The sequence below is a fragment of the Mustela putorius genome, unplaced genomic scaffold (assembly GCF_011764305.1).
Source record: "Mustela putorius furo isolate JIRA1106 unplaced genomic scaffold, ASM1176430v1.1 tig00000551_pilon_pilon_pilon, whole genome shotgun sequence".
In the NCBI taxonomy this organism is placed as follows: Eukaryota; Metazoa; Chordata; class Mammalia; order Carnivora; family Mustelidae; genus Mustela; species Mustela putorius.
This window is the reverse complement of record NW_025421412.1, coordinates 2,927,848-4,081,280: the sequence shown is the minus strand read 5'-3', so window position 1 is coordinate 4,081,280 and position 1,153,433 is coordinate 2,927,848. Positions and strand designations below refer to the sequence as shown.

Sequence of the window (1,153,433 nt, the reverse complement as noted above, 5' to 3'; positions counted from 1 at the left end):
GTAAGGATGGGAATGACGGTGAGAAGTAGTCATAGGGGGCTTCTGTCACAGGAGCTCTTATGATGTCTCCCCTAAAGGACCAAGTCTCTGCTAGACAGAACCCCAGAAGAAAACAACTATAGCATCTGGACACGCACAGAGCCATTTCCTGGTGGCTGCTGGTGGGAGAGGAGGCGCTGACAGATGCCCATGGGGGTGAGGGGGGTTCGCGCTTGCTTGGACAAGGGGAGATGGAGCTATATCGGGAACTTTTCCTGGGAGGTGTGGGGCACATGTGGAAAAAGCCAGTCTTATTCTCTAGGAAGTTAGAAAAGAGCTGATAAAACGCAGCTGCTGCGGAGAGCTAGGAATGTTGAAAGGAGAAGTCTGGGCATGATGTGTGTAGCCAACCTACCCGCTTGTCTCTCGGACCCTGACCGTCGCATGCGAAGAACAGACTCAAAGCACAAAGCTGAAAAGAAAATACCTGAACGGAGACCAGGCCTCTGTCCAAGACACAGTTTTGTTGTTCAAACTCAGCAAACACCATTTTGTGCCACTCCTGAAGTCCCTCAATCCACGCACCTGAAGACCTGAATGCCGTTGCACGGGAGGATTTCCTGATAGAAAAGAAACATGGCGGTACACGAGCATCAGAAAGGCCTAATTTGACAATAATTGAGGATTTTGTCTGTTTTGTAGGCTCATCTATTTTCAATTCGCTTGATCTTTTTTTTTTTTCCAGTAAGCAGCTTCAAAGGAGAAGTGCCGCACTAAATTATATTTTAAGACTTTTTTTAAAATTTTTTTTAAAATTTTTTATTTTTTATAAACATATATTTTTATCCCCAGGGGTATAGGTCCATGAATCGCCAGTATTTTAAGACTTTTGTGGCAGGTTGTCGATGGATTCAAAAGTTGTAGAATCATCTTTATTCCCACTACATAATTATTTTTTCATGTATTTTTATTATTTTATTTTATTTTATTTTATTTTAGAGGAAGAGAGAGAGGGAGAGACGGAATCTTAAGCAGACTCCATACCTAGTGCAGAGCCCAACGTGGGGCTTGATCCCACAACCCTGAGAACATGAGGTGAGCCGAAATCCGGAGTCAGATTAACCGACTGAGCCACCCAGATGCCCTGCATTTACTTGTTACTAGTATGTTTTGTTTTTATTTTTGTTTGCCGGACAACACTTAACCTTTACTTATTCTCTTAGATTTTTGAGTTCGCTGCACTCAGTGTCTCGCGCTGGCACATCCGATCATGCCCCTTGTTGCTTCGTGAGCTAGAGGTTTCCTGAGACAGGTGTGCGTCTGTTAAAATCTCACGCAAGTCAATTTGCTGATTCATAGTCACCGTATCCTTTTTGGTGGGCTCTGGTAATTTCTAACAGTTGGAGGTGTCCCCCACCACACCCTTCCAGCAAACCGTCTCCCAGGCGATATGCTGTTGAAAGAGAGAGAGAATTAAGTTCAGCCACAGAGTCAGACAACTGGTTCTCTGTACTTCAGTGAGTGGTTTGCATGAAAGCTCCACCCGGTTGCAAAACCAACCATGCTCTGAAAGTAGATACACAGAAGTTTCTGAAACTCTTTGTCACAGGATCAACCAGAGAGTTGGACCTTTGGCACCATCTGGAAGGGTAAGAGACTCAATCACTAGGTTTTTGTACATGATCTTTTAGGGGTTGAGATGCCTAAAACTGTTGCCAGCAGCCACACATCCCTCCGGTAGGATATCGTGCTGATTCACAGTCCTGGAGGGCAGAGGTGGATGGCGTTGCAGATAGAGCCAGACGTTCTGGCCTCTGGAGCCTGGAGTCCTGACGAAGGTCTCGGTCTCCCAGCCATGTGGAGCGTGTTGCCTGCTTCGTCCACCATTGCTTTGTGTCCCTCCAGCACAAATGAGAGGCCACTTGCCACCCAGACCCATCACCATGTCTGTGCCCTGTGCTGGTTCTACGAACAAATCACGGGTCTCGTCGTTTGCTTCATCAGGAGAAGTTGTTGTCACAACGGCTCCTTTAAAGCACTTCGAATTGTCGAGAGAGCAGGCAGTTTGGGTCCAGGACTGCTAAAGCAGAGGAAGTGAGGGGCCTGCGGGAACCTCAGGAGGAGTGGGGGCACTGGAAAGTGGCTGCTGAGGGCGGAGGTGACCAGCCAGAGCTGACCCGCTGGCCCAGCAGGTGCAGGACAGAACAGACTGTGACGCTGCTTTGGAAGCTCACGGGAGCGGACGGCGGGGGGTGGACAGAGAGTGCACCATGAGTGTCCCTGTGCCTGTCCAGAATAAGGAGAGAGGCAGCTCCCCTTTTTCCTTAGAAAATGCATAGGATCTTTCTCTGTCCCTTTGAATAGACGTCACTCATTTTAAAAGGTAATTCCCCAGTTTCCCAGTCCCCGTCAATCTTTCTCAAGGGTGGGGGAGCCTTCTCTAGGGGACGTAGCATCAAGGAAGACAGCCACCGGTCTCCTGGCGCAGAGATGGCCCATTTTCCTTTGTATAAAGCCGTCTAACTAACAGGGGAGGTCACCCTAGTGACAAGGCAGGTGTAGGACGGACAATGCGGGCCAAGTGTGCCATTATGCCTGGCCACGTGAGGACCAGTTATCGTGTCTCCTGAGAACGTGGAAGTGGCAGGTTGCACCGGCTCAGCCACACAGAGCGTGGGATTTCCTTCTCTCAGTCAGTCTCTCAGCAGACGAGCTGTTCTGTGACTCACATTCTGACTTAGCACTTGCTGGGTAATAACACCGCTTCCTGCACGGACTTCGTGGAGAAGACCTCTGCGTTGGCAGGGACTGTTTTAAATCCTAGGTCCCCACTAAAGGCTAAAGCTTGGGGCACCTCAAGTCTTTGACTTCTTTATTTTTTCCTGCCGCGGGATGATGGCAAGACATGTCCCCAAGCATCTTCTCTTTGTTTATAGAAATATGGTTTATTTTCCAGCGGCCAGCATATTGACCCCCTCGGCCCTGGCTGGCCGCTGCAACTTAGATGCTCTCTCAATAACTGCCGACGCCTCCCATCAATCTAATCGTTCTCCCTGGCCGAGCCCTGAGGCTTTCAGTCCATCGCCATGTGCCAATCGGTGATGGGGTCGATATTGTCCGGCCAAGCGCAAACTCACCCCCAGGATAATTTAGTCAGAATAATAATGTTAGCGATAATAACGGAAACACATACATTCTTGGACAAGTGATATTTCTTGGTGCACTGCTGGAGTTCTGAAACTCTGCCTTTGAATACGTTCATCAAATTCTTGGATCTGTATCAATATCTTCAATTTCTTTTTTGTAACTTTTCTATTTGATTTAGCTCTATTTTTTTTAATAGATTGAGAGAGAAAATAAGTTCACCCCCCCCCCCAGAGAACCCAGAACAATATTAATGACCCAGAGATAATCCCCATGAAGACGTCACAATTCACAGTGCTCGGGTATCTGGGGTTTTCCACACTTGCTATTGCAAAGAAAGCAAAGCAAAGAAATAGAGATGTTTTAAAAAGTAAATTCAAAAATAATAAAGTAAATTGCCTTCCCCCAAATTCGTAATAGCACCCAGATATTTTAAGAGGCACCAGACTTAAAGGACGAGCACATCGTTGGAAGCGTGTTCATTTTCAACGAGGCGTTTATGTTGGGCATCATCCCTTTGGTTCTATCACAGGAGCTCAAATTGCTTTGGCTAAATTGCTTTCAGCCCTAATCATATGCCGTTTCTCAGCACAGTGCTTTGGGAGACTGTTACGAATTAATTGAAGTGATCGTACAGGATTCTTTTTCATTAGAGAGATTGTCTTTAGGGACACATCCATCATTTGCTTGGAGTTTGTAGGGAAAAAAATTCTGGACAAAAAGCAGTTTCCAAATTGGAAGTCATCCCCACTCTCTGTTGCTTAATACAGTGTAAGCCTGGAACAGCACACACACACACACACACACACACATGCACACACGCATGCATACACACGCATGCATGCACACAGGTCACTTAGGACGAATACTAAAAATGACAGGTTACTGCTCAGAAATCTAACTTCTTGCATTGGAAAATCACATGAAATACACCTTCTTCTGAGAAGTAGAAGAAGGGGCAAAACAATAGAAACGGTGATTTCCTGCCATTCACCGTGGGCTAGCATGACCTTTAAAAATTATCTCCTTTCATCCAAGTATTTGAGGAAGTCGTTTTCTTCATGAAGCACCAGGCTCCAGGGTCACCAGCCAATACTCTCACGGATTAAAAAAATTACTTTTTCAGGTGGTTTAATTTCTAGCAGGGAGCCTTTGAAGTCTCTGGAAAACTTGACTCCTTCCCAGCCTGATCCTCCCCTGGAAGGACAAAAGGCTCCTCCCGTGTGTGGTGGCGGCCACTAGATGGAGCCTGATGACAGTTCTAGAATGCTTCCCTTCTCTGAGGCCCAAACCCTCAGCTCAAAGATTCCTGTAATTTATACACTGTCTTTTTAAGGAGGACTCGATCGTTGACTATCTGTTGGGCTGACCTCGTGCCTTCCCAGTTCTGTTTCTGGCTGGCCCTCTGTGCCTGCCTTTCCCGGTCCGGGCTGCAGCCAGGCCTTCTAGATCCTTCTGAGAAACAGCAGGAAATACAGTACAGACAACCAGTGAATGCAGGGCAGTGGTGACCTGCAGTTGTCAGCCATCTGGGAAAATAAGAGTAGGAGGACGTGGAATACAAATGTCCTAATATTTTCCCTAATGGCCCAAGAAGGGAGACATGAGCCTTCAACTCGCCAAAGTGATGATCCACCGTGAGGTCCTGTCTTTGCTGCCAAGGACAGAAAAGGAAAATCGGAAATGCAGGCACGCACGAAGGAGCGGACACCGTTGGCCAACGTTGCGAAAGCAAGAAGGGGACGCTTTGCTCTCCCCATAAGAACACCCGTGCCTCACTACCAGAGAAAACAAACCCAAACAAAACTCCACACCTTGGGGAAAAAGGAAAGTAAGAGGTCATCCTGAGGGTTCCCCTCCCCAGAATGATGAAACCTCGACTCTCGAGCCAAGATCAGAACCCCGACGCCTGAGAACGTGAGTCTGAAGGCCGGTGGCCTTGAGCTCCGGGAGGTCATGTGTACTGACCTCAGCTACCTATGGGGCCTGGTGATCAGAATTCCTTCCAACTACACCCAGACTCAGTCCATATATTAGATCCACTCAAAATTGGGGGATCTGTCCTCATGGCGAGTCCCATGAGTGGTATTTGCAACGTGGAACTATACAGCCCGTTTCAAGAGTGTGCTGTATATTCTCCTCCTCCAAGGGCAGGCTTTGGAAGCAGCCTCCTCTGTGATCCTCTCTAGATGCTCTGGTTCCCAGCTGCACGATGTGGGATTTCCATGTGGGCTTTCTCACGGGGCCAGTCACACTAGGCACCTTCATCATCTTGAGGATTCACGGAAACAAAATATGTGAGATGCCTTTCAGCCTGGCCCATCACGTGTTCCGTAAATGTTAGATGCGTCTCTTTATTGAGCTACGCACTTCAGTTGGAAATCATTTACTCATGTACAGGTGGGACTGTTGAGACCTAATGGTCACGGTTCTCACATCTTCTGTCTTCTACCAGTGAGCAGCGTAGAATCTAACACTTAGGGCTTGTTAAATACTGTTGTCATTCTTCTCAGATGACAGCTACAATTCTGAAGGTTTTCGAAACGTCTTAAATCAATTCGACCAACAACCATCGAGCATTTTGAGGTTAAGCCTGCAGACCTTCTGACGTTCACGCAAACACCTACATGCTGGTATTTTTATACTCCTGCAGGCAAAGAGAGTGATGGTACCAAGTGGTGGGACCTTCTCAAAGGGCTTACGTGTTGGGGTCGGGGGTGGGGGAGGCCGCACGTGACAGGGGCATCTGACTCTGATGAGGAAATGCGGAGACACGGTCAGAGAGGGCTTCCCAAGAGGATAGGTTAAGGAGGCTAAAGTTCATCTTGGTGGCGATGGGAACTAAACGGCTGATTTATTTGTGAACTGGAAGAGATGCTATTATTGTCACTTTTATTATTGTAAGATGGCGTTGGCAGCTCTGCTGTGGATGGTTTGTTGCAGTGAGAGAGGAAACAAGGAATTGGTGAAGGGGCCCGCACCCAGCCGTCGTGCAGAGGACGTGAGGGGCCCACGGGCAGACAGGATGTGTGGGAGGTAGAGCCATCCGTGAGGGGCCTTGGCCTGGCATTGTGGGCCGTCCAGCTCCGAAAGAAAGAACTAAGGGAGACACGACTGGTGGTCCCGGCGGCCTCCTCAACCTCTACTGGGCAAAGGGGTCAGGCCATCGTCCTGGGCCTCTCTGACTGCAGAAGAGAGAGCACTGATCATGCACTCTGGCTTCCGAGAGCCCTGCAGGGTGAGAGGACACGTGTCCACCTCAAGCCTTGGTGCTGTTCCGTGGCTTACTCACAGTGGGGAGTGATGGAGCCAAACGGAAGCACCCATCTTGCCCTCCGCCCCCCGCCAGCCTCAGGCCGCCCATAAAGCAAGACCCACCAAGATCAGATAGGCTAGGCTAGGAGAAGATAAGATAAGATAAGATAAAGGCCAAGATAAGATAAGAACCAACTTTCCCAATTGGGAGATCTTTACTGCCCTTGGAGAGAACAGTTTTAGTCCTTGGGGAGCATCCCTGGACGGAGAGATCGGGCTAGGTCAGGATGCGCGGACCGGAGCGCCATTTCATTTCACGCAACAGGCTTGTCTGTGAAAGGAAGGAGAAATAAGAAGAAGCAGCCCAACGTGTCTCTTCATTTTGTCCGTCGAAGTGTTCTTTATATTTGGGGAGATAGATGGCACTTGGTTTTAATGTTTTGCTACAAAATAAGCCATTGATGACGTGATTAAGTATGAGAGGTCAGTAAAAATGGTCTTTAATTTTGTTATTTTCCAAGTCACCCAAGTGCTCCCTCGTGTCCAATAATCATAAATCCGGACTCACCAGCAATAACGGAACGCTGAGTGAAGACAAGCCCTCACACGAGGCTGGCCTTTTTCAGAAAGCGAACACTTACATGCTGGGCTCTGAGGGACCTGTTTCAGAATACGCCTCCTACCTCATCTGGCGTGGACCGCAAAGCATCCGGCAAACAGAAGACACCGGAGCGGTGCTAGGGGCGCCGGGCTGGCTCACTCAGGTAAGCATCTGACTCTGGTGTGGCTCATAAGCCCAGGGTCCTGTGATCGAGCCCCGCATCGGGCTCCCTGCTTAGTGGGGAGCCTGCTTCTCCCTCTTCTTCTACTGTTCCCCCTGCTTGTGCTCTCTCACTCAGTGTCTCTCTCAAATGACTAAATAAGCCCCCCCCCCCAAAAAAAAAAGAAAGAAAGAAAAAGAAGTTTCTTGGTATTGATGGGGCTGAGATGCTGGGTCTCAGCTCTCTCCCATTATTTTTGTTCAATGTATGTGTTTTCCATTACATCATTTTGCTAAAGGCATACTATTTGGTGGGGGGGGGGGGGCGGTGGTCTGTCCTTCTTGGTAATGTGCACAGAGTTTTGGAGGATATACAAAGTGACTCAGATATAAGTGACTGCAGTTACCTCTGTCACCTAGAAGTTGTCCATCCATATTTCCTTTTAACATTTATCATTCCTTCCTTATTCTCATAAAAGCTATTAAAAGCCGAAATACCTTTGGGACATCGAAAAATTCTACTTTTTCGGCATGTCCTTTTTGTAAAATAATTAATAAGGCCTTTTATAAAGAAATTATAATGCATTTTCTAAAAGCCAATCATAATAAAGAACATCATCTATACCATAAAGTCAACTCTTTTAATAATTTTGGTAATTTTCTTTCAATAAAATTCACAATTAAAATGACAAGAGTTTATCCAATTTGAAATTGGATGATATGATCTTAAAAATTCAGATGAAGATGCAAATGTTTGAGTACAGCCAAGAAAAATATTTTTTATTAAAGATTTTATTTATTTATTTGTCTGAGAGAGAGGGAGAGTGAGCACAGGCAGGGGGAGTGGCAGAGGGAGAAGCAGGCTCCCCACTGAGCAAGGAGCCCAATACGGGACTCGATCCCAGGACCTGAGACTGTGACCTGAACCAAAGGCAGACACTTAACCGACTGAGCCACCCAGGCGCCCCAAGAACACTTTTTAAAAAGTCTATGTGTCAGATGTCAGCAGATACTACAAAGCCAGTGGAATCAACCCAATATGGTGTTGGCGTAGGGACAGATAAAGAGTAGGTGAACCAAAGAGCAAACCAAATAATTTTGGCCGTATAAATCCAGGAATCTCACCCAGTGTACACGAGATAAAACATCAGACAAAAATGGTATCTTAGCTCAGCAGGACGGGGCGGCTTATGTGACAGGACGTGCCGGCCCAGCAGCCCATCCTTATGAAGGAGGGGGTCTCAGGCCCCAGAGCGGCGAGTCCCAGCAGTGGCACATACGTCCACAGACACACGGCCACAGGGAACGGTGGCCAAGGCCGGCAAGTGACGTGGTTTTGAGACTGTGGAAGTCTTTACGAGTCGCAGAAGGAGTGAACTTCAACGTGTAGGAAAATGCAGATCATTTTTCCTATGATCGTCATACATATGTTTTAGGATGGAGCTGGCAGACACGGAAGGATCTGGGGGAGGGCAGAGAGGCAGTGCGGTAGCCGGGCAAGAAGGTCTGCGGAAGGCCAGACGTGGGAGCGCAGGGTTTAGAACTCCGGCGATGACCTCAGACAGCTGGGGAGCAAACCCACGAGGCACTCTTGCCCGCTTGACCCTTTTGCCAAGAGGGTCATTCTCTCGCCTTGCCGTGTGCGTTCTCAACAAACTCCTGGTCTCAAGGTCTTTCCCCTCCTGTTCGGCAGCTGTAGGGACCCACAGGGAGCCGAAAGTGTGCTTACCGGCAAGCAGTTTCCCTAACAAGGAAGCCCTGCCTTTTTCCAGTTCCTGGAACTGGCTGTCATTGCACGGATCTCCATCGTCTTGTTGTAACCAGATTGTGGCCACCAGCTCCCCCGTCAAGAGCTCTCTCAAGGGAAACCACAGATCTTGTGGTTCAAAACCCACCCCAGAGTGTTTCCAAGCCTAAGAGATGAGACGAGGCATCGTCTAAACGCTGCTTCTCGTCAGTGAGCGGTGGCACCAGCCAGCAGGGGACATTTCTCTCTGCGATCACGCTCACTGCCCGTCGTCTGAAGCAGCAAGTGGAGCCCAGACCCACAGACCCACAGCTCTCCGACTAGGATGACTGGGGTGTAAATCTTTTCAAAAACAAACCCTAGATTAGGCTTGGAGTCCGTTCAAACTTCATTGTGCAAAAAGTCGCCGCAAAAACATGGAACATAAAGAAAGCCAAGAGCAGTGTGGAAAAGAAATGTCTTCTTGTCATCACATCCTTGTGAGGATTCCTGTTTCATGCTTTGCAAACGGGCCATGAGGATAGGCTTGAAAGATCGAGGAAGCAGTACCTGTCTTCCCTCTTGGGCTTCTGAGCATGACTGTTTCTACAATTATTCTTATGTTAATTTTTTAGTAAATACTTGATGCTGGGAATTCTAATAAGAGTATATATTCTCATTTTATTCTTCATTCTCAAATCATGTTATTCCCAGAACAGCATTTATCAGCAAGATTAGTCATTTCTCCATAGTCGCACAACAAAAAATGAAAAATTCGTCATCTAACTCAAGCATACACGGCCCCAAGGAGCTCGCTCTCTCCACAGTATATATCCTCCCAGTTAGGCCAAAGCAACTCATGTGAAGAGGAAAGCCTGAGTGATTTTGGTGATGCATTTTGCCTTGAATGCAAATTGCTTTTGTGCCTGTGATCTTCAATTAATTGGATGAATCTTTGAATCACGCCGATGTGAGCCCTGAGTCTGAAGAGGGTAACACTGGTTTCAGCAGTTGTCCTGGTACCCAGACTTACTGGCCTGGTTTAGAATGTGGTAGTTGTGACATTATTATTTAGGACAAGCTACTTTAATTTTCTAACCCTCTGTTTGCTTGTCTATACAATGGGTGTCTAGACGTTAAGACTCAATGTAAATGAATCTAGTGATTAAGACTCACTCATAAAAATCAACAATCTCCTTCCCTTCCATCATATGTCTCCCCCTCAGATCTAGAGTGTTCCTAGACTCCAAACAGTTTGTACCTTGTATTTTAGATAATGAGTTTGTGGTGAGGTTGGCATTCAGCCCCCAAATAAACATCTCATAGTGGAATTTCAGGACTACCATAAACAAACAGGAAAATGATAGGTTGTAAGATACTCTTGGAACATTTTCAAATCTCAGTCCCCTGGCGTCTGTTTCTTTAAAAAGCATTGTGAAGGGTCCCTGGGTGGTTCAGTCCGTTGAACGTCTGACTCTTGGTTTGGCTCAGGTCGTGATCGCAAGGTCCTGAGATGGAGCCGCAGGTTGGGCTGCACACGAGGCTCAGAGTCTCCCTGGGATTCCTCCCTCCCTTCCTTTCCCTCTCCCTCTTCTCCCTTCCCCCCGTCCATGCTGCTCGCTCGCCCTCAAACAAATACATAAAATCTTAAAAAAAAAGAAGCGTGGGAATGTAAGTCTGGGCTAGGTTCACTGATAGTCTGGCATGGTGTGGAAGGGAGGAGACCTTTGGAGAGGAAAGAGAAAGACAAGCAGACAGAGAAGTGAAGACAAAAGTTTTCCAAGTGAAGACAGTACAAAAGTTGGTGAGAAAATGGGGAGGAAATTAGCCATTTTGATAGACAGCTGTGAATGTTGTTAGTGGTTGATATTGTCGTTTTATCTCTTGAGGTCTAGGGTTAATAATGATTTTCACATCCGCGTGGTTTGATGCGAATCCAGTAGTCACTGTGGATTGCACCAGCCAGAGCGGCAGAGGCTGGCGTGGGAATAAGGGACCCTTCACCACGAAGGCGCGGGAGATGCCTTCCCTGTCACGTGACCCAGAGCAAGAAGAGACCCAGAGACTGAAGCTTTCAGGTGCTGCTTTTCTGGAATTTGACACGGGTGCATTGCAGTTGTCTGCAGAGGGATATCGTGCCCTTCCTCCTCCAGAGATTTCGGTAAGCTTCTGCCAGAAAACGATGTGCTGCCCCCACCCACACTTTTGTCCTCCTGCCGTTGGGGGTACGGTGGCTCATTCCAGGAGACCAGGTTTCATTTGGCTGCGTTGCGAAGACTCTGGAATTCTGGGAGGACCGCAGGAGAAAAAAACGTCCTTGTGCTTCCGCGACGTGTTAGCTGGAAAATAGAACTTGAAGTTTCTGTCAAGTGCTCCTCTTCCCTGGGAAATCCTCTGAGAGCCATTATATTAAAGTCAAAACAGAGCCAAGGATGCATTTAACCTCTCCCCGGTGACTTGGAGACGTCTCTCCGCTGAGTAAGGCACTGATGTCCAAAGCGATAGACACAAATGTTCCAAACTACCTAATGTCAAAGAAGACAGATTGTTGAAAGCATCTGACATATTTTGGACTTTGATGTACAGGAAATAGGCTGGTAAAAAGTGTCCTGTCACGGAGTCTAGGACATTGAAGAACTGCGGAGTGGAAGCCTGAACACAAAAGAAGACAGGAAGATGAATTGAGCTTTTCCTCTTCATCAATATGCTATTGACAGGATGACTAACAATACAGCCCCGGGACGGGAGACTCCGAGTTAGGCTGACCGACACGTTGGTGAGGTCGGCTCCCCTGCCTCGTCCTCATGGGCTTACCCGGGAGGGTGGGGGGGCACATCAGCTTTGATTGCATGTAGTAAGCGGGGAGCTGCTGTAAAATCGTGGACTCTGCAAGTGTCACATGTCGCCTTCCGTCAACGGTCAGTTTTAGTTCGTGCGAAATGCATGTCACACTCACAGCTCTCAAAGTGGGACCTCCAGGGGCCTTCTTTCCAGTGAGCGCTCGTCCCTGGGACGCCGACTTCCGTCCCCACAGGATGGAACCTGGTGGGCGTTGGCGACGTTATGACCTGGCTCTTGCCCGTGAGTGGGCAATAGTCCGGGAGGACCCCGCCGTGCTGTGTGGACTTCCCCACACAGTTGCATTAGACTTGACCTTCTGCTCCAGGAGAAACGGGAGGAGGAATCGTGTGGAAGGGACCGTCCACCCGAGGGGGGTGTCCTGACCTCCAGGGCAGGCGGCCAGTGCTCGAGGTTCGCCGCTGCCCAGAGACCAGAGACGCCGGGCGGGATGCCCATGCCCTGCCTCCAGCCATGTGAGGAGCCGCTGCAGCGCAGAGCTCTTGACGGTGAGCAAGTCCACGGCGCCACTTTGCTTCATGGGGAGGCTGTGAGAGGCGGAAGGGCCGCCGCCATGCGTTCATAGGCCCCCCCAGGCCCCCCGCCTCTGAGGGATGGTCAGACACATTCTGCGTTTCTTGTGGTAAGAGCAGAGAACAGGAGATGCACCTTGTTAACAGATCTCCGTATCTCATACAGTGTTTTCCACTAGAATCTGGCGCTGTACCCCAGATCGCTGGCGCTCACTCCTCCTCTTGCGTAACTGGAACTTCTGTCCCGGAAACAACTAACTCCTCCTCCTCTCCCCTCCCCAACGCCTGGAACGCACCGTTCCCCTCTCCACTCACTCGACTTACATCTAAGAGGGTCCCCCTCGTGGAAGCTCCGGATGTTCTTGAATCACAGCCAGTCGCCACTCATACCTGAAAAGCGATATGTAGTCTCCACAGGCTCCTGAGTTAACCCATCACAGCAGAGGATACAAATGTGACTTAACGTTGTTGTTTCTTTGTTCATCCATTTAGCTGATTATACTCCCTTGATCTGCTGTCCTGGTGTGGTAAACCCACAGTCCTGTGCCTTACCCTCTGGACCACAGCGCCGGAAGACCCAGCTTTAAAGCCCCACGTGGGAGAGTGAGATATGGTTCAACCCGCAGCCTGCTAAGTGTCCCCTTGGTTTAGTTTGGGGAGATGTAATGAGGGAGGAACCAGACAAAACTTCCTGCCCAGGAACTTCTCTTCCAGGGAGGGAGACGACAGCGAGTCGCCCACGTAAAACACAGTGTACGTGACAGTTGCGTGTGAAACACACGGTGTACGTGACAGTCGCGTGTGAAACACACGGTGTACGTGACAGTCGCGTGTGGAACACACAGTGTACGTGACAGTCACGTGTCCTTAGGAGAGAAGATAAAAGCAGGAGGAGGCACAGAACGTCCGCGTCCGGAGCAGGAGTGAGCCCCGACAGTCTAGTGACACAGGAGTGGCAAGTGACAGAGAGCGGGTGGCCTCTGAGTGAGCACTGCGTGTCACGCATGGCGCGTGTGTTGTGTTGAATGGGGTCGGGGAGCAGCCGGGGAGCAGGTGCCGGCCCGGTGCTGGCAGAGGGCCAGGGGTGTTCGGGGGACGGAGCGCTGGCGTGGGGCCACGGGAGGAGAGGTCAGAAGGGCCAGGGGAGCCTGTGTGGAGCGGGCCTGGTGAGGCTGGAAAGGAATTTGTCTTTTTCTCTGAAATGGGAATGTCTGTAAAGTCGTGCACAGAGCAGTGCCGAGATAGGCTTGACAGGTTCCGACCGATAGCGGAGAAGGCACTGGAGAGAAGCCTCAGCAGAAGCAGGCGGGAAGTTAGACGTCAGGACGGTAATGAAACCGAGGCTTAGCGATGGCCTTGCCCGAGGTGTTGGCTGCGAGAAGCCAGCGAAGGAAACAGCACTTAAGCGGGAAGGAAAATGGGTGGGAGCAGGGAGACCCAGGACTTGCTAGGCTGGCTGCCTCTGCCTGGGGCTGGGAGAACTCACGGGGCGAGATCCCACGGGCGGGAAGAGAGAAGTCTGCTTCTGGGCAGAAATTTGTGACATTGGTATGATTCTATATGGAGGGACCGGTCGACAGGTGGACTCATGGTTTCTGGACAGAAAGTCTTGACCAGAGACGTACCTTGGGGACCCATCGGCAAACGGGCAACTTCTAATCCTGTAAAATTGAATGATACCAGCGAGAGCATGATTTTTTTTAAGCCTCATGGGAAGAGACAAAGACGCAGAGATCCCAGCAGAGGCTTGGTCAGCCTGGAATGTTTGGAGGGGGCCTGGGCCAGCTCCTGGAATGTCAGAGGAATTCCAGGCCCCACCTTGGGAGCCACTTCTTTCTACTCAAGCCTCACGGTGTGTCACCTGGCGTGGGTAGCGGTGAATCTTGGGTCTGCGTATGACACACCTGCAGAATCCACGTCCTCACAGGGCAGAGGAGGGGGGTTGGGGCCGCAGAGGTGCGGTGTTGGCTCTGCTGTTCCAGGATTCTGTCACACGCGGAGCTAACTCTATCTGCCACTCGAAATACTTCCCCACAAAACTCAGTGCCTGATCGTGTTCTCAGCTCTTGCGATCACACCGCTAGGTTACAGCCAGTCACTGAAGTGTTGTTCCTTTTGTTTTGCGTTTTACAAACAAAGGATTTTTTTTTTTTTTGCACGATTCACAGGAGTGTCAGACACTGGCTAAGCAATAAATACTTCTTGTTATGAGATAGTAATTTTATGGTCATTTTTTTTTCTTTCACCAGAAAAGATCACAGTCCTGGTTTGAACTTGGGTCACACATGAGAGTCAGAAGATATCGGCACAGTCTTCGTTTGCACAAGTGTATCTCGGCGCTTTCTTATGGAAGTGAAGTACGCTTTTCAGCTGCCTTAGGGTTCCTTCCTGGCAGAAAACAAAAATTAAAAAGAAAAAGCCTAGCTCCTTTCCTGACACCTCCCAAACAATATTATCTCTGAGCTATCTTTTGACTCTGCCTCCTGTGTTTAGAGAGTGTCCCGCTAAAAATACCCTCTGGGACAGCTGGGTGGAGAATTCTAGAGAGCACAGCTGTTTTGGGGTAAACTTTTGATCTTTGTCATCAGAGGCCCAATTGCTAATGACTACCATAGCAAAGGTTTTCTTTGCTCTGAAATGAAAGCGACAGCATTGGGCCTTTCGTGCAGCATGGAGGACTTTCAGGAGCCCTAATGGGCCTCGGCCACCGTGCTGTGAGGTCTGGAGGTGACACGTCCAAAGAGAGCAGCGCGAGAGGAACTGACTGTTAGAAGCCAAATACAGGTAGCAGGACCACGTAAACCGCGAGCGAGGGTCATCGGGAAGCCAGGACACATTTCTGAAGCAGATTTATAAATTCATTTACAACAGGGCAAAATACACATGGCAAACACAAATGCTGATCATCCTGAATCAGCTTTCTGAATCGATCTGGGCCCTGACTCAGTGCTTTCAAATCGCATTTACTGAGCACGGATGGCAGCCGCGGTGGTCGCTGGAGACTTTGACATCCATGAACTCACTTAATCTGTGCAACAATCTTTGGAATATATATTATTTTCCACTCTTTATAGGGGTGGGAACTTTGGCTCACACAGGATAAAGAACCAACTCCAAATCACCCAGTAGTTCTTATAGATACATGATATAAAATATTATAAAATACACAAAACGAATATGCAGAAACTTGTTGTGTTCCTATGATTAATGAAGTAGCAGGAAGAGAAGTGAAGAAAGCAATCCCATTAAAAATTGCACCCAAAAGAAAAAAATACCTAGGAATAAACTTAACCAAGGAGGTAGAAGACCTGAATTCCGAAAACTATAAGATATTGGTGAAAGAAATTGAAGATGACACAAACAAATGGAAAGATATTCCAGGCTCATGGATTAGAAAAACCAGTGTTATTAAAATTCCCATATTGCCCAAAGCAATCTACAGATTTAATACAACTACTAACAAATACCAACATTTCTCATAGAACTGGAACAAATAAACCTAAAATTGGTATGGAACCAAAAAGGAACCTAAGTGGCCAAAACAATCTTGGAAAAGAACAAATCTGGTCTCAAGATACACCACAAAGCTGTGATCATTGACACAATCTGGTACAAGCACAGAAACAGACACACGGATCAATGGACCAGAATAGAAAACGAATGCTTAAATATCCAATTAATTTATGGCAAGAGAGACAAGAATATACAATGGGAAAGAGACAGGGTCTTCAACAAATGGTGCTGGGAACACAGGAGATCTACATGCAGAAGACTGACACTGGACCAGCATACACAAAAATAAACTCAAAATGGTTTAAAGACCTAAAGGTGAGACCTGGAACCATAAAACTCCTGGAAGGAAACTCAGGCAGTAATTTCTCTGACATCAACAGTAGAAACATTTTTGCAAATGTCTTCTCAGATAAGGGAAACAAAAGCAAAAATGAACCATTGGGACTACACCAAAATAAATCTTTTGCATAGTGAAGGGAACCCTCAACAAAAGGACAAAGCAACTCAGTGAATGAAGATCTTTGCAAATGATACATCTGATAAGGGATTAGTATCCAAAATATATAAGAGAAAACCCAAAACCTTATACAACTCAACACCAAAACAGAAACAAATCTGATTAAACATGGGCAGGGGATTTGAATAGACATCTTTCCAAAGAAGATATCCAGATGGCCTACAGACATATGAGAAGATGATCCATGTCACTCAGCCTCAGGGAAATGCAAATCACAACCACAGTGAGATACCACCTCACACCTCTCTGAACGACTAAAATCAAAATGACAAGAAACAACAAGTGTTGGTGAGGATGTGGGGAAAAGGGAATCCTTGTGCTCTGTCAGTGGGAATGCAAACTGGTGCAGCCACTGTGGAAAACAGTACGGAGGTTCCTCAAAAAATTAAAACTTGGAATACCACATGATCCATTAATTCCACTATTGGGTATTTAGGAAATGAAAATACTAATGAGAAAAGATACATGCGCCCCTATGTTTATTACAGCATTATTTACAACAGACAAATTCTGGAAGCAGCCCAAGTGTCCACTGGTAAATGAATGCATAAGGAAGATGTGGCACACCCATGCACGCGCGCGCGCGCACACACACACACACACACACACACAGAGGGCTATTACTCAGCCATTGAAAAGAGTGAAATCTTGCCATTTGCAACCACCTGGATGGGTCTAGAAGGCATAATGCTAAGTGAAACAAGTCGTAGAAAGTCAATCACCACATGGTTTCATTCACATGTAGAATTTTTAAAAAATGAAACACATGGGGGTTCCTGGGTGATTCAGTCAGATAAACTCTGCTTTCGGCTCAGGTTATGGTGTCCGGGTCGTGAGACTGAGCTCCATGTAAGGCTCTGCACGGGGCACGGAGCCTGCTTAAGATGTTCTCTCTCCCTCTTGCTCTGCCCTCCCCACCCTACTCACACTCTCTCGTGGTCTCTCTTCTCTCTTTAAAAACAAATAAACAAACAAATGAACAACTGAAAAAGAGACAAACAGAAAATGTGCTCTTAAATACAAAAAATGAACTGGGGGTCCCAGCGGGGAGGTGGGCGGGGAAATGCGTGAAATAAGTAAAGGGGATTAAAAGCACATTTTTGATTATACTTCAAGTTAAAAAAGAGTTTCATGGGGCGCCTGGGTGGCTCAGCGGGTTAAGCCTCTGCCTTCGGCTCAGGTCATGATCTCAGGGTCCTGGGATCGAGCCTGCTTCCTCCTCTCTCTCTGCCTGCCTCTCTTCGCACTTGTGATCTCTGTCAAATAAATAAATAAAATCTTTAAAAAAAATAAAAAAAGTTTCAGGGACACCTGGGTGATTCAGTTGGTTAAGTGTCTGCCTTCAGCTCAGGTCAGGATCCTAGGGTCCTGGGATCGAGTCCTGCATCATCAAGGAACCTGCATCTCCCTCTGCCGCTGCCCCCCTACCTGTGCTCTCTCTCTCCCCCTCTGACTCTCTCTCTCTGACAGACAAATATAATCTTTTATTTATTTGTTTGTTTGTTTGTTTATTTATTTAAAGATTTTATTTATTTGACAGAGAGATCACAAGTAGGCAGAAAGACAGGCAGAGAGAGAGGAGGAAGCAGGCTCGATCCCAGGACCCTGGAGATCATGACCTGAGCCGAAGGCAGAGGCTTTAACCCACTGAGCTACCCAGGCACCCCAAATAAAATCTTTAAAAAAAATAGTTTCCACTTAAAAAATGGAATTCTAAGCAGCACAAACTATGGACAAAAGAAATGAGGAAAATTCACGTGGTGGGATTGGCAAATCCATGCTCTGTACAACTGAGACTGCAGGGCAGACCCTCCAACAGTGGGTCAGATATGTCACCCACATAGCAGAGACAGGGCACACTGAAGCGAACAGGTTGTGATTTTTGAATCACAAATGGATTGACACTACTATTTTTAACTCTCAAAGGAGGTGACAATGACATTCATGTGGCACATTATTAGACAACTCTCTTTATAACTATTAACGTAGGTACTTAGAAGGCATTTCAACAACAGCAAAACATCCAGAATGATGACACTCTTTGAAGAGCGCCCATATATTTGCTCTGAATTAATTTCTGCTAAAGCTATTTTGCTGGAACGCTAATGTATTCGTCTAGGGCAGAGGTGCAGCAACGCAGAACACAACGGCAAGGATTTGCTCTGAGGGCCTCATGTCTTCTCCATTGTCCCTTACTTTAATGGACCTGGGGTTAATGATAACAAATGTGTAGAAAAATAAAAACAGAAATGACAAAAATGGGCCTTAAAGGATAAAAGGAAGCTTGTCTTCCTGACTACCAGACAGCTGACTTGTGACTAGGGCTGAAGGTGACGACTCCTACGTAGTCCGTGCTCACATGTGTCATGGTCTTGAATCCTGCTTCTTGACTGCCAGCCTCTGCTTTGGGTATATCTGCTGCAAAACCCAGAGTCTCTAGGGCCACGTTTCCCACTGTGGTGAAAAGAAGAAGACATGGTTTGCCTTGACTCCTTCTCAAGGATCCTGTAGGAGTCAACCAGGGAGGAAGCGTGGGAGGCAACACCCGGATCTTCCAGGGTGGTGTGACAAGCAGGGACGGTTCCCACCCCCCTGGCTGCACACTTGAAACATTGGGGGACAGGGGCCCTTTAATATTCCCGAAGCCCAGGCCACAGTGTAGACCAGTTCAGCCAGAAACTCTGGAAGTGGGGTCCTGGCATTAATGTGGTAAGTCTTCGGGCACCTGGGTGGCTCAGTGGGTTAAAGCCTCTGTCTTCGGCTCCGGTCATGATCTCAGGGTCCTGGGATCAAGCCCCGCATCAGGTTCTCTGTTCAGCAGGGGGCCTGCTTCCCCCTCTCTCTCTGTCTTATAATCTTAAAAAAAAAAAAAAAAGAAAAAAGATTTGAAAGAAATGTGTTAATTCTTGTTAAAATAGCCCAGGGGAGTCTCCTGTATAGCCAAGGGATTGAGACCCATGGGGTTGGGGGATGATCAGAGTACCCCTACTGCTTGATGTGCTGTCTTCTGTCATGCTTCCACGGTCACTGGCGGCAGGTTCCTCACCCCAAAGACCTCAGCTTATGACATCTCCTGACTCACACTCAACCATGTAGCCTTCCCTCCAATGGGTCGGCGTGGATTACGAGCCAACAGGGACTGCCTGACAACCTGAGGCCTGACGAAATGACATACAGAGGAGGGATAGCATGATGTCTTGGAGATGAACACATGTTACACATTTCTTCCCCAAGAGCCAGTTCAAAATCCGAACTGTCTAAATCATGAAATGGTTCTGACCATGGTGAAGTAGCCGCTTATTTCATTTACGTGCATATGTCAAGATACAATTGTTTAAAACATTTTCTTTCTTTACTGAGCTGTCCTTGACATGTACTTTTTGTTGGTTTCAGGTGTCCAAAGTCACGAATGACCTGCGTTCATATGTATTGTGAAATGGTCAACACGATATATCTGGTGAACGTCACCACCCGTGGGAGATGTTTTAAAAAGAGAATCCCAAATGCAGGGAGTGGAGGTAGTTAAGACACAAGTATGGAATTCAGAAGCAGAGGTGAGCTTAGGGATTGTAACCGTCCTCTTAGTACGGTGAATCACTTCTTCTTTGGGATGGGTGTGGTAGGATGTCTGAAGTTTTAAATTCTTATCTCCTGAAAAAGAAAGATGTTTACCCGCTCACTTCCAGAGAGTCCACATTATGAAAGGAGGTTTTAAAAACAGACGTGACAGAGAGCAACGTATTTCTGGGGACTCAGCCCACAGCTCCAGCTCCATCAGTGGAGCAGTTAGCGGTTAGCAGTCCCATTCCCAAGACGGGGGTTTTAACACTGCTATCCCCGAGTCTGTTGGAAGCATGAGGAAAAGCAATGTCAGGTGGACTTTGCCTTCCCGTCTTCATGGTTCACCAAGAACAGCTCCGATATTCATGGAAAGTACACGTACCTCACAGATATGACGAAAGCGGGCCGTCGATCCTAAGATGTCAGTCTGGCAGGGGTCTATCACCGACTTGCGGATTTCATTCTCGGAAAGAGCAAACAGCACAGTAATCAGAGAAGCAAAGGCTGAGCGCCTACGACTTACTGTTTGCCCAGGCTCCGTCAGAAAGACAGTGCGGGTTTATGAGCTGTAATAAACCCGTGTCGGAGCCGAGGCCTACTTGTCTTCCACACACACGAAAACCCCTCCTCGCCCTGAGTGGGTGAGACAAGCACATACCCGAAAATTACTGAGATGGTCCAAGCTCTCATGATTGAGGATTATCTAAAAGTATTATCTAAAAGTATTATTACTCATCATTGTCATGTTGAGTTCTGTCCGTCATAGCCTCGACCTGAGACCTGTGGGCCAGCCCAGGAAATGCACACACTGGAAGCCCCAGCTTTTAGGCATCCTCTGAGGGGGTGGGTACAGAGGGCATCGGGGTTTTCTGTTGGAGGACATGTACTGAGGATTCTGTGTTTCTATTCTGAAAACACACCCCAAGTCCCCAGCAATGTATGTTCAATAACGGAGTGGACAGCCGCCTTCTTGGGTAGAAAATAGGAGTGGGGCCATGCGAGATCGAAGGAAGTAGATTCTGGGCCAGAGCAAAGCCAGTGATGATGCGGAGGGCGCAGGGGGAAGACCAGTCGAGGACACACGGGGGACGGGTGTGGGAGGGACAGCTGAGGGTGCTGGCCGCTGGCCGCGCACCTGCCCGGCGCAGTGCAGGGCGACCACACCAGCTGCCGGCTTTACGGGCGGGACAGGTGGGCAGCGAGGTGAAGGCGAGGAGAGCGGGGGCCGGTTCTGCTCTTACGCGCTTCTGTCATCCCTGCAGGAACAGATTCGCAGAGACTGGGTGGCTGTGCCTACGTCAACGCACGTTTTGGACCGCAGTGCTCTGCTCCAACCCTCCGTTCCCACAAACAAACGCAGCACATGCTTCACGGAGGGACTGAGCGTGCCTGGATTGAGCGCGTGGGTCCCACTCCTAGAGGCTCTGCCGCTGCCGGGATGGGTGACCCTTAACACGACATTCCCGTGTCTCCATTCAGCGTGAGGGCGACTGGGTGAGGACAGTAACCAGCCACCGGGCGGTTGTAGGGATTAAGTACACGGATTCCGAAGAAAAACACAAAACCAGGGAATGATAGCAGCTACTACTCTCGCCAAAGTCTCTTAACCAGGTGGACTAATGGAAACCATCGTGAAGCCACGGGCTCGTTGCGGTCTGCCCCGGCTGCTTCATCAAGGGAGTCAGCGCGGGGCAGAGCTCTGGGTCTCGGAGCTCACTCCAGTTAACGGACCGCATTCACCTCATGACCGGGAACGCAGCAAAAACCTGGAAAGCTTTTCTAAAATACATAATTAGGAGGATCTCAAACAGGTAATACGCATGTTTGGGAAGGGAAATACCGCAGAAAGACTTGAAGGAAGGGGAAGTTGTCGCTGATTCCATGTTCCTTACTCTCAGCCTTTACTCCAAGGCAATAAATTTTTTCTTAATTTGAAGAATAACATGGGTTTAGAAAAAGGCACACATTTTCCGTGTGCAGGTGGATTTTTGCAAAGTGGACACATCCAAGTAACTAGCAGACAGGCCGAGCTGTGGAACACCCATGTCCCACCAAACCGCCACGGGGCTTTGACACGGACCTTGCTCACCCAAACTGGTAATTGGCTCAGTTATGGACAACACACGTGTAAGTACATTTGGAACAACCTGAGTGTTTGAATCTACTGCTCTATCTGCAAAATGTAAGGACAGGTTAAGAGTTCCTGTTGAAAAATTAGCATCTGGACAGAGGAGGGCTGTTCACGTTAAAATGACTGATAGCAAGACTGCACGAAAAGATCTGATATACCTCAATCATCTTTATACTGGTTTTGCATTCAGTTAAATAAAGTCTATAAAAATAATTTCATCTGTTTCTTTTTAGTTTTTAAAACTAAACTAAACTCTCTGTCCGTGTGTGATGGCCCGCGCTGACCTACCGTTCAGTAACGCCCTTGCCTCGCGCCCACGGCTGGCTACTGCTGGGGCTTGGTTCTCTTCACTGTTCTTTAATATTTCATTGTTTTAAAACCCCATATTTTATTTGCTTATTCACTCTACTGTGAATGGGCCTTTGCCCCCCGCCTTTTTTGTCTTACCGATTACTATGCTCTAGACACTAGACTTCTGTAAACCCTTCAAGGACTGGCTTTCTTGGAATTTCCTTATTCCTACAGCTTCTGTCCGTGCATTGCTCTCCAGTTCTCTCCCGACCTCATTGTTTCTTGCCCTACGCGGCTGAACACACTTCACCTTTCACCCAGGTCCATTCGTCCCCGGCCGCGGTTCCCCCGGCGCTTCTCCATTGCCAGCACGCGTCTCCTGCGATCCACCTGCCCGGCTGTGTCCTGACTCCCAGCCTCCGTGCCACGTCCCGGTCCCGTATTTCCAGCACCAGCTCAAGTCTACAAACTGATTTCTATTTTAGCCACCGTGTCTGAACGGCTGAAAAAAAACCCCCCAAAACTCAGCTTAACATAATGCCGGTGTGTCTGTTGCCCCCTCTCTATGCTGGTTTGGTGGTGGGGGACTGGCTGAAGCCTGTCTCTGAGCTCAGCAGTTTGTCCCAGGAGAATAGGAAGGGCACGGGTAGTAACGACCCCACACTCTCAGCGACAGAGTCCCGCCAACTCCCCTGCGGTGTCTTCCTGTTGAATTCCTCTGCCCTCCAACTTTGGAAATGATCCCGCTTCACTCTTGGATCATTTATTCCCCTCTTTTTGGGAAATTGTTAGCAATGGTCCATTGTACCTCCCACAATGACAGTCTGTGTCGCTTATCTCCTGCTCTGATTTTTTTTTCTTTTTCCTCTCATTTCTTGAATTTGTATGCACCTCCCAACCAAAGCTTTTCTGTCTTGTTGTTCTTGTTTTTATTTTCTGTTCCTTGACTTGTCTTCCTGGATATTTCATGCTCTGTCTTGGATTTTCCCCTTCCTATGAGAGGGATTCTTAAAATCACTGGTTCCTCTACTGTTTGCATCACAGAAGACGGTGACAAAAGAGCAGAACGGAGTGTGTCTTTGTTGCTGGGCTGGTTAACTGGACAGACTTCACCTCTGGTAGTCAGAAAAGTGTCAGCACTTTTAAATATGGGAAATGCATCGTCTTTATCCAGGGATTCTAAAATCACCTCCATTTTCCTTGTTGTCCCTCAAAACATCTTCAGAGAAGAACTCCAACAGTTACCTGTTTTCTCTCATTTAAGCTTTAGATGTTATCCCAGTGCACGTGTTCCATGTTTTGTTTCCAGAAAGACCCTGTTGACTCCACCCTCCGTGCTCTGCCTCATCACACACCTAAAACCTTTTGTGGGCTCTGTCCAGCAGGTTGGCTGCCCTCTCTGGCCCTGAACCCACTCTACAGCCCGCCGAGTCATTTGGATCTCCTTTGTCTACTTTCTGCCTTTGGTTACTGGGTCAAATGACCTGTCCTTTGGGGGTTCACACCTGTTATCTCTTCCACTGAAGGAGCTTGTGGATTTTCGCCCCCTTTATTTTCACTTAGATCAGGGAGAAGAGAGACGACTCTTGACATGTCACTTGGACAGAAGTTGCAGGTCGTTACACTTAAATTGACCCAGCAGAGGACCCATCTTTTCTTAGAGGCCAATTCAGTGGTAAGATGGAGCGAAGAGCCAGACGGTTGTAGAACATGAGACGGAATGCTGGTTTCACCGGGCTACTCCAGGAAAGCCGGGGGCGCCGACAGCTCCCTGCTATATTCCTGTGTTTCAAGGGCTCATTACACAGTCTATGTGAACTGAAAGCTGTGAAATGACCCTGTATTCATGGAACTCAGGTATCAGTGTAAATTTAAAAGTGTGTTTTGCCCTGGATTTTATTTAGAAGCCAATTACAAATGCTCTGTGTGTGTGTGTGTGTGTGTTCTCAAAGGACTACATTTACTTTCGGTTTATTGGTTCTCTGGGAAAATTCTCAACTACTCCCAAATCTCAATAATCAAAATACTTAAAAACCACCAATTGATGGTGGTTTAATCTGAATTGTTGCCAAGTAGCTAATAGACAGGAATGTTGGCTTAACAAGAGATCAAATCTTGTTTTGTGTACTCTACACTAGAGAATACAGTCTGTGGTTAGCTCTTCTGGCCAGCACCTACTAGACACCAGATAGCTGACCACGGGTTTCCCATGAAAGTTCATGTTTAGTCCTCTCAGTAGTCTTATAAGGTAAAAAGCATGATTAACGTGGATTTACTGATGGCAAAGTTGAGTGCTATAGGATTTATTTGCCTGGGATTCCAGGCATGGTAAGTATCAAACCCAGGAGAGAAGCAGAGGAATTCTGGGTCAGGGTCCACATGTGGGACAGGCACACACGTGTGTCTGCAACATGGGTTGCTCTGCCACGCCCATCCCATCAGGCACCATCCTCACGCTCCTCAGCTCTGTTTCTGCAACCTCAGGGCTGCTGTGTACTCAACACTTGTACTGCATTCGCTTTGCTCTTTGACTTAAATTCATTTGTTTTACCAAGAAACCTTCTATCTCCAGCTCAGAAGGAAAAACGGTCATTATTTGTTGTGTGTTACCAAGGCGACAGTGGCATGATTGAAAAAAAGACACAGATGATCAAAGGACTAGAATTTTATTTGGCCAATGATGGGAAATCAGAGTATGACACAAAACAAAAGAGAATTCAACATATTTACAAATGGAGATAGATGGCTTGCCGGATCTCACAAAACTGCCTGTCGCTTAGGAGAATTCTCTGAGGTCAGAAGCTCAGTTTTTCCATTATGAAGGTTTTTTGTTTGTTTATTTGTCTGTTTGTTTTTTAATGCCATCCTGGGTGGAACAAATGACAGGCCTTTCTTCTCTGGAGACCCCAGTTACGTGAGTCTCTATAGACAACTAAGGCCAGAAACCCCCAATGTGTCCCAAGTTTCCCTGAAGACAAGTGACGGTCACAGCAAAGTTGGGTTAATAGATTGAATCCAAGGTCAGTGCCCGGGTGCAGCATTTCAAGGCAACTGCAAGCTTCAGGCCAACCGGGGGTTCCCCACCTGCACACGTAATAAACTGAAGGTGTCCCATAGATAGTTCTGCTCAGCTTTAGCTCAAGGTTATCATCAGTCAGTGCTCTAAGCCTAAGGCTGAGTCTCTTTTCTAGAAAAGGAGTTAAGGACCCTGATACATACTAACATCCAACGTAGACTTATGTCTCGACATTATCTCGTGATTTTGAAGAGAAGTGAAATTGGTTTAAAAAGATGTTTCACTTGAAACATTTATTATATTACATAACATATATTATATTGAATGACCCGTGTATGTGTATGTCTTGCTTAAATTAGCAGAGACACCCTCTGTGTTTCCTGTCTTGCGTTTTAGGAAACTCCACTCAGCTCTTACTGTTCTGTACCCACCAAACTGTCAGCCGCCACAGTGAGACACGCTCGCAAACTATCCCATGAACCAGCTGGTTACCATGCATTTTCGTTTTTTAAAAAGTTACGTAAAGTAAAATTGATTTTTGGGGGTACATACGTTTTATGAGTCTTAATACACATATATTTTTCTGTAAGTACCATCGCCCTCCGAATGCACCCACGTTGCTTCTCTGCAGACAGACTCTATCCCCCCGGCCCCCATGCTTGCCAACCACTAGCTCATATTTTGTCCCTAGAGTTTTTCCTTTACCAGAACGTTGCACAGGAAAATCACACCATGTGAAAGCTTCTGAGATGAATTCTTTCACCATGTCTATGCCTTTGAGACTCATCCACCTTTTTAATGTATCAGGGGTTCATTCTTTTCTGTTGTGGAATCACACCGATCAAGGGACCTTGGTCTGCCCATTCACCCGATGACTAGAGAACTTTTGTACCATTTTTGTTTTTTTACCACTATGAACAGAAATGCTATAGATATTCACGTACAGGGTTTGTGCGAGCGTAATTTTATTCCTAGGTGTGGTATTGCTGGGCACAGCGTAGGTGCATGTTGGATTTTATTAGCGGTTACCAGACTATCTTCCAGAGCGGCCGTGCCATTCCGCACCTTCACAGGCTGCAGGGTTTCCAGGCACCGCGTATCCTCACCAGCCTTTGTTGGCTGTTACTCATTCCCTTACTCATCCATTCACACATTTGCTTAAAGTTGCTGTGATGCCAATGTGTCATCCTATCTCATTATGATTTTCATTGGCATTTACCTAATAGCTAGATATGTTGAACATCTGTGCACGGTTTGCATATCCATTGGTCAAGTGTCTATTCAAATTTTTTGCCATTTCTTTTATTGGATTATTTGTTTTCCTACTGTGGAGTTTAGAGAGTTCTTTAAATATTTGGAATACAAGTCCTTTGTCACATGCATAATTTGCAAATGTTTTGTCTTAAACTCTCTTTTCATTTCATTAACTGTGTCTCTCGTGGAGCAAACGTTTTTAATTTAATAGACTCCAATTTATTTTTCGTTTATCAATTTTGCTATTGGTGTTGTATTGAAGCATTCCTTGCCTGACACAATGTCACAATTTTTTCTGTTTTCTTGTGAAAAGTGACAGTTTTATCTTTTATATTAATTATATCATCCATGTTGAATTATTTTTTATAATGCGTAAGGTTTATTTTGCAGGTCATTTTTTTAAAGCAACCTTTATTTTACGCACTTATTGAGAGAGTGTGTGTGCACACACATGTGCAGTGGAGGGGACAGGAAGGGGGAAGAGAGAACCCCAGGCAGACTCCACACTCACCTTGGAACCCGATGTAGGGCTCCTTCTCAGAACCCTGAGATTGTGACCTGAACCAAAACCAAGAGTCAGACACTTAACTGGCTGAGCCACCCAGATGCCCTGTGGTGTTTCCTATTTTGTTTGCATCTAGATACCCACGTGTTCCATCACCATTTGTTGAAGGAGTTTCCTCCATTGTTTGCTTGTTCTCTACTCTGTTTCACACATCTACGTGTCTCTTCCTTCACCAGTACCATATTGTCTTGATCGTGGTAGCTTTATGATAAAAGTTAAAATTGAGTCCTTTAGGGCGCCTGGGTAGCTCAGTTGGTTAAGTGTTTGATTCTCGATCTCAGCGCAGGTCTTGATCTCAGGGTCTTAAGTTCAAGCCCCACATTTGAGGGCACCTGGATGGCTCAGTTGGTGAAGTGTCTGCCTTTGGCTCGGTCCCAGTCCCAAGGTCCTGGGATCAAGCTCTGCATTGGGCTTCCTGCTCAGCGAGGCATGTACTTCTCCCTCTTCTGCCCATGCATGCTCTCTCTCACACTCTTTCTCCAACAAATAAATAAATAAAATATTTTTTAAAATTGTTGAATACATTTGTCTTCTCCAGTTTCTTTGTCTTTTGAAATAAATTTTAGAACTGGCTTCTCTGTATCTATAACCTGATGGAAGGACTCAGATGTGCATTTTCTCTTGATCTGTGCTGACCTTTCCTCAACGCCAGCTAACTCATTTTCCTAAGACTAACTGGAAAGTCCGGCTCTGAGGGGGGGCTATATGTTGTACTGAAAAGTATCTAATATTTTTCTAAAAATATCTCAATGGCTATTATCTAGGAAGTTCTATCTGAGAATAAAGACATTCTCTAAAAGTCACTGAATGTTTGACACCCAGGGGCTTGAGTGCAACGGTTCATCTTTAAATTGGTTTTTTTTTTCCCAAAAGGTTTGGAAAGATGGGGAGTTGAAACTATTAATATAAATCAAGTGTTAAATTTACTGTGGGTTTAATTATCCCAGCAACAATTAATACGTGCTGGATTTATCAATTTATGAAATAAGAAAGATCAGTATTGAGGGTTTTGTTTTAGTTTTGAGGTTTTGTTTTTTATTCTTTAAAAGCACCTATTGAAGACATACATCACAATAGCAAAATAGCATCACATTTTGACCGTGGATCTCATGTTTGTGGGTGTGTGAGACAGTAAGTCAACGACCAATCCAGCTTTCTTTAAAGAAATGGAGTATGTCTTTCAAATTTAGTTTCAATTTTCTGGTTTATGCTCTTATGAAGATTGGCTGGTTATGATCCGTTGTCAATGAGTTAAGTCTGATCCTGTTTCAATTTTGTACCCCTCGACATACTCAGAACTCATGCCCTAAGGGGAAAAAAAGTATCAGGTAACAACAAAAATGTTTAGAGACCTAATGTTCACACTCTCTGAAGTTGGCTTGGGAGCAGTCTGACCTCCATTTCCCAATAACCAGATTGAGGCACTGAAGGCTCTAGGGCATTATGCCCAGCCCCAAGCATTTCTGAAATGCTCCACCTTCTAGAACATCCACACCATGGCCATCCTAGTATGCAAGCTTGGATAAACTGCTGTGCTCGCTTGGGAAGACGAAAGTCCGGCACAGGATCATTCGTGAAGCCCATAGACTGTAAAACACACAGGTTTCCTTTGAAGCCAGTGGGGCTGTGGGGCGTGACGCTTCGTGGGTGGAGGTGTTTAGACGAAGAACAAAAGGTTCCTTTCGTGCTGCTTTGCTGGATTGTTTCCACAGACATTAATGGGAAGACAACTCCACTGTCTGTGAATTCAGTGGCTGGATAATAGGAGTCAGAAAATTGGATAGAAAATGGGCACAGTTTTATTTCCTCAATTACCACATCCCCCTCTAAAATGCTCTTCCTGAGAAAGTTTACTGTTTCGCTTGCCGAGTGATTTAGAGGGCATCTGAAGTAAGTTGTGGCCTTGTAACGGAGGAGAGAGCACGTTTCTATTTTAAGAATTTGAAAGAACTTACGTACTTCCATTTGGATTAGTTAACTAGTTAAATCAGGTTTTCTCAGCTGTGGCACTGGTGACATTTGGGGTCTCCGGGGGCCGTCCTGTGCTCTCTGGGATGCTTTGCAGCATGACGGTCTCCACCCACTAGATGCTAGAGGCCCTCCCCTGCCTCTGCCACGGGTTACGACCATTCAGAAATGTCCCCAGACACTGCTAGCTGTCCTTGAAGGGTAGGGAGCCGAACTGTCCCTAGCTGAGACCTAGGTAGACGACAGCATCCCTGAGCCATAACAGGTGTTTGCACAGAGTTTGTGACTTCAGTTGGGAAACAAGGTTTGTGAAACAAAAGACAAAAAATCATGTTTCAGAAAAATCATGTTAAAATCAGCACATTTATGTTAAACGATGTATTGAAATATCCCAATGCTATATCATTTTCCAAATGTTCCAATCTCTCTTTATAAGTGTGAATTACATAAAAATCACGTGTTTTCTATAAGTGCCAAATTTATTTATTTGTGTGATTTATTTTTGCTATAAAATGTTTACTTTTCTGCACAGACAAGAGTATTTTTTTGGCTGCTGGATATTTCTGTCTTATGCTGAGCTCGATGGGCCATTATGCGGCAGCTGTTTGTGGAATCCTATGAAAACACTTGAGTCGTTTTATTTTAGAACCTCACATCTTCACATTCACTGGTGCAATTTTAAGTACTTCACTTATGAAATGATGCTCTTCTGGTTATTTGGAACTCACTTACATCCCCCTAAGTACCCAGCAGGAAGTCTTTTATCATTGGGGTGTGCTGTCATTTCGTTTGACTTTGTTCATCTTTCTACAAAACACTAGTGACTCCCAATCTAATTCTATCTCGTTCCTTCTCTATCCTGTACTAGGTGAAGTTATGCTGGTTTTTGTTAGACTTTAAAGGGAGAACAGAATTGTTTGCTTGAGTTAGTAACAGAAAGCCTTTCATTCATATTGCAGCTATTTCAGTTCCAATGGCACAATCCACACACAAACAGCACTGAGAAACAGAAACAGAATCATAAATACAGAGAACCAAGTGGAGGGTTCGAGCAGAGGCGTGGGGGGATGGGCGGAAGGGGTGAAGGGTATTAAGAGGCACAAACTCTCAGTTTTAAAATAAAAAAGTCACAGAGACAAAAAGCACAACATAAGGAAGATAGTCAATATTGTAATAATGTTGTCTGGTGCCTGATGGCGACCGCATGGTTCATGGTGAGCGTCATGTAAGGTACAGAACTTTGGGCTCATGGTTGAGCATCTGAAATGAATAAAACCTCGTATGTTAACTGTACTTAAATAACAAAAAGAAATAAATACATAAAAAGTGAAAAAAAGATTCAAGGGTATGATTGAAATGCAATGACATCATTTATTCCACGACAGTTTTTTATTAGAAAGTAAATTTTTTTTTTTTTTGTTAGAGAGAAAGAACACACACACACATTGGGGAGAGGGGCAGAGGGAAAAGGGGAGAGAGAATCCCAAGCAGACTCCCCACCGACTGCGGATCCTACCCCCTGAGATCATGACCTGGGGCCAAAATCGAGAGTTGGCCACTTAACCAACTGAGCGCCTCTAGGAAGTCAAACATTCTAAACAATACCATGTGAATTACATATCTTAACATTTTCACTCATAGGTAATTCTTCAGTAATAAGAAATGTTTTCATAATTTCAAAACGTATTCACCATTGCAGGGCAATAGAATGATATTAAAAAATACAAAATTTTAAATTCTTTTTATAAAACATTGCTTATTAAAATGGTATGGGATAGTTGATACTAAGAGAAGCCACGTCACAGACTGAAATCCCAGGTAAGGACAGTCTGGAAATCAGGAAGACAATTGTAAAAGACATGTCGACCGTACACTAGCTTTTGTCATTGAAACATGACCTGTCTTTTCCTACCTCCGTGTGTGTGTCTTTCATCACTGTCTTTGGACACACTGACTTGCCGGTGACTGCAAGCAATTGTACTTAAGAGCTCCAGATTTTTTTTTCCTTAAGATTTTATTTACTTGAGAAAAAAAAAAAAAAAAGTGAGAGAGAGCAAGAGAACAGGATGAGGGACAGAGGGAAAGGCAGATTCCCTGCTGAGCAGAGAGTCCATGAGGGACTCAATCCCAGGACCCTGGGATTATGACCTGAGCTGAAGGCAGGCATTGAACTGACTGAGCCACCCAGGTCCCCCAAGAGCTCCAGATTTCTAACACAAAGCCAAATACAAAGCACATGTCCAAGTGAAGAATGTAACTTTAAATTCTTTCTTAGCTTAAAAGCCAAGCACTCATCTCATTGCTTCTTTCTGGTTAAAAAGCCCAGCAAAGGAGTCTTTTGGAGATCGACCACTGGGTCGGGACCACATTCTCAGGACACTGCTGAGCTTTGCTGCTCGGGGCCCGGAGAAGGCAGAGAACCACGGGCAGGTTATGAGGAGAAGGGCTTGGGGCAAGCACTAGAGGCCAGGGGAAGCAGCTTATGCCTGGAAGTGAGAGGCTTGTGGGTGTTTGGGGTCTACTTTCAAATCCTACAACTTCTGGTGGAATAGCTAAAGACATTAGCAGCCTTGAACAAAACTGAACTAGCCCTCCGGGATGAAATCAAACACATTGACATTATACAAGTTCTTACAGTAGCCAGAAAAGCACCTGCAAATAGACTATTCTCTTGTTTGCTTTTCCACACTTGCTGGCCCGTTAGCTAGAACTGCCCACTGACTTCACCCTGCTCTCTCACATCCGCCCAGGGCATAATGTGGAAATGTCCCAGGAAGCAGGTGATCTGTTTTGGCAGTCTGCTTCTGGTCCCCCAGAGCTCACAGCCAACTGCACCTGCTCAATAGTGCCTCGGCGAAATACCCGGGGTGATGTTGGTCTCCTATCGGTGTAGCAAACGGGAGTCACGTTTTGATTGTGTCTGGCAGCATCCCTGGGCGGGAGGTGTGGAACGTAGGCTAGTGAGCAGGGACGGGCACCCGCCGGCAGCCCTCACACCTGCACACATTACTACCCCTCACTGCACTAACCACGGCGAGGGCTGGGTTTGTTCATCAAACAGCCCACAGGGCAGCCCGTTCTTTGTGAATTTATCGAGTTGGGACTAGAGTTGAAACTTGTGTGTCATCCTTATTTTAATCCTCTCTAGGCACTGACTTGAGCCCACTATGCTTCTGGGTCTTGACTTTTTCGTCTGTAAAAACAAGGAAGCTCATTTTTCAAATTTGTCATCATTAGTCTGCCTGGAAGAAGGAAAGTGGACTATATAAACTCAGCCTCCTTCCAACTCACATTTTCATCGTGAAAACATAATATTCGATTGCTGGGGGAGAACTTGAATATTTCATTTGCTCACAATGGCTTATGTATGGGAAGAGTCCACTATTCCAGAACATTCTAGCCCTTGAAAAACATGGATAATAACTCTATTTAAGGTCAAAGTTAGATTACTACCCAGAAATGATTTCTTGGTGCTCAGCAAGAATTCTGTAAGTGAAGATCAACTAACAATAAAACAATGTCTTTTTAAAAATAACCTGTTTTTTTCCAGCATTCCTTTCTAAAAATCTTCAAGTCTTAGTAATTACCTCTGGCTTCCGATTGCACCGTTTTTAGCACTCAGCGTTCACATGAGAGCAATCGGACCAAAATTCACTTAACATATGGAGCTGCAGCTGTTACAGAAAAATGAGCCAAGGAAGGCTCTGATGTTGGCCTCCTAAGTCTCAGGTGTGGTGACTGACACGTGAAATTCAGGGTTGCAATCAGCTTCCAATTGTTCAGCATGGGAAAAGCTACTGTTGTTAGCAATCTGATTATGTAAGAAGCATTCCCCTTAGAAATGGCTAGACTTTGGCAGGGAGGGGCAGAGATGTGCTTATGACGCACGAGGTCATAGTGCCCAAAAGTACAGCCGGTGGAGACAGCTGTCTTGGTGCAGGCACTTGTGTAAGCTTGTGTGACCTTGGGAAGCCTTGAAATATCTTGGTGACTTCTTTCCACATGGACAAAAAAAAGAGAGTCCCTACCAGTGAGTGTGCTTGTGTGGCTAACTTGGGGAACCTATGCATGGTTCTTTGAACAATGTCAGCTAACAATGGTCCAACAGATTTTAACTATTTCTAGGGGGAAACGTGAAAATTATGTTTTTCTTACAGTTTCCATTTTTTAAAGATACTATTTATTTATTTATGAGATAGAGAAAAGGCACGGACAGGGGAAGAAGCAGAGGGAGAGGGACAAGAGGACTCCATGCTTGACGCGGAGCCTGATGTGGGGCTCTATCTCATGACCCCGAGATCATGACCTGAGCCAAAATCAAGGACGACACGGGCACCTCTAGAGTTTTCTTGTAGAATGAGATAAAAACCAACATATTTGTAAGCTGTGCAAGAATGACTGACAAGAATATTGTGAATTAAACACAAAACCAAATGATGCCTCAAGAATGCCAATACAAATGACCAAAACAGTATTTACAGCATTTAAAAGTATTAAGGTATTTAAGTATTCAAGCTGTTCACGGTGGCTGAGAAAGGATGTGGCCCATGAACAGGGATATCTGGTTAGTGATCTGGACACGAGGTGAGACTAGATGGTGCCGTCATCAGTCCCATCATGGGAGCCACAGCCCCTCCTCATGGACTAACCGCTCCTGCTGCAATTTGGCTCCCATGATGCCCCATGGGTGGAGAAGAATGGTCATCGGGGAACCCAATACACCATCCACGTGGTAGGTCTTTTTATGTAAGTCTGAGTTTCAGTGATGTCTGATTGCTGGAAGGTGGTAACCTCTGGGTCACTGATAATCAAATATCAACTCGCAAAAATGAGCACCAGACCTGGAACTGGGTGGCTGAACTCGATTAGGACCTCTCTGAGGATGCTCCCTATCTGGGTGACCCGAAATGCTGCTGTCAATGAGGCTCGATTTCTCCCCACAAAACTTTTTTTTTTTTTTTTTTTTTTTTAAGCAGAAACAACTTTGGTGGGCAGATAACTATGGGAAGTTTTTTTTTTTTTTTTTTTTTTTTTTTTTTTTTTTTAAAGATTTTACTTATTTATCTGACAGAGAGCGATCACAAGTAGGCAGAGAGGCAGGTAGGGGTGGGGAGGAAGCAGGCCCCCTGCTGAGCAGAGAGCCCAATGCGGGGCTCAATCCCAGGACCCTGAGATCATGACCTGAGCTGAAGGCAGAGACTTTAACTCACTGAGCTGCCCAGGCGCCCTACTGTGAAGTTTTTATTGGGCAATTAGAATAATGAAAGTGAACTTGAGGAACATAAATCAAAATTTCCCCATCACTGTAATTCATTACCACATGTCCACGTGCTAGGATATTAGATTACACTTGTTTCCTTCTTCTTCTTCTTCTTTTTTAAAAAATTGGATATTAAGAATAAATTATATCATGCATTAAATAGGTATTTTACAATTGACTACTTTGGCTTTTAGGAAAGGCAGTTTGATTCAAATTAGTTTATATACAATAATAGCTCTATTTAAATTAATGAAATCTTTATATGTCTTTTTAATATAATTTAAATCCAAACATAATAAACTTAATGTGTCAAGATATTATAACCAGTCACTGAAAATGAATATAAATGTAACACAAACTCTTTAAAAACACGATAAATAACTATTTACAAGGTGCATCTGAATGAAAAACAATTTTGCTGCATTCTATACTTATGTAAGAGTAATTTCATGTACACTATTAAAATTTCTGGTATTATTTGCAAAAATGAATTTATTTCTTTTGAGGAGAGTGGTGTACATATATCATGGAAGGATGTCTTGTTGACAGAGTGTGAGATTCTGTGTAATGGAAGAATTTACTTAATAAATGCACACTGTATCTCTCTTACACACACACACACACACACACACACACCCCCACATTACATCCAACCCAATAAAGGGTACTGAATAGATAGATGGTGGTAAGTTTTGGATAATTAGAATAGTCAGTGATAATTAGAATAGTCATGTAGCTGAGCTACATGTTTTCACTTGCATGCTAGAGAAAATAAAAATGAGTCAAAATGACTCTTCGGCCAGTTTGGTAGTGGTTGGAAGGTTGGTATTCTGAAGTAGATGAGACACTTATTAAATAGCAAACGTGTTTAAATTACTATTCAAATTGCAAAAATAAAGAAGTAACTCTTGACTACATGTAAATTAAGTATAAGATATATCCCTTCATAACTCTGTGGCCTTTGCCTGTCTTTTTCTCCCCAGAACCAGTTTCTTCATTTCTGAGGCAGGGGTCACCCAACTTCATCCCTGAGACAGGCTTCTCTCCCAGGGAAGCCCTGTCGGCGACTGCACCCAAGAGACACCAGCATCCCATGCTCCATGTCTGCTGAGTTCTGCGATGTGATGGCACTTAAAGTGATGAAAGGATCTTGTACCTGATCTGTCTCTCTCTCTCTCTCTCTCTCTCTCTCTCACACACACACACACACACACATACACACACACACACTCTCATGGAATTTTGGGTGTTTTGAAGGAAAGAATATTTGATTATTGTGATTTCCTACATTAAACAAGATGACTCTTGGGGCACCTGGGTGGCTCAGTCAGTTAAGCGTCTGCCTTCAGCTCAGGTCAGGATCTCGGTGTCCTGGGATCCAGCCCCTCATTGAGACCCACATCGGGCTCCCTGCTCAGCTGGGAGCTTGCTTCTCTCTGTCCTGTCCCCCCTTGTCTGTGTTTGCTCTCTCTCTCTCTCTCTCTGTCAAATACATAAATAAAACCTTTTAAAAAAATAAACAAGCTGACTCCATACATTTTTTATATTATTTGGAATTAAATGGAAAGTACTAATTTCTCAGACAAGTTAAATAAAATTCTTAATGTGAACGTAGTGAATAATGCTGAGTCCTAAGTTTAATGTTCAGCAAAGTGTGGTGTTTCTGTTTGAGTTTCCAAATGGCACAAAATAAGCAAATTCCAACTCAACAAGATTTCCTGGTAAGCAACGTTCTCCAAATGACATTAAAGTAGAGGTGTCGTGGGCATACAATTTGTGAATGGCATTAAGACTGGGATTCTATAGGAGACTCTGGATGTGTTAAGATTTGGGGCAGCATCTGGCACCAACTAAGTGTAAATTCTTATCATGCATATCATCTCCACCCTCATCACCTTGTCTGGTCCATACCCACCATCAACTTACAATAAATGTCTGTGATAAAGTAAAAGTCTTTCATCACCACTGAGCACTGAAGGTTAGTGTCAACTCAATGACATCACATGGGAAGAACTACTTCTAATGATAAGGCAGGTGGCGGTGGGTTAAGGAGAACGTACTTAACTCAGGAAAGCTTTTGACTTCTCTTCAGAAAACAGACAACACTCGAGAAAAGGAAAGACGGTGTTTTCTGGCAGTCGTGACACCTTTCCTGGGATTGAGAGATCTGGTGAGGAAATAATTCAGCTCCTCACAGGATCTGCAATGGAGGTGGTGACAGTAAATGTTTAGAAACAGAAGTGCAGGACATAGGGCCAAGCTGGAGGTGGTGAGGGGCATTCTGAGGGGTACAGAACCCCAAAAGAAACAATACCCCCAAGAGGTAGACAGAGAGAGACCTGGTAACCGAGACACGTGTAGATCCCGGTATCTTTTTCTTTCTCTCTCTCTTTTTTAAAAAGATTTTATTTATTTATTTGATAGACAGAGATCACAAGTAAGCAGAGAGGCAGGCAGAGAGAGAGAGAGAGAGAGAGAGAGAGAGAGAAGCAGGCTCCCCACTGAGCAGAGAGCCCAATGCAGGGCTTGATCCCAGGACCTGAAATCATGACCTGAACCGAAGGCAGAGTCTTTAACCCACTGAGCCACCCAGGCGCCCCTAAATCCCAGTTTCTGTGTGCTCAGGTCACTTCCCTGCACAGAAGTAGTGGGTAGAGGCTGGGGGCTGGGAGGGGGGGACCGTGTGGGTGGGGAGCCAGAAGACACTGGTAGAGAAAATCGGCCTACTTACTGTGCATTGGGAATTTGAGTGGGGTGCTGCATACCGATCTGCTTTTCAGCATAGTTTTGAGAAGATTCAGTACCCAAAACTCATTTTCCATCTCAGCAGGTGTCAAATATTACTCCTCAATTTCTATGTTTGGAAATCAAGACACACACACACACACACACACACACACACACATATACATACACACATACACACAGAGTTCAAACAGAATCTATAAAGAAGTTCTATAAAATATGTAAGAATAGACAAAATAGAAGAGTAGATTTACAACAAACATACAAAAGTTCTGACCTTTACTGAGAGATTACAAACTCAGATCTACCCCAGCAATAGGAACACGACAGCATTAGTGACAACCAGGAGGGCAGGTGATGGTCACAACCTAAAGCCCGCATGCCCTCTCCCAAAGGGAGACTAGAAGAAATCGGCCCCTGCTGGTTCTTGCCGATACAGGCTCTGGTCCCCCCTAGTGAGAGTTTTCAGATAAAACTAAATCTCCAAAATTTTTATGGGAGCTCTCCCCATGTTTTTAATATTGTATATGTCAAATAAAACATGTCTGTGGGCCATATATGGCCCAAAAGGCCTAGATATTACCCTATTCGTGCACCAAATCAGAATGCATTAAATATTTATATCTAGAAATGTCAGAAACACCAGGTTTTAATTACCATTAAGGTAACATTTTACCATCGGACTTTGACAGAACAAGGAGGCTAAGTACAAACAAGCTACAAACAAAAACAGATAAATGTTACATTTCTATAAAATTCAGGCCAAAAATGCAATCTTGCCATTTGCAACGATGCGTACGGAACTAGAGGATATTATGCTCACAGAAATAACTCAGTCCAGAACGACAGTTATCATACGGTCTCACGGATACGAGGCATCTGAGAAACAAAGCAGAAGATCATGGGGAGAGAAAAGAATAAAACAAGACAAAACTGACAGACAAACCATAAGAGACTCTTAATCACAGGAAACAAAGTGAGGTTTGCTGGAGGGGAGGGTAGTGGAGGAATTGGGGTAACTGGGTGATGGACATTAAGGAGGGCACGGGATGTACTGAGCACTGGTTGTTATATAAGACTGATGAATTACAGATCTGTATCTCTGAAACCAATAATACATTATATGTGAGTTTAAAAAATGTAGACCATAATCAGTTAGGTTCATCTTAGAAATAAAAGTTCCATTCAACATTAGGATGTCATAAGTGATATTAAATAAGCATTTGACGGCAAAAGAGCAGGTAGCTTCGATATCCATTCCAGTTACAAAATTGTACTGTGTGAGGCTTAGGGCCTACATGAGAAAGCCTGGAAAGCCTGGTTTCAGGTCAGTCAGCACCATGCCCCAGCTTTCCCCAGCATCTAGATGCCTAACCACTAGACAAAACATCGCAAAGTTCTTTTATATAGGTATTTGCCTCCAAATACTCATACTGTAGTCTTCTGAGTTATCCTCCTGCCTCCTGGATGATTAGCTACTAAGATGACGTTGCTAATGGACAAGCGTCGCTCATACAAAGAGAGCTCCCAATTAGTTTTATTTTTCTACCTCAAATACACGTAAAACCACTGGATTACTTAATGAAATCCTTGTGATAAGAAAGGCTCCAAGATTAACCAGAACATTCGATCACAGGAGCAACTGATACTGCAGGAAATAGATGAGACCGAAAGAGAAAAAAAATGTCTATAGAAAGATTTAAGAAGACAAGACTCAAAAAGAGGGTTCATCCACAAAATAAGAAAAAGATGCTTTACAAAACTGAAAACAAAACAACACCAGGAAATTTAACTATGATTTAAGAGATTTCTAAAATATTCAGTAACAGTGGTGGGAGATTGAAATACAGGAACTATCTTAGAAAATGAAATAAAGATCAAAAGCATGGAAAATATGAGTACAAAGATAAACAATATGAAAAATCATTCCTAGAGATTGCGTTCAATTTGCACACAATTCCAAGAATTGCACTCAAGAAAAGAACAGAAAAAATAGATGGGGAAATGGCTGAAAAAATCGAACACAAAATCAATTCTCAGGGCCAATGATGAGGAGTCACAGGCAAAATAAGACCAACGAATGTTCAGCAAAATGAATGAGAAAAAAACCACATTGATTATATCATCACAATAATTGAGAACAGCAAGTTTAAAGAGAACTTCCTAAAATACTAGAACAAAATCGCCACGAAGAGATGGGAAGGAGAAAACTCTCATATTTTCCATCACTAACAGCAAAACTTTAAGCCCGAGGATTCACTCTTCAGGGCTGTAAGAAAAATTTGTAACTTAGCATTTCGTTGCAGCAAGACATACAGTGAAATAAATTTTAAGAACAGATAAATTTCTCAATGATAAGGACTCAATGTTTATTCCTACTCATCTTCACTTTTGAATGTGCTCTTTGGAAGTAAGGGATAGTTCCCCAAATGGAATCAACCACGGATCCAGTAGAGTAGTGATCAGAGACCATAAAACAACAGGAGACAGATAGTAGACACAGAGAATTTCGACAGCCAAGGACAGCAGAGGACTCCAAGAGGTAGTTCTATTGAAAAGAAGATGTACAAGATTTTTGACACTCTATTTGAGAATTTGTAATATCTAATAAAACAGTAAAGGCAGAAGATACAGGGAAGAAAAAGTAACTGATCATGAACGATGGGGTATTACAGTAACCAGGGGCAGTTCTGGAGAAACAAACAGATGCATAAAAGCATACGCACCACCGGAAGGTGAAAACTATCTAATTAACAGATGATGGACAGATTGATGACAAGATAGAGAGATGATGGATGAATGGGTGGATGGATGGTCAGATGATGGATGGATAGATAAAAAGATACAGTGATATAACTCAGAGCAAAAGAAGCTATTGATTTATTCATTGTGTCATTATTTACAGTAGCTCATATGGAAACAGCACAAGTATCCATTGACTGATGATTGGATAAAGAAGTTGTGAGATGTGAGAGATATATAGATATAATATATATAAAACGTGTATTACATACATAATATATGTAATGGAATATTACTCATCCATAAAAAAGAATGAAATCTTATCTTTTGCAATGTCATATACAGAGATAGAGTATTATGCTAAGCAAAGTCAGTCAGACAAAGATAAATATCAAATGATATCATTCATATATAGAATTTAAGAAACAAAACAAGTGAACAAGGGGATAAAAGAGAGAGAGACAAATGAAGAAACAGACTCTTAACATAGAGAACACATGGGTGGCCCCGAAGGGAGGTGGATGGGGGATGGGTCTTCAGGTGATGGGGATTAAGGAGTGCACTTGTGATGTACAGAATTGTTGAATCACTGTATTGTATGCCTGAAACTAATAGCATTGTATGTTAACTGGGATTAAAATAAAAACTTTTAAAAAAGAGAAGCTATTGAAAAAGAATGAGTATAAAAATTATTTAACTATGGAGATACAACTGTATACCTGTGAGAATTTTGGGTTTGAATCAGAAAATCTGTTACGAACGTTAGTAGAGCAGTAAAGTCATAAAAGTAAGTGTGGCTTCATGGAAAGGCATAGAAAGAAATGGAAGTCTGTTAATTTCATTATCTTTCTACTACAAAATCAGTCCATAGTGTCTGATATTGAAACCCAGCTTTAGAAAGCCAAGAATAGGACTCCAAACCCTTAGATATTTTTGTAATACCTTTTCGCGTACCTTAGTTAGCATATACTATAAATCCACATCTCTTATGGGAAGGGAACATTTATCTGATGTTCAAAAATCAGAACATCAGATAAATGTTCTGTTAGCTTCATGTTTTCCTTCTTCTGTTAAGTCCAACTTATACTCAACTGTATACCATCGGTTTAGAAGCAGCATGTTTACTAGTGAATTTATTAGTAAAAATTCCTGGCTTAATGACTGTTATATCTGTAATTCCACAACTGAGGGATTTTTTATGTGGGGACATCATTTCCATCAACTCCTTGAAATTTTTCATTTCACACCGCATATTACTAATGTAAATTCAAGTCCCAGACTTCAAAGACAGAGAATTGAGCTGCAGATGGTTGAAGGTTATAGTAAATGATCTGTCCTTTGAGGCCCGGTGCTCCTTGGGTATTACTTCACTCACCTTTCAAAATGATGAAAACTTGAGTCCATCACATTTTTGATTGATCCCCATGACATCACCGTATTTTTTCTATGCTTCCTTTCCTTAATAGGTGTAATTTTTTTTTGTGTGTGTAATTTTGCAGTTAATTGATGTAGCCAGGTAAAAAACCTAATGTTTCATTTTAAGGTATTTACAAGGCTTCAGTCATATCCTGAAGGTTTTTGTTTAAAATGTTGGTTACTACCAATCTGGTCAGTTCAATAGATCACTGGCAGGTCTGACTTTAAAAATATTGTGTAGTTAGACTGTTTGGCACTATGACCAGGACCCCAACTGTAAACCAATTAAGGCCAAGTTTTCTCAGCCATACAGAATTTTAGATCAGTTCGTCTTGGCTTTGCATTCAGGATGGGCCAATACTACATTTTTGGGTACATGTTCCATTTCAGCACAAGTTTAAACAGATGAGGAGTTGCGTTTTGAGTAATCAAGAATGTCCAGGATGAAATTTGTCCAGTAGACACTTGTTTATCCTTACCAAAAACCTGGAGATATAGGCTGACAAGCATTGGAGCCAATAAGAAATTATAGCCAAGCATATATTGAAAATTACACACACACACACACACACACACACACACACACTTTTGGGTGTTTAGATGTTTCCTGAGGCAAAGCCATGCACATGATTTTATAATTTTAGGTACATGCAGCATCTGACAAAAATTCCAAAGTCGTAAAGACAAGGAAGGGTTCTATAACTCCTGACTCTAGACTTACAGGATTGACCCATAGAAATATCACCAGTTGTAACCTCTACAATCAAGTGAACGATCGACAAACCCAATTGCATATACATTTACAACTTGTGTGCAGACAGCAACATCAGATACAAAGCAGAAAGACAAGTATTCCAGATATGACAATATGGCCAATCCTGACAGCAAAACGACATTCCCACTTTAAAATACTGGGGGAAAAAATGTTGGGTAATACTTTCAGACTTTTTAATGCAGGCGAAGTGCCGTCCATATGAAAAGTTTTCAATTTCAAAAGTTCCAAAACCAAGTTTCTAGAAAGGTAAACCAACACCTTTTCCCTCCCGTTGCTATGGGGCCTGAATTCACACCACCTGTGTGCTTTTTTTTCTTTTTTTTTTTTTTTTTTTTTTTTTTTTTAATTTACTGGACAGACAGAGATCACAAGTAGGCAGAGAGGCAGGCAGAGAGAGAGGAGGAAGCAGGCTCCCCGCTGAGCAGAGAGCCTGATGCGGGGCTCGATCCCAGAACACCAGGATCATGACCTGAGCCGAAAGCAGAGGCTTTAACCCACTGAGCCCCCCAGGCACCCCTTCTTTTCTTTTTCGTTTGCAGTAGTATAAATTGAGCTAACTTTACAGAGGTTGACTTGGCAAAAGCAATCAAAATTAAAGTGTATATATGTTTTGAGCCAAGAATTCTACTTCTAGATTTACCAACTCATGTAGGTGCACACAAAAACACCTACAAGGATTTAAACACACACACACACACACACACACATGCATGTACATGTACACACAAAACAGTTACATGCACATTAATAAGGGTATGAAACCTTAAATTAAAGGATAGCCATTTTACACAATTATTAATACTGAGCAGCTAATAAGAGGATGGGATGGGTCTGGGGTGCTGTCTTGAAATATGGCCAGTGAGTATTAAATGTAGTGTGAGCTCATTAATAAATGTGTACATGTTCTCATACACATAAATAAATGCACCACATGTAAATCATGGTGAAGAGCGGTTACCTCTTAGGAAGCGTAGATGACATTTCATAATATGATTGCAACGCAGTTTTTTTTTATTTTTTTTTTAAAGATTTTATTTATTTATTTGACAGAGAGAGATCACAAGTAGATGGAGAGGCAGGCAGAGAGAGAGAGAGGGAAGCAGGCTCCCCGCTGAGCAGAGAGCCCGATGCGGGACTCGATCCCAGGACCCTGAGATCATGACCTGAGCCAAAGGCAGCGGCTCAACCCACTGAGCCACCCAGGCGCCCTTGCAACGCAGTTTTTAACAAGTTCAAGAAAATCACATTTTTTATTTGATTTTTGGGGGGGATGTGAATTCAAATTAATCAGGATCAGTGTGTTGAAAAACCTGTGTCCCTTGTCCCTCCTTCTGTTTTCTGTTCGCTGAGTAACAGACAGAAGCACTGAATACTAAACCCCATTCAAGAAGAAAAGCCTGGGGAAACGTGTTTATAGCTTTAAAATGTGGAAGTTCAGAGTATAATAGTATGTATATAATTGAATGTGGAACACAGAAATCAACAAAATGCGGAGTTTTATATAAATGTAGCGGTACGACTCTCAATCCGTACAGCTGGGTCAGCAAGGTATATATCTGTGTATCTCTGTCTATATCTAGTCGTCTGTTTCCGCGTATCTCTATCTGTCTGTCTCTATCTCTGTCTCTATCTATAGACAGATAGATAGATTCCCAGTAGAAAATAGAAAATTCACATTGATTTAATTTCAGGCCCTGAAGCAGGGCACATATCCAACGTTTTATTAAGCATCAAGGCAATGTGGAAGACGGGCGAAATCATGCTAATGACACATCTCTCCAGCCCCTATGAACCCAGTGGGAATGATAGTGGATGCTGGGGACCTACACACCCACCTTTCAAAGTACGCAAACATGCTTTCCCTCTGAGTCGGCAGGAGCTCCTATCTGTGAAGCAGGGAGGCATGGGGCAGCAAAGCTCCTGGCCAGGACACTCTGCTCTCGAACCTGTAGATCTCCCCCACCCACTCCTTACAGACATTCTGGGACTCCCCTTGCCCCATTTTTTGTCTTTCAAGGCTTTCCTCCTGCCCCTCTAGAAAAGCCAGGGTAATATCTCCAAAGGGTTTAGTTTTTATAATAGATGGGGAGAGACAGATTGCCTTTGCTTTCATCCTAGCCAAAATCCCCAGGGGAGGGATGTATAAAAGAGTGACAAAGCCTGGCCACTTGCTCAAAATGAGGAGAAAGAGGAAATTATAGGAAGTACCAAAAACAATATCCTATTTCAATAACTTACTTTGGCCACATACAGAAAGCAAATTTAGGCAAGTCTAATTTGAACCACAGTAAAAATGCAAGGCAAGAAGGCATCAGAGAAAACAAAGATTTTTTTATCTAACTTAAGATCAAATTTTAGGCACCTGGGTATCTCAGTCAGTTAGGCATCTGCCTTCACCCAGGTCATGATCCTGGGGTCCTGGGATCGAGCCCCAAGTCGGATTCCCCGCTCAGCAGGGAGCCTGCTTCCACCTCTTCCGTTGCGCCTTCCCCCTGCTCCTGCGGCGCTTTCTCTCTCTCTTTCTCTCTCAGGGTGTCTCTTTCCATCCAAATAAATAGGTGAAGTCTTTTAAAAAATCAAATTTTAAAGATTTTATTTATTTATTTGACACGAAGAGATCACAAGTAGGCGGAGAGGCAGGCAGAGAGAGAGGAGGAAGCAGACTTGCCGCTGAGCAGAGAGCCCGATGCCGGGCTCCATCCCAGGACCCTGGGATCATGATCCGAGCCGAAGGCAGAGGCTTTAACCCACTGAACCACCCAGGCACCCCCAAAAATCAAATTTTAAATAAAATCATAACATCCAGTTAAAAAGAGAAGGCAAACAGGCAAACAAGATTTGAAGCCAACAAAACAGAGAGAGATAATTCAAACCCTGCAGCCCAGCAAGTCTGCTTCCCTTACACGGATGTGCTCAGCCTGCGGTCCCTGTCCTGGGGGTCACGGGTCCAAGAATGGAGCCGGGGTGCTGCTCTCTGCCTTGTCCATCCTGCCGGAAGCTGTCCCATCGCACCTAGAGCTGTCCTGGCCCCCAGCGTGAGCCGCGTGCCCCAGCAGATCAAGTCCACGGAGCCACTGCAGAGCTCTGCGGCAGAACCTTCCAAATCAAGGGAATTTCCAAGAAGAGAAATCGTGTTTATCTCTGCATCTCCCCCACACTGCACAGTGTCAAGTGGAACACAGAACTTGCTCTGGCATTTGACCAGTCTGGTGAAAAACCTCAACAAACACACACAATTCACTAATACGTTACAGGAGAAGGCGAGGGGAAACGGCTGTGGTTTGGCTGCAAGAAGAAACAGAAAACGGGGGACAGTGGGGAGCCGTGAGAGGCACGCACGAGACAGACGGAGGGTTTGGTCCTTCGGGCCAGTCAAGAGAATTAAAATCGCGGGTGATGCTGGTGGGGCGGACACTGATAAAGCAGAAAGAGGCAGGAGTGACGAGCACGGAGCCCTTGAGCAGGTGCAGGGGAGGATGCCGGCCGGCTGGGAAGGACACCTGGGAACGGGTGACCCAGAGCCCGGGCTCCTGCGGGGCACTGAGCGCCCTGGGGTGGCGGCTGCAGGAAGGTCTGTCCCTGGTAAACGGGGTGAGAGCGCCAGCTGCAGGTGAAGAGCAGGTACACAGAAACCGGCCAGCGGGTCCCAGGGACACCCGCACCTCCCAGGGGTCCTCAACCCTATACACGCATCTTTTCTGTCCCCAACCTCTTTGTCTCTGCTGACCCCTCTTCTGTAGAAGGACATGTTTTTTTAAAGATTTTATTTATTTATTTGATAAAGAGAGCATGCGAGAGCGTGCAGGAGTCGGGGGAGGGGCAGAAGGAGAGGGAGAAGCAGACGCCCCGCTGAGCAGAGAGCCCGGCTAAGGGCTCCAACCCAGGACCCTGGGATCATGACCTGAGCCGAAAGCAGACGCTTAACCCACTGAGCCACCCAGACGTCCTGAAAGTCCCACTTCAAACAACAGAATCAGTTTTCCAGATTTTAAGGGCTCTGACTGTTGCTAACCTCCAAGCTAATAATTTGAAACTTGGACGAAACGATGGTTATCTAGGAAAAATGAAATATTCAAAGTAGACCTCAGAAAACATGTAAAATCTAAAAAAAGAAATTATCTAAAAGAAAATAGGCAACTAGCTTCCTCTTTTGAATAAAGTAGTACATCATAAAAGCCACATCTTGACCAAGGCTGAACGTCTAACTAATAAAATTCTACATTATTCCTAATAAAATGACTTCTGCAAGTGAAGTCAGGTTATAACACCCTTTTTTCTGTAAATGAATCCAATGGATCTCTTCCGCCTCACAGATAATCTCCAAACTCCTTTTACCAGCACACACACACACACACACACACACACACACAACCGTAATGACCTAGCTAGTACCTGCCTCTTTACTTCCCATTCTGGACATTCTATTATGCTTTAGGCGGGCTGAGTAATTCGTGTCTCTCTGCCTTGACCCTTTCTGCCCATTACATCGTAAGTAATCTCTCCCCTAGACAGGCCTTTGCTTTCTCCTCTTGCTAGATGTTAGCTCACCCTTCAAGACTCGGGTCTGGTGTCCATACGCCCAGGAACTTAAACCCATTCTCTTACCATTTTGTATTCTCCTCGATTCTCAATTGGGGATCATTGTCTTTGGGGATCATTGTCACCACTTGGTAGATTGACTTCTTTGCAACAGTGATTTTGTTTTAATCATCCCCGTAATGCCCAGAGCAGAGCGCGATGCCCGGTGCTTGGAGGCTGTCTGTGCAACCGTCCGTCCGGCCGCTGTCCTCGGTGTGTCCGTTCTCAGACCTATGCCTTCATCCAGGGCTTTCATACGGCTCTTAGCGAGAAGAGATGCCATACGCGTCTGTCTAGGCTAATTTACCTGCCTCTTAGAGGCATAACATTCATATAATCATAGTAAAAAGCCCTAATAATTAAAAATGACCCTGGGATGACATTTTGCAGTTGATAGAATGGGGTGCCTAACTCGAGCCATGAACTTAAATCTGCTCGCCCCACGCTGCCCTGGGGGTCCTGTGCAGAGTTGGAGAAGGTGAAGAGAAAGCATGGCTTGGGGCAGGAAGATAGGCTTGTTTGTTTCCGCTGCTTATTCTGATCTCTTTGTATTGCTGATGGGGGCATTGGCTAGGTCTGCTCTCTGTTCACAGCAGCATGTCTCAGGTTGAAGGGCCGACTTTCCTGAAGTGGGGAGCACTGCTTCTAAGGAGGAGGTTATTTCCCCGTGCACCACCCTCCGTGGTCAGGGAGCGTCTCTGCTGCCTGGGATTGTTTTTCACCGGCTGCCTGTTGAAGTCTGCTGCACTTAGTTTGATTGCATCTACCTGGCTCCCTGGGTAAGTAGAATAACTGCACCATTCTGTACTAACTGCTACTCTAATCATTGTCTTTCCCTTGCTCAGAAGGACGAGCAGCTTCCCATAGTAATCCCTCTGCCCCAGGCAGAAGAAAGGGCTTCCTTCCCATAGTCCCAGTAAAGACGCAGTAAACATACTCTTTAATCAGAATATGTTACAGCCTAGTATTTATTACTAATTTATTTTTGCTGATTTTCATGACCTATGCACACCCTTAAACAACCACGCAAATGAACCAGTTTGACAGGAAATATCAGTTAACCTAATTGTTTGTCCTTGATTCACTGGAATTATTATGGGACGACTTTGGAACTTTCCGAATACCAATCCATGCCTTTTCTTTCTATGAAATGTAAAGGATTGTCATCATTACAATGTTTACTTTTAGACGGTTGACCCAAGGATCTTTTATTCATGCACTAACTTATAATATACATTTTTCAAAAGAAAATAATACTAAGACAGTGAACTAAGGTGAAGTGACACCGACTGTCTAATTTCTGTCCAAGCGTAAGTCCATTTGAGAGTAGGAAATTTGTGCTCCCATATTTCATTATTTCATTTATGTAAAATGTTCCGAACAGGCAAAACCGGCGAGAGAAAAAGGAGTTTCGTGTTTGTCTGGGGCTAAGGGGAGAAGGATGGGGGTGGTTACTGCCAACTGAGAGGCCGTTTGTTTTGAGGGTGTGAGACTCCTCTGGAGTTTGATGGTCGTAATGATTACACAACTCTTGAATATACTAAAGCCACTGCATTGTACACATGAGAAGGGTAAATTCTGTAACATGTGAATTATACCTCAATAAAACACGGTATCGAGAGGTTACATCTATGTTGTATTTCAGTTTGCCTCTGTAGTGAAAGCACAGTAAGTAATTCTTTTCTTCAACTATGTTCATTGCTTTAAGGCCAGAAACATCGTTTTAAGGCTTATATTATTCTTACACTGTATTAATTATAACTTATTCAAATGTTTCTTTTTTTAAGATTTTATTTTTACTTATTTGACAGACAGAGATTACAAGTAGACAGAGAGACACACAGAGACAGAGAAGGAGGCAGGCTCCCTGCTGAGCAAAGAGCCTGATGTGGGGCTCCATCCCAGGACCCTGAGATCATGACCTGAGCCAAACGCTTAACCCACTGAGTCACCCAGGCACTCCTTATTCAAATATTCTTATAAGTTTTGACTACCTGCACCTAATTTGGCCAACTCTTCACCTCCTCACCTCCTAGTGTCCACTCCCCCGCCTTTGGCAACCACCGTTCTGTTTTCTGTATGTGTGAATTAGGGGGTTTGAGATTCATCAGTGAGATCATACAGAAGTTGTCTTTCTCTGACTTATTTCACTGAGCATAACGCCCCTTGGTTTTCCTGGCTCAATGATATTCTGTTGAATACATACACCATCTCTCTACCCAACCACCTGTTGACAGACATGGACATTGTTTCCATAACTTTGTTTCCATAACTTGGCTATTATAAAAAAAAGTGCTGCAGTGAACATGAAGGTACAAATATCTCTTTGAGAGAGTGACTTGGTTTCCTTCAGCTATGGATTCAGAAGTGGGATTGCTGGATCACAAGATAGTTCCATTTTTAATATTTTTGAGGCCCCTCCACACTGTTCTCCAGAGCGGCTGCACCAGTTTGTGTTCTCACCAACAGGGCAAAGGGTTCCTTTTCTCCCCATCTTTGCCAACACCTGTTGTTTCTTGTCTTTTTAATGACAGTTGTCCTAACAGGTGTGAGGTGATATCTCATTGTGGTTTCCACTTGCATTTTCCTGATTGTTAGTTATATTGAACACCTGTTCATGTACCTGCTGGCCATTTTTATATCTTCTTTAAAAATTGTCTATTCGGTCTCTCTGTCCATTGTTGAATTGAATTGCTTGAGTTTCTGTTATTGGTTGTATAACTTCTTTATAGATTTTGGATATTAATTCCTCATCAGATATATTATTTGCAAAGATTTTCTACCATCCCATAGATTGTTTTTTTCATTTTGTTGATGGTTTCCTTTGCTGTGTGACTAAGGCTTTAATTTCTAGTTTTAAGGTAATTTGTCCTTGAGGAGATTTTCTGAAACTCTAACCAGCAGCTTGAGTGTTAATCATGCAACAGTACTTTCAGTCCTGGCTGGGTCTTGGGCAGAAGAACAGGAGTCTGAAAAGACAGCTATGACCTGGTCCACTGCTACACCACCTCACCTCTCAAATCCCAGCAAGGCACATCTGGTTGCCTTTTTTCAACTCCATGTTTCCCAGAAGAGTTGATCCCTGAATATTTTCACCCCCAAAGAACACCTTCTCTTCTTCTGGGACACTTGTTAGGAAACACGGTTGCACCAGCCCATGTGCTTTCTGAGGACAAATGCCTTTGCTCTACTACAAGAAACTGACTGATGTTTTTTAGCCTCAATAAATAAATAGTAAGAAGTGATAATTGTAATTCTGTTGAAGTTTTCTTTTAATTTAGAGAAAACCTAAGCAAAGCAAAAGGATAAATCCATATAAAAACAAAAAGTGCATTCAAATATTGACCAAGAGCATCATTTGGTATTAACACAAAAAGAAGTCTAATCTGTCCTTGATTAAAGAGGGAGGGTATATACTGTAGGATTTTTACTAACATAAAAAGCTATTCCTGGGTCTTTTTAAAAAGAATTTAGCTAAAAATAGTTTCTTCTCCATGCAGAATTTGAATACATTATAAAAATAAACGAATGATTGTCTTTTATATAATGAATTGTATTTACATTTCTTTTCTTATCTCTTCTGTTTTTTTTTTTTTTTTTTTTTCCACCAGAAGACAAAATAGTTGCTGGACCCAGGCTTACAAAAAAACTGACAGCTAGAGCCAGTATAGATTATGATAAAATCCATTTTTTCCACAGCTTATAGAGAGAGCTGAAGAAAAGTATATTCTATGTAAGACAGCAAGGACAGACAATCTAGCAAAGCTTTATCAGTCTGTGTATAAAAAGGGGCTGATCATTTTGCTGGACTTTGATGTGTGAATGCTTTATGTACACTTCAAAATCTTTGTTTAAATTCAAGTGAACAGGAAGCCAGAAGTATCTTATCTAGTCATAGGAACACACTAATGTTTAAAGCATTTCTTCTTTATCTTTTCCTCTTTATCCTTTTAAACATTATTTTGTAATTAATATTTCAAATGCCTGACTTGTTAAAAGACTTACATATGAGAATTTAACAATTTTGAGTACAAAGCACTCTAAACAATTTACAGTCAAGATACTTGTCAGTAATTGTCACATCAGGCTTATTGAATATTTTATCTTGCCTTCTTGGTCCCCCAAAAGAGCCAAGGGTAAATAAGTCACTCTCAGTCTCTGGCACCTCCAAGTTCAAACGTGAACATCGCTGGTTAGGGGTTACAGGAGAATCACCACACTTTGTAATAAAGCGGTTCAAAAATACTTTGTAAGTGTAGAAAAATCCCTGCTACAGAATACTCTAAAGAAAATGTCTAACTGATAATTCAACAGTGGATAATTGATTTGAAAAACACCAAAAATAAGTGAATGCTCTAATTCATTTGGGCATAAAGTCTTTTCATTGTGTGAAAATAATCATCGTTTCCAGTATATACGCAGTACAATAAGACTTGATTTAAACCAGAGCAGACATAATGCTCATAATTTACCTGGTGGTAAATCATGGGAAAACAGCATAATAAAAGGAGGGTCCAGGGGAGATTGGTTGGTTGGTTAGTTTGCACAATATTTATTTACTACTGTTAAGGCTGAGGAGAATCCTTCAGGAGCTGAGGTGCAGATGGAGTGGAGTTGCTTCTCGGGAGAAAGCGCGGCAGGAGTGGTGACTAGGACTGGGCGGGGCGGCGGTGGGGGGCACACACCGTTATGCGTCAGCGCATAAGCCTCAGACCCTCTTCCAAGACAACATAAGATTTGGGTGGAAAGAATTTGTCTCATTCATCACAGCATCCACACAGTCTAGAAAACTGTCAGTACTGTACTAGATGCTCAGCAAATATTTGTGAAATTAATATCTATTTTGAGCAAGTTAATTAAAAAAATAAATTACTTTTGTTTTTCTACATGCAAATATATTGTAGAAACATTGGCTAGAGAACGTCTGTGTGCAGTCCCTCTGCTGGAAATATTGACCAAAACTTGACTTTCCTCTGGGCTCTTGTCTCTGACTTACATCATGGCTCTTGGTGTGGTTTAAAGATTGTTGGGGCTCATGTGAGACATCAGGTGCCTGTGTTTATTCACATTTTTCTTGAGTTTGGAACCAACATTACTAAACCAACATTACTAAAAATATGTTGTTTTGAGATGTTTTCAACCTATTCCTTTTAAAGGTTATTCTTTCTTTCTTTCTCTCTCTCTTTCTTTTCCTTCCTTCCTTCCTTCTTTTCTTAATACAAGAGTATTTGTTCTATTTGTGTACACGGCAAATCAAAAGAGTATCAAAACTCCTCTTTTGGCCAGTGTATCTTTTCACCCTTTAGAGTTATTAGATAAAATAATTTTTCTACTCATTTAAAAATAAATCTATAGTTAATCTTTATCAAAATCATTCTGGCTGAAGAAACTGTTAGACCTGCGTATAGTTTCCCAAGATTTAGTGCTAGTTCTATCTTGTTTTGGGGTATATGTGTGCACGGTCTGTTGGTTATAATGCTGCTGACTATTAATATTTCCTAGTTCAAAGTCAGCGCAGTCAGTCACTTAAATACATCTAGTTGGTGGCTGTAAACTCTCCCATAGGACTTCACTGCGAGTGATTCTGCGAACTATGGTTTCAGCCCTTCTAACCTTTCTGAACAGAAGAAATCTGAAATGGCATTATGGGGAGCAACCCTGGCACCCAACACTTTTGCCCACTGTTGACCAAAAGATGGCTGCCTCCACCTTCAGGCAGCACCTCTGTGTCCAAGGCAAGATGAAAAGGGCAAGGCCAGGCAAGCCCTGTCGACACTTCCAAATAGTCCTGCTTCTTGCCACAAGGCACTCTTCCTGAAAGGAAATCATTTGATAACAAATCAGTCCTGATGACAAAATTCATCTGAGAGATGAGCGACAATGTTGGATTAAAGGATCCGCGGTGAGCACCAGGTCCATTTCAGTGCCAAAGCAAAGGCACAGAGCAGGAAATACAGGGTATAACTAATAGGACGCCATGTCAGCCCAACTTGGAGCTGGAAGGGGAGAGCAGGGGAGGACAGCTGTGCTCCAGTATTCTTATCTGTCACCGTGGGAAGTCTGAAGAATTACCTAAATCTCATAACTTAATTAATAGAAGCTTAAGAGCATAAATGGGTCCTTTAGAAACACTAATTATAGTAACAGTCAATTCTATTAATGACTGTAATTGCTTTAATTTTCTTATCTGGTAATTAAAGGGAAACAGAGGTGAATATATCATTATTTCTTATTATTGTTCACCAGGATCTACTGCCCAAGCTTCCTTTAAAAAACTGCACATGTACTCTATGGTGATCAACATAATAAAATAAAAATAATAATACTAAAATATAAAATATAAATAACTGATAAAAAAGAAATTGCATACACATTATTAAAATTAAAAATGGAACTTTCAGGAAAAATTAAGCCCAGACTCAAATCTGGTTAAGCATGCAGAAGGGAGATACACACATTCAAACATACGAAATTAAAAACACAGAGAACGTGGGGCACCTTGTTGGCTCAGCTGGTTGAGTGACTGACTCTTGATTTCGACTCAGGTCATGATCTCAGGGTCCTGGGATGGAGTCCCACGTGGGGCCCAGCATGGAGTCTGCCTGAGATTCTTTTTCCCTCGGCCCCTGCCCCTGCCCCTGCTCGGACGACCTCTCTCGCTTTCTCTCTCAAATAAATAAATAAATCTTCAAAAAACAAAAACAGAAACAACCCCCTCCCCCCCACACAGACCACGAAGTAAAACAGAAAGAATAGAAGAATCTTTCAAAAGGAAATGGGAAAGAAAATGTGAGAGAAATGATAAAACGGAGATCAGACTTTCCTGTCCTATCAATGAATATACATGAAAATGACACAAGCTAATTAAATAGAAATGTTTCTCTTTCAACAGAGCACAGAAGCCCGAGATATGTGGGTAAAGCAATGCAGTCTGGAATGCACTAATAAAAAGCTGCTGGACATAAAGGAAGGAGAAGAATTAACTGATAAATGGGTACAAAATGAACTCAGGGATCACGAGATTGTGTTCGAAGGCAAGGCAATGGTACTGAGAGACACAAAGGAGCCACCTTCTGAAGATTACTGTTCAGTCCAGGGTAGAGGTCCAGAGCCACCATGAATCCAGTGGCACCAGCAAACTTTATTCCAAGCAAAGGTCTCTCCGGAGCGTTGTGCACTGGACTCGGACATATATGAGACTTACTATGATGGCTGCATAAGGTGAGGGAGACCAAAGCCAAGAGACGGAGCATAGGGCCAAATGAGGTCAGAAGTCTAGTGGGAATCCCTGACAAGACCCTGCCCCAAAGGGTTGGCTCACATTCTGTGAATGAAAACAAGGCAATGGGCCACACTAACAAGGACAGGAAGGAAACTCAACTGCATCACTTCAGCCTTGAGTGGCCATATAATGTGCCCTCCACAGACAGATGCTTCTCAGGGGAAAGGACACTACAATTATACTCTAACAGCCTGGAACATACAGCCGTTCTAGGTGGAAGGGAAAGGAAGTTCTCTGATGGTCTGTAGTAGCAATCTCATTCTTCAGCCAGTTTCCAACACAAGTTAACACTACCTGCAAGTCTGTCAAAAACTTTGGCAAATCATCTAAGGGTCATCCCAGGTTGGTGGGATGATGGAACCCAGGAGAATGATGGAAAAGACACCATCCTTCTTTGGCGGAATGCAGCCCTTAAACTAGGCCACAAAGAGTTTTCACAGATAAATTGGAAAATGAGGTTAAGGGCAAATGTAGGAAAACACACTGGGATAAAATAAATTCTGAAGAAAAACCGAAGGAAAAACTCAACTGTAGAAATTCTTACCCAAACAATGAAAATAATTCTATAGTATTTCTAGAGAAAGAGAGACAAAGAGAGATGTATAAATGCCCCAATTAATGACTAATCCAGAAATTCTATAATTAATACACAAACTTAAGAATTGCTCATTTGCCGGGGCGCCTGGGTGGCTTAGTGGATTAAGCCACTGCCTTCGGCTTGGGTCATGATCTCAGTGTCCTGGGATCGAGCCCCGCATCAGGCTCTCCGCTCGGCGGGGAGCCTGCTTCCCCCTCTGGCTCTGCCTGCCTCTCTGCCTACTTGTGATCTCTCTCTGTCAAATAAAATAAATAAATAAAATCTTTAAGAAAAAAAAAAAGAATTGCTCATTTGCCTAGCAGCCAGGAAGTAATTAGTTTAACCAAGACTAAAAAGTATAAAATAAAATAAAATAATGATAAAGAGATACAAAACAGATGAGATTTCACGACACTGGAACACAGCCACATGGGAGCACACTTTAGTAGTTTCTTACAAAACTAACCATATTCCTACTATAAGATGCAACAACCGTGCTCCTTGGCCCCCAAGGAGCTGAAAACGTCTATCCACAAAAAGACCTACGCATAGACCCTTAGAGCAGTTAGTTTATAGCATTATTCATAATCACTGAAACTTAGAAACAAAGATGCCCCTCAGCAGTGAATGGTCACAAAAATGGTACATCCAGACCATGGAGTATTATCCACCACTAAAGAAAAATAAAGTATCAAGCCATGAAAAGACATGGAACCCTAAACGCGTATTACTAAGTGAAAGAAGCCAATCTAAAAAGACCTATGTACTTTATGCTTCCAACTATGTGATGGTTTTGGAAGGTTTACGGGGACAGTAAAAAGATGAGTGGTTCCCGGAAGTCAGCAGGGAGGCAAGCATGAACAGAAGGAGCACAGAGTGTTTTAGGGCATGAAACTACTCGGTCTGATGCCATAATAGTGGATACAAGCCATGGAGTGGGAAAGGCGAGACTGACCTGGGGGCAGGGGTCAATGGAAACCCTCTGTACCTTTCACTCAGTTTTGCTGTGAATCTAAAAGTGCTCTGAAAAAAATTAAGTCTATTTAAAAAAGTCTATGACCCCAAAGCAAGAAATTGCTCAAAATAAATGAACCCCATAGAGACATGTCTGAAGACCACAAGGAAGCAACCCGAAGGGTTGTCATGGGCTAGATCTAGGAGGGGACCCAACTAAAGGACCAAGAAAACACAACAAAACAATAATGATTCAACAGAGAACATTACTGAAACATATGACAAATTTGGAATCTACATAGTGGATTAAAGTATTTTATCAGGATTTAATCTTCTGAATCTCATAACTACCCTGTGGTTACACAAGAGATGGAGACAATGTCCTGTTCTCAGGAAATACCCTTTGAAATGGTGAAGGGTGGAGAAGCACGGTCTTTCCGTCCCAGCCTCGGGAAGCTCCGAAAAGCAACAAATTGTGGCATGTGTGAAACAATGGGCAGATCTGGCTGAAGATCATTGGTAAGTTCTTTGTGTGGTCTCCAACTTTTCTAGAAGTATAAACCTATTTCAAAGTAAAACAAAAACGAAAATGAGGAAAAGTCCTCTTACCTCCATGCCCCACGTGATGAAAAGCACAGAGCAGAGCCCTCCAGTGTAGAGCTGAGCCCCGTGTTGGCTGCGTCCCCATGTGACTTCCTTCCACACAACATGGCAGTCAGGTCCAGTCGAGGTGCTGGGAGAACAGCCCCCGCTGCAGGCTTGCGTCCCAGGCATGTTGTGCTTTCTGTGCCACAGGGGTGCTATTCTGCTGAAGGACATCGCCTTTCTTTAGTCCTTGCATGTCAAGTGGAATGGGTCAGTGTTTAGATGAAGGGAAGGAATAAAATAGCGTAGAGCCCCGCATACAAAGTGTGTGTGAGCAGGTATGTGTGTTTAATGCTTTTTATTTGTTTTGTTTTGTAAGTAGGCATCACGCCCAGCATGGAGCCCAATGCAGGGCTTGAACTCACAACCCTGAGATCGAGACCCAAGCTGAGATCAAGGGTCAGATGCTTAGCTGACTGAGCCCCCCCAGACCCCTATTTAATGCTATTTCTGTATCTTTCTTGGTTTATGCATGCTGGTTAGACATGACCTTAACCTGGTTAGTAACTTGTGATTACCTGCTGGCAGCTAACCAGAGATGAAGACAGAATCATAAAAAGAACTGAGTCTTGCTGGGACTCCCAAATGCCAACCCTTCAACTTCCCAGGTACATCACAGTGATTTCTCAGAGTTGAGCATTTTCCTGGAGCCATTAGCCCCCAGGTTGACATTTCTAGCCTGGTCAGTGTACTTGAAACAAGATGTTGTGGGGTTTGGACCGAGGCCCAAAACTCTAAGTATGACACAAGAATGAGCTGCCAAGAGCCTGCTCATGTGCTGATAGGAACGCTTAGAGATTGTAAAATGTTCCCGCCATCCCATTGTCCACCTTGTGGGTAAAAAGGAGATGAAGTTGAACATACCAGAAAGTGAGAGAATTGTTGCATTCCTGTGGCCTTTCCTTACCCATGTGAGAGGAGAGGGAGGCTTCCCCTCACCCAGCACCAAATGAGAGGGGGCTCCCAGATTGTCTTTGGGGCCTGGATCCATGCCTCTGCAATGTGAGAGACATGGCCTCACACCTAAAGGTGTGAAGGATTTGGTTCACACCTAAAGGGTCTAAAGGCAAAGAGGCTAGAGGCAGAGCTGCCAACTGAACGCTTGGAAAGCAGGCCCAAGTGGCTGTGTGGGATACCAGCTAACTCTTCCCTGGTGCCAGGAAATGCCTGAGCTTCCAGGGCCAGCCACGAACTCTGCAGATGGGGGGCTGGCTTGCAGTTAACCCAGAAGGGATCCCACCCAAGAGAAGATGCCTGGAAGAGGAAAAAGACCCACCAGAGGGAAGGGCCTCGGGAAATCCAGAGTGAAGGCACATTTTAAGCCATTAGGTAAAGAGGCTTGTTCTGAAGAAATGGAGTCTGGAGGTCCCTAACTGCAGGGCACGGATACCCAGGCCTCCCTGGGGAATACGAATGAGAGCACCATTCCCAGTTCTGCTCCACATCGTGGGCCTGATCCTCAAGAAGTCAAGCATGGGAACCAGATGAGGGAAGGAAACTGAAGAAAGAAACAGGCCAGATCCCTTTTCTGCTTTGCCACTTCCTAGCCTGAAGCAGGCCAGGCCTGGGACAGAGAGACATTCAAATAGAATGAGAGGTTGGGATTCTGGCTGGATCCTAGCAAGGATGCTTTGAAGCCAAATGAGACTGCATCCCTGGCTCAGAGAATGGGGAAGGCCCCCTGACTTCCTTCTGGGGACCAGGAAGTGGACTGGGTCTAATAGACAGTAGAGTGTCTGCACCCTTGGGAATCCAGCATGCTCAACAAAGTGGGTAAACACTTAATGTCTTCACTTGGAGAGCCCACAGAAATTTCATTATCAGGATCCCCAGGGCTGACTTCTTAATAATATTCAAATCTTATCTCCCCTCTAATCCATACAACAATGAACGGACCAGTATCCCAAGCTGGAGTCTACACACCAGCACCGAAGTCTCCAAGTTGGCAGAGCTGAAGAGTGCCATCTTGCAACCATGGCAAGACCTTCATTTACTAAAGCATCAGTCCACACTTACTCTTGTTATCAAATTACCTGTTTCCATTTAGATGTTCTTCCTATACACCCTTCCTCTGACCCCTTCCAGGGTCACCGATCACTCTAGGACCACTGCTCTTATTGGGGTCCCCAATTATATCATGTTTCATGACTCTGTGGCCTCATACATCCTGTTGTCTCTCTCCCCTTCTTCAGTTATATTTTCTCCTACCCACCTCAATCTAAGCATCAAGCTTTGATGAAACTTTTCCTGACGCTGTATTGTGATTTCTGGGCTCTGTCTTGGCCCCTCATCATGACCTGACGTCTATTTCATTGTAGTTCATATCACACCTTGCCAGGAACAAGGATTTACTTCTCTTTCCTCAGGGCACCTCGTGCTCCAATATATTTTGTTTGACATTGCGTTTCTTCACCCAGCAAGCTGCTTAATGCCAATTCTAGGTTCACTAGTTGTTGACTAGATGAATGGAGGAGAAATGGGTGAAGGGTTTTGTTAATGCAGCATATTGTTACGGTGATGATGATGATGTGTACCAAGAACTTATGTCAGCAGTCTTGGTAGTTTTCAGTGTTTTCATACACATTATTGTATTTTTTCTTCACGCGTATAAAAGAAGAAAACCAACCTAAGAGGGATCAAAGAACTTACCCACTATAAAGAAGTAATTTTTTTCCTTCAAAACAGTCACAGCTTAATAGAAAAGTTGGATTATTGTGCAAAGAGTGCTTTTTTCCTATTTTCTTCCCAGAGCCACTTGAGCGTAAAGAGCCAACCCATGATCCCATCAACTGAATTTACTGTTGTGTTCCAACAAGGGAAATGCAAAGCAAGGAGCAGCATCAAACTCGGGAAATTCATACTGCCTTAAAACCTCATGCATGTCATATAGGTTCTGCCAACTGCGCCCACAATGTCTTTTGTATCAAGGGATCAGAAGCAAACACCACAGTTGTCACATCTGCTCAGTCTTCTCCAACCTGGGAAAGTCCTCTGTCTTCTCTAGAAGTCATGATCTTGATGCTTTTGAAGATTACATAACAGTTAGTTGGGGGGATGGGAATTTTATTCTTACTCATGATTTGAGGCAGGGTCTGGGTCTTTGGCCAGAGAATTGTAGACGCGACGCTGTGTTCTTCATGTGCTATCCTTCAAGCGACACCAGATGTTGATCTGTCTACACCCAGGTTTTTCCCTTTGGTAGTGAATTAAGATGGTGTCTTCCATGTTTTCCACTGCTGAGCTACCCTCTCCTCCCTTATAATCAGGACATAGTTTGTGAGCACATACTTTGGAAATATAGAAATAGTCTGTTCTTCATCATAGCTTCAAATTATTCACTCCGTTTTGGCTACATGTCTCCAGAGTCATATAAGGTAAGAGTTCTCATTTTTATCCAATGGACTGCAATCTATTCTCTCATTATGTATTTTGAGGCTTCACTTGTCAGGACCAGTGCTGTCCCTTCAAACTGGCTTCTGTGTCCTTCAGACATTCCCACCATACTTGAAACACTAATTTTTCTTCTGGGTAAACAAGATTTGGTGGTTTCATTGGGTAATGTTTTTGGTCCAGCCTTGAGGCTGAACATTTCTCCAAAGAGTCTTGGTTCTTTATAGTGGAAAATAGGCATTGGATCTGCTCATTCCATGGGGGGTGACACGGCTCTCATTTTTCCTCAGTGGACAGAGCTAGGCAAACACACATATGCATGTTTATATTTATTTCTATATCTAAGATCAGGTATTAAAAATGATGAGTTCACTCTAACACAATCAACATGGAGAATTTTATTCTAGTCACCTTCTCTCCTATTTTTGTAACTCCTCCTCTAACAATATAAAATCCTAGTTCTAATCATCATTAAGATATTTACTTTGGGGGGTCACTCTCCCTATGTATTACCCATTTCCTGTCTCTCCTGCTACTCTCTTCCCTCCTCAACCTACTTGGGCTTCAACCTCCAGGCCTGACTACCCCTCAGGGGAGAAAACTTCTTCCCACTTCTGGGGCCCTGACATTCCATGGCAGGTAGCTCCCTCCCTGAGGAGTCCCACCACCACACTGGAGTGGGAGCCCCTCTCTGGGCCACTATGGCAGTCCACCGTCCACTGTCTAAGAAAGAAACAACTTTGCGTTAACAGTGACACTAGGCTTGAGTGTTCATCACATGTTTTAGTAGCAAAGAAATAAGAAATTCAGGGCATTCAATTCTAATTTTCTTGCCCTTCAAACAACTCCCTTATATTTCTATACTTATAGAGGCTAAAAGGCTTCAGTTAGGTTAATCTAGTGAAGCGTGAAATAGCCATGTGTCTTAGCAGGTTTAGTGGCTAATTTCAGGAACAACAAAATACTACTTGGTTTTTCCTTAAAGGGGTGTTCAAACTAAAGAAGCTCACTGAAAGTATTAGTTACTTTATTTCCATTATTTTCTTGATGAGTAATGCTTCAACAGATATTTTTGTAAGAGAAATCTGATGATTTCCCTAGGATAAATTCCTGGAATTGCAGTAAGTTATTGGTTCAAAGAATGAATGTTTTTGAAAAAATGTATGTATATATTCATTCTTCGAGACATATGTAATATATATAATACACACACACACACACACACATATATATATAATTATCCTAAAGTATACCAGTTTTACTATAAAATATGTGCGAAAGCAAAGCAGAACTGGCTTACAAAACAGAAACAATATATACCTCTTTATATATCGTACAAATTATTCAGAGTAGCTAGGATTTTTCCTTACACAGAACAGATACCCAATAAATTTATTGAACAAGTAATGTCTTCACAGATGCCTCATGATTTAAGAGTGTATGTCTAGGTACAAATGCACATATACATTTACACATGGACTTTCACATATACCGCATATGAAATATATATGAATATACACAAAATTTATATTTGAATATACATATGAAATGTATATATTATGCTCTACAGATTCTCAATGTTGGGTCATATATCTTTGGATGAAACATACAGAGACATTCTAGATACTCTTCTGATTTTATTGACTATGTGAACTTGAACAAGTTACCGATACTGTCAGAGGAGACCCCAGAGGACACCAGACGATGGAAGTATTATTAAAGCCAATGAAGGAGCTTCAGAGTCTGAACTTCTATGCAGAAAAACAAAAGGGCTTTTAATGAGATGAGATTCATGTCAGTTCCATGATGCAATATTGGGTTGGTTGCAATGTGTTTTCCAACTCTAGATGGAGTCTTGAGAGACAGAGGTGAAAAGAGGTTTGACTACTTAGTAAGTTGAGTGTCCGACGATTGACCTTGGCTGAGGTCTTGTGTTCTGGGTTGTGAGATTGAGCCCCTCATAGAGCTCCACACTCGGTGGGCAGTCTGCTTGAGATTCTTTTCCTCTGTCCCTCCTCCTGCTCATGTGCTCTCTAAATAAATAAATAAATATCTTTTAACTTAATAATAAAAAAAAGAGGTTTGATTATGATGAAATAACCCCTAAAAACTAGAGATGCTCGATAAAGGAGCTTGTTGCTGTCTGAACCCTGAACACCCCAAAACTTGAGCTAGTTCAGCTAAAGCCAAAGGTTGAGAGGAAAAGCCATGCCGCAGTCACCTCTGTGAAGGAAGAAACTGAATGTGCTTCAGCCAGGAGTGAGGGTTCCAGCTTCTTAAAATACTATTACTAAGATTCAAAATATCATTTTGTTAATTTTCTAGACGACAAAATACACACATTATGTCTATGAGAACATAGAACAGGCGTCTTCAACTCACGTAACGGCCAGCCAGGATGGAAGATTTGGTCCAGGTGTAGACCAGCATCCACTCAGCGCACCCGTGAACAAGCAGAGGGCCAAATACCGAGATGGATGTTCACGATTTTACCGTCCCCCTCCTCCACCAGAGCATCAGGGAACGTCTCAAAACAAGGAAATGTCTACGCCAGATTTATTGGTAAAACACTTGTTTTTCTTTTGTTTTATTTTAAAGTAGGACATATGTTGTGAAATTTAGGAATATAATGGGACAGGGTGTGTGCCTGGGTGGCTCAGTCGTTAAGCATCTGCCTTCAGCTGGGGTCGTGGTCCCAGGGTTCTGGGATGGAGCCTCGTGTTGGGCTCCCTGCTCAGCGGGAAGCCTGCTTCTCCCTCTCCCACCCCGCTTGCTTGTGATCTCTCTCTCTCTCTGTCAAATAAGTAAATAAAATCTTCTTTAAAAAAAAAATAGAGAGTAGAATAGGAGGATGAGAGTGGATAGCAGCACCAACAGAAACCCGCAAGAATTTAGACACGTGAAGAGCAGGAAAAAAATAAATAAATAAAGCCTAATAATCATTTATCTCCACCAGGCTGTTTGGGGATTGGAAATGGGCTATCACTGCACTTGAACTTCTGCTGTGGGCAGCGATGACTGAATCTTTTGAGATAGACTTATGTTGGCTCGGGTCTAAACCGTGAGTGAGTGACTTCCGTTCTCATCTCCGTCCTGAAGCTTTGGCGGAAAGTGTGATTCGCGGCGATGTGCCGCTGGTTGTCCTGGACTCTCGAGTGTGTCCCACGTTTCTTTCCATGGCTCGGAATGCCAGCGGCTCCGCAGTTTTGCTAGTTTCCGCATCTTTTCCTCTACCTGGGACATTTTATTTTGTAAACACCGCATTTGTTTTTGCAGATGTCCTTAGCTATTCACATCTGTGTCTTTGATATTTGAATCACAGATAGAAGCGGAAGCCGTGGCTCTGGAAAAAGGTGTCGTTCAGCGTGGACCAGCTCCCGGCTGAATTCCTATTATAACCGAATGAGATTAAGCCCACGTTGAATTTGTATTTAGATAACCTTGTCGCTTTCCATTACCGACTCGGAACAGTTATGAGTAAGTGAAAGCCCTCATTGTCCTTCCTAGATCATGCCCAAGTCAGGGAAATAAGCACAGCGTCCACCCGGCACTGCCTGCCGGCCGTGGGCAGCTAACAGATTCTATCAAAACAGGACTGACAAACTACTCACACATTTTCCGTGGGATCAGGAATTATCCAGGAGGCCTCTTTGTTGTCACAGAGGTAGAGTCCACTGCTCCAATTAATGTGGGCTTTGTGGATTTAAAATTTCCATTCTCCCAAGGGAAACTCTTCTCCCCCACGCCCCAGTCCCCGGCACAGGTGACTGGGTGCGACACTGTTGTGTAACAGACATGTGGGCCAAAAGAGAGAAGCAGAAGCTGACAGTGCACCCCCAGACCTGACCTCCATGAGCAACCCATCTTGGCACTGCTGGGAATGCTCTGTAGGTAGGCTTTGAAAAATCCCCTTTCCAGCAGCACACACAATAGCTCTTCTAATCACTACAGTTATCGCTGGATATCGACAAGGACCAGACCCTACCCCAAAACTATTTTAAAATACGGCAGTAGTTTATTTTGTTGTTGATTTTTTTCTTAACATGCTAGATCGGGGGTCAGCATGCTTTTGCCATCAAGCCAAATCCCTATTTCTTTCCTATGGCCCCTAAGCTATGAGTGGCTCATATATTTGTAAATGGCTGGAAAATATCAAGAGAGGGGGACTTTTTTATGAAACATATTATTTCTATAAAATTCAAATGTCAGGGTCCATAACTGAAGTTTCACTGGCACACCGCCACACCCCTTGGTCTGTGTTGCCAACGGTGGCTTTCAGGCTGTGAATGCCATGGGCTCTGGCCAGTGACACTGTTGGCCCAGGTACAGATCACACCTTCTGAAATTGTCCCCACTGGAGCTTTGCCAGCAGGCATGGCAGGGTCACACTGTGTGTCTTCCTGGTGAGCCGAGCTCAGGCTCCTGCCCGCTGGGTGGATAAGTAACTGCACGGGTCTCTCTGTGTTCTGACAACTCAGAAAATGGTGCCACGTGCTGCCACCCACGTGGCTCACGTGGCCCTCCCTCACGGGGAACTCTACCAGTGGTGGGGGAAGAGTTTCTAGTGGCTGTGGTCCATCAGAAACGGTCTTTAAGCCTTTTGTCTTAGAACCAAACTGGGTTTTCATCATCGGATGGATAGTAGATAAGGTCAAATTCCATATTTGCATCTTGGCTTTAGAAAGTAGTTACTTCTCACTCCGAATCTTTCCCGAGAGGTGAGGATACGGCAGGAGCCCTGACTCTCTGTGGTGTAGTATTTGCAACCTCGTGCCGCTTTACACAGATGCATATAGTCTGTTTGGGGTTCATTCTCCAGTTCACCTAAAACCACACTGGCTCAGGACCAGACAGAGACAAGCAACTGTCTGGTCTATGACGCCCTCCGACACGGCGAGTTACAATAAGAAATGTGTATGGAGCCATCGTCTCCTGCTTCTGGACCAGAGCTCCCAAAACTCTCGGGATGTCCTAGGGCAAGAAGCAATAAAGTGTCCTTCATTATGTGACTTTTGGAAAGAAGCTAAGGATGGGGGCTCTTTGCCAAGGGAACCAACCAGGAATAGAGAACAGTCAGTCTCACCTCCTGATTTCTGGGAAGGAGAGAGGACTGGAGGTTGAACCCGTCACAGACAGCCAATGATTTCATCAGCTGCAGCCCTGTAAGGAAGCTTCTACTAAGGATGGTGTTTGAAGAGTTTCCAGGCTCTTGAACATCTGGAGATTTGGGGAAAATCGTTACCCTCTGAGAGGACATTGAAGCTCGGTGCCCTCTCCCCATACCAGGCCCAAAGCATCTCTTCCATCTGCATGTTCCTGAGTTATATCCTCTCATAATAAACTGATGATCTAGTAAGTAAAGTACTTGAGTTCTGAGAGCCACTCTAGCAAATTTATTGAACCCAAGGAAGGGGTCATAGGAACCTCCAATCCACAGCCAGTCTGTAGGAGCACGGGTGACAGCCTGAGCTTGCGATAGGCATCCGAGGTGGAGGACAATCTTGGACTGAGTCCTTAACTTGTGAATCTGATCCTATTTCTAGGCAGATCATGTCAGGACTGAATTGAATTGTAGGACGCTGAGCTGCCGTCACTGAGAATTGCTTTACTGGTTTGTTAAACCCCTCCACCGCCCGCGGAATTTGGGGATCAGAACAAGCTTGAATATGCACTAATCCCTAGGAAAGGTCTCTCGGATCTCCGCTTTTCAGGTGTGGTTACCAAGTGTACAACATAAAACAATTCATGGGAACAACGCAAAATAGGGCCTTCCAAGTCCAAATGGAAATTCTGTTGATTATCAGTTTCTTATCACTGCCAGTGTTCCTATCTTGGTGGTTTCCATGTCTACTGATAATTTTCTACAGTTCAGATGAGGGACAAAACAATAGAGAATCATCCCAGAGCTAACCACTCTCCCCCCAGCCCCGCCAACACACACCCATCTAAAAACCTAGTACAAAAATGGGCTGGGTAGCATCTGCCTAGTCTCTGCTCGGCTTCTGGTGGTAGAGAGCTCAAGACCTTGCAAGGAAGTGCATTCCAGCTTTGTTATCTTTAGCTATTAGCTCTCCTCCCCACTTTCCTTGTATCTGTGTGAATGTCCTCTTCTGTACTCTGAAGTAACACGGTTAAGCCTGACCCATTTTCTCCAGCCTGTCATACCAGGTGACCCACTGCTGCATGAGGGCATGGGACAAAATAGCGTTCAAGGCAAAAACAAATCTCTTCGAGCTGCTTCAACATATGCGGTGTGTTGTATGTGAGGAAGAAGATAGACTGGAGAACTGAAATCAGCTCACAATTACTTAGCATGGGAGAGCCAAACACTGACAAATCCAGCTGCATTACGATGCACTGATTGCGAGAGAGGTTGCTATCAAAAGATTAACACTACACCGAATTTATGATACGTCCTTATTTTTGGCTGGGAAAACGAGGACACACAGCCACTGCTTTGTTATTTCTGAACTGATCCCCAGTTGGCACGTGTTGTAAGCATCGCCAAAGAAAGGAACCCAATATTTAAAACGGAACAAGAAAAGTTAAGCGTTCTCACGGGAAATAACGAGGTAATGTTTAGCCTGGGTAATTCGCATTAACGGACCCGCGGACCCGCAATCCGGACCCCAGCTGATCAGCAGGGGGTATACTTAGAAAGTCATGAACAACAGCGCTGACGTGTTTATGCAAAAGAGTCTGCAATCGGAGAGTAAGCAAGTCCAGTGTGACTTCAGCTCTAATCAAGAAATCATGACACCCTGAGGTGTGTCTAATCCCCCCGTCTGCCATACCCATGAAGCTGGAGGAATGTCACCGAATGAATCCGATGACATTCAGTGTACGTCAGTGGCATGAAGATGTGATAACGTTTGAGGGCTGTAAGGGCATGAATGTCAAAGGAGGAGGGCGATTGGCCTAGAGAATACTTCAAAGGAATGGAGTCTGCACGAATAGTCTAACCTACTACTTATGTGTGCTGAAAAAAATAATGAAGATATTTTTCAGGGGATACCTTTCCAAGAACAGTAGTTTGTGAATCATTTAATTGCCTGCGAATGATAGATTCAGACTCAGAGCACGAGCCATTTGCATTCCTATCTCTAGATGTGAGGCTTCCCCTTTGAAAATACTCGAGAGAGAGAAACAGGAAGGAGGAAAATGGGTTGATTCGGGAGACAGACAGGATCCGTGTTTCACACAGAAATGGTACACACTGAGAATGCGTGTGTTTCAAGATAAATGGTTTAAATGTCCTTATTTCCAATATATAGCAGCTCTTTCCTGTTTTCTCTAATATCACTAGGCACATTGTGGAAGACAGATGGCCTTAATGCCCTGCTATGCCAGTACTCAAAAGTCCCTGCCCAACTGTAACAATAATGTCCTTTCAAATTTTAATAACACCTGCCACCCAGGGGACCCATAACCCTCTGGAGTTTCATTACATGCAACATTTCCATTAGGTTGGTTGTCTGCTTTGTTATTCGCAGCCAGGGAAGAAGCACACTAGGGTGTGCAAATTGGCTGACATTGTGATTCAAATTGGTTAATTTTCTAAAAAAATGTGTATTTTAATTGGACCCACAATTCCCTACACATTGGTTCATCCTGTAACTAATTACTATATTAATTTTTACTGAACAGCACCTTGACGATTCTTGTATTTAAAGGTGAACTCTAAATGTGTTCCCTTCAAACATCAGCAAAAAGCAATGTCTTTCTACGTATTCAGATTGGACACGAAACTTTTTTTGTCAGCTCTTGGTGAATTTACGGGGGGCCGTGTACGGACTGTGAACTTACCGTTTCAACTATTTCACAGAAACATGGTCCTTCCTCTCCATGGCAAGTAACCGTGGCCTTGAAAGCCAAAGGAAATGGGCTGCCTAGATAACTCATGTGGGGACATTTAATGAGAGTGGGTCCATGGGTCCACTGAACAGAATGTTGTCTGGAAGGACTCAGAGGACAATCTCATGGCCACGTCCACCTGCCGTCTCTCAGCTGTGCTCTCCCTACCCCCGTCACCGCCTGCTGCCCACCTCCTTCAAAAGCCCCAGGGCTCTCTCTTTCTTATGTGTAGGATGGCCCATAATTGGATAAGGAGACTATTACTAATGGTTAGTATTTGTTTGGAGGAGAACACCAGCTATCTACTTTCCACTGGTGGGGCTAATTTTAAGTCCTCACCCAGCCTGAGATGTTAATGTATGTGTCTGGTTTATCTAGAAAGTATATAACCACCCAGTCAAAGCAGTTGTTTCATTAAAAGAGTGAAAAGTGACCTTGAGAATTTGACTGATGGGTTTTACACAAGCACCTTAGTGAGTTGAGCCCTGGTTGGGCAGGGTTGTTGGCAGTCTGGACCAGACTATTTTCTTTCAAAGTTTCACACTAACACAACAACAGAACAATCAAAAGGGCAGCAAAGTTACGCATGCCATTACCCAAGTCAGGCATGGTGATGAGCACTGTTTCCACAATAGTGTAGGGGATCCTAGGAAGTGGGTCCTACAATGTGCCCATTGTAGAGGTGAGGGACAGAGGCCAGAGAACTTAGGGGTCTTCCCCAACGCTAACCCAGGTGACTGGAATGCCTGCAGAATTTGCAGAATGAGTGCAAAATGAAATAAGGGGCCCCTTGTTCAAATCTGTGAACAATTCCACCACAGTGAGAGCAGAGCTGTCCCCTACGACAGATGCTGTGATGTCTGTCTGCCCTTCCTCACCCAGTCTCCATTTCTGTCATTAGGAGACGAGGAAGGTGCCTGTGTGTCTTGAATCAACAAGTTTCCTTGACTAGCTCATCTATTCAGGTAAAATCTGGCTTCCTGGTTATATTATATATGCCCCATAGTTGACTTGGTTGGTCTTTTCGCAGCACACACAGGCACACATACTTTTCTCTCATCTAGATTGCCCTGTCCAAAAGAACACCATGCTTCTCGCCTTCCCTGGGGAGGAAGAGCTTGGCACCTTTCTACAGACCACAAGACTCATGAGTCACCTACTGTAGATGATGTACAGGAGCTTATAAATCACTGATTCCAGAACGTTCGACTCTTTACCATTTTCAGAAGCGCTAGTGGCAAAGAACTGAGAGTTTTATGTTAATATTTGTTTCTTAATCTTGGCCAATCAAGAAACTCCAGATTTATTTATTCCTTCCTCATTTTGCATATTTTAAGAGACTTTCTCTATAATTTTTCTCATAAGAAATGTTTATTTATATTGGATGGCAGTGTTTGTGCCTGACATCCAATTCAGATCTCACATCCAAGAACATACAAGTGACAATTGCTCCAGATTCCTCACTTTCCACTTCATTTCACAGAATCATGAGTTCTCCATCTGTCCCCTGAACTAACATCTCAGGACGCCTCCTATCAGCATAACCCAAACACTTATTACCCAGCTTAATTGTCCCTTAACATAATGATTGTCATTGCATTACTAGGATTGTGATTTTGTGCTTTAATTTTTTTAGATATCTTAATTTGTGTGCTAAATAGGCCTTGAAATCCTTCTTTTTATCTTATTTTGTTTAAGTTAAAAAAATATATGGAATATTTTACCAACTTTTCTTTATCTGCTAATTGACTGATAAGAGTGAGCTCTTCCCTACGCACTCATTTAATCCCCACACCTATGTGAATCTGTTTTTCATATTCATTCTCTACCCCAGATTTTACCTACAGAATCACAAAGCAGTTAATTTTGGCTGATACACTTCAAGATAATGTGTATGCTCAACTTAGAATTAATTCCACAAAAGAAGATGTTTGAACAGCAAACATAACTGCCAAATGATTTGACCCTTGAGTTATTTTTGTAATGAAAAGAAACAGGTGAAAACTCATTTTATGTTGATAATATAAAGAACAAATTTTCATGTAATATTGACAGAAGCTAATCTTTTTTGAAACAACAGCACTCCCTTATTATTGGTTCAAACAGTCAGCTTCCAAGATGGCCTCCAAATGGTCCCCAGAATGTCCTCCTCTCTCTCTCTTTCTCTCTCTCACACACACTCTTACACTCATTCTTTCTCACACTCTCTCACAGACACTTTTTCTTCCACAAACTCTCTCACACACACATTCTTTCTCACACGCTCTCTCACACACACTCAGTCTCATTCTCACATTCTCACTTGCACACTCTCACACATGCACTCTCACACTCTTTCTCACACACTCTCTCTCATATACTCACACACTTTCTCTCACAAACTTACTCACACACTCTCACATACCCTATCTCACCTTCTCACTTGCACTCCCACAAACACACTCTCATGCTCTCTTTCACAGATTTTTACACACACACACACACACACACACATTCTCTTTCACACACACTCTCTCACACATGCATGCATGCCTTTCATTTAGTATAGTTAATTAATGATTCTCTTTAATATGATGAATTTTTAAAACACAGGGATTCTACATTCAGCTAGCTCAGCACAGAATATAGTTGATTCATGTAATTAAATTCTGGCAAATTAAAAAAATGCATTATGACCAAACAATAAACACATTCGGTACAGTGCTTTACAGTTGACAGTAACTTTGGTAAATGTTATCTCACCCAACCTCACCACAACTCATTTAGCTGGTACATGATTAAGAGCTAAATTGTGTTCCCCTCCAAAATTCATATGTTGAAGCCTGAGCCCTGGTACTTCAGAATGTGACTGCATTTGGAGACAGGGCTCATTATGGTAAAATAAGATCATGTGGGTGGGCCCAGTCCGATCTGACCGGTCTCCTTTGAGAAGGAGGAGCACGTGGGGAGAAATGGCCATCTACAAGTCAAGGAGAGAGGATTCAAAGGAACACCCTGATGTCAGACTTCTGTCACACAGTAATGTGAGAAAATAAATGTCCATTGTTCAGGCTGTCTTGTCTGGGGCACTCTGTTCCAGCAGCCCTTGCAAAGGAACCCAGACATTCCACCGAGGTGAAGTCATGAGGTCCATGACTCCTTACTGAGCAGGCCTGGGACCTGAATCTAAAACTTCTGACTTTGGACAGGCCCCAGCTACATGAGCATTTGGCTATCTAGAAACAGGAGTTGCTTTTATTTTATGGTCTTGACTTTATGTTACTAGGTTCACTTTGTAAGTCTTTTCAAATAGAGTTTATGAAGCCAGTTAGGACCAAGTCTAAAATCTTACTAACTGCTTTGTTCATAATGAAATGAATGAAGATTTAAAATAAACAAATTCTGTGGTGCTTCAGTTATTTTGAGGACAGTAGAGGTGGGAAAAAAATCCACTGTATTTCTGTTTAAATTTTTTTTTTTTTTTGAGAAAACATGGGTCACATGAAGAACCTGACAGTTCACTCTGCTCCGCATTTCTAGTCATCACTCCAATGCAGATTTATGAAAAGCAATCTATTTGGATCATTAAGAAGGTGGCAAAAAATTATCAGAGATTAAGTGGCATGATTTGGAAAGTGTTAATAACAGTTCAAATTGGATGATAAAAACATGGAATTCATTTTACTATTGTGAATTATTTTAAGCGAGTTTGACATTTTTTCCTAATTGAAGAATAAAGGAAAACCTCTCCAAAACTTGTCCGTGGACTGCTGACTTCAACTTTTGGCAAGTGCAATTACCTATTTCCGGATGAACACAAGTACAGAGAAAGGATTTGGATCTTACTCTATTGCTGAAGCAAGAGAGGAAACTTGGGGCATTTATGGGGAGCTGGGTAGGGCTCACCTACTACCTCGTCTGTTTCATAAACTTTTCTTTCAACAACACACTCTTTTTCTTGGAAGGACCTGGAGTCCTTTTCAGAGAATAAAACTCTTAGTTATGACTTAGACTCAGACTGTGAAGTAAGATGAGAAGCAAGACTGACTAGAAGCAAGACAGACCAACAAGCAAACAAGTTACGTGGCAAAATGATTTAAGAACTAGGGCAACTGAATTGGCCAGATGACGGGGCTCTGGGCAAAGGGGCACAGGGAAGTTAGGTGGCAGCATCAGGTCAAGGGCAATTAATTGTCTTTGACCTTACCCCTGGGTGTAGTCATTGCTGTGGGAGTGACACAGTGGAGGGGAAACCATTCCACTGTGGTTGTAGGGCCAGGAGGCATGATGTGAAATCCAACTACAAATGGAAGAATCCAAGACTAGAGCAGCAGCTTCTAGGAGGGGAGGCTGAAGCACACAGAAGACAGTGCCCTGACTTAGGCTGTGTGGTCTCTACGCTGTGGCTCACCAATCTGGTCCCCCTCCTGTCTGAGCTTGCCCCCTTGTCTTTGGGACCTAATGCTCTTCTTTCCTGTGACCACATTCCTGCCTTGCCCATACTCCAGTTCTTGCTGTTCATCCCCTCTTTTATCATGTTGCCTTAGGTAATCACCTTTTTTGGTGCTTCTTGCTTCAGCAGAAGGTTTACTAATATCACTAAACTGATAGAAGCATCTCTTACATGGAGGACAAGACTAGTGAAATCAGGATAAAAGAGGAGTAGAATCAAGGTCAGTGGGTCCAAACAGACTGCCAAGATAAAACGGGAGGTACAGAGAGACAAATGGAGAGCGATGGAGACCAGCAGAAACAGACCTAGAGGACGAAGCCAGGAGCACCAGGTCTGGCAGCCAGGAGCTCACTGTTACCTAGGAAAGTGATCTCAAGACTTGAGGTTGGGACCACCTCCGACTCATTTTGGAGTCACCCTCGAGTCTTAAGTCACAGGAAGGAAGAAGTGTCCCCTCTGTTTAGGAGGCTAGGACCAGGATTGGCAAATCCCTACTTGACCTACAGCTGGAGGAGAATGATGCCATTATCTTTCCAGCTTGGGAGAGGACAGTTTTCTTCCTATGGCCAATTTGCCAAGAACATCTCGTTGCTCCTTCGTTCGTGAATTTGTGTACCTGTGAACAATATATTACACAGTTAGTGGGTGCGAGATACCGAGGTTCTCACATCGATGCACTCTGTGTCTTTGAGGTGTTTCCCTGGGGCGAGATGCACAAAAAATACATAATTTCTATTCAAAATCGTTTATGGAGAAAGGGATGCATGTTGGCCTTGAGATACATTGATTAGGAAGAAATTTGGGCACTGAAGTCATTCTCCGTTGAATTAGTGATCCATGCCATAGTGGTGCCAAGGCACAGATGATCCTGAAATGTTGTGCGTGTGATAATCAGCACACAGGTACTCCTGAGTTTGCGCTCAGGTGATCTAGCCTGGTCCTGGCTGGTGTTTCTTCTGACCTCAGCTTGCTCTGCTCACGTCGGGAGTGAAATGTCTGTGGTGGATTGAGGATGGCCTCAGCTGGGTTGACTCCTTCTTGCTCCATGTGTCTCCTGCTTCTGGCGGACAGTGGGCTAGCCCGGGCACAGGCTCACATTGGTGGTGGACGTCAGAGAGACCCAAAACCCTGATGGCTACGTGCCACCTGCCACAACAAATCACGTGGCCAAGTGGGAGCTGAGAGTGAGGGGATGCTGCAGAGGGGTGGGGGCAGGGAGTCAAGTCACTGAGGTGATCCTGATAACACGCCACCCGGGGGTCCAGCAAACTGGCTGCCATCTTGGTTCTGTCACCAGCATTCATAGGAAGGAAGGTCTCTTATTGTGTCAACAACTAGGGTATTTAAGAATATCTCAAAAAGGAGAGACGGTCCTGGGGAGCTGGGTGTTCATACTTGACTCAGGACAGTCTAGGGTCATTTGAGCTGCAACAGCTCCCTGGGGTTTCTGAGAATCTGTTCTTCATTTTTGTTTTTGTTTTAGAGAGAGAGCATGCGTGCAGGTGCATGCAGGGGGAGGGGCTGGACCATCAGGGGAGGGGGAGAACCTTAAGCAGTCTCTGAGCCCACCCATGGCTCCATCTCACAATCCTAAGATTATGACGTGAGATGGAAGCCAGTCAGATGCTTAACCCACCCTCCCCCCTGAGACCCACAGCTGCCCCGGTAATCTGTTGTTTTGTGCTGGCTTCCCTTTTGGCACCACTGGGCTCAGTGACCCATCAGATCAGAGAGAGCAAAGGGTTCCACTGTGGGGTGGAGGCGCAGGGCAGTGGGCAGAACAGGCCACACCACAGTTTTTGGGACTCCCATCTTGGACTCTTCTTGTAGGGTCTCGGGATCATGTGGGGGCAGTGCTGAGAAACAGATTCCTACCAACCCGGGGGAGTTAGACAAAACAACTCCCACTTCTCTGTGACCCAGAAAAGGGCACCACCTTGATAGCTCCAAAGAAATGGTTGTCCCAGAACGCAGGGGTCCCTCTGCTCTCGGTGGTTCTCATCATTAGCCCCAGAGAGACAGCATGAGAACACCAGGCAGGTCCTTAGGGACCTACTTAGGGAGAGAGGCTAATCTGATGTATCATCTGTAGAGAGAGAGCAAACGTAACCCCCTGACCGCCCCTAGAATCAAAACCACATCAGCAAAGGGAGCCAACATTTCCAAGAGAGTTACAACTCAGTAGGTGTAATTACACATCTAAGCCTCCTGACCTATTTTGGATCCTTGATATAAATTTGGTTTATTTCCAGACTTAATTATCCAGTGTAGATTTTGTGTGTGTGTGTGTATGTGTGTAAAACTTAAATTATCTTTCATAATGTGTATTTATATCTTATACATAAATTTTGTATGTGTACATATACACACGTATATTTACATACACGCAGACATGTTCGATATATATCTATGAAAATTCAATAAAATTAAGTAAGATTCTCAAAAAATGTCTTTTAATATTTGGATAAAATAAGCTGAATTACCCAAGGGAAATATACTTCCTTCTCCCCTACACACTGTCTTTTTAACAGAGAAAAATCCCGTTGCCGCCGTGTCACTGCTCTAAGCGCACAGTAGAGTGGTTGGCGTCATACTATTTGCCAGCTGTGCACACACTGGCCAGTTACTCCATCTCTGTAGTTTACAAAAGGGCAATATTAATTATACTTATGCACAAGGTATATACTTATACACAAGAATGTGTAAAAAGCTCAGCACAGTTCCCGCTGTGGGCTGGGTAACCCTGATGTCATCAAGACTCCGGCGCTGACTTGGTGACTCTGACGTTGAGCTTCCCAACATTTAATGTAAATAACATTCACTAAGTGCCTACCCTGCCTGGAGTTCTACCAGACTCTGCACGGATACAAAAAAGAAAGTGGTATGTGGAACTTGCCTTACGTATAAGAAAACAGTATTTCATAATGAAATGATACAAAAAAACCCCACAAAAGTCAAGGGCGCCAGAAAGAGCTGTGAGCCGTGATGGGCAGAGCAGAGAGGGTGGGCATCCAAGTGGGGTTGAACTCGGGTTCCTTGTAAGGAAAAAAGGATTTAAGTAGTGACAAGGCAAGGAACACTCCTGGCAGAGAAATAACTTGAGAAATTTAATGGAAGCTGGGAAAATCGAGTGGCATTTTGTCTCCGTACCCTTACAAAGGTCAGAGAAATGAGCTCCACGATATAATTCATACCAGGTGATTCACAGGTTCTACGTGAATTGCTGTATATAATTCACATATAATTATGCTTAAACATTTATGATTATTTGCAGAGTCAACACACACTTTTGTGAGTACATATTATCTTCAGTAATATCAAATCCTCACTACGGTAAATGAATGCAAACACGACTCGTTTACTAATTCAATGAACATTTATGTGGCGCTACTAAGGGGCCAGGGACAGCGGGAGGAGTTCAGAGCACAAGCGAAGGTGCAGGGCTGGCTCCCGAGAAGTGTGCAGTGGCAGATGGAGGGAGAGAGAGAAATCCAGAGACCACACAAGGCTGCAGGACCGTCCAAGGAGGGCGAGGTAGCTCACACGGCCAGAGGGTAGGAAGGACGACAGAGGGGTCTCCGGAAGAGGTGACCCGTGGGCCCCAGCAGGCAGGGACTGGAATGCGGTGGAATCGGAAAGGCCAGGGAGAGGGGGCATTTGCAGCAGGGACTGGAATATGCACAGGGCTGGAGGCGGGAGGAGGAACATCGGAGGGTGTCCACACTGCGGAGGACTGCTCACGTGTAGAATGAGAACGGGAGCTGGTGGGATTGAAGGCTGATGAGATGAGCCAGCGAGCACATAATGCAGGGTCTTTTATGCTCTGCTGATGAGTTAGACTGGCATCCTGTAGGAACCGGAAATGAGGAAAGGGTTTCTGATGAGACGGAACAGCATTCGCACTGAGAAAGGGCACTTTGGCTGCAGCGTGGAAGCTGACTGGCAGGGGCAACTCTAAAGGCTTCGGACCACAGGCAGCGATGGCTGGTCCCGGACACCTGCTCCGAGGAGGAAGGCCAGGAGAGGACGGCACGGTTGCTGAGTCTCGCCGTCTGGGGAGATCTTACAGATGTCTCTGGGGGTTTAACTCACTGTTTACATTCATCAGGGGAACGAACCAAAGCTTCTGTAACAAAGACATCTAATGCTGCAGGCACCCAACACAATGTGGTTTTATTTAGCATTTATTCACTACTCAGTAAGCAGCCAGAGCCAATTAAGGAATGTTTACTGCTCTTATTTTATTAAATGTTTTCCTTTAATCAGGCATCATGTTGGAATTTTGATGTCATTTTTGCATCAACAGAAACGATAAGACACAGTTTTCACTGTGCTGTACGTTGGTATCTGTGATTGCGTCCGTGAGTAAATCTCTGCGTGGAGTCGTTCGTCTTTTCACGTATGCTGGAGTCCGTTTACCCTGCAAGGTACTGGCGCGCTGCTGTGCTTTCTTCTGCTGCTGAAGCATCTTCTGATTCGCTCTTTCCTCCTGATGCCAGCAACTTCCCCGGAGGGAATCATAAGGTCTCTCCCTGTGTTTTCCCCTGGCCTTCCAAATCTACAGTGCGACTCTTACCGGTGGGCTTGAAAATCTGAAATCTTAAGGGAAAGGGCGTCCCGAGAACTCAGGACTCTGAGTTCTCTCAATCTGAGGGCTCTCAGATTCTCCCGGGATAATGGAGATAAGGCTAGGATATAGGGTGGTTCTGGTGGAGTAGATAAGAGACGTCATCACACTTCCTGTCCAATAATTGACTCTTAGCTCTCCTCAGTTTTACTTCCTTTTTAATTTAAAGTTCCCAACTCACTGTTTTTTGAAAAGTATATCATTAGTTTTTATCTTCTCCCTTGTTTTGTTTTGGCACGCTTTCACCTAAATTCCCAGGAAATGTCTAATTTAATTTAATCCATTCTCTTTTTTATTTGTTTTATTGTTGTGTTCATTTAATTAAGTAATTACTTATTTATCACTTAAAATAAGTAGACTCTGTGCCCAATGTGGGGCTTACACTCATGACCCTGAGGTCAAGAATCACATGTTCTACCAACTGAGCCAGCCAGGTGCCCCTCTACTCCAGTCCTATTTGACTTAGGTCAATGACTATTATCTGAACACTGAGCACTGAGGACCCACATCTTAAGTAACATCCTGTTACTTGGTGAAATACGTGTATCTTCCTCTCCTGAAAAGACCAAACATCCTTCAAATTTCAGCAAAGTCAAGCCAGACCCTGTAAAAGGGATGAGGTTAACCACTCCCAGCCTGTGGCAGGAGTGTGAGTTGAGACATTTTTTTTTTTTTAATTTGGGCATGCATACAAAATACAGTGCACACCTTATGTCCTTCATTCAATAATGCCACTCCTAATTTATCCTAAGGGGACAATTAGAAATACCCAAACAGCTTTATAGAAGAAGGATGTCAGGGTGCCTGGGTGGCTCAGTCAGTTAAGCTGACTCTTGGTTTCAGCTCAGGTCATGATCTCAGTGTCGTGAGATCGAGCCCCGTGTTGGGCTCCATGCTCAGCAGGGAGTCTGCTTGATGTTATCTCTCTCTCCCTCCCCCTGGACTAGATAGATAGATAGATAATACATAAATGAAATCTTTTTAAAAATAAGAAGATGCAAATTCACATTTTATTTACAAAATTTAGAAGCAACAAAGAAGAAAAAAAGAAGTCAAACACTGGAATGATGCTTAAATTCAATCTGTGGTACATTGACATGATGGAATCTTCTGTAGCCAGGTTTGTATTTTTTTATTTTTATTTTTATTTTTTAAGATTTTATTTATTTATTTGACAGACAGAGAGGCAGGCAGAGAAAGGAAGGGAAGCAGGTTCCCTGCTGAGCAGAGCGCCCGATGCGGGGCTCGATCCCATGACCCTGAGATCATGACCTGAACCAAAGGCAGACACTTAACCCACTGAACTACCCAGGCGCCCCATTTGGGTTTTTTTAATTCTAAAAATGTTTATTAAGACATTAATAGCTATCTTCTTGGAGAAAATTTAAAGATTCAGGAAAACTCTCAGATTTTAAAGTGAAAAAGAGATTACGTCTCTTAAGAATAGTAGGTCTCCAATTTTGTAAGAGAATTATCAGACAAATACACACCAATGTATTTTGTGGGTGTTGGAGATATAAACACACTATGTTTTTAATATTTTTCTCAATTTCTCCACATTACTCATTCATTGTTATTATAGTAGTAGAAAGAAATGAAAACTTTTCATAGCAAGTGGGAAATTAATAAGCCCGGTTTAGGAAGCAGCCTGGGCATACAACTCACCAAGTAAAAAACTACTGGAAGGCAGCCTGGTGCTGCTTTTTCCCCAGAGCATGCAGTCTGGAAATCTTCTGGGTCTCCTGCAGTGATCAAATATTTCACTTTCAAAATCAGTCCTCAGCATGCACATTTAATCTTTAGTTGAAGTGATGTACCAAGTCAATAGACTTTCACTGAAGTACTCCCTAGTAAACAGGAGCTATCCAGTCTCGTGTTTTATAAGAAAGACAGCAGATGCCTACCTGTGAGAGCAGGAGAGAAGAAACTCTCCCTTCTTCTTATTAGCTGGGCAAATCTGTAAAATATTCATGGATATTATTCTGGGACCTGAATGACTGATAGGAAAGGTTAGAACTGGGGGCTTGAGTTAGGTAGGAGATCTTCATCAGAGAGAAAAATGTAAGACCAATTGCAAGTTAGCACTCTTGATTTTTCAAGGCTCGGTCTTAATTTTTTTTTTATTTTTATTGAAATTTTAAAAAGCAGAAAAGGACTTAATGTTGAATCAAAGCTGTCCTCGTGAATACTATTCACAGCATACATGGAAAAGGAACATGTCAGAACTTCTTTGAGTAAGTGGGTGGGTGGGGCTTCTTAGATCTCCTGTAACAAGCCATTCTGAATAGAAAAAGTGAAAAAAAAAGTGGGGAGGTGGGGTTATTTTAAAGTGTGTTTGGATCCTGTTTTGGGGGAACTACTTGGAAATTATTGGCTTTTGAAAATTATTACTGTAAATTAAAACTAAACTATATGAATGAAATTTGTCTTTTTCATCATCAAGAAATGTAAATTTGTTTCATGATCTAACTCACAGAGAGAGGTGGCCTTCCCTATCAGCCTATCCAAAGAAGATATATGCTCATAACCTCCATGAGAATGGGCGCCTTCTTTCCAACACAGTCATAACAAACATTTTAATATTCTTCCTCCTGTCTTTACTGTTCTTTTCCCCACTAAGATGTCTATTCCATGAACGCAGCTTGTCTGCTTCTTAAGAGAACTTGTGTAATCATTATCTATGAGTATCTATTATATTATGTATCTATTTGACAGATGAAGAAATGAATGACCATGACACGGAGTCAGTGACGTTTAAAATCCATTCAGACGATCACATGTGTAAGGAGATTATTTTAATCTCTTCAATGGAAAAGTAATTTCAATAACAAGAAGAAAACTGGATTTAAAGGATATGATTGGGAGGGCATAAACTTTATTTTTGCCACAACAAAAACAATCAATCTAAGGCAAAAGACCTTGTATTTATCTGTCAATGGAATTATAAAGCCCCATCCCAAACCAAACAGCTTCTCTTAGACCAGTGCGAGCCTTCGAGACTTCCTGTTGTTGAGAACGCACTTGAGGAGTGCTGATGATAAAGACAGAGGAAATGTGCAACTGTATTTATTATTCCTACTTTGAAACATAAAGTCTGAACTTCTCTAATAGTTACTTTTGTTCCTTTTTAAGAAACAAACACTAAAGCAGAACAGTGAAATTAATAGTTGCTTCCGAAGATGGCTCAATGCGTTTTCCAGTTCTGTCTGGTGGGAAGGCTAGACCAGGCATCTTCAGAAGCACTGGCTCTTGAGGTTTTTTTCATCAATGATTCTCAGGTTTCTAATAAAATTTCTGCTGTGTCTCTCAATTTCTAGTAATCACTGGGAGTCAGTTTGGGGTGTTATTTAAGAATGTGGACTTGGGACCCGACTCCCAAGTCTGAAGCCATGTGACTTTAGGCAAGTGACTTCTGTCAGGTTCTATTATAACGTGAGAATTAGCAACAGTAGTACTAGTGTAAGGATTCAACGTGGGCGCATTCGTGGGTACAATTGGAACAGTCACTGTGCATGACAATGTTGAAGTTTCTGGGGCTGATATTACCTGGACTATTCTCTCATTCTCTAGGAAGCCACCACTCTCCTTGAGAGCTACTGAGACTGACAAGGAGCACATGCGCTGAGTGACCTTCATGGCCTTTCTTTGTCATTTATTGCCGGAATTTTCATGTCTCATTGACGGATCCTTTTCTCTCACCCCAGGAAGTTCCTAGATGTGCACCTGCTCACTGACCTCATCTGTTGCCCCAGGAAGGACCATGGCAGCAAGACACACAGTGAGGGAGTTCTGTGTTCCTTTTTGCCCAACAGATAAAAAAAGAATAGTGAGACTAGTGCAGTGACAATCAAAGTTTTCAGGAGTGGCTCGATAGATGGCAGTGGAATTCAACCTGAATTTGTGGAAGCTAAAGATGATTTTGTAGAATCCAGCATTAATCATGTTACCAGTTCACACGCTTGCACCAGGCAAGGTCTGAGGGTTTTACATGGATAAACTCACTCGGTCTCTTAACAAACTTACCAGGCAGTTGCTGTTATTATGTCCATTTTGTGGATAAGCAAACCGAGACTCAGACGGTTTAAGCTCTGATGTCAAGTGGCAGAACTATGGAGCCACAGCGCATGCCCGCGACCAGGACGGCGCCGCTCAAACCATGAGTTCACAAACACATGCATTTACACACATAGGTATGTTCACAAACACGTGCGTTTGCAAATGCTAACCCAGAATATTCCTCTGCACGAGGAATCTTCTCGGAGGCATCACAACGTCTACTGGACCTTGTGCTTTTCTTCTGACAGAAAGCAGGGAATTTTGTGTGGCGGCTTTCCCACACACCCCATAGTTTATTCCGCAGAGTGTCTGTCCATTTGCTATCCTGACCGCTTCATGACTAGTCTTTTAACCTATTTCTTGGTTTAAACGTCAACAGTGGTCTGAAGTATTTCCCCGAGTATCATGTCTGTGGCAGGCTATGTCCAGACCTCTTCTCAGACAAGGAGAGCCTGCCTGGAGACACAGTAGGAACTGAAATACAGAAGGACCCAGGTTGTACCGATCCATGCATAAAGGAATGCCCCCCGAGCAATCCTGGGCCATCTGCCGGATTGCCCCATCATTTAAGCGATGGCGGGCGAAAAGGCAGCGGATCCTGCACGTTCGGGGTGATAAACAACTGGGTGACTGCCCCCGTCTGTGGACTTCAGGCACTACCTTGCATCAGGTTAGTGTTCACCAGGGAAGAAGGTGAGATGGAAAGCTCCCGCCCGGCATCGGCACCGTGAGTCCCAGGTCTCCTGGGATCCTTCGCACTCTGCATTCACCGGCGTGATGATCGTCCGAAGTGAAAGTAACCAGAGCCAAGTTAGGTGTTCTTGTTGTTCTAGAAACCAGACCCTGTGGCTGGCGGCCGTCTCTACTCATTCCTGCTCTGCATTGAAAATAACCATGTGCTCTGACACCAAATCCACACATTATTAGACATTATTGATGATCTCTTTAAAATGTTACTTTACTACATTTGTTTTTGTCTTTGGACAAATTGCAAATTGCCAGAATTGTTTTATATATGTAAAGGTAGGATAAGGGTCCCTATCCTTGTGAAATGAACATCGGAGTCATTTCAGTCGCTAAAGCTTTTTACAACTCTTCCACATTAAACACGAAATGATCGATAAAAGCAAGACTGAGGTGACTGTGAGCACATCAGTCAGAGAGAAGCCTGACTTCTCCGGCATGTTAATTATTATTCTAGGAGAGCCATTACATTTGGGGGAAAAAGGGGCAAGTCCAAACACATGACTGTATGAATTCTCTCATTAAACTTCTTTCTTTTTGTGGCTGATATCTAAAGTGTATGGCCCTTCCTCATTCCTCACAAAACTGTTTGAATTGCTTGCTTGCACACCCAACCACGTCCGAACAAAAAAGTCACTGCACCATGCCCTCTCTATAGCCATCTCCATCTTCATGGATGTACCTCTGAGGCTGCTCAGAAACTTTCTTTGCAGGTTGTCTGGGTCCATTTCCTTCACTGAACCATTAGCTAGAGTGTGGTGGGGAACCAAGACTCTGCTGTCCTGCAGTTTCAAAGAATCACAAGACCAGAACAGAGAGAGGGTCTGTCAGTAGAGTGACTCCCAGCAGATTCGGCTCTGCTGTGTAGACCTGCCCATCGGTTGTCACTCTCACTTGTCACCAGGGATTATGGTCAGTATCGACAGTGTCACCAATTTTCTGGTCCTCTTCTGGAAGGCCGGCATGTGGTCTACACGCAGCACAACAAGGTTTCCACCTGCTGTGAATGTCACAGAGCTCACCATTCCCACCAGAACTAGGATTTGGGAAGTTCTAGGCACAGAAATCCCATGCAAGCTTGTTGACTTGTTGAATGCATTGCTAAACCCACGACATACTACAAAGTTTGGGTCTGCACTCTCAGCAAAATAACATTGTATGGGAGGAAGTACGTTCTCTTGGCATCATTCAGTTCTAGAAAACCAAAGAGAATGGCCATGTGATAAAACTTCGTGCTAGAAAAGACCAATATAATTATCGACAAGAGAAGTAATTTCTAAAGGGCTAGAAGGGGAAGAAACTTCTATTACAGGTACAGCGGAGTCCAGTCCTCGAAAGGTATTTTCACTTCGGAGTTTGGCTTATGAGTCCTGTGAACCTGCCGAAAATATGAGTTCCAAGAAATAAAGACCAAAAAAAAAAAAAAAAAAAAAAAAAAAATCCACCAAAAACAACAAACAACAACAAAACAAAACCTCTCAAAATGAGGCTCTGAGAATGAGTGTTAACACTTTTGTAAATCTGCCAAGATTCTCAATACAACTGCCAAAGTTTTGATGTTCGGGAAAGCACGGAGGAACTGTTAACACGCATGCCGCATAAATGACCATTCAGGGAATGAATGTGGCTGCTTATATGTGCCTGCTTTCCCTGGCTGACTAATATATCAAGCATGGTTCTTGTTTTGTGCTCTGAAAAACTTTGCCCATTACCATAGTAACCTCTACATGTTGGCGGAAGCTGATGTCATTCAAGGTATTATTCATTCCTGGTGAATCGATACTCAGCGTGCTAATAAGTCTCAGGGAGATGAAAAGCACTGAGTACACATACTGGTCAAACATTACTTAACCCTTTTACCTCACACGGTCCTCCAGGGCCAGCCGAGGGGATTACTGAGGGAAATGAAAGTGCGGCCCGGACTCGGGACGGCTTTGGAGCTGGGGTCGCTGTCACATTATGCTTACTTCACTCGGGAGGGCTGTATCCTTGTGTTAGTCGGCTCAGGCTGCCACCACGACATACCACACTTTGGATGGCGTAAATGACAGAAATCTATTTTTGCACCGTCCTGGTGCTGGAAATTTGGTTTCTGGGATACTCTTTGTGTCTTACAGTTAGCTGCCTTCTGGCTGTGTCCTTCCATGATGGGGAGAGAGAGTGTTTTTTGTTTTTTTAACTTAATTTCATTTTATTTTTTTCAGTGTTCCAAAATTCATTGTTTATGCACCACAGCCATAGCTCCATGCAATCCGTGCCCTCCTTAATACCCACCGCCAGTATCACCCACCTCCCCACTCCCACCCCTCCAAAACCCTGTTTGTTTCTCAGAGTCCACAGTCTCTCATACTTCAGCTCCCCCTCCAGTTTCCCCCAATTCACTTTTCCTTTCCTTCTCCTAATGTCCTCCGTGTTATTCCTTATTCTCCACAAGTAAGTGAAACCATATGACAGTTGAGTCTCTCTGCTTGACTTATTTCACTCAGCATAATCTCCTCCAGTCCCATCCACGTTGATACAAAAGTTGGGTACTCATCCTTTCTGGTGGAAGCATAATACTCCATTGTGTATATGAGAGCGATTCTGCCCTCTCTTCCTCTTCTTATAAGGACACCAGTCTTATTGGATTAATTCCCACCCTATGACCTCACTTATCCTTAATTACCTCCTGAAAGCCCCATCTCCAAATATTGTCACTCTGGGTGATGCAGTGGGAACGTATGAATGGGGAGGGAGAACACAACTCAGTCTGTGACATCATCTTTCCTCTCCTATATTCCAGAACAAAAACCTAGTAAATAGTACATGTCTAGTGGATGTATGGTTTTCATTCTTTTATTTGAACAGGAAGCCGAGACCAGGTTAATGGATAATAAAGACCAAGATCATTCTGACCTGAACCTGAGCACCGGGTTAGTAACACTGTAGATATACCCTTGCATCCATATGTTGTAACTGTATGTAACATAGGTAGGCTTGCATTAAGAATACTAAATGTTCATTGGCATTTAAGGATAAGAGCAAATTCTGACATCATATTTCCTTTTATGCATGAATATAAGTTCAAACATTCTCCTGCATGAGTCTCAATGTTAATTTAGCTTTACACTTGGATTTGTCATCAGGTTGGAAATATTTATTGTAGTGTTGACAGGAAGTCCAGGAGTCCAAGGCTGGGCTAACTTTCCACCAAGAATGTGCATAGACCCCATCACCAGCATTTCCCAGGTAATGAAGACGACTTCAAGTGTGCTGTGAGGAGAGCATTGGGTAGGTGGGCGATTGCCTTCTAGAGAGTGAATGTATGTCAGAAGTGCATGTAGTAATTAAAGACTCATTGCGGGAACAGCAAGTACTGTCTAGGACTGAAATAGAAAGCAAGCATTAGCAACTGCTATGGTCTTAGTGTTTGTATCCCCTGCCCCCCCAACTTCATCTACTGAAAACCCAATGACCAACATGATGATACTAGGAGGTAGAGCCTTTGGGAGATGATCATGCAAAGGCAGAACTTTTGGGAACGAGATTCATACCCTTATAAAAGAGATCCCACCCCATAGAGCTGTGTGAGGACCCAGTAGGAAGTGTGCCCTCCTCACCCAACCACGCTCACAACCCAATCTCAGACCTCCGGTCACCGGAAATATGAGAAAGATGAATCTGTGGTTTATAAGCTCCCCAGCCCAAGGTACTTTGTTCTAGCCGCAGGAACTAATGAGGCCAGAGAGGCTGGAGGAACCATGTCCGTAGGGCTTCCTACACTCAGATCAGGAGCTGATCTGGATTCTACCAGAAGCCGAATAAGGAGAAGTTTGCATTGAGTGATGTGGCCTGACAAACTTTCATCTCAGAACAAGAACTCTGGTAGAATGCTAAAGAACTTTGGCCCTCCCTCCTCCTTTCTTCACAGCTAAGCTCTTCCTGCCACTTGGATCTTATCTTAAATAGTGTCTCTTTGGAGAGGCTTTTCCCCTCTGTGCAACCTAAGTTCTTGAATAGAACTTGCTGCTGCTATTTGACTTGTTGGTTGTCAGTTTTTTAGTTTGCTGTGTTTTGTGAGACTCCCATCGCCCCATCTAAGATGAACGCTTAGAGTCCATAGTCTCTCATGGTCTCATGGTTCATCTCCCCTGACTCCTCCCCACTTTATTTTTCCCTTCCTTCTTCTAATGTCCTCCATGCTATTCCTTATGGACTCCGAGAAACAAACTGAGGGTTTCAGAAGGGAGGGGGTTGGGGGTATGGGTGAGCTCAGTGATGGGTATTGAGAAGGGCATGTAGTGCACGGAGCACTGGGTGTTACATGCAAACAATGAATCATGGAACACCACATCAAAGACTAATGATGTGTTGTGTGGTGACTAACATAACATAATAAAACATGAAAACAAAACAAAACAAAAAACTAAAAGCTCCATAAAGATGGTCCATATCTGCATGGCCATTGCTGAGAATGGAGTTGGGCACATACTGGGGAGTCAATAAGTATCCATTGAATGAAGAAATGAGTGAACGGGGACAGGTCTTCCAATAAAAACTTGTGGCAATAATCTAAACAAAGCGTAAGAAAACACTAAATCTAAACAAAGCGTAAGTTGGTAGTATGGAGGGTGAATCAAATATACAGATTTGAGGAACATTTGAGATGCAGACGCAACTGCATTTATTGACTAATTAAACATGGACAATGACTATGAATTTGATGTGGACATCGTGCCTCCATGGGGATAAAGGACCACTGGGGTCAATAGGACAGTAATGGCAGAGGTTGATGATTTCATTTCTGCATGGGGTGGTCTTCACCTTTAGAGGGTCAGTATCTAAGTGAGAATGACTATCAGGGTTGATTATACTGATCTGACTTTAGAAAAAGTGAGAAAGCACAAGGAATAAATTCAATAGAAGGCCAAGAGAGATTCCTACTAACAGTGGCACTAAAGAGTGAAGGGGAAGAGAGGAGTCCACAAACAGGGGTGGGAAGAGAAGTAGAAGGGAAACAAAGTGTGTGGTGGTTACCAAGATCTGGGAGGAAGAGTTTTTCAGAAAGGAAGAGATTATTCAGAAAGACTGTCATGGGGCAATAGGCGGTCACATAGAGTAAACAGAAAGGTGTCCCTGGGATTTGACAATATACAAATTATTAGTGACCATGGAAATTATGGTTTTAATGAAGTGGTGGAGACAAACACCATATTTTAATGGCTTGAGAAGTGAACAGAAAATGAGGAAGGAGATTCACAGAATTAAATTATAGAGTGAAAATGGCAGAGTGATAACTCAGTGGTGATGGCCAGTGATTGGAGGACAATTTCCTGGGGCATATTTAAGTGTATTTATAACCAGTGGAGAAAAGAAGTAAAAGCTGGAGGAGACAGAGACTTTCGTGGAGTTGGGACCCAATGAAGACAGGAAGTCTTTGTGGAGATAGAAGTTTGAGTCTTGGAGAGACACTGGAGGGTGTGAAGGAGCATGTGAGAACCAACTGTGAGACCTCGCCCCCTGGACTCCCACTCAGTTGCAAATGGGCCAAAATTAGTTACAGGGGGTCAAATTCTGGTTACAGTTAAGAAAGACTGACAGGGACTGGATCTACCTGCTCACGTGAAACAACTAGAAAATGGGACAAAATATATGAAACTGCAGTTTTTAAGAAACTGAGCATCAGACAATGAAGGAAAGTGGTCCTTGAGAGATGGGAACAAGGTGAGCCCTGGGGGTGTTGTGGTTCAGGCAGGGACAACAAGGCACAAAACAGAGCCTGACTGACGCCTTGGGTTGACAAGATGGAGCAGAGACTCAAGGTGGACCAGAAGGGTTAAGTTCCTGTGGGAGACTCCCTGGGAAGACCACACATGAAGAGCTCTGTAAAAATGCACAGGGTCCCCACTGGTGTCCTGAAGAGCCCTGAAGACCACACTGTCCCTGGAAGGGAATGACCAGGCTGGGGAAAGCACTCACTGCAGGAATTAGAGTGAACACTACTCGAAGCTTATGGAAGCTGGGAGTCATGTCTGTGTCTATAGGCCAGACTAGAAAATCTCACACTTCCTGGGACATTGGCTTGAAGACTCAGAAGCATCAGGTCTCAGTAGTGGAGAATATTTGGCCCTAGACTAAATGCTGCTGGCCCTCCCCTACCACATCTTAAAAGCAAGACCCAAGAAGATCGATCTGGTTCTTAGCATCAAGACTCCATATTGGAACAAATACCAAAAACATTATAGGAACGGAGCAATGTCCAACATGCAGAAGGTAAAATGCACGATATCTGGCATTCAATCAAAAATTATCAGGCTTGCAAAGAAGCCGAGAAATTCTATCCATAAGGTGTGAAAAGTCAATCACTTGAAACCAGAACTGACAGGGATGTCAAAATCAGAAAATGGGGCCATCAAACAGGTATTCTAACTACATTCTACATATTCTGGAGCTAAAGGGATGATGGGGCAGGTGAAGTGGAAACAGAACAATATAAAAACACCTGAATTCAACTCCCAGAATTAGAAACTACAGTGTCTGATGTGGAAAATATATTGGGTGGTCTTATTAACAGATTAAAAACTGCAGAAGAGAAGATCATTGAACTTGTGGACATCACAACGGAAACTACTCCAAAAAAAATATGGGCATAGAGACAAGAAGGTCCCGGACACTGAGGCCATCGGTGAATCATGAGACCCCATCACACAGCCTGATGAGATGTAGATTACCAAGGTAATAAGTTATTAGAGAGTTACAAGGTGTGTCCTCTTGTGACTTCTACTCAGTATCCTATTGGAGGTTCCAGCCAGTCCAAAGAGGCAAGAAAGAGAAATGTTCAGCACCCAGGTTGGAAGGAAGCAAAGCTGTGTTGCTTTGCAGATGACATGTTCATCTACATCAGTAATCGTATGGGAGTACCCAGTAAACATTTCTATATGTGTGGGTCGCTCCCTTCAACCTTACTTCAATGAGGCTGTTAAAAATGTCAATTGTTGGCATATCTTCACCTCCATAAAGGCTTAGGTTTTGGTCTTTACTTTTATTCTTTCAAAGTAGCTGATTACGGAAAGAGAATAGGTCTTTCCTGTATCCTCAGGGACCAGTGAGGCAATCCTAGCACTGTCGTCAACGTGGCTGAGGTTTCAGGCAAGGAGGGGAGGAATATTTCATTTTCAAGGACAGGACTTGCTTCAGGACAGCAGAGTAGATGCGAGCCGATGTCTGTGGGTTACCAACTTGTTTGTTCATTCAAGAAATAACTGACCCACCACAACGAGCCCTAGTCCCCAGGGGATACAGAAAAGAACAAGAGACCAGGTTCTGCTCCTATGGAGTTTACTTCCTACGTCAGGGGACAGATGTCCAACAAGTTAAGGGGAAATATGCCAGGTGCGGACGCGTGCCTTGAGAAAGGAAGTCTCAGGGAAGAGGCAGGGAAGAGGAAACAGGTGGAGGACGGTGGGTGGGAAGGCCTCTCTAGCAAGCTGGCGTTTGGAAACAGACGCAAGGAAGTAAACTTTCGAACCGCGTGCCTATGTTTAATGGGGAAGGCAGAGGGAGGAGCTCGAGGGACTGCGAGCCCGGAGAAGCCCGGGAGGGGCGAGAGGTGAGGACGAGGAAAAAGGCCATTCAGGACTTTGAAACGGATGGGAAGCCTTGGAGGGGTTTCAGGAAAGGGGAAAGGAGACCCAGCTTGGATTCTAAAAGGATCGTTCTGGCTACTGTGTGCACATGGACTGTGATGAGGGTAACAGTCGCACAGAATGCCATCTGGAGGCTGGTCGGCAGCACACACCATAGACAGTGACGGCTTGGACCAGGTGACAGCACAGGACAGGAGAAGCCAGGAGACTCTGCCCAGGATCTGAAGGGGGAGCCAGGAGAATTTGCTCCTGGACTATGTGTGCAAGAGAGGGGAGGCTCCAAGCTCATTCTCAGCTGTTCGGCCCAAGCCCATGGAACAGAGTCACGCTGTACTTTGACGGGTAAGACAGGAGGCTGTTACAAAACGGCCTTGAACAAATGGGTGATGAGGAGTGGCTTTGAGACGCTCAGCACCAAACAAAGGTATTTTCATTCTTATGGGAAAATAATAGTCTGGTTAAAGCCAGTATCAGATTACCCAAGGCACTGGCCTCATGGTGTCGGACAGCAGGCGACGTTGAGCAGATCAAAGCCTTGAAGGAATAGCACCTGACATGTTACCATCTAAGTCTTCAAGTTACGATCCACAGAAATAAAATCCCAAACAGCGTGGCCCGAACAGGAGCATGTATTCACCTTGTAAATCAAGTCCTCTAAGTCTGAGGTTTAATGGCCACGTAAGAATTCGTTTTAAAGGGAGAACGGGACTATGGTTGCACGCCTGAGAAACAGAAGCCTTGCTTCGTTTTCCCGCCTCCCCTGCCTTGCTTCCCTCCGAAGAGCCGTGAGTCACTTCATCAAGGAGCCCTTTTCCAGGCTCTGCTTCTCAGGAGCCTGACCTGAGACCCATAAACACACAGACAGCCTAGCCAGGGGTTTAGAGACCTGTCTGATCGCCTAAGAACGCACGCACATAGAGATGAACAAGGAAGGCAAAAATCACCTTAGCCCCACCGTCCGCCGAAGGGTACTGGGAACAAGGTTTAGGCGTCAGATGTCTTTTGCATGTGTAACAACGGGCATGGGATTAGCTGACAACACCCAGCTGTGCTATTCCGCACTAAACAACAAAGCTTAGACTCCCTTGCCTGCCATCAGCCTTTTCTAAAGCTTCATTTATAGGGCCTGCATAGAATTCTATGATTTGGGAGATCGAAATAGCAATTGGGGTCACCTCCCTTCTCAGCTGTAGATAAGATTGGCTCGAAATCCCACGTAATAGACAGTAGAAAGCTCACTGCCCCCAGCAGGATTTCTGTAAATTACTAGGGGTGTTATTTTCTTACCATCAATCTGGACTCTGTGTTCAGGCTTCCATTCAGTTCTTTCTCTCTGGCAGTCTTCTCACCATCTCCCACAAGGTCTCCTTGTCTGCACCGCGCTGACCTAGATAGGAATTCTAGGTATTTTCCTTAATAGAAATATCACAGACGGCATTTCTGTGCATGACTAAAGATTTGGGGGGACGGGGGGCTCCCCTTGCTGTCATGTAGATGCTCTCCTGCTAACCGGCCTTAAGACGTTTCTTGGGGGAGGGATTTTCAGTCGGCACTTTTATTTCTCCGCACTGATGGCTCTCCATTCCCTTCACCTCCATTTCTGCCCTTTTCCTCTCCAGCACAAAATGGAGTTTCTCCCTTTGATGTCCAGACACATTTCAGTTTTTGGCAGCACCTTGCCCTGGAGCTGAGCTGGGGTCCTTTCTTTGAACATTCTCTGAGTTGGAAGAGAATCCTTCCATGTTCCCTGCTTATTGAGGTGAGGGGGTTGCTTTTTTCCATTTATGTAATTCTTCTAATGTTCCAGTATTTAAAATGCTTCCCCTTCTTTGCCAACACAAGTAATTCTATGGTAGGTATGTGGCTCAGTCCATGTCCCCATTTCGAATCTAGGTGCCTAGAATGAGAATTTCTGGGGAACGAGTATGAAGGCGGTCATATTTATTGGCAACCTGCTTTCTGGGAAAGCTGTGCCCCCTTACACCACCACGAGGAGTGTAGGAGAAGACCCTCGTCTTCTCTGGGTGTTCTCAACCTGCTCCAATTTTACCTCTCTGATATTTGAGAGCATTATCTCACTTCTTAATTGGCGTTTCTTTAATTGCTACTGTGTCTGGAGTACTTTTCCCCAAGTGTGGGGGGAATACAAATTTCTCTTTTTCTGAGCTGCCCTTTGGTCTCCTGGCAGCTCTGCTTTTGAATTTAATTATTTTCTTATTAATTTTTAGGAGTTGTCTGCGTCCTTAGGCCACTAACAAGCTCATGGTCAACCATTTTACGTTTCAGCCTGTTGCACGTCCGGTAGTTTTCAAGCCTGCAGATGTGTAACAGTTTTAACGTCAAGGGTCAGCCTCTCCTTCCTGCTTGCCGAATTTTTGGTGTGGCCTGTGCTCTCTGAGGCGGCCGGTGGTCCCTGCTCCCCAGCCTCTGTGTGCCGCTCCCCTACTGCATGTGGGCTAAACAGGGGATTTGCCTTTGATGAGCAGAGCTCACAGGGTGACCGGGTGTCATTTCTGAGATTCAATGACAAAACAACTGTGGCTTCTCTCCTGGGTGCATGTGCGCTCTCTCTCTCTCTCTCTCTTTCTCTTCCCCCTTCCCTCTCTCAGGGGAACCCCAGGGAAGCTCCGTGGACGGGTCCACATGAATGAATTGAGAGTCATCCTCCCCCAAGGACCCTGAAGATGCCCAGAGTCCGCCTGACACCCTGATCAGGTGGCATCGTGAGGGAGCCTGAGTCTGGCCCGCCAGATCAAGCCACTCCAGCCCCCAGGCCACAGAGAGCGAGACCATCCGTGCTTGCTGTTTTCCGATGCCAAACTTCTGGAGCAATTTGTTACATATCGATTGATAACGAGGACTGTGGATACCTTGGCAATTCTTAAAGCTCAACATTTTTTGAAACCCAGTTATCTTTCATCCTAATTCTCTTATACCCCAGAGCACATGGGAGTCATTAACAGCAGCCAATTCTAAGTCTCCTCACCCTGCCTATTCTCTTCCTTCTGTGGAAGCGCTGACACAGGCTCTCGCCCGAGCTTTGCTCTCTCTCCCTCTGGCTCCCAAGAGATCCCGGTGCTTTCCCATGGCGCCCTGTGTGCATGGCGTGGCATGATCCCTCCCCTTGGGGTCTGTGAGTATAACAACCCATCTCAGGAAGCCAGCGTGGCTCAGTTGGTTAAGCATCTGCTTTCAGCTCAGGTCATGATCCCGGGGTCCAGGGTCTGCTTTCCGCTCAGCGGGGAATCTTCTTCTCCCTCTCCCTCTGCCTGTTGCTCTGCCTGCTTGGGCTCTCTCTCTCTGTCTGTCAAATAAATATATAAATAAAAATATTAAATATATATATGTGTGTGTGTATATATTCTATATATAATATACGTATATTATACACAGAATTTGTGTGTGTGTATATTCTATATATAGTATGTGGGTATTATATACAGAATACACACACACACATATATATACTATATATATATTAACTCAAAATGGATAAAAGACCTCAACATGGGGCAGCAATCCATCAATCAGAATCCTAGAGGAGAACATAGGCAGTAATGTCTTCAACATAGGCTACAGCAACTTCTTTCAATATGTGTCTCCAAAGGCAAAAGAAACAAGCGAAAATGAACTTTTGGGACTTCATTAAGATGAAAAGCTTCTGCACAGCAAAGGAAACAGTCAACAAAACAAAGAGGCAAACCACAGAATGGGAGAAGATATTCGCAAATGACAATATAGACAGAGGGCTGATATCCAAGATCTATAAAGAACTCCTCAAACTTAACACACACAAAACAGATAATCGGGTCAAAATATGTGCAGAAGACATGAGCAGACACTTCTGCAAAGAAGACATACAAATGGCTAACAGATACAAGAAAAAATGTTCATCTTCACTAGCCATCAGGGAGATTCAAATCAAAACCACATTGAGATATCACCTTACACCAGCTAGAATGGCCAAAATCAAGAAGACAGTAAACATCAAGTGTTGGAGAGGATGTGGAGAAAGGGGAAGCCTCTTACACTGTTGGTGGGATGCAAGTTGGTACAGCCACTTTGGAACACAGTGTAGAGATTCCTTAAGAAATTAAAAATAGGGCGCCTGGGTGGCTCAGTGGGTTAAAGCCTCTGCTTTCAGCTCAGGTCATGATCTCAGGGTCCTGGGATCAAGCTCCGCATCGGGATCTCTGCTGCCAGGGAGACTGCTTCCTCCCCCCTTTCTTTCTGCCTGCCTCTCTGCCTACTTGTGATCTCTCTCTCTCTGTCAAATAAATAAATAAAATCTTTAAAAAAAAAAAGAAATTAAAAATAGAGCTACGCTGTGACCCTGCAATTGAACTAATAGGTATTTACCCCAAAGATACAGATATAGTGAAAAGAAGGGCCATCTGTACCCCAATGTTCACAGCAGTAATGGTTCACAGTCACCAAACTGTGGAAAGAACCAAGATGCCCTTCCACGGACGAATGGATAAGGAAGATATGGTCCATATACGCTATAGAGTATTATGCCTCCATCAGAAAGGCCGAATACCCAACTTTTGTAGCAACATGGGCGGGACTGGAAGAGATTATGCTGAGTGAAATAAGTCAAGCAGAGAGAGTCCATTATCATATGGTTTCGCTTATTTGTGGAGCATAAAGAATAACACGGAGGACATGGGGAGTTGGAGAGGGGAAGGGAGTTGGGGGAAATTGGAGGGGGAGACGAAGGATGAGGGGCTGTGGTCTCTGAGAAACAAACTGAGGGTTTTGGAGGGGAGGGAGTGGGGGGATGGGTGAGCCTGGTGGTGAGTGTTGAGGAGGACACATATTGCACGGAGCACTGGGTGTGGTGCATAAACTATGAATTCAGGAGCACTGAAAAGAAATTTAAAAAATAAATAAAAACTTAAAAAGTATGTATACATGTGTGTGTATGTGTGTATGTGTGTGTGTGTGTGTGTGTGTGTGTATATATATATATATAAAATTACCCATCTTTTCAATGAGCCCTCTCTTGATCTATTGGCCTCACAATGGCTGAATAACAACATCCATATTTTAAAACATATGTACACGTGTATAACCCTGTACGTATGTATAGAGTTACTCTATTACACATACGTGCATATATGCTCATATGTACACACACGTATGCAGTCACATATACACAACACATATATAAAATGTACAGAGTTGCCCTCGCTTTTCATAATATTACTCTGGTAAGGTTGCTTTGGACAAGGAATTACACTAACTTTTTGTATTCTCAATGCCTGTTATGCTAACTGGTTGGAAAAACTGGGAAAAGAGGACAGTTGGGGAGTATGAGGTATACCTTTCCAACTCTTCCTGGGTGGTGATAGGCCCCATCCGCAAGCTGTATTTCTGTAATCACATAACTCACGGACATCAGGAGATGCTCTGTGGAGTCACGCTGTGGGTGTCGAAGAGGGGCCTCACTGCTCCGGACTGGGAAGTCACCTTGCTATCACTGTGGATCATGGAGGCTTCTTCAGTAGAATTTATAGTGTTTCTCTTATGGGCAGTTGCCAGTCACACCTTTTGGGCTCACCATGAAACGATACTGCACGGGTCATTGCCATCATTCAACATTTATGGGCCACGCAGCGGGATGATGGGACCCTGAGATCCAGCGCTGGGCTGAGATGCATCAGCCCGGAGCACTGCAGCCTTCTGACTGTGATGAAGGCAGTCTTCCACGAAAATCGCATAGGTGGTAAAACTTAAAAGAGGAGATTAAAAAGCAGACATGTTAAAAAAAAATTACCCTGACATATTGCATTTTCCCCCCCAAAAAACTAAGCCCCTGATGATATATTTTCGACCACTTCACTAATCCTACAGGAAATTCTCCTGTTCTATAGCTTTAATAGGGACAAAGGAGGCAAAACCAAATTGGAAATAAGGAAGGCCTGAGATGACCAGTCAGGACCAGCGAGGAGTGTGACAGAGTCGGATAGAAGTGAAACGGGTCACAGCAGAGAGAAGCGGCCAGGGAAAGCGCGGAGACTGGGTTGGGGAAACTGGGTTGGCTCAGAAGGGGAACTGGATGGATTCTGCCCAGGTCAAAGGGGTCTTGGGAGCCTGTCGGGAGCCCCATCTGGAAAGCTGCACCTGCCAGACAGGGCTTCAGCAGGGCTGTTTTTTTTTGTTTTTGTTTTTTGTTTTGTTTTTAATGGATATATTTTTTTTAAGATTTTATTTATTTATTTGACAGAGAGAGATCACGAGTAGGCAGAGAGTCAGGCAGAGAAAGGGGGAAGCAGGCTCCCTGCCGAGCAGAGAGCCGGATGTGGGGCTCAATCTCAGGACCCTGAGATCATGACCTGAGCCGAAGGCAGAGGCTTTAACCCACTGAGCCACTCAGGTGCCCCTAGCAGGGCTGTCTTGGAAGGGGCTGAGCTGGGACTTAGGGGGACCTCGGACCCACGGGGCACAGCAGGATAGCCTGTGGAAAGGTCACTGCCTTCTCTCTCTGCAGGGTGGTGCCAGGCTAGAGAGAGCTTTGGGATCAGAAAATCAGACTTTTATAACTGCCTCGCTAGCCGGCTGAATGGTTTGGGGGCACCCGCTGACCTCCTGGAAAGATTCATTTTATTGGAGAAACGGGATCCATCATAGGAATTCAAAGCTTACGCATTAAAGAAGGTGGCTATGAAATTGTCCAAGGAGAAACTCTACGCTAAGTTCTGTAAATGGAGAAGAACTACACAAGCCGAGAGTAAGGGAGGTCCAGAGATGCACGGGGTGCGGTGAGAAGTGCCACAGTGACAGCCAGACCTGGCGGCGTCCTGGCATCTGAATCTTCATGTTACCCAGACTCCCCAGTGAGTCCCGTGCACACTGGGCACTGAGAAACCGTCTCTCAAATCACCTCAGTGGACAGGAGATGCTCACCTAACTCCCCATGCTCAAGACTTCCTTGAGCTCCTATGCTTAAGAAATTCTTCTCAATGCCTGGAGATACACTCACCTCTGACCAAAATTCAGAAGAAAAGCTTTTTAACATAAATGCAAATGTAAGGGATAAGTTTAGCATAAAACTATACCTTTATGCCTCCAGTTCCGGAGTGGCAAAAATAGAGATGGTAGAGTGTGGAAGACGGGATCTGACTTGGAGTCCTGGATCTTTCCCTCGTCTCATCAGCCAATGGCTCAAGCCCACTGAACTCAGGCATCAAATGGGGCGGATAATCATCCTAGTTCTCCAAGAATGATAAGATTAAAGGACCTGTCATATATGAAAGTGATTCGTAAGCTATCTAGTAACAGCCACCCATTGTTACTTTGTTCTTCCAGGCTTGGAAATGGTTGAAGCTCTCTAAACCTGTGTATCCTAACAGGCAAAATGAGTGCCCATCATTCTCAAAACACTGCCTCCTGACAACGAAGTTACATGTGTCTCCAAATAAACCACCCATGGGGGATAGTTTTTCCAAACCACAACCACAAGAAAGCAAAGGTGCCTTCTCCACAGTGGAGACTACACATGTTATCTTCCGGAAACAGCAAATGTCGAAATAGATTCTATTTGCTTTCACTTTTAGTGTTTGGTTTGAAACAACTGTGAGGTCCAATTCTAGCGGCCACTCATGTTCATGGTATTATTAATCTTTTATTTATGGCAGATGCCGTTCTGTTCGACTTCATAACACACAGGGCTGCACACCAATTACTTCTGTCATTTTATGGCTTGGCCTCTGTTTTGCTTTTGCCTTTACTTTAACCCTACTCATTTCTTTCTGCTTTATAATCTTTCTCCTTATAAGCTATCGTAATGCCCTTTCAGAAAGAGAATAAGTAAAGATAACTAGATATATCAGAATACTATTCATAAGAAAGTTACATTTAAGTGTACATTATATGTCTAAATCATAGATACCCATACATATGCACATTATATAGATTTTTAAATGCATTTTATGATGGGAGCAAACAGAGACTCTTGAGTAATATAATAACCACACATCACAGTTGTCCTTGGTATTGTTAAAGACATAAGATGTAATTGTTAAAAGTCAAGTTTTGAACATGGTGTTTTCAGAGATCAATAATATTTTCCTTTTATTCTTAGCAATTTTCTAATAAAATGAGAATAAAGAACAACCACTTGAGTGGCTAACACAAACAAACCCCTTTGGTCTCCAGAGATTTATTTGAAACGATGCCTCGTTCTCTCAGGCAAATGTAGTCTAGTACAAAGAAATGTCTGAAATGCCCAGAGCTGATGGCATGTACACAAAGGGTTTGAAACAAAACAAAATGACTGATTACAGAGATTTTGACATTGGAACAAACGAGATCTCAGTTGCAAAGTGGCCTCCACAGTTGAGGTTTAAGCACAGTTAAGAGAGGCCTGACCCTGGTTGAGAATCCTGCCGGCCCCCAGGCAGGAGATGGTTTTTCCACGAGTCCTGTGACTGTGAAATGCTTTCAGGAGGAACTTCTACCCGCCCCGGTCTCCTGATTTTGAAAGAACAGAAAATCAAAGGATCCGAAAACGTGGGTTTGGGAGTTTCCAGTCTTTGCCCGGCTTTCTACGGTTGTCCAGTGGAACCTTTCCTTCCTCACCTCCCCTTGAGGTGCCGCATGACTTTGAAACGCATGGAAAAGCCATTGTCTTCATTTACACTGATTACCAGGAATTCCCTGTCATATGTTAATTCTCTCAAGCTTTTCTGTTGTTAAAAATGTTCTTTTTATTTTTGGAAGAAAAGAATTTGTTGCTAAGACATTTCAGCTAGCATGAAAGTAAGAGTTTATTTTTTTTTTTTTAATGGAAGGATGATACTCTTCCTCTTCCTTAAGACAGTAACCACCGACAAGCCGCCTGAGACCGCACCTGCTTGAGACCGCACCGCTACACTAGAAGGAGGAAGCGGACTCCGGAAGGGAGCAGAATGCCCAGACAGCTCTGCTGGGTCCCTTTACTTTTCTTTCCGTGGCAGCTTTCCTAAAAAGACCCTCCCTTGCTGCCTTTCCGGTTCCCCTGAGAACCACCTCCTCGGAGGCCTCTCCTCTACCCGGGACTTTCCTTTCGCAGTCGTGCGCCCGAGCAACTGCACGGTCATGTCCGGGCGTTCCCTTCCTGCCTTCTCCACTTCGGCAGTTTCTCGGGTTTCTGACCTGACCAGAGAGTGCAAGGAGAGTACATTTAAGTGCCGGAGATCCTTATGCAGGGTCTGGAAAAAGATCGGAGAGACACTCATGGAAGAGCTTCTAAGGTTATCTAACACCCTAAGATCATGGCAGAGGCTGGCTGGGGCAGGAGAATTCTAGATATTTAAGAATAAATATAGAAAATGTTTGCCTTTTAAATTCGAGAAGAGAAATTTGAATATAAGAATTGAATACAAGATTTTTATATATAAGAATCAATGTAAATATAAAATTTGAATATAAGATGGTAATGATCAGAAACAATGTATCTTGTTGAACTCAGTTTAAAGCTGTAAGAATTTTTTTAAAAACCCACAAGGAGAAACTAAAAGCTGTTTTGGCTATTAGTAAATATTGTTAATTAAAACAGCTTCAATGAATGTCTTACCTTGTTTAATTAGCTTGAAGTACTGTAATAATTACATAAATCTCTAGGTCTGTCATATTCAGCTTTTTGAAAGTGTTTATTGCAATAATAAAGTCTCTCTCTCTCTCTCTCTCTCTCTATATATATATATATATATATATATACATTTAGAACTGTTGGAATTGTAATAAAGTTCCATGATCACTTATCCTGGTCATTTAATCATAACTTTAAAAGTATTCAGGTAACACTAATGAGAAGTGGTGAAGGGCCACGCTGCCTGTCCTGTGTAGATTAGCAATGACCAGTGTCAGGGCAGAATGAACACGGCGTTAGCCTTTAAGCTGACTTCATAAAGTTGGACATGGGATCAGTTTCAGCGTGATGGTACTGATCTGGGAAGAACGTTTTACTAGAAATGGAAACAAGGCTCAGAGTCTTAGGTCCAGAAATGCATTTCATTTTAGGTCAGCGTCTAAAGAGTCTCTATGAAAAGAGGAATAATTAAATTGGAATCAAAGTCTGTGTGACCTTAAAGCCTGGAAGGGACTAAGCCTTCCCCAGGAAGAGCAGAGGGAGAACCCTGAGGGTAAGGAGCTGGTGTAACCTTATGAGACGAATCCCTATCAGGACTGCAGAGCTCCTGGGATAAATCACCCATGGGGTCGCAGGTCGAAACGTGTGATGCTCATATGAGAAAAGCAATCTGCCCTTTGTTTGATTAAGTGAAACCTATCTCAGGGTGAGGCCCTTTGATGCAACCGAAGTAGTTTTTATGTAAACCGTGCAGTATGTAGCAATGCTACACATTGTTTCAGAAGAGAATTTGGCAAAAATACACCGTTAGCTTCTTTGCCTCGGGGGTTTTCATTAACACCAATAATTCCCCTATACGGACTGCTTGAATCCAAAAGGTATGAGAAGGAAAAGTGATGGGTAATGATAAGTTAATGGTGAAATATACTTAAATTAAAAAGTCATACTCTAGGGGTGTCTGGGTGGCTCAGTCCTTAAGCCTCTGCCTTTGGCTCAGGTCATGATCCCAGGGGTCCTCAGATCAAGCCCCGTGTCAGGCTGTCTGATCAGTGGGAAGCTTGCTTTTCCCTCTCTCACTCTCCCTGTTGTGTTTCCTCTCTCTGTGTGTCCCTCTCTGTCAAATAAATTTGAAAAAAAATCTTAAAAATAATAACGCTCTAAAGTAAAAGTATTTCCAAATTAAAATGTTGCTCCACTTGTGGTGAACATAGCGTAATGTGTAGACTTGTCAAATCACTGAGTAGTCCAACTGAACCATTGTGTGTCAGTGTGTCAACCGAAGCATTGTGTGTCAACTGTGCTCAAGTTAAAAAAAAAAAAAAATGTTTCCAGATCATTCTTATGTTTACAAGATCGTAAACACTTTCATGAACGACTCAATTTTAAATAGATTTCACACCACATATGTGGTCTCAAAGGCCACTACATCTCCTATGAAGTTCCCTAAATCTCATCTTTTTGTCAATAAGTTGTGCATACACAAATCACAGCAGTGTCTCCATGGTAACTCAAGTGGGCTGATAGTGGCTGGCAGCCTCCAGGGGTGGGGGTGGGGGGCGGCACTGGCAACTGGCCTCCGGTTCACAGGGGGCAAGGAGAGACCAAAGAAAGAAGCAAAGCCCTTGGGATTGGTGGGTGGCAGATATAACGAGCAAGGGGGCTTAGGTAGGGGCTTGTCTTGGGAAGCTGTGAGACCAGCCGATTCCTGCACCAGCCCTCCAGAATCTTGAACAACGTGGTTCAGGCATGTCACTCCCATGTGATCAGGAACACATTACTCTCTCCAGGCTTTGTCCCGGGAAAGGGCTCCTCCTGTGGGAACAGGGGGTGGAATGTACATTCCAAGGGCCGAAGAGGGAGTTGGAACGTGGCTGCCCAGTGCCAGCTCACTGGGCAACCTGGGCTTACCTCCGAATGACCTCTTTCAATGCTGAATGGGTTCATTTAAGAGGTAAATAACTTAAAATGAGGGTGAAAGTGACATGGCAAAAAAAAAAAAAAAGTGTATTTGGCTATAAAGCCTGAGGAGTAGTACCCAGCACTTTTTTTGGAGAAACCAAGTTCTTGCAATTTAGGGGAAAATGGGAACTTCACAAATGATACATAGCTCAAGGAACTTGGAGTTCAGGGAATCTGAATGTGTCTTTGTCTCAACTCATTTACAGTACAGTATCCTCTTTGCAGACTTCTCAAAGATTGTCTGCTATCAAGATGAAATATTAATTTTTAGATGAGTTTGAATTAAAATTTGGAAGGCTGCAACTGATATGTTTATAAGATAATTGCTGGAAATCTTATAATTTACTCTGGGTATGAGATACACTTGAGGTAATTTATTTTTAACTTGGTTCATTCAAGATCTATGATACAGGGGCACCTGGGTGGCTCAGTTGGTGACGTGTCTTCCTGCGGCTCAGGTCATGATCCTGGAGTCCTGGGATCGAGTCCCACATCAGACCTCGTGTTCAGTGGGGAGTCTGCTTCCCCCCGCCATACTCTCTCTCTGTCTTTCCCTCAAATAAATAAATAAAATCTTAAAGAAAAAAAAGATGTGTGATATATACAGACAAGTAGGGTTTGGGGGTCATTGAGCACTTTAGAAATTTTTACATGATAATAGATTCTTCTCATTTCCCTTCGCAATAGTCAGTCATTGTTCAAGGAAACTCTTACCAGTGATCTGATTACATTAAAGCAGCGCTAAGCACAGATTTCTATATGACCAAGAAGAAGTTGTAAAAACCAAATTTACCCTCCTGCCTAAAATAACCAAAAAGGGAGACAAAATACATGAGGAATCGTGGCCAAGGTGTCGTCCACGAGCAGTAAAGGACCGTGGTCCCTGAGCTGACCACCCAGAGGGAAGGTTCAGATGCGGAGCAGGAAGCAGGACGCAGGTGGAGACCTGGGCTGCGAGTTCGAGGACACCGTGAGGACACCGTGCTGATCGGAGATCACAGGGGACCACAGGTGCGAGATCCTCTTCACACGAGGATTGAGTTGCTCAAGCATGAAAGCAAAACAAAACAGCAGAGGCTGGGAAGTAACTACTCAAAAGTTAGAGGGAGCGATCAAGGGAGTTCTCACAGGGCTGCTCTATTTCCGGCAGTCACAGTGGGAAACCTCATCATGCGGGACATTAGGTAGAGAACCTCGCACGAGCAAAGTCATTTGTTAGAACCAGAGGCTCATGTTCACTCCCTGCTCAGATATTCTATGCTTTGCTCACTTAGCGCAAAGGCAGAGGAGAGTCAGGCCTGGACTGAGCCTTTCTTTTGTCCACCAGACAGCTTCAATGTAGCATCCAAAAGGATCAGACCATTTCCCAGTAATTTAACATGTCACAGAACCAAGCACAATAATATTTATAAGAATGCAAAATATCTAGCAACCAGAAAGGAAAATTGCAGTGTTTATCCAATCAAAAAGAACCAGGCATGCAGAGAAATACAAAAATGTGTCTCATAATTAGAAGAAAAAAATAAATGGAAACCAAACCAGAAGGCAGTAGTAGACAATGACCTTACGACGGCTGCTCGAGGCCAATCCTCCCTGCTCGGCACGGACACGGGGCTGAGGTCCTCTGGGCGCTGATGATCGTCTTTAGAATGGGGGAATGGGACTGTGGAAGAGCTTTGAGTGTCTACAACACTGTTATAAATCAAGGATTTCACCAGCTGTTAGAGGAAATATCATTCAGGTTGTGCTCCCTGTGTGTGTGTGTGTGTGTGTGTGTGTGTGTGTGTGATTTTACCAGAATGTTGGTATTTGAGGGAAGAACCGATGTTAGAAAACACAGTAATAAGTTCTGCTAGTTACAAGCAAGTTGTTGGTTATGGAAGGAACGGGAACTCGGCCCCATCTCCTTGTTTGTTGCCTTGCGCTAAGCCTGGACATAGCTTTTCTTAGGGCGATTGCGAAGGCCGTTTAACAGCCTAGCAGATGAGAGTGCAGGTTTGAGCCATAAGGTTCTCACATATTTAAATGATCGCTATGAATTGGAGCCACAGGATGGTTTTGTGGTCATGGATCCTACCTTTCCCACAGCTCAAGGGAATGCGCCTTCTCTGAGAGCCAGGCAGCCATCAGAGACTACAAGAAAGTTTCTGGAAGTCGTGAAATGGATGCTTTTGGGAGAAGTACAAGGTGCTCGTCTGTATGACCTATGGCGATTGGACATTAAAACTATGTCCATGGAGGGGCGCCTGGGTGGCTCAGTGGGTTAAGCCTCTGCCTTCGGCTCAGGTCCTGATCTCAGGGTCCTGGGATCGAGCCCCGCATCGGGCTCTCTGCTCAGTGGGGAGCCTGCTTCCTCCCCTCTCTGCCTGCCTCTCTGCCTACTTGTGGTCTCTGTCTGTCAGATAAATAAATAAAATCTTAAAAAAAAAAAAAACAACTATGTCGTGAAAGCAGAATTGGAAGGATCAGTGCCACTCCGGTGTCACTCAAGTTTTTACTTAGTGTCATTACAGGGAAGAATATGTACATTTTTGGCTGATGGGTTCTGCACGCAGAGGAAAACATTAAGACCTTGCCTCATGATTGCGAACGCAACGTGCTGGTTCATTTTCTTACCTGAATCTAGGAATAGCAAGGGGGACAACCCTGATTTTGGATTCTTGGGGATATTGCAAAAAAAAAAAAAAAAAATCCAGTGTAAGAACAAGAGGACCCATGCTGTATTTGGGGACGAAGAGCTGGCTATGAGAAACCCCGCAGCCGTCGGGGGCGCCGCACGGATCCGGGCTGTCGTGATCCTGAGAAGCCGCAAGCGCCGTCCCCACGTGCCGCGGGTTACAGCGGCTGCTAACGCGAGCCGGGCGAGGGGGACGGAATGCCCGCAGGTGAGGGCAGCTTCGCAGGGCGACACGGACACGTGCAGAGACGCGGTCACCAGACGCCCCAGCAGCACCAGGCGCATTAGGATTCAGAGAGCGGGCTCCCGGCCGAGGCCGCAGTAACGCGGTTCGCAGCCGCATTCGCGTGCTCCCGTGTAGACGCCGGCTGCCACGGGGCGACAGAGTCGGCCGCGGACAGACTGGACACGCAGCCGGGAAAGCAGTTCGCGGGAACAGAAGCCAGACTCCGAAGTACGGACGGACTGGCCGCCGCGCACGCCTGGTCATTTCGCAGCTCGCGTTGCTCACCATAAAGCGGCGGTGTGGGGACGCGGGGGAAGAGCGCAGACCCTCGCCCGCCAACCGGCCAGCGGCCTGGGCTGACACCTCTGTGCTCAGCTCTCTCGGGCGCACAGGCCGTCACACCCCTATTGCGCCTGACTTTGCCCCTGCCCGCCTCCGGGCCGCTCCGCTCACGGAAGCTCGGGTCTCCGCGCCTCTTCCACTGGTTTGCTCTGCGACCCCAACGTCTCTACCACGTGGCTTGATCCCGTTGAGCTGTTTAAAAGTAGCACAGGGTTTAGATAATTACTGGAAAAAGATTCAAGTTCAGAAACTGTGCCTTTGATGTTTAATGATTTTCTGAAGATCATGGTTAAGTTCCAAACTGAATAATGGATTTTTTGGATTTTTTTTTTTTTCAGATCAATATACTTAAATCTCTTTGGGGCCAGTTCACTTAATTTACTGCAGCCTTCAGTCTCTCCATTGAGAAAAGAATTGATCTTTAAGACCTTCTTGGATACCACCATCCTGTCTTTTCATGAAATATCAACATTTTCTTGAGGTATGGGACTGAAACTGTCATTACGTAAAATTCCAAATTAAAGTAACCGTTTCCCTATTGCAGACAGGAGGAAGTATCTTAACAGGACACAGGCTTTGAACCAGTGATTTGTAAGACTTAGGAAAATGCTCTAAATGTTCCATTGTCTCAGGATTCACCATAAAATTGTAAAGCTCGTTTACTTCCGAAATATAAACATTTTATAGCTTAATGAAGCTTCAGGTTCACCGTAAAGATGTGGAGAGACATCAGGAGCCTGCTTTGGCAGGTAACCTTTAAATCCTTTAGGATTTAAGTGCCTGGGTGGCTCAGTCAGTCCCTGATCTCAGGGTCCTGGGATGGAGCCCCCCATCCTGCTTCCTACTCACCCGGCCGGCTGCTTCTCCCTCTCCTCTGGCCCTCTCACTATTTAAAGATAAATAAAATCTTTAAACAAAAGTCCCTCAGGAATGTTCTGGGTCTCCTGCCTATTCAAAAATCTGGACTAAAGAGCAGTACGGTACCTGCAGAACAGCCATTTCAAACCACCAGCTGCGAACATTGCGGGAGCCTGTATTGCTCACACCATATGTCTGTTTAGTTTGACTGAGGAGCTCTGTACCCAAAATGCACATACAAAATTTAGACAAAGGTGAGTTTGTTTTTCAGGGTTGATCTATATAGGTGTTGCAGTCAATCATTTAAAATATATGGACTCTCTCACAGAGAGGTTTTTTTTTTTTTTAAAGAACCGGGACTTGCTGTACTATGGTATGTATGTATGCGTGTCTACATTTATTTTATTTATTTTGAAAGATTTATTTATTTTAGAGGGAGAACAAGAGAGAGTTGGAGGAGGGGCCGAGGGAGAGAATCTCAGCTGACTCCTGCCGGGTGAGCAGCCTGAGGAGGGGCCCCATCTCATGACCTGTGAGATCATGACCTGACCAGGAAACCGAGAGTCGGACACCCAACAGACCGACCCACTCAGGGGCCCCTGCTCTACCATGGTATTTATAATTAACGTGTCTCATTCTTTTGAAGAAAATACACAAACTGTTAGATGCGTCATGAGAACTTTCTGAACTCTAAGGATAAAATAAATGTACTGCCCCAGTTCGACTAACTGTGGATCCTTGATCACTAACATGCCAAAGTAATATTTACCAAAATAGCAATTAGTTATGTACACGTTGAATGCCCGTACTTGTTGAGTGTTTCTGTGTGTTTAAATAAAATGTATGAATGAAAAGTTCAACACACAAGTGTATGTTTCAAGGGGAGTTGTTAAACAAACTATTTTCATTACTAAAGAAACATCAGATTTTTAACCCCCTTTTCCAACATTAATCAGTTTGAATCCTGAAGAACTTCTTTCACTGGCAAGGCATTCCTGACTTTAAGCAAAGCATAGAATAGCTGAGCAGGGAGTGAACATGAGCCTCTGGTTCTAACAAATGACTTTGCTCGTCCAAGGTGAAGGTGGCATTTCTATATCAACACACTCCAAGCTGAATAAATGTTTCCACTTTGAGAATTAACCAACTGCTATTATTTTCTGGCATTTGTGCCTTAATCACCAATTCTATTTATCTCTCAAATAACTGACTGGTGACCAAAAGATATCACCGAGACAACTCTGTGGCTTTAATAATATTTTCAAGTAAAAAAAAAAAAATAGATGTCAATCTGTCTCTTATGATCTGCACAGTTTTGCAAGTAAAGATGCTTTTGTGTAGCAATGGTCGTACGATACAGACAGACTTCTCCGTAAGAGATTACACTGAGTGAAATCACTTTCTTCACACTTCCTGATTGGATGAACAAATCAGAGGTAGCCAGCCTTTAAGTCACAGCCCTATTCCTATGCCCTGTGACTTTAGTCCATATATGGAATATGCGGAAGAATAATGATGTAAAATTTTTTTAATGTAAAATTCTTATACTTTTATGTACACTTGAAATAAATATAAAGTGCCCAAACACTCCAATTAAAATGCAGAGATTATAACATCCAATTAAAAAAAAAACCAAAAACCAAAAAACCAAGACCTCGCTCTGTGGTTTCCTTTAAGAATTTGTTGGTTTACAAACTTGGAAGCCTCCCGGGTAAAATCTGGAACTGGCTCTCATACCCAGAGGGCAAGGAGAGACAGAAGAAAGAGAGCGGCTCCTCCAGGTGGACAGGTGGAAGTTTCATAAGCCAAGGTTGATGTATGAGGCTTGTTTGGGTTGCGGCTAAATGAGCAGATCTCGGCACCTGCCCACCAGAATCGCACAGGTGCATGGAGGGTTACTTGCGTGTGGCCATGAGGGCCGTCCGGACGATCTTAACAGCACCTTGCTCACTCCGGTGACAATGGCTCCCACTGTGGGAACAGGAGGCGGGAGGCACGTTCTGAGATCAGGGGAGGGGAGGCGACTCTAATTGCCCAGCTCACAGGTCCCCAGGCGGTCACATCCTCTCCAGCCACCTTCTATAGAAGCACACTTTAACTGTAAAGATCCAAATCATCTGACAGTGAACAGATGAGATACTCTCCCAACACTGATCAAAAGAACGCTCGAGTGGCTCTATCAGTATAATGAAAAGTGAACTTCATCTCCAGGAATGTTACTGGGGATAAAGATTATTTCAAAATGATAAAGGGATCAATAGCAATTCTAATCATTATGCACTGAGAACAGAAATCCTAAACACATGAAGTGAAAACGGACAGAACTGCAAGAATAGAAAAGCTCATAGTCGTAGCGGAGGAAGGCAGTAGCCCTCCCTCAGGAGCTGCTGGGGCTAGGGTCCCAGTCAGCTTGGGTAGCTATGACAAGTGACCGCAGGCCAGATGTCTTATCAGCAACACAAACTTATTTCTCAGTTCTGGAAGCTGGTGGTCTGACATCAGGGTCTGGCAAAGGGGTGGGGCGTGGAGGGCTGACCCTCCTCCGGGTTACAGGACACTGTTTCTCACTGTGTCCACACAGGGAAGAGAGCAGGCAAGCAAGCTCTCTGTTTCTTCTCATAAAGGCACAATCCCTTTGGTGGGGGCTCCGCCGTCCAGACCTAATCTTCTCCTAGAGGCCTCCGCTTCTAAAACCATCCCACTGGGCGGTTAGGAGTTCAACATACTAATTTGGGGGGTACAGAAACCCTCAGTCCCTCGCAAATAGATAAACTGGACTTTGAAACAAATTGTAAACCAGGGGTTAAAACTGTGTCATGATTTAGAAAATGATATTGTGTCCCTCAGTCATACGTGAGAAATTCTCCATTTGCTGGCTCCTACCGACACTTCAGGGACGTGACTAATCTGGACGTGAGTGTCTCTGTTCCCCAAACTATTAAAAATTAGCAAATTACTTTATTTCTGTGTTTAAATTTCCAGTTCATTTGAGAAAGGTATATTAGCAGGACACTAGATTATGAACGTCGTAAAACACAAAGAATTCACTGACACATTTTTCCATAAGATAAAGCTTAATAATTTATAATCTGAAAAGTGACAAGAACTTTAATTCAGGATGTGTACACGGCTAGTTTCTGTGGGATTTTTATTTAAGACATTCTTCTTTGTTGTTGTTGTTTTTTAAGATTTTATTTATTTATTTATTTGACAGAGAGACACAGCAAGAGAGGGAACAAAAGCAGGGGGAGTGGGAGAGGGAGAAGCAGGCTTCTTGCTGAGCAGGGAGCCTGATGCAGGGCTCGATCCCAGGACCCTGGGTCATGACCTGAGCCGAAGGCGGAGGCTTAATGACTGAGCCTCCCGGATGCCCTAAGACATTCTTCTTTTACTTGCTTGTACCTCATGGGGCTGCTGAACTGGGTAATGTCTGCTTCTGTGCTAACAAAATAATTACTATTTCAGCGCCAGACATCTCCATGTAAACAGAGCACTCGCCAACGGCAGAGTAGCATTTATATCTGACTTTAAGAGAAAAGTTACCTTCGGGAACTGAACCAATATTGACATTCCTAATAATGTATTGCCTCTATGCTTGGACAGCAGAATTATTTTTTAAAACCTTATCAAAGTCATTTGTGTATTTGAAGTCACCGTAGTAACTGATGAGGCAGAACGTGATAGGGAGAGGTAGAATCCAAACAGATCGTTCACGATTGATGGATTTCTCTCTACATACTTCTTTTTTACTTCCTTCGTATAAGGTACTAACATAGACATTTAGATCTATAACAGAGAGAAACCCATATCAAGTACACAACCTCTATTTCAGAAACATAAGCACTTCTGTGATACCAACATAAACTCTCCTGCTGAATCCATATTAATATATTAGCTGATGCCTCTTGTTTGATGTCTATTGAGTTTTAAGGGCTGGTTACCAGGGGTTCGATGCTGGTTTGGCTCAGGTCATGACCTCAGGGTGATCTCGGGATGCTGGGATTGAGCCCCGCATCAGGCTCTCAGGATGGAGTCTGCTGGAGATTCTCTCCCTCTCCCTTCCCCCTCTCTCCTCTCTTTTTAAAATAAATAAGTAAAATCTTAAAAAAAAAAAAAAACAAAAACGGTGACCAGAGCCAACTTTTGGTAGACAAAATTTCTGCAAGTTTCTTCTACTATAGAAATCTTACAATATACAGAAAAATGGAATGGTTGCACATAAAATGCAACACAATAAATACAGAAATGGGAAATCAGCACATTGCTGTTTCTTAGTGCCAGTGTATAAGATGTCCAGATAAAAATTAGGTGTTGAAATATATTACTTTTAATTCAGAACCATTCTTACTAGTTCATATTACCCTTAGTTCTATTGTTGAATTGCTTTGATAAATTCAATGACCCTATGCATTATTTTTGTAAGAATTAAATCTGACTTGGGTCTGTCTATACTCCTGTCACATTATGTATGGAAAACATCTCCAGACCATCCCATAATACGTAAGGTAAGCTGATTCCTTGAACTGATCCTATCCTAATGTCTCTCAACTCACAGAAAAATATGAAAGGTAAATGAAAATTAATATAGGATCTCAGAATCATCATTTAATCCATTCCTGAACGTGCAGTGTTTAACGTCATTTAAGTATGAAATTTTGTATTTCATGCAGAGAACTCCAGATTCTCTATTTTTCATATACCCATGTATCACAAGTTTTATTTAGAAGGGGATAATCTGAATAATTAATATGATTATAAACTCATTTGAATAAAGTTATTGCGTATGTCATATACAAGGCCCTTTGCACACATGCACACTTTATAATACAGAATAGCAAAGGGCCTTGTATATAACACACGCAATAACTTTATTCAAATAAGCCCAGAATTAATAGAACCGATAGCTCTAGCGGCAAAACGTGGACAGTGGAACATGTTTACAGGGCAAACAGGAGCAAAATTTTGGGGGGTGGGTGAGTGTGGGATTCTATTCTGGCATGTAAACTGCAACAGAGAGCAGATCCCTAGAGAAAGGGAGCTCGCCCGTGCTTCTCTTGTCCCACGCAAAAATGCATATTTTGGAGAATTCAGCATAATTCGGAAGATCTCAAGTGCCAGGGCAGGAAGGACTGTATGGCCTCTGTATCTTTAAAAGGGTCACTCGTCTCATCTGGTGACAACTGCCACAGTCCCCGCGATGGCCTTTGTTCTGGTGGGACTGCCCAAGGGAGATGCCCGCTCCAGGCCACAACTCCGGGCCAGAGGGAAGGGGACCCGCGGCGCGGCCACCGCCTTCCCCGCCAGCTCCCCCGCTTCTCGCACGCGTCAGGAAGGAAAAGTTGGACGAGCGAGCCCCATTCTTAGGCTGTCAGCAAAGCGCGAGGCGGGAGAGCCCGCAGGGGAGGCTCGGAGGAGCAGGAAGAGGAGAGGAGAGGCGCGGTCTCCGCGCGTGAAAGCGTGGGAAGGAGGAGGCAGGAGACCTGGAGCGACCACCCGGGGCCGCCGCGGAGGGAGGCGGGCTCCGCAGCCCGGCCGAGGCAGGAGCCGCGGGACAGCCGGGGGCGGAGCGAGGGGGGCAGGCGGCGCCCCCGAGACCTGGAGCCGAGCCGGGCGGCCGGCGGGGCGCGCGGGGAGGGGCGAGTGCGGCCGCGGGTCCCGGAGGCGGGCGGAGCGAGCACAGCCCACCCGGCTCCCGGCGGCCGCGGCCAGCCTCCCGCCCGCCCGGCTGCGCGCACCGCGCCCGCCCCGAGCGCGCCGAGGCCCCCGGGCGCAGGGCCCCCCGCGCCCCCGCGGCCCCCGCGGCCCGCCGCCCCCGCTCGCCCGCCGCGGCGCACCCGGAGCGGATCCCCGCGTTCGCGCCGCCGGCTGCACGCCGCTCCCGCGGCGCCTTCTCAGGCAGGTAGGGCGGCGGCGGGGCGCGGGGCGCGGGGCGCGGGGCGCGCTCCCCAGCGCGGGGCGGTCGGCCGAGCAGCCTCGCCCCGGGTGCAGAGGTCGGCGGGGGCGCAGAGGCCCCCCCCTGCCCCGCGGCGCTGGCGACTCCGGGAGGGTGCGGGGTGCTCGCACCTAGGTCGCGCGGGTCCCCAGCCCGAGTCCCGGCGTGGAGAGGGGGGCGTGGAGAGGACGCTGGCGGTCCTTCCCCGGGAAGGGGACGCGGGGAGGTGTGTGAGCGCGGGCGGAGAGCAGGAAGCCCCTGAACTCTGGACCTGGCCGAGGAGAGGAGGCGAAGCTGGCAGTTTAGAGGGACCCGGGAGCCTGTGGTTGCTGCGGGAGATGGGAGGGGCCGCGCGGTCACCCACCCGGCCACTTCTGGGGGCCGCAGGGGACCGTCTTCCTTCTCGTTCTCCTCTGGGGATGAAAAAGAGCGACTACCGCAGAGAACAAAGATGTAGGGGTGAAGGTGGGCTTCCTGGCTGTGGCCTCTTCCCCCAGATCCCACTGACCCCTGACCGCGACCCCCGCCGGCCAGTGTCCGCTCCATTGTCTTGCAGGCCCGGCCGCCACCCTGCGGGCGAAGTCGGCGGGGCAGCGGGGTACCCATCGGGGCTGCTCGAGGCTCCTGCTCCGCGCGGCCTCCGCCCACCTCCCCCCGCTGGTAGAACCCACCGCTCGGTGGAGGCGCTGGGTTTAACTGGCACCTTGTACGCCCCAGAGGGAATGGAGATGATGCTCATCAAGTTCTCCCGGCGTGTCGGTCGTGACTGAGAAGCTGCGGCGGCTCGCTCGGGCTCCGGTCTCCGCTCCGGGGAGGGAGCCAGTGCGTTCAAATGGTGCGTTACTCGTTTGGCACCTGGTAGAATTCTCCAGCCCTTGGATGGTGTTTTGCTCAGCAGGGCCCAGGGAAACTTCGCTGTTCTGAACCGGCCGAAGGAGTGGGGGAGCAGAAAGGCAGGCGCGAAGGCCGTCTTTATTCTGCCCCGCGCAGGAGCTCCGGGAGCGCCGACCCTGCCCGGCTTTCTCCGAGGGTCTCCGGAAATGTTTGGAGTCTCTCTGTTCCGGAAGGTTAAAATGCCTCGCGCATGTTTGCCGTGGGTTCTTGGGGTGCTTACGAAGCTCCCGCAGTCTATCCATGCGTCCGCTAGTGATTTTCACCCAGAATGAAGAGTGAGAACGAGCGACCCCAAGTCGTCCCGGAGCTCTGGGCATCAGAGCCGCACAGCTGACGACAGGGCGGCAGCAGACCTCCCTGAACCATCAAGTGTCCTATTCCTGTGCTCTTGATGTTCGAAAAGTTTTGCAGGTGGTTTGTCAGCCGTGAGTTTAGGGTCCTCCGAAGCATGTCAAGTCGCCCGTTTCAAGTTTAGTTTATTAAAATGATGCAAGCGTATGTAACATGGGCTAAACATGAACAGCTGTGGTCCCTTGCCAAGGGTAACCAGCCTGTGTGAACCTGTGAGGTTTATATTTGATGGGCTTTTTGGAAACCAGCATATACGGCATTGCTTTAGAGATAGCGTTAACACGCCCAGGGATGTATTACTTGCTCTACAAATAATCCATGTTCCGATGTTTACTTACAAAAGGAAAAATGAGTTTAACCAGGAGAATTTCATGTAGAGGGCACAATGGTTCAGTTTATCCGTGTCCTTTGAGAACTGGGAGAGTGAAGCTTGCTCAGCATGTCCTCTAATAGCTATTTTATTTTGAATGCGAAATAATCTTGTAAAGACTTTCCCACGCTTTGGTCTGAGAATGCTTGAAGACACAAGTTATGGCAGATACCGTGGCACCCATCCATGTGATCTGTGGGTAACTCCGTGCTCCTGCACATAAAGGAGAATGTCCAGCCAATGGGAACCCACTGCAGCTCTCCAATGTTCTCTGAGAATAGGAACACTTCTTCCTCCTTAAGAAATCAGAAGATGAAAGGTGTTGAGTAAAAACATACTAAGATATAATGCATATGGAACCCTGATATATGTATGTGTACATACATGTGTGTCCATAACTTGCAGGTCATTTGATGCGTTAAAACATTTGCATGAGTGAGAAAATATATTTCACTGGAACCGGGATATTTAAGCACAGTCGGAGGGTCTGTGCTATGGTGAGTGCTGTGAATTGTGTAAAACTGATGAATCACAGACCTCTACTCCTGAAACAAATAATACATTAAATGTGAATTTTTTAAAAAATATAAAGATAGTTCTGTATATTTAACCTGCGGTGAGTGGAGCACTTCAAATAAGTACCTGCCTTTTTGGTCTTTCTACCAAACAGGAGCATTGGGCGGGTGGGAAGGTAGAGGGTTTGACTGTTACCCCCTGAGAGGGAGGCACATGGGCAAACGTGGGGAGATGGTATTTTTAACAGCAGTGACCAGTCTCCTTTTCTCTCCTCACCCCTTTCTCCTTTGGTTCTCCTTCCCCCGCTCTGTGGCCATTCCTCTGTTCTGGGCTCTTCTATGTACTAGAAGTAACACATTGTTCTAGTCGAGTTTCAAAGAGCAGAGGATGGGCATGTCAAGAGAACAGGAAACCTTTCAATGAAAATTATTTATTTAGTTTAAAGATGCATATAATTTATCTACATGGGTTAAAGAAAAAAGGGCCAGGTAGTGGAAAAAAAGATGATTTTCACCCCAGGTGCATTGAGGGGAGGAAGCAGTCATGGGAAGACGAGTGTGTTTACCCTCAGAGATCCGAGAAGCTCCCAGTAGCAACCCTGGGCCATTTCTGAAGTCGTCCTCTCCCCCGAGCCCTCTGCTGAGCCTCTCAGCTGCCCCTGGAAGGTGAGTGTAGGCGTGGCCACTCCTTCCACACTCCCAGTTTCGCTTCCCCAGCTCTGTTCCTGCTCCCTGTGGAGATCCAGGCAAAGTTCTGTGCCCTTCCAGAGCTCTCCTGCTGGTGGGTGATTGTCACATTGTTTGTACTCTGTCTCAGGTCCTTTCACAGCGCCTTGCAATCTCCTGCCTGGGGCATGACCCTGCATATGAATTTGGTTTATGCTTTCAGAATGTTGAACCCAAGGGTGCCTGGGTGGCTCAGTAGGTTAAGTGGCTGCTTCAGCTCAGGTCATGATCCTAGGGTCCTGGGATGGAGCCCACATTGGCTCCCTGCTCAGCGGGAAGCCAGCCCCCTCTCCCCTCAACCTCTTCCCCAACGAAATCAAGAACTTCTACTCCTTGGCCTCTTTAAGCACCCAGAGAGTCAGATGTGTGCTCCCTGGGCTGCCTAATTGAGATCCACCTGTATCCCCCCTCCACTCCACCCTCTGCCAGGAGCCTGGTAAGAGTGGAGTTCCTGAGCCCTTCCCAGACCTATGGAATCAGAGTCTGGGGTGGGACACAGGACTGTCCCTCCAGCCAGCCCTGAGTGACTTCCGTGAGCACTGCCTCTTAGAGCCACTGTGCCAAGGGCATTCCCTCCGGGGTACACATCTTGCCTCCTCCCAACCAGCTAGAATTGCGCATCTCTTCCCATGCAGACAGCAGTCTGCAGAGATTTTCCTCCTTGGTTATTCTTGGGTTTGATTCCATCAAGGGGGAAGACCTCCCAATAAATCAGGCCATTGGTTCTAGGAAACTGTAGATGCACATTATCTAACTGTGGCTAAAAGGATCCAGACACCAAGTGTTGCTGTTTTCTAACAGATTGTAAACTTCAAGTGGCAGCATCCTCTCAACGGATACATTCGATATTCCAGGCTGGATTACAATACTTTCTGGGTAATTGTGTTACAAAGAGCAATTTTAAATGACATGGTCTTTAGAATTCCTGCAGCTTGTTTCTGTGGATATAGAGGAAGCTGGGTAGAGCCGTGTGTACCACTCGCCTTCGCTAGAGTTTCTCCTCCTGCCATCCGGCTGCCATTCAGACCCTGTCACAGAAACTCATCCCTTACCCCCTGTCCCAAGGCTCTCAGCGCTTAGCTGTTCCTGGTTCCTTTGTCTGGCATTTCTTTCCTCCTGTCCCTCTGATGTGGCTCCTCATGCCGTCCCTGGAGGCCCTGCTTCTCCCCCGCCCATGTTGCATGAGGGCCCCTCTGCACTATCACCCTGCATGCAGCTCCACCCCTGCAGGTCCTTGGTCTGGATACTTTCTGGTCTGAATCTGCATGTGGGACCACTTACCTGGACGTCCCCTGCCTGCCTGGCTTCAGTGCTCCAAGGGGAGTTCAGGACACCTGTTCCTCTCTCCAGGTGGCCTCTCTCATTCCTGCACGTCACCCCCAGTGCAGGAGGGGAAGCCCCATGGCAGGCCCTCCCACCCTCTCTTCCCCTCCCAATCCCAGGCCCCTCCTCTCCATCCGCAGGAGGTCTGGGTTTATCAGTAGACATGGCTAACCATAGTCGTCTTCACTCCGGTCTTTCATGCCGAGACTTGGTCAGTCTTCATCTCCGGCCAAGGCTCAGGGTTCAGTTCCTAACTTGGTGTTCCAGGCTGTCCCAGGTGCCAGTGATTGATCTTAAAAGCCAATTCGGCCACGAGGCCTCTTGCTGCAAGCGACTTCCTGTTACCGCAGCTCCCCACGTGCTCCTCGCACAGCCCGAGTGGTCCTTCTGGACCCCTCCTGCCCACCCTGCGGCTGCCTCTCCCCAGTCCTGATTCTGATCTGCTACCTTGGATGACACGGAGCTGTAGGTAGTTTCCCGCCCAGAATTTTAGCGTTTCTTGCTGCACAGACTTGATCCGTTCTCCGGTGCGCTGGGAACGTGCTTCTCACTCTGTTCAGCTGGGGTCAGACGCCACACATCTCTCCCCAGTCACCCTCATCCCATAGCTGTCCCTCTTTCGGCCTGTCCTTATCGACTACACCCCATGGGCTTGCTCCCCTTAGGCTTCCTGCTCGGTTGGAACTTGAACGTGTGACTTCTACACGTCCTGGTGCATCTGCGCGCACGTGCGTGCGCGCGCGCGCGCGTGTGTGTGTGTGTGTGTGTGTGCGTGTGTGTGTGTGTGTGTAGCTCGGTAGATGTTATAGGAATGGATTCGATGTAAGCTCTGCAGAAACCAACCTGCTTGGAGCTCTGGAAATGCCCTCTGGACGTTCCGGCCTGACCCCGCCCTGCGCTCCGAACACACCGAGCCCCGCCTCACATTTGAATGTGGCTCTCGCTCTGCCCCCACCCCAGACCCTGCCCCACAGATCCCTCTGGCTGTGTCCTTCTCTTTCCCATGAAAATCATCTGTTCGTCCTAGAAACCCGGAGAAACAGAGTAATTTATTCCGAGTTACCTGTGATCTTGTCACTAAGCAGAAATTCAGGTCTTTCTTTTTAAGAGATGACCAGACAGCTGTAGGCTGTGGACGAGAGAGAACCTGTGGCTTGTTGGGGTTGCAGCCTGCGAGCCACACGTTTTATTCGTAAAGGAGAGCAGAAACAAGATGATACAACACGACACAGTGCAACAAAGCTGAGTGCCGCTGAGACCCTGCGGCCCTCCTAGCCCTGAACACTTGCCGACTTGCTCTTCACAGAAGATAGCTACTGCGCGTGATCCGGAGGAGCGGTGGGGCCTGAAGGTCATGTTCAGTGTAATTTATGTGGAAACGAACTTTACTGAATAATCATCATCCCCCCAACCCCAAAACTGGACATTTAAAAAGTAAGTTGTAGATTTGCTGCATTTTAAGAAGACAACAATGAAGGCGGAACCCATATTTCATTCACGGAATGAATGGTGTTCGTGGTTTGTTTCATATTCTCCTTTACCCACACACGATTGTCATGGCAGACATCACCACTACCACGTACGGTAAATAAATAAGTCAGTTACAGCCCCCCAAAACTGCTGAGGGCATTTTGGTTAAAAAATATGACTGAGGGTGTAGATAAAGGTGAGTTTGATGTTCAAATTCTCGTGAGCTAAATTGAACTATGCATGAAAATAGGCATTTGAATATATTCTTTTTCTATAACTGAAATGTTGAATGCCTTCCTTTCACTTTTATTAGTAGAATTAGTGTTTTAAAAATAAACCTGGTAGGTTAAAGCCTCAAGCATGTGGCACTGTATGCTTTTAACGAACACATTTGAAATATTAAATAATTCCTTTAAGAATGATAAAGTCTTATTCAGGCATGCTCATTTTCTTTCTAATTTAGATTCGTGGTTAGAAGCAGCTGAGTTATGTGTGGTTGAGAGTCCCTGGGTAGAAATCATTTGATGAGCTCTCAAATCTTCTTTTAAAAAGTCTATTAATATGCCTTTTATCTTTATGATTTGGGACAGCGAGTCATTAACTTTACATTTATTTCCAGTGATTTAAAACTAAATGCAAGAGCAAGACAAAAGAACTTTGGGATAAGAAATGAAGGAATTTCATAGAATAGAATATGGAGAAAGATATTTTATATAGGCTGGTGGTGGCTGTGCTAATCTTATAGAGTGTAGAAAGAGACAACTAACAGTTTTCTGGAGTGAAAAAAAGACATTTCTCAGGAAGGGGTTTGCTGAAACAGCACAACCAGGAGAATTCATATAAGGATGGTAAATAGAGTTTTCCTGATATGGATGATAAAAGAGTCATCGAGGCAAGGAAATTACAGCCATAACACACCGTACAAAGGTACAGTGCGGTAAGTGGTCAATGAGGGGGAACTTGAGGTGGACTAGCATATGTCGAAATTTCAGATCTGCTTCTCACCCCTTGGACACCATGAATAAGTGGGAAAAGCTTTCTAGACCTCATCTGTGAAACAGGGTGAACAGAGTGGCTCTCGTGTAGGATAAAATGCCGGATTGAATGAGATGCAGTTTCCTGCACCCTTAGCTCAGGGCCAATCACTGAGCAGAAGCTCTTTCAGTTCAGGTGGGGTTATCCTGCCTGGGGAAGACAGCAGTGTGCTCGGACTTGGGCTGAATTTCCATTCTCGGAATGTCTAGGTGATGTAAGCAAATTGCAGTGCTTTGTAAGAGCGTATCATTCAAGTGCTATGACAGACTTGAATCTACTTACTAAGTAAGAACTTGTTGGTGACATCAACATGGTGAAACCTTTGGAGAAAAAAAATCCCACTAGCTTGTTGAAATAGTCTGGTGTCTAGTGGATCTTAAGAGGATAGGTTTTGAAATTCTGGGAGGAAGGAGCCCAGGGGACAGAGACTGTAAAATCAGTTGTGGAGTGGGAGACACTCCAAAGCAGCATCGCGGCTCTGAAGTCCCATGTCATTATGAGGAAGCAAAAGAAGTCATGTAGGAAAGGGACATCACACCCTAGCGTCTACCTGTGAGGTGACATTTGGTGAGGATGTGCGTGGGAGGTGGAGAGGGAGCAGAGTGAAAGAGTAACATGAGCCCATAAGAAGAATGTCAGGACTGGACCTACCTCATCATGAGTGCGGGTTTGGAAAAAATGCTAAAGACAATAGACAGGTTTTTGCAATGTTGGGAATAAGAAGAGCAAGGCTGTGATTGGCCTCTGGGACTAGTGGTGTAAAAAGTAGAGATTGTGTAAAGACGGATCTCCTCATTGTCATTTTGGTCCCCATCCTCTAAGTCAAAGAGAATAAGCTTAAACGAGGAAAACAAATGAGAATGTTGAACTAAAGCCCAAGGTATATGAGGATAGTAAAACAAAAATTCATGTATTTCTTGTAAGTGAATTCAGGTCATGCTCAGTTGCGTCGAATGCTGGGGAACAGACAGACCTGCACGGATGTCACTCGGGGTGTCCTTGGCAATCACGGGACGTGATGGAGAATGACTGAAACCATAGAGAGCTGGACAGGTCAGATGTCCTGAGCTTCATAGAACAACCTAGAATCTATATACCTATAGACTGGTTTCTAGATTCCCATCAAAAATAATAACATTATGTATATTATGTTCACGCACTTATTCACAAATAATTTTTAAACCATTACAAAAACACAAGGAAACAGAATAGTTCACAGATGTCAGTCATTACAGACTCACCTGACTTCTTACTTGAAAAGCTAGTTACAATGAATGCTTCCCTTTGCTCTTCTGTAAAATTCGGTGAATTAATTTCTAAGGTTCCTATTTATAAGAATTTATGTCAGAGTTTAGTCTGTTTTTTTTTTTTTTTTAGATTTATGTGCATCAGGTATTTTTTTTCCTTGTGGCAAAACAGGAATAACAGAAAATTTACGATCATACCCGTTTTTAAGTCCATAGCAGTATTAATTCTTGTGCAGCGGATCTCTAGAAAGTTTTCTCATAGCACCACTGAAATCCTGTATTCATTGAACAGCAGTTTCCAGTTTCCCTCCCCTGCCTCTGATCCTTGCAACCACACGGCACTCTCTGCCTGTGCCTTCGACTCCTTTAAATACCTCATACAAACAGAATTGTGCCACAATTATCTTTTCATGACTGGCTTATTTCACTGGGCAGAGTGTCCTCAAGGTTCATATGTTTTGTTGCATTTGACAAGATTTCCTTTTTTTTCTTAAGGCTGAATAATATCCCATTGTTTGTATGTGCCCCATTTTGTTCATCTGTTTTTCCGTCAATGGACAGTTAGGTTTCTTCTCCTTTTGGCAGCTGTCAATAATGTTGCAGTGAATATGGGTGTGCAAATATCTCTTTGAGATTCTGTTTTCAGTTCTGTTTGTGATATATATATATATTATATTTATATATGTATTTATATATATATATATATATATATCTTGAAATGGGATTGCTGAATCATATGATAATTCTATTTTTATTTTTTCCAGCTTTATTGAGATGTAATTGACATATAACATTGTGTAAATTTAAGGTACCCAGCAAAGTGATTTTATGTGTATATATTGCAAAATGATTATCACAGTGTAGTTAATACATCTGTCACTTGTGTTGTTATAACTGTGTGTGTGTGTGTATGTGTGTGGTGAGCACTTTAAAAATCTACCTCTAACTTGTAATGATAGTACATTCTTATTACTTATATAGACTATAGTAGGGTTAACTATAGTCGCCATGCTGTACATTACATCCCCTTGCTGTGTGGAAATTTTTAAGTCTCATTTGTTTATGTTTGCTTTTTGTTGTCTGTGTTTTTACTGTTATATTCAAGACATCACTGCCATATCCAATGTCACGAGGCTTATCTTATTTTCTTCTAGGAGATTTATAGTTCCAAGGCTATGTTTAGGTTTTTAAACTATTTGGAGTTGGTTTTTGTGTATGTTATAGAATAAGGATCCTGCTTCCTTCTTTTACATGTGGGCATTTGGTTTTCCCAGGAGCAGCTGCTGCAGAGACTATCTTTCCCTTATTAGGTAGTCTTGGCACCCTCATTGAAGATCATTTAGCATTGTACATGAGGATATATTTGGGGGCTCTGTACTCTGTTCTGTTGACCTATTCCTCTGCCTTTTTTTTTTTTTTTAAGATTTTTTATTTTATTTATTTGGTAGAGAGAAATCACAAGTACACAGGCAGGCAGGCAGAGAGAGAGGGAGAAGCAGGCTTCCCACCGAGCAGAGAGCCCGATGCAGGGCTCAATCCCAGGACCCTGAGATCATGACCTGAGCTGAAGGCAGAGGCTTAACCCACTGAGCCACCCAGGTGCCCCAACCTATTCCTCTGTATTTATGCCAGTACTATTCTGTTTTGATCATTGTAGGTTTGTAATACATTCTGAAATCAGAAGAACGAGATTTCCAGTCTCTTCTTTGTCAGGACTGGTTTTGCTCTATGAGGTCTTTTGGGATTCTGTAAATTTTAGGATTGTCTTTTTATTTGTGCAAAAATACCATTGAGGGGGGCATCTGGGTGGCTTAGTCAGTTAACTGCCTTTAGCTCAGGTCATGATGCCAGGGTCCTGGGATCAAGCCCTATGTCTGGCTCCTTGCTCAGCGGGAGAGCCTGCTTCTCCCCTCCCTTTGTCCTTCAGCCTGCTTGTGCTCATTTTCTCTCTTTCTTTGTCATTTAAATAAGTAAAGTCTTGAAAAAATGCCATTGAGATTTTTATAGAGACTGTATTAAGTCTACAGATCACTTTGGGTAATAAGGACATTTCATAATATTAAGTCTTCCAATCCATCATCACTGGTTGTCTTTCCATTAATTTATGTCTTCTCCAATTTTTTTCAACAATATTTTACAGTTTTCAGAGAACAGGTCTTTCATTCCCTTGGTTAAGTTTATTCCTAAGTGTTTTATTCCTTTTGATGCTATTGCAAATGATATTATTTCCTTAATTTTCTTTTAAAATTCTTCACTCCGTATCATGCTTAGCGAAATAAGTCAACCGGAGAAAGACAACTATCATATGATCTCCCTGATATGAGGAAGTGGTGATGCAACATGGGGGGTTAAGGGGGTAGGAGAAGAATCAATGAAACAAGATGGGATTGGGAGGGAGACAAACCGTAAGTGACTCTTAATCTCACAAAACAAACTGAGGGTTGCTGGGGGGAGGGAAGTTGGGAGAAGGGGGGTGGGATTATGGACATTGGGGAGGGTATGTGCTATGGTGAGTGCTGTGAAGTGTGTAAACCTGGCGATTCACAGACCTGTACCCCTGGGGATAAAAAAATATATATATTTAAAAAAAAATCTTCACTCCTAGTGTATAAAAACACAACTGATTTTTGTTTTTTGATTCTGTATCCTGAAAATTTGTTGAATTTGTTTAATAGTTTGAATTCTTTTTTTTTTTTTTTTTTTTGTCGAATCTTTAGGGCTTTCTACATTGAAGAGCATATTGTCTGTGAACAGAGATGATTTAACTTCTTCCTTTCCAGTTTGGATGTTTTTTATTTCTTTTTCTTGTCTAATTGCTCTGACTAGGGCTTCCAGTACCCTGTTGAATAGAAGTGGTAAGAAGGGTCATCCTTACCTTCCTCCTGGTCTTAGAGAAAAAGCTTTTAGTTTTTCTTCATTGCATATTATGTTAGCTATAGTCTTTTCATGTATGACTTTGAAAAAATATTGTGGGAATTTCCTCCTATCCCTAGTTTATTGAGCATTTTTATTATAAAATGGTATTGAATTTTGCCAGACACTTTTTCTATCATTTGAGATGATCATGTGGAATTTTGCCCTGTGTTCTACTAATGGGATGAATTATATTAATAGATTTTCAAATGCTAAAATGTTCTTGCATCCCAGGAGTAAATCCCACTTGGTTGTGGTCTATATTGATTTTAATGTGCTGCTGAATTTAGTTTGCTAGTATTTTTTTGAAGATTTTCCATTAGTATTTACCATGGATATTGGTCTATAGTTTTCTTTTTATGTGGTATCTTTGGCTTTGTATCTGGGTAGCCTCATAAACTGAGACTGGAAGTGTTTCTTCCTCTTCAGCTTTTTGGAAGAATTTTTGAAGGATTGGCACGAATTCTTCTTTAAATGCTGAATAGAATTCTCCAGTGAAATTATCTGGCCCTGGGCTTTTCTTTGTTTGGAGGTTATGATTACTAATTGGAGTTCCTTACTGGGTATAGTTCAGCTCAGATTTTTTACTTCTTCTGGGTTTAGGGTTGGTGTGTTTTATATTTTAGGAATTTGTCCATTTCTGCTAGGTTATGTACTGCTGGCCTGCAATTGTTCATCGTAGTCTTTTAGAATCCTTTTTATTTCTGTGCCATCGATGGTCCTATTTGCTCTTCAATTCTGACTTGAGTCTTCTTGTTTTTACCTTAGTCTAGCAAAAGATTCTCAGTTTTGTTGATCTTTTCAAAGCCCAACTCTTAGTTTCATTCATTTTATTTTTTTCTATTCTCCATTTTATTTATTTGTTTGAATTTTTGTTATTTCCTTTCTTCTGCTAACTTTTGGCTCAGTTTCTTTTCTAGTTTCTTGATGTGTAAAGTTAGGTTATTGATTCCAGATCTTTCTTCTTTTGAATATAGGTGTTTACTGCTATTAACTTCTCTCTTGTTACTGACCTGTTGTATCCCATAGGTTTGGTGTGTTGTGTTCTCATTTTTATTTGTCTTAAGATATTTTCTGTTTTATAATTTCCTTTTTGAAGTTTTCTTAGGCTCATTTCTTTTCAGGAGTGTGTTGTTTAATTTCCACATATTTATGAATGCTTCAGTTATTCTCCTGTTACTGATACTTAGTTTAATTCTATTGTGGTTAGAAAAGATACTTGGTATGATCTCATGCCAATATTCTTAATTATTTTTTATATTATTTTTTTAAATTTTTTTATAAACGTATAATGTATTTTTATTCCCAGGGGTACAGGTCTGTGAATTGCCACGTTTACACATTTCACAGCACTCCCCATAGCACATACCATCCCGAATGTCCATAACCCCACCCCCTTCTCCCAACCCCCCCTCCCCCCAGCAATCCTCAGTTTGTTTTGTGAGATGAAGAGTCTCTTATGGTTTCTATCCCTCCTGATTCCATCTTGTTTCATTTATTCTTTTCCTACCCCCCAAACCCCCATGTTGCATCTCTACTTCTTATATCAGGGAGATCATATGATAGTTGTCTTTCTCTGATTGACTTATTTCACTAAGCATAATACCCTCTAGTTCCATCCACGTCGTCGCAAATGACAAGATTTCATTTCTTTTGATGGCTGCATAGAATTCCATTGTATATATACCACATCTTCTTTATCCATTCATCTAGGTTCTTTCCATAGTTTGGCTATTGTGGACATTGCTGCTATAAACATTCGGGTGCACATGTACCTTCAGATCCCCACATTTGTATCTTTAGGGTAAATACCCAATAGTGCAATTGCTGTGTCATAAGGTAGCTCTATTTTCAACTTTTTGAGGAACCTCCATGCTGTTTTCCAGAGTGGTTGCACCAGCTTGCATTCCCACCAACAGTGTAGGAGGGTTCCCCTTTCTCCACATCCTCGCCAGCATCTGTCATTTCCTGACTTGTTAATTTTAGCCATTCTGACTGGTGTGAGGTAGTATCTCATTGTGGTTTTGATTTGTATTTCCCTGATGCTGAGTGATGTGGAGCATTTTTCATGTGTCTATTGTCCATCTGGATGTCTTCTTTGCAGAAATGTCTGTTCATGTCCTCAGCCCATTTCTTGATTGGATTATTTGTTCTTTGGGTGTTGAGTTTGCTGAGCCCTTTATTGATTTTGGATACTAGCCCTTTATCTGATATGTCGTTTGCAAATATCTTCTCCCATCCTGTCAGTTGTCTTTTGGTTTTGTTAACTTTTTCCTTTGCTGTGCAAAAGCTTTTGATCTTGATGAAGTCCCAATAGTTCATTTTTTGCCCTTACTTCCCTTGCCTTTGGTGATGTTCTTAGGAAGAAGTTGCTGTGGCTGAAGGTCGAAGAGGTTGCTACCTGTGTTCTCTTCAAGGATTTTGATGGATTCCTTTCTCACATTGAGGTCCTTCATCCATTTTGAGTCTATTTTCATGTGTGGTGTAAGGAAATGGTCCGATTTCATTTTTCTACATGTGGCTGTCTAGTTTTCCCAACACCATTTGTTGAAGAGGCTATCTTTTTTCCACTGGACATTCCTTCCTGCTTTGTCAAAGATTAGTTGACCATATTGTTGAGGGTCTATTTCTGGGCCCTCTATTCTGTTCCATTGATCTATGTGTCTGCTTTTGTTCCAGTACCATACTGTCTTGATGATGACAGCTTTATAATAGAGTTTGAAGTCTGGAATTATGATGCCATCAACTTTGGCTTTCTTTTTCAATATTCCTTTGGCTATTTGAGGTCTTTTTTGGTTCCATATAAATTTTAGAATTATTTGTTCCATTTCGTTGAAAAAAAAAGGATGGGATTTTGACAGAGATTGCATTAAATGTATAGATTGCTTTAGGTAGCATAGACATTTTCATGATATTTGTTCTTCCAATCCATGAGCATGGAATATTTTTCCATTTCTTCATGTCTTCCTTAATTTCTTTCATGAGTACTTTATAGTTTTCTGAGTATAGATTCTTTGCCTTTTTGGTTAGGTTTATTCCTGGGTATCTTATGGTTTTGGGTGAAATTGTAAATTGGACTGACTCCTTAATTTCTCTTTCTTCTGTCTTGTTGTTGGTGTAGAGAAATGCAACTGATTTCTGTGCATTGACTTTATATCCTGACACTTTACTGAATTCCTGTACAAGTTCTAGCAGTTTGGAGTGGAGCCTTTTGGGTTTTCCACATATAGTATCATATCATCTGCAAAGAGTGATAGTTTGACTTCTTCTTTGCCGATTTGGATGCCTTTAATTTCTTTTTGTTGTCTGATTGCTGAGGCTAGGACCTCTAGTACGATGTTGAATAGCAGTGGTGATAATGGACATCCTTGCCATATTCCTGCCCTTAGCAGAAAAGCTTTCAGTTTTTCTCCATTGAGAATGGTATTTGTAGTGGGTTTTTCATAGATAGTTTTGATAATATTGAGGTGTGTGCCCTCTATCCCTACACTTTGAAGAGTTTTAATCAGGAAGGGATGCTTCACTTTGTCAAGTTCTTTTTCAGTATCTATTGAGAGTATCATATGGTGCTTGTTCTTAATTTTATTAATGTGTTGTATCACATTGACTGATTTCCGGATGTTGAAACAACCTTGCAGCCCTGGAATAAATCCCACTTGGTCGTGGTGAATAATCCTTTTAATGTGCTGTTGGATCCTATTGGCCAGTATTTTGGTGAGAATTTTTGCATCTGTGTTCATCAAGGATATTGGTCTGTAGTTCTCTTTTTTGCTGGGATCCTTGTCTGGTTTTGGGATCAAGGTGATGCTGGCCTCATAAAATGAGTTTGAAAGTTTTCCTTCCATTTCTATTTTTTGGAAAAGTTTCTGGAGAGTAGGAATTAATTCTTCTTTAAATGTCTGGTAGAATTCCTCTGGGAAGCTGTCTGGCCCTGGGATTTGTTTGTTTGGAGATTTTTGATGACTGTTTCGATCTCCTTACTGGTTATGGTCTGTTCAGGTTTTCTATTTCTTCCTGCTTCAGTTGTGGTAGTTTATATGTCTCTAGGAATGTATCCATTTCTTCCCGATTGTTGAATTTGTTGGCGTAGAGTTGCTTATAGTATGTTCTTATAATTGTTTGTATTTCTTTGGTGTTTGTTGTGATCTCTCCTCTTTCATTCATGATTTTATTTATTTGGGTCCCTTCTCTTTTCTTTTTGATAACTCTGGCCAGGGGTATATCAATCTTATTAATTCTTTCAAAGAACCAGCTCCTAGTTTCCTTGATTTGTTCTATTTTTTTTTTTTAGTTTCTATTTCATTGATTTATGCTCTGATCTTTATGATATCTCTTCTCTTGCTGGGTTTAGGCTTTCTTTGTTGTTCTTTCTCCAGCTCCTTTAGGTGTAGGGTTAGGATGTGTATTTGAGACCTTTCTTGTTTCTTGAGAAAGGCTTGTATCACTATATATTTTCCTCTCAGGACTGCCTTTGCTGTGTCCCATAGATTTTGAACCAATGTGTTTTCATTATCATTTGTTTCCATGAATTTTTTCAATTCCTCTTTAATTTCCTGGTTGACCCATTCATTCTTTAGAAGGATGGTGTTTAGTCTCCATGTATTTGGGCTCTTTCCAAATTTCCTCTTGTGATTGAGTTCTAGCTTCAGAGCATTGTGGTCTGAAAATATGCAGGGAATGATCCCAATCTTTTGATACCCTTTGAGACCTGATTTATGACCCAGGATGTATCTATTCTGGAGAATGTTCCATGTGCACTAGAGAAGAATGTGTATTCTGTTGTTTTGGGATGGAATGTTCTGAATATATCTGTGATGTCCATCTGGTTCAGTGTGTTGTTTAAGGCCTTTATTTCTTTGTTGATCTTTTGTTTGGATGATCTGTCCATTTCAGTGAGTGGAGTGTTAAAGTCCCCTACTATTATTGTATTATTGTTGATGAGTTTCTTTGATTTTGTTATTAATTGGTTTATATAGTTGGCTGCTCCCATGTTAGGGGCATAGATATTTAAAATTGTTAGAGCTTCTTGTTGGACAGACCTTTTGAGTATGATATAGTGTCCTTCCTCATCTCTTATTATAGTCTTTGGCTTAAAGTCTAATTGATATGAGATAAGGATTGCTACCCCAGGTTTCTTCTGATGTCTATTATCATGGTAAATTGTTTTCCACCCCCTCACTTTAAATCTGGAGTTGTCTTCAGCTCTAAAACGAGTTTCTTGTAGGCCACATATATATGGGTTTTGTTTTCTTAATCCATTCTGATTCCATCCCTGTGTCTTTTGATTGGGGCATTTAGCCCATTTACATTCAGGGTGACTATTGAGAGATATGAATTTAATGCCATTTTATTTCCTGTAAGGTGACTGTTACTATGTATTGTCTCCATTCCTTTTTGATCTACTACTTCTAGGGTCTCTCTTTGCTTAGAGGACCCCTTTCAATATTTGCTGTAGAGCTGGTTTGGTGTTTACAAATTCTTTCAGTTTTTGTTTGTTCTGGAAGCTTCTTATCTCTCCTTCTAGTTTCAGTAATAGCCTAGCTGGATATAGTATTCTTGGCTGCATGTTTTTCTCATTTAGTGCTCTGAATATATCATGCCAGTTCTTTCTGGCCTGCCAGGTCTCTGTGGATAAGTCCACTGCCAATCTGACATATTTACCATTGTATGTTACAGACTTCTTTTCCTGGGCTGCTTTTAGGATTTTCTCTTTGTCGCTAAGATTTGTAAATTTTACTATTAGTTGACGGGGTGTGGACCTATTCTTACTGATTTTGTGGGGAGTTCTCTGCATCTCCTGGATTTTGATGCTTGTTCCCTTTGCCATATTAGGGAAATCCTCTACAATAATGCTCTCCAATATACCTTCTGCTCCCCTCTCTCTTTCTTCTTCTTCTGGAATCCCAATTATTCTAATTTTGTTTCATCTTATGGCGTCACTGATCTCTTGAATTCTCTCCTCGTGTTCCAGTATTTGTCTCTCTTTTGTTCAGCTTCTTTATTCTCTGTCATTTGGTCTTCTATATCACTAATTATTTCTTCTGCCTCATTTTTCCTAGCAGTAAGAGCCTCCATTTTTTATTGCACCTCATTAATAGCTTTTTTGATTTCAACTTGGTTAGATTTTAGTTCTTTAATTTCTCCAGAAAGGGCTTTTATCTCTCTGGAGAGGGTTTCTCTAATATCTTCCATGCTTTTTTCGAGCCTGGCTAGAACCTTGAGAATCGTCATTCTGAACTCTAGATCTGACATATTACCAATGTCCATATTGATTAGGTCCCTAGCCAGTATTACCTCTTGTTTTCTTTTTTGTAGTGAGTTTTTCTGCCTTGTTATTTTGTCCAGATAAGAATATATGAAGGAGCAAATAAAATACCAAAGGGGTGGCAAAGACCCAAGGAAAATGTGCTTTAACCAAATCAGAAGAGTCCCCAAATTGTGGGAGGGAGAAACGGGGTAAAAAGAAGTTCAGAAAAAAAAAAAGTTAAAAAAAGAAAACAAATAAAGAAAAAATATTTAAAAAGATATATATATATATATATATACATATATATATATATATATATTAGACTGGTGACTAGAACAGGGTCACCCCACTTAATTTTGGAAGTATTTTGGTCTTTTAGAAGAAACTACCTCCCAAAATTTTAAAGAATGAAAAACGTACATAAGGGTAAATGCAATGAAGGGATCAGATATGCCTATAAAGATGAGAAAAAAAAATTTTTTTAATTTCTAATAAAGGAGTTGATAAAGTAAGTTGGTTGGGAGGATAAAGAAAAAGAAATTGGAGAGAATTTGCTTGGGTTGGAGGCTAGAACAAGCCCAGAGCTAGATTTAGGGTATATTTTGATCTATTAGGAGAAGTTGTACCCCAAATTTTTTTAGAAGAAAAAACCCTATCTGTATGCCAAAAATAAAGTTAGATACAATGAAGGATCAAATTAACTATAATAATGAAGTTTAAAAAAAGGTTATTATTACTATATTATTATTATTATTGAAAGGTATTGTTAAGATAAACTAGCTAAAATAAAGTTAAAAGAGGAAAGGGTAAAAGTAAAAAAAAAATAGCAGCAGAAAAAAAAATTAAGTGCAAGACTAAAGAATCATGGGGAGAAAGCCATGAATTCCATGCTTTGCTTTCTTCTCCTCTGGAATCTGCTGTTCTCCTTGGTAAATGAACTTGGTCTGGATTTCTTGTTGATCTTCTGGGGGAGGGGCCTGTTATAGTGATTCTCAAATGTCTTTGCCTGAGGCGGAATTGTCCCGCCCTTACCAGTGGCCAGGCTAGGTAATCCATTCAGTTCGCTTTTCGGAGCTTTTGTTCCCTGAATGCTTTCCGTAGAGTTCCGGAGGACGGGAATGAAAACGGCGGCCACCCAATCTCTGGCCCGGAGGAGCTGAGAGCTCTGCCCGCTGCTCAGCGCACCCTCACAGAAAAGCACTCAATCACTCCCATCTGCCTGGCCTCTGGCTGCACTTGGAGAAAAGTGCTCAATCGCTCCCATTTCCTTGGCCTCTAGCCGAGCTTCGAGCTCCCCGAGCCTGTGACAAGTTCAAGGTAACCCTGAGCTGAGAGCTCACTCCTCGGCTTTGTCTCTGTATCCGGCTTCCCCGCTCTAATACCTGCGAGCTCTGCGACACTCAGACACCCCCAATCTTTCTGTGACCCCATGGGACCTGGGGCCACCTGACTCTGTGTGGGCTTCACCCCGGTTTAGCCTCTGGAGCGATGTCCCTCAGTGGAGCAGACTTTTATAAAGTCCTGATTTTGTGCTCCACTTGCCGGGCGCTGGCCCCTCCCCCCCCCCGTGGTCTATCCTCCCGTTCCTTTGGATTCACTTCTCCTCTGGCCCTACCTTTCAGAAAGTGGTCGATTTTCTGTTTCTCTTCGATCTCCTGATGGATTTGTAGGTGTTTGCAATGGTTTGATAAGCTACCTAGATGATCTCTTGCTACCTGATGGAGTCTCAGCCTGCTGCTTCTCCGCCATCTTGACCTCTTAATTTTTTTTTTTAAATATTCTCATTTTTAAACACATTTTGTGGTCTAATATGTCCTAATATGTGATCCATCCTTAAGAATATTCCATGTATGTTTGAGAAGAGTGTGTATTCTACTGTTGTTGGGTAGAATGTTCCATGTGTCTGCTAGGATGAATTGGTCAATTCCTCTCTTCTTATTGATCTTCCGTCTCGTTGTTTCATCATTATCGAAAGTGGGTTTGTAGTAGTCAGTGTTAAAAAAATCCTGTAGCCTATGTATGTCTTTACATCTTAAAATGAATCTGTTTAAAAAAAAAAAATAAAAATCTATTCAACTACTTTATGTTTTTTGTTTAAATGATTTATGTATAAAATAATTATTCACAGGGAAGGACTTACTATTAACATTTTCTTAAGTGTTTCCTGTATTTAATATAGTTGTTATGTTCTTATTTGTCCTTTCTTGTAGTGAGATACTTAGTTTCCTTTGTAATTTTCTTTTGTATATTTTCTATTTTTCTTCTTTGTGGTTTTCATGGGGATTACGTAAAATGTCTTATAGTTACATAAAAAAGAACCAATTAGAGATGAAGAACACAAGTGAAATTAAAAATACACCTGATGGAATAGATGGCAAGCTGGAAGAAGCAGAGGAATGAATTAATGAATTAGAAGACAGAGTAATGGAAAGTAGTCAAGTTGAACAAATGTGAGAAAAAAGAATTATGCAAAATGGGAATAGAATTAGGGAACTTAGTGATTCCATCAAGTACAGTAACATTTGTTTTACATGAGTCCCAGATGGAGGAGAGAAAGAAAATAGGACAGAGAATTTATCTGAAGAAATAATAACTGCAAACATTCCTAATTTAGCGAAGGAAACAGATATCTAGATCCTGCACAGAGACTCCCTCCCCCAACAAAATCAACACAAGGAGGTTCACATTAACTCACATAGTAATCAAAATGGCAAAAAAAAAGAAGTGATAAAGAAAATTAAAAGCAGCAATAGAAAAGAAGGCAGTTACATACAAGGGAATCCCCATAAGGCTATCAGTAGGTTTTTCAGAGAAACTGCATGACAGAAGCAATGGCTTGATACAGTCAAGGTACCAAAAGGAAAAAATGTATAGCCAAGAATAATCTATTTAACAAGGCTTTCATTCAGACTAGAAGGCGAGATAAGGGAACTCCTGGCTATCTCAGTCAGTCGAGTATACAAGACTTGATCTCAGGATTGTGAGTTTGAGCCCCATAATGAGTGCAGCAACTATTTAAAAATAAAAATCTTGGGTGCCTGGGTGGCTCAGTGGGTTAAGCCGCTGCCTTCGGCTCAGGTCATGATCTCAGGGTCCTGGGATCGAGTCCCGCATCAGGCTCTCTGCTCAGCAGGGAGCCTGCTTCCTCCTCTCTCTCTCTGCCTGCCTCTCTGCCTACTTGTGATCCCTCCCTCTCTGTCAAATAAATAAATAAAATCTTAAAAAAAAAATCTTAAAGAAGTGTAGGAGAGATAAGGAGTTTCTCAGACAAACAAAAGCTCAAGTTCATGACCACTAAACCAGACCTGTAAAAAATAATAAAGGGGACTATTTGAGTGGAAAGGAAAAACTGTGAGTATGAAAGGCAGAAAACAGGGGCACCTGGGTGGCTCAGTGAGTTAAAGCCTCTGCCTTCGGCTCAGGTCATGATCTCAGTCCTGGGATCGACTGCCACATTGGGCTCTCTGCTCAGTAGGGAGCCTACTTCCTCCTCTCTCTCTTTCTCTCTCTCTCTCTGCCTGCCTGCCTACCTGTGATCTCTGTCAAGTAAATAAATCAAATCTTAAAAAAGCAGAAAACACAAAAGTAATAAAAATAAGTATTTCTATAAAAAACCAATCAAGAGACTCAAAATAAAAAGGTGTAAAGTATGACACTATATACCTAAAATGGTGGAGGGAGAGGAGTAAATAATTGGTTTAAACTTATGTGACTATCAACTTTATAGACTTCTATATGCATGATATGTCATACACAAACCTAATGGTAGCCAAAAGTCGAACAATTAATATGCAAAGAATAGAGAAGGGAATTCAGGTATATCACTAAAGAAACCCAACAAGCTATGAAAGAAAATAAGAGAGGAAAGAATCAAAGAAAAACTATAAAATAACCACAAACCAAGTAAAATGGTATCATATATATGTATATATATACATGTATATATTTAATTTTAATATAAATGGATTAAAAGCCCAAACAAAAGATACAGGGGGACAGAGTGGATAAAAAACAAAACCCATTCATATGCTGCCAACAAGAGAGTAATTTCAGATCCAAACACATCTCCAGATTGAAAGTGATGGGATGGAGAAATATTTATCATGCAATTGGATATCAAAAGAAAGCAGAAGTAACAATGCTTATTTCAAACAAAAAGAAAAAAAAACTTTGAAACAAACACTGTAACAACAGACAAAGAAGGACATAATATACTAATAAAGGAGACATTCCAACTAGAAATAACAATTGTAAATTTATGCACCCAACATGGAAGTACCCAAATACACAAAACAATTAATAACAGATTTAAAGGAACTAATCAATAGTAATATAATATTAGGGACCTCAACAAACCATGTACATTGATGGAAAGATCATCCAAACAGAAAATAAACAAAACAGTGGCTTTGAATGGCATGCTAGACCAGATGAATTTAATAGATATATTCAGAGCATTCCATCCTTAAACAGTAGAATCCGCATTCTTTTCAAGTGTGCATGGAACATTATTCAGAATAAGTCACATATTAGGCCACAAAACAAGCCTCAACAAATTAAAAAAGATCATACCATAAATTTTTTCTGACCACAACACTATGAAACTAGAAATGACGAAAAAATCTGGAAGCAACCCAAACACACGGATGTTAACTAACATACTATTAAACAATGAATGGTTCAACCAAGAAATCAAAGAAGTCAAAAAGTATATGGAAAATAATGAAAATGAAAACACAAAGGTTCCAAACCTTTGGGATGCAGCAGAAGTGGTTCAAGAGGGAAGTTTATAACAATACAGGCTGACATCAAGAAGCAAGAAAAATCTCAATTAAGCAACCTAATCCTACACCTAAAGGAACTAGAAAAACAACAAGTAAAACCCAAAACCAGCAGAAGGAAGGAAACAATAAAGATTAGAGAAGAAACAAATGATATAAAAACAAACAAAACAAAGAAAATAAAACCAGATCAGTGAAACCAGGAGCTGTTTCTTTGAAAAGATAACAGAATTGATAAAACTCTAGCCATACTCATTTAAAAAGAAAAAAAAGAGAGAAAGGAGAGAGAAAGGACTTGAATAAAATCACAAACAAAAGAGAAGAAATAACAAAACAATAATGCAAAAATACAATTGTAAGAGAATATTTTGAAAAACTATATGCCAACAAATTAAACAACCTAGAAGAAAAATTCTAAAGTTTTCTAAATGGATAAATTCCTGCAAATGTATAATCTACCAAAACTGAAGAAGGAAGAAATAGAAAATCTGAACAGACTGATTACTAGCAAAGAAGATTGACTCAGTAATATAATAGCTCCCAACAAGCAAATTCCAGGACCAGATGGCTTCACAGGAAATTTCTACCAAACATTTTAAGAAGAGTTAATACCTGTTCTTCTCAAATGATTCCAATAAATCGGAGAGGAAGGAAAACTTCAAAATTCATTCTATGAGGCCAGCATTATCCTGATGCCAAAATCAGATAAAACATCACACATGGAGAGGGCACGGATTGCATAGAGCACTGGTTGTGGCGCAAAAACAATGAATACTGTTATGCTGAAAATAAATTAAAAAAAATCACACACAAAAAGAAGAACTACAGACCAATATCCCTAATGAACACAGATACAAAAATCCTCAACAGAATAATAGCAACTCATATCCAACAATACATTTTAAAAAATTCAGCACAATCAAGTGGAATTGATTCCTGGGATGCAGGAGTGGTTTAATATTTGCAAATCAGTGTGATCCATTATGTCAATAACAGAAAGGATAAAAACCATCTGATCATTGCAACAGACATAGAAAAATCATTTGACAAAGTACAACATTAATTTTTTTTTCTTTTCAGCATAACAGTATTCATTGTTTTTGCACCACACCCAGTGCTCCATGCAATCTGTGCCCTCTCTAATACCTACCACCTGGTTCCCCCAACCTCCCACCCCCCGCCCCTTCAAAACACTTAGATTGTTTTCAGAGTCCATAGTCTCTCATGGTTCACCTCCCCTTCCAATTTTCCTCTCCATCTCTCCTTGTCCTCCATGCTATTTGTTATGCTCCACAAATAAGTGAAACCATATGATAATTGACTCTCTTTGCTTGACTTATTTCACTCAGCATAATCTCTTCCAGTCCCATCTGTGTTGCTACAAAAGTTGGGTATTCGTCCTTTCTGATGGAGGCATAATACTCCATATTGTATATGGACCACATCTTCCTTATCCATTTGTCCGTTGAAGGGAATCTTGGTTCTTTCCACAGTTTGGTGACCGTGGCCATTGCTGCTATAAACATTGGGGTACAGATGGTCCTTCTTTTCACTACATCTGTATCTTTGGGGCAAATACCCAGTAGTGCAATTGCAGAAAAGTACAACATTAATTAATGATGGAAGCTCTCAATAAAGTAGGTTTAGAATGACCATATCTCAACATAGTAAAGGCTATTTATGAAAAACCCATAGCTAATATCATCCTCAATGGGGAAATACTGACAGCTTCCCCCCTAGGGTCAGGAACAAGACAAGGACGTACAGTCCCATCACTTTTACTTAACATAAAAGTACTGGAAGTATTGGAAGTCCTACCCACAGCAATCAGACAACAAAAAGAGATAAAAGGCATTCAAATTGGTAAGGAAGAAGTAATTTTTTGACTGGTTTCAGATGGCATGATACTACATATAGAAAACCCAAGAGATTTCACCAAAAAACTAATGGAGCTGATAAATGAATTTAGCAAAATCTTGGGATACAAAGTCAATGCACAGAAATCTGTTGCATTTCTTACACCACTAATGAAGCAACAGAAAGAAAAATTGAGAAAATAACCTCATTTAAAATTGCACCAAAAATAATAAGGTATCTAGGAATAAACCTAACCAAAGAGGTGAAAGACATGTACTCTGAAAACTATAAAACATTGGTCAAAAAAGTTGAAGATGACACAAAGAAATGGAAAGACATTCCATGCTCATGAATTGGAAGAAAAATTTCTTAAAATGCCCATGCTACCCAAAGCAATCCACAGATTTAATGCCATCCCTATCAAAATAGCAATGGCATTTGTCACAGATATAGAATTAACAAAAAATCCTAAAATTTATGTGGAACCACAGAAGACCCCTAATAGCCAAAGCAATCTTGAAAAAGAAAATAGAACTTGGAGGTATCACAATTCCAGATTTCAGGTTATATACAAAACTGTAGTAATCAAATCAGTGTGGTACTGGCACAGAAATGGGCACAAAGGTCAACGGGACAGAATAGAAATCGTAGAAACAAATGCATAGTTGTATGGTAAATTAATCTTTGACAAAGCCAAAAGATTATTCAGTGGGAAAAATACTGTCTTTTCAACAAATGGTTTTGGGGAGTTAGCTATATGTAAAACAATGAAACTGGACCACTTTCTTAAACTATACCCCAAAATAAACTCAAAATGGATTAGAGAGCTAAATGTGAAACCTGAAACCATAAAAATACGAGAGGAGATCACAGACAGTAATTTCTCTGACATTGGCCATAACAACGTTTGTCTAGGTATGTTTTCTGAGGCAAGGGAAATAAAAGCAAAAATAAACTATTGGGACTACATCAAAATAAAAAGCTTCTGCACAATGCAGGAAAAAATCAACAAAACTAAAAGGCAACCTACAGAATGGGAGAAGATACTTGCAAATAATATATCTGATAAAGGGTTAGTACCCCAAATACATAAAGAACTTATACAACTCAGAAATCAGAAAACAAATGATCCAACTAAAAATGGGTGGAAGATATGAACAGACATTTCTGCAAAGAAGACTTCCAGATGGCCAACAGACACAGGAACAGATGCTCAACATCTTTCATCACCACAGAAATGCAAATGAAAAGTACAGTGAGATATCATTTCACATCTGTCAGAAGGGATAAAAAAAAAAAAAAGAAACAGCAGGTATTGACAAGGATGTAAAGAAAAAGGAATTGCCTTGCATCATTGGTAGGAATGCCACCTATTCCAGCCATCTTGGAAAGCATATGGTGCTTCCTCAAAAAATTAAAAATAGAACTACCCTGTGATCCAGTAATTGAAATACTGGGTATTTATCCCCCAAATATAAGAATACTAATCCAAAGGGACACATACACCCCCATGTTGATTGCAGCATTATTACAATAGCCAAATTATGAAAGCAGCCCAAGTGTCCACTGATAGATGAATGGATAAAGAAGAGGTAGTATATATAATGGAACATATATAATAGAATATTATCCATCCACAAAAAGAATGAAATATTGTCCTTTGCAGTGACATGGATGGAGCTAAGTGAAATACCATATGATTTCACTTATATGTGGAATTTAGAAACCAAACAAATGAGCAAAGGGAAAAAAAATGACAAACTAAGAAACAGACTCTTAACTGTGGAGAACAAACTGATGGCTACCAGAGAGGAGGTTGGGGGGGGGGGGGGTTGAGGGATATAGGTGATGGGGATTAAGGAATGCCCTTGTGATGAGCACTGGGTGATGTATGGAATTGTTAAATAAGTGTATTATACAACTGAAACCCTAATATGACACTCTGTGTTAACTATTCTGGGATTAAAAAAAGAAACTATTCTGGGATCTTTTATTTTTAATTAAATTAATTTATTTATTTTCAGAAAAACAGTATTCATTATTTTTTCACCATACCCAGTACTCCATGCAATCTGTGCCTTCTATAATACCCACCACCTGTTACCCCAACCTCCCACCCCCCCGCCACTTCAATCCCCTCAGTTGTTTTTCAGAGTCCATAGTCTCTCATGATTCACCACCCTTTCCAATTTCCCCCAACTCCCTTCTCTCTAAGACCCCTTGTCCTCCATGATATTTGTTATGCTCCACAAATAAGTGAAACCATATGATAATTGACTCTCTCTGCTTGACTTATTTCACTCAGCATAATCTCTTTGAGTCCCGTCCATGTTGCTACAAAAGTTGGGTATTCATCCTTTCTGATGGAGGCATCATACTCCATAGTGTATATGGACCACATCTTCCTTATCCATTCGTCCGCTGAAGGGCATCTTGGTTCTTTCCACAGTTTGGCGACCGTGGGAATCTTTTTTTTAAACCTATTTTAAGCTGATAATAACTTAATAGAAGACCTCTAGTCCTTTATATCTGCCCCCCCCCATTTTATGTTCTTGATGTCACAAATTAAATTTTTATGTTGTGTATCCATTAACAGAATTTTATAGTTCTTTTTTATGCTTTGTTCTTTTGAGTTTTATACCATAATTAAAAGTGACTTATGCACCATTACAGTGTTATAGGATTCTGTGTTTGAGTACATACTGGCCTTTATTAGAGAGTTTTATATTTTTATATGCTTTCCTTTTTATTTAGCATTTGTCATTTTAATTTGAAGGATATCTGTTAACATTTCTTTTTTTTAATAACTTAAAAAAAGTAATTTATTTATTTATTTGACAGACAGCGATCACAAGTTGGCAGAGAGGCAGGCAGAGAGAGGAAGGGAAGCAGGTTCCCTGCCAAGCAGAGAGCCCGATGCGGGGGGCTTGATTCCAGGACCCTGGGATCATGACCCGCTGAGCCACCCAGGCACCCCTGTTAACATTTCTTATATTGCAGCTCTTGTAATGTAGAGTAGTAGTGTGTTTCTTATCTTTTGTTTATCTGAGAAAGTCTATTCCTTTTTTATATTTGCAGGGTAATTTTGTTGGGTATATTCTCAATTGGCAAGTTTTTGTTTTTGTTTGTTTTTTTTTTTTTCTTGTACTACTTTGAATGTTTTATCCTGCTCCTTCTAGAAATGTAAGATTTATCCCAGGATATCTAGTACATGATGATCAGTCATTTTCTCTTGCTATTTTCAGGATTCTCTTTTCATCTTTGACTTTTGACAGTTTGCTTTTGTGTCTCAGTGTGGGTCTTCTGGCTTCATCCTAGTAGGAATCCATTGAGCTTCCTGGATTTGATGTCCATTTCCTTTCTTAGACATGGGAAAGTTTTAGCCAATATTTCTTAGGGATTCTTAGATGAAAGATAAAGAAAAAATGGAACCAATTTGAGACTCTCTCCCTTTCTCTCTTTGACTTTCTTCTGGGAATCTCATTGCTTTCCTTATAATGCCCCCTATATCTGTTAGAGCTTTTTAAATTTTTCTTCTTTCTTTTTTCCCCTCTGACTCAAATATCAATATTACCAATTTTTGAGTTTTCCAATTCTTTCTTGTGCTTTACCAAGCCAGATATTGAACATCTGTAGAGAATTTTCCATTCAGTTATTATATTCTTCAGCTTCGTAATTTCAGTTTGGTTTTGTTTTTTAGTTTCTGTCTTCTCATAATGTTTTCATTCATCATCTTCCTGATTTATTTTAGTTTTCTCTTTTTGTTCTCATTAAGCTTATTGAACTTTTTTAATGGGGCTATTCTGAATTTGATATCAGATATTTCATTGATTTTCCTTTCTTTAAGATCGGTTTCTAGAGATTTTTTTCTTTTGTGTTATCTTTTTCTCCCTTTTCTTCTTTCTTTGTTTCCTTCTTTCTTCTTTTTTTTCCTGCCTGGGACTTGGGTTTATGAGAACACAGCCACCTCTCCAGTCTTCATAGTCTGGCTTTGTACAGACTTCACCAACCAACTTAGCTGGAGATTCTGGGAGTCCCCCAAATCTTTGTGAGGGCACATCTTCTCTGCATGATCTTCCAACTACAGAGGGCTGCCTATTTCTTTTCTTTTTAAATTTTATTTATTTATTTGACAGACAGAGATCACAAGTAGGCAGAGAGGCAGGCAGAGAGAGAGAGAGAGAGAGGAGGAAACAAGCTCCCTGCTGAGCATAGAGCCTGATGGGGGACTTGATCCCAGGACCCTGGGATCATGACCTGAGCCAAAGGCAGAGGCTTTAACCCACTGAGCCACCCAGGTGCCCCCTCCTGTTTCTTTTTAAAGAGATTATAGCCTCTTCCTCCAGCTAGTGTCTGCTTGTGGTGCTGCAGAGATAGAAGGGGTGCATTGGGAATTTTCTCCCAGTCCTGAGGGGCTGTGCCAACTTGCAGGCAGGGCAACTGTGGGTAGAGAGCAAAGACTTTTCTTACTCATGTCATTATACCTATTCTTGGGATTGTGCTTCCCTGGTCTACTGTAACTATGAGGCATTTTGATCTATTTATTATTTTTTTCAAGTCAGTGTATCTGTGGGAGAACAAGGGATGGGCTTCTTCTTCCATCATCTTGCTGATGTCCGTCCATAGGCTGGACAATTAAACTGGAGTTCAGCTTAATTTTAACAAGGCATTCTGCACACTTTTTTGGATTTGACAGAATGCATCATTGCCTTGATCAGCTGTTGCCCATACTGTGGACAGGAGACCCAAGGTGAGGTGAGAGAGTTTAACTGAACCAAGTTGCCTTTAGGGCAAAGTGTCCATTTATTGACTAGTGTCAGTCTTGAACAATCAAAGATGAACTTTAATGAGACAGAATTGAAAGAACAGGCAGAAAAAAAAGAAAAAACAGGCAGAGAGGTGTGAAAACTATAAGAAGAAATGTAAGTAGGGGATTTATCGAGGTCAAATTATTGGGGAGTAGGATCTCCTTGAAATGGGATCCCAGGTAATCATGAAAACCAGTAAGATACATATACAACTGAAAAGTACTTTGTAAGTAGAAGTTGAACTCAGCACAAACTAGAGATCGGGTATTGATTGGCAAAGAAACATTGCAAAGTACATGCAAACTGAAAGAAAAAAATGTCATAAATGTCATAATTCATGTTCCCACAACTCTGTGGCAATAACCTCTTTACACATTGGTGTATATCCCTTATAACAGTGTTTCTATGTATGAGTGTGTATGACAATGTATACATGTATGTGCACATGTGAATATGTATTAATCACCATTCATTTTACTGTTTTTCCTGTTGCTTAGTATTTGTGCGGTCTCAGTGAAATTGAACCAAATCAAATTTGGAAATGGACTGTGATTGGGCTTCGGTTTATCAGCGTAATAGTATTCTTCTTGCTCTGGTGATTTTTCAGGATTAAAAATATGGTCCCAATGAATGTGGTCAGAACTTTTCTTCTATTATTGAGTCAGGATCCATCCATCCTTCCACCCCTCCCTCACACCCTTTCTCCCTCTTTACATCATCTTACTGCAACCATATTGCTTTTATGACAGAAACTGGCCTCTGAAGAAAACCATGAGGGGATACAGTAGAAGTAGAATGAAAACAGAAAGGTGCTCACACTTTAATCAGACCGTACATGACACACTCCCCTACCACCCACCCCACACAAACTTCTTCTGACTTAGGATTTTTGTGGGTTGTAGAAGGACAGCCATTCTAATTAATTCTTTTAATTTAATATTGGTCTTATTTATTGACAACTATAGCATTCACAAGGGAGAAGATGCATATGACATAACCATTCTCTTTAACAAATTATTGTAAGGTAAACACATGTATCAAGAAATAAACTGTTGTAAGCAACTCCACTACTGACTGTCTTTACTTTTATAGCATTTCTTTCTTTGGCTTTTCTGCATACTGTTACCTTTGCATCCCTGAGCACTGCGGTTTTGTCTAGACTGATTGTGAACTTTGTGCAAATGGAATCATGGAGTATTTGCTGCATGAGTGGTAGGTTACTCGGTTTCATTGATGGATGTATCTCTTCTTCTGCACAGACCAGAATGAATTTATCCTTTCTACTATTGTTGGGTTGGGGGCTTGGTTTTGCAGTTTGGCTATATTACAAATAATGTTACTCTGTCAAGTTTGGCCTGCTTGTAGACATACATATGCACATATGTATATATGTTGTATACCTAGAAGGGAAGGGCTGGGTTATGAAAATGAACACTTTAGTTGATTTAGATCAATATTTTAAAAACCTTGGTAGGCTGATACCTGGGTCTAAGAATCACAGGAGAATTTATTAGGGAGAATTTTAAGTTTTGCTGGCTGATTCAAAGTATTAATGGCACAAGTTCAGAGTGTCAAAGACACACCTTGATAACAAAGCACTTGGAATAAATTTTCAGGTATTAGTTGACTAATGCTTAGCACAATGAGCCCAATGTCACCATCATAAATATAGCTATGCTATCACTACTGCAACGTAGCATCTAATACCCTGTGGAGGTGAATTCACATTTAGAGCAGGTATTCATTTTGGAGAGTCATATATAATTAAGGATTTGACGAACTGGAGTATAGACACAGAAAATAAGCTAGAATAGTTAAAGTCTGGAAAGAGCAATGTGAAAAGTTTCTCCCTGGGAGGTTTACCCTGGAAAAGGGTAGAGAGAATGTTGTACCTTTCACGTAGAAAAATAATTACATCTATTTTGTTATCTCTGTATGGTTGACCTTGGACCCACAAGTGGGGTGGGAGAAGATTGTATGAAGGAATGCTTCATTTGCCTCATATTTTAATATAAATGTGGCTCTAATAATTCCAAGAGAAGGAAAGGATGATCTTAAAACATAGCTCACTATCAAAGAAGTTTCAAACAGAAAAGGGAAAAAGATATTCCTGAGATGTGTAGATGTCTTGGCTCTAGGTGATGATATTTTAGTCTTCTCTGTGTGTCTCCCTTGCAGGTGAGGCAGGAGAGATCCACAGCTTCAATGAGGGAAGTCCTGGGTAACCTTGAATATTCTGTAGAAAGCATTTCTCCGCATTCTGAACAGAGAGGCATTTCGTAGTCCTAATTATAGCTTCCAGTCACCCTGTGTAATGTGACTTAGACAATTGCACCTGTTTTCCATACCAATAATTACTACTTGAAAGAGGGGTAAAGTCAAAATAAAGGCACAAATAACCCCTAAAAGTAGATATGTAAAAAAATGTACAAAACCACATTCCATTGTGATTAACCTTACATGGGGTCTTCTTTAAAGTTCTGGCTTACTTATTATAGAGCAATCTTGATTTATAGAAAGGATAATTACAGTAGAGGTATTTCTGATTGAGAAAAAAGAATGTCAGAATTAAAAATGTTGTAGAAAGTCAACGATTATTTGAATTTTCTAAAATAATTTAATAGAACTAAAAATGGATGTCAGGCCAAAGGATAGACAAAAATTCAGTGATGTGACCTCAAATTGATGCACTTAAAGAAAGAAGCCAAATTCGTGAGCATCTTGGAAGAGATGCTGTTTTTAAGTGTTGAAGAACATTGAAAAATAAATCCCACTGCTTAGATGACTTTGTTTCTCGAGAGGTCAGTGACATAATACGTTTCTTAAATCTGCATGAAAATCATCTTACCAGAGGCAAGAAGTCCAGATTTCACACAAGTGAGTACAGAATAGTTTCATCTTGCCTAGCACATGTCTCTAGGTCAGTGGCCAATAACAATTTGTAACACACCAATGATATTACAAGGCAGCCACTTCTCTCCTGGAAGTGCAGCCTGCTTTATAAAAAATGAAACAGGCTGGTGACTTTCTCTGTAGCATAGAGATCTACCCTCCTCCCACTTTCCTACATTTCCTTTCCTCTTTCTTCCAGATTATGGACTTAACTGGACTTAGTTGTTCTCTTGTGTGAGGGAAAGTACATAAATAAGCAAATTTTAGGTCCTTATATAGATATCATATATGGATTCAAACAATGTAAATAAAAATAAGATTTACTTGACTGAAATCGTTCATGTGAAAAATATCACACCCATGCATGCCTACATGTCCACCAGGAAAAAACTCCGAGTTTCGTCCACCATCCACATGTTTTCGTGAGAGTTTGCAGAAGCTATCTCAGAAGCCGACATCATGTAAACATACAGTGGGAGGACTTTCGTGGGATTCAGAGTAAATATGCTGGGGAGTGGATCCCTGCCACTTCTTCCCCTGAAAAGAAGGAACCGGAGTGACTGGAGTTGTATAAATAAACTGAAGATAGGAGTTTTGAAAAGTTCGGCATGTGTACATTTTCGTGTTGTATCTGTTTTCATAAGGAATTTGACTTAGTAAAGCCACATTGAAAGGGCATCTGCCTTTTGTCTTTGGGGCTGTGACTCTAGGATCATCAATTTACAAGGTGGCCACTGACTAGAATTTTTTTTAATTAATTAATTTATTTTCAGCATAACAGTATTCATTATTTTTTCACAAAACCCAGTGCTCCATGCAATCTGTGCCCTCTATAATACCCACCACCTGGTACCCCGACCTCCAACCCCCCCACCACTTCAAACCCCTCAGATTGTTTTCCAGAGTCCATAGTCTCTCATGATTCACCTCCCCTTCCAATTTACCCCAACTCCCTTCTCCTCTCTAACTCCCCATGTCCTCCATGCTTTTTGTTATGCTCCACAAATAAGTGAGACCATATGATAATTGACTCTCTCTCTGCTTGACTTATTTCACTCAGCATAATCTCTTCTAGTCCCGACCATGTTGCTACAAAAGTTGGGTATTCATCCTTTCTGATGGAGGCATAATACTCCATAGTGTATATGGACCACATCTTCCTTCTCCATTCATCCGTTGAAGGGCATCTTGGTTCTTTCCACAGTTTGGCGACCGTGGCCATTGCTGCTATAAACATTGGGGAACATGATGGCCCTTCTTTTCACTACATCTGTATCTTTGGGGTAAATACCCAGGAGTGCAATTGCAGGGTCATAGGGAAGTTCTATTTTTAATTTCTTGAGGAATCGCCACACTGTTCTCCAAAGAGGCTGTACCAACTTGCATTCCCACCAACAGTGTAAGAGGGTTCCCCTTTCTCCACATCCCCTCCAACACATGTTGTTTCCTGTCTTGTTAATTTTGACCATTCTAACTGGTGTAAGGTGATATCTCAATGTGGTTTTAATTTGAATCTCCCTGAGGGCTAGTGATGATGAACATTTTTTCATGTGTCTGATAGCCATTTGTATGTCTTGATTGGAGAAGTGTCTGTTCATATCTTCTTCCCATTTTTGATAGGATTGCCTCTTTTGTGTGTGTTGAGTTTGAGGAGTTCATTATAGATCCTGGATATCAACCTTCAGAATCCTAGAGGAGAACATAGGCAATACCCTCTTTGATATCAGCCACAGCAACTTCTTTCAAGATATGTCTCCAAAGGCAAAGGAAACAAAAGTGAAAATAAACTTTTGGGACTTCATCAAAATCAAAAGCTTCTGCACAGCAAAGGAAACAGTCAAAAAAACAAAGAGGCAACCCACGGAATGGGAGAAGATATTTGCAAATGACAGTACAGACAAAAGGTTGATATCCAGAATCTATGATGAACTCCTCAAACTCAACACTGACTAGAATTTTAAGTATATTGTCATCGAGGAAATTAGAAAGTTGACAATAGGGTTTTTTTCTCTGGCTTCCCGTGGCTCTCTCCTCTCTCTTCTTTCTCCCCGTACTCCTCCTCCTCCATGACCTGCCTCAAGTCATGTGAGACCATCATGGGACAGTGTCGGAATAACACAGCGTACGTCATGAGGTCCTTTGGGTCCATTCCAGGTTTAATAAGACTGAAACCAAGCGACGCATATGAGAGTCCTTCTCAAAACTGTAACATGCCCTCTGCCCACATAGAACTATCATCTATAAATCAACCAATCTTTCTATGATATCTCTGTAGTCAAAAATAGGAAATTACAACCATAATGAAACCACAGGTCATTCTACATGAAAACAAACTCAGTTCGTATGTGTGACTAGATAGCGTCAGACTGTATCTGCTATACGGATATTAGAGATTTTATGTCAGTATTGTGAACTCAGGTTTCTTGGTTTTTTTTTTTTTTAAAGCTTTTCAAATAACTACTCATTTGGAGGGAGTTTCTGATCTTAGTATCTTGAATTAGTAAAATACAGCACATTGAAGAAAATTGGTGCCTGCCAAGAAGAAAATTGTCTGGTAAAGATCAATGGACAATCTGATACATGTTCTGCATTGTATTAAATTATAATACATGTTGAAATTCTCATCAGTTTCAGATGCATGTGAAGCCCAAAGCTTTTCACATTCACTGCGGTATGGATACGGACAATTTAAAAGCCTTCTGTGAGTGTGTGTCATTGGCAACAAAGCTGTCACAGTGGCTCTGAGCCCCTTCTTCCCAGCGATGGTTCCAGCAGGTCTCCCCTCTTACAGGAGCAGAGGATTCATCCAAGAACTCAGGTTACTCCATGTGATGGGCAAGCCCCATCTTGCTAGGTCCTCTCCCTCGTCCCTCCTCTCTTCCCTCCTTCTCTCCTGTCTTCCCTCCCCTCTTGTCTCTCCATTCCTGTCCTCCAGTTTCTCTCACCCCTTCCCTTTCTCCTCAAACCCACCATCTGCAGCCTTGTTGTGCCAGGTGCAAGACAGAAACAGCACCAGACATATCCTCGGACCTTACGGGTTCTGTCATCCAGCCCGAGACAGGCAATGAGCACAGAAACTGGGCAGGGCAGGGTGAGGCCAGGGTCTGTCTGTCACTGCCAGAGGGGAGCAGACAGACGGCAGGTGCCAGCCATGCTCAGACAGAAGGCCAGTTAGTAAGTCTAGAACACGTGGGGAGACAGCGTGGACACGTCGTGGTGCTTGTTGGATGCGTGCAGGACAGAAATGATGATGGTCTGTGGACAATTAAGTAAGGTTTATAGGATAAGGTCTTGTCATTTATTACTGATATTTTGCAATTCAGTGTTAGGTGATGAGTAGGGTGATCAAACAGTGCTTTTAAAATTGATTCCTACTTCGTTTAATTATCTACAAAGTCTTTTTCTAACACAGATGTCTCTTAGAGGAGGAGAGTCTTGCTTTTTGGTTCCTTTTTCCTCAGACAGGATTGGTTGTTACAGGAATATATTAGGGGTGGCATGATGCTTCCCCCACTCAACTCTGAGCTGCTGCGTGGTAAATAGCACCATTCAAACTGATAACTGTTCTCTTTATGTCTGATAATCTACCTCTGAGCCTGGTGTTTGGGACCTTTTGTCGTTTTGCCTGTAAATGTAATTATATTTAATGATCTGTTTTGTAAATACAATGGCTTTTCTTTCTGTGGGTAGTCACCTGAGTCTGAATGCGGAAAAACTAAGGGAATGTGAGCACTGTTCATTTCAGAAAATACAGCTATTCTCGTGGATATTTTGTACTTTGTTCTAGATTTACATTCAGCATAATTGCATTACTATGAATTTCAGACAACATAAAGAGCATGAAGATCTATATCAATGTTCCTTTGCAATTTTTGCAAGAGTTCTTAGTATAATTTATCCAGCATTGTGTACGAAGGGTGCTAGGTAGTTATCAGTTATTTTCCAAATTTAGTTATGAAGGGAAAAAGAAGAGAAACCTGAGTGGGAACTATTTTGTGTAGGAATGAATGATGTTCTGTGAAACATAGTCTGTTTAATGGGCTCTGTCACAGCTCAGACCTGGGCCAGTAGTTTGGAAATACACATTCTTCCCTATTCGGAAAGTAAGGACTTCTGTGATCCAAATAACGTGCTAGAAAGCAAATCTCTGGGAAGTGTATTCCTATTCAACTCTTGAATGAATAACCAAATGATTATATAAATGAATCAGATTCAGTATCCATTACTTGTTTTCCTCATGGATTTAAAATTGTATTTCAGAAGAATCTAGATCTGGCATCCCGTAATTCCCAAGAACATGCCAGTATCTAACTCTCCATGAGTCAATTGATTTGGTGGCTGCCACAGCCGACATTCACGGTCTCACAGCTCCGGAGCTGGGAGTTCAGGATCAGGGCATCTGCAGGGTCGGTTCTTCTGAGGGAGGTGAGGGAGAATCCACGCCACACTTCTCCACTACCTTATCTAGCCTTAGCCTGCCATCTTTGGCGTGCTAATGGATTACATCTGCAATGACCCAATTTCCAAATAAGGTCAAATTCAGAGATGCTGGGACTTAGGACTTCAACATACATATTTGTGGGGTGGGGTGAAGTGGGACAGAATTGAACCCATTACAGAATGTCAAAGGAAGGCCCTAATCCTTTCTACATAGGTGTTATATAGGCAGAGACTAAGATTAAATAGAGACTGTGGGATGGAACAGACTCAGTTTGAGGAAAACAAAGACGAGAAGAGCCCTCAGGCACAGCGGCAATCATGGGACACCATTGCCAGGTCTGGTTGCACTAAGGGAAGTCTTCACAGAGGAGATGGAGTTTGAGAGCTGAAGGATGTGTAGACATTTTTCTGGTGAACGTGAACCCCAAATTTAATTCAACATGAAGTGGACTCAATTTTCTAACTATACTTGCTCCTTCTCTTGAATGGGTTGAATTGGATGAGTTCTATCAATGGAGCTGGTGGAATCCGAGCCTTCTCTTTCCTCCATCACATCTGATCCGATTATGAATGTCATCCCTTCTCTCCTCACAGAATCACTCTGTCCTTTCCCTCTGTCATATTTTTGATCACTGCTGCCCAGCATCAGAGCTTCCTTCTAGAATGCCAAGGATGTGGCTGACAGTTTTCTGTGCTATCCTTGAATTTTTGTCTTCCCTTTAGCACCCGTCCTGCACTTCACCACCCAGCTCACTTCCTTAGTACCAATTGGGGCTCTACCCTGTAGGCCTTAGACCTTCACTATCTTCTACCTGCCTGCCAATCTTAATCAAGCTACCCCGTATCTTCTTACAGCCCACATTTTCAACCTACATTCCTCACATCAACATTCAGTTGAGTTTAAGAATCCTATCTTGCGAATGGATTTTAGAAATTATCTGGTTGATGTGTCCCAGATGCATGAATCCCTCAACAACATCCCAGCTAAGTGGTCACACCTTATGTCTGCCCCCAGTTTCAAGAACTTTGCCTGTCACCCTGCTTACCTGTGGTCATAATCATTTTGAGCTCGTGGGTATGCTTCTCACTTCTGAGTCTTTGTTTGCGCCACTGTTATGTCATATTCTTCTGAGACATCTTTGTCTTCACCCGTTTTCACCCCATCATTCAAGACCTGGCTCGCATGCTACCTTTACTATGAAAAATTACTGTGACACTCAGATAACATCCAAACCAAGGACTGTGCTGTGATGACAGGGGATAAATGACAAATAGAATTAAATGATGAAATAAAGACTGGGGTGGCAGTAGAGTAAGTATAGGAGAAAAAACGATGTAAGTGGAATTTGGTCATACAGATTTTTGTTAAAGGTTTTGGTAAAGATAGTCCTTCTTATAAAATTTATTTTTGAAACTACAAAGAAGACATTTAAAGGAGCATAACAAATAACACGGAGGACAAGGGGAGATGGAGAGGAGAAGGGAGTTGAGGGAAATTGGAAGGGGAGGTGAATCATGAGAGACTATGGACTCTGAAAAACAATCTGAGGGTTTTGAAGGGGTAGGGGTGGGAGGTTGGGGGAAGCAGGTGGTGGGTATTATAGAGGGCACGGATTGCATGGCGCACTGGGTGTGGTGCAAAAAACAATGAATACTGTTACGCTGAAAAGAAATAAATAATTTAAAAAAAAGATAAAGTCAACTTGCCTAGTTAACATTATTTCTGATGTCAAGTTAAAATGATTGCCCTGTGGTTTATATTTTTAAAACTGAGGGGAAAAAATCAGACTCCTTTGAGGTATCTGGTTCATGTCCAGAGTGTGAAGACCGAGGGTCCACACATTATGGGCACAGGGATTACCTCTGGGTCCCGATGGAAACCGCAATCAGAATCACCTTAGCGCATCATTAGGCGAGGTGTGATTGAGCACGGATAGTACAAGGGAGGCTGCCTCTCTTCACCTGCTTCTCTCATGGATGTACTGTTCAGTGGGACTCTACTGCCTCAGAACTAACATCACTTAATCTATATTTTAGGAAGCAAAATTATGGCTAAATTGTTTGGATCTACCAACTTTGAAGTGGTCATCTGCTGTTAGGCACTTTTAAGTTATAAATAATTAAATTAAGGAGATAATGAATACGATCTCCAAATCCTGTGCAAGTTCTGCTCTGTTCACACTCCTTGGACCATGGGGGGATGTTGCCTCATTTTATAATTTCATTTGAATGTGTGTTTGGATGATCCTGTTTCACAGTAGCCTTTGATGGTTTATACTTCCCGTCTGAAGAGCCAGGCACTGTGAGATATGGGAGTTCTGGTCCCCCAGCCTCTGGGAGTAGCCGGCAGGTGGCTTGCTGTGTAATGTTGACCCACATCCTGATGCAGCTGGTATCTTCTTTGATTCTTTTGAAGCATCACCAGAGAAATTAGTGGCTTCATTGGTATGTAGATATCTAGATCAGGGTTTCTCAACCTCAGCGCTGTTGACATTTTGGATCTGGTCATTCTTTTTTTGGGGGGTGTCCAATGAATTGTAGGGTGTTTAGCTACATCCATGGCCTCTGTCCTATGTGCTAGAAGCGCATCCCTCCCATACACAGTCTTGACAACTAAAAACATCTTCAGACATTGTTGAAATGTTTAGGGAGCAGAATCACCACCAGGTGAACACCACTGATCCAGGTGTTAACATCAACACCATGACCATAGTTCTCATTACATCGAGGGGCCATGTGCTTCCTGGAGGACACCTTACTCTGGGAGTCCCTGCATAATTGCTGAGTATGACAAGCAGGCCTGTTGTCTTCTTAAAGTGGTTTTAACGAAAAGCCTGAAACTAACACCCGTACATTTATGATTCCTTCAATGGGTAAACTGCGTGTAACTGAAATGATATGCAATTAATTGCTTTTACTCATTTTACACATTTCTCATGAGTATTGCTTGATCAAGTGATGCCATTTATTTTTTCTTAAGTCTGGCAACAGATGCTGCTCTTCATCTCCCCATGTGTGTGTTTTTTGGGGGGGAGGGAGCAGGACTGATACCAGCTGGTGAATTCAGAATTAATTACAGATTGCTTCCCTCAAAAAAGACACACTTGGGTCACTAACCTCTAATGATTTTTGGCAGCTGTTTTGGCACTATTAAGATTACTAGTAACTGGACAGACACTTTACTCCTCTTCTTGGAAGTGTATGTTGCAATTTTGGGGGATTTGGACACGACGAGCTTTGTTACAGATGCCATATCCAATGAGAGTTTAAGACCATACAAGCCATTGGCTCAGAAATCCATTATGTAATTTACTAATTCACAAACCTTTTGGTAGTCTGTGACTTTTTGTTAAATACTAATGTACAAATAAATAAATTTCCAAAAACTACAGGCTCCGAATTAAAGGATATATGTCTTAAAAGTGGAGAACTTCCAGCTGAGTGAAGAATGATCTCTCTTCTTATATTGGATGGGAAAAAGAATGATTTCAACATCATTTAAATGATCCTTAAAATGTCTTATGTTCATGGCAACAGTTTTGGGGGAGATGTTTTCCCCTCCCAAGCCCTGATAAGTTAATGGCTTAATTGCACTGAAATAGACTCTTCAAAAAAAAGTTTATTCGTTGTTATTAGTTGTTATGCAACCAATATTGCTGTTTTAATAAATCTTATAAGTGGAATCACTTTAAATTATATGGTTGAAAGGAAGACTCCTAGTCTCTTAAATAGAGTCTACACATTGCTTCCAACATCTTGCTTCCCCTTTACTCCTCAATCCACTACATTGGAATTTAGGTCAAAGTGTTTCTTTAACTGGCCTGTTGGATATTCTACCTCTGTTCTGCCTTTCTTCCCTGGGCACCAGATGCTGCTGATGCCACTGGTAGTATTTCTGTCCATCACTTCTTTTTGTGAAGAAGCAGCATAATGTCAGTGTGAAAGCACAAGCTTACTGTCCACCCACCTGGGTTTGAATCTTGGTTCCACATTTGGCTGACTTGGAGAAAGCAACTACAAAATGCCATCTTGTTATTTCTCTGTCAATTAAGGTCAACTTATTAAATTTGGATGAAGTTACAAAATACTGAGATCACAGATGGTGAGTTAATTATCATGAGGTTGGTTTGTAACTTCAGGTGAGCGAGCAGTTTCCAAAGATACATTTCTAGCCAATGTAGCTTCTTAAAACACAGGATTGTAAATATAGTCCTTGGAACATATAAATTATTTAAATGTATCTTTGAGTACTTACAGAATTTTTTTTCACATTACAAAGAAACTGAATTTGCATACAATTCAAGTTTACAGTAAGTTACAGATTAAGAGTAGAGCTGACTTGAGTTTGATGATAGCTAGTAAGTGAATTTTGACATACATTTTCTATTTGTGAATAAGATATAAGATAAATGCGTGCTTTAATTCATCAAATTCTTATGTTAATAGTCTCTTGATCCTTTTCATGCTTCCTTATTAGACTGTTAATTAAAGCTTATAGCCTGTGGCTTCTGTTACAGTTTTGAGTAAAGATTGAATCAAAGAGTATGGGGCTTATAATTTCTCAATTTCATAACCACTCATTAAAGAAATCATTTAGCACAGATTCCTGGAGGTGCTCAAACTTGCGTGGCAATTTGAATTGTATTGTATATAAGTTGTCATTGTGTGTGGAATGGCTATTCTCATACCTCTGAAGTAACAATGTATGCCAGTAAAGGATTCTTCAATTTGAGAGGATGGTTTCACAACTAACTTTCTTTCTTTCTTTCTTTCTTTCTTTCTTTCTTTCTTTCTTTCTTTCTTTCATTCTTTCTTTCTTTTGATGTTATTTATTTATTTTAGAGAGAGAAAGAGAGACCATGAGCTTGAGGGGGGTAGCAGAGAGAGAATGAGAGAAGCAGACTCCACCCTGAGCTCAGAGCCCTGCACAGGACTTGATCCCATGATGCTGAGATCATGACCTGAGGACCTGAGCTGAAATCAGGAGTCAGGTGCTTAAATGACTGAGCCATCCAGGCATACCACACCTTCTTCATTTTTTCTGTAAGGATTATTGACATATGAATCCTATTTCTCCTGTTTGTTTTGCCTACTTTTTTTTTTTTTTTTAGAAAATTCTTTTTAAGTTGGCCCTTCTAACATCTCTGTGTTCATAGGTAGGCTAATGAGAGAATTCTTCAAAACTGAGGGTGTTACAATACACCCTATAAGAATTTTCCTATAATATTCCTATAGTAGTTTTCTGAAATAATTATTCATGGACTTCCAAAACAGGCTCTTTGTTTTAGGATTGCCCCTTATTTCCTGTGTCTGGGGGGTAAGTGCCTCACTGCAGTGTTAGTTCACTGCCTGGAACCTGCTAAACACTTGGGACATTGAGAACCGTAGGATCCCTGAGCATCCCCCGAGGTAAGAGGAAGAAAGATTACAGTCAACAAGACAAGTGGAAAAAAGTGACAAGCATGTACAGATGTGAAGCGTTAAATATTTACGGGGAACTGATGCTTCATGGAAGCAAATTAGTACATTTACCACATTGGACAGCTTTTTCTTTATATGTTATTTTGTTGTAAAGGAAAGCATTGTGAATGGGATGTAGGGCAAAATCCCATAAAGGCACAGACCCTACAAATAGTTAACCTCTTGGCCAGATGGCAGACCTGAGGCTATTTATCAAGATCTGAGGATAGAATTTGGGACAAGAAACTTAAGGTCCAATGCCAAGAAGAAGACAAGAAACTAACAGTGAGGAGACATGGCTTTGTCCCACTTAAATAAATAGAGCAGTTTTCAAGTGCGGTTCCTTGTATTAACTAGGAGATCAACCTAGTTCCTTTAGTTCCTTAAATTACATTCCATGGTTGGGAGGAGTAGGGGCAGAGGACGGGAACTGGGCAAGAAGACGTTATGTTTCGGAGACAGTGTCGGGCCGTTCTTTTTAATTTTATTTCTTTTCCTTTTATTTCCTCTTCTTTTCCTCTCCTTCCCTTGCTTCCTTTCTTCTTCTCTAGACTTTCTTCTAAGAAGATGTGGGATGGAAAGGAATGATGGTACCTTAACCAAAGGACGAGATGGTAAGGTAATGAGAGAAGAGGACAGGTCATGGGTTTAGACCAGTCTAGGGTACCAGGTCGGGACAGAGAGTTCAATAGTAGTGTCTCAAGTCCAAGAAAACCTCAAGACCAAAGAGCAGATCAGCAAAGCGAAAGCAGAGAATTACGCTTCAGACGCCGGCTGGGCCCACTCCTCCTCTTAGGCACCATGGCAGGTTGGGTAAAACCTTGGTCCGAGAGACAGGCTGTAATTCGGGGTGTGCTCACCAGCTGCACAAGGAATGACCTTGACTAGTCTCAGTCTGTGTTTCCTTGATTTAAAACACAGGGATTGGATTTGCTTCACAGAAAGTGTTGTTTCTTTTGTTCCCAAAGAGGCCACCATATTTTTAACAATCTCTTTATATTTTTCTCTTTATCTTTACAGATCTTTCAAAACTTAAATACTTCAAACCATCATGACTTAAATGCTATTTCCCCAGAAAACCTTTCATACTAATTCATCCAAATTTGAAATGACCTCCTCACTGCCAAACCTTGATATCAGCCACCAATGATACCTACAGTTTAACAGCCAAATAATTAAATATTGTATTATATTTATTTCATGGGTCTATTTTCTTATATATATTAGTTCTGGGTTCTGGTCTTTGATTCTAGGTCACTAAGACTACTGGGGTATTTGGGGCATAGAGAGTTTCATTTTTTATTATTCAGCACTACCATGATCCTTGGAGAGAGTATGTTCATCATTAAATACTTTACTTTTTCATTTGTTGAACTGTCAATCTGGAAACCTTACATATTTCCACATTAAACTCATTTTCATAACTTAATAAAGAGCCCTCTTTTGGAAGCTCACAGATATTCCACTGGAGAGGAAAAATAATCTCTCTAGTTTGGATTTTTATTTCCTCTATTAAAACCCTATCAGGCTCAGGTCCTTGCCCAGTAGAGCGAGCGATGTTTCCTATGCACCTGGACCAAAAACTTTGAGTAAAACTAAGTGGATCATCGGGGACATCAGGGACAGACTATGTACCTCAGTAAGGTCATTGTCGAGGCTTTTTGTTTTTTTCCTTGAACCTCATACCCATTTGTGGAGCACATTATTGAGTAGGCAGAGTAAGTTACAACTGATTCTGAAAACAAATACAACTCCATCCTGAATCATATTTATTTAATAAATGCTGATATGGTTAACCGCCAGGGTTCTCCTTTATAACTCTGCAGGAATAACAAACACCTCTTGATCCTTGATGCACCAGGAGCATGATGGTCTCATGCTCACCGCTGACCTGCGGTGCCATGTCCCTGCAGGCTGCAGAGCAGTAACTGCAGGCAAGGCTGAGCCTTTGCTTTCTCTCTTACCAGGATTTTCTGAATCCCCACATCTCTCCCAACACTTTTCCACTGTCCCCACAGTAAGCTCGATGTTCCCAGTTCCTCGTCCCCAAAGCAAGTTTAGCACCAAGCAGAGCCCCAGATAACCCGCTGCGAGTTCTGTCCCTGCCCATTCCCAGTCACTTCCAAGTTTTATGGAGGGATGTACCTGGGACAAAGAAGAGCCAGAAGACGAGAGCCCACTCTTTAACAATAGCCACATCTAGCAGGTCAGTTGGAGGAGACTTAGCCGGGAGGGTCCAGAAAAATAGATGTGCTGGAAAACACAGATTAAGAGGGAAGGGAGGTGGTTTAAAAGATGCAGAGCAGCTCGGGAGGATGGTTGTTTCACTGTGTGGTGGGACGGCTTGACAGCGCAGGCTCTTTCCTCCAGCACTGTTTCTTTCAGAGAAATCAGGTTTGCATAGGTCAGATGTCCAGCTGTTTCTTAATTTAACCGTGGGACCCTGATTTTCAAAAACAGATTCTTAGTTTCACTGTACCATGAGCACTTTAATTATATATGATTATTGGGCCAATAAATCTCCACTTTGCTGGAGTCTAGCCTCTGCAGAGGCAAGAACATATCTGTTTGATTATCACCCTATCCTTAATATGAGCCAGGCGCCCAGCTCAAGGCACAAAGGGAACTTTTAGGGTTTATCTTCAAATCCTAACAAAAAATTGTATCACATGCTTGTACTGTACTTCCGGTTACTAGCAAGGTGTGACCTTTTTAAGGACTGTTAATCATGATGCTTCCTTTTCGAATATTGTCTCTACCCAGTTAACATTTGGGTCTTAAATTTTTTTATTTATCTCTATGCTATTGATTCTTTTTCTGGAATGTTTTCAGAATTTTCTAGATCTTTTTTTTTTTTTTTAACTTTTGTGTATGATGTCTTTTTGAAATGGAAATATTTTAATCTGATGGCCTTCATAGTTCTGGACCTTCTCTTTCTGGGTCTCCCTCACTGTTTCAGGTGTTGAGGGTACTCAGTGATCCAAATACCAGCCTTGCTGGGAGATGGGGAAAGTGCTGGTGCAGGGCCAGAGCTGTGCCCCAAGGGCGCCCTCACTAGCCCTTACAGAAGTGGGGGGCTCTGGGGTGGCCCCGTGGGGCAGAAGAGAGGAGGGAGTATGTTTTAAGGATCCATTTTAGAGCTAGAACACACAGGACTTGGGGGCAGCCCTGAGGTGGGGTTAGAATAGGAGTAATCAATTAGGGTGCAGAGAGGGTCAGAGACAAGAAGGAAGGCTGGTTCTACACTTGGAAGAACCCCTACATTTAGAGATCAGAAAAACATGCTGATATGGTTAACTGCCAGGGTTAACCATAATTATGAAAAAGTAAGAGGAAGTTTGAAAGAAGATGTTTTTATGGAAACCAGAAGAAGGATTTATTTCGGGAAGAGGGGTAATTATCTGTATAAAATCCCACCAAGTAGTTGGGTCCGGTGAGGACCAGCACCCTGGAATTTACTGGTGATCTTAAGAAGAGCTGTTGGCCAGGGCGCCTGAGTAGCGCCGTTCAACTCTTGGTTCTGGCTCAGGTCGTGATCTCAGAGTCATGAGATCGAGACCCCTGTCGGCTCTTGAGCTCTGAGCTCCATGTGGAGTCTGTCTGAGACCCTCCCTCCTCCTGCCTCTGCAGCTTGTGTTCTCTCTGTTTCTTTCCTATATAATGTGTGTGTGTGTGTGTGTGTGTGTGTATATATATATATTTTTTTTTTTAAGAATTGTGGTCGTAGTGATGATGTCAGGATGAAAGCTGGCATGGACTGAAGACCGTGCTGGGCCAGGAAGAAGGCACCTCCTCATGTTCTCAAGGAGAGCGGGGGTGTCTCCAAAGAGAGGAGGGAGAACATCGTCACAAGAGTTTGGATGTGAGAGGACAGGCCCAATGGGAGGGAATAGATTGACGATGCAAGATAACAGGAACTAATCCAGAAAGTGAGATTTTCCCTCGAAAAGTGGAAGAATGCAGGGTCCAGAGCAAGAGAGGACAGAGCAACAGGCTTTTGCTTCACCATAAATGGAAGGAGAAGGAAACAAAGATGGTATGGATGCAGGGGGGTTTGCAGATTTGTTGGTGGAGAGATGCGAGGGGCTGGGGGATTCTGTTTAATGACTTCTGTTTCTCTTAAATGATAAAGAGTGTTAGCTGGTGACATTGTTGGGAGTCCTGGTGAGGGGGAGTCAGGCTGCAGAGGGGAGAGAACCCTTCACAGCCGGTTAAGGGGGCTGATGAAGAAGGAGCGGCCTGCATAGTAAAAAATTTGGCTTCAACCAAAGAGAGATCTGAGCTTTTTCCTGGATCCCAGGAGGTAAACTATTAAACTGCTGGAATTTCCCAAATGATACTTGGGAGCACCTTTGTTACACTGTCCCTCATGGGCTTCGAGAAATATACCTGACGGGTTATGCTAATGAATGAACCAGGATGCAGCTTGTCACACCCGGTGGACCTGGGTTGTGGGCTTCCTGTGTCAGAAAGACCATCCTATGGTTTGTGGCCATGGTTTTGGTTATTGGTACACCTAGAGACTGACTTTGATTATATGGTCAGTAAGTCATCACTCATGACATTAAGGAAGCCTTCATAAAGCTCTTGAACACCAAAGCTTGGATGAACTTTGTGAGCAGCCTAGGCACTGCGCTGAGCCCCCAGAACCTCATCACAGGGTCCTTGCTGTGCTTGAGAGTGCAGAACATTTTCTGATGAATACCAATTAATCAGGAAAAACAAAGGTTTCCATTTGGGGTGACATTCTGTTTCCCATAGAAATGAATCTGTATTTCCTTGAATCAAAATTTGCCTCCGATAAAAAGGTGCAAAAAATGTTAGGGTAGTGATTTCAGTTGCATGTATCCCACTGAATATGGACAGCACCTTGAACATGATTCTTTGATTTTAGTACCAGGACTTGTATTTTGCCGGCGAACTCACGCGGCTTTCTTCCACCTCCTAATTTTTACGCAGCTATAGAAGCATATTTCATTTATGTTTGCTCAAATGGGCTGGATATCCCTGAAAGTGTTAGAACTCAGACTAATTACCATAATCATTCTGCAGTAACAGAAACATCGCCTGTTCCGATTTTAAGGGGTTCTTTTCCTGCGTATCCGCTCTGGCTCTGCATTTCATTCATCTGTGCGCTGTGCATGGTTCTAATCGTAGTAACTCCTGCTTCAGCTGTGCTAATGGGGACGTTGGGAGAGCGACCCCAAAGTAGAGTGTTATCTCAGTGTTACTGTTTTGGGTTATAATCAGCTACCCTTTATCTCCCTTGGGCCACCGATTGTACGTACGTATGGCTAAAAGGGATGGTTTCGTGCTGACTTTCCGATAGCTTCTGGGGAAAGAGTTCTGTATTGTTGGTGTGATATGCCTCATCTCCAGAAGTGCATCCCACACTCTCTTGTCTGTTCTTGGAGCTGTCTGGTGTCTGGCGATGACTTGGCAGCAAGAAGGATGGGTCCTGCTGCCGTCCAGGGAGCTGACCTCGGGGTCCTCCCTTGATTGTCCTATGTGAGGTTCTTAGCCCTTTGTGTAGGAAACACTAATTTTTCCAGTTTCTCTACTTGATCTGCTTCTGGGTGAGGGCTTCTGGAAGCAGAAGCCTTTACTCCGCACGGGGTCATGAATGGCAGCCAACGAATCTCGGCAGGTAACGTGAGCAACTGCACTTGGCAGTTCTTAACTTCTGCTTATTTCTTTAGCGAGGAGAGGACAGGAAGTGGGGGAAAGAACCCAACGAGCATGAAGAGATCTCAGTTACCTTCAGTAATACAAATGAAGGTAAGCCTCAGCCTATGAGCTCAAGTAACAACAACATCCCAAATCACAGTGACCTAACTAATAGAGATATTTACTGTTCTCACTCATCTGTTGGCGTACACAACCTGGGCCTGGCATGGTGGCCCCACAGTTGTCAGGGTCTGGGAGAAAAGCCAGTGTTAAAATTGGCAAGTCATCTTTGGTGAGAAGTGAGCAGCATTGTTATTTTCGTAGTAAATCGGTTATTGGTGACTTTGGTGTGAGAATTTTGACCAAAGGCATATGTTTGTGGGCTAGGGTGGTGGGAGCCTAGAGGCATCCATGGGAGTGAATGGCCATGATAATGGGGAGACAGCAGATAGAGGTTGTAGTTCATGGAAGCTCCAGTCTGGATGGAAGAAAATATCAGGACCTGGAGAGCCTACAGTGGGATTTCCCAGGGAAGCTTATCCTTATGGTTCTAAGGCTTAGAGAAGTCCTGCTAAGGTCAATTCTTATTGGACATATTTGGCTCTGCACAACCCCAGTCCAAGGTCTTACAGGAGAGGTTTTTTTTCTCTTCTTTATCTCTTTGTCCCTAGTGCTTAGCTCTGGGGCTAGAACACTTACATTCTCTTTGTGGAACAAATAAGGAAGTCTCCCATGGTGCTCCAGGATCCATCCAGCTTCTGTGGTAGCCTGGATGCGAGTCCCAAACTTGGGTCTGCTCTCCACTGTCCGTAAGAGTATTTGATCTAAATTCTAAACAGAATGGACATAAGTTTCATTTTCTAGTTTTCTCAGCTGAGAAGGGGACACTGTGAAGTCCTCTCTCCATGCTCCTGCCCGACTCTTGTGCTCTCTGCCTTCACCCTGCTGTTCTTCCAAGCTTAGATGTATCACCTCCAGCTGTCGGGCTACATGGCCAGATTTAAAGACATCCTACACACAGTTGTTATTTATCAGAAAAATTGCGTGCCTGTGTTTTGTGTTCTGTACTTGAGTTAAGAGAAATGGATTTGATCAGTGTTTGCAAAAGCCTCTTTCTAAGAAAACACCCTTCTTCACATCAGTAATTTCCTTGACACCCAAATAATGTTCAGCATCTGTTTTGTAGATGCGTAAGATGTTTTATGAGTCTATGACCCCGCCAGTGTCCATTGCAGAGCAGAACAGGACCACACTTCTGGGATTGGCCCAAGAGCAAGCAGCAAGGACCCGTCCTCTTTCAGTTTTCAGTTTGGAGAGAGCTGTCCTTTTATCATTTGAGCAAATGAATGATGAATGACCTAAAACATGTATTAAACTCCACGGTTTGTCTAGGAAACCAGGGCAAGGAACTAAATTGATGATGGGCCTCCCTGTGGGTCAAATAACTTATGATCTGTCATGCAGTGAATGAAATGCTGTGGTTAAGAAGGAATATTATGGTGGTTATGGGCAGATGTTTCATACATTGAAAAATGGGTTTACTAATGGCATGCTTATGAAGAAAGTTCTAATCAGGGATTCTGTTACCGTATTTAATTAACCAGTCAGCTGTTGAAGATCCACAAAGCTCAGATCCAGAAGTGAGTGATAATCAATTTTTAGTTTTGCTCTGTCCACAGCTAAGAAGAAGATGGTGGCAGATCTTAGAAAGCTCAATCAAAAGATAGATCAATATTTTATATTGTCTTTGGTCATTGATAATCTAATGAGAGGAAACACACACATGTCTTCCTTGATTCCTGTTTGGTTCTACACTTGTATGAATTTTAATAGGGCGCAGAAGACGTGTGAGATGGAAAAAGAGAATTAGATGATTTGGTCATTGCAAGATGGTGTAACCACTAAGCTTCAGATTAATGGCTGTGTAACAGGATCATATATCATCAACAGACACTTCAGAAAAAGATATGAACATTTAGGGACAATGATCAGCTTATTTCTATAACTACTGAACTCACTTCATCCCTTTTCTGATATAACTTGAATTAGAGTCTACATAAACTGGGCTGTCATGAAGAACACAGGTGGGAGAATGTTTGATATCATATTAACATACATGCAGGTGTGCAGTGGCTAGTGTAACAGCAGGAATGCCAAGGGGTATGCAAAACGAACTTTATTTTATTTATTTTAATTTTTTAAATTTAAATTCAATCAATTGACATATAATGCACTATTAGTTTCAGAGGTAGAGGTCAGTGATTCATCAGTCTTATATAAGCAATATGAATTTTAAATACCTTATTTTTATGGATTTCCCTTTGTGGCAAAGCTGGTATTTTGTAGAACAGTTAAATGACAGTAGCTTTTGTGCGAAATGAAAATATTGGAAGATTTTTCTTTTGTCCATTTGGAAAAAGCCTTTATTTTATAAATGATGGCACTTGAAGATGTCATTCAAAGGAAATGGGCCTGGCATGAACCAGGAGCACCGTGAGGGACCCAGGTGGACAGTGTACGGGACAGTTCTTTACGAGAAATTATTTAGAACTTGTGCGATTCTACACTATTACATTCATTGCCTCATTTCTATTAATGGCTGGAAAATTGGGGATTTTTTTGCTACTCACAGAAAAGAGACCCACATTAATTTTGGTGTTGCAGTATACCTTCTTAGGAATATACTACCCCGGTTTCTGGCCCCATTTCCATATTCAGAGTCAGCTTCCAAGGAGCTACCCTTAGAAACCACAGTGGAATGGCTTGGTTAGATCACAAGTATAAAGCTTTGTATTTTTCCAGAAGCAGAAGTATTTGAAGACTATGGCCTCAAAGTCAATTAGACAAGAAAGAGAACTGTACTTACAAAGTTACAGCAATGTTCTAATTTTCCACATGTTAGAATTATAAAGCTTGAGTGTATTACTCAGAACACACATGATAAGTGGACATTTGAAGATTGGGAACAATTTTAGATAAATATCGTGATTGCATGGGTGTTGTTTTCACTTGACATGGCCTGAAATTGGACTCGCTACGATGACCCCAAAGACCAGTTGACATGATTGAATGCTTGTCCCTGAGAATTCCTCAGCACCCTTGGGTGACCCCTTACTGTTGGCTGTTTGTCACAGTATTATTCAAATCAAATAAAATAATCATATAATAATCAAATTAAAATCAAATAATCAAATTTAAAAAATCAAATAAAATAATCATTTACATGTTTCTTACCTGTGACTTTAAAGACTTCTGCTATGTATATCTTCTCATTATACATCTTTACATACATCTGTGGAAATACGAAAATGAAGCTAGGTATACTACAGAACTCTATAAGGAATGCATCTTTTGATATATTGTAACTTTCAATAGACGATTGATCTAACCACAAAGCTGTTATATTCTGTACTTTTCATTTTATGCTTTTAAGGTCATGAGTTCAATCTGTTCTTTCTTCTTTTCTTTTTGAACATTTTACTTGAAAAATTTCCAGCCTATTGGAAATAGAGATAGGAGTACAGTAAGCCATCAGATAACATATTAACATTTCTTTCTTTTATTTATTAACATTTATTTCTTAACAAATTTTTTGGGGGTTTTGGTCCTGTGACTTTCTTCAGTGTCTCAAATCCTAGAGTATTTCTTTCTCGAAATGGGTTAAATATGTACCTCTAGCCATGGCATGTCTTTGTTTTGATATCTTATCTATAAATTCCCAGAAAGCAGTAGCACACTGGAGTTTATATAAATATCACTATTGATAGTTTGATTAGATATTGGAATTTTTAATAATGCTACTTTTTTAAAAATTTGTATTCAATTAGCCAACATAGGGTATTTTTTTTAAGATTTTATTTATTTATTTGACAGAGAGAGAGAGAGAGAGATCACAAGTAGGCAGAGAGACAGGCAGAGAGAGAGGGGGAAGCATTTCCCCTGCTAAGCAGAGAGCCCAATGTGGGGCTCGATTGCAGGATCCTGAGATCATGACCTGAGCCAAAGGCAGAGGCTTAACCCACTGAACCACCCAGATGCCCCCAACATAAAGTATTCTTAAGAAACAGTTTTCTATATCTGGAACAAAGATGGAGTCAGGGAGAATTGTTAGGAAGCTCATCTACATTTTATGCCAGTGTTGATTTTAAAATAATTAATAATAAATAAATAATAGTAATTAATTAATAATTTTAAATAATTTTTACATTAAGATTATATCGTTGTGCAACAGATGTAATGTTTTCTTTACCCATATGTCAACACCAACCTGAAAACAGGTGTGAACAGATAAAACACTGCAGAAGTCCCATGTTTGATTTTGTTTAAGTGATCATGCTTGCTTGTTTTAAGAAAAAACATTCTTCAATATCACAAGCCTCTCTTTGTGGAAGGTATCAAATGGATATTTGGAAAGATAAGAAAATTTATTATTGAGGGAATAAAGAGGATTCCTTGGGAAGTTTGGCTTGTAGAAAGAAATTTTACGGTTTATTTTTTATTTATTTTTTAAAATATCTTAAAGACAGAAAGAGAGCACAAGCCAGGGGAACAGCAGAGGGAGGGCTCTCCTCTGAGCAGGGAGCCTGACCCACGGGGCTCAATCCCAGGACCTTGGCATCATGACCTGAGCCAAAGGCAGATGCTTAACCAGCTAAGCTGGATGATTAATTATAATCACCTACATTTATTGTGACTGTAAAATGCACAATAGTAAATACTTCTACCTCACTGTAAGGTTTAACATAAGTTAATGAAATAAGGGCTTCCTTTAGCAAAACAGGATTCCTTAATTTTCTTATTTGATCAAGGTATATGGACCAGGTGAACTGATTACTTTTAATTAATGCTTTTGGTCATACAGTTTGCTAATAGAGAATGATCATTTCCTTAGTTTTTTTTTTTTTTTAATCTCATACTATCATATACCATGTTAGGTTTTAATGGTTTTTAGGCACTGTGTATTCATGTGTTTAAATTAATATTCTAATTCATGATGTAACTTACCATAGGAAGAATGTGGAGATCAGATTTCTGTGTGGCGGGCAAGTCACAGGCTTGTTAATCATGTAAAACTCTAGATATTGGTTGACAGAAAAAGATGTGTTGAATCACATTTTAGGTAACAGGAGCAGTGGAAGAGGGTGGTGTCCAGTTTATACCCTGGGGTTGTGCTGAGCAGTGACCATGACCTGGACACCTTGAGGCAGAACTGGGTATGGTATCTGGCTTTGTGGTGCTTGGATGACCTTCCTAGCTTCCATGAAATGGAGATATTTACCTCCAAGTTTCCATGAGGACCACACGAACATGTGGGATAACGTCTCCAATATGATAAGCTCCTAATACGCAGTAGGATTTGGTGGTAACGACTGCCATGATATTGAGATTGTGACCCTTGACCATGGTGGTGTGCTGCTTGACTAGCTGTGCTGTGCTGTGCTGCTGGTTTTCTACGTAAGCACAGATTCACATGGTTATAAACTACCCAGGTCTGACCGTGTTCTGTGTGTGAAAATGGGGGTGCAGACCATAGCGAGGCCAGGGGCTGGCTGGACGTGAACCAGAGTAACAGCATTTGGATGACAGAGAATTCTGGAGGCAGCAATGGTCAGTTCTGGCCAGAAGTCCAGATGGCTGCATCCTGAGCTCGCCTATCCATCTTTTATTGTGGTTTCTTATTACAAGAAAACTGAAACTGCCCTCTTTGGGGGCTCTTCTGAAAATAGACTTGTTTTGGGCAGTTAGCTTTACAGTCTTGAAATGTATTAAGAGGACCTTGAAGGTGCATCTAAGAACTTTAAAGTGTATAATGTGTTTGGGGCAGACTTATCTCAAAGAAATCTCTCTCTCTCTTCCTCTCTCTCTCTCTCTCTCTGCCACACACACACACACACACACACACACACACACACACACATACACAGCCCCAAATGTAGCTTATTATAAAACTTGGCTGGCACTTTACCAGTGCTAAATGTTTATTTTCCTCATTTGCTTTCTGAAAGTTAACTGAGAAAATATTCACTGCAATACCATTGGACTGGTAACTAAGTCCCAGAAAGCTTAATTATGCAAACGTCACGATCTCTACTGCTCCCACTTACCACACTGACACAACACAAATTACATCCCCATGGAGGTGGGGCTTATATTTCCACGTCTCACCTCGTCTTTGTTTCTTAGTAAAATCAAAATAATGGGATTTTGTATTTGTAGGACACATTTCAGAACTGACTTTCAGATCACTCAAGAAAGAGTCTCATGTGAGGTTGGTAAGTGGTAACTGTTATCCCTTGTCTAGGATGAAGTTAGACAATGGAAATCAGAGCTGGCTCAGAGTCACTTATAAGCTTCCGCCAGGGCCCGGGACAGAATGCAGGACTGGTGAATAGTTGTCCACCCTCCCAGGTCTGCAAGCAGTCGTGTGTGTGATGTTACCAGTTGGCTCTTGTCAGGGGAGAGGGAGCCCTGATGGTAGTGTTTCCTAGTTTCTAAAGTATGCAGACTTCCACCAAGGCTGGTTTCAAGCTCCTGATGTGATGTTACTGAACGCAGAGTTGAGAAGAGATGCGTACCATTGACTCTCCAGGGACATTGCAATATGGCCACCACCTATTCTTCCTCTCAGCCAGGAGAAAAGCTTTCTGGATTTCAGGCAGTCGTTTACAGGATCTTCGTTAGGTTATTTCCAAGAGCAACATGGTGGACTGCCGCGGTTAAACACAAGTAGGATATTCAGTGTCTGCCATCCAAGAGCTTGCCGATTAAGTTGGTAGGCGGTGCACGTGAAGGTGCGCCATGTTTTGGAAGGCACTGGTTGCCCGGCCGTGGAGATCTTAGCCAGATCTCTTCAGGCTGGATGAGCAGGCTTGGACTAAGAGATGGGATTTCAATAAGCGGAAATCGTCAGTGCGTGGACCGAGTGGTGAGGGCACTTCCTCTCCTCCTTTTCTACTCCGGATCGTTCTTTTGAACTTGTCACTGCCCCTTCGAGTTCAGACATTACCTCATTTATACTTTGCAAGAGACAGTGTGGTTTTGAGGGAAGACCATGGAGGCATCAGAATGCACAGCAGCAAGAGTGAACCCTAATGTCAACTATGGACTCTGCGTCCATTGCGTCCAATGTGTCGATGTTGCATCATTGGTTGCAACAAATGTCCCACTGTGGAGGGGGATGTTGATAGTGGAGGAGTCTGTGCATTGTGGGGGAAGGGGAATATGGGAAATCTCATGCCTTCCCCTCATTTTGTTGCCTTTGAATAGAAAGTGTTGGGCGAGTCTCTACAGTTTTTCATTTACCTCAGTCTAAGCTTTCTTCCTATATGAACTATATGGAGTCCTTTAGAAAGATAGTGACTTCCTTCCTTGCAAGCTTTTTTTTTTTTTTTTTAGGAGAAACAGTGTATTCCAAGGCTAAAAGTCAGTTTGCTAGCATACCATGCCATCATGCTGTTGCCGACGTGATGGTGTTGGTGGAGGTCACGTGTTGATGATGGTGGAGATGGGGATTCTGACGGTGGTGATGGCTTGCTGGTGTGGATGATATACAGGCAGTGGTCCTGGGTATGCTGGTGGTGCAGATCAACCACTCTTGCTTCCAACTGCCCACTGTGGTCTTTAAGCTTCAACACTAGCAAATGGAGTTTCTTGGAAGCTCATTAATTATTGTAACTAGTTGCACTAATATGAGTTAGTGAAACAATGTGGCCGAGAGATCCTAGCCACGTGTGTCTGTCCTTGTGTGCAGTTTCCAAGGTCCTGCTCCCACCATGGGGAGGAGGCGCTGATGGTGGCAGGCCAGCTGTAGTAGCATTTCATACAGAAATCGGCGGTTGACAATCGCACTGTACCAGTCTCTCTTCCCCTTGGCTATCTTTTGCGTGTTATAACACTTTCCTGTGGTGAAAAAGAAAGAAAAGGAACTTATCGGAGAAAAGATTCTGTTCTATCCAGAAAAAAATATGGCTTTGCAGGAAAGAAAAGTGACCTAATATTTACATTTTTTCTCCCACCCTCTCTAATGTGGTTTCATGCCTAATATAAGCAATATCCAATCAATGGAACCCAGGTGAGAGTCTGAGGTTGAGGCTCTGTGTCTCTGGCGAGCCGCACAGGCCTTTCTTACCACATGAGAAATTTGTTTATGCTTATTTATGCTGTAATTACCATTTATTTTCATACCCTGTCGCAATCTCACTTAAAAATGAGAAAAACCTAAAAATTCTCTTTTTTTTCATAAAAAATTTAAAAAGACTGAATTGTATTCTTGTTATTCCACAAGCAAGCACTGGGTGTGGGAGATGTGTGCATACGATGTCTGTGTGTGTGTGTGTGCACGGTGTGCGTACGCTCACATACATACATCTTATCAACAACGACTAGTTTCATTTAGGAGGAAACAGTAAAGAGGGTAATCAGTCAGAATAACTCCTACACCGTGACAGGGCGTCCGAACGCCGTGTGCACAGTATTATAGAAGCCAGGGTTTTAAATGGCTGTTTTGTTGGCTGGGAATGGTCTAGAATATCTGTCTTTTTTTTCTCACAAAGATTAAATGATAAGATATGATGATTACCTACTGGTTCCAATTTATTTGCTGTCAACTGGTTTTGTCCGGTCAGCTTCTACATTCTCCTCACACAGAGTTCCGGGCTTGCTGGTGAATTCAGAGCTTGTTTTCACAGATTAATATTATCTAACATATTGCTTGCAAAGTTTTTTTATTTATATTTCGAGGCATAAGATAACTCCCGCCGAATTATGTTTTATATAATATTTTGATATAATAATACTTTATCTTATTTTATATAATTTATAGGATGTAAGCCTCTACTCTTAGGCTTTTTTTAAATTCTATTTTAATGCTAGAGAGTATTTACAATACTAAAATTCCTGGAACATGGCCTGTATCCCCATCTGTTCAGGGTTACTTTTATGTCTCCCTGGAGTGTGTTACAATTTTCCTCATATAGGTTTTGGAGATTTGTTGTCTTTTTATATATAGACATGCATTCACACCTTTGAAAGTTTTTTTTTTTTTTTATAGTAGTGAAACACAGTACCTTTCTTTGTTTATTATATGCTTCTCTCCATAACAATTACATTCTGAGAAGAGCGTTTGTTTTGTTCTGTGTTGATCCCCAGCACTGTTCATAGCCCATGGTGCATAATAAATGCTGAAAATGTACTTGTTGAGTAAATGAAACGAGATACAACACCAGCTTCTTCCCTCTCCCTGCCCTTCCCTTCCAAGCCCATCTCTGCTATCTTCAGGCAAGGTCTTGGGTGTCTTCATGATTGGTCTTTACTTATATTTAAATGAAGTTTCTTACAGTTAACACTGAGCACATAAATTCTAGAGCACAAATTGCAGACTGATAACTGAAGGCAAATTTAGCAGGCATCTTTGTTCCTTCCCTGACAAAGTTTAATAAGCGTTGTTTCTCGTGAGGCCGCACGCACAGGAAGCCCGCGACTTGGCTGGCGTGCCCGGGTACACTGGCAGAGCTGGTGGTCCTGAGACTCGACAGGCCTAGGTGGGTGACATGTGTGGCTCCCTGAGGATGACCCAGGCGTGTCCCAGCCACAAAGCCTGCTCTCCTCGACATTTCACCGGGCTCTTGTATGAATCGTTCATCACTCCGGCCTCAGAGAGTACGTTTGTTTTCTGTCTTAATCTCTTGAGTTTGGTCTTGGCACCAAAAAAGGAGGACCAGGCTAGAACCGAGAGCCTGCGAGAGGTTCAATGACCCTCTGCTTGTTACTTTATTTGATTCTCCCAGTGACCCAAGAGCACAGGCGTCTGGTCCCTGTGTTTCTGACAAAACAGCCACAACACAAAACACCACACAGCAAAACCTGGACCCGCTCGCCGGGCGTATTTCCATATTTCCACAGAGCCTCTCTGTGCCTAGTAGTGGCTTAATAAACTAGGGGAGGGTGATTTATTGTATCATCTATAAAATTAGCGCATGGTCTGGCTTCTGAAAATCTTGCAGGTTAATTCTTGAATATCATCCATCACCCCAGAAACATTTATCTTTGGGGCTCTTTTTATTCTCCGTACCCACTGTAGTTTCCTCCACACGGTGCATGCTCGATAAAGACTTGCTAATGTTTATTCTGGGTTAAGAGAGGAAGATACGAGAGACATTTTAAGTCTGAAGAGTTGTCTGGACAGAGACAAGACGTGGTGACAGCCCAGGTGGGAAGGCATGGAGAGAATCCAGGTTGGAATTTAACCTCACACAAGTGGGTCTGGCAAGTGTTCCATAGGACCAGCGTCTTCCCCGGGCACCTGGGAAAAGGGCTTCCCTGTCATGTGTCTGATGCCTGTCTCCTTACTTGAGCACCACTGCCCACGCCGAGGTCAGGCCTTTATCTTCACCCTGGACATGCCACGGCCTCCAGCTGGCTCTTCTGTCTTGGCTTCACCCCCGCCTCAAGCTGGTGCACGAATCTACGTTAAGGAAGCTGAGGAGCCCTGAGCCTTCCACTTCTCTTCATTTCCTTCAGTTGCACCTTCATTACACTGTGGTGAAAAGAACCAGCATCTAGCCACTGCCCAGTCCTCTGTTGGCTTCTCTCTCCTCATCCGGTCCCCATCATCCATCCATTCCTACCCCGACTCTTCATGCACTTGATTATTGTTCACTCGTGGACAGATTGTTTACCCCATTATCTAGAAAGATCCGACTACTGCCGCAGTTCTTTCTGGCTTAAAGTGTGTGCTTCACTTCATGATTCTGAAAAAATCCTGCAACACACACACACACACCCACTAACATCTATCACAATATTATTACCCTTTTTAAAAAAGATTTTATTTATTTATGTGACAGAAAGGGAGGGAGAAAGAGAGAGCAAGCACAAGCAGGAGGAGTGGCAAGCAGAGAGAGAAGCAGGCTCCCCATGTAGCAAGAAGCCAGATATGGGATTCAATCCCAGGACCCTGGGATCATGACCTAAACCGAAGGCAGATGCCCAACTGACTGAATCACCCAAGCATTCCTCACAGCAGTATCTTCTAATTGGACTGCAATATTCTTGAAGACAGAAATATGAAAAGTGCCTTACTGATTGCTAGATTCTCATATGTGGCAAACAGAAAAATGCTCCCCCACAGGTATCACTGGCTTAATGCCAGACCCTATGAATATGTCATATGGCCGAAGGAACTTTGCAAGTGTGATTAAATGAAGGATCTTGAGCAGGAAGATGATCTTGGATTATCTGGGTGGTTCCAATAAGACCAAAGGTCCTTATAAAAAGCAGGAGTGCTAGAGTGAGGGAGAGAATAGAAGATGTCGCTGGCTTTGGAAATGGGAAAGGAGCCAGAAATCAAGAAATGCAGACAGCCTCTAGAAGCTGGAAAAACAAGGGGACAGATTCTCCTTGGGCCCTTTGGACTGAACACACTACTACTGACAGTTGGATTCTTTCCCCCAGTGAAACTCGTCTTGAACTTCTCTATACCAGAACTATTAAATAATACATTCTTGTTGTAAATTTGTAATAGTTTGTTATAGTAGCAATGAGCAACTATGTAGAGGAGAGAGTAAGTATTTGATGTGTCAGCAGTGACTGGTAGAATGGAGCATATGATGGGACACATTAAACTTTATGTCTAAGGTAGCAGAGGACATCCGTTTTAGGAAGAGAAAGAACGTTGTGTTGGCACATGGTGGGCGTGGGGAGAGGGGGCACGACTGATGCTGGTACACGTCTGGGATCAAGAGCTTTCGGAATATTGAAATAATGGAAATACTGTAAAAAATCGTGGGGAAAAACACCAGTACAACTCCCACTATTCTAGCAGACATTGAAAATGGTTAAAGTTCAGCAAATAGCACAGGGAGCAACAGGAACTCTAATTCACCGCGGGTGAGAATGCAAAATGGCGCAGCCCTCTCGGAAGGCATTTTAGTGGTTTCTTACAAAACTAAACATTCTCTCACCATATGATCCTCCACTGTTCTCCTCACTATTTACTCAAAGGCATTAAAATTTTGTGTCCACACAAAAGCCTGTACCTGGACATTTATAGCAGCTTTATTCATAATCACCAAAAATTGGAAACAACCAAGATGTCCTTTGGTATATAAATAGAGAAATAAACTGTGGTACATCCAGACAATAGATCATTATGCAGCGCTAAAAAGAAATGAGCTATGAATTTATGAAAACATATGGGGGAATCTTATATGCATAGAACCAAGTGAAAGAAACCCATCAGAAAAGGTCACATACTATACAGTTCCAGCTCTGTGACATTCTGGAAAAGGCAAAACTATGGAGAAAGTCAAAAGATTGGTAGTTGTTAAGGTTTTGAGGTTGAGGGGATAAATAAGCAGATCGTGGAGGATTTTTAGGGCAGTGAAATGACTCTGTTTGACTATAATGGGGACATAGGTCATTATACATTTGTCCAAACCCACAGAATGCACAGCACCAAGAGTGAACCCTAATGTCAACTATGGATTCTGCGTCCATTGCATCCAATGTGTCGATGTTGCATCCTTGGTTGCAACAAATGTCCCACTTTGGAGGAGGATGTTGATAATGGGGGAGTCTGTGCATTGTGGGGGAAGGGGCATATGGGAAATCTCATGCCTTCCCCTCATTTTACTGTGAACCTAAAACTTCTTCAAAAGATGTCTTAATTAAAAACAAACAACAAACAAAAAACAAATTTAGGATAGAGGCAATTTTGGTAATAATGCAAAGTAGAAGGAATAACAATGAGCCCACATTCCCTGCAGGCTCTCTGGCCCATCCTTGGGCAAGATCCTCTGGGCTTCTGTCTTGGGTGATCTCCCATGAATTTGGAACTGAATCCAGCTCTGTTCCATGTCCATGGCCTTGACAGGGCCAGCTGGCAGGCAGACCATCTCACTGTCTCTGTGCACCCGCAGCCTGGATGGCTGACAGGCAGGAAGAAGTGAAGCATGTGAGCAGTGAGGAGGGACAGCTGGCCTCGGGGGCAGTTAGCCCCGGCGACACCGTCCCTCCCCCATCTGCTGTGTGACAGAGCTGCTGGGCTGCTCCTCGCAGTGGCGTCAGCCCTTTGGCAGCTGTGCCCAGGGTTCTTGGAAAGAACAAAGTCTTTGCAGTTGCCTGGTAGTCTGGCCCCACTGAACCCTTGAGCTTTTAGTTCAAATATCACTTGTGGGTAAAGACACTGAGCATGTGGGCTCAGTAATGTCAGAAAATCACCCTTCAAGCGACGTTGGCACTTAGACTTAACACCTTGTACCTAAATATGGAGTCTTTTATTCCTTAAAGAAAGCATAAAAATAGTTTTCCTCTCACCTGCTAGAGTACAAACAGAGTTTGAAATAGAAAAGCAAGCTGGCAATGCGAGATTCGCCATTTGTATCCGGTCATGACTTTTAACTAAGGCAAGTGGTTTTGAGTCACTTACGGCGCTTGGAGATGATTCGAGGGCTGTGTCTGTGGATCAGTCACAGAAATGGACTAAACTCAAGGAAGGGAGTAATGATTATTGTTCGTCTTTACTTTATTATACTTACCAGAGCTATCCTTCTCTTCTAAATTTGCTTTTTCAATTAAAAACACATTCACTGAACCCCTGCTCACGCTTCAAAAATGAAATTACTGCATTTGGGAGAAAGCATTGCAGAATTTTCCTCTTTCTCTCTTTGTCAGCAGTGTTAACGTGTTCTTTGAGGAGGCAGCTTCAACAGAAATACTTTATCCACACGAACTGCACGTGCTTGAAAATGCACTTGACGTCTTATGCAGTGAAGAGCTGATTATGCTTTGCACCATGCGGCCCTGAGCCTGTGTCTTTTCAGGAATTTTCTTCCTTGCCTTTTGTAAGACCCATATAGCTCCGTCACCCTGATGAGCAGTTCTTCCTCGCGCTCCTTCACGTGCTCATTTTAGTCCATTCTCTTCTTAAATATTGGGGTTCCAAAGAATCCAAACATGTTCTCAGATCCATTCTTTTCTTAAATATTGGGGTTCCATCTTTACTGTTTTCACGCTGCAGGATCCCCTGGGAAGGTTCATCTTTCGGCTTCATCTTGCAGTTACACCTGGAAATCTCCTTGCCTAGGACTTCAACCTCCTCTGTCTCCTCTTTTAGACTCACCTACCCAACCGCGTAGTAGACCCTTTCTGTGACCGGCTCCCCAGGTCTGAGATTGAACTCGCGGCCTGCCCCCTCCCTCCAGGTCCACTTCTGCTGCCTTGTCCCACATTTGAACAGCTGGCCCCGCCTGGCTGTGGTTCCAATGTTTTATTCTCAATTCTCTCATCTCTTGGTCTTGCCCACTTGTCATCTCTTGTCTGTGGTTCCTCCTTTTCAGTCCTACAGTTAAGAGTCTCCTTAATGTTCCTTATTTCCCACCCAAATTGGTCATTACTCTCTTAACCCCTAATCTAGCCCTCCCCACCGCATGCATTCTCCACAATTAGTCCAGAACTTTCCCACATGTCGTCCTGGTTTTGCTCTGTAAAATCTTCCCACGGTTCTGTGTTGCCTAGGGGAGGAATTCTTCACCCTTATGCTTTGTGAGAAAGGCCTTTTCTGATCTGATCCCTGACTATTTTTCTCAGCTGGTCTCTTATTATTCCACAGCTAATGCTGTCCTTCTAAGCACACTACCTTTTCTGGGCTTTCTTCATGGGTACTGATGTGTGGGGAGTGGTCCCAGGGCAAGGGCACTTCCAGGTGTACCTCCAGCAGCCTGTCCCAGAGGTTGCAAAACAGAAAGGCTCATGTCACCGAATTAAAATGCCTCAATCATTCTGCTGATTAACTTCACTTGAAACGCACAGGAAGAACAAAGGAAGAGATGAGAGAGTTGATGTCTCTAGGATCGAAAGCCAGGAGGCAGGTGCCCATGCTAGGGTAGTCCGAGGACACTGACGATGATGATGGGGTTTTCAGGCTCCAAACTGAGGCTCAGTCCAGTGGCCTGTGGGTAGAAGGTGCCCTGGGTCAATGTCATGCACTTTCTGTATTGAATTGTAGGTTCACCTGGCTGCTGTCAGACGTGGAATTTCTCTGCTTTCCTTGGGTGGAGGATATGTGGGGTCAGTATTGCATGTCACCCACGGGTGACAGAGCTGTCACCCCAGAAGTGACAAGGTAATGGTTTGGTCCTGCCGTGGTTACCATCCAGACCTACACTCTTGTTCGGGGAAGGAGGTTTTATTTGTATTTATTCCATCTGTCTTTGGCCTGTCTCAGAGCTCCCCCACTCTCTTCTCGGTTCTGCCCGGGCCCTTCCTAACCCAGGACTCATAGCTGCTGGGTCCGGGGTGTGTTGCAGTGTGTTGCCAGCTGCCAGCGTCCCTGCAGTTGACCTCGGACACTGCTGCTGTATCTCCTCCTTATAGCAGAATGAACTGTCACGAAACACGCTCTCAAGCGCGTCTCATCTATTGCACACACGTGTGGCGGCCGTGAACTGTGTGTGCTCCACGGCCCGCCCTCCCTCTCGCCCCGTCTGCTCATCTGCCCTTGGCCAGGCTGATTTTCCTCCACCCTCAGGCTCTGACCCTCACTGCTCCTCCCCAGGAAGCGTCCATGAGCCCGCCAGTCTGGATCGGAAGCCCTGTCTACACTGGTCCCTGCACTTAGTGGTAGTTTACCCCAAGTTCGTGCTTACTGATCTGGGCGCTCTCATTGCCCTGGGAGTGGCATCAGCAGGGATTGTGTGTTCCAGCTGTCGGGTTCCTGAGTCATCCCAGATGTGCTGCTCCTGCGGTGGGAACAGGGGGGTGGTGTTGACGGCCAGCAGCATTGCTGTGGGTTGTTTTCTAACCTCGCCTCCCCTACGCCCCCCCTCCCGCCTCGGCAGATACTGTTCAGGGCTGCGCCTCTGCCAGTGAGTCTTGCGTGCTCATCGCCCCGACCTCTCAGTGGCCCCCAGGGGCGTTCTGCGGCCCTTCTGTGCTCCCCTTCTTCCTCTGCTGCTGGCGGCACTGGTGCTCCGCGGACAAACACGTGCTTTAAAACAGCCCCAGGTTAAAGACCGTTGCTGCTGCTGGCTCCGACGTGCAGGCCCACCATCCCAGACACTCTGCCCTGTCCTGAAGCTCCAGCACACTTCCCGAGTCACGGCGGCACTGTGTTTCCTCCAAGGGCTCTGAAGTTCCTTGGGCGTCTCTGCATTTAGGCACACAGAATCAATTTTACACTCTGCTCATCGACCCAACAGGTCAGCAAGGGCTGTGTGGACATGCCAACAAGTGACAGAAATCGTACGCTATGGTCATACCTGGGTTTCTTGTAGTTTTTCTAGTCTGATTTCTTTTTCTTTTTCTTTTAATTTATTTATTAGACAGAGAGAGAGAGAGAGAAAGAGCACAAGCAGGAAAAGTAGCAGACAGAGGGAGAGGGAAAAGCAGGCCAAGCTCCACCCCGACCAGTGAGCCCCAGGCAGGGCTCTATCCCAGGACCCTGGGATCCTGACCGGAGCCAAAGGCAGACGCTTAACTCACTGAGCTACCTAGGTGCCCCGTTGGTCTGACTTCTGTGGTTCTGCCCTATCTTGTGACTCTGACCATCTTTACTTTTTTTTTTTTTCCCCGCTTCTTTCCCTGCATCTTTGCTTTTGCTGTTCTTTAACTAAAGGCAGAAATCTGAGGTCAGTGCTCACCTCACAGACTTTTCTGTAAACTCCTATCTCCAGTGTTCTTCCTTCTTTTGCCTTGAGTTGCTCCCTTTATGGTCTTAGCTCACAAGCCTGAGCTACTATTTTGCCATCGTAACTGAACGCCAGTTACGGTCTTATTCATCTCTACTTGGTGCTGGTTGTGGGCTGGGGGTGGGGGTGAGGTTCATGTGCTCCAGCTTGTACTGGCTGCGCAGATCCCATCTTCGTTTACCATCTTTTATCCCACACCTCGGTGCCCTCGACTCTTCTGCTGAAGGTCTCCCCTGAACGTGGAAGAGAGCTGGGTGTTATCTAATAAGTGCAAACTTCTCAGACTGTACAGAAATCTAACTCTGTAGTTGCTCTTATTAGCTGGTGTTGAACACCTAGCAGGTGTTTAATAGTCGCTGTTGACTATCCGGGTCTCCTCAAAACCGGGTCATTAGACGTTTGGACCCGTGTGTGTCCCTCAGCCGATTGCTCACCTTTTCAGCCACTTCCTCCACAAGTTCTCATCAAGGGCTCATGAGCCATCACTCTGTAGGACGGTGAATGAAGTCAGGGACACATGCATTAGCTGAACTCAGAGGACATTTGACAGTGCTCAGGCAAAATGGGAGAGGTCTCTGAAGGGAAGTGGCTTTCAGATTTTTTTTATCACAAAGTGCATTAACTATTACATTTCACTCTGTGCCAAACATATTTATACACACACACACACACACACACACGAGTACACACTTGTAACTGAAACAGAAGTGTAAATTATAAGTGAAGCACAAGTTTCACAAACAATGCTTGTTACCATATGGGAGAGAGTCTGATATTTTCGAGTCTGGAAATAATGCCGGTTGCTACTCATTCAGCCAGTATCAAAAGCACAGTTTGAGCAAGACCACTGTGGTTTACTTGAAACTGGGGACAATTGCCATTGATTCCCAGCTCAACGTGGGAAATGGTATGTTTACTCTCAAACCTTAGAAGAAAAATGTTCAATTGTATAAATAGAATGGATGAAAATAGGTAAATAAACTATTGAAAGGAAAGGGTTGAAATGCCAGCTCAGCACTTACAAAGGCAAAGGGATTATGCAAAAAGAAACTGAAGGACCCCACGTGCATTTTCTCTAATTTTATTCTTATGTAGTGATAAAAAAAGCATTTTAAAGGGTACAAATCAAATACTTAAAAGCTCTTAAGAATTAGATTTTCAGGGGTGCCTGGGTGGCACAGTCGTTAAGCATCTGCATTCGGCTCAGGTCATGATCCCAGGGTCTTCGGATCGAGTTCCGCATCGGGCTCTCTGCTCAGCGGACAGTCTGCTTCTCCTTCTCCCTCTACCTCTCCATGCTTCCTCCCTCCCAATCTCAAATAAATAAAATCTTAAAAAAAAAAAAAAACACGAAGATTTGAAGCTGTGGAGAGGGAGGCACAGTGGGGGCTCTGTAAGGTGTTTGCAGATGAAGTCCCTGTAAAAGGACGTGGGCCACAACTAGCCTGAGGAAGTGAAGAGGGGAAGGGGGCATTCATCCTTGCACAGACAAGGCTGTTCCATCCACCCAGCTTCTCTGAGGGGGGCTAAATGCAGATGTCCCCGGGGAGTTTCTTAGCATCCTGGCAGAGCTGGCTCCTCCCTCTGCTCCTGCTGCCCCCCTACAGGGATGGGAGCCCACAGGGATACCCTAGAGTGCAGGGATGAGGGACAGAGCAGCACTAACTCCCTGTCACAGCCCGTCCCTTGGGACGTGCGAAACTACCACTCTTCAGAGCACACTGTGTGACCCGTGTCAGTCCATCCCCACAGACAAAGGAAGCAGTGCACTCATGTGACCTTAGATTTTCCTTCATTTTGTACAGATGTTCCCTCAATAGCATGGCTGTGGGTTGAATTGTGCCCCTTCCCCCAAATCTCTGTTGAAGTCCTAAACCCCCGCACACATCCTGTAACCCCTGAAGGTGACCTTGTTTGGAAATAGGGTCTTTGCAGAAGTCATTAGTTAAGATCAGTTCTTAGAGCAGCCAGACTCTGGTGTGACCCGTGTCCTTACCGGAGACACAGACTGGGACATGGTCACAGAGAGAAGACGGCTCCGTGAAGCCAGAGACAGAGACATAGAGATGGAGGAAGCATGTGTACAAACCAGGGACCCCCAATGCCAGGTGGCAGCCCCTGGGAGCTGAGAGGAAGGCATGGATTCCTCCCCTGGGGCGCAGCCCTGTCCACAACCCGATTCCGGACTCCTGGCCTCGGAGTTTTGTGTGCTTTGAAACCATGGAGCTCGTGGCACTTTGTCTTGCAAACCTAAGAAACAAGGACAGACACATCACTCTACCAGGAAGATTGTCAAGGAACACCACAGTGTAGTACCACCCGATGTCTCATGATGATCAATCAAAAATGAATCTTACATTGGATTGTTAGTGTTGAATTATCATTCATTGGAATTAAAATACCAACGTTAAAATCCCAGGCTCAGAATGAGCAGAGAGGCCCCTCTGTGAGGGCGCGGTGCTGCTATTTGCATGAGGCAGTGCAACGTACACCCAGACCTGAACCACGCACCCAGCGGCCTGTTACCATGTTGCACGGTTGCTATGGCAACATCAAACCAATGAATGGACCACCTCCCGGAGACAGGGAGGTGAGTGAGTGTGAAATTGATTCAGTTGTAGCAGGAATACACTCAAGCCACATTTGTCAGGATACAATTTCTGGTAGGAAACTGCATTTTTAATTACATAGACATGATGCTTTTCATATTAAATATTTACTTTGGAGATTATAGTAAAATGGTATTCAAAAACTAAGTGCACTGGGCAATTTTGTGCTTTTTGTGCATGCTTTGCACTTAATTTCACATTAACACTGGTTTTTGTTGCCATTCATTGAAACTTGGGTATCTAAAGTGTAATTTTTACATTGAAATGAATATTTTAATTTTGTGCCCTGATGTTAAACTGCTTTTATTTGCTCATTTTACATGAACATATTTGGCAAATGACTTTTTAGGAAAAACAAATGAAAGTTGTTACATACATATACTTACATATATTTTTTATTTTTGGATAACATTTAAAAATTGTGTTTCACATTGAGTGGTACAAAATATCACAAGTAGTATGAATCAGTCAAAATTTAAGCAAATTTTAAATAATTTAATAATTAAGCAGGCTACTATCAGGCTTCATAAAAATTAGTCACATGACTTACTACTTAATTGTGTTCAGAACTCATTCTTAGACTGCAGTTAGTATGCAGTGTTACTCTCAGTATGAAATCTTGATTGATGTGATGCTTTATAATAAATGGCTTATTTAGAGTAATCTGATAAAATGAATAGATTTGCTTCCTTTCTTGTCTTACTTATAATGCGTACACTAGGCTTTGTCTGTCCCACGAGGTTGCTGAAAACACTGGAGAGAGGAGAAGGATCTCTCTGTGATGCGGTAATTACTGTCTGGTGTGAAATGCAGTTCCTATTAACAAAATATATTTATCAGGCCTCATCAGTTTGAAGGGAGAACGTGTCTCATCTGGGGGACATGCCCATGCTAAGGACTGTCTACCTTCCCATTAGTTCAACTTGTAGCACAGAAGAGCATGACTTGTTTACATAACAGAAACCAATATTTGCTCTGCCTTATTCTCTTGGCATAGACTTCCAAGGACAATGTTTGCCAGATCCTGGCAGAGTGCTTGCTGACGATGCATTTCTCCGTGGGAGAGGAAACAGAGCTTTTATGGATTTCTGAGAGTTGTATGCGGACCCCTCAATGTTTCGTACCGACCAAAACCAGGGTTGGTTATTATGAAATGAGTTTCCTTTTGTTTTGTGACCTGGGATGGTGATCATAGCCTGCTATCTCTTGGGAGGCATCAGCACACTGACATGATGCTGTCAGTCAGATGGTCCTCGGTACTCGGTCACATCCACTCCGGGCCAGTTGTCATTACCACGTGTGCACCCACGTAGAGCCGTGGGCACCCACATTCGGGAGAATCGTGTATTTGAAATACTAAGTAAGACAAGCCGCTCAAGCAGGCAAGCCAAACAAATCTGGCACGGAGTCACTTCCGGAATAATGGTACATTGTCTGGTATGGGGTAGTAAGCCTATTCAATATGGGATCTCAGGAGATAAGGGAATTATTTCTAAATAAAACCTGACTCCTTCAGTGTGTTCCTAGCACCCCTGAATCGGGACTGTGATCATCTAGACCTTTGAGTTTCACCTGCCTGTGGAAGGTTTTCAGAATAGGCACCCAGCTGTCAGAGGACATAAGAAAAGGCAGGAAGAAGAGAAAAGGGGTTTACACATCTTGACATCCCCGCCACAGTGCACAGTGGGTTCTCATTTAATGTTGATTTTATGGATGTAACAATTTATCAATGAGTTCCATTTTTAGGAAACTTGCTACGGAAGTGCTGAGGGCCCTAGCATTTAAAATCATCTTCATAGACAATCATGATACGATTCTGACAGGCTTGTATGGACCAGGGCTGGTCTGTGAATTTCTGTGTGTGCCTGGTCTATAAGAAGCAGAGGCATCGACAGAATGTGCTTTGAAGTATTTGGACTAATATGACGTTGCCACGACATCGATTGCCTGATTAGGAGACTCATGGCATTAGCTTAAAGCAGATCGGGTATGACTGATCTTAGGTGGTGTGTTGTAGTAGGTGGTGGTGTGTGCTTCCTACTTGGGCAGAATCACACCTATTTTTTAGCACATTTTTGAATTGACGTGTGAAAAGATGTAGATACTTAACATATATAACTCAGTGAGTATGCAGAGAAGTGTACCCCTATGAAACTATCACCAAAATCAAGGCTGCAGATATATGCGTCTCCCCCCAAAGTCTCCTCCATCCCCCTTATTATTATTGTCGATATTAGTGTGTGTGTGTGTGTGTGTGTGTGTGTGTGTGTAGTAAGAACATTTAATATAAGACGTACCCTCTCGGCAAATTTTAAGTATAGAATACAGCATTGTCTACTACAGGCAGTGTGCTGTGCACTGGATCTCCACAACTTATTTATCTCACAGAACTGAGACTTGGTACCCTTGGACCTTCCACTCCCTGTTCCCCCTGCCCCCAACCCCTGGCAGCCACCATTCTGGTCTCTATTCTCTGATTTTGACGATTTTAGATTCCACACGTAAGTGAAATCCTATAGTATTTCTCATTGTGTTTGGTTTATTTCATTTAGCATAACGCCCTCAAGGTCCCTCCTTCTATGTTCTTGCAAGTGGCAGGACGACCTTCTTTTTCATGACTGAGTGATATTCTATGATGTTTTCTCTATTCATTCCTCTGTTGATGGGCACCTAAGTTGCCTCTGTACCCTGGGTGCTCACAAACATGGCAGGGCACGTGTCCCTTCCAGGTCCTGATTTCAGTCACAGTACCACACATATACTGATAATTAATTTTTTTACAGTTTATTTACACAAATAATATAAGAAACACTGCAGAGATGAAAGGCTTATTTATTTCAAAAGACCTAATGCCATAATTTGATAAATATGAACTGTAACATATTTAATCCAAAACATATGCATTTTAAAGATTTTATTTACTTATTTTAGAGGGGGGGGGAGACAGAGTGTGAGGAGAAGAGAGGAACAGAGGGAGAGGAAGGGGGAAAGAATCTCCAGCAGATTCCCTGAACTTTTATCACAAATGGTAGATCCGGGATTCAATAATTTTCTCTAAATCTAGAGTTCTCCTCCCCAAACTGATGAGAAAGAAATATTTAAGTGAATGGACATTTAACTTGATAAAAAAATAAATGAGTGGAGGGAGTGGAAGGAGAAATTTTAAAGTAGAAGCAAAATGTGTGTATAGATATGGGGTTGAAATCTGTCAGGTCTGCTTCCATGTGGGAATTAGAGCAGCTTGATTAGGGTAGAAAACTAGTTAGTGCAGAATACTAGAAATAACCAGGGGAAGTGGGATGTGGCCGGTAAATGGATGCATTTAAATGCCAAAAGATTGCATTTAACAATGAGGAAATAATATTTTTTAGCCCCCCCAAATTGCACAGAGAAAGATATTTTTAGTCATTCATTTTAATGAGTTAGGTGAGGAGAAACAATAGGTAGGACAAAGGGTAAGGAGAGGGTATGGAATAGTCTGACCTTGGGATTATAAGACAAAAAGTCAGGATGGGGACAGAAGTAGAAGGGGAGGACAGTTTAGAGAGGGATCGGGAGAGCTGACACAGGTGGTGAGTAGGTATGAAGGGAGAGAGGACCTGCAGATGCCCACTCCAGTTCCTGGAGCCAGGACCCCTGGAGGAAAGAAGAGTCCTTGATGGCTCATGGGCAGTTGATGAAGGAGAGTAGCTTTATCCGCCCAGGCAATAAAATTGATTATCTGTATTGAGATACAGCAAGAACTGCAAATAAAAATGGCCAGTAGACATATGAAAATATGAAGACAAAATCTGGGCATGGAAACAATGTCTTCTAATTACCTGAACACCACTAAGATAACTGCAAAGGAGGTTAGTTTTGGTGCCAACAAGCTTTATGGAGTAACATGAAGAGATCTGGGTAAATGAAACAAAGCTTATGAATTTGTGGGCTTTTTTTTTTTTTTTTTTTTTTAGAGAGAGGGGAGAAAACTGGGGGAGAGGGGCAGAGAGAAAGCGAGAGAAAGATCTTAAGCAGACTCCAACCCCAGCGTGGAGCCTGACCTGGGGCTCCAGCTTAAGACCCCGAGGTCCACCACCTGAGCTAAAATCGAGAGTGGGACTCCTAACCAACTGAGCCACCCAGGTGACCCATGAATTTATGTTATGAATGATGGTAAATCATGAACAGACGCAGCTAAGTCAGGTCTTAACATCTTCATCGAGATATAATTGACAAACTGGAAGAGTCACCCCTTCAAAGTGTATAATTCAACCATTGTGCAACCATCACCACAATGAATTTTAGAGAACTTTCATCACCTCCCCCCCAAGTATCCCCATACCCAGTGGGAGCCCTTTCCCTTTCCATCCTACCTAACCCAGGCAACCACTGAGACACTTTTCTTTATGAATTTCTGGCTGATACTGGACACCTGATATAAATGGAATCATGTATGTGTGGCCTTTTGTGACGGGCTTCGTTCCCTGAGCATAATGTTATAATGTCGCCCGTTTCGAAACTTTGTCTTCCACCCTGACTAGTATTCCTTTGTACGGCGATAGCCACATCTTATTCTTCCACTTATCAGCTGATAGGCATTTCTGTTGTTTCCACTTTTTGCCTCTTAAAAATAAGGTTGCTATAAGCAGTTATGAACAAGTTTTTGGAGGGTGCAGGTTTTCATTTCCTTTGGGTGCACATCGAGGGGTGTAAATGCTGTGTCATATGGCAACTCCAATTTTAACATCTGAGGAGCTGCCAAATCGTTTTCTAAAGTGACAGCAGCATTTTAATATCCCACCAGCAATGTAAAAAGATTCCAATATCTTCATATCCTTGCCAACACTTACTGTTTTCTGAATTTTGATCATAGCCATCTGAGTGGGTGCGATGTTGTATTTCACTGTGGTTGTGATTTGCATTTCCCTAATGACTAATGATGTTCAGCATATTTTTCGTGTGCTTATTGGCTAATTGTATATCTTCTTTGGAGACATTCTATTCACATCCCTTGCCCATGATTCACTTGTGTTGTCTTTTTACTGAGTTGTAAATGTTCTTTATATTCTGAATACCAGTCCCTTAAAGCATATGTTTTTCAAATACTTTTCCCTCATATCGTTGTCTTTTCACTTGGATGATGGTAGCAACTGCATGAAAAATGTTGAAAAGTTTGCTGTCATCCAAATAATCTTTTTTCCCCCCACTTGTTCTTTCAGTTTCATATCTAAAAAAAAACATCATTTAATCCAGGGCCACAAAGCGTATCCCTGCATTTTCTTCTAAGACTTTTATAGTTTTCTGTCTTACATTTAGGTCTGTGATCCATCTTGGGATAATTTTTGTGTCTGGTATACAGAAGGGTCCAGCCTCATTCTCTTGCACGTGGATACCAGGTTGTTCCAGCATCCTTTGTTCAAAAGCTGTTCTCTCCCTTATGTGCGACTTGTCAAAATTCAATGGACCGTTAACATAAAGGTTTTTTAATGGGCTCTGAGTTCTACTCCATTGACCTATATATGTGTGTTTGGGCCTGTACTACGTTATCTTGATTACTGTAGCTGTTCTGTAAGGTTTGAAATTGGAAAATGGAAGCCCTCTGATACAGTTCTTCCTTTCAGGATTGTTTTGGCTACTTGGGGCCCCTTGCCTATTCACGTACAAGTTATGATCAGCTTGTCAATTTCTTCACAAATCCAGTTAGAAGGTTGACAGTGTTTGTGTTGAGTTTATACATCATCCTGGAGAATATGGCAATCTTACCAGTATGATGGGTTCTTACCCATGAATGTGAAATGTCTTTCCATTTATTTCAATCTTTAATTTTTTAACAATGTTTTGTAGGTTTCTATGTACAAATCTTGGGCTTTTATTAAATTTATTCCTAAGTATTTGCATTACTTTTCTTGCTATTGTAAATGGAATTTTATTCTTTTTTAAAAAATATTTATCTATCTATCTATTTTTTATTTGAGAGAGCATGCACATTCATGCATGTGCCAGGAAGGAGGGAGGAGGGGTAGAGCGGAGAGGGAGAGGAAGGTGGAAAGAATCTCAAACAGACTCCATGTTGAGCAGGTTGCCTGACATGGAGCTTGATCTCAGTACCCTGAGATCATGACCGGAGCTGAAATCAATAGCTAAATGCTTAACTGACCAAGTCACCTAGGCACCCCTATAAATAGAATTTTAAAATTTGATTTATTCATAATGATTGTACATAAACACAATGGATTTTTGTATGCTGCTCTTGTATTCAGCAAACTTGCCAAACTCTGTTGCTGGATCTAATAGATTTTTTAATATGAATTCCTTAGGTTTTCTATATGCAAGATCATGTCTTCATCAAAAGAGATAGTTTTGCTTCTTATTTCCAGTATGGATGGCTTTTGTTTTTGTTTACTGTCTCATTGTCCGAGCTAGAACCTCGATTGCAATGCTGGGTAGAGGTGGTGAGAACAGGCCTCCTTGTCTTGTTCAGATCTTTGAGGGAAAACTTTCTATTTTTCACTATTAAGTGTGCAACTAGCTTGGGGTTTTGTAGATGCCCTGAATCAGGTTGAGGAAGTCCCTTTGTCTTCCTATTTTGGTGAGCGTTTCTGGCAAAGAATGTTGTTGGATTTTATCAGATGTTTTTCTCTGTCTCTTGAGGTGATCACGTGGTTTTGGGTCCTTTCTGCCCTCACTATGGTGTTGTATTGGTTGCTTTTCATATGTTAAACTAGTTTGTATTTCTGATATAACTTCTACTTGGTCATGGTGTATAATCCTTTTTGTAAGTTTCTGGATTTCATTTGCTTGTATTTTGTTGGGCATTTTTGCATCTATATTCATGAAACACCTGTCTATAGGTTTGTTTTCTTTTTCTTTTTCTTTTTTTTTAATGATATCCACCTGGTTGGTAATACTAGCTTCACATAACAGAGTGGGAAGCACTTTCTCTTCTTCCATTTTAAAAAAATATTTGTGAAGAATTGACATTAATTCCATCTGAAATGTTTTCTGTAACTTCCAGTAAAACCAAGTGGGCCTGGGAAGTTAACATTGAAAACTGGGTCTTCTACTTGTTTGTCTAGTCTGGGCACAAGAGTCTGATATTCTTCGTAGGTCCTCAAATCCATGTGTCTAGCTGAGGCAATTATAAAAGGAAAGCTTATTTAATTCAAGACTTTATGAAAATTAGAAATATCATGTTGTGAATGACTAAATCTGCTCATGATTTTAAATGGCACAGTTGTGGCTAAGAGTGTTACCTCTTCTCTGGTCTAGATATCTATTACTCTGTTTTCCAGTATTCTCTTCGGTAATTCTCTACTGAGATTGGGACTTTCCTTTGAGATCATCATTTTTTTTTTTTTTTATTAAAACATCTCTTGGGACTGTTATGCATTTGCTTGAAGTTAGCTTGATGGACACAACACTTACCAGAAACATTCTAAGGAGGGCTGAGGTGACACTGACTAAGCCATTGTAATTTCGGATTTTGGAGTAATTAAGTATGAGTAAGCCCAGATCTGATTAGGTGAGCTTTTTGTATTCCTAAGGCAAAAGGGAAGAAAAGATACAAAAGGGCAAAGACTTTGTGTTGCATTTCCCATTCTTTCTTTCTTCAGGCTCCAAGAAAATACTTGGTTGATGACTGGATCTCCTTGAACTGTGTAAGTCTGGGGAGCTGGCCCACCAATTAAGGATAAGCGGAACCAAGTGGGGATGAAAACAAGGGATCAGAGGATAGCTCAGAGCTGAGAATTAGCCCCCGGAGGAAGAAAAGACAATCTTGTCAAGGTTGGGGAACTACTGAGAGTAGAAAAAATAAAGCAAGTGCTAGAGTTGGGAAGGACTGCAGATGTCTACCTCATGATAATGAAACTGATTTGAGACATTGCTAAAATAATGAAAGGCTGACACAGCTATTGTAGGGAATTAGGAGTTAAGGTTTTCATTAATTGTATCCTGAGATCAAGAAGTCTTGAGAGAAATTTCAATTGTGCAGGACATGGGAGATGTTAGAAGGTGCTCAGTGGTCAGTTTGTGTTCTTGAAAACAAAGTTGGTTACTGGCAAATTCCTGTATATTTATTTCTAAGTCTTTTCATTATCCTTGGTGCTATTAAAAATATATTTTTTTATTAATCTTACTTTGATTTGCTCATGATGAGTGTATAAAAATATAGTTCATTTCTGTATATTGACCTTGTGTTCTGCGAACTTGCTGAAGTCTATTGCTAGTTCTAATAGATTTTTGTGTATGCATTCCTTAGATTTTCTGTATACGAGGTCATGTCTGTGTCAATAGAGACAGTTTTGCTTCTTCCTTTCCATCCTGGGTGCCTTTTGTTTCTCTTTACTGTCTCAAAGTCCGGGCTAGAACCTCCACTGTGGTGATGGGTCAGAGTGGTGAGAGCAGGCCTACTCGTCTTGTTCAGATCTTTGAGAGAAAGCCTTCTGGTGTCACTATAAAGTGTGATGCTAGCTCAGGATTTTGTAGATGTCCTCAATCAGGTTGGGAAGTTCCCTTGTCTTCCTATTTTGCTGAGTGTTCCTGGCAAAGAACTTTGTTGGGTTTTATCAAATGTTCTTCTGTGTCTATTGAAATGTTCCCATGGTCTATTGTCCTTTCTTCTCTTACATGGTGTGTTGCATTGATTGCTTTTCATATGTTAAACCCATTTGCATTTCTGGTATAAATTCTAGTTGGTCATGGTGTATAATCCCTTTGATGTCTCTGGACTTCATCTGCTCCTATCTTCGTGGGGCTTTCTGCATCTGTTGTCTGTAGTTTTCCCCTCTCGCAAGCCAGAGGAGGTTGTTGCTGTAAGCATCAAGGACCCCTGTGGTCCCAGTGTTCCACCAAACACGCACGTTCTTTGATGGGGAATCATGAAATAGACATGAAGATAAACTTTATCCCCCACGAACCGTCAAACCTGCTCAGTGATGACATTTCCTCTGCCACTCCATGAAAATTCAGACAGGCCTGATGACTCTTCTCCTAATGCTTACATGGCAGAAAGGTCCGTAGCATAACGTTTTAGTTCAGGAACTTAAAGTGTCCAGTGCCGGAAAATCAGAACTATTTTCAAGCTGACTCGAAGTTCCTTTTTTTCTCCCTTTCTGCAGCAAGGGCCCTGATGATTACTCCTGAGAGAAAAATCGAGAAGGCGAGGTTCTTTCTCTACCAAGAACTCCTCTCTTCCCAGCTTGCGAATCACAACAGGTGCTGGGTCTGTGACTAGACAAGTTTGATTTAAGAACTAAAATACTAGAATTTGAAAAGTGAGACCTGGACACTGGGAAGCTTGTTTATATAACAGACCTTCTTACTGGAATGCATTTCATAGTCTAGACTTAAATGAGAATTTTAAAAAATATTTTATTTATTTATTTGCCAGAGAGAGAGAGAAAGAGAGCGCACAAGCAGGGGAAATGTCAGGTAGAGGGAGATGCAGGCTCCCCAGTGGGCAGGGAGTGTGATGTGGGGTTCTATCCCAGGACCCTGCAATCATGACCTGAGCAGAAGGCCGATGCTTAACCAACTGAGCCACCCAGGTGCCCCTTAAATGGGAATTGTTATACAAACTATAGTAACAAGGGAGCTTCCTAGACTGCACCTGTCCTTGAAGACTTTAAGACTGGAAATGACCACACTGAGCTTGTCCCAAAGGCAGTGGTGACTGATAGGAAGACTCCAAGAGACCCAGGCAAAAGATACAAGCCTCATCCACATCCATAAGGATATGCAGTCCTAAGTACAAATAAAAACTTTCGTAGAGTGTGGGTCATCTCTGGGTTCTCGGGTTTCCACCAGATGCCCAGCAGCCAGCGTCTTCCTCCCCTTTCATCTTCAGTGGGTGTTGGTATCCCCACCCGTGCTTTTCCGTGGCTTCTCAACTCCCACGACCAACTATTCTGTGTATCACAATTCTCTACCCACTGCTTCCCAAATACAAGTTTCTGGGGGGAAGAATGACTTTTAGCACCTTCCTGAAGGTTTCCTCGTATTTGAGAACACTAACCTTCAATTTCCTAGTGTTGTAGCTCTTCACACATGGTAGCACAAGGTTTCCTCCCATTGCTTGACAATGTTTGACTCAAGCCTTGGCTTTGATGATGTTCTTATAGGTGATTCCCTTTACTCATTAGCACATTGCCTCTGATCTAACCCTGCTATTAATCTTCCAGGTCTGTGTAACTCAGACCCTGTTGGAACATCCCGACCTTTCTCCTCTGCCCCAGCCCAGAGGTAAGGGCAGGAGAAATTGCTGTCAAGCATCCCTTGAACCTCATGATGTACATGGAGAGGATATGAAGGTTGGGTGTTTCAGAGCCTGCTGGGAGACATAGTTACACCAGTTGATGTATCAAAGGAATTAGATATTAAGAATTGATAATTAGATGTCCGAACACTAAAAAGACACAAAGGAAATACTAAGGTATAAAAGAGAAGTAGGGACTGTAAGATGCAGCCGTGAGCCTTAGATGTGGGGTAGAAACTTGCTAAAGCTTACTTTTCTAGAAGTGGGGATGGAATTCTCCAAGCTAATGGAAGACCAGCCTTGTGGGCAGTGCGTGCCCAGGGGGTCACCAACACGGATCAGGATGGAGGACATCCAGTGAAGGAAGATCAATTAAAACTTCTCCTAGATGAGCCACTTGTTTTAAATGATTTAGCAACCCAGAAAATAACATATAAATATTTTTAGCATTTAGTCTAAGAATATTGAGGAAAATAAATATGTGTGGTTGGTCTTATAAGGCTTTAACACACATTGCTTTCTACAATAAAATTTTAAATTCCTTTTTGTCTATATGGCAGAATGTGAGTGCTATTTTAATTAAATTAACTTTATATTTGATGGATCTATGCTGTGTGGAGGCATTTAATTAATCCAATAAATTTAAACATTTTAGGGCATCATTTTTTGAGGATTTTAGGTGAGTGAAAAGAGATACAGGAGCTTGGATGATTCAATAAAATCATAATAGCAAAAGGGTTACGTGTGTGTGTTATCTAATATTAATTTCTAAATGTAGAATCTCACCCTATAATGTGAATACCATTAGAGATTCTAGCTAGAAACTCTCTTTGACTGTCAGAATCCTAAATCTTATAGAGATGATATACACACACAATATGTAAGCTAAATTGAACAAAATATTCAAACTTTATTCGTCTCACGTTCTTGCTCGAAGGTTTCCAGTAATTGAGGTGCACTTTTTCCCTCCCTGTAAACCTCCACCGTTCTTCTAGCCTGTTTAGGTACACTGCCTGTGTTTCTGGTCATCATGGTCCCACTGGGGTTTTACTGCCTGCTGTTTTCCAAAGGGCAGCTCTGGGCAGTGTTACAAGCAGACAGGGTACGTCAAGAGTGTTATAATAAGGTGAAGCTGGTTGGATTCTTCCAGAATTTCCAATGAGTTATGGAACGAATGCACGTTCATTGTTTCCATCTGACAGAGTATGGATTATTTAGATTCATTCGATAATGAATTTTCTGCATGTCATTAAAGCCATTTTAGGGTAAGCCAAAAACTTCTAATATTCCCTCATTTGAAAACATTTTTAAAATGTAAATTAGTTCAGGTTCCCCAGCCCTTTCTGTCAGGATGAGTGCATTTTCAGGGCCTTCTCTTGATGTTGACTATTTCTGATTCAAAGAGGTGATGGAATGCAGAAGAACTATAAGAAGCTCGGTGAGAAAGCACCACGGAGAATTTGTTCCCTACCCTTGGCCTCACATCTCAGTCCTTTCTGTCTAGTTCTACGTTTTTATGTTCAGACTATCCTGCAGACACCAGGAGCACAAAAGGAAATGCTCATGTTTCTAAACTTGTGGATCTTCAAGGAGGAGCGTATTCTGACCAGGGGACCCTTTCCCAGCACCCAGCACCCCCAAACCCAGCCAGGGCAATGAGGAAGATATATAAGCAGAACACCTTGATTCATAGAGCAAATATTAGAAAACAGTGTGGGGACAGACCGCAGGGACAATCGGCAAACCAATTTAGAGATGGCTTCTATGTCCTGTGAAGACGGAGTTGAATCTTGGGGGACTGGCCAAATAAATGGCGTGTGTGTGTAGGGGGAGGATAGAGCTAAGGGCTTAGGGTGGCGAAGAGGGCCCTTTCCTACGAAAAGGAAGAGCAGCTTGCATTAAGCAACATATGGGTACGTGGAGTCATCGCCTCAATGTTTATAAATGATTTTGGCACGGGAGGAGTGACCTCCTGGGATTTTTAGGGTCATCTACTTCAAATAGGATCATATATATTAAAGCATTTAAAAAAATTTCAAATTGTAAAAATTTTTATAGTACTAAATTTAATGTTTTGCAGAAACGTTGTAGGGCAAATCCATGCGTAAATATTGTCCTATTAATGAAAGCATTCAAAGAGCATTATGTTGAGGACTTGTAAAATTGTGTGTTGTGGGTTTTGGCTGTTACATTCTAAACACCATGGTAGGAGCACTCGTGATTTCTTGTCTTCATATCTGTATTTTTTTTTTTAATGTATGGAGGATTTGTCTTTTGCACACATTTGTCATCATCATATTTTCAATCAAAGAAGTTAGGCAGAATGTAATATAAGAACTACTTTTAGGAGCACATCCGTAAATCATCCTGGGATGGAAAAAGCACCATACATCACGTTGACAGTGTTGATGGCATTACTCACTTGGAATTCCTGTATTCACATGCAAAGGATTCTAAAGGAGCGTTTACTTAGAAACACTTTCCGGATGCACGATTATAATATTCTTTTGGGTTACCAAAACTTCAAGTGTTAGTGCCTTATAGATTTCAACCTCATATTTCAGTATGAACACTACACATAAGGATTGTGGACTTAAAATATTATATTAGGATGACTTCCCATTACACCTGACTCTACTTCTAAAACACCAAGCTGTTATAACCATACAATCAAACAGTGTTCTAAAAATAGCTTGAAGCCATAACACGTTTGTAAGCAGAGATTAATATTGGGACCATAAATCAACCTTCTCGAGAATGACAAATACATATGAACACAGCCAGGACCTGAAGCACACAAACATTTATTTTTTCTAAAATAGCAATTTAAATAAATACAAGTGTGCTGCAAAGTATTTAGAAAAAAAAATCTAAAGAAGGAAATATGTATTTTTTTAAACGACCTGCAATACCATTACTAAGGAACAGTGACCTTGGAAATCCTTTTTCTGAGCTACTGCGTTATATACACATATAAAGTTTACACGGTAGTGATCATCCTGGAGGTGGGATTTTGTGCTCTCTCTGCCTCTCTGAGTGCTGAATGTGATCTACTCAAATGTCCATGTCTCGAAAGGAACACTACCTATGTCTTATAATTCCTGCTTTGCCTGTTTGGGAAAAGGAGTTTGCCTCATTTATACATTGAGAAATACAGCTATTTTCCAGAATGTTCTGATCATAGAGTTTGTGCAAAGACATGCGTCTTTGCTTGCATAGCGTTAAGGAAAGGAGTAAGTACAGAAAGCAGCATATGTAGAGTGTGGTTCGTCCTGTAGCATGGTTATAGCAGGACCAGCTGGATAGACACTGATTAGAAAGTCATGAAAACAACACAAAGCAAGGCAGAAATCAGACAGAAGAGCATGCCGAAGAAAAAAGAGTAAGAGTACACCCCTCCCTTCCAAGGCCACTTCCCACACCAAAAAGATCAAAGGAAGGGTCTTTATAACCAGAGCAAGGTTGGAGAAGATGCTGGGGTAGGAAGGCGTTTTTATGGTAGTCACGAATTATATTTGCAAACTGTTCCCGTTGGCCTCTCTCCGACCCACAGTGGGATTGCACTTTCCAGGCATGTCGTGGTTGGGCGGCACCGTGTGATGGAGTTTGGCCAAATGAGGTGTGAGAAGGTGCTCTGTGTCCTTTCCAAGCGTGGTGCTCACTTGCTGGTGTGAGGCCTCAGGCTCCTTCCTCTGGAGCGTGATTGGCAATGTTCAAGCTGAAGGTGAGGAGTCACCCCCTGCCCCCCTCTGATGGGCATGCCGTGTGGAAGGTGAAGAAACTCTGGCCGTTTTCAGCCACTGAGATTTGGGGTTGATTTTGCCACTGTGTGATTTCACTCGTTCTTACTCATAAAATGGTTTGGCATTAGTGGATTTTGTGTGCAACATTTTGGAATAGCGATTGACGACAAGTGCAGTCTTTCATATTTGATCGTGGAACAGACACTGGGAAGATGTTTCGCGGCTAAGGCAGTGGCAGGGGAAGGGGGTCCAAGAATCAACCGCAGTTACCACAGGCCTGAGGCTTTGGGGACGGTCCCTGATTACACCTGTCATCCTGGTATAGTTATGGATAGTCACTTCTTTCCCTCCCAAGGGTCCTGGTTTTGAGGATAAGTTATGTTGGAAATCTACAAAAACAACGCATTGACCTCCTTACTCTTACCTTTTCCTGCTGAACAGATGGTATGACCCGTGGTCATCGACCTGATTAGTGGGTCTGGCGCATTTCCGCGCTCCTTGCATCTACTTCTGTGTCTCACTGTGTTAGCTTTCTGGATGGACTTGCTCCTGGCGTCTTCACTACTATAGTACGTATTTTCCTGTCTTCCAACACACCAGTATTTCCTTAGCTCCTTCCTTTTCACCATCTTGTAATAAACACAAGGAAGTTTATTATTTCGTAAACTTGTAACTGTTTATACGGTAATCACTCTAAGAGCAGAGCGAATGCCAATACAGAATTATCGTCAACTCAAAAGGAAAGTGATACCCAACATTACTCACTTAAGCTTTATCAAAGTGTTTTCTAGGGCTCCGGTCTGACTATATGTATGGAAGACCTCGTTCTTTTCTTTTTTCTTTTTGACCAGAAATTACATCTACCTATTAAAAATTCAGAAACCATTCCAGGTGTTTTCTGAAATCATGACTCTGGAAAATCGGTGGACAAGAGAAGAGTCCAAACAGAGTCCTGTACTATAGTCCTTTGGAGCAAAACTATGTGACATGTGAGAAAGACTTGAAAACAGTGGTGAAATCACCAGCTCGTTGAGATTAACTTCCCACGTTCAAGTTTCTTGGGTTTCCTTCTCTCACATGCACTTTCTTCCTTAACCTTGACCTTTATTTCTAAACATCTGTAATGACTATAGTTCAGAGTAACTATTTTGTGATCCATATTATGCCTGCCTTGAAGAAGTAATCAAACACACCCAATCGTATTGATGACAAACCTTTGGGTTCTTGATGAGCATTGTCAAAAAGGCCTCTGTTTTCTAAACAGCTTATTGTTAGTGTAGGCTAAGTTACTGGTGTATTTTTCTCCAATTCATGCTAATAAAAAGAAAAAAAAACTGCAAATATTCCATTTTAAAGCATTATACATTTTTTTTTTTTAAATCTGTCAAATCTGAGTCTTGTGAAGTGGTTTTCAACCCTTGCCATGCCCCAGAACTATCTGAATTTTAGAGAAGAGTAATGCTGGCTTCACCCTTTCGGGGTCCAATTTAATTGACTGGAACCTAGCATTGCTGTGATTTTGAAAGTTCTGCAGGAATTCTAATGAGTGATCAATGTGGAGAAACACAGTTTCAGTAAATCTTAAACTTTGGTGTGCACACATTTTGGGCTGAATTGTGTCCCCAAGAAGATATGTTCAAGTCCATAGTCCCGGTAACTCTGATGTGGCCTTATTTGGAAGTAGGGTTTTTGCAGATGTGATTGGTTAAAATGAGGTCAGCCTGCAGCAGGGTGGCCCTAACCCAATGATTGGTGTCCCTATAAGAAGGGGGAAATGTGGACACAAGACACACAGAGAGGGGAATGCCACGTGTGGACATAAAGACAGAGGGTATGAAAAGGACAGAGGCCATGTGGGAATGGAAGTGGAGATGAAGAAATATATTTACCGTCCAGGGACAAAGGACTGTCCACCACACAAAAGGCAGAAGAGATGAGGGAGTGTTGTTCTCTGGAGTTTTTCAGGGACAGTATAACCTGCCAGCACCATGATTTTGCTGGGTTTCTGGCTTCCAGCACTGGGGGAATGTATTTCTGTGCTTGTAGACCACCCATCCATGGTCCTTGATTCTGGCAACCCTAGGATACCGATAGAGTGTGTTATGGTCATTCGTTGAACCCGTTAGAAATCAAGAGTTTCAGTCCCTGCTATGTAAGTACTTACATCAAAATTGGGATGTGGGTCATGGGTTGCTGAATTTTTACTTAGTTCTCTAGACCCTTGCAGTCCATGGGCCAGCCATGGTGGCATCACCTGGAGCTTGTTGGAAAAGCACTCATAGGTCCTGAGCCAGACCTCCTGAACCCAGCCTGCATGTGAACCAGACCCCATGTGATTCATGTGCCTATTTCAGTTTGAGAAGCCTTGCCTCCTGGGACTCGTGAGATGCCCCAGGCATGAGCTTGGTTGCTGTAGCCAAGAAATAATTTTTGAGATGAAGAAGAGCTTCAGTCTTTAATGCAGTTTGGTTAGTTGTAAAGAACAGAAGTTATTTCCTAAACATAAAGAACACCCAGTATTTGAAAACATAGTTGAAAATTGAGTTCAACAGAAAATATTGATTCTCTTGTTTTTTAAAAGAAAGAATAATCTGGCTCTCAGGTTCATAAATGGTTAATGTCTGCATCCTTTCATTGGAGTGCTGAGCTACTTTTTTTTTTCCCCTTTTTCATTTTTAGCTTACAGTGAGTGGCCTTTCATAATGGTTGGAAGGAAACATTACAACAAAAGCCAATTTCATGACTTATTTTTCCTGACAATACAGATGATGTGCTTTAGAAGAAAAAGTATTTGGATTTGGGTTTTACTGTTGTTGAGCTTTCGTTTGTATGTTAACTGCTTTCTCTTTCTTCTTCCTTGTCCTTTCCACTGTGTAATGACCTACTTTGAAGTTTCAAATAAAAAGAAGTTAAATAGGCTTTTATTTGGCTCTTGATTCTGTCTTTTTCTAGCAAATTTGGAAAAGGTCCTGACTTTGAGTATAACATGGCTGAGTGTAGAGAGAAAAGAAAGGGCTTGTCCTGTCTTCCCGCTTTCTACTGGTTCACTCCCAGGACTTTTCCAGTTTGGAGGGAGAGCAGCAGACTCACCAATATTTGTAGTCCATGAATAGAAACATTTGAGTTAAAAACAACAAAAAAAAGTAAGATGTAAAAGATGTTCACCCACTTTTTGTGATAGCTCTGTAAGGGAGCACATCATCTGTATGGTGTAGTGTAGTTAGCTACTGTAGGAATAGAAAATAATTTTCCCTCTACCCTTCTGAGCTCTTAGGGGAGACTTCTGTAACTCAGGCAGATTAACAAGAGAAAAGCAAAGAGAAGTTTATGAATATGTATACCTCATTCATGCATAGAGGATACACAGTAGAAAATGAGTAACTCCAAGAGGTGGTTTAGAATTCAGGATTAAAGACCATCTAATTAGGGAAAGTGGAGGAGGAAATGGGGAAGGGTTGGGGGAGACGAAATGATCTTTAGGAAAGGTGAAGGGTCCTTTAGAACACATGGGAGGTATGACTTTTTGTGTCAAAGTTTCTCTAGTGTGGGGTAATGTTGCAGTCTCCTGGCCTGTAGCAGGAGTCTGTCTTCCCGCTTGATAAAGCTCTTGGTAAGGGGATTTATCACAACTGAGTTCTTTCATCTTTGGGCAGGAACAGGTACTCAGAGAAGCACTCTCACTGCAGGTGTCTACAGCGCAAAACAACATAATGAAGTATCATATTTTGGGCTGGGATAGTCTGCTCCCCTTCATTCCATAGAGTTTATTTTATCTTAAATGCTTTAGTACCAGTGTAGGGTCATTCTTAATAGGATTTGATAACAAAAGGAATTTTTTTTTAATTAAAAAAAAGTGTGCTATTGTTGAAATGGAAGACTTTTTAATTTTTAATGTAGTTGACTTTGTAAACCGTGGTACTGTTTCCAAAGGAAATAGTAATATAGGGGCACCTGGGTGGCTCAACCAGTAAGGCATCTGATTCCTGAATTCAGCGCAGATCATAATCTCAGGATTCTGAGATCGACCCCTGTGCCAAGCTCTGTGCTAGGCATGGAGTCTGCTTAAGATTCTCTCTCTCCCTCTCCTGCTATCCTTCCCCTGCCCCAACTGTCTTTCTCTTAAAGGAAAAAGACAGAAAGAAAGAGAGAGAGAGAGAGAGAGAGAGAGAATAGTATCAGGGCAGAGGTGGCTCAGTCAGCTAAGCATCTGCCTTCATTCAGCTCAGGTGGTGATTCCAGGGTCTTGGGATCAAGCCCCACGTCAGACTCCCTGTCAGCAGGGAGTCTGCTTCTCCCTTTCTCCCTGTTGTTCTGCCTTCGTGTGCTCTCTTTCTCTGTCAAATAAATAAATAAAATCTAAAAAAAAAAAAAGTATCTTTAGTTCCCTCAAAATAAAATAGCCCCTTTCTATAGAGTTATACTTAAACTGAACTCTTTGGACAATACCTCTGCTGTTAGTTCTGGTGAACATGGATGGAAATGCAACATCTCCTATCTTGTAGTCTAAGGAGGGTCACACACTACCATTTCAATGTCACTGAGATGGTAATATTTTGTCTCTTGAAATGTATGAATAAATGAAGAATGGTTAAGTGGGGGTGAATAAAATGCTTATGAAAGGGACTGACAGCTTTTCATGATGGGAGAAATTGATTAGCCATTACTTGGTATCAACACAGCACAGAAGGGGATTAACATAAACTAAAATACGCAAGGAACTCTTCCAGAGCAGTGTAAGAGGAAGACAGAAGATTCAATGCTGTTCTTGTTTCTGCGGTGCGAAAGGATGGCTGGACGTGGGTTAATCCAATAGACCAGAGAATGCCAGGGATGGATTTGGGGAGTCAGTTGCCTGGGGGCAGAGCTACAAGGGCAGGCATGAGCTACCGAAAATGTGGAGCTTCCTTGATCTGGACCCACCTGAGATACCATTAATGACAGAACGGTGCTGTCTGCTTTATAAACTGCAGCTTTATGGATAAAAGTTTCATTGCATATTTTAACAGCGAGGACTACAGACCATGGTTTGCACGGTATATTTCCTATGGCACAGGGCAGCGTTACTTGGAAAACTGGACAAGGGTGGGCTGGACTAGCTTGCGAGGGTTCTGGAAAGCTCCTGCTTCTGACCCTACCTTCCTCAGAGCCTCCCTCCCTTCAAGGAGGGCCTGGGCACTGTCGTGCAGCGCAGGGACGGTGTTTGATGGTGTGGCATTGAGCTTGTTTGCTGTGCTCCTATGTGCTCCCAAGGACTGCACAGCAAGTCACCTCCCCTGTGTCCCTCTGGGAAGTGGCCGTTCACTGCGGGAGCTGCCCAGCATGCCCAGGGGGACCAAGGTGTTCCTCTGATGACCATAGACAATTTCACCAAACACCAACTTCTACGAACGATCAAGATAACCGTGAGATCCCTCTGTTGTCCTGTGGGAGCACAGATAGAAACATGAAGCTTATTTGAGCTGTGGGAATGTCTGAACCCCCCCATGCTGGTCAGTAAGAGAGAGGCTCACATCACTTACCAGGTCAGTGTCCCTCTCAACTTCCCTCCTAAGAGAGATTTATGGACACCTGCCCTTAGAAATGGCCCAATGTCCTAACGTCTTCTGCTCCAGAGACAAGTCCTGGGTCCTCGAAACCCCTCCCAGATCACCTTCTTTGCCCTGATCCTGTTCAGTTTCCCTGAGATGCCACCCAATACCATGGCCTGTGTGTGCCCCCTGCGCCCTCCCCTGCCCCACTGCAGTGAGCATTAACCCAAACTTGCTCAGCTTTCAAGAGTGCTTCTGCTGGAGGGATTGGGCACGCTCTCCCCACCTTCATGCACACTTATTTCCCTCCCCCTCCAACAGATTCAGCTACTTCTTGAAACCCGGCTGGCTCACTCTCCCCTTGCCAGCCACACCCCTCCCTAGCTCCTTAGCACCCCATCATCTTTTAACAAATCTGCTGGAATCCATCTTGGGCTGGTTGGCTCGGATTTACCTGGACTGGAATTCCCCATTACTTGTCCCCGCATGGAACATTTGGGTGCTAAATACCGCTGCTCCAAGGTAGTCTGGAACTTAAAGTGTCTAGTAACCTGCTTTGGACCATCCCCACCAAAGGATTAGTCTTCTTAGGTGCTCCAAACCCAGTTCCTGAGCAGGTGATATGGTTTGTACCCTTGCCTGCCTCATATATATGACACTTGGGAGCTCCCAGAAATACTCAGGCTTGGGATGCACAGGATCCTCGTGTGGGCAGGAGGCTGAACCAGTAATTAGGGAGCACCCTTCTAAATCAAAATTTCCATGATGTTAAGATGCACGGAAGTTAAGGAAGAGGAATATATTTTTGCTTCTTTATGATAAGTTATGGATTGCTTTCACTGAAAGATAAGCTGCCATGACTTCTGGTTCATACATAACAAGAAGTAATTTATTCCTTTCCAAACTTTAAATTCTTTTAAATGTATCCAGTCTATATATTTCATGGGCATTTCGACTGTCTGAATAATTCTTAGATAGAAGTGCCCAAATTTTGACTTCTCTGGACAATCTATTCTTCCTACACCTTTCATCTCTCCCATAATTAACTTTGTTTTACGTGTAGATCTTCTATTTCTTAAAGTGACCAGTTGCAGAAGCCTGGGCTGTTACATCAGAAAACCACCTTGACATTTCCTGTATTGGTTTTTTATATGAGTATTAGACTTGTTTAATTCATTGCTCAGCATTAAATGGAATAATGGAATCAGGTCAAATCTACACATCCCAACACAACTGGAAAAAAGTTTGGATCTGATACATGTTATAAGGGGCCTGACTCAGAGCCCACACTTGAGCTGTGTTTTTGTTGTTGTTGTTTGTTTGTTTTTGTTTTTTTGTTTTTCCTTTCTTTGAGTTCCCTCAAAGAGAGGTTTAAATACTGCCCCACCCCAAGGCTGTGTCCACAAGTCATTAAACAAGACTGCAGTTCAGGTGGTGACGTGTTTTTAGCGAAAGGCTAGTCCGCCTCTTCTCACCCCAGCCAATGCTTCCCTGACTCTGCCAGCCTCTGGTCTCTGTAATCACTGTGCCGTCAAAGCCCTGCTCCACCTGCTGGGGTGTTTTGACACAAAACCAGGACTTGGCCCTGCACAGCCTCTGATCCCTCCAATAAATAAAGCTGCTGATTGTCACACCTCCTCTTCCCTCCCCCGATTCCCTCCACTTGCTTCTGGCTGGTGCGTCTTACTGGTAAACCTTTAACTTACTGCCTTGACTTTGACCTTCATCACGCTGGCTCTTTGAGTGTTTCTAGAGGTAAAGAGGAGTGCACAAGTCAGAGCTCTTCACAAATTTAAGTCTTTAGTGTTTTGTTTTGTTTTTCTTCCTTACCTTGCACAGGCTTAAGACTTCCCTCCTTGTTCATTAATGATCTGTACTGGAGTCACAGAAGAACAGAGCCAAATGCTGTGAAGCTGAATGTGGGGCTGCCCTTAGGTCAACCTGAGCTTCTTTGTTTTCTAGAATGACTTTTTGAAAAAAGTCAGGTTTTGACATACTGGAATCCCGATCATTTGCCTCGCAGTGGGGGAAGCAGTGGGGGCGGAAGAGGGGTGTCTCAGACACCCAGGGTGGATCAGAGCTGTAGGCAGAGACTAGAAATGCAGGGAAGGGATTTCCAAAGGTTGTATTTTTCCTTCTGGTCGGAGCCTCTCATCCACACTGTGGTAAGTGGGTCAGCTCCTGTTCACTCTTCCTTTTAGGAGGAGGGAAAACCCCATGCAGAATTAACCCTGCATTTCCCACGGGCTAATCTTATTTTTCTGATTTTAACCTTAGCATGTGTATGTTTCACTATCAAACTTTGTTTCTTTGTTTTTATTTTTAACTTTGTTTTTTTGTTTTTGGTTCTGTTTTTGCCTGTGCGTTCTGAAAGATTCAGCTTGGTGTAATGTAGTCCTCCTTTAAATTCATAGTTCTAATTAAAACTAAAATTAAAATAAATCTAAATTCTGAAAGTCTTCCTGAGGAAATCATACATTAAACAAAGGAAATACTGGCAAAGTTCTGAAAGACAAAAAAGGAAAGAAGGTGATTTTCTCAGTTCTACATGCTTTAGCAAGTTCTTGTGTGTACCCTAAAATCGAAGCCTGTACTGGATGGTCGAAGAAAGATACTTTTCTTCAAGAGCATATCAGCATTTTAAATGCCTCTGTAATGTATATAATACACTTAGAACTACACACATTTTTCTTCGCGTTCACAAAACAGGGTGTATTTTTTGTAGGATCATAGTATTTGATTATCTGAATTTCTCAACCTTGGCAATGGCTTTTAAAAGAGGTAATAGCTACCATTCATTAATGCTTCCTGTATGCCCGGCACTGTTAGACCTTTGTATGATCGTCTCATCATACTCCTGTAACACACTCCTCAGCACGTTTGTTACTCCCTTAAGAACGTATTTATATCCAAGTAGAACATACAGTTAAAATAAACTGAATGACACTGAGAAGCTCATGGTAAAAACCTGCGATCTCTCACCCATGATGGGTTCACCTAGTTTTGCCCAGTAGAAGTGCATTTATTTCTGCCCTTAGCTCTTTAGGGAGGTACCTCCAGATTCCGACATGTGCCAGTGTACACCCTGTCTACTGATGGGAGAGGATTTAGCTCACCGCGCACCTTCCTTTTTGTTGTCCTCCATCGATCTGCTTTTCACCCACTCAGCTGAAATGCATCTACTTTCCCATCAGTCACCTTCGTGACCTCAAACAACACACTTACACGCGTGTTTATTATTTTGTCTGTACACATGCTGTTTCTGAACTCTCCAGCAGCCGCACCCGGTGGTTTGCTCTTCCGTCTCCTCCTGGACTTCCTTCCCTCCTCTGTTCTCCAGTGTCTATCAGCCATGCCTGGATTTTGATCCCTGGAAGTATGTGAAGTTGCCAATATCGATAGTTTTTAATCTACAAAAAATGGCAGTTCCGTGTGTCGTGTCCGAGGTGGATAAGATTATGGTACATTGCAGTCCGTAACCATTGTGAAGTCTTCCGTATCTCTGGCATGGTCTTAAAATGGAAAACCAATTAATATTATTTATACTGTAATGGCTGTGTGTGCATTTTTAGAAACAGACACACACAGGGAGAAAGATGAACGCTTCCTTCTTTATGGCCCGTTTATGCTCTTTGCATTAGTATGGATTTTCCTTTTGAACAGCTCACCTCTCCTTGTCCAGGGACGCAGTTGCTCGACCTCGGGGTGAAGAGGACGTGATACACGGGGGCCTGACTTTAAGGAGATGATACTCTAGTGTTAGTATTTCATGGCGCCCTACACAATAAATTGGGGTGTCTGGAAGTTGTGTGTGTGTGTGTGTGTGTGTGTGTGTATTAAACCTAGGCTAGAATTCTGCCCAAATTCACTGAGATTTTAGAGCATGTTTAGATTTTCCTGTGAGTTATGACAGGTAGTTTTTTGTTTGTTTGTTTTTGTTTTTTGTTTTTTTTTTTTCCGAATGCTGATAAAATGCATGTAATTTTTTTTTTTTACTCTAATTTACCCATAACTAGTTTCTCATCTCTTACAGGGATAGAAAAATTCTCATTTGTATCAATTGGTCTGGAAAGATTCTATGTTTCTATAATTTTTTATAAATTAAATTCCTAATTTATATAACAACTGAATTGTCTTTCTGTAACTGAAAAAATATTTCTTGAAGGCTGCTATTAAAGTGATGATTTAAAGCTTTTTATATATTATTTTATTTTATTTTTTTCGAAAGTGTTCGTGTCTTGTAAGAGTTGAAAGTATCCATTTTTTGGTTGCTATTTCATGAAATGCTTTTAATGGCAAAATAGGAGTGATCCAGTAAGTGTTAATTTTTTATGTGATTACTTACTGGAACCAAAAGCAGTATTGCCAGCCGGACATGTCCTCTGCCCTGAGAGCAAAATCAGTGTGTGTGTGAACAATGGGAACATGCGACAGAGTTACCCGTCGTCTCATTGCTCCTCAGGTTGGCATTTCCATTTTACAGATATCATGGGAAAATAGCGAGGGTTGTGCTCATTAGGCAGTGAAATTTTTTTTTTTTAAGATTTTATTTATCTGACAGAGAGGGACAGCAAGAGAGGGAACACAAGCAGGGGGAACAGCAGAGAGAGAGGAGGAAGCAGGCTTCCTGCCGTGCAGGGAGCCCGATGTGGGGCTCGATCCCAGGATCCGGGGATCATGACTTGAGCTGAAGGTGGATGCTTAACTGACTGAGCCACCCCGGAGCCCATAGGAGGTGAAATTGCAACCCAGTTGCCATCATAGACCATGGTGTGCTTCTGTCTACAGCTGAGATCCTTCACATACAAGCGTGTCTAACACACAGTGTGCCCCATAAATACATTTGGAATCAGTGATAAAGCTAACTGAAACCCTACTCAAGGACCTAAAAACTCAAACACCTCCCTTGAAATTCCAGGGGGGTTCCAAGGCTATGCTCCTCCTGGCTCGTGTCTGCTTTATACCAGGTACGAGAATGTTAGGATTGTCCCACACGACTGCCCCTGCTCTCCCAGCATGGTGCCGAGACTGTTCGGAAATGAAATGGGGCTTGTTCTTTGATTTTCACTCCGTCATATTTGATGGAGGGTGAGTCAACAGAAGATCCATCTGTGATTAGACCCAACTTTATTCAACGTTTGCAAAATGTTCTCAGTCTTTATGTGCAGTGACTTGGCCATCCACCTGCAGACTCTCCTCTACCTAGACACACCCCCAAGACCTACTTCCAGAAACAAAATTATCTAGCTGAGCAAAGCCAGCTCTTCTCTAATGACTGCTGTTTACCCCAACCCTTGACTTTTTAAGGCTACATTCTCTAGTACTCTGATTTTAATGCAAAATATTTGGCTGCACTGTCTGAAAAGAGCATGAGTCGGCGGTCGATGGTGTCAAAGGGAACTGGCTTTGCATTTCGGCTCTGATATCTGCCCATCTTGGATATTGGCTCATTTGCCAAACTTGCTTAGGGTTCGATCTCCTCCCCGTGCAGTGTGCGTAAGTGTAACAGAACACCTTAGCTCCTTCAGAGAGTTGTAAGCATGATGTGAGCAAGGTGCACGCGCAGGGTCCAGCCCCCGGTGGGCAGCCAGGAGCACTCTTGTGTTGATACCGAATGAATAATTCCTCTACTGCGGACCCTTCCACACCCAGAGGGCTTCATGTGGGTGGAAGTTCTGTCAATCATCTTCAGAAATTTTTCTACTATAAAACTTAGTACATTTAGGTGTGCCTGGGTAGGTCAGTCGGTGAGGCATCTGTCTTCAGTTCAGGTTATGATCCGGAGCAGGGATGGAGCCCTGCTCATTGGCTCCCTGCTCAGTGGGGAGCCTGCTTCTCTCTCTCTCTGCCCCTCACCCCTGCTCTCTCTCTCTCAAACAAATAAGTAAAGTCTTAAAACAAAACAAAACACCTTAGTACATTTAAAAATAGTCTGCTACGAGGGAATTAAGCATCAATAATGAAAAACCACAGGAGAAGTTAGCAGGAAGAAATGGTACATTAGACTTTCTGTCATGACCAGGCCATTTGACTGTTAGAAAATTCTAGTACTTTGAAGTGAAAATACTTTGAAACTTAGCAACCACGATTTCAACTGCAGCACCTTTTTCTTCCTTCATTTCACTGTCGCTCTGGGGCACTGAGTCTGGGTAACCCTTCACAGGCCTCTGATGGTGAATTCAGTCTTGCCTGAACTCATGTCACTGGGGTTTTTATAAGTAAATTAGTTTTCTCAACCTTATATTTTTCCAGCAGGTCCTATTAAAAAAGCAGGTATTTTTGACTCCTGAGGAGATATCAGAGACACATTTTTCACCATGAGGATTTTTTTTCTTTAGAGAAAGAAATATGGAGAGAGAGAAAAAATGTAATCCGAGGTCCCTTTTACTTGAGCGGCTCTTAGATGACTTTGAACTCTGTGTGTAGAGTGTTTTGACCCATATACAAACCTTACAAAAGAGCCCGCGTTTCTGAGAAGAAGGTCAGAGCCGGCTGTGACTGTGGATCTCCATTCAGCACACTCTGTCCTTTGGAGATGTGCATCCCATGAGCATGGAAATACAGGCTTTGAAACTAGTATTTGATGGACTTTGGACTGTGTTGTGGACAAGTGGAAAATTAGAAAGCTTCCTAAAACCCATGTTAGAGAATTTTCTGCTATTTATTGTAGCTATACTCCATCGTAAGAGGAAATTGTTGAAATGTTCTGTAGGTGCCATCCCAGGAGACTTTTTTTTTTTAAATAAGAAAGAACACCTTTTTTTGGTCACACATATAGGAAACAAAGGGGAAAAAAATAATTCTTCCCTCTTTAGAGAACCGTAAATATACACCCAGCTAGAACTCTGTTTCTGGACTAGTTGTATTGATTTGTTCATAATGATAATAGGAGTCAATTTTTTTCCAGTTTCAAGATGATTCCAAGCTCTTTTGTATAGTGTGTATTTGGAGATTGTGTATGGAAGAAATTATGAGATCATCCCAAAGACCCACGGGCATAGAGCAGCACATGCTCGTGCATCCCCACTCCCCTGGGCTGCCTCAGTCTATCCTCTGCATTTCCCACACCATTTAGAACAACCCAAGCAGGGAACGCCTGGGTGGCCCAGTCCACTGAGACTCGGATTCTTGATTTCGGCTCATGTCATGATCTCGGGGTCGTGAGATCGAGCTCTGCGTCCGGCTCCGCACTCAACGCAGCGTCTGCTGGAGTTTCTCTCTCTCTCTCTCTCTCTGCCCTCCCCACTGCCTCCCCTACCAGGCATTTTCTGTCTCTCAAATAAGTAAATAAATCCCCTCAAAAATAATAATAACCTAAGCAGGAACTAGGTTTATGATACTAAGTATTTGGTTAACTGACCTTAAGTAGTTTTGAGAAAGTGTGTTCTTTTCCTTCCTCCTTCCCTCCCTTCCGTTACTCTCTTTTTTTTAAGAGTTTATTTATTTGACGGAGAGAGAGAGCATAAGCAGGAGGAGCTGCAGAGGGAGAGGGAAAGGCGGACATCCTGCTGAGCAGGGAGCCTGATGTGGGACTTGATCCCAGGGGGCTGGGATCGCACCTGAGCTGAAGGCAGATGCTTAACTGACTGAGCCACCCACACACACCAAAGGTGTGGTCTTTTCACTGATGGTCTTGACTCTTCCTAACCACACAGGCACAGGACATTTGAGCGGTAACTTTCCAGGGGTTTGCACTTCTTGGGTCTTTCCTGTGTGTGTATATTCGAACTCTCATCTCTCAGATATACTTTTTGGTAGTCATTTTACATATAATTGCAATCCTAAAACACCACGTTTAGATGTTAAGATATTGGTAGGAGTTTTTGTGAAATGTCGTGAAACATCTTTCTGAAGACTAGCTGGGACATTTAGAGTTGGCGTGTGTCATGTATGTGTTGAGGATAAAGGGGTCAGGGAGACAGCCAATTCTACTATGTAGAAAATGCTAGACATATGTACGTCATCCTTAAATGTTGTAATCAATCTGTGAATCTTTAAATGGGCTACTTTTCCTCATAGGGATAGTGCATGTGTTCTGAATTGCTAATTGGCGCTGAGATTTGTTGTATCTTGCTTCTGAACTGAGCCAAAGGTGGCAAAAATTTAGGAACTTAAAATTTTTAATTTTTTTACTTGGTATAAAACTTTGGGGTTTATTTGGTGAATTGGGATATTGAACCTTTGCTATGAATTACCTGAATCGTTTACAGTAACTTTTAGTAATGTTTAAATTGGTCAGTGTTTTTTAAATTTTAATTTAAATTTTAACTTAAAACTACTTATTGCCTTTAAATTATGCCGTTAACTTCTTCAGATTAATTTGTTAATTTTGTGTGACTAAGTCCATTTTAATGCCTTATTTTTCACAGCCCTGAGCTATATTTAGCTGTATTTATCTGTTCTGTGGCTGTGATTGTACCAGATAAAAGGGACAAAAGCAGTTAATCAACTAAATTCAGCATATGTTCTTGTGTTATTTCCTTGGTTTTGTCTTTTCTTTTCTTCTATCTTTCTTTCCTTTTTTTTTTTTTTTTTAGAAAGAGAGCATGAGGGTAGGGAGAGACAAAGGGAGATGGAGAAAGGGAATTCCTTTTGTAAAGATTTTATTTAATTATTTGTCAGAGACAGAGAGACAGAGACAGAGACAGTGCACAAGCAGGGGGAGGGCCAGAGAGAGAAGCAGGTTTCCCACTAAGCATGGATCCCCATCAGGACTCAATCCTGGGGCTCCAGGATCATGACCTGAGATGAAGGCAGATGGTTAACCCACTGAGCCACCCAGGCGTCCTGAGATAGAGAATCTTAAGCACACCCCAGGGAGCCTGAGGCAGGGCTGGATCTCAAGACCCTGAGATCGTGACCTGCGCTGAAATCAGCAGCTGGAGGCTCAACCCGCTTTGCCACCCGGGTGCCCCGTTATCTTCATTTTGAAGGACAGACTCAATGGCACAGTACAGACTCCCATGAACAAATTATACCTGGAGCTAAATATGGCCATGAGCTCCACGAAGGGATGTTTCTAAGGAGCCTGCATTAGTAACGTATCTAGGAATGTTTCCTTTTTTTTTTTTTTTTTAACAGGAATACTTATCATTGGGTTACTCTAAGTGAAGAAGAAAAATCCTTCCAAATGTCTAATACCCCACAATTTTCTAATGCCTCATGATGTTCTAATGTTCCATGAGGTCCTAATGTTCCCACAAAGTTCTCATACCCCGCGCACGTTCTCATGCCCCGCGCACGTTCTCATGCCCACTGTGTTCTAATTCCCACTGGTCTCGCGCCCCAGCATGTCTTCATGCCCGCGACGTCCAGCACCGACGGTCAGTGTTGGTGTGGAAAGGGGGGAACCTGCCTGTCCTATGCCCCCGTGGAACACTGTGGGGCGGAAGCCAGCGTGCCGGGGTGTGCCCAGATCTGGTCAGCGATGCACGGCGGCCGCAGGCCGTGCTGCGAGCTCGTCCCCTGGCTTGACGTTGCTGCCGAACGGAGCTGCTGGCTCTTCGGTGGGGCTTCCACCGTCTTCTCTCCCTTCGCCCCCAGTTCCCGACCCTACAGCGCTCTTCCCCAGCTCAACTGCAGCGCGTCTAAGAACCGCCCATTTTAAATAGGCCACGTGCACATCCTGAGGCCTTCCTGGATTTTCTCAGCTCGTCGGGATCGCTGTCCCACGGCGCTTGGTGCCTCTAACGACCGGTAACTACCGCTTCGGCCGGGCGGACGCTCGGAAATGCTGACGTCCGTGACCTGTGTGTCCGCGGACGCGGGGGCTGCCCCACCGTGACCTGTGTGTCCGCGGGGACGCGGGGGCTGCCCGACCGTGACCTGTGTGTGCGGGGACGCGGGGGCTGCCCCACCGTGACCTGTGTGTGCGGGGACGCGGGGGCTGCCCGACCGTGACCTGTGTGTGCGCGGACGCGGGGGCTGCCCCACCGTGACCTGTGTGTGCGGGGACGCGGGGGCTGCCCCACCGTGACCTGTGTGTGCGGGGACGCGGGGGCTGCCCCACCGTGACCTGTGTGTGCGGGGACGCGGGGGCTGCCCGACCGTGACCTGTGTGTGCGCGGACGCGGGGGCTGCCCCACCGTGACCTGTGTGTGCGGGGACGCGGGGGCTGCCCCCACCGTGACCATCGCGCATGCGCTGCTCCTCTCAGCACCCACAGCCCCTCCCCCCGCTGCCGCCGCGCTTCTCCCGCCCCCGCCGCGTCCCCGCCGCTGCCCTCCCCGCGCCAGGGACACGAGCAGCGCAGGGCCTCCCGGCCCGGCCAGAGACCCCCGTGACCGCGCGAACCACCGTGCGTCCCGCTCTCCCCCGAACCCCTAACACACTCACGCTTCTTCGGGTTCCCCTCGCCCCGTCGGTCCTGCCGCGGTCCCCGGGCCGCTCCGGGCTTTGTCGCGCTCCCGCGTGCCGCGGCCCCGCACACTCGGAACCACGCGCCACTGCGGGGACGCGGCGCCCGAGCACCTCCTCGGATCCAGAGCCAACGCCAGGCCCGCGGGCGGCGCCGGAAGCTCCCCGTCTCCGAGGACGGGCGGCCGCGGGGGCCGGTGCGGCGCCCAGAGCCGCCCGCTACACGCTCTTCTCTTCGCGGCTTGTTCCTGACCCGCCGGAGCCGGGTCGCTGTCCCGGGAGGCCACACGCCGTGGCCTTGGCCCGAGCTCGCCCGTCTTCGCGCGCGGCGGTCGGACGGCCTCGGCCCGCGTCTCTGCTCCTTCGCGGCCACAGGGGCGGAGCCGCCGCGTCTTCCCTCCTCGGCCTCCACGTGCTCTGTCCCCTCCCCCACCCCTGCGGGCCCCACGCCTGTCCCATGCGGTCCCCTCCGTGTCGCTGCCATCCCCCTGCGGGGCTGAGCGCACCGTGGGCGCTGCGGGGGGTGCCCGCCGCCCGGGGAGCGCGGAAGCCCGGCGGGAGCGCCCCTGGGCTGCGGGGAGCAGAGTGCGGTACTAGCCGCGGCCACGAGGGGGAGACGGCGGGCGACGAGACGGGCCGCAGCCGCGTTGGCTACGCGGAAGCTTCACTTCTCCCTCCTCGCGTCCAGCTAAAAGAAAAAGAAAAGGAAAAAAATCTGGTGTAAAATCTGAGCTGAGTCGGATGCAAAGGCTTTCTCTGTTTTCAGGACAGGCCATGATGGCCCCGGCCTTCTGTAGGACACGTGCGGGATGCTGGACACGTGCCGGGTACGCCTCTGGGTGGAACAGGGGAGGACACTGGTCATCGGGCAGATGGGCTCGGAGGGGCCGCCCGGACAGGCCGGCGGAAACGGTCGACCAGAGACCCGAGAAGGGACGCCGGGCGTGAGGGGCCGTGCGTGAGGGGCCGTGTGTGGAGGGGACGGGCGTGAGGGCCGGGCGTGAGGGGCCGTGCGTGAGGGGCCGTGTGTGGAGGGGACGGGCGTGAGGGCCGGGCGTGAGGGGCCGTGCGTGCGAGGCCGGGCGTGAGGGGCCGTGCGTGAGGGGCCGTGTGTGGAGGGGACGGGCGTGAGGGCCGGACGTGAGGGGCCGTGCGTGAGGGTCCATCCGTGAGGGGCCGTGCGTGCGAGGCCGTGCGTGAGGGGCCGTGCGTGACGGGCCGTGCGTGCGAGGCCGGGCGTGAGGGGCCGTGTGTGGAGGGGACGGGCGTGAGGGCCGGGCGTGAGGGCCGGGCGTGAGGGGCCGGGCGTGAGGGGCCGTGCGTGAGGGGCCGGGCGTGAGGGGACGGGCGTGAGGGCCGGGCGTGAGGGTCCATCCGTGAGGGGCCGGGCGTGCGAGGCCGTGCGTGAGGGCCGGGCATGAGGGTCCATCTGTGAGGGGCTGTGCGTGAGGGGCCGGGCGTGGAGGAGCCGTGCGTGAGGGGCCGTGCGTGACGGGCCGTGCGTGACGGGCCGTGCGTGAGGAGCCGTGCGTGAGGGGAGCTGCAGCCCGCCCGAAAGCTGCGTCGCTCCCTGGAAGGCTCGCGTTCCCGCCGGCAGGAAGGTGGTCCGTCCCCTCCAGGAGCCGCAGGAAGGCGCCATCTGAGCCGGAGACAGGCCCTGGGCCGCTCTCGGACCGACGGCGCCGCCTGGCTCCCAGGGCTGCCCTCCTGTTCGACCTGGAGCGATACCCTCCGCCAGCCCGGGCTCCGCGTCTGTACAACGGAGGTAACGCGCGTCCGTGTGTCGCAGGGACCTGGGGGCCTTCAGAGGAGAGAGGGCGCATCCGCCGGCCGGGACCTGCCTGGGGCGCCGGAGGCTCGCGCGGGCGTTGGGTATGCGGGGCGGAGACCTGGGGCCCGGGTTTCCTCACCGGTCGCGGCCGCCGTCCTCCCTCTCGGGGCCTGTCTTCGCGGGGCTCCTGCTGTCCCGGGCTGTTCTCCTTGGGCCCTGCGTGTGCGGTGCGGAAGAGCCGTCCTCTCTGGTGTGCGGGAGCCTCCCGCAGGTGCGGCCTCAGCAGGAAGGACGGAGGCCGGGGCCGGGGGAACTCAGCGGCCCGAGCAAGGGGGCCGCGGGCTGGGCCGCCGCGGGCTGGGCCGCCGCGGACGGAGGGCTCTGGGATGACGTCGGGGGAGCGTTTCCCCGTCGGCCGCGTTCCGCTGCGGCGCCGAAGCAAGCGTCCTCGTCGGGTGAGCTTCCCTCTCGGCTTCCGTACCGGCGGCTCTGGCGACGCTCTGATAGCAAAGGGCGGGGCACAGCCCCGAGGGGACGCGTGACGTCGAGGCTGAGGAAGGCGGACCCCGACGGGACGGACGGGGCAGGCGGGCCTGGGGCAGGCGGGCCTGGGGCAGGCGGGCCTGGGGCAGGCGGGCCTGGGGCAGGCGGGCCTGGGGCAGGCGGGCACGGGAGTGCTGGCGGGTTCTGTCGCCCTGGGCGCGCCCACGTTCTGTTTGTTCCCCTCCGGATAAACCAGGGTCTGCGGGAGGTTGGTTCCCAGACGCTTCGCGAGAAATCACGTTTCGTAGAAGGATGGTGGGAAAGCCCTGGTGCCACCAAGGCGGGGGTTTGGTGGCGAATCGTACACGGGCTCTAGAAATTAAAGGTACCATTCGCATCACATGCATCATTTTGAAAACAGTGTCCCACTCCGTCTAGACTGGAAAGAAGTGATCGCGTCCATGATCCGAAAGTCCGCATAACTGGGCCTTCCGCAAGTACGAGAAGGTCGGCCTGAAACGCAAGGAGGTGCGGCCGGTGCGTATCTCAGAGTCTTCTCGTTTGGAAGACTGGCTGTTGAACCTTGTCTTGTGTCTTCCCCTGTAAATTGCATTAAATTACAGAAAAGAGAGCAAAAATGAAAACAAAAAAAAAAGACTTCAAAAAGCACCTATTCAATGAATCAAATTAATCATTTAAAAAAATTCCGAGTTGGAAGTCACACTGAAACAAAGGAGAAGGGAATTAATTTGGAACCACCAGAAAAATGACACAGAGCCAGTATTGGATTCCGTTCAATTTAAAATCAGAACAACTTTTATGTTACACCATCTGCCTCACCAAGGGCCCGATAAAATTTGAATACTACAAACTTTAGAGATTCCCATACGAGGACGGCTTTTTTAAGGCCCTTTAAAGAACACAAAACCCCAGAATAAATAAAGCTGGTGTTCGTGCAGGCATCGAGTTAGTAATTAGTGATTACCAAGAAGGTAAAGTGCATCTGTGATTTAGGGACTCGGATCACATGAGAGGTTCTGCCCTTGCAAAATCTCGCAGAAGCCCAGCTGCAGGTGGTCTGCTCCATGTAAGAGATGAGTTAATGGAGGCCGGAGGAAGCCAAGCCCCTGGGTGGTAGTCACCTCACCTGCAAATGGTGCAGAGCTGGAATGGAACCCACAACTCTAAACTTCTGGTTTTAGGCATAACATTACTAAGCAAAGTAGACAGGAGGCATGACACAGAAAGTATGTCTTCCTGCCAGATTCTCCTGTTCTGGTTGTATAATCAGGTGAGCTAGCTAGCTAGAAAGCAGGTGATACGACACGCTTTGCCTTTTCCTTACACACAGGCATAGATGTGCATCTTTGTAGAGATTTCCATCAGCGGCAAGCATTAATTTACGGATAAGTTATGAATATCATGATGTTTAAATTGCCCATTTAGTTGATGCTGGTGAAGCTACCAGCAGATGCGGACTACAGCTCACTCATCTTTCAGTCCTGTGCCTTAGACCTACCCGTTCCATGAGTGAATGAGCACTTAAGTAGAGAGGAGTCTTCAAGAAGCAAAGGAAAACAAGGATAAGGTGCTGATGTGAGAAAAGAAGTGGCAATATGCTTGAATCAAGGTTTTACCAGAGCTGATGATTATAATAAAAGATGCTACATGAGTCTGCATACTTGGGCAGTAGACGCTCATGACAAAGATCTAGTTAATATCTGCACACTCCGGACAGATGAATACCTTCACTTTTAAGAGCTCAAATTCACTTTTTATTGATGTAACATTCTACATGTGCCATGTGTTGGGTTAGAATGTCAAATAAGACATGGTTCTTGCCCAGAAGGAGAGCACAGAAGACATACAAGCAAATGGATAAGTGGGGTATCAAGTGGTAGATGCTAAGATCATGCCTTAGATCATGGCTCCATCACATCCAGGGGAATTCGGAGGAAGGGGTGCTATTGGGTGTGAGGCAGCGAGCTCAGTCAGGTAAGAACTGAGGTGGTAGGGGTTGACCTGAGACACTTCTTTGTCTACTGTGTGCTCACCTCCTCCTTTCAGACTGTGGGCAATGTAATGCTGGTCACCACAAGTCATACACATTTTATGGTCTTGCTTCTCTGTAAACCATGCCTTTCCTGCTGAACAAGAATAGAAATGAAAAGCTTAGCTCTTATTTGAACTAGGACTTAAAATTAAACCAGGATGTACTGTGTGCAGAAGTAGCAAAGATGAGGAGAGGGGATTATGTGAAGACAGACTTTGAAGCAAGAAATAGCACTGCCCGTCCGAATGTGAGAGAGTACATAGGTCCTGGAGCCCCAGATGAAAGGGACAAGAAGGAACCTTGACTGAAGTTCAAAAGTCATGTTTTCAGCTTGGGAAGGGGGTGCTGATCGTGGCCATGTGTCAAGGTCAAGAAAGCAATTCGGACATATTGTCTAAGGATGGCTAACGTTCAATTAAATGTGGTGAAAATACTTGTTTTCAGCTTTTTCTGGATATAGCAGGACACATTTCAATGTCTGAGAAAATCGACATAATCTTTCTGGATTTGACATTCTGCCTGTAAAAACTGAGAATGTGTGAATGAGGGATTGAGTCTAGATGTGCCCTTATTTCTGGACATGCTTGAGACATTCCAAAATTTATCTTCACTCCTCCCCCTCTTTAACTCCTCACACCCAACTAGCATGCCTGCTGAATATGCTCATGTAAATTAGCTTTACTGTGTGACAAAACATCCTCAAAACTTAGTGTCATGATAGAAGAGGAAGGAACATTTCCCAAATCATTCTATGCAGCCAGTGTTTCCCTGATGCTAAAACCAGACAAAGGCTTTCCAAGAAAATGAAACACAAATGCCATTTGTGAAAATAAAAAGCAAAAGTTTGGATAAAATACTCACAAACCCCATCCAGAAACTTATGACAGGTGTATACAGCAGGACCAAGTGGAATTTATCCCGGGAATGCAAGGTTGGTTTAACAAATGAAAATCAGGGGCACGTGGGTGGCTCAGTGGGTTAAAGCCTCTGCCTTCAGCTCAGGTCATGATCCCAGGGTCCTAGGATCGAGCCCAGCATCAGGCTCTCTGCTCAGCGGAGAGCCTGCTTCCCTCTCTCTATGCCTGCCTCTCTGCCTACTTGTGATCTCTGTCTGTCAAATAAATAAATAAAATATTTTAAAAAAAGAAAACAGCTCCACTTATAAGTAGCATCAAAAAGAGTAAAATACTTGGGAATAAATTTAACAAAAGAAATGCAAAATTTGTACATTGAAACCTGCAAAGCATCTTTAAGAGAAATGAATGAAGTCCCAGGTAAATGTTTATGGATTGGAAGAATTGATGTTGGAAAGAGGTCAGTGCTCTTCAAACTGGGCAATGGATTGAATGCGATTCTTATTAGCATTACAGCTGGTCTTTTCAAATACATTGACAGTCTGAGTTTAAAGTCAATGTATAAGTTCAAGGAGTATACTAGCCAAAACAGTCTTCTTCTTCTTCCTCTTTTTTTTTTTTTTTAAGGATTTTGTTTATTCATTTGAGAGAGAGGGAGCAAGCACAAATCAGGGGGAGGGAGAGGGAGAAGCAGGGTCCCATCTGAGCAGGGTGCTTGGCACATGGGGCTCGATTCCAGGACCTGGGATCTCAACCTGAGCCAAATGCAGGTGCTTAACAGACTCAGCACATGCCCCATAATACAGTCTTGATGATAAACCAAATTATAGGATTGACACTTCCTAATTTCAAAATTTCTCCAAAACCGCAGCAGTCAATACAGTCGATACTGGTGTAAGGCCAGATATCTAGACTAATATCTAATGTAACAGAATTAAGAGTCTAGAAATAAACCCTTACTTACGTGTGCAATCAAGCAATTTTTGACAAAGTTCTCAAGACCATCTGATGGGGATTGAGCAGCGTTTTCAGCAAATGGTGCCAAGACAACTGACTATCTGTATGCAGAAGAATGAAGTTGGGCTCATACTTCGTACTGTATACAAAAATGAACTTAACCCGGATCACAGGCCCAAAATTAAAGGGCTGAGACTATCAACAGTTTCAGCAGGAAGCACAGGAGTAAATTTTTTTTTTTTAAGGTACAGGGAAAATAAAGTTTAATTTCTTTTTCCCCCTCAAGCTTTATTGAGGTACAATTGACAAGTAAAATCATATATATTTAAGATGTGCTAACGGAATGACTGACCCTTGCATGTGTTGTGTAACAGCACAGTAAGCTCATCGCTATATCCCTCCCCTTGCTCAGGTTCCTTATTATCTATTTATTAATTATAGTGCGAATGGCGAAGACTTACTTTGAGGAAATTTCAGCTGCACAGTTTAACATTATTAACTGTAGTCACCATACTATCCCTTAGATCCCCAGATCTTACTCATCTTACAACTTGAAGTCTGTACCCTTGACCAGCATCTTCTCATTTCCTCCTCTCCCAGCAACAACCCATCTACTCGCTGCTTTTGTGAGTTGTATTTTCTAGATTCCTATAGGAATGAGATCATACAGTGCTTGTCTTTCTGTGTCTGGCTTGCATAGGAGTAAATATTTATGACTTTGGGTTAGTCAGTGAGTTCTTAGGACACCAAAATCACTAAGGCAAACAAAGGGTAAACTGCATTAAGATTAGTATCTATGTGGTAAAAAGGGATACGGTCAAGACAACGAAAATGCAGCCCATGGAATGGCGCAGAATATTTGGAAATTATATATCTAATGAGAGACTTTCTTTCCAGAATATATAAAGTAATTAATTGACAACTCAACAATAAAAAGACAAATAACTCAGTTAAAAAATAGGCAAAGAACTTGAATAGTTCTTCTTCTCTGAAGAAGATATATAGATTACTAATAAGCACATGAAAAGATGCTTAACATCAGGGACACCTGGGTGGCTCAGTGGGTTAAAACCGCTGCCTTAGGCTCAAGTCGTGATCCCAGGATCCTGGGATCGAGTCCTGCATCGGGCTCATTGTTCCGCAGGGACCCTGCTTCTCCGCCTCTGCCTGCCTCTCTGCCTGCTTGTGATCTCTCTTCTCTCTGTGACAGTTAAATAAATAAATAAAATCTTAAAAAAAAAGATGTTTACCATCATTAGTAATTAAGGAAATACAACTCAAAACCACAGTGAGCTCTACTGCATATCCACTAGGGAAGTTAAATAAAAATGTCAATCCGATGATATCCTGTATTTGTGAGGATGTGAAGAAATCGGAAGTCTGGTATGCTGCTGATAGCGTCAGAGAATGGAACCCCACTCTGGAAAACAGGGTGGTAGCTGTGCAGAATTGTAAACACAGAGTTATCCTGTGGCCCAGAAATTCCACTTCTAGGTATATAAGAGGAGAATTTAAAACCTATGTCCATAAAAAAAGCCTGCATATAAATATTCATAGCAGCAATTATAATAACAAAAATGTGACAACAACCCAATACCATCAATTGAAATAGATAAACAAAATGTGGTATATCCATTCAGTATTACATCATCCCACCACAGAAAAAGAATGAAGTATTGATCTGTGCTACAAAATGTCTGAACCATGAAAACGTTGTGCTAAGTGAAAAGAAACCAGACACAGAGGGCCACCTATGGTTCGATCCCACTTATGAAATGTCCAGAATTGGCCAATCCAAAAGACAGGAAGTTGATGTGTGGTTGCCGGAGGCATTCAGATTAGTGTAGGTTTTGTTTCCAAACAACCTAATTCACCATGATCTGCCTCCATGGTGCACCACCTCTTCTTTCCCAGATAAAGCATGCACTTCCCTCTTCCCTGAGCTGACGACACCGTTCTCCAATCTGCACTTGCTTTTCCATCTTCCTCAGCTCAAATGCAGTCCCTTGTATCCCAAATTAGAGTGAGTCACTCTCTCTTCAGTGCCCCGCAGCACTGCATGCCGCTCTTGGTTGTGCGAAATGTAGCCGATGACCTTCGTGCCCGCCCTCCTTTCCCCACCAAGCTGTATGTCCCCCAAGGACAGGTCCTGTGATTTTTGTCGGTCATCTTGTCCAAATTAGCCTTCAGGGAAAGGGTTTTGCACATGGTAGTCTTTCAATAACTATTATTCAATCGAACATTTGAAGAGTAACATGTTCCAGTGAAAACTGAATATGTAATAGACATTAAAGAGAAAATCTGTTCCCTTGCTCCGTATTATTATGCCCAAGTAACAAAAACAGTGAGCAGGCATTCAGAACAAAAGGACATGTTTTGAACTAACTGCAGTCTCGGTTTGTTCGGAGGATTCTAGAATCTTCATGTTACAGTATGTGCTTCTGATATTTGAGAAAACAGGGGACAGCACCTCTGCCATTTTCTCTTCCAGTTCAGTCTTACCCTTTTTGTGAGGGGTCACAGGATGGTTATGACTCGGGATTCTGTCCTTAAGCAGCTGATTTTTTTTTTTTTTCCTTTGTGTGTAAAGCCATCTCTGGGCAAGTTAAGCTGGAGAGTCTCCTCTCTGCCCCTGAAGCCTTGTGTGGTTCTAGGGAGCTATCAAGTTCTTCCTGTGGGAGCTGAACTCCGTACTTCCTGCCCCTAGCAGATTAAATGCCATATTATTTTTGGAACTTGTTTGGAGACGTGTATCAGAATCTTCCAGTAACTCAGTGCAGGAGACCAAATGCAGAGGAGAAAGAGCTGTTGGAACCTGATCAGTTCTTTCTGTAACACCAGAATGTAGGAACACAGGAAAGCAGTGGAGCAAAGATAAAGAATTGTTTGAGTAAAGTTTTATTACTAAAAGCACCGCTTTTATTGTATCCTAACTGTATACACTGTATGTTGTTATTTTTTGTTTGTTTGGGCTTTAGTGTGTTGATTAGACAACCATGTATGTGCTGGGCAGTGAGGATTCAAAGATAAATCGGGCTAGGTTTCTGTTCATAGTTTAGGGGAGGAAAAACGAGAAATGTAAAACTTAACAATGCACAGAATGTGTGATCTATTATAAGCAGACCAGCCAATCAAGCACAGGGCCGATATCTCTCCATCCCTACATCTTTCTTGCTCTATATTATTTCCTCCTGTTTGTATATGGTATCTCCAATTCTAGCCTCGAAGCTAGGGTGTTTTTTCTCGGATTTTTCTTTCCCTAGTGATCTTCCCACTCCCATGGCTTTCGTGTCTGTGATTTATAAGAAATACATTTGGCCCTGTAGGGAACTGACCCCTTCCCCCCAAAGAGTTGAAAATCTGTATATAACATTTGACTCCCCCAAACTTAACTACCAATAGCCTACCGTTGACTAGAAGCCTTATCAATAACATAATCGATTGACATATATTTGTATGCGATAATGCACTTTCAGAGCTGAGTTGTAAAAGCTCCACATGGGAGAAGACGAGCAGAGATCAAGCCCAAATTGCTCAGGGTCAACAGTATGTACTTGGTCTCCATCCTTGTTTCTGGGATAGGAGTACTAAAACCCTTGGAATTTCCTAACTGGTGAGAGCCACAAATATGTCTTCAGTTGTGTTTTAAGGTGGCTTTTAGAGAGCACCCAAGGATGGGGGCTGCTTGCCAAGAGAACCAACCACAGGATTGGAAGGTTGTACCTTTCAGTCTCCCCCCTGATCTTAGGGGAGGGGAGAGGGGTTGGAGGTTGAATCCATCACCAATGCCAGTGATTTAGATAATCATGCATATAGAATGAAGCTTCCGTAAAAACCTGGAAGGGTAGAGTTCCTAGAGTTTCTGAGTTGGTTAACGCACGGAGATGTGGGGACAGTGCGGTGCCCCGTTGGACAGGGTTTAGAAGCTTCTTACCTCTTTCTTTTACCTCGTCCTACATCTCTTCCATCCAGCTGCTTCTGAGTTCTATCCTTTCATAGTGAGTTGGCGACCTATGTACAGTGTTTCTCTGAGTCCGGTGAGCCGCTCTAGCAAATCAGGAAGGGGTCACTGGAAGCTATGATTCTGAGCCAGTGGCCGAGATGTACAGGCAACAACTGGACTTGGGACTGCCATCTGGACTGTGACTGGCGTCTGGGTGGGGGGTGGGAGGAGGCAGCCTTGTGGGACTGAGCCCTTAACCTGTGGCTCCTCTACTGTCTCCAAGTGGCGAGTGTCAGGACTGAGCTGACTTGAGTTGAACAGTAGGACACCAGTGAGTATTCAGAGAGTTGCTTGGTGTTGAATGAGAAGCATACTACCCCCACCCCCATGTTGGAATGGGTCCAGGAACCCAAAGAATATCTATTAACTATAGATTTCAAATGCCCTTTGCCAATCCATTCCCTTCCTAAGAGCTATGTAGACCCAAAGAACTTCTTCTTTGCTGGAACATTTCCCTGACGTTTAAGAAGCAACCCCAACTTACTGGGTCTGGAACTGAGCTCATCTTGATGCCTGTAGTCCCCATGTTCCTTCTCCGTGTCATGGGCAGGCCTGGTGATCTTGTCCTCTGCAGTCTTTCAAACCTGCTCATGAATTTACCCCAGATTCCGTAAAATCTACCTCCTCAATAGTTTTGAGACCGGCTGGGTGAATCAGTTGGCTACACATCTGCCTTTGGCTCAGGTCATGATCCTGGGGTCCTGGGATCGAATCCTGTGTCACATTCCTTGCTCAGCAGGGAGCCTTTCTCCCTCTCCCTCTGCCTCCACCCCTTCTTGGGCTCTCTCTCCTCTCTCTCTCTTGTCAAAAATAAATAAATTCTTAAAAGAAAGAAAGATGTGATGTAGTGTTCCTTGATTAATTGTTTGCGTCTAACACCAAGTGCTCCATGCAATACGTGCCTTCTTTAATACCGGTCACTGGGCTACATCGAAAACTAGTGATGTACTTTATGGTGCCTAATACAACATAATAATAAAACAAATGTGAGACTAACTTCCTCCTTTTTATTTTATCTTTTGATTATGAATTTTTGAAAATCCAGAAAAGCATATAGTTTTGTTTCCTCTGTCTGAGAGGTAGTGATGGGTTGGGGCTTTATTTGTGCCATGTCGTTCCTCTGGACTTGGTACCCTGCCTTTTAGGATAGATCCCATAACACTGGTTACTTAGGGATAAATAAAAGGAGAGCTGAATGGAGACCAGAACCCATATTTCCTGCACCCTGTGTTCTCTCCAGCACCAGTCCAGGCCCCGTGAGTGGCAGAAACACTATAAATATTTGGTGAATTGACAAATGATGGTTTTATAGGTACTGAAGGTGAAGACATTTTGAACAGCTCCTATATGTAATTTTTTATTCTATTGTGGGCAAGACTTGGACTTTTCATCTACAAAGAATGCCTTCTTGCCTATTCCCAAACCAGCCCTTCCTTCTCTACTCCTCCGCCGCTCGGAGGACCTCACCAAACACACAAGCACCCAGGAGCTGGGGGACCGGGTTACCTCCCATCTCTTGTGCTGCATCCCACTCCCATCCAGGCAGACTCAGTCATTGCTTCCTGAGAATTAATCCAGTCTGCTCTGTCCACACCGCCATGGCTCCATTTCAAGGCTTCATTATGTCTGCTTTGGACTTTTACAAGAGCTTCTAATTTACCGTACCTCCCTGTCATCTGTTTTTCACAGAGTCTCACAATTTGACTTATTTGTCTAAAATCTGCTGACCAGTCTTCCTCAACGTCAGGAAAGGTCTTCATTGGGTCAGGGGCTCTTTGAAAAGCTATGGCTGTTCTTGCAGACGTCTGTGGAAGTTTGTGCGAGTCCAGGTTAAATAAAGCCGCCCGAGGTGACAAAGGTCTTTGTGCCATAGGCAGCCTCTCCTGCCTGTCTCTTCAAGTTCAACTCCAGCCATGTCTCCATCCTCTGTGTACAGGTCCCCGAAATCCAGCTGGCCTACAGCAGTCTTAAGGTACGGTGCCTTGGCTTAGTGCCTTCTCCTGGAAACAGCGTTTCTGACCTCTATTGAGTACCCTTCTTTCTGACGGACACAGAGCGCTGTGGTCCTTGTTGTCCTGTTGACAGCTTACCTTTGCGTCGACCGTGTTATAATCACCCATTTACCGAGCTGGGAAATCATTCCAAGGGCTGTAACTCTTCTGTGTCTGTAAGGAGGCATGGCGTCCTTGGTGCGACCTGTCAGTCAGTGATTGTTGAAATCATAGATGTACGATGAACCACCTTTGTTTCACAACCCTCAGAAATACTTCTTTTGCTCTACCTCTTGCTGCTGTGTTTGAAACTGTGTTATTTTTTGTGACACTTAAAAAAAAAAACTTTTTAGATATAATGTGGATACAGTAAAGTGCACGAACCCATAGTTCAATAAAGCTTTATATATCTTTATATCTCTCTGTGTTTATATTTGCGTCAAAAGATGCCTGATCAAAATAGAAAACATTTCTCTCATTCTAGAAAGTGTCCTTTCCCATTGATAGTCCACTTTTGAAACTTCCATCATTGTGAATTAGTTTTACCTTCTCCTAAACTTCATGTAAATGAAGAGTTATATATCCGACACCCTCAAAATATCCCGTCAGGTTCATGTGCGACTTTTATTTCGGTGATATTTCTTCGCACCCATCACATTACGTCCTTCCTTCAACCACTTAATTAACACCTCCGTATTGGGGTCTAGAGATGTATATCAACCTCCTCTGTGCTCTGAAAATAATCCTATAATTTTAAGAGCCTACGTATGATTGCTAGCAGCTCTAATATGTGACATGGAAAGATGAGTCTGTTAAAGTTGTTACAGCCCAGCCACTTCATGAGAATCTCAAATTCCATTCCTCTCTCCCTCTTAAATTCTGTACCTAAAAATGTATCCTTCTTCCCTCTAGTAAGTCCTACCTGTGACCTGCACATCTTTCTCTCAGCACTTCCCTTCTCTTCGCATGTCTGCTTGAGTGACCCTGCACACCACCGGGCTGCCATGATGGATAGTCTTCGGTGTAAGTGTAAACGTTGTTGTATTAGCATCATATTAGCATTTTGAGAGGAAGCCCACGTAGGACATAAATAATCCATAATAGGATGCAGAATCAGAAGGCATGGCAGCCATGAAAAACCGTAGCTCACCTAAGCGAAGAACAAAGGGGTGGGGGACAGGGAAGGAATGGAGACTCACCTGCCTTGGGTCCCCCATGTCTTATTTTCTACCTCCTTTGACCCACCTTCTTCCTTTCTTTGCCTTTTCCTCTCAGTAGGTCTTTACTCTCTCTCTCTCTCCTCCCTCTATATGTCCACCATATGTAGGGCTGAGTTAATCAGACAAAAGAGGTTGGGATGAGAAAGGAGTGAAGAATGTTCCAGACAGAAAGAGAAGTGTGTGCTTAGGGTGGAGAGTTGCCGGCATGCTCCAGAACCTAAAGGAAAGGCTTGATCCCAGAGCTGGAGGGGGTGTGTAGCGAATGTAGGTGTGGCGTGTGCTGTGGCAGGAATGTTTCCGTGATCCGGTTTGTGCTTTCACTGTCGTGTGATTTTGGACTTCTGGCTTCGTCTTTATGACTCAGTTTCCTCTTCTGTTAAAAACAACAACAACAACAACAAACAATGATGACAGTCCCAACGCTGGAGGGTCTGTTGGGAGGATTAGGTGAGTCGGTGCACATGCTGTGATTAGCACAGGGCCTGGCCGGTGATCAGCACCTGTCACTCATTTGCTGTACAAAGTCAGGCCTTAAGAAAAATTTGAAGCCACTTCCTAAAACCACTCAGTGAGAAGCTTATTCATAATTTACTTACTCTGTACAGCTGGTGTGAATATTTATTCTGGAAGTGCCAAAGGGAATGACACTACGTGTATTTATGTTTTGGATACTGGAGTTTCAGGACGGTTCTGACATTTGAGACCCGAGGCACACCGCAGGTGAGGGAGGAGGGCTAAAGCACAGGAGAAGAATTAACGCAAGTGACTTTTTCCCATGTCCCAGACTCTCTTCGGAAGCCAGCCCCAAGAGTGAAACCTGTGGGGTTTGGCCTTCTAGAAGAGAGACCTTTGTAGGACTGGTGACATGAGGTACAGGGAGATGACACATTAGGTCAGATCACATCTGCCCTTCGGGGGTGGGGGCGGGGGGAGGGCTGGACGGCAGGGTGGCAAAGAGGGTTTCTAAAGAAGAAGGCAGATGCGGGAGGAGACTTTGACGTGGGCGGCGGAGGGACTTACAGTTTGGTTGGAGAAGGATGCGCCATCTGCTCTCCCCACTGCCTGGCTTTCTCTGCACAGCTGCCCGTGGAGACAGCCCTCCTGTCTTCTGCTGCCGTCGCCCTGCAGTCGCAGGGGTTCTCGTGAGGCCCACCGCTAGTCACCCCCTTCCAGCTCTCATTTCTCCCCTGTCTCTCTTTGTTACATGGGGAGGCCTAGAGTCGCCTCCCCAGCTGTCCCCACCCTGATGACTTCTGGAGGCTCACCGCTCACTTGGCCATTCTGTGAACTTCTCCTTTAGTCGTGCCCCGCTGTTTTTCATCTGGAACACCGCCCCGTCTCCTCCGCCCACCTTCTTTACCAGATGTTTTTCCACTCATGCTCTGCTGTCTGCTTCGGCACCCCTTCTTAGGAATATGCTCTGGGTCCTCATGCTTTGGGGATCTGCCTCATAAGATCACACCTTCGGGGCACTGTGCAGAATCTTCCAGTCACTCTTACTTCCTGGTCTGTCATCTCTGCAGAGCTTCACAGGGCAGGGTCTAGGTCGGACGTGTAACTGTCACACGCACCGTGCATACACATATTTCCAGGGCTGAAGGAATTCCCTCAGGCTGAGCTCTGTGTCTAGCGGCTCATAATACGCCCAGGGTAAATGTTTGCTGAGATGGGGTTTTGCTGGTCATGGTTGCCTGCAAGACTGTACCAAGGGGCGGTGATGTGTTCAGGACACTTCATGTCGTAAATATCTTCGCTCATATCTTCGATCAGTAAAACATTGGGGCTGGACACATTGTTTTTAAGATAGTGGCTGGGAATGTGCTTGCCAGGTGCCGAGCCTGTGCGTGAGAACTCCGGGTAGCGTCTATCAGCCAGGTGCCGAGCCTGTGCGTGAGGCCTGTGCGCCTATCATTATCCGCATGTTTTCATCTGAGCAACTGGAACCCCAGGGAGGTGGTCTGACCTTTAAGGAGTGGCTGAGGCAGGATTCCTGTCTAAGCATGCTCACTGCTGTGAAAGGAGGGGTCGCCCACCGGAGGAGCCCTGGTGATGGACAGGGCTTGCAGTCCTCTTAGTGCTTCATTAGCCTTATCCGCTGCCTGTAGAACTTCCCTGCATTTACAGCTTCGCTCTGAGGAGTTCCTCCAGTTACCCCCGCGATGGAAAAGGGGGGCTGCACACACAGAGAGAGAGAGAGAGAGAGAGAGAGAGGAACATGCACATAAATCTTCTCCAGAGAAGACAAGAAAGTCTCCAGCTACATCCCCCTGAAGTACAATGATGTATAATATTATAATAATATATTATAAATAAATGAGCCTAGGGAGATGACTTTCCCATTCACCCCAGAGTTACACACTGCCTTTAGCTTCCAAGACATGTTTGTGTCCTCAGGCATGTTAGTCATTAAACCAAGGTTGCTGGTGCTCTGTTCTGACAGCCCCCTGTGAAGACCACTGTGGAGAGCGGCCCCCAACAACGAATGCTATCGCAACTTTTCCAAATAGCTTTGGCCTCTTAAGTTTGGGAAATAATTTGATGCCATTTGTGAATTTGAATTATTTCACTGTACATTTTTTTTTCCAAATCACTTTACTATGCTGTTTAATATTGTCCCTCAAATAGAGACCACGCTTTATCTTTCTTAGTCTAAAGTGGCATTTGCAACCAGGGGTTTCATTTACTTTTATTTATTTTTTTTATTTTGGGGGGAATTCATTTAGAGAAAAGAAGTTATCAGTGTTTAAACTTGCTTGCTTATCTGCTATCTTTAAATTCATAAGGAACATTGAAAAGGCCAATAAACTGTCTGCTTGTGCCTCCGTGCTCTCTTGAAGGAGGGTGTGTCTTCCACTCCATCTCTCTGCTCTGCTCCTCTCTCTCAAGTCTAGTAAATTATGTTTTCCCAAGTGCTCAGTAATCCTGAATGTAATAAAATATTACCACAGACATTACATGTCATGACCCAGAAGATGCTTTGTAGCAATTCTAATTCTTGGGTTCTTCAATTGGTGACTCTAGAGTGTTCATTGAAGTTTTGGACTTTGTACAAAACAAGCAAAAGTAGTAGGTGCATAGTTCAAATAACTAATTATTTAAGTATGAAGAGACTTCCCAGGTGATGTAATCAAAGAAAACCACAGAGCATTGGGTCACCAGGTTCTGGATTGACTGGTACATAGAAAAGTGACTAGAGGGTGGGTTAAGGCTTGGACTAATTTAGGCCAAGGTATATGGAGAAGAGTTCGTAGGTTATATGGGCTTCAAAGTGAATTTCAGTGGATGCAGAGAAACTGAACAAGTATCTTAGTGTGTGTTTGGGTATGGAGAAGATTCAAATGAAGATGCTTTTATTTTTTAAAGATTTTATTTATTTGACCAAGATAGAGGAAGCGGCCATGCGTGCATGAGTGGGGGAAGGGACAGAGGGAGAGAGAGAATCCCAAGCAGACTCCCCAGTGAGCATGGAGCCCAGTTCAACGAGTTTGATCTCACCACCCTGAGATCAGGACCTGAGCCAAAACCAAGAATCAGATGTTAAAACAACTGAGCCACCCAAGCGCTCTGAGAATTTTTTTCTTTTTAAGAGGAATGCATTATCAGTTGGGAACGAGGTAGGAGAGGTTCTGAATTTAATCCCCTCCAAATTCCTTTCTTCTCTTTCAGAAAAATTGAGGTGATCTTTTACATCATCCGAATACTTCACCGATCCTGTTTCTTTTGTGACAACTGTGTATAGATCTGCCACCTAGTTGACCTTGTTAGTCAGGCCATCACTCCTCTCTACAGTTTCCTTCCTCCTCATTCAAAGTCCATTTATACGGGGCACCTAGGTGGCTCGGTTAAGTGCCTGCCTTTGGCGCAGGTTGTGATCTTGGTGAGCTGGCTCCATGCTCAGTGGGGGTCTGCTTCTCCCTTTCCCTGGGCCCCTCCCCCCGGTCATGTTCTCTGTCTCTCTCAAATAAATAAGTAAATAAATAATCTTTTTTTAAAAAAGATTTTTATTTATTTATTTGACAGAGAGAGAGCACAAGTAGACAGCGAGGCAGGCAGAGAGAGAGGCAGGGAAGCAGGCTCCCTGCTGAGCAGAGAGCCCAATGCGGGACTCGATCCCAGGACCCCGAGATCATGATCTGAGCTGAAGGCAGTGGCTTAACCCATTGAGCCACCCAGGCGCCCAATAAATAATCTTTAAAAAAGAAAGAAGTCGGGACGCCTGGGTGGCTCAGTTGGTTAAGTGTTCTCAGGTCATGATCCCAGGGTCCTGGGATCGAGTCCCACATCGGGATCCCTGCTCAGCAGGAAGCCAACTTCTCCCTTTCCCTCTGACCCTGCTCTCTGCTTGTGCTCTCTCTCACTCTCAAATACATAAAATAAAAGAATATTTTTAAAAAGTTTTATAAAAAGAAGAAGAAAGTCCGTTTGTTTGCTCCCCACTTACAGAAAGCCGTGCACCCCCACAAACGGATTGAAGAACAAGGCAGAGAACACTTACTCTTCCATTCACCGTACCCGTGTAATCGCACATGCATGTGCACAAACCCAGATGCTGTCCTGCAGACATCAGCACTGTCCGTGTCTCATTTACAGTTGATATATGCAAACCCATGTCCATTGTCCACTTTCGGTGAGTTGGAGCAGTATCTGGAAGCGAGGAGGTCATCCTCGATAGTTGTAACACGAACACTGGAGAGATTTCAAAATGATCTTAACATGCAGGTGAATATATTTGCAAAAGTTTACAAATTTCCTTTCCTTCATAGCTACTGTAATTGCCGCACATTAGATTCCAAAGTATTTCATTTTGATTAGGGAGAAAAAAATCACAAAGGGAATGTGGGGAACCAGACGCCTTTATGGAGCAATTAGAGTATCAGAGATAGCCTGTGTGTGTGTGTGTGCGTGTGTGTGTCACGTGCACATCTATATTTGGGCATGTATATATATCCATATCGATGCACATATGTGCATATGTTATATTACTCTATACTGCATTACATAACGGGCATCTTCAATCAATACGTGGAGCAATTTTAAAATTGCAATTTTTTTTTTTAACTTTACATTGCTATTCTATGAAAATGCTAGTGCTGAGGCTGATGAGACTTTTCTAGCCATTACATTGCATGTTCACACTTAAGCATGAAAAACAGGGCTCAGCTGCACAGAAAGGGTGGTCCAGTTGACCTTGCTAGTAACCTCTCCTTTCTTTCCAGCTGTGCAGGTCTATACCGTAAATTCCTTCCTCTCTCTGCTCCACGATTGCCTACATCTAAGTCAGAAGGCCACTGGTTCTAGAAGGAGATCTGTGTGATGGTTTGAGGGTAGGGAGGCCTGAATCTGATAGCCAGCGTTGCCACAGACTGGCTGAAATCAAGATCAGTCTCAACCAGTGGCAGCTTATGGAAAGGGAGCTGGCTGGAGAGGTGGGGGTCTGATTGGTCAGGCAAGGTGGGCTTGATCCTGGTCCTGAGGCACCTGTGGGATGACCAGTGAGCCTGATTTTCCAACAAGTACTGAGTTTAGTGATGCCTCTTTCTTCTTGACAACCCACATCTTTCCTTCTCTGTGAGCTTCAGAAAAGGATCCCTTAAGTCTTATAGGGCCCCAGCTGACCAATCAGAGAGATAAGATGGCGGCTCCATCTACACTGCAGCATTCAGTGATTCTGATAGATTACACTATAAATTTAATTCCTAGCCATTTTGGGGTATGAAGTGTGAACTAAGACCTGTGTGTGGTTTGGTTCATCCAAGCCAGTATTAATAAGCTCAGCCTGTTCCCAAAGCAGAGGCAAAGATGCCTACTTCCTAGAGCTTGAGTTTGGATCACAAACAAAGTGTCCGTGTGATTTATAGCCTCGCTTGGAATTTTTATAGTAATCTACTGTGTATATGAACCCTACTGGAGCTAGCAATGTTTGTAAACTTGAATTTTAATCCATCATTTAACAAAGTGTGAAAAAAGTGCAGAACTATGAGAATTAGAAATTATCTATGAAAAGACTGGCCTAATAGATCTGTCCAAAAAGAGGTCTAAGGGGAGTAGTATTTCATCTGTGAGCTTTCACTGGAAAACCTATTTGAAGCTGTGTATCATGCACATTCCATTTTAATAGATATTTAATAAGTTAGTGCATAATTTTAAAATGCTTGTCTGTCACTAGAATCATTCCAGTTTTATATATTTTTTTTTTATTTTGGCCAGGAAATCATTTGAAAAAAAATCTGGTGTATAATGATACTAACATTTGGAAGGAAGAAATCATGTGTTTTTATCAGAAATACTGTGAATAGTGAGCAGCTGTTTGGTGTATAAAAGAGAGAGAGGAATTTCTTTATTGTTCCAAAATGCTTTTGAAATGTTATGTGTGACATTCAGAGATAGCAGTTGGTCATTGTAATAACCCTGAAATAAAATAATAGAACACTTGTGCTTTATGAGTGTATAAGTTTTGTTGTAGTAAGAAATAACTTCTTTCAATGCATGATTGTATTTTTTTAAAGATTTAATTATTTGAGTGAGAGAGAGAGAGAGAGGGAGCATGAGCAGAAGGGAAAGAGAGAGAGGGAAAGAGAATCCCAAGCTGATTCCACGCTGAGCACAGAGCCTGACGTGGGGCTTGATCTCAAGACTCTGAGATCACGACCTGAAACAAAACCGAGTTGGACACGCGACTGACTGTGCCCTTTCATGATTACGTTTTGTCTTAGTGATCACAGTCTGGAAAACGGATAAGTTACTAAGAATATAGCTAATCCAATCTAAGTCTTTCCTAGCTACTACCATGGGCAACTCTGATATTATATTTACTACATCAGAGTCACAGAATCCTGAAATGATCAATCTGATCTCCTGAGTTGAATTTCATAGGGGTGGGCAGAGATCAAGAAATTCTAACCACTTATAAATTACCATTATTTTTCTACTTTATAAAGGGAGTGACATTAATAAGGCCAAAATTATTTTGTCTCTGTATTAATGCCTGCACAATTTTTTGGTTTGATAATAAAGAGAAACATAAAGCTGTATTTCTTTGTGGTCAGACCTAGTTCTACTAGTGTTTAGAGCACAAGTATGTGGTTTCCAGAGGAAAAAAAGATGAGAGAACTTCTTAATCTGGGTGAATTATATAGCTTCTGCGTAAAAGTAGACCCTAAGTATTATAATAAAGGTAGAATACATCTCTTAGGTGAGCCTCCTTCAACTCTGAAGTGGATTGGACACCGCTCCTTTAGGCTGCTTCAGAGGTCTACACTCCTACTTGTAATTTCTTGCCTACTACCCTTCATGGCCTTTTATGACTGTCAGCATTTCTCCGGACGACAAGCGCTTTGAGGGGAGGGTGATGCCAGCTTTCCTGTGTGTCTCAGTGCACTATGATGTACCAAATGTCTGTGCAATAAATGAGCCGGAGAATAATAAATGCATTTGGTAATGAGCCCCCAAGTATGGTGGGCGGTGTTACTGCTCACAGGGGACTTTGTTCAGAGTTCTTAAATGGGGGGAGGGAGTTCGTTCATAACTAACTAGTTCATAATTTGTTTGTGGCCCAAATCAATAGCATAGTTTCTTTACCAAAGACACATCATGCTTTATCTGAGTCTCATCCATTTATATTTTCCCTTCAAAGAGTAAATGATGTCACAGAGCTCAGTTGTCTTATGACATTTGTTGAATGTTATGTGGAGGTGTGCAGTTTTCAGGTAACTAAGAAATTTGCATATATAAGGAAGGTATGTCGACAACATACCTCTGTGTGGAGAGGAGAGAGTAGGGGTACCTCAATGGCTAGCACCTCCCCAAAGAGATGCTGGACAGCATTCACATAAGCTCATAATTACCGTACGTGTCTACAGAGACTTGCTGTGAGGTGAGAGACAGCCTTGCTCTCTGTTGGATAACAGACAGACATAGTTGTCTCTTACAGTCTTATGAGGAAACATTTGATACATACGGACATCTTAAATAGTAGACTCTATCTTCCTTGTATATAAAGGCTTTCTTTTTTTAAAACTCCTGAAAAGTCCTTAAAATGGTGACTTGTGGGGCGCCTGGGTGGCTCAGTGGGTTGAGTCTCTGCCTTCGGCTCAGGTCATGGTGCCGGAGTCCTGGGATCGAGCCCTGCATTGGGCTCTCTGCTAAGCAGGGAGCCTGGTTCTCCCCCTCTCTCTCTCTGCCTGCCTCTCTGCCTACTTGTGATCTCTGTCCATCAAATAAGTAAATAAATAAAATATTTTTCTTAAATGGTGACTTGTGTAACACAGAGTCTCAATAATTATTTGGGGAGGGAACAAATTAATGAAGAATATGTGTTACTGATAATAGCTGAAAATCCTCATTCTGATTCCTAAAAAGTTGAAGTATGCATTGCAATCTTTAGCATACAGCTGGCTGTTGTTTACTTGTTAAGTTGATGACATTTCAGGGCAGACCAACAGTATAAACTAGAATTAGGATAGGGGTTTTTCTAACCTTCAGAGCAAGGGTTAGGAATTGTACTTGCCATATGTAGGTGAGGGAACTGAGACTCTAGGAGGTAAAATGACTTATTCAAGTTGATACTCTGGTAAGCATTAGTATCTGGATTTGAACTCAGGCCCTCCTGACCAAACCTTGAACTTGTTCTTCTACATAGTACTACTAAAATGATTAGAAAAATTTCTCATGGAAAACTTAAATCATGACCTTTGTTGCATAGGTTTGAATTTTATAATCTTTGTGCTTCATAAAGGTGCTGCTCCTGGAGTTTTGCTTAATAAGCAAATCCCAGACGTAGGCTTCAACCGCAGAAGGACTTACATGTTTAACATATTGTTCATATTTGTCTCTCTGATGCCCGCGAATCCAAAACACAGATTTGAGACTGTGCCAACTCACTGGCAGAGATCATCACTCAAAAACACCAGTTTGCAAGAATAATTAGTTGCTTTTGTAAGTGACTTAAACACGACCTTTATCTTCAGCCCACATGGCTAGTGCATGAGGGGCATGATATTTATTTTTATTGCAAGAACCTTGAAGACCATACGTTTCTTCCTTTCTGATTCCAGTTCAGTCAGACTTATTTCATCCGGTTGTACAGTGAAATCCATTGCAGTCTGCAGAGGTATCAGATGCCTAAATTTGTAAAGCTATGCAAACCAGAAGCTTTGGGGGGAATAATTTAAGTTTCGCATTCTTCAGAGAAAACCAAAAAGATGGGTTGTGGCATGTAATGTGATTTCTTCGTTATGAGAGGGGGACCAAACGACCTCTCATTCAAGGAGGTGGCATTCTGAGGTCCTGCTCTCCGTTTTCCGTTCACACATAGCAACTGGTGGCAACTAAAAATAATGAGCTGTGCCACCAGCTGAGAATCTGGTCACAGTTGGCTCATGGACAGCGTGCACAAATGAGATTGAGGATGCCTCGCTTGGGTTCCTCCCTCCAGCCCACTCATCAGCTAGTTTGCTGCCATGTGGAAGCTATTGCAAAGCCATTAACAGGCAGGACCGGGAGAGCCGCAGTGCAGCACACCTCTGTGTGGACAGAATGTGGCTGCATGTGAGCGCCAATGGGAGTGGGCTGTTCCCGGGACCGGGGCTCCGGGAGCCCTGTCAGTCAGCCTCCTTACAATAGCACGTGCAGCCGCTGGGTCTCCGGATCCATGGGGAGGCTTCGCTGAACTCCAGCTGCTGAATGAGAATGAGTTTGAAGCTTTTTGCATGACCATGGAACCAAGCCTCGGTTCAGTAATGCATCCTGAGGTAAACTGTTACCTGAGTCAGGCTCTAAATAATGCATTTCCTGGGGACCATGGTTGTAGCAGAAGAGAATGCCAGAACCCCTAGCAGGATTGCTGTCGGAGCTGGAAAGATGTCTCACTATCATTTCATCAAGTGCTGTAAGTAAGCTGCATATTTTGCTCATGCGGTTGTCTTCTTGAAATAGGACATAGGCAGATGCCAAAATTCAGGCGGGTCTTCCTGTATACCACGTCCAGATGAGCAACATAGCACGGTGACTCGGAAAGATGTTTTACATGCTTAAATGTGTTTCCTCTTAATTTCAGGTGCTGCAGTTACTCCTGTGTGATCCAAAAGATCATAGTGTAGAAATCTTTAAAACTTGATCTTTTTAAGAAAAAAAATACATATATGCAGTAATGAAAAGTAGCAATTGGTAAAAAGGAGTGTGAGAAGGATATTTCTGGGTATCAGCATACATGAATACCGTGCTCGTATAAAAACTTAGCTCCTGAATGTATGGCTGAGACCATTTTAGTTACTATTTTACTCTCAAGTTTGACTGCTTCTGTCTGCATTCGGTGCTCAACTTACAAGCTTAATCTTTCCGAATATCCTTGACGGTAAACTTTTGTCCTTGTGTCATTCACCTTGAAGTGTTCAAGGACTTGCGTGGCATCTGTACCAGATGCTCTAGGCTGATGCTGGTAAGGTGAAAAATAGTTTGTCACTGGCTTTCTGATGAGTCCATAAAGGCTTTCTTCAATGCCTGATTTTTTAACAATTCTCCGAACTAGATTAAAGCTGCCTCTGAACCTTCTCCAGATGGTAATCATGAAGAAGGAGACCTATTTATAGCACAAATGGCTTGCTAGATATACATGTGGTACTTCTGAAAACTTCTGTACATGAATGTCATTGTCTTAAAGTGACAGATGGCATTAGTAGAAAATGCTTTCCTCTGAGGGTGAGGGTTTTGTTGGCCAAGGACATGACACTGTTCCATTTAAAGTAACATTGTGAAGGGGACATGTTTGAATGGATCTTGAGTTTAGCACTGAAGGAGAGTGAAAAGATCATGATAATAGAGAAGGAAAAATCTTTTCATTTCTTTTGTCTTTTGTGGGAGGATGTACATAGGAGTGAAACATCTATGATGAATGAAAATGAAAATGCCTTACTCTTCACATGCACCGAGTATGCTGGACAATTTTAATTCCAAAAGGAATTTGTTGATCAGTTTGTAAGTTGGAAAATTAACCCTTTAACAAAAATTGGGAGTGTGCAGCATATTCAGGAATTGTGACAAAAGGGCTTTTGTTTGTTTAATCCCTGAAATCTTGGGGTTATTATCTTAGTGAAATGTCTGTAGGAGGGCACTCTTGGCAGGCTTTCATGTTGCCCCTCCTGTCTGACTGCACTAGCAGAATGTCATTATTTCTCCTTCCCGTGCCTCTGCAGAGGTGGTTCCCAAAGCCCTCTGCACCATTTCTACAAGGAACCTGGGTGCTCGTTAGTCAGAGTGGACACACCTGCTGGAAGGCAGCCACAGAGCCTGGGCAGATCACAGAGGGACAGATCGGGGAGCAGCTGGTCACCAAAGAGAACATGAGCCTGCCCTTAGCTGCCTTACACTCCTTCTGTTCCAGCTAAATGATCTGAGTTTAAATTTGGGGAAGTTCAAAGAAGTCATGATGTCAGCTCCAGTGGAAGCATTTGAGTTAAATCTTGCAGTTCGGGTGAAATATAAAATTAATGAATAGTGAAATGTTTCCAAAACCTGGAAAAAAGTGTTCCTGATGAATTTATCCAAGTAATCACACAATACTTAGAAAAGATCCAGCTATGTTCTATGCCTGGCGTTTGGTCATGTCTCTAAAATGGCAAAGAAGCATGGAAACGTCAGGAACTATCTTCCATGGCAGAAGGGTACAACGAGCTAAAGGAGTTCAGAAATTATATTTCACTGTGAGACACTAGTCAGGGGATGTCTCAGAGTCGAGCTGGATCCTGAAGGATCTCCTGAAGGATCCTCCAGGATCTCCTGAAGGGAGAGTCCAGAAGGAACAGTTGGAGCTTGTATAGAATCAGAGGGCTTGTGGATAGGATCATAATCCACAGCTTAGCTGTTCTCGATGCATCATTGTTTCTGTATTGTGTCCCCTTGTCCCTCCTGTGGGGGCGATCTCTTGGCAAGGCTCACGGGCCCATTTTCTTCATGTTTCTTCCTCACCTGATCCTCCACATGGCTGTCGTGTCACCCTGCCCTGGTTCATCCCTGTACCGTGTCCACCTCCCAGCCCGGCAGCAAGGCAGGGAGGGTTCGGATCCAAGAGCATGAGCTAGAGCTCTGAAAACCAGCAGGAGCAGACCCCCATAGCATCCCAGGAGGAGAGCCTTAGGGCTGGACTTGGGGAGACCAAAAAAGAATGCTTACAAGGAACTTTAAATATCACCTAGGAAAATACTCGTTATTTAACGATAAAGCATGTATATACTGAAAGGTCTAAACTCAGATTCTAGCAGTGGTTGACTCTGGCTTGTGGAATAATCAGTTTTTGTGGTTCCATGTAGCATATGCAATTCTGTGAATTATCATTATAAATAATTGTTATATATAAATATAAAATATAAGTATTCACACATGAATTATGACTAACTTCAGAATAGAATTGTATAATTAATTATAGTTATGGGATTATCTGTTACTTTTATAAATTAGCCTGTATTTTTCAAAATTGTCTATAGTGGGCGTCGTTTCCTTTGATCCTCAGAAAAACAAACTCAAAGACCACTTAAGAGAGAGTATACGGAGGAAGAAATGGCTGGGACCTACATCTCCACCCACATTCCTTTCTGACTCCATGGGTTCTGGCCTAATTTGACATGTTCCATATATCTGATAGAGAAAAGTTAAAAAACTAGAGTCTAAAAATGTAGCGTGGAAACAAGATGTAGCAGGGAAGTGGAGGGGCATCACTGCCAAGAAGTGCTGATGATTCCCGGACCTCTGTGACCCAGAGATGTCTTTGGATGGGTGTGACTCTACCCAAGTCGTGCCTGATGAGGTGGCAGGAAGTGAGGAGGGCGCATGCTTCAACTGAGGCACAAGAGCAAGGGGATGGGGGAACACAGTCCCAGCGTGTTAGGGCCATGGGACCCCATGGAGCTGTCGTTCTGGCTTGCTGCTAATGATGGGCAGAGAGGCAGGAGGTTTGTCCTATTAAATCCTCTCTGATGCTTCAGGAGTCAGACCTCTGCTTGGCCTGTATCTCTCCCAGTTTACTTCTCTAAGTATATGGGGTCGGACAGCCCTGTTTGCAATAGGTTGCGAGTTAAACTTATTTAAAATGAATGGACTCCAGACCTGTTAGTTCTTTCACAGCAACCAAGGATGAATTTTACCATCGAGGCTGCTATTGTGCATATTAAAAAATCTCCCAGTACCACGGTCATCTTGTTTTCCTCTCATCATGCATTTTCATCAACACTACTCCCACCGACAGGCCGTCCCTGATCTTTCCCGGGCTGTTCCTGCTGTTCATGAGTTAGAGTCCTGTGATGCCCGGTGAGCCCGAGACGTCAGCATGCTGGTCCCTCCTTGGCTCGCCCTCTGCCCGGGGCAGGTCTGTGGTCCTTCATGGAAGCCTCCCACACCCTAGCCCTGATCTCTGCCTTGCACTGAAGCAAGAGATGCCAAGCCCAGCTTGAACTGGACTGTCCGTCTGTCTGTCCTTCCACCAGCGTAGCTGGATGGTCACTGAGGCTGCAGCAAAAGCAGACTCGTTTCATGTCGGCTTCAGACTGCAACACTCTCCCTCCCTCGCGCTGTGCGTCCCCAGGAGGCACGGCGGCTCAGACCTCGAGAATCCTGACATTTCCCTTCCTGAGAGGATGGAAGCCAACAGATATAGATGGTGCATCTTCCTCCTGGTAAAACTGCAAAGGCACTGGTGTGTGAATTTATCTTTGTCCACTCTCTTCTGTGATGGTGAATCGTTCCTCCTTGTGTCCCAAGCCTGCTCTGGACTCTGTCCCCTCTTGCTCCCTCCTTCTGTTCCCCTCCCCTCCGCACCCCCAGTCTCCTCCACTGAAGCATGTCCACTAGCATTCACACCTGGCCCGACAGGCCCGTCTTCAGATCATCAAACAGTCCCCCTTGACCTCATGCTCCTTTCTGGCCACCAACCGATTTCTTTCTTTTCATGGTCATTCTTGGAAAAATCTCCTGTACACATGATCGCTGACCCTCATCCCCCTTTCTACTCTACAAATATTCCACTGAACTTACCTTAGTTAAACCTTCTTTATGGGGCAAAATCCAGTGGACATGAGTCCTTCCTTGTGTTAGTTAATTTTTCTCTTGACCTCTACCTCTTCTTTTACAGTTCTTGGGATTTTTCTCCTGGTTCACTGGCAAGTCTTCCTTTGCCTTCTTGCTGGCTTTCCTCAGTAGAGGTTGGCCCTGACCCTTAACAGTCTCTGGTTTACCTCTTCTCTCCCTGGGGCATTGAACCTCACATGGATCTCCCCTGGTTGTGCCTCTGACTCCAACATCTCCTTTTCTCTCTCAACAACATGGGCATCTTTTCTGGTCAGTGAACATATGTCTTCTCAATATTCTTGTTTTGATTGCTAGGTCATATCCCATAACCTTTATTAAACCATTTAGTCATTAATAAACTTCCCTTTTTGATAAGCATTAAAACATTATATTTTAACGTTTTGGCTTCTATTACTAAAGTATTGATTCACAAAGGCAGTGCTGTTGAATCAAATGGTGTGTGTAATTTCAAGTGTGATAGAAGCTGCCAGATTTCTTTCCGCTAGGCTGTAGCACTTCAAGTTCCCCCACTGGTGGAGAACACCCATCCCTGCTTTTTTCCCAGCCTGGGGTACTGTCCTTGTCCAGATGTCGTCAGTGCCTTGGTTGAAATACAGTTTCCCAAAGGTCCAATTTTATTCTACTAATAATTAAGGAGATTTGCTCATTTCTTCTTGGCCTTATCTTTTCGTATCTGTTCTCATTTTTATTTTGGACCGTTTCTTCTTTTTCTTATCAATTTATGTAATCTTTTATGTTAAGAAATATCAGTATTTTCCTGAATATATGTTGAAGATGGGTCTCCAATTTTTTCTCCTTTTTTTTTGTTTTGGGTATTTTTTGGCATCTAAGTTTTTAATAATTTATGGGAAGAAGGTCTCATGGATTTCAGTTTTATTTATTACTTTGGTTGTTCTTTTTTAAAACTAAATGGTCTTCATTTTATTATAGCTTTTATGTTTCTTTTTCTTTTTTTTTTTTAAGATTTTATTTATTTATTTGACAGAGAGATCACAGCAGACAGAGAGGCAGGCAGAGAGAGAGAGAGGGAAGCAGGCTCCCTGCTGAGCAGAGAGCCTGATGCGGGGCTCGATCCCAGGACCCTGAGATCATGACCCGAGCCGAAGGCAGCAGCCCAAACCACTGAGCCACCCAGGCGCCCCAGCTTTTATGTTTCTATTTTAAATTCTAGTTCTCGTAAAATTAAGTTATGTGTGATGTGAGACGAAGGTCACTCTGCACTGCCTTCTTTTTCTACATGCACTGTGTCCACTGAGTTATAATTCCATATTTTAATTCCAAAATATACTTGCATCTGCTGCTTTCTATTCAGTTACACCAATTTCTTTGCCTTGCTCACAGCCATACTGTTTTAGTTACTGTGGCTTTATAGTAACTTTAATATGTGATAATGCAAGTCCCTTCTGATTTTTCAAATATTTTTATTAGATATTCTTAAGTATTTATGTTTCCATTAAATACTAAATTGTTCAACTGGTCTTTTTTTCAAGTTTATTTTATTTTCATTATTTTTATTTTTTTTTATTTTATTTTTCAGTGTTCCAAGATTCATTGTTTATGTACCACACCCAGTGCTCCATGCAATACGTGCCCTCCTTAATACCCGCTAATCTTAAAAAACTTCTCAACTGGGTTTAAAATAAATTTACCTTGTAATGTAAATTTAATAATATTAGAATAAGATATGTAGATTGGTAGTACCTATAATTCCACTAAAAGTTATTTTTAATACATCGCCTGCTGTTCCAAATTGATACTTATCTTTACAACAGTACATTGATAATTATATGAATATTTATTTATATGTTTATGAGAATTAAAAGAATAATTTAATATCTTACAAACACTGTTTTATTGAATATTATTAAAGTATAAGAAAAAATAAATAAAATGTTCATATTAGTGATAAGTCTAGGACTCATAAACCTAACACAATTGAGAAAAAGATAGAAATCATTAAATGTGCTGTTACAGATAAATAAATCTTTAATGTTGGACATCTACATCTGCATACAACTCCAAATCTAATCTCTCTAAAAATGTACATTCTTTGTATATTTATATTTGTATATCTTTTATATCTATATCTGTTTTCCTGTGGTATCAGTTGGGAAGTGAGGATACAGTTGAAGAATACATATAAAATGATAGAATTATTGCCGTGTATGTCCGTCATTCAACATTTGACTGCCTTATTCACACAATTCACATTTATACAGACTTAGGAATGTCATGGCTCCTTGTTTCCCAATGGTCCGTCCAGTGATGTACTTTTGTGTAACGAGGCAGTGTTGTCATTGCATTATTAAAGGCTTGTTGTTACAGATGGAGGGCTCCATACCCCTGGCCTCACTTGACATCTGTTACTCTAATGTGATACCCTTTCTTTCTGTAGATTGTGCAGTGAATAAAAGGGGGCTCTTTATACGTCCCATGGATGGCTCGCACTTGGTGTCGCTCTAGACATGGAGACATGCCATGGTAACTTAACTGTTGAGTAGAATTGAATGGATTAAGTCCATCACATTTTCCTCTATCCCATTCATTCATTCATTCATTCATGGATTTAATTAATTTAGTAAATATCGAGTTCCTATTCTTTTCCAAGTACTGGCCTAAGGGCTAAGAATACAAAGACAATCCAGCCGGTCAACACCACTCCCATCTTGAAATCCTGGTGACTGTGGTGAGACAAGTAACGTAAACGCACTGATGGGATAAAAATTTTTGATAGCAGCAACTGATGGGGAGAAAATAAGAAATATATAGATTTAATAAGTGACCTGGCAGCAGCATGCAATGAGGGTTGATTCTGAATAGGTTGTGAAGGGCTGACCTCCAAGTGATTGAATGCAGTGAGAGAACCAGGATGTGAATATCTGGGGGAAGGTTTTGTTAGGCAGAGTGGAGAGCAAGTACAAAGGCCCTGGGGGAGGGATGGGCGTGTTTCACTTTATTGATTTGGAGAATCTAGGCTCCCTGAAGTTAACTTTATCTTAGCACTTCACTAATAGTTCCCAAACTCTTAAATAGATAGTACATTTTATTTCAGTGCTTTTAGCTGTTCAGGCTAATAGCCTGTAGCTTAACCTTCACTTCCAAACTTCTTTAAACTGTTATTTATAGATGGCCCTCAAATGCCTTTCTACCCAGGGACTGCATGTTAGCTCCCACTTCATTATTGCATTGAGACCTCAAGCTCCCTTTTTTGTTCTTCATTTACCTCAAATATTTCCCTACTTTGACTCAGTGATCATCTGTAATTTCTTAACCTTTTGCTTTCCTGGAAAAGTGTTCATGTAACTTGTTGACTTATTCTGCTCTTTGGGTTCCTCCCTTGGTCTCTCCATTCTCACCCGGTGATTTCAGATGTTTCCATCCATCACTCATGCTTGACATGATGCAGTGTGCTCAGCTTCTATGAGTAGAGAGGGTTCTTCCCTGTAAGAAATTCAGTCTAGAAAGGAGCCTGGGAGCAGTGAGCAAACACTGTCAGCACTCTACTGTCAGTGGGTGCGCAGTGGGGAGAAAGAAGCACAGGGCTGTGCTACAGGGAACATGAGCGAGGAATGGGTCCATCTCCTCACAGTGATCGAGCAGGCATCGAAGGATGAGGAGGCATTTGCTGATGATGGGTGGGTCAGGGACATGGGCAGAGGTGAAGGCCTACATGAAACCCACATTGTGAGTGCCTGGTACATTCAAAGAACAAACCAAAGGAGTTCCACATGGTAGAGGAAGGAGCAATGTGCAATGTTTGGACAAAGATGATGCATTTTTATGGTGTTCATCATAGGAGAGAGTTCATGGAGTAGTTTTGAAGAGTAAGGGATATGGTAGGATTTGTATTTAGAACTGTCACTCTGGTCTCAATATAGTGGATGTATTAAAAGAGAGATTGGAAAGGAAACAAGATAAGAAAATAGGCCAGATGTCAGCCTCAGTCAGAGGGCGGGCAACAGGGCTGACAAAAGGTGGTTTGATTTGAGCCTTATTTATAAGAAAGAATTAACAGAACTTACTGTCTGATTAGTGAAAATCTCTGTGCTTTGCCCTCTTTTCCTTTATACCTGTCCTGTTAGGGTTATTCATCTCCAGCATTTTTGTGGATAGCTTCCAGGAAAATCTCCCTGGCTGTGCTTTCGTCAGACTCTCTTGGCACACGTGGTCACAACCCAAGAAGACACTGTGTCTTACCAGCTCTTCAAACTCACAGTGTTCAACCTCAGTCCATATTCTTCCTTCCTAAACGTGAATGTGGAGATGGAGAAGGCCCTGTACGCTGTGTAAGCATGTTTAGACCTTTCCTAAGAGTAACTGGAATCCATTAAAATCTTTCACCCATTAGAGTGAAGAGCAAAGATTTGTGTTAGTGGGATCAGTTATGGAGAACGAGTGCAGGGGAATAGCAATGGAGTAGGCGTGGCCAGTGGGGAGGCTCTCATGGTAATCTGAACCCAGTTGGAGGGAAAGCCATCTTTGTGAGTGACCTTAGAATGGAGAAGAGTGGATGAAATTGAATGATACTTGAGTACTAAGGAATCTTGGGCTATAGGACTGATTTAGGAGTCGCAAAAGATGAAAGAAAGGGAATATTCAAGACTGGCACTTATGTATTTGCTTGAATGACTGAGTGTATGATGTTTCTATTAAGCTTCAGATGTGCACAAGAGAAAGATAGGCCAGAACACACTGGGCCTCATGATGTCCGAGAAGCACTGTCCTGTCCACTGCTGTATATACAGGTCTGATGTCAGGCAAAAGACATCTGTTTAGAGACATGGGGTCATTACCATACTGGTTTCCTTTAAGCCCTGGTGCAGGAGGAAGGAGCCAATGGGGGAATAGTTGGCTCAGGTCAGACACTTCTGAGAAGCAGATAGAGGAAAAGATGTTCACAAAGAAAGGGGGAGGTCTTCAGTCAATAATACGAGCACCATGGAGCCAGGAGGCAGGGTCTGCTGAACAGCCTGGTGCTATGAGATGAGATTAGGGCACAGGTTTGGTGAGATCCACTGGGACAACAGATGGGAGCAGTATCAGTGGAGAAGAGGGAGTGAAGTTCAAACTCCCATATCTTGAGCCATCACTGGAGAGGAGTTGAAGGGTGCTGCATGTTTCTATTTCTAAAAGGAAGAGGAGAGAAAGGTCAGTTAGTGGGCAGAGGTGTGGTTCTCAACAAAGTTATTCTGTTTTTAAGATTGGAAATACTTGAGGTTTTAATTCATTGTGTCTCTTTCTTGTCTTTGGAAACTCAAGCCCATGCTTGCTGTCATTAAAGTCTATGTGTTGGAACTTCAGAGGAAAAAAAAAAAAAACCTTTGAGCATCATTCAGTCACTTGAGAAATTAAAATAATGATAAAGAAAGGGCAATAACCATGATGCCATTAAAGATTCAGAAGAGCCTTGGCATAAAGGCAACTTTGGTTTTCACCAATTGTCGCAAATAAACTCATGCTAGTGTCATGTTTTAAAAGTGATCATTACATGGGCATGACCTTCTCATACTACACTCTGAACACCTCTTTTCCAGCCCACAGAAGAATTGTGTTTTCCGTTCTAAGGAGCAAGTATCCTATGCAAGCAGAGTCTGTTTGAATAATTCTTAAACTATTTGGCTTTAAATTTTGTCATATCTTCAGAAAACTATGTAGAGGTCATTGTGGACAGTTCCATAAACACGTCATCTCTGCAGATGGTAGTTGCTAAAAATGCTGATTGGGAGCTGTTCTCCCCTTAAAGACAGGAGATGATATGATGCAGAATGGAAACTATGACATTGCATGAGTCAGTGGCGCATTCTAAATACTGCTTCCATTTTGTTTCGCTCAGCATAAAAAGGTCTTTGGCTCATAGGAAGTGGTCAAGGGAGGGATAACTAAAAGGCAGAAAGCTTCAGGGTCTTTTGAGTAAGGAAAGAGAAGAGGCTTGAATTATTTATTATCTGGAGAGGAGGAGTGATGGCAGAGACAGACATAAATGAATGAATGGTTTTGTGGAAATCAATTGGCTATTTTTTTTTTTCATTCAGGCTTTTAGCAGAGAAAGAGGAAGACACTTGTCTTGGTGGCTGAAAATATGCATGAAGTGGATGGATGCGGGATATGGCTCTTGGTGCCTCGTATTTTACGCACATAAAAGCCAATTCTGTGGAACATCATTGAGAAGAGAGAACCATTTGAGGATTGAATTGTTTCCTAAATTTCTGGCTCATTATGTTTTATTTGGAGCAATTTTACCTATGAGGTTCAGCTCTGGGGACTGACCTAAACCCTTTCAATTGGGGGCTCAGTGTAGGCCACACATCGTTTCATGGTTTCTATTCTTGTGAGATCCTAGACAAGTCTTTTTTAAAAAAATACTTTAAAAAAACTTCCGGTGTAATTAACATACAGGGTTATACTGACCCTAGTCAAGAGCCGACCTCTTCCTTTTCCCAGTGATCCAGGAGGGCATCACCTGTGCTGGGCCAGTAAAATCAGTGGAAGGTGGGCCCGGCACAGTGTGTTGTGACGTTCTCTGTCCAGGGGAAACTGTGGTCACAGGTGTGGCTGGCGTGGATGATGGAGGCCACACGTGTTGTCCACAACCACCTCTTGGGCCAGTCCTGGACTGTTTTAACTACTGTCTAGATTTTTCATTTCAATCTTTAATATCTCACTTCATTTCTTTAGGGCTTGGTTCTCAGTGTCCTCATTTGAAAAGTGTAGCTGGTGACATCATCCTACTTTACTTCACCGACGTCTGAAAGTCCGCCCGTTCATTGCTCTTCCCTTTCCTCCTTCCCTCCCTTTACCCACCACGAATTCACCCATCTCTGTGGTCAGCACTGGCTCATCCAGGGACTCGCTGCTTATGGTGGGGCCCTCCAGTGCCAGATCCAGGCAGGGGCTGTAGGCCCGCAGGCCAAGAAAGATCATGCAACAAAGCTGGCTTGGTGTTAAAACCCAACTTATGTTAGTAATACCGGACACATATTAATGACACAATAACAGTTGATAAATGAAAATGAGTTATCAATAGTAATTAGTTCACCTAATGATGGTCATTAATATTCCTTAATGAAGCCACCTTTTAAATTCTCTATATTTCCCTGGCCTCTACCACAATTTTCCGGATGGAAAATGACCTCTAAACCTTGTAAGGTTTAGTACATATGATTTTTCTTTGTATCTTTTGAAGACCCCAGTGTGTTTCTCGACTTCCAGAGTCATCACTCTTGCCCAAACCTTCTTGCCTCGCTGTTGCCATGAGATTTTCTACAGAGTAGGCAGCATGGATTCTGGGGGCAAGTCTCCCGTAGCAGTTCCTACCAGCACTGACTATGGTGCACAGACGCCACACTACAAAAAGACAATACAGACCCACTTATATGGGCCGTGGGGAGGAGTAGGTCAGGAGGCTGGGGCCAGATGGGCTGCAGAGGCCAACACCCTTGTCTTTCCCTTTTTCCTCTGAGCTTCCTTGTGTGCATCCACAGGGATCAATGCCAAGATGCTTGGGGAGAGTAGAACTAGTGACTCCTAGTTGCATCGTTCAGACTGAAGAAGAAGCCCTTGACGGGGCAGGGAGGTGAGGATTCAAGAGTGGGGTGGGAGACCCTTCTCCCGAGTGTTCTACAGGTCAAGCACTTACTCCTAGACATGCAGCAGCTCTGCCAGGGATTCAAGTCGACCGTGTGTGCAGGTCCACCAGGACTCCACATTTTCCCCAAATCCTGCTTGTGATCCCAAGTCTGCATGAGGAGACGGTGGTTGTTCTGTGAAAGGAAAGAACAGAGTCAGAAAGAACAGGGATTTTTTTCTGTTTTTGGTAGCACATGTGTCTGTGTTTTATCATATGTGCTTACTCTAGCGTTTAGTATTCTTGTCTTTCTGTGTTATTCCATTAATTTTGCATACATGTCCAAATATTTCAGAGGCACACAGACAAGTCCTATAACTCTGTTTTACTTTTTTTTTTAAAATTTTAAAAGATTTTATTTATTTATTTGACAGAGATCACAAGTAGGCAGAGAGGCAGACAGAGAGAGAGGGGGAAGCAGGATCCCCACTGAGCAGAGAGCCCAATGTGGGGCTCTGAGATCATGACCTGAGCCAAAGGCAGAGGCTTAACCCATTGAGCCACCCAGGCGCCTCAACTCCATTTTACTTTTAGAAGACATTGTTGTTCTATTCTGAATCCAAACCAACCATGAAAGTGTTGTATTATAGGATTACATTAAAAGTCATGGAAATAAAATCCACTGTACATTAGGGCAAGTCCTTATTCTTTCCCTTAATTCTGGCATTTATAAGTAGGCATGAAGGTGCGATGGGCCATTGTCTTGTTAAAATGTTCTGAGATTGAGATAATCTGTGAAAAAGAGACAATGTTGGTAATTTTGACATTATTTAGAAATAACTGTGTGCCTTTCCAAATCACTTATAGTTTCCTCCCATTTTTCTTAAAGTTAAAAAAAATATGTAGTAATTAATGACAGTGCGACTTGAGGCTTATCAACATAAACCTATATCTGGTTTAAAAACATTAAATACGCTGCTATCTGTGAGGCGCTCCAGGGTCCGGGGGGAAACCCCGGGGGGAGAGTTGCTCCCTGGCACAGCTGTAGTTAACCCCTCTGGCATGTGGACTGCTGTGTGGCCACGGGTTAGATGACTTGCGTGAATCACAGTTCCACGTTGGTCTGTTTGCTCTCTTCCAAAGTCAGTGGTTTGTCCTCTGTCACCAAGGGCATCTCCTCTGTCTGGCCACCACAGCTTGGAAGCTCAGAGGCAACTGTTATCCATGTTCTGTCTCCACTGTCTACTTCCCACCTGCCCGGTGTCAGCTCCCACCTCTGGAAGTCTTCTCTCCATGCTCCTGCCTTCTGCGCTGTCCATGGTCCTGCTCTGGTGGGGCTGGGACCTTGATGCCTCAACTCTGAGAAAGCATCCTGGTGGGTCCTCCCCACCCCATCTCCTAGAAGATCTGGAGCTGCTCCCAATTTTCCACAGATCCCACTGTTGTGATGGGAATGCTGAAGACATGTTGTCAGAGGCTCCCTGCGGCAGAGTTGTAAGAGTTTTTCTTCCCTCAGAAATGTTCTGATTCTAGTCGTTTTACTCTCATTTCTGATTTTTCACCTTTATTTGTCTTTCTATCGCTCCAACTGACCCCCACAAATGCTTTCCATTTTTCTGAGATCGTTGCCTTTCTTCTATTTTTGTTCCCCAGTTTGAAAGGCAGAAATTTTTTTCTTGTCTTTGAATTTCCAAATTGAGGTCAAATGCCATGAAATTGTACTTGACCTCCAAGTACTCAATTCTCCTTATATCTGAGTTAACTGAGCACTTCTCCCGTTTTTCCTTGACGCTGGATGTATTTAGGTGACTGTCCTCTTTATCTTAGGAGGCAATATGAGCTGACTACGGTGACTGATTAAACTTGGAACCATCAAATGTGTAATACTCAGCTTTGCACACAGCAGGTTCTTAATAGTATATTTGAACAAGTGAGGTGGAGATTGAATCCTTCACGTGGCAGGCCCCTTGCTATGCTCTGTGGATGCACCTGTGAGCAAAACTAGAGATGGGCCTTCCCTAGAGGGGTGTATGGTTTATGGGGGGACGGAAGGGAAGAATATGATGAAGTGTCCGCTGAATTGTGAGAATAGAATTTTACAGCAGGAAAACTGCTTCACATCATTGTGTCATGTACACAGAGATAGAAAAATTAAAGTACAAGAATTGGGCCCATTGGTCTATGCCAGCATGAAGAGGATTAAACTGAATTTTCATGCTCCAGGCCCCTGGTCCTGCAGGTCAGCATGCTCTGGGGACGGTTAGGGATGCAGGCATTTGCCCTGTGAGAAGCACGGAATCCTGGCTGTCATTGTGGCTGAACTTTTCCTTATGTCTATGAACTCTCAATGGTGTGGTTGTACCTTTTGTGACCAGGGACTTTAGCTTCTACCTCTTTGCATCTCAGTTCATAGCCATGTGCACCGAGGGCATTCAGTGGCTACTTTGTTTACTGAGGAGTGACTGACTAGAGGGAATTTTTGTCTCCAACTAAAGCACAGCACACAGGAAACACGTGCGGGAAGCTTCCTGAAATTTGGAAATGGGTTATTTTAAAATAAATAATATAAAATCAATATTCAATGTCATATGATAGTTTAAGTGGAAATAAACTACACGTCAGAGGCAGAAGAGAAGAGATGTCAGTGCTCTAAAAGGACATATCCTTTAGGGGGAAGAAAAACTTGTATGTTGTATGAGTCACTTGGTTGCCATTGGCAGAAAATCAACTCATAAGGGTTTAAGCACAGAATGGAGTTTATTGGCTTTCATCTGTGGAAAATGGTCCTTCTACCTGGGAAGTCCAATTCAGTTGGCTTCAGATACTCCTAAATACGGGGTCTGGGGATTAAACTGATATTATTTTTTCTGTCTGTTTCTTTTTCCTCTCTGTTCCTCTATTTCTCTCTTTCTCTGAGTCAGAAGATGTAAGTCTCAATAGCACATACATACATCCTAGTGGGATGATAACAAGTAAGACAGGGACTTTTTACTGTTGTTGTTGCTCCTCATGTCCACCTATCAAATCTCAGGGCAGGGTCCTGAATTGTCCCCACTAGGGTCATATCCCTGCACAAGGACAGTTCATCAGTCCCCAATGTACAGGCCATTGTGATGGGCTCACCTAAGTCATGTTTCCAGCTCTGCACACAGTTGAGTTGGGAGGGCTTTGTAATAACCCCACTAGGACCATGTGAAGGGAGAGAGGAGTGGTGATTTCCAGAAGGAGGGTGCTCCTAGAAGAAATAATGGGGCTCACCAGGTAGGTAATGGTAGTTTCAGATTCCATATGATGGAGTAGCAGGAAGACAGGAAGGAAGATGGAAGGTATGTAAAGACTGGATGGTTTGTATGGTGCCTTAATTCGTAATAATCTTCTCTGGGTGAGGTGGAGCCCATGGATGATGGACTTGAACACTGTGACTAGTTTTATTGCTTATACCCATTATTTTAGGTTAGTATTAAGGCAAAATTTCTCTCTTTCCCTTTTTTTTTTTTTTTTTTAAATTGAAAAGTCTGTCCAGGAGAGCAGAGTAGTAAGAGACTGAAGCCAGGTGTGTTCAGTGCAATAATTAAGACTTGAGGGGCACCCGGGTGGCACAGTCAATGGGTGTCCAACTGTTGGTTTCAGGTCAGGTTGTGAGTTGTGAGTTCAAGCCCCAAGTCAGGCTCTGTGTTGAGAATGGAGTCTGCTTGAGATTCTCTCTCCCTTTCTCTCTGCCCCTCTTGCTTGTGCTCTCTCTCCCTAAACAAAATGAATTAAAAAAAATGAATTAGAAACAAAATGAATTAAAAACAAAATGAATTAAAAAACAAAAAATGAATTAAATAAAACAAATGAATTAAAAAATGAATTAAAAAAAAAATGAACAAAATGAATTAAAAAAAAAGACTTGAGACAAAGAGGGTCCTTATGTTGGATAAGGGGATGTTTATCTGTGAATCATACTCTTTGTTTTGACACTGCATTTTAAATTGGCCGTGAGGGACGCCTGGGTGGCACAGTTGGTTAAGCAGCTCAGATCATGATCCTAGGGTCCTAGAATCAAGTTCCGCATCAGGGGCTCAGATCATGATCCTAGGGTCCTAGAATCAAGTCCCGCATCAGGCTCCTTGCTCAGTAGGGAACCTGCTTCTCCCTGTGCCTGCTCTGCCTGCTCTTTCCCCAGCTTGTGCTCTCTCTCTCTCTGTTAAATAGATAAAGCCTTTTAAAAAAAGTAAAATAAATTGGCCTTGAAGAATTTCTCTTATCTGAATGTATCTTATAAATTGATTTAAAAGACAAAGGAAATCATTTAAGAACACAAATGATAACCTAGAAATTATCTTAGCCTAGAAGGGATCATAGAAATGTTAGCATTTGATTTTTCTCTAAATTTTTCCTCTTTAAAAGAAAGAGGGAAAAAAAAACAGACTCTATAAACCCAAAATTAAATATTAGATGTGAAATTCGGTTTTGCTTCAGCTCATTACAGGACTGAGAACATTTTATATCATAATAGTGTCAAATATCAAATATTGTATATCAAAGTACCATTTTAAATTAAAAAAAAAAAACCTTTGCAAGACTTAGGAGAATGATGGAATAAAAAATTATTTATAGCCATGAAATTACAGTTGCATCAACACATACACACAAGCTTTCAAATCGAAAAAATAAATTTAAAGCAGAGCTGTCAATGTACAGCCTGTGCTCCTAGGTCTTTTACTTGCCATTTATGATGCTTATTTTACAGTGTTGCCTCGGGACTCAGACCAAAGACATCCAGGAAGCTGCGTGATTGACTGCTGAGGTCATGGGGCTAGTCAGGGCTCTGTTTCCTAAAGAGGAGCCAGTGTGTTGACACTGGCAGGTATCCCGTTCTGAGATAGCCTGGGACACCAGGGAATTCATCTGTTAAGAACATTGTCTGGCAGGAACGGAGTGAGTTGAGTCTCTCCCCGCCAGAATCCAGGATGTCGGCTAAAGGTGAAATGTGCAGATGTGAGTGATGAACAGACATTATTTCAAGTCCGGGGGGCTAAACGTGTGTATTTGAGGGAGAGGGTCTAAATCTGTTTTCTTCTGAATGAACCCAAAGAGGGCTTCTCTCTTGAGCTACCCAGAATTGGAGTCTGTCTTGAGACTATTTAATTACCGAGCTTTGCCTCTGTTGGAAAGGACTGGACAGCAATCACAGCAACCTTGGAGAGATCCAAGTGTGGCACCTTGGTGTCCAGAAAGGCAGGGCATTCAGGAAAATCAGGAATTAATTTTAGCAAGATGGTATGCCATAGGAAGCATCTGAGAGTAGCCATGAGTAGGCAGTTCTGATCTTAAAGGGTCTAGACTTCCCCAGACAAGCTCTGATTGCAAGTGTATCTCATAAGGTTGTAGCTAGTTGATATTTTGATGTGGGGCTTCAAATTACCCAACTCTGTGGGTCCTGAATGTCGCTGGGCTGTCTTCTGAGAAGGAGCCTGGTCTTCCAGTGCTCCATGTATCTGGGTAAATCTCTGTCTGGGCATTAGCATGCGGGCATGATTCTGGAACCATCTATGACTCAGGGCAGTTTTCACCACATTATACCCTGTATCAACCATAGATTTGATAAGACATGTGGGTCCACTTGAATAGTGAACCGAGGACATTACCTCAGGGTGACAATCTTCAGTTTTATTGTTATCCTGAAACAAACTCCAGAAAGAATTATAACTATAAATCTGTATCCCTTGAAAAGCTATTTATAGTAATCAAATCACTTGTCTTTAAGGAAATTTTAAATGTACAAAACTATAGGTCAGTGTGTAAAAGCATAAATATACTCCAGAGTCTGTAGTAATTTTTATGTCCTGCATATTTGCTTTATTCCTATTTTAATTTAAAGAGAGAACTTTTGGGGCACCTGGGTGGCTCAGTGGGTTAAACCACTGCCTTCGGCTCAGGTCATGATCTCAGAGTCCTGGGATCGAGCCCCACATCAGACTGAGCAGAGAGCCTGCTTCTCCTTTTCTACCTGCCTCTCTGCCTACTTGTGATTTCTCTGTCAAAATAAATAAAATGAAATCTTTAAAAAAAAATAAGGAGAGAATGTTCTTCACATTCTCTCATTAGAAAAGCATGCCATAATTATTGTATAGAAACCAAACAAGTGATCACTTGATATATAAATTTAAAAATTTAAAGGCAGCAAGTAGGGAGATGAAAAATATTGTACATTTTCTTGAGAAGAATTTAAATTATTTAAGTTTACCTCTCCATCATTCAGAGAAGTGTTTCAGAAAACGATTTTATGAAACAGGCATTGTGGATCTACATTCTGAGATATTTTAAGGCATAACATCTATATCTTCTTCCCCAAGTTCAATTTCTTTGTACTGTTTTTCGCTCTGTAAAGAGGGTTATGAACCTGCAGTTTGATTACAAAGATGTTAAAAAATCTAGCACTTTTTAAAGACTTCAATGCTTCAGTAGAGTTTTGTGGTTTTTTACGGCTCTGGGGGAGTATGTTGAAATTGATTATACTCTTGTCTTTGAAAATCCTCTCTGTTCCTTTGTTTCATCGTCATTGTGTACACAGTAAAAATAACTCTGGAAGCATGTTCTAACAATGGATTCTGTCAATAAAGCTTCTGCTAGGACAGTTTTGGGGGGTGCCTAGATATGAGAGTGTGTGTGCACGTACACACACATGGGTGTGCTCAGCACCTGTGCGTGACCGTGCTGATTTCCTTCCCCAACAACTGTCTTCTGCTTCTCAGCCTTCAGAGCAAACATTTTTATAAGGTGGGCTGAGCCGTCAGGTTCGCAGCTACATTTTTCATGAAGTACTTACACTATGTATATAAATATATTTTTAAAAACTCCTGTGAAATAGCCTCTTGTGTCTTCTTTCTTTTTTCCCAACTTTTTTTTTTTTTTAGGGTGGTAAAATGCATAAAATAACATTGAGTGAACTAGCCATTTTAAGTGTGTCATCAGCAGTTAAGTACACTCATGCTGTTGGGACGCGGCGCTCTAGAAGGTTTTCGGCTTTAAAATCTGATACTCTCTGCTCATTAAACAGCAACTCCCACCTTCTCCTTCTTTCCATTCCCCGGTAATCACCATTTCAGTTTATTTCTGTTAAGTGGAATCAGATAGTAAATGTTGTTTTGTGACTGGCTGTTTTCATTAGGCATGTCCTCAAGGTTCATCCGTTTTGTAGCACATGATAGGATTCCCTTACTTTTTTAAGGCTGAATAATATTCCATTGTGCAGAGATCACACTGTGTTTATCCACTCACCACCGGTGACATCTGCCTCTACCTCTTGGTCACTGTGAACGCGGCTGCAGTGAACATAGGTGTGCAAATGTATACTCTGAGATCCTGCTTTCAGTCTTTTGGATACACACCCAGAAGCGAGACCGCTGGATCTTATGGCAGTTCTATTTCTAATTTATTGTGGAGACGTCACACTGCTTTCCAGAGAGGAAACCATTTTGCAATCCCACCAACAGTGTCCAAGGATTTCAGTTTCTCCACATTTTTGCCAACACTTATTTTCTGTTTTCTTTTGGGGGGAGGGTAAAAGCCACCCCCTAGTGGATGTAAGGTGACGGCTCGCTGTGGTTGGATTTTCATTTCACTGATAATTTTGAGCTTTTTAAAATATGCTTTTGCATATCACCGTTGGAGAAATGTCTAAGTCCTTTGCCTGTTTTTAAATTTGGTTATTTTTTTCACCGTTGAGTTGTAAGAGTTTTTTTTTTTTTAATATTTTAGAAAGTAACCCCTTCTCACATATATATAGTTTGTAGGTATCTCCTCACCTTCTTAGGTTGCCTTTTCACTGTGTTCATTGTGCTCTTTGATAAGTGAACGTTTGCAAGCTGGTCGGGCTTGCCAGTGTTGGCTTCTGATGCCTGTGCTTTTGGTGTCCTACCTGAGAAGTCATTGCCAAGTCCAGCATCATAAAGTTGCTTGTTCCTTCTATGAGTTTTATACTTTTAGGTCTTATGTTTAAGGTTTTAATACATATTCATTGATTTTTGCCTATAATAGAACATTAGAGCCCCACTTTGTTCTTTTGCATGTGTGTCTTTTTTCTTCTGCTGTTATTACTTTTAGTTTTTTAAAACCTATGTCATTAAGTATGTTCGATCTGTATAAATTTTGCATCTACAAAAAAAAAAATCCTTCCCTTTGATGTAAACCATGAAAATTAACAGAAAATTAAGGTAAATGTGTATGATCTTACATTTTTGGGTTGTGTTTTCTAGAAGCAGAGTCTTGAGAGAGGGTTTCAGGAACACATGACAATATATAGAAGGAATATCCATTAGAGAAATCCTGTGGGATTTCAAGGAATTGAACAGAAAGAAGCAGCAAAACAAGGTAGACTTGGCTAAAAGTCTTCAACCTCCCAGTTTACTTTGCCCTGGGGTGTAAATCGCACCATAGAGTCATCTCCTTCTACGTGAAGGGGATGTGTTTCCGTACTTCTCTGGGTAGAGTCTTCCACTCCCTGGGAGACTGAGTCTGGCAGACCATTCTCCAGAGGTGGGAAGAGCTCTGAATCCTCCTCAGCCAATACTCAGAGCAGCTGGGAAGGGGTGTACCAGCCAGTAAAGGGGATCTGAGAAGGACATCAAGGTCACCAACCCTAATATGAAGAGCATTTGAGGTCTTTAATGGGAAGCATCCCCCAAGTCACGAATATAAGCTGATGGAATTGAAATGGAATTCATATTCATAATTGCTTATAAATGATAAAATATATTTTCTTTCTTTTCACAGGGAAAATTATAGGGCTTTTTAAAAGAGATTTTATTTATTTACTAGAGAGAGAGAGAGAGAGAACATTAGAGGGTGGGGAGGAGGAGAGGAAGAAGTAGACTCCCCGCTGAGCTGGGGGCCCCGATGCGGGACTCGATCCCAGGACCCGGAGATCATGACCTGAGCTGAAGGCAGACACTTCACTAACTGAGCCACCCACGTGCCCTGAAAATTATAGCACTGTTTTTATTTCATTCTGACAATTCATTTTTCTTGTAGGAAAACTAGGGTAATAAGCTATTTCTAATCATGCCCAAATCCACCCCATTCTCAGCCTTCTGAGGTCGGCTTCTGGAGGACAGAAACATCGACCAATACTTAGTTTAATAGTAGTAGTAGTAGTAGTAGTAGTAGTAGTAGTAGTAGTAGTAGTAGTAAATCAGTCAAGCTAAGTAGGCACATTTGCTAACTCCTTGCCTTGTTTCCGCGTTGGTACCCTGTGGTGACAGCAGACTCAGCACCAGACAGGAGGTGGACAATGTTACAAGAGGAAGCCATTCTGTTTGTTTGTTTGTTTCAAGTTTTTATTTAGAATGCGGTTAATTCTCATACAGTGCAATATTGGTTTCAGGTATAGAATTCGGGGGTCCATCACTTACGTGTGTGAATCTATATATATGTGAGTGTGTGTGTCACACGTGTAACACCTCGCCCTCATCTCAGCCAGTGCCCTCCTCCATCCCCGTCCCCGCCCCTCCTGTGCCTAGTCCATCCCCCACCTCACTCCCTCCATCAACCCTCCATTTGTTCTCTGTCCTGGAGAGTCTCTTTTATGTTTGCCTCCTCTCTCTCTTTCTTTGCTTCCCTTCCTCATGTTCGTCTGTTTTGTTTCTTAAATTCTACGTATCGGGGGACTCATACACTATTTGTCTTTCTCTGACTTGTTTTGCTTAGTGTAACACACTCACGTTCCCTCCATGTCCGAAGTAGCTGTTCTCGTGCTTGCTTCTGAAGTTGGTAACTTGCCTTGGCCTCAGCATGGTGGAAACCACCTGGAATGGGACATAATCTCACCTAGAACCGTTGCTACAAAGTGTCGTTATTTGAAGAAAATGCCAGACTGTTTTCCTGTGTGGCTATCCTATTTTACATTTGCAACAGCAGTGTTGAGACATCCTGTTTCTCCACATCCTTGCCAACACTGGGTATTGTCACTAATTTTATTTCATTTTTTTAAAGATTTATTTATTTAATTTAAAGAGACAGAGAGAGTGCAGGGGTAGGGAGGGGCAGAGGGAGAGGAAGAGAAAGTCTCAAGTTGACTCTCCATTGAGCATGGAGCCTGACCTGGGGCTCAGTCTCATGACCCTGAGATCATGACCTGAGCCAAAACCAAGAGTCAGAGGCTTGACTGACTACACCACACCCCCCACCACTAATTTTATTTCTGTCTTAGCTCTTCTGATGGGTGTATAGTGATGTCATTGCGCTTCTAATGAGCATCTCCCTGATGACCAGTGCCATCAAACGTCTTCTCATGTGTCTGCTCGTCATCGTACATCTTTGTCAGTGAAAAACATCTTTCACGCCTTCTCCCGTTTTCCAGTTCGATTATTTGCCTTTTTGCTGTTGATATTAAGGCTTTTACTTGTTCTGGATGGGAGTCTTTGTGGGACAGGTGCTTACAAGGACTTTCCCCCACTTTGTAGCTTGTCTCTTCATGCTTTCAACATGGCTTTGACACAGCAGTGCTTTCAGGTTCCATGAAACCGTGTCCATCAGTTCGTTTTTCATTCATGGACTGTGTTTTGGTGTCAAGTCTAAGAAAGCCAGGTCTCCATGATTTCCTCCTACGGTCTTCCAAGTGGGCTATAGGATTCCTTGTGGGTTCATTTCAATATACAGTGTGAGGTCTGGGTGCAGGACCATTTATTCCCTATGGCTGACCGCAGGCCCTGTCCTCGCTCATTGGCAACATGCTCCTCACCGACTGGCATTGGCACTTTGTCACGAACCGTGGGCCACCTGTGTGCAGAAGTCTTTCCAGGTTCTCTTTTTCAGGTTCTGTTGATCTAGGTGTGTCATCAACCAGTACCAGTAACAGACAATATTAAAGGGCGCAGGTGGCAAAACAGATTTTTTTCCTTCGAACCTCAGGGAGGGGATTACTTAGAAAATTGGCTTTTTTTACTCTTCACCCTTTTCACTGCATGCTGGATTTTTTTTGTTTGTTTGTTTATTTTTACCTGCAATGTATTTCAGAAGGTTTCCAGAGTACTTACCATGGTTGTGGGAGAGAGACACATGTTCAGTTCAACAAAGTGGTTCCAATTTCTCTTTAATTCCAACGAGACAATGTTGTCAGTTACATGAGTGTGAAATGGTATGTTTTAAAATTTTTCTAGACATGAGTAAGGCCGCACATCTATTACTGGGTTTGAAAATGTAACTTTCTTCTTTTGTGTATATACTGACTTGTGTTGAGCAAAATTCTGGCCGATCGGTGCCTAATGGCTGAGTCGTAGAATGCGTTTGGCTTCCTGTGAGGTTAAGTGTTTACAGTGATGACTGGCTTTCCCTTCTTTTACTCATATTAGGGTCCTTATTTCTTTTCCTTTTGTTATCTATGCTGATGGAAACCTTCATGTTAAGGTATAATAAAAGCAAAGATAGAGGGCCTTCCTTCTCTAAATTTGGAACAGAATTGAAAGGTAGTGACAGACACTCATAGATGTTCTAAAATTAGCCATCCTTTCATTCCACTGAAAACATATGTACATAGGCTGTTTACACATGTATGTGTAGACAAGATTGATCTATGACTCCTTTTTTTTTTTTTTTTTTGACGTTCTCATTTCGGTTTTGGTATCCACCTTATGCTAGTCTCGGAAAATGAGTTGAGGCCATTTCCATTTTTTTTTCTAGTCTCTAGAAAAATTGGGGGGAAACACAGGTTATCCATTCCTTAAAGGCCAGTGAAATCATTTGGGCCATGCTTTTATATGCTAGTTTCCTTTTTTTGGTAATTGAATTTTTACCAATTAATTAATTAATGTAATGATTGTAAACCTATTCAATATTTTCTTCTTGGGTCATGTTTAGCAAGATATATTTTTTCTGGATATTGCCCATTTTCCATGCCTGTCTTTGTCTTTGCTCGTCCTGTATTTCCTTTCTATCCATTTGGGCCCTCATTTCATTTTCTTCTTCCTTTTTTGGACTTCCCTTTCTTGTTCTTTCCTACGAAGATGCTGTGTCACCTCTTCTAAGATGAGATTCTTTTCTAACAGGTACAATGAAAGCTATAGATTTATTTCTATGCAGTGTTTTAGTTTCATCTGTGAAATTTTGATGAGACTTTCCTTGATGGTTTGCACTGAAAAAGTATTATTTCTATTAGTTTTCTTCCTTGGATCTGCTTTATTCAGGATCAGCGTTGTGAGTTTCTGAGCATATTGGGAGATGTGGCTTCACCTCTGGAGCTGATGTTCTATTCTCAAGTATGCTAAGAAAGTACCTGTATAATATAAGTTCTTTAGCATTTTTTGAATTTGTTTTGCTTTGTGGCCTAAGACATAGCCAACTTCATAAACCATCCATGAATGTCTGTTTCCCTGAAAATTGGGTGCAAGTGTCTGTAAATGTCCTTGAGATCAAATTATCTGTGTTTTTACCATTTTTGGTAAAATTTGATCTGGCAGTCATCAAAAGAGATTCAAGAAACCTCCCACAATGAGGGGTGCCTGAGTGGCTCAGTGGGTTAAGCCTCTGCCTTCAGCTCAGGTCATGATCTCAGGGTCCTGGGATTGAGCCCTGTGTAGGGCTCTCTGCTCAGCAGGGAGCCTGCTTCACTTCCTCTCTCTCTGCCTGCCTCTCTGCCCACTTGCAATATCTATCAAATTAATTAATTAATTATTTAATTAAGCTTTTTTTTAAAAAAAAAAAAAAAGAAAGAAAAAGGAAACCTCCTACAATGAGTGTATGAGTGTACCATGACCCCATGAAGGTTTTGGTTCTCATCGAGTTGAAGGAATTTCTGGCAGTTGTACAGCAGAATAATTTTAGAAGGTCATTTTCTGAGTTCTCTTTTCCTTAACATTAGTCTTTATATTTCTGGTTTGCTACAATAAGGCATCCTGATATCATGGCACAGTGATAGGGCCCTCCAAGATCAAAGCATGGAACTCCTCATTTTTTAACTAGATGTTCTATAATTAAGATAGATCTTTGCTTTTTCCTTGATATATTTTATTTGCTGGCTCAATAATTTTGTTATATAGAGATACATATTTGTTGAGCAAGGATTTCTGGCTATGGCAAATGTCTCTAAATTTTTATCTAGAATTGCAACATATAGCTCCCCCCCGCAAATGGAGTAATTTGGTAGATCACGAACTCCATTACTATCATAAACTTGGCTACACTGAGGCAGTCCCGATAATTTAGTGAGGAAGAGCAATTAGGTGAGAAGTACGGTGCTGTTGTACATTTCTGGAATAGCAGAACTAATAGACATCCGTTACTACTGTATGTTGAGTGCTGGGTCAAGTTTTAGCCATACATATGGTATTTCTGCCAGCAATTTAATTAAACAGTTTCAAGAACAACATCAACAAAAATATCCCATGTCTACTATTCCAGAAGCTGAGAATAAGCAGTGGGTAAAATTGTCCAAGTTCTTGCTTTTTGGAGGACTTATAGATAAAAAGGAAAATATGTGGTGTATTTTAGTAAACAGCTTTAGTATGAGTATAAGATACTTTCTAAGTATAATGATTGATATTGTAGAAATATAATTCAGGGTGATCAAGTACTAAGGAGAAAATAAAGCAAGAAATAGGAATATACATATATATTCAGGAATTCCTGAATATTTGTTGATTCTGATGCATGTGAAGCCGTGGTCCTCCAAGGTGGGCTTGATGCAGTGGTTGTTCTGAAGTTGATAGAAAGATAGAGAGGATCTCCTTCCATCTCTTTGTTTAGGGATATGACTTTGACGGCTTGAGACTGACTGTGACATTTGCACCACGGTAATAGGCAGATTGACAAATTAAAGATTCCGTTCCCACTGCACTGGAGATGAGTGTCAAAAGTTTGCTAGAACCTCACTTGGTAGGTAGTAATGGTGTAGTCTGACCATTCAAAATTCTACAAAATATTCAAAATGTTGAATGTTCCCTTGATCACCTCTCAGCACTGTGAAGACAACAAAACAAAACAAAAAAAAAAAAAAAAACCCATTACTAGTTAGGGTGATGTTAATTTTTTAAGAGTTAAAATCCCTTTAGAAACATCAGTGCCCAATTGCAGTAGAAATTCATTTCTTTCTCAGGTACAGAGTTAAGGGAAGGGCTGGTTGGTGTAGGTTGCTCCAAGCAGTAGTGGGGACCCTGAGTGGCAAGACCATGGCCATCCTTGCTGTGTGGCTTCCATGGCCGCCATTTCACAGGCAGCAAGCTGTAGGTGGCTAGAACATGATAAAATGCGTGTGAGCATTTTTTGGTGCCAGCCCTGAGGAGCTCAAAAATGATACCTACTCACATAAGGAAAAAAGACAACTTGTCTCCCTTTTCAGTTTCTGCCACAATCATGCAAATATGCTCTTTTACAATAAATGTGTCCTGCTTGCTAATGAGCTGATACATTATTGTGAGAATGTGAGAATTAGGTTCATATATTGTTGAAGTTGTGTTAGTTCATGTGTGGCTTTTTCTAGGCCAAGAGAGCCAAAATAGCAGGAAAGAATTACAGGCAATTCCAGGGAAAAGCCCTCAGTTCAGGAGTACAGCAGGCAGAACTCTCCTGCCTGGAAGAGAGTGCCTGCCCAGGACCCCTATCCCAGCGGTGCAAACCAACCTTGCCCAGCTCAGACTCCTGTACTTCCTCTTCAGCCTTAACCATCTGCCTGCCTGGCCTTTCCAGATTGTCACCTGAGGTATTAATGACTGTTACTCTCCGTGCCTCGGTGACCAAGTTTCATAGGTTTTGGGTAGACTGCCTCAAAACTAAGTTTCCTGTAACTACGTTGTTTTCGGGTGATATCTTACAGCTTGACAGCAGCTCATATATGTGACACAGCTGCTCCACCCCTAATTAGACAAAAAGAAAGTCACGGCACCTGTTATGTGCTTAGAAATATAAAATAAGTGAAAGTTTAGCCCATTTAAAAATCAAAGCATGGGGAATTATTGAACAAGAAAATATGTTAAAAATTAATATTTTATCTGTGTAGGGATATGAAATTTCACAGCCTTGGCATCTGATTTTCCAAATCATAAGGGAATTAATTTATGAACATCCCTCAGTGCTTGTCTGGACAGACTGAGTGGGTTGCTCTGTGGATCAGGGGCTGTCACTGCAGACTCCTTTAAGGTTAATTGAAAATTTTGCAATATGGTTTTTCATATAAGCCAAATCCCAGAGAGGACTGTCATGTTTATTAGGTTGTCCTCTACTTTGGACCGAGTGCTCCTCGGCAGGGACATGCTGTGACGTCCTAGGCTTGACTTCTTCGGGTTTTCCAATGGTTCCGCTGATCGTCTCGGCACCTGCTCATGCAGCAGGAAAGTCATGGCAGCTACCGGGTCCTGGGAACCCAAGTGCTGTTTTCTGAGCAGATTGGAAGGCAGAAGTATTTCCTGCCATTATTAATGAGCTCTCACAGACGATCTGCTTGTGATCACGGCTTTTATCACACAGACAGACTTGAGAGTGATTTGTTGATGTCACGACCGCCGCTGTGTCTTTGTGTTTAGGTCACTGGAAAGGGAACGTTTTATATGGAGTTAGCTGATGCTTCTCACATCACTCTGACAAATACTTATGAAGATCTTGATGAAAATATAGGATTCTACAACGTCGTCAAATGCTAACAAAAAACCAGAATAAAATTTCCCTGCTCTGCTTCCTTCCCCTCCTCCCTGCTCCCCCTTACATATATTAAATATCTGGCTGTAGAGAGTTGCTTTCTCTTATTCTGTATTTTTCTTGGGCCTTTATGGAACATTTGTGACTGTCGTATAATCATCTCTTTGGCCCTGGCCAAGTCAGAGCCTCTCTCAAATCCATTTCCTTTTCTTGTGAAAGAGAGATGGTCTGGCCCAGTGGTTGTGAGAATAACACTTTGAAAAGCATCAAGTGATCCAGAAATGGAAACCGCCTGGTCACAATGCTGTGTCCTTTCAAAGGATTTGGACATCTCCCTGAAGATGAAGCATCCATGCCCTTTCTGAGTGATCTTTCCATACAGCCTATTATCAACCACATTTGTGGGGTTACATAGTTCCTTTGACTTCCACCATAAATACCTGAAGAGAAGAACATCCAGACACTTCCAAACCTATGAATTCGATTCTCAAATTCTCAGTGTTCTAGTGTTCATTTTCTGCCAATAGTAAAATTTGAATCTTGTGGTAGGTAATGAGCTTGTACATTTCTATTACAAAGGGTTTGGGGTAGTGTTTCTAAGGAATATCAGGTGGAAAGAAAGTGAATATTGTTTCAGTTTCAGGACAGAGGAATTCAGTCTGTTAATCGCTGTATTAGTAAGACAGAGACCACAACAGCACGAGTTCTATCCATGGTTTTGAATTGCCAAGAGAAAAATCTGTTTCATTGTTCAACCATTATTTTGTCTCTGAGAGATGGATGTTATAATCCCTAGGAAATGCGTTTAGCAATATATGGGTGGAAATAATCACTGTGTCACATAAACAGCTGATAGCCTACATAGGTTCTGTTACATTAGATAAGCAGAGTTGTCAGGATAAACAGATTTTATTAAGGTGTGCTGAAAGACTCAGAATGGCTTTCTGCCAAGATTTAACACAGAAAGTTTCGTTGTTGTTATTCAATGATGGAATTTTAATGCCTCTGTAGAACTTTTAGGGCTTTGGTGCAGGTTTAAGAAAAATAAATAAAGGATGGTGTTTGCTAATATTAAGTGGTGCAAAACCACACATCTAGCTCTAAGTATATGATTTATATTATTACCGTGCGATGTTGAGTAGGACATCAACTCTCTTTGCTTCTTTCCCGATCTGTGAGCTGGCCTTTGCCATTTGCACGTCATTCAAAAAGGAATGATTAAGTTTCTGACTTCCGTGCTGGGGCAAGAGGGAGTCAAGTGAGCTCCGTTGTGCTCCCGTATCGTTGGAGTAAGGGTCTAGTGAGCTCCATCGTGCTACTCTGTTGTTGGAGAAAGGGTCTAGTGAGCTCCGTCGTGCTACTGTATCACCGGAGTAAGGGTCTAGTGAGCTCCATCGTGCTACTGTATCACTGGAGTAAGGGTCTAGTGAGCTCCGTCGTGCTACTGTATCACTGGAGTAAGGGTCTGGTGAGCTCCGTCATGCTACCGTATCGCTGCAGTAAGGGTCTAGTGAGTTCCGTTGTGCTCCTGTATCGCTGGAGTAAGGGTCTGGTGAGCCCCATCGTGCTACTGTATCACTGGAGTAAGGGTCTGGTGAGCTCCGTCGTGCTACTGTATCACTGGAGTAAGGGTCTAGTGAGCTCCATCGTGCTACTCTATTGTTGGAGAAAGGGTCTAGTGAGCTCCGTCGTGCTACTGTATCACCGGAGTAAGGGTCTAGTGAGCTCCGTCGTGCTACTGTATCACTGGAGTAAGGGTCTAGTGAGCTCCGTCGTGCTACTGTATCACTGGAGTAAGCATCTGGTGAGCCCCATCGTGCTACTGTATCGCTGGAGTAAGGGTCTAGTGAGCTCCGTCGTGCTACCGTATCGCTGCAGTAAGGGTCTGGTGACGTTCTCACTGTATTTCTTGCAGGTTGCTTCCAGCTATGTAACGTTTTCCGAACCCATGAAATGGAAATTGACCAGTGCTTGCTGGAGTCCCTTCCCCTCGGCCAGCGGCAGCGGCTGGTGAAGCGCATGCGCTGTGAGCAGATCAAAGCCTACTATGAAAGAGAGAAGGCTTTTCAGAAGCAGGAAGGATTCCTGAAAAAGCTGAAGCATGGGAAGAGTCAGAAAGTCCACTTCAACCTTGCCGACATGATACAGGATGCAATTATCCACCACGATGACAAAGAAGGTACGTGACACAGAAGTTTTCCGACGTGGTTTTCATGGTTTCTGTTTGTTGTTTCCTAGTGGGGAGATGAAGGATAGTATTTCTTTTAAACGTTAGGGGTCTTTAAAAAAAAAAAAAATATGAGACAGTCAAGGAAATATCCTCTTTCGAAAGAATATAGTTAAAACTTCCAAGTCTAGTACAAGTGAACAAAATGCAAAATTTTGGTAGAATTATTGTAATATTTTTTAAAGAATTACCTACCTGGAAAGCGTGTGATTTCCTTGTAAACTGTGCATGCAAATTTGTAATGAATTTTTTTTCCCAATGAAATTGTTTTCTTTGATGATGAGATTATGTTGCAAAATTCATTATTATCTCATTTTGAATTCATGGATAGAAATAGGAATAGGAATTAGCTACCATTTTATTATTCTCTTCCTACTTGGAGCTCTTCATTTCATGGCCATTCGCTCTGAGGAGCTTGTAAGTACCTTCAGGGGAAGGGATGCTCTCAGCGCATTTCACAGTCCCCTCCTCCCCCACCCAGTACCTTCCAGCAGTGTTGAGTGAGAGAGGGAAGCGATTTGTTCACGCTCACCAGGTCGTATTGTTGGAACATGTCTAAATTAAGTTGCAGGAAGACACAAGCCCTATATCGATTTAACAATCACACAACCGCAAAAAGATTGTTCACTAAATCTCTTATGTAAAATATCAACAGGACAAATAATGCCTGAATTAGGGTTAAAAATTTAAGAATAATAAAATCATAAATCCAGAGACCAAGAGGAACTATTTAATGTATGTATAATATATAATATGTGTACTAATATATATTCCATATTATAACATTTGGTGAGGACACTGAAGTCATAAAATCAGAATTAACCCTGATGTAGGCATGTCACTTGGGCAATCAAGAGCCTGAGATTCCTGCCTTCAGGAAACCTCGAATCTAAGTGAGGGGGAAAAACTCTCCTAAGAAAGTAGAAAACAGTAGAAACAAAGTCTGGTATGAACGGGAAGAGCTGGGCAGTAGAATGTGATCTCTGAGGGGTTCCGGAGGAAGCTTTCTGTAAAGAAGAAACCACACTTAGGCAGTGTGGAGAACAGCTGCCCCGCGTGAGTGCCGGCAGGGAGACCTGCCTGAAGGGAGCCGGAGTGAGGAGCGGGGCTGCTAAGCTGGTACTGGGGAAATAGGACTATTGTGAATACTTCAAGCCCTACTTTTGAAGCAGAGTGCAGTGGGATCCACTGTATGTTCCCCAGAAGAAAATGCATATGCCACAAATAGTGTTGAGCAAAGATTAATCAGGTCTGTATATCTGTAGGAGATGATGGAAGGGTAAGGACAAGAACAAGAAACAACGACACCAACTGAAAATCCAACGATGAAATTTCCATGTTAGATGGAACTGGCTTGAGATAGTAGCCATGGGGATTGGAGCGAAATCATGAACCCAGCAGCCATATTCCATAGGAAAAATGCCTAAATTCATCAAATATGTATGGTGTTTTTATTATGGGCCAGGCAGCTGTGAATGAAGGAAAGCACATCTCTGTCTCTGTGATGCCCCGCTGTCTGGTGTGTGACCATAAAAATTAAGATAAAGTTGGATGTGTAATATGGGGGGTAATGGAAGGAAGGAAGGAGGGAGACTCTGGGGGGAGGTGTGGGGAGTTCGGTGAATGGATATCTGAGGAGGAGCCTTTCAGGTGAGTCTGGAGCTGGGAAGGAACATCCCAGCCTGTGGGAGGAGCCAATATGAATAAATTGGGAGGATGGAGGGCAAGAAGCCAGCATGGAGGGGCTGGAAGGGTCATGGGAAGGATTCTGGCTTTTGTGCTCAGTGAGTCCTGAAGATATTGTGGGGGCTTGAGTGGAGCTCCTATCACCTGTGACGTAACAGGACGAGCTTGGCTGCTGCACTGTGACTTGAATGAAGAATTGTGAGGACAGAGCAGAGAGGCTCTGCCAGGAAGTTGGGCACAAAATGATGGTGGCTTGTACCAAGGTGGAGTGAGGGCGTGGTGAGAAACTGTCAGTTGGGGCAGATACTTTCAGGAAAGAGCTAACAGGAAATGCTGATGGGTGGGTGATGGGGAGTATATCAGTTTGTACTGCTGCCATAATGAATGGCCACTCCTTTAGTGTGTAGTTGCAAAAGGTATGAGTATATCCTTTTATAGTTGTGGTCCGAAGTCTGGGGTGAGTCCCACTGGCCTGAAATCCAGGTATCATCAGGCTGCGATGCTTTCTGGAGGTTCTAGGTGAGGATTGCTTTCTTTGACTTGTCCATTTTCTGGAGGGCATAATTTCCCCTCAACCCTAGCGCCTCCTCTGTCTTCAGAGCCGGCAAGTGTTGGTGGAGTGTCCCTCTCATGCTTGGAATTTCTTCTGCTCCTTTTTCTGTCCTTGCGTCTCTCTGAACAAATCTTTTGCCTCCTTCTTCTACCTTCAAGGCCCATGTGATACAGGGGCAAAGAACTCACTTGGAACATCTTAGATAATCTCCCTTTTTTAAGGTCAGCTCATGAGCCACCTTAATTCCTTTCCCCAGGTACTGTAACATAATTCAGAGGCATGACACCCAAGGGCAAAATTGATCCTACAGACTCAAGGATCACACCGACTCTGTTCTGGCCTGAACAACCAGCATAATGAAATGTTATTAATAGAGATAGAGGGGCTGCTAGGAGGTCAGATCAGGAGAGGGCATCATGTTGTTTGGAGATAAAAATTGGAGACAGATGGGCATCAAAAACTGAAAGACTATGTATCACTTAGGGAATGGGAGTAGATAAAAATACAAAAAGCTCAAGAACTGAGCCCTAGGGAGCTCCAATATTAAGAATTCAGAAATGAGGCAGATCCACCAAGAGCATTAAAGAAATGTGGAACTTGAGGTGGGGGAGCCATCCTGGGAGCTAAGTGATGAGAACTTTTCAAGGAGAAGAATGGCTATCAAACACTGCTTCTCAGTCTTGGAGTGGAAACAGAATTGAACCTTTGCATTTAAAATATGGAAGGTATAGTTTTAGTGAATTGTTGGGAGCAAAACTCAAGTGGATAAGAATGGAGACAGAGTGGGTGAACAGAAATGGACACTGGGAAATGGAGACCTCTTGAAGGAAGTTTTAGGTAGAGGGGAGAAATGGTAAGGTAGCTACAGAAGGAAAAGAAATGAAGGGAACTTTGGTTCATGGGAGAAATATGGGATTTCTGGGAGAAATAATATCATGGGAGAAATAATAGTGTGTGTGTAGTGGAAAGAAATCATGTATCTGGGAGGGAAGAACTGCTGGCACCGAAGTAAGGAAGGAAAGTCACTGGAGCAAGGGCTTTGAGCTCGTACACATGATGAGATATGGTCCTCAGCTGGAGGGTTTGGTCTCGCTAATTTTATTTGTAGTTCCAGTATCCTGGCTCTGCCCGTAGAGATCCTGATTCAAGCAGGATAGTTTCCCAGTGTGCCTCCAGTGCTGTATTGTGCAGACAGGGCTGAGGACCTCCCACGGGGGCAGTGGGAGAAGAGATGCAGCCAAAGGGCGAGCGGGTGTGGGAATGGGAACTTAATGGCGGCTCTCTGACGGCCTCCGGCACTTACTGACGAGGGAACCTTGGCTGTCAAAGAAGAGGGAGGATGAGAGGAGGGCTTGCAGCTCCAGCTCCCACACGTGCACGTGGGAGAGTAAGGGGACTGGGGCACTCTGGTATGATGCAGCTCCAGCTCCAGCTCCCACACACGCGCACTCTGGTATGATGCAGCTCCAGCTCCCACACGCGCACGTGGGAGAGTAAGGGGACTGGGGCACTCTGGTACGATGCAGCTCCAGCTCCCACACGCGCGCACGTGGGAGAGTACACTGGGATGCAGCTCCAGCTCCCACACGCGCACGTGGGAGAGTAAGGGGACTGGGGCACTCTGGTATGATGCAGCTCCAGCTCCCACACGCGCACGTGGGAGAGTAAGGGGACTGGGGCACTCTGGTATGATGCAGCTCCAGCTCCCACACGCGCACGTGGGAGAGTAAGGGGACTGGGGCACTCTGGTATGACAGCTCCAGCTCCCACACGCGCACGTGGGAGAGTAAGGGGACGGGGGCACTCTGGTATGATGCAGCTCCAGCTCCCAACGCGCACGTGGGAGAAAAGGGACCACTCTGGTATGATCAAAGCTTTTGGGGCCAAGCTCCCACATGTGCGACGTGGGGAGTAGTGGGGACTCTGGTATGATGCCCTCCAGCTCCCACATCTGTGGGAGAGTAAGGGGACTGCGCCCCTCTGGTATGATGCAGCTCCAGCTCCCACATGCGCACGTGGGAGAGTAAGGGGACTGGGGCACTCTGGTATGATGCAGCTCTTGCGCACGTCAAATAAACTAATAAAGGACACGAGATCTTTAAAGGACCAAACTCAAAGGGGGGATTGGGGCTCAGTGGGGAGCCTCTTCTCCCTCTCCCTCTGTCGGCTGCGCCCCCTGCTTGTACTCTTTCTGTCAAATAAATAAATAAACATCTTTAAAAAAAAGGGGGGGGTTAGCATGGCCTCTCCACCCATGGGTCCTTATTCATAGCTATTTGCTTTTCTACCCTAAAATTTTACTCTAGCTTTTAGAGTTCAGTTTGTCCCCACTTTACCTTCACAATTCCATATATATATACACACAGATGCCATTTTATATGGAATATAGTATTACCTCATCAACAGGCACTCGGGTTTCTTGCCAACTTGGAATCACTTGTTAGCTGTCAACACCTATTTTCCAGTGGGGTCCATGACTGTGCGGATGTACAGTGGGTCTTTTGTATGTGAGAGTTTATATAAAGACCCCGAAATCTAAGCAAGCAGTCAGATTTGAGTTTTCAACCCAGAAGAAGCAGGGAGTAATTGTTTTGTTTGAATAGACCACGATTAGCTAGGAGTTGGGTTTAATTTTTTTTAAGTTTTTTATATTTTTAAAGATTTATTTATTTATTTTGTTTAGAGAGCACTCATAAGTGGAAGGGGAGGGGTGGAGGGAGAGGGAAAGAGAAAATCTCAAGCAGACTCCTAGCTGAGCACAGAGCCCAACATGGGGCTTAATATCAGGACCCTGGGATCATGACCTGAGAAATCAAGAGTCAGACCCATAACTGACTGAGCCAACCAGGTGCCCCTTAAGTTGGGTTTTATTGAAGAAATTGCTTTTGGAATTGCAATGGAGAGAATGAACTGGTCAGTAAAGTTACCCGTTTTGCTTGGTATAATGACCAATAGAAGGTATTTCAATTGATAGGGACAATAGGAAACTTCAGAAGAAAAAAATGCACACATTCACTCACAATGTTCATTACACTCTTGCTTTGCACAACAAACTATAACAAACTTTTGCTGTATATGATGTAGTTTATTCTTTATGACAGAAATTAAACAAAAAAATTCAAAAGATTCTTAGAGAAAATGTCTTTAGAAAGACACTTTATGGGGCACCTGGGTGGCTCAGTCATTAAGCGTCTGTCTTTAGCCCAGGTCTTGATCCCAGGGTCCTGGGATGGAGCCCCACATTGGGCTCCCTGCTCAGTGGGAAGCCTAGTTCTCCCTCTCCCATAACCCCGCTTGTGTCCCCCCTCTCTCTGTCTCTCTCTCCCTCTGTCAAATAAATAATTTAAATCTTAAAAAGAAAAGAAGGACACCTCATATAATTTTCTCACTCCTAGGAAATAGTTTCTCTTACTAATGGAAGCAAAGACGATGTTCAGTAACTAAGATCAACATTAACATCAAATGATGAAGAAATAATTCAGTGACTCTTAAAACTCAACACAAGAGTTTGAATTTCTAATCAATTATTTCTTTAAAGATTTTTATTTATTTGAGAGAGAGAGAGAGAGAGATAAAGAGAGCATGCGAACAAGTGAGGAGGAGCATCAGGCAGAGGGAGAAGCAGTCTCCCTGCTGAGCAGAGAGCCCGATGCAGAGCCAATTCCGGGACCCTGAGATCATGACCTGAGCGGAATGTAGACACTTCACCAACTGAGCCATCCAGGTGCCCCCAATTTCTAATCAATTATTAAAATTTTAAGTACATTATTGTGTTGTTAAACTAAGATATTGATCCATTGCTTGACCTGCTTTAACAAAATACTATAGACTGGGGACTTCAACAACAGACATTTATTTCTCAGGGTTCTGGAATTTAGATACCCAAACTCAAGATGTCACCAGATTTGGCTATTAGTGAGAGAACTCTCCCTGGCCACCTCCTGATAGATGGCCACCTTCTGATAGATGGTCACCCTCTCCTTGTATCCCAAATGGTGGGGAGAGGAAGCTCTGGTCTCTTCTTCTTGTAAAGGTACCAGTCCCATCACGGAGGCTACAACCTTGTGGTTTCATCTAGTCCTAATTTCCTCCCAAAGACCCAACTCCTGATATCATCACACCAAGGTGTAGGGCTTCAATATAAAGATTTGGGAGGGGCACAAATATCAGTCAATAGCAGGTCACATACCACATCTATAATTGCAGCTGACCCATGTATGCACAAATAAAATATTACTTTTTTTGGAGGAGTCTCTCAATAGACCAATAGACCTCACTGTTTCAGAGGAAAAGCTTTAATTTCTTGCTAATTTAAAATTTTAATTGGATTGAAAAGACAAGCAGGCTCTTTAGAGATATTATACTCTGTTTAGCCAATGTTTAACTTCTGGAAAAGTATCCAGGAAAATGTGTTTGTTTCATTATGGTAATCATACTTTTGTTTATCTTTTAACTACTCAGATACTGAAATGTACATGTTTATTGTGTTTATAAAATTGAGATGGTAAAACATATTGCCGTAAGAACAGCTTTTTTCCATTTAAATTATTATTGCAAACTTTGTAGGTTCTATTTTTGTGTAAAGCGTTTTATTTCCTCTCTTATTTCCAAGTACTTTCTTGGCTGAGTCTAAAGAATCAAATACACTTTTTCAAAGGACAACATATTATTCATGCTAATGTTTGTAATATATCATTGAGAAGCAATTCAGAATTGTTTAATTTTATGAATGTTGCATTTTCATAATTATAGTAGTATCTTTAGTGATTTGTTTTACTTTTCTGGTAATTAGTGATATTTTAGTGTTAATGTGCCATGTTAATATACTACATCATTTTAAAATGTGATTTCCTGGGTGGCTCAGTTGGTTGAGCGACTGTCTTCAGCTCAGGTCATGATCCTGGAGTCCCAGGGTAGGTCCAACATCGGGCTCCCTGCTCCTTGAGGAGTCTGCTTCTCCCTCTGACCCTCCCATCTCCTCTGCTCTCTCTCTCTCTCTCTCTCTCTCTCTCAATCTCATTCTTTCTCTCAAATAGATAAAATAAAATATCTTTAAAAATAAATAAATAAATAAATAGTGTTCATTCTTTTCCATCTATAAAATTTTGTTCTAAATTTTGTTTTAGGGCCTTTAATTTACTTATTTTTCACCTCCCCAAATTTCCATCACTCCCTTAAATTAAAAAGATATATATTCATATATATTTTTCTTTTGTGGTAAGAGCATTCAACACATCACCTCTTGGCTTGGCCTTTGGTGGTAAGTGAGCTAAACTACCAACCCCACGAGCTGATTTCCCTTCCCTGCCATTTGCTGTCTTTTCCTCCTCTCGTCTGGTTGAGTTCTGCTCACTGTCAAAGGGACGGCCAGAGTGGGGGACAGACATTCTTTAAGCTGTGACCCTTTCCCTCTCTCTGCTCAGACCCTTCCTCCACCTTTTTGGCTAGAGTTTAGGAGGACCTATTTATTAACCTACATGCGTAATATTTTCTAAGAGTCTGTTCTATTCCAGTCACACAAAGAACTTTGTAAGTGTCATTACAGACCTATAATGTCAAATTCACTTATATCAGAAGTCAACTCTTAGGAAAAAAGGGAAACATCAAATTATAACCATGTGGGACTCTGTTTCCTTCTCTTGCCTCTCAGACCACTGGCCCCAGTTTCTTTGGAGGGCTAAGGTTAAGAGCTGTGGCCTAAGGATCTGACCCTAAAACTTTCCGCTTCCTGCTTGTCCTCCCCAGAAGGCCTCACCTTTTCCATCCGCATTCCTTGTCCCCCGCCCCAGGGATACCCAAATGTGCATTCAGACCTCTCTCCTGAGCTCCACACCTGCCCTTCCAAACTTGTGACATTCGCAGTGAATATCCATCCCCATATTCCTTCCAAACCCAAAATGCTTCTTCCCTTCTGTGCTTCACCTTCTTCCACTTCGTGCCCAGAAATCATGAGGTTGGGCTGATTTAGATACAAATTTGTAAGACTTGACGGTTGTCCCTCCCCTGAATAACTCACAGGAACTATTAACTGCTCATGTACTAGCGGGAGCCCTCTTAAGAATATACCTGGAGTGCAGCAGATCCGTTTCTCCAATATGTAGCAGATTCTCTATTAATGGGCAGAACATCTCCCTCCTTAGAGACTTGCAAGTAAATTATTGGGAGCAAGTGTTCTGTTCCCTACCCATCACACCCCCAGTGAGTAGTTTTGGGTCAGAGAATACATTTTACATATTCCTTAAGTGTTTCACACCTGACACATGAAAGGGGGCTTCTCGTTGACCTAGCGAGTGGGGGACTTAGCCGAGCCCTCTCCTTGCCTTTACTGGACTGACATGGAGGTTAAAATGTTGATGGACGGGGTGACCATGTAATTGTATTTTTTTAATCTATTTTTTTACTTCTGTTTGACTATCTAGAGTATAGAGATAAAACAAAGGTGCCAGTTATGGTGTTTTCTTTTTGCCATCCTGTGTTTATGAAGATGATCTGTCTGCCAGGGTACGTTTCCCACTGGTGGCTATGGATTTCTACTCAATGCAGCCTCTTTCTGTCTCCCTCACCTTCCCATAACCAGGCATATAAATAGACAATTAGAAAATGTGGCAGCCAATAAGTACATTTAACTTGGCCCTTAGAGAAATTGAACCAAGACTCTGCCACCTTTAGAGTGGTGGTCAGACGCACTGAGCAATTACCCAGTCCTGATTCCCTACACCCATTTATGATGAACATAGTTGAGTGTGATGTATGTTAACTACCTGACAAGGATGCATATTTCTAGAACTCAAAATTAGGGGTATATCCTTGAAGTGGAATGCAGATAGACCCTTCCCAAAAGAGTTGAATTCAACCAATATGAATGTCTTATATATTGGATACTTGGGGTTGGAAAGCAAATAGAAAGCATCATTCTGTCTTTAAGGAAGAATTGGGGAAAAGAACATTCCCAGTGAAAAGACGAGCGAATCTACTGCTATCTGCATCATCCTTGTTCTAGAATGGTACCAAACCTGAGCAGAGAGAGGGAGATGACTGCTTTACCAGAACCACTCCGATCTTGTTGACTTCTCAGTGATGGGAACAGAAACGGAATGGATCTGTGCTTCTCATTGGGCAGAGGAGGGTGAGGATTTGGGGCAGACATCAGAACGAAAGGACCGCTTTTAGATTTTAGAGAAAAGGATGAGCTTTATGGCATCAGACCCATGTTCACATCAGAAAGCTGGAAGGCGAAGTGAATATTGCTCACAGCCGTGCTGGGTCCAGTGACCCAGGGCACGTTTGAATTTCACAGAGAATTTTACAGACCTGTCTTCTCTGGACTGGTGCCTTCGATGAACAGGTAACAGTTGCTAGGTAATTAAGGGTGCCCATTTCAAAACCAGGTTTAGAAACATGAAGACTTGGAAATTAAGTGCTTCTAAATTCTGAGGGATTCTGTGCAAATTTAATGAGGAGCTCAGTATTTCACCAACACCAGATTCATATTCCTGACAAGTAGTAATTATTTTAACTGCTTGCAGTGTAGTCATGACTTTACCAGGTACTGTGGAAATAACTGGAAAAAAAAAAAGAGGGAGAGAGAAAAGTGTGCTTTATAGGCATTTATGCAAATGGAAAGATACGCTGTTTTTTAACAAGCAAACAAACCAACTAGAAATGGATCCATTTAAAAGGAATCCCAGCAGGCCTTCACGAGGGGGAGGTCGGGATGAGATGAATTTGAAAGTCTGCTCTGTGGGAAGATTTTACTTTGGCAGGATGGTTGGTCCCTACCGCCATGCACCTGAGCCTCGGGAGCCTGGCCAGTGCACCTTCTGGGCCTCTCTGTCCTCCCCTGCCGATGAGGGTGAGGGGTAGAGCGGTGGGCCTTTTTCAGAGGTGGCTGTGAGTGTCAGTCACAGAACTTCAGAGGACCCCTGTCACGTCTTACTCCGTGCAGTCCGTGCTCTGAAGGGAATCAGGAGGCAGTGTTGGAACAGTCGACAGTGACAGGTGAGGACCCTGACCGGTGTGGGGTTCACAGACGATGACAGCGGGTGTTAATATGTGGGAATGAACACGGAGTGTTAGAGGACTCTAACTCTAATGGGGCAACCCTATTAGAAATCATGAAGAAATAGAGAAAAGGCAAGACAGACAGGTAAACTTAGAGTGTGGACATGAACCTGAGACCACGAGAAACAGCAGTTGGATTTTACCTTTGGAAATGGGATTGAAAGGGGAAAATTCACGTTATTAAGCTGATTGAGCATTTTCTTCACTCTTTGCTGCTAAGGCAATGCATGTGTTATATATGGTAAATGTTACCTATAATGTGTTTTTCTATACACATACTCGTATTGTATATGTATAGAGTTTTATACACTTGGCGTAGCATTTGACTATCATTCTCTAAGCCCGTCATATGCATTGTCTCATTTAACCCCCGGACACCCCTGCGAGGCCCTGTATGGAGGGACTCCGTGTCCTCCTTTATTCCAGGCCGCCTGGAACCTCATTTGAAAACAGTCTTTGCACGAGCACTCCAGGGACGATGATGTCACTCTTGATGAGAGTGGGTCTTCAACAAAGGACCAGAGCTCTTACAGAAGGAGGGAGTTTGGACCCAGAAACACATGGGGAAGGTGGCCAGGAGAACAGAAGACAGAGATGGGTCTCCAGAGATTGCTGGCGGCTCTGAGAAGCTAGGACACAGGCCCTTGGAGGGAGGGAGGCCTTCCTGACCCCTGGACTTCAGACTTCAGCTTCCAGGGCTGTGAGAGAATAAATTCTGTTTTCTGACCCCTTCATGCCCCCAGTTTGTGGGACTTTGTGTAGCGGCCTTTGGAAACAAATGAGGGTACATACAAACCCTGCCCAATTTTGTGGATTAGATACTAGGGTATAAGGAAGTTAAACAGAGTTCTCAGGAGATGGGCTGCTCCTCAGGGACAAAATGAGATTCGGACCCACCTCTGTCTGGCCCAAACGTCCACGCTGCCTGCCTCCGCCTTCTGGGGCCTCTGCTGTCACTCCCACCCATCCCGAGGGTGGCTCTGGGCTCGTCCTGCGTCCCTGCACGTGAGCTCTTTCACCTCCATGATTCTGTGCCTTGAGCTGGTCCAGGCAGTGGCTCTAACCTGGCATGTTCCCAGAGCAGTGTGAGCAGCATGAGACTCCAGGAGCTCAGGCCAGCAGAGAGCTGGCTGTGAGCCACGGGGATTCAAGGTTACTGGCTACCTTCTCCCTCCATCCTTCTGACTCCCATTCTTGAGGTGGGACCTCTGACCCTCTGTTTCCTCTGGTCCTCACAGTGCTGCTCGGCAGATGTTTCTGGGGCCATTGGCCTTCTACTCATTCTGCAGGGCTGCCCAGGGTGAACTGGTAAGGCTCTCTCTTCCTCTCGCCTAGTGCTGCCCACCCCAGGCCGTCTGGACCACACTCCCTTCCCCACAGCTGTTCCACACAATTCTGTTGACCTCTTCTGCAGCCCCATGGTCCGAATATCCAGGCCTCAGGAGAAGGGGAGGACTGGGTCATGTTGTTAGAAGACATTGGGAAAGCAGCTAGTCCCACATCGTCAGGTTGGAACCTCTCATCTAGAATTTAAGTGTTTTAAGAAGAATCAGTTTCTTCTTTGCCCGTGCCAAGGCCATTTTCCCTCTCTGGTGGCTAGGAGGAAAGCTGTCTCTTTCCTCATTAATTCTGCCTTTGCTGCTCGCTTTCTGCCATAGGCCAGCTGCTTTCCACTGATCGACCCCAGGGGGTATGTGGGGGAGAGAACAAACTGATGCAAATGCATGTGGACTCTGCCTGGTCCGTGGTCTACAATACCAAGGATGGGAAACACTCTTACTGCTGTGTCCTTGGAGTCTTTGTTTAAGCTTTATCCTCTGCCTAGAACATTCTCCCACTTTTATCTTCGAAATGAACCTCTCTTCTCTGAATGTGAGAGAAGAATGTTCTCTGACATTCTTAGGCAACACTAATTCCTTCCTCCTGTATGTTGCTCGTGCTGATTCCTTGAGGTTATAACCCCTTCTTTACACATTGGTATCTCCCAGCGGAGTGGGTACCATTCAAGAAAAGGATCTTTCCTGTTCCCCATCCTTTCATTTTTAGTGAACATTCATGGAACCCCTGCCATCTGCTTTGCACTGTGCTACGCACTGGAAAGATATAGGAAGGGCAGAAGGGGTTCTGGGCAGAAAGAAAAGATGGAGCAGAGGCATGATGAGAAAGTATGTTTTCTTTTACTATCCTAATAGATATCATGATATTTCCACCCCTGTGACTAGCACAGAGACTTTGTGTGTTAGTCAAGGTTCTTGAGAGAAGTAGGACTGAGAGAACACACACACACACGCGCGCACACACACACACACACACACACACACACAATCTGTGGGCTAGTAGGCTGAAAACGCAAGGAGGAGTCCGAGTGGCAGTCTCGAGTCTGAAATCTGCAGGATAGAGACTCAGGCAAGGCTTTGGCACTTTTGACTTGAGGCAGAACTCTTTTTCCTCTTGGAGACCTCAGTCTTTGCTCTTAAGGTCTTCATCTGGTGAGATGAGGCCCACCCACATGGTGGAGGGCAATCTACTTTAATCAGAGTCAAATGATTAAAGCATGAATCACATCTAAAAAATACCTTCAGGGCAACATAGAGAGTGTTTGACCAAATAGCTAGGCACTGTCACTTAGTTAGGTTGACACATAAAATTAACCAGTACAGACTTTCTTGGGGGACTAGTAAGAGTTAGATTAACTGAGTATTTATGAAGGTCCAGGCACTGTTCTAAGTGCTTAAAATCTATTAACTCCTTGTCTGCTCACTGTGGTCCTGGGATCTCAGAACAGGCTTAAACACAGGCTTTGACTTGTGAAGTGACTTGTCACAGTGCACACAGCTATTGTGGTAGACCAGGACGGAAGCCCAGGCAGGGCAGCTCTGGAGCCTCTTGACAACTAAAAACATATCTGGATTTCAGTAATGAGACTTTATTTGAAAAGATTGTTGTGATGGGGAACACTGACCTTAGCATTGGCGAGCATCTCAGAATCAAGCAGGAAGAGGCTTGCCTTTTCTAGGGAGGGGTTGGCAGGACCAGCAGGGAACTTTGGGGAGAAGGGCCAGGAAGTGGGGTGAGCCAAGAGCATGATTGGGTGGGTTAACAGGGCATTTTTCTCTCTGTGGATGGCTTTGCTTTGGAGAATCAGCCATTAAAGGAAGATGTTCAGCCTCTCAAGGCTTGCTTCCACATGAAGCAGACCGAATGCAGGGGCCTGGGGGGTAGAACTTTTTCAAGCCAAGTCAATGAGTAAGTAGTAGTCAGTTGTGAACTTTCAGTCACAATGATTCTTGTAAAACCTAAACTATCTGGGAGGTCAGTACGAGTATCGGGAATTAATTAGCTGAAGAGCAAAAGATTTGGGGGGCCTGGGTATGTCAGATGGTTAAGCGCCTGCCTTTGGCTTAGGTCATGATCTCCAGGTCCTGGGATGGAGCCTCATGTTGGCTTCCAGCTCAGTGGGGAGTTTGCTTCTCCTTCTCCCTCTACCCCTCTCCTGCTTGTATGTGTTCTCTCTCTCTCTCTCTCTCTCAAATGAATTAAAAAAAAAATCTTTAATAAAAAAGAGCAAAATATTCTTCCTGATGATATTGTATGGTATTATATGTAAAAAGTCAGGACATTTTTCATATTGTTGAAATTAGTATTCATTTACTTTAGCCTCTTCATCTTCAGTGAATAGTGTTCTACTTCTCCTGGTTTTTACAAGTAGATTCTGATAGCACCTAGCAAGTGGCGATATGAGCAGATCAATGCTGAACACATGCATTCAGTCCTTCAGAATCAAGATACCATGTTGTTACCTGTGTCCAGCAGGGGCCTAGGTATTGGGAATACCAAGAGAAATTGAGCTTGCTCTCTGCAACCTGGCGGAAGGAAGGAAGCTGCTGCAGACAAAGGCTGACAGCATTTAACTTCTGTAGAAGTAGATGGGCAGTACAGACAGCAGGTCAGAGTGGAGTGGGAGGTGACTATGACTTTGGAAATGCTATTTTTCGGCTCTTCCAAGTCAGGAAACTAAGCCAAAGCTAAAGTTGGTCAAAGGCCAGAGGTCCCAGAAAGATAAAATGTTTGGGAATTGTAAACACTAGGATATGACTGGGGTTGGGGAAGGTTGGCATTGGTTTCTGGAGACCTTGCGTGCCATAAAGGCAGCTTAGGAGTTGGACTATAGGAGAGGATATTGATTTTGCCCAAATATATTCAGTGGTAGTTGAGCATTGTAGACAGTCATGAATCTTCATATTCTGAACATGGATGTTGCTACCCCTAACCTATCCAGGACAGTGATTTAAGGCTTCTCGTGGCTTTCCAAAGGAGTGGCAACATGGTGGCAAGAATATAAAGGCAGAGATGAGCCTGTAGGTGTCATTCCTGATTTTTCTCTCCGCTGTTTTACATGAATGCACGAAGTGTGGGAGAGCATCATTAGGCTAAAAAAGCACATTAAAAACTTTTAACCTACTAGTTTTCATACTTTAAGGAGGAGGAGGGCAGATGGTGTGTTCTGTCGTGTACAATCACATATTGTCTCAAGGTTTTGTAGTCACACTCCTCTGTGTCTGTTTCTTGCCCCATATGATGTTACTTCTTAGGGCTGCTCTCTTCAAACATAAATGTCCAATGAGAATTCCCAGCAGCGCATGAAAACTGCACATTCTAACTCTCCACACTCTCAAGTTTTGACTAAATTGAAATGAAAAAAAAAAAAAAAAAAGAAGAAGCATTTTAGTTCACTGGATTAATTCCACAGTTAGGGTCTCTGATCCATCAAATTTAAGACAGCATTGCTGCTGCCTGTGAAAACCCAGGATATTCTGACTCAATATGTTCAGAACAGCCTCTGAAAAAAAGAGGAAAAAAGGACTCATAATTTTCGTAGGAAAAAGGCACAATCTGTCTGAGGCCCAGACTGCAGCTTGGTGCATTTGCCTCTCACTGTACGAGGACTGTACACTCTGCCTGAAAATGTTCCGCAGGCAAAATGTAGATTCTCCATTTCTAAGATCAAACAAGTCATTTTGTGCAAGAGTGGATGGAGCAGAATATATCACCAGAGTTTTTTTCTGAGCGTTTTCAACACACACACCATTTCCAGGAAATTGACATTTATAAGGTCTGTTTTGTAAAACAGCCTACTGGCACCAAGGTCACACTCATCCACTGGACCCTGACCCTCTGTCCTTCCCAAGACCACCACTTTTCCAGCTGCCCCATCACCGTCCACCACGCCGGATCGTGCCGCGGGAGAATAGGGCTTCATGTTGTCCAAAGTGGACAGGAAAGACACTAAACTAAATGAATCCATCTTCCCTTCCTTTCACTGATCCCTTATGACCCGAGCTCCTCGGGAGAAGAGCCTGGACTCACTGCCTCCCCCGATTTCTCCCCTCTGTTGTCTCCGTGAAAACACTGCCACCAGGCTGTCCTCCAGCTCTTCCGCCCCACGCTGCCTGCACTTGCCGCTTCAGGCATATCCCTCAGTCCCCATCACAGTGAGCTGGAAGCCGCGTCCTCTGCCACATCTCCTGCTCAGTCGGCTTCTGGATCTGTCCTCTCTCCTGGGTCCCCCGTCTGCCTTGCTGGTCCCCGTGTCTCAGTCTTCTGGGCAGGGTTCTCCTCAGCCTCCCCACTTTGACCCCACAGCATCCCAAGGCTTCAGCGCTCCTCCCTGTCTACCGTCCACCCTCCCGGAAATCACGTGCCAGGCCACATGGATGCCATGAATCCCAGTCTTCACGCCCAGCCAGGACCGTCCCCTGGACGTCCGACTTCGCCCCAGCATCACACCCGCCCGCCCGGCACGCTGGGCTTCCCCCATGACACTGGCTTCCTCCCGCATCTTTCCCACACAGGGAGTCCCTTCGTTCCAACAGGTGTTCACGCCAGACGTCTCAGAGGCTTCCTGGGCTCCCCACGCTCTCTCCCACCCGCCGTGTGAGAGGAGCACATTCTGCTCCTTCTGCCTCTGAAGGGCGCTCATGTTCTGACCGCCGCCCGCTTCCGTGGCCACCGCCCTCGTCGCCGTCTTGCTGCTGCCCCATCTCTCGTGGACTCTTCCAGCAGCCTCCCACCACACTCCACCGCTTCCCTTCCAGTGCCCCTGTCGGCTCACACATTTTCAGGGGCTTCAAGGCTCCCCAAGAGTGGCACCTTTGTCCTTGCCAGGGGTAAGAAGACCCCATGAGGTCTGGCCCTGTCCTGCCCCACTCCAGCCACTGAGCTCATGCTCTCCCATTTTCCCTCACATGCACTCCTCCACAGGCTCTCGGGCCTTCTTGCCTTTTCTCAAACAGGCCACACCTGCTGCCTCAGGGCCTTTGCACTTTTGGACATAGATGCTGCAGGGCTTTCATTCACTGGCCTGCGCTCTCCGCTCTCCGCTGGAATGTCACCTGATCAGAGAGGCTTTCTCCGACTCCTGGCTGAGCCCTCTTCTCCTGGGCACTCTGCCCCCCCCCCACCCCCTGCTTTCCTATTTTCGCAGTCCTTCTCAGGGTGCAGCCTTTTCCCTCCTTAGTGTGCGTGTGCGCGTGGGCACGTTCATGTGTGGTGTCCCAGGAGAATGCAGGTCTACAAGACCAACATCTTTCTGTGTTTCATTCCCCCCATGGCCTCGGCTCCTACAACAATGGCTTGCAGGATAGAGGTAACAGCAACAATTGTCCAGTGAGTATGTAAGGGAAGGGACTCTCTTCCTAAACGTCTTTTGAATGCATCCCTCTTGCCAGTCCCCATGGCCACCGCCATCTTGTGGCCTCTATCATCTGCGGTCTGGGCTGGTTCCCAAGTCCCTGAACTGATCAGCGACCTCCAGTTTTGTCCTCCCCCCGCTCATTCAGCACCTGCTTAACATCACAAGCTTTCCAAAGCACAAATAGAAATGTTCGTTCTTCTACTCAGAACTCCTGCTAATAACACTGTAGTTTTCAAACTCCTTTTCCAGGGACTCAGCCATGTTGATCTTTCCAGAGTGACTCTTTGATGCCCCCTTATGCAGCCTGTCTCCTCCTGTGCCCCCAGCATCTTGTAGCACCACATCCTAGAACCTCACACACTCCCCAGCCCTTTCTGGCTGGGTGCTCCCTCTTCATCCTTAGGTCCCCTGCTATCACATAGAGCTCCAGACCTGGGGCATCCATCCACACAGAGAAGCCAGTCCTGCGTCTCCAGGCCGGCTCCCAGAGCGCCCCGAGATGCCCCTGTTACAGTGGGTGTCACCATATGTATAACGACATGACCCGTTTCTTCTCTGCATCCAGAATGGGCCGCAGGCTCCACAGGGGCAGAGTCTTCTCTCATTCCTCACCATCTGGATCCCAGCACCTAATAGTGTCTGTGCTCAGACGGCCCGTCACGTTTTACATGTTAATTTTGCAAATTGACATCAAATATCTTCACGCAGCTATAAATTGTTTCTTCCATGTAAAGAGCTCAACAGTTCTTCTGACCTAACTATTATTTCCCTGTCTTCTGTCTAGTATTTATTTACTCAAACATCCAAGGTCAATCTATGGTCTCTGCGTTAAGTTGTTGACTCTCTGGAACAGAGGCTTTGCATAAACTTGCACCTTTCTGTTTATTTCTTCATGTGGGTAGAGAGAAAGCAAAATTACTGCTAAGAGTACAGTCAAAATTACATTTTCTTATGCTTTGAAGAACTTCTTAATCCTACTCTTACAATTCCAGTAATTTATATATATATAAAATTATTATATATTTATATATATAATATATATAAATACATAATATGTGTGTGTGTGTGTGTATATATATATATATATATATATATATAGAACCGGACTTATTGTGATGTTGAGAGAAGGCATAGTTTTGGGAAAACCCCGAGCAATTCCGTCATACACCCCTCCCAGCATTGTGGACGGGATCTCACCCAGGACAGTGGGTTCGTCCTGCCTGGGGTGACCTGAACCATGGCGTGGGGGAAGTTCATGGCTTCCTTAGGCCCCAGGTGACATATGAATGATGGTGTGGTCGCGTATGTTATGCATTTGCATAGTGATTTCTCATAACATTCTGTGATAACTGATTTTATTAAAATCTCCCTGGTTTGATAAGAAGAGTATTTTTCAATGTGATTTTGGAGCCGAAAATGTCCAATGTCTTTCTCATGGCCTTGGCCTCTTTCTTTTTTTTTTTTTTTTTTAAGATTTTATTTATTTATTTGAGAAAAGCAAACGAGAGAGAGCAAGAGCACGAGAAGGAGGAGGGTCAGGGAGAGAAGCAGACTCCCCGCTGAGCAGGGAGCCCGCCCGAGGCGGGACTCCACCCCATCCCAGGACTCCAGGATCCTGACCAGAGCCAGAGGCAGCGGCTTCACCAGCTGAGCCCCCCGGCACTCGGCCTTGGTCTCTCTCACAGGGCGATTTCCAAATTTGATTTCCAGAGTCCAGGCACTGCTCTAATTTTCCTCTTGTATGTTTTAGTCAAACGCCACACGGCGTCTGCTACTGTGCCCGAAGCTCCGATTTTCCACAGCCCCGTCGCCTTTCTTTACAGAAATGTCCCTTCCCGCACGTGCTCATTGGTCAATACATGGTGATGTCGTTGTTGTTGTTTTCCTCAGAAACTCCAGTTTGAAACTTAGCAGTTATTTTTGATATTTTCTCTCACCTGAACATGGGCCTTTAACCTTGCAGATCCCACCAGTGAGTTTCAGTTTCAGTAACAGGACTGATCCCCGCCCTGCATTTTGCCCATTGTTGCCGGAAAGGTTATTTGGACCTTTCGCATGGCTTTCCCTTGTCTCTTGCTGCCTCACTTTTTTTTTTTTTTTTTAAATTTATTCATTTTAGACAGAGAGAGAGAGAGAAGGAGAGAGCATGAGTGGGAGGGGCAGAGGGAAGGAGAGAGAGAAAAAAACTCAGGCAGACTCTGCGGCGAGCACAGAGCCCGACGAGGGGCTGGATCTCACGACCTGGAGATCAAGACCTGAGCCGAAACCAAGAGTCATCAGACGTGTAACTGACTGAGCCACCCAGGCACCCCGTCTTGTCACTTCTGATGTCATTCACTCCGGGACTCCCCAGATGTGCTTTCCCGGCATATTTGTGCCGAGGAGGGCGTTGGTGAAAGGGAGGTTAACAGTGAGTGGAAGCAGGTGCAGTCCATGGTGGCTGCCCCTTCCAGTCAAGGACGAGAGCCCCCCCTGCCCCTTGGTCTGCTTCGTCTGTTCTTCCTGGGCTCTCTGCTTCTCTCGCACAGGGAACGTGAACTTGAGCTCCCTGGTCTTGCTCGGCTGGCAGAGGGAGCGCTGCTGCACAGCGACAAGAGATACACGCCCACTTTGTTTTCTCATGAGACAATTCCTAAAGCCATCCAGCTGCTCTCTGTCTCTCTCTCTTTCAGTCTTGAATGCGATAGTAGGGATGTGATGAGGCATTTGTCTTCAGAGACTTCTTTCTTATAACCCGGTTGCCACTCATGGCCTTCCGAGCTCTCACTTCGGTGCCACTCTCTGTGTCTCTGTTCCGTGCACCGGAAACACGCCACCCCGGGGAAGAGCCTCGGCACCTGGGATGCCTGCTGCCTCACCTCCCTCCCCTTGGAGCCTCTTAGGGATGCAGATTCTCTGTCGCCATCCTGGACCAGCTGCGTCAGAAACCGGGAAGGAGGCAGGATCAGCCTTCCAGGTGACTCTGAAGCTTTAGCTGGATTCTAGATATTCTCAACGGAGCATGTTTGTCAAACTTAACTCTGGAGGAACTGAAGTTCGCTGTCCTGGGGATGGAGGTGCTGAACGTTGCATGACCTGTGGGACCGCAACAAAGAAGAATGACTGCCCTGTCCTAGGGAACCCCGTCCTCCGTACGCACAACAGGACGAATCTGCTCTAACGGAGCTGCTTCCCTGCTTTGCCTGGAAGGGCTGACTTCCTGCCCTTCTGTGTTTCCTCCTTCAGTTTCTTACTCTGATTTCTGTCTTGACTTGGCTGTGTTTTCTTCCTCGGTCGAGGCCTGCATTGAGTAATGCCTCCTGCAGGGCCCTTTCCGGACTGCCTCGGCTGAAAGAATAAAACTTCTCTGTACACCCACAGGCATTTTTTCCATGAGTCTAGAATTTGCTCATTGGCATCTGCCTTTGAATGTCATTCTTGATAGAAATGTCTTCTCTTCCCCACTCTGCACTGCTCCAAACAGAGTGGTGGCTTCTCTCTGTCCCCAGTGGAGTTGCCAGCCTGGGAGGGGCTCGTAGCATGGACAGCGTCTCCTCTCCCTGCTCCCGGCGCTATAGTAGTTCTAAGCACTAGAAACACAGCGCACTGCTGGTTGACTGCACCGTGTGCAGAAATACGAAAAAAAGAAAAAAGGAAACACCCGCCCGTTCTAGTCCATGACCACACTCTCACCAGGAAGCTCAAGAAATCTGCCTCTGATAAATGACCCCGTTTGTGCACAATTGTGCATGATTGGAGAAGCTATAATTCCCACTTGCTCCAGCTGCGCAAGTCCAGAAGCCATTTTTGAATACCCGGGGGCGACGTAGACTTGACAATTGCCTCCATTTTCCTTCCCAATTGGAAATGATTCTATAACGAAACACAATTTCCGTCTTGTTCTAATAAAATGAAGATCACAAACAGAGTGTCAGGTCCAATGTGAATTTTAGGAAGATAAGGCTGGAAGTACAACCCAAGAATCCCAGGCATCAGCGGTTTGAGTTCCCCTGTCATGTGGGGCCATGGAAGGGGGTGGTGTGCTCATGTCTGGAACCCCTGGGAAAGTCAGCCTGGGTCGGGCTCCTGAGAAACGCAGGGGTGTGAACCGGGAGGCTGCGGGGCGCGACCCACAGGGGAGACTGCTCTTTCCCCCCGTGGGATTGTCTTAGGCAGGAAAAGATTGTGTTTTTCTGTTTGGACTATCATAGAAATAGTGCTACAGACAGGGTGGTCTGAGCACCAGAAATTAATTTTCTCACTCTTCTAGTGTCCAGAAGGCTTCAGTTGGGGTACGGCAATGCCAGTTTGTGGTGGCTGTTGCTGGCTTAATTAATTAACCACCGTCACAGCCTCATCTCTAAGGACAGTCGCACCAGGTGTCCAGGCTTCAACATGAATTTTGAAAAAGTCAGTTCTGTTCCTAAGAGCTGTATTTCACTTGAGGTCTTCTCTCACGGAGACTGGGTGAGTTGGGCGTCCATTGAAAAGCAGGCGTCCAGGAGAGATGAGATGCGCGAGAGTCCAGGGGAAACAGCAGCCAGGGGCAAGAGGGAAGGGCGCGGAGGAGTCTGGGAGAGACTTGAGAAGGCGATGCGCGCGTGCCCCAGGCTGTGTTATCTTCTAGGGCTGGTGTCACAAAGCACCTCAGGCTGGGGGACCTGCGCAACACGCACTCACTTCCTCACGGTTCCAGCAGCTAGGAGACCAGGTTTTCTGTTCTGTTCCGTTGATCTGTGTATCTGTTTTTGTGCCAGTACCAAACTGTTTTGATTGCTGCAACTTGGTTGTGTATTTTGAAACCTGGGACTGTGATCCCTCCAGCTTTGTTCTTCTTCCTCAGTTGCTTTGGTCTCTTCTGGTTCCATATAAATTTTAGTATTATTTGTCCTAGTTCTGTGAAAATTGTTGTTTGTGCTTCAATAGGAATTGATTTCAGTCTGTAGATTGCTTTGGGTAGTATCGGCATTTTAACAATACTTGTTCTTCCCGTCCATGAGCATGGGCTCTCTTTCCATTCATCTGTGTCATTTTCTCTTTCTTTCTTTCTAATAGTTTTCACACAACAGGTCCTTCACCTCCTTGGTTAAGTTTATTCCTCGGTATTTTATTATTTTTGGTGCAAGTGTAAATGGAATGGTAGAAGGAGCTATATTTTTTTGCACTTTGCCCCCAATACAGATTCAATTTATAATGAGCAATTCTACACTCTGGAAGAGTGCTTTGCAGTTAACTAAGGAGTTACCTTGAGTATAGATGTGTACACAGCAAGGTGTAAGTAGAACATAAACCCACTTCCTCTGTGGGTTAGTAGACTAACTGTAATGTCCTATTCCTACGGTTTTGGTAACAGTCAAAGCAAAGGTAGTTATGGGCAGGTCACTGACCTGGCTCTGGGGTCAAGTCTTTGGTGCCCTGGATAATTATGATCCTACAGATTCTTCTCTGTGTTCCGTGCTTATGTTTTCTTCACGTTGACCCACACTAGACTGGTCGTGTCTCTCAGAGCTGATAGCCCAGATGCAGAAAACCACAGTCTTTAGGCTCAGAGTTTTTGCTGCCTCTGGCATTTTGCTTTTTGCCCTTTTGAAGCCAATTATTGGTGGATACATGCATTTCCTCAATTTGTAGCTGGGACAAGATGAGAATACATTAAATGTAGAAAGAGAATCTGAGAAGAACTATAGGGATTCGGACAGTGTACTTGATCCGCTGATAGAAGAGTTAATAGGGGCAAATGTAAGCTCCGAAATATCAATGACTGACTTTGGGATATCGGTGCTCTCCTTTCCTCACTTAATAAAACCAAAGCCTGCATTAATAGAAGTCCAGTTTCTAAACCAAGAGAGGCAGAAGTCCAAGGGTCGCATAAATTAATATGGGGGCCTTGGTGCATTTAAATACAGAGAATCTCATCAGGACTGCAAAAACAGTGAGAGGCCTAAAACCATTTTTGCAGAGGAAGAGGCAATGGGCCAAGGGTGTTTGGCTCACACAAGAGATGGCTCAACCAGGGCAGAACGGCTCTGAGCCCTTGAAGTATTGCCTGTGGAACTGGTTCCTGTAGCTTATTAATATTTTTTTCTTATGCCTTAGACTTGTTCTCAGTGGTATCAGGTTGGGTAGAGAAAGCCAGGGGTTTGAAGTTGTAGAAAAAGAGAATTTAGCTTTGTGTAAAGATGCCGTTTTGCAGATTTGGAACAGTCTGCCTTGGGAGATGGTGAACAAGGTAAGCAAGTTAACGGAACTTCCGTGTCCAGTTTGCTAATGCGTACTCCATAAGTATATGAATATGAACTTGCAGTTTTGTAAGTATAAGTTACAGTTCCCACTAGTATTACTTTATTATTATTTTGTACATATTTGGATTGCTTGATTTTTTATAATCTCTCTGCATGTTATCATAGCGTGATTCTCCAGGTTCGTTACACCAAAATAATTGCACACTCAACTCACAACCATAAGCGGCGACACAGTTGCTGTAGAATTCTTTGAAAAGCTCAGGATCAGATTTCTCATGTGGTTTAATTTCAAGTATAAGTTATTTTCAGTGCAAAAGTAGAAATCGATACAGGCAGAGAACAGCCTCCTAACAAATTCCTCTCCTGTCTCCCACATGTTCTGAGCAGGTAGGGGATATGAAATTGAATAACTTCATCAAAGCACTTCATGAAAATATATTTTAGCAAAGATGGTAAGTTTTGAGATCAGCAGCGTGTGTGCTGATAATTTGATTTTTAAAATTTTATGTTATCCTACAATTTTTATCACAAAGAACCTTTAAAAAGATACAATGTTGGGGCACCAGAGTGCCTCAGTGGGTTAAGCCTCTGCCTTTGGCTCAGGTCAAGGTCTCAAGGTCCTGGGATGGAGCCCTACATCAGGCTCTCTGCTCAGCAGGGAGCCCACTTCCCCCTCTGTCTCTGCCTCTCTGCCTACTTGTGATTTATCTCTTTCTGCCAAATAAATAAATAAATAAATCTTAAAAAAAATATACTGGTGATAATAAATTTAATTATCTTAGTGTGTGTGTGTATGTGTGTATTTGACCTTAAATGTCACAGTCAAACATCTTATAAAATCACAGTAACTAATTAAGTGGATAATTGTAAAGAGCTCAAGCTGTTCATCGTAAGACTGTACCATACTGGTCAAAATCAATCGTTTTACTTGAATGACCCACAAAATCTCTCAATGATAAGTAGACATTATGACGGTTTTTGCAACAATCATATTTGGTAAGATCTGACTGCACTTTTATTGTCAACACTTATCTACCTTAAACCCAGACAAATAAACTACTTTCTTGCCTATTCTCTTTTTATTAGCTATTTCTTAAAAAGTGAATGAATATTCAAGTTCAGAGAGTCTTTAAAACATGAGGATAACAACAGAGTAGCCAAAGCAAAAAAACTCAGGCAATACCAAACTATACTTGGAAACCACTACAGCCAGCATACTTCTAGTTACTTCATTTCTAATGGAAAAGAGCTAATTAACTGAGGAACAGAGAGAATGGTTTAATACAGAAACAGCCTTCAAAATGAGATCCTGTGTCTAACACCCTATCATGGGGACTGAGGACGGCACCTGTATTCTCTCGGAATATAATGGATTCTGTGCGCGCCTCCATCATTTACCATCATTACCACTTCCCAGTTCTCTCTCTACGACTTGTTTCCAACCCTCACTGTTCAGCCTAGTCAGTCCAGTGCCTTCCACAAGATAGGCTCAAATCCTTTTAATGTAAAGGTGTGGCTTGGGGCCACCTAAGGTGGAGACAAAGCAACACAAAAGGAAAATACATCAGGTTGAGCCTCTGTGAGTGCTTCGGGCTCTCTCCAGGCAAGGCTTGGGAGATGGAGTGTGTCCGACTCTCTGTGTCTTCTGTCTCTCAGACCTCATTCTTCCTTCCTTTCTCTCCTTTCTGCTCTTCTGCAGTGATTAAAATAAAACCTCTGCTATTTCATTTTCCAAGGGAATCATAAAAGAACATGAACACCAGAAAGGGAAGATGATGGGGTCACCCTAGGGTATGCCCACTGCCCATTCTGTTCTGTCGTTTTTGTGATTAGAACCTGGTAATAAATACTTGTGTTCAGATGTCTCTCTCCACTTTTGTATTGCACACGCACACACACATATGCACGTTGACCTCTTTTGATCATTTGAATTCTACATCCTTAAAGAGACTAGTTAATTCAAAATTTATATTTTTAACCTCAACTTTCTGTTTAACATAAAGTTTTAAAAATTTGTTTTGTTATAGATGACCTTAACCATGGAATAGTTGTCAAGGACTTTGTAGAAGTCAGTGAATTAAATATCATTCAGAGCACTTAAATTCTTTTTATAAATTGTTTACAGTGTCAACCTTGAAGGAAAGTTCTCGTGCCTGTATATACCACCCCCAAAGTGCAAAATCATGCTCTTCACTGCATAAATTTTTTCTTATTTTAGTAGTGCATGTAGTTTAAAACATTAAAATTAGACAACTCAGCTCATCACAAAAGATTTACAAATATGTTTTTTTATCCATGCTTTGAGTTATAGTCTTATTTCACAAATATATTTTAGGTAAATAATTCTTTCAGGGTTGATGATCCATCACCTTCTTGTTTTTTATATCTTTATTATAAAACCAAGGGAAAAAGGTAGGTCTACTGAAAGTTGCCATGAGAAGATTCTCTTTGTGTAAGCTAAATGAAACAAAAACTCCTTTGGAAGAAAAAAAGAAAAATTGAAAAAAATACTTTGAAGGATAGGCAAGTCAGAGGAGACTAGAATAGTACACGTCGATACCAAGCATCACTTTTACATGAAAGATATGGAACCAATTAGTAGATCTGTATAATAAAAGATAGTCAAGTTTTGTTCTACTAATTTTTTCTACATATATACCATAAACTCTGTTCTGTATAATTACACTGATTTCTTAATTAAACTGCTTGAACTGATTGCTCTGATAATCAGGAGTGATTGTAATCAGTGAAATTAAGATAATCACATTAGCACAAAATGCCACATTTTTACACACACACACACTCACACACATACTCACACTCATGTAACCATGCTCTAAAGTACTACATCTATTTGGGTTTTTGTGCATGGGAGGTTTTATTTCTAGAGAGTTCCTTCATTTCTGCCCATGGCTGCCAGTGTTTGGGCGTGCTTATGGGATGTCCAGTTTGTCAACGTCTCTGCAGTTCTAAGATGGGCTCAACTGCCGTACCATTTTACACCCTCTCTATCTCTGTATCTCAGTGTTTCCCTGATGTTGTCTGAGTCATTTAATTCTGTAGGGATGTCACTTGTCTGTTCTCTTTCAACTCCCTCTTTCATCCCTTAATCTTCTGGCTAGTTGCTTATCTTTACTGTCAGCTCTTCTCTGGACTGTGGCTTCCAACGCATTAAAGACTTCAAAGGGGCTAAGTCTTTTTGATCCAACCAAAATAAAAATCTATTTTTTTCTTAGTTTGGGGCTTCAATGTTTTTTATTACTCATATAGGAACCCTAGAGAAATGTTTACTATAAATCCTTTTCTCCTAACCTTAGGTGTGTGATAATGATCTAAATTTTCTTTGATGCTTAGAAAATACAAGATCCTAGTCTAGTACAAAAATGAAACCAGTCAAAACTTAAGCTCAAGTGTGAATGTGGCAGACAAAAATTTGACCTCACAATGAGCAATATATGGGCAAGGCCAAAAGTCTGAATATTGTTTAAATAATTGTTATAAAATGGTGCTAGAACTGATTATATATGATAAAGAACTTACAATCTAAGGAAAATGAGATAGGATTATTTAATAAATGGGCTAGATAATGGGTTAATTGGGAATCAATGAATCAATGTGCAACATTCGCTTTGGATCCCTTGAGGCTGGGAAAGGGGGACAGGTCTTTTGCAAAGCATGCATTTCCTCCAGCTGTTGGATTTTGTGTGTGGTGTCACATGAGGCATGGCACCAGCAGGAAGAGCTTGGAGGCCACAGGGAATTTCATTTCATACCATGGGCTGCTGGATTCATAAGCTTAATGTAAAAACATACATTTGAATACAGTTAGGTGTTCAGCTGATCTCTAGTCTTTCTAAACAGATCAAGTGCCATGTATTTACTTTATGTAATTTCTTTGAGTTGGCCATAGATCTCAGATTTCCCTGACTGTTGTCTCTAGTCCTGTGTTGGGGAACACAACACCAGCGTGGACAGATGTCGACTCATTGCACTTTTGTGTTAATAATAAATTAATGTTTGTGATATGTGGCATTTCTGAAAAGATTGAAAACTTCTCTTGGAATTTTTTTTTTTTCTTTCAAGGAAATGCTATATAACAAATAATAGAAGATCCAAAGACACATTCTCAGAAAGGTGTGACAGTAGGGCTGGGGCAGGGGTGGGGGTGAGGGGCATTTCATCTCCAATACCTGCTCGTCATATCGCTAAGGATATGGTCTCTGCTCTACTCTAACACAACTCAACATTTTTCTGTGTCCTCAGTCCACATGCTCTCATTTGTCAATGATTCTTACTCTTCTTGTAGATTTTTATTAATTATGTCCCCTAAATGAGTGTGAGAAAGTGTTTGACTCGACTTCATTTATTTCTTCCGGAAAGGGTCCATTTTGTATGTGGTCTGCTAGTTTTTTGCCTATTAGGTTACGGTTTCAATAATGGAAGGAAAACCAGAAAACAAGCATGGTCTGGTTGGGTAGTACAGAAAAGTAGAGGGAGACAGAGAGTGAGAAAGAGAGGGGGGAGAGAGGGAGAGAGAAACCATTTGGGTTTTGCTGTTTGTTTTTATAAGGATTATTTCATCTTGCGTCCTGCGTGAAGGATAGTCCTGCGCGGTGAAGGATATACTCACGCAGGGGTGATGAAGGATATACTCACGCAGGGGTGATGAAGGATATACTCACGCAGGAAGTCCTGCGCGGTGAAGGATATACTCACGCAGGAATTCCCGTCCTTTACTTCCGACTTCCCGTCGCTCCCATTTCTAGCTAAGCTGAAGTCTTGTTGTGCTGGGGAGTCTTTGGTTGAAGACAGGTGACTTTTGTGGCCCACCCTAATAGTCGGTTTTATATTTGATGCAGACAAATAGGCCGGAAAAAGAGGCAAGACAGGCACCACTGTCACATAGGTGAACTTTCAGGCAAGCATGGCCCTAGACCTGGGTTTAGAGGCTGACCAGGTGACCCTTCCAGGGCAAAAGCAGATATATCTCTAGTGTCCCTCAATTGATTGGAAGGTGACAGAAAGGTACAAACTCCAGTGACAACATTTTGAAATATCCCTGACACTTAACTCCTTTTACCCTTGCTCTGACTTTTTTGACCTTCTCTTCACATTTAATAATGACTTTAAAAAAAGATTTATTTATTTGAGAGAGAGAGAGAGAGAGTTGGGAGAGAGACAAGCAGACTCCCCACTAAGTGTAAAGCCTAACTTGGGGCTCTATCTTATGACCTGAGACCATGAGCCAGAATCAAGTGTTGGATGCTTAACAGACTGAGCCATCCAGGTGCCCCAAAATTGAATAATGAATTTTTAAACAACAGCACCTGAGACTAACGGAGGCATTTGCTATTCATCCATGTAACTTAGTCAGTGTGCATGATATTGGATTTCTAAAAATGTTTAAGACACAGACTGAAAATCGGTTGATCAAGAATAACATATTCTGCATGTGGGGACACTAAATACCGATTTTGCATGGATAGGGCCGTTCTTCCGTGTGCAGACCTAACAGCGGTAGACACATTTGACCGATGGCTTTTGTGGTCACAGGCACCCTGGGAGGGGCGGGCTCACTCGATTTTGTTGGACGCTGAAGCCTCTGGCAAGTCCTGAAATTGGAATTGATAATTTCCTAGGGGGCAGCATTAATCTCTCTTCCTTAATGTGTCACACGGCACATATTTTTCTACATGAGCTTCTCTGGGGACAATAGTTATAAATGCTTAATGGGGCATGTGTCTGAGTATAAAAAAGAAAAATGTGATGATTAATGAGACTCAGAAAGAAAGCAAGCGGTTGAAGCAGGACTGTGGGAAACAGCACCATGGGTCAAGGAACAGAGACGAGCCTATGGTTCCAGGCTCCACTGAAGACCGTTAGAACCAGTGTCCATGGCGCTGACCAGAAACTAACCTGTGGATCAAAACTATTCCCTAGTGGGTTATGAGGGCTAAACGTGCCCAAATTCAGCTCCTCGGAGAAAAAAAGTTCTAAGTGATTATTATGCAGACAAGAAGGCATAATTTGTACCCCAAAGCTGTACCTTCTCTACCTCAGAATTATTGAAAAACACAAACAGGATTTATATAAATAAAATCACTTGACATTAGGTTCTCTGTAAATATAGTTTTATAAAATATAATCATGTCTAAATATGTGTGGGGGCACCTGGGTGCTCCGTTGTGTAAGCATCACACTATTGGCGTTGGTGCGGGTCATGATTTCAGGGTCCTGAGATCGAGCCCTGCTGTGGGCTCAATACTCGGTACTGTTTGGGATTTCTCCCTCTGCCCCTCATCCCCCCCATCCTGGGCTCTCATGGCTCCTTCTCTCTTTCTCAAATAAATCAATTAATTAAATCTTAAAAAAGTATATGGCTTAAGAAGTTTATAATGTTCAAGACATCATAATCAGGGAATTTGGGCTTTTAATTGTAGTAAAATACATCGAAAATAAAACAAACCATTTTAACTATTTAAAGTATATACTTCAGGGGCAGTTCACACATTCACAATGTGGTGCATCCGTTAGCAGCATAAGCGGGGGGAACAGAGGGAGGAGAGGGAGAAGCAGCCTCTCTGTTGAGCAGGGAGCCCAAGGCGGGGCTTGATCCCACGACTCTGGGATCATGACCTGAGAATAAGGCAGACCCTGCACTAACTGAGCCCCCCAGGTGCCCCTGTTTTGGTTACTGAAACTTTGTAGTAAGGTTTGAAATCAGAGAGTGAGGCATCCAACTTTGTTTTCTTTTCTTTCTTTCTTTCTCTTTCTTTCTTTCTTTTTCAAGATTGTTTTGGCTATAATGCCATACAAATTTTAGGATCAGCTTTTTCATTTTTGCAAAAAAGGGCATTGGGGTTTTAATAGGGATATATTATAGCTTTTTTAATATGCAAAATGTCCTGAGAAAATGAAGGAGCAGTTGGCCAACTCTTATCTCCTTTGCTCTCTTGGATAGGCATTTTTGTTCCTACTGGTATTAGTTGTAGTAGGTTGATTTACCAAGGAATAGTTATTATATAATAACCAGGGGTTTGAAATATTAGTACTCATTATTTCTGTAATCATATAGCACATTTTTCATTTTGTTATCTTTTGAAATAATAAAGCTAGCAATAAATGTGTAATGATGATTTATTGAAAGTAAACTTCACGTAATCACCACTGAGCAAACAGAGTAGACCATTGCCTGAGCCCCTAGAATGCAGGGTTGCTGTATTATTTGAAAAGTACTGGGATTTTCTACCAAATAGGGGGAGACAGGAACCATATTCAATAGATAGAGAACTTCTGTAAACCAAGAAGAAAAAATAATGAAATATACTATAAGATATTGGATAAAAGACTGGGATTAGCCCCACGGAAGAGAATATCCTAAGACTAATAAATTTACCTAAAGATTTTCAATGTTATAACTCATCAGGGTGCTGGAAATTAAAACCGCTTGCCCATAAGCATGGTTCCACTGAACAGCGAGTACTGGTGAGAAGGTGGACAGCCCGAATTCTAGTATGTTGCTGGTGGGAATACAAAATGGTACAGCCGCCTTTGAAAACTCTGACAATTTCTAAGAAATTCAAATTTATGCATCCTCTGCGTTCCAGCAACCCCACTTCTAGGTACGTGCCTTATAAAAATGAATGTATTATTTTACAAAATGACTTGTGCAGGAATGTTGGTAGCAGCTATATTCGTAATTGACAGAAACTGGAAACCAATCCCGTGGTAGACATTTTGTTCTTTCATCTGTTGTCTGCTCTTGGACCCATGCTCGATGGTTTGAGTTGTGATAGCTTTAATGTATCTGACGTTTTAATGTTACACCTCTTTAATGTTACACCTCCCCGTGTAACACGTGGCTCTATTTTTAGCTCACTGAAGAATTAAAGCATTAAAAATAATTTTTCAGACTTTCTGTTATCTTCAGGGAGTGAGTTACTCCAAAATGTCTCGTCTGATAGAGCAAACTTTGCTCCTATGAAATTTCACCCCCCACCCGCCTCCCCCACCATTTTTTTTTTTTTTTTTATTGGGGCATGGAGCCCAATGTGGGGCTTGAATTCACAACCCTGAGACCAAGACCTGAGGTGAGATCAAGAGTTGGATACTTAACTGACTGAGCTACCCTGGCTCCCCTGAAATTTCACTTTTAAAATGAGTTAAAAGTTGGGCACCTGGGTGGCTCAGATGTCTGCCTTCATCTCAGGTCATGATCCCAGGGTCCTGAGGATCGAGTCCTGCATCTGCCTCCCCATTCCGCCGAGAACCTGCTTCTCCCTCTCCCTCTGCCTGCCACTCCCCTGCTCCTCCTGCTCTGCCACTGTCCCTGTCAAATTAATAAATAAATCTTCTAAAAAACAAAATAAAATGAGTTTAAAATCATGCGTATCTGTGATGCCTTTGGAATTCATGAAATCGTGTGTCCTCCATGTTCTGTCAGCGAGTGTACCTGGGGGAGACTGGAAGGGAAATATGAAAGGGTGAGAGACCACATCCCGTAACGACCGATACCTCAATACAAGTGTCCAATGATACTCTCCATTCCTGTCTTCTGAGTTGATCCTTAGGTACTGGTCAGTGACAGAAATACTTGAAGAGTTCTCGCCCCTAATTTTTTTTTTTTTTTTTTTGAGATGTAATTTTTTAACAACTGAGTTGGGTTACTTTTTAAAAAATTTTTTAATTCACGTGAAATTAACAGAAGTCACAGTTCTATACATTACTCCGTGGTCATTGGTAAGGTTGTCGTAAGCGATCGCACTCATACCCCCCCACATCCCGCTTTGCCTGAATTTTAAAAGTTGGCAACTCGTTGTTTTACCTTTTATTTCAAGTGCATCATGTTTTAATAACTTTGAGGAACGTTTGTATTATTCTGTTTCTGTTTTTGTTTTTACTGGGCTCAGACATAAACAGTATTTTGTATTAACAATGTCAATGGTGTACTGCATTTTATTTATCATTTTTTGAAAGTGCATCAGTGTTTTGAAGCTAAGACCCCTTCTAAAATTTGAAATATGAAAAATCATCTTAAAGTTCTCTAAGATGAATAGACAGTGGATTATAGAGGGGGAGAGTGAACGGGCCACATGCGTTTATACTGTGTGCAATCTGAATTTACAGTTCCTACATGAAGGGCTGAAGAAATATGATGCAGTTAAATCTGTGTTGCTATAAAACTGTCACTTCGGGTCTGTTCTGGAATATTTAGAGAGTTAATGATTTAGATCTGGTTTAGGTACACAGGCCACACCTGATTCCTGACAGGCGTATACATCACAGTAATATACATTAGAAATTCTGTAGAACAGGTGATTGGAGGGCACCTGGGTGGCTCAGTGGGTTAAAGCCTCTGCCTTCGGCTCAGGTCATGATCCTGGGGTCCTGGGATCGAGCCCTGTATCGGGTTATCGGGCCGTGAAGTCTTAAATTTGGCACTCTTTCTCTTACTCTAAATGAGACGTTGAAGGTAATTTTCTGAGATTGTAAAATCCTAGCAGATTTTCTCAAAATGAATTTAGGTGGCCATTTGCCCCAGAATCTCCTGGAATGTTTGTGTAAAATGCAGGGTCTTAGATCCCATTCCAGAATGCTTGAATCACAGTGTCTGGACATGGGACTGGGGCTTGATTCTTAAGGGGGAAGAAATGGCCCCCCAAGGTGAGCAGTCTTTTTAGGGGGAGAAAAGTGTTACCCATGGTTTGCTGTCCTTCCTAGGACCACCTAGGACACAGACAAAACATCTGTGGTATTACAATTTATGGCAGAGGTTGATGGGGAAGGAGTGATAATGAAAAATAGGTTGAGAATCACTGAACTAGAAAAACCTGTTTTAGGGGCGCCTGGATGGCTCAGTGCATTGTGTCTGCCTTCAATTCAGGTCATGATCCCAGGATCCTGGGATAGAGCCCCAAGGCGGGCTCCCTGCTCAGTGGGGGAGGGGTCTGCTTCTCTGCCTCTCCCTGTCCATCTGCCCCTGCCCCTACTCCTGTTCTCTCTCTCTCACTCTCAAGTAAATAAATAAAATCTTCAAAAGAAATCTATTTTTAAAAAAAATCCTCATGTCCTTTTCAGGCATCCTAAAATTTGGGTTCAACCTAGGCAGGAAATCTGTGTGTTAAGCAGCATTCCTTTGCAGATCTAAGGTTCTGTGGTGTGAATAACATAATCTCTATGTTCCTGCTTTCAGCCTCCATTCCTGATGAGCATATTGATAAGATAAACCTTTCAAAGAGGTTCTTAGAAGACTGTCAATTGTTATGGAAATTCCCACTTCTGTGTTTTTTGGAAACCTTTCCATTGATGTTTCTATTACCCCTTCAGGGAGAAAGGACTCTGCCTTGATTTTTTGTGGTTATTCATCTTTAGCTTTTATTGAGAAATCAAACCAAACCTACAGAAGAGGTGAGCCAACCAAACAAAGAACTTTGTACCTCCTTCAGCCAGCCTTACTGTTTGCTAACGTTTTACCACATATAAATTATCTTTTCCTCTATCTAAAAAGGCCTGTGCATGGCTTAAAACGGGGCCAAGATTTAGAAGCCCTGGTTCCGCTGGGTTTCCCTTGTCTTTCCCTCCGCTGATTTTATTTATTTATTTATTTTTAGGATTCTTAAACTCATTAGATTTATTTGTAATTGTTTGGCTTCAAAAGGAATCTTTGAGAATTAAGCAGTTTTCGAACTTTTTTTCCCCCACCATGAAAAGTAGAAATAGAATAAATTTTGATAAGAAGGAAAAAGGATTTAACAGCCAAGGCAGATACTGGGTTAAATATTCCTTTAAAACTTGAAAACCATTTTTTTTTAATTTCTTTTCAGCATAACAGAATTCATTGTTTTTTGCACCACACCCAGTGCTCCATGCAATCCGTGCCCTCTATTATACCCACCACCTGGTTCCCCCAACCTCCCACCCCACGCCCCTTCAAGACCCTCAGATTGTTTTTCAGAGTCCATAGTCTCTCATGGTTCACCTCCCCTTCCAAAGCCTCTGCTGATTTTTTAGATGTAAAATCTTTGTGAATAGGGACCCGCGGTCATCGTGAGAATCACGTGAGTATCATGGAACACCGTGTAGCCAGATACCCACACGGGCTCCTAGAATTCCCAAAGCAGTTATGGTCCCCAGGTTGCCGTCCAGGTCCTCTCCTCCGTGTGCTACCGGCACGTCATCCACACAGATAAATCGTGGCACTATCTGGAGACTCGGAGGAAGAGCCGATTCCAAGCCGGACTCTTGGCTTTGGTTATGCTGGTGCTGGTGGGGACATTCCGTGGTGACAGCTGACACTATTAGAGCTCCTTAGCACATTTTCTGATGTGTTTGCATCCATTTTTCAACCGCAGTAGCTGAAGTTTTAGAGACTGAATGTTTCTTTTTAAATATCAAATCATGCCCCCCACACAGACTTCTCGATGGAGCTCTGGGCAGCTTGATGACAAAGCCACAAGTACACAGGACATGCTGAATCGGTTCCAAGCAGCCCCACTCTAAGAGGCAGCCTCGGCTCCATTATTCTGTTTGGTCCCCAGATGGTTGTTTCTCCCCCGGCTGTTTTCCTGCGGATTTTATTGTCACAGAAAGACCCGGGGTGGCCAGGCCATTTGACTTGACTGGCAATTCGCCCCTTGTTACTAAAATGGATCTTGATTCCTGTTGTGATTTCTTTTTCCTATTGTGATTTTGAAATTTCTCTACCCTGATGCTGTTCTTGTTGAGAATCCTTGGAATCCTGCTGCCCACGCTGAGTGCTAGTTCCAGCAGGTTACCCTGTGGCTTGGGGACGTCACAAGATTGGAGTCCCTTTGTCCTTAGTGAAACAATTAATTCTAGGATCTGCATCATGGACTCAAGAGAATTAAAGTAATTCTTATACTTAGAAAAGTGCTCAGTGTGTGTTAGTATTGGAAAATGTACCTGGCATAGGAAGTGTTGGGATCTGGAGCGCACAGCCAAGAAAGAATTATTGAGACATCTTCAGTGCAGAAAGGTGGTTTTATTGAAGCAGGGGGACAGAACCTGTGAGCAGAACTGGGGTTCAGAACACAACTGGGGTTGTGAGCGTGACTGATTATAGACTTTCAAGTTGGGAATGGTTTAGGGATAGCATAAGTCTCTAAGGAATTTTGGAAGCAAGGTTTCCAGGACCTTGACGGGACTAGCTATTGTTATAAAAAGGCCATTTATTACTGTCTACTAAAACCTTAGTCGTGAGACCCTGTGGATGTGTAACAGTGAGCCGTATGCTTGGGGGAGGACTGCTGACATGCATCTGGGGAGGGCGGGTTAATGGATAAAGGAACTTTCCAAAGGAATTTTTATATTTAAAGTAGACTCACAGGGCCCTGGCCTTTGGCCCTTAGCAAAGTGCCAGCATCCAGGCAGCTGAGCTCCCAGAGGAAGGTCCCTCTGTCTGTTTCAAGGGCCTGACGATGAGCTGTAAGTCGGAAGGACATTTAATGTTTCTTCTGCCTTTGTTTCCCCGTCATACCCTCTTCTTTTTCAGAATTCTCTGTTATGAATCAATTATTTAGCAAATGGCCCTTTCTGCATTCCTTCTTTATATATGGGTACTTCACAGTGTCCAGTTTTAAGACTTAGAAGACATAGAATTTAGCTCACTCTACAACTTGCGTGTGTGTTTATAGGAAAAACGTTTCTTTATTTTGTCCACGGCTGATTGGCTCTGTTCGTTGGTCTCCACCATGGCACCCAGGGGCTACCCAGGCAGCATGTCTTCTGAGGTTCCAGCTCAGTTCTGTCTGATAAGGTAAACAGCCCTTTTGGAAAACAGCCCTTCCAGCTGGGGAAAAGACAGGCTCAAATTGTTCCCACTTCTTTTCTCCTTGGGCTGAGGTGTGGTGCAACGAGAGGGGTGGGACTTACTCATGGGCCGCTGTGGCAGGAAGTTCTGGAATTCCTGGGCATATTGTCCTTGTCGTCTGTGGACGTTCTTGGGCCCATTCCTCAAGGGCCTCAGGCTGTCCCCAGTCGCGCGCTGAGCTTGCCCTTCTGGCCCCCCGAGAACCAGCTGTTAAAATTTCAGGAATTCGTCAGTCGGTTGTGGAACAGTTAAACAAAGCCTACAGTAAAAATTAAAGTAGATAAACTTACAATTAAGTTGATTGTAATAAAGAGTAATTCTCCAGGGGCGCCTGGGTGGCTCAGTCGGTCAAGCGTCTGCCTTTGACTTGGGTCATGAACTTGGGGTCCTGGGATGGACCCTGGACAACAAATTGTTTACAAATAATTAAATACATAGTACTCAGGGCTGACTGGAGGGCGTTTGTTGCCCACAGAATGGTGTCTGAATCCTGTAGCGTGATGTCCCGTGTCCTCACTGACCCCGTCCTCTGAGCTCTCCGTGGTGTCCCCCTCCCCCACATGCTCGTCGCCCCTCACTGTCTCCCACATAGTCCTCCTCACCGCTTTCATGCTGGATAAACCACACACTCGTCCTCCAGGAGACTGTTGCTAAATCCACTTGGCTTATATTCTAGACTCCCATTCAGCATTTAAAACTCAGAAGGTTTTGAGAAAATTTAGAATAAACCTTAAGTTATGGATTCTAGATACGTTATTATGGGTTTTTTTGATGTAGAGTAATTATAAGAGAAGGAATCATTTGGAGATCGGTACCCAGTGCCGGGATGCATGATATACTGGCCGCTCATTGGCTCATTCACTTATGCCAGTGCCCCCGTGACATGGGGTCAATGGACAGGAAACTGAGGCCCCGAGAATTCGGCAGCTCGCCCCAGTGGGGCCAGACCTCCCAGCCAGTCTGTGGAAGCCCAAGGTCAGTGTCTCACAGACTCCTGTTATGTGTCGTTCACTACACAGGTTCATGGTGGATTCTACTCAGAAATCAGACAGCAGGGGTGCTTGGGTGGCACAGTCAGTTGGGTATCGGGCTCTTGGTTTCAGCTCAAGTCCTGGTTTCAGGGTCGTGAGATCAAGCCCTGCGTCGGGTTCCTTGCTCTGTGCAGAGGCGGCTTGGGGCTCCCGCTCTCTGTCCTCCCCCTGCTTTCTCTCCTGCTCTCAAACAAATAAATCTTTTTAAAAATATCTGACAACATTTTATGAATGTTTTTCTAATAAATCTGCTTCATACTGTATTTGTAGTGTATGTGCTTTGCTATGAAAACTTTAAAGCACTGTGTTAATATTAGTTAATTCAAGATGAACAATTTCATTTGCTAAAAAAATAAACATTTGGGGGAAAGTGCTATTTATCTTCTGGGGAAACCATTGGTAAATATATTTAATCAACTGTCTGCTATTGTCAATGAACTGTTCAAAACTAAGGGCTAGAAGGGCTCTGGGGGTGGGGGCGAGAAGTGAGTCCGTCTATCCTTCGTGTGCATAGGGAGAGCCGGGAATGGGAGTGAGAAAGGACACCTGCGGACCGTGCCGCAGGGCCGCTCCCAGATATGCAGCGAGGACAAGAAAGGCCAAGGACTCACCTTCCTGGATGTTTTGATGGCTGAAGAGGGAGATGCCCAAGGGAGCAATGGTGGCGCCATGCCATGTCAGGTTACACTTGATCCTGGAGGATTGTGGTCTTTGAGAAATTCTTTGGTCACAAACTACCACCATTAAGAGAATCTGTGTTGTGAAAAGAGTTCAATTCTTAATTGGAGAAAGAACATATTCAAGGGGAAGCCCCTTGGCAGGTGGACAGATGTGGACAGACTCCTACTGAGGACAGCTTTGAAGGCGAGGATGGAAGGGAAGGAGTGAGGGCCCTTGGAGCCACATGTTGCCACTGTTGAGAGGGCACTGGGGTATGTCTGACTTCGCTAGGGAGAGAGATTTGGACAAAAGGCCCTCCGACTTCAGGAAGGCCATACTGGGCTGGGTGTGGGTTATCTCTACTGTCATCATGTCACCCCCATTTTAGAGGGGCTCCTCAGTCTCATTTTTCACCCCCACTGCACATGACATCAATGCGATGTCCTTCCTCGAGAGAGGACGACAGGAGTAGCCATGTCCACCAGGACTGTTGGTGCCCCTCGTGACATGTGGTTAGCTCTGGGGAAGAGGGTGACACACTAGATATTGGAACACATAAAAGATTTTGGGTACCATAGAATAGAAGGGACATTTGAGTGACACTCCAGACTATAGAGAAGCTTCATGGAAAGACAGTATGTTCAGTGACGTATACGTTTGAATCCAAGCCATTTAGTAACGGATTGTGTTATAATGGGGGAAAAAAAGACTCACTGTTGCTTTAATTACAGTTTTTATGGAAAATGCATTAATGGCTTTTTATCAAGACTGTGATACTGCTATTAACTGTGGAAACCATGATGGTGCTTTGGGGAACTGATGAGATTTCTGTGAGGCTGGTCCTAGAGCCCATCGTCAGAAGCAGAGACTAGAACAGTCTGCCCATGCCTATGGCATACCTTGTACTAACGAACTCACCTTTGCCATTGAGCTGGAAACAAGGTCACCTTCCAGCTGTGCATTTGTTCTGGTAATTGGCGTCTATGTTGACCTATCTGGCTTCTTAATCTGGATAGAAAAGGCTTTTCGGGAATGGCGGACACACTCCCAAGAGGCCATTGTAGAAAGAGAAGTTTAATGTCCAGAGTATAAACTTTGCTTTAAGCCCATGGGCCCTAATGAGATAAAAAAATAAAAGTTACATGAACTGGTGCCTCCATGAGCCTGGTGAAGTAATTTCTTTTTATTATCTTGCCCTGTAAAGGGTATACAAACTAAGCATTCGGAAACAACAAACTGTAAGAACATGTTCCCCTTTCTGAATACTTAGGGCGGCTGTAATAGGAAATCTCGTTGACAGACCGGGAAGAAGTCTGAATCTGAAGACAAAGGCCACCGATCCTACCTAAACCAAGGAAGGCCAGAGGGCAGTGGATGTGTCTGCGTGGACTTTTATGGACGTTAGCGTTTGAGATACGAGTGCAACGCTCCGGTGTTGGTTCACGGTGCGGACGGAGCACGCGCTCTAACTGCCTACTCTTTCCATTTTCCAGCACTCCGGCTCCTGAAGGAGGGCGCGGATCCACACACTGCCGTTTCCTCGGGAGGCTCCCTGCTGCATCTGGTGAGAACCTTGGACTGGGACGCCTGGGGGTCAACACAGGGAGGAGAATCAGTTGTGGGTTCAAAATCCAATAGCCAAATGGACCTCGTTTTTTTTTTTTTTTAAGACTGTTTATTTAATAGAGGGTGCAGAGAGCATGAGCAGGGGGGGAGGAAGAAGCAGACTCCTCACTGAGCAGGGAGCCCCATGCAGGGCTCGAACCCAGGACCCTGGGATCAAGACCTGAGCCAAAGGCAGAGGCTTAACGATGGAGCCTGCAGGCCATCCTCCAAATGTATGTCTGACAGATGATCCTCAAAACATGACACTTTCAAATGATCAGGCATGGATAATGAGCTGCAGTATTTTCTAATTACTACATTGGAGTTTGTAATTAATTTTAACAAATGGAGTTAGAACTTCTGTCCTAAAGAAGATACTTCTGAAAATAAAGCAGATAACCTTGTATCTACTCTAGACTGTTAGGCAATCATTCTTTTGCCTCTGCACTTTGTCTTTCTGGCTGCAGTGGATTTCCTCTATTCTCTGCTTGTGACCAGGCACATAAAAATGTGAATAAAGCTCACCTGCATTCTTTTGGAGACAAAGCCTTGGATAGCTAAGTGAATCAACTAATAAGCGATTGCATAAACAAGAAAATATTATGTTAGGATCATGTGCCAGAAATTTTTGCTGGTTCACTTAAAAATTCAATAGTAGGATCAATTAAGTAGTCTTAGGACTGATGTAATGATTAAGACTTAATTTTGAAAAATATCAAAATTAATATAACATTCAAAACCTAACTCAGAGGCACCTCACTCAGGGGTGAGCTGTCTTTCTTTTGTCTTTTCATTGAACTCTGTTAAAGAAGGTCAGGCATCAAACAGCCCCAAGCTCTGGAACGTGCCCCCAGTTCTCAGCCTTAATTGCATGTTGGAATCACCCAGGAGCCGTAAAATGCGGACACCTGCCTCCCAACCCTAGCCAGGTCACCTGCCTCCCAACCCTAGCCGGGTCCCTGGAGATTCTGACATTTTTCTGGGATATGACAATTCAGAGCTCCCCCAGCTGACTCTGATTTGCAGCTGAGGCTGAAAACCACTGCAGACAAGAGAAACATGTACCTACCAAAGGCTCAAGATATCCAGGGGACACAGGCAATCACATTATGCGCTCAGCAGAATAGAAAAACAACTCAGAATAGTGATATAAGAGACAGTCTGTAGAAGAAATGTCAACTGTTTCTCTCCAGCTTTAATTGAGATGAAAAGAGAGATTTCTAGATAACTTTTTCCTTCTCTGGAGGGTTTTGGCTTTGAAGCCTCTCCATTTTGGACTCCAATCATTACGGGGCTTATATGAAACTGCTAAGGAGCTATGTATGCCTCCTTAGTTCCTAGATCCCAGGTCTAACAGTGATAAGAAATGCTAGCTTGACTAGGGACGTGCTAACAGCTTCGCACAAGCAAATCTTTTCCTCTTGGTTGACATGGTTATCTCCTACCAGGAGACCCAGTGATCAGCACGTTCAGAAGGAGATGAGGCCAGGCCTTGCTTTCTTTTCTTGGGAGTGTCTACACCTGCCTCTGTGCCCCCTGTTAGAAGAGGATCAGGAGAGAATTCGAACCCATGCCAATGGCTTTTGATCTTTTCTTTTCATATGTAACTTCATGTACATTTACACCTTTCATGAAGTTTGAGAAGATGCTTAAGCTCACTGAGGCTTGTTTTTCCCACCTGTGAAATGGGCATATTATCTGGAACACTGTGTTCAGAGTATTTACTGGGATGAATACATATCACAGCTGCATTGTGATGGTCAGAGAGAAAGGAGAAGAACTGGTCAGCCATAAGGTGTCTTTGATATGTTAGATATTGATCAATAGCTACATTACAGTGTATTATTTAGGATGCATTTTCATATAAATTAATTTTTTATTCACTGTAGTTCTGTGTGCTTGGGAATATGCCTGTGTGACTTTCCTCTGACAGAATATGCCTCTGACTGGAGACACAGACACACACAATGTTCTTGCCACATCGGTTCCCCAGTGATACCTAAAGGGGCTCATTTCAGTTTTCAGAGAGCACACGGTCCTTCTAATTCAACGACTGGAAGACAGACCTTCTCTGTAAACAAACGATGTGAATTCATTGTTAATATTGCCAACAGTGTTATTACTGAGCATGTGTGTGTATGAGAGAGAGACCCACAACTGTATATATAAAATGCATTTGCCTGTAATGAACATATAAAATGCCTTCTGCCAGGAGTCAAGCCAGTGGTTGCTTTCTGGTCTTCCGACCTACAGCCAGATGCCACTCTGTCCCTTCCCCTGGACCCCTGCCGCCCTGTCTTACAGCTTCATCCCTTTCTCAGGATAAGCAGCAGCCTCTCTCCTCTCCCGTCCCATCTTTGCCTACCCTGCAGGGTGCTGCCGCACAGAAGTCAGTTCAACCTCTCTGTTTCATCAGAATACTGCAGAAACTTCCCTTTCCACTCAAAGAAAAACCCAAAGTCCTGCATAGAGACATATCATGACCTGCCCTGGCCATGGCCCCACCTCGGTTCCTCCCCTCTTGTTCTCAGAGCTCCTTGCTGGGTCCTGCCGCCCTACTCCCTCCAGGTGCATCCCCCCCACCCCCCATCTTTTCCACTTGGAACATTGCTCTGCACGTGTCCACACAGCTCATGCCCTCACTCGTTTTGGGTCTCTGCTTGGAAGTCATCTAACAGAGCAGCCTTCCCTGGCTTGCCCTATAGGAAAGAACAGCCTATGACCACCACTCTACAATCAACTCGACTTTCATCTGGTGTCTAGTTTCCCCGTAGTGTGCAGGTGCCACCAAACAGATTATAGACTGATGTGATTACATCCTAGTTCTTAGACTGTCCCCCCTGTGAGAGCAAGAACTGGGCATAGTCTTGGCCTGTTGTATCCCCAGTGCCTAGGGGAGTGCCCAGCTCTTGGTACCTGCTCAGTAGACTTGTTGAGTAGGAAAGTTAATGCATTAACTACTTAATTAATTAATGTCTGAGGCCATGGTCACTCTCAAGGATGCAGAGATTCAGAACACATTCTCTGCCCATATGGAGTTTAGTTTTCCCAGGGAGGGAGAAGAGTAAACCACTGGCTATGGCCGACCTGGGGGGGCGGGGGGGTAAACAGGAGATCGTGGCAGAGGACCATGAAGAGGCCATCCTGCACTGGGAGAAGAGTCCTGACACTTTCTCCGACCCTCCTGATCAGACGCAATTACTCCTCCATCCAAGCTCTCCAAGCGCACGATCCTTGCTTCCTGCAGATCTTGTCATGATGGGCCGTGATAAATGGGTGATGTGTCTTCTCTCTCCGCTAGACTGCATTGTCAAAACCTGTGACTGTCTTAGGCACGCTTATATCCTTGGCTGGTCACGTGCAGGAAATGCTCACTAGGGTGTCCGTGAATGAACGGATAAACGAACGGGCCCCAGGACTTAAGGGCATCTTTGGCTAATGAGAGGTCGGTTATTTGAGGCCCAGATCACAGAGTAGACAGACTCAGAAATAGTGGAATCAGAAGGAAAACGAAAAGAGAGGATTCAAGGGAGAAGGCAGAGGGAAACACGTTCTCAACCCTCCGTTTGGGGCAGCTATGTTGCATTTTCATACCATCAGGCATGGGCTGCGAGCCTCAGACAAAAGGAAGGCAGGGCTGGGGAGCATGTGAGAAAGCCTGGGGACGGCCGAGGGACCCCAGGGTCAGCACCGAGTCTTCCTTTCCTGGGGTTCCTGAGTAAATAAAAGCAAATGAAAAATTGCGAGTTGCCAGAGAGACAAAATTACAGGGCTTCAACATGCCTTAGGTGCTGAAAAAGGCAATTTAGCCATCTGAAACATCAAGGGTGAGGGTCTGGGCTGTCAGCCCCACCTTTGGGGCATCCTGCGTTAGGAATCCTAATGTGTTATCCATGCCGAAGCTCTAATTAGAGATGCTTAGATCGACGCCTTTGAGAAAAAGGCACCATCTGTTTGTGTGGGCCATGGAGAAAAAGCAGTGGAAATTGTTGAGATTTCTAGAGTTTTGTTGATTTCATTCAGTTCTTCTTCATTGAGTTCTTGATTCCAAGAGTAGATTTCAGTGCATTTCTCTTAGAAGTACCAGGAGAACTTTGATGTTGGAGATTAACAATTCCCATCCCGCACAGGGATTTTGTTTTCTTTCAAAATTTTTGACAAATACTTCCAGATCAGCTTGTTTGCCCACCCTTCTGTAAATAATTCATGTATCGAACCTAGGGGAGATATCACGTCCCGTGATGGACAGAGGGGAGGTAAGGGCAGCAGCCGACAGCACAGATTTAAGTCTCGGGAAGACATTATATTTGTGAATTTGGAAACAGAATCACACAGGTATTGCTAAACCGCTGTGTGGGGGTTTAATGTTAAGACTTCTAATAAATAAGCTCTTGAGAAGGAGCTTCCAGTAGTGACCAAACCCTCGCGAATGGAGCATGAAACGCAAATTCTTTCAGTGTTGTCTTGTGACAGCAGCAGAACAGTGAGGCTTAAATGGAATGTGCTAGAAATAGACATTACTCTTTCTTTGATCTGGTGATGAGATGAGAGAGAAAGAGAGAAAGGGGGACATTCTTTGCAAAAGCAGAGAAAATCTCCAAGCTAGACCAGAAATTTTTAACAGTGACTCAGGCTGGGGAGAGGAGGCAAAGTCTTTTCCTTTTGACATGTGTGCTTCATGTGATCAAAGAAGTTAATGAACTTAGTTAAGACTGCATTTTTGTTAGAGGCTTAACACTACCTGTTTTAATCACTTCCTGCTCTTCCAAGAAGTTCTGGTGTCTGAATTGGCAGCTCATTGGGCTTCTCTCTCTGCATCTTTCAAGCTTTAGGATCTGGAAGAAGCCGAGATAATTAGCAAAATACTACAGTGGCAGCTGTTCCACATCTTTGTATCTTTTCGATGGAGGAGAGAATATTATATTTTGAAAAGAGTCAGAATATTAGGGCTGTGGAGGAAATGTCTAAAGAAAGATCTAATTTTAAAACTGGTCTAGGTGTTAGAGTGCAAAAGTGGTCAGGAGATACATGGACGTTTCCGAAGCATCTGGGTATTGACCGTGTAACTTCGCCTTCCTTTGTTCTCCCAGAAAGGAAGGGGGGAAAGCTGTGAGGGTAAGTGCTGGTGAGAAAATGCATCATTGCAGAAGAAAATGTGCCCTCTCCAGGGGCCGTTCCTGGGATTTTCTTGGGTGATGAGGACTGGGGGACATCCGTACAGGATGGGGCAACAGGAAGCGAGGAGGCAAGTGAAGGAGCAAGACGGACACAAAACGAGAATGTCCATGAGCAGGAGAGCCCAACCATGAGGTGATGCTGGAAAGGGCTGGGAAGCAAGAAGCAGTTTCTGTGGCCTGGAAATAGTGACTCTTTAAATTTTTTCCAAGGAAGTGATTAAGATTCAAATTTCTGGCTGGACTTTTTAACATCCAGCATCTCTTTGGTCCATGAGAATCGTGGCATCCGTAACTGGAAAGCCCAAGTCTAGGATCTTCGATCATGAGTACAGCATCCATCTAAATCTTGAATGAAAACCCTGACCTTGTTCTGTGTGGTGGGCATATTTTTATCTGGACTGCGTGGGTGCATGACTTAGGGGTAAGAAGGCAACAAAAGTGTGATTCCCTGAATGCCACCAGGGACTGAGGGGAGTGAATTTACCATTTTTGAGTAAATATAGCACACAGGACTGGTTCATTCAACAGCAAATTCTGAAAAATTCCTTGGTAAAGTTACCAGTGAGATTTGTGTTCTATTTCACCTGGTCTCTGCAACCACAGAACCCCATTTATAAAGAATTAGAATCTGGGCAAGGAATTTTTTATAGATGTCTTTGAACTGTGAGCTTTGAGAAAAATCCAGTTGACCAGCATTGAGAGAACAGAGCCTTTCTTCAGGGAAGCTGTATGTCTCAGCCAGAAAGGTTTTCACTGAGGGCTCAGTCTGAAACTGACCCTCTCAGAAAGACCTTCCATGAAAATGACAATTCCTCGAAGAGCCATTTCATTCCTCCTCCTGATTGTTTTGTTGTTTCCTACTTTGGGGTGCTCCTCTGAGATGGCCCCCATAGCTCACTGGACCTGTCCATCATACTTCTCTTTGGCTGCATTGCCCTCTTGAATTTTGAGGCTATTGACTGGGGACAGTATCTAGTCCATGACCAACTCTTTGGGTTGGCACAGCACTAAGCACAAGGGTAGGGTTTCAGTGAATTCTTAACGGATTAGGAATGTCTCCACCCCTCCCTCCTCCACCGAGTCCTTCAAAACCTGTTGAGAGTGTCCCATACTGGGGTGTCCAGTTCTATCAGGGTGTTAGCTACCCATCCACTGTGAATCTAGAATGCTCTGAACACCCTCAATCTCATTCAACTGGATTGTCTGTTTCCCAAGGATATTACTATGTCCTTAAACTTGACCTGTATATTGCCAAGTGCAGTGCCTGGAAGAGAGCATTGCCTGGTAAAATCTTGGTGATTCAAAGTGAGGCAAACTGAGATTGCAGCTGAAGGTGCAGAGTTTGCAGTCACTTAAAAGGATAGAAGTTCTATTACGATTTTAAAATTTCTAGATAGAAGACCTATTAGGATTTTAAAATTTCTGGTACATCTGAATCTCTTTAGTAATAGCTGGTTTTATAATTTGAGTTTGGTTCAATTGGTTGGAAGATATCTGTGCTTGGAATGCAGGTGGAAATAAGAGCTATAACTCAGCTCAGAGGGTTAGGTTATGTATGGAGAGGTAATCTGTAGGACAAGTATTTGCCAGAGAGAAGAAACACATCTTATTTGGCTTATGTCGGGATAAATCATGTAAGTTGAAGGTATCATTAGGTCAAAAATGCATTTAATACATCTAACCTACCAAACATTGTAGTTAACCTGGCTAAGCCAACATTAGCTTAACCGCTGGGCAAGATCATTGAGCACAAAGCCCATTTTCTAATAAAGTGTTGAATATCTCATGTAATTTATTGCACTCTCTACTGAAAGCGATACCACAGAATGGTTGCATGGGTACCGAGTGGTTGGCAGGGTACCACTTGTCTTTGCTCACGACAGCATGGCTGCCTGGGAGCCGCGGCTGCTGTCCAGCCTCATGAGAGGGGCTCGAACCGCATGTCGCCAGCCCCGGACATGATCCAAATTCAGAATTCTTTCACACCTTCATAACGTCAAAAACTCATAAGCTGAACCATTGTAAGTCAGAGACCATCTGTACATGAAAAGCAAAAATGATAAGTATGTTCAAGATGACATTATAATGAGTGCGATCCTTCAGTGTGATATAATGGCAGGGAAGTGGAAGTGATTTTGTACAGATCTCGGCACTGGCTGAAAGAGGTGGCTGGTGGGGATTGATGTTCAGTACAAGGGGCCATATGGGAGTTCTAGAGAGATTTCAAAGATTTTTAAATATTGCAGCAAATTCAAATTCATTTTCCTACTGAAACATATCTCTGTGTGTGTGTGTCTCTCTCTCTCTTTGTGTATCTCTGTCTCTTCTCCATCTGTCTCTGGTTGTAGGACAGTTTTTGAACCACTGGGAACCCGTAAATATAGGACAAGAAAAGTGGACAATGATTAATCCAATTTGATGCATAAGTCATGTTGCTTCCCCTCTCCTCTCCACTTCTGGAGGGTTCAGAGAGAATTTTTTTGATTAATAATGGAACTGTGCTTAGCACGTGATACCCACTCGATAACTGATATCGGGATCAAACTGAATGTTGTCCTGGTAACTCTCTGCTCATCTCTCCCACCCTGGTGGCTGTGAAATCTGCGCAGAGGAGCAAAAAAGAGAAGTGTGCCCTGAAAATATATAGACAGTGAGAAAACTAATGTGACAGGTTTGACCCATGTTTTAAAAAAGAAAACCAAAAACTTGGAAAAGATAACTTCCATGTGTGAACAAGGAGTTTAATGTGGGAATTCAGCATTTGTAGAAAACGTTGAATTTTCTGAGTGATAGATTTCAGAGTTGTTCAGGATATGGTCGTTAGCCAACCAAAAAACTAAAATACATAAAAGATCCCTTATGACAAGATGTAGGGAAAAGACAAAACATTTAAAGTTTAAAATTGTGTCTGTTAATTTGGTTTCTTTGGTTTTTAGGGTCTTTTCAGCTGAATCAATAATATGCATTGTATTGAGTTTGTACATCGAGAGACATTAATTACCTTTGGTTACAAACAATTCCAAACAGTGAAAGAATGCATTCCCTGAGAAGCTGTGGACTGCTGGTTAGTGTGGGGGGTGTTTGTTCTCACTAATCCTAGGCAACTCAATGAACAGTGTTGGAGGAAGGAGCTGTTTGTGGTGTTGCTCTCTAAATACGCGTTAGGAGGCAGAATGGAATGTTTTGATCACGATTGGGATATTGGGATTTAGTAATTTAGCATGAAGCCAGTCTTCGGGGTGGCAAGCCAGGGGATGGGAACTAATGTATAATGCGGTGGAGGTTTCTGGGGGCCTAGAGGGAGAGCCTTCTACACTTCCAGAGAGGGTGTGTAACCCAGCGTGACTGGTGTGCTCACTGTGGGACGACTGTGATTGTAGGGGATGAAAGTGGAGAACTCTGATGAAAGGGGAGAAAGACCTTTTTGGGAGAATAGGGCTAGGATGTAAGGATCGAGTGACTTTGAAATTAGCATATTAAGGTGAATGAATAGTGAATCTATCAGAATCGGTACGCTCAGGGGCATCTGATCGGCTCCGTTCATGGAGCGTGGGGCTCTTGATCTCGCTGTCGTGAGTTCAAGCCCCACACTGGGGTGTAAAGCTTACTTAAAAAATAAAAATTAAAAAAAAAAATCAATATGCTCAGAAACTGGCTAAGCTTTTTCAGGGCCAGATGGAAATTTACTTGCTCCGTGGAGGAGGCTGCAGGAGAGATGGTGTTTCCACAGAAATAGATTTAGGTTCTACGGACATTTCTAGGTGAGGAAGGCTTATTTGAAACAGACTAGGTTCCAGGGATTCGCTGGAAGGAAGTGCAGTGTGTGGACTTGAGGGACCTGGGGGGCGGGGTGCATGAAGAGATCTGGCAGTTCAAGGACAGCTTCACAGGCACGGGGTCCACATGGTCGCTTTAGGCTCCACTGAACCCATGCTTGGTTCCATACTCTGCTGTCACCCTCTTAAAATTCTTAGTCATTTAAAAAAAAATATATTTATTTATTTGAGAGAGAGAGACAGAGAGACCATGGGGGAAGGGCTGGGGGAAGAGAAAAATCTTAACCAGACTCCATGCTCAGCTCAGAGCCCGGCATGGGGCTCGATCTCATATCCCGAGATTATGACTTCAGCTAAAATCAAGAGTCAGATGCTCAACCAACGGGACCACCCAGATGCCCCCAAATTCTTGGTCATTTTTGAAAAAGGGGCCCCACTTTTTCATTTTGCACTGGGTCCCACTAGTTATGTAGCCTGTCCTGTCTGGACCTTGGAGACGCAGGGGATGGTGACAGGTGGATTGGGGGAGATGACTGCTGCGTTCAGAGCTCTCTGAAGGGGACCTAGTGGCAGTCCAGCCACCTTCTTGCTGCAATAAACTGTTGCCAGAAATTGGTTGAAATGATGAAGAACGGCCTAAATTGGGAGAAAGATTTGCTAGCTGGAAGAAAATCCTTTCCAGTGAGAATGAGGTTTACTATCTAACAATAATGTTGTAAGAACATTGTAACGGGAATGTTCAACTATCGTAATCTTTTCAGACAAGTGTGATTAGAAGGTATTTATTGCTGTCAAATTATTATTCATGATCCTCTGAAATGTGAGTCTAAAAATTACATTACTTGAGAGAGGCTGATACCATTTTCCACACTGTATCTAATTAACTCTTTTTTGGTAAAAGACAGGGAAGAGCCAAACTGTAGGTATCTTTGAATTGTAAATGTGGGTTCCTGAGGTGCGGGTGGAGGGGGTCTTGAAAGACAGGGAAGGAGGAGGTCCTATCACTGTTGATTCTGCAGGGAGTTATCAAAAAGATAAAGACAGCAGAGTACGTGTTAGCAGCATGTGAATTTCCTGAAAGAAATTGGATCCAGGCCCTAATTCTAAAACCTATTTATTGAGCCTTTAGATTCTGATCCTCATCTTACTAGTCGTTGGACCCAAACCTGCAGCTCCTGTGAATGGGACTCGGGGTCTTAGCATCTTCGTTACTGTTATACAGGACACAGTACTTCACAAAGGCAAACGTCATGGTTCAAAACCGGAACCAATCCCTCCAAGTTCACGTGTGCCATTGCCCCAGGTGCTTCCATGCATCCCAATACAGATGCCTCCGCATCTTCCTTCATGTGGAACCTGAACCATGATTTTGCACCGTGCTCACCACTCACGGTCTTGAGACCACCAGATATTGGAGGAAGGTAGGGATGTTCTTCCATGACTGCATCATGATTGGGAAACACAATTCATGTGTCTTTTTTTTTCTTTGGTGAAATACCAGTTCAAACCTTGTACCTAATTTTAAAAACTGGCTATCTTGTAATCACTAATTTTAATGCAAATTAAATAATATGAAAATATAAATCAATTTCTGTAAAACCTATTTCCGGTACTATCAGTCTATTTGGTTACTGTCTGAGATTGCCCACGGCTCACCGATGCTTGGTTCACTTATTGAAAGTCATTGATTGTTCTGTCCTACTTTGTGTAATCTATGTTACCGTCTTCAGGTTCACCAGTCTTATCTTCTGCAACAGCCAGTCCATTGTTAATCCCATCCTTTGGTGTATTTTTTATCTCCACCCTGGTAGTTCTCATCACCAGGAGTTAAATTTGAGTCTCTTTGCTGTCTCCCATATCTCTGCTTACCATGTTCAACAGTTTCCCAGTTTTTTTGAACACACAGAATGTAGTTATTGTAACAGTTTTAACATGCAGATTTGCTCATTCTAACAAGTGTATTGCTTCCGAGTTGGCTCCCGTTGTTCCCCTCTCTCCTCTTTGTGGGTCCTGTTTGCTTGTTGTCTTGTATATCTGGTCATTTTTTTTCCTGGATGCTGCCATAGTGAACTTTGCCTTGTTGGGTACTGAATATTTTCATATTTCTATAAATAACCTTGAGCTCTCTTTGGGGGGGTGTTGAATTATTTGGAAGCAGTTTGAGCCCTTCAGAACTGGAGTTTAGTATTTCTAGGTGGGGGTAGAAGACCTTTGAAGTCCCCTTTCTCTGTGCAGCCCTGATCTTTCTGTGACTCTGTCCTATATCTTGGCCAGCTCAGTCTCTGGACTTTCAGTTCAGTCTCCTCTTAAGTGGCCCTGGGTGACCAGGGTTCTTCTCACTGTGCTGCAGCTTGGAAAGCCCTTCAAGCCAGGGAGCTGGAATAACAGCAGCAGTAGGACTGCATTGTTTCTTCCCAGCTCTTGGAAGTCATATTTTGTCTGAGAGTTTTTGCTTTTGTTGCAGTTATTTTGGGCAGGAATGCCAGTCTGGGCCCTGTTACTCAAAAGGGAAAGCCCTCCCATGATTTGTTTTTAATTGTCTGGTCCAGGATAGTTGATACATTGACATGATGCTATTTCCAATGATGGCATTGATTACTACTTCTCTGTGGGAGGGGAAACTGTTGGATGAATTCAAATCCTATGGGAAACATGTATCTATCAACTCAGAAATTTTGCTGATCTGTAGTTAGCTTATTTAGCTTAAATCTTTTCTTAAAATATTAATTTAGCTAACATGCATTGGAACTGATGTAGCTTATAGATATAAAATATCAGACTTATACTAGGACAGGATAATTTATAAGGTGCAGGGCAAGTGAATATGTGGGACTCTTCAATAACTATTGAAAGTTCTTGATGACAACAGTGGAGCCTTAAACCAAATGCAGGAACTGCCTAAGCACAACTATGGAGATTGTGTACCCTTGGAGCCAGCCCTGACTTTGAATTTTTTTTTATAAATTTTACCTATAAATAATAAATAGAAGAGCAAAACAAGTTCCTGGAGAGTTTGATTTAGTAGACTATGAAATTTCTATAAAACACAATGATTAAAATTCATGTTAGAAGATTCTGAAATTACCAATAGTTAACTGTTCCAAGATGGCACCCTGGAGTACTGACTTATCTTTTGCAGCTAGGCTGAAGGCTGCGTTTGGATGATGGGGGATGCGTTTAGAAGGACCATGACGGGTCTTATCTGTCTTGGATGCAATAAGGGGGTAAAACTTTTTTCGTCAACAAAATTGAATAACAAAATATGTATATTTTAGAGCAGAAGGCTCATATGATCAGATTTGTATTTCAGAAAGATAATTCTGGCAAGCGGTCCGAGATTTTCTGGTAATCTTTTGTAAAAATGACGAGGACACAAAGACTGAAATTTTTTCCTCCTTCTTAATGTCTGTCCCTATGTTCTCATTTTTATTTCTACTGTCTGTGGATGCCATTTCCCTTTGAATCCTCCAACCCCCATCTGCCCCTTAGCTTGTAGGTTAGCTGGAGCATCGTTAGTCCCATCTCTCAACCTCTAAATTGGCATTGAAGTCTTTATCTATGGACATTTGCAATGAACCTTATCATCATTTGAAATACATTTCTTTCTTTCTTTTTTTTTTTTTTTCTTTCTTTCAGTGTGCTCGGTATGATAATGCCTTCATTGCAGAGATTCTGATTGACAGAGGGGTCAATGTCAACCACCAGGATGAAGACTTTTGGACACCAATGCACATCGCCTGCGCTTGTGATAACCCTGACATTGTCCTGCTGCTTGTATTAGTAAGTAAAGCAATTTAGTTTTCTACCATTGGAAGATTTGACAGCATACCAAAGGCTATATATTTAACTATTACTATTTCACAATATGTAATACTTTGGTTGATAAAAAAATATGTATGTATGTTACCCTTTATTTTCCTGGAGTTACAAGATAATTAGAGACTAAGGTTGTGGGTGACAGAGTTTATAAAACAGATTGTGTAGATGTCGTGTGGAGCTCTACTCTGCTAGTTTTTTTTCTGGGAAATTATATGCCTTTATACTTTGCAAGTGAATCCTAACTAAAGTGGTTTCATAAGTGGTGTTTCTTTCAATCCTTTCTCTTAATTCTTAGCCAGCTAGGCATACAGTAAAGATATCTGTTGAATCTTATTGTCTTGCTCACATCTAGTAAACCAGTGTCTACAGCATTTCTTTACAAGAAAATGAAAACTTTAAGTATAAAACTTTACTAGAGTTATTTGTTGCTGTTGTTTTTTTATTATAGCTTAGATCCTAGCATTGAACCTCACAATATATTTTAATTATTTCAGAAATGAGAGTTGGGATTTTTTTCTGGTGAAAAAAAATCTTGTGTTATCTTAACAAAGATTCTTAAGAAATTATGCAGGAGTTTTAGAAAACCTGCACATCTCCGTGTCTGATTATGTTGCTTTTCTTTGGGAGACAGAATTGAGAAATAGAAGCTAGTTTTATTTCATGTGTGATCATAGAGTTAAATCTATAGTATCCAAATTAACATGTTCATGGTTCTGCAGTGACTCTTTTCTCACATCAGGTACAAAGTTGTATTTCTGACAGTTATATTCTACAGTGACCTTCACTTACTGATCATTGAATTAATATTTATTGATTACTATTTTTAACATAATCCCTACCCTTGAGGAACTTCCAGCTTATTCATCATTCAGATATTTATTGAATAACCCCTATGTTCTAGATGCTACCTGGCGAACAAAAAGTTTACGTTAGAGAGAGTGGCAAGAACAGACAAGAGCAAACAAGTAAGGGCACCACTGAGAGATTTGATCGTGGATGAAGCAAGTCTGAGTGGTCTCCTTGCCACCGTGGAATAGCCAGCCCAGCCATCTGTCCACAGGAATAATTCACTTTCAAATAAATATGGATGAAACCCATTGACACAAAAATTGTAGCAGGAATGTGTTCCTGTTTACAACCTCAAAAGAGAGATTTATTCTACTTCCAGGAGTAAGTGCCACTGGACTTGGTGTTAGCACTGCCTGTCCAATATTCTTCCCATTTTCCAAAGATTCCGGATGAGTAAGAGACTGTGTAAGTATTTGAGAGTGTTCTGGTCTTTACGAAGAGGGTCAGCCATGAACATAAAAAACACAAATCCCTGCCTCTTGGAGCTTGCATTCTCCTGGGGAGAAGCCGGAAAGAACAAATACGCAAAGGAGTGAAATACACAGTTATGTCAACTACAGAGAACTGTGGGAAGGCCAGGAGGAGAGGAGCGGAGGGTATTAAGGGGTGGCCTCATGGAGAAGGGGACATGTGAGTGAGTCGTGACTGGATTTCCCCGTGTTCTTTCACCCCCAGTGAATCAGGGATCCTCTGGAGAGTTTTGGGTGAAGTGACACGATCGGACTTCTGTTGGAGAAGATCCCTCTGGCTGCTCTGTGGAGAGCGGACAAGGGGGGGCAGGATGGGGGAGCCATCTGTTGTCACTCCCCGGGCTAGACGCTATGGTGGTGGTGGTGGCGGTGGTGGGAGGTGACTCGCATCTAGGTGTTTGAAGGTCAAGTTGTCCGTATTTGGTGTGGGGTTGGATGTAGGGCTTGAGAGAAAGACCACAGATCACAGATGACTCCCACTTGTTGGACTGAGAAGTAGAGGCTTGGCATTTGTGTTAAAAGCACTGGAATCATCTTTTTCAAGTCTCTTAGAAAATCATAATAAGAACAATTTCAGTGAGGTGAGAGATAATTATGTGTTATGAGCTTTTGTGGAGTAGAGATGTGTGTGGTTGTGTGTGTTGCTATCAAATACTGCGCAGCACTGGAACGTTGCTATTTTAATTGGATCGCAGAAGGTTCGTGTCCATGAAATAGGCTCAGGTACTGCGAATGTTGTCAGTACTCTTGCCAGATGATCTATGAAACTCTGAGAGGTAATAATAATTGACTTTGGCACAGCCTTCCTATGTGTCTGATATGTTTCTACATATGCTTTCTAGTGATAAATTGACTTAGTTCTCCTGCAACCCTACTGCATAGATGCTAGATTTCTCTGCCCTTTAGAGGTGAGGGACAGAGGCCCAGAGAGGCCAGGATCTGTGCTGAAGTCCCCAGAGTAAGGGCAGGGACAGATTTGGTGTCATAAATTGAGCACGCGGTCTGCTGTCCTCTTGCTAATGACAGACTTCCTACAGAATGGCAAGTCCCCAGAGTGGACAGATGATACCCCGATTCTCACCGTAATATCATACATTCATTCCCCTTTAAAAACACTGATTTCAAACTGATATTTAGAATTTGGGAAGACAGATAAGAAACATACACTCGATTCTTGTTATTTGTGGTAGTTATGTTCTCTAAGGTCACTGCAAACACCGCATTAGTGAATGCTGAACCACAGCTCTTGGGGAAGTGCAGCACTCGGTTCCCGCGAGCCTCTGGTCACGACATCGTCGTCAGCTGGTCTGTGGGAACTTTGTTTTATCTGTCTTTCTCCTTAAAGACACCTTTTAAAATATATACTATCGATTCATAAACATTGAACTCATGGCCAGGAATGCTATATTTCGTGCCTGATGGAAGCCTAGCCACACGCGTGCTTTCTCCATAAGGCTTCTTGCTCTAGGAAGCAGTAGAGAACATCTCAGCACCCTGCTTGGGGCTCATTTTAAATGACAAAATCGCCAACAAAAGGACAGAAATGTGAAAGACACACTAAATGGACCACAACAGAGACTTTGCACTATGAAAGTTAAACTTGTCATGTGGGATCCCCATTGCAAACGTGCGCACCGGCGGACCAGACTTGTCCCCACTCCGTGCTTGTGCAGGAACCACGGTGGGTGTGGAGCCCAAGGAGCCCTTGTGGTATTACGGAAAAAGTCAGCCAACAGGCAAATCTGCAAATGTGGAGTCCATGAATAGTGAGCACCCACGGTGTTTATTAAGCAAAACAATACACACTTTCTTAGAATTTTAAGAGTGAAATAAAAATCATCTAAACCCAATATATTTTAGGAATTGGATGGATCAAAAAATGGTTATTTCTGCAAGACTTTTCAAAATTTATACAGAAAAAGTCTCAGTATTTTTACAATTTCCAGCACGTATTTGGATAGGGTTTTGGAGTTTCCTGAAATTTTATAGATCTGTCACTGGAAGTGTAGAGCATTCCTATGATGTGAGCAGTACATTTAATATGTAATCCTTATTTTTATATAAAGAAATCTATTAATAATACATATCTCAAATCTAAATGTTTTGCTTCCCCAAAATAAAATTTTAAACCACTATAACTTTTTATATTTATATCTAATTATACATGTATTTAATTATATGTAGTATACATTATAATTACAATTTGTCCACTGAGAATTTTCTTTTCCTCACTTTATTTTATAAATTGTTGAGCATTTCACATATATACGTTCTGATTTTTCATTCTACATTATCCTAATTTTAAAAATATTTTCTAATTTGCTCCATATTCAAACACTATGTTCTATAACTTAGAATTATCTCTAGATTTTTAAAAAAATTTTTCAATGTACAGGGCCATGTCCCAGATTTTAAGAATCTCTTCTGTCCCTCAGGACTGAATCACAAAGGCTGATAAGTGATGAACTCAAGTCATGTCAGGTCTTTTTCTCTAGGAAATCTTGATTTCATATGCGTTTCAACATGTTTATGTACGTGTATTTCTGGCGTGTTGTATTCGTGAATCTGTATCTTGAAGAACGGATACACTCAGAATCTGCGCAATCCCGTGTCTGTGGAGGGAGGGACGGAAGGCTTGTCTTTGCTTTCTCGTGTCTCAGGACTGCACTGGGAACCGTTTCTGAGGAGACTTGCTCAGTTCTTCCATCTTTTCTCATACGACTTTGGGTAAAAGAAACATATTTATTGCAGGGTTCTGAATTTTCACATCTGATATTGCAAAGTGGCCACAGGTGCTACATTACTCTGCCCCATGACCAGTTCCCAAACTGGGGCAAATCTGCATGTTTCAACAGTCCAGTGTGTTTGGAACCATCGGAAATATATCCCTTGAATTTGGTATTAATTATTTTAGGAAAATAATTTAATTGAATAAAAGACTGTAGGTTGCTTCTACTTGAGAAAATGATATACCTGTGTTACTGATAAATCATCTTGGACTTCTTGTCTTTCCTACTGAAAAACTTGGGAAGATATAATTTGATATTCCATGTCCTGGAGTTATTTAATAAACCTTACTCCACAAAGGGCATCTATTAAATGTGTTTACAAAAAATGAGTAACGGACAACAGAAGGCTAAGATGTCATTTTAATTAGTTTTATTTACAAAACGGTGAATTAATTCTGTTACCTACTACTAGGAGACCTTTCAAGGTATTTTTACTCTTTGAAATCAGTAGGCACAGGGAAAATATTAGCAGGTGGGTAGTCATTGACTAAGTGAGGATCAGCGAAAGCTTTATCATTGTTTCACTTCAGTAACAAGGGGATGATTACTGGAAATTGCTCTGAATGTTTTCTCGGTCCTTGGCCTTTTGCGTTTGCACATTTGACGTTCATCATTTTTGTGCCTGTTGGATACAGTGTGTCATGGACCATGTCTAATGGGTACTGTGGGACTGGATCATTTTAATGGGTGGTGCCAGTAAATGTGAGAAACCAACAATTCTGTCATAACTGAGGTAGGAAATGATTTTTCAAAAACACACTGCTTACTTTGTGTTAGAGGGCTTAAACCGATAGATCAAAATTAACTCATTCCCAAATGTTGCTCCTTCGTCGCTTAGACTGTGGTGTGGTTAAAGACTGCTATGCAACTTTCATACTGTTTAGTTATGCTTTATCCTTCCTGTCTCTGTAATCTGTTAAATAGTAGGACATGGGGTACCCTGCTATTTAAGAAGGTGATCTTCCTTCCTAGAAAATGAGCTATACATCCAGAGGGTTCAAGGTACATCTGATTTCCCAAAAAGAGCTATGGTAGAGGGCCTGGCATCATTATCAACGTTTTACGTAAGTGACCCCACACTCAATATTGAATCTCTCTCTTAGCGGTCCTTTTGCTGTCAGTTTCACTGACACAGTAAGTTTACAGGCTTGAATGCCTTCAGCTTCCACCTAGCAGACAAAAGCAACAACAAACCGTTGACGTTTTTTCCTATCCATGCACAGCTTTTGTTACATCCGGAAAACGCATGTTTCCCTGCCGAAGCTAAATTCCCCTCCATCCTCTCTGTACTCCACTAACTGCCACCTGTCAGAGGATTTCTGCCTCACGTCTCCATCTCCCATTTCCACGGTCTTTCTGTCGGGTTCCTCCTTTAGATTCATAGTTATGTCGCAGGATCTTCCAGTAATTAAAAACTATGGAAAAGCCCAATTAAATGTCTTTCCTGTCATTGTCACCATGGCGTCCCTCTCATTTTTATAGTAAGGCTTCCCTGAAGAGCAGCCTGCTTTTGTGGACCCACTTACCACCTCCTGGCCACGCCTCAGGGCAGTCAGGCTGCCTGCTGTCCACGCGGGAACCCCAGCATGGCCTGGCCCAGAACGCTTTTGACATCGCTGTGATGGCTTTCACCGTTTCTCCTAGTTCATTTGTCTCACGAGATCTAAAGGCAAGTGGGTCAAAGAACGAGATCTGGCAGACGTCCAGGTTTTTTTACTCAAGGTTCTATTTTTTGGGTTAATCAGATAAGAATTTGAAAGGAGCTACGTTGGCTTCTCAGCCCTGTTCATGGCCATGAAAGTTAGCGATTCTTGGCAAATAAGATGGTCTGTTAAGTGTCCAGCATGAGGAGTTGACGTAAGCGCTTTGTGGAAATGATGACGGTAGGCGGGTTATTGACACACCAGCACTTCCCACGGTGACCAGTAATTCTTACTCTGTTGTGGTAAGAAGGCTTCCGATTCACTGTCTTGGCGAAACTCCGGTGGACAAAGCAGTGTTGATACTTCGAGTGGCCGTGCCGTGTGTCCAGTCCTCAGAGCCGATTCTTCTAGAACCGGAGGCTTGTGCTCTGACCAGCAGGTCCCGTCTCCCCCACCCCAACTCTTGGGAACCACCTTTCTATTGTCCGTTTCTGTGAGTCTGACATTGGGTGTTGTTCTTATGTTGTGTTTTTGTAAACCTATCATTCCCTAACCCTTCCCATCGCTAAAGTCTGTGGTGAAAATTCCTCCTGAACTATGGTGAAAATTCTCACTCAGTATTCATAGTGATTAAGACCGTAAGAGTGATTTCAGAAAACAAGTACTGATGTGTGCTTCATGATAAATCTATAACTTGACATAAAATTTTTTGAAGAATGGAGAAATACATTATACACCTTTCATGGGAATCTGACAGAAACGTGAGCACCTGAGGTTTTCCCCGGGCGCGGCCAGTTTGAGAAGCACACATTTGCACGTCTAAGGTCTAAGGGAAACTTCCTTAGGTTTCCCTGTTCATTTATTGAAGCTCCCATTTTTAGTAAATTATATTGCCTCTTCAGAAGTGCTTTTCATGACAAACAACATTTTTCCTCTATATTTCAGACAATTAAAGTTTTAATAATTCTCATTAATATTGTAAAACATTTAGATTTAATTTCTGAATATCCTTTTAGGAACACATTTTATTTTTCTAATTAAAGAAGCAATTCACAGTTATTTTAGAAACATTGGAAAATATAGAAGAACCAAAAGAACATAAAAGTCACCCACAATCCTGCTGGTCAGAGAAAGTCAATGTTAACATTTAATACATGTCCTGGTTCTAATTGTGTGGGTGAGTGTAATGCACATGAAATACTTTAATTTGTGTATGTACATATTGTCTATTTTTTTTTGTTTTTAAAGATTTTATTTATTTGTTTTTTTGTTTGTTTGTTTGTTTTTGTGGGATGGGGGCAGAGAGAGCAAGCGGAGGGAGAGGGAGAGACGGAATGTCAAGCAGACTCTGCACCAAGAGTGGAGCCCACCGTGGGGCTCGATCCCAGGACCCCGAGATTATGACCTGAGCCAAAATCAAGAGTCAGACCCTCAACCCACTGAGCCATCCAGGTGCCCCACATATTGTCTCTTAAAGTCACAAATTATTCTGTGTTTCTAAATATTTCGTCGGAACATATATTTAGCGGCTGCATAGTGTTCCAGAGTTTAGAGGCTGTGATACTTTTGGGTAACTCTAGCTGTTTCCAGTTCTCACACGCAGTAGCCATGAGTAGTTCTGTAGTGTAAGAGAGCGGTTATTTATAGCGGAACGTGGCTGTCATTTGCATTTCCTCCGGGAGTGGGATGGAATGAGCTGAACTACAGACAGCTCTGGGGGTCTGTGTGGACGTGTGGACGTCTGAGTCTTTCTAAACTAGATGCACTCAGCTGAGAGGTTTTCTAGCTACTACCGACCGCGTTGCAGCAAAGGAGTTATGATGGGATGCTCTGCTCTAAGATGTTTCTCAAATGAAATGACTGGCCTATACCTCTGGAATGTTCCTAATAAAGCAGGCCTTGGAACTAAGGAACAGTTACAGCCAGAGCCCCTGTTGAGAAAGGCTGGGCCATTGTGGCCCCTCAGCCACTTCACACGGGGCCGGGGCTCCTGCTGCCGGGTCAGAGACACCTGGGCATGCTTACTGACTGAGCTTCCTTCCCCCCTCTGACCTTGCCTTCACTGGTAGGGCTCAAGAACAGCTTTGGAATGATGAAGTATCGCCTCTTCATGGGTAGCACAGCGTGGGAGTTTTTAAACAGTACGACTGACTTTCAGTCTGGACCAGGCCGTATGTGTCGAGGGCACTGGGCTGGGTGCAGGACTGTGGAAGAAGAGACCAGGAAAGGGACTGCTGTGTTGGAGGCTGTCAGTGGAGGTGAAGGCCACGGACGTGAGAGATAACATGGCGCGGGTGAGAAGATGTAATGAGAAGGGAGAAAGAGATGGACGGAGCCTCGTTTCCGTGTAGACAGAGCTGACCATTTTAAACGCAAGAGTCAGTCCGTCGGTCAAATGTGGAGCTCAGAGCAGGAGGATTCTGCCTGGAACCTGGGACAAGCCAGTTGGGACTAGTGGCGCAGGCAGAAAGTCAATTCATGATACTGATGGAAGGACCCGCATAAGGCTTAAGGCTTATGGTTCAGGATGGTGAGTTGTAGATGGTGTTCTAGGTCTTCCCTGGCTGAGTGGCTATTGTGGAATCCCAGCGAAAGAGCGATTAGCCTCTACATGGGTAGTATCCTGAATGGCGGGAAATAATGACTCTGTTATCTGTGAGACGGTCCCTATCGAATGTAGGCTACAGCGGGAGAAGAGGGACGAGCTTAACCCAGTCCCTGGTGTGGCAGACAAGGGCATGTGCTAGACAGAGGGGTTGGGAAGACGCCCCCCTGCAGCTGGTCATCAAGCCGACATCTGAAGCGGGCGCCAAGTGTGTCCATCAGGCGGAGGGGGAGGACAGAACATCGCAGAACCTTGAGCAGCTTGTGTACAGACTCCTTGATGAGAGGAGAAAGGGCAGGTGTAGAGTCTCTTTAGCAAAGGGGAAGAGAAAAGGATCAAGTCACTTCACTAGCATGAGCAGATGGAGAGACGCTGGTCTTTTGCCTCCAGTCATTAGGACTCCCTCTTGGACTCGGCCATTGGAAGAGCAGACTTGCCGGTCACACTAGCTGTTCCATGTGGTGACAGAGTATTTTTTACTTAATTCAGAACTCATCCCGGGGACTTGGGTGCAGTGTTTATTACTAAATAAAGCTCCACAAAATCAGAAATTCCTTCACAGTCAAATACAAAGAAACATACAATCTTTAAACTATGTTTAGAAAAGTACATTATTAACCAGGATAGTGCAGGCTACTCCCTTACTTTGCGGTGATTCATAAGACCCCGAACGGTGCGTATCTCTGGCCACTGCTGTAACGTGAGATCTGTGCTGTCCTTCCTGACTCTTGACGACCTTATTTCTTTTTCAGTATTATATCTGCTACAGCAACCCGATCTGGGTATTTTAGTATTAATAAAAATGTGATGTTAGGTAACTTATACTTTAATTTTTTTCATAGTCAGTGATGATTTTATAAGATCTATACTTCTATGTGTATATTATAATTCAATTCAGAAAGTTTGAGCCAGGACTTGCCAAATGGAAGTCACTCTTCGACGGGTTTTGTAGGCTCTGTTCTCTTAATGATTGAGTCTGTTTTAAGAAAATAAATAAATAACATCTCAGCCTTCTGAAGATTTTTAGTTTAAGAATTCTTTTTTTTTTTTTTTAAGATTTTATTTATTTTTCTTGACAGACAGAAATCACAAGTAGGCAGAGAGGCAGGCAGAGAGAGAGGGGGAAGCAGGCTCCCGCTGAGCAGAGAGCCCGATACGGGGGTTGATCCCAGGACCCTGGGATCATTACCTGAGCCGAAGGCAGAGGCTTTAACCCACTGAGCCACCCAGGCGCTCCTAGTTTAAGAATTCTATAATTTTCAGATAATACAGCAGAATTTCAGGATTGAAGTATGAATAGCCATTAGTGGTATTTGTGTAGATGAGGCAGAAATGACAGTGTCACGGAACACACACCTTGTCTCCCCGTGTCTACGACCGCTCGCGTATTTTTGCCATTTTGTCTGGTGGGCACCTGTTACCTCGTGCTGTTGATCAAGTCACTGGCCATTTGGGACTCAGGAGAAACGCAGTGATCCGTGTGCCCTGGGAACTGGGGAGGAAGTTGAGGGAGTGTCCTGTGAAAGACACGACAAGGTAAGATACATTTGAGCTTAGCTCCTTCTGACCCCCCGGGGGCATGTAGCCAATACAGGAAAACCTGGTACGGGAACCATCTGGCCAACCCTTCTCGTAGTAATTGAAGACTTGCAGTAGTAAAAACTTTGGGTTAGAATCTCTGAAAACCAGAAATGAGATGGAGGCGAGATGGGAGTAAAGAATGTATGTAGTGAAAGATAAGACGACTTTTTTGGCTTGAGGAAGTAGATTAAAAAAAAAAAAAAAAAAAGATCGAGCCAAAATGATGTCAGTAGAAAATCAGTTACCATGCCGTATTTTCAGTTTGCCTAGAGGAAGTGGAATGGACTGAATCTGAAAGTTTAATTTCTTGATAGAAGCAAGAGAGGCATTTGATGGTGGCATGTGCCTGACGCCACGGCTGGGGACAGGAAGAAGGTGACTCTAGCAGGAAGGACAAGGCAGGCCAGCTGGGACAGCTGGGCGTTGTGCAGTACAGGGCTTCCTCTTCGGGGCCGGCGAAGTAGGTCCAGCGGCACGTGCTGCTTTCCTTTCTCGCTGGTTCTCGGCCAACGTGGGTTCTAGAATTGCATTGTTGGTCCTGCAGCTTGCCTGTCCTGCTGCCCTCAGCCATGGGGACGCTCTTACCGCCCGCCTCCATTCTCAAATCATGAAAGTGGCAAATACAGGGGTGACCCTAGGAAAGGGTTTGGGCATCCCCAGGCCAGGGGCATCCTGAGGAGGCTTTTACAGGCCTTGCCTGGAACTGAATCATTTAGCTCAGCAGGGCCCAGAGCAGAGCCCTTGGATCCTAGGGTCTCCATCTCACTCAGATCCTTCTAGCTTACGGGGCCTTCACGGTGCTCTCAGCCAGTGTGGGGTTCTACGAGGAACAGAGAGTCACCAGGGACCCCAGACAGTTTAGAAAATCTCTCTTACAAGACTGGGCTGTGAAATGCAGGTAAAAGCTGAAGAGGCTTTTCAGGGTGGCAGGAGGAGAGAAGGAGACTCTGCCCCCCCCCCGGGGAGTCGCCCCCCCCAGGATCCAGGGTCTCCCCTCTCTGTGACTCCTTTGAATGGAGTTTAGTTGGCAGCGTAGACACTGGAGGGCAGAACGCTGGAGATCGGGGAGAGTTCATTGGAAGGTCACGGATGATGAGAAAATCTCAACAATGGCATATTTTGAGACTTCGCTGTTTCTTTTTTAAATTCAGTTAGCCAGCATATTTGCACCTCGGCGGGTTCAGACGTAGAGGTCAGTGACTTACCAGTTGTGTGGAGCAGCCGGTGTCCATCGATCGCATCCTGCGTCCCCCTCCTGCCCATCTCCAGTTCCGTCTCACCTGCAAGTGAGGTGACCCTCGGTCTCAGTGATGTCACTGCCTGGGTTTGCAGCCAGTCACACTGCCCGGCAGGGGCTCACCGGGAGCTGGTCTGCTTCCAGAGCTCACATCCATCCCCATCTCTGCCGCCTCTCTGTATCTTCCATCTTCCTTGCGCTTTGATGCTGTTGGGATTATTTGGTACATTTAACCGGACTCCTTAAATTGTAAACACCTCGAAGGTAGATTCTTTGCCTTAGAGTTCTTCTACCACTTCTTCATCCTCCTCTGAGCACGGCAGTTATTAAAAAGCAAAGAGAGACCTCAGCAGCTGGAACAGAATTATGGGATTTCAGAGTTTGACAGGGACCCTGTCCCTCATCAAAAGAGGTTCTTAAAACCACCGCAGGCGTAACAATGGTCTGGGGCTGGGTGCAGAGAAGAAGCCCCCTCTCTACCTTGCAGAACACTGTTAGGCAGATCTGCTCTGTGGCCCTTGAATCCAGATGCATGTCACCTTTTCCTCCAGCCGTCAGACTTACCTGCTTCTCACAGGAACTATTCTCTGAATGAGTGTAAACTCGAAGGACTATTTTAGAACAAGCAAAGCCATCTTCAATAAGCTGTAAGCTATCATTCTTCCTTTCTAACTCAGGATGAAAATGGAAACACTATATTCAAAAATATCTCTGGTTAACTTACGATGTGAATTCACCTGTCCATTCGTTCATCAAGTACATTTTTTATTGAGAATCTGCTCTGTGCCCAGGGCTATGCTTGCTCCTGAGGATACATGAGCAACAAGAAAAACAGCCTCTTTGGCCATAAGCATTGATACTCTGGTGTAGGAGAGAAAGTAAAAGGTGAGCATAAATGCTAATTTGTTTCTTAGTGTATAATCATTAACATATTTACATCAATGATTTTATGCATGCCATGTGTCAAATCTCAGCTTCGGGTGATGGCTGTAATGGGAAAAATAGAACTTTGTCCTCAGGGCTCTGGGCACACATGGACTAAGACTAAGGGCTCCTCACTGAAGGCAGAGCAGATCACCGGAAATGCTGGTTAAGCCGCTATGGGTGTAGGGTATAGTGATGAGAGTGAAGGAAATATCGATGATATATGTTGAAGGTGAAATCAACAATAATGTTGGGGTTTTGTGGTTTTTGTTTTTTGTTTTTGTTTTTAATGTTAAAGAAGGAGAGAGAATTTAAACGTGACTCCAAGACTTCTGTATTTGGGAAATTGGAAGGGATGGTGCAAACACTGGTGGAGAAATACTTTTCTGTGGGACGGCCATGCCTTCCCGGTCGAACGTGTCAAGGTCAGGATCCATGGAAGATGTACATGGAGAAATCCAGGAGGCAGTTGGTTCTGGAAGTGGAGAGAGAGAGAAAGAGAGAGAGAGAATCTTATTTGCACCCACGGGAACAGAAGCCCTGGAGTAAATCAGATCAGCCTGTCAAAATGTGAAGTCCAAAAAAAGAAACATTTAAAAGAGGGTCTGAAGTATGCCAATTAGAGGACTGTTAGAGAAACAGGAATCTGCAGAGAAGACTGGAAAAGAGAAGCCAGATTTGGAAGGCAAACCAGAAACGGGTACTGTTGTGAAGTCCAGGGAAACGTGCCGGCAGCATTTCCTTGTGGAGGAGGGACCTGAAATTAACCCGAGAAGCTGGTCATTCCAACGAGGAAATGGACAGGCGTGGTCATTCCAATGAGGAAACGGACAGGCGTGGTCATTCCAACGTGGAAACGGACAGGCGAGGAAGGTTGCCGACGGCATCCCTAGCTCAAATGCAAGGAACCATAAACCCTGTGAGGTCTCCCCTCCTTATGTGTGGTGTGGTGTGGAACAGTACAACTATAATAGAATATTCTAGAATAAAAAAAGAAAGAAGAAAAAAAAGAGGAGCTGATACTATGAGGCATCAGAGATAAATCACACATGGAGTCCACTGGCGCAAGGTGTGTCGGGACTGAGAATATCCACTGTATTCCCAGTGCGCTGGCCAATAGTCTTGGAAAAGATTGTATTTTCTCAGAACTAAGTATGGGGTGTTCAGATGAACAAAATATGATTTTTTTTTCTAAAGATTTATTTGTTTATTTGAGAGAGCATGTCCAGGAGTGGGTGGAGGGGCAGAGGAAAGGCTCTTCACGCAGACACCCTGCTGAGCACCAAGCCCGACTGGGCTGGAGCCGGACCTCAGGACCCGTGAGATCGTGACCTGAGCCGAAACCAAGAGTCAGACACTTAGCCCAGTGAGCCACTCAGGCGCCCCCAAACTATGCTTTTTGAGAAAGTGGAGTGCCCTGACTGGTATTGGAGAAAAATTGCATGAGTAATCAATGCGGTGGGAAGACGCTGGCTCCTTCATGCAGGTCTTAGTGAACGAATATTGTGTGGTTCACACAAAACCATAATACGAAGGCAAACGTGCAGCTCAGCAGGACATGTAATGGAAGCGACTTGCCCAATACCTTGAAATTATGTTCCATTTACCCTAACCACAGAGGGCTCTGTACTAACGTGGAACCCATGATTTCTTGTCTTAGCTTTTTCTCGGAAACACTTATTCAGTATGCTTGCTTACGAAATTGTATCTTTTAATTGGAGGGTTGACTGTTATTTATGTGGTGGCCGTTCATTGATTCAAGAGTCATTCAGGCTCGCTCTCCAGACAGTCGCCAGCTCGTCTCAGTTTCCTTCCTCACCTTCACTTCAGAATCTTCGAAACTTTCCGTGAACCCAAGAGAATGGTCCTGTGTTTTCACCTCCTTTCATAGTTTTGTTCATTGTTTATTCTGAAAACTATTTTTCTCAGTATAAATATCACACATTTATTGTAGAAAGAAAATTGAAAGAAAATAAAGGAAAAGAAGAAAATTAATAATCACTAATAATTCGATTACATGGAGATAAGCAGTGAATATGTTTTGATGTGTTTTGTAATCTGTCTTTCTTCTTCCCCACATTTTAGAATTTATACAGAATTTATCTGATGCTGTGTGTATGTATTGGTAGCCTTTTTTTTTTGGTGCAAACTAGTGGGTTTTTGGTCTTTTTTTTTGTGTGCAAAATAGTGGCTTTATTAAAGCATTGGGACAGGACCTTTGGGAAGAAAGAGCTGCTGCAGGGGGTTTCTGAGAGCTGGGGAGGTAGGGGAGAGGGAGGCTTTCAAAAGAACCTTCATATGCTAATGAGGACCTAGAAGGTCTGGAGGCCTTGCTATTGTCAAGTTCAGGTTGTTTTTCCCTCTAGGAACAATGCTGGGGAAAGTCTTTGAAGAAAAGCCAATGAATAGAAAGGAGAGCTGGGGAGGGTTAGGCCAGCATTTCCTTCCTTTGAGGAAAGGGGGATTGACCACAGCTTTCTCCAGAAGCCTGTCACTGGAGGCTTCAGACCGCGGCCGAGCTCTTTGTCTTTAAGTGGCCAACAGGTGCCTGGTTGTACTGCTTATGAGAAGAGTTGGTCTAAGAGGGACATCTCTCAGGAAGGAAAAGAAGAGTCCCCTTTTACTCACCCTTTGGAGGAAGTGTTCCCAGGTTTTGGCACCAAAATGGTGTCAGAGAGCGAAGTTCTTGTCTCACAGAGTCGGAGAGTGAGTCTCGAGAACAAAGGAGAGTGAGTGGAGACTTCAGGGTTTGAGGCCAAAGGAATTCTTGGGACGTGTTTGCTGCAAACTGGTGGTTTATTAAAGCACGGGGACAGGACCCCTGGGCAGAAAGAGCTGCTGCCCCGGGGTCAGGAGGGGCGGCTCATTATACACTTGGGAGTTGGGGGAGGTAAGGAAAAGTGAAGGTTTCAAAGGGATTTTCTTATGTTAAAGAAGACTCACAGGATTCCTGCGGCCTTGCCATCGTCAAGTTCAAGTTGTTTTCCCTCGACCAAGGCTTTACCAGATAGTTGGGAGCCTCCTGGAGGAGCACTGCATTCCGCATCTGTCTGGGGGAGGGGAGAGTTAAAAAAACACTTAATTGTATCTGCATTTCCTTCTGGAAGCTAGTTGGTTATTGATGGAAATGCTTTGTTCTTATAGATTGCTAAGACATTTATAAATGAGGGAGACGCCTGTCTGGCAGGATTGTGATCTCTATGAGTTAATTACTTGTTTTTCCTATCCTTAGCTTTAGAGCAACTCAGAGTGCAGGAGGAACATCACTTATATCTCATGGTGGGGGTGGGGGGTTGTGGGGTGTCAGCTTCTGCTTTGTCCTAAGCTTGGCTTCTGTTCCTCATTAAAGGGATCTTTCCATTAGATGAAGGTACAGAAAAAGCTCTCAAGAGGGGTCCCAGCAAGGTTGCCACTGATGGCTTTTAGGGGTGGTCTTTTACAGACAGCTAACCAGGGAACTTAAATCCGTGTGACACCTCTACTGATATCACCATAGAGCAAGGACTCGTGATGAAGCCGTCAGTGGCTTACTCCCTTCATGGCGTCAGGTAATTCTCTTGGTGGGAAGCAGCTATTACAGGACCCGGGTGTCTGACACCCAGGACCAGTGGTCTGGTTTGTTACCTTTTCTCTGGTTTTTGAATTTTGCAAGCCCCTGATCCCTTGGCCCCTACCTCTTTCTCCCTACCTAGCCCCACCCGTCCCTTACTGAGTAAGGCCCTAACATTAAGACAATTGGGAGCTTCCACGAGGAAAGTCACGCATATTCCACACTGGGGTGGGGGGCTTGGGGGGTGTTGTAGGGTGTCCCCTTGTGCTTTGTCCTCAGCTCACCTTCTGCTCTCTCATCATTTCCCTCCTGAACAATTGTGACCCATAAATCCTTACGGCTGTCGAAGGTGGACGGTCCCATCTTCTGTAACGTCTTCCTGCTGGATAGGGGCGTGGAGATATCCCTACCTATGGGTCAGACTGGTTAGTTGGGGAAAGTGTAGGGGAGTTACTAAAGGGGGAGGCAGCTGACTCCAACACAGATGACACGTATGAACCTCCTGGACTAGAAAGGATCATGTGTCAGCTGGAAGTTACGGCTGTGAAGGAGTCATGGCGCTGGGCGGGGAGACACAGGAAATAATAAAATAAGGTGAGTGTTGTACTGAGAAAGAGATACCAGAATAAAAGACCTCTGATAGTTGACCTTCGCTAGTGTTCCTCCTGTCCAGGAGTTTAAGGCAGTCACTAAAGGAAAGAGAGATTCTTAAAAGCACCAATTTGTGTATTCATGCCAGTTAGAAGTGGGGTGCCTGGGTGGCTCAGTCGGTTGTGTCTGCCTTCAGCCCAGGTCATGATGCCAGGGGATCGAGTCCTACCTCCAGTGCTCCATGGCTTGTCCTCTCTCTCTCTGGCAAATAAATAAATAAAGTCTTAAAAAAAGAAAAGAAGAGAAGAGACGAGAAACGAAACCCAGAAGTATTTTGGTGGTAATCTGGAACACATACCCAGCATTCTGTTTTTGTGATTGTGCAAGTTCTACCTTGTGTGACACTCATGGCATCGAGTGCCATTCTATTATGTAGAACTGCTTCATGTATTTACTTTGGTATTTAATAGAGAAATGTTATTTGTATTAGTTTAGTAGTTAATAGAGAAATGGTACTTCGAGTGTCTGTTAGGGCTTTGACCGTGTGCCTGTTAAGAGCTGCCACATGCTAGACAGCATTGTTCAGTCTCAAAGAGGGAAAAAAGGTGGATGCTGGGTGGTCACCCCAGTGTAACACAAAACGTGTCCACCATCGTTTTAAATTTGGAAGGTTGGCCGTGTTGGCAGTGGTTTAATAATGTGTCCATCTTTTTATATACACATGCTGTACATCTCCAGGTCTTACAAGTTTCTTCTATGACATGCTTTAGTTGGTTGGATCATACAGATGGCCTTAGTTAAGTGTTCTCCTATTTTAGACATCTTATACAAATTTTCATTACTTTTTCTATGCTCTTGACACTGTTATTACATGATTTCATGATCCTGGCAATACACGTTTCATGACATAAATTATTTCCTGTATGCCATTGTTTTCACTTCTGGTTTGTATCTGTCATGCAAACCCATATCTAGAAAGCCAGATCATTCTACAGGACTTGTTGGAAGACTTGTCAGATTAGCTCTGGCCTTCCCTGCACATTTTTCTTCCCGGATACAATCCCTTTGGACTCTTCTAGATGGCTCTCTGGTTTTTATATCTCTCTCATGTTAAATTAACTATGTTTATGTCCCTACACGTTGACTTTTCATCTTTGGTCTGGAAGATGAGGATTGAGGCTGTGGTCCCACGAACCCACATCTGCCCCCTGCTATGCACCCATGAAACTCTGGTCCCTTGTAGAAACACGTCCGGGCTTCTTTAGTATGTCTGTAAGTGCTATCCACACCTGTTCACTTGGAATTCTCCGATTATCCTTTCTTTCTGACATATTTTGTTTTCTTGACATGGTTTGTTACTTTGCATGGCAGCAGGGCCGCCAGTAAATATTTACATGCTCCCAAAGTAGTAATTACTGACCTCGGATGTTTACAGACTGAGCTGTAAAAATCTCCTCCAATGTAATTTCAACTGTTATAAAATTTAAATGGTGGTCCTACAGGTTTTAAAACTTTTATTACCAGAAAACTTCATTAATCTCAAAGTACATTTTAATTATAATAAGGGGCTTAATGCATAGTTCTTAATGAATGAAAGGATTCCCTTGTGGTATCGCTTCCTACATTATCTGCTAACAGTGCAGAAGCAGGAGGGAAGTTGCATGCTTTTAGTTTTCCCTCTGATGCTCCAACCGTGCAAACCCACGGGAACGTCTCAGCTTGAGACCAGGGATGAATGGATCTTCTGCCTCTGTTCCCTGAGTTTCCATGATTGTGGGCAGATGGGAACTCAGGAATCCTGTGGGTGTTCTGACTCAAGTACAAGAGAGACGGACTGTGGCAGGAAGATGGTTTCTTCCCTCTCAGCACCATTCACTGGTGCTCATCAGGAGTAATTAATTCACTCTTACAGGTATCTGCTGGTGCATACCCTACCTGACACCCTCCCTTCCTGATGGCCATAGGGCTTTCAACTGGAATGTCTCAGTAGAGCCTTGGGGAAAGAGGTGGCAATTCAGTGTCTCCAGGTTTTAAGGTTTAACAGTTTCTTAACCTGTTCCTTTGGGCGCCTAGGTGGCTCAGTGGGTTAAGCCGCTGCCTTCGGCTCAGGTCATGATCTCAGGGTCCTGGGATCGAGTCCCGCATCGGGCTTTCTGCTCAGCAGGAAACCTGCTTCCCTCTCTCTCTCTGCCTGCCTCTCCATCTACTTGTGATTTCTCTCTGTCAAAATAAATACATAAAATCTTTAAAAAAAATAGCATTTCTGCCAATCACCCAATTCAACGGCAATAAGTGAAAAGTGATACAGGGTACAGAGAATAGGTAGTCTCAGAACATGAGCCTCTGTCTTTCCTGATGGCATTTGGTGGCCCTGTGGGTCAGAACCTATTATTCTTTTTGTTCAGTGATTTTAGGTTTCATTTTTGGGGGAGTCTTAGGCGTTTTGCTTGTCTTTGTATAAAAGGAGTTTGCTGTCTTTGTTCTGATTTATTTGAAGCTTTTGTGGTTCTTTGGAGTTTGTCCTTGAAGACGACAGGGTTGCTAGAAAGTTTTGTTTTCATTCTCAAATAATTGGTTGTAAGCAGCAGTGGAGGGTCTGCACAGTTTCCCTGGGTCACTGGCTGGAAGACACACATTCAAAAGCCAAGTAGTAAATTACCGGGAAATAAATGGATTGAATAGATTTTTGGGAGATCTCTTCCAGAAGTACCTGTACCTTTCTATTTAATCTTTCATAAAAGTGTTTTGTTGCATGTGGGTTCTCTTTAAGGAACAGACTTACAAAGAGTCCCTCATACGTCTCAGAGCACAGTGCATTTTGTCAATAGCAGAGTAGAGAGCATTCAGATATTTTTTTTCTGGTTTGCATTAGATGCTGCACTTGAAACTTTTAACATCGCTGGACCTGTATATTCTGGGCATGACATTTTTTTTTTTTTTTTTGGGCGTGACATTTTACAAGTATTTCTCACCTTTGACTGAAATCATTTTGCTTCCTCATTGCTGGCTTTGTCAAATACGTTGTCCAGTAAGAGTGAGGGGAAGAATGGAAGCAACAAAACTAAATACACCACCTCAGCCTTCAAGGAGCTTGGGCTGAACTTCTCTCTTGCTGTTTCCTTCTGCCCATGCTTTTTGGAACTTGAATTCAGGACCCAGCTAACACCTGTGTGCAGGGGAGGATGGGTGATTTATGCTGTAGCATAGCTCATGCTCATCTTTACAAAGACCACATTTAATAAGGTATTCTTTCCTTGCTGATTGCTTTTATTAGGAGAGCTGTAGTTCACTGAGTGCCTACTGTACATCGGCACTGTGCTGGGCTTAGACTGAGGAGAACTGGCGTCTCCATTAACTAGTAATAGTTGGTTGTAGTTTGCAAACTAAGGGGCTGAATTAGGTGTGTTGCTCTTGGTCATGACACCGGTAAACAGCAACCCGACACTTGGCACGGCGTCTCTGATGCCAAGCCTCGTTACATTGTGCCAGGAGAACTTCCCTCCCCCTTTCCTGCTTTCTGCAAGCTCTAAGTCAAACACCCTTGACGGTCATGTCCGTGTTTTGCAGCTCCCTGAGTTCTGATGTCCCACTTTCTATCTCTGAACAGCCTGGTCTAACTTACCTCCTCAATGAATGTAAGATACTGGAAACACACAATTCAACTTTCATGGATGTCTAACTCAGAAGCCCCATGCAGATTTCTTCTTCTCATCAAAATATGTGCATTTCTTGTAGGATAGCAACTTTTATTGTTTACTTAATATGAGATGCCATGAAGAGTTCAGAAGTGAATATTGTCGTGCTTCCCAAACACTCTATTTTTGCTCAAGTGAATTTAAAAAATCTGGAGATAATCTTTAACAGGTTGGGGTCCAGAGGACGTGGACACCTGAAGCCTTGTCCCTCTGATCCCACAGTGCAGTTCCCATATATCCTTAAACTAAAAGCTTGCAGCATGCTATCAGCATGCGTTCCGAACCAAAATAATTGCCCGTGCATTATACATTCATTTGGGACAACCTCGTTTTTTCCTGCTAGCACATAATGCAAAATTTTCTACAGAAAGAAGGGAAACCATCTGCAATTCAAAAGCACAAAACATCCGCTCCCAGAATTTTCTATTTTCCCTATCATGTTAGACGCCAACATTTTTATATTTAAGTGGAATATTTTGTGGCAGGATATTTGAGGACTGTGTAAATATTCTATTCCTCATCAAAGTTTCCTTCAAACTTCCGCCTTTCTGGCGCCCGGGAACATAGTGTTAACCTCCCTTGCTGATTTTCATCTGAATCGATTATGACTGGAGCGAATGCCACGTTCTAACCTTGTCACGTCCTGCATGCGTGCGTTGGGATTCTGTTGTAAGGAGGAGGCTTTTCTTCTCCCCTCTGTTTGGGTATTCATGTGTTTGTTGATATCAGCGTGCACTCATGGGTTCCTAGCTGTGGTTCCGCAGTGCAGAAACCTGGCTAACCTCAGCTCTGCCAGCGACCAAGGTTAACGTCTTCAGTGACGGGACCAAGGGACATCACACCCCCGTCGGATGGGGTACGATGGGACAAACGTGCTGCCTCCTCTGTGATTTGCCTGCCGAAAACCTTCTTGTAAGGCCATGTGAAGAAGGCCTTGAAAAGAAAAGGGCTGGGTGTCCGGGTGGCTCAGTGGGGTAAGCAACTGCCTTCAGCTCGGGCGGGTCATGATCCTAGAGTCCCAGGAGCGAGTCCCGTATCAGGCTCCCTGCTCTTCAGGGAGTCTTCTTCTCCCTCTGACTCTCCCCTTTCATGCTCCCTTGCTCTTATTCTCTCTCTCTCTCTCAAAAAATTAAATAAAATATTGTTCTAAATGAAAAGACAAGGCCTGTTCCAAATTGGAGAGGATGAAAAAGAAAGGACAAGTCCATGCACTGGGGGACCGTGGGTTACCTCCTGAGCTGGGGAGATGGCTTTCAGTAATACGCTTGGAAGAATTAAGGACATTTGCACGTGCATGCTGGTTTCTATAGTAGTGTTTAGGAATGCTGAATGTTGTGATGCAATAACTTTTATGCAGAAGAATTACCATTATTCTTGTGAAATACGTACTCAAATATTAGGAGTAAAGGGAGGTGGTACCTGTGATTCACTTTCAAGAGATTCAGGAGGGGCACCTGGGTGGCTCAGGCAGTTACGCTTCTGGCTCTTGGTTTTGGTTCGTGATCTCAAGGCTGTAGGATCGAGCCCCTCATCAGGCTCCGGGCGCGGTTCAGAGTCTACGTGGGATTCTCTCGCTCCCTCTGCCCCTCCCCCTGTTCTTGTGCCTGCATGTGCTCCCTCTCCCTCTCTCTCTCACATAAATAAATCGATCTTTAAAAAGAGAGACTCAGGAAAAACAGAGAGTGAGTGCAAAAATAAGGGGAAAGTATAAATTGGTGAATTTGGGTAAAGGGCAGAGTATAAGTTTCCTAAGGTTGCTACAATAAAATACCACAAATTAAAGGCTTAAAGCAACAGAAATTTACGGTCTCATAGTTCTGGAGGCCAGGAGTCTGAGCAAGGTGTCAGCAAGGCCGTGCCCCCTCTGTAGCTTCTAGGAGAGGCTCCTACCTTACTGGTCAAGCTCTTGGGGCCACCTGGTGTTCCTCGGCCGTTGGCCGTGTGGTCCCCATCTCTGCCTCTGTCTTCACGTGGCCACCTTCCCTCTGGGCGTGTGTCCCCGGGGCTCCTCATCTTAACTCAGCTAGTTATGTCTGCACCCATCCCATTTCCAAGTAAGTCACCTTCACGGCTACTAGGGATCACGGTTTCAGTGTTCCTGCAGGTGGGGAGGCAGGAGGGATGCCATTCAACCCCTAGCAGGTACACGGGGCCTCTTTGTGCTGTTCTCGCAGATTTGACTAAACGTGAAACTGCATCAAAATAGAGTTACCAGAAAATGTTAGTCTATAACAAGTGCATTTGCTTATTAAGATGCCACCATGTGCCTCTCATTAAAATTCCTGTATTAATGTGTTAGAGAATTATTACTGAGTGAAAGACGTGGTGAGTATTTTCACTGACATTAAACTGTAACTTAAAGCAACCGATACAGTGTTTATTTACAGGAAAGGTGCCCTTATGGGTTCATATGTCATCGGATGGGCAGTAAATAAGATTCCTATCTGGCAGGTGGGGGAGTGGTATGTTTGAGTTCCATTTCCAATACCAAGGACCATAATAAGTTAGGACAGGCTGGAGGTTGGGTGGCCTTCCTTAGAGAAAATGTGCCCAGGGCTTCCTGTAGGAACCGTCCAGTCCTCAGCTGAAGGAAGTATTTGAGGAGCGGGATTTTGCATAGAGAACATCGAATACTTTCATTTCCCTCATGAATATCCATCACGATGTGATTGATTGTCTTGAGGCCAAACTGAAGGGCATGCCTCACGGTCTGCACGGCACAAGAATAATGTTCTGGCTGAGCTGTTCTCACCAACGCAAGTTTTTCTTAACGTGAGCATTCTTTGAGGAACACAAAGGACAGTGAGGACAGTCAGTATAAGAAATCGGACCACCCGGTGATCAGGCGTGGGAAAGTAGAACGAGGAAGAGGCTTTGCACACACGTGCGTGCGTGCACACACACAAACGCGTGCCCCCGTGCACACACACTAACGCATGTCTGCGTTCACACACATGCTTCCCAGGGCCCGGGGTGTTCCCGGGCCCTGGATATAAATGAGAAAGAATGTGTGCCTACCCTCTCTCCTCACTCTGGCTATCTTTTTACAGTTTTTAGCCAGTTCCTAACCATCTGTTTTGATAAAGTACAGCATCCAGTTATTTTAAAAGATTGCTTGAGCTTCGGAAAGCACGTCGTGATGGCTTAGACAGATGTTCTTGTATCACAGAGTAGGTACAACCTTGGACATCTGTGTCCTGTGTTGGAAAGTCTCGCCTACAGCCCTGGCCTTGTCCTGCTTCTCTTGCCCTGGCATGAAACCGCGGGGTGCGCTGTGAAAGGCACGCACCGGCACACGGGGAGATGGAAGTTTGTGTTTGCTGTCGGCGCCCACATTCTGTACTGAAAATAGTGAGCCCCGTATCCACGGAAACGCTGTAATTAATATGTGGCCCAGTTCAGGAGCCCCTTCCTGGTTTTGATATTTGGTGCTGAGAAACCGTTTAGTGGACTCTTAGCACCCGTGGAATGAAATTTGAAATGTAATAAGAATTTTTTTTTTTAAGGAAGTATTTAAGAATATCATGTCTGGAAGGGAAAGATATTTTAGAACATATATACTTTTATAATTTTTCCAATTTCATATTAAGGAGGGACAGTGTGAAGGGGGTATTTTTAGCAAATGACTTATTGGCTCTCACTTTGCAAAACGGAGAAAATTCATCTTACTGGGTGGCTCAAAGTATTTAAACAAACAAGTACTGGCACAATGTGTAATAAATGTTACTGATTCCCAACCCCATGGGCCTTTTCCTTTCTGTACGCTGGAAATCAGACCATCCTGACAGTCTTGAGGCAGATCTCTGACATTTTGAGGAGAAGTCTTGCTCTGCAAGCCCTCAGCCCCTCAGTTCCAGTGGGATCCATTAACAACTAACAGTGCATATTAATGCTCGAGCCGGTCATGCTAAGAATGACAACCAGTCGCGAACCTTATCAATGGTGGTTTTTTCCATTTTTGTTTTCTTTACTAGGTATGCAATTCCAGATACACAGCTTCTCAGGGGACCCAGGGGACCAGTGTTCTTACTGCACATCGCTCAGCCTGTCTACGGCCCCTTCCCAAGACCAGATGGTCAGGGGGGAGGGGGCCCAGCACCAGGACCCCCTGCACGTGGGGCACTGTCACCCTGCCTAGTGATGGAAGAAAGAAGAGGGGGAGAAGGAGGGAGAGACGGAAGAGGGAGACGGAGAGAGGGAAGCAAGAAGGGAGGGAGGAAGAAGCAGCGGGAGAGACGGGAGGGTCACAAATGTCCTCCCGAAATAGCAAAGGCAGGAAATGCACAAATGCACGTAGTGATTTTGTAGTTTTATTCAAGAACCCATAAAATAAAGGTCAGGAAATTTAGTTAAAAATGATGAAAATTAGAGTTTTCTGCCTTAATTTTTAATAATTAGTCTAAGTTCACTTTTGCCTCCCCCCCCCCCAGTAAACCTTTTTTAGTGTCTACCATGGGCCAGGCACAGTAGTAGGCAGGGACAGTAACAGGGACTAAGCTGTGGTCTTAGCCAAGTGAAAACCTGCATTATAGAACTTACTATGTTCAAATACAGGAGTAGCTTGATATGATTACAGAAAGTAGAATGTGGTTGCCTCTGGGTGGGGAGGTGAATGCATAGTTCCCTGCAGGCAAGACAGCAAGATAGACATGGTTTTGCCACTTGAATCGACTTTGTCTTCACAGGATACTTAGAGCAGTCCTTTGCAAACATTGTGTGGACTCGGTAAGGTATAGAAAAGCTGTTTTTTTTTAATACAGGTCTCAAATAACAGAAGGCGAAAAATCCCCCATTTTGGTGTATAAGATTATGAATGTCACACACCTTTTCATGTCACGTTAGGAACTCGGAGAGTATGTGAACTTCAGTAACATCACAGCACAGAATTGTATTTGGTCCAGGGAACAGGGGAAGACTTTCATTTCCCTGACCTGAGTTCCGTGACTTGTGAGGTGAACGGGGAGCCTTGGTCCGTGGGGACGTGGTCACTCCATGCCCTTGAAGAAAAGATGCAAAGCAGGCCTGGTAAATTTTATGGCGCTCATTAAAGATTTACGTGAGCACATTTTTTTCAAAGGGCAAGTACATCTGTCATTGTATTTCAGCTGGGATGGGTGGCGGGGGTGGGGGTGGGGGGACAGGCATCCTCCGAGGCGCCTGACGAAGCCTGCTTTGGAGCTGAACGAACTGTCACGGCCATATTTAATACACTCTATCCACTGATATCTACAGATGGTGCTTTTTTCAGAAAATAGTTTCTGGAAGGAGGAAAAAAAGAAAGAAAGAAAGAAAGAAAAAGACAAACAGCCAGAAGCCATTAGTCCAAGCCTTTTTATTAAAACATGGTAGGGGAGAAAAGCTCTCAGATGACTTTCCACAGAGAGCAAGGGCCTCGAGGGGCTTAGGCCATCGTCTGGGGAAGATGGGTTGAAGTTCATAGGAAAGACCTCCACGGAGACTCTGTGCAGGCACAGGGGGTTTCTGCTGTGTAGAAACAAGGCAAATGACCGGGTGGGTTTGGCTTCGTGGTCATGGGCTGGAAATCGGGGTTTAGCGCGAGGGGGCGGGGGAAGTAGTCTGGACTTAGGCCTTTGCAAAGGTCAGTTGAACAGTTTTAGCCTTATTGGAGTTTCTCACAAGGTAACTGCTGTACTTTTCTTGCAATGTAATCACGGTTTCCTGCGATTCTCCAGGGTCGTATCTGCCACAGACTTCCCGCGCCTGTGTCCCGCCTAACCTAGAAGTGAGAGTTTTGATCGGCTTCCTCTGCTAACAGCATACGTCACGTTCTGTTTGTTCTTCTTCACTCACAGGCTGGCGCCGACGTCCTTCTCCAGGATGTCAATGGAAATATCCCGTTGGATTACGCCGTAGAGGGGACGGAATCCAGCTTCATCCTGCTGACCTATCTGGATGAACATGGTAGGCGGGTGTTTGAGAAGCCGAAGAAAGATCAAGGGCCGCGTGGTAGAATTGCCAGCGCGTGTTTAATCGTTAGGCGTGCTTATGTGACTGCAGATGGACAAGCTTTCCCCAGACTGCGTGACGTGAAGTCTTTCTTTCCATGGAACCTTTCGCTGTTCCCACCCTGATCATTGTTGGTTTAGTCAGTGCCGTTTTGCAAGGCTGCAGAAATCTGGAGGCCAGCAGTGGAGGGACATTTTAACAAGGGTCTGAAGCCTGTATTGAGGGGGACTGGGTTTGTAGTTATAATCTGTTCTCCACTGGGAGGGGGCGAAAGTGAACCCGCACAGCTGAACGTTGAGTTCCTGAGAGGCTGGTCAGTCATCTGAGGTGTGTTGTCGCCGGAGTCCGTGGTCCTTGCAAGAAGGACGCGCCCGTGAGCAAGGGCTTCAGTGGAGGGCAGCCCGCATAGCCTCCCGGCGCCCCTGTCGGCAGCTGGAGAGTACCGTAGTGGAAGCAGGTTCCTCGGCGGCGGTGCTAGCCTGAAGAGATGAGCCCAAGCTCCCAGCCATGGCCCCTGACAAAGAATGTTTAATCGCACAGCCGAAACGTATAATTTCATGAGTAAGTTCAACATGGGCAAAGTGGGAGGTATCTGAAATCCTGAACCCAATATGGCATCAAGCTGGAGAAGGCTGCCACTTTCTGTTTTCCTTTCCCCCCTTTCTGCTTAGGTATAAATAACAACAAAGAAACTCCAGTCCTTTCAAGGATGATCTTTTGTCAGCAAAAAAGTTTAAAAATGTTAAGAGCCACGCAGCGCTTCTGACTCTGTCCTTGCTTCTAAGAAAAGCCCTCACAGCTGCCTCTTTGTTCCCTGCCCTCTCTGCCTCCTCCAGATCGCTTGTATCAAAAGGTTTATTCCGAGAATGGCTTAGAATAATAATAATAATTAGTACGTAGCAGCCAGCGAGTTCTTAAAAAAAATTATGTCATTAATTCTGAAAGCGGGATGAGTACCATTATCTTCATTAGGGACAACGTGAGCCAGGCTGTCCTACTGAAGGTCACAGAGTCTCTGGGCTGGGGTGACAGAGGCAGCGTGGGGGGAGGGGTGCCACTCCCTGATCTTGTCCTCACTCCTAGTACCTGCTCCTTACCGGAGGGTCACAGTCAGGTCTGTCATCCTCTTGTCAGTGGTGACTCGTTGGGGACAGCTTCCGTCACTGCTAAGGGGAGGGAAGCTTGACGTCCTGCACATCCCACGGCTGCGAAGTTTATTTTTGGACCTTTGCACACCCTGGGCTGGCAGTGCCCGATTCTGACTTTGCATGCAGAGCTCGGCCGTGCATTACTTGGTGTCTTTCCACCTTTCAGCTCTTTTTCTGAGGCTCTGACAGCTGCCGCAGCCCACATTTCTCTTTGAAAACTAAAATCAAGCATCTTCCTTTGCAAAAGAACTCACCTGACTGATAAGCCTTTCCAGCTCCTCCAAGGATTTTGTTTGATAAAAAGTTTTAATATTTGCTGGGCTCCTGGGTGGCTCAGAGGGTTAAAGCCTCTGCCTTCAGCTCATGATCCCAGCGTCCTGGGATCGAGTCCCGCATCGGGCTCCCAGCTCCACAGGGAGTCTGCTTCTCCCTCTGACCTTCTCTCCTCTCGTGCTCTCTCTCTCTCAAATAAATAAATAAAATCTTAAAAAAAACTAAAAAAAGAAATTTTAGTATTTGCAAAAGCAGTGTTATCTATCCTCTATAAAGAAAAATAAGTGTATTCCTTTGGGAGGTTGATTTTATTTTTTATTTTTCATTTCTTTAGAGAGAGAAAGAGAGCACGAGCAGGGGGTGGGGGAACAGAGGCAGAGGATGAGAGAGAGAGAGAGAAACCTTAAGCAGACTTCCCACTGAGCACAGAGCCTGACACGGGGCTCGATCCCACAGCCCCGAGACCACGACACCCGCTGAAACCAAGAACCAGATGCCTGACCAGCGGAGCCACCCAGGTGCCCCACGAGGTTGATTTTAAATGTGATTAAGGGAGCAGGAAGAGGGGGAGGCATTGACTCCGACGGGTTAGGAGAAAATCCGCCACGACGCGGCTGTCACAATGGGTCTGTAACATGCATGTTTGCTGGAACCAATTCCACTTAGTCTCTCCTCCATTTTAAATTCCGTGTCCATCCGCGCTCACCGTGGCGCCGGCCCGAGTCTCCCGTCCATCTGCTCTCCCTCCGGTCATTCATTCTGCTCCGCTCCTGCCGGGGTCCCTCCCACGTGTCTCTGTCGGCTGCCACACTTGCGGAATGCTGTCTCACTTGATTTATGCCCGGGCCCCCTTGTTGGGGTGCTTTTAGCGTTAACTGCGACGACAGCGTGGGCCGATAGCCTCGGACACGTCGAGTACCCACCGGGAGATGGTCCTTACTGCTCGGGTCTCCGTGCTTCCGCACCGCATTCTTAATGGCGGGGTGGCTGCACGTCCTTGAATTTTCGGTGCGTGTCCCCTGCTTTCCAGGCTGAAACCTGAAACCCAGGAAAAGCAGACTGAAACCCCCGGGTTGGATGTGTGTCCCCGGTTTTGATCCCATCGGGATGCGCGTGGCTGAAGGCAGGTGAGGTCGGGAGCGGGCTGATTACACGGAAGACCACTCACTGGTCACAAGTTCTGATTGTACAGTGGCCGCTCACCCCACTGTCCCCTCCGGGACACAGCCCCTAACCGCGGCTCAGGGCCTGAGCTCCCCGGGCTGGAGAAGGAGAGGCGGCGCGCTACTTGAAGGCATGACGCATCCGGGCTCTGTGGTGCGAGGCCAACCCCGCTGGGTTTCGCAGAAGGCAAAGAATTATAAAATGCTCCCATAAGGGAAGAAAGCCCTGCAGGGTTCGGGGGGCCACAGGGTGGCCCTCGACGGATGCCAGACACAGGGAAGACGGTCTGCTTTCCACCCTGCTCGCCCCGTTTCATCAGCCAGTTCCCTCTCTCCTTCCCGGGAAATCCATCCTTTCAGAGAAGGTCACTCCCGTTGCTTCCCTGAGCTCCTGGTCTCCTCTCCGGAGCCACCACAGTGCAGCTTCTGCCGCTGCTGGAGGTGTCCCTGCAGAGACGGCCGCTGCCTCCCTGACAGGTCTCCCTTCTGTTCCGTGCTCCCGTGCCAGTGGGTGACCTGCGCGCCACTGCTCCCTGCGGTGGCGGTGACAGTTCGTACTCTTCACCGTCCCCGAGCTTTCCCTTCGTCTCTTTTGGATGTGCCGCTTGCACACACAGACGCCAACATGTGGATGGCTGCCAGAGCTATTGTCTCTGGGTCTCTTCTGGCATCCCGCCGCCTGCTATGTGGGGCTTATGTCACCCCGATCCGCGTGTTGTGCCCACTGCCTGCCTGCTCCCAGGAATACCCGCCCGACCCCAGCTCAGAGATCTCTGCAGACCTTCTGCTTGGCACTGCACAAGGTTTAGTAACACAAGAGTATCAGACAACTTGAAATAACACATGCCCAATGTGGGGGTTACCACTCTCCTGGTGTGCCCTGTCCATATTCTGTTTTGCCCTTTAGCCAGGAATCCAACCATCTGAACATCACTTTTCTTTTCTAAATCTCTCACATGCAATTGTCACCAAATAGATTCTGCTTCTCTGATGTCCCTCTGATATGTCCACATCCCTTACCGGTTACACTGTTTCTGCCTTAGTTAAAACCCTGGGCTTTCTCGTTTTGGAACAGCCTCAGAAACTCCTTACCCCCGTGAGGGTTCTTCAGAGGACTCCCAGCTTGACCAGCGCACAGCGACCTTGTGTAATTTCTTCTGCCTGATAGAGTTCATTCAGAATGCTGTCCCCACATCGCCGTCCTGGGAATCCAACCGTCGCTGGGGTGGCGGTGCACTCCCGGGGGCCCGGGACCACCTCACGTGGGGCCTCTAGTCAGGATCGAAGAAGGGGCATCAGGTGCAGGGTTCAAACACCTTTTGGCCTTGAACGTGTTTCTTTCTCTTTGCCAGAACCAGCTTCCCTTAGTTGCCTGCCCAGAGCGTCCTTCAACTCTTGGATTTAATGAGCTTAAGAAGCGAACAGTGGAGATAAAGCTGAGAGTTAGGAATTCTAGAAGCTGGGAGAAGCCAGGCCTCCATCGCCGGGCACTGGCTCAGTAGTTACGTGGGCTCACACGGTACCCCAGGGAAGAAGGGATAACAGAGAAAAGGAAGAGTGGAATTGTTACAAAAACCATGTTATTGTAGCGGGGAGAGTTAGGGAGGTGAGTGAGCACGGGGTTTGGACTGACTTGAGGTGTCCGTGTGATTTCAGTTGTGGGCAAACGCCTTCTGAAGGTATCAGGTGATCAGGTGACAGGAATTAGTATCACGTGGAATCACTTATGAATTTCAGACAAATGATGTTTTTCTTATTTCCTGAAAGAGAAGATTTTACACAATTCCTGTCAAAATGAAAAACCTAATCAGGGCTTCTATTAATGTTTTTCAGAAAACAGGGTGGAAGTGAAACTTGATTTCTTTGGAAAAGAGACAGGCTTGGCTCATTGCCCTTTACAGAATAGACTTATTGTGCCTGTAATAAGTCTTGGTTGTTTTTCTCATGGAGCAGCTTGAGAACTTTGCTTGACCAAGAAAAGAGGGAATTTCTGTTCTGTTTTTTACTGAAAATAGACTTCTGCATGTTTCGTAATGAAAATACGAAATGACATTTTACTTGGTATCATATCTGAAGCAAAATTAAGTTTTAAATAATAAGACACAAGGTCATAATATTCCCCTCTGATTCCTTCACAGCCACTGCTAGAATAGATGGCTTTCTCGTGACACATCGTAAGTCAGCTAAAGTGAGATCTCTACTCTGTTTCTAATTGTCTTTTATCTTTGAACCCTGTTCTTCTACCGTTCAGTTTTAACCCTGTGTTTCAATAATCCTCTGAAAGATACATACCATTCCCATAAACAGAGCCAGGTTATAAAAGTTAGAATAATGTAACCATCAGATTCTCCTGCTGCTTCCAACTGTGCAAAATTGAACACTGACATTTGAGGAATAATATTTTCCAAAATTAACTCACATGTTCACTTCCATCATCCTAAAAATAAGAAGAGAGTGATCATTTTTGTTGGTTCTTAACAAACCTCAAAGCAGCTCTTAGGGGAAATCTGTTCATGCTTCCAGCATGGCACGTGGAGATTCCAAAGCTGGTCATTGGTGGTCCTTCCTGTCTCTGCTTTGGACGCAGGATTTGAAACAACCCACATTACTCAAAGAGTGCATTTTGCTTTATTTTGTTTATTTTGCTTGGTCCTCGCCTGACACCACAAAATGAATGGCCCATAATCCCTGCATCGGAAAGCTGAGTAGGAATGACCCCTTCCGCCTATTGAGTGCTGCCCACCAGCCAAACATGGGGCACGGTGCTGTCCGTGTTGTTGGCAACTCATCCTCATGAAAACCAGTGAAACCAGAATGACCAGCCCCATTTTGCAGGTGGAAAAAGTGAGGCTGAGGAGAAGTCACCTCTCCCACTGGTACTAGAAGTAGGTACAAGACAGCACTAAAGCCTAGGCAGCCTGACCTCTGAGGCCAGGCTCTGGGTGAGAGCTGTGCCGCAAGGCGGAGCTGCTGGCTCAGAGGGGACAAGGGCGGCAGGTGTGCCGCAGGCTGGATGCTCTCTGCCCTGGGGACAGATCCCGGAAAGAGTGCCGGTAGCTTTGCTCCCTTGGGACGGATGTTATGACCCGGAGGACTGCGGATGTGGGCGGTCAGGAGGGTTAAACTCTTTTCCCAGAGTTGCCCCGGGAGAGGTTGGCCACAGAGGAGCATGACCAGGGGGACCGCTCCAGTGGCATTGGTGCCCTGGTCTCCAGTGTCTTGCCCACCTGCACATTTGCCATGAGGACTCAGGTGTGAGAGAGAGAGAGAGAGAGAGCGAGCTCAGAAGAGCGGCTGGTTCACAGCCGCCGCTGGCGGACTAATTATCCTCACCAGCGGGATTATCTTCTCTAAGAAGAAGGTGGATCCTTTTCCCTTAGTAAACACCTGTTACGTCCAGGAACCAGGGCTGGGAACGGGAGGTGTGAACACAGAGGTAGAGGCTACCGTGGAGATTCAGGATCCTGAAATCTCAGGTTAAAAATAAAGGCTGCGCTGAGGTAGGGGCCGGCGGTGAGCGGGTTGAGCTCTGGGTGGCCCCATCGCCCCCTCGGCCAAGCTGGGTGGACGGCTCTTCAGTCCGCTTTACGAGCTTCCTCTGTGTTAACACGAAGGGTCATGACATGCTCGATTGGAGCATCTCTTGAAATCCATTTGGAAAGCTTTTGAGATAGATGGGGACGTTGTGGAAATAGCTAAGGGGGACCCCATATCCCCTTCACCGGGGGCCCCACATCCACAGTCCACACAGCCGCGCTGTGTTGATCCAACTACGGCGTTAGCGTGGGTACGATACTATTCACCAAACCATAGATTTATGTAGATGTTCCCAGTTTTCCCAGCAAAGGCAGTTTTCTGCTCCAGGAGACCCGCCTCTCTTTTGGAAGCAACTCTTTTGGCCAGGAAATGATAGAGAATAAAAAACTGTATTTTTTAACTCCAGTTCAATTCAAACAGTTTAAAATACTCTGGGCAATGCCCCTTGGGGATTTACATACTGAAACAGAGAGCCTGCCGTGGATAAGGCGGCATGTCCCATCTTTGGCGTATAAGAAGAGGAAAATTATTCAAGACTGTCTTCTAGCTGAGAATAGAAGGCGTGCAGAGCCAAACAATCATACAGACTCTGGGTGAGAATTCCGAGGGGGAAGAGAGGCTTCAAAGGGGAACCGTTGAAAGAACAAGAAGTTAAATTCAGAGTTGACCCCCAGAGGCTGAGAAGCATCTTTGCCTTTGGTTTGAAAGGCTGTTTCACCCCCCCCCCCCAGGAGTGGACCTGACGTCGCTGAGACAGATGAAGCTCCAGAGACCACTGGCCATGCTGACAGATGTCAAACACTTCTTATCCGGCGGTGGAAATGTTGACGAGAGGAACGATGAAGGAGTGACTCTGGTGAGTTTGCGTACGCGACTCAGAAATCCTGCTGGAATAGAGAATTTCAGCCGATGTCTCCTGTGTAGAATTAGGTACTACTTGTAAAAATGGCTTTTTTTTTTCCTGATTGTGAAAAAACTACCTATAATCATAAAAATCTTGAAAACACCCACGTATGCAAAGAGGAGAACAGAAATCGCATACACTGCTGCTCCTCGAAGCCAGGGGTTCTAGGTGGACGTGTTCTGTTCAGGCCTTCCTTCCGTGTATTTTTAAAAATCGAGAATGATTTGTATGTGTTACTTTGTCAGTGTGATATTTGAACTGGAACTTACAGGAGGATGTTTTCATTTTAATCTTAACAAACACAAATTATGGGTCACTCTGGTGAATGAATTTCGAAATCCAAGCAAAATTATGCCATTACTTCTTCTTTTTTTTTTTAATAGCTGTTGGGCATAGTTGCAGTAATGTGAAAACAGTACAATTAAATGTGGGTTAATTCTAATATAAGCATAATATCTGATCATGAGAATAAAAAACATCTGAGTTATTGACCCAAAAAATGTACTTGAACTAGGCATGCTAGTGTTGAAGTTAATCACGGTTGGAACTAAATGTATTGAGGCTCAGGGAAAAAATTAAGAGGAATTAAGCTAACAGGCAGGAGTATGATGCTTGAAGCATGGGTTGTGTAGAAGTGTCTAGAAGAAGTGATTCAGTTTCTGCCACGGCAGAAATAAGGTGTGAGGTTGAATACTGTGATGAGAGAAGTGATTTGTCTAAATGGATAAAGTGGTGTGAGACCTGATACAATTTTAGATTTATTAAATGCAGATCAAGCACCTTGAGACCTCTAGATAGAATAATCTTTCTTGATACTGATCTTGGACTTTGGAATATAAGTTTCAAAAGACTATAAAAAAAAACACCAAGTTACAAGCAAAGAACACAAAGTATGTTTAGAATTTATTGAAAAATCACACATTCAAATGGAAAAATATTGTGATTAATCTATTGGGATATTAGCCACCTCCTGTGAACAAAATAGTAATGAATAAAACCACAAAAGTCCTTTTGTTGTGGGCTTCATTGCATTGGGGAAGATACATAATATACAATATAAATGAGCTAAATACAAAACATATTAACAATGGCAGATGCAAAGGAGAAAATAATAAAATGAGACAGGGAGGTGCTGGGTGTGTGTTGACATTTTGGAGGCACACAGGCAAGGTCTCACCGATGAGGAATTTTGAGTAATGACCTGACAGAGGTCTGCACACACCACAGGTGTGCATAGGAGCATTCAAGACTGAATGGTGGTAGGTGCAAAGGCCCTGAGGCAGGGGTGGGTGTGTTGTGATTTAGAAACAACACAGAGGCCTGTGAGGCTAAGTAGAGTAAAGGGAAGGAGGGAGGCAGATGGCGCAGATCACACAGGGTCTGTGCACCTGTGTGAGGACCGTGGAGTTACTCTGAGTGCGATGGGAGCACATTGGAGGGCTCTGAGGAGAGCAAGACATGGTCCTACTTTCGTTCTAAAAGCATCACTTGCTCAGACTGCTGTTAAGGATGGATGGTCAGAGGGCAAGGCTGATGCCGAGAGTTCAGGTAAGAGAGTAACCCAGTGGTTGGTGGTGTGGCTCAGACCAAGCTGCAGGAGGCTGAGTGGGTGGGAAGGGGCTGACTTCCATCTGCATGGGAAGAAGATCCACTGGGACTTCCTGATGGCCAAGTGGTGGAAGAGAAATGATGACTGCAGATTGACTTCAAGTACTTTTAGCTTGGACACCTGGAGTGATGGGGTTGACATCCAATGAGACAGAAGGTGGAGGATAAAATGAGCTTAGGACATGGACAGTTCGGGGAACAGAGAGCTATGGCTGCCTCTGAGCCGTCTTCATGGAGGTGTTGGGTTTGTGGTTGGTTGCTAGAGTCTGGAATTCAGGAGCTGTCTGGACTGCAGACTCAATTTGGGGAACACTAGCATAGAAACATGGCACTGAAAGCCTTGACCATGGGTGAAATCAAAGATTTGATACAGAAGGAAAGAGAAATTGGGACTGAGCCATGGAGCTTAGGAAGAAGAGAAAGATCCAGAAATGATCTCTAGGGCAGGGGGCATAGAGGGTAGAGGAGCAAGGAGGAGCTCCCAAGGTAGGAGGAGAACCAGGAGAATGAGATGTCACAGGAGCCAAAGAAAGGAAGTATGATGAGGAGGGGGAGGAAGCTGTGAACTGTTAGATACAACCAAGAGACCAAGTGACTGGAGATGGTGACTTGGCCATTGGACTTAGTAGCATGGAGGTCACTGGTCTTCTCAGCTAGGGCACTTTCATTGGAGTGCGAGCCTCAAGATCCAGACTGGAGCAGATAATGGTTCTTTAAAAACATGGCATGCACTGATGCCTAACTCAGAAACCCAATAGATCTTTGCTTCTCTGTTTGGCACAAGACATTACAGCTTTAGATTTCTTTAAAAAAAAAAAAAAAAACTCTGCTAAATTAAAATGGCATTCGTGTTTCAAATACCACTGAACAGAAGGACCCACCTACTTCAGTAGTGAAGCTGTTTCAAGAATCAATACAGAGCAATACATTGCTATCCTGTTCAGTCATTTTCAATTTTGACATTCTTTGTGACTTTTTAAAATTGAGCAGAGAGCATAAATGTTGCAAACAAATTGTTGTGTAATAACTAAACAATCATCTCTGAGCTTTTCATGAGGGAAGTAACGGTGGTTGGGAGGCTAGGAAGTTGTCCCTCGAAGATGGCTCGCAGCATTGAGCAAGTGGAGGGTGAGATTGATTTCTTATGTCTGAATTGGTTAGTCTTTCACGTTAATGACCGCCACCCCATGCTGGCCTCCGGATTGTGCGTTCCTGTCTGTTGTTAGTGGGAACCGTGAGAAGACACTCGTCCACAGAATTCTGTATCCCGAGTAGGCATGCCTGTTGTGGCTTAAAATTAGGCATCATTTCCCACAGTTACATTGTGCAAAAAAGGTAAAACTATCAAGAAAAGATGCAATACTGCTACACTTGTAGTATATTGCCTTTTTCTCCTCTGTTAGAATATGCAATAAAGTAACCAAACATAATGTTGCTCTTTGAAAAAGATCTCTTAGTTTACACAGATAATTCTTTTTAGAAGAAAACAAAGCCTCCAAAAAGGACACAATTCCAAAAAAATAAAAAAATCATTACGAGCATATGGAAATGCATTCCTGAGTTCAAGTGCATAGATGCTCTTTGAAAATTTGACTGTAATGACTTCCAGATCCATTAGGAAGATGCTGGTTCTTTCTCTTTTGTCACAGAATTTGATATATAACATCTGGCCTTGGGATGTATTCACTGGGTTTGTTGGAAAAGAATTATTCATGAGATGCAAACATCAAGCAATTTTATTTTTGTTTCCCTTTGTCTTTTCAGTAGCGCTGGTTTACCCTTACTTCTGGATGAAGACTTAGCCATTGCCATCAGCTTTCTGGCCATTTTAAGGGAATAGAGTTTTTGTGGTTACTTTATATTACAAACCATAGCCTTAGTTTAGAGATTAGAGTGTCTGGTCCTATATAACCATGAAAAGTCCCAGCTTGTGTGAAATCAGGGTTCAGTGATCTTTTTTATGCCGTGTTACCCTCTAAACCTCAGTGTAGCTGTGGATTCCTTGTCAGAATTGTGTTTAATGTAATAAAGATGGTGCCTGTATTACAGAGAACACCAGTTACATGGAAACATCATAATCCTACTATCAAAATTAAATTTGTGATATGTTATGCGTGTGCTTCTTTAAGAAGGCACTGAGTGACGGATAATCATTGCCAGGATGTTAGGGTAGATTTGAATATGGGGGATATTTGGAGATGTCTACTGTGACAGCAATGTGTAGGGACATATCACTTTCAATGATAGCATCATAGGTGTGTAGCCTAGATTCACCATTCAAGAAGTTGCTAAATTTCATTTGGGATTAGAAAAAAAAATAAATAAAACCATTTTCCCATCCAAGTTTGCAAAAGCCCCTGAATCTCCCTGAGATCCTGTGGGGTCTGGTGGGCTCAGGTGTTGAGGACCCCGATCTCAGTGAAATCTGGAACCCACTGCTGGCATCGTGTCGCATCAGATTAGGGAGTCCATGGAAGGGAGGGGGCCATGGTCGTCTGTTTCCCCTCTCATCACCGTCTCTTCTTCCGTGTCAGTGACGTGGAGGGAGAGGAGGGGAGGGGACAGATGCGCAGGAGGAGACACACTGGGAGCTGGAAGGTTTGGGCTTGAGGTTTCCTGATAAGGTGTCCTGCTCTCTGGGCAAGAAGCTGACCCCTTCCCTTGTGAGGATGTGAGGGTTCTTCAGATACGTCACCCCCATCACTGGGGTCTCCAGAGGGTCCTTCACACCTGCCTCTGCTCTGGGAGTCAGGGGTACCCCAGCCTGTCTCTACTGGGCCACGCATGCTCTCCAGCCATCTCCCTGAAACAGGACGGAAAACAAACATGGCTGTCCTCCCTGTGTTTGTCTTTGCCGGTGCGACCTCATGAGTGTGGGCAGACGCCAGCATATCTGTGACTCCCCTTCGCTGCCCACGAAAGCAGAGAGCCAGCCTGTCCCTTGCCCTTTATTTTTTCTAGTTAGGAATCGAAACCAGTAACCGTGTCTCCGCCAGACTCCAGAGGACACATGGCTTCTGTCGGTGACCACTGAAGCCAAGCTCTGCTGACAGGATTTAGGGAGGGACCCAGGCCCCACCACCACACAAAAATTTCTCATGTGTCCTGTCTCCATTTCTCTCTCATTTGGACCTACTATACCCTCAGTCTAGAGGTAGAAGTCAAAGGAAATCTAGGCTGGGGCATCTGGCTGTCTCAGTCAGTAGAGTGTGTGGCTTTGATCTTGGGGTTGTGAGTTCGAACCCCACACTGGGTGCAGGTGTAGAGATAAAACATTAAAAATGTAATTAGGCAGTTTTTGGTCAACTATTTTCAGATGTCCATATTTGGCCTCACTTTGAGATGTGATACATATTATTTTCTTACACAGTCAAAACTATAGTAGGAAAAATCTTCTGTTAATATTTTTTTAGAGATTTTATTTATTTGACAGAGAGAGAGAGAAAGCGAGAGAGGAAGCACAAGCAGGGAGAGTGGGAGGGGGAGAAGCAGGCTCCCCGCGGAGCCGGGAGCACAATGTGGGGCTCTGTCCCAGGACCCTGGGGATCGTGACCTGAGCCGAAGACAGATGCTTCACGACTGAGCCACTCAGGCTCCCCCTTCTGTTAATATTCTGATAGAAAACTAGAACTGGAGAAAATTTGCCATTATTCATTCAAAATCTGGACTAATTCCTTCAGCTACTTGAATAGCTATCCCTCAAGATTGATTTTCATTTACTCCTAAGGTAATTTTCATCAGAATTTGACATTAGCCTCCTAGTGGCCTGCCTGGTCTAGAGTGGGAAGAGTCACAGACCTCAAATAAGACGACATTCAATGGGAATATATTTTAAATTTCACACACAGATTTTTTTTTTAAATGAGATTCTCAAATAGGAGACTGAGTAAGTAACTTAACAATGAACCCCCAGTTTCCGTGTCACACAGTAAAAAGGAGTTATGTCTGGGTGGTGAAAGCCCTTCTAATATCGAAATGGGAGAGAAAGCACAAGGGGAAGTGCTGAGATCATTGACTATGACAAAAATTAAAATGAACACTAGTGCATTAAATAATGAGCAAACTTAAGAGGCAGATAATAAACTAGGAATATGATACTTGGGACAGGTCTTTCAAAATGTTGATAGTTTTAAAATATGCAGCATTCGTGGAAATGAAGGAAAAGATCATCTCTCAGTAGGAAAACAAATTGCAGTGAGAGTCCATACTCAAAAGAAAGTACAGCTACCCTACAGATATATCAAAAGAGACCCATTTTTAGGAATGCAGTGCATTGAATTTTATTTATAGTCATTTTAGAAATACATAATAGTGAAGCCCCAAAGGCCAAGGGTCTATGAGAAAGAGCCCCTCCACACACCACTCGAGGGGATGCACCAGCATTGTGGAACTCAGCGTAGGCAAATACATTGAAAAAATTTTCATTATTTTAGGATTGCAATTCTATATCTGGGAATGTGTCAGAAGCACATAATCAGACACAAATCCAGTGATTACCAACAAAGCGATCTTCTATGAAATAAAAAATACGGCACATGTGTAAAAGCCCAGTAGTGAGGAGTTGGTCAGCGGATGGCAATGCAGGCCTGTGCGCTGAGCTCTCCTGGAGAACAGTCAGTCGGGAGAAGCGCGTCGTGCTGAGGAGACAGGACGGTCCTCAGGCGCAGCGCCCTCACTGTCTGGGGCGGCTCTTGTTGGTTGGTCATTGTCTCAGTCTTGACCCCAGCCCCCCACACCACCTGCGCGAGGAGGCGGCTGATTCAGAGACACTGACTCCTGCGGACTTCTAAGGGGGGGTCTCAGGTCCTGTGTCTTCATCGCTGCGCCGTGCAGGACCTGGCGATGGTTTTGATCGGTGTGAGGAGGCTGCACGCCACGCTTAGCGCACGTCTGTGCCTCCACAGGTGGTGGCCTGGGCGAAAGCTGCGGCAAGTGTGTCAATGGTGGGCGTCTCCGGAGACAAACATTTAATACAAGACAAGGATATTGGGGAAGGGGGTGTATGGGAAGAAGAAAAATGCCATTTTTAGACCAATGCATTCTGGGACGCACACAGGTCTGTCAGGAGCACTGGCGGACTGTGGTCGTCAGGAGCACTGACGGACTGTGGTTGTTAGGAGCACTGCGAATCGCGGCTGTTCCCCGGGTGGCCTGGCCGGCGCGGGTGCCGGTGCCCCGTGGCCATTTCCGAGCGCCCGAGCTGCAGAACACGGAAGAACGTGGCTTCGCCTGCAGGGGCCGCGCTCCCCGGGGCTGGTCGCCTGAATTAGCTCAGCCCCAGCTTTTGCCTCTGCAATACCAGGACAAAGGTCATTGCCTCACGGGTCTCACAGACGAGAAGGAATAACTGATAACTTTTATGAGCAGCGTTTGTGAAGCGGCTCTGAAGCCTCGTCCTGCGTTGCAACTGCGTGGGTGATTTCCAGCCTGCCGTCATTTCCCAGGACTGTCCTTTTGCAATTGTCCTTCCAAGAAGTGCTGCTCATCATTTACAGAAGCAGCAGCTGTCTCTGTCCTTCTTCCAAGACCCCATAACGCAGCAGGAGAGGAGTGTTCTGAGATGCTGTAGGGATAGACATGTTCACATTTGGCCCCTGACATCTTCCAGACATTGTCAGGACAAGGGAGGGGGGCAATGTCCGTTTCAGAAAATAGACATTTTCGTGTCTATTAAATAGACAAGGTCTATAAAATAGACATTTAACTTAGTGATGAGAACGGTCCCCTTGGTGGGGGGGTCTGGAGGCTTGCTTACGGATTCAGGATTTGATTGCCGGTAGAATCAGGGTAGAGCCTCTAAGCTCTTACTGATTTACTGTGATGAATTTTTAAAACTCTGTTGTCTCTTGTAAGGAAGTAGAAATACTCAAAGTCAGGAGTTTTTGCCTTCATTTTGAAATGGTCTCGGATTAAATTTGTCTGCCTTCAGAGATGTCACTGGGAGCTCATGCTTTTGATAGCTTTTCTCCCAAGTGAGCCAAGACTTTCCTTCTGGTCTTTTCCTTGAGAGCAGTGCCTGAGATGGTCAGGTAGGAGCTGGGCTGAGTTTGGAATGGGAGAACCCAATTTTTGCCCCGTGGAAAGCAAATCTTCTCACTAAGGAGTTCATCCTTGATGACAAGTGAACTTGACTTCGTTAGTCTCAGGTGCTAACCAACGAACGGACGGTGAAAACCTCAGATCCTGATGTTCGTGCTTATAGTTCAGAGGAACCTTTGAGTCAACTGATAATTAGTGTGATGTAGACTCCGTTGCGGAGCAGCTTGTAAGACTGGTTTTCCAGGAGAACAAGTATATAAAATCATCCTTCTTTGAGATACTTGTGGATGGTTTGTTCTCGGGACTGTTTGCTAAAATATTGATGAGGTGAATTCTATGTATAACCAAGTATGGGAAGAGTGATGTGAAACTTGATCTCTTTGTGTTTATGCCTTAAATTGGTTAAATATATTTGTTCTTCTGTTGCAATTAACTAGGAGAGATAAGCATGTATGTACACGGTGTACATGAAAGAGCACAATGAACTCCAAGGGTAGAAAAACAAATGTTTTTGCTGGATTTTATTAATATATATGTACACACATTTAATAAGCCTTTTGACTTTATTGTAATTTTATCTTTTTAATAAAAACAGACAGAAAGGTACAAAATTCCACGCTACAAGACCAAGAAGAAATCATTGATTTTACTACTTTTATATTGTTTTTCTTTTTCCTTCTATATAGTTTCATATTATTATGCTCATGAAATCAAGTGCGTAGTTACTTAAGAACCCAGTTTAAATGACAGTTCAACTACAAATCGAGGCTTCTATGCTGGAAGCGGGAATTACCTCACCTGAAAAGTCTGAATCGTTCTCTAAACCTGACCTCCTGGTTGTAGCCTCTGAGTCCTCCTTCCTGAGCTAAGCTTGCATTCATGAGCGAACCTGGGAGCAGGAGGAGGAGAACCACATAATCATTTTAAGGTCTGTTGGGATTAACTCGTCCTTTCCAGTGTGTCGGCCCATTTTTCCTGTTCCTAAGCACCAAGATGATCACATCTCCTGCTGTCATATATGTCCTCGAATCTCCTCCAGTCGCACAATTACAGGGCTAGAATTTCAGAGCCGGTCACTACGTGTTTGACTTTTTGGGTGAGAAGAGGGTAAAGCGTTCAGTTATTGCATTTTGTATGCAAAAGTGCTCAGATTCCGGTACAGAGGACACTAAAGAGGGAAATGGGAATTGCATGAAAAATCGCACGTTGTCTGGGTCCGAGGGGAAACAATAATTAAGCCATAAGCCTTTGTTCCAAGAAGGATACTGTCCACTTACATCAAATAACTAAAACTGCAGGTATGTTCTTCTTTTTAAAGGTATTTTATATTTCATAATTTGTTAGCTCTCAAAACAGCTCACTGAATAAGCTGTTTTGATGTCACTGCTTCTTTTTTGAAGTTCTATAACAAAGTATTCCCTCACTGCAGTTACACATGGCGTGTGCCAGCGGCTACAAGGAGGTGGTGGCCCTTCTCCTGGAGCATGGTGGGGACCTGAATGTCACAGATAATCAGTACTGGACCCCACTCCATTTGGCAGCAAAGTATGGCCAGGTAAAGTGATCTCCTAAATTATTGTTTTTAAATCATTCTATAATGAATACATCATTCAAATTTTTAAATTGTGCACAGTCAGGATGAAACTGGGTTTTCAATGGCAGCCCATGTTGCCATTATTTTTACGGTGGAAAGAAACCATGATCTTTTGGAAGGATGCATAAAACATGCCGTCCTCGGGATTCTGCACATTGTGGTCAGAATTGTTGGAGAGATAGACAAAATCAAAAACATGTTTCATAGGATGGGCTTACTATTTTCTTAACATTACATAGTCCTTACGTAGTTCATATTTTCATGAATCGTTAGTAATTCTATTTGTTCTCTATAGTTTGTAGAAGTAAAGCAGAATTCTGTTTTATGTTTTAGTTTTTCACTATAAATTATATTTTTCCTTGAAGAATGAAGAATGAGGAGCACATTTTTTTTTTCTGTGAATAGGTTTTTCGTCATAGCTGATACAACTTGAGTTACTATTGCACAAATTACTTTCTCACCAGCTACCATGACATCATCAGGAAGAAACAAAATGACTTTTAAATGATTTTATGTGGGTGAATGTGACTACAGTGTTCATAATATTTAATTTTGAAATCTATTTATACAATACACAATATTTTGTGTTGGAGAAAGCCTGAGTAGTTCTGTTTTGGAAGAGAATTCATTGTTACATAAATATGGAGATTTAGGTTAAACTTGTTGATTCTCAAACATTGGTCTAGGGTAACAGGTCATGCCCCTTAGGTTCATAGTAAGTCAAGTCTCTTAGGTACCAACGGGTACACAAAATATCCATCATAAAATCCGAGCATGGCTGTTGTTAAAATAATGGATACCATTTACATTTCACAATTTAGAGAAAGCACATTGCTTAGGAGATGTTTTTCAAAATAATAAAAACATTATTTGCTTTGGCAACATTTCCTTTATGAAAAGTATCATTTGTTAATAAATATTTCCAACAGGCCCTTTATTAAGTACCCCAAACTCTGTGTTTAGCAAATGAATGTTTGTGTAAGTAAATGGATGGTTCAAGGCGAGGAGACTGCAGGTAGCTGGAGTCACTTGTCCTAGGGGCTAGGGGTCCCAGGTCCCCCCAGTAGATCATGGGAGTAGAGTAATCGCCATGCACCATGAACACACTAGTGCTGCATTTCTAGCACCATAGCACACTGGGAGACACTGGGTGTCAGGTTTTGTCTTTAGTAAAAAGTACAGAAGCAAACACAGAAGCAAGTTTGGCTTCCTTGAATACAACCTGTTGGCCCATGCAGAAGAAATGGTAACCAGTGAATTATCAGAACATGCTCCTTGTCGTCAGGGATCCCTCTGGAAGGAGCTACATCTGCAAGTGAGTGAGAGCTTGGTAAAATGTGACAGAACGCTGCTTACTACAGTTAAATTAATTAAGGCTTTCATTTTACCCATTATTTTTCCCATTTTTCTGATTGGACTTTTAGAGTTCAGATTGGGTTCATTTCAAAGAATACCAAATTGGTTCCCTTTAACCACTTTGATAAGCTAATGGGAGAATAGGACTATTTTTAACAAGTTTTTTAAAGACATTCCTTGGGGGGGTGCCTGGATGGTTCAGTGGGTGAAGTTTCTGCCTTTGACTCAGGTCATGATCCTTGTTCCTGGGATCGAGCCCCACATCAGTCTCCTGCTCAGCAGGGAGTCTGTTTCTCCCTCTCCCTCTGCCCTGTCTCCTGCTTATGCTCATTCTCTCTCTGTCAAATACATAAATAAAGTATTTAAAGAAAAAAAAAAAACAAAAAACCCAGACATGCCTTGGACTAAATACATCATTTCAGCTGTTGTTAGACATTTAATTGTTTTTTTTTTTTTTTTTTTCAGAAGCCAGTGTGTAGTTTTTGTTTGATTTGGTTGCAGGTCAAATGAAATATTTGGTAGGACTTGGTGTATTTTACTTGTTATTGCATGTTTTGGTTCTATGATTTCCATTTGGTTTGTATTGTCCCTTCTATGTCTTCGATGGAATCTCCTCTTCTTTCATTTGTTTCGAGAGGATTTGTAGTTGCTTGTTGAAGCATTCTCATGAGATCTGCTTTACCCTCATCATCAGATGATTGTGGCATGATTCATCTTATCAGTTCTTCATCTTTTCTCATTCAAGTTGTGATTTCCTGATCTTGGTATGACAAGTGATTTTTAATTGTATTTTCAGACACTTCAGCTAATTTGTTCAGAGATTCTCAGTTCTGTATAAATATTCTAGTTTAATTCTCCTGTTTACGTTTGATATGCAGACCTGGTCTTCTTCAGGAGGTTGTAGTTCCAGTAGCAGTTTAATTTTCAGACCCTTTGTGGGGTTTTTTTGGTCTACGTGGCCCATCTGGTGCTCCTGGGATCCTCACTTCTTCTTCCAGGGTCCCCAAAGGGGTGGAAGAAGAGGTTTTCCCAAGCCAGACTACCCTGTGTCTTAAGATAAGGTGGGGGGGGGGGTCTCTGCAGGGACAAAAGACTTTTGGGGCTAGGGGCTCACTGGGGTATGCTCCCTCTTACAGGGGCCCTCCTCCCAGCTACCCTTGACTCTCATCAGGGAGAGGATCTCAGCTCAGTGGGAGAAGAGTACTTGCCCTGGCACTTTGTGTTAGCAGATTGTGGTGCTGGACTCACCTGATGTTGTCTGAGGGACACATCTGGAATGTGGGAGGGATGCCTCAAACCAGGCCATCTTCTGTCCTAAAGATGGGCTGGGAAACCCTGGGTCTGGGCTAGACTTCAGAGTTCTTCTTGGGTTTATTGTAATTAGAAGGGAAGATAGGAAAGAACCAGTATAGGTTGGGATGGTTTAAAACAGCTGCTCTGTTTCAAAAGAATTACTGACTTCTGAAAGTCTCCTGCAGCTTAATAGAGAGGAATGAAAGGAAGTTAATTTATGATTATTTTCACATGAAACCCATCTGTGGTGGAAGAGAAACAAAGATGCTTTTATATGACTTTCTTGTAGCATGTCTACTAGGATCTTTGATTCTGCATATTGAACGTGTCTTGATGTGACCGATTCTTCCTGACCCATATTTTGCCGGGTTTGTTCTGAGGAACACGCCTGCTCACGGGCTCTGAACAGGGGCTGAGCGGATCCAGCAAGCCTCCCTAATCCTCCTTCCCGGTAGTCTGGCCCCAGGGTCTTCTATGAATGTGAACCGTCCACCTCTGTTAAAAGGGGGATTTTTACATAGCTCGGGGGTTCTGGGGAGTGATGATGGCAGATACGGAAGATGCGTGCTGAGCACCACTTGGCGTATATCCTGGTCATTGATTCAGTTGTGAGATTTGTACGGATGATATCCGATGCAGGGTTTCTGGCAATGGCCATGATTAGTGTTCAAATGAGGCAGCTTTAAAAACCAATGTCACTTTATCCTCTGCTTCTTTCAAAAATGACTAGCCATTAGCTCAGTATTTCCTAATTCCTTATACATTTATGTACCAAGGAGAGATGAAGATCTCATGTGTCTTCTCCATTCTGCTCCATCAACCCTGTTCAGCAGGGTTACCAGAATATAAGCTCCCAGCCGCGAGGATAGTTTGCGTGTCCTCTTGCCCTCTTGCTCGGTCGGTGCCCTGCGGAGTAACCAAAGGGACTGAGGGGGCAGATCCATCAACCAAGAACTCGAAGCTAAAGCTCTAACATACAGAAGCAGACGGGGGCTTTTCTGGTGGAATATATGACACCAAAACCAAACTATGGTTCTTCAATTCAGACTACGAAGACAACTAACAGATTTATATTAATAGATTTTGAATCAATTGTATCTCAATTATTCTGTCAGGAAAATACCATATGATATATAGAATAATATTTAAAAATTATTCACTTGTAAAAATGCTATTTAGTATTCATTTTGGAAATAATTTAGAAATAGCTTTTATGTGAATTTCAAGTTATATGCATGGGAGATTTATAACTCTGAAGAAATTTACCGTAAATAAGTATGTCTCAGTTTAGAAAAAAGTTTTAGAAATGCTAACATTGTAAAAGACTAATGGCATTTTTGGAGACATTCACAGCAATTTCACTTTCTTATCAATATCTTGCAAATACAAATACCTTTCCGGGGAAGGTGGTTCATAATTTTCAGCGGCTTTCCTTATCGACACTTAGACCGGGATGGCGTATATACTTTAACATTCCCCTTTATAAATACGTTAGCTTTCCAGCGAGGAAAGGGAGATGCTTGTTCTTGTGTAAAACTGGGGACTGACTAATTTATGTGACTGATGTCTTTTGGTTTCATAGTACTTTCATGAGTCGTACATAAAATTTGATTCTAGCCTTCTGCATATTTTTAGCGTTTCTGATAGGATTGGTCACGCTACAACAGAAGACAGGAAAGTAGCTACAGATGCCGAAGCCTAAACACCCTCCCCTTCAAAAGCATTTTCTGTCACACAGCCTGCATATCTTGATGTTCAAAGGAGTCATTTGCATTCATTCTCAAAAACATTTTTGCCCAAGTTCATAAGAATGGAGAAATCTTCAGGGGTTTTGTTTGTTCGTTTTTTTTTGTTTTGTTTTGTTTTGTTTTTTTATTTCTTCTCTTTGGGAGAACATGAAGACACTCTCTGGTTTTCCAGTCATCCCTCTGAGCACATGCTGTTGACGGGCTCAGCGCTCTGGGGGTTCCCTCTCTTCTCAGTGTTTACTAGTCCTTAGGGAATCCCCACCCTGCAGCCTCCAGCCCCCTCCATGCTCACGGTTCCCCAAAGCTGCCTCTTGTTTCCCTCTCACGTTGCAGACCCCTGAGCACCCCTGCCAGGTGGGTGATCTCTACCCGCCTGCCCTCCTGCTGCTCTCGTGGACAAAGGGAATGGTCAGCTCATTTCCCAGCCCCCCAGGGTGCTGCCCTTCCCATGTGTCGTTTACTCACCACAGCACTGGGCATCACCCTTCCTCCTAGCTCGTCCCCATCTTCCAGTACGCAACAACCTCCCGAGCCTGCGAGCTTCCAAGTAAGAATTGCCTGGGGCTCTGTGAGGTGAAACCATGGCCCCATCTGGTCCAGCAGCCTCCCTCCCTGGGGAGCCACCCACCCGCCAGCCCTGTCCCCACTCCTGCACACCTAAGCGTTGTCAGCTCAGGTGTCATCACAGTGTCTCCACACAACGTCCTTCGTACTGCTGGGACAGGAAACATGCACTCCGTGACACAGGGTGCCAGTGCCCTGTGGCGGGGCGTCTGCTTCCTTCTCCAGCTGCCTTCCCCGGCCTCCCCCATCAGACTGGCACCTGTATAGGAACTCAACCACTTCCGTTTTCTGGACGATGCCACCATGTGCCTCCTGTTGTGTTCTTTGCTCTTCCTGAAATTGTGCAGTGGTTCAGTATTAACGTGGAGGACCACACGGAGATGCCACTTAAGTGGCCCCTCTCCCAGTTGCTCAGATTCCAGGGAGGATGCTCCCCTGTGCATCCGATGTGGTCCCCGTGTGTTCGTACCTCGTCAGGACACCTGCCTTCGTGTGCCTGCACTGCCCTCTGGTCTGTATGACCCAGTGCGCAGACAGTGCCATTTCTTATCAGCGTGGGGCCCCATCCAGGACACACAGTTCTGTTCACGAACAAGGGAGCCTGCGTCTGCCCTAGAGCTGCAGATGCCCGTTGGTCCAGCCAACTGAGGCTGCTCCTGTGCAGTGGGCTATGAGCCCACCAGCTCACAGGCGCAGGCTGCCCAGTGGAGGGACGGTCCCCAGGTACACAGGTCTGTCGGTGGCGCCCCAGATAAAAGGCACGTGGGCCGAGGGACTCCAGCCAAGGGTGAGCAGCGCAGGCAGCACCTGCTGGGGAGCGTGAGAGGTCATCAAGGAGGCTGACCAGGAGGCGATGCAGGAGGAGGAGGCTGCCACGTGGGCGGCGGGAGGGACGGGCTCTGGAGGGACCCGCAGGTACTGGCGGGATCGGAGAGCCTGTGTTCTCAGCGATGGAGGCAGAGCTCTTGGGTCTAATGTGCAATCACAGTTGGGCCACAAGTAGGGATAATAGTAACTTATTAGGTGGTTTTGTATTTCACAGCTGAAATCCTGCAGGGGCAGGAAGCACGCATTGGGAGTTCTGGGACCTTGAACGCTTCAGTTTCTTGTTACTAGATGAAGGGAACAGGCTCCTCTAGCGTCTGAGCTAGAAACCAGCTTCGTCCAGATGCTCACCGTCGTGGTTCAGCTCTTTAAAGGGGCCATTTAAATGACCATCAAGGAATTAATTTTGCTGAATTCATCGCACTGAAGGACAACTCTCCAAAGAATGAACAAGTCCATGTCCAGTGAAACTGTGTGGATTTGAATTTCAGCCTAAGTGCATTTTCATTCAGCCTGCAGGGTCTCTCTTTCCGCCCTCACCACCCCCAGCACACACACACACACACACACACACACACACACACACAGTCGCCTTATCCTCCGGAGCCTTTGGTGATTGTAGCGGTCTTGTACTGGTGGTGACGAATTCTTACTGGGTTACACACCCGACCTACTCACAATTGAAGCAATTTACCTAATGGTCTTTTGAGAGGGTAAAGCAAATGTTCCGGAGGAGAGTAATTGAAATTAGCACGGGCCTGTTTAATTTAGTTCTGTGACGGGCCTCCCCGATTTCTGATCGGAAGCACATGGGAAAAACTGGCTCTAAAAAAAGAAAGAATTCCCCAAATGAGAGAGGCTTCCTCCTTCCACACATGAATGCCTCTCTTTATGGGTCTGAAATAAAATGGAGTTGCTTTTATTGCTAAAGATTTTCCTGGAGGAAACATTTTGCTTTTGTTACTGAAATGCTTTCTGGGGTTCTAGGAGAGGCTGCGGAGAGAAGTGGTTTTCTGAGAGATGGCACATTTCTCTTTGGAGGCCTGGACACACTGAATTGCATTTGCAGTCGCCAAGTAATTGTTAAGTGTGTGTCTGACATTTTTGCAGAGATATAAAAGCATTTAGATTTATACTGTTCTTTCAGATTTGGGAAAGCCAAAGGCAATCTTAGCTCACTTTGGTTTTGGTTTTTTTTTTTTTTCCTTTTCTAATTCCTTTCCTTCTTTTACCCTTCCCTCCCTCTGCCTGTCTGTCTTTCTTTTCCTTCTTCCCTGTCATGTGGTTTAAATGCAAATACATCACTCTCATCTTTAATATAAAACAAAGCTCTTTCCTGTACCTATTTCAATGTCCTGGGAAACTGCTCTCTATATTTTATTTTTCATATTTCAATAGAATGTCTCCCTTTAATAAACTCTATATTTGGAAATAAAAACAAACTTCTATATATAAGCACTGTAATATAATTTAAATGCTACTGATATAATCCATATTCTGCAAAAATCAAACACTGATTTTTGAATGGGCTTTGGGAAAGCTAACAAGGAGCAGACTGTTTGAAATCTAATTAATTTTTTAATGAGAATACCAACCAGAACAATCATCGGTGGTCAGGGAGATGTCTTGTGTGCCTGGATGTGAAGTTCTGTGTGTGAGGAGAGCCACAGCGCGTGTTACAATAGCAAAATCCAAGATCGGAAAAGCCAGTCTCATTCTTATCAATATAATAAAGCAAGAAATAGAAACAAAGGACAAAGTTGGGAAAGGAGAAAGGACGATGAAATGCCAAAGGAATCCACAAAAAATGGAAAGACTAGACCCATTAAGTGCATTGATCAAGTTGTTTACAGTAGCATTAAAAACATAAAATACAGAACAATATACTTAACAGAATATTTTAACAGACAATTTCTACAGTGAAAACTATGGAACACTGCGGTGAGGAATTAAAGAAGACCCCCAAAATGGAGGAGTAAGCCATAATCATGTGCTTTGACAGTGAATAGTTTTAAGATCTCTGTGGAAGGCCGAAAAGTAGCCCTCAGAGATGTCCGCACCTTGAAGCTCAAAGCCTGTCAATATGTTTGTTCCCTGAAAAGACAAAAGAACTTTGCAGTTTTGATTGGTTACGGATTTTGAGATGGGAAGGTTTTCCTGGGTTACCCAGATGGACCCAATCTCATCACACAGGGCCTTAAAAGCAGAGAACAATTCCTGGCTCAGGGTCCCTGGGGGGGGGTGTGGCTATGCAAAAATGTGGGGTGTTGTTATTGCAAATTTGGGCGTGGTCATGTAAATGAAGGCCATTGCATGCAAATAGGGAGTGTGTTTATGAAAAAAGGGCAGACACCTGCAACATTGTTGGCTTGAAATTGAGGGAAGCGGCTACAAGCCAAGGAATTTGAGTTGCCTCTAGAAGCAGGAAAAGGCAAGAAACAGATTTTTCTTGAGAGCCAGAGTGAAAATAGTGCTGCTAACACCCCAATTTTAACCCAGTGAGCCCTGTGTCAGACTGCTGACCTATAGAATTGTAAGATAATTTTTCTTATTTAAACTACTAAATTTGTGACATTTTTAAAAGCCATATAAAATTAATATGGTATTCACTTAAAGCAATTCCAATAAAAATCCTAAGCCTTTTTTTTTAGAAATTGAAAAGCTCATTCTAAAATTTATATGGAGCTACAAAGTACCTAAATAGAAAAAATTATCTTAAAAAATAAGAAAATTACAGACTTTTTTCAAGACTTACTATAAGTCTTTCACTTACAAGATTTCTATACTGACTCCAAGCTGCACTAATCAAAGTGGTCAGGAAGTACAGTAAGGATAGACAGATAGATCAATGAAATAGGCAGGGACATGTATTGTCCATTAATTTTCCACAAAGTTACCAAAGCAATTCAGTGAGAGGAAAAAAAGTATTTTCAAGAAATAGTGCAGAAAAATGAATAGGTGCTGGACCAAAATAAATTTGAGATTTTCTCTGTCATTTGCAAAAACTCACTTGAGATGGACCATACATATAAAAGTTAAGATTATACAGCCTTTAGGAGAAAATATAGTATTATGTTGTCATGGCCTCTGAGTGGATAGTTATTTTGAAAATAGAGTGTTGACTGCTTGAAAAAACAATACAGATGTTACACTTTCACAAAAGCAGAACAAAGTTAAAATACTCTTCTGTTTTTTTAAAAAAAAGCATTTTCAAGGATATGAATGGAGACACCACAGAATGGGGAGAAATATTTGCGATACACGTATCTGATAAACGTATCTAGGACATATGAAGAACAGAGGTCACTAAAGCAAAGATAAAGACTTCAGTAATAAACGGGCAAAGAAGTCTTGAACAGACACTTCCCCAGAGAAAGCCGAGGAGGGCCACTCAACATGTGGAAAGGTGTTCGGTATCTTTTGTCATCACAGAAGTAAGCTAAACCAGACTGAAATATTACTTCAGTCCTGGTATGAGAGCTAAATTTCTAAAAATGACCATATTAAGTGTTGGAGAAAAAGTGAATCTAGCGATAGGCAAATGCACAGAAGCAAAGTTATTAAGTAGAGTGCAGAGCAGCAGGATGTCTTGTTGGGGATGGGGCGGGCATTTGAGCTCTTTGGAAAATAGCTAGAGCTATCTAAGCCACGTTGATGGTGTCCAGACCTTTATCCCAGCAATTTCGGTCCACGTGCTTGCGTCCTGAAGAGACCTTGGCACGCGTGCACCAAAATAAATGAGAACAGTTGTAGCAACATTACTTGTAAAAATAAATGACTGCAAATGGCTTGAAAGCCCAGGGAGGAAAGCACGTAAATTATGATATATTTGTACGGTGCAGTTATACTGTAGCTGACAAAATGAATGAATCTTGTCCATCACCTTTGATGACTCTCAGAATGCAGGGTTAAGTCATGAAAGCAAGGCGTCTATGAATATACACATGCAGATTCCACTTCTCCACGTGTCACACACAGACTGAGTGATATGTTGTTTGGGAGGTGCTCCTATACATAAGGGCGAAATGTATAAAGAAATCATAGTGATAGCCCAAAATTCATGACAGCGGCCAACTCTGAGAAATACGGAGAGGGATAATTTTGGGAAGAAACACAGAAAGATACCATGCATGACTTATTTTAAAAAGTTGGGGGTGCCTGGGTGACTCAGTTGGTTGAATGTCTGAGTCTTGATTTCTGCGCAGGTCATGATCTCAGGGTGGTGAGACTGAGCCCCACGTTGGGCTCTGCTGTAAGTGAGGAGTCTGCTTGGGATTCCATCTCTCCCATTCCTTCTGCTCTTCCCCTCCATGCTCTCCCTCTCTAAAATAAATAAATCTTAAAAAAAAAAAAAAGTTGGATACCCTGGAAATCATTTCATACTTCTCTTTCAGGGCTCATGCACACATATATACTCATTGAGTTTATATTTTATAATAAGATTTAAAGAATATATTAACCTCTCATCAGGTTGCTTTCTTCCTTTCTTACAGTGCAAGATTTAAGTTTTCCTAACTCCCCCCGTGACTTTAGTTCATATTGTCTGCGGGGTTCCAGTGATGGGACAGGACCAGTGAGACGTTAATGAGTCGCTCAATTAAAACAAAACACATATAAGGTGTAATTCCTCCCACCAGATGCCCTAAAATAAATGAGGAAGGTGTTAAGTGAGCATTTTCAAATCCCCAGCAATTTATCCCTCCTTTGATAAGTAATTTTTGGTTTGAATGTCTTTCACTTTTTTAAAAAGGAGCTGGGAAAACTAGAAGTGGAGAGAGTGAGAAACGTTTACGGTGGGATGTGTTCATGCCTTGTCCCTCCAGCAGGCTGGAAGGAGCCCCCTAGAGACCACGCTTCTGTAGCTCTCTCTGGGGAATCTTATTTCAGTAAACTTTACTGTTTCAGACAAACCTGGTGAAGCTTCTTCTGATGCATCAGGCAAACCCAAACCTTCTGAACTGCAATGAAGAGAAGCCCTCAGGTAAGTTATGAGAGTCCTGGGACCGGTGAGCGGCCACTGACTCCTTCCTGTCCTACCAGAACTTGTTCATCCATCACAGGCGTGGCTGCCAAGTGAGGCCGCCTCCCCTGGGAGCTCTGTGCACATGCTCCACCCAAGCCCTGTTCCCGAAGCCCCTTGCCCAGCTCCTTCGCAAAAGGGTCTTACAGGCTGGTTCCCATCCTCGGGGCCCTTGGACTTGCCTGCAATTTGCTTCTCGGGCTTTCAACTTCCCGCGCAGTGATCCCTTCAGTGGCAATTACTGTTGAATATATTTTTGCTGTTCTTTCACTGGTTTCTTATCATTTCAAATACACACCTTTTCGTCAGGGTAATTTTAAATAATATATATATATTTTTTTTTTTCTGCACAGACAGGTATAATGCAAGGAATTGAGACTGATACCCTCCAGCTAATTTAAAAGTCTCACAATCTTAATTGAATATTTCCATTTTTGATAAGTATCTCTTGAACATTTCTAGAGTTCTTTTTACCACTGTTCTTTCATAATGTTCACCTACTAATTTAAAAACAGGGATGCTGCATTCATTTTCTAGCTTTTACAATTTGAACAACAAATGTATTCGTCAGTTTTTTTTTTTTTAAAAAAAATAAGAATTCTAAGTAACAAAGAAAAGGGTACACAGGTCATACGTTGCTATAAAAATCTTGAAGGTACTAAGTGAGCACTTTATGACTGAGATTTCTCATTGGATACATTTGTAGGAGTATAATGACATGATAAACCTCCAGCTTAAGACAGGGTGAGAGATTTGCTCTATTTCTTGTTTTTTTGAAGTTAAAGGGTGTTTAATGTTTATTCATCTTACCTGTTAAAATAAACTGAAGATTTAACAAATGAGACTCTAAGATACTATGATAGCTTCAAACTTTGGGCGTGGACTGATGTTAACGAGAGTGCAGTAATCTTGGTATTAATGACAAAGGCATGTCTCATGATAAATATTAAAAGAGCAAGTAGAAAAGTGTGGATTTTTCTATTTGTTTAATGTATCTATTGTGAAACATGTCACATTTAACATTTGTCACATTCGTCAAAATCACATCCCTGGCTTCTTTCCCAGAGAAGGGAATATACGATTGACCCTTGACCACATGGACTCCAGTGTGTCACACTTCCCCCTTTAGGTCTAGTGTGGTAGGCCTTAATGTGCTGAAATGGACACCCAAGGCAACCCACAGTCCTAGAGGACACGGCGTGACTAAATGTCTGGTCTGACCTCAGCCCTGGCCACCTCAGGATAGGATGGCTGTCTTAGACAGGCTGCCGGTGTTGGCCATGCCTAGTCTACCCTCAGTGTAGTCCATTTTCCATGCCTTGTTGGTCCAAAGAGACACAGTGATGGACTGGTAGAAGACTCTCAACAATCGTTTCTTGATTGAAGGAAAATGCTTCTTTCACACACCACAAGGGACAAAGAGCTATAATGCAGCGAGGGTTCTGAGTAAATGTGGGAGGGACCAACATCTAATCCAGCAGCATGAATAATGAACCAGATAAAATAATAGCACAGAGAACAGGAAAGTAGACACCCAGATTATGACTGAGCAGAAGAAAATCATCACAGTATTATATTCGAATCTTGCCATTTTGTGTTTCTTGAATTTGGAGTGGATACATAAAAAATTATCTGGGGAACAGATAAAAAAAGCCGTTTGGGGTGTAGTCATTAGGTAGGACAGACATAATCACCCAAGGTGAGGAAGCCGGGCTACTTCCTCTTTGTTACTGGATATGATTTGACCTAGATGAGATGGTGGTAAAATCTTGGCATAAACATCTTCTCGTGGTGGCTGAATTAACTCCTCCAGCCCATCAAGCCACATAAATCTGTAGACACAAGTGGTCATGCACTTCAGTCACAAGGATTGAAAAGAAGCAGTTGTGGCCATTAAGTTCCCAGTTGTTACTAAGGTGAATTTTTCTTCAAGATTTTTTGATTTCCAGTTTCAGTTGTTAGTAAGTGTTCATTTGAGTAATGCACGTCTATGTTGCTGCCCAGGTGTATTCAGATGTCACTGTTGACATGTGGTATGTATACATAAGGAAGTACAACTATATTTCAGATTGAAACAACAGATCACAGAGTCTAGACTCACTGTTTTCAGAATTCAGCTATTTATTGGTACGTCTACAAATGGATGCTTAAAGAATGCCTACTCTAAGTTTTCCAGTAAGCCAGTCCTGGGGAATGTGTAACCATTTTCATCATTTTGATTGTTATTCATCAAGATGAAGGAGAGTTGCACTGAGAATGAAAATAACATCACGTTCTTTCAAGCTTAGCTTCTCTGTGATTTTACATTTTACACATCACCATTCGGTGAATATTATTTCTACATTTTTGCATTTCCTTTGTAACTAAATATGCCACCCATATAAAACGAGACCGCTTTTTCAAATGACGGTACTGCAGCTTCATTCCTACCATAAACCCTTCATGTTTTTCGTTTTGCTCCGATCAATTTTCACGTTCTGAGCATGCCTGGATTACAGAAAGGGAACCGTTTTCTGTGACCTCAGCACCCACTTTTCCTGATGTTCCTCTTGCTTCTTGTAGATATCGCTGCATCTGAGTTTATTGAGGAAATGCTGTTGAAAGCCGAGGTTGCCTGGGAAGAAAGGGTAAAAGAGCGTTTATGTGTTCCTGCCTTGGCCTCCGAGGAGCCCTATGAAGAGATCCTCCACGACCTCCCCGCTCTCTCGAGCAAGCTGTAAGTGCCTTCCCTGTAGAGAGCCGACTTCCAAGCCCTTGCGTGCGGAGATTATTTTCTCTGCCATCCCTGCCAACCATTTTCTAGTCAGTATGAAGACAGAGTTCATAACTGAATTGAAGCTGAATGTTACTGTCTTTACCAACAAGTACTTGTTGACAGTGATGAGTTTAGCTTCATTTTCTGAAAAATCCTCTGAATATTTTTTTTGAAGATTTTATTTATTTATATTGTCAGACAGAGATCAGAAGTAGGCAGAGCAGCAGGCAGAGAGAGAGAGAGGAGGAAGCAGGCTCCCTGCCGAGCAGAGAGCCCGATGCGGGACTCGATCCCAGGACCCTGAGATCATGACCTGAGCTGAAGGCAGAGTCTTTAACCCACTGAGCCACCCAGGTGCCTCTCCTCTGATTCTTTTAAACATTATTATTTTAGTTATAGATCAAGTGTGGCACCATGAGACCAAAGATGATAGTTTAACTGTATTCCACGTTTTTAAGTCACTGGATTTGGAAGATTTCCCGTGACCCTGGTAATGGCTAAATTTCTAAAGTAGGAAATACAAATATCCACTTTTTTCTCTCTAAAGTATAAAACTTAATGGCTTCTGGTTGCCTAAACCATCTCCTCAGTACTGATACGTGCGACAGCAAATGTGAACCTCAACTTTACGCGGAGTGAGTGAAGGCAGACAGCAAGGCCCCATGTTGTGTGATCCCCACTGTGTGAGGTGTCCAGAATGGGCAAACCCACAGACAGATGCGTGTTAGTGGTTGCCAGGAGGGGAGCAATGGGGAATGACTCTTACTGGGTGGGGGGTTTCTTTGGGGGATGATGTCAGTGTCCTAGAAGTAAATGTGATACAAATTTCTGAATATGCTTTTTTTTAAAAAGCACTGAATTATACACTTTAAAAGTGTGAATTTTGTGCTATAGGGATCCTACCTCAACAAAAGAAGGAAATATGTAAGGAAAAAATATTTCAGCTTGAAAAGGACATTTTTAACACACTCTTCTCTTTTTTTAAAGATTTATTTATTGATGTATTTGAGAGAGAGGGGGAGAGAGCAGAACAGGAGGGAGACGGAGAGGGAGTAGGGGGAATCTCAAGGAGACTCGGCGGTGAGCAGGGAGCCTGAGGAGGGGCTCCATCTCACGACTCTGAGATCATGACCTGAGCCGAAACCAAGAGCTGGACGTTCAACTGCCTGAGCCACCCAGGCGCCCCTAACACATTGTCCTTTCGATAGAGATCATAGGTGAAATGAATCGGAGCTTTGACAGGATTAACATAAAACTTGCATGTATTTCTTTCACAGATCTCTTGTGGGTAATTTACCAAACAGCATTTTTTTTTTTTTTTTTGCTGTAGTGCGCGGTTTAGCCGTGGTGTTCAGGAAGGTTTTGTCTTCTGTCTCTCTCCTCACCTCAGCGATGCTGAATTTTCCCCAAACCATTTCTATCCTTTGCGTCTGTCAGAATAAACAAATGCTCTAGTTCTGTGAAACTCCAAGATGCCCTTCTTTAAACCAAGTGCCTTCTTGAATGGTTTGATAACCTGGATTTTTTAATGTGAATCCTGCCCTTCAGCTCTTTCTAGAAGTTCCTCTGCTTGAAGGAATTGGAAGAAAATAGAACTCCAGGAAGAAGGGGAAAGAGCAAGTGGGTCTCGCCTCATTGGCCAGTTTCCCTGCTGCAGGCAGGGCCAGGCATCCCCGTGAAGCTTGCTGCTTCTGTCATCTCATTACCTTGCCCAAGAAAGAATAGTGCATGTTCTTCGGTAGGAGACGTGAATGATTAGTAAGAACTTACTCGGCCTTCTCTTCTTCTCGGTGCAGTCTGTGCTTATCTCCAGAAAGTCTCTTTTCCCACCTGTCACCAGCCAGCCTCCTTCTGAGGATGTAACCCGCATTACCTCATCTGATTTATCATTCCTGTCTTTCACTTTTCATCCAACTTCCTATCCCTTCCCTTCTACAGGTAACTCGCTCCTTTTACATTTTCCTGGGATATATTTTGTTAAAATTTTAAGGAACAGTTGAGTGGTTTCTGGTACCTCAACATACAAGTCAAATTCCCTTTCCAGGATCAGTTTGCGTTGATCATCCTGTGAGGGTTTGTGCGCTGAATCTTGAGTGAGTTAGGACAAGAGCATGACTCCTGCCATGCTCCACCACCAGCAGCCATCCTGCCTTTGGTTAAACATTTAATCAGAAGGAAATTTCTGCATTATTGAACTATTTCATTTTCCATGTTTCTAAGGTATCTTCTATTGAGTTAACATCATTAAGCAGTCTATGTGTTGCCTCACTTTCTTGGTTCATGTTTCCAAATGAGCAGGTTAAACAACTCCAGAGCCCTCCCAGAGACAATCTTCCCCATCTGTAAAGCTTTCAGGCTTCTTGCCATACTTGCGGTGATTCCCCGCTCTGTGCTTTCTTGCCTTCTGGCCTCCTCCCCACACTCTCCCGTGTCCTGATGTAGATCTCAGTCTCTTGGGTGTGGTGATCGCCGCTAACAAGACAGCTGTGGTGGCACGTGCCCCTGTGGAACATGGAAATGCTCTCCCAGGGTCTGTCACCCTTGAAAAGTTTGATGTGGGTCACGTTTGCTGCAAGTACTCTCTTTCATGGGTCCTGGAGTTGGAAACCACAGCAGTTCCATGTACCTGGTGGGGTAGAGTCATTGGCCAAACACCTGTGGGTGCTCAGTGATTCACCACAAGAGCTGACGGTTCCCATCCCCTGACCAGACACCAGGATTGGTGCAGTGTTTACGGGAGTCATTGCCTTGAATCTGAAGAAGAACACAAGTACGCTCCCTCTTTCATTTTTGTTGTTGTTGTTGTTAATGTTTTTAATTTATCACTGACGCACAATGGTGTATTAGTTCCAGGGGCACAATGTCAATATCTGCCGTGCTCGCCACAAAGGCAGCTACCGTGCATCGCCAGACGCCATTACAGTACTCCCACTGTATTCCCTATGCTGTATCTTTTATTCATATGATGTTTTTTGTCTTTACTTATAATTGTTTTCAGTTTTGATATATCTATACACACAACACAAGGACTTCTTTTTAAAATGTTTTTAAAATTTACATCCAATTTAATTAACCTACAGTGTATTATTAGATTCGGGGGTAACACAAATGCTTTCTGTTCTATCCCATGTTCTGCATCCCCCCCCAAGACTCAGAACTCGAGTAACTCGACTCCTGTCATGCACATATACCCACTCCCCTGTTGTTTCAGTGAGGAGGTCATTTTTATTTGCAATTTGAAAACTTCTAATTTGGCTTGAAAGAGGAAATGGGTGATCTGAGGTTCCCTGCTATGGTCAGTCAGTTTCAGGCATGGAATATTGTCAGTTTAGCCTAAGCGTTTCTTCATATGACAACTTAAGAAGATAGTCTGTAATCAGGAAGACATTTCCCTTCTGCAGAAATGAGGAGCACGAAGGCTCCTTGCAGTACAGTCGAGCACCGATCTGCTTTTAAGCGGAAGCTCAAGTCAAATGGAACAACATGGGGCCGTTATTTCCCCTGTGGCCGCCATGTTACTTTTCACACCCTTGTCTGGCTTTCTCTGAGTGTCTACACTCACTCCCTGAGGTGACTTGTGAGGCCATGTACTGTGGTCCTTATGGACGGAGACCCAAAGCCACATATTCCAGTTCAGATCCTGGCTCTGACTGGTGGCCTCCGTGACTTCAACGGAGTCGTTGCCATATGTCACCTCCAGTGTAGACTATGGGTGCCGTCTAGTAAAGGATTTCCCCAGGCCTTTCTCACTGCTTCCTGGAGGGGAGAAGCTCAGCCCTTGGAATTCCCAACCCATAGGTCTGCCTCTGCTGTCCAGGATCCCTAGGATTGCACTTGAATTTAGGCTAACAAGGCACCTCAGGGTAGGGGGCTGATCATGCCAGAAAACCCAGTCCTGGGATGGAAGCACTGAGCAGTGAGCCAGCCTGGCCTCCGGGAGGGGAGGAGGACCAGAGGCTGAGATCAGTGACAGAATCCACCATATCTATGGAACCAAACCTCCAGAAGACTCTGTGTAAGCCCAGGGGAGCGTCCTGGTGGGTAGCCACCTCTGTGTGTGTGTGGTGGGGGGGGGGCAATGTGCCCTGATTCCCACACTTGACCCTGAGGGTCTCTGTGCATGGATAATCCCAATTCATACCCTCCCTAAGAAAGCTGTGAGTATAGTGACTTCCTGAGCTCTGCGAGTTGTTCTAGTGGGTTATCAAGCTGAAGGGAGTTGTGGGAGCCCTTGGGCTGGTAACTCTTTGGTCAGAAGTGTGGGTGAGCATGAGGCTCCCAAACTTGTGACTGTGTCTGAAGTGGGGGGGCAGCCTTGCCCTTAACTTGTAGGCTCTGTGCTACAGGTAGTCAGTGTCAGAGTTGAGCTACAGTACCACAGGTGATGACGATGGTCAGAAGTGTCTCATGAGGTGGTTCTTGATGGCTCCGTGACTTAGTATTTTCGAAACACAGCAGTCTCTGGCTCAATGTGAGACCACATCAGCGCTCAAGAAGTGACAAAAAGGCAGGCAGATGCTCTTCATGCGTCTGTGAATTGTCAGCCTAATAATCTGATGAATGAAGGACTTCTAGCTCTAAGCTAAGACAAGAGAATGAAGCTTCCAGCTTGGTGCTTTCAAACTGAAAATGACCATATAGAGAAAAGCTTATTTTCTAAGCAGCTGATAGAAAAAATCCAATGCCAGAGATGACCAGCTTTGAGAGACTGGCGTGGGGCTGGCTCTCCAGGGCTTCTGAGTCACATAGCACCTGGGATGGAGAGGTGATGTGACTGGGAGAAGTCTGGAAAGAGGCAGATCTGAGTGGGTCTGAGGACACGAGGATAAGGAGCTTGGGGGGGGTGGTCCTAGGATGCATAGACCAAGTGGCCGTTGATGAGGAGAAATACCTTGTGGGAATCTGTAAGAGGCAGAATGTGAGTTTTGCAATGTGTCCTTCTGGACCTCAGTGAAACCTGAGACTCCCAGCAGGCATGGAGGCGATGTTATGGAAAGCCTTCCACGGGCTACATTTTATGAAACAAGTTCAACATGCATTTACTTAAAAGCAAGCCAACTGTCTGTGGCTTCACAAGGATTTCTTCTATGGCCTTTCTTGCACAATGAAAAGAAATATGATTCGCATAGCACTGTGCTTTCAGTCATCATTTCCACCGATCTTCGTTTAAACTCCATGACTGAGGGGGGATACACATAATGATCTACATTTTACTTACAGAGAAACAGAAACCCAGGGGTGTGACAGACCTATGGAGATAGTGAGTGAGTAGCAGCCACGATCAGAACCACAGTCTTTGGATTCTTTGGAAATGCTCTCCAACCTGAGGTGGCAACAGGTTCAGGAAGATTATCTCAAGTCTCTCCCCAGGCTCACAGCGTGCACAATCTTGTCATACAAATCTAAAAATAAATAAATAAATAAATAAATAAATAAATAAAATGAAAAAATAAAAAACATATATATATATATATATATATACACACATATATATATATATATACATGAAGTTGCAAATGAAGGGCATAGCCTTTAACCCATGCCTCAACGCCACACCTGGGGACTTTCTTGACAGAAATTGTCTCCTAATAATTTAGTCCAGGGTGCTTGCATAAGCAATCCTGGAAAGTGCATTTTTACTCGTAGAGCCTGAGGCACAGTTGTGCTTGGACATTAATTCCCAGGTCGTGGTGGTCGACCACCACCTCTCTGGTTATTCCTGTGAGGCATTATTCTCGTGCATTTACTCCTGACGCTGAGGGACCTGACCATTTTCAAAATCAATGCAGCTTCCGTGACCATTTCACAGTAAAATGACATCACCTGAGGTAAAGTCGGACCAGACTCCCAGCCTAGGATTCATCAGAGTCTTTGGAAGGAGCTTTGTGTTACCAACTGACCATAAAGCTGTCTGTTGGTTTCATGTGAATTTAGGAATGAATTCTGTGGCCCAGAGGGAGATGGAGAGACATGTCACATGATACAAAGAGATCAGGAAACCCTGAGAATTATCTCATCTGGTTTCTAATTTTAAATCATTTACACTGTCCCTCAAGCATGGTTGAATAACTAGTTGGCCTTCCAAAGTTGGTTGAGAACTAGACTTGGCTTAAGAAGAAGGTAGAGTCCAATAATGAAGATAATTAAAGATTTCCTTGACTGAAATGAATGATGATAATGTTGTTTTATAAAAATATCATTCATTAAATACCTATTCAGCAACATAACTGTATACTAGATAGTCACTGCTCACAGTATAACCTACCATATGCAGAAACTCTCTTCATGTACTCACAGGGCTGCTGTGCTCAACTTATTTTAATTTAGATTTTTAAAATTTCTTTGCAGATACCTGTTGAAACTACTAGACGAGTATAGAGTGTCTTAAAAACAGGGTCATTTCCAATTCAACTGTAAGAAACACATGGACTTTTTTTTTAAAGATTTTTTTTATTTATATGACAGAGAGAGAGATCACAAGTAGGCAGAGAGGCAGGCAGAGAGAGAGGAAGTGAAGCAGGCTTCCTGATGAGTAGAGAGCCTGATGCGGGACTCGATCCCAGGACCCTGAGATCATGACCTGAGCCGAAGGCAGAGGCTTTAACCCACTGAGCCACCCAGGCGCCCCCCCCCCTTTTTTTTAAAGAGCCAGACCTAGCATGGGGCCCAACATGGGGCTTTTGAACTCAGGACCCTGAGATCAAGACTTAAATCGAAATCAAGAGTCATAGGCTTAACCGACTGAGCCTCCCAGGCTCCTGACATTTTTGTTTTTTAAATACAAGTTGTATTTTTTCCAAGTGTTTTTTTTTAAGTTGTTTTTTTTTTTTTTTTTTTATTACAAAAACTAAAGTCATTGGTGGGGGGGGCAAAGATATCAATTAACTCAAAGCTCTCCAAGAGCCATTTCATTCAGAAGTGAGCTTTGGATCATGATTTTGTAGATGCAGAAAAACCCAAATGCCTTATAGTGTGTAATTTATGCAGCTGTGTTCTTAGGATTAAAATTGAGAACTTTCCACTCAGTTCATGACTCACCACCAAAATAACGGAGTCTCAGATGCCATTTCTACACAATTGTTTCAGTTTCAGTTTTTTCTTTGTTGGCCTAATATAGCCCAATATAGTCAATTTTGTTTGTTTTCTATAGTTTTCTAAATTTGCTAGAGTCCTAATGGGCAATAATTGTCGCTTTTGTTAGTTTTATTGTATTATATTCCTGTTTCCATTTTCAGAAATAAAATCTCAGTTCCTACAGGCACATTTGCTCTGCATGAAATGCCTTTTATGTTTATAGAAATCAGTAAGTCTTAAATAAATCCAGCAGCGTTCAGAAATTGATTGTCTACTGGTATAGTCCCATGCGGTTTTTTTGCCCACAGTCGGGTTAAAATGATCTATCCCCAGTTTGATCTGAACTGTCCTTGGATGGTTGGTTTTCATTTTATTTATGTTTAGGGAATCTGTCTACCAAAACCTTTCTTTAGAAAGTATACTCTTTTCAATCCTATTTTTTTCTGTTTCTCAAAGATAAATTTCTATTTCTAATACTTCTTTTTTTAATGTAATCAAAATAAAATTTTCTCATGGAGGAACATTTGGAAAATGCAGAAAAACATAGAAGCATGAAAAACTCACTCATTATTGTCAAAGAAAAATCATACCAGAGGCATTAAAGGTGAAAGGAAGACTTTATTCAAGATTATTGCAGTACCAGGAGCGAGGGTGAGCTTGACTCAGAGCTTTCAAATGCTGGGATGAGCTTGTGCTCAAGCCCCGGGGCTGTTAGCAGGAAGGGGGGTCCTTGCGAGGAGGCCCCCCAGAGTTTGCTAGTTGGTGTTTATGGAAGTGAGGCTCCTTCCCTCCCATAGAAACCAGGAGACTGGGGCTCCTGCTCTCCATCCAGATGGTCATATCCCAACAGAAAGTCTCTGGGGTCCTTGAGAAAGACACTGTGGGACTGTGGAATATTTGCATCTCAGAAGGACAAAGGAAGAATTTACAACGGCAGTTCTCTAAAGTAAGCGCTCCAAGAAGAGAGAGGGCGGCCCTCTCAGGCTGGGGAGAAGACTGTCCAGAGTTCAGCTGAGATGAGGCGGCCCTGAAGTCCATTTGCAGCAGTAGTCCATGTTTTTGATGAGACGACGATTAATTTGGTCTATTTCTTATCCTTTATGGGTTTCTTTTTTTTTTTTTAAAGACTTATTTTTTTTTAATTTATTTATTTGACAGACAGAGATCACAAGTAGGCAGAGAGGCAGGCAGAGAGAGAGAGGAAAGCAGGCTCCCTGCCGAGCACAGAGCCCGATGCGGGGCTCGATCCCAGGACCCTGAGATCATGACCTGAGCCGAAGGCAGTGGCTTAACCCACTGAGCCACCCAGGTGCCCCGGGTTTCCTTTTCTTTATTGAGTTCTTGTTCTTGTGATAATAAGTACATCTTAATTTTTTTTAAAAAATCTCATATCAAATATTTTGTCATGGTTGGTAAATGTTTAATGAGTGTTGAAATAAATAGCAATGATTACTTAAAAATTATTGTTTTTTATAAAAAAATGACATTTTAATACATGTTCATAGTGTACAAATGGATAACTGGTGAAAATTTAAATATGTAGAAGTTGTCTTGGGTGAATACTGTTAATCACAATGATTTCGGATACAATGTATTTCATTTTGAAAGTGGGAAGAAATGTAAAGAAGAGTTTTCCATAAACCTTTAAAACAGTATCCCATGCCATCAGCCAAAGTGCCTGTTTTGTATTTTCTTACAGAAAATACGTGTATGACAAATAAGTAGTCATTCGATCCAATTGTATTATTTAGAGTCATTTTTTCTTACATGAATGAGAGTATTTTTAACTAGTTACTCACAATTATTTTTAGTAAAAGATCTAGCATATTATATATGATATTATTGAATGTGTAAGTGATCTTCAAATATATGGGTGAGATAACACATAACGAGGTATTAGGTAGTAACAGCATAGATCTATAGGGCTTGGCGTACACTAAGATCCTGCTTCATCTAACCCCCGCATTTGCAAAGCCAAAATGTGGCCCAAAGATTTTGAAGGCTTATAGGGTCAGGTGATTTCCAACTTGAGGTAAAAACTATCTTAGGGGCACCTGAGTGGCTCAGTGGGAGAAGTGTCTAACTCCTGATTTTGGCTCAGATTATGATCTCAGAGTCCTGAGATCAAGCCTGGCGTTGGGCTTTGTGCTGGGCATAGAGCCTGCCCAAGATGCTCTCCGCCTCTCCCTCCGCCCCTCTCGCCCTCTCTCTCTCCCTCTCTTAAAACAAAGCAAAGCAAAGCAAAACCTGACTTAGCGTGAGGTCCCTGTATTCCTGGATCAATCTTCTTTCCAAGTGCACCTCTCATTTAGAAATAGAATTGATCCTGCTGTTAATGCTGTGATTAGGTTTGAGATAGGAAAAGAGCATTTTAGGTATTTTTGTAAATAAATAGCAATGATTACTTAAAAATTATTGTCTTCCTTTTGGAAATCCTTTTTAATTGGTGACATTATGTAGTTTCTACCTGACTGGTCAAACCACTGCTTTCTTCATCGCTTTATACTCAAAACACCGGGAGGGTATATGCCAAACCTCTCTAGTTTTTCTTTGAAGACTTTCTGACAAAGCAGAAAAAGAGGTGATTGACATTCAGGGGATAAGTAAGGAGATAATCAGGTGGGTGTGAGGGTGGATTCTGGATGTGGGCAGCGTGACTGGGGGGGTTAAGAATACAAACTCTGGGGGCTCCTGGGTGACTCAGATCATGATCCCAGGGTCCCAGGATCGAGCCCCACCCCCTGCTTGTGTTCCCTCTGTGTCTGTCTCTCTTTCTCTGTCAAAAAAAAAAAAATACAAGCTTTGGATCTCAAGTCCCACCTCCACTCCTGCCGCGCTGTGTGTCCTCAGCCCATTCTTCTCTTTCTTTCCCAGTGTACTCACCTAAAAAATAAGTGGAAAAGTAGATATTCCTTATACTGCTGTTAATAGGAGTTAATATGTCTGAGTCCTTAGAATGGAGATTATCATGCATTAAATTCCATCTAATTATTACAATGTGTTAATGGCGGTCCACTCACAGTCTGGAAAATACAGAGAAAGTGCAGTGGTCTTCAGATGTTTGAAGGGTTCTCATGTCAGCGAAGCAGAGGACACACCCTGGGAGCTCCAGGAATGGTGACTGCAAGTTAGGACAGCAGGTGCTGTTTCACAGTTGTTCATGGAAGAAACACAGCGTCTTTGAAGTTATGAATACCTTATCACTAGTGGGATTCCCGCAGATCTGGATGTGAAAATTTTACAAGCGTTTAAAGCATTCTCATTTTATAGTGAATTTTTAAAAATTAATAATCACACTATTGGGAGGGTTAGTCTGCCAGGGCCCTGCTCCATTGCTGCCCAGCGCATCAGGCTGCAAACACGTGCCCTTAGTCGCGTGGGCCCTCAGGCAGCTCAAAGGGACCACGGAGCAAACAGCAAGGGAAGAGCACTGGCTTCTCTGCTGCTTGGGGCAGCGTTTGCTTCTTGCTTGAAAGAACATTGGACTCCTGGCCAGGTTTCTCTCCTGCAACACAAACCATGGCACGTGTATGTGTGTCTCATGCTAGAAATCCCTCAGCAGAGGCCTTTCTCACAGATTGGTTTCAGAGAATGCATCTATAATGCGCTCTGTCTCCCATCAACAGGCCTTCTCACCTACTTCAAAAATCTCCCATTGGGTAAAACTTCGTCATCCAGACCTCAAGATTTCACATTTCTGTAAATATGTTCTTTAGCTATTCCTCAGACCTTTCCCTCAACCCCAGCACTCATGCAGCCCATTCACTGCTCCGATTTTATCCACGCATTTCTAGACTTGGTATACGGCTGGAAAATAAGGCCCAGAGATGGCCACAAACAGTGCGACCTTGTGGTTACTGGAAGAAGCCCTTCATTCCTCTCTTCCTCCCCTATGAATGTTAGTCTACCCAGAGTTTGTATTCTTTTTTTTCTTTTAATTTTATTTTTTTAATTAAGTTTATTTATTTTCAGCATAACAGTATTCATCATTTGCATTTCTATAGTCAGCAACAGGAGGTTGAAATAAAAAATTCATTTGTCATGATACTAAAACATCAAAATAAATCTAACAAATTATTTGCAGGACTTTAATGCCAAAAGTTACAAAATACTGAGAGAAATTAATGATCAAAATAAATGGAGAGAGGTGCTGTGCTTCTGGATGATGGAATTCAACATTGTTCATATGTAAATTTTCCCGTTCAGCTGAGCAGAACGCTAATCAAAGCCCCAGTAGGCATGTTTATAAACCCTGACAAGTAGATTTTAAAATCTATATGAAAATGCTAATGATCCTGAATAGCTAAAACAAAAGAAAACCAAGCTGGAGGAGTCCAAGTACTTGGTTTCAAGCCTTATCTGTGCAGGTACATTAATCAAGACCATGTGATATTGGTGTAGACTAGACTGTTGTATCAACGGAACACAATGGAACAACCCCAGATAGACCCACACTTATATCACCAGTTGAATCTTAACAAAGGCATCCTAGATAAGTGGCTGGGGAAAGATGTTCTTTTCAAAAATGGTGCTGAAACATTGGGATGATTGGGATGCCCGTATGAAAATGGAACAGCCCCTGACGTGTACATAGCACCGTATGTGAAAACCACTCACAGTGCATCGTAGACCCAAATGTAAAGCACACAACTATAAAATTGCTGGAATAAAACCTAGGAGAAAACCCTTTTGACCTTGGGTTAGGAAAATAATTTTTAGATAAGACACAAGAAGCCCAAGGCATAGGAAAAAAAAAAAAAAAGTCTTTGAAACACACTGTAAAGAAGATAAAAATGTGAGACACAGACTGGGAGAAGATATTTGCCATGTACGTACCTGACCACGGACTTGAAACCAGAATATATGAAGTCAGTATTCTGGCAATGAAGGTTTGAACTCACATTTTACCAGAGGAGAGATTCTCATGCCGGATAAGCATCTTAAAATGAAAGTTTGAAACCACAGTGAGAAGCCACTAACATCCCTGCTAGAACCGGTGTAAGAAGAGAGAGAGAGAGGTGTTGGCAAGAACGGGAAGCCAGGGGAATGCCCACGCGCTGCTGGTGGGAGCACCACGTTGGAGACTGCTTGGAGTTCCTTCTAGGTTTCTAACCAAGATGAAGGCAAGCACACGTCTGCTCAAACACCTGCATGCAAATGTGGACAGACGCTTCACTCATGGTTGACAACAACTGGACAAGCCCAAAGGTTCGGTGAATGGAGAGCCCAAGTGTAGTGTGTCCCCCAGGAGACCACCACTCAGCGCTGAAAACCAAACCGTTGTGTATAAAGCAGCGTGAATGTGCTCGAAAGCACGTATTAAGTCAACAAAGGCAGATGCTAACAGCGGCTCGCTCTATGATCCCCTAAATGACAGTTTAGAAAAGGCAAAACTACAGAGAAAGAAGTAATAATAAGTGGTTACAAGGAGCAGGAGGCAGGTGGAGACAGTGGGTTCCCTGGAGCAGGCAAGAGGAGATGGTCAGGAGTGACAGAAATCCTGTATATTCCTGGTGACGTGGGTTACACGCACCCATAATTAACCGCATGTAACTCTATGTGTATCTGACATAGACACGTACAGCATGGCCATCCTCACACAGTGGATAATACTTTAATACACCTGAATTTTTTTTAAACCAAAAAGTACATTTAAACATTAATTAGAATCACAAGTGCTATTATAGAATACATGAAATAATTACATTTATGCATATTTCGCTTGATTAAATATGTACGTATTTCTGCTCATATGGTAACATTTAGGGAAATGCTTATTTAAATCTTACTATCATAAACTGTTATAATGCAAATTAAACTTTTAGATTGTGCCTATTTTTTTATGGACGTTACATAATAATGCCTTTCTTTTGTCAATGATGTCTATGGAACGACAACAAAAAATGAAGTAGCTTTTACTTTTTTTGCCTAGTTTGAGCTGTAATGAATGAAGTAATGAGTGATCGTTTGCAATATTGGAATCCTTGAGCACATCATTCCTCTCTAATGCCCCTGTTATTATTTTGTTACAAACTCTAAATATTGCCCATGATTCCATAACATATTTTGGGTTGTATATGAGCAATATTTTAATTAATTGTATAATTTGTGCCTTCACTTGTTTGCATTCACTTTCACATCTAAATATCCTGCTTAGTTCAGTCATATGTTCACCCTTAGCTTATAAATTGCTTATTGATTTGTCTCCTACAGTCCTATATACATTTGTAAACATTTTCTTCTCAAGTTGAAGTGAATATATTTTTCTTTTAAAGTTGAAATTGAATGGAAGTTAGAGCGAATAGAAAAGTTGACAGACCCCCCATTGATTGTTTTTTCCCCCTCTGTGTTGAGACATGGTTTCTTATCTGCATAAAACAACTTCCTATAACGGAACTGTCCTGTTGCGGTCCTTCTTGATTAATACGGCAATGTCGGTGGAAGACTAATTATAGTATTGATTATTTTCTGTAGCAGTCCCCTGGTGTTGCCGATTGCCAAGCAAGACAGTATGCTGGAGAAAGACATTATGTTCAAAGATGCCACGAAAGGTCTATGCAAGCGACAGTCTCAAGACAGCATCCCTGAAAATGCTACCGTGAATGGCCCCACGAAACCTGAGCCGGTAAGTATACCTTTACTCCATGCCTGTTTATTACATCATGCTTTAAAATCCAACATTTTGAAACCAAACACCCACAATTTCCATTCAAAGAAAGATTCATGAATGCAAATGTTAATAGTTTTTTAAATTCCCATATATAAGCTGTTATATTATACTGAGCATGAACAAACATAGCTGCTATTGTGCTGTACAGGGATTTGAATTGTATATTTATCTTGACTTACATATCAGGAATGTAAGCTTGGCCAGTACACTACTTCCTGAATATTTCTGATTATGTCTTTAGTCCTTTATTTTTTTTTTTAATTTTTTATTTCTTTTCAGAGTAACAGTATTCATTGTTTTTGCACCACACCCAGTGCTCCACGCAATCCGTGCCCTCTATAATACCCACCACCTGGTACCAACCTCCCCTCCCCCCGCCCCTTCAAACCCCTCAGATTGTTTTTCAGAGTCCACAGTCTCTCATGATTCACCTCCCCTTCCAATTTACCCCAACTCCCTTCTCCTCTCTAACTCCCCATGTCCTCCATGCTATTTGTTATGCTCCACAAATAAGTGACACCATATGATAATTGACTCTCTCTGCTTGACTTAGTCCTCCTTTTGATTATTATATAAAGTATGGTTTTTGGAAGTATCTCTTGGTGTATTCTGTGTGTGTTTGTTGGGGAGGGGGTAATGTGTGTGCCACAGTGCCCAGGTTATGGGAGATCAGTCTGGTGAGCTTGGGGCTATAGAAAACAGTACATTTCCCTAGAGAAATAAATGATCTTTAAATGCTTCATGTTTTATAAATGGAAGAATAATTTTATAAATGTCAGAGTAATCCTTGAAACTGGTTTGTTTCACGGTATCTAATTTTGAATATATTAAAGACATTTTAGCTAGATTTTTCTAAGGGCATCTTTTCAAGATTTAGTTTCATTAATTTTGTTATTTAAACATAACTAATAAACATGTTTTTTAATTTTGAGATACTTTAAAATTTCAGCAGGTGTATTTGTCATCTTAGGCTACTGTAACAAATACTAACACTGGGTAGCTTAGGCAGCAGATGCTTATTTTTCACAGTTCTGAAGACTTGAAGTACAAGGTCAAGGTGCCAGCTGTTAAGGTTTCTGATGAACGTCCCCTTCCTGGCTGCTTTCTCCTGGTGTCCTCGCATGGGGGTTGAGCGGGGGAGGAAACAGAGAGAGGAAGGAACTGTCCGGTGTCTCTCAGAAGTGTGCCAATCCGATGGGATCAGGGACCCACCCCTATGACCTTCTCTAACCTTCATTGCCTCCTTAAGACCCCATGTCCAAAGAGTCGCATTGAGAGCCTCCACACATGAATTTGGAGGAAAGCAGCTTATCTGCTGTAGTAGGCAAATTAAATGTTAGTAAGATGGAAAGCCAAGTTCTTTCTTAACTTTCTCAAGGGTCCTATGAACTTCCTATAACCTTAAATGCATATTACTGAGTGAAAGAAGCTGGTCTGAAAAGGGTGTACAGTGTATGATTCTAGTAATTGACATTCCGGAAAAGGCCAAACCATGGAGACTGTACAAGTTCACAGGCTGCCTGGGCTGGTGTGGGGAGGGGTGGAGAGGTGGAGTCTAGGGGGGTGTTAGGGCATTGAAACTGCCCTCTATGATTTTACAGAGATGGGTGTGTGTCATTCCACATGTGTATAAAACCCCAGAATGTACAACACCCAGAGTGAGCCCCGATGTACCCCATGGACTTGGGGTGATGGTGACGTGTCCATGGAGGTGCAGCTGTAACAAATGTCATCATTCTGGTGGAGAGTGTTGATGCTGGAGAAGGCTGTGCACGCATGGGAAATCTCTGTCCCTCTCAGCTTTGCTGTGAATCTAAAACTGCTCTGAAAACTCAAGATATTAGGGGTGCCTGGGCAGTCCAGTTGGTTAAGCGTTCAGCTCTTGGTTTCGGTTCAGGTCATGACCCCTGGGTCCTGAGACGGAGCCCTTCATGGGGCTCTGTGCTCAGTGGGGAGTTTGTTTGAGATTCTCTCTCTCCCTATGCCACTCCCCCCAATAACACCACATGTTCTCTCTCTCTCTCCCTCCCAAATAAATAAAATCTTTAATTAATTAATTAATTAAAATCTTTAAAAAAGAGAGGACACTCACAACATGATACCAGGTTTAACCCTTATAGAATGGCCTTTCTGATTTTAATGTAAACTCTTTGTAATTATACAATTTATAGTTGCATCCTAGACCTTAAAGGCAGTTGCAGTCATGTTCAGTTTTTCAGGTTTTGTGTTTTTCAGGTTTTGTGTTCATACATTATTGATGGAACATTCACGTGTTCTCATTGCCCTCTGTGGGCACCACGGGCCTCTCTCCTTGGCCGTGAGGTGCGTCGGTGATTCTCTCCCAAGGAAGACCAACAATCCACTGACCGAGTTATACTTTAAAAGTGTTTTAAAAAAGACTCGTCAAAACAAGAACATTCTGAGGAACATCTTAGGGAGAAGTACATAATGGAGACATTTTTGTAAAAAATTGAAACAAAACCCACAGAATCTCTTCTTCCAGATTTTTATAAAATGTAGGTTTTATCAAATGGTTACTGTGTGAGGGAATATTTCAAGGCTTGATTTAAACTTTTGGGTTTCAATAATCACCAAAATGAACACATAATATCTCTGAGAAGACAGAAAGTTGCCTAAAAGTGCAAGACATTCCTCCTTTGATTTCCTTTCCAGTCTTCCTTCCCCCTTTGCTCCTCCCCCTGCATTCTCCCTTCACTCTGATCGTCTGACTTCTTTCCCTCTCCCTTCACTTCCTTCCTCTGTGAATATATTTCTTTAAATTTCGTTCACGCTTGAAATTCCAATTTTTATGCCACTGAGTGAAGGCATATTAGCCTGGGAGTTCAGAGAAAGGCAGGTGCTTTGGTTACGTCTGCTGCTGAAAGTCTATGACTCAGAGGTTCCTTGACCTCATCAGCTTCATCTGTGAAATGGGTACATGGTATAGGTCTCACAGGGTTGCTAGGAAGCTGACAGAAATGAGGGCTTATCATACATTTACCAAGAACAGAGTAAAATGCAGTAAGATGTATTTATATTTTCATTGTTATTGATATACACTGACTGTATGGTAGCTTTTGCCAGAATGGCTGAATTTAACTGCTCTTGATGTAATTCCAGTCAACGCACCCACAGAATTTATTTTCATCAATGCAAGTGTAGGTGACTTCAAACACTAATAATACAGAATTATACTTTATGTGAACATTGCAGTGCTTAAACATGCATTCGCCTGCATTGTCTTAATCCTCAAAATACCACTGTGGGCGAGTTACTATCCCTCTTCATCGCTTGACTTATATTCAATTTACAGATTAAGGTTTTGTTTTTAAGGAGTTGTTTATTCATCTGGGAGAGAGGGTGCATATGCATGTGTGCAAGCAGGGGAGGGGCTGAAGAGCAGCTCCCCGCCGACTGCAGAGTCCCCTGTACAGGGCCTTGTCCCATGACCCTGAGATCATGACCTGAGCCAAAACCAAGAGTGGGATGCCTAACCGACTGAGCCACCTAGGCACCCCATAAATTACAAAATGGCCAAACTTCAGAACTCTAAGCAAATGGCTGAGAATCACAAGTGTTTCTTTTACTCTGGATCTTGTTCTGTGTTGGGGGCACGGCAGGAGAGCCCGCGGACCTGTGATGGTTGTATGAACAGGAGAGGGGGTTCCCGGCTGCATGTTGGTACAAGAGTTTTGAAGATTGGTGAGAATTCTCTTTCTGTGGTCCACAGACACACCTATCTCCATGCACACGAAAGTATAAATCCTTGGCATGTCAAAGCACCAGTAAGTGAAAGGACCTGGTAGGTTTTACTGTGGTGGAAACATCTAACAGGATAACAAGAGCAGGAGGGAATAGCTAAAATGCTGTCTAGCCATGGTGATGAGCTTAAGTTTTGGAAAACTTAGTATTTGTCAGATTATTACCTTATTCTCTGCTAGGACCACCCAGGTCAGCTAGTTTTTTCCCTGACTTCCTCTTTCCTCTTAATTCATGAATATTCGGTTCTTTCCTCTCCTCAAGATACTCTGGCTTTTCTCCCATTTGTCAGACCACCGCTTTTATCTGCCAGACGTGTGGTCTCTGCGCACAGACTGCTCATCTCCCAGAGGGAAAAGCCCCAAACAAACAAAACAGTAAAGGGAACGGCTCTCCGTGCGGTGTGGACAAGGGGAGACCAGGAACTGGGGAAGTCAGAATATTCCCAAACGTTAAGCTCCCTTTGGATCTCGAAACATTTCTCCAAGTGTTTCTCTGAAGTTTGTCCCGACTTTCTGTCCTGAACTATATCTAATTTATGTTCTAGATGTCTCCTCTTACAGAGATAGAGAAACGTATGTCCATAGAAATCATAGTGGTCAGCCCTAGAGGGGGGACGTTAATCCTTTTTATGTATTTACCCCATCTCTGTTTTGCCTTCTGTTGTCTTTGCTAGGTGGACGTGGGCAGTAGACATTACGGAGTCTACAACTAGAGCATAGAGATACTCAGAGGTGTCTTTTTCTTTTCCTCTCCACTTGCTAGCAGGTGTCCCCGGGCTTCTGAATCTTTAGGCGCGGATGGTTTTTGCGGATGGTGCTATGTACGAGCTGGGGTCTGTTCTGTTTTCAGACAACGTGTCACATTTCCTTAGTGCACACAGACGAGGGTGTCTTCACATGTTGGCTGTCAGTTTCACAGTTTCCCTAACCCAGGGAACAGCTGTGACCCTGTGGCTGGAAATCCTTAAGAACCCCAACGAGATGTCTGCAAAAACTCTTCCGGGCTTGTCGGAACGAATGCCGACTTCTGTTAGTACTCTCCATGCTTTTTCTAAACAGAACCCCAGAAATTTGCATTGAGCTGGTTAGAGCTGTAGTTAGAAAAGGAAGTTTATTATAGAAGAAATGAAATCCATTTCTTCTAGAGAAAAAAATCTTGCTCTTAATTTGTCTCTTTTTTGTGATACTTTGGGAGGGGAATATGTATACTACCTTGATGAAGCCTCTTGTCTTATTTTTGGATTGTTCAAAGCTATTGCAATCCACTGTTGGCTTGTACCATATCATGAACATGCATGAACATGTATATATATGTGTACTAACATGGATGTATAATATGCATAGATATACATATGCACATCTGTATCTGTTTTCTGGGGTGCATATCTGTGTGCAAGGAGGTGTGTACATTTTTGTATGTTCAGGAAATGCTTGCAGAGACACTGGAAAAAAAAGATATATACATCCGTCTCTCGATTGATAATGAAAATTTCCTTTTATGTCTGTGTATAAAGACTTCAGCCAGTAGGTTTTTAATTCCTTAGAAATACATCCTTTCCCGTTGGTACTTATTTTCTGAATGACTTTCCTGTCTAAGGACACACACTTGCATCTGTGATCCCAAGTACGATGCAGTTGCATCAGTGTAAGTATTGCTTCGACCTCCTCTGCGGGTCTGAGTTGTAAACGCCGCGAATCCCCACCCTCGGGAGCCTGGCAGCTCCTCGCCCAGCCGTCCCAGCAGCCGCCCTGTCTTCCCGCGCACCTCTCTCCCCCTCCGCCGCCACGGGTCCCATTTCCTCCAGCTCTGCCGCTCACAGGACCTCATGGCCCTTACGGCTTTCTCCCCTCTCCCTGCGCGCCTCCTCCTCGAGCCCGCGGGCTGGCCTCGCAGCCTTAGGCCCAGGCGCAGCTTTGCTGTGACCTCATGGGAGATGACTTCTCAGACCCCCAGCGGGAGGGCACTCTCACTCTTCAGAGCACCCTCCAGTTCTCCCCCCTACACTTTTCAGGACTGGAGTTTCTTACTTGCGTCCTTCCTTCTCTGCCAGCAGACTGTAAGAGTGTAAGACCTCAGCGCTCTGCTCCCTCTCTGGTCTCCCCTCTAGCATGTGCCTGGCAAAGAGCCCCTGAGCAAGAAGCGGACCTGCGAAGGACTGAATATGTTGCCGGATTATCCGTTATCGGCTAGACTTTCTCCACTATTCCCCGACGGGGATTGTCTCAGCTTCTCCTTCTGACCTAGCTGCTGTGTGACCCAGGGAAACTGTGCAGCCTCTCTGGGCTTTAAGTTCTGCATCTCCTGGTTAAGGAGGTCGGAACTATATCCATAAATTTCAAAATTTTTTAAATTACTACTTCAGAGAAGATCCTTTCCCAAAAAAGGGATCTGTGAATGTGAAATCTGGGTTTTAGAGCGGATGAGAGCTGAGGGTTTCCGCTGAGAGCTGCGGACCCTGGCCGGGGTCGTCGGCAGATGCTCACCTCCTCCTTTCTCCGAAGGCGGTGCTCAGGGAAGTTGGCAGCAAGTTTGCCTCTGGTGCGCACGACCCTCTGCATCTGTCTGTCTAGGTAACGACACACCCCGTCACTGCACACTTATCTACAGAGCAGACACTTGCCAGGCCTCCACACAGACTCACCCTCACGGCCTCCCGCAAGGGACACACCATCGTCTTTTATATCATAAGCGATGACGGAAAGTGACTTAGTAACGTTGGGGAAGAGAAAGGCTCAGGGCCCCCCATCCGGGGAGATACACCACTGAGATTTACACACAGTCATCCCTATTAGTACAAAAAGAATCGGAGCCTGAGACACACTTCTGTAGCATTTTTTTAAGTGAGAAAGCTCAGTTCGGTGTGTAAGTTTTTTTACCCAGGTCAGCGTGACTGGTGGAAAACGCAGCACAAAACGCTGCCTGGGTGGAGGGGACTGCTGGTCACTGCCCCCGAGGCATCCTGGGCTTACCAGACTCTTTTTTTTTTTTTTTAAGATTTTATTTATTTATTTATTTGATAGAAATCACAAGTAGGCAGAGAGGTAGGCAGAGAGAGAGGGGAAAGCAGACTCCCCGCCGAGCAGAGAGCCTGATGCGGGGCTGGATCCCAGGACCCTGGGATCCTGATTGGAGTCAAAGGCAGAGGCTTAACCCACTGAGACACCCAGGTTCCCCTACGAGACTCTTAAGTAGAGCTAAGTGTTTAGTGTGGAAAAAAGAACAACTCCTACCCACGATCCCAGGACTGATTCTGACCAGCAGGGAGAGTATCAGGAGAGGCGGGACGTTTGACTTCCATTTTTATCAGCCCCGAGTACCAACTTTCAGATTCTACTCTTGACTAGTTAAGTGAATATTTCTGACAGTATTGAAGTCTTCCAGCTATGCCTGTGGCTAATTAAAATGCCCTAGTCAGCTAATGTTAATGAGACTATGTGCTATGCTCCATACAGGTTAATTCTGAACCATATGTTGAGGCCTATTTCTTTAAAATGTGCAAAAGCAAAGAAAATGAACTCAGGGTGTTGGCTGAGTGTATGCACGGTATGGGGAGAAGAGAGGCTTTTTCTTGACCTTTATGCAGTCTGCAGTACTTTACAAATTGATTTTTTATATGTTTATTTTACTTCTGCCATAGTCTTTTATTATTTTTTATATTTAAATTTTGTTTTATTTTTTCAATGTTCCAAGATACATTGTTTATGCACCACACCCAGTGCTCCATGCAATACGTGCCCTCCGTAATACCCACCAGCAGACTCACCCAACGCCTGACCACCCCTCTCCTCCAAAACCCTCAGTTTGTTTCTTAGAGTCCACGTCTCTCATGGTTCATCTCCCCCTCCGATTTCCCTCAACTCCCTTCTCCTCTCCGTCTCCCCATGTCCTCCATGTTATACCTTATGCTCCACAAGTAAGTGAAACCATATGATACTTGACTCTCTCTGCTTGACTTACTTCACTCAGCATAATCTCTTCCAGTCCCGTCCATGTTGTTACAAAAGTTGGGTATTCGTCCTTTCTGATGGAGGCATCATACTCCATAGTGTATATGGACCACATCTTCCTTATCCATTCGTCCGTTGAAGGGCATCTTGGCTCTTTCTACTGTTTGGTAACTGTGTCCATTGCTCTATGAACCCTGGGGTACAAACTAATTTTTAATACACAAACAACTTTCTCTTGGAATATGGTGTTTGCCACTTACCCAAATGGTGATATTTCCCATACCAGAGCCCATTGGGTTATACCCTTCTAAGTGGGAGACATGACAAACCACTCTTCTGATCACTTGAGATTCCCAGGAAAGAATCTGAGGTTCCATTGTGAGTACATTAGGATTAGAGGAAGCCTGGGAGAGCACAGACTTGAATTTATGAACTCCTGAGAAAGATTCCATTTTGCGAATCCGTCATTCACAGCAGAGAGATCACCCTACACTTAGATTTTTTTTTAATGTTCCATATCTGTCAATGCTATAAACACCTAGCTGATAAACAGTAATATTTAAGTCCAAATTCTTTAACAGTGATACATCCGAGGATAAGAAATGTAGTGCAAATACAATACAAAAGGGGAATGTTGATACAGAATACAGACATGAACGTAATGATACAAAATAAGCTTGCTGTTGTTAAAAATTCACCATGGACACCGATGAACTCACAGAGGCATGGATAAGAGTATTCTTCGTCTTTGGCTCCTCTGTGTTTGACAAAAGAAAACCAAGGCTGTCCTCACAGATCAAGGGTCTGCTTTGCACAACCTACCTTGTATAGGTAAAATTAAACATGGTCAATTCTGAACTTGCAAATTATAGGTTTTTGCCCAATTAAATCATCCAAATTCATCTTTTTTAATTGAAATATTTGGCAGTTTTATAACTCTATCACAGGGAATCATGTTTTTCTTTATGACAGAATTATCTGACTCTCACAGCTACTTTCATTGTAGGAGTCATGTAGAGAAGAATAAAAATCCCAAGCCAAAATTCTAGAGTCTTTCAAAATCTGGCCTCCTCCCCCATGTGTGCGGAAGCTACATTCCAGGCTCACCGGCTCCTTCAGCATGCCAACAACAGTAATGGGAGAAGTTCTGCTTTAGCTTTGGAAACACTGCAGACACGTGAGCTTTTCAGCTGCCGGGCGTAGAGGACGCAGGGCAGCTCAGAGCAGTCTACGTTTTGAGTGGGGACTAGGAAAGTCAACGTGCTGGAATGGTTCTGGCAGACTGATGCCTTTGCAGGATGGAAGATGGCACTGGGGGTTTTGGGGTTAGCGTGTGTGCGAGCACTTGTGCACGGTCGTGGGCACAGGACAGAAACTGTCATCTGAAGACATCTCTCTGTGGCTTTGGAATTTTTTTGTTCCTTCTTCTACGTGAACCATCTCTTTTTTTTTTTTTTTTTAAGATTTTTATTTATTTGACAGACAGAGACCACAAGTAGGCAGAGAGGCAAGCAGAGAGAGAAAGAGAGAGAGGAAGGAGGAAGCAGGCTCCCTGGCTAGAAGAGAGCCCAATGCAGGACTCTGAGATCATGACCTGAGCTGAAGGCAGAGGCTTCACCCACTGAGCCATCCAGGCAGCCCACCATCTCGTTTTTTAATAATGGTTTCAAACTCACGTGGTCTCTAAGCGTTTGACATAAATAGGAAATGGAACATCCAACTGTGAAGAGAGTTGATTGGAAAGCAATTAGAATTGATCTTTTTGTTTGTCTTCCCAGGTCAAGCTGATGCCTCCCGCTCCCAGCGATGACCTGGCGACGCTCAGTGAGCTGAACGATGGCACCCTGCTTTACGAGATTCAGAAGCGCTTTGGGAACAATCAGATATACGTAAGTGCCCTTGAGCCGGCTTTGGGTGCTGCTTTGTCTTGCTGCCGATGTCCCCGCTCTGTGCTGCCGACGTCACAAGGAGAGGGCTTACCATTGTTTCTGGTCTTGCTGATAGCGTAAGGTTGATTTCTCAGCATTCAGCTTCATTCTGATTCAGTTCTAAAGCAAGTTCAGCAAAGATCCAAATTTCAGAGCTGTTAAGTGAAAGTTAATACCCTGCGGGCTGATGGCTTTCCTGTTGTCGAGGTTGCTGTGGAAGATCTTGCTAGAAACAGGAGGATCTGCAAGTCACTTCTAAAACGGCTGTTTGTTTCCTGTACTTTACTTAGCCTGCTGGATCTGGAGAGCGAGAGGGCACTGGGCTGGGAGGGTGTTGTCTCTATGAGCATGAAAGGAGTCTGTCGTCCCTTTAAGTTATCAGGAAATGCTTTGTTTGTCAAGTAAATAATCTATACACCAAACTCTGATAGCAGGATATGAATGTATGACTCAGATGACAAATAACACAGAGAATCAATCTGCTGTGCTTCTAGCCCGCTTTATATGTGTTATTTCATCCGACATGCAGAACAATTTAGACACCATGTCGTCTCAGTCCCCATCTCTGTCCGTCGGTCTGTCTCCCTCTGCTTGATTTTGTGATATTCAGCTGAAAGCAATTCAATCAGAACGTCTGTAGAGAAATCTGATGATGCCCATATGTGCTAATTCTTTTTGATAACACTCTCCCCCCACCAGTCTACTGAGAAATTGATTAAGTAATTTTCATGTAAATGCTAAGTCTGAGATTTGCTTATAAGTAATAAATCGTCAGGTGCTGATTAGCCTATGAAAATTCAGTGCAGCATCTTAATGCTTGGATAAATTGCCTGCCACCGTCAATACACTTAGAATTAAATGCTTCTATCAAAATGATCGGGATTGAGTCCTTGGCATAAAGTGGTGAAAGCTGATGACTCCGCTCTCCGGGACGGCCCCGTTATTTGTGTGTTAGTTTTATTCCATCTTCTCACCTTTGCCAACGTGGTGCAGATCCTTCTCCTGTACGTTCTCCTCCTCCTCCTCCCTACCGAGTTACCAGAGGCCATTGCTTGAATTGTGTTGTGTTTCTTTATTTCCTTCGTGCTTCTCCAGTGCCTCTGTCTCCCCAACGTCCACGTGACCTACCCTCACCCCGGTGGTCGCCGTCCTCATCAAGGCCTTCGCCATCTCTTCTCAACAGCCTCCTGACCCTGCTGAGGAGATCTTGTTCCCTTAGAGTCATTCTTATCATGAACAAATGTGATCTTGACACTCCCAGTCTTAGAGCATCTTTGTGGCGTGTCACTTCTCACAGGAAGATGGCCGCAATCTTCATACACGATCTGGGCCCCAGATACAAGCTGATGCCCTCAGCCCCCGGGCGACAGCCCTTCTGCCCGTGTCAGGATTTTCCTTGGTCTGTTTTTCCTCCCCCTAAGCTTTTCTTTCTACCGCATGGAATAAACACTTAGCTTTATAAACTCCCACTGGGAGTTCTTCAATCTTTAAGTAAACCTCCCCAGCCCTTTCTGATGAAGTCACAGTGGATCTTCTCAGGGCTCGTGATGATCTCCCTCACTGGTGATTTGATGGTGTCCGGTGCTGTGCTAGACGCTGGGATGCATCCATGCTGGGTTTGCTCCCTGGGAGGCCTGGTCAAGCACTTTCCAATCTCAAGGGACAAGTACTTCCGATCTGTTTATCGGAATCACGGCTCCAATTCCTCCCCACACTGGGCCATCTTCTTAGGTCATTTCTGCCCACTGGGTTTCTCTTTCTTTCCGGATCCTGCTTTGCTAAAGTTCACATCAAATGCACATTTGCCGCTGCAGGAGACATGCTTTTCCTCTCCCACACCTGAAATATGGAAGAGCTTAATCGTCTCAGATCAATTTTGTGATAAGTGCTCTGAGCCAGGTTATTTGAACGCGCCTTTAATGGATAGACAAGCCACTTAAACACTATTGATTGAATAATAACAAGTGATTCTTAAAGTGTAACCTGTGGACCATTGGAAGTATGAACTTTTTATTACCATTCTGCTGTGAGAGTAAGCATTTAGAACCTCTTATGACAAGTTGATAGTTTCGTTGCTGTCTGTTGAGTCTAATAAGAATCCAGGTTTGCATTTTGTGGATCTTTGTCTTTTTCAATGCCATGTTTACAGGAATTCACTTGTATCACATTTTACAAAAGTATCAGTTCATGATGCACTGGAAACAGAAGTGTTCCTTCCCACAAATACAAAAACACTGGTTTCAGTGGCTGTGGTGTTCAGAGATGGTCTGCGGACCTCCGCGCCCACTCCCCCGACACGCCCCTCCCCGGCCCTCTTACTCTTCTCCCAGGTTCAGGCTGAAGTGCCTGGTTCAAGTGTCGGGACTGATCCCTCTTTGGTGTCCCACATCTGACTCCCCTGCAAATCTTAGCAGCCCTCCTTTCAGAATGTACACAGAGGGGCCCTCCGCTGCTGCCATCGCCCATCGGGGCCAACATAACACGTGTCTGCTAAAGTAATGTCTAACCGGCATTTTCATCTCTTCTTGCTGTAATCTGACTAGTTATAAGGTGATCTTTCGAGAAGGTCAGTAAGTCGCCTTCCCTTTCCTCCCCTTTCCCTCTGTCTTTCCTTGCCGAAACCCAGGAGCAAACATAACTTGCCCTTTTCTCTAAGTACATATATATTATTTCATTTGGATGTCAGATTGCAAAGGTTCCACATAGCGCATAGCAGAAGGATGAGCCCAAACCATCCAACAAAATGAATTGTAAGAATTGAGACATTTACTTGCTAAATAATGCAGAGAATAAAGGCATTTCTTTCTCTGAATAATCACTGTCACATAGGACAGCGGAAATAGAATACACAATCAAGTTTCTTTTGGATGGCACATAAACGTGAAGGTAATATTCTCTTTGTAACCACAACTGGTGGGACTCAACACTCATAAAGAAAGAAACCCCCCAAATAAACACAGGCTCCTGTTACATCTGGTTAGCTAGGTAGGCAGCTTGGCTCAGCTGAGCCACTTACTAACGGAACATTCCCCTCCAGGGGCCCCACTGGGGTTTAGTAGGTCTTTTTTGTAGGGGCAGCTCAGGAGGCTAAAGTTGACCAGCTTGTGTCAGAAGCTGAAGTATCTCTCAGTAGGAGGCTATTTGAAATTAGGAGGACAGACGCATTTCCCCCCAGATGACACTGCCCCCTAGCCTGGAATCCAAAGATGCACCCGCCATATACAATCCCTTTCGTGCCATTCCCTGTCATTCCACTCAAGCTTATAGACCCTGGGGAGCTCTTAACATGTGTGAGCTAGTAACAGTAAAACAGCGATAGTTTAGAAAGATGAGGAAAAGGAAATCTGTAGTTTTCTAAATTAAAAAAAAAAAATTTTCTCTGCAAAACATTTACAGCATTACCTTTCATCAAAGCAGCCTCTTGAGAATATGGCATAGACCTGTATAAACTCGTATGTTAGGAGTCCATTGTTAACACGCAGATCACACTTTTCTAGAATATTTTTTGTTGTTGTTCATCACAAAATACATTTGCAAAGACAGTCTCAGATTCCTTCATTAATTAGATCAAAATAAAAATTATATCTCAATAGAAAAGTGCAATTTAGAAGCATATTTGGATGCGTATTTTTCCTTCCTTAGCAGATTTCTCCTTTCTCCCTCAGTCTACTTTTTTTCTTTATTTTTCTGAGTAATTTTCAGATACTTCAGTACAAAGGTTCCCATTTGGTTCAATCATTTTACTTTTCTTTTCTCCTTTACTTGGCTATAGAATCCTGGCCAGTCCTTCCATTGAAGTCAATGTTGTCTTGAATCACAACATGTAAAGAGTCACACACCACTCAGGGGTGTATGGTTTCATGAATTTTCATTTGGTGAACATGCCTAGGTAGCCAGCAGCTTCATAAAGAAATGGAATAGTAAGAAGCCCCTTCCTCAGTTTACCCTACCCATCACAAAAGATTTTGGCATATATAGGTACAGATTTGTTTTGTTTCTTTTTGTTGTTGTTGTTGTTTTTTCTGGACTTCATATAAAAGGACTCACCCAGTGTGCTCTCTTTTGTGTCTGCCCTCTTTTCTTTCTTTCTTTCTTTTTCTTTCTTTCTTTCTTTCTTTTTAAGGATTTTATTCATTTATATGAGAGAGAGCACAAGCGAGAGAGCAGGAGAGGGAGAGGGAGAAGCAGACTCCCCACTGAGCAGGGAACCCGATGTGGGGCTTGATCCCAGGACCCTGAGATTATGACCTGAGCTGAAGGCAGTCTTTTTTTTTTTTTTTAAAGATTTTATTTATTTATTTGACAGAGAGAGATCACAGTAGACAGAGAGGCAGGCAGAGAGAGAGGAGGGGAAGCAGGCTCCCTGCTGAGCAAAGAGCCCCACGCGGGGCTCGATCCCAGAACCCTGAGATCATGACCTGAGCCAAAGGCAGTGGCTTAATCCACTGAGCCACCCCGGCGCCCCTGAAGGCAGTCTTTCTGAGCCACCCAGGCACCCTTGCCCACTTTGATTCGTTGTTGTGTTTCTGATAAACCGTCTATCCTATTCCTTGCAGCAATAGCTGATTTTTACTCCTCTAAAATCAGTTGCTATGTGGATATATGCTCATTTATTTATTTACTCTACAGTGGAAGAACACTGGAGTTGTCTCCACTGTTCGGTGATTGAATTCTGCTGTTACAATTACGTGAATTTTGTGGGTGATACTGTTATAAACCATCTTGGTCCCTTTTTGGCAACATGTGTACACAAATATTTCCATGAGACAGCATACAGCTATTTTCGTGGGACGTGAACCGAGCCTTGGGCCGCCAGCGTTGCAGGTACCTCCAGCCTGAGTAAATACAATGAAACACTTTCTCATAGTGGATACACTCCCACCACAGACCTTGGTCTTAATGTTTCCCCGTGTAGACTCCCACTGCTGCATTGCCATGGCGTTTCTGTGGTTGGTGACCAGATGACCCTGGCAAGTGGGTCTGTCTTCTGTTGTATGGATTCGTTTGTGCCTAAACCAGTACTGAGCTATCTTAATCACTAAAGCAGATAATAAATCTTGATCTAGAGAAGTCCTCTATATATCATGGAGGGTTAATATCCCTCCTTTCTCTGGGACATTTAAAAATTTTCGGTGTAGAAGTCTTGACCTTTTATATTAGATCTGTTTCTAGGCCTCTTTCAAACTCTGACGCTATAAGAAATGTTATTTTCTTACTGAAAATAACAAGCAAATTTCATTTTTTTATGGTGTATTGCAAATATAGGGATATAGTTTCATTGGGAAATTCATGTTTTTTCTGCCCAATTTACTAAGTTCATATGTAAATATTAATTTAAATGGAGATTCTTTTGGATGCTCTGCGTATACCGCATATAGTATATAATGACTTTTATTTTTGTCTTAAATCTTGACAGTTTCCTTACTCTTGTTTTATTTCACGGGATGGCCCTCTTAATAAAAAGATGATGGGGGCGCCTGGGTGGCTCAGTGGTTAAGCCGCTGCCTTCGGCTCAGGTCATGATCTCAGGGTCCTGGGATCGAGTCCCACATCGGGCTCTCTGCTCATCAGGGAGCCTGCTTCCTCCTCTCTCTCTCTCTCTGCCTGCCTCTCTGCATACTTGTGATCTCTGTCAAATAAATAAATAAAATCTTTAAAATAAAAAGATGATGGGAGGTAACAATAAGCTAAAATAGTCATCCCTGTCTCATTTTGGATCTCAGGGAAGAGCTTTCGATGTTTTATCATTAAACAAGTTGTTCGCAGTAGCTCTGCCATAGGTGTGGTTAAATTTCATTAGATTGAGGCAGTTCTTTATATTTATAGTTTTCAAAATTATTATTTTTAATTAGTAAGCACTGAATGCTATGAAAAGTTTTTTGACTGTTGAGTCTATTTTGAGATGATCATATGGCTTTTTTCCTTCACTTTTTAGTATTATAAATTACAAGAGTTGACTTACTAATATGAAGCCAACCTTATGTTACTAGAACAAATCCGAGCTGGTTGAAGCAGATTATCTGTTGAATGTATTACTGGATTTAATTTGTCAATAGTTTGTCAGGGTTTTTGCATGTACTTTATGGAAGAGAAGTGCCTGTAATCTTCCTTTCTTTCAATACACTACTTTGGTGTTTTCTCTACTGTTATTTTCTGGAGCAATGTATATTTGCTCATTTTGCTTTTTTGTTCATGAATGTTGGGAAGAATTCACCAGTGAAGTTTAAATTTTCTTTGTGGAAAGGTTTTTAGACATAGATTCAAAATTTCTTTTACAGAAAAAAAAGTAGTCAGATGTTCTGTATCTTATTGTGTTGGTTGTCGTCCACATTATCTAAATATCCATCATGGCTAAAATGGGATTCCCAGTATCTCTTCAGCTGTTTTCATGTCTGTGTTGTCTGTAGCAATGTCATATTTAGGATATGTAGTTTGCACATTTTGTCTTGTTTTCTCAATCTTGTTAGGGTACTCAACATTTTATTACACTATTCAAAAGACCACCTTTTGACTTTCGTTTCTAGTCCATTAATTTCTGCTGTTATACTGATTTTATTTCTTTATATTTTGATGTAATTTGATGAGCTCTTCAAAAAGTATACTTAGATCATAATTACCAGCCTTCCTTCTTTTTTAACATTATAAATAGCATATCAGATAATCATTTCTATACTAAGTATATCTTTGGTTGCATCTCACAAATTAGGATATGTTATAATCAAAATATCTTCTCTTTTGCATTGCAGCTCATTTTTTGGCTCATAGGTTATTTGCAGATGCATCATAGAATTCCCAAACATTTGGTGATTTTCTAGATATCCATTATTATAATTCTGGCATGATCAGAGATCCTACCCTATGTGGTTCATGTCCTTTACATGTAATGAAACTGAGCTGTGTTCAATTTCAAAGAATGTATATTCTGCAATTGTTTGGTAACAGTGTTGTATATGAGTCAATGAATCACTTGGTAATTATTTATTTCAAAATTGTATCTGCTTATTCCATGAGTTACTAAGAAAAAAATTGTTTAAAATTCCCTCTGTCATTGTGAATTAATCTTTCTCCTTACAGCTGTTTTTGCTTCATATATTTTGTGCTTGATTTTAGTCTCATAGAAATTTTAAATGCTATATCTTCCTGGTTGATTTAATATTTTATCATTGTGAAATGCTCATTTATATCCCTTTTATTGTGTGTGTGTGAATTGAGTGTTGCTAAACCACATTTGTTCTGTTCTTATTGTTTGCAGGTGTACCCTGCTTTACCCTTCACTTGCAGATTTTCTTAATCTAGAGAGAGTACTTCAATCTAGTTTATAATCTTCATCCTTAAGAACATTTAGTAGCTTTACATTTGATGTAATTTCTGATTTGGGGGAATTTAAATCTATTATTTAATCCTTGATTTCTATTTATTCCATCTGTTTTTTTGTGCTTTTATATCTCATTCCTTGTCCTTTTTTATATTAGAAAGTATTTTTATTTGCTTCCTGTTTTTTATTCATTTTTCAATTGTGCATCTTCTGTAGCAGCATAGAACTCATTACCACATTTATTTCCTTCAGTATATTTTGCCACATGTTTTAATTTTATATTTTTTATTCAGTCTGATTCTCACAAAACCCCTTTAAGAAAAGCTTTCTTAGAATCCTATCATTTCACTTGTTACATGTTTAATGAATCAAGCATATATGTTTTACTTTATTTCAATTTGACTTTTCTATTTCTTTATTTACAAACTTTATTTACAAACTTTTAAAATAGCTCACAAAATGTTGAAGTATGGCCTTTATTTATTTTCTATATTATGTACAGTGATTTTAAAGTTATATCACTTTTAATTTTAAGTGTTCTCTTTATAGAGTCCCCCAACTATTTCTATCCTTTTCTTTTAACAGACTTTTATTGGAGATATCCTCTTGCTTGTCAACCCATTCAAAGAGCTTCCAATTTATTCCACAATGGTGAGTATGAAATTTAAAATATCATTTAAAAATGTGGAATGATGCTCACCAGACATACCTATCCGCATCAAATGATCGGTTCAGAAGAAAGCCCAAAACAATAAGTAAAGTCAAACTTCTCAGAAAATTCTAAATTGATATTTGCATAATAATGACTTTCATTTGTTCTGAGACAAAAATGGAAAAGAATGTGATCTTATCAAAAATGCCTTTGCACTTATAATGTGTCATTTTACTCCAATTGTAGTTACTAGACAAACTTCTAAAATTAAACAATACATGACTCTACTTTCCATACCTTCTTGACTAATTCAAGATCAGGCAGCTTACAGTCCTTATTTCAACATCATCACTTCTTTCAGAATCGTTTTATGAAGTTAAAACAATGAAAATGAGAAAGGACAATATAGAATTTTATGCATTTTTCCAAATGACTTTCCACTTTCAATGATGAGACTCCCAAAATTAAAAGAGAAATTTCTTTTGGAAAATTATTCCAGATAACTGAAAACACGACATAATTTTCAAGTAGTAGTCGATCAAGAAACATCATTGTGCAGCTCTCTCTTTTTTTTTTTTTTTTTTTTTTTTTGTGTGAGCACAAGCTGGTTCCAGTGAAAGCAGAATCCTTAATAGGGAGCAGGAGCATGACAAAGAGGCAAGGGGAGCAGGCATGTGTTCCTGAAGAGGGACATGCTCTTAGGTGTTGGAGGGAAAGGCGGCAGGAGAGAGGTTGGAGGGAAAGGGAGAGAGAACACCTGCTTTAAGCTCCCAAGGAATCAATGAAGAATTCTTAAGAAACCTCCCCTGAGACAGAGTGCCCCACTCACTGTCCTAGCCACAGTCCTCGCCAAAGTCACTTGAACTGTTGTTTTAAAACTGCTGCACTTTGCCAGGTGTCCTCACTCCACTCGGGCTGATCCCAGCCTTAGTCTTAGGCCACCTGAGTGTGTGGTCACCTGTTGGGGCAGCACAAGAGCAGTCACCGGCAGTCATCGCAGGAGTTCTATCAGAGGAGTGCAGCCTGACCTGTGATGATGAAATAGGCATGCACTGTTTGTATTTTTACTTCTTTTTATGTCAGTTCTTTTTTTTTTTTTTTAATATTTTATCTATTTATTTGACAGACAGAGATCACAAGTAGGCAGAGAGGCAGGCAGAGAGAGAGGAAGGGAAGCAGGCTCCCCGCTGAGCAGAGAGCCTGATGCGGGGCTCGATCCCAGGACTCTGAGATCATGACCTGAGCTGAAGGCAGAGAGGCTTTAACCCACTGAGCCACCCAGGTGCCCCTTTATGTCAGTTCTTAATAGTTTTGTTTTACAAGGATTCTGTTCTTCCAAAGTTTGGGGCATATAATTATTCATGAGTCCTATTTATTTTTTTAATGTTTGTAGAATTTCGAGTGATTTCTTTCCATTCCCAATGTTGGTCATGTATGCCTTCTCTGACTTTTTAGAATCAATTTGCTAGGAATTTCTAGATTGTATTAATCTTTTCCAAGAAAACATTTCCTCACCTAATTTTTTTCTACTATGTATTTATTCTCTATGTGTTTGATCTCTGCTTTTTCTTTTTATTGTCTCCTTTCTAAGTTCTTGGAGTTTCATTTGATAATCATTTAAATTATATAGTTATATTGCCAATTTTCTGCCTTGTATAAATAAGTATTTGGGACTTTTAATTTTGCTTTAACCACAGTTTTCTGCATCTTTTTAAAAAAGATTTTATTTATTTATTTGAGAGAGAGAGCAATAGCAAGAGAAAGCATGAGCAGAGGGGAGAGGCAGAGGGAGAGGGAGAAGCAGGTTCCTTGATGAGCAGGGACCCTGATGCGGGACTCCATCCCAGGACCCTGAGATCGTGACCTGAGTGGAAGGCAGAGACTTAACTGACTGAGCCACCCAGGTGCCTGAGCTTTCTGCATCTTTGATGCTTTCCAAGTTCATTATTCTTCAATTTAAGAGAGACAGCAATAGAAAGAGAGAGAACTCCTGCTATTTCAAACTGCCTATTATTGTGTTGTTTTTGGCTTCTATCTATGGTATTACATTGGGTCATAGAGTCAAAAAGAATCTTATGTTGAGACAAAAGCCAATTTTAGATATTGCATAAAATATATACATATATAGCTATTATATAAATGCTTCTATAGATCTAGCAGTCAAATTATGAGGATTAAGGAAAATATAACATAATGAATTCTTTTAGTACAATATTACTTGTCATGTTATATTCTATTTCAAGTGGAAAAAACTGATTTTCTGGTTTCTTCATTTTTAGGCTATCAGTAGTGGAATAGTTTTCTGGCTTCAAGCAACATGTTGTATTTGCAGGTCTTTCAGGAATACTTGTTAATGGAGAAAAGGAGAGATATTAAGAGACATATTTCCTTATTAATGTAGGAATAAAACATGATGCAATGAGATTTTTGCATGAAGGGTTCATTAAAACTTAAAATAGTGAATGCGACATACATCCTATACGTATCATCCTTTATATCCATCAATTCCAGTGGGTTCTGGCATGGAATGTAACAGGAAAATAAATATATTTGGCTAAAATAATGCACTGATAAAAAGCTTACAACAAAACTGCCCACTTTTAATAGGTCATAATGAGATTTTACTGTGTTTGGTGTTTTGGAATTCACTTCCATTTTGCAGAATCAAATAGTTTGCACTTTCCTGGTCTACAAGTAGTAACATGTAATATATTATAGACATTGGGTGAGCATCCCCTATAGCATCCTTAGTACCTTGTGATTTTATGTCAGTTACTTGCATACTGAACCACATCAAGTTATCTTGCTGTCCTATGGACATGCAAGAGAAATTTTCACTTATTTTTATGCTGAGAAATTATGTAATCAAGTTTATGCTTATTATCTTAAATAACAAATTCTGTTCAGATAGTTTAGTTTCTTCCCTCATTAGTTAAATAAAAGAAGAAACTGAAACACTGAATATGATTATATCTATAAAGATTATGTAGACCAGGAGAATGACTTCTGTGTTTCATGTTGAAAAACAAATCCAGGAACATCATCTGTAGCTCACTTTAACTTTATTACCATTAACTGTGTTATGTTAAGCTTTGCATAACATTCATTTCATGGGAGGCCATTAATCATGGATGCAGAGCCTCTACGTTGAACTGCATTTTGAGACTAATACAAACACATGGCAGGAAGCAGCCCTCTCCCAGAGGTGGTCCATAGCCGAAAGCAATGTTGATGTGAGGCGAACAGTCATTGGGGGGAGTGGCACCCAGGGGGCCAGAAAGCAGACAGATGTAAATGAAGTATAACCAGCAGGGCGGGGTGCACTGTTGTGCCCCCCATTTATGTTGAAGGTGAGTGACTTTGCTTATTTTAAACATGTAAGGGGTAGGGGAGAAGGAGAAAAGAGAAAAGTAGCCAGATCTTTCTGAATAGGCTTTGCAAAAGAAGCAGGGTTATGATCAGGAACACGAATGCTTCAGCAAACCAAGAAACATTTATTGAGTCCATTAAACACAGTATGTTATGTTAGGTATTAAGGATGTTAGGTATTTGGGGATGCTAAGTAAGCTTCTCCTCATCCTTAAAAACTGCACTGATATTCTAGAGATAATGCATAATCAGATTTCCCTTGTCGATGAGGACAGTAAGATACCTGTATTGAGAATATACACTATTAATTGACAAGTCAGAATGTTGGAGGGAAGGAGGTCTTCCCAAGTTGAGAAGGCATTACTTGGAAAAACAATGGGATTGTTGCAAATCCTAAGGAATGAATAAGATTTGGTAAGGGGAGAGGAAGTATACTTTAAAGAATTGTCTAGAGTCAAACTATGGGGACCAAAAATATAGGATCATTAGAAGAAGGCACAGACTAATCTTATAAGAGCAAGAAGTTCAAAATGTTAAAGAATTGAAAATCTGGTTTGGATCTACACTTTAAAGCTAAGTTAAGAGAGTTTGAGTTTTAATTTTAGAAAATAAAGACTCACTGGAAACAAACAAGTTCAATACAAATAGTGTTTATAAGTCTTTTGCCATCAGTTTGAGAAGAAGAGACATTTAGGCAGGAAGAATAATTAGTAGGCACTGAAATAATTCAAGAGTAAGCCTAGTATGGGGACTCTGGTGGTAGTGGGCAGAAGTTGAGTGAGTTTCTGAAAGGACACTAAGAACCTCAGAGAATTTCATTTGAGGAACAAATAAGAGAAAAGGCATCCCTTGAAGATACAGGTTTTGATTCTGTGAGTCTAGGAGAATCTATAAGAAAAAAGAGAAGAAAAGAAAAATTGATGAGGAAAAAACAGGTTCAGGTGAATGTACAGTTTTTGGAGGTTAAATTGAAATGTTGAAGTTCTCCCTTGGATGCAAAATCAGGAGTGATTCACATAGATATTTCATTTTAGAAGATTTCTAGGAGTCACACCAAGTTTAAGAATGAGGTAGAAAAATAATAGAAAGCACTGAAGGAGGCGGAGGAAGAGGGTAGGGAAAGAGGCCGGGGGAGAGGAAGGGAAGAGAGATGGGGAGACCACAGTGACAGGGCAGGCGGCTGCCAGTAGAGCCGGGTCTAGGGATAGCTGGCTGGCTCGGTTGGTTGAGTGGACTTTGGCACAGGTCTTAATCCTAGGATCCTGGAATGGAGCCTCGCACTCTGGGTCCCTTTCTTCCCCCAATCCCCCAGGTAAAGGGGCACACTCTCTCTCTGTTAAATAGGTAAAATCCTTAAAACAAACAAACAAACAAAAACAAACAAACAAAAACAGGTGTAATGCACTGTTGAGGTAGTAATTAGAAAAGATAAACATCTTGGTGTTTGTGCCATTGTGGAAACCAGTGAACACGTGAATGTCATGAGAATGGACACATCAGCCATAGGTATGCATGGGCCCTCAAACATCCATGTCAGACTGGTCTCAGATATTTCTCACTGTTCCCTTTACTATGGATTTCACAAACCAAAGATGTATCACTTAGAAATCTCAGTGTGCAAAATAATGATGCCATTCCAGATAAAAGACCTGGAGATAATTTCTCAAGATCATATTTATGAGTACACAAGGACACAGAAATGCTCAGAACCCGTGCCCTCCATTGGTGGTGAGATTAAGCTCTCCTACTGTGTGAAATGGCATCTAGTGTAGGGTGTCAGGCTTAGGGCTTCATTAAATGTCAGACCCCGCTTGCTCTTGGTCTCCTAACATTCCCACTGCACGTCTGGTGTGGCACGCAGCTGCATGGCTGAGCGGGGCGTTGTACCCCTGGACGAGTGGGGCTCAAGGAAGACCTGGCGTTGTCTGGGGCTCCTCACGTGGTAGGTCTGCTGCAAAGAGTTCCGCGTCTGTCATCACATCTACTTACAAAAGGCAATGCAATCAGTATAAGAATTATTATTTCCACTTTGGAGGTGAAAACACCAAGCCTTCAGTAGAATTGACAAATTTTCTAAAATCTTCTGTGAGTGGGAGGGACAAAATTTAAAACGAGGTCATGTAACCTCAGAGCAGATGTGTGATAAGCTCCTCTCAGCATCACAAACGTAGAGCCCAGAGGCAATTTTGTTTATTATTGTACGTGATTCTTTGTAAAACAAACAAACAAACAAAAGCACAAGTTTTTTTTTTTTTTTCCAGAATATGTCCTCTATATGGATAGTTATATAGATAATAAGTAAGTAATCCAATCAGGCAAGTAAAGGGACGTATTTTTACCATAGCATGAAGCCAACCACCTCTTAATGTCAGGGAGGTTCCACAGGTTAGGGGACCTGGAGGGCTGGGGAGCCCCCTCATCCATTGTGGAACAGCGTGGTTGGCTTCAGAATTCAGAACAAGGTAGGATTCTGCCAGCTCCCAGCAGTTTACCGAGAGGTGCCTGCATGAAAGTACAGAGAGGTGATTCATAAAAACAAAACAAACAAACAAACAATGAAAAACTAATCCTTATTCATTAGAAGCAGAGAGTCCAGCCTAGGGGCAAAAGGAGGTGCCCATGAATGAGGTTGATGTGATGTCATCTCGCCCATGAGTTCCAATCAAGCACTTAAAATTACCAGTGACCAGAATCTTATTCCCAGATGATGCAGATGGGGAGAGAATAAGGTGAAGGGGAGAGAGAAGGAGTGTGGGATCGGGATGCTGGTCGCTGATGGTAGTTGCTGGACCCGTGAGAACGTGCAATAATATTAATAATGAAAATGACGGTGGTGAGGATAACCAATCTGAACGTTACATGGCTTGTCAGAAGACTGAAACTGCCTAAGTGAAAATCTTCAAGCTTCAATAGAAATAATTAAGTAGAATTGATTACTATCTTAATTAAATGCACTGTTATATTAAAAATGACTGTTTTGTATTTATACCCCTTATGAAGCTAAGTATTGACGTTTAGCAGAATTACCAACTATTACGAGGTGTTACCTGGTAATCGAGTCAAGTATTACCAGGTTATAGCAATGGAATATTCTACAACAGAAAGTCTGACACCATGTGGAAAGGAGAGGACTTAAGAGAAGGGATCTGAGAAGTGTTAGTTTGATTATCATGAGAAAACATCGATACCCAAGATCCCTTATATGTCCAATGTCCAGTAAAACTTGGTCTTAAAAGTAGATGTGACCCCGAGGATGTGAAGAAACGGAGTAGGAGTCACACATGCTCCTGGCTGTCTTCTGTCTCTCCTTGTTTGTAACATCTAGTGAAATTCTCTGCAGGATTTTACAGATGGATCGTAAAAGCATTCTGTTAAAATTTGATTAAGACCATGTTGGGCTTGGGACGTGAGATAGTGTTAGTGCAAGTATTCAAAAGGAACAGAAATTTGTCCTGCAAGAAAATAGAGCTGGGCTAGAACTTCCTGGTTGGTTTATGAGTTACAATGTATACATCACTATTATTCATTCTTTTGATATCCATTTTAAATTCTAGAATAATTAAAAAATACAAAAATCTGAGAACTATTTCAAATAAGGAAGTCCTGTTTGCTCGCAAACACTCCTGAGATTGGGACACGGCTATAATGATGTGCTAAGAACACTTCACGTCCTACTTCAATTGCAACATTTGTTTCCTGCATAGAACAGAAAATAAAGCTTTGTTTTAATTATATGGTGTCTTAGATTAGTTTGTGTGGTATGCTATGAACACAGGCAGATTCCTTTTCATAAGCAATGACAACCACTCTCCCGAAACTATTATCCTTTCATCCAGTCACTTTTTAAAAAAAAGATTTTATTTGTTTAATTATTTGAGAGAGAGAGCATGCATGTGCAGGGAAAGAGGCAGAGGGAAGGGAGAAGACTCCCTGCTGAGCAGGGAGCCCAATGTGGGACTCGATCCCAGGACCTGGAGATCATGAGCTGAGCCAAAGGCAGGTGCTTAACTGACTGAGCCCCCCAGGGGCCATTCGTCCAACCTTTTATACGTTCACTATACATAGGCACATATGGTCGTCCCACTGCGGTCAGGGTCACCGCGGGACTGATCCTACTTCTGACATAGCATCGGAAGGTCGGTAGTAGCCTGACGCTGTGTCACGTGTCTGCGTCACTCACTGCACTTGATCATCTTCCGTCACCCCAAGAAGAGGGTGTATACAGGACAAAGAGGTATTTTGAGCCTGCCTTTGGCTCAGGTCATGATATAATAAATAACATCTTTAAAATAAATAAATAAATAAATAAATAAATAATGTATTTTGAGAAAGACAGACCACACCTGTAAAACTTACTACAGTATATTGTTGTAAGTGTTCTTTTTCATTACTAGTTATCATTGGTATTCTCTTACTATGCCCAACTTATAAATTAAACTTTATCATAGTTAGGTATATATAGAAAAACACAATGTATATAGGGTTTGGCACTCTCTGTGGTTTCAGGCAACCCCTGGGGGTCCTGGAACATAGACCATATGGTAAAGGCAGGAGAGGGACAACTGTACATGTACAGAAAATTCCTGCAAATACTATTATATTTCCATATTAATTCACTCAGATATATTGCTGATACATTCAGATTTATTAACTATGTCCTTTTACAAAACAAATCTTCATTAGCCTTTGTGCTTTTTTATGTTGATGGTTTCAGTTCTCAAAAATGTATTCTAAATGTCCTATAGTATTTTATCGTATTAAAACACAATCCATTATATTCATCCATTAAACCCTACATTGGCATGTTTTCTGCTCTTGCAAAGAGTGCTAAGAACCATTTCATGTGTGCTTTTTGTGAAGGTCCGAGAGTTTCTTCAGGGAGATTCCTGGTCAAGCCCCCCTTACGTTTAGAAGTTGTTACCAAATCTCTGTTGCGATTGAACAACTAACTCTCTACAGTGTGGTGCGTGTTTCTAGTGGTGGAGAAAACTGCCTTTTGAAACCAAGCATCACCACTAATGAGCTATGTGACCTTTGACCAATTACTAACTTCTTTGCTTTAATTTCCTCACTCTTAAAAAGGAAGATATTCTCATAGCCAAGTCATAGATTTCTAAGAGAATTGGATGGATACCAAGTGCTTAGAACAGCAGCAAGCACACAGCCAGTGTAAACCATGACTATTATTATGAGGCCGTTGATAATGTTATCAGTATTTTATACGTCACCTTCCTGTTTGAAATGGCATTTCCCTGGTTACCAGAGAGTTTCTGCTTCTTTTCTCTTATTTACTCGTTATCCTTTTCTGTTTGTATTTTTTTGTCTAATTTTCTATTTTCTTTCCAGTCTTATTTATTTGTAGGAGTTGTTTATAAGACACAGCTTAATCTCCTCTGTGTCTTTGGTTTTTATTGTATTACTGTGTGTATGATCTTTGTGGTCAAACACCAACTGTCAAATATACGATTTTGATATAGCTTCATCCTTCCCATTAGAATTTGCGTTTGGGAACCCTAGTTCCTTATTCCAAAATCACGAGAGTATTCTTCTGTTACCTTGTGTAAATGTTTCATGCTTTGCTGTTTATATTGAGACTTAAGTTCATCTGGAATTCATTTTCACACCTGGCACGAGAGAGAGATCAGCGTTCCTTTCCTTTACAAATCAGCCCATTCTTAATGCCTAATGCATGCAACATCCCCCTTCCGTAACCCAATCCACACCCATGTGTGGGCGTGGGTTGAATTCTCTAATTAGTCCACGTGATCTCTTCTCTGGCATCTGCACCAGAACCACGAAATTTGTGGATTTGGGCTTTCTGGAGTTTTTATTGAGCTACAGTGAACATGGGTTTCTAAGTGCCCTGATGGATAGATTTTCACAAGCCCTCAGATCCAGAACATTTCCCGCACTCCAGAAGCCCTGCTCTTGCCCCTCTGTGATCACCAGCACCTTGACCAAGATACCACCAAGCTGACTTCTACGGTGTAGCTTCGTTTTACCTGGTTTTGTACTTAATCTTATAGAATGTTCTCTCATGTCCCAACAGATGCCACCCAATATTATGTTTGTGAGATTCACCTAATCATTTTTTATAGCTGTAGGTCATTTATTCTATTAAAAAAATATTTCCCCGATGATTTTAAATGACTTCAAACATATGAACAATTTGCAGATAAATAGCACAAACAACTTCTTTTCCAACCATTTTCAAATGATTTGCTGGCACGCTGTCCCATCAACCTTGAATACGTGCGTTGTGCATTTCCTGCAAACAAAGGCATTCATTCCCTGTGAAACCTCTGTACCACTCCTGGAATCAGGAAATTCCTCCTGATGCACTCTGATCATCTGGTCCAGACATCCCGTTCAGGTCTTTCCTGTTGCCCCGGTAATGCCCACAGAGCCAAAGACCCAGGTCGCCATGACAGGGTGAGCAGACTTTGACCTTGTCTGGACATTTCCCTCCATCATCTGATGAGATTCCCACTCTCAACAGCCTTGAAGCGACAGGCCAGTTACTTTGTAAAAGAAAAATTAAGTTTGTCTGATACTTCTTCATGACTCAGACACCTCCGTATCATTCTGTGTTTCTTCTAAAATAACAGAATTTACTGGTACTCAAAAGGACTAAACATACTGGCACCATGACAATCCTCATAAGTCACTATGTCCCTGAAATTTTTTGTTTTTCTGAGAAGTTTATAAGTTCTTCCATGTTTCAGTGGCAAGTGCTTTCTACCCTTCTAGCTCACGTTACTGAGATGAAATGTTGCCGAGAGACGTTGAGTGTGATGCCCTTCCCCGCAGGTTCAGCTTACTTCACAGGTTCCATCGAACTGGATGTGTGTGAGCTGGTCTGCTTAAGGACAGCAGAAGAATTTCAAGCCTGCGAACCAAGTCATGAAAGATCAGACACCCGCCTCTCTTTTATCTTTGTGAATGCTTAAAACTTGCTGAAAAGGGCATAATTTCCCAAACTTTTGTAGTTATAGACGAGTTTCAGATCTAGAGCTTCCCTGGCGTTTGAATCTTGGGAGTGAGTCAGCTGTGTCCTGAGGTGGAGAAGCCCCCACCTTCTCATGACGTCTGTCTCCCACTCTGCCCGGCAGGTGTCTCAGCTCTACCTCAGCAGCACCGGGCAGCCCTGCTCCTCCTTGCCGCCTCACATCTTCTCCTGCGCCGAGAGAGCCTTTCACCAGCTTTTCCAGGAGCAGCGGCCCCAGTGCTTCATTCTCAGGTGAGCCCGCCCCTCGCCCTCCCTCCCATGTTGCACTGATGCGCTGGGGGCTTGGCTGTGAGTTTCTCCTCCTTTCCTTTGGTTCACGTTCATTGACTTCCTCAGCACCTGGTGGTCCCACGTGTCTTTCCAATAAGTAATTTGACTCGTTACCGAGGAGAAACATCTCTGTTCTTAGAAATAGCCCCAAGTGTGGTGGAATCCATATCAACACACTTAACCTGAAACTCAATTCATTTTGAAGATTTACTACTTGGGACCAGAGTGGTTTGGCTTTCAAACCTCAGGAATCATGGGGAAAGAAAGGCATCCGCGATCAGCCGCCACGATGTGGTGCAGACCAAAATATAGATGATTTCCCTGCAATTGTGGGTTTTCTCACCCGCTTCTCGCTATTTACCTACACTCATCTTTTACCAAGTATACACTGGAAGTATTTCATACTGAAATATCATGGAAACATTAGCTCCTAAATAGCAAGATGCCCAGGATGATGATTTACATGGAAGCGAAAATACACACACACAAGAAGCGCAGGACATGGAGGTGACGTGAGATTATGTATTGATAAAGGATTAAAGTACTATTTAGGTATTAAAATAAGACTTGCATTGAGAATTACATTTCATATTAGGAGCAGCCTGTACCAGAGGGGGCTTCTGTAAATCCTCAGGTTTTGCCCAAGTTACAATAAGTAGTGTCAGCTGGTGGCTGAATGCATCAGTGAACCTTTGCCCAATTCATCAGAGTGAGATGAGAAAGAGGAAATGTGGACACCTGGATAGAACCCAAAGACATTTAAATACTTAAGTTAGCACTTATTTATACACTTTTAAGTTACTAATGTGATCAGAAGTTCCAGAGAGGGTCAGATGGATGGCTTGCAAACACCCCGTGCTCTCGTTTTCAAAATAACACACAAATGGTTGTGTTCACCCTTGTTCTGAAGTCTCCCCAGCCCCACAGGAGAGGCCCTGGGGGCATGGTGGCCCCGACCATTCTTGAATCAAGCAACTGTGTTCTCATCTGCTTATCTGTCTGATTGTCTAGTCTAACTTTGACCAAAAAGGGAAACATTTTTTAAAAATTGTGAGATTGTGGGGTGTATATATATACTAGTGTAGTCATTAATAACTGATGTTTATTGAGAACTTAGTAAGTGCCAGACCCTTCACAAGGAGCTTTCCATGTATTCCCTTATCCATTGCTTTAGCAGTCTTCCAAGATACGTATTATGTGTGTGTGTGTGTGTGTGTTCCAAAATTCATTGATTATGCACCACACCCAGTGCTCCATGCAATACGTGCCCTCCTTAGTACCCACCACCAGGCTCACCCAATCCCCCACGTCCCCTTCCAAAACCCTCAGTTAGTTTCTCAGAGTCCACAGTCTCTCATGGTTCATCTCCCCATCCGATTTCCCCCAACTCACTTCTCCTCTCCATCTCTCAATATCCTCTGTGTTTTTCCTTATGCTCTACAAATAAGTGAAACCATATGATAACTGACTCTCTCTGCTTGACTTATTTCACTCAGCATGATCTCTTCCAGTCCCGTCCAAGTTGCTACAAAAGTTGGATATTCATCCTTTCTGATGGAGGCATAATACTCCATAGTGTATATGGACCACATCTTCCTTATCCATTCATCTGTTGAAGGGCATCTTGGTTCTTTCCACAGTTTGGTGACACGGCCATTGCTGCTATGAACACTGGGGTACAGATGGCCCTTCTTTTCACTACATCTGTATCTTTGGGGTAAATACCCAGTAGTGCAATTGCAGGGTCATAGGCTATCTCTATTTTTAATTTCTTAAGGAAACTCCACACTGTTTTCCAAAGTAGCTGCACCAACTTGCATTCCCACCAACAGTGTAAGAGGGTTCCCCTTTCTCCAATTCCTCTCCAACACGTGTTATTTACTGTCTTCTTAATTTTGGCCATTGTAACTGGTGTAAGGTGGTATCTCAATGTGGTTTTGATTTGAATCTCCCTGATGGCTAGTGATGATGAACATTTTTTCATGTGTCTGTTAGTGATCTGTATGTCTTCTTTGTAGAAGTATCTGTTCATGTCTTCTGCGCACTTTTTGACATGATTATCTGTTTTGTGTGTGTTGAGTTTAAGGAGTTCTTTATAAATCCTGGATGTCAGCCCTTTGTAGTGTCATTTACGATATCTTCTCCCATTCCATCGGTTGCCTCTTTGTTTTGTTGACTGTTTCCTTTGCTGTGCAGAACCAAGATATGAATTATTATTAATATCATGATCTTAACTGTCAGGTGACTGTGTATTAGGAGGAGTAACTCATTAGTCTAGGGTGTCCCATTAGTAAATAGTGAATCTGGGATGTGAGCCCAATAGTGTAAACTGGTGAATGGTGATTCATTAGTGTAGGGCATAGTGGATGCCGTATGTGGGATTGGAGCCCCATCGCTGGCTTCTGGGCCTGATTGAAGCTTACCCACTAGTGCATGGCCAGACCCCTGCAGTCACACCCACAAGGTTTCCAGCAGCCCGCCCACCCCATGCTTCCCTAAAATGAGGGCCACATATCCGTGGATTTTCCTAAATTCTAAGTGATCCACTGAATTCTTTTGAAAGACATTGGTCCATAGCGAAGTTCTGAGTTGCCAATGAATTGTATCCTTTGGGAATCTGCCTGTTAGAGATTTCACAGTATCTAGCAAGTGCTTTCAGTAAATAAAGCTGTTGATCTCTAACCCAGTGCTTTCTACATGAATTTGCTCATGGAATTGTTTTTCCAGTAGGACCTGTTAATATTCTACAGAAGCATTATTTCTTTGGGACATTTTTAAAGGCTAATAATGCTATGTATCAACCAGTGTCTCTTAAAAAAAAAAAAAAAAAGATTTCTTCGTTCAGGTTTCAAGAAATGAAGAGCCAATCTGTGATCACAAGGACTTGCTATTTTAGTCATTCTCTGTCTTCTTTCAGGATTGATGTTTTTATGTGGCTTCTCTATCTCCTTGATTGTCTTGCCTAAGATAAAGTCTTTCTGCACTTATTATACTAATTCATTAAAATTAGTAAATTTAGAAGTCATCTAAATACATGATTTAAAGATCATTTTTGAGAGTCTATTGTGTTTTTAAAAGATTCATTTGTTTGAGAGAGAGAGTGGGAGGGAGAATCTTGGGGAGAGGGAAAGACAGTCTTTCTTGAGCAGACGCCTCAGGGAGCGCAGAGACCTACGTGAGGCTCCATCTCACCACCCTGAGATCATAACCTGAGCCAAAACCGAGAGCTGGATGCTTAACTGGCTGAGCCACCCAGCTGGCCCAAGAGAGTCTATGACATCTTACAAAAAGCATTTACAAAGGATAATTTCAGATTTGGGGTTCAAAACACAAATATTCCTGGAATAGCCATCCTATAACCTAGGACTAGGGTGAGGCTTTTTAAGTCTTATTTTCAAAAATTCAGTTTGATTTTTCAATCAATTTGTTGATAATTGTAGGTACCAACTAGCACACTCGGCTTCATCTTGAGGAATAGTTTTTCATAATGTTCAGATCTTGATCCTGGGTTATAACTGAGAGTTTGGTGTTCACCATCATCTATCTTATCTTTAATTTTCTGAAGGCCCTGATGGATGGTTTTAATTAATTGTCAGAGCACATGTGACAAAAATCCATTATCCAAAGAGTATGTGGAGCAAATCTAAATTAATGTTATATGCTGAACATACAAGTGACTTGTGAAATACACGGTACAGGTTCTGCCTCTATCATGTGCAGATTTAGCAAACAAGGCTATTCAAGTAAGCTTTAAAATTCTTATGGACCCCTGATTGGCACCACCCACAATCTCTAGCAATTCTAATGGAATCACAGACTGGATTTGCAGATCAAGGAATGTTTCTTGAACACGTAAGTGTAGGACTTTTAGCTTTAATTTAATCATCTATAGGGTCAACCCTATCCTATCCCATATTATTTTTTTCTTTTATTTCCTTGTATTTTACTCAGTTTAAATGGAATATGGCCATTTTGGGGATTTTATGAGATGGTTAAAATCTATGGGATTTTAGCCAGCTGAGAGAACTGATGATCATTTTCTCTACTCCTACTTGTTGTGATAGAGTAAGCCCAGTTGTGGGGGAAGGGGAGGCAGCTCAGCCACATTCCCTCATAGGTGTCTGCGGTCTTCATGTCTGCAGACTGCTGGCCTTGTCCACCTTGTAGACTCACTCGCTGTTTCGGGTTGCACAATACATGCTTGGATAGTACCGGTGGAGAATTTCTGGTTGAGTAATGGCTGCCTTCCACACTACCTCTTCTCTGAGAATCAGTCTACCCCCCACCTCATGCGGAAATCTTCCCTGGTTTCTTCCACTTCTGGCCACACTACTCCTTCTTCACCTGTGGGAACGTTGTTCCCTGGGAACAGAATCTCTACAACAACAAGGTTTGTGAAACAGCCAATTATTTTGCTAAGTAAGAGAATATTTATAACAGTGAATACAAATGTAGAAGTTAAATTTCCATCATGAAAGAGGTAAATTGTTTCATCTCTGAAATGAGAAGGTTAAAAGCAAATGTCTTTGAACCCAGAAAAGGAGCTCCTTCTCCTGTGCAGGTCTCTGGCACCTGTGCCCCGAGGTGGTTGTTCCAAAACGTCATTTAACTATGTATGGTCAGCGTGGATGAGGGGAATAGAAGTGTTTGTTAACAAGGGAAGGCTAGAATAAAAGAAGAAAATTTCAGCTTCTTCTTTTCCAAAAAACATCCTTTAAGCAAATTCATTAGTACGAAAGATGCAGGGAGAAGCTTGAGAAGTCAGCACTAGTAAAGAGCTTTATACAGATTTTTAATTTTTAAGCTTTCAGTTGAATAAAGACTCTTTTCCTGAATAAAGACGGTTTTCATGAGCATTCTATCTGGAAACAGTAAGTACTCATTTTAAATCAATAACTACTATATTGAATTTTTATGTTAATCTTCTATTGCCTGATGTCAGAAATGTAATATAGTTCATTTATAGAAATTAGATGAGTTATGGGGGCCTGGGTGCCTCGGTGGGTTAAGCATCTGACTCTTGGTTTTGGCTTAGGTCACGGTCTCCAGCTCCTATGGTTGATCTCTAGATCAGGCTCCACACTTGGCAAGGAGCCTGCTTGAGATTCTCTCTCTCCCTCTGCCTTGCCCCTGCTTGCACACGCACACACATTCTCTCTCTCTCTCAAATAAATAAATTAAAATCTTTTAAAAAAGGAATTTGATGAGTTATGAAGCATGCCTGAGAAATAGGAAAAGTATTATTAATAACAAGTTTGGCAAGGGTCCGTTTGTTCTGGACATGCAGAACGTCAGGCTGACAGCAGCCTCAAGGGGCAGCTGGCCATCTGAGGATCCACCTTACTCGCCTGGTCACATCTGACCATCTTAACAACTTAGTTTCAGGAGCTGCTTGCTTTGTGTTCATTTTGGAGAGAAGACAAGGGAAGTATAGAAAGATCCCATGGGTCTCCAGAGGAAGATGGAATGTCTTTCCTGGAAGGCTCAGAAAGATTCAGCAAGGTCATGTGGTGGAGCTCTAGGACATGCATCCCCACTGTAGAGACCATCCCCTGGGGCCACCTCACTTACCTTCATTTACAAAGCTGAGGACAAGTCGTCATTGTCTTTCTTTTCAGCTTGACCTCTGTCTGCTGTAATTCACCTACACATGTGGTTCTACCCTGTGAGACATTGGATGGCAGACTTGCCTCCCACTGATATGAGGCTCCAGCATCTAAAGATGTTGGGGTTAAATTCATATAGCGTCCCAGCATCTAGAACACCACAGGGCATGTGACGTAGCTCGTGTGTACTATATTTTGGATGAACAAATCAAAGGGAAGAGTTAGATGATACCATACACGCATCAAAGGGCCAGTCATTCCCTCACCATCTTTGTATCTGAGGATCCTCTCTGCCCATTGGATCTTTTACTACATTCTCTAAAACAGTAAACTTGGGTTTTCTCTCTCTGGTTTCTTTTAGTGGAGAAAGAGGATCCGGCAAGTCTGAAGCCAGCAAACAAATAATGAGACACCTCACCTGCAGATCTGGCTCCCGCAGGCCCATGTTGGACTCCAAATTTAAACATGTAAGTTTCTTGTTTGGGTTGGAGAATACGTTGAGCCAAAAAATCTGCAGTTTCCCAATAAATGGGAACATCATGATAAGACCATGATTTGGCCATAAATTGGCCCAAGTTTGCAGAAAGAAAGGAAAAAAGAAGATTGGGGCAAATTAATGCTGCTCAAGTGAGGGTTCATGTTCTTGTACGTGTTTTCAAATATTTGAACATACTCTTCCTATATTTGCTCAGAACAGTTGGATTGAAAACATGTAATAGACTTAGAGCTTGTTGTTGCTTGCCTGGAAAGGGCCACTTTGGTGGTCACTATCTCTGAGGGGTGTGGCCTGATAAGTACCCTTTGGGGGGGAATCACAGAAAGCTGATAATAAAGTGTCAGCGTATATAAAAGAATTGATAACGGGAAATGTTAACACTAATGGGCAGGTAATACACCTTCACCCCCAATATTGATTTTTTAGACATACAATGTTGTGTTAGTCTTAGGTGTGCAACACAGTGATTGGTTGTGTGTGTGGATTGCAAAATGATCACCACAGTAAGTTTAATTAGCATACATCACTACACATCATTAAATTCTTGTGTGTGTGTGTGTGTGTGTGTGTGTGCGCGTGTGTGTTGAGAACGTTCAAGTTTTGCTAGCTCAGCAGCTTTCAAACATCGGGAGCGGTGCTGCTCTCCGTGGTCGTCACGTGTGCGTGAGGTCTGCAGGACTTTCCTGTCTTGTAACTGGGACTTTGTGCCTTTTGACTCCCATCACCCCACTTAGAACTGATTTCGTTATATTGGGTAACACCTGCTTTTATATGAAGACCTCTCATCGACCTCCTTCACCCAGTAAAGTATTAGCGAGATTCAAGGAGGAACCAGAGAGGCCTCTGAGCAGCTCTGGTAAAGGTCAGAGAAAATCAGAGATTTTACCCAAGGACACACCTGCATGCGCTTGGCTCTTGTTCTCACGCGGTTCCGGTCAGTTCCGTTAGCCGCAGACTGGCGGAAGGGGCGCGGGAGCTGCTCGAAGGATCCTGCCATGCGCGTGCGCGGGAGTGGGAACCCTAGGGAGTACGAGCACAGAGACAACCAATAACCGATCAGGAAAATGATCAGAACTCAAAAGTGTGCTGCTCCGGGAGTCTCCACGTGCAGGGCTAAACCTCCAGTTTCATCGTTTTCTAGGAAATAACTCTAGTATAACCTGTGATGATTATTCTCTTACATGTCCCCCATTACTTGAGGGGCTGTGGGGTCCTACAGTCTGCCCTCCCGTGTGCTCAGTGGTCCCAGGACTTGGTCCCTTCTGTGTGTTGACACCCTGTCCTAAGCCCCTGATCAGCTTCTTACCGTGTAGACACCTGCCCAACAGCCTTCCTGGACATCCCATAGTGTGCCCCTAAGACATGACCAGAGTGGAATGCACAGACTCCCACATTTCTCCTGCATTTTTCCAGCAACCCAAGAGGCTGCTGTGTGCATTTCCCTTGAATTCAGAGATGCTCGCCGCATAGTAGGGGCTCAGTTTCTATGTAGCATATAGCATATGAATGAGAGCAGGAGGAAGATATCTGTAAGTATTTCTGGCACACCTAAGGTACAGTTACTTATTCAGAGTTACATTAATCAATTTCCCTTAATAATATCAAATGAATTTAATGTGGATACACCAGGACCCTGTAAATGCCGCTGTGTGCGTGTGAGGTTACACACCATCGGCCGTATTGCACCGGCCCCTCTCTCTCGGTGTGCGTGTCACTGGGAGGCTGGGCAGGTGCACACCTTGCCCCCCTAGAATCTCTCCTACATAAAGCTTGCTGCACACACATCTGCAGAAAGACACCTGCATTTCATTCACCAACTTGATACTTGAAAGTGTCTGATGACATTGGAGTAGAAACAGTTGCTGTTAGCTCAGATTATTCCCTCAAATGGTGCTCCCTGAACGTTCAGACGCTGAGGATCTAGAAACCCATCACCCTGAGAGAATTGTGCTATTTGTGTTTGGTTTTCTGTCCCTGCCCTTTGGACCGCAGCTGCAAGCCAGAGTTATTTCTGCCACGGTGATGTTCACAAGGGATGCTTCCGGACATTTTAGTGTGTGATTCCTCATTTAGGAATGAGAGGGACTTCTGTTTAATCGACAGATCAATGTAATGTCCTCATATTTTCTACTTTTGAAAAAGAAGTCCTTAAAAATTTTAATCTGCTCTTCTAGATTCCCAAACTTACGCCTGATGCTGGAGATTCTTCTCTTTGTGAAGAATGTTCCATAAATCAGTTCCAGCATATCTCGGGTGACATATGTGATCATTAATGACTAATTCATAACCATTTACTAAGTTCAAACTATATACTGAGAATCGCATGATTCTACCACCACACAGCTTAAAATAATTTAACAATTTCCATCGAGTTGGGTGGAATAACATAAATTATGTTTGTTCAGATATTGTCAGCTACTGACTACTGACACATAAGAATCAGGGAATTTATAGAACAACATGGCTATAAAATAGACTCAGGTTAACTAATAGAATGATGGGATCTCTTGGCCTAATCACACTGACAAGGAACCGTAGGCTCCAATGTAAATTATAGACTAAAGCAGTCATTTATTAACATCATCCTTTGTGAAAGAGCAGGCTGTGTAATTTCTAAGCCGCATTCTAGATGGCTTTATGTAAAATGGCTTTGCAGTTCAGCTTAAGTGAGCACAGACTAAGTGGCATTTCTTTAGACAGTTGGAACTCTTCCAAATCAGTTAGCACCTGGGAATCAATACTATTATATCCATGCAAATTTCAAGTACAACTATTTCCAATTCTTATGTTTGTTTTATTCATAATTCATACAATAAGTGATTTTCTGGTCTTGTGAAATAATATTGCCCAGGGTTGACTATGGCTTCAATTCACATCAGTTATGCTTTTTCTTTCTTTTTTTTTTTTTATCTGTTTTTCTCTCATTTACAATCCACATGAGTATCATTTGGTGTCCAAAGTGTTCCTGAAAATTACCCAGTTCATCCTAGGGCAATGCCCAAGTATATGTGTGGGAATTAAATACGAATGTTGGCTAAACTTCTGAATTGCCTGGAGATCTTGGTAACATCATAGGGGTTTAGTGAAATTCTGCACATTCTGGAGATGCACCTGTACTTCCTGCACGAAAGAAAAGTCTAATTAAGGAGATGAGTGCATAAGAGTATCCTTGATGGTGAAGTTCAATGCCCAGGGACGGGGGAAGCTTTGTCAGGTGACCCCCAAAAGGAGAGAAGTGGGTGAGCTGACCAGGAAAGCCATTCAGCCAGACCCAATGGTGCAACATCGCTGAGACTCCACGCCAGCAGCCACGGTATGCGATGCTTCCCCGTGGGGCCACATGCGTGATAGACATGCACAGGACATTTCCACTGGGGATGCTGGCTGTCTAGCCCACGCAGTTTTGCCCTGGGTCTTAGGATACTGCAAGAGAAAAGCAGTCATTGGAGGTTATTCTGATCAGCAGTTTCTGAAGAAGAGAGAAGGGTGTCGTGGTGTGGCCGTCAGCAGACAATCATGCACGTTGAGGAGTAGAGAGAATTTTCCTTGTGGTTCCCTCCAATGACTTAATTAAAGATTATTACCTGGAGCATGGGGAGCACGAGAACAAAGTGAAGGGGTTTGGGGTAAAGTTGGCCATTGCTAATCCCTGCTGAACCATAAGCAGCACTCTCCACGAGGGCGGCGGGGAAGAGCCAGATCTGGGTGGGGTCTGGACAGTCAGAGGGATCCAGGCTCTGAGCCCCAGACATGACCTGTGGTACTTTCATGCAGGCCACACACGTGTTATCAAGAGACACTCGGCTGTCATGTCCCTGAATCTTGATCTTGTACTTCAGTTGTCTTGCCCTAAAAGTCTACAGACGTTTGCAGTCGGCCCGTGCAGTGGGCTTCCAAGTTGAGTGTGTTTGAACTCCATCACCCTGGAGACGGCTTTTGCTCCTCTGTACAGTTTCCAAACAGATCAGTGAAGAAGGCTGTTGTTTTCAATCCCCAAATTTGAATTTCAAGGTGGAGAAGCTGGGGACTTTCCATGGCGATAAGTTTATTGGGACATAAAAACCAGGTGTTGTGGGAAGAGACAACTGGGACTTTTCACTCATTCCGGCCCAGATGACTTTCAGCTTTCAGCACCATTCAGATCCATTTAAATTGTTTAACTAAACATTTATTGAGTAACTGCTTTTACAGAGTGGAATGATAGGGTCCGCTTGGTTAAGGCACGGTTTTTTATTGAGGAAGCCACAGATTTTTGCTCTTAGAAAATACCGTACATTAACCACCACCAAAATAGGAGTGCATAGCTTTTAGAGGCACAGCTATGAAAATTTTAGAGGAAAAAAATCATACAGTTGCAAATAGAAAAAAAAACTTACCAATAAAAGTTGAATACTTAAGAAATTTACTTACTTCCCTTTGCTACATTTTTGTTCAAAGTTTTGCTCTTGTACAACGTTCTCATTATTTTCTTTCGAAGTTAAGGTGGGCAATGGACCAATACCGGTTTTGCATCTTCTTCCCCGCCCCCCCGCCCCCCCCCCGTATTTCTCTTAACACATTTGTTTAGCGCCACCTATTGGTTGAGCAGATAATTAAAGGTGAAAAACGTTACTTCGGTGTAACCCGGACCTGAAGCTTGAATTCTTCAACCCTGCAACAGAGCCCAGTGGAAGACTGCCCTATGAGCTCTTGCATTTTGCTCAATGGGTTTAGCTTCCTACAGCTGGAAGCCCTCTATGTCCTTACTGTGGTTCTAGCAGTCACCGCCCGCGACACAGAAAGGAAACACGCCCTATTTCGCAGAGAGATGGCCTGGGTTCAAACCCCAGCTCCACTATTAGCAAGCTCTGAACCTTGGGGGACTTCCATAATCTCTCAGTTCCCTTTTCTACAGAATGGAGACACTAGAAAGAAAAGAAATATGTAATTAAGAAATAGGTACTTAATATAACAAAAGAAATAAAACAAATCTATGTATAAATGTACTTACCCATATATGTCTACATGTGTAGAGTATACATAATTTAATATGCAACTTCATTTATATTATGTGTTTTATATATATATATATATATATATATATATATGAAAACTTTAGAGTGATGCTTGACACAAAATACATTTTGCTACTATTCTTATCAAAAATACAATGAATCCTTGTTATTTGTTGGATGCTTATCATGGGCTGTGCACCAGGCTGAGAGCTTCCCGCAGCTGACACTGAGGAAGGAGCTATTCCTGTGTTAACCTAAAAGAGAAGGTGGTTCGGGGACTCATGAACCGGGCTTAGTGTCAGGTTTGTTACTAGCACATTTGTTAATTTGTTATTAGCACAGCTGGAATGTGGGGGCAGCTGCTTCTCCCTCCACAGCACACGTTTTGACCCTATATACTCTAAATATAGGGTATATATTACCCTATATTTCCTGTTTGGGCATGTTATTCATTATCTTTTATGTCTCTTTTCTATAATAACAAGCCAGCTTATTTACAGATATAGCACCAAAATAGCTAGAAGCCAGAATATTTTAAAAAATCCATCCTAATCCTTGTTATGAATTTTTAAATGATTATTAAATGTAATATACATGTTGAAAGTGTGATTTACTTACACTGTTAATTCCACAATATACTTATGTAATTTTGAAGTATTGGAGAAGAAGCAAAAATCAAGACCTTTAAAAATACTATTTCAAATTATTTTTCAGTATATGTTTCTGCTATCACTATTATCACTTCACTGTTATGATCTTTAAAAGTAGGCTATTACAAAGAGATCTAAATTCTGGGATTTCTGTAAAAATCCAACATGTCTCCTCCAAAATTTCAAAAGTTCAAAAACCAGTCTTTTGGTATATTTTGCAAATACCACAAGCTTTAGCACTTGGGATTGTGCTTAGAATCGAAATACTATTTTGTCATCTTTCAGGATACAAAATACTTCTAGGTGAACCAAATGCTTTCATAGATAAGTATCCAGAAGGTTAAAAAAAAGCAGCAAAGTCTTTTTTTTTTAATTTTTTATTTTTTATAAACATATATTTTTATCCCCAGGGGTACAGGTCTGTGAATCACCAGGTTTACACACTTCTTTTAACTTAGAATAAAATTCTCAAAATCTACTCTTACCGGAAATTAAAAAGAACCCATTGTATCAGTAAGGTGATGGGTTAGTGTCCTCTCCCTTGTGGCGGATGCAGGAACTGCATTTCACTGCGGTGACTTGAAAAAGACCGAAAAATACCTTTGAACCTTCCAGGTTTTCATACTTTCCGAAGAGTTGCTTGGTCATCATCATCATCATCACAGACAGGATCGATTGTGATAAGAAATGGTGTTTTCTCTATAGTCAGTGTTTAAGGAAACATGTCAGGAAAGAATTTCAGATGCCAGGGTTGATATGAAGATCTTCGTTAACGACGTTTTAAAGCCCTAGTTCCCCACCTCTGGAAGAGAACACTGGTGATGAGACACACCAAGTAAAACAGCCTCATCTGGAACTCTCAGTCCTGTTTCTGTGGGAGAGAACATCGGGGTTGAAAGTGTGTGTGTCTGTCCCCCGTTCAAAAGAAGGTTAGAAGCAAATGTTTAAGTTCACTTGTTTGTTTCAAAAGAAATTCTCACTGTTGCCTCTATGAAATCCAATTCCTTCCCTCCAAAACCACAAAAGCATTTCTTCTGTCCTATTAAGTTTGAAAGCCTAAATAACATGTGTTGAGTTGTTTATGTTTGTGTAAAGAGATAGCAAAGCCAAGTGAAGCCCTCTGTGTGTCATTATCTTATAATGTTTGAGGCAGAGGCTGCTCGTAGTTTGCCGTTGAAGAAAGAGCGAGTGTACAAATTCAATACAAGCAACAGGGACCCTCCTACCTAAGGGGATAGTTCTGTATCTTTGCTATTATTCCCTGGTTTTGTTTTTAAAACTGAGGAGCTCAGTGAATGTTTCCATCTTGCTACAGGTCATGTGCATCTTGGAGGCCTTTGGACATGCCAAGACAACGCTTAATGACCTGTCCAGTTGCTTCATAAAGTATTTCGAACTACAGTTCTGCGAGAGGAAGAAACACTTAACTGGAGGTAAGTATAAAATGAACAAAGGCAGATCTCAAGAGCTACCAGGAGAGGGCAGAAGAACCCCAAACACGGAGCCAACAGTGACCATGGGTCTGCGCTCCTGTGTGTGTGTGTGTGTGTGTGTGAGAGAGAGAGAGAGAGAGAGAGAGAGAGAAAGAGACAGAGAGATCAGATGTGCTCACCCCTGAGATGCCAGTTCAGGGCTTCTAAAATTATTGTGAATTGAAAAGTACTCAGAAATGTGGGGTGAAACTTTTCAAGATGATTATTGTATAAACTATATGATATGGAACCAAACCAAACATAGCTGTAATGAATCCTAGTTATTGAACGAAGAAATGACTCACATACTCAGTTAAATGAGAACTTGAGTACTTAGTGCCTTCATGCAACAGACATTGAAATTTATTTTAAATAGAGCTGAAGCTATGTTTTTAAAATGATTGAATTAAAAAAATAAAATAAAATAAAAATGATGGAATTAGAACAAATCAAAGCAACACATAACCACCCAACTAAAGCCAACTTTTTTGTTGTTAAGTAGTTAATGTGCACTTTATGAAAAGCGCTTATTTAAAATTCAACTAATTTAAGGGTTCCTGGGCAGCTCAGTTGGTTGAGCCTCCGACTCTCGATTCCGGCTCAGGTCGCGATCTCAAGAATCATGAGCTCAAGCCCCGCTTCAGGCTCTGCTCTCTGGGGGGTTGCTGGAGATTCCTTCCTCTGCCTCTCCCTCTGCCTCTCCCCCCGCTCATGCTCTCTCCCTCCCTTTCTCCCTTTCTCTCTCTAAACTAAGGAAATACGTCTTTAATTTTTTTTAAATTAAAACTCAGATAATTTAGAATTCACTTGGGATTTTACATCTTTCTAATCAAAGCAGATTATCCATGCAAATGAATCGTCCGGACCGCATTGTAGGTGGGTGCCTCCTGCGCTTGGAAGGATCGAGTGTTGTAGAAACTGTAGTAACAGCTGTCAGCACACAAACAATGCCTCAGTGCAGTGATTGTAGAAAGAGATCAATCTTAGTTGGGGTTTTCGAGTGCTCTTCGCCAAACAGAAGTTAGCTCTGACCGTGATTTAGAAACAAAAATCCTGTATTTTGCAGTAAGTGTTTGTCAAAATCCTCTATTACGAGGTGAAACTGGGTAAGGAAACGCAGGAAAGGAGTCAGAGGAGACAACTGTCGACCTTGGGGAAGCAGCTTGAATTCTGCAACAGGAGAGTCGTGTTTTAAAGATCGCGACTGCAGGCCAGGCGGGGAGACTCACGCTGTCAGGGAGACCCAGAGCGCAGCGGTCTTGAGCCTCCGACTCTGGTTTCCGGGTCTCGGTTTTCTAACCTGCCCTGGGAATGTCACACACACACACACAGACACACCCGCCGCCAGAGCGCCACAGCCTGACCTCTCCAGCTCCAACAGACCTCTCCAGCTTCCCTTTGCGCTTTGGGGGAGCTGTGTACAGAGCCTCAAGGCCAAAGGAGCCCCAAGGCCGCCGCTCCTGTGCGTGACTCTGAGACGAGCGCTCGTTGCACTCTGAGGAGCTTGTTGGAGATGCAGCCCTGCGGAGTGGGACTCTCTTCCCCAGGACTCCCGGTGCCTTGTGGGGCCACCGGGGCTGCGGGGCACCGGCCAGCCCACGCAGATCCCGCCCCCATGCTTTGCACACATGGCTCAGGGAAGAACCCTGTCCAGACTCCGCTCGTGTGACTTCATGCACTGGGAATTCCGTGTTCCCTTTTCCAAGATGAAGACATGATCATGGGCTTCTGCAGGATTGCCCGTTACTGACTTTGTGGACTTTCCTTCCGGACAGAATTTAGCAAGTTGTTCTCGAAAGTCATGGTTGGCAAGTTGGCGGAAAAGCCGGAGCATATGGTGGCGAGCCGCTCCTCCTACTCCTGGGACGTCTCAGCCGGCGGGGCCGCCCACAGGGTTCTCCGGCTCATCCTCTCGGGTTAGCGCCCTTGATTCCATTCCTAGCGCCCAGGCTTGCTGGTTTGGCGTCCTCCTGCTACATTCTTTTAAAAATCTGGCAGTGATTTTGTGGTGGTTCTGCGCAACACCCCCCCCCCCCAAAAAAAAAAAACGTGAAGAGCAAAACCCATATTACCAAGCCGGCCAGTGCTGGTTGAGACTCCCTTGCTGGGAACGGGGAAGGCTGAAGGGTCCCAAGGGGCTCTGCTTTCCCTGGGGAAGGGGATGGGTGAGCCTGTGTGCAGAGAAAGTGCACGGAGCGGGAGCCTGCTCTGGATGCACCTGCAAGGACACGGAATGCAGGACACGGAAAAGCAGAGTGTCGAGGGACACATGGCACGTGCCTTCACATACTCGCGACCACGTGGAAAGGGCTGGAGAACGAGGACCTGTGCGGGAGCTCTGCTCAGATGTCCCAGAGAGAACGAGGACCTGTGCGGGAGCTCTGCTCAGATGTCCCAGAGAGAACGAGGACCTGTGCGGGAGCTCTGCTCAGATGTCCCAGAGAGAACGAGGACCTGTGCGGGAGCTCTGCTCAGATGTCCCAGAGAGAACGAGGATCTGTGCGGGAGCTCTGCTCAGATGTCCCAGAGAGAATCTTGAGACCTTCCCAGCGACTTCCTGGGGAGGCCCCCACCGTGCCCTCTCCCCAGGCCCCGGCCACCCCAGCGCGGCCAAGGCGCAGACCCCTCACACGCCCGTAACAGCCTCCACAGGACTTCTGCGGCATCGTTCTGGAGAAGCGGGGAAGGCCCCAAGTTCCCCAAGTCCACCCAGGAAGCTCCTGGTAATGTGACCAGAGTTCCTGTGCCCAGCAGAGGGACTGGATGGCACGGATTGTCCCCTAGAAGAAAGACCCCACATGGAAATTCTGTGGAGTGTAGGAGCATGCGAGACCCACTCTGACAAAGCGCTACAAGCTCGCTGGCTTGGAGCAGAAGTCTGGATCAGCAGGACGGCACTGTCCTGGATGTCCCAATGGGACCATCCTCCTGGCCTCTTGCAGCCTCCAATGGGTGCTGCCAAATTTGGGGCTCATGGGCTGGTAGCTGTAATGCTCAGGTCTCAGCCTCACTTGTCACAGGGTCTGTGCCCGTGTCTCCCTCCTGACAAACACCGGTCACATAGGACCTGTCCAGCTCCAGCACGACTACTTCTTTTCTTAAAAAGCCCATTTTGTGTTTCACCGGCCACTTACACGCGCATCCTGTTGTGTGAAGCGTTGGCTCAACCGTGCATTGGACCGGGTCCTGCCCTTAAAGGCTTGCCAGATAGTCAGGGAGCTGGACCTCGCCTGTCTGCGTCCACTTGTCTGTCTGCATCTCTTCATCACCAAAGGGCAGATGAGGGTCTTGCACAAGGTCGGGTAGAGTCAACGTTCAGTGTCAAGTGAGTAAGTGAGTAAAGGGCCAGTTGAGCCTGTGGGAGTCGCTCGAGCAGAGGGCAAGAAGTATGCAGGACTATAGAGGAGCCTCAGATTCTGCACAGAGCTCAGACTCCAGAAGTCCTGGGTCCAAGGCCCAACCCATGCACCCATGACCTTGATCAAACCACATGGACTAAGGTCAATTTGTAAAATGGAAAGGGGAAACCACAGAGAGCAGGCGGACTGGGTGAATGAGTGAAGTAGGATTTGGGGGGTTGGTGGGGGGGGACTGTGCCGATCTAGAAGCTCTTGCCCTACGGCGTGGCCTCATCCTACCATGAGTACATCTGCTGCTTCCCTGCTCCGTCACGTCACGTCCCTGGGCCCTCAGGTTGGCACTTAGGCATGTCATTTGTGGGACACAATGTGGGACGCCACAGAGAATAAGGGGGATCTGTTGCATTATCTTGACCTCTCAAACTAATTTTCAGTTTGGAACTTCTTCGTTACCCCCCAAAAAGAGGCACCGAACACTAGAGGAGGCTCAGGCCGGTGGATACCTTTGATAATCTCTGCTGATCTCCAGGCTCCTTTTGTGAAGGAAAAACAAAAGAGATAATCATTTAAACTACTTTTACACACAGTTTTTCAGGAGAGCTGAGTTATCCAAATGGGTCTCCTGGAAGAGGCTTCTGAATTTTAAGTGTTCCCTAAAATAATAAACCAAACTTGAGTAAGATTTTTACACCTCAAACTAGGTCAAGTGAATGTAGGTTACAGGTTGATTTTGTACTTTGTGGTGCTCTAGAGTTTCCCTTAAATTATCCACTTTTCTAAAATAGTGGCGATGGGTGTCTTGGACAGAGTATTCTCTTACTAATTTTAAGGTTGAGAGAGGCATGTTCTCTTTATAGATACTGTTGCTCCTACGGTTATAACTTAATGCCAGCTCCCTAATCAGGGATGCAGCCATGAATTATGATAGAAAATATGAGGCTCAGTTTTATGAAATAACGGCTATAGAAAAGTGGGGACTGTTTATTTTGAAGAAAATTTAATTAATAAAGAACATTCTCGTCTGGCTTTCAGCCCAACACTTCCCCCATCTGATTATTTATTTAACAATGTCATTGTTCTGAGTTCCCCGGTGCCCGTGCCAGCACCCTCAGGACGGACCGACGTCTAGAACCTCTTACCATAACCCCATAGGTGAGTCTGTAGTGTGCAAGTAGTAGGAAACCTCTGCCGACAGTGATGAGCTTGCATTCAGCCAGTACCTGTTGCTCGGGACTCTGAGGTAACTTGCAGACTTGAATCCCTAAGGACTTGTACTTTTCATCTAAGAGTGTAGAGGCGTTTTCAGGGCTTAGGTGCACTTATGAAATTAATGGTGGGAAGATCATATCTGGTCTTTTGAAGGTCCTTTAATGTATTAAGGCTCTGAGTATGTGCAAGGTTGTGACATAAGATAAGGCAGTGTCCTTTCAGTCTTTTCCCCAGGGGACCGTTTTGTTGTCTCTAAGTATTCAGATCTATGTGGTAGAGACCTCTGCAGTGTTTGGAACCCCAGGTGCCCCATCACAGAGCATCCTTCCGCAAGGACACTTGGCGCAGCACGGAGGGCTCCCGGGCTGGATCTGTGCGTGGACGTCGGGCGGATGTCCCTTAGACTCTTCTCCCAACAGGAAAACTCGACACCAGACCACGCTCTCGCATATTCCTTTCAGCCTTGTTTCACTTCGTTGGGGAGAAACTACTTTTGAAGTCTTACAGTGGAGGCTGCGAAGGGCTTGCTGTAGCGCCCCTCACCGCGGGGAGGGCGGGCAGAGCCGCGACGGTGTTTGTGAACCCGTAGTGTGTACGCCACCCCTCACCCCTGTGCTCAGCTCAGCGAGCAGGCTGGGCCGGCGCCCTTTGCAGGTGGTGCGGTGAGGTGCAGACCTCCTGTGGCAACGAGACATGCAAAACCAGAACGTTCCCCCGATCCAGGATAAACCCAGCTCCCCACGGGATACTTTGTTAGGTCATAATGTTGTCTCCTTTTCTGTGATGTTGACGGAGTGTTCCTAACAGCTTGACTGTGGGATTGTGCGCTCATAACAATAACAAAATGAGCTGTGGTTTTGGAAGTTATCAGGCTGTCTGATATGAGGACTATGAGCTAAAACTTCAAACCTTGGAAGCTGCTGTCCTGAAGTCTTTGCAGACTGAGGCGACTTTTTTTTTTTTAATTTTTTAATATTTATTATATGGGCATGAAGTCAAATTATTTTCCTATTATGATTTCTTCGGAAATAAGCTTTTATGTATTTCTGATGCTTTCTTCTACAGGGTCCATATAAACACGTTCTTTACAATGTACTGTTTGGTTTCACGTTGACGTATTTTAGTTCCCTGTAACATTGACTTCTCATTTTGCCAATAGTCCCAACTGTCTTCCCCGACAGTCGTTGGTCACTTATATCCCGGCATAAACCGACATGACTGCATGTTGGCTTGCGTCCGGGCTCTCCCAGGGCTCAGCAGCCTGTGGGCTCAGGTGGTCACTGTAAGAGAAGTCAGATATGCCGGCCCCTTCCTGCCTCACCCCATTTCTTTTCTTTTCTCTCTTTTTTAGAAGGATCATTAGCCAGCTTGGGGTGCATCCCAAGTTTTGTTGTGACTGTGTGTGACGCCCCGTGCTCAGCCCACACGTGTCCTCCGTAATACATCACCCAGTCCCCTCTCCTCCCGCCCCTCCCTTCTGTGACCTCCGTTTTGTTCCCAGAGTCCAGAGTCTCTCATGGTTTGTCTCCCTTTCTGATTTCTTCCCGTTCAGTCTTCCCTCCCTTCCCTGTGGTCCTCCACACTATGCCTTATGCTCCACGTATGAGAGAAACCAGATGATAATTGTCTTTCTCTTCTTAACTTGCTTCGCTCAGCATAATCCCCCCCAGGGCCATCCACGTCGATGCAAATGCTGGATATTCCCCCCTTCTGCTGGCTGAGCATCCTCCATTGTGCGGATGGACCACATCTCCTTATCCATTCATCTGTGGAAGGGCATCCCGGCTCCTTCCACAGTTTGGCGATTGGGGACATTGTGGACATTCACCCCATTTCTGACACCCCCCTTGGGATTCCTGGCTGTGTCTCTGGACCCGTCACTACTGCCCAGTTGTACTGCATTGGAGCCCTTGGCTGGCTCACCAGTCAGAATGTCCTCTGGTCCAGTGAACTGAGGAGAAGCCCTGCTTCTCCGGCTCCTGTGGCCTTGAAGGCTCCCCTGAGGTCCTGTGTTCCCCTGTTTTATGAATTTAGCCTTGTTTGGAACACCCTTCCCTCCAAGAGATAAACCGAACCCATTTTGTGGTGTTCAGACTAATTCTTTTTCCTAAGTCATTGCCTCATTTACCTTCATGAATGTTAATTAGAAGATAGCATGCTGTGTAGCTCTGTGGAAATGGAAATCAGCCACTGCTGTCAGGCTATGCCTCAACCATTCCCCCTCTCAATCCGCAGAGCCCCTCGCCGCCCTCATCAGTATGTCAAGCCCAGGACCAGTTCCCTGTTCTTGCACACTACAGCCCTCACAGCCCCCTGTGCCTGCGTCCTCCCCGACCTCCCCTGTCCCCCCACCCCACCTGGTCCATGTTCTCCAGCCTCGCCAGACTTTTTAAGTTCCTCGCTTACATGAGGCCAAGGCTTGGTTTTCGCTCTCTGCTGTCTGGAGGAGGCTTACCTCTTCTCCTGGAATGGGCAGGCAGCTCTCACTGTCCTGGGTTCAGTGCAGGTCACTTCTTCAGAGAAACCTCTCTTTCTTCCCCAAACTCATTCGAAGGTGACCCTGGATCCCTAGATCTGTCTCCTTACTTATTTCTTCTATAGCACTTGTCAAAATCTGGAAGTGTCCTCTTCATGATTTGTTGGGTCGGTTGCTGTCTGTGTCTCCTATTGGGGTATAAGCCCATTGGTGGTGCGGATCTGGTCTGCCCGGTGCAGAGTAGAGCAAGGCCTTGCTAAGTATTTGTAGGACCAATAAGGCTAAGGAATGCATGTGAAGCGTCAGTACGATGAGGTCACCATTCTTCACGTCAGGGAGGAAATTGTGTAAAGCCATCAGGGACTCACTCATGTCCACAAAAAACACAAATTACTGAGAGTGTAAATAGATTAGAAAGCTATCAATATTGAACTCTGGGCTTTTTTTTTTTTTTTAATTAGAGCCAATTCCTCTTCGTAATAACAGACTGTATATGGCAAGAATAGAACCATATTATGCATCCTTAGTGCCACTCTGTTCCGTGGGGATTGGTAAAGTGGCCGTGTGTAGAAGGTCTGCGGAGGGAGGCAGGTGCAGAGCCCGCATGTGGGAAGGGAGGGTACTGGGCTTCTGACTCACCTGTGCCTGGGGACGCCACATCTGTTTAAGCAGAAACTGAAATTTCCTAACAACCAGAAGTGCCTCCCAATGCATATGCCAGGGCTATGTTATCTACTTAGGAAACTTAGCTTACAGTTACAGCACATGGATGGGATGGAAAATCTATTAGGGCTTTCGCTTGTGGGTATTTTTGGATAATCTTCTTCATCTCCATTATTAGCATCATCAGTCATCCTTAGTTTTGTCCTCTCGATCAGATTTTTTTTAGAAGTTCCACAGGGCGTTAATTCATCTCACCTTCTTTGAGAAGCAGCATCTTTTAGTGGCGATAAGCCAGTTGGGTTTCAACATGAAAAGGCTGACAACAGAATTTAAAGGAGGCCAACGTCCGAACGCCCCCGGCTCAGGGCCTGGTCCACGCAAGTGCATTGAATGGTGGTCCCTTCCTCTTGGAGGCCAGAGGAAGCCTGGGGCCTTTCTGTCTCTCCATCCCCACATTAGTGTGGGGACATCGAAGTTCAGGGAAGGTGGAGATTGGCAATGTCCCATTCAGGACCCGGAGTCACCCTTGGGATCCTCCTTGAGGCACCTTCCCTCGTACGGCCCCTTGTGTTAGTCTGGGATAATGAAGTCAAAAGAACTACGTAAGAGTGAACAAGAGAATATTTGGATATATTAATTAAGCAACGGTGTGCTTTTGGGTAACTTCTAATTGAAGACATGATGGGGCTCTGGGAAGAGATCCCAACTGGTCATGATTTCTAAGGAGAAGAGTGAGGCAGTGGCAGTGAGTGCTGGAAATTTCTCGAAGGCAAAGGGAAGGGCCATGAAGGTATTTATTTGTCTTTCTTGAAGGAGAGGAGATTTATTTCTTCCATTTTCTTTTATAATTGAAGAAAAAGTAATATGTCTGTAAAATACTTTTACGGCATATTATGTCCTATATAATCTGTGAACATGTATGTCTTTACAGTGCCAGAACTTTCTGAGCAGCACACTCATATGTAGATTTCCAGAAAGACAGAGGATCACAGAGCTATTTCTAGTCAGGAATATTCCTGAAATAAGACATCTTTTAAAGCATACAGGAGGTCTTGAGAAGTCAAAAAACAAAACAAAACAAAACAAAAACCAAAACCAATAAAAACAGTTAGCCATTTCCTTCTGTGTGGACATTTACATGAATGAGTCAAACCTCAACTCCATACCTATCATTTTCCTTCCTTTATTTCACTGTAATTTCAGACACAGCAGAAAAGCTGGCATTTTCTCCATTTGGAAGAATATTAGAGTCTCACAGAAATTTAAATTTCTGGTTGTTTTGTGTTTTCTTCTAGCTAAAAGCTCCTTTAAGTTTTTTTTTTTTTGTTTTTGTTTTTTTTTTTTTTTCAAAATCCTACTGATCAGAATCCCGCTAACCCACAGCAATTTTATTCACTGCGGGAGATGAGCTGCCTGGGATGATTACTAATTACACTGTTTTTGAATTTAGATTAAAGGTATTGAAGTCACTCTATGATGTGGAATTTGATTAGTTTTGAATGCTGTTCTAAAGGAAGCTTGGACTTTGGCTGGGACAAATGGGCGTGGGATCAGCCTTTTCTCCGAATATAGAGCGTGATGGTCAGAAGACAACTTCAGCTCTCCATTCCCTGTCAGTACTTCCGTGGCTGATGGCTGAAAAACCATGCGTAGGAACAGCCTTTGTAGTTTATTTCCAATGGGATTTTAGAAAACATTCTCTTGAACAGGGTTTATGTTATTAATGATATGGAAAATGTTTTCAGCAAATAATTTGCTTAAGAAAGAAAAAAAAGAGAGGAAAGAAAGTGTAGTAATTAAGACCTCTCCTTGAAATTCTCACCTGATTTCATACTCAAGGAGGGATGGGAAAGAAACTATAATACCCCCTTCTAATTTTAGCATCACCTTTGGGCAACTAATTAAAGGAATTATTTTGAAAGAGACTTTGTTTATGCACTTACAACAACTTTTCTAAAAGGTTTTTAGTAAGACGACTTTTCTTAATAGTATTAATTTTGAGGTTTTGGGTTTTTTGGGTTCTTTTGGCACTGATAATCATTATGATGGGCTGAATGGACCACTTAATGAATTTTACCAGAGGGAAGCACATATTAGTGGTTCCATTTTTTCCAGTAGATTTGCTATATGAAACCAACACTGGGAGACTTCACATGTTTGCTTTTGGAGAATAATTATTGGCAGACTCATTACACAAGGTGACGTTTCTAGTTCAAATGTAGGGTATAGTTTTGTCCATTTGGCTTCCAAGGAACTGCCACCTTTTGATCAAAAATTATTTATTTATTGACCATGGATCCTTACTTCAGAGTAGGAAACTACAATAATTCACAGTTGCATTTGAAATTGGAACGCTTAATCATTTACTGTTTTACAAGTAAAAAAACACTCCAGAAAAACTAGAATTTTCAGCCTGTCAGACATTTAACCATAAGTGTTGATGGACAGTAATTTCTGTCTTGCTAGTCCTATCTCGGAAGCGAAATCAGGCTTGTGATTCCCATCCTTTATCCTCTGGTCATTGCTCAGCTTCTGTGAAAAAAGAGGTCAACGGCATATTCTCCTGACGGGTTGTTTTCGTTTGTATTTTTGTAATGTTAAAAGGTGAAAACCTCAAATAATGAATTTAGGTGTTCTGCTACAGTATATGTGAGTTCACAAAAATCACAAGATGGCTAGATACTGTTCATCCTGGGCATGTGCCACTTTACACACATGTCACCAGGCACCTGGGGGACTCAGTTGGTTAAGTGACGGCCTTCGGATCAGGTCATGATTCTGGAGTCCCAGGATTGAGTCCTTCATTGGGCTCCCTGCTTAGCAGAGAGTCTGCTTCTCCTTCTAACCCTCTCCCCCTTCTCATGCTCTCCTTTTCTCTCATTATCTCTCTCTTCAATAAATAAATAAAATCTTTAAAAAACTAAATAAACACATCATCTGTCTTATTCCTTAGTTGAGATACAAATCTTATTATCAAAGCATCTGTTTCATTATCTACCATCAGGCTAGAAGCCGTAACTTGGCTCCTTTATATGATTTCAGTATAGGTCTTAAAATTTTCCCAATATACCTTCTCTATATTAAATTGCATCTGCATAGATTCAAGTCATGTGTGCCTTTCCTGCAGTGGGTTGCTTCCAGTGTTTGCAACAGTGAGAAACTATTGTCTATGTTTTTGTTTTTTCTATAATGGGGCCCTATACACTTCTGATCTGGTCAATAGTAATACTTGCTGGGGTCTATAGCAGAATATTTTGTAATTACACACACACACACACACACACACACACACACATATATATTCCATAGCTGTATGACTTGTGCTTTCAAATTACACAAAATGAAGAAAATTCTAAAACTTTTTTGGGTGTTTTTGTTGTTATACCCAAGGACATGTTTTGTGTCAGATTATGTTTGCACACAAAAGTTCAATGTTGGGTCAAGAACAAGGTAAGACTGTCCCTCTCACCACTTGTTTTCAGCGTTGTACTAGAAGTCCTAGCTTATGCAGTAAGACAAGAAAAGAATATGTATATATACAGAGTAGAAAGAAAGAAATAAAACTGTCTTTGTTCACAGATGACATGATTATCTCTGTAGAAATTTGGAAAGAATCACAACAACAAAAATGTCCTAGAACTAGTAAGCCAGCAATTCAGGATACATGATTAATATGCAAAAGTCAGTTGCTTTCCTGTATATCAGCAATGAATGATTAGAATTTGACATTAGAAATGTATTATTTTCACCACCACCAAAAAATGAACTATTTAGGTACAAATCTAACAAAATATTTATAAGATCTTTATAAGGAAAACTATAAAACTCTGGTTAAAAAAAATCAAAGAAGATCTAAACAGAGGGAGAAATATTCAAAGTTCATGGATAAGAAGGCTTCATATCGTTAAGATATCCATTTTTTCTTAATTTGATCTATAAGTTCAACACTATCCTAATAGAAATTCCAGCAGTACTTTGTGGATATTAACATAATGTTTATATGGAGAGTTAAAAGATCCAGAATAGGCAACACAACTTCAATTTAAAGAGGAGACAAAGTTGAAGAGCTGGTGCTACCCAGCTTCAAGACGTACTCTAAAATTGTCGGGATCAGGACAGTGCGGAGCTGGTGAAAGAACAGACGTTAGAACGGGAAAGAACAGAGAGACCAGAAACAGATCCACATAATGCAGTTAACTGGTCTTTAACAAAGGAACAAAGGTAATTCAATGGAGAAATGATCATTTCAATAGTTTATGCGAGAACAGCACAACATTCACATGCAAAAAAAAAAAAAAAGATGACTCGAAATGGATCATAAATCTAACTGCAAAAACAAAACTGTAAAACTTCTTAAAAGATAATATAAGATAAATTTTTGTTAGGGGACCTTGTGTTTGGCAATCCCTTTTCAATACAACACTAAAACACAACCCATGAAAGGAATAATTGGTAAGCTGGACTTCATTAAAGTTAAAAACAACTGTTCAGTGCAGGACACTGTGAAGAGAATGAAATGATGAACCCCAGGTAAGGAGAAAATATTGGCAAAAACACAACGGATAAAAGACTGTTAGCCAAAAGTTGCGATAAGCTATTAGTACTCAGCAACAGGAAAACAAACATCCCACTTTAAAAAAAAAAAAAATGGTCAAAATGTCTAGACACCTCACCAAAGAGGACACACAAACAGAACATAAATAAGCATGTGAAAAGATGGTCCCCATTATAGGCGATCTAGGAAATGAGAGTTAGGACAAAAAGGAAATACCACTGCAAAAATACTAGAATGTTTGAAATTCAGAACGCATATGACACTAATTACTGGCCAGAGGACGTGGAGCAATAGGAACCCTGGTTAATTGCTGGTGGGGATGCAAAATGGTGCGGCCACTTTGGAAGACAGTTTGGTGGTATTTACAAAGCTAAACATAGTCTTCCCATACGATCCAGGAATCACATGCCTCGGTGTTTACCCAACTGAGTGGAAAACTTGTGTCCGCACATCATGTGGACACAAATGTTTATAGCAGCTTTATTCATAATTGCCGAAACTATAAGCAACCAGGATGTCCTTTAATAGGTGAGTAGATAAATGAGCCGTCGTGTGTGCCTATGATGGACTACAGGAAGTAAACGATCAAGCCGTGAAAAGACAAAGAAGACCTTAAATACATATTCTTGAGTGAAAGGGACAGAAATGATGGCAACCTGCACTGCTCACATGCTGCAGGATTCTAAATGCACAACGTGCTGGGAAAGGTAAATGGACGGAGACATGGAGGAACAGTGGGTGTCCGGAGTTAGGGAAGCAGGTGGGGAGAGTAGTGGAGCCTGGGACTTCTAGGGCAGCGAAATAAGCCTGTGTTGGACACGTGGTATCACGGATTTCTTAAAACCCATGGAGTGTACAACGCAAAAAGGGAACACCAACATATTTTTACAGACACTGGTTAATAATGAAGTAATAGTGTTGCGTCCTTGGTTTTCACAAATTTACTGCCCTCGTGCAAGATGTCACTAAAGGGGAAACCGTGCATTGGCGAGGAGAGACCGGATACGTTGGAGCTCTCAGGATTCTCTGCTAAATTTTTCTGCAAACCTAAAAACTGCTCTAAAAAATAGAGCCTAAAGATATTTTTCAAAAGTCCTGTGTTTGAAAATGGCTGTTTTATTATCTCTTGCAATTAATTAGTTTGTGTAAATGTATGGAAATGGAACTAGTAATGCCGTTTAATGGGGTCACTTTTTGTTTCTGCTTTAACCAGCCAGAATTTATACATATATGCTCGAGAAATCCAGACTGGTTTCACAACCGCTTGGCCAGAGCAATTTCCTCATTTTCTACTTGTTGATGGATGGACTATCTGCTGAGGAAAAATACGGACTTCACCTGAGTAATTTACATGCACACCGGTAAGTGACTGCGTGTTTTCTATGTAGTAATTCTGTCTTCCGGTTGTGATGGCATTTTAGCAGTCTTAACTTTTCTTCTTATTTTTTGGAGAAGAAGTGGTGAGTCAGAGGAATAATTGAGTGCTGTTAGGTTACAACCTTCAGTGAAACAAGATTGTAACAGCGTATTACCGAATGCTGGGGCTTGAGCATGTGTCTGTGTACGTGTATGAAGCTGTGTTTCTGTTTTCCTAGTTGTCAAATCAGATTTAAATGATTAGTGCATTATAAACTTTTATATTCCTTCAGGTATTTTGGATAGAACATGAGTTATGCATTCCTAACCTTTGGCAGTCTTGAAATAATGGGAAGTGTTATTTGGCAATCGTTATTCATTAGTAACCGATGAAATTGCATGAAGGATGGAGACACAGCACACGCATAAACTGGAGAGCTCATTTTCTGCTCCGGAGGCAGAAAGCATTGGCTCGGATGCAGGTGTCTTGGTCACGGGATGGGACGGGGGCAGAGGAAGCCGTGAAGGGGGTGAGCTGTGGAATGTCTTTGCGTCCTGTGCGTTTCTGCCGCCTGCCCTATCCAATGCATCTCCCCGAGAAGGGGGGTCCAGATTTGGATCAGAAGGAGAAGGACACAGTGAGGAGAGTCAGCCCCCTTCAGGAGAGAAGCAGGTGGGAGACGGGAGCAAGAGGGCGCTGGGCGCACTGACCCGAGCTCCCTGGTCGATCCAGGGCTGGGTGGAGAATGGGTCTTGCTGGTTAAGACGTCAAGGTAGAGAAGTTTGTGGGGCTACAGAGTGGAGATGCCAATGGGAGAGGTGAGGGGTGTGGAGCGGTGATGGGATCTCATGGGCGCTGAGCTCCTGGAATGGGACGGAGAGGCAGCGGGGCGGCCTCCCTGGCGGCCACTGCTGCGATGTGGGACTGCCGGTGCGGCACAGGGCCAGGCAATGGGATGACTTTGCCCTTTGCTAACTCACCGTGACATGCTGAACTGCTCCCATCCCACTTCTCTGAAGGTATTACCTCCAGGGCTGTCGGTACAGTGTGTCACGTTGAATGGGGAAGGGTGGTCGAGAGGTTAAGACCTTATCAAGTTTGTGTCTTATTTAAAACGAAGGACTTCAGGGGTCTATTCTGCTCCCAAACAACAGAAATTCAGAAGAATAAACACCAGTACTGGAGCATGGGAGCTCAGTTAAAAGTCATTTAAAAAAAAGAAAACAAAAAAAGAAATGAAAGTCATAAAAAAAAAATGGAAATTTGAAGTTCCTAGGGCACAGAAATGTTTTTTGTTTTTTTTTTAAATCAAATCCTCTTGTCTCATAAAGGAGGAAATCAAACCCAGAACTGTAAAGAAGCTTGTGCCAAAGAGAATATGGCCTCTAACAGCCGCGCTACAAACACAGTCCCTGGAATTAGACCTTGTTTCGCTACACAGAGCATCTCCAGTGGGAGACGTTCTCCCTGGGAGGAAAAGCATCAGATCGGAACCCCTGGGTCAGGGGTTCAAGAGGAGGCTCGAGGGAGAAATGTCTGGTGGATTCCTGTGTTCTGAATCTTGCTTCCAAGCAAGAACTCCACGTCGATAGCAGATAATTGGTTTAGGGAGTGTGTCTGTGTGCATTTGCACACGTGTGCTTAGTATTTTGACGTAGACCTCTGAAGAGTAAAGGAGCAGAGTCTAATCTGCCAGGCAAAGAAACAGTAGAACTTCTGGTTCTGAGGTTTGGACCCGTCACTCCAAGTGTATGAGCGTGGGGGAGAAAACAAGCTTTTCTTTCTTAAGGTCCAGTTGTAGCATTCATCTCTCTTTGCTAAAGAGAGTTTGGAATCACTCAGGCTATTTAGAAAGTCAAACAGTCAGGGGTTGCTTTGTGAGAAGCTCCAACAGGAAAGAACTCAGAAAATCATGAATCATTCAAGGCCCTTGAACAAAGAGTTTATTTTATTAAATTGTATTCTAAATATCGAATGGGAACAAAACAACATTCCTCAATAAAAAATACACACCACAACTCCAGATTCATAAAAATATCAATTGGAACATTTGTACAATGAGAATGTACATAATATGTACATATGTTTCATAATAAAACAAGCTGTTTTGCAAGTTACAAGGCATACATCACGCTGGTTGTGCTGTGTGGGTCTTCTCACTCTTTACCGTGTGCTGACAAGTCTCGAGGAGTTCCTATTTGTCTGATACATGAGTTCGGGTTGGGGTCTAATCTTTATTCAGTAAGGATGTGCCTTAAGGACCGTAATTTTTGAAATCATTTGGCTTGTTTGCAGTCAGCAGTATGAATCTCAAGTTGCTACCTTTCTAACTCATCACCAATCGGTGGCTCTTCCGAGTTTCCTCCTTAAAATCAGCGTTCAGTAGATCCGGGAAAGATCAGTGTCTGGACACATACTGTTGTGAAGAGGACTGTGGCTACTGTCACATCTACTGATCTGATTCTCTTTAAAAAGGTGTCGCTATCTCTGTTAAATAGACCGTCGGAACAGGCCTTTCGTTATCAATGCCCACGCCACAGGGCAACTGGTGCGGTGATGTCCATGAAGTATGTTGGGTCTTAAGGCCAATGCTGCAAAGACTTGCGAGCCTGCTTCCTCCAGATGCACCTTTTGTCCTCTCTGTTCATACCCGCTCACCATCTGCAGGACACAGGAAAAGCCCACGTAGCAGTGACAGGGAGCTGGCGGCAGGCTCCGGGTGCATCCTCCGCCCTCACCTCGTTGAACTCCAAGGGGAAGGAAACATTGGAGATGACGCTTTAGAGTTAAAGCTACAAAAGTGTGTGTGTGTGTGTGTGTGTGTGTGTGTGTGTGTGTGTGTGTGTGTTTTAAAATTTGACTCTGTTTTTGGAACTAAAAGTTTTCAAAGTCTCATATGAAAATTTATGGAGGTTTATTTCAGTGAAAAATGCCCCTAAAAATACTTTGCGGCTTCTGGAGTTGGAAGGGTACCTAGAACAAGCAGATAGCACTCTTGCTTAACTGGGGGATGTACAAGGTACAGACGTGAGGTCCTGTCGCTGAGCCGCGTGGGAGCAGGATTTGTAAGACTCTGCATAAGGATCCTCCCGTACAGATTGTTAAAACAACAACAGCGGTGACGAGGAAAACACGTCTGAACACGGGAAGCCCTGGAAAGAAGATCGCGTTTACCAGGAGTTCCCACTAGATGGCGCACTCTCCTCAGGGTCGGGAGGGGAAAAAAAGAAGAAAGAAGGTTTTTGGTTGTGTTTTTGTTTAATTTATGGTTCCTCCTATGATTTACTTCTTTCCTGGCTGTTTGTTTTTCAAGTTCTATTTCGAATTCCTTTGTACAGCATGCGGTGTTCATGAGAATGGAGCTTTAATCAAAGTTCGAAAGAGTCATTAATGGCTGATCCTCAGCCTCCTTGAAACAGCTTTCATGGGTTTAGTCCCAGATGAGCTGGGCTCTGGAATGCAGGCCGGTTGTCCCTAGTCTTCCCCCTACTGATGCGCGACGCAAGGGACTGTGATGCTGCGTAGTGGCATTTTCAGAAAAGGTCCGATTTTGAATTATAAGCCGAAAGCAGCCGTTGACTCCGAGCGTGTGACCTGTTTCTAACCTTGTGTGTTAGTGAAAGGAAACTCTGACTCATCGAGTGTTTGAACTTGTGATTGCTGCCTGAGAGTACACCTGTCACAGGAGACGCTGTGGCAATGAACTCTCCGGGAGGGCTCCTTTTGTTTTGTTTTGTTTTTGGCTAAGGATTTTATTATGCACATTTAACTTCCTCTGAGAAAGTCTCTCATAATTAAAACATAGGTGAGGGTCAACTTAAATATTCTTTGAGGATGACTCTTCTGGGTTTTGTGATACAGTACAAGATTGATCTGGCCACATAGTTTGGGCAAGCAAATCTTGAAGGCCCTCCCAACACAAAGTTTCAAGATAAGAGGAACCCAAATTGATTTCTGCTGGACTCTATTATTAGTTACCTTTTTTAAAAAAAAGATTTTGTTTATTTGAGAGAGAGAGTGTGTGTGTGAGTAGGAGAGGGAGACAGGGAGAAGCAGACTCTTCACTTGAGCAGGGAGCCCGATGCAGGGCTTGATCCCAGGACCCAGGGACCATGACCTGAACCAAGGGCAGACGATTAACAGACTGAGCCACCCAGGTACCCCTATTATTAGTTAGCCTAGTAGTAATCACCATTGTAGTACATACAGCTTAAGGAGCAGCACCAGTCATGTTCTAGACCTTGTCCTAGTGTCATCTTCCTTGTGCCTTTGAATTCTCACCTGGAGCTGAGCAGAGGGTACAGGACCGCATCCACATGGGACAGACCCCGCCAGGAAGACACACAGGTCAGCCAGGAGCCAGATTTGAGTCCAAGTCCTACTGACTCTAGACTTAACCCTATATTGTGTTCAGGGCAGTGTTGCCTATAAATTGGCAAGCGCTGCCTTTGCAATGTTGTGTCAAGGACATCGTTAAGGAAAATACAAGTGAAAGCACAAGGTCAGTGTTGGTGCACTTTTTTTTTTTTAATTTAAAATAAGTGAAGCAAAAAACTAACTTAGGACATTGTAGACTTTGTCACCTCTACCTTAGAAAGCAATTTGGGGTTACTTCTTTGTCAGGTAGCATAATGAAAATCTTAAGCCATAAGAGATTGCATTATCTTAGCAGAAGGTTATAATATGGGGAGCATAGAAAGGGTTAGGTCACCTCTGGGAATGGTCAGGTAAACTCCACTTGTGGAAAGCCGGTAGCACGGAGTCGAGGGCAGGGGCTCCTTCTTTTTAGTCTTGAGTGGTATGTACCCAGAAGGGGGGAGAGAGGGGAAGACCAAAAACCAAGCAAACAAACCAAAAACCACACGGTTATCAGGCACCAGGCTCTCCCTCTTTAGTGTTCAGAACCCTGTGGGAAAGTATTCTAAATTGTTTTTGATAATAAGTCCGCAGCACGGGTATGTGACTGAATCAAAGACATTTAGCTGGTAAGTCTAGGGGACGAAGAGTCGGGAATGTGCGGCTCACACGTGCCGCGCCCTGGAAGTGCCCGCGAGCGGCACCTGCCCAGCCCGACGCGTTTAAGGAAGAAGCCCGAGAAGCAGAGGAGGGGGCGGCGGGGCGGCCTCACTCGCTTGCTCGGGCACGAGCACCTCGTCTCAGCCTCTGCCCCCGTCTCTCTCCCACACCCGTTTACACCGTTTATTTGCGTGTTTCCCTCCGTGGGGAGAAGGTCCCGCGCGCAGCCCCCGCCTGCCCGTCCCGGGGACCCTGGAGAGGAAGCTCGGGCTCTTCTTGCCGGCGTCCGAGAGGCCGCCGTGCCAGGCCGACTCGGCCCGGAGCCCAGGGGAGGCCGTGCAGGACGGCAGCTGGCCAAGGGCAGAGGCCGTCGGGGGACCCGGGCGCCGGGGAGGAGCCGCGCGAGGCCTGTTCCCTCGAGCCTGCGACGCGCCCGCTGCCGCCGGAGGAGGGGCCGCCCGGTGCCAGGCCGCCCGGTGCCAGGTGCCGGCAGGAAGCCCGGGCGGCGGCTGAGCTCTGCCCCGCGGACGAGCTGCGGGTTTCCCTAACCAGACTGTGCAGGACCGCGAGTGGTGCAGACGGACCTCGGGCCTGCGAGCGAGAACGGTGAGGCTTCGCCATATACTTTCTGTTTTATGCATGTTCCCCCCCAGATAGTTTTGGGGTTTAAAGTTAAAACAATACTGTGAAGGGCAGCCGGATGGCTCAGCTGTTTGAGCATCTGACTCTTGGCTGCCAGTGGGGTCCTGATCTCCGGTTGTGGGCTCAGGGCTCTGCTTGAGGCTCTCTCTCCCTCTCCCCTTACCCCGCCCCCGCTTGTGCTCCCTCTCTAAAATGAAATAAATTAAAAACATATATATTTTAAAAACCCCAAACATTATGACTCACCAATCCACAATATTATTAAGTAGCTTGTCTATGAGAATTTTGATGTCTGAGTATACCTCAAAAATTCAGATTTCTGCTTGAAGACACTGATGGTTGTTACATGGTGGCATATATATATTTTTTAATTGATGGTACCCTTATGGTTGCCACTGTGATACTTCCAAAACTAACAAAAGCCGTCACTGACTGGACACTTCCCGCAGATCTTTCTCTTTGTCTGCTCCTGATAATTCTGGAAGGTCGTAACCGATTTCCCTGTGTCGCGGATGGGGTGCCTGAGGGCTGTGGTTCCTTGGTCAACCAGCATGGAGCGAAGGTGATATTTGAACTCTGATCTGTTCAGTTCTCCATTAGTTTATAAATAGTTTAGAAATTAATGGGCACCTTGGGGCGCCTGGGTGGCTCAGTGGGTTAAAGCCTCTGCCTTTGGCTGGGGTGGTGATCCCAGGGTCCTGGGATCGAGCCCCACATCGGGCTCTCTGCTCCGCAGGGGGCCTGCTTCCTCCTCTCTCTCTGCCTGCCTCTCTGCCTACTTGTGATCTCTGTCAAATAAATAAATAAATAAAAATCTTAAAAAAAAAATTAATGGGCACCTGGGTGGCTCAGTGGGTTAAGCCTCTGCCTTCAGCTCAGGTCATGATCTCAGGGTCCTGGGATCAAGCCCCACATTGGGCTCTCTGCTCAGCAGGGAGCCTATTTCCTCCTCTCTCTCTCTGCCTGCCTCTCTGCCCACTTGTGATCTCTGCCTGTCAAATATACAAATAATATACAAATCTTAAAAAAAAACTATTGGGTATGTAAACTTCCATCACAGAGAACTTGTAGTGCCTCTACTAGAGCAAGAACATCATTTGCTAAATTCAACTTTATAGTTCTTTTCTCTTCAGATTTTTGACAGATTTTGAGTCTGACACTTCAGATTTTGACACTTCAGATTTTTTCAGATTTTAGCATGGTCCGAATCTTAAGGGTGCACTCACACGTATGAATAAACATGCATACATTTATGAGTAGGCATAAAAACCAACAAGAAGCTACTTGTAAGACTGTATTAAATGTTCCAAGGACAGCAAGTCCCAGACACAGTGCTCAGGAATTACTTATATTAGTTCACTTAATTCTTTTAGCAGTTCTGTGATGTAGATCTTGATATTGTTCCTGTTTTATCGATGAGCACACTGAGATCTACAGGATATGCAACTGCCCAGGGCTGAGTGGAAAGGAATTGGGGACTTCAGACGCTCAGATGCACCGGTCCATCTCCAGAACCCAAGTGAGGAACAGCTTACCACTGACCACTCTCTGTCCGTTTGGGGAGAGACCCAGCCTTAGCACTTAGAAATGGACAGTCTGTTCTGACATAGGAACATTAATTCCACTGTCTGCACTCTCATCATGTGATGAAAACCTATCTTTTCTCAGCTTAATCAGACTATCACTCTTTTCAGAGTTTTGTTTCTGTTCCTTGAAATGCCAGTTGGATTGTGTTTACTTTCCCAGTCACCAGTACAAAAAGAAGATAAGATACCTAATATTCTCACATCTGTGTTCTTTATTTGATTTTATTTATTACTTTTGAGTGAGAGAGAGCAAGAGAAAGGGTGCACTCAGGACCTCAGGAAGAAGCAGGGGTGAGGGTGGGAGCGAGAGAATCCCGTGAGCTCCATGCCCAATGCAGAGCCTGATGCAGGGCTTAATGTCACGACCTTGAGATCACTACCTGAGCTGAAATCAAGAGTTGGATGCTTGACCGACTGAGCCACTCGGGCGCCTCCCATCTTTGTTCTCTAAATGCAATACCATGCGCTGACCATTCTGATATCCTCTCTCTTTCCTGGCTGGGTCTGGCCCCCCCACCATCCTGTCTGCACAGACTTATTTCCCTGCCCTTTCAATCTCGTGCTTCACACTCATGTCCGATGAGTATTCAGTAAGTACCATTTAGCTATGAAACCTCCTAGCTCAGAAATATTTCATAGATATTGCTTTTCTGTCCTATCAAATAAAGTCTTCTCAGTGATCCGAGGAAACAGGGCTGGTGAGGCCATAAGGAATTTGAAGGAAGAGATTGTTCACCTGTTTTTTGAGATTCTCTCTACTCTTGTGTCAGAGTGGAGTTGAGCATCCGTCAAGGGAAGATCTAGTTTTATACTAAAAGAAGAAATAAGCTCCGTCGACATTAGGTGGTTAGTCACCGTGCTTATCTTTCAGTTAAGAAAAAGGAAATCCAGGCACCTGGGGGGCTCCGTTGGCCGAGCAGCTGCCTTCAGCTCAGGTCACGGTCTCAGGGGCCCAGGACTGAGTCCCGCATCAGGCTCCCTGCTCAGCGCTGACCCTCTGACCCTCACCCCACTCACGCTCGCTCGCTCGCTCTCATTCTCTCTTTCTCTCAAATAAATAAATAAATAAGGAGGAAAGGAAAGGAAATCCACTGTCATATTAGGAGAGTTAAATACTCTGCCCCTTGCTTTCCTAGTCAGTGAATTAAATGTAAAAACGTGTAGTAGACCGCTTTCACCGATTCTCCATGGTTCCCGAGTACAAACTGTCCTGAAAACCAGGACTGCATTTGTGACTCGTGTGCTGGTGAACAGACTAGCCACCTGGGTGCGTTTGAGGCGGATCCAGGCGTGAACTGACACGAGTGTGTTTATAATCTTCATGCATTTCTTGCCTGTCGGGGATATCCGTACGGTTCCTCCCAGAGTTAAAATATCTGATGAAGGCGCACGGCCAACCTTATTGGGAATATACACATTACATTATTTATTAAAAAATGTGACTAGGAGAGCCTATTTATGTCCACAAGTTTGGGATGACGAGTTGTGGCTTGTGTCCTCCGGTGTGTGTGTGGGTGTGGGACCACGGCCGTGGTGTTTGCCAGGACCGCCGGGCAAACCCTCCCTGGAGGTGACCCCCACACGTGCCGTCGTGCCTGACACAGACCCCACTGCCGAGAGCCTCTGTCCCTCCCGACCCCCGTCGTCTCTCTCATCTCTGTCTCTCTCCATTTAGGATTATTTCCACCTCACAGATAAGAATTGTTTCATTGCCTTCTAAATTATGAAGAACTCTGTCAAGACGGCGGCCGGTGTGGGTCCGGAGGCCATCACTGCGCCCGCGGGGTGCTGTCCTCTGCAGGTGTGGCTCTGGCCGGCTGAGGAAGCTTGTGGAGAAGGGCCACAGACGGCACTCAGGTGTTTGCTTGGTGACTCCCTGTTATTTTACAGGGACTGGGTTCCCGTCCTGTGTGTGTGAGAGACAGAATCTGTTTCCTCTTTTCAAACCTGCCATGCGGTGAGCAAGCCGCCTCCCACACTCAGGCGTGACCTGCTTCCCAACCACCATGTACGTCAGGCCAAGGGAGTAGGGGTCCTGCCATCTCTCCCATCCCTGCTTGACCGTGTCGTCTGCTGCTGGCACCTGGCGGTCCCGTACTGGCCTGCTCTGGGTCAGAGGTGGAGTGACCATCTCCGTGGGACAGGTGAGCCCGGGTGAGCCGTCCCTCGAATTCCAGCCACGTCTGCTCTGGGCTGGCGTCCCCCTCACTGAGTCGGTGACCACGCCACGTAAAATCTCTCTTATCGGTGCTTTCCACGTGGACTCTCCCCAGAGGTCTTCCACGTGCCCTTGGTAGTTTGCAGGAAGCCTGGGACAGCCACAGCCTGGTGGAAGGCAAGATGCTGTTCCTTGTCCGGCTGATGGAACCACATTGCCGAAATCAATACGCGCGCGGAACGGTTAGCAAAATCCCACACCGAGGTGGCCTCTGAAGTCTCATCCTGCCCTTGCTGACATTCAGGGGGGTTGTGCGCTCGCAAGGGGGTGCCCGTGTTTCGCACTTGGTAAATAGTCAGTGACAAAGCACTCCTATCAGATGCCCCCCTCCCTGCCTCAGCGGTGGGGGGAATCCTGTAGGCTGCTGTGCCTGCCCGCTCTCTCCTGCGAAGGGGGCTGGCCTCCGCGGGGCCGTGCACACATGTGGCCTAGGGGGGCTGCCGCAGGAGCCCGCAGAGCAGGGCCAGCCCTCGCCGGTGTGCTGGGAGGACCCGTGACAGTGTCCTGTGTGAGTACCTGAAAGAGTCATTGCTTTGCAAGAGTTAACATGAGAGCTTTGGCTCCCTCAGAAGGGCTGGGACCTTGGGAAGTCGTCTCCCCCCATCTATGTGTGTGACCTGCATTCCTGGTGTGCGTCAAGTCTGCAGGTCGGTTGGCCCTCACTCGGACATGTTTCATTTGTGAAATTTAGGTGCATCTTTTGACAGTCGGCACAGCCTTTGGAAGAAGGGAGGGTGATTGAGAGCAGATGTGGAGGGGAGGGGTGCAGGGGGCCGGCCTGCCGTTCCCACCAGCGACAGAGGGGGCCGCTCCACTGGCCCCCCCCTTACAGCAGGGAGAGCAGAGCGTGTCGTGTTACAACCTAAGACAGAACCTAAACATTCTGGAAAACTTCCCTTCTCACATTTTCCCTGGGGCAGAAAATCAATTTGAATGCTTCAAATGCTTTGTCATTCTGTACCGGTTAGAATCAGAAAAAAAGATTCCTTCAAGTCAAAAAGCCTGCATTTATTTAATCACCGGAGGTGACGACCTTGTAGGATTTGGGAACGGAGCTCGGTCAGCGATCGGGGTCTCCTCCAGTGGATCGTGCGAGGGTCCAGGCAGGCGTGCGCCCGGTCTAAGGCGGGGTGGGGTTTAACCGGGACCGTGATGTGGATGCTTGCGTGGACCCCTGTGAAAGCATGTGCGCGTGTGTGTGAGTGTGCGTGCAAATCTGATGCTACATTCTGGGTGCAGACAGGAAGGGGCTCTTTGAAGCGAGCGCTGCTCCTTCTGCAAAGCCCCCGCCGCGCCAGCAGCACATGGGACGGACAATTAAAACCTCGACTGACCCCACACTGGCGTGTGCTGAGAACCTGACACGCGTCATCTCACCCCTCCCACGGCGCGGCTGGACACAAGACAACATGGATGGGATCATCCTGTGTCCCGTGGCTTTGCCCAGGCCTCCCTTCAATACGTCCCATGTCCGCCTTTCACATGCTGATCTCCAAATAGCAGGTGAGCGGTTTCAGGCAAGAGCTGAAGAAGAGCCGCGCGAGGTTTGCAGCCCCCGGAGGGACGCCGTGTGCACATCAGCAGCGGCCGGAGCCCCCCAGGGCACCGACGACCATTGTCCCTCTTCCTGGTGCGACTGGGGTGTGGTGAGGCCGGACAGGCGGAGACAGGAGACAGAAGCTTGACCTCTGGCCAGTCCCTCTCCCGGGGCCCCCAAAGGCTCCCCTCGTCCCCACCTCTCCCCTCCGCTCACCCTCTCCGCCTACCCCTGACCTTGCCGCGCCCCCCACCAGCCCCTTTCCTTCCCACTCCTCGGGTCCACCCACCCTCTCCCTCCGTGGCCTCTCCCTCCTCCCCCTCCGTAGCCTCCCCCTCCACCCCGCCCCCCCCACAGCCCACCCCCTGGGCCTGCTTCACGCCCCCCTCCACCCACGCTCCCCCCTCTCTGCACCGGCACCCCACCGCTGGCCCCCCACCACGACCCGGAGCCTCCCCACTTTCACCTCCTCTTCCGCTCACCCACATCCCTGCCCCTCCGCCCTCTCAGTCCCGCGCTCCTGCAGATTCAGAATTTTCAGGATTCGGGCCAAGCACATCGGGCCTTGTGTTCTGCTTGTTTGGGGAGTCTGCCGGGGCAGGACTTTCTGCCCCTCCGCCCTCTCAGTCCCGCGCTCCTGCAGATTCAGAATTTTCAGGATTCGGGCCGAGCACATCGGGCCTTGTGTTCTGCTTGTTTGGGGAGTCCGCTGGGGCAGGACTTTCTGCGAACCGCACCACGCGTGGACGCGCAGAGCCTTGAGCCCTGGTATGTTACAGGACTGACCCCCAAGCCGGTCCTTCCTGGCCTGCAGCTGGAGACTGAGCTCGGGACCGAGGTGTGGGCCTTGACCTGCGAGCTGTTACATGACATTTTCTTCGCTTTGTTCTGACCATGGTGTCTCTTCTGGGTGCGCTCTTGACAGCAGGAGGCATCCTGCATCCACACAGCGACTGCACCTTCTTCCGCCAGCCGTCAAGGCCTGCGTTGCCGTCCGGGAACCAGCGTCTTAAAACATGTGCCCTGGGACGAACACATGAAGCAAATGTTTGCAAGAAGGTGCATCTGCGAGCGAGACCCCCTGAGCCCTGGGCGATCTGCCGCACTCTCCAACCAAGCATGACCCAGTCTGGGCTTCTGGGGAGTCCCCTGCAGACCTCTGCACCCCCTTCCCCTGGCAATCCCAGGCTTCCGTGCCCCTGCCCGAAGCTCCCTGAGCCTCGTGGATGCCTTCCTTCCCTGATGCTGACGACCCCTCAGGCCGGTTCTTTTCCCCAGGCCCCTGCACAGCTGCTGCCCGGGGCAGTCCCGCCACCAGCCCCCCAATCTCCGTTTCGAGGCGCCTGACCCCCACAACACCCGAAGTGTGACCTGTGGGTCCAGCTGGGAAGATGGAGGCAGCCAGCGTCCTACCTGGACCAAGTTCTGTGTATATAAACCCAGAGGTTACGGGGTGTATTTCATCAAAGGTTCTGACCTGATGGCCCTAAATGACTGGTGGCAGGCGGCAGGAAGGCTCGCTTCCTCCAGGATCCCATAAGAAGGCTCTCGCTGACAGAGTTCAGGAACAAAGAGACCTCAGTGTCAGAGCAGATAATGGCAGCCAACTCCGAAAATAAACACCCCGAGAGCCGCGCTGGAAAGCCCCAGGTTGTGAGAAATGAACCCAAACAAGGAGAGACATGACATCACTCTGGACGCCTTTATGTGGAGCCCAAGCAGTGTTTCTGGGGACAAGCATATGTAGCCCAGAGCGGACACGTGTGTACTTAGACCCTCCTCTGTGCCGAGGGCTTTTCCAGTCTTTGTCAATGTACCAGCGACGGTGACAGGTGTCCACGCCCTCTTGGAGCTCAAGTTCCCACAGAGGGACCCGCGAGGAGCGGTGGGTGCCGCGGGAGAGAGTTGGCGGGTCCTCGGTGCTGCGGAAGGAGGCAGGCGGGCCGCGTGGACGGGGACAGGGAGTGCGGGGTCCGGGGTGCGAGGGAGCTTCCGGGGGGCCGCTGAGCCGGCCGGGGTCCGCGAGCTCTCCAAGCTCCAGGAAGTTAGCCAAGGTGGAGTCGGAGGAAGAATGACCCGGGAGGAAGAGGAGGCGGCTGGAGCAAACCGGGGATGGGGCGATGCGGAGCCTCAAGGAGCCGCGGGAGCCGCGGTGGCCGAGGTAGGGGCCAGGGGACGGGAAGGGAGGTCAGCGCCCTCAGGGACGGAGCAGACAGGGCTGCGGGGCCGTCCATGGGCTGCTGCCCCGAGGGAAGAAGGGCTCTGACTGCTGCACTGAGGCCTGGTCACTTACGGGGACAAAGGGGCTCTGGGAGGATGGGCACCCCCCCCCTCGGCGAGACCCGGTGTGGGTGCGTGTCGCTGGGCTGTCCCGACGCGGCCCGCTGTGTGCCACGCCCCCGATTTCACACCTTCTGCCCTGAGTGCAGGTTGCTGGGCCGTGGTCAGTGCCTGAGTCGGCTCCAATCCACAGGTCCTACCCCGCGGGGTTCAGCCTCACTTGTTCCTGTTCCCTCCTCTTGGCAAGGAGGGATGGCCCAGGTCTGGTGCTCTGAACGTGACCTCTCTTTCCTTGGCTCCCGGCGGCTACGAAAGCTCATGTGTGTCCAGCAAGGGGGCTGGGGTCCTGGGGTCTCCAGGCCGCGCTGAATGAAGGGCACGGGTCGTCCTTCTGGAGGCTTAGCTGAGCGTCAGCCCCAGGGTCCCCCGAGGGCAGGGATGGGGAGCTCAGCACGAGTGGGGGCCATGATTCATTCTGGAATGCCAGCGCTCACACGGCTTTCCTGGGGCACCTTCTCAGGGCTTCGATTCACCTTGAAACCCATGAAGTTCTTGCAGGGTGTTTGTTTTCAGGAGTTACAACGCAGCAAAGGGAGAGTGAGCTGGAGAGTTGCACCGGGGTAAGCCGCTCGCCGGCCGGGGGCGCACCACAGGGTGTCGGGGGCTCCCAGAACCTGCGGTGTTGACCTTCGCTCTGTCTGTGGGCCAGTCCCCGCCGTGCCCCCTACCTGCACAGCAGACCCGGCTCCCTCTCCCTATCTTCCCACTACAGTCCGGGCTTGGTGCCCAGCCTCGCCTACCTGAAGCTCTTCAAGCCTTCCTTTCCGGCTTCCTCGTGCCGACTGGCCCCCCCAGGCCCCCACCCCACCTGGCTCTGCGGTCAGGTGCTCTTTCTAAAGCAGAAGTCACATCCTCCTGCCCGCCCCGCTTAAAGCCCCAGCAAGCAAAGCGGGCCTCCGTCTCTTGGCCTCCCCTGCGGGGCCTCTCGTGGGTCCCTGCTGCCGTGGGTGGGCCGTGGCAGCTACCATGGCTTGAAGCCCACACACAGCCGCCCACCCCGATGGCTCGAGCCTCGGTCCTCCTTGTCACCTAGGCCTGCACTCTGGCAGCGCCCCGTCGGGCTCTTCCAAGCTGAAATGGGCAGAGGTGTCCCAGCGGCCTCCAGAACAGAGGGCAGGGAGCCCAGAAGACCCGCCACCCAGAGGCTTCGGGCCGCCGGTCCCAGGAGACTCAGGTCTCCCCTCGTCTTTCCCTCAGTCGTTCAAAAGGAAGCGTCGTCTCCTGGGCCCCAGGCACAGCGCTTGTTTGCGAGGTGGCAGGAAAGGACACGGTCACTCCTCGGAGGCCGCTCAGAGCGCTCAAAATCCAGGCCATCGGCAGGTGCCTTCTCAGTGCCAGTGTGAGGAGTGTCGAGAACATCTACCTGACTGAGGGCTCCAGGGGCAGGTGAGGAGGCTGTGCGGCTGCGGGGGCGGGAAGCAGGAGCTGTGAGCCTGCAGATGGACGCTAGGAGCCCAGGAGGGCGAAGGCATCGGGAACAGAGAAGCAGACATGCCGGCTGAGGGGGAAGCTTTGTGGGGTCACGCGGGACCCGTGGGACAGGTGTCTGGAGACCAACAGCCATGCAGAAGAGAAACAGGAGTTGTGTTTTCTAATGCACTTTCTGGAGAGAAGTAGCAACTGTTCCACAAACGAATGCTGTTGGGGACCCACTTCAGACGGGTCCCTCCCGTCCCTGGAGAGCACAGGCTGCACGGTGATGCCTGATGCTTGGAGGAAATACCAGTGGCCTTCCTAAGTGAGGACAGAGGGATGATGAGTTATATTTGCATTTTAGCATCTTTCCCTCTCGTGCCTTCCTTTGGAGAGTGGCAGGAGAACTCTGTCTGATTTAGCGATGTCTCACACCCCTTGGGGACTTGCCAGAGATTCTGGGATCATGGGACCGAGTACGGCCCGGTTGCTGGGACCCACTGCTGCAGGATTCGGACACGCTCTAACGAGAACCACCGTCTCTGGGGTCAGGTGCTGCGCCAACCTTCCCAGGCTCCCCGAGAGCCCGAAATAAAGGCTGAGCTTGTTGAGTTGATTCTCAGATAAGACCTTCTGGCCTGGAAATGTATTTATATTTCACAAAATTCGCGACTGTTTGCAAATTTCCCTCTGAGGCTAGGTAAAGTCAGGCAGGGCAAACACTTTGCTGTGTGGAAACGAACCCAAAGGATGGCAGGAACGCTTCTCAGGGCCATGGCGGGAACGTGTTGGACACATCACGGAAATTAAACCCAACCTGCGTCCTTGGGGCTACCCCACAAGGCTACCTTTCCTGCCACTTTCACTGATAAGGATGTGGAGAGAAAGCAGAAAATGCTGAGTTCTGGAATGTCCGAAGGCAAGACCTCCGTCCAGCTCGGAACCCAGGGAGCTCTCGATGCTGTGCCGTCTTTCCCCATCAAGTTCTTTCCACCAGACCCACTTGCGTGCGGGGCAGTGGCCAGGGCTTGCCCAGGAGGGGCTGTCTCTGAAATGGCTGTGCGAGATTTCCAGAACTTTCCATCCTCCTCTGTCTGTCGTTTGCGAAAGCCCCACGGTCGTCCTCCGGCCCGTCTCTTCTCGGCTGTGTTCGGCGGCAGCTCTTCCAGACAAGCATGGCGAGCTCGCCTTCCAGGCTGCCCCTCTCCCCAGTCTGGGAGGGGAGGTCTGCCAAGGAGTCAGGGACGAGCAGCTTGCGAGAGAGAGGGAGAGAGAGGGGAGGAGGAAAGTGAGGGCGGCGTAGGACCCGCCTGGAGGAGAGGGAAGAGACAGGGAAAGGGGCCCGTGCGAGTGCCGACCCTCCCTCGGATGGCGCGTCGGCGGTGGCAGGGACGTGGTCACCGAGACAAACTGTGTTGTTATAGGATCATACCGTGTACTGCATAACATGCCACTTTCTAGACGAATGTTACATAAGCTGCTATATATATTGTTTCATATTCTATATTATTAAAATATCTAACCCCACGTCTTTTATGCCTGAGCAGCCATGTGGCATTCGTCTAGAAGTAGGGAAAGTTTAGTATTTGGAAGGTCACCTTGAGTAGATGTTAACGTGTGTGAGAAAAACTTGGGATACATAGAAAGTCTTGAATATATAAACACTTGAAAGGAAGAATAGAGTCGTTTGTTGTATAAAAGGAGGATTGAGGGCAGATCTGTAGATTGAAGTTAATGTGAGGGTCCACGCAAATAGCAGTGCCGTAAAATAAAATTCATAGAAAGTGAATGGGCCTGAAGCTGCATTTGCTTTTGAGTTCAAATTGCCTGAAAGTAAAATAAAAAGCAAAGATATATCAGGGAAGCAAATGATAGCTTTTCACATCAATACTGTGTTTTAGACACTTACTAGAAAAATCAATCATATCTAAAAATAAACTCAAAATGGATTAAACACCTAAATATGAGACCTGAAACCATAAAAATCCTAGAAGAGTGCCCAGGCAGTCTTCTCTCTGACATCAGCTGTGGTAACATTTTTCTAGACATGTCTTCTGAGGCAAGGGACATAAAAGCAAAAAGAAGATATTGGGACTTTATCAAAATAAAAAGTTTCTGCAAAATGAAGGAAACAATCCACAGAACCAACAGGCAGCCTACTGAATGGGAGAAGATACTTGCAAATGACATATCCGATAAAAGGTTAGTATCCAAAATATATAAAGAACTCATTCAACTCAACACCAAAAAACAAATAATTCAATTAAAAATGGGCAGAAGACACAAGCAGACATTTCTCCAAAGGAGACGGCCACCAGACACATGAAAAGATGCTCAACATCACCCATCATCAGGGAAATGCAAATGAAAAGTACACGAGATACACCTCACACCTGTCGGAATGGCTAGAATCAAAAACCCAAGAAAAAATGAGTGTTGAGAGAATGTGGAGACAAAGGAACCCACGTGCTCTGTTGCTGGGAATGCGAACTGGTCCAGCCACTGTGGGAAATAGTATGGAGTTTCCTCAAAAAATTAAAAATTGAACTACCCCACAATCCAAGAAGTACACTACTGGGTATTTACCCTAAAAATACAAAAACGCTAATTCAAAGGAACACAGGTACCTCTGTCCATTGCAGCGTTATCTACGAAAGTCAACTTGTGGAAGCAGCCCAAGTGTCCCTCAATAGATGAAGAGATAAAAAGTAGTGTGTGTGTGTGTGTGTGTGTGTGTGTGGGCACACACATACATAGACACACACACACAATGGAATATCACTCAGCCATAGAAAAGAATGAAATCTTTCCATTTGCAACAACACGGATAGAGCTAGAGAGTGTAATGCTACCTGAAGTAATCAGTCAGATACTGTATGATTCTCATATGGGGAATTTAGGAAACAATGAGTGAAGGGAAAAAAAGAGAGAGAGAAACCAAGAAACAGACTCAACTATAGAGAACAAACTGCTGCTTACCAAAGGGGAGGTAAGTTGGTTGGGGGGGCAGAGGTTAAGGAGTGCACTTACCATGATGAAATAAATAATAAATAAATAAAATGATAAAGACTTTCATCATCTCTTAGGCCATAGAGTAAAGGGAAATAAGCTCCCACATTACGAAGATGTACAGGGCATATCCTTTGTACTCAATGGAATAAAACTAAATCCAGAAGTGAAGGCAAATGAAAACATCACTTTGACCCCTGGTGCTAGAAACCAGGGTATGAATAGCCACAAAGGGTGACACTAAATGAACAAGAATCTTTCGTGCAAATATGAAACTGACTCTCGGAGAAATGAAAAGTCAAGCGAGATGAATAACCACAAAAGAACCAGGACAACACAGTAGGAGTCACACGCAGGAAATTCCTAAGCATGTACCTCCAAACCTTCAAAGCACAGAAAATTGTTTAAATCCTTGCAAAAATTAAAGAATGAAAGAACTCCCCTGTTCTCTTCTGAATATGAAATAGAAACCCCAGATTTGCAGCAAACCTGCAGAAAGCTGTGCATTCTCACAAGTAATTAAGGACATGCAAATGGAAAGCATAGCTAGATACCATTTCAAAATGAGAACATTGGCAACAATAAGAAAAATCAGGTAACACAAGAGCTAGCCACTCACAGCCTCCTGATGAGAGTTTAAACCAGTAAAACCAATTTGATGAACTGTTTTGTAATAGATGGTAAAGTTGGACATGTACACAGCCAATCATCGTAGGTTGATACAAATCACAGGGGCCGTTGGCAGTATCTGGACACATTTTTGATTGTCACACTTGGGGACATTACTACTGGCATCTTCTGAGGAGAGGCCCTATGTTCCACAGGATGGCCCCACAATGAAGAATTAAGAGACCTGACCCGAAATGTCAGCAGTCCCAAAGCTAAGAAACTGTGGCTTAGAGAAACCCGCATATATGTGCCTGAAAGAAGAAGAAGTAGGACAAGAAGGAGAAGAAGAAGAGGAGGAGGAGGAAAGAGAAACATGTCCATGGTCTTCAGGGACACGTTTCCAAAACCGGCAAATGATTGGAAAAGAAAATAAATTACTGCGTTTAGGAAACAAAGAAATTCGTGAAGTCTGGTTATGGTGGAGTAACAGTCTAGGAAAAGGAACCCAAGTTTATGTAGAAATAGATCTTATATCTCTACAGTTGAGTTTACAAAGCAATTTGCTGAATGGTGTAAGGTAAGTCACATTTGTATAATGTTAAGTAATAACATTATGTAGTTCATACATTTTATAGAGGTATACGTTTATAATTCAAAAAATCAAGATAGGGTAAAAAGAGAGACACAAAATTGGTCATGTTTATTTCATTTGATAAGGAGATAAAATAGTGTGTCCACGTGGGGATGTTACAAATTTCTGTGAAATTGGTGGAAAACAATGATCTGAAGTAAATAAGTCACAAAGTTGCTTTTTTCACATTGGAGGGTGATGCATTTTCTGTCTCTGTATTCTTCTTTTAAAACTATTCTCATTATCAAAAGTTTATGGAAAAATTAAAAATCCAGCATATCTATGTTGGTAACACATCAAAAGATATGCCCATACAAGAAAAGCATAGACAGTTATCTGACTTGTAGATAGAGAGGCATAAATAAAACATTAGCAAATACAGTCCATTAAAAGAGACTCAGTAATCAATATCAGGAACCTTAATTATTAGTATATATCACATCAATAAAAAAAAAGAGAAAAATCAGTTGGCCATTTTAGAAGGTGCCAAAAGACAATGACAGTCAACTCCAAATCTGTTTTTTTGTTTTTGTTTTAAACATTTTATTTCTTTATTTGAAAGAGAGCATGAGCCCTGGGAGAAGGAGTGCAGAGGGAGAGGGAGAGACAGACTTTCTGTCAAGCAGTGAGCTGGACACGGGGCTCGATCCCAGGACCCCGAGATCATGACCTGAGCTGAAGGCAGATGCTTAACCCACTGAGCCACCCAGGAGCTCCTTTGTTTTTCTCTTTTGAAATGAATTACTGGGATATACACCTTGTTGGTATTAATCTGTGGAACATGAGGCCTTTTTGTTTGTTTGTTTGTTTAAGATTTTGCTTATTCCAGAGAGAGAGAGAAAGCAGGGTAGGGGCAGAGGGAGAGGGACAATCAGACTCTGCACGGAGCCCAGAGCCCAACATAGGACTTGATCTCATGACCCCAAGTTCACAAACTGTGCCAAGACCGAGAGCTAGCTGCTCCATCAGCTGAGCCACCCAAGCACCCCCCCAAAATCTGCTCTTTATAGTAGTGAAAGGAATCTTTCACATGAACATACACACACACAAAATTATCTTAAGTGGACATCACATTTCATTGTGGAGTAGATTCAGACATTTTTAAGCGTTGTGTTACAGGAAGGAAATAGAAAACAATAAACATTATCAAGATTAGACAAAATCACCATTATTTATACCTCAGATGACTGTCCACCTGGAAAATCTAATCAATCAATGGTGAAGTTTTTTTTAATAGTATATTTCAGTAAAGGTTTGAATTGCAAAACAAAGTGTGCAAAAATCCGATGACATGTACGCCAGCCATAACCACTTAGACAAAGGGAGACGCTACCGTTCTTGAACAGTGCTGCTCAAGTAGGAAATGCCGGTGCCCCGGGATGGACCTAACAAAGACAACTGCAAGCAAAACGCGATCATTGAGAGCAGGGATTTCTGGCTCCCAGCGCCTCACTGTTTTTTACCTGTTTTATGGACTGGAATTACTGAGATTCAGAGTTTTCATGGTGGAAAAAATTCTAAAGCCTAAAGCCATCGCTCTCAGGCATTCAGCCTGCCTGTAGAAGTGACGTATCCGTATGTCTGGCTTCTCCGGTCCAAGCCAACCTGCGACCTGTTCCCACCTGGTCTTCTGTGCTCCAGTAAGAGCACGTGCCGTGAACCTGCTCAGACGCACCCAATGAGCAGAAGAATCAAAGAACGCCTCACAGCCTTCCTTTGGCATGGATTCTCCTCCACCTAGAAGACCTTTCCGTTCCAAACATTCATTACTCTGAGAGTCCTTTGAAGCTTTCCCTGAGGTCTGCTTCTGTCCTTCGTGGTCGCGGGGGGGTGACCTTCCCATCTTCCCACCTGCAGGGGCTCCGTGCACACCTCTGCTGTGGGACCCTCATGACCCAGGTGCTGTTTCTGTTCCTGGCTGTCTTCATTCAGAGAGCCAGTACCCGAGGACTGGAGATCATGACCTACTTTGCTTGATGCCCTAGACCTTGGCCCCATCGGTAGCACACAGGAGTCGCGGGATAAAATGGATAAATCAGTAAGCACTGGCGTCTGTGGGAGCCCATGTGCGCGTGTGTGTCTAGATTTCTAGTTTTGCTACAGTGATTATGCATATGAATTTCATTTCACTTATTCTATTTGAGACTTTCACTTGTAAATCATCAGATGCATTTATTTTACCAAACTTGAAAAACTATTTGAAGTTTGAGAAATTATTGGCCATCATCCCTGCCAATCTTTCCTCTTCCTCTTTTTTTTTTTTGTCCCTTTTCTTTTTTTCTGGAACTCGTCTCGATGCCTGCTGTCCCTTCTCTGTTTCCTCTCATGCTTCTCTTCTATATTTTCCATCTCAGTCTCTCGGTGGTTCATTCTGGACCATTTCTCTACAGCTTTCTTATAGTTTACTAACCCGTTTTTGAGCCGTGATGAATGTGATGTTTAACGCATGCCTTGCATTGTCATTTCAATGATCTTTTTTCCATTTCTGGGAGTTCTTTGTTCTTTTTCACATCTGCTTTTTCTTAAATATTATTCCTTGTTCTCATCTCATATCATATTTCCAGTTCTTTTCGTTGTTTTAATCAGGCTCATTATACCGTACAGAACCAGGCGTTGCATTATCTGAAGGATTCAAGATTCTACTTGTGCCATTTATTATGTCTGCCCAAAGGGGATTATTTCTCTGTGTCTTTGTCCTTTGGGGTGTGATTTGGTGTCCTGCAGTGGCCAGGCGGGGACAATCTTGAGTAGCCTGAATGGAGGGTTAGCCCTCTGCAGACATTTGTCCTCCCTCTGCTTTGGTGAAATGTTCCAGGAGTCTGACCAGCCTCCTGGTCCATTTTTATGGGACCATTTTTATGTTAATTCTTTAGTTAAATATCCTAAGGACCCCTGGAGTCTAAATGTAACCCTCTAAAACCAAAGGAAGGTTGACTATGATCATGATTTCTCTGAGGGGGGACATCTGTCCACCCAGAATCCTCCCAGATAAGTTTCCTTGTGGCCTGTCTGTAGGCTCACACGGTGTGGTGTTTCTCCTGCTGAGCTAAGAGCCCTGTGATCGTCTGGCTTTATGCAGTTCCTAGGGCCAGCAAGCGTTCTTCCCCCAGGCAGACCTTCGCCCTTTGGTTAATAGAACACATCAGAGTTCCCACTAACCGGGAGACTTAGATCACAGTCCCCCGCTCTGGGTGGTCTGGGGACTGTTCCTTACACAGTGGGATTCAGCAATCCCTTTGAAAGGCGTGGTCCATGGGGTCCCACGAGTTTACAAAGCAAGGTCGTCATCTTCACAATTGATACATTTCCTGATTAAAGAAACAAAGAGATTCTGTTTCTCTTCACTATAAATCCAGAGTCATTAGTGGTCTTAGGCTATTTTGAGGTACATCAGCTGCCTGTCTTTGTAAATGAGATCCGGTTGGAGTGTGTGCACACGCACGTGTGTGTGCATGTGTGCCTAAATAAGCATCTCTACATCCACTCGGCACAAGGTTGTTGCTAAGTCTGGTTACAGCTAGATATTGTGACAAGTCCTAAACACTCCTGTATTTACTTGGGGAATATTACTGGAGAGCTAATCTAGAGCCATAGCTTTTAGATAGATTAGCTTAATCTAACCCGCTTATCTGGAATAATACACCCAGGATGCCAGCATCAGTGGAAGATACTGGGTGATAATTATACATCGTGGCACCATGCTATTGTTGATGACCTGTTCGGTCATGCGTAGTATAGCATGTGCGCAATGTGTGTGCCATGTGTGTGTATATGTGTGTGAGAGAGTGGGGGACGGATAGCCAGGTACAAAATGGTTTGCCCTAGGCATATCCGCAATATCTCACCTGTTTGAGTATTTCCTGGTACACAGAACATCAGGCAATGATGACTGATTTTAATTCTCAGTTGTCTCTTACACCAAATGCATAGCTTCTTAGAACAGCCCACACGTTGTACCTATAAACCCTCACCATGACTTTACTGTCAGCTGATAGCCTCTGCAAAATAAATTAATAATAAAAAGAGATCTTAGGGGCGTCTGGGTGGCTCAGTGGGTTAAAGCCTCTGCCTTCAGCTCAGGTCATGATCCCAGGGTCCTGGGATCCAGCCCCGCATCAGGCTCTCTGCTCAGCAGGGAACCTGCTTCCCTTCCTCTCTCTCTACCTGCCTCTCTGCCTACTCGTGATCTCTGTCAAATAAAGAAATAAAATATTAAAAAAAAAAAAAGAGAGAGAGAGAGAGATCTTAAACCCTGTGAGCAGCAGGGGACAGCTACAAGTGACCGGAGAGTTGAGGTGACAAGATTCTGATAGCGCACTGAGTTTGTCTTCACTGGGAATCCTTTAAGAGTAAAATAAGCCCAGGGGTTGGGTCTGGATGGCCCAGTACACTGCTTCGACTTGATGTTCGGAAGAAATTTTCCTCGTCATATGTTTGGCTAAAGTTGGGCCACCTGCCCGTCACATTTCTGGGATGGGGATAGTGGGCTGGAAGCACTTAGCATCCCGGGAAAAGAAGCTCTGGCTGGACAAGCCTGCTGATGGTTCTCAGTGAATGGTTCCAGTGGGCTCTGCGGCAGGAAGCCCATTTCCAGTAAGAAGCAGCCAGGAAGGGGAGGTCACTGGGAGTCAGCACAGGGGTCAGACCCAGGAATGGACTGGAACCTCGCCCTCCACATGAATCCCCGCACCCTGTCCCTCCCTGTTCAGAAAGAGTCCAGGGGAGAAGCGTCCTGCCAGGTGTGATAGAATGACCTTGAAAAGATGAGCTACGAACATGCAGGAAAAAGGCCAGGAGACAGACATCCGTGACCATTTGCTCTTTTGTCTTCTTAAAGAATGTTCTCCCAACATCGGTTCATGGAGAGGAATGTCCTTTCCTTCTGGTATCAGTAGGAAAAGCTCACTGCGGCAAAGGAAGTTCAAATTAATTCGGATTTGACATTGTCACGTTTTACTACTTTGGTTTCTACAAGCACATTCCCCTCCTGGTTGCAAAGAAAATTAATTTTGTTTAATTAACTATGAATATTTTGAAAGATCTAGAAGTCGCTTTAATTATGCAAACTGATGACCCTCTATTTTATGACTTAATTGGCCTGAATCCACCATGTTTTGAGATTCTGCTTGGCCCAGTTCTGTGCCTCCCCAGAACCCCAGAGAGCCCAACGGGTCTGCCTTTTGTGGAAGGCACTTTATTGATTAGAGATTGGGTTTTTAATTCTAATTTATAGTTTCAAACAGTAACTCTGTTACTTGATTATCATTTCTCTGTCTTGCCGTCATTATCATTACAGATGCATTTCCTCTACGTATCTGTATTACTTCTGAGTTCACCTCCCTTAGACAGGGATTTGCGTGATGTTTGAAGAATCCCCCAGATCGCAAAGCCTCTTAGACAATATGCTGATGAGAGTGAGTGCACTTACAGAATTGTTAACATGTTTTTCTATGAGTCATTGAAATGCATGTCTAGGGTTCCTGATGAAGCCAGTGGGTTGAAACAGGCACCGGCATTTTAGTATTAAAAAAAAAAAAAAAAAAAGACCTTTTAAAATACCAGTTTGCTTTCTCAGAATTAATAATTAGATATTCAGTGTTATAATATATATTAGTATTCCATGTAATATATAATCGAGTGAGTTCTCATACTACTATAATTTTGTCTTAACATATCTGTCTCCTCTAAAAAAAATACTGTGTCTCATTCGTCTTTGAACCCTCAGTGATCACAAGTCTTGCCACATGTAGAAACTCAGTATTTCTGAGTGAAACCTCCCTATCTTATATTAGTAGTTGATTGAAAAAAAAAAAAAAGAAACAAAAAACAAACAAAAATGTGACATGCCTTCTATCATGAACATACAGTTTGTTCAAATCTGTCTTTACACAGCTTCTGCGAGTCACTCAGTGTGGACCTAGTGTGACATGGTCAGGTCTCTTGGAACCATTTTCAGAGTCTTTATTTTTGTTTAAAAGCTTCCCTATTCAAGAGTAAGGAGAGGGTGGGTACCCTGCTTTACTGAGGCCTGGGGCCCGTGTGGGGAAGCACGGTTGGCATTAAATTAAGCATTTTGAGATACAGTGAAGGAATTGATCGACAAAGCACACTTGCTTTATTTGCTATGAGGATAAGAATGTTCATCCAACGAAAGAAATGAATATTCCGGCCCCAAAGAGGAAAAATACGGAAACATGTTTGCGAGTCCTGGTGGTTCAAACATGAACACGGTATTCTTGGCCCCCGCACCTGGCTACAGTGTTTCCTTCAGTATCTGCTTTACCAACAAGAATGTTATTTACTAGGCTCCTATCGTAACAGGAGGCAGTTGCTGAAATGGGAAAGAACGAACATAGGAAACCCTACAGCAACTTTCCAGATCTAGAACCTGATACAGATGCAGTACAGGTGTTTAAATGTAAGATTGGGCACCTTCTATGTGCCCTACATTATCTGACATTTTAGAAGGGATCTTGTAAAAAGAAAAATTAATAAAATGGTTCTTGTTTTTTTCTTTGGCCAAGATGTGTGATTGATTCCATTCAGTAGATATTTTCAGTTTCAGCAGGAAGAGATTTTCTATGTGAAAAGGGAAATCCAAGGCAATGGAAAAGGGCATTTGGAGTGGCCAGTGTTAGGATTCCAGCAGCATGAACTCTGAGCCCAGGTTTCCAACAGAAAGCCCAGCCCAGGATCCAGTGTAGTCCTGACTGCCTTTCTTTCTCTGGGCTAGGCCTGCTCTGGGTCTCTGTTCCCTCCCCTGTGACCCCACTGAGCTCCTGCCTGCACCAGTGCTCCCAGTGCAAACACCACGCCCAGGAGAGGACAGGCAAGGGGCCAGCCCTCACCCCCTCTGAAATAAAACTTACCCCAGTTTCCCGAGATCATCATAAGCCTGAGCCAGAAAGGAAGAGGAAATGGGGTGCGAGCATTGCTCTTTTTATGATGAGGACTGTGTTTTGTTTCTAAAGATTTTATTTATTGGTCAGAGAGAGAGAGAGCAAGCACGCACAAGCAGGCAGAGAGGCAGGCAGAGGCAGAGAGAGAAGCAGGCTCCCTGCCGAGCAAGGAGCCCGGTGCGGGGCTCCATTCCAGGCTCTGGGATCATGACCCGAGCCGAAGGCTGCGGCATAACCAGCGGAGCCACCCAGGTGTCCCACGACTGTAGTTTTTAACTTGATCATTTGTTGGTATTATTTAGTTCTGAGTTTGGGATTCCCTAACAAATCAGAAGGAAATACCTAATGGTTTTAATCTTTCTAATTTAAGGAGCTTTTATTTTCACCCAAGTTGAGATTCAGGCTTAACTCTTTGCAGTTTCATGCTGTAAATGCAAATACCAGAGTCCCTAGAAGCTGCAGCTTGGGTGAATGAAGCTACCAGAGGGGTTTCCGTAAAGTCCACACACCCTCCCCCCCAAAAAAAAATCCACTTAAGTTCATTAAATTATTTATTTTTTTGACAATGAAGAAGCCTCTGAGCTTCACTGTATTTACCCTTATAATTTTATTTCATGAACATTTCTAGTAAGTGTGATTGGCCTAGGAAAGTGAGGAAGATATTTCTGTACAGATTAATGTTGTGACGATGGTAGCAATGTTGGTGAAAGGGTGACCTGATCCTGCCAGGTCGGAATACCCCTTCACTGTCTCTGGGTCGGAGCGCTAACTCTCAGGATTGACAAGCGTATTGAGCCCAGAAGAGTGATGCCTGCCGGTCTTGAAGGTTTCAGAACCCGCCTGGGGAAAACTAGTCTTTTATCGGTTTAGTACTTTCCTAGATAAGCAGTTACTTTCTAATACCCTTGGGTAACTTACTTGCATTTCTCATATGAACTTCTCATGGTTAGAATCGAATTTGGAGCAAAAACACATCATTGAGATTTTAATCCGTTTTCAGATTTTTTTGACTTTTGGTTAATTTTTTAAAATGTCAAGCTGTCATGACTTTTAGGCAGCTTGCTTGGGTCTTTTCTGCAAATATTCTTTTATGGGGAAGCGTTTTGACCTAAAAACACAATACGGTATGATCAGGGAGTGCTTGTAGGATTAACCTATTGTTTGCACGGCATACATCATTTCATGAGAAGTGTTTCCTTGTTACTATAAGTAGCTTGACTTCAGCGTGGAGGTGTGGATCGTGGGGTAGTTCAAAGTTCAGAACCAAACCAAGAGGCAGCAGAGCTCGCTCTGAGGGGTAATGACTTCCGTCGCTTCTCTTTCAGATTACTGCGGCTCTGTTTTTAAAAATTCTGCATTGTACTATCACCTATGGATGATATTTTTGTATGCTATATAATTTTTTTAGAGAGAGAGAGGGTGCGTGCACACAGGCGGGTGCGGTGGGCGAGCAGGGAGGGCCAGAGAGGATCTCCAGCAGGTCTGCTCCCAGCACAGAGCCTGATGCAGGGCTTGAGCTCACGACCCTGAGGTCACGACCTGAGCTGAAATCAGAAGTTCCAGGTTAACTCGGGAGCCCTGTGTTTTGAGTTTTCTTAAGGATTTATCTATGTATTTTAGAGAGAGGGAGAGCATGTGAGCAAGCACAAGTTGGGGGAGGGGCAGAGGGAGCGAGAGCGTCGCAGGCAGACTCCCCGCTGAGTGTGCAGCCCGCCGGGAGGGCCTGACCCCATCCGAGATCATGACCCAGTCAAAATCAAGAGTTGGCTGCTTGACTGACTGAACCTCGCAGGCAGCCCTATATGTCCGATAGTTTTATTGAACACGGGTAGTGTATTCAGAACGACAGCGGCAAGTCCGTGGCCCGACTTATTAGAGGTTATTAAGAAATGGGAGCAAGAAGGGGTGCGGTAGAGACGGTGTTGGCGTAGAGCCCGCACGTCCGCACGTCCGCATGTCCCATCTCTCTCTTCTTGATTTCATCCGGATCCACTATGGGCAAAGAAGTATTCTTGTATGTGCTAGCATAATCATTTTATTCAGGTTTTAAATGAGAACTGATATTTAGCAAAAGGAGAAATGAGGTATTTACTCTAATTTATGAACATACCCTGAAATAACCAGGTCTTAGGCTCCATTTCTGACACATCTCGTCGGATACCTGGTCTTGGGCTAGATTACTTGATGAGGGACAATCTGCATTACTTGCGGTTGCAGGGAGATTTTCCTTAATTTATTTTTAAAATCTTTTAAAAATCATATAATACATTTTTATTTTACTCATCTCAAGTTCTCTATAAAAATCACCATTTCTTGAAATGGAGGTGCTGATGTGTCTTGTTCACATGATGGACACATTTTTGCATCATTTTGGGTGCTGTCAGGATGCTGGGCCTTGAACTTTTGTTCCCGGGGTGTGTGTCTTTGCAGAGGGTGTGGACAGGCCAAGTTTTTGCCAAAGGTTCAGTTTACCATCTGACTAATTATCTTCTCAGGAAAGGCCGTGAAACTAATTAAGTGAACTATTCATATTTATTTATTTATTATTTTTTTAAAAAAGATTTTATTTATTTATTTGACAGAGAGAGATCACAAGTAGGCAGAGAGAGAGAGAGGAGGAAGCAGGCTCCCCGCTGAGCAGAGAGCCCAATGCGGGACTCGATCCCAGGACCCCGAGATCATGACCTGAGCCGAAGGCAGCGGCTTAACCCACCGAGCCACCCAGGCGCCCTCATATTTATTTTTTGAAGCTGTTTTATTAATTCCTCAATCCTGTCTCCTTCCATATTGTCCTGCTTCTTTCCTATGACTTCTGCAAAGACATAGGGCAGGTTTATACCTCTGATAAGTCACCGCATGTTTGTCCCTCATACCAACATTTCCTCACTGAATTCCTCACTGTAGTATTTATGGGTTATGGTTTACTTTGCCAAAAAATGACTGATTTTTATGACATCGACCTCTGATTTACTTCCGCCAGTCTTTGAACGAGTAGAGCTTGTGCTCACTACTTCCAAACCAACCAGCCACGCCTTGACACCTTCCAGGTCTGTTGAGAACCGCCCAGCGCTCCATGGAACTGACTGGGTGCATACGGAAACTTTGAGATGCATGTGGAAGCTTTTTGGGTGTTTATAAAACCTGCCGCACGCTCAGTAATGGCTTAGATTCTGTGGGAATCCATGAGAGCCTGGAAGACATGCTCTCTTTCCAAGAACAATCACATGGGTTACATTGAATGTCTATATGTCGAATAAGAACAGTAAATATTTATAATGTGTGAAAGGATAAAGTGGAGGAACAGAGTGTATTGTTTAGGATTCTCGAGAGAAAACCAATAGGAGGGATAGAGATATACGGACCCAGATATAAATGTACGTGTGCGTATACAGAATTGGCTCCCACGGGTATGGTGGCTGAGAAGTCCTTGGATCTCCACTCCACAAGCTGGACAGGAGACCTGCTTCTGGCCTGGTCCCTGGGTCTGGCTGGTCAGGAAAAGAATCCTGGTGAGAAAGTGACAAAGAGCAGGGTAGGTCCATACTGAATCACATGGTGGCCAAGTGCAGCGGGAGAGGGCAGGACCGTGTGTGCAAATACAGCAAACTAAGAATGTTCTGATGGGGAAGAGACTTGCCCATGTTGGGAAGAGTGTCGGAAAACAGGGAAGAGAATTTATGATGTAGGCGAAATGTTTATGAGTCGAGCACGGACATGAGGGCGGTACGTCTGGGGAAGATTGATCTGATAGAGGCGTGTGCACACACACGCTCATTTTCTTCACTCCAGAATGACACCTACTTGTCACGGCTGGCCTTGCTTTTTCCTGGGGATCGTGGCCAGGCGATTTGCATCGAGTCGATAAAAACACTGTTGTGGAGGAAATGCACTGCTTGGGGGAATTCGTGCACAGGACATCCCAGAGAAAGTGGGCTGTAGGGAACAATGGAACTTATCCAGAATGTTCCGCAGGGCTTGGGTATGTGTGGGTTATGCTCCCAGTGGAGAAAGCAAGGGGAGTGATGGCCCGGAGGTGGACGAGAGTGAGGTCTGTCTGGGGGACCAAGGGAAGTTCTGTGCAGCATGAGCTCGGAGGACTCAGAGAGGCTAGAGGAACAGAACACTTGGCCCCTGGTGTGCGGGGCTGTGATGAACCACACCGGGCAGTTAGGATCAAAGGGTTTAGGACCTGGGAAGTGAGTTCACCAGATCCACCTTCCGAAAAGAGAATGTCACAGGGACTAGTTTGGAGGTGGGCAGGAACGGGTTTCCAGAGACCCGGCTCCCGCAGTGCTCTGGGGGAGACTGAACAGGCCCTGGTTCTCCGCTGAGATGCTGAGTCCGCTGAGGCTGCGGGGAACCTGCAGGAAGGTCCCCTCTTGGGTTCACGGTGGGTGAAGAACGGAGCCGGCTCGGGGCTGCTCCACGCGGTGTAGGAGGAGAAGCAAGTGCAGCCGCTGGAATGTTCTCTCCGTCAGATGGAAAGAGTGAAGTCATGCGCGTCATAGAAATCCGTCATTTGACACGGACGTTGAAGTCCCTTTTAGGACGACCAAGTGAGCCCTGCCGAGACACTTGGGGTGAGTTCCTGAGCCCACGGGCGGTCCCAGAGAAGTGCAGGAGGCCCGCTCCCCAGATGTTCGCGGTGGTAGATGGTTCTGGGTCTACATCGCAATTTCTGTGGTGTTTACCTACTACAAGGGTTCCAGTGCAGGTGCCTACCCAGGATTTAAACCTCAGGGAGTGATGAAGTCCTTCACAACAGCGTTAGGGACATGACCTTGCACAACGCTCACCCGTGGAGAGAGAGAGAAAATAGCACAGCGTCATAATTCAAAGTTACCCAAGGGACCCTTCCCCAGGGAGGATTTCGGTACCTGTTCAGCCTTGCCCGGGGATATGTATGTATTTATCTCTATCTGTGTACCGTCTCTCCCTGTGCACAGAGCTGGGGCCGGGCTGGGGGTGACTCGGGATGAAGTACTGTGAGCTCTTCCTTCACCCCTGCAAATATAGCCCCTCTGACCGTGGCTTCTTAGACAGGTGCGTGACGGCCAGACCGAGCCACACATTCTGAGCAAAAACTTCTCTCCCTCCCCATTGCACTCATTGAAATACAGATTGTTCTCTGGGCATACCTCTGTGAAAAGAAAGGGAAGGGGCCCCTTCCTCTGGGAGGAGAGGGGTCCCCATGCTGGACACAGGGCTCGGGGCCTGGTTGCAGACTGGGGTTCAGGCCCCCAGACACTGGCTCTCGGTCTTTGTGCTAAGATGCACCCACTGCGTTCTTGGACCTCCTCTCCCAGCTCTTGGAAACCAGTTAGCTGACCGTGAGCACTCCCTAGCTGAAGGATGGTAAGAGTTTAGAATTTGTTTCACCAGATGTTTTGAAGAAATATTCTGACTAATGAAAAAAATATGGACAAACTATTCTGGGAATGTCACAAGACCCAAAGTCTTTCTGAATGCATAATTTATTAAATGGATTCTGTTTTTTTCCTGAAGACCACTGGCAGGGTTTTCCTCTTTCCAAACAAAATAGTTTGCAGCTAATATATTAATATTTTCATTGGTGGAGATTTATGTATCCAAACCTGTGGATAATAAAAACCTTATTCATATCCCGTTGGGGGGGGGGTTTAAAATGCGTTAATACTGGGTTTAAAAAGGGGAAGGGTTTAAAAATAATGAAGAAAAGAATTTCCTTTTTAGGGGCAAGGTGGGGGCGGCTGGGCAAGAAGGAGACCAGTTAACCACGTTCCTCAGTAAACTAGTAAACAGCGCTCTCTGTGTTGATGCCAACTGTTTGCTTTTGCCTTATCTGGTTTCTGTTTACATATTAAACATCCCCAAGTAGAAGGCAGCTTTGCCCACAATAGAGAAGACATTGTTCTTCTGTATTTATAAGGGGCAGGCAGAACCCTGCGAGATGCGTCATGTTTTTAGTCTGTGAGCGTCTGACTTGGTGAATGGGCTACGCACGAGGCTTTAATTAGTAATGTCTTTTCTTTGTGTTCGAGCCTTGGTTCCCGGTGTGTCCTGGGCACACAGTTGGTTTGAGTCTGGTGAATGGTGTGCCCAGCGAGCACAGGCAGGGAAGCTGATTTTTGTTTGTTCTTTAATTGTGTGTCGGGATGTAATGGACATATAACATTGGGCTAAGCCGAAGGTGTATGACATGTTGGTTTGTTGTCTCCTGGTGCATAATTATTATTTCTTTTTTTATGGTGAGAACAACAAGCATCCAGTCTCTTAGCAACTGTGATGTTTTGAAGACATGTTGACCGGATTCACCGTGCTGTGCTGTCCCTTTCATCTCCAGAATGGATTCATTTGCAAGTTGTCTGTCTGTTATTTTAATGTTCCTGGGGCCACTGGGAGACAGGCACCGCTGGCACCCGGAGGGGACACAGGCCCTTGAAATTCCACAGTGGAGCATTTTTTTGCAAACAGTCATTGTTTGTATTTGATAGTCAGATCATTTCACCACAACCTCGAATAACCAGCCCTCATGTCAGGGGGATGCCGTCGACCGTTTTCTATAGAAATCTAAAGGCAAAGCTCCATAGGACAGAGCTCTTGCACTCCTCGGCATTTGTCCTAGGAAAACAAAGACGTCCGTTGCCCCACAGACCTGCGTGCGAATGCTTGTGGCAACTTTATTCATACTAGTCCCAAAGGGGAAACAACCTAGATGTTCCTCCAGTGCCCACATGGTGGGACAAACTGTGGTATCTTCTGCCTGGGGAACGCTGCTCAGCAATAAAATGAAACAAGTTGCTGAGACCCACAACACACTGAAATTCATAGTCGTGTAGACATTTTTTTCCTGGTGATACATAATAGTCATTGATTCTTGGAAAACTGGAGAACATGGAACAGAAAGAAGAAGGGGAAGAAGAAGAAACGTTCCTCCAGTCAGCCACCTATCTCTCGGTCTTTCCACTTGGGTTTCTGGAAACTTTTTGAAATCACCCGTGGAGAGAGAGAGAAAATAGCACAGCTTCATAATTCAGAGTTACCCAAGGGACAGTAAACCCACACGTCAGTCATTAGAGTTACAGCACGTGCGATGGTGCTGGGGTCTGGATGCTGAGCTCTGTGAAGACGAAGCCTGGGGTTGGTTGGCTTTCTATCCCAAGCCCATGGATCTGCCCCTGTTTTTAAATACCAGTTTAGTGGAAACATTATTAAGTGATGCATTTCACATCAGTTAGGACTTTGGAGTGACTCATCAATTTAGGAACCTAGAAATCTGTTACTTTTCCTAGAATTTGCCTCAAGAGGGATTGACGATGCTCAATATTTGGTGAGAAGAAATGAACAGGGACATTATGAACTGGTTGAGACAAGGTCGACTGAGGAGTAATATTTAGCAAATCTCCTCTTGGTGACCAATTCAGCCAACACTTACCATCGAGAATCTTTACTCTTTAAAAATATAACTTTATATAGCTGATAGCAGTGTTATCAAAGCTTCTACAAAATTGGACTCTCTAATTTCCAGTGTTTTTGTCCTGAGTTAATGAAACCCAAGAGCTTTTCGTCAAGACTCACCTTCTTGGAGGAAGAAGAGCACAATCTCCAGTGCGTCTTCAGAATAATGTGGGGACTTGGATCTGCTCCTGGAATATTTCTACTGTTTCCAGAAATCAGGATGGACATAACTTTCCTGACATAGAACTTTATTTTCTACCTTTGGATATAACTGACCTCCTAAATCATCTTGTCCTTACCTGTTTCACAGACAATGGATTTATAAATAATCCAGATTTAAGCTCATGATGAACACAAGGATATACTTGTCTTCCTCCTGGGATATCTCCTGCCACATCTTCCCTCCACCATGGACCAGAGGGACCAGCATGCAGTTAGACTCAGTCAAGATTTGTATTGAAACAAACCTCTGACTTTGGCTCGTTTAATTTACTTCAGTGCAGATTATTTGCTTCTTTTTTTTTTTTTTTTAAATCTTTTTTTTTTTTTTAAAGATTTTATTTATTTATTTGACAGAGAGAAATCACAAGTAGGCAGAGAGGCAGGCAGAGAGAAAGAGTAGGAAGCAGGCTCCCTGCTGAGCAGAGAGCCCGATGCGGGACTCGATCCCAGGACCCTGAGATCATAACCTGAGCCGAAGGCAGCGGCTTAACCACTGAGCCACCCAGGTGCCCCAGATTATTTGCTTCTTGATAGGACTGTAAACAGCGTTACCTGTGGTCCGATTGAGAGCGAATGTGTTGTTATGACTACGGAGATTTAATATGTACTAATGACGTTTCATGAGGTCAAGTTAAATACGGCTTAGGCCCAGGCACGTGTGTGTCTGCACGGCGTGCCCGGAGTAGAAGCAGAAAGAGTTGAATCACACACTTGGGCATTTCTTGCTGCGAAGACACATCTTACTACAGTGACGTAGCTTAGAGCATGAATATTGCCATGCAGCAGCAATAAAGGTCGTCTAACACAACCTAACTCTGATCCTGGAATTTCTTGTTCAGCAAACCCAGTGAGATGGGTACAGAGCCTCGACTGACCTCCTAACGGCAGGGATCTTACAACCTCAGAGGCAGTGCATGGCTGTCTAGGAAGTTTGTTTATTAGAAAATACTTTCTGACGTTGCACTGAAACATGCTTCCTTCTAGGTTCTCATTGCAAATTTGGATTTATGTAAAAACCCTATTATGTAGCAAATTTTAATTAAAATCTAATATTTATAATGATGGGCTGATGACAATGGCAGTATCTATAAATTTACCATTACTGTAGCCTAAATTTACATATTGCCTTTGGTCAGATTACTGTTTGTAGCAATTGAATCCTTGGGATTTTACTCACTCATGCTAAGCCTGTCTTAGTAGTGTGGTGTGAATTTGGGGTTAAGATGTATATTTGGGTCTCTCTGACCTAGACCATCACAATTCCTTACCTTACCTCACGACCCAATGCAATGGCTTTCCCTTTGATTTTCACCACCCCTGAATTGCATTGTAACATCAAAGATGCTTCAGCCTGGCTGGTCCCTGGAGGCCTCCCCACAGGAGCAGAGACCCCTACACAGAGGCAGCATGAACCCAGCAGCACTTCCCAGGTGCTCCCCTGAGCTGGGAGCTACTCCATGTCTGGCCCACAGTACACGCTTAGGGCTGGTCTTCCCTGCAGGAAACTTGTAACTGAGCTCGGGGAGCCCTGGGGGCTCCAGACCAGGTGTGTGTTGGTCACCACTTACAGCTGGGAGGCATTCCAGAAACTTCAGCTCCCTTAGACCTTACGTGGGTGCACTGAGAGGTCCTTTCTTCAAGGTCAATGTGACGATGAATGGAAGCAGTGCTTCTAAAAGATACAGTCAAGAATGATTAGTACCCACTGCGTTTCCCTTCAAGTAGAATTAGTGGAACAGGATTAATCCATCTATAGTTTTTAACATTATGTAACCCACATGTTCCTCTTCTGCTCCCTGGTAGAAGTTTCGTCTGGGACATTCCCTCCATTTGCCAAGCCGTCAAAAAAAAAAAAAAATAGCAAAGATTCTTGGTTTAACAAATGATAATATCGGATGCTTCTGACACAGGACTTTGTGATATGTGTGTGTTGCCAAACATTACTGTTCCAAGTTATGTACGAGTTAGAAAGAGGATTAAAAAAAAAAAAAAGATGATCTGAGTAGTCAGTGTATTCTTTTGAGTCATAAAAGAGGCTCTGTGAAACACATTGAGTTCTGAGATTTCAGTACTGGGAATTGTGGGACCATTAATTGTTAGGTGATAAGTAGGAAACAGTCGGATGAAACACTTGCACAAATTCGTCTCTGGTGGTTCTCAGCCACTGTGTTGAGATGATGGGAGGAGTTCGGTGGGGTACGGCTTCCCCAGGAGCGTCGGTCACCCATAACCCACCACCGTCGGGAGCTCTTTCCAAGTGTTGGAAACATCTGGAAATACCATGATAATATTGCACATGTGGTCATTAACCTTGCATTCTGCTTAGTTTAGAAAACTAAAAAAAGCACCAAGAAGTGAGAACCACAATCTATTCCTTTCATCTATTTTATCTGTAGAAGAACAGAAAAACATATTTTATAGTATAAAATTGTCTGTACTGCCAATAACATTTGTTACAATTTCTCAAAATGTTCCTTATTTGAATTACTTATTTGATTAAGAGCTTCATTAATGATAGAGCACGCTGACTAAAACTGCCCATATGTACGAGATACAGTGTTTCCAGGAAACCTACTCTCCATGCTCCCTGCAGTGGGGGTGTAGAAACCATACCCCACACTGTATCTTATTTCATTCTCATAAAACCATTGTGAACTAGAAGTGGAGAATGTTTTTAGTCAATTTTTTAATCTACTTAAACTCCATTTTACAGATAAGAAAGTAAAGGCTTAAAATGTCATCAATAAGGGTCAAATCAGACCTAACTCCAAGTCTCCAGATTCCTGGTTGTAATATTTTCTGGGCATATTTTTCAAGTATTTCCCTGTCCTTGTGTGTGGTTTCATTAATAAATAATGTCAAAAGGAAAGTGAGTTCTTTCAATCTCCAAAAAACAAACTTTCAATTTTTTTTTTCCTGATACTATCCTTTCCATTTTAGGATGAAATTTTGCAGATAGCGAAGAACCCTACTTCTAGTGATCATTTTAAACATTATTGAATAGTGGGAGAAAGTTTAAATTTACATGGAAGACATTGAGTTCTATTTGGCGGAGTGGGGGGCACTTTCAGGCCAAGAAGTTTTCTGGCCACAGAGGAAAATGCAGCCAATTTTCAAACATCGTTCCTCCATCAGGCATACTAGTATCTGAAAGTCTCGATTGTGCGTGGGTGTCCCCTGGACCATTGCATACTTAACAATTCCGCCTGCAACCACTAGGGTTAATGCCACATGGTTTCCTCCCTCCGGAATGTAACGGAAGCCACAATGCCGGTTCTCGTGGCTGCGTGCCACAGGTCTCAGCTGCTGGAAATTCTCTGCCATAAGGACACAAGACATGGGGGATGGGGATGCTGAACTGTTTGAAATGGCCAATCAGTTAAGGGCTTCTTAATTGAGGACTTTTTATTATTGTGAAAGAAACTGGTATTTTGCCCATGTGACTCTGGGGTGTTCACAGGAGCCCCTTGTCCTTTGCAAGGGGTTTGGTGATGTCTCTTGCTGGGATACAGACCAGGCAACGGGCTGCAAGTAAGTGGGGAAGGAAAGATGGCGTCAGGGAGGCGGGAAGACTCCTGTGGGAAGCAGGAGAGCTGAGAGAGGTTGTGATTTCCTACCTTTAAGACATTTGAGTCACTAAGATTTGGTAAATTTTAGGCAGAATGACCACCATGACCCAGGTTCGATTGATATTGCTGACCTTGACCGTTTCCTTTGGTTCCACTGCCCATCCCCCAACTCGTAATCCAACTTCTGACCCCTAGAAGCACATTAGCCTCAGAGTGCCTGCTTTGAGATACTGGTCACCTCCAGACCGTATTTGTCACCTTCCCCGGTAGCTCTGAGAGGCCGTGTCCCTCCTGCAGTGCAAGGTACACCCTCCACTGTACCCCTCGCCCCTCCTCGTGACTTTCTGCTCCTCGGAAACGCCACAGCTCCCTTCCTGTCAGCCTTTATCCCGGCTCCGTGTGCTTCCAACTCAGCATGTGACTGTCCCAGGGACTGGCTGTGTCACTTGTAGGCTTGGGAGCAGGGGCTGAGGGAGGAGACACCTTCTCACAGCCCCACCTGCTCCACACCAACCCATCCGTGTCCTCCCCACAACACCACGCATTTCCATTTTTCTGTTGTCTCTCTTCTGTCCCCATCGGACAGTCCTAAAAAACTGTTAGCCTTTTGTTTTGATGACTCTGGCTTATTGTGATGTTCCTCCTCCCTTCCTGAACATTCAGTTCTTTCTTCAGCCCTAGAACCTGAGCGTCTGTCTTGGGGTGAGCTCACCCGGTCACATGGGTTTCGTCATCTGCACGTTGATGACTTCCAGATCTTGTTTTCTAGGGTTTTCTGAATTTCAGGTCCTTCCAGCCAATTATTTTTTGGAATTCTACTCAAACTCCTCGAGTAGTTCAAAGTCAACATGGCTAATACAAAGAGAAGATTTCTCTCTCAAGCACACACCCCTCCTCCTGGAAAGGCTGTGGTGGCATGAGCCCACTCTGCCGTCTGATCCCTGAGATGTCACTTCAAAAAGCATCATCGATTCTCTTCCTTCTTCGTCTCCATCCGGTCTGTCCCTTCATCCTGCCACGTCTGCCTCCATGGCACCCCCAGCCCTCTTCTTTCCTTAACCACTGCTGGCCTCACTGGCTCCCCCAGCCCTGAGTACCCTGCCTGTTCCAGGGAATCTTTCACTGGCTTCTCAGAATACTCTTTTTCACACACCAGTCTGATCCTGCCCTTTCTTTTTTTCAAGACCCTTGGGATTACCTGTTGTTTCTAAGACATAACGGAAGCTCTTTTGCAAGAGAAACGAAACTCTGACTACATCTCCAGCCTCATCAAGTTTGGCTTCCCTCACTGTAGTCTCCAGTTTTGCTGAAATACCTGTGTCCCTGTGTACATCATGCATGGTCAAGGTCGTGCGTCCTTGTGTATGCTGCTGAGTCTTCTGGGGCACCCTTACGTCCTGGATTTGCTTGGAGAATTTCTTATTCAGGTGTCTGCTCTTGGAAGGGAAGCCTTGTCCTGTCTCACAGGTTTTTCTCATCACCCACTCTGGGTTTGGTTCCCTCCCTGAGTATCTCTGCCCTCCCCTCTCGTCCATCTCTGCTCTCCAACTTCCCCGATCTACATTTGTGCGATGAGCCTGTGTCTTTATAACCTCAGCTGCTAGTACTCTATGTTTGGGAAGTGATTCCCATGTGATTTTTGCACAAGAGGAATAAATCAACAGATTAATCAACCATCGCATAATTAAGGGATATGGACAAGAAGAAATAATAAATTAATCTAAACTACAAATCTTTAATAAAAGTATTAATTACAAAGCATAGGACAGGACCCAGCAGATTCCTACGTGAACTACCTAAAATTTCTGTGACCTTCTCCTTTAGGAAGGAAGGGTACAGCTCAGGTGAGAACCAAGTGAAACAGGGTCATTAGGTTCTGGTACAACAAGAACTCTTTTTTTCTTCCTTCCTGAAACATCATATGCTATTATGTATCAAAGCCTTGTAAACACAGGGTACGCAGTGTCCAGGTGATGCTATTATTCCAGAGACCATAGATGGCGGAAGTGACTCCACTGCCAGAGCTTGACCGCAGGCCAAGCCATGAAGCTGTCTGCTTTCTGTCCTCACAGGTATTTGAACCAGACCCGACCAGAAGATGTCTCAACAGCAGAGCTTTCTCTGAACAGGGAGAAATTCACTCTTTTGAAACAAGCCCTGAATGTCATTGGCTTCAGTCACTTGGTGAGTCACACTGTAAATATTCCACTGAGAAAACCAACCTTCTACTAACGTACAGAAGTTATTCATTCAACGGCATTGACCGAGTCCCTATCATATTTCGGATATGGGTGGGAATACTCGTGATTTGGCCAAGAATAAGCCTCACAGTGTCTGCCTCCTAGAGTTTTCGTTCCCATGGGAGACATGGTGCCCGGGGGTGTGGGTCCCACGAGGACAAACAGTGACCAGAGAGGGGACATCTCTGTTCAAGGGGGCGATCCAGGAGACCTTTCCCCAAATGAACCGTGTGAGCAAACAGGTGAAAAACCGTGCAGTGACCGACTCCAGAGAAAACTGGCGAATCTAAGGGAACGGTTGGCAGCCAAGAATCACTTTGAAAAGCAAACTGATGACTTATTACAGTATCTTTCTGTGCAACATAACATGTGCTTTTTACTCTTAAAGAATTACCAAATACCAACAGGCATCGTGAGGTAGAAAAATGCAATTTAAAATGTTTAAACCACTCCTCTGCAGTAGAAGTTTCTATAATCATGGGAATGTTCTGGACCTAGGTAGGTCCATGATAGACCAGGCACTTACAATGTGGCAAGTGTGAATACGGGCGTGGACTTTTAAGTTTAGGGTATTTTAGTTTTAATTAATTTAAATTTAGGTAGCCTCGTGAGCTCAGTGGTTAATGAATCAGCATAGGTTTAGTGGGCCAGAGATCTGAAATGAGCTGAGTGCGGAGACCCCTCACCACCCCTCAGATTTCTCTTCCCCTCACACAGCGGCTTTTCCCGGTACCTTTGGAATGCCAGTAGCTTAGCAACCCAGATGTAGCCATAGATTTACAGATCTTCCTTTTCTTACAGTCAGTTGATGGATTTGGGTCTTTGTTTTTATTTTTTATTTTTCCCTAGCCCACATAGATACCACGCACGGGGCTGCAAGGTGTGGAAAGGCTGGGGAGATCGGGGCTCAGCCTACATGAAACCATGAAACAGCTCTGGGCACTTCCCCTCAGCCCATTCGGAGATGGGAGTTCTAGGGCCGTGCAGTCACATGCTATCTTATTCTCTCTCTCTCTCTCTCTCTCTGATGATCCGATCTCCACATTTCTGTCTTTAAGTGAGTCCCGGCCAATCGCACTTTTCTGTCCTTGCGTTTGCAACTGTTGTACTTTTTTGTTATTTTTTCCCCCTTCTTCTGTGCCTAAAATTTCTGCTTCCTTCTAGGAAACTGGGATATAGAGACGGGTAAGGAATCATTCTACCAAAGTACCCGTTGCCTGGAAACAGGGCTTTAAAAATCCATGATTGATTCTCAAAGGCAGGGCCACCAAAATACGCTTTCCCCCTAAGGTAGCTAATAAGAGAATCGAACAACCCTTCTGGTAAAAGAAATAAGTGCATTTTAACAAAAGACATGAAGGTAATCCTTTCACTGTGATGCTTGCGGTTGATGGCTGTGGGGACATTTCAGTGCACTTAGGAGGGATGGCTCATGTCCAGGAAGACTAGAAGCAAGGTGTTTCTGGGCTGGGGAGGCCCTCGAAGAAGACTTGCTCATCAAGGAGCTTCTACCTGTGTCCAGTGGGACGGCGGCGACCGTCACTCTCTCTCCACGGACACAGGGCGGCAGCCCTCATCTCACAGGGCACAGTATTCAGCTGTGATTCGTAGTGTGGCTGGTGGTCTTACTCTGTCTCCACGGCTAAGCTCTCAGATCCTTAAGGTCCCAACAAAGCCTTCTTCGTGACCCTGTCCCTAGAGTGCCTGCGTCACGGAGCACTGGAAAAATCTACTGAGGAGTGACTGTATTTATTACAAAGTGGGGAGAGCCGTTGTCAGGGAGCGTGAGGAGGAAACGGTTATTCAAAGCAACATAACTGACTAAAATTTGAAACCATGACCTGACGTTGGCAGGGTACCAAAACCGTTTGTAAGTAATGCCACAGTCCTAGAGTATTAGACCTAAACATTACTTAGAGACTGTCCTTGTCAGCATTCTCATTTTGAAGAAAATAGAGTTATACTTTGTGGTGAGAACTAGAAGTTCTAGAGGGGAGTCAGAGCTACATCACCCCACTTATATATTTATAAAGCAAAGTATGAGTTGCTTTTAGTAAATTGTCACAGGCAGCAGCTTTTTATTTCAAAAATTAAAGGCTAGGGAAATGAGAATTTAAAAGATTATGTCACTTGCCCAGCATGGAGCTTAACCAGTGTCACTCATAATGTCATGATACTAAAAGATTGTTCTAGAGAAGTGTTTCTCGGCTCCAGCTTTTTCTTGATTTTTCATTGTCGCCACAAAATGACTGTCCATAATCCAAATTTAAGGTCTGGTTTCTCTCTTTCTGCAGAGTTCCAGATTCTCAGATCTCCTTCTGCAGCAGACAGTGTCTTATTTCCTTCTCCGTTCTGCTCAAAGATAGCTCTTGCCAACACCCATTTCTTTCTCTTTTCCTTAAAATACCTTAAAAAACAATTAGCATTTTTTAATCTAGGCATAGATGTTTGTATCGTGCCTTCCTGAATTTCCCGGCAGAAGTGAGAAGTCCTATAATCACACCAGCAGTTTAGCTCAGATGGGACAGCACAGGGAGATGGACATCGGCGCCCAAGGCCTCTGGGGGCGCAGCCTCAGTGTGGGGCCCCATGCCAGGCCCGGGAAGACGCGTGCGGCCCATCAGGGCGAAGTGATTCATGTCTCAGGGCGAGATTTATCTAGAAACTGTCCGTTTATGTCAGAGAGTCACTTCCTCTCCCTCTTTAAAGGAGCAGAGACATTGATTAGAGGAAATATGCACTCGAGTGATTTTGTTTTCCAGCTGGAGATGGGCCGTCCTCTGACCAGACACTCCAGATCTGAAAAGTCATCACAGCCCCACCAACAGGGCCTGCATCAATTTTTTTTTAAGCTATTAGGTTTTTAGAGGATTTGCCTTTTCATCTTTCGGCTAAGCAATTCTGCTTGTTTTCTGTCTTTGTAAAACGCGCAGGAGGTAGAGAATCTGTTTGTGATCCTGGCGGCAATATTACACATTGGAGACATTCGATTCACGGCTCTGACCGAGGCCAACTCTGCATTTGTCTCTGACCTCCAGCTTCTGGAACAAGGTCAGTAGAACAGAGCTCCCATCAACCTCGCGGGTGTGCAGCTTTGCAGACCTGCCGGTAGATGGAGACAGAGTACAGAAAAGCCCTGGGGAGGGCGCCCTTTCTGCAGAGTAGAATTCAGAAGGGTAAAAAAATATGTTAATAATAACAAAAATAATAATGGAAGAGCTGTATCCACTTTGTTCTTCTCTCTTACAAATGGTTTGGGAGATGAATAGCAGTAGGTACGTGATGTTCTCGTGCTTCCCACACTGACCGAGTCGGTTCTTAGGCGGGTACTTGGGTTTATTTATGTTGTGCTGGATACCCTCGGCCCACCCTGCCACCCGTGTATTGGGGGCTGTGCTATTAGCCCAGCAGTTTAAACAATATAATTACTTCCTTTCAAAGGTCTTGCCAAGAGCCTCTCTCTCCCCTCTGAAGTTGCCTTGTTAGTCACTCTCAGATTTTTTCAAAATACCGTCAAGCCACAGATTGTCAACGAGCGTGCCGTCTTCACCTCCTATCCACGTAGTTCAGCGGGGGGCTGGGAAGAGCATCCAGGGCTGTCTGCGAGGGCAGGGAGGGAAGACACGTGCAGATCTCAGGCAGGAGCCCACGAGCCCGCTAGCGCTGTCCCTCCCAGAAGCGGTGTCTCCAGTTCACTTTGGTAATTAGAGCGCTCGTTCGGAGTCCTGGAATCAGCACAGTTCCTGATGGGTCTGTGCCATAAACTTGCAAGTAATAACCATAATGTGGAATGCCCTCGCCATCCAAAAATACATACTGACCTGTGCTTTCAATGCTGCTTTACCTTTAGTGGCTGGATTGTTGCAAGTTTCAACCGATGAATTGCTGTCTGCTCTAACCACCGACATCCAGTATCTGAAAGGTAAGTGTTACTCTGCTCTGATGTTGACCTTTGGGCAGTGTGTGGTCTTCTCCGAGACACGGAGAGCAAACGCAACCTGCCTTTCCCCACCCCGTGGAACTGTTTCTGTGAGCTGCATGCCGAGCGAGAGAAGCATCAGGAGCCCGTCGGGTCACTTGCTGGGACTGTGTTGGAACCCTCAGAGGTCTGGAGAGACCGTGTTGATGAACTAGTCACCTTCTCTCGCTCATCGGTCATTTGAGGCCAATCAGGCCTTCAGTCCGAGAGGATGTACTCAGTTAAGTAATTGGAACCATCCGTGTGTGCCTGTGCCCCCGTCAGCGAGGCACACCCTCTCTCCTCTAAGGCGTGATTCGGAAGAGGAGCTGCCATTTCTTGGTCACTCTGGAGAGGACAGGCACTGTGCCAAGTGCGAGAAATGCTGGAATTTTAACAATCTCACAGATCCCTAGGAAGTGGGCATCACGTTTTCTTTTTAACAGATGAGAGGATGAAGCCTCCAAGAGACTAACTTTGCCCATCAGGCCACTAGCAGGGGCGTGTTTGGAACTAGACTCTCGTGCTGTCTGCCTCCCGCCGTGACTCTCCACACACCACGCGCATCCGTCTCCCTGCCGTGGGCACGCAGAGTGATTTTCCCACGCGCGCCGCAGCGGAAACCGTGTCTTGATGAGATACGGACCGAAACCGCTGCCCTAGCAACCTCCCTCTTAGTGAAAGTTTGAGAACTCAGCCTCTCTCTGATCTGTTTTCTCGAAATCACCACTGTCCGACCTGCTGCTTCTCTTCCCTACCGGCAGATGCTTAGGGGCGTGGCTGGTCATTCCTGCCCCCAGCTCCAGAAGGTTCCCCTCCATGTTCCAGAACGTTTCAAGTCTCCGCATCATCCAGGCGGTGGTGCAAAAGTCATTTCGATGCCGCCGCCTCCTCCTCCTCCGGGCGCAGACCAGACACACGTCGGCTCTCCTCCCCGGCTCGCTCTGGTTCTCACTGCCTTCTCTCCGTTTCGCCTCCACGTCTTAAGGCATCCTTCTTCCCTCCGTCTCGGAACGACCTCCTCTTGAGTCTTTATCTGGCCTCATCTCAGGTCGTGTCCCTTCTGCACTGCCTCGGGAATAGTCCTTCTGAATCACATTCTGCAAATGTGACGTTCCTCTGTGGACCACAGCCTTTCAAAGATGCTTCCTCCTCTTTCGGAGTAAGCCTCGCCTTTAGGCTGACCCTGCACGCCCTTCACGTTCAGGCCAGCCTCGCTCTTTTGCCTTATTCTGGACCATCTTCCCACCAGCCCTTGCATCTAATTATTTCATTTCTTGAACTTCTCCGAAATCATCATGTCTCATGACTTTTTAAAGAAAAACTTGAACTCACCATTAATATCTAGAATTTCCTTTATGCGCGTTTTTCTGCTTACACCGTCCTCGTGTCCTTACTCACCCAGCATGTCGGTGACCCGACACCCTCAATCATGGGACTCTGGAGCCCTTAATTTTATAATGTCATAAATGGCACACCTGTGTTCATGGTCACCTTGTCTGTTGATCTCCATGGCCTTGAACTTGTAGGTCTCTGAGTCTTCCTTATCTGCTGATGTTTTTTTTTTTTTTTTTTTTTTTTTTAATCTGACTATCTCAGAAGGAGCTCTTCTGTGCTGCCGACGCTCATGCAACCGTTACTTCACATGGACATTGTCAACTACTTAACCCCCTGCTCGGCTGCATGGCCCAGGTTTGCCGGCTGGCCATGGGACACAGTATGAGTGCTAGACCCCCCTCTCCTCTCTGTCTCTAGCAACAGAACGATCACAGGCTCAGCTCCAAATCTTCTACACTTGTTTCCCCCCTCCCCTGGTTTCTTCTCTCGTCTTTTGTAAAAACCTTATCACTCAAAATTTTAGTCACCATCTCTTAGAGAATGACGTAAACATTTCTACCTGAAGGTCTCAACCTGTTCCAAACTCCACACTCCCATCTTGGTTAGCTAGACCATGTCTCTGAAAATATTTAAAATATGACTAATTTTTTAGGTGACCAGGTTTTTGAGGGCCTTGGGGACAATTCTATTCAAACCAGTGAGCGGCTACCGGAAAGCTAGATAAGAGGGCACCCCCGCCCCTGGCTGATTCCCTAATGGAGAAGAAATTATACTGCCTGCCTCGAGATCCAAAGCCGGGCTCCGCGTCGGGAGCAAGTGGGACCTCAGCATATGTGGCCGTCCCTTTGGGAAACATTTTAAGGAACAACTGGCAGAGACCTCATTTCTCAGCCTTGTCGTATCACTGTGACATCTTCTGGTGTAGGGGATGGAGAAGGGATAGAGTGGCTGTGCGCGGTCTCGTCTGCTTCTACGTGGCGGGAGCCGTGACCTCCCTTCTCTCCTTTCTGTGGCTGCAGGGGACACCATCATACGGCGACATACTGTGGAGATGGCTGAATTTTACCGGGATCTCTTGGCCAAGTCCCTGTTCGGGCGTCTGTTTAGCTTCTTGGTGAACACCATGAACGGTTGCCTCTACAGTCCAGATGAGCACAGCAGGTAGGACCCGCGGGCCTCTACAGTCCAGATGAGCACAGCAGGTAGGACTGGCAGGCTCCGGTCTTCGGCGTTACTCCTGCGGGAGCCAACTTAAAGGGCTCCTCTCCTGCAGTTATGCTGTCGTGAAAACATCTCATTTTTAACAAGTGATTTTACCGAACAGGTTTGATTGACTTTTTCATAGGGATTTAACCCCCTTCCTCCATCCCCACATGCTGATGAATTAATCAAATCCTATCACGTGCGTTCTCTCTGGACTGCAGGTGTGTGTGGCTTCTGAGCACCAAGGAATGTAAAAAAACATATAAATCTGGGAAGAAGACTGTTTAAGAACAGCTAAAGTACGTAATGTTCATTGAGGAGTCCAAGCCTCTCTTAGGACCATCTGGGTGGTGTGTTTCTGGTTAGGATGTCTTCGTCTCTCCTTCCCTTACTTGTAGATTATTGGATAAAGGTCTCCGTGGTAATCCTTTCGATTCCTAGCCTTCAACACTTTTCAAGCAGTAGCTTTTCAGGATTATTTGAACATCTAAAAATTACAGACCTCCATGGCATCTCGTCACTGGAAAACTGGGTGGGTATTCTTGTCACTGATAATGACCTTGAGTGGGTCGCTGAAAACAGAAGCGCATCTGGAAGTCTTCACATGTAGGCTTGTCTTTGAATGAAACCTTTTGAGAATTTCTTTGGTGTCCACATAGAGTTCTTCACTAAATTCTTAAAAATTGCTGCCTTTGGAAGTTTCTTGGAAAACACTAGAAGTAACATGCATTAATGGACAGTTCTTAAAGAAATGTGGACATCTTGAAAGATACCAAGGACAAAGGGATGGTGAAGTCCTCACTGGAACGTGCACATAGGAATTGCACAGCAGGTTGATGAGTCACAGTGTGGCCTAGGGTTTGGCATCGGGGTGTGTATGATCGATATATTAGCAGCTTTGCCTTAGAGTTTGGTCTGGTGAGGATTCTTGGATTTAGAACTGTTTATTGTCAGTGAATTTGTCATTTTCCTTTAAATATGAAGATAACCCACAGAATGATATCAATATGCTAAGTCTTGCAAATTAATCCTGTGTTAAAATTATTGGCTGTGCTGCTGAAATTGACATTGAAAAAAATTAATCTTATAAATCCAGCTGCACATAGAAACTTCTAGAAAATTTCCATTGGACACATTTCTTTTTAAAGATTGATTGACTGATTTTAGAGACACAGAGAAAGACAGAGAGAGAGAGAGAGTGCAGGAGGAGGGGGAAGGGCCAGGGGGAGAGAGAGAATTATTTTTTTTTAATTTTTAATTTTTTATAAACATATATTTTTATCCCCAGGGGTACAGGTCTGTGAATCACCAGGTTTACACACTTCACAGCACTCACCAAAGCACATACCCTCCCCAGTGTCCATAACCCCACCCCCCTTCTCCCAACCCCCCTCCCCCCAGCAACCCTCAGTTTGTTTTGTGAGATTAAGAGTCACTTATGGTTTGTCTCCCTCCCAATCCCAGCTTGAGAGAATTTTAAGCAGACTCCGCACTGAGCACAGAGCCCAGAGCTGGGTGTGCCTGACCTCATGAGCCTGAGATAATGACCTGAGTTGAAATCAAGAGTCAGATGCTCAACTGATGAGTCCCCCAGACACCCTTCCATTTGGCATTTAAATTTTGCAGAACCCTAAATTACATCCATATGTAATACATAGCCTCGATGTTTGACTACACACACAGAGAAAAATACACAAATACAATCCTTGGAAAACATAGTATTTCCCTCTCGGTGGGAATATTGCCACTGTGTCAATATGTAAATTGATGGTGTTAGTGCTGTCTTTTTAAAAAATTGTTTACCAAGCAAATGAATGAGGACAAAGATGAGCAGGAAATTAGCAATGTTTTAATGTATTAGAAATTGAACTTAGAATACACACTATTCTCAGATGAGTCATAATTCCCATGTTTTTCTCTCGTTTCTCCTGGGGTCACCCAAACCTAAATTTAAGTCTTAAAATACTGCAAAGAAAGGTTATGTTTGTAGTATTTCTAACTCATTGAAATTCATGGAAAGCTGAAGGATTTGTAGATTTACAGAACCATTTCTTAAGTCTGAGAGGTCTCAAAATTTGGATAAACTTAGGCTTTGATTGTTTAAGAATCCTCCATGTTTTTGGAATGAGTAATCGTGTCGAAACCGTTATGTAAAAAATGTGTATCCCCGGGGTTCAAGTTGGCGAGCACTCTGGATGTTGATTTTTCACACTAGATTTGTTTTTTTTTGTTTGTTTGATTTTGGTAAATTTTGCAAGAGAGAACAACTGTAAATAAGATGTACTCTAACAAGTTAGTAAAAGAAAACAAGTGAAATTGAATCAGAGGAAATGTTTCTTCTTGGAAAGCTGGACTCATTTCCTGGATTACAGTGAAATAGGTACAGTATCAGTAACGTTATACATTTTGAACGATGTTACTTTCTCTACCTAGATCCTAAATAGGGTCGCTTCTGAGTTAAAATCCTGAGGTATAATGTGAGAGATGGTAAGGAGTAGTTAATTATGATGAACCAACCCATTTTTAGTATTTGCTCTGCCAGAATCGAGCCAGTGAGATGCAGACGTCCCCAGCCTGTGGCCTGCTGTGGGCTTAATGCCCATTCAGGCTGCACATACTGGCCGCCACTGGCTGGGGACCAGCAAGGCTGGGACAGCTCTCGTTCAGGGAACATGCTTTGTGGTCAGGACACTCCAGAAATCAAAACACGCCAGAACTTTACTTATTAGGCTCAGTTGACAATGGTTTGATCCAAGTAGGCAAAAAGGAATATTAATGAAAATAGCAACAGAACCAACACATTCAATGTGTTGTATATACAATGTGTTTGTACCATGTGCACTACTATATATAATGTATTATATGCAACATATATTACTGTATCATATATCATAGCCCTATACATACTATACTATATTATACTATAAGATATATACACATTCTATATAATATATAGAATATCATGATACAGAGTATCATAATATATAACATAATAATAGATAATATATAACATGTAATATATATGTATTATGTCTATTATAGACATATATGATAATATATAATATACAATATAATTATGTACATATATAGTAATAGAAATTATTAATTATATACATGTACATATATAATGATGTATATGTAATATACCGTATACATAGCATATAATAACATATGTGATACATGTAATAGATGCCTTTATTTGTTTAAAACTTTAGTGCTCACACTAAAAAGTGCATGCATATAAACTAGCTTCAGAAGAAATCCTGTTAACCAGCCAAGAACGACACAAGGGATTGTGGGAGCAACAGGAGCTCTGGGAAATTGTGGCGCACGGATGTCCTGCTTCTTCATTCCCCTCCTGGTGAATCTCCTTTTGAGAATCCCTACACAAATACGAGCTGTGGCTTGTTACCCACTTTCTGGGATATTTCTTTCTCTAAACTATCACTTCGGCCTCGGAAGTGAAGGGTACACAGGGTTAATTCGGAGTTCCGTGATGCCAGCTCACTCTTCCTCCCAGCCCGGCCGTGACCTGGGGCGCTCCGACCGCGGCCCGGGCCTTCGTGGCTCCTCGGGCACGTCTGGCCGGCACCTGCTCACGGGCTCACTGCCACGTCCAGTCCTTGCACGGCCACGTGCGCGCCAGGCGTTCACTGCGTTATCCGTCCGGGCACGTGTTTGTGTCTGACTCTTAAAATAATTCAGTGGAGTATGGCGCGAGGAAGCCAGGACACGGGTTCTGTGGGTTCTGGGAGGGAGACAGCAGAGCCGGGAGGTGCTCCCGAGTGGGGCAAGCGCTTCTGACCTCTGCAGTCACACAGGCTGGCTAGCCCGTGGGCCCGGTCAGCATTCGGGGGGTGGCGGCCTCGGGCAGGAGAGCTCCCGGCCTCCCACGAGGGCCGCCTCCTGCACACACCAAGGGGAAGGACCTCCTGCAGCGGTGGGAGAGTTAGAACCCGTGGAGCTTCTCTCCCTGGAAGGAAACCCCAGGACCAGGGCAAGGATCTCCACTTAAGAAGAAGGGAGTGCTCATTTAAGAATTGATTGGCTTGAGGGGTGCCTTGGAGGGCTCAGGTGGTTGGGCAACTGCCTTCGGTTCAGGTCACGATCCAAGGATCAAGCCCCGCATCAGGCTCCTTGCTCAGCCTCTCCCTCTGCTGCTCCCCCTGCTTGTGCTCTCTTCTCTCTCTCTGTAGAATAAATAAATAAAATCTTAAAGAAAAAAAAAAAGGTCGATTGGCTTGAAAGAGCCAAGGCCTATCTGATGCAAGAAAGCAGGTAGGCTCCAAGACTCCTGTGCTGCGTGGTTTGGGTCTTTTTTGTCCATTATTTTCGAAAGGATATGATGGTCACTAGACATGCAGGGGACCCCTGTGGTCTGGGAGTCCGTGGCCTCAACTCCCCTCTACATTGTCACTGACACCCCATGACCAGTGTCGGCATAGAGATCCCATGTTTGAACCACACGGAGGTCCCTCTGTAGATTCTTGTAACCTCGCATGTAGGAAATTGGCAACTGTGAAGCCCACAGGGGACACTGCCTTGATTCCATTCTTCCCTGCCCATCCAAAGCTGGGTGGGAGCTCCCTTCTTGGGGACACCGCCCTTCTTCTCCTGGAGGAGAAGGCTTCCATCATTAATCACAGTCAGACCAAATTCTCGACTTACTCTTCTCAGGAGGCCTTGAGATGGTTCCCAGCGTCCCTTTCCCCCAGAGAGTTAGCTTCCCTGATCAGGAAACCGCAGTACCCTACAGCTTCTGGATCCTCCTGCTTCCCGAGTGCGCTACCCCGTGAGAGCAGCTGTGATGTGCGAACGCTTGGGGACGGTCTCCTCCCGTGCCTCCGTCTGTGTGTCTTCCTGTAGCTCTACGTAGGTTCCTTTCCAGGTCCCCCCACTGTATTCCAGAACATCACCTCAAGCATCCCCCCACCTGTGGGACATAGAAAGGAATCTGGATAAAGTTCCTCCATACCTCCTACCCCCATGAATTATTTTGCCTCATCATTGTAGAAAGCCTTCTCTGGTTCGTGATACGGGTTGGCTGTGTCTAGTGGAACATTCCAAAAGAAAAGCCTTGCTCTTAAGTATCTCCTGTTCGTTTACTTAATAAAATCACAAACCTTTTGAAAAAGTTAGTAGGGAGACACATTAAGTTTATATTTCATCTGAAAAGGCCACAGTATGGACAGTGTTATGTTCGCCCACTACAAAATATTTCTTTTATTGTGTCAACATAAGTAAAATTGTCCCCAGCCCCCGTGGTATTATTACTTATCTTGGCGTAACAACCTTGTTACAATGTGCGATTTGTGGTGTCGGGAAAACACAGGTCCTTCTCTGGCTTCACCTTCCCTTAAAGAGTGTCGTGTCAGGAGAATACATCATCACCCCAGGAAGAACGGCTGGAGGTCCCAAGACGTGTTGCTCACAAGTCATATTTCTGAGACTCCTGAGACTCCTCAAACACCCAGCTGGGACCGAAATTAAAAGCGTCTCAAGACGAGAGTGCTCTCTCCTGCCGGCGGGACCAGGGTGGTAGTGGGCTGCCTTCAGGAGGGGTGTGACAGGGCCTGGGAGATGGGGCCAGGGGCCAGGAAGTGAGGGACGTCCTGCCTTTTTGAAAGCCGGAGGATGGTTACCCCTGACCCTTTCTGGCTCCTCACACATTCCCACGCTGGACCTCTCCTTCCGCAGAACTCGGGGGGGGGAGGAAGGTGTGCAGGCTTTCATTCCCCACGTGTCACCCATGCTTGGGGCAGTCCCTTCGACACGGGCTCCGCACACAGGACCCTGGCCCCCCATGGCTTCCCAGGTGTGATTCTGGGGCAGGATTTCTCTGGGTTGAAGGCAGAGATGGACTCAAGCATGGGACAGTGCCTCGAGGACTTGCAGACACTTTCATTACTCACTTTCTATAATTTTTCATCAAGACACAGGCTCTAAACAGCACCTCATTTTTGAACAGGAATCTTCCTTGTGATTCCGAAATGAGCTAAATGCTGGCGATTCTAGCTGAAGTCGAATGAATAATAAATACCTTGATTTAAAGAAAATGATAAAGTGATTTTTGCAGCTCCTAAACGTGGACCTGCTTCATAATGCGACACTTGAGACTGAACGGGCGGCGTTACATTTCCTGGGACTGCTTGTTCCTAACGTGGTTCCTTCACCAGAGTTTCGGTGCGGACTCGGCTGCTTGCCGACGTTCTTGAACAGCGGAGGGGGTGGGGACCTTTGGGACGGTTCCCCACATGTCTCGGATGCTGAAACCTGCCTTTGATTTCACTCGCTTCATCACGCCTTCTGAATCCTGGGGCCGATGGAGAAACAGAACCCGTGGACGGTATTCCTTTGCACCGTTCGACACGCCCTGAGGAAAAACAGATGGAGAGTGAAAGGTTGGCGGGTGGAGGGGAAGAGGCCGGGCTGTGTGGTGTGGATGGCGCACTTTATTTATCTACACCCGCACTGATTTGTTCCTGCCTTCATTTGTTCGTTCATTCATTCATTTGCGTCCGCTTGTTCTGAAATCCACACTTCTGGGCAGCACAATTTGGCATGCAAATGTATGCGGTAGATAAATGGAGTTTTGAGCATACATATGGAGATTTGGGGGTTTGCACTGAGCGTTCGGCTTCTTAAATATGCTTATGCTGTATTGCGTTCTTACAATATTTTAGTTGAGCTAAACATAAACATTTAAAGACTTTATGATTAGTTACTTTCGGCTTCAGTGACTTATAGAAACTTTGGAAGAGCTCCCCCCTCATGTCTTCAGATGCCCAAACCAACATTTGACTCATTTTCATCCTGAGTCCTTGAGTATCGAAGCTTGCTCCTCCTGATTCCACCAGGAGCTTTGGTTGGAGTCCAGGGTCATCTGAGGATAATGAGAGGACTCCATGTTGTCCATGCAGTGCCTGACACAGCAGGAATGGCTGCTTGGCTAAAATCCCCCAAACCTCGGTGGGTGTGGCTGGATGGAAGGCTTCCTGGCTGATGGTGATTTGTCTGTGGAGACGGAGGGTTCGGAAGAGGTGCAGATAGACAGCATGTTGGGAAGCCGGGATACGGTCCAGTCTCTTCCATTGAATTTTGGTTCGGTGACCTTGGGTGTTCTGAAGAGTGCCAAATAGAGGAAATATGTTGTTCTTTAGAAATAGGAACATCGCTCTCCATGTACGCTTCCAGACCTCAGAGGGGTTTTCTCTTTGCTCAGAGGCTTTGCAGTAAGTGGGTGACCGTGGATTCGCATCAATCGGTCTCCATCCTCTGTCCCGTATCCTCTGAGTGGATACGTCCGAGACGCCCTTGCAGAGAGCCCAACTAGTTGAGAGTGTCGTGTGTGCTCCTTGATGGTTGCAAAAATGAGGTCCCCATGGCTTAGACACCGTATTTCCCAGGAAGTAGGGGTTCCTTGACGAAAAACTCACATGGAGGACACCAGCTCTGTGGACAGGTGAGTGTGAGGTGGCTGGAGGGGTTCTGGCTATGAGGAGGATTGCATCGGTGATCAGAGAGCTGGTGCTCTCAGCGGGGAAAGGGATAGGTTAGGGGGACAGGTGAGAGAATGGGGTGAAATTGGGATGAAGGCTTTCGGCTTTAAAAATGAAAGCATCTTATCCCTCACTGGAAGGTAAGGGCTCACCACCCTGGGAAATGCTGGGTCTGTCCTTCCATCCATAGATTGATATGGAGAGAGAAAAAAAAGGTTGTTGAGAAGCAATCAGTTGGAAAACTTCTCACACTATTAAATGTCCCCTTTCCCACCCAGGACATGTATAGTGTGGGTTTGAATTACACACAGAGGTGTTGCACAGATACACCAGTGAGAGAAGAAGCTCGACTCTTTTAGAGAGAAGTTGAAATTTTCTTTAACATTATTCTCTTTTTCTTTTCCTTTGAATTCACATATCAATTCAATGGTTTGGTTCCCAAAACCATCAGTAGTATATTTTCTGCATCTCACCCTGCTTCTAAATTCACACATTTTGATAGTAAGGAAAAAGCATTTTATAAGGCAGCACGGAACATGCTAGATGTCCAGAAAGATTTCCATCAGCATGGTCACCAAATGCCTGTGTGCTTCCCAGCGGTCTGGCGGGGGTCACTGCCGAGGATGCTGGTGTCGCTGGTGGGGGTGGCTTCCCCGAGTGTCGCCACTGACGACACGCTCTCTGAAATGAGAAGAGAGGAGCAGGTCTAGTGGGGCCTAAGTTTGAGGTGCTGTTGTGATGCCTGGTGATTGCCGGTGAGTCCCTTCCGCTCCAGCCGAGGACGTGAGCGTCCCAACCAGCATAGGAGATCTGCAGTAGGATCGTAACAAGCAAGTTGACGTTCATCGTCAGAAACACCGAGCTCCTTCATCAGAGGAGATGTGCTATTCTTCCTTAATTAGAGAGAACAAATATTTCCTGTAGGGAAAATATAATTATAGCTTTGGAGAGTTCTGCAGGCTGGTTTAAAAAAGAAACCCATGTCAGCATTTTGGATAATCTGTATTGGGTCTGAAGACTCCCTCAGTGAGTGGCAGAGGAGGCTGATCTCTACCTTCATGCTCTGAAATGAGAATCCGGTGGATTAACGGGGTGGGCAGGATATACGGCTTACATTTATTGGGGGGATTCTCCTGAGTTTTGTTCTGCTAAAGATTCAGTTCATGTACTATTAATTCTGAGTATTTTTTGGTGCATATGCACATGTTTGTTGGATTTCCAAGGATTTTAAGTAGAAAGTAATATTTTTCCCGTTTATATAGAATTTATAGGCAAGTTTGCTGCGATTACCATTTATCTCTCTGATCCAATCAGGTAGCACTTAATGTTCTTAAGAAATGTTATGTGACTTTTTGTAGGTCAGAGTCTCATTTGAAAATCCAGTGAATGGTGTAAACACATACACACACACACACACACACACACCCAGAGTCCCTCACGTACTTTCTGGTGATTGAAAGACCACACCCAGCAAAACAAAATCCATGTGCCTGGGCTGGAATACTTCCTTAATTTGTTGGTTAAAGAAATGAAAAAATTCTGAATTAATACCTTCAGTGTGGTTCTCAGTCTACCAGGAGTTCAAGAACTCCTGGATTTTTCAGTCCATTTTTTTGGGGTAATGATTTTGTTGAGATTTTTTTAAAATTAAAAATTATGGATGGAACTAGAGCGTATCATGCTTAGCGAAATAAGTCAAGCAGAGAAAGACAACTATCATATGATCTCCCTGATATGAGGAAGTGGTGATGCAACATGGAGGCTTAAGTGGGTAGAAGAAGAAGAAATGAAACAAGATGGGATTGGGAGGGAGACAAACCATAAGTGACTCTTAATCTCACAAAACAAACTGAGGTTGCCGGGGGGAGGGGGTTTGGGAGAAGGGGGTGGGATTATGGACATTGGGGAGGGTATGTGATTTGGTGAGTGCTGTGAAGTGTGTAAACCTGGTGATTCACAGACCTGTAACCCTGGGGATAAAAATATATGTTTATAAAAAATAAAAAATTAAAAAAAATTATCTTTTAAAATTTTAGATGAAATGTATGATTTAAAAAAAAAAATACCCTGAGGTACCATCTAATAGATGAGTAACAATTCTTCAAACACTAGTATGATAGTAAGCTTGTGACTATTCTGGAAGGTTAGACATCATAGAGTCGATGTTTCACTGTAACCGCATATTTGTCAAGGGTCTCTCGTCCTTCAGGGACAGGGAGTCAGAAAGTCGGTGTCCAAGGGGCTAGGGGGCCTGAACGCAGCTGAGGGCAGAGTGTCTTTCTGCTGCTCTGCAGACCAGCGTTCGCCTTGCGGTTCATGCCTGCGTGTTTGCCCGAATCTCTACTCTCCTACCAACTTATGACCAGTTCCAGGTCCCATCTCTAGGTCATTAGTTGGCTGCCGTACGCGGCGTTTGACATGACTTCCGCACCTCCTCCTTCTGATCCGCGTGAGGCATGAACCTAAATTCCAATCAGGGGTGTGTGTAATAATATCATTCTACCTTGTTCTTAAATTATTTAACCAGAGAACTTTTTTTTTTTTTTTTTTTTTTTTACCTTTAAATGTCAGGTGCAACCCATGACTTTTTAAAAAGACTTTTAAAAGGCTATGGATGTAGCCATAATAGTTATCAATGGTTCTTAGGGAAGTTAATTTGTTTTCTCTTTTGCAAGGGAACACGGTCAGTTTGGGGAGGGTGAGTCTTTGAGCTACAAGCTGGTAGAGTAGTCTTCTCCAGAGTGACAGCCATGGGAGCACCCTGGGTGATGAGAATTGTGCATCCCAGGGACCTGAAAATCTCCAAAGGCTCCAGCAGGATCATGACTACGCCATGCTACCTACAGAAAGCTCTCCTCTGCTTTACCTGAGGGCTGGCCATCATTCCCTCCAACTGGAAGCTTACAGTAGGCTGTGCTTTCCTCCTTCCTGAGTCCAATGAGTAGGAAAGATTTTCTTGAAAATAAGGGACAGATTTTTCAGAATACCTGTGCCACCCCCAAGTATGGAAGAGAACTTGTTCAATTATCACCTATCTCCAGATTTAAATGTTTTCTGCTCTTTGGGACTATCCATGTCCCTGACTAGAGGATCTGTAGTGATTCTCAACAGCGTGGGGTGGGACAGGGCTCAGTGACAACTGCCGAGCAAAGGAGTATGAAAATAATTTAAATCTGTTTGCCGAACCACATGCATCTTCCCCACAATGCTCAAAGAATCATAGGGAAAGTTTGAAATGCCCCTCTGTTGTGGTGGTGGTGGTGGTTGTGGTTTGGTTTGGCTTGGTTTGGCTTGGTTTGGTGTTTTGTTTGTTGTTGTTGTTTTAGGCTGAAATAAGTGAAGAAACAATCTACATGGTGATAGAAAAGTGGAATAAGAAGAAAATATCTAGAAAGTCAATGTTTTTTCACTGTTATTTTGACAAATTAGTAATTTCCCCAAGAAAACATCTGACCAAATGATGGATTGAAACTCACTCGGGAATCCTAAGTAACATCTCATCCTCTCTCTCTCTCTCATTTATTACGTATTTTATAAATCCCTGTTAAACATTCAAAAAAGGTCACGGAGATTAGCGGTCCTTTATGGACACGAAGCTGGGAACAAAGTGAAACTTGCTTCTGAAGTAAGGATTGGAAGTATAAATGAATTGATTCAAAACCAAATGTTTACTTACTAGTTTCAGTCTTTTCCCTTAACAATTTATTGAAATGATTATAAAGATTTAAAGCTTTTGATGGATATTACAAATCAAAAAAGATGTCTGTAAGAATGATGACCTAAATTTCTAGACCATCAGTTGATCAGTAATGAAGAGTTGGTACAATGATATTTTGTGCATTACTTTATCAATTATAATGTAAAGTACTTAATTCTTAAACATGAACTTACATTATTAATTCCCAAATGTCTCACAGAAATACTCAAACACCTGCTGTGCATTTGTGGGAAAGTGAAAATAGGCTTACCCTGTTTTTATTTTTTTTCCCTCACTTAACATATGATATCTTTCTTCATTAACGGTCTTTTTTTGGAGATGGCAGATGTACTAATCAAGAAAAGTACAGAGGGGTACGGCCAAGGCCCTCACTTACCTACTATCTAGAATTAACACTGCTAACATTTGCCACTTCTGTTTCAGATTTTTTTTTTTTTTTTGGTTTATTTATTTATTTATTTGACAGGCAGGGATCACACGTAGGCAGAGAGTCAGGCAGAGAGAGAGGAGGAAGCAGGCTCCCCGCTGAGCAGAGAGCCCGATGCGGGGCTCGATCCCAGGACCCTGAGATCATGACCTGAGCCGAAGGCAGAGGCTTTAACCCATTGAGCCCCCCAGGCGCCCCCAGATTTTTATTAACATGGAAGAAAGAGGAAATTGCAGCTAAAAGCTCAAGTTCCTTACGTTTGCCAACACAGGTCTGTTCCTCCCCTTCCACCCCAGAGACGACAGTGCCATCAAGTTCGTGTAAATTTCCCACAATTTGTTTTTTTTTTTTTTTATTTGTTTAGATGTTGGTTTTTCATTACAAATCTATAACACCGTGAGCCATTAAGAATTGAAGAAATGCTATCATGCAGTATGTTTATGCTGCAGGCCCCTTTTTAATCCACACGGCTGGTGAGAGTTCTCTGTATTGGTACATAAAGAGCTAATTCAGTCTTTTTAAGGGCCGCGTTAATTTCCTTCCATGACAAAAACCTCCGTCTTCTCATCTGCTTCTCTTCCGAGGGACACTGAAGTATCTTTTCATTTTTTCCTCTCAGTGATACAGTGCTGTATCCTTGTGCATGTCTCCTGAGATTCATGTTTAATATGTTCGTCCCGGTACATATTTAGTGGCAGGGGTGGGGAGAGCATTAATTTGCATTTCCCTGATGACGCGTGAGGCTGACCGTGGCAGGTTCTGCACCGTCCCCTGGTGATGTCCCCGGAGAGATGTGCGGTGGGATTGGTTCAGGGAGGCTCAGCTCTAGGGCCCTATTGGTGATGTCCTTCTCCTAATTCAGTCATCTTACATTTTTTTCTTAAAACCCTTCGATTTCAGGAACTTGTTTATAGGAAGCACTAATATAATGTTATATTTTTAGTCAAATATTCCATGGTTCCTACTCCCAGTTATCTCCAATTAGTTAGAAATGTTTTTTCACCCCTCCTGATTTTTAATCTATTTCACTGAAACTGTATCAATAATATATTGTTTTAATAAGTAAGTTCTCATAATAACTTTTATTTTCTTACATGGTTTGGTTATCACTGGATCTTTATTTTTGCATATGAATTTTATAATCACTTTGACTCAGTCCATAAAAAAGTTCTTTGGGGATTTTGACTAGAAATACATGTGTTGATTAATATGAGGAGAATTGGTTTCTTTAGATTATTAATTCTTTCCTTCCATAAATATGATCTATATTTTTATTCATGTTTTTTTCTTAAATAGTATTTGTATTTTTTACCAATTTCTTGAACATCTTTATTTGATTTTTTAATGTACTTTTTACATTTTGTTGTTATTTTTCTATTACATTTTAATTTGTTTATTGGGACTCTCAATCTTGCATTTCATATGTTGATCTTCTATCTAGAAACCCTGCTGATTTTTCTTATTAGTTCTAATAATTTTCCTGTGGAATATCTTACTATTTTATAAAGTAAATGATCATAATTACTTTATTTTTCTCTTGTCTCTCATGTCTCTTATTTCTTCTTTTATTGCTTTGGCTAGCACTGCCATACAACGTTGATAATTTGTGATGATAGCGGATATTCTTCTCTTATTTCCAAATTAATGTAATATCTCTAATATTTGCCATCAAGTAATCTGCTTACTTCAGGTTCCAGGAGATAATCTTTCCTGATTGTTTTCAATCAAGGATGCTAAGTTTTATGTTTTTTCCTCTGTAGATTAAGATTACTATTACTCTCTCCTATTTTTTGCTTATGCAGCAATTCAAGTGATGTGTATTTTTTTATGTTGAATAATTCATTTATAACTTGAACTCTGTTTGGTCATGATGTCTTAGATTCCACTTTCTAGTTTTTATTAAGAATGTTTAGATTTACTTTCATTAGTGAGAAGAGATTCTATTTTTTTCCTTCTGATACAGTCCTTTGCTGTCAGGTTTATTGAAAGAGTAAATTGGGTAGCTTCCTCTGGTTCCTCCCCTCTACAAGGGTTTGAGCTAAATGAGGATGATAGACACCTTGAATGTCCGGGGCAAGTCTTTCTAAAATCTTCTGGGGAGATGGAGGTTGGATTGCCTTTTGAATGCTAATTATTTTAAAGTTTTTAGGTCTAATTGGATTGTTTTGTTTCTTTTTTGAGTCATTTTTCTTTTCTAGAAAATTGTCAATTTTAATATTTTAAATGTATTCACCAACTAAATCATAACTTTGTTTTATTATCCTTCAGTCTCTCCTGTAGCTGTAGTTTGACAATACTGACATTCCTCATGTTGATGTCTTTGCCCCAGTATCACTGATGAATCATGTTTGAAGCTTGCCTGTAAGAATTATCTTAAAAAATTATTTTTTTTTCATTTCTCAAGTTAATAATACTTCTTTTACTAGGTCCTGAAATCTCTTTATATCCCTATTTCAACTTTCTTGGAATTTTGCTCTTTTTTTTTTCCTTACTTCCTGAGTGGAATGTACGTCTCTTATCTTTCGATGATTTTGCTGACCCTGAGTCTATAAAGATCCCCCAAGGACCTAGTAGCTTCCAGACGCTTACCATGTAATGCTCGCTTTGTTGTTTATTTCTAAATATTTTGTCTTTATGCTGTTTCACAGATAAAATAACAAACAGTTTGTCAGAAAAATAAATTTAACACACCATGTTTTTCCCTCCCTCATCCCTCCCTAAGTTGTTTTTTTTTCCCCATTAAATAATGAGATTTCTTTGATTCTTATGAATATAGTATGAGTGACTTCTATTTCTGTATAGACTTATTTAAATCATGGTGCTATTGCCATGACAACCAAAACTACACAATTTAGCAAAATATCTGAGACAAACCTGCTTTCTAAATAATTCTCCTTCTGCTCCGTTTCCTTACCAAAACACCCGTATGTATAATGATTTCCTGAAGAGCTACGGACCTTTTCTCTGTAATTGTACACTTGTTTTTCATTATTTTTTGAGATCTTTTTTTTTTTTAAATAGAAGGATCAAGAGGAATGAAAAATATTCGAGTTTTACCAAGGCATCATGTATATTACAATGCTCAGAAAGTAATTATAAATTACCACATAATAAATACAAAATAGTGGTTAAAATTTTACCACCCTTGTTATAAAAATTCCCATATGCTACAGACATAATGATGGTGGCATTTAAATATTAATCATGATAATGTGATAAATTGTTTCAAGAACAGCGCCCCTTATTGAACCAGTAAATGACTATGTACTTTTCCCTTAAGTACATGTTTTCGGGAGATGGAAGAAAAAATAGATTTGTCATAACTACGAGAATATGACATTTTTAGTATCGAACAGGATTTTCCTTTTTGATAATGACTGTCGTATGATTTGCTAATATTACTGGAGACCCAAATAGATTCCCCCAAATGTGTAAGGAATTCCGTGATTTCTAAGGCTAATGAGAAAACGTTTCAGCATCCTACTCCTCGAGCTCTTTCTTGAGCCCTGATTGCAGAGGCTAACGCTTGTATATTTCATACAAAAAATAAAATCCGTTGCGTCGCTGACCAGGCCTGCTCTCTTGTTGCAGTTCTAACTGGGGAGATGCACTTGGCTTCTTTTCAACCCTCCGCTAACTTGTCCTGCTGAATAGAGTTAACCGAATCTGTATTTATTCTGTTCTTCCTCGCCTGCCGTCAGAGCATCGTGGCAGGTCTGCCAGAATGAATAATGCCGTAGTGTTCGGAAGCGAGAGCAGAATGTCCCATTCTGGCTCCCAGCAACCCGGCCTCTCCCTGCAGGAAACACCAGGGAGGAAATGTCAGCACCACCATATAAATATCATTGGCCTTTTTCTGTAATAATTTTCGAGTTGAGGAGGATGTGCATTTTGCCATTTTTAGTTTTTTGTCGGCTCCATGCTTTTAACTTTTCTCACTTCACACACCGTCTTATTAAAAATATACTTCCAAGCCCGGCTTCTGCGTGAATGTGATACGTGATAAAGGTACACTTATTTTTTTTTTTAAAAAGACACAATTATTGAGGTAATCATTTATGGGCTATTACCTATAAATGAGCTGGGCTTTAAGCTGAGGATTGTTGAAGTTCATACTGACATTAGCCACGAGGTAGGTAGGGTGGTCTCCCTGTGTTAGATAAAGAAACTGGAATTCAGAGAGGTTTAATAAGTGTCCTTGGTCACAGAGCTGGGAAATGATGGACTTGATCTATGAACTCCAGTATGTCAGGATCAAAACCTGAGTTTTTTCCAAAAGGTCTCCCACATTGAAGACTTTCAGAAGAGTGATAAGAAAATACAATTTTAAGACTTAATTTTTAAATTAACCTTTTGAAATACAGATGATTTCTTTATTTCTAATAAAATTATGGAAGTTTAAAATAGCCATGTATGGACATGTTCCCAAGAGCCAGACTGTTTACTCCCTTTTTGTATCTGGGCTTCTAGAATCCCGCACAATGCTTTGCAAAAGGGGGTGTTGTGTATATATTCACTGAAAAGTGAATGAGCTAGTAAATGAACTTGTTCGAAGTCACTCTTGAGAGAAGAGGCTTTGGTAGATAGCAAAGATGGCCCTACTTCTTTATTCTTGTCTGTGTCCCTGACTTTCAACACTTCTCTTATCCAGGGTCAAGTCCATTTCCCCTCCCTTTGAATCTGAGCTCTGCTGTGACTGGCTCTAGCCCAGAGAACACAGTACAAATGACAGTACACCGATTCTGAGCCCTGATGCGAGTCTATGTTCTCAGATCCATGGTCCATGGGCCTGAGTCTGGGCTTGTGTGCGATGTGGGACGCTCTGTCACCCAGACAGGGGTGGGCCAAACCCTGGCCCTTGGGGGAGTTCATCCCACATCTGATGGAAGGCCTCGGTGACCAGAATAAGTACTTGCTGGTTTTAGTCATTTGTTTCGGGACCTTCGGTTATCCAGCAACGTCTGCTTGCTACAAATCACCGTCCAATTAATTCGGTTGTTGGGGGTCCTCGTTTGAACCACAGACTTCGAGGACCCACATTGGAGGAAAAGTCCACTCTCCATTCAGGGGTGACTGTAGAAATGCTGAGATGCCCCCCACTTCCCAAACCCTTGATCCCCTCACCTTCTTGGTCCCCAAATCCCTAACCTTTGGGTAAGGAAGACTTAGTTTCTCAGGACTTCCTATTGCATTGCAAAAACATCCCGAAGTGCTCTTAGCAACCCTAAGTAGCCAGAACCTCATAAGAAAGAAGGTAGGGGTGCCAAAATGTCACTAGGAAGGGAGAAAAGGACCATGTGAGAAGAATGTGAGGCTGTTGCCCACATGTGTCAGATCAGCACGTGGGCCCCATGGAGCCCACCATGTTGTGGGTCTGTTACGTCTTGGTGCAACGGGGGGAAATGGAAAAGCATGGTAAAGAGAAAACAGAGCAACATTTTGTCCTGTGGCTCTAGCTAGTGTGCTGAAATGCTACGTTATTATAGTAATTTTATTGTTTGCCTGGTTTTTAACTTTTTAAAAAGTGCAATAGGTATTATTTCTTCTTTGAAGGTTTGGTAGAAGGTTTGTTTTTTGGGAGGTTTTTGATCACTGCTTCAATCTTGTTACTAGATATTGGTCTACTCAGATTGTCAATTTCTTCCTGGTTTTGGAAGTTTGTAATTTCCAGGAATGCATCCATTTCATCTAGGTTGCTTAGCTTGTTGGCATATAACTGTTGAAAATAATTTCGGATGATTGTTTCTATTTCCTTGGTGTTAGTTGTGATCTCTCCCTTTCATTCATAATTTTACTAATCTGGATCTTCTTTCTTTTTGGGAGATTAGTTTGGCCAGTAGTTTATCAGTCTTATTGATTCTTTCAAAAAACCAGCTTCTAATTTCACTGATGCATTCTACTGTATCTCTAGTTTGTATCTCATTGATCGCTGCTCTAATCTTGATTATTTCCCTTCTTGTGCATTGGGTTGGCTTAATTTGTTGTTGATTCTCTAGTTCTTTAAGGTGTAGAGACAGCTGGTGTATTCTGGATTTTTAAATTTTCTTTGAGGGAGGCTTGGATGGCTATGCATTTCCCCTTAGGACCATCTTTGCTGTATCCCATAGGTTTTGGACTGAAGTGTCTTCATTCTCATTGGTTTCCATGAATTGTTTAAGTTCTTCTTTGATCTCCTGGTTGATCGAAGCATTCTTACGCAAGGTGGTCTTTAGCTTCCAGGTGTTTGAGTTCCTTCCAAACTTTTCCTTGTGATTGAGCTCCAGTTTCAAAGCATTGTGGTGTGAGAGTACACAGGGAATAATCTCAGTCTTTTGGTATTGGTTGAACCCTGATTTGCGACCCAGTATGTGGTCTATTCTGGAGAAGGTTCCACGTGCACGCTAGAAGAATGAGTATTCTGTTGTTTTAGGGTGGAATGTTCTGTATATATCTATGAGGTCCATCTGGTCCACTGTGTCATTCAATGCTCTTGTTTCTTTATTGGTTTTCTGTTTGGATGATCTGTCTATTACTGAGAGTGGCGTTTTAAGATCCCCTACTATTAATGTATCCATATCAGTCTGACTCTTTATCTTGATTAACAGTTGTCTTATGTAATGGGCTGCTCCCATATTGGGGGCATAAATATTTACAATTGTTAGATATTCTTGGTGGATAGACCCTTTAAGAATGATGTAGTATCTCTGAGTACAGTATTTAGTTTAAAATCTAATTTATCTGATATAATAATCACTATCCCAGCCTTCTTCTGAGGCCCACTGGCATGAAGAATGTTTCTCCATCCCTTCAATAAATGGTGCTGGGAGAATTGGACAGCGATGTGTAGAAGAATGAAACTCAACCATTCTTTTACACCATACACAAAGATAAACTCGAAATGGATAAAAGACCTCCACATGAGGCTGGAATCCATCAGAATCCTAGAGGAGAACATAGGCAGAAACCTCTTTGACATCAACCACAGCAACTTCTTTCAAGATACATCTCCACAGGCAAAGGAAACAAAAGTGAAAATGAATTTTGGGGACTTCATAAAGATCAAAAGCTTCTGCACAGCAAAGGAAATAGTCAACAAAACAAAGAGGCAGCCCATGGAATGGGAGAAGATATTTGCAAATGACAGTACAGAAAAAAGGTGGATATCCAAGATCTATAAAGGACTCCTCAAACTCAACACTCACAAAACAGATAACCATGTCAAAAAATGGACAAAAGACATGAACAGACACTTCTCCAATGAAGACATACAAATTGCTAATAGACACATGAAAAACTGTTCATCATCACTAGCCATCAGGGAGATTCAAATCAAAGCCACATTGAGATACCACCATACACCAGTCAGAATGGCCAAAATTAACGAGACAGGAAACAACGTGTGTTGGAAAGGATGTGGAGAAAAGGGAACCTTTCTGTTGGTGGGAATGCAAGTTGGTGCAGCCACTTTGGAGAACAGTGTGGAGATTCCTTAAGAAATTAAAAATAGAGCTTCCCTATGATCCTGCAATTGCATTACTGGGTATTTACCCCAAAGATACAGACGTAGTGAAAAGAAGGGCCATCTGCACCCCAATGTTTAGCAGCACTGGCCAAACCGTGGAAAGAACCAAGATGCCCTTCAGTGGACAAATGGATAAGGAAGATGTGTCCATATATACAATGGAGTATTATGCCTCCATCAGAAAGGATGAATACCCAACTTTTGTAGCAACATGGACGGGACTGGAGGAGATTATGCTGAGTGAAAGAAGTCAAGCAGAGACGGTCAATTATCATATGGTTTTGCTAATTTGTGGAGCATAACAAATAACATGGAGGATATGGGGAAATGGAGAAGAGAAGGGAGTTGGGGGAAATTGGAAGGGGAGGTGAACCATGAGATACTGTTGACTCTGAGAAACAATCTGAGGGTTTTGGAGGGGTGGGGCGGGGTGGGAGTTTGGGTGAGCCTGGTGGTGGGTATTATGGAGGGCACATATTGCATGGAGCACTGGGTGTGGTGCATAAACAATGAATTCTGGAACACTGAAAAGAAATTTTAAAAATTAATTAAAAATTTTTAAAAAGTGTAACAGGAAGCAAGATATCTGGATTCCTATTCTGAGCCTGACACTTAACACTGAAGAAATATTCAGTGAAAACTGTCATGAATTATGAAACTGAATTTTATCAGTCCCTAAAATTGTAATGACTCTATTTCATGTGCCAGCAAATGGAGGTTTGGCCTCCGTGAGTCTCTGGCTTGTTTCTGGTTTTAGGACCTAGGAGTCTCTGATTCCCAGTCAGGGTAAGTGGGGAAACAACAGTGATACCCAAATATTTGGTAGCTATTAGAATATATTTTGCTGGACAGATTGGATCTGTTGGTAAGTTGTGGACCCCAGGACACGGTTTTCAGGGTGGCTAATGTCGAAATGGTTTTATGTTACATGTTTTAATTTTTGTTGGTGTTTTGTTTGTTCATTTGTTTTATTTTTTTTTAATTTTTTCAGTATTCCAAGATTCATTGTTTATGCACCACACCCCGTGCTCCATGCAATCCGTGCCCTCCATAATGCCCACCACCAGGCTCACCCATCTCCTCCCCTCCCCTCCAAAACCCTCCAGTTTGTTTCTCAGAGTCCACAGTCGCTCCTGCTTTGTCTCCCCCTCCGATTTCCCCCCAATTCACTTTTCCTTCCCTTCTAACGTCCTCCATGTTATTCCTAATGCTCCACAAATAAGTGAAACCATATGATAATTGACTCTCTCTGCTTGACTTATTTCACTCAGCATCATCTCCTCCAGTCCTGTCCATGTTGATACAAAAGTTGGGTATCATCCTAATGGCTGTGTAATATTCCATAGTATGTATGGACCACATGTTATTTGATTTTTGTTTTGACAAATTAAAAAAAAACCCTTTTCTATTGATATTCTACAGATTGCCAGTAATAGATGCATTTTTAAAAAATCAAAAATAAGCACATCTCAATGCCAAAGACTAAATCCGAACAATTATAATTACCAAAATTGTCATGACTTAGCCTGGTTTGAAGTATGGAAACAAACACAAAATATGCTGTTGACTCTTTTCTCCGTCCTCCCCCTCTCCCCTCGTCTCCCTTGTCACTCTATCTTTTGTCTCTCCCTGAGCCTTAAGTCAGAACCACAGAAGGAATCAGGAAATTCCCACTAGGATGGTGTTTCCCAGAGAATGTTCTGTAGAATAGTAGTCCAAGAAGCTCGTAAAACAAATAAAAGGTTTTCCAGAAAGGGTTTTTATGTGGTCGGGAAAGGTTGTGTGTTCTCTTGGGCAGGCACAAAACACAGTGTTCTGAGGAGCTTTGGGCAAGAGCAAAGAGCATCCTGGTTTAGTTGATTATGGGACAGAGGACACACCTGAGAAACTCATGAGAAACCAATTTAAAAAACTGAAGTAGCTCAAGAGTGCAAAGCTACCTGTCTCTGTTCACTCAGGTCTCCTTCAAGTGTTAGTATGCCAAGAACTCACTGTTCCTAAAATGGAGGCTGACTTCTCCCAAACCCTTGCTTCCCAAGTCCACGCCATGGTGTCTCCCATCCCTGATGGCTGGCAGGCTGACGCGCATGGTGAGATGTCACTCCGCGGCCCAGTTAGAGATTGAAATCACGAGGAGCTAGCTGCAGACCTCCCTTCAACTCGCCAAGTGGTGTTGTGAGTCCTTCGTTACCTCTCATTGTCGAGAGTTGACACAACTGTCTAGAGCATTCTTACTGTGCTGATCTAACGTCAAGAGAAAGGAAAGTAGGGTTCATCAGCCAGGAGGGCTAGTTGCTCTAGGAATTCACCTAAATACCCACAAAGTTGAACAGCCAGTCCTTAAGACTTAGCAGCTCCACAGGGTCTTACGTGATGCTTAATCACAGAAGCTGTCCTGCACCTGCTTGGCACCATTATGGGTGAGCTCAGAATCGGCCCTCCCCTACACAAATGAGGCTAAAATGTGTCAAATTCAGTGGGTCCTTGAGTCTTACTAGAACTGGTAGTACCGTCATCGAGATCAGAATTTCAAAAGCTGCAGATTCCTGGCACCTGTAAATACTCATGCTCCTGACCTCAGTGAGCTCACCTCCTCCAGTAGCTCTAGTCTAACAAGTCCAAGCTCCAGAGAAGGGCTAGGTCCCCACTGACAGTCTAGACTTGCAGTGTGCACCTGCTAGCACTTGTCCATCCATTCACGTAGGACAGTCTCGGGGGGACCCCTTTCCCACAGTTAGTTATTGTACCTCTTCTTTGAAGATCACGAATGCTGCAGATGAAGGAGTTGGTGGCATCTGGAACTACTCCCACCCGACTCTGCCTTCCCGAACAGACTCACTCATGGGGTCACACGACTCTTGGGTTTCCCTGTGTTTCATCCTGAGCACTCTCTGACTGATCTTGGGCGTGTATCAGACTCAGTATCACCCCTGTGAACCTCAGGTTTGTCAAAAGCCAACATGAATGCTGCAAACACACCTTCAGAGCTCACTCTTCTCCCAAGACTGTCCTCTGTCTGATGGGCATGGTGTGCATCTCCCAAACCCACTGGGTCACAATCTCCAATTAATGGACACGGACTGAAAGGGAAGGAGAGGTATTCATCTTCTTGTTGCAAGACCGGAGGAAACATTTCCTTGAAAAGACAAATCAGCTACAGAATTTCTGCATCCTCAAGGGGGATTTTATTTTGCTACTTGCCAATTTACAAAAGATGGTCCAAATCCAATGATACAGGAGCCCAGTTTAGAGTCAAATGGCTTTAACACTTCTCATTATTGTGTGACCTAGATGATGATACTTGTTCACTGACTTTGAGAGCATAAACCCAAGGAATGTACAGCTGTGTTAACTTCATCTTTAGTTGTTTCATTTTACTTCTTCAGAAAGCTTTTGAGCACAGTGTGCATCCCTTGTTGAATTTGCGCACCGAAAGAAATACATCAGCCCTCCTTATGCCAACGTGCATCAACAGTGAGATTTCCCAAGATTGTCTCTGACTCAGTTGTTTAGATAATCGGCATTTTTGTTGGAAGGGCTAAAGTCACTGGTCTGAAAGCATCCCTAAGAAATGCAGCTCAGCTTTCAAAGGGCAGTAGGTCATTGCCCAGAGAGTCAACAGGTAAGGAAGGGAAATATTAATCTCAAATATAAATGGAAACAACAATGGGATAAATATGACTAATTCAACAGCTTAAAGAGTATGTATTTCCATCTCTTCCTTAACCTGTGGGCCACCCAAGCCTTTGTAATTATCTTCCCACCGATGTCTATATTCATAAATGGGACCTGAGCCTCCTTGGAGCAGGCAAAGTCTAACAGGAGAAGGGGCACTGTTCTACTTTCGCGTTAGCCCTGGCAGGACCACAGAAAACATACATTTGAACACTATCGTCTGACAGACATTCACCAGGTAATCTCTCTATCCCCATACATAGTCACGATCCTCGTGTACACATTTCTTTCCTGTCCTTTTGAAGTAGAACGCAGCCAATGTGTCCATATTCTAGATACAGCTCGGCAGATGGGACTCATGCGACGTGTCCATGCGACCTGCACACGGACGGGTGCGTGGGTCTCTGCTGCACTCTGGCAGGTGTCCATCATGCCCTCCTTCTGTTTTGTTGTGTTTTATTTTCTGCTCAGTGTCAGGTAGCAGAAGGACATGCACAATGTTGAGTACGTGGTGGTACCTCCTCCTTCTATCCCTGAGGCGTATTTCTCTGTAAACATATGTGTGGACAGAGCACTCGTGACTTACATGTTCTACGGTTGGTGGGCACTTGGGGTGTCTCTAGTTTTTGACTCTATGAATAAAGCAGCCACGAACAATCTTGTGCCAGTCTTTAAGTGGACACATGCCTTCATCCCCCCGCTAGGCCCCCACAGAGGGAATTGTGGGTAGTTCAGTGGGCTTGTGTTTAGCTGTGATAGGTGAAGCCAAACCACATTCTGGGTTTCAAACGTAGGCTACGCCCAGCCGCGTCTGAGGTCCTAGTTTCTCCACAGTCAGTACACATCGTTTCTGTCTGGCTCCTTTCATGATGATGGCTCTCTATCCGAATTTCCCTCTTTCCTAACCTTTTAAGAACCGTTGACTCCGTGGAACAGCGAAGCCATAATTTGCGTAAATTGTCTGCTGCTGTTCTGATACGAGGGTTGTTTCAGACTAGGAATATGAAAGTTCCTATGAGCTGAATATTACTTATGGTCTTAAGTAAATTATAGGGGGGTTGATTTGTGTTTCGAATGATGCTCCTGGTAACAAATCATGTGTGTCACAGTGACAAGTGCAGCTTATAAAGAAGAACCTGTGTTCATTAACAGTAGCAAGTGTTGATGCTTTTCAGCTCTAAGTGGTAGCTGTTGCAGAGAAGGAGGGTTGTGTTATTTCTACTCTTATCACACCAGGGGAGGTTTCCTTTCCTGGCGCATGCAGGCTGGAATTAGACTTGCTTAGAGGACCAGCCACTCACTGGAGGTTTAGGTGGTGATCCACGGGGCTTGCTGGCACGGGGCTGATGTTAGCCTGCCTTCCAGTTCTGGGCCCATCTAATGCTGTTCTGCACCTTTGAGAGACTTAAACCTTCACTGTCCTGGCTCAGTGTTCCCCTCCATAAAATGGAGCAGATCACTGCACGTACCTCATAGGGTATTGTTAAGGCTGCATGAAATGAGACATTTCAGATGTTCTAATGGTGCTCGGCACACAGTTCTCCAAAAGACGGCAGCCCCGAGCTTTCCCCTCACCCCAAGACTTTGCAGTGTATCCAGTCTAATTAACTGCAATTTTCACCTCAAGGGCCTCAGCTTTTTACTTCCCAGCTTCTGTTTCCAGTGGGAAGGAGCGCCAAGAAGGCTGCATTTCGGAGACACGGTGTGTGGTGTGCGCGGCCTCACTAGACGAGAGGAGGCCGACAGTTGCTTCGATAACGTCCCTGGATGGGTGATGGGTGGGGGATGCTACCTAGTTCAGCTTGTCAGCAACCGCACACTCTTTCCCTGATTTCTGACATGTCTGCAAGAAATGATAAGCCTCGAGTACTTTTCTTTGGTCAAAGACCAAAAGGGATAAACTCTGGAAACCATGCATCCTGGAGTGCCCACTCTGCATCTTCTCAGACTCGAGAGAACCCTGCAAGATTCAGATTAGCCAGCGTGCTGGCGGACTCAGCCCTTACCGTGTAGCACCTTGCCGATTACGTTCAGTAAATTCTTCAGCATGCTGGTGCTGCACTTGGTGGAGGCCATCCCAGGGCTAACATCTCCGGGGACTTCGCACCAGCTCCCTCCGAGACAGCGCCTCTCAGCCCGAGGGCAGGGTGTCTGGACAGTGGGATTGCTCTAGTGCGCTCTGCTTCCAGTCCTGCCCCATCTGGACTTGGGCAGGTCAACCATCAGCCGAAGAGGCCGATTCACGTCGGGCTCAGTCTAAGCCTGGGGTGCCCGGCAGGATTCGACTCTTTCCTAAACTGACTGACTATTTAAGCAGCTCCCTAGTTCATCTCCTTGCGTACGGATGACGGAGGACAAAAGCTGACATGCACATCCCCACGGACTTCTCTGCCCCCATAAAATCAGCACATCCGTGCTTCCAGCTGGACATTCTCTCTCCGGGGACCCTCCTCCCTTCCCATCTAATGCACATCGAGGGCAAAGACAAAGCCAGACAATGCCATGGCGTTTAATGTTTTGTCTGATATAATGTGTTGCATTTTACTAATAAGTAAATGCAAGTGAGCCAGTTTTGTGAACCATCAGGAAAGCCCTCAGTGGAATTCTAAGGCAGAATATGAACAGACCATCTCATTAATATGTTAATTTTGCCTGTGGGATTGATTCCCAGTGGATCCGATGACCTCTGTCTGCTGCTCCTTGCTAGAAATTGGATGTTGGGTTAAATGCCTGGTAATGCCAGTCAAGGTCTCACTGAGAGATCACAGCAATGCTGAGAGACACACAGAGTGGGCATTCTGTTGGCTATGAGTCCGTGTGACCGTCCGTGACAACCCGGATGTTCTAATAACAGACACAGGCTTTATTCAATCCTAGATGATGAAAGATTGTTGAAAAAAAATTATTAAAAAAAAAAAAACTATCTGCTGATAGTTGCGAAATTAATCCTTACAATGCATTTGTTTTTCCCCGACATTGCTTTTTTCCTTTCTTTCCCTCTTCTTCTTTAATAATGTTTTTATTTTGTAACCATGTGTAGTTTGGAATCCAGCATCTGGGAAATATGGGGGAAAAAAATCACTAAAAAAGAGTGACCCCTCCACCATTTATGCTCTCCTGAATTGCCCGTTAATCATCAACGTGCTCCAGTCTGAACCAGAATCTTGACAGGTGCTGCTCGCCCAAACAGGTCTGGGCGACCCAGCGTCCTTTGTCTGCTGGTGGCTCGGAGAGTCACCATCCTCATGAGAAGGGGAAGGACCGGGTAGTGTGGCATCGTGTCCCCCTTTGCTCTTGGCCTTTTCCTAACTTCCTGCCACGTGATGTGCTGAACATACGGGGCCAGTGTTGCCCAGGCCAGGGCGGGATCAGGCAAGGAGTCAAGGTCAGAGTGGGAGGTTCTGGTAGAAGTGGACAGGAAGCATCCATATGCCCCATCACCAGGTGGCTCTCCTGCCACAGCCCTGCCCCCCCCAGCCCCACGGTCCCGGCTGCTCCGCCGGCTGCTGGGAAACCAGGGCCCTTCTCTGCCCTCCTTGCCGTCCTCTCTTTGGCCTGAGGTCACGGCTGTCCCTTTCCCACCAACTCAGAAAATGCCCAGAAGGTGTTCCCTTGTATATATATTTTTAAATAAATGTTAATGGTAAAGAGTAATACCCAGGATAGAACATTTTAAAATTAAGAAATCACCTCTAGCTCTAACATTCAAGACCTCTCCTGCCATCATGTGCTATAATTTTTCTGTGCCATGAATTTATTTTTTAACGTGGGTGCAATTATACTTTGTAACCGTAAGTATACCAATGGCATAAATGTTTCCAGCTTTGTTTTTTGGCTTTGGTTGCTCAAGAATATTTTTCATGCCTTCATAGTTGTTTTATCAACATCAGTTAAATACTTGCCGGTAATAAAAATATGGAAACCTTAGAAAAAGCAGACCAGTAAAAAGAAGTAAGCAAAAGCATTTCTATTTCCTTTTCTGGACTGACTATACTCCTTTTGAAGTCTTCTGAATATATAATTGGGGTTATTCTTTATATAGAACTTATGTGTTGCATTCTATTAACTTGATTCACTAAACTAACCCACTACAGGATGCATGCGATTTAACCAACCATGTTTTTGGTGCGGGCATCGGCTGTTTCTTCCTGTTGTTGTTATTAGAATTAAGATAAGGATGAAGATCCTTCTTCGTAAGTCTTTAATGGCATTTCTCATCATCGTTTAGTATAGATTCCTGGATATGGAAATACTCGTTCAAATGATAGGAACTTTTCAAAGCTTTATGTTGCATAACCAAATTATTTTTTAAGAAGACTCCAATTTTATTATTTATTTATTTAGTTAGTTAGTTAGTTAAACTCTACCCCACACCCAGCATGGGGCTCGAACTCATGACCCGAGAGGAAGAGTCACATGCGTTACTGACTGAGCCAGCCAGGCACGCCCAGACGCTTCTGGTTCAAACTCCTAACGAAAGGGCATAGGAATATCTTTCTCATCCTTGTTTTTAAAATTTTATTTCTTTAGTAACTGTAATCAAGTCAGCATTTATAATCTGCCCAAGCTACTTGAAGGGGCACCTGGGGGGCTCTCTTGTTCGAGTGTCTGACTCTTCTTTTCGGCTCAGCTCTGGATCTCAGGGTTGTGGGCTCAAGCCCCCCGTCGGTCTAAGTGTTCAGTGGCGAGTGCGCTGGAGATTCTCTCCCCCACCACCCCCCTTCTTTGAAATAAGTAATTAAGTAAAAATCCTTAGGAGAAAGAGAAGCAACTGTCTACCAGCAGTTGTCCTAGCCCTGTGTGTGCATCTCTTCTAATGCAGCAGCCAGCCAAAGGGACAAATATCACTTGCTGTCTCGCTTTATAGACCACGAAACTGCAGCACAGGAAATGCAAGTTACTTGCCCAAAGTTGTCCACCTAAGCATTGTGTGAAGCAGGATTCCTACTCTGGGATTCCTACCCTGGAGACTGTGCAGCTCCAAAACCTGACAGGCTTTGTCACTGAGCCCCTACAAGGGAAACAGTGCAGCTCACTATGTGGAAAACTTGTGCACGTGCATGCACACACACACACACACACACACACACACACAACACCTCAGCCCCCTCACCACTGAGTGACGGCACTACCTTGGGCACCTTGTGAGGTCACCACGGAGGAAGGAGGCACACGTGCGCCAATAGATTGGAGAAAAAAATCTATGAAAATGAATGTGAAAACACATTTTAAATAATACTGACCTCTAATAGTATTTAGTTTTATTTATACAACTTAGTCCTGCAAAGAATTGGTATTGTATCATCAGACTTTGTGACATTTTCTTTTGATTTTTCTCAGACCTGAAAGCAGGAGAAAATGACCATATTTGTTTTCTTGTACATTTTAATAGTTTCTTGTGCCAACATTTTATTCTGGGATCTGTGTTGGGTTCATGTGGGCACACGGGGGGAGGGACAAAACTCACTATTTTTTTGTCTAGAAAATTAAATCAATTACTTCGATGCCTCTGCTGCTTTGTGTTCCTTGCCTCGATAAGAAGGACTTCTAAAATGCTCTCCTTGCTGCTAAGGAAGCCCGTATGTGTACCGTCTACAAGCAGTAATCTTAGAGACAGGATATCATAGAATAGTTACCTTTAAAAAAAAAATGAAACTAGTTATTTAAGTGACATAGTACATGCCCTAAAATATTACAGTTTATTATAGTTTTGCACTGAGAGGGAATGCCCAATACAGGTACAAAAAGAGAGAATTTGTTGTCAGTTGCGCAGCTCGGACCAAACGAGTGGGGATCAAACCGTGGAAGTGTCCGTGTCACCCAGGCTGGCAGTGCGGAAGCAGTCCGCAGGGACAGCGGGCCCTCGCCCCCACCTGCAGAAATCAGGACAGCGGTCAGATCCCGCTGGGGCTCTGGAGCCACCATGTGAGAGGGCTGGGTGTGTGCCTTTCAGGGGACTGGCATTCCAGAATCATCTGGGGCTTTCTTTGTAAGAAGCCCCCTCATGCCCTCTCCCGTGTGTGCTGCCCCCATTCCCTGCAGAATCCAGGCTGGTCTTCCACCTCCCTTCCTCCCTTGCCCTGAGGGTCCTCGTCTGGCCAGACCCCCCAAGACGGCAGCCCAGGGCAGGAGAGATCGTTTACGCGGAAAGCGAGAGTATCACGAGGTACTCCCGTTGCTTGCTTGCAAGTTGACAGCCAAGTACTGTGTTCTTCTTTCTCCTGTATTTGCAAGAATTTCCTTAGGAAGGTCGTAGCATAATTTTTGCAGGTCGAAGTACACTTACTCACGGATTTTTTGCTTCCTTTCAGCCCACAGACTTTGGATATTGGAATACTGGACATCTTCGGTTTTGAGGAATTTCAAAAGAATGAATTTGAACAAGTGAGTGTGGTTTTTTTTTTTTGAAACTTTATTATAAATGTAAATGTGTTTTTTTAACTAATAAATCAACTATTTAATTCAATAAAGATTATTTGCATAATTACTTGCAAATGCAGAATTAAATTAAGTATTTTGCTATCCTGTTTTAAAATATTTATCCCTGGTTCCTGGATATATTCATCCTTATTATGACATTTGTAAACAATGGGCATAATCATTAAAAAAAAAAAAAAAGAAGCACTTGTTTCAACGAGGTCAGAGAGACAGAAGGCATCACTGTGTGCAATCAGGGCAAAGGTCCTCAGAACATTGGCCAAAAATCAGAATGGAAACACTGCATTATGCTAAAGACCGTTATCTGTGGGATCGTTTCTATGTGACATCCCTACATGTGATTATCGGAAACTTGTAAAAATAGACTCAAGAGGCACTGATTATTTTTAATCCATTTACAGTTTAGGGCACTCTGAAAAATGCTAGTTCTTTTTTTAAGGATCTCCATAGTAATGTATGAATCATTTAATCGAAGTAAGTATATCTAAAAATTAAGTGTTGAAGAACAGAGTAGAAATAGAACTTGCCCCAGCCGGCAGAGAAGGAGAGGCGAGCCTGTGCAGAGGTGGGGTGGGGGGAGAGAAAAACCAGGCTGTGTTACAGCATAGGAACAGCCCCAACTGTGCCCTGGTTAGGGAGCACTCTTTATAATATCACTTGTTTGGCTTTGGTTTTTTAAGGGAGACAGTGTGGTGGTGAATGTCAGCAGATGCGAGTTGGAGACCTCAGTCCTGTGACTTTCACGAGCAGGGCTGTCTCGGTCCAGAACAAACATCCCTAACGATCCTGGGCTTCCTAGTCTATAAAGCTGGGATCCTGAGAGGCTGCAGCACTGTGGGATTCAACAAGATGTCTGTCCTAAGGGGTCTGGGGTCATTTAGCTCCCATCCACGTGTGAGAAATAGTGGCGAACCACTGCTGCTGTTATAAATGAGGGCACTTGAAAACCTTCTAAAATTCAGCTTTTTTTTTTTTTTTTTTACTTAAAAGTGGTGCAGCATCTTGTGAGTAAATCCTAAATCATGTTGACTCACCTAATCCAGGGTGAGTCATCATGAATCATGTTCTTTACAAAACTTTTGAAAAGTCTGCTATGAAATCAGACGAGGAGGACCACAGAGTTCTGCTCCTTTCAGATTTCTGTATCCGTGGGCGTGTGGGAGCAGGAGGACTGTGGCTTTATTTATTCATCACCTACTCTAAGGAAACTGGTGGGGAACAGAGGCAGAGGGTGGTTAGAGGCCCGGCTGGTGAAATGGTACCAAGAGACGTGGGTCTGCCAGCCTTGACCGAGATGCAGCTCTCCCACGAGAACTTGAAGGTCGTCTGGCCAGCAGTATTGATCTCTGACATGGTTGCATAGAAACATACAGGCTCTCCTGTCCCTAATGAGACTCCATGGTTTGTCCATCTCCTGGCAAGCGACGTGTAGAAACCGCCGGTGCGGTGGGGGCCTGTCTCAGCCTCTCCAAAGCCAGGCTCCCACACCTGCTCCATACCCCACTCCCTGATATGTCCAGCCTGAGCTGATGATTGGGATGGACAAAACCTGTCTGTTATTTCCTTATTAATTATTATAATTACCTATAGCCTTCCTTCTTTCTTTTGGCTAAATATTTGAATTATGTATTTTAGAATATATATTTATATACTGTCACAAATAATATATACTATACATAACATAGTATGTAATACACATACATAATGTATATAGTTATATATAATATGTATTATATATAATATATAGTATATATAATTATATACATAATAATATATACTCTCCCATGCTGAGAATTGCACAGAACAAGGAATGTTTTCAGATCTAAAGAATGAGTCTCTACTAAATACCAAAAGGTAGTTTTAGATGCTTCTGAGTAAAATCTCAAGATCAATTCTTAGGTTTAAATGATAAAAAAAAAAAAAAAAAAAAGAGAGATTGTAAAAAAAAAAAAAAACCTGTACCTTTTTCTTAGGTTGGTTTGGCTGTTGTATACAATGGTAACTAAGAGCCATTTAGAAGAATGAAATTATTTTCTCTGTGATGAGTCCCAATCTGAGCTTACAGTGGGTTTAGCAAATTTCTAGATTTGCATGTGAACTTACACAGAGGTTTGGTATGAATGTGGCATCTTAGATTCTTGACTTGCTCATAGGATGTGAACATCTTCATTTTATATTCCACTGCAAACTTTCAGCAAAATGTTTAACAAATCAATCCTGTATTCTGGGTCAAACCCAGGAGAATATCCGTGCCTTCATAAGTATTTATTTTATTCTGTTTTGAGCTTTTGACCCATCTGTCAGCTCTTTGCTGGAATGGTAACTCCTGCAGTATTGAGCTGTGTCTGGTATAGCATTTTGTATACAATAGAAGCTTAACAGATACAGTTTCAATTGAAAGCTCGAGAATGAGTTCATAAGAAAACGTCTTCATAGTGAATCTCCTAGTGATTTCCTTGCTCAAGAATAAACATATGTATTTCAACTGTTCTTGCATAGGAAGCCTGACAAAATGTTTAGAACAGGGACAGTGGAAAGAGATATGAAGAAGAACTTCAAAACCTCAGCTTCTCCACCCTCCGTGTCCGCAGGCAGCTCTAAAAAGATCAGATGGGACTCTGTGGGTCTTTAGAGGAGGATTCGTGTCAGCGAAGAGAAATGCTGATCCTGCTTTCATTGACTTTTAATGATTTGTTTCTCTATTTTACATATTATAATAATTTAATAAATAGAGAAATAAAAAATACTTCTTTATTTTACATACTATAATAAAGACCATATTTAGAATAAAATATATAATATATAACTACATAAATATATATATAGTTTTACTAAACTATATATAGTTGAATGGTTCAGTGGGGGGGTGGTCATCCTAAGGCATTGGAGTCCCAAAGTCCAATATGGAAGGCTGTGACTCTACCACCCTCATTATTTAAATACTTACATTATTACCAGCTCACTCTCTGCTACGTAGTACCTGCATTGTATGAACCCTGTTTCCTTCACCACGTAGAGTTTGTCTCTAGCTCTGTAAAAATATCTCCTAAAGCATCCAGGGAGAAGCTCTCCAGCCGAGCCTCAGGCATCAAGCAGGTGGCGAGTTCCGAGTTTGTAGTGCTCAGGAAGCGGAAAGAGAGTGAACGGGACGGGGCATCCCTTCCACACCGCAGCGCCAATGCTGCCACAAAGGAGAGCGCGATCTGAGGCCCCCGGAAATGGGAGAGAGGGATGAACATATGTCTCGCTCCAGATGCGATGGTGTATTTGGAAAAGCGAGAAGAGTGAATGAAACATCACGGTGGATAACGAGGGGACTTGAGAGGGAAGCTGGATGTGGCCTGAGCGCGCAAAACCAGTAACTCCTCTAGAGTTTAAGAATAGCATGTTAGAGGCATGACAGCAGTGAAGACAGACTGACTTGGTCAAAACGAAGTAGACAGCCTAGTGAGGGCCTGTGCAGAGGGCTCCCACAAGTCACACGCTTAGACAGCAGGGCTCAGTGTGTGCAGTTGCCCGTCTTCCCTAAGCCACCACAAGGGTCGCTTGGGGTGGTCCCTCAACAAACAACTGAAGAATGGAGGGCAGACTTAGGGCTGCTCCATCCTGCCGCTCTTGATAAGGACAGAGTCCAGGCGGGAGTATCCGTGACTGCTAATGCGGCTAACAGAGACATTCACAGGATGCTTGTGAGTGTTCTTGCCAAGGAAGAAAGTAGGGTGCAGAGGGAGGGAAGGAAGAGAGAAAACCTGGATATAGTGAAGTTTCTTGAGCTAACTACTACGTAATAGGGACTGAGGACAGAGGAACACGATGCAAGAAACCATGAGGATGCTCTCTGCAAATCCCAGCGCATGGGAAACCATTCAGGACAAATGACCTATCTCTGCAAACGCAAGGGCAAAAACGTACAAGAAGGTGGGTAGCCTATAGATTCAAAGACTCTAAGAGATGGAGAAGTCAGTTAAATTAGGGACTTTGTGTAGATCCTTGATTGTTGAAGTACAAAATCTACGAGTGAACCAATGTAAGGTAAAAATCTAGATATTTGATGAAGTGAAGGAATTATTGTTGATAGAAATTATGGAGTCAAAGGTACTGTGGATGTGTTTTCTAAGTCCTCCTATCTTAGAGAACTGTGTTAAAATACTTGCCAATATTTCAATGCGCGCCTGAGAATTACTTCAGCTGAGTTCAGTGTTGAAGGGAGCAGCAAGGTTAGTAAAGCGGAATTGGCCATGAGCTGATAATTCTTGAGGTTTGTTGACGGCAGGTGAGGGCTTATTACATTGTTCACTGTGGAATATGCTTAAAACTGCCCTTAATATACAATTTTAAGTAAATTGAGAATATTTTGAGATTACATAAATACTATCTGAATAAATGCTGGAATACTTCCACACCTAACCAATGAGGTGCAAAGCCCTACGTGCTACACATCTTGACCAAAGACACAAAGGATAAAGTCATGGAAACTAATGATTTAACATTCAATAATTTTCCTCAATTTCCCACTGCACACATAAAATGCAGCTCTGTATAATGAAATGCTTGGAGCTCAGAGTTTAGTAAAATTGCATATCAACAACCTTCTGTAAGAATAGAGAGACTACATTTGTTCAAACTTAAAGCTTCTGTTGCAGAAGATAAACTTGTGATACATGACCTATCGCCAAACCAGGCTTCACCCCAAGCTGATCTTGGCAGGACTGGCAAGGATTTGAGGCGTCTCCCTGCTCACAAACTCTTCTAAAAAGTGAGATTTACCGGAAAGTGGGGATGAACAGTAATTCAATGAGGCTTGAGCTAAGTGTTTGAACACTGAAAAAGCCAGATACCTTGACGTCTCCAATTTTATGAAATGAGGTCATAGATTTTGGCAACCTCAACCTCAAAAAAAAAAAGAAAAAAACATAAAATTCTTAGTTGTGGAATTGCTATCCTGGAAACGATGCACAGATCAATTATCACCCTTCATGTAGAGTAGCCCATTTTGTAGACGGGAAAATGGAGGGCTACAGTCTCTGCTCTGGGACAGAGAGTCTTATTAGCAGTACTGGAAGGACGTGCTTTTCTGGCTCATTTGCATCAGGGCAGTCTATGGCGCATTCATTCCACAAACACAATTTGCATATGTATGAAGTTCCAGGCCCCCATTCCAGACACTAAGAAATGCATAGGCCTTGGGGTGTGGTCTGTAGGATGCAAATGGAAGGAGGACCGATCCTACCAGACACCTTGGGAGAAGGGTGGGGAAGCCTTCAAGAGGAAAATGTTGCCATTTTAGCTCCAAGGCCGGTATGACCCCTGCTGTTTTCATCATAATTAATGTTCTGACGACTATTACGTTTCAGTATTTATCCGGGGTACCTGGGTGGCTCTGTGAGTTAAGCGTCCAACTGTTGCTCTCAAGGTCATGAGTTCAAGCCCCTCATTGGGCTCCACACCAGGCTTGGAGCCTACTTAAAAAAAAAAAAATAGGTTTCAGTATTGATCTGCTTACCCACCCAATCAGTTGAGCTATGCAAACAAAAATATTTTGTTAAGTCACCTCATGTTTAGATTCCAAAATTGTACATACATTAAATATCCAACTCAAAGTTTAAGAAAAATTTCAATGAGAAAATTTAGTTTCTTTGCATAGTAGAACACTAGCTAGTGGGGTACTCAGGTGCTATAGAGAGCCAGTAATTAAATAATGAGCTGCTATTTTAATGTACTTGCAATAATATTGGGTTCTAGTTCCAAAATACAGTATGCCTGGAAGTCTTCTTGGGTAGGGTGCCCAGCAGGCTCAGTTAGTACAGTGTGGAACTCGATCTCAAGGTGATGAGTTCAAGCCTCCCGTTGGCTGTAGATCCTATTAAAAAATACATACATACATATATATACATAAATATAAGATAAAAGTAAAAAAAAAAAGTCTTTGGGTAACAGTTTTTGAAAAGCTGATTTTGAGGAAATTTTTTTAAAATGAGGCAGGGTAAAGCAATTTTAGCTGTACCTTTAATGACGTTTTCCCTCCAAACTGTATAACTTAAAAAAAAAAAAAAAAAAGTCACCATTTTGGTGTTAAGGAAAGCAAGCCCAGATAATTTAAGTAAGTCACAGAAGGACCTAGCACGAGGTTCTGAATTCAGGATGATACGTGGTCTCTCTCCGGTTCTGCAGGTGCTTTGAAGCTAGACGTAAATGTGGATTATTACTATACATTTTCCAAACTGCCCATGGTGGTATTTGTTTGTATTTCTCTTAGGACACAGCATTATTTATTCTATTAAATGTAGAAATAACTTAATACATTTTATTTGACATCATTTTTTTCCCCATCGTGGAGTTTTTCAGCAAATCTTTTTACTAAGTATAAATAAAATTAGAGAAAGCAGGTTTATCTTTATTACAGAATAGCAGAATGATTAAAAGGAAATGTTACAGGACATCAAAAGAAGAAAGAATGGATCCCAAAATATACTTCGGGTCACTTCAGACAGGAACGGATTGAATTCTTATAGTGATGACTAACCTAGGGAAAGCCTACACTTACATAGTGACTGCACAGATCAAAAGCTCAAATGTGCTGGCCAGAAATAGAATTCATGTAGTTTTCTGCTAATAATCAATAATGGTTATAAGCGCTTGAGCCCCCACTATGGCCCAGATGCGTTTTCTGGCTGATCTCCGACTCCCACGGCAACCTTCTGGGGAAGGCTCGGCCGGCCAAGCAGGGAACATGGATGCACGTCTGCCGGGCCCTGAGGCCAGCCCTCTGGGTGCTTGCTGTGTCCCTCTCTTTGCCACCTCGAGAGCATCATCCTGAAGAGCCTAGTTATTCAGTCTTCTTAGCTTCGCATCTAATCCCGGGTAATGAAAACTATTTTACAAAGAACAGATATTTCAGTAGAAATTATATATTAATTATTGGTTTTAGGCCTACATTAACAAGTGAATGTGAGAAGAGAGGGCATATTGATTAAGCTGAACACACACACACACACACACACACACACACACACTTATTTTTTTTGAAAAGTAGAGTTTTCAAAGCTTTAAAATACGAGGATTTTGGCCAGAAGTTATATTTCCAACACCTGGGCATGGCTTCTCTATAAATGGGAGGACATGTTTTATGGACAATGTATCATGCAAAATAGCTAAGAATACTTTCTTTTTCATTTGTAGTTTCCAGTTCTGATATTAGTAGATTATTATACAGAATATGGCAATAACTTAGCCAGTGGGGTTTCTTGTTGGCTGATCCTTTCAGTCAATCCCTTAAATCCCAGAGTAGTGATTACTCCTTATTAGAGGAGAATGCAAGCATGAATCAGGCCCAAAGGAATGTTGAATTTATTTAATGAGCCTGTGTTGCTCTAAATAAGACAGTCAGTAAGGAAATGTTGAGAAAGTGTTTTTTGCCTGAATAAAAACAATTCTTGTTTAAAGATTTATTTATTTATTGCGAGTGTTAGCAGGGGGATGAGCAGAGGGAGGGAAACAATCTGAAAGAGACTCCTTGCGGGCCGCGGAGGGCCGGGCCTAACTGGGGGACGATCCCACACCCCTGAGCTCCTGACCTGAAACCGAGAGCCCGCTGCTTCGCTGAAGGACCCACCCAGGTGCCCCTGAATAGAAACAATGTTGTTATGCCTGTGATAGAACTATATTTGCTTAAAACCTGTTCTGCAGGTTTGATTTGGAAATTTCAAAGGGAACCCAGAGGATGTTTGGAAGGAAGTTTGCAAGGACGTGCGATTTGTTTAGGAAAAAATCCACCAAAGAGAAGGGGAGGGCAGGGAGACGAGAAAGGGTGAAAACCAAAGGGTGAAAACCAAAGGGAGAAAACACCAAAGCAGCAGCAAGGGGGCTGGCATGGGTGGGCGCTCGGCAGCTACCTGCTGACCGAGGCTCCCGGGGCGGGGAAGAGGCCGGGCGCAGGGTCTACGCAGTGCCCTAAGCCTCTGCTTGCACATGACATCGGAGTGCGGGCAGAGGAACTATAGCCCCTCCATCAGGTCGAGACAGATGGCGCTGAGAGAAATTAAATAGGCCTCCCCAAACAAGGACAGGGAGAAGAAAGGCCTCTGCCGTAACAGGACATTCAAAGGAGGCAAAATAAATTAGAGGATTTAAAAGCTGAAACAAATCAGAGAGGTGCCATTCCCTCACCAGCCCCTGCATCTGCTGTTTTATAGATAATGTGTCAAAATTGGGAATGATTGATTTGTTGGGGAAAGAACATAGAGCAATCTGGTGAGCCCCGAGGCAGGCTTTGAAAAAGTAAGGTGGAGATTCACAGGATTGTCAGCACAGGAAAGGCCCTGAGAAGTCCTGCAGAGAAGCCCATTAACTTAGCTCACTTCAGTGTTTCTCCAGTGGGTTTCTGATTTAGTGTGGGTTTTTTGTTTGTTTGTTTGTTTATTCATTTTTTTTAGGCAGTATCAACTGAGATCTCATTGAACTAATGTTCTGCTAAACACATGCAGAAAATACAGACTGTCTGAAATCTGACCTCATTCCTGCACAATCTAACAATATTCCATTAGTGCGTTATATATACGTATCGGTATTCATTGAGAAACAAATCACTTAATGGATTGTGTATAGCTCTGTGCTATGCTTTGGTGTGCTTACCATGTCTACATATTAAAATCACTTGGAAAGCTTTTAAACTGTATTAGTGTCTGGGCCTTACTCTGGCGTAATTGGTTTGGGGTCAGGCTGAGACATCAGCCTCCTGTAAGAGCTCCGAGGTAATCGCCGTCTAACGCCTGGGGTTCTGCTTTTACCTGGAGTCAGCTTTCATTAACCTCCTATTTTAACTCTCTGATGTAAATGTCATGCTCTGTTATATTTTTGCTTCCGAGATATTTCACTGAGTAATAAAAATAACGGGAGAACAGTTGGTGAAAATTTACTCAAGAAATTAAGTTTGTCATTAATACAAATGATAGACCATCTGGATAAGCAATAATGTTCTGTTACTAAAGAGGGTTTCCAAGGGGTGCATCATTTTTATTATTAAACCAGTTAGCAACAGCACTTAATGTACGAAGCATGTATTTGCAACAGAGAAGGGTGCGTGCTAATTAAGCAATACTTAGTACTACCTCATTTTCATCTGTGAATCCTCACCTTCTCTTGCATCCAGGCCGCTCGGAGGAATCCCCAGAGATTCAGTGCCACCCGGTTAGGATTCTGATGGACGATGTCAAAAAGTAAAAATGGTTGCTTTGCAGTGAAGACAATCATATTCTCAGTTTTCAATGCAGATCGATGCTTCTAGATATGTAAACTAATTTGCCTGGAAACATGTCTCCCTGTATCTTTTTCTCATTGCATTTAATATACACTCACATATGCATCTGCAACACACCAGTGAAGCCGTATCAGGAATAAGTAAGTAGGTTCTGGCCATGAATGGGGCCATCGTTTTGTTGATGGGATCCATTTTTTCCCCCATTTTCAGCTAGACATCTGACATACCGTGATGTTTTCATATTAGCCACGTTTACTGGCAGTTTCAAAGTTCATGCTGCAGTGCCCTTTGTAGATTTTGACTTTGGGTCAAACAGTGGGTGCTGTAAACAATATAAAACAGGAAAGGCAAACTGTTTTCGTAGAAAATTGTAATGTACATGTTACTTCACCATGAATTTGGAAACCATTCTGCTTTGAACTGTATATGCTCCCAGTGATTTCCTTTCCCACCCAGCATTGGTCTTCTCTGTTAGAAACACAAAAACATTTCAGTCTCAGACAGCACCAGTGTAACAAAGGCTGCAAGTCAAAAACTACTCCCCAGCCTACTCAGTTTTACCCATCAAGCTGGAATTTTCCCTATGGGATTTTAATAAATGACTTCTTTTTTTTCCCCCTCCAAATATAAAGAACATGATGTACAATACAAGGTTCTGATCACCCGATGTCACAAAATGCCATCCAGTATTGCAGCATAAAATGTCAAGGCTTAGTAGAGAAGCCGGATGTTTTACAAATCATCTTGATCAGGAGAGTAAGAAATCGAATCGTATCCAGAAGCACAGGCCAGATCCATTTCCTGTTAGCCAAAGTTTGGCAGATTACTTTAGGCCTTCCTAGGGGAAAAAGGGGGGAGGGATGTACTCTGACCCCCTCCAGCTCTTTCTAATTTTGCTGTGGCTTTGACCACATTCCCACTTTGTGCCTCCATTTCCCCTTAAACAGTGGATCCGTTCAGCGAAGCCAAGGCTCAGTTCAATAAAATATTAAACAGTAACAATTGAATTGTCTGTCTGTATTATAAAAAAGCCTAAGTTGGTCAGACCAGCCACGGGTATAGGGAGATTCTCAGCTCTGAGATGCTCAAGGGCAAGAGAAAGCGGGCAGGTTGTCATGGAAAGTAATTTTTGCAACAACAGTCCTGCCATCTATCGTGAATGTGAAATGCTAAGAAAATTCTGTTCAGTGCATTTGGAACATCCACATCTAAGTACCTTCAATGAGAGACTCTCAAACTGAGGGGAGAGATCTATGTCCTGTGATTCGGGTATTTCTTGTACACTAGAGAATCAGCCACGGATATTCTCATTTTGGAATGCTTCATTAGGCTGTAACAGTAACTGACAGTAACATATCAGACGTTACAGAGTATCAGACATCTCCTTATTTTTCATTGCTCTCACCTTTATCTCCTGCACAATCCATTTCCTAAAATACATTCCATTTAGGTGCACTCTCCATAACCACTTTAAAACCACTTCTTCCGTAGAAGCTCGGACGGCTAACATATAGAACGTATTTATGTTTTCTTAAATGATTTAATGTATTTTTAACATCAAAATTTTTGAAAAATGACAGTTGTGTGTATTATATAATTAAAGAGAGTATTTTCCAGCAGTTTCATTTCATAATGGAGTCATTCATTTTCTGTTCATTTACCGTAAATATTTCACTCCAAATTTTAACAGTCTTTTGTAACATTAATTCATCTTTGGTAACAAAATTACTTAGGGATTAAAGGAGTGTAACAACTGGGTAGATTGGGAGACCATCTCAAAATATGATTTTTTTAAACAAAGTGAAATAATTTTTAATATTTCCATTTTTCTTCCCCAACAACAATTTTCAGACATTTCTGTTTGTTGTTTATGATGAAATGAGAGCCACAAGTAAATGCATTACTTTCCTGGTGGGGCTGCTCCTATGAACAGAGTCGACACTGTTTTGGGGAAAGGGTTTGTCTTTCCAGAATCACTTCCAGAAATTTATACTCTGGAGAGTAAGAAAAGCAGGGATCTTGGTCAGCCAGTCTCACTTAGTTTTGACAGAACAAAGCAAGCGGATGAATGTGAAGCTAGGCTGTAACAGTTGCGAGAAAGGAAATAGCTTTTTGTATGATATTTAAATAGTGAGTTCCATCTCTTTGTTTGCCGGCTGTCATGTGCCGACCTTACCAGTTTGTGTCCATATTCAGGTTGTTTTTGCCATAACAACCAGCAGGCAAGTTAAATGTCCTACATTTAAAGGCAAGTTAAATGTCCTACAAATGTATTGTCACCTGAAGTGACGGAGGTCATAATATTTTTATATTCAGAGAATACATGAGTGAAAGTGAAGGTTTGTCTAAGAAACTTTTAGTTTAAATATACAGAACTTCCAATTTTGCCTCTATCTCATGAATTCTGGTTGTCAAGAGGCAGAGAGGAGACGTTCTAACAACTGCTGGCCGAATTGGATAGAGGAAAGAAAATTCAAGAAATCCCAGCGACTGTGGCTGGAGTAGCAGGAGGAAGGAGATGAGGTGAAGAAATGATTCTAAGTTTAAATGAATTGTCTCTAGTTCTTTAGGTTTTAAAGTTAATTTCCAAGACAGCAGCAATGTGGCAGAGTTCTTATTTTAGTTTTAACTTAGATCTTATTTTGCAATAGAATGCAATAGGAAAGCTTTTTCAGTCTTAAGACATTTGTTTTATCACCATATTTACAAAATCTTTTTTTTTTTTTTTTTTTAACTGTGAAGTCAGAAATACAAAACCAACTATGGGAGATAGGGCAGTAGTCCCAGACCATCATTTTCTGATCTGGAGCTAATAAGAATTGCTTTTGTATTTCTTTGTCCAGATAGGGAATTCAGATCTTATTTTGAATATAGTTATTATTTAAGCATGTCATTTGGCATACTTCTCTATCAATTATTCTCCATCTATTGCATTAATAACAAAATATCTATGTACATGCATCATTGAAATAACTTGACTGGATCGGGTCATCTGAGCCTCTACCTTTTCAGCTCTCCAGTCTTGCTTTGATCAAGGTAGCCACATGCCCACAGTCCTGTCACTATGTCACCTTTTCTGAAGACATTTGAGATGTGCCTACTCATACAACTCTGGTCCTGGTGAGAAGTAAAGAATGGAACCTGACATTACACCATCGGTCTCAGGACAACCTCTGTGTGCTGGCCAGTGCCCGGCACTGATAAGTTTCTTTCTTCCCTGAAACCTTTCCCTCTGAGACTTCATTTCTGTAGAATCCCATCAACTCCCATCCCCCCCACATAGCTGGATCTATGAGAAAATGGCTCTTTCATTGTACACATTGTTCTCCAATCATGAACAGCCCCACCCTTAATGTGCAGGCAGCGGCACCTCTATGGAGAACTGAGGCATTCCTGGTGTTGGTCATTTACAAAAGTGGCTTGGCCTGCTGATTGGAAGCTGGAACATAAGGGGTGCTCTTCTTTGTCCAAGAGAGAAACTATGAGCTCCCAGTAGAAGGACAGGAATATCTAGGAAGAGCTCCCACTTAACAGGTGTTTTAAGGACACCAGACATGGAGAAGAATTTGGATGTATGCAGAAGAGAAACCTAGGGTGGTCCCTCTTTTCTCCAGTGACTATTTCAGTCCATGTGATTTACAAAATCTTTGGCATTTTCATTGTCTGACTATAACACTTTCGTATCACACATAATCCTAGATACTGTTTCTATCGCAGGTGTGATATGGTTTTCTTTGAAAAGCTTTTTATCCGTTATTTTGACTTATATAAATGATTGATCTTTAACTATTTTCAGTAAGTTACTGAATTCTAAATAGTTTTTTTGTTGTTGTTGTTTTGTTTTGTTTTGTTTTGTTTTATCTGAATTCTAAATAGTTCTAAGCGATTTGTCGGTTTTTACCTTTGGAGGTTTCACCATGGATTTTACCTGGTGTAATATAGTGGCTCACTCACACATGGTCCGGGAGACAGAATGAACTCATGAAGGACGTGGGAGGAGGTGGAGGCACCCGTGAGGCAGGCGGCCACGAGCGCATGGTGTCCTGGAAGACAGTGGAGGCAGCTTTCCGGGAAAGCAGAGGAATCGCCGTGAGATAGTGCAGGGCGGTCGAGGAAAATGAACACTAAGAGGTGGACACTAGGTTAAGGAATGCATATGTCATTGGTGACTCCCACCAAAGTCATTCTTGTGGGAACACTGGGGAGGGGGCACAAGTTTATTGGAGTGGCTTCAACAGTGGAGAGGAGAATAATTTGAGATGATAGGGAAAGACAACTCCTTTGAGGTTTTCTTGTTGGAAAAAAGAGCAACAAAGCAAGAGGGTTGCCTACAGAGGAGGTAAGACTTCATTTTTGCTAAGTTTGGGGTGTTTTATTGATTTTTAGTATTTAAAGGTAATTTTTAAGATTAAGAAATAACCTATTTGTTTCCGGATGGGAAGAAAAAAGTCGACAGTTGGAGGATTATAAAAATTTTTCTGATAAAATAATTTCTACAACAGAATGAGTAAAGCAGTTATTCTTTCTGAAAGAAACCCACATTTTCTTGTCATCATGGATATATAACACAAGTGAGGTGGCAGTACATGTTTCTTTTGTCCCTGGGCTTTCATGGTAAACCCACCATTTATCCTTAGTTGTTGACAAAGCCCAGATATAATTTCCTTTTGGAAATGTTTTTTACTCAACTATATTTTAAACACCAACTTTGTGAGTTAATGTTGTAATTATACTTCTTGTTTTTAATATACTCACTTTAAGTTGAATAATCAGACCAAATGAAGTCAACAGTATCAGGTGAATCTCTTCTCTTTGACTTCTCAAGCAATACTGTAGTGCTTTATCTCAATAGATTAATTGGTGTGGAACATTCTTGAGTCAATATGTCGCCCATCTGAAATGGTCGTAGAACGAGTGGATCTGCATGGCCATAATTACCTTGTGAATTGTTTTTCTTTCTCCCCCGCATAGCTTTGTGTCAACATGACCAATGAGAAGATGCACCACTACATCAATGAAGTGCTTTTTCTACACGAGCAAACAGAATGTGTACAAGAGGGAGTTACCATGGAAACAGCTTATTCTCCTGGGAACCAGACTGGAGTTTTGGATTTTTTTTTCCAGGTATTCATATAATATAATTAGATACTTTACAGGATTTAAATATACTGGAGACAAAGAATTTTCTTTCAAGGGGCCTTCATTGTGAGATGGCTTTATATCTGAGACTTCACTGTATTAATTTTTTCAGAAATTTATTTTTTTCAGAATCAATTTGGGAGAACAAATTACCCTTTTCCTGCAGGGGCATTTGAAGAATCATCAATTCATTGGAAGGGACTAGAAATATCAGATCATTTTGTTATAAAAATATTCAACATTGGTTATGTCAATAAAACTCCCCCTTCAGCACAGTTACAAATGCTCAATGTACAAAATTAATATTTTATAAAACAATACTAAGACTAACAAGCTCATAGAATAAATTCAACAGGATCTTTTTAATTTATCTCTGAAGCTTGTAAATTGAAATATGGAAAAACATTGGCAGAAAAATATGTTTGTGTATGTACAATCTTAGGACCTCTGCCAGTGTCAATCCTTACCTTTTTTTTTTTATTTCTACCTTATAATGCAAAAAACTTTGCCTCATATCTCTATCATAAAAAACAAAAATCTGCCACACAAATAGCAATCCCTCTGTACTAATGTAGGAAGACATGATATACATATATTGATACTATCTCTAAAACACTTGAACATTGTTTAAAACTGATGCCTTCAGCCACTGGAGAACATAGGCTGTAATTTTCCACCCTTTATTTCTATAAATGTAGATTTGTAAATTTACTTTATACCTTTACCAAGTATGTGAAATATTTTTGTTCTTCTTACAAACTTGTCAACCTTCTTTGTTTTAATGACAGAAGAAGCCATCTTCCTCCAGAAAGCCATCCCTCATCATGACACACAGGGTATATAACTTCTTTATACAAGGTTTGAAAATGTCTTCAAGCCAATAGCAGTGTGTAGTGAACTGTGTATGGGAAACCTCAGAAACCTGCTGCCCTCATTCTCGCTGGCTGCTGTATCCTTGACTGCTAACCACTGGCCAGCCAAATGATGTTCTTTTTATGTCTTCGATGGCTGTGATGTTCTATGTATTCAATGGCCATGATGTTCTTTCTATGTCTTTGATGGTCATGATGTTCTATGTCTTTGATGGCCATGAAGTTCTTTCTCTGTCTTTGATGGCCATGACATTCTTTCTATCTCTTCGATGGCCATGATGTTCTTTCTCTCTCTTCCATGGCCATCCTTGAGATTTCACCCATGATTATCTCAATAGGAGGACCCTCATCAGAATGAGTTGGAAATGAGAGTGGGTGTTTCTCACTGCTGCTTCTCTTTGATACCTATAAAAATGAAAAGATGGACCAAGTATAGGGTGCAGCTTGAGTATTTACCTACAAATCTGCAAGTACACCAGACAGGCAGACCCTATAATACAAAGGAAGCATACCGTTTCCTTCCTACTACCCACAATCCACTACTGCTCACAAACATCTGTGATTTTTGATTACGCCATTAATTCATATTTCAACAAATATGTATTAGTCTTATGTCCATGAAGGGAGGTTGTGGATCTAGATTCTTATCTGACTCTCCGTGTGTCTAGTGCACTTTGTTACCCTATTGGTCCTCATTGCTTTCTGCTGTCAAGGTGAAATGACATACATTTTGTAGAACAGTCTCTCCTAAACCCTCACTTCTGAAGGAATTGGATGCCATTTTTTATGACTTCTCCATGTTCTATTTTCTTCTTCAGACATGTCAGCAAGTTTCCAAGTCTTTAAGTTTCATTACTACCATTCTTCTGTGTTTTTATATCAAACATCCAGAAAACCTAATACATACAAATTTAAAAACTTATGGAAACAATACAAATTACAGTGTTTTTAGAAAAATGCCTTGTTGGTTTCTGACCACCTTATCCTTGGAAAACATCATCTTGCTTTTGGAATAGAACAGGTTGGCTATTTTAGAAGTGATCCCTTCCTTTATACTACTTAGGGCCTTGACTTTGAGTTACTGAAACACCCATTAAAGCTCTAAATTTGAGCCTCTACAGAGGTCTGTCAGCCCCCAAAACATGGATGCATTTGCAATGTCCTTAACCAGCCCATTCACCCTTCCACCACATGCCTGTGTTTGCCCATGTGTGTGTGTGTGTGTGTGTGTGAGGAGGGGAGTAAGTGTAACAGTATCTGGAGGAGTGCCATGGCCTGATGCTCAAAGGCATGGGTAAAGGAGCAACTGCTGATCTTATGTATCAACAGCTTACTCTTCAGCAAATAGGCTGCTACATACTGAAATGAAAAATCTGTTCTTTCAACACTTCCCAGGCAAGACCAGCCCTCTTCCAGCTCCTCACTGAATTTTCTTTTAGGGTCTCTCCATCCATTGTGGGTACCTATGCTTTGGTTTTTTACATCTGGCTCTTTATAGGGCCCTTTGTTATCTGAGAATGAACCATCCAGTGGACTTCCTTCTCCACATCCCCTTATCAGAAACATTTCTGTGATGGTAACACAAGTCTCTGGAGGTGTTAGGGACCAAGGTTATTTGCTGAGGTGGGTCAACTTGCTTCTACTGAGGTGGGTCAACTTGATTCTTACAGGTCTACCCAGTTCCTTCCTCGTGCTCCTTCTCCCTTTATCCACCCATCTTCTTCTTCCTTCCCAGGGAGGCTGTCTGCTCATTCCAGAGATACTCCTTCAGATGCCAAATGTCTCCTAAAGGGCTCCCCCTGGTACGTGAGCCCCCATCAGGCATAAGTCCTTCCCCTGGCCACCATTTTCAACCTTTCTTCTCTATGGGTGGCATTGGAAGGATCTCAACATTTACAGCCCTGAGACAACTGTATCTAGTCTTTGCATTTTCTTTACCATAAGCAGGAAACCCTGAAAGGCCTAAAACAACTGAAGTATTTTAGCCACAAAGAGACAACTTTCTACTGGCCAAATGAATAAGATGAAAGGCCTGTGGTGGTGGGTTTGGTGACCTTGGGTCAAAATGCAAACTGAGTCACTAGAGGGGTTAATATGTCTCTTCACTCCCTGAGAAGAATTATTTCATGGTATTCACACTTCCAAAAGCACACTGGGTTGATGCAAAGAATTCAGCTATATGACAGAATGAGGTAAATAAATAAAATAAATTACCTGATTTTTAAAAGTGGATTTGACATGTCCACAGAAGAACTTTTCTAGGGAAGAAAAGATAAACAGCAGTGGGTCAACGTTATTCACCTGGCGCGTAAACTGAGTGGGCGCCATGCTGTTCTATGTTTGGGGAGCAAACTGTCAGGGCAATCTGAGAAGTTCTTTCAAGCCGTGTTTTCCTTCACATGAGATTAATTTTAAGTGGTTGCTTAGATATGACTTTAGCTTCTGTGTTTGACAGCTATAAACTATCTGACTTCCAATTTGGATTTTATAAGTGATAGCTTCCAACTGTATTTCTTCTAGTTCCTAATATTGGAATATTATAGTCACTTCTACTTCCTGCTCAGTAGGCTCTTTCTGCAATTTTTATGACTCAACATGATTGTAAGTTCTGTTTTCGGAGAAGTTACTTGACCCGTCATAACTATAAAGAGTTTTTTTGTTTTGTTTTTATAAAGAGTTTGATGTGGGTTAGAGGTCAAGGAAAATTATGCTTCTCCTTTAGTTGGAAATTCCATTTTTCTTTTTGAGATGAGAATATATTTTAATAACTCCAGCATTTGAATGACATTAAAACACACTGTTTAACTTATTTACTCATTATCAATTATTAATCAACTGATGCTTTTTGGGCCTACATTACATGAGAGTTTTGCTAGGTGTTGGGGATATAGTAGTGAGCAAACATAGATGTGTATTAAAAGTAGACTAATTCATTTTTTGAGTGCTTATATGAAGATAGTGAAAATACAAATGAACATATATGTACAATAATAACAAAACCATCAAACTGAGTAATGGAAGAAAAAATTCTATCTCTTCTTAATTTTCAGAAACCATCTGGATTTCTCTCTTTATTGGATGAAGAAAGTCAGATGATTTGGTCAATGGAACCAAATCTTCCCAAAAAGCTACAAAGTCTCCTTGAATCGTCAAACACAAATGCAGTCTATTCACCCATGAAGGATGGGAACGGGAACATGGCGCTCAAAGACCAGGGCACAGCTTTCACCACCATGCACTACGCAGGAAGGGTAAGTTGAATGAGGAACATGGTATAGCATGTATGCTGAGGGACCAAACCTCTTCGGGACAAACTTTCAAGTTTTAGATATTTTAGAGTTGATTATTTCAATGAATGGAAGTTGGGAGAAGAACCCACACCATTTTGCTTTCGTAAGCTCTTTAATTTCAACCTGAGAAGGACTTTGCATCTTCAGAATGTGGGTGATGAAGCAGGTGGTCAGATCCTTCTATAATGTTCCCCACATTATAACATCATGTGAGCAAGAGGGCCTTGGCTTTAACAGACAGCTCTGCTCTGAGTTTTGGGATCCCTTCATTAGCCAAAGAGGTATTGGTTCTGACTTGACTTGCCTTCAGTGTAGTTTTTAGTATTAAATTATTTTTCTTAGAGCATGGCAACCTGAGTAAAGAGAGCTACCTCTGCACCCTCAGTTCCCTAAACAGCTTAGTAAAACGTGCTTCTTCCTTAAACACCTTCAAGGACCTCCTCTTAACTGTCTATAAAAGCCTTACACCCTTTAGGCCCAGCTAATATCCCAGGTTCTCGGAGCTGATGCCAGTTGTTTTAGCCTTGACTTCTATGTCACAACCCCACCCCCGGGGCAAAATCCACACCCTCTGGGCTTCCACTCCTCCTAATCAAGCTTGAAATACCCTCGTGTTCTTCACAAGGTCCCATTGTCGCCATCTTTTGATGCTGGAATCCACATTCCACTTCCCTTCCATCCAGGCCCATCTGCAGTTACCACCTTCCGCCTTTGAATTTGTGGCCCCTGGGTTCCCCCCCTCGGCCCTTAGCAGCAGTTACCTATCAGAGGGCAAAGCTCCAGCCAACGTATTCCAGGTCATTTCAGTCCATGTTCACTGAGACTCTACTAGATGCCAAAGTCCGAGCATTAGAGAAGCAAAGATGAAGAAGCCATATTCCTTGTCCTCAAGTACCTCACTGTCGACAAGTAAGGAAAAGGCAAATTAACAAATAATTATGATATAATTTGCTTATAGTAACATAGGTAATATTAACAAAGTTCTGCATTACCTGGAGAACGAAGTAATCATTTGGCTCCCAAAGAAAGTGTAGAAACATTTTCTGGAGGAGGTCAGGTGTGGCCGAGGCCTCTGGGGATGAGCTAGAGCTCAGGAAGGATGAAATGAAGGCACATTCTGGTGGAGACGTGGACGTCTGAATGGCTTCGCCAACCCCCAGGACTCCATTGCCTGGGACAGAATCCACTTTAGTTTTTCAGGTGGAAAATAACTTGGTATAGGGAAATAGTTACTGGGAGATCCAATGTTAAACATTCAGGAATGACTCAAAAGCACACCCCATGGTGGGGCTTCCAGCATACCCGTGGCCTTGTCTTTGATCCGGAAGCTTCCAGTCAGATGGAGAAGCTGCTGCTCCAGGCAGTGACTCCCGGTTCCTGCCACGCACCGCTGACACCAGGAACGTGCCCCTTCCCGGTCGTCAGCACGGAGAGGTCAGTGAGCCAGTGACCAGGCCGGGAGGTCTCCATCGCCAGAGAAGTCAAGGCGTCTTCATGACATGCTCATGAGACACGCAGGAGACGCAGCAGAAGCTCCCCCACGCCTACCTTCAGGATCCTGAGCAGGAGTGCCAGACGGGGGGAAGCTGAAGAGCCCTCGGACGCGGCAAGGAGCCTGGGCACGTTCCCACCTTCTGATGCGTGCGGTGCACGAAGACGGCTGCTCCTGAGAGCGCCGTGGGCCCTTCTGCCGTGGCCGCCCGCCCTGTGTTTGGGAAATGGTACAGGAAGCACAGTCAAGTCTCTAGAGAGCGGCTGGAGATAAGTCTGTAGAGAGCGGCTGGAGATAAGTCTTAAAAAAGCTTTTTGGACCAAAGCGTGAATAAATATGCATGGACCGGTCAGGACTTTGTCGTCCTGACGGGGTGACCTCCCCACGTACTTTCAGGCGGCGTGGGGGATGAAGTACGGAGACCAGGGGACGCGGTAGAGGACGGATTGGGGAGAGTGGAAGGGGCTCTGGGAACACGCAAAAGAGAACCCAAGGGCCAGAGCAGAAGATCGCAGAGGTGGGGTTCTCAAGACGAGGCTGCCGTGCTGACCGACGGCACGTCCCGAGGAGAGCGGAGCCGCAGCTTGAAACGACAGGAGTCTCTGTCCCCACCCTGGATGGATGGTGCCAGCGCCAACCGCGAGAGGAGTCCTGGAGAAGAGGCCGTCTGGAAGGGGAGATACTCAGTGGAGATGTTTTGATTTTGAGATTTTTAATAGAAACTTCAATCGGATATGACAAATAAAAGGGGTTGGTTGTTTTTAGAAACATAGGCGTATTTGTGGAAATGTGTGTCTTGATCATTTCCCTCACGAAGAGCGTGGAGAAGATGGAGCCAAGGAGTAGGAGAGAGAATCATGAAAACCAAGAGGAAAGAAGGAGGAAGGGGCCCGCAGGAGACACACCTGAAGGGAACAGGTGGGCCAGGAGCGTCCTGGGGAGATGCTGTGGGATCATGGCGCCGTGGGATGGGCTGAGCCGTGAATCGCTGTGGAGAGGGCCTCGGTGTGGGATTTTACACACACACACACACACACACACACACACACTCACACACACACTCCTCACCTTCTATTAACTTATTCACTACCTTTTATATAGGAGAGATTTTAGCCTTTAAAATTTTTTATAATGTAGCCAACCTTCTAGTCCTGTATTCACATTTTAATCTATATTTTCCTTATATTGAGCAGTTATGAATTCATGGGGTTTAGTTGAAATATTACAGTAAGACAGAAGTAGTAATTTTAGAAAACTACTTCCCTATTTTCCTTTAAGTCTCGTGGAAGCTGTCTTCAGACCATCTCTACCTGACCCGCCCCACAAGTCTGTTTGTATCGAATCTTGAAGACGTGTCAGGTCGTTCAATAAATGCTAATTGCATTAAACAGAATGGGCCCAAGCTTTGGAATAATGTTTTGTTTGTTAATTATTTTCTGTTTACTTCTAAAAATTATTCCACCACCACTTAATAGAATTTCCATTTCAGTTTTTGTTGTTTTTCTGTTGTTGTTGTTTGATTTGGGGAAGAACAGTGAACAGTGTGAAAAAATACAATTATTTCCTGCAGCTCTGATAGCAGGAAAGCAGAGTAGAGGCCGTCCATTGATTAGCTGCCACAGAGCCAAGTCCCATGGAATTATGAATTTTTCTCTAAAAGTGCCTTTATGTTTTAAGCAGGATTTTCCATAATTGGAGTCAATTTTGTGGTTTTAGAAAAATCTTTCATTTTCCTGAGATCTGCTAATGAGTCTTAGCCCAAGGACTCCCGAAGGACTCATTCACATGTTACAGTATAGATTATATGTAATTTGTGGCAATATGTCAAGCCATATGCCTTTCTAATCATGAGCCGTAGCTACGTATATTTAATCTTGAGCTACTGGATTTTCAAGAAAAGCAGTGTATTCTGCGTTTTATAAACCAAGACACATAGCAGAGAGCCAGTTGGTTTAGCAACAGCACGATCTCTCGGACCGTCGTATGAGCATTCCTGCAGGGCTCTTTGGTGATAAAGCTGGTCCCAGGGAAGAAGCTCAGTGGCTCTCGGGTTCCTGGGTTGCTTTGCGTCCTCTTCTTTGGCCAGACGGATGGGCTGGAGTGTCGCTCAGATCACCCCGGCTCTTCTGTGATGGGGCTACCTGGTTTTATGAGGGGAAACTCCCCTCTCTTGGGAAGGCTTGACCACGGTGGCCGGTGATGATACTGACCTCCAGCACCCCCAGGAGGGACCGTTCTGCTCTGACTACAAGACCCCGCCGTGCTTCTGTATCTGGTTTGGAGCAGAGGCTCCTAGGTCCTTTTAGAAATGTTTAAGCAACATTATTTGAATTATAGCTGAAGATCTTTCCTAAACACATTTGAATTTTTCATTACTCATAGGAGCCTGGTGTATTTTCCAATCTCCATTACAGAAATATTTTAAAGTAGATGGGGAGAGGCTGTGCATGAAATATTAACAGGGTCTCATTAACGAGCACGGATGTGAATTAAAGAAGGCTGAGGGGGTTTTGGTTGTTGTTATTTGTTTTAGCAAATTTTAAATCATATATGGATTAGCTGTTTTAGGAATTGCTCTTAAACTTCCAGTGGTGATTTAAGTGATAGATAACGCATTAAATCCAGAAGTGTGTCTAATTTTATTGGCTTTTAAAATTAAGAATCTTGAAAGAAAGAAGAATTATGATTTGGAAAAAGACATTGGCTCGCAGGAAATCTGAATTTCCATCAAGGTGGTTCTGAGCTGACTCTAATAGGAAACAGTACTTTGAAGGTCCTAAATTTTAATGTGAGCAAAGTGAATAGATTAGGAGACACGAAAGTGATCAGAAGTAATAAAAATGAAATTAATGAAAATACAGGTCACAGTAATGGTTACAAAATATGTGATGCTTGCCTATCTGACCTCATTGTCTGCTCATAAGGTCTGTGTTTGAAAATTGTTTATTGCGACTGTTTGATTTGACACAAAGTGATGCTCTTTGGATCTGATGAGTGTCCTGTAAGACTGGCCTGGTTTACACAAATCAAGTTGGTGATACTGTTCTTGCCTGGGATCATGTGTCTATGTTTCAGCCTCGTTCTCTCCCCAAACCCTTAAATGTTGCAGTGGACTGAATGGTGGTCCCCCAAAAAGGTGTGGCCATGTGCTCACCCCTAGGCCCTCAGAATGGAACCTTCTGTGGAAAGGGGTCTTTGCTTACGTAATGAAGTCCAGGATCTCGAGGTGAGGAGATCACCCTGGATGATCAGGGGGTACTCTAAATCCAAGAGCAAGTACCCTTCTGAGAAGGAAGCAGAGGGAGATTCACGGGAGAAAGGGAGACACACAAGCAAGGAGGCAGGGACAGGAGAGATGCAACCACGGGGCAAGATCTCCAGGGCCCCCAGGAGCTAGAAAAGGCAGGAAGGCATGTCCCCTAGAGCCTCCCGGTACATAAAGATATGCCCAATGTCCAAGTTCTGGCCTCCAGAACTGTGAAAGAACCCATTTCTCTTGTTCTCGGCCAGCCGTTTGCAGTCACAACCCTCTGGAAGTAATACACGTGTCCGTTGGGTCAGGATTCACAGATCAGAAAAGATGGGAATGATTTTAACTCATAACATTATGGAATTTCTTTACCACTTTTGATTCGTTCGAAAGGGCCCCCGACATTTCTCCACCTCTGTTGGTTTTCTTCACCTGAAATACCATTTCCGGTCTTTCCAGACCTTGGCCATCTTAGGAGTCGCTTCTTGGCTTAACCCACACCTCCCTGAGCTCTCCCTTCCCTCATCAGTCGGGGTGTCTGACGCTGGTGTGGCTTTTCCCGGTTCATGAAGTGCTTCCTGAGGCCTCGCGTATGAATGCTGTAGGGTCAGCATTCCAGTCAAGTCAGCCTTCAGGAAGTTCAGTGGTTCGTCAAAGATGGCACAGCTAGCACGGGGCTCCTGGGGGTGACCTAACCAGGTTCCGAGTGCCGCGCGGCTGGAAACAGCAGAAATTTATCCCCACATTTCTGGAGGCCAGAGTCCAAAATCAGGTGTCAGCAGGGTTGGCTCGTTGAGCAGAGTCTGAGAAAACTCTGTCCCAAGCTTCTCCCCCGGCTTCAGGTGGTTGCCAGCCGTCCACGTCGCTTGGCTTGTAGACACGGCTCCCGAACTCTGCTTCTGTCTTCACAGCTCTCTGTCCCCTCCTCTTCTTGGAAGATATCCAGTTGAATTTCGGACCCTCCCTCGCCCCTATGACCTCATCGTACTCCTATCATGACATCTTTGAAAGATCTTATTTCCAAATTAGGTCACATTCTGTGGTTCTGGGTGGACATGGAATCTGAGGGTACACTACTGAACCCACCACAGGGTAATAGGTCACAATACCATATTTCACTTTCCCTTCCGAGGACCACCTATCTCCCCATCTCCACTGTGTTGTGCGTGAAATTCTTCAAGTGTTTGTTGTCTACAGTCATAGGCTCCTCGTGGTCCGGCAGGGAAGCTCTACAGGGCACTCCCTCACCAGGATCTTGAGGGGACACTGACTTTCAGTGGCCACATGCATAAAGTTTGCAATTCAGGGGAATATATTGTGAACCTCATGAACTTGTTCTGAAGGTCACATGTTGGGCAAGAAATCACGTCACGTCTGATTCTCTTGAGATGTTCCATCAGACATGAGTCATCTTTCCCCCAACAATAGCTGAAGGTCTGTCTATGCAGAAGTACCAGTCTCCTTGGCAGGATTTTGAACTCACTGATAACAAATATTGATGACTGGAAAATATTTCAGGGATCATCTACCAACTGGCCATATTTTTAGATGAGCATATTAAGGGCCCAATTGACTAACTCAAATTGTTAGTGATAAAATGCCCTTCATTAGTTAAAAAATAGGTTTGTTAATCTTTGTATCCTATTAATGTGCCCAGTGCCTGAAGCAAAGCTTTGTAAGTCACATTAGAATGTTTATTTTATTTCTCATAATTAATGTCACTTCAGTAGGTGATAGGGGAAATGTAACCACCGAAGTTATATTATAGTATTTTCTTGCTATCATGCTTGGAAAACTTGAGTGGAAGGTGCAGAAATAGAGATATTTTTCTATCTGTGAAAATTGTAATAATAGAAGAAAAAACATTTACATAATGTTTTAACTTATGTTAATGCTTATCACTGAATATACAGGTTGTTTTCATGTTAAGTAGCTCTACCTTGATCTAAGAGAATTTTTGTGAAAAATTATGTTCTTTGCCATTTAGTTTTATGACTACTATTTTAATGGTGCAAAGAGGTGTGTGGAATTTTACTGCAGAATTTAGAAGATCCTTTCCATTACGGTTTGCCTCAAGGAAATGAAAGCATTCTCTGCAATTTCCATACTACATATTCTGAAATGTAATTTTATGACAGTTTGAAAATGTAGAGCCCCTTCATATAATGTGCTTTAGATATGTGTTTCTGTGGGTGGATTTTGATCGTTTTCACCAGGATTCCTTTCTCCGTCCCGTAAACCACATCCCCGCGGAGCACTCTGTAATCCTAGACACGTAGGCCTTGGTCATTAGTGTCCCTGTCCCTGATGTCCTCACACATTTATGAGAACCGTAGCACTAAAACATCGCTGATAGAAGCCATGTGCGGGAGGAATGATGTTACTGATGTCTGGCCAGTCTATAAAAACATCTGATTCTCCCCTCCTCCTTGAATAAGATCTACCCCTGTTGCTGGAGGAACTGAGTTGGAAATATATCGGTTGAGATCGGTGCTGTTACTCGGATCTGAGAAGCAGGGACATTGCCATGGATTCTGGGTGATGCCTTGATGACAGCAAACCTCTTTGCCCCTCAGACGTATTTACATCACGCGTGTGCAGGGGAGATGGTGGCCTGTTCGATTTCCCAGTTCTACCTGCCCCAGAAACGCCTTCTGTAGCTTGCCGACTGGCCTTCACCCCGGAGACCTGTGGGAGACACGATGTGCCCAAGAAGACTCAGAAAGTGAACCTTTAAATCAAAAGAAAAAGGAGATGAACTAATCAATAAGGAGCCTTTCATTTATTTCTTTCTTTTCTCCAGGCAGAATCCCCAGACATAACAATGAAATCTGTCTGGTCTAAGCCAAATGGATACCATTAAAGGTTATTTGACAAAGATATCTTGACCCACACAGAATGAGTTTAATTTACATCCGTATTTGCTGACTTCTTGGGCAGACTCCCGGAAAAATAAAAATTAACTCCACCAGGCCCCTGGTGGTCTGTTGTTCTATCAATTTTGCCTCTGGCGTAAATTTCTGTGGGAGACCTGATAAATGTTTCCTCATTTGGGGTTGTGCGTGGAAGAGAAAATGCAGGCTCTCCTTCAGGGAATCTCACTGTTTCTTTAGGGATTTTAATAGGTTCTGTTATCTTCGTAGACTGACAGAAATTTGTAAATAAGGAACTTTGGGTTTCCTAGAATATTGATATCTTGTTGTTAGTTGATTGGGGTTTTTTTCCCCCCTTTAAAAGGAGCCAGTGAGGCATATTCATAAATTTCATATATGGCAATTTCAAGGAAATGTCTATATTCAGCTGCTAGGTAAGGACACTTACAATAATGCTGTGTGTGCTCCTAACTTTCTTTGTTTATCAGTATTTGTAACGTAAAGTGAATGAGAATGAAAACAAGCAGTACCGTTAGATACAATCGCTTAATAGGAAAGTAAAAAGTAGGAGCTTCTACCTATAAATATTGATGGCTACAGAGGGGTCGATTTACGACTACTCTTGAAATTGAGACTCTTTTTAGCAAACCTCAGACAGAAAGCTGAAACCACGCATGAAAAATTACCAGACTCATCTGTACTTGCTTGAAAACGATCTTTCATTTCTTTTCCTAAAACCCAATCTTTATACATTCTGATGTGATGTGTTGTAGTCAAAAGGAGATTCCAGAGTTTAGAGTTTGTATCACCTGGTGATCCCAACCACCTCTTTTCTGGAGATCATATGTTGCCCCACATGAAAGGGATAATAAATTTGTCTGATAAGTGAATTCACTTGCATTCCACAAATACCGATGTTTCCCAAGAGAGTATTTTATGTCTGCTGCTGGGACTTTGTATGCCCTCAAGATTCCCTCTCCTGCATGACATGAGCCCCCAAACGCCTCTCTCTGTCTGTGGGCTCCACGCCTGCACATGTGCTTGTTAAGACCTCTCCTTGGCCAGCGTCTCTGGCTCTCGGCGGATCCAGAAGCGAACCGCCTTCAATTCCAAACCACGTCCCACGCTCTCTCTCTCTCCCCCTCAACTCCCTTCAAAGAAGTAAAGCAGTGAAACTGATTTCCCGTATTTGTCCCACTTTTCAGCTCAGGGTAAAACCAGAAACCCAGCCCCTCTCCCCTCCTTACTCCTGAGTCCGAATGCTCCCTCCTGCCCCGGGACCCTCATTCCTGGCCCCTCGCTCACGGCTCTTGACGCCGACTGGTTCTAGTTACCTATTAAGGAATGAATGAACAGTTTTACTTAAACCTGTAGGAACTGCCTCTGCTCCACTGGTCTTTCTGTTTCTCCAGTGACACTGTTCAAAGCTAAAGGTGATGATCCCATATCCCACTTGTTAATCACGGACACGCTCTAGGCCATCCGGGCTGCTGTCAGCGGCTCTTCAACGCTCTGTTAAGCAATTTCGCCCCCGACCTCTGCCTCCCCGGTAGAAGAATGAACTTCCCTCTCCCTTCTGAAGACCGGATCTTCCAGACTGTCCCCGCACGCTCGTTCTTCGTGTACCTGAGAGTTGAACAAGCCACTCGGGGGAGGTAATCAGATTCAATTTTATTTTTGGCTCACGCTGCTTTTTAAAATGCGTTCAGCAGAGACAGTCCTTTCCTTGGAACCAGCTGAAAATCCAGGCAGCTCCAGGGATATTTCTGGTCTCTGTCCAGTAATAGGACGTCCTTCATTGGCTTTCACTGGCGCTCACAGACTCAATTCCGTAACGAGGAACTTCTAGTCCTTGTTAATTATCGTCATTGCAACGTACCTGGAAGGTGAGGCCCCTCCTGCCTTTGCCACAGAGGATGCTCTTCGTACAGCGACCTCGGGGGTCCTGTTTTCTCTCTTTTCTTGAGCTGCGTGGTCTCACTGGGTCTCAGTGGTTTCCCACAAACGATGCCTTTTAGTGTCCAGGTCTTGCTCTAAGGGCTCTCGTGTGTCGCTGGCACACCCCACCCCTGCCTGCGTGGTGCTGACCCTTTGGGCTGGCTGCCCCCATGGCCCTGGTGACCAGGGTCATTCCCACAGACTCTCTGCCCTGGGCTCCTTCCCTGCCAGCCCCGGCTCCCACCTTGTTGGCCAGAATGTCACAGAACTCGGACTTAGGGACCACACAAGGGAACCTTCCCATGGCCTTTGTAGATCATGGGACACCTGAGCTGTTCTGTGCTCTGCTCAGGAGCTGACAGGGGCATCAGCACGGGCTGTGCCTGTCCCCAGTCCCCCGGTCACCTGCCCGCATCTGAGTTTGTGCTTCTTGGTGGAGTTAAACACCAGCTTGCCGTGTCTCCCTGAGTAGTGCCGCAATGTCAGTGTACGAGAGGGGTCCCATGAAGCCCCCTTCCCACTGGCTTAGGGGGTGGGGGAGAGAAGCTGTGGAAAAGCATTCATGGCCACATTTGCATATCGTGTGCCTGAACGAGGCATGGGAGCAATAGACCTATAGAGGTGGACATTGACAGAGAAATCAGTTTCAGTAGATAGATAAAATAAACACATGCACTCACCGTGCTGCCAGAGGCTCCATGTTACCATCTGGGAGATCCTAAAATGCCTGAATTGTCATTGAAGGAGGGGATCCTTTTTTAAAAATAATTAATTAGTTAATTTTCAGTATTCATTGTTTTTTTTCATTTATTTATTTTCAGCATAAGAGTATCATTATTTTTTCACCACACCCAGTGCTCCATGCAATCCGTGCCCTCTTTATAATACCCACCACCTGGTACCCTGACCTCCCACCCCCCGCCACTTCAAAACCCTCAGATTGTTTTTCAGAGTCCACAGTCTCTCATGGTTCACCTCCCCTTCCAATTTCCCCCAACTCCCTTCTCCTCTCTATCTCCCCATGTCCTCCATGCTATTTGTTATGCTCCACAAATAAGTGAAACCATATGATAATTGACTCTCTCTGCTTGACTTATTTCACTTAGCATAATGTCCTCCAGTCCCGTCCATGTTGCTACAAAAGTTGGGTATTCATCCTTTCTGATGGAGGCATCATACTGCATAGTGTATGGACCACATCTTCCTATCCATTCATCCGTTGAAGGGCATCTTGGTTCTTTCCACAGTTTGGCGACCATGGCCATTGCTGCTATAAACATTGGGGTACAGATGGTCCTTCTTTTCACTACATCTGTATCTTTGGGGTAAATACCCAGGAGTGCAATTGCAGGGTTATAGGGAAGCTCTATTTTTAATTTCATCAGGAATCTCCACACTGTTTTCCAAAGTGGCTTCACCAACCTGCATTCCCACCAACAGTGTAAGAGGGTTCCCCTTTCTCCACAACCTCTCCAACACATGTTGCTTCCTGTCTTGTTAATTTTGGCCATTCTAACTGGTGTAAGGTGCTATCTCAATGTGGTTTTAATTTGAATCTCCCTGATGACTAGTGATGAAGAACATTTTTTCATGTGTCTGATAGCCATTTGTATGTCTTCATTGGAGAAGTGTCTGTTCATATCTTATGACCATTTTTTGATATGATTGTCTGTTTTGTGTGTGTTGAGTTTGAGGAGTTCATTATAAATCCTGGATATCAATCTTTTGTCTGCACTGTCATTTGCAAATATCTTCTCCCATTCCGTGGGTCGCCTCTTTGTTTTCTTGACTGTTTCCTTGGCTGTGCAGAAGCTTTTCATCTTGATGAAGTCCCAGAAGTTCATCTTCACTTTTGTTTCCTTTGCCTTTGGAGATGTATCTTGAAAGAAGTTGCTGTGGCTGATATCGAAGAGGTTACTGCCTATGTTCTCCTCTAGGATTCTGATGGATTCCTGTCTCACATTGAGGTCTTTTATCCATTTTGAGTTTATCTTTGTGTATGGTGTAAGAGAATGGTCGAGTTTCATTCTTCTACATATAGCTGCCCAGTTTTCCCAGCACCATTTATTGAAGAGACTGTCTTTTTTCCACTGTATATTTTTTCCTGCTTTGTCGAAGATTATTTGACCATAGAGTTGAGTCCATATCTGGGCTTTCTACTCTGTTCCACTGGTCTATGTGTCTGTTTTTATGCCAGTACCATGCTGTCTTGGTATCGCAGCTTTGTAGTAAATCTTGAAATCAGGTAATGTGATGCCCCAGTTTTATTTTTGTTTTTCAACATTGCCTTAGCGATTCGGGGTCTCTTCTGATTCCATACAAATTTTTGGATTATTTGCTCCATCAATTTGAAAAATACCAGTGGAATTTTGATTGGAATGGCATTAAAAGTATAGATTGCTCTAGGCAGTATAGACATTTTAACAACGTTTATTCTTCCGATCCAAGAGCATGGAGTGGTCTTCTATCTTTTTGTGTCTCCTTCAATTTCTTTCATGAGTGTTCTGTAGTTCCTCGAGTACAGATCCTTTACCTCTTTGGTTAGGTTTATTCCCAGGTATCTTATGGTTCTTGGTGCTATAGTAAATGGAATCAACTCTCTAATTTCCCTTTCTGTATTTTCATTGTTAGTGTATAAGAAAGCCACTGATTTCTGTACATTGACTTTGTATCCTGCCACGTTGCTGAATTGCTGTCTGATTTTTTTTTTCTGGATATAGTCTTTGAACCCCAATGACACCGTCAGTCTGATGCAGATAATATTTAGTGACCTTGGCTATGAGCCACACCAGAGGCAGCTCGAAGGTCTAAGCAGATGACACCCACCCATGCCCATTTCCCGAGTTCCTAGGTAGCGTGTTCCCCTTCTCTTTAAATAACATTGTGTCTTGTGGGCTGTGCTGGCAAAGTCACCAGACTTTAGTGAGAACTGACCTCGGTGAACTTGACCTTGTAAAAACAAGAAACTGATGTCCAGAGTCATGCTGCTGTCGTGCCCTCAGCTAATGGTCACCGTCCGCGTCCCATGAGTGTGTTTGCAGTCGGCGGGTGGAACTACAAGAGGAAGGCTTCTTGACAGCTCTGGCTGCATTTCCCTCCTACCGCAGCCCGCGTTTATTCATTTTCTGTCCCCCCACTGCCAGCACGGTTCATGGCTTACACAGGGGACCCCAGCAATCATGGCTGTTTGAAAAATACGGAGTTCTCTTGCTGCCATCTCAGATAAAAATATTTGAAAATGCTTTCTGGACGCTTTTTAGAAATGCCAACCCTCCAAAGGAAAAAGGTTGGTAGTGAGTATTATTATAATGTTGTCTCATCTTAAACTTACCAGCGATTTTAACTCAGCCGTTGTCTCCTCTCATCATTGTACTGTATCTCGAATGCCCAGGAGACATTTCTCTGCAAACCCCAGGCCTGGGCTCTCTTGCTCCCTGCCAGCATCCCCGGGGGGAGAACGGTGTTCCTGGGGCAGCTTACACTGCTGGTACCTGGAGCTGCCATTCTCATCCTTAGGTGTGCACCAGGATCAACTGCGGAGCCAGTTAGAAATGCAGAGTCCTTCGTTGCACTCCTGACAATGATGATTAAAGAGGGCCAGGGGAGGGCTAAGCTGTGCGCGTGTGTGCCAAGCCCCAGAGGATGCACTCCTGTAGGTAAACTGTGAAGCCTGTTTTTAGGAATGCTGGAGGTATTTGCACACAGTAGGTGCTCAGGTGAGCATACTTCTAGCACGTCGCAGGGCCGGGCCCCCACAGAGGGGCCGCACTGAGGGGTAAAGGGCCCAGGAGCCTGGCTCTGCGACCGGGCGCCTTCTTTATCAAAGGGCGGTAACACACCTGCCCTTGCTCTCAGTGCAGAGCGAAAGCCCTGACTGCAGAGGAAGCTCTCTCCCCTCTGGCTTCCATTTCCTTGGTGATCAACCCAGGAGCCTGACAGCCCCCAGTGAGGAGGAGAACGCGTGCGTCTGGCCTTTGATAACTTTTCTTTGTGGAACCAGGAAACGAGGCAGCTTGGTAAAGTGTGATTCATACCCACGGGGAAAGCTTGAGTCTCCCTCTTACATAGACAGCTGAGCTGATCTATCTTGTGATTGTGTGTCCTGCAGTCCCGGGGTGTCAGAGGGAGGACTTCAGGAGAATAGCACTCCCTACTCCCTGGGTCACCCACACTCCTCCACGGACCCCAAGGCCGAAGCACTGGTGTGAGTCCTGCTAACTGCTGAAACACAAGCAAAACGCTGAGTTTTCTTTGGAGTCTTTTCGTTGAACAGACTCATTCCAGAGGACTCTGGCTACGGAGACAGCCTCCTGAAGCACTGGCATCGGGCCCCATGCACGTAAACGTCTCCATCACATGCCTGAGGGACCCTGCCACTTTGCACGTGAGCCCTACTTTCCAGTCCTTAAGAGGGAAAAACAACTGAAGTCTCAAGTCCAGTTATGCGAAGGCAGAGGGAAAAGAGGAAAAAGGTAGTTGAAAGCAGAGACGGGGCCTCTATCATTTGCTACGTTTGTGTTTTGCTCCTTTCATCCCCGAATAACAATCCGGCAAGGACAAGCAAGGCAGAGCAGCAAGACAGCTGGCCCGAGTGACCGAGAAAGGCCTCCGCCACCCCGGCTTCCTGCTGCTCCCTCCGCGCAGTCTGCCAGTCCCTCCTCCTCGGGGCGCACGGCTGAGAGGACAGGCCCGGCTCTGTTCTCCTGACCGCACAGACTCACAAAGCCGGGTGCTATTTCTGGGGTGCACGGAGCCTCTTCTTGGTTGTTTCCCTCCCGTAGAAGGTTCTCACCTCCCTTGGGACACCCGGGAACCAGGGACGTTCGTCCCACAGAGTTTTGTGGCTTCTGTGGTTTCTTTTCTATGTGGTCGTCGCCTCCTCTGCCTCCTAGAGGCCGTTGCTGTCACGAGGTCCTGACGATGCCAAGGGGGAGAGCGCAGCGGGCGTCCGGCGGCCCTACCCCCCACCCCGGGGGACCCACTCTGTTCGGAGGCAGGTCCTTCGGAGAGTGACACAGGATTCTGACTGCCGTAGTCACACCGCAAGAGAGGCAGCCTTCCTGGCTGCCTCAGCACAGAGGACCTAGAGAACGTCGTGTGCCCTTCTCAGGTCAGTGCTGTAAAACGTTCTGGAACAGGTCAGAGAAGATGGCAGAGGCAAGCGCTAGAAGCAGGTGTGGGGCATTGCCTAGAAAACCAGGTACTGTGAGGAGCGGAGCGCTAACAGCCTTGTTCGTCGATGTTCAAAATCCACTGGAGAGAGGTCGGCAGGCGGACAGACGGGGTGGACAGACAGAGAGAGGCTGCCGTGCCCTCCCCTGTCCTGGAGACGAGAAGGCACAGTATCGTGACATGTTTACCACCAGGCTCCGTGATTGGTCGAAGCTGGAGCCCAGAAGTTGCCTCCCCCACCCCACACCCCCGCCCAGCTGCTGCTTCTCCCCTGCAGCTTTGGACCCCCCCGGAGCACGGGGTCTGCAGAGCAGACTCGGCCCTGGCGACTGGAGGAGCTGGGGCTAAAAGCCAAGGCAAGGTGGCCGTCAAGGGACAGATTGGGCTGCTGAGTGGCAAGAATGAGGTGGAAGGTAGTGTGCAAACGTGCCCGGTGTGGAAGGATCCTCTGGACACCGCTCTGCAGGTAGAGACTGGCTGGGGATCCGATGGGAGCGCTCCTTGACTTAATGCTCTTCCCTTCCAGCCTTTTCTCGAAATTAACTTTAAGATCTTGCATTCTTTTTGGATAAAAAAGTGAAGTGTGTTATTTAGTCTAGATTATAGTAATTATATTAATAATTGCTAATTATAATATAGTTACATATTATATAATAATGTAAATATTAATAATTATTAGTATAGATTAATAATTAGATTAATATTATATTAAGCTGTGGCCATTTTGTTTTCTATCCTTATTTTTAAAGCAAAACCAAACACAACCCCTAAGGCACACTCATTAAAATATAGTTTTCCTCTTAGGGCATGCAATTTTGAATTGGAGAGGCCTATTTTAGATTTTTGTGCTAAGTTTCTGAATTTGTATTGTCCCCCCACCTCCCCACTGCAACAGAGAATGTTAGAGGAGGCCTAGTGGGGGGCTGGGGCATTGGGCACACCCCAGAGATAACACAGCCACAGCTCCCCTCTCCTCATACCCCCTCAGGGGTGGCTTTGTAGGAAGCCACGAAGACGCATGCCAGCCCCTTCCACCTGCTCACCCCACAGCCAGGGGCATATGTTGGGGGCGGGGGGGGAGACCAGAACGCCTCTCTGCCCAGCAGAGATGAGAGAGCCCTCTTCTACATCAGTGGTGGTTGAGTGGGGAGCCGGCTTCTCCCAAGTGGCAGTGATGAGACTGGGCCTCTCTCGTCCTGCTGAGTGGCATCAGAGGAAGCCAGCTGAAACAGAAGTTTATGCTGGAGACATTGACACCCTGCTCTGGACACGTGACGGGACATCTGTAAGGATCTCCACAAGGATACAGTAAAACTCTACTCCGCTCACCAACAGGACCGACTCACTTACGGGGCGCTCAAACCAGTGAAAACAGACTACGCGTGCTTCTTGAGTCCCAGCACAATATGTATCAAGAAAGACCACCTGCTGGGGGAAAATCGAAGCTAAAGAATTTCAGAAAGATGAGAATTCTATGGAGTGGGCTTACCTCCCACAAAGCAACCAAACCAAAAATCAATACCGGAAAGATGGCGGGCAGATTTCCAAATAGTTGGAAACTAAACGGTGCCCTTCTGTATATTCCATGGATCGAAAAGGAAGTCTTGAAGTAATTAGAAAGATGTGTTGAACTACATGAAAATGGAAATAGTGCGTACTGATTGTGAGACACCGCGAAAACAGTGCAGACAGGAAAATGTCTATCGCTGAATACGTATGTTAGAAGAGAGGAAGGTCTCAGTTGATGGTCTAAGTTCCTACCTCAAGAACCGGGGAAAAAGTGAGCAAAATAAAACCAAAGCAAGCAAACAGAAATCAGCGAAGTTGAAAAAAGTAAAGGAAATCGATGAAACAGAGGGCTGGCTGGTTGCCGATAACCTGAAATGACACATCTGAAGAAAGAGGGACAAAAAAGAGAACAGACACCAACCGCTGTCTATCAGGAGTAAACGGGATTTCGCCAGAGACCGTGCAGACACCAGAAAGATCGAGAGGAAAACTGTAACTGTCACAAACACCAGCTTAGGTGAAATGGACCAATTCCTCAAAAAGCACAAACGGCCTCAATTTACCCAATGAAATACGTAACTGAATCAAGGAAATGAACTTAGAATTTAAATCTCCCCAAAAAGAAAGTTCCCGTTCCCAGTGGTTTCACTGGAGAATTCTATCAAATGTTTAAAAGAAAATTAACACTAAACTTACAAACTCTTACCTAGAAAATAGAGGTGAGAACACTTCCCACTTCATTTTATGAAGCTAGTATTACCCAGTGTGAAGACCAGACACAGAACACACACACACACACACACACACACACTCACTCACACACACACGGAACTGAAGATCGGTATCCCTCATGAATGAAAACGCAAAAAGACTTTTAATATTAACAACTGTAATTACACAGTATGTAGAAAGAATTATGTACCATGAATAATTTGTTGTGTCTTTTTTTCTGGAGATGCAAAGCTGGTACAATAATTTGAAAATCAGTCAAGATTAATCCACCATGTTAACAGGCTAAAGAAGAAAAAAAAATCACATGATCGTACCAACTGATGCAGAAAAAGCATTTGATAATTCAACATTCATCAGGATGAAAACACCCAGAAAAATATTGTTAGAGGAGACATCCTCAATTTGGTAAAGAGCGTCGACAAAAATATCCTACAGTTAACATAATATTTAATGGTGAAAAAATGAGTGTTTGCTCACGAGGTCAGAAAGAAGGCAAGGATGTCTGTTCTCACCATTCTTATTAAACAGAATGCTGGAAGTTCTAGCAAGTGTGCTAAGAAGAGAAATGAAATTAAAGTCAGATATACTGGAAAGGAAGAAACAAAATTGATCCTTTTGTAGATGATGCGATTGACTATGTGTAAAATCCCAAGGAATCTACTGAAAAAAAAGCGGGGGAAGGAAAAAAGTCTTGTAGAACTAATAAATGAGTTCATCAGGGTCACAGGATACAACATAAATGAAAAAACAATCAACTACATTTCTATATACTGGTAAAGTGCACCAAAATTAAAAATACAATAACATTTACAACTGCTCATAAAAAATGCTAATAGGTAAAAGTCTAACAGAAATGGGGAGAATCTGTATGCTGAAACCCGCAAAACCATGAGGAAAGCATGCAGAGAGCTGCCTGGGAGACACATCACATCTGTGGGTAAGAACACAGCATGGTCAGTAGTCTCATAGACAAGCAGTATCGCAATACTTCTCCCCAAATCACTATGCAGGTGTAATGCAATTCCTATCAAAATCATAGCAAAATTTTGTTTAGATACAGAGCTATCGATAGACAACATTGCCCTAAAATTTATTTGGAATAGTGAATAAATTAGAAGAGTTAAAACAAATTTTTTAAAGAGTTATTTATTTATTTTAGAGAGGGGAGGGCAGAGGGAAACAGAGAATCTCAAGCAGACTCCCTGCTGAGCTCAGAGCCCCACACCGGGCTCCATCTCACGACCCTGAGATCACGACCTGAGCCAAAACCAAGAGTCGGACACTTAACTGAGGCACCCAGGCATCCAAAACAATGTTTGTAAAGAAGAATAATGTGGGAAGAATTCATCCATTTAACTTAATGTCTTACTGTAAAGCTTCAGTAATCAAGACAGAGGTGAGGGGATAGATATGTAGATCATGAAACAGAGCAAAGAACCCAGAAGCAGACCCTTACCAACAGGGTTGATGGCTGTGGTCATTCTGCAGGATGTTACCGTTAAAGGGAACTGGGTAATGGGCCCATGGGATCTGTCTGTAGCGTCCCTTACAATTGCCCATGAACCTGCAATGATCTTAAAATCAAAAGTTTCATTCAGAAATATTTGAAGGCAATGGTAGCAGATTATATACAGATGTAATAAACAGACATGAGTAGATATCATTTATTTAAATTTTCAACTTGCCTTGGACAAGGCCAATATTAAACTTCATTGACTTGAAGAAATTGTTATGGTTGAAAGACCAAGTTTGGAATCAGATTGTATTTTATTTTTAAAATTAAAAAAAAATGAAACCCCTCACATAGGAGTTTGATATGTGTTGTATATTTCTTGGCTCTATTCACTGAAATATGTAAATATTGACTAGTCCACCAACAATGTGCACACTTTAGGGTCTGGGGGTGGCGGTTGGTCTCTCATTTTGATTTTCCCCTCAAGTATGCAAGAACTTCTTGAGGAAAGACTTCATTCCAGGTTCAGGGCCAGGAAAAAAAAATTCTTTGGAACCCTGTGTTAACGTTCCACTAATGCCAATTTTATGTAACATGTTCTCAGTCATTTGCATTATTATATTGTGATGATACAATAACCAACTCTTATGGGCAGTGTCTAAAACCTGCGTTGAGCTGTGAACTCAAATCCTGTCAATACTGGTGCCATCCATATCTTATGAGTAAGGTCAGAAGCTCTCAGTCTTGGAGTGCCCTTGAGACTATTAGTTAACACGTGAAAGAGAGTATTGTAGTTTGCCCATTATCACAAAAACAATTATGCTCACATGCTTCAAGATTTGTTCATTTGATACAAAGTAAAAACATGTGCTGAGCTCCAAGCTTCCTGCCAGCATCCAACTGCCCTGGTTGAGTGTTTGCCCTTGGACATGTGTGGGAGATGCGGTTTCCTAGGTATGTGACTGGAGTCTCCCACTGGGAAGGTCTGGACTTGAGTTTCAGTGGGAGAACTTCAGCTTTTTCTCCACATTGCCTGGTACAGGTACCATTCATGAGAACTTTCCAATGCACGATCCAAAAAGCACAAGCTCCAAAGCATAATCTTGTGATAATGCAAGACTCATCAGCACAATCTTAAATGAAATGTACAGCACAGTGTTTTGCTGTATTTGGTCATAATATTCCAAAACATTAAAGTTCCTTTCAGCAGATCTTGATTGAATGTGGCCAATGGACAGGCGTTCTGTTGGTTGCTGCAGGGAGATGGAGTTGGACAATTTGTAGTCACTGTTTTCAAGGTACGGCAGGAATTTTACTGTGAGATTGGGTAGGAATGGCCATTCAGAACGAGACCATAACAAGAGCAAAGATAAGAAATGTTTTTAGAGAAAATCAGGTAGTCCAATGTGTGTGTGTGTGTGTGTGTGTGTGTGTGTGTCTGTCTGTCTGTGCTCTGCATCTGTGTGTTTAATTCAGTATCATCTTTTCTTCATTTTTTTTTCAAGATCTTATTTTCAAGCACTGTCTGTACCCCACATGGGGCTCAAACTCATAACCGCGAGGTCAGGAGTCTCATGCTCTACCGACTGAGCCAGGCTCCCCATCATGTTTTCTTCATTTTAAACATTAACTGTTTAAATGATCCAAAAGGAATCTTTGAATATAAAGAGACCACTGAATTTCTCCAACTGGAATCATGCCCTCTTCCCCAGGCATGGCAGCAACCCCCTGCCCGGTTTAGTGAGTTTTCTGGGAAGACGAGGGTCCTCGGGAATGAAGGGAAGCTGCACGAACACGAGTCACTACCATTTCCTCTTAAACTCACAGTCAGAGGGGGACTTGGAAAATTAGTACAGGAGAGGTGTCCCTTGTTTGATGTGCAGAAAGGAGCTTCAACCTGGGGTGTAAGATGAACTTTGAAGACTGGAAACGCCTCTCTGGTGAATAATTGGAAACTTCCTCTGAGTCAGATAATTCTGCAAAGGAGATTATTTTTGTGGCCATATTTAAACATTAGTAATCACACCATTTTCTTTTATTACAGGTAATGTATGAAATTGTTGGAGCAATTGAAAAAAATAAAGACACTCTCTCACAGAATCTTCTATTTGTAATGAAAAGTAAGTTTTTTCCCCTATGGTTAAAATGCCACACACTCTTTCTTTCCCCATCTCTGAACACTGTCCTCAGCAATATGCCACCAGCGACAGGGGAATTGAAATATCTTTTACATTCTAAAGCCCAGAATAATAAAGAATGGATCTTGCCACAATGTACATTGGCTACAATCTAATTTGGAGTCTAGTAGAAACCATAATTTAACTAAGCTTTTAGCAGATAGAAATATAAAATACCTTTACCACTCTAGTGGTATGAATATAAAAAAGCTCTTTTGTGAAGACTAATGAAGATTAATACACCTTCCAAAATTATTTAGGCCACAGCAGGGTGAATTTCATTACTGAAGTTGATGTCTGGAGCATACCTAAGGGTGGTATTTTATTCTCGTACTTTCTGTTATAAAGAATTAATACCCACGAAGTAGAGGGAGGGCACAAATTCATATGTGCGCGCACACATGCTTATCTGTATATATCAACTGACAGCCTCTATCTAGTGAGTGAATCTCAGGCCTTTATGTACTTGTATCTATTTCTATAAAACAGGGGACTAAGTACATACTACACTTATATACTGTGCCCTTATATGTATCAATATGTATACTTCTGCCGACTCTAGTCATTCTTTCTCCATAGCGTTTCTGTAGCCCTTAGTTCTCGTTTCCCTAACAACCTTTTCAGTGAATTAAAATGTATCATCTTTGATGCTTTAAGTTGCTAGCCATGAGCTGGGTCATTTATCTTTCCTGAAAAAAAGAAGCCTGTGATCACCCTTCATGAGACAAATTGAGGGCTTTGAGCTGGAAATAATCACCGCTGGCTTGAGGACCGTATTTACCTTAAATCATGTGGTGCGGATGCCAGAGATCGTTTTTCAGGGGGACTTACTGAGCTGGTCTCTCAGAACTTAAAGCGATTGAGTTCTCTTAAAACTGAGACCAGCCGAAGGAGCGTGGGATTGGAATGACAGCATGTAGAAGAAAGGAATGGAAATAACGGACCCTGTTGATTATCACTGGAAAGATCTTCCTTCTAGTTTCCAATTATTTGAGTTTCCATTGATAGTGTATTACCATCTAAGTCATACCTTGCGTGAAGATCTAATATATAGTGTGGTTTTGAAGTTGGCGCAATGCCTTTTTCTTTATTTTTGCATTTCAGGGGATAGAATATGTATTTAGAGAAAGAATGTGATGGTTCGTGATATTGTCATTCTCCTTCCCTTAACAGAGTCCCTTTAAAGTCATTCTTTTGTGTATATTAAGTTCCAAGAGAACACAAGTGAGTCTTGTTTTGTTCTAAATTCTTTTGGCATCTGAGCAAGCAGACAAAATTTACAATAGATTCTTACATGTTTATACAGGAAGTGGCAGGTGTTTTCTATAAAGGTCCAGAGAATAAACATTTCAGGCTTTGCAAGCCATAAGGTCTCTGTTGCAACTTTTTAACTCTACTGTTACAATGACAGAGCAGGTGTAGATAATACAAATGGACATGCCTGTGTTCCAATAAAACTTTATTTACAGAAATGGGCAGTGGGCCAGATTTGGCACACAGGCCATAGTTCCTCACCCATTCTATCATATAAGAAAAAGATGTATGGTTGTGATAGTATTTTATGAATTTGTGAAATTGTTGATGCGGTAAATAGTTGTTAAAAGCGAGTATAATTTATAGATTTTTTAAAAATTTTTGAGTACCTTGCTAGATACTTTGTTTATAGTATCTAATTAAATCTTCCTATTATCAAAAAGCTCCCAGCTGAGAAAGGTTGTAAGGTCTGGTATGGGATCGTGAGCCAGCTGGCCAAAGGGAGGCAGGTAGCTTGGAGACACAGCTCAGGCAGAAATGCAGTGAGTGCTCTCACCTGTGCCTGAGATGTGAAATAAAGTCTCAAGTCTACTGTCTCCGAGTGCCTCTGTGCACTTGCTCATAAACTATTCATCTAAGTTCGGGTATCCTGGTGGACTGGCAGGAAAACACTGGATACAATGTTTACAGACCTCCTTCCGGGGACACTTCCCATTTCAACATCAGCATGAACTATTGATGTTGAAATGATTTCAAGTTGAAGTTAGAAAATTCATACCAAGAACTCCCATAAACCCTTTTCCCAATTCATTTTCCTCATTTCCCTTCTTTTATTCTGTCTTCTCCGTCCCATTCACCCTGCCTTCCACTCCCCACCATCTCTCCCTGTGTGTGCAAGTGTGCGCAGCATGTGCGTACGGACATACATGTGTGCATGTGTATGTGTGTGTGTGTGTGTGCACGTGCATGACATGTGTGTTCTGAATCATTTGAGACCTAGAAAAGGCCTCTTTGGTATGCATCTTGAGCTAAAGACATCATCTTACAAAACAACGGTCTGAGTATTGAACACTGACGCAGTGCTAACATCTAGACCCAAGTCCTATCCGTTTGCCGCTCACTCCAGCAATGGCTCCCATGATGATTTGCCCCAATTCAGGGCAGTCACTGCATTTAGCTGTCATTTCTCTTCAGTCTTCTTTAATTTGGGACATTCTCTCTGCTTATCTTTTTCTTTTTTTAAATGATACTTACTTATGTATTTATTTTTTTATTGAATTATAGTTAATATAAAAGGTTACATTATGTTCAGGTGCATACATTGATTTAACAGTTCTATACATTATTCAGTACCATGTTAAGCATAGTCACCCTCTGTCATCATAGAGGACTATTTCAGTATTGTGGACTATATTCCTTATGTTGCATTTTTCATCTGTGTAAATTATTTTATATCTGGAAGTTTGTACCTCTTAATTCCCTTCACCTGTTTCATTCTTCCAACTCACCTCCTCTCTGGAAATTACCAGTTTTTTCTCTTTATTTAAGAATTATTTTTATATTTTTGTTTGCTTTTATATTCCATATATAAATAAAAATCATATGGTATTCTTTGCCTGCCTATTTCACTTAGCAAAATACCCTGAAGGTCTATCCATGTTGTCCTGAATGGCCAGGTTTCATGCTTTGTTGTGGCTGAATAATATTCCACATCTTCTTTATCCATTCATCTCTTGAGGGACACTTATGTTGCTTCCATATCTTGGCTATTATAGATAACGTTGTAATAAACATAGAGGCATATACATCTTCACATCATTAATGTTTTAATTTTCTTTGGGTAAATGCACAGCAGTGGAATCCTGATACTTCTCTTTTAACTTTTGAAGGATCGTCCATACTGTTTTCCAAAGTGGCTTCACAAATTTACACTCTCATTAGAAGAGTACAAATTCCCTTTTCTTCATATCCTCACCAACACGTACTATTTCTTGGCCTTTTGGTACTAGGCATCTGATTGCTGTGAGATACTACCTCATGGTGGTTTTGATTTCCATGTCCTGATGATTAGAGGTGCTGAAAATCTTTTCATGTGTCTCTTGGCCATTAATATGTCCTCATTTGGAAAAATGTCTTCTTAGGTCCTCTGCCCATTTGTTTATTTTTATTATAATCCCAGTTTGTTCACATACAGTGTTATTAGTTTACAATGTAGTGATTCGACAATTCCATATATCACCCAGTGCTCAACAAGTGCACCCCCAATCCCTATATAACCTATTTAACTTATTTAACCCAACCACCATCTCCCTCCACTATGGTAACCATCGGTTTGTTCTCTGTAATGAAGAGCCTGTTTGTTGGTTTTTCTTTTTCCCCTTTGCTCATTTGTTTTTTTCTTTTTTTTTTAAATTTAATTTTATTTTTTCAGTGTTCCAAGATTCATTGTTTATGCTCATTTGTTTCTTAAATTCCACATATGAGTGAAATCATATGGTATTTGTTTTTCTCTGACTGACTTATTTCACTTTCTTTCATGACTGTCATTTTAAAACCTAAAGGCCAGTTATTCTGAAGACTGTCCCTCAATCTCGGCTTCTTTGCTGTTGGCTCCCATCGGCATCTGCACACCCCTTCTGGGCAGAAGCCCCACAGAGGAGCTCAACGGTCCTCACCCAACCCAGTCATAGGACGCACTGACTCTTTGAAACACCACTGGTGACACAGCCATGTTAAGGTGACACAGTTTAGGTTTCTGTAATGAAAGCTGCTGTTTTTCTCTGTCACTTCATAAGGAAGGTGAGGCAATCAATGTTCTCTTCCACATCAGACATTCACCTGCTGGCTCACATACATGATAGATTCTTGCCCAAATCAGCAATTTCTCTGATGGTTGCAAAATCACCATTTTCTACGCCCCATTTTCCCATCAATTGTGACATTCAAATGCAAGAACTCCCCTTTCTCATTAATTAACTAATTAAATTATTAGCAGAATGGGCTCATAGATTCTTATTTTATTAAATGACTCACAATCCATTACTTATCTTATTTTGATACTAACATTGTTCGAGATATGGCCAGTGAGCAGCCCTTCAAGCCAGCTCCGAGGTTCTTCTTCAGGTTCTCGTGATCTTGTTTAGCACCTCCTGATATTCTAGCCTTCCAGAATGTCCATGATTATTGGCTCTGCCTCCAAATCAGCCCTGTGCCCAAGAAGTCTAGATTTATTTTAGAGAAGAATGGTATTAAGAAACACTGAGGTCTAAGGGCTTGACGAGCTCATTTCTAACTGGGTTGTCTTTGCTCTGAGGCCCCTTCAGAATGAGACAACTGAAGATACGTAGATAAAATATGGGTGTGTAGCTCTATTTGAAAAATCATGAATTTATCCTGCTAGCCCTAAGTTGTATCCAACATCACGGGGCTCCATTTTGCCTTCCTACCTTCCCCAGTTGTTCTTCCCTTTTCTGACACTTCTGCCTAGTTTGTTTATCATGTAGTGACTTTCCTTTACATGCCTTGTCACTAAATATGTTAGTCTGCACAAGCAAAGTCATCTGGGTGTGGGAAAGGTAGAAAAATGGTTTTGCTGGCTCAACAGAGCTAACTAGCTCATGGGTCCACAAGGTCCTAAATGATGTGCACACGACTTTACATTCTAACCCTGTATCATCCTCAAACTAGGTATGTCATGGTCATTTTGTAGGAAAGGAAACTCAACGGTGAGGATTGCGTAAATACAAAGGCAGGTAACAAGAGAAAGGTCTTCTAGAGCGCTCACCGCTGTGTGTGGTTTTCACTATACGATTCCAAATTTGATAGAATTTGTATAACCTCACATGTAAAAGACATTGGCTTTTTATCTTTGTAGCTGAACTGTTTCCCCTAACAACTGGTACAAGCAAATGGAACAGGGTCCCTACAAATGTTCACATACACTGGGAGCTGGGTTAGACCCTGGGACTTGTGTTTCTGGGGTGGGAAGCTGCTGGCAGAAACCACAGGTCTTCATGACTTGGCCAAGAGAATTGAAACCCTGTAGACCCAAGCCAGGCAAGACTGGGTTCCCAAGGCTAGGAGAGTCACAAGGGCTACTCAGAAGGCCAAGGGCCAGTGCTGAGATAGAGGACAGGGACACGGATTAGGACTCCTGGTCAGGACAGAGAAGGTCAGAATTCATCAAGTGGTAGGATTGATGGTGGGGAAAACACAATAGGGGCAAAAGGAAAGATGACCTGTCACTTCCGTCTTACACTGGGAATGTCGAGTGCCTACAGCCCTGGAATGAGGAGTGTGTTTAAAGCTCGGGGACATGATGATTTGAATGCCACTCACAATATCGCTTTATTTCTTTCCTAGCTAGTGAAAATGTCGTGATCCATCATTTGTTCCAGTCGAAACTGTCACAGACAGGATCCCTCGTGTCCTCCTATCCTTCTTTTAAGTTCAGAGGACAGAAATCCACCCTGCTCAGTAAGAAAACGGCAGCTTCTTCAATTATTGGAGAAAACAGGAATTATCTAGAACTCAGTAAGGTAGGAGTTCCTCTGATTCTTGTTAGTACCTTTACTTTCTCTCTCTCTCTCTCTCTCTCTTTTTAAATGCAATTCTGAAAATGGATGGAAACAAATTGATATTTTAATTTCACAAAGTAATGAAAAGGATCCTGGCAGAAGTATAACCTTAAGAGAGAGGGGCGGTCGAGGAGACTGCAGTAGAGTGAAAATTCAATAGCAAATAGGACATTAGTGATTTTATTGGTTGTCTCTGCAACATCCTATTTGTGCCTTGTCTCGGTGACTGTCCTTTTGATGAATGGGAAGTAACTGCACGGACAGTAGCTTTCCAGGGAATAAACTTCGCTACCTTATTCTGTCGACATTAATCACTTCAGAGGTTTTAGGTCTCTAAACAATAAATTGTAGTTTCTCTTATAGACAGTGTGTATGTTTCTGGAGCTGGAAGTATTTTTTCTGGATAGCATGTGGATTTTAAGCTTACTTTTGTATTATACTAGTTTTAATGTGGACTTGTCCGACACAAGTGTGGTTGTCCTTAAAACATAAAGGTTCTATTTATAAAACAGAGCTACAGATTCAGCGGAGTTGTCTCAAACCAATAGGAAATAGGTAGGAAATGTGTTAACGTTAAGGATTCAGTGCCTGATGGTAGCCTGGTTTGCTCTGCCTGCCACCAAAACTACAAAGATGAGAAATATGTTTGGGAAGGTTTCCAGGACAATCAATTTTAGAAATTCAGTTGTTGTAGCTTGTTGGAATGCATTTGAGCTTACCAATTAAAATAAAAGCATAATTAAAATCAGCTCTATTTTGGAAGAGTGGCAAGATGTAGATAACATATTAGAGATGAGTGAGTATGTGCACTCTGTGTGTGTGTGTGTGTAGCCAATGGACCCTACAATTAGGGATCCTTTGATGGAGTCATTCCTGGACTGTCTGAACACAGGAATTCAATTTCACTAAATACAAAGTGGCATATTTTTTACATAAAAAAAAATAAAGAGTTACCCTTCATAAGGAAGATCTCTACTCCTGAGGGTTTCACTGAACCTCCTGGCCCTTCCTTTCTCAGTCATCCTGGAAATCAAGAGCACAGAATCACCACACACCTCTAAACTGTAATTTTTAACCTTAATTATTAAACATTACCAGGCATAGAGGCCATTAGTCTTTTCCCTAAAGGACTGCAAAAGGAAGATGATTCACAGTGGTTCCTCCGCCCAGAAAGGGAAATTGAGTGTTCCATTTCCAGGGATGGAGATTTATTTCTTATGACTCTTCTGTAAGTGTTTCACGCCTCCCTTCTGTGCACACTGCCTTCATCCCTGCACACGCACGCCCGTGACCGGCAGGATGGGCAGGGTCCCCCCACTCTTACCGAGCGTCGCACTTGGCTGGCATCTGTAGAAAACCCGTTGATCTTGGACCAGTCACCCCTTTCATGTTCCCTTGTCAGGACTGAACATTCCAACTTGACAGTTCATGTCAGTGGAAGGAAATGGGCTGCTTCCGTGCTAGCAACAATACCATATTGACAAGAAGGTTTTTCTCCTATCAGGACCTCTTTATTGTAATGTAAATGATTGTAGATCAATAGATATGTTGGTCTGAGTCTGTGTGATTTTGTGAAAGGCAATACAGTACGTCTGTGGCTGGGGCTCCTTTTTAACCCCTGGTGGGATTTAATTAATTACCTTCTGCCCTTTCTTTCTTTCCCCATTGGCCTCATTTCCAACTGACTTCTTTTATCTCCATTATCCTTTAATCTCTCCTATGTATGATTTTTTTTTTCTTTTAAGAGCTGTATGCAATGACTTATTGAAGAAAATACAGAGTCTTGCCATTTGTCAGATAGGTAATCGACTACTCCTTTGAGCAGTTAAAAAGAAAAAGAGAAGAGGAAGGTCAAGAAAAATAGAATGGGAAGAAACTGATTGTGGTTAATTTAAGGGAACAAACCAGGGATTGCTAGAACGTCCGGTTTTGTAACACACATGACTATCTGTTTGCCGGGCAGGAAGCTACCACTTCTGGATAAACACGTGCGACGGCAGCACAAGGCACTCGCGTGCGCTTGTTGCCCACTGAAGAAGAGTCAGCTCTTGGCCTCAGGGCTCAGATGGGCCAGGACGCAGCTTCAGTGTACTCGAGAGGCGGGCAGCTGTGGTATTATTTAACAAGTAGCTGCCCATGTCCCCAGTTAGAGTACCATCGTCGGGAATCCTTTGGTACTGAATGTTACAGTCTGCTGTAGATCTGTGCCGCCCTGTGAGTGAATTCACTCACGTGGGTGGGAGGCTGGCTTTCTTTCTTCTCTGTGGACTTTAGGAAAATACTATGAAAATCACTGTGCTGTATGCTTGAAACAAGTGTCAATGATACTTCAATGAAAAGTAAAGGACTACATACTTCAATAAATAAATTGCTCTTGCTTTATTTCCTTTTATTTTCATGACAGTTACTAAAGAAGAAAGGAACCTCCACATTTCTTCAGCGACTGGAACGGGGAGGTCCTGTCACCATTGCATCACAACTCCGGGTTAGTGGGTTTTGTGGTTTTCCAAAAGTGAGATTTTGATTTTATCAACTGTAGAGGGTATATGTATATTTTTCCCCATTTTTGACCCCTTGAGTACCCTCAAATAAAAGTAAGCACTCAACGTGCACGCACGCGCGCACACACACACACAGACTCACGCCACAGAGACTTCATAATAAAAGAGTTACAGATCAAAGATAAACATTTTTATTGAAAAGCTCTTTATATTTGCCATCAGTGTCGTCTTTGGAGAATAAGCTGTGTTTTGCTTCTCTCCTTAGAAATCTCTAACGGATATTATCGGAAAACTTCAGAAGCGGACTCCACACTTTATTCATTGCATCAAGCCCAATAACTCAAGGCTGCCAGATACTTTTGATAATTTTTATGTGTCTGCTCAGCTACAATATATTGGGGTCCTGGACATGGTGAAGACCATCCGATACGGTTACCCTGTTCGCCTTTCCTTCTCGGATTTCCTGTCAAGGTAAATTCTGCTCTTGAAACATTATGTATGTGCTCGGTGTGACATCCTGCTGACGTGCTAGCAAGGGTCTCCTGTTTTGTTCTTTGTTTCAGGCCTTGGTTTTATTGTGTATACAGTTGACTCTTTGAACCATGGGGGAGGTTGGGGTGCCTGCCCCCACACGCACCGTGGGAAATCAGTGTGTAACTTCTGATCCCTACGCAGCTTAACTACTAACTGCTGACCAGAAGCCCTACCGATAACACAAACAGTGGATTAACATACATTTTGTGTGTTATACATATTATATACCATATTCTTACAATAAAGTAAGCCAGAGAAAAGAAGATGTTATTCTGAAAATCCTAAGGGAGAGAAAATACATCTACGGTGCTGTACTATATTTATATACAACAATCTCCGTCTAAGTGGGCCCACACAGTTCAAACCTGTCTTGTTCAAGGTTCAAGTACATTCTTCTAAGCCCAGTAAACAAAATACTCTGGGAAACAATGAAACAAACGCACTGAGCAAGCTTTTTGTAAAAAGTTATAGAACTTTGATACCTTGGAAACCGTTTTCATGTTACTTTATGTGAGTAGATTTTCTTGGATTTAAAGATTTCTAAGATTGTTGCATGTAATGTTTACTCAAAATTTTTTATTTAAAAGAATATAGGGGACCCCAGCTGCCTCAGTCAGTAGGACATCCGACTCCTGATTTCAGCTCAGGTCATGATCTCAGGGTTGTGAGATCAAGCACCACGTCAGGCTCCACACTAGGCATGGAGCCTGTTAAGGGTCCCTGTCTCTCCCTCCCTGCCCTAAAAAAAAAAAAAGAAGAAGGAGATTCTCTCCCTCTGCCCCCCTCAAAAATAAAAATAAAAGAACGTATATATGTGATTATTTTCTCCCTTATGTCCATGAAAAAAATATTTTTCTACATCAGAGAAACTACTCTCATTGGCCAAATCTAGCCCCCACCCCTATTTTTATAAATAAAGTTTTATTGCAACACAGGCACTGGTGAAAATAATGACAATGTTTGTTCTTAGGCAATTACAAAATAATAGGGAAGTAAGAAAAAAAAAAGAGAATGAAAGAAAGAAAGAAAAGAAAAAAAAGAAAAAAATATTTAGTAATCCTGTATAAAAGAAGGTAAAGTTTTAAAATAATATGGATATAAAGTATTATCAATATTATAAGAATAAAATGTAGCATTTCTGGTTCAAACTAACTGTACAACTAGTATGGAAAATCTAGTCGACAAACCATTTATTTAAGAAAAGAGATTTGGGGGCACCTGGGTGGCTCAGTGGGTTAAGCCTCTGCCTTCGGCTCAGGTCATGATCTCAGGGTCCTGGGATCGAGCCCCGCATGGGACTCTTTGCTCGGCAGAGAGCCTGCTTCTTCCTCTCTCTCTGCCTGCCTCTCTGCCCACTTGTGATCTCTATCACTCAAATAAATAAATAAAATCTTTAAAAAAAAAAAAAGAAAAGAAGATTTAATACTTGGTTGACCAGAAGTTCCACTTGAGCCACTAGCATGAAGAAGCTGCTAACTGGAAACAAGGTATTTGAATTGCTCTATTTCCCCAGCAGAAGACGGTGAACGTGACTGTGTGTCCCCATGTATGTATCTATATTACATATCGCAATGATCAGGAAATGCTTTCTGCCTTGTTGTTTCTTTTCTTTTTTTTTTTTTCCCCTAAGTCTACTTTGACGTATATACTCAACCAGGACCTCTAGGAAAAGAGTGTATGAGATAATGTCTTTTAAAACTAAGTACAGCATTTCACATATATGCATCTCTTGTCTACCATGACCTCTAGGCAGGGACCACGTCTTACACAATAACAATTACTGGGCATTGTGTTTAACCAGCGCTTTCAGAATGAACCTGGCCTTGCAGATTGTTCTTTATTCAACTTAAAGAAATATTTCTATATAACAGAGACTATAGCCACAGTTTGTTTAAAAGAGTAGCAGGGATGAGAAATAATATTTTTTGGTAAATCTTTGCATTGCTTTTACCAGCCCCTTATTTAAAAGAAATATGATTTCTACTTATCCTTATTTTCAGTGGCATATCAATAGAGATGGAATTATTCATTTACATTAGTGGAAATTTGCCACCATATTTTTTTTAAGTAGGCTCCATGCCCAGCATGGAGCCCAATGTGTGGCTTGAACTCCCCACCCTGAGATTAAGACCTGAGCTAAAATCAAGAGTTGGAGGCTTAACCGACTGAGCCATGCAGGCATCTTGCCACCCTCTTCCTTAAATGAAGGATGCCAGTGTGGGCTATTGTCACAAACACACTGGTCCATGCAGAGATGACCCATTTCTACAGAACTGGAATAAAATATAAATCACATACTGTCATGTCAGGAAATAACATAATTTTTGTATTTGAGTGTAGTTGACATGCAGCGTTACCTAAGTTTCAGGTGTAGAGCGTAGTGGTTCCACTATAATTTAATATTTATTTAGAAAGCTCATCAGAACTTTGACATTGCCCCAGGCAATCAAGCATCATTATATAAACAGAGATTAAAGGTGCAATTTAATAGGAAGTTTTGCTTGCCAAAACTTCCTATTAAATTGATAACTGATAACAGATGTATTGTTCCTATGTAAAATACTTATTTTCTCTTCCTATCACCTTGTCTTAATTGTTAGAGAATAAAACCCATTGAAAACCAATTACTTTGTTTAGTACACGGAAAGGGATACAATCGCCACAAATGTATCAGATTGAGAAGCAAAAGATGTCCTGTGGTGAAGCAAGCACCTACTTATCTGAATGGTGTTTATTTTTCCTGAAATCCAACATGACACTAAATGGGGATAATGACATTCCTGTGGAATCTGTAGGTGGATGTGATGATATTGCAAATTTGCTTTGTGGTATTTCGGCTTTAATAACTGTCGATCATTCTGAGACTTCCTAACTGAGGCTGGAGAATCGCATTAGTCTAGCGAATCCAGTTTTGATTAAATGTAGAGGTATGCCTGCTGAGCGTTTGCCTAATAGCATCAGTAGCTTCCCGGGGGAATGATAAAGATGTAAGGTCCTGCCTTCCACAACGAAAGACTCTGCAAGTTTGGACATACGAGAAAAAGGAAAGGAGCATCATGATCCACAACCGGTGTCCTGTTACTCTGAGCTAAGTCGTACATCGCTCAAAATTCATAGGCTGAAGCTCTCACCCCCACTGTAAGTGCACTTGGAGATGGGGCTTGTGGGAGGGAATCCGCGTGGAGTGAGCCCAGGGGCTAGAGCCCTGATCCGACAGCATTAGTGTCCTTGTGACAGGAGTCATCAGAGAGCAGGTGCTCTCTGTGTGTGTGCTATGTGAGGACACAGCGAGACGGCAAGGCAGGAGGCAGGAGGAGACCTCCATGGAAACTAAATTGGCCGGCGCCTTGACCTTGGACTTCCCAGAACTGTGAGAAAATAAACTTCTGTTGTTAAGCTGCCTAGTCAGTGGTATTTTGTGACGGCAGAGGAGGCTGGCGAGGGTACCTGGTCTTGTAGGATGTGTTTCCGTGGCGTCCATGGTCGTCAAGCTGGACGGATGACGTTGGGAAATTGTTGGTGCTTGTTCTTGCTATGAAATGCTCTTGTGTTTAGTTTAGATGAAATGCTTTTGTGTTAGTGGAAGCAAGCAGAGTTTAGGTGCACGTATCCTGTGGCTCCAAAACCTCTCTCATCCTTCTTGTCTTTGTGTCCATTTACTCACAGTATTTACTTGATATTCAGGATACACTCGGGCATTCCCTCCTTTGGAAAATCTTTCATAGATTCCTAAATTGCTTGGTCTCTCTCCTCGATGCTTCAGAAAATGCTTGAGCAAGACAGTTGTGGTACACTGCCTGGAAATAGTCCTTTACGGCCAACCTCCACCACTGGACCAGAGTGAGCAGACCACAGCCCTTGGGCGAGATCTGGCCTGTCACCTACTTTCATACGGCCTGAGAGCGAAAAATGTCTCATGCGTCGTTAAATTGTTATATTTTGAATAATTAGCGACGTACTTCATAATGTCCTCAGTGTTGTCTCCTGGCATGCAAAAGGCTGAAACGCTGAGTCTCTCACCCCTTCCAGAACATATTTGCTGCCCACAGGAGACCATAGGCTGCTTGCATGACAGACAGGTCCTACTGCATGCCTGGACTCTAGCAGAACGCCTGCCACCCTTCGTGCTTCTCGAGCCCGCTCAGTGACACTGAGCGGAATGGCTCTCATACGCTCTTCCATGTCAATGACTTTCCCTAATGTCGGTCTGGCTCATGAAATTTTTCAGATGACTTTGTAAAGGACAGCTCTCAGCAGTGATCCTGCGGAAGATAAAATCCCACGTCCATGGCCTGTAACAGCAAAACTTTCTCTCTTGTACTCATTTATGTGACTTGGAAGTAGTACAGCGAAGCTCAGCCCAGCTCTGATACGAGAGTCTTTTCCCTGATGGTCCCAGGAAGAGGTGGGACGTGGCCTTTCTGTGTCAGAGGGAGAGGAGAAACGGCCGGAATGCCTGTTACAACAGCTGCCGGGCTGTGGCACTTGTCACTTGTTTATATTCCATTGCCTAAAGGCAATCTGTGGGCCAAGGCCAACAGGAATAGGTGGGAAAATGTTTTACTCCTTGGAGAAACTATACAACACACAACCAACCCCTGGCTCCGTTCATCTGTCACTATGTAGCAAACATCACAAAACTTCATGATGTAAAACAATGTGTTATTTCTCCTGCTTCTGTGGGTTCACTGGGCTCAGGTGAGCAATTCTTGCTTGGGGTCTTCCAAAAGTTGCAGCCATATAGCAGAAGACTCTCCTGTTAGCTGGGCTGGACGTGCACGATGGCCTCTTCACTCATGTGCCTTGGTGCTCCTCCAGCAGCACAGTCTGGAACTCTTCCCTGGCAGCTCCCAGTTCTTGGGACAAGAAGGGAAACTTGAAGTTCTAGAAGCTGGGCCTGGAACTGGGCCATCATCGCTCCCCTTGTGTTTTCTTGGTCAAACAGTTGCAGACCAACCCAGGTCTACCCCTGGAAGAAGCAATGGATGGTGGCCAATGTCAGAACCAGCTACCGTATCCCCTTGAAGGGAGAACATGCAAATAATTGGGAACAATAAGAAAGAGCTTCCACCGCTGCCCCGATGTGTAAGAATTCCTATTATTTCATCTCTTCCCAATAAGTATATGTGACTTCAATGTGTTGAATAATGTTACACCATCATGGTTTTGTTTTTGTTTGTTTGTTTTTTTTCCAATTCTAGAATTGAGGGAAGTATAATATGAAGCAATGCTAAGGAAATTTTTTTAAGGTTTTATTTATTTGACACAGAGAGAGCATGAGCAGGGGAAGCAGCAAAGGGAGAGGGAGAAGCAGACCCCCTGTTGAGCAGGGAGCCTGATGTGGGGCTCGACCCCAGGACCCTGAGACCCTGACCTGAGCCAGGACTGACTGAGCCACCCAGGCACCCCTAGGGAAATTATTTCGAGAAGTCCTTCAAGGAATGGTACCCTGCATTTTACCTTGTAAGGTGTGGTACCATCATTTTCCAGAACTTTCTTTGAGTTCTGGGATTGCGACATCGTAAAGAACACCTCTTCCCAGTGGGAAGTCGGCCCATGGCGTGTCTCACTCCTGTAAGTCTCTGCTTTGCTCAGAGCACGAGGCTCTCACGCTTTATCTTCTTCCAGAAACGACAGGGAAATCTTTTGGAATCTACCTCTGGATGCGGGGGGACAAGCCTGGGGCTCATGCCCGCCGCTCATCTATGGACTGACTTACGGTTGCCAGGGGAGAGCAGGAAATCACTCCAGGCTTCACCCTTTGGGGCCGTGACCTTATTTGGGAAAGACAGAAAGACGTGCCCTTGAGAAGCGCCCCCAGTAGTGGTATTATGCTTGGCGTGGTGAGGGAGAATGACCTGTCCTCTGAGACTGTCACTGGATGAGATCCCTCCTAGAAATAGTCTGAATGTTGAGCTTGTTTCAATGACACAGTTGTTGCCGAAAGGTCAGGCTGTGGAAGCTCACAGCCCTGATGGGAAATTGGGTGCCAGGAGACAGTTGAAGGAAGCCACACTTCGGTTTCTTGGACTCAGCCCACGGGGAAGGCAGCTGCCCAGTGAACCAGCATTGCCAGAGCCGTAGGTCTGAGCTGGAATCTTCTAGAAGTTCTCCTTGTGACATGGATAGGCTGCCAGGTGCTGTCCATGCATCTTTAATAGAAACGTGAATTAGTAAGTTCAGGAGCCGTTAAATGTCCTAAAAGCTTTAATTGGCAAATCCTTTGGGGGTGGTCGTGCCAAGGCTGACCGTATTCTTCCTGCTACAACTCATCTCAGGGCTTCATGAAGTCCGGGAGGAGAGGACTGGTGACTCTTCAGTGAAATGGGGAAGTGGGAAGAGAAGGGTCAGCATGGGTTCTAGAAGCCATTTCAGTTGAAGCATCATTCTCTCTTTATTGGGAACCTGTTTGGGGGCTCAGTGGGTTGTGAATCATCATTTCCCCCACAATCTACTCAGGGCATGTGTGAACTTTTTCTAGAAAAGGCCACATGGTCATGGTTGTCAGCTGCAGGCCTCGAGGTCACTCCTGCCTGTACCCGGCTCCGCGTGGGGCCCCGCGCAGCTGCCAACGGCATGTGGGGGACAGACCCACAGGAACAGAGTGCAGGTGGTTTGGGCCCCAGGGCAGCTGACCCCGTATCTAGGCCCATCCCCCCTTTCCAGTGGAGCTGGGGAACCGTGTCTATAGAAAGGGGACAGAGAGGGAAAGGTGACTGAGGTTTGCTTCTGCGCTTCCGTGACTTGGCTCGGGGGTCTGGTCCCGGGGTCAGTATCCCTTGTCTGTTTCTGCCTCCCATGCTCGTCCCTCATGTCCTCGTGGAGCGTCCTGCTGACTCAGATGTCACTCGGGTGGGAGGTCCTCCCCGTGTGCGCGGAGGCCTGCTGTGGGTCACACGCCCCAGATCGCCGCTCCAGGCTCGTTACTCTGGTCCTCAGAATAAGGTTCCACACAACTACTCTTATTACCCAGATACGGGTTAGTTATGTCCTTACGAGTCACCAGCTTTGGCTGAAATATGCCTCAGGCGCATTCATCCGCATGGCGGAGGCCGGGCACTGTGCTGCACTGTCCCCAAGGGTCACTCATTTCGCCCTCATTCCCCCCCGGGCTGCTGTTACTGCAGCATTTGTTTGCCCTCGGAGCAAACCCCGGTCCCCAGGGACTTGGGTACCGGCTCACCCCTCTCACCCCAGAGGGTGTCTCTAGCCAGTCCGCGGCACTGGTGTGGCCTTGACGACGGCCTTGTCCCCGTGTGCTCACGTTCCCCACGCCCTCCTCCTGCTGGAAGAGCAGGAGCCCCCGAGCAGCACCCTGACCTCCATGGGGAAAAGAAATCCCTGGAGATGTCTCCGGATGCAGACCTGGGCCCTTTGTTCTGCATTTCTTTTGCTCTGCTTCCTGAAAAACAACCCAGTTAGCTTCGTGGGGTTCACGGCCACCAGCATCCCTTGTCCTCACCAGCAACCGTGCATGGTCATGCAGCGGCAACGGGGCAGCTGGCTGATGGAGAATGGGCTGGTGAATCATGACTTCTGGAAAGTGAGCTCCAAGTGAGTAAGAAAAGTGATCCTTGCAAGTGGAGAATTGCACGATTTCATGTAAAATAAGAAAAAAGTGAACACAAAAAATGTTTTACAATTTTTTTTATTATTTTTTTTTATTATGTTAGTCACCATATAGTACATCAGTAGTTTTTGATGCCGGGTTCCTAAATTCATGGCTTATGCACCACACCCAGTGCTCCAGGCAATATGTGCCCTCCACAATACCCACCACCAGGCTCTCCCCACCCCCACCCCCTCCCCTCCAAAACCCTCGGTTTGTTCCTCGGAGTCCACAGTCTCTCATGGTTCGTCTCCGTCTCTGGTTTCCCCTGCTTCGTTTTTCCCTTCCTTCTCCTAATGTCCTCATGCTATTCCTCATGTTCTGCAAATAAGTGAAACTATCTGATAATTGACTTTCTCTGCTTGAGAACTTTCTAACAGTTCCTTGGAAAAATACTCCACACTGACCAGTCTAAAATAATTTACTAAATAATTCCACTCCAGTAAGCATCCAACATGAAACGAATGAAATCAGGATGATTGTGCTGTTCTAGGAAAATAGACAGGAAGCTACAGGAATTCATTATTTTAACGATTAATTCTATTGTATTTCTAAAACAGTTTTATAAGAACATTAGAAATTCAGTCCCAGAATTCCGAATCTTATTATTCATTACTTGATTTATATGCGCTTCCCCATGCCCCCTCCACTGATCTATCACCATGTTTTTAATTATAAGTTATGTTTGGCAAAACATAATCACAAAATGATCTTGCTTTTAGAGCCAAACCAGCTTTAAATACTTACCCATAAGTTACTTGTTTCATACTTAGAAATTATTTAATTCTGTTTATAGGACAACAGTGGTTTTTAATGTGGCCCTTAGTGGGTAGTTTTCATGGATTCTATGTGAATGATCTCAGTGATTCAGGAGCCTACAAAGAACCTCAGGTTGTCATTGGGATCTTTGAAGAGACCTAATCAATAGTATCTTTATCCTTATTCAATTTTTGACCAAAGTGGGAAGACAAAATGATCAAAATGTCACCTTTAAAGACAGCACTTGGCATAAGAGCCAACAGTTCCTGCTAACAGAACCAACCCTAAGACTGGCCAGACTGACCCTCAGTTACAGACAGCGCGGACTCAGCCACACTTCCCCATGAGGGGGGCTGTTTGGGGAAGGCTTGGAGCCTGGAGAAACTGAGGAAGACCACGGTGAGCCAGGAGCAGTTGTCTATTATGAGCAGCTGAGAAGGCTCTGTATTTTTCTCACCAAAACTGCCAGTCACATTAGTCCACCGCCACATCCTCCCTTACGAAGTGGGCAGGATTAGGAGAGCGTTGTCTGCCTGCATCTCTAAGGAACCAGTTGAAAAGAAGAGGAAGGGCCTTGGTGAATCTCTGCGGTGTTTTGTGTTCGAGGGTGTTGGACTCCTCCAGTAAACCTGTCAACAACCTTGGGGTGAGGCCAGTCCCCTGAGGGGACATGCCGTCCTTCATGAACACCCCACTGCATCTTTGTGTACCTTCTGGGGCCACTGACAAGCAATATAGATTTTGCACCCAAAGACTCTGAAGTGGCCCAACAGTGCATTACTTTAATGGGTTTCAAGGACACTCTGTATTCATGGCTAAGTGCGTTTTATTTCCAGTTACAAACCCTGTCTAGACAGTGTCCAGCTGAGTCTGTCAGAGATTCTGCAATCCCAAATAAATGGAAATATTCAAATAAAACAAAAGAGCAACTCAGATAATAAAATCCCAGTAGCCTAGATATTCCCCAAATTTGACTGTACATCTTCTTCCACTATTAAGATCCCCGTGAGAAATGAAAGTTCAAAGATTAATACGTCTTGTAAATGAAAGTCCAGAAATGTTCAGTTCCAAAGGAATTAAAGTCCCAAATCTGATTATCTTGCCTTGTTGAGTGAAATGTCCAGAATTCCATGCACATAAGTTAAATTTCTATTTCTGAATCACTCTTCCTGGCTTCTCCCTTGGCTCCAATGAGCTAGAGAACTTCCAGGTATCCTGGCTGAGCTGGGGACCCTAGCATGACCCGAGCGAGCCATCAGTCACTGTGTTGGTCACAAAACACTACAGACTCATGGCTTCAACAACAGATAGTTATTTTCTCCCAGTCCTGGAGACTGGAAGTCCAAGATCAAGAAGCCAGCAGGGCTTGTCTGGTGAGGGCTCTCCCCTTAGACTGTAGACAGCTGCTTTCCTACCATGAGCCCTACTGCCTTTCCAGGAAGCGTGAACACCAAGGGAACGAGAGAGTGAGGATCAGAGATGGAGAAGCGACAGAGAGACAGAGCAAGAATGCACGCAAAATCCTACTGAATCAGGACTCCATCCTCAGGACCTCCCATAACCTAAATTTTCTCCTACGAGAAGACCCTATCGACAGATTCAGTCTCCAAATACTGGGTCAGGGCTTCAAAATATGAATTCAAGGGGGGGGGGGATGGGACAACAAACACTCAGTCCCTCGTAGTCGTCCTTCCTGATGAGACTAATTCGACATTGCGTGTTGTGTTGACTCAGTGCCTGGTCCCTGATCACCTCCATGTTGAGACACCCAGGACTAAATAGTGGAAGGGAGCTTATTCATACACACTAACTTTGTCATACACACTAAATGTAGGAACCTATCCCTAGTAGATTTCTCTCTAGAGAGCAGGATACCACAGGCAGAATGTTCTAGAATCTAATACTGTTTGTCGCCAGTGACCAGGGTGACTCTGTAGTTTATCGACCAAACCCAGGACACATTTTACAGCGAAATTTAATTAATTTGACAGGAATGCAGGTATCAACTGGGACCACCCCTGGCAAACCAGGACATTGGCCACCCTACCCACCCTGCCCCCACCTGCTCATGAGTCTTGGCACATTGCCAAGAATCTTTAATCTCCTGCATCCCTGGTAGACACAAGCTCTCTTAAGGAAACCTTCTCCTGTGTGCACGTAATAGGTGGCTAGCCAGTATTTGTTGGATGAACTAAGGCATGAATTAGGAATGTTTTATTTTCGGTACAGTTTTATAGCTGAGCTCTAAATTCGGTTCCAATATGGAGTATTCATTGATATCCTCTTTAAGATTCATTAGTGGCCAAAGAACTGTCCATAGCTAACCAGCTTAAAATGTTTGCTTGAATTATGCTGAGATATTTTCATTTCTGGACATCCCTGTAGACTTGAGCACAAGACAATGGTCCCAGGTTTGCCTTTGTCATAGTTTAATAATATTCTCACACTCCTCCAAAATATCGTGAGTCATTCCCTGAGATTTCTAGTCATATGATAGCTATCTAACAGTACTGGATGTGTACTCCCATGTTGGTTTAAGAAATAGCTTTATTTTATGACTTTCTCCTCTGTTCTTTGAAATGCTCTGTTAACGAAAGGCAGTTTCTGTGGTACCACAGGGATGGAGGACCAATTTATGCAGTAGAAATGTATTTAGGAATAAAAACATCAAATCACAGTAGACTCTACTGATGATCTATGTTTAGGGAGATGCTATTTTTAACTGAGTAATTTACAGTTAGAGCTGACCCACTTTGTGCTCTTCCTACAATGTGCTCACTTGAACCCTCTACTCTAACTATATTGTTGTAAAACCCTATTACAAAGCCTGAAAACTTACTTTCGTGGTGATTTAATAAGTAAGTATTTATATTATATGAAATAAAGACTTCTACATTGAGCAGAATGTATTCAACTTCAGAATAAAGGCAATTTGTCTTATTGTTAGGAAGCCCATCATTTTTAGAAAATCGTAGTTTTAAAAATATGGTGATGATAACATGGTTTTAAGCTTTAATATTCTTTCAAATCTCTCCCAGCGTGTTTCTGTGGAGGGCCTCAGCTACTTTCTGTAGATCTGGAGAAGTGGGATCTCTGATATTAGGCAGGAACTTATAAAATATTCAAAACAATGAAATCTGCAGAAAAATGAATCCTACAGAGTGACCCGAAAATTGTCAATGCACATAGTGAGGGACTCCAGAGGAAAGTACTTTAATAGGAATAATATGAACTATCTCAACTGACAGATGGTTAGTGATAGGGGCAGTGTGACTTTTTTCCAGCTCCGATCATCATGACACAGAACAGTCACAGTCCCATTCAGGAAGTTGAATACCAAGTGTGGCATTCATCATATTCATGGGCTGCCTTTTTGAAGAAAATTCTTTCAGGTCTCTGCAAAGCTAAGAAATAGAAGGCATCATTTATACATTAAATTCACTAAGGCAATAATTATTTAACATGACAGGAAAACAAGCAAGTTGTATCCACACATGTTGCATTAGAGATGCACACATCATTTCAAAATTGACTTTTACAGAATTATCAGGGAAAACCTTTTTATTTATTGATTTGTTTGGAGAAGAGCATGCATGAGCCAGTGGGGGAGGGGGAGGGAGAGAAACAGAGAGAATCTTACTAGCACTCCACGCCCAGCATGGAGCCCGGTGCAGGGCCCAGTCTGATGACCCTGATGACCCTAAGAACTGGGACTTTCTACAAGGAAAGAGTGTCAGGGATCATGACCAGAGCTGAAACCAAGAGTCAGATGCTTACCCGACTGAGCCCCCCAGGCACCCATGAAAAAACTTTAAAAGGTATCATTAATACCATGGGCTATTAAAAAATCGACAGGCCCTGTCCCAGCGAAGGGTATATTTGGAGAAAGTGCAGATACGGGGTGATCTGTTTTCCATGCCCAGTATACTCCCGTGTCAAGACCAACATCAATGCCATAACCATCTTGTCACGCCAGGGTTAAACAGTTCAACCCTGCTTAACTAGACACTTTTATGCATTGATTTCTAATTCTTTATTACGCTTTGACCATTGCTGCAGAGGAAGCATGTCCATGTACTGATACAGGACACACATGGTCCCCAGCACCAGTCCAGTGGCCTTATGCGACGGTTGATTGAAGATCTGTGTTCCAGTCAGGTTTCCTGGGTCCCGGTCACTCAAGCCTCCCAGTACAGGGTGGAGGCTCTTAGTCAATACTGTCTTGACGCAAGTCCACCGAGGACGGTTAATTTCAACGTGCCATCCTGTAACGCATGTTAGAAACGGGGTGTTAATGGTAATTTTCCCATTCCGGCTCCTCATTATTGGCAGAGGAAGATCTGGAAGAAAGAAAGTTTCCTCTTCCCATTATTACCAAAATACCACCTCGCGTCTTATTTAGACACAGCCTTAGTGTTCCACGCTGGTCTCTTATTTTAGATCGTGTCCCCAGCACCTGACGCAGGGCCCGATACAAGATTGGTGGCTAATAACCGCGTCGCCTTTTTTGAAGTAATTAACAAAATATTCAGGCTGTCATTGGGAATTTTCCGGGGAATGTTCATGCTCCTTGTATCTCTGTTACTGTTTGTCAAACCTGTTATGAAACACACAACGTGTGTGTGCGTGCATAAGCACACACACACACACTCATACACACGCACACCCCAAGCATTCTTAGGATCAAATTCTTTTAATCAGTGCCCCTCAACCATACTGGCTAAGTAAACTCACTAAGTTAAAAAAATATTGATATGGTTAGCTGGGTTGGGGCCTGGGCACAGGGAAGGTTACCAGGTATGATCCAGGATGCCCAGTTAAATTATAATTTCAGATAAACAACAAATGTTGAAAATAGACAAAAATTATGACCTCTGAAGGACACCCTGGCACTGCTGGGGTCACAGTTTTAAACGCTGCCCTCTCCCTTACCTCCCCTTTCCTTCTCTCTATGCTCTGACACTCTTTCCTTCTAGAAAGTTCTAGATCATCTCCTATGTATAAAGGGATTCTTAGCTGCATGAGCTCATTGAGGACTTTTGCAATTCTTGTAGACTAGGCTATTCAAATCCATTGTTTGTATAAGATACGCCTCCATTTTCTATTTGTTTTACCATTAACAATTGCTAAATATTGAGTAAGAATATTGGGTAAAAGAATGTGACATCTTTATATCATACTATGGTGTCTAAATTTGGTGATCCCTACTCGACTTATTAAAAAATACTAGGAAAAATTAAATTATTTAACTCAGCATACATTTCGGCCTGTGTCCTATCATTCCAAGGTACAGGGCCATCCACTTTACCCCAAAGAAAAATGTAGAGATCCATATTTCCTTATACAGACGCCTATTTCCATACATTTTCAACACAACTTCAGGCATATACGGAAGTGTGGCCACTGAGGATGGGAAAAGTTCATTAAGATTCCCAGTAGCTGACAAAACTGCATTATAACCAAATTACACTGATAAAGCTACACATATGAAAAAAAAATAACATATTTTTTCTACTCTTCAGTATATCCTATTGAGAATAATCCTGACCCATTAAATACACTCAGACATCAAAAATGCAACCAAATACGGGCGACTGGTGTTTGACAGTTTCGCTGCTGACCAGACACATCAGAACACGTGTTGTGTCCTGATCTCTCCCAGCAGTTCAACGAGCTACATGTGCTTTTCACCGACATGCTAGACTAGCCACTTCCTGGGAACCCATTTTCCTTGCTGTTCTCCGTCCGGGTGCAAACACTCCTCTGTGTTTACTTAACATGCAAACCAGCATCAGAAGAAGCGGGGACTTTGGTTTCCATCGTAGGCATCCAGAACACATTTTTTTGCTAAGTTTCTCTGAATTCTTTTTATGAATGTTAATTTATTTCTAAAAAATTTAACAGTTTTAATAAAATAGAATTGACATGCAATAAACTGCATCTGTTTTTAGGTTTTAATAAATGACAAGTTTGGATAGAAACCTACATCCTAGAAACCATTCCACAAGTCATGGTGGTGCACCTACCCGTCATCCCGCTGAAGATTCCCCATATCCCTCGGTACTCCTGCCCTCTCCCCCACCCCTGCTTCTCCCTCTCCAACCAAGCATCAGTACGCTTTTGCTCACGATAGATTCGTTTCATTTCCTGAAATACCATACAAATGAAATCATCAAGTGTGTACTTGTTTTGCATGGCTTTTTTTCACTCAGCACAGTAATGTTGGCATTCACACACACAGTCATGTGTTTCAGGAGCTCACCGAGTCGTAGTCCTTTTCCGTGTGACTCACATGTTACAGATCATGATCTGTCCCCAGTGTTTGGCGATTGCAAGTAGAGCCAGTCTGACCATTCATGTGCAAGGCTTCGGTGGACATGGTTTCATCTTGGGGGTGGGGTTAAGGGTAAAAATAGAGGCGTGGAGTGTTGAGACATATAGCCGGTACACAGTTAACTTTAAAAAACTCCCAAACTGCTTTCCAAAGTGCGCATACTGTTCTGTATTCCTACCAGGAGGGTGTGAGAGCTCCTCTGTTCACACCATCTTCAGTGCTTGGTTTGACCAGCCATCTTGTTTCTGCCATTCTAATAGGATGTGTGCTGGTATCTCACTGTGATTTCACTTTGCTTTTATCTAATGACTAAGGGGGTTCAGCGTCTCTCCATGGACTCTTCTGTATGTCTTGTTTTGGTGAATTTCCTGTTTGTTGCCTAACTTTTCATCAGGTATATTATTTTTTAGAGTTCTTTGTAGATTCTGGAGACACATATGAGTTATTGAGTTAAATATTTAATTGGCAAACATTTTTCCCAAGACTGTGGCTTGTCCTCTATGCTGTGGAAAAGATTGTGTAGAATTGGTGTTAATTTTTCTTTCAATATTTGGTAGATTTGCTTAGGTGACAGCATTTGGGTGTGGAGAATTCTTACTTGGAGGGACGTTAAGTATAAATCCAATTTTTTAAAATAGTTCTAGGGATATTCACGTTATGTACTTTATCTTGGTTACATTTTAGTTATTTGTGTTTTTTGAAAAATGCTCTGTTTCGTCCAAATTGGCACATTTATTTATATGGTGTTGTTTATACCCTTCCCTTATAATCCTTTTGATATCTACAGGATTAGTGACAACATCTTTTCTTTGCTTCTCCTACTGATAATTGTGTCTTCTGTTTCCTTTTTTACCAGTCAAGGGTTTTATCAATTTTGCTACAGTTTTATCAATTTTATTTATTTATGCAAAGAATAAGTGTTTGATTTCGATTATCCTTATTGTTTTATGTTCAAATAATTTCATTGATTTCCATTCTTATTTTTATTATGTCTTTCTTTCTGCATGCTTTAGATCTATTTCGTTCTTCTTTTTCCAACCTTATGTGGTTTGGAATAACAATAAGGCGGCTTTATTTCTTCTTTTCTTTTTTAAGATTATTTATTTATTTGACAGAGCAAGCAAGAGAGCAGGCGTAGGGGGAGGGGCAGTGGGAAAGGGGGAAGCTGACTCCCCTCTGAGCAGGGACCCTGATGTGGGGCTTGATTCCAGGACCCTGGGATCATGACCTGAGCTAAAGGCAGAGGCTTAATCCACTGAGCTACCCAGGCACTCCAGGAAGTCTTTATTTCTGTTTTAATAAAGGCAATTAATAAAACTCACCTTTGTTTAGTTAAATAGTACCTTTGAGTTGATGGTGAGTTTACCATTTTTCCCCAGGACCCCCAAGCCTGGAATCCAGGCATCTCTAAACCCAGAAGTCAGTACTGTTGCAAACAAACAGCTCCTACTTCAGCCTCAAGGGACAGGATACGAAACTCGTAAAGCTCCAAGTGTGTCGAAATACACTGGTTTTTTATTTCCTCCCTTCTCTCACGTGCCAGCAGCTCACAGGCACTTCTCCTCCGAGGAAGGGGAGCCTCCCTCCCCAGTCAGAAGAGCGGTCCCAAATGTGCGGAGGGAACCCCTGTCTTTCTTGGCAGCTCATATTTCAGCCCCAGATGCAGATGCGCTCAGTACGCAGAGAAGAGAGGTAAATAAAGCCAGAGACATCAGGCTGCAGGACAGGAAGGGGGATATCCAGGCAACGGGAAAGTGCTCATGAGCCTGGACAGGAGGCGGAGCTCTGGAAAGTGACACAGTAAAGCTTTTCGTGAACGCATGGCTCAGCTCCGAGCTATATGTACATAGATCATCTACAAATGTCATCTTTCAGTTCAATTTTTTTTTAATTTTTTTTACATCGTATTTTAGAGCACTTTTAATTTCACAGCAAAACTGACTGGACGATAGATCACCCCCCACAACCCTGCCTCCACAAATGCACAGCCTCCCCCACATCAATACCCTTCAGCAGGATTTTGTTAAATCTCTCTGGATGTTTTTATGAGTGTGAAGATAAGTTGTTTCCATGTTTATCGTCCCGTCGGTGAACCTGCACTGACCTTCATCATCCCACACTGTCCGTGGTTTACAATACAGTTCCTTCCTGGTGCACATTCTCACCTTCGTTTATGAAAGACATTTAGATAAGGTGAAATATTGTAGCTTGACATGTTTTTTTCTGCTGGTGTTTTAAAGGTACTACTTCTCTGCGTTGTACTCTTTCCAAGAAGAAGTTGGCTGTCATTCTTTGCTCTTCTGTGTAAGATTTGTCTTTTTCCTTCCTGTGTGCTTTTACGATTTTCTCTTTTTTACTGAGTTTGAGTAATTTGAGAATGATGCAATTTGGTGTGATTTTTTCCTTGTTGCTTGTGCTTTGGGTTCATCAAGCTGCTTCGATCTGTGGGATTCTAGGACCTGTGAGTTTACAGGTTTCATAAAATCTGGAAAATTTTTGTCCATAATTTCATCAAATATTTTTTCTATCTACCCTTTTATCTCCTCTAAGTTAGATGTACAATGCCATGTGTGTCAGATCTGTGGGTTTGTCCCACGGCCTCTCATCCCGGATTAGTGCAAATCACAGGTGTTACCAGTTTTTAGCCTTGATTCTGTTTCATTTTGGATAGTTTGTTATTATATCTTCAGGTCCACTAATCTTTTCTTCTGAAATGTCTAATCCACACTTCATCCAACCCAGTGCATCTTTTGGTTCAGATACTGTAATTTTCATATTTAGTTCACTTTGGATTTTTCAAAAACCCTTCGTGTCTTTCGCATTATATCTTTTAGTATCTGTCTGCTAATTCCATTTCTGGGTCAATGCTGATTGATTAATTTTTCTCTTTCTTATAGATAAGAGTGTTCTGCTTCTTTACATGCCTGGTAAGTTTTGATTCAATACTAGACATTACATGAGTTTCACATATTTTTGTATTTCTATAAATATTTTTGAGTTTGGTCCAGAAAACAATTAAGCCGCTTGGAAATAGTTTCTTGTTTTGAGGTTTTGCTCTTATGTTTTGCTAGGTAGAACTAGAGCAGTATGTAGTCTGGGGTTCATTACGCCATACTAATTATGCAAAATAATTAACTTCTCTATCCAGTGCCTCATAAATTGTGGATTTTTTCACTCTGGCTGATGGGAACCACCTTCCTTGTGTCCCATCTTTGCCTTGGGATGGTATTCTTTCCTCCATTTGGGTAGATCTTCTCTGGGACTTAGGTAGTTTATCCACATGTGGGAACAATATTCTACTAGAGACTAGAGTGAGGCTCTGAAGGTCTCTGGAACCTTCTCTTGGTGCGCTGTCTTTTCTCAGACTACCTTCTCTGGGAACTGAAGCTACCTTGGCATCCTTCATCCTTCCAGGGCCATACCTTCAACCCAGGGAAAGCCCTGGGCTTCACTTGGGATCCCTCTTTGGGCCACAGTCTAGAATCTTCCCTCATGAAGTCAACTAGGAGGTCTTAGGACTTACCTTATTTGTTCTTTCTCAAGGATCACTACCTTCCCTGACTGGTGTTCAGTGCATACCCTGAGAACCATTGCTTCACATACGCTGTCTAGTTTTAAGTTGTTTGAGGATGGAGGGTAAGACCAGTCACTCTTGCCCCATCTTGACTTGAAAACAGAAGTCTGTGAATTTATTTTTAATATTGTTTCCTACTAGATGGGTACTTCATCTATTACATTGTTCTTGGGCTATCTTGTGAGCACCTATAATCTGTCCTTAAAACAGAGAACTTCTGAAAGTGAGAGTATTATTTTAAAACGTGTATTTAAGATAATTTTGATAGTTCAAATAATGGTACACTTTTCTCCTTTGATTATTCAGATTATGTATACTAATTTTTCCTAAACAGACTTGTATTTCTGTATAAAAATTAACATAGAGCAGCTGGTATTTTATGAAATGATGATGCTAGACAAGAGTTTTGGATAGGAAGTGGAGGCGAATACTATATTTGTTTGAATGTGCATGGGATTTTAATTAAGCTAAAATTAAGCACGTTAGAAATTGTCCAGGAAGCTGATGACTTTCATTCTTATTCTTAGGGAATTCATGGGTTGGACGTCTCTAGGACCAAAATGGTCAGAAATGCATATTTTTGTACAGGATTCTAAACAGGTTTATGAGCATTCTGCCCCCCATCCTATGCCAAAAAATGTTTTGGCTCAAGAAAAAAAAAGTGCCACCTGCTAGGTCAAGAGTAGAATTTCAAGACTTAGCAGGAAATCTCCTATTCTCTTATTGATTATTGACCAGTACTTTATGCAGGTAAACCCTGAGACATCAATAAATTCCTAAGACATTCCAAAAATTAATAAGTAATGAGATTAGGAGGATATGCCTTTTTTAAAAGTACCTTTATCTCAAAAATCTTTACAGCAACCATTACCCTGCAAATACTGCTGTAACCATTTATCAGACATGGATAGGAAGAAGGCTCAGAAAATTAAGATTTAAGGACATACCTCTGGCCTTTACTATATTTCACTGTCATTCCTTTCCAGTGGTCAGGGAAATTATAGATATAGATGTAGATGCAGAGCTATGTTTCAATAATTTATCTGTTTCAAGAAACAAATGTCCTGATGAAGACAGACTTTGAAAGATATGAACTATAAGTATGATTTTTATGCATTCTCTCAGAATTCTCTTACTTTATTTATTGAAGTATTTAAAATTAAGAAAATAAATAAGATCTAAGAAAGTAAAATGTTATATAACACAGGTGCTTTATTTCCTTCAAAATGTTCTTTTTTCTTTTAATTTCTTGCCCGAAATCTTAGCCAAGTGCTCTCCAAAGACCCAGAAGCTTGAAAGCTCAAAGATGTTGCTATAAAAGTTATTAATTCAATTTGGTACTGAGTTTCTGAAGACTCCCTGTGGCCATTCTGAGTGTTGAGGACACAAAGATGGGAAAGTCTTGCTCAGGTCTAGAGCACCTCCCAGTTGAGTGGGTGACATAGACTCACCAGAGGATTGTAGTTCATCATCGGATCCTGGGAGTAAAGCCTGTTACCTCGCCAGATGGAAGCAATCATAAGGAATTCCTAGAGAAGTCTTGAGTAGTGATGAGAAATAAAGTTATTGAAGGAGATGATAACAGAAACCTCAGACTTAGAGTGATACTCAGGCTGGGTAAGAGTAATATCATTAAAGGGAAGAGGTGAGGAGCATCATAAGGAACAGGGAAAGACATTCCTACTGCAGTGACCTAAGAGTGAGCATAGAAGGAAAACAAGGAAGCAAAGAAAATGATAGCAGGGAGAAAGGCAAGGCCTATGTATTTTAGGATATAGGGGATTTATCCTGTTGTAATAAGCATTAAGTGTTTAGAAACAGGAAAATAATGTAGTTTTAATTTTCCTTTAAGATAAGGGGACAGCATACTGTGGCTCACAGACCAAACTCTGTTAGCAGCCTGTTGATTAAATACAGTTTCTCTGGCACTGAGCATGTCTATTTGTTTCTGCATTGTCCTTGGTCACTTTGGTGTTACCAAGGCAGAGCAGAGTAGTTGTGATGCAGAATATGGCCCACAAAGCCGAAGCATTTACTACCTGCTCTTTATAGAGAAAGGTTGCTAAGCCCTGAGCTGGATCTCCCTGGCAGAGAGTTTTTCAACCTTGCCCCTTGACATTTTGGGTCATATACTGTTGTAGTGAGTTAGCCTGTGCCTTATAGAATGTGGGAGCATACTCAGACTGTACCCACCAGAGTTCAGGAGCCCTCTCCCCAACCCAACCCCCATGATGACATTGAGAAATGTCCCCAGACCCTCCAAAGTTTCCCCAGGAGGGAAGGCTCACCTCTGGTTAAGAACTACTTCTAGGGCGCCTGGGTGGCTCAGTGGGTTGAGCTGCTGCCTTCGGCTCGGGTCATGATCTCGGGGTCCTGGGATCGAGTCCCACATCGGGCTCTCTGCTCAGCGGGGGGCCTGCTTCCTCCTCTCTCTCTGCCTGCCTCTCTGCCTGCTTGTGATCTCTGTCTGTCAAATAAATAAATAAAATCTTTAAAAAAAAAAAAAGAACTACTTCTAGCAGTTAAGTGGAGTTTGGTTTTAAGTAAACATGATCAGAGCTAAAGTTAAAACACTGGAAAACTAAACAGACCTAAAAGACGCTAATGAAAACCAAAGTATTTTGAAAATGAAAGCAGTATCACTTAGTGACTATGAACATGGGGCTTCGGACAGGTGAGGAATGAGGGTGACTTTCTGAGGTCTAGCTTGCTTTACAGCCTGGTCTTGGTGCCCATTACAGAGAAGAGTAACAGCAGAGGGGAAGCAGGTGTACAGGGTTGAGGAGGCGGCCGATTTGGATGCAGTGGGTTGGGGTAATGATGTCTAATGGCTACTGAATATGCACATTTGAAGTCAGTAGATGATAGCTAGTGTTGTAGATGGAAACCAAAGAGCACCATGTCTGAAAAGCGACAGGGATACGAAGCCTCTGGAAGCTGTGACCAGAAGGGTTTGTGTGGTGGAGAGAACCAGACATATGGAGTACAGATTGTCCACCACATCTTTAAATTGGGGAATGACTCACTGAGGGTACCAGGAAGAAGAAACACCGTGTGGATCAAGGCATGCGTGATAGTGAAGAACTTTCGAAAGACAGAATGAGATGAGGGAAAAGGAGAGAGAAGAGATTGCAGTTAGGCATTCCGTGCCATCAAGGGAACGCTGTAAAGAGAGTCACCACTTAAAGCTGGACACAGCCATGTTTAAGAACAGTGCAGGCGAGCAAGATGCTTAGCTCAAATGTTTCACAAGGGCGGGTTTCCTAGGAACCTTGCCCATGTATGGACATTGCACTTGGTAGGTGGTGATTATGGCAGCTGGAGAGGGTTTCCAAGACCACCAGCATTGCAGCAAATCCTTGCATCAATCGGTGGGAGAGGTGGGGGGTCTGGGATTGAATTCATGAGGCTGTAGCCTGCGTCTTTTCCTTCCGTAGCGGAGATCCGTGCTCACACGTGGGATACACTGTTCCGAGCAGCACACATCTCAGACATTACATAGAGACGTAGGCTTCGAGTTGATCTGTTCTGTCACTTTCACTGAAGTTCATCTACTCGGCAGTCCTGTTTTTAGACAGTTTAAAGTGGTTTTAAATAAATTGGCCACAGACTTCCTTCTTGTAATACCAGTCAGTCTGAACGTGTAGAAGCAGCAGCAGCAGCTGAGGGAAAGGGGTACTGAGAAACTTACAGCGGGGAAGAGGAGGGTGAGAGCACTGGGAGGGCACACCCAGCAGGGACCGCAGCCTGGGGAAGGACCCCTGCAGAGCAGACCCCTCCCGCGACCACACCTGCTCCCTCGCTCCCTGCGGCCACCGCCAACCCAGCCCTGCCCCCTCCCTGCCTCTTCAGGGGTCAGCGAGAAATCCGCCAGCCACCCCCAGCTGGAGAGGACGACCAGCAGACAAAAGCAGCCAAACCTCTTAAACATGTTAGAAATAAAAATAGGGAGATGACTGGCTCTGGAAATCTGCACTTCTCCGTGGTGACTATTAAAACACGCTACGGAATAGCACAGTCTCTGGTTTTTATACATTGGTGGGAGGCGGTGGTCACCGGAAAGGCAATATCCTTTCGTTATCATTAAAATAATACTAAATATTTTTAAAAAAATATGTAATGATATTTGGCTTGTAAATAAAGATGCTTACTTATACAAGACTATGATAGATTTCATTACATCAAAATAATAGTTAAATAATCATTAAAATTTTATTTTCTCCCACTTCCTCATTTCACTTTTCTTCTCCCCCTTCCTTTGCCTGCTCACTTAGCAATAGTTTGCTGGATGTTTTCAACATGTCAGATATTGTGAGCTACTTTAGGGATGAAAATATGGAACGTCTAGAACATTCCATCTCAGAAGCCAGGGACATGACAAAGACCAGGTGGGGCAGTGTGCTGCAGACAGATCTGCACCAGGCAGTGGAGGAATCCAGGGAGGGGACCCCCAAGATTTCTTGGAGTCGTTGACATCGAGCTGAGGCTTGAAAAAGGTTTGCAGTCGTCTGTGCAAGCGTGTCGGGGAGCACGACAATGGAGAGAATGGGGGGTTTGATACATTTGAGTGTGGCGGAAGTGGGGGACCCTCACGGCTGGGAGGTGTTTAGCCAGGAAAAGGCAAGGTGAGGACGACATCACAAAGGAACCCACACACAGCGTGTGTGCCGAGGATGGAGAGTCCCTGCAGGGTGCTGACGAAACAGTGGGCAAAACTGAGCGGACAGGGTAAGGCGGGAATATTCAGGTCTTGGTTGATGACGGAGCTGAGAAGCCGGTGAGGCTTTATGGAGAGAGTTTAAGTGAGATGAAGGAGAGGTCAGCCATGTCAGAGCCGGACGTGGAGGAGCGGGTCTCCGGGGACTCCAGGTTGCACGTGGGGAGGTGGACGCATGGTGGGGCCCGTGGAGCAGGATCAACGGGGAATGTGTGGCAGGAGTGGGGCGTGGGACCCCCTGGGCTTCTGGCATGGTTGGGAGACCCCCCCCCTGTGCCATCCGGCAGACCATTCACTGTACTGGTGTGCAGTGCAGGCAGGTGCTGATGGAGTTTCAGAGGTACATGAACTAACTTCCCATCGTTAGTTCACAAATGCTAGCGGCAGCCTTAGTGCGCCTGAGGTCACTCGGGGAAGATGTCCCAGGACAGCCAGAAGCAAGTGCAAGGAAGCACACATGCATGGTCGCAGGACGGAGGTGCTGGCCGGGGAGGGAGATCAGGATGCGGTGGTCCCGTGGGAGGGATGCCTCGGGATGGCAGGACCCCGGGGGGAAGCCATGTCAAGGAGGAAGAAATGGGTGGTATTGGGCGCTGCACAGTGATCACGTTATACGGAAACAGAGAAATGCAGCAGGAGGAGAAAACCCTGAAATACAGTTACTGGATGGGACGTATAAAATGGTCGCTATCTTGACACATGGGGTCTCGACAAAGTGGTGCGTCTGGAAACAGAGCCTGAGTGCCGAGCTCAGAGACCATCCCGGGAGTGATTCGGCTTTGACTGTGGCTGGAACGCAAACCCGCCACGGCTGAAATCCGCAACCCCCGCAACGGATTGTGGAGAATTCCGCACTTAAGTGTCATTTTTCAAAAAGGTAAAATCGAGACTCTCGTACCAAGATAAGGCATCGCAAAGATTTTATTCAGCTCCTTAGAAAAAGAGGGAAGTAATCAGGTGTTAAAGCCAGTTCAAGTGAAAATCTGATTTACGCAGATTTATCTCCTCTACTGACAAAATTTCTTTGCACTGCCAAGACAAATGTCATCTGTGTGGCTTTGGACAGGAATTGTCGGTGTTCTCCGGTTCCCGCGGCTTATGCTCTAGCCCTCCAGAGCTGTAGCATAGCTTAGTCGAAAGCAATGACTCAGCTCTGTGAATCGAAGTAATCTCCAGGGGTCCCCTCGACAGTGCCCAGCACTCAACGGAGAGGACTCCCAAGAATGAGATGGTTCTTGTTGGCCATTGCCTCCGGTACCAAAGAGTTGCACAATTGTGTTAATTTTAATTTATAATCCTCAAAGGAAGTAATGTAAGAGGTGAACCCCAGGCAAACCAGCTTTTTAAGGGTGTGTACGTCAGAGCTGTGTGGTGTGTTAGTGGACGTGAAGAGACTGCTCATTTGTTAATGCCTATTTTAATCATGTCTCCTTTTTTTGAAGATTTTATTTATTTGAGAGAGAGACAGAGTGCATGTATATACACACACACAAATGTGGGAGTGGGGGCGAGGGGGCCAGGGAGAATCTAAAACGGGCTCCACACCCAGCGCAGCGCCCAACGTGCGGCTCAGTCTTATGGATCTCACGACCCTGAGATCATGACCTGAGCTGAGATCAAGTTGGACCCTTAACCGACTGAGCAACCCAGGCGCCCCATTCACGTCTTTGCTTAAATTAAAACTTTAATTAAATATATCAGTACCTATTGGTGACAGGTAATAATTAAAATTTCTGTGCAGTATGTACCTATGATGGGATATTATTCAGCCTTAAAAGTGAAGGAATTGTGCCATTTATAACAACACAGATGAACCTGGACTTTCACAGAAACACAAAAAAGACACATGCAGAAAGGCAAGTGCTGTCTGAGCTCACTTCCATGTGGAATCCAAAACAGTCCAGCTCGTCAAGGCAGAGAGTGGGCTGCGGGGGGTAGAGGGAACGGGGAGAAGACAAAGCGCATGACATTTCGTTCTGCAGCGTGAGTACGTCCCAGAGACCTGGACATCGTCATGCCTACAGCTGACGATACTGTATTATATACTCAAATTTTTTTCTAAGAGGGTAGATCTCATATTGCACATTCCACTTACAAATAAATACACAAACAGAACCAAAGAGGGTGGGAGGAACGTTCAGAGCGGATGGGCCTAGCAGATGGGCATGTTTATGGCATAGACGGTGGTGATGCCATCACGGATTTATCCCGACTTCCAAACTGAACCAGTTACATACAGTAAAAATGTCCCACTTTTTGTCAGCCATACCTCAGCAAAGTGGTTCTAAAACACATAACTACGGTTGACCCTTGAACATGTTCAGTGTGGTAGTTGAACTCCATGCAGTCAAAAGTCTGAGTATAACTTTCAACTCCCCCAAACTACCAGCAGCTTACTGTAGACTACAAGCCTTACCAATCCCATGACGGGTCGATTCGCACATGTTTTCTGTACGTATTATATAATGTATTCTTAGAAGGAAGCAAGCTAGAGAAAAGAAAATGTTAAGAAACATCAGAAGGCAGGGTGCCTGGGTGGCTCAGCGAGTTAAGCCTCTGCCTTCAGCTTAGGTCATGATCTCAGGGTCCTGGGATGGAGCCCCATATCGGGCTCTCTGCTCAACAGGAAACCTGCTTCCCCCTCTGCCTGCCTTTCTGCCTACTTGTCATCTCACTCTCTCTGTTAAATAAATAAAATCTTTAAAAAAATAAAGCTTCTTTTAAAGAAAAGAAAAGAAAATCAGAAGGCAGAGAAAACACATAGTGGCACACTATAAAAAAAATCTGTGTGTCAGCGGACCCACAAAGTTCAAACCCGTGTTGTTCAGAGATCACTGTGATCCTCTCTGAAATTAACCGACATAATTAGGTGCAGACACTGATCTCCAAGTCATCGTTCAAGCCTGTCACAGCCTCTCAGAGTGTATGTTCAAGAGACAGTTTCCTTGTTACTGAAGCAGTGTGATCTCGGTGCAGGTCCAGACCGTTCTGGGGAGGATCAGAGCTATTCTCCTTTGTGATCTGCTAACAAGTCATAATGATAGTGACATTCTGAACAGCAGGTTCATATGGTAGTAACTAACTCACTCGATGTCTGAAATAGGCATAAACTTCTTGGAATAATAAAACTGGTGTTAGCTACCAGTCTCCATAAAATGTTCTAGCCATGTCCACAGAAAAGGATTGCCCTCTGTTTGATAGGGAGAGAAAACAATGGAATAACAAAACTTTCTAGCCAACAAATTGACCTGCCTTGGTTTCCTGTCCCTAATCAAAAAATAAATGGTCACGCTGACCCTGGTAGGTCTTTGAAAGGAGGAAATTGCTTTAAAAATGGGATAATTTTACCCAAACTGTATAGCTTAAAGAGGTCTCTCATTTAAAGGCTTGAACAACCAATGAACATCTTTCTTTCAGTTTAACTCAACGAGCTGTTTTTGCACCTGATGAATACAGGCTGTGCCTCGCCAGTAATTCTGCAAAGCACAGAGGAGGTAGGACACCAGCCCGTCCGGTCAGCGCAGGCCGACCGTGCTCAGGGACCTCCCGGGCGCGCGTCACGAGCCCAGGAGCTACAGCAGTGGGGTCTCTGACCTTCACCGTTACCTCAGCCCCATCACAACTTCTGCGCCCCGAAAGGGCACGGTCTCCAGTGCTCCCATGGGAGATGGCTCTGGCGTGCCCGGCGTGCCCGGGTGGGGTTTCTGTGTAGGAAGACGCTCAAGGGCTCTATCCGGAGCGAACCCACACCTGGCTGAGGTCAGTGGTAGAGGCCTACGGAGCTCAGTGTACTTTCTCATTCGGTGTTTCCCTTTCATCCCTTTTTTGAATACATTGAACACGTGTGACGTCACGCAATTCAAATGAAAGGGAAGGACCAGACATGAAGTAAGAGAACTTGAGAGCCTGGTCATGTAAATTCTTAGCAGATGTTCTGAATTCGTTTTTTATCCGCATGTTGGTACTGGCTGATCCCAGGAGTGGAGGTCTAGTCTAGCATTCCTTTTTTTTTTTTTAATTCGCCTCTTGCGTTGTCTGGGGTGGGAACCCCTGGCTTGATGACACAGATGCGTGAGTGAGTCCCCTGGGATAAGGCTGCATCTCCAGGGGGCCAGGCTGCTTGGTCACAGGCTCAGGCCCCGTTGCTTCCCGGGAGGGAGGCTATTGAGGGAAAGGGTGCATCTGGAATCCTGCCGCCTTCACACCACAGCCCTCGCCCTCCTGGCCAGGCCTGGGTCCCCCCAGCCGATACAGCAGCAGCTGAAGCACAAGCAAACCCCACACCTCCCCCAGAGCTCACAGAGGGCCAGCAGCACGAAGCCCGGGGACTTCCCGGTGCCTGGGAAGGGCTCGGCTAAGCCTCTCGGGAACTGCAGGATGCCCTCACCCTCCGTGACACCTCCTTCCTCCTCGTGGGACTCTCTCCACGGTGGGGTGCGAGCCAGACTTTGAGTGTGAATGTTGGATGCTGTGTTGTCGTCTTAACTGATAAATGCCTAACAATGCTGGCTGTGATGACACTGAAGTCATACCGTAATGTTATCAACATAATAGTAGCAGAAGCAGCTCTCACCCTCACAGATGAGGTTGAGAGAGAGAGAGAGAGAGAGAGAGAAAGGGACTAACCCTGAAGCTGAAGACGTGGACGTAGGGATGACCATGGAGTCAGGCTTTCCAGGCTGTGTCTTAGCGATATTCCTCACTTGCACATTATTCCACTCGATGGTCCCCTTTGTCCTCTCACGCCCCAGAGCAGAAGGGGCAAAGGTCTCATTTTACCTCATCTCCCACATTCCTTAGTAAAGCCAGATTAGGCCCCAGCCCTGCTACAAACGAGCTCAAGTTGTCGCACAGCTTTGACTAATGTCCTGGGGTTTTGAGAATTCCGTGTTGCTGTGCGGAGACCCGGCGTCACTCCTGGCATCTGTAGGCATTTTGTTTCTCTCCATCCCTCTCTCCTGCTTCCCTGCTTCATTTCCAACCCTGGAGACCGGCCCACGGCCGGGTGGGAGGCCCCTCACTCCGCCAGCAGGTGGCCCAGTGGGGGCTGTGGGGTGACACGGCGGGGCAGGGGGGCGGCTCTTCCCAGCACCTCCCCACTCTTCCCGAGGACTGTCCTCCTGGGGATCTTGAACCGGGAGGCACACGGGAATGTGAAATGCCACCGTGTCTTTGAATGGGGCATCCGTGTTCTAAAGATGATGGCAGCCTGTCTGTCATAATTTGGGAAGAGCTGGGAAGTCAGTCTTGACCAGTGGCCTCAGCAGGGGGCCTGGGACTGTGCTAGCGCCACCTTCCTTTAACCGACTCATACGCAGTTCCTGGTGAGCACGGAGAGGCTTCATGTGGATCCCAGTAGATGTGAAAATAAACTCACATCCAGATTCCAGGCCTGCACCGTCCAGGAGGCCCCAAAGCTGTAGCAGGCGACAGCCATGTCCCCTTCCTGTCCTTCCAGTAAATATCCAGGAGGAGTCGTGGGTAGGCGGACACAGGAGATGCACCAGGGCATGGATCAGGCTATTGAGCCCCAGGCAGAGGGCATAGCAGCTGCAAAGAAATGTGGGAAGGCCAGACGTGGAGCTATGGGAAGCCGGGAGAAGACCGGGCTGGGCGACGGGCGGGTGCGCGAGGCGAAGGCTCCGCACGGGACGCTGAGCTGCCGGGCGGTCGCGGGGAGTAGGCCCGGCCCTCCGCAGGACGGAGAGCTCAGGGGACGAATGCCGGACCAGCTGCCACGGGAGGTGACGTCTTCAACCCCGAGTCACGGGAAGAAGAGAAAGAATGTGCACACTTAGGGAACATGATGCATTTTTGTGTGAATGATGATTTTTAGCAACCTTTTCTCTTTTGCTTTCGCGTCGTCTTTAAAAGAAAATAAAAAGTGCTCCTCTGTAGTTGAAAGGCCCTTCTGCAAAGCCTGTCTCTCTGCCTGGTTTCTCTTCCTTCTCTGCTCCCCCCACGTCAAAATAGATTTTATTTCTCCCCCAAGCCCTCCGCGCTCCTTTCGCTTCCTACTTCTCACTATTTTCCTGATGCATGTCAGTCCCGTTGCTAGGCAGCTGTTCCACTCAACCCACCACTCAGCATTCTGAATGCTGGAAATTAGCCCCAAATAGCAGAAAATCACCCCTCCGCACCTGCACTGTGTGTGCTGTGGAAGCTAGCATGGGAGCCGCAAAACGAGCGGTCCCGGCAAGTCCGCACAACAGGGGAGACGCATCCCCGACCGATCCGGTGCAGACAGACAGCCTCGTTCTGGCAAGGTGGGAAGCTCCACGGTGCCCTGTGAGGAAGTCTCAAGGAACTGGTTCTAGAAGAAACCCCATCGTTGTCCTAGCAGAGCTAAACAGGAATGAACCCAATAATCTGGACAAAAACAGCAGTCCTGCCAAATAAGCATGAGTAGAACGTAGGCTTTGTGTATTTCTATAAATGTCGCCTACAGGCTCTCTGGTTCTTCCCTGACCCTGAAGAAGAAAACGCCCCAAACACTTCGCTTGGTTGTACCTGCCCCTCGGGCCTTTGGCCTTTTCCTTCATCCGTGCTACGAGTCACCAGAGCCCAGAGCTTGTGCCTCCGCCCTGTGCTGCGGGCTCGGTGCCCTCCCCTGCCCTTCCTGGCTGCCTCCCCCTCCCAACCTCCCCTCTAGGGCTCCAGGGACACCTCCTCTCTCTTTCCGTGGATTACCCCGTCCCGTTCCTGAGGGATGAGGTTAACAGTGCTCCCTAAACCTCATTGTGTTGTTCCTGACTAAATAAAATGGGACCCTTATAAGAAAATTTCATGAGATCTTGAATTAAGAAAACCACATCTTTTCTGAGATATAATTTTGGCCAAAAAGGTCATCCGTGAGCATAGGCAGTCAGGTGAGAGGGTCGCTTTGCCCATCCCGGTAAGCTGCGCCTGTCTTGGCAGGGTACCTTGCTCATAATTGGTGCTTAATAAATATTTGCCGACCAGAATTAAATTTTAAGGGGCTCAGGGACCAAAACTTTCACAACAAAATTGTGCTCGAGTGTGAAGAGACGAAGCCAATATTCAGCACACAAACCATGTCAGAGAAATTGCAGCTGAGGTGGGGGTTGTTGTTGTTTTTAGTGGTTTTGTTGTGTTTTGTTGGTAGACATTAGCTCGATACACATACCTTGTATTTTTCTAAGGAAGTGACTCTCCGGTTCCGTGGTGGGCTTCTTACAGGAGTCAGCTGAGTCTCTACTTGGTTCCGCCTGCCTCTGTGGTCACCCCGTGAGCTCTGTTTTGTCTCTAAGCTCACGAGAAATAGCACGTCCGAGTTCTCCTTGAAGCTCGAAGGAACGATCGCTTTGGAAAAGACAAATACTTACGCGTCCCTTAGGTTCCCCTGCGCACAGCTCAGCGTCTGCTCTGCCCTCCCTCTTCTGCTTCTGTCTGCCCCGCTCAGACGGCAGAGACCCCGAGCCAACACCGCGGACGATGGGGTCCCTCCACCCATGATTTCTGCCAACGACCGGGATGTCTGTTACGATTCCCGAGTCACCCTGTGCCCGCGGGTGCGTGTGGGTTGAGAGTTTTCGTACTTGGACCCTTGGTGTCCAGAGGGTACTTAATGATGAGCCTGCGGGTGAGAGAGCTTTCCAGACCTGTGAACTGTGCTAGAACTTGCCCCCCGACCCCGGGCCTCACCCAGTATCGGCCATCGGGGCCGTGGGCGGTCTGGGGGAAGGACGTTGAAAGTCGGCAGACACGTTCACAAGGGGAGCCAGACACTGTGTTCGGTTTCGGCCTCAGGGACCCACGAGGACTCAGCACGAGGAGACGTCTTCTGGACGGTGGCCCCCGTCCTGGCCGGGAGGCCATGGCTGGTGACAGGCGAAAGGGGCCCCAACGGAGCGACTGGCAATAGGCAGGCAGAGACTGTTTCGGGGCGTCGGCTCACTTCAGTGACCCCGTCCTTGGGGCTCCCGTGGAATTCATCCTGCGCGCTCCGCCATGGTATTGACGCCACCCCCTCCCCTCATCTGAAGCAGCCGCTGTCCCCGGGCGCTCCGTCTCCACGAAGGTCACTTCTGCCCTCCAGCTTCGCAGGCGCACCTCCCCTCCCTCCCGCGTCCACATCCGTCCATCGGGAAACCCCACTGTGCGCCGCCGGCCTTGGTCTGCACTCACCCAGCTCCTCCCGCGAACGCTGCCTCCCTCCTGGGCTGCGGGAAGGGCCTCTGGAGAGACCCCGGGGCTGTCCGCTGTACATGCCCATGCCCGGGGCCGCCAGCTCCTGGGGACCCTTCTGGAGTCCCAGGGGAGGACCCATCTGCTCAAATCACTGTGTCCTGGGCTCTCAGGGTCAGAGCTGAGGGCTTACAGTCACCTGCAAGGTCACCTCCTTCCTGTGACTCTGCCCCTGGACCTTTCCTGGGCCTCTCTGCTCCAGCTGCGGCCGCTGCCCTGGGATTGCTCACGCGGGCACACATGACCCCGCTCAGGGCTTGTGTGTTTGCTGTTCCCTCAGCCGGGGTTCCTGTTCCCCGGAGGGCTCCACAGCTCCCTTCCCTGCCGGCAGATACCTGCTCTCCGTGAAAACTCTCCTGCCCCATTTTTCTCCGTCTCTCTCGTTGTATCTGACATGGCTCCTCATCTGTGTTTCTGGTCTTCCCGCCTCCATCAGAGGATGTAAGGATCTTCATCGGACGCATTCCGTGTGCGTATCTTGTGCCCAGCCAGTACTCCTGTGCTTGCTGGCTAATTGATTGAATGAGCCCAAAAGAATGAGCCCGGGACTTGGGCTCTGGACATGGAATTAGATCCCAGTGATTCCCTCCAACCCAAACCAAGATGAGGCAACAGTGAGCTGTTCAGGAGACTTGACATTGACATCTTCGAGTCGGCTGATCTGTCTCAGACACGGGCAGGTACCAGCCGAACACAGAGCTCTTCGGGGTGTCGAGGATGACAGAGGCTGAGAGCTGTAGGGAAGGGAAGCTTCGGAGTCTCACGTCCAGTCACACCTGCACTCAGCGCCCACACACTGTCCCAGGCTCGTCCCTAGCCGCTTGGTCTTGGGTTGGAGTTTCTGCGAGGTCCTGTTTTAGCTCAGTGATCGACCCGGGACGCCACCCAGAGATGACACGCCCGTTCCAAAGAGCAAGATGTTTTTAATTTCACTAAAATAGAGGCCCTCCCTTGGGATGATGTGTTTGTCTTTTCAGTTGAAATGTCAGAATTATACCATTTTAGATGTCACAAGAACAATATAAAGTGAGGGGAAAAGCCCCCGGTGTAAGATCTTTGCTCTGACTTGTTCGTACCGTCTTCAGATACTCGAATTACGTCAGTCGAGTTCTCCGTGATAATGAATAGAGCTGCAGAATGAGACAATTGTAAGAGAATAAAAAGATAATTTGAGTGATTTCATTTCATTGTGTGACTCTGGCTAAATGGTAGGAACGTGCTGGCTTTCCTGCGCGCTTGAATGAGTCTGTATTTCATTCTGAGCTGAGTTTTCCGTCAGAGGCCCAGTCACCCGAAGGTCGGAGAGCCTGGAGTTCTCTTCTCTGCAGTCTGGTGTGCGGCTGATGCCGAGTGCTGACCGCTTCTGTCTCTCACGCCCCAGCCCTTTCCTTTACCGCTCTAGAACCATCTGGGGCCGGGGGCTTGTTGGTTCCTGCCTGAACCGCGTCGGGGATGGCCCAGAGACCGAGATGGCCCGTTATACACCTAATCTGCATCCGCTCACTGATGTGCACATGTCACACGCCCACCATTCTGGAGGGCCCACCCCATTGCCCTCTGCACACAAAACTCCCAGTCCTGGCCCTTCACACACACACACACACACACACGCACGCACGTGCACAGACGCACGTGCACACACGCACGCCCCATTCCGCACATTGTGTCTGTTCTCTTCTACCCTGGGGACACCCTTATCTCTCCGGCAACGACCAGTAGACCAGACAGACACCAACCCCAGTGCCTACTGCATAGGAAATCCCATTCTTGCCTCTTATTAAAAAAAAGAAGAAGAAAAAGAAAAAAAAAATCACTGAATACTTCCGTATTCCACAGATCACTTCAGTCCGTGCGCTGTGATCCGAAGGTGAGCGAGGGTTTCCTGTCCTTGCTCTGGCGCGCTCCTGTTCGCGTCCAGGCTCGGCTCCCTGCTCTTTTCACGCCCTCCTGGGCCCTGAGTCCGATACAGGAGCAAAATTCCGTGTGAGCAGGAAGGGTTGTGGCTGACGTTGATGCATTTCATCTGACGTGTGGCTCCCGAGATGAGGACATTGTCAGCCCAGGTCGACTAACAGACTGAGGGCTCCGCGGTGACGCGAGGATGGAGAAAGGAAGTGAATGTGTGCTACTGACAGAGTCACAATGGGTGTGTTTGCTCGGAGCACTCTCCACGCCAGACCCACGGTGACCACGGCGGTGCCCCCCGTGCTGGGCACCCCCGGCGAGGGGACGCTGACAGAACCCTAGAGGGGGACCATTCTGGGGTGGCGGTCGGGGGGCACACGTCCAGTGCTCTCCTGGCTGCTAAGAGGGAGCCCGGTGGATACTGGACACAAACGGGGAAGCGATGCTCTTCCTTCCTTCCTTCCTTGCTCTAAGGAAGCAAATAACTCGTTTTAGAAATTGCCAAATTTGCTGCAACAAACTTCAGATGGAAATCACAGACATTTTACAGAAAGTCACAGAGAACTTAAGTGATTTACCTTTGGGCATTAAATTCCCAAAGCAGCCCAACGTGGGAATCGTAAACACAGTCCAACTAAATGCGGTTACAGGAATCCTTGGCTGTTTCTTCTTCTCTGTCCCTCCCCTCCCCTCCCCCTCCCCCTCCCCCTCCTCCTCTTCCTCCTCCTCCCCTTCCCCCATCTTCTAACACAGTTTACCTCCACGCCAGGTTAAATAACGTGCATGCAAGGGAAATTTTACATCGATTTTTTAAGTGGCTGGTAGAATTTTGAAGGGCATTTTAAAAATCCATAAAAAACCATTATATTGCCGTGGATTTCAGCTCAGGAATGTCAGTTATTCAGAGGAACTTTCAAATAAATAAACAAACAAATGTCCTTCTAGAGGATTGATAAAACCCTATTATAGGTGGGCAGAGCGGCTCTAGATCCCACTTGAATAAAGCTTCCAGATCTTCTGATATCCACATTATAGATTCTTACTACCTCTAGGTTGATTTCAAATGGTCATAAGGAATTCTAAGATTTCTTAAAAGGCATATTTTTGAGAGCATTCTAAATATTTCCATGAAAACAAGGACTTTTCTTTCCTTCAGTTCCTTCTGTTAAATGGTTTCGTCAGTCCGTGATAACAGTGTTAAACCTGCGTTAAAGGATTGAAACACATATTTGGCTCATTTTAAAAACTCATCCTCACGTGGCAGAAGAGGGTTATGTCGCGGTTGGACGAGGTTCATTGCACGGTGGATGGAGACTTGGGGGCTCGGGGGAATCAAGTGGGGTCTGGGGACGTTTTAAGGAACAGTGGGACCGAGATGACCCTGCCGGACAGAAGATGCATTTGCTTGACACACTCAGTCACGGCTTTCGTGTCCCCGCTGCTTTCCACAGGTACAAGCCGCTGGCCCATACGCTCCCGGGCGAGAAGCAGCCGCTGTCTGCCGCGGAGAAGTGCCGCCTCGTTCTCCAGCGCTGCAAACTGCAAGGCTGGCAGGTGAGTGACCCGCGGGCGACCTGGTGTCGCAGCTCGGGATTGGAACGCACCAGCCGGGTCCCCGTGGCTGCCAGCAGCCTCCGTGGCAAAAACAGGAACATGTTTGCGACGAGCCACTGGCGTGGTCCCTGGGAGCACGTGGGTCTTTCGGATTTTCCCGTTGTCGTGTGTGGTGGGGGACATGCGAGGGGGGCCCGCGGGCTCCCTCCACAGCACGGACGAGAAGTTCGTGCCGCATGTTGTTGGCCCGTGTGTCAGTCCCCTTGTCACTCGGGCTTTCTAAGGGAGTGAGGGGAGAGCAGACGAGAGCGTTGGTTTCTTGGCCCCTCGCCTGGATCCTGCCTTCTTCAGACCCGCTCCCTGGCTCGTCCAGGGCTGGGGGGGCCCTGTTTGCTGTCAGCTGCCACACACCGGAGAGGTCACTGTCCCTTCTACCTCACTCCATGGCAAAAGGTTTGTGTCTGGAAATATTCAGTCTTTTGTGTGACCCCTTGGTTGGCAGAGTCCAGCGGCCCGTGGGAGCGAGAGCTCCTCCTTCCAGAAGGAAGAACGATCATGACACAGAAGAGCCTGGGGGGCTCCCCAGAAACAGCGGGGTACAGTTCTGATTTTGTTCAGCACCTGAAATAACATCAGAATGCTGTCTGTGATGAGTGTGGAGAACAGGAGGTTTGAAACTTCTGAAAGCATTTGGGAACATCCTGCTCCCAAGGGCGATTCAGGAATGGGAAACAGAAGAAAGACGCAGACATCAGAAGGCCTGGGATGTTTCCAGCCGTAGAACAGCAGAACGTGCCCACGTGGCAAAGAGCATGGCTGCCAGTCGCTTTGGCAGAACTAACAATCACCACAAGCAGCCATAAATGTCATGTTGAAAAGCCTGGGCATCTCTAAGAGACCACGTAAGATAACAGACGAGGCCAGAGATGCGTGTTTCCCTCCTGATGGTTCGGAATCACTGGTTGTATGTGGCCGCGTATACAGGGGGCAGGGGGGCTGGCACTGGCCCTTCCTGCGTCTGCGGAAGAGGACATGGAACCTGGAATGTCAGACTGATGACTGATGACTCCATCGTCTGTGCCGCCCAGTCTCTCTCTCTATTACCTTCTCTCCTTTTCCTTTGTTTTCAACCAATAATGGGACGAGCTTTAAATAGTCTGAAGGCGGAGGCGCATGCGGTCGGTAGGAGCCGTGTACTCGGACGTGGGATTGGAAAGGGAGTGAGGGGGGGTCGCTAACGTGGGACGGCGTCCGCTCACCGCCCTGCAGCCGGGGCAGAGAGGCGGGTTCACATTCAGAACGGGGACACGGGCTCCAGGACGCGGACGTCATCGTGACTGAATCACTGCTGGGGTTTTTAAGTCTTTGGGCAGTAGTGGTTCCCGAACACGGAACTCTGAGATTTTCTTGTACTTTTTTCCCTTTAAAGTATATTCCGAGGGACGCCTGGGTGGCACGGTCGGTCAAGGGTCTGACTCTTGGTTTCGGCTCAGGCTGTGAAGTCAGGTCCTGAGATGGAGCCCCGCGTCAGGCTCTGCTGAGCTCGGCCTCTGCTTGAGATTCTCTCTCTCCCTCCGCGCCTCCTGCTCATGCTCTTCCCGTTCTCTCTCTCAGAAAAAGAAGAAGAAGAAGAAGAAAGATGCACAGATAAGGATAATATGCTTTATTAATACTGAAAGGCGGCATGGGTTGTGGAGAAAAGGCGAGGGCCTCTGGAAGAGGTGTTCCCCCAGCGGGTGGTAAGCCCGGTGTGCGACACACATCGGTCCTCTGATCGGGGTCCCACACAGGTGCCTCCCGACAGCCATTCCTTCTGCACCACTGCGAGGGCTGGGACACTCGAAATCGCAGCTGCGGGAGGTATTATATCGCAACACGCGTAGGAACTTTGAAGAAGTGCATCAGAATAAAAAACGGGGACAGGTTCCCCTTTCACTGCACTGGTCTGTTTTCCCCACTCCTTCACTCCCCAAAAGGAGACTAAAGATACGGGACGAAAGAAATACATGAACCCTTTTACTCTCCGCGTGTCGGGTTGTGTGCTCCGTGGCGAGCTGGTAGGAAAGATGGCTTTCTTCAGCGTCTCCAAAACATAACGTCCCGTGTACTTTTTTTTTTTTTTTTAAGATTTTATTTATTTATTTGTCAGAGAGAGAGCGAGCGAGAGCGAGCACAGGCAGACAGAGTGGAAGGCAGAGTCAGAGGGAGAAGCAGGCTCCCTGCGGAGCAAGGAGCCCGATATGGGACTCGATCCCAGGACGCTGGGATCATGACCTGAGCCGAAGGCAGCCACTTAACCCACTGAGCCACCCAGGCGTCCCACCGTGTACTTTCTACAGTAAGACAGATCCTTGGCTTCCTAGAAATAAAGCTTGTTCATGTTACACTTTTATGCTAGACAGAGAGCAAAAGAATTTGCAATTAAAGAATGTATTTAATTAGAAAGAGAGAGCGAGTGAGAAGAGCAGAGGGGAGAGACAGAGAATCTTCCACAGACTCCATGTCCCGTGCAGAGCCCCAGGCCGGGCTCCATCTCATGACCTGAGCCGAAATCCAGAGCCACGTGTTTAACCCACTGAGCCACCCAGGTGACCCAGCAGAAGAATTTTTTTTTTTAAACATCATTTATTCCTGACCTGGAAAGTCAGACTCTCCAGTCTCAAAAGCAAAGCGTGTGTCTGAAACGTGTCCTTCGCTGCTGGAGGAGTGGCTCGGACTCCCTCCCGGCGGTGGACCAGGATGAATCCACCACGGAGCTGTGGAAGCCACAGTGAGGTCCTAACGGATGGCTGTCGTTTTGGAGCACGATTCCCAAATTACCGAGAGTCACGATGTGCGTTTCTATTAAGCAGTCAGTGTTCATCCTTGGGTCTGAATGGTTAGCGGGAATTAATAGTCCCTCGTGCCCATATTTTTAAAAGCAGCGCTAGGAGCCAGCAGGGATCGGAGCCATCTTTACTGTGCGAAACTGCGCAGAGCGTTAGCTGGAAATTCAATTCTCTTTGCTAAAAATACGATGAGCCTCTTGCCGCCGCTCTGATGGGTCTTGGAGGTGTTGGTAGTGGGCGCTTCCGCTCTCCTTTACATGGATCAGACTCCGTGCAGGGAAGCCTTGGAGGCGTCAGCAGGGGGTCCACGCCCCATCTTCTCCCACTTTTGTACATCGTAGCAACGCGTCCGCTTCTGCTTCAGAGGCGGAGAGAGACCTGCCCCGTTCAGTGCTGTTGGGTTTGTTTACTGATTGATTCTCCGCAGAGTTGTGGGTCTGGAGTCAGTGTGGGAGGCCCTGGAAATGTTAATATTTTATGCACGGTGATTCCTCTCATCTGTAGAACATGTTATAACTATTCCGAGCTCTGGCCTTCTTTGATTTAAGCCTAATAACAAGGGTACGCGGAGAAAGGAAAGTCGGCTGGGTGGATGTAATGAGCTCGACTGAGAGAGGAGGCGATGGAGCCTCGCAGATGGCCCTGCTGACCGAGGGCCCGGGTGCGGTTCCCGCTCAGTTTCCGCGGAAGGGCCTCTCTGCCGAGACCCGCATCCGTGTCTCGGAGGCTGCGGTCTTCCCACGGCATTTGACTGGATCTGTATCTTTTACCGCAACCATCTGAAGCGCTGCTGTTCAGATGACGCAACTCGAAAGGCAAAGGTTCTGCGTCGCGGCATGAGCTTTGACCAGAGGCAGGTGCGATCTCGTTACCTCTGAGCAGATCGTGGTCCGTGTGTCCTCACGCTGGTCGCTCACCTGGCCGGGGCAGGAGAGTCACAGGGACAGCGGCCCGTGGCAGGTCGGTTCTGATCCCGGTCGCTCTTACCCAGACCGTAGCCCAGAGCTTTGGGACTCCCCTTCCTCACTGCATCTTGGCGGGAAAGGAGGAGAAGGAGGGAGGGTGAGCGAGAGGAGCAAGAGCAGCCGGACAGGGACAGGGAGAGCTGCAGCCAAGCAAGGACTCTCGGGGTTTCACTCCAGTCCGTCGCACACCCAGACCCAGCCCCCGCTCCGGCTCCGGCCCTCTAGGCAGCCCCGGGCCGGAAACAGCTCTGGGAGACAGTCCCGGAGACGGAGTCAAGGTGACACTGGGCTTGCAGCTCAGGACTTGAGCGAGGGCAGTAGCAGAAGAGTCATCGTAAGCCCTTTCGGTAAATCCCCAGCCTGAGGCTGCCGGCCGGCTCCCTCCCGTGTTCGGACTTGCTGGGGCCCCAGCTCTCCAGAACGCTCGCTCCCTCCGCCCTGCTCCCTTCTCAGCCCTCAGGTCGCACACAGGTCGCACACCTTCTCTAAGGTCTGGACAGCCTGTCCGTCACCGGGGATTGGCGTGTGTCGAGTTGGCTCCTGCGTCCCCAGGACAGGAGGCGCAGTGGATGGTAGCGGATAAGTCTTGGTCCCTAAGAAGCTGCCAAATCATACTATACATTTTACATGGACACACGGGTGTTTAAGACTGTTTACGATCTGGAATAATTCACCACAAAAACCTGAGAGTGGTGATATCCAGGGCATTGTTTGGACGACAGTCAGAAGTGCAGCCTATCTCTATGATTCGAAGATAAATGTGTTCATGTTACTTTCTGTAATTGAGAATTATTTTTAAAATTTGTTACCACCCCATAAATACAATTTAAATAGAATATTATATAGGGTCAAATTAATTATCTTGAGCATTTATGAAAAAGACATGTTCGTCACACTGACTCTGTTTTGCTCCAAAGCGCTTTTGCCTTTAAGTGCTAAGTAACCCGTTGTATTTTCTGCCTCATTTCTTTTTGTTTTTAAGATTTTATTTATTTATTTGACAGAGTGAGATCACAAGTAGGCAGAGGGGCAGACAGAGAGAGGAAGGGGAAACAGACCTCCCCGCTGAGAGCCCGATGTGGGGCTCGATCCCAAGACCCTGGGATCATGACCTGAGCCAAAGGCAGAGGTTTTAACCCACTGAGGCCCCCAGGCGCCCGGCCGCCTCACTTCCTGAAGGACCCTCCCGCCTCCTGTCACAGGATTCCAACCACTCGCCACAAGTGTTGGCAAACCCGCTCGTGATGCTGTTCTCTTAACATTCTCAACATCGTGGCTTTCACATCAGATGCTTTTGTTTTGAACAAAAGTGAAAAATAATCAGGATGTAGTGGTGACTGCCAAGGAGTCTTTCTTTCTGGTCGTTTCTTGTTCGTGCAGACAATGAAATGACTTGTTCTTTCAAATATGGCGGCCTCCTCAGCGCCTTGGCCTTGTTTGATGTGGATTCACACCAGTTGTTTGAGGAGGAGCGGAAGGTTCTGGAAGTAAGCTGAGCAGACACAATATGACTGACTTGCAGTACTTTTGTGAGATCCCCGTGTTATTTCTTGCAGGATCTCAGTTTTCTCTGTCGCACCAGGTACAGTTTTCTTGATGAAACAGAGTCTTCAGGTGACTTCATTTGTGGAAAAAATGCAGAGAGCTCGAATTAAGTCACAGAGTGAAAGCAAGTTGTGTGGATCCGCAAGTTATTAACCGTCCGTGGTTTGTTTTTAACAATTATTCTGATACATGCTCTATCTAAATACGTCCATTTTTTCGTTCAGTTCGACTTTCAGGCGCCTTTGAAAATAATCCCTCCGAAGCTAGGCACATGGAATCAACCGCTTTCTGCCCTGGTCTCCCCACGCCACGGCAAAGTGACTGGCAGGCACTTAGGCCCATGTGGAACATGCTTGTTTTGCTGTGTTATGTCATTTATGTAAAGTGAAAACTTTTGAAACTACTAATTCTAAGTGGAAAAATAAATGGTATAATCTGATTTTCACACATTTTCTATGAATCAACTGGTTATAGGATGATTGTTTCTGTGTAGTTATTTGAATGCTGTATTCATTTTAAAGCCATCTGGTGGGATGACGAAGGCAGAGACAAATCTGTCGGAGTCCGTGCGAGCGCGGCTGGGGGCGCCGTTTGCCGACACGGAGGCTCAGAGCGCAGGGCCCGTCGGTGCGGGGGAATGGCTGGCCCGCGCCGGGGAAGGCTTTCGTGGTGAAGTTTCACTGTCCCTTCGGTCATGTTCCGAGGACTTTGGGAAGTTCTGCGGGAAGGCAGGGAGGGGAGTCCAGTGAGGGCAGGCTCCTCGAGACAGGGGTGCAGGGGACTGTTGCTGGGAACCCTGGAAGGAGAGTTGAGAGAAGGCGACATGGCGCCAGGATGAGAAGGCAGACCCAGGAAGACTTCCGGGGACTTGGCCACGAGTGGACAGGCAGGAAGTGAGGAACAGAATGGGAGCTTCAGCTCCTCCCAACTAGCCCACGACACGAGGGCTACCCTCGCGCGTGTGGGCATGTGAGTGTGAGAGAGAGACAGACAGAGAGGGACAGAGGGACAGAGATCCGGAAAGAAACAGCCAGGGGCTCTCACAAAAGACAAACCCCAAATCCTAGGGAAATACACTTTTCCTATTTGTGTTGGTTCACTAACAAAAAAATTGCAAGAATTATTTTCCTTACCGTCATCTTCTAGTGTGATTTTCACAGGGTGGCCTAGATTTCATGGCGCGTCTCCATAAAATATATGGTCTTTGAAGGAGCCCCTCTTACAGTGCTGAGCATTGCAAGATTAACATTTTACCATAACATTAAATAAAATCAGTTGGATGAAGGATTTATTATTTCATTAATCTAAAATAGTACAGTAGAGAAAAGATAATAAAAGTAAGAGCAAGAAATTGTTGAAGTTTTAAGCACCTTCTACTTTTTTTTATATCTTCTAAGACAAGACAATGGTATTAGAGCCCTTGGCTCTTATTAGCACAATAAATTAATGGTTTATAACCTTTGTTTTATTACTCAAGGAGCACTTCATAAATCAGCTGTAAGTACAGGCTAGAAAATAGCCTATAAAATTATTCTTTCTCTCACATCCCTTTCCTTTCTCTAGAATTATTAATGCTAAAAATAATAAACGTTAGGGATCTTAGAGTATCTTTTGGTGCTATGTGCATTATAAACTGAGAATTACTATATCCATGCACAATATTGACTTCCTTTTTTCTCTTGTACTAGACACACACACACACACACGAACACATTTGTGTTATGAAACTGGTGTTTATTCTTAATAAGGAATTTGAAAAATAGTGAAAATTAAAGAAAAAATACAGATCACCCATCATTGAACTACCCAGAGCTATCTATGTACTTCAATGGTTGGGTGTGAATTTGCTGAGTCAGCTTTAAAAAATAGTATTACAAAGTCTGATTCCTGGGCAGTGTGTCTCTCTCCTCTTTCACTCTGAACTCCACTGAGGAAAACTCCCACGTCTTCTTCAGATATATCTCTCTAGATACATACAATAAGTATTGTCGTGCATGCGTGTGTGTGTGTATGTCTGTGTGTTTCACTATTACTTTCCCAACGGCGTCTGGTACACAGTAGATACCGAACATGTATTTGCTGAAGGAATGAATAAATGTACTGACTACCACATTTTTTCTTGGGAAATGAAGGTGTCCACCATCAAGCCTTCCCGACATGGTAGCTTCTTCAGAGCGTTCCTCTCAGCTTCCTTGCACAAAGGGCTCCGTGTAAGACCTGCACTTAATAACCGGTCCGGGAAACGGAGCCGTGCCCATTCCTAATCCAGCTCTCGTCCCCTACAAGTCCAGTTCACTTCCTCCAGCTCAGGATTATTGGCTGATTGAGTCAACAAGCATCTTTGGAGCACCCCTGATGTCCCTGAAGCTACACGAGGAGATACGGTGCATTTTAAGGCGGAACGCCGTGGCCTTCTTCCACAGGCTTGCGAGCTAGCAGGGCCGAGACGGGGAGGGGGAACCACAGTCAGCTAATGGAGAAGGTCAGGAATCCGTGCTGGGAAGGAACCCACAGGACGCTGGTTTAGAGAGGCAGTTGTCATGAAGAGCATCTCTACGATGAACACGTGTGGGCTGAGATGTGAAAGTTGAGGAGCAGGAGGCAGGGTCCAGGGCGGGAGCCGACGGTACCACGCCCTGAGACAAGTTCAGCTGAGGGCTGGGTGGGGGGGGGGCAGGCTGGCTGGAGAACCAGGAACTGGGAGAACTGGGAGACGGGAGAGAACGATGCCGTGGGCAGTGTTTCTCAACCTTATGCTTTCATTATCACTGCACTAGGGAGGAAAATTAATGAGAGAAATTACTAACAAATTGATTACTGGGAAGAGTAAAAAAAATCCTTCACTCTGACAGTGACTTGTGGTCCTCCAGAGCTCAGTCCTCCCCGGCGGTCATTAACAATCGCCTGACAGTTACTAAAAAGTGGCAGTTCTGTCCATGCTTTACCCAGGGCTCTGTCTCATGTGTATCGATCTGGCGTTATTTAGTCCTGCAGCAAGCCTTTATTAAGCACCTACTGGATGCCTCAAACCTTGTAATAGCCAAGGATTTTTTTTGCTGATCAGGAACTGGGTTCACCCTTTGGGGACACCAAGTCACCACCACCTTGAGAATGAGGCTTAGCGGTGAGCAGGGACCAAGCCCGTGGGACTTTGGTTGCATCAAAACACCACATTCTGCTTCAAGTTCACCATGAAGCCATCCATAAGCTTTAAAGAGGATAATGAGGTGACCTGATTTATGCTTTAAGCATGAACCAGTGTGTAGCCGGACGCAAGAGCAGGGCGGGGAAGCCAGTGCACACGGCCTGCAGCAGCAGAAGTGGGAGGGACGGGGAGCCGCTGCGGGGAAGGGACAGCGGCCTTTGGTGGATGGGCCTATTAACTCCCTTGAAGAGTGAAATCTCCTGTAAAACCGACGTTGTTAACAAGTGTGAGTCGGCCACACGAAATAGGGCGGTTCTCGAGATGACACGAAGGCCTGACTCCCTGGGAGTCGAAAGCAGAGACGGTTCGCAAACATCCATGCCGATGAGTCTCAGAGAAGATGTGAGCACACACGCTACAGATATTTGGAACATTCGGAAATCAATGTAAGTATCTTTTTTTAATATCTAAAAATGCTCTTTAGGACGAATGATATAAGAGCCAGGGCGGCATGAGTCGTCCCAGTTTTAGAAGCAAAGCAAACCTCAGAAGACACACGAGGTAGAGACTTGGCAGACACTGGTGGGGGAGGGCCCCCTGGACGTACGTGTGTGTGTGCGCGCACGTGTGTGCGCAGGCCTCGGGCAGGACAGCGGGCTGTGACTGTGTGTTCACTGCAGCTAATCATTTATAGCATACACATTCCACGAGGCAGGTAATTTTTCATAGTATCGAGGCCATTTTGTTAAAAACCGAGACCAATGTTGTTCCTTCAACGAATGCATCCACCTCTCCGATGGCCTCCTCTCTGATTCTGAAGCCGATCGGCTTTGTGAGGCTCTGGCTTTGGTTTGCTTTTCCTGATGGGTAACTTTGAGCTGAAGAGGTTTGCTTTCGTCAAGCTCTTGACCACCTAGATATGATTTCTGGAATGAAGCCATGTGTGGGGTCACATAGGGAGTTACTCACCAATCGGCTCAGAATAGGAGTTTTTGTTCATCTCTGTTTGCTGTACAGGTCATACTGTTCTAGGTGAGAGTAATTCGTTTTCTAAACCTGTAATTATATGTAATTCAAGCAGAACCACCTTCCTCAAATACCTGAAGACGTGGTACTCTGTTCGATGTGTGTGGCTGTAATTATCTTCTCTGTGTTGAAGTTAAACTTCAAGAATAGTCTATTTATAACAAAGAGAAATTGTATTTTAGTATAAATCTATCCTCTGAGGATGTTTAAAAATACATTTAGAGCCAGGCTGAACATTAGAATATTTCCATTTGGTAGTTTTTCAAAGCTGCCATGAAAATGTGAAGTATTGAAATAATAACAATGAAATGTACACACATAAAATAATGTCCATCCTTAGAAACGCAGTGAATCCAAGAAGCAAATAGGGAAATATGTTAATTCAGCTTGAGGAAGATAAATTTTAGTTAAATGGTTCTTGCTCTGAGCTTCTTGAAAGGATAGGCCGTATTCTATTCATCCTTGGGGTCCTAGAACCTGGCAAGGTGCTGGGTATCAGCGCCTGGCAAATGTTGGGATGGATGGATGGATGGACGGACAGATGGACAGATGGACTGCTGTGTAGTTGGTTGGATAAATGGGTGGATGGACATACTCGTGGATGTGGGGATGAATAGAGAGATGGTGGAGGAGTGACTGGAGAGAGGGAGGCACAGTTGGAGGAGTGGGGGGGTGGGTGGAGGGATGATGAGCGACTAAGCAGCTGGAGAGGACAGACCACTGAGAGCATAGATGGGTGAAGACGTAGGAGACAGGAAAGTCAGGAAAGCTGTTAGATACAAGGCGCCCGAGAGTATGTGAAAATGACACCGAACCAGGAATCCGTGCAGGACTGTTCGTGGTGGGCATATGGACGTGCTGGGGTTTGGAGCTGTTTCTGTTTGGAAAAGGTTACCTAGTAGGCACAGAAAGTGCTTCGCGTGGTAAAAGTAGAAAGAGCCGTGTTTTAAAGGAACACAATGACATTCTCAGATCCGCAGGGAGGAAAACAAGGCTGAAGGGACAGGGACGCAGACATCAAAACACATAAAGACGGTATTGTTCAGAATCTTGTCAGGAAGGCTGATTTAAAACTGGGAACAGACCTACTTTGGTAGGGCACTTGAAGAGATAGTGGGCATATTTTTGGAGGGCTTGTATTACAGTGAATGACGCAACTATGTCTGCAACTTTTGATGCAGCTGCAACATGAGATACCTTGTCTTTAAATGAGAAGTATTTCTTAGAATAAAGCTAGTGTTTTTAAAGTAAGGGATATTAACATTTTCAAGGATTAATTCATCAATAATAAGGAAAATAGAGCATTTTTGCAGCAAAAAAATAAAACAAGCGTTCACCACAAGGTATTATTAAGTGTATGGTGATCATTAATAAATATATTTCAATAATAATAGGTATACAGAAGGGCAGTATCTAACATAACGCGGACAGCGACTACAACATTGTTCAATACAAATTCCATGCGTAAGAACGCCGCCGTCCCTCGGTCACGTCTACAGAAGCCTGGCACCAGTTTTCCGCTCACGTAGAGTGTGTGGGATGTGGAAGTAGCAGTAAAAAACACCTATTTTAGAAGAGTCAAATATGTGAGCTCTTTAGAGATGAACAAAAATCATATTGTGGAGGACTTTGAATGCCGAATCCAAAGTCATACGTTTAAACTGCTAGGCTTCATGGAATCATGAAGGCTTCTGGAGGGTTAATAAACAGGAGGCCATGTGCAAGTCCGAGGCAGGTAAAGAATTGGAGGAATTTGGGAAATCTGGGAAATTTGGTGGCCCCAGAAATATGCAAGGTTAACGTTTTTGTTTCTTACTCTTTTCATTAGATGCGTTTTTGCAGAATGACCAAGTTCAAAGAGTTTGTTATATTTCGTTTTTAAAATGTATGTCAAGTGAACTATTTTTTTAGTATCTGGGTTCATGTTGTAGCTCGTGTCCAGTAAGATCATTCTTGAAATTCTGCTTTCTTCATTTTGGTGTCCTGTCTGCTGTCATCTTCTCCACCTTGATGGATGTGACTTAAGATCTTCGTATTTGCCTGACCTCATCCTAGCCCACTGTATCTCACAGTCAAGTTGAATATTCAGACGGGTACACAAATAATGACAAAAATCAGGAACTAGCGCTATTCTGGAGGTATAGACAAAATGTGTTAGCGACGTGGGTATGCTATTAAAATGAATTCATTATTTTGAGGTACACGCTAGACTCAGAGTTCACCAAGCCATCTGTGTTTTCAAGGGTGGACAGGAGCTTCTCCAGGAGATGATTAGGAGAAAGGTATATAGTACGTGTTCAGCCAGAGTAGAAAAGCAAGCTTCCCTTTTGGAATAGCAGACAACATGATCTAGTTAGAGAATAGATATGTCTGAATGCACTGAATAGAGCCATAGTATAAAAAGTCTGATAAACATTTCCAAAGAGCTTGAACGTTATCCTGAAAATTGCCCGCTATTAAATCATGTTAGGCAGGAAAGTAACATGAGTTTGATGTTTAGAAAGATCACTCTGAAGATGGTTTTGCCCGTGTCTCCCAGTCAGTGAATGGGGGACATACCTAAAAGGGCAAGGCCAGTAGTAGGCTCCTCCTGTGGGAGTCCTTGGGTTGCCATGGAAACCCATGGAAACCTGGAGGGTCTACCCCTCCACAGGAGGGCCACCTCTGCCAGCAGGCTTGCCTCCCCTGTGCTTTGTCTACACCTCTGTGATGGGAGGCAGCCTTCAGTGATGGTGAGGAGGAAAAGGAGAGAAGAGAGAAGAGTATCTTCACGGGGCCCGTTGGTCTCTACCTGGGGCTGCCTCAGGTTTACCTACGTGCCATCCCTGAGCCCTCCAGCAGCTGTCCGTGCTCCCTCAGCACCCCCCCAGAAAGACCCCCAAAACTGTAGCAGGAATTGAAGCTTTCGAAGTCATCAATGACAATTTTGTTTAATCCTTTAAAATCTGTCACTTCCAAAAAAAAAAAAAAACCTAATGGTTTTCTAATAAAAATAGCAATGACTATAATTCACAGATGGTTTACTTTTACAGGAGTCGGAATGACATTAACATTTTAATCTCAGATCAGAACACTCTGCCTCTAGGGAGGGCACAGGGAGAGGGCTCAGGAGGCGAACATTTTAACCCCTCCTTCTCCTTCTCTCTGGTCGTGAGAAACATCATTTTATAAGAGAACGCAACTAGAATAAAAAATGTGGGTGACTGGAACATTTCGTTGCCTCCAAGTGAATCCTAATTTATTGGATTTGGTATAGCACACCAAGGCAGAGATGATGGGAGTAACTTGACGGGAATTCATTCCACAGAAAAAATTAAAATGGCCAACGTTTTTCTCCTGGTCAACATCATTAATAGACAATAAAAATATAGAATCCTTTTGATCTTGTCTGGATTTCCTGGTTAAATAAGATTCCTAGATTTATGTCCCCGTAATCCTTATCCTGAGGGATAACAGAGGACTTAAGAATACAGTGTGTTATTCAAAATAGTTTCTGACAAAGAAATTCAAAATACTACTAAATGATGAATTTCATTCTTCAAGGAAAGAAGAAGCATTTACTCTAAACATGCCATCTCTAAAAGACCAGCAAAGTCAAACAAATGTTAACATTTCCAATGGATATCTCCAAATATTGCCAATCCACAAATAAATTACCCAGTAAAATGTATGTATGTGTAAAGAGTGAATGAAGGAATGAATGGGTAGGCCCATAGGGTAAGCACAAAGTAAGCCCAAGTAGCCGAATGAAGAATTTTTTGGCCATCTGAAGGTAATGGTGGCCCAATACCCAGCCATACCCACAGAGTCTAAGGCTGTGCCTTAGCGGGACACCTGTGTAGATTTGGGCTTCTGTCCCCTCTCCTCACACTGAAATGCAAGCCCAGAAGCCTCCCTTATTACAGAACCTTTGGTTTTACCTCTGGAGAATTTTCCTGGGCCCAATCATACCAGAGCCTCAGAAGGAGCCTGGGAAGCAGGTCTAGCCCTCTGGCTCCCAGAGGAACATCTGCCTGTCTAGCACCACACCCTCCCCCGCCAATGTCCCATGTCTCACGTTCCCACCCAGCTCTTCCCTTGCCATTGTCCCAATCCATGGATCTCAGGAAGGACTCCTTTTATCCTGCCTGCAAGACAAGCAGATCTGCTGTGTGAAGCACTCAGACCCGCCTTCGGGCCCTGTGAAATCTCTAAGATGCTGTGAAAAAACCCTACTGCCTCCATATTTACGCCCCTTCTAATTTAGCCTCCATATGCGAACTGGAAAGTGGACGTTCCTGAAAATACTGTCAGGAGGTTTCACTTTTTCTCACTTCCTTTGTCTCAGTGGGGGAGTGGGGCTAGCTGACTCATTGCTCCCCAGCCTTCTGTCTTACGTCTACACCACTTGTAGACTATCTTCACCCCACTTTTCTTTCCTCGCCCCCATGATTTGTCCTATCACCTACTGGCTGCCATGACTTCTCTCCGGTTTGCTGAATGACTTAGGGTCCGGCTCATGTTTTCAATGACCGTCATAACTTATTTTCATCCTTGAAGACATTATCATCCATTGCGATGACTCATCTTCTTATACGAGGACTTCACAATTCCTTATGTTCTGTTTCTAATCTGAATCCACCCTCCCCACATCCCCACCACTTGTGAAGCTCAAGAATATATCTTCATATTCTCCAGGAGAGATGTAAATGTATATGCATAATGGAAAGTATGCAATGCAATATAATAAATGAGGAATCATTCATAGGGTGTTCTGGAGACACAAGTGAAAGTCATCAAAGCCTACTAGAAGTGGATTATTGACTCTCAAAAATCTAATAATGGGAGTGGGGCTTGAGCTCGGTAATGAAGGATGAATAAGAGTTGGCCAAGACACAGGCAGCTGTGGTAGGTTCTTCCCGATCCAAATCGTTGATGACATGATATTGTCTCACTTCACCAAGTATCTCCCGAGCCAAGTCCAACAACCCATTCTTCAGATGGTTTTAGGAAGGAACTTGATAAATTTCAAATACAATTTCAGGAGTCATTTTTAGGAAATTTAGCTGAGATCCTCTTTCAATCTCCCAGGGGATCCACTTTGCTCATATCAGAATGTCCAGGTTTTCCTGGAGTATTCTTCACGATGTGGCCACCGGTTACATGAATGGACCCTTCCCTCATCACTGTTGGTGCAACTAGCCCCTAACATGGTTTTCTGCCCCTAGCTGTTCACGGGCTGCTTTTTCTGCTCCACATTCATCTTCTCCCTCTATCCCTAGACACCCTGGAGAATTCCTGCCCATCCTTCAAGACCACATGGCTGAGATAACTTGTTTCTTCATGACTCCTACCTAACCCCATCTTGATTCCCCGTCCTTATGAGTAACTCGTCATTTTTGCTCACTGCTGATCTTCCTCAGGAAGCTTGTCTTTGAGGACACTATCTTCCCTCATATCCCCAGCATCTCAAGATCTACCTACTTCCATGTTTCAAATGGCTGTTAGAAATGTCACTCTGGGACCTCATTGTCGTCCTGTCCAACTCCCTTCTCGTCCAGCCATGGTCCCCATTTAATTAAGAGAGTGGAACTGGAACCTAATTGTCTTAATTCCATTCCATAGGTCTTTCCCCCATGTTGAGCGCCCCCCCCCACACACACCTGATGAGTTCCCCTAGGGATCATCACCGACTCCACCCATTGGGTCATATGGGTATCATTGGCTGTCACTCTTCTGGACTGCATTTTGGGACACAGGTTTGCATGCATTTTGCCTTTGCGATTTGGTTTCCCACAATGAGTTGCATACGACAGTCAGCGATGAACAGAAAGACGCCATGCTCCCTCCTTCCCGGTGCCTGTCTCACAGATTTGTTCCGCGGCGCTCACAGACAGTACCAACTGTTCTTCCTGTTGGCTGCCAAAATAAGTCAGCAGTTGGGAAGGGGGGAAGAAAAAGACTATGAATTATGGAAAATAACTCGGGAGAGAGAATGGCAACACAGTGAGAAAAAGTAACAGCTCTCTGTAGCCCCCCACCCAGGTGAGTGTCTCAGATCTCAGCAAACTACAAGAAAACTAAGCAAAGAACAGCCTCCAGTCAAGCAGGAGCCTCTGAGACAGGACAGTCGTTGAGAACTTGCCCCATGATCTGACTCAGTGGCCTGACTGCCACCACGGAGGACTCAGGCCCCAGTCTCTTGCACAACCATGTGTTTCGTGGTGAAGGGGCCAGCTAGGGGGATGTGACAGCTAGATGGGGCATGACAGCATAGGTCTGGAATAAACTCAGTTTCCAAATAAAAAGCTTCATAAACTGCCTCTGGCCAGGCATTCTGGAGACATGTCTGACCTATAAACCCTTCCAGTGCTTGACAGTGTGTGCACAGTGTGACCTGCGCAAGGTGTCATTGTGATGTGGGCTGGAGCGGAGGGGTGCTCGCAACTCAGCGACCCCGTGCATGCTCGGGAGCACACGCGTGAGCCTTCTCGTCATGGTGGCATTTGTCTCAAGTTCTAAGAAGATGATCCTGGACATTTCACGAGGGGCGCCAGAGCACTACTTTTTCCTAATCTAGCAGAAGCTCACCTCCGAGCTCCCCCAGCACCTCCTGTCAGTATTTACCAGCCTCCTCAGAATTATTTACGCCTGCTTCCCCCCAAAGCCTACGAGAATTTACACGGTGAAGGGCATTCCTCACACCTACCCCCAGCTCTGGGAATTCTTAAACAATACGCACGACACCCAAGAAAATTATTTTGACAACGCATGGGTGTGGTTTCTCATTCTGTGGCTTGAAGACTTCCCTTTGGCCGCTGTCTTCCTCTGCAGCCGTGCACCCAGGCTAGCTTGCACACCACCATAGCTTTTGCGGACGCTGCTTTGGTAACACGCTTCTTAAAAATGCTGCAGAAAAAATGAATAAATAAACAAAAGAAGATAAAATAAAATAATTAAAATCCTTCAGGGAAATGCTTATTGTACTGTCATTTACAGAATCAACTAGATGGTTGTGGCGCATAGATGACTTTGTCAATGACTTTCTACTTTGGGGCTGCAGCTTTGTAACTGTGGGCCTATGAACAGTCGGTGTATGATAACGTACAGTAACATGTAGTGGGAAACAATTATGGAAATGACACATTTGTGTGTCCGCTTTATGGGGTCTATTGGTCTTTTTGTTTTATCATTTTCTTTCTCCTAGACTCAACTCTGCATAGAGTTGAGGAAAGGAAAGAATCACCGAGGGAGGAGAAGGGGATGGTCTCAGCTCCTGGTGGGGGTCAAGGCCTGTGTCGCTCCTTGGCCAAACGTGGCACGGTCACCACAACTCTCTGTGTGGGCCTTTGCAAGCATTAATGCCATGTGAGCACACGGCAAGCACACTTCTCGAATAAAACCTTTGGGATTGCAAGTAGATGTCGTAGCGTTTGGAAAAGAAATTAGGGAAAATGTACCGGAATTAATATTGTTAGCTGCGTTTCTTCTAATCCTCTTCTGGAGAAATCTCTTGCCTGACTGTTCCCCCAGCACCATTGTTGGTATCTTCGTGCAGTCATGTCTCCTGCTGTTTGTGTTTTAGATGGGAGTCCGGAAAGTGTTTCTAAAATACTGGCACGCCGACCAGCTCAATGATCTGTGCCTGCGGCTCCAGAGAAAAATTATCATCTGCCAAAAAGGTAACAATCACGCCCTCGCCTTTCTGAACCTGTCTGAGTTGTGAAATACAGAGTCTCGTAGGGCATCCCCGAGTTGATATGTTGGTGGGACCTTCTCCGCGGTGGGCCCCTCTGTCCTCGCGATGACACCACGTGCGGGTAGGCCCGGGAGCTGAGACAGCCCTTCCCGTAAATCAGCGCACGCCTGCTTGGCCCCGCTGTATCTGGTAGTCATTCCACATGAAATTTCATATCAAAGTTTCACCCCCCCCCCAGAGGTATGAAGAGGGACTATTCGTCTTTTATAATGTACGCAGCCAGCACCTTGCAAATATTCACACTTGTTGATCTGGGCAGAAAGCACAGGGCAGGAAGACGTAGCTTTGAATCTTCACTGGGAACCACCGCCTCCGTCCACCACAACGAGGCACTGAGATGCCCCTAAGAATCATATATAAGCCATTTCCATCAGCATCCCTGGTACGCTGGGATTTTATGGAACCCTCCACGGGCTTGGGAAAATCCTTAACTCTTCCCTTTCCTTTATAGAGACAATAATATCGGACTATTATCTTGGATAGCCGACAGCAACAGCATTTTCGTGTTGGGAGAGATCCCGTGCAGAATTTTTTCCCCTGCAAAAATCCAAGAGACCATTGCAAATGGGCACATTAAAAAAACCAAAAAAACAAAAAAAACAAAACCTTAACTATGCCACCTATAAAATATATATACACTTACTAACATTAATTTTTAATGTGCTTAATGATTTGATTATATTAGATATCATAAATGATATCTGAAGAAAGGTAAAAGAAGGAGATACACAGGCTAGTTTTGGCAGAACCTGTTATAATGAGCTTAGCTCTCTGATCCCTCCGGAAATAAACACAAGCACAGCTCGTGGATGCAGAAATCGGTTTGATTCTGTTCAAGCCTCTGTCCATGGAGCCCCTGCGTGAAATCTCCAAGGGGGGCCCCATCGTTTTCTGATCGTTAAAAAACCCTGCTAGATGCTGGTGCTTCAGACTGTCTCCACAGAAGTACAGGCCCCGTCCGAGAAATGCTCGGATGTCAGAACCGCCTTCCAAGAGAAATGCTCAGATGTCAGAACCGCCTTCCAAGTTGAACCATCCCTCTTAACCACTGCAGGCCCTGCAGGGGTGGGTGTGGGGGGTCTGGGCGTGGGTCTCCCCCTGTCTACACACCCCTGGGGCTGGCAACAGGAAGGGAACAGGGCAGCCCTTCTGTCTGCCTGGCCCCCATGTGGGCTGGCCTTGGGGGTTCTCTAACGTGGCTACAGGTGTTCAAGGGCGGCTCTTGGCTCTGCAGGAGCACACCTGCAGGAGCCTGCGTGCTGCTCATCTGAGAGGTGGCCTGCCCTCTCCTGTCGACAGTCACCTGGACTTCTCCCCCACCCCCAGCCTCTGGCCCTCTGCCCCCAGTGCTCTCAAGTAAGACCCTTTCAATGACTCCAAGCAGTCATCTCTTCATAACATGGACATCTAGTGCCCGAGAAACACAGTAGAGGACCCCGGCACAGTCCACCGTATCCTCCAGACTCTAAGTCCCATGGCTGGTTCCGCCTGGGCTGCCGAAGCCCCTTGCAGCAGCCTGGAGGTCAGCAGTGGTGCAGGGAGCCTTGGGGATGGAGGCAGTCCACCCCAACTGTAGGCAACCCCTGCTCCTCTCTGGCTTATGAGCATCTGGCCCCTTTGTCCTTCATCCATGGAAGGAGAGGCTGGGGTCCCAGGTCAGTCTGCACTCCACCATTGCAGTTCTGTGCATGGGCTCAGCCACTCCCCTGCTGTGCCTGTGAGCACCACCTGGGGACCAGTCAGAAATGCAGAGTCTCGGGCCCCCCTCCATATTCAACATCTGCCCTTACAGCCTCAGCTGGAGCTGGGATGGGGGCCCCGTCGCCCAGACCAGTGCCCTCAGCCCTGAGCTCTGGGGCCAATGGAGAATCCCATTTACTGTCATGGTGTCCGCACGTAGAGCGGGATCCCGAGTTCTCCTGGAAATGTTCCCTTCCACACAAGGAGAAGAACGTGTACCGCTTCTTCACTCAGGGGTGCTCACTAGGTACATCTCCCTGATTTAATGGCAAACAGTCAGGTGACCCTACTGACCTGAAAGTGAAGAACTCTAGGTATCCCCTCATGTTGGAAGATAAAAACTGAGACAGGTCTTAAAAATGTGACTTCATAATAAAAACCATAATTTCAGATTGCATAAATGAAATAATGGAGGTAAAAGTATCTTTAGAACTACAGGCTCTTAAATGCAAAGCATTAATTATTGATTTTTATTTTTATATCTCTTGGAACAATCCCTTCAGTACTTTTCACTAGTGTGAAATTTACTCAACATTTATACAATCTGGAGTTATTTTTTGTTTTTCAAGGGTTGTCGTTTTTCCTTTGTACATGGTGAGGTTGGGGAGAAAGCCTAAACTTTAAGCATTTTCATATTCAGTGACTCCTAATGGAAGTTTCTTCCTGACCCTACATGTTCACTTGGTTCTGGCTGGAAGCGTCAGGAGAGCCAACTTTTAACTTGTCTGAAAGAGAACAAGTATTGGTGATCGATTGTGACAAATTTATTTTTACGAGTTGCCTCTAACTGAGGAAAGCAAGTCTCAGCAGTTGGTATCTCCCGGATGTGGGACAAGGGCCCCCAGTGAATGTCCATGCGGTGAATAGCTCTTCTCTCACGGGGTCACAAAACGTCCGCCGTGGCCACATTAATCTTCCCTTTATTCTGAAAGATTAACATCTTGAATATACCCTCACCTTCACCCTTGCAAAAGTCAATGTCTCAGTTTTTTTTTTTTTTTTTACTGTACCAGGAACGAGCGAGCAAACGGACGCACTTGAGCTCTTCTCTTATCTCTCAGGCCCAGCGCATGGTTGATGCTTCTGCCTTCTACGCTGCATTTTTCATTCCGGGAAGTCTGACCATACCTTTCACTGCGAATTCTTTTCCCCCTTTAGATGGGTTCAGCATGACTGTTTCACAGTGAACTTCATACAGCTGCCTTCCAAAGTAACTGAATATTTAGTATCGCCATTGGGTCGGGGGAGCCTTAAGCATTTTAGACGTCTGCATATTATTTGCCTCTGGAGCCATAATTATGGAAAGTTGTGTTCGGTTTTCCACCTTCTAATCGAATAAAGGCATCAAAATGAATATTCTAGATAAGCCGCACATTTTTTCTTTTATTAGCAGAGAATAGTTTAAAGCACTTAATGTTTTACAGGACTTCCCCCCACCCTCGACACTATAAACAAAACAAAGTGTCTTTGCTACACACATTGGTTTCTTCCCCTGAGATTTTAGTTCTTCTTAGAGTTCTAGCAACTCCTTCTGACCTTAGAAACTTGGAATTGGAAGGGGTGGCGTCCTAAGGTCAAAAGGCGTGGCTGGATATTTGCACCTGTTCACGGCACCCAGGAAAAGGGATCGTTGACCCTTTCGGGCACGCTGACTCCCTGTCGCAGGAGCTGGCCCGACCTGTGCACACACCGCTCATCGTTAGAAAGTTCTTCTTCGTGTTGACAACAGTATGCTTCCCGGGGTCGTCCCCGTTGGTGACCTGCTCTCTAGGGAGCTCAAGCAGCATCTGGGTGGCCCGAGGAAAGGGAATGAGTTTGGGTGCATAAGCACGGAGACTTGAAACCTGGCTCTACCCTCCATTGGTTGTGCTTCCATGGAGGAACCTTCGTAGCTTCACTAAGCTTCTCTTTCTCTGGGTGCACAATGGAGACCATGGTTTATGAATCATCCTTCATATGAAGTGGGAATGAAATGATGGAGAGCCCGACACATGGAAATGCCTTTAAATGGTGGGCATCATTACTTCTGTTCTCAAGTCTTAGCATTTGTTACTGACATATTAGCAATTTCAAAGTGTGTTCACTCGTTTGTTTCTCCTAATTCTTACACATTTTTCTTGCTAGCACCCTTTCCCTGGAGAGCAGGAAGGATGTCCTCAATTCACACATAATCTCTTTCCAGAGTCTTAAATGCACTGCTTGTTTGTTTTGTTTTGTTTTGTTTTGTTTTGTTTTTTAGGAGTTCAATCATAGTCTTATTAATAATACGTGCGTGTTTTTGAAGACGACTTCCAGAAGCCTCAGCCGTTTCTGTTCTACTGGGATATAACGAGAGATGAGCAGTGCCCCCTAAAGTGGCCCAGTTGCTGCCACACTGCAGAATTCTCTATGGTTTAGACCGGGTTCCTCCCCACTGACCTTCTTTCTTTCGTCCGGACCATCATGTCTAGCCTGCGTTTCAAAAACAAGTGTGGATGTCTCATTCCTTAGGTTATAGATTTCGCCTCTTAGGTGTTATTGTTGCTGAATGCAGATCCCTTCCCAAACACGAGATGAGAAGGTTCTGTAAATCCCAGCTCTGGGTGAGATGCATCTGGCGAGGCACCCGTGTGTTGGGACTGTGTGTGTGTCTGGGTCTCGCTTCTGCTCCTCTCACTGACCTATGATTGTGTTCTTTTATGGAAGTTGTAAGAGGGTTTCTCGCACGCCAGCACTTGCTTCGGAAAAGGAGCATCAGACAGCAAGAGGTCACGTCCATCAACAGCTTCCTGCAGATTACGGAAGACATGGGGTTGAAGACCTACGACGCCCTGGTCATTCAGAACGCTTCTGACATTGCACGTGAAAATGACCGGCTGCGGAACGAAATGAATGCTACTTCCCACAAAGTGAAGGTGGACGCCGGACACAAGCCGGAGGCAGGAACCAGAAGGTAAAGGCAGATCAAATGCAACTTTAATTACCTTTATCATTGATCCAGTGAAGTCAAGAAAATCCCAGTAGTCCTTAATGCAGGGTTCCGTCGAATATGACGGTGGGTACAGGAAGGAGCATGGGCGTGCGTGTGGGTGACTTGCTCTTCGAAACCTCCGAGCAATCTAAAAGGGTCCCTTCTCATGCTTTCTTTTCACGCAATGGATGCCCTCTGCTAGTTTCTCCGTATGAAACAGTTATCACTTCCCCTACGATGCTGCATCGCTTACTGTCTCAAGGCCACGGTTTTAAGGGAGCTCATATTTCTGTCTTAGCAAAAATATACAGCTCGGTTCTTGACATCTTTATACAAGAATTTTATATATATAAGGTGACTCATAGAAACTTCTGGAAATCTGAGCCAAACAACAGAGAAGCCACTCCGAACACAGAGAAGTGGAATCGGTGCTCTGTCGGTCTTATATTTCCCTTAGTGATTTGTCAGTTTCGTTGCCAACGGGAAAATTCGGAGGAAACACTTCTCATCGTCAAGTTCACTTTGGACGCTGAGCTTGGGATAGAAGTGTGGAGGCGACCTGGTACTTCTCCAACTTACCGGTCTTGCCTCTCCCTGAAGGACGGGGACACCCCTGATTCTCGGGCCCCCTCTCGGGGACCTGGGTCCTCCCTCGGCGTCAGGCAGGTGTTTGTTTTTCCGTAGAAACTTGGCATGAGCTGGTCGTTTCTCACGGAAAATGACTCCCCTTCGCCTCGGCTGCCTATGTCAAATGATTTTTTTATTAAAGATGAAATGGCGATGTGTCTCTCGCTAATTAGCTTCAAATATCTCCGTGATTAAATACTGAAAAACTTCCCTTTGTACGGAAAACTGTAATTAAACATTACAGGGAAAACAAATTATTCACTGAGTGCCCTGCTTTCATCTGAGGCTAGTTCATCTTCTACACGGGTGTCTGGCTCTGCCTCGTGGTGGCTCCCCCACCCCGGCTGGTGTGCTGTCACACAAAGATATAATTACAAACACAAATGCTCAGAGACTCCTTGTGCGATGAACGCATGGCATCTCCCTGGTACACGATTACATTGACGTGTGAAGCCAGAAGGGACTTTTTTTTAAACCAGATAACTATCAATTTTATCTGACTTCCCGAATAATATTTATTATTTTCGCTGCTGGAACTCAACAGCCACCCCAATTTCCCCATTTGATTATGTATTCATTTTGCTTGATATAAAATTAAGTGAAGAAGTCTTTTCCCATTTATTTATTGACTACCAGCAGTTCGCTTGGCATTGTACACACCGATGGGGGAACCAAACAAAAATAATCATTCTGCCCATCATTAAATAATTGCTCGTGGAGTTTCACTGGCAAGGAGAAAAGGGGAGAGAGAGAGAGAAAGAAGCGTAAACCATTGCTGGTGTTAAGTCAAGAGCGTACTCTTTGGCAGTGGGAGACGGTGATGAACTCCCCGCATTTGATGCATCAGTAACTCTCTATTAAGACGGATTTCCCAGAAATTATCATTCAGATTGAAATTCTGGTTTTTTGATTTGCTTAATAATCAGAGTGTGAAAAATTCATTCAGCGCGCGCCTGGTAGAAAACGTGGCTGTCTGTGAGCAGTGCTGCGCGGGCTGAGGTTCTCCGAGTCGCCGCGACGGTCCGCACCGCGCTCATGCGGCCATGAGCAGCCGAGGAGGGTGGGCAGCGTTCCCCGGGTGCGGCCGGTCCCAGAGCACAGACCCGCATCCTCGGACCCCAGGGAAAGGCCGTTCACCAAAAAACCAGATTATGTCTGCGTGAGCGGGTTCATTGTGACCGTCTCAATAACGCATCTGGGCTCTTTGTGTTCTGTCCCCCCAGAGCCGAAGATAGGGCTGGACCGAGGCACTGCCACTACAGCTGCGTCCCGGGCCCCCTGGCGGCCGACGGCCTGATCCAGGCCCTGGCTGGCCCGTCCGCCCGCTCTCCGTCTCTGCACTCGGTGTCCAGCCTGGATGACGGCAGCAGCCTCCCCTCCCCACGGAAACAGCCTCCGCCCAAGCCCAAGAGGGACCCCACCACGCGGCTGAGCGCCTCCTATGAGGCCGTGAGCGCCTGCCTGTGGGCAGCGGCCCGGGAGTCAGCAGGTGAAGGTCAGCAGGGGGAAGGAGTGGGCGCCTGGTCGGGTCCTGGGGCTCTGCCTTCCGGTGTCTGAATGCGCCAGCAGCATCGCTGCCCTAATCTATTTTTGACAGAAATAAGTCCTGCTGTCAGCTTGCCGGAAGCTCTTTCATCATTCAGTATAAATCATATGTGTTCAGCGCTCCCGGGGTGTCGGGGCAGAGCTACTTGTGTATCGTTGGCTCACTCTCCCTCCCCATCAGCATCAGTGCGGGCGGGGGGCCTCGGACCAGAGCACGCCAGGGTGTCTGTCCTTGTCCGGGAACATGTTCACTGATTACAAGCCTGAAATCTCACAATGGCTAGTTCATGTGACTGTCACCGCCTAATTACTCATTTTTCAAAGAGTGAAAACAGAGGCAGGACGTGTGGGCAGAGCAGGTACTGACCGCAGAGTTCTGTACCCCCTGCCCACAGGTAGGCCCTGTCCTAAGCCCAGGATACATCCTATCTGAAACAAAAGGATCGTCTTTCCTCACGGGGTTTGCATTCTCGTGTGGGAAGACAGATGCTCGACACAGAGAACAAGTCAGTACATAAAGTATTTCGGCGTATCACGGCTTCAGAGAAAACGTACACCAGGTAGGGGAGGAGGTGCGGGGTGGGGGGTGAAACTCTACAACGAATGGCGTGCAGGTTCCGCTAGAGAAACTTCCACCTGGACACGGGATGGATCACAATTCCTTCCATCAGCAGAGGAGCCAAGAATACGAAATCATGGTGAAGCCACACACCCATCTGCGGGAGGAGATGGGTAATAGCAGGGGCAGTGGAAAGACTGTGGCTCCGACGCCATGAGCAGTGAAAGCCCCAGCTAGCAGGAAAGATGCTTCATCATCACATTCAGAAAGAATGGATTTTTTAAAGCTTTTTTTTTTTTTTTAGAATTTTTTTAAAGATTTTATTTATTTATCTGACAGAGAGAGATCACAAGTAGGCAGAGAGGCAGGCAGAGGGAGAGGGAGCCCGATGCAGGGCTCAATCCCAAGACCCAGAGACCATGACCTGAGCTGAAGGCAGGCGCCCCCAAAGAATGGATTTCTAAGAGAATATTTAATTTTTTAAAAAAAGGCCATCAGTACAGTAATGTAGAGTCATGTCATGATAATTCAGGAATGTAGGAGATGTAGGAGAAATTCCTCAGTTTGGGGAGAGGCGTGCAAGTGTGTTTCCGAGGTCACGGCACCAAAAACAGCTACGAAAGTTGAAAGCGGCTTCAGGGAAACCTCGGGAGGACAGGCTCAGGGGGACATCGGGGCGAGCGCAGACCCAGGGTTAGCGCCGGATCAACGGAGATACAGGACCTCCTCCGGCCCCCCAACGAACCACAAGAGGCTGTCGTCTAAACAGACCGTAAACCCGCTCCCGGGGCAAGGGGGTGCATCCGATTTCCAGCCCTACTTTCAAACCTCTGCCCAGGATTTGTGGTATAGAGCTGAAAAACTTGTACCCAAGGAAGCTCCCTTGGGTTTATTGGAAGAGGAAGAATGGCCTCCTGCAGGCGAACACTGATAAACTGAAGAAATGTGGACTAGACCCAGGATAGCGTCAGAAGCTGGAAAACACGGAACGAGACTGACCATCACAGCCCGGCCGAGGCAGCCCCCTGCCCTGACTCCAACGCTGCACACAGGCGCTACCGAGTTGAGGAGGTCGGCCCCAAAATAGTCCGTCCCATCTGAAAACTCCAGTGTGTGCCCCTTCCAAAGCCGTCTTCCCTGGACTTGAGACTCTGCAGTATTCAGCTGGTGCCAACTAGTCACGTCATCAGGAAGGGAGAGAAAGTACTGGGGATGACATCAAAACACGTCCATTAAGAAAAAGTGACCCGAGAACCATAGGAGAGAAAAAATACATATAAAAGCAGGGGACAGGACGTTGCCACTCTTGTGAGGACACACCAGGCAGTCTGGTGGTTCAGAATGCACGATGGGATGCCATGAGGGTTGCAAGACTTTCAGGAGAAAGTTAAGTTCTTGAAACCTAATTTCAGCCGGCTCGTGACCGAGGTCACCTGTCGGGGTCTCCTGCGCAGGTCAAACCCTGTGAACTCAGAATTTGGAGGCCAGCCCGGGAGGTGGTGTGTTGATGCTGTCTACGTTGTGTGTCTTTCTTACAAGACTCCTCACGTGACTCTATGCCCACCACTGCCTCTCCTGCCGCTGGAGACGACTCTTCCCTCAAACCTGCTAATCCAATCGGGCAGGTGTGCCTCCTGGTTTCCCTGCTATCAGGAGTCAGGCCCAATGGAGGTTCGGTTGCCTGGGTTTCCAATCCATACACCCTTCTGAGAGAAACCCCCCATGCACAGGGGCTATGGCCCCATTTATGCTTTTGTGACAGGAGTGGAGGTGTCCAGGACAGAGGCCACTAGCCATGTCTGGCTATTGACATTTAACTTCAAATTAAGTGAAATTTAGAACTCAGTTCCTCAGTCATTAGTGACACTGTGGGGTGTGGAACCTTCAAACATGGCAGAAAATCCCCTCAGACACCACTGATTCTCCACGCTTGTACCCTGAGGTCAGTGCTGGGCTTTTTGTATATGTCACAAAACTGTCCTTCTGGAGAAGACAGGAAGAAACTCGGATTGCTATTTAAAATGCTGTGTCAGCCTTGATTTCATAAGAACAAGGACGGCAACCCAGTCAGTTTCTTACTTGATCCATTCCTTCTGGCTACTGAAAAGACCGCGTTCAGACACTCTTCTTTTGCAGGGAAAGCTGCTGAGTCATCTCCGGAGGTTACGTCTGACGAGAGAAGGAGAGCCAGGAAGCCAAAGATTAGGTCACGTTAAGCCTTTCCCATAGGTTTTCATCCAGTAAACGCGGTCATAATAAAGACAGGCAATGGAGAGAGCTCTTTTATTTTTTTCTCACCGTCTTTGTCCCTGAGAAGCGTGAAGCAATTTTCTGAGCCAGTAAATTCTGACACTTGTGTGCAAACTATTAGCAAGTTAGGGCCAACTGCTTGCAAGTAGAGCTGACCCTTGAACGGCACAGGCTGGGGCCGGTTATACGTGGATTGTTTCTCCATAGTGTACGACCCCGTAGACATATTTTCTCTGATTTTCTGGGTAACATTTTCTTTTCCCTCACTTACTTTGTTGTAAAGATACAGTATCTAATACATATGTAAGTTGCACATACATGGACTGTTGCTTCTGCAACAGCACGCTATATCAGTAGGAGAATTTGGGGAGAGTCAAAAGTTACAGGCAGATTTTCAATGGCAGGAGCAGTGGGCACTCCAGCCCCTGCGCTGTTCAAGGGGCAACTGTGCTATTTTTTGAAAGTCGAGGGCTGCTCTTTGCCAAAGTGACTAGGGCAGGAAGAACAGGGCTGCTTCTTCTCCTGTCTAGGGGGTTCCCAGCTCCCAGCTCGTGCACCCTTCTGGAGACTTGACTCTCTGAGCCCACGGTGCAGACTTGTTCCCAGGCTTGGGGTTGCTGGATGGGGGGATTGCAAGAGGTTTTGCTGGAGTAGCGCCAGCCTTCACTGTTCACTCTCCTGTCACGTGATCTCCACACCCTCCAGCCTTTCAGACGGCAGCAGCCCGTTCCTTAGAAATAATACCTTGCAGAATCCATAATTTTTAAAACTAAATTGCTGTATAACTCCATTCCCAGCAAGACCATTTATATATTTATAAATGATACAAATATAAATTCATAAGTTTATATTTATACAAGAATAGTTCATCTGTGTAGCTTAATTTGGAAATAACATTCCATCTCTCTTCACTGTCTGTGTTTATCTTTACTCAAGACTACCCCTTGGTACACAGCAGGCGCTCGGGAAATATTTATGGAACATATGCATGTTACAGGAATGCATTTCTTTGTATTACTTCCATTCACACAGAAGTCGATTCTTTTTTTTTTTTTAATATAATTTTTTATTTTTTATAAACATGTATTTTTATCCCCAGTGGTACAGGTCTGTGAATCACCAGGTTTACACACTTCACAGCACTCACCAAAGCACATACCCTCCCCAATGTCCATAATCCCACCCCCTTCTCCCAAACCCCCTCCCCCCAGCAACCCTCAGTTTGTTTTGTGAGATTAAGAGTCACTTATGGTTTGTCTCCCTCCCAATCCCATCTTCCTTCATTTATTCTTCTCGTACCCACTTAAGCCCCCATGTTGCAACACCACTTCCTCATATCAGGGAGATCATATGATAGTTGTCTTTCTCCGCCTGACTTATTTCGCTAAGCATGATACGCTCTAGTTCCATCCATGTTGTCGCAAATGGCAAGATTTCATTTCTTTTGATGGCTGCATAGTATTCCATTGTGTATATATACCACATCTTCTTGATCCATTCATCTGTTGATGGACATCTAGGTTCTTTCCATAGTTTGGCTATTGTGGACATTGCTGCTATAAACATTCGAGTACACGTGCCCCTTTGGATCACTACGTTTGTATCTTTAGGGTAAATACCCAATAGTGCAATTGCTGGGTCATAGGGCAGTTCTATTCAGAAGTCGATTCTTATCAGTAAATCAGAATGACCACAATTTGGCCTTGAGATTTGCTGGATTTGGCCTGTCAGTGCATTTTTCACAGAAGCCCCTTAACTATATTTTCCTATTAGCTAAAATTTGACAGAAATTAGATATTTGATGAACACCATCCTGAGAGTATGTTACTGAATAAAGAAGAGTAAGAGTGTGTGTTTCACAGCGTAGACACATGAGTCCATTCGACACACAGAAATGAACTCTACTCCATGAGGCCGCCTCCCCTCAGAGGGCCACAGACACCGGGGGAGGTAAATGGGCAAATGAATGATAAGATAGGCAGACTGATGGCCAAGACAGGAGGTGGTGTGGAGCACAGGGCAAGGGTGCTCCCCCTTGTTGGAGCCTGGGAAGAGGCTGAGAAGGAAATCTCAGTGGCGTTACCCATTCGAGCTGAAGTCCAGTGGGGGTAGACGGGGTAACAGCAAACGTTATGGACTTTTCCCACCAAAAAAAAAAAAAAATGTTATCAGGTCGCAATATGTCACAGCTCGATCGATGGAAGCCCTTTTCCCCCCTTTGTAGCTGGTTATAGGTTGGTACTACGTTCACTCGGGTATGGGGATGGTTCTGCGTCCAGCCAGCTGGCGTCTAGCTGAGCATCCTCTGTCCAGGGCCCTATGCTAAGCCTTAGGTTTCCTCTGAAACTACGCAGAATCACTCTGAAGGGATTGGAATATGGTGGATATGTGCATGCACAGACAGAACTATTTCCTTGATGAACAAGCTTCTCATTCATTTTCTCTTTCTTGTAGATTAACTATGTAGGTACCTGTTTTTCAGGAAGAATAGGGCCAAATAACTTGTGTCCTACTCAAAACGGTGCCTTAAAAGCCACCTGACATGCCTCAGGGAACCTTCAAAGGGCATGTATTCTGTAGAAGAACATTTTATCTCCTAACAGAACCTCAGAGTGACGTTAATTCCCTAGATCGCTGCGCGGTAGCTCAGATAAGAGACGAGGCTGGGAATGTTCGGTTTAACACTTAAGCTACTGTTACAACACCAGGCCTTGCCCTGAAGGTGTCCTGTGACTGTGGAAATGAATGCCTGACCCCATCCTGATGGAGTCACAGGTGTTTTACCTATCAGTATTAGGACTCAAAACATTGTTAAGAAAATTCCTTATTTTTTTAAAGAAAATCCTTAATAAAAGTTCATTGTTTGTAGCCCTTCCATCCATGTTTAAAATGAATTATTAGTATTTGTATGAACACACACAGACAGAGAAACACCCATAAAAGCAATGAGACTTTAATATTCTGTGGTTTTGTAATTGTATTTTATGAAGCCTGAAGCTTCTAGTTCTCACGCCCAAAGATTCAAATTCAGTCGTTATGGGCCCCTCCGGGTGGTCCTCAGTCAAGGTCTTCAAGAGGCTGCAGGCTGGTAGTTGGAATCATCTGAAGGTTGGCCTGGGCATGCTGGCTCGTCGGCCATGTGAGGACCCGGACGATGTGGGCGTCCCTATCTCCAGATGTTTCCTCCACGTGGTTCATGCGGGGTGGCAGCTTTGGTGGGGACCTGGACTTCATACACAGAGAAGCAGCGTGTCAGAGGCACGTGCTCTGGGGGAGGGGACGCCAGGCAGCCTCACCTTCACCACATCCCTCCCATCCGTCAGGCGGTCGCAAGGGTGCACCCAGGCTTACGAAGGAGAAACAGACTCGACCTCTTAACAGGATCGGAAACACTATTGTGGCTGATTCTAGGAGAATACAATTCCAACCCACCCACTGGACAAAAACAACTCACACTTTTCCCACATATGAAATATAGTCACTCCTCTTCCGAACCCCCAAATCCACCTCTCCTCAGTCCACCACGCCCAGACCCAAAGTCCCCATCCCGTTGCGTTGGTCAGACCCAGGCTTCCTGGCAGCTCAGGTGCAGAGCTCTTCCAGGATGCCCCATTCGGTCCAAAGACAGGCTCTACTCCTTGCAGTGAGAAGACCCTGCAGGGATGGGTGCCTATGCCCTTGACTGGAGACCAGGCACTTGGAAGGCACATAGCAGTTCTGAAGGACACCTGGGCACAGGTTGCCCAGGCCTTGAGTGGGATCGAGTCCTGGTGCCTGGAAATGGTTTTCCGTGGCTCTCAGGCCTATGGTCTGCAATCCTGGTTCACCTTTGAGCTATAATTCCTAATGAGCAAGAGGCAACTTGTTTGGGGCTGGTATCTCTCAGCCTGCTTTCTGCTCATAACATCCCGAGGCACCAGAACTTGCCATTTGGTAATGACTCTGCCCTTTTGGGTAAACACTGATACAATTCCTTTAAAGGCTTAGTGAGTTTCTTGTGAGTCACTCTGTATCCACTCCACTGGTGAAAAGCCACAGACACTAACTTGAGACAATGTCATCTCTACTCTGGGCTCTCTACAGGAGTTCTCTGGAACGATCATCTTGATATTCTTAGGAGTCCTACGGTGTTGCTGCTTGGGAAGTGTGCATGAGACACTGCTTCAAATCTTTTTGAGGTCTGGAGAAAGGGTTTCGAAGTCATGGCCTTGGCTTCATCTTTAGCTAGGTTTTCAGGGAAATGCCCCAGACTTCATCTCTGCCTGGAAGTCACATCTTCACTCCAGAATCGTCTGCTGTCTGGACAGCCTGGCAGTGAGGAGCTGCGTTATTTTCAAAAGGGGGAGAGAGAGAAATTCCCTTATGGTTTATAGTTATAAAGGAGTTCTAGCTCCTTCATAGTCACTGGCTCCTTGTTTAGCTTATGTCTTTACTCTCACCTTTTACTAGCGGCAGCAGAATAATCCGGAAGGCAGTTCCCACTCCGCCTGCACTCCTCCTTCACTAGACCGTCCAGCACCATGGGCGTCCCTGTGGGGGACACTCTCGCGAACCCTTCGGCCGTGGCATACAAAGGGTTGCGTTTTCTCCAGCTTCCAGCATCTCCCCCTCACTTTCCTTGTTCTCGAGCATCACCACGCTTCCACTCACACTGTCATCAAGGCTCCTCCGATCTTCCAAAGCTGCTGCCTTATTTTTCAAGTCACTTTGCAGCAGCACCCGGCTAGTACCGATATCGGCATCAGTCCTCTGTCGCTGTGGAACAGACCTCTCCAAACTCGTCTTACAAGAACAGTGGTGATGATCCTCTCTCTCTCACGGTTCCAGCAGCTGGCTGGGCTGAGCCACAGCTATGGTCAGACAGTGGCTAGTGCCAGAACCGTCAAAGACTTGGTTCACTATGTATTTCTGGTGTCTGGGCTGGAGACACCTGGACAGGTGAGGCCTGGAGCAGATGGGGTCGCCTGGCATCTCTCACTTCCATGGCCTTTCCACATGTTCTCCACAGTGGGGCTGCTCCAGGGTAGACAGACTTTGTGCGTAAAGATCAGAGCCCCCGGACGCGTCTCAGGGGGGCAGGAGCCAGACTAAAACCATGCTGCCCACCACCAGCCTGAGAAGGCGATTGGCTTCTCCTTTGTCACAGTTGATTCATCAGGGCTCAGTCACGGAGGCCCTGCCAGTTTCAAGGTTCTGGAAGAGAATGTGGGATTGGAAAATATTGTTGAAGCCAGTTTTGGAAAATACAGTCTGCCACAAATCCTTTAAATTATTCAAATCTTCAGAACAATTCGGTAATACTAATGCTAAAAATTAGTGTGGCTCATTAACTTTCCAGAAGCTTATGAGCGGCTGTGTCTTAGCACACTGAAAGCCTTTGGAATAATGCTTATGAGTTACAGAATTCTGCATTTTTGGTATTTTTCCATTCTTAGAAGTTGGCTGCTTTGGCAGAACCCTGTAGGACACTGGCTTACAAAGATGTCCAGTGGGCTAGAAAATTAGCTTTGTTCTTTTTCTTTCTCTCTTGGATATCTCCCATTTGACTCATGTTTATAATATACCAGAGTAGGAGCTGAGCATTTCTCTCCCTTTTATTCCTCTGAGATAATGACCGATATTGCCATTTTGCGTGTGACGATACTGGAACTTAGATTTTCCCAAGACCTCTTTTCTTCACTACCCTGGGGCCCCCTTCCTGTGGCCTGCTGTTCCTGGTCCTCGTGGTGTGTATCACATTCCAACACGCGAGAGAATTTACTCCTCTGCTTTATTTACTTGCTGTTATTGTCTGACACCTCCCACTAGGGCAGAAGAAGGAAGGGAACATTCTGTCTGTTCACGAATGTGTCTCAGTTAAATGCGGCTTGAATGCACGCCTAAGTGAATGATGGCACGAGTGAATGATCACTCTGGGATGTGAATCCAGAGCTGACCCCAAAGTCCTTACTGTAGCCACGAGACTCCATAGGCACCCCACAACGAGAGACAGAGATCGCTGTCGGACATGCACAGTGACCGAAAAACCCGGCTGCCTGAAACAACTCATGAACTCAGCAAAATTAGCTGCGCTTACATACCTACCTTCAGATTAGTAAAATACCAAATTAATAAAACAGTTCAAGGTTTTCTAGAAGTTTTGCTGCTTCAGCAAAATTTGCGCAGTTTTCTGACACGAACATCTCAGTTTCCAGAGAACTTATAGTTAATAAGAATACTATGACAATTTATGGTAAAAATGTATTAGAAAGAAGAAGTCTCTTGGAATTTGGTGGGGGGACTATTTTTTTAACGTAACCTTTAATAAGCGTTTTAGAGTTGTACTTAAGTGGTTCTTCCTCTTTCATTGTTTTTCTGAGTATCTCTCCTGTTTCGGACTAACAAGTTTCTGTCTTTGAAGTGTTTTGTTGTTTTGTTTTATTTTAAATAATCTCTGCGCCCAAGGTGGGGCTCAAATTCACCCTGAGATCAAGAGTCACGTCCTACCCCCTGAGCCAGCAGGGCGCCCCTCCCCTTAGAAGTTCTCCGTGAATCATTGCCCTCTTGAGTTCCCTGTTAAATACGTGTTTCTCTTAAGGATTCAAATATGTCATAAAACTCACGGTGAGCATCGTGTTTCATCAAGTTCTTTTCTAAGAAAATCTCTTCATGCACGTTGGTGTTTTTGTTGGTGCTTTGTTCACTGTGTGCCCCATACAGAGAGCCTAGGCATTTCCGTCTGGAAGCATCTATATGCCACTAACTAGCTCATGGGCTTGCTAGCCCCAGTCTTTATTTTCTGGCCTCCAAAGTCGTGAGGATCGGTTCAGCCAACACTTTCTTCACAGCGGCCTCAGGCCCCGAGCGCACGGGTGTGCTGGGTTCCCGCAGCAGAGCCGGAGGCAGGTCCCAGGGCTTCCCCAGGCCTTCCCCTTCGCAGGTGGCTGGCAATGCCGGGCCCTCTCATGGCGCACAGGACGCCTTCCCCAACGGCTAGCTCTGGTCCCCAGCTCCAAGATCCGGACAGGTTTTCCCGTTGGCAGCCTGAGGCTCTGGAAGGTGGAGGGAGGGAGGCAGGAAGGGGCTGGCTGTGGGGGTCCGGGGGCCTGGTTAACCCCTGGCACCTCTCCTGTTCCCCGCGCAGGGCTCACCAGACCCCGACCTCACAGCGACGACTACAGCACCATGAAGAAGATTCCTCCTCGCAAACCCAAGCGCAGCCCCAACACCAAGCTCAGCGGCTCCTCCGAGGAGATCACGGGCGCGCGGCGCAGAGGGGGCCCGCAGCGCGCGCCGGGGATCCCCGCACCCCCCGCGCCCCCCACGCGCGCCCCACCGGAGCCGGAGCCCGAGCCCGTCTACATCGAGATGGTGGGCCGCGCCGGCAGCCCCGAGCAGGCGGAGGCCGTGTACGAGGAGATGAAGTACTTCGCGCCCCCCGAGGCGTCCGCGTCGCCCCCTCTGCTGAGTGACACTCGGAACCCCGTCAGCAGCGAGGATGGCGAGGGGGGCGGCCAGGCCGCCGCCGGGCCCTGCAAAGACGCGTGCGACATCCCGGCCCCCTTCCCCAACCTGCTCCCTCACCGTCCCCCGCTCCTGGTGTTCCCCCCGACCCCGGTCACCTGCTCCCCGGCGTCCGACGAGTCGCCCCTGACGCCGCTGGAGGTGAAGAAGCTGCCCGTGCTGGAGACCAACCTCAAGTACCCGGTGCAGGCCGAAGGCTCGAGCCCCCTGTCGCCACAGCACGCCAAGAACCAAAAAAGCGACGGGGACAGGCCCGCGTCCCCCTGCCCGCTGGCAGCGAGCGGGTCCCCCCCTACGCCCCCTCCCCCGCCCGCGCCCCCGGCCCCCCGGCCACCCACGCACTTCGCCTTTCCCCCGGAACCCCTGGGGAACGCAGGCCGGGCGGCAGGACCCAGCCCTGAAGCGCCCAGAGCGCCCCAGCCGCCCAACTCCGCACCCGCTGGGGGCCCGTGCAGCTCCTTCTCCAAGGCCCCCTACTCCCCCGGGAGGGCCGCCAGGGCCGGGCACAGGAAGGCCAGCGCCAGCCCCTCCTCCCCGGTGCCCTTCAGCCCCCCCAACTGCAGGGCGCTCGGCAGCCCCCTGGATGAGCTGACCAGCCTCTTCAGCTCTGGAAGGAGCGTGCTTCGGAGGTCCGCCGCGGGGAGGAGGATCAGGGAGCCCGAAGGTAGGGGCACCAGCGCCGCGCTCTGCGCCTCCGGCTCCGTGCGCGCTCGCACCGCGGGCACACGCCGCTGGGGGTCGGGGTGGCCGTCCCCAGCAGACGGCGGCTTAAAACGTCGCAGGCAGCCCATGTGGCCCCGTAGGTGAGAATGCCCGTGTCCATTTCGCACCGAAAGGCTCCTGATCTAAAAACACGTAGTACCTAAGCTGGGTTCAGTACGTTTTCATGACGTGTGAGTATTAGAGCAAGATAAAATTTGAGCTCCCGTTCTCTCTTCTCCGATAATGCTCCCTTCCGACGCGGAAGTGGTGTTTGTGTGGCGTTATCTGGCCAATTCCCATGTGATTCGGGCCTCACCGTGAATGCCTGAGTGTCCTCCTGTCTGGCTGTCCATCCTCTTTCCGGCCAGCTGTCTGGGGTGAAGGCCTGTCCATCACGACCTTGTACTTAACACAGTTCACCTTTACATGGCTTTGGATGAATGATTGTCCTTTTGCTTGTGTACCACCCAAGGAGCATTTTGACCCCTTAAGGAAGTTCTCACAGGTCTCTTCAGTCGTGATCCATTAATACCCACCCCTCCAGGTAAACAGTAGCTATTAACAACCTCTCTTTATAGGCCGGGATGGGAAAATTCCAGGTGAAGAGGCTAAAGGCCCTCTCGAGGTCAGGTGGTAGGATTGGAAGTAAAATGTTGCCTAATGATGTAACTTTTTATATACACATTAACCTGCTGTCTCTCCAAAACAAAATACATAAACATGTTTGCTTTCATCATCTCATTAGGAAAAAAACTTTTCCATTCAGGAAAATTATAAAAACTCTAGAAAATCTAGAAAGCCATCTGAATAAATGAAAAATAGATCAAGGTAAGAACTCTTAGCAAATGAATAAATAAACTACTCTCTATTTATTCTTCAGACAAATACACTAATTGTTTATTTTGCTAATGATTTCTTAAGTATAGATCCATTAATATATGAAGCTGTCTTTGTAAGGAGAAGAATGTTTCAATTTCACAAGTCATATCTTGTATTTTTTTTAAGATTTTATTTATTTACTTGACAGACAGAGATCACAAGTAGGCAGAGAGTCAGGCAGAGAGAGAGGAGGAAGCAGGCTCCCCGCTGAGCAGGGAGCCCGATGCGGGGCTCGATCCCAGGCCCCTGAGATCATGACCTGAGCCGAAGGCAGAGGCTTTAACCCACTGAGCCACCCAGGTGCCACTATATGTTATATTTGAAGGAACAAAATGGAATCTACGAGATAGTATAAAATGAACAAATTAATATTTGCTTTTAGAACAAAAAGTTAATTAAAACCTCATAAGCTCATTTTACCGTAGTTAGGAATTGGGTGAATTCTTCTTGACTCTGCTCAGGAAAGTGAAGTGAATGGATTTCTGGGTGCACCTCGTCATCTGGAAATCCCTTATCTGAGGACTCAGTGTAGTGAGGAATATTGCGGGGCCTCCAGGCGTAGTGTGTGAATTTGCTAATTATAGTTCCCTGTGGTGACATTAGCCAGTATTTGAGAACACATATCGAAACCTCGAGTACAACACTGTTAATTCACATCTACGATGAACTATGAACTATGTTAGTTCATAATCTACGATTATAAACTATTTCTCTACTGTGGGCTTTTACCAAACACTCCTCATTTGAAAAAATTGGCTTGAACCACATATGACTTTCTCATAAACACATGAATTAGCAACTTCTGCCCAGCACAGTAGCTGTCATACCTGCAAATGTAACAGTAGGAGACCGGGTCGTCCCCGCACACCAGATGACAGGAGTTCCAACTCCACATTTGAGAGCTGGGTGATTCTTGACGGTCCACAATGTGGGAAATAGGTCTGCGCGTTCGCATGTCATGTTCTCGTGGGATCTTACAGGTCATTCCTTTAGAATAAAAGGGGTTAAAGATAAGGTGTGGGGGAAGAGCGGGCTTCGCGCTGAAGCTAATCACCAGAGCTGCTCTCTGATGATTAAGGTTTACACAGTTGGATCCCAAAGTCAGTAATCCATTTTCTTCTGAATGAATTGAATGGCCCTTATTAACGATTTACTGTAGTCTTGGGATTTCTTCTCTTTAAGGTTTTAAATCGTCTACTTTACCCTCTTTATATTTAAAGATATTCTTATTTTCACCTGAAATGGCTTTCTTACCAAGTAATCCAGTGGGTGGCAATCTTACCCTCCGGGCACCTGAATTAATTACAGCTCATTTCGTGGGGTTGTGGTCTGGGGAAATTGTTCTGCACATTTTGCAGAAGTGTTCAGAACATCCCCCTTGCTTCTTTGGAAAGTGACCTTGAGGAGACGACACTGCTCACTATTACCCTGCTGTGGGCATTTCCAGTTAAGTAGAAAGGACAATGAGTCGTGTGTAGCAATGAAGCCCTTGGGTGTGTAATTCTGCTCCCTCACTTCCCGCAGACTTGGAGGATTTCACAAATATTATCTTCCCCCAAACGGTTGATTTGCTGTTGACTTGAGGGCATGCGGCCTGAGGCATATGAAGTCCCTCAGATTTATCTAAGAGTTCAGGATGCGTGGCTTGCAGACAGAAGGCTGTGGATGGCGACCGGCCCGCAGCCCCAGAGGACAGTGGTGGCAGGCAGTGGTCATAATGCTACGGTTACTGTTTTCACGACCCATCTAGTTCTCTCAGGATGGGAAGCTGTCTGCTACTATTATCCCCCTCTCACAGATGGCAACAACGAGGCCCAGAGAGGACCCCCGTGCCCTCCGTGCCATCCTAGCATGCGAGACGTCGAGCGCCATGACTTATCTCCCTGCATGGGGGGTCTCGGGCAGCAGGGGCAGAGGACAAGGGTTGAGTCGCTCGCACTGGAGTCCTCGAGTTGGGGTGGAGAAAAGGGTTCTACAAATTTAAAAATGCCAAACCTGTACGTGACAGCTCCGGAGTGCGCATCTGGTTGGGAATATTGTACGTGGGCCGCTTGGCCCTTAGCATCTAGAGGGACTAAACGTTTAATGATCTATGCAGCGTTATCCCTTTCTTTCACAAAATGTGCTTCATCTGATATTCTAACATGACAAATGGTATTATGCCAAAGATTTCTGGCTGCTTAGTTTCAAAAATCACGAGACCAAACGCGGAGGGAAGGAGAGATCCGTCGGCGCGCGTAGACCACTAGGGCGCTCCACTGCTCCAGATGGCGTCCCACGGTCCGGCCGTGTTTATCCAGAACAGAAACAAAATGAGCAGAGACCAGGATGATAGGACTTTGACAAAAATGTGGCACACCCTGATATCTGGAGAAGGAAGGAGGAGAGCCCCACTGAATTAAGGAGAAGTCTGGTGTACAGAATATTTTTGCCAAAATTGTCATATGACTTTTGATGTTGTGCATCCATAGATTGTAAGATAAAAGTAAGTGGTTAAAAATAATGTAAATGACCACAGAAAATGCACAGCATTTCTTTGCATAGAGAAGCTGTTTATTAAATACCTAGATGATGAAAAACTACCTAAAAAAAAAAAAAAAGCAATTTGCCGTATGACCGTATTTACTGGACCTAGTCCTCGAGTCATTTTTACTTAAAGAGACTCACCTAACCCAGATGGAAATCACTGCATCTGCATCTGCATTTATTTTATTGCTTAAACATTCTGAGTAAGAATATTTTGAGTTTTAGATCAGTGTTCCGTCCCTGAATTTTCACAGTTCAGTATTTTATCCCATTGGGACATTTGTTTAACAGGGACTTCTTTCTGTAAAGTCGGCCTTATGGAAAATATCAGGCATTCACAGAAGTCGAGGGACGGGATGAATGGACTGTCTCCGTGCTCCGTCCTGCTTCATCCCTAGGCCTGTCCGGCCCTCTCCGGCCCCACTGGATTGATTTGAAGTGCATTCCAGTGTCAAATCATTTATTTAAAAATATTTACAAATTATTTAAAAAGTAGAAAATAATAGAAGATTTACTCTGACATCACTTCAATCTGTCCAGACCAGTGGATCCATTTCAGCCTTCCCTGGTGTGGGAGAAACCTGCTTCTGGAAATCGGGATATCATTTTTCACAACAGAGACTAGATGATGCTCGGGTGAGCTTTCTCCTGAAAGAACCCTGAAGCCAGTGAGGTGGACGGTGGGTGCCGGCAGCCCCCTGGACCACCATGAAAGAGAAAATAGAACTAGAAAGGGTGAGTCTAGTCTAAATATTACACCCAAACAGAACCGAGAATAAAAGACCGCCGTTCCAAAAAACATACAGTCACTTCTGAAATCAATATTTTATAAGGTTTAGATGCCTCCATGCCAAATTAAGTAGTTACTTATTCATTGTTTAGTAACAAGAAGAGTGCTTTAAAATCACTGAAATGTCATGAAATCACTGGCAGAAGTCTGACTTGCTGGAGGGCGATGTCTGGAAGCTGCCATTCTCTGCCTGCGTTGGAAGCCCAAGTTTGGACACCGTCTCCGATCGGCGTCTGACGCATTCTAATGAGATCACAGCAGAAGAAACTGCTGTGCCTCCTGCAAATCTCGGCCTCCCAGAACAGGACGCAGAGGCTGGCATCCCCACAGCTTCCTGCTTCTCCTCGGGTTCTCCTAGCACTTTGTCCCGTGCGGGGCCGGTTGTCTTCCTCCCCGCACCGTTTCTCTCCGTCATGATTTATTTCGGGGAGTGCAGGGCAAGAGGTGGAGGCGTGGCCCGAGGCATCTTGAGAATCATGAAGGGCGTGGACAGACAGACAGAGTTCCCTGATGTGTCGCTGTCTGCCTTCCTGCCTCACCTGAGAGCCTGCCTCGCAGGAAAGCAAGGCATTCCTCCACATTCTGGAACCATCTGGAGCAACACTCAATGCCCCTTATTTTCCAAATGAGTAAAGACAAGCTTAACATCCCAGACAGGCAGGTTCTCTATTTCTCACCAAGTGGCTAGGAGGTAAGGCTGTGCCACTAGGGGAGCCCGAGAAAGAGACGATGCCTCTCTGTGAGAAAAGCCTTTTGTTTGCCAAACTCTTGGCCCCTCTGCAAGAACCAGGAGCCTCTGTGTTTGGGATGTGTTTTCAGTATTTCTGATTTCCCAAATCATACTTAGCCCATCTCCGCTTAGAAATAAGCTTTCAATTCTAATTAACCGATCCGTAGCCCAACTAACCTATGTTAAGAGCACAAAGCCCTTTGTCTTTGATATGAGTCAGACAGTTATTTTTAAATGTCTAATGTTTGTTGTGAGTGTTTGTGACATTCTTTTCCCAACTTCTAGCACCTTCTCTTTAGAAATGCCCAAGAATTCACACAGGGCCATTATGCAACCAGGGGGTGCATAAGGGACTTGCATGAACTTGCAGAGCTCATCCTCTAACATTTACTGAGTGGAAGCCCAGGGCTTGCTACTGGAATCCAGAAATGGGGAAATCCATGTTTTCCCTGCCCTCTCACAGACTGTAGGAGGCAGACGGGTCCGTCCGGTTTCAATGAGTGAAATCCTAGTGGAGGAAGGAGGCTTTTTAGCCCGCGGGTCATAAACTACTTGAGGGTCCCTAACTGAGCTCCAAGTGGCCTGTGAGTCCCAGTGCTAGGCTTGTTCCTGATCTGGCGGGGAGGCATCCCAAACTCCGTCGGATTGTCACAAAGTGTCTATGGCCAGGGAGAAGCACAGGGCCACGGTGGGGAGGGTGCTGATCACGGTGTGCTTAGTGCGGGACCGCTGGAGGAGTGTGGGGAAGCCTCATGCCCGGGATGCCCAGTGAGCAGGGCGAGTGGCCACCGGTGTGGAGAGGATGGAGTTCCCCAGGTGCACAAGCAGGACGACAGGCACGGCAGCCAGAGAAACCGTGTGCATGGGGACCTGTGGGCTCAGGGTACACAGTCCTGTTGGAGCACAGGTGTGAAGGCTGCAGAAAAGTCAGAGAGAACAGAGGCACTACTTGCCTTGCATGGGACCAGAGCAGGATGAGCTTTCTACCTGGAAGCTGCAGGACAGGGTTCTGAATGCCCTCCATTGTGTCTCCTCGTCACGTGAGGAGTCAGCAGGATCTTCGGATCTTCCCCACAAAGACTGCAAAGAGCCCGAGGAGGGGGATGACCCAGAGGGCTAGTGGCAATTCTGGGTATGCACATGTGACCTCCTGTAATGGAAAATACTCGGAAACGCGATGGAACATTTGTTAATGGTGTTCTGTTAATAATATTAATAGCCGGCGTCTGTGAACGCTCTTTCCTGTGGGCCGAGCAGGCAGACGTCTCTTGGGTCCCCCCCTCCTTGGCCCTGTGTGAGGTGAGTGAAGCAGGGGTTGGCCTCCCCCTTTTGCTGGTGAGCGATCTGCGAGTTTAAGGGATTAAGTGACTCTCGCATAACGACGGCAATGAACTGGTCCCTGCGTCAGGAATGAGACACACGGTTCCTTTCTCCCAAACTCGAAGAAATGTCTATTTCTGTTCTGTGAGGCCAGTCCCAGTCTCCACAAACAATTAGAAAATTTAACTGGTACAAAGTCAATGTCTGAGAGAATCATCCCTTTTTGAAGTTAAATGTAAATTCATGACCAGGAAAAACTGTGGGAAGAGGACATGTTTGTTTGTTTGTTTGTTTCTTTTCAGTGATTTCCAACAGCCCCCTGATTGGGATCGGAGAAAGACATTCGAAAAAGCTTCCATCATTCGCCTCTTGGTGACGTTCTAGATGAAAAGCAAACAATAACAATTTGTTAGTTTCTGAATCATGTCAATCTGGAAGCAGAGACGCAGGTAACCGCGAAGGTAGAAATGTGTCTGGACAGAAGACTCATGGGACCTCCAGTCCCTGCCCCTCAATCAGGACTTGTTGGGTAGATATTCAGACCACAGTTCTCATGACCATGGACATCCACTGGACCATGCTGCTCCATGATCCTTTGAAACCCAGGAGCAAAACCAAGCAGAGGACTCTGACAATTAACTATGTCGATCAACCTGATCAAGAAGTAACCTTTGAGTCACTTGGGAAATTACCTGAACGTCTTGGCTGTGCCTCTGTAGCCACCACATGCCAGTCTTTCCGGAGACACACGCCTTGCACAAACGGCTCATCCCTTCTGCACTGAGCCCGGCACAGCCGAGGGGCCGTCACAACCGGGTTGTTCTAGGATGTGCCGCCAGTGGGAGAAGCAGCTCTTGTACCTGGGATTGGGAAGAAGAAGAAGAAAAAAAGAGGCAGTCTTTTTAGAAGTGGATTATCTTTCATAACCAGTAGATATTTCTCATGCAGTCAACCCGTTCAGGCAAGCAGCTGTTGTGTAGTGTGGGTCTCTATATGGGATCATGAATGAAACTCCCCCAGGGCTCCAGAGAGAAGCCCAGGGCTCGTCTCGTGAGGCATCAGCAGCTCTCCTCAAGCAAGTTCATAAAGACCTTCCTGACAACCTGCATCTCATTATTGCCACATAATACAACATCCTGGGGTTCTCTTCCTTTTGTAAAGAAATGCATAAAAGCGATGTGGTGCGTGGAAAGTTTTCCTAAAGATGGGCTGGATCGATGCCATGTTCTTGTTCTTCTTAAGAGTCTTGGTGGAGGAAAACGGATTTCTTAATTACCTACTGGCGTTCAGGTCCTTTACGCTGACTTGAATCATTTTTATGATTAATCCTCAGATTAGCCTAGAAAAGCCCACACTACCTGAGAGTTAGCTCTCCGTAGTACCATTTATCCAGAGCTCCATTCCCTGAGCCCCCCGTGGTCGCCCAGCCTCCATGTGTGTGCAAAGCTTCGCAGCCTTTTTTCTGCTCTGGCTTTTACTTCCTCTTTTTCTCGTTTCTCCTTGAAATCTGCAACGTTCTTACCCACACGAGGAGCGTTTGCAATGACCAGCCCGTTGCAATCCCACAGTAAACAGCAGCCTCGTTCCTTGTGCTCCCTGCTCCGGTGACTAGGTCCTAAAAAGTGCAGGGTCCAGACATGGGCTAGATCTGACCTTACACAGATTGACATCAGAACAATCACTGTCCCGCGAAGCCTGAGAATTTGTGCGTTTCCCAGAATTGCAAGAGAGCTTCTTCACGCCCCAAAATCTGGCTCATCATCAAACCTAATTTTTCAAAGAAAAATGTCCTTTTAAAGAATGAAAGAAGTGACACATACACACTAGGTACCTGGGGTTATTTTCTAGGCAAATGTGCACGTTTGCGATTTGGGCTTAATTATTCTTTGATGTGGAAAGATGGCCAATCCATGAAGAAGTAAGCTGAGAGAGAAGACGTGGGCAAAGCGGCAGGGGAAGCTGTGACCCTACGAAGGCATTTCCATGTAACTGAAATGGGAATCAAAGCTCCCAGCTAGTAAATTACCTTCTGACATCACCTCTGTTCGCTGGAGCTGCATTCGCTTAACCTGTTTTCAGATGAGATCACCAGCCGAAGGGGCCAGACTGGTCTTCAGAGCAGAATGGAGGGGACACATCAAAGTACAAACACCTGACTTAAAGCTGGGGAGCCCTCCCCCGGGATGCTTCTACAGGCTCTCACACCCTTTCTTAGGGATACATCCAGTGCCCAGCCCCAGAACCTCTAGAGCAAAAGGCCTCTTTATGTATCTATTTTATTTTCATGAGAATTGGATGGACTCGATTTCATTTCTTGGTATTTAACTACCTTTCTATATAGTTAGTAAGAGAGTCCTCCTGGGATTTTTAATAGATAAACTGCTTTAAAAAATAATTCCTGAAACATATAACTTCCATTGCTCCATTTCGGGGACATGAGCCTGCATTCCACGCTTCCTGTGTTTTTCTGCTGTGTCCTGGCCACCCCTGATCTCCACTGCGTACACCAAGCAGAACTAGAGGTTTATTGAATTGCTTATGTGTCAATCCAAGACAGTAAAACTCGAATTGCTAAGATTAATTCATGGGTGTAGCTGTGGTGTGCAAGGGGGGGGGTCTTCCTGGTTCACTTACGGAGCCTTGGAGTCGTGTCTCATTTCCAGAGGCTGAGGAGCAACCCAGGACAGAGGCACCGAGCTCATGTCTGGTGATGAGAGATCATAAAAACATTAAAAAAAAAAAAAAATCATTGAAAGCCCAGCAACGTGGTTCAGCTGTCAATCAGAGACATTTTCACTGCTGTGAGGATTGAATCTTTCCCAGGAACCGTCTGCAATGACTTCAGGAAAAATGCTCTTTTTTTTCCCCCCAGACAATAAAATCATTCTATGAATGGCCCCAAAATGTGCAGTTCTTCTCAGGACTTAAGAAAAAGTAGAGGTTAACTCTAGGCAAGACAGTGGAACTGGCAATCGTATTTTGTCCTGCTGTTTGCCTGATGTTTTCAAAGAGCTTTGGGAAAAATCACCCAGTAAGAAGGGCAAGCTTCACTCATTTTGTTTGTTTGTTTATTCGAAAAACACACCAAGGACTCTATTTTGTGCCAGGCATTATACTAAGTGGTATGGATTTTTTTTTTTTCCCATAAAATGTGGGGTCTGTTCAGAAGCAGCTCACAGCGGGGAGACATGAAAACTCCAGCGTATCCAGGCGGTGCGAGACCGTTTGCGTGAAGATAACGATTTGGGTGTCACGAAACACTACGTACCCTCAAAGTTTGTGAAATGCTGCATTTTTATTCATTTGGTTCTATTCTGCTTCATCTTTAAATGCTTATCATGACCCACTAAATTTATTTCTCAGCCTGTAAATATGTCCTTTGGAACACTGGTCTAGAAGGTGGGCTGTATAGGGAGAGACGGGAGGGGTTTGAGACCAAACTCAGGAGAGAAAGACCCGGGGCAGGAGGGCCCCCGCCACCCAGCTAAGGGCCAGTCTGTGTTCCAATCCTACGCTGTGATTATAGGGTTTTGCACAAGGAATGGGGACCTAGTGTTTTGGAGCAACTCCATTTGTGTATGTGGAAAGGACCGATGTCTGTCTCTGATTTTTTCTACCTTCATTTAAATGGAAACATACACTTTAACAATGGGTGAGAGATGCTTAGTTGCAGGCACGTAGGAAGGGGATATCCCAGCTTCCGACTGGCCCTTCGGTGGTTTCTGTAGTGGATGAAATGAGACTATGAGACGCAGGTTCAGCCGCACCCCCCAGGGTCCCGGGGCTCCTCCCTCCCGCGTGTCTGTGGTATGTCCTCCATCAGCTCTGCGATATGTCACAGCAGCGGCTCAGGGGACATGCGCTCCCAGGCACTTAGGACTTGGAGGTATATGGAACCCGGAGCACCAACCTGCCCACCTTGGGTAAAGGACACAATCCCAGGAGCCACCTAAAGCATGGCTCATCGAGTATTTTGACAAGAATTTTAATCTCTATAGATACTTTTATTTCTTATTTTATTCTTTTAAAAGGTGTTTTTCTTTATTTTTTAGAGAGAGAGGGAGCATGAATGGGGGGAGAGAGACAACCAGACCGAGCGCTGAGCAGGGACCCTGATGCGGCTCGATCCCATGCCCCTGAGATTGTGACCAGAGCTGAAACGGAGAGTCACCCAGGCGCCCCTGTATCGATACTTTTAATTCATTCCTGAAGGCCTCAGAGCTGTGGGCTCACCGCCATCTCCGGGAGAGATGAGCGGGACCATCCTATTGTTGTTAAAATACTGAAATGTCTCTGTAGCCACTGGACATGACGGCCAGCCGGGCTGGGTTCCCGAGCACAGACCCCCCCCCCCACACCTGGGGGTCCTGTCCCCAGGCCTGTCCGGTTTCTCCCGGGTTAGATATTGGCACGAAATGCTTAAGATACATGGTTGGGCCTCTTCCATTGGCCCCGGCCTGTGCCCTTGTGGTTTTTGGCATTTAGGTGGGTAAATTGTGATTCCTCCTGAAAAACGACTTTGAGAAGACCCCGCATACATCCCTGCATTTTTTCTTTTTTTAACTGTTGACGACTTCCCTGGTTCTCTCTCTCCTGCTGTGACCACACCTGTGAAATCAGTGTTCACAGCTAGAGCTTTCCTGTCCCGTGGCACCCGTCCGTGAACCTGCAAGCCTCCAGTTGTGCGAAGGTGTGTCTGCGGAGGAGATCGCGGCTGGCCGGCAGGGACTAGAACGTCGTGGTGAAGGCGGAATGCGAGCTAATATCCCTGAAATGGGGCAACAGAGATTCAGTTTTTCTCAAGGACCAAAGTAGTTCTTCTGGAAGCAGATCATCTGTTAAAAATGCAGGAGGGACTCAATGACTAGCTCTGCAGGGACGTGACAAGGGCCCGGGGGCAAAACGGACTCCACTCGATTCTCATTAAAAAAATAAATAAATGCTCCTTGAGGTTCTGTAGATCTGGGGCGTGGGCAGCGGCTGTCGCCCTAAGGAAGGATGCGGCCGCCGGTGGAGGTGCCCAGGGCTCCTCTGTGTTCCCTTGAGATGCCGGGCCCCACTAGTCACGGGGCCGTGACGCCACGCAGGTGTCCCAGGCCCCACACCTTCCCGACCAAAGAGCGGAAGATCATACTCTTCCCCTTGGCTTTCTGGAGAAAGCGAGAACGACCCCTTCACCCTAACGAGGGCTGCCCGGGCCGGCGGAGCTGTCTGCAGGCGCCGCGTTCCCCGATCCTGGATGTACATTACCACCTGGCACTCGGGAGATGTAAAAATAACAGCCGTATAAATAACCGCATGACCTATGAAATTATACATGAGGAATGGGTCTCCGGGCCGGGCTAGCGTGGTGTTTAGATGTTCATGTTCAGCTAATTATAGGACAGGCAAGCTACCCGAGTACGCGGACAGGGAAGGGACTGGCGTGATTCGTTTCCCATTCCGGCAGGGACAGAAGAGATGGGTGCAAAAGGATCCAGTTAGTTAAATTTAAAAGAAAATTGGCACAACATAATTTTCTGTGCATTTTTGGGTTCTAAAAACCTTATTTATACTGACAGTCACTTTTTAGCTTTACTATCAATATATCCTTCCCCTGCTCAGCACATATGTTGTTGGAGATATCACTCTATTTCGTGATTCAGTTGGCGTCCCCAGCACAAACCCTCTCCTTGCACTTGGCAGGGGAGTGGGTGGCAGGAGTTAGGAGTAGGGACAAGGCAGCGCTTCCATTCTACCCCGCTTAACCCGGAGGATGAGTGTTGGTGGCACTGTTTGCCGCGGTAGAAATGCCTAAAACGCGGCTCCAGGGGAATTTTGATCTACTCAAGAGTAGCAATATCTGAAGAGTCATTAAAAAGTGGGAAGGTGTGCTGGGGGCTGGCGCTAGCCTTTAATTTCAGTAGCCTTAGACAGTTGTGTTTTCTCAACCTGTCCATCCTTTGCAATTGCTAGGGTACCCTATTTTTTCTGTCTCGTAAGGTAATGGGCTCCTACAGGAATGCCAGTGAGTTACGGCACACGGCTGTGTCTTAAAGGTGATCGCACGGAAGCCCCGTGTTCGGTCCCCAGGCTCCCCCCTTACTGTTAGAGATTGAAGCCTGCTCTTGACACATTTCTGCAACTATCAGCAAAGGGACGACGAGGTCCGATTCACATGGCTTGGGGTCAGGTAGGGCTGTACAAAACATACGGAGACGTGGCGCGCGCCCTCTGTGCCAGAGCACACGCTGCGGGAAGACCGGCTCCGCTCCCATCTCGTGTCTTGTCGCACAAGCCCACACCGGGGGTGGGTGGGGGTCTGTCTGCATATTTGAGGCTTGGATCCGACACTGTCTAGATGTGTCCTTACACTGGATGTTTGTCCTCCTCTGAGGCAGCAGGCCCTGTGCTTGGGTTATGTTAGCATGTATTTTTAAAAAGTTTAATTTGCTTCCGAGAAGCCTGTTACAGCAGAATGCAGGGCGTTGCGGGGGTCTCAGTCCTTATTTATAGTTCTTACCTGTGCTAGTAGATGATTTTACAAAAATCAGAGGCGTAAGAGACATTGTTCCTTGTAACGCACACACTGGACGCCAATCTGGGGTCTACGTGATCCCATCCAAGCGGAGTTAGTCACGCACTCTCTGTGTGTGTCCGTGAGCACCGTTGAGCTGGAACGCTCAGGTGTTAGGAACGAGCACGTGAGAAGTAGAAGGGCGACGCCAGCCGCGCCTCTCAGTGCTTGTACCTTTCCTTAATGCCAAAGAGGAAAAAACAAGCGCATTCCGTCCGTGCAGTAGCCTTTCTGGAGAGGAATTTTCCTATAGAGTTGCGGAATGAATTAGAGCCAGTGTGAGTAATGAGTTTAAAATGTATTTGCACATTTTTTCTGCCTTGCATAGCACTCTCGGTATTAAATCAGTCAAACAGCAATAGTTTGTTTTTCTCCTGCGTTACTGAAACCTGGATCCTGTCTCCTATGTTTCCAAAATATACTCTAAAATTATCTCAAGTTAAGGTAACCAAGAGAGAAATGATGTGTTTAAGCATTCTTCTTAAAGAAACACTCTGTTGCTCACTCCTGACTCATTCTCTGCGACCTTTCTGTGGCGCGCATTGCTGTCAGCCTCTCTCTGCCCTCCACCGTCCCCCACCCCCGCCGCTGAGCCCACCCCTGCCTGCTCGCGTCCCCTCTCACCATGCCTCGCCTTCCGCTGCCCTTCTCTACACGATCTCTGCAAGAGATCTCCCTCCTAAGAGAGGCTTGAGTCTTTCCTGCACGTTTTCTTTTCAGTCCTCATGAATGCTGTGACTCCAATCATTGCCACTCAGTTTCACCCTTGGGCGTGGGCCTGTCACTGGAAGGTCGACCAGCACAGCCCCAGTCTGTCCTGCGTCCAGGTACTTCGCTGGCGCTGACTTACTCCGGTCCCTAAGCTCCGAGAGACCTGTAAGGCAGACCGTCCTGACCACCCAGCCCTGCCTCTTCCCTGGTCTAAATGCTCCCGGCTCCTGGGCTCCCGTCTCTGATCTGTCCTCCAGCCCCATCCAGCTGGACACATTTTTGCCAGAGTAGTGACATTTCAAAATGCAGTTTCTGGTTTGCTCTTACCTAAGTATTGGCTGCACCCTGCTCTGGTGATGGCGCATGCGTGACAAGTGTGCCCACAGGCTGTGCAGAACCAGACTCCTCTCTCCCCCTCCCCTCCCCTCCCCTCCCCCCTCCCCTCCTCCCTCCCCTCCCCTCCCCCCTCCTCCTCTGCCCCCTCCCCTCCCTTTTCTCCTCTGAGCCAAAAGCCTCTCCAGACCATTGTGTTTTCCAAACCATGGGGCAGGTGTGGAATGTCTTCAAGAAAGATAATTACGATGACAAACATTTAGGGAGTGATTGGAGCATTTGTTTAAAACGGGAAAATAAGCAAAGCACACACTGGTCAAGGCCGTCTCTGCCACCATTAACTGGGCACGCGTTGACCGACCGACTGGTGCTTGGGCCTTGGACGTGGCCTCGGCAGGTGAGGGGTCCACGACCATCACTCTGTAGACGCCTGTCTCCTGTCCCTAGGCACCAAGACGCCAGAGCCAAGACTTATCAAACTGATGGCAGGTTTCTGAGATTACAGGTCGCAAAGCTCTGTGCAGTTAAGATTTTTAAACACTGAGCAGGCATGAACCTTCCGTATCGGTGGGACAAGCAGGACATACTCGTCAGTGATAACTGCTAGTGAAACCCTGAATGCGCACCGCGGTGGGGAACAGATTTCAGATGTCCCAGAGTCTGTCCTTCCCCTCATGTTAACGCTCAGGTGGAAAGCAAAGGGCTCTGGCCCTTTGAATACGTCGGAGATTTTCACCTCGCTCAATGAGAAGTTTTCCTTACCTTATCATTTTAAATAAGCAGAGATTAGAAGCTCAAAGGTATATTCACAGTGAAAGTCCTTTCATGGTGTCAGTAATCTCGTGTGAATGAGGACAAACAGTCACCAAGGTCTTCCCATAATCATTCCCACGGGTTCCGTAGTAAGTAAATTGGTCAACTGTTTTCATTGCAAAACATGGAGTTTCCTTCTAGAAAACAAACATTTCTCCAGCAGTTTGGTGGTGATCATTCATTTATTATTTTTTCTGTTTTCCCTAAGTGAAACAGAAACCAGTGGAGAGACCTGAGTAGGCACAGGGCATGGTCTGACTTAGGGTGCAGAACGAGGTGCTCAGCCTCAGGCCAGCCACCTCCTGGGCAGGAACCGCTCTTCCCAGGGGCTGCCCACCCTTGCCTGGGGCCTCACGGCACCCCTGACCTCTGCTCACTGGACACCAGGAACTGCCCCCTCCTCCGGGATGGGGACTAGCGAGGTCTCCAGTCATGCCCAGATATGTTGGGGGACGATGTCACCTTCTATGGAAAACCAGTTTTCAAAGGATAACACCCACCCAGAGGGATAGTTTAGTGTTATATAGATACTTAAAAAAAAAAAAAAACAAAAAAAACCCACAACAACAAACAAAAAACGAACACAGCAAAGCTGAAGTTTTTCCTGCATCCGCACTTGCAGACTCGCTAGAACTCTCCCACTCGATTAAGATTCGAGCTAACCCTGTCCACACTGCGCGCTCGTATTTAACCGTCATATCTTGGGGTAAAGGCCGCCATTTCATCTTTGAGTCAGATTCCCCCGGTGATTCACTTCTCTCCTACCTGTGCAAACAGCCCCGGGCGGGGGTCACAGAGAAGTCCTGTTTACAGGCTCAGAGGGAACAGCCCAGGTGTGCAGACAGAGCGGCGTCCTGGGTGCTGCCGAGCTCCCCAAACCGCTCTGAGCACACAAGACGCGGGGACACACAGGCACTCAGACCCACCCTCAGGCTTTCTGTGGGATTTCACCCACATGCTCCCTCCCTGTTGGCTTAGACCCACTCAGAGCCTCAAGTATTTTCTTTGGTGTGACTGTAACCGACTTTTCTTCACCCTAAAAATCTCAGTGGCCGCTGCTTGGAGGCATGATGAGGCCTCACAACTTTGTTGGCTCTGGATCATTCCTTACAGGGCCCTCCCTGAAGTACGGACCTTGTGTCCGTGCCCTTGGAACTGGGAACTGCTCCGACTCAATCCCAGGGTCCTTAGGTTCCTCGCGTGCCTGAGTCCAGGGTCACGCGCACCTTCTTGATGAGGAACATGGTAGCTGCTCACTCAACAGACCCTTTGGAGCAAAATCAAATCACAGAGGGTTTCTGCCTTTGCTCTTCGTTGTGGCTGAAACTAGGCATTAGCAAGTTGGGGCACAGGCGCTCGGACGTGTCTGGATTTCCCTCCGAGCCAGGGTGTTTATGAGCAGAGGCTGACACAGAATTTAGGAAGCCAAGAACCACCCCCACAATTAATATTCATGAGGAAGGATAACCCCAGAGGTGAGACGTTGGTATAGATGTTGCAAGTCCTGTTCGGTGGCTGGAGGACACTGTTCAGCCTGCAGTTCCCGGTTCATTACCACCGAGGCACGGGGATCGAGGGAAGCCACGGAGAAGCAGCCGCCTTCCCCTTTAGATCAGCAGATGCCAGAACGGGAAGCTTTACACAAGGGCCAAGCGCAGGAATGCGTGTGGGTGGATGGCGGAGCCCGAGTGCCTCCGTCTGAACCCGGCTGATTCTGAAATGTCTGCACGGAGGTTAACCTCCCCGAGCCTCTGGGACCTCATCTCAAAAATGGGTGTGAAGGGGACAGCTCTTTAGAAGCAGGAAAACCAGGGAAAAATCAGATGTCGCGTCTGGTGGGGGTTTGGTGCATCCTAAACCCTCAGGAGCTGGTGCTTATCATCAGAACAAGGTGAATAATTATCGTTAGATTGGCCATCGATTCTTATGTTTTACTCAAAGAAGGACTTCTTTCCTTATTCCAACCCAGAGCCATTCCCGAATAGACCTACGCTTTTAAGATAGAAATACAAAGAAAATTTTAGAGGTAATGTAAGAATCACCGCCTAACTTGTACGGCACGCTGAAAACCAGTCCTTGGCTGCAGTGTAAGCTGCTGATGAGAAATATTTTTAAAACCGTAATAGGGGGCGCCTGGGTGGCTCAGTGGGTTAAGCCGCTGCCTTCGGCTCAGGTCATGATCTCAGGGTCCTGGGATCGAGTCCCACATCGGCTCTCTGCTCAGCGGGGGGCCTGCTTCCCTTCCTCTCTCTCTGTGATCTCTTCCCTTCCTCTCTCCTACTGTGATCTCTCTCTGTCAAATAAATAAATAAAATCTTTAAAAAAAAAAAAAAAAAAAACCGTAATAGGAAAATTGGAGGTTTTGACTATATAAACATGAATCGTTTAGGAGCGGGAGGTTGGTGCAGAGGGACGCTAGCATCTTGTCTATAGCAAGCGTCCACGCAGCGCATCCGAGTACTGAGTTCTGTCCCGCCGGAGGTAAGAGGACCGTCCCTGTACACACAGGGATGGACGCCCTGGTTCCCAGCCTTGGGTGAGCTCCCTTCGCACCGGCACGGAACCTCCACTCCTTGCGCGGCGGCCGACCCTCTGTCATGGTCGTTACGGCATGTGGAGTTCACGAGGAGTGCGAACACCTCGTAGGAATTCAACAAACAACCGAATCAAAGAGCGAGAAAAGGAGCTCCAAGAGAGGCTGACCGGCATCTGTGTCTTGAGACAGCTTGACAGCCAAACCGCGTTGCTGACTTGCAGATGTCTCTGAAAGGCAAGCGAGAGTCGACGGAAAGGAAAAGCTGGTCTGGCAGTGGCAGCCCGAGAACTCCGAGGGTCCCTCGGGATCGGCTGCTCTCCTGCTCATCCCTGTTCCTCCGCTCGCTGGCCGAGCCAAAGCTGTCCTGCTTGTCTTCAAGTGCAGGGACCCAGGAGCTGCCGTGGTTTTCAAAGACCTGTCCACTTCGTCTCCATTCTGGCCCTCCAGCGTCTCCTGCTCTAGACAGCACACGCTCTCCTGCGGGGCAGACCTGCTGCGCCCTCCACTTCTAAGTGACGGGTCCCTGGGGCTCGTCGGACCACGAGCCCCACTGGTGAGGACAGGAGCCACCCCAGCTGGCGGGAGTGCCTGTGGGAAAGCAGGGAACCTGGGTCAGCGTGGAGCGTCTGGATACTGACCGTTGCCTGTCGTGCCGCTGGAGCGTAAGGCTCGAGGGCAGGGGGAGATCAGCATAGAGGCAAGACGATCCGGTCAAGACCAACCGCCCTCCGTCCTCTCCCCTGCGTCCTCCCTCCTCCCCCTCCCCCCTGCGGGGTCACTGGAGATAAGCCATTCTGCCGCATGTAAAGTATAATAAAGCAAATTGGGCTTTTTATCCCTTTTGAATAATCTGTTGCCGTAAACTTCAGAAAGCCCTAACCGAAAGGCAGTCAGAATCCACTCTGTACCACCGAAGACCAGAAGCAACATCCACGGCCTCCATCATATTGAACGAAGATCCTCCAGAACCTCCCTTGGGAAGCAAGAGCCAGTCCCAGGCTCCCCTGACCAGCCCCAGAGAGGGCCCATGACTCCGGGGGGGGGGGGTGGCAGGGGCCACAGCTGACGCCCTGGTGGACAGCTGTGCTTCCTTTGCTCCCCCTGGTCATTCGTAGACCCTGCCTCAGGATAATGCAATAGACTTTGCTCCAAACCCTGGCACTTGTTACATTTTACTTTGTTATTTCTACATAGTTAAAAAAATATATTCATTCGGCTCTTCAGCTTAATTTGGGGGATGGCTTCTTGTGTTCATTGATCCCTGAGCACTCAACACAGGATGCGCAGTGAACAATTAAGTAATGTTAGTGTTCAGAATGCAAAGGTAGGGTTTTGAGGTTTAATAGTCCTCAGTGGATAATAATAAAGTTGGTAACATGCTGTAAGTGTATTTCTTATTTTTTCAAACCTGTAGGGATTGTCTCAGCTCTGCTTAATTTAGTAATTGAGAAAACTTGTGAAACATGAATTTATTTCCACGCTCCTTTTAGGAAATAGCGTTCTCAAGACAGACGGCACTCTAGTGACAAGTTATTAGACTCTGACACCAAAAGTTCTGTACAGATATGTTTGAAAATAGTAAATTATGTAATTCATTAACACCACTAAATATTCCCCATTACGTTTGAGAGTGCTGTGACAAAATTTGGTGGACATTTTGTAGGCCATAAATTTAATGAAGGATGATTATTGATTTACTATTTCAAATACAATTAGTGTTTCATTTGATGAGCTGTATTATTTTCTTCTACTATTTTATTAAATTAGTGGGTGCATTTTATCCAAAAAGAGTAACCCTTTCTAAAATTTATTTTAGGTTTTGAGACTAACATGAACCTCACTGCCCGAGAGGATGCTGGTAGATCAGAAATTGCATCTGAGACTCAAGATAGAAATGCAAATAACCATGGAATTCAATTATCTAATTCACTCTCAAGTGCTATCACTGCTGAAAATGGGAATTCCGTCTCAAATGGTAAGTGCTTTTTAAACTCGGAAGTAAATAGATGAAAGTATTAAGTTCTGTCAACTTTCTAGGGAGAATGGATTTGAAACGTAAAAATGAAGTAGGTTTAAAAGCTGGGACATAGCTCATAAACTTCGCTGGAGGCTATATTGTAGCATTTTATGGGTTGGGTTAAAGAATGATCGTTGTGTTCAGTGTTAGCTGACTTTTCAAAGATTGTTGTGGAGTATTCGCTATGTGGGAACCAATATAAAATGAGAACAGAAGGAGGAGATGGGGTTGTTCTAATGGTACTTTTAATTAAAAAAAAAAATACCTTTTTCTTCTCATACCAGGGTAGTGTGAGGGAAAATAATACTGAAGTTATGGTAAACACCAAACTGGCCTTAAGTATTTAACTAGTGTATGTAAAGGAATGTATCATCTAGAAATTGGCTAGACTGTGTTTATCCAAAAATCATTTGATAGTGGCCTGAACAAATAACTTATTTCTCTCACACGTAAAAGCAGCCCATGGCTGTTGGGATGATTTTCCTGAGGACATATGGAAAATCTGGCCAAAATTTTCATTGTTGTTCTGATTAAAGGCACTAGAAAACCATCACGACCTTGAGATCCAGGGGAGAGATGGAGGAAGGGGGTTTAGAACGCAGGCAGGGCCAAGCAAGGAAGCCTGCATTCTAGGCTCTTCTCCAAGAGACATCCCTGCACTCTCCCAGTCCATAGACACCAGCTCCGAAGCTGGATTTTTGACAGCCTCCTGGACTGTGGGGACAGACTAAGTCCGGGGCTTCCTAAGGCCATGGGTTAGAGCCTCAAGGTGTCCCTCCTAAGGGCTGGGTGTTCCCAATCTAGAAACCACAGCTCAGCTCCGAATCGTCTCAACCCCGGCTGTTTGACAGACGTCCTTCAGGACTGACAGGGCCCACACATACCTGGGAAGAAATGTGTGTGGATGTCTGTGTCTCAAAGGACATCGACAGCCTCCGAGGCCTCAAAATGATGTAACAAACCATGTTTCAAATCTAGTGTTTAACACACAGTCAAAAAACCAGACACATGATGACACAAGACAAGATCACAAATTAACAAGCGGAAATAGCCGTCCATTGCGGCCCATCCCTGGAGGCCCAGAAGACAGGAGTTCACAAGCGCTTGCTTTAAGCGAAGCGTGTTTACTGTGCCCAAGGAGATGAAAGAATGAGAATCCGCAGAAACGGGAAACTATAAAAATGTGTTGAACGGAAACTCTGAAATTGAGAAATAGTCATAAAATTAAGTAAAATAGAGGAGGAGTTTCGAGCTAATTAGACACAGTCATTAAAAAAAAAAAAAAAAACCTGAGGAGCTGGGCGATCACTGAGGACATTAGGGGAGGAGACACAGGAGCAGGAGAGGATCGGGGATTCCAGAACACGGTTTGGAGGCGGGAAGGGTGGGGCGAGAAGGTGGCTGGAATTCTGGAGAAAGAAGACAGGCCACACGGACAGCAGGAAGACTGTGCCCATGAGGAGACCCGTGTGGAGGGTTTATTGGGCCATTGTTGACCTTCTTCCAAAATGGAGGCCTTGGACCGGGCACTGGATCATTGGTTGTCTCCTGCTCTGTAAGCACCACCCGCCGCCCCGGAACTTAGAGGCTTAATTCAACAGAAGACGGTGATTTCACACGTTCTGTGGGTCAGGCGTCCGGCTGAGGCTGGTCTGAGTGCCGGGGTTTCAGGGTCTCTCATGAGGCAGCTCAACTCTTGGCCAAGATTCTAGTCCTCTTGAAGGTGTGAGGGACCGTGGCGGGGCCCTGGGGCCCTTTTACAGGCTGACTGGCACGTGGGTAAATGGTGCGAACTACAAAGCGGGGGCACGACCCTTCTGTGACCCCTCTGTGCCGCCCTACGGTGACCCCTCTGTGCCGCCCTACGGTGACCCTTCTGTGCCGCCCTACGGTGACCCCTCTGTGCCGCCCTACGGCGACCCCTCTGTGCCGCCCTACGGCGACCCCTCTGTGCCGCCCTACGGTGACCTCTCTGTGCCGCCGCACGGTGACTGTCGAGCACGTCGCGCGGTGACCCTTCTGTGCCGCCCTACGGTGACCCCTCTGTGCCGCCGCACGGTGACTGTCGAGCACGTCGCGCTAAGTGAGCGAAGACTCAAAGCCGACAGGTACGGTCTGTGCACGTGATGATCCGGAAAGAGCAAAACGAGAGGCCCAGAAAACCACGCGTGTTTGCCCGAGGCTGGGCTTGTGGTCCAGGATGGACTGCGCGCCTGCTCCGTCGGGGCCGCTGAACAAAACGCCAGACTGGGTGGCTTCGGACGGACCCGCTTGCGGGTTCTGGATGTCCGAGCAGCGCGGCCGCGGGCTCAGCTCCCAGGCCGCCCGCCTCCCGGCGCAGCCTGCCTGACTCCCGCTGTGTCCTCCCAAGTTGGAAGGACGGAGCCAGATCTCCGGGGTGTCCCTCGTAAGGGCACTAACCCCAGCCCTGAGGGTTCCACCCTCGGGACCTGGTATCCTCCCAGAGGCCCCAGCTCCTACAACCACCACCTTGGGGGTTAGGATTCTGATTCTAATGTACGAATGGGGGGGCACAAACAGAGGGGCCCGAATCACTACCCACAGCAGGTGCGTGTGTTCTGGAAATGTACACATGTGTACAGCTTTCTGTCTGTAGATGTGACTTTTGTTCAAACCAAACCAAACCAAAGCCTGCTTAGCATACATAAAAAGAAAACTGCCCTTAAGCATCTCAGTGAAATGCTGATAACTAAGAGCAAATATTAAAAGCAGCCAGAAGTAATAAAAAAAAAAAAAAGACAAATTCTAAGGAACGGCAATTCAAAGACAATTCAAAAACAATGAAATAACATATTTAGCACGCTCAAAGAGCTGTTCGTCTATAGTAAAAAAAAAAAAGAAAAAAAAAACTTCTTAAAAGATGCAAAGGAGTTAAGGCAGTTTTAGAAAAAAAAAAAAAATTGGAAGAATTCAATGCAGGGCAGACCCAAAATGCTCGGAGATACAAGCAGCAGAAATGAACAGTCAGTAACGCCAGTGAAATCAGGAGAGCGTGGAGCAGGGTTTACTGCCGCAGGCCGGTAACTCAGACTCACGGGCTGTAATGTCAGAGGCAAGCACTGAAGGAGTAGTACTGAGTATGTAATCTCCACACCAACAGAGGGAGTAAAACAGAGTAATCCAAGTCAGTCTATCCCAAAGGCGACAAAAAAGAGGTGAGCTGGAGAGACCTGGAAAACAAGACCGGCCCCCCGTGGCTCAGTGGTGGAGCATCTGCCCTGGCTCCGATCATGATCCCGGAGTCCCGGGATCGAGTCCCACATTGGGCTCCCTGCACAGCGGGAAAGCCTGTTGCTCCCTCTGCCTGCTGCTCCCCCTGCTTGTGGTGTCTCTCTCTCTGTCAAATAAATAAGTGAAGTCTAAAAAAACCGCACACACACAAGGCCGATAGGCAGGTCGTAGATGTAGGCATAAAATCACCTCTGAAAATAACTAAGCTTGAACTCAGTTTATGTTTCAAGCCATGAAAGTTTAAGAGACTCGTTTAGTGTGAATTCACATTAGAGATAAATCCATTAATAAAATATTTTAAAGCCTAAGATTTCTGAAAACCATGTAAAACATGAGGATGCTAAAAATTTAAATGTGAAGGAACAGAACCAGGAAAGGTGTGCCATGCAAATATTAAAAACGACTTTCTCATCTTTCTGAGAATTCTAAATTACATCTCTAAGGGATCAGTAGATTCGGGAAGAAATCACAGAAAAGCAGAACTTTGTAACAAATGACAATGACAATATGACAGAACTTGTGGGACGCTGCTAATGTCTTCATCAGGGGAAATTTATGTCTATCTGTTTTGCAAAAGAAGGAAGGCCAAAAATCAGGTTTTTAAATGTCAACAAGTTAGAGACAGAGCAACAGAAAGTGGAAGAAAAGATACAGTAAAGGTAAGAAATAAGTTACTGTAATGTATAACAAATAGCAAAATCGGAAGTCGGTTCTTTGAAAAAAAAAATCTTTGAAACATGAATAAAATGGAAAACTCTCTTGCAAGGATAGTAGAGAAATAAAGAAGGTGGCACAGGTGACGAACTCCAGGATGCAGAGGGGACCCACCCCAGACTTTCTAGAGTTTGGAAAATAGTAATATGTATATTATGAACAGTTTATGCCAATATAAGTTTGTGAATTTAGATGGACAGACACACTTCTCCAAAAGAAGAAAGGAAAAAACCGAACAAACAAACAAAAAAGAGCCTGGTGGTGACTATGAAGGATGGCACGGATTGCATGGAACCTTGGGTGTGGTGCATAAACAATGAATCTTGGAACACTGAAAAAATAAAATTAAATTAAACATTAAAACAAACAGGGGCACCTGGGTGGGTTGAAGCCTCTGCCTTCGGCTTGGGTCATGATCCCAGGGTCCTGGGATCAAGCCCTGCATCGGTAGGGTTCTCTACTCTGCAGGGAGCCTGCTCCCTTCCTCTCTCTCTCTCTGTCTACTTCTCTGCCTACTTGTGATCTCTGTCTGTCAAATAAATAAATAAAATCTTTAAAAAAAATTAAAACAAACAAAAAACTACAACTAACCAAAATGGACCCCCCCCAAATAGGAAAGCTAAATAGTAACATAAATATTAAATCAATTAGAGTTGAAATTGAGTACTTTGCTCTGAGGAGAACCCAAATGACTTTCCCAGCAAGTGTCTCAAAATTTTCAGGAAGAAGAATCCGAGCGTTACATAAGCTCCTCCAGAGACTAGGAATACAGAAGGGGAAAGAAACCTCCGCAGCTTGCATAAATAACCACTTAATTTATGACAAACCTGGCATTGCAGGGCACTGGGGGAAGGTGATCGATGACTATCCGTGAGAGGGAAAAAAATGGACTTGACCCTTCCTTCGGGCCGCACGCACAAGAGACTGCTGGTAGATTATAGATCTAAGTGTCAAATGTAAACTAATCAAATGTGTTGAAGAAAGCACAGGATGTTTCAACCTCAGAGATAGGAAAAGAAAGGACTATGTCTTAAGCCACACAAGAGTGTTGACCGCGAGGGAAGACAATGATATATATCAGCGTCCGCACAGAGGAGGTCTTTTCAACACATTTGACCAACAAAGGGTCCCATTTGGAGTTTGCTTAAAAACAAACAAAAGGCTATTGAATAGGAAATCGGGCAGGGGACATGAATAAGCACGTAAGCATTTTTCAGAGCCACCTTCACTGGGAATTCGAGAAAAGCACGGGAAGGACACAGGAATACTACTTGTCGCACAGCTGCAGGATGGCAGCGTGGGGAGGGGACGGCTGCCCAGGACAGGACAGGCTCTCCCTGGGGGAGGAGAAACCCGTGGGGATCGGGAGAGAGGATGACGGCGGCTCCTGGGTAGCTGACGCAGACCTGTCCCAGCTGCAGTTCCAGCATTTAAAAAGATAAAGAGAAGAGACAGGAGCGAGAGAGAACGGGCGGGGAACGGAGGGGCGTGGAGAGCCCGTGTCAGGCATCCGGATGGTGGCAGGTCCCCACCCTGTCCCGGGCTTCCTTCAAGATCCGAGGGACCCCGGGGAGGCTTCTCAGCTCAGTGTGTTCCTCACCCACACGTGGTCACACAGAAGGGGATAGAACGAAAACCATACGGGGGCCGAGGTCGGGGGGAGGGGAGGGGGCAGGTAGTTGGTTGGGCAGCGTTTGTTCGAGCTTAGCAGGAAGGTCTCTGGAGCAGATGGGAATTCTCTGTCGGCACCCAGGGAAAAGGTGGTTTGAATCGCACACACGGGGGAAAATCTCGGATGTGTTTACGGATCTCATCCCCCATACTGAGCAAGGGTTACAAATAATGATCAGAAGGATCGTCACAGAGGGGCCTGGGTGGCTCCGTCGGTCAAGCCTCTGACTCTTGATTTCAGCTCAGGTCGTGACCTCAGGGTCCTGAGATTGAGCCCCGGGTCAGGCTGCACACTCAGTGGGGAGTCTGCTTGGGGTTCTGGACTCCCTCTGCCCCTCCCCCCACACGTGCACACATACTCTCTTCTCCAGATAAATCAATCTTTAAAAAAAAAACAAACAAAAAGAAGGATGCAAGTCACAAAACAGAGGTTTTTTGGTGCCATGGTGGAAGGGGAGAGTGACATCAGTTAGAGACAGAAGGATTTTTCTGCCAGCAGCAAAGACTTCTAGAAAAAGAAACTGCCCTTACCAAATTCTATTACCGCTGGGAGTAGACAGAAGTTCGGCCAAGAATGACACAAGCTCCCCGGACCCCAAAGCATCAGGTTTTCTTAACATTTTCTCCTGACTGAATTTTGCAGCCTCTAAAAACAATATCTTAATCAGATGACATTTTTAATTTTATGCATTCAAAAAATTAATCATGTTTCAGAAAGCAGAGAGAAGAAGAGTAAAGAAAAGAATAAAAACTATCAGTTCTGTTGCCTAGAAATACTCGAAACACATCTCATATCCCACTGGGTCAAACTGTACATTTTCATACAGTTGTTACATGCTTGGTTACGTCATGCTTGGCTTATTTTTATAAAGTTTGAGTTTGACAAGTCTGCTGCTGTCCTCACCTTAGGAATATTGTGTGGTGTGTCTCCGCGTCCGCAAGTTCAGATCAGCTTGGCTTAGAGCTAGCGACTAAGCACGCCCAGAGAAGGGCGCCCCATCTTATTGGATGATGACCGAGCCCGTGAGTTGGAGAGCAAAATTACCTCTCGGTTTCCCACCTGAAAACAACACTGTCGATGTGTTACTCCAACTCGATTTAAATAGGCATTTGGTAAAACTCTGTGTTAATGTTTGATGTTCAGTCTTATGTGACTCTGTTTAGCTAGAAATAGAGAGAGTCAGTCTTTCTCTTAAGATGGTTACTTTCTGAAAGCTCCGATGCTAACGTTTTGGGAGGAGGTAAAGGTCATGAAAACACCTATACCTTTACGTTGAAATTAGGTATTCCTAAAATAATAAAAATGGAATTTAGGTGACAGCTGTAGCCGGCAGGCATGTGATAGAAGATGTTTCCCAAACGCTAGGAAGCAAGTAACGGATTCCTGTTCTACTAGCAATTGTGGAGTATTCAAAGGTGGCCACCCACAAAAAACGAATTGTAAATATGTTCAAATGATAAATACTGAATACACAAATATTTAAGAAAGATGACCATATACTCATTCACTTTTGCTGAAATTTCAACCCATGCTTCTCCCTAGTTCACCTTGGATGACATTTAACCTTACCACAAAGAAAAAGAAAACAGAAACTTCCTGTCGCCAAATTATTTAATTTGTGTCTTGACTCAAAAACAAAAAGCTATGGGTTGGACAACGGTCCTGGAAAAGCCTAGTTAAAACAAACAAATTAAACAAACACCTGTGAGTTTTATTCTAAAAATCAAAGTTAAAACCAAAAACCAATGGAACAAAGGGAAAAAAAATCCTCTAAACCAAAATGGAAATTTTTGTGGACTACATTGCCTGAAATTAATAATATCAAATTAAATATTTAGGACTCTCAGACTTCTAAACTTCAGCATGTAACAAATGTTTGAGCCCTGGAAGACAGGTATATGTACATTACCCCTTAAATCTTGTAGGGACCAGAGTTTAAAATAAAGCAAGTTCTGTGTTGTCATTAATTGACAATCACTCAGAAATCTCAGGAGTCACAGGCACAAAAGGAAAATTATTTCAACTGGGATTTCAGTCTTTCAAAGCTACTCAACATGTTGATGTTGGTCTGCTTTCATGAGCACCGTGAAAGTCTGGGTTCCTGCAACCTCCCCAGATTACTAGCATATAGGGCACAAGGCCCTGGGTACTTCCCCCTGGGTAAGCACTTAGCGATTGGAACAATGTTGCACGTTACCTAAGAACCAGTGAGTTTTGTGCAGGGTGCAGAGTTAGAAAATTTCTCCTTGTTGGTATGATACAAACTGAACTAATATCACCCACGTGCAGAATGTAATATATAGGTGATCATTGTAATTCTGAAAGCAGTTACTAGTCCTCATTCCTAATTCACAACGTATAGCCAACGTGCTTTCTAAATAAAGGCACAAGATGGAAATAAATGTTTAGAATAACTTGAAATTCTAATTGAATCAGAAATAGTGTTATTTTCTAGGAAATGATTTCTCTTGAATGCCAGTATCTGCATGCTACCTCTGCTTCCCAGAAATAATTATCTGTTTGTTCATTTGCTGAAATATAGTTATGTGTGGATAATTATAGCTATCACTTACTTTAATTGCCAGGCTTTTTACTGATGTGAACACAGACTTAGATCTTTTTTGGTACACTTAATTATTCCCCGGACTTGTGGTTATTTATCATTAGATTAAAGAACAGTTTTTCGTGTTAGGACGTTTTAGTCGCATCACACAAAATATTGTGTGTATAAAGATGTTCACTTTGTGGGGAAATAAAGATATAAAAAATTCCAGCTAGGCCCTTTTATGTCCAGTATGATTTTCTTCCTTGCTGCTCAGTGAGTATACAGGATTTTGCCGGGCAAAAGGAAACAAGTGGCAGTTAAAGAACGCAGTCGTTACATTTGGTCTAACGTTTATCATTCCATGAAGATGGTGTCCCTTTCTCGTCTGTTATGTTTATCCTCGGTGCGCTGTGAGGGTTTTCTGCGGTGTAAAGGGCTTTACGCAGGGAAGGACTAGGTGAGACCATCTGGAGGACCAGAGGAACTCTGCGTTCTTTGCATGGCCTCCAGTACCATATTGAAGCCACCCCCGTCGGAGCTCCAAACCACAGTGGTTCTGGAAACATCTAAAAATGGCTTTCGTCAGCCCTGCTCGAGAGAGATCCAGAATGCTGGCAGCGGATCTTCTCATTTGAGGCCGTGAAAAACATTCAAGTATACGTTTTACAACATCACTTTGTTTATGGGGATTGTATAGATTCTTTGGAACTCATACTGTTGTCTGATTCAAAGGCTAACTGCCAGAGGAAGCAAGCCTTCACTTGAAAATCTGGAATATTGTGCAATTATCTATTTTCAGCAGCAGAAGGTAGCTTTGCGAAGGAAGCCAGTTCCCCGGGCCTTTAGAAAGCCCTGCCCCGCTCCTTATGGCTAAAAATATTTTCAAGACATCTTAAATAATTGCTAATTTGGACTTCATTTAATTGAATTTCCTCCGCTGTGGTTGAAAAGTCAGGATTCAAGATGGCTGGGCTGAAATGCTGACTCTGTTTTTCCCCGGATCTGTCGCATTATTCCCGGGTGTCCGTGTTCAGACCCCAGCTTTGATGCTTACGAACTCCATGCCTGGGAGCAAATTACTTAATCTGTCCAGTTCTCAGTTTTCTCATCTTAAAAATGGGGACAGTTAAAGGACCTGCCCTACAGGATTGTTATGAGGGTTTTGCCGTAGGGCTAACACAAGTCAGTGCTCAATAAACATTACCTACCCCCAGATACCATAAAAGCTTAGATATTTAGGGGCTAGAAGATCGCTGAAAATGTGTCCATTAAAAGCAAAAATGCATGCTGTAGATGAGGTATGAGGCACTGATTAATTCATCCCAGACCATACAGACTATAACGCTAAAATCAATGCCTAATGACTTATTTCCACATAGACCCCAGTCCACACGCATGTATGGTCAAACATGCATGTCATTTGGTGGCTGCGCTGGCGTTCAGGGTGCTGACAGATGTCATAGTCGGGAGCCTGTGGGATGAAGGGAAACTGGGACCGACGGCGGAGTTCTGGGGAAGCTCTGCTTTACCCCTTGGAGGGTTCGAGGTTTCAAAATAATAAAAAGGGCGGATTGACAGGAAGAAGCCTAGAGAAGGGCAGGTACACATCGGTACTTCAAAGCATTTATTAAGCACCCATTGCATGCAGACCTTGTGCAACGTGTGCGGAGCCATAGGAAATCTAAGCAAGTCAGACCTGCTCTGTGTGAGAAGAGAGGGCACACAGAAGGTCCACGATCCAATTCAGGAGAGATCATGAAGCAGGGTGGCCCGTGACAGGTGTCCGATACGTCACATGAAGAATGAATGTCCTGTTGCCTCCACCTGGAAAAGGAGATTCCTTGTGGGCTGGGATTGTTCGGGATGCTCCTGGGGAGCACTGGGATTTTCAAAACGAATCAGACTCAGACTAGAAGGGCACACCTTCCAGTGAAGAAGATTTATTGCCCAAGATCTGTGTGGCAGGGATGAGAACGGGGTACTTTGATGGAGGAGATAAGTAAGTAAGGGACAGAAAGTGGCAAGAGTGCTCCAGGCGTCAGATGCCAATTCAAAGAGTGTCTCTGGGAGAGTAGCCTTGGCTTGGAGGGGTGAGGTGCGACCTGCTCTTGTGGAGAAACCTCCCCGATTGAGTTATTCCGTGGAACGGAAACTTGCGCTGGGAATTGCGGTTTTGAGTTCCCCCACCCGAGCCGTCGTGGGCTGTGCACCCCAACGAGAGTGACTGAGAATGGGCTGGCAGAGGCAGCAAGAAGAGGAGAATGAGGGTGATCCGAGAGGTTGAGGTTCTGGGCAAGAGAACAGGCAGCCTTTAGCGGAAGTTAGAAATGGAAGTTCGAAGAGGAGGTTTATTCTGGGGCTTGGACTTGAACTTCAAGCGCTAAGAGGGACTTCTGGCTGTAGACAGTTGTTCCCTAAACAGTGCTTATGGTTTGGGAGTTGAAGGGTAGCTCAAGGATGCGAAGATAGAAGAGGTAGGGTTTTCAAGGAAGCTGGAGAAGTGGGGATCCTTTATGGCATCAGAGGAAAAGATTTAAAGGGAAATGAGGGGAAAGTCTGACGGCAAAACCATGTAGAGTGCCAAGCTCCGAGAACTATCGCTTGAGAAGGGCAGACGTACAGATGCAGAATAAACGGTCAGACAGAGGAACACTGATGTCCAATTCCACAAACGCCGGGAGAGGCCTCCTGTAAAGAGTAGGGGTCCTTGGTAAGCTGACAGGACATGAAAGGAGAGCCAAACCCCATTGCTGTTGACTAAACAAACTTGGGTTTGGGCAGAATTCCGGGGGTTATGGCCAGCAGGCGCTGCCTGGTTCGTTACATGATTTGCAGAGGGACACCACTGTCTACAGCCTGCGTCATGCTTCTTTCCTTAGAAGACTTTACATAAACCCTTAGTCTGATGTGCAGACTTCACCAACAGAGGCTCTCCCTTTTCAACATCTCCTTACAAATCTCAAGGAAGTCCAAGGTCTGGGTCCACACACACGTGATGGGGAGAATGTCCTAAATGCTACACAACCCCCACCCCAGCATCCTGGGGAAGGATTCATGACCAAGCACCCACTACCCAAGGAGAGAGGGAGCCCAGAGCCTCCTCCCCCTACCCGTGCCCTCCATCAAGGCCGATGAGTCCCCGACTCTCTCACTGCCCAGCCCCCGTGCAGAGCAGCCTGTCTTCTAGAACGCCACTGTCTACTACGTAGAATGCCTTCCCCAAGCCTGACGGCTTTCTTTGAACAGAAGAGTGCAGTCTCGGGGGCGGGGGGGCAGGATGGGGACCGTTCCAGAAGACCTTAGCATCTGGACAAGCTAGACCTGCCGTCATCCCGACAAGCCTGGCTCCTGAGAACAATGGTCTCAGCAAGGGGACATGCTTCCATCGGACCCACAGTTGCTGCCACGGAACACACGTGTGGAGGACACGGAACTGCAGCCGGTGGGGGAACGATCGCCTCAGAACACGGTCTGGGGAGAAGGCTGTGGCCACAAGAAGAGCGAGCATGTTCGTGAAATGTGCAGCCCGTCTCCTGGGATCAAAGCCTTCCATGGAAGTCAACAGAGAAACGTTCTGGTTCACCGCAGATGTTTTCCCCACCATGGGTCCGGAACCTTCCACTCGGTAGGAACACAGTGGAATTCTCTACCCCAAGACTTGGGGACTTTCTGGGGGGGCCTTTGCACAGCCCACTGTCACTGTACAAGGGAGCCCCTGGCCTGCAGGAGGGACCCGTGCTCAGGAACTGACAGGTATGGGGCGCCTGGGTGGCTCAGTTGGTTAAGCCGCTGCCTTCGGCTCAGGTCATGATCCCAGCGTCCTGGGATCGAGTCCCACATCAGGCTCCTTGCTCGGCAGGGAGCCTGCTTCTCCCTCTGCCTCTGCCTGCCATTCTGTCTGCCTGTGCTCGCTCTCTCTCCCTCTCTCTCTCTCTGATGAATAAATAAAATCTTAAAAAAAAAAAAAAAAAGACCTGACCGGTGAGATGACGCGGTTTCCAGGTCTTTTTTTTTGAGATCATGAGAAGTAAATGAGACAAGACTGAAATAATGCGCATCCGGCTGGGTGATGGGCACCCGGCGTCTCACTACATTTTCTCTTTTCTCTCATGTGTGTGAGATTTCTAGAATGAAAAGTTTTGTCGTGCTGGTTGTCTAGGTAAATAACATGGGCAATTGTTGTACGTCTGTGTGCCTTTCTTTGAACATTCATCGACTGATTGCTCATTTTTAGGTTCATTACCTGCTGCTTATTTCCTCTCTCCCCTCTCTGGACATAGTCTTTGCCCGTGTTTCAAAATCTGACAGCCGGTCCTTTATTTTACTGTGTCAGTTGTTTTAAGAATAATAGAGCCTTTTATTCAGTGCATGTAAAACTTCTGTATTGTCGTTTCTTAGTTTGCATTTTATCTTTACAATGTTTTCATTTATATTGATTTTTAAATGTTCAGGTAGAGGGACGGGTCCATTTTTTCCTTCTTGCGCTTTCTCTTTTTCTTCTGGTGTCCTGTTTAGATCATTTGCCTTTAAAATGCGCTGCTTCTGAAATGGCAACAAGATAAAATATTTTATTGGTCCAAAACAGAACAAAACAGAACTGAGCCTTCTCACTCACGTTCCCGGAGCTTCCCGGTGTCTCTCATCCCCTGGCTCCCACGCCCTCGGCTCGCCGGCCTGAGTGAGCGGCTCCCACCTGTCGGCTACAACCAGCGGGGGTTCTGCACCCCAGGCCGGTAGTCCCCGTGGCTCCCCCCACCTGCTGCTTCGTGAGGGGAGGAGCTGGCTCGCAGGCCAAGCTGCCGTGAGCGCCCCTTCCTTCTCCCTCGCTGTCCCCACGCTGACACCATCTGACCCCCGGCCGGCCCTGCCGCAGGTTCTGGGATCTGTGACTTCTTTGGCCAACAGGGAAGAAAGGCCTCGTAACGCAGCGCTCGGGTAAAATGACGTCTCATCCCAGTCCCCTCTCAGAGACCGGCCGTGCTGTCTGGTGCCTGCGAAATGCTGTCTGACGTCTGGGGGGCGTCCTGTCAAGGGTTTCCCTCCGCCTCCTCTGCCTTCCAGCGCATCCCGCAGGGTCCCTGCCCACCGCACCCTCTCAGAGGCCCTTCTGCTGGGCGTGGAGCTTCTGGAAGGTCATCGTCTCCCCTGGGGGTCTCCATGCACTGCCCCCCCCCCGCACCTGCTTCACCGTTCAGAGCTTCTCCTCCCGGAAGGCTCAGATCCTGTGGCGTCTCCACCACCGCAGCCCTCCAGTCCCCTCCCCAGAACGCATCCCTGCTCTCTCCAGGATCCCGCTCAAGGTCACTCCTCCCCTGCCTGACCCGTGACCCGACTCATTGACTCCGAGTCCTGGCTGAGGGCGCTGGTCTAGTCGTCATGGCATTCCCCAGCGCCCCGTTCAGAGGGGGACCGGGAGGGACTCTTAGCTTCATGTAAAGGCCACCGTCTACAGCACATTTGTGCTATCGACTCGGCTCCGAGTTTGTCTCCTCCATGAGCCAAATTTCTGTTTTAATTCAGGGAGTAACCTTCTGACTTATAATCCAGTTTTTAAAAATGGACCCCCACGTTCTTCCCCTTTGGTCAGACTCCTGGTCTTCATGAGATGTCCATCGAGCCATGGGTGTTTGTCTTGCTTGCCGGCCAGCACTCTGTTCCCCCCACAAGCACCCACACTTCGACAGCCCTCTCCACGCGGACCCCGGTCTGTACGCGGCCTCTGCAGCGTGGACACTGGTTCTACAGCTGACCCTCTGCTGACCTGCTGGCCTGGAACTCGAGCTTGTGACCATCTCAGAGTCCCATGATCCCTTCCACCCGGTGTAGATCCCAGACCTCTCTGCTCCTGCGGGACTGGCCCCTGCCCTGCCCTGTTACCCGAGTCTCCCCCATGTCGCGCCCCAGCCCGTCGGACTTGACTGCTGCTTCCGGCCACGGCCTGTCTTCCCCGTGACCGCGCTGCCGGCCTGTCACGTCCCGGTGGCGGCCCCCAGTCTGCCCAGTCTGGACGGAGCGAACCGCTTCCGTGCCAAGGCATTTGCATATGTAACAGGAAGACGCATCTGGCCTCGTTGTGTGATGAGGGGTTGTGCGGACCCCCCGGAGGAGCTCACTCACGCCTGGTCGTGCAGAAGCACGCGGTGACTCGCCAACGGTCGTCCGTGCAGGATGCCTGCGGACGGTCAGTCGCCCACACCATCCTGGTCACTTATGGTTTTAGGTAAGAGCAGCAACCGCTTCGGGACTTCAGGTCTCTGGCTTGAGCTCGGCCATCCGGGGACTCTCCTCTCTTCAAGTGTTCATTTTTATTAGCAAATCACTTATAACGCCGTTTGGCCCCTGTCTGCCCTGGGCTGCAGTCAGGGCTGACCTTGCTTGCAGGGCTGCCCCAGCAGCTGGGGGGCCACTAGCAGCTGGGATAGAGACCAGGGACCCTACACAGGGCAGCCCCATGGCTGACAGGGAGGCGGCCCGGAGTGTCCGCCGTGCGGAGGTCGGGAAACCCGGCTTCCCTCTTGAGCGATCGTTAGTAAAAGCCTTTGGCGCCTCAGAGGTGTTTCTGCATTATTTCGGGGGGACGTAAAGGTCCCCACGCTGGCTGTTTCTCCTCCGGGCTCAGCTAGGAGCTGCTGTGCTGGGAACGCGCGGCCGCCGACCCCTCCCGCGGGCACCTCCGCCCCGTCCTTCCTCCCTCGGGGTGTGCGCTGAGCGCGCGGACCGGCTCACGCAGCATCTGCGCATCCTGAATCCCGCCCTGCCTCCCCGCGACCCCACAGAGGAGGCGCCCGGTTCCCTCCGTGGCCACTCAGGGACCCGGTCCCCTCCGTCGTCCACGTGCTTCTCCCTCCACCGCCGCTGCTTCCCCGAACATCCTCAGACTCTGGAAGCCCCCACGGCCCCCCGGCCGCGTGCCCGCTCGGACCAGTTCCTCTTCCCCTTTCATTGCTTTTTCCAGCGCGTCTCCTCGTCTATGCCGCGGGACCGCAGCAGTAGTTTGTGTTTCCTGCCCCCTTGGGAGATGTACTCCCGAGGAGCACTTACTGACCACCCCGTCAGTCCACGAACTGTGACGACTGGCGCTTACCGCGGCCCAGACCCAGCTTGTCTCGTCGGGGACGGGACACACTCACCTGCTTCTCGGTGTTGACCTCCGCAGGTTTGCCTGAAGAAGACGGACTCTGCGGGTTGTCCGTGAGCAGCTCCACGACCGCCTCATCGCAGAGACCGAGAGAGAGCCACACCACTCAGGTAATGACCCTGCCTCGGCGCGGCTACAACAGCGGCGGGCACGAAGCCGGCAGCAGGCACTGGTGAAGGTGGCACCAAGGGCGTGTGTCCCCCCGGACTGGAGAACACGCTTGTTCTCAAGCTGGCCCCAAGTGTCTTCCCCTCCACATCTTTGTCTCTCCTCCTCTGTCTCAGAGATGCCAGCTTCCTGCTGGTTAGAAAGAGAAGGAGAAGAATGTCCAAGACAAACAAAATTAATAAATACTTCTAAGTGGGTTATTGTAGACGTAATTTACGTCGTGGCATTTTAAAGTCACTGTCACGGGAAGACGATGCCACATCCCGGGAGTGATGCTAACGCGTTCTCTGCACTTGACCCAGGACTCTGGGTGCTGGTGGCAGGGGATACAATGCTTGAGGCACCTGTGGCTTTATGCCACCAAATCTCAGTGACCAGCTCTGAATTCCACGTAACCCAGACTGATTTATAATATAGTATATGGGGCACCCAGGAGAGCATGTGGCTCTTGATCCTGGGGTGGGGAGTGCAAGCCCCCCGCTGCTGGGCGCAGTGCTTACCTAAAAAAAGTAGGTAAAGAAAAGAAAAGAAAATATAGCAAATGATCAGGCTATAAAATCAAAATGAGATCACAGCTCACGAAACTGCTTTTGGTGGGTTTTAGCAGTTTTTGTGTACAGGCTTAACGTGCCTGGCCTGAAGAAGTTCACCAAAAAAAGATTATCACTTTGAGGAAACAAAACACTAGGGTTTTTAGAAAGAGAAAGGATTTCTATCATATACTCTAGTGTTCTTTTTATGTTGAATTTTTAAACATGCTTTTAATCATCATCTTCAAAAAGATGAGTTTGCAGTCAAGGTGACACAACCAACGATGTATCCAAAAGCTTGTTATCGGCATATTCAGGATGATTGCTTTAGCAACAGTGTTCTTACTTTGCATGAAGCGATGGTACAGCTTTCGTGATGTCAAATATCTACAAAGAAATCTTTAAAAAGGGGTGCCTGGGTGGCTCATCAGTTAAGCATCTGCCTTCGGCTCAGATCATGGTCCCCAGGTCTTGGAATCGAGCCCCAGGTCTGGCTCCCTGCTCAGCGGGGAGTCTGCTGCTCCCTCTGCTTCTGCCCCTCCCCCCTGCTTGTGTGCGTGCTCTCTCTCGCTCTCTCTCTCAAATAAGTAAATAAATAAGATCTTTTTTTAAAAAAAAGTCTTAAAAAATAAAGTCAGCCGCCTATCTAGCTGTTGTCGTAAAATCAGTAGTCCAGCCAGTGCCACATTTTCATCTGAATATTTGGCCTTCTAGACAGGTCCCTTGTTATCAGCTGAGACTTTTTTCTAAATAACACTGATGAGGGAGCGAGAAAAATCAATAACTTCAATCTTAAAACTAAATCTTGCGGCAGGCAGTCTGCTGAAAGCATTTCCAGTGACATAGAGGTGCTGGAAGAGGAAGAAAACGTGGGTTGGGCGCGGGAACAGAGCCTCCTAGTCTCCCCTCTGCTCCTCGAGAGGCATTTGCTTTCCTCTGCAAGCCTCACAGACGCTTTATCTCAGGCCGTTCCCGGAGGGCACCTACTTGTAATGAACGCGGGTTTGGTTTTTATTATCATAAGACTGATTTCTGCGCCTTAGAGCACAGCGGTCAGCCCTATCCAGGGCTCCCGCTGCCATGAGGTTCGTAGAGAGAAGGGTGATTTTGCAAGAAAGTGCATAAGGTGGGCATCTCTTTTGTGGATTGGGCTAAGAAGCAAAGAGAGATGAGAAAGAGCCTCGGGAATAAGTTGCCATTCCTCGTGGTCAGTGGGGGCGCTTGGCTCAGGGGCAAACTCTCTGCCTTCAGTTGCCTTGTGGTGCCTTTTTTCAAGGAAGCAGGAAACCAGGCTCGTTGCCTTCCCGGCAAAAGTGCACGCGTCCTCATGGGAGGACACGTTTGTCTTTGCAGAGAAGCGCTAGGACTTACATCTCATGTGGCATTTCTACAGGAAACGTGGACACCTATAGACTTATCTTCGTTTAGATTTTCTACTGATGCAACTAGGTAAGAATTCTATAAAGTCAGTCCCGGACTGACTGGGTAGATAGTGGTAAAATTAAATGTTGACTACAAATAGAATTGCTCGTTGCGGACGTCTATAGTCTAATTAGCATCATCCGTGATTTTAGTGAAATCTCTTTAAGAAAGACAAAATGCACAGGTGTTATCATACATAGAGAAAACAGGAAATCGATTTGGTAACTTGCCAAAGATCATGGCGAAAATTCAGTGTATGCTTGGAGTGGACACCAAGATCCTATGTCCTATTTCTGAGAATGAACTTAGCAAAACCCATTAACAAGAATGGAAGAGTCATCTAACTTTTTCATAAAATTTGAATTGTTGGCCAAAACAAAAATCGAAGTAGCTGTGGCAGACATCTGTGACTCGGCGTTTCAGCTGTCCGTCACGTGTTAAGTTCTCTCACAATGAAAATACAAGGGGAGAGACTCACCCTCCTTCCATCCCTTGAGAGTAAGACAGAAACCGGTGAGCTGGGCTCCGTCGGTCTGTTGGATTATGGAGTGAGAGACATGTGATGGGAAGCACGAGAAGAGTAGATGTCGCGAGGGGGTGACACGTGGCGGAGGTGGCTCCCTTCTGTGACAGGTGTTAGAAGGCATAGGACCTCAGCCAGCCCCTGAACCCGCCTCGGTGCCGCCCCCTCTTTGCCACGCCATTCCTTCTCCATCCATGCCTTTCCGTCACCTTCCAATACTCCACCTGTTCAGGCGTCCGGAGGTTTTGTTGCTTGCAAATAGGAATTTTGACCGACACTGATAGAGATTTAAGCTTTTTCTGATGAAGGTCGCTCCTTAATAAATATTAGTTGTTGCTTTCCTCGAGGCGTGGCGTAGAGACAATGCAGTTAATGTCCTATTCCGTTATACAGGTTTTACAAATCTGTAACACAGAACGACCTTACATAAAAGTAGTAAAAATAGGGGTGCCTGGGTGGTTCAGTGGGTTAAGCATCTGCCTTTGGCTCAATGATCCCAGGGTGCTGGGATCCAGTCCTGCATCAGGCGCCCTGCAGGGAGCCTGCTTCTCCCTCTGCCTGTTGCTCCCCTGCTTGTGCTCTTTCGCTTTCTCTGAAAAAAATAAATAAATAAATAAAATATATATTTTTTAAAGTAGTAAAAATAAAATTCACTTGAAATATTTGAAAAGCGTGAAAGCTGGGACGTGCGCCCGTCTTGAACGTGGCTGAGTTCCTGGCGCGCTCCTCCTAGGGAAAGCTTGCCAGGTCCTTGCTGTGAGCAGAACAGCAGTCACGACCTTGCCGGGCCCTCGGCGCGGGGACACCCAGCAGTGAGTGGGCGATACCAGGCCATCCGATGTGCGGGCTCTGCCGTGGGGGCGCGGCACGGGGGACTTGGCGGACCTTTCCACCACTCAGCTCTGGAATCTCATAGACTGTAAACGTCACTTCAGGTTGGGTTTGAAATTAGACAGTGTTTGTAAAAATCATATGCCATTTATCCACTTGCTGTTTGGGGAGATGTGATCAGCTTTTTACAAAAAGTGCGTGCCACTTAGCGCCGTGAGACCCCTGCGCAGTAGCCCGGCCGGAGGGACCGGCAGGGAGTGAAACGCTGAGAACACCTTCCAGCCCGGGGTGACTCGGCGTTTTTTGCTGGGCTTGCCATCCGCAGGCGGCCGGGAAACCTGACCCAGGATCCCCGCGGGTTATAAATAGAGCAAACGTGTGAAGCCTGCGGCGGGCGGGGGCCAAGGCAGGAGGGTCCAAGGAGGGATGGAGAGAATGAAATGCCGGTTCTTGCCCTCAGCCTGAAGTGGCGGCTCTGCCTCTGCTCGGCGCTCTGGGCTGCGCTGCACGAGCCCTTTCCTCCCGTGGTCTGAACATACCTTACTGGGTTTTGTTTGTTTATTTGTTTATATGGAAGATCTTGGGAGTCTATGGATTTTAGCCCGTAGATTTCCTTTTTATTATTACTAACGCACAGTGTATTATTTGTTTCAGGGGCACAGGGTGTGATTCATCAGTCTTACACGATTCACAGCGCACCCCTTATTCGTGCTCCAGCACGCACCCATTATTCGTTCCCCAGCACGCACCCGTTACTCGTTTTTACGTCTGCCTTTTTGCTTTTCCAACTGGTACTTCGCGTCGCTTTACTCCTCTCAGGTGTTCGCTCTCTGCCGCGATACTGCGTGGTTTGGGATCTTTGATTTTCATTGGGGGCATGTATGGTATTCCTTACCGAACTTTGTGTTATAATTTTTTAAAGAGCATAAGAACTTATTATTAATATCTGCCATATCCAAATACTCCTTGTCAGAAACCCCAGAGGCTCTCTGATAAAACAGCGGCAGTCTAGCCCCCAAGAGCTTAACAAATAGGCAGCCCCCTCCCGACACAGCCACCGAAGAAAGCCGTACCATAATCAATGCACAATTGATCCGCAATCAACAGACAAATTGTTATGCGTTTTGTTTTACTGAACTATCCAAGAAACCCTTCGGTAACGTCACATATCAGCAAAAAGAAATGTTGCGGGGCTCTAAATCAAGCCAGCGCCTTCCTGGCTGGCATATCCATTGTATCTGTCACGTGGACTGCCTGAAATGTGTCCTGGCAGGGAAAAGAAACAGTGTGCTAGGAAAAATAACCAAACGTAGACACATTTAGTTTAGTCATTAAGGGCTCATTCTAAAGCACATGGTAGGAATTAAAAATTAGGTAAGCACTTCAAAAGGAAACATGTATGTATTTCATTGTAAGCTACGAACAGAAGCCGATCTAGCATGGACAGAAAGCCCTTCCAGGCAGCAGAGGTTTGGGGGAATCAGTATGCACCCCTCGTGACTTCCATATTACATGCGAGAAATGAAGGCAGTAAATTAATTTGATGGTATGAGTTGAACAGCAGCATTTTCAACAGAGAAGAGAGCGATCAGAGCTAGATGCGTAGAAACTTGGAAAATAAAAAAAACAAAACCAGGTCTTATATTTTATATCTTTCCCTCATAAGATTGCACCATACATAGATCCAAAATGTATTCAAATGCACAGTATTTTTCTAAGGAACATGTTGACTATCGCCAATGAAGAGATCATTCAATTTTAAGAAATATTAGGAGAATGAGAAATGGAAAGGTCTTGTGATACGTCGGCTCGCTCACCTTCCGGGTGGGGAAGCTGCCGCGAGCCCACACGAGTGCACCCGGGAGACCGTGAAGGAACGGAGAGGACGTGGTTAAGGGCAAACTCCATTTAACTCAAGAATTTCTGTGTTCAGTTCATTAAAAAGTTTAATTTTGAAAATTAAAGAAAGGAAAAGAAAAACCAAGCACGGAGTATGAACCCCATAACTGTTATTGAACTTGGGGCTAGAGAAAGGAGCGAGTAGTTTTCAGATTGATTCAAGAAAATCTATATAACCTGACAAGCCTGCCCTACAGTATAACAAGTGCTTAAAAACCATGTTTGCCATTTTATCTTGGTATTCCCCCTCCCCCCCCACTGAGTCAGTATTCTGAACCTCAGTTCTTATTCTAACATAGTAGATGCTATCTAAAATATGCGGGAGATGACACGGGGCAGCCCCTCCCCCAACCCACACTCATCTGGGATTTGGTCAAAATGGGGCAAGTATGTGGTTTTCAGAATATTTTGTGGCTGAATACCATAAACTTTGGGGAAAGAAGCACAGCAAGAGCAAAACACCCAACTTCAGTAAATCTGAATATTTCCCCATATTTGCTCTGGCATCAGATATTTTAGGGACCATGAGTTTTCAGGAACTGTATGACCCAGTTCCTAATCCCCCACCCCTGTCCTGAAGTTAGTGAACAGCCCTCCAAGCCTGTTTGCGCCTTTACTGATAGGGATGTCGCGGTAAATTACATCGTGCCCGTAGCTCAGAACGGTTGCTTGGCCTGCTTTTAAAATGGTGTATCCCTCTGAGCAGATCACCCCACAGGCTGTCTTGCTGTTCTACTGGTCGAGGTGTTTGTCCCCCACTTTGACACAAGTTGCTTTCCTTTGCTGTTTTATTCTGGGTTAGCTCCGGGTTAAATGGAAGGGCCTGACGGTGGGGTGTCCCGCGGAGGCCAGAGGAAGGGAGCTGACAGCGGACACACTCTCCTTGCCTTCAAGTTCCCTCCGCGGACTCAGCAGGGAGCAAGTCTATTGCAAGAGACGAGGCCAAAGGAATGCACCACCGCCTGGGGAAGGGCAGGGCAGGGCAGGCCTCCCCCTGCTACCACCCCTGGCCCCAGAGAATAACTGTGTCCCTGGCAGCCCCATCGTCTTCCTCCAGATTTTCACAAGGTGGTCAGAGGTATCTCTCAGGGTCCTGAGAAACCCAGTCCAGCGGACTCCTTGGGAGATGCTGGGAAATGACGCTGAGTGCCCAGGGACAATATGGCAGCACGGACTTTCCCACCCAAACATTTACCACAGGAATCTAATCAGGTCATTAGCACGGATTCTCACTGGTGTCTCCAGAAGCTCTTTTGCAACACCTTCAAACAAAAGTTGTATTACTCACTTTTTAGGTGTAAACATGCCTCTTCCACTCTCAACTTTTCTCAGAATCAGGTTTCACATATATATATCCATGACATTTCTTAAGAAAAACAGATCTGCAGTTTGACCAAGGGGAGTGGAAACTTGATCAAAGCCAAGTTTCCAAATGATGACTGTTAGAAACAATGCTACAGTGAAAATCATGGAGTATGCCTCTAACTCGTCAGTAGGGACAAATATCCAAAGTTTTCTGCTGCATTTCAGGAGATACACATTTTCAACATGGAAGTTTCTGCTAATTATTCTCCAAAACTGTTGTACTGAGTAATACAGCTCTAAAAGGGAATATTTCACATTTCTGTTTTGGTAATCTCTTGGTTTAATGAATCTTTTTTTTTTTTAACCAATGTGATTAACTGTAAAACAGATCTTATTATGATTTTGTTTTGCATTTCCCTGGTTGCTGTGCAGTGTTTTCATATGTTCTGACCGTACCAGGTCAGACCTGGTAGTCTGAAGACATCCTTTTCTTATTTCTGAACTGGTTTGCATGAGTTTCTTGATGATTTGCAGGAACTCTTTACATATCCTGGATGATATTCCTTGTCAGTTGCAGGTATGGCTAACACTTGGCTTATAGTGTTTTCTTCTTAGTCCAACCCCAAGTTTGTCAACTCTATTGATCTTTTAAAAATAACTTTTGATTGTATTGAGATACTCTTATTATTTTTCTGTTTCATTGGTTTCTGTGCTCTTTGGTATTTTCTTCCTTTTGCTTGCTGCTTGCTCTGGGTTTATTTGTTCTATTTCTAAGTTTCTTAAATAGCAAGCTTAGATCATTGATTTGATGCCTTCCTTTTTGCCTAATAGTATTTAATGCAATAAATTTCCACCCCTCACTATATTACCTGCATTTGGAACATTCTGATACGTTTTGCTTTTATTTTCAATCAATTCAAAATGTTTTCTGCTTTCCTGTAGGACTTCCTCTTTGACTACTGTTTTTACCTTCCAAATATTTAGGGGCATTCCAGATATCTTTTTGCTTTTTATTTCTGGTTTAATTGCATTATGATCTGATAATATGCTTTGTATAATTTCAGTTCTCTCCAATTTATCAGGAATTACTTTATGGCTCAGGATATCTTTGTGGGATTTCCACGTGCACTTGAGAAGAAGGTGTAGTCTGCTATTGTCAGATAGTGATCTGGAAATGTCTATTGGGTCAGGTTGCCTGACAGTGTTATTGAGTGCTTCTCTATCTTGGCTGATTTTCTGTCCACTTCTTTTATTGAATTCTGAAAGAACAGCATCTAGTCTCCAGCTATAATTGAGATTTTGTCTCCTCTTACTTCCAGTTTCACAGTTTTTACCTCACATCTTTGTAAGTTCTGTTGTTAGATGTGTGATCCATTAAGATTACTACATCTTCTTGATGACTATATTTATTTACCATTATGCTTTTTTTTCTTTTTTCTTTCTGCTGATATTCCTTCTTCGGAAGTCTACTTTGTCTGAAGTTAATATAGCCACTTCATCATTCTGTTGGTGTGTTTTTTCCATCCCTTTAATTTTTTTAGACAACTTTTTAAAGATATAATTCACATATCATACAATCCACACCTTTAAAATAATACAATTCAGGATTCCTTAGTATGTCCTCAGGGTTGTGCAGCTCTTACCACAATCTTATTTTAGAGTGTTTTCATTCCCTCCTCATCCCAAAGAAAATCTGTCTCTTTACTTTTAACCCAATTATGTCTCCATGTTTAACTCATGATTTTTATAGAAAAAAAATGGATGAATCATGTTTATTTTTATCCAGTCTGATGGTCTTTGTATTTTAGTTGGTGTGTTCTGACCATTTACATTTAGTGTAATTATTAATGTGATTGGCTTTAGGTCTGTCCGTTTTCTCTCATGCTCTTTTTCTCCACCATTTTTGTTCATCTATTTCCCAATGGTGCTTTCTTTGGGATTATTTGAGTATTTTGTTAGGACTCTGTTTTAATTTCTCTTTCGGTAGTTCAACGGTGTTTCTTCATATGTATTTTTTTCATAGCGGATTAGCAGTTGTAATGTATACACACCTAACTTTCAGTCTATTTGCAGTCAACCATATATTGTTCCTTTACTGACCTTTACTTTATAGTCACCACACACATTGCATCTACAGTCGCAAATGTGTTACATCTACATTCTTTATAGTTGTGCCATATGTTACATCTATTTTATCGTTGTCCCGTACAGTACACCCACATACATTGAATATCTCCTCCCAGGCAATGCTGTCACTTTTGCCTTGAAATGTTATGCATGCATGAGACAACTTCAGGGGAGAAAAATCTCCTTTTTATTATCCCAGTACTTACCATTTCTACAGCTCTCCTTCACTCCTAAAGTTCTGAGTTTCCTTCTACTGTTTCCTTGAGCAGGTCATTCACAGCTGATCGAAGAATGCTCCTAGTTTTCCTTAATCTGAGTGTCTTTTTCTTCTGCCTTTATTCTCCAAGTTCTGATTCCCCCCACAATTCACATGTTTTTGTTTACCTTTCTGGTCCACAGATAGATGTGCATTTTGTCCAAAGTTTAGTCATAATTACTGAGAGTGATGGGCTGCTGTGGAGTTAACTTCACTGTGGCCCAGCTGATGTATTTATCCCACAGAAATTTATAATGTTAATGTAGTCAAATTAACCCTCATCTTTATAGGTTATGCTTTTTTGTACTGTTTTAAAAAAAAAAACTTTCTTTTCAAAAAGTCAAAGAAAAAATCTCTCTTACCTTGCTGTCATAAAAATCTATCTCTCTATATTTCAAAGTTTAGGGTTTGGGGTTATTTGTTTGTTGAGGGTTTGTTTTTGTTTTTGTTTTTTACATTTAGGAGTTCATACTACCTGTACTTTATTTGTGAGAATAGTGTAAATTTACAATACAGTTTGACATTTCTCTGCTCCAATAACAATTGCCCCATGCCTTTTATAACATAGGACCATACTTCCAACTAACCTCCAATGCTGAGAACATTGCCTGAAATGGACTATTCTCTGCATTTATCTGTAACCTTCTAGGTTTTTCTTTAATGTTACTTTCTTCTTGTTGGCCTTCCTTGAGCATCGCTTCTCATCAAAGTAGTTATTTGCCTCTATAAATTGGTTTCTGTAATTCTAGAATTCATATATCCTTTTATATAACCATTTTCCTGTATTATAATTACGTGCATGTGTGTATACCCTGCAGACTTTTGAGCATACAGAGAATGCATTGAATGCATCATAATCAGTTTTGCATTCCAAACACAAGCACTCAATAAATTGCCAACTCTGTGTAATTGTCATCTGGTAGTGGCTTCAGATGAATTAAGAGAAGCAAACTGGTAGGATATTTCCTAAATTTGTTCAAATATTTAAATTCCGTCTCATGTTAAAAATGTACCAATAAACTTGGCAAACAAAATCATAGGCAGTTGCATTACTGGTTAGAGGATATTAAAGTCACATTTTATTTGGTGATTATGTTCTAAAGTTGGCATGATTTGTGAAAGTCACATACAACAAGAGAGACTCTGAACATCCCTTATATTGCCTGTAAAAGAAAAAAAAAAAAACAGTGGGCTTTTATGTTTTATATATAAAACAGTACACTTTTAATGTCTACAACTCCATACAATTATATAAAACAACTTAAAGCATTAATAGCATAATATTTTGAATTCTAAGAAACTGAATTGCACAGAATTGAATTTTCAGAGGTTCATTCATTCATTCATTCAACAAATATTCCGTGTGGACCAACTTGTGCCAGGCACAGATCTAGGCACCTTGGTCTACAAAACCAACATCCTTGCCCTCATGGGACTTAAATTCTAACTTTGAAAAGCAAACAATAAAAAATATTTAAATAGTGCATAATATACTAAAAGGAAATAAAATACATTAAGAAAAGTAATCAGGATAAGCAGACCTGGGAGTGACCAGAGTGGATGTAGAGGGAGATTGGGTTGAGTAGCGACTTTAAGAAAGAGGGTCAGCAGAAGCTTCATTGAGCAAAGACAGAGGAAGGAAGTCAGGGAATGAGCCATGCTGATGTCAGGGAGAATGCCTCAGTTGGGGGAACAGTGAAGACCCTGAGACAGCTGCACACCTGCGTTGCAAGGTGGCCAGTGTGGCCAATGGAGCACCAACTCCATGAATTACTAGATGTTTAGATGAAGAGAAGTTGTAGTTAACATTCATTCTAAGCGTTAATCCTAGAAAAGGGAGGCTTTTACATTATAAATGATAGCGGGAGGCTAAATGTAAAATACGAATTATGAATGTACAGTTCTTTTTACGAAACCATTTACCAGGGTTGGAAATTCTGGTCTGCTCAGAATATAAGTGAAGGTAATTGTTTGCCTTTTCTGTGAGTGGAAATATAGATGAACAGAGCTCTAATTTTGCTCCAGATAAGGGAACTGGGAGCGAGGCCCCCGGGAAGCCAGGCTGCGTATTCCCTGCCTAGTTAGCTGTGGAGCTCTGGACACTGACGCGACATGTGTGAATGCACAATTCTGGAAGGAATGGATACTTTTGCCTTGTGCTGAAATTGTGAGCGGTTAATTAGGGTGAAAAGATTTATTTTATTCAAAATAAAAGAGGGGTTTATTTTCTGACCTTAGTCGACCTCGAAGACAGGATTCTTTTCTGATCTCTCTGGTTACATTATTATTTGAAACTGTCATTTTGTATTCCTGACTCCGTCAGAAATAGGCTCTAGAACAAGCTGAGCTGTGGTATCGGGAAGACATTTCATGAGCTCAATGGCATCAAAGCCTGGATTTCTGAATCCCAAGTGGATTTAAATTAACTTTATGCACGTCCAGGTGACTTTTATTATCTATTTTTGGAAAGAACTCTTGATTAAAAAGATTTGCTCTCATGTGTTGCCTACTTTGGCAAAACCTTGTCTCTTCTCCTTCCCAACCCTTCCTGCTATGTTTTCCCTTTGTCTATGTTGTCTAGCATTTGTACCTGCGGGATTTGCCATGACTATGTCTCAAAGACACTGTAATGGACCTCAGAGTCATAGTGACTGCCACTGTGCCCATCAGACCCATTTCTCCTGAGACACAGAGCTGCCCGAGTTTCCCAGATTCCCTCATGGTGCAGAGCAGACCTGTCATGGACACCAACTCAGGGGAGCGTGAACCGTAGTGAGCTGATCCACTTCCAAGCTTGGCCCCTACAAACCCCCCTTTTGCCTAGTGCTCCATGTCCTTCCCCATCTAAAAGCTCGGTACAAGATCCCAGAAGGAGCAAAGCACACTCAGGACAACACGGAAGGCCACCCCTGACCAGAAACACCCGTTTCATCCTTCATCCCAACGACGTACTTCTTTCCTCACAGGCCAGTGCTGCTTATGGTCTGCCCATGGTGGAGCTAACTAATAGCCTCTCATTTACTTAGTTTAGTGTTGCACGTGTGCGGCGAAGCATGACTGCTCTCAGTACTTCGTTATCTAAGTTTAGCTTCCGTTTTGTAGTAAAAATTATTTAAGAGATCAAAAATCGTACCTGCTAATGATACCATCATTAGAATATCACTTATTAGACATTGTAATACAAAGTAATACAAAGTAGTGATCAGTGGTGTGTATCTATATATATAAATATATATAATTGTGTATTTATATATATAATTGTATAATATGTATATTTATAAATTGTATATTTATATATAATTGTATATACAATATAAATATACAATTACATGGGGCGCCTGGGTGGCTCAGTGGGTTAAGCAGCTGCCTTCGGCTCAGGTCATGATCCCAGCAGCCTGGGATCGAGTCCCACATTGGGCTCCTTGCTCAGCAGGGAGCCTGCTTCTCCTTCTGACTCTGCCTGCCGCTCTGTCTGCCTGTGCTTGCTTTCTCTCTCTCTCTCTCTCTCTAACAAATAAATAAAAAATCTTAAAAAAAAAAGTTCTTCAAAAAAAAATTGAAAATTAAAAAAATATACAATTACATATATTTATATAAATATATAAATATATTTAAATTATTAATAATTATAATAATCATTATATAATTTATATACCTTTATATAATATCATATAATATAAATATCTATATATAGATACATTATGAATGTATTAATTATAAATAATTATAAATAATATAAATACAATAGTATTTGATTCATCAGAAAAGAATCCTATCTTTGAGGTCTACTAGGTCAGAAAATAAATCCTTCTTTTATTTTGTATAAAATAAATCTTTTCACTATAATTAACTGTTCACAATTTCAGCACAAGGGAAATTAAATATATATAGAACCAAAGCTTATAAGTCCTAACAAGTGGTCTATCAGAAATTCCTCAAAACCGATAGACTTCATTTTCCTCAAGGACAAAATTAATCCCCTATATCGAGTTGGACACCCTGAGAAATGTTTTCACACTTTTAGGAACTTCTTGCTGCATTAATGATTGTAAAGGAGCGCCTTTCTTGCCTCCAGTTCTCACTTTGATGCGGGCAACGGGTAACTAAATTTTGGAGGGAAAAGTCAAGGTTGAGGACAGAGAATATTCCCTCCCCAGTGCTGTAACTTCCACAGCCAAGGGAATTGCTAAACTGTGTCCCTCTCCTAATTAGAGCTGTTTTTTAAAAATCTCCTTGGATTAGATTATTTTATTAACATCTAGTTTCTTAGGGTGTTTTTTTTTTTCTCTCTCTTTCTTATTTCATTATATCTAATGCCACAACATACAGATTGTGGTTGTTCCCAGAAAAAAAAAAATATGATGAGACATTAATAAATTAACAGATAATCTGTGTCCTTCGCAGCAGTGCGGGTCCCGGCCCGTTGAACGAGTGAGGAAAGGGCTCCTCTGCGACCTCTCTGTCCTCCAAAGCTGTGGAATACTTTACTACCATGAACACCATTCCCTTTAGAACTCAACCCAAATGGCCTTCCCTCTTTTTGTATCCCACGCACCATTTCACTCCAAATCAAATGCCCCATCCCAGTACAAATTTCTTGGCCAGTATATCACTTTGAAATGAGTCGTGTCTCCTCTGTACTCCAATGAGAATGATTATGCAGACACTGTTAGTCGGTTAATGCCGCGTTCCCTCATGACATGCTTGTGGTTCTGTGACGTTTAAGCGTCTCTATTCATCTAACTCTTTCTGTTTTTATGTTTTGTTGCTCAATTTGCATGGCAGCCCTTCGAGGAAGCAGGTCATACTGTGTGGCTCGCAGTCCTGTAGAAAGCGTCACAGGGCCTTCCACTCTACAGTCACGGAAGGAACACGCATTCCCTGATCGACGCACCAGGAAGGCTTCTTGGAGGCCAAAGTCATTGACTAGTACCCTGGAAGGTTGACTGAACTTGGTGTACTCGAATTTGTGTTCTGACTACACCACTTACTAGCCAAGTGAGCTTGGGCTTTAAAGATGAATTTCAGCACCTGTGAAATGAGGCTAATACTACAAAGCCTGCTTATTGCTTCACATGATTATGAGAAAGTACTAGAATAGTCACGTGTGAAAATGCTTGAAGAATATAAAACAGTATCATGAAGATGAGGTTAGAAATAGGCCCTCAGAGACCTCAGAGCACTCTGTGTGTGAGCGTACGAACCAGGACTGCTGCAGAAAGAAAGCGAATTCTAGAATTCTAGGTGTGGCTCTGTCTGGTGGGACGGACAGAGAGACTGTGAGGACGTACGGTAAGGACATTGGACTAATCAGCGTGGCCAGAAAATACAGGACTTTCTGTAACCTCCTGAAGTGTGTAGGCTTGCTTGCTTAGACCAGGCAAAGGGGTCGCATTGAAGATTTTCAAACACACAGATTATGCGAATAGATCTTTTCTTTGGAGACAGAAAATCTAGTAGATTAATTGTCCTCAATAATACCTTCTGCTGTTTGCACTGAGTCCCCTATAAAATCCCGAGAAAAATGTTTTAGAAGAAATCATAATGCTATTACTTTCTGTATTTCCAATATAGTAGATTTATGTTTTTCTATATATTCCATGGATTTGACCTCCATTACTATAATACGTCATTATTATAAACACACCCTAAATATATGTTATCAATTTTGTTATACTCTAGTCACTTTTACTGATACTGTCATGTTTTCTTAAGTGAATTGAGGTAAAAGACCAGAACTCATACAAAATCCATAACCCAGAGTGCCACAAATTAATTACATTGCATGATGTATAATACAATCATAAATTTCTATTTTATAACTTTCCATTAATAGGAAGAAATATACATTCACTCATCAGAGTCCATTTTTATTCAAAGCTATTAACCTAAAATCAGCCACAAAATGCAAATAAATGTCCCTTTAAATGATATTAAATGCATTCCAATATCATATTACTTATGAAAGTTAAGAACAGTCACTATCTTTTTTAAGAAATCAAAGTGTACAGACAAGGTGAAAAGCTAAAATCCTTTCTCCTCCTCTTCACTGCCTGCTATTCAGAGGTAGCTACTCTTGCTTACAAGAGGATTTGTAAAGTGCCTTTGAAGCGATATTTGTCCCTTTTTCGAACCTTTTGGTGATGAAGGAAACAAAATGGCAACAAGAGAAACAAAATAATAAGATGAACTTCATTGAGTCTCTGTATAAATAGCTATTTCCAAATTAAAAAGGATCAGCTCTCTTTGCCTAAACCAGAAATTCTGCTTTCACATTCAGATCATTTTCTTAAGATTTTTTAGAAGTATGAAAATATACAAATCTTTAATCAAAGATTTTTTTGAATCACATGTTACTCTATACCACTTCTCTAGGATCTATTGAGACAGACTTTGGCTTTACAAACTGTGATTTTCGGATTTCACTTTTTAACGTTTTTTTTTTTTCCCCCTCCAACATCTTGTTAGCATCAAGTAGAAATGGGATTTGCATTTGAAACACTAATGTTCACCATTCAGTCAGCCAAGAAGATTCCTTCTTCTAATTTCCATAAATGTCAGTAAATGCCTCTTTTCACCTTTGGGTGATTAGTCAATAGAAAAATCAACTCTGTGACAAATGAACAGCAACATGATTTTACATATGAATTATTTAACAAAGTCTATTTTTATCTTGGAAGGGAAAGACTTAGGGTAAAAAATCAGCAGCAAATTATTAATTTACATGTATTAATATTATTCACAGAAATGCATATCCACAGGAAGTAAAGAAATTTATACCTCATTTTTTAATTAGTTCATCTCATAGAACTCTATTAATGACACCATAGAAAACTATTGAAAATTAATAAGAAGACATATAATAACCTCATGAAGCCTTCACATCACATTGGGTTTCCCTCCGGGTTGTGAAAGATTCCGTGGATTTTGACCCGGAATGTGAGCAAACTAATGAGAAGTGTCCCCCTTGAGATGTAGAACTTTGAGGAGCTCTGTTTTTACGTTCCTTTATCAGATTCTTGTCTTCATGTCCGCCTATACCTCTGGACATGAGAAGGCACAAAATAACTTTCCAAGTCCAGGTGGGGAAATGGACACAAAGATTCAGGTCTTGAACTTCTAAGTATCAAAACAGCAAGATTTTCTCAAACAAAACCCTTTAAAAAAAGAAAGAAAGGAAGGAAGAAAACCCACAGTGAGTTGTCGAGGTGGTAATAGCCAGTGTTTGTAAGTGGCCCTATTTTCTCGGGATTACCGCATCGATGAAGTCTTCTTGTTAAGACCCCCTGAAAGGAGGGGATGTTGTTGGGGGATGGGTACTCCAGCCCGCGGGGCGTGTCTGGACCGCGGTCATTGACATGCCTGCTTACACCTGCTGGGAGCTTGAATCCGGGTGTTCGGAGGCACCTGTTTATCAAGTGTGGAGGGCGTGGCTTCCCCTTCTGTGATCTTCGCTTGAGAACAGAAGGGGGGACGCGAGGCTGTGGCTTGGAGGGTCTGAGCTGACAGGCGGCTGAGGACGGCTCGGTAGGTGCCCTGTGCCCTCCCCCGGTGCAGCACACATAGGGGGGACCCCGGGGACGCTGCCTGCCCTCGAGGGGCTGAGCAGGGCCTCCCGCCTGTCAGCTCCTTGGAGGGGTCTGGTTGTCCCAGCTCCCAGGGGACCGTGACTTTCTGCTCTCCCATACCAAATCACCAAGTGGCTCCTAAGCTTTGAAGCTTTCATACTTGTTTCGAATGTCAAATTTAAAAATAAAAATCACAGAATAATTTCCAGGTATATTATTAGATTCTCCACTGATATTGGTTTCAAAGGCATTGAAGCTGACAGATGGTCTGCACCCTTTTCTAGAAGCCTGGGGTTTGTACCTGTTATACAATAGTATCATTTTTCCCCCGTGCCATCCAAAAATAATAATTCTGGGCATGGGACGTCTTAGTCTGTCTGGGCTTCTGTAAGAAATGCCGCAGACGGCGTGGCTTATCAACGACAGATATGTCTTTCTTGGGGTTCTGGAGGCTACAAGTCCAAGATCGGGGTGCCGGTATGGTCGGGGGAGGGGCCCTTCGGGTTTACGGATGTCTCTCCGTGTCCTACCGGGTGGAAAGTGTGAGGCAGCTTTGCGAGAGCTTTAATAAAACCACGGATCCCATTCATGGGGGTCCATCCTCATGACTTAATTGCCTCCCTCAGGCTCCAACCACAAACAACACCACACGGAGGGTGAGGATTCTGACATGCAAATTTGGGGGGACACAGACATTTGGGCCACTGCATGGGATAAACTTGAGTGTCAGACGCATTGCATGCGTCGGTCCCCTGGAAGGCTGGGGTGGCGGTCGCGCTGTCTTTCTGGGGGCCGCTCACTAGCCATTCAAAGCCATCAAGACATGTGTGAACTCAGAGTAACTAATGGGCCTGGACCCACACCTGATTGATTTCAGGGCAACAGAACATTTTGAGTGAGTTCCCAGAGTTTTATGGTGTTTGCAAGAACCATATCTGAATCCGTGACAGGAGAACTGCCTCCCAAGTGTAAGAACGTGCTCAGGGTCCATCTGGCCTTCCTTGAAGGATCTCTCTCCCTTTCCTCCCCTGTCCTGGATGGCGGTGAGGTGCCCAGGCCCCAAAATTTACTTTTTGAAAAATGAAACCAGAAATCTAATACACTGTGTAAGAGGAGATTTCAATACACAGCAAGCAAACCCAGTTAAAAGAGTCTTTTTAAAAATAGCCTCCGGAGGCCATCAGGGAGGAGGAATTTATGCACGTCCCCCCCGGGAGGAGCCCAGACTTGTCGCCTGCTGCAAACCCTCTGCCCGCACCTGAGTCCTTCCTCATCAGGACCCCAGGACAGGTCCTTTCCTTTCTTCACTTCAAGAGAAACCAGCTTCCAAAAGTTTCTATAACCCTAACGTGTCAATGAACCCAACCAACCCCAGTTAAGCCAGTCTTAATCCCTGTTGTAAATGGAGGACCTAACTGAGAAGGGCACTCGTGACCTTCACCGTTATTACTCTGTCCTGTCTCCTCGGAGCACGGGAGTCAGGTTTCTGCCTGAACCCTTCTCCCAAGCTGCAGTCCTGGCGGCCCGAATCAAGGCCTGCTGGCTTAAATTTTCAACAGTGAGTTCTTTCTCTCACTGACGACTGTGATCAACTTTCTCCCTTCTCCCAAGCATGTCGCTGGGCATTCGTACACGACCTCTGTTTCAGCTCTCCAAGGGCCCTGGGCACCCGGTGCTGGGTAGAGATTAATTTACTCACTTTGGACTCGAAAGGACATCCCTGGTCTGAGCAAGAAACACATTCTACCTCCAGAGACTTCTACCCACATGGATCCACATTTTCCTACTTACGTATCTTATGTGACCTCTTTTAAATTTTATTTTAAAGATATTATTTATTCAGTTGAGTGAGAGAGCAGAGGGTCAGAGAGAAGCAGACTCCCCGCTGAGCAGGGAGCCCCAACATGGGGGCCGTTCCCAGGGTCCTGGACCATGAATTAGCAGAAGGCAGACGCTTAACTGACTGAGCCACCCAGCCGCCCCTATGTGGCCCTTTTTAAATAGAAGCAAGATTCCCCTTAACCCTGAACGTTTCTTAAGTTATTATAATAGTAAGACACACACGGTTCCATAAGATCTCTGTAGACTTTCACCTGTCATTACAGCTGTAAAACCAAAGCAAACTTACAAACTCAACATGACAAAAACCGACAGAAGCAAAAAATTGTCGTTTACAATGTTCGTGCTAGGTGTGATTTTGTTCAGCTGAAATGAAATGACGGATGACAAAGTGAAGGTGGTCAGACTCAGATGCCAAGAACGTGGGTCCGTGTCTACCACCCTGAGCCCTTGGGGACCTCAAGCTTCTGCCGCTTCTCTCGGCTTGAACTGCGGGGCAACTGCCCACCTCGCCCAGGCTGCGGTCCGGCTCAGCTCTTTCTCAGAGGAGGATGCCTCATTTGCTTATGAAACCATCCACTGTTGCCTCATTGATCTGCAGCGATATCAGCAATATTCCCTGTGTCGTCCGCTTGTAAATAAAATACGAAGTCGGAGAGTAAAGTCTTGCTGAGCACTAGCTTAATGATTATAGTGCTTTTGAAAAACTATTTTGTAAAGAAAAACGCACTAAATACTAAATTATCCAAGAATGCGAGGACCCCCAAAATAACATATACAAATAGCTATTTACTATTCACTAAAATCTGTTTATCTTACTCCTGAAATTTGGAGAAACTCTGGACCTTTCATTTCTTCGCGTATAACTTTCTTTAGTTTTAAATTTATATATATATAAATATATATATAATATAAAATAATATATTATTATATTATTATAATATATAATGTAAAATAATATATTTATATTTAATGACATATAAATGTATTTTATTTTATGATTAATAAAATAATATATATTATTTTATTAAATATATATTTAATAATATATAAATATAAATTTATGTGTGTGTATATATATTTATGTGTATAGAATAAATCCAGTGGGTTGCTCAGTATGTGAGATTTCCTTGTTGATAAGGAAGAGACTATGTTATGTTACAGAGGGCCCCAAATTGTGAGAAGTGTTCTCATGTAATGTTATCTGTTCGACTCATCAGGATAATCATAATTCAGCAATGTTTAGGGTTTTTCTCAAGTCCAAGAGCAAACAATGACAAAACCGTAAGACCCTGCATTTATAGGGCACTGGCTGCTTCTTTAAGGCGCGCTGTTAAGTGGCCCGCGCACATTCCTCCTGTAAACCGTCCCGCGTTTTGTTGAGGTGGACTGTTCCTGCCAGCTCACCTCACAGATGAGGAAGCTGACGGGCTTGTTGGCACATGCAGGATTCTGGCCCGCGCCCCAGTTGCCAGGAACTGGGTTTTAGACCAACGCTGCGTCTCCTCGAGCGAGCCCTGGGGCGCTCGTGGGCCAGGGATGCTTTGGGAGAGGATGAAGTCCCGTGTCCCTCTTGGCTTGTGTACCTGGAGTCCTATGAAACGCTTCTTCTCACCTCTTCTTTCCCCTTTTGCAATGGTGGCAGCCTCCTTTTTCAACATTCAGAGCAAACCTCCTCTGTGGAGCTTCTCCACACCCTCCTCTGCAAGCCCCGTTTCCCACGTGGATCGGGAGAGGGGAGATTTTTAAACGACATCTTCCCCGTTGCTATGCTGTGTGCAACAAGTGAAGACAGCTGTGTGTTTGGCTTGCTTCGGAGTTCCTTTAAAGGCAAGATATTTGTCACATTCATGGAGCACAAAGATGGGACAGCGTGGACAGCCAAGGGATCATAGGTAGGGGACAATTTTTACATCTCCAGTCGTTAACACTTGCTTTTTGGTTCTGAAAGATGATGATTTTGTGTCCAAACACTGTACTATAAAACACGCCCACAAAGAAAATAATTAAGTGGCGAGCTCTCTGCAGGGACACGGGGTGGAGATAGATCTTTGAAGCAAGGTAAACAAGCTTCAAGTTACAAGATCCCAGTAGGACACCTGTAGCCGATGAAGAAATCAGGATAAATGGGGCGGGGGGGTGAGGGGTAAGAAGGCGCCCATTTCCAGCTCTACCCTTGACCCCCAGCATCACTCCCTCTCTTTCTGAAAAGAAATGGCTCCCTTTCAACACCAAAACTTAATTTAAAAAATTTTTTTTCACCCTGTCAAGTCCCCGTCCTGTTTCCTCCATCCCCCACCCACCTCCCCTCCGCTGACCGGATGTGCGTCGTCAGTAGTCACGAGTCTATTTTCCAAACCAAAATTTTTGTTTCAAAGTCATTCTTGCCTTCTTAATGATCATACGTAATTTATCATGAAGCATGAAATAGTGGTAGAGGAAGCTGTGAGGGTTTTTGTTATTTCCCACAGGTCAGGAACCTTACAGAATGCAGAAACACTGATGGTGATGTTTGCGGAGCGCTGGGTAACATTGTGCACACTTTGTAGTGCTTGTATGTTACTTGACCTTCGTTTAAATAATATCCATAGTTGCCATTGTTTGCTATTCTAAAATACTAAAGCCCTTTTACGGCTTTTGACAGATGTGATTTTTGTGACTCACGGTCTAATAAATTCAATAAATCCAAATAGAGCAGATTAAACATCGTTCGGGGCACACCGTTCTTATCTTCTTATCTAATCATCGTCTCTCGGATCATAATTTTAAAATCCCCTCTGAACTTCTTTATGTTGCAAGTAGTGACCTATGATGTATCCTTACACAAAATTTTAACTCTCATTTAAGGAATAACCTGTGAAAATTCTTTGTTTTTCTTTCTTTAAAAGAAAATCAATAATGTTAGTATGTTACCATCTCATTTAGACCATTCTGGCAACTACCCTTAGGTACCTATTAGATTTTGCTCAACACCTATTAATCTCCATAATAGACAATAAAGTTCCGTGGGATCTCTCAATGAAGGGTTTATTCTGAGCACTCGTTGATTATTGCAAACATCAGTCACGTTTCTACTTATCAAGGAAGCATGGAAAGCGCCTGGTTGTTGATTGGAAGATGGGGTTCTTCTTTACTTACTACATTATTCAAGACATCAATAGCCTCATTAAGAAAATGCTTTCTAGTGGATTGGGTATATAAGTCTCACCTTTTACAGTGTACTTGGGAATTCAGATATTTTTAGTAAACACTGAGAAGCTTTGAAAGGAAAGAGAGCATTCCCCCCCCCCCAAACATTGAAGCAGTAGCTCAGGGGATTTGGGACATTTTCCATCAAAAGCCTCCTCTCCAGCCGCCGTCAGATCAGCAGCCGCAGAGTGGCTCTATCTGGAAGTGCGTTCCTGTTAGGAACGGCTTGGCGGAGGCCCACCTCATGCACGGTTTTGGTCATTATGAAGGGCTGTGGAAGAGAGTCTGGGATTGAGAGGAGACCCAGAATGGATGTGCTCTGGGGCTGGCGTGGGGACAGAGCTGTGTGGCTCTCCGGTGCCCCGGCATGAACAGAAACACAGTCTGTGCATCCGGCCATGGAAAAGCAAGGCCAGCTGCTGGGCGGAGATGTGCATGCTGCTGGTCCAGTTTTTATGCTTTACTCTGTCTTGTTAGAGCTGCCTCCATTTTCATGGGACTTCTGTATCTTTCTTGTTCTCTTTTAGATTGATGGAATATTTATTATTTCACATTTCCTGTATGTAACTTAACATGTCATTACATGTTCTCTCCCTGCGTGTTCTACAGTTTGACTAGAGAAGAAAGCGTGCATTTTCTACTTACTGCCTCTTAAGGGACTTTTGTTACCCTGACCATTTCCCTAATGCTGCTAGAAGCCTACCGCCTCGAACCTCCCCGCAACCCCTCCTGGCTTTCCCAGGTCGTCCTTGGTGTGCATTCCGGTTCTACAGATAATTTATGGTCCATAAGGTGTCCCAACAGCTAGCTTCTGTTTACCCTTGGATTTAATTCTGGTGTCCATGAATTTAGAAACTTAATTAAGAATTAAGAAATTTAAAAACTTGATTCTCTCCTAAGTTTCAATTTTTTCCACCTGGGGTCATTTTCCTTCTCCTTAAAAAAAATGAGAGACTTCTGATGGCAAATTTTCCCCTTTTATTGTCTAAAGGTATCTCTATCTTACCTTTTGAGGGTTATTTTGATTGAGAGTAGAGTTTTAGGCTGAATTAGTTTCTTCCAGTACTTTAACTCATTATTTTCTGTCTTCTGCTTAGAAGTCCGCTTTCCCTCTCATTGTTGTCCCTCTGAAGGGAATGTGTCTCTTTCCTGTAGATTTTAAAGCTTTTTCCTTTGTCTTTGTTTTAAGAGGATCTACCTTGTGCTTTCTCACTGCTGGTGGGGGCCTGTGTGTTTGCCTTTTGTGTGGTTTCGCTGAGCCTCTTGGGTGTGTGGATTGATGCCCTTTGGAAGTTCAGGAAACTTATCTCTTTGAGGACTGCCCTGTCACATTCTTTGCGTATCTCTTCCCTCTGGAATTCCTTTTATGTGTGTCTGTTCCGCGTCTTCCGTGTGTCCATCATTTCCTCTCTCTTAAGCATGTCATCATCACAGGTATTTTAAAGTCTCTATCGACGAACCCTAAATCAGGATCATCTGGTGAATCTGCCTCACGCTCTGATTTTTAGTGAACTTCCTTATCTCTCCGCATGCCATTTCTGATCACGCAGTAAGCGTCGTGGGTCAACAAACTGTAGATGCTGCCGAGGCTGCGCACGACGAGGGAGAGATGCCACCATCACATTAGGGGGCAAAAGCACGGGCGGGAGGCCTCAGTCCAATCCCGGATTGAGCCGCGGTGCAGAAGCAGCCTCTGCTCTGCCTCTCGCCCGCAGGCAGCACCCGCCTGAGCTTTGGCCTGTGGGGTTTTGTTCCTTCCCTCTGGAAGAGCCCAGATGCGCTCCAGCCGTGCATTTCAGAAGTCTTGCCCCCTCTCCAGGCTGTGCAAAAATCTGCAAGTCTCCCAGACGAGACGGGTCAGGCGCTTGAAGCTCTTCTCTCCCCCTATCTCACCCTCTTCTGAAGCACCTCAAACACCCCAAGGGATTTCACTCTGGTTTTTTGTAAGCTTTTGGCCTAAAGCACCACTCCCACATACAGCTGGAGAACTTAACAAATATCTCTTGGGGAAAACGGTGATCATCTGAGGGTCTGCAAATTCCCAATCTGTGTCTCTCGTCTCTTACAACTGCAACATGTTGTACAGTTTCTCTGTCTTCTAGAAAGGGCTCTCTAGACCTACAGAAGAGCTCAGAATTGGCAAATGTCCCAGGAGAGGGGAAGAAAAAGAAAACAGCTGGTCATTATCTGTTCAGAAAGATTCAGAATTTCAGTTTCTCTGGTTCTCAGAGCTATCTGATGCTCTAAATATATGATTTGGGTAATTTGTCTTTTTTTTTTTTTTCATCTTTACAATGGGAGCCGTAACCTGACATGACCTTAAAAACCCTATGCAGGTGGGAAGTTTTCCTGTTTTGTTTCTAATTAGATCAGCGTAAAGTTAGGTTACTTAACAAAAACAATACCTCAAGGAAGCTGGGGGGAAAATCAGTTCAGATGGTAAAAATATTCTTCCATCAATTATATACTCTCTCATAATAAATCCCGTGAGAGTCTTATCCGCAGATTGCTTTATGTGCTGAACGTGGGCCAAGGACTATGGATATACAAGAGCTCGGAATCCACAGAGTGAACGAGATGGCAGCTGATAGTAACAGCCAGGTGTTCACGGGGCAGTAGAGGCGCTAAAACACAATCGCAGAGGAGGCACACGGGTTCCACTCAGTCCCACGGAGGGAGAGGAGAAAGGGAGCGTGGCAAAGGGACGCTGGTCTTCAGCTCTAGCCCGCTTTCTTTCACTCTCGTTCGTTTTGCTGGGAGGCTGGGAGCTGCACGACCACGAAGCAGGAGGGCCTTTGGAAGTGGGCTGGGACGTCTAGTTTCTTCTGAATTCTCCCCGGTATCCCCGCTGTGATGTCTGCACACTCACTTGAGGATGCCCAGAGCAACCGTGTCCTTGGGAAGCGACAGGAAGAAGCCCATGCAATCACACTGTGATGCTGTCCTGCAAAGGTCCATCAAGTTCTGTCTGTCTGCGTCCAAGGACAGCAAGCACCCGCTGCTGGTTCAGATCACGGCTCTGATTTGCCGCTGCAACCTAGAGCGTGTGCTGAGGCCCCGGTGAGGTTGCAAGTGTTTTCGAGGACCTATAACTCGTTCCCTGCTGCAGGGTGGGCTGTCCTTGACCTCACTTTGGTCCTGGAGACGGTGTCTGTATCCACGCCGTTCCCTGTTAACACTGACCGTGGATGGGCTCTCTCGAGCAGCCCCATCCCTGGGCTGATGCCTCGTAGTCAGGAGTAGACTCGTGCTCCCTGAACAGATGTGGACTAGTACTGCCTAGATGGGGGGGGCCCTAGAATCGGGAGAACCTCGAGAAACCCAAAAAGCTCTATGACACACAGCCTCTCGGTTGTGATGAGGGGGAGGAATGGGATGTTCTAAGAAGGTGTACTGCAATAGAGGGCGAAGGGCCCGCTCCTGGAACTCCCTGGATGTTTCTCTCCTCAGCCAGTGTCCCGGTCCTCCCTGCTCTGTTCTGTGGGCCGCCTGCCCCTGGCCCTTTCCAGCCCCGGGGTGGGGGCGGTTTCCCGAGGCAGCAGCGCCTGGAGGCTGGGAAGCCGGCGAGAGCAGCCCCGGGGGGCCCTCCCGCTGCCTCTGGCCATCACAGCACCTGCTGCTCCAAGTCTCCCCTCTTCCCCCCGCAGGTCATCCAGCAGCTGCGGCTCTCCGAGAACGAAAGCGCGGCCCTGCAGGAGCTCCTGGACTGGAGGCGGAAGCTGTGCGAGGGGCGGGAAGACTGGCAGCGCCTCCTGCACCCCCCGGAGCCCAGGGCGCCTCCCCCCCCTCCCTGCAAGAAGCGCACGCTGGTGAAGAAGCCCGAGGGCGCGTCCTGCGGCCGGCTGCCCTCCGAGCTGTGGGACTCCGGGCTGTGAGCGGCCGCGCGCTCAAGGGCCCGCCGCTTCCCGGCCGGGGCCCCTGGCACGCGTCTACACGAGTGGCCCGGACCCCGGACGGAGGCCGGACTCGGCGCGTGTGCGTGTGCGCCCGTGTGCCTGTGTGTGTGTGTGTGTGCGTGTGCGCGAGTGCGTGTTCCTTCTCGCCCGTGCGGGGTACGCGCTCCGTTTCTCGGCCCGCAGCCCCCCCGGTGGAGCAGGCGCTGGACAAGCGCGGGGCAGCGCCAGCGGGACCGGGCGGGGCCGTCGAGGGTCGCGCTCCGGCTCTGGGGTCGGGGTCCCCGATGCTCCTGGCCCCTCAGCCGCTCGCCCCCAGCATACCCTCCACGACGGACGCCTGGTGTCTTCGTCGGTCGTGTTGTTTGGCCATTACGAACCTGATGGTGATGGTCCGGGTTCTGACCCGTTTTCTAACTCTTCGCAGTTGGTGCTCCCTTCAAACACAAGTGTGAAAACGCGTGTCTACAATTTTCTCTCCTCCCGCACCTTTTTTAAACCTGAAGGACCTAACCCCCTCGAGACCGTGTCATTGCTTTAGCCCGCATCAAGCCTGTGCGCGCGGACTGGGTCCCGGGGTTCCGCGGGGCCGCCTGGGGAGGCCCGTCCCCCCGGGGCCGCGACTCTGCGGACGCGCACGGCCAGCTCCTGCCGGACTTCTCCTGTCCCCGCGTCACCCTCGGCCGCGGGAGCTCAGTGGAGCACGGGGCGCTCCCGGGCCGCAGCTGGCCGCGTGACAGGGTCACCCCGGAGGTCTGCCCAGTCCAAAGGAGCTCGCTCGCGGGGACCCACTGCACCGGGCTGTGACGCCGCCTCCCAGGGTCGCGGTCCCCTTGGAGCTGTGCCACTGGCTCCCCTGCTCCAGTCCTCAGCCCTCCCGTAACAGAACCGCCCGTTTATCCGTGTGCTTCTGCGGCGGTCGGGATGCCTTCAGCGGCGCCCCCCGACTGCCCTCGCTGCTTGGAACGCCGTGTTCGTACCACGTCCCAATAAACGGTGCAGCTACAGTCTTCGGCGGTGGTGTTTATTTGGGGTTGTTGCTGTGTCCCTGGCCGAAGAGCAGGGGCATTGAAGCCATCCTGTCCCCGCGGCCTGCCTTCCTCTGCGCTAGCAGCCCCCTGCAGGCTTTGGGCACTAAGGGTCTATTTTAAAATAAAGGTTTTATGAATATTCAGGTATAACGGCCATGCAGGCAAATGTCAGTGTTGAGAATAATGTGTTTGTTATTTAGAAATAAAAGGCTGCCAGGTCCACAGATGATTTCCCTTAAAAAGGTAGTTTCTTAAGGTGCCAGGGAAGAAGGTCTGGGTCAGCCAGGGGGCATCGGGCCAGGGAACCCAGGGGCCCAAGCCTAGATTGCCATGTGCTTGGTAAGGATGGGGAGGCAGGGTTTGCAGGCCTAGAATTGGTGAGTTTGAATAATTTCAGGGGCTCCGGGTGGGAGGCTGTCCCTGGTTGTCTGGTACTTGGCCCTGGGCCGTGGGATGGGGGCAGGGTCACTGGCTGAAGAGGGACCGCCCATGAAGGGGGTGCTTGAGTGTGGGCTCCAGAGTGGTTGGCAATATCTATTATATGCAGGCGATGGGGAGGGCTGTTAAAGCATGAAAACTGTGAACATGGAAAGGCACAGTAAATACAGGGTCAGCGACAACATTACTGATGCCGTCTGACAGGGAGGCCTTCCGGGTCACCTCCCGCTTCTCGCCACACCCTGCCGCTCCCGGCCCTCTCCCCGACGCCTGACTCCCGCACCAGCCACCAGCAATGGAAGAAGCCGGCTTTCCTTGACCTACATGGCTTCCTACATGGCTGGCCTTGCACACTGTGGCTGCCTAATGATCGTGGACCATAAGTCTCAACTGATCTCCGCCCGCCTCCAACAGACACAGTGTATTTATTTGGACCAGGGTGAAAAGCAAACTGTTCCAGCATTGTACCTTCTGAGAATTTGTTTCCATTGTGCACTGAACACTGGCTATGACCCTGCAGGCGCTTTGCACACATCATTCCTAACACAGACCTCCCTGGGAATGACCATCTACCTACTCATCCTAGAATTAAAGCCTTAAGTAGGCTATCAGATCATAAACCCTCATCTTTATGGTTCCAAAGCCCATGTCCCATTAACTTGATAGGCAGAAATGTTCTGCTCATTATATCAAAATATATCTTTAAAAATCTTCAAACTAAATGACTCTTGGGGGATACAGTGTTGCGTGAAAATGGGAGGTAACACTTTCCTGGAGAGCTTAGGCAGAGTGGGCTGTCCCCAACACGGGTGGGTCTGAAGGACACCATCCCCTGTTCTGTTAACCTGGTCACAGTTTTGGGCACGTGTAGGTGTAGGCTGACCTGTCTGTCACCTGCTAGAGGTATCACGGGCATCTGGGAGAATTTAGATGGGCTGAGTCTAGGAATCCCTTTGTCCCATCTAATGTTTGTTGACCTTGCAGAGGCAGAGAACAAACCCTGTGAGGGTATCTAGCCCACATTCAGGCGTGTGTTAACTAGAACCGTGTCGTCGTGCCTGTTCCGATGTGACGGGACAGGCAGCGGACTGGAAAGCATGAATAGCCACGACAATAGAAACAATATTAAGAGTCATAATAATAAGAGATAAAGTCTGATTCTGTGTGTATGTATTAAAGGTACTCCCGGCATGGTTCTCTAATGATTACGACACTGTCAACAAAATGAACAGAGGTACTATTCTGCTTAATAAAGCATGGAATGTTATTCCATGTAAGCAAGATTTCAACAATTATGTATGTTTGCAATATATTTAATGATGGTATTTTAATTGCTATCAGACCATAAGGCGTGAATTATGATATATTATTGGGCCTGAGACCTTATGTTTAGCAATATAATTGGTATGAATTATTACCCCGTGTTCAAACACTGCCCAACCTTATTGCTTTTTTAAAAAATGCTTTATGAGTGGTCTCTAAAAACTACTATCAAAATGTTTAGAGTGGGTTAAAATGATTTAAAGTGTATTTTCTAGAGTGGAAAAATATATTACTATTCTTAAATTGTGGTACCTAATTTAGTAGAATTATGCTTACATAAATCTACCCCATAAAAACAACAGCCAATTAAAATCTTAGATTTGTAAATGAACATCCCATATAAACATTACATGAGTTGGACAAAAAGTATGTTATGAATTCCACAGTCTAGGAGGACAGATAAATTTCTATCAAAATTCTATTGCTGTCAATTTCCAGCGAGACATCAAACCCAGCTCCTGTCACGATAAAGGGCATAAGGTTATTATATAATAACATTCTACAGTGGAACACATTTCACTCCTGGCTATCACTCTGCACTGCCAATTTTTTTTCAAACTTTTAAATGTATATCTTTAGCTAGAAGTTAATAGGGTTTATTTTTATGCTTATTCTCATCAGGAAATTAAAAAAAAAAAACAACATTAAATTAGCTGGAAAAAAACAACAACTGTGTTCCGAGTAAAAGTTCAGTGTAATTTCATTACATTTTTCAAATTGTTTTTAGCTGCACATAAAAAAGCCATGTAATGGAGATGAAAGCAATTATATTTCTATTTATGGTGCAATGGTAAATTCTCTGCAATGCTCATGGTTTCCCAAAACAGTAGCACTGCTTTCAAAAAACTAAAAATATATTCTCTCCCCCCATCCCACTTCCTTTACATCTTATTCATAAGCAATGACTTTATCAAATAGATTCTACTACAATGTTCTAGCCATGTGAGTTACAAAGATACGCATATAGCATGGGGTTGTAGCATGCTGAGTTACAGATGGCAGAGAATTACCTTTGTAGTCCCTTCACTTTCCCTAAGTACTGGAGACCCCTGGGCAGCTCCATTATTGTGTTTCCAGTAAGTTTTTCTAAAATCCAGCATGCTTTGTAAAACTTTAAAGATGAGTTTTTCAAAGGCTAAGTCTTATTAGCTGCCTATAATACATACCTATTACCTCTTCTAATTTGTCCCGTCACTTTTCAGATTTAAAAAAAAAAAAAAAACAAAAACTCTTTATACCTGAACTATTTTGTATGCTTTGACAGCAGCACAGTGTAATCTGGATGCACATAGTTTACCCGATTGTTACAACGGCAGGAGAAGAGCTTGATGTCTTCTCATAGAAAATATTAAAGGTGAATAAATCTATGCATTCATTTCCATTGTTGCTCCACAAAAGGAATGCATCGAATGTGTCTTTGCTTCACTTTGAATTAGTCATGGGCAGATAGCCGGCATATCCGCTGGCTTGCCTTGCCCGACAACCCCGGGGAACACGTGCGGCTTCAAAGCAAGGTGCGTGACATCTTCCTGATGTCACCACTTAGCTTCTAAAGTCTAAAGGGAATGAAAGAGAATGAAACCATGGATAAATCCCAAGGGAGAGATCAAAGCTCGACAGAAAAAGGAAATAAAACCAAATTCAATTTGAGGTTTTGATCTTTTAAGATTTCAGCAAACAAAGGGACTTGAGGTCCATGCTCTCAAACAATTGACTGAAAAGTGTATGAATTCTGCCACATTCTGAAGAAAGGTTTTCTTTACCGGACCTATTTTTGGGAATCTGTTCAACTGAATTTAATCAAACTGGGTCTTGAGTGGTAACAAGAGAAACAGTGCTACCCAACAGAGTCCCTATTATGGTTCATCAACATTACCGTTGAATAAAATCACCAATCTTCATATCACAAAAGGAACTTTCTGATACCGTTTTATGTAAGTCGGTTGTACATGTGTGTGGGTTGTGGGGGAAATAGTTCTCCAGAAAACTTTGCAATTGGTGAACTGCTGTCATTCCCTTGGGTGTAGAAGCTGTTATAAAAAGATAACATTCTATATTTTAAAAAGCAAGAAAAATTCCCTGGCCGAAGAGAAGAGATGCCACGGGAAATCCACGTAGAAATTGCTTCAGTGCCTGAAGGCTGTCAAGGGTCGGGAAGGAGGGAATTTGAGGCGACTCTTGTCTCATTACTGATCTCCAGGAACAGTTGCCTTTCAGCCCCATATGAAAACAAACCCTACAAAGACAGGAGACTTAGTGCCAAGAGCATTCACAAGCCAAAAGTTTATCCACAGTGACTCAAAGGAAAACTCATTAAAGGTACAAGTTGCTACGTCTCCCTGTTCTACTCCCGGTAGTTGGCGTTTGGCCCTGGTGAGTCTCCAACCCTACCTATGTTTGCTCTCAGGTAGGCTAACTGTTTCAACCAATCACCACAGAAGCTAGTGGTTCCACACAGTAGACTATTCTAGATTTCTCCGTTACCTCACAGTCTGACACATGTGGACCCCAAGAAGTCATCCCGAGACCAAGGGTCCTTCTTCCCTCTCAGGTCTCCAACCTCCTCATGGCCTGTGGAGGGCTCTTTGGTCAGCCAGTGGGTGGAGAGGACCACAGAGGGCTGGACATGGGGGAGTCGCAGCCTGCCCAAGAGAGGCTCAGGTCACTTCTGTTCATATTCCATTGACCACAACTCAGTTGTGTGATGACTCAACTGGAAGGCAAGATGGGAAGTGGCCCTGCTTTCTAACCCAGAGGAAGAGAAAACCATTTGTTCAGTTAGCTAGGATCTGTCGCGCTATGTGAGCTAGGGAGCTCCTAGCACAGATACCTAAAATCTATTTTCTATTTCCTTGTGTGTTCAGACGTCGCCTAGGGCAATTTACCTTCCACCAGCCATGAGCACAGGACCTCCCTCCGCCAGCCACCAGCCACCCACCTTTCCCCATGTCCCCCAGTGAACTGTCCTTGGCCAGCCTGGGAGCTCGTGCAATGAGGGTGGGTAGGAGATGAGAGGAGACGTGGGGGCATTCTCACGTGCCTGCCGGCTCCTGCTCTGGGTCTGGTGGTAGAACAGCTGCCTTCCTCTTGTGGGAGATTCCCTGCAGGTCTTTGCTCTCACATCTGAGCACAGAGATGCCGTTCTGTGTCCACTGTTGCCAGCAAGACCTCCTGAGCCCTTGGGCATCGGGAGAAATGCCTCTCCTCCCTGAGGTGTCCCTAATCTCCATAGGAGACTTCATCGGGTGATGCACTTGGCCTCTCCAAGTGTTCGTCAAAGGACCAGCAGAAATGACATCACTGGGAGCCCCGCCCCCAGACCTGCTGAATCAGAGTCTGCATTTTAACAAGACCCGCAGGTGATTTGCGTGCTCGGGAAAGATTGAGCAACACGCCATGGACTCGTTCATGCTGGCTCCCTGGTGGGACCATCTCCATCTCTCTCATTCTGAAGCTAAGGAAATCATGACTCATGCTTGTCAAACCATCTTCAATACTCATTGGCAGAATGATGTCACCAAAGGTTTCCTCCAGGTAAAACCAGGTACGGAGAGTTGTAGTTTGTCCTAGACCAGGAACCTGGCCACTCACTCCCTCTGCTGTCCTAGGAAGCCCTCCGTTCTTAATTCCAGATGTCTTCAGAGGTGCAAGTACCCACCAACCCTCTCTACAAACGTTCTCACTCAGTCTGGCTTCGGAGAGGGTCAACAACGGGAAGACAGGTTCCAAATAGCTTGTTTGTTGCAGGAGCATTTCGAACAGTCCTTGTCTTCTGTCTCTTATGCTCACACTTCTGCTCTGATCTGGGTGCCATGATACTCTCACAGGTGACTTTTAAGTATGTCACTAGTTTTTGGTTTCAGCACAACCTCAGTCTCTAAAGAGCACAGATGATGCTTGAAAAAGGGGGTTAAGGGTGCCCATCCCTGTACATAGTTGAAAACCCACATATATTTTTGACTCCCCCAAAAACTTATCCACTAATGACTTACTGCTGACTAGAAGCTTTACTGATAAGAGTCAATTAACATATTCGGTACGGTATATGTATTGTATACTATATTCTTACAATAAAGTAAGTAAAGAAAATATTAAGGAAATCGTAAGAGAAGATGTATTTGTAGTACTGCACACTCTATCAAAACATATCTGGGGGCGCCTGGGTGGCTCAGTTGGTTAAGTGTCCAACTCTGGTCTTGATCTCAGGGTCGTGAGTTCAAGCCCTGCATTGGGCTCTGTGTTGGGTGTGGATCGTACTTAAACAAACAAACAAGAAAACATCCGCACACAAGGCGACCTGTGTTGTTCAAGGGACAACTATAGTTTGCCTTATGCTTTAAGTCACACTGATATTTTCATTTATGACTATTCCTGGTTCAAAATTTCAATCTTCCATTTGTTTACAGAATTTTACATTTTACTTAACACTGAATGGTTTGGATTTCCATCTCTCTCTTTTTTAAAAAGATTTTATTTATTTTTTTGAGAGAGAATGAGAGAGAGAGTTCACCAGCAGATGGGAGGGGTAGAGGGAGAAGCAGATTCCTCACTGAGTAGGGAACCTGATGTGGGACTTGATCCCAGGACCCTGGGATCATGACCTGAGCCGAAGGCAAAAGCTTAACCAACTTAACCACCCAGGCGTCCCTGGATTTCCATCTCTTAAATCAAGGATGAGCCTTGCCATGGCTCCTGCCACGCCATTAACTCCAGGTGAAATGAAGCGAAAACCAAGTTGCTCTTGATGAACTGACGTGTGGTCTGTGCTTTTCAGTATCATCTCTTAGGAGGAAGACATAATGGGACCCTTTACCTGAGAAGCACGCCACTGGAAAACAAGTCAGTGTGAGAAACGCTCCAAAATTTTACAAGTGCCCTTCTAAAGAGCAGACCCTTCCAAATTGCACTTCTTGAATGCTTTCTCATAGCCTAGGTTGTCCTTCCTTACCTCCTTCTATGACCTCTTTGTAGTCTCTCCACTTTCCTGTCTTTATGAGAGTACAAGTCACATGGCCAGACTGTGGACTGGGTAATTCATTTGACAACAGTGGCAGTGGTGAGTGGCGATGGTGTCCCCATCCCCTGCCATGGGGCTGTGTCAGACCTGCCTGGGACCCGCTTGACACTGTGCAGCTGGACAATAGTCGAGGCTCAGCAAGTGAGCTGGGGGGCAGCGAGCTGTGGCAAGGGAGTGTCATCCCACTCTTGTCCGGGGTTAGTTGTGAGCATGAGAATGACACGGAGTAGTTAATGTGCTCCGACATTTTCCACGGCGAAGCAGAACTTATATTTTGGTACCAAACTCATAGAGAAGCCCATTGAGATGAAGATGCTTTGATTTTATGTATGGTTTCCCTGAAGCAAGTTCATTTATTGAAAATTAAACATTTTTCTGAAGCTCCTCCTCTGCATATTTGGCCCTGAGTGTGTGATCCTGTTCACACAGATATGGTTCCTGCTCCTAGGAGATTACAGTTGGGGTGAAAATCCCTTAGACAAATAATTCCATGTATAACTATTTAAAATCAGTGTCATCAAGTGTTGGGAAGGCCAAGTGCAGGGTATTGCAGAATGGTAAAGAAAAATCCAATTTACCTAAAGGAGTGATGGAAGTATTTCCTAAAATGGTATTTATATTGGAACATGAATGGGCAGCTATGGGATGAGAAGAAGAGTCTGTCACTTAGAGGCCATGCAGAAAGTAGGAAACCTCGGGAGCAGGAGAGAAAGCAGATGTAGGCATTCTGTGAGATGACTCCTCCTGTCCAAGTGCTCACAGTCCTCCGCCTCTCCCTCCACTACGGCACCTGCCGGTTGGTATCATAATCTCCAATCTTCCCACTCAATCACCTGGATTTAAAAGACCCTGGTATTCCTCAGACTCCAGTCTTTGGTACGGCAGGTGAAGCAACCCATGACTGATAGATGAATAAATGAAATGACACATAAATGAATGAACACCAGTGAACCTGTTTTCACAGTAGAAGAATGTAGACCCTGATATCCTTCTGCTCCTTCCCAAATCCCTAAAAATAATATAAAGGCATTTTAATACTTAAATCATGATATAGGGCTTTTGATGAACTGGAAAATGGGAGAAATTCTTAAAACGTAGAATGGAGTTTGGGAAGGAAACCACCACCTCACGTGGGTGAGATAGGATGTGGCGTCAGAATATGGTGCTCCCTGTGGGTAAGTCCTGGGACAGGAACGTTGCCGTCACCTGTCATGAGCTCAGGACGCTCCACAATAAAGGACGAGGGATGTTTTCCTCTACCACATACAGTTGGTATCAAGTGCAATGGTACATGTGGACGTAGTGTGCGAACTGTGCAGACCTTGGTTATCTGGAGTTACTGCTTTGTTACTTAACCCTCCATGGATCTTTAAAGAACAAAAGAATACTTCTGCTTTTCTTAGATGATCTCAGACAGTCCTGAAGTAAAGGAGGAAAAAGAAGAAATACATGTCCTGTTTATTACTCTATTTTACCTCAGGAAAGACAGAACTCATGGCCAGTCCCTCCGATGTGCAGAGAGTAGGAGTCTGGTATCCACTCATTCACACAGGGCCCTAGATGGGGCGAGAGGGGTCCCGGCTCTGAGTTGGCTGAGTGGCTCAGCCTGCCTTTGCTTTTCTTTTTTTCCTCTCTAATGCGAGATGAGTTTGAGCATGTGCATGGACGTGTGTGTGTGTGTGTGTGTGTGTGTGTTGGGGACAGGGACGGGCCAGGAGAGGATGTCTAGTAAATTCCTAAGTGATTGTTTTAAAATGCTACGAGTCTTATCATAAGATAATTGACATTTTTAAAAAGAGAGAGAGTGGGGGGGATAGAAGAGCTAAAATTGTTTTGTCCAGAGCAGGAAGTATAAAAGTGATGGTAGACCCCAAAGGAGCAGATGTGTCGGACAGAAGAATGAACCTCATTCGAGGCAACAAAATCAGTGTTAAGAATATATACCTAAGTTAAAAACAAACAAACAAGAACGTGTCTTCAAGGGTGAACTGTGCTAGAAACGTGAGCCCACCATCTTCAGAGTGGCCGTGGACTCTTCTCCCCCAGACGGGGCGTTTCCTTTTGAGTGATGAATATAAAAATCATTTGGAATTGGTAATCAAGCTCCTCCTCACTGATGTGACAGTGTTAGACCTTGCCTCGGGCAAGCCCAAGGAAAAAAGACAAAGAAACACAAGGAATTCAGAGTGCCAAAGCTTATCAAAGTCAAAACGGTATCTTTTTAAAAATGGCAAGGAAGGTTGAAAAGATGATTTAATGGGAAAGAACATCTAACCTGACCAAGCGGGGAATTCAGAAAAAAGGGGAAGCTCCAAAGCGTGCCCTGCTTTCACGTCTGTGAGGGTGCCAGCAGGCCCTTGGAAATCTAAAATCGTGGCAAGAACTGTAAAGTGGGTATTTAAAGAATGAGAGTGCGAGTGTGCGTACAGTCTAGGAGGATCCTGAGCTTGAAGCAGGTGAGACGGCCCAGAGCTGCCGTCCCACTGCACCTGTCACATTCAGGGAATATTATGAAAACTGACACCAAATCAGACAGACAGTACACTTGTTTGTTTTTAAGTAATTTGTGATATGTTTGTTTCGTCTCTAGTAATCTTCCCCTGATTATCCTGCGGGGTAGAAAACCAGAGTGAAGGCGTTCCTAAGGAAGATTTCCGAAGGGAATACATGAGCTCGAAACAACCAATCAGTACTTTTGAGCACTTGCTAAGTGGCACGCTTACAGTGGTCCCACAGAAGCAATACAAGGAGCAATACAAGAAGTCCAGAGCCCCAGGTCTCGCGTGTCTAAGAATCCGGACCATGGAATAAAAGAAACAGCGGCCGTCATGCCGAAAGTGTGAAAACGCAGCCGTTCTGAGCACAGGAGCAGAGAGGAGGGAAAATTAATTATAAAACATGGGGGAGAGCAGGGTGCCTCCCCACTTGGCCTTACACGGTCAGAACAGGGAAAGAGCGGGAATAAGTGAAGGCTGATGAGACGGGTCAGGGTAGAAAGCCTCGCAGGGGACCCGCAAATACTCTTAGATTTTGTGCGGCAGATGTAAAATACTGTCCCTGGGCATCCGCAACTGGGGAAATGCACCAACATGAACAAAGGAGCCATGATTTGATGTCATCTCGGGGGTTTTTTGTGTTTTACCGTGACCTGCGGTAGTGGCCTTCCCTCCTGCATTTTACCCCACCAGGACACCAACTGGGCTTCTCTGGGTTCCCAGGTAGCCACAAAAATGCTCTTTCTGACCAGATGGGAGTCCGAGGCCAGCGGAGAATGGGACAGGCATTGCAGCCGCGGTGGAGCAGCCCAGCACGAGGGGAGCCGGGTCACCCCGCACCTCGCTGCCGGCCCCAGACGGTGGTCCCCGGGGTACACCTTACTTTGAATCAGCTCTGGGTCCCCACCAGCCTGTTTCCATGAGGTCATTTCTCTTCATCATCCACGAAGATGTCTGCCCACAAGCCGTGGTCAAAGCACCAAGGACAGAAAGCCCTCAAAAGGAGAAAATAAAACACACCAGAGCCAGCCTGCATAGTTTCCATGTCACAATCCCCACAGCCTGACATTCCGTTCTCGTCGATGAGGAAACAATATAATGTACATTCCTGTCACCATGGCTATTAATAACTTGGATGACTTCCAGAACCACACGGGGTACAAGGGAATATTCCGTCCTCTGCAATCACACCACTGTTTGGATGTTTTCTTCCTGAGACCATGCCTCCGTGTCTCCTGCCTGCCTCGTGTGAAGGTTCTAATTTTCCAGTCACACAGAAGCTCCGATTGGTGGTGATAAGGCAGTCAGTGGGACCAAATATTTTTTAAGCGACTTAGAAAGCCACAAAGGACTCTGAGTCCCAAAACACTCTATTAGCACTTTCCAGTCCTATTTTAGAAAAACCAATGGGGAAAACGTAAGATGGGGTGGGTTGGGAAGGTTTTTCATCAAAGTGTAGCTGTAGTTTTAACTAGGAGTTTTGTATTTAAACCCCCTAACAGCAAGCATGATTAAGAGAAGCTTGGCTCTGCTGTTTACAGCAGACTTTGATTAAATACAAACAAGCTAATGGAACAAAAGAGAGAGAGAGAGAGAGAGAGAGAGAGAGAAATCTTCTAGAACGTCCTGTGGTCTTTCCTCAGAAGAACCATCCCCAAGGGAAAACAGAAGGAAGCATGGAGCTGGCCATCTGTCTCTCCCCTTCCCTCCAATTTTCCTCCATCCTAGGTCCGTCTGTACAATTTGCCTGCTCTAACCTATCTTTTGAGTTTCAGCTTTTCAAAAAGCAGGTACGCACCAACCTCCTCTATATTCAGCATCCATCACCGTGGGCCTTCTTAACGTCAAGGATGATAAGACCCACGATTGCACTGTGACCCCCCTGAGAGGTGTTGGTTGGTTGGTTGGTTGGTTGGTTGGATTTTTGAAGTGAGGAAGCCTGGGTCTGCCTTTTCCTCTGGCCCGTTGACACCAGGCGGCCGGGGCATGGGGGTAGGAAGGCGGGGCGAGGGGTCAGGTGGTCGCACGCTCCGAGGGGCTCCTTCCCACAGTCTTCCTCCCGCTCCCTCCCGTCCCTGCGTCTATAAAAGGAGCGAGCCCACGGCACGCATCACATAAACCAGCAGCAGAAAAACAAGAATTCATCTGTCGAGAGGAAAAAAGAGAATACATTCTGGCTCGGGGGGAGCTCCAGCCGAGCGAGGAAGGACAGGGGCTGGGCAGTCGCGGGACCGTGTCTCAGACGGTCCAGTCTGAGCCCAGGGAAGAGGTGCAGAGGGTCGAGAGGCAGCGCGGGCCGGGGAGCGCACAGGACAGCCCGGTCGGCAGCCCTGACAGGTGGCACTTGGGGAGAAGCCCGGGTAAGCAGACCAGCAAGGCGAAGGGAGGCGAAGTTGGTGTCTTTTCACAACTTTTCACAACTCGGAGAAGAATGGTAGGAAAGCGAGTTCGGACCGGAAAGAGTTCTTATGTCGAAGAAGGGGGTTCGTGCGTGTGGCCCAGGCTGGCTGCAGCGCCACCTCCTCGCCGCCCCGCCCTGCTCCTCCGTCTTCCTCCTCCTCGCTCTTCCTTTTCCTCCTGCCCCAGACGGCGTGAGGCTAAGTGTCGTCACCTGCTGCGCAACACTCATTCAAAATGAACTTCCTGCGGCCCCCGATGGCGCAGCTGGTTTCAGCTCAGGTCACGATCTCGGGGTTGAGGGATCGAGCTCCACATCGAAGCCCATGTCGACCCCCACGCGGGGCTCTGCACTCCGCCCCGAGTCCGCTTGGGATGCTTCTCCCTCTCCCTTCGCCCCTCCCCCTGCTCGCTCGCTCGCTCGCTCTCTCTGTCCCTCAAATAAATAAATAAAACCTTTAAAAAAAAAAAAAAAATAATGAACTTTCTCATTTCAAGAATTTGAATGAAATGAATGAATTAAATGAAAACTAATAACATATACTACAATGAGATGTTCATAGGTTTACCAGCGTAATTAACATATCATATATAATGTGTAAGAATAAAATAATTGATAAAATAATTATTATTAATTACTTGAATTAATTCATATTGAATTAAAGTGAAATGTCTCCTCTGCCCTTCCTTTTTGCCTGACAAAGATGCCAGGCCATACATGACCGTTCATCGGCAGGTGTGCCGTTCTGAGATCTTGTAGCACGCGTGAGGTGGCCTTACACCACGGACATTTTGCTCGAAGGTTAAAATGTATGCCTTACACCCTAAAGAAACCAGTAAAATAACAAATTAGTCATAAATGTTACAGCCAATAAGCCACCATAAGAGATGAAATGGAATTACAAAAAAAAATACTCAGATCACAAGAAGGCAGGCAAAAAGGAAAAATGAAATAAAAGAACAGATGAGACAAACGGAAAACTCATTGAGGGATGGTTAACTTAAACCTTATCATATCAATAATCACAGCTCGTGGAAATGCTCTAAACACCTCAATTAAAAGATAGAGATTGTGGGGCACCTGGGTGGCTCAGTGGGTTAAAGCCTCTGCCTTCAGCTCAGGTCATGATCTACAGGTCCTGGGATCGAGTCCCGCATCGGGCTCTCTGCTCAGCGGGGAGCCTGCTTTCCTCTCTCTCTCTCTCTCTCTGTCTGTCTACTAGTGATGTCTCTCTGTCAAATAAATAAATAAAAATCTTAAAAAAAAAAAGATAGAGATTGTCAGGTTGGATAATAAATAAGCTGAGATCCAACTCCATACTACATTTTAAAAATCCACTTTAAAAACAGACACAAGGGGTGCTGGGCTGGTGGGCTGAGCACCAACTCCCGAGCCTAGTCCAGGTCTTGATCTCCGGGCTGGGAAGTCAGACCCCACACTGAGCTCTGCACTCGGCGGGGAGCCTACTTAAAAAAAAGAAAAAGACACATAAAAAAGTTAAAAGTAACACTATGGAAGTATATCATGCTGAAACTCACGGAAGTAAAACTAAAGTAACCACATTAATACCACACAAAATAGATTTCAGAGCAAAGAATACCAAAGGTAAAGTCATTTTGTGAAAGACTCAATTCATTAAGAGTATATGACAATTCTTGGCGTGTCTGGCTGGTTCACTGGGATATAATAAACCATCATATATAACAGAGGATTTATTTTAGATATTACACCGCAGGCAACTGTAGGCGCTGGGAAAACACTCGGTGGAAGCCATTTCCCTGCGTCCTAGGGCTGCAGCTTGAAGTCAGCAGATGGGAAAGGACATGAAGCGGGACAACAGGACCTTCTGAACCAGCCGGGGGATGGGAGGCCCCACAGGCACAGACTAGAAACTGTCCCTTTCTCGCGGCCCCCAGTTCTCCACCTTTAATGGCAAAGATGTCCTTTGGGAGAAATTCATCCCTTTGTCATGTAAAAAAAAAAAAAAATGCAGCACCTGGGTGGCTCAGGTGGTTCCGTGTCTGACTCTTGGTGGGATCTCAGGGCCATGAGCTTGACCCTCACATCTGGCTCTGCACTAGGTGTGGAGTCTGCCTGAGGTTCTCTCCCTCTCCCTCCACCCCGTCCACTCACGCTCTCTTTCAAATGAATAAATACATAAATAAGTGGTAGAGATCGTCTTAATCACACATTCACCTTGGTTTCACTTGCAAAGTTATATATATAAAAAAGAAATGGCCCCAGCAGTCAAGAGGTCTGTCGCATTACTGCCCAGCATGTATCTTACACTCCTTTTCTCATCACTGATTTTCTCCACTCTTCCAAAGGCCGACTCTAATGCTCCCTGAGCGTACAAGGAGCCAAGTACAGTATAATGATTTTGTAATTTTTTATATGCTATGTAGTAATGTTTATGGTCCTGTGGGGCTAGAACTACATGTTTAACTTCCAGTACTTATTTAGAAGGTGAAAACTCAGTAGACACTTTCCATGTGACTGATTGGCTAAAGGCTCTGAAAATTCTAGTTGGGTTTACACAGCAATCTTCTTTCCTATTGTCATTTGAGAAATTGCCAAATTTAGTTTGATTTCCGCATCTATGGAACCAATGGGATTTATTTAAAGCAATATGGGGAGTTTTCTAGATCAATATTGCTAAGTGTTCATTATCAAGAATTCCCTGGACACCACCTGCGAGTCTGAATTGTCGAGCTGAGGAAGCTAATTGGTTTCTTCCAAGTTCCTTGAATCCATAGTGACATTTTCCAAGTGAAACTCCAACCGTAACAGTTCACAAAGGCATTTTATGAGCTCATTACACAACACCGAATAAATGCACCACATCAGAGGTCATTTAGATGTAAGGTTCCGACAAAAAGAGCCAGGACCTTCGAATGACTGGGTTATGGAGGATTTTCTACTCTGACAACAGGTTTACAAAAAAAGTCCTATTGAAGATACAGTGGAAAGCCAGCTGGAAAGTACTGAAGACCGAGAGACATATTCTCTCTTCTGAAGTGTCATCACAATAGTTCTCATCAAATTAAAAGCATAATTTGCATTTCAGTTCAAGGGCCCGAGATAGGATACATGGTCAGGTGCTCTTTAGCAGGACCCTAACCAGATTGAAGAGGAATCCAGTTCTTCAGCTTGGAAAGAAAAACCGTGGCGTTTGGTCTGATTTAAATTATCAACTGTTACTTTATAAATCTTATCTCCCATTCACTCCGAGTGCTACAAAGAAGCTTTATTTATTTGATAAAGAATGCTGAAGATGAAAGAGGAAGGAAGGCAGGAAGGAAGCAGGAAAAGCAATGTAGTTTCTCTAGAAAGTTGATAGTCGGTCTTACCTGCGACCGCAGAGCTTACTCTCGAGATCCTTGAATCCTGTACTGAGAATGTTGTAGCGAAGTCTCAAGGGCTTCGGGACTAGAAAGAAGCAAGATCCAAAATACCTGGGGAAGACTATTTCTTTTTATGCCCGAGTTGGCACAGTTAGGTCTGGAATAAACAGGGTTTTGTTTGCTTAATGTTTGGTACAGAGATTCTGTCAAATTGGCTGAGCTGAAACATTGAGTACTCTTTCCGGAAAAGGACGCTTCATTCCTAAGGGACTTAATCTTTCTCAGGCCATCGTGACCATTCAAGGGGGACGCTCAGGGCTCTTTCAGCAGCCGCTCCTCTGACCGCATCAGGGCATCGACTCACACAGACCTTCACGCTCCGAGGCACCCGGACAGCACCCACCCCACCCCCGGCCATTCTGCGGTGTGCACCACATCTAGTTCTCTACCCAGATTATGAACGAGGACTCTGAGGGGATTACAGTCGATGTGAAATGAGTGAACATGTTTTTTTAAACCCAAAAAGTAAGCAGGAAGGGAAATCTAGATATAAGAAAAGAAACAATGAATCAAAAGTGAAAAATCAATCCCTTAGATAAAATATTAGGTAATGGGAAGTTGTTTCATAATTCTTACTGTGAGAAATGATATACATAAACAAAGTAGACAGAATGATAAAACAAATCCTCAGGTACCCAGAACCCAGCTTCAAAAATCACCAACCCAAGGTTAGTTTGGTTTTAACCGTACCCCATTCACTCTCCTGCCTTATTATTTTGAGAAAAGCCCCAGGCGTCACATCATTTAAGTTTTAAATATTTCAGTATGTATCTCTAAAATATATGAAACCATATTTAAATGAAAGAATCACCGTATCATTCTAACACCTAGAAATGAATAATTTCTAATGGGTTCAAATACACAGTATAAAAACTACTAAATATCTCATAAATGTCCCATTTTTAATAGTCTGTTTGAATCACAATCCAAATAAGGGTCACAACAGCAACTGCTGATACATTGCTTAAGTATTTTATATTTCACTTCCCCTCCATCTGTGTCATGCGTTTCTGAAGTCTTCTCTAGTCTGAAACATAACCTTTTTCTGGAGTAGCACACCCAAAGAAAAATCGATCTCAGTGTCCTCTATTGAATTATAGGATTCAGAACTCTTTATTTGAGTTCACACACAGTAAATATCTAGGAACAATTTTCTTTGTCATTGAAAAAAATTTTTTGGAATATTCTTGTCATCCTATTAGAAAATTTCAATCTTTTGTTTTTCTCTGGTTTTGAGGTGTGAGGAGAAGATGTGTTCATCTGTTTTCTCAAGAGAAGGAAGTATCATTCCAAAATCAAATAAGGAATTTTGGCAGACACAATGTCATGTCTTCACCAAAGCCCATCTCATGACCATAAAGACTTGTGCACATTTTTCTGTGCTCTCTTTACCACATACTTAAAATGGCAGAATCCTGAGACATCTGGGGGGCTTGGTTGGCTAAGTGTGTGCTTTTGGCTCAGGTCATATCTCAGGGTCCTGGGATGGAGCCCCAGGTGGGGCTCCCTGCTCAGCTGGGAGCCTGTCTCTCCCTCTGCTCATGTGTTCTCCCTCTCTCTCTAATAAATAAATAAAATATTGGAAAAGGAAAAATTTAAAGATAAATTTAAAAAAATAATAAAATGGCAGAATCATGGGTCCCTCACACACACCTGGAAGACGGTTGCCTGACCCACATCCTGCGGGGACAGAAGTGTCCCACCAACTGAGATTTAAGGGGTTTCTCACTGCAGCATAGTCTAGCTTCATCTGTCCTAATAGAATTTGGGGACCCAAACGTAAATGCAGGTGTACCTTGTTTTATTGTATGTCACTTGATTGTGTTCGCAGATACTATGTGGGTTTTTTGTTTTGTTTTGTTTTTGTTTTTTTACAAATGGAAGGTTTGTGGCAACTCTGAGCTGAGCAAGTATTCCAATGCCATTTTTCCAACAGTCTCTGTGTCCCATTGTGGTAATTCTCACAATATTTAAAACTTCTTCATCGTGATGATGTTTGCTAAGGTGCTCTCTGATCAGTGACTATGACCCTCTGAAACCTCAAGGTATGGTTAGGATTTTTAGCAGTCAAGGATAAGGAATGTACATTGCTTTTGTAGACATAATGCTAGCGTGTGCTTACTAGACTACAGTTTAGGGGAAACACAACTTTGCACAGGAAACCAAATAAAGAATTTGACTTGCTTTATTGTGATATTCACTTCCCCGCCGCTGTCTGCCACGAACCCTGCAGTGTGTCTCAGACGTGCCTGTACGCAGTTTGCCGTCTAGATGAGAAAGTTATGGAACCCCCGTTGAAGTAAGACTCCCACTTTCATAATAAATTTACTTATTGATTCATGTATTTACCAAATACATTAAAGGGAGCAGATTTTGAAATTGAACAGTAGATATAGGCTATAGGGCTACATATTTTTAAAGATTTTATTTATTTATTTGATACACAGAGAGAGAAGTCACGAGCAGGCAGAGAGAGAGGGGGAAGCAGGCTCCCCGCTGAGTAGAGCGCCCAATGCGGGACTCAGTCCCACGACCCTGAGATCATGACCTGAGCTGAAGGCAGAGGCTTAACCCACTGAGCCACCCAGGTGCCCAGGGCTACATTATTTTTTTAAAGAAAACAGTAAAATACTTAAACATTTCCAATTGTATTTACTTTAAAATCTACATGTGCATTAGCCATCAACAGATTGAAAGGAAAAAAAAATGGCTACAGAGAAGAGGGGCCACCACTCCTTTGGTGGATACCAAATCAGCATAGAAGAAAACAGCATAGCTAATTGTTTGATTTGAAAGCAATTATTATTCAGCATTGAGAGGAGTTTTCAGCCCAATGATCTATTATTACTCTGACGCAGACAGCTAAAACCAACTTTCTGTTTTACACAAGTTCTTCCCCAAATCCGAGAGAATTTATTTAATCCATGCTGGTGGAGTCGCAGAGGCGACGGGCAACACCTGTGGGACCCGGGGCCGTCTGTCATCTCCGAACGGGTTCTCTGGGGCAGGTGGTGGTCTCTTTGGGGCCACCGGTAGAAGTCAGTCCTGCCAGGGACCAACCCCCGTAAACCTTTCTATATCATTTAATCAAAATCTGTTTTTATTCTCTCTTCTCGATTATGAAGTAGACAAGCCATAGTGATTGAAAGACAACATGCATTTTAGCCAAATGATACAGTATAAAATCACAGAAACGGAGTGGTGAGAGAGCACGAAGATTGGTAGTTAGCTAAGTCCTTTATCGCACCGAAGAAGGAGCTGAGCCACAGAACCCCCAAGAGGCTTGCACAAGCCCAGAACACAGGCAGCTGTGCCCACGACAGCTCTAGACCCAATTTTCTCACTCCTGGCCCAGAGCCTCTTTTGTCTGCCTTTGAATAGAACATCATCTTAATACAATTTGCATATTCTAAAAAACCGACGTATTACAAATCTGATTTAAATATGTATGGGACTTAGAATAAGCACTCTTGTCACTACTGAACATGGGGAACCATCTTTTTTTAAAATGTAGAATAACCTAATAAGAGGCAGATTGTTAAAATATAGAATGGATTTTGAAGGTTTTGTTCAAATCTCATCTCTTCGGCTTCAGCTTTCTCCCTTTCTGACTTTAGATAAGTTACTGACATTCTATGAACCTCGTTTCCTTACTTATCAAATGGGGTCGTAACAAAGTCTTACTGAGTTCCTGGGGCGGCTACAGGTCCTTAGCGCTGAGCAGGCTCTAGGTCCTTACCGTGCGGCAGAACCAAGTTTCCGTGCATGCTGGTGCTGCTGGAGGTCTTGCAAAACCTTCATTTAAGATCTGGGGGCTCACGCAGTGCTATTTTATGACGGCTTCAACTTCAAATTTTGTGCATCCTGGCAAACAGTCCCACAAACTCTATTTATTAAACCACTGATGGGAAGACATTTTCTGGGGAAATCGACACTGTATGTTTTCTAGAAACACAAGTCAACCAAACCCTCTCTTGCTTTATGCCAATTTAATTGCCACAGCTAGCTCGACGACTCCATTTTAAACCTAATTGCTTCAAGGTGGCAAGAAACGTATAGAACTTTATTTGTTTAGGCTATTTGAGAGAGGAAATATAGCCTGTCACCAAGCACATTCTATTGATGTGGTAAGTGATTGCACATTGGGAAAACAGAAACACTTAAAATTGTGTATCATTAAGCATAGCCCTGGCACGGTGAAGTAGGAGGCAAATGTGACACAGAACTTGAAAACTAGGAGAAACCCACAGTTCCAGTGCAGTGAGGCGTCCGTAGGATGTGGCCCATGGGTCAAAGAGCTTCCGAAAAGACACCTGAAACTCTCTCTCTCCGATCCTTCCTTAATCCTCTCTTTCCCTCTCTAGTTGCAAGCATGTATTTTTCATATAGAAAGAAAGATACAAAGTTACAAAATACTCTTTCATCCCCCCCATTCAAATAAGCACCATATGCCCCCAGCACTAATGCATAAGCTGTGTAGCATTTTAAGATGCTAATACCTATAAATAGGATATCTGTTTCCTCTTTGAAAACAACCCAAGTTGGACTTCGTTATGATGCAGAGTTTAGGTAGGCGATCACAGGCGTAACGCGGAAGCTATAAAAGACGAATGTTAGAGTCTGACGTGTAACGGAGGCGCTGCTTTAAGATACTGCTCTGGGATCACTCTAGAATAAGTTTTGCTTTCATACTTCCACATTTTGAATGGTGAAACAGTTGCGGACTGGAAAGAGCTTCCGTGGAAATTTAGTTTCCTCAGAATGTCTTTTTCTTTTTTTTTAAATTTGTGTGCTTGTGTTTCAATTTTTGTTGCTGAGTGTGTGTGTGTGTGTGTGTGTGTACGTGCGTGGAAGGTGAGAGACAGGATGCTTGTTTCCTGAGAACCACTGAGTTTGACCCCCTACTTGGCTGTGCTAAGGCAAACTGAGAAAAGTCCAAATGTGTCCAACCACTTGACTTTCCAGGTCAGCTATCGAACCAGATACTACAGGATTCCATCAAAGAGCATAGTAGAGATGCCTGGGTTAGGGAAGAAATGCGTGTGGCATTCCTGAAAGCCACGATGGGGCTTGAACTATAGAAGGAAGCGATCATCACCATTGACAGATGCTTGTTGTGTAAGTAACCAGACTCCCTATAAAGAAACTGACTGCCGATTTAAATAAAAATGGAAGCAACCCAAGCAAGACCTAGGACAGCAGTTTTCTCTGGTCTTTCCTGCCTGTGTCTACACAGATAAGAATCCTCGTCTCTAATGAAACCGACAGCTCCACTGGCGCATAACTCCATGACAGGACATGCGAGCACAAATAGTTGAAATTGCTCAGAGGGAGAAAGTCAAAAGTGCATTGTGCAATCTGACTCTTTGGAATGTCAGTGTGATGCGTGAATCACCTGAGAGGCTTTGCCTCAGTCCATTTAAAGACATTATTCAAAGGAAATCTGTCTACACATCACTGCCCAAAAAGGAGATTTTTCTCTTTCAAAATTAAATGAAATCCTCAGCTAATTTCTCAGCAGCAGGTGTCCTGACTACTGAATATGAGCTCATCTACCATGTGTTTAGCCTTCATGGGATCTGAAATTTAGACTCTAGGAAACTCAGATTTGTAAAGAGCATGGTCAAAGAGCAGGAATCCTAGACCCTAGACTGTGCCAAATCACTTCCCAGACAGGTGACCTTGAGCAAGTGCCTTAATCTCACTGAGCTTTCATTTCCTTCTTTGTTAAGGATTGCCCAAGCCTCTCATCACGCTGGAGTTGTGTGACAGTCACAAGACAATAGTGACTGCAAGGTTTGATGAAGTCTGCCTCATAGGAACACTATAATGATTACCATAAGATTTTAGTATCATATAAGCAGAAGCTTCTGACATTTACTGAGTAAAGTTTTAGTTGAAGATATTGGAGTAACTGAAAGTGTCTGAGAAAACTCACAGGGTCAGTCAGAAAGAGGCAAGGGGAATAAAAGCCAAGAGGAAGACTAATACTGAGCCTGTCCACGAGCAGGAGGAGAGCAAGTAGGGTTACTGAAAGTGGTGCTAACAGACACATCTCATTTATAGAAGAAACAGACCCAGAGAGGTGGTCACAGGCATCACACCACCCGAGTGCGAGTAGGAAGATCATCATTGCATTGAAATCTTTAGGTTTGATCATCCGGAAGGCACAGCCTTGTTTCTATGAAGGGAGTTTTCTCCTGGTCAAGGACCACCTATGTAGTGATTTTAACTGGACACTTGACATCAACCATGTTGGTCAGTGTCTGGATTCCTGCCTTTCTGGATTCCTGGATTCCTGCCCGGGGCTTTCCTCTGGAAGGTTGTGAATTTACGTGAGCATCAGCTTGACCCTTATAATTCTTTGGTGGGATGTTTTTATGCTTCATCAGAATGGATTTACAGAAAGGCTAGTTTAGCCTTACTCCTGTGGTGTGGCCTTTCTAGAGGCTCTACTGAATGCCCTGGTTATTCAACAAGGTCTCTCCACACAAGCTAAATGGAGGGCAAATATCTCCCAGCTCTATGGGAAGCTCAGTAGTTGTTTTTGTTTGTTTGTTTGTTTGTTTGTTTGTTTTAGCTTGTAATCCCCTGATAGTTATCTTCCCTTACTAGTTGTTCTTGATCCTACTATTAGTTCAGAAGAATGTTCTAACAGAGACCCAAGGGAAACTCACAGTAGACTCTGGACTTCTTTCTCTGTGTGGCCCCTTGCTCTCCAGTACTCTGCCCCACAAATTCCAGTTATGCATTCCCTGTGAATTTACCTTTGAACCAGAAATCTCAGCCTCCCTGAATTCTGATCTGTATCACCTCCTCTCAGGGAGGTCACGTGCTCTGCTTGGGCTCCCCCTTCCTGGGCCATAATGCAGAAGAACCATCCAGGCAGAAAGCCAAGACACCAAGCGATTGCCTCATTCATGGCTTTCCTGTCATGGATTACGTTCCCATACTTTCTTGGCCTGATAGCCACAAAACACACATCTTGTACCATTTTCTAGCTGTTTATAGCTTGAGGGCTAGTATAGTACCAGCTACTACATTTTGGGCTGAGTCAGAAGGCCCATGAGGGCTCCTAGAAAAAGGACGTTCAGTCACAGCAGAGGAAGCAGAGCTGAGTTTTCAGAGGATTGAGGCATAAATGAAAGAAAGAAATGAGTCAGGACCTGTCAGAGACCAGCGAAGAAGAAGAGAACGGAATCACGACCTGAGAAGACATTAATCTTCCTTACTACTGTTCAGTTACCTATAATTTAATTTGGACAGTATTTCTAAGAGTTAATATTTGTAAGTCCTTAAAAGAGTGCCGGACTCATCTGCTAATATAAGTTTCTGAGTACAGAGCCCTAGAAGCACCACTTATCACAATTGTAAAAAAAAAAATACTGTGTATTTTCTCTGTAATGAACTTCTTTCCCCTCAGATCATAAGCCCTATGTGGGTAGTAACTGTGTTTACTTTTTTAACTCAGTCTCTCTACCCATTAACAAAATACCCACAACATGGGCCCATAACTATGCCTGGATAAATGAGGCATTAGTAAACCTTGTAGGATTGAACCCCTTCCCTGTGGGATCAGAGTCTTTCTCTTGGTAGTGTCAGAATTGAGCATATGTCAGAAAGACACCCGGTCAATGTCTGCTGCCAAGTTGGAGAACTGACCTGTATGGGGAAAAGCTTATTCACATCTTGTCACAGATGTGTTCACGACGAGCAGGGGAGAAGAGAGGAAAAAAAAAAAGTAGTGTTTTCCACACAATGACCTTCAAAAACAGTACCTGTAGAAGCATCGAAGTAATATGTAGGAGAGACAACCATAGAAGATAGTCTTCCCTTAAAATGCTTATTTTGTAAATTTGACAAAAAGCCCATGTAAATAGCTAATATAATCTTAAACTAAACTAACATTAGATTTTTTTAAAAAGCAAAAGCAAAATAAAAATAATGAATCTAACTGTTTAACACGTTAGTGGCATATCCACATGGAGAAGAAAACTTCCATGTAACTTTAAGAAATATTAATGACCTATACTTTCCTAGTGACTTGACGCTAAAAAAAAAAAACTGAAAAACAATATTATGCTCTTCTCAATAATCATATTGTTAGTGATAGTATTGAGATAGCGATCCTGAGACAATACGACTACCCTCTGCGTGTAGTGAGTAATTGGTATGAGATAAATCAAATGAGCAATTATGGTGTTGTCATTGAAAACAGGAATTTTCAACATGGGAAAGATACAGATGTGAGGTGGTAGAGATGAATAATAATCTGTAGTCCTGAATTTAATTTGCAATTATCAGTCACTATGAACTCACTGTATCATTGTATCTTATTGATACTGAACTCATTGTATCTTATCTTCTCAGGGATTTATTTGTGTGTGTCTTTGTGTGTTTAGCTCTGTCCTCTGAAAATACCTAGAAACAGTGACTAACCCAGTAGAAATTAGCACCCCTAGCACCAAGACTGTGGTCTTTAAATACTGTTTCCCACTAAAGCAGACCAGGACTCCTTGCTGATATGACGCTTCCAGTTTGAGGAAGAACATTTTCAAGATAAGTCTGTAATATTTAGTCATTCCAGAAAGCAAGAAGCTAGCAAATACCACTAGCGTCATGGTCAAAGAATCTAGGAACCACTTTCAAGAGACTTTCACAAGCCAATGGATAACTTTGCAATTAATAAATTGAAGTACATCAAAGATGTTAATTCATGTGTTTATAATAATACTCAAACCACATAAGACATACATGGAATGTACTAGGAAAACAACTCGTTATTTGGAAAATTAGTAAATAAAAAGACATAATCAAGCAAATATAATATTTCCTATAAGTTTTCTGGTGGAATTCTACCTCAGGATAACTGAATCATATGTGAGGGAAAATATCCTGTGAGACACATTTTAGACAGTAAATTTAAAAGATATGATCACATTAATATATCACCATTTTACAACCCCTAAATTATTTTTAATCTACTCCAGGCAGATTATTAATGGAAGTTACCTTTATAAAAAGGATGGCCAGACATCAAAATCCTTCTACTGGCTGTAAGGAATTTTTGCATAAAAAGGAAAATAAAATTATAACTCAAATCTCTAGGTCTAACTTCCAATTTGCAGAAAACACAGGATGCAAAGGAATTACACAAATAGCAAAACATGGGAAAAAATCAACAAATTTCCTTCAACAAAGAAACTACAATGGATATCTGGTGGGCTCAGTGGGTAGAGTGTGGGATCTTGATCTCAGGGTTATGACTTTGAGCTCCACATTGGGTACAGAGATTACTTTAAAATATAAGATCTTAAAAAGAAGAAGAAGAAGAAGAAGAAGGAGAAGAAGAAGAAGAAGAAGAAGAAGAAGAAGAAGAAGAAGAAAAGAAAAAAGCTGCAAAGAAAGCACTGGAAGCCACATATTTATTAAGAGTGATTTAAGAAACAAGTCAGTGAATTACAGTATATGGACCTTTATGAAATTCCTGAATTAAGCAAACCATAGGAAAGGAAAAGATTAGAAAAATGTAACACTGGATGGATATTTAGTAACAGAAAAAATTATTGATAATTTTTTTGAGTGTGACAACAGTGTTGAGGCTACCTTTCTAAAGAATCCTTACCTTTCAGAGATGCATTGAAATATTTATGGACGAAATGACATTGTGGCAGACCACACTCTGTGCCTCAGAGCCAAAATGTACCAGGAAGACAGAGCCTCGGACAAAGAGGAACACTTGGTTTTATCGCCTTCCCGGGCAGGCTGTGGTCTTCAGAAACCAGAAGCCCACGCAGAGGAAGGGGCTGTGGGGTTTTACCGGGAAATATAGGATCTCACTGGTTTTGGCAGGAATTGTGTCTGTGCTGCCAGCCTGGTTCATCACCTTTCCGGGGCGGAACCGAGTTCCTGAGAGAAAAGGCCAAGCAGGTAGGAAGCGGGTTTGTAGAAGAGAGGAAGGGCTTACTGCAAAACGCAGCTTCGTGGACGCTTTTGTGCTGCCATTTTGCTTCTCGTTCAACTGCCTGCTTTTAAAGGGTTCCCGCGTGACGGCCGGGTTTGCTGCAGTGCCCCCAGGGAGGGCCGCGCAGGGTGGGACTACAGGTGGCGCAAGACTGTCTTCGGGGGACGTGTGAAGCTGGGCGCTCGGTACATGAGCTGACGTCATCCTCTTGCTCGAATTCTTATGGGTTGGAAATTTCCACAGACCCAATGTCATGTCTTTGGAAGTGCCGTGCTGTGGGTATTCGTTTAAATAAAAGAAGTTTTGAAATCTGTAGAAATATAATAGATCTCGTGATAATAAAAAAAGAGTCGAAAGTTAATATTCTTTAAATTCCAGATTCTGATACACAAAGTTTTCCAGTATTTGTACAGAGTTTTAAAAAGATGAAAGTTGTAAATCTTGGTCACCCAAAGTTACTCTGAGGTAATGTCAATTTTAAGGCATTTTTACTTAGCGCTCTGGTGAGATGTCCCCGGCGGCATAAGCAAGAAATCCCCTGTGGCAGAGTGGATAATCCACTGAACGTGCCACGGGATCCTTGCCGCTGCGCAGCCACAATCAGCAAGGGCAGGCCACTGGTCCTTGGGGTGCGGCCTGGGAGGTGGGAAGCTCCGGCCTGACAGCCTTGAGCGGGGGGCAGGTGCAGGGCTGAGGCTCCCCGGGGTGAGTGCAGACAGCTGCCCGGCCACATCCCCGTGGGACAAGGTACATGGACACAGCGGATGGGCAGCGTACTCCTTACGACATTTCCCAGGATAGGGCCACACTCTCATTTCCTAGCTTCAAAGCTGTCATATTCTCACCGAATCCAGACCCCCGTGATGCAGCGGGGCCGCGGGGGACCCCCTCCCCCCTGAGCATCCGCAGCACCCCGGCGCACGACTGAAGTCCTGTCCGGGACCCCTGTCGCTCCTTCCACTCGTCATGTCCTGTCACCCCTGGGCTTGGCTTTGCTAGTGCGCAAGAGTGGGTCGCCCTTGAACTTCCCGAACTTCTCAGAATTCTCCATCTCTGCATCTCTTCACTGAAAATGTCACGGATCTTCTTTTCTCCCCCTCTTCCTACTTTCCTGCTTTTCTCTTAAATCTCAAAAAAAATTGGAAAACTTAAACCTGGAGGATAAACAAATGAACGGTTTCCCGCTGAGGAATCACCTTTCCGGCCCCTCGGGAATACAGGTTAGTTACGCGAGAGGAGGTCGCCCGCCGGGGCGCGAGGCCGTCGTTCAGGTACCGGGGAGCCCCGGTGATGAGGCCGGGGTGAGGACGCGGGGATCCCGCTGCATAAAGTCAGGGCCGCGCGTGAGCGGTCACAGGCCGATCTCCTGAACGCAATTCGCGAGAAGCGACCCGCCTCCATCACTCCTGTTAGCGCCTCTTCGGGCAACGATGTTGTTTGAAATAATCGACTAATTCATCAAAGGCAACATGGGACTTGGGGTGGGGTGGGGTGAGCGGCCGAAGGTGCTTTTTCAGGACTAGTGAAATCAATGACATTCCTGTTTACCATTTGTCAGCTTTAAATAGTCCATACGTGTTTGCAGTGACTTCCAAGTTTTGAGGGGCGATTTCACTTATAAGGATATGCAATTTTTAAGATTTATGGAGAGGGTGTTTCTTCCGCCAACACTCAGCTTTGATAATTATCAGGAGAATGATTCATTCTGTCTCGGAAGTTAAGTGCATGATAAATGGAATGCCTCTTAGGGCTTGCAATTTCTGAAATGTAAAGAATGCCTATTTCTTTGATAATCACCTCAAACCCATTAATAATAAGTGTGAGCATTTGGGGGCAGCAAGTTGGTAATAACTGTGCATCTAGAATAGTATGAGATCTGTATTAATCTCTTTTTCTTCATTCTCAAAGCAGACATCACAAAACCCAGAATCGCTTCCGTGTTTCCTGCAACCCTCCCCGGACACTCCCGGCGGGGAACGGCTCCTGGGGTCAGCAAGCTTTCCTCTCTGCCATCCTGAAACCCAGCGGGAACCTGGAATCCAAAGAATGTGTTTGCATTATCCAAGAACTCTGGCTTTACCACGAGGTCCACGCTGGGATTCCATTCTAGTGACTTGACTGAAGGCATCTCTTGTGACTCATTACTCAGTTCCCACAATCTGTTTGAGAACTTGTTTATGTTACCAAGAGCGTGGGGTGCCCACTTAGGAGTCTCTGACAATCGACCATCAAAACTAAGATAAACACGACCGGCGTGATCACACTGTCCCCGGTCACTTGAGCTGCAGGGAATCAAGAGATCAGCAAGACCTTTCTGATTTTCCAAATGAGCCCATGGGAAAGGTCACCCCCAAGTCACTTTGGGACATGTGCCTGCCTGTGATCCCATTCACGGCTCATGGAACCGGCCCGTCCGGCCCCGGTGCTTCATGAAGCCTGGTGCCATTGAAAGAACACGGCTTGGGTGGACATCCTTTCCGGTGACAACATTTCGTTCCAGAAATCACAGACCTGTATTCAGCCCTTCTGTGTGTTTCCTCCTCCAGCAGAGCACAACCGTGACCACTGGGAGAGAGCGATCAAAGCAAGCAGGCCACGCACCCGTCCTGGGCCCCCAGACACCTGTTCGAGGGCACCCATTGGCTCCTGTGAGTGACTCTTCTTTCGTGGAGACTTATTTGAAAACGGGGTCTGAAAGCCCCCCGTAAGACATCTCCACCAAACGAACCACGTGTTGGTCCCCTTCCCAACTGTGTGACGGCCACCAGCCCGTGCGTCTGGGAGAGTCATTCATTTTGACGCACGCACGGAGGCTTGGCTGTGTTGACTCATTTTCTAGCAAGAGGATGAAACCCTGTGGTCTAGGGAACGGGATAGGAGTCGAGGGGTTTGGGAAGTGGGAATTTTATTCTTGCTCGGATGCTGATTCTCCCGTGACCTCAGCCCAGCCCTCTGAGTTGTTACTATCTGCAGAGGGAAGATAATGGACAGGCCCTCCCCTCCCCCAGGAGAGTCCTGGGGATTAATTAGGCGGCTCATTTGAGATTCAAAGTGCTGGGAGCCCACAGGAGAAGTGACTGGAGAACAAAGGGGCTCACACTCATGCTAGCAGCCAGGGACCACACCAAAGCCACTCGCAGGAATCCATTTGGTGGCACGCTCATATTTGTTAATTAGCTGGGGTGAGGAAGTCATTATGGCCAGGAGGGGTTAATGGAAAGCTTGAACTTGATCTAGCCGCCCCATTGAGGTGTAAATCGAGGGCTCCTTTGTTCTGAAAGAGGGCCAGGCCCTCCAGCCTCCAGCTAACCAGCACCTTCCAGGAACCCCAAGGAAGTCCTTGGGAGCTGGAACAGTTTTTCAATGAAAGGTGAAACCCAGTTCTCGCTGGGTCTGTCGGAAGGAGAAACTCTTCTCCAAACAAATAAAAAGGAAGAGCAGGAGGTCAGGAGTACTCCTCCCGGCACCCTGTCACCGCTACGTTCCCTCCGGCACTCACGGCGGCCCAGTGTGAGCATCGCTCACACGCACACATGCAAGCGTGCACGACCATGTGCACACGCACATGCCCCTGCTCACACGCATGCACACGCACGCTCACGCACTCACACGTACACGCCCGAGCTCACATGCATGCACGGGCTCACAAGGGCACAGTCACACGCACACATGCTCACTCACACTTACGAACGGTGACACACACTTGCACACTCACACGCACACTCATACTTGTACTCACACATGCCAACTCACACACACGCACACTTCTACACTTACATGTACACGTGCTCCCACGCCCACGGTCACGACTCACACGCACATGCCCACGCTCACACTCATACCTGTTTACACTCATGCTCACACAAACTCACACGGATACCCTCATGTGCACAGACACGCTCACACGTTCACACACAGGCAGTCATTCACACACACTCAAATAAGGACTCTAGCCAGAAACCAGAAGAACACAACGGGAGGAGCCCCAAGAAGTCCTCAGCCAGCCCGGGGCGGGGGGACCACTGTGGAGGGTGAAGGGCACCGCGGGAAGAAGGAAGCATCTGGAACTTGTGGAGCGCGGTCAGCTTTGCAAGCGAAGCCTGGAGGAATCCAAACCAGTTGGGAAAGTTACGGACTTTGATGTTTGCCTTTTTGTTGAAGGCAGGTATCTTTGCAGGGCCAGTTTCGGGAGGATTACTGGGGGAGGGAGGGCTACTGATAAAGACCCAGAGCATTCCTGGGCTGGCTCCCACCCACCCCCAGGGGAGCCCAGAGCCCAGGGCGGGGCAGATGCACTCACAAGTCAGAGTCCTCCAAGGAGCTCCTACCTAGGAGCCTGTCTGAGTGGCGCTCAGTACAGACAGCCAGTGTGAAAACCATGTTCGCGGACCCTTCAGAGCCCTGCACCGGCTTGCCCCCTCCCAGGAGCCAGGAAGAGACGTCGGAGAGCGGCAGGGACAACTGACTCTGAAGCAGGACGGACATACATGGGGAGAAGCCCGTTCCAGGAGAAGCAAAAGCACGTCCTTTTCCATGGTTCTTCTGGCTTCTCCGGCCCCGAAGGCGGCACCAGCATCCTCACAAGGAAGACACACCCTGACTAATCATGCAGACAGCTCTGGTCCCGAGGCCGCTTGCACCCAGAGGACGTCTTCTGTCTGCACCAGAGAGCTCCGCCATCCAGAGAGGAAAGACTGTTTTCAGAATTACTGCCGGGGCAGAGGAACACAGAGCTGGGTGGGCTGCGCACTCTCTCTCGTCTTGGAATTTCTGAGTCCGGAACAGCCAGACCGGTCAGGTGTTGGGGTGTAAGGGGGTGCACTGTTTAGAGTAAATGAGGTATTGCTGGACCAGCCTCCGTGTCTCAGGACGGGAGGGGTGGGGCAGAGCTCCTTAGGGGAGGCTGACTTTCCCAGAGAGGATCACGGGGAAGCCACATTTCAGGGATCTCAGCAAGACCAGAGAATGCGAATTTAAAGACTTAGAGAAAACAGATCTCTAGAGGAAGGGGTACCCAGTGGGACAGCATGACTTTGCAAACGTAAACAGGGAAGTTGTCTAACTTGAGAAAGTGGTTAGGCCCTCCCAGGGTCTGAGGATCGCATCCCTGCCCCGCCCGTCCTGGCTCGCTTACCATCTATCTCTTCTGTTTTGTCCTGGGCCCTTGGATCAGCAGCCATGGGAAAGGGGAGCAGATCCTCCTACATCCAAGCCCAAATACAGCCCCAAGCGGTACTGAAGGACGTTGAGGAAAGGGCAGAAGCAGGCAGGCCCGCCGGACCTCCCCCACCCAGCCCAAAGCAGGTGCAGACCCTCCCCCTTCCCGAGGAACCACACATCCTTACTGTCCTTAACTCAGAAGACACGGGCGCCCCAGGGAATGGGAACCAGCTAAGTCTAGCCGTGCCCCCCTCACGCTGGACCTGTCCTGTTTGTCCACCACTGCCCCACACCTCGCCCAGCCACGGTCCGCGCTCACCGCCTCTCTTCTGCCGCTTACATAATATAGAACTGTATCACTCATATTCAGTGAATGTGTGTGCTTTTCCCTGTGAGCCTGTCCCTGTCAGCCAGGGCCCCCGAGAGGAGGGAAGACGACATTTCCCTGTCCTGCCCCTGCCGCGGGTGCAAGCGGCTCCCTCTCCCACCTCCCCGGCTCCTTATGTCCCTCCACATGGGAAGCTCAGGGCTCCGCAGGCCCTGGCCTTCCGGCTGCTGCCTGCCCTCAAGAGACAGTCCTGGGGGGCTCACCGTGTCTGAGTCAGCGTCAGTGGGACCCAGGAGCAGACTCAGAATCGTGGCTGCCCGACACTGGACGGCGTGCTGGAGGACCCTCCCCCTGCCCCACTTCCTTCGCCCGCTCTTCCTGCGCTGCTCTGTAAGTCAAGGAAGGACTGAGAGCCACTTTTCTGGAGGAACATTAAAAACAACACCGTAGCCCTCTCATAAAGTTTTCTCACCTCCAGAAGTTCAGGCAGGTGACTTGGAGGCCCGATGGCCAGGCCCAGTGTCCAGGACTCGCTACGGACCCCAGGAAGCTCTGAGTCCTGTGCGGGTGAGCGAGCTCACCTGTAAGCCTGCGGGGTACGAGCACCTCCTTCTTACGGCTGCTGTGCCTACAGAAGCGGGAAGTACCCACAGACCCGAACTAGCGCCCTTCACCCCCACCCAGGAGCAGGGGAGTGCAAGGGCAGAACATCAGACAAGCAGTCACGGACGATGTCCCAGGACTTTGATCTCTGACATCTTAGGATTATTTTTACCTCCGGCAGGAAGAATAGCTTCAGATTTTCATTCTGCAAACACGGGCGACTGTAGTACTGAATCTCAGTCCCTTTTCCTCTTATGTGAGTATTCTGACATGGAGCTGTCAGCCTGGCGAGGTGGGACAGAGGCAGGAGGTCAGGTAGAGAAGGCACAGTGACCCAGCAGATGGCTGTGTCCCCCAGATTTGGTAATACAGGGACAGCCTGTCCTCAGCCACCTCAGACAGAATGAGGTCATGATCTCTCAAAGGAATTTACGAAGGGTCTGAGCGTCGTTCTGTTGTGATGACCAGAGTGGAGGTGATGGGCACTGAGGGGTGACAAGGGACTGGTGGCTTCGCCAGGTGGGGATGCAGCTGAGAGCCAGGGCCCGCCAGTGGAGGAGAGAGCAGGGCTTAGATAACCCATGGGGGGAACGGGCTGGCCCCTCCTGTCAGTGCTGCTGGATAAAACGCGGGCAGCCGGGTAAGCGTGAGTGTCGGATGCACAGCCAGCAGGAGTTTAGTTAAGTACGTCCACGGGCTACATGTTGTGTACCTACCCCATCCAATCAGTTCCGTTTCTCCAGAGAATCATTAACCCTGAGAGACTATGAGACTGTGGGGCTCTCATGTCCAATGTCTGCTGTTGTCTAGGGGGCTGGAGACCCACCGAATTGCTGATGTTGCTGTTTGAGTCCAAATGCTGTCTGCCGGCAGAATTCCCGCCTCCTGGTTTTTTAATCTCAGAACCTTCGACTGATTAGATGAGGCCCACCCACATGGAGGAAGATAAGCTGTTTTATTCAACATCTACTGATTTAAATGCTAATCTCATCTTAAAAATACATTCACAGAGACATCTAGAATAATGCCGGACCAGAGGTCTGGGCACTGTAGCACAGCTAACTTGACACATGGAATTAATGATCACATTAGGAAAGACATCTCCCCGAGCCCCGTGTTTGAAAATCTAATGACTTCACAGCGATTTGCAGCACATTCATGGGAATCTAATCCCAGACATGTTGAGTCATAAAGAAAAACAGCAAACATACGGTGCAGCTATCAGAAGTGCTCCGGGCATGTGCTTCGTGGATGAGGAAATCTGTTTTTTTAAAGAATTGGTCACCTAGAGATGTTTTGTTTTGCTTTGATTTCTTCCTTCTTCTTCTTCTTTGTTTAAAAGGGCAGAGCTTTCTGGAGCCAGCTGAAATCTGAAGTCTCTGGATCGCTACAGACAAAACAAGTCACTATAGCCAGCTCGTTTGGCCGCGGAGGCAGTTGGGGCCTCCTATTCGAAGCTAAGTTGAGCTCAGCCATGTCCCTGTGTGAAGGTGACAGCTCCGTCCAGGCGGACCTCTGGGGACTGTTCACGACAAGAGATGTTCCGCTGAAGGTACCGAAGTATTAGACGTTGACGATCTGGAGCCCCGGGAAACTCTCTGTGTGCAGAGGGGAAGCCCCTGCACATTTAACAGAGAGACTGGGCTTGCGGGGGCAGAGCAGGCCATGAAGCCCCCGCACGCACTTCCGCTCCTCTCCTGTGCCCGCGTAGCTCGCAGCCCCTGCGGGCTGTCCTCAGAATCGGCCTATCGCACAGTAAATCCATTCAGGAGAAGACAGTGAAAACCCCAAAGCAAGGCTGTTTCCTCTAAAAAATCCTCAGCGAGAAAGGGGAAGTTGAACAGTTAGCACCGAGAGCATCTGCTCTGCCCCAGGCTTTGTTTTTTTCCGCCTTCTTTGGAGACTGAGAAAAACTTTGTCCTGAGCGTCCAGAGGGAGACAATGGGGTCTTATTTCCCAGAGCCGCGGTGGGAAACGGGAGTGTCTGAATCCAGCCAGCGCTGGCTCTAAGTAACCTTCCCAGTGGACGGCCCGTGCTCCATCCCAAATAACCCACGTGAGGAAATTTCCCGGACCATCTCCTTTCTTTCTCATGCGACCAGAAAGGCTTCTGTCTAAAAGGCTTTAGACAAATGACCCTCCCCCTGGGTTCTCACTGTCTTCCCAGGCTCACCCGCAAATAACAGTGAACCTGGCAGGAAGCGTTTTATTCTGACTTCCCCACGGTTCACCGTGGGCCGGACGCTGCTGGAGAAACCGGCACATACCAACTTCTTTAATCCTCACGAGAACCCCACGATGTAGGCCCCCACATGGCATCTGGCCCCAGAGCTCACTCTATTTCCCATGGGAGAGCATTGTTTGGGGACATTTCAAAACGACAACTGACGTACGAAACAAAATGTCCTAGGATGCTTTAAAAAGAGTGTCCTCACAGAACTCCTCGCATTTTCCTCCCACGACTGCCTGTGAGCGGAAGCTTCCCTGGGGGAGGGAGGGGGAGAGCAGCCTGGGAGAGGTGGGGGGGGTCAGAAACCTGGTCCCCCGCTTAGCGTCAAAGTCTCTCCAGACTCACACAGGCCAAACAGCAACCCATCACCTCCCTCCGGAGCCCGGCTCGTCAGTGATGACCATTTGTCTTCTGCTCTCCCGCTCTCGGAACCTAACCATCGGCTTTGGTCACCTCTTTCCTTCTCCGCTTGCCTCCACACCGGGCTCTCGGCGTGTCCTCTGGAAGGCACGTGTACAACGGGAAATGGCGGTGCCCCTGCAGGACCGGACAGTGATGGGAAGAGCACCATGGTCCAGAGGTCATGGTTTTGTCATCTTATGGAGGGTGCAGCCAGGACACGGACTGTGACAGGTCAGGGTAAGAGATGACAGGGACACGAGAGAGGGAGGGCGTAGGAGACCCTCACTGCATGTGCTGAGGCATCTCAGAGCAGGACACGCTCACCTCCGTGCTGCCGAGACAGAGAAGCCGGCAGACGGGTTGCTGAACCCGAGCCCCTCCGACAGCACAGAAAGGGGGGGCAGGGCTGGGGCTGGGAGGGAGCGGGGCAGGGGACAGCAGTGAAGGGTCCCTTCCGGCAGATGTGTAGGGGGTGGTGATGAGATCAGAAGAAGGAAGTCTTAAAGCTAAAACTTCTTAAAAGCCCATCCTTCCTCTCTGGCTGCAGTGGGATCCCCCGGCCGAGGCTCTTGTCACCTGCTGCCTGCTGGACCGCCCTGGCTGCCCCGCCAACCTCCCCTCTTGCAGAGGGCTGCGGGCAGCCTCGCGCATCTCTTCCCGTGGGGGCACTCACCCTTTACCCACGGCTGTATGCCTTGCTCCTGCTCCCTCCTTCCCTGTTTCCAGAAGAGCCTTTCCACTGAAGTTAAAGCCACCTCCTTCCCCGGGCTTTGGCGCCCATCTTGTCCCACCGACTTAGAACCCGTCCCCCACTATTTCCCGGTGACCATCGTGCCCCGAACATGTACTCTTCATGGACCTGCTTTCCAGGCAGACCCCCGGACCGCTGCAAAGCAGAGCTCACTCAGGAGATGGCATCACCGGTGGTGGTGGAGCTGGGCTGGGAGGAGCAGAAAACCCAGCGAAGCGAGTTACAGTTTATTTGGAATTGGTTTGATGTCACGGGAAGCCCAAGGTTGACTTGGTGGCTATGAAACGCCGAGATGGCCCCGGCGGTTCCATCTTGCTGCAATGCCCTTCTTAGCAGGTCACTTTATCTTCGGATGGTCGCACAATGGTTGTTCATCTGTCAGACAGTCTTCTGACAGCGCAAAAGGGACAAAGGCCAAGTGTGATCTTTCAAATCTCCAAAAGAGTCTGGAGGCCAGGGAGCCCCTTCAACCAGGCCTCATGGCATGATGCCCACTCGGATGAAAGTGGGTTCTCTTGGGAAGGAACCAGAAGATGACCCTAGACAGCGTATTTCTGCTCTTACCACGATCTCTGCTCCCCCAGCACTTCAGGTGCCATCTAACGGGGCTTCTCGGAAGCCTTCTCTCTTCTTGAATGACCTTCTGGTGGCTTCTGGGACAGCACACGCTGCTGCGATTTCTTCCACTTCTGTTCCTCCTCCGTCTCTTCCGCAGGCTTGTCCTCCACTGCCTGACCCTGTGGTCGCCTTCCCGGTGTTCCGGCGCGCGGGGAGGGCGCGGGCTCCCCTCTGCTCCTGCAAGGCCGACCCCAGGCTTCGAGCAACAGCACGACAAGTCAGCAGCTGCCCCAGAAAGGGAAAAGGTGGGAGACGGGTAGTTACGGACCCTGGTGTGGAGGCCTAGAGGGACCGCGGCCGAGAGGCCTCCAGCGCCCTGGGCCTTCCCTTCCCGGCGTCAAGACGACTCCTGCCACTGCGGACAGTGGCCCAGCGTGTACGCCGCAGCTTGGAGGGCAGCGTCCTCCCTACGTGCCTTCACTCTTCTGAGTGCTCCTACCTGCGCACACCGCTTGCGTGCTCCCCGGTCCTGAGCATGGGGTCAACGAGCCACACCCGGCTGATGCTTAGTTGTCACAGGGTGAGGGGGACGTGAGGACACGGCTGCCCTCCCATGTCCACCGCAGCCCCCGGAGTGCTTCTTGTATCACTTTGTGGAAACCACCCTTCTCCTGAAGCACAGTCTGCCCCTGTCATCCTGAGGGTAGGAACACCTTTCCTTGGCACCAGGGGAGGCCTGAAACCACGGCCTTGTTCCCCGGACCCTACCTTCCTCTCCAAAGACTTCTCCCAGAACCCCCGGGCATCTCCACCCCCCGGGCCCCACTTGCCAGCTGTCTCCTCTCTGGAGCACGTCTCTTCTGAAGCACAAGGCCCCATCCCTGAGAACACTGTTGATCTCTCTTCTTGGTGTCTTTTATCCAGTCTCTTGGTTTTAGGCGGATGCTGAGCCCCGGCAGGAGAAGTCTGTCCCGTCTGCCCCCCCCTGAGCGTGGGTTTCTTTGCGGTCACCCGCAGCTGCTGGGGCTGCGGCGGGCGAGGCGGTGGCCGGGGAGCGTCTGTCTGGTTCCAGCCGCGCGGCCCCGGCAGCCCGCGTGTTGCGGGGGGGAGGCCCGGGGCTCCCGCCGCGCTCCAGCCCTGCGATCCCTCCCAGAGTTTGTGCGCAAAGGATGCGTATTTTTTCAGAGGTCAGCTTGTCTAAGGTCAGCCTTTCAGTCCACTTCCCAGTGGCCTTTCATCAGCGGCGTCTGGTGTCGTCACCAGGCCCAGCTTGGTTTCCAGCCCCGGAATCAGGGCGCGTCTCGCGCTTGGTAAAACCTCCGACGGGACGAACCGGATCGCGTGCGCTTGGGCGAAGCCCTTGACCTTGCGCGGCCCACGCTCTTGGTCCGCGCGCGAGCGACTCCCCAGGCTGCGGCGCTCGGGGTAAACCAGGAAAGACGACTGCGCGGGGCACGACTGCCTCCGGGGCTCGGGTCCTGGTCCCGGGGTCCTGGGATGGAGCCCCGCGTCGGGCTCCCTGCTCAGCGCGATCCTTCCTTCTTTCTCTGCCCTCCCCCACTTGCTCTCTCTCTCTCTCTCTGTCAAATAAATACAATTTAAAGAAGGAGGAGGAGGAGACGGAGGAGGAGGAGACATTCCCTGCTCCCGTTCATCTTCCCACGAAATCCGTGCGCTCTGCCCCCGGCGGCCTGCGGGTCGCACAGAGCACTCTCCTGTCGTGGGGCTGGATGTTGTCAGCCTCTCCCATGACCTTCTGGGCATAGGAATCAACAGTCAAGTGCCAGCAGTTCTCGACCCAGCGGACTTACTGGCAGAAATTGATCTAAGGAAATAGAGCCCCACGGATACCTGTGACAATGCTCTCAGCATGGCTTTCCAATAGGATATGTAAGAAGCTTAACTACCACACAGACAGGGGTGTCCATTCGGGAGGATAAAACCCTATCATGCATCCTTTCAAAAATCACACGCACAAATACGCAAACATGGAGAAAATTCTGGGAATAAAATATAGATAAATATAAAAATAAATAAATAAATATAAAAAATTAGTAGTGGTTTTCCCCCAAGGATTACTAGGATTTTTCCTTCTTTGTCATTATAATATCGTATGTTTCTGTTCCCACCAGGGTCATGTTATCACTTGTATAACGAAATAAGCTCTTAGTTTTGGAAAACTCATGGTCTACCTTTGATGGTGCCTCCCCCGGCCTGCAGTTATCACCCAGTTGGGCGAGGTCCGGAGAGATCCTGGTAGCCCCAGGTCCCAGAGATGATGTCCTACTAAGGATGTGTCCTAAAGGAAGGCATCGATGTCACCATTCGAAAAAGAAGGAGCGGAGACAAGAGGAAGAACGCGTGGGTAAGCAAGGGAGGGACCCTGTCTGCTGGTGAGGTTCAGCCTGTTTGTCTCTTAAATTGAATTTGAATCATTCCTATATGTAACCCCAGTAGCACTGATAGTCTAAATTCACACAGGGAAACGTGTAGTGAGAAAGCCCACTCACACCCCCTGGGAAGCTGAGGTTTTCCTGGGACTAGAGGTGACAGATGCTTGGCTGCCCCACCCCCGCCCCATAAGACCATTCATTCTGAATGCCATTTGGGGTCATGGTCGACAGTGCGGCCTCAACAGGCCCCAGTGTGTGCCCAGTTCTTTCCGACATGAGTGGAAGGGGCGATTGATTTCTGGCTGGCTGTCTAACACTCTTTGCAAAATCTATTCCGGATCAGGTTCTGGATGTGCCTGGTTTCCGGGGCAAAGGCTCAGAGAAAAAGGATCCTTTCTCCGATTCTGCCTGTTTCCATCTCCTGCTGCTGATGGGAGGCCGGGGGGCCCCCCGTGTCCCAGAGGAAAGTTGCTCTGCCCCCAGAGCTGTGACGGCGGGAAGAGAAGGACCCGCTTCCTCCCTGCATTCCAGCGGGTGACAATGACGAACCCACTCTGAGAGGGACGGCTGTGTGTCCAGCACAAGCCAGAAAGCCTAGTATCTCGCGCTATTTGCAAGCCTGCCTCTCGGACACATCTGGCTGGCTGTTTGTCTTTGTTAGAAGGACCGACTGGTCACTTTGCCAGGGGACTCTCTACCACCCTCTGTCACCAGCATCTGCACAGAACAGAAGGCTTTGGAGGCTCAGATGACAAAAACAGTGCCTCCGAAGGGACCGAGAAAGATAGTAGTGTTTCTGTGCGAAGCAACAGAATGTGTAAGAGAAAGCGCCAACCAAGCCACACCAATGAGCCATTGTGAGGTCCTGCTTGAGCAGAAGAGGGATCTGAGGCCACTAACAAGGGTGGGGGGGACACGACACGGCTTCGAGCCCGAGTGCCACCCCCATCTGCCCCAGAGAACACAGAGCCATTCTGCGGCCTCTGTTGCCTCTTGTGTGCCAGGCCCCGAATGGGGGCTTCACCGCGTTGTTTACCTTGTTTATGATTTGTCTCTTTTCTCCTGTGGGAAGCCGTGAAGCACAGGCGTATGTCTCATGTACCCACCCCTGTATACCCTGGGTTTGCCGCCTGGCAGGGGCTAAACCAAGAGCTGAGGGAAGGAAGACAGAGAGGAGGGAAGGAGGAGAGAGGGAGGCAGGGGAGAGGGAGGGAGGAACGTGCACCCTTATCCGGTGACACTGCCCGCACCTCCCGCACCTGACCGGCTGCCAGGCGAAGGACCGCGCCGCCCCACCGTGCCCACCGCCGCTGCTCAAGGCCTGCCCGGCAGCGAGCGATGCCATCAGTAAACATCTGTTGAGTGGGGTGTGGTCTTCAGCGCTTACTGGGTTAGCCGGAGATTAGATTTGATACTATAGCCAAAAAAAAAAAAAAAAAAAAAAGGTTAGTGTAACCATGCTCATAAGTAAGTACTTTAAATGAATGGGTTTTATAAAAAGGGCATTTTCCTAGCCATTCTGGTAGCTAATTATTTTTGTGACTAAAAATTCTAAACTCCAGGCACATTTAAGAGCTGGAAGCAAGGGACTGGTGGCTCCCGGGACAATCAGCTCCTTGCAGGAGGTGGGCAGCCGTAATGTGTCGTGAGGCAGGTCAGCTCTGGGGCCATTTGCAGGGCTAGCTCCGGGGGCTTAGCCGAGATGATCCCACCACTCCGTCGTCTTGCGACATGAAGATGAGCATGTGGTCAGAGAGGCAGTGGCCTGTTCCCGTCACACCCGCTCAGGATGACAGGCACATGTTGCAATGCTCTGGAGAAAGGAAGACAGGAAACCAGTGTGAGATCCTACCCTTTCCTCAACGCTAGATTCGACCATTCCGTTCGATCCCTGGGCTGTTTATGATTGAAAGCACTACGGGTTTGAGTCCCAGCTTTGGCCCTTAGGTGGCTGATTTGGGTGAGCCAAAGGACGTTTCTCAGTTTTCTAGTCTGTGGAATGGGAATAAATAATGTCTGTCTTGACAGTCCTTATTGCCAAGATCGAATAAAGGCGGTCGTTGACATGATTTTGTAAAGCGTGAATCTCCACGCGTTGTATCGCTAGTGGTAAAAACACCTGCTGGTTATTTAGCCCTGATGGTGTGTGTGTCTTGCTGAGCACCGCACTGCCACAGCAGTTAAAACTCAGAAAAATCCCATAGGGAAATTGGCAGTGGGAGTGGTGCTGTGGTCATGTGTCCACCGGGAAGCTTACATGGACGTGGGAGACAGCGTGCACCGGACAATGAAGGAGTCAAGTTCGTCCAGGCTATGGTGATGGGGAGGACCGCCGCTCATCAGTGACACCTCAGAGAAAAGGGAGGGGCTTGGGGTTTCATAGAAGCAGGGGGACAAGGACAAGTGGACCACAGGGTTGCCCGTGGGTCTGTGGGAGCAGGAGAAGGTCTTATCGGGTCCTTGAGGAAGTGTGAAGGGGAATCTTATCCTGGAATGGTAAGAGCGGGTGGTTAGCTGGTTTCTGGAGCAAAAAATGGATGATGGGTGTGGGACTGACCATCGCTGTTTACTAGGAACACATGATGGGGTGAAATTCCAGTGTCAAACATATGCCCAAGAACACACAGAGAGTAGTACCAGCGGTGGTAAGACTCGTAGTGCTAGCAGCAACACTATGAACGTTTAGTGACGGTTTACCAAGGGTCCAGTCGCGCAATCAGAACTTTGTGTGCATTCCCGCACAATATTCTAAACGAAAATTCTATTCCTCTTTCCTAGTTAACAGGAAGGCCCACAATGCTTCTGCTTCAGAGACCAGAGAACCCATGCAGGCTCCAAATGTCACTGAAGGAAGGGAGTCTGGCTTTGCCACTGGGCTCTGCCCCCACCACATGCCACCCACCACAGCATGGAAGCACTTCCCCATCTGTGAAAGCTTCCTAACACCAAACACCCTCACCTGGCGACGGCAGTAGAAAATTGGTCCGTTGCTGTAAGCCTGCGTTCTCTCCTTCCTATACAGCTTTTAAACCAGGTCCAACCATCACCTTAGATTCTGTAGTCATAAGGGATGACCTGTCCCATACTGATGGTTTCTAAGTTTAAGATGATTGGGATATTAACTCACAGCGTGGGCTAGGAAAAGAGAGCTGGGAAGAGCGGCAGGAAGGGCATCTCTACATCAAGTCCCCGACGCTTGCCTGTCACCGCGTGTACGGACTGACGCCCACAGGACGCATGAAAGCTCGCTTGGAGGTTTCATCTCCGAGAGGGAAAACCAGTGAATGAGGCTGAGATTGTCCGTGAAGGCGGCGTTATAAACCAACCAGATGGCTCCGGCCGATGACTGTGGGGTTCTCTAAGAACATGGAGGGGCTCAAAGTTAACTTTACACTCCACTGACTTCATGGAAAGAGTTAGATTATCCGGGGGGCCGGAGGGCTCCGTCGGTCAAGTGCGTAGCTCGATTTCAGTTCAGGTCATGAGCTCAGTGCTGTGACCCCCAGCCCCGTGCTGGGCTTCACGCTCAGTGCGGAGTCCGCTTAGGATTCTCCTTCTCCCTCTCCTTCGGTTCCTGCCCCACCCCCAAAAAAGGAACTAAAAGACTTCCTTTTTTGTAAAGAAAAAGAAAAAGAAACGAAGGGTTCTTTTTCTAATTATGGGCTCACCAGGCCAGGCTAAGATACTCAAGCGGAATCCTACTGTCCTCTGCGATTGGGACCAGTGGATGCTTAACAGAAAAAAGAAGATTAAGGCACAGAATTATACACGTGACTCCTGCACCCCTTAAATGCTTGCTTGAAGGTCTTAAAACATGTCAACGCTCCTTCATTCATGGTGACGTCTCTGCCGATAGCTCCACTAACTGGCTTGCCGTGGCATTCCTTGCATTAACACGCGCAGATAATAACTAACGGATCGTCGCGGATTCCTGCTTCTGCTTCCTGGTGGCAGAGCGAGAACTTATGGGCCCCCGTGCAGCAAGTTCATCCGGAAAACTTGGCTCTAGAGACTTCTCCTCCACACCGGCAGTGCCTCATCTACGGCAATGTGGGAAAGTGATCGAAAACAAGATGAAACAGGTTGCTTTTATCACATTCTTCCCTGTAAGTTGGCATTGGTTTTCATAGAAATTATGAACTATGGGCACTCCTGTTCCACTGGGTTGGATCTCACAAGAGTCCGTGAAGGTACGAGGTTCCCCTGAAAGCACACGGACGCAGGGCGCTGCGGAAACACCTGATTCCTGGCCGGGACACACAGGAGCACTCACGTGTCCACTGCAAGGCGGACCAGCACCCCATCGACCCCAGCTGACACCAGGCAGCGTGTCTGAGAGGCAGGAGGACGTGTGAGGGGACGTGGCTCAGGAGGTGTGTCCCGTCTCCTGGCCCTCTAGGGACACACATCGGGGGTCCCGACCGTGGCCAGTTACTGGTCCTCACACTGTTTCTCCTGCTGAAGCATTAGCTAGACTTCGTGCTGCACCCCGGTCTCTTTGCTGGGCCCGCTTTCCTCGACTCACGTAGTCACCCCATTAGTTATTTGTAAAACAGGTAATTAACTCACAAAGTGCCAAAATCGGAAAAGCGAGCAATTTTCTCTTTGCACGTCTTCCACCCAACAAGGGCCGCCTCCCGACGGTGCATGGCCTTCCGCTCTGAAAACAGCAGGCGTCCTCGGCGGGCAGGAACCCCCAGAGGGAAACGTCTCACTGCGACACTGCCGTGGGGGCAAGGGTGCCCACCCCAGGACACCCCAACCTCATACCACACCCGCCATGTCTCCCGTTCATGCTCATCTTATCCTTTTCGAGCGTAGCATGTAGGAGACAAGGCATCACACGCCACATTAAACTATTCTGTGTGAGACTACCGGCTGCTGTATTTGGAATTTTGTTGGAAAACTCACTCCAGCGGGCCAGTGCTAACGATGTGACGGAGGACATTGTCGTGCCAGCACGGCCCTTTGTTAGGACAGCATTCCACTCCTAAAGCAACCTGTGTTGACCACCGCGGAGAAGGGCACCAGGACAGGCCACCTGAAACGTGCCTCCTGGGCTTATGGACTACTTTACGCTAAAGACAGAGGCACGAAAAGCTCTTTATGTCCTGCTAACTGCCTGAAAATAGAGAATAAGTTTCCCCTTTCGTAAAGGAAATTCCCATTGTCAAAGATGTCTCTGTAGGAGGAAAAAAGTCACTCTGGGAAACAAGCCTCAGGACCCGAGAGGATGCTCGTTACCGCGCCTCGCCTCCCCCAGCTGCCCAGGACTCGCTTTCCCTCCTAGAAGCTCAAAACTCCTTTCCTTCGTGTGGCTTAACCTGCCCACGGCCCGATCACCCGGTACAGCGCTGAGTTGAAGTCTTTGTGAAAACGCTTGCGCTTACTTCCCTGACTTGGTTTTTCCTCCCTTCAGTCTTTTCAGAAATTTGATTCGTGGGCCCCGGCCACTGTCCAAATCCTACTGGTCAGGTCACACGTGTAGTAAAGCAATTGTCCTCTGCTTCCTAGAGTTTACGTGAGGTCAGCCTACAACTATACGCCAAGACGAGCGGCAGGATGGTGGGCTCAGGCTTCTTACCACTCCCGGGAGGAGCGTGCTGAGTCAGGAAGTACCTGAGGATCCCCGCGAGGGAGCAGCCCCTTCGCTGGGGTCAGGCAGCTGCAGTTCTGCCTCGAGCCCCACACCTCGGGCATCTCACGGATCCCTTTCACACACACACACACACACACACGTGCACGAAAGGAAACTATTTAAGAGCACATGGTCTCTCGGTCCCACGAGACCCCACACCCTGTGCGGGGGTACACTTTCCATGACCTTAAGCATCGTTCTCGGGACGAAGGTCTGCAGACCAAAGCAACATGTCACCACAGCTCTTTCCCCGACGTCTTTAAAACAAGAAGCTACAACATCCGAACGCAAAGATCTGGGGTTGAGCCATTGTGGTACAAGTGACAGGCTCCGCGGAATGGCAGGTCAGTTGACGTGGCCCCTAGGGAAGAGAAACGACAAGTTAGCACCCACCTGGCCCTCTCTTGGAGCGCGATGGGATCGCCCAGGCGTGGCCCTCTGCCCTTTCCCCGGAGGGCAGGCGCCCCGTTCTCTTGCCCCTTCCCTATGCACTGGGAGGGTCTGAAATCCTTGCCAGGCAGCTCGGCACGTCACCGCAGGTGCAGACGACTAGTGTGTGACGTGAAAGGCTTAGTTCCCGCTCAATTGTTACATCACGTGTTGTGTGTGTTACTCGCCTGAATATTGCTGTCCGTGAAGAGAACCCCCCACGCCCAACGTTAGCTACCTCCTCTTTCGTAATGTACGTATGTCCTGTATTTAAACCCCAAATGTGCACGGGCCGTCTGTTTCGTCATTACACGGGTACCTTTGGGAGGGTAGCAGGGGTGGGACATTTTTAATCGGATGGAATTCTGGCGCGTGACTTGACGATATTGAGAAGCAGGAAACATGGGTCCCGCTGGCAAGTTTGCCCTGGACCAGCAAGGCCCGTCTATGCGGACGGTGGTGTTTATGAATGGGGCCTTCCCCCCTCGCAGCCTCCAGGATGGGCCGCCGGAAGCTCTCAGCTTGCTCTTACGTGAAGACAGCTGTTGATGACGACCTTATTACCCGTCAAGATTATTCTCTTTGTTAGCGAGGGATGGTCCTTCAGAGTGCAGCAGACGTCCCAAGTAGACGACCATCTGACCAAACGCAGCTGGCCACAGGGGAAGCCCGGCCCTTTCCTCGTGGAGAGAAAACCAAGAAGGCACTGATCTTTCCAAATTAGGCATTTGCACACTAGTTCCCCCAAATGAGATCTGAAATGCCAGGGCCTGCATTTCTTCCAGTCACCATGGACAGGGGCCGCATTCCAGTAGCCTCTATCAGCCACTGAGTCTGCCGTTCCTCAAGGACCTCACTGCTCCTTTCTCCCGGAGCCCGAGGCAGCTGCCGTCCACGGCCTTTCTTTTTCCATTGTTCTTCGAAGCGGGGTTAGTCACCTCTGCCTGCCCAGGACACTCACATTGGCCCACGCAGACTGCAGACAAGGAGCGACCTGCTGTGAGAGTGGCCCCTGGGCACCCTGGCCTCGGAGCCTGGAGTCATCCAGCTGGGGGTAGGCAGCGCGTGTGTAGGTTCTCAGACATGTGGACGGATCCCGGCAGAGTTCATCAGGCTGAACCACAAGCACACCGATGACTGAATGTATTTTCGAAACCTGAACTCAGGTCCCATCAAGCACAGGGTCGACTCCAACAACACGAATAAAATAATTCAGAACGGACTGCTCACTCTGGAGTGTCGCGGGGAGACCTAGCTGCTACAGTCTCGGCATCGAACCACCCTTAGAAACAAGCCCCTGGGTGTCTCCTATATCTGCTGTAGACATTGCATTTTATTCATTTTCCAATTAACCGTAAAGCCATCCTCGGGTTCTCTATTTGTAAAGGCCGGATTTATTCTTCTCACTGGAGAAATGCGTTCCCACTGTTGAGGGCATGTGTCTGGGGTCTGGAGGAGGCAAGAGTTCTGTTTGTGCGCCAGTGTGTGGAGAGTGAATCAGAGCTTCTGTTAGACATGATGACCCGCATTCGCGGATGGGACTTTCAGCCCAGCCTCTGCAGTACTGGTGGTGAGCGGGATTGCGAGGGGTTCGGGAGGGAGAAGAACGGATCCTTGTTCTAGTCCTCAGGATAAAGAAGAAACAATGCCGGGTGCTTTACCGACCAGGGGATGATAAATGGGCGAGAAATTCAGCTGAAGCCGCCGTGTGAGATATCGGTTGTGACTTTGCAGAGCGTGTGATCAGCTCTGCGTTAAACAACGGAAACGCACCAGGTACTGACAGTTCGTGAAAGTCCACAGCCTTCCGTCTGTGGGTCTAATCCTGCCACCGCGGGCTTTTGTGAGTGAAGTCCCATGGCAATGCCTCGGCTGTGGCCAAGACTGTGTCCACTGCAAAGGCGACAGTGTCTGGCCCTTTCCAGACACGTTTTACTGACCCCTGCTCTCTGAGCCTCTAAATCCCAAAGATTTGAAATAATTGATTGTCGGGCAGCGTAGCTGTAGTCAGGAACACATGTATACGTCAGAGGTAGAGGAACCCGGATTTAACATCTGAGTTGTGCATTCATTCAACAAACATCAGAGGGGTATTCACTCTGTCAGGTTCTGCGTGAGGATGAGAGAGTGGACAAGGCAGGGTCTCCTCTCTCTAGGATCTAAGATCCTACTGGGCCCATCGATTAAAGGCGGAAACTCAAGGGACGTTGTTTTTCTGAGGCGGCTCAGTTTTCTGAGCAGCAGGAGAGTGTCAGTGGTCTGTAACGTGGAGAGTTACTATGGAGATTACAGGAGAGACTAGAGCGAAGCACTTACCACAGTACCCGACACCAAGAGCTCAGTAAATGCTCAGCATTATGACCTTACTGTCAATGAACAGGTGGGTGAAACATTATTTTTACCATCTCAGGATCAACGCACTCAACTACAAGTTTAATTTGCGGTCCTGTTGACACCTAGCCAACGGTGTCGTGTAGACGAATCTTGGGACGTGAGGTGGGCATGGCGGGGCCGAGGCTGCCCACGGAGATGGCAATGGGTCTACCAAGATGCTTGGACGTCCCAGATGAGGGCCTGGTGTGGGATCTGAGGGAAACTCTAAAGACGGTCTGATGATAACCAGACCCAGGGTTTAGAGAGAGAGTTCTAGCACATGCGTGGATGGTGAGTTTGACTGGATGGTCCTCATTTTATAAAAGACAAATGACATACCTATAAAATGGCGCCCACTGAATAATGCAACCTGAGCTATTAGCATAGTAGCCACTAGCCGTGAGAGGATATTTAAATTTAAATAAATTAAAATTAAGTTAAATATAAATGGTTCCTTGGCCATCTCACCATGTTTGAGGCAGTCAACATCCACCTGTGGCCAGTCGTTGCCAGGCCAAATGATGCAGACTCAGGGTAACCCCTTATCACCGAAACTTCTACTGGGTGATGTTGATTGTACTTTGGGAAACATACAATTTAAGAATATTCTGTACTTGGTGCCAAAGCATCATACTCAATGGGTCTATATATTGGACAGTTTCTCAGGAGGGAATGAGGACAGCTGTTGGATTAGAGAGGATGGAAATCCATCATCTCCGTGAGACCTGAGACTTTGGGCTGGACCGTACCACCCGGAGTGGTCTGGAGTGGATCCTGCCCAGGGGTATTGGGGCTGACCTGTGCACTAAAGACCAGGGGTGAGGGCTCCCCCCAGCTCACGCAGCTGCTGTGGACACTAGCTGGCCCCTCTAAAGGCAGCTGCATAAGCTGGGCATCATCAAAGACATGGGATCCAGGACAACAGAGGTGGAGATGCTGGGTCTTGGTTTGGCTCACCTGAGCTGGGAATGAATTCATGTGATCAACATGGTAATAAGGACAAGTGTTGGTCCCCTACCACAGTGGGACACAGCAGCTCCCGGCCCTGTGGCTACACATAGCAGAACAGCAGTCCCTAAGTCATCGATCCCCAGGGCAAGCCACAGGTGACAGAGACGAAGCTGGAGGGGAAGACCAGGGCACTGCTTCTGGACAGCAAGTCTCAAAACCTTGCAAAGATAGCTGGGAAGCGCTTTGAAGTAAGCTAACGTCTACCAAGTGGGTGGGTGACGGTGTATGCTACAAACACTGGGATATGAAAGTCTGTGATTTTATAGCCAAAGCCTGGTGAGGTCTGGCATATGTAAGTTGTCATTTACTGTTTTCCAGCAAAAACAGTCCATTTGAAGGCCTTTTTACACTACTAAAGTTAACAATTCATAATTCTCTTTACAATATAATAAAAGTTACTCAGTTGAAATGGATCACCCTTGGCAGAACAGCTTTAAATGACTCAACCATCATTAGTAGCTCTGTCTCTGTCTGTCTGCCTCTGCTGTCTGTCTCTGTCTGTCTCTGTTTCTCCATCCATCTCAGTTCACCTCTCCCTCTTTCTTTTTCTTTCTCTTTCTTCCTCTCTTCTCTTTTCTTATCTTTTTTTAAATTTCTTGAATCAGGAAAAGAAACTTGTTCATTCTGCCCACTTCTTCATCATTTCTCTGGTGGACAATTACAGATTTTTTAAAAAGTTGTATTTATTTAGTGGGCCTTTCTGAATAGATCCTGGGGCTCCATGCTGGACAGAAGGAAAGATGTCCTGTCTTTACGTATGCAAGAATGCATATGCGACCAGGGCCCTACTTTGTAGAGGTTCATCAGAGGACGTAGGGTGAAACCAAGGCTGGGAATTGCCATTAAGTAGCCCAGGGATGGGCCAAAGAATTGTGGGGGATCAGGTCGCCTCTCAGATGCACTGTTGAACGTTTATTCTCTTGGGAGTATGGAGGAAAGAGCAGAGCAGGCGGGTTCCTCTGACCTGCCTGCACTTGTTGAAAGAGCAGGAAGCACATTCACCAGAGACTGCAGCAATCCTGGGCAGAGCATGTGGTCCATGGGGCAAGACGGGAGCTGCAGCCTGTCCCAGGAGCTGGAACTTGCTGGGCTTAGCCCAGGTGAGAACAGAGTGAGTGCTGATGAGTGCTGGTGAGTGTTGGCTTCCTTCCTCATGTGGGAAGGGCTAGCTCGAGGGACCCGTAGGTGAGTTGCTGGGGGTGACCACACAGCTCTGAGCTCCCCCATTTTCTGAAAACAACATCTGTGCTTGCCCTTAAGTGGGAAGGAGAAGTTCCTTCACAGAACACCCATTTTTGGTGCCTAGGCCTTGCCTTCGTAGAAGGAAGTGTATGTGTTTACCCAGAAGACACACAAAAACACCCACAAATCCAAACAAGATGGAGACAGGACCCTGGAAACCAGGCTTTGGATTCCAGCACATCTGGGTCCTGGGACTGGAGAGCTTATCCTGAGAGGCCCCTCCCTGCTTGGGGGGGAATGGATGGTGTGTGCCCCCCAAGGGGGCACCTTACAGCTGTCCACATTTTGCTTGGGGAGTCAAAATGGGTATGTTTGTGATCTGAGCCTTGTATCTGGATATGACAGAATCATCTTGGTCAGAGATGACCATGTGGGCCGCCATCTTGCAGCCATCTGGGGCTGAAAAAGATAATCCCAACCAGACATGAGATCCAGACTTGCAGTGAGCACTTCAGTTTTGAATCAATGAATCCTCCAGACCACCAACAGGAAGTTAATTGACCATCTGTGTTCTTCACATGGCCACTTTGAGCCAAAGATGGCATAGGTGTGTTCTGAGACTTTAGCCAGGTACGTGGCTCCCCAAGCCCCGGGAAGAGATGTGCCCGAAACTTGGGTCCTCCTGAGAGTCCCAGGCCTCCATACCTGCACAGGTGTATTTTCTATGCATGTCTGCTTTGGCTTGGATCTGACAACACTCCCGTTGGGCTTTGTCATGGGGGATGTAAGATGAGTCAGAGGCCCTAGGAAAAAGATATTGGTGGTACAGAAATTCCACTGTAGAAAGACATCTACATATCCGACAGCTGTATTTCTACATTAGCAAGTCTCAATTTACAAAAATAATGGAGACCCATACGTTCTTTGTAGGAATAGCATCTTTGGCCGATGAAGACCCAGAGAAATTCAGATTATCTTCTGCATTTTGCCCTCTTTCTTTCCATCACAGTTCTTTCCAAAAGCATACATATAACCAAATATGCATTTTATTATTTTCATACAGACCGTTGAAATCTCATGATATATTAAACTGTTGCTGAGTCCTAAAATTTTTTAAATGCAATTTTTTCAGCTAAGATAAAAGCAAGGTTAGATACACTAAGGTGATGAATATTTATGAGATATAATTTTTTTATAATAAAGTTTTAAAAATATCTTGACTATGTCTTCCTCTTCTTTTTGGTCTAGTTAGGTGGGGAAAATTACTGTCCTTAGCATCTTAATTAAAATAACATTATAATGTTAGCAAAAAGGAAAAATGATTTGACATATTCATGTGGTAATTACATTAAAAAAAGATTACTCTCCATTAGTCTTCCTGATTGTACTAAGCCATCTGTGCTTGTAAAAATAATAATAAACAATGAAATGAATTTCATATGCCATATGTACTTTGCTGCTTAATAGTAATTAAGCAGTAATCCCAAAGCAATCACTTGTTAACTGTGATAATTGCTCAAAGGTAATTATTTTGTAATAAATGATAATCAATTATTTATAATATTAACAATAGTTTTCTTATTTTTTTTACCTTTAGAAATTGCTGGTGGCCGTAGCTTATCTCAGCAGCTGTGCTGGAAAATCACTAATCTGTTGTGTTAAGAACAGATTTTCCACAAGTCAAAATTCTGGTTATGGTCTATTAGATTTGTAATATGTGTTTATAGTATTTTTTAAATGAAACAGCTATAAATATCTCACTTATCTTATTATTACAAGTAAATGACTTTAATAAAATTTCTAGTACCATGTAAACTACGGAATGATGGAATGATTGATACTACAAAGCCCAGCATGAATGTGAAAATAATAGAATGTATGGCATAAGTCAGAACAGGTGGACAGAAAACAAAGTTTGATTTAAGGGAGGAAATCATAAAATATAACCAGTTATCCCCAATTGTATCCTTTTCCCAATCTACCACACCCAGTTTTGGCTTTAGACAGCCTACTGCCTCTTCAAGAAATGGTACATAATATTGAATTATGGCATTCCTTGTAGCAGAGAGGTGATATAATCATACATATTTAAGCAATAAAACAATTTAGAATATTTATGATTTGCAACAAGTTTTCATCTTATTTTTTAATATAGCAACAAAGAAGGTATTAGACTGAAACTATTCTTTCTGAATTTCATATCCAAGGAATAAAATCCATGGTTCTGTCTCTGGATTCCTAACATGACATGGAAATACACAGAAGAAGGCGTCCCATGCCTCTGAATCAGTGGCTCTCTTGCCCTACGGGGACTTGTGACTGCCTGGAGATGTGCTGGTCCTCATACACAGGGCTGGGGGGCTGCAGCCCCTGTGGGTTGAAGACGGGGATGCTGAAGGTAGGTTCCACAACACACGACAACACCCGCTAGAGAATGACCCAGCCCAACGTGTCTATGGTGCCAAGGTTGAGAAACCCTGGCCTGGATGACTCTTTGCAACCAAATCATTTATAAAGGACATCAAGCATTTCGACTTTCAAAGTTCCATGTGGTAATTAAGAGACCAAGCGACCAGGAACTCAAGTCCCCTCCTCTTCCAGCCGCACAAACAGGGAATATCACAGAAACCAAAGCCTCCCTCCAGATGTGGTCCTACCTGCCGAAGTCAACTCCTGCACTGGCTATGTGAAACCCAAAAGAAAGATTAATATGAAAGAAAATTAGGTAGCTCAAAAAATCATTGTGAGGGCAGCCCTGAGCTTCCCATATCTAATGAGACCCACGTTACAGGGGCCCCTGGTGCTGAAAGTCAGCTAGTGTAGGCTGCAATGCAGACACCTGCTATGGTGTCTGTGGCCAGGGAGGCGGCCTCTGTCACCACCCTGCTCCCTGCGCAGGCCTTAAGAGCAGGTCTCTGACAGTTCCATCTCAAGGATGACATGGCACACACAGGCACACACAGGCACTCTGTGACAACGGTGGCTCAGAAGAGACACATGTCCTTTCAGAAGACAGGACTGGGGACACAGGGAGCCACCAAGACCTAGGGAACTGGGAAGACATGATTTGTGGCATAAACGGTGCTTGTGCTTCAGGTCTGATCTTGAGATCACAAATGCCCCTTGTTCTTGGAAATAATAGGGCTTGAATCTTGGAAGCCCCATATTTGGGGGCTGGAGGAGGCCGGAGGTGTCATCTGCTCTGACCACACCCCTTCTCACCCTCCCCCACCCTTCATCTGTTTTCAGTCCCTGTCTCTTGCTTTGTGTCTTCCTCTCTTCTTTCTCTCTTATCAAATGTCTTTCTTCTCTTATCAAATGTCTGCTTTGTGCCAGGGGCCATTCGAGAACACCCTGCCATGAGTAGAACAAGCAAATTCCATGCATTTATGTCCAGATTTGGGGAGAGAAATCAACAAAATGAATATGTAACCTTAATAAGTATCTTTGGCTATCCAAACCTGCACACATAGAAGTAAATATGTTGACAAATATCTTGTTATCCAAACTCTCGTTTACTGGCTCTCTGAAATTCAGGCGCCAAATAAATTCAGATAATGCATTATCTCTTGCTATTAAAACTCAGCACCCCAACTCAAGAATGAAGGCAAATTTGTACAATTTGTACAATGGTGATGAAGGCCAGGGAGAAAAGAAAGACAGGGAGAGTGGCCGCAACACCCCCGCTGGGGAGGGATTGCAACGCTGATGGACATAGAGACCCTCACTGGAGAGGTGCTATTTGGAGGAAGCTCCAGACAGAGACTAGTGCGGAAGCTTCCAGAGGGAGCTTTCTGCTGAGTCTGAGAACCTGCAAGGACCCTGGTAAGGTTGGACATGCTTGAGGGAGACACAGACGATTGGACCAATGGAGAGGCCAGGAGAAGAAGGTGATGAGATGTGGGATGCCCAGAAAAGAAGAATGAGAAGTAGGAGAGAAGCCAGAAGGTCTTCCTCCAGCATGGAGTCACAAAGTGTGTCAGGCTCGGCTGAAAACGGGACCACGGAGTTGGTGGTGAGCAGCAGCAGGGAAGCCATGGGTGGGTGGTGGGCAAGAGCCCCACTGCACAGGGCTCAAGGGAGAACCAAGGGGCCATGGGACAGACAGCATAGAATGTGCAGGAAGAAGGAGCCCGGAGGCTGGAGAGAAGACTTGCGTGTCTGGTGGGCAGTGAAGCTGACCCCGTGGAGAACATGAAATGATGTAGGAACACAAGCTTCCAGTGAATAATGGGAAGGTTCGAGGGAGCCGGCCACCTCTTGAAAAGTTCCAAGGTCCCCGCCCCGTGATACTAGCATCTTTCCAGCTCTGGCCCCGACCTTCTGTGCTGAACCCACAAGCTCTGATGTGGAAGCTCCATTTTATTTTCTAGATTCTCGAATTGCACTATGTCATCACTGCCAAAACCATGACCAAACCCTAGACTGCTCTGATTCTGGATTATCTAAAATTAATTCATATGCTCTCTTTACCCAACATCTGCTCTCATGGCTTCTACTCATATTTTTTCTCTTGACCCTTCCCTCTCTCTGGGCCATTCACAGCCCATCATCATGAAGAACTTTCTGGAAGCTCTGTAGCATAGGCTGCAGGTGTTGGGAAGTTTCACCAGGAGAACGTGGCGTATGGCTTTTATGGAGACACATGCATATCATCGCTCCTGGACCATCTTGCCGAAGGCTGAGGTTGCTAACCCTTTGATTTTCTGAATACTCCTGACTTTCCAGGCAAATTCAGACATAGCTCTGTTATGATCAACCCGCCATGCCCTTATACTCAATAAGAGGACAAGAATCTTTCCTGGGGCTCCAGCACTTAGATATATGGCCTATCTAAGAAGGAGCTAGCTTGGGCCTCCTCTGGGCTGGGGTCAAAGTAGTGCTGGTTGAAATCGTATGGTAGGAGGCAGGCAAGAAGTGCCTCAGTGAGACTTCTTTGTCTGTGTCCAGCTCTACACGGTCCTATGGCAAGGGTCTGAAGCATGGCTCGAGGTTGGGAAATACCTGTGTTCTTCTGGGGGTTCCCAGAGCACAGCCAAGTTCTAGACTACCTGGACGCTAAATTAGTATTATTTGATATTCCTGAGGACCAGTGTGGATGGCCAAAGGTTAGAAGCTGGAGCCCAGGGAAGTGAATGGACATGCAGAAGAGGGAGGGAACCAGGCAGACTCTATGAAGGAAATGAGATAAACTTGGAAGACTGGAAGAGTTTAGGAATTTGATGTTGACCATGATCTTTATTGAAAAGAGGAAAAGGTATGTTAGGAAAATTGGGGGAAACCTAGGTCAGATGTGCCTTCCTTGCTTATTCATGGCTAAGCAGCCATAACAATAACCAGTGTTGTACAAATACGTGTTTAGCAATTGGTTCTCCAGAGAAAGCAAGAAGCCCTGATTTTAGTAGCTGTTGAATTCTTTGGTGTAACGATTACCACCACAGCTGGTCTCAAACTACCAACATAACTTCCTTAGATGAAGAGTTGAGACAGTGGGTGCACAGTAGCTCTTACAAGCTCAGAAAGGCCAGCTCTAGCACACCTCTGGAGCAAGGAATACTTCTTACGAGTAGAGGTCTTAGGTCAAGTTCTTACAGAATCAACCCTGAGTCCAGGATTTGGACGCACAAAATTTATGAAGGGCATACTCCCATGAGAGCCGGATAGGGCTGGAGAAAGAGTAAGCAGGGCTGTGAGCAGGTCCCAGGAGGGAGTCTGGAGTACAAGACACTGCCCCATGTTGTTATGGCTCCCAGAAACCAGTGCTCTGTAGCAGGGCGGGGGGAGCATTTTGCTTTGGTGGTGGTGATTTATGCACCTGTTGCCTCTTCGAGTTCAAGATTCAGAGGAAAGGGCAACTCTTAAAAAAAAAATTATTTATTCATTTATTTATTTATTTGAGAGAGAGAGAGCACAAAAGCAGGGTGAGGGGGAGAAAGAGAAGCAGGCTCCCCACTGAGCAGGGAACCCAATGCAGGGCTTGAATCCAGGACCCTGAGATCATGACCTGAGCCGAAGGCAGACACTGAACCAACTGAGCCACCCAGGTGCCCCAAGAGTGACTTTTCACTAGCAGTTTGGATGATGGAAAGAGCAGAGACTTTACTACAAAGATTAACCCAGTGAAGGGCTTTGAAGGGTCAGTAGGAGTTCGCCTCCAAGACAAAACTGTGATAAAGGGAATTTGACACAAAGAGCACAGCTTGTTTGAACAATGTGGTCCAACTGTGGCTGCCCATTAGAACCATCCAGAGCCCTGAGAAGATGCAAGTCTGGGACCCCACCACCCAAATCTGGGGTTTGATTATTTTAGACAACGGTAATTGTTCAGCTCTTGGTGATTTATCGGGTGGTCAAGATTATGGATCAGTACAATAAAACTTCAAAGAAACCTGCCAGGGGTTTTTTGAGGATGCACTGTTTAGTGTTGTTGGAGCACACCGGGCTGTAACAACAATGCAGCCCCCTGGCACAGTTATATGTGTTACATTCTGTTGCATTTTCTTTATAAGTAACTCTGGGACAAGCGACAGGCACATATATGTTAGATGTTAAAGATAGATGTCACTTTGCCAAAAATTAATATATATGGAATAGAAGCATTTCAAATCCAACTCAGCTTTGCCTCCTTTTACAAAGGCTGTTCTCTTATTCAGTTCTCATTACAACATCTCTTCTCATAAATCTGGTTGTCTTCATAGCCAGTTAACTGCATGAGTATCTGCTAAATTGTATTATTCTCTAATTACATCTCGCCCATAAATCTTCTCATCTAGGCTTAAGGTCCTTCCAGAGAAGTACAAGGTGGCCTTACTTTCTTGTATCCTCCGTAGCTTGTCCCCCACTGACAGAGGGAGAGTCTTGTTCTTCTGGGGGCTCAGGGAACGGGCTATCAGGGCAGATCCCCATGAGATTTCACAGTCCCCATCTAAGTCTTTAATTCAGGGTATCACAGTCAATAAGGTATCTCAGCATTTTAGAAAAAGAGGGCAGCAATTTGATAGTTGGGCTCTTCTGCCTGACGATAATTCAGAGGTTAGGTGAAAACCTGGAGGTCTTAGTGGTTTTTCTGTAATGCATAGAAAACCCTGTTTGTAGGGTCATCGACAGTAAAGACAGAGCTGTCGCCGTGGTCGTCAAGCGTGCTCTCCGGAAGCTTCACACTGACCTGGATTATGATCGGCTGTGTGCCCCGCACTCTGGGACCGTGTTTACGTGGCACTGAGGTAAGTGAAGGTTGGGCAAACACTTGGATCATATAATCAATAAAAATAGTCAATGCCGTCATGTGTGGGTAGAATTTTCAGGAAATTTCACTTGTTTTTAGCAGAAGAAAATAATCAAGGCTTTAGCACAGTGCCGGGAACACTTGGGAGAAAAGCGCATAGGTGTGGAATAGCACTCTGGAAACAATCATGCAGACACATGAGGCAGTGAGATGATGTCCCCATAAACCTCCACATACCACGCGAGAAGACGTGGATCCCCACCATCTCCTCGCGTGCTCGACCTGCTCTCGGAAGAGCTAACATTTATCTTGCCTGTTTTGAGTTTGGCTCAGTAGGAGATCTCGCTGAAGGAACAGGCAAACAGCACAACTCCCCCTGATAAGGTAAATATTGTGTTGAGATAATTGTTAACTTTGGAATGAGCCCCACTGTTGGGCATGTTTAACCACTAGCCAAAATTGCACACATCTCTCTAATTAAGCAAACCTCCCTTTCCCTGCAACACGGGCCTGTTGAGAACAAAATAAGTAGGAATGAGCCCAGAGACGATAGGAGAGAGAAAGCTCTGGACCATCTTTAGAATGAAATATGGGAGATTCGCTTATGTTAGCACTGCGTCTCTTCCCAGTATTTTGAAGAATATTTAATTAGTGGCTGCAACCATTAATTGAAGACTTGGGCTGTGCCAGGGCTGTGGTTTATGAATGTCTTACATCTCCCTTGTGTCTCACAACCATCACCCACCAGGAGGGGCTGCTCCTCCAAGAAGTGCCCTCCCCCCATTGCAGAATGGAAGTAGGTTGTCCCTTCCGGCTCCTCTGTCTCCAACCCTTCACACCTCCCTGCCCCCAGAACGTGTCTGTCATGTTCCTCCCTCCTGTGCCATGACAATTTGTAATTTTGTAATTGAAACTCCAGGCAACAAGTGACTGTGCCTTTTTGGGGCCAGACACTACATCTTAAGTCTACCTAGAGACTGTCAGGAATTGCTCTGTGTACATCTAATAGATCCATATGCCACCCGACCCATTATTGTGAGAATCAGACCATAGGGTCAAAAATTTGGAATCGTGACTTTTGTTGTTTGCTTATGTGGCAGGAAGAAAGTTGCTGACCCAAGCCACATGGAGTGGGTTCTCACACCTCGGCTCTTCAAGTCTGAGCACACTGGGTTTGCCAGGTCTCTTGATAACTTGGGTAGGACCCAAGACCTCAACCTACCCTTATCTTTCCAGGAATTACCATAGGATTACAGGGGAGGAAGACCCTCCCACATACAAGTAGGCAAAGATGGATAATATTCATTTAATAAATGATTGGACTATACATTTTGAAACATGGAGAAAAAACTATAAGCAGAATAAAATATATATTTGAAAAGAAGTTCAGATATAAATTTTGGAAAGTAAGCTTAGCATGATAAACCAAGTGTCTGAAAGGAGAAATAAAAGTCCATTTTCAAAGAAAGCATATTTGCTTAGAAAAACAAAGAGGAATATGTGACCGAGGGAGTAAAATAATGAGGCTTTCTCATTACTACCTGTTAGCATGTCACCAAGTTCTATTTCTTGTGGGAGGGCTGGTTTCCCCCTCAGCATTTTCTCTAAGCAAGACAACTGAGTATTGCACACTCCTGACCATGGTGATTACTAGGGGATAGGACATGTCTCCCTGTGCAATAAATCTATATAATTCTGGAAGTCCTAGGACATTTCCCTTGCTATGCCGAGAAAAATCAAACATGGAAGAGTAAAGCCAACATACAAAAGGGAAGCCCAGTGACCTTGATCAAGCTTCTTGATCCAGCCATTCCTGAAGAATTTACAATGAGAGAAACAGAATACTTCTTTTTGCTTGAGCCAGTTTGAGTTGTACTAGTTGATTAAAATTTGTTTAGTTTTTCTTACCCAAGAAATAAGTGGAGCACATTATGAGTGCTGAAAAATATGCCCTTAAATCAGCTGATTGACTTCAATTTGCCCCTTAGAGTCAGCCACCTATAGAACTCACTTTAGTTGGTTCAGTATTTCCTTGATTCAAAATAAATGAAAACTGGGTGGGAAGTGACCCTTGGGAGACCATTTCCCCAGTGCCTCTCCAAATAATAATACATGAAGTACATAATCATACAAATCTCTACTCCAAAACAACAGTAAACACCCACAGGTCAGAAACAGACAGCAGGGGTGCCCGGGTGGCCCGGTCAGGTGACTTTTGACTTCAGCTCAGGTAATGATCTCTGGGACCTGGGGTCGAGCCCCACGTCAGGGTCCCCGCTCAGCGGAGAGTCTGAAGATCCTCTCCCTCCCCTCTGCCCCTCCTGTCCCTCCACTTGCATGCACTTTCTTTCTTTCTCAAATAAATAAACAAATATTTTTTAAAAAGAAAGAAAGAAATACACAGTGGTAAGGAGGAAACCAAGGCTATGCTGCCTGTAGAAGCAAGGCCTAGAACTGAACCTTGTGGGCTGGAGTTTCCATTGCATGCAAGAATCGATGACAAGCATTGCTGAAGAGCAGAAACACGCCCGTTGGGTGAAGTCAGAAGGTGTGAAATAAGTTCAATCAGAGTGAATTGGGATGAAACAGCTCTGCCTGTCTGTCTGATATTATAGATAGAAATTTGATATTGCCTATGTCTCATGAAAAAAATGAGACAACTGCACAAGAAAGGGAAATAAGTAGCCTTGCACATGTGTGTGGAAATGCACAATTTGCTGAGAATCCCTAAAAGAAGAAATGATTATGTACAATAAGAAGGAGGTACATGAGGAGGAGGAAAGGACATGAACAGGAAAAATTTTCTGTGCAAAAGATCTCAAACAAAATTTGCAAAAAGCACAAAGAAATCCATGAAGGTTATCATCAGACTTGATAAATGGGAGGGTTCACCCCAAAGAAAACAGAATAATGGATCAATTTAAGTAATTTTAAATCAGTGTAAAAAATGCTATAAAAGATAGGGGAGGGAATGATATTTTTAGGACAAGAGCCAGAAGTTGTTAAATAAAAATAGGTACATTAAAAATAATAAAGAAGATGTGGTCCATATATACAATGGAATATTACTCAGCCATCAGAAGTGATGAATACCTAACTTTTGCATCAACACAGATGGGACTGGAGGAGATTATGCTGAGTGAAATAAGTCAAGCAGAAAAACTCAATTATCATATAGTTTCACTTACTTGTGAAGCAAAAGGAATAGCATGGAAGACGTTAGGAGAAGGAAGGGAAAAATGAAGCAAGGGGCAGGGAATCAGAGGAGGAGAAGAACCATGAGAGACTGTGGACTCTGAGAAACAAACTGAGAGTTTTGGAAGGGAGGGGGTAGGGGGATGGGTGAGCCTGGTGGTATTAAGAAGGGCACATATTGCATGGAGCCCTGGGTGTTATACGTAAACAATGAATCTTGGAACCCTACATCAAAAACTAATCATGTACTGTATGGTGACTAACATAACATAATAAAAATAATAATAATAAAAAATAACTGAAGGGAAATACAGTCATCATATAAAAGTCCAGTAGAGGAGAGGAGTAGTAGGAGTAGACACTGGTGAAAAGAGAATTGGTAAAATGGACAGTAGAACTGGAAAAAAAATACCCAGAACACAGAACAACAAAAAATGCTGAAATTGTGGAGGGTATATTAAAAATTCCAGCATAAAGTACAATAAAACAGTATTCCAGCCTTGAAGAAAAATAAATCTTCATATTTAAAAGCTAAAAAGTGCCAAGAAAAATACATTTTATGAAGAAGAATTTTAGAAATGCACATATCCAAATAGTCATCATTTAAGCGCTAGAAGACTAATTTCAATATGATAATTAGGGTCTCTTTCTTTACTACTTAAAACAGGAAAACAATGCTGTCTTGCATTTCTGGCGCTATTGCAGAGGTTAGTTCCATGATCAAGGATTTGAAAGAGGTAGGAGTGGTAATTCCTTCCAGATCTTTATTCAACTCACTTCTTGGGCCCATGCTTGTCTTGGAAAATGACAGCAGAATATCACAATCTAAGTCAAATGTGACTACACCACAACTGCTGCTCCTGGTGTGGTTTCATTGTTGGGTCAAATTACCACATCCAGGGTACTTAGTATGTAGCTAGTGATAACACTGATGCATTTTCTCCTCAGTAAACCTGTAGATAAAAGATCACTGAAGGTTTACTCTTAGGCAGTAGGGTGGCAATCTGCCTTCTCTTTCATAGTTGAAAACTACATTCATATTCTGGTCAGAGCCCTTGGCCACGTTTGCACCCTATAGGACATCATGCTGGGTACTGATGGTACTGTCTTATTGGTCTGGTCAGCAGGAATAGCTAACTCCCCCAAACCCCTTAGGAAGACACATCTCATAAAATTCAGAAGCCTGACATCATGGAATTTCTAGGGCACCAGTGGTCTGGGGAACGTTTAAGTGTCCCTTTCACAGTGAAGGATAGGTGACTGCATCGGATCCCTTTCCACTGAAGACAGCAAGAAAATGCCTACTGATCCTCTTTGGATTTTTGAGGCAACACGTAACTCATTTGCACATGATTCTCTAACCCATCTATTAATTATCCAAAATGCAACCAACTTTTAGTAGGGCTCAGAAAATGGCTCTCCAAATGATCATAGAGTGTGAAGATATTTTTATCCATGTGAATGCTGAACAAAGAGCAATTTTAGAAGAAGAGGTCTTTAGTAAGCAGGCGAAGAGACAATGTGAACCATCCAAGTGTATCAGTCAATCTCTCTCCCTAGCTACCCTCTCTCTTACTCAATAGACTCATGAACAAAGTGACCATGACAGCAGGGATGAAGATTATACATGGGCTCAGCTATGACTTTCATTCACTGGGATTAATCTGACTTTAGCCACTGTTGAGTGCCCAGTCTACCAACAGACCCATTCTGAGTCCCTAGTTCCTGGTGGAACCATTTCCTAAGGAATCAGACATGCATTTTCTGGAAAGTTGATTAAAATAAGACTCTTCCTTAATGGAAGGGAAGCTACTTTGTCATCATGGCCTGTAATGCTCTGCCAAAAATATTTTCTGTGGTCTTACAAAATGCATTCTCCATTCTCATGGGGTGTCACTCAACATTGCTTCTGATTAAGAAGTTCAATTTATCACAAAGTGCAGGGGTTTTCTCTTGTTTATGGAATTCATTTGTCTTATCATGTACCTCATCTTCTTGAAGTAGTTGACCTGATAAGACAGATGAATAGCTTGTGGTGCAACTAGGTGGCCATTCAGGGTGAGGCTGGGCTCATGTCTCACAGAATGTGGCCCATGATCTCAGAGTCAGCAAATAAGACATCATGGTATTTCTCTTTAGCCAGGACTCTGGTCTGGGAATCAAGGTGGAGTTGATCCCCTGATTTTCTTTCTCTCACTAATACCTAACTGATAAAATTTTACTTTTTGTCTTTGCAAGTTTGGATTCTGATGGTGTATAGGTCTTAGTTTCCAAAGAGAAATGCCTTCACTGGGGACCAGTGGTTCCATAAACAGATGGTGAGTCTACTGCTGGATGCTTTCACTTCTCATGCCAGTGAACCAATAGTCCAAGAAGGGGGTTACCGGACTGGCTAGAGTGATAATTCTTGACGATTAAGGGGAATTGGGTTGTATTTACCAAGGTGGGGGTACAAGGAAGAGCGTATCTGAGATACTTCTGACTTCTCTCATGTCCTGTAGTGAAAGTCAATGAAAAACTTCACGTCTACTTCATGTAGGACTTCTAGTGTCTTGGACCCTTCAGGAAAGTGTGTCCAGTACTTCCCACCAGGAGATGATAAGCTGAGGTTCTTGCTGAGAACTAGACACTGGGTGTCAGGCTTTGGATCCTAGCACAGCTGGGTCCTGGGGACATGAGAGTTCCTCTTGTGCAGCCCCTTCCTATGTGGTGGTGGGATGCAGGATGTGTGACCCCCAGGGGAAACTGAGCATCTATTCAGAATCTGCCTGAGGTGTCATGGAAGATGTATTGGGATGATCCTCTTTTCAGGAGATGACAAGACTGACGTATCTGGAATCAGAAATAACCACATAGGCATTTCTTCCCTGGGTCTTTAGCCTGCCAGCCTACCCTGTGGATTCTGAACTTGAACTTTCATAATCATATGAGTCAATCCCTTCAAATAAACCTCCTGCATAAATAAGAACTTTCTCTCTCAGTACGTCAAGTGGTTATTTTGTTGTTCTTAAAGTTCATAATGAATAATAACAGTTGAGATGCTTTCTGAGTAGCAAGGGAACAGAGTGATAAATATTAATTCTTGGTAGTTATGGTGAACAGGTGGTCTCTGTAGAATGTGAAAACTTTTGACTAATTCAGGACAAAATTCAGTAAAATTGAGAAAATAGTGGATCAGATCAACTATTTAGAGTCATGTAGAATTAAGAGGTTATCCCGATAAAGAAATTTTTCATTTGGTGCTTCTTTCTCCTACCTGGTGTAGACACAACCAGCATCCTTGGCTGTTCTTCATACCCACCCCTGAGGACAACATTTCACATGAAGAGACAGAGCAACAAAGATGGTCAAAATAAGCTATCCTGGGACTATTCCACTAATGGCTAATAAAAGGGAATAAAACACGAAAACTCCTCTATCTGGTAGATCCCAATGTTCTGAGAGCAAGATGGAAAATCAAGGTACAAGTTATTCCATGTCAGAGCACTATGGTTTGTCTGGAGAGATTTGCTAAAAATTCATTTGCTGTGGTAGAGATTTATTCCAGTGGACTGTCATGTACCCAGAAGCCCTTCATTCCTTACCCAAAAGAAGACATTTGTTTGGGGTCAGGGGGTGGGGAAGTTTCTATCCATTCATCAGGCTCTATTTCAGCGTACTGGGGGCTACTCACCAAGAACATTCTTATCAAACAAGGTGCCAGCTATGGCTGAGGAGGGAGGAATAGCAGAACTGCTTAACAGGTGAACTACCCCGACACCCCTCCCAGACTGGTATTACCACTGGAAGTAGTCGCATGTGAGTTCGAGGGGGAGGCAAGGCAAGGAGCTGTTAATGATGTCTCATCCTTGGGTCATGTTCAAATAGAAAAAAAATAATTCTATAGAGAACAAAGTGAGGGTGGCTGGAGGGGAGGTGGGTGGGGGTGGGGCTAGATGTGGGGTGGGCATTAAGGCGGGCCCTTGTTGCGAGGAGCACTGGGTGACGTATGTAAGTGATGAATCACTCAGTTCTGCTCCAGAAAACCATCATCAACCTACATGGTAACTAACCAGAAGTTGAACAAAAACTTGGGGGTGGGAGAAGAAAAAAAAAATTAAACTGGAAAAATTTAAAAACTAAAGGAAATTGTGACGTACTCAGCCACCTGTGATTTGTCAGTTTGTGTGTGTGTGTGTCTACAGTGTGTGTATGTGTACAGTGTGTACACAGTGTGACACAGAGAGAGAAGGAGGAAGAGAGAGATTAAAATTGGGGAACAGCTGTGCTGCATATGCTGTTAGTAAAAGGAAGAGAAGTCCAGTTTCTATACCTTTGAAAACCATTATCTCTTTAAATAATAATCTAAATAATAGAGCAAAAAGTGCTTGTCAGGTAGGTTCCAGTCTGTAGAGATAGCTGAGGTGACTTCAATTATCAGCCCTGAGACGACAACCCCTCCCCGCCCCACCCCCGCCGCTGAGCTTGGGGTGAGCCGCGCTCTGTGGCTGCCCAACTGCTTGCACAGAGAAGTTGCACGTCAAGAGGCGTCCAGCATTTAGCAGACGGCCACCTGCACAGCTGCCTCTGGAGACACGGGCCGTCATGTTTCCTCCCAGCAGCTGCCCGGCTCGCCCTCCCTGGGGTTGCGCTTCCCATCCCTAAGCGTGACTTTAAATCCGAACATATTTGAGTGAGAAAAGAACGTGTCTTCTCAACCTCACCTCCAGTTAGCCCCCCGGAGACTCAGGGAAGAGGGCCTGGCTGGCCAGTTGCAGACGACGTGCACACAAAGGAAAGTCGCTCTCTCTCTGACGGTTGTCTTTGCTTCCAAAATGTAGCAGAAACTTGAGGAGTGAGTCCCTTCCCCAAATACACCAAAACTATCACATAAAATTCAACTATTCAGAGAGCAAAATTCAAAACAATTTTTATTATCCACTTTGGGTCTGTGCAAAGAATTTGATTTCTTATCCTTTCCCCAAACCCCAACAGCCAATCATTGTTTGGGGTTTTTTTGAAGGTCTTCAGTTACTCTGTATTTATTTGCATTTCTTAGGCATTAAGTGTTGACCAGCAAGCCCTCGCAGTGCGGTGCGTAACAAACATGCCTCTCAAATTTCAGAAGAATTCATTTGTTTCTCTAGTGAGTTGGTCAAATCGGAACTGATCCTTAACCGGATGTCTCCCCTTTGAGGGGGAACGACTAAAGGGTACTTGGGCTTCATGGCATCCTTTGTGGGATTTGGGGGTTTAGGATAACAGAGCCCCACAGAGTCCCACAGAACCTGCCCCCATGTGTGACTCCTCAGTGCCGGGCTCCCCACACTCCCCTCTGGAACCTTCTTCTGGTGTACAAGCTTTGTCTTACGGGATTATTTCAGGAGAAAATGGGGCCAGGATCCAGAGTGCATTAAGATAATAGTACTTTCCTCCGGCAGGTCTGAGTGGTTCCCACTATGGTGTGGTAGAGCCGACCATCATTTCCATTGGAAATGTTTGAAAGTGCCCATTATGGAGAGCTAAAGTGAGTTAGACGCAATGACTTTGGAGAAAATAATATGGCACTGATGGTCACTAACAAGAAGAGTCACACAGGCTATTATTTTTGAGAACTGCTTGGGGTGAGTCTCAGTCATTCCACTCTTTGGAAAGGACATTAACTTCCCGCACCCAGGCCTGTATTTTGCACTTTGGAACTCTGGCAGCGGTCGGCTTGTACCGTTTATTAAGAATTCTCCATCTATTTGTGAGTTGATGAGAAGTGCCCAGCACCCCCGGGGAAAGAAAATACGGTAAGAATGTGGCTTGAGAATATTAGCTTTCTGTGTGCACCTGCAAATTCAGGTACAGAGTAAGATGGTGTGGGTTTTGGTTCTATATCTGTGTGTTTAAAGGGAGCTTCTCTGTCTGGCTCACAGCAGAGGGTTTGGGTCTGTCCCTCTCCCCCATCAGCTCTGATAAACCATTTGTTTGCAAAAGGAATCAGAGAAGCGTGTCTTCTCCCCACCCAGTTACGCCCTCCCCCCATTACTGTCTCTGAAGGAAAGTACCTGGTCCTGGCGGGCAATATCACGACTGGACACCCACAGAAACCTTCCGAAAGGTGAGGTCTGCAAAGGGGAGGGTGGCTTTCTCATGCCCATGAAGGGTCAGATCACTGTACAGGTCCTAGGAAAGCCACCGACTGTGTTCCAGGGGGCCGGATCCCAGACCTGCTCCTGCTGTGCCACCTCAGGCAGACGCTAGCACCTTCTGAGGCTCGGCGGCTGCCTGGCCTGTAAAATAAGGACTAATGCTCCTGTCTCAGCACTTTGTGAGGGTTCAGTGATCTCGTGAAGCTCTTAATTTGATGCCAAGCCCATAGGAGCCACTCAGGGAATGCCTCCATCCATCTGGACACTCGGAGGAATCGCACAGAAAATGTCTAAGTTTTATCCTTGACGCATAGAAAGAAAAGCCCTGAATTCTTCCTTCCAAATAAGTTCATCAGAGAACCAGCGGCAGGAAGGGAAGCCGCCTTACACAAAGGAGCTGCAGGGGAACCGTCGCCAGCACGAGAAGGATTTTTTAGCACATACCGAAAAACATGAAAGCACTAGGTCGGGGCCCAGGCCAATTTGGAATCCAACATTCCAGCGGAACTCTTACAGACCTTTGAAATCGAGGTCAACCGTTGTCCTAAGGTCTCATGTGTGCTTCTCATGTGACATGGTCTTGAAGAAAAATTCACTGTGAAATGAAGAAACCAGAACTTGAGCTGTATGCTCTCTTGTAGACATTAAATAGTTTTAAAACCGAAAAGCTCCGGCTTGTAATCAGCTTTCCAGAGGAGCAGATTATCCAAGGTCTTGCCAAAAAGTCAGAAATTCATGCCGAGAGAGGAGAAGAGAGCGGAGGTATTGACCACGTGGGAGACTTTCCTGGGACACGGCATCGCCGGGCTCTCTCGGCTCTGTGGCAAGCAGCAGCTCAGGCTTGGGAGGCTGGTCTCTGCTTCTGTTTGTCCGTCACGGGCTGGGCGGGGTGGGGGTGGGGGTGGGGGGTCTCTGCCCCTGCCAGTCCCGTCTGCAGCTGAGGCTGAGAGCTGAGGGACGCTGGTGTTTGTGACCGAGGGAAGGGAGCTCCCTCTGGGTGTTTCATAACGACCGGACTTGGCCTGATGAGGACATGGACCCATCGCTCAAACGTCACTGCCCACAGCCGCCGTGTGGCTCTCACTGCACCTCAGGGATCCTTCCAGGTGCCCAGAGGTGGGGGACCGGGGACGTTAGGTAAACAGCTCGAACATGTTTCAGCCCCTCACCTCCTCACCTGAGCACGTTCGTGTGGGCCTGGATGCCGGCACCGCGAGCAGGTGGGCGGACAGGGCGGGACTGGGGCGAGTGCAGGGACCTTGGCAGGAACACCAAGTGTCTCCACCAGCTTTTGGTTGAGACTTGAGAAGTCATGAAGCAAAGTCCCCATGCACGGACAGGTCGGAGCGACATAGGAAAGACCTGCAGGTTCTACAGTTGTGGCTGGGGGACGTCTCCTTGCTGGAGGCCATCCTCGCCGAGCGGCAAGGGGGAGACCAAAATGACCCTGGGGCCTTGGACCCATCACAGACACACTGGGCCCGGACCAACGCCCTAACAAACTCAGAGCATGGAAATCGCGTTGTATGCGTATCACTCAAAACCGTTTACGTGTCATACGTTAAGATGTGCAATTTCGTGCAGGGATCCTGAGAGTCTGGTCCCCAGGCAGCAGCAACCGAGCTGCTCAGACCCTTGGCAGAGGGCAGATTGCCAGGCCCACACCCCAGCCTGCCAAGCCAAAATGCCGAGGGGGCGGCCGAGCACCCCCGGGTCTGGGCTGTGCTTGATTCTGAACACGCACACCGCGGGAGAACCACTGCCCCAGAACACGTTATTCCAGGATTCACAGAGCGTTCAAGACTTTATCTCGTATAGTTCTAAATCCTGGGTGAAATTAGAAATATCCGGAGACCTTATTAAAGAAGCACACGTGCCCTTGTCCCACTCCGGAAGACGGCAGCATCGTGTTCTTAACGATGCTCTCCCGCGGCTCGTGGTGTGCCGCGGGGGCCGAAAGTCACTGAAGCCCGCCCCCTCCTTCTCCAGATGCGCTGGAGGTGGCAGGAGAGGCTGAGGGTGCCCGCCCCGCCCGTCAGCCCCACGCAGGCACGGAGAGCCCCACGGCGTGGAGGACAACGTGGGCCGTGTTATCGTTTAAAACCAAATCGTCAGTGCGTAGTTTCAAGATTCATAATCTGTTTTTGGCCCAGATGAGTCATAAGCCCGCATCTCTGTTATTGCTCCGACCCGTAGTTAATAATCTCTTTGCTTTCATCACCATCCCACATCTTCTTTAATATCCAAAATTGTTCATCTTGGAAGATGACAAGCTGTTGATGTAATGATGATGTCAGCAGCAGACAAAGAGGTCACCATTTGCACATTCAATCGAATCAAGGTCCTTTCCTGGCTGTGATGCACACGTCGGCAGTCACGGCGTCAATATTATATTTCAAGGACAGTGTTTGCGGTCTTTGTAAATCAAAGAATGGATCTATTTCAGAACCAGATGCTTCAACCGTCAAGTGTGATGTTCCTACATTTTCTGAGTCAATCTGATTTTGCAAGAAGTACTGTATCCCTTTTCCTCTGATCCCCACATCGGTGGTGGTAGTGACATGCTCGCTGGGGACCAGGACACCCCGAGTGCCCACACCTGTCCCCTTTCCTGCCCGCTCCCCGGGATTCCCAGCCGAGGCCCCGGTCCCAGCTGCTGGACCAGCTGCTGCCGGTGTGGCTGTTTGCCTGCACACGCAGGACAGGGCCACGCAGAAGGCCGATGGGAAGCGAAGGCTGTGTTTTCCAGGCACTGCCAATTTCCCCACCTAAACACAAAAGAAGGATTTCCCAGACTCTTTCTTCTTCCCGACATTCACAGGGTAGGGTACTAGCTGTGAAGAATACAGAAATGACTCGGAGCCTCAGGGAGACAGAGCGTATCTGGAGCAGGATTGTCTGATGACGTCGGCAGCTGGTGTTTGCAAACCCGGGCCATGCTGTGCTACGCTTCTCCCCACGGCCCCTCCGTGCTGGGGAATCGGGCATTCCTTCTGGGAGATGGGAAATTGGACAGTGGCGGCTGGCCTTGCCACCTGACCCCTTCTCCATTGTCATTCTCTGAGAACCCGCAGCCTGTCAGGAAGCCGGCTGGGGGTTGCCATAGCAACACTCCCCAAACCCCCGCCAAAGGAGGCTTGTGGGCTTGGGAACCGCTGTCATTTCCGCGCCGACTCTCAGGGTTTGGAACAGGACTCTAAACCCACGTATCAGAACACAAGGCTCGGCATTTCAGAAGGGCGTGGAGCTCGGTGTGAGGTTTCCAGATGCTGCTTGGAGGCCGCGGTGTCCATCAGCTCTGGTCGGAGGGCGCACTGGCCCATTTCTACAGCCATTAAAATCTGTAGGACGGGTATCTGGCTTCAGCTTCCCCAGCCTCTTGGAAGCACAGGCCGGAGGAGGTCAGGAGGCACTGCCCAGGACTGGTCCGGCGGTTGAGCAGTCCTGTGCCGTGCCAGGCCCCCGAGGTCAGCTAGCAGGGCGACAGGCCCACTCACCTCTCCGCTCTGGCCCCAAAGCCTCACTGTTCTCGGGGAATGTCTGCAGCCAGTCTGTCTTTCTTCTGTCTTCGTTGGCTCCTCCATCTGTTACTTTCCTTCTGAGACGCTTACCAGTGGCCTTTTAAGTGTACACAGTCCATCTTTATGTGGTGCTTACCAAATCCCTGGGGCACTGGGGGAGGGGGACCAGTGGGGAGAGAGGGCCCCTCCCGGGTGCGGCTGGGCCGAGGCCTTGCTCTGCACAGACCGGCATCTGAGCTAGTTCCCCAGGGTCCCTCTCCTTGGCTGGAGCGACACCCACCTTGCCAGACTTGTAAGGATTAAGTCAGATAGGGACTTGGGGCAGAGCTGTTCCTACAGTCAAGCTCATTAAAGCCCAACCAGGATGACTGGCCACTTGGTTTTCCCTTTTAGGCCTGGGCAAGGGAGGTCCCCGTTATGGGCCTGTTGTGTTGCATGCTCCCTCCTGGTTGCCCCCCTAGACTGGCCCTCCTAAAGGAACAAGATGCTTCATGGCCAAGGGGACTTGGCCCCCTGGAGCCATGCTTCTGTGGCCAGTCCCAGGAGATGGGATAGCCTAAGGAAGCTGTCCGTCTTGAGTTCACTTCCAAGGACTGTGAGCACACTCCCGTCCGTCCTCCTGGAGGGTTCCACAGCCCAGGTAGCCGACAGGTGGCTGGGGAGTGGGTGGAAACTGGACATGCGGGCTGGACCTCCCACCCGCCCACCCCCGGGGACCCTCCAAGGAGGTGAGCAGCTTGGCCTGGTCCCTGTCCTCCTGGCTCTGGTGCTGAAATGGGGGTCAGAACTCCCAGCGCACACCGGGGCTTCCAGACAGTAGCTTAGTGTGTGTGTCCAAGTAGGCAGACAGACCACGTCTTAACCCACTGCTCGCTGGTTCAGTCTGTGACTTCTTAATATTTACACAAATGGTCTGACGTCTCCACTTGCGTGTTGAGTGGGATCCCAGGGACGTCCGTGGCAGACCCCACATGCACGGGGAATGCATCACAGACCCACAGCCTGTACGTTAACACCGAGACACAGTTCTCTGCAGCAGCTGCTTTATGGCTTTTTTTCCTAAGGTTTTTTTAAAAAACGGTGCAGTGATTGGTCCGGCTACGCGGGGATGGCTCTGTTAACCACACAACAATAACACTGGGAAATGTGTCAGAAAAGAGGGGGAAAGAGTGAAAATTCGGTTCTGATAAAAACCTGATTCCGTCTCCTTCTCCCCCTCGCTCTAACCAGCTTTTCTAGAATTTGTAATCCTGGAGAAAATAGAAGAACAAAACCCAGAACTAAATATCCACCGTTCAACAAGAACAGGAAGACAGGCTAGTGTGGGGGTGGATGTTTTCTTTCATATCACAGTGCATTTGAACTGTCTTCCCACCCTGACCTTAGATTGTCTATGTGTGATACGGATCCTCCGGGCAGAGATGAATTAAGGCGTGGTGTGCCGGGGTGGATTTTACAGGAAGAGCAGGTGGTTGCCTAGGGCAGCGCAATATTTCCTCAAGTCTAGGATGGGAAGGTCTGTAAGCTGTCAGGGGGTGGGTGCCTCTGTGGTTCTTTTTCCCCGTCTTGCCTAGGGCAGCAAATTCCCAGCACCACCCTAGGGCCTGTGAGGCAGAGCATTTGAATATATTTACATCCCTAATTGTAACCGGGGAGGGAGGAGGAGAGGGGAGCATTTGTTTACCACCCCTCCCCACCCCGAGCTTCTGATGAGTGTTTAACTTTTGGTCTCTATCCCATGGTGGCTCCTCTGACATCTCGTGGCTGGGAGAGATGGCGGCAGAGCCAGGCTTTTATGTAGGTGACATGAAGGTCACATCAGGGGTGTGCCAAGACAGGCAGACCAGAGGGACAGCTGGCACTCCCGCCCGCACCCCTTTTCTTCTGTGCCCCTCTCCGGAGAATGTGCACGTGTCCTAACAATACGGCCGAGCTCCTGAAGCAGGTCCAAATCCGCATCTGGTTCCCGCAGCTGCCGATGCCATCTGTGCAGGTTATCACACTGGCGCAGGTCGTCGGATCTCGGGGAGCCTCGGGGAGACGGAGCGCGCTGTCCCAGCAGACCGGCCTCCTCCTCGGGGCTCATTCACTGCGATGGAAACGACTCCCGCGTTGTAGTCCAGGGAACGAAACTGCGGCGCGTCCGACGGGCCTGCCGCACCCGGGACGGAATGCACAGGCGGACGAGCGGCTCAGAGGAAGTCCAGAGGCTTGGGCATTTGCTGAAAAGTAACACATTGTAGGAAGCGCCAGGGACAAGTATCCTAAGTTAGCCATGATCCTTGGGACGGTCGCTGCGGCCAGTGGAAAGCCACAAGAGAAAGCTTCTGGGTGGACGCGCTGGAGGGGTGCGTTCACTAGTGCCCTTCGTGTCCACAAAGGGATGTCCTGTGGCCAATGAAGGGGACCCTCTTTGTCCATCACAGGAAGCGCAGCTATTAAAAGTGACTTTCACCCAAGGAGATTACGGCAAGAAGGAATGGGGGGAAGGAAGGTGGACCGAACCCTCGTGCGACTCTCTTAGGTGCCCCAAATGGGGAAAAGCATCCTGTAACGCTTAGGAGTTCGAGCTTGCCATCCTCGCAAACCAAGCCCTTCCCAAGTCAGCGAAAGATTTTTCCTCTTTCTTTCTAAGGTAATTTTCATCTTTTTCGAGGTGTGGGATATTTGTTTAACAAAGGTGTTCTGCACCTAGAGCCCAGGGGACCTGTTCTCCCGTCTGTATGTCACATAATGCATCATTAGTGGGAACTCAACATGTGCATCAGTGGGAGAAAAGAAACCGACCTAACCCAGGTGAATAAGCTTTTCTAATGCAACATCCTGGCTGACTTTTCCTGAGAAAATGCACTTAAGCCTAAAGGTTCCGGGAAAACCTGTCAGCCGTGGAAAAGGCCGAAGGGATCCGAGAGATGATCAGGCCAGGACCGCAAGACTTTGTTGGAGCCCAAGGTCTGAGGCTTCAGGGGACACTCTGGGGCCTTGAGTCAACAGCAAAGGTACTATGACTGCAGACCAGTCTCCACAAAGAGAAGGAGAGTTAAGCAAACCATAGAGACCAACAGCAGAGCTTTAAAAAAAAAAAAAAAAAAAAAAAAGAAATGCTTCCTTTTGCTGCAATAAAAAGATAATGAGCCCACACTACAGAGTGGTAGTTTATGTGCCATCGCAAGATAAATACAGGATCTTTAAACCTCTGTGAAATATTCCCTTTGTGTGTGGTGGCTCAGAGTCAGCACTCAAGTCCAGGAGCTCTTTGCAGATAGAGGAAGCTCAAGACTAGCTTTCATTTATTTCTGTGAACAAGAAAATGCAGGGTCGGCGACCCAGGGCGAAGAGCTACCTGTCCTGTCTCGAGTGGCTTTGCCTTCACCCGAGGCTGGTCACGACTGCACGCCTTGTCTGGCACTTTTTAGTGGCCGTCCCTAAGGCAACCGATCAAAGGTGGGGGATATTACCGAGTGAGAAGGAAAACCGGGTTTTCAGTTTTGAATGTAAAAACGTCTATGGCGACCTGGAGAGTGAAGAAAGACGTAATCCAATCCTCCCCAGGATAAAGCAAATCACGGCGCTTGTTGCTTGAACACACCTGTTGAATTTAAGGCATGCAAAGTTGGCCTTGAAGGTGAGCCAGCATACGGACTGGAAGCCCAGACCACATTCTAGCCATTAGGTTCACACGCGTGCCTTCTTGGTCTGTCTCTCCTTGATTCCACCTCTTGATCACGGGATTTTTATCCTCCGTTTTGTTTATCACTGGAAAGAGGAAAAATAAAGAAGCTAAACCATTCAGGCTCTCATATTTCCTACCTGTGTAAGCCTTGGGAATTCATGAGCAGTAAAGAAAACAGATACAAAAGAATTTGCCAAGGTGTCAGTAGACTTTATTGCCAAGAGTCTTCCTTTCATGTGAACCCTCACTCACACGCAGCATCTCCAGAGTGACATGCTGCCCTCTCAGATCACTGGATTCGGAAGAGAGGCATGCCAATTGGCTAGGCTTGTTGGGTTGGAGGTATGTTGAGACGCTCCCATAATAAAGGTCTTGAAAACGGCTGTGAGAGGTGGCCCACCACCAGCAGAAGTGTCTTGGGATACCAGCTTCCGTTCTGACTTGAACGCTGTCTACTTACTATCCGTGCTAACCTCTGGGGGATCACTTTTATCTTTATGCATAATGGAGGAGGGAAGCTGGGGACCAACACGGTCATTGCTCTCCAAAGTGTGCCCACGGGCACACGAGTTCTGGAAGCCCGCTTTAGAAAAAAAGGTTTCACATTTCTTAAATTAGGAAATGCTATTTATTGTATTTTCTTATTGATTTTCAGTGACTCTTTCCCATTGAAAAGATTTGAGATGTTTTCAGTTAAAAATTAGTTTAAGTCTGGGGTTCCTGGGTGGTTCAGTGGTTAAGCGTCTGCCTCCAGTTCAGGTCATGATGCCAGGGTTCTGGGCTCGAGTCCCACATCGGGCTCCCTGCTTGGCGGGAAGCCTGCTTCTCCCTCTCCCACTTCCCTGCTTGTGTTTCCTCCCTCTCTGTGTCTCTCTCTGTCAAATATATAGATAAAATATTTTTTAAAATTTATCTTAAGTCATATTTCTTCTCAATCTTTATAGATATGGAAAAGCCTTTAACAAAATTCAACACCTGCTCATGATAAAAAATACTCAAGAAAATAGAATGATTTCTTAATAAGAACATACATACCATATGCACCCTCAATCCAGACTCAGATAAATAGATAGATGGATATAGTCTCCAATCCACCATAATTTATTTTATTTTGTTTTATTTGATTCCAGTGTAGTTGACACACAGTGTTATATTAGCTTCAGGTATATAGTACAGTGACTCAACAGTTCCGTGCATTAGCCAGTGCTCATCATGACAAGTGGTCTCCATAATCGCCCACCATGTTAGTTAATGGGGGAAATTCTAGAGGTACTAGAGACATATCCCCGAGGATGAGGAGCAAAGCAAGGGTGCCAACTGTGTCTGTGGCTGCTCAACATTTAGTAGAGGCATTAGCCGTTTCAATCATGTAAGGTAAATCAATTAGGCATGAGTAAAAAAAATAGGATTTTCTCTATTTACAGATGGCAAGATAATCTATTGTAAAACCTCAACAACATAAGAATTTTGTGATGCCATAGAATATAAAATTAACACAAACATCAGTAGCTTTCATATGCACAGAAGACAAACAGAGAAAGCTCCACTTGTTCAGCAATAAGAATTTAATCCTTAGACATACACGTTGCAAGAACTGCAGAAAAACCGTAAGAGGAAAATTTGAAAGTTAGTGCAAGTTGTAAAAGTCACTTTGACTAAATAAAAAATCAGTTCTGTTTTTTGTATATGAAGACACAGCACCATAGAGATGTGTGTTCATTCTAGGTTGATCTACAAAATCAATGTTGTCTCAACAAATACACCAATAAACCATGCTGTAGTGTTAGAAAGCTTGATGAAATTCATAGGAAAAAGTAACATGGAAATGTACTCAGGAGAAGTCTGGAAGACAAAAACTAAAGTGGGAGCTCACTGTACCAGGTATAAAGACACACAGTACAACTTCTAGAATGCAAACTGTAGGACTGACATAGGCATAGACAAATGGACCGGTGGGGAAAAATACAAGAGGTATAGAAATAGGCCCAGGTACATATGGAAAGTCACACATTTACAATGACAGTTTCTTGAGCCCCTGGAGGAAAAAAATGGCATTCTTAATAAATAGAGCTGGAACAGATGAGTGACCATTTGGAAAAAGATAAACTTAGATTCTTTTCTCATTCTACACTTAAAATACACTCCACCTTGATTAGGGAACTCAACGTAACAAAATCCTACAACTACTAGACAAAAATGGTCAACTTCTCTTTAAACTTGGGACAGAGGAAAGCTTTTAAACTATGGCTCAAAATTCAGATGCAATAAAAGAAAGGATTGACAAACTGGAGAACACGAAGTATATAAAAACTGTCTGTCAAAAAGTCAGAAGCAAATGGTGCCTGAAACTGGGAGAAATATATAAAATAACTCAAAGAGCTGATACCCCTCACATATAAACATCTCTTAAAACTGAGAGACAAAAGGAAAAATATCACAGATAAATGTAAAGAAGGTACAGACGTCTCTCTCTCTCTCTGTGTTAATCTAGGTGGAAGACCGCCAATGATCTTTATCTTTACAAAAAGCCAGCTTTTATTGCAATGACCATTTTTAAAAATCTCTTGTTCTTTTTGTGTCTTATTGACTTGCATTCTTTCTTTTACCTTCTTCTATTTTGTTTTTTTATTTGATCTTCTTTCTGTGGTCATAATGTGGAAATTTTAATTAGTGATTCTGAAACTTTCTTCCCCTCTCATGTAGCCTTTTAAAGATAAGAATTCCCTCTAAGCATTGTTTTAGCTGTATCTCATAGGCTCTGCAGGTCATGATTTCCATTTTTCCCCTAATTTTAATCAATGTTATATATGTAACAGCTTTAGAAACACAGAATTGAGAAGATACTGGAAAGAGCTCCCACAGAGCGGCATGCCCAGCTTCCCTTGATACAACACCTGTGATGATAGCAGACTTAACTAATTATAACTGATGCACTATGTGGATTCTTTCTCATTAGACTATGCCCATCGCTTATTCAGATCTCCTTAGTTTCACTGAATGCCTTTTTCCATTCAGGAATCCCACTTAGGATCCCACATCACATTTCCCTGCCATGTCTCCTTAGGCTCCTCTTGGTTGTGTCAGTTTCTAAGACTTTCCTTGCATTTGACAATTATGAGGATTGGTCAGGTATTCTGCAGAAAGCCTCAGCACAGAATTTGTCTGATGTTTTTCTCATGATTGACCTGAGTTATGGCTTTTTAGGAGGACCACTCCAGAGATAAAGTGCCATTTTCATCAGCCTGTATCAGGGGTACTTCTTATCCACAGGACTTAACACTGTCCATGCTGACCTTGGTCATTGGGTTCCGGTTGTGTTGGGTCCCTCCACTGGAAGGTGGGGGGCAATGTTCCTCCAAGGTGAAGAATCCTCATCACTTATTTGGAATTCTTCTGCATGGAAGGTTTGTCTGTTTTCCCTTATTTATTTATTTAATCATTTTATTTATATCCATTTGGACTAATGGGTATTTTTGTAATAGATATTTATATAATAATACTTCTACATTATGGTTTTCACACCCTCTTATCAACATGTAGATATATTAGAATATATATCTAGAAGTGGAAGTGCTAGATCAAAGCTTATGTACATTTAGATTTTGATAAGTGGCCAAACTGCCCTCCATATTTATATGTTGTTCTCATTTCTACTCCCCCCAGTCAGGTATGAAAGCAGCTATTTCAGGACACTCTTGCTGGATAGTGCATTACAAAATGTATTGAACTTTGCCCAAAACAGAATCTTTTGATGGTTTTAATGTGTTTGCTCTTTATCCATTCGTTCTAATAATGTGTCTTTTGTGGTCCTTCTCTCAGGGATGCCCTTTGGGGAAGCACTTCATTCCCATCTTGAGACTGTGAGGTTAGATCTGGTCCTCGGGGTTGCCACTGACTTTCAAAAACTGGACTCTGTTGAGCTTTTCTAGGATCGAAGACCTCAGGTACCCGTATTCCCCACCTTCCGTGTTTGACTATCAATGCTTCTAACAGACTCTTCTCCTATTCGTTTCCCTTCCTTCATTCTTCTCTCCTTCCTCCCTCCTCTTTTCCCCCTTTCGGTCCTCCCTTCCTTCCCCCTTCCTTCCTTCCTTCCTTCCTTCCTTCCTTCCTTCCTTCCCTTTCTTCCTTTCTTCGTTCCTTTCTTCCTTCTGTCCTCTCTCCCTCCCTCTGTCTTCTTTCCTGTTTGTTGCATCAGAGCTGAGATCTCTTTTTTCCATTTTGTTTACTTTGGAGGAATCTTTGGTAGAGGGATGTCAGCCTTCCTTCACCACGGTCAGGGCGGAAATCCTGACCCACCCTGAGCTGATGGCCGTCTACCTCATTTTGAAGGATTTCTGTGAAGATCTTTCGGACATTTTGTTTTAGCTTCACAGGGGCATGTCTGGACTATCTGAATCTTCATGTACTCACCTGCTGTAGTAGATTTATCCCCCATCCCCATGGTTAGATTTTCGCTAATTTGAGAAGCATGTTTTATCGGTCTTCAAGTAAGTGAATGGTAAAAGCATTTGACTGGATTTAATCATATCAGATCCTTTTGGCTTGCTGCTAATAACTTCCTTTCAGGTTGATATCAGTACATTAATCGCCACTTCTATTTTTTTTTTACGGTTATTTGCTACTTCGCATTGCATTCAATTTTACCATCAGTCAGCTCATGTCATCCTGTTGTTTCCACGAGCACTTTAGAAAGGTTTTGTCATGAGCGTTGATGAGACCCAGATCCACACGTCCGGCCATCCCGTCTGCCAGTCTCAGAACAGCATCCGAGAGCCAACGAAGTAGGACTTGCTGGCAGTGAACCCTGCTGACTCCTCAAAATTATGACTTCTTTTTCTAAAGGGCTTGTAAATCTATTGCCTAATCGCTCTGCCATCCGCTCCCCAGCCGTACCGGGAACTGCCATGTCATCGAGTAAGGGCATCCCAAGTTTCTAGCACGTGTGGCTTTGCCTTCTCACTTTTGTGATTCTCCAAAGAGCTGGAATTGGTTTTTCAATCACACATTTATGCTCCACACACCTTGGGATGAAATGCAGGGGGACGTGGGCACTCAGTCAGTGAAGGAGTTGCCACCTTCTTATAGGCTCGGCTGTGCGGGACGGCACGTCCCACAGCTCCGGTGGGCTCTCTGGGCTTCGTCAGGATGACTGATCGTGCTAGCAGAGCAGGCTGGAGGAAAATCAGCCAGGGAGCAGCTCCGCCTTCTGTCTCCTATTAACCTTGAACTGAGACTGTGAGCTCACACAGGACCTGAGAGCACTTCTTGTTCTGAGCTTTCTCACAAAGTTCCTCTGGCTGTTGGTCCTTTGGCGAATCATTTTTCCTTCTAAAATGGGAACAACCACAGCGCTGCCTGAGAGTCCTCGTGCAGGACAGAGATTATCCATTTTGCGTGCCTAGAACCGTGACAGTCTGCAGCACGGCATCGGGTCAGCGGACTCACTGCCATCGTGTTCATCCATGTTCCAGTGGGCAAAGTCACTCTGACATCAGCTTTCCTCTCCTCGCAGAAGAGCTGTTGGCTGCACTTCTAGACGTTCTTGATTGTCTGTTGTTCCTATGCCCGACTTTAAAAATCTGAACTCTTTAGAAGGAGGTTTTTATGATCAGCTTCCCAATTTTCTTTCTCACCAAGCTCACCGGTGATACAATAAGGATTTTTTACATTATTTATTTGTCTCAAATGGTCGCTTCTTTTAGAGTCTCTAACAACGTGGTTCCTTTTCTCCGTGCATCACATAGAACTACCAGGTCCTGCCCTGATCTGACCTTCATAAAGCTGCTGGTTCCTCCTCCTCCTCTTCATCCCTCTCCTACCACCTTCACTATTTCTTGGCATTTCTCCTTATAACAAGTTCAACATGTTTTCTGACAGGTCCCCTGATGTTAGATCTGCCCTCTGCCACCAGATGGATATTCCTAAGACATTAATTTAATAATGACATCAGCTTGCTAAAGCCTTTTTGTCTTAACATATTGAAACCTCTTCCAAATCAATGATCAAGAGACAAGAACACCAATTAAAAAAAAACCAGCAAAGATTGTGTTGATGCATCAGCTTTGTCTCACATGCCAGTACTAAATACACAAAAACGAAAAATTTGGCAAGACCATTCCTCCAAAAGCTTTACCTATTTGTTCTCAACTAATTTAAGAGCTGTGGAGGATAATGAGCCTAATCACTAATTATTACAAACCTTCAGAAAGGGAAAGGATTTGTTGCCTCTTAACGTTTCTTGGAGTCTCCTTAATCTCTGATTGTTGATCTATGTGACCATCTGCAGATGGGACTACCTCCTGATGCCAAATCTTGAAAATGTCTAATGGAGCCATGCTGATTCACCCTTGGGAGCAGCAAAGACAGTACCTCACACGGGCAACGAAATACGCCCGGAGAAGAAAAATGCTGAATAGAACTATCAGGTATTGGCATTTACTCATTCTACCAACAAAGTTTTTTTGTTTGTTTGTTTAAGATTGCATTTATCTATCTGACAGAGAGACACACAGCGAGAGAGGGAAGGCAAGCAAGGGGAGTGGGAGAGGGAGAAGCAGCTTCTGCCGAGCAGGGAGCCCGATGCAGGGCTGGATCCCAGGACTCTAGGATCACCACCAGAGGCGAAGGCAGACACTTAACGACCAAGCCACCCAGATGTCCCCAACAAAGTCTTTAAGAGCATTTACTTTCATTGGAATCAAATCAGCTACATGAAAAAAAAAAAAGATGCATCTTTTTCCAAAGAAGTTTGTTAAAATTGAGAAAAATTACCACTTGTGACATAGTGAAAGCTCTGAATAATTCAGAGGATCACAACTGGTTTTTTGTTCCAAGCAAATGGGTGGGAGTTCCATAGAGATGTAGATACTGGTAGATACATAGATATACAGATAAAATATGTTATCTCCAAGTAACAATAGAAATGCATGACAAAGCTAGTGAATCATATTCTAACTTCCAAAGATTTTATTTATAGCAATTTTGAGAGACACTGTTCTCAATGCTGTTACCTTGTCATTGCTGTTGTATCTTCATTCACTTAGAAAATACTTTATAATCATCAGGAACAAGATTTTAATTCTCTACTAAGTATAGAGACACAGTGCTTAGTGGACAATAGATCCTCAGATGAATTCTGACTAAAGTAATAATTTCTGTGAATGGAAGAAGCCAAGTACCTCCTAGAATTAACGTTTTCCAGAACTGTTTAGAAGCTGATCTAACGCTGACAGCATCCCCGTGGTACACATTGCTCTCAGAACTCTTAAAAATTAAACTTCTGATGTGAAAACAAACCAGGAAAAAGTCAAGGAAGAAAAGAGAAATACCCAGAAACTACACGAAAATGCCCAACTATAGAAATGCATGTGACAAAAGTGCCTCTGGAATTTACCCAGGAAATGGTAGGTGTGTGCCCCTGACTCCTGGCCTGATGTGTCTCGTGGTCCCTCACTTGCCACGTGGGTTTGTGTGTATCTTGATGACTTTTTAAACAAAGCTTCCGGCTCAGTCAGGAAGGCTAAGAAACAGACACAGAACTCAAGGAACATTATACAAAGGAAAAAAAAAATACAAACCCAACAACAGAAAGATCCCATATGTTGGTGTAGCACAAAAGAAGGCGGGTAACAGCCACGGGAAGAGGGGCGGGGCTTCCCGAGAAAGGAGACCGGGAAAGTGCTGAGCTCCGTCTGGAGGGATGAGCAGAACATTCTACAAGCACAAAGGGTCTGGACGGGGTCTCGGACACCGAGAAGAGCAGGTGCAAAGGCCAGAAGCAGCGAGAGTACAGGCGGCTCAGCAAGCTGCAGCCGTTTGGAGGTGATGGATGGCGGCAACTAGAAGGGATGGTTAAAGCTGGCTGTCCCTCAGGAAAAATAAGAATGCATCACGTTTGGCAGGGAAGGGTATTTCAGTCAAGCCTATGGGACACATTAGGGCTCTCCTCAAAAAGGGGCAGAAATTCTAAGGTTAAAAAATCACCTTAAGCCAGTAAATACATATCAGTATGTACAAATACTCACTAAACCTTGAATGGGTAAATAGTGCATCCAGAATGGGAAAGGATTGTGCAGCCAAAAAAAACCAAAAAAGGGATTGAGAGCACAAAAAAATTGTGGTCTCTTTCTCTCTTCTCCTGGGCTGTGACCTGAATTCTGTCTCTGCCACCGAGACCTGCACCCGACCAGACAAAAGCCATATTTCTCGTGTTTTCGTATTCATCGTTCTCGTATTTTCTGTAGGTCATGGAACCCTCTGCAGAAACAAAGAGTAATGATGGTAAACTTGGAAATGTTGTTTAAGCGTTAAGCACATAATTATCGCTTTTCTAAAGACCTTTGCAGACCGGAGTAACTCCCCAAATATTAGCAAATCTGGATGGTTCTGCAACTTCTAATGATGAGGCGTGCTCCACATCACGTTTGGGACGTTGAACAGCCAGCATGGGAATAGTCAGGACAAAGTTTAAAACACACGCCCATGATGAGCCGTCAACACCAGTCTTCCATTCAGTTACTGTCGGATCATGGCTGGAGAATATGCTGGCATAGAAAGGCTTGTGACCAAAAGTTACAAGATGTGGGAATAAATCTTGGCTGGTTGTCTTCTAGGGACCAGCGCTGGTTCTCGATGTCCCCAAATCAAGGTGGCTGAATGACACCTTGCCATCGCCAGGTACAACTAGGGACTTTGAATCATGTCCAACATGCCTGAAAAATCCCAAGAAACAGCTGATTGTCCCTGGGACCTCCATAATTCAAGCCTATGAGAGCTGAGAGGGGAAATTTTAATACATTTCTACAAGATACTTGATTTGGAAAAACAGTAGGCAAGAATGTAGTAGGCTCAGCCCTTGCAGTGGGAGAGTAGGCACAGTCCTTGGACTATAGGACCCGGGACATCTGTATTGAATTCAAGAAGAGTGGCCCAGGATCCAGAGCTGGGATGTGTGGAGTCACTGATTACAATGAATGTCACATGCTTTCAGAGCAGCTGGGGTGGGGGTGGGGGGGGAGGGGTGGCATGTCAGGGTGTGGTCAGGGGCATATAAAAACTTTCTGTTTACTGTTGTTGTGAACCTGAACCTTCCCTCAAAAAAAAAAAAAAAATTATATATAAAGTCTATTTGAAAAAGCCCTGAGGTAGGTAGTATGATCATCCCTACTTTACAGATGAGAAAAAGAGTCACAAAAAAACTAAAACTATGTTGGATTTAGATGGAAATTAAATTGTACAATTTTTTATACTTTTTATGAACATATTTTCAGAAAGTTGACTAATTAAAAGTACTATAAAGAGGCACCTGAATAGCTCAGTCCATTGAGCGTCTGCCTTCAGTTCTGGTCATGATCCCTGGGGTCCCAGGATCGAGTCCTGCATTGGGCTCCCGGCTCAACAGGGAGTCTGCTTCTCCCTCTCCCGCTGCTGCTCCCCCCACTTGGGCTTTCTCTCTGTCTCTCTCTTTCTCTCTCTTTCTGTCAAATAAATAAATAAAATCTTTAAAAAATGAGGACCCCTACAGGTTTTGAAATACAATACAAACAAAAATACTATAAAACTTCATTTTCCTGTTTTAAGTAGTTTAATTTCCACATGCAATTTAAATAAACAGTGAGAAATGATTTGTCTCCACATGCGGAAATTTTCTTTTGTTTTCTACCCACTCCAGCCTTTGGCCCATGCAATATTTCTAATGAACCGATGCCGTTTTGATGAGTGAAGTTCCTCCCTCCTGCATTCAGCTGAGTCTTACCTTTAAATCACAAAAGTTTGCATCTGAGCGATGAAACACATTCACCTTTTAGCAAAGTAAGATTTAACAGCTGTAAGGTATATAACCTAGAGAAACATAGTTGCAAATAATATTTTCTCTAAAGAAGTTAAAGTTAAATTACAAACAGCTTTTTAAACCATCCTTCAGTTTCTCAAGTAAGAATCAGAGAAAACTATTTTCTCAGGAGGAATAATATTGCCCCGTGTGGACGACAGCAGCCGCATCAGTCTGTTGGGTCTTGAAATGCGGGTAGTGACACACCATGGGTACGGAATATGAAAAGAGACTGAAAAACTGGTTATTTAAAATTTTTATGTTGATTATGTGCTGGCAATAATATTTTGGGTCTATTGCCTTAAATTAAGCATTGAAACTAATTTCACACATTTCTTTTTATTTTTTAACCTGTGGCTACTAGACCATTCAAAATCGCCTATGTGACTCACATTTTATTTCTATTGGGTATCGTTTTCAAGACAGTCACTTCTACGAAAATAGTACTTAGCCTCCAATAAAAAGTTGAAATCATGTTTTTCACAAAAAAAAAAAATAAAACCTTGGTTTTTCTGACATATGTTAGCACAGGAGTTCTCGCCATCCGATAACAAGAAACAACAGAGTAATTTGTAGTATCCCAAATAGAGAGAAAAAAAATCCCCAAAACAGAAAAAAGGAGAAAAACACAATTAGAGTTTAATTCTTCTCAATTATTTTTAATATGGGATTTTAAAAACATGTCACACAAACGCCTCAGCTTTTCACTTTTGGTGAAAAAATTGATTTGAGGGAAGGATTGATCCCTCCCCCGCCGACATGACAAGTCCAAAAATAAACAGATTATCCGTATCAGCTAATAAGAATGCAGGGACATGGCACTCTGGGGCAGGTGTTCTCTTCTGTGCCATGTTGATAGAAAAACTGACAAGGGACATTTAAAATTCATTGCTGGGAGACTCCATATTATAATGAATCTCATTAATAGTAATTAGGGTTTTTTTTCCTCCCCAGCTTCTACGACTGATACCCTTGTGTTTATGGGTCAAAAAAGCTTAAATACTGGCCAGCCCCCCTAACAACGGAAGACATCATTTGGTTCCTTAAGAATATGTCAGAGGCTTCAATTGCCTTCGAAGCAGGAAATGTTCATGTTCTTGCCTGAGTGTCACAGGCTTGTCACAAAATCACCAACGACTTAATCACAATTATAGGCAGGCAATAGGTCAAAGCAACCACTTTGCTTCCCTAGTCTAAAGAGTTCTCTTGGAATTCATTATGGAAAATCATGACCCTCGCCCTGGGGACCTCGTGTGGGAATAGCGGGGTGTGTCTCGATGTCAGTGGCCAGAGGGACTTGCTCTTGCACTGAGATTGGCCTGGAAGAGTGTAATCTAATTACTCTGCATCTCACCGACACGTGCAGACAGGGAGGGCTGTTCCTTTCTCATGGCGAGAGGTGCAAAGTGCACCCCTCCTGTCTGCGCGGGGTGGTAACAGGACTCCCGGACTGTGTGGGGACGGGGAGGGGAGCCAGCGGAGGCCAAGCCATTAGGTAAGTGTTTCTGCCACATTACCCCGGCAGCCTGCCCTTCACACGCGTCCCGGCCGTTGTGGCACCGAGCAGCACAGCTATCAAATGTGATGCCAACCTAATTATATATTTTGGCTTCCGTTTTTGCAATAGACTATACTTAAGCAAAATTTAGTGCCGTCTTCTGTGTTTCTACAGCTGGATAATTACAAGGCCCTTCAGTTTTCGGAGCAGGAAATTAATGATACAAAGATCAGGAGCTATTTAAAGACAGTAGGCTCTGTGCTCCCAGGGCCCCACTCCTGGAAAGCGTGTGGAACTCCGCGAAGGTAGCCCCGAGGCGGGAGGCAGGGAGGTGCCGGCTTCATTCAGCTTCAGAGTCAAACGGGTTTTGATGCTTTGGGTCAATGTATTGTCAAAGGCAGAATCTACAAAAACATGTCTTTCTTGTAATACTTCCGCCTACTTCCCGTCTAATAAATGCTCTTAGATGGGGGCTGGCTAGGGAAGGTGTTGGCAAAGCCAAAAGCTAGAAAAACAGGACTCCGGGTCTTCAAAGCCCCCTGATTAGTGGAACAGAAATATAAAGCATTAAGGCTGGAAGAAACCCTAGAAAGCATCCAGTCAAGGGGTACTGAAAAGCATTCTTTTGAACTACAGACACATGTAAGCAGAGGTGAGCTGCAAACCCGGTAAAGCGGGGGCTGGCTGGTCCCCGGGTGCTCCTTCCCCGCTGCGGTAGGAAAGCTTCCAACCAGTAGACTCAGCCCCACCGCAGGAGAGAGAATCGCTTTGCTGATGCAATCTTATTTCCAATATTACCTCGTACTGAAGCCTAATGTATTCGCTGAAGACCCTTAGCTAATGCCCACCCCAGGAGGAAAAAGAGCTACTTGGAGTCCCAGACTCCACTCTCCCCTACAATTCTCTCCCCAGGGTGGCCCCTGACAGGGGCTGCTTTGCCTTCGGGATGAGTCTTCAGACAATGGGACCCCTTCGTCTTGCAAATGTTTTAAACTTCACAGGTTGGAGTCAGGATCATTAACTATTTTGCATGAAGTTGGTGAAACTGTTCTGGAAGAAAGTATGTAGTAGGCAAAGTCCAGTCAGTACGTTAATTTAAAAAAAAAAGGGGGGGGCAGTCCTTGAAGAGACCAAAGGCAGGAAAAGGCATTGTCTTAGATGAGTTATTCTTTCTTCTTCCAGGTGAAGAGGTTTGTGGCCTTCTATCATTTGGCCTTTGGCCCTGACATATATAGGAGCAGAAATACTGTGGTCATCGCAAACTCATGAAGCAATAACGGAAAGCCTGACCCCTGGCAGAGAACAGAAACCAGTGGCGGTCTCCTCGGTCTTCTGCTGTTTGGGACGGAAACACCAGTCCTCCAAAGCTGTCCCTTCTTCTCTGTTTCCAAGAGCTTCCTTTCCTTTTCTCGTTCTCTCTCTCTTTAGAGAATTGTGTGTTCAGATGTGTGTGTGTGCGTGTGGTCGCGGGTGTTTATGGGGGCGTGTGTGGCTGTGTGCGAGTGGGTGTGTGTGCACCCAGTCCATCGGGTGAAACATGGGATGTTGGGCCTGAGTGATCTGAATTCACATCTCCCGTCCATCCCTCCTAGGGCGGTTGGACCGTCCGTGCTCACACCGGATCCCGTAGCAGCGTCCACCAGAGATCCTGCTGACCTCAGAGCACTGGGTTCACCCGCAGACTTTCTGGCTCACTAGGTCGGGACGGGCCTGAGCAGTTGAACTCCCAGCAGCTTCCCTGGTGAGGCTGACTCGGTGCTCCCAGACAATCAGACATTGTGGAATCTCTGTGGTGGGAGACAAGAGACTCTCTACCAGGGCAGTTGTAAAGAATCAAGTTTGTAAATGGCCTAGCGTCTGGCCTCAAATCGCAGGAAGCTGAGTTGAGAGAAGCCCACCGTGCGGCCGTCTGTCCTGAGACCGAACGCATGGCTCCCTCATCTGAAGGAATACGGCAACGGGAAAAGGAACAGGATTTTGAAGACTCCAAAATAATGCACCATGGGGAAGCCATGCTCAGAAATTCTGAATTTTATTACAAACAAAGTTGTTTTGAAAAACAATCTTGGGGGCTCCTGGCTGGAGCGGTCAGTAGAGCACGGGCTCCTGATCTTGGGGTTGTGAATGTGAGCCCCATGTTGGGACCAGAGGTTGTTTAAATACTCTTAAAAATAAACAAATAAACAAGTAAATACATCAATAACATCAACTTTAGGTCTTCACTCTGGCTATGGTGGTGACATTATTTCAATATGTACACATACTTGTAGTTCAGATGGTAATAGTGTATCATTTGCTGGAAACTCACAGGATATTTAGTTTCCTTTTACAATCGGGTCCCATAATCTGTGTACCATTTCTGGGTCCAGGATGAAAAGATGCCTCTAGATGTCTTTGGCCTTTTCAGGTGACAATTTGGTGGCCTGATTACAGCAATTCCATCTTTAATATCTCTTTGTTACAGGGATGACTAGTATCTGACTGGCGAGTATGTATCTAGTGACTTTCTGAAAGGCAGTGGAGACACGGGTTGTTGTGTTTCCCTGTCACCTGATTGCGTGTTCTCTCTCACCAAGACCACGACTACAGGCCCTAACCTGGAAAGCCACCAAGCAGTGAGCATGGCGCAGGGCACTGGGCATGTCTAGGGTGCCTCAGGGCCTTCCACTCAATCTAGCCTCATTCTGATATTTTGGCTTTGAAACAATTCAGAAACAAAGGTGATATTAAGGCAATCGTTGAAACCAACATCTTTCTCTTTCTCTTGCCCAGTGCCACCAGGAGGCATCGGTTCAAAGATGTAGAAGAAGGAAGTCAGGAAGTAAGCGATGGACCCCTCTGCCCTTCATTCTCCATTCGGAAAACTTCTGAAGATTTCCAATCACGTGAGCTCAATATTCTAAGTGGCATCTAAGTTCTTTTAAATATTTCAATAGTATTGGTTTAAAGCCCAATGTAAGTATGGGTCTTTTCTTGTACTTAAAAAAAAAAAAAAAACAAAAACACAATATTTCAAAGTAATGGCCTCGCAAGCATGAAATATTGTACCCCTTGATTAAATTTCGTAGCCCCTGATGACACAAGAGCTGTGAAATACGACTGTCTCACCGGCTGGCAGCAGAGAGGTTGTTAACACATCTGTCTCGTTTCTGTGTTTAGGATGTCCACATTCCCCCGTCCACTCAGAGGTAGATAAATGAGGAACAGCGCCACGGTCGTATAACACAGAGGTGTCAAGAAAACTAGAAAGAAAAATTCAATTACTTCCATAATCCTTCTTACATTTCTACTTTACATAATTCCTCATCATTACAAGAGGCCCCTGGTTCTTTAATTCACTTTTCATTATAGACTGTCTTGTCATATACTCCAATCCAAACTGCTTACCTGGTCACAACATTCTAATATACTTTCAGTTAGGAGCTTTGGATCTTGCTGTCTCCGTAATTAATGCATCCCATACCTGCCCGACCTTTCCTCTGTATTTGTAGATCTAATCTGTTTTACCATAAGAAACTACTCTAGCCGTGCCCAGTAGGCAATCCTGCTAAAGGCACGGACGCCAAGGCATTCACAGCTGCACGCCCACTGGGAATGGACTATTGACGCACAGGTGAGGAGTACACAGGAGAGGGAATCCTCTGTCCTCCCAATCATTCGGGACGTGTTGACGTAGAGACATGTTCCCTCCAGGCTGCATGACAGACACAGTGGCAGAAGAAAGAGCAGCTTTGACATCCTGTATGACGGATGAAACTGAAGCTTAGCATTAGTTACGAAATATCCCCCATCGTGTCAGATACTTATTAAGTGAGATTCTCCCGTGGCCTTGTCCCTCATCCCTGTTTGAGTTGTTAACACACCTGGCCCGGGTCTCCTGTTTCTGCCGGGACCCATGAAGTCAGTATTTCACACAAAGTGGTCTAAGGACAAGACCGATATGACAAGGACAGTCTGGCATCCACAATCTGCCAAGCACACTAGACACAAGGCCTGTGCTTGCAAGATTAAATCAATCCACTCACAGCCTAAAATGGGAGACCATGTCTGGTGCTTCCAGCAGGAGACTAAAGACCGGTGTGCAGGAGACAATCCAGTAAGGGGAACACTGGGCGCAAAAGAGGTTCAGCACAGAAAAGCAGAAATCAAAGAGGACTCGGCATGAAGGGGGCTCATGGTCTCCCCACGCTTTTCCTGTCTTGATCTGTGTATCCCACTGAGAAGGCCCAAATAAGAGTAAACAAGTTATAAAATCTGTCGACGTTGGAGAAGACAGAGGGAAGAATCAAATCACAACTTTGCAACCTTCCTCCAAGGGCAGAGCGTCGGCCACTTCCTGCCCTGTCTCGCTCCTCCTGTCCTCAGGGCAAGGTTTCCACAGCCCCTCGGCCACCCAAGAGCAAGTGCATCTTTCCCGTAACAGACACACATATGGCCTCCTGGGGTCCTCTGCGCCGGCTCGCCTTGCTATGTACAAATTGTGTTGATGAAGAGATGGTTCATGGAGGTGAATTTTCAACTTCCTGGACACTCCACGAGGTTGTCTCCGGAGGCAAGGACCACACGAGCGATCCCTGCTTGGCACGTTTGCTGCCAGACCAGTCCCCACCCTGAGTGGCAAATGTGAGCTGTCCGCTGTGTGGCACAGGACGGTAGGTCCTAAAGACAATCCAGAGACATCGACCTGCAGCTCGTGGCGTCGTGGAAAGAGCAGATGGAGTCCGGGATGGGCCGTTCGGGTCGGCCTCTCCAGTTCCTGAAAGAGACACCTGCGAGAAGTCAGGTGGGCCAGGAGGTCTTGTTACTGAAATGACCAACCACACATGAAAGAAAGAAAGAAAGAAAGAGAGAGAGAGAGAGAGAGAGACGGGAAAGAAGAGAAAGAAGAAAAAGAAAAAGTGGAGATAAGACAATAATTTTAAAATGAAGGTACATTTTAAACTATATGGTATCATACCAATATAAAGTAACATTTGGTTAATTAGGGGAGCACTGAAGTAAACATATATGAAAGAGTGACCACTGACTTGAACTTGAACTTGAAGGAATTAGTAGAAACAGTCCTGGAGCCAGAATTCTCAATGATGAGCCTTCCCTGGTGTTGCTTAGCGGAGCGGCGCCGGAGCGCGGACCCACAGACGCAGAACTCTGCATGCCGCCTGCGTCCCCAAACAGAAATGGATGTGTGACCAGCAGCCAATCGATCAAACCGAATGCGGCCTGCAGACAGAGAAAACCGAGAGCGTCTTCAAAACGCACCCGGCCCCGCCATCCATTACCCCGTAAGTCACACACAAGGACGGCGAGATTCGCCGTTTGTATTAAGCCATGATCAGTGTGTCATTCCCAGAAATCGCTGGGAAAACAAAAGAACAAAATTGATGAAATAAATAAACGAAATAACCCGAGTCCCTGGTATTAGAAAGATACATCTTCATACGTGAGTCCCGAAAATTTATCGCCCTCACAGCATGGAGTCGTCGCATCACCATATATTATCTCTAGTTTAGTGTCGTGTCTGCGCCGGGGCACCCTGTTCGGAATGCATAAAACTTGTGTCCGTGTGCTGACGGTAAGCTGCCTCCAGTGCATGCTGGAAGGAGACGGGACATCAGTCAGAAACCAGTGACATACGGAGGAGCCATCGCATCTTTGTGTGGCTAGTGGAGACCAGGGGCGCTGGGGTCCCTGCACCAGTTTTAAAGAGGAGAGAACTGAGTGCAGCTCCGGGGCCGAACAGTCGCCAGGGTTGCCCATCCCTGTTTAAGAGACAAAGTTCCTGGGCTTTAACAATGAAACACAGCGTCGTCTGTGCGTTAACTTAATGAAGGTCTTGTAAAAATCTTCGTGATTTTTCTCCCTAAGTGTCCCAGATGTCAAGCCCATTTTTGAGAGGTGGAGCTTGAGGCTTAGGGAAGTCAGGAGACTTGCTGTCTGGCTGTGGCTTAGAACAGCAGAAATTTCTTCTCTGTTGGGTCTGGAGGCTGGAAGTCCCAGTCAAGGTGTCAGCAGGGCCAGGCTCCCACTGCCACCAGGAGTGGGGGGACCCTTTGCCTCCTGCTGCTCCCGGAGCCTCCGGCACCCCCTGGTCTGCGGCTGCCTCTCCCCGGACCTGCCTTTGTCTTCACGTGGCTTCTGTGTCTGTCTCTGCACAGCCACTGTCAGATAACTTCTCGTCAGTCATGCTGGGTTGGAGGTCACCCTACTCCAGGGTGACCTCGTCTTCCCTTGACTAATTATATCTACAACAATCTCGTGTCTAGCTGTAGTCACCCTCGGAAGTGAGGAGGGTTAGCCCTTCAGCCTGTCTTTTGGGAGGAAACAGAATTCAACCCACAGCACTTCCTCTAAAGTCATCAAGCAATTAATGGTCTGTTGGGATCAAAAGTGTGATCCGCCACCTTATTCTTCCTACACCCTTTCCCCAGAAAAGGTATTGGGGACTAGGAACGTGGGAGAGGGACAGCGGGTACATCCACACATTGTACAGCTCCCACTAGCCACAGACCCGTGCAAGCAGCTCAGGCATTGTTCAGGTGAGGGAGCGACAACGTAAGCCAACTCGAGTGACAGTGGCTCTGATATCCATAGATGACATTTTCCTGGCCACGGTCACCAACAAAACAGACAGTTAACCCATCAGACAAGAAAAAGAAATACAGATTAATAGAGATGTGTTGATCCATGATAAGTACTACGTAGAGAAGTAACAGCGTCCGTGAACGCGGTACGTCTCTCAGCTCCTCGAGCGGGGAGTCTGGGCACAGAGAACGTGGATGGGCTCACTGAGGTCCCTTCAGCAGAGGGCTTACATTGTCACAGTTTAGAGGTAGAAGGTCTCATGACCACTCAGTTACAGAAGCCCCACCATGACCTCGGGAGCACACTATGGTGTGCTCCGTGTCGAGAACCCTCTCTGCGCCGATACCCACCCAAGGTTGTGCAGCCTTTGGGCTACACACCGTGCCACATTCCACTACAGAAACGGTGAATCTGCTCCAGGACCATTGCTGGATTATATGTTTGGAAAATTAACAACTGAACTCAACATCACCTAAATCTGTGTTTTTCCTGGAATGGAGATGAAGCAGGACCCCAGCTGTGACCTGTTGTTCACCCACCATGCCTCCTCTGTCCACGATGTCTCTGGTCTCCTGCTTCCTCCATTCAAGGCTGGTCATGCCTCCTGCTCTACGCCTCAGCCTTCTTCACGTCTTCCAAGATCTTGCTTTGCTGGTGGTCCCCCCACACAAATCCAATGCCTCACTATGCAGCGAATTAAGGTTGCCATGCATGCGCATATGCGACCTTCTGGAAATCATTGTTCCTGATAAGCATGTCCCCCTGGGTTAGCCGGGCAAGGAAAATTAAAAACAAGGATCATGTCAGCTTGAAAAATCTAGGAAACATTATTGCCTTCATAGGTATTCTCCATGATAAGGGAATTAAGTAATATCCCGGGCCCAGACTGGCTCAGAGAGAGAGGCTTCCCAGGATTTTGTAAAAATCAAAATTCTAAGAAATTCTTAAGTCTGTCTTTTCCAGTACAACCTCCTCTCTGGCATACGAGTTCGATGACCCCACACTCACGGGTCTGGTGAGGCTCGGGGGACTTGCTGAAGAGAGTTTGTCCTCCGAGGTCTCTTTTCTACGTGCAAATCCAATCTCTTCATGCGCCCTGTCAACCCCAGTACTTTCTCCACTGTGGGCTCGTTAGCAGTCAACATCTGATGGCATCCTTAACAGAGATATTCTAGATCAATTAAGAAGGAAGACAATGTTCAAAGAGCAGTATGCAGTTGTCTGGTCATTGAAAACCCAACTAACTTGAAGAAATTTCTAGCGTTAGATGAGGAAGGAGTCGAGTAAGAAAGGATCCGGACACGGGCCTTTACCACAGGATGAGCTCACCGCTGCCCTACTTCTCCCCTTCGCTTCACGTCAGACGTCTCGAGGAAGGGATCATGGCCCGCACTTCCTCACCTCCCCCCACACCGGACAGGAACCTCGTTTCTGTTCTCATTAAACCATTGACACTTGTCCCTTCCTCAAAACCCATCACTGACATGATAGTTCTACTGTCTCTGGCAGTAAACACTTTTCCAACCTCTGAAACTCTTTGATTAGGGACAATATTAATTTCCTTCCTGTCACTTACACAGCTCTTTCTCAAATTCTCTCCTGATTTTTCCTTTCTCTGGCCTCTTAGACTTTGGTGTCCTCCAAGGACCTCTTCTCTTCTGACCTTGCAGACGGCGGTGGGAGCCTTGGTCACTGGGGGGCGAACTGTGCAGCCGTGGGCAACTGACTTAACCTCTCTCAGCCAACACATGGAGATGATGTCAGAACCAACCTCAGCGGCCTCCACGCGGGTCAAGGGCTGCCATGCGGGTCAAAGAGGCAAAGTCCCTGGAGCGTGGGGCGAGCAGGGAGATGCGTGATGCTCCCCTGGTGTCCACACGGTCCTTCACAGCTCTCTTCCCGCCCCACCCGCATCAGCTCATGGGACGTCTCTTCTTTCACGTGTCCCCTCGGCCACTGTTCCGCAGAGAGGTGGGGTGCCATTCCCCTCTTCCTCCTCCACGGTAGAAGGAAGCGCCCCCCCAATCCCCACCTCCCTCTGCCCCTCGTACCCGTAATGTGGCCACTTCTTGTCACTGAGCTCTTTGCTCCATTCTCCTTGCTGGTCTCCCTTCGTAGACTGTGAGATTCTTAAGGCCCAGAGAGTGGATCTTCTCCTGTCTTGCTCACAGCCCAGAGTGATAGGAATCCCACAGTGGGGGGCGCCTGGGTGGCTCAGCGGGTTAAGTCTCTGCCTTCGGCTCAGGTCATGATCTCAGGGTCCTGGGATCGAGCCCCACCTTGGGCTCCCTGCTCAGCGGGGAGCCTGCTTCCTCCTCTCTTTCTCTCTGCCTGCCTCTCTGCCTGCCCCTCTGCCTGCTTGTCATCTCTGTCTGTCAAATGAATAAATAAAAATCTTAAAAAAAAAAAAAAGGAATCCCACATGTGTCCAGGATTCTGTTATTTCTCTGTTGCTGCAGAACTAATGACCCCCCACATTTAGCAGCAGGTATCAGTCAGCTCAGGCTTCCATAACAAAGTCCCGAAGACTGGGCGGCTACGTCTTCCAGCTCCGGAGGCCAGAAATCTCAGATCAAGGCGTGGGCAGGAGGGCTCACACCGGAGGGCTCTCCTTGGCTTATAGGCGGCCGCCTTCTTCCTGTGTCCTTGCGTGGCCTTCCCCAGCACAACTGTAGCTCTGGTGTCCGTCTTCTCACAAGGACGCCAGTCCTCTGGGACCAGGCCTCTGCCTCATGGCCTCGCCTCACCTTGATCACCTCCTAAAAGGAACCATCTCCAGATACAGTCGCATCAGGGACAGGGCCTCAAACTATGAACTTGGTATTCATAGTCTGGGGTGGAGGGGGAGACATACTCAGTCTTAAACATAATTTAACAGCATTTATTACTCTCAGTTTCTGCACCCCAGGAACCGGGACCTGCCGGGCCGGTCCTCTGGCTCAGGCTCTCAGAGGCTGTGACCAAGGTGTCATCGTCCAGGGAAGCAGCCATCCCGAGCACCACTGAGAAGCTCTGGGCTGAGCTCACTCTCAGGGAGAGGGATCGAGGGCCTCGGTTCCCTGCAGGCAGGGGTTGGGGTGCCCTCAGGCCCTGTCCTCTGGACCCTTCTGGCTTTATCAGAGCATGAACTTGAGGGGGGGAGAGGAGAGATGGGCAGCACACAGTGTCACTGCCCTGCCACCCTCTCTCAAGGGTGGCCTGCCGCCCCCCTACTGCACCTGCTCTGCTCATTAGGAAATATGACCAAGTCCAGCCAGGGTCAGTGTTGGTGTTTGGGGACTACAGAAGGCTGGGATCCAAGGGCGGGGCCACCAGGGCCCATGAGCGAGAGCTGCACACATCTGTCCGCCCTCCGGCCGAGAACGGGGGGGCTGGCTACACCAGGACAGGAGCAGGTAAGGCTTATAGGGCTGGACAAGGTGATCCCAGGGATGACCCTAATGAGGGTAACATCTCTGTTTCCCCCATGGCTCTGTTTGAAGTGCACAGAGAACTTTCTGAAAGATCATTTCTCAGAAATCAGACTTTTGGCAGAACATAGCAGGTCAATCACAAGAGCCCGGGATAAAAGCAACAATCGTGAGAAGGCGCGGACGTGCAGCGCTGACATGGGCTTGAGGTGGCACTGGGCCCGTCCTTCCTTGCTCCTCGCCGTGGGCCACGACAGCGCGCTCGAAGGCAGCTCTCAGGAAGGCCAGGGACTCTGTGCTGAGGCTCCAAGGGCAGACGGCAGACTCTCCAGGTGAGATGAAAGTGACCGGCACGTCTGCTTCCAGAAGCCTCTGTGTCACTGGCGCTCCGTGAACCCAGAATTGCACATTCTATGGGCTACTATGAGACGTAGTTATTTTAAGTTATTAAATATTTGTTACTAAATATTTAATATTCACTAGGGTTGTTTTTTCATGCAAACTAATTGTGTGCAGGGTCTTTGATTGCCAAGAACTACAGGCTGGTGAGGCCAATTAGCATGACAATTACTGCCCCTCATCTAAGGAGGGTTATGAAAGATCAGAATAAATATTTAATTTTAATGCTGTTGGGAAGCTTTTCCTGATTATACAGGAAGCTCTATCCAGGGACATTAGTTGCTCCTTGACAGTAAGTAAGTGGCACAAAGCAGGACAGTAACGCCAAGGGTGCGTTGGCTGAGTTTTTGTCGGCACCTGTTATGCGTTGAATTGTGTCCCCCACAAAAGAGACGCGATGAAGTCCTCTAACTCCCAAAACTCAGAAAGTAATCTTAGTGGAAGGTAGTGGAGTTTAGATGAGGTCACTGGGTGCGTCCTAATCCAACATTTGACATTGAAAGGAGGACATGTGGACATGTGGACCCAGACGTCCACGCAGGAGCGCACCACAGAGACCGCCGGCCAGACCCCCAGGCAGGAAGGAGGCATAAGGAGAGGCAGGTTTCCTCACAGTCTCGGGAAGAACCGCACCTGCCCTCCCCGGCCTCAGACTTCCATCTTCCAGACCTGGAAGAGAACAAACTTCCATTGTGTCAGGTCTGCTGTCTGGTCTGTGGTCCCCAGACCGGGGACGTGGCGCCTCCGCTGACCAGTCAAAGCCCGAGTCTCTAGAATCGAGGGCCAGACTCATTTTGATCAAAGCCTTTCCCCTCGGACTCCCTCTTGGTGTTGGAAGCCGCCCAGACCCCGACTGCAGACCCCCGGCGTGAACTGCCCTCTCGTCTGTGCTGTTTCGCTCCCGGAATTAAGGAGAGTAGCTCCCCCAGGATTTGGCTCCCAGATGGGCCCTTTTCACCACCTGCCGGCTGCATAATTTTACCTTCAGCTTCTTACTTAGACTCTGAACATATTAAATAAAATGAGAAGTGCTCTAGAGCAGAGATGTACAGCAACAGTAGGTCTTCACCGGCCGTGCCCGAGGTAACATAAGGATCCAGGGAAAGAGGAAAACCTCTAGAGATGTTGCACGAATGTCACAGAGACCAGCTGGACTGAAAAAGGAAGAAACAAGAAAATGCAACGACATGTACCTGCTTCTTAGCCACTCCCCTGAGGAGCACGCTCTCGCCACCTGTTTCTGGGCAGGTATCGTGCTCGGTTTCCAGGGCAGGAAAAAAGACACATTCTCCGTCGAGTACTTCCGATCCGCGTCGACTCCTCCGTGGTGATCCCCAGCGGCTTCGGACGCGGCGCAGCTCGCCTGGGCCGGGACAGGGTCTGGGATCCCCATCCTCCGGCCGGACTGCTCGCCCCGGGGAGGCCGCCTGCCTCGGCTGAGGAAGAGAGCCTTCCCGGGGCGATGCTGGGCTGAGCCCGCAGCGAGGGCGCGTCCTGCGGAACCAGGACCTTGGCTCCTGCCCACTCGGTGAAATTCTCCTGATAATGTCTCCGTTTTCCACCCGCTCGGCCCGTTCTAAGCCTTGCTGTGCAGTGTTACATCGCGCCTCTACCCCAGTGCGTGGTAAAGGTCACCGCTACAGGGGACAAGCTCCTGCCCCGTGTGTGTGTGAGTGTGTGTGTGTATGAGTGTGTGTGTGTGTCCTCGCACACCCACCCTGTGTGCAAAAGCTCTAGAGCCGAAGTCGTGCAGCAAGAAGCAGGCTACGTTTTCAAAGCTCACTAAAATAGTACTAAGTCGCCAGAATGCAACCTTGTAGCAAATCCTCCCCCGCCCACCGCATGACGTCACCGACGTTTCCCGCCCACCGCGTGACGTCACCGAGCGCCCTGCGGGTGGGGAAGCGCACCCACCGCAGACGCAGGTGCTCCCTCCTTGGTTCGCGCCCCACCGCCGCCTGCGTTTGAGCAGCCTCGGCCTGGTGCGCTCGGTGCTCCTCTCCACCCAGGCGGCAGGGGATGTAAAAAGGTACAGAAAATGCTAGAATCTGCCAGCGGCGGCAGAAGCAAAAATAGAAAAATCCACTCAAAGCATGTGGGTCCCCAGGCTCAGCGGCGGGGAGAGACGCAGGCAGAGCGCTGTGGCCTCCTCCTCTCGGCGCCTCCGGTTCGATCCCGGGCCCCTGAGCTGGCCTTCCCAGGCCGCCTCGTCTGGGAGGGGGGGTCCCATCGGTTCCAGACACCCGAACCCCAGACGGGAGCCCCGGATGCACAGGACGTGCCAGCCCGGAGAAGGACTTCCCAGGGCTCCCCGCTCCTCTCCAGGCCCCCAGGGAAAGGCTCACACTTTTCCTTGCTCCTCCTGCCCCACTTGATGTCCTGCACACGAACAGCACTTGGCCCTGCCCAGTCGGCGCTGCTGAAATGACGCCTGAGCCTGTAAGTCAGAGGCTGCCTCAGGACGCCTCTGCCCTCTCTTTAAGGAGGGACCACCTGGGCAGGAGGGAACAGCAGCCACCCGTGCAGGGCACAGACGCCGCGGTCCCGTGGACGCCCCAAGGGAAGGATGACGACCCCTCGCGTACTTGGTACCCAGCTCACGGCCGCCGGGCCGGTCCCCTTGCCTCAGCCGTGGGCAGCGGCCTCACCCCGCTCTGTCCTGGTAATTATCGCCGACCGAGGCCCAGACGGAGAGCGGCTGCCCGCCCCCCCCACACTCAGTCTCCCAGTTCACCAGAGTCCGCCGTGCTCCCGTGTCCTCCGCACGGCCGCGGAGAATGGACGACGCAGTGCACCTGCGCGGAGTCCGTGCCAGGTGCCAGGTGCCCGCCACGCGCCAGCCGCGTCGTGTCCCAGTCCTCGCCCGGACCGCGCCCCCCCGGCCCTGCTGTGTCCCTCGCAGGCGGCCGGAGACGAGTCCGTGCCAGGTCTGCAGCTGCTTTTCCTTCTTTCCCCAAGGCAGCAGGCCGTGCGGTCTCCACACCGCTGCTTCCTGATCCTCTCCATGTCGTCTTTCTGCTCCTGCTCTCGGGGTCACGGCACCCGGGGGGACACAGGGCAGCAGCTTCCCAGCGTCCGCCCCAGCCTCTGTACGCCTGAGCCCAAGCGCCGGTCCAGGAAAGCAGGAACTTGGCCGCAAAGGTAGGGGTAGAAGAGATGAAAAGCGCCACCTGCGAAGGCTGTTCTCTGCCGTGTGTGAGTACCTTACACACCCCCTTTTTACAGAAAGTTAGTTACCCAAGCCCCACGTCCAGAAGAGGCTGATCTATCTGGCTTGAAAAGTCCTCTAGGAGTCCTCTAGGGGTCAAATCACTCCATCTATGGAATTCCTTTGTGCAGCAAATAAATGCAGGGCTATCCCCTTGGTGGGCCTCAGCCTGAACCCCTCTCCGTGTTCCTTCCCAGAGCTCCTGGGCTCATCTACTCCCTCTCCTGGGCAGGAGGAACTAGAATCAGATGCCCCCAAACCTCGGGCTGGATGTCAGGGGAAGGCAGGGTGTATGACTGTAGAAACCATATATGTGACTACTAGTAGTGGACTCGCTAATTTACACTCTGAGTTTATTACAAAAACTATTTTAGAAACAGTGTTTTATTGAATCAGTTGTGTGTAAGGCATATCGAACCCCTGTTCGCATAAAACCATCCCAACATTCGAGCATAACAGAAAGTGTCTACTTTGATTCAAGTTTCCCATTTTTCAGCAAATATTTTGTATATATTTAACCACTGTTTCTGGGTGGTATTACCGTTCCCATTTGGTATTGCATTTCAAGCATTTACCATATTATTTCAATATTATTCTACCAGTAGTTATGTATTATTGTGAGGTTTCCATAGTCGTTAAACAGACAGCACGGTATTCAGCTGAATAGTTGTGTTTATAACTGTTCCCCCACTTTTTCCCCCTTTTTGTTATATAGATTGATCCATTAAGCACGCTTCTTCATCAAGCTTCTTTTTCCTAAGGATACATTCCCAGAAAAGTAATTTTTGTACCAAAAGACATCGTGACTTAATCACTATCTAGAAAATTGTGAGAAATGGGTGAGAAATCTATTTCACAAAACTATCATCTGTATTATTAGCATTCAAAAAATTTTGGCCATTTGATACATGAAAAAAATTACTGTGGTTTTGTTTTCAATTACTCACCACGTGGTCCTGAGTGTCCTCTGAGATGTTTGCCCACCTGTAGAATTTTCACTTTATGTCTCATCTGTGCCTCCATTCCTACCCCGGGTAGGAATCAAAATATTTCTTAAAAATCGGTGAAAAGCGCTCATTTAGTCATGACTGGATGACTTCCCCGCCATCACCGCCTCACCCGTGCCAGCCCCTCCGGGACGGCTGAGCCCCAGGGCCAAGGAGCAGCCGCCCGCCTCTGGTCTCCCACACACCTGAGTCTGCTCTGGGGCCGCGTCGCTGAACACCAGGGACATTGCCCCTGCAAGCACAGTGACCCCCTTGCCCTGGCATCTTGGCACGGGAAGCTGGACAGATGAAAACTGAGTGGGACCGTCCTGGAGCAGAAGCACTCCTTCTGAGGTCAAGGGTCGAGACTCCCCGAGGCCTCCAGGACCCAGACGTCTCCTGATATCGGGTCTGATACAACAAAACACCCTCTTCAGATGCTCCCCAGCGCTCTTTCTCACTAGGCTCTGGCCCCGGCAGGCGCCTCGCTCCCTCACCTCCCGCTCCCCGCGGCCAGCAGGGAGCTCCGGGCCGTCCAATCCATTCACGTTTGTTTCATGGACGAGCCAATGAACCAATTAACAGCAGGGTTGCTTTTGGTTTTTTGTTTGTTTGTTTGGTTTGGTTTTGTTCTTCCCCAAGCAAACTAAAACAACTCCTTACATATTTACCAAGGCTAATTATGAAAAATGAAAACATGTTTTCTCCTTTTGTAAAGTCTCTCTCGAGCTCACAGGCGCATTTGGCGTCCTTCCTTTCTAGACCGCGCTCCTCTGGGCTCCCGCTACTTCCTGCAGGGACCGCGGCCATGCGGGCAGGTCTCCTCCAGCCGCGCGGCGCTCCTCAGCGGCGTCTTGGGACAGACTCCTCCGGCACCATATGCCAGATGCAATTGTGAGTCGGACTTAAAGTACAACAGAACACATTATCTAATTAATTAACATTTAACGGCTCTAAGAAGAAGAAATCACTGGGCAGATGATGGGATATGAGAATGTGTAAATGATTAAACTCCAGATTTGGGGAATTTAAGATATTTTAATGGGCACCGAAATTTCTGTCCTGGCCGTGTCTGTTCACTGGGACCTTAGGCTTTTGGGACGTTATTAGCAGGTGCTGGATAGAAGCCCATTTTCCAGTTCAGGTCAGAAAGCATCCACTACTCAAAGTCAGCCCTTAAAAAATGTGTTTTTATTACTTATTAAATAAACGGTTAGCCTGTTTTCTGGTACCAAAGTCGTCTTATAGGAAAATGGACACACGGTGACAGTGAGCACTCGCGGTCCGCTGATGAGCCTGGGAGAGAGGCACTCAAGGTCATTAACACAGCACACGGAGTCCTGATGGGGCTCACAATGCTTTCTGACGGTTTCGCCCTTCTGAGCTGGCTCCCACCCAAACAAGTCAGCAGTGTCCATAGGTAAGAAGAAGACACCTATTAGGAACATAATGGGAGTGATTGAAGGGTTCGGTTGCACTAGGAAAGCCTGTGTATTTTGGCTCCTGGGGCTGGGCCACTCCGGGAGCCAGCTGTCCCCTCTCTGAATCTAGTTGCGTTGTGACCCCAGCTTTTTGCTGAGTTGTGTGTCCAGGAGAGCCAGTGGTGCCCCTGGGGACATAGCCACGTTCTCCACTGTTCCTGCCCTGGGATGAGCTCAGCGAGTCATGTAAACTCCAGGTCTTAAAATGCACGTGTACATGTAAAAGGACTTGCTACTTCCCGCTTCCCAGGCACGTGGTGATAAGAGCTCTTCCCAGCACCTGCAGAAACACCAGGAGGGACCAAGATAGTCTTGTGCCGTCCTGCTCCTGCTCCTGCTCCTGCTCCTGCTGGCGGCTGCCAGGCGCACACAGGGAAGCTGCATAAGCACTTCCTGTCGGAGCCTCTGGCCGTGCTCACTCCCAGGACTGGGGGAACATGGCACCAAGTACCCTGTGAAGGTAAAGAGAAAAACATCTTTCTTATGCTTGCAACGTAGAGCAGCTGACTCTTCTGTGGGTGCCCAGGCGACTCCCCAAGCTGAGCCCCAGCCTCCAGCCCTCCTCCTGGACCTCGGAGGGTTCCCATTCCCTTGTGCACCTGCAGAAACTGCTCCCACACGCTTTCAGAGTGTGCCGTGCATGATGGCCCAGGGGTGCCCACACGCTGACCAGCACGGGCCCACGGGGCTCGTCCATCTTCTCTAAAGTCGGGAAAGGTCCAGAGTGGGATTCCTACCATCAGCTCAACCGCAGACAGCACTCAAAATAACCAGCAACTTAATCAGGCCACCCTGATGTTAATGTCGCTTAGCCGAAGGAGGTCGCCCTCCAGAAGGACCCACCGCCTGCTGAGCAGCATTGCACACCGGCTGACCGGGAAGAGAGAAGAGACCCTGAGGCTCCTGCCGGCTCCGAGGCCGTGAAAGAGCTGTGTTGTTCCCGCGGGTGAAAACGCCGGCTCGGATGACAATGTATCTTTGGTACGAGACGGTTAGGCTGGTCCGGCTGTATCTGTCTCTCTCCACAGGTGAAAAAGACACCACATGTGACTCCCTGTCACTCAAGCCCCACAGACTTCGCCGGGGTCTGGCCCACGGTCCCAGCTCTGCTCCCCTCGGCACCTGCTGCCTCTCAGAGGGCGGCCCGCACGGTGAACACCCCAGGAGCCTTCCTCCAGGGGAGGTTTGCTTTCATTTCCATTGGGGACTGGAACAGAAAGAGGAAAAAAAAAAAAAAAAAAAGGAAGGAAGGAAGAAAGAAAGAGAGAGAGAGGAAAATCTTACAAAATAAGCCATCAGGAACAAAAACAACCTTTGAGGAGAGCGGTCCTTTTAAAGCTTTGCTCCTCGAGCTAAATGATATGACTTACATCGGTTGTTTTCATTTGCGGCGACAGCACAGGGTTGTGCAGAATACATCAGAGCTTGAAGGGATATGAAACACCGCCGGCTCTGCTAATGCCGTGCCCCAGCAGGAGCGATCGGACCGCGCAGAAGAGACCCTGATGTCGGCAAACCCACGTCTGGTCCTGGGCTGACATAATCCTGACATCCGTCTTGTTGTAGCTGTTGTTCGATTGTACCTGAACAGCCGAAGTCTAGAAAGCGTGGCCCTTGGTCCTTGAGAAAACCCAGGCCGCTGTCAACTCTGACCCTTACCCGTGCTTCCAAAACAGTTCACAAGTGTTAAATGAGGATCTTAGGTTGAGTTAGAATGTTAGACGTTAAATGCTTGAGCTTGAGAATGTAATTATTTTAGGAGACATCAATTTGATTTCTGCTTTACTTTCTCTGTATTTCAGTGCGCGTGGGTAAGTGTATTTCTCTTGAGAGGAACCATTGCTGGGTTTCTACTGTGGCAGTGCCGGGAGGTTAGAGAGAAAGAACTGTCACGGTTGTGGATTGAGTTGTGTCCCCAGCGTGGTATGTCTGCGTCCCAACCCCGCGTGTGTAACCTCATGTGGATAAGGTCTTTGCAGGTGGAATGCACTTAAGCTGGGATCCCAGAGTGGGCCTAGGCCAGTGATCCGTGTCCGTGTCCGTGTAAGAAGACAGAAACAGACGCCGTGCCAGAGGCTGCCAGCCACACTGGGGACTGTGAGAAAGACCCACCACTGATTGTCCCTCGGGGACGTGGCTCTGCTGACACCTGGATTTCAGACTCCTGGCCTCCAGGACACACTTCAGTCACTTCTGCTGTTTTAAGCGACCCGGTTTGCAGTCATCTGTCACAGCAGCCCTAGGAAACCAGCGCCGCGGAATCCGAGAATGACAGAACGGGGCTGTGTCCGCAGGATCCCGCTCCAGGAGGCCGTGCTCTGTCTTCAGGTCCGGAGCTCAGACAGTTCTGCAGAAATGCACACGGTCTTTCCGAGGTTCCCAGAGAACATTGTTTCTACCTCAGTGTGAGGTACCAGCGAAACAGAACCTGAACCGAGGGTGCACAGAAGGGTGGTTCATAGGGGAAGCGGTCCGTAGGCGGGGCGCGGAGACGGGAAAGTTAGGACGGACGGCAGTGCAGGGGAGTGCTGCGGGCCGCAGGGCACAGTCCTGCTGGGAAGCCGCTGGGAACCCCCTGCTGCAGGGGCCCCGGGCGCTCCGCCTCCCCGGCCGTCTGTCCTCTGTTCTAGCATATTCCTCCACATACGATGTTCTCAGGCAGACAGACCGGGAGGCCTGGTGCAGGGCGTCAGGTAGAGCTTGGGGACCGGGGGGCGCGAGGCTGGAGGTGCTTCCCTTCCCATCAGCGACTCTACATGCTAACGCCACGCAGGCAGCAAGCACGATCCTTAGTGAGTTAGAGGGTGGTGTGGATGGTATTAACCGGGGGCGGGGATGGGGGGAGGGTGAGAATTTGTGTCATTCCAAAAGATTTTCTGAGAAGAGAAAGCTAAGCAGAGAGCGCTGGGAATGTTCAGAGGTGATGGAATCAGTATCGGCAAAAGGATCTGTTACAAAATACAGATGTTTCCGGCGATTCTTCCAGAAGTGCGGCCAATCTGCATTATTTACAGATCCCATATCTGCAAATTCATCTACTCATCAAAATGTATTTGTAACCCCCAAATCAATACCCACCGTGCTTTCTCTGTCATGCATGGGGACGCCCCGGTGGCCCCCAATTTTCATTGCCCCCATGTGCGCTCCCGCTCCCTGTCTCAGTGCCCAGACGGTGGCAAGGGTCAGCTCTGTGGTATTTTGATCCGTGCCTTGGTAATTTCGCTGTTGAGAACAGCCGCGCTACAGAGCGTGGAGCAAGAAGGTGGCATGAGCCTCGGGGAGATGAGCTCTGCTCCTGCCAGACATCTTCAAACAGAGACACACATAGGACAAAAGTACAGATTGATGGGTTGGGGAAAATGTAACCAGAGCTTGGAGGTACCTGACCCTGTCTCTCCCCTAGGAACAATGGCTCAACATTTGCCTATTCTGCACTCACAGTGCCTTGAGGGAATATAATCCCTACTAGTGACCAGCGTCCCTGTGCTGTGACACGTTTTCAGCACAATATTTTGAGTGAACTGCCTTTGCCCAAAAGACGACTGTAATCAACCAGTCAGGAAAGAGAACACTACCCAAAATATCATTACCCCATGTCTATTTTGTTGCACCATTGACTTTAGATTCAGTAAAGGATGCTAATAATCTTTCCCCATTTTGCTTAACCTGCACATTAATGAACCAAGATTGAAAATAAACAAGTGCACAATATGTAAATAATGTTATATGCGTTTGAGCACAAGGAAAAATAGGTTAAAGTCAAGTCATGTGTTCACATATTCCAATTAAGAAAACTGGAGGAGTGCCTGGCTGGCTCAGTGGGTTAAAGCCTCTGCCTTCAGCTCTCATGGTCTCAGGGTCCTGGGATGGAGCCACACATCGGGCTCTCTGCTCAGCAGGGAGCCTGCTTCCCCCTCTCTCTGCCTGCCTCTCTGCCTACTTGTGATCTCTGTCAAATAAATAAATAAATCTTTAAAACAAACAAACACACACTGGAAAAGCAGTCCAAAAGCACTCGATCAAGTAGTTGTTTCTGGAGGTCATTCCTTAGGAAAGCTAGACTGCTGAGTAGGGGCAGAACGCTTCAGAAAGGAGTTACTGCAAAAGTCAATGACAAAGAGTATTATGGACTTTTAAGACCAAGCCTGCACTTAATTACAGATTTCAAATGTCTTATTTTAGCTTGAGCCCCCATTTTCCCTCAAGGCAGAGTATTGGTGTTTAATGTTCTTAATTGCTGGTTTTAACAATTCTTCGGCAAATGAAGGAAAACCAGTCAGCTCCCCCTCCGTGGAGACTCCCGTGTGCTCCTCCGTCCTGGTCAGGTCCACCCAACGCCAACTCTGGTCGCACACTTTTTAGATTTCATCTGGTTAGAGAAGTTATGAGCAGAGGCTTTGTTATCTCAGTTCCCCAAGTAGAGAGAAACGGAGTGCTGTTGTTTCAAAGAGTGAGTTTCCTTCCTGACTCTCCAGGGAGAATGTCCGTGCTGTCTGGAAGGTCTGAAAACGCGCACGAGGTTTGAGATGCTTCAGATCGAGGCTCTGGCAGCCGGTTTTGTTTTTGTTCTTGTTTTTGTTGTTGTTGTTTCTAAAATATTCATAAAGACTTCCTCTCCAGAAGGCACTGCACGTTTGTGCGGGATCCCAGATTGCTTGGGTGGCTGTGGTAAGAGATACGTGTGGGTTTTCAAGGATGCCCATGCGAGCAGAAGAATGTGGCCTTTGTTACGGCTTCCCTCTGTAAACTGAAACCTGTCCGGTCCCTGGAAGAGGAGCCCGGCTGGCCACACACTGGCCTGTCTTTTGCACCCAAATGCCCCCAGCACCTGATCGCTACCCCAGTCCCCTGCAGGCCCTTTCCCCCCGCTTTGAGCCAAACACAGGCTTGCATTTTCCTGCTCAGAACAATGCAAGGCAGATGGGCTGGGTTGGGCTGAATGCCTTCCGGATGCTGCGAAATGCTGGGGCGTCGCCGTGGCCTTCAGGGCAGAGCTGTGACAATGGAAATTGCTTAGTGCTTCTGTGGGCAAAGAAAGAGACAACAAGTGTCCAGCAAAAGCTGCCATGAGTGGAAATCTGATTAACACATGCATGAGAAAAGGGAAATCCAAGAGAGGACCGCATGGAACAGGAGAGCTGGAAGAGATTTTGGTGTGTGGCCTGGACTCTGCTTCCAAAGATGACTACTGTGGACTCAGATTTCATGGAAGTGTTTTAAGGAACAACTATTGGGACTCCAGTCACCTATAATGGGGTATTTTGTAAGATCCTTACAGGATAGGTCAAATTTTAAAGTAAAACCTTTTTTTAAAGATTTATTTATTTATTTTAGGGGAAAGGGACAGAGGGACAGGGAAAGAGAGAGAATAAAAATCAGACTTCCACTCAGCATGGAGCCCAAGGAGGGGCTCCATCCCAGGACCCCGACATCATGATTGGAGCAGAAATCAAGAGTCAGATGTTCGACTGACTGAGCCACTCACCCAGGCACCCCTAAAATAAATCATTTTTAAAAAAGATTTTATTTATTTATTTGACAGACAGAGATCACAGGTAGGCAGAGAGGCAGGCAGAGAGAGTGAGAGGGAAGCAGGCTCCCTGCCGAGCAGAGAGCCCGATGTGGGACTCGATCCCAGGACCCTGAGATCATGACCCGAACCGAAGGCAGCGGCTTAAACCACTGAGCCACCCAGGCGCCCCTAAAATAAATTATTTTGACAAACATCTTACCCAACAAATATTATTTGTAAACCGCTACCTTGTGCCTGACACTCCGCTTAGTGTGAGGGATGCAAAGATGGGAAAACATGGCTCCTCCTCATGGGAACGAGGCTCCAGCTCAGAGAAGAGAACAGGGACAGGCTCAACGGCCACAGCCGGAGATCCCCGATGAATAAACTGGTGTCAGTGTGGAGGGACGTGTGTGGTCTTCTCGCATTTGTATCAATGACTTAGTGCAAGATGGAAGACATTTCATCGAATCCGCAAGTCCCAAAGCAATGGCAGTGACGAAGGATGGCAGGATCAGAATCCAAACAAACTTCTAAATGTTCCCCAGGCTAAAGCTGCAGTTTAGTGGAAGTGGGTGTGATGCCCAGTCTTGAGCAGGAAGGCCTGGGAGCGTGCCTGGCAGCTACCAGTTGGGGACAGGCGCCATCGCCTCTCCTGGCTCTTTAGCCTGTGGTTCTGCACTGCTCGGCTCCATCTCTAACCAGACAGGGTGTACCACCCCCTGCTGCTGGGCCCCAACTGGGGTGCAGGATTTGGCCATCTGAAAACAGTAAGAGGTGGACGGAGGACTGGTCCTGGGATGGGAAGTGACAGGCACACTCAGAAGGCTAATAGGAAGATGGAAGTTAGACTAGGCACTCATTATGCAGCTCCGAGGTCTAACTTAGATGAGTGGGAGCTCCAGGCATGGAGATAAAACAAAATAAATCAAATCAGCACAACTACAGGGAGAACCTCTGGGCCTCCTCAGCTCTCCAAATACGGAAATGTCTGTTCTCAGTGCTGGTGAATTCAGGACTCAGTGGTTAAGATAAGAAGTTTGGATCATTAGCAAGGAACTGATGGCCGCGATCTGAGCCTCGGATGTTGCTTCCAGTGTTGCTTCCTTGGGGCCAGTCCTTGCACAGAGCGGACCTGGAAGTTTTCCGAGCACTCCCTAACCAGGACCTCCTAGGTCCCCAGGTCAGCTCCTGGTCTGTTTCTGCCATGCACCATCTTCGGGGAGGCCGTGCAACCATCCATAATCATGGCACTAACACCATGCGTGTTCTCAAAGGCAGACTGAAAGGTCACATTTTTGTTTCTGTCCTCACAAAATCAACTTTGCAAAGACTCTCTAAGTCCTAAACCTCCCACATTAGAGAGATCCTCCAAATTAATGACATTGGTCTGCATCCGAGAATGTCTGATGACATAACACAGGAGGGATCAAATGCTTTTGTAGCCCCTTCTCTCCCGAGCTATAGTCTCTGAGCCAGATTTCTCCAAAACTGTTCCTCTATTTTCACTGTAATTGGACCCAGAAGTGTGTTCCAGGGGATTTCATAAAACTGAAACTTCTATCAGTCTCCCATTTTGTAGTTCACAGCTGGAAATGTTGTGTCTCTAATACAGTTTCCTAGGTGCTTCCTGAGAGTCTGTGAACACCACCAGATGCCGCCTTGATAAGGGAAAGAGCCACAGTGTGAAACCGAAGAGGCGTAGTATAGTTTGTGGGGAGATTCTGTGACAAAAGCACGCCCTGCACATCCTCTCTATGGCTCGGGGCAGACCCAGAGCATTTTGGAAAGACCAGCTCTTAGCTCCCCACCACCTCCTACCCCTGGTGTGGCTCCGTCCTTGAAGTGGCTGTCTGTGTGGGTGCTGCTCCCGTGGCCGGAGGAACGTGCACCTCTAGAATGCGGTTATGTCGAGGGACAGCTCACCTGCACTCTGTTCCACGTTCCTCCCTGGCCGAGCGAGACGGGAAAGCCAGACAGGAAGATGAAAACAAGGAAGTGGAAGCCACATAGCCAAGCCCCTTCACGGAGACGAGGGCTCCTCTGGCATCGCTGTTCTGTACTGTGGAGAGCAATGCTGCCCATGGGAGGACTCACGGTATACTCAGTGGATGAATGTTTGTCTTTCCCAAATGTCCCAGCACACAAAGAGACCCAGAATGCTGAGCTGTATTTGCCCGCAGCGGGGTCTACGGGCAGCACGAGAGGGCATGGCAGAGGAGCACCAGGACGCTTCGGGAGGACAGGTGCATGCATCCCCTTTGCCCTGGTGGGTGGTGGGTGTGCACCGAGGCCAGACTTGGAAATTGTACCCTTTATATATGAGCCTTTTCTTATTGCTAATCATCCCTCAATAAAGCTGCTAAAATGAAATCTATCGATTTTCTTCTCCTAGAATGAGTTGAGTTTTGATAGGCACTGTGTGAATACTTCACCAAATATGCAAAACATTTTCCCAAATCCAAAATCTTGCCAGCGTTCTCCCATCACTTCATTACCAGATTGCAGTAAATTTCCCGATACTTAGCCTTATACCCTGTCAGACTTTATAAATCATTTAACGCCTTCCTCGTCCCGACACAAGCTTGATTCAGGGTTCAGGAATATATTCTCAGTTTTGCTTCACTAACTTAGGTGCTTTTTTATAAGCATAAAATGGGATAAAATGATCCAAATGTTTTTGTTTTTATTTTAGTTTTCCTTATCAAGAGCTATCTAATTTCCTGCTGTTTGACTTCCCACGTGGAGGCTTATTTTGAGACACTGTGTCTGCACCAAGTTTAGCCATTCCTATATTAAGCCCAGCAGTCCTTACTTTCAAGGAAGAGAGGAAGAGAAAGACGATGTTGTCTGCAATGTACTAAGCCAGGGGCTCTACGTGTGGCCCCAGACTGGTTCTCTGCACAGAAGGTGCTCATAATGTTTCAAAGTGTGAGTACGTCAGGCGGGCACCTTGGACACTGACCAAAAATGGGTAGTCAGGACAGTGGACACTCTCTGACCTTTCCTACTTTTCATGGGGAATTGGAATTAACCGGAACAGGATTAGAAGCAAATATCCAATTGATTAAGCACTCCAATCCCCCAGCTTGCTTATTTAAGGAGAAGTCCAAATAACTAACTGATTTTCAGTCCTTCAAAAGGCAAATCTGGTCAAAGTAGAATATCTCCTGCTGTAAAAATTCCCTTTTAAAAAATGCTATGTCTAGAAAATGTTCCAAGTCTTTGACCCAGCATTTCACTCCTGGGAGCCAGTCTTCATGCTGCAGTCAGAAACACATCTGAGGATTTATATCACAGGTGTGACTGTTATAATTTTATTGTCATAATATCTGCAATAAATCATGCTAAGTGGGAATATTGGCATAATTTACATTAATGAAAATTGGAAAGACCCAATTTTTGAGCTCTATAAACCTGTTTATTGATACATCCATCTTATAAAATGTGCAGATGTTAAAAACACACTTATTAAGAATCTTTAGTGCTAAGGGAACGAATCTACAGTAGAATATTTAAAAAGCTACGATAAAAATTAACACAATTTGTGCTGAATGAGAAGAATGAATCAGTCGACAGCAGTTCCCTACACACGACGGCACTCACGGTCGGTGTACGACAGTGCTCGGCGTTGCCTCAGCAAACACACACCCGGACATGGGACAGAGAGCCAGGATGTGGCGTTCAGCCTCAGGAATCAGGTTCCGGGGAATACACTCTTTACGCCCCTATGCATCCTCTAAAGTGCATGCAGTGACTTTCTGACCCACTTAGAACAGAATTATTTATAGAAAGGAGGGAAACCGCCACCCCACAGTCATACCTCTTGTAAAAATCAGCAGATTGAATTCTGATATTCACAAAATTAGATGGAGGACTGAAGCCAGTGAGTGGTAAAAATAAAACCTGTAGTTTAACCTCCGAATCCACCTTTTCTCTCAGGAGTAGCTGTTATTGGTTTTATGGAATAGCTTAATCACTTTGGTAATTCTTGAATGATTTCCACCTGCTGATCCACAACTGGGAGTTCAATGGTTAAGGAGCTTAGTCTTTCCAAAATGTATTTTTTGAGAGCGTGTGTGTGTGTGTGTGTGTGTGTGTGTATGAGAGAGAGGGAGAGAGAGAGAAAGCTGGCGAGCATAGGCACACCTGTACATTTTCTTTTCAAATCATGTATTTTGCCTCATCTAGGAATTTACGACAAACGGATTGGTGACGGTCTGTCAACAGTCCCATTTAAGTGGCAACTCAAGGCCCCCCACCTCTCCAGAGACCGGCTGCTGTGATGTTCAGCTCTCCCACGCCCGAGCTCTTCGCGTGAAGCTGGACAGCCCGTGCACGTCCTCGGCCTGCCATGCCCCTGCCGTGGGCTCACCGGCTCTTCCCACCCCTGGACGAAGGAGTCAGTGAGAACAGCACCGTTCAAACGGCCCAACAAGCTCTTACAATCAGGAATAACCTGCAGTCTTTGAAGCACCATTGTTTTCAACAGCCCCCGTAACTGTGACCTGGGTGCATTCCTGTTTTCACTTGTCACACAGTCCCTGCTGACGTGGGCGCCTCCGTGGCCTTCTGAGCATGGCCCTGTCTCGCCCCCGGCTTCTGAGCGGCCGTGGAATGCTTCCCGCTGAAATGAGGGCACGGCTGGGGAACGGCGTTGCTAAGCACAGAACATTTGCTGCTCTGCCTGGAACCGATTCCCAGAATGCACGTGGCGTTGCTTTTCTGTTTCTGGACTCACTTCCTGATACTTACAAAGAGCATCAAAACAATTGATAAATCACCCGTAATAAGTAACCAGACATCGTGAGATCATTTGTTACTCAAACCTACGATATGACGAAGGAGAAAAAGCCACTGGCCTCCTACGGTTATTGCTACATGATTGCAAAAGAGCGGTGTGTTGAAGTTGTATTTTAGTTTTCTCCGGAAACTCTATTTGCCAGGGGACATGGGTTGCACCATCTCTGTTGCTCACGCTGATAATTCCATAATATGGGCTGTTTTCATAGGCAAATGAATTTGCAAAATCAGACCTAGTCTCCCAGATTATGCTGCCTTAGTTACAAATATCAACAAAGTCAGCAAATAAACAAGTCTCAAAGGAGATTTCTAGCAAGTTCTGCTAGCATCACTGGATTCCTTGGGGAAGGGTCATACAACCATTGTTTATTCACTCATCTGTTAACTAGATCAGTAAATACCTACTGCAAACCTACTGTGAGCAAGGCTCTTTTAAGGAACTGTGCTGGGTCGGGGAGGCATAAACAAAACAGCCCAGAGTGTAGTAGAGCAGGTAAATTACATGCGCAGAGAGCTAAAACATAAATTCCCATCTCAGGGAAACCCAGGCAAAGCCAGAAACCCCATCTCCTCCCCGACCCGCCATATTCTGTCCCGTGCCTGACGCGTGCTCCTTGCTCTCCTCCTCCAGGGAGCGAATGGCAGGCACCACGCCAACCTCCTACGTGGCCACTCGGGACCAACCCTTTCCCCTCCTCAAAATTGTTCCTCCTGCAGTAAGCCCCGATCTCATCATTAAAATATCTGCACAAAACCTTACATAGCTTCCTGTTTCATTTTAGCATAAAGGCTAAAATCTTCACCATGGCCCACACAGGCATGGGTGTTAACATGGACAGCTGGCCCGTCCACCTGTCCAGGCTCGTGCTGAGTCACAGTTCCTCTTGCGCTCTGCTACAGGCCCAGTCTTTGGCACTGGGAATGTGCTGCCTCATCCCCTGTTCTAGAATCTTTGTTAACACTGGGCCCCCACCTGGAATCCGGTCTTCCTGCTGACCTCAACTCCAAGTCTAGCACCCCTTCCTCTAAAACACTAGGCTGGATTATATCGTATGTTCATAGGGCATCCTGCATTCTTTGGTTATTAGCCCTTCTTTTAATCAGACACAATTGTGTGTGACAGAAAACAGGAAACACCAATGACTTAAAACTTCTGACTTGACAAGTACGGCGCTGAATAGAACCGAATGAAGCTCTGAATGTCTCAGGGGCCCAGGGTCCTTCTAGGCTCTTACCCTAATCAAGGGGAACATCTCGCTCCTGCCATATTGCCCATGTCGGCCAGTCAAGCTTCCGAATCAAAACTGTGTTCCAAGCATTATAATGAGGAAATAGGAAAGGAAGAGCCATGCCCCCTTACTTCGAGAATACATCCCATAAAGTGTCCTTCGGTTTACCAGCTGCTGCCTCGGACTCCTACATACGCCACACCTAGCTGCAAGGAAGCCTAAAAACTCAGTCATTGCCCTGCTAATAATAAGGGTATGAAAGGGATAAGGCTGCTGACATTATCTTCTTGGTCATGGCTCATTTCCTAGATTGTAAACTCCATGAAGACAAGATCAGATGAGTTTACCCCCTGCTGCGTTCCTGGAGCCTACCGGACATACTGTCAGTACATTGTAGAAGACCCATAAATACTGTGGAACGGCGGCTGGGCGGCTGGGTGGCTGGGGACAAGGGAGGGTAGAGGGTGGTTGGAAGGTGGGATTGATGGTTGGATGAATGGATGGATGAAATTCTACGGTGGTCCAGAGATAGAACTCACACCTTTCAGGTTGGAGGGGAGAAGGTGGGGTGACTGGGAATCGTCATCTTGAAGGTATGGTTTGAACTAGGATAAAAGACAGGCATAAAGTCATCTTAGAGCAGAGAGGTCACAGATTAAAACCATGCCTCTTGGACCTCCACCATGTGGCATCCTCCTAAATCCCGCACTGCTGATCTTGCTTCACACTTCATGAAGAAGACAGAGGGACAGGAGAGGCGCTCGCTGGCAGCGGGTCTGACAGCCACTCAGCGCAGCGTTCCCATCTCTCTGCTTCTTCCTCACTTTCAAGCGATGAGGCATCCTTTTCCTGCTGACGGACCACCTCTTCCCCTTCTCACACTCCCCCGGCCGCACAGTCACTTTCTCCACACTGGCTCATTGCTATCTGCACACACATGTGTTCTGACTTCTTTTCAGGTTATTCCTGAAAGATTGATTTCCACCCAATAAAACCCCAGGTTTTTGCTCCCTTATTCGACGAGGCTTCCTAAAAGGACGCGAGCCCTTGTCTTTACTTCTTGGCGTCTCCCCCACCCAGGCTCTCTTCCCTCCTTCTGGGCTTCTGGCTGCTTCCCAGAGGCAGTCCCTTCTTGGAGGACGGTCGGTGGCCATGCTGCCAGCCCTGAGTTCTCACGCCTCCTGATGCTCCAGGCTTCTGAGCACACAGAAATAGGCTTCATCTCTTGAAACACGTCTTCTCCTGGCTTCCAGGACCCAGCCCATGTTTGCTCCACATCACAGGCCCCTTAGCTGGAACTGTAAGTGCTCAGTCTGGGTGAGGCTCCTTCACCATCCCTTTCTCTCCAGATTATCCCATTCTGCCCAACAGCTTTGAACAGTCTGTCTACCAGTGGCTCCCTGGCACTGTTCTGGGATTTTATTCATGGCAAGAAAATGGGGGTCTAAATTAAATGCCTCCTGAATCAGTCTTTCCCTGGGACAGAGATACCTGGAAGACGGATGTAATGTCTGAGAGAAGTAATGACTCTACGAGTAAAGAGACGAGTAATTTTCATTTTGATGCTTGTGCTCTGTGGCGTGAGAGGGGGGACTACTGATAATGACCACAGCACCGCAGGTAGGGAAGCGGGACCGTGCTGGGCACCACGGAAGGTTCGGGCAGGGAGATTGAACGTGGTGTGAAAAGAAAAGAAAGAGGAGGATTCAGGGAAACATCTTGAAACAATGTCTCGGTGCAGGAGCTCGTGGACAAACATGAGTGTGTAGCGGACTAAAACACATCGAAACAAAGATGCTCCAAAAACATACGTGAAACCAAGAAGAAGGCCAGCATTGAGAACCGTAACCATCTTTGCAAAGAGATGGTGCTGTAAACACAGGACAGAGGAGCAAACAGCCAATTGCATGGGTTCTCACAGGAACCAGAACGGGTGCCGAGGAATTCACCGAACGAACCGGAGCGTGGCTCTCGGCGTGAGGGGCTCGCACACAGGTGAACGACAGGGTGGGCTGTGAGATCCACGGCCTCACCGTGGGAAATTCTTTCCAGACGTTAATCCTCAGTTCACCGTGAGACAATACTCAGCAACAATTTGTTTTCTGGTGATTCACTTAAGTCCACTCAGGTAGAACAAAACAGACCGCTTACAAAGATACGGATCCCAGTCGTCGGGAGGGGAAGTCTCCTGAACGAGGGATCGATGATTGATGATAGGAAATTGCAAAGCAAATGTACGGCAGCCTGCATACAGCTGCAAACAGCTGGGGGGGTGGCTGGGCTCTAATTCCGTCCTGCCGTCCTCCGCTCTCCGGGTTCTCCTCCTCCTTCAACATGAAAACTGAAGAAAGGCCAAGGGAAGGACTCCGACTGCTTCTCCTTCTCATCTTTGGTTTGAGTGAAACCCATCAGGGCACATTCTTCTTGATACACCCGTGAACGTGGCCCTTCCCCCGATCACAAAGGGAAGTTATGCCTGCGACGCTTCCTTTGTGCTCTGGAAAACCGCGCTCCTTTGACCTCCTCTGAAAAGGGATTTCCAGAGAAAGCTCGGGGAGGGTGCCGCAGAGAAGGGCCTTCTCTGGATGCTGTTTCCCAAATTTCTGCCGCCCTGGGGCCGCACCCTGCAGTGGGAGCCCAGCAAACCTCCCTCCTGGAGCCCTCGGCTGGCTCAGGTCAGCACTGGACAGGGCCCTTCCCAAGTGTTCTTCAGGAAAATGGCAATTTTCTCCCACAAATAACATGACATTCAATTTCACCCAATACCCACACCTGGCCTTTGAAGGTCAAAGAAGTGGCTGTGTGTTTTATTTTATTAATGGTGACAAAAAAACCATCAGGAATGCGGGAGAATGCTATTATGCCTGCTCCGGGATGTGCACCGTGACTTAGAGGAGCCGAAGGAAAAATGTCAAACGGAAGGTATTTAAGGCAAGGTAAAGCAGAGATAATCTCTTTTGAGCAGAATTTTCTTAATAGTATTATACACCCTGGTCAACCAGCAATGTTAGGGTTACTATTTTACTTCCCAAATTTAAGCCTGAACTAAACTTCTTGGAAATATTCCTCTGAAATAATGGAAACATGAGACTATTGGGCTACTTCATATTTCTAAATGTATTTGATTATTTTCATCCTTATGGTGTTACTTCCTAAAGGCTTTCAAACTAATAAACATAATTCTGAGAAAGTGAATGTCATCAAAATATGAACAAATCAGGGCTCACCATGAGGCATTAGGGGTAACAGACCCTTTCCATGGTTTTTCTGCTGTTTCCTAAATTGCTGCACAGGAAGCAATGCTCTGGGAAGCCCCATCTCGCTCGACTCTGCTAGGCCTTCCAGCATTACTCAGAAAAGAGGCAGAGAATGGCCTCGCTTCATCCCAAGCAGCCCTGCAGAGTCACCTGCTAATTCTAAGGGGACCCCTGGAGCAGAGGCAAGCAGGAAATGATACTGTGGACCAAGACTTCAGTCACTGACTACCAAGCAAGTGCCCCAGACTCTGCACCCCACTTTCCCTACTCATAAAGAGAGGGGTTGCACTAGAACATCAAGGTCCTTTGCAAAATGAAAACCCACCATTGCTTAGTGCTTCTGGCAATTGCCTAGAAAGTACTTTTTTCGAGAAAAGATTCACACATGGACAATGCATGAGCCTGATATCTTCATATACTGAGACGACATCAAACCTAAGGCCATGACATAAGTAGAATAAATATATAGTCATGTTTTTGAGACCTGTAGGAAGGGGGAATATACAACCTGCTTTTTCACCCGTCACGCTGACCCTTCCCTAAACTGATTCCCAATTCGTGATGTTGCCAGAGATTCCACAATTACACAGAACAGGCGAGGAAAATTCTCACCAGTATTAAAGAAATAAGATGAACCTTGAGAAGGGGTAATAAATAAAATAAGAGGTCTGTAATTAATATATTTAAACATAATTTTGTGGGCTTGAGCACACCTTCTTTTCCAATATCCACATCAGTTTTCTTCCACACAAATAGCAGATAATGACCTATTTTGAATTTGTTCTCTTTACTTTTCTTCTCTAAATGAGTTATCCTTGGAAACATTATTAAGAACCTTTGAAAGTATAATTTCAGTAGCAGCAATATAATTCATTATAATTAAAAAATTCAAGTACTCCTTATTTCTATATTTTTACTAAAATCACTAATACTGCAACAAATATCTTTATAATAACTCTTTGCTTCAAGATTAGTTATAAGATAAATTACTACTATTTTTTTTTTTTTTAATTCCTGTTTTTAGGCCCTCATTGACTGCAAGTTCTTCAGGTTGGGAACTCTGTCTTACACCACAACCATATCATAGAATATGCGTATTATCCGATCAGCGATAAGCTGTAGTCTGTAATGAGTGCCTCTCAGGAAAGTGCCTGTCAGAACTGGGACATTACAAATTGAGATTTATTTTGGCGAGTCCAGTTATGAAATAAACACAGAGCAGGGATAGAAAATCAACTTAGAGAAACAGAACGACGCTCATATCTATGAAACTTAACTTCGGCATAGTAGAAGAAATTTTCATGGCTGAAAAAACCCATCATCGGGGGTTACCAGGGGAGGCTCAGGGCCATGAATACACTAATAAAATCATAGCAACTGACAGGAAGGTAGACATTGCTTATCCAGTGTTTACAGAGTCGAAGTCTTATTCAAATATTTCAAAGTGTTCTTTTTCCCCCATGAGCAAAACCATCTCATTTAAAGAACTAACGCCAATCCTTCTCAAACTCCTCCAAAAAACTGAAGAGGAAGGAATACATCCAAATCCATCTTAAGAGGCCTGCATCACCCTGATACCAAAGACAGGTAAGGACACTACGTAAAAGGAAAACTATAGACTCACATCCCTGATGAACAGAGATGCAAAATTCTCATCAAAGTACTGGGAAACCAAATTCAAAAACCCATGAAAAGGATCGACACCATGACCCAGTGGGATTCACCCCTAGGGCGCAAAGATAGCTTGGCAGGCACAAATCTGTCCTTTTGGTACATCTCATTAATAGAATAAAAGATTCAAAAGGATCCTCTCAACAGATGGAAAAAAGACATTTGACAAAGTAATGTCCTTTCCTAATAAAATCCTTTAGAAATGTGGGTAGAGAGCGGACACACCCCACCATAACAAAGGCCATACGTGGAAAGCCCACAGCTGGCATCATACTTGGTGGTGAGAGGTTGGAAGCTTTTCCTCCAAGACCAGGAACGAGACAAGGGTGCCCATTGTCACCTCTCTGGTTCAACATAATCTGGGACATCCCAGCCAGAGCTGTCAGGGAAGACAAAGAAACAAAATGACCAGATCGGGAAGGAAGAAGTACAATCGTCATTATTTGCAGATGATATGATCTTTTATATAGAAGATCCTAGAGACTCAACCAGAAGCTGTTGGCACTAGTGAATGAGCTCGTAAAGGAACAGAATACGAAACCACGGGCAGAGATCAGTTACATTTCTGTATTCTAACACAGAAATACCAGAAAACAAACCAAACAGTCCCAACTGTGTCATCAGATGTCATCCCTCAGCCTGGGCCTCTAAATACAAAGTTTTTCTAACTTGTCTGTTCTTCCAGGCTTCTCAGCTGATTTGATTTTCCATGTGGGTCCCGGGGAGAGAAAACTTGGCTGTTCCCCTCCTGGACCTTCAGAAGTTATTTCTCATTGAAAGTCAGATACAGGATTTCGTCACCAATTAGCAAGCACTTGGTGCCCAACAGGTCTATGCTAGGCCTGGGGACACAGGGACACACCAACCACGTGCATTACCTGCAGGGAGCTCGGGGTTGGAAGCAGACTGACAGGGAGGGTGGGCCACCGCAGTCTGGCAGGACGCTGTGATAGTTCCTGTGATGTCCTTAGTCCACGGCCAAGGGCGTCCACGGGAGGGGCGTCCACGGGAGGGGCGTCCACGGGAGGGGCCTCCAGCAGGGCCACAGGGCAGGCGAGCATTAGGGAGCATTTCTGTGACGACAGCAAATCTGGATGGAAAGGTGGGGGAGGAGAAGTTAGGAAGGCAATGGGGAGCGTCGGGCGGGACCTGAGGCGGGCGTGACTTGCAGGTAGAGAAAAATGTGCAAGGTGCTCTGCAGTCAGGAAGGCACCCTGAGCAGCAGAGTTCCCGCGTGGAGAGGAGGCTGAGCTCGGGCATGAAGACCTCGCTAAGTGTCTGCATCGCTCCCTCCGTGCCCCTGCACGCCAGGAGTACAAAGGCGCACATCGGGCTGCAAGGTGGGCGCTATCACCCTCCTTTTCCTGCCCCTCGTGGCCCTTGCCCAGAGTCTCCACGGGGCTGGCACCCCGACCGAGGTCTCCCTGCGCCCAGAATCTTCCCCTTGCACGAGCGGACTGTCCAGCTCGAACGCCACGGCTGGACCCAGTGTGGGCGGAACCCGCCTGTGACCAGAGCCGCTCCTTGCCAGAGACGACGCTCGGGGGCCTCCCAAGCCAGGTCGACAATGACAGTATTAAGTGACGCTGGGTTCAAGGCCACCCACGGCCTGCAACTGTCGGTAAGATCCTGTTAGGTCTAAATTGATCTGTTTTTAATGATCGGGCGTCAGCTGCAGGCTCCAGCAGATGCAGAGATGAAAGTGCATCTGGTCAAGGCCACAGGCAAACCACAGCCATGGCTTTGTCTGCGGACGGGAGGCTTTGGAAGTGTCCTGAAGAGTATTTAATGGCAGAAGGCGGTGCTCTGGATACACTGTTGCGTGAAGAGAACAGGCTGAAAATCTGATATGCTTTATGTTGGTTATTATGTTCTACACACCCATGCACACACCCATACACACACACACACTCACACACACTGTAAGACTCAAAGGAAAAACACTGGAAGAGAATATGCCAAAACACAGCAGAGACAAACAGAGTAGCCGATGGAGAGAAAACTTCAATTTCTCTCTATTTCCAAGTTCTCAATAATGAACATGCATTGCATTTTACACTTAAGAACTGTTTCTGGGGCACCTGGCTGGCTCAGTCGGGATAGCGTGAGACTCTTGATCACAGGATCATGAGGTCAAATCCCATGGTGAGGGGATATAGCTCAGTGGTAGAGCATTTGACTGCAAATCCCACATTGGGGATCGATTTTCCTTAAAAAAAAAAAAAAAAATTATTATTTTCTTTAAGATGTTATCACAAGAAGTCATCACAAGATGGAAATGCCTTTTTTTAATTGAAGTCTAGACCAATAAAAGTGCAGAAATCATAAAGGTAAGCTCCTTGAGTTCCTGCATAGACACCTCCTTGAGTTCCTGCATAGACACGTCTAAGTAACCAGCACTCTGATCAAAAAAGAGGCCATTAGCAGCTTCTCCAGAAGGTTCTCCCAGGCCCCTCCAATCATAACCTCCTTTCAAACATAAATTCTACCACCACAAAAGAGATGTTGCTTTTCCAATTTTATATACACAGAGTGGACTATATTTGCTTATTGAGATCAACGCTGTGCCGGTGAGACCCCGGCCATGCTCTCGTGCGTGGCCATGGTTTCAGGCCTCATTGCCACGCCAGGTTCGGCGTGTGGACATGCTGCCTGAGCGTGTTTCCACGCTGGAGCTGCGAGGGGTCGTGCTACTCGGAACACCCTACACAGATCTTTGGTAAACAGGTGTGCACGTTTCTCTGGGGCCATCTTTGGAAACGGACTTGCTGGGCCACGCACGTGCTCTACTTCACTGTGTCTTCCGAAGTCTTTCCAGGTGATGGCGCCTCCCGCCCTCTCCCCACCTGAAGGCACCATGTCCTCGCCGACACTCAGTCGTTCTGGGGGCAGTGGACCGGGATTGTACCGGCCTGTTTCCCCCACGAATCACGAAGGTGTGCGCCTTCTCAGGTCTTCTCCAGCCAGCTGGAGAACCTCCTCTTTGGTGACGTGACTTTTCCAGCTTTTTTAAACCACCTTCCACTTGCCTTGTTTGTCTGTGTCTTACTGATTTATGGGAGTCGTTCTCCGCTCCCAGATACAAGTCTTCCGTGTAACAGACGGACCTGCAAATGTCTTTCTCTACTTGGCCGCTTATGAGTTCATTCCCTTAATGGTCTCTTTAGTGAACTGAATTTATTAATTTTAATGTGGTACAATTTATCATTTTTCTTAACAATTAGTGTTTTCGGGGTTCTATTTAAGATGTGTTTTTGTATTCAAAGTCATCAGGATATTCTCTTTTTTTTCTAAAAGGTGGGTTATTTTACCTTTCACGTTTCGATGTGTTATGCAACAGGAATTGATTTTTATATATAACGAGGGGACAGGTCAAGATTTGCTTGGCTACTTTTTAAGATCCCCGAAAATTTACCAAAAAATAATTTTAAAATTCCATACTTCCACCCCTCTTCCCAAAGATGATGATTCTTTCTGAGAAAACAACAGGAAGCTGGACCATGCCCTCACTTAGGGAAGAGGCGCAGTGGCCATCAGGGTCGTGCGGGGATCGTATACACGATGCACACTTGTTACAGCAACTCTGCAAGCTAAGTGTGTTTATTCCCCCTCCACAGACGGTGGTTAGAAGAGAAATAAGCCAATGTGCCCACAGTCACATGTCGAATCAACTCAGCGGGCTGGACTCAGATTCACATTTTATCTGCTCAAAACCCTCCCGGTGCACAACATAAGAGCCACACCCGAGATTATTCCCCGGGATTCCAGCGTGCAGCCCACCTCCACCAAGAGGATGAGATGCACTTCTGTGTGTCGCACTCCATGAGTGAGCTCTGGGCTTCCAACCCTCCAGATCACTAGGCTGCCACTGACTGGACGGACTATATTCAGTTTGATTTATTTTCTAACATGGCTGGGTTGCTGGATGGTTTCCGCTGTGGTCCAGTTATTTCAGAGGGAAAGATACTCCCTAGGATGGAATCAGGGCGCCCACGAGGATAAAGAAATTAGCGCTGCATTTGTCACTAACACCATTTGCATCTGAATGAACTTCTCAGACCTCTCCTGGGAAGAAAAGATGATCCTGGAAGTTGCTCAGCCTCTGGGACGCTTCAGCAACTCACATCCAGGAGTCATTTATTTGGAAGTGACCCTGGTGAAAAGCGTAGCTTGCCTAATTGTTGTGAAAATCAGAGCTTTATCTCGTGGTTTCCTAAACCCTCTTTCCACAGACGCATTGTGAGGCAATTGCTGCTTTATGGTCTCCATCATCTGAGAGGAAGGCAGGCAGGCTAGAGCTATTCAGCCTTTGCATGAGGACATCCTGTTACCTGGACACGTGCAGCCACGCTGAGCTGAGTGGCTCTTGGAGGCACGTGGCAGATCGGGCCGTTGCCTGGCGTCGTCGGGACGCATCCCTCTCCCTCCTCTCTTCCTCCCTGTTCCCGCTCCTCCCCCTCTCTCTCCTCCCTGTCCCTGCCCCTGCCCCTGCCCCCTGCCCCTGCCCCTGCCCCCTGCCCCCTGCCCCCTGCCCCTGCCCCCCCCCTCCTTGATGCCTCCCCCTTCCCCCCCTCCCTCCTCCCCCCTCTTCAATGCAACATGTCACATCCCTCCGATGGGATGCGTTTTCTCTTCTCATGACGTTAATATTCAAACAAACAGACGCATTACAGCAATCTAATCAATGCGCTCTGAAACTCATGACCGTCCGAGTTATGGAAATGTATTTTGTACATCTTCAGTGTTCAGCTGAAAATCAATAAAAATCCATTATCTAATATTTCAACTGCCGCCCACTTGAGACATAGTTAAAAATAAATCTCTCTAAAGAAAAAGATGAAACTGTCTTATGCCATTACTAATTATTGATATTCACTTCTTATAATATTATACCTGGTAGGCAATTATTGGTAATTAAGCGTGCAGTAGATCAGTCTCAGAGGAAAAGGAATGGTAAATTGTTAGATTGAGGTATTTCAGATTTGTTTGTGACCATTTCAGTGAATATTAACATTTTAAGAGATACACACTGGTTCGCTATTATTGGTTACTGTTTCTAAACATTGATTTAGTTTCAAAATGTATACCTAGGAATCACAGATCACTAGCATGGCGTTTAAGCTGCTTTAAGAAAAGCCTAAAACTGTGCCAGGTTTCAGGAAAAGGCAAGTGAAACACAAAGATGTTTAGCTGTCTGGAGACCAGCATCCTGCATCCTCTGCGAAGCAGAACCCGAAGCAGAGGCTGAGAACCGACGCAGTTTGTTGAGAACGAGACAGCCTTGGGCTGAGAGTTGTTACCATCGGACGTGGATTTCTTTAACACATTCCTCACCCTCGCCCCAGAGAGGCACATAAACTTTCCAGACAAGCCCCACGGAGAGTTTGGGCCATGAGACTTGAGTCCCTTGCTCAGGCCGGCTGGCACATGAGCCCAGGCTCCGCTGCCTTCAGCGGCGTTGGGCAACCTCCCCGTCCAGCAGCTGAGATCCAAGTGCATTTCCCTGTCCCCGTTAGTCAGACCGCGATGCTCAAGGACAGGACGAGTGCTTGGAAGACAAAATGTCAGCCAAGAGACACATATCCTGTACTTTACCGCGAAGAATCCTATCGGACACCTTCGTGTCTCCAACAAGTACTTTTGTATAGTCCTCAACGCTCGCTGAGAGGGCCTCCACCTGGCCCTTCCCCCACAAACATGAGACCCACCACATGCCGGGTACAGTACAGGACACAGGGGACACTGCGCCTGCCTCAGAGGGAGCTCAGAGCACAGATCGGAGAACAGTGCCTGAGGCGGACAGTCACAAAATGATAAAGTCAGGATAGGTTTGCAGTGCCCCCAGGCAGTCTTCCTGGAGGAGGTGACCAGAGATCTGAATTTTGAAATAAGAAGCGGGACTTTCGTCCGGCAGGTCATGGGAGCAGGGCCTTCTGGGAAACAACGGCCACATGTTCGTTGTCGGGGGACCCTGGGAAAAATGGGGCTCCTGAAAGAAATAGCCAGTATGTGTGGGTTAGGAGATGAGTCAGCACATTGTGGACCTGCGGGCGGGGGCCATCACATCTGGACCGACCTCTGGGCCATCTGGAGCCTTTGAAGGATCCAAAGCAGGGGAATGAGGTGAACAGACTTGGTTGAAGAAACAAAGTCACTCTGGCAGCCATGAGAGGAGATGGTGGGGATGACGGCGAGGTCCGAAAACCAACGCAGAGGCTCTTGGTGGTGGCGCGGGTGAGGAGGGCCAGTGCTGGACACACACCCGGCCTCTCAGCACTGAGGCCACTGCATGGGGCCGAGGCAGAAGGAAGACCAAGAAAGCCTTAGGATGCCGTCACCCACCGGCTGGGCCCACAGAGCAGACGGGGATGCAGATGAGGAGGTAGGCAGAGTGCAGGATCCAGCTTCCGAGGCCGGGGCGAGGGTGTTTCCATGGCATGCCGGGGAACTGCCCGGAGGAGGTGACTGGGATCTGGGGCTGGCTTTCAGCTGTGGAAGCAGTTGGAGCATAGCTGGGAAGTCGGGGGGAGAGAGAGCCGCGTGCTCGGATGCAGGGCAGAACAGAAAGAAGCCAAAGGGCAGACCCAGAGAACGGGACCCACTGGGCTACGGAGAAGGGATCCAAAAAGGAGCGGCGGGGAGCGAGGGCTGCCATGTCTGTCTCCTTCACGCAAGTACTCTGATTATGTTTAAATTATCATGGCTTGTTGTTTAAAACTTGGAAACTATAAAAGCTCATAGATGCGGAAATATGATTTCCCTATAATCCTATCCCTCCAGATGATCACATTCCCCCTTTCCCCACGTCTCAATTTAATATGCCACTGAGTGAATGCCCCTTTAGAAAAATGCATAAAGAGGTCCAAGTGAAGAAAGAATTTGCTCTTTGGATCTTGCAGTTGACTTCGTTACCTTGATATTGCATGAACTACACTCTTATTTGGGAGCAAATGCTTTTATTATTTTAACATCCAATATAGAAAACGGATCAACATCTCCACAGACCTCCATAGAGATGAGTTGTTTCCTACCTGTAGAAAATTACTCTTACAGTGAGCAAAAGATTTTAAAATCACCTTCTTAAAATATATAGACCCCAAAAATAAAGTTTAAAATTTTGTAGACCGAAATTCAAAGAAGCCAAATTTCAGGTTTTCTGCACCAGGTAAAAACCTTTCTATACCTTTCCAACCTGTATTTGGAGGATGGATTTCAGTGCGATCGCTTCTGCGCGGGGTGTGTGGAATGCCGCTCCGACCGGGATGTCCCCTAGCTTTTGTCACTTTGTTTGTGAGTGTTTTTCTGGTGACCTATCCTTAGACATTTTCTCAGGAATAATTTTGGAGCATACATTAGGCATTCAATGAAGCGTGGGCCCACACACCCCGAGTCTACAGAGTAGACGAAACAGGGACCCCAAGCCGTCCGTCCACCTGCAGCCGGGGAGCCGTCCACGTGTCTGTCTGCGAGCCAGCCAGTTCTCGGCTCCTCTTTGGCCAAACGCCAAAGACAGGACACCACGGACCCCACGGGCAGGCGAGCAGCCGCGACACCCAGGAAACCACCAATCACTGCGCAGGCAGGAGTGGAGGAGCAGCAAAGACGGGGTGGCGGAGGGCGACTGTCCTTGGGACTAAGGAAGAGCCAAGGCAGCTCCATGGGAACGTGGGGCGGATTCTGCTCACCTCCCATAGAAGCAGAGCAACCCGCTCGGCACCGGGCTCAAGTCTGCGGCCCCTCGGCTCTCCAGCGTCAGTGCCCAGTTTCTCCCTGTGTGTGCTGCACAGCCCAGGCTCACCGGGAGGTGACTCCAGGACTGCGGCGGGGGACAACCTTCCCAGCTCCCGTGCCTGTGCACACAGCCCGGAGTAGCCCCACAGCCCGCAGAACAACTCCTTTAAGCAAGGACGAGTCCTGAAGGATTTCCTCTGAGGTCTCTTTCGGAAGATTCACCGTCCCCGGGGAGTTTAACAATTTAATTTAAAAATTAAAAACCTTGAATTACGAGTGGCAGGAACACATCCGTCCATCCGTTTGGAAATTCTGCGATGTTGCGAGCGATGCCGGGGACGTCTTTGAGACTCTGGCCATGGCTTCGTCTGACGTGGTGTGTCTCAGATCTGTGTCATCTCTACACAAAGGCGATTTCGTTGCACTGGTATGTGAGCGGAGGGAGGGACTGTCATCTTTAGCAGGTGGGATCGGCACGCGGCCTGAGATTCACGGTGCCTTCCTTCCCGCACGTCCAGATCAGCACAGGGTACTCGTTGCTCAAAGCCAAGTACATTTTGCTGTGTTCCTTAGAGCACAGAATATTAGAAGAGGGAGTAAATCGCTCTTCTCTGTCGTAGTCAATGAGGGATGTGTCTAAGGGCAAAGTAAGACCCTCGAGATTGAAACGTATCCCAGATTCACCCAGACTTTTGTCTTGGATCTCCTGACCTCCAAGAGCCACTTGGAATGACATATGGGTACCCATGTCACATGAGAGACAGGGCACGCCCACTGGGGGCGGCAGATGATGACCATCCCTTCCAGCTGGGAACCAAGGTGTAAAACTGAAGAGAAGTGGTTCTTCAAAGTGAGAAACTCATCAAGGTTTAAAAATACATACCTCCCCCCATACCATTTCCCGGAGTCATTTTTCTTTTCAGCACAAAATTCAAGGAAACCTAGCCATCGCCTGCAGAACTGTTTAAATCCTGAGATTTTTTTTTTTTTAAATTCCGGGTTTGAAAACCGATTTTAAAATAAAAAATACCAAAAACAAAATTTTGTTTTCCTTTACAAGCAATCTCAGGCTCCGGATAATTTACTCTCTGCAGTTGCGTCGTTAAAAAATCCACGCGGCTTGCTTCTGCATCCGGCTGGGTCTAAATTTGTGTATAAGAACACAAGCTTCCCACAGAGATACGCATACACACACACACAGGCACACACACATACGCACACACGCACACACTCACGCACACACGGCACCAGCCGCTGCGAGCCGGGTCCTGCTGATGACGCAGCAGACCCCGCGGCCGGTTTCCCGTTTTGCTCGCTCGCTCTGGGGCGGCCCGGTGCGGTGCGCGCAGCCCCGCGGTGGGGCCGGGACTGTCTGGCCTGCGGAGACCTTTCTGTCTGGGACGGTACCATTCCACCCAGACGGGGAGAGACCGTGTGTCCAGGTTGATATTCTCAACACCAAAGCCACCCCAAACAACTCTGCGCTGGGGCTGCCTTTAAAAACGTTTGAATTCTGAAAGCACTTTTCCTGAAAGTGCTGCGAAGTCGCGCTCTGATTCGGGGCATCCCGCCCGCCCCTGAGTGCGGAGAGCGGGTTACCCTCTGCCGTGGTGAGCTGCCCGCAGCGAGCGAGGCTCTTCCAGCCGCGGCGGTTATCTGGGCCAGAGCAGTTTGCTTGCAAACGATGAGCCCCGCTTCCCTGGCTGGGAAGGAGAGGGAAGCCGCCCGGCTGGGAGGACAGCCGGTTTCAAAGGCTGCGGCTCCGCGCACAGCCCCCAATTAGGGCCTCGCTATAAATGCACCAGCTTTAACCTCAAAAGTCAGAATCTTGGACGTGCACAGCGATTCCAAGAAACATGAAACATCAAATAGGGATATTATAATCCACGTGAAGCCGTCACGGCGCAGGTGTTAACCGGCATTTCAAAGTGGCTTCTCCTGTGTAACGAAGGGAATTAGCTCAATAAAAGTTTATGTGCTGCGTGGCTCTCCGCATTTGTGCGCATTCGCGCTGTTACGTGTTATTCTACTGGCTGTAATGAAATCTTCAAAGAACTCCAGTGCCCTGTGGCTAACAAACTTTCCAGATCAGACACCGTGGGACAAATAACTTGCATTTTTTGATTATACCTAGTGAAAGAAGTTTTATTTTGTTTTTCATTGCACTTGGACAAAAATCCAGAATTCCGTTTCTCAGGCTTTTTAAAGCCTCTCTCAGGAAAAAGAAACTATAGCCTGCTCACTTTGAACTAATCATAAATTCCCATTTCAAAGAACTAACTAATATTCTCAGAAAGGTACTTTTTGAAGACGTGTTTTGCATAAAAAGTCTTATGGTAGCTCGTAGAGAACTAAAAATAAAACCCTAGTACTGTACATAGAACTCATGTATTTTCTCGGAAGATAAATTTTAAAAAGCTATTTTTTTTCTTTGAGAAAAGAGCCAACTATATTCCTCTATGTGAACAGAGTATAAAAAGCACAGCCCAATGTGACCTTAGTATATCTAATTCCTTATCTACATTTGCCAAATTAATTTGGGAAAATCAGACTGGCTTTGCTAAGGGTTCCCATGGATACATTTTCATCTCTTTACCCAGCCCCCGTCGTGGGACACGCACCGGCTCTGACGCTGACCCTCCAAGGTTCTCATCTGTCACTTTCCCCTAGACTCAGGACGTCTGTCACCCTAGGTTTGACCGAAGAGTCCACATCTATTAAATATTTGATCCCTGCAGATGCTAAAGTGAACTCATGTGACATTTGGCTTCTATCTGTCTGATGTTAATAATAATATTGCAGAGAGCTCCATGGCTAGGACTGGAGATCAGGCCTGTCAGGAATACTGAGAAAATATTTTAAGTGTTTTCTTCAGACCCTGAACTTACACATCCCAGTTTTTATCAACTCTGAATGACAGATGTATTAAATAGTATCATTCTTACCCTGAATAGTACCTTGCCCTTCACTGGCATTAAATTGTGTGTGTGTGTGTGTGTGTGTGTGTGTGTGTGTGTGAAAGAGAGAGAGAGAGAGACAGGCAGGAAGGCAGGAAGGAAGAATATTTAACAGTTGTTGAGCAGGACACTCTGTTCTTCCAAGTAGTAAATTCTTGGGTGGTTGCTATAATTCCTGTCTGTTAAAATGAAAACTCAAGGATCTACAGAGAAGTTTCTTACAGAAACAGCCTTTTAATTTGGCACCTGTTATGGTACCTTTAAAGAAATTATCAATTTAACTGACAGTTTTTGAAAGAAAGTGGATATCATAATATTTCAAGATTTCCAAATATTGGCTCATGCTTGGCTGTTTAGAACAGGTACTCACGTTACTCTTACATCCTGAGAAACTGAGGCAAAAAGGGAGCTCAACTTCTTCGGAGGCAAGCAAGAAAACTTAGAAGAAGAAATCACCTTCCCAGAATTCCTGGGTTGGAGGGCATCTGATCTCTTAATCACACTCTGACCACCATAATTTTCATAGTTTATCCTGAGATTTCTTTTCTTTCTCTGGTTTTAATCATAAATTTCCCAGGGAATTGCCCTGTAACTGCCACATAAGGAAGACAGATGTTCCAAGGAAAGGGGCAATTTTATTTTACGAGGTATCTTTTAACACACGCATGTGAAGTATCATAAATTGTCAAAGAATAGCAACATTGGGTAAAAGGGGAGGTTAAAACAGAATTTGGAAAAGCGATTCTGTGAAAAGCTAATACGATATAATTATGTGTGCCTTTAAAGATCAAAATTTATCAGAGACTTGTGAGCACCTCCAGAAGTGAAGCGTGGACCACCCCTGGCCTCTGGCTTCCACCTGTTCCATGGTCTCCAGACATAACCCCGTTAACTCTGCATTCCGTCATCCATACGAGGCTCCTCGCTTTGGAAAAGGGCGATTATCCCCCCCCCCACAATTATGAAAGTAAATAATATTCCTTGTGAAAATTTTGAAAAAAAATTAGAAGTTGTGAAGAAGAAAGAATTTCTCACCATGGTATTTCCTGGGCAGAACCAATATTAATTTGTCATATTTTCTTCTAGTTTGTTTTTCTCCTCATGTAAAGGAAGTAGGAGGACTAGTTTGAAAAAATACGAATACAAATGTGTCGGGAATCTTTCATTTTTTATTTCGGAGATGGTGCCTGCGTAGTCCAAATACTGCGGAGTAGTATTTCCCACCAGAAATGCCCGGAGAAGATCCAGCCTCTCACATTCAAAAGCGGGAGTTTTCCGCTCTAAGCCGTGGCTGGGAGACACAAGGATTTGGTCTGTTTTCATCTCAGGCTCGGAGGGGCCCATGGCTCACACTTCCAGGTTTATGGGACATTTTTGTGTGGTTCTGCCCTGAGAAAGAGTTTTCTAAATTCTACCGTTTCCTCCTTTAACACGTCCAGATGCAGCTGGACCCTGGATGGAACTTGGGATCACCAGGAAAGAGTCGGTGGGGGCTGTCTTTTCTGGTGGGGTGGGGAGCATGAAGAATCCGAAGGTTAAGGAAGAAGTGGAGGCTTCGGCCGGACACTTCCTCCCCACCTTTCCCCCACCTTCCCCACCCTGCTCCCCGGGACAGCAGGAAAGGAGAGTGGGGACGAGAGGCCCCCGACCTGCCGACTGATCTCTGAGAGCTGGGGCATCCCTGCCCCGCGCACCGCTGCTCCCATCGCCTTCCTAGAGTAACCTTCTCAGATGCTGGGCACCCTCGCTTCTCTCAGCCCACCAGCCTAGCAACTGCAAATGTTCTCTGCTGCTGCCAGCCCCAGAATGGCTTGTCTACCCTTGGGCTAGTTCTCCAAATCAATGTGCTTCATGCCTCATGTTTGGAAAAACTCACTCTATTAAACTCTGCTCAACCTAGTGACATTTGAGCAAGCCATTTGTTTCTTGAGGGAGATATTGACCTACGCAGAATAGACATTTGGGTCCCAATTCCCCACACAAAATGTGAATTCTTCAGAGGGGCCAATGTAGTAGGAACATGGGAGACATCAAAGGTAGACAGACCCTACCTACCTTCCTGAACGAACCTCTTGGAAGAGACCTGTGTGCAGAAAATCCATGGTAAACATGATCTAGTTAAGGAGTCAAAGAATTGGACTCACACCACCATAAGAATTAGTTTTGGCTCCCAAGCGTTCCTGGATCTCCCATCCCTGCTGTCTCTATGTATCAGTCAATTTCTCTGTCATCTTTCTATCCTCCTCTTTGTACATCCATGCAAAATTTGTAAATACATTGTATATTGCAACGTGCACTGGTAACATGTAACTTTTCCAAGTGGTTCAATTGCTTGGACCACATAGTCATGGACTGGAATGTCATGGACTGGAATGTACTTTGTTAAGAGGATATTTGTACAGAGGTTTTTGGTGTGTGTGTATGCGGGTTACTTCTGTCTTGAGAATCTTTGGGGAAGTTCTAGAAGCTCTGAAAGACCCAGATAGTCACCATGATGTCTATGTAATTTCTTCTCCTCTCTTCCGGGTATGTAATATTTTTGAAAGTAACAAGACTCATCTGAACACATCAACTTCAAAGCAGATCTGTTTAATAATGAAATACATCAGAATCCTTTCAACTAATTCTTACCTTTGGATGGGTGTTCTTTGGGGGATTTTGGTGAGGTTTGGCATTTCCTGAGCTAGAAAACCTCCACCAAGCTTTCAAATACCATATCTAGATAGATGTTTTGTTGCTTCAACAGCACTCTTTATATAAGTATATGACATATATATAAAAATTAAAATGTTATGAAAAATTTTGCACTTACTTTTTTTAACCTGCATCTCTGATGATTTCTTTGGGATTGTTATCCAGAAGTACAAAGTGGGGGAATGGTGACATGGTGCCTTGAAGTGTATCAGTAAATGGTTTTCAAGAAGGCCACAGGATTGCAGAGCCTCGCCCACAATACACATCCTTTTCCCCTTTTGTGTTTGTTTCTGACTTCTCATTTAGAAAAAAAGATTATTGACTTTAGAAGTCGCAAAAATACTATGAAGAATTCCTGCATATCCTTCACCCCAACCTCCCCGATGGTCACATCTTGAGGAGCCATAGCACAGATATGAAACTTAGGGAAGAGATAACACTGGCACAGTACTGTTGTCTAACTTGTGTATCTCACTCAGATCTCACCGATTGTCCTAATGACTTCCATTTTCTGGTCTAGGATGTCACTGGAGATCACACCATGGTTGTTGGTTGCACTTGCTGCCACGTTTTGTTAATTTCCCTTAATCTGGATTACCGTCACTCTGTGCCGTAAGAGCCTTACACTCGGGAGAACTACTGGCCGGTTACTTTATATAACGTCCTTCCATTTTGAGTTGTCTGGTATTTCCTCACAACTAAATTCCAGTTTCCTGTTCTTGACAGGAGAGATGTTAGGTTCTTGGTGTATCACACCTAGAAACACAAGGCGATTTGCGGCATTGCTTATGACATCAACTTGGATCATGTGGTTAGTGTGGCTTCTGCCTGGTTTCTCCACTGATGGAAAAATCTGTCTTCACAGTAGAATCCCAATTAATATGTGTTGAAGGAAAGATAGAAATAGAAAATCACCATTTGGTAGACACCATAGGTGGTGGTGTCTGCCAGGTCTCTCCACCAATGGAGGAACCTGACCTTCAGTAGCATTCCAATTAATAAATATAGAAAGAATGATGAACATAGAAAATCCCCATTTGGCAAACACCTTTGTAAACATTGTTTCAGGCAAAAATCATCACTGGATGCTAAAAGTAGTGTCCAAAATATGATGGGAAACAAGGTTTTTACCGAATCTCGTGCTCTCTCTCTCTATGTGATACTCATTAATTACAAAGAGAAAAATAGTAGCGTCATGATGGAAAAATCTAGCCAACCACAACAAAATTTCATAAGCATTCTCAAGGAAAAAAGTGTCATTAATACAATATTAGACGGTTGTTTAATTTGTAAGGAAAGATACTCTGTTGTGATAGCTACAGGAAAAAAAAAAGCCTATAACTTTTTCTTTTTCTTCAGTAAACTGCTCTCATTTTCTGCAAACTTCTCTCCCTGTTGCAACACTGTCTTGTCTATTGATTTGTGCCGTTTTTAGGCGTGAAGGACATTAATCTATGGTCTGCTCTATTTGGTGCTGTTCTTCCTCTGTTGTCATTCGCCTTTTAATATTATTTATGCTGATTTGTGAAACAGCGAAGCTTTCTGTGCAGTTGAAGCATCGATTGCTCCCCTCACCCTCTCTTCCGTCACCTCGTGGTTATGAAATCGTCGCCATCTTGAAAACAGAAAAATATTCTCTTGCATTTTCTACCATATGTGATGATAGACTCTGATGTGTTTTTGTTGTTTTTTTTTTCTCAAAGAATAATACGTTGCCTCATAAAAAATGTAATACAGAGTCCTTCTGTTTTTCATAACTTCGTGATGCTCTTAGTATTATTTACTGTTTTTGCAATATGTCAGTGTGTTTCTAATTTGTCTACTTAACCCATCGATCTGTTCCCCAGGACCGGAATGATTTGTCTATCAAGTTTTTATGTCCATTAAAGAAAAGGCCTATCATTACTTTTATTTATCAAAGCTCCACTCTTCAATTTCTTCTAAGAGACATACCTGGAAATCTTCAGAATGACTGGGCCTAACTCTCCACCTCCAAAGATTTCTTATGGGGATTTTGATTGGAATTGCACTGAATGTACAATCTAAGCTAATTTTGAGATGGGAAAAAAAAAAGATTTTTATTCAGTTTCCTGAATTTTTAGCTCTTATTTATTTATTTTTATGAACCATTTGGGGAAAATGGTAATTTTATGATACTAAAAAGTTTAACAACTATTATGAAAATATAAGTATGTATGACTCAGTCTGTGGGCCAAACAGTAAAAATAACCTCCTTCTTTATGCTTTAACCAATTGAATCAAACTACACATATTTTTAAATGTTTACCATGTGATACATGCAGTGTAGCTTTCTCTAAAATCATCGTAGGAACTTGCAAATTATTTGTGGATTATTTAGAAACTTTCTGCGATACTTTTGGCATTGCTGTCATCCTCGACACTGGACGGCCACAGGCAGCTGCCTCACAGTCTTCCAAGGGTGACCCCACTGAGCGTCACTAGATAACTTGCAGTCCCACCAAGTAGACAATTCACATCTTCAGCCACTGGTTTTATCATCATCATCATTATTATTATTTATATTTTTGTTAGAGAGAGAGAATGAGCAGAGGGAAAGTAGTAGAGGGAGATGGAGAAGCAGGTTCCCTGCAGAGCAGGGAGCTGGACACAGGACTCAGTCCCAGGACCCTGGAATCATGACCTGAGCTGAAGGCAGACACCTAATGACTGAGCCCCCCCAGGAACCCCATCTGCACCTCCATTTTCTGCCTGTTCTTGAATGAACTCTTCTGTGCCAACAGCAGTTAAACTCCAAATAGTTTCTAGCTCTATAGTTTCCCTGTTGTCCAGGTTATGAACTATTCATTGGCCTGCCCTATTTATTTGTTGACTTAACTTGATCAATTAGATCACTTTCAACTGGAGGAGATTCTCAGAGAACAGATCGGCAACCTCACTAAGGGAAGACTTGTTCTATTGTCAAGCCAAAGAGAGTAACAACGTTTTCAGAGTTTCATTGACGTCAGATTCGAAAGGACTCATTTTCTAATGTTTACCTGTTTCCACATTCAATTCCTGCTAAAGTCTATGTGCAAATTTTGATGTACTTTTCAAACCGTTTTTGTAGCTCCAATACTGCGTGCTGCAAGCTACAGCAGTCTTCCGATTTTCTTTAAGTGAATCCCTATCCTTTCAGATACATTGTATAATTTCTCTGGTGTTTATTTGGTGCCCAGGAAGGACTTGAGATTACCTGAGTTAGCAGTGAAGTACTTACTTAATTTGTATCTTTTATAACACAGGGGAAGTAGTTACATTAGTAGTTATATTATCTTGGCTTTGATGTTGCAGATTTGAAATTGTATAAATGTTTCTAAATTTTGGCTACAAGTTCAGATTTTTCTCCATAGGTTAATCCTGATAGCATCTGTACAAAATCCAGTAAGATTTCATTGTAAATATTTCTGCCTAAAATATTGTCCCATGAACCAAGAATGAGGTTTGACTATTTTTTTCTTTCAGGTGACATTCCTCACAGCTTCCTAGGATCACCAGGAAACATCACTAAGTTCAAAATTATTGAATTTCACAAGAAGTTATTAAAAGAGTTTTGCACGAAACCTTTTTCATCAATAATAACTGAAATCTTACTACCTTGATATTGATGTTTTTCCAAAAATGTCCTGTCTTATTTGAATAGGAAAAAGTGTTGTGGTGACAGGCCTCATAATTGTAATTTACAATGAGACACTAGCATTGAAATAAATTTTTTGTTAAGTTTTATTTAACATTTAGCATCCAAAATATTCAATAAGTTCTGATTTAAATAGTGCTAAAAATTCTGGTAGTTCATTCTAAATATTTTCATTTCCTTTATCACCACTTTTGGTGAAATGATTCATTAGTATTCTTCATGTAGATGTCTTGCTTTACTGGGAGCTTTTAGATGGCAAATAAGAGTAAAGGGTCACTTCTGAGGGAAGGACGGGCACTGAGCATCTCCAATCTCAGATTTCGTCACGTTTCTACAGCGGGGACGGTTAGCAGACACTTTCCGTAATTTTAGAGCTATTACAGCCTCACATCTCTTGTGTGCCCACGTTAGACGCTATTTGGATTTATTTCTGTTGAATAAATCCCCCCCAACACCCATGAAAAAGCCAAATGGTTTGTTAATTATCAGACTGTGAAAGGATCCCCACGAAGAAGCTCAGAATTCTGAACGCGGCCCTGCTCTGATATCCACTTCCTGTACAACGTCCCATACTCTGAATGCCACTCTCTGACCTGTACCATTTGTGGTTCTTAGTAAAGTCACAAGCTTGTGCGGCACAAACAGCTGCTCCCGGTCATCACTGAGGAAGGACATCCAGGGCCATCGCCATCCACTCTGTGCCCCCTCTTTTCAGCTCCTGGCCACTGCCGGTATACTTTGTCCATGCATTTGCAGACTCGGGACCTCTCCTATAAATGGCTTCTGCAATATGTGGCCTTTCGTGACCGGAGTGTTTCACTCAGCATCACGTTTCCAGGGCTCCTCTGGGCAGTGATGTGTATTAGTACCCCATTCCCTCTTGTGACCTAACTTCTTGCTGCATTTGAGAGAGTGAGAGGGAGTGAGAGAGACAGACCACAAGACAGGGGACGGTCAGAGGGGAAGCTGACTCCCACTGAGCAGAGAGCCGGATGTGGAACTCGATCCCAGGACCCCAGGATCATGACCTGAACCAAAGGCAAACGTTTCACTGATGGAACCACCCAGGCGCCTCCAAATGCAGGGGAGGTTGGGGAGCTGGAGGAGGGTGTCATGGACCCATGAGTGCTGACTGGCCTCCGACGGCCCTCTGGTCGCCGTCGCAGTAATCACGCAGATCATCAGAACCTGAGAGCGCCTAGCATGCCGTCTCGCCTTGCCTACTCCTAAACACAATTCCCAGTTCAGTGTTCTCATTTGTTTCATTCAAATGGTCTACGTTGAACAAAAAAGCGGGAAGTAGCACTAGACACTTAGTGAGTGTTTATGGCACACGTGACTTCCGGACACACCCCACGTGGATGAAATTTAACAGCTTTGGTAGGAAGCGGGACCTGCTACTATCTTTACCCCACGCCGAGGACAATGAAGCTTAGCCATTTGCCCAAAGTCAGTGAGTACCGAGCAGAGTCGGAATCCAGACGCACCTGTCACAGGCTCGGCCTGAGAAGGAGTGCGGGGGTCGGGGAGGGGGGTGCGGGGAGGAACTTGGGGCAGGAGACAGAGCAGAAGGAAAGATCTAGACCCACTCATGGCTGTGTTCGTCATCGGTTCACGGTGCGGGGTGTTTTCCGCATTCTTGAGTGACAGGGACGGGCAGTCCCTCAGCCTCCGTGCAGACAAATACCTCTTCTAGAACAAAGGGGATTTTTTTCTTTTTCTTTTTCTTTTTTTTTTTCCAATCTCTTCACAAGCCCCAACATGACCCTCTCCTCCGTGCAGGTAAATACACAGTGTTGACAAACACCTCAAGTAAAAGTTCCAAATACACACGTGGAGGCTCCAGGGTGCTCTAGTAGAAACGAAAGCCACACTGGGGTGAAATGCTCAGGCATTTAAAACAATATTCTGGAATTTACGGGTAGGTGCTTATAGGTAATGGCTCCAAAATGCCTCAAAATATGCGTGCACCAAACAGAATCTCCCTCTGTATTTATTGTGGGTAATAAAAATGGGCAGAAAAGGGTTTGATGGTGAAACAGTCTTATTAAAACCTACGAGGCATGCAAACCGCTACAGTGCAGCATTGGGCCACAAAACGAGCACCCAGCTGTAATTCTGTCCAGGAGGGCACATAAAGAGCCTGCACGGGCTTAGAGGCTTATCTGCAATGGTAACTGGGCCTTATTGTTTGTAATTATAACGTCAGGTTAGACTGCCGAGGTGGCTGTGGAGCTATTACTTCTCAGAAGCGAAATGGAATGCGGAATTCGGTAGCTTTTCTTAAGAGAAGGAAAAGACACATGAACCACGGAAAAGGTGAGAGATCCAGGCTGCTGGGCAGGAAGAACAAGGCAGAGAAATTCACTTTGAGGGAAATATACAAACAATACAAAACTGTGAGCATTAGAAAAGATTAGCTCTGACACAGGGTAGGGGATTTTTTCTTTGTCATTGTTCAGAGCTGAATAGCAATAAGACTGTAAACGGCAGGGCTGCCTGATAGGATGAGACCCCTTGTATAATGAGGTTCGTTATGAATGACAAGCATAATTCCGACCCTGTTCTGCGGATTCTATCTTCCGTCGCTGCGACAGTCTGCTTGTGTGGGCCGGGGCAGCCACGCCGAGCTTCAAACACACTCAAAACTATTCTACGGGAATGTTTGTTTTCTCTCCTTGGTCGGTAGGTCTGGGTACATGTTAGACAGAGATACCCCCCTGAATGTACTGTCTTTGTGTAATAAAACATATTTCATTCAGCACGCTAGTTAAAAATTCTCGAGTGATGAGAAGTGCACAAGCAAACATTGCCTGGTGAGTTAATTTCATCGGTTCCTTACCAAAATATGCAAACGACATCGGGAAATCGTTTGATTAGTGCGCATTTTCCAGGCTGAATATTTATGTCTGCCAGCCCCCCCATCCCCCCCAGCGCTCCCGTATTTGAGGAAATCAAACCGGTTGAGAGCTAGTATGGAAACAAAGACCATGCAGGTGAAAGACACATGTGGTCACCCGGCCACAGGTCTCAAAACACCACTAAGTTGGGGCGCCTGGGTGGCTCAGTGGGTTAAGCTGCTGCCTTCGGCTCAGGTCATGATCTCAGGGTCCTGGGATTGAGTCCCGAAAATAAAATATTTAAAAAAAAAAAAAAAAAACACCACTAAGTGAAAGCAGGACACAGACAAGGTAACCCCGGTGCAGAAAGGCCCCCCCACACCCTGTCCAGCCACCCCACTCTCCCCTCGCACCACCACGCCCCCTGCCCGTACACACACACACACACACACACACACACACACAGCTCTGCAGAGGAGCTCTGTGGAACCTGGAGCAGCACATTCCTAGGGATCCAGCATCTGGAATAAGACATCTAGGAGGGCTGCCTCCTGCTCCAAGCTGTTGATCTGCCTGCCAGGTTGTCTCCTGTGCTGTTTGGTTGGACAGATGCAAAGAGCAAACTCTCCGGGCTTCAGAAGCTCTTCCAGACTGTGCCGTATCTGCCCTAGGACATCCTGAATTTGCCTGTGCATTCCCCATGTGCTTGCCTACCCCTAAGGGCAAGCCAGAGAACCATGTGGTTTGCAAGGCCCCTTCTCAATTGTTCTGAAATCTGGTGAGTTCAGTAGGGGCAAAGGCTACCAACCGTCTTAGATGATAGGCACTCCGTCCTCTGTGATGACACTAGGTGTTTGCCTCAGTCGTTACTGGGAATGTGATACGTCACAGCCACTCACAACCAATGAACGGGGTCGGAGAGTCCACCGAGAAACCGTCATCGTCGCCCTCCACTTGCCCACGCTAAGTTTTGTTTTGTTTCGTTTCTATGCTCATCACAGAAAACGGTCCTCTCTCGGATTCCTTCCTTCTCTGTGAAATGTAGAGCCGTGCTGGGGAGAAGTCTGCGATTTACCAAACGTCTCCTAAAAGGGATTCAGAGGGTGGAGGCGGGATGGCGGGGCGCCAGGGTCTCAGGCTCGGCCCGCGATGTCGGCAGATGAAGCGAACCCCGGGAATGGAGCAGCCCTATAATTAGAATCCTATAAATGAGACATGAAAGAGACCTATTAATTCATCTCAATCATCCCTAAAGGGACCAGCCTGAGACTGTTCCCTGCAGAACATTTTCTATACTTCATTTATATCATTTTTATGAGGCTCATAGGATGACGGGCTTTCTCTAACCGCATGCACAGGGGCTTCACTATGCTTAAATAACAAGGAATCTTTGATCGGAGCAGTGTGAGCACTGAAATTGTAATATGGAGTTGATGCTTGCGAGGCGTATATGAAAAACAGGGTGCTCAGCTGCCTGTCGTTCCAAATACACTTGCCACTCTCCTACACACAGTCACTTCACACTCCCACACACACGGGGACACTCGCTCAGTTCTCAAGAATCCCAAATCAATAGACCCAGGAAATCTTCTCTTATCTATGAGAAGGCGAAAACCGGTACCGGATGGGAGATGGCTATTTATTGATCCCGGGATTCGTAAGAAAGAACAGAAGAGGCAGCCTGTGGAGAGGGAGGGTCCGGTGTCTCCTCCTGAAGACCCAGCACCTGACCCGTCAGGTTTCCAAGGACCCTCTGGAGAGCACATGCATCTCCCATAATCACCAGACTTGGAGGGTGGGCAGGAGATTCTGGGTGAAACCTTAAACCCTGTTCTGCACAGGGCAGGTAGTGAGCCTGCGGACAGGAAGCTGTCGTGCCTGGACGGCCAGCACCCAGCGGGGGCCGGCAAACCCGAGCAGAACTCGGAGCTGGGGACAGACCCCCGCTCTTTACGGAGTGGCTGGGAGACCGCTGGCAAGTGACCGCACCTCTCTACAGCCGGTCCTTTCATTCGCAAAGTCAGTCATTTATCCTTTGGACAAATGCTCCATAAACACCTGCTGGGGGCCCAACCTCCCCGGGGTAAGGAGCTGTGTGCACCGCCCACAGGCGCTCCCCTCCGAGCCGGGCCGCCGGGGGCTTTCGCTGACCCTCTGCCGGGGGGGGGGGGGGGGCTCATCGCCCCGAGCGTGGCCCGTGGGCAGTCATCGGGCTTGCGCTTCACCCCGGCTCTTGAAATAGAGTCAGTGTCGGGTCAGGCACTGGCGCAGGGTTCTGGATGCTTCTCTCGGAGCCCAGGATGGAGGACAATGGACCGCAGGATAACCTATTCGGGAGAAATCGAATCTTGGCACTTTGCTTTCTGAAAGAATCACACTCCCCGAAAGTGGTTTTCATGTCTCTGATTCCCTCTTTCCAGCCTTCCCTTACCTCATCCACGCTGGTGTGGGTTCTCCTACGCTGCGAAGTCCCGGACTTTTCCAGAACACTCACGTGCCTCCGCGTGCCAGCGCTGCGGGACCCGGCCAGGGAGCCCTGGGGAGGGATGAGCGCAGGTGCCCCAGGGCCCACCGGGCAGAGGGGCGGCCCCCCAGGAAGAGGAAGGACCCTGCAGAGACAGGCTGGATCAAGACAGGAGGGCAGAGCAAGGAGGGGCTGCCGGCGGGGGGAGTCAGGCGGGTCCTGGAGGGTCCAAGCAGTCAGGTGACAGTCGTGATGGACGAGAGGTCTCGAGCTTAGAACAACCTTTCTGCCTGTGGCCGAGGGTCTCCCCCTGGCAGGTTGAGCAGCGCCTCCCCTTGCTGGTGCTGAGCTGTGTGGCGGCTCCCTGGGGGAGCTCTCCCCTCTGCCGCGCTCACTCCTTCCCGGCTGGGCTCCCTCACTCTCCGGCCCGTTTCTGTTGCTTTTTCCTTCTATCCCTACCTCTGACCGCTCCTTCTTTAACTCCTTCCCAGACTCTGTATGTTTCCTCCTGGGTATTTCTCGAGCTCAGTTGAGTTTCCAGGACCCGGCGCTCTGCTCTCCTCGGAGCTCTTATTTTCCCAAAAGACTGTGCCCAGCACATATGCGACACCTGCTCAAGCATTTCTTTTTCTGTCTTGAAACTTGACCGAGCTCCATCCACAGTTTCTTCTGCGTCTGTGCACATGTGCCCACGTGCATGGACGTCCGCCTTCGCTCATCCTGCGGCGATGCGGGGAGCACCGGCTCGGTGGTCGGCAACCGAGAAGGTCGACGAGCTCCCCACAGCCGTGGAGCCCCCCGTTCTAGAGGGAAGAGGCTGAAGATAGACGAGTACACGAGTGTATCAATACAACTTTTCCTTTAATCAAGGACATGCGGAAGAGAGACATGATGGATGCATCGCTCTCCCCAGGACCTTCAAACACCTTCAAAGTCAGTTTTCAGTCATTCAGCAGACATCGAGCTCCTGCTGGGCACAAGGAATTCCAAGAGGATGAGCTTCATATTCACCTGGTCCCAGGCTGCCCTGGGAGCTCCCTGCTGTGCTGAAGGGCCCCCACCCTATGCCCAACAGCTCTTCAAAGAGACCTGAGCATTGTCCTAAAGGCAGCCTTCTCCCTAGAGCTTGCCCGGAATCCTAACTCTGTGGATTCTACTGCTTTTGCAAATACACACTTTTGTAAGTACAGCCATTGCTTTTTAGTCTCTACAGACATATCATCATTTCAGACACGCCGTCTCTCCACGGCTCAGGACTCACAAGTGACACTAGTCTCTCTCTGTCCAGGGTTCTCCCCTCAGCACTACTCACAGTTGGGGCTCGATAAGCCCTCGTTGACAGGGGTGTTCTGTGCATGCTAGGATGGTTATTGGCCTCCTCAGGGTCTACCCTCTAGTTCTAAGCCCCCATTCTCTTTTACAATGAACAAAGCTGTCAGCAGACATAGTCAAAAGTCCCCTTGGGGAGAAAATCAGGCCCAAGTAAGAATCACGGTGATGCTCCTCCCAAGGTGTGCCTGTGCTCCGTTCCCCTGCCTCCCTGGGGTGTTCTGTGAAGTGTCACAGGGCTGGGGAGGCCATGCCTAGCCATCTGACTGCAGTCCCACCACCTAGCACTGACCTCTCCTGCTTGTTCAGCATCTGTCTGCCCTCTCAAGTAGAAAAAAAAAAAAAAAAAAAGTAAGCCCCATTGGCTTCTCTGCTTTTGGTGATTGATCCATATCACGCTTCCTTAATAATCTCGTGGCTTTCGTATGGCGTCCCGTCTCCCCCTCTCCGTCCCCCCAGCTCCCGGATGCCGAACCGTCCCCAGCCATCATTCCTCCATGAGGATGAGAGGGCACCGTCCTGCTCACAGTGCTCTCACCACACTCAGCATCCCCAGCTGATCCCCCGGAACCTGGCAGGTCAGCTCCCCTGCCGGGTCACCCCTGTTGACCTGTTGACATTTTCAGCCTCAGCTGCTGCCTCTCCCTCTCTTGACTCAAGCTGTGATCCCAGAACACATCACTCCCCTTCCTTATGACTTCGGACTTCAGCATCTCCTCCTCCCCACCCCGAAAGCCCTCCTTCCGTCTTCCCAACAGGCAGATGTCCTGCCCATTCTTTATGTCTCTTCCCAAGTGTAGTTTTTTTGATAAATCTCTTCTTGATTCTCATGCAGAGTGTGGTTCTTTTTTTCCTGTGTTCCCAATGCATTTTTCACATACCTCCATAAACATAAAAATTCCACTGTATTTTTGATTATGCAGATGGCTGTTTTCTTAGTGATCTCCAAGGTTCTGCAATGAGGAACTAGGTATCTTTACATCCTGGCTGCCAGGATAGCCTCGGGCACACCGGCGCTCTGTACGTGCTTGTTGAATAAGTGAAGGAATCCTACTTTATACATTATCTTCTATCACATATTTTGATGACTACTTATATTATCCTAGAGCCATTGTTCTCAAACTCCATGCCGAGATGGCCCTGGGGGAGCCATAGGAAACACAGGGGACACAGGATAGTTTACACATGTGAGGGACATAGGGCCACGATCCACATCTGTTGGCCATCTCATGAACCATCAGCTCCAAGTGATTCAATCGCTGTATCACCTTATGTTACTCTTCATTTGATGACATCATATCTCAGTAGAGTCAGAATATTGGCTATTGCGATGTTAAAAAGCAAGTTATGTGGGTACATCAATGTGAACAGGAAAGACGGGTGTTGTGTTCCATCCAGTCCCAGATGAAACATGTGGCACGGCGGCCAGCAGGTGTGCACGCCCCTCGCAAAGTGACTGTGCCTATTTAAGAGTGAAAGACATAGTTTTGCTTTCACTAGATCTTGATCGTTTTTTCAAATGACAACTAAATTGTTAGGATATAAATACTCACCTGTTTGAACCTGGTTGATAAATTTTAAGTACACATATGTATTTAGTAAACATATACCGTCAGGTATTTCTTTTGGTCTCGGCATGTGATGAAAAACACTGAGGAGTTTAGGAGGCCATGAACAGAGAGTTTGGGAAGCTCTCCCCTAGAGAGAATTACTGGTTGGAGTCCTTCCTTGTAAATACTAGAAACTAGTTTCCTGTTGATGTCCATAAAGTAAATGAATTTATTGATAGCATATTGCAGAATTTGCAGAACCAATGAAGTAGTTTCATCCCAGGCTTGGCATGAAGCTCCCAGGAACAACTTCTCACAATATGCCTTCCACTGTGGTCCAGGAGAGCAGCTCCAACAGAGTTCCTCTTTGTTGCAACCTCGGTGTTGCCTCTCCAGAGAGAAGCAGAGACAGAGACAGAGAGGAAGGGAGACACTGAGGCAGGGTCCAGGACACACAGAGAGCGTCTGACTCTGCTCCCAGGTCAGACCCGGCAGCCACAGCCGGTTGGCAGAGACAAAATCACATGCACGCCTTTGCCCACCGACAGTGGGAGTAGAGAGGGGGGTCTCCTGCACGGAACCTTCTATGGAGGCACGTTCAGATTTCAGACTAACCTGTCTCAGGGGCATTTTGAGTCCTTCCATGGACAGAGAGGAAGGAATCGGGAAAAATGTTTTGAGAGTTGTGTCAGCCACATGAGCCCTCTGAAGTGGAAGCGGGTTGAGCACGTGTCCTACGGCCACATGGGCACAAAATGGACACCGGGAGGGAGATGGGAGTTTGGGATAAGAAGAAGCCCCCGGGGCCAGGCTGCCCGAGGCTCCTGTCCCTGCCTGGGTGGGGGTGCAGCCGGGGTGACCGGGGAGTGCGAGAGAGAGAGGTCCTGGGGGTCCTGGGGAGCAGGGGCGTCCTTCACTCCCGGGCCAGAGGCTCTGAGTTCTAAGAACACAGAGGTGTGGACGCATGATCCGTATTGCACAGTGGGCTGAAGAGTTGTGACGGGATGGTGAACAGGTCTTCCAGAACCACACTGTCAGGTTTTCACTCTCCTGCGGCTACGGACAGACTCTCACTGGTGATAAACGAAGCATCATTTTTTAAAAGATTTTATTTATTTATTTGGTGGAGAGGGAGCGAGGGGAAGGTGGGGCAGAGAGAGAGAATCCTGAAAAACTGGAAGTGAAAAAGCAAACCGTTCAGGTACTACCCTCACCATGTGACACAACAGAAGCTCCGGTGCTGCTTATTTCCTGCTGGATTTTGTTCTCTGGTTTTATTTTCAGAGCTGTGACCCCATTTTATTGCTTTTTTCAAGTGTCCTGCTGTAATGGACCATTATATCACCCTGGAGCACACTGGGCAAATTGGTATAAATACTTCGTCAATAGACTGTCTTATTTTCTTTAGAGAATGAACACTGGATTATCATAAAGCTATTAGGACTTGAAGTCCTGTCAAGTTATGTCATGAACTAGATTCCTGCTACATTAAAATAGACATTTTAAAGGACTTTGATACCTACTACAAAAATAAATTTAAAGTATTTGTAAAACAGAAGAGGAACAGAATTTGATTCTCAGCGCTATGAGTGATGTGGAGAGAAAAGCACAATGAATGAGCCAGCGCGTTTCTGTAGATGATGGAAATGATGGAATTCTGAAAAGATGAAAAGAGGGAGTTTGCAAGGAACAGGCACTCCTCTCCGGGGCGATGGTGCCGGCTACCGGAGCTCTTCACGGAGACTGCCTCTTGAAGGAGCTCCCTGTCCAGTGGAGATCACTTTCATGCGTCCAAGGGCTCCTTCTAAACTGTGTTGAACAAAATAACAAATCAAGTAAGAATCGACTTCCGGCGCGCTGGGCATAAAAATGTGTTTTCAGAGAAAGAATGGCCCCAGCATGCATCCATTTAAGTCTGCCGCCCCAGGAGGAGTCGGGCTGGAGTTAACTGGCAGATATGGAAAGACCTGGAATGATGGCCGAGTTAGGACTGCTGGTGGGGGGGCTCGGGGAAGCACTTCCACAATGGGAGAGCGTGAGCGCCCATTATTCCGGACGGACACCTGCCGCCAGGTTACCAGCTGAGAGTGTGTGGCTTATGGAGTGCCTGGAGCAGAGAATGAGCCAGAAACCTGCCTTTGTGTCGTGAATTCTTCCCAGTCTGGGAGCAGCAAGCCTTTGGGCAAGTGTGCTAAGTTTTCTGTGTCTGCACATCCTGTTAGAGGACACCCCACAGCTTCCAGTCACCCATCCCAGTTTCTGCACAGTGACATGCTCCACTGGAGGCACTTCCCTGTCAGGTGTGGGATGGCACAGTCATCCTCCCTAAGGCCGTGTGTCCCAGTGTTATAGGTGGACAAATCCTCTGTCTGTCCCACAGACGACCGCAGTCTGCCTATGTCCAGCTTGTGAATGCTTCCATGCCTCAGACATCAGTGAGGCCCAGATAAGATAAGCATTTCTTGCCATTGGAACATTTACATTTTTCTCAGTGCATTGTCTATTTATCTGCACTGTCTATTTATTGTCTATTTATCTATTTATTGGCCATTGTCGCAAGCAATACCCATCACCCTAACCCTAACTCAGCTGCATGCAATGGAGTCTTGTAGATTTTCTTGGAGCTGGAAGACATTTTACACCATTGCAATGATGCACTAGGTTCTCGAGACTCAACTGGATGCCCTCTTTAAGGAGTAGTTTCGCCTAAACCAGTGACCAGTTCTTGAGCATCGAGTCCCACTCCAGGATCTGCTGGAAGAGTGCGAATGCCCCAATCCTGAGACCAGGTTTGAACTGGGAGTCAGATGCCTACGGGTCCTGTCTCCTTAAAATAGCTCTCAGTTGCCCCGTGTCTCAGTGTTCTGCCGGGAAAACAAAACCCGTGTTTCCTATGGTTTCCTCTCAGTAGGCGGTGAGAATTTTAAAACCTTTGAATTCTTAGGTATTGCCTTTTTTGGTCAAACCTTCTGACATCCTCAGTCTTATTTATCTGAAAAGATTTCTAATTTTCCTTTCATTCTGTGTTATTCTTCTCCGCCTGATTGTTACTTCCTTTTTAATGCCGCGTAATACGTTCCTAGCAATGTTGCTCTTACTAGTTGGTGAGTTCTAAGTAACAAATAAATTGGCACCTGCCGTATCTTCCAAATTAAGCATTTGGAAAAAAATAAAAAATAAGCAGTGTATGTGAGAATATTTGGGAATTGTAAAGCACATCATATACCCAGCTCTATAAAAGGCATATATGTTATATATGCATAACACATGGACATATGTATGTGCGTGTGGGTCCAGAGAGAGAGAGATTACCAGTGGAAGTCCAGAAGAGACAACAGAAGCAACACAGTCCTCCTTTATTTCTGTTCTGGGCTGGGACCCTCTTCCTCTGCGTGCACAGGGCCCGCAGCCGGAGCAGCTGAGTCGGCGGGAGCCGGGCTTCACGCCCAAGGGCACACGGGAAGGTGTCCTTGCTTGCTGACCACCGGCATATCTGTTACCTCCGCACTCCCCCAGTTCTTCAGTTTCATCGGAGACGCTGACGCGGTACAGCCGCCGGTCCCCTCCGATCAGCGCCACATCGGCCTTAATTTCTCAAGTTGCTTTACCTGCTTTAAGTTAAATCTGTGACTACAGAGAGTAATAGGGTTTATTGGCGAGATGCATACCAACTGGCCTTTTCTGACCGTTTTTGTTGTCGTGGGTGGGGGGGGGGGACGCTAGTGTCTTGCCTGTTAGATTCCTTTAATTTTCTGCTGCTTGGTAGTTTGTGTTGTGCTGGTTTTTTGGCCTTCATGGAGGAATGCTTTAAAAAGTGAGCATCAGGGCGCCTGGGTGGCTCAGTGGGTTAAAGCCTCTGCCTTCGGCTCAGGTCATGATCTCAGGGTCCTGGGATCGAGCCCCGCATTGGGTTCTCTGCTCAGCAGGGAGCCTGCTTCCTCCTCTCTCTCTGCCTGCCTCTCTGCCTGCTTGTGATCTCTGTCAAATAAATAAATAAATAAAAATCTTTTTAAAAAAAATAAAAAGTGAGCATCTCAAAATGTCCTCTCCTCCGGTTCTGTACCTGTGGGGTGGTCTCGACCGCACCTCCGTCCTCGCATGCACACGCGCCCGGGTGCGCGCACACACACACACACACACACACACATGCACAACCGCGCCTGCACTCTCACACTCACACGGGAAGATGGCGACGTCCGTTCCTCTCTCTTCCGTCCACTCGGAATATCTAAACACGATTACTCCAGGGGAGCCTTAAGGGAGACTACAACCTCCACCTCATCACAGCGTTCACGCCGTCGGAATTTGTGGGAACGAATAATTCCTCGTCTTAACACGTAACTTAAGGGCAAAAGAAGTATAGGTTCTAACACCTGTTTTTCTACCTTCAACACGCCTGTTCCTTCTTCTAGCTTGGATCTGGACCATCGTAAGGACTACTGTCCCACACCGAGCCCCAGGCACTGGAATCCCATATCCCAGTGGGGGTTCAACATGATCAATCAGACAGACTCTAGGCCCCGAAGTTCCCACATACTGCCAGGTGATGTTGGAAAACATTGATTCTGCCTGAGGGGCCTGCCATGAGGTGAGCCAAAAGCTACCCCCAGACCTCCATGCATAGCACCGTGGGTCCCCAAGGATTCTGTAGGACCAACAAGGGTCAAGATGGCTCATTCGCCTGGACCACAGCTGTGAAAGGATAAAGCAGGAGTTGGCCAGCCACGGGCTTTGGTACAGGCAGAGGTCGCGTGGGGCACAAGTGACGTCCCTGCAGAAGCCAGAGGGACAGGAGACCGTGTGCAGACCGGCACCTTCCTGACCGAGCACCAGTCAGCAAGCACCCAGCGTCCGCACAGAGGAGGGGACCGAATCTGGACGCTCGGTTAGTGCTCAAAACAGGCTAATTTCAGTTTCTCAAAGAATGATTACTGAACACCAAAAATGTGCCAGACACTGTTCTAGGGACACGGGGTGGCCCAATAAGGCCGGCCAAATCCTACTGAGTACAACAAATCGGAGGACATCCATCACCCTTGGGGTCAGAAGGGGTCAGAAGAGCTGGTGAGGAAGGCCAGTGGGCTCGAGTTCTGGACGCTGCCGCACTGACTGCAGCTGTGGGTTCAGCCCTCACGCCCCCGCCACCCGGGTCCAGCTCTGCTGTCCTCTGTCCTCCATCACTCGCTGGACCATGTGCCGTGTGCTTATCACCTGCCGGCTGTGCGGTGCGGCCCAAGGGCACACAGCGGCGGTCGAGATAGAGCCCCAGCCTCAGACTGACGAGGGTGGCAAGGGACTCAGACACTCAGCACATCACCGCAGGGCTAGCAACAGCGAGCAGCGTTGTGGGGGTTAAAGGCCCCGAGCAGGGCGGAGAACAGCTCCGGGGACAGGCAGGGCTGGGGCTGGCCCGGTAGGGCTCCGGCTACAGATCACCGAGGCTGCAGACGAACCAGTCCCACGAGCCCACATTGTCAGGCCACTGTTTCTCAAGAACTAAGGCAGGAGAGGAGCCTTTCGGAGAATTCGGAAGTGTCCTTCTAGGAAATTAGGGCACAGGCAGTATTAGCAATGTTCGGCACAGCCTCCCAGATGTCACAGAAGAATGCACCTGTTTCCTGTAACGCCGCTCAGAGAACTTGGTCGTGTGCTGCTGGATGTTCTCCTCCAGCATGAGCCGAGCGGCCACAAGAGCGTGCTTGAAGGGATAGACCATGATTGATACAACCACACCCCTGTGGCTGGATATTTAAACTGCTTCTGAGTTTTTGCTCTTATAAATAGTTCCCTACAGGACAGTGTCATTATCCCTCAGATACATTTCTAAACATGAATTTGCTGATTCGAAGAGAATCCAAAATTGGCTTGCAGACTTGGTATGATATTGAAAGATTTTCCTTATTTAAATCCTGGCATGCGCCATCCCGCTATGGGCAACTCGGATCTAGTTGAACACTTTCAAATTGGGTATGTGTACATGCTAAACAACCTTAGTAGTGCAGGAAGCCAGATAATAACGAACCCGAGAGCCCCCAGCCCTCCAGGTCCCCGAGTCCCCCCCTGCAGGCTGATGGGATCCCGGGCGCAGAAGCGGATTCCCACCATTTCCAGGTTCGGGTGGTTCTGGATGCCTCTTTCATAAATATTTTTGTATACATCTTACTGTGGTCATCGGCTTCCTTTCTCTGGGGACTAGACTGGTTGGTTTATCCCATAGATAGATGTTCAGTTTTTAAAAAACCACCGAGTATTTTTCCACCGGGGTCCCATTCTATGCTCCCACCAGCAACATATGAATTTTCAGGAGTCAAATCCTCACCATTATTTGACAGACTTTTAAATGAGCTTTGCCACTGGTTGTGAGATGGTATCTCACTGTGGTTTTAATATCATTGTCGAATGACTAATGAGGACACAGTCATCCTGGCAGAAGAAATAACATTTGTGAAGACCCCAAAGGAGACAAGAGGTGCTTTCTGGAACATTCCTGAGCATGACCTTAGAGAACCTACAGACATAAACATTATTGGCATTTCAAGCTACATATTTCCAGATCTCCCTGTCATGCGCGCGCGCGCGCGCGCACACACACACACACACACACACACTTTATTTACTTAATACAGTGACTATCTATGGTTAAGTATGTCCTCTCAAAGTTAATGCGCAGGAGCCCTGCGTCCCCGTGTGACGGTGTGGGGAGCGAGGCCCGTGGGGGGCGACTGGGGTTGGAGGAGGTCCTGGGGCAGAGCGCAGTGAGGAGAGTCACGCCCTTGTCAGCAGAGGAAGAGATGGGAGACCCTTCCTCCGCTTGCACGCACCGAGGAAAGGCCATGTGAGGACAGAACCTGGCTGGCCTGGCACCCTGACCTCAGACTTCCGGCGTCCAGAACCCGGAGAGGGAGATGTTTGCTGTTTAACCCACCCAACCCGTGGGACTTTCTTGGGGAGGCCCAAGCCGACGAAGACGGCATCTTTTACTCAATAGTCTTCTCCAGCAGCACCATTTCAAGACGCTGCGTAGCACATCGCATCGACGGCCCACTCGGATGGGTCCTTCCAAGGTTCGCTTTACAATCTGCTGAGGCAGGACGAGAGCAGCTGTCTTCAAGACGTGGCCTTTCCTGGGTGGTGACCAATTGCCCTGATCTCCCGAGGGGTGCCTTCTCTCCTGTGGCTCACAGCTTCCCAGAACTGCTGTTTCCTGGGCCGCAGGGTCCCCGCTGCCGGGGCCTGGCGTCATATGTGCCCACAGCTGTGCAAGGACACGTGCACTCACTGGTGCTCTCACGCGGCACACATCCCTGCTCTCCTGCATCCCGTCCACAAACCCCAGCCCGCGGGCAGCCCCCGACCCCACTTCCCTGGGGCTCCACGTCCCCGCCTTTGGTCCATGAAAGCTGGGTTGGCCCAGGACTACCACGTCTCTCTTCTCGGGGAACCCAGTCCTACACAGCTGAAAATAGTTGCTTCTTCGGTTCTCTCCAGTCCTGTAGGGTTATGCTAGTCCCAATTACTTTATTGTGGCCAAAATTAATTGTCTTATTTCATTTATAAAATTGTTGTGCTATTACAAATAAATCTTCGGTGGGCATGTGTATAGTTTTCTATATACAGATACCCTGAATAGTTTCATTTGGCTACTTACTAAGTAGTAACACTAAGTGATCTGTATAGTTCTTGAGATTTGTCTCCTATACCCTGGCACGCTTCATCAGTAAATGGGCAACTTTAATTAGTTTTACAATTAACAGAAACACATGTATATTGTATACTTCTCCCCTGAGTCAAGTAGATAAATCAACCTTTTTTTTTTTTTTCCATACATTCATTATCTTTGGAAGAAACCAGCACTGACAGTTTCTTATGTATCTTTCAGAAGTTTCCAGGTTGTGAACACTTACAAATATATTTTCTTTTCTTTGTCTTATGGTAGAGATGAGAATGTATTCCTTGCCTTGTTGTGCGTCTTTTAACAAATTAAAACATATCTTGAATAAATTTCCATATTTGCATTGATTTAGCTATCTTATTTTTAAAAAATAACTCTGCTTTCTAGATGTACCATAATTTAACTAATCAATTCCCTATTGATGGACATTTATAGAGTTTGCACAGTTAGCATTTCAAACAATGCTACAAAGTAAACCTTTCACACAGACGTGAGAATAAACAAGGTCCCAAGGTGAAACTGGCTTGTCAAAGTAAATACATCTTTTGTTTTGTGGGATATTCCCAAGATGCTCTCCAGACAGCCTCTGCAAGTTTTCACTCCTACCAAGAGCAGATAAGACATCCATGGTCCAACATCCGTATACGTCGTGAAATATTGACTCTTCAGTCCCTGCCAGCCTGAAAGACTAAAACGAAATAGCATCCCATTTCTACACGTCGTTACCTCATTCTAAGTCAGGTGTTGCTGACTTCCCTTTCTTCATATTGTTAATTTATTTAAACTGCTTTTTGATGTCCTTTGAATAATAAACTCCAGCGGGGTCAAGCCGGGTCAGGGAGCTGCTGCTCATTTTACAGAATTGTATGAGCGAATCTTATGAACCCTGGGATTTACCCCCAGGAAGACGTTTCAAAAATTGTATGACCCTCTGCCATTGATGACAGTTTTATTTTAATGAATTTCATACTCTAAATTCTTAATCCACATCACTTTTCTTTGTACCATTCGATAACACCTACGTTTTCCCTTACCATTATGGACAAAATGGGGTAAGTTCTCCTTGACAAAATGGGGTAAGTTCTCCTCGTAAAGATTTGTTTTAAGAAAAACAAAACTTTTCCATCAGATGTAGACCCCTGGATCTTCCTGCTATCATCCCACTGGCCTAGGGCAGCCTCCTCTCTATGCCTGGGAGGGGTCAGGTGGATGTTGGCACTGCAAAGGAGGTTGGGTGCCCCACTAGGATGGACCAACTGTGAAGGATCTTGGAGCAAATGGTATTTGTGTGTCTTGTTAGGAGCTCAGTTCCATCTCTTGTGCGACTGAAGCAAAGCTGACCTGAGGCACTTGTTTCTTGGGGCCTGACCGTGGGCTTCCTCAGGAGCGGCCTAGCAAGGCTCTGCGACGTGGTGAGGACCATACTTAAACTTGTGGAGGTCAAACCTCAGACAGAGGCTGCCTCCTATGTCTCTGGGCTTCGGCAGCTCCATTACGTACCAACATAGTTCACCCACCCATGGTTTCCCAGGCAGGACAAAACATTATCAAAGTCAGGCAGCATCTCCAAGCCTGCAGAATGAGAGCTGGTATGGTTGTCAAGATCTGATGACCAAAAGAAGGTCCGCAGTAGAGTAGACCGAATGGAACGGCAGGTGTAACCACTTGCCTAACCCCAGGAGCCCCCACCTCGTTCACCAGTGATCCGGACATCAGACCTCACCGCCTCCTGGGGATAGGCTTTTTTTGGGTAAATTCTTAAATAGCCTCTTAGCCTCCATTGTGGTTTCATAATTGTGACCTTATAACAGTTACCATGGAAAGAATTCCTAGATTATAAATAATGACAATGTGAGTTTCCTAGTTACCAAGTGTATTTATAAAATGAATTCCAAAGGTACATGACATTTCATTCCAGCTTATTTTTAGAAATCAAAAGATAATAAAGGAACATACCTTTTTTTTCCTCCAGAAAGAAAGAATTGTACTATTTCTCCAAATCTAGTTATACAGCAGTACATCTATATGACTATTAGAAAAAATGGAAGGTTTTTAGTAACATACTATTCTTAGAGGTTTAAGAAAAGCATTTGCAATCACATAGATTTCAGGGTTAAATCAAGTTACTATGACCCTGTATCAGAATTAAGCTTATAAAAGTTGTCCTGCATTTTAAAAGACGTCATGCACCTCAGTTTTCTCACCAGACACAACACTTGGAGAACTGATATGCCTTCTAGAACTTTGCAAAATACTTTTGTGACTGAAAACCACTATTTCTTTTTTTTTTTTTAATATAATTTTTTATTTTTTATAAACATATATTTTTATCCCCAGGGGTACAGGTCTGTGAATCACCAGTTTACACACTTCACAGCACTCACCAAAGCACATACCCTCCCCAATGTCCATAATCCCACCCCCTTCTCCCAAACCCCCTCCCCCCAGCAACCCTCAGTTTGTTTTGTGAGATTGAGAGTCACTTATGGTTTGTCTCCCTCTCAATCCCAGATTCTTTCATTTATTCTTCTCGTACCCACTTAAGCCCCCATGTTGCATCACCACTTCCTCATATCAGGGAGATCATATGATAGTTGTCTTTCTCTGCTTGACTTATTTCGCTAAGCATGATACGCTCTAGTTCCATCCATGTTGTCGCAAATGGCAAGATTTCATTTCTTTTGATGGCTGCATAGTATTCCATTGTGTATATATACCACGTCTTCTTGATCCATTCATCTGTTGATGGACATCTAGGTTATTTCTTATGCAGAGCTCTTAAAGGCCAAGGCTCACCTGGTGGGAAGAGCTGTGAACCAGGAAAGTCAGTGAGGCTTCCTGAGGAATACAGCACAGGAGAAAAGTCACTCCATTGGGGTGATTGGGTGGCTCAGTCGGTTAAGCATCTGCCTTCAGCTCAGGTCCTGATTCTGGGGTCCTGGGATCGAGCCCCGCATCTGGCTCCCTATTCAGTGGGGAACCTGCCTCTACCCCTCCCCCTGCTTGTGCTCCTATATGCTCTCCTTCTCTCTCCCTCTCTCAAAAATAAATCACTAAAATCTTTTTTAAAAATTTAAAATAAGAAAACCCACTAAATGGCTTCAAGCCACTTTCTCATGTGCTATAGAAACACAAGTTCGAAGAAGATACAAAAGTGATGGAAATGAAGTAATTTTTATGCTCTGTCTGCTACTGTGTCTTTTCCCAACACTACTCCAGGAGATGCTTCATGGAAATTCGTTCTTTAGCTTGACTGCAGTGTCTCCTAATTGGGACATTTTCTCCCTTTGGAATCTTAAATCCGGAACGTTCATCTTCTACACTGAAAAAAATGTTCCAGAACTTAACCCTGGAACCTCCTGCATTAAAATTCTCCTTTCTCCTTTTACGTGTCATGGATCCTATACATTTGCCAGTTGTTCTGGTTTTGTTTTGATACATACTTATCAAACACTGTATTCGGGGGCGCCTGGGTGGCTCAGTGGGTTAAAGCCTCTGCCTTCAGCTCAGGTCATGATCTCGAGGTCCTGGGATCGAGCCCCCCATTGGGCTCTCTGTTCAGCGGGGAACCTGCTCCCCCCTTTCTCTGCCTGCTTCTCTGCCTACTTGTGATCTCTGTCTGTCAAATAAATAAATAAAATCTTAAAAAAAAAACACACACACACACAGAAGTGACTCTTCCGTGTTGGAATAATGACACACTAGGTTCTATGAACGACAAGGAGATAAGATAACATCCAGCCAACGTCCCCCAAACTATAGCAGGCTCTAACGCCAGTATCTTCACCAACGGTAACAGTGGTACCTGGAGAATGTAGACTTGGAAGCCAGATCAGCACACTCTGGGTCCTAGACAGCAGTAGGTAGCCCTGAAAACTTGGACAAATGTCTTAATCTTGGTGTTAATGTTTTTGTGTTAAATGAGGATCTCAAGCTACTATAAACAACCTCTAAGATTTTTTTTTTTTATTTAAAAAGCATATGCCTGGTGTGCAATATTCAAATATTTTGGTCTCAAGGCAACTTTACACTCTTAAAAAATACTTGAGAATTCCAAAAAGCTCTTGTTTATGTCTACTTTACCTGCTGGTATTTGTTGTGTTAGAAATTAGAGCTTAGAAAAGGTTTTAAATATTTATTAACTTATTTACAATTAATGAGAAATCTATTACATGATAACATAAATAACATATGCCTATGAAAATTAGCTCAGAACACAACATTTCTTGGTAAGGTGGCCCTTGTTGGACATTCTTGAAAATGTTTTCAGTGCCTGGCTGAAGAAAAAGCCCCCGATGCTCACATCTGCTCCTGCATGTAGTCTGTTGTGACAGCAAAGTCATGGCACTTCGGAAAACACTTTCTATATATACCTTTCTGAGACAAAGAGAGCAAATCAAGTGTTAGTGTTGCGACGGTGACCTTGTACGCTCAGAACCCCTCTCAGGATCTCGCGGACCCCCAGGATGTTTTGTCGTCAGGGCTCAGTGGTGCCTCCCCACTCTTGAAGTGGGGCCCAGCAAAGTGTGGCTCATCGACCTGCACCGTTGACTCTCACTTTTGATATGAAAACCATAGTCAACAGTCCTGTAAGCTCTTCAAGGTCAAAAGGACACAGTTGTTTTCCCTATTCTTGCATCTCCTTGGGCTTTTCCCATCCTTTATTTTGCTCCTCGTCCTAAAGTGCCCGTGGTTGCAGGGGGCTGTCACAAGTCCTAGCATCGCGGCAGGACAATGATTGTCCTCTACTTCCTTGAAGGGTTTTCTAAAAGCAAACCAGTGGTTGCCAAATACCCAGCAAGTCTGCTCTTGGACATCCCTCGTTGGCTGCGGTGGCACCTTTCCTGCACTCAGGTCTAGAGAGAGGACCCGGCCCCTCAGGGTGGCTTTAGGGAAGCAAGAGCCACCCCCAGGAAATGGTAGGTAGGCCCACGCTGCCCTAAAACGTGGCCACGTTACAGAGAGTCTGTGCCCTCTTGAGAAGGAAAGCGGGATTCGGCAAAGAGGCAGACGACCCGCAGCTTCGGCCACAAGGGACTCAGGAGGTATTGGGCAGGAAGGAGTCAAGGAACCATGACCCTTTCTAAGAGCTTCGGGGTCGACGTGAGCAGGTCCTTCACCACACAGCTGCTTCTCTTTGCATGATTTAAAAACCGTCTCTTTCGTATTGGCTTTGCACAACATCTGACAGAATTTAGTACTATTTCAAGTGTAAGTTACAGTTCATAAGAAACAGCGTTAGAAAAGCGCCGGACCTGCTTCCCACAGCTAACTCGTCCAGCATGCACCCAATGGACCAGGTCAGCTACAAGCCAGAACTTCAAACAAAGAAATCTCAGTTTCGCACTAGTTTACTTATTTATTTTTCTGTTCGGCTTGTTTTTAGATTTATGTGCGAATTTATTCCGACTTTTCTAAATATGTGTATTAAACTCTGTAGTTCTTTATCATTTTTATTTGAAGGGTAAGCGGTGTACTCCTGCCATTAGCTCTTTGATGCAAAAAGGCAATTGCGACTTGAAAAAGCAATGGCAAATAGTTTCTGAGGCTTATTAGTGTTTTACTGTGGGCATAATTCTTCTTTCCGATCTACACTGTGATTACCTATTCAGAGGAAGCACTTAGTCTCCACTTAAAACGTAGGAAAATTTTCCATTACCATCAACTGGAAGATTCTAAGCGGAGCCATAGGACACTTTATAAGCATAAAACGGATGCCCTAAAGCAAAACGGAAGACGCCACAACCCCCGCCCCCTCCAAAAAAAAATTGCATGTGGAAACCTGCTTTTTTTTTTCCTGAATAATCAATCACAAAAGTAATTTTTCCATGATGAAAATGTACGTAGCTGAGTGAAAAGTTACAAAAACAAAAACAAAAAGCAAAAAAAAAAGCAGAACAAAACACAGAAACCTCCCCTGCCGTTTAGGCTAAAAATAGCAACTTCCATGCCCAGGTACATTCATGTGTTTACTTGTAATGAATCTTTAACAGATGGCACAGTGATTAGAGCCCAGGCTCACCCTTCTGAAGTCTGCAAAACCCGGGGCATCAACCTTCCGAGTCACAGGATGCTTGGATCGGCTCTCAGGAAGAGCATCTCGGGCAGGACGTAGTAGATTTCTTATACTCATGCAGAGCAGATGGGGGTTTGTGCAAGGAATTCAGGGAAGGCTAGGAATCTTTCAGAGACTAAATGAATATTTTGTGCTACTATTGTCTATCACCACCGGGGAAAGTATGGTACTAGGTGATACAACCGTGATTCTGAGAAAGTCTTTCCTGAAATCTTCCGTTCGCTGAAATGAAATCTTGTGGCCCCTGCTTGATTTCTTGGCCAGAATATGAAAGCACTTCTGTAATCTGCAAAGCCTTGGTCGGTCTGTGTTTGACAGCTGACGGCAGCATGGCTGTTCCTTCCGGTCTCCATCCAGGCGCAAGCCAGCGAAAAGAGGTCCTGCCACACGGCACTGATGTGGTTGCTATGGAGACGCACCACTCAGACATCCTGCTGCCTTCTGCGTCCACGGCCACAGCCGCTGCCTTCTGTGTCCACGACCACAGCCCCCTCCCAAAGGCTATGCACAGACAACCGCCGAGCCTGGCAGCCTCTTCCCATGAAGCGGGACACTCAGCCACCGGCTAGACTAGTTCAAGATTTCGCACTGCCCTGGCCCATCCTCTCTTGGAAGGGTCTGCCCTGTGGTCTGAGACCCCTCCAACCCAGGCCCCCCTCTCTTCCTGCCTGTCCCCCTTCCCTTGGTGTCAGACCCACACATGGTGCACAGACCCCGCATTGTACCAGTACCCTGTGGGGCCGATCCCATGCCTGCGCAGGCCTATCTCGGTGTCTGCCTCTGGGCAGATCTGGATGAACCCACTCTTCTTCCTCTAGGTTCACGAGAAGGCGCCACACTTGAACAGAGCGTGAGGCCTCTGTTGAATAACAAACACTAAGATATGTTCTACGTACAAATCACAGAATTTTCGAGGAGTAAAATTTTATCATAGCCCAAGAAATGCACAATGAGGTTAACATAGAATTGGCCAACAAAGCACCTTTCTAAGTAAACATGAAAAGCGTGTAAATGTCCTATAACTTGTTTTGGCTGAAAATGGGCCAGCTCAGTCCATGGGTGCACCTTGACAATGAATGGCTCCAAGACTGTGGTCCCATCAGACAGGCACCAGGAGTCTGTGGCGAGGGGAAATCCTCCCAATGGGCAGAGGTTCAGGGGTTCTACCTGGTCACCCATATTGCACCGAAAGAGAAGTGAGCAAGGCACAGGCTTACAAGGACTCATGGGCAGTGGCAAATGGTTTGGCTTCTTGGTCAAAGGCCAACAATTCAAAGTCTGGAATATTGTGTACAAGGACATCCAGGGACCCGAAAGAAGATATGCCGCTGGGACAGTCATAAGGTGAGCAAAACTTCCTCTCACACATTAGTGTCCACCAGAGACCATCCACCATGGACTAGCGTCCACCAGAGGCCATCCCCCATGGAGGAAGTACTGAGTAGCCATGGAAATGGAAAGGCTAAGACAGGTCATGTCAGCTGGCATCCATCCTCATTAACTTGCTCTGGTACCATGAGCTCCTGTGTGCAGCACCATGGTGCTGGGCTCCACAGCAAAACTCCCCCTTCTCCGTGGCGAATTTACTACTGCTGCGGCAGCGTACCCAACCTGAAAGCAGCGAAGACCGGTGTTGTGCACCACGGGAATGGTGCTGGCCCTGGAGGGGGCCATCGAGCCTCTGGGCAGCAAGCTGACTCCTCTGGAATAGACAGCAGCTCATCTGGCCTGGCCTGGACATGTATTTCCACCCATGGGTTTGCCCTTCCTCCCTTGCAGGACCTCAGCCAACACCACTGTCCAAAAGTTCAGTCCCGGGTCCCCCGTCACCCAAAGCTGCTGAGGAGTGAGCCCAGACCATGGGATCCAGCAATCCTAGAACAACCCACCCCACTCACAAGGTGATTGACTCAACAGGGCAATGGGGTGGGCTCTTAAAGGCAGAGCTAGGGTGCATGCTTGGAGGTGATGGCAGATGGTCACGGGGCGGCGCTCTCTATCGCGTATCATATGCCCCAAGTCAATAGTCAGACCAGTGTTACAAAATACAGATCTCTAAGTGCACTACTATAAATTATCAGGTCTCTAATGCGTAGAATATGTGGGTTGAAGAACAAAGGTGTGGGAATTAGAGCGGCCCGTTTGCTCTTACACTCCAGTGAGTGACTTGCTTAGGGGATTTGCTCCTCTTGTCCCCAAAACGTAGGCTCTGTGGGTTTAGAGGTGAAATATCTCCATCATGATGCACAAAAGTATCCCATTAAACTTCCAGCTCTACCTCCTGCCCGGGGGCTTCAAGCTCCTGTGCCAAGAGACCAGCCCAGAAGGAAAAGAGCTGCATCTTCACAAATACAACGGACCTTAATCACCAGGAGGAACTAGGGTTCCTGTCATGAAAAGAGTCAGGGAAACAGTAGAGTTGGTACCCAGGTGACCCCCTGGGGCATCTCTTTATGGCCCCTCATCCAGTTTGGATGGTATTGAACACACGCCGCAGGCACCGAGAAGGGGATGGGGACCAGGGGCTGCGGTTCCTTAGGAGCATGAATGGGTCCACAGGTGAGCTGCATGAGCCCGCAGAGAGGCTGGCCAGAGAGGAGGGGCTCTAAAGTGAGTTGTGTAAGGAATGGAGTGATTTGAACCCCTTGAAGCCCTATGACCAGCTCTAGTGAATGATGTGTATTTTGTAACACTGGCCTGACTGTTGATAGATTCCCAGAACTTGGAGAGGCCATTCCCAGCGGGGCAAGGGGAGAGGCAGGGAGCACAGATGGGGCGTGCAGGGGCGGGCTCGGTGGGGGACGCCGAGTGCCTCCCAGCTCTCCTCCCCAGGGCAGGGAGCTCTGTCCCCAGCTGCCAGCAGTGGCCCTGGCCAAGTTCCTCCCTGGGAAACGGTCTTGGCTGAGGGGCAGTGAGAGAGAGCGAGGTCCCCTACCAGCTGTAGACCTGTTTCCAGGCTGGGCAGCTTTAGCAGAGATGACATAAGGAATTCGGGGTCTTGAAAATGAGTTTTTTAAAAACTTCCCATTTGCCTCCAAATGACACTCAGACATGTTGTGTGCCTCCCAGAGTGTTTGCACTTCAATATTAAGACCACCTGTCACCGTCAGGTCTCACTGGACGGCAGCATGGTCCTCCTGCGGTCCTGGTAGACACTTTCTCCCTGCCTCCTTGCCCCCAGTATTATGCTCTTCGCAGCCCGAGGGGCATTTTATTAACTAAAGTCATGCCTCTTCTCCGCTAATCCTCTCCAGCTGGATTCCCATTGTTCTTGGGATGAAGAAGCCAATTCTCAGGACGCCTTACTGGCCTCGCAGGACCCACTTGCTCTGGACTCTGCAGTCTCCCCCGCATTCACCACGGAGGAGCATACAGAACCTGTAGCTCCCTCTCTTCTAACTCGGTGTCTCTCTCACCGCCTTCCTTCCAGAATGTTCTTTCCTCTTTCCCTTTTTACCTGCTGTGTTTTGTTCCGATTTCCCACTAAATGTTGCTTTCTTGGGAAAACCATCCAGACTCCAGAGAGGTTCAATGCTCTGCAACAAAGGTGACCACGTGTCCTGACTCACCCGGACAGTCCAAGTTACTACGTCCTCTCGTGCACCGATTTCATCTGCCCCCCAACCTATAATGTTCTCGGTGACAGCTACTTGTGCCTCATCGGAAGACCCCAACTACTGAAAATAGGTGTTGTTTTATTTTTCAATACCTGTCTCCTTAGAGCAACTGTAAGACTATGAGCACAGTAATATGTCTATCACGACCATGACTGAATTGCCAACATATGGTAGAATCACTGGCACATAGTAGATATTTCTTGAATGAATGAGAGTGATGGAGAAACTCATAGCATTAGAACATCATCAAACCACTTTCACCAAGAAAAAACCCTATCAGTTTATTTATACTGCCACCTGCTATTTGTGAAAGTATTCCCACAGGCAGAAGACTGTAGGATGGTAGCCTTTAAAAAATATGAGCAGGGATACAATGGTTGCAAGTCTTGCTTTAATTTGCATGTCTTTGATAATGAGGAAGATAGACATTTTATCCCTACTATTTATATTCCATTGTAAATCTTCCATTCATTTCCTAGGCTTTTTCATTTATTACAGTCCTTGTAATGTTATTGTATCTGTGAACAATTTTATTTATTATAGGTATTAATTCTCTTAAATGGTTTGTTTGAGGCAAAAATCTTCCTTATTATTGTTTTCATAATTCTTTCATTTCTGCTGCTTTTTATCTTTTATATGATTAACATTTTTATGGTAAAAATCTGTCAACCGTTTTTTCATAGTTTCATTTCTCATCTGGCGTACTTTTTTCAAAATTGGAGTAAGGGTATTTTTCATATCTTTCCTGGTTCTTTAGAACTTCTTGGTTGATTTTTTTAGCTGTTGGCCAAATTTTCTTTTGATATATATGATCTATGGTGTGGATATAATTTTTTCTCTGTAATCTTTGCTTGCATAATAACTTTAAAAATAGCCAGTTATACAGATAAACCTCAGTCCAGCTCCTTCTAATTCATGACTGTTGTAGCGCACATGGATACTGAGGTGCTATTTGGTATGCAAACAGTATCATGAGGTCAGTTCCTAGGGAGGGATGTCTGGCGATCTAGGAAGCTGGGCACATGCCCATCTCATGAATTACGGTGCGTGCATGAACATTTATGGACCTCAGTGGTCCCTTTTCATGTGAGGCTGCATAAAGTCCTCTAAATCAAAGCGTTCCTTAGGATATCAAGGAAGTACAGCATGGGATTTCTGTGAATGATACTCGGAGTTGGGGCAGCTTTTCCCTGGACACACGATAGTCAACCTACTAAACGGTGCATAATGAGGAGCGTGACCCCGAAGGACATGATTTGTCCATAGTCATTGATGGAGAAAGGCTCAGTCTGGCGAAGGCATAGGGGAGGCATGTGCGAGAGGAAAATGGACCTGCTAAAATGGAGGCTTGCTTTCCTCTTAGGCTTCAGACAGAAGCTGAAGATGGAAATAGTAGTTTGACGTTCATTTAAGTCAAGTCTTTTCATTCGTGATCTTCTGGATATTTGCTAATCGCTACCTTCCTGGACTTGCATACTCAGCCTTGTGAGGACGTACATGCCTTTGGAGGACCGTGGCTGGGATCAGGGCGCAGCCGGTGCTTAGAGTCCCGAGGAACGTCTCCCTGTCTTCACAGCAGCCCAGGCAGCTGAGCCAAAATGGCAGCTCAGAGACGTCCAGGGAAAACAGATGCAGTGCGGACGGGCAAAGCCACGCACCGCGGACCGACACACCTTCTCCCTGGGTGTGCGGCACGCTCACATCTTTGCAGTGAAAGTGCATCATTTCAGACCAGCTGAAACAGAGCGAGAGACTGAGACCCCGCTAATGCTCTGACGGGTCCTGGGCCATCAGAGCGCGTTCCCACCGCTAACTTTCCGTCATTAGCTTCCAAAAGCCTCATAATAAACCGCATTTGCATTCTTACTTTTTTTCAGAGAACTAAGTAGATTTCAGACCATTTCTTTTCATTCATTTGAAATAAAGATTAGGACTCTCATTTGTTTTATGGCTTTCATTTTTGAAAGAAAAAAATGAATGCACCCAAGCCTTTTTTTCAGCAAAGAATGAAGATAGGAAATCTCCATTAGCCACAATATAGCCATTGTATTTCTCTCTTTTTAGTTAATTGGATTAAAATTTGCTTTTATGGCTATGATGATCGCTATTTCCTTTTTACGATCATTGTCATGTTGTTTTCTCCATTCATCTGACCTCGCCCGTTACATGTGACGGTTACTCCATTCAGGTGGTATTCCAAAATGCCAAACTTGAACACGAAAATAGAGATTGTAAAAGCATCAGTTTTTGTTTCCTTAAAAAAAAAAAAAAAAAACAAACAAACAAAAAACACATTTAAGGAGAATATCTTCACTAATTAATGCATTATTAACCTGAAGGTCAGACTAAGGCAATACTGAATCCTGTTTTTAAAAAAAATGTCCCCCAAGGCTTGCTTGCCCTCTTGTAAAATGCATATCATCCATTCAACAAATCTTTATTGATTATGCCAGTCACCATAATAGGTTTTGGCATCGCAGCACTAAACAAAACGGACAGAAATCCCTGACCCTTTGTCTGAGTTCTGGATACTCAGCAGATGGGATCCGCCACATACGGCCATGAGATGTTCTGTTTTCGTAGCCTGGAGTATTCTGGGACCTTATTTTCCTTCCGCTCAGCCTTGTTGGGGGAACTTTAATGGTGCGTAAAATTGAAACAGGGTGTAAAGAGATTTTGAGACCAAGGCTGTTTCCCCAAAAATGTTACAATGTTTAAAATCCAACTAAGCCGGTAACCACTGGTACCATAGCTGAGGCTCAGGGCCCCACGGCACCCTTCCTATTTCCATAAAAGGGAGGAAACATGTTGCTTTTGGACCTCCAAGTCACACTTTGGTCTCAAGCAAACATCTTTTTTTTTTTTTTTTAAATCATGTTTGATAATCTGATATCTACAAGAAGTCAAATGTTGCCATGGCAGCATTTAAATTTTTGAGAGATTAACTAAGTTGCATTCAGATGTAAATAAATAAATAAATAAGACCGTGAGGGCAAGGACAGTCCCTCCAGGCTCCAAAGAACCAGAAAGACAAAAAGCCTTGGACACGTTGTTCCTGAATAAGTGAAAGACTTTCTCACGGGCTCTGCGTGGCACTTCTGACCCCAGACCTGACACCGCTAAAGATCATTTTCAAACCCCATTTTCAGTGGCGTTTCAGTGGGGTAAAAACGAATACCCAGCCATTGGTTCTGAGCCTAAAGAGAGAAGTTTTCAGTGTACTCGGTAATTGTTGGCAGTTGGTGAAGTCAGCCGAAGCCAGGAAAGGACAGTCAGCATGGAGCTCCGATCTACAGAACCGTGACTCCCTCCAGGAGACAGGACGTCCGATGCCCAGAGCCCATCTAGCCAAAACGGAGTGAGGACGGCTGTGGGCGGGGTCCTCACGCATCTACCATGTCTGGGCTGGCCATGGCCCGTTCACCCAAGGAGCTCCCAGGACGAGGGGGTTTGGGTGTAGAATCATAGGGCGAATGACGAACACAGCAAGGCGGGATGCTGCAGCTTGGGACAGCTTTTCTTAAGCTATTCTTGTCAGGGGGGTCGGTGTATTTCTGAGGTGGGGCCTCGGGAATGAAGGGAAGGCCCGCTGGTGGAAAGTTCGGGGGAAGATCCAGGACCGCGATCGGGAGCCCTTAGGACGCTGTTCTCCCTCGCGCTTGTGTTGGCCGCACCCTCTCCCTTGCAGAAACCTCTTCTGCCGGGACTGAGTGGACTTTAAAACATTCAAGTACGTGAAGATAGATTTTAGTTATCTTAGACTGAGCTATTTACAATAAATATAATTAGACGTGCGCTGTGTGATGGCCAAACAAGAAGGGAAATCACTAAGGTACCGACTTAATGCCGCCGTCCGTCCGTAGAACAGTTGGAGCCGCCGGGCTGCCACTTTCCAACCCACACCCGGAAAACCTCTTAAATATCGTGAAACCCTTTCAGCAATGTATGTTTTCAGCCCAGAAAAGCACTCTCTTGCTCAAGCTTTTTTTTTTTTTCTCTTTGCCTATCTTTCCAGAAGCCAGAGCAGCCTGGAGCCGGGGGATTTCTTCCCGGTCTCCGGGGTTAACGAGCAGGAGACCTCGGGACGATCTCCACTCTTGTGGGGTCTGGGATGGTGCTTCTGGCCCCACGTGTATCATCTACATTGTCACCGACCGACAGGGTCTCGTTGCAAGTTCTCCCCGCAGAGATGCTGAGGAAGGATGCCCTTCGGGCGTTTCCTCTGTCTCACCCTCTCAAGCCTGAGCGAAGTGCCAGCACCCGGAAAGTGTGCACCTGTTCCCCATCCCTCCCGCATGCCTCCGTCCCAGGCCGGCAGCTGGTCCTCCCCGAAGAGCCACATACCGCAGGACACAGATGACCAGGTCAGCGCAACGTTGGGAGACAGAGACATCTGGAGCATGGGTGCTGGCTCTCGTGCCTCCATCGCTCCGCTGACAGAATGATGTGAGAAATGCCCAAATTCGGCTTGCTTGGCCCAAGAAGACAGGAAGGTCGGGCGAAGGCAGCAAGGGAGCGGCGCAGTCCATGACCAGATCTTGGCTGTTTACGTAAACTTCCCGTTCCCAACCTCAGCCACAAAAACCCAGAGATACAAGTGAAGGACAGTCCTGAGCTCCCGGCAGCCCGTGTCATTTCAAGAGGTTGAAAATAAAAAAAAACAAACAGGAAATGTTTGCCATGAAACAGCAGTACTGCTTTGTGCACAAATGCAAAATAAAATGATTTTGCTCAGTTCAGGGCTGTGTTCACGGGCATCCCGTCTTTCTGATCGAGCCACCAGCTACGTCTGGCTTTGTATCAGAAGGGATCGGATCGTTGGAATAAGGAGCCACGGTGCTCACGGGGGTGGGGGGCACCCACCTCCCGCTGATTCTGACTTCACCTGCGAGATCGGGTTCTCCCTGGGAATCCCACGCAGGAACGTTTGGTAACCGAGCTCACACAACACACACGGGTGTTGTCTCTAGCCCGTCTGTTGATCTCTCCTCTTCATTCGCTGCCTCAGCAGACGCCTGTTGTGCCAAGCCCCGAGCTGTGGCGGGAGGACTCAGAGTGCGGGTCCTCCTGCTGCGAACGCGCCGGTCAGCTGGGCCCCCGCTCCACGGACAGCCGGGGTTTGCTCGCTCGTCTTCTGTGAGCTGGAGAGGCGGGCCCTGTCTGTGGTCTCGGCGCAGAGGGGTTGATGACAAGCTTTACCCTTTTATTTGCTCGTTTCATGGCCTTCAGCCACAGAATCCCTCAATTTCCACATCTGTAGGACTTGGGAAAACAGCCCCAAACTCCCAGGGATTAACCAATTAGGGATTTCAGAGGATCTGGAAATCTCTTTCATGGTCTTTCTGTCTTATTTTACCGGGAGTCATGAATGTGCTTCATCGGTGCCAGTTTTATGAATTGTCAGTAATAAGCGATTTTTCCTGTTACAGTCACCACTGTGGATCTTTATTCCTGATTAAATTTATAGTTAAACGGACCCTTTTTCACGTGGGGTTTTCCTTTTTGCCCCAAAGAATTCCTCAGCACGGGGAGGGCTGTGAATGCACATGTCTGCTTCCAAAATGAATTGGTTTTGTGCTTTTGAAGTTATCTAAATGTTTTACATCGTTTCACTACAAAGGGGGGAAATTTGAGAGAGAGAGAGAGAGAGAGGGAAGGAGGCAGGGAAGGAGTGAGGAGAGCGCGCAGGGCGGAGGCCAGCGCATGGCCGAGGGCCTCCCGGAAAACGAGCGGCTCAACAGGACCGCACACGGGCTGAGCCTGTCAGGTTTGCTCCGTGGGTTTCTATATGTTGAAGCTAATAGAACAGAACTGACGAATAAAATATTCTCATAAAATCTATGAGGCCAACGAGGAGTTATCTACAGCCTCTGTCCAGGAGCACAGCGGTGCCGTGAGACTCTTCCTAAACCATATCGTTAAGTAATGAGCTACACGACCGAGTTATTTTTAAAGTAGTACTTTGTTTATAATAATGTCTTTTTATAATCCCTAACTTCTAATTAGTATAAAATAAATCACCCACCCAGCACATTCTGTCATTACCAGATTACCTGCGCCTTAGAAGAGAATGCCTCTTTATTGCATTTTTAAGTCACAAGCATGTGAACAAACATTTCTCTCACTGATGGTATTTTCCCAAGTTTACTAAGAGCACATATTTTTCTGTATGTCCAAACGACTAACGTTTATTTTTACACAAAAACTTGATTCCTTCATGGCACCATGAAAAGGGTATTTTGCCCTTTTTTTAGACCCAAACACGCTCCTTTTTTATCCAAGAATTTCATGGCTCTTCCATTTAACTCATAAACACATTCATTCTGTTATATAGCGTGTCCTGGGAACAATTCCAGGAAAAACAAGTCCTATCCCTGCCTTTTCATTTTGAAAACAACCGTATTTACTTATATAACCCTTCCAGACACAGGCGGCAGGGCGGCCCCCGCGGGTCCCGATGCCCCCGCGGGCTGAGCGGTCTCCCAAGGTTACCCCCAACCAGGTCCGGGGCTGCCCTGACCCCAAGCAGTGTCCAGCCCAGCTTCTGGGGGGCACGGAGGGTGGTGCGATCGGCTGTCCCACGCAGGCCGCGGGCACGTGGTCGCACCGGGAGGCGGCCTTCTCCCTGACCTTCCCAGTCCCTCCTCTGCTTCTCATCAACCAGAGGGGCGCGAAAGAGACCTTCCATCCAGGCTGACCCCCCAGCAGAGGGGATGCGGGAGTCACGAGAGAAACGGCGCTGCGGTGGACATTGCCAGTGGACCCCAAGGGCTGTCGGGGGGCTGGTTTAGCCGAAGCTGGACAAACGGGCAGCCCACGGGCCTGAGAAGGGCACAGGGGACTGTTTGCGGGTGTGGGAACAGCTGATGCCAAGGCCTCTTATGCAATCGCACCTGTCCTGTCCAAGGGACGGAAACACCATCTCTCAGGGACCCGACGCTAAGTGTAGCGAAGGAGACTTCGGAGCTCTCAAGGTCTGCAGGCAGCCGGGAGAAGCAGCGCGTCAGCCGGGAGCCCCGGGGAGAAAGGCACCGCGACCTGGCATCTAGCAGAAGCAAGGGCCCGCCTTGGGGTGCAGAGTTTCGGAATTCTGTGCACAGGAGATAAACAGAGCAGGTCTGAGGTGCCCCAGGCAGAAGAGGAAGGCCAAGAAGAGAAAGACAGATGCCATGAGCGGCCCCGGCCGTCCCAGGGCAGCCCCGAGAGCCTGAAGAGACCCAGGACATGCCTGCGGGCCCTGGAGTTCAGCCCACGGGCACTGGAGACAGTGACTGACCCCGCAGGCCCCGTCGTGGGACCTGCCACGGCCCCTTGCGACGCACCCCCACAGACAGACACCCAGCTCCCTCCGGGGAGCTGACGTCTAACGCCTCTTTGCCATCGTGCGGCACATTCACAGCTCCGGGGCCACTTCCTTATGACGGGCCTCGATGTCATTTTATTTCTGCATTTTTGTGCTCTGGGTGCTCGAGCTCCCTGGAACAGCGATTTTACAGTTTTCGTCAAATTGGGGAAATTTTCGCACATGATTTTTTCAGAGTCTGCTGCTCCTCCCTCTCTCCCTCGGACGAGGCCGCCGGAGGCTGTCGGCCGATGGGGAGGGCCCTGCTCCTTCCTTGCCCGACACGTCTCCGCTCTGGGTCTCACCTACATGGCATACATTTCTCCCGCGGTGGGTTCAGGCTCGATGACCTTTCTGCTGGCGGGATCCGCCCCGATCGGTCACGGTTTCCTCCTCGGCCGTGCTTTCCACCACGGGACGTTCGCTCGGACTCTTCCTCCGTCACGCGAGCCTGCCTCCCACACTCTCCACGCGTCCTGCAGTCTTGAAAACCGTTCCCGCCACCGCCGGAGTGTCTAAGCTCGTTCCGTGTCATTTTCAGATCTTATTTTGGGTCTGTTTCTATCTGCCTGCTTCTTTTCATACTGGTGATCTTTTTATTGAACGGCAGACAATCTGCATTTTCTGCAGGACGGATGTTTTTACATCCCCCTAGATAGCCTTGGGCCATGTTCTAGGACAGAGTTAGGTGACTCTGGGACAGTCTGATCTTGATCTCAAGGTCCTGCGTTCAGTGGGACCCATGCCACCTTTGGTCCAGGGCTCAGCATACCCCCTGCTCAGACAAGACTCTTCTCGTCCCCCTGCGGATACACCGTGAATTAGAAGTGCCTTCCTCCCCTGCTGGTGGTCCTACACTCTGTTGCTGGCCTTCTGTAAACTCCCTAGACTGTTCCCTTGACCGTTCTGGGCCATCCTTGTCCCGGCCAGGGGCAGGTCCCTTGTGAGCACAGAGTGACCCTCCGCCAAAGTCCTAAGGGGACCCCTCTGCTAATCTGGAGAGCATTCTCTCTCTCTCTCTCTCTCTCTCTCTCTCTCTCTGCAGCTGTCCTTTCCTGGTACCCGATTGGGGGGAACAGTAGCTCCTCTGGCCTGTATGGACCCTGAGCTCCATCTCCTCTGCGCAGGGAAAGAGCTAGTGTCCTCCTGGGGTGCCATCTTCCCGCCCAGGCATGAGTGATGCAGTCACCGACTCACCTGTTGGGTGTCTGTCGGCCTCTCAGTGCTGTGCCTCATAGGTTTTACTCTTTCTTCTGTCCTCACAGGTAGGACAGACGTCCAGTCCCCGTAACTTCATCTTGGTTGGAAGCAGAATCAAAAACAAACAAGATCTATTCTTCAGAAGCTGTAAAAGGCCAGTGCGTGGAGGAGACGAATGGGGCTGAGTCATCCAAGACTGTGTCAAGTAACGGCAGAATTAAATACACTAACCCAGAGAGAAAAGTTTGTCTACAATGATTTACAATGATTTCTTCCTTATCCAGTATCAATCCATTGGTTGTTTATCTAATAATGTGTCATTAATTAATTAACGGCTTTCTGACGGCCACTTTCCATTCTAATACTGACAGGAATTATCTCATTTATTACCCAAAATAATCTTTTCAGGAAGGTATTTTCAAAACTCCCATTTTAGGGACTTGACAACTAACACAGATATAGGAAGTAAATCACTCTGGGCTTCGCTTGGACTCTAATCGTGCAGAAAAACTCAAAACTACTCAGAACTAGAAAGAACCCAGGACCCTTAAGGATGAAAGAGAAGATGGTCTCTGCACGGCTTGGTTAGAGACCCGGTATCAGTACCACCATAACCTGTTAGTTGCATCTGTTTCTTTTCTCAAGGCTGGAGCAGTCGGGAAACAGGGCTGCGCATCATCACGAAACCCTGCGTTCCTGCAGTGTCTCCAGGCCTGCAGGTGCACGTCCTCGACCCCTCTGAGACCACCATCCGGGAGCCTTCAGCCATGGCTCTGGCATCCTAACACTGTGGACGGCAACGAGACACTCCCCCGTTCCACACACTTCACGCATGTTTGCGGTCAGTGCACCTGTCGAAATCCTGGACTTCACGATCCTCACGCATATCAGCATCGTAGGTCCAGGAATCACATAGAGCAGCTCAGTTAGGAATCTGTTTTTTAACTGGTTGATGTTCACAATTGTCTTCAGTCCGTGTCCGGCACCTTGAACCTGACGTGCGGAGGTCACAGGATGCCCGTGCAATGCTGTCTGTGCATTTCACTCCCCATCCCCTGTCTTTTCAGCTTTTTAAGAACAGATTGATTGACTGATCTCAGAGAGAAAAAGAGACAGCTGGGGCTGGGGAGAGGGACAGCCGGAGAGAGAAACTCAAGCAGACCATGCGGAGCAGGGAGCCTGACACGGGGCTCGATCTCGTGAATTCGAGATCGTGACCTGAGCTGAATGCTTCACCCACTGGGCCACCCGGATCCTCCTACTTATCTTTCCAGCTTTGATGTGAATTCACAGAGGCCACAGAAGTGGCTGGAATGTAAACCTGGGTAGAATGCAGAGGGACAAAGTGTTTGTGGCCTCTGGAGTCACTCTGGGACGCTGTCAGTCTTCCCCTGTGGAAGGGGAAGGGAGTGAGGAGGGACCGAGAGCTTCTAAAGGTGACGTACGTCCCTTCCTCTCACTTCCTCAGCTGCACAAGTGACATGCCCTCGGCAAGGTGGGGCTGGGCTCACACAGTCCCCCCAAACCTTCTCCCCGAAGGACGTGTGGTTCCACGGCCAAGCCTGAGACCTATGGGCAGAGAAATAGCACGTCCCCAGGGAAGGAAAAGGAATATTTTGAATGACAAGTTTTACCCCAAAGAGGGCGGGCTTTCCCTGTTGACTTCAAGGACTCAGCCTTGCCTTTTCCCAGTGATAGCAGAGCTGCAAACTGTAGGGACCCGAACACAGCTGCAGAACCCTCTGGAACACAGAAACACAAGAATTGGTGCTGAGACACAAAGCCGTTGCTCCCATCAGGGTGCGGACTGGCGAGAAAGACGAGTAACCCACAGCATTGGGACCCTCCCGCTCTGGCAATTATCACGTGGGTCTCAACTCTTCAGACTGGCCCCCGTGGGGCAGAGTTCAACCCCTGCCCTGTCTGGTCCTTGTAACGCAGGCATGAAAAATTCAGAACACAGATGTCAGTCAATAAAGAGGAGAAAAGTCTATCAGGAGCTTGAACAAAGATGTTCTCTCTGTGTAAGGCCCTCGCCGCCCTAGGGAAACAAGGTAAAATGGAGTTTAATTGTCTCATTTAAGAAACTGAGATTATTTTATTCACATAAAAGTGCCATAGATAAAAAAAATATAATTGCAGAGGCCATAGACAACACCCAGGAGAGGAGCTCTCTGAATCCGTAGCAAGCTTTAAAAGCTTCATTTCCCTCTTCCGAACGTGGTGCAGAAGATCAATTTAGCTATAGAATTAGGAGCCACAAGCAGCATGGAAAATTGCATGGCGGAGCCTGCAGGAGCAGGCTGGCTTAGAGAAGATCTCTGGATGGCGTGAGGAATTTCGAAAGCTGGACACGCAGCATGGAAATACGTTGTGACTGTCCTGCGTGAACCCTGCAGACCCCAGCACCCGAGAAGCTCCCAGCACAAGGGGTCAGGTTATCAGGCAGAGCCTCGGACTGCCTGGCCGTTGGCTCTGGAAACTGTCACATCCCAGAAAACCTTCCCTGACAGGGCTTCTGTGCTGTCCCAGCAGCAGTGTCCCTGTGCCTCGCCCCATATGGAGCGCTGGCAGGCCACGTCTGTGTGCAAAGCGGGCTCCCCATCCCGTGTGTTATACCGACAGGCAAGTATCAGCAATTCTCTCTCCTTCCGTCTCCCGTTACGTGTCAACACATATAGGTCGTCAGTGTCACAATTAAGAATTCCGTAACTACACAAACTCACAGTCACGTGCGTGCACTATGTCTGTCCATGGTGTGACGCTCACAAGCAGAGAGCCGTGCGAAGTAGAAGATGGACAGCATCATCGACATGGGGCACTTCCAACACCGAGCCCACGGAGGCGCGCTGGACCCCATCAATCCCAGACCTGGTTGGCGGGCGAGGAGGAGGGCAGGGCCCTGCCCTGAGATCACGGGTGGGCAGAGGGCAAGAGCACAGGAAATGAGGAAACACCAACCAGGGAAACCAGAGTCTGGTCGGGAAGGAGCAGTTTGCCCAGCGTCAAAGGAAAGAGGATCGAAGCCACGTCCGAAGCCTTCAGGCACCTTCCAGGACTGATCTGAGCAGAGTGCGGGCCCCGGTCCACTGGCAGCTCATGGACAGGCCTGGCCCCGTCTGTCCCCACCAGTGTGCACGGATCCCCGAGGAGCGGGGCCGGGGCTGCCCCCGGGATTTCCTGCACCGTGACCTGCCCTAGGAGAGCGTCTCCCACCGCAGAGCCGCATGCATGTGTGCACCCAGTGCCCTCAACACACACACACACGCACACACGCATGCACACACACGCGCACACGCGCGTGCGCACACACACACACCCCGAGAGGGGAGTCTGAGTAGCATCTGTCTTCACCGGGTGTGTCAAACACTGGCTCTTTATTCTATTCCACTGAATCCTTAAGGATCATGACCAACTAAAATGACTCCACAGTCCCTGACGGGCGGACTGGTGTTTGAGCAGCGGCAGATGCGGGTGCCCGCGTGAAGGGTAGAGGCCAGCAGCCCGTGGAAACCGCCCTCGGGGAGCTTTTGACCAGAGCTGGGCCAGGAGCATGTCTTCCGGGAGCGGGAGGCCTGGCGGCACCGGGAGGCCGGGCGGTGAGCTCTCCGGTGCAGGAACTGCACCTCTCAAGGGGGGACCATGAAGCAAAGCCAGGAGAGGAGGTCCGGGAAGGAGCCGGTGCCCCGTGCTGCAGCCCCAGTGCAGCGGCCAAGGGATGTGGGAGACGGGGATCTCCACCCCAAGGTTCTCTCCCTCCCGAGCCCTCCACTTCATTCTCTGGCATTAACCGGAGCCTCCAGGCATCATTGATTCCTCGAGGAAGGAGTGCTTGTACCCGGGGCGGGGGGTGGGGGGGACTGAGGAGGGCTGGGGCCCAGGGCCCCCAAGAGGCTTCGGAAATGGGGGAGAAGTGAGACCAACTTCCTGACCCTCCCCTGCCCCCTGATACCTTCACTCTGCCTTGGGAGCACGCCCCGATCTGTGACCCTGTACCTGTCCCGGGTGCCACGGGCGGAGGTTGGAAAAGCCCGTGCTCCTCCCCAGACCTGACCCAGAGGCAGAGAAACACGTGCTGTGTTGACCGTGAGGAGCTTCTCCGTCTGCTGCTCTTCTGGGCGTAGAGGCTGCCTGCTCCTGGCGCGCTCGGCCCCTTGGCCGAGTCCTGCTGTTCCCTGGGAGGAGGCCACGTCCACACTGCACTGAGGGGGTGACCACTGGGTGCTCAAGGGGAGGGGGCATTTCTTCATCTCATGGAGGCTACATCCTGCTCGACCCAAGCTTAAAAAACGAACGTACCCAGAGCTAAATATAGCAAACTGGCAAATCCATCACAGTCCGAGGACTCGGCAGGGGACCCCGGGCGGTGAGATCACTCTCCTCCGCCTTCCCAGGGACACACGCACGCACACTCGCACGTTCGCTGGCACGCATCCACTCGGCACCGCCTGTGTTCCAAGCTCCACACTTTCCAGCTTCGTTATTCTCTGGGCTTCTTTTTTCCTCTCCTGTGTCCAGCTGACCTGGCAGCGAACCAGGCTGGATCCTCGGGCCATGTTCCCGTTAGTAACCCTTCCTCGTGCTCTCCGTGGTCACTCGGCTCTTGGTGGAGAAGTTTCCGGGGAAAGAGAAGCCCCGGGGAGACAGGGGCACCGTGGGGAGGGTGACCCCAAGCAGACACCGCCCAGCACGACCTTGCCAGAACCCAGCCGTTCTCCCTCAAGGTGCGCAAACGCGAGTAAAGCTGTTTTGTTCACCCCAAATACAAGGGCTCGGCAGGCCAGCCACACCGTCTCTGTCAGACGGAGAGCCCGGGATTCATTACTTCCCCAACGCTTCTCAAAGTAGGTGGTTCATAGAACACTTCAATACGATCACAGACCGATTCTCAAATAGAAGTTAGACACGTCTTGGAACAATGAAAAAAAAAAAAAAAAGAAGTTAGGCTAAATATGCTGTCGCTTCTATTTATGTAAGTAAATACTAGAAAGTAAAACCCTCGACCCGCTATTGGTGCTGCGTAAATATCCATTTTGGGGTGAACTCACGACACTGAACATGGAATCTCTCGTGATAGGTTAACTTCCACCCGGTATTTACGTCCCGTCTGAGAGGAATGTTATTAGCTCCGCTGCATCACGAGGAAACTGAGAGTCTCCGAGGCCACCTAACCTGTCTGCAAAGGGCGCGGCGAGGGGTAGATCCGAGATCCAAGCCCGGGTCCCCTCGCCGGTCTGCGTGTCTCACTACGGAAATAGAGCCTCTCGGCATTGGACACCCGCTCTGAGGAGCTGAGACAATGCCAGGCATGGTTGGTGATCGTTGTCCTCCAAGGCCGCTCTGCCAGCACGATGTCATGAGCTGAGCGCTGTAGGGTCGGAAACACCCCCATGCGATCTACCAGGAGGAAAGAACAGAGACGATCATCTAAATAAAGTCCCCGAGCTGAGGGTTAAAACCAGCGTCCCTGAACGCTTAGGAGAAAAAAGAAAGCTTCGCTCGTTAACAAACGCAGACAGAGACGGGCCCGGCTGCTCTGTTTTGAGGAAACCGCTCCCGGTGGAACGGGGTTGCGGACTCTGAAAGCGTTCTTCCCGCCGGAAGGCACGCCACCAGCCTACCTTCACGGCCACCAGTGGGGTTGCTGGGTGGAAAAGAAAACTCGTTTGATTTTTCTATTTATTGGCGAGGATAAGGGATTAAGCGGGAATAAGCTATAGGTGTCCTAATCGAGGGCAGAGGGAAACAGTCTGGGCTCTGTCTGTTACCCTCTTGGCTTTATCTCTTCTCTCACCTGGAAACTTTGATGTCGAAAATATTATCAATTTCCAGACAGTTCTGATAACCAAGCAACACAGACTTGAAGGATTCAATTTATAAGAAATAGATACATAACCTTTCCCTAGAGAAAAAAAAACCAAACCACTCTGATTTCGCTGGGATTAGACAGTCAGCATACAACACGGTTGCTTAGAAACTTTCCTTTTTCACACACAAGTGCAACATAAAATAGCTTCCAACAAAGGAATGGAGTGTTGCTAAATAAAGATGTCTTCCCAATGACCAAATCCCTCGCCAAAGGTAACACATCCTTTAAGATCTGTTTGCAAAGACAGTCTTTTGTCTTCTGTCGTGGCTACAAGCCAGAACTGTGCACAGATTTTACTTTTGCGGTTTGTCTTAAAAGCGCCCCAAAGTGCTCTGCTTTCCAATTCCTAACACAAGTGTGTAAGGCATCTTGATTTGATTCGGGGCTCTGCTACAAAGTTTCCTTTCTGCCAGTGCTCTTAGGAGATGTTCTGGCCAGACTTGTGGCTGTTTGACACCTTCTGCTACATTTTAATTTAAGATTTGACCAGTCAAAGCCCAGTGGGACACCGGCTTGGAGCAGCGCCCCTTTGTGGGCCCAGCCTTGTGGGAGGATGGGTTTGGAGCTGGTTTCATTAGCCTGCTAATGAAGATCCTTTCTTTTGGTTTTTTGTTCCAGGCATGCACATCTTTGAGTGTTTTACCTCTACTTTGACATCGGTTGGAATTCTGAGCAAGATTCAGAAAACCAGTTCACTGTGTGATCGCGGGTCTCTGAAATTTCCCAGGCTTTCATCTCTCTGTCCTCCTCGGCCCCTTTGGACAAAATTCAGTGTGCAGCCGGCCCGGAGATTCAAAGCGCTCTTCATGGGTTTGATGAATAGATCCAGGGATGAACACAAGCTACGTTTCCTAGTAAATTTTCTTTTGGTTTTGCATTGTAGATTTTTTAATTTTATTATTTTGTTGTAGGGGCACCTGGGGGGCTCAGGCGGTGAGGCATCTGCCTTTGGCTCGGGTCATGATCCCGGAGTCCTGGAATCGGACCCCACATTGGGCTCCCTGCTCAGCGGGGAGCCTGCTTCTCCCTCTCCCTCCGCCCCTCCCCCTACCTTGTGCACTCTTGAGTGCTCTTGCTCTCTCTCGAATAAACAAAATCTTTAAAAAAATTTTAACTATAAAATAAAGCCTATATACAGAAAAATACCCAGAACAAAGATATAGCTTAGTGAACTATTTATAAGGCACCTACTGCCATTAATAAACAGTACGGACCGTGGTCACACTCCAGAGCAGCCCCCCCATGGGAGCTGTCCCTCTCAAAGACTCCTTCTCCTCCCCAAATCTTGCAGGAACGACTTCCTTGCCTTTCCTGACGGTTTATTCATGCAGGTGCACCCCCACTTGCCATTATTGAGGTCTGCCCATCAAAGAACTAATTTATCTTCTTTAAAGGTCTCTTTCTAGTCACATTGCCTTGCTCATCTTTTATTTCCCTGAAGTCAGATGGTTCAGAAGATCTGGGCTATGTTATTCGGCGTGTACGGACTCGCACTTTCTGGATTTTGCCAGTTGCGTTTTCTTTGTGCAGCTCAGCATGCGCGTCTGTCCTTTGCTTTCCCTGCAAACGGACAGCTGAGCCTAGTTTAACGCCTGTGGCAGGAGCACGGGTGATGTCACACGGTTTCATCATAAGGCACAAGATCCCTGAAATGTCCTCCATTTTTGGTGGTAGCTATCCTTTCCACTCAGGGGTTGCAAAATGATGATATTTCAATTCTATTGTGTGAAAAATCATTTGGAATCATTTTAAAGCAAGAAACATTTTCTCATCTCTTAACTTGATTATCTGGTGCTACATTTTGTATTTTGAAAAACCAGGACAAACACCTGTTTCTTCTCTTACATGTATCCAGTTTCAAAGACATCTCCAAAATGCAATTGATTATTTTTTTTTTTATATCATCACAAAACTAAGAGTTTATTTGCTGGGTTTCAAGCCATTGAATTTTGATCCTTTTTGAAGTTCAGATTTTCCTATTTTGGTCTGTAGAAGCTTCTTGAAATTGGGTCTTGAGTCTCTTGACCTGGTCCTACTGAGCCTGACAGCTTCCTTGCTGTCTGGTACTCAAGATGTTCGATGCTGCATTAGTCTCCCACCGCAGATCTGGGGTCCGCCACTTCTTCGAGAAGCCTGGTTTTATTTCATGAGAAATGGCAGCACAAGGCCACCGTCTTGGCATCAGGAGTGCTCATTGCTCCTGGTGGACCCTTGTTTTTAAGTCTTTTCAGCAGAAAGAGTTTAACAGTAGACACTTGATAGATGATTTAATCATCTATTTAATCATAAACTATTCCTCGAATGCATGTCAAAGCTTTCAATTTAAATTCAGGTTGAAATAGTTTGTATTTGACCTATTCAATATTAAATCCCTGTTGCTTCTTCCAGGCCAGAAATCCTGGCTCTGAAAGATGCGGATGATGAGAAACTTAGAACATCCCGTAACCACTCGCTTTCCCATGTCGCAGAAACAATGGTCTCAGAATAGCAATACTAAGCTGCCTGCCCCAATTTTAATGAGGAAACAGTTAAAATTTACACACGTATCCAAATGCTCTCTCCAGCGTTTGCCTCGTCCTTTCTAGACCTTCGCGCTATCCTTGTCGGGCCCCGTAAGAGTCTCGTGCCAGGCTCCCTGATTCTCACTTAGTCTGATTTCCTTTAGTGACTACACGCATCTTACTTCAAATTTTCTGGAGTCACTTTGGTTGCCCGAAACGTGTTCTTTAGTTGATTCTGTAGGAAGAGATGAGAGAAGAAATTTCCCCAGATTTGTCAATGTCATATTTATGACATTGGCATAGTTCTAAGTCTGTCAACTTAGCAAGACCCCCTTCTTGTGCTGATTCGTAGAGTTTTCTAGAACATGGCAGCTTCTCTTCTGGACCCCATGTCCTCCTCTGTCCCTCTCCCTCATTTTGGTCTGGACCTGCCGTCTTGCTTCTTCTCTATAGTTATTACTGACGTTAACTATGCTTTCTCTCGAGGTTGCTCCTCCGTATGCAGCCTGCCCCGGAAGACTCATGGGAGTTCTTTGCCAAGGCTTCCTGGGATCTAGCTCCTGACTCGAGATCTGACCGCAGACCCTTCGCACCTCTTCAGGACAAACACCCCCGATCAACAGCGCTCAGCCCCTCTATTGGCCCGTCGAGGGCTTCTTCTGGCCACGGTCCTTAGTGCTGCTTCCATGACTTCCCACGTGGGTGCTGGGAGGGTGTGGACCGCTCATTCCAGTGACTTGTGTCCAGGTTTGGTGGTGGCCCCTTGTTATTTCATTTTATTGTAGACATTGCCAGTGGATGTTCTTCTTTGACCATTTAACCACTTCTTTTATCTGGGCATTTGGGGAGGTTCAGAACTGTTGGGACCATCGACGCCATCACCGGAGATCATTCTTTCAAAGTCTTTTAATTGTCTCATGTGGTTATCTTTCTGCTTCAACGGCATTCTTGATTCTTTTAGGGGGAAGGACCTCAACACAAGTCTGGTTCTGTGTGCTGGAGTAAGCCTGTGTGTGTGGTTCCTACCTGTGAATTACATGTAATGCATCAAGTGAGTAGAAATTTAAAGAGGGACCAAACTGAGAGGTCCCCTAGTCTGACGCTTTAAATTTACAGCACTGGACTTTGCCTTCTTTTTTTTTTTTTTCCTGAAATATGTCATTAGTCTATTTTTTGATGTTTTTATTAATGAAGGGTTCTAAAAAGTATAATATAACAAGTTTATCCATCCATTCTTTCAGTTTTCTGAGTTTTTCATGTACTTAGTAAAACTTCCTCCTTCCTGAATAATTATGATAGAAGTCTTCATGGGAACCTGTATTATCTGTGTGTTTATCAGGGTTTATTTTTGTTATTGATTTTTTTTTAAAGATTTTATTTATTTATTTGGCAGCACAAGTAGGTAGAGAGGCAGGCAGAGAGAGAGGAGGAAGCAGACTCCCCGCTGAGCAGAGAGCCCGATGCGGGGCTCGATCCCAGGACCCCGGGATCATGACCTGAGCCGAAGGCAGAGGCTTTAACCCACTGAGCCACCCAGGTGCCCCTTTGTTATTGATTTTAATAAACATTGACTCCAACTGAAAGTTATCTTGATGTTGGCAATGTTTCATTGTTTTTTTCCTGAAGATAGAGACTCAATTGTTCCAACACCATTTGTTAAATAATAATCAAATCGTTTTTTCCCAAAAGACAACAAATACCATCCTTATTAGTTATTAAATTCGTAGGTATAGTGTATATTGACTCTCTTTATGAATTAACTTTTGCCCCTTCCTTCCTAAATTTTCACCTGTCATTCCTTCCTCTCACCTGACAATGCGGCTGGTTTCTCCAAACCAGGGGTACACAGGGTGGGCACAGCGAATGCTGCCGCTGGTGGCTGAGGTTCATGGAAGGGCTCCTCAGGTTTGCCTTTTAAGCATGATACCATCCTGGCTTTTGGATTGATATATAGAAATATTCATATCTATTTATTTTCTGTTTATCCCTATTTTGAGAATATATTTTGTTCAATTAAGAATAGAGGTTAAATTTTAATTTAATTTTAATTTCATTTAATTTTAAAATTAAAAAATTAATTTTAATTTTAATAAGTGCCTTTTCAACTTCAGTGGAGGTAAGCTCGTGATTGTTTTCTTTTTTCTTTTTTTTTTAAGATTTTATTTATTTATTTGACAGACAGAGATCACAAGTAGACAGAGAGGCAGGCAGAGAGAGAGAGGAAGGGAAACAGGCTCCCCGCTGAGCAGAGAGCCTGACTCGCGTCTCGATCCCAGGACCCTGAGATCATGACCTGAGCTGAAGGCAGAGGCTTCAGCTCAGGTCTGAGCCACTGAGCCCCCCAACCCACTGAGCCACCCAGGCGCCCTGTGATTGTTTTCTTTACTACTTTTGTATAGAACTTGCATTGATAGGTTTTCTAATATTGAATCATTTTTCTTAAAATAGACCCCCCTACTTCTTCATAGCGTGTTTTTTTATATAAATTTGGATTCTGTAAGCTAATATTTGATTTATATTTCCGCTTCTTTATTCCTCAGTGAGACAGACCTGTGACTTCTCTTTCTTTCCCTTTTTGCTATCCATGTTGGCATTAAAAGAAGAATGCAGAATTATTGTCTGTGCTCTGAAGCAGTTTAAAGGGTACAGAGGTTATCCGAATGTTGAAAGATTGCCGGAAATCCCCAAGGAATCCCTCTGCTACATTCTAAGACATGATTTGTCAACTGTTGGTTTTTTCTCCTTTGATAGTCTGCTCTGGAGTCAGTTCTGTTAGTGTTTCCAAATCAGCCATTTATCCTGATTCTTGAATTTGTGTGCATAATTGGGATCAAAATAGTCTCTTTTATAATTGATGTGATCTTTTTTGTAAGTCCATCTTCCCTGTAGGAATCCTCAAAAAACACATGCATTTGGTTTTAGCCTGTTGATCTCCATGAATAAGTTAGTTATGAGTGAATCCAGTTTTAAATTTTTTTAAAGATCCTTGTTTTTGAACAATTGCTTCAACTAGTTTTTCTCTGCCGACTCATACCTTTCTATTTGTATATTTATTGGTGCGCTCCATATGTTACATTAGGTGAGCTACAGTGTTCTTTTCTTATTTGTAGAATTCCATGCTGATTTATATGACTTACACACCCTGTTTGTTAATACAAATAAATGCTTACGCCTATCAATTGTCCTGTGAATATTGTTTCAGCTGTGTGGCACAGATTTTCATAGATTTCATTTTATTATCATTGTTTCCTATGCAGTACATGGTTAGGGTTTTTTTTTTTTTTTTTTTTTTTTTAATCCTAGAATTTAGTTTTTTGCAGGGGGCATAAATACTGGTAATTATAGAGAGGAGTGTTTCACTGTTTTCTACCTTTAAAAGAATTTGTGGTTTAGTTTCTTTGTGACCAGGGCAAAAATACAAACCTGCCCCCACCATCTCTGGACAGTTTGTGACAAGTGAGAGCACCTGTCCTAAGCCCTCATGCCCCCTTTCCTGACTTATCTCTTCCCCTCTCCAAAATAAACACTTAAATAATTGTCCATTGCAGACCGTAGTGCTTTAAAACAGAGTAACCTCTTGTTTGAAACATTTGTACAAAATTAAAAAAAAAAAAAGATAATTATTTACTAGGTATCAAATCTGATGGATTTACAGAGTTTGGTTGTGAAATGTTAAATTAGCAGCAGTAAGTGGGCCCTAAACTTGGCGTTGTGTCCCTGAGTGCAAGAACACCAAACCGGCGATCTTTGTGATAACCGAGTCTGCTTTTGCTCATTTGATGACTGCGAATCCAGCTAAGTTATATTTCCATCTTTCGATAACGCATAGCACCTGCGAATTGAAAATGGTGGTGAAAGAATGAATTCCAATGACCGTTTTCTTCCACTAAGATCAACTGTTGGACGTGGACACTGTGTCACACTATAGTTTCTGTCAACCAGCCTGTGGCCGACCCAACATGCTCTGAAGACACACTTCGGGTCGATATGAGATGGACACGCACACAACATGTCACACGGATCTGGTCACGCGGCCGTGTTGTACGGACGGATCCTAGAGCCTCAGGAGGGCCCAGGAGAGCCACGACATGGACTCTGTGGGATATTAATCTCGAGCGAGGCGCATCTCCTTCTAGAAACCTCGGGTAAGCCGTGATCTGGATCAGCCGAGCGGGGCTGACGGAGCCCGACCTGACGGAGCCTGACCTGACGGAGCCCGACCTGACACGGCACAGACGCCGCCTTCTCTTCAGGTCATTAAAAGGGAGGCCTGTTCCGCTCACTCTCCTAGCTAAGGGTCCTGGGCCTAATCTAGCCCTTTCCCTATGCATTCCGTGTGGGTCCCACAACGCGCCCTGCGAGGGGGGCCTTGCTCTTGTCCTCATTCCCCAGGCGAGAAAGGAAGCAAGTATGTCTGGCGCTAAGCTCTTCAAACGCACAAACTCATTTACTTCTTCTAAAAACCCTAGCAGACCACGCGTCCTATTTTCCACATTTTACAGATGAAGATGCAATCTGGAGACGGTCACTCGCCCAGCTTCGTGCCAGGCGGGTCACAGCCAGTCTTCCCGCTCAGGGCGAGCGGCCGTAGAGGAGGGCCCTGCAAGCCTCGGGCCCCGGCCTTCAGCTCCGATGACCATCTCTGCCCAGGGGTCCGCCCGCTGTGAGCAACCCAGTCTCACAGGGGTCGCCGGTGGAGGGTCAGGAAGCACAGGAAGCTTCATTCAAGCTGTTGTCCGCCTTGGGTGAAGCGGCGCCCACGGAAACGCAGCGGGCTAGGAACGCGCGCTTCGTCACAGCCATGTCTAAGGGTCAGGCCCGTGTTGGTCTCCTCGAGAATGACTCAATTTCAGAAGAACTTCCTTGTCCGAAGTGTTTTCCGCCGTCAGGGGTGCATATTTCGATGACCCGCATCGGGTCTGCGGGTGCGGACCGCGCCGGCGGACGTCACCGGGCAGGCGAGGACGGCCCGGCCGGGGCGGCACCGGAACTCGGACTACAGGTGCCCCCGGAGCCGGAGCCGGCCGAGGGGACGAGCGGCGCTCGAGTCGCACCCCTGCTTTACGCTTCTGTAATGTGGAAACTGTCTTTGCGGGATCTTCAAGGGTAACTTTAACCACAATTAAAGAGATGATAAATTAACGTTCTATGATTCTCAGAGATCAGTGTCTTCGGTTTAATTCACAGAGATTTTGCTGTATATTGAGGGGTGGCCCTCGGGGGTGTGAAGGTCAGACGCAGGTCCTAGTGGGTCGTGGCGTAGCCATGGGACTGTGGGCTCTCTCCCTCTACTGTCTCCACACTCTGGTCTCTGGAGGTAACATGGGGGCTCGTACCTGCTGATCTCTGATCCTTTTCCGATCTGATTGGAAAGAGCTTGGCACTAAAAATCCCCAGGCCCCTGGGATTTGACCAGCCGACTTCCCCTTGGTACGTGTAGTGCAGCAGTGTTAGAGACGCTGTTCCCTTCTCTTTGGCACTCAAGAAGTCTGTACACGGGTCCCCGCCCCCCCCACGACACAATCCTCACACTCTCCCTTTCAAAGGTGAAGCAAGGGTAGACACCGACAGGAAGTACTTAGACCCTTAAAATTCCGTAGAACTTAATTTTATTTCCCGACGGAGGCGGCTTCGGGTCCTGGGCAGCAGGACGGACCCCAGCCCCGGCTCCTGCAGTGTTTGCCCCTGTCCCCGAAGCGACGCATTCCCGTCGCGCTGGAGTCTCTCCTCTCCCGAAGATGTCATCCAATGCCGTGATGTACACGTATCCGTTCCCCAGGGATCGCTTAGCAACAGGACCCTGTGTTCTGCCAACTTACGCTTCACGCTGACAGTCTAGATTTCACAGAAATTGTGTTTTCTAGAAGGCTTGAGAGATCGGGAAGGGTGACGAAAAGATGCCTCATTGCAACACAGACCGATATTGGTACTGGCTGACCCTGTTGATGATTTCTGAGGATACTTTAAGTGTTATTTTAACGGCATGTCGTTCAACAATTTATTTTTAATCACTGGCTATTAATCAGCTGCAGACTGACGTCAGTTACCATATAAAACTGATGACATAGTGTGTTTGTGCAGAAATATAAACTTGATTTTAGCCACAAACATTAAAAGCCAGCGTAGAGCTAACGCACTGCCAAGGGGATGTTACCACCTTAGTGATGTCTAATCACCTGTGAAAAACAAGCCCACGATGTCTTACACCTTTATGGTAAGATCTGGGACCCATCTGGGACTGGGTGAAAGATAAAGTACTGGTCATTTTACCCTAGTCCTTTCGCGTCTCCTGACTCATGCCCTACGGGAAAGGGGACAGCGTCGCAGATACATTACGAAGAAGAAGAATATTACCTTTGTTTGACTGTAATAAATGCTCCTCCTTTTAATGACAGGCCCTTCTGTGATGACGTGATGTACAATTTATTTTAAAAGAGTATCTCGTCCAGCAATGACAAAGCACACAATGGGCAGAGGAATGTTATTCCTTCTAAGGGCGTCACCCTTTCTCACTCCGTATGCTGCTCCCCTATTGTACAGATGCTCTCTAGAGTTAAATGGTTTTTCCTCCTATTTCTTCATGAGGTTATTATCTGATGCTAAGAAAGAAGATGATATTAGTCTTTTTTATAGAAGTCATACCTAAATGTGGGTCTGAATTTATCACAGGAGAATTGGTGTAACATTATCCAACAATTTTCTGGAATTCCTTCCACCCGCCGCTACCACGACGGGACGGAGGTCTCTGCAGGTACGTTTCCAGACCCAGGAAACATTTTTCACACTTTTGAGATATATAGGACCAAATTATTATGGGGTTACTTGACAGCCAGGCCGTCAAAGGCTGAAACTGATGAAATGAGGGCCGTCCAACAGCAAGTCGGTGGGCGAGACCGACTCCATGTTCCCTTCCAGTGTCCACGTTAAAACGGGCCCCTCTTCGATGGGTCTGTTCTGCCAGACGCGGGTTTGCTCGCGCTGATCATTCGTTCCACTTACGCTGCCTCTGAGTTTCTGTTCCACACACACGTGTGCACACTCACACACGAACGTGCACACTCACGCACACACAGACGCGCACACACACAACTTCACAGACTTCGGGCCGTCAAGCAGGCTGAAATGTTCAAGTAACGACTGCCAGACAGTATTTTCCGTTTCTCACATGGGAGGCTGGTGACGCGGTGGCACTAGCCCAGGGGAGGCGTCGTCGCCGGGAAGAAAGCGACTGTACTTCCTTCCAACGTTGCAGAGGAGGTGGGTGGTTTACGGTGTATGCTTTGGAACTAGATGAAATTTCAAATCTCGTTCTGAGGTCCCCTCTGTGTCACCCTGGCCATCTACCTAAGCCGCCGAAACGTCAGCGTCATCAGACGTGATCCGTGAGGGCAGCGATTCCCACCTGACAGGGCGGTTAGGTGGGCGGGCGAGGAGACAGCGCACCCGCGGTCTCCCCACGGGGCCGGGCACAGCGCCCGCTCCGGCAGTTACGGATTATCTTGGGTCTCTGTTTCTCTGGCGTCAGGCACAGCTTCCTGCCCTCCCTGGTTGGACACTAGTGGCCGTGAATTTATCCTTGTCGCCCCACTTTGGGTTATTTTTATCTAGGGACACAATTACACGCCTGAGAAAGCCGCATGAGGGACGAGAGGATCAGGGGGACAAATCCTGGTGTAAGGACAAAGGACAAAGGACAGTTGACTCTTCATGATGGTCTAGACGAGCTTGAGTTGTGCTGCTCTTAAGGGAAACTCAGGGTTAGGTTCCTGCAAGGCTCCAGCCACGGCTTTCTCATCAGCGGATCAATGCATAGCTTTGACCTATGTGTTTTTCTCTTTAAAGGTGCCTTATGTAGTAATAGTATTGATCCGTTAACACTAAATTCAGGGCCAACAGCCCTGCAGCTCTTGCTTGCAGAAACTCAACTACCTCCTGTGTTTTCCCCAGTAGACAGCTCTTCAGCACGACGGCCGGACCATTGCACAGCAGTGAAATCACACACAGACATGTGTTGAGCAGCCGGACGTTGGAGTTGTTCATGGTGCACATTCACGCTATGAGAGCTGAAACAGGAAGCAAGGGCCCTCTGCTTGGCCTCCGTTCGGAATGTGCACCATGAACAACTCCAACGTCCGGCTGCTCAACACATGTCTGCTAATGACCACAAGAGCTCTGTGGCTGTAGAGTTCGGGGGTCACCAAAAAACCTAGTGCATAGGCTAATTTGCAAATACAGAGTCTGTGAACGAGGGGGACTTACTGTCCATGACTCTCAAGCCATGTTCTCCAACAGACGAAGGTCATGAAAGTCTGGGAATGGCCATAATGCAGTTGAAAAAGCTTGTTTTCATTTATAAAAATGGGCAATCAGGAAGGCCTGTGGCTGCACAGAATCAGAGTCTGAGTTCCCAGGGGTCAGTGACCCTCAGGCCACTGGGAAAGGAGGTAAACTGAACAGTGAAGGCGCACTTTCTGCAGGATCCACCTACTTCTATTGGATGCCAGACCCAGATGGAAAGAAGCTTTGACAGGGCTGGTGCGGCAGCAGCTCTAAGACAGTGAAATTTAACTCTTCCCTTGGGTCTTTAAAAGCCTAATTGTTTGTATCCAAGATAGAACGGCCCAGCTTAGCAGCAGTTGGCATCAAAACAGCCCAGCGCTTTCACGTGCGGTAAGCTGAGGCCAGCTCACAGGGGCTGCGTCCTAGAGGGAAGTCTGGTGCAGACGAAGACACGGAGGCAGAGTTCTGCTTGTTCCTGCAGGAAAACCACCGTGGCCTGTGGATAAAGGACTCAAACCACACAATGTAAGTCGCAGTTGGAAGACTGGGGGTGTGCTCTCCAAAAGACTGAAGAGAATGAATTAATTGGAAATATTCCATTGATTGTCTCATGAGAAAAAAATCCATCGGCATTTCTTCTGGGTGGAAGAGAAAGGGGACTCGTGGCAATGCTTGGCGGATCTCACCAGAGCAGCCTGCTTGAGAGGCGACAACCTCCCCCCCTGCAAGGATCAGACGAGAACCATGTCAACAGTCTTAGCTTTGTCTTCCAAGATAACGCCTTGGAGTTTCCGGGCTCAAGGTGAGGTCAGTCCATCACCAAAGCAAGAGAAATGGCAAGGTGTCTTCCTGAGGCTGGGCAAGTGCTCTCCCTTTCTGCGGGATCCTACGGATACACGGGAGAAGGCAGCTGCTCCTTGCAGAGCGTGCGATGGGCCACAGGTGGGACGAGAAGCTCCTGAATGGGAGTGGCAGGTCGCAGGGCGGTGTCCGGGTCATGGGTCAGAATTGCGGATAGCTGCCCCGTGGAAGCCACACATGTCACAGGAGAGGAGCAGCGTCCCGCCGTGACTTTTAAATATCAGTATACAGAGGAGTGAACAAGAAAAAATTAATGAATTACGTGTCATTTTCACTTGTTTATATTTTACCTCTGTTGCCTTTTTCAAAGAGATTTCATAAATTAGGTTAATTGTTTTATTTGGATACAAGTGGCATGGGGGAAAATAATCTTGAAAGAAATAGTCTTAGGGGTGCCTGGGTGGCTCAGTGGGTTAAAACCTCTGCCTTGGCTCAGGTCATGATCCCAGGGTCCTGGGTTCGAGACCCGCATCAGGCTCTCTGCTCAGCAGGGAACCTGCTTCCCTTCCTCTCTCTCTGCCTGCCTCTCTGCCTGCTTGTGATCTCTGTCTGTCAAATAAATACCTAAAATCTTAATAAAAAAAAAAAAAAAAAGAAAGAAAGAAAGAGAGTCTTATAGATGTGGAAGTGACATGACTCCTCAGGCCATGACTTTTTAGTGATGCTCAATGTCAAACATAGACCTTTTCTTTTAAAATATGCATTCAGGAAGACTCCAAGTGTACAGTCCTGCCCTTTTTCCATCCAGGCCTCTGACCATAAGTCCTGGTAGATGCAAGGAAAACGGGGTACAGACCTTCGCCTATCCAGATCACAAAAAGGATAAAAAGCTATGCAACCTTTTGACAAGAGTAGACCGTGAGCCAGGTATTAGCAACCCTGAGACTTTGTGGGAGGGCAGATTGCCAACCAGTAGCAAAAACACTAAAAATGGTGGATCTCCTACCCAGCACGTGGGCTTCAGAAAACGAACAAGAGCGTTCACTAAGACTTCGCTCTGGTGGTGAGCCGCGTGGAACGTGAAGAAACTGGATCACTAAGACTTCGCTCTGGTGGTGAGCCGCGTGGAACGTGAAGAAACTGGACTCGCCGTCCAAGGGGTGGTGTATCCATTTGTTGCCGTTAAAAGTCATGTTGCATTTAGTAACAAAAAAAAGGGGACTGTTTTAGGAGAATAAATTAAATAACAAAACAGTATAGTTCTTACTATAGAAAGAACACATACCCGTATGTGTATATGTGTGGATAGAAAAAGAAAAAAAATCCATAAAATGATCAAAAAGTTTTATTAGGGGAAATCCTTACCATACAGTGAGTAGAGAGACTAATAGGACACTTCCCACTGCGCCCATTCACTGGGCTTCACTGACCCTTAGCTAAGCCAGGCCTGTTCGTTTATTTAAGTCACCAGTTGTACTCCCCAACCCCTATGGACACCGGCCGGTTATTTCCGTCATCGCGACCACGTGGTTTGTAGATATTTTACTATAAATGGCTGAGAACGAGTGACTTTAAAATGTCAAATAATAGCGATATGACTATTATGTAAAAATAGAAATAGTAACTTATTTATACTAAGTGTCAATATTTTAATGTCCCCAATTATCTGTCTTCTTAAATCAGAATCCAAGACAAAACACACACCTCAATGACTGACTATGTCTTTTAAGATGCTTAACTTTTAAGTTCTTTATCCCTTTTGTTTGTTTGTTGCAATTTATTTATTAAAAATCCTGCGGATTGCAATCCTAGGTATTCTGTAACGTGTTTTCCTGCCGCCCGTACTTGTTAGAAACTGATGGTACCTGTGATGTCAACTAATAATGTTAACCCTTTATTCCACTGGGAGTGGTAAATGTTGATGTTCTGGAGCTGTCATTAATTCTCTCAGCCAAAACCAGAATACCTCCATAAAATGAAACTTCCCTTATCAATTCTCTGGTCACTGTGTTCACTTAGGAAAAGCAGAATAAATGCTGGTGTTTCCCCCTTTACTCATCGCTTTCCCTAATAGTTAGCTGTTTCTTAGCATCTTTTAAATAAGCAAGAAGGCCAGTGAGGCTTTTTAAACATCACGTGAACCAGGAGACGGGAACCTGTGACGCATCAAAGCCGTTACTATTACTGACGCTCATCTTGTCCATTGGCCAATGGGGATGATTTCGGGTGGACCCCTATAGCTTCCTGCATCAACACTGATCTTTGATAGCTGCCCCGCTGTGCCTGGAGACCCCCTCCCCGCTACGGTGCCAGGTGGCACCTGACTGCAACCACCAGGGGCTCTCAGCCCAGCTGTCCCGCTGCGCCCTCCCCACCTGACCCACAGAATTTCTGAACCACAGAAACTGAGGTGTTCACATGATTGCCATGACTTTCAACTCATTCAGTCTTTGGACAGGAATAATCAGTAATTCTGGATTATTAACCAAATAAATATGATTAACCAAAGCAAATTTAACCAATAAATAACCAAATGGAATACTTTAAACACATGTGTGTCTGAGACACCTATGTCTGTATGTACAGAGAGAAAATAGAACTAGGTCAAGGGGACAGGACGTTCTGCTCTGTCTGCAATGTATTTTGTAGATTTAATTGGGAACTATGTAAATGTTTTATATAATCATACATGATTTTACAAAGCAGTACCTGCACCCTAAAACACAGCGGGGTAGATGAGCATGTGTATTGGGGAGGTGACAGACATAACCACACAGAAAAGAGTTATTTCAAGGACTTCTAAAGCAACAATTTCACTGGGGCTTCTCAGTGCAGAAATGCAAGGACAGAAAGAACGAATCACTAAAAACAAAACACGAAAACATGAAGCTCTTTTCAAAATCATCTGATTGATAACAATGCTACTGTTATTTTGTGAGCAAGAATTATGACACAATGTCCAGTAAAGCAAATAAGTAATCATGTTGTTTTCCTGAAAAATCAAAACTGACATCACATAAAAGAAAAACAAATCTAAAAATCCAAGAAGTCTGTTTGTTGCCTGGAACCCTAGAACCTCATCTTCCGAGTAAAATTCGCGACCCCCTGTCTCCTGAGCTGCCGTTTGGGGGGTGACGTCCGTTCTCCCATCGCACCGCACAGAGGAGAGGCAGAGGAGCGGGGCAGCCAGAAGGCACTTGCCCTGGCTCAGGAGCGCGCTCGAGGGACGAGGGTCCTGTCCTTCCCCTTCAGTGTTCCAGAGTGACCGCGGTGGGGACGAATGGGAACGTGTGTGGCCGGGCGGGGGGCACGAGGAGCACCGGGAAAGGGAGAGCAAGGTGGAGGGAGAGAAGGCAGGAGGAAAAACAACACGTGAGAAAGAAAAGTGAACAAAGTCCTATAGAATTGGGTGTTTTTTGACTCACTATCAACCTAAAGTACTTAATCGCATGAAGGGACACTCGTCATCACACATGTAGGGTTCCGTCCACAACCCAGAGCCGCAAACACTTGCAAGAGAGCGGGAGCCATTCTTCTCCTCCCAGAGACTCGGCTGAGGCTCCGCCGACACCTGCTCGCAGGTAACACACCTGCGAGGCTCTAAGGTGTCTGACGGCTGGACACGGGGGCTGGGGGTGCGTCCCCCTCGACCTCCCGTGGTGGCTCTTCGGCCCTCGGGTTGCGTGCCTAAATGATCCCTTGTGATTTCAGTTTCCATTTATAACAAAGCGTGACATTGGCTCCCGCCTTGAAATGGAAAATGAGACTTTCTAGAACCTTCCATTCTTATGATCGGTTTGTGTTCGCAATCCCTGTGCTCCCCAGGGTTGACCCTTGCATGAGCTGGGTGCTGTGGGCTCCCTCTACCACGGGGCCTCTACCCAGGGCCGCCTTCTCCGGGGTGACTGATGCTCTCTGTGGACTCACGTGAGTCAGGGGTCGTCAGGCACGTCATTTCCCAATAACCCGAGTGGAGAAGCTGGTGTTTTCTACCATCGACCTACCTAGCACATGAGAGGCAGCGGGCATGGTGGCTGAAAGGCAATGTTATGCCCATGCCTGAGGGTTATCACAGCTCCTATTCCAAAGAGTCGGGACATACCAGGCACATCCCCGTGTTCAGGGTTGGGAAAATCTGAGTCCGGCACCAAAGAACCACAGCAGCAAACAGACGCAGATCCGGGATACATGTTCTGAGCAGGGAGCAACGCCCAGCCTCGCTCACCAGGTTGTTTTCTATTACCTTCCAGAACCTTCTGCGATTGTCCCCTAGGTCTCTGAACTGATTTCTGTGGGACTGGCTGAAACATGCCTGTCTCTGGAGAAGGAAGAGTGTTCTGGATGGTAACAGGAGGAGAGCCGCCAGAGTTGCCGAGAGCCAGAGATGGTGAAAACGTGAGCTCACTCACGGCCCCGGATCCCCACCACGTGACCTGCACATTCCACAGACCCGACCTGGGGCCGCCTGGTGCCAGAAGATCACCTGAGAACTTCATTGGTCTATTAGTGCAAATACTTCAGAGGTAACCGAGGAAGCCTGTGGCCCCGTTAGAATACCCTCTTCTCTAACGAAAGACCTGTTCAAGCAATCTTGGTCAGAGCCAGGCCTCTCCATATTCTATTTTTGAAACGACAGGTGGACCTGCTCCAGCCCCTTTCCTGGACTGGGGCTCTCATGATCTTTGTTGCCTTTGAGTAAATATGACTTCTTTCCATGACTACGCAAACACCGTTTAGTCTTCACAACATTCTGGGACACCCTTTCTGAGCCACACGCTTTGACTTTCTAGAACCTTCCATTCTCATGAAATAGACACGGAAGATTACTTTTCCATCCAAATGAGTACCTGTAGCATATGTCCTGGCATCTTGTGAAATCTGGAAAGAGAAAGTAGTATAATAATTAGCATTGCAAAAATTCCTCTTCTCCTGCCTATTTATTAAGCAAATGTTCTTGGAAAGGCCCTTAAATTATAATTTATATGTTGCATATACATTTGTATATTCTTGGAACTTTACTCAGATTTCTTTCTGCATGATTTTTAATGCCTTAAAGTGCTTACATTTGCATTCAGCCACTCTTCTGAAGATTAATAGAACCAGCAAAAATAATCAAATTATGAACAATTTAAAAATAGGATTTTGAACATACATGCCCATTTTTTTTTCCTTTTCATTTTTCTCAGCTACCGTTTGGCCTGAAGCCTCAAAGATTTGAGGAAAGGGAAACAAAATCTAAATTACAAAACAGTTTAGATCTTAGATTTTTTTTCTCTTCTTTGTCCCTGTAGAATATAGACTCTGCTCTGGGCCACCCTGCCTCTGCCGTAGCACCCATGGCCAAGGGCAGCCTTTGCCGGCCTCTGCAGAAGGAAGGAGCAGGGACACCCTGCTGCCCAAGGGATGCCACCAGTCCCCGTGGCTCTACGCTCGGTGGGATATGGAGCTCTCCCGGAAAGAGGAGACAAGCGTCTTTACTGGTGCTTTCACACTGCGCGAGACCTTGCTTCTGCCTTCAGTCCTCGATGAGCAAGCCCTGTCTGAGTGAGCAAGAACACAGTGTCCTCGGGCCTCTGTCTGATGATGAATAATCGCACAGGGAGCACAGTCATTCTGAACCCACACGTGACGGCATCACATCCAGGCCAGGCTCGCTCTAAGAGGGATCTCTGAGCCAACTCCATCAGCACAGCCTGGAAAGATAGTTCAGAATCCATGGGGATGAAAGCTGTGTTTTAACAAATCCTCCTCATTCTGAAGCCACTGGACAACGTCTCCACGTCACACAGCAGCGTGAGCTTACGCTCCTGGAGCACAAGGAAAGTACAGAGCAAGGACACCGCGGTGCAAGAAGCAGGGGTCGACAGCACAGCCGCAGCAATCGTGGTGTGGGACATGGGTTCTGTGACTTCGCACCCACTCCTGATCATCAGGACAAGCAGGGCAGTGATGGTGGAATGCTTTTCTGCTGTAACAACCAAGGTGCCAAAGACCCCAGCGTGTTGACTGGCACGTTAGCGGTTCTCCGTAGCATGGTGTCCCTCTGATCGTATGGGGATCGTATGTTTTCTCTCTGATGGCCAATTCTCTTCTCACCTGGGAACCCAAAGAGCTGTGTGGGAAAGAAGCGGCAAAGAAGCGGCACAGGGAGGAAGCGCAGGCGTCGGGGCATCGAAGTCCCGACTTGGAAGGAGAACGGCGGGGTTGGCGGCAGCCTCCTCCGATGTCTCATGACCCACCTTTACCTGCGCCACTTGAACTGGGCTGAGAACAGCCCCACCAACGGCCCAGGGCACGCGCATGCCTGGTCCGGCACAAGTCCCTCAGCTCGCTAGTTACTATCCAAGAGCAGCCTGCAACCCCACCTGCCTCCTGGACCAGGCTTCTCGGTGCTCTCCACGACGCTGCGTCTCCCCGCCTTTCCTTCTGCTTCTCTGGGGCTCCTTCTTCCTCTGCGGTCCACAGCCCAGGTGTGGGAGCTCTGGCTCCTGAACTCTGTGCTCTGCTCTCTGTATGCTTTCAAGGCTGCCAACGACAGCCCATGGGGTCTGAACTCCCATCTACACACAGATGCCTTGGGACTTCCAATCTTTACCCAGAGCTCAGCTCTGGGTTGCAGACCTGTGTTTCTCACTTGAGGTCCTTACTTGGCTGAACAATGTCTTACCGTCTCTACACCTCTCCCCCATCTTGATCCTTCTCTGCTGCTTCTTACTGGTGAATGGTCCTTCCACCTTCCATCCACCCGACCCCCAGGCCTCTGTTTTCCTCACTTCCCGCACCTACCCTTCAAGCTCAGTGGTTACTTTCCAAATCTCAGCCCCCTCCCCCCATCTCGCTCTGCCCATCTCCAACCCCACCTTCCTGGTCCAGGCTGCAGGCATCTCTCATCTGGATTACTGCAACGGTCTCCTAATTACTTCTCCACGCTCCTTGTCTTCACACCATAGTCAGAAACGGCTTTAGAAAAAGACTAACGTGGCTGTGTCCTCCTTCCCTTAGAGAACAGAAGTCTTGAGTTCAAGCCCTCTCTTGCTTGGGGGCCACCGGACATGGTTGACTGAGCCCTGCTTCTCCCTCTTCCTCACCAGATTCCAGATCTTCAGGTCACCTGTTCCCTCCCATGTGCGGCTGGGGACAGACTGTTTCCTCCGCCCACGTCCATCCTCTTCCTCTCTCTGACTGGCCGACCCTTCACACGCCTTTAAGTCTCCCATCAAGCATCACCGCCAGGGCGTGGCCTTCATTAGCCACAAGGCAAAGCCAGACTCCCCACTGTAGAGCTTCCTAGCGCCCCAAGACTGCCTTTTCTTCCTTCTTCCCAGAGTTGGCACAATCATGTTCATTTTGTGGATATATGACTTACGTCGGTCTTTCCAAGGAGACCAGCAGCTCCACGAAGACAGGGACCAAGGCTCTTTACGCCTCTGTAGGATCGAGGCAAACCAAGCCACCTCCTGCTGGTTCTCAGCGAAGCTTCAGGGGAACGCAGGACAAAGGCTGGAGCCCACAGCACGGAGTCAAACTTCATGCTCCCCAGGATCTGGCCCCGTCTGTCTTGCTTCTTCAAGCTCCCCAGGGTTGCTCTGGTTTTCAGGTAATAACCTGAGAAATTCTGATGTTCTTGTGCTTTAGTCTTATCTCTGCCAGGATCTCCTCCCCTCACCGCAAAACGTGAGCAGAGCGGTGATGGCGAGGAAGCCCGGGGGCGCAGGCGTGAAGTGGGCTGCCCGCGATGAGGAGGAGAGTGGGGACCGATCCACGGTGACTGCCATCACTGCCACCGTCATGTCCGGAAGTCACCTCTGTTCCTGAAAGAGATTTCTCCTGAAGTTTTATTTTTTCATTCTGTGCCTGTTTCATTTTGATATCCAGAATGAGCAGAAGAAATTTCTTTTGCTTTTTATTTTCAAGAAGAGTTTGTAAATGTTTATAACTGCGTTTTCTTCGGAAATCTGGGAGAATTTACCTGTAAACTTGCATAGGGCTGTTGTTTTCTCTGAGGGAAGATTTTTAAAGACTGACTTCAAATCGTTGGATGCTTACGAGATGGTTCCAGCCTTCTAATGCGAATAGAGACCATCTCAGATTTTTCAAACACCAGTTTCAGTGTATTTCTAGGAATTTGTCCATTTCATTTAGATTCTTAAATCTCTACTTGGGCTCTTCTCTGCGGCCCTGCCTTGGCCATCCCTTCCCCTCCCCCGCCCAACCGACCCCTTGATCTTGATCCATCTCGTGGGAGGTTTACCCGCCCTTGTTTCTGAGAACCAGTTTTTGACCTTGTGGACTCTGCCTGTTCTGTGTCTTTGACCTTGTGGACTCTGCCTGTTCCGTGTCTTTGACCTTGTGGACTCTGCCTGTTCCGTGTCTTTGACCTTGTGGACTCTGCCTGTTCCGTGTCCTTCTCACCTCTACCTCGTCCTTCCTTCTACTTTGCAGACTTCCGTTGCTTTGCTTTTCCTAAATTCGTGCACGGCCGGCTGAGCTCCCTGCCGCCTCGCCCGCCTTCGGCTCTGACAGCGTCCCGGACTCCCCGCGACCCCCGGGCTGCCCCACGCCCGGCCTGCGCGGCACCTGCGGGTCTCGGGTCTCACCCTCGCGCCCTCGCGTCCTCTGTTTGCATTCTGGCTTCTCTTCCATGGACGCTTGACCTGCGAACTACATGTTTTAAAAGCACAATCCGTTTCCTCCCCGCCTCTGTGATTTAGGAGCCTGCGGCACCGTAATCCAGGAGCGGGCCGGCTCGTTCCGACGCTGGAACGGAGGGAGGCTTCTGCTGCGCCGCACACGGTGCCTGAGAGTCGTGCAAGCGTTCTTGGAGCCAAAACAACGGAGCCCCCAGACTGCCCAGCAGTTTTCATTGCCTGGCCATTGCCTCCAGCGTGTCAGTCGTGTCAGTCGTGTTGCTGGAGCTCCCTGAGCTGCGCGTTTCCCCCCGACCCAGTGGGCGCTTACCCGGTCTCGCGGGCGCCTCCCCGTTGGCCAACGGGGCTCTTCTCGGCTCCCCGGACACTGTCCGTTGTCTGGGTTCATAGGAGCCGCTCTCCTATCACATCCATAAACAGTTCCAATGGGTACACCCTCCCGCGCAGTTCAAACTTAAATTAAGATATAACGACCCTCTTCATCTTTAATAATGGTTTTTGCCTTTTAGCCTTGTTTTCTGATATTAATATGACTCTATTGGATTTCTTTTGGTGGTTATTTGCCTGGTGCCTGGTTTTTGGGTAATAACCTGAGAAATTCTGATATTCTTGTGCTTTAGGCTTATCTCTTGCAAAAGGCATATAGTTTGATTCTTAAAATCCCATCTGGAAATTTCCATCTTTTACTTCCCAAATGTATTCTTTGCGATTACTAATATCCTGGGATTTATTTCCACCACTGCACTGTATGATTTCTATTTGGTCTTCTGCTTTCTGTATCACTTTATTCTTCTCCCTTCACTTATGTTCTTGTTTTTTTTTTTTTTTTAAGATTTTATTTATTTATTTGACAGAGAGAGAGGTCACAAGTAGGCAGAGAGGCAGGCTGAGAGAGAGAGGGGAGGAAGCAGGCTCCTTGCAGAGCAGGGGGCCCGATGTGGGGCTCGATCCCAGGACCTTGGGATCATGACCTGAGCTGAAGGCAGAGGCTTTAACCCACTGAGCCACCCAGGCGCCCCTCACTTATGTTTCATGTATATGACAGAATATTTTGTTTATCATATATATTATTTATGCTTATTATATATTTCCATTTAAAATAGCACGCCTAATGTTAACTCAGTTACTCTCCTCACCAGTGAGACAAAAGACCTGGGGATCTCTCCCATCACCCTCCATGGGGCGCACCTGCTACTGTTGGCCATAGGATCTTAGTATTAATTTTATCACGATGAATTAGACATTTCAGTTCCCGTCCTGGAAGCCAATGTTGGCTAACCTTTCTCCCCTGCTCCCAGGCCACTTGCTCTCACACTATTTTGGAGGTGATTTTGATTCTCTCTAAAGCTGTTCTTGCCAAGGCTCCTCTAGGAAGTATCTGGGGCTATAAAATCTATTGGTTTTTGGTTTCCTAAAAAACCTCCTGATTTCACTCTTGATCTTGAGATAATTTTATCATGTATAGGAATCTAGACTGACATTCGTTTTTCTCATTCTTTTAAGGACATCATTCTACTTTCTTCTGATTTCATAAATTTTAATCACTTCTGAAAAATTCTCAGTTATCAGCTTTTCTTGATACTCTCCCTCATATTCCATTTTCTTGGTCATTTTACATTTCAAATCTGATCCTTACAGTATGTGAAGACTTACAGAATGGAAACAAGTCACTTGGGGCTTTGTAGAGACTTGTTTCCTTACTGCGTGGTGGTTTCTTTTTTATCATGAGCTAGGGCTTGGCCAAGTGTAATGTACAGAAATCTGTAGGGAACAGAATTGAGGATTATTTGCTCCTGAGGGGATTTGCCCTACAATATACTGGATGTCACCTGCCTGGAGAAGGTTCATAGGATGCCTCAGCCTGAAGGTTCCCTGAACAGAGGGTCATTACCGTTAAACCCCAGACCTACAGGACATGACCCTACAGTTCATGACCTACAGCTCATGACCCCATATTCTGAGAGGATGCTGTTTCCTTTGGAAAAGAATGGAGTTAGAGGTGTTTTTTCAGGGTTTTCTTGCAAGCAGGCAATCAGGCATTTCTCACCCACCATTTCTCTGAACCTCCAGTTGCTTCTATCCTAGCTCTGTGTAGCAGCTTGAATTCAATGAGGCTGCTTTGTAAACACACTCAAAGCCCAGTCTCTTCCCACTAAGGGACTCTGTTAACCCCCAGAACTAGGGTGCCACTACTAGCATTTGTCCCCAAACTTTGTCACATTGAATTCTATGCTGACCCTTATGCAGCTCTGGTCTCTTTTTACTCAGATTTTTTTTCTAGCCCTTAGGAGTTCTGGGTGTGTGTGTGTGTGCATGTGTGTGTGTGCGCGTGCATGTGTGTGTGCGCCTGAGTGCATGTGCGTGCGTGTGTGTGTGTGTGTGTGTGTGCATGAAGGCATGAGGACATGTGTGCAGTGAGCAGCAGGTATTTTTTCATAACTTATTCAGGAAGAGGACATTCTAGAAAACCTGCTCTTCTATAAAAGAGGGGTTTTGACAGTTGGATTCCACTAAGTTTCTGGTTTCTGCAGAATGCCTGACGCTCGGTTAGGACTAGATACGATGGCATGTGTGTGTTTAAAGCAGAGACTGGGTTAAGCTAACTGAGAAAAGTTTTCCCCTGATTTCCTCTCTCTCCCACCAGGGAAGAGATTCGGGTGAGAGAGCGACCTGTAGTTCCCACTCTGGCCGAGGACCTTCCGCTTCCTTCTATCTCCTTGTTCACACGGACGCAATCATTTCTGTACCCAGACCCTAACTCCAGTGTGTGTATTAAATGTCCTTGGATACAAATGTATCCTTGAAAGACGCACAGTGTCAATGTGATGTTAAACCATACAAATAATTCTGTGGTACAGATCCCGTGTTGCTTTTCCACCCAACGCTACGCGTTCAAGATCTCACTTGCTTCACGCTCTGGCCTCAGATGCAACCATGTGCTTTCATTGTACTTACCTGTTCCCCAACGGATGGGCACCTGGGTTTCTTCCAAATGCTCTTCCCACAAACAACGCGGCGCACTTCTCCGATTCCTGATTCGGGGGTGCTTGCCTCTGACGAAAACTGCAGAAAGCTCTCCAGGATAGCGAAGCTGACTCCTCTCCCAATAACCAGTCAGGGGACCTGCTTGACACTCTGCAGTTACTGGAAGGAATGGGGCTCAGGACTGGACCAAGCACCAGCTGAAATGGTGAGAAACAAGAGTATGGCTGTGTTTTGAGAGTGGACCTCTGAAGATTTTCTGGTGGAACCAATTTGGGGTATGAGAGAAAGGGGGGCAGGGAAACTCCAAGGAAACAAAACCGAGTCCCTGGAGTTGGAGCTGGGAAAGCTGCGTGAGAAGTAGGTGTGGGGAAGAAGGTGAGAACCAGAATGGAATGGCATTTATTGGCAATGAAAAAGCTTTGACCCTCAAGTCAAAGTGTATGGCAAGAGGGGCCCGAGACCAGTGGTGGGTAAGTAAGACAGCTCGACTCCTCTCGTGGTGGGCGGGAGCCCGTGTCCTCAGCTCTCCGGACCTTCTGAACATTGGGGTCTCCTTGGGAGGACAAGAGCTGTTCTGAGAGTTGAGTAAAACTCGATTTATTCAAATAGTAATTTTTTCACCCGGGGAAGGCTTTGATTATCATTTTAATTTCTTCAACACTTACCCGTGTACTCCATTCTTCTATTACTTCAGACCATTTTGACAGTGATTTTTTCCAGAAATTTATTTCAACTAGTTGTCTTCTTTCTCTTTTTATACTAGTTGTATCGCTATTATTTCTTTTTTCTTTCAATATTATTTTTAAATGTCCTTTTGCCAGAGCTTATCTTTTTAACTAACGCTTCAGAGGAACACATTTTGTCGTATTTACGTTATGGACTGTTTCTGAGTTTTATTGATTTTGCACGTTTTTATCCTCTTCCTACTTCTTTGTGCTTGTTTTTATTTTTTTCTGACTTTTTGGTTTGCAGGCTGATCTCTCTAGGTTTTTTTGTTGTTGTTGTTGTCTTTTTTTTTCTTTTTATCTAATAAACATGATCAGTTATAAGCCTCCTCATGCACATTAGCAATTTCCCACAAAAACTGGCGTGCTGTGGGCCACTGTTGTTCACGTATAACCATTCCCCAGACTTATTTCATGTTTGTTTTAACACCAGGCTTATGTAATATATTTTTGTTTGTTTCTTCATATATGGAATTTTGAAACTCTTCTTTTTTTTACTGGGTTACAATTTTAATGAGTCGTGAACAGACAATTACGTCCAGAGGAAGTTCAGGATTCACTGAGGTGGTATTTGTAGTGGAAGTCAGGGTGGGTCCCCACGATGCTCTCCCCACACCTCCCACCCCTGTGTCCTCCGAAATGTGTGTTCTGTCCGTCCGACCCTGCGTGTGCCCAGTGTCACCGTTACCTACATCGTCAAATCAAGTGTCCCCTGTGGGTCCTTTGTAACGAGTTTGCCTTAAATTCCGCTTTCCTTACTGACAAAATCGGTATCTGAAGTTTCCTCTTGGTTTCTGTTTGACAGTTTATCGTTCTCCTAGTCCTTCCTTTTCAAAAATGTGGCATATATTTGTTTTCAGTGTCTCTTCGTAAGAACTAATTCCTGGATCTGTTCGTTTGTTTGCTTTTCCTTCACCCAGCAAATCTATGAAGGTTGTCTCTGGGCGCGCTTTACCCTTACGGACATTACTGATACCTGCTGTTTTGTTTTCTTTGTTGAATTTTATTTTTATTTCTTTTTCCTCCTTGTTATTTCTAACTTGGTAGGGTTTCTCTGGTGGCTTGGAACATACTTTATCTACCGTTAAACTTTTTATGTTTCTCCTGATTTGATGATGATCTCTAATTTTGCTTGTCTTACCGATTCCTTCCGTAAATCAATTTCTACACCTCTCCCTGGAACACGATGTTTCCCTGCCGAGCATGGTCCTTCCTCCAACCGTCCCTCCGGCCATTTGGGCCTCCGACAGGCCGCGAGCCGAGCCGCTGTCACCCTGAGCTGGGGCTTAGGTTTCTGGCCGCGTGCTTCTCCCTCCTGCTGTGTTACTGACGTGGTCTTGGGTTTGGTCCCAGCTTCCTGAGAACACAATAGAATGTACTACTTTATTTACATACCCTTGCTGCTTGCACATCACGTGTGCACCACTTCCCTTCGCTCCTTAGACGTTCATAGCCCCCAAGTGTGTTTTCAAGGAGGAATTAGCGTGCCAAACACCCCCTGGCCCTTTATGCCGGGGAGTCTCCATTCAGCTGACAGTTAGGTGAAGTCATACTTGTCTGGACCCAGCCTGACCCCGAGCCCCCCTCCACAGCTCCGACACCCGGAAATCGGACTCTGTGGCCTTCCTGCGTTCCGTTTGCCGGGCCAGTGTCATGCTCTCTTCTCAGCAGGTGCTGTGCGTATTCTCTCTGACGATGTTCTCGGTGCTTCATGTCCTCCGATGCCTTCGCACATACGCAGGTGTGGGTCTTCTCTCACCTTCCCGACTCGGTGCCCTGCGCGTCTTTCCACCTTGGCCCTTCGGTCTTTTCTTTAATATCACGAGGTTTCCGTCACTGTCTAATAACGGATGTCATTTTCTCCGTTCACTAATTTTTTCCTACTTCTGCATCTACGGGAGGGTCTTACTACATCAGCTTTTTCCCTCCATTTCTCTAAACTTCATTGTTTTAATTATTTCATTTTCCGGGGCGCCGGGTGGCTCAGTGGGTCGAGCCTCTGCCTTTGGCTCAGGTCATGATCCCAGGGTCCTGGGATAGAGCCTTGCATGAGGCTTTCCGCTGGGCGGGGAGCCTGCTTCTTCCCCACTCCCCTGCCTGCCTTTCTGTCTACTTGTGATTTCTGTCTGTCAAATAAGCAAAATCTTTCTAAAAAATAATTATTTTATTTTCCGTACAGAATGTTTCTATTTGCTTTCCATGGTGATGGCTTGTTCCCACCTCAGGCTTCCAGTATGTCTCCCCATCCCCAGATTAGTTGACGGGCCCTAGACCTGGACTTGCGGGTCTGAATTGAACGCTGCCTCCTGTGCTGTGTGATGTTTAGCAAGATGCTAAACTGTTCTGGTCTTGGCTTTAAGATGGAGATGTGCCCTGACCTCATGGAGCTCCGGGAGAGAGTAAATGAGATAAAAAGAGTGAGAAAGCTGCTTAGAACAGCTCTTGACATGCTTAGCTGCTCGATAAACATGAGCAATTGTTACTTTAGGTTGTTATGTTGATTCCAGGACAGCTAACAAACTGTCTTAGTTTCTGGTGTTCAATATGGTGACCGACGCGTCCGTACATCGCTCAACACGACAGGTGCACTGCTTCCTCCCCATCCCCCGTTTGACCCGCCCCCCTCCCGCCTTCCCCTTTGGTGACTGTCAGCGCACTCTCTGTCCTTAAGAGTCTGTTTCCTGATTTGTCTCTCTTTTTTTAAAAGTCTCTTGGCTTCTTTGTTTTGTTTCTTAAATTCCACATAGGAGTGAGATCCTATGGTATTTGTCTTTCTCTGACCGTCTTAGTCCACTCAGCATGATACACGCTAGCTCCGTCTAGATCATCGCAAATGGCCAGACCTCACTCTTCTTACGGATGAGTAGTTTTCTGTCCTGTCGTACGTACCCACCGCCTCTTCTCTATCGGTTCAACGGATACTTGGCTGCTTCCGTAATTTGGCTATTGTAAATAATGTTGCCATGAATATTGGAATGTGTGTATCCCTTTGAATTAGTGTTTTTGTAAAAAGATTTTATTTATTCATTTGAGAGAGAGAAGGAAAGCATGAGTGGTGGAAAGAGGCAGAGGGAGAGGCGGACTCCCTGATGAGTAGAGAACCCCACGTGGAACTCCATCCCAGGACCCTGAGATCATGACCTGAGCCAAAAGCAGATGCTTAACCAGCTCAGCCACCCAGGAGTCCCTGAATTAGTGTTCTTGCATTCTTTGGGTAAGTACCCAGTAGTACAACTGCTGGGTCATCGGGTAGCTCGATTTTTAACTTTCTGAGGACCCTCCATACTGGTTCTCAGTGTGACTACACCAGTCCACATTCCCGTCAACGGTGCAGGAGGGTTCCCCTTTCTCTGCATCTTTGCAATTATTCTTATTTTAAATTAACCTCTATATGGTTCTCTAATTCTACTCTCCCTGCAAAAAGTCAATCAGTCCCTGCTCTTTCCCCCCCTGCATGCCGGTGGTCAGACACCTCGTGACTTTCTTCTGTGAATACGTGTCCGACGGGCACACGATCAGCTTCGGAACCGCCGGGGCTTGCTGGGCTCCTGAGTTCCCATTTCCATCAAGTCTCTTACTTTCCTGCTATGGCCCAGGGTGGACTCAGAGGCCGTGTCTCTGGTCAGTTACTCTTCTTTTCTTCTAAGGCATCTATTGATCCTTACTGTCCTGTTTAAACTATTGATCTGAGTAAAAAAAGAGGAAAGAGAGAATGTGGGATTCTGGAGTCCTGGACCGGGAGGTGACGAGGCATGAAACGGGCAGACCTGGCACCGTGGGAACCGTCGCCGGCTTCATCCTCCCCCAGGTCTCCAGCTCCGCAGCTTCCTCTGCCCACCTCTGTCCCGAGGCGAACGTCCTCTCCGTGAGGGCTTGCGGGAAGGTCGCAGGAAAAGGGGATCAGGGTGAGGAGCAGACAGGAAGGGAAGATGAACCGCTCTTAGAAACAGCAGCGCCCCGAGTCCTTGTGCCGGGAGATGGCTTTGCGGGAAAGAGAGGCGCCCTCCCCGCGGGACGGCAACGCTGAGCCAGAGTGCGTGAGGGGGTCGGAGACGTCCCTCTCACAGACGCCGAGTGCAATGGCCTCCCAGCTGGGGCTGCATATTCTCAGTCTTGCTTGTTGCTTCCCCGTCACTGCCACTTTCTTTCGCTCCCCGGACACGGTCCTGCTTTGCACGACAGACTCGATCCCCATGCCAGCGGCGACTTCCCAAGCCATAAGGAAGAACCCCCTGAAAGTGCAGCCTTTCAAGACGGTGCTGTCCGGGTCCTGCAGCTGCAGCGGCGAGCGGCCTGGACGCTGCTGTTTAGAAGACAAGAGCTGCTCGCAAACACGCCTGCAGAGGTCGGAAGCCCCAAATAGGTCTCACCGGGCTGGAGTCAAGACACGGGCAGCGCTGGTTCCTTCTGGAGGCTCCAAGGAAATCCTCCCGCTTGTCGTTCCAGCTTCTAGAGCTGCCGTGTTCCTCAGCCCATGGCCCCCTCCCCCTCCTTGAAAGCCAGCTGTCGCTAGTGGGGGTTTCGCACCTGGGACCCCCTGCCTCCCTCTTCTGCTCCTAAGGACCCCTGTGATGAGAGCGAGCCCGTTCGGATGACCCAAAGTCATCTGCCCGCCTGAAGATCCAGGATGTGCACATGGCTTTGCCGCATCGGGTCACCTACTCACAGGTTCTGGGGATTGCGACGTGGGTTTTCCTGCGGTGGAGAGAGGGCGTCGTTCCGTCCACCACAGGGAGCGCAGAGACAGCCAGCGGTGAGAACGAGGTCCGCCTGCTCCTGCGCGGAGACGAGGTTAGCAGAGTCCGGCAAGCAGGGCAAAGGCGGGCACAGAAGCTCTGCTGAGCTGGTCCCGGGCTGGGGGTGCAGGGGGGGCACATGTCTTTTCAAAGTCCTGGGGAAATAACATAGCGACAGCATCACCAGCGCCGCAAACAAAGCCTTCCGTGGGGAACTGAGTGCAGGATAAGCGTGCGGGGCGGGGGGGGGGCTCGGCGGGGAGCATCCAGAGCCGGAACAGGCCCCGTGAGTCACCAGCACCCACTCCCGGTGCATGAATAAGCGTGGAACACAGTGCTAGAAAAGGTTACATATGAATATTCAGGGGGTTATTATCCTCGAGAAGGAACTGAAAAAAATCAGTGCTTTACACTGCCAAGTGCTTTCCGCCCCGGTCCGGCTCAAAACTGCCTGACTTTTCCCTCTTCTGCTGCGTTTCAGCCCGCACTCAACGTGTGGGAAACCGGTCCCGGGAGGCCCATGCATCTGGGAGAGCCCAGGGGGCGGGGGAGAGGGAGGAGGAACGCGGATTCCCAGAGCGGCTCGGCCAGAGCCAGAGCGAGGGAGGGATGGGCGGGCAGGGGTCCGGGAGGGCGCAGACTTGCACAGCTGGTGCCGGATGGACCCCCCGGGGACCGGCCATCTGTGCGGCTCTCCAGACCCGTCGAGGTGGGGTCTAGGGGAGCAGGGTCCTCTGAACTCTGGTCTCATCAAGGAATCCTGATACCCCATCCCGCTGGTACCACTGGATCCTTTCTACTACTCTCCCTCGTGGTCTGGAAAGAGCCAGGACAAATTTTTTCTAGTTATGCATTTTATATATTTATATAAATTGCCTTTCTTCAGGGCTCCTGGGTGGCTCAGTGGGTGAAGCGTCTGCCTTCAGCTCAGGTCAGGATCTTGGGGTCCTGGGATTGAGCCCCGTGTTGGGCTCCCGGCTCAGCCAGGAGTCTGCTTCTCCCTCTGCCTCTCCCCCTGCTCATGCGTGCTCTCTCTCTCAAATAAATACATAAAATCTTTAAATAAATAAATTGCCTTTCTTCGTAAGAAGTGTATGGCCCCTGGAAGTTACTGATTAAACAGAGTACAAAAGGGGCAGCAGCACCGAGCGCAAGCGAACGGTCACTCGGCACTCCAGCAGAGACTCTCCTGGGAGAACCCAGCTATAGGATGAAAACATCAAAACGCAAAACAGGAGGGGGGAAGAGGAATTTCAAACTAGATTCAGGAGTAAGGCACTTAGCCGCATAATTAACGATAAAATCATAGTGTATTTAGTATATGTTGGACACCCTTCTAAGAACTGTTCCCTTATTATCTCATTGGACGCTAATAAACTATAAATAGGCTTGATTATTTCCGCTTACATGAGATAAAATGGGAGCACAGCCGTGATAAATCCCTTTTCCAAGGGCAATCTTGTTAATAAGTGACCGATTTCAGAACATACATTAACACTTAAATGTCCTCTTCCTTAGTACGACGGGGAAATGCAGATGGCAGTTAGAAGTGGAGACTTTCTGGAAAACCTGAAGCGGAATAATGTCTTTTCTCTCCTCAACAACAGGAACACTTGGAAGGAGCTGAAATATTTGCACTCCGGACGTCTTGGCGTGCCTTACAGATTCCGTCTCTGTAAGCGTTTTCAAACGTGATGAGAAGATCAGTGTCACGTTTGCATTTGTGGTTCCAGCGATTACGTCTGGTTCGGCGGACGTTTCCTAGGACTCCTAGGACTCCAGGTCTCGCGGTTCTCCTGACACACACGGGGAGGTGTACCAGCTCCCTGGGACTCCCACAACAACACACCACAAACCCAGTGGCTGGAAAACAGCAGAAATCTGGCCTCTCCCGGCTGTGGGGGCACGCGTCAGCGAGGCACCCTCTCTCTGAGCCCCCGAGGTGAATCCTCCCTTGCCTCCTGGGCGGGCGGTGGTCCTCACCACCCTCCCCGTTCCCCCGTTATAACTGCGACCCTCCATTGTCTGCGCCTGTCCCCTTGGGATCTTCTCCCTGTAGGCCTGTCTTCACGTGGTGCTTTCTCCTCCCATAATGACACCAGTCACATATGACACCAGTCACATTGGACCAGGCCTCCCAAAGGACCTCCTCTTCACTCGATTATATCTGTAACTACCCTCCGTCAAATAAGGTCACGGCCACAGGTGCTAGGCATTAGAATTTCAAAAGTCTTTCTGGGGAACATCATTCAGCTCGTCATAGAAGGCTAGAAGTTCTCAAAGGGCAGTGATGGCTGCATCACACTTATACATTTATTTACACATATTTGAATGTCTAGTACACACAGTCCTGGCCAGATATGGGGAACTCAGCGGGGAGTAAAATCAATACCTACCCGTGGTGGTTTCAGCAGAGCCAGAAAGACAAATACATAACCACCCATGTTTGCGTATAACTAGGTTGTCACAATGGACGGAGCGCGTGTCAACCGGTTGGATCTCAGTCCAGGAAGACCAGTCAGGGACGGCCTCCCGGGGGCAGACAGATGAGCTGTCTTTGAAGGTGACTATGGTTCACAACAACGGGGGTGCAGGAGATGCCGAGATCCTCCCAACGGGAGGGGTTAGAGGTGCCAAGTCCAAGGTGAGAAGGACCGTCAATAGCCAAGGACCAAGACTGCGGCCAGAGGAGGGGTTAAGATGACAGAAGGATTAGGAAAGACAGGAGGGTCAGCCATGGTCTCCAGGCTTCCAAGCCAGCCAGATGCTCGGCGGAGTGCAGAGACCCAGGGTCACCTCCGTTCATTGCGCCGGTCCTCCCGTTGAATCTGTGAAACCTCCTTGTCTACTTCATTCATTTTAGGGTCGTTGGGACACGATGGAAGAGCTTTCCATTAGGGCATAAAATGAGACAGCTTTCTGGATCCCGTTGGAGCCACCTCCTGGGTGGGGAGAGCTGACCCATGTCTCCGTGCAGCGCTGGGACCCTTGTCTGTCCTGGTCCCCAGCCCTGTGTAAGAGCACTCCCATCCGGCCTTGTCCTCCTCGGAATCCGGGCCAGAAGTCCTTACGTGGTGTGTAACCGGCACCGGGAAGAATCAGCGGAATCCCCCACGTACCCTGCAAAGATGAGAGTCGCCCCTGTTCTGCGCCTCGGACAGCAAGACAGCGCAGACTCGAGCCAGATCACCCTCCACCCCACAGACACGCGAGGAAACCCACGCCGGGGCTGTCCTGCCGGGCGTCTTGGCTGCTGTTTCTTCCTGCCACCATGTTGCTCCCCAGGGGCCTGACGCAGTGCGGTGACGCTCCTCTGCCATCATGAGACAGCCTGGCCTGCTTGGTCCCCTCTGTCCCACAGGACCCGTCTTCCTGCAGGGAAAACCGACACAGCACCGCAAGCTCTGCTCCCTTCAGAGCGGTGTGTGTGCAAGTGCCCAACTGGAGCGCCGGGAGCTGGGGGGGTCACAAACTGATCCCACCACACGTGCCTGCATTCTCACCTGTTATGACTGAGTCTCTGCCACGCTCCCCCTCACTGGGGTCGCTCTGCTCTCCCCATGTGAACCATCTCAACCTGCTTGCCCTCTGTCTTCCTGATGGAAACTGTGTCCCTGCGCCCATGGGCCCCTGTGTAGACACACCATCTGCCAGTCTGTGGGATACATCCACAGTGATCAAGGGGTCCCCAGAAGATCCCATATGGAAGGATACATGGTCTCTCAGAACAACCAGCACTGGTCCCACTGGAGTCTCCAGAGCATTTCTCTCTCTCTCTCTCTCTCTCTCTCTCTCTCGTTTAATTATATTTATTTATTTAGAGAGACAGCACATGGAGGGGAGGGGCAAGGAGAGAGGGGGAGAACCTCAAGCAGACCCCGAGCTGAGCACAGAGCCCAACACAGAGCTTGATCCCATGACCCCGCGAGATTGTGACTTGAGCCAAAATCAAGGGTGGGACGTTCAGCCGAATGAGCCACCCAGGCACCGTTCCAGAACATTCCTAAGTCCTGTGGTCTCATAAGCCTAATGAAGACTTTGGTTCCATTCTATTTTTTCATACAAGCATCTGTGCTCGTCCTGCCCTGGGTGACCCTCCAGGGAACACAGGCGGGCGCTGCACGGAGATCTGCCAAGCTGGTGGCCACCCTCAGAGACAGTCCCGCGAGCAACACAACCAAGCCAGAAGCATCATGCCTGATGTCTGACGGCGTGGGGGTTGGTTTCCATGAACTGTGCAGTAGGTCACTGTCGTCGGGCAGGACCGGAGGCAGCGGGCCAGGGTTTCCGACATTCGGAATGTCCACGACGTCTCATCTCCCTGTTATAGTCCCACGTCTCAGGGCTGTTTTCTTGTTCACGTGCGCCTGGACTCGCGCCCTGGCTGAGCCCGCGGTGCCTCCCCGCCCCTCCCCTCCCCTCCCCTCCCCCCTCCGCCTTCTTCTGCCCGTTTTCCCAGGTATGTGGTTTCCACTGATCTATTTTTAGACTCGGTGACATATGGTCGGAGTTTGCTTTTCTGCATATGTAAAATCTGAGACGGTTTATCTTGTAATAAGGTATTCTAAGCCAGTCCTATAGCTGACCCCTGCGGTGCCGACTACGCTGCTTCCGTGGCCCTCCCTGCATTCTTCGTGGTTTCCGTTCCTGAATCCAACCACCCTCCTGCCCGCCCTTCCCGCCTGCACGATTCTGTTCCCTGCGCGAAGGCGGAGTCTCCCTCCTGCCCCCGGCCCCCCCCCCGACCGTCCTCCATCCCTGCTGTGGCCGGAGCTCACACCCATCTTTGAGGCTCACCTCCAGTGGTTTGGCTCCGGGAGACCTTCCCTAGCCCTCGGGGCCCTGCATCCTGTGCTTCTGGGCCACGTGGGGTTATACGGCGGGTTGGGTTTCTTCCTGACCCAATGGGCTCCACGAGGTTAGGGGTGATTTCGTACCCAAGCACCCGGTGTGGCCCCAGGACAAAGCGGACTCGTACATCACTGTGGAAGCCTGAGTGCAGAGTTAATCAGTGCGTTCTGGGAGACTGGGGAGGGGAGCGCTGGCCTCTCCGCTGCAGGAGCTTCATCCTTAATGAGCCTGTCCCGTCTCGTGCCTGCAGTCAGCTTGTGGTCAGTCTCCAAGCCCATCTCTGAGCAGCCCCTGTGGAACACAGCCCCACAGAGAGACATGACTTCAGGGTAGAGCACCTCTGTAGCTGTGGGGCGGGCTCTGAGCGAGTCAGGGCCTCCGAGCCCTACGTGCTCGGGCCCCATGGCTCACAGAGCCAAACTCATATCCACCAGGCGAAGAGGGACAGGAGATGACCTATTGACTCCTCCCTGACATGCTGGGAAATCTATGGCTTTCGAGGTCGGCTTGGATCCAGGCACCGCAGCAAGGCTCTGGACATGGACCACGTGGCTTTGATTTCTTAGCGGAACTGCACGGATGGAGCTGAAGACCCACCCCTCAAACTTGAGCCACGTAATGTGTGAATTTCCGTCATTTCCACACGCCATCGCTGAGGACCCAGAAGCATCCGCTGGTGCATAAACTGCGGAAGAAGACGCGTTCCCTCTGGGCTGTTTGCTGTGTTTCATCTCATCACACTAGGAGCTGTTCGCGCACCTTTGCTCTGGCTTCTCCGAGGCTCAGAGCACAAGGCCCAGCCACCTCCGGGCACGTCGCAGAACGTGTGCGAGTCTGTGTGCTCCTCTTCCCTGCTTTAGTGTCTCCCTTTGCCGTCCTCACTGTAAGTGTCGATTTTACCCAATTTGTGTTGTAAGTATTTATCTAAACCTTTCTGAAAAATAGACCAGGGCACCTGGGTGGCTCAGTCGGTTAAGTGTCTGCCTTCGGCTCAGGGTCCTGAGATCGAGTCCCACGTCGGGCTCAGCGGGGCGTCTGCTTCTCCCTCTCCCTCCGCCCCACTCGTGCTCTCGCGCGCTCTGTCTCAAATAAATAAATAAAATCTTTAAAATGAATAAATGAATAAATAAATAAAATTTTTTAAAAATAGATGAACTTTTGATGCCTAGATTCTCACTCTACATGCCTTCCCCATCACCATGGTCCACAAAGAACGGATTGACTTTCCTCTAAAGTTTTCGTATTCACACCCTCCATTGCCATCATGATTATAATCTGTTACTTAGTGGGACTAAAGACTTCCTCTCTTCCTTCCTTGTTTACGGGGTCACCTGTGTATGACACAACTTTCTCCGTTCTAACATCAGTGTGACATGCTCAGAGCTGTGCCCTGTCACTGTGGCTGGACCAGGAGGCCACAGGCGCACAAAGCCCACCGAGGCAGAGAAAAACGTGGGGTCTTGCTGCCACTTCCACGCTGTCAGGACGGGCACTGAGAAGCCTCCGCTCGTTATTCCTCCCCAGCTCCCACCTGCAAACTGTGCTCTCCTTTCTCCCTTGCAGCGATGGCACCCGACTTTGTGCGGACCGTGAGTGTATACAAGAGCTTCCAGAGCGCCCTGGGCAAACACGGTGAAGGCACACGGTTGCTGTTTTCACGCTAGCTTTTTCACAGGAGGAAGGGAAGACTCAGGAAACTGAGATGCTTTATATGTCCAAAGGCAGGCGATGGGCTTGAGACCCTCACCCCAGAGCCGGTGAGAGTGGGATTCCGATGGGCCTCTCTGCCTCGTCTCCCCGTCACGGTGGCGGTAAGGACGGATCACAGGTGACCTGGCATTACAGGTGTCGTGAAGCCGAAGGAGTTTGTTGGTGCATAAAGCTGGCGTTCAGGGCCTGAAACACCACCGAGAGGTGGGTGTTTGTTTAAAAACATAAATAAAACACTGAATTTGAATCTGGGGCTTCAGCTTCCAGACCCAGGATCCCTTTCCATGAAAGCACGTTCTCAGTCTAGAGATGGTCAAGAGAGCTTTGCGAGCTGAGTGGGGGAGAGCCAAAGGTGAGTGACGAGGCATGAAACCGGAGGCAAGTCAGGGGACCCCATGCGGGCAGGGGTAAATGACCCCATTCTGCGTCCGCGGACGGAACCTCTGATCCGGGGACTTCTCATGCGAACAGCTGGCTGGCCTAGCGCGTTCTGCAGAGAAAGCACCTGCCTTCCTGGGGGCCAACACCCAATCGGGAAGACCAGTACTTCAGACCCAACTGGGCAGCTGGCATCTAGAGAAGGACACTGGGCTGTGACCCTCAGAGACTTGCCGTCTGCATACTGCACACCAGCCAGACAGGGCAGCTCTAGAAAACTTTCAAAGCACTGCCGTGAGCCTTCATGGGAGAAAAGAGTAGAATAGGTGTGTCTAAGACCGCGAGGTCCAGAGCGGCCCAGAAGAAAGACTCACTTGGCTAATCTCTCACTGAGGGACCGGGTCGGCCTCTCCCAGCAGCGGTTCAGTGGAATCCGGGGCCCAAACAAATCCTTCCGTCGCATGTGGGCCAAGTGGAAAACCACCACCCGTCAGGGACGTCTTCCACGAGCCCGGGATGGGGGACAATGCCAGAATGCGTGCCGTCCTGGCCTGGGGCGAAGTTTCCCCATCCTCCTGCCTGTTGAGTGAGCGAGTCGTCGCCGGGAACCGGGGAGAGCCACGTCCTCCTGGGCCCTGCTCCCTCCCGCTAAATAACACAGGGCAGTGGAAGTTGCCTTTAGTAAGACGACCGTAGGATCTCGGAAGGCGTAATATTGCTACAGCTTCCCCAATAATGCAAGGCCCTGAGCTGTGCAGCGTGACTCACTGGGGAGAAAACATTTGCTTCAGGAGGTTCTTTAAAGGTGAGAGCAAAACAATTTGTATTTGTTTAAAACATAATGTCATCTGTAATGAATGGGGTAACTCTGACTCAGTCGAGCTTGAAACGACTGTGTGTTTGAAGCTGGATTTCTAGTTCTTAAGGTGACGAATAAATTCACCTTCAAGCTTGTGTTTTTTTTTTTTGTTTGTTTTTTGTTTTTTGTTTTGTTTTTCATGGAAAAGGTGATATTCCGTGATTGAACATTTGGTGTCTTTTTAGTATGTTTTGGAGGAGGGTTATTTGCTCCTGAGCGGGAAAAGCAAGGCCCGTTACGGGGATCTGCTTTCAAGCAGTAGCGGCGAAACGAGCGGGTGTTAACATGGGTTATCATGGGCTCTTTCCGTGCCTTTTCTCCGGCCCGTAATTTAAACTCTTGATGCAGGTTTTAAAAAGAAAGATGTTGTTGTTGTTGTTTGTTTGCTTATATGTTTTGTGAGTGGGCTCCAGACCCAGGATGGAGTCCCACGGGGCACACTCCAGACCCCAAGATCAAGACCTGAGCTGAAATCAACCGACTGAGCCACGCAGGTACCGCTAAGAAAGGAAATTTTTAAAAGATCAGTTAAAAAGTATTTCTTTCCTATCTTGGAATGCATCTTAAAACAATAAAAGCTTCCATTTTGTAAATCAGTTCCAGAAAAAAGCTTCTGACTCTGCAATATTAAGGAAAACTACTCCACACAGCCCCCCAGGTGCACGACAAGACGACACAGACGGACCCGAATGCCCCGCAGGGGTCTTCTCCCCGCGAGCAGGACAGGGGCCGCCTGGAGAAGCCCAGGAACCGTCCCTTCTCGGGAGGAGGCCTCGGGGGACCGAAAGCCATGTGGGCTCTGGATCCGCCATCAGGGGTCCGCAGGAGGACGGGGATTCGGAGAGGCGCATGGAGGAGGCGGGCGCCCACGGGGTGGTTGAAAGGGTGGTAGGATTTTGACAAAAATGGATGGAAAGAGAAAAAGGTATCTAGGCAGGGAAATGGTCGGTGAAAAAAAATACCAAAAAACCACAATTGGTTCTGACCAGAGAGGGAAATGGTGCCGGCGCACCTGCTCAGGTTGCCTTCTGTCCCCGCACTTGGGCGTCTGCAGACATGACCCAAGCCTCTCTTCTTAGTTCTTAAGGTTGTTCTCCACCTAGAGTTTCCAGTATCGTTGAAAACTAATAGATGTGCACTGAAAACCTTCCACAGGCCAATCCTATTTACTTCATTTTGAGTAACTCCGTTAGCTTCTCTGTTTCTGTCTTCCACTGGGTGCCTTTCAGATGCGTGATTCAGTGACCGTCTCCCTGCCTCCAGGAAGCCTTCTTTGATTTGGCCTGTAGCCTGTGTTCTGTCATCCAATTTCTTCTCCATGTTGTGTAGGCCATTTCTTTACAATCCTCTGAGGCCGACACAAGGTGCCCAGAGCACAGAGAAAACATCTTGTACCCAGTAGGTTTCCCACAACAGCAAACTGCTGAATTAATACAAGAAGCAAATACTAAGGGAAAATTCTATGAGTCTCTAGTAAGACTAAACCCTGGTGCGGAGAGGAACTTTCTCCTGGCATTTCCATCTCCATTTGGAGGGCAAAGAGTAGAAATTCAGCAGATGTCTATTGACAATCGGATCGTAGCAAAACTTGTTCAAAAATTGAAAAGAAATGGCATTTAAATATTTGCAATATGCAAATCTTCCTAATAGGGTAGTGTTTTACATAACTTAAAATAATTCATGAGGCATCAATTCTAAGAAGCTGCGAAAAGTTCTGCCCTCTTTTTCCTTGTAGGAAGAAAAACACTTTCCTCGGGTTCACCCCCAAGATTTTTCTAGAATGTAAAATCCTCAAGAACTTTCTGAACGGAAGCCAGGCGTGGACCACATCAGGGATTTTTCCATATGAAAATGGAATTTTTCCTAATCGCTGGGCCGTGTGTCGTAAGAAGGGAGTGCTTTCTGTAAGATGCACGTCAGCAGACGGAGCAGTAGAGGAGGTTTTGCTGACGGTCAGGCTTTGTGAGCGGTCAGAGCGAAAGCAGGCCTGCTGGCCTCCCACAGGCCCGCTGAACCCTCAGAACAAAGCCTCTATTTCTAGGTCTCCTCACCTGGGGAAGGACACCAGACCACTCACTGTCACTCTCCTTCCGACGCACTGGACCCCAGAAGCAGGAGCCTTCCCACTTCTCTGCCTGCGAACCGGGGCTGGAGAAGGGCAAAGCCACGGACACCGAGCTGTGTTTGTTTCCCAGAACATGCTCTGGTCTTTAGAGAGCCTGCCTGCGGTCTTTAGAGGGGCCTGTGACTCTCTCGGCCCCTCACTCAGCTCTCTGAGAAGGACGGGGTTTTCACCCTGCCCCCGGCTACGCGACGCGTCTCAGTCCCTAACTCCTCTGTCGCTTCTTGATTCAACGGATACTGTGGAGCTCCCGGAACTCCTCCCAAGGCCTTCCTGGCCCTCCTCCAGCAGAGAGCAGCTCCGTTAACGGTTCATCACTGGATCCTTTTATCCATCTAACAAGAGCCCACACACAACTCCTGTTTCGACAGCTAAATCCATGTTTCCCTGTTGTATTCCCTACCTTAGCACTCATTCTGATGCTGACAAAAACTCTTTTTGACCTGTTATGCTCTGGGCACTGTCCTAGATTCTTGGGATAAATACCACTGAACTCCATGCCCTCACAGAGCTGACCTTCTGTCCAAAGGCAAACAGTAAGTACCAAACACAATGGATAATTAAATGATAGAGCTTGTTATAAAGTGTTAAGAAATATAGTAGGAGAAAAAAAAAAACAGAGAACAGGATAAAAGAAACCCGAAGTAACAATAAAGCATAATCTTACATAACTTATTTGAAGCTTACCTCGAGCAGGTAAGGTTTGGGCAAAGGAAATCCAGGGGAAGGAGTATTGGAGTATCCAGGATTGGAGGAAATTTTAAGGAAATCCAGGGGAAGGAATATCTGCGCATAAGAGCGAGGCAGTGCAAAGGCCCTGAGGCACGTAGTTCTGGGTATGTTTAAAGAACAGGGAGGAAGCCAGTGCAGATGGAACAGTGTGTGCAGAAGGAAGAGGTTGAAAATGAAGCCAGATTCAGGGTCTTGTGGGCATTATAAGAACTCTGGTTTCTGTCCTGATTAAAACAGCAACCCTCTGAGGGTTTTGAGCAATCAAAGGACCTAACCTGTCTTGTGTTTTCAGAAGGCCGTCCTAGGTAGCAGGTTGGGAATAAAGAGAACAAGGGAATAGGAAGGCAGAGCAAGAGTGTATGAGGGCTCCGAGCCGGGGACAGCAGTGGGCCGGGAGAAGTGGCTGGACATCAGGTACAGAGGACTCTGAGGCCCGAACCCAAAGCATTTTCCGACAGATGGTTTTGTGGCCTGAGCCACAGGAAGAATGCTGCTGCCACCAACTAGAGGCGGGGAAGGCTGTGGGGCAGCTTACGCAGGATGGGTCAGAGGGCACTGCGGGCCATGCTGAGCTCGAGGGGCTTCGAGCGGCACCTGGAGATGCTGGGAGGTCAGGTGGTCGGGCAACGGGGGGCCCGGAACGAGGCCGGAGCCGGAGTCTCGCGTGCGAGTCTCACGCAGGCTGACGGTACAGATTTGAAGCCTCGAGGTGGGGGAGGGGGCTGGGGGCTGGGGCAGCTGGGGGATGGGCGTTCGGGAGGGCGTGTGATGGGGTGAGCACGGGGTGTTACAAAGACTGATGAAGCACTGACCTCTACCTCGGAAGCTAATATGACACTGCATGCTCATCGGTTTATGTAATTAAATAAATCAACACGATGAATGAATAAATCAAGACTCGAGACTGGAGGGGAGTCGGCAGGAGAACGCACGGTGGCCCAGGAGAGAAGGTCGAGACATCTGTCTTGGACACTCAGACACTAGCAAGTCCAGGAGAAGAGAAACGGCCACCAGAGAGAGGGGACAGGGACAAGCAGAGTCCCTCGAAGAGAGACGAGAGGGTGCGGCATCCTGGGACTCCCGAGGCGGACGGAACAGCATCCCCGGGTCAGGCGAGCGGAGGGCTGAGAAGGGGCAGGTGCTGGGGGCCTTGGGGAGCGCAGCTCCGAGCCGGAAGGCGTGAAAGTCTGACCCCAGGGCGCAGGGGAGAGGACGGACGGGAGAGAATTTAGACGGAGGGCGGAGGCAGCTCTTCTGCAGACAGAAGCTGCGGGGAAATGGAGTCAGGAGCAGGTCGGTCCTAGAAGGGAGAGATGACGGCCCGTTTCCATGGCGATGGGATCCATGCAGAGAGGAGGAAGACCATGGAGACAGGGGGAAGCTGCTGGAGAGACGCCCCTGGGAAGGGGGGGATGGGGCGGAAAGCCCGAGAGAGGAGGAGCCTTGGAGGGAAGCCGCGGTCAGACGCATCCCCTGCTACGTTTCCGGGCTCCCCCTGCCCAGTGCATTTGCCGAATCTTGTCATTCCTGAAGATGCCTCCTTGCGGTCTTCCTCCGAGCCGTGGTGGGCCGGCGGCCTCGGCGAGGCGCGCACTGGGTGCGGGAGACGGTCGGGAGTCCGGGCAGGAGCGCCCACGCTGGAGCCGATTTCAAATCCTCGTGCTGCACGGAGTCTCCTTCCTTCGACAGAAAGGGCCCCCCCGGCCCCCCGACCGTCATCACCACCTCACGTTTGCCGCCCTCGTCTCCCGCTGTACCGGAGGGTCACACACATCCCTGACCGGACGGGCCCTGGGCTGGGAGGGAAAACCCTTCTGGGCCTGCGGCCACCGGAGGACACTCCCAGGAAGCCGAGGCAGGAGGCGCGGGGGCAGCCCCCCGATGTCACGCAGGGGGCACACACACACAGTGGCCCCGTGCGCACCTGTGCTCGCCACCCCACCTTCGGACGGACCCAGAAGCAGCGTGGCTGTCCCAGGAGAATGTTCTGTTGAAGTTCAAAACCCAGCAGATGCCTCCTGCCCGGAGGGAGCCCAAGGTCGCAAACGGGTTTGACCTTGGAGATCAGCTTGTGCTTGCGGAGTGTGGGACACTCCCTTTACAGGAATGGGACCGAAAACACCTTCAACTCCGCCGTTTTAGCAAACTGTGCTCAGCACAAGTACAGCACAACTGTTACGGTGGAGAGTTCAGCCACGCAGCTGGGAGACGTGGTAAAATGCTCATTTTCAATGTTAGTGTGTGAGGAAACACATTTTATCCAGGATTCCTTCAGGAGCCAGGGGAGCAGAAGCAGCTGGAGACCCCAGCTCGGCCGGCCTTGCCCTCAGACGGTGCCCGTTTCCCCTTTGCACAGAGCGCGCGCTGGACCGCCTCAAGACAACCAGCGAGGCCCGAAAGGCCGAACGGTGGCTTCCGTGCCCCCTTCACCATAAACATTGACAGGAGGCCTGGGAGCTGCCCTCTCGCTGCCGTATCCCGGGGGTAGCATCGCTGGGGAGACCCCAGCCTGATCCCTCCCAGATCTGGTCACTGCAGGAACCGGACGGGCGTGAGCACGCACAGCAGCTTACACTCGCTCCCGTGGGTCCGCACGTCCACACAGAGAGGCGGACCCCCCCCCCAACAGGACAGGCTTGCTGCCCGGGGCCCCTCGCCGCCCTGTGCACCCTCACGGGACAAGCTGTACCCCCGCACCGTGCTTCCTGTCAGCAGAGCTTCTGGTCCCCTAGAAGGTTCCGTTTTCTTTGATAGCGTCCTCCTGGTCCCCTGCCCCCCCCAAACTCCCCATCACTAAACAGACACCCACAATAAGGTGTTTCTCCCATGATGGTAACAGAAAACAAACCGGTCAGCATTCCCCACTCAGGAGGGGAGGAACAGACTCAGAGAGACTGCCCGGGGGGCTTCTGTGTCAAACCCATTTGCACACCCCATTGTTACAATAAGGAATTTACAGGAGCACCTGGGTGGCTCCGTCCGTTGAGCATCCGACTCTGGGTTTTGGCTCTCGTCATGATCTCAGTGTCGTGAGATCGAGCCCTGCGACAGGCTCTGCTCTGGGCATGCGGTCTGCTTGCGACTCTCTCTCTCTCTGCCCCTTCCCCCCATGTCTCTCTCTTAAAAAAAGAAAAGAAAATGAATTTACAAAAGGAAGTATTAAAATATGATGAGAATGTGAGCTTCTCCCTTTTACAGAACCTTCTGTGGAAGGAGACGCCAGACGGTCCTCCTGGGTGGGAGGCACCGGAAGGGACGGTGCCCACCTGCTCGACGAGGCTCCTGGCCCGCGCCCGGAGCATTGGACCCATGCCCTGGGGTCTTTACTGGCACCGAGCAATCACCAGCTCAGCTGCAATGTCCCGAAAACCCCGAGGGAACAAGAGAACGCCGGCAGGAAGCCGTTGGGAAGGAGGGAAGCGCACTGTGCCCTTCACGGTCCCTCCGACAGGCACGTGGATGGTCCGGGGTGAGGTGTTTGCCTCCGATCTTAGAAGGTCCGGCTCCGATGCAACAAAGCGGGCCTTCTCGTCTTCGTGCAGCTCGAAGACCTCCCAAGCCGTGGCAGAGCCTGACGGAAGGACCCCGTCCAGCGCCTGCGCCCTCTCTGTAACTCAGGACTTCCCAGTCAGCAAATATTCAGTGATCAAATCCCAGCGTCTACCACTGCGGGAGAGGAGCGGCAGGTCGGGACGGTTCCCAGCCTTGCGGAGTGGACAGTCCAGTGGGAGACACCGGCTCCGCCAACACAGGGTCATTCAGGGGCTTCCCTTTGCTTTTAAAATAAAAGCCACGTTCCCTGGGTGGCCGTGGAGTCTCCGTGTGCAGCCCTGTCGGTGCACCCGCCTTCCCCATGTGGCTCCCACCTGTCTGGAGCGCCGGCCGCCTCCCTCCCTCTGCTTGGAAGCGTCCAAACCACCCTCTGGATGTTAGCCTCGTGGTAACTCTCCCCAAAACAAGGATCCCCGTGATGCAAACGTAATGAGACGCTCGAGCTCACCGCCCTGCGTGTGCCCCATTCCCAGCACGCTTGTCTCTGGGTCTGGGTCTGTGGCTTGTCTGCGCCCCACCTGTCCCACTGTGCTCCGTGGGAGGGAGAGAAGACATGTCGTGCTCACTGTCCCAGCTTGGCTCACCTTTTCCTGGCCCCTGCCGGCTCCCTATACATGGTTTGATCCACAAACGCACTTTAAAATGTGGGTTTCACAATCCACCTGAACATCCTCGAAACGCTCTCTACGCAGGACACATGGGACCATTCCCAGGGTGTCCAGACGGAGACCAGGCTGAGAGAGGCCTGTGATTTCTGGAAGATGAAGGAACTGTGTTCTGGGAAAGTGTTTTCTCCAGGGCACTGAAGAGATGGGAGTCCGACCCCCCAGACATGCCCGGAACCTGAGTCAGGGAGGCGTGGAGGGGTGACAGCGACGGGATGGGTGCTGCTTCCGGGATCCATCTGCTGTCCTTCGTCCCTGGAGCAGGACTTGGAGGTGGCAAGACGAGAGCACCGTGGCGGCTCACCAGGTGCACTTCTAGGAAGCCCGGGTTTCTCGCGGCTGTGAGATGAAAATGCGGACGGTCCCCGCAGCGGTGGGATGCCATCGGGCAGCGAGGAGCGCCAGGCCCCTTCAGGCCGTGCACATTGCCATGAAGCTAGGACAGTCCCAAGGCCGTGCCTGTGGTCTTGGCAACAGACGAGGATCGTGGCTGCGGGATGGTCCCGCACTGTCGTAGGACAGGACTAGATCTGCGCCAGCTCCAGGGCGTCAGCGGCTGCATTGCCTGGAATAGGACAAGGAGCCCTGCCTCTGAAGGGCAGGGGATGTGCCTAGTAGTCTGAGCCTTCCAGGGCTTGGGCTTTTGTTTTGGCTTTTCCGTATGTTTCTAGCTGCACCTTCAGGAAGTAAAGGGATTGAAGACAAGGGAGGTGGTCATTACTTGTGGGTGACCCGACGGCACGGCTTCTCGGGGACAGAGTGTGACATGGGGGTGGAGGGCGTTTGGGGCGGGCCTGTTCCCCACTTGCTTCTGTAAAAGCTGAGTTTTTGCCTGGAAGCCAGGAAGAAGTGTCTCCTGTGAAAGGATCAGGCCACCTGGTGATAGTCAGGACTTCGTGACACCGGAGTCCAAGGGTTTCTTGAGCGGCTAGTTCAGAAGCTGAGCATTTCCTAGGGGTTTGGATGCCCCCATCTAAAACGTCACCCTCCCTTTGTCTGTTGAAACTGAATCCGTCCAGCAGATTTTAGTGAAAATCTGGCCTCCGGAACCAGATGGTCCCCGAGACACCTGCTCTGCGTTGCTGTCCTCTCCCACCGTCCGGGGGCCAACGTGTGTTATTCGCCGTCAGCTTTGCTTGACAAGCCCTGCTCCTGCCCCGACCGCAAGCTCCCTGACAGCAAGACAACGCGTCTAGAGAAATCTGCTCTCCTGTTTGTCTTCATGCCTTCACCCTTGGCCACGCTGTGATTCGAGGTGAGGCCTCTTGCTCGGTGCCTGCCCAAAGGAGGGAGGAACCTTGGCTCAAATCTGCTCTCCCTACGGTACCCATGCATGCACACGCACACACACGCACACACACCCCTCCGGGCCACCCTACCACCTGCCGCTGTTGGAGGAAACTCGACCCTGTGGGTTTGACCCTGGGTCGGGGCGGAGGGCGGGTGTGCTGGGTCTGCTAGTGGGCGGAGCTACAGTTCCTAAGTAGCAGGACCCAGCCTACCCCCCACCCTCTGCTCCTTCTCTTCTATAAAGTCTGGTCAGCAGGTGGTCTGATGGCGTGGCGGTTAGGGACAGGCAGGCCCTCCCTAAGCAGACAGAGCCTGACCTCTCTGCCCCAGCTTGCCGTGATACCCGAGGTGGCGGTGGCTGGGCAGAGCCTGCCGTCACGGGGGAAGGAGTGGGGAGCAAAAGGCGTTACTTAGGTCCTGGAACTTTGCTTAATCACTAACCTAAACTGTCCAATTTTGCAGGCCCCGGACAGACACCGGGGAGAGCCACAGCCATGCCCGCGGTGGGTAAAGGGGTGTTTATTCCATGTCCAGGTGTAGACATTTGGGAGTGTGACAACCCCAGCAGAGACCTTCCTGAGGAAGAAGACAAGAAAGAAACCTGCCTCCGAGGCGCCGCCAAAGCTGCCGGAATCTTCTGCGTGGTAAGTATGGTTGGATCGAAGATCCGTTTTAAAATGACCAAGATGGGAAACTAGCACGCGCGCGGCTGAGAGGTCTGGAGGCACCTGTGTCTGAAGATGCACCATCGTCGTGTCTCCCTGACACGGTGGGCTCCGCTGTCTTCTGCTGTCGGCCTGCGCGTCCCCCACTCCAGGAGGGGCGGCGGGTCTGATAAACACGAACCCATTCTTCCGGGTCAAATGTCACTAAAGGGATCCTCTCTGCGGGTGTGAGCCAAGCCAGTGCCAGGACGCTTCTGCGTGTGTCTGTTAGCACACCCATCCCATTGTCTCATGACTTCTGTGACCCATGTCACCCCGGGTTGTAGCTGGGGTCTCTCTCCTCAGCTGCGAGCTCTCAGAAAGCAGGACTCGTGACGGACGCCCTCCCGTAAAGCCCGACATCGGTCCCAATGCAGAAACACGGCGACGTGAATGAACGGACCAGGGATGGCCACCGAAGCCGTCCTTCCTCACACACGCACCAACCAGATCAAACAGTTTAATTTAGAATAATCTGTTCATCATGCAACACATTGTTACAGTTTTTTCTAAGTCCTTCCACTCTTCTCCCCGCGTCACAAGTGATGTGTCCAAGCAGCAGGTTTCTGGACGGGGACTTGGAGACGTTTCCACGGGCTTTTCTTCCCTCTCGGTCGTCTGTCTGTCCAAGCACCGGCTATAAGGCACCGTCGTCGAGAATGTAGGGATTCGGGGAGCCTGGGGCTCAGCGGGGGAGCATCTAACTCCCGATGCCGCGCGGGGCGTGATCTCCGCGTCGTGGCCCAAGTGCCAGGTCGGGCTCCAAGCTCAGCAGAGAGTCTGCCCGGGATTCTCGCCCTCCCTCTGCCCCTGCCCCGCTCCCCCTCACACGCGCTCTCTCTCAAACAAATAAATACACGAAACAATGAGAGATTTGTCCCCCCGACATGCGTTCATGGATGAGCTCTGACCAGTCCCTCTGCAGCCTCGGTGTGCATGCGACTGACCGGGACTTGGACGGTGCCGGGGAGGGAGGTGGCCACCGCCCAGGTGAGTGCGCCCCAGTGGACACTGTCATTCATGAAGGTCTCGTGCGCCCCAGTGGACACTGTCCTTCGTGAAGGTCTCCCCCTTGGGCCACTCACTCTCTCTGCGGCGTCACTGCGCGCTAGTTTGGGAACTGACGAAGCAAATCACCAAACATAAAACGAAGATTAGGGCCGAAGACGGTAGCGCTTTCCTCCTGAGGCGGAAGCGATGTGGGAGAGAGGGGCCTTTGCTTCTAGGAGGATCTCAGAAGTTAGAGAAGTTCTGCTCCGCACACAGACAATATCCGACGTTTTCAATTCAAAGATACAGCCGTGCCCACGTCATCAGACTTTGTGGTGTGCATACGCTCAATTAGTTATACCTGCAGCAGGAATTTTGTGGGAAGAGCTCTGTGTTCAGGTTCTCACTGAGCAGATGGCGAATTCTTTTTCTGACAGATTTCTGTGTTTGCATTTTGCACCTCAGGCGGCCGTGCAGAAACCCAGGAGAGGTGCTCTGCATTGGAGAAGTATGCGGCAGCTGCACTGCGCTTTACAAGCACTCCATTCCCCCCTGCTTTGGCTAATGGAAAAACTCGTCTTGTGGGGATTTTCGGGTGATAGAGGCGCCCCTGAGGCTGCCCCCCGGAGCAGGGGTCACAGGACAGGCTGTCCCGTCCAAGGAGCCCTCACTCCCGCCTCCAGACCGAGAGCCAGCCTACGATTTTCCGCCAAAGTTTGGAGGAAAAACGATCCAATCTTGTGAGCCCTAGCAAGCTAGTAGTGAGTTAAAAATTACTAGTGGGCTTCTTGTCTTCCAGGAGCTTCTGCCTCGGCCCATCCCGCTGCCGAGATGCTCTTTGGGACAGCCCTGTCTCCCGCCACTTCACCGCAAGTTTTCAGATCTCCTCCTAACAGGTCGGCCTGCTTTCCTTTCTCAGTGGACCATTCCAGCCCGTTCCCACCCTGCTGTGGGAGTCAGCTTCTAAAATGCAAACACAATTATTTTACTAAGGAATCTCCCTGGAACCCAGGCTGAAGTACCAGATCCCCAAGGTTTGCGAGCAGTACGCCTTCCCCATCCTGGGAGCACCTGTTCCTGCCTCGCACAAGCCCCTTGTGCACCTGCTCCAGCCGCACGGAGCTGCCTGCTGACCCCAGAGGACATGCTCTGTCTCCTGGTCCCTTCTGCTGCCTGTTTTGCATTCACGGATGCCCTGTCCCCCTCGCTGCAGCCCTGCTCTCTCTGCACGTGGTGACCACACTGACTGCGTAGCTTTGCTCCCCTCGAGCCGGGTCAGCATCAGGTGTCCCGAAGACGGCTCCCCACCGACAGCCGGCCGAGAGACTGCAGCTTGAGAAGCGAGGCTGGGAGGCTGGGCGCACTCACGGTGACGGCCCAGGAAGGACCAGCCGGGTGGATGTGAGCATCGAGGGACAGCTGTGGGCAGATGTGGGGTCTGCCCAGAGCCACAGCGGGTCATGCTCCCTGCCGGTTCCTGGGCCGGGGCACCTGTCTGTCTGCATGGGGCGGGCGTGCTGTGGCCACAGGGACAGGAAGGGAAGCCAGGGCAGAGGAAGGACAGAGGGAAACTGTGCTGGAGGATTTCACGCGCATCCAAGATCACGAGCAGGGCTGGGGGTCACCTTGACCGTGGCTGAGGACTAGAGGCGGCGGTGAAACTGAGGCCCACAGGCCCGCAGGGGACGGGCAGGAACACGTGGGCCGTGGGTCAGAGACGCCACCGGGGAGGTGTGCTCCCAGCCAGCGGCACAGGAAGGCACCGGCGAGAGGACATGAGTGAGGAAGACGAAAACCAATGGGGGAGAACAGAGACTAGTGAGTACCCTGGAATGTCCGTCTCCTGATCCCGAGGGCGCGCCGTCTGTGGAGAGCACTCAGGGTTCAGGTGGCAAGCCTGAGGGAGGGGAGGCGTTTGCCATGGTCTCCGTGTCCCTCAGCCTCTGCTCCTGATGCGCACGTTCCCGTGGCCACGTCCAGGGAAGACACTTGAAGCCTCCCCAAAGATTTTTTTTTTTTTAAATAAACTGTTTTATAAAAACAAGGGTGTGTGTGTGTGTGTGTGTGTGTGGTGTAACAAGGGCTTTGTAGGAACAATCTCCCCTGTCTGCTCCCCTCCCCCACCCCCCAAAAATGGGAAAAGTTTTTATTTGACTGAAAGGGTTGGGGATCTCCAAGGACAGCGACGCTGCTTGGAGACCTTTATGCAAATCTACGTCGAGTCAGCCACAAACCCTTGCAATGAACGATTTCTCATAACCATAATCCCCGTCCTGGGAGGCTTTCCTTTCTCTGAAATACATGAGCTGTACCTCAGGAAAAATAAAACCTACAACCTACCGTTTCTGAATCATCAGACGAATGTCTAAAAATCCATCTCAAGCCAACACGCAGTTTAGGTCCGACTGGATTGTAAGGGCTGCCGTGAAAACCCCTTCCTGGAATTATTTCAAACACCAACCTCCATGTGTTCACAACAAAATCAAGACGGTCGACTCGGGTGTCCATTTCTGGACCCTTGACAGGATGGTTCTCAAGGGTCTTCGTTCGTTTATTTTGCATGTGTGGAATTTGAACGCATCGGCTCTCCCTGCTTTTGACTCCAACCATTTTTACAAGCTCTATAAATAGAAGATATTGATGTTTCTAAAAGGGAGTATGCTCTGTCTTGCATTTTCTCCAGCAAAAAGGGAAGGATGGAGTGCGGGTTTCTATCCACAGCGACGACTGCCCTTCACCTCCAAGCGAATTTCCATTCCTTACAAAGAACCAGACACAAAAGGAAGGCATCCTGCCTGTTGAAACAGAATCCCTTGAAGGCGGCCTCCCGTCTGGTTCAGAGCCCCCCAACTCCTTTCCCATCTCCCCCACCGAGGTGGCCATCAACGCTGTGCTCTGGCTGCCTTTGGAATAATGCACGGGGCTCCCAGAGCTTCTGAGGGATTTTTAAGGGCAGAGTGCCGATGTGGCTTCCCCCGGGAGAACAGAGGGGTCATCATCTCTGATAATTGGGGCCTCCCTCGAATCAGTCACTTCCTGAACGGAGCCTCCCTGTCCCACTGCCCGGCCTCGAAGCTTCCGGGGGCTCATAAATATGCATTTACAAGCGCATCTGCAGCGGGAAAAGGATAAATCCCTCTAAGCTATCGCGACACAGAAAGTACACGGTGCAGTGTTTGCCAGGAAGACTGACTCGCTTCTCCTTTTCCGGTGAAAACAATTTAACCTGCGTTCTGAGTCCAAGATTCCCTCTCCCCCTTTCCCATTTGATTTTGTGACCTCGAACATCTCTCCCAGCGACAATGCTTTGGGAGCCTACGACCTGTCAGTGTGCCCCGAATCACAGCCTGCTCACTGGCACCGCGTTCATGCCTCCGTCTACAACATCCAGTCTCACGTCCTACACGACGCGGGCTCCCTGCACTACTTCCAGGGACCGCTGAAAAGACCGGCGCCCTGCAGAGCCTTCCGAAGGGGTTTCTGTGAGTTGTGATGGCCAGGCGAGGGAGCATGCCGTTTCTCAACGGCAGACAAGAGAGTGACGCGCACGTGTTGCAAATGACATCCATGACCACCACCAGCGAAAAACGTTAAGGGGAGAAACGAGCCAGTGTCCTTGCCCTGTCCCCGCCCAGAGGCCCGCCCCTCCCCCATGCCGCCATCTGTGCTGGCTCTTACCCTAGATTTCTCTAGGAACAAAGCCCTACCTATTGATTCTCCTTGAAGTCACTACCCTGACCCCCCTCCCTCTCCTAGTGCCACCAGAAGACACGACTCCCAATGGTGATCCCTTTGTCTGTGGAGTTAGGGTCTGAAAAGCCATGTGCACCCCTTTCCTGGGCTGGGTTTCCAATGTCATGGGGTTTCAAAGGTTCACTCGGGTTCCAAACCGGGAGGAAAAATTCAGGGTCTGCCCTTTCCGATTTTCTTCCAACGGTTTCTAGAACCCACGTTAAGAAAGAATTCGACTCAGGTTGTGTGTCGCCCAGGAAAATCAGAACACCCTTCCCGGCGAGTCCCGGGCTGGTTAGAAACACTACTTCATCACACAATCAGCATTTTATTAAAAAATTAATGCCTGTGAAATGAGTTTTTGATACAAAGCTGTGTAGCTGTGACTTTTATTTTTTTTTGGTTTTAAAAACATTCATCTCTTCAATAATTCATCTTTTATTTCTTTAGCCTCACTAAATATTAAACAGGTGAAAGTTAAATATTTGAAAACCTGGTGCAGCCCAGGAACCTTCGAGAAGGTACACGGTGGGCACTCGGGCACGCCTGCCCCCTGGTCGCCTTCCTTAAGGCATGGCGACCTCAGCTGTTGGTGGCTGTGGGTCAGTGTTTTCCTCGCTTGGCTCTTACCCGTGGGGCAGGACAGGTCCCCACTCGAGCACCTTTGCCTCGGAGCTGCAGCCAGCGTCCCAGAGGGTTACGTGTGATCTACCGCAGAAACGAGATTCCAGAACATGGGTGGACAAGCACCTGTTATCAGCAGCTGGGCCCTCCCAGCTCAGCAGTTAAAGGGCAAGCTGCGATGCCTTGACCGTGGTCCACGTTGGCTCAGCAGCCTGGCCGGCTTATGAGTACCCCTCCCGACTCTTGTTCCCTCGCCCTTATGACTTGGTGGTCACCAGCTCCCCGGGCTGGCTCATGGAGGCCACAGCAGCGTCCCTTTCCTGCTGAATAATCGACATGATTTCACCTGAGTTGATCTGAGCTCAGAGATGAAAATTCCTTTCCTCTCTGGCCCCCTGATAACTCACACCTTTTAATTATTAGCAGTATTAGTTTCCAGTAGGCTGAGAAATTAATCTTAGAATGAGTGCTTGGGACATAACTTCCAGAGTAATTTTTCTCTGGTGATTTCCACACGCGCTATCAGCATGGCTGTGTTTCTGGGATGCCTTGTTAAGACTGACGACACTTACTACGCTATCAATGTTTAAAAAATGTCTGTGCCTTACAAATAGTACGTGCATAGTGACTGAGAGGTGACGGGGGTGCTTTAAAGTAAGTGTCCTTGGTTTTCAATGCCCAGAGTAACAGAAACAAATGTTTACTCTATTTTTTTATTTTATTTTATTTTACTTTTTCAGGGTTCCAAAATTCATTCTTTATGCACCACGCCCAGGGCTCCACGCAATCCGTGCCCTCCTTAATACCCACCACCAGGCTCCCCCAACCCCCCAGCCACCCACCTCCCCTCCAAAAAACCCTCAGTTTGTAAGGTCAACCAGAAACCTCAGTCCCAACCAGAAGACTCGCATTTCCTGTTCAGAACAAACACCAGAGAACAAATCTGTGAAGGTCAAACCACGCTGTGCCGATGGTTCTAAATCCAGCCCCAAACACTATTTTCCACCTACTGGAAGAGAGTGAACTTGACCACAGCTCAGTTCGACCTTCTGATTCGGAGCCTCTGTAAACAAGCCCGGAGTGTGGTTCCGGAGGGAGCAGGGAGAAGGGCTTTGTGAAGAGTGTGGTCCTGGGACAGTGGGGGTGGCTCGGACTCCACCCCAGCCTCTCGACCCCACCAGCTCCTCCATACCAGACTCTGGCTGCTTTCCCACGCAAGGGCTTCTGATGGTGGCAACAAAGCTTTTCAGGAGGTGGAGAAAGCTTGGAAACACAATGGAAATGCTAATAGAGGACTCAGATCCCGCTTTCATGTTTTATTAATGACATCTGCACCATATTTGTAAAATAATTTGCATAATATGTTAATTCTCCGCGAGAGGGGGGAGTGGGAGCTCATAATAGCGTAGGAAATCTGCACTTTCCCCCACTGTACCGGGGCCTTGTACTGCTTCAGATTGTGTTTGTTTAAAATAGAGACCCTTCTTGGGCTTAGGTTACATTTAAAAGTCAGTCAGGATTAAAATTTTAAATCTGCTTGCGGGGATATAGACTCATTAGTAAATGTTCATCATGGCTTCAGACCCCGTATAATAGTTTTGTTTTAAAGACGTAGGAAAGATTCATCAGCCACTGAGCCAGCCGCCCGGGAAATGAGATGCGGCTGGAGCTCACAAAGGCACCGGGCGTCTGGCCCTGGCGCGGGCAGGAGGCTTCCCGGAGTCCCGCCCTTTTGACTCCTCAGTTCCCTCTCTCACGTTTCTTTTCATATAACATGGAAATGCCACACGACGGCTCTTTTCTTAGGTAGAGGGCTCTGTCAGAATTGTTCTAGAACTTTCTAGGGAGGCAATAAAAATGCTGGGCAAAGGAACCCGTTGAAGGAAAAAGACTTCAGGGCAGCCAAGCGCCCTCGGGCACATGACAAAGCCCAGAGCTGCTGGTGCAGGGGCTTCGGAACAGCAGCGGCGAGGCTTGGATTCTCCAGATGCCGGGTTGATTCTCCAGTGCTGGGTTGCGACTCTGCCGACAGTCCCTGTGCACGACTGAGCTTTGCCTTTCTAGCGTTGAATGAGTTAGCCTTATATCCACACGCACGAGCGCTGGTCACCCAAGTGGGCTCATTTCGAGGTTTTTGAAAAATAAACTTTGAATTCTCCTCGTTCCCCGCCCACTGGAGATTTGTAAGTTAGCAAAGCGCATCTGTAGATGACCTTGCGACTTACAAGCCAGAATGCTAGGGAGGATCCTCGTGATGGCAAACCTGCAGAGGAGGCTGTCCAAAGCACCTTCCTCAGACCCAGAAACGCTTAGTCACTGGAAATTCGGGGCAGATTTTCCTCTGCATCCATTGCCGTAAACTGAAGAGGGTCAAACAGAACACGGGAGAGCCCTCTCTTTTTGCCTTTGAATTCCAGAAGATGCTACTTACAGAATCGAGGCAGGATTTAAATGTGGCTGCATGGGTAGGGGAGACGACCAAACACTCAAAGAAGGTACAGAAAAAAGGAAGAAAGAATTTTTTTGGTGCTTTGCTTACGTCCTCCTCTGTTTCGCGAGCGTGGTGCTCATCCAGGACCAACACCTGTTGGGAGGAGAAGGTTGGTCCTCAGCGTTGGTCCAGATGAAACCCTTGTTCGTAGTTCTTTTGAGAGATGCCAAATTGCCCCAAGTACATGGCTGCTTGCTTCATCTTTAACATCGCGTGAATTTCAAGCTCTCTTCGGGATTTAGTGATTGGAGTCATCGAGGGAGGCTACGCACACATGAGTGGATTTCGCCGTTCCTTTCTTCGTTCACTGGACCAGAGCTCCTATGAGCGCAGACACCGACCCTGCTCCGGGTTTGAGAGGGCTCCTCTCTGAAGCCCGGGAAAATTTCTTTCTATGAAAACAAAGAAGTGAAATGGGGTGTTCAGTATTTTGACTCCATTTCTGAGGGTAATAATTGTCTAGGTGAATGTTGGCCAGGTTTTCCTGCGTACAGAAACACCTGCAAACTTACCAAGAGAGAACTGACTGCGGCACCAAGAAGCAACCGTGAAGACCGTGGGAGCCGGCAGTGCTATCGGCAACGGAATGAAATCCTCCACTGCAAGTGTCAACAGACTTGTGGGTCCTTCAAACACCTTTCCTGATAATTCCCTCCGAAACAGGCCAAAGACTGACAGCAGTATCAGTGCTGGGGGAATGCTGTGCATTCACCCACTCACCCCTGACGTTGGACACAGCTCTGAGCATGTGCCCCCAAATTCACATGTTGGAATCTGAACCCCGAAGATGACAGTATTAAGAGGTGAGACCTTGAGGAGGTGATCAGGTCAGCAGGGCAGAGCCCTCTTACTTGGGATTCGTATCTTTATAAAAGAGACCCCACAGAGCTCCTCACCCCTTCCACCACGTGAGGACACAGTGAGAAGTCTGCGGCCAGAAGCGACCTTTCACTTGTCCACCCAATCTCCGATTTCCAGTTCCCAGAACGGCAAACAATCAATTTCTGCTGTTGATAAGCCGCCCTGCCCGCGCTATGTGGTCACAGCAGCCCAAACGGACCCAGACACTAACAAACTGCTAAATAAAATGCAATCTATCCTCTACCTTGACAAAGAGATCTTTATCATTACAGAATACATTAAGTGTGCATAGGTCTAGCTGTTCTGATGATGGGGTAGACATGTTTAGGGTGGTAATAAATAGTCACATACAAAATTAATACATTATTTTATATGTATTTCATGCAATCATCCTTGCCTTTATTTGAGAAGAAATCACTAGTTGTGGTGCTATAATGGAGAGGTTTTTCACATTGTTGGTGTTCTACTGATGATAATAGCACGTTAAACAATGTTTCTTGGGCCATCGTAGTTTTAAGATTTTTGTAGACATTGTTTGTTATTTTAATTTGGAAAGATACCACAAGGCTGAAGCAATGAAAACTGAAATTATAAATAAAATTCTTAAGGTAATGCATAGATTTTGGAATAAACTGTGCGTTCTACAAATCACATTTGAACAATATAATGTGGTTGTATGGGGTGAGTCATCATTATTGCAGAAAATAACAAAATATTTTAATTTTATCCTATAAGTGACTATTATTTATATAGCAATTTTCACTTGAATTTTCACTTGTAGTGCATCTACTAAAGTATTTCTTTAGTCCTTTCCAATTTTTCGCTGGGGAGAAGGCTTTAATAAAACCAAAAATAGAAAAATGGCATTTATGGTCAGGACAGTCTCCTTAGAAATTCATTTCAGAATTATGTACCCAAGAATTTTCCTCACGATACTTGTGCAAAATACAAACCACAAATTAATGAGTGGCAAGAAAAAGCATCAGAATTTTCAGGCAAGTTGAACTGTGCTTTTGGAAATATTGTAAAACCTGTATTAACTCCTTTTATTAAAATAATGTGCAACTTGGCATTCAATATCCATTGAGTTCCCACGTGAAAAATGAGCATCCTGTTCTGATCTTGTAACATCTAGACCTACATATATACAAACTGAAGACTGACTTGACTTACTCAATGTTGCAAAGTGGTCCTCTTTACATTGTATCCCGTCATTGCGACATCTGTACTGATTCGCAAATACCTTGGAAACAAAATCTGTACCTGATGAGAAGCAAGGTCTAGAAGCTCTGCATTCATGGGGAACGGCCCTTCATTATGCAAGAGTCTGTTGCATCTGTGCTGAGAAGGATTTGACAAGCTAATTAATTTGTCTTTTCTTTTACCTCAGTCTTTCTGCCTCAAAGCCCCTCTGCGCTGAGACGCAGCCTCTCCACCTTGTGCACCGCTGACTCAACACTAACCCTCGTGCTTTTAGCTGTGGTTTGGGTCCAGGACAGAGTGGTGGTGTGGAGGAGGCGTTCCTGCGGATTGCTTCGTGCTGCATGATGAGCTCTGGGGGGTTCTGGGTCACCCCAAGGCCACACTGACAGCCCCGTAGCGGGACAGGAGCTGGGAACCCTGCAGACTAAGGTGAGGGCTCATGGACCGACTGGCTGGCCGTGCCATTCCCTGTCCGCGGATGACCGCGCCTGCCTGGGCCCTAGACGAAAGAATGAGGAAGGCAGAAGAAAGGAAGAGAAAGCCATATTCACCACAGGGGCAAACAGGGGGACCCGCCATTTTGTGAGAATCTGGGGAAGCACAGTGGCCGTGGGCAGAACTGGAGAGAGGGAGGCATCAACCTTCCAGAGAAGGTGGGCTCCCCGCCCTGCCGCCGACCGTCAGACCTGCCTGCACGGGAAGCGGTGGTATCCTCAGCCGGTCGGGGCTCACCCAGCCCCTGCTGCATCGTGAGAACTGACCCGTCCCAACGATGACCAACCTTTAAACATGTGGCTAACGGTTTGAGGCTTTGCCTCGATGCCGAACTCACAGTGCTGCCCCTGCAAACTCAGAGAAATGCCAGAATCCAGCTGGAAAGTGAAGCCTCCAGTACTCACACGCCCCGCGGAAACCCGGACGCCCGTGCAGGAGTCGCGCCAGTCCTGCTCGCACCCGTTGCCTCCCACGGGGCGCTGTCCCAGGTTCCAAAGCAGCTCGGGGCTCCGTGCAACCCCTGCCTCTGGAGGCGGGACACACGAGGGCCGAGGAGAGAAGACAAAATAAGGTCAAGGAGCCAGCCTGGATCCGTAAGCAGAAAACCAGCACGAGTCTCCGGTGCCAACCAGCGGATCCCAGAGAAGCTGTGTATTGATCCGTCTGGCGTGAGCTCACCCGCCTCTGCTGCCCGGTCCTCAGCTCCTCGACGGAGGCCGTGCATCTTTGAATTCTCAGGGCTTTGTCCCGGGCTGGGAAGCAGCAGGTGCGGCGGAGCTGTCGGCGGTCCGCAGCGTCCCTGCGGCCCGTGAGCTGCCCCTGCCACAAACTCCGCAGCAAGCTCTCACGACACCCGCCCTGCCCCGGGGCTTCACTGTTGTCCCTCTGTCCTCCTCTTCTTATACCAAACAGGCAGAATTTCGGGAAGATTCATTTAGTGAGGTTCACCTCTCCCAAGACACCAGTTCTGTGACATAGGTTGGGTTTGGGCTCCCGGTTTGGGAATTCTTTTTTGGATACAGCCTATATTATGTTAAGGTCTTTAAACCAGACCTTAAAACTCTGTTTAGCCCAGAGTTTTATTGTCATGGACCAGGAATGGTTACAAAAGTCAAACGGTCTACATTCTACTGATTTCAGAAAGATGGGCGGAACATTCAGCACATCAGAGCAATGGTGTCCGTGGTGGGTGTTCTCCCATGTTTAAGTAAGAAGCTCCCCAAACCCGCAAGACCAGGGTATTTCAGTACATTCTGGGGCTTCGAGTGCTGTTAGATCTTCCATCCATCTCTGAGCCTAAGCCCCTTAGGCAGGGCTCAAGTACAGTAGTTGCTCAGTAAGTGCATGGGGAAGAAAGCAATGGAACCATGGAGGAAAGCAGAGGAGTGGGAGTCAGGCACGCATGGAGGGGGCTGCTCCCTGCCCCCCCCACCCCCGTAAGTGGCAGAACCAGCTCTCATACCATTTTCAAGCTCTGACCTTTGCGGGCATAGTCAGAGAATTCCAGAACATCTTTGCCTAGCGGGGAGCATGTTGACCCCACGGGCCTGAGTCTTCAGGTCACCTGCTGCCAATATTCCTATCTGGCTGGTCCAGAGTGGGGTCCAGAGCCTGCACTCCTCACAGGACACAGGTGCCAGTGATGGGGGGTGGCCCCGGGGACAGTCGGGACGGAATTGTCGCTCTGTGACGGGAAACAGAACTCCCAATGGCACTGAGGTCCGCACTCTGGGACAGACTCCAGCCTGATTTCTGAGAAAGACCGTGTGAAGCTTCTCGTTCAGTTGCCCGACAGCCCATCTCTGTGCCTAGTGGGCTGGCCTTCCCGTCGGGTCTTCTAGCATTTTAAGGGAAGAATTAACTCGACCCCTGCATATCTGCCCACCGAGGTTTGTGAGCCGGTCCCCAACCAGTCATTGCGGCCATCTGCTTCCAAGGTCACGATCATCATCATTCTCTCCTGCCGCCTCGCTGCGGGCCAGAGCCCGCTCTCCATGCGGTCCTATCAAGCGGGATCATGGAAGGGATGCTCTGGCACAGACAGCCCAAGCTCCGGACACAACGACTAGATACAATTAACACTTTAGTGAAGTCAGACCTCAGTATTACGTCTGATGATGATGGAAAGTTGCCTCAAGCTCTCTGTGAATGGAAGCTGTTTGTGCAGTTGTCCTGGAATCGTGGTGATCCGGCTGTCCAGTGAGATGTGAGTCTCCCCGGGCAGGAGCGGGCATCAGGACAGCGGTCCTCCCTCTTCAGAGTGGCGGGATGCTCCCACCTCCCGAGGGACAGGCCCTGCCGCGTGGGCTTCCTGATCTCCCTCGGGGCTGCCACAAAGCTCAAAATCTGGGTCTACTTTAGGCGCTCCGATGCGTCACCTGCTGGGTTCCCACGCACCGGGTCTTCTCTATGGTGCTTGTTTGCTTGTTTTCTTCCATTTCGTTTGCAAGGTGCTTTTGCTCCGGAAAGAGGAGATGTAGGCATTCCTGGAAAGTCAAAGTTTTATGGTGATAAAGGGCAAAATCAAGCCGCGTCGTCTTACTACCAGTTATCAATATGACACACCAGACAGGCAACAGTCCTCCTGGTAAGCAGGAACAAGCCTCGGTCGTGGACCTCGCAGCACGCAGGGGTGGCCCAGCAAGGCCAGACCCCCACTGCCGGACTTGTCCTGTTTCTACCCATCTTCCCCTCCGCTCCCACTTGTCACGGGGGACCTGGAAGGCTCCTCCTGCAGGAGCCCCGTGTTTATCCTTCACGGGGCTCTGAGCCGCCCTCTTCCAACCTCTTCCAACCTCGCCGCTCTTGGCTTTCACCTGCCTTCGAGCTCACAACTCCCCACCCGAATGTCCAGCTGCAGAACGTGTTCAAGTTCCAGAACACCTTGGAACCCAGCAACACTCTGCTGCTACAGCGAAAGTCTTGGGTCAATATTAGACAAGTCACGAGCGTGAGGTTATATCTGGAGTGTCAGCTATCCTCGAGGAAGATGAGCAAGCAGAAGGTGGGGTGATGCCAGTGTGTCTTGACTAGAAAGCTCTGTGCTGTAGTTGGATTGTCTCGACTCCTTTCTCTTGTAGATCCTTCGCGATGGCTCTAGCCCACAGTTTCCACCTGTTACTCGAAAACTCCATTCCACGGGCAAATAGGCTGCAGGTTGCAAAGCCCCTTGTCTTCTCAGGCACCGGATAGGGAGGCTCTATGAGAGCGACATATACCTGTAACATAGAGTCTCATATGTTCCTGTAGGATGCCCTGGTGTTCCATGTTCCACTAGGATAGGAAGAAAAACTGTGCCCATTAAAAGTGACACAAGGCTCTCTTCATTTCAAACTTACGATTTCAACTTGTTGAGGTTTTCAGGATCTTAGGAAGGCATAACTGACACGCAATAAATTGCCTATCTTAAAAGTATACAGTGTCACCTGTCACATACGGGTTTATCGGCGAAGCCATCACCTCTTTCGAGAAAGCGAACTCACCCACCACCCCCAGATGCCTCCTCCAGCCCCTTCGTGATGGCCCTGGCATCCGTCCCTTCCACACGCCCCCAGAAAAGGCTGACCTGGTTCCTGCCTCTACAGATCAGCGTGCCAGAACCCCCTTATCTGGAATTGTACTGGTCCCTCTTTCTATCTGACTCCCTCCTCGTGGCTTCGCTGCGGTAAGGCCTGTCCGTCCGCACCAATGTGTGTGTCACCTGTTCACTTGCTCATTGCTGAGCGCTGGGCCGTCGCGCAAACAGGCCAGTTTGTCCTTCCGCTCACCCTGGGTGGGGCTTCGTGTTGTTTCCACGGTTTGGATATTACAAAGTCACCTGCTGTAAATAGTCCTGTACCTTCTTACGTGAAAATACGCTTTCATTTCTTTCGTTTTATGACCAAACATACAGTGTCTCTTGGCAAATGTTCTGTGCGCACTTGAGAAGGCTGTGTATTCTGTTGGGTCCTGAATCGCCCGGCGAGGTCAGTTGGTTGGCATTGTTGTGCGAACCTTCTCTGTCCTTGCCAATTTTCCATCTTTTTGTCTCAATTATTGAAGGATAGGCATTAACATCCCTGGCTGCGGATTTCCCACTCTTCTTGCACGTCCGTGAGTTCTTGCTTCACGTAATCATACTCTCTCTTGGGTTCATAAACCTCCAGGATTGTTGTTTTCTCTTGGTGAGTCATTTCCCTCATCATGATCACGTGAGCTTTCTTATCCTTCAAGTGTTTGGTTGACGGAACTATCGAGGGTTTTCGGCGCCCCATCATGCTGCAGGAAGAGCAGCTTAACCATGTGTGATTCGGGCAAGGGCAGCCTGGCTGTCAGGGCCGGGCAGGTGCCCAGGAACCCTAGAGATGCTGTAACGTAGAACACCAAGCGGGCAGGAAGACATCCTCACAGGGAGGGCGGCCGGAGCCCAGGACTTCGACACCTTAGTCCCTTGAGGGAGAAGCACAGACCCCAGTCCCCGTGATCAGTGATCTCTGCGTGCGTAGAACGGGTGACGCGTGGACGTCATTCCAGGTTTGTGAAACTGATTACTTTTGATGGAAATCTTCCAAGAATATTCTCTGGCAAGTCTTTCTTTCACCTTGGGTTACTGTCTGTTTGGACGGGGGAACTCTCCTGAGCAGAGCTACGCCGTGATGTGGGGAGCGGGAAATGTCACTGTGGGCTCAGTGTGTCACAGACGGGGCCTGGGGTCTGTGCTTCTCCTGGACGGGACTAAGGTGACGAAGTCCTGGGCTCCGGCTGCCCACCCCGCGTGGGTGTCCTGCCCGCGCCACCCGGAGGGCTCTGCGTTCATCTTGTTGAAGACGCGCTTCCACTTGTGGCTCTGCCCGCATTCTGCCATCTCTGCACGGGGGGCCCGAGCTCCGTCCACGGAAGACGCCCCGAACTGACTTTCCCGTGGACCCCGCTGCCCAGCATCCACGCTTACTCTCGGGTAATGAAAACGAGCGTGGATACGACCACGTCCAGGCACGTGTGTCCGCACATGCACACACACTCTCACCGTGGCCCGCGCTCGTTCTGTCCTCCGCTTCCCCAAGCTCCCCGGGGGCGGCGTCTCTCATGTTTCTCCTCCTCCTCCTCCCCTTTCCCACGGAACCCCTTTGCTCCGGATCCCCCTGAAATTCTCATTATGCCGCAGGCGTGCATTTTCCTTTCACTGATCTGTGCCAAGGATACACTTAACTATCGTATTTACACCAGAAAATCACTCTCCTCCACTCCAACAGAACTCAGCTTGTTCGCCTCCGCAGACGTTTCCTGCAGTCCCGGGGCCACCCGGCCCGTCCCTTCCAGCCGCCCCGCTCTCCGGCCGTGCCCGCGCCGCGGCGCCCACCACCCGTCTGGCTCCTTCTTGCAGCTGCGTACCGGGCCAGCAGCCTGCTGCGGCGACGGCTCTTTCTCCGCTCTCACTCACACACGCAGGTGAACTGGCAGGGGCAGGCGTGAGGGCGTCCTGCCCTGCCCGTCCCTCCTTACAGACCCTGTCCCCGGTCCCGGCTTTCCTCGCAACACTCTGCCCGGGGAAACCCAGCAGCCGGCTGGTGGCTGGCGCCCGGCTGTGCGCGCCGCCCGTCTGCGCGCCCGTCTGCTGCCCTGCCTGCCCTCGGTCCCCCTCGTGACGGGTTCGTGCCTCCGCTGTGAACCCTCAACTTGCCCTTGGGTGTGTGCCTGTCGTTCCCGGGTTATCTCATTAACTCTCCATATAATGGGAGGGGATATTTATCTACCCTTTGGAAGAGCATTATTTCTGGGAAATACACCTGAATTCCTGGCGGAGCCTAACCAGGAGGAACATTGCCCTGTAAACAAAATCGCATCCGCACCGCACCTAAACGGTGTGTTCAAAAGGACTGTGTGCCTGCCAGCCAGCCCCAGCCGGGGCAGGGCACACGCATTCTGCAAATGTTTGCTAGAACCCTGGCCGCAGCTCTCTAGAACATTCTAGGATCTCAAAGGTATGAAGCAAAAAAGTCAGAATTTCCCTGTGTCTATGCTGGCAGTTCAAGACAAAAACTAGTAAAAACAACTCTGAAAACGGCATGTATAGAACTAAGATGGCATTTTCATGACCTTGACCTTGAATCACAGCCATGTATGAGAATGGGAAGCAACACTGATCGACTGTTTTATAAATCAGTACCAAAAAAAAAAAAAAAAAAGAAGAAGAAGAAGAAGAAGAAAAGAAAGAAAGAAAATTACAGACTGTCAAAGCAGAGAATTCATTCTTTTGTATACTCTATTCATTCGGCCCTAGTCAAATATCGGTCAGTTCCCCTGCCAGAGGAAAGGAACAGAGAGAGCCTGACTCAGGGATTTCCAAAACAATAGAAGTGCTATGGTTTTTAATGTATTATCCAAAAATGGGAAACTTTTATTAATCTGCTCATTTTAAAACTTGGGAAAATCTTCTCGGTTTTGCTTGTGGAATAATTTGCCTAATGTCTAAGCTGATATTTTATTTTTGCTTGAACGTTCTCAAACTCAGCCAGCTTTTACCAACAGACAAAGATCTCCCAAGCACCGCGTGGGTATAAACAGTAACTGCGCTCTTTAGGCTTACTCCCTGGATCCTAACGTTAAAGATAAATTTTAAGTAGCTTCTAGGAAGTCTAAACAGACATGTCCACATCCCGAGTGGTCGTATACATTTTATGCAGATGCCCCAAGCTTTCCCAATACATCTGTTAATGTCCTGAAAAGAAAGAATTTTGCTGCATTGTCTTAAAGTATTTGGATTTTTAAATTTAATATACTTTGCTTTCCCATTCACAAGAGCATGACCATCTTCCAGTAAAGAAAGGAATACAATTCAGAGGATTTCTTTCAACTACATAATTTTCAATAATTCATAATGCCTTAGGATTTATTTTAAAAGAAGCAAGTCATCACCAGATCTTTTACATTAATTTCTGTAAAGCCACATTCAAAATTCATTTGGGGCCTCTGACAAAGCTTTTATATTAAGGATTTTTTTTTCATTTATTAAATTCACTTATGTGAGCCTTAACAAAAGCTGTTTACTTGAAGACGTAAACAGGCTATAATGTTTTCAGTGTGTTGAAAAATGTGTGTTATCTTTGTCTTTCGATCATTAAAGAAAAAAAAAAAGGAACAGACTTTCCGGCTGGTCCGCTCACTCTCAGATGATTCCAGTGTATTTCTGGCCCCTGCATTGCCGGTCTGTGCCCCCACATCCAACACACATGTCTTCAAAAACAGTTTCTGCTCTAACAAAACAAGAGTTTATGATTCACTTTCAGACTTTGTTCTTTCAACGGACTTATTTGTCCAGGAAAACAGATTTCCAAGACTTGCACACACAGCAGGATCTTTGTGCCCCTGTTTTCAGTCCTCTGTTGCTGGGATGACATGACTTTTGGCTCATGAAACATGCACGAGAGATACGTGGAGAAAAACACGATACTCTTGGGAGGTCCTTTCCCCCAGTGAAGCACCATCCGTAGCCCAGGGAAAGGACTGGCTTGTAAAATGACCCACGACAAGGAACCGAAACGCTTAAAATCCCCCAACCTGCGGGGTGATGAGGAGGTGCTGAGAAGGCGTCTCTCTCCTGTGAGTCTGGCATGCCTGGACCTGCCGGCGTGCTACATTTTGATACATCTATCCCGTGCTACATTTTGATACATTTATCCAAGCTGCTTGTATCCTGTTCTATTTTCTTCCTGGCCGCTCCCCGCTCCGCCTCAAGTCGTTGCTGGCTCCCGGCTAGGAGTCTCCGTCGCCACTGGTTAAAATCACTGTCCCCGGATCTCCCTGGATCTCCCAGCCTGCCACCCACTCTGAGGCTGAAAGGCAGGTGTTTAGGTCTTCAAGTTCAATTACAAGAAACTGCTTCCTTCATTTCTACTTGGAGGAAAACCACCACTGCGGAGGGCGTGCCATGCAAATCAGCCGGAGGTAGAAGGCGCCCTCTTGCATTTCTAAGCAGGGAGCAGAGAGATAAGGACAGGTGAAGTTTAAACACTTCTCCCTTCAGGCATAAAAAGGAAAAATCAGGTATTGCTGGCGAGTGATAATCACAGCCACCAAGGTCCTACGGTGACATTCAACTGCCCGCAGCCTTGAGGTCTGCTGACGTCATGGGGACCAGCCGCCACTGTGGGTTTGGCTGCTGTCCTCATGCAGGGAGGGCACCCCCCAGGCTTTCGTCCCCTGGGATCAGCCAACTCCCTGGGAAGGAAATGTTAGGCCCCGGGTCTGACTGGAAGGGTAGCATTGGCCCTAGTTAGACTAGAGAAGGAAAACAAAGAAACCACCAGGATGTCTGACTTGTGCTTTGAGTCCTGAGGTCCCTCTCAGGACCACGCAGGTGCAGACCAGGGAGCCTGAGCTGCCAGCATGGCTGAGGGCCTGAGCTGCTGTGCTCACACCCTCCTGCGTGGCCTTCGGGACTCACCTGCAGGGGCTTGGGGCGTCCCCGTGGGCAAAGCCAGAGGAGCCATCAGAAGACCCTGTCTGGCTTCCCGCCCCCTCGCCCTGACCACTTGGAACCTCAGAGTCCTCTTTGGGGAGGAAATGTCCGCTTCCCACCCTTGACGGGCTGATGAAAAAGCACTTGGCGAAACTCCACAAGAATTGCCCGTGACTCTGCCACCCTTTGCGAGTCCATTTCTTGTAGATCTTTCTCCAGCCCCATCCTCTTCCAGCCACTTCTCCCAGACTCTGCGCCGTCCTCACGAGTAATGACTCTGCTGACTTCAGTCTCTCCGTTGACCGGCTCTCCTTCCCCTGTTCCCATTCCACGTTTCTGTTCCTCTGCTCCCTGTACCAGCCGATTCAGAAAATGTCAACAGAAGCCTCCCGTGCCGACTGACCCTTTCTGGCAAGAGAAGGGGGCCTGGAGCCACACGACTCGAAATTAGAAATGGTCCAACCTCTGCATAATTCTGCTTGCCAGAGAACGGAGGCCAAGACCGTATTTCTGCGATAACTTGGCTAATAGATGAGAGAATCGTGTACGATTTTCTAGTGAAAGCTACCAGTCGAAAATATGTTTACCCTAAGAAGGTAGATTCAATTGTTGTCAATACACCAACTACAAAGATGTGTGTGTGTGTGTGTGTGTGTGTGTGTGTTTGTGAAAATAGTTCTCCATATACTACTATTGGCTAAGAAAATACTTGCAGGCCAAAATGATAGAACAGACATAATTTAGAAATTATTTTTCATGGTATTACAGTAAGAACTGAAAGAGAAGGTGGTGGGGAAGAGAAACACGAGAGACAGGAAGGAAGGGAGAGAAACAGGAAACTTGACCTAAAGGTAAACACTAGGTGCAGAATGCACGTAGTTCCCAGAATTCCATTTGTAAACCACATGGCCAAGGAGAGCTTCTGTCGATTTTAAATCCACATCTTCTGCTCCCACCCCACGTATTCTGATCTGGGGACGGGGGCTGGCATCCAAGAGCCAACTCCTGCTGGCGCGCACCCCCGGGAATGGGTTCACAGGTGTCCTGTTTTCAGGTTAGTGCGATTGTCCCCGGACCCATGACTCATGTTAGATTCCTTCTGGGGGCTTGGAAAATAAGGATCCTGGTTGCTGGAGGGGGTCCAGGCATCCGTCCTCATAAACTCTTCCTCGATGGTCCCCAGATTCAGCCGATGTTCAGAGCGATCGTCCGAAGCTTATTAGCTTTGGGCTCAGAAAACTTAGGGTTATAGTCACAACTCCCACACCCCGCTGTGTGACTCTGAACACATGACTAAACCCCTCTGGGCTTCTGTATTCGCCTCTGGAAATTAGGGGACACTCCTTCCCACCACGGGGATTAGAGCCGTGGTTCTTGACCTGGGCAGCATATCCCGACCATCGGGGAGGTTTGAACGGGGTCAGGCCCCACCGCTGACCCGAATCAGAATGTGGGGAGCCAGACTCAGGCTGCAGGGTTTGCCAAGCTGCCCTCTTGAGGACTTGTACATTGGAGATTAAGTGAGATACCAATGTTGGATACCAAAGGGATTCCCATTTCATAGACAGAAAGACTGAGAGCATCAACACCAGTAACCCTTCACCCCCTACACCCCAGCCCCCTGGGAGAGAACAGGTAAGAATTCAAAGACCAAGAGGAGAATTTGAGTTGTCCTGGCACCAAGTCCTCAATCCAAGATACAAAAAGTGGCAACAGGTTTCAACTGAAGTTTTTGCTAATCGATGTCGAATACAATCTTTTCAGTTTCTCCTATCTTGTCAGAGACGGGAGGAAACTGTTTGTCTCTCTCCTGAACATTCTGTTCCACTTGGACGTTTGTCTGCTTCCGACAGATGATTGCTTGCCTGTGGCCGGCCGGTGCTCTACTCCTGGCAAGGGAGCTGACAGCAGGCACACAGCATGTCCTCTCTGGTGGGAAGGACGGTGCTAGCCCACGGCCCGCGGTGCCTTCGTCCACTCTCGGCACCCCCGCAAGGTCGATTCCGTGCTTTTGTAGGCATCGCCCATAGTCACCAGCTGCTGGTAAGTGTTCCCTTTCCCAGTGTCGACTGAAAAGAAGGCAGTGTGTCCAAGGAAAGCACGGCCTCTGGTTCCCTGGTAGCAGTGCCCGGGGACCTGTGGGCCGTCCAGACCACTGGTGTTCGCCAGCCGCAGGCAAGCAATCATCTGTCAATTTACACGGCCCATGGATGCTTCCAGAAAATCAGGAAAATGGTAGAACTTCATGCATAAAGGCAAGAAATTAGTCTAAAACTGGTGGTTGCTCAGGCCACACTTTCTAGTCATCCTTCCAAATCTGCTTTTCATCTAGAAAGCTGTTATTTTAAAACTGATTTAAAAAGTCAATAATCATTAGATATGCAGAGAGATTTGTGTGCTCCCTGTTTTGTATTTTGTATTTTGTTTTGTATTTTATTCCAAATTAGGCTCTCTGTGTTTTGTCCGTGGGGGTGTCTGCTGTTCTATAGGGAATAGGCTGGTGTTGAAATCAATTACTCTGGGTTCCCAAACACAGATGGGTGGTTTCCACGCCTTCCCCGTGGAGGTGACATGACACCAAAGCAGAAACTTCGCTCTCCTTGAGAACCTGGTGGAGTGCCAGCCTGCGGGGTGCAGGACAGCCTCTGGGGGGTCGCACGTCCTGCTGCCGGCTGCCCGCTCCTCCGTCTTGAACGGACCTCGGCGTGCCTCCTCCCACCTTGACACACAGGCAACAGCCCGGAATTTTCCCTACGTTCTTTTTCCTGAGCTTCTACTCGCCCCATGGATCTGGTTTTTCTGGGCAAGGTGACCCCTGTTTAAGGGCACGTCCTGAGGCCGCTCGTAGTGACCCCGCCCTGGCCAGGACACACCGGGTACAGAATATAACTTCTTGGTATTTGGCCTCCAGAGTCACTCATTCATTACACAGAGTCTTTATCTTTGCGCACATCCTGGAACAATACTCTTAAATAAATACTCCCCGAGGCATTTTACTCCATGGTTATTTACTTTGCATTTCCATGATCTCAATGGAACACAGAAAGGGAGGAGATAGAGGCTTGGCAAACAATAATTTGCCACCATCTACGCACAAGCGGACAACTGTGAGGGACATTGTTTTGTTTTAAAAGAAAGACACGTCATTGACTTGACAGAGTGCGGCTCTGTGCGAACCAGTCACTTAAGAAATTCCACTTGACACAGCCTGCTGGATGACCTGTGTCCCAGGAGCACAGGCACGTGGCTTCCAAGTGAGGTGGCCCCGTGCCTCCCGCAGCCACTCCCCCCCAGCCCCCGGCCCCGAGAGCCTGATCAAGCCCTTGACATTTTGAGTCTCGGTTGCATTCTTCGGTCAAGGACTCGCGATGAGGTCCCCCACCTTGTCCTTGGAACTGCTCTGGGTCTAAAATGCGGCACCGTCCCCCAAGTGCATGAAGTCAGAGAAGCCACCAGAAGCGATGCAGAGGCGTCGGTCAGCAGCCCACCCGCTTCTAAAGCGACTGCCCTGAGACCGGGCACCGCGATTGCCAACACCGTCACCACCAGATTACTGTTACAGGTTTCTTTAAAGCCTCGTGAGATGAAGAATTATTTTTGAAAGGTCTTCAAGTCCACACATAAAAAAGAAAATCAAACTTTGTTTGAGACGCGCCCACGTTTGTGAATGAAGCCTTTGCCGCCCCGTTTACCGGCCTCTTCCTCCTTATCCTTTCAATTAACTCTGAACACAAAGATCTGCCCTCGACAAATAAACATGGATTCCCATGAAAACCTGCCAAAAGGAAAAACAAAAGAGGAAGAGGATATAGCATTTCTCAGGGTTCACTGGCTTTGTTCCTGCTTAAGCCGGGCTGACTTCATTCATAGGCTTGCGAAAGCGCGTGCTGGGTGTCCCGGCGCCGGCCACGGGCGGGCAGTGCCAGAGGCCACGGATCTGCGTTTCCTTTTGTTGATGGACACAGGGGACGATCTAGGCTTTCAGACCCGAACTCGGACTCTGTCTGTGGTGGCTCGTGGCAGCGCAGGTTGGAGAAGGTCGCGTGGGTCCAGCCACAACTGACTCACCAAGATCCGAGAGATGGCAGGGGACGCGCACATCTCTAGGTGCTGGTCGGCAGCTCGCTTCCCACGTCCCTCGGACCCGGCCGTACAGTGGAATATCTGTCTGCAAAACCCAAACCCAGGAGCTCGGACGCTTTCTGCCTCATTGGCCAACGGCCCCGAGACGAGCTGGGAGACCGCGCTTGTAACTCATTTTCATTCTTCTTTCGTTCAAACCATTCTAGGGTCTCAGCTTTTAAAATGTCTCTTAAGGGGCGCCTGGGTGGCTCAGTGGGTTGGGCCGCTGCCTTCGGCTCGGGTCATGATCTCAGGGTCCTGGGATCGAGCCCCGCATCGGGCTCTCTGCTCAGCGGGGAGCCTGCTTCCCTCTCTCTCTCTCTGCCTGCCTCTCTGTCTACTTGTGATTTCTCTCTGTCAAATAAATAAAATCTTTAAAAAAAATAAAAATAAAAAAATAAAATGTCTCTTAAGAGGATGCTGCGCTCCCGAGTAGTGAGACCCCCAAACCCTGAGGGAGGCTTGCTCCGGGGAAACAATAAAAATTTTGATACCTCTTCAGTAGGCGGGGTCCATTCTGAAGTTGGACAATGCTGCTTACAACAGTAAAGGGAGTAGACCTGCATATAAAGGGGTTTCCTTTGGAAACGACTGGAAGATGTCTCTGAATAGAGACCTTCCTTCGTGATAGCAGCATCCCCGGGAGGACGGTGGAGCTTCCCGAAGTAACTCTGCCAGCAGGCCAGCCACGCAGTCCTATCGCTCCGTGGCCGTCTTGCGTTTCATTTGATGGCAAAGGGGATCCTTCCGAGACCAGTTCACCATGAAACGGCATCTCCCGCATGCCCCCACCGCCAAGCTCACAACACGCGGAGAATCTGAATTGAGTTGCGGAGGAATGAAGGGGACACACTCTAACTAAGCAAAGCAATTGCTTACACCCCCCAGGGGAGGAATCCCGAGCGTGCTCAGAGCTGAATCAGGAAGAAACGGGGCCCAGAGCAGCCCTCCTCTTTCCACACCTTTGGACCCCCAGTGGGCCAGTGTCTCATGGAGGACTATTGCCCTGGCGTTAAGGAAAATCATACCAATACATCGTAACAATTACTTCAAGTAATGAACGATTTCGCACTTGAATATGATACTAAAATGTCCGTTTGTGAGTCCGGCTGATTTCTGTAAAGTTGAGCTTTCTTTCAGATTTCCATTTTATTATCATTGGCAGCATCTACTTGGAATATCAGAGGGCACCCTGAGAGCCGTTAGTTAAAAGGAATCATCCACACCAACCCCTGGAGCCTCCCTTCTGAGATGCAGCCCTTGGGAATAAATAGAAAGGCACCGGTGCAAACAGAGCCCCGTAAGAGCGCAGAGATGATCTCAGGCCATAAAACAAAAGACAAACTTTCATTGCATGAGAACAGTCTGTGCGGGGCATCCTGAGAGCCAGCGGTGAGTGAGGGCTGGAGGTGGCCGTTCTCGTGGCCTGGACATGGCGGACGAGTCACTGCCTCCAAGCCAGCTGGTGGCCAAGAGAGGCTCAGGGAGAGGCAAAATTTAGAATCCCCTGAAATGATGAGAAGGAAGCACTTAGCCAATATCATCTCTGCACAAAAGAATTAATTTAAATTAGCACAATCCCAGGGGTACTTCCAATCCGCTACGGTGACGAGAAAAGAAATTGTCAAAATGGGACTGAGGACTTATTTTATCTAAAGAAAAAGGTTTGAGTTTTTGGTAGCAATTCTAACATAAAATAGTAAAGCTATAGATTTCTAGAACTTTCACGATGGGGGGGGCGAGGATTCTACTCCGTGACAGCAAGCCAGCCCCCCACCCCGAAGGAAAGCTGAGCTGGGGCTTCACTTAAAAAGCCTGCAGAAACTGACAGCTCTCAGGGATGCACTGGAATTCGGGGGTAAAGATAGAATCTCCCCTCAGGTTTCAAAAACAAGCTTTTATTCACATTTTCTATTTTCCCATTGACATGAAAATTGCCTGAGAATAGAAGTCCCCGGGGGGACCCATTCTTCAACTCATACCTTTTCCTGCGCTTCTCATTGCTTAGTTGCTCGGTATGCCTGTGTGTGTGTGTGTGTGTGTGTGTGTGTGTGCGCATGCACGCACACATGTGGGCATGGGTGTGCCCATGTACGTGTACGCGTGTGCGTGAGGTGTTTTTCTCCATGAAAAATCTCTCTTAAACGCAGGCTGTGACTTTCGCCAGCAGGAGGGTTGAATCCTACACCCTCCTGAACTAGACCCGTCCTTCTTTGGGAACGTCTAGGGTCTATCTTGCAAAGCTGGACCGACATTTGAGCGGCACCTAAATTGTCTTCCCCTCTGACAGTCACCCCCAGCAAGGAAAACTGGTCTGAAGAATAATCCTGTCACCACTTGGCTAACTGAGATGTTAGAATGAGCCTAAGGCTGTTTCAGGGAGAAATCTGTGCGTTCGGGTTGCGTGGAGACCTGTGTGTCAGCTTATTTGGAAAGGGAAATTACATTTGATGTGCTTGCGTGCGTAAGTGTGGAAAACACTGCCAGAGCCTGTGGTCAGCTTGTTTGTTGATATTACATATTTCCTTCATCGCACACACCCGACCCACACCTCACACTGCTAGACTGCTGGCAGCTGTCGCCCACCCCCTCACACAACTCAGGGTCATAACCCTTGGGGGGGACCCTCTACTTTATCCATTAAAATATCTCCACGGGAGCTAGGAATTGGGGTTGAGGTGTGATGGTAAATTTTATCTGTCAACTTGCCTGAGCCACAGAGTGCCCAGACACTTGGCCAAACATGATTTGGGGGTGTCTGTGATGGTGTTTGTGGGTGTTTGGACCCAGGAGAGCGAGTACAGAGGGCCTCCCCCCGTTCAGGGCCATCCTACTGCCCACCAGAGGCACGAAGGGGTCAAGGGACAAGGAGGAAACAGGACATTGTCCTTTAGGGGGGGTCGTGAGGAATGTCAGAGAGATGCCAGAGAAAAGGGATTTTTCTTGGACTCGTCGTGTTCCGATCTCCATGACAGAGCAGAGTTATGTGGGGAAAGACCACATGTGTGCGCACGTCTAGCAACGGTCCAGTGGGCAATCTCCTCTCTCGGTGTTTCCAGACCCTTCCAAGGTGTTGCCCAGCACCCAGCCCCCCGGCAGGGCAGACCATCAGAACCCCCCAGGTTTGCAGGTTCCCATCCTTTGTCAGAACATCCCTCTGACGGTCCCTGTCTGATGGGACTCTGGCAGGGAACCTCACAAGCCCCCAAGGAGCTTTGCCAGTTTCTGAGTGAAGCTTTTCCTCTTATTTGTGAAAGGCGGTTCTTGTGTAAGGAGAGGCGAGGCTACAAGGAAAGCACGTGGCGAAGAAAACACCGCGACGCCCAGAGCAAGTCCACAGACAACACTCCAGAGCTGGAGGTACAGACTGGGGTCGGGGTGGGAGGGGTCAGGTGGGGTGTGGGTAGGGGTGAGGGTGGAGTGGGGTGGGGGGGGGTAGGGGTGGGGGGGGCTAGGGGCAGTGCATGGAGGAGTGACTGGTAGGTCCCAGATCAAACTCTGCTCCAGCAGGAAAGACAGTGTTGGTCAGGTGACTGGGACGAGTCGCCCGTTTGATGTGGCAGCGTTTCTGTCCCTTCCGCAGAGCTCCCGTGTCTACATCTCAATGGCCGGTTTGGACTGAGATGTACCCGGTCTTCTCTCCCAACGTGAGCGTCAGTCATCCATACGTCCGTCTCGTTCTAGAATCACACAACCGGGGTTGGGGGAGCATTGATTTTTGTTGAAAATCGGAGAGTCAGCGTCCCTGTGACCCCCGAGACCTGTGAATACCAGGTCTGGCCGTCACCCAGACGCGGGGTCAGCTGCACACGCGAGAGCTGCCAGGTGCCTTCCCCGACAGGCACGGGTGCACCTGGACCCCCGAGTTATTGGGGTCCATGTGTCATCTTCCAGTGCTAGAAGAAGTGGACCCTTGAGCCTGACCGTGCAAAGCCTGCAGACCCTCCTCCCCGGGGTACGCTCGTACCATCGGTATGTGGAACGTAAAGCAAAGGTGAGGACTTTCTGACACTGGCTTCTTGACTTGGGGGGTTCTGGCTTCTTCCAGAGGTTACTTCCTGGGTACTCACGTCTAGAAATAGTCATTCATCGTTCAGCACAGTGTGGGGTGTCCATGTTGACCTACTTGGGATCAAAGAAGAGGTCTGTCCGCTCACGGCGCACATCAAAGTCCCTTCAACCATAACACATGCCCGCCTCCCCCGGTCTCCGCAGGGACGGAGGTCCAGGCTGCCCACTGCACAGGAACGACCTTCTCCGGCCCCAGATGAGTCAGTCCCGGCGAGCCCAATGCCATTTCCTGGTCTGGTCCTCAGGTCTGTCCTCAGAGGGGACTGCAGGAAGCCCTCCCGTAAATACAGAGCTGTGAGAATGTTGTCGGGGGGAAGAAATACCATTCCGGTTTTGTGTTACGATCCCAGGGGGAGGATGATGGAAAGTTGCCTGTTGTGCCCATCATGGTAAAGAAGATGCCCTCCGTTCTGTCCACGTTGACATTCTTAGAGGAGGGAAGACTCGTGATGGTAGCCCAGCAAGGGCCTGGAGATGGGGGTTTGATCGTGTGTAGGGAGGTGGGAGTCCAGGGACGTCTCTGAGTCTGACCAGCCGTCAGCACACCAGATCCGTCACTAGGAGAGAAGGAAACCGAAGGGGGAGGAGCCGAGGGCTAATTTGCGGAGGGGAAAGGGTTCTGTCGTTTTTTTTTTTTTTTTTAATTAAGTGAAGGAACTAGAAGCCACCCTCTGAGGAGGTTCCCGCTGGGCTGGCAACAGACGGGGGCCCGTGACCGTTTCTGCCTCGGGGAGGCGTGTGCGAAACCTCGGGCGTCCTAGAGGTCTTCTGACCGTCTCTCTGAGCCAACCCTCTTCACGCGCAGGGTCCCACGACCGGTTGTACCAGACATAATCCCAAGTACCACGCCAGAACGGGACCACACACATGTAAAGAACAAGAAATAAACACAAACGTTCCCTTCGGACTCACCCCCAAACCGCCGCCGCGCCGTCTGATGTTCATTTGTCCATCTCGTCTCTGTTACGCTGAATCCAGCACGAGTGCTCGCATTTTCCTACGAGCCGAACCCGCATCTCCTGCAGACTCACGCCTCCCCCGCTAACTCACTGGGCCGCCTAAATCCAGGCCCACACAGACGTGAGGCTGACAAGGAATCCTGGATGCCTGATTCCACTCCAGGGGGGAAAACCCTTCCTGGCTTTCCCTTCGTATGGTTGAGAGTAATTTTGAGCATGTGCAAGCCGCTGGTTTCAGGGATGTATTTCATTTTGCTGAAAGCCGATCTTCGCATTCTAGGCATTGAAGTGTCTGCGCGGCTTCCACATGGATATTCCGTGTGGGGACTGGAAAGCCTCTGCTCCAAGTGTGGGAGAAACGAGATATCACACATTGTCAAGCACCCCGTGGGGACGGGAACATGCAGAGGCAGACCGGGTCCCTGTCCCCCAACGCTCTTGTCCTGTCTCCCCCGGGACCCTTTCCACCGCACGGTGGGAAAAACCCAGTGCGGGTGTCCGGCTGTCCCCGGCAGCCGTGGGGGGAGCTGTGGCAGCTTCTTCCATGCCGGTCATTCCTTCTCTTTGGAAAGGGGGTGCAAACAGCAGTTTCCTCCTGGATTAAAGGAAGTGCTCTCCACACATACTGGAAGCCCGGGGGCCGCTGCATCTTTCTCGGTTTCAATGTCCTTCCCCGTCAGAGATCAGAGATGCCGCCAGGGTGACCATGATGACCAGAGGGGACCAGAGGGGCAGCAGAGGGGCTGGCCCGGCCTGCAAAATCCCGCCAGCCTCTGGGGCAGCCCCTGGGCTCCCACCTGCCCCTCTGCACGATGCTCAGCTCCCTTTAGTCTCAATTCTCCGTCTTACCTTATAGATACGTGATGCGCATCGCAGCTTCTTTCCGTCCGCACTGTAATGACGGAAGTCTCCCTCATGGCCGGTCCTTAAGGCTGCACAGCGGTGGGGGCAGGGGTGTCCACAAACCCTTCTGTAAAGGGTCCTCTGTGACCCGGGCCCCTTCGCTCCGACCCCGCAGCGTGGACACACGATCCTGGCTGTGTTCTGACAAAGCTGGGTTGATGGGCACTGAAATTCCAATTCCGTACCTTTCTCCATGACATGAAATGTTACTCTAATTTTTTTTTTCAAAATATTTCACATTAAAAATGTAAAAATGATTCTCCGTCCGCAGGCGGTGAAGAACAGACAAGGGTTCGAGTATGCGTTCTGTGTCTCAGGAACGTCTTTCCACATCCAGCCCAGAGCAAAAATCAGTTAAAGCTGATACACAGAAAAGCACTGGCAGTGGTATCCCTATGGCTGAAAGAAAATGAGAGCCATTAATTTTGAGGGAAATTGTATATTTTGAGGGAAAAAAAAAACACTTTTTTATTAGCATCTAGTATCTTTCCAACTACACAAAAGTCCCCTTTAGTAAATCCATAGAACTGCCTACAATTTTATTTTCCTATAATAAGATCTGTTTTATCCTAAGCACTGTGACTCCGTCCTCAGCCTCCTCCAGCCTCCAACAGAGAGGAAAACTCTCAAATTCGTTTCTGTTCTAATCCTGGGCTGGGCATAGCACTGTTTTGTTACGTGACCATTTCATCCTCCTGGACTTCAAACCACTTCCAGAACAGCAGGAATCTGGATCCAGCAATCTGGGATCCTGTTATAACCCCCAGTTTTTACAGTGTCTTTATGATAAAGTACTTTGAATTTTAGCATTCCGTTGACCAACATCTAAAACACTGGGCATTGCCTGTAAGGACTAATTCGTTTAACTGTGGTTTTTTGTTTTTTTTCCCAAGCTGTGTCTCATTGAATCCAACGAACGATCAAGAGATAAAGTGGGAGATTAGGGGCAAGAGAGAGTGTCAGTGTCCATCCGTCCCCCCAACCGTCCGTCCGTCCACCCACTGATATGTCCAACGAACACGTTGGGTGACTCCTGTGACAACACACCTGGCAGGGTCCGATAGGCTGCGGGCCTTGATGAAGTTGCTCTAATCGGGGAAATAAGGTAAACGCTTCGGAAGCAGGAGAAAATGATGCAAAATGGTGTATGATTAGGCGGCAAAGAGCCTCTTCAAGAAACCAGAGGCAGGAGGCATCATGATGGGACAGAGCAGACAGAGAAGGCGTCACGGAAAAGGGAAGAACTGAGCTTTGCTCTTGAAAATGGAGACCATGTGGGTGGGTGTTTTGCAGATGGAATGGTGTTCGGGACAGAGGAGACAGTGCGCTCCACAGACAGGGCAGGAGAACCCCACAAGGCAGAGTCAGAGGAAAACTCCTCCTGAGTCAGAGGAAAACAGTGTTTGTTCTTTTGTTACCGAGTCACATGAGTCCTTTTATAATGTGTCTATCAGCCGTCATCAGATGTGTGGGTTGCAAATCTTTTCCCTGATTCTGTACGTTACCTTTTACTTTTATTTTGAAACCGGGATCCTGGGGAGCCGTCTGCACACTCCTGTGCCTTGGAGTCTTATCCCCACGGCCACGATGTGGAGACATCCCAAACGTCTGTCGACGGAGCAACGGATTAAAAATGTGGCCTACACGTAGGATGGCATTCTGTTCATGCGTTTGTTAGAGAGAAAGGAAATCCTACCCTTGGCAATATGGCTTTGACATAGATGGACCTGTAGGCTAAGAGAAATCAGCCAGACACAGACAGAGGGACTTTATGATCTCCCTTATGGGTAGAATCTAAAATGGTCAAACTCAAAGAACAGAGAGCAGAACGGCGGCCGCCAGGGGCAGGGGGAACGGGGAGGTACGTACAAAGTTCCAGTTCTTCGAGGTAAGTCAGTCATGGAGATCTGGTGCACGGCACAGTGCCTGTAGCAGACGATGCTGTATTCTGGACCTGAAATGTGCTGAGAGGGTACGTCTTCTATCAAGTCAAGGGTATGTCAAGGGTACGTCTTATATCAAGTGTTCTTACCATACACACACACACACACACACATACAAATAGTAATAATAAGAATAAAGGGGACAGAAGGGACATTTGGGAGTGATGTATCCCTATGGCCTGGGTGGTGATGATGGCTTCACGAGCTATGTTCACCCCCAAGCCCCCAGAGTTGGAGACCTTACAGACGGACAGCTTTTCACATGTCAGTCAAACCTGAACAGAGCGTTAACACAGGAAGCCAGGAAGCGGCATCAGCATGTCGGCGCAGAGAGAGAGGAGAAAGGCCGAGTGAGGTCAGAGTTTGGTAGATTGTCAAGATCAGAGAGGAAAGAATTTCCAAAAGCCATACTTTAGGAATAATGAACCCGAAAGCCATGCTATGGATGAGTTCGGAGGAAAACTGAAGGCAAATGCATGAGTTCAAAGCCAAGAATATAGACACGGGTGTGGAGCGATAACCCCCGCCGCTAGGGGAAGGGAAACACACCGACGTGAGACGGAAGGCCATGAGCAGAAAGGAGGGATCACGTGTTCAACCCTACGTGGTGAAATGTGTGCGAGTTGGAAAGTGCCGCGGTCATTGCCAGAACTAGGAGCTAATTTTAGTGGAAAAGGACTTTGGTTTTTACTGTGTTAACTTAATCATAAATCCACAACGATTTCATATTAGATAAAAGCTTTTCGATGTTCCAAAGGAGATTTTATAGTCTAAGGCCGCGGGAGGCAGACGACAGCCTCCAGGCAAATCCTGCACACCGCACGCTTTTATGAATAAAGTTTTATCAGAACACGGCTTGCCCGTGCATTTACACGTTGGCTCTGGCTGTTTTGTAGGACAGCCAGATTGGAGCAGCTGTGACAGAGACCGGAGCACCTGCGAGCCTGAGCTGGGAAAGCCTTGCCGTTGGCAACCCATGGAAAAAGAGAAAGGAGCAGGTACCCTGGGGGCAGCGACAAGAAGCAAAAGCTTTCTGAAGACACGCCTACAACCATGGCACCAGCAAGGCAATTCGAAACTTTCAGAGGAAAGGTAAGGAGATCCCTGGAAAGGCCCAGCCGACTGACCGGAAGGAAAAGGAACGTGCTTGACAACACGAGGTTGGACTGGTGCTGTCAGTCCCAGAGGCAATCTGCAGGCCCAGGCGCTTTGCTGTTCACGGACACGGTGGTACGAGATGGGCGTATAAACAAAGGTAAGGGTAGAGGAGAAAGGAGCTCTGGAAATACTGCCACGAGGCTGACGTTCCAGAGGGAGGGCACGCGAAGTGTGAACAGACCACGCAAAGGACCTTGTGGCCGAACTCAGGATGCAAAGGAGAGCCAGAAGGGCAGAACAGGATGCAGAACGGAGTGTGGGCTCTGGCCGGTCTGGCTTTGAATCTGGCTTTAGCCCCCCCTGTAAGGTGAGGGGAGTTCAGACGGGTGTTGAACCTGCATGTGAGGGACTTGATGGCATGTTGCACTGGGAAACTGCCGGTGGGACGTGAGCTCGCTCAGAGAACGGACGCGGGGAGGGTGCTGGCTCCTCTGTGTGGTCTGTCACTTGTTACAGATTTGCTCCTATCACCAACACCCACAAGAGCAATTTCTAGTTTGGTTCCAGGACCTTTAAGAAAGGGAAACATGAAGTGATCAAAAAATATAATAATCAATGATAAAACAACATCACAGTACGAGACATGTGACTATTTCCCAGCCTTATTGAGGTATTGTGGGCAATTTGATAACTGTATGTACTGAAGGTTTATAATTTGATGATCCGACGTGCCCACACACTAACGTAGCCATCGAGACGGTCACTTGGAAGTACCCGGCTGGCAGGTGAGAAGAACTGGCACGCAACAGACCACATCTCAGGAAGGACCACTGAACATAAGGCTGTTGCACTGGGGGAAAGGTGGACATAGCGCAGGGCTCAAGGGTCATGCTGGGCTGGTAGGCTTGCAGCCACAGCCCCGGAGTCAACAGGTGGGAGTTATAGGCAGTGAGCTTCCGATCGGCGAGGCCCAGCCCTCAGTGCTCCCCCGAGCTTGCGGAAGGAGGAACCATCCCGGAGTCCTGCTGTGGCCAGGCCTGCACTGGACAAGCTCCACGGATGACCTCCTTCCTGTTCTCATCCCTCTGGGGGTGGAGCTTTCTCTCCAGCAGGAGAGTTCCGAGGCACTGGAGCGCCTCTTGAAGGAATATTGTAAAGAGAATTGGGCGAGAAATGGTAATAAAGTCACAGAATGTGTAACAGACCTCCAGAACCCACGGGCTTTGGTCTCCAGGACCCAGCCCTAGAGGGCTGAAGGAAGCGAAGAGGCCTCACCAGCAGGGATCCCAGAGACCGGGGACACGTGGGGAGGCCAGTGCAGAAGGGGGGCCTCCCGGGATGTGCCTGGGGGGACACGGGCTCTGTCCTGTAGGAGGGGCCGTGATATAAAGTAGAGAAAACATAAATCTGTGACAAACCCAGTCATGGATCCTTCCGACCTGTCTTCTTAAGAGAAGGAAGAGAATAAAGGTTCTAGAATTTAAAAAGACAGAGTTATTGGGACACATAAAAGAAAGTCTTTGGAAGACCCTGAGTTCAATGTTCCGCCTCCCCTTTCCTTTCCACACTTTACCAGACACGTTGCCCTTCATGACCGAAAGGTTCTGGAATCCATGTGTTTTGTGGTCTTCGTTGTTTGGTTTCATGTCCACAGAAACGGGAGGTGTGGGCCAAGGTCTTGGGGAAGAGGGAAGGGCGGAGGGAGAAGGCTGAGGGAGACGCGCCTCCCCTCTCCTCCCCCTGCGGCCGAGAAGACTCGGAAACCATTTCCGGAGCATTTCCTCAGCATTTCCTCCGACGCTCACGGCCACACGCTCGAAAGCAGGATTGTCACCAGAGCCCATTTCTTTTGCATTTTCGTGATGATTCCCGTAGGTCCCTGAGACCTGCCCACCTTCTGGTTGGCTTCCACAGTCCTTTCCTTGCCAGCATCATGGGCTCTGTTCCCTCTCCTTTGGGCCAAGAAAAGGGCTCATATCCCTGCCCGTCCCGCAGTTGACACCGTTCGCTTACGTGACTTACAAAGTGAGTCTCAATATAACTTCTGAAAGTTAAACCCTCGCCGCGTTCTGAGCTACAGCAGGCTTCTGGGAAATTGGAATATGTTTGTGGGGTCTTCCAAGCAGGCCACTTGGGAGGCCCACCAGTGTTTGGCTCTACATGTCCCAGCACATCTTTGGAAAAACAGTTGTTCATCTTTTACATATAAATGGATATATGGTCCTTTTTTCATCCTTCCGCTACTCGGAGGACGTGGTGCTGCTCCTTTTTCTTCTTGCGGACGGGGCTTACAGACTTTCCGTCTTAGTGGTGCTGTGGCTTGTAGCTCCCTCATCCCCAAGAGCGCAGGAAAAATATTGCTGAAAAAAAGATAACATCCCCTTCTAGCACCTTCTGAGAATGGATGTGCATAAAAACACCTGCAGACTGGACAACAGGATGAAAGGAATATGTAAAAACGCTGAGAGGACATTTTAATTACGGACGCATCTTTGTTACTCACCAACTTGAGGGTGCAGACGCAGTCACCCTAGCCCGACTCAAAGCATTCGTGAAAACCCTCAAAAACACGCAAGCCCCCAAATGAACGGAGACACCTGATGGCTAGCATTGAGTTTTGAAAGAAGTGACTTTCTTCCGTAGTCTTCCAGAAGCCTGTTTATCAAATGTATGGAACACTTTTGTTTATGATAGCTTATGATTAATCATTCACCAAGGACACGAGGCCCTTTGTACCTATTATTGTCAAGCATTTGTTTGGACTGTGTGTGACCCTTTGTACCGAGTGGTCTGTGTTGGAGCCGTTTGAGAACGGGCTGCCTGGCTGCCTATGTTTATGGCTCTTCCTGAAATCCCATGGCTCCGCTACTCTAACACACTGCTCTGTAAGAGAGCCCCAAAGCACGACGTCACTTACAAAATCAAATTTATTGTCACTCCAAGGTGAACGCACTCACCTCGGGTTACTCATAAGCATTCCGAAGTAATATTTTAAACACAGCTTTGCTCAACGAATGGCTGTGTTGTGACCCAAGGGTGCCTGTGAAGCACGTCTCTTTGCAAAACACGGGAGCACCAGATCTGTCCTCGACTTTGCTTTGAGTGTGATGATCAAAGTCCTTTGCAAATACAACTCAAGGCAGGAAATCCATAGGTCTGATAACTTCATGACCAGAGGACCCTATGCTCCAAAACAGGAGCACAGGTCAGAGGAACAACGGTAGGTGTTCTTGCGATGGTGTAACCATTCACCAGTTAGGTGTCTCTTAGATGAGAGACTGCCAATGTTGTCAGCCCCCTCCCTTATTCACACGGTCAACAACCACTTCTCACAAGGCTCCGGTGTGAAGCACCTTGCAAAAATCAGCCCGGGTGGTCCCTGGATTCCAAGAATGCATAATCTACGCTGGTCCTACTGTACCCAAATTCACTGCAAAACAAAGTTGTAAATGTGCGTACCACGTGTCTGATACGGATCGCAGTTGATAAGCGTTGGGAGCAGGGTTGTGTACTTGCAAACGTTCATCTTTTATTCGTAGATCATTGGACGGAGTAAATGCATCAGGGGTGAAGGGAAGACTAGTCAGATTCTGATGAGAGGAAAATGTCGGGGAAGAAGTAGCGGCAGTAAAGTCAAGGGGTCAAGAATTCATCCAGAGGGTCTGGCCGGACGGGGCGTCCCTGACCAGGGTCCAGGGGCGATGTGGGCACCAATCAAGGTCATGGAGGCCTTTCATTTTGTAGGAGTTACGAGAGCTGCCAAAGGATGGGAAGAACGTGCCCCACTGTCCGGCAAAAACGAGAGTAACTGCTCAAACTCTACAAGGAAGAGAGTTGGCCGACTGCGTCGTATTTTTCCATGCCAAGCCATGGTGATGGGGACTAATACTTTCATAGCATTTTCTTTTCCTTTTTTTCAAGATTTTATTTATTTTTTTATTTATGAGAGAGAAAGAGAGAGAGAGGAGGAGGAGCAGAGAGAGACAAGCCAGACTCCCTGCTGAGCATGGAGCCCCGCGTGGGGCTCGGTCCTACGACCCTGAGATCACCATCTGAGCCGAAATCAAGAGTCAGACGTCTCACTGACGGAGCCACCCCAGAGCTCTCATAGCGTTGTCTTTAATGGGAGCACGCACGTCCCCATGAGAATTCTGATGAACCTACCTCTTCCCTGATCTCAAGAGCGTGCCAGTGCATGGAAACAAATCAGTAAGGAATTCTCAAAATGTGTAAAAATCAATTGATTTGACTTGCTGTTTCTGTCCTCCTGGGTTGTGAGCTCTGACCTCCTAAGTGGATGTTGACGGAAGCTGTTCTGGAGAAAGTCCAGTGAAGAACTTGCTGTTTTTGCAATCAACAAATTATCAGATTCCAGTAACTAGAAACTATGCCAATTCAATCGCATGAGGGAAGACTGCTGAATTTTGCTAAAAATAAAAAAAAAATTAAAATTTTCAAAAATGGCAGGTGACCCAAAGTGTCAAAGGAATCTCAACAAAGCGTGCGATGATATTCAGAAATAATATTGCCCTCGGTTCCCTTCACCCTTTCCAAACAGTATGTTCCTAAACTGTTTTCTACTGGGGACACTGAATGTGCGTACACTGCAGGCAATCTTGGTTTTCCTGGGCTCGGGAGGGGGAACACGAAGGCAAAGATGAAAAGTCTGGTGTTGTCTTAACATTACTTTAATTCTTTTCAAAGTATTTGTGGTTACGTGATGTAACTGACAACAAAGTTTCACTCCAAAATTATTACTTCTCGGGATACTTTTCAGGAAACATTGTTCTTCTCATTGGGTTTGGAGGACTATATAGTATGTTGTCACATCATTACGTTCAAAGTCCTTAACACGGCTGATTGTGTAGTTAGGAAACAGGAGAGCCCTCTGGGACACACTCTGCACATAGACCAGGCCACAGATATTTTAGGATTATTTCATTTCTTGAAAAGACTTCAAAATTCCCAAGTTTTTATTGGAGGCGGAGGAAGAAGCTAGCTTTAGAAATGTGGCGGGGTCCCCACAAGGAGACCCACCAGTCCATATTCCGTATTTACCCATTTGTGTATTTATGGCTTCCTACATTCTTTAGGAAAACATTTATCCAGCGCCGACTGCATTCCAAGCTGGGCTCTTCTTTGAAACTGTATTATCTCTGAGATAAAAGGATATTTTTTTTATCGCTGGCTGAAGGTGTTCCCTCCCAGAGGAAAAACTATAAAATAATAAACCATTCCATCCCTCAACTAACACACACTCCACACCCTGGAAAACACAAAGACAAGTGAGAAATGCTCCCTCCAAGAACTCTCTCCGTGGTCTAATCTCCCACCGGGTCTCAAAGTACGGAATGCTAGAAGCTTCTGTATTTATCATCACCCGGAATGTGTTTGAGTAAGACCATCTGTGAAAAGCATTGCAAAAACATATCTATTATCATTCTGATTCATTTTACGGATGATTCCCTTCAGATGTTTGAAAACATGAAAAATCGAACACATGTGAGAAAAATAACTTCTCATTGCTTTGTTGTCTATGTTTATCTTTAAAAAATGGTTTATTTCGTCTTCGGGCTATACGATGTCTTGAAGTAACAAGCCAAATCCTGACCATCTACAGGAATTCCAGGGACTTGGCCTCAGACTACCTACAGTGGCTAAAAAAGATTTTTTTTGTAATAGCTTTATTGAAATATAATCCACAAGCCACAAAATTCACTTGTTTAAAGTGTACACTTTGGTGGTTTCTCATCTCTTTGCAGTCATGAAGTGTGGCCGCTGTGTCTTTGGTGCCACCCAGAAAAGCACATCCAGGTGAATTTGTTTTTCCCTTTGAAGTCGCCCCTCTTTCTCTCACCCACCCCCAAAGCTTCGGCTGCCACTCGCCTCCTGTCTGTGGTTCTGGATTCGCCTGCTGTGGACATTTCGCATGAAGACATCCCACAGTCCGTGGCCTTTTCTTTCTTTTTTTTTTTTTTTTTTTTTTAAGATTTAAGATTTAAGGCAGAGAGAGAGGAGGAAGCAGGCTCCCCGCCGAGCAGAGAGCCCGATGCGGGACTCGATCCCAGGACCCTGGGATCATGACCTGAGCCGAAGGCAGCGGCTCAACCCACTGAGCCCCCCAGACGCGTGGCCTTTTCTTATCCCTTCCTTTACGTGGTGCAGTGCCCGCCAGGGTCATCCGTGCTGTAGTGTATAAGCCTTTGGTTCTTCTCCATAAAATATTAAGTATTCCGCAGTGCAAATATTCCACATTTTGTTTATCCATCCATCTGTTCATGAACATTTGGGTTATTTCCAATTTGGAGATTATGAAAAATGCCGATAAGAACATTTGTGGACAAGTTTTCCTGTAGATGTAGGGTCTCAGTTCTTTTGGATGGACTCCTTGCACTAGAGGAGAGGTCATTCAGTAAATCAATGTTTAAGATTCAGAGTGTCACAGGATTGGTGGCCTTGTAGTGCCCTGGATCCAGGTCGCGCTGCTTCGAAGAAGGCAGAGCTGAACAAGAGCAAGAGTGGTGTGCAGTGAGCAAAGCCAACTGAGCAGGAGGACAAAGCTCCTGGAGAGGCAGGGGGACCCCAGGGAGTTGCCCCCAGAGTTTCTAAGATTAGGGGGTTTTATGAGCTCTTCGGTGGAACTTTCTTAGGCAATCAAGGAGTGCTGAGGGATGCCGATCGGGGCTTGGGTCACGTGTCTGTGTGCCTGTTAGGTTAATATCCACGTGCTGATGGTCTCTCTTTGCTGACATCTGGGGGCTTAGGTCTTAACTGGCCTTTGCCCATGATGTTGACACACACATTGGTGGCTCGTTGTCTTATTTAGGACGTTTTGCAGAAGTTGTTCAGAATGTCCGTGTGGTCCTGGTCAAGCTGCAAAACAGGGTGTCAGTGCTGTTTGATCCTAGATGTCCTGACCCCATAGTTTCTTCTTGGGGACCTTGGCCTGACTACCTAACCATCCAACTCACTCCTAATGGGAGAAAGGGTCAAAGTGTTTTCTAAAATGATTGCAGCATTTTGCACTCCCACCAACAGTGGAGGAGAGTTCCAGTTTCTCCACGTCCTCACCAACTCTTGCTCCAGAAAGGTTTTTGTACTTGCGTGTGGGTCCAGTGTCTTCAAGCCTCAAATCTCCTCTCAAAGAGTATGATGGAAGCACAGCACAACGATCTTCTTTAGCGGAGGTGAGAAATGGTGTCCTTCGTGCTCGCTGGTCACTTCCCCAGTCGCTGTGTCCCTCTCTGTGCCGAGACTCTAGGATTCTGGGAAGAGGACCCCTTGCAGCCACTGGATGCTGAGTGACTCAGCCACTCTCTCTTACTCTTGTCCAGGGGTAGGAGGGAAGATGCATCACACTGGGGCTTTTGGCAGATGTCCCCAGGGCAGACAGAGAACAGTGTGCGGGCTAAGAGCGGTCCAGGGACTCAGGCCTTCCCGGGCTGTGAGCTTGAAGAGCTCATGGTTCGTCTCTCATTCCAGGGAGATTATATATTCTAGTTGGAACTTTTGACCTTTCTAATGATTACTATGTATCTTTTATGAAGCCTGTGCTCAGTCATCTGATAAAGGTTTCATACTGTCAACGGCTAAATGTTTCCCTTAGGCACATTCTTTAGGCAAAATTAAGATGCATGGCGCAGCCCGAGATGACAGCCAGGAGCAACCCTTTCAGCGAGTCTTCAGGAATTCATGACTTGAATAACACGTTCAAAGGACTCACCTTTTAAAAGTTAGAACAGATTGCCAGTGACCTACAAATACTTGAAATTCTATTAAAATGCTATCATGTGAAAATGTAGAGTGTGCTTTAGGAAGAGTTCGACCTTCCCTTTCATGGGGCCAGCGTAAGTTAACAACTGAGGAATGTACATGACCTTAGACACAAGCGTGTATGTGAAAGTGAACTTGATCTTACCCAGGGAGGTGGAGGGTCTTGGGTGAATTCTGTCGGGATATCGACATGATGTGTTGTTATTTGAGACTGTTAAGTCACACACAGGCACACGCAAGCATACACGGGCATGTCCGCACATGCACACATGGACTATTGGACAACACTGTCTGTGAGATCTTACTACCCAACACTGCTGTCATGAAGTTCTTTGCCCCTGAAAAATGTGCAGAATTATTTAAAGCAGCTGCTAAAACCACTCGCTTGTCCAATTCTCAGAAGTGTTCCTCTTCCTGTTACCCATCATATTCCTCTTCCTCTGGAAACTGAGTCCATGTCACGGGTGGCTGCTGACAGATTTTCTCTCGAACAGAATACAAGCAAGTGGGAGGAAGTTTCAGTCCGTCCCCGAGACCCGAATGTCTTCTGCTTTTAGCCGAAGGCCACCATCTCCATCCCTTCCTTCTGGTACTAAGATCTTCGCAGTAGAGGTAAAGACATCAACAGGCTGTCTTATTTGCTATGGAAACTGTAATCAAGATTTTTGTTCTGCTTGGAAACAGAGCACAGCTGGAACCACTGTACTGCCTCCAGTCCATTCAGAATTTGGGCCACCTTCAGGCATGACTTCAACCTGCCAGGGGCACTTTGCAGGAACAGGCAACCCAAGAGTCTCATGTGTCGAATGTTCTGGGAAGACCCCGGACAGAACGGTCTGCTCCGTCCACCCACCTGGGCACCTCCGCTGCTCCGCGCCTGTCTGTGTCTGGGTGGGACCCATCTCCCTCTAGAAGGCACACCGTGGGGCAATGGGGGTCTTGGCCATTTTTGTGTCCCCAGGATCTGTGGCATTTGGTAAACGTGGCACCCCCCCGTGGGGTGGGTCACCATATTCTCGAGTCCTTTGCCTAAAGAAGCATTCCATTGTCACTTCCACGGGGCTGCTCCGTCCCATTCGCTGCTATCAGGAACACCGGACTTCTGTCTGCCATTGCAGGGCGCTGTCTACACCTGAGCATTCAGCTGACCTGAGACAGGTGAAGAGGGGAAGCACACATAGATGTGCACATGTCCGTGGGGGCCCTAGAGAAAAATGACGACCCAAAGAATCGGCAAAGCCGCCTACTGGGTTGAACAAAGGCAGTTGAGGGAAAGTAACTAGACAATAAGGGAAACATCGGAAGATAAAAGTTGTTTTAACAAGATCTGCTTGTACTGATTTTCCTCCATCTTCTCTCCTGTCCCTGGTGAAGAGAAGGGCTTTTTCCCTCCCCATTCAGGGAGGGAACTTTCACAGACAGTGGTTAGCTCTTGCTTTTTGGAATAAAGGGGAGGGACAAGCATTCTTCCCACACCTGCTGTTTTTCAAATGCTTCAGCTCAAAAGAATCATTACTCCAAAGCTGCATCTTTTCAGGCGACAGGTTCTGCCAGCCTCCGTTTGTTTATGCAGATGACGTCTGTTTGTCCTTCATACCTTGCTTTAGAGAAATAAAAGGTGTGTGTGTGTGTGTGTCTTAGAACAGTGCCTGGCATTAATTTTTTTTAATCTTTTATTCACTTATTTAAAAGACAGACAGAGAGAGAGAGAGGAGAGGGTGAGTTGGGGAAAGAGCAGAGGCAGAGGGAGAAGCAGGCTCCCCGCGCTGAGCAGGGAGCCCGATGCGGGACTCGATTCCAGGACCCCAAGATCATGACCTGAGCCGAAGGCCAACGCTTTACCAACTGAGCCACTCAGCTGCCCCAGTGCCTAGCGCTTAATAAGTGATTCGTAAGTATCATTACTCTAAGTTTAAGGAAATGATCTGTGTGGGTTAATTTCCACCAAATTTTAGGCCAATCTGACTCCTTGATGTTATTTTTAAAAATGTAAAAATTCAAACATGTTTACCTTGCACACAAGCTCAAAAGACTTTAACTTAAGCTGAACATCTAGTCTATAAAAATACATTATTAATTTAGTTAGTAATCAAAGTCCAAACAAATCCAGAACGATGCTGTCTAATTTTTCTTTCGTTCTTCCCAGCTAGAGACATTAGCAGACCAACTGCAGAGTCTGCCCATGACCTGGTTACATGTAATTACTTTATCTATGATCCAAGTATTTGTCTTGGGCTGTCGAAATTATAAGCTTCTTGACCATGTGCCTCATTCAATAGTGAGATGCGTAGCCTAAAGGCTCTCATTAATCGAAAGGGTAATTGAAAATAAACTTGTGTATCTTTCTCCTTAAATCCAAGCCTCTGCTAAGTTTAAACTTCTGGGATCATGGAATCACTTCTCATTTACCAAGGACAAAATGCAGTTACTGCTGAGTCACTTTTCATCTTCACTTCTTAACTTTGGTTTTGGTTTCCAAACACAAACATTACAGGTTTGATGTGATTTACGTATTTAGCTAAAACAGACTGAGCATATATCCCTAAATGTCTCTTTTCAAAAATCTTTAATTGTACCTGTTCATTTAGCCTGGTTTTATTCCAATTATGTCTTCTCGGCTTTGCCCACACCAGGTGGCGGGTCAGTGAGAGGGGGCTCCGTGCTGGGGGCTCAGCTCCGCACAAACACCAGAAACAGAGCTCAAAAGTAATTGGCGAGACTTTGGTGCATTCTTAACTCCTCGTCTTCAAACTACCAGCCATTTAATGTCAAATTCTGCAACAAAAGACAGAAATCATGAACATACAGGACAAGTGGGCCGTACAGAGCCCCCCGGGGTCCTCTGCAGGGGTGAAATCCATACCCACCGACCCCCACTTGAGGACCATTTTCTCCTCGGTAGGAACGTCTCTTCTTCCATTTGGCTCGTTACCACGACTTTGCAAGCACAGAGAGTTCTATTTACATAAGAGCAAATCCATGTGTGGAAGAGTCTTATTGGGAAAGGCAGATCCAAAACTTCCAAAATTAATACATCAATAGAGGGCTCTAGCCAATTCTACATACGATAGACTAATCAAATGTGGCATCACGGAGCATTTATGGCAGGGGAAAATCTCCAAGCAAACGCATTTTACTGATTCTCTTTTCACATTGAAGACAATTTAGGTAAAGGTAGCTGGCTGGCTTCACAAATGGAGAGGGGAAATGAGATTTTCTTTTGGAGACCAAGGGAGAAGAGTGATTTTTTTTATTTGCATAATTTGAGGGGGAAAAATTAAAAAAAAAAAAAAACTTGACATTGGAAATGCTTTTCATGGTCTTACCAGGCCTGGACCCAAAATAAGCGATTCCGACACAACAGTCCAGGTGATGGATAAATGACAGGTTTCACGGATGGAGCGTTCTGGAGAAAAGCTCCATGTATCCTCTGCTGGATGCTCAGGCAGCCAGACAGCCCTGCCCCATCTCATCCCGCACACTATTTATGTGTTTCCATTTGCATGAACCTTCTCTAAGGTTTTGCCCGGCTGCTTTTTCAAGTTAATGATAGGGCACTTGGGGAAAGATTAATGTCAGGAATGCAAAGCTTCAGCAAACTGTTGAAGAGTTTCACCACACAATTAGTCTCTCTCTTTCCTCTGCTACAAAAGTGCAAGGAACGAATGCCGGGAGCTCGCACAGGTCCGTCCGCGAGAGCCGGGCCATTTCGCTCGAAAACTGGTGGCAAGGCGGCTCTCTGCTCTCAGTCCTTCCTGTTGCTCTCCGTGCCTCCCTTCCTTGCCCAGCGCCAGGGGCCTCAAGGCTGTTTCCCCTTCGTCTGACCCCTGGACAGAGCCCAGAGCAGGATGGGGAGAGGCAGGGCGCAGAGTTGGCATTTCATGAGGCAATGCCACATTCCCATGTCCCTGAGTATCCCCGATCAGTGTCCCCTGATTCTCTCTATATTTCCAGCCTTATCTTCATTTAACGTAGGACGACTCTCTCTACTGCTCTCAGAGACCAGTGAGAAGAAGGCAGGCCTCCCCCGAATCCCCATTAACCCCTTACTTACCGGACCGTGGTTTTCCGGGGACTCCAGAGAAGAAGAGAGAACACGAGGACATGCAAGCAAAGGACTCAGGATGCCTGGGGACCGTGCTGGGTCTCAAGGGGAGGAACTCTGTCATCGGCTCCCACAGCACCTGCTGTCCTCTCATTCAGCCTCTTCCCTGACCCGGCCCGGGGTTGGGCCCCATACGTATCTCAGTCACAGGATCACCCAAGTATGTCAACACTCCACGGGGCCAGTGAGGGGATGATGGTAATCACACCCACTTTTGTCTCCACCTCAGGGGACTGGGACTTGCTTGTCCACTGGACCTCCTAAACAGAGGGGACAGGACCGTGCTTAGAGAGCCACAGGGGGCTTCCATGCCCAGCTGTGCAGACCATCCTCATTCCCGGTAATGTGCTGCGGGCCATGGGCTACCAGCCTGGACAGTTGCCCAGTTGGGATTTTTGGAGCCCAATATGAACTTCGCGTTTTAGAAGAAAAAAAAATTTTTCCCTCTTAATTCAGGTACATAGTGATTTAGGAAGGAAAATTTAAAATGTAGAGGCTAAGCGATTTTGTTCCAAGATTAGCAGGAGCTGAGGGAGAAGCAGGAGTCTCTGGAAAATGCTGGTGCCTGACTGGTTTCCCAAAAGAGGCAAAGATGGCAGCCATCTGTGGGGAGACAAGGAAACCCCTGTCCCCTGCAGTGTGGTGATGGGGCTGCCTAGGCCTGGAAGAAGGAAACTCATAGCTCTACCTCGGTGAAAATGGGCCCTCCCTGCCATTCATGATATGTTGGTCTATTCGGTGTTTGGACAAACATCCACCAAACATAATTTGAGCACATGACGTCCCCCATGAGTTAGAAGACTGCCCGGTCATCACGGTGGGTGACAGTTTGTGCCACTTTCCAGAGTTCGGACAACTATTCGAACTGATGTCTGATTCCCTTCGTCACCCGAGCTGAGATGCTGGTGAGACCAGTATTCGACTCGAATAAATAACATTGACTGAATCACCCTGAGTTATGTGTGGTCCAACATGTTGCGCCTCCCACTTATGACTCCATCTGGGGGGCGCTCAGCGCGGGGATGAATTCTCCTGCCAGCTGCCACCACGTCAGCCCTCAGTGAGCAGGTGGGACCCACCGGGGCCCCTGCCTCAGACCGCCCATGGGCTGGCAGACTGCCACGGCCGTGGACTTCCGTCATCTGTGTGTGTTTATGTCTGTGCCCGTGTGCGTAAGTCAGAAGAGAGGACTTGGTGGGGGTTAGGAGTCCCTGAAAAGACCCTTCATGCCCCTGCTACCTTCACAGTCTGCAAAGAAAGAGAATTCGAAAGGCTCTTTATTCCTGGAGGAAGAAAAAGGCGTCCATGAAAGATGGACGCCCTCCTGTTCTCTGCTTGTGTTTGTGATTAAGAGGTGACGCATGCATCACCCCACCCTCTGGGTTCAGGGTGTACCCTGGAGGACATCAGTCACACTCCCGGCAAGGAAGACAGGGTCAGACACGGGATGGCCTGGATGTTCTCCTGTCCATGAAAGTAGCCTCCTAGGGTCTCCAGGAGGAAACGTCCTCAGTACCTTGTTCATCCGGCCACGGTTACAGGCAGACCTGAGCTCTGCAATGTGGCCACATCCCAACGGCCGTGTCTTGTTTTGGTAGAGCTTGGAAGGCGCAGGGCTCTGGGTTGATCCTCTCAGGAATCCTAGGAGGCACCAGCATCATTGTCTTGGGAACTTGGGACGTGGAGCAAAGAGGTTGAGCAACCCATCTAGGGGGGAGCTAAGGAAGCCTCTGCACCCCCACGAAGTAGGGCCGGTCCCTCCTTTCTGTGGGATCCCATGACAACAGACGGGACAAGGAGTGAGAAAGTACGGTCAGTTACAGAAACACAGCCTTGCACTTCTGGCCTGGAACACTCACCGAATTTAGGGATGATAAGTGCCTCCTTGTAATGATACAACAGGCACCCATTTCCAAGAGCGCCATTCCTCTCCTCCGAGCACGCTCCCTGTTGGAGAACAGCCCTGGCACAGCTGCTCTGGGAGAAGGATGGAAGGTCCCCCGCCCAGGTGTGTGACCCGTCGGGGCATTGGGACAGGGCTGCCTGATGCCAGCGGAGGAAACCAGACTCTTTTTACCCTCAGCCTGGGGTCAAATCACAGAGGCCAAGGGCGGCTAAACCCACAAAGTCATGGACAGTTGATCCTGGTTACTCACGATTCTGTACATACAGCTGCCTACTTGCTGAAATTTGCATATAACCCCCACATCAGTCACCGGGATGCTTTCACATTCATGCACAGACGTGCCCAGGGCAGATCCCTGAGTGTCCTGACCCACACGAGTTCCAACACGTGCCCAGGGCAGATCCCTGAGTGTCCTGACCCACACGAGTTCCAACACAGCCACCCTCGCCTTCTTGTTTCGTCTGCCTTCCTGTAAGTAAGGGCCTTTTGCGGTCTATTAAGTGCCGTGTGTTATGCCTTCTTGTGTGTTTTGTTAGTGACCCCACTGTTTAAAATGTCTCCCACACATCATGCTGAAGTAATGCCTGGTGTTTCTAAGCCCAGAGAGTCTGGGACGCACCTTCCGGAGAAAACCCATGTCAGATCAGCTTCTTTCCAGGCACATGTTGTAGAGCTGAAGGCCAGGCACCCGAGGTTAGTGAATCAACCATACACATCAAATAAGGTGTCTTTAAGCAGAAATACACATGAAGCAAGGTTGTGATCAGCTGATGAAAGTGTGACAAGCGAGGCTCCCAGGAACCCAACCCTGTCCTTCCCTAGAGCGAAGAAAAGTCCATGTGGGCCAGTTCCATGTTTGTGGCGACTTCATAGGACATAACTACTAAGAATCACATGAACCAATGATGAGCCGGCACCAAGATCATCAGTTCCTGGCCAGGCTGGATCAAAGCAAGGACATGGGGAGGGGGGCGCACGCGATGCGGGGAAGCAGCTGCTCATGGAGGAGAGGTCTGAGTGGACAGGAAACTTCCCGCTTCTCAGTCTTGTGTCCCACACACTCGAGCTGGGCAGCCTTCAGGCGGTTGCTCGAGATCCCCCACACCCAACGGTAAAAGTGCATGAGCTCAAGAAAGCATGGATGCCTTTCTGTTTCTTATAGATGCATCTGTATAGATGGAAACTACCCACTGTGACCTGTAAAATCTCATAATAAGATCTCCAAGTTGAGTTATTCTCATCCTTGGCACTAACAAAATGGAAGAGAAATTTATCAGGTGAAGTGTTAGACCCTGATCTGTGACCTCAAATAGCGTAACATCCACAGTAGGCCTGTGCTCTGGAGTTCCCAGTCACCCTGTATTTCTTTGGAACAACTTCTACTTTTCTTTAAAAAAATCAAAACATGGTTACTTAAATGTTCCTCCATCAGCTTCTACTAACTTAATATTTTCCCCCTTTCATGCTTGACCTTGGCCAAAAAACTGAAATCCTGATAGATGAGGCAGAGCATATTGATCTGGAAATCAGAGGTCGCTTGTCATCAGAGCGAATCTACAGCCTCTTGATGAGATGATCTCACAAGAAGAACAAGCTTGTTCAGCTTTGCAAACCTATTTCCATTTCTTTGCTGTTCAGGGTAATTGGTACCTAATGCTAAAGATCAAAGCAAAGCAGAAAAGATCCAGAAATCCAACATCTTTCTCATTTATTTACCTGCTATGATAAAGAAAGTAAGGCTTACTACAGTGTCTGGAATGATCACTCTTTGCCAACGATTTCCTATACGTCGGGGATAGGGTGTTTAATGGTCCTGCAAGGTCCTTCTCACGGCCGCTGTTTTCCACGGCAGGAAGCTGAGGACTCACACAGATGGAGAGGAGCCCGACATCGCACAGAGGCAAAGCTAGGAGGAAAGCTCAGATCTACTTCACTTCAGAGTCATGCTGCTTTCACTGAATTGTCTTACTCGTGAAGGAGTGGGGTGAGGGGAGGTCGCAGAGAAGGGTTTCCGCAGACGGGAGGTAGGCCGACAGCATTTCCTACCCCTCCCAAGGGTTTCTCAATCCAATACAATCTGTGATGCCCGGAGGGCAGACATAGAACAAAACAAACTGGCCGACCCATTCTCAGGGGCATTAGTCACCAGGAGTTCTGGCCGGTGACAAACACTGTTTCGTCCTAAGAGCGGGAGACCCCATTTACAAGGCGAGAGTGGCCTCCGCACGATGGAGAAGGCCTCCGAGCTCCGCCCGCTGTCCTGCTCCCCCCGGAAGACAGCCTCCATGCCCACTGGGCTAGCATCCCTGTGGGTGGGAAAGGGCGAATCTGGAACACCCAGTTTCGCAATCTTTACCTTGTCGTTGGCTCCGCTGCGGTTAGAGGAGCAAGTCCTACTTGTTTTTGAAAATAAATATGTTACACTTTATACACACTAGAAAGCACACGGCGTAGATTGCTATAAAGCCCAGGCTGCGGGGTGCGTGCGGCTGGACAGAGTTGGCCCCACAGTACATGGAACATGTCTGGTTCACAGCGTTTGTATCACAAATATATGAAGTGTTTACGTGGCCCTCTGGTTGCCATTAGTGCGCCACGAAAACCCAACGGCAGAGTTTTGGACACAACCTCACTGGCACCCATGCAGAAGGTATTTCTTCATGGTATCTCACCCATCTAGTGCTTCAGCAACTTGTTCTCTGCCTTAACTCACGAGCTGCACGTGCGCTCGGTGACCCATGTGGAGATGAGATCCGTGAAGTTCATCCTTCTACAAGACAGAAAGCTAATGAGACCAAATATATACGTGTAAACTCTAGCTACCAACCTCCTCGGGGATTTCCTGCAATGTCTGACTTGCAAACATGGTCCCCAAATGTAAAAACAAAGTGACCAAGGACCCTGACTCACTTTGGCTTGTCAACGGACACCGGGTCCCGAATACGCTCTGCCCTGTCTTCAGAAGTTGATGCTGTGGAAGACCTGAGCCCAGAGCAAAGCTGTTGTCCTTCCCTCTCGCTGGTTCTGGTGCCCAAGGACAAGAAGCTGCCTTGCCGGTGGATGAAGTCAAGGGTCCCCCCAGCCCCAGGCTTCTTAGGAATCCCTGCAGAGTCCCCAGGGACCACCTCACTCTCCTGGATCTTCCAACAAAATACAACGTCATACAGCAAGTGTGCCGATAGTTGTCAAGAATGGCTGTAAAATTTTATCTTTAGCCTCTAAACATGGTACCTCAAACTTCATTTACCGGAGCAGCTCGACCCTCTGCTCCTCACTGTCCACACACTCGACGGCAACGGCTACGTGCGCGTCTTGCTTACCGTTTCCCTCGCAAGCCAAAACTCTTCCGGCCACCTCTTTCCCCATTCGTCTCCTCTGGTTTTCTTTTCTTAGCTCTGAGCAGCTCCCTCATCGTCGGTCAGGGAACGCGTGGATGTACGTGGCTTGGAGGGCTCTGCCCCAGGGCGAGGGCCGCCAAGCTGGCCCCGTGGAACGTTGTCTTTGCACAGCGCCTTGATGCTCTTTACGGCTGGGATCGAGGGCTACACATATCCCATGCTCAGGGATATATTTCGGCTCAGGGATCATGTCAGTCATAGCATCTGGATGTGTCCCCAAGTAGCGCCAGGTGGAGAAAGTGTCAAAAGAAAAGCAGCAGCAAATGAAATGAGTGTATCGAGTGAAACTTAAAAGGATTGGTTTTGTGTGCACAGATAAGGTGGTCACTTACAACTTGACAGTTTCAGAAGGGCTTGGGGGGTGGGGGTCGAGCCACGAAGGAAATGACAGGCAAAGCTGTCTCTGACAAAAGCCAATTTCCACTTCCAGGGAAAATCATGGTGGATCGTTGCACTTCAATCCATGCATTCCTTTGTTTTAACTTCTTCATTTGTGAAATACAGTTCCGTCGCTCTACTTAATGGCATTATAAAATAATCAGCGAAACACGGTAAATTTGAATTATCTGCACACATCTTGAATCTCCAGTAAATAATAGAGGGAGGAGAGGTGGTGATCTGAAAACATCCCTGGGATAATGGAGCCAGGAGCCATAATCAAGCAGGTGTTTTTGAGGAACAAATCATTCCACAGACAACTTGATTGCTTTTTTGATGGAATTACAAGATTTGCAGATGAAAGCAACATACTTGATGTAATACGTCTAGAATGACAATTAAAATACATTTGATACAGTATTGCACAAAAGCCCACTTGCAAAATCCATTTGTGTATGTTGAGACTGTCGCTAGAAGAGAAAGCCAGGTAGAGACCGCCAGCCAATGAGTGGGAACAGACAGTACTGTCTTCTCGGTCCATGCTTTAAACCCTCACTTACAAAAACAACAACAAAAATGACCTTTGCTTCTGAGTTGAAAATCTGTTTAAAAATCAACAGTCAAAAGGTTGTCACACATATTGACTTGCTGGATATCTGGAAGGTCAGAAATTGTGCCAAAAATTGATAGGACTTTGGATCATCAACCACAGTTTCTTGAGCAAATACCAAGAGTCCGGTGATTTAAGGAAGCCTAGCGTGTGACCTTGGAGCCCTCACTGAGGGCAGCCTACCTGATGTGGTAGAGGCGTTCGCTACAAAGGGACTCACAGTGACATACAACCCCTGCTTGGAGGGCGCGGGAAGAAACAGCCAAGAATTTCAGGGCACAGAGGAGTGTCAGAGAGAAACCCCTGTGTGAGTGGCTTACAAGGGGTCCCCATCACGGTGTGTGTCCAACAGGGGAAGGGCGTCTTCAGTGACCAAGCGCCCGCCGCACTCCATAGCATGTTTGTGCCCGCGAAGTCTAGCACGAGGTTAAACACGGGACACAGGACCTGGAACAGAAATCAGAAAGCACAGGCTTCCCCCCTGCAATGCAGGGGTGCTGGAGGGCAGGCGGCCACATTTCCGATGTAGAGCTGTAGCATAGGGAAGAGTAACGACCTCTCATGGCATGTAAAGACCTGGGGACAGAATTCAACGCATGTGAGGGAAAAAATGAAGCTCGCATCTCCAGTTAAAAGGATTAATAAAGCAGGAAATGAAATGAAAACACAGTACGCGGGTCTGCAAAAGCAGCGAATGCACAGATGTAAACAGGGCTTCGTACCTACCCAGGCACGGGGACACGGTGTCGGCGTGGGAATGAGCCAGGCACAGGGACATGAGGTCGGCGTGGGGATAATGATAACTAAAGGGGAGGGGCTGCTTGTAGGAGCTCATTCGTCACACCAGAAACACAATGATTGGGCTTAAAATTAATAAATGATGACCACGGTTACAAACATATGGAGGAGATAAAGAAAACCAAAACAGCAGAGCCACATCTGTAGGGACTGGAAGCATTCCGCTCCGGGGACGGGAGGGGCGCGCTGGGAGGGAGAGCCGAGCCAGACAGCAGCCTGGGGTTGCCTACGTGTTTCCTCCTATTGGATTTTGCTTAAATAGGTGCATAATTATTTGAGTAACAACAAACATTTAGAGCAGACATCAAGGCCTACCTATGATAGAAAAGAACAGAGAGACAGAGCCAGAAAGAGAAAGAGGAAGGAGAGACAGACAGCCAGACAGAAAGGCCGAAAACGTGCCGTGGCCGAGGATATATTGCTGGAAGAACATGCCGCAGATGGTTTCAGTCGTGATGGCCGAGACACGTCGCGGGGCTCCGAGGCTGCAAACTCCAGATCCAGAAGGATCTGGACTAGGAACTGATGGACAAAGAAGACAGAAACAATGTCGTCTTCAGAGTTTGGATTCTGGACTCCTGGGAAAATCCTGGGAAGCTATGTTTCTATTTTTCCCCCTAAAACTAATACCTCTCAAGAACCACTAGTAAAAATGAAAACAATTATACTCCTGTGACATCTGCGGCATGCCTAGGGCTGCCGGTTAATGATGTGGGCACGGCCCACGCGACCGTCACGCAGGCAGGACACAGACGTGAGTTTGTTCCCACTGACAGCAAGATGCTGTCCTTTGTGTAGTGAAGCTTCCTTTCCCACCGTCTGGGGACCACAAGTGAGAATGACCCAGGGCCGGGCCCTTCTCCTCAACTGCCCTCCACCCGATAGGAGCCACGGGCTGTGCCCACCCGCCTCTCCCTCCCAGCGTGAGGGGACTGCTGACTGGCGCAGGAGGAGGAAGGCCGGTCGCGACCAATGCTCCACTGCAGACCACTCTCCAGAGCTCCCCGTGGGATCAGACGATCATGGCACCTGCCGAGAATACAGCCTGCCCCGGAGCCTCTTTTGGCTTCCCTCCCTTCCCTTCTGCTGACGGTTGCCCCTCCGTGAACCACATGCATCCAAACCCCATCCCGGGCTCTGCATCTCAGAATCCTGCTCAGAGCGGAGTTTGCAGAGAAGGACACGGCAGAAGGGCAGGGTCACTGACTCCACCAGCTCCAAAGTGACGCCGCCCGAATTAAACCTGGGCTGTCCAGGGAGGAGCCTGAGAGCCGAGGGGGAACGAGGTCACCTGTAGAGACAGCAGGGGTGAGAAGGTGCACCGAGGTGGTCCCAGCCCTGGGTCTCCTCGGCCTGCGGCCCCCCAGCCTCCTTGCCCTTCAAGGGGGTCAACCCCATGAGGCCGTAACTGTCACTGGACTACGTCTGGCCCCATTGAGTTTCTGCCACTTGCAACAAAGAATCTAAGACAGCATCCTTAACATAAATAGGGAAGTTCAGAGGTGAATCGTTATCTTGTTGAAGAGACAAGATAATTAGCTTGTTCTTGGCCACATTCAGGTGGAGATGCCCAAGGAATGAAGAAATTGTGTAACAGCCCTTTGCTAAGAGAAAGAAGAATCAATGACATGAAACACGGGTGTAAATCTTGGGCTGGCTACGGAGGCTTTCCATTGAAATGAAGTTGTAGGAAGGGTGTTCCCGGGGAATCGATCAGGCTCTGATGTTAATAGGGCCGCCAGATCCTATGAATAAAAAGAGAGGATACCTCATTAAACCTGAATTTGCCCACAAACAGTGAACAGTATTTTAGTATGAGCCTATCTTGTGCAATATTTAGGGTAATCTATGCTAAAAATGTTTCATTGTTGATCAGAATTCCAAATTTAACTGGGTAGCCTATATTTTTTCTAATAGCCCTGTTAGTAAGGCACCTTTGCAAGCTGAATTTCTGAAGCTGCTAGATACCGTTTTTTGGTTTGTTTGGGTGTTTTTTTTTTACCTTAAAAAAAAAACAATTGCTTTTCTAAGATATCGAGTAGATACAAGATGACTCTAAACTATACACAGGTTACAAAGAACAGGGCTGGAATGAGTGCTCTGGTGCCCACCAGCAACCAGGGTAAGAACGAGAACACTCCCCACACCCCGGGGGCCCCAGCCACCTTCCCCATCTCCCCACACACTCCCCCAACACACACACCACCTAAGCGGTCTGCTCGGTTACTTTTAACTATATGATTTATCTTTCCCATGGTCTGCTACCTAAAACACGGTATAAGAAATTACACAGAGAAACCTGTATTGCCACTGTCCAGGGCAGGAAGGTGATCGGAGCTGAGCCCCAGAAGGTGCTAGAACCTTCCTTTGTGGTATCTGACTCCCTCCTTCTACTGACAACCACTGTCTAGGCTTCTCATGAAAATCATTTTCTTGCTTTTCTTTACAGTCTTAACATCTTCATGTATATTCCTCAGCAATATAATTTCATTCTACCTGCCCTTGACTACTTACATAAATGGAATCCTTTAGTTAAAGGGGATATTCTGTATTAGTGCAACATGACTCCATCATGTTGTCCAGAACTTCTCTATCCTTCTGTGTTTGTCTGCTTGTTCCAACACAGTTCCTGAGACACATGTCTTAAAAGTCACCCACTGTGATTATCTTTTTCCTCTGGAAGGTTTGGTTTCTCCTGGAGCTGCAGATGGTCACCTCAAGTGTGTTCCTCATGTGGCCTTTTTTTCTGTGCATTCCTGGGTGTCTCTTCCTCTTTTTGCAAGGACACAAGCCATATGAGATTACAGTCCACCCAGTGTGAGTGTGTGTGTATGTGTGTGTGTGTGTGTGTGTGTGTGTGTGTGTATACATACATACAAATGGTGGAATATTACTCAGCCATAAGAAAAGAATGAAATCCTGTCTTTCCCAAGATTGGACCTAGAGGGCTTATGCTAAGTGAAATGAGTCAGACAAAGAAAGACAAATACAATATCATCTCACTTACATGTGAAATCCAAAAAACTGAACAAATATGCAAACAAAAAATGGGAACAGATTCATAGATACAAGGAATGAACTAGTGATCACTGGGAGGGAAAGGGGAGAGGGATGGAAGAAACAGCTGAAGGAGATTAAGCTACAAACCTCCACTTACAGCAGTAAGGAAGTCATGGGATGTAATGTGCAGGGTAGGAATTATGTTCAGTAACGTTGTAACAACTGTGCATGCTGACAGAGGGGAGCTGCTTACAAAACTTACAAAGCTACACCTTGTATCCTGCAAGTTTTGCTGTGCGGGAGTTTCATTATCATTAAGTTCAGAGTATTGTGTTTCCTATGATTTTATTTGACTCCTGAACTCTTTGGTAATGTGTCCCATAACTTCCAAATGTGCCTGAGTTTTCGGGTTATCGTTCAGTTACTGGCTTTGAGCTTAATTGCATTCTGTTCAGGGAAGAGACCCTGTGTGATTTCAGTCCTCTGTAATGTATTAAGATCTGCCTTGCTGGCCTGCCCTCTGATTCATTTTCATCGATGTCTCATCCATGTTCTGTGGCTAAAGGATGGACTCCTGAGCCTGCCTCCTTCACCACGTTGTCCAGAACTTCTCTATCCTTCTGTGTTTGTCTGCTTGTTCCAACACAGTTCCTGAGACACATGTGTTAAAAGTCACCCACTGTGATTATCTGTTTCTCTGTCATAGGTTTTAGTACATATGAATTATTAGGCCCATGCAGATCGTAGGTAGGTTTTTTTTTGGGGGGGGGTGGTTGGAGAACAGGTGTTTTTAACCTCTTATCACTACACATAACCTCTGTGTTAATGTTTTTTGTTTTAAATTTTATCTCTTCTCCTATTAATATTGCTGCATCATTTTCCTTTGGTTAAATTTCACAAATTAACATTTTCTAACTTTTAACATTAAATCTTTTGGAATGCCTCTATCTGTTGGATTTTTTTTTTCATTCAGTTTGAAATCATCTTGGTTTAGCCAGGCATTTCATCCCTTTATAGTTAGTGGGATGGCTGATATGTTTTGATTTCTATTTATTATTTAAGTTTATGTTTACTACTTGTCTCAGGTTTGTGTATTTCTTCTTTTTAAAATTAAATACTTGTTCATTCCATCTTTTTCTCCATTTGTCTGGAATTATGTACTCTATCTATTCTCTTAGGGATACTCTAGAAATTATACTAGACATGGCTTATTTACTCAAGTTCAAAGTTAACCAAAATATTCACCATTTGAGATCATACACAGACTCTAAAGCAGTGAGTTGGTTACCCTCCATCCTAATGAGAACTGTTCATTTTTGGTTAAGCAACTTCTCTTCATGTCTTTAACCCCATAGTTATTATTTTATCTGAGCCCTCTTCACTTAGATTAATCCACACTTTTACCACTTTCTGCTCTTTATATCTTCTTTAATCTCTGACCATCTGGAATACCTTTTCCTCTGCTTAAAGTGTATCTGTGGGAATTTACCTTAATTAGAGCGTTTTGGAGTCAAATCTTTCAGCATTTGTTTTTCTAAAATTATATTTATTTTGTCTTTATTATTTTAAGATATTTTGTTGGATCAGAATTACAGGCTGGCAGTATTTCTCCCACAAAACACTGAAGATATTCCATTATCTTCCTTCCATTATTACTGTTGATATAACAGAAAATTCTGTCATTCCCCTGGTTATAGATTTTGAACCTAAAGTCCAGGGTTAAGCAATGTTTTTATACTGCCCTTTTGGTGAGGGTGCTGTTGTTACTGCTTGGCCCTGGCATCATGGGAGGCAAATGATTTCAAACCCTGACCCTGGGAACCCTTCATGGGTCTCTGAGCCATTTTGTTGCTCAAATTCTTTTCTCACAGTATCTACTAAATCAAATGCTTTTGTTTAAATACAAGCTTCATTCCAGGGGTGCCCAGCTAACTCAGTCAGAAGAGCACCAAATCTTGATCTCAGGGTTGTGAGTTCAAGCTCCATGGTGTGTGTGTGGGGGGGGGGGGGGTGTAGAGATTACTTAACCAAATAAAACTTGCAAATAAATAAATAGATAGATAAATACTCTCAGATCCCAGTATCTCAACTACTATCTAGACCCTTCGTCTCTGTTAACAACTTACTCAACACTCAAGCTTTTCAATATAAGCTCTTATTCTAGAATCTTCTATTTAATTTTTGTTCTCCTTTTTACTTAGCATATCTGGTATTTGTAATAGGAGGATTCTATGCCACGTTTGCCAAACAAGCTGCTGGAACCAGGAGTCCTAGTACTGGCTATGTCTGTCTAGCTTGTATTTAAATTTTTCCAGAGCCTGGCAAAATATGAGAAGCTTCCCAATTAATTCAGTGACACTTCTATAAGCCTGATGTATTTTTAAAAAATTGTACTCACAAAACAGGAGGAGTTACTGGCCAATTTTCCTTATGAATAGAGATATTTTTAAAAATTAGCAAATGGAATCCAGTAGCATATTCCATCATAATACATCACCATCAAGTGAAATTTATTTCAAGAATAAAAGAATTGCTTAATCTTAAGGTACCTATCGGTAGTACTCAACATGTTTCAAAGAATGACAACCTGAAAATACCTCTAAGATAACATTAATTTTAAAAATCAGGATATTAAAAAAAGTCAGGATATTAGCAGTCTCTGGAGAATAACCCCATTTTTATGCAAAAAGTAAATGCAACTCGTTACAGCCCCATAAGAGGCCAAGATAAACCACACAGAAAGGCTTACAGTGCCTCCTCCCACTACCAACAACTTGTTTTCTCCATAATATTTTCTTCAGCTTTCCAAATTCTCCGCAATAATAACTACAGGTATTTTTATAAACAGGTAATACCTACCTGTCAGAAAATACCTCCATGGTAAAGTTTCAGAGTCTGTTGTTAACCAGGCAGATCTAATCCCACCCTTTGGCCACAGGGACCAACCTCAAGTTGTAGGAATCTTCTAACACTTTTCCAAAAAAGGACCTCTAAAAGAAGTCCCTCCACACCCAGACACCATGCGCTTTCTCTGAGCCACTTTATTGCTCAATTTCCTTGCTCACAGCATCTACCAAATCAAATGCTTTTGTTTAAATCAAGCTTCATCCGGGGTGCCCGGCTAACTCAGTCAGAAGAGCACCAAATCTTGATCTCAGGTTCGTGAGTTCAAGCTCCATGGCAGCAGGTGGGAAGGGGTGTAGAAATTACTTAAACAAATGAAACTTGCAAATAAATAAATGTATAGATAGATAAATACTGGCCTCATCCTGTTCCCTGCAGTAGGACTTCTCCATCAAATACAACGTGGATTTCTTTATTTTTGTCCCAGTCTCTATAGTCTTGAAGTCCCCTCCCATGACTTGGTATTGAATTCAGTAATAATTTGTCATTTTTACTGCTGACATCAATCCAAAACCAGCTTATGCATATCAAAAGCATAAACTTTTCCATCGTTTTTATATGTTTTATGTTTTTCATTTATTTTATATCCCAGTTACCGGCACATTCCATAATTCAATATACAAAATCGATAAAACAGGTGGTAAGTCTGGCTCATTGTATATTAGTGAAGAAACAACACTCTTGAGGGGAAAAATATGAAAAAAAAAAAAAAAACCAGCACGTTTCTTTGGCTCTCTACTACAGCAAGACAAACAGCGGAAATAAAATTTAGAAGAGAAGCACAGCGCAAAACTGTGCGTACTTTCGGTGAAAGTGATCTGATGCTAACTTCAACAATCCGACTGTGAAATACGCGGTCTGCCGCCTTTCCTGCCCCTCCCCCGCCTCCCAGTCCCCTTCCCTTCACTCTTCCAATAACGACCTGATTATTGAGTAACTGAGGCCGAGACTGAAGGGCTGGCTTGCAGTGGGCTGACACAACGTCCGCAAACGTCACATGAGCTGTAGGCTCACGCTAGACCCACGAGCCCCGTAGACCAAAAATGAGTACAAAAATGTACGTAATTATGGAGAGGAATAAATCATTATATGCAGTGGAAGCCGGTCTCCAACAGTTATTCAAAGGCTGAATGTTATTTAATCAGCCCCATGCTTCCTGAACAAAACAGAAACACGCAGGCATAGACGGCCGCAGGAGAAGAGCCTGATCAACTCAGGGCATGGGCAGCCTGTGTTAGGATGTGTCTAGAGGGTCTAGCCCTCAGCGGACCTGTGATAATGTCACAATTGCCCCCTACATGACTGTGTTTGGGGTTGGGAAGCATGACGTGGGGTTTGTTCTTCCGATCATTCACTAGACACTCACCCGGGGGCGATAATTCAACTCTCCGTGTTGCTGTCATGTACCCCTATTTGGAAGGGGGACGTCACATCTGCACAGATGACTTCCCAGACCTGGTGGTGAGGCTCGCATATGTGAAAAGGCTTTTTATAAATGACCAGATTTCGTAGGTTAGACGTCAGCGGTGCTGAGATGATGGCAGCTGAGGGACTGCGGAGACATAAATCTGATTTCGACCTGCTTTATCTCCTACCAGGAGTGAGGCAGGTGACGGGCAGGGGCTTTGGGACAGCGGGGAGGACAGCAGGCTCCAGCTCGCAGCTCCGACCAGGAGCACGTGTGAAGACAACCCTTCCTGGAAGAGCTACCGACGCTGAACAGAGACCCAGAAAGGAGGCAGCTGGTGGTCATTCGTGAACCCAAGGCAGCCAAGACCTGAGAACCTCGGGCTCCAGCAGGAAGCTCAGCCCCACGCAGGGCTTCACCCTGGTGGTCTCTGCGACCTGTGGTCTCACTGGGGCCAAGCGAACTGGCAGGGATCTGCGGCTCCAGAGGTTCAAGGTCCAGCAGGCCACCTGCTGCCCACACACCTGACCACCGGGTTCCCAGGGGCACCCCCTGTGTGTCAGAGAAGCCCCCAACCAGAAATGAGAAGCATGTGATGGTCCTGGGGGTTGAAATCCTCACCAAATTCATGGCCCGCCGCGACCTCAGAATTTGACCTGACTTGGAAATAGCGTCTCTGGCGATGGAAGGAGGGAAGATAGAGATGGAGCCACACCGGGGAGGGGGCCGCCACCAAGCATCCTTATGAGAAGAGGAAAGGACACAGACCCCCAGAGGGACACCACGTGAAGACGGGGGCAGACCCTGCGGCGAGACCTCCAGAGCCCGGGCCCCGGCCGCCCCCACACCGTAGCACAGGGGACAGCGGCAGAGATTTCCGACCTCCCCGCCCCAGTTTGTGCTCCTCCGTTGCAGACGCCCTGGGACACTCATGGACACGGCGAGCTGCACACCGGGGCCGGGACCTGGTGGCTGCAGATTCTCGAAGCCGCCCGAAGATTCTCGAAGCCGCCTGAAGACGGAGCAGAGCAGGTGGCTGCTGGAGAGAATTGGCCACAGCGCCCAAGGGCTCCAGTGCCTGGGTCCAACCCCGTCCTCAGCCGGTTTGGTTCAGTTCCTGTTCTCCAAGAGCAGGTGCCTCTTTCCACCGACCGCGTGTGCTCTGGGCCCTCCCCGCTCTGCCTTTCTCCTCTCTCCAGGATTCTGAACTGGCCGAGTGAGGTTGTCCCGCTTCCTGAAGCATTTGACAGCTCACTGCACTCTCCCCTCCGAGACCATTCCTCTGACTTTACACAGGAAGACCTGAATCCCGCCCCACAAAGCCGAAGGCTTGCCCTGGCTCAGCCAGTGGGGGGGAATGAGGCACCGCATCCCAGACCCAGACCCTCCTGTCTCACCCATCCCTGTCTCCCGGAGGCTGCCTTGGTCCCCTCTGGTTTTCTGTCTCTGATATGGTGAAAGCATCGTTTCCTGAGCACATTGTTTTCTGGAGCCATAATTGAACTCCTGCCTCTCCCTTGATCAGAGGGCGGGAATTAGATCTATTACACTTGCCACATGTCTATTATGAGGCAAAATTATATTTGATTGCTGGTGATTCATTCGCAGCAGCAAGACTGACCCTCTGTACCTCTGAGTCATCACCGGGATGGTACACGTTATTGATTCAGACGTTGACCCTAACGTCTATCAGGGCTCCTTCGTCCTAATGGTTTGTTTGGACTTATAGATCGATTATTTTGAGAGTTTTACTTGTACTAATAAACTTTTTCACATCGAGTGAAAATTGGCTAATCATGAAGGTGGCCGCGGTGCACTGGAAGAGAGCAGCTTGCGACATCCGATCCGGGCGGTGACGGGCAAGCTGGGCGCTCGATTTCCGATTTGTAACAATCCCGTAGCCGGCTGTTTGCGCGGTTTATATTGTTCCTGGCACTTAAGCAGAAAGCCATAATATACGGAGGAAATGTTTAGAGTTTCTAGCCTTTTCAGTTTGGGGAGGGCTGGTTGGTGACGCGCTCTAAATTCAGACCCCTCCCCGCAGCACTCCACGCCCCACCAAGCGAGGTCTGCAGCTTCTACTCACGCTGAAACCCACTGAAGTCAGTGATCACGAGAAGGTCACAGACTGCGGGTCCCCACTCCTCTTCCTCCTGCTCCACAGGCGTCTAGTGGCCACTCCCTTCCGTTGTGCGCACCGGCCTCGATCACTCCACAGTGAGCGAAGAGCCTCAGGTTGAGCGTTTCTTAGCAAAGTCAAAATACATATTGTCAGGCTTCGATAGGTATCGATAGTGTGAAAAAAAAAAGTCTATGAATCGCCTTTTGGTCTCTTTTCCTGTTGATTTGTCGGTATCTTCTGAGTCTGTTTGTCTGTAACTTCAATGGTCTGATGACAATACTGTCTTCCGTTCACAGAAGCTATTCTTGAATCACTGTCTTTGAAACAACAACAAAATACTTCACAAAGATCACTGAGCATTTGCCAGGCCCGGTGCTTGCTACTGAATACATGAAGGAGCAAAGATTTGAAAACACAACCCCTGCCTTTGAGGAATTCATAGTCTGGTAAGAAAGCAAGCATAAGAGGAAATAATTTGAATCTGTTACGTATCAGTTAGGAGTAGGTTCCACTGCAAACGACCTTGGCTTACTAGAATAGAAATTCCCTCTCTGCCCAGAGCTGATGTGCTGGGTCTGCCATCAAAAACCTTAAGGACTCAGCCTGAGCTTCTAGCTCAGCACTTCATAATCTCTAGAGTGCATCCCTTAGCCTCATGTTCCAAAAACATTGCTGGAGCTCCAGCAATCGTAAGTACATTCCAATGAAGAGGAGAGGTGAAGGACAACAGAGAAATAACAAAGGGTATACACAAGTTTTCTGTTAAGTAGGTTTCCTAGACACTGTCGGCCAATACATGTGCTTACATTGCATTGGCTGAACTCGGTCATATGACCACACTTGCAAAATATCCTCTTACTAATAATTGGGCCCGCACTCATACCCTGGGCCCGCACGCTCCCGGGTTAGGCTACAGAGCCCATTTGACTCACTGAGACGTCTCTACACCATGCTCTCTCTCCTGTTCTCTCTCTCTCTGTTTAATTTGTATTTTTAAACCGTGCATTTAGATTGTGGCTGTCTCAACATTGAACATTTAGACCGGACCTAGGTGCTGCCCACCAGCTCAGTCCTTGCAATCCATCTGGCAGATCCACCGGGAAGCCAGCAGCCTCCGTCAAAGGACGGGCCCCGGACGGAGGGCCAGCTGCCGTCCAGCTGCCCGAGCGGGCACAGGGTCTCCGTACTGTCTGTGGCCGCAGTTAGGTCTGGCCTCAGCCGTACTCAGCCTTCCATCTTCTTGAACAGCCGAACGCCACCTACTTCACCACAGCCGTGTGGGGACATACGCAGGCGAAGACTTGGCCTTTGGCACAAATGGGGGGAAAGCACTGGTCCAGGAAAGGCTGTTACTCTAAACGCTGGTGGTCTCACTCGTCAGACTAACCCACGTCTGTCACTGGCTCTGTGGGAAACCCGTGAGCGCTTTTAAAAAGGAGGCCGTCTCCTCCTTGCCAATACTTCATAGCAGTGGGAAATAACGGGTTGTTTCCTCGACGGGATTACACATCGAGAGTGTCGTAAATAGCCAGTTTTAAGCTGTTCTCCACTGTGTAAACAAACTCGTTGGCTCTCGTGTGTCCCGGGGTCACACACGCGCGCGTCTTGGACTCGGGGGATGGGTGTTCATCCCCGCTCCCATCCACCTGGGGTGTCTGTGTCCTTGCTGGGGGCGCCTCTGTCCCTGCTCCCCACCGTCTGCTTCGCCGGAGGACGCCCTGGGCCTCGGTCGGGAACACAGAAGCCACCGTCTGCCCGTGCGGGCCTCGCCCCTGCCCCGTCTAAATGGGAGAGGAGAAGGGAGCCCAGATGGACCCAACTGTGCCCCCTCGAAGTTCACGGCTGAAGCCCTAATGGGGCATTGGGCTGCATCTGGAGACAGTGCCTTCCAGGAGGTGACCACGCATAAATGAGGCGACACGTCCAGGGCTCTGATCTGATGGGACTGGATTCTAGACACGAGAGACACGGAGTGTGCGTGCACGGCGCCAAGGCCACATGAGGACCAGCAAGAGGCCCTCAGGAGACGTGCCCCCAGGCACCTGACCTCAGACTGCAGCTACGGCACTCGGAGAACATGCATTTCTCCTGTTCAGGACCCCCTGTCCAGAGTGTCCTGTGACCAACACGACACCAGCTTGCCCCTCACCCCTCGGGCCAGCACGCCACCGCCCTGCTCTCCTCTCTTGAAATCACCACTGCGGTTGTTAAATGCCTTTCCGGAGTCACCGGAGGACAGAGGCCACAGCCGGCGTGTATCCGGCCCGACCGCTGTGTGCAAATCCCGTTTCTGACCGTCATGAAATGTAGGCAGCATAGCACGGACCCCGTCAACAGTTTCCGAGTGTTTGGGTCAGTGGCATGGAGTGCGCTGACATGGTCCGCCTGTCCTGTCCATCGACCCCCGGCGCACCTCGGGCTCTGTCCCTCCTCAGCCCTCCCCTCCCCTGCTCCCCGCGACCTCGGTTCCACCTGCTCTGTCCAGGGACCGGACGACTCCAAGGACCTCATACGGACGGGATTGGGGTATTTCATTTAGCGGAAAGCCTTCAAGCTTCATCCATGTCATAACGTGTATCACAACGTCCTTTTTTTTAAAGTTGGATAATATTCCATTGTTGTGTCTGCACTCACACATGCGCGCACACACACACACACACACACACCCCATATTCCATTTACCCATTCAGCAAACCACTTGTGTTTCTTAACCCCCTTCTCTTACTTAGATGACTTCTCTGTAGGTGGTTTTTCCTTGTCCCTGTTCTCTCTCCCAGAGGTCCTCAGCCACGGGGCACACGCCCTTCCAACAGGGGACCATTGGCGACGTCTGGAGGCTTTCTCGTCGTGGCGAGGGAGGGGGTCGATGGACGGCACAGGCGGACCATGTCAGCGCACTCCACGCCACTGACCCGAACACTCGGAAACTGTTGACGGGGTCCGTGCTATGCTGCCTACATTTCATGACGGTCATTTCTCGTCGCTGCTGCGTCTGGCGGGCAGAGACCAGGGAAGCTGCCAAGCATCCCACGGAGCGCAGGACAAGCCCCAACGCGGAGAACCGTCTAGCCCCGATTGTCCTCATGCAACGGTGAGAAATCCTACCCAGAAGAGCCTAGGTTTAAAGGAGCTCATTTAGTGCCTCAGCCTGCGTGTTCCTTTGCTTCAGGATTCTGCACACCCTTCTGAATACCCCACAAGAAACAGCGCGCCCCTCACACCCCCCGACCCACCCCCTCGAACGCCCCACCCACTCCCTCGCTCCCCACCCGAACCCGCCCCTCCTCCACCTGTTCCCTGCCCCTTGCCTCCTGCCCCAGAGCCGATCTGTGCGCCTGCGCCTCCTGTCACTCTCTGCTCCATCCCCCCGCCCCACTGATAATCCTGGACTTCAAAATTGGTCCCAGTTAGACTCAATGATCAACTACTTCAGCTTTGACCGACAAGACTGCTTTTGCCTCCGACCCTCAGCCGGGTCTGCCTTCGGACCATCTTCATTCTTCTCCTTCTCCCCTCCTGGTGGGCTCCTCAGCCACGTTCTCGCAAGCTGCCCGGCCTCACCGTAAGTGTACGTTCTCGACTTCTAACTCCAGCCCTCGCTGCTACAGCACGATGATTCCCAGACGGTTTCTGACCTTGGTGTTCCCCCGACCCCTAATCTACAATGACCCTCCCCACCACTTCTCCTCTCTTCAAGCACCCAACCCTCCCTATCCCTTCGAGAGAAATTCTCTCACCCCGATTTACAAAACAGGTCAAGAGGCATCTTCTTCTCCCTTCCCAAACGTCTATCACGCGTCCTCTCCCTCTACAACCGTCGGGACCGGTTTCTCTGCCTCCACGCACAGAGCAGACGTCCTCACGCTTCCCACCGCCCAGTCTCTCCGTGATGACGACTTGCTCAACCCCAAACCTAGGTGCAAACCTCCGGCCCTGCTGGTAATTGCTGACCTCCCGGCTGGCGGAGTCTGCCTTTGGTCCCCGTCCCCAGGGAGGGACTGCGCCGGCGAGTGCCAGCGAGGTCCTCACCCCCACACCACGTGTCTTCTGTCGTCACAGTGACCTCTCGAGAACACGGGACGTGACCGGCGTGCTTCTTTGCAAATTTGACTTCTGTGACCCTGAAATCACCTGGTTCCATTGCAACCTCTTTGGCTTTTTCTTCGCGTTTTATCAGCTGTTCCTCTCTCTCCCTCTTCTTTTCCTTACATGTGAACATCTCCCTAAACGACGTCTTTGGTTGTTCCTCTGTTTTCTTCACCGACAAAATCACGCACTAGCAACATCTCTCATTGTAAAACATGGAGAAAAAGTCCCATTTTTACTTTATTGGGGAGTGAAATTCAGTGTGCCCGTGCCTGGGAGACGTCCCTCCTGCTTCCCCTCCTGCAGGCGGCACCCACAGCAGAAGGTCTGCAGACCTCTTCGGCCCCCTTCCTCCCGTCCCTGAGGGCCACGACGCCACCAAGGCTCCCAGCATCTTTGTTCTCTTTCTTGTATCGCGTATCTCTCCCTTCCTACTTACTCCCCGACCACCCCTCCAGAGCCCAGGCCTTTTGATCTCATGGCACATCTCTCCCGTCCTAACGAGCTTCCTGGCTACCACCTTTCACCTTCCGATATATTTTACACAAGAGCAAATGTACGGCTCTTAACGCCCTGCTTTAAACCTCGTCTCCCTTGGCTGGCCTCGCCCGCTGAGCTCTGGGAGGCCCTGGGTGGGCAGGGCTCAGCCACGATTCCAGGCGGAGACAGAGAACGCATTGGGTCTACCCACCTAGCTATGGAAGCATCAAGATTTGAGTTTCCTAGCAATAAGCGCTTGGAAATGTGCGTCTGGGGAGCTGAGTGGCGACCAGAAGACGGTCTGAAAGGGTCAAGGATGTGCGGAGCGCGCCTGCCGTTCCCACAGTGCGGAGCTGCCCACAACCGTCAGCCTGGGGCGAGCGGGGGCGGACCAGCAGGTTCGGGCAGGCGGGCAGCGAGCTTTGGGGAGACACCGCCGGCAGACGCCGGGTGTTGATTCGTGGACAGAGAGGGTCTTGCTGGCAGAGAGCCCGAACTCTGGAGAGGCCGAGCTCCTCTGGGGTGGGCTGGAGACCCAAAGGCGGACACACGGCAGAGACGTGTTGGCCAAGCCCAGAGCAGGAACTGGGGCAAGACCGGACGGCGAGCCGGTCACCTACTAAAGTCAGACTTCCGCCACTCCCCCACTGGCACCGACGGCCGCCCCTGGACAGCTGCCATCTTGGGGACAGAAGACGGAAACCAGACCCCTTCAAAAATCTTCCGCCTCCTTTTCTACTGGATAATATCCAAGTCCCTTCATGTGCCCGAGGGAACCGCCCCTGCCCAGAGTGTAGACTCACTTCCCTTTTTAATCTAGGATTCCCAACCTCTGCCTTCACGGATGCCCTATGTCAGTCAGTCCCCAGAGCTGACTGAGTGCACAGCTTACCTTTCCCATGGTCCTCACTGTCTCTGGCCTAACCCGACACCATCTGCCATTAAAATGGTGTCCCTTCCCCAGTGAGGCCTTCCTGGAGCAAACGTGGCCCATCGTGTCTCTTCACCAGGACTCCCTTTGCAGATCCCGTGTAATTTCCTTCTCCATTAAACATGCAGGTATCACAACACGGTAGTCATCGGCCTGTTGGTCTGAGCTTCTCTCTGCCTTCCCCCTGGATTGCGCCTGCAGCCCCCGATGAGAAAGAAAGGACCCTGACACCAGGAGACCCACCTAACATGAGCCTCTGTGTCTCCCACGGCTCTCAAAATAGGGCTGTTTACCTGCCCAGTAATTGCTCAACATTTGATTAAATCGTCTCCATTTCCTTTAAAAACGCTGACACCCAAGATCGAAGCACATTTTCCTGTCTTCCCGTCTTCAGCGGTACATTTTGTGAGTTTCTCTCATTTCCAGCACCTTTCGATAGAAGCGTTTACCATAGTAACAGAATTTCCCGGGGATGCTCGGTCTCTAGTAATAAGCACGGACGCGGATTTCCTGGTGGAAGCTGGAACACGGACGCTGGCAATGAAAAAGCCAATATGTGGAGGAAATATCCCAAACGATTATGTTTCTTTTGTTTTTCCTCTGAGTCTTTCTTTAAAGGTCCTTTCCGAAAGAGAAATATGGTCGCCCATTTAACTGGATATTTCATAATCGCTTGAGGTTTGGGGCTTTGCTTTTTATGTTTTTCTTTACACAAATCCAAGAGCTGTGAACAACTGAATCAGGGAGGTCTGGCTAGAATATCCTCAGGTTGATATAAATTTATTTTTCCTTCCTTCAGGATGAGAAGGACAGGGCAGGATGGAGCTCAGGAGGAGAGGGAGTTGTCGGCAGAAGAAAGACGAAGGTTATGTTTTTCTCTTCATAAACCACGATGTGGGCGTTGTGGGGCCCTGCCGCGTCTCTGTTCCCCAAACTCTCCGGGGAAATGGTAATTGTTGACCAGGGCACTTGGCCGGTACGCAAGGGATCCGTCACGATGTTCCTTGAAAGAGTTTAAGAAGGTGTCCCGATCGCTGCTGGCTGGCGGCCTCCGCCTATGGACGGTCTCCCATATCGTGCAGAGATTTCTGTTTTTCTCTTCCTCCCGACGGCGGGAGCCCCCTGCCGACCCCGCTGCCCGACAGGCTCCCCGCGGCTGGGGGCCAGGCTCCCGAGGCGCCACAGGAAGCCCATCTCCTCACGCAGGGTTCCTTGCACACCCCCGCAAGGTCAGACAAGCCGAGTCCCTCTGATTGTCCCTCCAGAAAGTGTGACTTCCCGAGGCTAAGCTTCCTGGGGGGACTCAATTAGAAGAGGCAGCCCCATGTTCCTTTCGGCTTTTCAAAATCAGCTGCGCTCCTTGCTGGTGGAGAAAAACAAGAACATATTGACAGATTGATTCCTTTTCACATACTGATTTCCATCATCAACAAAACGTCTGTGCTGTTCAGAGGCAGAGGCAGCACGGGAGACAGCGTGCCGCGCGTCATCCCCGGATTTCCAGGGCACACGTCGCCTTCAGAAAGGACACATGCTTGGACCGGGGCTGGAGAGGGGGCTGCGGTCCGACGGTTTTCTCCCATTTCTGTATTTTTCACGTCGACAAACATTCTTTCTTCTCACCTCCTGACTCTGTGCGATTGACTTCGACTTCCTTCTCCTTCGGAGGACTGCTCATTTTTTCATTAGTTTCAGTGCGTTTGCAAATTCGGGTTTGGCGCAGGGGAGACATCGCGTGTCCAAACAAACCACTCTTTGGGAGAGATGAGCTCAGGGAGGCAGTGCAAAAACAAGAACCTGGCTGTGGCCGTGCCCTCGCCCCCCACCCACCCGGGCATCCTTATGTCCGGGGGCCTCCGTGACCAATTATATGGTCAATGCAATGAACTGGAATCATGCAACAGGTTCTGACAATCACAAATGTGTTGTCTGTGTTCCTTGGGTTCCAGTGGTTTCAACTACGCCCGCAGCCACCAGGCTCAACCCTTCTGAACACTATTTACACGGCAGCTAATCCAAATCCGTCTGAATGAACCTGGATCAGCCCTTCTCAGTTAGACAATGAGAAGACCCTTAATTTGGGGACATCCCAGGCTTTTTGCTTTCCGTGGAAAATGACTGCTCCAAGAGGACCCTTGTCCCGTTAAAACTTCTGTGCTGTGTCGCACTGAAATGGGAATTGATACCCGGCAACTTGGAGAACTCCTTGGCCCGAAAACGTTCCCATTTTTTTCAAGAAGATTTCACAAAGATATTTTTAAACAATAGTTGTAAAATGTGGCTTCTTTTGCTTGACTTAATTTTATGTGATCCATAAATTTCTGGAGAAAAATCCATGTATTAGGAATCATGAATTCCCTTTATTGTCTCTCTACGGAGAGACAGCGATTGTGACAAGAGAGTTGAAACGTATTTGTCGGCATCAGGAAGGTCCTGGAAGGGTCCCCCTGGCAGTTATCCCCCTGAACTCCGCACGTGACTAGCAGCCACAGAAGCCGACGGCCGGGCCCCACGGCACGATCGTGAACTGGCGAGCCGGTCCCGGGTGCTCAGTCCACCCCCAGGCTGAGGTCAAGGTTCCCACAGCACAAGGGGCTCACTTATTTGCACCCTGGCGGCCCGGAGCACAGGAGGTCCCTCGGGTGAGGACTCGTTCTGGGATGAGGCTGACATCTCAGGGACGAAGGTGTTGGAATGCCGCCGGTGAGACCCTTCCCCAATCCCTCCAAACAAGTGTCCGGTAGATGTGTCCAAGTTCCTTGAGACACAGAACTATGAAAAGCTAACTAATTAACTGTGCGTCACACTAAAAAGGCAGCAAGGAAAGGAACAGATCCCACTCAGAAAGGGGCCCCGAGTCAGGACGCTGGTGGGACGCGACCTGGACCTGTCTGGGACGCCGCTGGAGCAGGGGACCAGGGGTCCGCAGAAGTAACAAGGAGCACAGGGGATGGGGGGGGGGCAGGCCCTGGATGAGCCATGGGGCCCGCAGCACGGGAGGGAGGCTGCCTGTCCATGGCCCCGGAGTGCACCGGAGGGGCTGGACGGGGCGCCCGAGGCGGCACCTGACATGCGACTGACTTACTCCAGGGGGTCTTTGGGGCGGAGAGACCCCGCTTCTCCCGGAGCTGGAAGCTCAGAGCCCAACGTCTGTCTCTCGAACACGTGCAGGAGTGTCTTCCCCAGGGCTGATGACATCAGGAAGATGTCCCCCGGCCGTGAAAGCAAGTATAACACGTTAGAGGAGAAGGTTGGACCGAAGAGAAAGCTACTTTCTCTAGGAAAAATAAAGAAAAAGGAAAAAAGGAAAAAGCGAGATTGGAAAGGGAGAGAAGGGGGCGGGGAGGGAGACCCCGTGCTCGGACGCCCGGGACGGCTGGCCCGAGGCCTGAGCGCGACTGTCCCCCTCCCCCGGCCTCACCCCTCCTGACGGAGGCTTCAGAGAGGCTGTCGGTCGCCTACGCGGGCCCTTCTGTTTCTCCTTCGATATTTCACTTCTTGTCTCCTGTCCTTTTCCAGCTGGGCTGTAATCTCCTTGGAGGGACCCTCGGATCTGTCTCCTCAGCCACTGGGGCTCAGGGCCAGGGAGGAGACGCTCCCCGGGTGCGGGGGTGACACGCTAACGTCCGTGTCCTGCTCTGCCGGTTCCTGAAGAAAGAGAGGGAAGCCGCGGTGTCCCCGCAGCCATGCCTGGCTCCACCCCCATGGGCCACCCCCGACCCCGCAGTGGAGACCCTCAACCTTGCTTCATTACCGGCCCTTCCGGAGCCTTTCCAGACATTTCTTTCTTAATAAACTGTTACTGTCCCAGTCCGCGGACACGTGGGTCCCACGGCCGTTTGAAGGCCGGCAGACGCCGTCCTACCCTGCGGCTGGGGGTCCGCGGGGGACCCCCGTTGGCCTCCTGAAGAGGCTGTCTAGGGCCCGAGAATGCATCTCTGCAGAGTCCGTGGTGTCCCTCCCTCTCTTCAAAATGAGGCGCGGGGAGGGCGGCTTCCGCTTTTGAAATCCCGCGGGCTGTGTCCTGACACGGGCAGCCTGACCTGCCCACGGGGCGAGCGTCCTCCTGCGGCTGGAAGGGTCAGCCCTTCCCACGGAGGACTGGGGGCTGCGGGAATGTGCGGCCGGCCATGCTGTCGTTGTCCGGGACCCAGCCAGGCAGGCGACGGGCAGCCAATGTGATGTGGACCAGGGACCCGGTGACAAGCGCCCACAGGCATCCGCATCACAGACGGGAAAGGAAACGCATCGCACACGCACTGGGAGAGGGTGGCTTAACTATCTCGGGGCCAATGAGGAGTAAACGAAAAACATGCTATTTCTTATCACCAGCCGAAGGTGGGGCGCGCCCCAACAGCCGTCCCTCGGAGGAGGGGTTCCGGGAGAGGAAGCGGGCCCCACTTGGCTCCTTCTCTTGGGGGGATGCCAGCCGGCCAGGCACAGCCCACCTGACTCCGGTCCGTGCGTCTCGAGTCCCCGCTGGCACCCGCCGGTGGGAACGGGCTGGACACCGGTCCAGCAGATGGCCGTGACGACAAGCATGTGTCCAGGGACAGGTACAGGCTCTGCCTCTGACCATTAATCAGAGGGGCAGACGCGGCCCTCCGAGCTCACCCTGAGAGAGGCGATCGCGCCCGGTGGGGCTAGGGGAAGGCTCGGCCTGTGCACCGCCCACCCATGGTCCCCCAACTGAGCAGCCCTTCCAAGCACGCTGCCCGCACAGGCGCAGTCGGGCTCCTGCACCCCCACGCTCCCTGGGGGTGGACCCCCTGGGGCTCTCCCCAGCCCGCCGCAGCAGCAGCAGCAGTAACGGGCGTCTCCCGGTGGGTGGCTGCACCCCTCTCCCTTGGGACGTGAAGGGGCACGTCCTTCACTGGGCGGTCCCAGCTCCCGTCCTGTCCACCGGCCACAGCCGGCTTCTCACTCGGAGCCCCACACATCTGGGTGTACTTATTCTGGACAAAGAGGAGCAGATCCGGCAGCCTGCACCCTCCATATGAGTGGGCTTTGCTCCCTGCGCAGACGGGCGCAGACCCAGTCCCTGGGGCAGCCCCATCCCGGTGCCGGGTCAGAAGACTGGAGGCAACAAACCCTCGCCTGGCGGGGCCTGGGCAGCAATGGGAAGCCTCGCTCCGCCGCCAGGGTCCTGCCTTCAGTCTGTGTCTCTGTTTCCAGCCTGGTGTTGGGAGCTGCGCACAGGGAAGGCGCTCAGGGCCCTGCTGAACCACGGAATGAAGGAAAGAGGTCCCAAAGCCACCGGCGTCGTCCCCAGTGAGCTCCAGGCCTGACACTTCCTAAGTTTGTCTTTGCAAGAATCGGGGGGGGGGGGGGGCGCCTGGGGGTGGCTCAGTGGGTTAAGCCGCTGCCTTCGGCTCAGGTCATGATCTCAGGGTCCTGGGATCGAGCCCCGCATCGCATCGGGCTCTCTGCTCAGCGGGGAGCCTGCTTCCTCCTTCTCTCTGCCTGTCTCTCTGCCTACTTGTGATCTCTCTCTGTCAAATAAATAAATAAAATCTTTAAAAAAAAAGAAAAAAAAAAAGAATCAGAGGTGGGAGCGGGGGGCACGGGCCAAGCCCGAGGGCCGAGGAATGAAGATCCAAACCACTTGTCCCAGCCGCTGCGTGAGGAAGGAAAGCACATGCTACCCCTCATTAGTATGAAATAAAGGGTGACCTTTGGGGTTCTACACATGCGTTTACCCAACCGTGCGCTCAAGAATGGGCAGCGAAAGACCGGACCAGCCAGGCAAGATCTCTTTGAGCACCCGGGTCTGGGCCGGGCCAGGGACGAGGTTGGAGAGGCGGGTCAGGGCCTTGCTTCCACCCTGCAAATGAGAACCGTCTTCAGCTTACAGCCTTGGGGCGCCTTCTGCGGGGCAGGGAAGGCTCCCGGAGCGCCCTTCTACAAGAGTGTCGCATGGTGTGATTTGGAGAATGTCTCGAATAGAGTTACTTACCGACATGTATTAACAAAGACCGTAAATTCCATTTTCCCAAAAGCCATTCCTATAGCCAGAGTCAGCCCACTTTTTAAAACAGTTTCTAATAGTAAATATTTCCAGTTTCGCAGGCCACACAGCCTCTCTCCATTATCCACTCTGCTTTGGTCACGTGAAAGCCGCTGTAAGTCATGTATAAACAAACGGCCGTGGCCGTGTTCTAATAAAGTTTTATTTATAAAAACAGGGGACTGGCTGTGTTAGGCCCACAGACAGCAGGCTGCTCCCTCTTTCTTGGTTTATAGCTTTGAAGCAAAACCATCCTGGCCCACAGAGGGTTCGCGCAGGAGATACGACTCAGAAGAAGTTGTATGACGTAGGCCTTTTAAAGTGTAAGTTCCACAGTAGACTATGAAACCACAAGTTTTCATTCCAGGTGGACAGTCTTTGAATCCCTTCAAAAGTATAAGCAAGGTGCCTGGGTGGCTCCATCATTAAGCGTCTGCCTTTGGCTCAGGTCATGACTGGGATCATGAGGGACGCCATTTTCAAGTCTTTCCCGAATCACATTCCTGGACCCAAAAAACTCCTCAGATGAATCAGGGGAAGGGGAAAGCCAGCAGTCTTTCATCCCAAAGCAAAGCTGCCAGTTCCTCCTTCCGTAACGCCAGCTCTTTTCAGCTCTGCCCCAAAACCGCAATCCCCTCAGGGGCTCATGAAACTGGTGGGTAGTCCCAGGAGGATCAGTTGCCTTCAGACAGGTCAAGCAGGAAGTGAGACCAGATTACTCATAGGTAGGGGAATGTTCTTAGAAATTCCTGTTTACTATTTGTTTCGTACTGAACATGCCAAAAACCACACCTTGTAACTCTGGGAAATTCATTTTCCTCAGCCACGTAGACAAGTCTCTAATCCCCAAATGCGGCTTCTATAGATGATAACTGGGGCATTAAAATCCTACAGAACCAATTTTGCAAAAACAAAAAACCAACTTTGTGCCCATGATTATGCCCCGTGGGAAAAATAAAACAAAATCAAGGGCTAGTTGAATGTCAAGGAGCCTCAGGATGGGTGGGAGGCGTCAAGCCTACAAGCAAAGATTTTCAAGGAATTTATATATAAAATCTTAATTAAAAGTTGTACGTATTTTGACTTGTCACAAACACGGAGATAGAGTTGAGGAATCCATATCTCACAATCTTGTAAATTTTTTAAAAGACTAAGAAGAAGAACCCACACGATGTTAGGAAGAAAAGTTGAAGGACTGATACTAACTTCAAGACTCACCATCGAGCTGCAGGAATCAAGCCAGTGTGGTCTTGGGGAGAGAACAGACAGATGGACAGAACAGAATGGAGAGCCCAGGAAGAGACCCACACACAGAAAGCCAGATGATCTTTGACAAAGAACAAGGCAAATCTGAAAATAGGGGTCATTTTTTCAACAAATAGTACTGAAATAACTGGACGTCCTCACATGAAAAAAAAAAAATGAATCTAGACACTGACTTTATACCCTTCACAAAAATTAACTCACCAAAGATCACAGAACTCAGTACAAAAAGGAACACTACAACGTTCCCAGAAGATGACATAGGAACAACTCCAGATGACTTGGATTTAGTGATGGCTGTTTACAGGACAAGCACAATTTGTGAAAGAAATAATGAACAAGCTAGACTTCGTTAAAGTTGAACTTTCCTGCTCTACAAAAGATGCTGTCAAGAGGATAAGACAAGCCACAGCGGATTATGAGAAAATATTAGCAAATGACACATCAGCCCAAGGACTGTTATTCAAAATATATAAAGAAGTCTTAAAAGTCAATGAGAGAGATGAACAACCCAACTAAAAAAAAAATAATAATAATAACTGGAGAGAAGATATGAACAGACTCCTCACCGAAGAAGACACACACACACACACACACAGCTGGCAAATAAACGCATGATGAGACATTCATCATCATACATCGTTAGGGCACCCTACCCTAACCCTAACCCTAAGAGAAAGCACTGCACACCTATCAGAATGGCCCAAACCCAGAACACTGCCAACACTCCGTGCTGGGGAAGATGTGGAACAACAGGCAGTCGCCTTCCCAGCTGGTGGGGATACAAAATGGCACAGTCACTTTGGAAGACAGGTTAGTAGTGTCTCACAGACTAAACATGCTCCATGACCCATGACCCTTGGTATTTTCTCAGATGAGATGAAAGCTTATGTCCACACAAGAACCCACACACAGAGGTTTGCTACAGCTTTGTTCATAATTGCCCAAACTTGGAAGCTACCAAGATGTCCTTTAGTAGGTGCGTGGGTAAACTGGTGCGTCCAGACAATGGACTATTATTTGGTTCTTTAAAAAGAAAAAAAAAAAATGTGCTCTGTGTCTAAAAGACATGGAGGAAACTTAAATGCTCCTTACTTAGTGAAAGAAGCCAATCTGAGAAGGCTACACCATGTACGGTTCCCACTGTGACATTCTGGAAGAAGAGACCTGTGGTTGCCAGGGGTTGGGGAGTGGGAAGAGGGAGGGACAGAGGAACTGTAGGGCCCTGAAACTATTCTGTCTGAGGGTATAATAATGGAGACATGTCATGATATGTTTGTCCAAACCCCTAAAACGTACAGCACCAAGAGTGACTGCTCACGTAAAGTATGGACTTTGGGTGATGACGACATCAGGGCAAGTCCATCAGATATAACAAATAGATCACCCTGCTGGGGGATCTTGAAACAAGACCAATGGAGGCCAGTCGAGTGTGTGCATGTGTGAGTATGTGTGCGTATATAAAGATTTATTACGAAGCAGCTGGTCAGGTGATTATGGAAGTTGACAAAGCCAGCACCCACAGTCTACAAGCTAGAGACCCAGGAGAGCAAACAGTCCCAAGGGCTGCACGCTTGACACCCGGGAAAAACCAATCTCCCTGTTCAAAAACAGGCAGGCAGAAGGAATGGCTTCCTCCCTGGGGGAGGGTCAGTCTTGGTTCTAGTTAAGCCTTCAACTGATTGGATGAGGCCCACCCATTATGGAGGGCAATCTATTTTACTTGGTGTACTGATTGTTCATCTCATCCTCGTACACCCCCACAGAAATACCCAAAATAACGCTTGGCCACATATCTGGACACTCCGTGGCCCAGTCAAGTTGATACATAAAATCAGCTGTCACACTGAGGTAATCTGCGCGTCCATGAGGGGGGATATATGTCAAAACGCCTTGTGCCTTCTGCTCGTTTTTCTGTTCACCTAAAACTTCTCTAAAAAACATTTGTATTTTAAAAAGAGACGAACAACTCAGAACGACCAGCACACCTTTCAAAAGAGTAACCTGCGGCTGTAACTGTATGAAAGGGGAATGAATCTTACGAAAACAAATTTCATTTAAACAGAATTGAGGGATGCCTGGGTGGCTCAGTGGGTTGGACGACTGCTTTCGGCTCAGGTCATGATCCCGGAGTCCCGGGATCGAGTCCCGCATCGGGGTCCCAGCTCCACGGGGAGTCTGCCTCTCCCTCTGACCTTCTCCTCGCTCATGCTCCCTCTCTCTGTCTCTCTCTCAAATAAATAAATAAATAAAATCTTTAAACAGAATTGATTAGCCCGATTTATCAGACAATTGTTCAAAAGGGGCCCCCAGAGCAGACATTAACTCGTACCCTCATCCCACGATAATAATCCTAAATTGGTCATTTAAATGTCTATGGTGATTATCCTATTAGTACCATGGATGGGGATATCTGGGTATAGATCAAGTAGACAGAGAAATCCTCAGTCCAGACCATTCTGCCACCTCCAGTGTGGACAACGGGAGGGGACTATAAAGAGGCCCGAACCTCAGCCCAAAATCCCCTCGCTCCAGGGCACACAAAGGCCCTAGAATCTTTGGTAACAGTGAGAGAAGGCAGGCTTTAATGATCATTACACTGGTTTGACGTTGGGTCATGGCTCCCTAAAATCGGAGGTTGGGAAACTGTGGCCCAAGCTCCAATATGGCCCACCACGTGCTTCTGCCAATAAAGTATTATTGAAACAGTCTTATTGCCCATTTGTTTGCTTGTAGTCTGTGGCTGCTTTTGCGTTACAGAGACAACCACGACGTGCCCCATCTGCACACAATCCTGTAAGATCTACCGTCTGACCCCGTGTAGGAGAATCACGCCGATTCATTGTTCGCTTTTTTTTTTTTCTTAAACAGGGCAATCTGTGCTCTTGTAATTTTACGAGAAAAATCATACAACGTGTTCTAAATGCGGTGTGGTATCGTTAACTGGACCCCAGACAGAAAAGGAACATTAACTGAAAACCAAGTAAAATCTGAATGAAGTCTGCGTCTCTGGGCTAAACGTAACAGAACCGTGTTGATTTCAAGGTCATGGTTCCTTAAGATGCTAACATCGGGGGGCTCCTCTGTACAAGCCATGCAAATGTTCCAAAATTCTAAAAGTGCTCCAGGATTTAAAAAAAAAGCTTATTTAAAGAAAATTTCTCAGCCGATAGGTATTTGAAGTAAGCATTCAGAACTGAAAATTAAGTCTGTCTCCAATCCCAGTAGTGACGAGGCTGAGTCGTCCAATTCACTTATTCAGTCAACATTGAAGAGCCTGTGGCAGCAACCAAAAACCTCTTTTACATAAATATACATAAACACACTGTGCTTTTCTAATTTGGGTAATTTTATCCAAGCCGAATGTTGGAACCTGCAAAAATGCTTCTGGCCCAGGTAATGATATAAAAAGTCAAGGAAGAAGGGACGGAAGGTTCTTCCCAGGGCATCCCAGACAGGGGAGCGGAGCTCCCGGACGCACAGGCAACTCAGAGGCTGAGCAAATGAAGCCTTTCATTCTGAGCCTTCCCAGAGGAAGGTTGAAAAAGAGAAGAAGAAGAAGTATGAAATGAATACTTCCTTAAAGCATTTATGAGAGGAGAAGTTAAAAAACATCTTTGCACATCTGCTCCTTTTGCACGGGCTGTAGGTTTCCTCCCTTGGACGCCTTCCAGACCCCAGCACCAGGAAGGCATTAACCTAGAGTCAATCCAAATTACGGAGGCTCGGGGACCAGTCTGAGTTTAGGCTGCCTCGTGACAGCAGATCAGAGAGAACTTGTTTATACCCCGGACAGAAAGATCACGCTGCGTTCAGACGCTGTTCTGGATGACTGGAAGCCAGACACTTCAAAAGGCAAAAGTGGGAATGAAACTATGCACCAGGGGCCGACTGAACAGAGGCTCCCACCGGCCTTCCAGCCTCCAGCCGGTCAGACAGAGGTCATGGCCCCCGAACTGAGCGGCGAAGCGCTTGCCTTTGGAGATCCTGCAAAGCCCTGAGATTTTATTTTTAGTTTATCAACTGCACAAAGAAGAATGACCCTCCCCTTTTCTCGCTAAGGAAATGCCCAGGCTCCTGGCTTGAGCATGTCAGGCCGGAGCAGGTGCACGGCCGACCCAACAGGGGGGTGTGCATTCTAAGGGTGCCCCGTTGGGAGGAGCCTGCCCCAAGCTCCCCTTCCCAGAGCCCGAGGCCATGCGGTAACCTCTGCTGTGACCACTCACGTCTGTCCCTCCCTCAATCTCGGCTTCAGCCCCCCACAGATAAAGGGGGATTGGAATAACAACACTGAGCACTCTTGACTCTGAGATTTCGGATAGCACGGGGAGGTCAGATGACTTCTGGCATACAGGAACCCCCCTCAGACCCCGCTAGGCACTTCTCCTCCTCCAGAGGGTCCCGCTCAGGCACTAGGCAAGAGGATTCTGGGATTCTCTGTCCTGAAATGCCGGGGGCGCTGCTCCGAGTCTGGCCTCTGGAAGCCACTGGTCTGCTTGTCCCTGCATTCAGGACAGGCCTGGCCTCAAGAAGAACAGGTGAGTTCAGGGGGGAAGCGGTGTTCTCTGGGCTGTCTTTGCCGTCACTCAGTGAGAGTCATGGTTTCCTCTCCCAAGCCAGAGACAAAGGCCTAAGACATGGGGTCCGAAGTCCCAACACCGACACGAGTCCAGAGTCACACACATTCCCCAGAAATTTGGACTGAGACGGATGTGGGGTTCATTCAGTGCCATCATTCAACGCTGAGCTCTGGGCTTCCTCTGACCTACGGCATCCCTCGAGGGGGCCCATTATCAGCCAACAGACCCATCCCAGGTCAACCAGGTGACCGCAGGTGACGCGCCCCCACGAGCAGCCGGCCATTGGAGAAAGAGAGCTAGGAAGGGCTTGTAACTTCCCAGTCCCAGGGAAACTCTCCTGAGATTTGGTGATGGAGCTACGGCTAAAATCAAAACGTTTCCTCCTCACGTTAGAAACACAACACTAAACATGGTTCCTATTAAATTACAGATACAGGCATCTGCTGTTTCTGTGGTTCTCGTCCTCTGCTCTTCTGGGTCTGGGATGGTCATACTAGACGGAATTTACAAAGTGTTTTTCCTGTGCAAGAGTATCTCTTGCCTTCTACGACCACGTCGTGATTTTTTTATGAATGTCTTAAGAACCTAATAAAATGCACTATCCTGCCATCTCTCCTCAAATTGTACCCTGTACTTTTGTACTTTCCTGCTCAGCTCTATGCTTACCTGTCCCACGGCCAATGGTTTGTAGTTAGACATATGCATTTCTTTAGAAAGTTTGGGCATTTATACATTCTTGTCTTTGAAACTTCCATAGTTTAATTCATTAATTAATAGTTTTTAATTTTTTTATGGGATGCTTTACAAACTTGCCTGTCATCCTCGCCCAGGGGCCATCTTCTGGGCTAACCTTCTCTGTTATCTAATTTTGCCGTAGGTGCCGCTGAGGCAAGCGCTCATACATTACATTGTGAAGTTGTACGCTTTGTCTTAAGCTAGTAGCCACAGTCTCCCAAGAATGTCAAATCAGATGCTGCTTCCACCAGAAATTTCCAATCGTGTCAGCTTATGTTGGAAAAGGTATAAATGTATGTGTATAAAATGGTGATTTTATACAATTTCACCTAATTAATCTGGTGGAGCAAAAACCAGAAAACCTGGCAAATATTATCGTGAAGCTAGTGAGGGCGAAGAGCCGATGTATCAGCGTCCCATTTTACGCATTTACGCAGCCGTATTTTTCTGAGTAGATACCTAGCGAGGGGCCGCCCACAACCTTCTGAGCCTGAGGACTGAAAACCACAATTCGGTTGTGTATCGGGACTGGAGTTCTCCCAGTCGAAGGAAGTGGTCTGATGACAGCCGTGTGGTAATACAGTCCGTGGTGAGATCTTTTAAGACACGGCGTTCTGTCCTTGTGGCTTCCTGTTCATCTAAATGCAACTTTCGCAACGAGAACGAGATGGAGGTAGCGATGGAAGAAAACAGTCCCGAGAGAGCACGGGAAGAACACACAGGCTCGCGCGCGCCGATGGAGACTAAGAAACTTCCTTCTTTTTTTTAAAAAAAGATTTTTTTACTTATTTATTGGACAGACAGAGGTCACAAGCAGGCAGAGAGGCAGGCAGAGAGAGAGGAGGAAGCAGGCTCCCTGCTGAGCAGAGAGCCCAATGCGGGACTCGATCCCAGGACCTTAGGATCATGACCTGAGCCAAAGGCAGAGGCTTTAACCCACTGAGCCACCCAGGCGCCCCAAGAACGTTCCTTCTGAAAGACACTCTGGCCAAGTGTGCGAAGGAGCCCGGGGTTCTGTGTGTGTGTGTGTGTGTGTGTGTGCGCGCGCCTGGGCGTGAGCCCCTGGTGGGCGGTGCGTGTGTGCACGTGTTTCTGCATTCACAGACGATGAGCCAGAAAGTGCCCATGGAGCTGAGCTGAGCCGGCTTGAACTTGGACACACTGGAATTGCATGAGAGGCACCCCCAGAGGTTTTAGAGGAAATGAACCAAAACCTCTGTTTCCAGTTAGGGTAGAATTAACTCTGTAATTGAGTCTGGCCCCGTGCCCCCGCGAGCGGGGAATTCTGATAGATGGTGCTCTGTGAGCTGAGCGAGGCTGCAGTTCCAACATCAGGGACAGGCTTGTTTCCAGTTTCCAGTTTCAGGGCAAGAGTTAAATTCTAGAGCAAGCATGTCTTCATTTCTCTTTCTCCTCCTCTTTCTCCTGACTTTAGAAATAACTTGCAAGAGAACAACAAGCAGGGACTTCTCCGCGGCGTCTCCCAAAGCCGTGACAGCTAGCAGCAGGAGGAGGGGGGGGTCCCAGAGCGACCCTGCAGCAGCTCCCGCGGCGGTCATCGGGGCGCCCCGGCTCAGCGACGTGGGCCTTTCAAGCCCCCTCATCGAGGGGCCGCTCGCGATTCCTCCCCGGCTGCAGGCGGGCGGGAAGCCCCCTGACCCCGGGTCACCCCATAGCCCAGAGACAGCTAGCACGGGCGCTGGGCAGGCCCCGGGGAGGCAGTTGGGGTTCTCGGACAGGCGTCCCGGGGCGCCAGGCTTGGTGCAGGGCAGCTCCTCTCGCGGAGTCTGGAGAGCTGCTCACACGCGTTCAGGACGCTCCCGGGCTCACACTGAGCTCTGCTTTTGGAGTCTTGGCTGCTCCCCTGTAAAGAGCTACGGAAATCTGGAATCTTCCGGACTTGCCTCACCTATCAAAGGGAGAGAAACATAGCAGGTGTCGTGAGGAAAACCTAAGACGTTCAATGGAAAAGCTTAGGGAAGAGCCTGGCGCGCACGTACAGACAAGTGTCTTCACGTCATCTTGCGTTCCGTCCAAAGGCTCAGAGGGAATGGGGGGCCCGGACGTCCTGTTGGCCGGAGAGGCTTGCACGTCCCTGAGGGAAAGAAGAGAGGCAGCCGGATGGCAGGGAAGGCCTGTCCTCTGTGGAAAAGGGCGGGAGGTGGCAGGTCACCATGGACGCCCCGAGCTCACTGGACTCTCCAAACTCCAGAGAGAAGCAGGGAGAGGCCTGCTTCCCCCTCACTCACAGTTTCTCTCCGGTATTTTCTCTGAGACGGTGGAGAGGCTTCTGCTCATCCTGACAACAGGAACAAGAAGTGGGTCTGGTGGAAAATTCTCTTTGCCATCGGGTCCCGTCTTGTCTCGTTCGGATCTGATGATCCTGTCTTCGGCAACAAGGAGGCGGCTCACGACGACGCGGACCGTGTCCTCGGCAAGCTCGGCCGCCTCTTGTCTTTCAAAGCCCTCCCTTCGATGTCACCACCTCACCTGGCCGGGGCCCCACCAGGCCTGCCCCGTTCCTCCGCGACACCCATCTTCTCGCTCCTTCCCACTATCCCGTCTCTGTGCGACCCGCACACAGGAGGACGGGCGGTCCGTCGGCTGGTGACCACGAGAGGCAACAAGCAAAGCCCTGGTGGTCCCGCGTGTCCGCCCGTGGCCATGGGGTCAAACACCCAGGGGGCGAACGAGCCTCCAGACCGCGTGGCCCACGCCTCGGGCTGCCTCGCAGTCAGAATCCAAACCCTGCGTTTTCACAGGGTCCTGAGTCTCAGGTTTGCAAGGCTAAGCTTTGGTGTGTATTTTTATAAAAGAACAGAGCCGTACGAAAGCATTCATATTAAAGACGAAATTATTTCATTTGACAAAGGAACGAGTCTCGGGAGAGTCAGAGGGAAGCAGGCAGAACTTGGCCCATTTCCTTCATTCTCTCTTATCTCAAGCCTCGGATCACAGACTGTAAACAAAAGCTTTTCCTTTTATATTTAGGTGCACCTACCTAAGTTGGTGATATCAACACACCCCACACGTAAGGGTATATATTTGCTTACTGGGACAGACTGGATTAAACTGTTCATCTTTCTGGATGGGCTCTCGCAAGCTGCAGAATCAGAAACCCTAAAAGCAAATCTTACCAGAGCAAACACATTTTCTCTCTAGCAGTGCTGTCATGGAGGCTCTGGGACCAGTGCCCGCACATCTCAGCTATGGTTTTAGAACACCATTTTAAAACAAATATATACATATATATATACACGCACACATGTATATGTGTATGTGTGTGTGTGTACATATACATATATATAAAATCTCTAAGTTCACTCCAGCTCAATTTTGATTTTGGTAATGGCTTGCCAACAGTAAGAGAAAGTTACAAGTGGATCTGGTATTTGTCCCTGATGAATGCTGGTGCAGATAAACACATCCGCTTTCGATGACGAGCTCGTGAAACTTCTCATCACTGCTTGGAAACCATGAGGGCCACCGCTCGGAGGCCCTGACTCGCCCCAGGAGACGGATCTCCAGAGCACACTTAAGTGTTTAACCTTTTCAGGAAAGGGCATGTTAAAAAGAGTCAAATTCCAGAGAAAATGGAGAGAATCTAATAAGTATACAGAGATTTTTTTTTCCCCAGGGCAATCAGTCCATTTTAGATATCAAATATCACCTTGTTTGTTGCAAAATGGACATTGCAGTTTTGAGCCTGCTGGGGGGGAGGGGGGTGCAGTGGGTTCCAGAAGGAGCAGTCGCCCTGGGATTCATCCCATTCAAGTCCGTAAGGAAGTTGTTTGATACAAATATAGGAAGATTATCTAGTGTTTGTGTAATGCTTGTTGTCTACACACCCACAACCTGCCGCCTTTATAGGGCTAGACCTCCCAGCAGGACTAACCTCTAATTTTTTAAAATGCAACCTAATGCGTCTCTCTCTCTCTTTCTCTCTCTCTATATATACACACAGACCCAAATACAAAGGTCGAGAATTTACCAAAAATAAATAATAAAATAACCTGCCGACTTGATCACTCGGTTAATCAGTTCTTTATCTCAGGCTGTCCTTCTGAAAATGCCCTTAAATGGTGGTCAAGACCCATAGAGAAGGTGGGGGACGTGGGGAACTTACAGACTTGAAAGAGAACCCACCCATGGTGCCTCAACGAATTTCTCAGGGAACCAGGCTCTCCCCCGGCAGCGGCCCCTCCCCAGCTCTCTGCTGCCCCTTTGCTGGGAGGTCGGGCGGGGGCCCAGGCCTCCTTCCGCCGGCTCCCGGCGTGTCGTGCGGGAACGTCGATGCCAGCGCAGCTCCCTGAGCGCGTCACCGCAGACCCGAGTGCTCAGCAGATGCACACCCTGGGCCAGAATGAGCACGGCCAGCACGGGGTAGGGGCTCAATCTCTAGATAATGCCTCATTCTGGAAGGCCACGGCAAGAACCCTGAGAGACCCCGTGGGCCCTCACCACACTCGGGCAACAGCTGACAGACTGCCTTCACCTGCCCGGGTGAACTTCCAGAATGACCTGATGGGTCGGCAAGAAAGTCAGGACCGGAGCCCGGGGACCGCTGGAGAGCGCACAGCGGCAGAGAACATCCAGCCGCAGACCCCACTTGGAGGCTCCCTCTCGGTCACGGCCACTGGAGCTGAGACAAGCAGTAACACCCCCACCCCCCGGCCGCACTTGCATCACCAGAGGCGCTGCTGATCAGTCATCAATATCCAGATCTGGTGAGAAGGTCTCTTATTCTCCCCAATCTTCACGCCTACTAATCCTCAGGGCATAGCAGGTTGCGTGTTTATTCACACTATTCTAGAGATCAGCTCTTCGAGCCTGTGTACAGGACTTCTCTTCTCTATGTGACCCTTTCCTCCCCCAGAAAAGTCCATCCTAAAGCCACTGCGTGGGTCGGAGCGAGGTGGAAGTCCACCCTGGGAGAAAGAGGCACAGGAGAGCCCGTAGGTGAGGCAGACATCCGAGGGGTGTCCTGGAGTCGAGGTGGGCACGGGGGTGTCCGACGGGTGCGGTGCCTCTGGAGCCCAGCAGGATGGGGCAGAGGAGAGAGGGACACCCAGGGGAACGCGGTACCGTGGATGGGGACTGAGCTGGGGCGGGGTGGGAGGGATCTTTGGTCCTGGGAGCCTGACCAGAGCGAGGAGGTGGCTCTGCGGGGAAGAAGGAGGCTCCAGACAGGGTGAGGAGGGAGCCAGAGGGACCAGCAGCTGGAACCTGCTTCCGTGTGGGAGCTGTGGGCAGTGCCAGGAGGGCTTCCAGGTGGGGGAAGTCAAGATGGGGGGGGGAAGTCACTGACAGGTGAGAGGAAGCCCGCCAGAGGCCGCAGTGTGGTGGGTGGCCAGCAGCGTCTGGGGTCTCCACACAAGGCCACAGAAAGCAGCTAGGGAGGCTCGCTGCCCGGCACAGAAGTCACAGACGCAGACGGGGTCAAAGCGAGAACCCTGTGGTCCAGGATTTGAACTGGGGACCCAGACAGGAACTCGCGGTTTTTGACCTAAATAGACATGTCTAGATGCGGGCATGGATGTGACTGTGTGTGTCTCACTCCCCTGAGATAGGGTGCCTGGCCGCCAGACCCTGCTCTCTAAATTCCGTTCTCCCTGCGAAGACAGTGCTCCCGGGAGTCTGGCAGAGGGGAGCCCGGAGGAGGGGGTCCTGGAGCCTCCGCAGGCCCACAGGCGAGGAAGGGGACACACAGGGCAGCCTGAGGGGCTCCAAATCAGAGAACATTTGAGAACCTTTGAGCCTCCGCAGAGGTGAGGATAGTAACAGGGGGCCGGGGTCCCTACAGGCAGGACAAATACGGAAGTGCAGAGAGTAAGTGCTGGACCAGGACTTGCAGGGGAGTGCCCACAAAATGCTGATTGCCAGGTTGCCAGGGGAAGGGGGGGAGACGCCGGCAGACGCCGCCCCATCCGGTGGCCGAGAGCATCCTCAGTGAAGGCACGGTCTGCTTCCGCACCCTTCCTGCCAAATACACGGCCCGGACCCAGTCCTGGGCGCCCGTCACACCTGACGTGGAAAGACGGAGCCCGTTTCCAGAACAGCTGCGCCCAGCCTGTGGCTCCAAAGAGGAGGCTCCAGAGGGCGTTTGTAGGGCGATGGGGTGGCGGGCGGAGGAGTAGGGGAGTGAGGCGCCCGCGCTGTTTCTCTGCTTCTGCTGGCTCCGCGGTGGCCGCCGGGAGGATGTCCGGGGGCTTCGACAGCATTCAGGGGTGACAGGACAGCGTTGAAGCAACTTGTTCTTGAAGGCCCAGGAAAGCATGTGCCTGTGCTGGACTCGCCACTTCCCCGTAACTGGTTCATACTTGTTGGAGAACTGCAGACGTCCGGGGATGCCCCTCTGCGGGGGGCGGGTGGGGGCAGGGGGGAGCGGACGTCTGTGGGGCCGCAGCCCGGCACCCCACCCCCACCCCAGCCCTGCCGGCCCGCTCGCTCCAACACCAGCCTGGAGGGGTGCCCGGGTCGCAGGACTGGCAGCCCCAGTGACACAGGCAGGCTCTGGAAGGCCAGCCGGCATGCCAGCGTCCCCAGGAAAGGACAGCGAGACAGACAGATGACACCGGGCGGCTGCCAACCCCGGGGACAGGGAAGGCTGAGCGGCTCCCGCAGAGAGAGCCAGGAAATGCGTGTCCTTGGAACCCAGTCCTGCGAATGCCCCGTGGGAAGCTCTCAGGGGATCTGAGGACCGGGGACAATGAGGACACTAAAAATAACAGGTGCTGCGTGGACGCCAGGTGCCAAAGCCTCTGCTCGCACGGCCTCCTGCAGCCACGGCGGCGGCCCAGCAGCGAGGGGACCAGGCACCCCCTCGGGCCGGCGGAACCGACATGACCTGTGTGGTCACTTTGCCCAAGCGTCCACAAATAGCAGATCCCTGTGCCACAGGCCTGGAACGTTCTGTGTCCATTCCACCCCAACAAAAGCATTAAAATAGAAATAAGAGAAGGAACGGATGCACAAGGTGGAGAAGGTGACCGCGGTCCCAGCCAGGGACAGCTCTCCGGCGGCCGTGAGGAGGCGGAGACCGCCAGGCTCCCAGACCCACCCACCCGAGCCTCCACCCCAGCCGTCCTTGAGGGCCTGCAGTCAGGGACGTGCTCCTCCGTGAGCCAGCAGCCGTGTCCCCTGAGCACACCTTGCCACCGAACAGTGTTCGTGGCCGGAGGTGGTGGGACCAGCTCCAGGCTTGCTCGGGGTGGGACCGGCAGGCCCGCTCTACTCCTCCTGGACGGGGACCGCCTCCCTCCTGTCTCCCACGCCGACCACCCTTCCTCGGCTCTCCTCACTCTGGAAGGGCCCAGGCAAGCAGGCAGGGTCACATCTGCTCCTGCAGCGGAATCGCGACCAGAGGCTCCTGGCCGGGGCTTGCCTTGGACCTCCCTGTCTGGTTGTGCGCGATGCCACACGCATGGGCCTGGGGAGGACTGAGGCCCCGGGGACAGCCCCATCGTGTCCCTCCATCCCCCACATATGGGGCACGGGGAAGGAGGCAGGGGGCTGGGGCGGGGGGTGGGGCTCTGCACGGGGCTGCCTTCCCTGCCCTCAGGGCACTGTTCCTGCGCACATCGCAGGACAAGAACCGAAGGACTGGAACGGGAAGGGCCTTCCAGGTCCTCGGCCTCAGCACCTGCCTGAGCCAGAACGCGTACCTGCGAGCCCGGCGCCCGGTCTGTCGCATCCTCGCCAAGCCTGCTTCAGGAAGGCCGTCTCGAGGGAGGACAGCCACCCATCGATGCTTGTCTCTTTCTGGGAGGCCCTGTGGAACCACGCTGGTTGGCCTGGGACGGGGACAGTGTCCTTCCACATTCATTTCCTTTCTGCTTTGTGTTTTTGCTCCAGCGTTCGAAGTAGACAAGGGACACCCAAGAAGCCACACAGCACTGTACAAACCTGAGGCACGGATGTTACTCTCCTAGTTACTGTCAGGAGCAGCAGGCGGATTACATAATCAGGAACAACGTTTCTTCTTTTATCTCCCTATTAGCAGCTCCCAGTAACCCTGTGCTGGTCCTTTCAGCCCCTTCTGGAAACTTCCATCCTGCCAACCTCGCCAGCCCCTCCACAGAGGTTCCCAGGTAGGGAACCATACAGGGCCTCCTCTGATGCCGTCACAATGACAGTGACGACACCGGCTGGTGAGCACAGTGAAGCCTCGTGCAACACCGTGAGATGACCCGGTACAGAACAGGCACTTCCACCACCTGCCGTTCCCAGCCCGACCCTTGCAAGAGTCTCACTGTCCTTAGCGGAAGCCACGGGTCACTTCCTGCATCCGAGCTCTTTACCGACCAGCAGCGGGTGGTCCTTTAAGACCCCTGGTGCTGACCCAGGCCGGCCCACTAGGAACTCTCAGGAAATACAGACTTGAGGCCGGCCCCAGGGGACCCAATCCTGTCCTAGGCACGCCGACTCCCCTCGGGGGCCCGAAGCTCCTCAGCCAGGTCCCCTGCCCGGGCCTCTCTTCACCTGGGTCGGTGACATTTCCCATCTTCAGGGAAGGCTCTGTTTCCCTTCACGTTCCTGGCTTCCCTGCGGTTCTGGAACCACATCCTGCATTAGCCCAGGAGGTGGGCTCTGCACACGGCGCGGACCGCTGTGGACACGCGGTCATCACAGCAGTGTGCCGAGAGCCTGGAACAGAAGCAGCCGCCCGAGAAGCTCCGGGCTTCTCCACCATGAAGGCCTTGGGGTCTCTGAGTTTTCCCAGCTCCGTTATCAGCAGCTCTGAGAAGATACCCCACAGGTTACCCTGACTTTTGGCAACATTCTGTCCTTTTCATCAGTGTCTGTCCGTCTTGGTTGTAGACCACAACCAGACAGACACAGCTGAGCTCGCATTCAGGGCTCCTGGGCCTCCCGCTTTCCCGTACCCCACCATCACCTCTCCCACTCCCACCCCCCTCCATCCCCCTCCCTCCCCCCTCCGCACCCCTCCCCCATCTCCATTCCTCCCTGTCTCTCCCCACTCCTAAGTTAACAGCTTTGACTTGGAAATGAGAAACAAATTCTTTGATCAGCTCATTATGAAAGTCACTCCTTTGTGATTGTTTTTTTAAAAACTGCCAAGCACATCCGCATTGCTTATGGAAGACCTCCGTAACCTGTTGATGGTGTGCGTGGGTCTTGGTCCCTAAATTTCGCTGTAACCTGGTCGGTCTGGCTGTTTCAAATGCTCATTTCCCCTCCCGTTTGACGGCCAGATCACTGTGGGCGGCTTGCTTCGAGGACTGCTGTTTATTTTCTGATCTTGGGCTCACCGCTGTCCCTGCCCCACGGGAGCCCAAGGTCACGGGGGAGCCCGCCCCCCAGGGCCTCGCGCAGCTCTGGGCTCAGGGCCCCTCTCTTGCTCCACAGGAACCGCGGACGAGCTGTTCCGCCACCAAATCCATTTGGCTCCATTTAGGAACTAAGTACAGGAAGGTAGTTATTGTACGAGATTAGTTTCCTGTAGGCCATAAATTGGCAGTAGCCGAAAAATACAGGATGAATTTATTAGCGCGCAAGGTCAGCCGAGAGGAAGAGCAGGCAGGCGACCTGCTGTTTGCTTTCCTTCGCTGACCTCCCGAACTGCTGGCAGCAGCAGCCCCTTTAACTGCTTAATTACTTCTTAATAGTTTTAAGCAAATTCAAAAGGCTGCTGGTCCAGACGCCTGGAGGGCAGGGCTGCCAGGATAGGTTAGTAATGCCTGTTCCTACCCAGAGGTGGTGACACCTGATTAGAAGCCAGGACCATCTTGGGCTTTGCAAGGGTTTGTGTTTTGTTCGGTTTGTCCTGCCTTATGTGGTGTTGATGGGCTAGATCTGTACTTGAGAGCTGGAATTCTACATTTGGGACTATAAGAGAAGCTTTTAACAATTAAGAAAAGCAGCGCATGCTTCCTTGAAAACACAGTTACCCTATGGTAGCAGAATGGTGGGATGCAGTCCTTATAAGGACGTTTATCCGTTCAAGAGAGAACCAGCCTGCCTTACCTGAGCCTTTCCCACATTAGAAACATAACCCTCCCCTTTTCCTTTCGCTATTTTTTTCAAATGGCTTAAAGCTGTCGGGGAAAATTAGGCCCCACTAGTAGGAGACCGAGTGTTTGGATCCAGTTTTCTAGGGCTTTTGCATGAAAGGTTGTAATTCAAATTTTAATTACACCCAAGATCTACAGGGAGTTCTGGGAGACCCCTCCTCCTCTGTGACTCGGAGGGCTTCCCCAGTCGGCGCCCCAGCAGGACGGGCAGGGGCTCAGGAACAAGGGACCGGCCCCTCTCCCCACCCTTTCCCAGCAGAAGAGAACCTTGCTGGGAATGTGCTTTGGGGGAGTGCAACACTTTACATAGGAAAAAGGCATGGTGATCAATGTGTCCTCATGTAGAAAGAGCCCAACTGACTCTCACTGAGGGGGTGACTCCCCCCACCTCGGCTTGTTGCCCACTGTGCCCTAGGGCAGCCGCTGCTGGCCTCCATAAGCCTGGAGGGGAGAAGTCACAGCCCCTCAGCCTGAGAGGTCCGGACTTCTGGGGTGCGGAAAGCCTGCCAGGGGCTGAGATGCCATCCCTCACATCCCAGGGAAAGTTAGCGCTTCTCCACTGGGTCCGCTTGTCCAAGCTGTGCTGCCCTTCTTAAAAAGTTGTCAAGAACTCCCTCCTAAGGACAGATCTGAAACAGATGTTCTGGATGGGCTCAGGACGTCCTTCCCCTGAGCTTGGGTAAAGGGCCACAGAGCAGGTGGGACAACCTTGGCTCAGGGCCCTGCTGGGGGGTCGGGGGTCTAGAAACCCAGCTGTATCTGGCCTCTGCCAGAGCCTCCGGGCCAGACTCAGCTTCCCGGGACCTTCCCCGAGCCAGCTGTCGCGGCGAACCCAAAAATGGAGGGGGAAGTTCACGTCCTCAGCCGTGCCAGAGAAAGTCTCCGCAAGGCTGCCTGTGGCCAAACATTAGCTGGCAGTTTCTTCACTGATCGGGGAGGTGCGACTCTACGCAGCCCACACCCACAGTCCCTAAAGAGACAGCTTTTCCTTCCCATGTGGTTCTGATAGGTTCCTGCCCCTTTTGCCAACCTCTGCTCTTCTGCCCAGTGTCCTGTTTCGGGCTGCGTCACGAAAGCTGCGTAACCAGCTGTGGCATCGCTCTGGGGATGGAAAGTGGAGACCTTTGCTCCTCTATAAACCCACGGAGGCTCTTGGCCTTGCCGCCCGTGATGACGCGTCCTCCCGCTGACGCGGGCTGCGACCTCCCAGCTGGGGCACGCGCAGCGGCTTTGACCTGCCTGCCTCTTCTTACCCAACAGCCCTGTGATGGTGCACCAAGCGGGTCCCCTGGAGTCACTAGTCACATCCCGGGGAGAAGCCCTCACCCTTACACGGGTCACGAGGGCACAGAGCCCACCAGGTTCTCAGCCTCAGAATGGCACGTGACTGTGAAACCAGGAGGCAGGAGCACAGACAGGAGCAAACGGGAGCTTCAGGACCACCGAGGACCCCATATCTTGAAAGACTATCAGAAAGGACAGATGGATTCTTTTCACTGCCCATCCCCCAGCCCTCTGCACACACAGGCAGCTGGTCCTCGACTCGGAGACTGTGTGCTGCCCGAGTCCAGGAGTGAGCGAATGCGAGCTCAGAAAATCTCGTTTCCGCAGCCCAGAGAGCACATCTCAGGCAAAGCCCGAAAATAGCCACGAGCGTCCAGCCGCCGTCACCCATCACGAGGGCACGGTCAAAGCCATTTCCAAACCAACAGGACAGACAGTCCTGGGCAGTCTGAGACACGGCAGTGCGGCACGGAGGGAGTGAATGAATCGCCGGAGAAACACAGGCGCGTGATGGGCGAGGGCCGGGTGTTGCCGCTAGTGCATCGGAAACACCGCGTAGTGTGGGTATATTTTAAAAAGATCTTTTTGTCATAAAAACGAAGGAACAAAATGCAGTTTACTGTACAATGGAATATTACCCAACCATTTAAAAAAAGGAAAGGGAGATGGCGTCTAGATACAGACGCAAGCGTCGAGCCCGTGGGAAGGAAGCCACGTCGAGAGGCCCCATGGTGCATGATCGTGTTTATCCGAAATGCCCCAGAACGCCCACATCAGTAGAGACAGAAAGTCGTTCAGTGCCAGGGGCCGAGGGCACAGAGGAGTGGGGAGTGGGTCAAATGGATTCGGGGCTCCTCTTCCGGATGATGTAGACGTCCTGGGATGAGGTACTGATGGGCGTGCGATGCTGCGACCACACTGAAAACTGCTGACTCCTCCAGTGTAAAAGCGTGGATATTATATCTGAATGATCTATCAAAAGAAATAAAATTTTTAAAAAGGGCCAATGGCAGGTGGAAAGGGGAAGGCCTCCCCTCGTCGGTTCCACCCGCACACGGACTTTTCACGCTGCAGCACTTTGATGCAAGAATCCCTTCCAGAGCAGAGCACGCTGATCCGGACCGGTGCCTAGTGTCCCAGGAACTTCCTAGATGACCCGATGACCCAGTTTGCCCCGTGCCCTGGCCAACTCACAAGTGCTTTCTGAGTTTCAGTTGTAATGAACCTGCCGTGAAGAGGCATCTGGAAGGAACTGCCGACTTGGGCAAAAACCTAGTTGTTGGAGTAACTTGGGCCCAGAAGCCACGCACGTCCATCTGTCTCATCACACACCCTGAACTCAATGAAATGTGTTTTCAGCTAACTGGGGTCAGGGGACTGCTCTCTACAGAGCGGCCCTCCTAGCTCCTTAGCTGGGTTTGTGGGCAAGCTGATTTCTCAACCCAGGTGTGCTGACTCCCTGTTCCCTTATGCACACTCCCCACGGCCTGAGGGCAGCAGAGCCCCCTGGCTCAGATCAGTTTCCACATCAGTTTCCACATCAGCCGATGTTGAGTAAGAAATCCTATTTCTTAAGTGCTTAGACTCCAAGGACAGACATACAGGGGAAATGGCACGGTGTTCCTACAGCCACAGATCTGGAAGTGGACCCAAAGGAGATGAGCAGAGGTAGAGACCACAGGGACCCTGGTCCCCCCAGGGCCGCAGGCACTTCTATGGGTCCATGGGACTCCCCTCAACAGCGGCAGGTGGAGAAACAGAAACCACAGTTGCCAGGGCCACTGCGCCCTGTTAGAACTCACCCGGATCCCCGGTTCCACGCTATTCACCCAACCCTCCGCCGAGTTCGCCTGGACGATCCCGGGGCCCATCTGTGTCTCCCTCACACCTGCTGCTATTCACTGGTTCACCCCCAGCGCGCCTCCTGGGGGGGCAGGTCCCCGGTGCTCAGGCCCCCCGCGGAAACAAACCGAGGAATTCCTCCCGCATCCTGCCTGGCTGGTGGCTGGCTGGTTGGTGGTGGGCCGTGGGCCGGTTGCCAGGGTCTCAGCCGTCTCTGAGGGTCCCTTCCGGCCTCACTGAGGTTCGAGGGCCCAGAGACCCTGCCTGCCACATGGGAGAAGCATCACGCGTGTGGGCCAGAGGAATGAATGGAGCTTAGCGGCGTTGTGTAGCTTGAATCTGAGACTTAGAGAAAAACAAACTGCAGGCCCCAGAGTTGGTTAAAGGCCAAGGACTGTGATCCCTGATGCTGGGGATCCCGCCACGATGGCGTGTGCTCATACAGGGAGTCGGGCCATCTGGGTTTGCGGGATGGTCACTCGCCCCAGCAGGGAAGGCTGAGCTCTGGGTCTGTAAGGGGCAGGGTCAGACCAGCAGGGCAGGGCAGGCAAGGGATGCAGGGGGAGTGCGCCAAGTCGGAAAGCCAACGAGGGGATGGTGGGGTGAGCTCTTCCCGAGGGTTAGGCTCCACGCACAGGCCTCGTGGCGAGCTGAGCTCTGACCGACTCCCCCCGGAGCACAGAGCCGCCCACCAGCCGCAGGCTCTCCAGTGAGCTGAGCTTCCAGGACCGTCTGTGAAGGACGGAGTCCAAGTCCACTCCCTCAGCATCAGACATCTCGGGCTCGGACAACATTTTCTGTGGTCAGTGTTTCAGGGTCATGTGCCACGGAAAAGGTGAAGCCATTGCCGCATGAACAGAATTCACAGCAGCCCCAGAGTGTGTGATCGAGCTATGGTTCCGTGCCAGAGCCTCCCAGAAGGAGGAATAATCGTCCAGATTATTTCCTGAAAGCTCACAGGGATACGGTAAAGACGATTAGCCATGGGTCCCCATTACAAAACTACAAGTGAAGCACGGAGGGGCGCCTGGGGGGCTCAGTCCTTAAGCATCTGCCGTTGGCTCAGGTCGTGATCCCAGGATCCTGGGATCGAGCCCCACATCCGGCTCCCTGCTCAGTGGGAAGCCTGTGTCTCTCTCTGTCAAATAAATAAATAAAATCTTTTCTAAAAAGTGAAGAAGGGAATGCTTTGTGATATTTAAAAAAAAAAAACAAAAAAAAACCATTTTATTCACAGTGGGAACAATAACCTTAACTACTTTTGTAACATTAAAAGCAAAATGTCTGGGGGCACCTGGGTTGCTCAGTGGTTAAGTGTCTGCCTTTGGCTCAGGTCATGATCCCAGGGTTCTGGGATTGAGCCCCGCATCAGGCTCTCTGCTCCATGGGAAGCCTGCTTCTCCCTCACCCACTCCCCCTGCTGTGTTCCCTCTCTCGCTGTGTCTCTCTCTGTTGAATAACTTAAAAAAAAAAAAAAATCTTTAAGAAAAGCAAAATATCTGAGTTTCCTTTTATTTCGTTTGTACTTTGCAGAGTGACTGAGTCTGTGTGGTTGAAACCATGCGAGGACGATCCCCGGGAGCCAAGTATGGGCACAGCCGTCCCACGGGCATCACCTCGCCGCTACCCCTCGCTGAGACACCTGTTCCCAGAGCCGGCGAGGTCCGGGACCGGCACTGACCTCAGGCGTTCTGGTTCAAGCACCGCTCAAGTGAGCCACTGTCCCCAGAATCCCAGGACAGCTGTCATACATGGCAATGTGGGGGGAGTTTCTTTTCTTACACGCTTAAGTACATAGAGGCTTTAATGCATTAAACAGAGCAAACACGGAAGCTAACCTACGTCCCTATGGTGGGCACCAGCATGGGCTCACGTCACCCCAGCGCTGCTGTTGATGACCTGGGCGGTCGTAGCCAAGTCCGTGGCGCCTCTGCCTTCATGGTGTTCGCTGTGACATGGAGACGCCACACCAGAGATTTGGAAGCCGTCTGCCTGGAAATGAAGAGTGAGACCACAGGCACGGGTGTGATGTCTGGGAGAGAAAGACAGAGGGACAAGCCCAGGAGGACAGAGGCTGGGAGGAAGAGACGGGAAAGCCACTGGAAGCAAGGAGCATGAAAACCCCAGGGAGCTCAGGGTCGCAGGAGCCGATGGGTCAGGGGCTTTCTGGAAGGGCAGGGCTGTCCCCGGGTCAGACGCTGCACCCCTGAAGAAGGACAGTAAGGCTAAGGAGAGGACGTCGGCTCAGGCATCCGCGTGGTCCGGAGCCACACTCGAGAGCGCGGTGCAGCTACTCGGGGAGCAGGGCCAGTCAATGGTAAGAGACAGTCCACGGGTCTGTGGTTCCCAACTGCCGTGGTCCTAAAGGTCTGGTCCCCAGACCAACAGCATCAGCAGGACCTGGGAACCTGTTAGAAACGCAGAGGGGGAGGTTGGTGTGGTGTCGGGGTGGGGGATGAACGCGAGAGGAAGTGCGTGAGATGGGGAGGAGGCGGATTTCTGTTTGAAGGAAAAATCCCTGCGAGGGTATGACAAGAAGCTCCAGGAACAGCAAAACCGAGCAAACGGGGCTCCGGGTCGAGCGGTCAGGAGGCTGTCGAGAGATGCTGGTGACTAGTACACGCGCACGTTGTGGGGGGTACAGGCAAAATTGGGGGTATCTGCACACAGTCAGTGCGTTGTGTCAACGCCGACATCCCGGTTGTGCATGTAAGTTTGCAAAAGGTCCCCCTGGAGGGACGAAGAGAAAGGATGTTCTCCCGCACGGTGTCCCCTTCCAGGGGCTGAAGTTCCAGTCCAGGTCGTGGTGGGGGGGGTCCTCCCTTTGGAGCAGAACGACATAGCTTTGGTTTCTTTCTCTTTTCCGGCAGCGGCAGCTCCTAGTTGGCTGGCTGGTCCCTGGAGGAAGGGTTTCACACGCCTTCGAGACTAGAAACTACCAGGCAGGTTTATATGGTGATGGCACATTTTTGCTTGGGATTTTCTTGGGGAAGAACTTTTCCTGTTATCATCCATCGTGATTGCCATTGGCTGAACTCGGTGCCTTCCACAAACCAGTGATCTCGGTTCTTCTTCCTAGAAATCCAGGCTTATTAATCTTCTTTTCCAGCCGACGAAAATGAAGTCCATGGCCATGAGAGCATGTCTAAGGTCCGCAGCTGACAAGAGCAAGACTGTAGGGAACCGACCTGTGAGCACCTTCCAGAACAAGTCTAGCGTGTGCGCCCACGGTCACGTTTGCACACAGGCACACGCGCACACACGCACTGCCTGCAACGTCCTGGATCCCAAGTAGTTCATTCTCAATCTTCTTTTATTCCTTCCAAAAAGTTACTTTTTCTCCCCAAAACAGTCATTTCAAGCACAGGGTTCTTCAGGATTAAGAGGCTATCTTTAGAACGCAGCCTGACTCATACACTTCCAGTTTCCTCCTAGAATACCTATGAAAACACAGAAAAAGATAAAAACGCAGCACGGAAAAGCAGGACGGCCCGCCAACCCGCTGCCAGGATCCGGGAGATGAGCCAGCTGAGAAGGACAATCGCATGCTGAGCCGCAGCCCAGAGCCGGTGTGGGCCAAGGCCTGGGAACCCGAACCATGGCAGCCCGGACCAGGGGGAGGCCCAGTCCCCCACCTGCGGCTCTGTCCCCTCCCACGAGCTCCTTGTTGCAGAGAGACTTGGTCCCTAGGCCCCCAGAGCACGGCAGCTGGGGTTGGAGGAAGTAGATGATAAATAGCACAGAAGCCGTTGTTTGTGAAGCAAAACGAGTTCTAAAACCAAGGCGAACTCCACAGATGTCTCCCCTCCCCAACGGCGAGCACCCGCTGCCGCTGCCCACTGACCGCCCTCACCTGGGTCTCTGGAAAGGCCTCCCCGCTCTGCTCTTACCCTACCAACCCAGTAAACCACACGGGAATCCGGGATCTTGACAAATCCCCGCTGAGACCTCCTTCTCAGGGACGGCCACGGTCAGAAGCTACACAGCCTGAGCTCCCCTGGGCAGCCTTCCTGCCCTCGGGGCCACCCCTCCTCCGGGTGAGCTCTGCAAGTCTCCTGCCGGCGTCTCTCCCCACACCTCTCACCCTGAACGGGTTTTCAGTCCCTGCTCGCCCGGTTCTCTTCTCTCTCTGCCCAGAACGTTCCCGCCCTGTCTCTCTCCTACGTCTGGCCCGTCCCTTGTCAACCACGGACACGACTCGAGGAACACGTCCCCACCAGCCAGACTGGGGAGGGCTTTCGGGCCCGGCACACCCTGGGATATTCGTCAGGACGCATCACAGCCCCGGGGCTGCTGCGATCTGGTCCTCCGGGGTCCTGCTCCGTCCCCTCCCGGGAGAACCACACCCACGCGCTCTGGACACGCACAGGCCCCCCAGGCACGCAGCAGGGGCGTGGGGCACGGCTTCCCGCCTCTTGCTGCCGATGAACGAGCCATCCTGTAACCAGCAGCGTCGTTGTGGACAACGGTGGGCCACAGAGTGCCACGGCTCTGGTTTTTCACTTTCTTCTCCCAGATCCAGCCTGGGTTTTGACATAAACGTGCATCCCCTGGGGAATGGGTCGCCAGACCGAGGTCGAGTAGAAACACGTGTGGAGAGCGAGCAGCGAAGGGCAGGGGTGGGAGGAGGGGGACACAGGTGGAGAGAGCGGCGGGACAATGCAGCAGCGACGGAGCACGGAAGCCAGTTCAGGCTGGTTCTCATGTGTCTCCCGCAGCAGGGAAGACATGGAGCGACAGAGGAGGGAGGTGGTGACCAGCGGATGGAGAAGCTCCGTGAAGGTTCCGTCTGTCTGAGTCAGCGCGGGCTGCTGGGACAACCCCACCGGCCGGTGGCTTCTCTCCCAGTCCCGGGGCTGGAAGCTGGACACCAGGGGCCCCGGGGCGGCTCTGGGAGGAACCTTCCTGGCTCCTTGCTGTGTCCTGCCTGGTGGACTGGACGCCACTTCCTTCTCTTATGAAGACACTCACATCCCCCTGTGCCCCTCCTCATGACCTAATGTGATCCCAATGCTATCATGTGGCCATTTGGGGGACGAGACACTCAGTCCCTCACAGAGCACCAGCCTCCTCCTCACCAAGAGCTTAGGAGAGGAGGGAACCAGTAGCGCTAGGTCTGGGGGACAGTGATCCACACGGGGGGTTCTGTCCTTGTGGTTTCCGTCGCAGGTTTCCAATGACCCCGGAGAAGAAATGACCCTTGCAGAGACACACAGAGGACCTGGCCCATGGCAGCACGAGCGCCCTGAAGCTTGGACTCCATTAGTCACAGCCGCGTCCCTTCAGGTAACAACAGCCTGATCTCGGGGAAGACCCATGCGTGCTCAGGTGGGGACGGCCGAGAACTGGGGGAGACCCTCGGGGCAGAGGAGGGACGCCCAGACCCCAGCAGGTGCTTCTGACCTGAGCACGTGCCGAGCCCTGCAGGCCGCCGGGGTGTCTCGCGATGGACGGTAGGTGCTGTCAGCGCCCAGTGCCTACGGAATGCCGTTTGACTGTTTTGCTTCATAAAACAAAGAAGATTCGTTAGTTTCGGCTGTATAAAACCCAGCGCATATGTAGGATAACGCGACCCTGTTCCCAGGACCCTGGACCTAACTCGGCCACGTTCTTCTCTGATGTGTTCTTACTGAATGTCCAAGGACATTCTGCTGCGTCTCACCGCGTAAGGAACCTGCCAATGTCGGGCTCTTGTCGCGTTTCCAGCCCCCCCGGGGGCTAACCCAGCTGCGTGATGAGGGAAACTCCAGGACAACCCTACAGTTGCCCCAAGATGTCGAGCCCTCCTGGAATATATGGCATCCCAGAGCAAGGGCAGATCTCAGAAGATCGGCGTCGCAGACAGACATGCGGCCGAGAGACAGCGAGCCTCTCGCTGGAAACTGTTCTCCACGCCTCGGGCTCCACCGAGTCCCAAACACCAGCTGCAGGGCTCCTGGAGCCCCGAGGACGGAGGCTCAGGTGTAGTCTCTGTGGGGCTCAGGCCGGTGGCTGTGGCCCCAGTGCAGGCGGAGACGTTGCTCCTGTGTGAGAAGGAACTTGGCCTGCGGTCAAGTCTGAGTTTGTAACCGGAGCAGGAAGGGGCGGGTGTGCGTTCGGCGCGCCAGCAGGTCGGCTGGGGGAAAGGTGATGTTTACTGCAGGGTGCTGGGTGCGTGGATCTTCTGCGGCTCCGGAGCGGCAGAGCAGGGAGTCCCGCCGAGCCCCTGCCTCGCCAGGCCCAGCCCGCCCTGCTACCTTCAGGCCAAAGGGGAGAGTGAAGCAAGCGCCTGAAGAAAGAGATTAGAATCTGGAGCCCACGACGCCTGTGTCGACAGGAGTAAATGAAGGGAAGGGTTGAGGACATAGGCTGAGCGAGCCGGCCCCAAAGTCCCTCCCCAGAAGGGGTCCCCCTCCGGGGCGTCCGCCCTCTAGGTTGGTTAAACAGGCAGGAACGTGCAGAGAATGACCACGGAGGGCAGGGCCTCCTGACCTTGGGAGGAGGGGAGAGGGGAGGGAAGGGGAGGGAAGGAGGGGAGGAAGGGGAGGGGGGGGAGCACAGGGGGGGGGACGGGGAGGGGAGCATGGGGGGATGGGAGAGACGGGGGGGGGGCCGGGGGGGCCGGGGGCTGTAGGGATAAATCCAGGCTTCCCGAGCACCTGTCCTCCGCGCCGCGGCTCGCGGAGTAATCGCCACCGGGTGTGGATGAGTCTCTTGGAGCCAACGGAGCCTCGGCGCCTCGTGAGGCCAAACAAGAGGACATGGGCCGGAAGGCCCTGGGGCAAGTCCTGATGTTCTGTATTGGAAGGGTAATGTCGCAGCTGCCATTCGACCGTGGGACAGTGGGGCCAGCCCTGGCTGAGGCGTTGAGCAATCCTCTGGGGCCTCTGATCAATGGAAAGAGCAAATCCTCAACACACAGGGGAAAAATATATATATATATATATATATATCAAGTAAAACGGATCCCTCCTCATTCTCAGTCACTCACACTTGGTTTGGGAAACTTGCCTCAACGCATGTTGGTGACGACCGCACTGAGACGGGATCTCTGAACAGGGGTCCTCAAAATCACAAGCGAAACGTCGCCAGGTTGCGAACCACAGCGGATACTGCTCTTGCGCCCCGTCTTCCAAAGCAGGGTCTTGTTGGCAGCGCTTACTAGTGTGTGAAGACCGAAAGCTGGGGAGAGAGTCAGCGCTGGCTACGGGACACGGCAAAGGGTCCTTGAAAATGCAGCAGGCCCGCGAGCCCGTCCGCTCTGTCCTCGGTATTCTAGCGGCTCGTTACCGCCCCCTCTTCCCTTACTGATTAAGTGCTTTCTGGCCAATCGGTGCTAGGATGTGCCAAAGATTTAAGAAACAATTGTTGGGGAATTTTTGAAACTGGGAACATGGTACCCATTCTCTCCACTCTGTGTGCGGTGGGAATGTCCTTGCTTGCGATCAACAGTGGAAGAGCCGTGGCTGAGCTGGTGGACTGTGCACTGACCCCAGGAGCTCGGCCAGAGGCCCGCCGTCCCCGGCGTCGATCATCCCCGATTCTGTCTTTAGCTACATCAGAATGTACTTTTCAGACCCCGGAGTCTGCGCTCTCTGCCCGCAGGACGGAGGCCGTCCTGAGGTCTCCCGGGGGCTCTGATCTCATGAATCACCTCTTTCTGTCTTCCCGATACATTTCGTGAGATGTCACTTTTGAAAAGGTATAAACAAGTTATTTAGAGAAAATGCAAACAGGAACACACGCCCCACACACCCCCCCCAAAAAAACAGACTTTGGGGTCCAGGAATCTAGAGTCTAAAATCTCAGCCCGGACCCTGACACAACCTTCGGTTTTCAGCAAAAAGTGCACGGGAACTTCCTCCGTGGGCACTCGAGGCCCCTCCAGGCCGGTGATCTGCTCCGAGGACCTGTTCCCGTGGCCCTGGCGTTCGGGAGGCGTAAACAGAAGACGGTTCCGTGGCACTCTCGGCCAGCGGGCCAGGTGGCAGCAGGGGCACTGGGGGAAGGCAAGCAGGAGAGCAGGCATGGAGAAGGAGGTTGACACGGGCGTTCCGGGAAGGCCTGGAGATAAGGGGACATTTAAAGAGGGACTGAAGGAAAAACTGAGGGCAAGGCCCGTGTGGCCAGGACACGAGCACTCTGGGAAGGGCCGGCAGGTGTCCCACCCAGGGCAGCCCCTGCTCTTAACCCCCTGGAAGGACACGTCCACATGTCATTGTAGCCTTAGACATTTAAACCGCCTCCAAACGACCTCTTTTCCGAGAGGAGTGTCAAGCCGACGTCCTTAGGCTTGAACCCTCTGCCTTTCTAGCATTTCCGTGCTCCCACCAGCAGACACACCTCAAGTCCGGATGCAGGAGCCAAGCATCCCTGGGACGTTTCTACTCGCTGGCCTTCACCGCACGTGGGCAGAAAGTTCGCCGAGCTGGCAGGCGGCTCATCTGCTTCGAGAAGGTCACACCGCTCCCGCTGGGGCTCATCCCCGGAGCTCACTGACCAGTGCTCCCTCACGGGACCCATTTTTCCAACAGAAGCAAGTGTGTGAGCGGGAGCCAGGTCGTGGCTCCCCGGGCATGGGGCTTGTGGCCAGCAGCCCTGCTCAGGGCACTGGGCCATGGGGGTCTCCACAGAAGGCCAGGTGTCCGCGGCGCCGGGGCAACCCCCCACGTGCCTTCCCAGGGGGACCAGCCGCAGAGAAGTCCATGTGCTGCCGAAGTCCATTTCAAAAGATGGACCTTCTGCTTTGGGCAGACTGGTTCCACCTGATCCCTTTCCGGAATAACGTATCCAGGGGGCCCGTCGTCTCTCCCTGGAAAGGCACGAGGAACCTCACTGGGTGCCAGGCCTCAGCCCATCGGGGCTGGCTCGCCCCCGGGAGCCCTGCGACAAACGGCAGGGCACGGACCCCCACGTCACAGTGGAAAACGTCATGCCCGTGCACGCAGAATTAGTGCACAACCATTCCCAGAACGTTACCTTTTCACGGAAACGCAGGAAATATGACCGTAATTCCTTGTGCTGCCGACATAGTGTGCACCTGCGTGGGAAGGTAGGTACAGACTCCCACCCGCCTGTAAAGCCGCTCCCCCATGCCCGGGGCTAGACCGTGCTGTCGGGGACGGGGGTGTCCATGCAGTAGCAGACCCGTCTTCTCCGCCACAAAACCAAACCCAAGGCTGACGCGGGCCGGACGTTGATCTGCAGTTCTAGGACTTTGCATCCCTGGGTTTATTTGCCATTAATGGCTGATGTTAGAGCAGCAGGTAATTAAACCTCCTGAAACGACACGCCCTCCCGCCACCCTGCCTGGGCGCAGACGGCTCTTCCCCAGCGCTAGGATTCACCAGTTGTGGGGACACATGCCTGCGGGGCTCCCGGCCCCCCGCCCTCACCCCATGGCCACGAGCAGCTTGCCACCTGGCCCAGGTCCCGGGCACCTGTGCAGGCCTCAGACATGCCCAGCGATTCCTGCTCTGCTGTTCCTACTGTCTTCCGTGCGCTCTTTACAAACGCTCGCCTGTCCCCACGCAGCGAGCTGCGTCTCGGGAGTGCGATATGCGCTTGTGAACGTCAATCTGTCCCTGCCTTCAGCGTAACCACAGTGGACACCTGCTGCTGGCCCCTCCCGAGCCCTGTTGGAGCAGGGAGGCCGTGCGAGGCTGGTGGAGTCCCAGCTCCCAGCAGGTCAGGTGAGCAAGGGCTGCTGAGCACAGGGGTGCCCCTCCATGCAGAACGGGTGCCGGAGGCCTCCGCTGCTCAAGGAGAGCCTGGGGGGGCGCCTGTCTCTCCAGTCACCTGTCCCAGCCCTGCACCAGGTGACAGCAGAAACGTGAGACCAAAGCCAGTCATCCTTCATTCTCCTCTTCGTGAAGCCAGCCCCCAGGTAGGAGGAGAGAGCCCCTGCCAACGGGGAGGTGTCTACACAGGTAGGAGCTGGGACCCGCAGCCCACGGGGAGCGAACAGGCAGTCACATCCGGTCACCTGGGCACGCACGACCCGCACCCGTGCCAGCACCAACTCAGAGACAGCAGCATTTCCCAAAGACGGATCTGCCAATTGGAGCTGAGCACTGTCTGAAGAAAAACCGAACAGTGTGTTTGTACCTACTCCCCAATTCTGGCCGGGACTTCTTTAAAGAACTGAAGAAGCCCTACGAGGCCATCCACATCCGAGATCTTTCTACGTTCACTTCCTGATTTTCACAACTGCCACTCGGACCCAGAACAGATAGGAGCACGTGGGTGACTTGACTACGGCCTTCTGCGCTCAGGAACAGCTTTGCCACCCCACCGAGAGTTCCATGAGGTGACGTGCGAGCCCGGCACACCTGTGTGCGGGTGACTGACGTGGCCACCAGACGCCTTGGACTTAGCTAAGGGAGGCGCCTGGTTACTGCCCGCGCCGGCCTTGTGTTGTCAAACCTGCTCCGTTTTTACCATGTGGCTTAGGGCCTCTCGATACGTCTAATGACCTGCAGACAGTCAGGACCCCGCAGCCTGAGAAATGGCAAATCTGGGTCAGCACAGGGGTGAGGCATGGTGAGGACAACCCTCCATTTCACCGTGTCCCCATCGCCAGGAATGTCCTGGCATCTCTGAGGAGGGGCAGCCAACGCTTGAAGCATCAGAGCCGCTGAGATCCGCGCCTCCTGTGTAGAACCCCGTTCTGTGCAAGTGAAAGAAACCCCGTTTCCTTAAAGGCAGAAGACAGAAGTGCGGCCCACTCCGCTGCCCTCTGCACGTTCCCGCCGCGCCTCTGCTCTCCAGGTCATCTTTCCTCTGAGTCACAGGTCGGCCACCGCGGCCCAGGGACCGGGTCTGGCCCCCGCCAGCATCGGGCTGGCCCGCTGGATCGCAGCCTCACTCCTCAGCCTATGTGTCGTCCTCGGACGTTTCCAGCCGCCGCTGCCGAGCCCAGCCGTGGGGCAGAGAGGTCGGACCCACAGAGCTGAAGCTGTTTATTAGCCCCTTCTGAGGGGGAGGAGCTCGCCCACGCTGCTCGGAGCTGGCTCCCAGCCCTGGGAGAGGACGGGCCTCGAGGTCTCGGAGGGCCCTGGCCCGTGGGATGCCGTGTGCTCACACACTGTTGACGGAGAAGACGAGGGTAGGATTGTTTCCGCTGCCTGTTCTGAGTGAGCGAACACCTGACCACGTCGTGCTCAGAGACGCTGCGGGTCTGCTGGTGCGCGGCGGACACTCCCCCCGCGTCTTACTGGAACGCGGTGACACAGGCAAGTGACTTAAGGCTCCCGGGACTGTGGCCTGTTTGGTTGTTTCCTGTTTAATTTCTCAAAGCACATGCAAAATTCACAACCTGCCTTACGCTCTATTTATGCCATGTTACAGTTGCCGCCCAGTAAAATGCCTGGTTCTGGGAAAGCGATGCTTATTCCCGAGGTCAAGGACCCCATAACATTAGGCCGTTATTGTCCTTCTCGGGGCTCTCCCTCTGTCTGAAAAGCATTCCCAGGCGTTCCAAGCACTAGGACAAGTGTCCTGAGGACCTTTGAGTCGGTGGCTGCCAAGGGCTGGGCTAGGGGTGCGCGGGGATGTGGGCAGTAAATCCCGTGGGTGAGGAATTTAAAAAACAATCACGAAACCCACTGAGACCGGTCTGCTTTATTACCCTAAGCTAATCACTGCAAACATGATGATCAGACCCCATGCACATAAAAGCATCCTCTGGTCTCCGCTCTGAGCAGCCTCTGCTCTGCCATAGCACTGTCCAGGCGCGTGTGTGGAACTGTGTCCCCCAAAACCTGCACCCAGGTCCTATAACCACTGCCGCCTGCGAATGTGACCTTACCCAGCACAAGTATCTCTGAAGATACAGTCAGGCTGGGCTGAGGTCTTCTGGAAGCACAGTGGGCCCCTAACCCGCCACGGCCGGTGTCCTTCTGAGAACTGAAGAGAAGCAGACACACAGGGAGAAGCCGCCTGGGGACGGAGGTGGACGTTGGAGCCACGCACCGACCAGTCTGGAACTACCGGGGACTGCGGGCACCACAGCCGAGAACCAGACCTGGAGCAGATGCTCGGCCCCGCTGCCCAAGGAACCTCGATCTCAGCCTTCTGGTGCCTGGAGTGGGGAGACAGTGCAATCGTGTTGTCTCAGCCTCCCCATCTGGCTTCTCGGTCACCGCAGCCCCAGGAACCAAGTGCAGGTACGGAAACCCAGCTGGATGCATTTGGGTTTTCCTCCGCAAGGAGCTGAAGCCAGAGCTCGGGCTCCACGTAGACCCCGCTCCGGGCGCTGGCTCCCTGCCTTGGCTTGGAGGGAGGAGCATTGAGCCCCCCAGGCCCGTCCCGGCTTGCTGCGTCCCCCGTCGTGGTACGGATCCTGGCGTTGGACCTCCCGTTCTACCTAGGGAGCGACCGTCCAGTAACCAGGAGGACAAACAGCACCTGAGTTCTTTCCGTCCCGTCTTTCCAGGTGATCGTTCCGAGCTCGTCTTTGTGGTTAAAATCGGAAACAGGGACACGGGCCGACTGCCAGGTGGAGCGGTGTTTGTCTCGTAATGGCCAACTCCAGTGCGTAAGGGATTTTAAGGAACTTACACTATCTCCCTGGTACCTTTTTGTTGTTTTAAGATTAAAGAGCAAATCAAGAATACAGTCATCACTGCTCATGGCATGATCCTCGCTAAAATGACTCGCGTCGTGTGGGGGAGGGGAGGGTTAGGAATAAGGCGGCGGGTGATAGTCTGGAGACGCCCCTGGGGCGGGCAGCCACCCGTGTCCCCAGCACCACCCCATGGAGGACTAGCGCCACTAAACAAGCACAGGGCGGCACTCAGACAGCTTTTGGGGATCCGCGGTTCCGAAAACAAACACACATAGTCTCTGTCTTCAGGCGGCTTGTAGTTGACGAGAGACGCGGACACGTGAATAGTCATAGGCACGGTTCCCAGACCCGCGGGTGCACCTGCCACAGACGGAAACTTGCGGCCCCTCCCGAATCCGGATGTGAAGCCGAGCCTGCTGCGTGCTGGTGTGAGGAAACGGGGGCCCCCGGGGCGGGGGGGGGGGACACGATTAGATCAGGAGACGGCGGCCCCCGTGAAGGGATGAGCGTCATCATGAAAGAGGCCCAGAGAGCTTCTGTGTCCCTCCCACGAGGGGAGAACACAGGGAGAAGGAGCCTGGCTACCAGCCAGGAAGGGGTCCTCCCCACCAGACACCAAATCTGCGGGCATCTCTGTCTAAAACTTCCCGGCCTCCAGAGTGTAAGCAGGAAGCGCGTGTCGTTTAGAAACCACCGAGTCTGGGGCGTTTCTAGAGCAGCGCGGATGACCCCGGCCACATCAGAATCGACCACACATCTTTCATAAAGTGACAGACAGCTGCCGTGGGGGATGGTTTGGTAGGTTCTTAGGATGTTAAACACGCCCTTATCGTATGAGCCAACAATCCTCCCCGGGGCATTTATCCTCAAGGAATAGCCACGCATGTTCACACGAAACGCCGTCCGAAAATGTTCGCCGCAACCCCACTCCTCATCGCCCCAAACTGCAGACAACCAAAGCGTCCCTCGACAGTGGGTGGGGAAGCAGGAACCCGGTTGGTACGAGGAACGCGAGGCAGCCACGGAAAGGAACGGATCTGACACTCCCACCCACCGGATGGACCTTAACGGCGCTGGGACGAGCGAACGGAGCTCCAAGCCAAAGGCCGTGTTCTGTAGGGCTAGGTTCGTAGGGCATTATTGAGAAGACAGACCTGAGATTCATGGTGGCCTGTGGCTGGGTTGGGGGGGGGGGTCCTACAGGGACAGCTGGAGGGAGCCGAGCGTTGGGGGAGACGGCGCTGTTCTGTTTCTCTACCCGGGCTGCGGCCTGGCCCACGGGAGTCCATACACACGGCAAGAGGAGAGAACCACACACCCAGGGAAAAGTGTCCCCCCCCCACCATGAAAGGTCCAAGTGGCAGAGGAGTAGGTGAAGGCGGGACCGTGAAGAACTGCACGGATGCTGTAAATGAAGTTGGAAAGCAGTGCGGAACAGGAGATGTTTGAATCATGAGACAAGCTCGATTAGGTCTGGGTTTTAGTGGGATCGTTCTGCAGACAGGAGGAAAGAGGGGTGGGTGAGGCTTACATTGAAGAGAAAGGAGTCAATTAGTATTCCGTCGCAAGAGAGATCAATTAAGGACAAGGGATAATGAATTCAGCTCTGGACATCCTGAGCCAGAGACGTTTACAGGGCATTGAAGCAAAGATGTCTACACGGCACTGAACCCATTTGTCTAAAGACTCAGAAAGAGCTCTGAGCTCATTGTGAACAAGTGAGAGTTGAATTACATGTGGCACGAAGTTGCCTTTGGTGAATCATACTTACGTTGTCCAGCCTTGGCTTTTCCATTCTCTTTCCCAAAATAGCTGGTCCTGCTGTCCCAGCAGGCTGTGGGATTTCCTACAGATGGGGGTAACTTATCCAGGCCTTCCAATCGCTTCAAAACTACCACATTACTTTATAAAACGTCCTATACGTGTTTTAAAATGTACCACGAATCTGGTATCCAACTGGAGTAATTGTTTCCAGAGGGTTAAATTGCTGGGCCTTAAAGCCTCAGACTTACAGATGACTCAGTTCTTTCTAGGTCAGTCTCAGCAAATGGAAAAAATAGATAGGTAAACAGCCAAACACTTTCTGATTTATAGATTTATTAAGAATTATATTCTGATTATCAAATTTGGAAGGAAGGAAAATGTTGCCCCCAGAATGAGGCAAAGGAATAGTTAGAACTGCAGCCTTGGACATTTAAATGGAAGAAGTCGTGAGTGGGGGGGCGGGGGAGGAGGGCGAGCTGCCCTTCCTCATTGGAAACAAGGCTCATTTTTTAGGAAATCTGCTCTTCGTGGCTCTGCTTTGGTCATCCCTAAACCAGAAAATTTTCCTGGGTCCCTTCTCACTGACTTCTAAATACTGTGCTATTGGCTAACTTTGAACCACAAACATCTTACTTTGAAAATGTAGCAACAATAGAGGTTGTGAATTTGTTGCAGTTTAGGACCCAAGCTAAACAGCTTCTTGCAGTCCAAGGAGACCGGGTGGATTCGAGTCCACTGTTCTGAGTCAAATGCAACTATCAGAAATTTTAAACTGCTGCCCCTTCTGATTGGAACCCAGGGAGAATGCCACAGGGCACACTGAGCAGAGCTCTCTATTTTTCCTATTTCTTAAATTTCTGGGTTTCCTTTTTTTTTTCCCCTAAGAAAAAGATAGATATAAATACTTAGATAAAAATGTAATAGTACTTGAAGAGATAATGTGGAAGGAGCCGTGGCAGAGACCCGTTCTGGAGTCCCCAGGTGAGCCTGGGGCGGCCGTGCCACGCTCAAGGTCAAGAACACGGACCCTTTGCCCAGAGCCAAATATGGGGGACAGTCAATATATCCCCGATTGCCAAGTGACAGTCAGACGACACTTTCCTCCCAATGGTAAAGCCCAAACCCTGCTTTCTAAAGGAAACAAATCTCCCAGGGAGGCTTCTGAGGCCAAAAAAAAAAAAAATGAGCAGCTCCGAGCCGAGTGCCCCAGCCCTCACTCCTGCATGCGGGAGAAAGTCAGCAGGGCGGCGGGAAGGGAAGTTTCTGGAGCTGTCACCGGATTGCACGCCAGGGCCCTGCACACGGAGGCATCATCATGGGGCCTCAGTGGACTGTTTCCATTCTGGAGGGGAGGGGGTGCACCCCTTGGGGTCAAGTTAAACTCCCGCTCCAGACAGCTCCCGGCTTCAAGGGCGGCCCTCCACTCCTCTCCGTGAGGCTCCTCTCTGCCGCTGGGACGATCAAATCCAGCAACTCCTGGAAATCCAAGCGGAGCAGACAGGTGGGAAGAGGTCCCCGAGCTGGTCCCGGAGTGGGAGACGACCTTGCACAGCTCCCAGCAGCCACAGGCCGCCCGCCGCTCATCAGAGGTGCTCTTGGAGCACAAGGAGACATGCTGTTTTCTCTCTTACTGTCTATGGACTCGTTTTTGAGAAGGACATGAAGAGTTAATAGTCGCTGGCCCTGACTCCTTGTGAAGAGGGCTGCTAGGCTGGGCCGGGACGAGGGGCTATTGGGGTCTCTCTTGGCCGGGACAAGGGGCACTGCGGAGCATCACGGAGCCAAGAAAGGAGCCACGCACGAACCGAGAAGCTGGGCAACTCCGGCCCCCGGTTATCAGCTCTCAGGAACTGCCTCCCGGGTCTGGCGCTGGGCCCAGGAGGGGCGTGGGAAGGAGGAGTTCCCCCGGATGCCCCGTTCTTCCTGCTGTCGATACCTCCCCCACTTTCGGGGGCCTGGAGTCAGCCTTCAAGGGAGGGGCCTGCTCAGGAAACAGATGTGCACTCTGCAGAGGAAACCCACAATCAGCGCCCGTGGAAACCAACCCAGGCCTTCATTCATAAAAGTCGCGCCCAGCCAGGGGCCACCCGGGACGCTAGGAGCACGCCGGCGTGGAGGCTTATGATGGCGATGGCCCGCTAAAACAGCTCACCTCGGAGCTAACGGGAGGCATGACACTCAACAAGAACGTGCCAACGTGATTTTGAGAGACTGGAGAGGAGTTTGCACCGGCGAAATCAGAATCCGCTACCGTGACAAGGAAGTGGGAGGGGCCACAGACCAGAAAACAGCCCTGGGGACTAACAGAGGACAGCAACGGAGAGGTTACTGAAACACCGGGCTGGGCCTCTAGGTGACCTTGACCCTGGATCACGGTTCTGCAATCATAGGAGTGAGTGGCCTGGGACGGAGCTTCCCTCGGTGCACGTTCAACCACATACCTTGCCTTGAAGGCAATGAAACTCGCGTCATTGAGCAATCATAGGCTGACACAGGGGGACGTCCATAACGGAAAGAAAAACGTGCTGAACAGGTGGATAATTTTATCCTCTGGACACTAAACTCACTTGTGCACCCAGAAATGGGACAGAGAGATGACAGACACATTGATAAACATGAGTAAGGACACAAGGCACGTGGCGGGGGGGGGGGGTGGCGGGGCGGGGGCAGTTAGTGGGACGGGGAAGAGACGAAGCTGTTGGTTTTGGTCTTTACCGGTTGATACTCTTCCTTCTCTTTTGAGGAAGTACAGCTTACTTTTGAAATTTTTTTTACAAATGGAGATTAAACAATTAGGGTACCTTCTCTAGAATGAAAGCAGCAGAAGGCACATGGTAGATTATTAATCAGTATTTGTTAAACCAATGAGCGAATAAGACCATATTTTCTACCTGCAGAAGCATACTTCTATAGGAATGCCTTTCGTGTCTCCCGCAGCATTGATAACTCATGTTTCTTGCCTCTTCGAAGTGACATTTAGTGAAGATATTTTCCTAGAAATTTGTTCATTTCAGCTAGATTTCATAGTTTGTTATCACACACAGCATTGTTTCACTTTTGGTGTCCATGTGTTTTGTTTGCTTAGCAAACACAAAGATTTTCTTTTAAAAATTCCCTTCTGAGGGGCACCTGGGTGGCTCAGTAGGTTAAGCCTCTGCTTTCGATTCAGGTCATGATCTCAAGATCCTGGGATCAAGCCCTGCATCAGGCTCTCTGCTCAGTGGGGAGCCTGCTTCCCCCTCTCAATCTCTGCTTCCCTCTCTGCTTACTTGTGATCTCCGTCAAATTAAAAAAACAAAAAAAATTCCCTTCTGAGGACTTTCCGAACGGTGGCCGACCGTGAGGGCCGGGATCCGAGGCACAAGAGTGTCTGGTGGCCTTCCCGTGTCTCAGGCAGGCAGTGGTCACCTCCCCGCCAAGCTCTGCTTTCCAGTGCCTGCCCCTGGCCCGCTCCCCCTCCTCCTCCTGGGACACATCCTGCCCAAGGTTTGTCAGTGTTGAAATTTCATTTCAAAGAATCAGGTTTTGAGTTCCTACATTTATTCTATAGTCTTTCAGATTTTGTTCATTAATTTCTACAGAGTATTCTTTTGTGACTCAAGCCGGTCAAGACACCTGTTTGTTCATTGCTTGACACTATTTTGGTTCTGGAGTGGAATGGGTAGTTCATTTCTGTTCTTCCTTTTTTCTTGATACAAATCCTAGGACTACAGCCCCCAACATGGGGCTCCATCCCAGGACCCTGAGATCACGACCGGAGCCAAAGGCAGACGCTTCACCGACTGAGCCTCCCACTTAACATATTATTAATGTACCCTAAGACTGCTTTGCCAATTTCTTATTGTATTTTCTCAGCTTTTATCTGATATATTTTGATGCTATTTCATTTGACTCATAAGTATTCCTGGCTATTATATTATCATAACGAGCTGTACTTTCCAAAACCAATGTTTAAAGCAGCCCACTTCACCCCTTACTGTTTATTTTTCCTTTGTATCTGATATTAATTGAGCTATTTAGGGCTCTCTCCATTTTTTCTTTGTCTTATATTTCTTTGTTCATCAGTTCATTTGTATTTTTTCTACATCACTTTGTTTCAGAATACGTGTGCATGTGCATAAAATTTAACACAAGAATCTTCTGTTGTAAATGTTTAATCCATCCTGCGTCCTTTGCATGTGCGAGGACGGATCTTCTTGGTTATGGCTCTGGTACCTTTTGTTTTGTTTTGTTTCTGGTGTTCTTCCCGGGTAGTAACCCGGATGTGCGGCATTGGAAAAAAAAAATCACCCTGTTCTAGCTTGAAGCGTGACCTCCATTCCCTTCCCATGCTCGTCTGCCACATCTGTGTCCATCCCGTGTGTGTGTGCGTGTTGCACTGGCCGGGGGCCGAGGGGGACACAGACTGGGACCTGCGGCTGCAGGTCGGGGCCTGACCTCTTCCTCAGTTTCCCCAGCGCCTTCCTTGCACGAAACTCCAGGACCGAATGCACTTTGCCTAGTTTTGAATCTGTCAGAAGAGGAGAATCCAGCCACGCCTGGGAGATCTTTCTCTCTCCTCCACACGTTGCATGTTTCTGTGTGCTCACATGTCCTAGTTAGCACGCTGGAAGCCACTGACCCTTAACGCGTGTGAATAAGCGTGTTCTCGGCATCGCTGCACAACACCGTCCTCCCTCGGCAGCAGGCGGCTGCCCGGGCTGAGCAGGCAGGAGGCCGGATGCCAGGAAACGCAAAGCATCCCACCGGTGCATCTCAGAACTAGGTGCCCTACTTTGTAGCAGTTGAAGAAGTACATGGCATTGTGACATCGTACAACAGGGGACGGCCTATCCTGGAGGAAGAGGGGGAATGTTTCCTCAAGGAGGGAGTGTTCGAGGTGTGTTCTGAAGGCCCTCGGGAGTGGCCTGGTCACGGGGAAAATCAAGAGTCTCCAGCAAAGCGAACAGCACCAGCGAAGCAGCAGAGGCCGCAGGGCACGGTGTCCTCGGGCGAGGGAAGAAACTCCGCGCGGCTGGAGAACAGAGGAGCCTGGAGGTGAAGGGCACTGCCGGCTGCCCCCAGCGGCAGCTGCAGCTCCGGGAGCTCGGGGGCACAGTGGCCGGCTCAGGTGGGAACGGAGCGGGGAAAGATGCAGGAGGCCAGGCCCTGTGCAAGCCGGGCCTGCAGGGCTGGGGCCGAGCACGGAGCATTGCCCCATCCCCTGCGACGTTTGCTCCGTGACCCCGGGAGACTCGCCGGTCCAGACGGAGGAGGGCCAGAACCTTCTCACTCAGGCTCACTCAGACCTCCCAGGCCCTCCGCCCCCTGCCCCCGACAGGGCACCACCCCAGCTGGGTGGCTAAGCTCTCGCAGACATGCTCAGATGCACAATGAAGGTCATTGTCCCCACACAGGTCTTCTCCTTTCCCATCCATAATTCTCCCCCAGCTCCCCCCCACCCGCCGTGTCTGAAATGCAGTTGAGAAAATGTCTTCGAGCACAGTGGGAAACGCTGGGCGGTCCTGGGCGAACAGAGCCTCGCGCAGAATCCCAGTCCCAACCTCCCCTGCCCTTCTGCCCTCAGGGCTGGTGGGTTTGTGGCAGGGGAGGGAAGGAGTGCCAGTGACCCCCGCCCCGAGGTTCCAGGACCAGGGCCTGGCTTCTCCACCAGTGGCCAGCGGATGGTCAGGGAAGGACACGGGGCTCATTTTATCTCAGTTATCCTTGCCCTAGAACTGCGAGGGGCAGCTCGTGGTGTGTGATTTATTTGCCAACACTTGGGCATTTCTGATGGTCTGCGAAGTTTAACCCCGCGAAAGCCTTCCCTCGACTGGCCCCGGCCTCCGCAGTGGGACAGGCACAGTGTCTCTCTGTGGGGCTGCTCGGCTGGACCTCAGCCTCCGGGAGCCGCCCGGAGGGGGTTCCCTGCAGGGCCCGGCCCTTCACAAACCCCGCCTTGGCTTGCACACCAGGGTCTCGCTAGAAAAAACGCCAGTCACAATGGGAGTTCAGGGCTCTTTTCTGAAATTGAATCAAAGTGCATCAGCAGATAAGAAAATCTTGATAGAAAATAAAACACAAGTTAACAAAATAACAGCATACATTCTTGGCAGGTAAGTTTTTTGTTCAAAACATCTGATCCCCAGAAAGTCGCTGACTTTTTAGCAAGTGAGGACAGTCATCAATAAGACGTTAGTTCTGGAGGGAATTTTGCACCAGGTGCTCTTATGTTGATGGTATTTTAATCACCCATCCCTGGAACAGGGTGAACACAAAATCAAGTTGTGTACCGAACCCTGAATACTATTAAACACGCAGAATGGATTTCAAGGCTCAGAAAGCACGCGAGAACGAAGAAGGTGTTTTTAAGACCCGCAGTGGAGAAGGCGGGTCTGCAGAACCACCATTTAAAGCCGCGGGAGATGTTCGTCTACCGAAACCCAAGATCCCTCACCCCGAGGCCCCTTTGTGTTGTCGGGAGCGCCTGTTCCCTGGGGAAGAGACTTTGTTTTCCTTGGGCTTTCTGACATCATATGATGCAACCTGATGCAAAGAGATAGGCATCTTGTCACAGGAGAAGCTTCCAGAGGAGGGAGCAGTCCTGCAGCTGGTGCGGAAATTCTCCAGAGACCCCGGCAGTGGGAGCAGAGCAGAGGCAGAGCGAGCAGAGTTCTTGGGGGAGCGAGAGGGACACATGCCGTTTCCAAAAGAAAATCAGGATCTAGTCATTACAGGAAAGATTGGAGGGGCGCCTGGGTGGCTCGGTTGTTAAGCCTCTGCCTTCAGCTCAGGTCATGAGCGCAGGGTCCTGGGATCGAGTCCCGCATCGGGCTCTCTGCTCAGCAAGGGGTCTGCTGCTCCCTGTCTCTCTGCCACTCCCCCTGCTCATGCTGGCTCACTCACTCTCTCAAATAACACACACACACACACACACACACACACACAAAGACTGGGAATGGTTGCGAGCCAGGAAAGATGACACACATCTTTGGGAAAAGGCAATGCTCATCTCGGACCGTCTGTGTGTACGGTCCGTGTGGGGCAGGCAGACGCTGCCGGGCACTGAGAAAGAGCCCCTGCTCGGAGCGCACCGGAGGCCCTCGCTGGCCCTCTCGGGACGGGGGACCCTGGAGGGGGCGGCGGGAAGCTTCCCCGGAGCAAGTGCAGCCTGGTGAGCATCCCCCCGAGCCTGCTGGGAGAGGAGCCGCTCCGTCTCCCACACACATGCAGTTCCCGGCCCGCAGGCTGAGTCCCACTCAAGAACTAAGCGAGGTCCTTCATGAAGGTGGTTTTAGTAACGACCTTGCTGTCAAACTTCACGCTGGAATAATAAAAGCGAGCACGATACCAGGGACGTGTGCCAGGCGCTAGCAGAGGAGCGTCACGGGCACCGAGGCCCCCGTGTCACAGGGGACGCTGCTAGCGAAGACCTGGGGCTCTGGTGGCGGGCGGGAGTCAGAGTTTGTGGGGCCAAGGCCGGGACACCTGCCTGCAGGGCGCTAGGGCCGGTCCCGGCTCTCCGAGGCTCTGTGAAGCCCAAGGAGGCCGTCCCAGCTTCTGGAACCCTCTCTTCTCTTGGGGGTCACCTTTGCTTGCCACTTCGCCGTGTTCGGATGACGCGGAGTCCAGATGTGTCCACGCTCTCAGGTCACGTGGCTAACGGATTAGCTCCAGTTAACGTGCTGTGGCTTTTTTTGCTGCTCTCCACGCAGCACCACGGGGATGGGTGTTCGACCCGATTTCTGCATCGCCAAATGTGAACAAACGCCCGCCCTGGGAGGCGACCTCCCTCCCTGCTGTGTCAAAGCCCAGACAAAGCGGGACCTTTGAAAATGCTTCAGATGCCTTTCAGGGGCTCTGAACCCAGGGATGGCTGTCAGGTGGGGTTTTTTGTTTGTTTGTTTGTTTTTAAGATTTTATTTTAGTTGACACAGTTAGTAAAAAAATAATAATAATAATTTAAAAAAAAGATTTGGAGCAATTTTTCCCCAATATGATTGTGAACACACCATGAAACAAATTTTACAATTTGTTTGTAACTCCTTACTAAGGAGTTCCCAGATACCAAAACATCTGTCATGGTGGGTAATTAGCCAGGATCTTGGGATACTTACGTCATGAGTCATAAAATCTTTAGCACCGGATTAAGTAATTTTTTTGAAAATTAGTACGTTTTGAGAAACCCCTGAAAACTGTGACTTTCATATGTTGAAAAGGGACTCCAGCTCACTGAGGGTCTCCCGGGTGAGCCCCAGCCCGGCGCCGAGGGAAGACCGCACCGTGGTCTCCTCACACGCCCGGGGAGAAGCAGCACGGTGAGGCCGGGCCCAGGCGTCCGTTTGTCCCCGCCGGTCACTCATGGAACACGACCCCGGGCCAGACATCGCGACTGCTCCGTGTTGGGGACTCAGAGATGAAAGGGGAAACTTCCTGTCCCCGAGCTCGGTGAACGTTTGGGCAGAAAACCATGAGCAAGATAAAGCATTAAAAGCACACTAGGAGGGGCGCCTGGGTGGCGCAGTCAGCGGGCTGGGACTCTTGATTCAGCCCAGGTCAGGTCTCCGAGTCGCGAGATCGAGCCCCACTTGGGCTGCACACACTGCCCCCCGCCCCCCAGGTTCTGCTTTGAGGCTCTCTCCGTCCTGCCCCTTGCCCCGTCCCCCAGGCCCGCGCAGTGCTCTCTCACTCTCTCTCAAATAAGAAATAAATAAATAACAGCATACTATGAGACTTGGAACTGTCCCCAGAGAAGACCCAACCCCACCCCAGCCGCTGAGGTCGGAGCCCCTTCCTGTGCTCCTTGTGCCCCATGGGGCCGGGCGGAAAGTAATTCGGCAATACTGGTTTGATTTAAAAATGAAGGGAGCAGGAAGGTATGGCCCAAAGAGTAACGGAGTTAGTGGCTTGCCTGAGGTCCCCCTGCAGGGGCCAGACCCCGGCTTCTCCGACGTCCATGACCAGAACCCATTCTGGCTTCATTTGTCGTTAGCTCTCAACCAGACGTTGTATCCCCACAAAGACAGCTGTCTGCATAGACAAACTCCGGAAACTTGACTACAGTCTTCTCTTTGCACACGGATAACTTGCAGATATACACATACTAAGCCACTGAAGTTTAAAACTAAGATACAGACCTACAAGTTCCCGAAGCCATACTTGTGCTAGGATCCACGAGCTATATTACCGACTCACATTAAAAGGAATGAAGTCCAAACCCTAAAATTACCCCTCCCCCGACACACACTCACGGCTCTCCGGGAATATGAATTCTCCGCTCTCCCGGGCCCTTTGTCAGCTCTGTCCCTGGGCAGAGGAACACGGGAAGCAAACCCCAGGGTGAGTACGATCTCGGAGGGTAGGCGATGAGTACTTGACCACCCCTCCTAATGCGCTCCCTAAGTTCATAAATTCTTTAAGTATTTCTCGTTCAAAAATGTTTTTTCGAACGAGAGTGAAAAAAATAATACCCCTTAAAAAAATCAATGTGTCATCCAAGATCAGCTTATTGAGAAGCGTTCAGAAGAAGACAGTGGAAAGTGGAGTCCGAGTAAATGGGGCATCGTCCGAACTGTTCCCGCAGGAGGCCGCAGGTGGCCGGGAGCCGCCCCAGGCAATCTGGCAGCTGACCCCCCTGCCCAGAAGCGGGGGAAGACTGCAATACCTACCCCTGCTCCACAACTGCGTGCAAAACAGACAGCCGCCTTGTTTCCGGAAGAAAGCCTTTTTTTTTTCCACTCAAAAACAAGAAACAGTATTGTGATTCAGAAAAGATTAAAAGAATTCCCAGAGATGATCTGAAAACTAGATCCGTAGGAAGCTGCACTGCATTTTACAGATCACCGGAACTGATTTCACTTTTGCTTCTATACCCGAGTCAGGCTTACGCCCGGGCGCAGATCACGGCAACCGCCGCCAGAGCGCCCTGTGGGCGCCTTCCCTGGGGCCTCGCACAGAGCCCAGGAGCTCTGCCTGAATGTCTGCCGTCGACGCACCCGCAAGCATTAACTGTACAAGGCAAAACCGCCCCCGCAGGTGCATTCTCGTGCCATGGACTGTGGTCCTGGGCCGGCCCACACAGAGTGGACCGTGGTGACCGTGCAGGCTCAGCAAACCCACAGCGGAGCGTGGCTCCCGCGATCCTAAGCAGAGCTCGGTGTCTGGGTTTGATCGTTCGCTCTTTCTGATAGATGATACCCAATGTGTTGTAGGTGCGTTTCCAGTTGTGCATGATGGCTCCCGTCCCCTGGCCATAGAAGGACTCGAGGAGTGTTTGCTCTTGAGCACAGAGATCAATTATTACAACTCTCCTTCTGAGAGAATAAGCCAGAAATACTGGTACATCCCGCACACATGGCAACAGACGCAGTTGTACGTCGTCGGCACACTGTGCGCGCGGACATGGGCGGACGATGACCAGAACCTGTAAGCCCGGCCTCGCGTGGGGAGGCGGCCTCAAACAGCCGGGAAAGCGGGGCCTGCATTTGCGATTGCATGTCAGAGTCCGGGCGCAGAGTGCCCCACCGTGTTTATGAAAGTGTGCGGCGGGTGTGGGGTCCTGGAAATACGAATTACTTCGCTCACACACTGCTAACATGTCGTTCGGAATTCAGTGGGTTCACTGTTCCTGCTCTGGATGAGATCAGCCCCGCTCAGCTACAATCTGCAGCTAAGACACAGGCGAGAAAGGAGATTGTAGACTGAAATGATTGTAACGTGATGCTCGAAAGGGAGGAAACTCCCCGTGGAGTCGTGGGCTCTTGGATTCGGAGGGAATCAGGTGCAGGGGGTTCCTGCTAAACAGGGAGTCAGTGGCCTCGAGCTCCGCCTGAGAGTGAGTTAAAAAATAACCAGGGTTCTCCCTTCTCTGGCTCCTTTCATTGAAGTATTTTCTATCTTGGAGGCCTCTGTTGAAACGCAACACTCCTGGGAGTGGGCGCACCTTAGGTTACCACCATCCCTCGCAGAGCGAGCTGCAGACAGCCCTGCAGAGGAAGAACGGGGCTCAGGTGAAGAGCTGGGGGTGGGGAGGAGGCTGGCCTGCGGACGGAGGTGAACCTCTCCACGCGCGAGCCACAGACTCCTTCGCCTACTGAGCGTTTGGGTCTAAGGTGGAGACTCCCCCTGGACGCCGTCGCTCCGACCAGAAGACCGATGGCGACTGGGCCGTCAGACATTTCCATACACCCCCTGTCCTACCTGAGAAGCAGTTTGAATAAACTTGGGGGTGGGGGAGGGACCAAAGGAACCCTAATCCAGTTGGACACTATGGACTCTCTACTTCCAACACGTTTAGACCATCCCTGAGGGGTGTTCCCGCCGTGAGGTCAGCCTTCGGCAAAACCGTAAGTATGTTTGGAGGTAACTCTCGTCCGACTTCCAGGTCCTGGCTGAGACCCCTACAAAAACCGTTGCTGAAGTAAAAACAAGCTTCTCTTCCGTTTCAGGAATCTTTTTCTCTCTTCCTTTTTTATGTAGTTACAAAAAGTTGGTTCTGCTCACGATGTGGCCTTTCTAGGATCTACTGTCCTAGCAGCTTTCCGACACGCGGGGCAGCGTTACGAACCCGAGTCACGGGGCAGGACGACGCACCCCCGCGCCCGAGGTGCTCTTCGTCACGGTGCTCACTGCTCTGGAGACGGCGTCTGCCCTCACCTTCAGATACCCGCTTCTACGGGGCAGTTTGGGGCAGAAGCCTGCCGCAACGCTTTCTTGGAGCAAAACCACACAGAAAAGTAATTTGTCGCGGGTTTTGTTTGTTTATGGTTTCCTTATACACGTCCCAGAGCAAGGGAGCTAAGCAAACTTCTCAAAATTTAATTGACGTCTTTGGGTCGGTAACCGTACGGGTCGATCCCAACGGCCTCAGGGATTTCAGAAGTGGCTCAGTTATGGGCACTGGAAATATGTGTTTTGCTAATGCTACCTCTTCGTCTGTGATAATGGGGCGCACTGAAAACCCAGGGAGAAGACGGCAAAGTAACCTCCCGGCTCCGCTTTCCCCAGATTGTGTCTTTTGTTGCGGGGAAACCCTCCTATCACTCGGAGCAGCGCAGAGCAAAGGTGGGTTTTGTCTCGTCTTCCTGATTTTCAGCTGGAGGAACCCGTCTTCACAAGCAATGAAAGGTTCCAAACTATTAGTGCTCTTTGAAGAACGTTAGAATCATTTGAAAATAATCCTGACGAGAAACCGTGTTTATTCTTAAAAGCTTTAATTGGGCAGACGGGTCCGAGCTCCTGCTGCGTGGCGTGGCGGGAACGCGATGGCAGCGGGTGCGCACGGCCCGTTGCCCTTCAGGATGGGGTCACGGGCCGATGGCTCATGGGTCTCGTGATGAAATAACCAGCGACACTGGAATCCTGTTGGAAAACACTGAACAATAATGACCAGGTGGTGTGGTTTGGAGTCTGTGCTGTCATTTCATGGTTGTGGGGCCTCAGACACATCACGGCCCCTCTCGTAGGTTTGTATCACGTAAAATGTGACATTTGGCCCCAGGGAAGTGATTCCTGTTTGACCCAGAATTGCTTGATTCCACGGGAGGCTCCCATCCATTGAGGGGGAAAGCGGTTTACAGCCGCAGCGCCTCTCGCTTGTCCGTGGCAGAGAGGCCCTTGGCTCTGGGCGTGTTTCCGAACATACTCCGCAGCCTCCTGCCACCACCAGATCATATCTCTGCTCCAAGACCTCACTGTGCACCTCAGAGGCTGCGAAAGAAGGAGTCTTTCCAGTTGGTCTAAGTACTCTACCGATTGGTATAAACCAATTGGTGGAAACATCCCTTTTGGGGGGAAGAATGGAGAGGATTCAACTTCTCGGCATGTAAAATATTTAGAATATTAAGTCAGGCAAGGGAAAGAAATATGTCTTGAGGACCCACACAACTCCTGGGGTCACCATGTTACCCTGCTAGTACCAGAATTCCACAAAATCAACAGGAATAATCGTTCTATTGATCTGATTTGATTAAAGCCACTAAAAAGAAGAGGCAATGACTTGCTATAAGATTTTGGGCCTCAGGATACCTGGGGGGCCCAGTCATTTAAGCATCCAGCTCTTGCTTTCTGCCCAGGTCGTGATCTCAGGGTTGTGAGATCGAGCCCTGCGTCAGGCTCCACACTGGACATGGAGCCTGCTTAAGGTTCCCTGCCTCCCCCTCTCTCTACCCCTTCCCCCAACGAAAAAAATAAGGATTCATTAGCCATATAAATACTATAAATCAACTCTGATTTCCCTGAATCTCCATATCAAAATCTTTGTATGTAAGATCAGTAACTCTTACAAAAAGCAATAAACATTGAACTGAATGAAAAAGTAAGGCAGGGAGATCCGTTTACAAAGGACACAGTTCAGCCTTGAGTGGGTGTCCTTGAAAGGTATGTTGCTAAACCGCGATGATCAAGATCTAGGGTATGGAGTCTGTGATGTCTGATGTGAAAGCCTCACTCTCCTTCTGCCCCCAAGTCAAATTCTAGGCAGGTCTGCCAAGAGAAAAAGATCTTTTTCAGCTGCCTCCACGAGGGCTGAGGGCGGAAGGAGCCCAAACCAGTCCCCCCCCCCCCCGCCCCGTGAACCCTCCAGGATCTGCCCAGGGGACAGGAAGGCGGGCCGATTCTGAAGCAACACTGAGTTGAATGTTATAAACAGTGACCTATTCATAAACAGTCTCTACGACCGTGTCCCGGGCTAGCTTTTGTTCAGGACCAAAACCCTCTGTTGCCAGGAATAACAACCACCGTACTCGCCCTTCGGTTCCAAGGTAATGGCTTACTAATGAGATTACCTCCTTCATTCTAACAGATTCTTCTGCTCTGTGGAGCCCGGGAATATGAGAACCCCTACTTAATTTAATGTCCCCTGAACATTAGTGATTTGAAAAAAATCATTGTTGTTTTGACGACACTGTTGACATTTGAGACAGAGGAGCGGTTCCTGGTGGGGACATGCAGGGCTCCGATCCAGCAAACTGGAGAGACTCTGTGAAGCCAGACAGAGGAGTAGGACCCGCCATGCTGGTCACGGGCAACGTTCTCGAATGCAAAGTGTGGGCTTGAACTGACCTCCCGCCTACAAGCCCTGTGGTCTTGGGTGAGTTTCCGGAACTCTGCATCTCTGAGTCCCTGGGGACATGAGATGGCTGGCGGGGGCCTCACGAGATGCTGCGCTCGAAGCCTTTTGTCCCACACTTCGCACGTGGGGAAGGTACAGTCTGTGAGAGATGTGTGTGTCCATCCGTGTACATCCCTATGTACATGTAACGTTTTAGCGTTACCGCTGGTTTTATGACATTGCTAGGACTGTCATGTCCAAGTACCACAGATGGCGGCTTACACACCAACAATATGACCACTCATACTTCTGGTGCTAGGAGTCCAAAACCAAAGTGCTGGTAGGGTTGTTTGTCCTGAGGGCTGAGAGCGAGAGTGTGCTCCCTGCCTGTTCCTCGGCATGTCGGCAGCTGTCTTCTCCTAGCCGCCTCACATCGCATGTCCTCTGTGCATGCCTCCGTGTCCAAACGTCCCCTTTTCCAAAGGACACTGGTCATATTGGCTCAGAGCCCATTCCGAACCTCGCCTGACCTTCACTTCCTCCGTTAAGACTCTAACTCCAGCTACGGTCACATTCCGAAGTTAGGACTTCAACCTATCAAGTCGGAGAGAACACAGTTCAACCCCAACACTGTTGCTGTAGATCGTAAGAGTGATTGCTACTGTCACTCTAATTCCTGCGGTTATTCTTGGGGCAGGGCTGAGTCATTGCAAGGAAGTGCCTGATGGCTTTGGAGGTCGCAGGTGACTTGCAGGGGGGAGAGGGTATGTGTGTGAGTGACCGGGTGACAGGTGGGCAGGTTAGGACTGTTATTAAGGACTCACATCCAGCAGGGCTGGGCCAACAGAGCTCTCAGCTTCTTGGGAGATAACTCACAGACGTGAACAAGGAAACCTGTCAGGAGCCCCAGGCCATAGGAATGAGACGACAAAGCAAGGACACCTGTCACAGAGGAATTAAGACCAGAAAGAAAGGTGCAGAGGCTGACTTGGGCTCCCTCCCCGCCCTCCCCCCCACGTGCCAGTTTAACCTCTTGGAAGCTCAAGGTCGGCCAAGGCTGACCTTTCTGGAAGGATTCGGAGGGTAATGCACAGAAGGCACCGTGCTCGGAGCCTGCACGCCGCATCTACACAGAAACATTAGGGTCCTTTCCTTCCTGCAGTTCTGGACCCTTCGGGATGGCCTCTGACAGCCCTGCCGAGGGACCAGCTCAATGTGAGTTCTGGAGAAAGCACCAGGGCCCTCCTCGCTGAGGAGGAGGAAGCCCCATCTGAGCAGGCAGGACCGAAGCAGACACCCATCTCCTCAGAACCTCCTGAGGAAGCTGTCCCAGGAGGGGATCCAGCAGGGGCAGGAGGTGCTCCACAGACATCGGGTCACACTTAGAGACTTGTTTTTGTCCTGTTTGTTTGATTTTAATACAAGAGAAAAGCTGCTTCATTTTCAAGGCTGAACTTCCTTTCCTAGGAAACCTTGCTATTATTTCATACACTCCAGAACCAGCCAACTGTGATTGAACTACAACCCAAAGATGACACACAAGAATGTCCTTTTAGGAAATCAATGGGACACACACACAAAATCGAATTCAACATAGTTGACTCAATGTGCTGGTTGGAAATGTGATCGTATGTAGCCAATAGCTATTTCCTATAAAATCTGCTTTTTTAAAATTTTTTTGAGGAATACCTGGAAATTCTCCCAGGCCATAGCAGACTCAGGCAAACAGATCACTTATGGGGGGTCTGCTTGATGTAGGAGGTTCTAGAGCAGAAGAGATTTGGAAAAAGGGGACGTACAGAAGGCGGGCAGGCGGGGCAGGAAAACTATGCTCTGGATTTGGCAAAATGGCTTCAGTTGTTCCTGGAACATGATTCACAACTGATGTTACGGGCTGGGCAGAAGGATGAAATATCTTAAAAACGGATGCTTAAATACTCAGAATGGAATCAAAGACCACTGTGAAACCAAACCCAAATCACACTTCCTTCAAGGATGATTATTTTTCATTCAACAACCTAAATATTTCAAGCGCACTTTTGGAAGACAAATGTTTTCTGGGGGTAAGAAACCATGAATTTTGCAAAGAAATAAAGAATATATCCAAAAGGACTTATTAAAAGTTCAGGAAAAACAAAAGTATGACTGAGGAATCGCTGAAGGAGGAATTAGTGAAAGTTCACATGTATCCCCCAAATCCCTGGAGCACACACACCAAACACGGGGTGGGCCAGGAGGGATTTCGTCACACGGTCCCACTGCTGGAGTAGAAGCAGTGAGTGCTTTCTGCACTTGGTTGATTACCTATTAGAATGTTCTCGAATGAGAGAAAACGTTCGTGGTGACCTCTCACCGCTTGCAGAGAAGTTAAATTTCGCTTATGAGTCTCAGACCATAAGCAAGGAGTGATCCAAGTCAGACTAGCCTCACTCATCCTACAAAACAAGCTAAATTAAGCTCTGCCTATAGGACTGACCTGCTTTCATGTGCTCAGAGACTTTCCAAGTCTTGTCTCCATTTGTGTTTGATTTCAATAGACTGAAATGTATGTGCGTATACATACACACACACGCACTCATATAATACTTATACATAACAGTGTAATAAATACTCCCATAATATCACACATGTCTGTGTATACTTTGTATCACATATATACACTAAATACATATGACACATACACTAACAAGTATCTATAGCAAATCCATTTCATGATTCTGTGATACCCTCCGCACCTAGCCACCATCCAACAGGGATATATTATCCTGGCGTTAACCACCAGGGCTCTAAGACTATGCTTATATTAACCTTAAAGTCAACCTTTACACTTAGAATCCGAGGCTGGTCTCTCAAGCATAACCAGAATGGAGGATATCACAGTTCTCAATAGAACTTCATAAAAAAACAGTGGAAGAGGGAGACCACTGCTTTTGAACAAGAAGAAAATTAGTACTTTGCATAATAGTGGTAAGAAAGTTGTTGGAATCCATCGCAAGAATTTGCCTTAAGAGTGAACAGATGAATTGGCAATACCTGTGTTAACAAAGGGTCATTAACTCCTGGCCACACTCTGTTTAAGGACATTTGGTAAGGAACGGCCACAGGATCCGGAAGGGTCCCTCAACCTTAACAAGAAACGCCCAGTTCCCATGTGTCCACCACATTTAACGGATCCTGTTCTGGAGAGCTCAGAACTCGGTAGGATTCAGAAGGGCTCCCAACGAGGGTCAGCCTCACTGCACAACGCTTCCGGTCCTCAGAGATCAACCCCGGGGTCCGAAACACACAGGAACCCAGAACGGGGTTCACATTTTCTGGAAACTGGCAGCAGGTACGAGTCCAACAGCCTTCGGCTATTCACCTTCGGCCAGTTGGCGAAAGGATCGAGTTTTACTACCTGTGGGAGATAGTCTAGGATCCTGTTCCAAATACCTGAACAGACTTTCCAAGCCCGAGTACCGTCACCTGCACAATGTCGACAACCATCCGCCAGGCATTCACGATCGACTCAGCTCCGCGCTGCGCGCTATGGAGGACAGAGATGGCCATCAAGTTCCCTGCTCCTTCCAGGGCAGATGGTGTGACAGAGACAACACACAAAACAGAACAGAGCTCATCAAAGTTGTTCTGGTTTTCGTTATTTCATTTTTCAGATATGAAGCCTGGACGGATCCAGCCTTGGACTCTCCAGCTAGCAGTTGAGGAGGAAGAGCCAAACCAAGGGACATTGTGTCACATCTACATCGTGTCTTCATGGGGTTCAGAAATACAGAGAGGAGGGGGAGTCAGAAGGGCTGGCATGGCCGGGGGCATGACCCAAAGACGGGGGTCTCAGCAGGGCTTTGAAGAAGAAGTAAGGTCCATGTGGGCTGGGGAGAAGGGCTGACGTCTGGGGTCCCCAAACCTACAAATCCACCTTCCCATTTTCTGATTAGCGTTTGTCAGCACCATTGACTCTTAAAATTCTGCACGAATAAAAACAAGAAAAGCCGTTCAGTGATGAAAGATGATTATTTCAGTGGAAGAGATTTTTGTTTCCATAATCTCCTCTTTGTGTAGAGCTCGATCTTGGCTATGTCTGCAGCCCAGAGCCTTTGCTCTGTTTACTTTAAAAGAATAAGCCACTGTTTCGTTGGGTTTCTCATCTTCAGCAAACCCTGGTCTCTCGATTCTCGGTTCCAGGAAGGAAAAATGAAAGAACGAGACTCTTTAAATATCCGAGCAGTGGCCGCTTCCATACAGACACACGCGGCCTCCACACTCTATAGAGGCGTGACTCCCGAGAGTGGGTGAGAATTTCCCAGCCTGCAGCCCCCATCCGGCAGGTGTTTCTCAATCGACCCAATCACTTTTATTTGGCCATCAATTCGTTTGGTTTTTCTGGCCGCGTTGAGCCGGAGCGTGTTTATTGCAAAAGGTCATTCACCTATTCCACGGTTCAAAGGGACGGTTTTGTTCACTGAAAGCATCACTGTAGTGGGACGTGCAGATGCAGCAAAGGAAGGTGAGTTGGAATCGTGGGTGCAACTGGTAGGAAAACCTGGGAGAATCCAGCACAAAGCAGGAAAAAAAAAAAAAAAAAAAAGGAAATAAAAGCATCATTCAGAGCGTTGACATTTTTAAATTGATTTAATTTTATTCCATTAAACAAACAAACAAATGGAGAACCCCCTCTCAAAAAAAAGATCCCAAAGCAAAAGCAAAAGGTCTAGCCCCCGGCAAACAGACATTCTTCCACGGTAACTAGCCACTACATCACTGCAACTGTGACTACTTCGCTCGTTTACTTACATTCCTCATCTTCTGCACTGACGGCATCTTCCGGTTCCTGATTTAACTAATCAGGAGCAAATGAAAAGTCAGGATTTGTAGAAATTTCATTTCATACATGGATCATAATAGAGTCTCGATTTGCACTCTGGGGTTCGCTGGAGCGGATGAACCTGTTTCCCACCAGTCAGCTTCCCGGGAACCAAAAGCAGGATGGCCCCAGAGTCCGTGTTCTATCCTGCAAAAGCCATTCTTATGCCACGACGAGGAAAAATGTTTCCAAAACATAGCAGGATTCTTTGATACGATTCCATCTGATGGAAACCCTCCTTGGCCAACAATGTGGCTATCTTCAGAGGAAAAATGGTTGCTACTATTCAATTTTACCCTATCAAATATTTGATTCTCAGGAGGTTTTTGTAATTGCACTACTGTGCTTTTTACCGATGTTTGGCCTGCAAAAATGTTGATGTTGACAATGTATATGCCACCTTCCTCCTGGGTCCCTGGAGGCCTCAAGACAGAGCAGAGCCCCGCGGAAGCCGGGAAAGCTCTGAATGAACTCCACCCCACTTGTCATGGGACTTTCAGATCCCTGTTTCCTCAAATGGGGAACTGAGGCAGGCTTCAGATCTACAGCAGGGCGCCCGTGACTGCTGGCTGGAGAGAGGTCCTTGGGCAATGCCAACCAGCCCCTTCCTGGGGAGAATCCACCACCTTGCTTCAAGGGGCACACGCACTGACAAAGTGTGTGTCTAGGCCCTTCTGGGGGTGCCAGGACAGCAGAAGTCAGGCGTCTCAATCCCCACATTTTTTTCACTCAATGACCCCATCTCTCATTAGGCTCACCCTGAAGATGGGGACGGAGGGCCCTGCTCTCCTCTGCAGCTCTAGAGGCAGGGTCGGGGCTGTGAACCCCAGAGTGGCAGTGGGCTCCCATCCAGTCTTTCCTGTTTACACACTCGGATAAACGTCGGTTGTGGCCACAAGCACGGCACCAACTGCAGGGCCACGTCCCAAATGGAACCTCAGATACAAACCAGAACAAACTGCCCTGATTTGCTGAACCCCAAACAGAGCCCAATTCAAGCTTTTATTTTTGAAACTATGAACAGAACCACAGTTTCAGAAACACCAGGAAAATAGTCTCAATGAGACAGGACTGCAGGAAAGAGCTCCGCAGCCTCTTTTCAGGGCGAGAACACGGTGTCTTATTCCTCTTGCTAAAATCGCTGAGTTGATCACTCACACGATAACCTAAATAATGCGATGGGCCCTGCGTGGAGCCCCGGCCCGTCTTCCTGAAGATTCCTCCGTCAAACTGGGGTATGATCAGCGTTACCAGTTTGGGTATTTCTATGGCGTCTATTCCGGTGACATATGAAATCTATGTCTCTATGAGAGCAGTGCATTGATTTTTTTTTACAGCAGGATTTTTTTTTTCAGCTCCAAGAACAGCTGACGGCTGCAAAACGAGCAGATGGCCCCATGGAAGAATCTGCTTGGTGGATAAGATAGTTTAAAAGAAAAATCACCTTGTCGCATCTCCTGAACAACGTCAAACTAGGTCACGCGCAATGTTCGATCGTACCCTCCGAGATACTTGATGTTATCGAGGAGGCCCTCTAAGGGGAGGTTCTGACAGCTCGCGCACGCCTCCTTCATCCGTTGTTTGTTTGTTTCTGTTTGGGGATTTTGTTGTTGTTGTTTGTTTGTTTTAGATTTTATTTATTTTGGAGAAAGAGGGTGGAGGAGCAGAGGGAGAGGGTTGAGCAGACGCCCAGCTGAGCGCGGAGCCTGATGCAGGGCTTGATCCCAGGAGCCGAAGGAGGGCATGCCCTGAGCCAAAATCAAGAGTCAGATGCTCGAGCGACTGAGCCCCCCAGGACCCCCATCCCTTTGTCTAGAAAGCCTGGCCTGTGACCAGGGCAAGCAGCCTGGGCAGCGAGCGGGCCCATCCTATCCGTTGCCACAGCGACCACACGGTGGTCTTTATGACGATAGCGTGTCCAACCCAACGCCAACGGAGTCCACAGTAACCCTCATAAAATGTGGACGCCCGGGGATGTGGTGCGAGCTCTCAGCCAGCCCCTGAGCCTGAACACGCTGAAGTCCTTCCTTTTGCAGATCCTCAAAACACGTGACGTCCCGGGTTTATCAGAGGAAAAAGATTCTTCTCAGGAAAGAGACCATTTTCCTGATCTGAGAAAATAGCCTTCCAGACGGGCAGGTCTCGTCTTCGAGGTGATGGGTGGCCTCCGCCGTGAACAGCAAACCCGCAGACTAATGACGACAGTAAAACACAGCCCATCCTCCTGCCTCCAGGTGTCATGTTTCATTCATAAAAGAGCTGCGTGAACCTTGATTTATGTGGACTTTCATTATTAGGCAAAATTCAGTCACAAGGTTTCAGTGCCTCCCTCCAGGCCTCCTTTGAGTTCAACTCCCTGTCTTTCTCCCCTGGTGAGGGGTAATTCCCGAAAAGAAAACAGCCACAGTGCAAGGCGTGCCCAGTGCCCACCCCCCCAGGTGACGGGGGCCATCATTCTGGGGGGGGGACATGGGCTGCCTCCGTTGGGGGCCGTCAGAGACCCAGAACTTGGCGCTGTAAGTCCTCCTTAATGTGCAAACGTTTTCCACTTAGTCCCCGGATTTCTCAGCGACGTCAGGCTGCCCCGGATGGAAGTTTGGTCCCTCCTGATGGTCCCTTTTATTGTCCGGTGTTTGACTTGGTCAGGGTCACAGCCCCTATTCCTGCCTTCAGTTGGTTCAGAGTCGTACATGGAGCAAGAGCAGAGTTTCAGGGAAGGCATAAAGCCACGTAGGGCCCCCAAAATGGTGATTCTTTCGGAGCGATCAGGACAGCAGGGCAGGGTGACTTGGGATCTGAAGACGGGTATTCAGTCTTCAGGCTCTCCCTGACTTACGTGCTTGCCAACAGCATTGGATAGGACCCCCTCCAGCCACACTGGGACACCTCCAGGCCGATCAGAGCAGAGGGGGGCTGGGCAGGGACCTGACCAACCCCCCACCCCACTGAGCTGCCCCTCCCAAGAGAAACAGAGGGGTCGGCCATGCCTTATGCAACTTCTGAAATTAATTTGGTGCTTAACATGGGAGGTGGACCGACACAGGGATTACCTGAGGTCGCCTTTGTGCGAACAAAGGCATCTCTTGAGCGTGGTGAATCGGGGCGATGGCCCTGGGCCCAGAGCGGGGATCCGAGAAAATCACCCGGGGCAACAGCTAGGCAGCGAGTCCTCCACGACTGCCAGAAGCTCCGGGAACATTGGAGGGAGAGGGAATTTATACGTCATCCCTTTTAGAGCAACAACATCAACATCAACAACTCCGTGTTCCAAGGGCTGCACAGGAGAAACCCGCCCCAGGTCTGGAACGAGCTGGAACCGGAGGCCAGCACGCGTGACCCCCCCCCGGGGCCCCCCCAGAACAAGCTCCTTGCTCTCCGGTCGCACCACTGCACCTAGCCAGGCGAGCCCCAAGGAAGAGGCGGCTTTCTCACCAAGCCTCAGCTTCCTCGTCCGGGACGGAGCATCTACCTCCTAGGCGTTGCAAGGATTCAACGCCAGCACGTAGTAGATGCTCAGTAAATAACACTCCCCATTATCGTCCTCCTCCAGGCTGCCCTCTCTGCGAGAGAGGAGTCCGTAACTGAGAAGCAACGGGCATGGGAAAAGGCGACGAAGCCTCTGTCCAAACAGGGGCCCCAGGGACCCAAGCGTAAGCCCCACAGAGGAGCTCTGTGGCTTGGAGCTCGGCAGCCAGGCCCGCCTTACCTCACCCCACAGTGTCCTTGGACACCGAGGAACATCTGAAAGCAGGCGGAAGCTTTAGGAGGGAGGGACATGTGAGAGGCCCCTAACGATGCACCCTCGCGGCCCCTCCGCGCCCCGGCATCTCTGGTGAGAGGGACGTAGACACCGGTCGGGCACTGAAGGGCTGAGAGTTCCCCACGCACCGGCCTCCTTCTCTGGTGGAGAAGCTCCGCCTCGCATGCAGCCCAGAGAGGGTCTGGTTCCTGCCCGCAGAGCTGGAGAGGGCGAGGAACCCAGCGTGCGGGGTGGAGAGGGGCGGCCGATCGCCGGAGTATCATGGGCTGCGGGTCCAGCAGGGCAGGCACCTCCGGCCGGCAGTCCCGAGGGGGGTCCCGGGTGCAGCTCGGCCGCCACACTGGGGACGTGGCTGGATCAGCAAATTCCTGGCCACCGCAGACTCACTGAACTAGAAACTCCAGGCAGGACTCAGCCTCGGGTCTTCCCGCGCCCTCCAGGGGAGGCCAGTGCAGGCCCCCTGGGGGAACCCCTGCTCTACATCCGCCCGGGAGCTCCGTTTCCTGAGCCCACAAACTCCTAACTTTTTTTTTTTCTTTTTGCTGAGACCTTGATTATAATAAGAAAAACAACACCAAGATAGTTTTGGGTTATTTTCATGATAAAAAAGAAAAAATGAACAGTCTTTTTTTTTTTAAGATTTTATTTATTTAACAGAGATCACAAGTAGGCAGAAAGGCAGAGAGGAGAAAGCAGGCTCCCGGCTGAGCAGAGAGCCCGATGTGGGGCTCGATCCCAGGACCCTGAGACCATGACCTGAGCCGAAGGCAGAGGCTTTAACCCCCTGAGCCCCCCAGGCGCCCCCAACAGAGTCTTTTTGTAAATTGCACAAGAACAGAAAGATTTTGTAATGATAAGGTTTTCCGCACAAGTGTCCCTTTAAGGTTGTGTCTAGTTTTGTTCTGTTTGTTTGGAGTGGAGGCAGGGCATCGCCTGGACGTTTGCAGGAAAGAGGCCATCTGAGGCCTCACAGATGGGGCCCGTCTCTGCCGGTGGGGGCAGCGCAGGGCTGGGCGCGGGGAGCGTGCGGTACCCGTTCCTGACCCCGCCAACCAGAAAGCAGCCCGCAAAGCGCCCAGGCCGCAGGAAGGTGGGCGGAACCAGACAGCGCAGGTCCGGCCCCGGGATCATTCCGTCTTGGAAACGCGGCCATACTCCCGCCAAGAGAAATCACAGAGACTGAAGTCTTTGCAGAAGGGCTGGAAATGAGGTGCCTCCTCAGACGGCCAAACAGGTGGGGAGTCAGGGGTCCCGAGATCAGCGTGAAGGGGACAGGGGACAGGGGACCTGCCGGCTCACAAGGCGGTCGGCCATCCCAGAGAAGCAGGCTGTGGCCAGTGGCTTACAACACTGCCCCGGGTCAGAGGCTGTGGCTTACGAGAGTCCTTGGGATCCGTGGATCAAGAAGCCTGGTGAGCCTTCCGCAGAGCATGGAGACCACCACGCAGCTGAGTGGAGAGTGAGCATGGAGATGTCGCAAGCAGCTGTCCTGGGGTTGAGGGGGCGAGGGGTATGCTGTGGTGTAGAACGTGGATGGCAAGTGTGTCCTGCAGAGCTGGGGCGCGGCTTGTCCCAGGACCCAGGGAGGAGTAGGTACAAAGCCACGATGTGGGGTAACCTCTGAGCCAACACCCTCGGAGAAGTGGGAAGATGATGCGCACTGGGCCGTGTGTGAGGGAGTCGGACACAGAGACAGAGACAGAGGGAAATCGCGCGGCTCGGGGCCGAGGGGAGCCGGAACCCCCGTCCTCTGACTCCGGGGCTCCAACCATGTCCCTCACCACGTCTCTCCAGACACATCCATCTGTGAACACGACACAGCGTGGGGCACCAGGCCTTGTCGCTGTCTCTACACAGACAGAGGGGCAGCTCCCTGGGGGTGTGGTTGGGGGTGGGGATGGGGCCGGGGCTGTAACTCCCACACCATTAGGTCCGAGAGCCCCTCAAGCCGCACAGATGTCCTCCCTGGGTCGTCACCTCTCTGCAGGTCACGGTTCTCGCTGCAGAAATCGGGGCCGGCACCGCCCTGGGAGCTTCACCCACAAGGACGGAACCCGGGATGGCAGAAGCTCAACGCCAAGTGGAGGAGCCCCTCGGCAGGGACCGTGTGGGCTGTGCTTGGGGAGGTGAACCCAGGGGGCGCCCGGGGGCAGATACCCGGGATGTATGGAAGGTTCCATCACAGGAACAAGGAGCGTCCAGGAGGGAGCGAGGGTGGTGTGAGCATGAGGGACACAAGGAGCGGGGCCTTTTGAGGACGGCTGGCAGGTATTCCAGCAGAAGCCGGAGGACACAGGCTCCGGAGCACCCACAGCACTCGACTTGCCCAGAGCAAGACTCAAAGTCCCCCAGGACACGATGCCAAGCTGGCGTTTGGGCTGCTCAGGCGGCCAAGAGGTGCCCTGGGGAATGGGGAAGCCCAACTCTGCCGGCGTGGGGACAGATGCGAAGCACCCCACGCTGGACGCAGGGGGGCACAGACAATCCGGGCAGAGCAGGGCTGCATGGAGTTCCAAACAGAGGCAGTGAGGGGCGGTTTCGAGAGGCGACCCTTTCACCGTGCCAGACGGGGTGTGCGAAACCCCCCGAAAATGCTTGCCAACTTTGCACATGTGGGCAAATGTGCTTTTCCTCTGGTGGGAGAAGCGTGTGATCCAAGAACATGTCTCTGTCCGACTTCAGAGACTCTTGGGTGTTTGATGGGTAGGCCCGGGTGCCGTATCAGATGATGCTGCAGAGCATCCCTCCACGCTCTGGGCCCCCCATGGGGTGTCTGAGGACCAGAAGCAGACGTTGCTCGATTATCTGAGGCACGGGGAAGCCGGGAGTCAGGACTCCCCCGCCCCACCACCACTGTCCCAGGTCAGCAAGTCCTTATGCTGCTTTAGTTGGTTAATAGTTCGAGCACTGAACGAAGCCATCGGAGTCCGATAGAGGGAAGCCTCCTCGGTCCTGCTCCATCACCCTGGTCTCCGCCAGAGGCCGGTCCTGGCACAGGGAGCACGGGATGCAGCCTGTGCAGGTCAGGGTCGGAGACCTCAGCCCGGGAAATGAGCCAGTCCCACCCCAGGCCAGTGCCCCGGGGCCTCCGGAGCCGCAGGATGACTTGCTCCCTGCATTCCAGAGGTGGCCTGCCCGGGAACAAAGGAAGCACCAGAAAGCCAGCCAGGCAGCAAGGCCCCGGTCTATACCGGGTCTATACCGCTGTCAGCTGCTTCCAGCTGGCCCCGAACAACAGCCAACAGCCACCGGCCGGAGCCCCCGTAGGTTCCCACCGGAGGATGCATTGCAAATTACAAAACCACAGCCTGCCCGTCGGAGGGGAGGACCACCAGGGTGGGGGCAGATGAAAGGGCCCATGAGCACCTTAGGAGCTGCCCCCAGACAAAAGCCCGTCTGTGCCTTTAAACAGGAGCTGCTCTAAGTGTCCCAGGGTTTCCTAACCCAGAGCTGTGCAGTGATGTGGTTTGGAAATTAACCTCCCATTTCTCCCCACTGCTGTTTTACATATTAATTAAAGTGTTTTCCTCGGATTCCGGACCGCCTGCAGGCTGGCTGGGTGCTGCGAGAGCCTCTGTGTTCCCAGCCCCTCCCTCCCGGGTTGCACCCGGTTCAAGGGTGAGGATGTGCCTGAGCAGGCTGCACCCCCTCCCCCGCCCCATCCTACGGGGCCCAGGTCTCCCTGCGGCCTCTAGAAAGGCATGGCTGCCTCCCCCTGCGACTGTGCCTTGCTGATCAGGGAGGCCGCCTCCTGGAAGAAATCATTGACGAGGCACCTGCACTTACCTCCCTCAGGAGCCTCTTTCCTTCTCTCTTTTCAACCCCCACCCCACACTCCCCGCAGCGCTGGGAAAAGGTGCTAACCACTCACAGGCTGTGAAAGAGTTTGTTATAATTCATTCAGTTTGGGAGAATCCTGATGGCCTGACATTGAAGACCAGGAAAGGTCCAGCTGCCGCCTTGTGAAATTCTTCAAGAATTCAGAAGCGTGAGGGCAGCCTGCTCCCCGTCCAACTCTGTGTCCTGATCTGCAACTCCGAGAATCATTTTTAAACACCAAAGAATGCTAGTGGCACTTAAGATAATAATGCCAACACTAGTTTTCTAGCTAAGTACAAATGGTTATGGTAGCTGAGACCCAAGAAAATAAAATTAAGTTCTAGTTACTTCCGTAGGCTTGGGTCGCTTTAGTTCAATGTTTGCTTTTCAATCTTGAATTATAATTTGGACGGTATCCACGAAGCTCTTGGATTATGCTAAATAAATGTATTTCTTGGGATTTTAGAGAACCTGTTTGTTTCCTATAAATTCAAGTGTATGGTGACTTAAACTATAAAATGCAAAATGATGGGACAATTAGCAATCTATAATGAGGGCAATTAAGTTTATATACAAAAGGGCAGTTTATTCCAAAACTTACATAACAGATTTTTTACATGTGGAAGTACCTTCTGGTATAAATAAGTAAATCCAGCTGATCTGTTGAAAATAAGATCAAGCTACTCTATTTCTTGACTTGGCACTTAATTGGAAAATCTAAAAGGGATCCGTGAAGGTCAGGATTCATTTTAAGGAAGGTTTCACGTGCCAGGGAAGGTGGCCCCCGCACCGCTGGTCATCTGAATCACCCGAAATGCCATCCTTGTCACCTTGCTCCTTGGAAACATGTCTGCGGCCCACCTGTCCTGAGCGTCGTGTGTGTGCAGCTAGGATGGCTGGAATCCTGGATTGAACTCGTTCAGTGAGAGAATGGGCTGTCCCCTGTGACCATGAGCCCCAGGGCAGAGCCTGCTGCAGGACTGGCGGGGTCAGGGCCCACCGATGTTTCTGTGCTGAGAAGGAAGTGGGACGCATCCTCGCCGGGCCTCTTCCGGCGTCAAGATTCCAGAACGTCAGTGCTGCTTCTAACGGAGCACTGTCCCAGGTGGTCAGGACAAAGGATTCACGGAGGGTGTGCTGAATGCCCGCTGTCCACACCAGGCACTCTTCGAGGGTCTGGACGCCCAGGAACGGCCACCTCACGTGCTTTCCGGGAGTGAAGTCGGACAACACACAAGATGAACGCGGGAAGCCCGCTGGGCTGTAATGAGAGGCGCGTGTGGGAAGGAGACAAAATAGGAAAGGCGTCTCGGAACTATTGAGGCGACGGCCGGCGTTCTTAGGTGGACAAGGAGCCAGGACAGGAGCCTGCATCTTACCACGCCCGGCACAGTTCCTGCAAGAAGGACTTGGGCTCACCTGGGGGATTTGGGGAGGCAGCTGGAAGCCCAAGGGGCGAGCCCAGCGGGGAGGGGAGGGGAATGGAATGCGGGGGGGGGGGGGGCGGCGGTGCGGTGGCTGAGCCAGTGGAGCACCTGGGGAGGGTCAGCTGCCAGGAGCTGAGCTGGGGCTCCCCAGGACTGTGAATGGGGAGCCGCCCTTGGGGATTGGGGGAGCTTTTCAGGACACAGTTAGAACACATCTGACCTCTTTGTTTCTGAATAGAGAATCAAGGTTAAGACAAAGGGCAGGACCCCTGTGAGGAAGGATAACAAAATCCAGGGAGGGAAGTGAGCCTGGGCCCCACGAGGTGCCACACCCGGGTGCAGAGCCTGGCTGCCCGGGCAGGCAGGAGGACCAGCTCCTCTGCTGCCCCAGGACCTGGGAAGACAAGAGATGCCGTGCAGGGGCCGGGGCAGCGGCAGCACTGTCCGGTGCGGGGGAGGCGCTCGGCCTGGAACACAGTAAGCTTTCGGGGCTTGCCAGTTGTCCAGTGCACATGCCGGGAGGCGGCGCGTAGTCGTGTCCGCGGGTGTGCGCAGGCGGCGAACAGCGGGCTAAGGACGGTGGCAGAGATGAGACAGAGATGCTAACGAGCGCCTTCTGGAAATCAAGTGCAGACTTGTGTAAGGAGGAAAGGTCGGTGGTGTCAGGGGCGGCCCCTGGGTCAAAGCTCCCTGACTGAGATGTTGAACGGAGGCAGACACCTGGGGGGGAGATGAGATGGAGGGAGACGGGGAGAGACGGAGAGAGATGGGGAGAGACGGGGAGAGACGGAGAGATAATGGGGACAGATGGAGAGAGACAGAGAGAAATGAAGATGGAGAGAGATGGAGAGAAGGGGGAGAGATGAGGAAAGACGGGGAGGGACCGGAGAAGGGAGGGGAGAGGGAAGAGGAGGAAAGGAAGTACAAGCACCTCCCCTTCTGCCAGCTCACGGCTTTGCTTTTGTGACACCCAGTGGAACCTCACATAGGGGCTGGGAATGTGAGGCCATGATGGCCTTCTTGGAACAAGGCTCTCTGCACCTGCTGCTGATGGTGGAGGCAGTGTGGCTTTGGGGCTGATTTTCCCTCCCCTGAAGATATCTTGGCCTTGGGGAGGTTAAGGCTGGATCTACGTCCCACACTTGTAAAGTCTCCACATGTTCAGAATAATGCACGCGTGTGGCGTGGAGTTTCACAGAAGTATCGGTGAATGAGGGAATGCGGGTAGAGGGCTTCTCAAAGCGCCCACGCGTCCGTTGGTGAGGTCTTCTGAAGGTACATCTGGGCTTCCCTGATGAATAGGTTTGTTAAACCCAAGAGGCCAGAAAAATGTGACCCACGGTCTTGACATATTTGCCGGTGTTACACGTAATCACATTTTGGAAGAACAGAACCGCCAAAACACACAGCACAGAGCATAGCTAGGTTCCCCCAAACTGGCCCCAAACTCATTTATCAAATCCCAACTTCATTCCCTACAGTGCAGCCTTTTCATACCAACCCACAATTCCACAAACAAATGATTTCGAAGACCCAAACACTCACATTCTTGGAGAGATCCTGCAGTGTTGGTACAAACAGTCTAATCAGCGACAGCCCGCCACCCCAGCAGCTTCCAGTCCCCCTAAAGCCGCGGGCTCCTTAGCAACCACATGGCGGACCTCTCCAGGCTAGTCTCTTGGAGTGTTTGTGCATTGCTGCAAGGATTATCCCTGAGTTCTAAAACCGTAGCTGCCACGGTGCTTATAATCGTAACTTATTATTTCAAGGCCGTGTTCTAAATAATTACAATCCATGAGAGTCCAGGTTCCTGGCAGATGGGATGGCCCCTCTTTCCTGCTCTCTGAGTAGAAGGATAAAAGAGGTGCCCCGATTCAGAGGCAAACGTGGGCCAAAGGAGTGCCAAGTGTCAGTAATGGGTTCAAGAGCATCAGGGAAGTCTTCCTGGAGGAGGTGACAGTGCAGAAGGGCCTGGGAGGAGGAGCCGGCCAGCTTTTACCAGGCAGAGCAGGGGTAGCGGGGACCCAGGAGCCTACAGACACGGGGTTGTATCTGCGGCCGGTGGCTGTGGCTCAGGGACTGTGTGGAACAGCTGTCACTGATCGGGCTGCCTCCGATTCTCAGGGCTGGGAACCCCAGAAAGCAGATTTGGGACTCTATTCTGGCAGCAGCGGATCCACAGAAGGGGGTCAGCGGCAGAGACTGGCCACAGGACAGCCCACGCAATAAGTGACGTGTTACCAGGAACGGCAGGGAATGGGGGGTCCCCTGCCATCTCCAAGACCCAACTCCACGGGCCGTGGGGCGGCCCCAGGCCTGCAGGAGCAGCCGCGCCCTCGATGTTCTAGCCTCACGGACTTGGAGAAAATGGTTGGGAGGTGGAAGTGGTGTCCAGGGAGGACAGCAGCCCATCTCCGGACCAGAGGAAGCCCGGACGCCCTCGGGAGCCCCAGATTCCTGCCTGTGGCACACACCTGCCAGGGCCGGGGCAAGGCTTCCAGGAGGAAGAAGGAGCTCACGGACCCCCAGCGACCAGGGGTGAAGGAAGAAGGTGGCTCAGCCAAGGGGGCAGGGCTCGGTGTGGACAGCGCCCAGGGACACAGACTGCGCTGCCAGCCTGGCCCTGCCCTGCCCGGCTGCCAGCACCCCTTCCTCTGCCCCTCCCCCGCGCACCCCTGCCCCGGCTCCACCACCCTGGCCCCCCACACCCCTGCCCCTGCACTACCCCTTACCACGGGGCCCCCTTCTCCCCAGTCCGGCCACCTTCGCACTCCCACGACCCTGTCCCTGCCCCCACCAGGGCTGGCCCCACCCCTCCGTACCCCTGCCCCACCATGCCATGCCCTACCCTGCACCCCTGCCCCTGCTCCACCATGGCGCCCCCCCACCTCTGCTCCCCCCCTGCACTCCTGCCCCTTTGCCCCTGCTCCACCCCCTTGATCTCCTCAGCCTGCCCCTGCCCTGCCAGGCCCCTTCACCCTGGGGCCCTGGAGCCGCCCTCTGATCCCACACTAGCTGGGAGCTGTCTCCAGGGAGACACGGGGTGCCGGGTGTCTGGTGCGAGGCCACCGAGCTGGACTGTCCCTTCCTTGGGGAAGGAGCTGCTGGGGGTGTGAGCTACTGTCTGGAGGCCCCAGAGGCTGTCCCCCCACAGCCCCGTCAGGGCCAAAGCCAGATGCAGAGGTGGAGAGAGTGCCGGGGAGGCGCTCGCCTCCCCGGACTCCTCACAGGGAATCAGCCGCTCCGGCCTCTGGTGTCTCCAGGCCCTTTGTTCTTTATGTGAGGTCCCGGGGACACAATCCCGTCATTGATCTGCTCCCGCTCCCGTGTCCCCTGCCCCGCCAGGATGAGGCTGAGGGTCACGGGGGCAGGAAATGTCCTCGCGGACAGGTGCGGACCAGCGCGGAGGGGCCGTGCGCGGGCTGCGGAGGGGGCAGGGGAGGGCTGGGGCCAGGAAGAGGAGAGGACAGGGAGCCCAGCAGGGGGTGGGGCCCCCTGCAGAGAGCTGGGGTTCCGGTGAGGACCCCCCGCGGAGGGGAGGGGTTAGGGGCGGTGAAAACACCAGGATTTGCCGAAGGATGTAATGTGGGGTGTGGACAGAGGTGGCCCCCAGCTTCCTGGCCTGTGTGTTGGTGGGTGGGTGTGCCCCGTGGTGCGGGGAGCTGCACTGTGGGTGCACAAGGGCGTCAGGGGAAGGGCGTCGAGTTAACAAGCCGCGGGACAGAGAGCGTCGCGTATTTCTAGGACGGGGCGAGGAAAGGAGCCGTGTGGCACAGACTCTGGCCCCGAGGGAGGCTTTCCTCACCCCTCCTACCTCTGCCCCCAGGCTAGTGTCCCTGTCCTCTCTCGCCAAACACGGGGGTTCTGGGCCCGAAGCTACAAGAAACTAAGCAGAGCGGGTTTGATTTCGTGATCGCTCCTAAGGACCATGGGGAGAATTCGCAGGAAGGTAGGCCGAAAGCTGAGCCGGGTCGTGATCCAGTCGGAACCCAGAGGCCCCGGGGAGGACAGCGGCTCTTCCCGCCACGGTGCCTGATGCCCCGTGGCTTCTCATCGAAACCGCAGAAGCCGATGTTTGTGTAGACTGGGTGACAGACAGAGAGACTCCATGCCCTGGGTCGGGGTTTGACAGAGAACATTCCCACGGCAGGGTGGCATTGGTGGGACGGTCCTGTGAGTCACACGGGCAGATCCAGGCCACCCTGCCTTGGAGGCTGCCCAGGGGGACCATGGCCCTCGGCACCTCCGTGTGTGGATAACCAGGTACAGTTCCCGCATCCCCACGTCACAAGTTGACCTTGTCATTCCGCTCGGGGTCACCAGCCCTATTCCTAGGCAAGGAGGGTTCACAGAAGAACAGAGAAGGTCGGAGACGCTGCCGCGGAGAGCGAGCTCCTCGTCCTACCAGCAATGCTTTGCATCCTCGGCCCTTTGCTGCCCCAAGGACGGTCCCTACAGCATCAGCTGAAAAACATTATCACACGCTATTAAATGACATCCACTTGGATTTTGCCAAAGAAGAGCTTTCGAAGGAGCTAATCAGACTCCTCAACTTTCAGTGAGAGGCTCCCCGACTTAGTCCCTGCGTGCACCGCACCCTGATGGGAACCGTGTGGACAATTCCTGTAGTGGCTGATGCGCTTGGCTCACCCTTCAAAGAGCACCTTTGGGCCCCTTCGCTGTGCTGTGGGTGCCGCAGACGCCCCCAGAGTTTTTCCCCTCCTCCTACTGCTCAGGAAGAGGGTCGCACCCCTCAAAGCCAGCCGGCCACCCACTGCCATGCTCAAATTAATCTGGGGGCACACACACGTCCAGGCTATAAGTTATTTGATAGGAGACAACACAGAAACTATTGCAACAGATATTTTAAATTTATCTGCATGGGCACTTTGGTGCCCATCGATGGTTACAAGGTCACATCTTGCTGCCTGACCTTGAATGCAAAGGAAACATAGCGAAAAGTTTGCTTTTCTTCCTTGAGAGCATGGATGAGCGAGCATGAGACGGAGCACGGACCTGCGGGCAGGGAGGGGCGTGAGATCCCCTCTCTGAGGAACTGCTCTTAAGCATCCAACGAAAGCGCGCCCTGTCGTCTATCTGGCCTCGGTGTCCTGCCCAAGTCACCAAGGGAACAGCCGTGGGTCCGTGTGAGCACCCACGCCGCGGGCAGCCTTCCTGGCACGGCTTTGCGTGCCCCTCAGTGTAGACATTGACTTGGGGGGCTGAGCGTAGTTTCAGGCACACCTGAATGCCTGCAGGTAATCAGGAGAAAACAACATACCTCTGCATAATTGGAATGTGGGTGCAGAGGGAGGTAATTACCCTCTTTGGAATGGAGCAGCTTTGCTTCCTGTTGGAAAGGAGGCAGACACAGTCGAAGGCTCTCCTTAGGGCTTCCTGCTGTATTCAATTAGCTTTGAGAGGATGCTGGAAAGGTTACTAGAGCTAAGATTTAGGAGATCCCGGAGAAACCCGTGCCCCCCGCCCCAGGGGAGTGGCACCTTGTGATCGGGGTGGAAGCCGAGGTGGGGAATGATGTGATCAGTTGAACTGGATTCGGCGTGTCACCAGGGCCTGGGTCAGACACGCCGCCTTCCCGTGCAATGTTCGGAAGGGCACTGACACCCAGTAACTCCTAGGGGATTGTGGTGAGAAGAGGGAGCACACAGCTCTCGGAAGGCTGAGTCCCCCAGCCTCTGTGCACTCGGCGGGGACAACGGCGCCGCCCACGTGGGACCAGCTCGGGCAGCCGGCTGGACCTCGTGGGTTCAGGCCCGAGCGCATGAAAGCAGGAAGCAGTTAACTCCGAGCCAAGAGCTTCATGTTTTCAGAAAATGGACCAGACGGCAGGAAGGAGTGCGGGTTTGCTTTGAGAGCAGTAAACAAAGTCTGGGCCAGCTGCCAGGGAGGAGCGCGGACATCTCCAGCAGGTCCTAGAAAGCTCAGGCGGCTGGGGGTAGTGGCCAGCGTATATGCCTTCCCTTCCCATGCCTCCAGGGGAGGAAGTCCCCAGCGTGGACCCTGCCCTGGAGTAAACCTGACCTGGGGCCACAGGATGGAGGAGCAGAGCCAGGCAGCCACCGGCCCAGGCTCACGCCGCGGGACGCTCCGGCCGGCCAGTAGCTCCGTGTCTGGGTTCCCGTACTCCTCATGCTCATTAGGGAGGGCCCGGCTCACTCTCAGCCTGAGGCTTCCCTCCTCCTCTGCAAGGACTCCGGCAGGTGCACGAGAGAGCCCCGCAGAGACGGATGCCCGTGGATGTCATCTTACACCATTGCAGCTTAACCCGACTGTTTCTTTCTAGGGGAAACCTGCCCCCCGTGGATGCAGCTCGACGCAGTTAAAAACCCAGCCCCTAATCTTACAAAGTTGCTGTGGGAGTGATTGTTTCTGGACATCCTCCGGCATCGCTGGATGGTGGAGAGAGATGCCCTGTAAAATGATATAACCACATGGCCTGAGAGAGGGCACGTTCGTAAAACCTTGTCTTTGCTTCTTTTGGCAGGACACGCCCATCTCCGCCCCTCAGCAAGGCAGCGAGTGTCCGGGTGAGAGAACGGGGCAGATCGCCGTGATGTGTTATGCTTTGCTCTCTTTGGACAGCATGGACATTTTTAACAGAGGTCACGGATGGTGATAACACACAAGATCCCAATAGTGTGAGAGCAGTAATCGCACCCGTGGGTAAAGAAACTGCACAGCCTGGTAAGCTTGGATAGTGCTGACTCATGAAATTAACTCTGAAATGTGGGGCGATGGACACTGCTGGCATGGGGCCCACCTCGTTTCCGCTCTGGACCTCAGGAAGCCCCCTGGGTGACCAGGCAGTGATGACAGCAGGTGCTGTCTGGCAGCAGAGACCAGCCCAGCCGCACAGGCTGCAGACAGCGGCTCATCGGCACGTGTCCGGGTGACGGCGCGTGCTCGCCAGCACCGACAGCCTCGGCTCCCACGCGCTGCCCTCGACCATGTGGGCAAGGGGGTCCCTCGTTCCCAGCCCTTCTGGCGCTTCTGCAGGCATAGCCTCCGCTAGGAGACATACTGTTTCTGCTAATGTCCAGCCTGCCTCTGTCCTTCCCTTTCTCCTGGAATATATACTCCCTGTGGATGAACAGCCCTTCAAAGCCAAGACGAGTTTCTGTTTTTGCTGAATGCTCTTCGGTCTCCTATTCTGCCCATTCTCTGTATTAGGCAGTAAATCAAAGCTCTTAACAGCCATAAAACACTTTGATAGATTATTTGCATAACTGGTTCTCATTTAAACAAGAGACTAGTTCATTGAAAACCTGAAATGTTGGGGCGGGGACTGAGACTTTGGTCTCCTTGTTTCTCCAGTATGGCAAATCGGTTTCAGTCCCAGGGCCTTTGCACATGCTGGTCCCTTGGACTTTGATGCTCTTCCTCTGAATCTCCACCCAGAGGGCCCCCTCAGGGCTCTGTTCAAGAGTCACCTTCTGAGAGAGGCCTTTTCTGGTCACCAGAAGGTAATGCTCCTGCCATTTCCCCCAAGCTGGCCTCTCTATACTGTTCCCTGTCCTGTTCGTCTTCAACTCTTGTTTAGTGACTTGCGTGTCACCGGAAGTTCTGTGAGTGCCAGGATGCAGGTTTCCTCTCCACGCTGTATCCAGTGCCTAGAAGAGTGCCTGGCACAGAGGAAGACACACAGTAAACAGTGCTGAAGGCACAAATGGTGGAGAAAAGAAAGGTTCTCAGTGACGACATGTTTCAAACACGCAGGCACACACAGTGACATGTTTCAAACACACAGGCACACACAGTGACATGTTTCAAACACGCAGGCACACACAGTGACATGGCTTCTCAATTATTTGAAGGCAAACACCTTCACAGTCAGACAGGGACGGTCGTGCTTCTCTCTGTCTTCTGAGCGGGAAAAACTGAGTGAATTTCCTGGTCTAGTGAGTCTTGTCATGAATTAGTGTCGAATGAATTTCCCCGTTGCCTCCGGGTAGCTGAGTGAGTGAGGGAGCAGAGCTAAGGGTCTCCCACCAGAACTGAGGTTCACGTGTCATCTCAGTCATTTTAAATGCGTGCGTTTCCCCTGAGAAAGCAGAGGTGTTCCCACAACATGAGATCATGCGTTGTTAATAGACCTGTCCCGTGTGTATTTCCTCTCCAGCACGGCACAGGTCACAGGAAACACGTGTGAGTTAAACCATCACTCTGCTATGGGTGATGCTTTCGGTGCTTGTCCATGAGCACCACGGCCCTTGGGACTAAGTCCTTCCTTCAGTTAGGAATCATGCCAAGTTTTAAAAACCTTGAAAGAAAAGGAAACCTAATAAAAGGTATATATTTTAAAAATCAAACCCCATGATCCTGTGATACAAAGGAAGCGGGTGTTTTTGAAGTCAGATCTACATACACGATGTGTCTTCCCTTCTTCCTTAGACTGAGAGCCCTCTCACATTTGGGGGTGTGATGCTCCCAGTTCCAAGTCTGTCCCACAGCTTCTCCTGCAGCTTCTACATGTGTCTAAAGTCTAGCCTGTGAGGCTCAACCAGAAGGTTCACTTATAAAGCAGCTGACTTCATGCCCCCTTCATCATTTCTGTTGGAAAAGCACGTGTGATGGCTGGAGCCGCAGAAGCCACATTGGGCCATGAAGAAAACCTGAAGACAGAAGATGTGCATTGGGGATGGCAAAACTTAATGATAGAAGGAGCTGTGATCCTGGGAAACTTCACGAAATGTTCACATCGGGTCTCATTTTACCTGAGAGAATAAACCCTTTGTTTGAATGATTATTGTTTTCTAGTCTAGGGAGCTACGTGTAATTCCTGCACACTTTAGGTATTGAGGGAACACTGGGATTAAGTATCGGTCACTTATTATAATTCAAATGTATTTTAATTCCCTAAGTAAAATTATGCATTCATAAAGCTAATAAACAAGGTAAATTTTGAGAAATAATGCACACATACAGTATAAGCATTCAAAACTGATGAGGTCACTTGGCCTGGTGCCATTGGAAGTATACAAGACAAAGGCAGTCATTTAGAATCTTCAGCAAACACTTGGTCAGCCTACTCCCTTCAGGTGTTGCGTTAGCTCTACCGAAGCATGGCGGCAAAGACCTGGCACTCGGAGTGAGAGCTCTGAGTGCCGACTCGCTGTTTATGAACTATGTGACCTTGAGCGAGCTGCACCATCTCTCTGAGCTCCGGTGCTCTGGATCACACTTAGCCCTTGAGGGTTTAGGAACCCAGAGAGGTGAGTAACCAGCTCTGCTTAGTTGAGCTGAAAATAGGTTGGGTTGTCATTAAGCCTGCTCACCCGATGCTTCTGGATCTCCTCCTTCTGGTCCATAGCACTTCCCGTCCCCTTCGAAGATGTGGATATAACATGAGCTTGGGTCCATGACAAATGGGCAGAAGTGATGGCATGCCTCACTTCGGACTATACATTTTAAGAAACGGTGGACAATTTGCGTTGTTTCCTACTGCACCGTGGTCCTGGGAGCTAATCTGTGTGCCTCCATCCACCCTGGTCTCTGGCGACTACTGTAAGCTAGACCTCGCTCCTCCTCCGCCCGCTCACACTGGAGAGGTCATTATGAGACATGCACCTCTGAGATCCGAGGCTTGCCTCTCACTGCAGCGTCACCTAATGTCACCTAGCTTATCCTGACTGGTCCAGCCAATGACACCTGTCTGGAAGCTGGCGTACAGCTTTCCAGGTGAAGAAGGCGCCCTCAACGCTCTAGGGCAAAGGGAACAGTCTTGCAAGGGTTCACACGGGTCATGAGTTCAGTGTCACTGTTACCAGCACTAGGAGCGTGGGGCAGAGAAGCAGAAGCTGAGTCCAGTTCGGGGGATGGGGGGCAGGGTGTATCGTCTGTGGCCACTTTCATGAGGCCAAGTCCCCAGAAATGATTCAAAGTCGGAAACCATTCAGCCAAATCTCTGGATTCAAGACATTAAGGGCTCTGAAATGAACCCGTAAACAGAAGTCAGAATAAGATCAAAAGCGGAATGAAGTCCAAAAGCCACAAACCAGGACCAAGCAACACCGGCGCGGCACTAGCGCATTCGGAGCACGAGGAGCAGGTAGACACGGTTGGAGGAAATTACTGACGCGGGGGAAATTCTAGCCATAGTGAATACGGACGTGAAGCGGAGAACAGCATCAAGACATTCACAGAGAAGGTAAGGACCGGATATGAAGAAGCATCAGAGATAAAACCCATCCAAAAATCATTGCCCCTGAAGTACAAAACTCAATAAATTTCGAAATAAGAGGTTTCCAAACGTATAATACAAGAACGTTTTCAACATGATTTCAAGTCCACACGTTCTTTCCGGCGTCTTTCTGTCTCCACATGGTGAGCTGGGGGTGGCTCCCGGACTTCGGCAAGACTGGGCCGCGGGGGGAGCGGCGATGGGCCCGTCGAAGGCCATGGGCTGTGTCGACCAGGCTCGGGAAGTTCGACTCCCTGTAAGAAAATGGGCTGGAGGAGGGGCAGAGCATCTTTAACCAGATGGAAAGATCGTCACGCGTGGGTTTTGTGAGCACCCTTCTGTCACTTTGGCTGCGCCAGGTTTTGTCGTCTCTCGGCGTCGTATTACTGGCGGTCGTCTAGCAGCAGGACTTGATAGCGTAGAGGATGGTCAGGACTGATCTAAGACCCTGAACTCGTCCTCAGGTTTTCAGACCTTTACTAACGATTCTTTTTTTTTTTTTTTTTTTTAAGATTTTATTTATTTGAGAGGCAGGGCACAAGAAACAGAGCACGAGGAGGGCGAGGGGCAGAGGAGCAGCAGACTGTCCGCTGAGCAGGGACCAGACGCAGGACTCGATCCCAGGACCCCGGGATCACGACCCGAGCCAAAAGCCGACACCTAACTGACGGGGCCACCCAGGCGCCCCTCCCTGCAGATTCTGAAGCTACGTACTCATGCGACAAAGTCAGCTGCGCATAATCACTCTCCTGTCCCTGCGCACACCCGGTGCCGAGTAGAGTCCCCCTCTTCGGCGATGCCAGGACCAGAAACGGCAGCGGCTCCATGGGCTCCCGGCCGCGCTGCTCCAGGGGCGTCTGGGACGGCCGCCGCCGGCTCCCGGAGCTGAGCAAGGCCGGAGTTCGCCCACCGGCCTGCCACTCTCCGTTCCCTTCAGAAACGTCCTCCGTCTTCAGGCTTCCGAGATGGAGACTACAGTCCTTTCAGGGCAGTGCTGGCGTTCAACAGTCCCGTCATTATGCAGGTACTCCTTGTGGAAAACGACCGTGTCTCCCCCACAGCCTTTCGCCCTTTCTCTGGTGCTATCTTCTTCCAAGGAGGTCGGTGACGAATCTCTTATCATAGCCTCTAACGGCACTGATGGGGATAAATCACAGCAGCTCTCTCTCTTCCAACCCAAACAGTCCTTGCTTTTAGAGTGGCCGCAAAGGTCCAACTTTCTGTCTTTGTATCCTGAGCGTTCACAGCAGAGCGTCCAGTGGGGTACGGAGCAACAGAGAAGCCCGCACAGGACTGGTGGAGTGAGTCCAGGGTCTGGAACACAACAAGTCTGCAAACACAGGCTGGCATCACTACTATGTCTTTGATCAAGCTAAACTCACCACTTTATTCCACGGGTACGTTGCTAGGAGCCCCCGTTCCGAAGCCAGCTGGAGATTGGGGGTGCGTGCACCTTGAACGTACAGGGCCTGTTTGAGGTCTACTTGCATTGGAAAGAGTTCTGATCACGGGTCCACTTTCTGCTGCCCGTGTAGCCGTGGCAGCCCCGCCCTGCGAGACCCCACACCCTCTCTGAGCTTGTCACCAGCAGCCAACACTACCTGGTGCCTGGCGTGTCCCTGGATGCCGACGGCTCCTAGGCTCGGGGGTGAGCCGCGTTCAGTGCCAACCAGCTGTGGGGCTCTCCCTCCCCAGGGAACAGCATCACGATGGTCAGGGACCTGGTTCTGGTCCGTGGGAGAGAGGTCTGGCCGCTCTGGGACCATTGCATCTCTTCCAAAAGTACACAAGGACAAGCAACTGTCTTTATTGGACATTTTGACGGGAGGATACGCCCTATGGGGCCACTACACCCATCGTATAAGCATGAGGGGACAGGTCTGAGGAAGAAAAACCCAGATGCTGAGAGTGGCTGAGTAGAAGGTGAGAAGGTCCTGGGCCCCTGACGAGGCCAGGTAGCTGCCTAAATAATCCAGCCTTGGACCCTTGTTACCGGAGGAAACAAATCCCTTTACTGTTCAGTGGTTCTCAAAGTGCGGTCCCAGACCAGCAGCCCCAGCAGCCCCTGGGACGGTTGCTGGAAAGGCAAATCCTTGAGCCCCAGCCCCCAGATGACCGAAAACAAAGTCTGGGGACCCACCATCCGGAAATCGGGTCTAACAAGCCCTCGGGGTGATTCTGATCTGCCCGCGTGCTGGAGAGCAGACGTCAGCCACTGCCCTGAGTTTTCTGTCATCTGCAGTAAACTCTGCCTCGTGAATACCTGCACGGTACTTCACACCCCCTTTCCTGGGAAATGCAATCAGTTTAACATTTTTGTTCTACGTGGGGGTCACCCGGGAATCTGTGACGTCTGAGATGGGCAGGCTGGAGAGAGGGGCTGGGGCCACTCTGGCGGCGTTCTTGAGGTGTAAGGAATTTTGTGAAAATTTAGAGCTTGTAGAGTTCCCGCCCTCGGTGAAAGGAGTGCACTCGGAAAAAGACGGGAAACCAACCAACCAACCAACCAACCAACCCAGGAGGCACAGCTCGGGTCAGAGGAGCCCAGAACTCTCTACACGTCAGGGCAAAGGCCATGAGTCACTGGAGGGCTGGGCGGATGCTAGCGCGGCATTTCTAGCACGAAGTCAAGGAGGTAGTAAGGACACGCAGGCAGGAATCTGCCCGGCAGCTCAACGGCGTCCTTCAGAGAGGCGGGAACACGCTGTGGAGCAAGGCAGAGCCAGGCTGCAGGAGAGAAACCCTGGCCAGATCCCAGAGGGACGGTCACGTTGGCCAGCTGTCAAGGGCACGAGGCCACAGCCCTGTCTCCCGGATCACTGCCAAAGCAAGAATTGGAGACTTCACATCCCGCCGAGTTGTATCCATCGAAGAAGCGCGGTTGGGCCGTGCAGCACAGCAGTGATGGAGAAGACACAGGGCACATTTCAAGGCACCAATTAGCGTCCCTTGTCCTTCAAGCAGGGCGTCAAAGCGCCGCTATGGTGAGTCTGTCGTGCTGGCTTCTCCCAAATGCTCACACACTTGTCTCCTCAGACCTCCCTGTACCCGCAGACGGACAGCCTGCTCCGTACTGTCTGACCAGGGGCCCCAGGTCCCACAGGGCAGCTCAGATACTGGACCTCCGCGGAGGACGCCAGGCCAGGAGACAGGGAGCAAGACGTGTCTCCCAAGATCACTACGGAGACCCTCCATGGGTCAGAGCCATGCTCTTCCCAAAATCCAAAGAGGGGGATCTCCACCCTTCCCGGCGCTTGTCCTACGACACTTCGCCTTCTCCTCCGAGTTTCTAGATCACTTTCAAGCGAACCCTCCTGGCATTTGCAGATTTTGGCCGTGACTCCCCACTTCATTGGTGATAAGATCTTTCGAGTAAATCCATTCGCCGATTCCTGCTTCATAGGACTCTCCCAGAATGGTGACCATGACCTGCTCTTTTCATTAAAGTAGATGTCGGAGGCATCAGACCTGGCAGGCCATCCTCCCCCTGTTGCTAACGGGAGCCCCCTCCCCGACCCTCCCCGGCATCCTCTGTCCCACCTCCAACCGGCTGTCCTGCCACCTCCAAGTCCCCAGACACCCCTATAGGGAGGACGTCAGTCTCAGGACTTAAAAACCAAATTTTAAAATCGTCTTCCCAACTGCTCCGGCTCTACTGTGCTCGCTTCGGCAGCACATATCACTACTTGCTCAAAAGAGGGGACACCCACGTGTGGTATTCCTGTGACCTGAGGGTAACGTGGAGAGACAGAAAAATTATTTCCAAAAAGGAGGTCACGTTGTTCTCGATAAAAATCAAGAGTCATCATTTTTATATTTTCTGCCTCCTAAATTGCACTTGCCGGCCACCGAGGTGACCCTGCCTGGCGGCTTCGGTTCACCCCTCTCACGCGGGCATGCCCAGGAAGCGGCAGGGCCAGGAGCATGAGCATCCCCATCGGCCCGGACCCCGGCTCCTGGGCTCAGGGCTCCGTGTCCCCGCCCTCCCACCGCGTCATCTGTAAAATGGTCTGGGGCTCCGACCGCCGCGGTGGTGAGGGACTACAAAGGACCTGGCGTGGGGACCAACTCGGAACAGCGGGCAGCCAGCACGCCGGGAGCGGTCTGTGTGTTTTGCGAAGTAAGTAACATCTTTGTTTTCCTAATACACTTCCTTTTCATAAGTTCTATCATTTGGGGACCATTATCAGGCTCCCGGGATGAAAACATTTAAATTACGAGGCATCAAAGTATTTGAAGAGCTTCGTGTTTACTTTTTCACTCTCACACAGCAGGAGTGGCTTTACGCGAAACTCAACATCCACGCGGAAGAAGACGTCCTCCAGGCGCTCATCTCATAAATAATGTATTTTATTTTATTGCATACGGCTGTTAAGGAGAGCATCCATGATCAATACAGACTAAGTACAATGCACTACTCTAGGCCCGTTCTCGCCGTCTCCAGCAGTGTCTCATCGACGCTTTATGTACAGCGTGGACAGTGGAAGACAGAGCAAGTAAGTCTTTCGTCATATCACAATAGCAAGAAATATATTTAACATCTTGATATCCAGAAACAATACGTAGCCAAAAAGAAAACACTGTTTAATAACTGTTAAAGTTTATATAGCAAAAAATATTTTAAATTTAAGGTAAGTCAGGCAAAATGTACAAAGACCCAATATACATTGTGAAGTTTTAGCAAACATAACATTTATACATTTTGGTTCCATTCTGTAAACTAAATTAAAAATGTAAATATTGCATACGCCTTTTTTTTTTTTTTTTGAAATGTACAGGATAGAGGAAAATTTAGTATATTATCAACTTTTTATTCTGCTTGTTGTAAGCTGCGGTATGAACGGGAGCCATGGGGCAGGTGCCGAGACCTACTGTAAGTGTAGAGCCTGCGCCCACACCAGACGTGCGCAAGCTGTATCCGACAGGGTCCGCACTCAGTCCTACTGGACCGGGGGGGGGGGGGGGGGGACTACACAGCAAATACCACCCACCGATCCCAAGTCCCCAAAACTGAATGCAAATTTCAGGATGTTTTATACATTTTCATAAAGTATTTGTATCATACACTGAAACTGACCTTCGAGCTAACATCGTACGGTCCATACGCTGTTGCGATGTGTAATTTTAGAAAAGTAAAACTTTAAAAATGTTCTGGGGGATCACTTTACATTCAACTTTGTCTTGCAATACAATCCTCTGTTCTAGAAGTCAGCATGGAAGCAGGAAGACGTTTGCATTGCCATTAAATATTTTTTTAAGACATTGAATTTGTTTGGTCTTCCTCTTAAAAAGCCTCATTTTATTAATGCATTATTCTATAGTGATATATATCTATATATTTATATATATTTTTTCTCCCAAAAAAAAAAAAAAAAAAAGCTCCCATCTCCAATGAATGAGGACTATCCCCAGCACACAGGCACTGCGGACGTGCCCAGTGGGAGGGGGCTCGGCAGCCCTCCGCCACGCGTCAAGGGGGCAGCGTGGTGACAGGACATTCTGCTGGTCAAGGTCAGCAGTTGTGGGCGACACCTGCGGAAATCCGAACACTGGAAACACGTAATGAGGGTAGTCTTGTCGGGAGCTTCTCGACAAGTCAGATGTACCGTGAGGTTCTTGTCTCCTCCTTTGTCTTCTTCTCTTCACAGCACCGGGGCCAGAACAGCTCTTCTACCAAGTTCTTTGCTTCCCTTGTCTTTTTTTGAGTTTTTGTGTGTTTTTTTTTTTTTTTTTTTTTAACTGTTGCTCAGGACAGCCTCATTGGCTGCCACAACAGCATCGAGTAAAGATAACACACTTTTTTTTTTTTTTTTTTTTAAATCTGCCAAAGCCGTGACCACCCTGGGATCGCTAGCATGCCCGCGTGAATTTTTGGTTAAAGAAATGCAAGCTCAAGGTTAAGGACAGCAGAGACATCTGAGCTTGTGAACAGGACCAAAGGCTTTTGCAGTCTGAAGTACCTACAGAAACATCTACAGAGAGAAGATTCGACAAGTCTGTTAAAGGGAAAAACAGGTATTTACCCCTGCCCCAACCCCCCCAACTCCCTAATATAGTTGATGATTTTTTCAAAAGTAGGTTGCTTCAGTTACACATCATTATTGTGATTTATCAATCCATCTTCGAAGTCCAATCCCAAACTGCCTTTCCGTCGAGAAACATCAGCCCCACACTGGGCTCTGTCTGAGTAAACACGCAGGGACCTGGATTGGAGCCCACGGAGCAGATGCGTCCTGGGACCAGTTCATAAGGCTGATGGGCCGTCTTCGAGCCGCGCTCAGCAGCGACGTGCAGAGGTCCCGCCAGCCCCCCCGCCGCACAAATCCGGCTTCACCTGGAACTGAGGTAGGACTGTGGTAGGTCTGAGTGCGTGCCAGCAAGTGCCAGAGCTCACCACCTCCGTGGGCATCGGTAGAACCTCCCAGCATGCCGAGGGAGCGATTTGCTTTGCCAAAATGAAAGTAAGAAGAAATTAAGACACTGGCCGTGATTTAGAAGGCCAATGGGAACATCCAATTTTCTTGAGAGTAACTTCTTCCGTGAATTTTGTCAACAAACAAACAAAACACAGCACGAACAGCAGAGTGATGGGTGCCCCCCTCCCCCACCGCGGGAGCCAGGAGAGGGGCAGGCGTCCTCGTCTTGTGGGTTCAGAGTCTAATAGAGTCGCAGATGTTCCCAAACCTAGTCATTGCTCAGATCCAAAAGAAAATTGTAAGCAGCTTCAGATTTAAAAACAGAACAAAAAAACCCCACGCTGAGCATCCTCCTTTGATGTCATTCTCTGATGTGTGACGTCATAGTGATCAAGCCAGACAGATCCTCACTCTGGAAGAGAAAGGAAAGAAGTCAGTGGTGACTGTCACAGAACAGAGCCATCCTGAGTGAGAAAAAGTCCCCTCACAACCATGATGGACTTGCAAGCATGATGCACTCTGGGAAGAACCATCTCCGCACTGTGTTTTCTAGGGTGGGTGACCCCCCCACCCCCGCAAACACACTCCACGCCCCTGGAAGCACAGCCCAGGGCTAGTGACTTGTGAGGGCCATGCATGCTCTCTGGTGAGGCCAGGCTTGGACTGGACACAGAGACAGGATGCTGCCCTTGCCCTCGGGGGCAGAAGCCATGGAGCCAGTGGCCAGCCTGCTGGCCCGGCTCTCAGCAGGGGCTGCGGGGGAAAGCTCACGAGAGGATGGACACCAGGACCCAGGAGCACGTCCCGGAAATCATGCCATCGGGGGTTGGCAGACACATGGGACAGGCAGTGATTCTACACCTGCCTCGGAAAACCATCCGCCTGGGTCATGTATCCCATTCCGAAAACGGCGGGGACCACACACGTTACTGCAGGGACACGCTTGTCGTCCCACACCCTCCCCATGGGCCTCGCTGCCCCGGGCCAGGTTAGGTCACTGACCCCCAGAACCTGCAGAAGCCCACTGATGACGCAGCCGTGGGACCCCCACCCGCCCTAACAGCTTCCTGCCTTCAGGCCCAAGGATCAAACTTCTTCAACCTGTTCCTAATTTTCATCGTTTCCGGCATGTTTTTAACTTCCTGTGCTCTTTAGTGGACAGACTGAGTTGGAGACTTTGCCATTTGATAGCAAACTGTCTTTCTTTTTAAACTTCTTGGCTTTTTTTTTTTTTTTAGATTTTATTCATTTTGGGAGAGAGAGAAGGCACAAGAACAAGAATGAGCAGGGGTTGGTGGGGCAGAGGGAGAAGCAGACCCCTCACTGAGCAAGGAGCCCGACGCGGGACTCGATCCCAGGACCCGGAGATCATGCCCTGAGCCGAAGGCAGACGCTTCACCCACTGAGCCACCCAGGTGCCCAAAGCTTCCTGGCTTTTTAATCAAATTGCCGAGTGGTCTGTTTGCATCACCCCTCGCTACTTCGTCGTCCCCGCGAGAGCCCGTGTGATGGCCCGACCTGAACGCTGGGACCCCCCTCCAACCGCGGGCACTGCCGTACTCCATCTCGGACTCCCAACTCTCCCCAGACACGAGCTCGCGTTTTGTCCTGAGGCTCTGAGTGGGAGGTGAGTCCCCGGCGGGCCCGAGCGAGTGTTCGGGGCACTGGATCCGCCAACACGAAGGTCTGGGGTCGCGGCTGCCGTTAAGGATCAGCCAAGCGTGGTGGACTGGTCTCCTGCGAACCGCACACCCACCGCCTCGAGAACCGCGAAGCAAGTGCGTCGCTCCTCCCCACATGGAAGACAGTCCCAGAAACCTGCAGCAGCCGCCCCCAGGACATGCCCCGCTCACGCAGCTGCCTCTCGGGGGCCTGGTGGCCGTGCACACCGCAGGCGGAGGGGGCGCTCCATCCCGAGACCCAGCTCCCAGCACCGGACCTCCCGGAGCGCCCCTCCAGGGCACACCGGACCTTATCCCTGGGCGAATTTTGTCAAAACCTTCCCTTCTGTGCTTTGTCGTGAGCTGTGAGGAGTGACGGAGGACAGCAGGGGGGGGCTTTCATTCCTGCATTTGTGCAGGTGGTGACTCTGCAGGACCAGGGCCTCCCTGAGGCTGCGGGTGCTGCTGGGGGAGGGGAGCCCCCGGGGCAGGGAGTGGAAGCAGCCGGAGCTCGGCTCGGCTCCCACACGCGCTCGCGGGGGCCAACGGAAAGCGGAAAGGCGCCGGGGCTCTGAGGGTCAAGAGGCAGCGGCCTCCCAGACATGGAGCTGCAGATCGGCAGGCTGCCCCCTCGCCCTCCTCCCCGCACCCTGCTCTGCTCCACTCCCCCCTCCCTGGAGCCTGGGAACCCAGCACATTAGCCTCTTCCTTTGTTTACTAACTTTCAGAGGAAGTTAAATGATCTCTCCTGAAAATTAATCTGCTTCATCCAGACTAGGAAAAAAGTCTTCTAACACGACCAACCTGACATCCTTGCCTGCAAGTATGTATGCTTTCTAAGAGTGATACAGCAAACTTTCATGGGCTTTATTATGTTAATTCTACTAGGAGCAAAGTACAAATCATGAATTTTATGGTCACTCCACACAGAATATTCACCAGGACAGAAGACACCCCTTGAGCCCATTAGGTGTAGCAGCAAAACAAGAAAGAAACATGGAGAACCACACGTTGCCCGTGAATGTGATCGCCAGGGTATCCGGTGCGGTCCTGGGGGTACGCGTCTCCAGGGAATTTAGACTTATTGGCATTCGTTGAATTTGTCAAATCATCACACACAGTGCTGGTCTGCGGCTTAGACACTGCTTTGGAAAGAAACCCATTCCCAGAAGCACAGCCCTAAAATTAGCTGATTCAGGAAAAAAAAAAAAAACAAAAAAACCTTGCATTAACAAGATCTAAGTTGTTCCGCTGGACACGTCACCTGGCCCGCTACTCCCGGTCTTGTGACAAAGGATGGCCGCAGGAAGGACAAGCTTCCACGCGCCTGGCACCCTCATTCCTGGGAGGAGGGTTAATCCCGGGACTTTTCTTAAATTAAAAGAGCAATCAGAAGGCAAATGAGCAAGGGCGTGTCATTAAAGACTCCGCCTTCAGTCTGCTCTGCTCTACAAAAAGAAGAGGCAGAAACAGAAAACAGTCACTGAAGACCTTGTCATAAAAACAAGCGGGAAGGGTCTTTGCCACGTGTGTTGTCCGTGGTGCGCGGAGCTCCAGGATTCCCACTATGGTGTGCTTCGGGTCTAGAATGTTCTAGAGATAAATCGGGGAAATCTGCACTGGCAAATTAATTCAAGCAGCATTTCCGATACACATTCCGGCTCAAGACGTTTTCGTTTTGATTTCTCAGAAGTCTGTGGGTTTCGGGTGGCTTCACGGTCCATGTTGCAGAGCCAGAATTCAGCGCCCAGCCCTGAGTGGTGGCAAGTCGGCCCAGGGAGGCCCCGGTTCCCTCTGCAGAGAGCCTCGTGCCCACCCGCGTCCCACGCGGAGCCCCGGGGCAGGCTGGGTGGGGGTGCGCGCGGGGCCCCATGCTGGCCCCCCTCCGGGGCCCCACGCAGACAGAGCCCCACACCCGACTCCACGGTGCAGGGAGCTCCCAGCGCAGCGGCAGGGACCCGACCTGGACCCAACCCGACCGGACTTAACCCTTGCAGGCACTTAGGAGAGTCGCAGAGGACGACTTACGTGAAAAGAAACAACATATTCTCAAAATGAAAACCTCTATTTTCAGCGGCAACTATGATTAGGAGGAAAGAAACCTGCAATGAGCCCAGACATGCCCTTTGGCCCATTTAAACCTTTGATGTTAAACACAGACTTACAGGAGAACATCAACCTTTCAGCTACATGAGAAATTCCTAGAAAAATTACCCTGATAACACAGTATCTCCGCACTTGACAAAGGCTCTCCTGACTATACCAGCAGGAAAAAAAAAAAAGTACGGTGAAATGTGATAACAAACAAGCCAGAGATTCTAAGAAAAACGGTTACTTGAACTTTTCATTTAAATGGGAGAAAAAAAGAAAGACACACAATTTAAAAGGAAACCAGGGAAGACGTTCCCCCAGGACAAACGGAGGCGGCGAGTCTCTTCACCAACCCTACTCGTGAGAGACTTCGAACCGTCTGTCCTATGAGATCACCGTTTCCACCGACAAGCAAGATCACTGCGTCCTGACGGCTGCTGCTGAAGAAATGTCCCAGCCCCAAGTTGACACCCGATGGAAATGACACAGCACAGACGGGATGAGACGCTCGAGCCCTGGAAGGTCAGAAAAGGGGGCTTCTCCTCCTTTCGCTCCCGTTTAAACCTTCAGGTGAGACCTGGTGTTCATCACCGCACACCAGAGCCCCCAGGGGTCCCGGGCTGGGGGTCCCAGCAGACTCCCACCGCACGTGTGTGTTTCCTTCCCGTGCTGGTCAGTAAGAAGTCCGACGCACACCTCCTCCAAGCTGTGCCACCGCGCGAGCACCCTCTGCACGCGAGGCAGTGGCGTCCAACAGTGCAGGAGAAACAGGACGCTTGCCCGGGGGGCAGGTCCCCCTGAAGTCCTGGGGGACCCTGCTCTTCAACCATGAAATGTCAGACCTTCCTAGGTACCAACCAGATGGCGGAGCGTCAGAGACTGGTCAGCAGTGAAGGATGGACTGTAGCTGTCCCCTGGGGCCCCTCCCTGCTCCGCTGGGGCCATCACTGTCCACTGTTATAAATAAGGACAGAGGAGTGGGGCTGGGGAGGGGGAGAGAGGGTCTGTGACTGTGACAGCATCCCTGGAGTTTACACTCTTTACACAGCCCCAAGGGCTCGTTCCAGAACTCTCCCCAGTGACATGAAACCCTGCCCGGGCCATGGGCTGCGGCCACACACACCTTCCTCCCCTCTGAGGAGGGGAGTGGAGCCCTCAAACCCCACCTGTCCCCAGCATCCCGTATAATGCTTGGTGGCCCTTCCTAAAGCTTTAGTGGATTACCTTGAAATAAAGACCCATGTGGTTTACGCCATCTCTCACAGGCAGAAAGCTAAAAAAAGGGGAAAAAAATTCTTCTAAAGGAGAACGAATATTTAGGACTGTCTGAGGCCCAACAGAAAAGAAAAACCTCTTCAGTTCACAAGACAGAGAGCGAGAGAGCAAGAGAGACACAGGCATTCTAAGGCAGAGGTCCACAAGTATGCCAAATCTGACCTGTTGCCTGTTTCTGTAAATAAAGTTTTATTGGAACAGAGCAAAGGCTCATCCATTAGCAGAGGGCTGCTTCTGCACTCAACAGCAGACGGGAGTGGTCCTAGAGCACTGCCTGCCCCTGGACAGGAGGAAAACTTTGAGGACAAAGGAGGCTGAAGCAGTCAAAATAACACCATATATTTCCATCTGTGCGTTACACCTGGAGACTAACGGGATTCTCCCTCTGGAGACTCTCTGCAAGCTTCCGTCCTTCAGAAACGCAACACCATGGACGGAAAACCACGCTATCTTGTTACAGGCCCTGCTGAAAAGGACGAAGCAAGTCACGCACTCATTTATGAAGCCCGCACGCTTTGGGGATTAACTTCCCTTACCCGTGGCTCCTCTTGCTCGGTTCTCCACACACACACGTCGGCCCTGCGTGCGTATGATTATCACAAAACACAACCCACCTTCAACAGAGCTGAGCTCACAATATGTTCGCGCAGGTCTCTTCTCTTTCCGGGGCCATCTAAGAACAGGAACAGAAGCACGACGCTTCTGCCCTATGGAACAGCAAGAACACTGGGCCCAGTGACACCACGTGCATTAAAAGTGCGCGTGTCCAGTGAACGGTGTCATCCTCTCCTCGGATTTAACACGTTATTATGCTTACGCGTTGACACTGATATAAAGAACGTGTATTTTATGTAGACTACAAAAGTGTTGGTTACATTGTTGTTACCTGAACTTCTCAAACCTAAATATTATGTGTTTCGTTCAAAATTAAGGCATGTACAACAGCAATTTATTCAAAATATATTCACCCCAAATATCCTGTTTTCGTATCTCACTTCTAATGCACGTCTCTCTCCTTCAAATACTTAAATACTTAAGAACTGCTACGGGGGTTGTTTTAGCTTTATGATTTCACCCCTTTTTTGTTTTTATTATGGAAATCGAAATAAGCGTTTTTTGCAAGTCTGAAATTACGCCAAATACAACTCAGATCCCCTCTATAATATCACTGAATAGGAAACAGACTTAGAGTAGTTAAAAAGGGATGGCCTGAGGATTCTAAAATAGACTTCGGTTTTTACATTTAACAATAATACTGTAATTTGGAAATGTATTAAAAATAGAGAATAAGCAGTAAAACACTCGTCTTTCATTGCAGGAAAAAAGAAAGACACATTTAATGGCAACAGGAAGATTCTGGAATCCACTGCCCCCACCCCCGGCCCGCCTCACCCCTGCCCAGCCATCTCCCTTCTAGCCAGGAGCTTCCACGGGCACCACGTGCACCGACGTGCACAACCGTGCCTGACGGCCTGAGCGGCCCCGGCTGCCCCGCAGACGCCCTCCCTGTCCCTAACACGCTCATAACACGGGGTGTCCTTGCTGTCTCTCGGGGGCTCAGAACTGAGCTCATTTAAAGGCTCTGGTGGGAATGGGCAGCCAGCCCTCAGGGGCAGGACCCCCCAGCAAAGTCAAGGCTGACGGCCCCGCCCTGCTGCGCCCAGGCCCACTCCCACCACCGCTCATCTCCAGAGCATCTTGGGAGCTTAGGAGTGACTCGGGTCAAGCCATCCCCAGCCCCTGGAAGCGAATGCCATTCCAGTGGCTCAGTACGCCGTGGGGGTGGATGGCCACGGGTCCCACCGGAGTCAGGGTCTCTGGGGCCCAGGATCCAGCACTGACCAATCTGTTCCTTCTTCTAAAAACGGGGACCTTATGGTCCTGCGCAGAGTTCCTCCCTGGGCCACAGAGAAGCTACCAAAGGAGACTTTACATGGGCCGGTTACACAGAAAGCAGTCAGCACAGTCCAGAACACACCTGAGTTTCTGCAGCAGAGGACCCCATGCCACTGGCCTGACTTGCGCCCTGCGGCTGGGTCCCTTAGCTTTCTTCCAAGCTCCTGTAAACGACACCTGCTTGTCACCACCTGTCCCTGCGAACTACAAAGACTTCTTAGCAAGACCCGCAGCCCTGGGCCAGCAGCCCGAGTCCCCCCACGGCGCTCCCGGGGCTCGGCGCCCCACCACGACCTCTTGGCCGTCCGGGCACTTCTCCGCATTCAAAGCCCCGCCCGCGGACAACAGCATGGACTGGACGTGAAGGCAGCAAACAAACCGATGAGCGCGTAGAAACAAGGGCAAGGGGCTCCCGGAGCCACGTGAGTAAGCCTCAGGGTAGCTGCACAGAAGCAGACAGAAGCCGAACTGCTTCTCGGGGTGGCTCCGGGCTGGTCACAGCTGCCCGCTCCTAGCGCAGCACGGACGCCGGCGGCTCGCTGCGGGACCCAGCGCACGGATGGGGCCGGGGTCGCGGGCGTCCCCCCGCGGGCAGGTCCCCTGCAGGCGCATGAGGCAGGGCAGGCACCCACGCCTCTCCAGGTACACAGCGAACCCCGAAGCGCACAGCTAGCTGGGCTCCGGCCGGCGGGGCCACCCGCATGGGCCTCTGTGTCTCCGGTTTACGCACAAAAGCACAGCAAACCGCAGATGAGCACTGAGGCTCCACGGCACGCGAGAGAGACCCACACCCAGAGGAAGCACCATTTATTCAAGCTCCAGGAACGATAAACGCCAAGGCTAAGCTGCAAACCATCTTTGTCAAGTTCATTTACTGAAAAGTAACATCACGTGAGACAACAGCTGCCCACGGCCAGGCCCTCCAGGGCAAAGGGGACAGGATAATGGTGGCTCCTGCCCCCAGCCCCGGCCCCACCCCAGCCCGCGGGGGGTCCACCTCCACAACCCCCCTTCCCAGCCATACAGCACCTAGGGCAGGGTGGGGTGCCGCGTGTGCTCTCCACCAGAGTGCCAGAGTGCCAGAGCCGGACCCGCTCACGGCAGGTGTCTGCACAGAAGAAGGGCTCTCCACCGGCGCAGAACTCAGTGGCCCGACCCGGTGGGCATCTTCCATGCTGGCTTGCTGGGAAGGACTTCCCACAGGACGGGCTCTGGTCAGGGGCCCAGCCTGGAATTTCTCACGGCCTTTTGGGAGATTCAAGAGGACGAGCAAGTTGAACACCTTGGCCCCGGGTGCCTGCTGGAGGCCAAGGCCGCGGCTGACATGCCCAGAGCCAGGAGAGCTGCCGCTGCTGTGCTCTGGCAAGGGAGAGATTCCCGCAGGGATGGAGGGCCCCAGCTCCGCCCACACGCGGCACACTGGGGCCAGGAGCCCACAGGCTCTCACCCTCCCCTCTCCTCTGGCGAGAAGAAAGCCCAGTGAAGAAGCAAAACGGCTGACCAGAGCAAGACACAGCTTCCCCAACAGTTCAAAGCTTGGGGAGGGGGACATAGGACACTGGGTATGAAGACATCTCTCCTTCCACTGCGAGAAGGCTGGATGGCTCGCGGACCGGCCTGGTCACATCCCCAGTCCCTCCAAGCGGGACAGAATTCTCTAGGACTTTTAGAATGGATTTAAAAGACACACACCTTCCTAGCCACCTGTTTAGGGACCAAAATGACAAAACTGTGACAGAGCGGACAGAGCCTCTCACCGCGGTTCCATCACACGCCGGAGCGCGGCCCACCTGCCGCGACGAGCCACCCACGCAAATCATTTCCTCCAACTCACAGGTACCAGCGCAAGGATTCAGTGACACACAGTCCACAGGAATTAAGAGAAAAGCAACAGTTATTTTCACGATTTTCCTTAGAGAGCAACAAGCCATTCTGCAATTTCTACCTGTCGCACTGAACTGACCACAATCGGGCTTCGAAGTAGCCCGGCCCAAGAGGAGTGGGAAAAAAACGGCTTCACTCTGAACACTGCCTGTGACAGCGAGACCCCCAGGGGCTGGGGTGTGGGATTCTGCCGGCCATCTGCTGTGGAGTCCACGGCGCCTCAGCCACGCATCTCTGCGAAGGCCCTGGACACGGCCTGGACGGCCACTCAGGGACACGACGCCTCCCCCTCCCGCGACTCACCGCCATGGGGCCTTCCACAGTAAGTTCTTTGGAGTTTAGGCCCCAGAGAAATCAAGGAGACCCATGAGCACAGACGCACTTTCTAGCACGCACACTTGAGCACGAAAACTGAAATTTCCCATTTCTGGCCCGGACGAGGCAAGAGCATCCCCAAGCGGAGGACCTGCGCCCAGGGACGCAAGCCATCGGGAGAAGGCCGACGGAGGAGCCGAACACGGTCTGTGTCTGCTACCGTACTCTGTACACAGTTCACCAAAATTAAGTGAAACAAACCTAAATCCTGAAGACGGACCTCCATGCTACGTCAAGTCTGAGAACCACAGAAGCTACAAGTACCTGCACACAAATCCATGTGCAAAATGTGCATTTGCCTCCCACACAGGCTGAGGCAGGCGGGTCCTCCCCGTGGCCGCGGGTTCCCCCCCACCCCCCGCCCCGGGGCCGTAGCTCCCAGCCCACTCAGCACCAGCACTGTCCTGTCGGGGTTCTGGCCAAGGAATACAGGGAAGACTCGGTTCCCATTGGCTGGAGGACGGAGCCAGTCCGCTGCACAGCCAGAGCCGGGCACTCCCTGGGGCAAGCAGAGCCTGCTGGGCCCACAGCTCGGGGTCCATCGTAAGCGACCCCACGAGGCCCTGACCCAGCTCCCGACTCAGCCACGGTCTGTCTTGTCAGGGTGACGGCCTCTCCCCCCACCCCAGAGAAGCCACTGCGTCGGATGGAAGACTCAGCACGAGGCAGCAGCAAACCAACCAGGGCCACGCCACCTTCCAGGCCCAGGGGGTCTCTCCAGTCCTCAGGTTTTTCCTCTAAAACGAAGAACAACAAGAACCTCCCTCCAAGGAGGTCCTGAGCACTCGACCTCGTTCAGAAATGTTTTATAAGTTCTAAGGTGCTTTGCAGACGTTTGTGTAACCAAGTATGTGACTCCTCACGGAGGGCTTGGCTGCTTATCTCGGTTACCCGCACCCCGTGGCATCGCAGGGCCTCAGCCCACTTGAAGGGCTTCTGCCGTCTTCTCTGCTAGTTTGGAGAAGTTTGGAGAAGCAAAGCCATCTCCCTCACCAGGCAAAAACCACAAGATGAACGGATCAGATGACTCCGGTAGGAAGGTTTTTAAATGCTGTGTTATTCCGAAGATTCTACTCTGCTTTTATACTGTTAAATACGAGCTGACAGCTTTACGACGGCTGACCAGGCCCTACAGGTCACTGTCACTTGTCACCTCTTTCATCGCCTGATAAGCTCTGCCTTTCTTTCTCCCTCCTCAGTCACACAGATCCACTTCTGTTTCTCACTAGGGAATATGGCAGCATCTTCTGCCCCAGGGCCTTTGCATGGCTATTTGTTCCCTCTGCATATGTGGATTCTCCCCCCAAACCGCTACAAGACCTGCTTCCTCATCACCTTCAAGTCGTCCCCTTTCCCCTCTCCTCCCCACTTTATTTTCTGGAGCATCTGTTACTACCTGCAATGCTTCACCGTCTGAACCCATTTCAAAATTACATTTACTTCTAGTTCTCAAATATAGACCTGAAGACTGAATACCTTTCAGTTTTCTTTTTAGCATGGAAACCAAACCAGTTTCTTTTTAACCCACACTTTAATATTTTTCGAGCACCTGAAACATTTTAAGTGTTTAACAAGTAACAACTGGCATCTTTGTAATGAAAAAGTATTCAACAATTGGATTGAATCTGCAAGTTGAAGGCAGATCTGACCTGACCTTTCTGCCACTGTCCCTGGGCACAGGGATACCCACTGCCCTTCCTTCTCTCAAGCAGCCCCTAGGTGAAGTCCCCAACCTCCCAATGAGCAACTAAAAGGTAAAAGCACAGGAAAGTTGCCTGGAACCACCTCCCACATCAGCCTGATGGGCTGGTAACACAGAGCGGCCAAGCCGATGGACTGCCCGCCTCCAGCCAGAGTGGCCACCGTAGCAGAGGATGGGGCTCCAGCAGCGGCAGGTCCCAGAGGCTCCATGAGCAGAGAGGGATGCTGGTGGCCATCGGGACCCTCCTCTGCACAGGAGAGAGAGGGGCCTTCCCAGCTAGGTCACGAGGTCTATAAAAGGACAGGATCTAGGCATTCATAAAGGGCTTCAGATCCACCTGCACTCCATCAAAGTTGTGTTATAGCTGGGTCTTAAGCAAACACAGTCCTATTTGGAAATTATTAGGACAGTGGCTAAAAATCTCCAGGTTCACTTTTCACGGAAGGGCACCCGGCGTGCAAGCAGCCGCCGCAAACATTTCAAACGTGGGCTTTCCACCTGGGGGTTGCAGAGTCAAGGATGAGCTCACAGAAAGAACTCCCACCAGCCCCACTGAAGAGAGCGCGCTCTGTGAAACAGGAGCGGGTGGTGGGCCGAGCAGAAGCAGAAGATACAGGAAAGGGAAGCCATTAACCTAGTGCGGGAGGTTTCTGGAAAACTCCCATTGACAGCGAAGACTGGGCACAAAGATCCCGGGACAGTTCCAGGGCACGGGCTGGAGTGAGCTACACCGAGCAGCTCAGACCCCAGCCAAAAACCGATCCAGAATCCTGAGAGGTCACCCCAGGGTGTGGGGGGAGGGGGCCCGCGCTGGAGATGCTCCCCCATCAGAACCTTCGGCGAGAGGCCAGCCCCCGTGAAGGGTGGACACCCACCTCTCGGAGTGCTGTGGGCAGTGCCCCTGGAACAGCAGGCGTGGGGAGCTCCGAGAACAGAGGCTGAAGTCACATCGCCCCTGCGAGGACTTGGACATTGGGATGCACTGAACCTCAACCGAGTGACGGCTGAACCGTCTTTGACTCTAGGAAATGGCTTAAGATCCGAAGAATTCTGAACATTCCAGCGGAACAGGACAGACTCCAGAGTGTGGAGATGAATGCTTATCACCCTGAGTTATTCTAGGAACTTAATTAAATGCTCCATGCCAGAGAAACTTGGGGTATTTTACTGCTGGGGTTATTTCATTTGGAACGGAGGCTACTAATAAACCAGCCCTACTGATAAGCTAAACTGCAAATAATGATAAGAAGTAGAATGGAATTAAGGTGAGTCAGTTCTTCTGCCTCTTTAAAATTCTGATAAGACCCCAAATACCAAATTGGCATTATATTTGGAAGCCACACAAACTTCAAACTTGAAAAGAAAGCGCTCATTTGAAAAACTGTCAAAGTAAGGAAAAGCTAAAGAATGTTTTTAAATTCATTAATGTTTAGAAGTTTGTCAGGCTTTCATATCTAATATTTCCACACCATGCATCATTTAAGTTTTCTTTTTTCTTTTTTTTAACTGAACTAGCTGTAGTTAGTTTTCTGATGCCAACTATAATACAACTGTACCCTCCGGGTTTACAATATCCTAAAAAGGAAGAAATGCAGCAGTGTTGCAACTAATATATTTTGCTAAATCCTACCTAAACATTTTCAGTTGACTGTACATTTAGAAGTCTACTCAGCAAACAAATGAAACTCTTTGAAGACATGTCTTCGAACTTATTTGATATATACAACCGGAAGAGGGGAGGAGTAGCTAATCCATTTCATCTGTGTACACAAAGCGCTATTTTTGGTCACATTTATGCCAGAAAACAATTTCTGAAAACGCTACCCTCATGTTAGAATAAAACAGAAGCACCCACTGCTGGTCTCCTGAGTGATGTATCTTCTGAAACATGCATCCAGGCTGCTGCGTAAGACTGACCGCTTTCTAGCAACCTCGCCCGCCCGAGGGGTCCAGGAGCTCCACAGTGTCCCGATGTCCTCGTGCCTCCGCTTCTCACCTTCCGACCAAATCAAGCTGCACCCTCCACACACTAATCCCTGCCTGGTTTAACCCTGCTTGTTGCTCAGAGTTTCTAAAGCATGATTTGCTTAGTTTTCAAACTTAGTAAGAACATCCTGGCCTATTTCCAAAACTACTTCCCCACCTCACAATTCCCCCAACTCATCCACCCACCAGGTGCCCGACACCCAGCTTGGGGACAGGAGAGGAGGTACTGGTCAGACCCCTCAGTGCAGACAACTCCCCCCCTCCGCCCCCCCCCCAGCCCCAGGGGGTGTGGGCGTGGCTTCTCCAACAGGCCTGGGAATCCCCGGCCTTCAGGGGGTGGGGGGGAGACACTGCGGTCCCTACTTTGGCTGGCATCCCCCGTGCCCCCATCCCGCACACTTGGCAGGGCAGCTGTGCCTGTTCCAGGGGTGCTCTATGGAAGGGATCCAAACCTTGCCCAGGGAAAGACTGCTGAGCTTATCTCCGAAGACTCCCTACAGAGGGGCACACCACGATCTTTATGGGTCAGCTTTTCTATTTATCCTGATAAGTACTCCCCAGACCCAGAAGCAAAGAGACAGGGCACTCTGAACACTGCTTTCCCTGCTCCCCAAAAAGCTGCACTGATGGGGAGGGCAGAGCAGTGGCCCCTGTTTTGCTGAGTTCCCCCCCCCCCCCCGCCGCGGCAGGCGGCCCGGGTCCCGCGCAGCTGGGTAGATTACCGGGTCTCCCTGTCTACCAGGCAGGCGCGTGGGCCCAAGGCTGCCATCTGCTCGGATGGAAGTCGGCTCTCTGAGGACGCGAGGGACCAGCAGCTCATGCAAACAAAACCGAGTCACCCACAGCCGCACAAGCCCGCGGATCCCCACTACGATTCTTAAAACTACGGACAGCTTCTGAACTCACGTTGGCGGACGTCTTCCCTTAATGCCTCGGAAAGTGGGGTTGCAGTTACATCCTTAGGAAGGTAGAAAAACCACTTTTCTTGGTGTAAAACTTCAGTTACATGATAAAAAAAAAAAAAAAAAAAAAGTCTTGAAAACAAGACAGGCACTCGTGAAAGAACCCAGTGTCCAGAAGATCACCACCTAGCAAAAACTGATGAGTTCACTTATCGGTCCTTAGGCAAATTCTAAATTGGTTAGTTTTCAAATACACTCATCATTAAAGAGGTTAATGACTCATTTCTTAGGAAACTGTTAATGGACTTATGCATAATGAGGAGATTATGATATTTCACTTATAGAATGAATACATCATAAAGACACCTCAAGCCATGACCAGGACCACTGTGCAGGTTGAACCCATCACGGAGATCAAGGACGTCCGTCTCCCCAGATGAAAGAGGATTTTCCAGTTGAATTATGCCAGGAATTTTCTTCTTTCTTTCTTTCTTTCTTTTTTTTTTTTTAACAAGTGAGTACATGATCTTGAATATCGGCCAAACCTTCGCTCTTCTGCCTCACAGTAAACACTGCCCACATGGCCGTGAGCAGGCTCGTTCCCGGACTGACAGCTCACAGCCTCGCTTCGGTGTGTCCCCTACTTCTGGTGACCAGACCTTTTAGTCCATGCGTGGAACACAGTGTCCCCAAGTAAGACAGGCAGATAGCACTTCTACAAGCACTGAGCTGTTCTGCAGCGAATGACAGCCCCGGAACAAAGTTACTCATCAGTACACAAAGGACCCACAGAGACAGCGCACACTCGATTCTTTCTTGATACTATTTACAAACATTTCTACCAACCAATTAAATGGTGACCTTGGAGAAGACGTCTGACCTCCCTCAGGATCCCTGTTCACAACCTTAGATGAGTTACATTATACCAACACTTCCCAGCCCTTCTCCCTTCAAACGCACTGAACTCCATCCCTTCGGGTTCTCCCCGTGCTTCGGGGAAGGAGTCTGAGTGCGCGTGGCGCTGGGAGGGCGGGGAGGGGTCTTCTCGAGGGGAAGGCACAGCCAGCTTTGCTGAAGTAAAAACAGCTGGGGGAACAGCAGCTCCCCTTACCGCAGACCCCCAGAGCGCCGGGAAGCCAGCCTGGAAACCCCCAGAACCCGTCACCAACCAACAACCCAACACAATGAATGACGCCAGCCACACCACGACAGACAGCCGTCAAAGACCCGTCGGATTCCAAGGTCTTCACAATGCGGGCGTGTCACTGGTGTAAAAAAGTTAGGGTGCCGTCCCCCTGCGGGCTACCTCCTGCTCACCTGCCCACATTTCCTTGGGAATGAATCAATACCCGGAAGAAAAAAAGAGAGAAAATGAAGTAACTATCCCCAAGTGAGACAAAACACCACACAGTCCCCGGGAGAGTTGCCGGGGCAGGTCCACGGTCAGGTCCGCACGTAACTACTGGCCGGGAGCTTCGGAAGCACAGACCGGGAGACGGCGGGACAGGAGGAAAAGCGCAGGAGGACGCGAGCTCAGGTCGCCGCCGGGCCGCTCGCCGGGCCGCTCGCCGGGCCTCCCAACAGTCCTTTCGGCTCGGGGACCCTGGCGAGTCCCGGGGCCTCCCTCAGCAGCAGATTCCCGCGGCACTGGGTTTTGGGGCATTACGTGATACTACAGGTAGGAAAATGTCTCTCCACCATGAAGTGGGAAAACACTTTCTGGATCTTAAACAATTCCTCTGACCTAAAGGGGATAGGGACGCACAATAATCCTTCAATATTGATCAGGATAATGGTTACGCTGTCACCACCTCCAGCTGCAGCTGCCCATCAAGCTCTGGGACGGTCAGTTACCCACCACTGGAGGCAAAAGATGGACTGAAAACACCTACTGATAAATTTGCGGGGAGAGAGCACTATCTCACACTCATAAACACGACAGGCTACGCATTAGGACTACGGAAAAGCATAAATCCTTCGGAGAAACATATGGATTTTAAGGTAATTAGGAAAATCACATAATATAATGAAATCTTTCACAATCCCCCTTCTTACACATTAAAAAACTGAAATTTAATACTAGACTATAATAATTCACACAATGATTTATACCAATACCAATAGTGGGGCTAGATTAAAGCACCAGTAAGACTTTAATTGTACTTGCGGTTTTAAAGTTTTAACATGATTAGAGAATATGTCATTATTCAATATTCGAGTTTCAATTTACAAAGAAATTCACATCAAGCCTCTTGGCGTATGACCAGAGGAGGCATGGCGACCCTTACCCCATTACACACACACACACAAAATATTTCTTTCTGGAAAATTTGATACTCAAAAATCAATACTAAAGGGGTCCCTGGCTTCAGTCATTTGAGCATCAGACTCTCGATTTGGACTCGGTCCCCATCTCGGGGTCGTGCGATCGGGCCCCAAGTGGGGCTCTGTGCTCAGCACAGAGTCAGCTTGTCCCTCTGTCTCTGCTCCTCCCCACATCTCTAAAATACGTAAGTAAAACCTTAAAAATAAATAAATCAATAAAATCAACACTAAAATAAAACCCAGTATTTACAAGGTGCTATGAACCTTTAAAGTTGATCTACCACAAAGTTTGACCAAATATTCCAAATTTCAGTAAAAGCACAGCAGGCAAAGACTATTTTGTAAGTCTCTTCTGTGGGCATCTACATCATGTGTGACGTAAGCGAAGAGGGCAATTTGGAAGACGCGTTCACCTGACAGGAGTTTTACCACATCTCTGGACATGTAAAAGCAACTTTAGGCAAACTTAGTATTATTCCAGTCCAATCGCCAAGAAATCAGAACCACTAACTTGCCGATTTTATCACTTGTAAACACACAGCCTTTACACGGTGACCCAGTATCTATCTCAGTGTTCCCATGCAAGGAATTCGACGAAGCAGCAAGACCACCACGCCCAGAAGGACCCCGTATCGCTTGCTTCCACTGAGCAAGACAGTAGCCTACAAAGTGTGCTCCGGCTCCCTCTCCTCAAACCTGCTGTGCCTTTCCTGTTTGCGCCCAGTTCAAGCAAGTTTCTGCGGCTATCGAGAAACAATCTGATCATCGCCAGCAATGTCCAGCCTCGACATTTCCCCCGTCCTGACGAGGACTCCCCCAGCTCCCCGCTGAACTCAGTCTGCAGGTAAAACACACACAGAGCTTCCCCCACTGAAATTCAGAGAGTATGTTTTCAGAAAACCCACGGTCTGATCAATAACATGCTTATTACGGATCATGCGGAAGATCAGAACATTCTGTTTTTATTTGTTTACTAAAGAGCCAATGTTAAGATGCGGTCCCCGTCTCGTACAGAAAGACACATCCTACCCCCGTCTGTACTAAACAAAATCGACAGCGAATTCCCCTATTATTAGTGGACTCCTGTGAAGAACCGGCTTTGGGCGGGGCTCTACTGCCCTCTGAGTTTTTCCCCACTCTACTTGGCAACGCAGATAAGAGTAAAGTTACATTTTCCCTTAAGTTTCTAAGGTGAAACGGGAACACTTGATTCTGCGCTACCCAAAAAAAAAAAAAAAAAAAAACAAAAAGAACCCTCTCCACGTGCCAAATCTGATACCAAAAGTTAACCAGCTCCTGGAACTATGCTTCTACAGAAAATGCCTTAGTGGGAATTTTAACAGAAAACCCATTATACTCATGCTGTTTGTTAAACTGCTGCAAGTTCTCCTCTCCAGAAAAAAGAGAGATTCATTTAATCCACAGAGCTCCAGAGAAAATAAAACATTAATTATCTATGAGAATTCCTTTTGTGGGGGAGGGGACTGCGGAAGAGCAAATGCCTTCAGCAAACTTCGGAGGTTCCCTATGGTGTCTGACAACTATACAACCCCAAACTGCAGGAGGGGCGACCCTAACTGAACCAACCCAGGCCCAACACTGGATTCAGCAGCTCAAAGTTGAAGGGTTCTGGTTTCCTTTCAATACACCCCATGCTGAGAGCCAACACTACCCGTTAACAACAACAACAAAAAAAGATGTATATTCTAATTGCAAATTTTCATCTTGACAGTATCTTTTACATATAAACAAATCATAAAAGGTAATCAAAAGGGCAGTCTTAATGCAGTTTCAGCATTAGGACGCTGTTTTCCTCAACTGTTATTTTCCTATGTAATTTAACCACTGCTTCTCTGCAATGGATGATTATCTATGCACAGCATCTCAAGTTAAGTAAAGGGGGGGAAACACGGTTCTTCTAGACTGGAGCGGAACTAGCAAGGAAGCAAAAAAGACACATGTTTCTTAAAAGGGTATTAGCTCCATTTTCAGATTGAGGTTTTTGGCTTTTTTTTTTTAAGAACACTCATGGGCAAAAGTGACTTTCCTGTAAATACTCATGGTTTCAAGGCAGTAAGTATCAAGGGTATCCGTGGGTTTATGAGCAGGGCCCTTTAGAAGGGCACTTTAACTGTTCTTCATTTTTATGCTCTGCCGGACTGCCCAGCAGCCAAGGACACGGAAGGGAGAGGGTTATAATTACCCCATTTTACAGACAGAGAAAATGAGAAAGTGGGGTTGAATGGTTTTCCTCTGTCCCACAATGACTCATTAAGATCAGCAACCAGAAACCTGGCTTCCTGATTCCTGGTTTAATGTTCCACAATACTATGCTTCCTTCTATGAAGTACTATTTTTATAAAGGTTTCTCTTCCAATAAAGGAAGTAGACCAAGTCACGTGACTTTCATTCACGAAAGCCTGTGTGTTTTCATTAGCACCTGAGTCCTCTGTTCCTGGGAACAGGGCAGGACGCCGTACATTATTATCTTATTACCACAGGAGCTGGCCAACCAAAGCAGGAGACCACACACAACAGAAAAACAAAGGGCATGTGGTTTGTCAAGGGACCTCATAGGAGTTCTAAAAATGTTCATGGTCTTTGCTTTCAGATTTCCAATAGGCAATCCTTTCAAACGTAAATCGTGATTATATTGTTCCTTTGGAGACATTCCTCTCATCCCCAGACTCTCTGGCCATAGGGCATGGATGAATAGTCCTTTTAGCAAACAGAATTTAAATACACACGCTTTCAATGGTAACTCTTATCTAACCTGCCTTATACATACACGAAAACCAATTTTAGAATAAAATCCCACGACAGAGGAACAGAACACTGAGATAGCACTTTTTACAACATACAGCAACCTCCAATCATAGGACAAAATGTACACAGTTAGTTTTCAAATGCTGCTTTAAAACAGAATAGATCCATACTCTAGTTCCAGTTCTGAAACAACAATGCTCGGACAGATGGGTTGGATTTTTCTACACACACACACACGCACGCAGAACACGCAGTAAGACCCTTCCCTTGCTCCCAAGTAAGGTGTGTAACTGAGAGTTTAATTATTATTTGTTCTGGGTTAATATATATAACTACTGTATCACATATATTATTATATATTAACCCAGAGCGCGTGCGCGTGCGCGCACACACACACACACACACACACACCCCAAAGTGTACTAACTTGTTTCCTTCGCTAAGGCACAGAAATCCCACCATCCCCAATTCTATTGTAAACAACCATCCAGTCTTGCAGGAAACCAGTATCTTTGTTACCACTTATGCAAATGCCAAACCCTACCCAAACAACCCCAAATTATTCTGCTTCAGCATAATTAATGACGTCTCCGCAGGGGCGCCCGAGGAGCTCAGTGTGCACACAGAAGCCTCCTCTGAGCACCAGGCCCGCGCACGCGATGACCCAGGAAGTTCTTCTCCTATTTCATCTTCAAAGAATCGCTTTCCAAGTCTTCCTCCCTATAAATCATTCTCTCAAAGGACGCTTATCTCCTGTGAACTTTTTATTTACGAGCACCACAAACCAATTTCTACACGCGCACGTGAGTTACAGAAAAGTGGACGTTCCCTCTGAGTTCCTTTCTCCGCAGACCACAGCTCGGGTTCACGTCCATAAACACGACATCCCTGTCCTTCCTGTTTTCTGGTCCCTGTCGCATCCTTTACTGGATCTCCTGAGCATGCAGTCCTTTTAAAAAACTGGTCTGGGCACCGCAGCGGATCACAGCTCTCTATTTGCTCCAAAAGAGTCCAGCGCTCCTTCTTACCAGGGGGCGTCCATAATTCCCCCAGAGACCGGAAAAACAGCAAGCAAATCCGGCCTCACCCCTGTTCAGCCAGCGTGCAGCGTGTGAACGGCTGTTTCGGTTTCAGAGTCCTGAATCCTATAGGTTGAAAGGAATTTTATACTGGTGGGAAAACCAACAGAACAAAGCGAAATCAGGTCTCCAACTAAACTCCTCCCTGAGGTTGAGAATCTTCTCTCGTCTGCAAAGGTCATTCTATCGTACACGAATCACGCTCCCGAATGTATCTCCTTTATCAGAAAGGCCTAGAATCCTTGCAGGCTTGGCCACGTAAACCCCAGCTCACTCCTCCTGCGGCTGCCAGAGCCTGCTCCCGGGGCCTCGCGCGGTCCAGTCCAGGTTTTTGCTGCCTCCTTCCCCAAAAGGCCTAAAAGGTGTTATGTTCTCAGGCTGCTTTTCTGATTAGAATCAGATTTCAGCAAAATGTACTTTCACATTCACGAGGGCATATACCCTATACACCCATGTGGGCGGACGAAAAGAACTTTTTGTGAGGATGCATCTCTCCCCAGACCCAGTTCCAGTGCTGCAGGGGCCGTTTCTCCCGTGTGTCCTGGCAGGCGGCTCTTCCCTCCACCCCAGGACTCACACAAGCCATTTTTCTGAAGTACCTGCAAGGGCTTCACTTAACTCCAAGTGCAGTGACCTTCAGTGGAGAGTCGCCGGTTACGGGATACATTCCGACCAGTTCCACAGGATCTAATCAGATGCCACAGCTCTATGCTCCTGGTAACTCCCTAGGACTCTCTCCTCTTTCACTCTATGGTTTAAATGAAGCCAAACAGCTCTTCCCCTGTCCTAACAGGACAACTGCCTGTTTACCCTGTCGCTGTACTTCCGAACGCCAGGGACCGACCGTCCCAGCAAACTCTAAACCCCATGCTGGACTCAGGGGGCATTCTGCTACTCTGTTTGTTTTAAGGACAAAGGGCACACACGGATCCCCAAGCTCCTGAGACCATCCCCTCGGACCCTCGGCAGCCTGCTGACCTCGGGCCAGCACAGAACTCAGGCTACGGAACCCTTTTCGCTACTTTGCGTTTTGGGATTTGTCTTATGGTTCCCCCAGAGCCTCTCCGTGCCTAGCAGCCCACCCACCACCACCAAAGAAAATGAGGAAACGAACACTGGCTCCCCCTTGTTCTCCACCCCCACCCCCAGCCATCTGAAGTTTGAGATCCTCAGAACACACCACCAGCCGTCCTCCTCGTGGGTATCTGATGAGTCTGTGAACCATACAGGGCACCCTCCGGCCCAGTTGTTCCAGAGAAGACCCATGAGGTCGTCTTCCACTTGTTCTCCCTAAAGCACTGATACTAGACCCCGCTGCACGTTCCCATCACCTGGGCCGGGGCCTGCAGGTCTGCCCGCTGGAGGCTTCCCCCGCTTGCGTCTGGGCCAGGCCCCGGAGGTTAACTTCCTCAGGTGAGCCTCAGGGGGACAGGGCACTCAGAGGACGCCCCCCAACCAGCAGCATCAACACAGCCTTCTTAGGAAGGCGCACTCTGGGCCACACCCTAGACCTCGGCCGTCGGAACTTCTGCAACCCCACCACCCGGGTTTAGCTCAGACCAGGTCACGGCCATGTAGACCTGGACTCCGCCGCTTTCCTGCCGTGCGCGGGCACCGTCCCCATTCCAGACCCTCAGGAGAGAAAATGGTTCAGTGTTCCCTGCTGCAAACACCAGAATGGACACTCATTTTCCAAATGACTTGCAGACCTGTAGTGATAACCTCTGAGCCGCCACAAAGATCCCAGGTGGGTTGTGGTTCCAGGAAAACAAAGCAAAAGGTGAGGCAGCTGTCAAACTTAAGGTCAAGAACCCGCAGCTGGCACTGTGGGGCAGCTGACCTGGGAAGACACCGTCCTGGGACCCGATGGGAAGAGGGGGCTGGACCAGAAAAACAAACCCGCGCCTCCTGCGTGGGAAACGTCACCTTCGACTCCAAGACCACCGGACGGCTCTTGGTGTCTGGAGAAGGAGGAAGCCAGGGGAAGAGCCCCAAGGAAAACAAAACAAGAAGGCTGGTCCGGTATTTGGGCGCTCAGGTCAAGGTACCAGAGAAGAGAATGGCAGTGAACCCAGAGCCCGCCCACGGGCTCCCCCCCCACCCGGCTTCCACCCGCCAACCACAAGATCCAAGGGCCTCACCTTTCACAACGGTGGCCTCCTTCAGGTGATGGGACAAGAAGTCAATGCTGGCATAGGTGTTGGCGGAGGGGAGGGCGCCAGGGCCCGGCCCCCCGCAGACCCCACTGCTGCCGCTGCCCCCCACAGTGCTGATGAGACCCCCGAGGCTGCGGGTCCGGCCCCAGGCGCTCTTGTCTCCGGGCTGCGGATGCGGGTGCTGCTGTGGGGTCGGTGACAGCCCAGGCTCGTCCCTCACGTCGATGGCGATGTAGTTGAGGCCATTCTGGAAGCCGGCAGAGGTCTCCCTGCACATGGGAGAGCTGCTGCCCCCGGGAACGCCCACCAAGCCACCCGGCTGACTCGGGACCCATGGGCGTGCCTGCTGGGGGGGCGGCGGCTGCAGCTGGCGAGGGGACATGGGGTGCTCGTCACCCCCACCCAGGACGCCGCTGCTGCCCCCTTCACTGCTTTTCCTGAGAGAGACGTTTTCCACGGAGGCCGAGTTGTGGCGCTTAGGGTTATGGGCGAAGGACGGGGACACGGGGGTCACAGTGGTGGTCGAGGAGAAGGTCTCGGAACTGTGGCGCCGGCGGCCCCCCTGTGGGTCTGCGCGGATGACCTTGGCTCCCCGGTGAGGGTCTGGGGGCTGGCTAGCCTGCAGGAAGGCCTCGACACCTGACACCTGATCCATGAGACTCAGCCTCTTCAAGCCGGACGTTGGGCTGGTAACACGGGCACCTTCCGGCTTCGGGGGGGCCGCGATGGGTTGTGGCGGGGTGGCAGCCACGCCAAAGGCCATCTCGGTGTAGTCACCATTGTCCCCGGTCTCCGAGGACGAAGAGGAGGCAGCGCTGGGGCCCTGGCAGGCGGACGCCTGGGGCAGGCGATACAGCTCCCCTGGGGGCGGCGGTGGGGGATGCTGCGGCTGCAGCGAGGAGGCGGGGGCAGCGGGGCGCGGGGGCAGCGGCGGGTAAGGGGACGAGGCCTCGGGGGACAGCAGGGCATCCAGGGAGCCCACGGGGTCCCCGCTCTGGGTGCCCGGCTTGGGCGACTTGGGCGAGCTGAAGTCGAGGTTCATGTAGTCGGAGAGCGGGGAGCGCTGCCTGCTGTCGCTGCTCGTGCCCGGGGTGCCGGAGCCCAGGGAGGAGGCCGGGCTGCTGGCGGACAGCAGTGAGGACGAGGAGGCCGCGGAAGCCAGCAGCGGGGGCGCGGGCGGAGACAGGCGAGCTCCAGCGTCGCCAAAGTCAATGTTGATGTACTCGCCGGGGCTCTTGGGCTCCGGCGGCAGAGGGTACTCGTGCATGCTGGGCAGGGTCTGCAGCCCCTCCAGGGACAGGCGTGTGGGCCGCACTAACCGGGCGCGCTGGTTCAGGAAGCCCTCTGGGCGGCCGCCGCTGCTGCCACTCGGCCTGCTGGGCGAAGGCACTACTGGGTGAGGAGGCTGGCTGTGGCCACCTCCCGCCACAAAGGCGCTGCTGGCCGGCGCAGCCCCGGGGCTGGACGGGGGTTCGAGCCTCTCCTCTTCCAGGATGCGCCCCACGGGGGAGCTCATGAGCACGTACTGGTCGTTGTCGCCGCTGCCCGTGTAGGGAGCCTTGTAGGAGCGGGGCAGGGAGCTGTAGCAGTAGCCAGGGACTCCCCTGAGCATCTCCCCGCTGCCATGCAAGGCGGCTGAGAAGAAGTCGGGAGGGGTCCCCGAGGTACCCGCGTCGCTGGGGGACATATTGAGGTAGTCCCCGTTGGGGAGCAGCTTGGTGTCAGCGTTCTCCATGGACAGCTTGGAGCCACACCACATACGCATGTACCCACTGTCCTCGGGGGAGCTCTCGGCTGGGGAGCTCGTCTTGTAGCTGCCCCCGCTTGCCGGAAAAGCCCTGCTGACCGTAGGGGTGGGCGCGGGCACCGCGGTTCCCGTGGGGGGCAGGGCTGCCGCGACAGCCGCGCGAGGCTGCAGGATCTGCTTCGGGGCGGACACGCTAGTGGGGCTCATGGGCATGTAATCATCACTCTTACAGCTGCCACTACCCCCACCCAGGAGGGCCACGCCAGGGGTCATGGGCATGTAGCCATCGTCGGCACCCAGGTTACTGCTGGAGCTCCTGTGGGACCCGATCTCGATGTCTCCGTAGTCCTCGGGATAGGGGTGGTAGGCCACTTTGGGAGACGACGCGGGGCAGGTCGGGCAGAGGCGGCCGGAGCTGCCAGAGAAGGTGGCCCGCATCAGGGTGTACTCATCCAGGGACGCGGAGGAGGGCTGCGGCACCGGCCGCTGCCGGGCAGGCGTGGTCAGGGAGTAAGTCCTCTTCCTCAGCCCTCGGTCCAGGTCCTGGGCGGCGTCCCCCGACACTCTGCGGTAGGGGCGGCCGCAGTGGCTCAGGGGCCGGTCCATAGTCATGTACCCGTACAGCTCGCCCCCGCCGCCGTCCCGGGCCGGGGGAGTCTCGGCGATGGACTCGGGCGTGTTGCTCCTGTGGCCGCCGAAGGCTCTCAGGTCGCCGGGGCTGGAGCCGTACTCATCCAGGGACATGAAGCCGGGGTCGCTGGGGGAGCCCGAGGCCGAGGCGCTGCCGCTGGAGGGCCGCTGGCCGGCGGGCTGGTGCAGGGGGTGCGGCAGGTGCGGGTGCGCGCCGGGGGGCGGCGGGTAGGAGCCCGAGCCGTGCCCGCTGCTGGACGACAGGCTGCCGGGGCTGGTGGCGGCCGGGGGTGAGCGCGCCACGGGCATGGACATGGACCGGCTGTGCTGCAGGGCGCCCCCTGCCGGCGCCGGCGCCGCCTTGCTCGCGCGGGCCCCGCAGCCGCCGCTCAGGGTGTGCGAGCGGCTCAGGGGCGCGCGCACCGGCCCGGGGCTCAGGGGACTCCCGGCCACCGACACCGGCCTGCCGCCCGCCGCCCCCGCGCCCGCCGCCGCGCCCCCGTCGCCCTCGCTGGCCGTGCGCACCCGGCACGAGCTGCACTTGGCGGCCGGCGGGGTGGCGGCCAGGCTGTCCGTGCGCGAGCGGCGCACCAGGCCCGTCTGGCTCGGGGGCAGGTTGACCAGGTGGTGGTGGCGGCGCGCGCCGGGGACGCTGATGGGGTGCGTGGAGGACGAGCCCGACGACTGGCTCTTACTGCGCGGCCGGAACTCGAAGAGCTCCTTGAGGGCCTTCATGGCCTCCAGGATGGTCTCGTGGATGTTCTGCGCCACCACCGAGTCGTCCGCCTGCATCCACAGCTCGCCCGGGCCCGTGACGGCCGAGCGGCCCACCTCGATGAAGAAGAAGCTGTCCGAGTGGCCGCAGCGCCGGATGTTCATGAGCTGCAGCGTCACCGACGGCTGCTCGCAGTTGAGCTTCACGAAGCCGATGGTGCGCGCCGACAGGCACAGGCGGTACACGCCCGTCAGGTTCTTGCTCTGGCCCAGGCCCTTGGGCTTCAGGTTCACCTGCCACACCTCGCGGTAGGCGGCCGTGGCGGGCGCCACCAGCCCGTAGCTGTCATCGGCCGCGGCGGCGCCGGCCGAGCCGCCCAGGGCGCCGGGCAGGGAGGCGCTGCAGGACGCGGCGGTGGCGGCGGCCGGGGGCGCGTCGCCGGCGCGGCCCTCGCTGACCAGGTCGGTGAGCGCGCGGTACCAGCCCTCCTGCTCCTGCTCGTTCTCGGCCGCCACCGCGAAGTACTCGTCCTTGGTGTAGAGCGCGATCAGGTACTTGTGCTTGGCGTCGGCGCGCTTGTTGATGTTCAGGCAGCAGTCGAGCGCGATGACCCGCTTCGGGGCGCCCGCCTTGCTCCGCCACTTCTTCTCGCTCTCGTAGTACTCGAGCCGCGGCGGCTGCGGCGCCGGCCCCCCGCCCGCCGCCGCCGCCGCCTCGTCGCCGGGCCCGCGCAGCACGAAGAAGCGCTTGTGGCCGTGCTTCTGCTTGCGCAGGTAGCCGCACTTGCGCACGCTGTGGTTGTTGTTGTTGTTGTTGTTGAGGTTGGGGCCGTCGCCGCCCGCCGGCCCGGGGGCCCCGTGCAGCGGCGGGCTCGCCATCGCCGGCGTTTCAGGCCGCGCCGCCCGGCCGGGCGCGGAGGAGCTGGGGGCGCGCGTGGGGGGGCGGGGGCGCGGGCGGGGGCGGCTCCCTGCCCCCCGCGTTCGTCCGCCGGAGCCCGCGTCCCTCGGGCCCAGAGGTGGGGAAGGCTGGGGGAGGCCCGCGGGGGCCGGCCCCGAGCGGTGGCGCAGCGCCCTCCGCGCTCCCGGGCCCCGGAGGATGCCCGGCGCGGGCGGTGGCCGCCCCCCGGCCCGGCTGCCCGCGGCCGCTGCCTCCCGGGCGAGCTCTCTCGGGCGGCGCCTGGGGGACTCGCGGGCTGGGCCGAGAGTCGGGGTCCCCGCGCCGAGCCGCGGGGCCGAGCCTAAGGCGCGCGCAGCCGCACGGGTCCCGCCGCTGCGCCGCGCTCCGGGGTGCCGGGGTGCGCCCAGGCACTCGGGGTCCGCGCCGCCCCCGGGGCTGCTGCCGCTGCCGCTGCCGCTGCTGCCAACGGCGACCCGGGCTCGTCGCGGTCCCCGCCGCACAGTGAGTAACACATCGCGCACCGAGTGACTGAACTAAGAAGAGCAAAACAACATGTGACTCGGCGTTACGCAGGCACACACGGCGCGGCCGCCCCGCCCCGCCGCCCGCATTGGCGCCGCGCCCCCCGACGGACGGCCGGCGCAGCCAATGGGCGCGGGCCGCAGAGGGGGCGGGCCGCGCGCCCCCGCCCCGCCCCCCTTTCTCCCGGGGCTGCGTTTCCCGCCGTCCCCTCCCCCTCCCGCGGAGGCCGGGGCCCGGGCGGGGCGGGGGCCGGCCCGAGCCTCATTAATCAGAGGCTCGTTGTGGATGCCGGCGGAGGAGATGCCACCCAGGGCGGGAAAAGGGGCGCGCGGGAGGGGCGGGGGCCGGCCTGCGCGCGGAGGGCCCTCCCCTCCCGCCTCGGACTCAATTAATTGGGCTCGCAGCTTCCGCCGGGGAGGAGGCCGGGGGAGGGGACGCCGCGCGGGGCGGGGGCCGGCGGAGATCGAGGGCCGGGACCGCCGGCCGGGGCTGGGCGCCGGGGGCGGGGGGCGGCGGGGGGCGGCGGTGGCAGCAGCGCCCGTCCTCGGGCCCCGCATCGCCGCCGCCGCCCTCGCGGGGGTCCGGGGGGCGCGTGAACTCGGCTGCCCTCGCCTCCCCCCCCCCCCCCCATCACGCACTTGGGCGCGCGGATCTGGCGCCCAAACTCGGGGTGGGCGCGCGCCCGGCCGCCGCGGCGGGTGTGCGCCTGGGTGGTTCCCGGGAGCCCGGCCCGCGCCTTGTTTACGAGCATCCCATTAGTCACCGGAGCGCGCCGGGTCGGAGGCCGCGCGGGGCCCTTTCCCAGCAGGAGGGGAGGGGCGCGGGCGGCGCCCCCGACCCCCGGACCGGGTTCCCCTGGGGCGGCTCCCGGGGTTCCGCCCCCCGCGCCCGGGGACGCCCTTCCCCCGCACCCAGGTCGCGGGCTCTTCCGGGGCGTCATCAGCGCCATTCACTCGTCGGGCGCCCGGGAAGTTGCCGTCCCCGGCCCGGGATGTGGTCGGAGGAGCGGCAGGAGGAGCAGGCGCGCAAGAATGCGGTTTCCATAGCGCCGCGGAGAGGGCGGGCGCCGGCGGGGGCGCAGCCCGGGCCCCGGTCCCCGCGCCGGGGGCCCTCTCCGCCCGACCCTCGCGGCCCCGCGCGTCCGGGCGCGGGGCGGGCGGCTCCAGACCTGCGCGCCCTTCGCGGGCGGCGACGGCCTCCTCGAAAATGCCCTTGAAGAAGCGCTTCTAGTGTTTTCCAGCTACAGGGCTTTTGTGGTGGCTTTTGTGACTTTCGAAGTCGATCACAAATAAGCAGCCCTGCAGCCGCGTCTCCTAAATGTCACGGTGGGAGCAGCGGGGGGTGGGGGGGGGTGGCGTCCCAGAGCGGAGAGCAGCGCGGGCCCCGGGCCCCTGCGGAACCCGAGAAGGCGAACAAAACCAGCCCTTGTCTATTCTGTTCCTCTAATTTGTGTGTCTTCGTGAAATAATTGGAAACAATAATGTTGGTTATTTTCTATTAAGTCCTGGAAGTTTGCCTTTGAATGTCCTCTATAGTTTACAAAGGTCTTTATTTTAAACATAATGAAATCTTAAGTCTAAGGATAATAAGTTAAGATTGTGATTTTTGAAAGGGTAATAAACATTTTCACATATTTGTCCGCATGTGACTTAGGATTCTGCCAGTTGATCTTCTGTGCCAAAGGAGCCCTGTTTACACAAAGATAACAAGGGTTTTAGCCCCAATACATTTAGTTTCTTGTGGAGTACCATGAATTTGGAAGGACAGAGCTTGCCTCAAAGACGTGAATTGAAAGTCGATCTTCCATTTTAAGTCATGCTTAAAAAAATAATACCTTTTGGAAGGTCGTGTGAAGTGTGCGTGCCTGTATGTGCGTGTGCGCGTGTGCATCTGTGTGTGTAAGATTGTGTGTCTGGCGCACCTTTGTAGATTTGGTGGATTTCTATTCTTTTTAGATCTTGTTGTCCTCTCTGTGTTAACAAATGTTGCCTAGCAATATGTCTACTCAGAAAAGAGAGATGACGGGATTCTTGGAATCTGAAAGAAATGTGGCCCAGTTTTGTCTGCTTTGTGATGATTTCCATCTCACTTTGTGAGGGATCCAAATGGGCCTGCCTGTATGTTCAGCAACCCTGACTAGCCAAGGGTGATCCTGGGGTAACCTCCTCTCAGCCTTGTGGGCTAATGATCTCCTCCAAGAAAGTCTCTCTTGCAATTGTTTCATTCTTCTCCTTTTGTCTGGGCCTCTCCTACAAAATCAGATTTTCACATATTCTCTGAATCCTTATTTGCGGTGCTCCTCAGACGTTAACAAGTGTCATCGGTGGAGTGTTTGTTTTTTCCCTTAGGGCTATTCTAGTGTTAAATGCCATATTCAAGTCAAGGTGTTAGAAGCCCTAAGTCGGCACTTGGCACTTTCCCCACGTGCTGCCTCCGTCACCAAGGGAGGAGGGTGACGAGCTCTCACCTACATCAGTGGCATTCTCATACCAGGAAGATCACAAATCTGGAGCAAAACTGCAAACTAATTGTCATTCTCAAGTCCTAGAACCTCTAAATACAAGTGTGGGAGGCACAATTTCCATTCTCATTAAGAAGTCAGCCCATGAAACCAACAGTGAGGAACTCTGTAATTAGAAGTACCCCTGTCTTCTTCCTCAACGAAGGAGCTCATTGTCTTTCTCCCTTTCTACTGCCAAATAAGCTATTTATTTATTTAAAGCTTGTCCGACACCTTGTGATTTTCCAACTGTTCTCCCGTACTTTTTCAGCAAAAGTCAGCTAATAACATCTGTCAACCAGCTCTCCGTGCAGGGCTGGGTGCTGTTTCGCATGGCCTCTTGCCAGCCAGCAGCCTGGATGAAATTTTTTCTCGTGGTCCAAGATCCTTCGTTGGAAGTTCTCCTTGGTTTTACCAATAACTAAATGGTCATATCTTTTAGCCAGGAGTGTTTTTTGTTTGTCCTTTCTGTTTTGTTTACATAGAATCCTACACAATGATCCTTTGATTAAAACAAATGTCCTTCCTGGGATCCTTTAATGAACTTTCACAAAACAGTCAATTTCATAAAAAGGTAGACATTAAAAATGCATCACTTCCATAATACAAATAATAATAATGCAAATAAGAGTAAGCATCCTTCTCTTCGCTGCTTCATGGAAGGCAGACACACCTAGGGGGACAAAGTAAATAGATTTTAGTGCTTGGGAGGTTTTTGGATTTTTTTTTTTCCCTTTGTAATTCTTAACCCAGTAGTTTTGACAGTTTTTCCTATCTGGATGAGCTGTATCTAAAAACGGTCTGAGCAGATAGTTAAGTGGAACACTATGCAACCAGTTACAATAGCTTTGATTTAAAATGTACTTTGGGGGAAAAAAACAAAATAACGTAACATAAAATATGCTTTAGGAAGAGATTTGAACCTCAGAGCCTTATGTCAGAGGACCTAATCAGTTTTTTTTTTTTTTTTTTTTTTTTTTATTTATTTACTTGACAGACAGAGATCACAAGTAGGCAGAGAGACAGGCAGAGAGAGAGAAGGAAGCAGGCTCCCTGCGGAGCAGAGAGCCTGATGTGGGGCTCCACCCCAGGACCCTGGGATCATGTCCTGAGCAGAAAGCAGAGGCTTTAACCCACTGAGCCACCCAGGTGCCCTCCTAGTTAGTCTTTTAAAAAAGGGACAGCATTTTATCAGAGTTTGCTTTGTTAAATAATGTATTTCAGTAGCTCATTTAATACAGTTCTCTTTCTCTGATGAATGAGCCATGCAAAGACAGCCTTTTCCTCATCTAGAATTCGTAAGAGGACTTCCTGGACTTTCATAGCTGTTGGTTTTGTTTTTTTTTTTTTTTTTTTTCCCCACCAATATATTTGCTAATATGTTTCAACTGAAATTTCACAAGAATTTTGTAACATGCTAATTGAGTGCAACAGAATGATTGACATGAGAGAATGTAAGTACTGTTTGGATAGCTTACTATCTATGCATGGCATTCCAAATGTCTGAGGAATCAGGGTTTGTTAATAGATCAGATTGGTTCCTTGGAAATTCTAAAGGCTTCCCACTTAGGTGTTTACGTTGCTCATTCATTAAGAATACATACATCTTTCTTAAATATTCATTAGGTAGGAGGGTTTTCTGAAAGAGGGATTTTCTAAAATAAATGACTTTCATGGGCGTATTTGGTGGAGCAGACTACTGTAACTTTTAATATGACTTAAAAATAAGAGTTCTTCAGAAAAATGTATGCACTGAATTACTGCTCTTTAGGAAAACACTCAGTTATGTTGTAGGAACAAGCATAGCTCACCCAATACCGAAATCATTTTCATTTTAAATATAATTATGTTGAAGAAATTTAAACATATAAACCACGAATTACAAAGTGACTATAGTTAGTGACTTAACATTTTTATCAGTTCACCTCTGGATTTTGTTGTGTTAGAATTTTGAGAATATATTTCTAAATTGGAAAAAAAAAAAAACACCGTTTTTTCCCTATGGACTTTCCATGATCAAAATAAAAATTTTACATTAATGACTGTATAACATTACTGTACCGTGAAAAAAAAGGGGGGGAGCTTCCTTCTTAGAATATCCCTCTTGGAATACTTGCCCTGTAGCCTAATACACTCACATTTTGCACGACCAGATTGGTGCCCTGGGTAGTGCTGGCTGTCAGTGTCCTCGCTGCTGGGTTAAAACGTTGTTTGTTTGTTGTTATTGTGGCTTTCTATCAGAGCAGAACAGAATTGTCTGCTTCTCAATTTGAGATCATGAGCAGATGACATAAAAGAAAAAAAAAAGTCTCTAAAATGACACAGCTCTATTTTCTAGGAGGGAGGGGGAAGGAGCCGTGAGGAGCGCTGGGTGTCCTTGAACAGAGCAAATGTTAGGAAGCAGAGATCAGCCTGAGTTCAATTGATCCCACTGTTTGCTCTCGAGCGAGCATTCACCCTGTTTGTAAACCGCTCGGAGGTAAGTAGGACACGAGCCACCCTGCTTTTTGCCAGATGCTCCGGGGTTTTGTGGAACTGGATTGTAGTCAGAAACCTTCTACTTTACTGCAGTTCACGTGCTGTTTCTAGGGTCGCCTTTGAGTCTGTTTTCTAGAGTTGTTTTGAAATCCAACCTAAAGATCACAGCGAAATGGGACCCGGTCTTGTGAATGGTGCCACCAACTGGCAACGCTGTTTCCTAAGGCAGAGCAGGCTTTTTTGCAAGACGTTGCAGTCAGAGTAGGGGCAGAAAGTTGGTTACAACCTAACATCCATTTGCTTTGCACGAATCTTTAAATACGCTGCTAGAAACACTGAAAGAGAAAACAAAGAAACACGGGCAGTGAGCGAACCAGGGCATTATCGGGACAGACGAATGGCTCCATTAAGTTGAAAAACTTATTTTTTTATGCCTGGGGAAGTATCAAGCTAATACATTCAAATTTAAAATCCATTTCATATCTCAATTTGCATATGTATTTACAAGAACAGTCAGTGGATAAAAAATGAACATCAGTGTTCGCTTAAGAGCTTAGAAAGCCACCTAGCCAACAAAGTTAAAACAAACAAGGATCTAAACTCAGGACTATTTTGGAGTAAATGTGAGTTTAAAATCAAGATTTGCTTGTCTTGCAAGCAAACTTTTTTTTTAAATCGTATTTCTTCACTACATTGACCTACCAGTCTCAAATTTTTTGAGAATAAATGCTGGTCATCTTCAAGGATATTGAAAAGCAAAATTTGAAAAAGAATGGATGGGAAAGAAAATATATCTTAAAAGCTAAGAATAACGAAAACACTTTTAAACTATAAACAATAAATGGCAATTAATAAATGTCCAATGTGACTATTTTTTATTGAAATAATTTGAACTTATACACTTGATTTATTTATCAACTCTAAATGTATAAATTACATCTTCTTTTTAATTGTTCTAATTCACCCTCAGGCAGTGCAAATAATAGAGACACTCAAGTGAGTAATGCTACTTAGAGGAAAGTTCTCTGTCTAAATAGACTGAGGAGATCAAAAGACTCCATTTCTTTGCCACCAAGCGTGTCCTCCAGGTACACTACCTGTGGATGAAAAAAAAGTACCGATATGGAAAAAGCAATGTTATAAGTGGTAAGGGCAATTTATCAGTATATACATGGATGCTACGATATTTGATTCTTACCGGCTTATGGGACAAGTGAAATATAGGTAATTATCCCATGATGCTGATACCATGTAAAGACACGATTCCAGCGCAAGTGGGAATGGAACCTCAGTCTTTCAATGCCACTCACGTGTGCTATGTGCCCACGTACGATTGTAAGAACAATTAAGTGCTCACATAGTTACTATACTTTTTCCTTGTCTAGAACACTTAATAGCAAATGATATGGACTGAACCGGCCTGAGGAAATACGAGTTAGCGAGGTTCGCCCGAAAATAACAACGATGCTCTTAGGGCCGTTTCCTGCTGGCTGTTGAGTGATGGGTGGAGAGGTCCGTTCAAATAAGCTCGTTCCAAGAATGACCACTTTGAGTGTAAATACTAGCCAGAATTTCACCTTTGCTGGTTCTTATTATTAAGATTTCAGTCTCTCGTCTTGCTAAAACATGGAAAAAATGAGAATTCTATATAAAAGTTCTCTTAAAATTACATTTTATACTGCGAGAATGCCTTTTTACGTGGTAAATAGAAAAACTAAAAAGCTGTATTTATTACTGCTACTGAAAAGCAAACAGAAAATGAAGTATATTGCTATTTTGAGAGCTGATGTTTTTCTGTTTTTATTTTGGTAGACTTGTACCTGATTTTGACATTTCTACACACCGAGAGTGTATTACAATTTCAACATGGCATCCATACCCCTTCTAGTATGAATTAAAAATGAAATCAATATGCTTGTAGCCATTTGGCCCCATTGATTAAAATCACACTGTTTTTTAATTATAGAATAATAGGAAAGGAGGAATATCCTTCACTACTCAGATGAATTTGTATCTTCCTCAATCCAAAATATAAAAATCACTAAACATATGTTCAGTATTTGTTAAGCTTCAAATGTGTTTTAGGAATTATCTAGAATGTAAGTCTTTACCCTTTTAGTCTATCTAAATAATAAGGCACTATTTCCTTAAATGATCAATGTCCAAGAAGTTTCTTTTTTTCTCTACCTTTTATTCGATATTGTCTCATAATTTGGAAACAAAAATTTATTATATGTTATTATGACCATCATCTGGCATGTTCTTAATTTTTTTAACAGTTGATATTCATCCCTAATATTGCTATTTTAGCCTCTTCTTGCCAATAATATATGGCAGAGAAAGTGATTTTCATCTCTGAGCACAAAGGTTTTACAAACCATCTCCCACCACATCACATTACATGTTCAGAAAAATTGTAGGACAAGGCAGGATGGAAAAAACAACAAGAAGAAGAAGAACTGAATTGCATCTTGCTAAGTAGCAGCATCCTCCGATTATAATTTTGTTTGCAGCACAAGAAGGAAAGGAGATACACGAGAACGAGTGCAAGGCAACTTCGAAATGAATCTCTTTGAAGGTGTCTTGATTTGTTGTGCTTGATGTTAGGCGCCGAGTCATTAACATGGAAATTAACCCCGTGCTGTTGAATCTCCCTGCTGTTCCCATTGGGTCTTCTCTTCCTTTTACATTCTTTTTTAAATTATTATTATTATTTTTTTTTAGTAAACACTCTTAGGCGAACTTGTCCCATTTTTTTTAAAAAAGACTTTATTTATTAGAGAGATGGAGAGAGACCAGAAGCAGGCAGAACAGCAGGCAGAGAGAGAGAGAGAGAAGCAGGCTCCCCGCTGAGCAGAGAATCCCATGAGGGGCTCAATCCCAGGACCCTGGGATCATGACCTGAGCCAAAGGCACCCACTTAACTGACTGAGCCACCCAGGCGCCCTTCCCTTTACATTCTTTTTTTTTTTTTTAAGATTTTATTTATTTATTTGACAGAAAGATCATAAGTAGGCAGAGAGGCAGGCAGAGAGAGAGAGAGGGGGAAGCAGGCTCCCCGCTGAGCAGAGAGCCCGACACTGGGCTCAATCCCAGAACCCTGGGATCATGACCTGAGCCAAAGGCAGAGGCTTTAACCCACTGAGCCACCCAGGCGCCCCTCCCTTTACATTCTTAATGCAGTTCCCTTTTCTGCCTCCCGAATGGTGTTTGCAATCTGCAGCTAATTCCATCGGGGGACAAGCCCTTTTTTTGTCTCCAGCTTTCTTTACTGGATGGTGTTCCTACTCATGACTAGATTACAGTTGCAAACATGACAGTGCATCATTAAAACATCTTAGTGATAATGACCAAGTGCCCATTTTATAACTAAGGCACATTCATTTAAAATAGATTAAGGGCACTTACACCCAGAGCTCGCCTTCCAAGTTACCGGCTGAAGCCTTCCCAGGGAATGAAACTAGTAAATACAGTCTCCAAATTTTGTTTCATGGAGATCAGTTTTAATTAGACAAACATGACTAATTCTATTTAGTCCAGTGTTAGGTTAATTTTTAAAAAGCGGCGTGCTAAGCCCGCCCCAGACTCCAGGCTGAGGAACTATTTGCATAGTGTGGAATGACACGGGATACCTTGTTTCTGGCTATGTTATCTGGTGATAAATCCCTAATAACCAATGAAATAGTCTGGAAAATTTATCAATATATTTCAAGCATTCAGTTTGTGCTAGACACTGTGTGGGGTCCTCTGGGGACAAAAATGCAAACCCCCAACAACGCAAACCTGCAGCCACCCCCCAGTGGGCCCTGCTGGGAGGGACAGTCTTCCCAGGCTCACTCCTGCTCAGACGCCTCCGGCTGGGTTCGTGAACGAGGGGTAAACGGTGGCCCCCCTTCAACTTAAGCCTCTCCAGGGACGGGTTTGCAGACAACCACCCGAACAGAGAAAGCGACGGCTCCTTCTCAGACAAACGGCAAAGTTGCTTATTTCAGGCTACAAAGGAGGTGAGGAGGTGGGCTCTCCAAGCCCCCGTGAGTCAGCTGGGACAACCTCACGCAGAAGCAGGTGCACTGGGGCTCTCCAGGGCACCCCCCCGCCGGGGCTTGGGTGGAGCAGAAGAAAGGCGACCCCGAGTCTCTGAGCCAAGATGTTCAGTCCTCGCCTGGCGCACGTGTCACGGGGCAGGCGAACCAATGAGCCGGTAAGGAGATGGAACACAATTTCCAGCCCTGGCAGCGCCCTCAGGAAGCTCGCCGTCCGCGGGGAGGAAGGGGACGTGTATGCAAATAGCCGAATCAGAGGGGCCCGTCGTGCTGCGTCCACAGCTAGAGGGACCGCCCCGGGGGGACCTGATGCGTTTCCCAAGTGGGCACTACTCTTCACCAGGGTAGAAGACAGGTTGTCACTAAACGGGGCTCGCATACCGGGACGCACATCTGAAGACTCGTTAAGCTTGCGTGGCCGTCTGCTCTCACCGAAATGTCAGTTGAACCAAAGATTTCAATATTAAAACACGAAACCATGGAGTTTAAGAGAAAATGAAAGAAATTTGGATGAATTTGACTTCCTAAACCAGAATTCTGGGAGGGGAGATAATCACAGCTGTGTCACAGGTGATGCTTTAATTCTGTCCTTAGTCAGTACCTGAGAGGTCCCGTAAGACCATAATCAAGAATCCAAAAATGGGCAACGGGTCTGAACACAAACGTTACGATAAACTAAATAAGCACCAGAAGGTCTGGAAAATACCGAAGTCGGCTTAACCTTTCCCATAATAAGATAAATGCAAATTAAAACCACAAAGTGGTACAATCATTCACCTATCAGATTGGCTCAGACTAAGAAGTTTGATAGCACAGCGTGTTTGCCAGAATGTCGGGAGGGGTTCCCACAGCGGGATGCAGGGGCACCGACAGAAGCGCGTGCGCCCAGCCCTTCCGCCGAATCTACCCGAATGGCAAATGCCCATGGTCCTTGACCCACAGTTTAACTTCTAGGAATTATTCATGCATACACGAGGCGATTTCTTTACAAGGGTGTTTATCGCATTAATGACTGGACTAGAAAGAAATATGCCTGTGTGAAATCACATGTACGTATGCAAGTGTGTTTGTTGCAGGCTTGCCTGGGATAGCCAAAACTTGGAAGCAAGTTGAATGCCAACAATTTGGGACTGATCAAATGTTGCCTGTTCCTCTACGTATCTAGCCATCGATATTAGCTCGTAAGGAAATAGACAGATGGTGTCCCTAATCAAGACCGGATTATAATTTTAAATATAATCATAATGAAAACATTTTAACGATGAGAACCAAGTGCCCATTTCATAAACAGGGCACATCCCCGTAAAACCTAGCAGGTGTAAGGGTAGTCTTAATGCATACCAGAATGTTCTTCGACGGGAACGGGGCAGCTCTATCTACACTGACCGCAATCCCATTGGAGAATACACTACAAGGTGGGGTAGACGTCACAGAACAGTGTGCTTAATGGAATGCTGCTATTTTTATAAAAAGGGAATGTGTGCGTACACACAGAGATGCTCTGGAAACATACTCTCAAGGCTGGGGACAGTGCAGACCTGGGTTGGGAGGGTGGGAAGTAGGGTGAGGACCCCCCTTGTACCAAATGACTTTTGGGGTTTTTCTGGATTTTATAACACAAGAACCTATTAAATAGTCAAAGATATGAAAATAATTTTAGCTCTAATGAATGGCTCAGTTGCCCTTGGGATGGTTCAGGTGTGCGAAAGGGGGGGAGTCAGAAATGGCTCCTGGAAAGTCCCGCATGGTTACTGGGACCCACAGTGCCCTCTCCTAAGAGAAGGTCAGGGAGGGAGCATGGAGTGAATGGTTCTAGACACGAGGGGTGGGACAGAGCTGTCAGCCGCCCCAGGGAAGAGGTCAGCAGACCTTCGGATAGACAGGTTTGGACAGGGGATCAGTTTGGGGGGCTGGGGCCCAGAGCTGCAGTTAACCGGGTGCCGGGCTGAGAGGGTGAGCGAGAGGTGGTCTCAGCTGCCCAGACCACGCCAGCACTGACAGGCGATGGGAGAAGAACCCACAGAGGGTCCAGAGGGTCCTGGGCAGGAGCAGCCTTTGAAGTGGGAGGAAACCACCGGGGAGGAGTCCCAGCAGTGAGCAGAGGCGAGTGTGGTGGCAGCCGCGGTGATGAAGCACGGCCAGGGACAATGGTGGGGAATCATCCCGTGAACTGGGGCTTGACCTCCACGGCAAGAGCGCTTCCCCTGTGGGCATCGGCGAGGAGGAGGAGGTTGGAACGCAGCCCAGAGGCACATGGAAGACTGGCCAGGGTCCCTGCGGAGGAAATGCCATGAGTACAGCACGTCCCTTCCCTGTGCCGGCAAAGCCCTGGGGGTCACCAGGGACACCAGGAGCCAGAGAGCTGAGCTGGAGAACACGCCGGTCCTGGGGGCAAAGGGCAGTGGCGTCCTCGGGACGGAACTGGGGTCCCCACAGGACACAGACTCCGGTGTACAGTGAGATGACACGTAGAAGAATGTACCAGAATGTTCGGGAAACCAAGAAGGAAAACGGGGCTGGTTGAAAGGCACAAACCGCTTAGGGCAAGCGTGTGGGAGCAGGTGTCTGGCAGGAGGGGTTTTGCTGTGGGCGGGAGCCTGATGTCCACAGCAGGTTGGGCTTAACAGCGTCTGTGAAGGTGGCCACTGAGCTGGGGCCAGCCCTCATGAAGGCCAGGGCACTCGAGACCCCTTCCCTCAGTGTTGCTTGTGTGGGCATCCACAGTTGGTGACCAGAGAGGCTCCAGCCAGGGCACCCCTTGTGTGGGACAGGGACAGGGACAAGGAGAGATCTACATGTGCCCCTGATTGCTCTGGGGGAGTCCCTGGCACGGAGCTTCTGGGGCCCTCGGACATGTCCGGACACGGGGTCCCCACCACTCCTTTCCATCTCACGGTTCTGCTTTGTTGGAAATCGTAGACCCCTCATTCCCAACTTTCCCCCAAAGTGTCATCTTGCTATCTCTCTTCTGCTTTTGCATTTTTGGAACACGGGTCAGAATGCCTTTCCTTGACTCTCAAGCGGACAGCTTGTTAGAACTTGCTCACATAGTACCTGGGGTAGAGGTGACTTGTTTATGCCAGCAGCTCCCTGTGAAAGCTCAGGTCAAGAATTTCCAGACGTTGTGCCATTAGATGACCGTCAGGTGCCACTGACCACGCGGGATGAGCATTGACGTCATTCTGGAACAGACAGAAGCCATGCCCGAACTTTCCTCCCGCCCTCGGTGCTGCAGGCCGGCGGGCTCTCCTCACGGCCCATCCTGAAAGACCTCCCTTCACGGCCCTTGAACCCGCCAGGGCTTTTGCTGACTTGACCCACTTTCTTAAGGAACCCACCCCCTCGCAGGTGCTCGATCCGTTCTCGTCGGGATTGTTCTTCTACCTTCCGGATTGTGCTTGTATACTTTGTCCTCTAATTGGACATTCTTGCAATTACAGAAAACCTCAAATAAAGCGCTCTATTAAGCCTTTTCAATGATAAAGGGCCTGCACGTTGTAAACAGTCAATAAATGTGTGTTGTTACTATTTTGTGTTCTGTGTCATACCTTCTGTGCGCCACAAGCATGGAGATCTCGGGGCCCTTCTATTCAGGGAGTTGGGGGCCGACGCCCGAGGATATACAGAGCCTTGTTTCTTGAGGTTGAGCCGTGGGAATTGCAGAGGGTACCGCACATGAGCGGGAAGGGAGGGCAGAAGTGGGTGCTGGGTGCTGGGGGCAGGGAGAGACGGGGTGCGGGGGAGAAAGAGGGGACCCGGGAAATCAACACTGTGAGTGAGACCATGAGTTACAGAGCTCTGAGCCGTACAGGAGTTCACTGCCCTCAAGGTTTCTAGAAGAATCCATCCTCACGCCTCCTGGGAAAGGGACGGAGTGAGGTAGGGAAACTGAGGTCTTCTGTGGGGGAGTCAGACAAGGTCAACACCTAAAAAATGACTCTTCTTTATGCCAAGGTGTGCATTCTGGAAGCATATATATGAAGTGGATACATAGTATAAACTAGTAGATATTTAGTAACTATTTCTATATTTAATTCTAGAAAACCCATGGTTTGTTTTCTAACCATGGCTAGAGGCAAAAAATGAGTGAAGCCAATCAGAAAAAGCTACAGGTTTCTAGGGAGAAAAAAAAATGTCATTTTGGCAGGAAAGTGGATTAATGTATAAAATCTTAGTCATTTCTCCTGTGCTAGTATGGTAATGTAGAACTTATTTATTCTGATTTTTTTTTAATTTTTTATTTTTTATAAACATATATTTTTTTTATCCCCAGGGGTACAGGTCTGTGAATCGCCAGGTTTACACACTTCACAGCACTCACCAAAGCACATACCCTCCCCAATGTCCATAATCCCACCCCCTTCTCCCAACCCCCTCCCCCCAGCAACCCTCAGCTTGTTTTGTGAGATTAAGAGTCACTTAAGGTTTGTCTCCCTCCCGATCCCATCTTGTTTCATTTATTCTTATTCTGATTTTTAATTGCAGAAACCTATCGGGATAAAGCGTGTGTCTTCTTTACGTTTTTGTTCATTTTCCAGTTACTGAATATGTGTGTGTACTTTGTAGGGCTCGAGGGAAATCTGCAATCTGGGGTGAACCGGAAGGGAGCGGCTCACTCGCCGTCTCTGTGCTGAAGTAGACGGGTCCCCAGGTCTCTGTAGCTCAGTGCAAACATAGCTTTCATATTTTGAAATCTACTTTCCAAGATGCATTCTTGGTAAAAATTGTACCATCCTGGTGAGTGACCATAGCAGGCGGGGAAGGGCCCACATGCGGGCGTCCGGGTCGGGGAGGGGGTTGGGCAGATCGCCACACCTGCCTCTCGGTGTTGCTGTGACCTTGAACCTGCTTTAAAACAATAAGCCACAAAATGTTCTCCACAAAAACCTACCATAAGATAGTATGAAAGGAAATAATTTAATGTCACTCTTTTGTATGATGTGAGTTTTATTTCATAAAATCTGCCCCGATTGAAGCGTGTCACCTCGGCGAGAGGACTCAAGGAACCTCATGGTTAAACTGTAGTAGATGCCACAACGTGTAGTATTTATTCCAAAAGATGTTCCTATTTCCAAAAGCAGAAGAGTAGGAGAGCAGAAGAGAAGGATGGAGAACACGAAGAAGAAAGGGCAAGGCAAGAAGAACGCGCCGACCTGTGGAGGAGAGACGCCCGCGCCTGGAATCCCACCTGGTGAAAAGAGATTGAAAATCCGAGATGCCTCCTGCCTGCAGGTGGTTTCCTGCAGGCAGGTGCGGGGCCGAGCGTTCACTTGGCATCAGGTGGGATCCCCTCGAAAAGAAGGTGCAGCACTCGTGCATTAGAAGTGTCGGAGTGAGCGCTGGAGCTTGATCGCCTGGAGAGGCTTGGAGCCCCCCACACACACACAATCATTTCGTAACACACGCACGTTGCTCCTGCCCACAGCTCTCCCACGTCGGCTGCGGCACCGCAGCTTCCCAGGCGTCTCCCAAGCCCGTGTCCCTTCTCCGTCTCAACAGATGCGCGAAGAGCCTGGCAACGGTTCCAGCGGCGATGTTAAATGCCACATAGATGTTCCGATTATTGAAGTCATCATCACTGATTGTAGAACATTTTTAGACTCCAGGAAAAGTGAAGAGAAGAAAATTTAAATGCATTATCATTGTACCATTGCTAACACTGTTGGATGTTTGGCCATCACTAAGTGTATATAAAAGATTATATGTATATATAATCTTTTAGATATAAAAAGATATAAAAATATGTGTATTATAGACAGATACAGAACTCCACAAATAATAGAAATGTTATCGTGCAAAGCGGAAACCATAGTGCCTAGGCAGACTTGAGTCCTCTTGTAAAATTTGAAATGTCTCCAGTGTCTTGAACTATCAATTTTTAAGCATACCATTCCTCTGCGCAAATGCACCATGATTCATTCAACTACCATCTTATGCTCGCCTGTCTTTGTTGTTTCTAACCTCTTACTGTTAAGCACTGAGCTGCGGAGACTAAACATAACTTTGTGCTGTTCCTTATCTTGGCCAGTGGGTCTCGACACTTCAGTTACTCGGGCTGGAGATGTACGAGCAGTTCTCACGGGGCTCGCTCCCAGCCCGTCCAGGGCCAGGGCCCGTCTACTTGCACGCAAAATATCCTACAGACATGTCACCTTTTTCCATCACCACCCGCCCCCATGTGCATGCCTGGGTCTCGATTTTCTGAGTTCCTCATGGGTCGAGTAATCACAGGGCAAGGCACTTGTTATCTCTTACTTGTCACACTTACAAAGTAGATCCTGTTTTCCTCTTCCAACTTTTCTCACACGTTTTTGATGGGATTTTGTTTTGTTTACCTTAAGAAACACTTTTTTTTTTAACATTATGCAACATAGTACACACATGCAAAAGGACGTTTAACATATATGCCAATTATAAGTAATGGTACATCAATGTACTCAGTTCCAACTCTAACTAAGAGAGCAGATTCATTATTTGGAAGTCCGGACACTGGCCTTACCACCATTCTAAATGAGGTTTTATCATTCTTTTACTGTCGTTATGATTTGTCTTTTTGATATGTCGTAAGCCTAAATGGTAAATTTCTGCATTGTGCTTTTATTCAAGCATTCTAGAAACATCATCACACTATTTGCAGTCTTCTGTCACTTGCTTTTTTTTTTTTTAAACAACGTTCTATATCTTAAGATGTAATTCATATTGCATAAAAACATACAGTTCAGAGGTTTTTAGCATGATCACAAGGTTGTGAAACAATCACTATTGTCTAAACCTGGAACATGTTCATGACCTTGAAGAGAAACCTCGTGCCCACAAAGACTCTCCCCTAACGCCCCTTCCCCGGGCCCAGCCAACCACCGATCCTTCCGTCTCTCATCAACAAGACGTCCTTGAGTCGTCTAACTTGGCCAGTGTAGCCATAATTTATTCATTTTAATGGTGACACATGTCTAATAATGTTTCATTTCTGCCGGTGGCCGTTTTGACTATTTATAATTTTTTTGAAATTTTTATTTTAGAATTACTTTCTTTAAAAAAAATGTAAGTTCAACAACTAAGTGGTTCTTAGCCATTAAAGCACTGTTTAGCAATGACTCGCACATGCACGCATATTCTGACACACATTGGTCTGGACACAGGAAGGGAATTTCTTTTTTTTTTTAAGTTTTTATTTATTTATTCAACAAACAGAGATCACAAGTAGGCAGAGAGGTGGGCGGGGGCGGGGGGAGAAGCAGGCTCCCCGCTGAGCAGAGAGCTCGATGCGGGACTCGATCCCAGGACCCTGAGATCATGACCTGAGCCGAAGCCCCAGCCACGGTGCCCCAGGAATGGAATTTCTATTCTTAATTCTGCCCATTCTTAATTGTAACACATATTTAATAATTATTTTCCCAAGTAAGTATGCAAAAAAAATTCCACTAGCAAGGTATCGTTGACTCTACATTTTCCTGCACACAGGGATGCAAGATGGCGTCTCAAGACTCAACTTTGTGTTTCCTCGGTCGCCCCCGACGCAGAGCGGCTCGTGGGAGGGTGGCGGGCCTTTGCCGTTCCTCCTGCGTGAACTGGGGATCAAGATGGCCCTCACTCATTTCAGCCTCAGGGTTGTTGGTTCTTCCTCCCTGGTTTGTAGGAGTCGGGTACCTACTCCGCTCACTGATCTTTGCAAAAATGGATTTTCCTGATTTGTTCCCGTCTCCTCCTTTTCTTTACGTTGGCTTCTGAATGAGCAGAGATTCTAAACTTTCATGGAGTCAAATTTATCAAACTACCTTTTTGGTTTTGTGCTTTGCTTTTTTTAAAAAATCCGCTACCATAAAAGTCACGAGCCTTCCTTCCTTCTTTCTTCTCCTTTTCACGTTGACATTTATTCACCTACGTATGCACGGCACGGGATGGAGGCTCAGCTCCGTTTTTCTTACCCTTTTGGAGGCATGTTTTGAATATTTGGCTTCCCCCCACTGCTTGGATGAGCCAAATCCCCTTGTTCGCATGGAGAGATGCGCTGTCCTCTCTTCCTCTGTTGTGTTCACCTTGACGGCGTCACGCCGCTGGAGTCCTCTCTTCTCGTAACACATCGCACTGTCTGGTGAGACACTTCCTTCCTCGACAGGAACCTCTGAACGCTTGTACCCCTACCCCTTACACATTTTAGAATCAGCTTGACAAGCTTAATGAACCACCTTGTTAAAATTTACGGAATTTGGGGAAGACTGGACATTTTTAATACACTGAGTGCTTCCATCCATGACCACGGCGTCTCTCCCAATCGATTCAGGGGAGCTGAAAATGTCTTTTAATAAGGTTCTTTAATTTTTCCTGTAGACATCTTAAACATATTTGGTTACATTGATTCCTAACGCCTTGTATATTTTGTTGCTATTATAAATAGCATCTGTATATAAAAATTCTGTTTTTCTCTTCATTGCTTGGGTATAGAAATCAAGTTGATTTTTAATCTGTTATATCCAGCGATTGTGTTAAAAACCTTGTTATCAATCTGAATAACTTGCAGAGGGTTAAAGGGAAATTCTTTGTAGATAATGTTCAAGTTGTGGGAATTTTGTATTTTCCTTTCAAATTTTCATTTCCCTCTATTTTTAACTCGTACTGAATTCTCTAGAACAAACAGTATGTGGTACCAGAACAACATTGTCTTAATGATTTTTGAAAAGGAACATTTTAAGTTCTACCATTTGGCATCGTGCTTTCTCAAAGACTTTGGTGGATCCCGTTTAAATCCCACTACACTCATGGCTTTAAGCTGACAGGATGGGAACATTTATCAAATATTTTTCGGCATCTATTGCTGTGATCTTTGGATTTTCTGGTTTAATCTACTCATATGGCAAACTACACTAATTGATTTTCAAATGTTAGACCAAATTTCTGTTTCTGGAGTGAATTTAACCTTGTCATTCTTTCAGTTTGGGTCCCCTGAACGCAGACTTGGACACAAGGTCTCTCCCTGCGTCTGACAGTCCTAGCTTCTCACTTTGTGTCTGTGTGTGTCCGGGTCATCGCCTGTTTGCGGTCGGTCTCTGTGTCTGAACGTCCCCCTTTGAAGGACAGATAATTTCTCGTGTTCATCCTCTTGCTGAGTGTGGCTCTTGGAGTTTCTTGCTGCAGGAGGAGGTCCAGCCAGAGTCTAGCCTTCCAAGAGCCCTAGCTATTTTCTTCTGCTTCTTTGTGGATTTTAAAACCAAAGCACAAGGTTTGGGGACACAGGCCTCCAGTGAGCCATTACTCATAGCGGGCTCACCACTAGGTTCCTGCGCCATTTTGTTTTATCCCTTGAGGATTTCTCTTACTTTCCTACAAAGCCGTGATGAACTTTAAAGATGTGGTTTTTATTTGATAACTTATAAGTATTTTACAGCAGAAAATTTTCAAGGTATTAAGTCCATAAGTTTGCCCAAAGGGGAAAACCGAAGGCTTTCAAATGTTTTCATTCAATCTAGAGAACTTTCTTGCGGTTTATCTTTTTGTTTTTATACCTAAAAGAACTTACTTAAACTCTTTTTAACACATACTCTTTCAGCGGCATTCGAATGCCTACTGTATCATACCAATAGATACAAATACTAAATAAAATACTTTTGGACAACATTACTTAACATTTTAAAGATATGGAACCCTAAAGGGAAGAGTTATTTCTTGAGGACGTTGTATATGAATGGAAACATACTTGCAACATAAATTATAATTTGTAATATAGGAAGACAAAGGTAGAACAGAAGTCTTCATTCCCTTACAGATTTAAGCGAGGGGATTCCCTGGAATGAGCTGGCCAAGAACCTTGCTTTGGACACCTCCTTTTACCACTTCCTTCTGGTTGGTGGGGGCCACATGAAACCTCGGGGCCATTGTGCCTTCTGAACACTGGTCCCTGGATTGGGGCAGAGTGGTGGTCTTGTGGCGGCTGGCCTTCCCGAACATCAGTTACTCCCGACGAAATGAGGACCAGATGGTAGGGGCCATGCAGTGGACAGAGAGCGTAACCCACGTGCAGTGACTACAAAGGGTAATCCTACCGCAGCGCACGTCCTTGAGGAACCCGCAGAACTGCTACAACGCCTGCCAGATCTTTGTCTCTGCCTCAACTCCGTGAAGAACTTCAAGCGACGAAATCAAGTCACGCCAACAGTCCGGTTCAAGCCAAGGGCACGAGCAGTCAAGTGGGGTCGCCAGTGGGGTCGCCCCAGGTTCCTGCTTTCTTTTTCATCTCACCGCGAGCTTTGAAGCCGTGTTTCCTCCACTCTCTCTCTCCTGGGTGCCAAGAACGTTTTCCTAGCTCAGCGCAACAGGAGATTGAAGAGAGAATTGTGGGAACAGAACCTACCCGATGCTTTCTCTGATTCTCCCACGAGCCGAAGAATAATGTCTAGCCATTTGCTGCGTTTGGTCTAATGCTTTAAAAAAAAGTTTTTTTTTATTGTGTGATGTTAGTCACCATACAGTACATCATTAGTTTTTGATGTAGTGTCCCATGATTCACTGTTTACGTGTAACGCCCAGTGCTCCTGCAGTCCGTGCCCTCCATAATACCCACCACCAGGCTCACCCATCCCCCCACCCCCAACACTCCAAACCCCTCAGTTTGTTTCTCAGAGTCCACAGTCTCTCATGGTCCATCTCTCCCTCCGATGTCCCCAAACTCCCTTCTCCTCTCCGTCTCCCCATGTCCTCCATGTTATACCTTATGCTCCACAAGTAAGTGAAACCATATGATAATTGACTCTCTCTGCTTGACTGATTTCACTCAGCATCATCTCTTCCAGTCCCGCCCATGTTGCTACAAAAGTTGGGTATTCGTCCTTTCTGATGGAGACATAATACTCCATAGTGTATATGGACCACATCTTCCTTATCCATTCGTCCATGGAAGGGCATCTTGGTTCTTTCCACAGTTTGGCGATCGTGGCCATTGCTGCTGTGAACACTGGGGTGCATGTGGTCTGACACTGTCTTGTGTGTCTTGTAAGGACTTTACTTTGTCTGTTGATACTGACCATATCTCTGTCCATCTCTTCCTGCCCCCAGCAGGTGCGACCCACAAGCACCAATCACCCGGCTCAACTAGATGAACCCACAGCAGGCTTCACTGCTTGGGGAGCAGCAAGAGTCTTCCCTATGTTGAGAGCAGGTGGCACGACCACCTCCCCCTGTTTCCCAGGCCAGCCCCACCCTGAATACCACCCCAGGTCATCCACGGCGGTGCTTCTCCAGTTCTCCAGTTCTGTGGCTTAAAGGCTCTGCAGCCCCCTCCACGCGGGCCAGACGGCTGGTCCTGCTCGGGAGTGCGGTGGATGGACGGTGGGGCCCCGCAGAGCATCTGCTGTCCCCGGTCTGTCCTGCCCCGGGAGGCTGCTCATGCTGGCCTCAAAGGTGCTACACGTACATTATTGTTTCTGTCTTGCATTATTCCCGAGGGATGGATTCCCTGAACATAGAAATACATTCAATGGGACTAAATGTTGAACTCTTTTCTTGGGTCGCTGATGTTTTTCTCACCAAATTTTACATGAACTCTACGGACAGTAGGGTCATTAACCCTTTACGGTGCACTTGTTATGAATATTGTTCTGAAATAACATGTGAGTTGTCACTTAGTTCGTGATGTGTCTCGATCTTCAGCAGTTTGAAATTGCCCTGCGCCCGAACATTTTCTCTGTTCTCCATTGTGGTTTACTTAGTAAATGTTCACGTTTAGGAATTCTTTCCTTGGCCAGACAGAAGTATTGCTTATGTTTTCTTATACTGGACTGTGGACCACATTATGGTTTTATTTATTTATTTGATGCTTTCGTTTTGGTAAATGGCATGAATAAAAATAGAACTGGCATTTATCCGTATGGAAGTACTAGTTCCCAAGACTGCATCTTTAATGATCTGTCTATTCCCTGTTGATTTCTGTAGTTTCTTTCTTTTTCTACCACAAATTATATATTGATGAACTCTGTTGTCTACAAAGTTGTAATTATTTGAATTCTTCTATAGGCATGGGTAAACACCCAGTATAAGTCGGCACTTAATTCCACCAAAACACAGGCACAGGAACATTCCTGGCGGCTCTTTTAATAGCGAGGACCAGATAAATAGTAGCAGAGACTAGAGACAAACTAGACTTCTGTCATGGTTATCATGGGTCACAAATCAGGTTATATTCATACAGCTGAACACTAGACAACCGGACAGAAGGAACTACTGCACCAGGTCACGGCAAAAGTGAACCTCATAAACAAAATGGTGAGTGGGAAAAAAGTTCATATGGTGTGATCCGCGTGTATACAAAGCAAGACTGGTCTCGGGTCATAAAGTGTAGTAACGGAAGGGGCATCCGAGATCTTTCTGGGAGAGCTCCTTGATCTGGGTGTGCGCCTGGCGGTCTAGAAAAGCAAAGATTCTCAAGCTATATGCTTAAAATGTTTGTACTTTCTACCTCAACAGAAAGGGAAAAGTGTTCCTGTATGGAGTCATTTAGAGTTAAGATTGTGATGTTGTGTTGTTCTGTGTGTCAGGGGTTGAGGTCAGCCTTTAAAATCACACAGAAAGTACTGACAACTTCTTAGCTCGTCGAACATCTCTAATAAGGTGTGTAGAACTTCAGAAAAGCTCGAGGACTGAGGATAGAAAAATGACTTCCAGGCTGGTCTCGGCTGCTCCTGGCGGTGAGGGTGGACCTCACACACCGCAGAGGTTGGCATGAAAGTGATGGTGCCCCGCGTGCTGGGCGTTCTGCTAGAATTCTGTGCGTCTCATTTCACTCAGTGCTCACGTAGCACTAATAAATATGAGTGTGTCGCACAGGAGAGCCCAGGGACCTCCAGACTTCCTGACAACAGCCCGTTCATTCTATGTCGTGGTCCCGTCGATATGTTCACATCCTCGGCAGAAAGAAGTTTCTTGAAGCGATGCTTCCTGCGGGCCACTGCCTGTGCTTTCTCTGCGCATCTCTCCTACTTACTGAGAACAGCACTTTGTTTCTTTCCACACCTATGATCGGGCAGCAGTCCGCAGCTCAAACACTGGAGCTGCCTTCAAAGAAGGCTATACCCTATACCCAAATACAGTGACACGAATTGTTACAATTTCTTGCATTCTTCCGAGAACATTAGAAGCAGTCTCCCACTGCCCCCAGCAGCGAAGGGGAGCACAGGCTCCCCGTGTCTCTGTCACCCCCTGTCCCCATCCGCGTGGACACCCCTTCCCTCCCTCCTCTCTGGCGTCCCCATTCCTCCTCTGCCGACCTCTCTGGTTTGCTCAGGACTCAGGTCACACCTCTCCTGGGTGCACCCACTCTCTCGGCCCTTCACGGACTTTCTCCATGTTTTGTAAGAAAAAGTGTTTGCCTGCACTCGTGGCAGAGCGCGGATGCAGCGTCAAACACCCTACAGATCCACCAAGCCCCCAAATGATCACATCCCACCCTGTTCTCCCCTCCCCCGCTCTTAGCACGCGGACCTCTGTAAGGGGCTGCACGTCCAGGTTCAAATTCCCAGACTCCTCAGTGTGCACGTCGGCCCCGCTGGAGTCGCGGCTCCCCGGGCCTGGCCGGCAGCCTGCCTCCATCCCCTCCCACCGGGGCTCTGTCCTGCACCCGGACAGCCTTGCACACGCACGTGCTGCACGAGGCAGCCCTGGGCACACATGCCTCAGCACCCAACCCTTGTCCCACCTCGGCAGCCAAGTCCAGGTCTTTGGACCACGTTGTAAAAGGTGGGTGGTGGGGGGTCTCAGGGTGGCCCTCTCCGCCCCAGTGAGCCCTCAGTGGGCAGGGAGGCCCTCCCGAGATGCCAGGCCAGGCCCAGACTCCCCTGAAGTCTTTCGGGGTGGCGGGGGGAAATCTCGGAGCACTGGCGTGCGCTGCCATCAGACTGCAGGACGTTCAGGGTGTGGGTGCTGAGGAGGTGAAGGACGAGGCCCCAGCCCAGGACCTTCACGTCTGGGGAGGACACACCAGCTCTGGGACATCAGCGACCTGGTCACCTCATGGGGACAGAGGGAACGACTCTGGACCTTTGGGTATGCGGCCAATAAAGTCTCCTTTTCCGACCTGGGCCACTTGAACTGTATGCTCTGCCGTCTGACAAGGACGGGTCTCCCCCGAGAAGCCTCCCTGGAAATGGCCGTGCGGCTCACGGGGCCTCGCGCCGGCTTCCGCGGCGCCCCAGCCTGTCTTCCCTTCAGGAGGGCAGCTGGAACTCTCGGGATGGTTTTTAAAGCCATGCTTCGTTTTCATAGTCTCTGATTATCCATGTAGTAAAGCAGATTCATTTGTCTTTCAGGACAGAGAAAGTGCTCAAGGAGGGAAGGCGCCCTGGAAAGGCTCGATAAATTTCGGTTTGGGGCAGACAGAAGGTGTCTGCGTAGGAGCGAGTAACACCATTCCTCGGAGCCTGACGCCGTCCCCTGCTGCCCCCGACGGTGGGCCCTCGACTCCCACACCTGCCCCCTCATGCAGGGGGACAACTCCGGGCCTCACGGACTTTGCAGCCACTCGGATCCTTGTCATGCAACTTAACACTGAATTAGGCAACGTCTTGGCTCACCTGTGCTTTAGCACAGCTGTTAGGAGCCCGGCCTCTGCAGGCAGCCTGCCTGGGTTCAGATCCCAGCCACCTCCTCCCGCCGAGAGCTGTGTGACCTTAGGCAAGTGACTAGCCCTCTCTGTGCTTCGGTTTCTCCATTTTGAAAAGGGTGGCAAGGGTCATTCCTTCCTAAGATGTGAGGTTAAATAACTCACATTGTTGACACACAAGTTGTGAAGAGCTTGCACGCGAGGTCTGGCGTGCACCGGCACGGCAGTGTAAGCAGCCACATTTATTTGGGTAAAAGGGTTGTAGAAAGGCTCAGGGGCTCTACATGACAAACTCAAGTTAGAATCCTGGCTCCAACCCCTGCCTGACCGTGGCGATGGCACAAACCACGTGGTCCACAAACCTGGAGTATTTCCTCCCCGGCAGTGTGGGCCCGTGAGAACGCGTGTGGAGCCCCAGACCAAGGCCTGGACACGGGCATGCGGCGTTCCTCCCCGCCCGCCGCCAAGTGTGCCGCCACCGCGCCGCGGGCTACGGGGACCGCCGCCTGCAGGTCATCCCAGCCCGGGAGCTGACGGCCGGCCCGAGGGGCGGCGGACGTGTCTGACCCTGGGAGGCGGCCTTGGGTGCTTAGTGTTGCACAACCGTGTGTTGAATAGAACGCGTGACCGTTTGTATCTCTGGAATCCTGTGTCCGACCTCGGAGGTCACTCAGAAGCCGCGGGGCAAACCTGCCGGCACCGTCCGGGTGACAGCGTGCGGCTGAGCGCAGCTCCCAAGGCCCTCGGTGTGACTCCCAGGGGTCCCGGGGTCCACGGTGGCCAGGCGTGACCAGCATGTCCTGCTCTGGGTGGCACCGGAGATGGCCTCGGGCTCAGGCATTCTGCCACCGCCCTGACCGACTGTTCCCCTAAATGGAGAGCACTTGGGCCGCCCACAGCTCCCCCTTCTCTGAAAGGCCAGTGGGCCCAAGCACACCGGCTCTTTTCTGGTGTAGCTCTTTCTCCTCCACGATCCTTCCTCGGTCCCAAAGCGCGTCTCGGGGTCTGAAGGCGGCGAAGAGAGTCACTGGCTTGTGTTCCTCGTTCACAGACACTGAAGTGTCAGGTCGTGCTGTCCCGAAAGGAAGGTGAAGCACCCCCCCAACCGGCTGCCCGCTGCTGGCCCCCACTGGACGTCCTGACGCCTGAGTCACGGGGGACCCCAGGAGGCCTGCCACGCCCTCGGAGCGTGGTTAGGAACGGGTGCGTTAGAAACGGGGATGCCAAGTCCACACAGGACAGAGCCAACCACACGACCGTGAGTCATGGAAGGTCAGGGGCGAACCCCACAAAGAGAGACCTGTGTGCTTGGCAAGGAGCCAGGAAGGCTTCACGGAGCAGGACAGGAGCCGTGTCTTCTTCAAACCCCATCCAGGCTCTGGGAGGGTCAGCGGGGCGGCGGGCTGTCCAGGCTGCCCCCCGGAGCCGTGTGCCCTCCGCTCGGTGTGCTTCCAGCCCGGCCGCCGGCAGCTGGGGGCAGGAGAGCACGACCCTGGTCCTGTCTGCACCATTTCTTGACTGAGGGACGTCAGGTGGGTATTTAATCTCACTGGGATTAAAGATGTTTTGAAACATTAAATCTTCAATCTTGGATCTTAAATCGCTCTAGACTTGAAGAGTCCTCCTGATCCTTCACCACGACGGGATACCCTCCACCTCATGTGTATGCGACGGGGCGCTGCAGCCGGCAGGAAGCACTCGCTAGTCGGCAGCTGTCGAACGTCACACAGTCATTCTGCAAACGACCGTGGGACGCCCGCCGTGGACAGGAGCAGGGTCCAGACGCTGGACCCGAGACCTGCTTGGTCTGAGGCTGTGGCAGAGTCAGTGCATAAACGCACCTCGGTGAGGGACATTCTACACTAGGAGGGGCTGAGGACGGCTGCGGGGACAGAGCAGGAGCCCCTCGCCGGGACTTAGGGGGCTGGAAGCTGCTTCCCAGAGAAGTTTTGTGCACGCCGAGAAGAGGACAGATGAGTCAGAGCCAAGGGAGTGGAGACCCGCCTCCGGGCAGGAGAACCGTGCAAAGCTCGGACGGGAGGAGGGCCGCGCACGGAGGGGAGGGACGGGAAGAGGCCCCCGAGGGAGGCGGCCCTGGGGAAAGGAGGTGAGAGCTCCCCGGCGGGGGGTGGAGAGAATCTGTGTCCCGGGACCAGATCAGTCACTCAGCTTGAGAAAGTCGGAACCACTTGTTACTCAGTTTTAATTGCCTCGTCTATAAACTGTGCACATGCATGTGCATGTGTGCCCATGTGTGCAGCCGTGTGTGCGTGTGCGTGTGCATGTATGTGTGTATACATGTGTAGACACGTGCGTGCGTGTTTGTATGCATGTGTGTGCCCATGTGTGCAGCCGTGTATGTGCGTGCACATGCATGTGTGCATGTATGTTTGTGTGTGTATACAAGCCCATGTGTACCTGTGTGTAGATGTGTGTGCAGGTGTGTGTGTGTAGTGCGTGTAGACGTGTGCACATGTGCACGTGTGTGCATGTGTATGTATGTGTGCATGTGTGTGCGTGCCATGTGCAACCATGTGCTTATGTGTAGGTGTGTGTGCATGTGTGTGTGCATGTGTATGTGTGTATAGATGTGTGTGCATGTGTATTTATGTTTGTGTGCATGCGTGTGTGTGCCATGTGCAGCCGTGTGCCTATGTGTAGACGTGTGTGTGTGTGCGCGCATGTATATGTGTGTAGGCGTGTGTGCAGGTGTGTGTGTGTAGACGTGTGTGCACGCAGGTGTGTGTACGTGTGTGTTTGCGTGTGTACATGTAGGTATGTGCACGTATGTGCTTGTGTGCACTGTGCACACATACATGCATGTTCCCTCTCGGGTCTAGCTGTCAGGCCAGCCAGGTCACACTGTGGTCGTAAGTCAGTCGCAGTGACGGAGCACAGCCAGCGTGTGTTTCCTAGCACACACAGTGGGGTGGGATGGGCTCTGCCGGAGAACCCTGCGTGCACAGGCTGGCGTGGCCTCCTGCTCCCTGCCAGCGGAGAGCAGTGGAAGGCCAGGCACCTGCACGTACGCAGGGGCTTCCCATGCCCCTCCCACTCACTGCCCATGGCCTGGACCTCATCCCACAGCCCTGCTGACCTCCACGTGTCTGGGAATGACAGCCCTCTGTGTGCAGAAGGAAATCAGAGCCAGACTCCCGTGAGCACCACCATCCACTGCAGACCCGGTAGCTGCGGTCCTCAGATGCAGCAGGTGCAGAGACGGCTGGCGGCCGTGGTTAGGAACCCGTGGTTAGGAACGGGTGCGTTAGAAACCGGGATGCCGAGTCCGCACAGGACAGAGCCAACCGCACGACCATGAGTCACGGAAGGTCAGGAATGAACCCCACAAAGAGAGACCTGTGTGCTTGGCAAGGGTCCAGAAAGGCTTCACGGAGAAGTGAAGCTCTGAATGGGGAAGAGCTCTCTGGGAGACGCAGGAAGGAGCACTCGCTGGCCATCCGGAGGCCACCTTGTACCTTAAAATTCTTGAAGGACCCTGTTCGGTTGGAGGAGGGCTTTGAGTTTCAGAGAATGACCGACCTGCTCTCTGGCCTGCAGAGCGACACCCAGAACCCCAGGGACCCACCTTAGCTGGCCTCTCCCGCCCACAGAAGTCTGCTTGTTGTTCCTGGCGAGCAGCTGCCGGAGAAGCCTGTCCTCTATCTCGAATGTGATTGTAAACACGGACTCGAGAGACCCTCTGTCGATCATGCACTGTGCCCTGGAGCCAGCGCTGGGCTCGGGGTGGTGCCCGCCGGCGTGACTGAGCTAAGCAGGGTCCTGGAAGTACCTGGCTGCAAATTTACTTGAAAAATCGGTGGAGGTATCCAGACAGGAGATTGGCCTGAATATTGAGGAGTCCCAACTCCTCCACAATGAAACCATATCAGCAAACGGGAAGAGGGTTTCTATCCGCACTGATGCCCGGCATGCCCTTGGACTGGCTGCCGGCAGTCCCCCGCCGCCCCTGCTGTCCTCCGCGGTCCTCCGAGAGCACTGTTGGTGGCCACGGCTCCTCCCCGCCTTGCTCCCACCGTGCGTCCTGACACCCCTGTCCACCGATGACCATGCTCCGTTCCTCCTCCCTTCACGGCGGCTGGCGGAAGCTTGGGACCAGCTGGCGGAGCTCCCCAAGGTCGTTCCAATGTGCAGGTGAGTCCCTGAGTTCCAGCTGATGCGACGGGACAGGCGTCCCTTTCCAGACACGCCCCTCCAGGGCAAGGGTGCACGCCCCCTGACTTCTGCAGGCTTTGGACGTGGAAGTGAAAGATTCGTGTTGAAGAGGGCAGGGCAGCCCGCTGGGTTCTGTAGCATGGACTTCTGGGTGGATATGGAGCCCACCTCCGACCCCTGTTTTGCGTGCGGTTGCACAAAGCCTCCCACCTCCCAGCCTCCCAGCCTCATCTCCAGGTGCGGTGGTGGCTGTCAGCACTCGGAGGCACGCGGCTCGTCTCTCGCTCTCTCCCGGGGCTTTTCACACGAAGTGTCTTCCCGACGCTCGTGCCTGTGCTCCCTGGACGTTGGAGGGAGTTGGCACAGCGTGGGGCACGCGGCATTTCCCAAACGGGGGAGGCTGAGAGCAGAGGGAGGAGCCGTGTGTCTCCCTTTTATAACACAGCGTAGTAGCAGAACGTCAGATGGGCCGACACGACCTGACCGGTGTCCTTGCAGAAGAGAACAGACCCAGAGACAGACATTCCCGCAGAGACACGGCGAGACAGCGCGGGACGGAGAGGCAGAGGTTGGGGTGACCGCCGGCCGTGTCAGAAGCTAAGAGCACGGCACGGCACATGGGTCCCCTCGCGTCCTCAGGGAGCGCGTGGCCCTGCCGACACGCGACTCCAGAACTCAGGGGACGCCCGTGGCTCGGCGCCCTCAGTCCGCCGCACTTTGCTCCCGAAGCCCTGGGCGACGAACGCGATCAGCCCGGGACAGTTTGTCGAGGCAGAAAGTGAAGGAGCAGGAAAGGACAGCTCGGGCTCCTGTCGAAGGAGCTAAGGAAGCTGGACACGCTCCCACCAGCCCGAAGGGTGCGGTGTGAGCTTCGGTGGGTGGGAAAGGCCGAGGCTGACTGGCCGCCTCGCCATCATGACGGGGCCTCAGCCAGCAGGACGGGTCACTCTTTGCAGAGGGCAATTAGCGAGCTCGTTATCGTAATCCTCAGTAAATGACAGGAAAGAACCAGGTCCGCGTGTGCCTCACCTGACCCCCCAGGCCCGCCGAACTGAAGATTAGAGGATGGGGAGGCCTTCGCGGGGGTTCAGTCCCGCTGACAAATGAAAACAAAATGATGCGGGAAGATAACCAGTTTCCATACCCAAAGGTTCTATGGATCGGAGCTCTTAAAAGCTGTTTTTGTCGGGACGCCTGGGTGGCTCAGTTGGTTGGACGACTGCCTTCGGCTCAGGTCATGATCCTGGAGTCCCGGGATCGAGTCCCGCATCGGACTCCCAGCTCCATGGGGAGTCTGCTTCTCTCTCTAACCTTCTCCTCGCTCATGCTCTCTCTCACTGTCTCTCTCTCAAATAAATTAAAAAAAAAAATCTTTAAAAAAAAATTAAAATTAAAAAAAAAAAAAAGCTGTTTTTGTCAAAAAAGGAGTGAAAATGAGACAGGAAGGGCCTCCTGATGAGAGAGCGTGCTGCCGCCTGTGGTCTTTCCAAAGGAATCAGACCCAAACCCGATCAAACTTCGAATAAGCGCCCACGGAGGACACAGGGTCGCCGCGCGTGTGGTTAGCAGCAGCAAGACCTCGTCTCTGGGAAATGCTGCCCGACAGACAGCCGCATTCCTCAAGAGACACACTGGAAGCAAAAGGGTGGGGTGTGGGGGGGCACATAGATTTTAGGACATATCAGGCTTGAAAGCAACAATTAAAATAATGCTATATAAGCGATTCCTGTAAAAGTCAGAATAGCGGTGGCTTTCACGTGGACAAGAGTCTACGGCAGGGTGGGGACGTTCCCCAGGCTCCGGGGCAGCGGGAGATCCGGGCTTTGAACTGGCTCCTGTGACAGTCGTGCTGGCTTTCTAGCAGCTCACGAGGCTCTACGTTTGTTTCCTGCCCTCTGGCGTCTGCTTCAGAGGCTTGTCCCAAAGGACTTTCTTCTTCTTTTCCAGCTGCTGGACACTCACGGCCTTTCTTGGACCGTCCTCATCGTCCTGTGGACCACGTGATAGCCTTTACCTTTCTGTGTCTATAGGTCTTTGTAGAGACAGACGCGCACTCTGCTCGGTGGGCGGGAAGACGGTCTCTGTGCGGGACGTAGTGAAGATGGTCCTGAAGCTTCTGGTGGAAAATTACTGGCCTGCGCACCCCAGGCTGATGGCGGTGCCTGGATGTCTGTGTGGACTTGCCCGTTTATGCGCTCTTCGAGCTCTTGTTGCCAAGGAGTGGGAAAGAGAATATTCGGGACCTCTGTGTAAGCAGAGGGGAATTCCTGGGGGATGCCAAGTGGATGGGAGGGAATCGAAACACGGTGGTAATGAACCTGGCATCTACAGGGGCCTTCCGGGGCAGAAGCGAGTTTCTGTAAACAGTAGATCCCAAGGCCTCAGGAATAAATGAGAGACGGGATGTTGTACATGTCAGGACGCCTTTGCCTGCAACCGACCAAACTCGCCTGAAGTCACGGTGACGGATTATTACACAGAACGTCCCCCGGGCCTCAAAGCCTCAGGACGACAGGGCAGAGTTAACGTTGTCACGCATGGGAAAACCACAGGACTTGGAGAGTGTCCTCTCAGAGTCCCCGTGCCCTTCGCCTGCTGCTGGCCACTGCAAAAAAGAGGGAATTCAAGGGCTGACGCTTGAGCTTGCCTTCCTTGAGGGAGATGTTGGTCCCGTCTGGGTTTTATGGCTTCTGTTCTCCCCAGTCCCGTGACAGAAGCCCAGGAGAATCTGTGAGCAACGAGACATGCTTTCAAGAAGGAGCCTCTCTGGGAAAGCTCTGGAAACAGGCACTGGCTGGACAAGTGCACGTCCCAGAAATCCCACGGGCGTCAGTGGGCGGATCTGAGCAAAGACACTGTCAAGTCTTACCCCTAGAGGTGGGCAGGCAGAACGGCTAGAGCAGACCGAGACGGCGGGAGCAAAAGTCAGGTGCAAAGGGACACCCTTGCTCTTCCCGAACTTGGTGGTGGGAGGGGGAAGGTCTAAGGTTCCTCATTATCCAGATGGACAGCAGGGCAGGTCCCGGAGCTGTGGCCCGGCTCCAACACTTCTCCCAAGAGGTCTGCAGGGAATAGGACGTGCAGGGAGATGGTCTTCCGTGGAGAGTGGGGCCCTGAATCCGGGATCCAGACAGGAACACCCAGCACCCAGACATTTGCTGACCAAGGAGTAAACAACCAGACTATGAACCTGCTCAAGCAGGACTTTCTCCCTTCTCTTCCGAAGCAGCCAGACTGGCGAGGGGAACGATGGCCGCCCAGGAGGGGAGGGACAGAGGCTGACCCCCGGATTTTAGGGGTCCCTGAGCTAGGAAGTCGAGATGCTTGCACAGGACAATAGAGGAAGATTTTGATTTTTCATGTCTGAGAATGTGAGTCCTCCAGTCAGCAAGAGGGACCAGAAAAGGTGTGGCACCTGTGCGCGGCATCGTTAGGAGACAGAGACGGGAAAGGATGCAGGAGGCGCGCGGAGACCCGGCATCCGGACGAGGGCACTGAGTGCGCTTCGGATCCGGAGCTCGTGTGGCCTCACACAATCCCGGTCTCTCCCCACCCACACCCCTTTCTCCTTATTTCTGTTTCATTTCTCCGGTTGGCTCCGTTGCCTCCTTCTGCAAACAGGCTCCCCCAGTGCCGGGGAAGACGAGCTCTGAGCCACCTCCTCCCCTTGCCTCTAGCAAGCCCAAGCCAGAGGGAGCCTCTCTCTTCCCACATGTAGGTCCAATGTCACAGAAGGACTCTCCCGGCCCTGCCTGCTGGTTGTCTCTGCTCCTTGAACCCGTACTTGCAGAGGGTAAGTGAGACACCAGGATTGCCCGTCTCAGTCAGGGGCTGGGGACCCGTAGTCCCAGAGTTAACCATCCAGTAGAAAGAGACGTTTGGGGCCAATAATATAGCAAATGTCCCCTGTTCAGAGACCCTGTGGATGAACCACAATTAGGCAGAAGCCGAGCCCCACAGGAGCCGTCTGGGGAAGCCGACCCCCGACGTCTTCAGTGGAACAGAAGTGAGGGCCCATCTCTCCAGTCTGGTGGCCACGGTGCCCAGGGCTGAGATACTAGGATATTCGGACTGGGGTCAAATAATAACGGCGAGGCTCCAGGGACGTTTACAAAAATAGTTAAATTGCCCAAGAGACAAGCATGCTGCACGCGCCGACATTAAACGCGCTCAACCACCCTGGAAATCCCAGCCTGCTCCAAAGTACATATTAAAACACCGAATCGTGCATCTGCTGTGGCCAGCGGGGCAGACTTTCTCACTATTTTTCTGTCGGTGTGGGACAGCCAAGGGAATGCAGGCGATCACGTTTCGGTGCAAATGATCGCACGAGCTGTGGTCCTTCCTGCCACACCTGCCACCCCCCCCACCGAACCCACCCAATGACGCCGCATTTGCCAACATTACCAGAAGCCGGGATCATAACGGCTGCTCTCCTGCTTTCTTATGGTATAATTTAGCAGGCAAAGCAGACAGGTTAAGATAGGACAGAGATATAATAATATGGTTCCTTTTTATTCTAATACTATTTCGTTCTTAAGCTGTGTTCCGTAGAGAAAACCATCCTAACGACCAGTGAAGGGACCACATGTCCATCACGTTGAGGGACGGACGTTGAGGTGAAGCAGGGGACAGGTGTGGCAGGAAGAGCTGACGACGGGCAGCCCCCGGCTTCTGCTTCTAGGATCTAGCGGCCGTGCGATCGCGAGCAGGACGCTGACCAGACGCGACTCTAGCGGCCGCGCAGTCGCAGCCCATCTAAACCCAGGTGTGTGTCTGGCTAGTTCCTTGTCAAGGCTTTTTCCGGGTCTAAAAATTGACATTTTTTCCATAGCCTGTAAACCCAGAGCTCTAATTTTGTGAGAAATACAGCTTTGGGGCTAATATACTTACCATTTCAGATTCACTGGACAAATATTCTATGTGAGGCCCTATGTCAGAGGCTAGAAAAATGAAAACTAACTTAGTGGGGCGCAGAGTTCACCGCTTTTCTGGGGGCCTCTCTCAGGCCGCGGCTTCCATCCCCAGCAGTCGGGCTGGGGTCAGCTCCCTCCAGGCACTCCCCGCCTTGCGCGTGCCCCGCCCCGGGCCCAGAGCACCCCACTGTGGCCGGCACGCAGTTCTCCCCCGTTGGGCAGCTCCTGCCACAGTGGGCCAGAGCAAACACAGACCGCACGCCTGGCCTTCTGTGAACATCCGGACACAGGCAGCGAGGGACCCGTCGGCCGCGCCTGCTAACCGTCCAGCGTCCCCGTGAACCGGGGCCCCGGAGGCTCTCCCCACCCCTCCGCCCACCCCCAGCAGCCCTTGGCCACCCTCCCTCTCAGATCACATGTGCGTTTCCCACGGCTGCTGTGACAATATGCCACAGTCCTGTTCTCTTGGAGTGTGTTCTCTTGGGGTCTAGAGGCCAGACGTCCAATCACGGTGCTGGCAGGGCCAGAACCCTCTGAAGGTTCCAGGGGACAATCCTTCCTGCCTTACCCTTGGCGTGAACACGTGTCCATCCTCTGCCTCCGTCCCCACCTGACGTTCTTCCCACGTGTCTCTTCTTGCAGGGTCACTGGTCACACTGGATGAGGGTCCTCTGATGAATTCATCTTATCCTGATCACATCTGCAAAGATCCTGTTTCCAAATAAGGACCTACTTGTAGGTCCGGGGAGTGGGACTTCCTCTGCCTTTTTGTGGGACACAGTTTCACCCCCTGCAGGCAGGCTAGTGCCTCAGCTGCCTCTGCAGAGGATATTTTCAGATCTGCACTTGGCTCTGTCCCTTATTCTGGGGACGAAAGCCAAGGGCTATTCCGTGGCCTGCAGTGACTCCCGCCCACCTCTCCCCTGACTCCGCCCCTCCTGCTGCTGCTGTCTTCGCTTGCGGATTTCGCACCCTTGGGGCCGTGACCCGACCTTGACAATTCTGGCCCGATGTCCTCCTGTCTCCTGTCTCCTGCGAGGCTTCGCTGGAATGCCGCTGTAACCGCTTCTCTTTATCTTCTGCTTTATCTTCCATAACATGGGTCACTTTGTAACTTGCAACACAGTATACTTATTGATTATCTCTACTGCTTGTACTGCATTCCCGCTGCGAATAGAAACTCTGTCTGGGGACACCTGGGGAGGCTCAGTTAGTTAGGCCTCTGCCTTCGGCTCAGGTCGTGATCTCAGGGTCCTGGGATCGAGCCCCACATCGGGCTCCCTGCCCCACGGGAGTCTGCTTCTCCCTCTGCCTGCTGCTCCCCCTGCTTGCGCGCTCTCTCTGACAAACAAATAAATAAAATCTTAAAAAAGAGAGAGAGAAGAAACTCCGTATCTGTTGTGTTCACTGATTCACACGTTGTCGAGAGCCCAGTAACTGTCATTGCTCAGTGCACGGGCAGCACCTTCCAGCAGTTCTTAGCCTCTGCCAAATATTCTGGAGGACAGAACCCCCTGGAAAAAAATTACTGATTTCTGTTTTTGTTCGGAATGATACAATGAATCACAAATTAAGTATAGCAACTAAATACTTCAGGACAAGTAATACAAATGTCCAGAAGCCACACTGGGTTCTGTCCGTCAAAAGTAGAGGAGTTGATAGATTTTAATAATAAAATCTGCAAGTAAAATATGGAGCTATTCAAGACTTTTTAAAGTACCTTTTACTCTCTCTTGGCCACTGAAAACAACACATAGAGCTGAGGGTTTTGTTGTAATTTCAGTCAGTGAGGTCAGTGTGGCATGTTACTCTCCTGGTACTTAACTGAGCATTCACCAAATATTCACGCATCTCAAGACACTTTCTGGAAGATGTATGTATTTTTCAATCTGAGTACCATAGAAACAATATTCCTGTTTATTAAGAAAATAGTTGAGAAAATTTCCGTAACTCATTTAAGTATATGAAGTGTCCATAAATACTTGTTGGTCAAATTTCGAATAGGAAATATTACTTGGAAAAAGGAAAACCCTGGGTATCTATATAGAATTATATCACATAAAAGCATTTCCAGAGTAAGTGGATTCCTGTCAGGAAAGTTGTCTCTTGTGGACCACTGGAAGTAAGTATTTGATTTAATAAATAAAAAGGTGGTTGCAAAAATAATTAGTAGGAGTGATAATTTTTTTCAACGACCTTCCATATGCAAACAACTTTCGTAACAGGGTTTATACAAATACTTTAAAATATTCCAATTTGAAATGATTTAACATAATTCGTAGCGACGATAATGTGTGCGTGGATGTAGTTTTCGGCCTCGAAAACCACACTCATGCGTAGGTACGGACGGCAACGTTAGAAAGGCATTGACTGAAGAGACAAAATGTGGACCTTGAGTAACAGCGAGATGGAGAACGTGTGTTTGGGTCACTCGTCTTTGTGGTTGTTGGGGGTACTCGCAGCTCAACCCCAGGTCCTGTAGTTAAAACAGTCTTGTTGAGTCGCAAGTAGGATTGATCATGTACAATCCTGCTGCTGCGGTTGACGGGCATGGAGAGATTAGAGCTCCAGTTACGACACAGATGTGATCAGAGGTCGGTTGTTTCTGCTTGGTGTAAGTTTAAAAGCCACTTCTTCTATCTGTCCAATGCTGACAGTGGAAAATTAGGTTCTGCCCAACAGAGACACGTAAAATCCTATCAGAAGTGCCAAGTTATTTAACACTGAGTATCCTCACAGAGTGGTTGGTTGGAAGACAGTGTGGCCATACCTTGAAATCCACAGGGAATTTCTTTTTCTTTTCTTTTCCAAAGATTTTTAAGATTTTGTTATATTTATTTGAGAGAGAGAGAGAGCATGAGCGAGAGGAGGGGCCGAGGGTGAGGGGAAGCAGACTCCCTGCTGAGTGCAGAGCCTGACATGGGGCTTGGCTCCGACTCACGACCCTGAGATCATGACCCGAGCCAAAAGCAAGAATCAGATGTGTCACGGACTGAGCCACCAGGCGCCCCCACGGGAAATCTGGTGTTGGATCTTAGGGCATGCGGGAAGACTCAGCCATCATTTCCCTTGGAAAGGTCCTTAGATTCGAGCCCTTGCCCCATTTGATAGATAGCACAGAAGGTGTTCGTGAGGAGACGTTTCAAGTCATCATTTGCTTCTGCCCCCGAAGTCAGCTTCTTCAAAAGCACGTCGCTTCCTGAATTTTTCATCTGAGGCCTCCTGCACCCCGGAGACAGGTAGGAACACGTTATAAGCCTACGACAGGTTCGCCGACATGGTCAATCATGCTTACATCCAGAATCTCTCCTCGCACCCAACCTAGTAAACAAAAGCTTCGGTTTTGTTTGTGTGGTCTCATCGGCTGATGTGGCAACTGGAGGAACAGCTGGCTTAGAGTCGAGTGTTAAAATGGAACATAGGGCTTAGGACGCTGTTTCAGTCTCTGCCCAGCCCGTGGTCTGGGGATGTGGGAGTCCGGGGTGATTTGCAAGGGCCCAGTGTGTCCACACCTTTCTAGCTCTGTGACCTTGAACAAGTTAATTAATCTCTCAAGACCTCCATCCCTTCATCTGTAAAATAACCGTACTAATAGTGTACCTTTATAATGCCAGTGTGTAATTGACCCAGTGCTTGCCCTGTAAGTACTCAGTGAGTCTAAGCCGTTGTGATCTTACAGACTGAATCAATTCCACTGTTCGTACCTGTACGCTGGAAATTTCAGAATTTTCAGATGCTGTTGTGATTCCTACGGTACACATACCCTTACTACAAGTCCCGATGACATATTTCTATCATATATTATTTCTCTTACATCAATAGAAAACAAAGGTAAGCCTATTTTTGTATGGTAGTCTATATAGTTTTAATATTATAAAAATGGTCCTCCAATACAAAAAGCTTAAAAATCACAATTCCACATTACATGTGGGAGTCACAGACTGGAATCCGTAAGCCCAGAGACGCTGAGTGCCGGACTCAAGGCCAAGGCTGTAGGGCATTCATCAGAGGAGAGATCAGCGTCCAGCCTGCAAAATCCCCATTCTGCCATATTCCGCTGGGATTCTCAGAGCAGAGGAGCTGGTCGGGATCTACTCAGTGCCCTTACCACAGAGCACCCACCGGTGATCAATGTTATGTCCATTCTCAGATTAAAACTGGAAACAGTGGTGTTGGTCTTATTTCTTTGTTATAAGCATATTGCATGGGGTTAATGTGAGAGGAATTTTCAAGTCTGACAATTAATTGTTAATTGACATTATAACGATGGGGTCTGTCGGGAGCGATGAGATTTGTCAGAATAGCAATGCAATTTAACAAACTGATTTTGTTTGCATATAAGTCAGTATTATTGTTTCATCCTGGTTTTAAAAGGGAAGATGTTTATGCTTATGTGTATTACTAAATTTTTTCAAAAAATTTCCCCCCATGACTTCATTAATTACAACCTGAACTTCTAAGGCAAGAGACAAGGTACAATTATGGCCCAAGTCAAATAAAATTTAAGCATACTAGTCGACAAACACTTTCATTATTGCCAGGACTCAATCGCTATAACACTGCTAAAAAGCCCATAAATTACTTAAAACTGTGTGTTCTGCACTTTCCCCAAGAAACCTCTGCGGAAAGCACTGTAAATGGTGTGTAGCTTTTGATGGATTACGTCGCTCTCGATCCTAATGTAAGGTTGAGCTTCTCATTATTACGTGGTCGTGCGCCGAGATAGTTGGTGGCCTGGCGGTCAATTAAATTTCAAATGCGCTTCAACGACTAGAATTAGTTATTTCTCTTTACTTTCCGTTCTTTAATAATAATTTACTCAAATCCCCGAGAAAATTTTAAACATGCTTCATCTGCAGTAGGGGTTTGAGAATGTTAACACCCTGTTTTCCAAAAATTGTTTTAAGACTGAGCCTTTCGCAATAGCCCGTGTGGCAATGGCAAAAACCTAACAGCGGCCACACCAACAGGCCAGACCCGCCATGTTCCGCTTGCACTGCGCACGACGCCCTCCCCTCCCTCAGCGGCGCAGACTTCTGGCCGCCCGTGGCAGATGGGGGGAGCTCCCTGTGTGCCCCAGCGCACGGGCCAGATCCCGTCGATGTGACCGCCGTCAACAAATAGCTTTCAAGGCATTAGTATTTAAGAAAACACTTGAACATTTCTGGTTGGGTTTTCCCATGGTCCTATGGTGTTACTCCCTCTACACAGGACTTTAGTAAGGATGAAAAAGTACCTAGATTTCCTCCACCTCCAAGCGAAGAGACGAGGAAGAGCTCCAGCTCCTGCCCGTAGCCCCACCGTGAACCCAAGGAGCATTCTCTGATTAGCTCTGTTATCATAACAGCGATTTGCGTGTCGCACTGAAAAGTCCCTAGAAAGCCATGAGTTTTAAAGCTGGAAGACTGTAAGTTGCTGCTCTAAGGTAATCTCTGTTAAAAAAAAAAAAAAAAAATCTCAAAAGACGTGTCACATACAGATTTGAACGTGGGTTCTGAATGCAGAATGGCAGAAGAGGCCATGAAGTTACTGGTGTCCTGGCCGTACGGCTGGTGTGCGCGGAGAGCCTGCCTCTGGTGACCCCGGGGAGGGGCTGAGGGAGGCAGGGGAGCCCTCTGCTTCTCCAGGCTGCGACATGTCCCAGGCTGCTTTCCCCGGAGCTGGCCCAGCCCACCTGGGCGGCCGAGGTGGGGTCTCCTGAGAGAGGTGAGGAGAAGCAGCAGCTCCCAACTAGAGGCCTGCAGGGCTCTTTTTTTTTTTTTTTTAAACTTTGTCTTTTTTTGGACATAGTTGTAGAGTATCACGATGTTGCAAAAATCATACGGACAGGTTTCTAATATCTGCAAAGAAACTGGTAGGTCATGGGTTGGCTTGGGTGCGGCACCCTGACTGGGGGGTGCTTCCTGGGGATGAGCAGGAGACACGGCAATGGGGCTGGAGGGGGGAGACCAGGATACGGCCTTACTGCCATTTGGGGTTCCCAGGTCCTGAATGGTGTGCATCCGAACCTAAACAAGAGCAATGGGGCACCTGGGTGGCTCAGTGGGTTAAAACCTCTGCCTTCGGCTCAGGTCATGATCCCAGGGTCCTGGGATCGAACCCCGCATCAGGTTCTCTGCTCAGCGGGGAGCCTGCTTGCCTCTCTCTCTCTGCCTGCCTCTCTGCCTACTTGTGACCTCTGTCTGTCCAATAAATAAATAAAATCTTTAAAAAACAAAACAAAACAAAACAAAAAAAGAGCAAATCCTGTTGTTATCAACGTATGGACCAAAATGCCCATTATCCGGTGTCTGTAAATGAAGTTTTCCCCTCCTGAGACTAACTCGGCTAAGGTAAGTGAAAGAATCCTTTAATATCTGGTGTATTAATTTGACCACTTAATGGAAAATTTTCTAAATCGAAATGTAGATCTCACAGTCTCCTAAGCCGCATCTCCAGGCTTCACTGAATGTCTTGTCGTTGTTGATACAATGTTTCCAAAAGAACATCACCCCAGTGAGTTTTTTAAAGGAACTGGATGTAGGAGCACTTTGAATTCCAATGAGCTGGAGAGCAAAACAGTGCTTCAGCAATCTCCTTGCAGTTGCGTTATGACCTAGAACCATCTAAAACGAGCGCCTCTGGGCTCCCCACCCAACCCCTGCTCTGGTGACAGCAGATAAACCAAACGCAGTGTATCTTCACTGGGTTTGGTTTATCTTTGCAGTGTTAGAGACCTGTCTAATTTTGTTTGAGAACAACACCTGCCGATAAGGAATATTTTGCAAACCTGCGGACTGGACCACACTTGTGAGCATGGGAACCCATTGGGCGGCAGGGCAGGGTGTCCCCCCCCCCCCCCGCCCAGAGCACTGAGGTGTCCTAGGCTTTCAAGCTGTCCCGGTAACCACAGTTGGTCATCCTCCATGCCCCGTGCAGGGCTCCCGCATGCAGGTGAGACGGTCCTCTCCCGGCCGGCGGATGACCCGTTGATGAGATGAGTAGCTGAGGTTCCAATCCATGGAGGCAAAACGGGAACAGTGTGAAGGAACAGTCAGGAGGGATCCAAGATTGGGTTTTTGAAAAATCCCCCACTTCGGCAGGCAGCAGAATGAGGAAATGTCACTGTGGGTCAGAGTGAGGAAACCCAACTGCCTTTCTGTAAGACGGATTAACAAATGAGCTGCTGACCGGACGCTCTTTCAAACATTCTCTCTTTCTCCAGGACGGAGCCCCCACTCCGCGGCCATCGGTGCCCCCGAGTCGCCGGCACCGTACACATCATCGTCAGCTTCTCTATTCCTTTTTAAAAATCAGGGGCACCTGGGTGGCTCAGTGGGTTAAGCCTCTGTGTGCAGCTCAGTTCATGGTCACAGGGTCCTGGGATCGAGTCCTGCATCGGGCTCTCTGCTCAGCGGGGAATCTGCTTCTTCCTCTCTCTCTGCCTGCTTCTCCGTCTACTTGTGATCTCTGTCTGTCAAATAAATAAAAATCTTAAAAAAAATAATCAAATGAAATGACATGTGCCCCTCTTTTGGCTCAGTCACCTTGTTTGCTGACGCAACGGAAACGAGCCATATGCCTAATGATTTAAAGAATATTTTTCAACTAGGCTTTTCGGGCAATTGACTCCAAAATCCCACTTTTTCCCCCATTGTCATCAAAAGCACATCCCCTGAGGACAAAACACCAAAGCACAGTTTAATCCAGATTGTTCTGGATGTCTTATGTTTCATAGAATCCCAGGCACACGTAATATTAAAAATTATGTCCCTGATGTTATAATGAGATTTAAAATCTGGCAAGCTCCCTGGATAATGGATCATATGATTATAGGTCTTAGGAAAACTCTTCTGTGATATTTCAGATTCCAAATAACACCCCCAGCCAAAGAATAAATCAATGGGAAACTAATAACGGCCAAGAAAATCAGTAATGGCTCCATTCTAAGAAAGCACCCACACGAAAGCCTTAATTTTACTGGGTAAGCCTTTGCTTCTGACGTGAGCTTTCACTGGAAGTGAAATTATGGTACAACCCGTCAGAAAAACAAATTGTCCATCTGTGCTTTCTCTAGTCCTTGGTGCAAAATAGGTTAAGGGGAGACGTCTTTGGATGCTCTAAAAAGATTAACTTTCTGAACTCGGAAGTTGCTGTTTTATGGCGTCCTATAGACCCGTCAACGTCAACACCTGTACGAGCAGAATTTCGCAAACTTCCCTCCTTTCATGAGTACGGGAAGACTTTAGACATTTTACTGAAGTTCCTCCCATCCACTTTCCAACCCCGTCTCCGGAGGATGGGCCTGGCTCTCTGACCCAGTCGGAGGCCACAGAAGGATTTACAAAATTATATTTATCCTTTTCCTCCCCTACATTATGAGAAGCGTCTGTGGCATTATACAGTGTTATTTCAGATTTATAAATGATAAGAGTTCCATGAGTTCCATCAAAGACATCCAATCAGGGAAGGGCCATGTTCAAATTTTGGGAAAAGCAGATTAAATTTTAAGTTGTTCAGAGGTACCCTACGGACTCACCGTGGCCTCTGCCTTGTTGTTGGGGCACACTGTTCTCCGAGCTCTGCCCCATGGCCTTGTGCTGTGTGGGCTCCTGGTCAAGCAGCTTCTTGGGTTTTGGGCTTCCTCACAGTCACGGGGCCGCTCTAACCACATACCCAGCCTTTCTGGCGCATAACCCCAGCCTGTCCATCAAACTTTTCCAAGCCTGTCTGTGTGTCTGGTGCAGACCAAGGAAGAGACCGCACCTTAGGCCTGTAGCAGGTGGAGATACGCTTTGATGAACTCAGGTTTCCTGCAAACACAAGACCAGGAATGGTGGCAAAGAAGAAATGAAAGTGAGGGCGACTTCTTGAGCTGAGAATGAATGACTGGCCAGAGCCAACAGTGACCTGTGCTTGAGAGAAAGGAACTGAGCGCCACAGAGCACCGTGCTGTCAGCAGAGCCCAGTGCCGCGCCGCACACCTCTGCCGTCTTCTCACCGGCATGGCCGTCCTCTCTCTGCACCTCTCCCCACGCACCCCTTCGTTCCAGCCTCGGGGCTCCTGCTCTCACCCTGCTCCCCAGGACAGGGAAATTCACGCCATGTTCCCTCTCGTCCTTGCCGACGCTGACAGTTGTCGGACGCTCGCCCTGGGCTAGGCAGGGAGGGCGTGGTACCTCCATCACCTCACAGTGTCCTCATGCCCACCTCGTGGAGAAGCGCAGCTCGTAACCTGCCCTCACAGAAGCGGAAGAAGAGCCTCCAGCCCGTGCACCTTATCTGTGGTCACAGACTCCAAATGAGGAAGAGAACCAGCAAGACCCCACGCGGGTCCGACACCAGAGCTGGGTTCCAAACGATGCCTCGGATGGCCCCTCCCCACCACCTCCGGGGTCACCGGGAGCCCAGATCCTCTGACCGCCCGAGGCTCCAGCCCACCAGGTGTTTTCTGCAGACCTTTGAACACCGATGAAGTCTACCCACTCTGCCTCCCAGTCTTTCCCCAGAAAGCCCGAAGACGCTCTGTTTCTCGGCAATTCTATGCAATTAGTAAAAGTGATCGGTACATCCTTTATAACCACATACTCAAGAACGTTATGAACCAAATTGCCCATTTCTACCATTGGGTTAAACAACCCTCCGGCATCTCTGCGTGCAGACTTCTGCATTTCACACATTAGTAGTGACGACATGCAGAAACACGAGTCCGCAGAAATGCAGAACTTGAACAACGAAAGCTAACCCTGCACTCGCTCAGTGAGTTGTTCTGAAATGTCCCCTCTGTCATCCTGCAGGGCTGGTGGCCCGTGTTGCAGACCCAGACCTGACAGCTCGGAGAAAACGCTTGTTCTCAGGGCTTGTGGGATAGACACGTTCATTTCCATCAGACTCCGTATCAGCCTGGAGAGACACGTGATTCCATTTGCCCTTTCACAGCCTTGTTTCAAAGACTTTGAGGAAATTAGAATTTCAGAACGAAAAGTTAATTTGCCTGGTCTCGCCTTGCGGGGGCAGATGGAGGCATCTGGAATGCACTTGTAGTTAGGACCTCTCTGGACCCTCCAACACCTGAACACGTGACCTATGTGTGCTTTGTTGTGCTTTGCTCGTGGGACTATGTAAAGTGAACGCCAGAAAGATCGTAGCATTCATTAAAAGCTTCGTGAAGCTGTCAGCCTAGTTTGGGTAAAATCATCAAAGAGTCATAAAATGCAAAAAGGCCCGAGAGGACCTCAACATCCACTTATCTCCGTCTCCTCGTTAGCTCAGAGACGATGGCTTGCCGGAGAAGTACAGCCCTCTCCTCCCATCAGGGCACGAGACGGGGGAAGCATGGAATTGGGACGCACTCTGGGGACCCAGGGGTGCATTACAGCTGCCCCCTCCAGCTCGGGGCCTCCCTTCCCTGGTGCCAGCGTTCGTGTCGGCAGGGAAGAAGCTTTCTCTTTCACAGGCTTCAAACAGAATGCCGTCGTAAAACACCTGCTTTGTAGATGGAGATGGTAGTTTTTTTAGTAGTTTGGAGACATTATTGCCCGCCTCTCTAAAGGTATCTCAAGCTGGCAGGTATGATGGGGAGGTCCACCTGGCTTAGCTTTCAGTCACCTACAGGACCAACCAGCCACGTCATCCTTGGCTGTCACCGTCCCCGGACAGCCCCAGGGCTGTTCTGTGTGGTGAGGCAGAGGTGGCAGCAGGGAACCCCCGGGGGCGGGGGAACCAAGAGGCCATGGTTCAGCTGGAATCTGGGACTATTCCTGGAGAGCTGAGCTACTAGACTTTTCTGAATGAATGAGTTCTGGGCTCATGGTTGGCCATGGGAATGGGTCCTCGGTGACTTGTCTGGTTACAGAATTTCGCTTGTCACCTTGCTGGCTTGGCAGCCATCACAAAGGCGTTTCTCACACTCTTGTCTCCTGAGTCAAAACCTCAAAGCACTTCTCAAGCTCTTGTCTTTCCCAAACCCAAGCTCCCAGCCTTCCAACACCAAAAACGCCAGAGGTTTCCCACAACCCTGGTGGGAATCTTGGGTCTTTCTGCAAACCAGGGACCCCACAGTCGGGACGGTGAAGGAAAAGGAGCGTTTACACCTTCTAAAATGCCAACGCTTCCTCTTCCTTGACACAAAGAAATTTCTGCTCCTCAAAGAAAACTCCCCAATCCAGAGAAACACAAGGAAAGTTAAAATCAGTCATCAGCTTACTAACTGAAATAACTACTATTTTTTTCACATTTGAGACCTTAATGTAATAGTCTAACACACACACTCTTCCATCAGATCCAGAAGGCCAGCTCTCTTCTATGCCACTAGGCAGTTTTCTACAGTAACTCCCCTTAGTGGCTGGAGCATAACGTATCTGTTTCGGGCAGGGACTACACTAAACTAAAACACATTTTACTGAAATCATGAGAGAGCAAAATAAAAATTCACACACTTGTTCTGAGTAAGTAAGGGAACAGTGGGTCACTTCCCCCCGAGCCAGTGGCCTGCGGTAGAACAGGAAACTCAGAGGGTACAGCTGGCCCAGCCTCCGTTACCGCTGAGTTTCGAGGAACATCGGCTGTATAGCTCGGACGCTGCACAGGCAGACATAAGTGAGTCTAAAAGGCAGCCTCCCTTTGTAATCAAGAGAATATCAATAGAACAAAGACACAGGAAGCATCTTAAAAAATATAATTGGGGAAGACAAGAGGCATTGAAGAGGAAACAGGAAGCATGTTTAGGGACGATTAGTCTATGAGTGGAGCCAACGCAGCCGCCCTCGTGCGTGGGGTCTGCTTCCTGTGGTCTGGGAGTTGGAACCTCACGGGGGTCCCGGAGTCCCTATGGGGCCGGGTGCGGTTGTCAGTGCGGATGTCCTGCTGATGGCCCTCGGGCTCTTGTTCATCTCAGAGGAACCTCTTGAAGCTAAGCATTTCTTGGACACTTCGAGGCGGCAGGCTGCCGCGGGGCTGGGGACACAGGGGTGCAGGACCGGACTCTGCTCTCCGGGGCTCGGGTCAGGGGGACAGACACGTCAGGGACACTGGTGATGTCACCATCCTGTATGAAGGTTTGGGCTCCTGGAGGAAAGGGCACAGGGTGTCTTTGGGACAGAGGGTTGCCCCACAGGTCTCATCCTGCTGACCCGTGGAACGGGCAGCAGAGCTGGGCAAGCCGGCGAGTGGCCGGTTTGGGGACACAGTGCAGCGAGCCCCAGGTGATCCCACGTGCTGTGCCTGGCAACCTCCATGGAGTTCTGGAGGCTGGGACACAGCAGAGCCTGAGCCTGAGCCTGGTCCCCCAGACCACCACACCACGTTCCCGCAGCTTGGCCATCCCTTGCCCTACTTGCTTCTCAAAAATGTTGACATTCCCTGCTTGGGAAGCCTCATTGAGACTGAAGAAGGGGGTCAGTGAGCGCTTGAGGGACAAACGTGGTGACACACCCACCGGCGTGCAAATCTGGCGTGAACTTCTGTGGCGTCCGCGTAGGAGCGGCTGAGAACAAGCAGCCCATGTTACCTCGCCTTGTTCTCGCGGCGAGAAGAGTCCCTGCGTCCCCGGACGGTGACGTTCACACGGCCGTCGCCCCACAGCGGCAGCCCCCGACGAGCGCCGGCCGGGGTGCTCGGCCCAGGGCAGACACCTCCGTCCTGTCTCCCGCAAGCTGTGCGACTTGACTTCCTTCTGGATGTCACTAGAACGAGCACAGACGAAATCCAGAACCCATGCGGTTTGCTGCCAAAATATCACAGGATTGAGAGCAAGACTGACGCGCGCGCACAGAGCAAGGTAGAACTTCCCTTTTTCATAATTACAAAACTAGTTTAAAAAGTGTGGAATCATCAAATTTACGTATTTTTAAGATTTTATTTATTTATTCATGAGAGACAGAGAGAGGGGGAAGCAGACTCCCCGCAGAGCAGGGAGCCTGATGTGGGGCTCGATCCCGGGAGCCCGGGAGCGTGACCTGAGCCGAGGGCAGCCGCGTGGCCCACAGAGCCCCAGGTGTCCCTACAGTTTATATCTTGATACTACAGGGATTTTTTTTTCTTTTTCTTGGAAAAACCATTCAGATCTGTGCTTTTCAGACACTCCTGCGTGAAGAGGTGGTCCTGCCCTCCTCCCCCGCCCGGTAGTGTCGATGACCAGTGTTTTCTCTCAGCTTTTCTCCTGCACCGGCCGCACAGCAAAGTCTTCCGCGGTGTACCCAGGGCTGCGACGCACAAGAGAGCCGGAAACGTATGAAACGAAGAGCGAGCAACAGATAATGCCCAAGAGGTGAATCAAGGTAAAATGAGGCTCGCATCCGTGGACGCTGCTCCTGGAATGGGGCAGGACTGGGACCGGCCCCGGGGACTCAGGTCAGCACCCCCGTATCTCATTGCTGGTGGGGCAGTGCTGGGGACCTTCCTAGAGCCACTCTCCTGGGAAACGTCACGGACCAGGGCAAGTCCCCTGCCTGTGTCCCCGGCTCAGGGAGTTCAGCCACGAGGAAGCACAGGCAGCCTCTAGGGACCGGCCCGGCTCGTGTACCGTGTACGTGCGTGGTAACCTGCGGGCTGGTCTCAAGCCGACGGTCACGCCCTTGACAGGGGAAGGAGACCATGGCTCAAGGCTGACGCTCCCACAGGGGGTGACAGCTCCGCCACACTCCCCCCTTCTTCATGCCCTGCTTCTGAGAAATGTGTCTGCGGTAGGGGGAAATCTCTTCCCGGGCTTAACCTCCCCGGACCTCCTTTTGTAGAGAATCTGAAGGCTTTCAGGGGCTCCCTCCAGCTTCGATAGCCCGGGACAGAGCAGTTAGAGGCGTCAGAGTGACGCCCAGGCTGACTCTGTGTGCCGTGAAACCGCCCCAGAGGGCTTTGGAGAAGGTCCCTTGAAGCATAATCCATGTAAAGTCCCCGAGGGTCCTCGCCTGCTGTGAATTGTCCTTGAGGTGCTGCTGGGACGTGTGACCAGAGCTGGGGAGCAGCGGGAACCCAAAGACAGCTGCCTGGTGCCTTGAGGGCTTTGGGGAGAGCGTCTGAGGGGCCGGCTGGGGGCTGATTTCCTCCCGTCCGCCCCGGGGGCTGGCCCCCCACACCCCTTCCTGCAGATGCCCGTCTGCATGGCCCGTCCTGTGTCACTGGGCCTACCCCTCCCCCGCAGGCTCCCAGGGGTAGATCTCGCCCCTCGTGTGTCCCTTCCCGGCCCAGCACAGGGCTTGGCACTGAGAAGATGGCCAGGAAACGCCCGCGGCCTCGGGCCTTGTCCGCGTCCGGCAGGCTCTGCCCTACCAGAGCGCTGGCCACGGGGGTGCTGCCCACGCACCCACCGCCAGGGCACACCACAGTGTGGACACACTCGATAGGAAAGACCTGGGCTTCGCGCTCATCCCTGGGTGAGTTGTCTTGGAAAAGAGAAACAGCCCATGTTCCTGTCGAGCAGAGAATGTCGCTTTTTCACTAATGTCACCCAAAAGGACAGTGTTTCTCACTGGAAAGCCTAGTGGAGTAGGGGCTTGAGGCTTCCAGAGTGAGCTCGCGCCCCCAGCCTGGCGGGCACCGTGCCAGGCAATGGGTCACAGAAGAGCAGAAGTGTCGCTGGGTTCGTTGGGAGCGGCAGGGCAGAGCAGCAGCAGGGAAAGGGCAGGGGTGGGGGCGGGGCGGGGACGGACGCACACGGCCCCAGGGGTTCCCGTTAGAGCCCAGAGGACAGCGTGAGATATTCCAAATTGCCAACAGCTATCTTCACTTAAAAAAATTTAACAGACTGTGGTTTTTTAGTGTGGTGTTTCGGTTTATAGAAAATTTGTCTGGGAAATGGAGCGTCCCCTAGCCCTGAGCCACCCCACATTCCGCGCTCCTCTCCCTACTGCTCGGGTGAGTTAGGACAATGGATGAGTCAATACTGGTACTTGGCCACTAACCGAAGCCCGCCGGTACGTGAGGTTCACTCTGAGGGTTGTGCCGTCTGTAATTTGCGACACATGCCTAATATGACAGCTGTCTGCCATTAAGGTCACCTGCGGCATCTTCCACAGCCACCTGCTCACCCCGTCCCCTCCCTCTGGTCTGTTTCCTGTGTGCGTCATATCGCCTTTTCCTGAATGTCCCCTCGCTGGAATCGCACGGCGTGTGACTTCTTTCACCAAGTGACGCTCATTGAAGGTCCCTCCGTGTCCCTCTGTGCGTGGCTAGCTCCTGCCTTTTTGTCACCAAATAATATTCCGTCGTCTGGAGGCACCACAGCTTGCTTCTTTGTCTTCTCTTCTTAAGTGGACAGAATGACCCTTTTGGAGGAAGGTGAAAAAAAAACACTTTCTTCGTCCATTAATTTTCTTTCTTTCACGTCACTTCTTTACCACCTTGTCCCCAAATAACACACTGTTCTAGATGTTACCGAAACTGGAAGTTCGCGCGTGGTGGGTCACCAAAGTGTAAGTTTGTTGGTTCCTGTTTCAATCAGGGGCCTGCCCCAAGGGGCCATATAAATATTCTGTGACCTCATTTATTAAAAATAGCGCCGCGAGCTAGGTCCCAACTGCTGCCTTACAGGGATGGTTTGGAACACGACCTGTCATTGCTGCATTGCATTTTGCAAAAATGCTCCAGGGTATGAATCACTGGACTTGTTCTATTTTACCCGCCCCCCCCCATCTTCCCAACAGTGCAAGGCCTGGCATCAGGCAGGCAAACCCGGGGTCCTTAAAGGACTCTGAGACATCAAAGTGTCCAGGGGGAGTCCTGGAGAAGGCAAGCCCTCCGGAGGCATCAACGTCTTACACCTACCCAGCCAGCCCCCGCCGCTTTCTATCGTGTGTTAGGTTTTTATTATAAAACACTCAATACTTTCTTCTGTTGTTTAAAAAAAAAAAAAAAAAGTCAGGTCCTTTTGGAAAAGCCACTTGAACACAATTCATCTCGTGACTATTACGCAGCTAGTTCATAAGAACCAAAACCGGTCGCAGAACGTGTGCAAATAAGAGCCTCCGTGAGCCGGCAGCGCTGTTCCGGGAGGAATTCAGCCTTTCCGGTGTTGGGGAAGGACTTGAGTTCTGGTGGAGCCACAGGAGAAACCACCGGGTGCTTAAGGTCCACCCCCCCTCACGCCCCGCCAGCTGACAGGCGTGAAACCCAAGACAGGAAGGGAGAAACTCTTTGCAGGGGAGACCGAGGCCAGCAGGTGGCAGGGCCAGGAACCCGGGGGGCGGGGGCAGGAGCCGCAGGAAGGAGAGCTGCTCCCTCCTGGGCCCCGCTTGCTCGGAGCTGCCGGGTCCAGCTCCCCTCATGGGGGAGAGCGAGCCCAGGGTCCTGTCATCCAGCCCCCCATGCCAGGTGCCACCCGGCACATTCCTGGGCAAAAAGATTTTGAGTCAGGTGACATTGGACGAGAGAGTTATGCGGGACCGTTCAAGTATTAAAATAAGTAAAGCCACAGCCCACGTCCAGTTATCCACGGTAATAAGGGGGCAACGCTGAGTAAAAACTCGTGGGAGTAAGGAAGCCGAGACCCCCGAGAGCTTGCGGGGCGCTCTGGGAGTCTCCTCTACAGGGCAGCAGGCAGCTGTGATCATCCGTGTTTTCTCAGGGAAGGAGATCGCAGCTCAGAGAAGTCCATCCACCCACTTAGAGCTGCACAGCTGAAAACTGATGGAGTTGCAACTTCAACGCGGGTTTGTCCGTCCACAACCCGCTCTTTTCTCATGCCCCACACAGCCTCGTGATAAAGCCTGCTGTGACCGTGGGTCTCACTTAGGACAAGTCTCTTTAAAAAAACCAACGGGGCAGGACTGTAACTTTTTTTCTGTTTTCTGAATGTTTAGTGAAAGGACAGAGCCATCTCAGGGACGGCAAACTCAGGCAGCAAAAGAAAACCAAACAAAATTCTAAAACGGCACAAGTGTTTCCTAAAATACCAAGAATTCTTCCTGATCTAATTGCCTCTCCAGCGCGCCAGCTGAGAACACTTTTCTGAGCACCTGTTCTTCCCTCTTGTTCCGCCCTGCTTCCTGGTGGGTCGGGGCGGGTGTGGGACACGCCCGATTTAAGTTACGGGTTTATTTGTGACGGAAGCAAGAATCTCCTGGTAGATGACCCCTGGTACTTCCCGCACCCGCGGCTAGCTGGGTGCGCTAGGAGTCGGCCACACGACACACCGGTCGCATTTCCGTGGCTACAAGGTTCGGATGACTCTTCCTTTAGCAGAGTGCTGCCAACGCTCGGTTTCAGTGTACATCCCCCCAAAGGCAAAGACACGGCTCCAGTGTCCTCAGTAAAAACAGCCAACTTTTACTGAAATGTCATCGTTCATCTTGGGAGGTAACAGAGGCATGAACCGGGATGTAACTTCCAGGACAAAAGTCGCTCGCTGCCTTTATTTATCTGTTTTTATTGCAACGTGATTGACAGGGGACACTGCGTACCTTTCAGGTGACGAGCCCTGACTCGATACCTTCGTGCATCACAGTGATTACCGCTAACTCCTCTGCTACAGTCTCTTCTGTGGCGAGGATGATGAAGATCTCGTCTCTTCGCGACGCGGAGGCTCACAGCACAGCCCCGTCGGCTTCATCTCCCCCGCCTCGCCCCGCAGCTCCGTGACTCATGCAACTGCCTGTGGCATGTTTGGCCCTTGGATGACCATCTTCCGTCTCCCCCACCTCCAGCCCTGGGAACCGGCATCCTACTCTCTGTTTTTATGAGTTCGGCTCTTTGGGGTCCACATGGGAGATGGTGCCATGTTTATCTTTCCCCGCCCGACATCTCACTCAGCACCAGACCCTCAACGTCCATCCATGCTGTCAGGAAGGGCATTAGGGGAAAAAAAAAAAAAAAGACTGAAATGTCCTGATTCACCCTGAAGGATACAGACCTGAACCAGAAACAGCTTTTCGAGACTCTTTTAAAAAAGACTTTATTTATTTATTTGACAAAGAGAGAGAGATCACAAGCAGGCAGAGAGGCAGGCAGAGAGAGAGGAAGGGAAGCAGGCTCCCAGCTGAGCAGAGAGCCCGATGTGGGGCTCGATCCCAGGACCCTGAGATCATGACCCGAGTTGAAGGCAGAGGCTTAACCTACTGAGCCACCCAGGCACCCACTCTTTGAGACTCTTGATGGAGATACATCCAGCTACAAAGTAGCAGGTGCCATTGTTGAAGGAGGGGTGTGGCTTTGGGAATATGGTCTATGAGAAAACCAGCAGAGTTGTCCTGGGGGTTAAATACCCCCCAGCTAGGAAAGGAGGCATAGATGAGGAGGTACTGGACTATTCCTCTCCCTGGGTATTCATGAAAAATTGTTCCTTATTCCCTATTGTTCTTCAGTTTCCATAAAAGCAACATAAGTCGTTAAGGATATTGCATATATTCCAGCAACTACCAACAAAGTTCAAAAGTTAAATTTAATATTTATTAATCAACATTAGTATATGACTTCAGGATGACATATCATTTCTTCAGAAGCCATTTATGTTCTGTAGAATTATAAGGGGAAATTTTACACACCCTCTTTACCAAACATTTCCTCCTTGGGTTTAGCTGTCATACCCTCCTGGTAATCCTCTTACAATGCCCTTTGTGGAAAGCTACCTACAGGAAACCGGAGTTTGCTCACTTAAGTAATAAAGTAAATAACTTATTTCTTCAATCTTATTTTAAGTATAAAAATGTTATTTCCTTTGTTAAGTCCCCTGCTTAAGAGAATTTTATACTTAAACATGCATATACTTAGAACTGATCTATTTTCTGATCTAAAAGGTGGAAAACTTAATTTTCTATCATTTTCGATTGCCTTTAAAAGAACTATCAAACTCCCCTTACTGGTACATGTATTGTTTGATGCTACACAGAGAGAGCTCACTGAGGGACCAGCTTCAGAACCAGAGAACTTACTGTTTTTAGAGATGCTGCTCCTCAAAGGAACTTTCCGAAAACATCCTCCTACCCTATTTTTCACACTGGAAGACAATTTGCAATTCTGCATCCTTTTGGATCCTGTGGTTCTACTGGTTTCTCACTTGAAAGGATGAGGGAACGTTGCCGAGTGCCCAGGGCGTGCGGCTGCGACCAGGAAATGGCCTTGTTTGTTACTGGAATCTCACAAAAGCCGTTACAAGAAAGGAGGGAGGGTAGGTGCGAGCATCATCGATTCCCTGAATCCGAGGACGTTTCCAAACAGAGAATAAATGTCAATAGTAATAAGGAAACACTTCGGCCCACGCAGTTTTGTTTTCTTTTAATTAAGGGGGGAAAATGGTCTTACCACTCAGCCGGGGCCGCCCTGGGAGCGTCTTAATTTATTGCCGTGGGAGACGGCTCATCTTACCGCGCTGCTGCGTTCCTCTCCCAACTGGTCTTGGGACAAGGCTTTTGGAAAGAAAATGTGCTAAATGGGCGATACCTACTTCTTACAGCGACTTATTTTCCGGAGGGGGGTCTGGATGAATTCCTACGTATAGAAACCACCATGACCTTATGCTTCCACGATTCAAAACAAAGTCTAGTTTTGTGATTTTTATTCTCTTCATTGGATTTTTCCCTATGCTGCTGTCATCAGCTTCTAACGTTGTCCTCACCCATGAGCTCGGACACAGAGACAGTCCCGTGGTCTCTTCCCGCCCCTTGCGCTGGTCCCGCCGGTGCCCTGTGCCCCGTCTCTGTGTGCGGCTGGCTCTTTGCTTTTAGCCCAGGAAAGATGGACAGAGTTGTGGTTTTTACGCTTTTGTTGCTTCCTTCTTTGGGAAATTCCATGACCCTTATTTTGAAGCTCCTTTGCCTGCGGTCTACCTTCCGCACCTTTTCCTGGATCCCTTCCTTTTGATGCCCAACTCTTCCTCCTGTTCGCCTTCTGTGGAGTCCTGTGTTTCTGCTCCTTCGGATCTCATTTCTAAGCCAATGTTTCTCTTAATTACAATCCCTCCCGGAACGCTGTCACCGCACTCCTGAACTTCCCGCCTTCCGGCTTGTGTTGATCTTTAATGTCTTCTCTTATTTACTCGGTTTCTTTTAGTTCACGTCGAGGCGGGGTGCGACATGCTTCCAGTTGGTTTCCGGACACATCTTTCAGGTACAGCCTCATTAAAGCAGGAACATTATTCTGTTCCTTATTCTCCTTTTCCTGAGAATAACTCTGTACGGAATTAGACTGTCATCCTTTGCTGTTGCTTATTTTTACCCGAGATGAGTTTTCCTGAGTTTGGGGAGGGAGACAGGTTCCCAGAGCTTTCCCAGCGTGCCGGCTCTAGAGCTCCCTCTGTTGTCATCCTGAGCCACCAGGGTAGGGCTGGTGACTCCCACCAGCTGTGTTCACCACTGCCCTCACCGCCCCTTCTCGCTGGTTGTCTCTGTCCTGCTTGTTCTGGACTCAGTCCCCAGAAGATGGTCCTCTAGGTGGGACCCTGTCCTGGAAGGGACCGAGGCTGGTCAGTCTGAGAGTGGGCGCCTTACAAGGGCCCACCGCGGGGAGTTTGCAGAGCCTTCCCTGTGTGCAGAGCTGCTCCCAGACGTGCCCCAGCTTCCCGTGGGGACCACGGGCTCCGGGGGGCTGTCCGTTCTCACTCCCATCTGCTCTCCTCCTCCCTCCGGCCATCTCCTCCCAACGAGACTTCGATTCCCACTCGGGTCTGGGGCTGTCATCGGTCCCTCCCTCTCTGGCATTTTGAGGGTCATGGGCCTATCTTGTCGTCTAGTTTGCAGCAAACACTGTATAATTTCCATTACGTACCACTAGTTGTACTGGGAGTTTTCACGGGGGAGCGGGTGGGAATTCAGACGATTCCCTCACTACCATCTTCCGAAAGAAGAGTTTGGAAAGGTTTTGGAATACGTGTGTGTGTGTGTGCATATACATTATACACACACATATTATGTGTATATGCATACACACACACACACCCCTTTGGACTAAGAAGCTGGGAAATATTTTTTCAGCCAACTGCTGGTTTTATTGGGGTAGATGATCATCTATCAAAATGATGATACCAGGCATAACATATTTCACCATTTGAAAGAGTCAAACCATAAAGTTATACCAAAATATGATGGAGAAGTCAATATCGCATCTTGCAAAATTAAAGATGACCTTCATTGTGAGGCAAAACTTGCTTTTTGTTTGTTTGTTTTTACTTTCACTTGTTTGGGATTTTTGTTAATGGTTCTTACCATCCGTTCAATCTTATTCGCACTAAGGATCTGAATACTCCCAAGTTAAAAAATGAGTGAAGTCAGGCATCAGAGACAAAGTAAGTTTAACAAAGAGAACGCAAGACCGACACCCACATGCTCACATACACACTCACACACACTCACATCCTGACACACTCACGCACGCAGGAGCGCACGCACGCACAGGCTTTAAGATTTTCTCTTAAATCTGGACACCAGCTACGTTTTATGATACATCATGAAGACCGCTACGTTACTCTCCTTTATTCTATTAATATAGACCAATTAAGTTAATGCATCCGCTGGCCTGTCTTCATTCCTGGAAGATCATATGTTACTGGACTTCTTACATTTGCTTTCATCTTCACTACAGTGGAACGAAGTGAAATCCATTATGGATATGACAAGAAGGGCTGCCTGTGCAAAAGAGAGAATGTCCTCTTTCTCTCTCTCTCTTTTGTTTTTCCCCCAAATTGAGATGCTGTTTGCTGGCAGGTGGGGTATAAGATGTCGCCCGCCGGAAGGCTATGGGAAGCGGCATGTTCTTGAAATGCAGGAACTCTGCCTGTTGCTGTTCTGGTTTTCATACTGGGGATGCTGGGGCCACAGCACTCTGTGTTTCTGACTTTTGGCAAGTCTGGGGCATAGACGCTTTGCTGTTTTAAATTTCCACAAGTGATTCAAATGTACAGCCAGCCCTGAGAATCACTGCTCTAGAACATAGACAAGGGGGACAAGTCTTGGGGAAATTATAGGCTTTAAATAGACGGTAAAGGACCATGAATGTCTTCTTTAGGGATCTGGACCTTGATTGCTAGGATCTAGGGAGACCCTGCATGTTTTTAGTTAAGGGAATTACAAGATTAGACATAATTTTGAAAAACAAGAGGGAGCCACGGAGGGCCTGGAGGCAAGAATGTGGTTGGCGAGAAGGGGACTCCGCACCGCAGCGCCCCGCCGGGCTCCAGGAGGGGAGGGGGGCACGAGGCGGGAAGCCGGATGTCGGAAGACGGAGAATCGGAGATTCGAAGGAGGGAGGCCGAGAGCAGAGCCCAGGAGGACACAAGGTAAAGACGTGGGAAACAGCACCCAGAGTCGTAGGACACACAGAGGTGTGTCCTACGAGGACAGTGTTTGGAAACGCCCAGGGGCAAGATCGCTTCAAGAAAGAGATGGCTTCTAGTTGCGGACTAAAATCCCTCCCTCCTGACACTTCGGAGTGCGCAGAGCAGCACCTGGGGTTCGGCACAAGGGTCCATCGCCACACGGCACGGCGAAGCCCTCACGGCCGCCCAGCCGCACGTCCACAAACGGTGTGCGTTGCGAATGTTATGTTATATACATTTTACTACAACAAAAATAGTTCTAAAAAAAGGAAAGAATGCACAGAAAAAATACCCCTCTTGAAAAGAAAAATCCAGAAGCCCAGCAAAGTCCCAGAGCCGTGACTGGCACGGAAGGGCGGGGGCAGGAAACGGTGGGGCACGGCTGCCACGGGCCTGCAGGGCCCGATCATAGCGATCAGCGCCGAGGTGACGCTTCTCAGGCAGCCGAAGAATTCACTCAGGAGGAGGACACCTGCTTCGTGAGGACAGTCGGGGGCAACTGCCGAGAAGACTTTGGATCCTAAAGAAAGTGTGAAGCTGGCTTGTGGACAAGGGAAAATGACTTGTCTAAGGTGATCCCCGGTGGCTGGGCCGGCTGGAAGTCTGGGCACACGGCCTGGCCACGTGCCACCATGACGCTGGCGCCCACAGGCCTGCTGGGGACGACTGCTCAGGTGTTCTTGTCGGGGGGCTGGAGGGAGAGTGAGAGCCCCGAGCAGTGCTGCCCCTCAGCCCCCGCCCACAGAGCACTGGGAGGGGCGGCCCTGGGCCACCTGCTGGCCGAGAGGGACAACGTGGACCTCGGTGGTCACCTTGTAAAGGCAGAAATGATCTTAAAAAAATAAGTCCGAGACCTCTTCGCCCCTGGGAGGGTTCACTGAGCAGGAGCAGGCGGCCTCCGGGGGAATCCCCGAGTTTCCATCACGTGGTTCTGCCCACCCCCTGCCAGGGCTGACGTGAGAACCCAGCTGAACCCTGGGAAGAGGACCTGGTCGTAGAGATGGGTCCCACCTCAGTGCACTTCCTGGCCTCCCGTACAGGGTATTTCCCTCACTCTAATAAGGGCAGAGCTTTGGAGACGTTCTGTCTAAACAGCAGAAGCAACACTGACCTCCAGCAAGCTTCCCGCAGATCACCTGAGGGCGTCCCGGGAGGGCGTACCCTTTCTGCTTGCGGCTGTAACAAACCATGGTCAACATGGTGTAAATACCCACTTCTTAATCACCGTTCTGCAGGCTACAAGTCCCAAATGGGCTCAAATCAAGAAACTGGCGGGGCTGCGTTCCCTGGCTGGTCGAACCCGTGCTGAGCCGTCCTCAGGGGGCACCACCGAGCTCTGGATTTCCAGTCCCTCTTTGGTATAGAGACAATGGGTTACACTGGGCGCACCTGGATACGGCAGCACAGTCTCCCCATCCGAAGGGCAGCTGATTTGAAGCCTTAATTCCATCTGCAACCTTGACTCCCCTGTCCTGTGATGTAGCTTATCCCCGTGTTATGGAGACAGAGATATTTTGCAGTCTACCGTTCTGCCTACTATAAAAAATATGTGATTTCCTAAGAAATTGGTCTTTCCAAGCTTCCACACATCTCAAAGCCATTTTAGTGTACTAATTTAGAGTAAAAGCCTATAGATTATTTTAATTGGCTAAAAACCCAAGGATGGGCCCTTTACTTACTATGAGAACTCAAAGTGAAATAAAGCTAGAGCTGTAAGACAGGAATGGTGGACCCTTTGGGGGAATTATTAACCAGTCAGATTGAAGTACAGCCAAATCAGATCGGTTCCAAACACTTTCAGGAAAAGATGGACAATAAAAAAAGTAAACTTGGATATTCTAAGAATGTATCTTAACATGCCATTGTGGTTTTGACTTTTATCAGCTAGGTAATGAGTAAACAGAATATTGGGAATTTAGTTAAAAAGCATAATCAGATAATTAACTTCTATGTATGCACACGAATGTCTACACAAATATAATTGCCGCAGTAACATGGGCGTTCATTTAAAATCTGATCTTTTCAGTCTATTGTGAGTACATTTAAGTCTACAAAATCACATGGAAGCTCCTCATTAGGAGATGAGATTTTAGTCATCGTTACTCTAGCACCGCATCTCCCAGGGGAAAAACGTCTAGGGTCATACAAGTGTGGAAAATGTCAAATTAAATTCAGTTAATCATTTTTTCTTCCCGACGCCTTGCTTAGGGCTTTGATTTGCTGATGCTCGTTGTAAATCTCAAAGAGAGCTTCCAGACTGTATGGTTTCCAGACCTTTGAAAGGGACCTCCTTCTCGTACAGTGAAAGTGATGAAGGATAAATCAGTCAGCATTCTTTACCGGCAGGAGTATGTGGGGGAAGCTTGAATATATACATATTGTCTCCATGTACTCCCCCACATATAAAATATAGTAGATAGATAGATATGCATGTTTACAGATGAATGGATATGTGTCTATATACACAGGCTATTTTACCAAAAAAGAAAAAAATGCAAATGAAAACATTTCTAGGACATAATTAAATGTGAGCTCTGATGACAGAATACTAAAATGCCTAGTTTATGTTTGTATCTTTGTATTTCCTGCTAGACTGTGGGCTCTTTGAGGGCAAGAGTTTGTCTTATCTTTGCATCTCTAATGCCTATAAATACTTGTTAGACTAAAGATGGTGAAAATATATTTACAAAGTAGCCGTTTTTCACAGTATAAAGTTGCAGATTATAGGCAACCCCAGATGTGTTTATTGAACAGAAGGCTGTAAAGGAAGGCACTTGGTCTTGAAAAATATTTAAGAAAATAGATCGATAAGTGAACAAATGGAGGCAAAATTTTAACTGAGGAGATCAACATAACCTACTTGAGAGATACAGTAGGGGGGGCTTTCCAGAGAAACAGACCATCAGGATGACAGGTAGATGATGATAGATGGCTGATAGGTAGAGTGATAATAAGACAGACAGACGAATGAGTAGATGGATAGATGAATGGTCAAGTAGATGTTGAGACATGGTAGTTAGATGGTAGATGATAGATAGATTCATTACAAGAAACTGGCTCATGTGACCGCAGAGGCTCAGAAGTCCCACGATCCGCCATCCACAAGCCGGAGACCCAGGGCAGTCTCCAGTGTGTAACGGTGTACAGTTCAGCCCAATTCCTAAGGCTTGAGAGCCAGGGGAGCAGGTGGCATAGACCCCAGTCTGCGCGCAGGAGGGACCAGCATCCCAGCTCGAGGAGGCAGGCAGGCAGGGAGTCTTGTTTGGGTGAGTCCTCTGTGGACACCGTGAGGCCCACCCACACGGAGGAGCACTGTCTGCTTTCCTGAGTCCGTCATCCAGATGGTGATCGCATCTGGAACCGCTGTCAGGGTCACGCCCAGAAACCATGCTTCCCTGGGCCCCCAGGACGGGTCAGATGAACCTGGCGGCGTGTTTGTCTCTGAAGAGCTGAGACTAACCCCGAGGCAGAAGAGCAGAGCTGAGAGAAGAGCTGAGCCTCCGGGCACATGGGTGGTCTCAAAAGCCTACAGAGTTGACATGAGGGAAATTCTGTAGAGGAGGAGAGATAGGAGCCAAATACAGAGTGGATAAAAGTCAGGAGATCTTGGGGTACCTGGGTGGCTCGGTAAGTTAAATATCTGACTCTTGATTTCAGCTCAGGTCGTGATCTCGGGGTCCTGGGATCAGTCTATTAGATCGTCATATCCGTAGTGCCTGCTGGGCACTGTGCGCACAGATGGAATCCTCTAATACTCACTCTGCCTTGGTAAGGTGACATGATGACACCCACTCTACCTGTGAGGAAGCAGGCAGGTAAAGAGCATGTAGGTGTCCCAGCCTGGAAGTGATGGAGCCAGAGTCACACTTTCAACCATTACGTCATGTGACCTCTGAACCAGACTGCGTCAAGGAGACAAGAATTGGATACGTAAGGTGGGCCCAGGTTACAGGTGAACTTGGCAGTCGGGCAGAGGAAACGGAACACGCTTGCACAGGTGATGTGGACCCATTGTGGGCTCTTCAGAGCACAGTGACCCGATTAAACCCTAAGTAAGGAAGACAACTGCGGACAGAGTGACCTCCGGAGGAGAGACATGGACAGCAAGAGAACCAGGAGAAACCCGTGCAGCTGCGGGGAGTTAGAAGGGACAGGACGGAAAGGAAATATCCAGTCTGAGGTCTGTTTGGGGGTGAAATCACAAGAGTCATTGGCAGAGAAAGAAGGCAATGAGAGACCAGTAGAATTGAAGCCGGAGTCAAGGTCTCTAACCCGGGTGTTTGGGCCTATGAGGATCCCACTGAGTTATGGCATACAATAGACTAGTTTCCTCTCTTTCCCTCTAGAAAAAGTTAAGGACATGACATAGAATCCGGGGAACCTTCTCAAGTTCTTCTAAGCAATAATATTTCTCAGTAATTCTGTATTATCAAGATATTTCTCGTAATTCCCTAACTCCCATTTCAAGCAACTCAAGCTACAGCTGATATAGTTGAATTAAAGACTCTAGAGGCAGTCTTGGACCCTGGCAGTCAAGAAGCAAAGCTTCTCAAGGAGAGGGGAGAGGGAACACCCCAAACATATCCTTTGATTTCAGGTGGTAGATTTATTTTTAATACACAGAAGTGGAAATTCTAGTCTTCTGAGTTCGAAGGCCAGCCATACCGCCCTTTCTACTTAATCTTGTTTATCCCCAACTCGGAGCTGCTGAATCCTCAATGCTTCCTGTTTCAGGCTTACTTACAAAATATCACGTTGATACAGGCTGACCTTCAAAGGACTCATTTCACATGAAAAACAGGTTCTAAGATGTGCATACACTTCACAAGTTGCTATGAGACACTAGGGGGTTCACTACACATTCACTAAGTGAGTGAGTCTGCAAAGGCCCACATATAATACCGGTGGGGATACCAACAATGCTTTACACCCCATATTTTAGAAACTGTCACCCCGGGGAGTAAGGTAGAGAAAGATACAAGACACTGTGCGTAGAGAAGAAACTAGAGCAGTAGAAACAAAATGGGATAGGATCTCAGAGAAGGGACAGAATGTGGGGTTGTGGAGGATGTGGGGACATTTTCAGAAAGGATGCGCAGATTGAGCTGAAGCCTAACGAATAAATAGGCTTTGGGGAGAGGGGCAAGGAGTCCATGCTGGTGTAATAACATCAAATCGCAAGAAGGCATGATCTATATTGAGCGTTTGGTGGCGAGGCAGAGCTGGGCCACACAGTGCCTGAGGAGACAAGGTAGGGCATAAGGTCCTGGGACACCAAATGCCATGAAGACGTATTTGGACTTTATTAAGTAGATTGAACAAAACCAGTTGAAGGAGTTAAGGATGGGGGTGATGTGGCCCTACCCGAATTTAAAGGACAATCTTATTTGTAGAGGTGAGAGATCAGAGGCCATAAGGCAAGGAGGAGTCTCTTGGTGTTGAGCTCCACGGTCCTTTCTGAGAACAACTGATGAGAGTCTGAACAGAGAATGTGAAGGCACAAGGGAAAGAGAGAAAGGATGAATGGAAGGTCTTTGGAGTACAAGAAAGAAAGCACACGTTTATAAGACGCTAGGATCTTTCTGCAGAAAAGATACATAAAGCCTATCTCAAACTGCATACCCTTCAGCGATGTGAGAGATCTCCAGTGACCAGCAAAATCTGCCATTCACATACAGGGCTGCCACTCTGCTTGACCGACATCATGTCTTTGTGCTGATGGCTAGATCTGCTTTCAGAGCTCCAAACTTCTTTTCTTCTCCGGGAAGCCAAAGGAGGGAACCAAGAAGCACCGCTTGTTTTGAATTGTACCCCAAAATAAAGTAATAGTCACCAACCAACAAATGAGGAATAATAGGGAAAGATTTTTTTTTTTTAGCTTACCAAATACGAACACTTACCAAATATGAACACTTACTAAAACTGAAAATGCGCTGCGCCCTGAAATGTGCCTCAGCAAACTTCAAAACACTGAAGTTATAAGACTTATCTTTTGTGGCCATAATGGGAATAAGTTAGAAATAAGTAAAAAAATTAAACCAAGAGTTGCCGTATATTGGGACTTCAGCAATATGCTTGTGGAAAACCTATGAGTTAAAGAAGCAATCTCAAAAGGAACTGGAAAATATTCTTGGCTAAATTATGATGAAAACACAACATAATAAAGCTTGTGGGGTGAAGTGAAAGCTGTACTTAGAAGGAAACTTATACTCTTAAATCTATGTATTATATAAGAAGAAAGGCTAAATATTAGATAATTTCTGTAAACTCTAAGGAGTTTGAAACCCCAAAACAATGAACCCCCCAAAAAGAAAAGAAAAGACAGTAATAAGAGTAGGAATTAATGAATAAAATCCAAATATACAGTAAAGATGATAGGTAAGTCAAAAGGTTGTTTTTTTTAATGAGGATAATAAAATTGCTAAGTTTTGTTTTGTTTGTTTTAGAGAGAAGGAGAGAGAGAATCTTAAGCAGGTTCCAAGCTTAGCACATGGCCCAATACAGGGTTCCATCTCACGACCCCGAGATCATGACCGGAGCTGAAATCAAGAGTCAGACACTTAACTGACTGAGCCACCCAGGTGCCCCTACTCTTTTGAAAAGGTTGAGAGAATGGGAAAACAAGAAAAAGATAAACCTAATATCACCAAAATTAGGAATAAAGTAAGGAAAATCACGGTAGACCCTAGGGGCATTAAAAAGATTATAAGAGATATTATGTAGAACTCTTTTGTCTTAAATTTGAAAATCTATATAAAAATGATAAACTCCTTAAGGAACACAGCCAACAAAAATGAGGGCAGAAATGAATAGAAAGTTTGAGGAGCCCTATGTCTTACAAATAAATTAATTAAAAACCTTCTTCACCCCTCCCCACCACACACACACACACAAATCTGGGCCATGTGGCTTCACTGGTAAAACTGTTTAAATTTCTAAGGAAGGAAAAACACCGATCTTACACACACCAGCCCAGGTCATAGAAATACAGGGAGTACTTCTCAACTTTTTATGAAACCAACATAATCATAATACCAGATTTGATGAGAACGTTAGGAAAAGGGATAATTATAAGCCATTTTTTTCATATAGATGCAAAAATCCTGAATAAAATATTAGAGGACTGAATCAGTCAATGTATGAAGTGTATAATCCATCAAACCAGGCTGAGATTTATTCATGGGGTGTAAAGCTGATTTAACATTCAAAAATTGACCATTGTAATTCACTATAATAAGAAAAATCAGATCATCTTAATAGACAAATAAGTTGCTTAATGAAATCTAACATATATGTTTTTTAAGTTACTAGAAATAAAAAAAAAACCTTCCCTCATCTGATAAAAGTGATCTACAGCAAAATCTAGAGAAAGCCTCATTTTACACTGCAAAATACTGAACTATTTCTACCAAGACCAGGAATGAGAAAGCATGCCTGCTATCACCACTTCTAATGAGTAATTCTGCTCGAGTTCCAAGTCACTGTTTTAAGAAAAGGAAAGGAAGAAAATATATAAAGTTTAGAAAAGAAGAAATAAAATTTCATTTACTTACAGAAAACATGATTACACATGTAGAAAATCCAAAAAGGTCCACAGACAAACTACTAAAGTAATACACCAGTTTAGCCTATCCACAGGTAACAAAGGTCACATACAAAACTCTGTCGTTACTACATACTGGAAATAAGCAAACAGGATGCGATATAAAATGCAATAGCATTAAAAAACATAAATTAAGAGTTACTCTAGTAAAAGAAAGTAAATAAGTTAAAAATTTTATAGAAATAACGAATAGATAAGAAATTTAAAGGAATATACTATGTTCATGGATTGAGGACTGAATGTCATCTGTGGTTTGATCTATAGATTCCACACATTGTCAATCAAAATACCATTAGGTATTTCAAAAATATGAATACCGAAGACAATCTCGAAAAGAATTACAAAATTGGAGAACTTGTGCAGGATATAAAATTAATATACCAAAATATACCAAAATCTGTTGAGTTTATATTATATTATACACTAATACAAAGGAGCAGAGAGAAAAGTTAAGAAAACAATCCCACTTATAATTGCACCAAAAAGAGCAAGATACCTAGGAATAAATTTAACCAAGGAGACAAAAGACCTATACTCTGTAAACTATAAAACATTGGTGAAAGAAATTGAAGATGACACAAATAAATGGAAAGGTATGCCATGCTCATTGATTGGAAAAAATAATTCTGTTAAAATGTCCATATTACTCAAAGCAATCTACAGATTGAATACAATCCTTATTAAAATACCAATACCATAGTTCACAAAACTAGAATAATCTAAAATTTGTATGGAGCCAGAAAAGACCTCAACTGGCCAAAGAAATCTTAAGAAAGAACAAAACGGAGCACCTGGGTGGCTCAGTAAGTTAAAAGTCTGACTCTTGATTTCGGCTCAGGTCATGATCTCACAGTTGTGAGATCAAGCCATGTGTCTGACTATGTGCTCAGTGGGGAGTCTGCTTGAGATTCTCCCTCTCCCTCCGTGCCCCACAACTCTCTCTCTAAAATAAATAAATAAAATCTTTTAAAAAATAAGGAAAGAACAAAGCAGGTTGTATCACAATCTCAGGTTTCAAGATATACTACAAAGCTATAGTAATCAAAACAGTATCATACTGGCACAAAAACACAGATCTATGGAACAGGAATAAACCCAGACCTGTATAATCAATTACAATATAACAAAGGAGACAAGAATATACAATAGAGAAAAGACAATCTTTTCAAACAATGGTGTTGGGAAAACTGGAAATACATGCAAAACAATGAAACTGGACCACGTTCTTACACCATACACAAAACTAAACTCAAGATGGATTGAAGACCTAATTGTGAGATTTGTAACCATAAACCTCCTCAAAGACAACATAGGCTGCAATCTCTTGGATATTGACTTTAGCAACATATTTATGAACATTTCCCCTCTGGGAAGGGAAACAAGAGCAAAAATAAACTATTGGGACTACACCAAAATATAAAGGTTTTGCACAGTCAAGGAAATCATCAACAAAACAAAAAGACTATTTAGTGAACAGAAGAAGATATTTATAGGTGATATAGCCAATAAGGGGTTAGTATCCAAAATAAACAAATAGCTTATGCAACTCAACACCAAAACAGACAAACAAAACAAAACAAAACAAAAACCCACAGAAAACAAACAAACCCCAAACAATCTGATTTAAAAATGGAGAGTGCCTGAATAACATTTTTCCAAAGAAGACATACAAATGTCTTTTTTCCCTCTTCTTTTTCCAAAGAAGAAATACAAAGAGATGCTCAACATCACACATCATCAGGGAAATGCAAATCAAAACCACAGTAAGATATCACCTCGTACCCATCAGAATGGCTAGTACTTTTTTTTTTTTTTATAAAAAGACAAGAAAAAATTAAGTAGTGGTGAGGATGTGGGGAAAAGGGAACATGCATGCACTGCTGGGGGTGGGAATGTAAATGGGTGCAGCCACTGTGGGAAATGGTATGGGATTTCCTCAAAGAATTAGAGAGAGAAATACCATATGATCCAATAATTCCACTGCTGGGTATTTACCCAAAGAAAATGAGAGTACTAATCGAGTATACTCTTTCCTATGTTTATTGCAGCATTATTTACAATAGCCAAATTACAGAGGCAGCCTGTCTGTAAATAGATGAGTGGATAAAAGTGTGACTTATATATACAGAATGGAGTATCACTCAGCCATAAAACAGTGAGATCTTGCCACTTGTGATAACATGAATGGACTCGGAGGATATAGTGCTTTAATGAAATAAGGCAGAACGAGAAAGACAAATACCATATGAGTCCACTTACATGTGGAATCTAAAACACAGGACAAACAAACAAACACAAACAAGCAGAGAACAGTTGGTGGTCTCCAAAGGGGAAGGGGTGGGGGGAATGGCTGAAACAGAGGAAGGGGATCAAGATACAAACTTTCGGTTATAATAAATCCATCACAGAGATAAAAAGTACAACATGGGAAATACAGTCAGTCATACGGTAATGATGTTGTTTGGTGTCAGAGGTGACTACACTTCACCATGACAAGCACTGAGTCATAAATAGAATTGTCCAGTCACTATACTGAACACCGGACACTAAAATAACACTGTACGGCAATGTTGAAAAAATTGGAGAACTCCTAGAAGATATCAAGACCTGCTACACTACAACTGTGAGCAGAGTGTGCTGCTGTCACAGGATGGACAAAATAGACCACTCGTGCGCATTTGTCAAGTATCGGAGTGATGAGGTGGTATGCAGGGAGAAAGGGTGGTCTTGTCAGTAAACGCTGAGAACCAGCCACGTGCCCGTGTTTTACAAAGACGTTTTGACTCCCATCTCATCTCATACGCCAAAGTCAATTCTAGATGGGTTGTAGACCGAAACATAAAATGTAAGGCATCTTTATGACCTTGGAGTAAGCAAATATTTCTTAAACAGAATACAAAGTGTGCTACCCAGAAATGGAGGAGAAAAGATAAACTGTCCTTCATTAAAATTAAGAACTTCTTTCTGGGACGCCTGGGTGGCTCAGTTGGTTGGACGACTGCCTTTGGCTCAGGTCATGATCCCGGAGTCTTGGGATCAAGTCCCGAATCGGGCTCCCAGCTCCATGGGGAGTCTGTTCTTCCTCTGATTTCTCCTCGCTCATGCTCTCTCTCACTACCTCTCTCTCAATAAATAAATAAAAATTTAAAAAAAAAAAACTTCTTTCTGCTCATGGGTAAAGTAAAATGCACATAACTAAGAAGGTGCTTGTTCTTGAAGAACTCTTATATATCTGTAAGGAAAAATGATTTTTTAAAAAACTTAAAAAGGGGCACCTGGGTGGCTCAGCATCTGCCTTCGGCTCAGGTCATGATCTCAGGGTCCTGGGATGGAGTCCCGCATCGGGCTCCCTGCTCAGCGGGGAGCCTGCTTCCTCCTCTCACTCCCTCTCTCTGCCTGCCTCTCTGCCTACTGTGATATCTGTCTGTCAAATAAATAAATAAAATCTTTAAAAAAAAAACACTTAAAAAAAAGGACTTGAAATGGTCCTTCATGGAAAAGTATGCCCAAGCAGCCAGGAGGTACATGAGAAGACACTCAACTCAGCGAGAAATGAAAATAAAACGAAGTAAGATAATGATACTTACTCACTGGAGTGGCCACAGCTGTAATAACTGGAAAAGTTGGAAAGGAAAGGAAGGAAAAGAGACAGAGAGTGGGAGGCCAGAGGGAAGCTAGTACGCAAGGGAGAGAGCAAGAGAACAGATACAGTGGCAGGTTCAGTGTTGGGGGGCATGTAGACACTTGGCACTCTCATACAATAGGTAGTATTTTCTAATCCTTAACATTGCATACTCCACAATTCAGCAATTCCGCTCCTTGTAGACATTCACCCAAAATGCATAGAAATGTCCATCAAAGACTTCAGTGAAAATACTTCTAGCAATAATGTTGGTAATAGTTCCAAACTGCAAACAACCACTATATCCTTCTAGAGTAAAACGATAAATACATTGTGATGTATTCACACAGTGGGATACTATGTCTCAATGAAAGTGAATGAAACGTAGCTGCACTCAACGCCATGGATGCGTCACATTCAAGGAGAAAATGTCAGGCACAAACTGGTACATGTCATAGGATTCTATTTACACGTTTCCAAATTAGTAAATTAACCTAATGTTGATAGAAATCGGGAGTAGCCCTGGGGAAGGCAGAGGATTAGTGACTAGAGAGGCATAAGAATGGCCTCTTTTAAAAAAATTTTATTTATTTATTTATTTTTATTTCTTCTCAGAGTTCCAGAATTCACTGTTTATGCACCGCACCCAGGGTTCCATGCAATCCGTGCCCTCCCTAATACCCACCACCAGGCTCACCCATCTGCCCACCCCCGCCCCTCCAAAACCCTCGGATTGTTTTTCAGAGTCCATAGTCTCTCATGGTTTGTCTCGTGAGGGACTGGTCACGTTCTGTTCCTCAGGCTGGACGTGAGGTGGGAGGAGCAGGTGTGCGCACTTCTATCAGCTGTGTGTGTGTGATACATGCACGTCTCTGAATGTACACTTACTTCAAGAAAAAAATACGTATGTTAACACAGATAAGAGAAGGGCTGTGGATGTCAAGAGTGTTGCAAACTCTGTCGCTCAGCCGTCATCCATCATCCCTCCGCCCCTCCCTCCTCCCTCCCTCCATCATCTATACATTTACATTGGTTTCCTGGAACAAATATACTTTGTTACTTTCTGTAACAAAGTAGCAGAGCCTGTCGCAGGGACACTAGAAATTTATCCTCTCACACTCCGGAAGCAGAAGTCTGAGAACCAGGTGCGGGCAGGTTGGTTTCTGGTCCCTTTCCTCCAGCTTCTCGCAGCTTGCGGATGATCTTGGGTATTTCTTGGCTTGTGGACACACCACGCTGGTTGCCTCATTCACTTCCCCTTGGCTTTCTCAGTGTATGTGCTTCTGTGTCCAAATTTCCCCTTTTTATAAGGACACAGTCCGACTGAATTAGAGCCCACCCTAATGATCTCATCTTGCCTTCACGACATCTATGAGACCATATTTCCAAGTAAAGTCTCATTCTGAGGTTCTGGGACTCAGGGTTTCAATGTATGAATTAGGCGGAACATAATTCAGAATCCATCCAGTGACTCTATCTCTTTAAGTCTACACACATACACACGTAGACACACACATAAGAAGGGCTATAATGTATTTGCAGTCCTTTAATAAAATCCTGCCTTTTGATCAAAGCTTGTTCTTGGAAAATACAATTTTATTCCAATACATACTGGCAAATTTTTACAGCTCAGTTCAGAATACATATATATTTTGTGTTTAACACATAGCCTGGGACAATAAAAAAAAAATGCAGCCCTAATAATTTAGCTCTAGATGTATGACGAAAACATTGAAAATGGTCCAACATAATTCTTAAGTAGAATTATTGGTCCTTAATCAAAAATTACTCAGTGGAGAAAATGGTGTCACTAGTAGGAGTTATAATTTGATTCCATCGCTGCTCAGACTCAGTTATACAGACACAGGCCAGCGTTTTATTAAAAATTAAGAAAACGTTGTTAGAAGGGTCCTGTGGAAGGGTCCTGGGTGGTGGAATTTCTGATTTGTGGCCGCAGGTCATTCTGTCACAGGGTTGTGAGTGAGCCCTGTGCTGGCTGCCCTGCTCATGCTCGCAGGGGCCACAAGGACCCCCACGAGGGAGCAGGCGCTTGGCTGAGCGGCTCGAAC

General features: G+C 46.7%; 2 protein-coding genes and 1 long non-coding RNA gene across 6 annotated transcripts; 1 reads left to right on the top strand and 2 right to left on the bottom strand.

The window, feature by feature from the left end:
- Nucleotides 1-208,026: 208,026 nt before the first annotated feature.
- Nucleotides 208,027-689,974, top strand: MYO16 (myosin XVI). 3 transcript variants are annotated; one of them, XM_045081327.1, is made up of 35 exons: nt 208,027-208,240; nt 258,969-259,232; nt 298,509-298,579; nt 311,210-311,353; nt 337,140-337,248; nt 344,146-344,270; nt 353,395-353,520; nt 364,251-364,326; nt 366,928-367,081; nt 380,669-380,819; nt 390,352-390,462; nt 398,402-398,467; nt 408,950-409,077; nt 415,084-415,189; nt 422,178-422,295; nt 435,810-435,957; nt 475,154-475,265; nt 478,255-478,372; nt 479,172-479,243; nt 481,637-481,778; nt 510,952-511,024; nt 525,306-525,458; nt 529,396-529,596; nt 550,099-550,174; nt 555,848-556,023; nt 558,467-558,547; nt 558,829-559,034; nt 593,655-593,757; nt 610,831-610,927; nt 615,430-615,676; nt 617,545-617,816; nt 627,799-628,842; nt 647,891-648,049; nt 663,431-663,522; nt 688,717-689,974. In XM_045081327.1, the coding sequence occupies exons 2-35, from the start codon at nt 259,007-259,009 to the stop codon at nt 688,942-688,944; spliced, it is 5,511 nt and encodes a 1,836-aa protein (XP_044937262.1). In that variant the 5' UTR covers nt 208,027-208,240; nt 258,969-259,006; the 3' UTR covers nt 688,945-689,974. The 3 variants fall into 3 exon arrangements, with proteins under 3 accessions (XP_044937262.1, XP_044937261.1, XP_044937260.1); XM_045081326.1 differs by lacking the exon at nt 208,027-208,240 and adding an exon at nt 229,285-229,693 and having other exon boundaries at nt 617,545-617,810; XM_045081325.1 differs by lacking the exon at nt 208,027-208,240 and adding an exon at nt 229,285-229,693.
- LOC106005228 lies at nt 639,183-642,785 on the bottom strand. Its single transcript, XR_001178452.2, has 3 exons — nt 642,720-642,785; nt 641,628-641,928; nt 639,183-639,893 (listed from the first exon to the last, which is right to left on the bottom strand). It is a non-coding gene; the product is annotated as an uncharacterized LOC106005228 (long non-coding RNA).
- A 366,562-nt stretch (nt 689,975-1,056,536) lies between the features above and the next one.
- On the bottom strand, nt 1,056,537-1,084,688 carry IRS2 (insulin receptor substrate 2). 2 transcript variants are annotated; one of them, XM_045081324.1, is made up of 2 exons: nt 1,080,704-1,084,688; nt 1,056,537-1,059,032 (listed from the first exon to the last, which is right to left on the bottom strand). In XM_045081324.1, exons 1-2 carry the CDS (start codon nt 1,084,686-1,084,688, stop codon nt 1,059,028-1,059,030), a joined length of 3,990 nt encoding a protein of 1,329 aa, XP_044937259.1. In that variant the 3' UTR covers nt 1,056,537-1,059,027. The 2 variants fall into 2 exon arrangements, with proteins under 2 accessions (XP_044937259.1, XP_044937258.1); XM_045081323.1 differs by lacking the exon at nt 1,056,537-1,059,032 and adding an exon at nt 1,059,837-1,078,628.
- Between the last annotated feature and the right edge of the window lie 68,745 nt (nt 1,084,689-1,153,433).

Excerpts from the sequence above, each read along its gene's own strand:
- MYO16 (XM_045081325.1), top strand. The coding sequence starts at position 229,588 with ATGCATTTCCTGGGGACCATGGTTGTAGCAGAAGAGAATGCCAGAACC. Across the intron at positions 337,249-344,145 it reads GACCTATCTGGATGAACATG|GAGTGGACCTGACGTCGCTG; the intron begins GTAGGCGGGTGT and ends CCCCCCCCCCAG. Across the intron at positions 628,843-647,890 it reads GAGGATCAGGGAGCCCGAAG|GTTTTGAGACTAACATGAAC; the intron begins GTAGGGGCACCA and ends AATTTATTTTAG.
- IRS2 (XM_045081323.1), bottom strand. The coding sequence starts at position 1,084,688 with ATGGCGAGCCCGCCGCTGCACGGGGCCCCCGGGCCGGCGGGCGGCGAC. Across the intron at positions 1,078,629-1,080,703 it reads GGAGGCCACCGTTGTGAAAG|GATTCAGGACTCTGAAACCG; the intron begins GTGAGGCCCTTG and ends TTCAACCTATAG.